We start from the raw sequence: 932,230 nt of genomic DNA on the forward strand, positions 1-932,230 counted from the left end.
CCTGCTGTGGAGGGGTGTTGGACACTCTCAGGTCTCACATGTGCCATCCCAGGGCTTAGTGGGGTCATCCTCCTGCGTCTGGTCCCTGAAGACCCCTGAGGTAACTGCAAGGTCCTAACCACAGTGACCCCATACCAAGTTGCACCTTGTGGGGACACCAGAGGCTTCTTTCCTAGGAACTAGGAAGTTCATGTTATAGGAAAAAAAAAAAAACAAAAAGAGAAATTACTTTTTACAACTCCCCAGAAAAATCTGTGTGTCACATCTATGTCACATATGCTGCTATGAGGATTGGCTTGTCTAGTTTGGAGAGAAAGAGGCTAAAGGGAGACCTCTTTGCTCTCTATAGCTTCATAGATTCATAAATTCATAGAATGGTTTGGGCTGGAAGATCATCTTATAGATCTTAAAACCGTTAAGGATCATCTAGTTCCAACCCCCTTCCATGGGCAGGGACACCTCCCACCACCCCAGGTTGCTCAAGGCCTCATCCAAACTGGTCTTGAACACCTCCAGGGAGGAGACATCCACAACCTCCCTGGGCAACCTGTTCCAGTGTTTCACCACTCCTCATCCTGATGAGGGGATGTGGAGAGGGAGGTGCTGAACTCTTCTCCCTGGGATTCAGTAACAGATGTGTGGGAATGGTTGAGAGCTGTTCTGGACTTTGTGGAGCATTTCCTTATCCAGAGAGTGGTGAGACCAGGCTTCCTGGAGAAGTGGCTGTCAGTGTGGAATAGGCAGTTGGATAAGGCCCTTAACAACATGCTGCTTGAGCTCGGTCAGTCTGGATTGCTCGGCGGTTGGGCTAGGTGGTGGCTGTAGGTCCCCTCCAACTGAAATCCTCCATCGGCCTAGCTCAGCCGCCGAGCTGAGCTAGTTGGGCCGCGCCCTGCGGTGCCACCTGCTGGCGGATCCCGCGCAGCGCGGCATCCTGGCTGGGGCGGGTCTGGAGTTGTGCGGGTGGATTTGGGTGTGGGGGTTGAGAGGTATCATTGGGTGGCAATTCATAGAAGAGGTCACAGAGACCAGACGTGACAAGCCCCCCAAAGAACACCACAAAACCCTCAGCCAAACACCCTGAACGCAGCAGCACCACCGATCCCTTATCTAAGAAAGCAAAAAGGACGTGAGAGTGCCTCGGCACTGCTTGCCTCAGGCCAATGGCTGCAAAGCAATACCTAGAGCGCTGCAAGCAGAAGTAAACTAGAGCATTTTACTTCTGGGTGCAGCTGCTTTAGTGCTCACCGAGGAACCTGTGTGCTGCAGAGCCGAGAGCAATACAAATAACTGTTGCACAAACCAATTACTTCATCCAGAACCTAGAAATTTTTGAAGAGTTCCTACTAGCTTTAATAGTGGTCTCAGCTGGGTTTGCTTTAGGTGAAAAGCTCCCATCTGCTACAATTACATAATTAACCTTCATAGTTCAGGCTTAATGATGCTCATTAGGGGTGAGTGTTTTTGCTGGCTGAGTGCTGTGGCTAGTTTTGCATGGCATGGAAAAGGCAACTCTGCGGGCCATAGTTTGAAGCATGATTAGCAATATGAGAGTGTTACACAGGGACAGGGGTGAGGGGAGGCTGAGGACTGGGTGGGAGCTTGGTTTTACTCTGTGCTGAGGCTGGAATGTGGTGAGCAGAAGAAATCTGTTACATCTGGGTCACTAATAGTAATCAGCTGCAGAGGTGTGCTGGCAAATCTGGAATATACCTACATATGTGTGTCAGGACATCACAAGATCCCTGTCATCCACTCTTGGCTGTGTGGCTTCCATTTCCTCAGTCAGATCTCCTCTGACCCCACTCCCAGTATTTCTTCATTTATTCTGTTATTAGCTAAGGAGTATATTTTTGCTATAGACCTTTCTCAAAGACTTAGGAGGGGAAAAAAAGAAAGAAAAAAAAAAAGGAAAACAAGCAGCAAATAAAGAATTTAAATGAATTTTATTGAAGAATATGTCCAGGCTCAAAACCTGTGTGGCTTAATTCATCTCTGTGTGTAAGCCTCCTAAGAGATGAAGCTGTGATGCCATAACATAAACACTTACCTACTGTCCCTTTCTGACTAGCTTTGTCCAAGAGGAACATGTGCAGTTTCCCCATCATTTTCTGTAGGCTACCCCATGTGCTCCAAAAGGCCAGACACACCACCTCAAACACACAGAGAAATAATCTCACCACAAGGCGTGTTACAGTCTTCCAGAACCCAACAATTTATTTAAACTTACATCACAATGAGAATCTATTAATAAAATACATCAGTTCACACCAGTCTGCATTGCCATTTCTTAGGGATACACAGCTTTCTTCACTTTATATTAAAACTTTATAGAGGTAAAAACTACTGCATTGTACCCACAGTTCTCCAAATCTAGTGTAACACTGGGCAGGTTACAGAGGAACTTTGGGAGCTAATTACGCTTCAGTAAACCTCACATTTTTGGCACATCCGAATGCTTTTCATTTTCTTCTTAACATAAAATACTTCTATAGCAAGTCAGAGACTCATTGACACAAAGCATCACTATCCAATGGCAAGTGCTGCCTAAAAGCATATAAATATGGCATAATTTGGTTACAAAATAGACACTCTTAGTTCTTTATCTCAGCATTTAATGTTGAAGTGCCATGACCAAAAAGGGCCAGGAACAGGACCAGCTTTGCTGGGTTGTTGCTGGTCACTTTGCTGAAAGGCTTGGCTTCAGTAAATCCCAGAGTGATGTAGTAACAAGAGGTTGATGGCTTTTGCCTTGCCAGTCAAGGTCATTAGTTTTAAAGCACCCTCTCACAGGTGCAAAGCCATGAGTAAATGTCAGCATCTGCCCTGCTGCTCAAGGGATGCAGTGAACACAATTCTGGGTAGCATTCAGGAGGGGGCCTTGGCAGTGCAGTGGCTACAAATCATGCAGTAGAACACAGGGAAGGCTTGTAAGCCACTTCTCAGCCTGTATTTCTTCTGCCTTGCATCACAGCAGATGCTTCTTCAGCAAACTAAGGTGTTTGAAGTGGGCATGAAATGTTAATGGTAGTGGTGTGCCAGGCACATATTTGCACAAGGGGCTGCATTTACATGGATCTTTAAGACCCGTAGGTGTGGGTTTGGCTGGTTTTTGTTGTATACCACAAACTCCAGCTGCTATGAGCTTCTGATGGTATATTTAAAATAACAGCCCATAGTACTTGCAGCCAGGGCTAGTTTTCCCTTGGCTCTTGAGCTTCCCTGTTTCAGTCAGAGTTTGGCACATTAACTCGTGATTGGTTTCTGTTCTACTGACTGCAGGCTCCACAGAGTGACACTTTGTGAGACTGCTGTTACATAGGTTATGTCCTTTCTGTTCAAGGTGCTCTGTAGTAACAAAGAAATATACACAAACTGCTGCTCTTCAGGGGAGAGTGATGGGGCAGAATGCTACACAGGTCAGAGCTTCCTAGTTTCATGATAGCTAATGGTGACTTCAATGGAAATAAACATTGGTACTTGTCATGGCAGGGCCGCATTCTTCCCAAAGCCCCAGTCAAACAAAAGCCTTGGTTTTTTGATTCACCTGTGCTACCCATCCTTTGCTGAAGCCCCTGATCTGAAATCTTTCTGGTGAGACCAGTGAGCACTCCCGTAAGGGACCTGCAGCTGTTAGGAATCATTTCTGACTTTGCCTCTCCTAGAGAAGGAGAAGAAAGGATGGTAATACTTGCTATATTATTACAGAAAGAAAGAAAGAAATTATACTAATAATTGAACAGTTGTTGATGGGGATGTTGGAAGCTTACAGTAAGAGACTTCAAGGTATCCACATACTTGCTGACCCTGAAAGGTATCCCTGCTAAAAGCCCTCCAAAATTCAAACTCACTGTTGTCTCACATTCACAGTGAGAACTTATCCCTGCATTGATTTCCATTTCCTATTCAGCATTTGCTCTGAACACAGCTAAAGTTAATAGGAGTCCTTTGGGAGATGCAATTGCAGGACAACAGTGCAGAAGGAAAAGCTTTGGCTGTGTTGGTTGGGCTGCACCAAACAGGACAGTGCTGTGATGTCCCTCCTTGTGCAGAGAAGAGAGTGCTGCTAAGGTGGACAAGTGTTGGCTGAATACCTTCACATGGACATAGTGCAACTTCTGCTCGTTTAAAAAGCTGTAGAAAAGTGGCCAGCTGCTCAGTACCAGAGCATGGACTAAGAGGCAGCTGCAGCCCACCTTACACCCATGGCTCATGACAGCGAGAGTAAAAGCCAGACTGTTGCAGGAGTGTTCTGGCATCTGCAGTATTTTTATTCTCTTTACAACCTTTCCAAGTTAAAGTGTCAAGGTGTGACAAACTATGTAGCAGTGCATTCCTTAGACTTTGTATACAAAAAAGGGCTCAAGGCTGGGGGCAAGAAGGCACAAACTTGGGAAATAACATAGCTGAGTAGTTTACACAAAAGTACTATGTCATTTATTAGGCATTACTTAGCACTTGTTTCACATTTTGCCACCAAATTTCCCAAAGCAACATACGTTTCCCTACTTCCTTTCCCTTTGTTGCCTTTTGGATAAAGCTGCCTGTGCTCTATAGATACAGTTGCTGAAGAGTACAATGTGAACACGGATAAACACAACGTGCATGGCAAAAGATGCATTCTAGTATTACAAGAGTCAAAGAGCGTAGTCAGCCTCCAGCTGCAGCAGTGCCAGCGTGCTGCAGGGAACCAGTTCCAGAGCAGGAGCAAACCTGTGGTGGCAGCATCAGGCAGGGTGAGGGACCGAGGGGAGGCCTTCTCAGGTGTCGAGCGGGCAAGATGGTGTCGGTCACGGGGATCTGCTCTTCTGGGAGGCCCACCCACAGCCTCGGAGAGCTCTTCAGCCCGTCTCAGTTCTGCAGCATGTCCTTGGAACAGCTTTATGTTTGTTCTTTGTGCACACATATAAAGTCACCCCCACATTGCTCTGTTAGGCTATGTTTTCTTTACATATATATTTTTTTTTAACTTTTAATTTTTGCTTTTTTTTTCTTACAACTGTTAAAAAAGTTTCATGGTAAAAATAACTCACTATATGATACATATACCCAAAGTGGTGCGATACTTTATATAATAAAAGATGAAAATAGTCACTTTCCATAATAAAAATAAGTTCTATTTTTTGTTTATTTTACAATATACTTAATAATTCTTTTCTTCTTCTTCTTCACTCTGAAAGTAAATAGGTCCCATTTTGATAGCGCTTCTGAGTTGATTAAAGTGGCAAGAGACTGGAGGATGGCTTATAAGCATTTTGAGCAGCCACATTCCACATGTCTCTCCAGTTCCTCCGTGAAGGTGGAGCCATCCACACACTGGAAGAAGTATTTCCGCCTCTTGCTCCGCAGAGGGACGCAGCACTGCCCATTGCTGCAGCTGCCGCGGCATTCCAGGCGGGGCACTTTGGAGGCAGTGGCACATGAGGTGTAGCCCTGCTGCTTACGGACTACTTCTCGGATTATCTCTCCTTGGCAGAGATTCTCTGGTAAGACAATGGAGATGAGAAGGAAACAAATTTAAAAAGGGGGTCGCTTTTTTTTGCCAGATATGCCCCAAAGACCAGCAAGCTGCCCTGCCCTTGTAATGACACTGAAGGCAAACAGATGGTATGAGAAGAACCGTAATCTTTTACTGCTTTGTACCTGCCATCAAAACAGAGCTCATGTTACACAAATGTGTAATCTCCAGCACAAGGCAGGGGCTAGGCAGGCCTGCTGGCTTTGATCAGCAGTTCTGAATGTACTCTAATGGATGCTCAGTGTTGAATCCTGCAACACTCCTGCAAAATAGGAATTAGTTTTACTATGCCTGCTTCTCTGGATCAAAGGTCAGCCTGCTCTGCATGACATTAGCAAGATGGGATACCTGAAAAGGTCTGTGCTGTTCTAAAGTCACTTTACAGCAGCCAGATAGCTTTGATGAGGCTGTGTAGAGTTTGGAAAGTCTGTGGTTCATTCACAGGAAAGGCACAAACTAAATGAAACTAAAGCCATGTCTTTCCTTCTGTACAGGAACGTAACTAGGCAGAAGGGATAAAGTTACAACTCACTGAGTTTCTAGTGAGTCTTTTCGGGTCAGGGCAGAAGAATTTGGCCTCTACCCTATCAGGAAACCCTAGCATGATTTTTGGGATTCCCCAGGAAACTTAGTTGCATCAGAGGGAGCAAGCTGAGGATATTCACTGCCACTTCAGATGAGCAGTACCTCCTGCCTTCCAGTTCCTGCTCATGTCATCTGCAGAAGCCCCTGGTATGCGGAGTAAGACCTCCTTTCCCAGCACTGCCATTAACTGATCACTGCTCACTGAGGGTAAGCCTCACAACCACCTTTCATTTAAACATCCCATCTGAATTCTGAGAGCAGCAAAACTTGAGGATTCAAGAGTCTGAGAATAAAGCTCATTGCTACAGATGGTCCCCTTTCCGTTTATTGGATAGCAGCTAGATAGCTGTTATGTGGTTCCTTTCTCCCTGTATTGCCCTGCAGAGCCTGACTCAGCCTTATCTTCTCCTCTTTGCCAGTTACCCCCAAATGCAGCAGAGAGAAAAAGAAAGGTGCACAGCAGAGCTGCAGCAGCCTGGTGCCAAAGCATACCTCTGTCACAGTGTTCTCCACTATAGCTGGGGTCGCACTCACAGTAGGGTTCCCCGTGCTCAGAAATCTTGCACTGCCCATGGTTGCACTTCAGAATCCTGCAGAGATTTGAGGAGTTGTTCTTCTTGTCACAGTATATGCCTGTGTAGCCCTCCATGCACTTACAGGTGTAAGCAACATTGGCTGCCACACACTTGCCATGCAGACACCTAGAGAAAGAGAAGCATTTAGAGCTGCCCTGTGTAAGATATGAAAATTCCTTTTCCCAGGGACATTTGGTTTTGACATTTCTGCCCACTTAATTCCAGGATACTAATGCAAAACCAGCAGTTCTCTGTCAAACACTCTGCAGAAACTGTGAATTTTCAGTGAATACTGGACAGTGTTCAGAGAATATATTTAGAATTTGTGATCCTAACTGATTGCTTTGAAAAACATCAGGTGCCTCTGAGAGAAAGGACCAGTGCTTGGCGTCCACACAAGACAGCTCACATTTACAGCAGCAGCACATGGGACTAAGTGCCAACAATCAAGCTGCATGGCCAGGCTTCCTTAGCAGCATTACTCTACAAATAATATCAGGTGATGAAAACCAATGTGATACGTGGAGGTGCCTAAGGAGAAGCTATGCACAGCTATACTGACAGGCAGTTGTAGTCAAAGGGCTCCGTGGCTCATGTGGTTTGCAGTGAGCTTTGGTATTACTGAGGAATAGTACAGGGAGGGGTGTTGATCCTTAGCTTTTTATCTGACACCATCCCCAGTGTTGGGACAGGGACAGACTTGAAATGGACTGAGGACAGAGGAGAAAGCAACACTGTCCAGCCAAGGACAAACTACTCAGGGCTTGTAAGCCTTTGCAATATCAGGTCCTGGTTCTACTTAACATTACTCCCTGTCTTTCTCTTATTTATTTTGTTTCTGATACCTCAAAATTGTTCTCTGCTTGAGTCCTTGTACATTTCACTTATAAGCTTTGGACTAAAAAGTGCAAATAATAAAAGCAGTTTGAGCCAGGCCAAAAACATGCAAAATGCTACATAAAAGCAGTATTTTCTGTCCTACTAACCCAGAATATGCTTGGATAGCAACTTTTGTTACCATCAACTGCCTGATTTTTACACTTGCATTTCCTCACAGATATGAATCTGTGACTGCTGGAGCAGATACCTGCCAGCAGGGCACCAAACTCCCCTGGCCACAAAGGACTTAGCTTTGAAGAGACAACTTCAAAAGGCTGACGTGATTTAGTGAAAGGTGGAGCAGTATGCAAGCAGTAACATACACACAGCTTACTTTCCTTAGCAAGGGCGTTATGTTACAGACTGCATCACCCTTCTTGGATTATGACAGAAACAATCCCATGGCATGGAAACATCTAGAACTCTCCTATTTATCTCTGTACAAGCATGACTGCTTCATGCTGATGTTGGAAATTCAATGAAACATTTGGGTCTCCAAATGTTTCTTCACTTGGGTCTTCATGCCTTTGGTCTGTAAACTGTTAGTTGCTTCTCAACACCTTCCAGGGTTCAGCACTTTCCAGAATTAGACCCAGAAGCAAGTGTGCCAGTTACATTTCTGCCCTTAAGAAAGCGATTATCCTTCATGTCAATTTACTTGTCAAAAGGACGTGCTTGTGGAAAGTGCCTTCCACAGACTGTGCAACCAAAGCAGCCTCTAAATATCAAAGTACTTCCATCTGCTTATGAAACCCCACTGAACTATGCAGACCGCTGATCTGCCTGGCCTCTTCCCTTGAGCACTTGCTGTAAGCAAGCTATTCATCCAGTGCCCCTGATGGAGATGTGGTTATTGAGGCTTTGAACCGTGCTCCCTTTGCATGCAACTGTGTCCTAGCCGTTACAATTGTCCTTTGAAAGGGGTGTTTCAGAGCATAGTGTGTACGTCAGCTGTTTGGGAAATCTGAAACTCTTCACGCTGGAGGGTATAATGCTCTTCACGGGTTTAGTCTGAATACTGGGTCCAATGCTGCTGTGAATGTGTCTCTCAATTGTGTACTTCCTGCTCACAGGTATCTCTCCTCTGGGTAGGTGCTCACCTCCTCAGAGGTAAGCCATCCCTGTCAGCAGGAGCGTTCCAATTGTAATGTGCAGTCACAGCCAAAGGTATGACCTGCAGCATTAAACCTTAGCTCCTCCAGGACAAAAAGCCCTTTTGAGAGTGAGCAACATCAGAACAAGAAGTGGAAACTGAGAGCTGCCATGGATGCTGATTCACAACTGTCAGTAATTTTTGTGGGAACCCAGCACCTCCAAAAATAGTCGGATGTGGTTTTACAAGAAGAAATGTGAAATATACATTAGCCATAAAGCTTCTGCCCTCCCATAAGCATTTGTTTGAGCTCACTTGTGGTTAAGACATGGATCTCCAGCTTCCTGGTCACACAGGGGGCCTGTCCAACCTGGGTGACATTCACAAACCACACTTGTTTTCTCGAGGGACCGGCAAATACCATGCTTGCAGATGTTACAGGACTTGCAGCCAGGAAGGACTCCTATTGACTGCTGTGGTAAATCCTTGAAATCCTGCAGCTCGTTATTGATGCGGACATCATGAATACATCCATGAAAACCATTTGGTGTCTTATCTGCACCCTGGCGCAGTGAAGATAACCCAGTAGAGGTCGGGATCCCTTCCAATATAAATGAAAAGGGAAGGTTTACTCATAGGTACAAAGACAGCAAATAAATTATAGTTGCTAACATTTCTTTTGTCACAGCCCCTTTAAAGACTTAGTTTGCATAGGACCTTTGTAAGGTAGCACAGGCTCATTGTCCTCTTTCTCGAAATGGAAAGAAACAAAAATGAACTCACTCGCCCAAGCTTATGTAAGAAGTATAGGACAAAAAGAAAGAATAACCCACCCATTTTTTTGGCCAGTGGCCATATGTTCTTGCCCTTAGCTAATGCTCCTTCTGTCTCTAGGTTAATAGCAATTATCCTTCTGGAAGGTTTAAGAGTATCTTTATTTGCCAGCAGGTGGCTACTACCCCGGAGTACAGCAAGATAGTCATGCATGACCAGACCACAGTATTAAGGCAGGGAGCAGTACGAGTGCCCCCCACTGAAACTAGTGCTGAAGAACTCCAGATACAGGTAAAAGCACTTTAGGAAGCCAGTCTGTGTGGTGAATAACCTCCATCTTGTCCCAGTGCTTAGAGAAGCTCACACACTCAGATGGCCATCAGATTCTTTTGGATGTTATTCCTTCCCCACTATCACCCACTTGGGCCATAGAACTGCATTAGCATAGGCAAGTGCTTTTGTCTTCAACTGTGTAGGGCCTCAGAATTTGCTGTCCATAAGTAACTCCATTGCTACAGATGGCCTTAAAACAAATCCAGCATTGTTCTCTGTGTGTTAGGAGGAAAGTTGCTAGACCAGGTGATACGGTTGGAGAGATGGACAAAACTGTGGGCATGTGGAGGCTGGGGTCTGTCTTAAAGCTTGGTGCAGGTCAGATACAGTTGCTCTGGGTAATGTAACCCATCCCTTTAACTGACCAGTCTGCAGAGGAAGGGCAGCTGGTATCCATAGGAATGCTACACATAGAGAGGTAACACATGCAGAACAGTGAGGGTTTAGAAAGATGCAAGATTACTTTTAATGGGTAATAAAAAAGTCTCCACTGAACCCACTGGCTTATGCTATCAAATCATCCTCCATTTAGGGTCTCAGATTTGTCCTGTGAATGCATTTTTTTTGCCTTTTGAGAATTAGCATTGATCCACAACGCTCACCCATTAACAAAACTTTTCCATGTGACTGCTTCCTGAGTTCCCTAAGTATAAATTGCTGTAGGGTTGGTATCTTTTATGTTGTGCTAGAGGGAGAAATTGTGATGGCCTCACCAGCAGATTCTCTTTGATGCATAATGCTCTTTAATAGCCTGTGACATTCTTAATAGGAGCCAATTACAAAAGTTCAGCTCCGCACAAAGCAAGATTAGCCACTTTTCTGATTTACAAGGGCAATATTCAGGGCTCTTTTACAAAAGTGCTATTAAAGGGAATTATTTACAAAATGCTTGACCAGCACTAAGGGAAATTGGTAAGTGTTTGTACTATTGGCTTCAATGATCCTATTAGAAAAAAGCCAGAAGACTTTCTGAGTCTATTATTGTTCTGCTGACTTTTGTATTTAAAACAGGCTGGCTAAAAATTCAAGAACTCTATGTTACCAAAAGGGAGAGATTCAACATCCAGTCCTGAATATTGCTGGGGGTGCTTCTGGTGAAAACAAATCAATTGGGCAGTGCACAGTCTTGATTCTGTCTCTTGCATCCAGACACCGAATCAGTGAGATACTCATTATTCTTCAATCGCAACATCTTGGTGCCAGCCAGTTCCCAACACTTCAGACATGACAAAATGATTGTTCTTGCTGTAGCTGTCTAACAGAAAATGCCTGTGCTGTGCAGGGGTTAACTTCCCTGGTCTGGTGTGTGATCTTGTGCTGGTTGTGTGGTAGGTTGCTAGTGGGCAATGAAGCAGAACAGCAGATGTGTGGCTTCCAGGCTCTCTGTTTGGGGAAGCAACCTCTGGCAGAGGGGAACAGCAAATTGCTAGTCCCCTCTGTCACCCACCCCTGACAGTCCTCTCTGTAGGATGGAGATGATTTGCTTCTGAGAAGACATAGTAAAATTTCCAAGTCCCGAGCAAGTCACTTTACCTCCAATGTAGAGGGGTGTGTTGAGGTTGGCAGAAGACTGTTTCTGGAGTTTCCCTAGACTCTTGGGAGTCCCCTTGTCCACTACCAGGTTTAGAGTTTGATTCAGCATCACCAGTTCCACACTATGGAACTGCCCATCATTTACTGTTTCCACACTGCAAGTAAAAGAAAAAGAGAGCATTAGAAGATTACATTAACAATGAACAGCCTCTGCTCCTGTGACACCCTGTGTCCTGCTAACACTTTACAAGGCACAGCTCCCACTCTGTGCTCTTTACGGTCACTGTGTTCTCAACATTTCCTTAGCATCAGCCTCCAAGGTACAAATATAAACCCTGCTGATGCCTGTGCTGGCAGTACCCACACATATATAGCTCTGGAAAAGACAGCTAATCAGGACGGTAGATCCTGTAGGTGTGTTTCCCCGGGCAGAAAAGCAAGGATATAGCTGTGTGGTATCTCGGGTTTGGTGAGAAAAGGACTTAAACTCGCCTATTCTGTGCTGTCAGCCACAGCCTGCTGCCCCTCTAGTACACTGCTTGACACCTTGTTGCAAGCTTGGGCAAGAGGTAGCGGGGCCTTCTGAAATCAGCATTGCTTCACAGTGGAAGTATCTTGTAACTACAATATAGTGCATATGGACAGGCTGTTTCTTAAAGCCAGAGAAGGAATTCAAGAGCTTTTGGCTTGTATTTGACCAGGGTACTTTGCTCAGTACATACAGTCCTACCCGAAAACAAACAAATTGCCATTCCTCTTGGAGAAACATTTAGGTGCAAACTGAGGCTTGAGAATAAGACAACAGGAATTGTGAGATGGGGGACAAGATAATTTGATTGCTCAGGTTTTTTTAACACTGACTTTTCAATCGTCTGAAGCCTCCAGTGAGATAACACAACAGCTCTTTGCTGGCCTGCTCCACATACAATCTTCACCTTCACTTCAGTGTCCCAGAAATGACAAGGTGCAGTGACACAATTCAACTTGCATCACGCTACCACTTTGTTATTTTCAGGGCAGTTTCAGCTCTAAAACCTTTCTGCTGCGTTTTGAAATTCTCTAAAACAAGCTGGTAACTTCACTTCTCAAAGCAGATGTTAAGCAAAGAGAGTTTCAGATTAGGCTTGTAGTTATAGACATGATGGTACTTTTGCAGTGCTGTAGATATAATTAAATGGTGCAGCCTCTGCTCCATATGCATTCAAACACCAGAGTATAATGAGGGTCTAATAGCAGTAGTGGTTACAGCCAAAATTAGACTGTGGGCTATGTAAACTGCCCACGTGCAGAGTATTGCCAGCACCTCTCAAGCTTGGCCTCCAAGCACCCTCTTCAAATTCCTGCCAGCAGGCTCATTAGCTGAGTGGCGATACTGTTGCACATGGATGAAGACAGAAAACACCAACTGTGGGCCGTAGGCATGCCGAGATACTGCTTAGCCAAGAACCTGGATTTGGGATTGCTGCACAAGTGGTAAATGCCACATTAAAATGTAAAAGCTTAGTTGTAAGAATGAGTTTCTGCTCATTCAGATGGCCCATCAGCTCAGCATCCTCTCTCAGCAAGTTACAAAGTCACGGGTCAGGTGTTCTGTAAAGCTGCAGTGTAGATGTCTCTGTGCTATTGACTCAGGTTTTCTTCACTATCAGCGGAGAGGAGCAGGCACACTTCAGGAGTGACTCATCTCTAAGGATGAATCACATTTTAGATGTGTCTACCTCCCAGTGTAGAAGACACACTGCCCATTTTTAGGCCCGGTTCCTGCATAACTGATGTGTAAGGAAATAGCACCTCAACTTCAGAAATAAATTACATGACTTGGAAATGACCAGAATTCAGTTGTTTTTGGAAACAACCTGACAATGTTAGGCAGAAAGTTAGCAAAGTTAGCACTGGAGGCGTTTCTGAGGATGTGATTGTTGAAGTGTGCACCACTGTTTGAGAGCACAGCTATTGTGCCTCTACAGTACTGCTGTAGTAGCGCTGTACTACAGTACTCCACAGGTTTTGGGGATGAATCAGGAACACAACTGTCTTTAAAAGTTTACATAAGATTACAAAGTTAGAAGATGACAGCAGTATATAAGCAGTTTTAGTGCCTGAGGTATGCACCATGGTGGTGGTGGTGGGGGAGGTTTTGCTGCAGAACAGCTCCCAGGAAAGCTCTGCTGGCTGAACTTTGGGGGAAAAGCAGCTGGGCTGTGGTTGCTGCCCATCCTCTGCATGATGAGGGAGCCCCAGGGGGCCAAGTCACAGGCACCTGGAGCTGACAGTACTGTCTGAAGTGTTTTTAAGTAAAATAGTTAAGGCTTGATATTGCATAAAAACCCAGATCCATCTCATCAAGCAGACAGTCTGGCTCAAACTACAGTTGTATCAGGGCCAATTCAAGTGCAGTGAGTTGTGTGGGTCAGGATAAGAGGCTGAGGACTTACGCTAGGCTCATTACCCCATGTGATGTAGTGCCTGCACCTTGGAAAAGCAAGCCGGTCGTCACTGTACCCCCGTCTACTGTACTGGGGCCCACACAGCTAGCAAACTACTTCATGGATGGGGAACTCCAAGAAGTTTGAGAACAACTGGCCCAAACTTTCTGTTTAGATATTCTTGCATTCTGCTAAGTATCTGCCACAGTACAAGAAACAGCTGTGTTACAGGAACGCGCCGACCGGGTGATCCCTGTATGTTCCCGGCACGTCCAACTGTTGTGTCGCAATGCTCAGTCCATAGGGGCACGGCACTCAGGCTCCCAGCTGAAAGGTGCAAGATAAATGCAGATGTGTGTTTGTCATTGTTAGTCTACGAAAAGTGCCAACAAAAGGAAGAAGCTCAGCCAACCCCCCTTGGCTCTGAGAGCTGAATGAGGAGGAGGTGGGATAGGTGGATGGCTGTATGACAGGGAACTCTTCTCTGGTGGGATCAATATTTGAAGCTACGGCACAAAGCTGCATAATTATCAGAAGGCCAAGCTATGACCATTTGTCAGAGGACAACGTTATCGCATCTGGCAGGGCTGTCTCTTCCCCAGGCCAGGATTTCAGAGGCATCAATCACCTACTCCTCCACAGTGTGTACTTTTTCAGATTATGCCTTGGCTAGCAGGCAAACACAAGTCTGCATGCCCTGGCAACGGAAGCAACCCCACATGGTGTTCACACCTTGCAGCACACAGAGGTCCCCCCACTGCAGGAGTGGTCCCTGTCTGTAGGTACACTGGATGAGCATTACTCAGTCCTGACTCTCACTTTTTAACTCTGGATGAAAATAATCTGTGCTTGGACTTTGCCAAACTAACTCTTTGTGACAAAGCAATTCAGTGCCATCACCCAGCAGCAAAGTTTTGCAAAGCAGATAAAGTCAAAACAGGCAAAGTGCTTATGTGCCTTTTGAGAAGATGCAAACATGTGACAGAAAGGATGAATGTGGACAGCCAGGATTGCAGAAGTCCCCAGCCAGAAGATGCTTGTGTTAAAGCACACTTAACTGCTGTTGCTGACAGACATTCAGATGCCTTTGGATTTTGAAAGAGAGATGGAAACAACATTGGGGGCGAAACCAGTGGTGAGAGAAATGCTGCATGAACTCTCCTCAGTGCTTATGTAGTGGGGCCTTTAGGAGACTCCACAATCATCTGAGACAGTTGGAGACAGTGGCTTGGCTAGAGATGAAGGGAAGAAAGCCACAGACGCTGAACAGTGCATCACAGTGCAGCACAAACTTGCTGTGCTTGGCTTTTTTTAGAGGGGCCTCTTCTTGACCCAGCTCCCTTCGAGGGTTTATTAAAATCTTAATTGAAGTCTTATTGTGCATCAGGTAACTTTGCAGAGCTCTTCCTCCTGCAGCAGAGCTCCTCCTGCTGCAGCGTGCGAACACCTGCCTCCGAGTCAGGGCTTATTGTGTCTCACCGGCGCTCCGGGTACAGGGCTGCCGGCGTTAACTTGCGGGGCTGAGACTGGCAGGACGTGGCGAGGGCGAGCTGCGGGGTGCGGACAGGACCGGTGCGGGGAGACACCGAGAGCTGTAGGGCGAGCGCCGGGCGGCTGCGGGTGACACCTCGGGCGGAGGGCGCGGCGGTGACCAGCAGGGGGCGTTGCAGCACCGCGGACGGGGTCGGGTTCTCGGTGCCGGCGCGGCAGGTCCGGCCTCGCCTCTGCCTCCGCCCCCAGGGTTCCCGGAGCTCCAGCCGGCAGGGGAACGGCCGCAAGTGCAGTTTGTGTGGCTCGGCATTTCCCCCGTCAGGCCCAGGACAGCTGAGGTGATATTCCCCGGCCCTGTGGCGAAGGGTTTCGTGCTTTACGGTTAAACGGAAGCGGTGTGTGTAAGCAAAGCGCAGGCGAGGGGACAGCGACTGGCGGAATCAAGCTAAGCCAACTACCTTTCCCGGCGGCACCCCCAGACCGGGTCCCGGCTTCAGATCTGCCCAAGCGCTGCGGAAGGCACAGGCAGCCATGGATCATCAGCCGGCTCCCAGCTGCAGTGCTTGGCGCCACCACCTCTGGCCGTTACACGGCGCTCAAGAGATTCTTGTTGAAGAAAGGAAGGACTTGGGTTTGAAGAGTAAACACTTTAAGTGTAAGCAAGGATTTTCAGGAATTGAATAACTAAAGCTTGCTAAAAGTAAGCAGTAAAAGGAATCAAAAGATCCGTTTTGTGTAACACAAAGATTCTCCAAGACCTGCTTCTCCTGCTACGCCAAGCCCATCCCAGGAGCCATTGCACAAGGCTATTCATGGTCTTTGCAGGACCTTCACTTGAGGCTTGTCAACTAACTTGATGCTGAGAAACCATTTCGGTTCCTTGCCAACTGTAATCACTTCTAGGCCCTCAATGCACAGCCAAAGGCTGAGGCCTGGCAGGATGATCTCTCCGGATCAGTAGTGCTGGGGGAGATCCCAGTCAGAGCTGGCTGTTCCAGGAGTGCCTCGTGAGCTACCATCCTACAGTGCCCTGCCTCCCCAGCAAAGGGGACACATGCGCAATTCCCCAACCCACAGCATTCCTCACCTTTCTCCTCTCCATTATACTTGTCTTTTCATAGCCCAGATGACATGTCTTGCACAATCCATTACATTGTTTGCATCAAGGTTACCCTCAGTGAGAGCTGGCCATGGCACCTGATCAGATTTATCCAAAAAAGAGGGAAATGCCAGGCATGTGAGGAGAGCCCAGCTTCCAAAACTCACGAGAATGCCTTGGGCCCAGCACCTTCTGTTCACCCTGTGCCCAGGTGGGAATCTCAGAGCTGCCCTTACAGAGATGGGAGGCCACAAAAGAGGGTTCTGGCCTCATCTCAGAGCAATTCCAGCAAGATGAACTGGTGGTCCCATTGCACATGCCACAGCACACAGCCTCTGCTGGGGTCTTAGACTCCAGGAATGAAAGGAAAGGGATGTGTATTAAACATAAAACCACAAAGAGTATATGAACAAACTTATTTCTACTCTCATTTTTGATCTGTTTCTCTTCTCCCCCCTATTTTTTCTTTCCCCTTTAATCCAGCCCCAAGCACACACAGATACTCTAAACACTGCCTCCCCTTGCTCTAACAGCCATGAGGGATTTAGAGCTGAGCCACTATAAATATGCTAGTGAACAGAAATGCATTAAAGGATTAAAGCATTCAATTTGAACTTGTAAAATTTGGGCTCTGGGTTATTGTTATTTTTTTTTTTTCACTGATGTGCAATATACCTTTAGTGTAGACAGAAGAGAACAGCAGGGCAGAGAAGTCAAAACCAAGAACAGCTTCAAGTATCACAGCAAACTGTGTCACTGAGGAAATGTATAACCATCAATTATGCAGATGAGGACATAAATTTCATTAGCTACAGTCTCCAGATTTCCCTGACCTCTGTCTTAATGGAGACACGCCTCATTTGAAGCACAGAACAATGCAAACACAGGAATGGTAAGTGACTGGGGAGTGAAGGCCATGGGGAACACTGAACTTAGATAATCCTTGAAAACATTCAGAGTTTGAAGGAATATGCAGAAATACATGTCCAAAAGAGCTTTAGGGAGCTTACAACATGTGGGAAGAGCAGGCACCAGAGGAGGGGTAACGAAATTGCGAGACACAAGGTGAGAGCTGCAGGGAGCCACATTGAAATGTTAGTGGTTTGGGAGATATGAAACTCACACTGTGGCAGGCTGACTTCAGGTGCCAGTGGTGATGGCTTGTCACCTTTCCAAGCTACAGTTTACCTCCTGTCCTTGGTCTAAAATAGATTTAAACTTCTCCATGGCAACAAAGGCAAAATCGAAACTGGAATAGTGCTTGTGTTACCTCTACAATAACACATCACTATCATCTCCAGAAGCTAAATAAAAATCACATGTTGAGAAAAAAAGTATGAAAAATGCTAATGAAACACAAGAGTTGGGAAATAAGGTGAAAGAGATATATTAAAGCACTTGAATTCACTTTCAGCTTAAAATACACTCTTTTGTCATGTTCAGTCCTGTTTTACGTGGCTTGAGTGTTAGGTCTCCTAGGCTGAGAGCACTCAACATTTTAAGATTTTTTTCCTTGATACCTCCATTTTAATTTGCTTGGTTTTATACTTTTACCTTACTCACAACTCTGTAGACCACCCAAATAAACCATCTTTCTCTTCTTGGTGTTTACAGCCCTTAAACACTGGCAGCTGATTACTGTATCTCCCTTAATGATCGTTTGGCCAGGCTATGCATATCTAATTTCCAGCCATAATTCAATTCTTGCAGCACCCCTGCCAACAGTGAAAGTTATTGTATTACAGACCTTCTGAGGGAGAAGCAAGGACCTTTTTTATACCCCTGCAACATGCAATTAACACAATCCTGACCCTTTTCCCTAGATTCTTCATGGCCAGGGCAAACACTCCTTGTTTGCAGTGAATTCTCAGTGTCCCTAACATGGGCAAGAGGTCTGACTCCTCCCTCCAAACCCACTGCTGGGGAGCCGAAGCCGCACTGGTCTCCTGAAGTATCACCATGTCTCTGCAGAGCTGAATGCTTTACGCTGCTGACCACGAATTTGTTTAAAATAGCTTGAATGAGGTCTTCAGGACCCAGGCCTCTCCTGAATGACCAGTCACAGTGTTTGGGCCTTCCCACCTGACTCCAGCAGCACAGGTTGGCACATCACAGCACACGTGCAGCCCATGTCTTTACTGTAACATGCATCATATAAAATAACAAACCCTGTAAACACAGAGTGTAAAACCACACAGAAATTCTGCAGTGCTACTGGGACTCGTTAAACCAGTTATCCTTAAGAAAAATGACACTGCAAGCAGCACAGAGGAAGGCAGGCCCTGGCAGAACAGCAGGGCCAGCAACAGCAGCAACTGCCACATCCTCCCCAGCAAAAAGGCCACGCTGTATGTGTACAGCGGTGCGGCACACACCAGGATGCAGCTCCCTGCTCCACCAGGACTCCAAACAGAACAGGATGCTTGGGTTTACATTCTAGCACCAGTCAAACACTACTTACAACAGCCCTGCCATTAAACTGGATAGCAAATCTCAGATTCCGATGAGGAAATCCATCAAATGACTTCAGAGTCATTTCATCAGGGGGAATACTTTACACCATCTATGCCCTTTTCATCTCTGGAAAACATGAAGGTGTCTGCCATTTAGCAGCAGGGAGCAGGGCCACTACAAACCACAATTAAAAGGGCTTCCAATTAGAGTGACAGAGAATGATGGGTTTGATCTGAAATTGGAAGCTGAGGAAAAAAACCCTGTGTCTTTAAAAACCTGATGCATGGTCAGGAAATGAAATTGTTTTTGCAACTGCCACAATATCTGTGGCAACATACCTACAGTTGTATGCCTTTCCTCCTACAAAATGCATTGCTATTCAGCAGCCAGACCAGGCAGCTGCCATAGCCACCTTTTCCAGCAGACCTGGGGCATTCTGGCAAATGCAGAGCTGTGGGTCACATTTCCATACTGGGAAGAAGCACTGAAATACATGCTGCACCTCTGTGATCACCCCAGTGCCAGTTCTGTCTGCACAGCTAACAGACTGTATCTCCTCAATGCAGAACTTGGGATAAACAGGATGCAAATCTATCACACATGATACACATCTAAACTTTGTGTTAGTCCTCATGTTTACATGAAATTTATAGACAGAAATAAATAAACACATTGTCTTAGCTGGCTACATGTAGTAAGGCAAATCCTCACAGCCCAAGCCATGAGCCAGTCATTCGTGCACAGGAAGTTTATAAAGTAATTTTGGCTGTGATTAGGCTTATTGTCTATTCTGAACATACTTGAAATGAGTACTGATGACAGCATTAACCAACTCTGGCAACACATAACTGGACTGACAACCTGTAGGACAATAAGCAAATACCTTCTGAAATACATTTGCATACCTGTCTCCTAGTTACTCACTGGAAACAGGGGTCAGCACAAAAGCCTGTTTCCAGCACACAGAAACCAAACTGACTGTTGAAGGTGGACTAACATCAGCAGTAATTCCTGAGAGCTCAGGAGCTGCCAGGACTAGTCTCATGGCTTTACTGATGCTCTCACTACAAGAAACAGTAAGGCCATGGTACAGACTAATGACTACGTTGGGTTACCTGCTGGGATGGAAAAATAGTTCTTGTGTCACAGTAACTTTTGGTCTGGCTGGGCACTTTTAAGGTTTGAATTGAACTAGCTAAAACTCAACACAATCAACTTTAACAAATGGGAAATCCTTAATTTCTTCTGCATTTTCAGCAGCAATTTTCTTTTGATGATACGAGTTACATTATTTTTAGTCACAGTCAGATCACTGTAGAGAACAACTTTTTGCCTTACTGTCTATTTTTACATAAACCTAAAACTACCCTGAACATAAAAACCAGCCAGGACCTGCAAGGTGCTGAGTTAATTCTAGAGTCCAGTAGGCTTCCAAGAGCAAAACATCTTCCTTTCTGATGTTCTTGAAAAGACCTGATGTTATTAACTGAATGGTTAACACTCTCCACTGCAAAGTAAAACATTGTAATTGGGAATAATTTGCTTTCCACCTTTAGGTGTAATCCTCTAAAGGGTCCAGTAAAGTCAGGAGACGGAGGAGCTGCATGGTGTCAATCTGATGTGAAGTTAGACTCTGACACAGAGGCTGAACTTAGAGTGTTCGAACATATTGATTCATTTTGGCTGTCCCCCAATGGCTTTTGTTTAGTTTGTTTAGTTATGACTCTCATTTCTTCTTGGGATTAATATTGACATCTTGCTGACTCCATTACATTTTTATTATTATTCTGTGCTGAAAGAAATCAGCATTATAATGCTGTTGTACTAAGGTTAAATTCCTGTGTGTACTGCACTCCGTCTGTTTTGTATAACCCTTCCTATGGGGCTGCTGACCAATGCAGCAACCAGTGGGGATGGACACAGCACATCTGCTCTGGCTTCCCTGCTGTCCCCTTCATCTGGAGGGCTGTTGCTGGGTGAGACGAGTTGGACCATGCAGAGGACAGGTATGCAGTGGCTGAAGTAACAGGGTACAGACCAGCTTATAGGTGTTTGTTTTAGAAACCATCTAATCCATTTGCTTAACAAAATACACAGACTACTGACCATTACGTTGTCTGTGCATTAAAGCCAGCAGTCTGCTTCAAAGGTGACTTGGGAGAAGGAACTCTTGTCTTCTGCCACCTGCTTGAAGTTGATTTGGGTCTGCAGCAGTACTCTGATTTTCTTACATATCAATAAAGGTGACAGCGATGGTGTGGATGGCCACACTCCTGATCAAAAGGATACACATAACATTTCTGCTTTGTCTTCAAGTCATAATTCAAATAATGAGTGGAAATGGCATGAAGCCTTTTGTGGCAGAGGAGCAGCTATTGAGCTCTGCTTTCACAGACTGTGCCATAAGTTCTCCAAAGTTCAGTGCTGAGTGTTGAGGGGAAGACAAGTATGTTCCTGTGCTGGTCATAGGTCTTCGGGCAAATCAGCAGCCCTTGGATGCTGGCAGAACCTATCTAGACTGCGACAGCCCAGCCTCTGTTGACAGGGGACATCTGAGAGCAACTGAGACCTATAGACCCAGATTTTGAGTGCTGAAAAAGGTGACCTGGGACTTAGTAAATGCAGTTTCTATTTCTGTCACCACCACAGGGCAAATGGCGTTAGATGACCTATTCCGAACTTCCCATACCTAGCACACAGACCTTGCTTTGTGAAAGCTATGGGTCTGCAGCACAGTGTTTCTGGGTACCCAGATATTACACCAAAGAAAATGAGCTGGGCAGAGGCAAGGAGAGAGAGGAGAGATTGAAAACTGTCATTCTTGCAAGGGATACTGAAGAGATTTACAAAGGGAAAATTAATTCAGCTTACAAAGATTTTGTCCTCAGGCAGCCTGAAGGACAAAACTTTACCCTTCTAAAGCTTCATCTCAGCAGAAGAAAGTTTCTGAATTTCATGAAAGCAAATATTTGATTCTGAATCTAATGATAAAAGTTAGATGAAATTTTAAGGTCTTGGCCTTACATTTTCACCATCCTACTACACACAAATCCATGAAGAACTAGAGAAATGCAATGTTTGTAGTCTGACAACAATTCACACACTTGTCTTTTTTGTCCCATTTAAATACACCAGAGTCCTTTATAAAGGCAAAAAATAATTCATCTGTCCTTTGCCTTGGCTCATGCAAGATGCATAAGTACATTCAAATTTTACAACTTTCACCATGCAGGTCAGGGATTAATACTGGCTTCTTCCATTACATTTGATGCAAAATCCCTTAGGAGTACCTGAGAAACATAAGTGTGTGATACAGAGAATAAAATGAATTGCAAATATGTGCAGAATTGTTAAGAGCTCAGTGATGTCTCATAGAAGTCTCTAAAAAACAGTCTATTTAGAGACCATCCAGAAGTATCAAACAGGAATCCCACCAGGGACAGGCACAGCACAAGCTGCAGACTATGAAGGTATTAAGAAGAAAAGGGCCAGTCATGCAGTGAGCTCTGCAAAGACACTCTTAGTAAAAACTGAGTTTGACAAGCTCTAATAATGATCCTAAGAATAATTAATGCTCTCACTCCAACAACACATTCCTGCCTGGAAGGCAGTGAATTAATAGTGAAGCCTCCCAGGCTTTTCTGTTGATAAGCAGCTGTAGCTAAAGAGATGATTACACAAAATCTCATCTCCTGTAACTCTGGACGATGTGCAAGTCCTCCTATCACCAAAGCAACTGTTCAGCTTCGGCACCAGAAGAGCAGAGGAGAAGGCTATGAAATCTAAGCAGAGGACCAAAGTCCTCGAGTACTACAAAGTTCAGCTCAGGAGCGGCATGGCCAGGGGCCTGTTATTGGACAAGAAGTGCCAGTGGCCATGTGGGCTGCTGCCTGGGCTCCAGCCACCATGGGCAGAGCCCGAGTTCTGTGGAACAGCATGGGAAGTTTACAGATGCTGACAAAGTAAGTCTTGTGCTGATCTACAGCCTGGAGGGAGAAGGAACCTCATCCTTTGGAAACTCTGGGTTTTGTGCATGTCTGTACTTGTTGTGCACAAAGAACCAGATGTAATTTGTCATCTCACAGTCACCGCATATGAGGCAGATACAGCAAGAATTTAAGCTCCCTTATTTTGGGCCTTTAGCTTTAACCACAAGAACATCCATCTACGCCATGTAAGAATCAACCAGACCATGAGAAATGAATTATATAATCTATAGGACATAATTTTAATGATGTACAATTTTTGAAAACAGATTATGCAAGGATACTTGTAAAAGGAATTATAATGTAATTTGGGTGTAAGCTCTGCAGAAAGACAAATACAATTAATTCTTATGTTTTCCTAGCTGCCTTCCTTTTCACTGCTGTCAGGAAGCCTGGATGCAAACATAGGATTTTATGCCTGTGACGTCTGCATCTTGCTCTGTACCAGATATGACAGCCTGTATGCAACATGGCAATCTGGGAACTCTGCAGGGAATTACATCGGTAGTTTGTGTCAAATATCTATTTTCCATTTCTATTAGGAAGGATTAATATAAGATCCAAATCAATATGATTGTCTAATAGCATAAAATCTATCAGGGGAAAAAAAAAAGGACGAGTAAGTTTTTATCTTAGGTTCACAGAACAGATAGAGGAAAGAAGATTGGAAATAGGAAGCTCTCCTTATAGAACACAGTTAAACAGATAGCGGTATCAATGGCTGACTGCTGACACTACAGATTTACAGAGTCTTTGTTAATTCAAGCTTTTAACCAGTGGAGCATGGTGGTAAATAAAAGTAGCACATAGAGTTGGCCTCTTTAAATTAAGGTAGAGTATCTATGTAAAATATGTGCTTTATTTGAAGAACTCACTGCTGGCTCGGTATTGTCATGGCATGGAGAGTAACTCTCACCAGTGCAGAAACCAGCAGGTCAATAAAGCACTTGGAAACGGGCTTCAGCATCTATAGAATAACTAAATAGAATAAAAGAAAGAACAAATAGGAATCCTGCTTCAGAAATGGATCTTCTGTAAGATGTTAACTGTGATGCCCAGGAAACCATTATTCTGCAGCTCACACGTGAAGAGCTCCAGCTGCAGACCAGTCAGCTTTTCTTTTTAAAAGGGTGAGTTCAATCATTGCATATTCATGCATGAACTTGCATCGCTTTCTAACTTGATGTTAAATGACAATGTATTTTAGGTAGTCTTTTCCATTGGATATTTGCTGACCTTTATCTGACTGGAATGAAAGAAAAGTCCACTGTCAACTTTAACCTTTCTATTCAAACACACCACAAGAATGAACACATGTGAAGCAAATTTGAATGTACAGCAAGTTAATCTTGGGCTTTTCCAGACTAACTTTATACTGCAGTTCTGCTTCCTCAAAGGAGCACCTCAGACACAGGAACAGGTCCAAGCCAAAAGCCAGAGACAACCTGCCTTCAGAGAGCAGATAAAATGAGTGGTTCTTTGCTGGCATGTCTGCAATCTCCTGTTATACCACATCCATGTTCCCAGCCTCTTAGAAGAGTGTTACAAGCTTGGGCCACCATCAGATCACACCACAACAGTAAGTTCAGAGCACACACCCCATGTGTCTGGTACAAACTTTGTGCTTGGCTCTATGTTAAGGTCTGGGGGAGAGTTTTGCAATGTAAGACATGGGGTACTTCATCCTTCCAGCACCCTTCTGCTGAATACTACTGAAAACTACCACCAAGTATGCTTCACTTGCTGCTGGCTTCCCAACCTGTCTGACAACAGGTTTTATTTCATCCCCAAAGTACATTACTTTGCTAATTTTACTGTTCTTAAGTACTATTAACAAATCTTATCATGGACACTCTGATGGAGAATTACAGGTAAGATGGTTTGCCCATGACCTCCCACATCCCATCATGGGAGTACCTGAAGTTGCCAGCAGAATCATAGAATCAAAGATTCAATAAGGTTGGAAGAGACCTCAAAGATCATCAAGTCCAACCTGTGACCCAATACCTCATGACTATTAAACCATTGCACCGAGTGCCATGTCCAATCCCCTCTTGAACACCTCCAGGGATGGTGACTCCACCACCTCCTTGGGCAGCCCATTCCAATGGCTAACAACTCTCTCTGTGAAGAACTTTCTCTTCACCTTGAGCCTAAACTTCCCCTGGCACAGCTTGAGACTGTGTCCTCTTGTTCTGGTGCTGTTTACCTGGGAGAAGAGACCAACCCCCTTCTGGCTACAACCACCCTTCAGGTAGTTGTAGAGAGCAATAAGGTCTCCCCTGAGCCTCCTCTTCTCCAGGCTAAACAATGCCAGCTCCCTCAGCCTCTCCTCACAGGGCTTGTGCTCAAGGCCTCTCACCAGGCCTCATTGCCTTTCTCTGGACATGTTCAAGAATCTCAATGTCCTTCTTAAATCGAGGGGCCCAGAACTGCACACAGCACTCAAGAATTACAGTTACAACACAGGACTAGGTCAGTTGTAGATTTCCTGCAGCTGTAGCTGGCACAGTTCCCACCAGACAGTATTTTAAGGCCTCCTCCTCTTTTGGCATACTCTTCTGAGGAAAAAGAAGAGCCAAAGCACTGCTCATCTCTTCTAAGAAGTGGACCCCTTTGGAGGATAGCACCTGATATTGCCTATGAAGATTAATCTAATAGTCTTTAAACAGAGCTTCTTAGAGGCAATCAGTCCACTTTTGCTGAGACTGAGATTTAAGAGAGGTGTCTAAACAAGACAGCAGGGAGTAGGCAGTAAAAACACAAATTGTTTTAACAATGCTGGGGCTATGATTTGAACATTGCAGGCTTTTCTACTAATCTTATTTTCCATGGAAAATTAGCAATGGTAGAAGTTGCAGAAAAGAGTCCCTTCAATTCTTAAGGTTTAGGTAAAATGCAGCAGGCTGAATCAGCTATTCATGTCATCAAAATGCAAGTTAGGAGACAATGCAATTAGAAGTGCAGATAAACTCATGGAGCCACTACAAGGCATAAAAGAACTTGCATGTTTCTGGAGGAAGCCTCTTAAATATCTAGGAGGTATTAGTGACACAACTTAGAAATTATAGCCAATGGCTGAATAATGGCAATGTCCAGGCTGCTAAGGGAAACTGGGGATTTTCCATTATTTGGTGGTTTCCTGTCAAAACTCAGTGCCAAGCTGGAAGTCATGTCTTAGCCAAACAGAGCTTATGCCTTAGCTCAAAGTCAAACAGGATACACAGCGAGGTCGAACCAGATCCACTCACGCCTTCTACCCTTAAATCCTATGATTGTAAGCAGAGAAGCAGGTTTCCTCTCCCTTCCTCAGCCCTTAAGGAAAACAAGTCTTTTAATCTATTTAGAGGCCCATTTTGACGTTCTTTAGCTGCAGTTTTTCCTCAATCAACCTAATCCTTTCCCATCAAGCTCCATGCTAATCCTATTTTGCTCCACTCCTTAAACTAATAAAAGATTAGAGTGACATTTCAGAAAGGGCATCGTATTAAGCAGCTTCTTTCCCATCTCAACAGATCACACAGTACAAAATGTGGTGAACAGGCCATTAATCTTATGGTAATGAGGTGTCAGTCTGAATGGAGGCCTCCTCCTTGATCCATATGAAGGACGCAGGAATAATGAGGACACTGTTGCCTGCCATCTCTGGCAAATTTGCCAGAAGGCAGCAGATCCATGAAGTGTTGTGATGGTGGCAACAACTCATCACCACACCACTCTGCCCTTGACAACAGAGAACAAGCGTCCACATGGATCTGTCACCCCCTGTGCTGCCCACACATAATGAGCTTTTCCCTATGTTCTAATTAGTGCCATAAAACTGTTTAACAACTTCAGCTTTGCTCTAACATGAAATCAATTAGGATTAGCAGCCACACACAGTGACATTTTTCACAACTAGCCAGCTGGTGAAAATCACAAACTACTTTCTTCATTCCTACAGTGGACAAGCCATCACTCTTTCTGGTGACATGCCTGCATTGGTATTATCCAATTTGCTCCTGTACAGAAATAATTTTCTTACTTTCTTACACAAGTCTCTATTACCCTTAAAGAAAACTCCCTGGAAGATGAAAGTTTTACCAAGTGCTGAGAAAACTTTCCAGATAAAGCATGAGGCAGATCCTGGCTAGTGATCATTGGTAACACCCTTCAACTGGCTAGGAAATGTAGACATGGCACTTTGGGGCATGGTTTAATGACCATGGTGGCATTAGGTTGACAGTTGGACTCAAGAATCTTAGAGATCTTTTCCAACTGAAACAATTCTATGATTCTATGAAACCCAGCTCTCCTGCACACACAATGCCATGAAATTGCACTGAACATGAATGTGCTCCAAATGATGACAACTGCATGTTTACACACAACAAACTGGAGCAACAGGGCTTAAAAATAATGAGAAGGCAGTTAATCCAGGGGTAGGGCTGCTAAAGGAGCAGTGGGTGACATGAGAAGCACATGTCTCTTTCCTAGGAAAACACCTTTGTGCATGGGTTTCACTTTTACACCTGCTTTCCTGCTTTTCTTTCTTGTGACCAACAAATAAAACCCGTGGGTTTGGTATCCCAAAAGTCAAGTGCCTGAAGGTCAAATTGCCCTACAACTTACCTTTGGTTTGTGTAGTTACTATGGATAGAGATACTGAGTTCTTCCAAAATTATTCACCCTCTAGAGGAATTCATCCCTTCTCCTCCTATTTGACAGTCTAATTCTGAAGTTGCACAGTCACTGCTCTGTTTTAGTACAGTAAGTTAATGCTAAATATCAACATCAAAGAAACTGATTTTTTGGAACTCAATCTTTAGTGTGGATAAGAAACAGCATTTTTCTGCAGTCATGGTTGAATAGGGTGTCACTGGTACTGCCAATAAATGCCAAGATAAGCCTTTTTGTAATTTTCTTATCTAATTGCATATATAAAAGTGATACCTTCAAGTATACTAAAAGGTTCTTCTCCCATGCACATTTCTTAGAAAAATTCCTACCTCTCCATCTTTTGTTTTGGAAATCAACTCTCTTGGTAAAGCTCAGCTATTTACCTGTAGACTGTGGTAGGTGGAGAATTCAGTGTGTCATAGATGAGCCTCACATGCCCTTGGTACAACTCCAGAGCCAAAGGATCATTGTCTCCTTTATATAACAATATGCCGTTGTCCTTGTCTGTTGCTACCTGTGAAATGTTAATAACCAGGTAAGGTTGCTTGATAATGATTAAAAAACAAATCTATATAAAAATAAAATCAAAATCATATATACAAATTGCCCAGAGAAGCTGTGGAGGCTCCAGCCCTAGAAATGCTCAGAGCCAGGTGGGCTGGGGCCTTGAACAACCTGGTTTAGTTGGAGGTGTCTGTGTCCATGGCATGGGGGTTGGAAATAGATGATTTTTAAGGTGCCTTTCCATGATTCTTTGGTGAATAAATCATATATGTGGACAACAACAAGAGCAGGAGCCATGAGTCACAAACAAGGTCTTTTTGGCATTGAGTGGGCTCATGTACAAGAAGATTGGTCTCTCACTAAGGGATGTCTCCCTTGTTCCAAATGAGAACTAGTTTCTAGTTTTCAGGATGTGAAAGCTGCAATTTATTTGTCCTGTCAACAGTCTGTTGCTGTATTTTTGGTAATGCATGAATTTATCTTTCACCTACTACCCCAGCCTGAAGTTTAGAAAATCAGCTCTGGTGGTAGGAGTGGAGAAAGTTCTTCATGGAGAGAGTGATTCGTCATTGGAATGGGTTGCCCAGGGAGGTGGTGGAGTCACCATCCCTGGAGGTGTTCAAGAGGGGATTGGACATGGCACTTGGTGCCATGGTCTGGTCGTGAGGTCAGTGGTGACAGGTTGGACTTGATGATCTTTGAGGTCTCTTCCAACCTTGGTGATACTGTGATACTGTGTGAGTGTGTCCCAATTACAAGCAAACAAATTTCAGCAGGTGCTGATCTGCTCACATACTTTCTGTGAACACAAAGGAGGAAAGAAGAACTTGTCCTCACATCTGGCATAACCATGAGTTATTCCCTCAATCCAAGTCATCAGTGAGTCATACTGATTTCAAATGGGACACTTAGAGAACATAGTAGCTCTCATCCCTCCGGCTTGGATGTACCTCAAGAAAAAAACCCAAATCACAATCCACCCTGAACACTGAAACAAAAGGAAGGACTTTGATTTCCCAGGCTCCATCTCTCAAATACCCCTACAGTATGAAAAAAAAAAAAAAAGAGACAAAAAGGGGTTGTTGGATGCAACCTGCCAGTTATTTTCACAGCATGTTTCCTGTCTGCCAAACTAAACAGGAAATGTAAGAATCTGTTTGCCTTTATATATATGTATATATTTAAAATGCTACCCTCTTGCCCTTAGAAGTTGGTTTGGGTTTGGGGTTTTTTTTTTTTTTTTTTTTTTTTTTTTTTTTTTTTTTGTTGGTTTTTTTGGACCACTTTTTAATAAGTGGTCTTCTTCTACCTGGTCTTAATAATCAAGGTTGTATTCTAATTTTAATTCACTAGTGATTAATTACTGCATGCAAGAACAATATTCAGCCTGGGAAACAAGAAGTGAGAGCATCATGGGCATGTACTTTTTTTGTAAGAATGAGTTTTATTCTTCAAGTCATGGTAACAGTGGCATTTAGTTGCTCCTGGATATTTCAGTTATTCCAGAGCAGGCAAACTGGCTTGCAGGTTGATCTTGTCAGTATCTTGGTCAATAGACTTTGTTCCTTCAGGATGAAAATGCATATGTGTGTATCTGTAGTATTGCTTAAAGAGCACTGGGCTGGAAACGGATGTTCTGCATGGCATACCTGGAGGGAGATGTTTGCCTGAGGACGGATTTTGGCTGAAGGCAGCTCCACATAAGAATCCTTCCCAACAAAGTTGACTGTGATGAGCTTCTCACACTTCTGCCCAGCAAAGCCTGCGAGGCAGCGGCAGACAGGCTCATGGTGTACGACGATGCACTGGGCCCCATTCTGGCACTCGTAGTTATCACATGGGCTTGTCTGGAGAAGAACCATTGGTGGAGGAGTTTCACAGAAAAGCCCACTGCAGAAGGTAAAGGAAACACAAAGCAGCCTCAATTATCACCGTGTTTTGAAGGAAAGAAACATTTCCAGGTGCTGACATTGTACTACTACTGTGGTAGAGCAATGCAGATTAGCTAGCACATGCCTACTTTATGTGTGGAAGCTACACAGCGTGGTGCTGTGTAGAAATCCCCAGGCTGGGTCTGAACCAGACAGTTCTGATACTGACAGCAATTTGGACCTCACTTTGCACTGCTTCTTTAGCTCTGAAGGTGCACCAAAGTAGCTTCCATCCCACACTAAGCCACTGAGGGGTTCTCAGCAAAAACTGGGAGCTATTTAAAGCCAAACCCAAGCTTTCTCCATTCTAGGCTATGACTTCAGTCTGCCTCTGCTATTGTAAGTAGCAAGCAAGGGGAAAATCCTCTCTTTTTAGTAGGTTTTACATCCTCCTGACTAGGTTTACTGCATATCAGAGTGTGTCATCAACAGATGGGCAACTGCTAAGAAGTCTCAGAAGCAATGCACTTGCACCACACTATTTGCTGGGCAGCTTCTCTGAATTGGTTGTTTCTAAGAGCATCAGGATCATTAACATTACTTTAGTTGAACTGTGGGTAGCAACATCCATGACCAGAAAAACACAAAGGAAAGGAGGATTTCCAGGACCAGAAGTAGCTGAAAAACAAGTTCCAAGATCTGAGTATTTGTGAACTTGAGTCATACTCAGATCTGGAGAAAAGGGCTGTGGCTCAGTCCTAATGGTATGACAGGCTCAGCAAAATCCAGGGAACTACTGCAGAGTCCGGTAGAGGGCTATGATGATGATTAGGGGACCAGAACATCTCTCTTACAAGGAGTGGCTGAGAGACATGGAGCTCTTTAGCCTGGGAAAGGGAAGACTGAGAGGGGACCTTCTCAATGCTTATAAAATTCCAAAGGGTGGAGGTCATGAGGATGGGACTGGACACATCTTGGTGGTGGCCAGTGATAGGACAAGGATAAACTTCTTTACTTTGATGGTGATGAAGAGCTGGAATGGTCTGCCCAGAAAGGCTGTGGAGTCTCCTTCTCTGGAGACTTTCAAAACCTGCCTGGTCATGTTCCTGTGTAACCTGCTGTAGGCAAACCTGCATTAGCAAGAGTGTTGGAGTATTTAGAATAAACCTTTATTTAGAATAAACCAAACCAGGTTGGAAGAGACCTTCAAGATCATCGCTTCCAACCCATCAACCAATCCAACCCACCCAAACAGCTAACCCATGGCACCAAGTACCCCATCAAGTCTCCTCCTGAACACCTCCAATGACGGCGACTCCACCACCTCCCCGGGCAGCCCATTCCAATGGGCAATCACTCTCTCTGTATAGAACTTCTTCCTAACATCCAACCTGAACCTCCCCTGGCGCAGCCTGAGACTGTAGATGATCTCTAGAAGTCCCTTCCAACCTCTGTCATTCTATGATTTTATGATTCTGTGTGGAAGCTCTGACCTCTGAGACTTGGGCCAGCATGGCCCAGGAGCAGTGATAGCTCAGTCCCCAGGCTGCCTTCTTGGACTTGACACGGCTGCACACTGCTCAGGTCATTTGCTGGAATGACTCAGCTGCATTAACACATTGACATCAGCACAGAAGGATCAAGAAAAAGGGAGAATGTGCAAAAAAAGCTGCAGTCATCTTTCACAGTGACACCATGTGTCAGACTACACTGCAGAAAGTAAACAAAAAATCTCTGCCCAGTGTGCCCACTGGGCCTCTGCAATCAATGGGTACTGCAAAGGGGCCAGGCCAGGTGCTCCAGCTGGCTGCATGTGGTATGCCCCTGTACCTACACCCCAAATTTCTCATTACAACCATTGTCTCTCAGTACTGGTGAGAGAACATAAATAAACTGCATGAAGTTCTGTGGCTGCTTGAAAATGTGTAGACAGTAAAACAATGAAGAATTAATTGGTAGCTGATGAGGAGGGAGTGTGCATCAGGCTGTGCTGTGGGGAATGCTATGGCCAGGGCTGTGGGCTCAGGGTCCTGCACCATTGCTCAGTGTTACACAGTGTTCTTGGCATGGGGGCAGAGGGCTTTCCAGGAGAGGATTGTGGCAGACCTAGTCATGCAGTAAATAATCCATCATCCCAGTTCTGGAACAGTGGAATCCCATTTGTCCCACTAGGAATTTCCTGCTATTCAGGGAACACTTTGTGGAATAATAGTATTATAAAAGCAAAGCAAAAACGTGCCCCAAACCTCATGCCTTTTCAGGTGAGACTTGGAAGCTCAGTGAATTTCTAGGTAACTTTCCTAGTTACAATGAGAACAGATATCCAAACCATTACCTTACAATAAATAGTACAAGAACAGCAAATAAACCAGCCACAATGTACTCAGAGCAGTCTTGCTTAGCCTCAAAGACCAGAACCTGCTGCCTCTGTAACAGAAGGCAATGGGAGATACTGCATTGCGTTTAATGTGTTCTCATGTGGAATTTTTCACAGGCTACCACAGCTCTGTCTTTAGTTCTGTGTGGAAAGAGCCCAAATGTTTCCCTATCCCTGTTCTCCTCACACACACCACTCTCTGTTCTGCCTCTGGGAAGCACAAAAGAGAGGCAAATACACAACATATGAATGGACTCAATCCTGATCTGCATCAAAGCAATGAAATTTCTCTGCTTTCCTATCAAGTCTAGAGACACAGGGTTTTACATTACTACTTTTACAAAAGGCAGACTTGAAGAATGCCTTGAAAGATGCAAACATGTGGGATTTGCACCAGGGAGAAGGCCAGAAAAGCTCTCCTTTCCCTACAGACAGCATGGAATACCCTCAGCAGCTTCCTAACTTTGCCCAAATCTTTATCTTGTGGACATTGATGAGGGTATGGTATGAGAAGTCTGTCCCACAGGAATAAGCAGGAGGAGGGTGAAGAGCTGGGGATTTCCAAGCTGGCCTCTAGCCAATGCCCTGCAGGGACCATTCTGCTTCAGCCTTGGTGTCACTGGGCATTGACTGTGCTTATGGTCACAGATGTCTCCTTCTCAGCCAGAACCACCTCTTGGTACTTTTCAGGATAAATTAATTTCAGCAAGCTTCCGTTGTACACCACAAAGCCAGAGTGATGCTTTGCAGCAGCCTTAGTTTAGTTTTCATTTCTCCACACCCTCCTCTGACTCAATCAGCAATAAATTCATTTCCCCAAGTCGAGTCTGTTTTGTCCATGATGGTAATTGCTGAGTGATGTCTCCCTGCCCTTATCTTGACCCACAAGCCTTTCATCATATTTTCTCTCCCTGTCCAGCTGAGGAGGGGGAGTGATAAAGCAGCTTTGGTGGGCACCTGGCATCCAGCCAGGGTCAACCCACCACAACAGGAAAGGGTTGTCTTTACCCAGCCTGATGTATTTCTCAAAGTAAATTTGTTCTGGGAACATTTCTTTGTGAGTGCACCTAAACCATGAATTAGTTATGGACTGAAAGACTGCAGCTTCTTAGCAAACCCACACAGGCTACGCCATGCTACCCCATTCCTGGAGGGTGAACACAGCACCTGAGTGGGCATAGCACCACTCAGCAAGAGATGATTTGGAGTCCTCTTTTGAAGAAAGGAAGGGAATATGAAAAACAATAGCAACAACCTCACAGGAAGACAGATACACAGAAAGCAATTCTTGCCAGTTTAAGGTTGTTAGCTGTGTATCAGCAAAATATGCAGATCTAGCCAGAGCTGATGAACTGAGAACACATTAGGGCCACATTGCCACTGCTAGCCAGGGACTGAAGTGGACTGTGTGACTGAAGCACTTTCCTGTGCAAAGCCTGGTTTCTTAAGTGTGTGATCTCTCTCTACGTTGCAGGGCTTTGTGGCAGGATGGCAAATGTGTCAGGAGAGCCAGCAATGGGCCCAAACTAGAGTTGGCCCCACAGATGGCTGTCACCCCTGGCCTGAGGTCAGGTGTAATTGTTTTCCAGAGGTGACTGGCAGAAAGGAGCACTGCTAACCCAGCCCATTAGCTTTGTTCTGCCAATCGTTTTGTATTGTCTATGAGCAACAAGTAGAAAGCAGAAAGCAAGTCAGTGCATATAATTGTGATTTCATGGAAGTTAAAAATAATAATAATAAAAGCCCCCATGCGACCCACATCAGCCTCCACTAACAGAAAGCAAATGTTGCAAGAAGCCAGTGTGTCTGTGCTTGATGCTGCTCTGAAAGATTTCCTGAGCTCCCAGTATGGTTCACGCACAACTCTTCCTTCTGAAACCCCTTCAGTGGGAGGCTTCACAAGCGCAGCTGTCCTGCCGCGGCCATCTAGAGGTTACATTAGCAACAGTGTCTGTCAAGGCCTTTCCTTTATTTTACTATATTTTAAAGAATATATTTTTAGAAATAACTGATACTATTTATTTCCCTGGCAGAGGAATGTGGAGCACAGCCTGACTTGAGTGGCTTGGCCAAGTCCATTCTGCCTGGTAGAATCTCATTTATTTAAATAATCACTGCTGAGTTTCTTGCAGCAAACTATCCCAGTGGGGGACTTGGAACCATCTCCACCATGGAGGAACAGTTCTTTCTATCAAGCTCAGCAGCATTAATGTGTGCTTCCCCACTAGAGCAGCATTTATCAGGACACCACCACTGTGAGGCTGATTGCTAGGGGGAAGGTTTGATAAGTTAGATTTTATCCAATGGGGCTCTCAAAGCCTCAAAAATGTTTTCATCTGCAGGGGGTAAATGAATGCTATTTTGGGAAAAAAGCACTGACAACTTTTCAGGAAGAAAGTGTATTATGTAAATGCAAAAGGTTGCTGAGTGATAAGGGAAGGTGCTGTGTGGCACAAATCTCCACATGAATAGTTAACAGGGAATGTTAAGAGGGGAAATCAGGTGTGTGCTTGTTGGTACTACTGCTTTTGGGGACTTCATCAGAGGTGTGTCTTTGTGCTTACAATGCCTTACTTTGTTCAGAATTACTGGAGTGTATTTGTTCAACCATGCGAGGATGTGAGCTTAAACATCCTTATGAATGTGTGACTGAAAGTGGCTTTGACATACAGCATAGTGACAACCATGAAAGTGTGATAGGTTCATGTTTTTATTACAACAGCGTAAGCTCCAGAAAACTGGGAGGTCACTCTGCAAACTCACTGCTGGGAAATTATTCCTGATACTTAGCCAAAAACTTTATTAATCATCATCTTAGGTCTCTTAGTTACCTTTGTCAGACCACCCCTTGTGTTCTCTCCTTTTCATCAACACTTGAAGCCTTCAAATAGTTGCAAAGTTATCTCCTTACTGCACAGCCCAGCACCTGAGGTACGCTTGGTGAAGAGTTGGGTCTACAACCCTGAACATCAGAAGGCTGAACTCTGTCAATCACCATCTTTGCAATTGCAGTCTTGAAGGGGAAAAAAAATAATCAGAACCCCCTTCAGAGCAGCATGCCTTTAAACTACAAAAGGCTGCAGTCGTGGAAAGAATAATGAGCAGATCATATTTTGTTAGCAGAATTTTAATCCTTAAATCAAACAAGATCAGGGACTATTTTGCATGGAGAATATGTGAGGCTGCAGCTGGCGCTCTGTCCTGGCAGAGAGAGCCTGTCAGTGTCCATTGCTGTGTTCTTCTAAAAGACCCTTGCTCCCTTCTGTGTTGCATGGTAGATTTAGGAAGGTGGCATAGACTAGTGTGAAAAAAATAAAGCAAACAGGATACTTTGAGTTAAACCTGGCTCTGCTGTTGACAGGCAATGGGATCACTTTACTTGCCCAAGCCTACCTGGGGCTAAGAAGTGCTAAGTTGCTGAGGTTTGGAGCTTTGTATGTAAAGATGTTTCCTCTTGGAGGACTTCTAGTGGAAGGAAAATGCCTCATTTGAGCAAAGGAGCAGTCTGGGCTGTTCCAGGTTCTTCTCCTGAAGTCCCTGGTGTGAGATCAACCAACCTGGGGCATGGCCTAAATTGCCAGTAGAGCTGCTGCTTGTACACAGGAAGGGACCCAGAGCAGTCTTCCACCTACTCCTACTGCTCTGCCTAACTGTGTCACAACTCAAAACATCTCTGCCAAATACTGTGACCCTGCCTCCCTTCAAAGAGCCCTCACATTCATCACTGCCTAGTTCTGAGATGCCTTAAAGGCCAGGGGACTTGAAGCAGAAGTCTCCTAGTTGCTACCATCTGATGACAGGCTCCAGTTACCCTTGACTCCAGATATTTGCAATCCTACTTCTCAACTCTAACAATTAGGTAACACTGAACATTTACAATTCCACTGTGGGACAGCCACTTGTTATCCTTACCAGTCACCAGTTCACAAGATCCCAAAGGCCATCAAAAGGATTGAAGCAGGGAATGAAACATGGAGAGAAGGGTACGAATGTGAAATGTAGAGGATATCTGGTGTCCTGTAAATAACTCTGATTCTGTGAAACCACGGGCTGACATTATGTTATATATCAATGCCTATTCAGGGAAGGCTGTCTGCTTTGTAATAAAAATGTGTGTTGAGAGGGAAGAAAACCCCAAACCAGCACGGATGAAAGCAAGAAGAATGAAAACAGTTGCAGATACAAAGCAGAGAAAATGATTTATAAGTGTTCATGCAATTTCTGCTTTGTCAGGACTGATCTTTTCAGGTACTCCTTCTTTGTCTCCTGTGTGTATTTCAAACACAGAAAAGGTTTAGCTGGAAGGAAGCCAGTATGCAGCCTCAGGCAATGATTAGTGAATCCATTTGGAGCAGCACACTTATCTTTGACAGACAGAGAGATTTCCAGGGGTCAGATATATTGGCAGCTGTCACCGACAGGCACAGAGACACTGGCACAAAATCCTCAGACTTGTGTATTCTTGCAGCCAGGTTTGAGAGTCCGTATATGCAATTATATTATCCTTTGCAGGCCTTTATCCAAGCCCTGCACTAAAGTTAAATTGCTCTTTCCAAAGCAAGAATGATCAACCCCCTGTATTCAGTTAAGTCATTAAGATCTACTTCAGCTACAAGCTTTGAAGCACTGAGCCATCCATTCAGGTAGGACTGATGGATCAATACCATATGTAGAGGCTGATTAGATCTAAGGATGAAAGCAATTAAAGGAAATACCCCAACACTGTTCAGAAGATAGTCTGGGGGAGCTGGCTCTCACCTACCTGAAGCCCTGAGGACAGACGCAGGTGTAGCCATTGACTGCATCTACGCAGGCTGCTCCATGGCGACACTTATGGCCCACGCAGTCGTCATCATCTGTTTCACAGTGTTTGCCACTGTAACCGGGCAAGCACTCACATCTGAAATAGAAGATCACTCTTAATTGCAATAGCACACACAGGCAGCCTAGCACCAATCTGATTTGAGATGGAAAGGTGTTAGCAAATATTCCTGGAAACAACAAGCATTTCCCTGCCATTAGAAATGCTCAAGTCCCTCGTGTCATCAGCTCAGGTTCTGCAACCTGTTTAAATTCAAGCCAAGCCAAGCAATATCATAATAATGCTTTTCTTCAGGCAGGTCTGTGAAGAACAGTGATCATACAGTAGTCTCTCAATTATGCTGAAGATGACAACATCTTCCCTAACATTACAGAGAACAACCTTCTACAAGGGCAGTTGCTCTGATGTCTCAGACTAGGATTTTGCCAATGTTTGCACATTGCTGAGTGTCTGAGGTTGGCATGGAGCACAGTAAAGTTCCACCTTCCAAGTGGAAGTGATCTGCAAGCAAGCCATAAAACTCATCAAGTTCAAACAAAAAGACCATCAGTTTTGAGACCACCACCTGCTTGCCATTCATTTGCAAGGCACAGCAAATGTTTTTGCAACTATGGAAAGTTGCCTTTGAAGCTTGTTCTTTCTCATGGTGACACTCAGACAAAGCATGTATCTGTTGCTGTGGGGTGACACCATTCACAGGAGCAACACAATGGAATGCACCCAAACCTAGAGTCTGGCTTTTTACTTTATTTTACTTTAGACAGATCTCAAGTTTGTTGTGCAAAGGCTGCATCAGCATTTCTACTATAAGCTCTGCTGAAGGTTTTAACCTGACAATACAAAACACATCCCCAAGTCTCTGATTTGGAACAGATCTTTTGGGATTTCTGAACAGACTCTTTTTGACTGTGCAGTGTTTAGTCATGAACATGCTTTAGTCCATAAAACATGTTTTACTCCTCCCAGAGGGATGTTACTGCACATCTGGAAAACAAAAGGCGTATCATTTCAACCAAAACAAGGGAAGAGCTAGTTAAGTTCAGCAATAAAAGAGGTCTGTGCTCTTGCTAGAACCCCTTGTTTGGACCCAGTGTGCTTGCCACCAAGAGCTGGAAGAGGAGAGATGTTACAAAGTTGAGGGAGGTGGCATCAGGAGAGAAGATATTGCTCCATCAATCTACTCTGCTGATTTTCTCAAGAAAAGTGTCTTCAGAGGAACTGGATGCATGGAAGCTCATGAGAAAAGATATTTCCACTTTCCAGGCAGCAGTCACTGCGCTGAATTTGATTCTGAGCACCGGTGTGTTCTGGCTCCTGGTTGTTCCCCAGCTCATCATGGCAAGGCAGAGAATTGGGCGAAGCTTGCCAAAATGCAACAGCAGGTCCTGTGTGTGCTAATGACCAGTGAATGGCTGCCACAGCATCAGGGCTTCAGCAACCACCTACCTCAAGCACTGAGAAGAATGTGACCTTGACTCCATTTCAAAACATGGCTTGTGACTGACTTTAAAAAAGGAGGAAATAAGGCAAAGCCTGTTCACCTGTGGGCTGTAGGATGGATAACGTCATGTAGATGCATGCACTTTCTCTCTCCATACTCCCTACAGGAGAGGCCCCCTTCATGACCCTCCACAGCCACAGGACGGTTGACGTTCCAGCTCTGCATGCCTAAATTGCCTTTTTACACTTTGGTGGTTCAGGAAATACTGGGATTAACATAATGCAGATGACAAAACAGAGTAAAAATCAGTGTCCCTTCACCAAACCATAAGAAGCGGGCAACATTTTTTGGCAACATTTTAGTCACACCTGCAAGAAAATCATGTCAATCAAAAGCCTTTGTAGGGGAAATTGGCAGCATTTAATCCTGTTGCTTTTTAGTGATCCCTGCAGTCCTAATATAAAGTGATGTAATAATGAACGATGTACAGTTCCTTATTCAGGGCTGCCATGCATCAATTTTATGATGTGTATTGGCTATCTCAGTAATGACAGAACCACCACTTTTCTCTGCAGGGCTGCATTAAATCAGCATTTTAAGCTGTCAGGTAATAATTCCAAGTTCTAGAATAATAAAGTATATTTATACCATACTCCAACATCAATACAGTGAATGGAAAACCATGCTCCTTTCCTGGAGTTAGAGTTTTTTAGAAGTCATTTCATTGTATTAAGTGTGGTGGGTTTTTGTCTTTTTTGGTTGACTTTTGTTTTGTTTTCTGGCTTACAGAAAGCTACTCTTCTTCTATAGTAACAGCACAATAAATATGGGGAGGTTGGAAGTGAGGAAAGCCACCTGCAATTTCAGCTTAAAAAGCAAACAGCACTGTGCAGCCAAACACACACTGCAACAGTCCAAGCTTGGCTTTCCCTTTAGAAATGTGGAATTCCTTTTTGGATCAGCCATCTCTGAGCAGTTAGCATGGCTGGAGCTACCAAAAAATGCATGTGTGGAGTATAGCAGGTGAGAAACAGCCAGATGAGTGACTCCTAGAAACTCAAGAATCTCCCCAACCAGTGTATGATGGCATGTTAGCTCCATCCCAGTCCCACATCCTGCCAGCAAGTGACAGAGGATCAGTAAACCTTCACTGCAGTAAAGGAGGCAGCAAAGAAACTCTTATATTCGAATCCTGCTAAGAGAGTTATTTACACCATAAGATGAGTTATGTCATTGCTCTGTGACCATCTGAAACCAGTGCAGTTGAAATTGTTTTTGCTACAGCCTCATAGTGATAGCAACATTCCCATATCAGAGAGAGCCTAAAACCATGTCTAGTGGTATGTAAAACATTGGTTTATGCAAGGGGATTTGCATCTCCATGCACTCAATGTCTATTGTATTACAGCCATTAATCATGGCTTCTATTGCAGGGCAAGAAGAGATTTTCCCTCCCCATATCAATAACTAGCTTGGCTTCCTATTTTTCACCCTGTCTTTATCATCTTTTCCTACCTCTTCAGTATTGCAGACCAAAGAGAGCTGAAGGCAGGACAGACAGACAGACTGGTGCCCTTGATGCTGTGATATTCTTTACTGGTATGTTCTACTCACACACCCAGGGCACAGAGCTGACAAATGGATGGTCACCTCAGGAACAAGTCTGAATCCTGCCATTAATATTCCCTGCCTCTGTAAGCAGAGCTGAGGATTGGTGCACAAAGCTGACTCATGCTGCATGGGGCACTACTCACGCTTCATGGGGCACTACGCTGCACCATTACATGCTAAATATATGGTACATGCCAGGCCAGGAGATCAACAGGTTGCCGTTTTCCGTGAGACCCAGTTGCACATCAATGCAGAAGGCGCTGAGGGCTCTCAGCCCATTTCTGAATTGTTTGGTGCAACTAATGAGTGAAAGAAAAAGTAATACTTGGACAAATCTATATTCAAACCTTGGCAGGCTCCATCAACTCTCAAGTCTGGCCTGCTAGAAAGCAAATTGGGACAGAAGTAGTAAAGAAATTCTGGATTTTTGTGTAGCATTCTATGAATAATGGGAAGAATAATGCAACAAGCACTAGGAGAAGATACTTGAAAGCAGTTACTAAGGCTCCCCTCAAGGGTTTATAGCCCCACTCTAAAGAACACTTCTAGCAAGCAAGCAAGAAAAAGTGTCTTATTTACTCAAATTATTTGGGTGGCAGGTAAGGAAGTGCTTCCAGCAAGTGCAAAAGCATTCAGGACCACAGCTGTCTCCAGCCCTGCATGCATCTAGCAGCATAAGGAAATTTGAGTTGCAAGCCCTTGCCTCATAATATGATGAGCTACTGGATTAGTTGAATGATGAATTAACTAGGAATGAGAACTGGAAGGAGCATCAGGGACCATTTATGTACTGTTACACACCTCCTTAGCCAGTCTCTGTACATCATTTCAGGAACTTAATCATGTAATAGTTTCATCTTCCGCAAGAGTTGGAAACATTTCTGTCCAGAGGTTTTTCACCCCAAAAGAAAGGCTTGGACTGTACAGACCAACAGCCTAGCTCAGCTTCAGCTGCCCTCCAGATAACCATCATCCCTGAAACTGCTTCACTACCTTTTAACAATCCTGTCTACTAGTTCACACTATTCTGACATGCTGGTTGCTTCACAGGGGACACAATCTGACCCCAATTGTTAGTTACTAGGATGACCAAAGAGCACTACTGTCCCCTCTGACATGCTGGGTGTGCTGGGTGAGGGTGTCCTTTGTCAAAACACTGGCCCTCCCTCCCAGGAGGGAACTAGTGAGCACTCAGGATTGCATGGTGGCTGTGGCAACAGCCTTAGGGGAAAGTGCAGAACATGAATCCTCTTGAATTTGTCTTCCTTTGCTACTTTGATTCAAGCTTGCACAGAGCTTGGCTTTCCAACTGACTGTCGCTGTTTGCTAAATTCCTCTGAAATGCCCTCCTCAGACAAGTGGTGAACACTGCAATTGTGCACCTCTCAAATAACCCCAACCTCCAGATCTCCAGATGTTTTACTGCCATTTAAAACATGAGGTTTTATTTTGCCCTGTGAAACAGTCAGTGTCATTCCCAAGATGCAAATGCAAACACAGACTTCACAAAATCTCAGGTGAGCCTCACCAAGGAAAGGCAGCAGCTCCTGAGTGAGAGCCATCCAGGTCAGCTTCCTGCTGCTGCCTAGGTAATGAAGTGTGGGGATAGAAGCCCCACTGTGGTCAAGGCTGGCCTGTGCCATTGCACCCTAAGGCCACCAACCACCCTGGAACACAATAGCTGAAGTGGGGGTACAAGAGAAAACTCCTGAGCTGCAGATTTATGCTCTGGACACAAGTTTATCTTTCCCTTCTTAGTAGTTGGAATGAGCAGTGGATTTTAAACAAGGAGCCAGCATGAGCTGAGGAGAGGTGAGTTACAGGCTCCTGTTATACTGCTTGAAATGATGGATGCCCTGAGGAACACGTAGGGAAACTGTCCTTCGTTTCTGAAGAAGGATACGGTATTTTGCAGTAACTGTTCCAGAAGCACTCCTTTTGCCATGCTCTATTCCAGAATAATTCTTCTGCTCTGGAAATACACCCATGATTTTCAAGTAAACCACAGAACGCTTCAATAGTATGTATGGTTGTGTTGAAAGGTAACATGGTCTGAGGTACATATAAGCTTTGTACTATTTGCATTAATGATGATGATTTTTACCCTGAACTCATTGCTAGTTCAACCCTACTCAAACAGATGGATGAATCAGCCCAGTGTATGGAGACCAACATACGCACACTTACCTGGTTCCTTTGTCAAGGGGAAGACATTTGGACTCATGTTGACATGGATTTAGATCAGGAACACAGTGGTTAATCACCTCATCACACAGTTCACCTGAGAAAAAGAAAAGCAATAAAGCTGTAATGTAACTTGGACAATCCTGAAGCAGCTCCAATCATGTTCAGGGATGGCATGACTCTCTAGATGGAGGCAGCTCAGTAACTCAGCAGGAAGCAACAATGTTTCTTGTGAGGGCTCTATGAGACTTCATTAAATTGGGCTCTTTTGACCTACAGTAACTGTATTGTTTCTATCACATGAATTTGAAAGGCTGGCATAAAATGCACTGACATATACACTGAACTTGGAGACAGAGTAAGGATCAAATGGGCACTTCCTGACCCAGAACCTCTTATATCAAAGCAAGAAAGTGACACAAAAGCAAAGCTGCTCATTGAACTGTAACATTTTCACACTGAAACATATTTTAGTCCTAGTTAATACCCTGTTAAAGAAGCTGATTGGACAGCATTCTGGAAAAGAACAACAACCACAAACCCTCCTCCCCAAAACCTCTACCACTCTTCAATAATAGGAACCAGCCTTAGGACTGCATGCAATTATAAAACATGCACTATTTACAAGAAAAGTGCTCTATTGTGCTCATAGGAGATGATGTCTTTGCAGAAAAAAGTCCAGCATGTGCAAGCTCAGCTCAGCTGTTTCTACGTATGGTATGTTACATAGCATGCACCTCCCAGGATTTGTATAAATTGTAATAATTAATAGTTCCACAATGTTCAAACACAGATAGTTTATTTAAATGTTACCCTTCTCTGAGTCCTAAATTATTAGGTCACACTTCAGTACCCCAGGATTTGAGATCTAGCCAAAGACCACAGAAATCTTTGCCTTCCCGAGAAACCAACAGAAACCTACCCCACACCTCCCAAAGCCATGGGGGAAAAGCAAAGGTCAGGTACTCTCAGGATGGAGACCCCCAAAAGCTACAGCCTCAAAGTCCCTTGTGCAGCTATATCAGAAGACCACATCTGCAGGCTTTCAAGGTTATGCACATTTTTTGTGCCTATATATGATACATACCATCACATGAGCCACAAGCCATGTGGATGGTGTGGGAGAAAGGCTGAAGTGGGAGGCCCTGGTGGGCTGGCAATGTTTTAGCAGTATTTTCATGAAGCAGCAGTTCTACCTGCATCTTGGGAGAAAACATCTGCAAAATCCTTACATTTCTAACTCCTGTGGCTACAGAGAAACACTTGAATACACAAGCCAAGCAAACCACAAAGATCAAAATTCAGATGGAAAATGCAAATCAGAACTGTCTTCTATCAGTCTTGTGATCTGGCAGGGATGACTGTGAGCACAATTGGGAGGATGACTCTGGTGATGACAGGAATGATTTTAAGTTGTGAACACCCCCAGGTCACTCCTTCAAGGTTATTTTTCCCATATCTCCAGCCTCCCTACGGTAGAAGCTACATAGCTCATTATTTGACTCTTCATATTACAATGGAAATATGATACATAGTGTTTTGTTCGTTCCAGACGTGGAACATCTCACGTGGCTGCTTTTGAGAGTTGTCAAACACCAGTGAGAAAGTGGAGCAAGAATACAAAAGCCCTGGAGGCATGAGAGAGGGTAGTACCACAGAAACCCTGTACTCATGTGCCACACATACCCTCATGGCTTTTAGTGGGCTGTGTTTGACAGTATTGGAGAAGCCTGGCGTGGCAATCTGCAGTGGACAGTTTATGGGATCAGTTATAAGACAACAAATTCCATCTGGAGCCAAGGAATTCGGGAAGCCACCACTATTAAATACTACCAAGCCTTTTCTGCAGCCCTGGGCAAATCTTGGGCAAATGAACGTATCCAGCCCTGGAAGTGAGACATGCCAAATGCTGGAAAGTCATGGGAACCAGGAAAACAGATAATTGCCTGGACTTGAGGTTTGCCCATTTTATTTTGTGACTTCTCAAAAGCAACTAGACATTCAAATCTTATAAAGACGAACAAAGCTGTCATTAGAGACAGCTATTATCGCATGTTTGAGGTGGCAGATTTTGAGACAGGTCTGCTTGCTAAGCAATCCCCAAGCCCACAGTCCACCAAGCCTCCCAAATACAATAAGCAAAGTGACTCCCTCAGCCTTTGGGCAGACATGAATGTGAGCAGGTCAGAACTTGCTGGGACACCTGGACAACTGCCAGTTTGTCATTCTCTTTATGTGCTATGAATCTTATGTGAAAACAAATATGAAAAAACCCTCAGTGATCTAAAGCTGGAAATGATTTGGGAAGCCTATTTAATAAGTGAATGCAGCGTGGATAGATGCCTTCAATTATCCTTTCACTCAATGGTCAATACATACTTTTGAAGTTTCAGTATTTTTTTTTTGGTTGTTATTTTGAAGAAAAGGAAACAGCCTTTTAAAAAAAAATAACAGTTTCATAAATTCTCAAAGGAAACCATAATTCTTTTTAAAGTATTCTTCTCAACAGTCTTGACAAGTGCTTAGAGATCCAGTAAAAATCTCCCCAAATGTCAAATATTATGACTCACTCTGTCATTCTGAAGGCACCACTATCAAAATGTAGGAGAATTCTAGGCTAGGTACCAAACATAGCATCCAAAAAAAAGTACCATTTTTCATGCAAAACTTGGAACATTTAAAGATCCTTCCTGTTGTTTTTCCCATCTATCGCTCATTAGGAAGCTCACTTGGGAATGCCTTGCAACCAGAGCAGCCCCATCTCAGGAAGACAGTTCTTCTTGATGCATTATTTCAGGCTCCACCCATATTCAGTAGATGTTGCAGAAGGTATGCCAGGGAAACAAAACACTTTCTGAGAAGCAGAACCCAAGGCACCAGCTACACAAAGACTTTCTCGTATTTTATTCACTCAGACAATATCTGGGCCAAAGAATTTGCCCTCAGACCTGAGAGTGCAATACTCATTGGCTGCTTTAATGTCAGTATCAGAGGAAAAATCTGATCCTTTTTTTTTTTTTTATTTGGAGTGACACAGGGCTGCTTCGCTGTGCAGCAATTAAAGGTCTAGTCCAAATTCCTCACTGGATAGCTATGTGAACCTAAAAAAAACCCTGGACATTAATCTTAGCCCAACTTCAGCAGCACTGATTCTCTTTGTGGAAGATATTTGATCATGCTAAAACAATAGAAGCCTACAGAGTAATGCTGACCCAGTTGCAGAAAACAATCCAACCTCCACATTTTCCTGTCTCCTATGTATTCTCAAATCAGAACTCTAATTGGGTGCACAGAGGTTTTTGAAGTGCTTATATAAAAGACAGGATGACAACAAAATTTCTTTTCTGATCAGTTAATTTTTTTTTAACCTTTAACCACAGCCAAACAAATAAGCCAACATGCAGTGCACCCCAACAAAGAACAGGTTAACATTATGTCAGATTCACAAGAGGAAAAAAACTTATGCCAACAGACTTTACGTTTCATAGTAGCTGGAGGTATTAAATCAGTGATGTTCTGTAGTCTGAAGGACATGAAGATGGTACCTTTATAATAAAGACAGGCACATCCTCAGCTACCTGGGCACTGCATTTCAAACTTCTTAAGACAGATGAAGGAAGCAATCTGATCTGCCACAGAAACATCCATCTTCCAGATCAAAACCAAGTTGTACTGACAGGTGGAATACCGACAGGTGGATGCCCCATTGCTGTTCTGTCTCATTCATTAGAAAGCCCTCCAAAACAAACGCTCTGGCCCACTCTTAACAAAAAAAAAGTGCCCAAACCTTCACCAGCACTGCTTATTGCTTAAAAACCAACCAACCAAAACAAAACAACAACAAAACCCACACAAAACAAACAAACAAACAAAAACAACACAGCAAACATTTTTTTTTCCCTTTGGGCAACATTTTCCTGGTCTTATTTTTTCAGCAAAATCGTGAATTTCATGGGGCTTTCCACATTCACTTTTCACAGGGCTCACTGCTTAAGAAGAGCTGCCAAGAAACATGCTAAGGCTTTTCTGTAGCCTTCACAGGTCTCAGAACGAAGCCAAAACAACAGAGCAGTAAAGATGACTTTTACACAGTTTACTAATGATTTTTCTCTTTTCTCTTCTGTACTATCATGAGAGCTATTTATTTCATGTCACATTAGACTTTTAAAACCCGGATCCAAGTTACATTATTTCTCCTTAATCAGTAAAAGATAGATTAGATGCAGTAATAGTATTTTACTTATTCATCTGTAAGTAAAACTGAAGTTCTGAAAAAAGCAATCTAGACCACCAATTTGCAGCCTATGAGTTTGATGATTTTCCTTTTGTTTGATATGTCAATTAGGGGACAACTTTGTTCTCTCATTCAGAGTATTTGTTGAATAATTGATAAACCAACATAGAATAGAATAGAATAGAATAGAATAGAATAGAATAGAATAGAATAGAATAGAATAGAATAGAATAGAATAGAACACAACAGAATAGACCAGGTTGGAAGAGACCTTCAAGATCATTGCGTCCAACCTATTATCCAACTCACCTAATCAACTAAACCATGCAACCAAGCACCCTATCAAGCCTCCTCCTAAACACCTCCAGTGATGGTGACTCCACCACTAATGGGACGGAGATTGGAGTCAATACAGCTGACCAATATGATTGAGTATTGTTCCTTTATTGTTCCAGTATTGTAGGCCTATAGTGCGAGTATAGCACAGTAAAGTAAAGCAAAGAAGAAGAAGGGAAAGGAAAGGTAGAAGTGCATATCAGGGGAACTTCTACAACTTATATAAACTCGGAGAGCCTCGTTGGCATAGCTTCATTGGTTCCCTATGAGTGACCACACATCGCACTATTATAGATTATTGGTCCAACTACTAATGACACGCGAGGTTTGTTGATGCAGGTGCATGTCCTGTTGTCCCAAGATAACTTTCTATGTTTATAGCTACCAGTGTCCTGTTTTAGTTACATGCTGTAGGCACAGCACTGTTTTGCTACACTGCTAGCTCATGGCCTACCACCATGTCAGGCTCTAGGCCTGCACTGAAAGATTGCTCACATTGCTTGTCGCTGGCATTGCCACACACCACCTCCCCAGGCAGCCCATTCCAATGGGCAATCACTCTGTCTGTGTAGAATTTCTTCCTAACCTCCAACCTAAACCTCCCCTGGTGCAGCTTGAGACTGTGTCCTCTTGTTCTGGTACTGGTTGCCTGGCAGAAGAGACCAACCTCCGCCTGTCCACAACCTCCCTTTAGGTAGTTGCGGAGAGCAATAAGGTCTCCCCTGAGCCTCCTCTTCTCCAGGCTAAGCAACCCCAGCTCCCTCAGTCTCTCCTCATAGGGCTTGTGTTCCAAGCCCCTCACCAGCTTTGTGGCCCTTCTCTGGACATGTTCCAGCAAGTCGAAATCCTTCATAAATGGAGGGGCCAGGTACTGGACACAGTACTCAAGGTGTGGCCTAACCAGTGCAGTGTACAGGGGCAGAAAATATGCTCATCCTTAATGGGACAGAATCATAGAATGGTTTGGATTGGAAAGGACCTCCAAAGGTCACGTAGTTCAATCCCCCTGCAGTGAGCAGGGACATCTTCCACTAGATCAGATTGCCCAGAGCCCTGTTGAGCCTGACCTTGAATATCTCCAAGGATGTGGCCTCAAATACCTCTCTGGGTGACTTGTTCCAGTGTTCTACTATCCTCATGCAAAAGAACTTGTTCCTAACACCCAGCCAAAATCTACTCTTCTCTAATCTAAACCCACTGCCCCTCAACCTATCACTACAGGCCTGCAGCTTTTGTAGAGCCTGGCAAACTAAAAGCAAAAAAGCTGTCAAGAATTTCACAATATTACTTGAGAAAAGGAAAGTGCTTACAGTGAAGAAAGGATGAAGGAAGCCTGGCCTTTATCCACAGAGAAAATTTTTACAGGCTGCACAGGGAGAAGGGTATATTTGAGTGGTTAAATAGTATGTTGCAATTTTCTGAACTCTGCCAGGTAAGTCAGAATGGAATTCTTCTCTTGACTGCTAAAAAAAAGAATACTGCACTGTTTTTCTCATAAGAGATTACTCATTTTGTATCTAATAACTTGTATCGCAAGAAACGGGGCTTGTATTTTGTTTTTCCCATCTCTCCTTTCAGTTATTAAAAAGAAGTCACTGCCAATGGGAAATTTCAGAAAACAGAACCTAAAAACAGTTGGGTGGAACAGACATAGGATGTTCCTCCAAGATAATAATTCAGTTAGGAATGTTGTTGATGTTTGATTAAAAAGATCTGAGGTTTATCTTGGAAAATAAAAAAAAATGCATTTTTTTTTACTTCCAAACTGTTTCAACTTGCAATGAATAAAGGAGAAACTCTGGAACTCCATCAGCAGCAAATGCACTCTACTGCCATATTAGATACCAAACCATAAAAGAAATTACTGTAGCAGAATGCTCTTCCTGCCTTATTAATGAAGTTTGCTCTTGCTTGATGAACACTGCCTACAGTAAGCAAACGACTAAAAGTCACTTTATGCTTTTTATTCTGTGTTAATGCTTTAAAAACTCTTATCTGAGTTTTCATGTCTCATATTTTAGCCTCAAATGGGAACCTGAAGTTAGACTCCACACTGAGATTCCCAAAGTGGATTGTTTTTTTCTGAATTAAAGATGTTAAGCAAAGGGGGAATGTACTAAACAACAAAATCTGGGGAAGAGAAGTAATGATCCTTTGACTGCTTCTGCTCCTTGAAGGAGTATGTTCCAGTTCTACATGCTGCCAAAGCATGGAAAAAGAAAAATCACACTCAACATCACAAATGCCACAACAACGCAGTATGTAAAACATTAACTAAACCGGACAATTTCCAGGGCTCTTACAAGGTGGTGATTTGCATATAGCATTATCCATCAGAACCACTGCGTCTGGAATGGATCCCAGTTTTGCCAGACCTCCTACACTTTTGAGCTGTATTACTTCATATGGATGTTGTCCAACTATGTGATTTGTCTGGAACCTATTAGGGATCAGTTCAGCTGTCCACACAAACCAGTGTGTCCAGTCGCATCCGAAATGCCATACATTTTCTGAGACATCCTTTCAGGGCTGGCAGATAGGTCATACTTCAGACTAATGCTGGTCTGAATGGGAGGATGAGGAATGGGGGTTGTGGTTTGTTCATAACATTCTGCCACTCCTTTCTCTTCATGCTAATCCTCTGCCCCAGTGTGGGGTCCTTCCCATGAGATACAGTCCTTCATGAACTTCTTCAGTGTTGGTCTTTCCCACAGGCTACAGTTCTTCAAGAATGGCTCCAGTGTGGGTCCCAATATAGTTTTTGAACCAACAGAGGTCTCTGAAGAACATTTGATATGCAGAAAGATTTCCTTATTTCCTACTGGCAGATCTAACATGGCCATCCTTGAGATGTTGGAGTGCTGAATACACTGTCCATAGGTGGACTCTGCTCCTCCCAGCTTTATTAACCATGCAGTATGCACTACATGCCTGTAAGGAGGTAAGTATTTGGCTTGTGGTTGGTTTCTAATGTTCTGATGTGCTTCTTCGCAGATTGGATTTAATGAATCATGAATCATATTTGAGGATGGTACTCACTTCACCCACTCTTGAAGGCAGTAGTAGCTGAGATTACATTTTCTTAGAGATAAACACTATGTTCCTGATGAACAAAGAGAAATTCTCTAGTATATCTGATTCCTTAAACATGAGACACCACATTTACAAATGGGACTCTGACCAGAAGGAGTTCTGGAGCTGAGAGCTCCACCATAACAGAACACCCATACTGAGACTAAAGACAGGCTGCAGAGCTGCCAGTTACAGTCCTGTTTCCTTCTTCAGTCCCAGTACAATTAGTTAAAAGAATCCAATCTGAAAGCAATGACATGTGGTTCTCTTAATAAAACAGGACTGGTGGGCTTAAACTCTTCAGCAAAGATACAAACTTCCAGTTCTTCCAGCACTTCTCATTCACAGTTATACAAGAGGGAAATGTGGGTCTTTTTATGTTTTGCACAGAAAAGCAAATATACTTCACATCTGCCAAGCAACTAGACCAGCGAACCTTCCATGTAAGGCAGAACTCCTTCAAATAAAAGGAAGACGCTACATCAAATTTTGACCACAATTTTCTGTTTGTCTCAAAGAAATTATGGCTAGAGTTCCAAAGATTTAAAAAAGGCTGATAGCTGAGTACTTGCTTAAGCCTTCAGGGTTTATTAGGCAGTCCAGATCTTTGTGGAACCACAAGGCTGAACTGCATTACCTAAAAACTTCCTATAACAAACATAGTTGAAAATATGTGGGGAATAAGGTGGTCAGAAAAAAGCCCTGTAATGCAGTGAGCCACTTCAGCTTCATTCAGCTGTCACTGGTGCCTGTCTCAGGGATTGCTGCAATTCAGCCCCACAATGGTTAGCGATAGGAAATGGGCTGAAGAGCTCCAGCAAAGAGTGTCAGCCACAAGTCACCACACAACTTCTTTCTTTCAGAGTTGTTTGGTTTGACTAAGTGCTCGGCTTTAGCCATGCAACATTACCACGATCAGATATGCCAGAAAGAGGGACCATAATCACTAGCAGTGAATAGTGTTCTGTCTAAAAGTAGCACAACTGCAAAAATCTCAGATACCATCTACCACAGAAGACCACAAGGTCCCCTAAGGTAAAATAGATCTTAGCCTTCTCTTCCAAACACATAAAACCAGAAATAGTTTCTAGCCATTTTTTTTAAGAGGTATTTTTTTTCTGTGGTACAAACTGCTTCCAGCTTTTTCCCAGGGAAACAAGCTATTTTAAAACACTTGTTCCCCACTCTCCCCACCATGGGATGCCATGTATTTTAGAAAAGACCTATTTTCAGTAGTAGAACCCACTAATTACATTTTTTTTTTAGGTTTCAGAACAACAAGATGTGTCTTATTGGCTGAGGCTTTTTAGGATCCTTAGCAAAACCAAATATTTCCTGGTTTATTTTCCTGTGTGTAAGCACTACATATTCCTGCTTGTTGGCTAAAATCAAACAGACAGAAGGAAGGAAAAGTCACAGCAAACAAACACCACAATAAACTAGCACATAAAGCTAATACATAGCACACCTAAAGTACATAGCACATGTTTAGTACAGCCCATTTGGTTAGACTCACAGAATGCCAGGTTGGAAGGGACCGAAAGGATCACCTCGTCCGAGTTCTCTAGGTAACACTCTAGTTACCTAGAGAAATGAGCTGGCCCAGCACCCTGTCAAACTGAGTCTTAAAACTGTCCAGTGGAGGGCAATCCACTGCTTCCCTTGGGAGATAATTCCAATCTCTAGCTGTTCTCATGGGGAAACATTTTCTTCTGGAATCCAATTGGAATCTCCCCAGGATTAACTTGTACCCATCACCCCTTGGGTCCTTTTGGTACATTGGGACATGCCTTCAAGTGAAAGCACAGAGGACAGTGAGACTGTGGAGAAGATCACTTTTAGAAGTATGAAATTCTGTATTTGAATCTAGAACTGTAAGTAAACTAGTGATGCATCCCAAGGTCTATGACAGTAGTGAATGAAAAAAGGAATGGAAGGGGAAAATGGTATGTATTTTGTTCTACATCTCTAAACCATAAAGCTATAGAGATAGCTGGAAACAGACCATGTTGAAGATAAAAATCAGAAAAATACAAAAAAGGAAAAGAACCAGGGTGACTGATCTAATTCAGACCATCCTCTTTCAATGTTCCTGTATGTTTCTTTTTGAAAAGTTGGAAAGTCTACAGAACTGTGAGGTTCTGCAATCCAATCAGGTTTTAAAGCAGTCCACAGACTGCTCAGGCTTTAGAGCTTGCTGGACTTTGGTACATGACTATCCTGGAGGAAGCCATGTTATAATGCTTATAATTTAGCTTCAGGATTAAAATAACCAGCTTGGGAGAGTCAAGACATCAATTGACAATAAAAGCCATCAGGACTGTGCATAGGTATTAGTTTGGTTATGTAAACACAGACAATAAACTATGAAAATATTGACTTTTCCAACCATATTGATTCTGTGACTTCAAGAAGGGTGAGGAAACCTAGTAGTGCAGACAAGGGCACTATGAAGTTTTGTCTTCTTCAATTTGTTTACCTATTTCATAGAATCCATTTGTATTTGCACATTGTTTTCATACAACAGATTCATAGAATGCTTTGGGTTGCAAGGGACCTTAAAGATCATCTACTTCCAATCACTCTAGCATTGGCAGGGACACCTTCCACTAGACCAGGTTGCTCAAGGCCTTGAACACCTCCAGGGATGAGGGTTTTAAAGTTATTAGATGGAAAAGAATGAGGAAGGAGGCTATTGTGTGAGTGTGGGTTACTTTTTGGTGGTTTGTTGTTTTGGTGTGGTTTTTTTCTTGTTTGGTTGGTTTTTGTTTTGGTTTGTTTTTTTTAATGCAAGTGCAATGGGACTGGAGTGTGGGACACCAGTCACTTAAACTGGCCATTTCTCATCTACTTTGAGTGAGTGAAAACACTGTCAAAGAATTTTAAAGGAAAACACTGCAAAAAGTTACTAATTGAAGAAAGATCTTTGGCCTTCATTATTCCAACCAATGAATCCAAAATTTATGCATTATTTTGGGTATTGTTTCCTAAAAAGGCTACAACATGTAAAACTAGACAGACAGAAGATAAAGCAGGCAAAGACTAAGGTATGGAAGAAACCCAAACCCTGGATACTGCAACTCTGTCAATAGTCAACATTTCCAACACATGCACTTTTAATTTGCATTTCATTTTGGAACACAAGATTTACTACCACAATTTAACTGTTAGTCAACTGAACCAAGGGGAAATCCTAAATATTTCTTACAGAACAACACATGTACATGCTATTAGATCTGCTTCCACCCTATATTCAGACAATTCTTTATTTTATAACACACATTTATTTCAGATGTTCAGTGTTTCCTGGAATACCACTGCAGTCTTACCAGTATTATGGCATCCAAGACCACAAGAGTGATGAGGAATTCAGACTACCTACTTCGTAGTACACCAGAGCCTGGCTGCCTCTAGAGTTGAAAAAAGAAGGCATCTGCAGTAGCTGAGATGGGCACCTACATCCAACAGCCTGCATGGTATTCAGAACATCACAGATTATCACATATTATCTACTCTCATCTCCACTCTAACATAGATTACTCTTGAATTAACTTGTGCTTCAACTGCAGCATCTGCTGGGAAGTCCAGTTTGTATTTGGAACCAACAACTCTTGGATACTTACACTGATAAAAATACATAGTCTGGATTTGTTCAGCCACAAAGCCCAGCCAACGAACCTTATGAATAAACTTCTATTCTCCATAAAAAGTGTTTGTGAAAATGCAATTAACAACAAAAAAATCCCAACACAAACCTACAAACAAACAACAAAAAAACCAATCCAAAAATGCTTACTCTGCCTGCGTCTTCATGACTTGCCTATGGGCTTCCATGGCATTTCCTTTGCTGTTCTTTCAATTCCTTGTGTTTCAATTCAGTTCTTAGAGGACCCTCAAACCCATGGCTTAGATTCGCTTGGCTTGTCTGCAACTTTTGTTTGGCTGATGACTCTAATTCTTCCAGCCATTTTATGTTGTTCCCTATTTTTCTGCTGAGAGCCGGGTGTACCTCTGAGGGATATTTCAGTCCAGGCAGCTGCACTACAGTGAGTTCTTCCAGGTGACTGATCAGGTTTGAGGAACAATCCCACTCCAAAATGGAGGTAAAAAGCAGGTTAAAGCACTTTGTTCATCACAGCTCACTAAACGCTTCCTTTAAGCAACATGAACTATTGTAACCCTTCAGACTTCATGAGGCAGCAATGTGCCCTTGTGACCAAGAAGGCCAATGGCATCCTGGGAGGTATTAGGAAGTGTGCAGTGAGTAGGTCGAGAGAAGTTCTTTTCTCCCCTTCTACTCTGCCCTGATGAGGCCACATCTGGAATATTGTGTCCAGTTCTGGGCCCCTCAGTTCAAGAAGGACCTCAGGGAACTGCTTCAAAGAGTCCAGTGCACAGCCACAAAGATGATGAAGGCAGTGGAACATCTCCCTTATGAGGACAGGCTTAGGGACCTGTGTCTCTCTAACTTGGAGAAAAGGACACTGAGGGGTGACCTCATTCATGTTTATCAAGATATAAAAGGTGAGTGTGGGGAGGATGGAGCCAAGACCTCAGCGATGTCCAATGACAGGACAAGGGGCAATGGGTGCAAGATGGAGCACAGGAGGTTCCATATGAAAAGAAGGAGTAACTTCACTGTGAGGGTGCCAGAGCCCTGGAACAGGCTGCCCAGAGAGGCTGTGGAGTGTCCTCTGGAGACATTCAACACCCACTTGGATGCAATCCTGTGTAACCTACTCTACACAATCCTGCTCTGGCAGGGGGTTGGACTCAATGATCCTTCAAGGTCCTTTCCAACCCCTAACATTCTGTGATTCTATTTTAAGCAGCATGTCTACTTTTGCAGTCTTTTTCACTCATGATTCATATTATATTTTCCAGAAGTACTTCCTGCTCTTCTTCAAAAATTCAGTTTGTTGCAACTGTAGTTACAGCTATTGCCTGCACAGTGATAGCAAGTGCTCACTGAGTGCTACATACAACTGTGTGCTATATACAATTGTGTGTACCCACACTGCAAGACTGGGGTCTAGTATTTGACTAAGTCCTGCTCATAAGCAAGAGTACAGCACAGACAATGGTCAGGGTATAAAAAAACAACAACAACAAAAACCAGGGCAAACAGCTGGAAGTTGATTTAAAATACTTCAAAACTGATTCTGAAGTATCATATGAATTCTCTGGCCCCTAACCAGACTGCCATCTGAGAAGAAATCCCAATCTAGTTCTTTCCTTTTTTTGTGTGTGTGAAAAAACCCCAAAATAATCTGCAATATGCCTGTGGAAAGGAACAGACATTTGCATATATTTTGAGTTCAGCTCCTTACTAGATATGTTTGCTTTCTTGGCTGGGCAAATATATTTCCTCTTGTAAATGTAAAGACTCTGCCTCTCTATACAGAGTGGTGTTTGAAACCACCCAAGAACAGCTCCCATAAATAGTGCACAAGTAAGCACAATGGGCTCAACATCCTCTAAGCAAAAACTCTTTACTCTGCTAAGCTGAAGTTTTTCTGTGTTTGGCAGAAAGATCATTTTAGAACTGCAATAAATGTACATTAAAGTCATAGGGCTTTTTTTTCTGAGCTAAAGATTTACATGGGCCTCCTTTGTATCAGCCACAGAAGTATTTTAAGAGTTTGGAAATTCTAGAAGCTTTCCTCCTGCCTTACTCAGCCACTCAAGCTTGATCCTCATTAAATCCCCTGACATGTAATATATTCCAGTGTACAAGAAGTCCTTCATTACTTCCCCATGCCTAGAAGGTAATAAACCCATTTCAAAGGATAGAAGTAGGAACTATTGCAGGTGTTTCCTTACCACTCCATGCTGAGCCAGGAAGGCTATGCTAACACAGCTTGAATGAGTCAATGGTATGTTCCAGTAATGATTTGAGAGAGAGCATTTTTAGCTTCCAGTTAAGAGGGCTTCTGCTCTTGCAGAAGGAATTTATCTGAAATGCAGGATGGGTGCTGGAGATACTAATTCCATTTGTAACTCAGTTACTAACTTCTGTCACCATGGACTTAGCAGGTGACTGCACATCTGCTGAGCTGGGCTAACTGCCATGGGTGCACACTGGAGGCCACAACTGAGCCTACAGTTTCTTACACAGCCTTTGTTTCTCCACTTGTGAAATGGAGATAATGAATTTAAAGCACACACTGTCAGGCTCATTTTATTTAATAAATGCAAACCTCTGAGATCTCAGGTGAAAGCTATGCCCCAAAAGCTGTTTTCATACTATTTTTATTTTCCAAGATTCAGAACAGATGTACATCAGACTCAGCTTAGTACTGGGAATATTTCTGAAATACATTTCTAAAATGTGTGTGCAGATGTACAGGCAGATTTCTCTGTCACCTTAGACTTCACTGTATTTTAATGCATTTTAGAATGAGGCATCAGCATTTTGAGTCAGAAAAGTGGCCATGCCTGTGAGCAGGTGTACTGCAGTATTGACAGAACTAATGTCTTTCCAGTAAGACATCCAGGCTGCTTTAAAATGGAACTAGATTCTTAGTGCATTATATGCTCATAGACAAAGTAAACATGAATTTGGACTCTTCCCTTCAAGCATTGAAGTGAGTCTTCATAGCTTCCTCATTTTATTTGGTTGTGGCCCTTTCTTACCTGTGTAGTTAGGAGGGCAGAGACAGACATAGTTGTTGATCCCATCCACACATGTAGAGTTATTCTCGCAGTCATTATCTTCACAGTCGTCTGCATTTATTTCACACCTCTCCCCCTCATACCCAAGGAGACAAGAACAGCTTTGGAGAAAGAGAAAAATTCATAAAGTTAGCATAGATCTGAAGAGGCAGGAGGTTTGGGTATAAAACTGAAATTAAAACATATAAAAGTGAGTTGCTGGAACCAAATTCACCGTGCTGTGAAGCACGGAGCACTTTAACCCTATGTGCTGGGTGAAGGATGCAGTCTGATGGTTCATGAGGTCATGTAATTATTTACATGAGACATAAAAGCATCATCAGGAGACAGCCTCTGTCATGCTTCCCTTTGCTTGCTTTGTTGATAACCCTAGCCCTGAACTGAAGTAAGCAGCTCCAGGGCAGGAGGGTATGTACTCCTCACAATATCCAAATCCTTGGCTTGTTTGTCAGTGACTTTTGAGAACATGGGTGCTTGCCTACTGAGGTCTGCACAATCACAGGGCAACTTGGCACCTTTTAGAGACCTCAGTCTCTTTAAAGAGCAGCAGCTTGAACTGATTTTACAGACATGAAGACTTTTTTCTCGTTACCGCTTCATCACTTGTCCAAAGAAGAAATGTTTGGGAATGATTGCTTTTACAAGTGCAGTGAGATTTCAGTACTTCTGCAGCTTCTCTGACATCTCTTTGTAGAAGAGCTGATGATGCCTAGATAATTCAACTAAAACACAAACACATAATTGCAGAGCCAGGAATGGTTCTGTCAGGTTGTGGACACTCCTGAAGAATAACTGCACAAAGTATTTTATCTCACATGACTGTGATGCACGGTCCCAAGAAAGGAGTGTAAGAAATTAAGTGCTGGAAGAATTACTTTAATTTTTTTCAGTCTCCATTTCCTCTCTAGCTCTAAAGTTATGGTTGCTAAGAGAACCTTTATATTTTAAAGTAGTTACAAGTGATGAAGAGGTGCAGGCCAGAGTTTCCTGAAACAGTCCAAAAACATGTGCTAAGTGCTCCAGTCATTTTAGCAGCTTCTAAGAAGCCAGAAGAGATATTTGTAGTGCCAGTATTGCTGTTCACTAGTCACAGAGTATGTGTGGAAGGGCTGTTTTGAGCCTTGGTCCAAACTACACATTCACTCAGCTGTTCATTTCCTTTCCCATGGAAGTTCTGGTGTCAGGAAAAGGAACTGAACCAATGTAAATCACTAATGATTGATGAGGATGAAAACCAGAAAGCTCCAGAGCCATTACACTAATTGCCATTCACTGCTTTCTGAAAACAACAGAATTTTCAGCGCAGTGGTAGCTTCAGGGTACTTAGTTTTGGCACAGATGGACAAAATGGATTTGGGGGGTAGTGGTGTTATCCTGCTTTATGTAGGTGTCATGGGGTTGAGGTGGGGAATATCCTGTAGGAGTAGGAGGTCCTCAAAAGCTGTGAAGGAAACTGCAGCACTTTGGGGGTGGTTACTTTCTGCACAACATTTGCTTCTCTTCCTTCTGCATGTCACAGGACGATCAGAGTGGGGGCCCCCAAAGGGAGGGATGGCACAGAGCCCTCCATGCACCTTCACTAGGTCCTAAGTTGGACTCTGAGGATAAGGTTAGATTCTTCATCACATGTGCAACCTCAGAAACTAAGGGAATAGCAAAGAGGAAATAAAAAAGAGTAGGGAATGTGTCTTGTGCCACCACAACAGTAAGGTCTTCTAGATGGGTACAGAGCACGCATATAGGTCACACACTATCAGTCATCTTCATTGAGCTCTGCAGGAACCATTCCCAGGTCATGGGAGTTAGAAAACCTTCACCATGAATAACCAAAACCAAATTGCTCAAATAAATCCAATTTTGGCATAATAAATCAATAAGAAATATTTTCTTTTCTTGTCTCAAGCTCATTATTGCTAATAAAATATGTCCTCTTTCTGACCCTGCAATGATCCAGAGGATCAAAGGAGGCAGATAAGAGAGAAGAGCTGGCACACCATCTTTTGTGGCAGTGTGAGTGTCAGGGAGGGGGTTAAAGACATCTAATTAAACACAGTGATACATTCATCATGTCTTTCTTTTTGATTACAAAACCCCATTTTCAGAGGTTTATAAATCTGCCATAAAAGTATGCTCTAGGCTGCAACTTGGCACCCAAGGTCTCAGTTTGAGAGCGCAACTTTTTCTCTCCATTTAAAGAGAAGCAACAAGAGTGGCTTTGTGACGGCTATTTTTATGTATTCACATAACCCGCATAACACCATTTTCCTTCCACAAAAGGACTGGGACAGCTTGGATGTGTGCAATTAAAACTGACATTATTAAATACTATCACAGTAATGGCTCAACTCAGAAGAGTTACCATTAGTAACAATACATATGGGATTGTTAACATACAATTGCTCAGTATTAGGGCACATTCCACGCTGAAGGAAATGTCAGCATAATTGATGACATTTGGCTACTAGTCCCGGAGTATTATAAGGAGTCTTTACATTATTGCTTACGTAGGGTTCGTTATTTTGATTTGCATTCACATGTGCCAAATGTGAAGACTGAAATTAAAAGATAAACCATGCAGTTTGGGACCTGGACTGAACCGTATGTTGAAAGAGCTGCAGTTTGGGACTGTTTGTATGTATTTTCCCAGAAAAAAAAAAAAATGAGCTTAGAAGAAAAATGAAGTTTGCAAAGTGACTGCAAGGTCATCAAACTTGGGTTCCAGCTGACCGAGAGAGAAAATGAATTCCAGAGACAATGCTGAAAACTTTGCACTGACTAAAGAGTGCAGTGGTGTGAGATAGCATTTCGTCTGGACCTCACAAACAATAGAGACATGAAGGAAAGAACTATTTTCTAAGACACTGTGATCATACAAAGGTCCAAATTCCTTATTCTTCCAGCTTAGGGATTTTCTGTTAGCATTGTGTTTCCCTAAAAGTAAAGAACTTAATAATCCCCCAAACCCAGAACTTAATGACTATATTTTTGGGTAAACTTCAGGAACTGAAGTATACTGACAATTTTGTGAATTTACTATATGCAGATTTTTTCTCCCCTGAACTCTAATGAATAATTTATAGAATCACAGAATTTTCGGGGTTGGAAGTGACCTCAAAAGATCATCTAGTCCAACCTCTCTGCCAGAGCAGTATCACCTAGAGTAGGTTACACAGGAATGCATCCAGGCGGGTTTTGAATGTCTCTAGAGAACGAGACTCCACAACCTCTCTGGGCAGCCTGCTGCAGGGCTCTGGCACTCTCACAGTGAAAAGGTTTTTCCTTATGTTCCTGTGGAACCTCCTGTGCTCCAGCTTTCACTCATTGCCCCTTGTCCTATCACTGGACATCACTGAGAAGAGTCTGGGTCCATCCTCACCTTTCACATCTTTATAAACATGAATGAGGCCACCACTCAGTGTCCTCTTCTCCAAGCTAGAGAGACCCAGGTGCCTAAGCCTTTCCTCATAAGGGAGATGTTCCACTGCCTTCACCATCTTTGTGGCTCTGCAGTGAACTCTTTGAAGCAGTTCCCTGAGGTCCTTCTTGAACTGAGGGGCCCAGAACTGGACACAACATTCCAGATGCAGCTTCACCAGGGAAGTTTAGCATTGGTTTATTAAAACAGCCATACATACAATGTATCATGTTTCAAAAACCCCCAAATTTTAAAGAGAGATAGTAAACTCTTGCAAGAATATTATAGTTTCTTGGTAAAGGAGCTTTTTTACATCTACATCCCAGTGGAGTAGCCTGTAAATCTGGAAGTGCAATGTTTTTCCTTCAGCTAGGCAGAATTAACACTAGGGAGTTAATCAGTTGCAGAATTTCACATTTACGAGGGAACTTAAGGTTTTTGGAAACGCTAAAGAAAACCCTCTGGAAAATGGAGGGGGGGGGGGTTATGTGGAGGAAAGTTAAAATAATCCAGAGATTTTGTTTCCCAGCACCCTAGGTTATCGAAGATCAGCTGCTTGCCTGCAGCCAGCTGAAGCAGAGCTGACAGCTCTGCCTCCTTTGTCAAAGTCTCACTCGCAGGCATGCTAAGTGACCAGGACATGTCACATGGCTGATTGATCAACTTTTTTTCTTTCTTTCTTTCTTTCTTTTTTTCAGTCTAAATAAGCACCTTTTTTGGCAACTTTTTGTGAAACAAGACATGGATTAGATTGGATGAGATTCAAAGGGAGGGAGAGCTTCAAGCTTCTAATCCCCTGAGCAACACAGTGTCACTGAACTACTCTTTAACACAGAGGTGGTCCCTACCTGAAAAAAATGAAAAAAGAAGTGAAAATGACTCAGAATTGAAAAAGTGCAAGAATTAAAGATGCCAAGAAGGACTGAAGAACTTCAGCTGAACCTTTGCCCTTCAGCCTCCCACCAGGGCCTGCTATTACAACAAATCTGAGCATCTCAATCCCCTGCTGCCATGGGCCCTCGTGGGTACCAGGCACAGCGGGTGAGTCAGGCTGGAATCTCAGTCATAACTATGAATTTCCTGTCTTTGCCTGGGGAACATCACCACCTTAGCATTATTTAAAAGGTAATTTTCTTGTCTAAGGCTACAGAAACTTGAGAGTTAAACTGCTTGGCATTTCATAGGGAAAGAGCTTTGGCTTAAGTTTCCTTTTTATAAGAGTAAAGATTTGACAAGTTTGGCAGCCGAGCTTGTGTATGAATATATTTCCCCGGGGAAGAGAATATACAGAAGATATAATTTCTTTTACAGGCCACACAACAGAAAAATCCAAGGAGGCCTCTCATGAAAATGTTTTTGACATCCGCTTCCTCACAGCATATAATCTAAGGCAATGTTTTCCCATCCTGATGAACACAATTCATATGCACATAACTCTGACTGCTGCCATCCACTGGAGAGATTTCCTACCAAAAATCCCGATTCAACCAACCAAATTCAATCTCAAAATGCTTCTTTATCTTCCCTGCCACTGCCTGTTCTATCCCCACACCACATTTCTCTATGACATGCTGAAGCTCCACTCTCCTCTTCTCCAGGGCAGCTGGGGCTATGGACTGACTGAATTAAATATATGGAGAGAAAACAGACCTATGTATAAGCTGAACGTTCAATTTTATGAAGCAAGATTTTGATGAGATATGGCTTTATATGTCTTTTATTAGACCAACTGAAACTATATAAATAACTATAAAAACAGAAACCACCCTTAAAAACTCTCAAATGTTGTTAAGCAACAAAACCACCCCTGCAGTTTTATAATGGATCTCAGAAATGACACTCATTTGGAACTGAAGCAAAGCCTCTAAAACTGTAAAATGCTTCACAAGAAAGAATCAGAAGTAGCTTTCATTTCAGACCATTCAAAGCTTTTTTACTTTCTACCAGAGTACAAAACAAAAATGCTAAAGAGTGAGCCGATTCAAAATACAAGCTGAAGCCTTCTATTCCAGTGTAAGGGGTATTATAAAATGTTTTACTGGCACATTTTTAGTAGCAGCTAGATTTTTGAAAAATGAGCACTGAGTGACAAAAAAAACAGATATTGTAATATGGTACAATTCTGCTTTAGTACAAGCTAGAAAAAGCTGCCTAAACATGAGGGTGACCAGAAGGGAATCTCAACCGAAGACACCCAGAACTTTATTTCTCCCAAGCAGAAATTGAAATTTAACTCTAAAAATTGCTGGGCCTGCTAAAATCTGAATCAGGATGAGATATGTCATATCAGAGTAGTGGTTGCACTAACACCTTGGGGGGGTCTGTCAAGCAGCATGACCTGCATGTGCTATGATGTGAAGAGCTTCATCATTGTCTCCCATCACCTACCAACAGTATGAACCTACAGATGCATCTCCACCCAGGAGATGCACTCTTCTCTGCTCAGAGCACTCCCACAGGTGTTCAAGATGAGCTCTGAACTGCTCTTCATGGAGACATGGCCATGTGTTTTATTCCTGTCTTCCCATCTTGGAAAGCCTCAGGTTGTTATTTGTAACAGCCTGACATGTCCTTCCATCTCCATCAACCTGTGCTTCTCCATTGTAGCATCAGCAGTGTCCTGTGTCCAGCACATGCTGGATCCATTACTGTAAAGGGGAATTCTTGAGGGTGGGCAGGCACAGAGACAGGGGGAAGCTTTGGAGGATGTCTCCCATTTTCTGCTTCCCCATTCATCCCATCCCCAGGGCAAAATAGAAGCTCTTCTGTGCCTGATTCCCACTTGAGGGATTTGTTAAGTCAAAAAGAAGCCACAATGCTTTTCTGGAAATATGAAAGGCATCCTACCATTGGGAAGGAAATAGGAAGTGGGGCTACTGACCCCTCAATGCACCTAAAGTCCAGTCAATTACCAAAACTTTCACCTGGCCCCTTCTATTTTGAAAAAAAGTAAACTCCTATATTTGCTGACTTGGTTAACAAACAGTTAACCTCAGTTGGAACAGTTGTAATCACAGCTGAAACCAAACTGGAATCACACTGAAGAAATGTACTGGTTTGACTCCCTGCTTATATCATTTATAAACCTTGTAATGCTGTGTCTCCCTCCAGCTGTTACTGGTAGGAAGCTATATATAGGAGAAGACAAAGCAGCAGTCTTGGTAATGTATAAAAAGCTTTTAGGAGTGAGACTTTCATACATGCAATTCAAACATCAGCATGGGGTACTTTTGGACATATTTTGTGCAAGAAATAGACTAAATGCTGAAGAGCAAATCTATGAACACATCAGCAACTTCTTTCTAAAAAAGAATCACAGAATCACTATGGTAGATAAAACCTTTAAAATCATCAAATCCAACCATTACCTAACTCTACCAGGAACACTACTACACCATACTCTTGAGCACCAGATGTTTTAAATACATCCAGGGATGGCGATTCAACCACTTCCCTGGGCAGCCTGTTCCAGTCTTGGATAACCTTTTTGGGTGTAAATTTTTTTCTTAATGTCCAACCTAAACCTTCCCTGGTGCAGTTTAGTGCCATTTTCTAATAGCATTAATGACAACTAGTGGCCAAAGCCTCAAATGTGTATTTTCTTAGCTGTAAAGCAGTACCTGTAGCAGCACAAATTTCCCAGTTATCTCAGGAAAGTATCTGGACTTTTCCTGGAGTATCCCCACCTATGCTACATCTTTCTTATATGGGGAAATGAAAACCTGTAATGTCCAGGTGCAAGGGCTACCCTCTTGCAGGCACAATGCTCAAGATACGACAATCTCTCTATGTTTGTGAAGTGTTTCTTTAAAGTCTGTTTGTCTACAAAATTCTTCAGCATGAAAATATTTTGCAACACATGCTTACTTTACAGCTACAGGACAGGGGGTATATGTGAGTTTGAAATGCCCCAAGGCAAATTAGCATACAGATAACAATGCAGATCAGGGAGATTGCTCAAAATAGCTCTCATGAGCTCTTATTTCATTATGAGAAATAAGGAGGCCTATTTGAGAGGAAACAATGCTTCAGCAGTGAAACTAGATTAATTCTTTTTTATGGCAAATCAAAGTGTCACATGCAACAGCATTTATAAAGTAGCTGTTATAGCTCATTAATGAAAAGCAGAAAGATATTTAGTTTTATCATCTCATTTTAAATGAACTTTGTGTTACTACCTGAATCCATCTTTATTTGCCTCGGTGAGGTGGCAGGTCCCTCCATTCTGACATGGATTTTGAATGCAAGAATTAATGGGCACACTGCAGTCTCGACCCTATTTGGGAAAATTCAAAAGAAACAAGGTTAGTAAGACTCAGATCATCTGCATCAATGTTTCTTGCACCCTCACCCTGTGTGTGGCATCATTTACAGGAAGTCTGAGGTTGTCAGACTCATCACTTCACCTAAACTGTGTCCACTTCTGGTGTCCTCATCATGAGGACACAGAGCTGTTGGAGTCCAGAGGAGGATCACAAAGATGAACCAAGGGCTGGAACACCTCTGCTATAAGGATAGGCTGAGGGAGCTGGGGTTCTGCAGCCTAAAGAAGAGAAGACTCCAGGGCAACTTAAAGTTGCCTTCCAGTACCTGAAGGGATCCCACAGGAAGGCTGGAGAGGGACTTTTCATAAGGGTGTCTAGAGACAGAGGACAAGGGCGAATGGTTTTAAGCTGAGAGAGAGAGGTTTAGACTGGATCTTAGGATGAAGTTCTTCAGTACAAGGGTGGTGGGATTCTGGAATAGGTTGCCCAAGGAAACTGAATGCCTCCTCCCAGGTTAGATGAGACCTTGAGCAGCCGAGTCTACTTGAGAGGTGTCCCTGTCCATGGTGGGGAGGTTGGAGTAGATCATCTCTGGTGTCCTTCCAACTTAAGCCATTTTATGATTCAAAAGTCCTTTACTGATGGTCAGATATATTCCTCACTTATGTGAGAGTCTGAGCAGGGCAATTGCTCTGACCAATGTCACTGGTGGGTATCTTGGTGTCATTACAGTTTCAAGACGTTAGCTGTTTCATTCAATTAAACAAAACAACTAATTTCATCAGTACTCTAAACACTTTAATCTCTAAAATTAGTTTATGAAGAAAAGAATTACTCATGGCCAAAGGTAAGCAGGAGGCCATGCACAGTCAGCACAAGACCCACAGTTACCAAGCATAGAGTTATACATCACAACACCAAACCATGCTCATTACTGTCTGTTAGCAAAACTTAAAAGGGAAAACGTCATTTTTATCTTGGGAGTTGAGTTTGAATTCCTGTGCAGAACACACTGAATCCTGTTTGAGATAGCATCTTTGCATTGGTTCCCTTTCAAGACTGCCTTAAAATATACATTGGTTCCAACTGAATTTCACTAGCTTGAACAACCTGAGCTGCTACCAGCTGACTATGTATTGGCTCTTCAAGACACAGACATATTTCTCTGATCACTATAGTCTGCTGATTAGAACAAGGTATTTGTAAATCTGGCAAACACATCAAAAAGTTTGGTCTTGCTTTTCAGTTATGCACACAGTAGGGTAGAATAAAGACACCTTAAAGCATCAGTACTCAGAGGATCTGTGCAATCATAAGAAGTTCAGGAGATCACTCTATTCTTCCTACCAAAGATCCTATTAGCAGTGGCCCTCTGCCAGCTCATCTACTGGAAAGCTGATACATGACTGCAATCAAGATGAGAAAAATATGTCAGGAGATACATTAATTCAGTCAAGGCTGCTGTTTGATTTTTTTTTTGCCTTGCTTTAAAACTCATTATTTACATTGTATTTCAGAGGAATAACAATGGCAATTGTGAGTTTCTAAACAAAGAGGGCAGGTGCCAGCTTGTGACAGTGGTTTGTAACAGCTCTGATTTCCATGTATTAGCACTGAACACCACCCTGCCACTGCCAACTTTCCTTGCTGATAACACCCATCAGAAGTCACAGAATCATAGAATCACAGAATTACCAAGGTTGGAGGAGACCTCAAAAATGATCAAGTCCAACCTGTCACCACAGACCCCATCAAGTGCCACGTCCAGTCCCCTCTTGAACACCTCCAGGGATGGTGACTCCACCACCTCCCTGGGCAGCATATTCTAATGGCTAACAACTCTCTCAGTGAAAAACTTTCTCCTCACCTTGAGCCTAAACTTCCCCTGGTGCAGCTTGAGACTGTGTCCTCTTGTTCTGGTGTTGATTGCTTGAGAGAAGAGGCCAACTCCCTCCTGGCTACAACCACCCTTCAGGTAGTTGTAGACAGCAATAAGGTCTCCTCTGAGCCTCCTCTTCTCCAGGCTAAACAGTCATTCCTTTCTCCGATGAATTTGCAACAGCTTCCAACCCTTTTCAGACCTTACATATATGTTGGGATGCACTGGAGCAGGAGATGCTCAAATAAGTTCTGTAGTCTAATTTGACTTTTTTATGATGATGGCCATATTGTCAAAATGAAGCATTGTGTTGCTGCAGCCATATACTGTGCATGAGAGCATCAACTGTTAGTTGTTTTCCACTTAGCTTTGAGACTATGGTTCTCTCAAGACATACTACTGCAGTAGAATTAAGAAGCCTAGTGCTGCACTTAGCAGATACCTGACAGTGACTTGCTTGCCTCAGGATGAATACAACATTTGTGCAAATAGAAGGAAACAGCGATGTGCTTTTCCTTGGTCAAATCAGAAGAGAAACATTTGAAAGGAATGACAGCAAGTACTGTCCAACCTGATGCCTCTCCGTAAGCTCACTCCCCCAACACAGCAGTGCAGGCAGCATGAGAAGACCTCACCGAAGACCTGGCAGAGAAGGTTTCTGCTTCGTCCGTTCTGCCTTTGCCAAACAGCCTGTTCTTCTCCATTTGAAATCCCAAGCCCTCTGTCTCAGGGAAGAATTGGGAAAGCGCTGAGGGAAGCTCATGCAGGTTTTATTTGGGCACCATGTGGTCCACAGCACTTCACAGACATGAGCCATACAGTATCAACACTAATCTGCTGTCACCCTTCAGCAGCATTGCCCATGCACTGCCCATCTGTGTTCTGAATCCCGTGTGCTTACCAGGTCATCTAGGGAAGCTGGAAGATGCCATTTTTAATACTTTTAAGACCACAAATACTCTTCCCACATCTCTGAAGAATGGACAGTTTTATGGACACCAGTTAATTGTTTCATATGAAGTCTTCATCCCTGTATCACTAAAATATCAAAGCCTTTGCAGCTAAGCATAGCAAGAAGTAGAAACCTGTTTTTCATAAGATTTGTGTCACAGCTGAACATTGTGTAAAATGGTCCCATGGCTTCCACTGTAATTACTCGGATTATTTTGAAAGTTCTTGTAAAAATTTAATAAAGACAAATGTTAAAATGAGAGGAAGGCATTTCCAGTCTCTCTCACTGGCAAATGAAATTTCTCATGACTGAGACTCATTTCTGTACTGAAGGTGGCTGAAGTATTGGCTTCTTGGGGCCTAGAGCACCATAGAAACTGATTAGTATGTGCTGCTGAATCAGACTTAATTACAGCACTAAGTTACTATTTGGCTTTAGGAAAATGAGAGTCTGTCTGACTCAGTTTACTCATTGTACTAAATGGGCAAACAGCACTTAATCCTTCTCTGAGGATTATCTTCTCTGAGTTGACTTTATCAACAGCACAAGAGCCCACAAAACAAGTACAATTTCTCTAACACAGAAGACTATGAGACCCAAAGAAATCTGAAGGAGAGAGGCTGCAGATAATATTGGTACTAATAAATCTACAGCAAAGCAAGGCCATTTTATTTCTATATCAGATTGTTCCTACCCAGAAGAGCTGAAAGACATTCTAGAAACATCTTTCAAATGAATAATACAATTCTCTAGTCTCAATTTACAGTAAGACTGTTCTTACTGAAAAATGGAATTGCTGTCAAGCACCACTAAAATTAATTTATTTGTGAGCTGGGAAAAACTCCTTGAATTGCATTCCCTGGAAATAACTATTGTTACAAAGGAGAATATTGTATATTTGCTTCAAGACTAAAGAGCCTTTTAATAGCATCTGAATCAGAAAAAGAGGTGCAGACTTTGTTTCAAGGACAGGCAAGAATATATGACTGTCTCAGTAATTCACAGAAAGAGAATGAAGGTCCCTCTGTGTGCAATATTTTATCTCTAGAGCTTTTTTTCAGGCTCCAATAAATTTTTCTCTATTCTGATAGGAAAGCATCAGTTCCCAAACAGTCTTATATAATTTAATTCGTTTTCCATAGAGAGGAAAGGATTAGGCTCTGAAACATAACATTTCTGCCAACTAATCAGAAGACATACATGTTCAAGAGTCCAGCTGTCTTTTTAAAGCTGAAGCACCTCAGAAGGTCAAGAATTTATCCGGGCTGCTCCATCTCCAAATTTCAGTGAATGAAAACAGAATCTATCCACCACACTTAGAAAGTGTCAGTTCTTCATTTCATACTCAACGGTAATTAACTATCTTGGGCATTAGTGTACATACAAGCTGTTCCTCAGTCCTGCTGTGCCAAATTTTAGCCTTTACAAGTATACAGTACTGGAAAACATTACATCATCATTAGTAAAACAATCAAGAACAAGTAGCAAAATCTCACTAGGACCTCAGCAAGAAGAACAAAGGATAATACAATGAAAAAGTGCTCATTTGATCTGAAAGTGTTTCAACCACTGCAAGGTTTGGGTTTTTTTTGTGTGTGTTTGTTTGTTTGTTTTGCTTTGAAAATGAAGTTTCACAGATTAGCATTGTCTATGGAGGCTGAAAGCTTCATTCAAGGTCTCATGGCAGAGATTTGACCTCTGTCCATTTTAATATCATCCTTCACCTGTTTCTAACAGCAGATAAGAGGTGACAGCAGGGAGCTTGCCACATGCACAAAGTAGAAACCTCCTGGTGTATAAAACTGTCACTGCTGGGTGCAGTAGAAACGTGATCCAGTCAGTGACAGAGACACCTACAGAGAACAAGTTTATCCAACTTCAATATTTTGTGAATAGGAAGACCTCTTTCCAGCTAATCAAAGCCTTGTTCAATGACTATGGGGGTTTAAAGCATGTTAGAAAATTGAGCTATACAGAAGAAACACCAAAGTTTATTCGAGTTGTTAGCAATCTACAATGTGTTCGTAATAAACTGTATTTAGATGGTAGATGTAGGGAACAGATGGCAGCGTTCATGTGTTTACTAAAAATACTAGACAAAGACAAATAGAGTTGATAGAGACTTTAAATTAAGAACTAGGAAATTTTCATAAACAACTTAATTATCAAGCTCTAAACACAGCTAAAGCTTTTAGAAAAATCAGACAAAATTACCAGCTACAAATACTGTGTGCAAACCTAGTCCTTCACATTCCTAGTAGGGGAAGTAACACAACCACATCCAAGTCCCAGGCTTGAAGGAAAAGTCACAGAAAGACAAATTGAGGAGTTCACTTTGTGAGGTGAGTCTTCCTCTGTACTCTGCACTTGTGAGACCCCACCTTGAATACTGTGTTCAGTTCTGATGTCCCCATCATAAGGACACAGAGCTGCTGGAGTGAGTCCAGAGGAGGATCACAAAGATGATCCAAGTGCTGGAACACCTCTAGCATGAGGATAGGCTGAGGGAGCTGCAATTGTTCAACCTAGAGAACAGAAGACTGTGTGGCGACCTTAGAGCTGCCTTCCAATACCGGAAGGGATCTTACAGGAAGGCTGCAGAGGGACTTTTCATAAGGGTGTCTAGAGACAGAGGAAAAGGGGGAATGGTTTTAAGCTGAGGGAGAATAGGTTTGGACTGGATTTTAGGAACTTCTTCAGTACGAAGGTGGTGAGACTTCGGAATAGGTTGCCCTGGGAGATTGTGGATGGCCCCTCTCTGGGGCTGTTCAAGGCCAGGCTGGATGAGGCCTTGAGCAGCCAAGTCTAGTTAAGAGGCATCTCTGTCCATGGCAGGGAGGTTGGAGTAGATGATCTCTAAGGTGCCTTCCAAACTAAGCCATTCTAGGATTCTGCAACATCTCTAGACAGTAGTCTGAAACTCTCCAGTAGGTCCAGGTGATACTGTTTCCTTGTTTATGCTCTTTCTGGCCATGGACATGGTGGCTAAGCCTCAATCTGGACAAGATACAGATGACACTCACTGGCAAGGTCAGACAACTACAAGAGCTGGCAGGGTGTAAGTTATATCCATCTGCTTAGGCACATATACAAATTATTTGGCAAGGCAGAGATAATATCACAGCAATTTTGGATCAGATTGCTTTTAGATTGCCAGGTGGAAGTTGGAAGATTTGGATCATCTGTTGTTCACAAAAAAACTGTGACTCTTCCTGCTGAATACAGACCTTGCAACACGCCTTTGATGCCTCTAGGTTAGAGTACTCACTGTGTTGATGAATTAACTCTTTCTCTTTAGTCATCTGTCCCAATGGGGTAATAAATGTGCCTACAGAAGATTGCTGTTGACACACCAATTAATTTAATGTGAAAAAGTAATTAATTTTATCAATTCCTAGTTGTGTAAAAATGTTTAAAATGAATATGAATTTACCCAGACAATTCTGATATATTTTTTTTAGTGTTGAGTATCCTGGTTTAGACAGCTGTACTTACACTGACACCATACAATAAGAAAGATGCTCAGAAGCATGAGAAATGTTTGCTAAATGGCACAGAAGCTAGATTATGAAAAGAACAAACCCATGGATATTGGGTGTGTGGCTGCCCCCTCAGTTTGGCTGATTTACCTCCCTCTGAAAACTTTCAGTATGTCTGAAGTAAAACCACAGATGACAGTCACTGATACCCCACCATCTTCAGCGCTGTATAGTTATCTTCTGTGCCAGTCTAGCTTCATCTGGCACTTGATTAAACAATAATTGGACATGGCAGCAGCACTTCTTAGTGACTTTCTTGTCCTTGTTAATAAATCACAATTGTCAATTCATAGCAAATTAGGTGAACTCTGCTCTCTTAAGCCTCATTTTATTTAAATCAGAAAGATTTATGATCCTCCCGGGTATAATACACCTTCTATTACCTCTGTAGCTAGTAAGCAAGAATATGCCTGTCAAAGTCAAAGTGCATGGATTCATCATACTATTTTCCAAAATTCTAGTTCTTCTCCTGTGAGTATGAAATTTAATCCTCAGTGGACATCTGAGGTTTATTCTGCAATTATATTCATTACTACGTAAATCCTAATTGTCCTTCTAAACCTCTCCTTGCATAAGTACCTTGGCTTTCAATGGTCTTTTGGGCTTTCAATCAATGACATGAGATATGTCATTAATCTATCACAGAGTCAATTCAACTAGCACATATCTGCACTGAGTCCAGGGGGGCCAAACTGGATGGGACAGGTGCTCTAAAGCTTCCTAGGTTACTTGATCAACTGGTGGATGCAGATCACTGTGTCAATGTTTTGGGAGATGCAGGAGAAAATTAGGGACATGGAAAATAGTTGATTTTGCCCAGGGTTGCCTTTATACATCAAATCTGAACCAAAATATTCGATGTAAAACTTACATTGAATATTTTATATGTAGTGTCTTATTCAAGCAGTACTCATGAATGAGAACAACATTTTCAGTACCTTTAAGACACATCAGTGCCTCTTTATTTAAAAATACACATTGCAGTGACAACAAAGCTTTCCCCTTAGGCTATCAAAAGTCAGTGCCTCTTCTTTAACATGAACACTGTAGAGAGGGTTATAAAGACTGGACATTTGTGTATTTAACTATTGTGTTTTATTGCTCATGGCAATGTGATACTGTGACACATAAGCTACTGAACACAGCCTGCAGGAGAGAGCAGAGACATATCATCCAGGAACCCAGTGAAACCCAACACAAGGCAGGGCTTATGTGATTAAAAATCTCTCCACAGAACTCACTGTATTTCTGAAATAAATACAGTCAAAGGTACTGGAAAGAGTCACAGCCCATTTGAAGAAACTTCTGCTGGTGTGTTCCTGTCTGTTAAGGGTGCAGGCTTTTGGTTTGGAACAACTATGTACTGATAAAATACCTCACACAAAAATACATCTTATAGTAGCTAAAATGCCAGTATAATCTGTTTTACTTCTGGAAGCTCTCCAAAACTTTACGTACCAGGCTTGCCAGGTTAGAGATACCGGAAAGGTTTTCTGGCATAAATCAAGGCTGTAATGTGATAGCGGATTGAACTGTGACAGGTACCCCAGGAAGGCAGTAATGTTTTCAGAATCAAACATGCAAATAAAATTTTCAGAAACTGAACATGCCCACGATGACAACGAGCAAGAGCACACTGTTTCTTTCAGAGGTGCTCAGAAGCACAAGGAGGGGAACTCCAGGGCTACGGAGGCAGCAGCTCAGCACTAGAACCTGCACCGTCAGCAGCAGTACAACTTCACCTGCAGTGTGTGCACATACCTCACTCAGTAATCTGCTAATTCTCAAGCTAATCTGGCATTATATCATTTCTATTAACACCACAGAGTTTACTCTCTCACGACAAAGAAAGTTTTATTTTCAGCTGAGCCTCCTTACAGCAACTTCATCAATTCCACCACCCCCAAAGGAAAGAGGAAAATAAGGCAATTAACCTCCTAGGACAAGCTGTATTCATGTTCTTGGACAACAAAAGAAACCCCAAAGCCTTATTGTCAAGTACAGGCAATGCCAAGAAAGTCTCAAGGATAACAGAGGACAATCAGAAGAAAAAAAATCTATCAATAAGGATTTTCAGCTGTGGCCAACCACTTTGATTCAATTGTGTGGAAATGGTGGGATGCAGAAAATTAAGAGCTGGTTAAACACAACTTGACTAAGCAGAGTTACAGCAACTAGCAATCACCTGAAACACAGACAAACCACAGAGGAAGAAAAATTATCTAGTGAATTAGGGCCAGGCAAACACAGGAACAAGAGCCTGAAATGCAGGATAAACGCCAACAAAGACTTGTTCCTTACCCTGAGAAAAGAAAGAATTCTGGTCTCTTAAGGCATTTAGAACTAGACCAGAAAAACAAGAGTAAAAACAAAGTGGAGAGGGAATAATCCACATTGTCAAAAGAATGAATACAACAGTGCCCAGCTGTGGTATGGTTTACTATCCACTTGAACTGCCCAACAACTTCTCCTGATGCAGCACTGAGCGTACACACACACACGCATACACGCACAGAGCAAATGCCTGAAGCTGCTTAACATCTGCTGCCTTGTTGGCCTAACAAAAATGGAAATAATTCTTCAGAGCTGGCTTTACTGTTCAGAGCCCTCATTAGGGCATGTCACAATGCATTACTATGCTTTTTACGGGGCTTGCACTGGGTGTATGCATGCCTCACCACCTTTAGCCAGTAACTGTGCTGCTAATCCTGCCTTAAGCTGTTCATTTTTATGCTTTTCTGGATGTAAATCTCTATTTTCTTTAGTCCTCCTACAATGTAAAGGGCAAGAAGAAAGAAACACAAGTCTGAGTGATGCATGGTTAAGTTTAGGAGAACAAGCATACACAGGAAAATAATGTGATTTCGGCAGTGTTTTTTCCTGGCCTAGGAGGATTATATGAAGTTAAACCAACCTACTGCTAACACTGGTGTTTGCCCTAAAAATCCAACCATAAATATAGGTCTACTCGTTTTACACAGCCACCCATTACCTCTCATCCCCAAAGGCTTTCTCCTTTATTTTACTGAGAGTGGAAAATGATGCCTCAACATTCATTAATAAGCATTTTAAGTATGGTTAAAACAAACAAATACAAAATAAAACACTCCAGATGCCATAAACACATGCTCCAGGAGAACTTATTAGAATGAAAGTTGAAGGCAGAATCACCTCACACAAACAGTATTTTGCTGCATATGAAAACTTGGCTCTGAGCTTACATTCCGTTGCCTGTCCCACCAACCCTGACACTGGGAGAAGAAAGAGGCCAAGACAAAGTGACACGTGGAGGAAGAGGCATTTGCTCTCCTGACTCACATGGATGAGGGCAGGCTCGTTTTAGAATTCCTTCCAATTCCTCCTCCTTTTGCAATTCCAACTTGGGGATTTAGTTGTGCACTGAATGATGTATATAGGGACTTCTATGTATATGTTAATAGATCCAGTGGAACGAAAGCACAGAGCTACATTTCCAAAGAGTATTAGCCTGACAAACTAGGCAGGGACTCTTGTACAGCTGGCATGCATCAGCAGCCAAACCCTGCACTTGGTGACATTCATATAACCCCACCCAAACCAGCATAACTGAGAAACTGGCCCATTAGAATGAATTTGTACTATTTCAGCCTTAAACTGCAGGATCCAGCCAGAATATCAGTCTAGGAGCAAACACCACCATCTCTACATTTTAAGATCAGTTCTGTGCTGAGTATTCCATTATTCCAGGACTCAGACAGATCATTCATGCAATGCTGCAAAAGTGCATCTGGACAGCAAAGTACAAATACAGCAAACTTCTTTTGCTTGTGCTCCAAGAAAACTCAAGGCCATGTGCACCCCCATCAGTGAAGGATGCAGTCAGTGCAGCGCTGAGTCCATGATAATGGAATGGGGTCTGTAAGGATATAATCTGCTTTTAGCCCTGTGCTGAGCAGTCACAGCTTCTGCTTAGCCACATCTACCTGCTCAAGTGCTAGCACATCACTTGTATCTGTTTACATGTGATAGACAAATCCTGCATATTCCAGAGACACCGCTATGAGATTCTCAATTTCTAACCCTCTTTCCAGGGACGAAAACCTGGCACAGGGGGCAGGGAGGAGGGAGAGCCAATTTCCTAGTAAAACTTTGGAGCCAGCTTCCTCACTAAATATCTTTCTGGCTTCACTAGAATGTCTCCCACCACAAGAGTCTGGCTGCAAAGAATGCTGCCTTTCCAAAGCTCAAGAGCTTTACCCAGGATTTTTCCAATTGCATCTGTCATTCTGGATGACTGGTGAAATTGCTTGAACCCTCAAGATACTGCAGTGCTGCTAGGAAAGTCAGGACACTGGCTGAACTCAACAGGAAGGTGAACAGTTGGATAAAATTTACACAGCAACTCTACCACAGACATGCATCAGCATCTGTTGCCTTAAAGGTGGGATATGTGCTTTACTGATTTTACCTGTCTGCACTTTCTATTTCAGACAGCTTTCAGTAACAGCAGAACCCAGAGTTGACAAACATTCTACCTCCCAAAGGCTCAGGCTCCCATTTATCTGACAACCCAAGAGCGTATGGTGATGCCTAGGCAGGTACTGCATTTAATATTCTGAGTTGGAAATGTTCTTTCATTTCAGATAAAACACAGATGTATTTTAAACTCTTTTTTCCCCAGTTCTACAAATAGCTCTACTTGAAATAAATAAATAAATAGATTAATGAATAAATCCCTTTCATTTGTTGTTACCTCAGGTTTAAGAAAAAGCAGTATGAAAGAGACAAAAATCAGGCAGAAAATCCAAGAGGGCATTTTCTGGATACAGAAATGGCAAAATACACTGTGTAGGTTTCACTTACCTTAGTTTTTACTACAGCTATTCAAGTAAATCCTTTCTCAATGGCTTACTGATTGCAAGTTTGATTATTTTCTTGAATTCTAACACCCATAGACTTGATTTTACAGTATCAATGGGAACACATCAAAGCCAAACACTCTGCAGGACAAATGAATTAGTATGGTACCGTTATCTGTTTACCAGCCACCAGCTGCACTTGCACACACTTGCACTGCAGGTGGCCAGCAGAATTTAAAGCAGAAGAAAGCTTCATTTCTCTGCTTGCAATCATACTTAACAATCTAAGTCACACATATTATTGAAATAATCTTTCAAAGAATGCTATGGAGAAGGTAAAGAAAACTCTGCTGGATAATTACACCTATGCCTGTGTTTAATAAGAAAACACAAGCTTTGTAACATGAAGAAACATTTCCTGCCAGCATTGGTGGCACCCTGGAGCTCAGCTGATCCAGCCTACTGGCCACCATGGGCAGCACCCTCACACCATCTCCCACTGCCTTTGGAGCTTTGTCCCCCAAAAAAACCACAAAAGTACTGTTTCAGCCACGACTTTTCTATAGCAAATGCACTCATCCCCCATTTTAAGGGAAGAGCAGCAGCAAAGTCAGCTATCAGCACACAGTCTTTCCTGGCCCTCAGCGAGCAATCTGTACTTCTGTCCTCATCAAACACAACTGCTCAGCCTGCTGGCCTCTCAGCTCGTGTGGTCGATGAGTTATCTCACTTTAAAGTTTACCCAGACCCATCATGGGCAGCATTACACATTGCTAAAATCTCCATAAGGTATAGATTCCATAATGAAAACAGTCATGTGATGATGAAAACTAAGAGACTGAGTGATCATCAATGTGATGATCTTTTGTGACTACATTTAACTGGTAGAAGTGCCTGAATCCATCAGGCACCAGTTTGGCCGCTGGTAATTTAGGTGGCTTTCTGCTATCTGGCCTACTGTTTATTTTCTGAAGGCTAGCATGAGCACAGGAACCCCAGAAAGCAGTCTGTAGCCATCAGTCCCCTTCCAGGGAGCAGTATAAAGCTGTCAGCTCATTTGAATGAGCTTACATTTGAAAACAGGGTGGGTTTTCACTTTATTGATTCACTCTTCCACACAGGATTTTTTTCAAAATCTACATCAAACAAGGAAAAACAAATGCTGAGAGGGCAGATTTAGGGCAATTTATCAAGGTCTGGGAAATAGCTTCCAGATGGATAGAGCTGTTTGGTGCTGGCTGGTGAGAAGGAAGCAAGGTATTGTTATTGAATTAGCATGAATCTCTGGTGGAGAACAGCGTGGTAGATAGAGCGCTCCTTTCATATGGTTTGCATTTGGACCTGTCATCTTTCATTTTTATTCAAAAACCTGTGGTAAAGACACACAGTTCTTTTTTGCTTATTAAATTTCCACCAATTCTCCTTGTACTGTTATCCAGTCAGTATTTTTAAACTCTGCTCTAAGTGCCATGCCTGGATCTGTTTGCTCTTTGCCATGCTTGGATGACAGCTTGGTGCTTACAAGCTCACAAGTGGGTTTAGATTTTGCATTCATGCACTGAATGTTACCTGAGAAAGTGTGAGAGGGAGAAGGAAAGCTGGATGCCCTGAGATGTTTAAACTGAGTCACTTCAAGGGTTTATCAAAACCTAAGTAAAATGGTGCATACTGAGGTCTAATGCCCACTATAAAGTGTTGGTATAACTGGAGGATACTTTTGAGTATTCTTTTTAATAAATTACCCCTGTTTAAATATGTCTTATAGCAGTAAAAATATATCTGTACTAGTGCATTTACTAGTATAAAAACAGTAAAAAAAAAAAGACCCAAACCAAAAAGCTTAAGGGAAAAAAAAGGAGATATGCTCAAAAGCAACAATATTTCTACTTCAAATAACCTGGATATGTGCCTTACAGAGTAAGATCTATAAAAATATTTATGTATTTTCCTGCTAGTTTTAAAAGTGTTTCCTTTTCAGGTCATCCTAACACTCCACTATTCTCTTCTGAAGAATTCAACATCAAATTAAAATGGCCATTATTCTATTAACCTGAGGAGATAAACAGCCACAGTTTCCCTCATTGCAAAGACAAAGGAATTATTACCAAGTAGTTAGTTTCAGTTATATGAGATTTTGACTGTGTTCTTTCGAGATCTTAGTAAAGTTGCTGGTTAATATGCTCATGCACAGAAGGGTTTCCAATGAGAGGAAATTTCCAATGGCTTTTTCAATTACTTAAGAGAATTGTTGTTATTCTGAAGTACTAGGCATGGGGGCACTGGGCTGAAGTACAAGAAATAAGCTCTTACATCTTCCCTTTTCCACTGTTTCACGGACCTACTACAATTACTCTGTTACCAGCTGGGATGTATACTAAGGAAACAGGGAAGGGAAATGGCTATGTCATCAAAACCAATTCCTAAATCCTACCTGAAATATAAGACTTGGATACTCATGTTTACTTCCCACATGTCTGGTTTTGCCGTTCTGTTTTTTCCCTATATTTCTTATTACTCTGTGTTTTATGAGCATCTGCTTCAAGTGACCAAGACTCTGTAAGAAATATCCAATGAGGCAAATAAAATCAAAGCCTACAGGATGCAGCCTACTTCTTTGGCCATAACATCTGATCTCCCCCAGGCTGAGAACAGATCATATGCCTCATTTAATACTTATACTTAATCCTGTAGCTACTGGCTACTGAGCTAGGTTTGCAGTTATAGTGACTCTGAAACAAAGTCTTGATAGCCTCAAGCTCTCCTGATGCAGTGTTAACAATGGGGGGTTGCTCATTACTACCAAAGAAATTACTTGGTAGCATGATTTTTCACATGCTCACAATGCTTGGCATTACCAGGATTTCATATTTGCACCTCACCCTATGGACATTAGTGATCACACATCAGAGACAACTGAGCTAGTGGTTGTTTCTTCTAACCAGTTATCACCTTTTTATCAGTCTGTGTCAGATGGATGTAAACCAGCAGGTGTCAACATTCTGTTATTGAGGACTTAGTTGACCCTTAATTCTAAACTGAACTGCCTCCTCATTGTCCTGACAGCCTATGAAATGGTTATCTTGTTGGTGGCAAAAGAAAAGAAATTAAAAAGAAGATAAAATCAACTTGCCATTTTATATGGATATCTATGTCACAGAATTAGAGAATGCCCAAGGTTGGAAGCAACCTCTAGAGATTGCCTGGTCCAACAACCCAGCTTGAAGCAGAGACAGATAGAACAACTTTCTCAGGACAATATGTATAGTCAGAGTACAGAGAGAAAAAAGTCTTTCTGATTGTTTGGGATAAAATTTGTAGTGGGATGCAGTTGAAAGGTCATATACAATCTGATTGAGTAAGGGATCTTTTGATCCTGAGCTCAGTTGCCTGTAAAATTGAGTCCTCATGGTATAGCACTTAAGAAATCAGAAGCAATGAAGAACACTGTATTCTTCTCATGTAGTTAATTTGTATTCATACCTTGAAGCCAAAAGGGCAAGTGCATTGGTAAAACTCCACTGGATCGTTGTTGCATGTCCCATTGTTCTTACACGGGTTGGAAAGGCACGGGTTACACTTGGACACCACACTGATATCTACTGGATCTGGAAAGGCGAAACACAGGAGATTAAGAGAGCACTGGATGACAAAATTCATACTTCCCATACTCACACAAGACATTTCTTCCTACTGCAGTATTCACCCTGCGCTGGCACAAACACACATGCTGCAGGTGCAACTTTACATGGCAGCATGGGATTCCCAGGGATCAGAGAGGTTTTTAATACTTAAATCAAGTGCTAGGCAAATGTCAGTGATGCTTATATTCTCCTGGATATGCAAACATGAGCTCTGAAAAAACATGCTGGGATTCTCCAGAGAGTAGCCTTATATATATGTGGCTTTCAGCAATTTTTCCTTCGCTCAGGGCTGGATATTCTGCAATAGCAACCCCCAGGGAACTATAACATGACATTTCTATGGCTGGTAACAAGAATGAAAGTGCAGATGCAACAACAGAAATAAAAAACATGCACAAAAAAAGATTTAGTATGGGGCTTAGGGGAATATTTAGGTGCAAAGTGTTCTACCATCCTTAATTTTAAAGAGAGTTTAAAACTTATTTTCTTCCTGTTCTGCCCAGAAGAATCATTCTCAACAGAACTCTTCCAGAAGAGTGGTGATTTTTGTGGGTGAACAGGAAAAAGAACAGAGACCAAAACAATACTAAGTACATTTAGGATACCAAGTCAGTCAATATTTTATTGCTGAAGTTTTACAGACAGCTAATTTAGACAGTTATATTCTCAGTTAAAGGAATGGTGATTTTGAAATGCCATATTTCAAGTATTAATGAGTTAATGGCTTTTACACACATGAAAAAAACCCAACCTTAAACTTTACAAGGGCTTAAATGATATAGGCAGTAAAGACCTATAATAATTTTATTTAAGTTTAAAGAAAACACATTCTAAAATAATTTAAAATTGGTACTGTGCTAATCAGAAGTGCACACAGAGTTTTTGCATGACAAATTATAAGAAAAGGTAAATTGTGAGACATCTTGAAAGTGAAGAAAAGTATCTTATACTTGATGCTAGAGACAAAGTGGAGCTCTAGAACACAAACAAAACTTGGGATAAAAAAAAATCCCTCCAATCAAGGATTTGCTTTGGACCATCCTGTATGAGACAAACTTCACTATTAGCTTTGAACATGGCACAGCACCAACAGTGGGTAAGGACATGACATAAATGGGTACCAAGAAGTCTCAAATGAAAAGTACCTGCAGTGTAAAGGCTATATCCTAATCCTGTACCAATGGTGGTGTTATCAGGACCACTGATTAGAATGCAACATGCAATGATGAGGTAAAAAATACACAAGAAGTAACAAATCTAAAAAAAATACATAAAAGAGTGTTGTTGTCCTCCTCTGTCTCTGTGTTTGGGTCTAAATAAATGACATATATGCTTTTAAGTTGGAGTTAGACAGTAGAGGAAGTAGCATCTGAATTCCTGGCACTGAATGTGCCATATCTGAGCTACTTTTGTCTTGAAGATAGACTATGTAAAGAATATATGAAGGTAGCTCTGGGGACAGCTCATGAGACAGACAGCAGTGCTGCTCCTGTAGATTTAGAGGTCACTAAGCCACAATTCATTCTGGTATTTATTTGTTTCATAATACACTTGCATATACTTTCCATTTATTTCTATAGCATAGATCAAAGCTAATCAATGCGGGAGCTAATAAGAACAGGGTTAGTTCCTCACAGTTAAGAAGTTTCTTAGTTTGCCCTTGTGGATGTGATTTATAAATCCATATAGCCAAATGCCCTCAGCCCAGCACATTCCTTTCTTCTACTGCATAACTAGGAGAGCAATTTAATAAAAAGCAGAGCTGAGTTTGCATGACTTGCACATTACATACTTTTACTCTCTTGGCTCTGCTGAGCCATAACCTTCTGCTCAGTCACAGGCTAAAAACATAATTTTAACAGGAATAAGTTAATCTTTACTGCAAAATTACTGGAGGTCACAGAGGACATCTCTGCACTACCTTTATAAAAGCACTTCAAGGTACGAAGCTCAGCATGAGCTGACTTGTTGGGGAACAGGGCGGTTCAGAGTACCCTGAGCTCTGCGCTTGCAGAACTTGAGCTAGGACTGATCTACACAGGCAAAAGTATAGATGCTCTGTGTCACTACTGCTGACAGGCACACGTCACAGCTGGAGCTCGCAATGAGAGGGTGATACAGCTGCAGCACAAACTGAGACCACAGTGAACCTTGAGGGAGGCAACATGCAGGGCCCCAGCCCGAGGGTAAAGCTGCACTTGGCATGTTATATACACCCTGTTGCTTTACCACTGAGGAGCATCACCAATGGCCACAAAGAATAGTGTGAGGCACTAGGTCTTAAATATGCATGTGGGAAGTGAGTTCAATCAGACTACCAAATCATGTACTGTTTTTCATAATGTGTGTATTGTAATGAGAAAAGGTGAATTCTTCTGGAGCTTGGAGCTTCTTGAAATATATTGCCTCTCATCCAGACCATCCAGATTCTGCTTGTCCAAAGGCCACATCTGGGTCAACACTTTTTTCCTCTTTTCTATTCAGATAAAGCAAGCCATGGAGACAGTTCAGATAGTAGAAACCCCAACCACCAGCTTTCTAGAGGACAAAAGTAATATTTACATATAACCATATAGCTGTTTTAACAGTCTGGATCACAGGTTTACTTCTCTTTTGTCTAAGAGTTCCTTGCTTAGTTTGGAGAGACAAGTGAGCATTAAGTATTTGTACATCACTATTTCAGACTGAAGTCACTGAGCTTCGCTCTCTGTTTAACATGAAAACATCATTTTCTTTGTTTCACTTTGTGTGACCAGGTACCTTATTTGGTATTTTCAGTATTTAGGTTATATTTGTATTTCACACTTGATAGACTGCTAGAAAGGCAGTAGCTCTGGTATTTATAGTCAGAGTTCTGATAGTTTTGAGACTGACATCTCTAAGTAATTAAATTACACAGTTAAAATTGTGAAAAACATATTTGAAAAGACACAAAATTCAGCTCAGGCTTGGCAACCTGTGTCGTAAACCCACCTCAACACCACCATTTCTTTGTTCAGCAGTTTAATCCCAGCCTCTATAAAATCATGCTGCCAAAGAGTACTGTAAATGTGCATGGCACTCTGAGAGACATAAAAACAGGCTTTATGTCCTCATTTCCATCTCCAGGAGAGGCTACTGACCCATCTTTTCGACTATAAATACAACTCCATCTTCATGTACTTGATGGTAACCTAAGTGAACCTCCCAAACATTTTTTACAGTAAGAACATGCAGGTATATCCTAATCTGCATTCACTAATAAGATATTTTATCCACAAAAGTGTGCTCCTTACAATTTGTCTAACCCCTTTCTAATAAAGCATACTCCTGTCACTGACCTCCCTCTAACCATTACTAGCTGCTACAGTGTACACTCCAGAATGAGAGTACACTGAATTCTGATAAAAGCATTTTCCTGATAGCGAGCTGATAAGGACCTTTGTAGATCTTCAAGTGAAAATGTACTTTTGGTAACTACTCACTTTTCAGAAGAATTCTGTTTCTCAGTTTTCAAGTAAATTACATAATAACTAGAGTGCTCTATATCTTTAAAATAACCCGTATTTTAGCCAACTTTTCTGGGGTAAGTAGAAGGCAAACCCTAATTTTTTTGCTCAAGCAAGTTCTAACATCCTACCTGTTAATTTGCCATTATATAATCTGGTGTGAGCAATAGGAATACTAACTCTTCTGAGGTTTGCTGGTTTTCTTTCCGGTGGTACAATTAACTGTAAAAGGCAACGTGAATGTAAAGTGATGGCACAGAAAAAAACCCATATCTCCTCCAAACTCATTTTAAAACCAAATAGATTGCAAGAGTATAACAATAAAGTTCTGAACATGAGGGAAAGCAGCAGGAGAGAACAGAGAGCCCACCAGCTTGCTCCTACCTTTGCACTGGAAGTGATGAGTGGGTGTTGTGAGCAGCAGCCTGTCCACCATGGCATCAGGCCCACTGCAGCGGGCTATCCCCGGCTCCTTGTACCCTGCCTTCACCCACTCGGAGAGCCAGCGGAGGTGACAGTCACAGTACAAAGGGTTGGTGCCAAGAGCCCTGGTGGTGTGAACAGTTGACAACAGTTATTTCAGCTTGCAAGCAAAGATGGCACCTCTGATCTTGTTGAAGGCACAATTTATTCTGTACATTTACAGGAATGCTTTACTTTAAAATGTGGGAAAGATCTTCTGAGCATTCTATTCCATGATGCATTCAGAATGTATTTTACCTTTATCTCTTCCAGTATTTCCACTCTTTTTCTTTCTTCCCACCATTACTTAGGGTGGTTGTATAAATACCTAACAACCAGTCCCTTTTTCAAACAGTAAATCAAACAGTTGTGCTTGAACAATGCCACCAGACACATTACTTTGATCAGATTTGTGACACTGGTTTATTTTATTTAAGCCTTTTGCCTTCATGAGCATATTGTAATGGTGAATTGTGTAATTTAGTTTGGATCTGACGAATCATGTCAATGTCTCCCCAGTAGCTGAAACCTACATACAGAGGATACTGGCTTTCAAAACTGAAGAAACCAATAATTTAAATTGGGCTTTTAGACTTGACTATTACCATATATGTTATCAAAAATTTTTAAGCTGGTATTTTAAACTCAAGCTTCTTTCAAATAAGAACATATCAGGTTATTAAGATAGAAACCTCAGTAAATTTGTTGATACTTTTGCTACTGGAGTGACTAATGAACCCAGTGTGCCCTAGACAGATTCATAATGAGAGTTCATAGGTTCAAACCATGTCTAGGGCTCATCCATCAAAATTAAACGTGTACTGCAGCACAGTATTAAAAAATATCCATCCACTCCTTCTCTAAATCCATTGCTTACAATGGAAAAAAACTACTGGGTTGACTTTTTAACCCTGTAACTGTGATCAACTGGCTCACTTGTTCAAGGTCAAGCAAAATGCAGCAGTGAAAGCTGGACTGAAAAATTAACTTTAGTGTTGAACAACTGCCATATAAAAAAATGGGAATAGGAGCAAAATGGAAAGCCAGATACCCTGTTAATTAATCTTTATAAACTACACTGGAAATAAAGCTGCTCTGTAGACACTAGACAATAACAATGTACAAGTACAGAAATTGTAAGATATTCTTTTGTTTGCAGCATTGCTGTTTGTTCTTTTACTTACTTTTAGGAACTATAGTGAATCTCTGCACTTTTACTGATGAGTTCTAACATACTCTATTTTTTTGCACATTATAGCAAAATATTTCCACAAGGTAAACACATCTTGTGCAATAACAAAATATCATCCCTAGCATTTTCAAAATAATGTGCAGATGTTTCTGTTCAGACACTTCTTTTTCTTTTGTTTTTTTGGTTATAAGGCAGCTTAGAATAAAGTCAATTGAAATAACTGTACCCATAATGTAGAGAAAGAGAGGAGGAGATCTCTAATTTTTATAGGTTACTATCGTACATTTAAGTAAAGATGAGACTGTTCAACAGGATTAGGAATCTGAGTTACCAACACATCTGATGGCAATACCTACCATACCTAGCATCTATTACCAAGGGCCTCTTTGTAGTGCCCTCATGGAGATGAGGGTTCAGTTGATGTGTGGCAGTGTTTGAGAAACTGAGTCTGCTACAGCATTCTCTGCATTAGCCATTGGTGAGGACAGCAAAGGCAGAAACTGACCTAAACTAAGAAGGTCCCAGCAATATCCCAACAGATTTTGGGCTCTTTTTAAGTATTAATACAGTAGTGCTATAACATATTTGTCATTACCTTGTCCTAAACAAATTAATAGCAGCATGGCTTACATAGATGATTCAAGTGAATAAAGTAATAAATAGTAAACAGAAACATTATGTGTGTACCACATACAAACCTTCCTCTGCATAGTTTGTTTTAACAGTTACATTACAGTGATATGATGTTTAAAATCATGTTTTGGTGACTATCTTCTCATAGGCTTTAAACAGCTATGGAAAAAGTGATGGAAGTGCCTAGATCTCAATTTTGGTTTTCCAATTACACTCTAATTTAAAGCTATTACGAACAACTGACTAAAATCAATAGTTTTGTCTACACTACACAAATATTTCCTTGCAGATCTCAAGGTTAATTTGATACCCTCCTTCTTCCCCCTGACAACCTTTAATGATGCAGAAGGCCCAGGCTCAATGCCTTGGCAGTCAGCTTTCTCCAGCCATAATATCTATCCTACTATTAGCCACACAGTTTGTAAATGCAGCATACAATTTTGTTCTCCCATGCATTATAAGCTTTATGAGTAGCAACCCGTTGCAACAGTTTCAAAATTATTCCAGTACATGCTTGCTCCTTGAAGATCTATATATCATGAAGAGCTCAAAATGAATTTATTTTCAATTATGTATGACTTCATTTGGATAAGCACAGCTTTTCCTGGCACACAAAAAGCAAAATCATTGTGGTTGCTAGAAGTTTCAGATCCTCTTTAAGAAATTGGAGAGCACAACTGCACTGTAAAATTCAATTGTTCAACTGTGCAAATTACACCCTAGACAGGTCTTATTTATTTTATGGATCCTATTTATTACTGCTCATTTGAGCTTTGTGTATTTTACATTTCTGGCAGCACATATATCTAAACAGATAGACTGCAGTGATTGTATTGGGCCAAAGGGGTTTTTATCACTCCCTAAGGTGTGTGGCTTACCCAGGAAAATTGTATCTGCACTTCATTTAAAGTAAACCCTGAGGAAAATCCAAACAAATGGGGCATGATATGTTTATCTTCCGAGTTCTAAAAATACCCTCAGAAGCCAAATTCCCAGTATGGAAGGTGTCACTGCACTTCCAAAAGGAGGTACAGGGCTTCAGCTCAGTCAGTCAGCCTTTCATTTCAAAACAACATACAAAATGACTTGACTATACTGGGAACATGAAGAAGTACATTTTGTGCAAAAAGAGTATTTTCCCTGACAAGGTGTAAGCTTGAAACAGAGAAGGTTATTTCTCAGCTGAAGTTGAAATTGAGCTGCTCTTGTAGGTTAAGGACTAACACTTGAACCAAGTAGAACTCCCAAGGGTATGGAAAGCCCCCAGGGGGAGGCATTGGATATTTTAATATGTTATTCCATGCCCTTTCCTGTATTATCCCTATATGAGGAGCAGACCTTCCAGTCAGCTCTCTCTTGGCCGTGGGTATTTTGGCTCTTAGATGGCGCTTTTGCTTTTGGCTGCGTGGGAGGGAGGCCTGGCTGGCAGGAATCTATTTCTGCTGCGCAACAGAGCCTACCTTAGGCCTGCTCGGGGTGGGGGGAGGCCATTGCCGATTCTGGTTGTATATATCCTTTTCCCTTAATACCTTTTGTACTTCATTTACTATTGTAAATATTATTTCTATTTAACTTCCAGTTCCATGTGAGTGTTCTTATTTATTCCCTTGGGGTAAATTCTGCATTCTATCTTGAGCTGGGTAGGCTCAATCCAGGACAGCTGCTCACAGGATTGCTGTCCCTGCGAATCTGAGATATCTTTAATTGTTATTGTCCAGAGAGAAACTGAGCCAGGAAGTTGATACACAGAAATAAACAGTCCAAGCATGTATTTGCTACGCAGAAAATATGCAAATATAAACTGAACCTTGTGTTCAGGTAAGTGTCCTGGAGAGTACGTCAGAGACTGCAAAGACAGCAATGGATGTAGAAAACCTATGTCAAATCAAGTTAGATCCAGCTGGTGTCTGGTCACAAGTGGTATGCTTCAGGGCTCAATATTAGGACCACTTCTGTTTAACATCTCTATCAGTGATCTTGATGAGGAGTTGGAGTGCACCATTTCTAAATGTGCAGACGACACTAGGTTAGGTGGGAGTGTTGATCTGCTTGACAGTAGGGAGGCTCTGCAGAGAGGCTTGGATTGGATCAATGGGCTGAGGTCAATGGATGTGCTTCAACAAGGCCAAAGGCTGGGTCCTGCACTTGGGCCACAACAACCCCATGAACGGTACAGGCTTAGGGAAGTGTGGATGAAAATTTGTCCAGCAGAAGGGGACCTGGGGGTTCTAATCAACAAGCAGCTGAAAATGAGCCAGCAGAGTGCCCAGGTGGCAAAGAAAGCCAATGGCATTCCAGCCTGGATCAGCAATGGTGTGCGCAGCAGGAGTGAGGGAGTGATCATCCCCCTGCACCAGCTTTGGTGAGGCCACACCTCGAATGCTGTGTTCAGTTTTGGGCACTCCAATACATCAAAGACACTGAGGGGCTGGAGAAGGTACCAAGAAGAGCAATTAAACTGGAGAAGGGCCTAGAGAATGAGTCTAATGAAGAGCGACTGAGGGAACTGGGCCTGTTTAGTTTGAGGAAGAGGAGGCTAAGGGGAGACCTTATTGCCCACTACAGCTGCCTGAAAGGACAATATAGAGAGGTAGGTGCTGGGGTCTTCTCACAGGTAATTGGTGATAGAACAAGAGGGAACAGCCTCAAGCTGCATTAGGATAGGTTTAGGCTAGACATTAGGGAAAACAATTCACTGAAAGAGTGTTCAAGCATTGGAACAGGCTGACCAGAGAAGTGTTGTAGGTGGAGGTGTTTAAGGCTTGTTTAGATGTGACGCTTAGCTATATGGTTTAGTGGTGAACTTGGTAGAGTAGGGTTAATGGCTGAACCTAATAATCTCAAAGGTCTTTACCATCCTGAATAACTCTATGATTCTGTGCAATGCACACCCATTTGTTTGTATGTCTCCATGTGTGTGTACATCAACGGCAACTCAAGTGCCGGAGGGCAGCATCAGAGCAGCAAATACCCATATGGGCTTATGAAACCAGGCACCTCCCAAAACAGCCAGGGCATACCCCACTCTCTGAGTGAGGACAGCAATCAAGAAACATACTACACAAAATTCCTTTTCCTTTACATCTATTGTCTAACATGATCTCAGTGAAAAAACCAATCTCTGTTTGCTGTTTTGGCACTAAATAATACCCTTCAGTTATATTTTGTAATGATTGCAGCTATTTGTCTCTACACTTTTTTCATCAACTGAACTGCATTTCAAAATATCCTGGACTTCCACCAATACAACAGTGATTTCCTGAAATATCTGAAATGTCTAATAACTTCTGAAAATTACGGAATGAAGTATTAATGCTGTGAAATGACCAATTTCCATATGATCAAATAATATATCTGAAGTAGTGATTCGGCAACAAGTCCATACTGACAACATTTCAGTATGCAAAACATATGACATTTATTAAGCAAAGAATTCACATTTGCTTAATATTTGCTCTTTGTGGGAGGTTTCCTGTCTCACTCTCAGACCATAACACACTCTGCATTTCACACAGACAATGCTGAAAGAAACCCTTAAACACAAAGCCCACAGAAGAGGAAACTGTCACATTAGCTCATTTAGTTTTCCTTAAGAAAATATTTTGCTAACTAATAAGAAGTTCTAGTAGGTTTTTATTTCCTTTGAACAGATGTACTAGGACTATCCAGAGCAGAATATGAAAATTATACAATTTGAATTTGTATTAACAGGTACTGTTTTATAAACCTGAAACTCCCAATGAAATAGAAGAACCCCAACAGAAGTACTTACAGATGGGACAGGGATACCAGGTCATTGAAAGAACCTTCAGGAACACTGGAAATGTCGTTTCCATGGAGTGTCCTAGAAGAAAGGAGAAGTGGGAAGGTATCAAACCACAATATTTTATTTGCTTCCCACAGGTGAGAAATTGGTGCTTAAGAAGCAGTTTCTACAAGCTTCACAACTCATGAGCTTCCATGCTTTATTACTTCTGCTTCTAGATGCTGGTATTTAAAGATACAATTGGAATTGTTGGTGACTAATGTTTTAAATTAAAAGGGTGACACACTGTTTATGCTATTAAAAGTGTATTGATGACAAGCAGACCCTCACATACAGACCTGTATTCTTTTATAGAATCCCATTAGCCAGAAACACAGAAAAAAACCAGAACAGGACAAATAGGGACTGTGGAAGTTAAATTAAATATTGACTTCAGAGAGATCCTAGGAGAGAACAAGGGCCCATGAGGGCAAATATAGCTGTACTTTCATGGTCTAGTTTCCCATTCTTACAGTAAGAAATATCTCTTTGTATGGTATTCTTAAAATCTATTTGACAAATGCACTTATGCTACCAGGGAAAAGACTAGAAATTAATTGTTTTAGGATATTATTCAATGCTGCACAAAGCAACAAACATTTTTCTAGCAGGATTTTCAGGATACTTGCAGAAAAACTCTCCACTGCTCCCAAGACATTTTAAACAGCCACTTTATCTCTTCCCTAAGAAATACATTTATGTGTGCTACATGGACAAGCATAAATGGAAAGCTTTTTCTTGCAGCTTGTAGAGCACAACACTTGCATTCAAAGTGGCAGACACTTTGAGAGCTAAAATCATTATTTGTGATTAATTGTTGTTTTCATTGCAACTGAAGACGCTGTGACAGAGTAGGGCACCATCACTAGAGGTTGGGACAGACAAATAGAGGGAAGAGCACTTCTTGCAGCACCAATGCTCCCATCAGACAGGAAAACAGCCAGCAACAAATGAGTGTGTGGGAGGGCACAGGATCCTGGAGGTGACAACTGCATAAAAACTGTCCATAAAATGCACAAGAGAAGACACACAATCATTTATTTTATAAATAAAGCCAGCTCTTCAGCTGCTCCATGCTCTGATTTTCTAGATAATCATCTGACAAAACCCAAGCAAGCAAACAAAAAACACCCCGCATAAAGAGAAATATTTCTCGTTTATTCTAACTTTTCTAGGTTGCATGTTATTGAATATTAGTTTCCTAGTAACAGAGAAAATTTGTAAGGTGCCAGAAGGATCTCACTGACTGTTTCTTAAACAAAAAGTTAGTAGAAAACTTGCAAAGGCAAAGGACATCGATATTTTAGAATTACATTTTCTTTTGCACTTCTCCCCTGAGCTGGTTCAGTCATAGCAAACTGCTGTATTTTTTATGTCCCCTTTCCCAGATCCAGAAATTAGTGTCAGTGCTCCAGACATGGCAGAGAAGGGTGGAAAACAGAAACCTGCTGTGTGTCAGTTTTGTTGCAGCTCTTTCCCTCCAGCCATTTATTTTCTAATTTACCTGGTGATCTGTGGAAGCAGAAATCACATCTTATTTTTTATTTCTGCGACTGTACAGACTCTTGAAATAGTGCACATGGAGTTTATTTAAAATGAACCAAATGCCTGGGCCCATGGAAATACACAATAGGCCCAGATGGAAATGAAAGCATCTCTTTTTAGCATCCTTTCTTCCTTAACACCTATAAACTTCTCCAAGATCTACACAATGCCTTATAATTCTCTCGAATTCTACCTTTACACACTGCCTTACACCAGCATAGATACAGCAAGGAAAGCCAGACTTGCCAGGGGAAGATACACACTGTCTCCTACGAGGCTGGGCCCTGCCATGGACTGTGAACAATGTCTCTACATGCAATGTTACCTCACCACAGCTGCAGTTTCTATCTTAATGCACTGCAAAGTTTTTCTACAGACCTTGAAACCACAAAAACTATACCAGAATTATCCTGCTGGCATCTCTCTCCAGTTCTTGATGGCAGTATATACAAAACTTCCTCCTCTTGTAAGCATACCTAGGTTTTGGCTATGAATAATAATAGCTGGCATATATAAGGATGGATCTTCAAGCAATTAATCTGAACAGGAAGGATATGAACTCCCACACAGTACCTCCAGATAAAACACCTTCACTAATTCTATACAGAATGACCAACTGACAGAGATATACCCCACAGCTATTAAATAAGGAGTATTTCTGTTGGTATGAGGAAGCAAGATCAAGCCCAGTCAATATCTTGTCATCTAAATGTCCCCTCTTTCAATGAAACAAACATATTTAAATAAGCAGCCACTCATAATGAGATTATATTCTGATCTTTAAAACTGCTTAATGATGTGCAAGGGGATTCTCCTGAACAGGCAGCAGAACTTCTATTTATCTTCACAGAAGTGATCACATCAGCAGTATTTATTCTGTGAAGGGGCACATTTTCCCATCCTTGATGTCTTGGAAACTTCTTCCAAGAGAAGCTGAAGAATAACAAATCCAGTTGTATGTTAAGAAGGTGAACCCATCAAAAATATAAAATGTACAGGAGAGTTTGAATATTCATAATTACTGTGTCTCAATCTCGGCTTTTGAAATCTGTTTACATTTAGCTTCTACAGAGACTAGTTTTAGAAAAAAAAGAAACAACAAAATAAACCACAAACCCACAACAGTTCACTGCAGTAGCTTTGGTGCAAAAATCTACTTATACTAGCTTTTGCTTCTGAAAAAAAATGTCAAGGATCTCTGCTGAAATTGCTCCCCAGCACACTTTGGTTGCCATGATAGATAAACCAGGTGAAGACTGGGGATTAAAGACCTGATTGTAAACACTGATTTATATTCAGGCTTTAAAAGAAGCATGCTGACTCCACAGTTTTCTTAGTTGGGTTTGTGCTGAAAAGTGTAAGATATCTGTCAAAGATCAACTTCATCATACATCTGTGATTATTCTGAATGTCACATACCTACTTAGTTTATTTACTATAGAGAGGCAAAAAAGACAACAAGGAATTTGGATAGTAGAGAAGCCTGTATGAGAAGGGTCTAATACTTTTAAAGGCACACACCATCATAGTATCATCATAGTATCATTCAGGGTTGGAAGGGACCACAAGGGTCATCTAGTTCCAACCCCCCTGCCATGGGCAGGGACACCCCACACTAGATCAGGCTGGACAGAGCCTCATCCAGCCTGCTCTTAAACACCTCCAGGGACGGGACCCTGGACAACCCATTCCAGGGTTTCACCACTCTCATGGTGAAGAACCTCCTCCTCACATCTAGCCTGAATCTCCCCACCTCCAGCTTCATTCCATTCCCCCTAGTCCTATCACTACCTGAGATCCTGAGAAGTCCTTCCCCAGCCTTCCTGTAGGCCCCCTTCAGATACTGGAAGGCCACAATTAGGTCACCTCGGAGCCTTCTCTTCTGCAGACTGAACAGCCCCAACTCCTTCAGTCTGCCCTCATAGGAGAGGTGCTCCAGCCCTCTGATCATCCTTGTGGCCCTTCTCTGGACACGCTCCAGCACCTCCACATCCCTCTTGTAATAGGGGCTCCAGAACTGGACACAGTACTCCAGGTGGGGTCTCACCAGGGCTGAGTAGAGGGGGAGGATCACCTCCCTCGACCTGCTGGCCACACTTCTGAAGGTAATGAGATCTCTATATTCCTTTTATAAAAAAACCCCAAAACAACCAACGAAATGGTCCCTTCCAGCCCCTGACATTCTGTGATTCTGTGAAATGTGGATGTTTTTTTTCTTTTGCTGTTGTTTTTTTCTTTTAAATGCCTTTGAGAAATGGATAATAAATAGCTGACAATAACGGATTGCACGCTGTCACTCGGAAGCCATTTTCTCTCTGGAGAAATTGATTTTTAATAACAACACAGAAGACATGTGGCAAAAGTTGTAGCTGATACTAGAGTTTTGTGGGCCATAATAAATCAATTCAATCTGGAGGCTTCCCAATGCGTGATGCAGGGGCAGAGATTCCCGTTTAGGCTTCATTTCACTCCTCTTGGAAGAAGGAAGATATGTTTTTCAGTTTGATTAACAGATAATTTTTAAAAGGCAGAAGATAATAGCTGTTATTAAAGTGTTGCCCTTTGTTTCTGTTCATACATGGCCTGCAAGAACAGAAGTGAGGAGACAAATTGTAGCTGTTGGAAAGAATGAGGCATAGTATAGCTACACTGTAGTTCAGGGTAGGGAGTCACAAATTAGCTTTAATCAAGCTAGCTTGGGTAGCAGAAGCAAGCCTGAAGACAGCTTCACGTGGAATAATTCATTCAGCCACAAAACAGAATATATTAATCTGTGGCTGAATTTCAGGACTCATATAGCAGTGTGAATGTGACCATCCTACTGTGCTAAAAATCAAGAGTCCCAAGCCAAACTTAAAAGAACACATCCAAATCACGTATCTTTCTTGTTTTTACGAATGGAAACTGGGAAACTAAAGCTGTCTTGCATGCTAGGAGGTTGAAATCTAGATACCTATTTTACCACTCAAACCATAGTGAAAGAGCTCAGCCAAAGAGCACTGCCTTATTGCTTCCACAGTTGCAACACTACCAATGCTGACACTTTAATTCCTTGCTTTGGGGGTCTGTGCACAGAAGCCACTGCCCTGTACTTTCATAGGAAGTTCTGCATGTGAATGACATCTAACACTTTTTTGAAAGTAAAAAATATTCACGTGAACTTTCAAAGGACTCGGACATATTGCTCAGCTCCTCTGTCCTGACCTATTAGTGTTCAAAGATCTCTTTCAGCACCCTGAATCATCTCAACTATTTAATTTGTTTGCTTTCAGTTTACTGTGCAAGTAATGATGACTCACTTACACAGCTGGGCAATGGGGAGAAAGGTGCATTCCCCACACTGTTCTGACCCTGTTCTCACACAAACAACTGGGCAAACTCACCTCAGGGTTTGTTTCTGATGGGGCAGGTGGGGAGTAAGAGACAGTAATATGAGACTGAAGCAGAAGTCAGTCTAGAAGGCAGTTTAGAACTGCTCCTGCTGCAAGGCGCAGTTCACAGCCCACACTCCAAGATATAAGTAGTATGGCAACTTTCTGAAGAGATTGTAAGCAAATTTTTCAATCCAGAAAGCTGCTGAAAGCAGATACACTGGAAAAAAAAGGCGCAGAAAAGGATCTCCAAAGAAAGAAACCACAGATAGACATCTCTGAGTATGCCATCAGACAATATGAAGTGAAATTTCACTAATAACTTAAGAGATGCAAGACAGGCATCTCAGCATTACTGGCACCTAGCCAGTGGCTTGACTTACTCATTGTTCTAGAGTGGAGACTTCCAGCTTCTATTCAGATTACATTCTTTAAGTAAAAACTTGCCTTTAGAAACCTAAATTCATACAAAATATTCTAAAAAAGGCAGAGGTTTTCAGCAAAGACAGTCTTGCTGAAACATCTAATGGAAGCTTAAACTCTAAAATAAGATCGAAATTTTACAAAGAGGAAAAAGTCCTTTCCTGTGGGGCACCCAAATGCTGTTGAAGTAGAAGGGTAAATAGACTCTATGCAGTCTCTTGGAGGCCTGTTTTCAGGCTAGTTCTGGTCTCTGAACTATCATAGAAAATTCATTCATCCTGCAAATGTGTAATTGCTTCTTTTCAAAGTTTAGCACTCACCTGCTCTAGTCATTACCGGACATATTGCATCTAAGTATAAGTACATCGAAGCTAATTGTGTGAAAATATTTATGACTACTGGATCAAGTGAAAGCCATCTGCTCATTAAAAACTCCCTGCCATCTACAGCATTCTAATAAGCTACAACTCAGCTGCATCAAAGAAGTGGTACTTACAGCACTCGAAGAGACCTGAGCCCATTGAAGGCATGGACTGGGATGCATCGAAGCCTGTTGTAACTCAAGATGCTGAGAGAATGAGAGAACAGAGTTAAAACATTGCATTTTCTTTGGTTATTCCACTACTAATTCAATCACAAAGAAGCATGGAAAACGAGACACTTAATAAACAAGGTACACACTAAATACGCAACACTTGGGACGGTGTCTCAAAAGCAATTAAAACTGTTATCAAAACTTAGGTCTACTTACAGTGTTGATAACTGAGTCATGTTGCTGAAGGTGTAATTGGCCAATACACTAATGCTGTTGTTGCTCAAATCACTGAAGAAACACACAGAGAAAATACCATTTATGTTTATGAATTGAGAAATAAGTCTTTTTAAAAGATTGCATAATATCTGCACAGCGAAATGCTTGAAGCAATTGAAAAGTCACAATTTATGAATTTATGTATTTTCTAACTAACTTTGAAGAAGCTCTAAAACCAAAGTACATTAGACTCTCTCAAAAGAGCCTTAGATTCAGAAATATTAAGGCATATTTCAAGAATATAATATAGAAAACCCCAACAAAACATTGACTACAAGGTAAATATTGGAAGATGGAAAAATTAATAAATGATAACAGCAGAGGAGGGTATTCACTATATTGACTTGCTTTAACATGTGTTACAGTCATATCATTTCCACATGCCCTTCTCATTGACAGCTGCCAATACAAAATTTATTATTTCATTCAAAAAAAGTCTTTCAGGCTCAAAAAGAAAATTTTGTTTTGTTGTAGCTCTCCCTTGAAAACCAAAACTAGGGATGTTTCCAAATAAAAAACTCTTTTAAAATAGAGGATTTCAGTTTTCCCTAAGCTTTGTTTTTGTCTGAGGCTGTTTTGTTCATTTGACTTGAGTATCTACACAGCTAATTCAAACAACATGTAAAATTTATGATAAACAAATGTAAAGCAAATAAGCTTCATTCCTATGTGTTTCAGGGAGCAATTTGCTAAACAAAATTTATCTGTGTGTCTATCTGTATAACTGTTCACAGAAGAAACAGCTATGCAAATTTTCATTGCCTTAGCACTACAAATACTGCCTCACCTAAAACAAATTAATGCTCTCTCTTCTGCTAATGGCCTTTACAGCTTTGCACAGATAAACCTGTCAAATGAAACTGTGGCAGCCTGCTTGAGAGTTTAGTTTTCTCATACAGGCTGGAAGCTCCTCAGAGAAAGAGTCTCTGATGCTCTCAGTCACCTCCCTCCTTCTCCACTTTTTATGAATGCTCATTGGCTGTGGTGACCACAGTGAAATTGTTTCTAAACCCAAATTACAGAAGGTTTCTGGGGTTTGTGTGTTCCCCCCCCAAATGCTAATTACTTATGTTCCACCTACAACATAGTGCAGAAAGTGTCACGTGATTTTTGTGACATTGAAACCATGTGTTTCTTACATCAGTGTCAGGTGTCTGAAGGTGGAGAGCCCCTTTGGCACAGCAATCAGATTGTTTCCTTCCAGGTATCTGAAAAAAAAGTCAGTTTTGACAATTAGACAAACATGTTAACAAGAACTCCTGTCACTCAGTCTGCAGTCTCAATGAGGAAAATACAGTCAGTCAGTAAGAAAATTATATTTGATTTATTGCTTTGAAACGGTAACAGTTTTTCCTTTATGAGTGAATTAACCTACATGCAAAGCATGACACAGCTCATTGATCTACTATTTTTTTTAAGGCTTGGAAGGGAATAAAAGATCTTTGGCCTGCAGCAAACAGAATTGACCATGTGGTTCTTTTCTGATAGCAGGGGATAAAAATGGTATGGCTTGTACTCTGAACTGAAAGCTACCTTTGCCAAGTTTCTGCAAGAACACTGAGAGGTACCTGACCCTATTATGAAAGTTTTGTTTTGCACATCAAAGCTCTTTGTACAGCAGGGTGGAAGCTACGTGGGACACTACTGAATGTCTCCATACAGGCACATGCACAGTAGGGCCTTTTGGGCTAATCCTGAATCTTCATACAAGTGTGCAGTTCCCATATTTTCAGTCTTTCTGTACAGAAGAAATGTGAATATTACATAATCAAACAAAAACCTCTGAACAAATACAACACTTTCCAAAAGTTCTGAAAGACAATCAAGTGTAGCCAGGAAATGCAGCCCACAGACACCAGAACACTTCGTGTGCTTCCTCTGCTGCTGAAAATATCTGATAATCATGTCAAGAATTTCTATCCCACACATACTATTTCCTTTTCTTTGGCAATAGACCTCATTTTTTGCATTTACTATAGCAAACCACAATAATAATGTATTATTAGTGTAGTCTATGTTCCCTCTCTACAATAAATAGAAGACAGAAATAACAGTAAATCTCTCAAACTTTATTTTTATAGAATTTCAAAGTAAAATCTATAAACACTAACAGAATTTCTTATACAATACATTTTATAGCTGTTGTATTTTTATTTCCCCTTGTATCACAGCATATAACAAAGGGGAATGGTTTTAAGCTGAGGGAGAGCAGGTTTAGACTGGATCTTAGGAAGAAGTTCTTCAGTACAAGGGTGGTGAGACTCTGAAATAGGTTGCCCAGGGAAGTTGTGGATACCTCCTCCCTCGGGGTGTTCAAGCCCAGGGTGGATGAGATCTTAAGCAGCCGAGTCTAGTGGTGAGGCATCTGTGCCCATGGTTGGAGTAGATGATCTCTAAGGTCCCTTCCAACCTAAGCCATTCTGTGACTCTGTGATAATAATGCCCTCCCACTATTTTCCGCTGCTTCAGTCCTCTTTTCAACTGAACTGCTCCAACTAACTACCGCAGCCTGTTGGTTATCGATTCTGCGTGCTCACAGGATCTCATCAAGGCAGAGTTGGAGCATGCAGTGGAGCTGACCTAGCTCCCGCAGGCTAGACATGCTGGACTAGAGGCTTTTGATTTTTTAACCAAAACCAAAATCCTGTGTTAATGAAAAAAAAACAAACAAACAGTTGAAGAAATTAATTTCTCCATTCACAAAGGTCAAAAGCAAGAGTGTTGCACAGTCAACAATCCTGGCAAAGAAGTACCAGCTGCTCTGCCGATGCAGACATCACAAATGAGACCATGGGTTAGTTATGCCACATTAACACCTCCCATGGATTTTCATATTCAGCAATTGGAAAGTCACTTGGTTCACATTGATTAGATTTGTTGTAAATAATTTTGAAAATGGAGTTCCTTGGTGAATTCACACCATAAATCGTTACATAAATGACCCTCAGAATTCAGCCACATATGTGACCGCTTAAACAGGGCAAATCATGTCTCATTTCCCCAGTCATGGGGGAACACAGCAAGACACTGGGAGTCTGCACCTTTTCTTTCATCCCATAAAGATGCAAATCTGGAACCCATGCATGAGGGTAGGTTGAGTTCCAGTCTTTATTCCAAACACAAAATCCAAAGGATTTCCAAAGGAAATGGAAAGCAAGTCATGTATTATATGTTTGGAAACCATATGATTTCCTTCAGGAAAGGAGACATAGTGCACATTTAAATCCAGTGCTTCGTTATTCAGACTAACACAGACATGCAGAGCTCTGGAGTCAAACTCCTACAGAAGATCAGCTTTGAGTAGTTTTGGATTGGTATGGCAAGCAATTTGGTGGTTACAGGAACGTGCTAGCAGAAAGCTGCAATACATGTACCAGTGGTATGATTTCTGAACACACTTTTACACTGGAAAATTAGTGCTAATATATCTTTCATGTATCCATAAGAACAGTCCCCCACTGTTCAAGCTTTCACCACAATATACAAAGAACAGCAGTGTTTTCTAAGCAAAAAGCATTCATTTTGAATGCATACTTAAGTGCAATGAATTTGAAATATCCAGAGCATGCCAAGTATCAGGAGGATCTGAGATGCAATGTTTGAAGAAACCAACTGCTGAAGATGAGCTGCTGCTCACCATGGGCCAGGCTTCTGTCAGAGCAGCGAGAGGATGCAGGGACAGCAGCTCTGCACCTTGCTGTGCTGAAGATGATGCATGGGGGCTGCAGGAGGGCTGGAAGCTGAACATAGTGAGTAAGAATTATTCCTGAGGGTGAAAGGACAGAGTCCAGTTACAAAACTCTGTGTATTTCTACATAAAGAAATACTAATGGAAAAAAAAAAAAAAAGTAAAAAAAAGTGGATGAAGCCATAGATGGCCTGCCCAAGCAAACCAAAACAAGCCATAACTGAATGACATGCAAGGAAGATTGTAGTTTGAATTATTTTCAATCTTTAGCCAAAGGATGTACATGGCATCTGGTGTGCAAATAAATTCTGGCATGAATGAAAAAAGTGTATGTCTAACTTCAGTGCTCAGAGTAAAGTTATTATCACACAGAGTCAAGAGTGTGTTGTGTTAGCTGCCTTAACACAGGCACACAGACTAGTATCCAGAAACTTTGCTTCCTAATTCTGCAGTTTAAATATCAGACTGAAAATTGTTCTTACCCCATGAATGCTACTGCTGGGAATGCTGAAGTCTTAGTAATGACCTGTAACCAACAAGCAGCTACCAGAGCCAAAACTGAAAAAGAAAATAATAAAATCTGCCTACCAGGAAAGGCTTCTTCTAAACCAAGACCAAGTGCTGCTGACAGTGCCTTGCTCCATGCACCCACCTCACTGGCTCCCAGACCCCAGTGCCTGCAGCAGCCCTGGGGCTCATCCAGCACCTTCCACACACGCTAACATCACACATAAAAAATTTAAAGCTATGCATAAAAGATGACAGCTGTTCTTTTTCCAACTTGTCTATTTTTATACTGAAACCACTTGGATTGGAGGTGATATAACCAGCACAAGGTGCCAAAGCATCATGTAACGATTTGAATCACTTGGAACCTTTTTTTGTACTGAAATGTCTATTCAGCCATAAAGTCAAGCTTGCAGCAGCAATCTGTGCTCAGAAGAAGCTGAAGAAAGAAATCAGTTCTCAGGCAGTAAATGAAAAGACACGGTCTTTTGTTTAATTTCCTTCAATATTTCATATAGAATGTTACATTACAAAAAAGGACAATGCTAGACAACTGTATGTAGCTCTAAAATTTGGTCTGAACCTTTTCATGCAGACACCCAATACCCTAAAAGGCTGAGGCAAGTTCAGTTTCCTATAGATGGTGGTCTAGAATAGAACTGGACTGTGAAAGATGAAACTGCTGCAAGGCATGAATTTAAGAGAGACAATTACAGTTTCTTGAGAAGAAAAAAGATTCAAAGTGTGCATCTAGGTACAAATCTGGACCTTGAACCTTCTCAAGTTTTGGCAGATTTGGACTCTGGATGTTGCTGCATTTGTACGCCAGACTGCAGCCCACAGGTCTGACACATAGAAACATAGCTGTGTTTGAGAGAAAAGGGAAGGCCCCAAAGTTAAACTTGCCTTTAGTTTCTATCAGTGCTAAAGTCATCTTTCTGATATGTACTCAAACTTCATGAGTCACTGAACACATTATCTGATAGCATTGAGACTACATTTCCTAAACTATCTGATGTGAAATGCAGGCTCAAGCCCTCTATTTCAGCTGGAACTACAATATCCCTCTACAGAACTATCCATTCTTTCAATGGGAGAATTTTCCTCTGTAGTGAATTAAACAGCCTGTAAAAACTTTTATGACACAGGATCATGTAAGCCTAAGCTTTGATCTAAATTGGTTTCTCTCCTTTATTATCAAAGGCAAATTCACTGAAGTCTGTGTTAAGGGTCAGTGTATAAAACAGTACAGATTGCCTGACAAGCAAAAGCATTTGCATTTTTGAGCAGATGATTTTCATCAGATACTTCGCTTCAGAGCACCCCCTTTGATCCAGCAGCAAAGCAGACATACTGAAAAATGGCACAAAACTGTTACAATATTCTACATGCATCATAACCAACGGCTTAGAGTATATATTTATTGCAACAATTCACATGGCCTAGGTACAAGCCACTATTTTTTAGCCACAAGTCAAAAGAACTCACAAGTGCCTTGGGACAATGTAAGGAATATTTAGATTGGTGATAAACACCTCCAAGTAGATGAGGGAGCAGATGTATGCAAAGCAATTGTCAAAATCAACACAGTAACTGCAGATTCAGTGGAATAAAGATGCCAGGCTAAGGCTGAGGCAGCAACAGGAAGAAAACTAGAGGTGGGGAATAAAGACCTAAAATACAGTTCAGCGGGATTCCTCTACTAGGAAACAGGTCAGCCACTTCTGAAAACTTGTGCCAAATTCTGAATGAGCTTGCAGTCTAATGAACCTAACATGAAGAACAAAATCACTGACTAAGGAAAGAATGTTTGTGAGGACAAAAGAGAAATGGCAAAAGTAATACTAACATGTATCAATATAACTGAAATGAAAAATAACCACTAACAACAATGTACAGATGCAGGTTTTCCTAACAATCCCATTAGTGCTATCATATATAAACACCAGTCCAGTTCTGGTGTACCTGTCATAAGAAGGACACAGAGCTGTTGGAGTGAGTCCAGAGGAGGGCCACAAAGATGATCCAAGAGCTGGAACACCTCTGCTATGAGCATAGGCTGAGGGAACTGGGGTTGTTCAGCCTAGAGAAGAGATCACTCTCAGGGGACCTTAGAGCTGCCTTCTGATATCTGAAGGGAACCTACAGAAAGGATAGAGAGGGACTTTTCATAAGGGTGTCTAGTGACAGCACAAGGGGGAATGGTTTTAAGCTGAGGGAGAGTAGGTTTAGATTGGATCTTAGGAAAAAGTTCTTCAATACAAGGGTAGTGAGACTCTGGAACAGGCTGCCTGGGAAGGTTGTGGCTGTCTCCTCCCTGGGGATGTTCAAGGCAAGATTGTATGAGGCCTTGAGCAGCTGAGTCTAGTTGAGAGGCATCCCTGCCCATGGCAGGGAGGTTGGATTAGATGATCTCTGATAGCCCTTCCCACATAAGCCATTCTGTGATTCTATAATGATATAGCTGTGTCATGACAATGTTTGGAGTCTAGAGATGACACCATTATTTCACGTTTATTCCAAAACACACCGTGCTCGTTATGTTATAGCTTACGCACACGCCATCCACACAACTGCTGCCAATGCTTTTCCCCAGTGCAAAATATTATTTGCTGTAGGTCCATAAAAGCAGCTGGATGCTGTCAGATAAGACTTTATTAGAAATAGACTATACTTTATGAAAGAAAAAAAAATACAGATGACAAAAATAGTGTTCACATACTGAGGTAATATGTAAAAGCAAAAAGAGCATGGGAAACTTAATTCAAACAGATTTGGGAAGGAGAAAAAACATAAAATAAAGAAAGCCTAAAACACTAAGCAGCAGTGAGGCTAAGTTCCAAACTAGCTCATTGCATGAACATTTTACTTCTGAACATCTGGACTCGGAAATTGGGTATGTTCAAAAAAAACCAAAGCTTCTCTTCAGACTAAGCAAATAGTGGGAAAAAATGTAGGCAGTACGTAAATATACAGCAGAGGAATTTGCAAGAAACAACATAATATATCCCTATTCCCAAGAAGCTGAAAGAAGGCTTGCCCATGATGACGAGGTTTTCTGAAAGAATAGCTGGGAAATAAGTTTCTTGCATCATCCCTCTAAAATGCCATGAGACTTAGTGGTATTTTCAACTCTGTTCTAGATGGAAGCCTTCCCTGCCAAGATAATTTCTCCTCCCAAGGGTGGTACAAACCAAATACAGAGATGTCTCCTGTCTCTATATATGAAGGAGAAAATGGTTTTCACACACTTGGTCTATATACACACCCAAAAAAGAAACCCCAGAAGAAAGTTGGAAGGAGAGAGCCTATGTCTCCAGTCCACCATGAAACAAAACATTGTTGGTGACCGTTTTTGCTGATCTTAGGTACAGTGAAATGTGGCTTAGGAAAAGGTTAACATTTTCCCTATGTACATGTGCAAGACCTATGTTCATTTTTGCACATTTCTGTTTAATATCTGTTACAATGAAAGAATCCCTGATTTAAAACTATTTGAAGTCCTCTAAAAGAATTTAAAAGTACTTCTGAGAAGACTATATCCAGCCATTACAGACTGGTTTAGCTAGATACATGGCAGTTCTTCTTAAACCACGTTGTATAAAGCCACACTGCAGTTAATAAAAAGCACTGCAGCTAACATGCCCTGTAAATGAATCCATCAGGAGTGGGAGTTTATAAATGGAAGTGTATAAACGGTACATTCATAAAAATCCCACTAAAATGCTCCCCTGCACTATATCACTATTCAGGCCTTCCTCAGCGAGCTATGGGCTACCAGGACAAGAGGCTTTTTACACCCTTCTTTGTTCCTTGGCATGATTTCTGTGCATAATGACTGTGGGTTTGCGTGAGTGCCCACAGAAGAGTGGAGACACTACCCAGAGGTCATTGACGTGAGAGTGTAGAAAGACCAAAAGACAGTGTGGGTGGTGATGACACAAGGAAAGGGTTTGTAATCTCTCTGAGCACCTGTGACCACTGTACCAGTGACAAAGGTGAATGCATCACTTCCCTGAAGCTGTGGCTCTCACTAACCCCAGTGCTGATACCTTCTGCAGCACGTAACTTTTGTGCTTCCTTGTTTCAAGTGTTAAACAGATACCCACTACTACGACAGAAAGAAAACAGCTTTTAGAAGATACTCCTGCCTTGGGACACAATTCAAGGGAACTGTCCTAGGGAAGTGAGGGTATTTTGGTGTGAGGAGTGTAAACAAATTGAAGATAGATCTCTTTCACCCTGCGCCCAGAAAGTTACTGAGTTCTCTCTGCTAGGTTTTAGCTGTTCTCAGAATGAGGCAAGAAGCTGGGTTCTACAGGAGATGCTGTTTACCACAGCAGTAATCACAATTCTCAAACACAAAACAATAAAAGCACTTAAATTCACATTAGCAATTTGGGGCTTAGATGATACAGTCCCTTCTAGATTATGGGCAACATCTTTATCTCAATCTGGATGCCAAAGGAAGACAAATGAGATTGATTAATTTTTTAATTTCATTCTTGTCACAGTTTCCACAAACACATGACATTTTTAGCTTCAGTACCTGCAGCTCATCTCTTGGAACAGATACAAATAAGGAGCTCAGCTGATGTTGCCTGAGAGGAGAGTGAGATTAGTATTGAATTTTGAGACAGCTGGGACAGATTCAAGGTTATATTTGCAGTATATGAAATATTCAGAGTCAGTCCATGGCTGACTACATTCTGCTGACACATTTCTGGATTGAAAGCAGAAAGCCAAAGTAGAGGCTTGCACAGCCAAGAGGCTCCTACTGAAGAAGACAGTCACGTAAAACTCCTATGAACTCAAACTGTTCAGTTCCAGGCTACTGCCTCATTTGCCAAGGAACAGCTTAAGAAAATGTAGCACTTTTCAAGAACGTGAGATTAATTTATCTCTTTCTGTGAACGTTATGTCATCAGCGTATCAGATAGTATCAGTAAAGCTCAATATGCAAAATTTAAACGTAAAAATTCCTCAGTGTGGCAGTGGAAATCAAAGTAACATCTGTGAGACCTTACTGTTGGCAACTTATATTTGAATGCGGTGAAACCTGAACAAGAACAGAGCAGAAGTTTTCACTGTGTTCCTCAGTACAACGGTGTTGAGACTCTGGAATAGGCTGTCCAGGGAGGTTGTGGATGCATCCTCCCTGGGGCTGTTCAAAGCTAGGTTGGATGAATCCTTGAGCAGCTGAGTCTAGTTGAGAAGCTTCCCTGCCTGTGGTGGGGGAGGATGGAGAAGATATTCTCAAAGGTGCCATTCCCTGATGCTATATACTTTCAGTACACTCCCCATTCACCAACAAAGTCTTGTATTTGACTACAGCCCTGGTGAAAACAGTGCAAACTCCATTCTCCTGCTGTAAAGTGCATAAGAAGCTTTATATCTAATTCATCAGCTGACTTGTTCCCAAATGGTAAAAATTCTACTAGGTACTCAAAAAGAGCAGAATCAGATTTTAATTCATTACAAAATTCACTGAACATACCAACAAACTCAACCAATTACTGTCGCATAGAAATGTTGATGCACGAGTAACAGGTTTCAGTAATGACTCACCTGGCATACATTTGAATAAGGACCTAAAGGGGAAAAGCTGAATTTTTCCTATTACCAGCTGTTTAAGGCAGGCAGTTCCATCAGTGCATTTTCTTTCCATGGGAAGAACCAAAATCCAGTATAAAGCCATCGTGAGGGATAAGATGAGATGACAGCCAAGAAGATGGTTTTCAACTAGGAAGAAGTTACTTTACAATTTAATCTAATTATCTGTTGTCTTAGCCATTTCGTGGGGTTTGGAGAAAAGAATTCATTGTTTGTTTCACCACTGGCTTTCTTTTTCTTGTTTCTCTTTTTTTACATCTCATCTCCTCAGAGGATAATTAGCTCACAGCTGCGTAAGTCAGGAACATATTTTCATCATCCTTTCAAACTGTCTGTTGTAATCTCAGGCTTTTCAGAAGCACTGCAGAATTATTTGATACTGACACATTTGTTCCTTACATGCAGAATTAATGGGTATAAGGATAGATAAGCTCTCTTCCTATTACAGAGCAATGCATTCAGTCAAGGGACAAATATGTATAAAGATATCAGTCAAACATATGGAAAGCACCAAAGCACAAAACACGAGTCACTAAAGGCAATCTCCCCAAGGCCCTACAGAGCCTCCCTATGATGTAATTTCATGAACTTTTCATGAAAGGAGCTGTGTAAAAGGTAACTTACAGCTCAGTCACGTCTTTGGGAATTCCTTTGGGCAATATCCTCAGCCCTTTGTTGCTGCAACGTACCACTGAGTCCACACAGGTACACTGGGAAGGACAAGGAGGTGAAAGCAAGCAGCTGCTTTCATCATTACCTGCAGAGGGAGAGAAATGGAGTAGTAGGAAGTCAGTTTTACAGCCCAAAGTCATGCACTCTGAGGATGACTGCTTACAAGGACCAAAGAAGGATAGTTCTGAATCCATGGTAGCCATCACAATATTAAAATAGATCCAGTGCTTAGGATCCACATAGCTTCACACAGGCTCTTGAGGCAACATGAACAGTTCAAAAATTGAACAGCAGCATTTGAAAATAAATATATATTTTTTTAAAGGAGTATCTGCTTGTCTGTAATTTTGTGAATTACACTAAAATCAGTTATGTGAATCCCAGATCCTGTCCCCACCCCCAATGTACTGTCTGAAAGGGAGAACTTGACCGGAACATTGCCCTTAAATTCATCTAGACGTGATTTTTGATATCTACTCTGCTTTCAGATGACTTTGGTTTGTTTTTTTTAATTCATCTTTTAGAAGTTAATTTTTTACTTTTAAAAGTCATCCTTGCACTTCATTTATTATCTGAATTGCAAAAGCTCATTGTTCTTTGACAGGGATAACCAGGCAAACAACAAAGTGAGCAGCATACTTCCAACTGCTGGTGATCCATCTGTGCACACATAAAAACATCTACTTTCTCCAAAAAATGGTTTCAAGGGTTCATAAACAGCAGATTACATCTTGTCATTGAAGAACAATAGTTTTTTTTTTTTTCAGAAGAAACCAACGCTTTGAAGTTAAGAGCATTAAAGCATGGATTTTCCCCCAAAAGCAACAGGCTTTGCAAAACATAAGGCAAAGGCATACTACAGCATCCGATGTATATGAAAGAAAACACTTAGTGGCACGTTCTCTAAATGACCATGAGAGGAACCACACAACTCTTTGTGAGTATAGGCAGCCTGAGCTGACCAGCATGGAGACACAGTGCTGCCCTCCCTGGGCACACAACCAGCTGTCATTAACTGCTGCCTTGTTTTTTTCCCTTTTAAACTGATGCAAGGACTAATTGAGACAGATCTGTTTCTGTCTTCTCTCTGCTGGGTGTACCCATGAGTTTTGAGATTAAAGAACAAGACTGGAAATCCTGATACAAGATAACGGAATTACCCATAAATGTATGGGCAGGGAGGGAGTCATTTGTATTCAGAGGGCTGGGAAAGCACGACCAGCCTGCAGAACAGGGAAGATTTTTTTTCTCTTTCTCCCCAGCTGAGCTTAATAAGCTTAATGACTGGAAACAAGACTCCAAGGTTTTCACAAACCTGCACAAAGAGCATGTTTCTTCAGCATATTCCGTTTCCCACTATGTTCTGTGTTTAACACCCTGCCACCATCTACCTTCCATTCACCAAAGCTGTCTGTGTGACAGTATGACACAGAAAGCTCCCAAACATGGAGTGGCATTTGGTGGACCAGGACTTTCTTTATTCCCTCCCAGACCAAAAGCAAATTATTCTTTAATGACTAAACATGAGTCCCTTGAGCTCTGAGCCCATGCACCTGGGCCTGTTGCCAGATTGCTTGACCAGAATAGGAATTAACTTCCACTCCGAGTAGGAAACTCCTATCACTCCTCTGCTCTCTTTAGGGGTATGACTAACTGCAGCTCCAGTGTATCAGCTCTTAATAGGCAACTGCAGCCTACAAGTCAAGTTAGCAGTGCATTCATCAGCCAAGTTTTTTCCTTGCTATTTCCCCTAAAATCTGCTTGATCAGAAGACAAAGAACTACCTAGAGAATGAAACAAATCTCAGGACATTTTTAAAAAAAACCTATATGGACCTTACCAAGCATCACTGAGTCATTTCAAATAATATCTGCAGTTTTTTATTTCCCTGGTGGTGAAACTGAACAGTATCCAAAGCTAAAAGACTTTCCAAGCAAGCAACATTCCCACTGGCTTCAGGATGTCAACTAAGTGTATGAATAAGGAATTAGAAGGAAGTGCCAGGGTTACACTAAGATTACAAAAAACAGAGCAATTTTCTCTACTAAATTCATTCTTATATTTATGTGCAGATAGCAGAAACTCAGAAACTGGAAATAAAGAATGAAAAATAAGACTCCAGATAGAAAACAATGATCTTCAACTCTGTCTTCCTCATCAATAAACCAAAAAGTTTACCATGAAATGTTACTTGATAGGAAGAGGCTCACACAGAGGAGCCAACATTATCAGAAAAGCCAAAATGAGTTGGACTCTCTTACCATCGCAGGTGAAGTCCTGGATATCTACATCTTGGATTGGAATATCCTTTAAGAAAAAGGGTCTCAAGCAGCGTGGATTTCCACTGACAATTCTCTTCTTCCTCAACCATTTTCCCAGCCAGGCCAAATGGCAGTTACAATTAAATGAGTTAGCCAGCAAATTACTGAAATGGAACAAAACACAACTGCATCAAACATCAACACACGGAAATACCGAAATAGATGCAGAAAGACTACTGATTCCAAGTCCAAGCTCTTTCCTGCCATCAGCTGCTCTGACACCCTCCTCTATTCTACAGATAGGGGAAGTTCTAAGCAGGTTTGACAGTAGGACTAGGGTTTTAATAAAAATATAGTTATGCATATATATATCTATGTTTATAAGCCAAAGTACTTACTAGTACAACTACTGTTTAGGTGTATTTACATCATTACTAGGACCATATCTATAGTGGATTTCAACCCAAGGTACAGCTCATGCTCAAGCTTAAATTCACCTCACACACTACACCCTTGTGTGCATGATCTTCAACGTCATTACTTCAGTAAAGCCATGTAAAAGTTTCCTTAGCACAAGTATTGCTCCTTATGTGTACTGCCAAGCTGGCTTACCACACTGCTTCCTTGGCCCACTATAAACCTGCTTTCCGCTTGCCTGTCTTACAGCCCATACAAACCAGGGCCAGGTGGGTGCCACTGGCAACCTGACTTTTGGTTTCCAACTGAAACAGTAACACTCTGTATGTACATAGATATGTATATAACTTTGCACTGTCAGCTTGAGCCACTTCTTATGAAGATGTCTAAGGTTAGTTTATATTTGCAGTGGAAAGCACCTGCTCTACTTCTTTACAATGAGGGTGACGGAGCACTGGAACAGGCTGCCCAGGGAGGCTGTGGAGTCCCCTTCTCTGGAGACTTTCAAAACCCACCTGGATGCATTCTTGTGTGGACTACCCTAAGTGATCCTGCTTTAGCAAGGGGGGTTGGACTTGATGATCTCTTGAGGTCCCTTCCAACCTCTGATATACTGTGATACTGCCTTGTGAACTTCGAGGGCTGCAGAAAATGTTGCAGCAGCTCCTGAAATATCTTTCAAATACTATGGTTTGCAGTACTCAACAATAATTTGACAGCCTCCATGAGAGGGATAGATTCTTAATGTAGCTTGGGTTAGCAGAGCTTAAAAGAAGACCCATTTATCCTGTTATGAAACCATGCAATCACAGACATATAACAATTTGTAACATAGTATAGAAAAGATATTATTAATTTCTATTTTGTAATAGGTTGTGATCCTTTGAATGCAAGGAGTGTAAGACAACAGTTATTTTAAGCAAACATCTTTCTGAAGGAACTAGAAGTAGCCCTGAGAATCTTGGGAAAAAAGTTTTTTTCCTGGAGTCCTGTACTGATATGCCTATCCCTAATACGTGTGCACAATTTTTTATGACTAAATTTCAGATAAAGGAAAAAGGATGATAGCCCTGGTAAAAAAGGATGGTTAATTATCTCATGTACAAAGACAGGTAGAATCCACAGCCTCAGTCTGAGGTCGTCTCACTGCAGAAAAATGAGCTCTCAGAGCCCCATGTATGGAAAATGAAGTATCTAAAGTAACACAGATGGAATTCTCACATCTTATGTAAATAAATTTGAGAGTTATTATTTTGATAATATAGACAAAAAGATGATAGTGAAATTTCTCTAAAGCATAGCATATCTCTAGGAAACAAAAATTTAAGGCCTTAAACAGGACTTCAAATGCAGGTGTAGTAGCTGAAGCCCTTTTAAATCTTCACTTGTGACATACTTTTAGAAACCTAAGCATGTAGTCATAATCACATCAGGTTTTCAGCTAAGCAATTCCTTCACAAAACAACAGTGTTGGGGAAAAAACCACGGCACAGTTGAGGTGTGGCAGCAAGAACACAAACCCAAATCAATTCCTACATTATATATGTTCTAGGGCAACACCACATGCCCACAATTTGATTTACAGCTGCTCTCTGCTTGGTAAAAACACATGCTTCAGTTACTGAGCTATTCTGGAGCTCTGGGGGTGCAATTACACATGGATCTAGCACAGACTATTGCATGTAGTTGTAGAAGGAGAACTGGGGGAGGAGAAAACTCTGCACAATGCTCTGTAAGAAAAATACTCCACCTATTTCATGCTGAGTAGGATTCAAAGGCCAGGCTAACTTGCTGTATAAAGGTGAGAAAATTAACAGGTTAGATAGGAGCTTTCAGATAGCATGTGCAGAAAAGCATTACCCTAAGTCTAGTTTCCTTCTGATCTGTTTTCTATTTTCTTTAATCTGTAATGGGACCACATGCAGGATTCCTCTATATTTTCCATACTCACATACTTTGGCATTAACAGAGTGTTTAAACCAAATGTTTAAACCTCCAATGCTAAGTCAACCAACTCTTCAAAGGCCATTTGTTCCACTAGGGAAGGCAGTGAGATCATATTCATAGAACAGCTTCCATGACACAAATCCTTACAACAAAATAATCCACAACTGGAAACAAAGAGCAGGTGTGTACAATCAGCTTTCTGGAAAAGCAGCAGCTCTGAATGTAAAGAACAATCTGCACAAGCAGAGAGCATCTTGCTGGGACATATCCCAAACTTTTAGAAACACTCAAACTTTCTACCTACAAAATACTTCCATCCAAATAGTATTTATCTCTTTCCACAGAGGAGAGGTTGCTTTGACTGTAAGCATTGCTGCTCACTAGCTGAGTAGCAGTAACTATCTTCTTCACAAACACAGGTTAACATGTAGCCCCAAACTGATTAAATCCTTGGATTCAGATGATTTTTATTTTTAATGAAGTAAGAAAGAAATAAATTGTTACAGATAAAATTAATAGACAAAAAAATATACTCTTCTGAAATGTAAATAATTCTTGGTAAAAATGGACAAATCTATCTTTGCCCAATATTAGACAGATCCTCCTGTCACTTTGGCAGCACCCAAATTTTGTCCAACTGCAGAGCATTTAATTTTTGCCTTCATGTAGCATCATTTAGTTCATCCATGTCTCTACACACATGGTTGCTCCTTGGCAGGACTGAGAGGCAACTTTTGTAAAAAATGTAAGCTCAGGCCTCTCTCAAAAGTATCAAATGGGACAAGAGATTCTCTGCTTCACTTGAAATGCCATTGAAAGTCTAGTAAGGCCAATTATTTGCAGAAGTTGTATTCTGGAATCTGGCTATTCAAGTAGACTTCTCAAATCAAAACCAGCAATGTTACACAGACAATTGTTATAAAAAACTCCTAATTAGTAATCAGAGTTCCTACACGTAAGGTAGTGATTTAGCCACTATAAACAGAAACAAAACAATCAAGCTTTTAGCAAAAATGTCATACTAACATTAAATTCAGAAGTGTTTACTCAAGGACACTCACATGTTTTTAAAAGCAAGTGGGAACAGAAGTCTTGAGGAATAAAATACACATCTTACTACAAGTGTCTCTTAAAAATTGTGAAGAACACATAGAATATTAACTATTTAAATAGATTCTAGTGGTCTGACAGAAAACCATGCTGAAACACATCTGGATATTGTTGAAATTCTGTTGAAAACATATCCTGGCATTCAAGTTATGATATTCTAGTTTTGTGTCATTTTGATGAGCCAGTTAGCATTCTGGCATTAACTCCATGCAACTGTCATCATCCATGAAAACCCAGCTCTGCTTACAACTGTATCCACTGACTGTAGAAAGACTGAAAGACATGACTGAACTCTCTCTACAGAAGTGCAAACAAGCTCCAAATTAAGATGCTACAATACCTAGTTTGACTAGGAATTAATGAAAAACTGCCTCTTTTTTCCTTCTTTTTTTTCCTTTTTTTATTTTTTTTTTTTTTTAACCCCCCTTACTAGCAACTTACAAAATAGATATTAATAGAATGGCTTAGGTTGGAAGAGACCTCAGAGATTATCTACTTCAACCTCTCTGCCACAGGCATGGGTGCCTCACAACTAGATTTGGCTGCTCAATGCCTCATCCAACCTGGCCTTAAACACTTCTAGGGAAAGAGCATCCACAACCTTCCTGGGTAGCCTGTTCCAAAGTCTCACCACCCTCATACTGAAGAATTTCCTAAGATCCAATCTAAACCTACTCTCCCTCAGCTTAAAACCATTCCCCCTTGTCCTATTGCTGCATACCCTTATGAAAAGTTCCTCTCCAGCCTTCCTTTAGGATTCCTTCAGGTATTGGAAGGCAGCTCTAAGGTTCCCCCAGAGTGAACTACTCTCTAGGCTGAACAACCCCAGCTCCCTCAGCCTATGCTCGTAGCAGACGCGTTGGATCATCCTTGGATCATCTTTGTGGCTCTCCTCTGGACTCACTCCAACAGCTCTGTGTCCTTCTTACGACGGGTACACCAGAACTGGACATAGTATTCGAGGTCGGGGCTTCCCCTATTGAAAACTGTTAAGCCAGGACGTTACTTTCTGAGCTGTCCATGTTTTGATAATACCAATGAGGCTGACTCACAAAGAGGAATAAGAGGAGAAATACTTTTCTAGTTCTGTACATATGCCAAGGTATAAATGGAACTGTTAGTCTTTGTATGAATTCCTGGCTCATATTAATAGATGCAAAAATATGTCATTACTATACCCGATTAACTCCCAACATGTGGGCTGAACAGGAAAAGCAGTCATACTATCTATCTTCAGTACTGTTGTCATCTAATATATCCACCTACAATGAAATACTGCTAGGAAATGAACACATCTGAATTTTGCATTTATATGTGAAATATCACCATGGCATTAAATCAATGTCTGAAAAAGTCAAAGCACACCTTTCTCTTGTCTGTAGATAAGAGTGAAAATGTGTCCAGGAACAAACTTTTTCATCAAGACACAGCTAGGAACCTGCCTTGACCAGCATGATTGTGAGTGAGTGCCAAAGCAATGCATTCTAATTACCAGTAGTTTTAATTGCCATTACTAGAAACTGTAATAATCTTTATCCCCAGATTAGAAAAATAGAAGAAGAAAAAGGGCTATCTTCTAGCAGAACACGACAGACACTTCAATGCAAACATGGTAGGGACTTTATGTACTGATTCAGAGTCACACTCCTAAGGGATCCACAGAAGAAGGATAGAGACAATTGCAGGAGAAGCAGGCAGGCACTGCTTGCAGCAGAGGGAGAATGAGCTTTCAACAAGTACTACTTGCTCTGACCAGTGTCTTGAAAACAGTCAGTAAAAATAATCTGGTTGCGTGTTTCTCTCTCTGTCCATCAGTTTCAAGGAGGCTTTTGGGACTACAGAAAGTAAATGGAAGAAAAGTCTGTGTTCTTTATGCTGCATGGAGCTAATGCCAAAATGATAACTGATTTGCTGGTGAAAGGTTGTAACAAGAAAATTAAAGTGTGAGCAACAAAACAGCTGAGATTGAACACTCCTTTCTTTCCCCAAACATGATGGAGAATACTTTCAAAACCTGGAATGCAATAGCACCAATAGTTTATTTTGTCTGGGCAATAAGGATGTATTTTCAGGGTGGTGTGAAGAGAATTAAGCAGAAAACTTCCATTAACAGCAACATCAGGGTCCCCATCACAGCTGGAAACAAAGAGCAGACTGTCTTTCCATATTCATCAGTCTGCACATTATTAAAATGGACACACTACAAAAAGCATGTAAACATTTTTAAGTAGCAAGGGAAATACTTCAAAGAAGGGTTGAGAAATATCAGAGAATTGTCAGAAAAGCTTAGGTTAGGATTTCTGAATTAATGTTCAGTAGGACATGAGGATTTTGTCTGCTTGGGCTCTTCTGAAAAATCTAAGCAATAACTAGCAGATTTCTCATGACAGTTATCTAATTTAACTGAAATCCAAGAAAGATGTTCTTACCAGATTATACTCTACTGAAACTGAAGTAGCTTCAGAGCATTAGCTATGCAGTTCAGAATCTGCAGTGGCTGTTTTACAGGACCTTCTGCTGTGCTTTGCACTGGTATAACATGCAGTCATCCTGCCTGAGGCTGGCAACCTCAAAGTTTTGTCAGCCACTCCAGCTGAAGCAATTCAGATGTTTTTCTAAATCACACCTTGAGTCCTCCACCCCTGTGATTTCAGTAGGATGGGCTCTAAAGGAGCTTTTCCATTTGTAAACCATAAGTATTTTGATTTTGAAACTCAAATGTTGTCTTAAAAGGAGAGCACGGAGCAACAACAGTGTGACATGTTTGTACCAAAAAAAGATAACTTACATTGTAGACAAAGAGACTAATGTGCTGAAGGCTCCAGGGGTGATAGTGCTGATGTGATTGTCATACAGAGAAAGAAGCCTCACGGAGCTCAGTCCAGCAAAGGTGTCATTGTTTATACAGCTGATAGAGTTGCTCCTCAGCATCCTGCAAGGATTAAAAGAGGGCATTAGGAATTACTGGGAGGGGGTATAATTTCAAGAAATAAGCATCTTAGTGCATCAACAGATACTTTGGCAAGCCCTATACTCTATTGATTGCTGAAGTACAACGTAGATATGGGAGGGCTGGATGCATTAAATTAAAATGCATTTCTTCCACACAACATCAGAGCCCATTGGGAGCTCTGCATCTGAAAGAAGTATGCAACTAAAATCTATGATAGGTGGCAAACTTGAAATAAAACCTGAAGTCTTAATTTAGCAAATATGTGACAGTAAGTATGGATGTATTTCAGAGATGGGTTGAAAAAGACTGCCACAATTATGTGAAAATAACAATATTAGCTGCATTACTTCTATCATGGATGATTTTTGTAACCCACACTGCAATAGTATGGAAGAGAACAGTATCCTCAGCAGAAATCAAGGAATAGCTCAGGAAAGATTTCCAGACCTAACACAAGCTCTGAAATGTCATTATAACCATTAATTGACATGGCAGAAAGCAGTAACCATCCTACAAATGGTCTTTGCTCAGTGCTTGTACCCGATGAATCAGTGCCATGTTCTGGAAGACGCATCTCTCTGAGTTGTTATGGTAACAATGAACTCGACAATAAAGCCTAATTAATCTGAAAGATTGTAGTAGCTTCTTTCACTCCACAGAAAAAGAGGCTTATGTGTATTTATTACACTGCATGCCAATCAACATCTGGGTCTGTAAACATCACTACACAGTTATGATATTCCTACTTAGGTGAAAAATTATTCACTAATTAAAGCATACCAACAAAAATCACCAAAATATATTCAGTTCTTGCTGCTGTTTCAGTGAATTGATCCTCCAAATTGAGGAGGGTTAATTCTTGGTATCAGATTCATGCAGTGAACAATGAAAATTCAGAGTCCCTTAGAAGTCTGCATTTAAATCTCAGAAGGCATCTGCCAGTTGGGTGTTTAGAAGCTACATCAATAGATACTTGGAAAACACCAGAAAGATTAGGTATGGCTGGGAGGAAATGCACAGTGTGATCACAAACACTCAGTGTTCAAGAACTGAACATGACATTGCTTTTGTATTACTGTTCTGTATGTATAGCTGCCATCACAAACACTGTCTTCTCAGTACTTGTGGTATTGCAACAGGGATGAAACTATCAGAAATGGGTCACAGGGCACAGAGACACACACCTTACATATGGTGTACTAGGCTGCCTGAAAACCAGGTCAAGACGACAAGCTCTAAAATTAACAGGGTAGCAAATAAAAGAAGACCCATAGTGGTTTATTAGCATCAGGAAATGTTTTTTTTTGTTCTGCCTGTAAAGTATCAGGCAAGTAGTACTGCAAGATGGGATGATCCAATTTGGATGCCAAGGTATCTTGCACAGTGACTTACCACATTTCCGGGAATGCACAGCCTTTTAAAAAGTGGACCCTGACTCTGTCCAATGTGGCCTCTTTGCAAAAGACCACAATTTTAATGCTAAAAGAAAGTCAATTAATGGATAGAAATAGAAGTCCCTCAAGCTAAATCCTTTGGTTTCATATCATGGTTCACCATGCACTGTATGCCCTTCCTGAAGGAAAACTTATACTTGGAGATCCTCATATCATGCTGTGTATATTTAGACTGCTTTATCAGCTAAGGGGAAATGTAGGTCAGGTCAGCAGGATGGCTTGAATGTTAAGCATCTTTTTATTAAAAAATGCTGAATTTTCTTAAGGAGCACTGCCACAGGCTGCTTTACTGTATAAAAATTAATTTACTATCTATGGCCGGTGTTTTTGAATCCTTTACTAAAGTGCATAAATTAAATCAAAGAACAGATGGCTGAAAGCATAGGAAATAATATTAAAGGAACAGCAAAAGAAAAGTTCTCTGTTCATCATTATGGGCCAAAATCCTTGAAGTGAAACTTTGATTTCTTTGTACACATGAGTAAGGACTTAAAGGAATTGTTCAATGATAGTTTGCAACATAAGAATTATTTGCTGTTGATGACTACATTGCAGATTTTAAATTGCATTTTGATTCCAAGTCTGATTACTGATAGCATCCAGTTTATCAAGTGCTTGTTTTCTACAGCTGAAAGACTACAGGAGAGGTACAGATCACACAGATCATCTGGCCTGAGTCTGCTGTCACCAGAAGCCTAGTCCCTGACTGTTTCTCAGGGTGGTGGCTGGGGTGGATTAGACACCACTTTGAAATCTTGCCTGTGATCCTTCTTTCAATAGAACTTTTAATGTGAAAATAAGTGAATGTGAGGTACTATGAGTTTATGTCTAAGTGCTAGTTCTCAGAAATAAATTACAAAGGTTGCCTAAGCACACAAGTAATACCAAACTGGTTTCTGAAGCATTTGGGCTCTGCGTCTCCTTCACACTCTCCCCAGCCACAACCACATTAATAGTATAACCATACATAATTTTTATGGTTTTGGTATGGGGAAGAAAAAGCATGCTGTGGCTAGTCCAAACCCATGCCTGTGGGCTGGTACATCTAGTGCAAAGGAAGTGGCCAACTACCTCTGTCAGCAGGACCTGTAACAGTTTGGTTATGCCTGCCTTAAAGTTGCTTAGGTATATCTGTTTTGGTGTCAGCTCTAACTTTTTGTTTCTCCCTGCCTACTCAGGTCATGTAATTTGTAGGATATTAATTTTAGGTTTCTAGCCAACTCAGAGGCTTGGTTTAAAAAGACTAACAATTCCAGCTTGGTTGGAGGTGGAATGGGAGGATGGACTAATAGATAGTAATCATGTTCCTACATGCCTTGTTTCCATAGGAAATAAGAAACTAAGAAAAATATTAAATGACTGAAAGGTCCCAAAATTTGACCTATGAAGGGTTCACCATCATGGTATTTCTGAAATTCTTGAAAATCTATTCTCCCAGAAATAGCAGCTAAATCTCAAACCTATCCAGGATAAGAAACGTATATTGACGACTTCCCAACAGTGATAACAAGACCCTGCCATGGAGCTTGTTGTCTAGTAGCAGATATTTTAGCAGGCATTGCTGAACTTGAGCACTCCCACTCAACTTACAGAGCAGCAGACAGAGACAGGTCTTTGTACTTACAGTGTCTTCAGCCCTGTGAGGCCTCTAAACATTCGTCCATGCACTGATTCCAGTTGATTCTCTGTCAGAATCAGTTCCTGCACTCCTGAAGCTCCATCAAATGTGCCTTCTCGGATCTCCTTGATCTTATTATTGCTTAGATTTCTAGGATACAATCAGACAAAGCAAAAAAAAATGATTATAATGTTTTATTCCAAACACAGGTCATCACACTAGAAGGAGGAAGATTGAAAGAACACATGCCTTTTATTCTTATCTAAAGAGATATTCATTCAACAAGAACATATAGAAGTTCAAAAGTAGATCTACTGTACTTAAAAATAGTTTCCCTTCATTCCAGTTTTGGGTTTTTCAGTTTAAGAGAGACAGAGATCTGCTGGAGAGAGTCCTGCTTTGAGGATGATTGTGGGACTTGAACATCTCTCCTATGAAGAAAGACTGAGAGGCCTGGAGCTGTTTAGTCTGGGGCAGAGAAGACTGAGAGGGGATTTAATAAATGTTTATAAATACCTGAGGGGTAGGTGTCAAGATGAAGGTTCCAGGCTCTATTTGGCAGAGCTCAGTGATGGGACAAGGAACAGTGGGTACAAGCTAGAGCACAGGAGGTTCCACCTCAATACAAGGAGACACTTCTTTATGGTGAGAGTGACAGAGCACCTGGAACAGGCTGCCCAGAGAGGTTGTGGAGTCTCCTTTGCTGGAAACTTTCAAAACCTGCCTGGATGCATTCCTGTGTGATCTGGCCTAGGTCACCCTGCTCTGACAGGGTGATTGGACTTGACAATCCCTGGAGGTCCTTTCCAACCCCTAACATTCTGTGATTCACTGAACAAAACTAGAATTCTATCAGATATATTAAGGTTATTTAAATTTATGGAATTACCAGCTGTTCTACCTGACGTCACTCTTGCTTATAAGGGTTATCAGGGATAGAATAAGTGAGAGTTTCTAACATCTGATTCATGTCCCTGAAGTTGTGGACCATGCATGGGACTGGGTGCTCATCTGCTTAGAAGCAGCTAATGTTTCTACCATTGAAATAGGTAGCAGAGATTGAAACATGGACCACTGTTACCTAGTACACCTGGACCTTTACTGTTTACAAACTCAGCACATCACATAAAAATGTGCAACTGCATGTAGCTGATTCAAATTCGAGAATATATACCTGTGAACTCCCAGGCACCTGAATTTAACACTGCTGCTCAAAATGAAATGAGGCTCACTTAATTCTCAATTGCTCCTGCAGTATACAGCATCATTTTCTAAATATTTACTCTGCCTATACAGTCTCGAGATGTTTGCTTATAGATCAACATCAGAAAACTTCAATCTAAAAAGTCAAATGAAGTTCTGGTGAAATACAAAATTAATCTTTTGAATATTTCATATTTGTGAAAACCCCACTGAACAGAAAACTTCTAAATGATAAAATAACATTAGAGATGCATAAAAATAAATGGCATTTAATTATTTAACACATTTTTATAAAAGGCCCTAAGCACAGTAAAACCTTGGATCTCAGTCCTTCAGGCATCTCCAATGATGCCCTCTAACAATTATGTTGAATAATCCTATTTGTTTATCTCCATGACAGGAAACATTACCTTTTGTGTTACTGCCTACAACAAAGTAGGGAGAGTAAAAGACATACTCTTGCTCCTAAGAAGATGTCAAATTCATAGAATCATTAAATCCTAGAATATCTTAGGTTGGAAGGGACATCAGAGATCATCTACTCCAACCTCTCTGCCATGGGCAGGGACATCTCTCAAATAGACTCAGCTGCTCAAGGCATCATCCAACTTGGCTTTAAAGACCTCCAGGGAGGAGACATCCACACCCTCCCTGGGCAACCTCACCACCCTTGTACTGAAGAACTTCCTAAGATCCAGTCTAAACCTACTCTCCCTCAGCTTGTCCTGTCTCTAGACACCCTTGTGAAAAGTCCCTCACCAGGTTTCCTGTAGGATTCCTTCAGGTATCGGAAGGCAGCTCTAAGGTCCCCCGAGAGTGGTCTCTTCTCTAGGCTGAACAACCCCAGCTCCCTCAGCATATGCTCATAGCAGAGGTGTTCCAGCTCTTGGATCATCTTTGTGGCCTCCTCTCAAACAGTTCCATGTCCTTCTTATGACGGGGACACCAGAACTGATGGATGTAGCATTCGAGATGCAGTCTCACAAATTCCAGCGCTGTTACGCATAGTGAATAGCAGACCATTCCAGAAGTGACCCCAGTACACATGCACCACGAGCAACTGTTCCCAAATACAATTCCAGGTGATACTAACCACATGACAAGGTATCAGATTAACACCTGCAATACTCTGCTCAGAAAAATGGGAAATCTTGTTGGGAGAAAAGTTGACAGAAGACATGGCAACGAGGCAGCTTGGCCTCAGATAAAAATAATGTCGGTCTTGCTCTTTGCAGAAGTCATCACTTAATAAAATAAGAAAAAAGTTGAGCCTTGGAGATACGTTTCATGTGGGAAACTTGAGTGCGCTGGCTTATGTCTGCTGAACAACTGTCAGATAGTGGGCCCTATAGCATGTGGCCCATCACCTCTTGTGCATTCTATGATCAGAAAGAATAGGAGTATGCCAGCATTCAGCCAAAAATAACACTAAAACATATAGAAATACTTACATGCAGATTTTGCTTTCCAAAAGTTTAGTACTTTGTGCTAAGGCTCACATGAAGAGTTTATGTTCAGTGTCAAAGCAAGTCAAGGAAGGATATTCTGACATATGTATTTAATTTTGGGGCTCAGCTATTTCTCTAGTGGAAATGTTTATAGCTCAGCATCTCTTCTGAATGCTGGCACAAACAAATGCTCCAAATGATCCCTTTCCTGGGAAAGATCATGCCACGACACATATTTGCACAAAAATAAAAGAGTAAATGTGCAAATGTTTGTGGTGGGAAGGGAGGATGACTTACAACAATACATGAAGACTTTGAGTTTCAGTTCACAGATTTCAAACTGACCTATAACTGTAGTTACAAAGTTTTATTACTTAGCTTCTACCATCTTGAAGGTATGTAGTCAAATATGTTTTAAAACACAGATGCAATTTTAACAGATGATTAGATACCTAAGGGAAATGAGAGCTAACACTGGAGAAAAAGACTGGATATAATTTACAAGGGAATAAGCACCTTTGTCCAATCCAAATCATCTGAATTTTAATTGCTGTCAAAGAATTTCTGCAGATAGGTAACTTCACCCAAATATGCTAGCAGTTTAGAAGCAGCCAATTACATATACCTTTCACATGCAAAACAAATTCTGAAAATCCAAGATTATATGCTGTGGTCAAATCAAAGGGGCAAGGCAGAGAAGAGCCAGGTTTTACAATACTACTAAAGGTAAAGATGACACTGCCCTGCAATCCTGCGTGGAGTACTATCAAAGCAGATGTTCTGCCAACCTGGATTTTGTTATTTGTCTTCCTGAATTAAAGCTTCCCATGTCAGACAGAAATAAAAGAAGTATGTGACAGCACTCATTAACTTAAAAAAATAAATGTAACCTCCTTAAAGTCTGACCTACTAGAATAATAAACATGAGAAATTACATACTTTTCAGCCTAGAATTGCCAGCAAAAATAATCAGCTGAGATAAACTTTGAAAAATGAAAGCAGTGAAACTTTTACCTGCTTTGCAACTCAGAGAATCCTACCCTTCCCAGCACTAAAAAAATCTTTTATATGTGATCATAGCACTTGAAAAGGAATTTCTTTATCAGGAAAAAAAAAACTTTCCAACGTACTTTACAGCAAACTCCCATTCTGGAAAAGCTCCATCCTCTTGCTACACTAAGCTTCTGTAAGGAATGATCGAAATACTGGAAGACAGTGGAAAGGAAAACTAGTCTTGAGTGTTTCCCAAGATACCCTATGCCCAAATGGGAACCTATAGTCCATCTGGTTGTTCAAGAAAGGCTATTGCTTCCGTAAGGACACCCTAATCTACCCTGGTGATAACATTTAATCCTATTTCCAGACTTCTATTTTGGGCAAGAGGTCAAAAAACATTTTCAGAAGGCCTGGGTCTACTTTATGTGGGGCTGTGAAGAGGAAATGAAGAGATCTGAGAAGCTATCAAGGTGACATTGTTCACACAGATCACTTTTCAGTCAAATTTTACTTTATGGCTAAAGTTTATAATAATATTATTTCTGTTGATCTTGTAACTTCAAGACAGAACAAGCTGCATTCTGTTCAGATTTAACAGAACCATTCATCCTGATGGAGCAGTTTTAACATGCCAGCATGCTATTCATTGATATGCCTTACCAACACCTTTCCCAACAGGACAACCACCTGAGTGCAGTTCAGCTGCAAAGGCTCTGCTTGGTCTCACCTTGAACTTTGTCGTTTTAGCATACAAACAGCCTGGTCTGAGTGGGGATTTCCCTAGAATATTTCTGTCTATTGGTGAGATGCTTGGAATTCTTCATATATTTGTTAGGAGAAAAACCCTGATGCTGCTGCATTCTCCTGGAGGATGCTGACAAGGTTTTACAGCTTTTACCACAGTCTGGCTGGCTTTTATAGAGTGACTTTTCTTAGAAGCACGATGGCAGTGGAAGACATAAATACTACAGATACTACAGATAGTGAAGCTATAGTGACACTCCTACGTTCACTCAGCAGAGCAGGTTGATGCCTCCCTGAATAAAAAGGGAGGCACACGATGCCATGCACCACAACATTCTCTACCAGTTTCAGACAATAAAGTTTGTTTCTGAATAACAAAAGAACAAATGTGAGGATCTGTCTAGGATGCAAGTAAAATCTGAATCCTCCTTAAGGTCTAATTTACAGACCACCTCAGAAAGTAAACCACAACAATACTTAAGCATAATGTAAGATGAGGAGGTACCAAGATGAAATACCATCAAAAGGAAGGAAGAGCTAATTCCTCTCTGGAATGATGCTGGAACTTGACGAGCCCCAGTGGAATCCCAGTACTCTTGAAGTAGTTTCTCTGTGAATTTCCTTGATGTGGATCTGTCACTAGGCTTAAACTGAAGGATAATCAGAAGGCAATCATTCAAATGCCCACTCAGATACCCAGATTCCAGATATTCAGATTCATTTTAGAAGAAAGTGAGATTAAATGAAGAAAAAAGAAATAAAGTAACTTAGGCTAATTACATTAGTGATGCGATGGCGCTCTGAGCAACCTGATCTAGTTGAAGATGTCCCTGCTCACTGCAGGGGTGGACTAGATGAGCTTTAAAGGTCCCTTCAAGTCCAAAGCATTCTATGATTCTATAATGGTGTAGCACTGCAAAGCTCTGAGCCGTTTTCTTAAGCCTAGGAAGTAATGCAAATTCCAGACAGATTCCTCTGCCTGCTGTTTTCCTTTAACACTTGAACAGACATGGAATATGAGACAGAGTAAATATTGCCAATCAAATAACAGTAAAATTCCTTGTCCCTTACACACACTAAAAAATGGAAGTTTGATCGATACTTTTCCTCCTTAATTTAATAACAGCTGTTAGCAGGAAGACTTAATGAAGAGAACACGCATCACATTCCTGCCACACACACAGCTACAGCATCAGTAACTTTATTAGAATAAACTTTATTAGAATAAACCAAACCAGGTTGGAAGAGACCTTCAAGATCATCATGTCCAACCCATCAACCAATCCAACCCACCCAAACAGCTAACCCATGGCACCAAGCACCCCGTCAAGTCTCCTTCTGAACACCTTCAATGACGGCGACTCCACCACCTCCCCGGGCAACCCATTCCATAGCGCAATCACTCTTTCTGTATAGAACTTCTTCCTAACATCCAACCTGAACCTCCCCTGGCGCAGCTTGAGACTGTGTCCTCTTGTTCTGGTACTGGGTGCCTGGGAGAAGAGACCATCATCAGCCTGTCTACAACCTCCCTTCAGGTAGTTGTAGAGAGTGATAAGGTCACCCCTAAGTCTCCTCTTCTCCAGGCTAAGCAGCCCCAGCTCCCTCAGCCTCTCCTCATAGGGCTTGTGTTCCAAACCCCTCACCAACTTTGTTGCTCTTCTCTGGACTCGTTCCAGCAAGTCAACATCCTTCCTAAACTGAGGGGCCCAGAACTGGACACAGTACTCGAGGTGTGGCCTAACCAGTGCAGTGTACAGGGGCAGAATGACCTCCCTGCTCCTGCTGGCCACAGTGTTCTTGATGCAGGCCAGGATGCCATTGGCCCTCTTGGCTGCCTGGGCACACTGCAGGCTCATGTTAAGCCTACCATCAACCAGCACCCCCAGGTCCCTCTCTGCCTGGCTGCTCTCTAGCCACTCTGACCCCAGCCTGTAGCACTGCATGGGGTTGTTGTGGCCAATGTGCAGAACCCGGCATTTGGATGTGTTAAATCTCATGCCGTTGGATTCTGCCCATCTGTCCAGCCTGTCGAGGTCTCTCTGCAGAGCCTCTCTACCCTCCAGCAGATCAACTCTTGCCCCCAGCTTGGTGTCGTCAGCAAATTTACTGATGATGGACTCAATGCCCTCATCCAGATCATCAATAAAGATGTTAAAGAGCACAGGGCCCAGCACTGATCCTTGGGGCACACCACTAGTGACTGGCTGCCAGCTGGATGTGGCACCATTCACCACCACTCTCTGGGCTCGGCCCTCCAGCCAGTTCCTAACCCATCGCAGTGTGCTCCCGTCCAAGCCATGGGCTGACAGTTTGGCCAGCAGTTTGCTATGGGGGATAAGGTAAGAGCAACTGATGTCATCTACCTGGACTTGTGTAAAGCATTTGATACTGTCCTGCATGACACCCTGGTCACCAAATCAGAAAAGTATGGATTTGAGGGGTGGGCCACTGGGTAGATAAGGAATTGGCTAAATGGCCACACTCAGAGAATTGTGGTCAATGGCTCAATGTCCAAATGGAGACTCAGGGGTCAGTACTGGGAGATGCTGCTGCTGTTTAACATCTTTGTTAGTGACATGCACAGTGGGATTGAGGCACCCTCAGCATGTTTGCAGATGACACCAATCTCTGTGGTCTGGCTGACACACTGGAGGGAAGGGATCCACCCACAGGGAATTGGACAGGCTGGAGAGGTGGGCCCAAGCCAACTTCATGAAGTTCAACAAGGCCAAATGCAAGGTCCTTGGGTGGGGGCAATCCCAAAAACAAATATAGGCTGGGTGAGGAGCAGCTCAAGAGTGGTCTGGAGGAGAAGGACTTGGGGGCATCAGGTGATGGAAAACTCCACATGAGCCAGCAATGGTCAATGGCAGCACAGAATGCCAACCGTGTCCTGGGCTGCATCAAAAGCAGCGTGAGCACTAGGAATAGAGAGGTGATTCTGCCTCTCTATTCTGCTCTCAGCAGACCCCACCTGGAGTACTGCATCCAGTTCTGGTGCTCCCAGCATAAGAAAGACATAGAACTGCTGGAGTGAGTCCAGACGAGGGCTGCAAAGATGATCAGAGGGCTGGAGAAGCTCTGCTCTGGGGACAGGCTGAGAGAATTGGGGCTGTTCAGCCTGGAGAAAAGAAGGCTCTGGGGAGACTTTATAGCAGCTTTCTAGTACCTGAAGAGGCCTACAAGAAAGTTAAGAAAGAACTTTTTACAGGGGCTTGTAGTGATAGGATGAGAGGGAATGGATTGAAGCTTGAGGAGGGCAGATTTAGACTGGAAATAGGGAAGATTCTTTCCAGTGGGGGTGGTGAGACACTGGAACAGGTTGCCCAGGGAGGTTGTGGATGCACCCTCCCTGGAGATGCTCAAGGCCAACCTGGATGAGGCCTTGAGCAACCTAGTCTAGTGGAAGGTGTCCCTGCCATGGCATGGGAATTGGAACTGGATAATCTTTAAGGCCTCTTCCAACCTAAGCCACTCTATAAAAAAAGAAGTCGAGTTTGGCTCTGCACAGATCAAGCCACTGAGTAAGGTTATAGGTGAAATGTTGCTCTCCATATAGGCAAGCCCATCATTTTCACAAAATCCCTTTATTCAAATTGAGATACTTCTTCGAAACATCAGACAGAAGAAATCAGCTCAACTACAAAGACTACCTAAAGAGTCTCTGCTCAGAGGCTGGCACTAAAAATCCATATTCAAGGTACTTTCTATGAGATGTAGGGCACAACTTTTTTTCCCCATCCATTTGAACTGCACCTGTACATCTCAGTTCTCATTGCCTACCAAGAACAGAGCAGAAAGTCTTATAAAATCTCCCACAAAGCTGCTTTATGCTGCATTTAGGCATAACAATACAGCCCTGCAGAGGCATCTCTCCCACTTGAAGTGGCTGATGGGAACAAGGACAGCACCAAAACTTGTCTATGGTAAGTTTTAAACAAAAAGAAAGAAATTATTCCAGCTATCACACCTCTCCAATTTTCAACCCATAAATCCTGAAAGTTTGACAAGGACAGATGCTTTCCAATCTGTGTGTACATTTATATACCCTGCATTTTTCATTCCAGTTAACTATCTACTTACAGACAACAGACCATTTTAACACTGTCAACAACTTCTAAGTACATTGCAGCTACAACTTACGCATCATCTATAAAATACAAGGCTAACGTATGTGATTAATTCCCCAAGTCTGGTGGCCTATACTTGCACAAACACAGCCCCCACTGCCAAACCTTCCATGCTGCACCCGAAACGCTTGCAGAAATAAAACTGATGTAAGATTCCCACTACAGTTTCTTCCAAAGGCCCTGAGATCCTTCATGGATTTAAATGGCTAGGAAGCCACAGATGGCAGAAATTATGTGAAAGGAATGCAGAACAAAAAGCCAGGTTGGTTGGCTGGCTGGTTTCCCTGAATTACCTTGGCACTAGCAATGACATCTTACTAAAATTAAACAGTTAGATAAGGCATTAGGTCATAGGGTTAAAACTTTAAATAACTTCAGAAAGATCCATTTAGAAGACTATCCAGAGGTATCTAACATATTCTCATCTTCTCAAAACACAGTTTGTGTTAAATATATACATTGTACTGTGCCAGGACTCAGGAACAATTCTGTTAACAGAATTATATAGATATATTGGAATGACTGATCTCTAAAGTAGCTAATTATTGTTTCAGATAGAAGAATCAATGAGTGAAAGAAGTTACCTTCATCTATACCTTGTCCTACGTTTTTCCATATGAGTATTTGAAATCATCACACTAGTTGGGAGTCACAAAATACAATCAAAAGACAAAACCAAAACACTAAACTTTGTAGCACCTCTAACAACAAGCATGTACCTCAATAAATTCGGGGACAGAATTTCCTTCAGTCTCCATGAGTCAAAGACTTTAATACAAAGAGCCTAAAGTATACTGAAATGTCAGTCCAGGTATCTTCATCTGTCACTGTGATTTAACTGGCCTGTCCATCTAACAAGCAACTCATTCAGTGTTCTTAAATTCATATTAAAGAAGTGATTTCCGGTCCTGCAGTATTAAATCATGAAAATATCATCCCCTCCTCTTTCCTTATGATCCAAGGCAGCATGTACTATAACAAACAAGTGACTCACACTTACATTTTTCTGAGGTTGGGCAATTTCTTGAAGAGTCCAATAGCTTCCAACACAGAAATTTCATTGTCATTCAAACGCCTGATAGGAAGAAACAAAGAGACATTTAGTACTTCACAGATATCTATAGATATATCTCTGTGACATACAGGGCTGCCACACAGAGAAGTATGACCTTTGTTAAGCAAGACACTATCTGCCATCTCAGACTCCTAGAAAAGCATTTGGCTTTGAAGGGAAGGGAACACAGAAGATTGTAAAGGCTTAGGATACCACTAAGAGTGTGATGGCAAAGGACAGCGTCAGAATGCTGCCTTCTGCCAAAGCACAGGATAAGGGATTATTAACCTTAACCATTACACAGCCTTGTTTGCATGACTAAACCTCCCTCAAGTATTCTGCTGCAGAAGACTGGAAGTATTCAGTATTACTAAGGTTGGAAGAGACCTCAAAGATCATCGAGTCCAACTTGTCACCACAGATCTCATGACTAGAGTAGGGAGGACACTACTGCCCACTGCAGGCTTGAACTCATGACCTTCCCATTAAGGGTCTTATGCACTACCAACTGAGCCACATGTGTGACATGACATAAAATTAGAGCTGTGAAGGGGTCTGACTTGAGGTCCTTTCCCATCAAAGTCTAGTGGTCTTCAAGACTAATGCAAAGATCACTGTCTTGGCAGGCTTGCAACACAAAATTCTTCCTCTGATTACATACACCTCCATTTTCCTGTGTAGCTTCTTTGCTGTTTCTGGATGTCTCTCATGTTTTACTGTCTCAACTTCAGATGAATAGGTTTTTTTGGAGGGGTTTAAATGTAATACTTTAAGTACAATAAATAGAATACTAACACAAGAAGAGAACTTTGCTTGAAGGGATTAATAATATAACAAAACAACCAGACTCTTCAGCTACTAAATAATAAATGTTTTTCTCATCATACTCTCTTTAGCACTATCTATGTTTGTAATTCATGACTGTCTGAAAGCAAATAAAGTTCATAAAATCACTTATAGCTTAACAATACATTAGTTTAGTGAAAGTCATTTCACCCAAGTACCAGCCACTGCTGAGACAGAACAAGCTCCAGATCACAGATTTAACTCAAAAGGGTCAGTCCATTTCTTGAATAAGAAAGACCAGATGCAAAGACAAAAGACTCAAAGGTAGGATGGGAAGGAACCATATAGCTTGGGCCACATAACAAGTCATCACATCAAGAAGGCCCAGGCAGGCAGCTGATGCATAGCGCCACGGCTCCTTTCTTATCCCCACAGTTGGCATGAATGCTAAGGAAATAAAAGAGTTGTGGTGCTCCTTTGAAATCAAATCAACTTCCCCTTTTTCACACAGGGATTAAAGCAGAAGGGGCCTTCAATTACTCTGAGTCCCTTTTACAGCCTTTAAAACCTAGGAAAACCAACATTCCCTGCCGAGCACATGCTGGGGAGCCAGCACTTACAGATCAGTAGTATATTCAGGAAGGTGACCGGGTAATCGGGTGAGTTTTTGGTTAGAGCAGTCTACAATTGTTCCTTCGCAGCGACACTTCTCGGGACATACCAGGTCCATGAAACACTTCCCAGTGAATTTACTTCTGTAATCCTCTGACCCTGCAATAAAAGGAAAATAGATTTCAGCAAACAGTTCCTGATAGCTGCAGCAATATGAGATTTTTTGGAATATATTCTCAACACTGCCTCTTGTCAGCTCGCAGATCCTGCACACAATTTTAATACTTGCCAAAGACTTTTGTTCAGCAATTTTTCAAGTTACTCCCAAGACTAGTCTCTGTTTTTTCACTCTTCCCTTGATATATTAATTACTTGTCTAACAAGCGTACCTGGTAAGATATTTTTTGAAGTACATATAATTAGCACTTGGAGACTGCTTCAAAAGAGCTCCAGCAAATTCACATTTTCCTATCTGGGACTAGTCCAGCAAAAAGGAAAAGAGATCTCATGAAAGCAGGAGTTATCTTGGTGCATTCAAATGACAGAAGATTTCTAAAGGCATCATTAAAAAGCCCCAAATTTTCAGACCTCAGTTATGACAGTTACTTTTAAGGGCAATCTTTTTTAAAAGAGAATCTTGTCAATTTTTCAGCAATTAGATACCTTTATTAACTATCTTAAACAAACAGCAAAGGAAAGTAATAGCAGTTTAAATAATTTTCATTTTAATTAAGGAACGAGTAGACCATACTTAGTGAGAAGCACTCCCTCATGTACCATTATACCATGACTGCCACACCTCTCTGACTAGGTTTTTGACTCATTCTAATGAAATGCCTTTCCAATTAGGCTCAGTGAACTAATCACTCTTTTGCAGGTTTGGTTTCCCTCTTTTAATAACAATAGGTTGGAAACTTGATCTCTGTGCTTCAAGGAACCAGAAGTATTATTAAATGTGAATGTTAGAAAAGTGTTGCCAAGACCCCACCATGCAATTCCTGCCCACTCACTTCGTATTTCATAATGGAAGCACCAGATTTGTCCCAGGAACCTTGTGCAATGCCCAGTGATTGTAACTATCATAAAGTATTTTTTTACTCTTTCAGAGTTTTGAGAGTCAATTGCAAGGCTTTCTCGGGAAGGAGCTGAGCAAGTTCAGTTTTCAAGAACCTGAAAACATCAATAAAAACTTTAACCTACACTGAAATTTGTTTCTAGACACTTGATGGCATTCATCACTTGCTTCCCCTTCCCAGACTGATAAATATCCCACTGCTCATGTTATGACCTCATACCATTTTGTATGGGAAAAAAGAAGACATGTAAATCCACTGTTATTTTAATCTATGTTACACATTACTCCACAGGGTGATGCAGTGAAAGCAAGTAATTCTGCAGGCAATCTGGCATTTTGATTCCACAGGAACACTTCAGTTTAGTTTTGTAATTCCAAACAGTTATGAGAAACATCACATATAACTTTGTACATTACACTTGTGTGGTGCCAAATACTTTGCAGGTTATCCTGCCTATTGCAAATTGTACATCTAAAGTGAGACTTTGCTACTGTTTTTTAGCTTGGCAGCACTGCAGTTAAAATATGAGGACTGCTGGGCATTTTAAAGTGTTATAAAAATACAGTCTATGCTTTTCCCTGCACCATCATCATTTAAACTCATATCATTAAAAAAAACAACCTTCAATTTTCAGTCATAAAAATTCCAGGCTTGGCAGTCAAGCTGAAACATGAAGTGATGAGCATATTATGGTTTGATTAGAAGAACATAGAGATATTCTTTCTAAGATCTGTGAAGCAGTAGATTTGGTTGTTTATGATTCTTTGGAAATAATGCCAAAGATTAATAGTTTTTGGGACCAGAATTTATTAAAACTTCTACAATTACAGCACACCTTGAAACCACCACCCAGAGAGTGTCTTTTTTAAAGAGAAATGAACCTTTTAAAAAGCACTTCTAGTTTTCCTTGTAGAAGCTTGCTTAGAAAGAATAATCACAAATGACACAAAGTTATACAGGGTGAAAATTTATTAAGTATAATTTTTAGTCTACTGATGGATACAAGATTGATCTTGAAGGATGGGAAAGTATGTGGAATGCATGCTGAAGGAGAAAAAGGTGTATATAACATTTCCTTTCTTCCTTTTCTTTTTCCCCCTTTTGTCCTTCTTCTTCTTTTCTTCTAAATGAGTTTAAATAAGAGTTACCGAGGTAAGCATGGAGTCAAAACTAATCAAGAGCATGTAGATGCTCACCAAGCAGTCATCTGTTAGACTGTGAGACAGCAGGAATCACTTGTCAAAGACTAGATAAAATGTACTGTTTGACCTGAGCCTTGAGATCACTTGGACAGGTGGCTCCTCTATTAAGATATTCCCATCTGGGGGACTAATGTGAAATTCAGCCATCTGCTTCAGGACTCTTTAAGTGCATATATCCAATCTTACACACAGGGCTCTATTAGTGTGCTACTGCAGGGCTTAGAATGAACATGACAGGATTCAGGAAGTACAATTAACCATCACACACAGGTAGCACTTCTTCCACACTGTAAAATCACCTGTGGAAAGCCATGGAAAAGTGATGCAGGTGAGGCACAGAAGAAACACTTGTGACTTCATTTTACTGTTCCAGATCAGCCATTTGGTCATTTTACTATATCCAAAAGCCCATGTGCATTGTAGCTGAGAACTCTGTGAAGCTTGGCAGAATGTAAAACATAACCTGGGAGTTTCTAGTAATTTTGAAAATTGAAAGGAATTAAGTTTGCTCTGAAGCAAGTAGCTGAGGTAACAGCAGGCCTGTGTTTAACTGAGAGCAGCTGTGTTGATTTGAATTGCTACTTATTCTGGTAACTTTTTTATTTGACAACCTAGGTGACACCACAATCAGACTATTGCAATTCATCAGTCTCATAAAACAAACACACATGCCTTCTTAGAAAACAGCACTAAGATGAAGAAACATCACATTTCCAAGTGCTCAAAAATTTTAGGTGCATTTCTAATACCTACATGAAGAAATTAAGCAACACAGACAAATAACTGCTCATCTTGTTGTTCTTTTTAAGCATTGCTTGATAAACCTGATTTCAGCTTTTAAAACTCGGCTTTGACTAAAGGACTTACAGGAGTCCTGGATGATCTGTTCCAGAAAAAAAATCAAGCTGTCTCAATAACCTGATATATTTATTCTAGAAAAGATGGATCCAGCTACCTCAAACTTGGCACCAAAAACATGGTCACAGACATCAGTTGGCCTAAACATTGAACAAAATGCCAGGAATCCTGACCCTCCCTTCTTCCTGTAACCACTAGATCACAGTTCTCTTAGGTTTTCTGGAAAAAAAATACAAAGTACATTGTTTGTAATAATTTTACATCACTGGTATTAATTCATATCAGTAATTATGAGCAAAACCTAAGAATCCCAGACATTATTCTTTTGATGGCTCCAAAGGAGATAAGCAATAAATTTGCAAAACGAGGCAGTATTTCTATATAAGAACCTTCTGTATGAGGCTCTCCAAGTCCTTTACGAATAGGTGTAATTATCTCTACTTCATGCTGGGGGGAAGTTAGGCAGAAGTCAGTCAAAGATCTCATCTAAGCTGTCAAAGCTAAAATGGCCCACTTGGGCATGCTGACTCAGCTCTGTCACCAGGTAACTACTGGATAATACTGCTTCCATATAGGCCATGTCACCCAAGTAATTTCAAGAGACAAAAGACAACACTTTGCAGACACTTCTGAAGTTCTTTTGCAGTATACTCCACCATGGAACACCAGCACATTAAAATTGCTCATCAGAACAGCTCCAAAGTTATGCTAAGTAGCAGGCATCTTGTTATAGAAATGGCATCCAAAGCATACCTCAAGTAGAAGGGCTCACTGGATACCTCAACTAGAGAGATGCAGCTTTCATTATTTATAAAGAGGACAACAATGACTTTTCATCTCTGCAGGTATGGCTGGAATCACCCTTGAATCAAATTAATGAACAGGATGCCTAACCTTTTCATTATAGGAGCAATTAAACAGATTAATTACTTAGAAACGGTTTATTCTGCATGCAAGCCCTCTGGAAAGTCTGTCACAAACATCACTAGGGCTCCCCCCTGCAGTGCCCAGGAGTCTGGTTTAAGCAACACTTCACCTTTTCATTTTTTCCTGCGAGAAAAGGGGAATCTCTCACCTTTTGATGCTTCTGAAAACAGCAGAAGTATCCCAGCATGCCATGCGGCAGGGAGTATGCAGCCTTCCATGGTGCTTGACAGAACCATGTTCAATTTGTATTGTTCTACCACATGGTTAGATCAAGCACAAAGGAAAACCCCATGGACAGCCAGAGTCAGAGTTAGGCAGCGCCAAAGAGAGAAGAGCGTTGAGAGGAAGCAGCATGGAGAAGCACAAGCTGAAGGTTCACGGAGAGCTGCTCTCCACTCCACCCATGCAAAAAGGTGCTGGATACAAGAGGTCATCCTTTATGCTACAACTGCAGGAACGCCCTGGAGCACAATTTGGGTTAGTGTACATGAACAGAGCCCTGGTGAATTCAGAGACAGGACTAATACCACAGAAAATACTACCAAAGGACTGCAAACAGCTCCTTCCAGGAAGGATGTGCAAATTCCACCATGTATGGAATGTCCAATCTATGCTGCTCTTTGTTAGCTAATTACTTTCTCCTGGTGTCTCGTTTCAGCATAACTACCATTTTTAAATGCAATCTCGCATTAATGTGCTCGCATTAATAATAGCGGATTCTGAGGTGGTGGCCAAGCTTGGGTATCAAGTGTTCCCCAAGCTCCCTTTGAGCCCAATTTCAGCTCCCAGAAATCTTTCATGCTGGTGGCACTTACACTGAAAACCTGTAATTACCACTGCTTTGCTTTTTGCTTTTATTTTTTATTTCAGCTGCACTTCACAGCAAGGTAGCAGACATGCTACAACAGATATATTAAGGTAAACAGGAGTATTTTGTTATTCTGCTTCTTGGTAGAGTGTTTTTGGGGTTTTGTATATCATTTGCTGATGGAACCACTCTCTCTTCCCAACATACTGGAATATTTTGAGCAAGTTTAGTTCTTGTAACTCATTCCTGCTACTATGGCATATTAAAGTAGGACACTCAGTTTTGGCTTGACGGTGCCCACTGAAATAAAACTATCACTGACTTTGCTGTCTGCAGAGCTATGACAGTGGAAAGTGCTTTTGAAAGTCACATTGTGCATGTTCTTGCAGGCTTCAGAAGTGAGAGCTGCCCTTTGGAACTGCTCAGAACATTTTGCTGGACTTCAGTGAAGGTCAATACTTGTCCTTTTTTAAACAAAACATTCCTTAGTAAGGCGTTTGCGTTGCCCAAAGAGCAAAGTCAGGACCAAGCAGATTATTCATTGCCTATATGGACAACAACACAAGTACCCGAGCAGAAATGGCAAATACAGCACAGGGCTCTGCTTCACCATTTTGCTGGGAACCAACATTAATACCCAGAAACTCCAGAAAATATGTAGTGTTAACTTAATCACCTCCAACTGTGGGTTTGTGTACAGCAAGTACACAATTTGATTTACTCTCTATCTTTACAATCTAAGTAAAAAGGTAAAGTGGCCTTTTAGGGGAATTTAACACAATAAACCTTCAATCTCCACAAGCTGCCAAGCTAGCCAGAGTCCTAACTGATACAACAATTAGATTATTAATTTTCTTTTGTGACTCATGCAACATAGCACAAAGAGGCATTAATTCGCTTCCATGATTCATTCAAAGTATGCATGACCCTGGAATCCACATCTCATTTATTTAGAAATTAAACCTATAACTAGCATTCCTGCCAGTCATTTTGTACGGCTCTAACAAAGAAGGATGCAGGGTTCCATATCCTTATTCCTGCACTGGCTTAATAATGAAGCAGTTTTGGCTCTTCCAATAAATGGATCTACAGTATTCTGTTAAGCAATGAGACGGAATAGTTGATTTTATATTTTATACTGGTTTTCAGTATTAAGTGGAATATCCATAATAAACTCAGTAGTTTCAGTGTCAATGAACTCTTTCAGTCCTACTGGAAACAAATGCAGTCAGAGCCCTGCAAATGTCTTCCTGAGAAGCCCCTGCAGAATATTTTGAACAAATCTCTATTCCTCTGCTGCACTAATTAAACACTGCTTACAATAACTGCCTAAGCTAATCATCAACTACAATGAACAAGAGGTACCAGCACACAAAGAAAACTCTGCCAAAACCCTAATTTATGTCCTCAGAATACATAAGAGGCAAAATACTCCACAGGCACATTCTGGTCTTTATGCTTGTTGCAGACTACTGCAAAAAAATGTGCAGGAAGGGAGCCTCCTCCTCTTGTGGTTTGTTGTTATTGTTTGGTTGTTTTTGTGTTTGTTTGGGGTTCCTTGTTGTTGTTGTGGCTTTGTTTGGTTGTTTTGGGTTTTTTTACAAAGAGCAGCACACTACTTTATAAATTCCATTAAAAAAATAAATTAAATAATTTCCACAAGCCCCCAGTTGTACCTACGGTCACTGTGCAGAAATGTTGGCAAAAAAAGCATGAGTTGAAAAGGAATAATCTTATCTCCAGATATTTGTCAGTTTTCCCCAAGCCCCCTCCGTTAGATTTACTCTATATCCAAATGGCATTGTATGGTTTGCTCTTAGGGTTAATTCACCTCTTTACCCAAGATCTGTTTGTTCATTGGTCACTGAATCCACAGGTGTCAAAGAATTTGAAGATAGGACCCTATTTTTAACTGTCCCATCAAGCTGTAACACCTCAGGAGACTGTGGCAATCATGAGATGAAAATTTGTTGTCCAGTTGCAGGCTCAAACATTCCTGCACTGTTTTTAGCTGATGAGCTCTCTTCATGCCAATGCCTCTCCAATCATTTTCTTTATCCTATTCAAGTGACCAGTACACACACAATACAGTGCTAACTTTGCACCTCTGGTGTTGCTCAGCTTAATGTCAACACAGGCCATGGCAATGTGAGAGAAGAAATAAACTTTGGAGGTACTGAGTTACAAGAGTAATCACTCAGCTTTCCACCATAGCTAATGCGGACACCTGCAGAGAAGAACTCAGATCTCAATTGAGAAATCTGTATAGCTCTGTACTCTGCCTATAAGGGGAATCTAGAACAACTATGTTATTTGGATGCCTAAGTGATATGGATGCATCTGTGACTCAACATTCATTCTCCCTCTTTTCCTTGCCTCCCAACTATAATTGCAGATAAGGATGTTGGCTGGTAACAACACAGTTCAGATGTTTAGGTTTTGTGAAGACTATTTCGTCTTAAAAATAAAATAAAGTACAGCCTTAAAATAAACTTTTTAACTGGGACACATCAATTTACTTTCTTATTAAGAACCACACACTCTGCCAAACAGACCCACCTGCTCTCTGTTAGGCTTATGCTTCCTGGAGCAAAATAGTTTCCATTCTGCCTACTTCCCCCCTACTGCAGTGCAGGAAACTGTCCCCATGGTGTTTACCATGAGCTAGTGAAGAGTTAGAGTAACTGACACAAATATTAGCAAAAATATCTGAATTGCTATCAAAGATTTACAGAGAAAGGAGGGCTATAACTAGTTTACACTGTGGCCAAGTTACTTTTTCAACAGCAACATTTCTACAGTACAAGGGAATTTAGCTCCATTGGAGTTAGCTCATAGCAGTTTGTGTTGTGCTCTCCAATGACTTCAACTTCAGAAAAATGTCACGCAAACCAAAGCTCAAATATACTCAGACACAGTGTACAGTGAATGCTTCACATTCACAAGGATGAATTAGGTCTAGGGTTTAATCTGCAGATGATTTGTTGCTGTCAAACAACCTTCCATTTGGATAGAAGTATTCTGATGCACAAATGCATGCCCTGAGTTTAGCTATATTCAGAGTTTCTGAAGGTACTTTCACTGATTCTGGGTGTCTTCCAGGGAAGAAAAAAAAAGTACAACACATAGTGTTTAACTGAATAAAAAAAAAAGCATACACCAAACACCCCACAGAAAGAAATCTGAGTGAAGTGTATTTTTCATTTGTCTGTATCATTCATATTCCTTGCAATCCACTTGAGCAAAAGCCCTATTGAGAGAAAGTGTTGGATCTTGGCCTCAGACAAGATTTCCTGCAAATGTGATTGAGCCTAGAGCACCCAGTGCAGGACTGCCAATCTCCACCACTCTCACATGCAGAATGGACAAACCTACAAACTGTCAGAGCTTGATGCCTGCTCAGTCAAGAGCTGCTGGAGAACAGCACATTCAGGGCAGGCACTGTCACCTGTCCCCAAGCACATGACAATGCAGCACTGTTACAAGGCTGTCAAGAGCAGAGGGTTACCAGGTCTTTTGATCAAACAGAAAATACGGAGTGCAGGAATATGAATGGTAGCCTGCAAATGACTATTTGTTCCTCAATATGGATGAAATCTGCAAAGCTGTCATCAGAGTGGCAAATTACAGAATCAACAGGAAGGTGTTTCAGTCTGCCAAATTATGGAAGACCTGGATGGAATTCACTTGCCTTTCACGACTTTTAAACACTGGTTGAGGAGTAACAAGATATTGCACCTTTCATTTTCAGAGCTCAAAAAGCTTAAATAGCATTTGTATGTCACTAGAAGCAGAGAAGGAGATAACCTAGGGAGACCAAGGAGAGCTGGACAGATTAATCTCATGAAGTTCAACAAGGGGACTGCACCTAGGGAGGAATAACCCATGTATCAGTACAGGTTGAAGACTGTCCTGGTGAACAGCTGGATTACTATGAACCAGCAATGTGCCCTCGTGGTCAAGAAGGCCAGTGGCATCCCGAGATGCATCAAGAATAGTGTGGCAAACAGGTTGAAGGAGGTTCTCCTCACCCTCTCCTCTGATGGTAGAGTCACCGCCCTGGAGTCATTCAAAACCCACCTGGATACTCACTTCATTAAATACTTTTATACAAACAATAAATGTAGAATAAACTTAGAATAGAATAAACCAAACCAGGTTGGAAGAGACCTTCAAGATCATCGCGTCCAACCCATCAACCAATCCAACCCACCCAAACAGCTAACCCATGGCAGAAAGTACCCCATCAAGTCTCCTTCTGAACACCTCCAATGACTGTCCTATTCAACCTGCTCTAGGTGAACCTGCTCCAGCAAGAGGGTTAGACTACATGATCTCCAGAGGTCCTTTCCAACCTGTATCATTCTGTAATTCTGTGATGGGACAAGAAACATGCCAACTGCCTTAGGGACTGGGCATAAAAGCCCTGATTGTGCAGCCTGTGTTCTCCTGACTGGGAATGCGCCGTCCAGTGCAGTTCTATGCTTCTAAACTTGAAACAATGCAGAGAAGAGAGAAGGAAATTTCGGCTGATCACAAATAATAGGACCTCTGTTCTAAAAGAGGCAGGTAATCCACGAAAGGTGAATATGTATGAAGACAGAGGCTGGGAAAAAACCCCATAAAGAATTAGAAGGAAAACTTGTTTTTTAAGAGGATTTATGAAATTCCTTCAAAAATTCTGAGGGGACTAACAGTAACTAAGTTACTTTCTAGTAAGAAGGGATAACACAAGAGACGTGACACCAGCACTACATATATAAGCTCTGGATCCATATGTACAACAGAGGCTGACTTTGATTTATGTTGGGTTAACAAGAAGCAGTGCTCAAAAACGAGTGAATTGTGCTGGCAGATGGCTCATTGTCCTCCTCCCCACGCTTCTGACTTGTACAGCATTATCTGGAACTGAAATAACTAATTAAAGTCTGTTAGATACAATGTATGTCCCAACACCAGAGGAGGCAGGAAGACAGGTTCACTTCACCGTACTTCAGCTAGTAATCTTATTTCTAAGGTTCTTATTTCTCAGAATTAAAAGGTAAAAAAGCTTTCATGATGTGATGCTTCTAGACACACATAGGCTTTGATCATTATCAGCAATGTGTGGGTACAGCAGGTGGATCCTTCACTGCTTTTAAAATACACAATATACTGAAAAATGCAAACATGTTGGGGGGAAGAAAGCTCTACAGCTGAATACAAGGGCAGCTCTCTGCAAAAGCTATTTCATACCCAGTGTCACACAGCAATCAAGGATCCTGCCAATTCTTGAAGTGACAATAAGCTACCACAGAGACAACACAATCTGCTCATAGATTCATTTCCCTTCCTCCTAAAGCTCAGTGCTGCTTTGGAAAACAGAAATGCTGTGTTGTGAACTTAATCCAATGCTAGTGGGCAGATGATTTTTGTTGTTATTTTTTCTTCCTTTTTCTGCTAAGAATGGGAGCCTCCTGTGACCTAAGGCTGGCAAGAATCATTGGATCCTTAGGTGGTCATAGTGGGCAGATGCAGCCTAAAAGAAAACAATCATTACAATTTTACTGTTGCCACTGAAAATGACAGCATTTCCCTTTTCTAAACAGAAGAAGGAAAGCATTAGTCACAGCCCATTCCTCCAATTTCTCTTTCAAGAAAAACCTTTTTTAGTCTCAGATTCTATAGCTGTGGGGAGAAAGCTGAGCAAGGGGGCGGTTTATTATTTTGGTGCATCGCATTAAACGGAAGGCAGAAAAACACAGGCAATAGTATCTATTGCAATCTGATGCCTAGATGTACTTGGTAGTATATTCAACAGCTTTGCCTGTCTCAAAGCCCCAGGCAAAAACATGCCCCTCTCCCTGCTGTTCCTTCATTTCATGCTATAATGCTTCCAATTCTCCTTTTCAAAAAGAATTATGCACATTATCTACCTGTTGCACACTATCTCCTTCCTATGGCCATCATAACCTTTGCAGATGTTGCTCCATCACTATCAGTAAAAGCTTGAGTCATTTGGTTTGGGGAGGAAATAGCATCTGGGAAAAGTGCCTTGATGATTAATTACAAAAAGACTGCATGTTCCTCTTGCTAAATGCTGTCTAAAAGGAGAGTGGGGAGCTCCAATAAAATAAAAACTGAATGTAACGATATGCAGAATGAAGTTTTTCTATACTTGATTTTTTAATTTTTATTTTTCCCTATGCTGCATAGTTTTGTCTTCATGGTTTCATTTAATTAATCAATAAAGTTCTATTTAGCCAGTTTGAATCTCCAAATGTGACCTTCTTGGTGTTCCTCTACCACTTCAGACTGGTGAAACTTGGAACACCTCAGCTTTTCTTCCCCATTCCTGCTAAGCACTCCTAGGAGTATTCCCCATTCCTGCTAAGCACTCCTAGGAGTATCCTTGTATAATACACACAACCTGTTTTTTTCTTAATTCACTGAACACTTACATTTGTTTCTCATGCCAAGTCCTGACTGACAGTCTTCTTTTCTTCTTTCCTTCCTTTGTCAAGTTCAAAGTAAGGTGGACAACACGCAGATTATTCAGGACATTAGAATTTTGTGACTCAAGAACCAGACATTTCCCAGATGCCCAAGTATGAAGCTCACCTAAATTTAACTGCTCATGAGTGTAATCCTGACACAGGCTGAGTAACTCTTCTCCCACAGAACTCAAATATTCTGTGCATCCTCATCACTTTTCAAAGGCCAGGTCAGGATAAAATACCTCATATTACTTCTTTAACCAACCCTTCATATCCACTGCACTTCCCCCCAACAAAACCATATTACTGACTATGGACCTGCATTTAAAGAAAAAAAAAAAAACATATTAAAATATCAGGATCCCAAAACAAGAACCCTTTGGGAAAAGAGATGCACATTCACAAAAAGATTCAAAATTAAAATTCCTTTCTCACACACTGAGCACATGATGTAAAATCTACATGTGAAAACCACACAGTAAGAATCCCATAGCCAGCCAGAACACTGACAAGTTACAAAGCACTGCCAACCCAGTGGGATTGTGCAGGCTCATCCCTGGATAACACGAAGCACTGCTCAGTATTCTGACTTTGAATGATGAAGATTCGTACCTCATGGACTTTTCTGCACAGAGACATGCTGTGTTAAAACCTGGGATGAAATATACTCCTCAAAATGCAAACATGGAAAATTCCTGCCAAATGCCAAGTCTGAAGCAGCCATGATTCAGAGGAACAACTTGAGCAGAACAGGTACCAAGGGTGTCTGTTCTCTGGATTGATTTACAAACTAAGATTCTTCTAAATCATTAGACGTTCCCCCCGTCTCATGTGAGCAGACAGTGAGTCGAGTTCAGTGTATCTCATCGCCATCTGGAAACTCTACAGGCAAGGATATCTTCTCCATTGAGCTTTTGAATAGAATTAGCTTTCATCCAGCTGAAATCTTTGTTCTGAAGCTGTACAATCCCTGCTCTCCTCCTTCATAAGTCAGGTTTATGCCTTTTCCATGTGGTTTTGATATACTTGTAGAACTGGAGACCAAGGGAAAAAGAGCCTAATGCCTCAAAGAAAGGACCCCCAAGATAAGAACTCCCACAAAATATTATTCTCAACCTCACCAGGTACTGTGTTCTGTATTGTTGCTCTTCTTAGCTATAATCTTTCATAAATGATATCAGATGGTGTGTGCCTTATCCAATAGCTTGGGCCATTGTTCCAGGCATGCATGCACATACATAACATTAATTTCTCTAGCCTATTAATAAAAGCAGAAGACAATAACAATGGCAAACTGAGTACAGATTTATACCAATCTATTTCTGTGGTTACTTTCCTTTCTAAATTATATTTATGCATTTTCATTTCCAGTTTAAACATGAATATGACTGACTAATTACCTTGTTACTATGATGGCCACAATCCAAAAACCTAGATAAAAGTATGTCATCATTTCAGTTCTGGTTATAAATTTTGTTGCTTGAGTCGTAAGTGATTGAAGACTTTAACAAGCATGCCCTAGGAAACCTGACTGCAAATGAAGTTGTCTTTATTTTATTTTCCCCATAAAGAGAAGGTTTAGCTCAGCATATTGCTCACAGAGATACACAAAGCACAATGGCTTGTTCTGGGCTGCTGCCATTCAGTTTCATGCTGCATCTCCATCTACAGTCATTAATCTTTTACCAACAGGAACACAATTAATCATAGTTGTTTGTTTTGGGTTTTTTGGTTGGGTTTTTTGGTGTTTATTGGTGGTGTTTGGTTTTTTTTTTCTCTAGAGGAAAAAGACAAACATCATAGTGATTTTTATAGAAAACAGTGCAAGGTACTCATCAATAACAGTAATTTTCCATTTTTCTGCTTAGTACACACTAATAGATTTGCTTACTGAAACCTGCTTGTCTTTACAGTACACGAAAATGCAGTAATTGAAAATACAAATAACCAATAGCAAAAACACATGCAGGAGCAGCCTGCTTAGTTGTGCTGTATAGGGCAATAAATGTCCTTTTACTGATAGCTGGACCATAAATAAAGAACAGATAGGTTTGAGAAAATGGTGTTTATGTTACTTCAGAGGTTATTATTAGGTGGAAATATTTTTCAGTCTAGCTCATAGCACAAAATCTTTCCCTAAAGTGTGATGCAAGTTTTGGTTAAAAAATGAGTAAGACAAACAAACAAAAAAATCTTACCAACTTCAGTGGGAGTTTTACTTGAATTAGTGCATGTTACTTGTGGACATACAAAAAAATCTTTGAAAGTATGTCAACGCTGTCTTCCCACCCCCCCCGCTTTACTCACATTCTGGGTCAGAAATGCTCACTGACAGTTGTATGAAAATCTCATATTACTTAGGCCTTTTAGGTCTCAGGCGTTTTAGGTCTGAGAACTTACTTGGGCTCAGCTCTCATTAAGGTCAGTAAGAGTCCTGCCTGAATACAAATGATGCTCCCTCCGCCTTCCACCCCTTCAAAAGATGACATTTGCCACATGGATTCATAGATATCTTCATTGTTTTCTCTAGACATTTTATAACAGTTGTTTTTTTAAATTCAATGCTATAAGCTTTTCTCTATCTCCTTTTCCTTGTTTTTAAGAGAAGGCAGCTACAGACTGCCCCCTTTTTTATTTTTTTATTCTATTTTTTCCTCATCCATAAGGTAATTTGCTTTCTGGAGAACTAACTGAATTTCCCAAATTTAATTTTAAAAGATGCTCCATAATATCCATTATAGCAAACACTGTCCTGCAGATTCAATTAGCAGGCTCTCTGGACCTGCTTATTTCTGAATTGAAAGTGCAGTACAGCCTGGATAAATGAATTACCTGAGCAGCGGAACTTCTTGCTCTTGATCTGGCTGATTCGTTTGTTGGCAAGGCGACGCGGATTGCTGCATCGAGCACCGCTGGTTTCTATCGGATTATCCTGCAGGTAATCAGCCAGCCACTTCAAATGGCAGTCGCACACAAATGGATTCTGAGCTAAATGTCTGCAAGAAGGATGGGATGTTTAATCAGAAGTGACCTGTGACACTGTACTCCATCACTGTTTTTCACAAACGCAAACCTGAAGAGTAGAGTAATTGAATAAGCTTCCAAAAACCCAGGCCTGGCGGAAACCACACAGAGCTGCACATGAATGGGAGAATTCTGTGAGCTATCACATTTCGTAGCTCATTAAGCCTGCTGCAAGTCCTTCCATAGAGGAAACAAAAATTAAGATAGCAAAGTCTGCTTTATGCACACAGACCTCCTGTCTACAAAGTCCAGTGCTTCCTCCTGGGAGCCTGACATGCTGCCTTTAGAGAGAAATGCACCTTTTTAGATGTACCTGACCTGAAGATCATCTTGTATCCTGGTTGAAAAGAAATATTATTGGCATGCTCAGTTTCCTGGGGATCACAACGTGAATTAGTAAAATGCTTTGGATCTGTGGCAAAGCTAGAAGCGATCCAGAGGTCTCTTCTCAAGAGTAAAACTGGTATTTGCATACAGCCATCCTGTGTAACAGTGTTCCCTTTCGGAGTATTTTTTCCTGGAGCAAAAATTTGTTACTTTTGAGACTGAACTGTTGTTGCAGGGTAGAACTTTAATCTACCCTTCACCAAATTATAAACAACACATTTCCCACACATCTGGAAATAGATATTATAGCACTGACTTCAACTGGGTATTTTGACTTTGTTAATACAAATCTGCTAGAGTATCTCAGAGAGAAACAGTATTTCTCCACTGCTAGCATGATTTATTCTGCTTGACAAAGTTGAGCACTGTATCAGGAGAGTTTGTTAGGTCTACCTCAGAGCCGGATTCTGATCTCAGTTAACTTGCACCAATCCCTCTAACTTAAAGGGAGCAGGACATGGCTTTCTGATAACTGCAAGGAGAGTTTATGAAATGACAGATGTTCAAATTTGGTTTGGACAGAGGTGTAAAGTTAGTGGCTCACAAGAATTCTGCTGTTAGTGTGTTTTTTCCACTTAGAAAAACTTCTTTTCTTTTCTGTTTGCAGTTATATTTATGAACTGCCACTTAACAGAGTAAGTATGAAATACAGGAGGGCAAGGGCTGTCAGCGAGTGGGAAATGAAAGCATACACAGCAGAAAGCTCCTGGAGAAACTAAAGATTACTGTTGTAGTGGAGTCATTCCTGGTGTGAAAGGTCCAAAGAACAAACAAGCATACAGAGACAGAACATGGGACTAGTTTTATAGCTCTAGGAAAAAAAAAAATAAAAGGCAGAAAATGGCAATCACTTAGAGCTCTAAAAATGGGAGAATGAATCAAAATATTTAATGAAAAAGTGTCTTGGTGTGAAGCAACAAGTCCATTCCAGGTAGCGGCCACCAGGACTGGTGATAAAACCCCAGTGGAAACCAGGGAGCCATTTTTGTACCCTAAGAGTGCTGCCTGTTGTTCAAGTGGATGATCCTTACATACCTCTGTAAAGGAACCTCCTCTGTTACTCTTGTTGTCATGTGTATCTATGTACATATACTGCATGTTGCAGCAGAAAAAAGCACAGTGAAGGAGGGAGGGTTGGAGGACTGGGTTTGGGGGTGTGTTGATTTTTCTAATGCCTTAATGGTTTGTAGCAATAGATACTGGCCATGTACCTGGGAAATTAAGGCTGCACTTGTGGCTGAGGAGGTAGCAGATACCCTGCTGCTACAAATATTTTTTATTTTTAATATTAATTTAAGCATTTATATAACTAACTTGGCCAATGCACTTCCAGTATGAAAAAACACATATATATGTGTATATATACATTAGCAGTAAAATAGCATAGTATTTATACACACATACATATTTTAACACTAAAAATGCCTGTGCTTGCACACTACATAAACACACAGAACTTCTTCTTTACATATGCACACACAAATATGTACATAAACTCACATATGTGCTATTGGGTAAGGGAGTTCCTCCTAGTTTTTAATTTCTACCAGGCTGCCAACTCCAGCTCTGAGGGCAGAGTACTGTTTACCTTATTATCCTACTTACAGTTTTAAGATGAAACCATCTTTTGTAATTTCTGCTCTTTTGCTTCCAATTTTGCTTCTGATCCCTCTTCTCCTAATGCTTCCAATTCAAAGACTCTCAGAAAATGTTTAGTGGGTTGTCATAACAGGTCAAATAATACAATGTACCATTTCCCCTAAGCAGAACGCCAGCTGAAATGTGGTTTCCAAAGTCACAAACTGTACAGCAGGACTCAGACCCAGCAAGGAGAGATGCCAACAACACTAGAAAGTGTTAGGTGATATCTTTGATAGATTTTGCTGTTCCCATATTGCACAGAGTCAAATTTCCCTATTATCTTCCCAACAAACAGTATGAATGAATTACTCTGAGGGCTTAACACACTTATGACATTTATGTTGCTATGGGCAGGTTTTATTGATAGCTGGCTGTGCTGAATTTAAGCAATACTTCTTTTTCTTGAGCTACTACCCTAGGGTCTATTCCAAATTGTTTTAATCTCAGATGCAAAGCCTTTGCAAAAACAGGCAACACCTTTATGGGAAAAGGAGAGAGCTGTCATTTATGATACTCCTGCATACTCACAGAGTCTGGATCGATCGGAGAGGTGTGAAGAGCCCCTTGCTGATGGTCTGCAGTTTGTTGTCATAAAGAGATAGCAGTTTGAGATTATGCAGACCTTGGAACGTGTTTACCCTCAGGCAGTTGATCTTATTGGCATTGAGGAGCCTGAAAACAGAGGAAAGGTTTATCACTCATTAATCTTGTAATAATCAAATATAGATAGACTGAACTTCAGGGCTAAATCTTAAAAAATATTAACCCAGTCACCAAAGCCAACCCACACCTAAAGGTCTTCATTTGCCATTAAAAAGGTGAAAAACCACAGTCTGCACTAGTACTCCAATAGCTGGAGAATATATAGACATATAACTGCTACCAATCTTAAAACACTGACAAGATCTTGTGGGCTTTTTTCACCCACCCCCCAATTTATTCAAAATTCTCCACAAATATTTAAAGAAGTCTTCAGCTTAATATATGCAAAAATGGCAAATGCTCCCCACTTTATTATTCCATGCACACACTCATACACAAAGTCCACAGTCAGAAGAAACTTTTTTCCCAGTTTTCTTTATCAGCAGCTGTCTTAAATCTAACTGAAATTCCAGAAGCCTGACTTCTTTTGATAAGCAGTGCAGGGTTAATTTGATCATGAAAGAAAAGAAAACATGATTCTCCTCAGAGACAAGAAGAGAGAAGTGTAGGGTCTGGACTAAAATTTTCTGAAAAGCAGGGTCACTTCACACCTAAGAAGAGTCAAGCACTGGACCAGGCTGCTCAGATGAGTTGAGCAGTCGCCCATCATTAGAAGTTTTCAAGATGATACTGAATAAAGCCATGAGCAACCTGTCCCAGTTACACCACAGTCCTGTGCAGTCATAAAAAAGCAGCACAAAGGCAATTTTCATCCTTTTAAAAAATGTATTTTCCACATCTACAGAGTAGCTGTTTGGAAGAACTAATGAGTTCACCCACTACTTGTGCAAGTTCTCTTAAGATTATCCAGCCAGAGTTCTGTCACCGAAACATTTTTCTGTCATGTATACAAGTATATACAATCCCAACAAGAAGCTAGATCTCCCTCTGAGACACTCCAACACAAGAACATTTAAATTGTCCCAGTCATCTGCATATGTAGTATTTTAGGCGCAGAAGGAAAATAGGCAAGAAATGACCTGTTCTTACAAAAGCCAGAATTCCCATCTTTTTTTTACTGAGAAAAATACTACATTGCAAACAATTTATGCTATTAATTCAGTTCTCTTGGTCATTAAATTCTTGCTACTTTGCCAATAACTTTGAGGGGCTTAATATTGCAGCACTGAGGCCCTCTATGGGGCATCACACTAATACTAAATCAGAAGAAAATGTGTTTATAAATAAAAATGAAAAGTCATCTTCCATTCCTCATCAAGCCAACAATGCCTCTTAACCACAGCTGTAGCAGCACTGCATGTACACTGCTACATACAACAGGGCAACCTGTCAATGAAAAACTGCATACATGTCAGCTGCACATGATGTAGCTCCACAAAGTAACCTCAGAAGCTACTTCCTCTGCATAGCAAGCTGGATTTGCATTGCTGAAACCTTTGGAACACTGTGCAGTCAGTACAGCTCTCTGCTCCTACTGTCCTTTTGGCAGCACCTCATTACTGCAGTGAATGGCTCCAGTAATTGTGAAACATAAAAGACAAGACAGAAGCATACTTGACCAAAGCCCTTTTTCTCAAGGAGAACAGGAACACAGTGATTTGGAATGAGAGGGAGTCAGAACAGAACTCACCTTTCCAGCCTACAGAACAGTCAATATCAATTTACCAGAAGTTTCTTCTTTTGTGAGAAACAGTTTGGTGTCAAAGGACAGAAAGTCCCATAGAAGGCAATGATGAATAAAGGAGGTTACATTTTTGCATGAACTACTAACCAAAAAAAAAAAAAGTATGAAATCATAAGCTAGACTGGTATGACCTCTCTAGAATCTGTATTATTGTGACTGATAATTATGTGACACCTCATCCACACTCCTGGTGTGTGTTAATTCTGGTTGACTCCACCAGCAGTAACAGCACAATTTTCATATTAGGCTGCAAGGACAGTTTCTACCATGCATCTGACTTCTAAGATTTTCCTCCAACAGCAAACATCAATGTCACAGCTTACAAGCCATTTGTGTGTCTTAGCCAAAGCAGTTTATTCCCCATTGGTTCTCGTGCATTATGCATTTCTCTTTCAAGTTTGCACATTAACTTTTCCATAAAGAACAGCTAAGGAGCTATTGGAGAGCAGAATTAGCTGCTGAGTTTTGAACAATAACCCTAGACATGCACTTACGCATTACAAGTCTTTTGGTTTCAAACCCTTGTCCTTTTGCACTGCTCCCACAATGGGTTTAAGTAATGCACATTAGAATCACAGAATCATTTACGTTGGAAAGATGTCTAAAATCATTGAGTCCAACCATTGATGTAGCAGGACCACGGCCATTAAACCATGTCCCCATTTGCTACATCTACACCTCTAGGGATGGTGACTTCACCACCTCCCTGGGCAGCCTGTTCCAGGGACTGACCAGGCTTATAGAAAAGGAATTTTTCCTAATATCCAACCTAAACTTTCCCTGGAGCAACTTGAGGCCATTTCCTCTTGTCCTATCACCTGATACAAGGGAGAAAGAACTCCTTTCAGGGAGCTGTAGAGAGCAATGAAGTTTTCTCTCAGCCTTCTCTTCTCTAGACTAAACAACCCCAGCTCCCTCTGCCTCTTCTCATCAGACCTGTTCTTCAGACCCTTCACCAGCTTTGCTGCCCTTCTCTGGACCTGCTCTAGCAACTCAATGTCCTTCTTGTGCTGAGGGGCTTCAACTGATTGCTCCATGACAGAGGCTTGGGATGTAAGTTATATAGGATGAAACTTCAATTTATTTTGCCAGGTGCTTTTTTCTCCCCTAATATTACAGTAATATTTTCTGTTACAAGCAGTACTTGCAGAAAAGCATAAAGAGCAAATAATTCTTTTTTTCATTTCAAAAATAATCTCATTAATATGAGAACTTACAACTGAACTACAGCTGTACTTGTATATGTGGATAAACAGTGTGTCTTTTTGTGATGCTTAAGAAGTGCACACACCAGAGAGGTGTGCTGTGCAGATGCCATTTGCTCCTGTGCAAAGAGCGAACTTGAAGTCTGACCATCATTGATCCCACTTAATAAATCCTCAGAGCAAAAGCTGACCTAGAACTGCAGTGAATGCACAGGATTCAAATTAATTTTCTGATTAGTTTCAACAAAATATAAATAAACTCAATGCTGGAAATCTGAATTTAGAATGTGACAAGTTTTGCTGGTATGGATTTTCAATGACTAGATTTGTAGTGACACAATCTCTGACATTTCTGTAAGACCCAAAATGAGAGAAACTGATCCTGCACATAGCCACAAATACAGAAGCACACTCTCTCCTTCAAGCATCAGAGATAGCAATTTGGAACAGGAAAGTGCTCCTGCAGACTGTTTAGAAGCAGGAATTCAGGTCCTACACAGCTTTCCTGGGGGGACAACAGTTATTCTGTATAACATCTATGCTATATATGTTCAGTACCCAAATCTAAACAGCAAAGATGGCATGCACAACAGTAACACAGATGCGGTCACAGTTGGTGAATCATGAAATAGATTAATGGCTTATTTCTGACTGGAATCAGTGAGAAAGGGGAGTGGAGAAATGAAATACCATGAGAAAGCAGAATAAATCACCCCTAATTTTTTTTCCTCCCACTTACTGTGAGTTAGGATATGATCCTTGGCCAGAAGCATTAAGGTTTCTATCCCTTTGAAAACTCGGTACTTTTTAAATAGCCCCTCTAAGGATATTCCCCTTTATAAATTCCAATTCTTTGTTTAATCTTTCTTCACTATCACAGCCTCCCTCATGACATCTAATTATTAATTAGCTGTACAAGGCTGGCCTTGCATGGAGTTAAAAGTGGGTCTAAGATTTCTGGTTTTTTTTTTTTAAACTAACACCGAGGCAATGAGAAAAACATATTCTAGGGAGGTAGAAACACTGATCTTTCTTAAATACAGAACCATGCTGGAAAACATAGTAAAGGTTCTTTATATTGGACTGACACCAAAAGAAGGGACAATATTAAATATTGAGTCTTATTTAGCAAGAACTATATGGTATTTATTTTGCACCAATTTATGGTGAAAGTAAATTCCACTGATTTTCCTATTTTGTTATTGGCTTAATTGGATGAGATTTACACACAGCCTCCAGATGTGGTGCAGCATTCAGAAGGAGGTTAAAAATTCAAGTAGAAATAAAACTGCCTGCTACATAGAGGGATGATGGATTATTAACTCAAGTCTCCATTTTCATCCCTCTGGATATGTTAAAAAATGAAGAAATCTCTTGCAAGCCCAGGACCACCATAGAATATAGGAGAATGGTTAAAGACCTTGTGGTTTACACATCACTGAAAGCAACGAGCAGAGCAGTATTACAATTCCATGAACCCATTTCCCGAAAAAGTGATTTTGTCCACACACATTGAAGTAATAATGTTTCAGCTAAGCTCTTTGAATGAATGTGCACTGAATTGGCACTGTAATTGTATCAGATGCTCACAAGCACCATCTGCATAATTAAGATGGTCCATAATTGAATTATATGCCCAAGCACAGTTTCAAGTGATTAACATTTAAATAACATTTTGAACTATAAACCCAAAATGATTGAAAAATTGGTTTTTTTAAGAGCAAATATGGATGTTTATATGGCTTTTACTCTTCTCAATGTTTGCATTTTCAGCTCAGTGAAGTCAAGTAATCAAACTATAGGCAAATAAGTACATAATTCGGAGAATGAAAGAGCAGCTTATCAACCTTTAAACATTCTGGAGGCAGCAGGTTGATTTCTGTTGCTACAGGATGGACCAGAAATCATTCTAGGTACATTAGTGAAACAAAAGGAAATTGTCAGGGAGCCACTAGAAAACTTCTCTTTTTCACTAGCTTTGTGTTTTGACAGTAATGACAACATGATGAGAATGAAAATGCATCTCAAGAACTGTCTGGCACATCCCACATGCCAGACTCCACTGGGGGAAAATGAGAACTCACCAGAAAAAGGCAGGTGTAAAATGCATAGGAGACTTGTATGGAAGGAGAGAACTGGGTAATAGTTTTGCATGGGTTACAGCAGAATACAAATCAAATATACATGACTTTTATAGAATATCAATAGCCAAGTGAGTCAAGAATTATCTTTAACACAACTCATCACAGAGAACAGCTGACGTGCCAATATGGAAGTACCTAGTCAAGTGCTCCATCATCCTAGCAATGACAAGCCATGTCTAACGACAGAACTGTGTGTCCTTGCTTACTTATGGGAAAAATAATTATATGAGGTTCCAGGAATGTTTTTTAATGGCCTGGAGTGTAGGGGAGTAATCTGATTGCTGCTCACTGTGCCAAGATATTTAGACATCTACAAAAATTTTATTTTCTAATGTAATGACTGACCAATGTCCATCAGTGCTTCAACTGATAATACTCAGTGTGAAATCATCATTATGCTTGCTTGAACCAGCTTCAAGTGTTTCTCCATGTGCAAGAAACTGGATGGTAGGGATGACGACGAAAAATTTATTCAACAAACATTAAAATGGAAACATCACAAGCTGATAATGAGGCAAGAAGAAGGAAGCATAGAACATAGTCCTGGTTTAGGGAGATTTTAAAGGTCTTCTTTCATTTCTGATAGAAAAGACTGCAACACCAGTTGGAAAATTGTCCACAAAATCCTGTGTTACTACCTGGAGAATTAAAAGTGTCTGCTGTTACAGCACCTGGACTTCTGCTATTCAACTTCAATATTGTCTAACTTATGCATGCAGGTAATGTGACAGCTGACTTTAGATAACCGAACAGTAATTCAGATGCTCAACAGAATGAACACATTTTCTCACCTTCCTGCACTATCAGGAAGTTAGTTTCTTGTGCAATAATAACTCAGAGAGTTTCTGTCAGGTGCGTCCAGCACTGGCGTCAGAAGAGCTAACGAATTACACACTGACGTATGAACTAGCAGTTGTTTTGGGAAACTGTACGCAGACAGGCTACAGAAGTGACACAGGAAAGGCAGATGCTGTTACGGTCTTTCATTAGTGCTTGACTGTAATTGTATTTCTGTGTCTGGCAGATGCTGCTCCCTCACTTTAACAGCAGTTATTGAGCTTAGTAATGTTATCACAATAGCAGCTCAAATGCAGAAATCGGAAGGAAAAAAGCTTAAGGCAAGAGGCTTGAAAACAATTCTAAAGCTATTAAATGAGTCTGTGCGGGGAATATTCTGCCCTAGACTAGAAGGACAAAGGTTGCACAGCATCTCAGCTGTAGTCAGAAATATTTTGAGCAATCAAGGGAACATTCATATGCCATTTTGCTAAGAATTTAAAATTACAGAACCCAGAAATTACCTAGGTTACAGAGGACCTCCAGAGGTTATCTGGTCTGAATCATGATCATATTATAGATATTTAATACAGATACTTGCTTTATCTGAGAAATAATTATTTCATCAAATCACAGGGTAATTCAGAATGGCAGGAAGCTTGAGAGGTTCACTCTATTAGATTCCCCAAACCAAGTGAGCTCTAGGGCCAGACCAGGTTGCTTTGAGTTTTATTCAATACGCTCTTTAAAATCTTCAAGGACAGAGAATGTACAACGTTCTGGGCAGCCTGCTCCACGGTACGGCTGTAGTTGTGAAAATGTTTCCCCTCACATCTAGTCAGAAGGTATCTTTTTTTAATATCTCTTGTCAATTCTCCACTGGAAAAATGAGGAACTCCATGGAATAATATTTGATCCACCACTCAAACCTCAGAAAGATTGCTATGGGAGGAGGACAGACTACTGTGCCAGTCTTTCCCAGACATACTGGGAGATGGAAAACTGACATTTCTTGCTTCTGGCACTTATATACTGTTTGCATCACTGTTTAATGATACCCAAGTATACAAGGGTGTAATGTATACAATACAAAATATTGGGATTGATGTAGATTCTTAGTGTAATTTTGTATTTCTTGTTTTAAAAATACTTTGCATTGGTTTGTGCTTCACTGGATTTTCTTTGAGCTTCTAACAAGCTCTGAAAGTACACAATAAATAACTGGTAGATCCTGGTTTAAGCTCTTAAGTACTGGGATTAAATTTACAATTACAAATCAACCCAAGCACTTCAAACTTGGCAAATTTGCCACGGACATATTTTCCAAGCAACCTCACCAGAAGAGCTATGGGACTTCCAAGTATTTCAAATATTCATCCAAGAAGAAATAGCACAAAAACAGGCTAAAAAGGAGATCACTCAATGCTGAATTTTCAGGCAGACTGATAATAGCAGTTTCTGAAAGGACACAGACAACTTGTCACTTCACATAAGTCTATTTTAAATAAAACCAAGTTGCAGTTGTAAATGTAATTTCTAGTTTTGATTTTTATCCAGGTGAGATGATTTGATCCAGAAGTCTAATTTTTCACCACTTTTGAAGTTACTTTATCTGTTCAGTATGTCTGACTCCAGTCATGTCTAACTTCCAACTACAGTGCTGAGTTTTCCCTAATGATCAGACACTAGGAGAAGGCTGTAAGCTTTTGGCTTCATTTTATGATTTCAATATATATGCACCCCAGGAGTACCTGTACTTCCGGCAACATCAAAACAGAGCCCACTATAGGGATTCTTTCCTGACCTGCAAGCCATGAGGATCTCAATCATAAGATCTGGGATGAACATGCCTGAGCCTTTGTATGATTAGCATCTATGCAAAGTAAATGGCCTCAAGGAAAAGGGTTTATTGAAAAGTGATACTCACCAAACATCTGAAAAATGAGATTTTATCCCCTTGTATTATTTTGCTAGACAGCCTCTTTAAACATTAGAGACTTGATGATACCTTCAGGTTCCAAGAAATAAGAGCACTGTGAAGAACACAGTGTATGACAGTAATAAAAAGGCTGCCAGAATGTTTGTCTTAATATGGTTTCAGAGAAGGAAGTAGATATGAAAAACATTGGTTAACAAACTTGGTGCCCATTATCCACAGCTCACTGTCCTGAGCCACATGATTCACTGTTTCACTGCAGTCTGGCTCTGCTCATTTGGGAGCAAGCAGAGAAACCGTCAGCCTTATCTGTCACAGGGCTGCTGAAAGAGCAAGCTGCACAGTGTTATGTTGTGCCCCCTGGGCAGTGATTGGCAGACAGTTTGGCAAACTCAAGGGCTCCTGAAAGAGCCTGTCCATGTTCCAGGAAAACTGAAAGACAGGTGAGAAGGACTTTTAAATGTATGCCAGTTTATAGGCAGATGAAGGTTAATCGAAGGCCTCCTGGACAGGAGTTCAAAGTGACCACAGCTAATGGTTACTTGAAAGCTTCCACCTTACACTGAAACCCCTTCCATTCTTTTGATACTCAAATGCAGGTTGAACAAGCAACTGTCATTAACCAAACACTGGGTTTATTGCCCCAGTGAAATGAAAGGTTCAGTTTGCTGTTAAAATAAAAACCAAATCCAAAACAAACAAACAAACAAACACCCAAAACCCACCCAAACCACTCCAGTTACTCATTTTTGGAAAAGAGTTTGGCTCTCTATAATCCAAGCGGACCTAGAATTCTCAGAAGACACTCAGTCCAATCTGCTGGATTAAGGATGGGGTACAGTAGCTACAGTAGCTTTCTAGCATCCCCTCTGCTGGCAACTCTGAATAGGATACAGAAAATAACATGGTCCAAGAAAGGCTTCTGTAGCACAGAACAGATGGGCAGTTGGACTTCTGTAATAATGTTTGCTGCTGTACTGGTTACAATGGTGTCTTCAGGAAGACATACAATTTGTGAAATCAGCAATTTAACAGAAATTCAACTGTGATTATTTATGTGGGGAACGTTGACTACTTAAGATAGCTAATTCTAATGATGGCTTCAGAAGCAATATTTTAAATTAAATCAGTAAGGTTTCAAAAAACCCCAACAAACCTACACAAACCCAACATCATACCCCAACAGAAAAACCTTATTACCTACCCATGCCTGGTTATTTTCTTGCCAAATATAATATAATATTGGCTTACTCACCTCAGTCTTATATGACTGAAATACAGAATTCTAATGCTAGGCAGGCAGTTTAAAACTTATTTGGAATTCTTTATTTCCCATACACCAGAGCCCAATGGGGCAGTTGAGGATGCTGTATCTGACACCAGTGGTACTGTCTGCAGATGTAAAGCACTTAAATGAAACAATTGTACCAGAATAAAAGTGTAATAGTCTGGTCCTATACTGTGACAGTATATTGAAAGAGAAGGATAATAACATTTCTGACTCTGATGAGTCTATATCCAAACCAGTAAATAACAATATTAGCAATTTCACAGTAATTATTTTTCCTTCTAAATGCAATTTCAATGATTTTATACAGGCCCCAGAATGACTCCCTGTTTCTGTTTGTCTCCTGCTTCACCATACACCAGCATATTTTCAAAAATGCTCCAGCTCAAGCTTAGCAAATTACAGCAGCTACCAGGATACCTTAATCAGAGCATTCTTATCAGTGTGTCTCCAGACTAATAAGAAGAAATCCAATCTAGAGCCCACTGAACACTAAATTAGATCAAATCACAGGGCACTCTTCCAACTGTTTCAACAGCAGGTCTAAAACCAACAAATGCCACTTCTTTTTTCAGTATCCATTAAAATAGTACAAGCAAACCCATAATAGCTGCTTCAAAGCCATGACCAGAAAAGCCTGCAAACATTTGTTTGCAGTTAAAGCATGACCATTCAGCGTTCTCCTTGCCAAAAGCTACTTTACAGTCAAACACTTTCAAGAAGACCCTGAAAGGCTCCAGAGCCACAATAATCTGGAAATCCCATAATGGGGCAACCCACTTACATCTTTTCAGCTTTTAATGGTTCTATGGCATACAGATTTTGCCCCCTTAACAAAAAGGCACCAGTTGAGATGATTCAGACTTAAATATGTAATTGGTTGAAAGCCCACACTACACAAGGATTACAATATAAAGGCATTGTGATCTGCCTAATGCTTTATGCAAAACTTTTGGACCCACTTTTTTATAGGACACTGTGAGCCATATATTGAGTGATTATTATTCTTTTCCTTTTCTACTGGAAAAGATCCTACCTGTAAAATGTTCTGTGTTAGATACAGCAACTGTGTATCACTTTGAACTTGCAACCATAATATTTGAGGAAGAGGACTATGCTAAAGCTCAGATTTATACAATGTAGTTTCTTTCTCAGAGGTCAAAGTGACAAGCTAAGTTTTATCTCTCCTTTCACTGGCAGCATCTTCACTGTACTGAAGGCAACCTGAGCCTGACAATGACTAATAGGCCAGTTATATAAGCACGTGCTGAGTCCCAGCATCCAAACACTTTTATACTTGTTTTCACACGTGGAAAAATGCCTCCCCCGCTAAATAAACAGGCTGGCCATAGACACTGAAGCACTAACAAACATGTGAGGTATGGGACAAGACAGAGGAAAGGAGATGCCAGAAAAGGATGTGCAAAAGGTGAAGACAAAACAATTGGCTGCATGTAGGAGGTGATGAACAGCTTCCCACCATCACAAGTCATAGACTGTCATAAAGAAACCAAGATCTTTCTTGTCCTTCTCAAGAATAAAGTGGTCTGGGTTTGCAACTAAGATCTTAGGAATAAACTAAACTTCTGAGTAGTCATTCACTTAACATATAGAGCTATCTCTGTTCTGTGATACCACATTTTAGGTCTTGGGCTTTGCTCATGTATTTCTAATCTAAAGCTATGTTTACTTTTATGTAATACATAAATGCAGCAAAGAGAGGAACCATGGAGTGATGGACTGAATGGCAATCATGAACTTTTAGATACTCATTTCTGGTTATGCCAAAACAGGAATGCTTAAAATAACATGTCTAGAAGCTACTTTTTATTTTATATTTAATAGAATTTACTGTTTGGAAGTGGAGGGTTATGTGTTTTAGGCTCGAGGTGAGGACAAAGTTCTTCATCGAGAGAGTCATTAGTCATTGGAATGGGCTGCCTGGGGAAGTGGTGGAGTCACCATCCCTCGAGGTGTTCAAGAGGAGACTGGACGTGGCACTTGGTGCCATGGTCTAGTCATGGGTCTGTGGTGACAGGTTGGACTCTATGATCCTTGAGGTCTCTTCCAACCTTGGCGATACTGTGATACGGTGTTATATAAACCAGAATTGATTAACTGATCACATGCCACCTTTGCTTTCAAAATGCATCATCCATGATGCAGAATATGAGGAATCCATAATAAACTCATTTTACTTTTGTTCCTTCTACTGACTGGCTGAAAGAACAGCTGATTTCATTCTCTTTGAAGGAGTTACTGGTTCCCAATGTGAGTATGGAGACAAGAGAGAGTGAAATTTGCAATTTCACATTTGGCTTAGGAAATTTTGTATGCTATATTAATAAATACTGAGGACTGTATGATCTCCATCTTAGCCCTGATTACAGATGTGTTTAATCCCAAATGTCATAAAATACTCAAATATACACTGCATTCTGAAATAATATCTCTTGCAACTAAGCCACATTCAGCATAATAACAATATAGAACTGAGCATAGCTGGTGAGAATGAGATCTTTCATATTGCCATTTTGCTTTCAAGAGCAGGCACTTCCAACACAGTAGCCCTCAAGGATCTAGATATTTAACCACAAATGCTAGATGTGTAAAACCAGTCAGATGGCATCCCCACCCGCACATCAACCAGCAGCCAGATTTCCTTTCTTGAACTTCAGCACGTCTCTCATTTCCTCCCCACACATAAATCCTCCACGTCTATTACCCGTTACACACACTGTGCAATAAAACTGTTGGCACCTTCCTTTTCTCCCTCAGCCTTTGCCTCTCTCGTCTGACACAGAGACAATGGACTAGCATATCCTAGTGAGTTTTCAGTGGAAAAGGTGATTTTATTAATGTCAGAAGCTAAAAAACCAGTAAATCTAGCTTGCCTGTAGAACAGAGAAGAGGAAGGGATCATACTCACAGCAGCTGCAGAGACACAAGATCATCAAAAAGGCCCTGGGGAATCTCTGTGATCTTGTTTCCATAGAGCACTCTGAAAGATTCAGGAAGACAAAATAAATCTTGAGTAACAGACCAGTTTAGTGTCCTCCCACATCTCTACATTACCATCCTTATTGATCTTGTGCACCATGCCCAGGGTCTGTGGGCATTTCATTTAACTACTGATCTCATTTTCTTTTTCAGAGAGCATGTGGTATTAAATGAGCTGTTATGATTCCGGCTTCGTCTGGTGTTGGAAAGCATTTTTAATGTAGACATTGGACATGATCCAAAAATGGTATCTGAAATATTTTTCATTCTGTTGAGGGATTTTTTTCCCCCACCCTTTTTAGAATTATTTTAAACACTGAAAGGTACATTGTCTGATGCAAACCCCTAGAATTCTGCTCAGTGATACTGAATTTAAAAGCAAGGAGCACAAGCTGGTTGTAGATAAAATTTCACACAACTGAATTGCTTCAGATATAATAATTGGCATGAAATGTGACACAGGAATCACTGGGTAAAATATTATGGCTTCACCAGCTGCTAGCTAATATAAAGAACTTTAGCCTGAACTGGGAACAGACATACACTTCAGAAACTCAAAACTAATTTAGGTATAGGTTAGTTACAAAAATCAGTAAAGATTTAATAACGCAAATGAAAGTCTCTGTATATATTTATTCAACCATAAATATATATATGACCTGATACCCACGATTCAGGTTTAATATTAAACCTTTTTTTTTTAATGGACAAATGCATATACAGTATTCTCAGAAACTGAACTAAAGGAAAAACCAGACAAAACCGTCATTATGCTAAGATATATTACCTAGGGATCAGAGCAAGATCATGTATGAAAGGAACACCTGAATTTCAATCATGGCTAAAGTATTTACTCATGTCATTTCTGCAAGTTGATAAAATTTGTCAAACCAAAGAGAGTTAGGGGCTTATGTGGGCTCTGGTAAAAGAGAAATAGATTAGGCTCCCTCTGAAAATTTTATGCCTTACCTAAATATTTTAATATACATCAAATTGGGAAAACCAGCATTTATTTACTTTCTGGGCTCTACGTAGGACATAGTAAATGGTTATAAACCATCTCATGACAAAACTTTGTTGGCTGTCACTAAACTAGTTAATTCCTGAACTTTTAACGTGAAATAATATGCTAGCAATTAATCAAATAGCCACGTGAGGCCTGGATGCTGGCTGAAGTTTTGGCTTATCCTGTCTTTCAACATATAAAATACTAGGGTGAGTTAACATAGTGAAAAACAAGCACTTAGCGTGACGGGCCATTTACAACACCCTCTGGCCTTCCCAGAGTATCACCACTTCAGTTTATCCTTCATCAGTCAGTGGAAGTATATCACCTCTGAGGGAGAGTTCCCAGACCAGCTCATTTCTGAGTCTAAATAAAATGAATCTAAATAAAATAACACCACCAATGTCCTACTTCTGCAAAATTTCACGCACTGTACATAGATTATTACAGTCTACCCGAAAGTAGACAGAAATTTTGTCTGAGCTTTGAAAGGTCCATTTAGACAGCAGTTTCAAAATACGAGATAATCAAGTCACTGAATTTCACTGGGCTTTAAAACAACATCCAAATGGCTGATCACAGACTTGTTTCTGAACAAAGTAACTGATGTCAGCACCTGTATCAGGAAGCAAAAGCAAAACCTCTGCAAATAAAATATTTATTATAGGTTAAAATATTAGGATAAGGCACACGGAATCCAGTACACTTCCATTTCAGTCTCCACACTTTCTGAACAATTCTGTAGCAAATGCATCATCTCTATACAAAGTTTAGAGTATAAGCTCTGTCACGTTAGATGAACATCTTCCTTAGATTTGTGAAGCAGCAGGACCATCAATGTTGATCAATAATGTATAATAGTGAAGCATAGAAGATGGAGTTCAGAAGCTAAGCTTCACAATATGCAAAGAAAGAAGCAAAAAACAAAAGTCCTCACTCTGGACTAAGGGTTATTTCGGCTGTAGAAGTAAACCCACTTTGTAAAGTGAAACCTTAAAGCAATCCCAACACTCACACCTAGTGCAGTTGTTGGTTATAGTACTACTAAACACACATATCAAATTGAGACTCTCATTAGAGCAATTTACTCTGCTCTTGTGACCCCCTCCACTTTGAATACTGCCCCCAGTTCTGGTGTCCACACTATAAGAACACAGAGCTGTTGGAGTGGGTCCAGAGGAGGGACACAAAGATGATCGAAGGGCTGGAACACTTCTGCATAAGGTGAGGGAGCTGGTGCTGTTGAGCGTTGAGAAGTGAACACTCTGGGGGGACCTTAGAGCTGCCTTCCAATACTTGAAGGGATCCTACAGAAAGGCTGGAGAAGTACTTTTCATAAGTGTGTCTAGCAAGAGGACAAGGAGGAATGGTTTTAAGCTGAGGGAGAGTAGGTTTAGACTGGATCTTAGGAAGAAGTTCTTCAGTATGAAGGTGGTGTGACTCTGGAATAGGTTGCCCAGGGGGGTTGTGGATGCCTTGTGGGTGCCTCCCTCCTGGGGTTGCTCAAGACCAGGTTGGATGCGGCCAAGTCTAGTTGTGAGGTGTCCCTGCCCATGGCAGGGAGGCAGGAACAGATGGTCTCTGATGTCCCTTCCAACCTCAGCCATTCTATGATTGTACGAATTTTTCACTTTTAATTTAGGAGTCAGAAGATCATTGTGTAACGTTCCACTGAATTTTAAACCTTGGATGTGTTTATACATGCTCTTCATTATTATTTTGAGAAAAATAAATCTGATTGAAATAAAACAAAGCTTAGATTTTTAGAAGCCATGAAAAGAAAACAAGCATTTTTCAAACCTAATTGAGCTTATGTGCATGTGGCACATTAACATTCAAACAAATTAACAGCTAAACAAAAGTCAGTATGAGAGCTCAGGCACTTGTCCCTAATTCATATTCATGCTCAGCACTACACAGAGCCAAATTAGCTAACTGCCTGCCATACCAGAGCTGAAGTCAAAGGGTCCTACAGAAAGAAGCAAAAAGGAGGGGAGATATATAATGCACTACCTCTCATTTCTTGGGTTCCCGATTGCCATTTACTCTAATAAAAAGTCCAGAAACTTTTGCTTTCCTCAGAGTTCTCTTATTATTTTCCTGTTTATGACAGGAAGGCATACTCATACCAACAAACAGATTAATGGGCAGGTTCTTGATCCAAGACCTTTGTTCTGAAGATACCAACTGCTGCACTTCTAATAGTACTATCAATGTGTCAGGCTACAGAGAAGTCTGGCTAGGTTATGGACGTGCCATTACTGCAGCTGCTTTCCTCTGCCTCCTTTAATTCTGCCCATCTCAGTAGCATGCAACACAATGTTTCCAGAATAGCAGTTTGGGGGAAAAAAGAAACCAAACAAAAACTCCAACCAAGAAAATGACCTCCAAAAAGCCATTTAACAAGAAACTCAGACAAGTCAGTTTAAGAACTTCATTTCAATCTCCAATGCTTTTACCAAGAAAGATGAATTTCAGATTTGTCTAAGGCTGTATGTTCAGTTGTATCCCTCACATATGCTGCAGAACATGCAGGTGTGCTGCCTACTGTGCAAGCCTGGCACAGGAATACAAATCCCTATCTATCCATCCCCTAGCACATGCAATTTCAGACCCAAAATATTAAAGAAAACCAAAACAACAAAAATACACCAGAGAAAAGTTAGTATGTACCTTTAAAAAAATCAGCTCAGTAACTGCACCTATAGACAGTAAATCTGTGAATCAGAATGGAATTTATTAGAACACAAAAAATTATTAGTAATTTTATTATGTACTCCTGGTTATTCATTCACTTCTCATTCTTGCTGGGAGACCAAGTTAGCCACAGGTCTGACAGGGAGAGAAATTATTACCCTAAACATGGTGGACATTTTATAAGACAGAGAATTCTACATTCACAATGCTAATTTTAGAAGTAGGAACTCAAGATTAAGCCAAAACTAAGTGAGGCAGCAACAGTATCCTTTTTCTTATTTTTCCTAGCTTTCTTTTCTCACCACACATGGGAGTCTCTTTTGCAAAGACAGAGACCAGTGGAGAAAACAGTCAGCAAGAGGTGTGTGTTGGGCTGACAATTCCACCCCCCACCCCCCACCCCCCATTATTTTCCTTTTTACACCCAATAGTGATTTATTTACATTCTACTACTTTCTGTTCAAGATCTGTGAATAAAAAAAATTAAAGGCATAGCCTAAACTACCACAATGTGCAAACACATCAGACTGGCCAGGGTATGATTTTTACACTAGTCTTTTCCAGAAGATAGGTACATGCAATACCAGAATGACCAGTGTGAAGAATCAGTCACTGTATTTTTAACTCAAGCAAGCTTTTCTCAATTTTTTTGCAGGTGCTTTTTAACATTAGCCTCTTGTTATGGCACAGGTGCAGCTGAGCCATCTGAGGGCTATATTCTTACGTGGCACGTAGAGCCATCAGTTTGCCATTTCACAGCTAAATGCTTTCAGCATGGCCACAAGCCACAAGCTGCAGTTCTTCAGAAGTACCTGGCAGACTGGTTCACAACTTGCAGCAGTTTTCAGGCTGTGATCAACTTTCCAAACAACGGGAAGGACAACACACATGAAACAGAGATCTCTGCACCGCAAGCATTGGAGATCCCTGGAAAAGGCATCCTGTTCAACTGAAAAGTTATTATGGATCTCCAATAAGAAATTACATAAATATATGAAGGTCACAATCAGGTCTTCCACCTGATTCTGGTGTGCTATTTTAATACTGTTCCTCAAATGTATCTATTCCAAGACACAACTCAGTATTAAATTTACAGTTAGTTGTTACTAATAAACTTCAAGTTTTGCATATTAATCCAACTCATGTTATAAGTAGTTAAAAATAAAGATTACACAGTGAAAATAGTAACTGTGTAGACTCATCTAAAAGTGTGGGGGACAGATGTATCTAAAAGCTGGAGACTTTCAAAACCTGCCTGAATGTGCTCCTGTATGGCATGCCCTAGGGTGATTCTGCTTTGGCAGGAGCGTTGGACTTGACGATCTCTGGAGGTCCCTTTTAACACCTAACAGTCTGTGATACCAGACAAAGAAGCACTGGGGGCACACATAACAAGTGTGTTATCTTGGGTGAGAATGTAATTAAGCACATAAGGTTTCTTCAGCACGGACTCAACATGGAAGGGTCTCACTGATTCTTTGCTGTCTCCAGACACACTCTGACCCCTTCAACAACTTCTGAATTAAGGAATTTGAAAAGACTTTACCAACACAGGGCCGTTCATATGCACCAAAATGTAGCACATCATCTTCTAAGGGCATGAAACAATAATTGCTGTGCTGTCTTTATTTTACAGTTCATCGACCTACCTTACTTGCAAATGTAGTTGCAATTCAGCTGCTTTGAATAGTCACATCTCAGAATATAGAGATTTTTTTCCTGGAAGGTGACAAAGAACTCTTTTGGAGGTATGAAATCTTAGCACAGAATCCCTTATTCTAGACCATATGGTTTCCAGCTAAGAGTTCCTTTATTTTGGCTTGACTGAAACATTCTTACTGAAGTGTCAAATTTTGACTGTCTGCAATGTCTTTTTCAGTCCTCAGAATGCTTTTAACTTTCCTTCAGATTGTAAAAACAATTCTTGCTAGGAAAAATTACATTTCCCAAGCTACAAACAATGGCACAGGCTCAGTAAGAATCCAAGTTTTCAAAAGGGGAGGGATTGATAGGGGTAAAAACAGCAATAAATTTCTAATATCTGAAAGAAATTTAGACATGTAATTTTTTTTCCCCCTGCACTATTTCATATTTCTTCAGAACAAGTCAGTCTCAATAAATCACAGTAAAACTATCCAAAGCAATTTGTTACCTTAAAATAAGTTTGGCAGTTATTACAATAGACAGTGTTTTATTGCAGATTTCAAATCACCATGAATGACATCACATACATCATCACCCAGGAGATGATGGTCTAAATGGGACTCCTATGTCAAAATCTAAGCTGTCTCTTGTCTTTGTGCCCAGGCTGAGCTAAGCTTTTAAATTGTTCACTAGCTTAACTCAGTATATGAACAAAAGCAAAGGAATTCTCCCTCTGCAGTGGTCTAAAATTTATTCATTCAGTTTAACACACTGAAGGCTTAGACTGTTTTGTCATATCTCATAAAATGTCCCCAGACAGTCTGGACATAGCCTTCCAAACCTACATTTGTGGGAAGTTTACTAACCCCAAGAATAACATTTTGATACTATTAACAACAACCCAATGCTGACACAATCCTCTCACTGATATTAGACAGATTTTGAGTTGATTAAATGAAAAATTAATTTAGTTCAGAAAGTGCGTGTAGCAATCTTGAAACATGAAACTATTCATAACTTAGTCCCCATGTTCCGTGCTGAGCTATTAACTGCTCCAACTCCAGCAAAGTCCAACTCTAACCATGTAACACAAACTCTGTGTGCTACAAATGGAGCATTTATCAAACTGCTTAAAATGAAGCTAACACATTAGTTCACAATCAACCAATTTTGCCACCCTTCTCACTGCAAGGGTGCTTTTTGCTTTCCTATTTATATGGAAAGAAGTATTGGATGGCAAGACAAATCCCTCCAACACAAAAGCCATGGCTGTATCCAGTTACAAGCTTCTGTATCATTTCAGTGGTTTACTCCTACATGAACATACATCCTATGAAAGTAATAATGTAAGTTCTGGACAACTCTCCAAGCAGTCAGAGTGATTGCCCATTGGAATGGGCTGCCTAGGGAGGTGGTGGAGTCACCATCATTGGAGGTGTTCAGGAGGGGACTTGATAGGGTGCTTGGTTGCATGGTTTAGTTGATTAGGTGGTGTTGGATGATAGGTTGGACACGATGATCTTGAAGGTCTCTTCCAACCTGGTTTATTCTATTCTAATCTAAAAGATTGAATATTGTAAATATTAATGTTCCTGATCAGTATCACCATGGCTCCCTTACATTTGTGCTGCTTGCTGTTTTTTTTTAGATTTGAATAATTTTAATTATTTTAGATGGCCTCAAGTACTGCAGTATTACTACCTCTCATGATCTTCAAAGCATACACTCTTGTGTCACCTCTGAGACAGAGAAATACTTCTTCCTCCCAAATCCCACAGTAGCATCTTTAAAACTAAAGACACTCTTTCTCAGTCCTTGGCTCACAGCACCCTCTGAGCTCTCCACAACTGTTCTCTCAAAAGCAGAGGCTGGATCTTACTTTATCTTCTGTTTTGTTTATAAACAGGTTTACAGTTTGGTTCATACCAAACATATGCTAAGGATTTAAACCCTAGTGTCTAAATACGGAAAGGGAACTTCACATTCTGCTAACAATTAAACCCACAGCCCCAGAGCTGACTGAATGCCTCCCCAGTGCCACCTGCATGTAACACAAGGGGAAAAAGAAAAGCCAGAAGACACTGAGAATAATCAAAAAACATTCTTCAAGAAGAATTATTCTGGTTCCTTTATTGTTGCCACAGCCAAGAGAAAAAAAAAATTATGGGCATGCTGAAATATTTCTATGAAAAACGGAGTAGAAATTCCTTGTTCCACACAATCATTATAAAACAGGGAACACAATCCCACTGGAAAAAAAAGGTATGAAGAAAACAGCTACTTTTTTTCTTTTCCTTTTTTCCTGGGGAATGAGAAGTCTTGAGTCCTTACAAGAACAAGCTTGCCTTTATTTTGCTAAATACAGAGAAAAACCTACGGTAGAAATGGGTTAGTTAAAAGTATTAAGATTTTGTGACCTGTTTGACTCCCACAGGTGACTTTCTTGTTATAGAGAATCTACATATTTAAGATAAAAACTATGACCTGCTAGCATATGTCTCACTTAGCACTTTTAAAAGATTGAAATCTTATACTTTTAGGGAAAACTGCTGCTGTAATAAACATTCCTGTGTTTTGAAATTGTAATACAATGTTTTTTCTTCCATCTCTCCATAGGTACAATTGTCTGAGTACTCTGAGAAACAGTTCTGCTTAGAAACACTAACCTAAGTAAGCTTCAGAAGAAAGTAGGTAGCAACTCACTATATATAGGCCTCCATTAGCCAGCCAGGCTATTGGCTGTCTTCCAGAGAAGCACTTTCACTCTCTTGGACCCATAGGGAGCACTGCAATTGCATGCAAGCAGGTAGTTAAGGGAGGAGCAGAAAGTGGGAATAATGCAAGAATTTTAGGCACTACAGCAGTACTCCATTTTTAATGGGAGCAAAGTCGCTTACTTTCATTTGTGCATTAATATTTCCCCCTCCTTTATTCCTGTTTTAACTCAGCTGGCGGAAAAGTCCAGCTGCTTGGTGCACAGAGTAAACCTCAACAGTCTCTCATTAACATGTTAGCCACCAATCACATTTGACTTACATCTATGAAAAATAAGTTACTCTCAGACTACAGTGATGGGGGCCTCAGGCACCAAAAAGACTGTGCCACTTAAAAGACAAAACACTAGAAAGCAAACTGCCTTGCTTCATTTCTATCCCCTTGTTCCTTCTCCTTTGGCAGCTTCATTGGTAGGACTGGCACTTCAATGGAGCCATCCTCTCTTAACACTTGTCTTTTTGCAGTTGACAGAACTGGACTGGTGACTATGGCAGAGATTGGATGAAAGAAGATCCTCTGCTTCTCAGAAGTAGAAACCTGGGGGAGGTTTCTTCAGAGAAACCCAGATTCTGGAGAACAGCAGATAATCTTGTTCCATGAAAGTTCAATGAGGCTCAGAAATTCAGGCAACTACAGAAGTGACCGGCACAGCGACTGACCATGGAAAATCAACTCTTGCCCATCAGCAACAGGGAAAACATTTGCAAAATCTACCTGAAATTAACAGCAAAACTTTTCAAAACAAAGTAAAAGCCAATGGCAAGCACAATGGACAATTGAACCTAGAGAAGGAGGCTGACAATTTCAAGGCTGGAGTTAATACCATTGTAGAAATCAGTCTGCCAAAGCGGGGAGAAACAGACTGTGTGTTACAACAGCTTTGTGTGGCTTCAGTAAAAGGCAACTGAGGCAGAGACAAAAGACTGAATAATGAAAGACAGCTCAGAGACAGTTCCCTTACCATAAAGCTTTCTGTGGTGCATCTCATCTCTCTGCCCTCTCACTTTCCCCTTGTAACCTCCTAGTGTTAACTTAAATACTACTTTACCCACTTGGATATAAACATAAACATCATTTACTTAAAATGTAGTTTTGGATGACTGGGCAGAGGACATACAGGCAGAGGACATCACTTGCTTCTGTGTGCAAGTCAAAACATAAATTCAAAACATAAATTCCTGCCCAGCTTATAGTTTCTCCTCTGTGATGTGTTCTGTCTCACTCCTGAGGCCACCTGGGGGTATCTGAATTGGATATAGCTAACGCTGAATAACTTCTCAGTTGGGAAGTCAACCCCAGTCTTGCCTATCCAGCTTGCTCCTAGAATGGAAACCTGTAGCATTGCAGCATCAGCAGTGTTCAATAAATGCCATTCTCTAACAAATCATTTCCAGAGAGCACTGAAGGGGATCTGACCATTTCCACAGCATGTTGGATAACACTGCCCCAACTATCCAACAAAGGCTAGCAACACTTAATACCCCTTTCTGGCATTCTCCCAGCTGGATTCAGGACATAAAAAAGGCTCATCCTTCTGCATTCCAGCTCAGTTTACTGCAACATGTAAGTTTAGCACTGAGTAACTATATATTAGCACTAGTCAACACGTTTATAAAGGTTGTTAGAATTATACAGCATTCAGAGATTAAAACTATGGCAGCATTTAGAACTAAACTGCACTCTTAAAAATCAAACTGTGTTATATGAATATTGATGAGCCAAAGATTTTAGAACTGTCTTTGAAACTAACACAGATAATCATTCCAGTTGAGCTTACCCTCTTCTCTCAACCTAAGGCTCTTTACCACACTCTCTTCTAGTTCATTCTCCATATGCAGCTTCTGACCTTGTATTGCTCCTTCTACCCATTAAAGACTCTACTGTTTTAATAGTGCTGAGAGTATCTAGGTTGAAATATAGCAGCATTTAAATTCATCTTGGTGCTAAAACAGTTTCTGTGCTCTACAAGGAGAAATGAATGGGTGTCAAGAGATCCTACCTTCATTTTATCTTCTGTATGAAGTAATATCTTAGTCCTGTTCTAGGTTAATAAAGTAGTAGTTACAGCTAAGAAATATAAACATTTTCTTAAGAGCTTAAGTTCTTCTGTTACTAGTTTGAAAAAAAAACCAGCAATAAACAAATAAAACAAAAAACTCACAAGATAATACAATGTCAGCTCTTCAATACAGAAGAAAAAAACCCAGCAGTATTTCCCCTAAAACTGCTCCTTGATTTACACCACCAAACAGTGTCTGAGCTATGATAAGGCTTTCTGTGCTATGGTAAGCTAAGGGGTATGGATTAAGCCGCTGGTGCAAATACACAGATCTGAAGAAATGACCACGTCAGTAACCTTGGGGGAATTAATCTATAAAAGAATTACTAGAGACATGTAAATGGTTCTTCATTCTAACCCTCATGGCCAATTTTTCACTTACAAAAGATCAGATGCTTCACACAAACTGGCAACTGCACATGGAAGCATAAGTTCTCCCAGACAGCACATTATCATTTTTATTTCTCTTACATTCAAGCTCTCCCCAAATGCTCATTCAGCTCTACTTTCTACTTACAATGAAATGAGAGACTTCAAGCCTTTAAATGCATCAGGTGCAATGTCAGATATTTGATTCTTGCTGATGTCTCTGTAAAAAGAAAAGAGAGTTAAAAAAAAATGTAAACAGGAAAATATTTTTGCTGTAGTTTATTGGGAGAATATACTTGATGCAAAAAAAACCCCAAAGAACTAAAAGATAATGCTGCACCCGAGAAATGATGACCTGTGTAAGGACACAAATAGACGATCAGAAGATATCAGTCGGTATGACAAGCCATACCTTCCACGAATTGTTAGCTCCCCTGTGTGACAGGCCAATCCTCTATTGTCTCAAAACAATGTGTGTGGTGGAGACAGGGCTGATAAGCTTTAATGAGTCTATTGTCTCAAACAAGGCGTGACGATACCTGCTCTTGAATAGACAGAGTGATGGCCACAATAGCTCTGAAGGAGAGCTGATATCTTAACAACGAAAAGAGAGAATTTCTGGGGAGGTGGGAATTGCCTCTTTAAAACTATGTGCCAGGCACTGCACTGAAGGGGCCTGGTGCACACCTCCCTTTGGGATTTGGAGAGACTGCACCTCCACACCCTGCCAGAAGGGTCCAAGTGTTGCATTTACCACAGAAGACCCTGCCGGGATGTACACTCACCACCACGAACCTGGACTATTTCTGTGAAATTGTCACTAGATCCACGCAGTGGTGATATATTTTTTTTTCTCTTACTTCTTAACTCTCTAATTTTCCCTCTCCTTTTTCACAGTATCACAGTATCACAGTATCACTTAGGTTGGAAAGGACCTCGAGGATCATTGAGTCCAACCTATCAACACAGACCCCATGACTAGACCATGGCACCAAGTGCCACGTCCAATCTCCTCTTGAACGCCTCCAGGGTCGATGACTCAACCACCTCCCTGGGCAACCCATTCCAATGACGAATGACTTGCTCGGTGAAGAACTTCCTCCTCACCTCGAGTCTGAACCTCCCCTGGCGCAGCTTTAGACTGTGTCCCCTTCTTCTGGTGCTGGTTGCCTGGGAGAAGAGGCCAACCCCTTCCTGGCTACAACCACCCTTCAGGTAGTTGTAGAGGGCAATGAGGTCACCCCTGAGCCTCCTCTTCTCCAGGCTAAACAATCCCAGCTCCCTCAGCCTCTCCTCATAGGGCTTGTGTTCAAGGCCTCTCACCAGCCTTGTTGCCCTTCTCTGGACACGTTCAAGTGTTTCAATGTCCTTCTTAAACTGAGGGGCCCAGAACTGGACACAGTACTCAAGGTGCAGCCTAACCAATGCAGAGTACAGGGGCATAATGACCTCCTTGCTCCTGCTGGCCACACTATTCCTAATGCAGGCCGGGATATTCCTAACGCAGGCCATTTCCCTCTGTTCTGGTCCATTACCAAGAGTTTCCATTGGCTCTAACAAACCCAACTCCTCAGCATTTTGGTCTTGGTTCACTTTAATTGACTCCAAGGGAATTTTTCAATCTTGACACAACTTCTGCCACTGCCCAGGTTTGGCTCGGGGTTGTGGCATTCTGCTAATGAGGTCTTTCATTTTATGGACAAAGAGTTTAGAAAGAGCTTTGAAGAACAACAGTGAGGTAGCCCATTAAATAAAAATAGTTGACAAAAGCATTTTAAGAACTGCTAATAATGGAGATCATTTTGTGAATGGGGTGGTCCACAAGAACCTGTAGCAGCCTATGACAAAACATAAAGGTTGTCTGAATGTTTAAGTGCAGGCATGGAAGGCTAACTGACATCAGCACAGAAGAACATACTTTGATTATAGGTAGAATGATAGATATGGTGACAAGAGGTTCTAAGGTAGCTGGAAAATGCTGGCAGGACATGCATTAAGGAAGATGGCGGGAGTCAGCATGGCTAGGCACCAGAGGAATGGCTTCTGAGGCAGCAAGATTGTGTCTGCCTGAAGAGAATCCTGTGATAAATGAGATGCAAAGACAAACATATTCATAAATACCAGGAACATGCAGTATAGTTACACAAAGTCCCCACCAAACCCCTAGGAAATTCCACTAAGGATTGGTCTCAATTTGCATGAAACAATATAAATAATTGTTAGGATGACAAAATTCTTCTGAGGAGATTTAAACATCTCTGTCTAATATCAGTGGGAAAGGAAACATACTACTCAGCTTTGGATTCCAAAGCAGGGACCACTGCCACTGACCAGATCAGCACTGTACCAGTACTGATGACATTTGGATTTTAACGGCCCAGCGAGAACAAGCAGTGCAAAATCCTACCATGGCCTTGGTCTGGGGAGGCAGGTGAGAAGTTGACACAGCACTGGTAGGTCTGCCTAGTGTTTTCAGATACTGGGGAAAATCTCCATGCATCTGACTGGCAATTGTGGACCTCTGAAGCTTTAACACCGTGGGGAACACCCAGTGGGTGTTGTAGAGCCTGTGTCAGGGAGCCCCAGTGAGAAACCACCCTTTCAGCTATGATGTGAGTGGGATTCAGTTAAAGCCTGCTGTCATTTCCAAGGGAAAAAGTGTTCCTGGTTTGGAAAGCAACCAAGCACACAAAGATAGCAATTGCGCCACAACTTCTTTATACATTAACCCAAATTTACCACACTTGGGACCCGGATGCTCAAAACTGGGCACCTTGTCATGACTGTCACTGCAATCCAATCTTTCTGTCAATCAATTCAACCAGGTGCTTAGCTACAGGAATAACTTTCAGCCACCTTATTGCATTCACTGACACTTGATATCAGTTTGTGTCAGCAGTATCAAATCTTTTAACTGATAGCTGAAGCTGGTGTAATGCAGTGTTTCATGTACATCTTCACTGTTATTTCCACTGGGGCACGTCCTAAGGATCCCAGTCAGCATCTAAATAAACCTCAATTGAACAAGAACTTGGGAATCAGAAAGCAAGAAGGTTTTCTTTTTTATACATATTTTGAGCTGCAAACTCTGTTGGTTTAAATTTTAATGGAGCCCTCTAATTGTTTTCAAATCTAGTCAGATAAAGTGGCATTTTTTTCATTTTATTAGTTTGTTTAATAAGGCTCAGGAACTGCTCTGCAATCTACTGATGTTTTCTATTACAACATCGTGCCTACAATGGCAACATTCAGTGAAGGTTTCCACTTCTTCACCTCACAGAAGCCAAATTTGTGACAGTGAAGTAGTAAGATCTGTTGTTATACAAGTTTTTGTGAAACAAGTTTAGACTGTCTGGTTGCATTTCCTGATTTTTATCTAGTAATTCTTATGCAAGCAGAACAGGACAGGACAGGACAGGACAGGACAGAATGGAATGGAATGGAATGGAATGGAATGGAATGGAATGGAATAGAATAGAATAGAATAGAATAGAATAGAATAGGACTAGACTAGGTTGGAAGAGACCTTCAAGATCATTGCATCCAACCCATCATCCAACACCATCTAATCAATTAAACCATGGCACTAAGCACCCCATCAAGTCTCTTTCTAAACACCTCCAATGATGGCGGCTCCACCACCTCCCCGGGCAGCCCATTCCAATGGGCAATCAGAAGTCTGATGTGAATCTGTGCTGTTTACTGAAAAGTAAATTAAAGTTTTTTACAATGACATGAAATTACAATTTTGTTGAACAATGACAAGCATCTGAAAAGGGGGATTTATTTTTTGAAACAGGCATTTCAGCACTATTTTATTGATTTGCTACATTTCAACATTTCCATCCTTTCTCTCTCTCTCTGTCTGGACATAATGAGAGTATAACTAATGGTGCCTGAACGTGCATAAATGCCATGCTGGGTGATAGCACTCACCCACTTCATGCAGATGCATTACAATCAGCATTATAAGATAATTAGGCACATTATTTCTTTTCCATTAGATCCCAAACTCCATTGCTGTTGGATAGGGAGGCCCCAATTCCTTCTGACTTGACTGAGGCAGAAGAATTCAATTATCACAGGATCAGAGGATGTCAGGGGTTGGAAAGGACCTCTGGATATCATCTAGTCTAGGCCCTCTGCCAGAGCAGGACCATATAATCTGGCACAGGTCATACATGAAAGCATCCAGACAGGTGTTGAAAGTCTCCAGAGAAGGAGACTCCACAACCTCTCTGGGGAGCCTGTTCCAGCACTCCATGACGCTCACAATGAAGAAGTTCCTCTTCATGCTGAGGTGGAACCTCCTGTGCTGTAGTTTATATCCACTACCTCTTGTCCTATCACACGCTGCCACTGAGAAGAGCCTGTCCCATCCCGCTTGACACTCAGCCCTCAGATATTTATGAAATCCCCTCTGAGTCTTCTCTCCTCCCGACTAAAAAGCCTCAGATCTCTCAGCCTCTCCTCATAAGGCAGTGTTCCAGTCCCTTAATCATCCTCATAGCCCTCCACTGGACTCTCTCAAGTAGATCCCTGTCTCTCTTGAACTGGGGACCCCAAAACTGGATGCAATATTCCAGGTGAGGTCTCACCAGGGCAGAGTAGAGGGGGAGGAGAACCTCCCTCGATCTGCTGGACACAGACCTCCTAATGCATTCCAGGATACCACTGGCCCTCTTGGTCACAAGGACACATTGCTGACCCATGGATATCTTGTTGCCCACCAAGACTCCTAGGTCCTTCTCCATGGGGCTGCTCTCCAGCAGATTGCCTCCTGTCCTGTACTGGTGCAGTTTATTATTCCTTCCCAGATGCAGGACTCTGCACTTATCCTTGTTGAATTTTATCCTTGCCCAGCTCTCAGTCTGTCCAAGTCTTGCTGAATCGCTGCACAGCCTTCAGGTGTATCAGCCAAGCCTTCCAGCTTGGTATTTTCAGCAAACTTGCTGAGCAGACACTCTGTCCCCTCATCAGTGTCATTGATGAAGATGTTGAACAGGGCCAGATCCAGCACTGATCCCTGTGGGACTCCACTAGTTACAGCTCTCCAGCTGGACTTGACACCATTGACCACCATTCTTTGGACTCTATTCTGTAACCAGTTCCTAATCCATCTCACTGTCTGTTCTTCTATCCATCACTTTCTGAGGTTACTCACAAGGATGTTATAGGAAACAGTGTCAAAAGCCTTACCAAGGTCAAGGTAGACTATGACTACTGGTCTCCCTGCATCTACCCATTCAGTTACAACATCACAGGATGCTATCAGATTAGCCAAGCATGATTTCCACTTGGTAAATCCATGCTGGCTACTCCTGATCATCATCTCCTCTACTTTTCCTCTCTCCCTTTTGTAAGATCATCATATTCTGTGCTTGACTTGCATCAAGACAAGGAGATCTGGGCTTTTCTAAGCTGTACAACTAAGTCAATTTAGACCACAAGGCTCATTTTCACAGTTTAAGGTCTCCCTGTGCAGGTTTGAGCAGCTGAATCTAGTTGAGAGGCAAGTAGGTTGGAGTAGATGATCTTTAAGGTCCCTTCCAACCTAAGCCATTCTATGATGATTCTATGATTCTCTGAACCACTCAGTGGAAATGTGGCTTTTAGCTGTAAATGGAATAACCTATCAGGATTCCACCCAGGCAAGGTATACATCAGACCCCTCAAACCATCTCCCTACACCTCTGACAGCATGGTAGAGATCTTCTTTCAAAAACTCGCTGAACACACCTTGGAGGTTGTGCTCAGTTACCAGTTAGTTTCTGAAATTGGTTTTAACTTTGCACCAGGGGAGCAAGGATACTCTGTAAGTCTCTGTATAACATAGGGCTGTATGGCTTAAATGTCTTTACTGTAAAAGGTTTTAGATTTATTTTTGGATGCAGTCAAATATGAAATTATTAACAGCATTGGATGAGTAGTTTCTTTGTTGTCTAACATTATTATAACCAGATTACTGATGAGATCTAACATGTAAATTGGCCCATTTGTCTCATTTGACAAGAGTACTGACCAAAATCCCTATCATATATGGTTTAGTTTTTAGAAGCTGCTTAACAAACTCAGCAATGACACGGAGCTACTGTGAAACCTCAGTGTGTTTTCTGCTAATATATGGTAAAATTAATTTGACAACATGAAATGCCACTACAAACATCAGGGCTACAGAAGTACAACCCCATCTTTCAGAGTGGATCTGTGTACTTGGCTCTTAGTCTCATGCTACAAACTTGTTAAAAGCCTCACAACGGCAAAGACAAGATGGGAAGTAATACAATAAACTCTGGAGTTCACAGGCTAAAAGTTACAGACCTATGGCACAAGCACAGCTGCTACATAAACTGATTCAAAACGGCATGTCTGGACTTGGATACTTCAGGCAATAACAACTTCATGCCTGAAGATGGAATGTATCTCCCTCAATCCCCTCAAAACTCTTCTGGAGCTCTTGGACAACTGAGCACAAGGCTAAGATCTGTTAAATTCACCCCCAGATCTGGGGAACCATGGTCCTAGATTATATAAATTAATCTGTGTATTTGAATCCTACAGGCACTAAATCTTCATCTTCATGTAATTAATTATGTGAGAACCTTTTGCTAATTATGATGAAGTCCAGGACACAAAAGATTTTAGCTCCTTTGCTAAAACCTGATCACCAAGATAACTCTCCTATCCTGGAAGGTCTTGAAGAAACATTCTAAAGAGCAAATTTCATCTAAACGCAAGTTTAACACTGGAATTAATACACATAGATCTTCTGCTATCACCTCTACTTATTAATATCAAGTCATATAAAGACTATTTTGGACAACTGGCTTTTACCTGAAAAGTAATCTCAGTGATCCAATTATTTTAGAAAAGTAAATTGAATGATCTTGTAGGAAATAGTTAGCAAACAATCAAAATACTGAGAGTGCTGCAAGTGACTTGTTTATTATTCCTAACATTTGTGTGTATTTATTAACCAGGAGAAAACCAGAATACAATTCACAGTATTATGCTAATAACATCATCTGAATAATAGATTTTATTACTACTACTACTACTATTATTATTATTATTAATAATAATTATTCATTTAGATTCTTCATTTGTACCCCAGGTAAGGCATAAATTAATTAAATCAATAATCTTCATGTTATTGCACTGCTCATTGAAATAAAAGTGCCAGAAATTAAAGAAGGCTGATGAGTTCAGTGATACTGAACACGTCCTTCCTCCATAACGAAAAGGATGGATAATTCTTTTGTTTTAAAAGGTAGGATTTTGACTGAAGCACATTTTTGTGTTAGCAGTACTGTGAACCCTGCAGAATGAAAAGATGTTGTCAATAGTCTCTTCAAATAGTGGGACAAATGTCCTCAAACTTTGTGCAAGAACAGTGATTCCCAATTTACAGCCTCACTGTCCAGAAGGAATAAAACTTTAACAAGGTGACAGATCAATAACCAAATGGCAAAACATCCTGTTTGTAATGGGACATTCTGCAAACTATCTCAAGTTCTTCCGCAAAATGCTGGCATGTTAACCAAGCTTTGATACAGATCATCTGGCACAATAACTTATTATTTAACTAGGAATTCAGATTCCCAATGAGTATGCCAATTATACTCCAGAAAGCTGCTAACACAATTTCCTAATGGAATTCTGCTGTGAAATTTGAACATTAATCATTTCACTTTGAAAGTGCCACATCAGGTTCTGCAGTTAGTCAAGTCAGGGAGCATTTTTTTGGTCAACACCCTTAAAACTAGAGTTCACCAATCATGAAAAATGAAAGGACTGTAAAACATTACCAAAATCTAAAATTAGTCATAGCTCAGAAAGAACCATGTAGTGAATTTAATAATGAAAAAGTTACAAGTTAGGTCACTGAAAAGGGATCCATCATTTTTCACTGAAATTACCGTCCTGTTATCTAATACAGTACTTCTTTAAAAATACATACAGCTATATTGAAAGTGAGACAGAAGAACAGGACTCCATAAGACAGATGATTTGACCTGTTAAATATTAAGATCCATATTTACATCTCTTCGGCACTAGAAACTCAGTAAGACTGGACTGGCAAACACAGTAATTTTACCCTTCAATGCAAAGGTACAGCACAAACTCCTTTCAGTTTCCAAAATAATTAGCTATCTGATAATTCAGTGTCTTCTCCAAATGAGCTGACAATTTCTTAATTCCAGTAAGCATTGTCCACCTCAGAAAACAAGAACTGTAAAGGCACCTTTTTAGCAGTCTTAGCACAGAGCCACAAAGCCTGAGTGACTTGTGGAAGCTACTGGTCCAGTAGTACCCATCAATTCTTGATGCTATGGTGAAGCAGGATAACATGTTTTACCCTCGTCTGTATCACTGTACTACTGTCACAGCAGCTCTCATATGCCACTTCAAAATTAAAAGCAAAGCTGATCAGGGAAAGCCCAGGTTATCTGCCTGACAGTGCTGCCACAAATTGTGATTGTTTATTTTTTGTTTTAAATCCAGAAAGGAAACACAAGAGCTACGAGTACAGATTTTTCTGGGTATCTACAAGGCAGAGAAAACAAGTTCCAGAAGGTTTCTTGTAAACAAACAAACCATTTCAACATCAGGACATTAAATGCACAAGACACTTCAAACTACTGTGCAAGAACATGCACTCCCGCTGCAACTGGGATCAAATAAAGTGAAGTGGTGCAAACAGCTACTAGAATGAGTAAGAAAAAAAACCCACCCAAACTTAAAAACTTTTCTGAGGGAAAGATTTGAAGTTTGAGCAGACAAACAACTAATTAGCTCACATAGTTTATAATAGGAAGTGAAATTAAGCATTACTAAGGCTTTCATGCACTATTAGATATCCTGAACCAAATTCCATTGCTGCTTATGCTTTGAAGAGATTATTTGCGCAATCCCCAGTGATTTCTATATAGAAATTCCCAATATGTTTCTAAAATAAAGTTACTGAACTTGAAGCTAGAAGATTCATGATCACTCTTGCATGTTGGTCTTATTAAAACTTACATTCTCTTAAGCTTCTTGTACTGGGTAAAAGCTCCAGGGGGAATGATTTTGATGAGATTTTGTTCCAAACGTCTGAAAACAAACAAAGTAATATACATGTTAATTACACAATTATAGGACAGAAATAACATTAAACATGACAGCAATTTTTTATATAAATATAAACCAACTTTATAGAATTTTTATGAGAAACAGATTTTTCTTTTGAAAGCCACTAGCTGGAGAAAATAGTGAGAAAATAAACCTCATTGATTATACTAAATCTACTTAGAAAAAAATGTCACAGGCTATAGAAATTGCACCTGGAATTAACAAAAAAATAGTTGTTGTTGTTTTTTGTACTTAATCAAAGTTAGGGTAGAAAATACAGAAGTTTTTGACTAGCTGGTGTAAATGGAACATAGCTCTCTAAACTAAAAACTATGCTATGTTGTGACAGCTTAATAAACAGATGAATAATACTGTCATTACATACATGACAATACTGTCAATACATACATGCTGAAAAACAAAGTGGAATTCACTGCAATGTGAATCCAGATTTTCAGGAGAGGGGGAGGAAGAGTCTCTATTAAAGCAGAACAAATCCCGACTATATCTCCCTATTTTAACCACCAGATACTGAAGGTGTTCTAAAATATGGCCCAGACTACATGAAAATGCTGTTGTTTTCGCTTCCGAGATGTGGTCTGAAAGAAACATTCTGTACGAGGTATAAGTGCAAGTATCACTAACATAAAATGTACACAGCTTTAAGATACCACATATAGTAACCAGTAAGATTAATTTTTGTTCCTTCCAAGAGGTATTTTCAAGTTCCCTAAATTCCTGCTAAAAGGACTGTCTTCTCCTCAGATGAACCCTAAATGCTCATCTCAATTAAGAGATGTAAAAGTAGATCCCCGTACCAGAAATTCACATGACCACAGCAGCTAGAAGAGTCAGAGCTGGAAGTGAAAGCAAAATTTGATTTTACCCAGCTCTTACTTATTATTCAAACGTTGTGTATCTTCCAAAAATGTCAGAAAAAGAAATGGTTTCAATAGCAAAAATCTGTGGTTGGAAGTGGTTTAGAACTGAAATACAAAAACATACTGGAATGATGGAATGAATCACTCTGGTCCTTTAGAGTTGCTGCAGCAATCCAGAGAGAGGAAAAAAAACAACCACCAGAATGGAGATAAAATGAAATACAGAGAAGAAAATAATGTTTTTTAAAGGACTCAGGAATAATGCAGAGAAACTGTATAAGGCCCATCAGCCCACCATTGCAAGAGTATCCTTCTGGTGACAGACCAAAGAAAAATCCCCTTGAAAAGATGACATGTTACCAGCTCACTTATACTCTAAGAGGCTGTTTAAATCGGGAGTACTGTGATAGTTGCACGGCCAAATTGTGCAGTTAATGTGCACTCTTAGTTCTGCAGCAGCCTATTTTAAAGGTTGTGATCAGAGTTAATTCTATCCCTTGTTTTGTGAGTTGCATTAGTGGCTGAGATTTCCCTTCCAGTTGGTCTAAATATAACATACTTCATTTCTGGCAAGTCCACAGTGAAATGCTAATTGCTGTAAGCTTCAGCACACTACTATTGTTGGGTGTTTGTCACAAGAATTAGCAGTACACATACTCTTCCCATAAAGGCTTTTTGTCAGCTTGCCAGTTTGGTGTTTAACTCCTCCCAAGTACTTCCATGCAGACACTTCCAGGAACAAAAGAGGGCCATGCCTGTCCAATTTCCTTGCCTTATAGATAGAAATTGGGGGTTCACACAGGCTGCACATACAGCATCACAGCAGTCCTTACAGGGAACCTCAAATAGAGGGATGGGGGAAAACACAGCCCCCTTTAAAAATCACTTAAAATGCCAAGGAAATCTTAGTGATTCTGGGGTGGAAATATACACAGAAATTTTGCCCCACAAAGGGAAGAGAAGGGCAAAATCGGAATATCCACAGATCCTGAGTAATAAGAAAACCCCTGAACTTTCCTAGAGACACAGAGTTCATCCACAACAACCTTCTGAAATGCTACTGAGTTCTTCAGCCCTTCCTAAAAAATTGCAGTAGATGGCCTCTGCAGAAACAGAAAATGCTGTTGTCATCTGCTGCTACATTTTTTTACCTCAGCACCTTAGATTTTCATTCTACAAGCCACCTTGTAAATGAAGAACTAAATTCCACATATAAGAACACATCATGTTTAGCGCACTACATCGTGCAGATGTACCAGAGAAACCACAAGCATGTGGTCTCATCAGGGTGTTTGCAGGTGGATTCCACCTCGGATACAAACTATAGCTGATCTTGGAGCATTCAATATGGTGCTGCCTTAAATAACAGGTATTTTAAAAGCATGAATTTCATACATTTGGGTATTTTTTTCAGAAATGCACAGATTAGCAGGTATAGGCTGAAAAACACAAGGTGGACACACAAATAAAAATAGTAGAAAACAAAATAATTATGTTTTTTGTATTAATACTTTGTGCTTTCACCTCATCTAAGCTCATAAATGACAACTGAAGAAGACTCCAGACTCAAATAATCTTAAGGAAACACCAAGGGTACTGGCAATTTCAAGGTGCTGAAGGCTTAATTATAGACCACTGCTATTCACAATATAATGGGAAACCGCTGATAGAAGTGTCATCTTTCAGCTGAAGTGAAAACCAAAGTTCTTACCTGATGTTGCAATTTTTTTCCTCCAAAAAAGCGAAAACCTAATCTAAATTTCACAGCCACATCTAGTTTCAGGGAAAATTACCTAGTTTACCTAGAACATGACCTCTGGAAAACTGTATTTTTCAGCATCGCTCCATCTATCCCTGCACACTGTGAAGTGCTGTCATACATTATAAACCACCTATGCTAGTGCAAAGCAACATCAGTGAGTTAATCTTCCTATTTTGGGGTGGATCACGAGAATACACTATAAAATAATTTTATGACACATTTGAGAACTCTGTACAAGAGACATGGCCCTGAAAGGCTAAGTTCTGATCATTTGAACTATTATCCTCCACATTTAAGATTTCACACAACCCAATAAAATTTTCCTCTAGTATTTCATAACAAGATCTATTTAAAAGATACAACAAGTTGAAGTCAAAAAACTGTTAAATTAAATTGGCCATGTTCAAACCTCTCAGGGGCTTTTGTTCCTCCTTTCAGTTACCCGTTTCCCTGAGCAATGTCGCTTGCTGCCAGATGTATCGCTTAGATGAATTGAAGCGTATCACTCACCTTGTGACACACAGCAATGAGCTGTCTGCCTCTCAAAGTTTTATTTTAGAGTCTTTGACAACAACATCAAAGGACAAGCACAGTTTCCCTTCTCTTCTCTAGTATATTATCAGAGATTGGAAAGTATGAAGGGCCCAATGGGTTCAGGTACATTTTTTTTATATGATGTTAGGATAAAGTCCGCCTTCTTCACACTCTCTTTAAATGAGTTTGTACCAATGAGAGCAAAAAAAGTACACATATTGGAGAAAGAAAATAAAATAACAGGGGAAATTATGCAGTTACACAGGAAAAACTACCCCAGATTAAAGAATAAGCAATTAAATTCCCATGCTAATCCATGTCAAAGTTCACTGAGGTGCAAATCTTTTAATAACCTCATGAGGCACCTGTACTGCTCAGAGCCAGGATGGCAAAACACAAAGGATAAAAAAAATGCCTAATGCAGACTTCATAGAGCCAGCTCACACTCTTCGGAGTGAGAAAGTAATTTGTCTTGAAGAGTGATTCCCCCTGCAGAACGGGTGAGACAGACGTATTAATTTGGGCTTTAACTATCTCTCCTTTATTGAGGGGTAAAATTAATTTGTTATTTGGGTCTCTAATGGAGCAGTTTGCTAGCAATTTTCCCATTTCAAACACTGTCTCAGCTGCTAATGTGTAATGTTTTGTCAAGCTTACCTAACCATAACATAGACAAATCACTAGCTTGGAGAAAAAGAGAGAGGGAGTGAAGCATCAGTACTGATAATTCTTAGCTGTCAGATGAATAGAGCCTATAAATGAGCCAGCCATGCTCTATTAACAGTGCCACTGAGCTCTTGCCTCAGATGTGTCAGAAATGTCCCTCTGCACTGGGCAGTCATGAACTTCCCTGCTGGGAGAGAGAGGATGCGCGTGGATGAGCAGACTGCTCCCCGGACTGCATTGCTTCACTCCTAGTGCTGGAGCATTTTTTGGACTTTCACCTCTTGGGCAGGCAATGATCAAAAGAAATCTTGGAGATAGAGAAAACATCAGATCAGCATGCAGCAGTAACCTGTAGCACACTCGCATCTGGCAGGATGCACACAATCTCTGTGAAGGTCGACTGGAAGGGCAAACCCCTCACTTTTCTCTGCCCTATAAGCAGAGATTTGCTGGGAGCTGGTTAAGTTCTGTTTGGGGGAAATAAGCAGCATATATATCCCCAACGGTGACAAAGCCCAGAAGTGGGAAGAACCATTTATATTAGAAAGAAGGAAACTTCTAGAACACATAACAAAGACTCAGACTGTTCTTCGCCACCAGGGAGTGAGAACAACTGGATTATATGAGCTGCTTGGACCATTATCTTACATTTATCTCATATTTTGAACTTGCATATCTTATTACATGTTTTGGACTCTGATGAAGAAAAGCCCACAGATATATTTCAAGTATTTACAAGGAATAAATCATACTCAAAATCAGGTCTTCTTACTACAAATATGGGCTAGATCTGATTCCTGAGCTGACCCCTTTCTTGCCTCTTCATGTGAAATATAAGCTTTATTCCTACCATGCACAAAATGTTCAGGTAACTGCACTAAAATATTTACTCAAAGACATCCCTGGACAGGAGCCCCCTTATTACAAGGGAAGGAATCCAGCCCTGCAGTTACTTCTAGCTTATTCTACAGGGAAAAACAAAGAAACTGCATACCACAGCACTCCTGCACTGTGCAGGGCATTACCTTGCAAAGTGCAAGGGAAAATCCCTGCAGTCCTGTTGCTTCACGAAGTGTGTTTTGACCTACATTATCAATGAACAACCTACATTATCATCTCATACCTCTCAGTTCTCTGACAGGTAGAAAACAAAGTGCTTTCTGATGGCAGGACATGCAGCATTTTAAATATCTGTGCTTACTGCTTTAGCAGAACTTCAGTCTCTACCTCAGCCAAAGACTCCTGCACCACTATAAAACTCCTAAATGCATATAGTTCTCCAAGACTTTTGCACTGCTGCCTTTGATCACAGAACCTGAAAGATTTCCAAAGAAAATCACTAGTATGCATTATAAATCCCTCTCACTGAGTCTGATTTCAGAACCGCAGAACTGAGAGCCAGTAAACAGTCCTCCTGTATGAACACAAGGTGGCAACTAGAGTTTCCTTTCAAATTCTGATGTTTGCTGTTGATTTTCAGGGTCTGGCTGTTGAGCTCCTGCTATCATTTTTAAAACAACTGCTCCTTAACTATTCACCTAAGGCAATATCTTCAAGAGACAAAATCCTATCAAAACCAAAGTGACTTTTCAAAATAAATCTACCTAGGAAGCTACACAGACAATTATGCTCACCAAAAGACATCTTGCAGAATGGAACCAGATGTTTTGATACGTTCCCAGATACCATGGTGTTCATCTAAAAGTAGTGCTAGTGATACTGGATCTCCTGACATATTACAGTGAATTTAGTTTAAGCTGACACAGCTCTGTAGTTGAATTGTTGGTCAGCTATCTGCTGCTAAATGCTTAATTTGCAGTGGCAGCTCTGTTGGGGTATGTTAATTTTGCAATAAGTGTGGTAAAATGGGAGGGCACCAGAGAAATCTTAGACTAGTACTTTGCAAAACAGTTTTTGACATAACACCCAAGTCCCTGGCAACATAAACAACCAGAATTCAGTAATACACTGTCAAACCTCAAGGTTTCTTCATCTACTGCTGTGATATTCCCAGGCATAATTTTTTAGCTCTTCTCATCACCCTTCATTGTAATATCTCCTGCCAGCCTAATTAATTTATTTTCCTTGCTTCATCCTTGGAGTGAGGGTTCAGGCATCCAGCAAGCATGCTGACGGTGCCTGAGCTCCCTCTCACTGCACCACCACAGCCTGAACTATTTGTGGGTTGTGTCCAGACATAATAGCAGGGACAGGTGAGCTCTCCTGTAGCCGTGATCAATGGGTACAATCAGTGAGGATGTCAAAGGTTAAACAGAAGCTGGTTTGGGGTAGAATCCAAAATAATGTCTTTCTGCTCTTATTCTGGACTGAAGAGAGATAACTTCTCATCTCAGCAGGTTTTCTTGGGTCACATGGACTTGGAATAGGAGCTTGCAGATGAATTTTATCTGCATACAGGCATGTGACTGTGAACACAAATCCAGGACAGAGAGTCATTATGTTGGAGCGATTTGGCAGTTTCCAAGTCCCTGCTACAGAAATGCAGCCTAATTTCATTCAAGCAGAGTGCCTGTGTTCATGTGTGCTTGTTTCCAAGATGGTGGGGTAGAGCAAACACAGCAGAAGCATGGATTCCACTTCTGGATTTTTGTGACATGCATGATTTGTTCAGACCCATGGATTCCAGTTCAGAAGGCTCCAAGGAGATGAGCCCACAGGGTGCTCCATAGAAGATGAGGCTCTTGCACTTGCTTCATCTGCATTCACCACAGCATCTGCTTTGATACTTACTCAACTTTAGACTTCTGCTGAGCACACTTTTTAATTTTTTAAAATGGGTTTTTAGAGGATTCTTTGGCTTTTTTTGTCCTCTCTCTCTTTTTTTAAGTTTAATCTGAAGCTTAGTGCCTATTCTTGGGAAACAAATGGTTTATACAGTGATTACTGGAAAGCAATAGATATTTCTGCAGTGACTACTGGCAAGCAATCGTTGGCCTATGCTTACATTTCATGCATGTAAACAAGTAGGAATCACAAGTAGGGACCTTAGAGATCATCTGCTTCAACCTCCCCACCATGCTGCCTAGAAGGCAAATTGTATCTTAGGCTGCATCAAGAGGAGTGTGGGCAGAAGGTCAAGAGAGGTAATTCTGTCCCTTTACTCTGCACTTGTGAGACTCCACCGTGAATACTGCCTCCAGTTTGGGTGTCCACAGCATAAGGACACAGAGCTAATGGAGCAAGTCCAGAGGAGGGCCACAAAGATGACCCAAGGGCTGGAACACCTCTGCTAGGAGGATAGGCTGAGGAAGCTGGGGTTGTTCAGCTTCGAGAAGACTCTGGGGGAGGTCTTAGAGCTGCCTTCCAATATCTGAAGGGATCCTCCAGGAAGGCTGGACAGGGAGTTTTCATAAGTGTGTCTAGCAATAGGAACTGGATGTAGTATTCAATGTGGGAAGCCTGGGAAAATTATGATTGTTTTAGGAGGAAAACCAGTGTGAAATGCAGGACCGTCATTTGTCTATCCAAAATATGTCTAGTTTCTACACACTTAAATTCTTGAGAGAAGAAAACACTCTTGCCTTTAAGAAGCTAAGCACTTCAAAGTCAGTTGTTAACATACATGAAATTGTTATGGTGCAGTTAATTTATAAGAAGAAACAAGTAATTTTATTACACCAAATAGAGTTACCAGTGCCAAGTCTTTTTTATAATAGCTTTTCTCACTTAATTTTATTTGATGGAAAACTGAGTTTGAATATACCAGTAATCTACACACAAAGAATTTGTTCACCACCTTCTTCATATCACAAAACTTCATCAAGATTCATAACTGAAGTCCCAGCTCCCTTGCATACACCCACAGGTACTGAAGAGCAAATAACGCAATTTCTTCCCAAGAGAGTCACTGAAGTAACAACAGCAAAAAAATCATCTGTCTGTAAGACTGCCCACCACAGGGGTACCCTTCATGACAGCAATTTTCAAAATATTAGATGTGTCAGAAAAGCATTAAGGAAAGGTGGAACAAGTAGAACATTGCATTTCAAAGTGATTCTCTTGCAGAAAAGTAGGTTTATTTTCAATTTGGCAGAACAATAAGAAAACCACCAGTTAAGTGCCACAGGGTTTTCCTTAGTAGTTTAGCATTTTTCCTAGGAGTAGAAATCACACACCAAAATCAGGCACTACACATACCTACAAAGGTAGCAGTCATCAATTCATCTATCCACAGGCAGAATGATAAACTAAGCCAACATAGAAAAAGTGATTCAAAACTGATCTTTGCCAAGCCTGGATACTGGTACGAGGGCTGCCATCCTGGTAGCTGTGGTAGTCATCTCACCAGCTACAGATGCCTAAGCAACACTTTTCCTTGAAGGACTGCCAACCTCTTTACTCTGTCTGGGGCAATTGCATTTAAACAAAGTTCCTCATTACTGATTTGGATACATCCTATCCAGTATTATTCTTAGTGTGTACAATTTTATTTCCCTTAATCTCAGCAGACAGAGTATTGTAAAGGTTAAGTAACAGTGCCAAAGCAATCTTTATATGAAAAATCATAGGACTGAGTCTAATATCAGTTTCAAGATGTAAGGATATACTTTAGATTCTGGAGTTTGATTTTAAGTCTGAAAAGCCAAGTCCCAATAATCTGCAAAGTAATTAGTACTGCACAGCACAATGCGTGCAAAGTTCTGCTGCAGCACTGGGTCCTCAGCACTTCTGAATATCTCAAGTCAGCCAGAAACCAAGGATCACATCACCAGTGACCACCCATGATAAGTCTGTGCAACTCAATTGCTCAGAATCAATTAATAAAACCACTGGCAAGAAGAGATAGAAGCCAACTCTCTGAACAGCATCCATGAGATTATCTTGCCCACAGTCCCCACTTCAGAATTTTCCTGTTTCTATAACAAATAGATAGATCCTACATACACAGGTTCTTTCACTATACAACCCTGGTGCATCCCCAGACAACAAAAAACTAATCAACATGCTGTAATTAAAGTGCATACCACATACATACAGAAGCACTAAATAAATACTGCTCCTACAAACATTAACTTTGTTGGTTTTTTTTTTCTCTCCCCCCCCCCCCCCAATACAGTTAATTTAAAGAATTCAAACCCAAAAGCTGAAATAGCTAATTTCATCACAAGGAAACCTCTGCATTGATGTCTAACTGGAACAGCAACAGTTAAAGCAGTAAATTCCTATGCAATCACTAGTGTATGGGGATAAAGATGCAAATTGTTGTTTGGTTTCTCAAGTACATGGTGAGAGGGCAGGAAGGTCTTAGAGGATGCCTATGTATTCTGATAGAAACAGACTCTTCAGATCCATTTTCACCTGTGTCACCCTGTCAAGGCCCCTCAGCCTTCTCAGCCCCCATACACGCCACCCAGTGCACCCCAGCCTTCTTGCCACATACCCGAAGCCCACCTGCAGAGTTTGTGTCCCAGGCTCACCACCAGCAATCTCAGGGCTTGTTAACAAATACTCATCACTTTCTCAGACTCACTTTATCAATCTGTCTTGATTTCCTTTGTTTCCCATCTTCCTCATCACATGTTTTGTTGTTTCCTCATTTGAGTCCAGCCTTCTTTTTGCCAAAAGTTTCTGCACTGGGCACAGTTAGCCTTTATTATTTCAAGTGTCTGTCTGTGAGAGACTAAAAGTTTGTCTCTCTTGGTGTGACTCAACAAAGATAAAATCACTTGCTGCTTGCCCAGACAATAGCTGATATGTGTTGGGCAGAGCCACTGGAATGACTCTTGGAAGGTGCAAATATAACATTGCTCACTGGGCCACAGCTGGCCTGACAACAATGGACCGAGGCCACCTTTGGGAATATGCATGAGACAAGATAATTTCCACCCATCAAGTACCCTGGGAAGGGTGACACAATGGATTCACCACTTGTTTCCTGATGTGTAATGAGTGTGGGGGCTTGTCTGGATGGAGACGGAGGAGGCAGAGGGCCCCTCCAGCCCCCATCTAGACCTCTGCCCAAACACACAAAAATACACAGAAAGATTTCTGGGGGAACGATACCTGGACATTTACCTAAGGATGATTTCCTGGCCCCGGAATTCCTGAGGGACAATACTTGGATACATACCTAAGGACTAAAAACTGTATAAAAGACTTGAGCCACTACTGGCTACTTAGAAGAAAAACGTGGAAGAAAAATGGGGGGGGGACTGTATCCCTCGGACTGGATGATTAAGAGGAGAAAAGCGCAGGAGATGAAGGAAAACACAGGAGAAGGACCATGCCGCTGAGAAGGAAAAGCCCGGGACAATGCTGCTCCGGAGAAAAGAGGCCGTGGAGCCTGGAAGCTCTACAGACCCAGGCTGCCCAGAGGACCACAGCTTTTCTCCAGCCAAAGCAGCAGCACCATTCCTGTACCAACCCAACATCTCCTGCAGCACCTTTCCTCCACAGACTCAAACTGTCCTGGGGGGGGGGGGTGAGCGGTGTGGTAATATAATTCCTTTCCTCTTCTCTCTCTCTTCTCTCTCTCCCTCTCTATTTTCTCCCTCTCCCCTTCTTATGTCCACTTTATTTATGTAATAAATAGTCTAGCTGTTGATATTTTGGCCTTGTTTGTGCCTCTAATTTCACATCACGGGAATATTCTATATGAACTGAATCTCTTTCCCTCTCTAGACCGAGACACTGTCCCAACCCAAAATCTAATCCTTAGCGCTAGCAATTAATTACTCAAAATCTTCTTTTACACAATCTGAAGATCCTTTAGAGCTGCAGTGCCCAGTGCCAGAGGTGATGCTAGTGGTCACTGCTCCAGCAGCCCAGGAAGCTGTCTGCCTCTGGGCACCCCAGTGTGAGGCCCATCCACCATGCACTCCAGGGCCAGACAGCAGCAGGAGGATCAGCTTTTGGGGGCCAGTCCCTTGCTCCCATTCAGAAACGACTCTCAAAGGTTACAAAACACAAAGGGAGAAGTAAACATCCCTGCACTACTAAGATGTACAAAATTCTCAGACAAAAGCTGTCCAGAATTAATATCCTAAGATTCAGCCATGTTTGCACTGATATATCAGTTTGAGACAGACAAACAACATAAAAACTCCATTCTAAAGAAGGGACAGAGGAAAAGTGGAGTGAGATGAGGAAAAGGTTAACAGGAAGCTACTGATTCACTTAGTGTCCAGTACTGGAAAGCATCAAACAAACCTGGGAGGCACACATTGAAGCAAATAATGTTTGAAGCACTACAGACATGGCTAGCAATGTCATTAATCTCAGTGCCCCCCATCTGCAAATGGAGAAAAGCTGTTCTTTTCCTGGCATAAAACCAGTCAAACACTAATGATTGAAAACAGGCAGACAGCACCAGATCTCAAATCCATCCAGCCCAGGGTTCTGAGCCAACAACAGCCCAAACCACACGCCGAGCAAAATCCACTATTGTGGCAAAGAGTGTTTCTCACAACACCCTTCCAAGCTGCAGGGGAATGACTTGCAGCCACAGCTGGTAGCTTTGAATTTAACAGGTCTCTGCTACATCCTGGCATTGCTGTCTTTTTGGGCTGAGCTGTCATTCAATCTGACAGGCACTGCTTGTGAGGTTGCGATTAAGTCTAATCTGAAAAACAGATTCTCCGGAGACTTTGTCTCATACTAGTTTGTAGGTCATGCCTCCTTCCTTCTACCCCTCCAAGGTCAGGTCCATTCTGCATTCATACTGTGTTCCCTCTTTATGTTGCATTCATTTTCTCTCAGCCTTTCTAAATAAATGCAAACTTCTTTTATTGCAGATGCTGTTCAATGTAGTGCAATGACTATATTGTTAATTTACCAGCAAACCACCAAGCCGTATTTGTTTTGGTATCTCTTTTTCAGTAAATGCCTCCAGGTGCTTAATGACTTTTGTTTTGATCCAAGTATTCATGCAAAACTTTTCTATGTTTACTCTCAAGTGTTTCTGTATAACAAACACTATTCATTTCTCCTCTGAAAAACACAAGAGAACCACTCTGTAGGCAGAAAATCTTTTATAACATTCAACACACGGTCTGTATTCTGCAGCTTCAATTTCTTGTAACTCATTTTTCCTCAGTCAATTTGGCTGCTGATGTCAGCTCTCCACTGAACAAGAAGCTTTATAAAAAAAATTGAATTGCATTCTGTACATCCTAGCTACCTGTTTTATAAAATTATTAAAAAGCAACTTTGAGATACAGATTTCTGGCTTTCCTAAATTCTGGTACTTAATAATAAACATTCTTGTAATGAGGGCCTTCAGAATAATCACCTTGGAGGAGAGGCATAATAGAGTAACATGACAGACTTCCATGTCACATATCGCAGAGGTAAGCAGTAAGGGAAAATTAGTGTCATATGAAGTGGTTTATGTTCTGTCACAAGCAAGTCACCTGTTCTGTGATAGATTTTTATCAACAGCCCCAAATTTAGGACTCGCTGGCAGCTTTGTTAGAGAAGGTTCTGCCCACCCATGTTAACGAAGAAAGGCAGAAAGACTGAGTAAAAGATCTTTAATTAATACCAAAAGACAGAGTGAAATGTAGGTCACCTCTAATAAGCATGTCAGCGTAGCACCTGTGTGTGTAACAGCCCTCAGTCAGGGCTTCTTAGCAGATACATGTTGGCTTACAAAGAAATACTGAGTTATGGGGAAATACAATAAAGCTGGAACTGAATGCAACTAATAACCAAGCAAAGGAACTTGGAAATGCCCCAAGTGGAACAGAGGAAGGCAGAGCATTTTAATACTATCACATAAATATTATGAATGGAGTACAGTCTATAGGGGGAAATGTATTTTAGTGCAAGAAGTATTTACGATGCTAGACAGGAATGGCTGAACAAAAAAATACATCAACCGAAGTAACACTCCTTAGGATCCCACATAACAGCAGCCCAGCCATGGGGTTTGCCAGTACCCCATATTCCATTGGAGGAATCTCATCTCTACTAAGAGTTATGTCTTTCAAAGATGATGAGAAACAGATCATAGGATTAGAGAATCCAGAAAGAAGTCTTCAGGCAGCAGCACCTTTTATACAATGAGTTGGACTGAATGCTAACCATGATCCCCAGAGAAAAAACCAACAGTGAGAGCAAGAGATGTGGGTTGCGGCACGTAGAGAGAATTTACTTGGCCCCACTGCTATAACATTACAGCAAAAAAGTATTATTCTGCCTATCATATCAAATCAAAAGACAATCATTATACCATGTGTAGCTGGAACCAGACCTCTGGATGGATTTTATATTGAATAAGCCCAGAGCAGCCTCAAACAAACTGAATTTCTGTGCAATAGGACAGACTTCATCATAAACCAGGATGGCTATCGTGGTCTAAAGAATTTGTGTCAGGATTTTTCCAGGAAAATGCTGTAGCAGTTTCTTCCACCTTTCCAGAAAGATGTGAATATATCCTTTAATCTGTGTGAGAATATGCAATACTTTGCCCTTGGATATAAGGTTCGCCATTCTGTGCAGTCAGGAAAAACCATACATAAAGTCAGTTGAAATCATCACACAGTTTGAGTTGGAAAGGGCCTTCAGATGTCACCTAGTCTATCCCCACTGCAGTGAGCAGGGACATCTTTAATGAGATTAGGTTGCTTGGAGCCCCATCCAGCCTGATCTTGAGTGTTTCCTGGGATAGGGCATCACAACTTGTCTGGGCAACTTGCTCCAGTGTTTCACCACCCTCACTATAAAAACACTGAACTACTGAAATTTCTTAATATATGTATTTCAGGCAAATGGAATCTCCACAGGCCTGATACCCACAGAAAGTGAGAAATAAATGTTTCCATGAGAGTTACACTCTGCAGAACTACTCCCACCTGAAGTGTCCATGAATTGCAAAGGATATAAGCAGGATTAGAGCAATAAAAGAGGTTTAGCTACAGACAAAGACTCAAGCACTGCCTAAAATGCAAGAAGTCCAACTAATCTAAACCATTAAATGGTGTGCCAAGAGCTTTATGTAGGGTATTATGAATCTATAGGGTTTATAAACTCCAGATTATGAAAGTTTCTTAAAAAGTTATGCGCATCTTGACTCACTACATCATTATCTAACTAAAGGCTCTCAAAGCCTTCCCCCACTTGCTGCTCTCCTAAGTGGATCTTCTAAGTTGCTTGTACTACAAATTACAGGGGCTAGGTTTGGGTTGGAGCTACCAAACCAGAGACAGCTTGGAACCCGGATACTCAATGCCATTTTAATCACTTCAAAGGTGAACATTTGCACTTGCTTTCTCACACTGAGGTGCACTGCTGTCAGGAGAGTGCTGGAGCACATTCTTCTAGCAGATCCTGCTCTCTCTATAACTCTGGCATGAAGCCACAAAGTCATCTGATTTCTGCTTGTGTTTTCAACACTACAAAATAAAACTTTAAACTCTCCTAGGCCAACCCTAATTTCTGAGCATGTCTGGACCAATTTCATCCTCTATATATTGCTGAACCATTCCAACCACCCCTGAAAGTTTGTACTCCCTCTGACAGAACTGAAACCATGACTAAACATTGAATATTCTTGGTATGCCAAATACAATTTATATTTTCAGGGTAATTTTAACTGACTCTCATGCACAGAAAAATCAAGTCTGACATGCGCATTCTGTGTGCCACAATACACTGCAAATGAACACAACCAACACATTCTGAGCTTTCTCAGGAGACAAGCAAGCAGGTAGTGGGCATTCAGAACAGCTCACATGAGGGTTTATATTTGTGCAAACACTTTTACATGCTCTAGATGTGTACACAATAATGTTAATTTTAAGATGTTGCTTGCTCTTTGCATCCACTGAGCTTTTTTTAAAATTCTTTTTAATATATATATATTTTTTTTGTAGTGATGCACAATCAAGCATAAGCTCCCTCTAATCTGTTGTGCTGAGATAGCAATCCAGACAAAGGTGAGGTGAATTTAAATTACAAAAGCCGCTGATAAAGTGATTTACAGGAGTGGTGGTGTACAGAAGATCACCAGCAAACAACAGAGCACATCACCTTCACTGGCTATAACTGTCACATTCCTGGCATATCACAATGGGCCAGGCTACATATGAGCAATTCAACTTGTGCTTTATCCTAATGAATTTTGCTATGTAGCAAATGTTGCTACAGCAACAAGAAGCTGAACAAGTCCAGTGACTACGCAAATATTTGAATCCATACTATGTAGACTGCAAAAGCTGGCTTGATGTCAAGAATCCCAGTATGACAAGCACCTAAACAGGAAAAGAACTGATCTACACTCCTTATGGACTAATCAAAAGCAACTTGGTTTAATGTAACAGTATTTCAGGACCACAGCAGTATGAAGTCATGGACACAAAAATGGATCATTACAGTTCTTAAAGGTAGGAAACACAACGGGGTCTGTAAAAGCAGCATCCAATTTCACAACACAAAAAGAGCTGGGAATAATACATCTCGTCATGCTAACAAGAACCCCTCTGTCCCTTAGGGAATTCACCAACTAACATTGAAACAATTCCATTAAAAAAAAAAGTCTGTTTATTTCCTTCACCTGACTACAGAACTGTAATCCCAGATTTGTGAGATGTAGACGCAATCTGAACATAACATGTCAAGAATTTAATCTTGCTTGGGGTAGGAAAACTTCAAACAGTATCTTAATTTAGATTAAAGAATGTTTTGAGCCCCTAAATCAAAATAGCAAAAGCAAAGAGGCCAACTGCAATACACCTGGCAACTTCTCAGAACAGTTTTCAAAACATGCCTTTCTTCCACATGGAAGGCTATGACATGGACCAAAACTGGAGAGACATGGAAAAGAATGGTGTATTACATGTCACTTACATTTCCCAAATGTCCTCTGGTAGGTTAGCTGGGATTTCTGTTAAGCCCCTTCCTCGACAATCTACGACATTGTTGCTGCAGGTGCAGGCAGAAGGGCAAGTGATTGAACTGGCGCTGCATGACGGAGGTTCAGACTGGGGACCTGAGACAATGAAAACATTACATGTTAGTTTTGGAAAACGATTGCCTGAGATTTTAACAACAAAATACATCAGCTTGAGTCTTACAAATTCTTTTACTATATTAAGTAATAGTTTATTTAGATTCAGTGAATATAACGTGCTCCAAAATCAACTGCAGTTGAAACATGTAACAGATCACAGTGTTCTTATTCTTCCTCAGTCTCCACTCTATCAATCTCTTTCCCTCAGAAAGCCTTCTTTAGTCACCTCCATGATCAATTTATTCAAAGCCATATCACTTTATTAAAGATTTAAAAAATAAGCATTAAGATCAAGTAATATTTCCAAAAATTATCTTTGCCTGGAAGTTTCCATTACGCAAACACTCCTTGACTATTTCTACATACTAAGAGAAGACTGTCAGCAACGATGACTACGATTGCAAACGAGGTAAGCCGTTAAGGCATAGAGACTGGAAATACAAAGCTAGTTTTAGCCTGGAGAAGAGGAGGCTCAGGGGAGACCTTATTGCTCTCTACAACTACCTGAAGGGAGGTTGTAGACAGGCAGAGGTTGGTCTCTTCTCCCAGGCAACCAGCACCAGAACAAGAGGACACAGTCTCAGGCTGCGCCAGGGAGGTTTAGGCAAGAAGTTGTTCTACAAAGAGAGAGTGATTGCCCATTGGAATGGGCTGCCTGGTGAGGTGGTGGAGTCACCATCATTGGAGGTGTTCAGGAGGAGACTTGACAGGATGCTTGGTTGCATGGTTTAGTTGATTAGGCGGGTTGGATAGGTTGGATAGTTGATAGGTTGGACGCAATGATCTTGTAGGTCTCTTCCAACCTGGTCTATTCCATTCAATTCTATTCTAATCTATTCTATTCTGGAAAATGTGAGTTCAAACCTTCAAATCCTTGCATACTCTAACAATTCCACTGAAAGACAAGAAGCGACTTGTAGAACAAAGGTTCAGCATGAGGACGCTGCTCTACATACATTTCAGTCAATTCATTAGATTCAGGTTTCACTGTCATTTATGTCAATTTTACTCAAATGGTTATGATTCTTACACTTAACAGTTCTCTCTCAAACAGAGTTACACACCAAAAAATTACATTTACTACACTAATTGAAGTTATCAATATGTAGCAGTTACTGGACTTATTTATGGTGAGTTAAACCTAAAGAATTTTTTTGATCAAACAGAGAAGTCTGAAGGTGAGAATGTGTTGGTAAGAAGTAACAAAATCATAATAGAATTACAATGGATTACAATTACAAAAGAAATTTGGGTTGTTTGGTTTTGGGTTGTTTTTTTTTTTTAAGTGGAAATATCCTAACTGTCAAATCACAAATACTGTGAAAATCTGGAAAACTATACCCAAAGGTGTACGTGCCTGGGGTTTGCCTTGGGAAAAACTCATGATGGATATTTTCATAAATTCTAACTGCAGGTGACAGAAAGTCCAAAACCATTTGTTTGCATCAATTTTCAAGCCAATAACACTATGCCAATTAAAATTTTATAGCAATGCAGCCATTCTTACAATTGTTCTGATTTATGCCTTCATACCCTCTGGTTTAGCCCTTAAGTATGCACAACAATGTCAGCTCATGCAGCAAGCCTACAGACGTTACTGTTTGTACACAGCAATGTAAAGCCAACATCAGAAAGGCATTCAGTGGCACCTCTAAGTATCACCACCACCAAGAACACTGCCAGATCTGCTGTTCATGAAATCTAAGGTTTCTGTAAGATTTTAAATGTGACTACTTCCAAAAGTTTATACAGCCTCAAAATGCACACAGGCCTCTGTTACATTTGCATGAGAACGAGAGGTTTCTTCTTACAACTTGATCATCCAGGTTTTGTCTGCCTACGTTGTGGTGCAATGCAAAATAAAATGAAGAATGAGGGAATTGCAAACAAGCTTTTGCAAGCTTTTAGGGATAGGGAGAAACTATCTAACTTGGAAGAAACACTGCAGAGGCATCCTTGCTCTCTAGGAAGAAAAAAGAAAGTTAACAGCAAGGTCAAATCTTCCATGCAACCTTTACTCTCAAACATCTGATGAGCTTTCTGAAAATGCTTTCTAGAGAGAGGAAAATTAATTTTGAACAGTTATAATACCTCAACTTATCACTGTGGGTTAGAGAAGCAGGAATACACTCCCTTTTCATTAGGGCACAACATCAAAACACCTGACACATTGCCAGCTGGAATTTTAAGAATCTGTTCCCAACATCTAAATCACCAGTACAAGGTGCAGTGGAACTCAGCTTGCCAGCTCCACATTTTGTATGAGGCAGTATTGCAGAGGGCTCTACACTAAAGGATTGGTTTGAAAGGAGGTTATTATATAAAGTGCTCTGAGAAGAAAGAGAAAAGACAGAGACACCAGTCTTCCTTGCACAAAAAAGCAAGAGTAACAAGGTGAAAATATCATTGTACATTTAAGTATAATGGAAATTTTCAGCAATTTTTTTTTAACAGAAAGGCCTAGAGATTAATCACATCATTATTTGTGCTGCCCACTAAGCCTTTCATATTGTCTTTTTTATTTTCCCCCAAATTTGGACCAAAAAACATTTACCTGTGATGTTCTACTATGTAAGAGGAATGTTTATGTGAAGATTATGGCCAGTGAGTATAACAAATAACCAATTAATTAATTATGGAGATACCAGATGTCAAAATAAAACAAGCAGTAGAATGTCTTCACTCTTAAGTGTAGAGTAAATGGGATGAAAAAGTAACAGCTCAAGCTGAAAGAAGTGAAAAGTAAAGGAAGAGGCTGTTTTAGTGTGGAGTCTTTATTATCCACTTATAATGAGCGATCAGTCTTCTTATTTCACTAAAGATGGAAAAAGAAGTATTTTTATGAACTTAATTTGCATTCAACAAGTCCAAGTGCCGGGTGCTGCACTTTGGCCACAACAACCCTATGCAGAGCTACAGGCTGGGGTCGGAGTGGCTGGAGAGCTGCCAAACAGAAAGGGCCCTGGGGATGCTGATTGACAGCCGCCTAAACATGAGCCAGCAGTGTGCCCAGGTGGCCAAGAAGGCCAATGGCATCCTGGCCTGCATTAGGAATAGTGTGGCCAGCAGGAGCAAGGAGGTCATTATGCCCCTGTATTCTGCATTGGTTAGGCCACACTTTGAGTACTGTGACCACTTCTGGGCCCCTTAGCTTAGGAAGAACATCGAGATACTTGAACGTGTCCAGAGAAGGGCAATGAGGCTGGGGAGAGGCCTTGAGCACAAGCCCTATGAGGAGAGGCTGAGGGAGCTGGGATTGTTTAGCCTGGAGAAGAGAAGGCTAAGGACAGACCTCTTTGCCCTCTACAACTACCTGAAGGGTGGTTGTAGCCAGGAAGGGGTTGGTCTCTTCTCTCTAGCAACCAGCACCAGAACAAGAGGACACAGCCTCAAGCTGCACCAGGGGAAGTTTAGGGTCGAGGTGAGGAGAAAGTTCTTCACTGAGAGAGTCATTAGTCATTGGAATGGGCTGCCCAGGGAGGTGGTGGAGTCACTGTCCCTGGAGGTGTTCAAGAGGGGACTGGATGTGGCACTTGGTGCCATGGTCTAGTCATGAGGTCTGTGGTAACAGGTTGGACTCGATGATCTTTGAGGTCTCTTCCAACCTTGGTGATACTGTGATTATAAGTTTTAATGCTCCAAGTGCCCCAAAATATGCAATACTGCCACTTTTGACTGACCTTTTGTGCTGAATACAGTCCTTCATGTTTGGTGCATTTTTCTTCTTAATGAGCAAAAGTTTATCTAGACTGTAGATTTCTGAGACTTTGTGCCTAAATTAATGTCAGTAATAACAAATGTTTTTGCTTATATTTCTCCATTACAAGGAACAAAACACTGTATTACACATGAGCACTCATCTGGCATCTAGCACATACCCCATCAGTTCTTACAGAAACAGTCATCCGTTAAAGTTTCCTTGAATAATGATATAAGCAGAACTTTAAATCTGATTTGGATTAGCTGCTTCAATTAAGTGAGAATCTGTTGTGAGCACTGTAGCAGATCTATAGAATTGAAGTGCAAAAATTCCAGGGGTTTAATGTTTGTATAGTTGTGAAGAGCTGGTAAAGAAAGGACTGGCCAAGAAAACAAGTCTAAGTAGTCTATGGAATTTAAAGTTCCTAAAATTTGGGTATGACTTTCATAGGTATGCAGATAGATCAAGTGCCCCAAGGCAATACAGCCTCCAAAGAAAGGATATTTGAAACCCAAAAAATTAATCTTCCCTTTTGGTGCCAATATTTCTACACAAGAAAAGACATAGGAAAAGTAAAAATATTTCAAGATTGCTGTTTGTGTCCTGCACAAGTGGGTGCAACAGAAAGACATAGCCATAGACAAGCCAGCTGCATTTATATAATTTCCCTTCTTTAGCTCTTACTGTCTGTCAGTTCAGATTTTCTCTGTTACACAGCAGCACTAGTTCACCAAGTTAATAGTATTTTTCTTTAAGAGATAAAAATCATCAACTCAATTTTGCTATTAGAAAACCAACACTAACAAAATGTGGAAGGGTAGGAACACGATTAACAAAAATTACTATGCTTTTTGTGACTGATGTAATGGAATGCCAATCTCAATGATTATGGTGGTTCATATCTGCCATGCCATTAGCTTGCACCACTTTATTCAGTCTAAGACTGAGGGTCAGGGGGAGAGACAAGACAAGGAGGAGACTTAGAACCCATCAGTTTCAAGTGAAATTAAGTGCTTTTCCAAATAAGCATCTCATTGGCCTCTAGCCTTTTAAGAGCAGCATATAGCCCAATATTACAATTAGACTGGAATAGTTATGGTGTACAGTTTGAATGCCACAGGCATTTAAAATAAATTTTGCAATGACTAACCTAAATAATCTCATTTGCCCTGACATCCAATTATGGCACACTAAGTAGTGTGCTTTATTACCTCCTCACCTCTCCAACTGTCTTTACAGTGTTTCTTTTCCCACCATCAAAATGTTAGTTATTTGTAAAAAATATGAATGGATTTTAAGATAAATCTGACAGGGTTTACTAGTAAAAAACCTCTAGTGACTTTAAATCATTTTAAGCATAGCAGACATGAAATTATTGATCAATAAACAATACTACAAGTAGAGCAGATCTGTGGATATACTATGACCATTTGTGGTTTAATTAAATAACCCACTGGAACTTCTTACAATGCTGGGACATCTGAAATCAATTACTACAACATGAGCAATAGTTTGTACTAGATTCCTGGTAATACAATCTCACAAAGATACCTAACACAGATATATCGCTCCTGATTGGTGTTTGCATTGAATTCTGGGCAAGTCAATCACAACTGACTCTGTAAAGTTAACATTTCATACAGATAGTAAATATTCCATTAATGGGGAAAATATTGTACAAATGGGTTTATTCTGCAGGAATGTGCAGCAAATGGTTTATGCAAATGTTTCCATCTATGGTTGTTCCACAGCTTTTTGCTGAGCACAGCATTAAGTATTTATGACTAGTGACTTGAGTCCCTGATTGATGACATTAATACCATCAAGTTCATGGCATACAAAAATTTGCTAGGAATGAATATTCATTATTTGATTCAAGTTCACTATTTTTCTCAACATTTCCAAACAGTAAATTTATCTGTTAAAAATTCACAGCACATGAGCACAGCTATTCTGTAGGCAAAGTCAACACCAATTGGTTTACAAACAAATACTGAGGAATAAAAAGGAAATATGCAACTGCAGTGAAAGGAAGGTTTGGAGTAATGAATGAAGCCTACTTTGTTCTACAAAAATGTACTCTGTGTGTTTCATGACTGTATGCAACTTTACATTTGCCACCTATTCATTTATGGAGTTCTCCAGTTGTTTTATAAGCAGCTCTACGCTTATTCTTATTAACTGAATATCCATAAATGTGCTGCCAATCACAAACATGTATTGAACAGAAAAAGCCTTGGCTGCACACTTACAGTCAACTCTGTTCCTTCCTGTTTAATACAACTATTCTCTGAACTTGCTCAGAACAAGGCTCTGGTAGTGACCCATGGCAGGACAGACCACCACGACACATTGCTTTTGTATACCAAAGTAATACCAACTTACTAGCAACAGAACAAACCACTGAGTTTGGACATTAAAATAAAACTAATCAGGTTATTATTCTTACAGCAACAGTTCAAAAGCTCAATGGCTGAATAATTATACCCCAACCTGCCATCATTAAATAAGCATTAAATAAGCATTAAATAGCTACACATACTGCTTTGGGGAAAAGAGAATTACAGAAAAAAAACCAACAGGTAATTATATCAAAAAGGTAAGACATCATTTTAGGACAAAAACCTAAGTTTAATGTAATTTGAAGCCAATTTTCAGCTATGGTCTTCAAAGTAGTATCAAAGTTAAATGAAAAGCTTAAGCTCACTTCTAAATGCAGTAAAACAGCTGTACAACGTGGATGTCACCCCAGCAGAAAGTGACCACTCACATGCACACACACAAAAAACCTCCTTCTCCCACTTTGTTTATCCAGCTTCCTGTGACCATCAGAACTGAGAGCCATTAGCAGCTCCTTGCAGCATGAACTGGGATGGACTGAATGGGAAGAAATCACTCTGCTCCCTCAGAAGCAACTGCTACTGCCCAGCACTACCTTAATCTGCATCACTAGCAAAGAGCCCTCCCTCCTCTTCAGTTTCCAGGGAGCACCAATCTTCCATGCTGACAGTACCTCCATAACCCATGTTAAAAGCAGCAGACCTGCTGATAGTTATTCAGATAGACTATTGCACAGAGTCTTGTAAATAGGAGCAGATGGAGGGGAGTTCCTCTCCCCACACACTTTTCCTTTGGCACCTTCTGAATGTTCTCATTATGATACCAAGCTTGAGGAGTGCTACTTTATTAGTTATTCATTGCTGGTTGTGTCCTCAACAATATGGTGTAAAGTTATTAGGAGAAAAATGGAGCAAGACAATCTACTGAGCTTTGTGTTCTGGGCCAGAGAGTAACAGCTATGTTTTAAGAACGTTTGACCTTTCCTAAACAAATAAATCTGCTTCCTCATTAGGGCTTCCAGACTGCATTAAGCGGCAGGAAGTTAACATATTTCCCTCTTTATACCTCAGCTACAGTCTCAATGTATGAATTAGAAACTCCAGATCTTCAACTGAGATTTGGATCAGTCCATTATTTTCTTAAAATCAGTATCAGTTTACTTAGCTAGCGGTCACTAGACATTTGGTTCCGGTAATGACTTCTCTCTTGCATCAATTTCAGATGGAATTTTGACTTATTTGATCCAAATTATGCATCCTGATTCTCTTAATGTCAGTATTTTAGAATTGGGCATTTCATACATGAGAAAAACATGAATTCCTTACCTCTCGTCTAGTCTAAGAAATCTCATCCAATCTTCAGACTCCATCATAAGCCCTGCCCACTGTAAAATACCTCAAGCTACTTACCAAAACTGTAACAAATCTGTATCAGCCTGCACCTTCAGAGTCAATACCAAGTACTGACACTGCCTCAGAATCGGCAGAAACTGCACAGAAGTCAGCTTCCTCTCACCGCTCACTGAAATCCATGCAGCCTCTGCTGGCATATCTTCTAGACAGTCTCCTCCGCAAGCAATCCATTGAGAACTGATGACATCCGAGCTGTACTGACAGCTATCTGCAACAGTGGCTGAAGTATGCTACACATCAAGGTATGAGACACAATGCTCCTAAATGCTTTATTCGTAGATGTATATTCAGATGCATATTGATTTTCTCGCATGTATACTTAGGAAAACGAGAATTATTCATCACTGTAAAAAAATCCAAATGGGGTCTCTTGATAGGTCCTGCAGAGAGCACTGAAAAGACCAAGGTGCTGCTGATGGTGCAACTTCATGAACCTACCGCTTTAGCTTGCAAAGCTTTACAGCCCCACTAACAGAGGTGAGAACGCACAATATGACTTGACATGATGGATCGGTATGCAGATTAATTTCAACTTCCATAAGTAGATAGATAGAAGCAGATAGAAGAAAAATCAAAGAGCCATAATAAAACTTGCATAAGAGGAAAATGAAATAAAATTACTACCCTAAGAAGGTCAGAGGAGGATTCAGTATTCAGAGAGACAGACGAATATGCAGAGAGAGAGGTTTGTGGGTTTGAGAGAGACAGAGTTAGAGAAAAAGAAGTCAGTTCAGCAGCGAAACATCTGAACATGGGAAGGAAGTTGGGTTTGATCCAAGCAGAGACTGGAAGGTTCTAAGAGGTACCAAGCATAAGCCAGCACTCCCAGATGCTTCTCTACCAGCTAAGGGAATGTAAAAATAAAACATCCCCAAGGATCAGAGTGCAGCGAGTATTTCAACAAACATTGAGTCTGTTTTCTCTTGTCAGGGCAATGTGGCAGTGAATTGCATGATTAGGGCAGACAGAAAGGAGAAATACACTGTGCTATCTATGTGCAACACATGAACAGGGACACTCATCCTTTGGTGCCACACAATTTCCCCTTCTACAACATACTGTCTTGTAAGAGATTATCTCACATCCCAGAGCTCAATAAGCAGCTGTGCAAAAGGAGTTGTCTCTTTGGAGATTTTTTGGGAAACAGATGGCTTTAAAGCAAAGGCTGCTCTGTCAGGGATGGCTCTGAAATACAGACTCTCTAACCAGGAGGGGACAGCTTGCTGAAGAAGTCAGCCAGAAGGCTCTGGTATGTGACAGGACCTCCCGCAGTACTCGGTGCTCTTCCCTGATGGTAACAGGCCATCTAGTCCCAGCCCTGATCAGTTCTTTTAATGACCTTTTCCCCACATCTTCAGCAATGCAAACCCAATTACATGTAACTGCAAACCTATCTCCAGGCAACCTATCTGCATGCTATTTAACCCTACACATTTACACATGAAAAAGTGAAACCTGGACCAGCTTTTCCGCTGCTCACAATTTGCCTGCAAGCGTCATTTGAATTATCCCTTTTATAACTGATGGGCACAAGCTGAACAACATTGTTGAAAGCCTCCCAGTTTACACAGGTATGATGCAGTTTACACAGGTCTACCTGCACATTACTCTGATTTCAGCAACATTGTCTTGAGAGACTTTGCATCTTTGAGGTCCCTTCCTCCCCTTAACATTCTGTGATTAACATTCTGTGATTAATACTTATAAACATCTCTGTGCAGGACTGGTAGCACAGCGCCCAGAAGCAATGACATAACTTGGGTGCCAGTTATGGCACCTCTCTATCAGCATTTCAATTCTTCTTTTCCAACTTACACTAATCATAGACTTGTTTAGGTGGAATGGACCTTGAAGATCTTCTAGTTCCAACCCTCCTGCCATGGACAGGGATACCTTCCATTAGACCAGGTTGCTCAAGGCCTCATCCAACCTGACCTTGAACACCTCTCCAGGAAGGGGTCATCCATGATCTCCCTGGCTAACACGTTCCAGTGCCTCACCATCCTCACTGTCAAGAATTTCTGCCTAATCTCCAATCTAAATCTCCCCTCCTCAAGCTTAAAGCCATTCCCTCTTGTCCTATCACTACAAGCCCTTGTAAACAGTCCCTTCCTGGCTTTCTTGCAGGCTCCCTTTGGGTACTGGAAGGCTGCTCTAAGGTCTTCCTGGAGCCTTCTTTCCTCCAGGCTGAACAGCCCCCCACTCTTGCAAACCTGTCCCCACAGGGGAGGTTCTCCAGCCCTTTGATCATTCCTTCACATGTAGCATTCCAAATTTTTTTTCCAAAGGAGCATTTGTCATAAAAATATAAACCTCTTCTGTTTTTGCATAGGTTCACGAATAACCAAAAGTAATTTTTTTCAAGGATGCTTTTCTTCCTTCCCCAAATTATTTGATTCTACCTTTTCTGCTATGAAGAATGCAACAGGACTAGTTCTGAACTGGAATGCTCTGATGAAGCCTATTTTACAGCAGAGGAAAGGCTGAGTGCTCTTTTGCTGTGGTGATATTCCCACTGATAGAAAAACACAAGTGTTTGAAATGCTGAGCCTGTACTTCGAGTAGTTCACTACATTGTATTTCACCCTTTCATAACTATGATGCAAAGGTAGTTTTCACTGCCAGCTTGAGGCTAGTTACAGTGATTCATTTAAGCTTAAATTGTGCAAAATTCCTTTTCAGAGGGACAAGTTCAGTTCGCTACTCACCTCCTGTCCTAGTTTGACTTCGTAGTCAAACACAATCAAATTATGCAGTAAAACCAGGAATAAGAACTGTAATAAGGAATAGTGAAGATTTATATCCTCTTTAAACTAGCTGTCCATGTCGGTTTTTGTCAAACCAGCACATACTAAGCTGAGCTCTCTGCTAAATCCTCTACTAAAATCAGCTCTTCCAATGCATTTTTTTTTTCAGTATATTTCATTTCCCAAATGAGGGTAAAGGGATACAGTTGATGGGCTGCCTCACTGGAAGCTTCTCTTCTTTAATTTTTATTAATTTATGCATTTTAAAAAAAGGCAGGTCTGTATTGAGAGTTCTCTCATGTGTTGTTGGTCTGACATGCACCTGCTAAAAACCTCTCTTTTGGAAGTCATACTTTGCACGGAAAACTGCATTTAGAAGAGTTCTGCAGCCATTATTCTCTCTTCTGATTTAAACAGCTCCTCTCCCTCCACTACACTGTATCATAAATTCAAATGGCTGAACTCATGCCCCATCTGAAACTTCATTTCATAATTAAAAAATGCACTGATTACCTCTTTGTTAAAATTAGATTCTGCTAATAGCTTAATTCATTTACTCATTTCTTTTATCCTTCCTCTCTGCAGCCTGTTAGATTTTTCATTTTTTCTCTTTGTTAAACTTTTGATGTAATTTATCAGACATTCTGGGCTTCATCACATCTCCACGACTTCACAGAAGCTGCACAGTACTCTTGTAAATCATATCACAAAGATCACTGATGCTCAACTTCATCTTCCATGAGCCCATAACACTCCCTGCATACCTCCAGGGCTGGGTATTAATTCATTCATCCATGATACAGTTAAGGGGATCAAGGTCCTCTTCTCTAAGTACAATAGTTTCTTTCATTCTTTGTCACATATAAAAGGAACTATAGAAACAAGCCATTCCTAAAAACGTTTCTAGTACTAGCACTCCTACTGTATTCCATCAGTCAGCCCATGTAGCAAGAGGATAAGGCTGCAGCACTCTCAGGCTGTGAGAGAGAAAAAATGCAATACTTCAAGACTCACAGTCTATCAAGGTTAGGACTCACATTGGCTTCATAACAAGCTCCCTGTGTCATTTACCATTTGGCCTGCAAAGCTATCTTCAAACTTGTGTCTGGTATCTTATTTGTTTTCCTCCTCAGCACACACAGTGCCCTGCCTCTTCTCTGCCAGATCTCTTCCTTTCAGCCAAATTCAGAAATTTCCATTTTTTTTCCCTATTTTTTCCCCGCTATCCTTTCCCTTCTAAAGAAAATGTATTTCTATCACAGAAGAGCCAAGTGCAGTTCCAGAGACTTGATGAATAGGCCAAATATATAGACACATGGTTTGTAAGTTGGTCGTGTATCATCAGCCTCATTCATCAGTGTGGAAACTTGTGGAACAGTGATGAGCATTGGCTCCCTAAGAATCATGTTTCAGTCCCTGGGATAAAATCTGCTCCTCATGTTCTATAGTCCAACCATTTATCAACAGACTTAGATTAGCATTTTGTTTCCTTTCTTTCGTATTCCAGTCAGCCATAGAGCTCTTCCCTTGAGAAATACCAAATTATCCACACTTAATTGATTTCTTATGTTGATATCATTGGCAGTGCTATAGTATGAAGAATAATTTGAGAACTGAAATGTTAACTGAAATGTTAACTGGAATCCAGTAATTTTTATAAAGTTAGAAAAATTAACAATTTGATCTACTCTCACACAGTTTAGCAAGGATAAAAACAAACCCTGGAGTCTTCTCTTTAGGCTGAATAACCCCAGCTCCCTCAGCCTAAGTGTTCCAGTCCTCAGAGCATCTTTTGAATGTCATTCTAAACCCATCAGCTGATAGATAAATGAATAATTGGCATCAATACCAGAGCAGACAAAGTCCTTCTTCTGGACCTCAGCCACCAGAAAGCCTCGCAGGTTGACAGGCGCCAGGCAGAAGGTGAACTGTCCGATCGTGCGCCTCTGCCGCAGCCAGTCGGAGAGCCAGGCCAGGTGGCAGTCGCAGTGCAGGACGTTGGAGTGGAGTCGCCTACAAAAGACAGAACAATCCCCAAGTTATTAGCAGCTTTTTTACACAGAAGACACAAACCAGAGCAGCTGAGTACACGTCTGTCTGGCTCTCCACTACAGTTCACAGGATCATTGCAGGTTATTTGTTACAGCTGAGTCAGCTCTTGACTGCGCTGCCACATGATATACAAATGGCCACATGTAAGCCACTGCTGTTATTTATAATGTCTTGGGAGAGTTAAGGTAAATTACTGCCCATCCATAGATAATCATGAGCTGGCTGCTCTAGAGAAGAGAATACGCAGAATTTAAGATTCCTGCAAGCAATTGTTTTGCCTGTGATTACATTGCAGAAATAATTGCATGGATATGACCTCTTTGAATTAATACAAAGGACAGATTGTATAAACATGAGGACCAGGGTGAGACATGGGATGACAAGTGATTGTTCCCTCCTTTGGAGAGAGAGAAAAACCCTAAACACAGGAGACTATTGCTACTTTCTGTGTTCCTGTGCTGCCTGCATCCATGCTCTTCTGTGGCAATTTAACACAAGTATGTGGGTCCTAGACAGGAATTTTCAACTCACAACAAAGAAGGGGACCATGACAGGGTCGTGCCACATAGCAACGCTGAGGCTGTTCTTTGTGATAGAAGATCTAGCCAAATAGCTCCCTTCCCAGCCTGCTTCATGCCTGGCATTAAAGACTTCCAGAAATATTATCACATTGTGGGGGGTGGTCTGCAAAACAATGATGTACTCAGGGAGTGAAATCTGGTCCTTTTAATAGCTACCAAACTTTAGGTCAATACAAAAGCACAGGACATGAATTATTTCACTCCTTGTAATGAGTCATACATTTGAAGTGTTATATCAAAACTGAAATGATAAAATAGATTGAAAAAAACTTGTCAGAAATGGTTAGACAAAGCATTATTCACTAATACGAGAGACATTACATTTAAAGAACCCCACACAATTGGTGTGCACAGGCTTTAGCCTTTGTCTATCCACCAAAAAATCAACTGCCTATCTGTGAGATCTTCATATTGCACAGTAGCAACACTGCTCAGCAGTGATGTCCAAGCTGACAATCCCCAGATTTGTATGTCTGAGGTGGGCAGTCATAGTGAAAGACTACAAATCTGGAGCTGAGAGCTTATCCCGTAGAGATGGAAAATGCTCTGTGAAATATAACAGTTATAGAGGCATGCCTAGAAGACCTTGTGTTTTGGGATAATGAAGTTATTTAATTGACAGCTCAGTTAAGGCAGATTTCTAGTAAGATTTTGTGTTATTATGAACCATTAATCTTCCTGGAATAATTTTGTTGACTGAAAGAATAAATAAAAATATCTACATGGAGAACAAGTATTATCTAGTCTGAAATCATCCTAAGTAAGACTTTTTCCAACTTACAGAATAAGCATTTAGTTTAAATCCTCTAAGAACTATCCCTTCCTACAAGAGCAATCAACGAGACTCGGAATCATCTTCCTTCGGGAACTGAAACAAAGCTCATCCCATGCCATTCCCTGCGTCCCAGTATGGTGGCAGGAGTGATGAAACCACGATTCCACAAAAGAGGCTGCTTTCTACTTCTGTGCATTGTCTTCTTTTCCTCGCTAAACTCCTATAGCCGATTCTTGGGTTTTCTCCTTTTAGTAGAGCAAATTGTCACCTCTTTGTCAGCTCACCTGTCTCAGCAGGTTTGTCACTTGTTCAAGTCTTTTGGGGAGGCTATTCTACATTATGCTTTTGAGAAGAGACCATTTAGACAGTCTACCAAGCTTAACAAAGCAGCCTATTAGAATGTATTTTTGATAATTATATTAATGAATACAGCCATAAAGACATTTCACAGTACTTCAGAAGCATAATACACCAATTCCCTGTGAACACAAAAAGCACTGAATTGATTTGGTACATTTTCAGTTTACCCTTAAATAAAAAAAATTAAAATAAATTATGCAATTACCTGTCTCAGCAGTCCCTCACACGCAGAGACAACAGGACACTTATCATTAAGCAAATAGCTATAAGGGACATGCTTTAACATAAATAAAGCTGTTTCAAGCAAAGGAAAGCAGATCAATAAAAACTAATTCCTGTCACTTCCAATCAAGGCTAAAAGATCAATGAAACTTAGCAACAGAAAAGGCAGTTAAATAAAAAGATCAGCACAGGAGAGCTGAGTTTTTAAAGACTTCTTCAAATGCATCATATCTTACTGTAGCTTTTCCCTTTTTTTTTTCTTAATATATTTTTTAAAATAATTCCCCTGAGAGGTCAGCTCCAAGTTGTGCATGCTCATTATTTTACCTTCTCTGTTCTTAAATGAGAAGATTGTTTTGGAAGCCATGAAGAAATGCTATTTATCCACAGAACTATCAGAGCAGATGCTGAGGCACAAGCAGCCCCAAATGCCCTGCTAATGGATCTCACTGCTGTTTAAGGGAGGCACAGAGGGAAAACTTTTCACAGTGCACTAGGCCTCGGTTGCATGGGAAACAGGGCTTGTCCCTACCCCAGAAACATTAAGACCCTGGATTCCCTGGCAAGAGCATCTGAAAGTGTGATGCTATTTGAGCAGGTATACAAACAGAACAATTTTTTAGGAAACGGTAGAATCACCACACCGTCATTAATGATCTGTTAGGACTTAATTTTCATTAACACCCAAGAGATTAAATATTAGATTAATAATAAGACATAATAATAGATTAAATAAAGGTCTTATACAGCTGTTATGCCTGAGACATCATCTTCCTTTCATGCAAGCTGTTCCTTGAGGTTGTATATTAATGCAGGACAAACAGGTTATCAAGTGAGATAAAGGAAACTATAGAGAATATTATCATTTCTCTCCAAATAGTGTATTTATATAAATATTTAAAATAGGAGAACAAAACCAGATCGGTTTTATTTGTTACTTGTTAGGTTATTACTATGCATTTACATACCACTTGCTGAAATCAAAACAGTATTAGCCTAATTTCTGAAGATGTTAAGAAAATATTGACTAATATGTAGCTATGCTAAGATGACTTGGAGATATAAGCATTTTTATTGTGAAGGAGCAGCAAAAGAAATTCTGAAATGCTATTTGATTCCTGTATTTGCCTTACATTAATTGCTATTTGATGACTTTTCTGCCTCTGTTGAAACAGATGGAAGGAAATATAGGACAATAAACCATTTTACAGTATTTCCACCTGTCTATGTAGGATATTTAGTTCCTATATTGAACCACTTGGAGAACTCTTTGGAGACTGAAAGATGCCACTTGATATTGATGAAACTACCTTTCCAGAACATGAAGTGAATTAATACAAATGCAAGTTTGCAAAGGTGCCCTTTAGCCATAGCCCTTAAATTAAATTTCCAGCAAATCCTTTTAGAGTGGGTCAGCATTCCTGTTCTATAAAATGTGGCTCTCAGAATTCAACATAAAAGCTTCCCTTTATAAATCCTATTTATGACTTCCTTATTTTTATTTTTTTCCTTTCCTTTTTTTTTTTTTTTTCCTTTCCTTTTTTTTTCCTTTTCTTTTTTTCCTTAATTACAGCAGAGGGGGATTAGTCAGTGCCAGTCTCCAGGGAGCTATACACAAAGCCATCTCCGAAATTAAACTAAAAGGAAAATGACAGAAGACATTGAGCTCTGGTAACAGACAAGACTGACTAATCTGAAGAAGTCAGGCACATTTTCCAGACTCCTGTGAATGAAAGAGAAAAGGCATAACTCCAGGAACCTGAACCCTACACCATTATCTTCTTCATCCCTTTTCTTCTATAAGACAAACAACTAATTTCCATTTAATTACTTATATTAAGATCTATAAATGTCACTGTTTAATGAAGAATGTAAATTTAAACCAGAAGCTATCTTACATAGATGGACATGAAAGAGAACCATTTCTCTTCAGTTCTGTTAACTTATTTGATATGATTTTACACATGCACACAGAGCATCATTAAAGCATTTTATCTTTTCAATGCCACAGTAATGTCTCAGGCTGGCTTCTATTACCCTTTCTTTGCTTTTACAATTAAATACAAATTGATATTTTGGAGTAAAAACTTCCTTCTGAAGTTGTGTATTTCCTAAAGGAATTTAAAGGGATAATTTAATGTAGTTAAATAAGGGGTTTGGTAGGCTATGGCTAAATGATAAAAATGCACAGTCTAATTTCACAACTTTTGTATTTGATCTACCAGTCCCAATCAGGGTTTTCCCACTCACACAGTGCCCACCTAAACAAAATTAAATATCTTGATCTTTCTGAGCGGTTTTCACGATTTTGATGACGTTCCAGCTTGGAACACATTTCACATTATAGATTTTCCCATGGGAAAAAAGTATCAGTTTCATTTCCAGACAAATCAAACTCTTGATAAAACTGAATCTTACTTAACCATAGGTAAACTGGGAGAACTCTTCATCAGGGCCTTGAGGGCACCACGCACATCCAAAACCCTGTGTAGCCTCACCAGGAGCTCCTAGAGCTCCCTCAGCCCTGCCCTGGTCCACAACCCCCAAATGGCAGAGCTTGGAGCTGTCAGTCCCAGCCCCAGTGACACCATAGTAGTACACGTTTCCAGCCCTGCTTGGCCATGGGTCCCTGTTGAGCTGGTCCCCACCAACAGCTTGCTGTGCCAGTCTAAGCCCGGCTGTCCCCATCCCCACAAAGAGACCTGAGCTACCCCTTCTGCTGGGGGTCCCTGGGGTCAGGCCATGACCCTCACAGGTTCAGGCTACTTCGCTGACCATATTTTTCCAGAGAGCAGGGTGAATTGTTTCCATTGGGAAGAGGCTGAAATAAGATGACAAACACCCAAAGAGTAAACTTAAATCATCGTTAATACTGTAATATTCAAAGACAGTACTCACAGAGTCCTGATCTTGGGCATGTGATTGAAACTCGTAACAGGAATGCGGGTGATGTTGTTGTTATTGAGAGTACTGTTAGGAGAGAGAAAAAAAAAAAAGATAAGAGAATAGTAGATTGATCAATTATTTACACTGCTTGCCCAACACACTATTTACAGAAACAAGCTGCTAAAACTCTTGGTAACACATCTGCCAGGCTGTGAGCAGTAAGACATGCAGAAAACTTGTGACATATTATGAAAGACATCGTTCAGGCCAGGCAACCAACAGTTGAATGGATGAAGATTACTATTTACTGTATCTGAGTAGCAAAGAGTACAGCAAATGAATTTTCATCAACTACTGGAACAGGAGCAGAAGTTTTGGTTAAGCAGTCACTTTGTTTGAAAACCTGGTGCAACTTGAGCAGAGGACCATCAAGTTGGCGCACCAAAACATGAAAGCTATACATTTAAATCACTTGTTCCATACAACAAGAGAGCTGTTAACTCTCACAAGCTTCTTAACACAGCCAGTTTACATGGACAGACAGCTCCAATGGCCCTTTGGAAAAGACATGGATGGATGAGTACCCTTTCTTTGGTCTCTTATGAAAAATATATGGGTAGTGGGATGGACCGTAATAAAACATGTCATGACCCAGGCATGTAAGAATTTCAAAGCAGAACTTAAGGAGAAAATTATCTCAGCTGCTGGCAGGGACCCCCTTTGTGCTTCTTATGAAAAATGAACTGACTTGATTGCCATCAGCTGAGTGTGCTGCTCCCATTTATGTAGCTCCTAATTATATCAATGACTCTTCAGCAAATTAGAAGCTATAAAGTTTATCAAGATGGCACAGGAAATGGAAAGCACTCCAAAAGGACGTAATTGCCATATTCCAAGTGCACGAAATCGGCAAGTGCAGTAACCCAGCTTGAATGAGAATTGATGGGACCCGTGTCAACTCCATGCTCCTGTATGGCTGGTCCTGGTGCTGGCTGCTGGTGCCCATTTGAAATGTGTGCTGTCCACAGCAGCAGAGCATGAAGCAACTTTTGCTTCATGTGGTGGGTACAGCCCTCCACAGGATCTCTTTGGGAGAGGACAGTGCTTTTGTGCATTTGGAGATATGTTGAAGAAGAAACCCACCAAAGTGACATAAGACACATTACCCTTCCCCGAACTATTTAATTATTTCAGTATTAAATTTTTTTACACAGGACATTAAAAGAATTTTACAGAAATTAATTGGTCCTCTTGGTCATCTCCCAGTTCAAAAACAATTTTACAATTCTGCTTAGAAATCCCTTGGCAAAACCATCATCTACAACATCAGCAGGTTGAAGTTAAATTAGGTTATACCCTATTAAGACATTTTCCAGTGCACAGGAAGACATGTGCACAACCAGGAGGGTGCAGGGTAACACATTACACACAGGCACACTTAGGAGAGGTGTGTGAGCAGGTTCTGATGTTGCTCCTCTATTTATCTGCTATTTGCATCCACACATGGACGTTGAGAAGTTCAGTGGGGGCCCACAAATAGAATTTCTAATTGCACCACCATTTTTTTCTGTAAACATAAAAATGGAGTTCATGCTCTGCCTCAGTTGCCTGTTACATAAAAATGAGCAATGCACTTGGGTAGAAGATTTTAAATGTACACTGATATATAAAAGCCACATGTAATGTCAGCTCACAAAAATTAAATCTCATACATAACTGATGTCTGAATAGGTCACACATGACACTGCAGGGGTCAATGGAAGCCACAGAAATTCAAGGGAGAATTTCTATTGATGTCAAAAGGAAGTAGATTGGATTCAAGCAGAACAGGATGTGACAGCAAGCTTCCTTCTGCGCTAGCTGAGGTAAAGAACATAACCCCATCTCCAAGTGCAGTTCTTCATCTGGATGTGGAAAGGTCAGTTTTTACTGTCGGATGTGATGATTCAAAAATATGTCTTAAATTCCTAAAATATTTCTGTCTAACAGACAAAGCATTATTTCAGTCACACAGTATTTCTGCTCATGAAATAGCAGATGAGAGTGGCTCAGGTTTTGCCCCTAATAAGCAAAGGTTTCTCAACAAATACATAACCCTCCTTCTATGAATCCTAAATCAGTGCTGAATTAATATACTCCTTGACCACAAATTTCAGGGATAACATGAGCAGATAGCTATTGTGCAGATGAGTTAGTAGCACACAATTTCACCGATATTTAAATGTTAACTGTAATGAAGGCAATAAAACATCTATGATAACAGCAATTATTTCAGAACAAAGGCGGCCAAACACTGCAAAGGGCACTAATTGACAATGAACTGTCTGCATTACAGCCCAGTTGGAGCTGCAAGAATTTAATCCTGCTGCTCTCGGTGTGCAAAGCACACAGCTCCCCTGCAGCAGGAACTCTTTGGCTTGTGAACGGGGATGTTTTCAGGTAGAAGTGTCCTTCCCAGCAATTATTTTTAAGAGCATGTGTCCTGACAGGGGTAATAACACAGTACAGTGGCATTTTTAACACATTAAGAGAAAAAAACAAATTCTGCTCCAGTCATCCGCTAGCTGTTTCAAGGCCACAGCCTCATTTTGATCGAAATAAGATTCAAGATGTGGAAAGAACAGGAAGTTGTGAGAAATAGAAAACATCCAGAATCTTCTGACTCCTCCCACATCATATGGGGAAACTTGTATTCTGCTGGGTTCACCCCATCACTTCCAGAACCCAGCATACACTTGGCCCTTAAGAAAGCACTGTCCTCTAATTTAGAAGTCCTCTCCCTGTAAACTATTCACAACCAAAATGCTGAATCAGGAAATGGAGGTTACAGACAATATTATCTATGCCAGCAAACTTCCCACCTTGGGCTGTGATCCTTGTCAGATCTTGCAAGCTAAGCAGAAGCAGACAGCAGCAGCCCTCAGGGTCCTCCAAGGACTACTTGGAAGATGCATGACATGGGATCAGCAGTCTTCAAAGTGGTACATCCTCCACCAGTATGAACTGTCATAGTCCCATTGACTTCAATTTACAACCCCAGAGGAACTGCTCTACTAGACCACTGCTATGCCATTTGCCCAAACTGGTTAGAGGCACACATGGAGCTGCTTTCTTCTTCTGAAGATTAAAGTTGATTTATAGTCCCCACTTATCAGAATGTTTTTAAAGGGAAGAATGCTCACTCTGCAATCCTGTCACGACTTTAAAACAATTACCTATCTCCTTCCTCAAACTTTCTGTGCAAATTTAACTACATATAGTTCATTTATCTTCTCTTTTGCCTTGATCCAAATTCATGTACACTGCTGCAGTTCCCTGACAAGGAGTTGTTAATTCCAGACTCAATGTAATTACATAAAAATCATTAATCTGTAGAAATGATTGGCATGTTTGTAGTTTTAAAATAATATTTATGCATTATTCTGTACTCCTTTGTCTACTCTCTTGAATAGGAAAGCTGGTGTACAGGACTAGATAAGAGTCAGGAAAATCATACTCCTAATGCTAGAAGAAATCACACAACTTTTATGGAAGATACTTCAGGGAAAGAAAAGAAAAAAAAATAATTCTGAACCCTACCAATAAGACAAATATTTTATTTTATAAACTCAGGAACTCTAAGAATTGATAGATTAAATTTCTGGTTAACACTTTTCCCCAAGCCTTGCTAAGCATCTACCATAGTTATTAGAAGGTCTACTTGTGCTGGTCATTCAAGTTTTTGATACATGCCAGACTGCTTTTGTGTCACATTTGGCTGATCACAGAACATTGCAGCATTTGCACAGCTCTCAGAAAAAAAATATGGAGACCTCTAAATACGTAAATAGAGAAAGAGATCTCAGAAAAGGCACCAGTTGATTTATTGCATTTCTGGATTTGAATGACTTTTACATTTGGGCACTAGAGATTCTTTACAGGCTTCTAACATACATGGTCTGGCAGCAGGAACCCTGCAAACAACTGTCCTCATTTGGCAGCACATGTTTCTGTGTGTCTGTGGGCTCAAGTCAAACTTAAATGGTGATGCTCTTTTCCTTTTCCCGCTCAAACTCTCTCAACACACTGTGGAAAGAGCATGGTGCTGAATTAGCATGCCCTGTGACAAACCTCTGTTTTGAAAGTGAGACTTCGAAACGGAGCAGAAAAGCAAATGGGTGAGGCTGGTGGGGAGCAGCCTGGCGGGGAAGAGCCGTGTCAGGCACTGCAGCACTGGCAGCACAAACAAGCCGAACATTTCCTTCTGTCTCCTCCAATTACACCAGAGCTTTATCACAGCATGCTCATTGGCTGTGTATGTAATCCGTGTGTTGTGTGTCCATAACACCATGTAATTGGGCCTAATGCAAGATTATTATCTATGTGCATGCAACGGATAGCTACAAATGGTGCATCTGCAGGCTTGTAACGTTCCCGAGTGAATTACCGTCATCCTCCCTGATTATTGCTTCTCCCACAACTGCCATGCTTTCCAGGCTTCCTATCCCCAGTGCAACTATACATCCAGTAAATGAGACCAGAAAATTTATTAAGACTTAACCCAGGCATCTCCAAGCACAGTTATGCCTTTCATGTAAATAGTTCTCTTGATGATGTTATTTCTGTTCAGAAGCGAGCAGGTGCAAACCCAGATTTTGCGGCTCAACCAAAGTTGACAGTGGAGCTCAGATGGGAACACAGCAGTCCAGGCCTGGCAGTGACAGAAAGGCTACTTCTCCAAGTTATTGGTAAACAACAACTCTCCATGTATTGGTAAATAAAAAAGGTGAAAGAATCTTTTTTGCCTTGTACATATGGGCTGACACTGCTGAATCCATGCAAGATTAAACATCCCCATCAGTATTTATGCACATAAAGGGGAGGATCTTGGGGGTCTGTCTGAAATACTAGAGATGAAAAATGTATTTGCATTAGCAGAAAAATTTAATACTAACAGTGACAGAAGCTTAGACGTCTACATTAGCAGACTTGTATCACTTAAACCCTTCTCTGACAATATAAAAAGCCATTGCAAAGGGAAAAGAAATTCTGTTTCTTGTATTCAACAAGGGTTAATTAAAGAAGGAACAAGTTTAAATTTCAGAAGAGGGAGTTTTAATTAGATATAGGGGAAATTTTTCCTACAAAACACCAAAAATACAGTAAAGAGGTGCTAGAGTGTGTAGCCATCAGTAGTGGAAGCCTGTAATAAAGGACTAAAAGAATCCCTGTCAGAAGTGGCATGGGACTCCATGGTCCTGCCCCTTGGTGGGACAACACATGACAACTTCACACCCCTTTCACCCCTTGTGTACCCAGCTAATATAACCAACAGCAGGGGTATTTCACCAATTCCAAAAACTGAATCTAAATATATTTTTAGTAATAAAACCAAGACTTGAATTTTATACCCTACCATAATTAATGCCTGTAATTAACTTTGCAATTGCAGGGCAAAAGGAGTTATATTTTCAATAGCTGTAAAGAGCTATTTTTCACACAGGTCAGAGAAATTTGAATTAAATTAAATATCTACTGCTTCTCATGGCCTCTGGTGAAAAAGCAAAATGGCTTTGGCACTAGATCCCTCAGCACTAAGCACAGTCCTCATCTTTGCCTTTCAAGGCAGTCTCCTTAAGCAAGGTCCAAAACTCAACTGGCTCTCTTCAGAATTTTGGTGAGTCCTGATTGCCTCTTGAACTCAATCCTTTCATCTCCCCACAGACTGTTTAAGTTAAAGCTCACAACTATCGTTTGGGCATATAATGAAAGCAACTGATGCTGCACTGATTAATCCATTACTCTCAACTGTTAGAAAACATAACGATCTCACAAGGGGCCTCATTCACTGACATATAGCAATAGAGCTCTGATCTGACACCTCAAATGAGCAGCAAAAGCAGTAACAGCTGGGTTTTTGTCTCAATATTTGTACCCAATTCTAAAATGAGTTGGCACTACACCAGTGTTATTTTTAAACACAATGTTAGCCCAGGAAAATAATCTTCTAAATAGTCTCCAGGTGACACGCAAAATCCACTCAAATAAATAAAAAGAACTAGTTGCCAATTTGTGGTTTCTGTTCTAGTATTGGTCTTTCACTGACATATTCACAAATGTTCTCATCACAGCAACAGGAAAGGCTCTAGCATTGTTAACTTCGGAAGCTGACACCCACCAGAAATATGACTAGTCTCAAGGATACAGAGGAAAGAAAATGTTCTTTTGGAAAATGTATGAAAAAATAATGAAGGTTAGCATGGAATTATGCACACAACTGCCAGCAATGTTTACTGCTACAATTGCCTGATTCTTCCCATTCTGTCGCTGATTTTAATTTGCATAAAGCTATGAGATTTTAACTATTTAAGCTTATTATAAAGGCCAGATGTTTATAGCTGATCTTTTTTTCCCCTCTTGAAGAAGTGAGATTACTTTGAAAAGTAGAAGGCTTTGCAGAAACTGGGTTATTGGAATAATAATTTTTTTTTTTTAGTTCCCACTCACCCCCCTATATCCCCTTTTAAATGCCTCTTGTATCACTCAGCAAGAACCGGGGTGATCACATTTGCCTGCAGCTACAACTTCAGGGTGCATTGACTTAAGTCCTATAATTGCTGCATTAACTGTCCCTAGAGGCTGGCTGTGCTTTGGCTGGAGTCTGTGGGATTGGAGAGGTCAGGAGCCGAGACTAAGAGCAGAGAACAGGGAAAGGCAGGACCCTCAGCTAAGAAAATGGTTGGGCAAGCTATGTGGATGAAGAGATCTGGAACAGGAATCAGTGTAAATGGGTAAAAAAGGGTAGAAAAAAACCCCTACAGTCTTATGCAGACAAAGATTATATCATCATATGTATACAAGCAGGAGCACAATGAAGGATTCTGGTGAGCTATATCTGAGGACTGATACTGAAATCTTTCTAGTGCCATCTTTAGACCTGCATTGATGTCACACATGCAGATCAGTGTGCTTGAATTTGCTTACTTACACCGACATGCAAATAAAGAAAATACGTTAAAACAAGATAAAGCAGAAAACAGAATAACAGGATAACATAAAATAAAGTAAGATGAGCTAAGCCAGGATGAGGTAAAATAAAATATAACAAAGGTTCAAAGGTTATACAGAGAAGGGTATGCAGTTTGTTCAACCTCTATCAGCTTCACAAAATACAGGTATCAGCTGCATCTCCCAATTCTTGGGAGATTCTGTGTCCAGTGAGAGTTGAAAAAGCTTTGCAGAGAAATTTCAATCAGCTTTTCAATCTTCTACATGACATTCTAATTCTAGGCAGAAAATACAAATTCAATCCAACCTGGATGAAAATTTTAGCTATAAAAGCATTGGTGCAAAGACAAAGTAATGCAACCTTAAATTATTCCACCACTGCTTTATTTGTAAATTATGGATTCTCCAATGAGTTAGTTTTCTGACCTCAAAAATGGCACAACAAACACTGCCTTAACTTGGTTTTGTTTTTGTTTTGTTGTTTGTTTGGGTTTTTTAAACCAAGACATTCTTTCAAGTCTTTACCCAAAGGCTACGCATTTTTCAGTACACTGTATTGGGAATGACTGCTGTGGCTCTAACTCCCAATGACATTCATAATTTTCTTTAAGCATTTGGACTTGAAGAAAGGCAAGTATTTGTGCAAACAATGAATGTTTTACATCACCAGTGTGGTTTTGATGTTTCTCTAAGGCACACAGTTTCCAGAGCTGGTATTATTGCCTATAACCACTGGGAAAAAGTCCAGTTATCCTAACACCCAGACCAATGTCAACTGAAGTCAGTGCAAAACCTGTGGCTGATTTCAGCAAAGAGCAAATCAAGTCCCTGCAATCTATTTATTTAGGTGCAGATTTCCACAAAAGCTACAGCAATCAAAAATAGAATTGTATTTAATTTCAGCTCGCCTATATTTTGGTTTGTAGATTCATTTGAAAGCATTGTATGCAATGATTTAATAGAATTAATAATAGAATTATATTACTTGTCTATAAATTAATTGTTAAATAGATACTTGTTTTCTTAGAACCAAATATGTGTTTGTTTTAGGTCATACAGAGATGTCTCTTACTAAAGTTGGTGTTTCCCAACAACTGCATGCATGTCAGGTACAGTAGTTTATGGATTCTGTGCTACTCCTACTGCAATCAATGGAAACTGGATTGAGTTTTTGACGCATACAAAGGTCTGAAAGCCTGCTAGAGTGTATTTATGGAAAGGATGAAAAAGTATCAACAAGACAGGATTAGATCATACAAACCTTAAGCCTGATGCATCAGTACTTCAGCAAAACAAAAGTTTCTCAGGTTCCTGCCGGAACAGTTGTTTCTGTTTCATCCTTTCTGAAGCTAAAGCAGTCTTATATACATGATTTGGCTCTATAATTTGAAAGGAGCACGTGTCTTTTGATCAGGCTGAAAGCATATAATGATGGAGATTTTTAAGGTAAAAGCTTTCAGACTTCTGCCAGCTGAGTGCTATAGTTTTCTTACAGGACACTACCAAAAGAAATTCTAAAGGAAGTGATTAACTTTGGATCAGAAAGGGACAGTAGTGTTTTAATTTGTCCCACTCTGAGCACACTGCAACCTTAGTGCTATAACCTTAGAGAAAAAGCCTCTATCTTGATAGATTTCCCTACCATAATGAACTCATCCTTTTCATAGTTGTTGTAGCATATCCAGGAACACAAAAGTCATTCCAAGTGGCAGACAGAAATTAGGTGTCTTTTCAGAGCTAGAAAAAGTGACAAAAAAAGGACTTCTGCCTCCATTGTGAGGGCCTATGTGACTATAATCAACCTCTTTGGGAGGGTCACGGTTCCATCCTGTTGCTACCTCAAGTGCCGCAATGCGGCACTGCCTATGGAACTGCAGATCCCTGCAAGTCCCACACTGACCACTGGGACCAAAGGAGGGGTGAGCTGGCACACCCCATGTATGCAGCAGACAGCTCTTTAAGAAGCAGAAATACAACAATGAAGAGAAATGGCACTGGTGGCAGTTTAGCCTGAGCTTCTGGGTGTCTGTGCAAAAGGTTTTTACAAAAGCCTTTTAAGAGGCTGGCAACTGTTGTCCATGAAGAGTGAGTTGCCAGAACTCCTGGTTTCCATTTTCCTCCCACGACAGACCTGCAAGTCCTAAAGGCAAAATAATAACCCTTGTTTCCCTTGCCAGAGCAGTCCTCTTCTTCTAGGAGCCCAGTGCCTCAGCTGCCCCTCAGCTCCCAAGACCACTGGCATTCCCACTGGGAGAGGGCAGCAGGAAAAGATCTTTCATAGCTCTGGCAACATGACAATACACAGAACTGCAAAGGCAAGTCCCAACTTTTGACAGTAGAGGAAGGAAAAGAAGCAAATCTTTTAATGAAAGAACTTCACTGTTACAGCCAAAAGCGTCTTCCCAAAATGCAAGAGCTGCAGACTGTATTTGTGAAAGAAGTTTTATATTCTAGCGGTACGTGATGGCCCTATCTGCAATTCATCCACACTGGAAATTAAGGTTAATAGATAGGCTAATATAAATCCACATGAACAAAGTAAGGAATGTTTGAGATACACGTTCTGTGAATTTAGACCTGAATGTATGGTGAGTTCTAAAAGAAAAGTTACATTTATAGAGCAAAGAAATGTTCTAAAAGAACAAAGACAACGCATAGCTCTTAGATATGGGCAATTACTTGTTTCTTGGTGAAGCTGGAAAGGAATCTGCTTTCCATCAGGATTTTCTTCCAATAATACATTAGACAGCACTGTTGTGCATCACAAAGTATGCTTTAACCCACCTACCAGTTCTTAAATCTCTCCCAAATACCTCCTGTCCATGAGAAGCAGCAATACCTGCTTATATTCATGCATCTCTATGCAACACAGCTAAGAAATCACAATTTGAATAGCAAATACTCACAGCGTTTCATTTGCCTTCAGTCCACAGAGTGAAAAGGTGCAAAATAAAATATACATAGAAAAAAATTTGAAGCACTCATGGTCTGTTCAGGAATATTATATAAGCGCAAGAAGTAGCTAAAGAAAAGGAGTGAGCTGTTCTCCATACATGGCTGTTTCTCTGCAACATCTGCATGCATACAAAATTAAATGTAGCTGCCATCGTAGATGGTCTGTCCTAATGCTTCAGCCCAAGTATCAGCTGAAATGCCTCACCTGATTACTAACACCCTAGCTGTGGAGGGGAAGACAGGATGTCTCGCAGATAAAACGGACCCAACCCTTTTAAGACATCACTGAAATTGCCCAAGGAGCCAGTAAGAAGCTTGGGTGCTCGCGGAGTGGACTATCCCCCTCCGCAGAGCCCGCCCAGCCCATAACCTCCTGTTGCACCAGCGGGGGCTTCTCGGCGGCCTTCAAGCGTCGTCGCAGAGATGCTGCATTGCGGCAATTTATCGACCGCAGTAACCAAGTCCAAAGCTTAATGCCATGAACAAGACTTGCTTTCCTATCCTCCTTTCTCCCAACAAAGCGCTTTTGGTGACAGACTATCTAAGATTCTAGTGACAAAAGGCGCAAAAGAAAATCCAAATTACTAATCCGCTGAACAAAGACCTAGTTCAGTATACACCCATACATCCCTTCACCACAACCATCAACGCATCTTCCACAATGTTCTCCTCTGTTTCAACCCTCAGATAAACCCCAGCCTCAGCAATAGTCTGGTACTTGCAAACTACAGATACCTCACACCACCTAGCATCATGAAGACAAAAGGGATGCCCACAAGTTTTATAAATAAATGGCACTACTGTCCATTGTTTCCCTCAGTGGCTTTATGTAGCCATCTCCCTTGATGCACTTTCAACTGACTATGCTGTTTTGGGAGGTATGTCTAAAGTACTCAAATCAGCATAGTGTATCACGACATTACTGTAATAGTATAGATGTTTTAAGCCTCTTAAAATTTATTTCTAAGGATCTGCAGATGTCTTAAGTGTGGCCATCCATCACTTGTACATACTAAACCAATACAGTCAGATTGCTCAACCCCAAAGAGAAATGTAAGAAATGTCATTCTGCTTCAAAAGTATTGAACCAGTTCACATGAAATTGCTTCATTCACAATAGCAAAATTAACATAGAAATTGTGATTATTTGGCTTTAAATTACTTGAAAAATGGGTACTTCCATCCTTAATGTAGCTCTTATTTCTTTTTTTTTTTCTTAAACACAGACTTGGATACGCTATGTAAAGGAAGTCTAATTTATACTAATCATACGCCTTTCTTTATAAAGTTTGAGTATTTTTCCCAATTTAACCTTCTCATCATATATACTTGCACACACATATATACTTATGTGTATAACCTTGTGAAAAATGGGGAAAAAGACATTACTTGTTTTTCAGATCAGAAGCTTCTACTTACGCCTTTTTTTTTTTTCCAGGTGCAGAGATAATTATCTAGTACTTCACCTGCAAGCTAACTATCTGCATATTACTGTTTTGATTTCTAATTTCCCATAGATAACATTGTTGTCCCAGCTAAAAATACTGGATCCTGTCATAATTTTATTCCCTTTTTCTAGGCAAACCAGGCTTTTGAATTCCCTCCTGTATAAAGTCTGCCTACAGCACAGAGCCTTTGTCTATGCTGTTCCATGAGCTGAACAGGACAAAAGCAACCTCTGAAAAAGACAAAACATTCATACCCCTATAGATCACAAATGAAACATTTCAATTGCACACACACACACACAGAGAAGGTAACCATTCTGCCTTCTGAAGGTTTTTTTTAATAATATTTTTATTTTTGCTGTTGTGGTGACTGACTCCAGGGGGAGTGCAGGAGTTTCCGCATTCACGACCAGTGCTGGACCTCAGTGCCACAGAAGGACTGAAGATGTCCTGGTATGTTTGACATTGGTAGCAGAGAAAATTGTGCTACGCAGGCATGTTGCCTCCTCCCTTAGCCAATGAGGGCAAATTAATGCTGACAGAATAACATCCAGCTACTGTAGTATCATCTCCAGCTGCTTTGGGGAGTCATATAAACAATGAATTGCAAATTATGGCAGAGTGTGACTACTCATCTACCCTGGACTTGTTACTTTCCCTCAGAACTCTGTCATCACCTCAACTTCATCTGCAAGAAGTTTTATTCCCAACATACTCTTCAGTTCAGCTTTTGGTTAAGGTGTTGAGCCCCACGTCTGCACTAAATAAACAGCTGAGTGTCCTCTGGATTAAGTTGTTCATATTCATTTGACTTTCAACAGTCAAAACGCTTGGTCTACATCTTTTATATTACTGATGAAGAAACTATATTAGTCAAAGGGGAGGGAGGGCAGGTCACAAGATGAGCAAAGCATGCAAATCAAACAATTAATACTATGGGAAAGAAGGTTTACCAGAAATCTTTGTCTCTCCTGGAATTTTGACTTTGGAGTCTCTCAGCAGTGACTGCAGCGCCAATAAAGAGCTGACGTTACACAAGCCATAAAACCAGGCTTCCTCACAAAGCATACTGGTCAGTGACTCAAGAAACTAATAATTCTAACCTGGGACTGCTCATCTTGATAAGTTCTGTAGCCTGCATGGCTCCAGGCTATTCTTAAAGAGAAAAAACCGCCCCATCCTAATGGAAGCAGGAAAAGAGAATGAGCACAGCATTCAACTACTACATATGCTCCAGGAGGGGGAAAATCCATCTTTTCTAAATATGTAATATAATTAGGCATCTGCACTGAGGATTGATAGAAATGTTCATCAATTTGCTGGGACATGCCTGGAATACTGCAGGATTAGCAAAATCATTGATCAATAAATTTATGCAAATATATTCTCCCCATAAAGAGAGAGTTACATTACATCTGTAACAGGCACCAGTGATTTTCAGCAGCTCTCCCTTGCCCACTCTTATTTTATCTCAGCTGGTTTTTGATATAAAGCCTGTCACCACGGTGCCATCTGGATAGTGTTCCTTTCACAATGCTGTACCTCCAACCTCACAGTTTGGAAGACGTTACAGAACAGAGGTTATCTCAGATTTCATTTCCATATCATGAGCAATGATACCAGATCCCCCACTGACATGTGTCAGCGAATAAAAACATTCCTTATCAAGCAACCATGTAAGCATCCCATCTTTCCTCCATCAATTCTTTAATTATACATCTCATTTCACTAGGGTCCACTGGGGCTGCAGCACCTTTCTAAAAGTTCTTCAGAAAAGGCATTTCTGTAATTAATCTTATATCTAGCTGATTTATATAAGAAACAGCAGCCAGGTTCTTCAGAAGCACTTCTTCCCATAAAGACCTACAGAGATACAGGAGGTAGGAGGAATGGGAAGGGTATAAACTACAGGGCACTCTGATTGGTAATGGAGTAAAGAAAGGTGGAAATAAGAACTTGTCAGCAGATAAAATTTCTCAATTGCCAAACTGACTTTTGTTCCTCCTCTGACACAACTTGATCGCCTGTGATACCAGCCCAGCACAGAAAATGGAGGACACTCTTTGCAAAACCAAACTCCTTGTTTTGCACCTAATTCAACCTAATTGGTAGATACTTCAATTACTTGTATACTGCCAGTAGTTACTCCCTTCAGTTTTGTTTCTAGGACAAGTATTATGTATCTGCTGACTAATGGAATACCTTACGATTCTAAATCCATCTTATTTATTTACACACATTTCAGCTAACATACATCCTTGAGTAAAAAAACACCAAATCACACCAAAATACAACACCCTCCCCCCCAATAATTTTAATTTTACTGTATGAGAAAGTAAAACAGCTATGCCCACCATTTTCAACAGAAATATCATTTGTATTTTTGTGTTTAGATATTTTGGTATCAGTTATAGGAACACAATTTAGAGAGTTCAAATTTGATCCTGATTGCCTCGACCGACCACAATTTCCAGCAAAACAGAAAAGGAAATCACATTTGTGTGACATTTTCAAGCTTTCATTAAGCAATGACATCTCATATATTTAGAATTATGTCATGCCTTTCTCTCCCTGATTCTTCAGGTTGGGAAAGCAAATAAAAATCTTCTATCTAGTTAAGATATGTCCAGAATTGCATTTTGCAAATAACTGAAACTGACTATACCTCTGAGTGTTCAGCATACTGAAGACAACCCTAGGAACAATTAAATCCTGACTATAGCACAAAATAATCACCCACATTCAGCAAAGGCTTCAAAAGTTTGCTAAGACAAAGGGCAGTGCACATTATCAGCACTTTGTGACATCTCCATCAGAAATTGCGTGGATTACTCAACTTTTAACGAGAAACAATTCTTTCTAACAGGAACCAACTGGATTAAAAAAATGAAAGCATGAACAACCCTATTCCATTTGTGAAATGCTTGCAATGACTGGAGATGTCAGACAACACACAGCACAACTAGGGAATGCTGACCACAACTAGTCTGACAGACTGCACTGAGTCCCGCTGAACACCACTCGCTGCTGAAATGAAATCAGAAGGACCAGCGCGTGGCACTTGTAGCTGGGTGCTTGTCTGGGCATGCAACAGTCGGGAACAAATGTTTGGAGAGAAAAGGCTTAGATACAAACACCGATGAAACAATTTTATTTCCAGGACTCTTCTTTTCGGGGATGGAAGGCTGGTGTGCTTTCATTTTTCAATCAAAAACCCTACTTTTTATTTTTAAAGTATTTTTAAATTATTTAAAGATCAAATGTGTAGAACTGATTTGACTTACAACTTCAAGCTGCTCTGAATACTCAGGTGACTGTATTTGCACGTCTTTGTTATTACTTGTGAGTGAATTACTATGATTTTTCACACTAAAGAGCCCAGAATGGCAGATTGCTGAGAGCATATTTGGCTACTACAGACTCAATGACTCAAGGAGCAAGTGCTCGTTTCAAAAAACAGGAGAAAGGACTTTGAGGCTTAGAGATATTATATGAAAGATCTACAACAAATAACATGACTAACAACAACAACAAAAATCCAAAGTCACTCCATACTAGCTCTGTACAGCAAGAATTCATTTGCTCTCTTTAATAGAATGCTACCCACAGACCCCCTAGGATTAGCTCTTGGTATGATAAAATCTTTAGGATTCAGGAAGTTCTTTTACAGAAAATCTGCAATGAATAAACTGTGTTCAAGCTCCACTCCCTCTGACTATCATTACAAAACAGAAGGAAAACCAGCTTTTACGACATAAAATAAGGAAATGCTTCACCTAAGTTGCCAACAGTGACTCATAATTCTTTTTGTTCTATGCACATGGCACAAATGCCATGTCACCACAGTTTTCAAGCCACCCCAGTGAGGCTAAACAATAATAAATAAATTAAAAGCAGTTTTGGCTAAACTGGACGCTATATCTTACTGAGAAATGGATCCTAAACCAAGAAGTATTGTTCAGCACTCCCAGCGTAATGACAATAGCGCGTTCATTCACACAGTGTTACTAGTTTATCCAGCTGGAGCAAGCTTGCCGACCCACCTTTTTATTCATGCACCCTAAGAGACTGAAGGTGAAATTCTGAGCTCTAAAAGACTTCTGTCTCCTATGTTTCATAATTTTGAACATTTGGAAATGAACCTATGGACTAATTTTTAATCTACAAAGGAGATGAACATCATATTAGCACACACCATAAGGAATACTGGACAATTATCCTGAAGAATTCTTCCAGGTGTTTGGTTTTGTTTTGTGAGGGTTTAATAATAATCTTTAAAGTGCTTACAGCTACACTAATACCAATTTCTTAATAATACTGTTATTGCCAGATACTGCCACAGGACATAGCAAAATATTAAGCTGAGCAGAAAACCTCTCCTACCAAAAATGGCGCTTTAATTAATGTAAGTTTCACACCAATTTTCTTCAACCTTTCTGCACATTTCTATCCTAACAGGTTAAAAGCTTTTGCCACCCCTTTAAAAATACACCCCTCTTTTCCCTCTCATTGCTGTTCCAGGTACTGCACATCCCCTTCTGGTCTTGGAACGTAAAAACAAATCCCCTGAATTATGCTGCATTGTCTTACAAGATGGGGGAAAGGAAGTACGTCAGCAAGGAAGAAAAATCCCCATTTCATCAACAGATTAAACCCAAAATTAATTAAAAAAATGGCAAAAAAATGAACAAAAGCAGCCCCATTGCAAAACTAAAGAAAGATGTTTAAGTATGAATGCCAGTTCTGCATGTAATTTCTCAGACATTATTTTCACCTTGCTGTAGGGGCAAAGACAGCAGAAGGCACCAAACCCCTTTGTACTCAACAGTTCTGCTGCTTTTTAACCCAGAACTCAGAGTCCTAAGTAGTTCTTGGCACCTGCATTATTGTCTACACAGGTCAGATCATAGGATCAGGGACACCTTTTGTGACATTTGAAACACAGAAGTTCATAAACAAAGAAATGATCAAAGAACTGTGTTTGTACTGAGAGATTCAGTCAGTGCCATGTTCTGGTCCAATCTTCAGCTGCTAGCATAGAATCATAGAATTATTTGACTTAGAAAAGACCTCTACGAGTTCAGCTGTCAACCCAACACCACTGTGGCCATTAAACCATCCCAGAGTGCCACATCTACGTATTTTATCTTTTGTTTAACACATCCAGGTGATTTTACCACTTTCCCGGGCAAAGGGAGCAGCTTATTGTACCGCCAAATGCTGAAACAAGGCAGGAATTTCAGTTTTGTTTTCATCTCTGCCTCTGTGTTACTTGTTGGTGAAGGAATGTACAACATGGAAAAAGAAAACGAAAGTAATAAATAAAACCAATTTGTTGATAAGCACAAGTAAGTAAAATGATTCACAGAGTGCTCTTCACTTTAAAGGAGAACTGCACAACTTCCTTCTGCTCCCACATCTACCAAATCACAAAGCTCTTTGCACTCATGGTTCTTTTGAGGAATTCAAGGTGAAAAGTGCAGCCCAGAAAACAAGGTGCTTTGTATTTTTTTTCCCCCTTTTTCTTTTTTTTTGAGCAATTTTGTCTTTAGGATTCTGTAGACAGGTGGGTGTGCAGAAATGAAAATGCTTGGTATCAGAAAGTTCACATGATTTTAGTATGATAAAGAAGAAGTGTATTATTTGATACCCTTGTAAACAGCTAATTATGATTCATTTCTGCCAGACTCATTACTTATTTTCCACATAGCGCATTGCAGGTTAAAATATATCTGTGCAAATTACATAGTGGGTCTGAATTGGTGAAGTTTGGTTTCACGTGTGAATGATCTTTGATGGTTCAAATGGCTTTAATTTGTACCATTTATGATTGTTCTACAACTGAAGACAGTCTATTCTCTGGGGCATCAAGCAATTTTATGTTCATAAAGAGATTAAATACTTGAACTTTCTTTAAAGAAAAACTTGGGAAAATTTTCAGATTAGGCTGGAAGTATAAAACTCACATTTTGTGGCTGCAAGAAATATAGCATTAGAAATAGGTACTATCAATCTATTTTCTCATCTTTTAGCATCAAGATTGATTTTTCCTGTAGCAGTCTGTGCTGAAAATTAAAAATGCATTAAAGAACTGATTATGATGTATTTTATATATTCTCCTCTTCTCCCACCTGCAAGTGACTGGTATAGAATTGACCAATTAAAAGCAGAGTGGTTAATAAACTAATTTAACATTTACTGCATTCTGGGGAGAAGGAATGCATTCCCAACAACTTTTCCAGAGCCTGAAGAACTCAGTTTATCATCAGAAAAAAACAAGAAAGAAAGGAAAAAAAAAAGCTCCATTAATTGTCCAGCCTTTTTCAGTGACAGTCACAGCACAATCTGCTGTCACTGGAGGACTGATTCACTCTCTGTGGATATGGAAAATCAGTCCATCAAAAACAAATAAAAGAAGTCAATTTTGTAGAGTTTAGTGACTTCCCCCCCTTTTCCCCCCTTCTTTCACCACCGATTAGACTTTTCAATCCGACAGACAAGTGAAACTTTATAGTGATACCACGTTACTTTTCCTGAAAAGTGCTATTAATATAGCATTCAAACAATACCCACATAAGAAACTCTGCAGATATCTACTGTTAGCTCAATATGAGCAACATAGACAATCTGATCAGTATCAATATCACAAGCCTGGGAAACAGAGGGGCCAAAGGGACTCCAGCTGACTGTGACAGGCAAACCACTCCCAGGTCTCCCGGGAAGATAAATGTGTTTCTGCAGATCCTCTTTGAGCACCAGTACTGTGTGAGTAGAGTGCTTGGGAAGAATTCCCTCTGTTATTCCATGCATACTCAACCCCACTGTGGTGAGTGGCACAGCACTGTCTATAAAGCCCCTTGTTTTGCTCATTCTAAGAAGCCAAAGGCAGTATCTCGAGTCTTCAGGTGTCAGGACTGTGTGAGGCTTACTTTACCATCTACCATTTGCTGGTTTGCACCATGTAATTTAACAGCAAGAAGCCTGAGGAGTTCAGCTGTATTTAAGTGCGCACTGTTTCAGTGTTTAACTCCAGTTCAGATGCTAAAGGCTTGACTTTTGGAGGAGTCATGTTGTCCATCTCCATTCGGGCTTAGGACTGTGTGTTTAACACTCGACTTTGCAGTATTCACAGGGAAAGCTTTGTATCAGTTCATATACTCCAAACCTATTCCAGTAAAGATCTCTAAGAGAACAAGTGAATTATCTGCTCAGATACAGAGTTGTGGGTAACACTGGAATTTACATTACAGTGAAAGTGCCCTACATCTAACATGATTTTTCTCTACTAGGGTCAGCTATCCCTGTCAATTTTTTTTTTTTTGTTTTTTTTTTTGTCTGTGCTGCAGCTTTAACAGCTGATGTGTAAAGTTTTTGGTACATGAAAGAGCACAACGTGGTGTTATTTCAGTCCTCAGAGCAGGATCCTCCCCAAAAGCCAATGACTGCACTGAACAAGCCTGCCAAACGCCCGTCTCTCCTCCCTCCTACATATCACAGACCGTTTACACAGCTTTCTGTCTAAGGCAATTGTCAGATCTCTCATAATATTGTTCCCCATGAGCCTGTTACCCGTCCACTACTCGACATCACGCAGACCTGGCCAGGTTCCTGGCTGCAGAGCGCACATCGGACGCACTTTGAATACTGCTGAACCCCATCTGCTCCACGCAGCAGCGAGCACGGCGATATCTCTGCTCCTCTGGAGCGGCAGCAGAGAAGTCGTCTATTGTGGTTTAATTAGCAATAACCCCAGCCTGAGGGAAGTGGGAGATTTCACTTTCCACCTAAGCCTCTGCACTGTGGTGGGAAGGAAGGACATCAAGCCCCCACATTCACTCAGCACTGCAGCACAGGGAGAAGCACACACCCCCCACCCACCCACCCACCCGGCCCGGCACCCCAGCACAGCACCAAGTCAACTCACAGGATCTCCAGGTCGCGCAGGGCTCGGAAGGCTCCATCTTCGATGCAGCTGATCTGGTTGTTGTCCAGTTGCCTGCAGAAAGGAAGGGAGAGGATGAAGGCTGGCCGGTACGGGCAGAGCTGCCTCGGAGCGCCAGGCTGGGGGCTTCCCGTCCCCGAGGTGTCCCTCCACCCCCTCACAGCGCATCTCGCCACCCGGCGCAGGGCTGCTCGGCTGCCACGATGCTCTGGCTCTGCGCTGCTGGCTGACAGCGCAGCACGCTCCCGCACACTGAAGCCTGGCAGGTCTCAGTAAATATTAATTGTGCCTTTTTTTTTTTTTTTTTTCCTCCCCTCTTCCCCTTTTCTCTCTCTCTCTTTTTTTCCCCTCTCTTTTTCTTTTTTTTTTTTTTTCTTTTCTTTTTTTTTTTTTTTTTAAAGGCAGAAGGGAGTAATTTCATTACATTAGGGCATCCAATCCATTATGAGCTTTTACCGTCATGTCACTGAAACAATTTCATTAAGCTAAAGGCCTGTAAATCATTGGAGGTCACTGTGCTGCCCTCCATGACCTCCCAGAATGCCTTTTTTTCTTTTACTGGAAGTTGGAGTCCTCTGTCCTGACAGTACTAAATCTCCAGGCTTTATCTACCCAAGAGCTGTGAGAGTGCATAGGGAATACACCAATTCCAAATTAGACTCAACTAATCTAATTTTATAGTCTTTTTATTATTCTAAGCACCAAATGTCTGTGGTGGTTCGATGCCTCTCTGCATTGTTACTGGTCCCATCTGGTAGCCCGTTCTATTGAAAGATCTCTGACTAAATACAGATTCTGTCTAACTGCATCAGGGAGAGCAATCCAGTGACAGAAAGCATTATACACATGTACACTTAAAACACTATTTTGCTTTAAATTGTGTAATTTAATATTAGGATGGTGGAGTTCTCTCATTTGTCTCCCTGCATACGCATGATTTTAATATATTTTACAATAGATGTGGATAAAGCAGTACAGCTACATCTGCCTTTTCTAAAGTTAAAAGTTGTCATTCAAAATGTTATTACATTTTCTGACATCTGATCCCTTAAATTTTACACTGAGTGAAATAAAATAACCTGTCTCCCCCTGTGCAAGTAAAATATCTGCATTTCATAAAAACACAACCCCAAAGCCAAACCCAAACAGGTGCAGGTTCCTGCCTCTGTGTTATGCTGCTCTTTCCATGACCTAAACTTTAGATTTGGTGAGGTAAGGACAATTTTTCTGGTGTGCATAAAGCAGTGTGAACAAAGATGCCAAGATTGCATTGCAACTTCTGCTTGCTATCAATAATAAGAAGTATATAGGCAGAGATAGCAAAAATATTACACTTGTGTGTAGTATTTTTGTATAATTTTACCAAGTTCTTGCCAATTATTTTCTAGACCTACTTTTTTTCTCCCCTAAATAAACATTTCTCACAGCTTTCTTATTATACAACAATAAAGCAGAGACAGAGTAAATATAATCTTTATGTACCTCTTTAAAAACTGAGTTTGATCTATTAACATTGAGCATCTTGAATATGCAAATATTTGATGACTAAGAGAAATATCCTTTATCATATAGCCTGGTCTCAATGAATGTGTTTTTTTTGTGATTTAAAGTGCATTTAAAACCTTACACAATATAAGGTCTACTATAAACTTAGCAAGAATAACCCCTGCTAAGGTTTCTCACAGCTCTCCCAACTTTGGAGAACTCACTGAATTCTGCAGAACATCAGCGATGTCTCTTAATAATGATAGACATTGGGATGTATTAGCATGCAAAGTGGTTTGTTTTGCTTTCTTATTTTCTTATTTTTTTTTCTGTAGCATAACAGTTCATGCATAGCATATGTACATAAGTATATACATACATATTTATTTATGGTCTCTCTCTCCCATCATCTAGCAAAGATGCTAAACCCGATATATTTTTAGCTTCTGTGAGGACCAGTGGCTGCTGAGTGGCTTTTTCTAAGCACCCTGTTTAATTGTGTGGGTTGTTAAAAAATTTGTTGCATAAACAGAAAGGATGGAACATTTCAGGAGGATTAAACTTGTGATGAGTTAAATAGAAGGCTGGCTGCATGACTAAGTACTTTACACATCAGTTGGCTTTATTAAGCATAAAAAGTTGGCACACACTATCATGACGAGGAGAAAGCAGGCTCAGTGTGAGAATCACCTCTCTCTTTTATTCCATGGGAAGTCCTATATACTGCCTTTTTTTATTTCACTTCTATTATGATATTGATTTTTCTGCCAAATACGCTAAAACAAACAAATAAACCCAGTGCCCTACTCAGAAAACCTTCTGATTAAAGGCTTCATATGTGGTGTAGTGTTTTTTTCTAAAATAACTCTACTTTCATAGATGATTTTTGTTGAGAAAGTGTAACAACAATCTTTATCATATTTCTATAGGTCAAATCATGCCAGTGCTAACAAATAAGTTTAGTCTGTATGATTAATCCACAGGACCACAGCGAGAAATTCCTGGATGTCCAGAAGATGCCCACTTATTAGGATCATTAGTAAATAGGGAAAATGTTCATTAGAGAGACAACCTGATTCTGTATTCTCCATAAAGGAAGCCTGCAGAGTCTCTGGGAGGCATACCTGTGTTTCATGCTTCTTTGTAACAGAGCTCCCATCTCCTGACATCTATTTCCCCTAAACATTCACATCTGTGTTTAAGCATGAGGATTTCTTCTCAAAAGGAACAGAACTAACAGTTGTCTTAAAATTAGGCATGACAGTTTTTAAGACCCTTCACCTTCCCATTTATCTCTCTCTGCATCTGTACAGCACCCTGGTGAGTGGTTAAGCAGGGACTAGACATTGGAGAGTTTAAAGTCTAAACAAAGTCTTCATTCCAAGGCAGTAAGTTAAAGTTTTGAGAAAATGTCAGGTAAAGCCTTACAGAAAGGCAAAGCCAGGTGAATAACACATACTTTTATACCTCTGAAGACAAAACAAAAATTCTGTGATGTGGGCTTGCAGCCAGATCGCATATTCAGAGTGAGCACGTTGTGCATGCAGCTCTTCAATGCACAGAATAGACACACCTAGCGTTTGTTAAGAAGAACATCTTACCTAAACAAAACTAATCATATGCAGAGAAAGGGAGAATTCGACCATTAAAAAAAAGAGGGGGGAGAGGGGAAACAAACAAGCAAACAAGACTGTTTCAGAAGAGGTGACATACATTTCCTTGAGGATCACGCAACACTGCTCTTCTCCATTGCTCCCTTCTGCTTGCATAGAGCGCTCCTGTGGAGCATTGCTACCTGAGACACAGATCAACTGCTCCAGTCTTACAGGTGAACTTAAAAAAAATAGTCTCAACCAGCAAAAGCATTTATTCAGATTGAAATGCCATCTCTATTTGTCAGAGTTCATACCCTTTCTAGAAGACCTTTTTCTCTTCCACATTAGAAATGGGATGTTATGCATGTAATGGTGTAATGCCATGGTGAAAAAAGGTCAGACAACACAAACTCAGATTTAAGACACAATTTTAAAGTGGACAAAGTCACTTTTTATAGCTTTAAAAAAAAACAACTGTTTACTCCTGTCTTTTGAAGGAACACAGCACTGAGTCCAGACTTTCTCTCAAATTATCAAGTGATTCAACTGCCTCTGAAGAAAAGAGGGGTTCTCACACAGAAAATGTACACCTCTGTATTTATGAGAAGCTAAAGGATGAATGAAATAACAACAGCCTAGCTGTAAAATAACCACACAATATGTACAGCACATGCTAAGAGCTAGAAGCCATTGCAGAAACAAAACCCAACTGTAAAACTTTGAATTGTCAACATTTTGCTAAGTTTGGTAGATACCTAACTTTTACTTGGGTGAAAATGATTGGGTTGCATGCAGAATCTCTCCTAAACAGACACAAAGCACTGAACTTCATCTTGGTGATGCTGCCAGAAGGCTTCCTTCTCCAGCATCAGTGAGCTAAGATCCCAGCCTGGGAAACCCAGCAGCTTGTGTGTGATTGAATTACCTACTCTGACCTCACCCAAGAGGCTCCAGGGATCCAAGAGCTCCGTGACAGGCAATTAGCAACCAGACAATACGAACAGATACAAAGAGAAATACCAGAAGATGTCAGAGAATGGAGAAAGGAAAATATTGAATGGGTATATGGGAATGAGGTGAATAGTGACAGAGACAAATGCTCAGAAACTGTGTGAGAATTTGTACTACTATAAGGTGAAAAAGGCATCTTTCATATGGGAGAGTTATAATACTTTATAATAATACATATGGAATTGTGTGACTCTAGGCAGGATTCAATAGCTAGTCTCAGTTTTTATTAAAAGGCAGAAAAATTATGGGACTAAATGATATGTAACTGACTGATCATTGTCTACCTTTAAAATTGATATTTTAATAAAAAAGGGCACAAATCAGCTTTCTATAAAATGAGAAATAATGCTGAATCCTAATAGACTTAGACCACTGGACAGTCTGGGCTTTGGTCAACACACCACTTCATTTAAAACACAGTTCCCCATACAGCATATAGCTTGGGCTTTTTCATTTTGATTTGACCATTATCATCCATGAGTGTTTTCACATAGCATTTGCAAGGAAAAAGATTTTTTAATGTTGATATTCTTTCACCATTTGAAACAATCCTCTAAATACCAAGGCTTTGAGGTTTTGCTCGTAACAATAAGGACTATTTAGTTTTCAAATGCATTCGAGAGATAAAAATCCCTAGCAACAAAGCTGATAAAATTTTTAACACTGAAGATTTTTTAAAAAATCAACCCCCAAACTGTTAAAAAGTACTAAAGAATTCACCCAGGGTGAATTAAATTCAGGGTTAGTTTTTCCAACACTGAAATAATCTGATCTTTTACTAACATTAACAGTTAGTTAAGGGTTAAAGCCCTGCATTTCCATTACAAAAAAATGTTTTCTCACAATACAGCAACTAACCTGATGCTATGTATAAGAGCTTTCCATACTTTTCCTGCAATTAGCCATACTCACATTCATGAAGAGGAGCACCTTCAAGTTTAAACACACTACACAATGGTTTGTACTTATTTGTTTCAGTGAGGGCTTTTTTTCTGTTGTGCCATTTACAAACACTGCCGAGGCCACTGCAGAGCTCAAATGTTAATCTGTTTTTTAATTATACTGTGACAGTAGTTTAATTACTGTAAACTCTTCAGGTATTTTGCCTCAAATCTAGTTAACTGTGTAAATAAAAGCTTGTATGAAAAAGTACTGTAATAAATACTTCACAGATTTCTATGTTACTCATATTTCACACGTTCAGCATAAAAGGAAGTGTTAGAATTAGCTGTGGAATTAAGAAAGTTCAACTGTTACAGATATGAATTTATTATTGTTACAGTTATCTACTGTTATGGATAAATACATAATAATGAGATAAATCAATGAGATAAATCAAAAGCCATTTCCTCAATAATAAGACTTGCATATTTAACAGAGATAGCCAAACTAAAGGTACTGTGTTTCTGAAGCATTTAAAGGAATTTTCAGTAGTCACTTCACAGGAAGGCAAACTCACTATAGCTTCTTAGGGAATTGTTGTTAGAGAAACACTAATTTTGTTAATTATGTCTCCAAAAGAACCTCAGTTTGGACAACATTTTCCCCAACCCTTTTCTATTTATTTTTTTTTCTAATACTAACTGCTGACACGTTCTTGTAAAGTTTATGCCCTGGGATTGAAACTCTTCAACAACCCATAGGAATTAGACACTCTGTAACATTTATTGCTCATCCTCCAAACCAGTCCTCAGATAACTTTGAGAATGTTAAAATTTCAAAGGAAAGTGACATCAACACATCTATGTAAAATTTCTTATGCACCAAACCAAAGTCCTTAAATTAAATTGGTTAGGAAGCACCATAAATGGTAATAGATGGTCCTTTCAAGTAATACTACATTTTATTACATTGAAATAAAGTCTTTTTCAAAGCATCTTCTAATGCACTTTTCACTTTTTACTCTTTACTACTGCTTGACTAAAATTATTCTTTAAGAGCTTACTTGTGTTAGAAGAAGAATTAATACAATAAATTCAACACTGAAACAATTTGCAGTTGGATTAAATCAGTGGTGCAAAACAAAAATGACAGAGCCACTGTGATCAAGCCAAAATCTCCCTCTGGGATTTTTACAAATGTTCCAAAATTGCTTTTTGTTTCCTGAAGATGGTGTTTTGCCAAAAGCTACATTTGAGGCATTGTGCAGAAACATCTCATCTGCATGCAATAATTGGGCACAGTCATATTCTCTGTCTTCAGCCTTCATACCTGACCTATGTTGCCAGATCGTAACAGAAGCACGGAGAGATATCTGATTTGGAGGGGAAGAGTTGCTTGTAAATAATTACTCTGCAGACTATTCAAAAGCATTAAGTATTTATTCAATTTGATTTTTTTATTATTATATTAACTCACAAATCAAAATGTTGCTTTCAATACCCAGGCATCAAATCAGCTTAACACAAAACTTAAGTGGCAAATGAACACATAGACTACTCCTGCCTCTTCCCACAAGGGTAAATACACAAACCCAAGATTTCCTTTCAATAGCAGGAGACTTAGAACATTTTTTTTTCCTTTTTTTTTTTAACTCTCTCTGGTTGCTGATGTAACAAATAGTGCATACCAAGCACAGAAATGGCTGTCTCCATAGCAATTGGGGCAGGTTTTGCGGTTTCCCTAGTTACTCTTGACTGATAACCATCTGTTGTTCTCCTCTGCCATAGCCCCAAAGGGGAAAAGGGGGAAGAAATGAGAAAGATAAAATGGGTGTCAGTGAACATGAAAAGTTATTTGTGATAGTGGTTTTTACCTTTTCAGAAGGTTTGCACGTACTTAAATCTCGGTTGTATTTATTGTTATTTTCAGTTGACAAGTATCAAATACCACACATAAAGAAAAGTTCTAATTCCAAAATTCTACTAATCATTCACCTTTTAAATAGGAAATCACACTAGGGAATCCAATTGGGAATGCCAGTAGGAAATCCTATCATTAGGGGTGTTAGTATAAAACTGCAGAAAATCTGAAACTAAGGCTCTTCAATAATAATAATAAAAAAGTAAGAAGATATCCAATCTACATAATTAGTAGAAATGTGGAATGTATACAGAGCATGGGGTAGAGGAGATGAAGAATGTTAGCATCCATAAGCTGCTGCAGAGAGAACAGGATTAATAGGTAACTGTTACTCTCTACCTCCGACCCACCATAATGGTTGGAAGTTACCTCTGTTGACAAGCTTGTGGCCGCCACTTTCATCAAACCTTGAGCCCTTCCTCCCTCCATTCTGCCCATGTGGTACTCTAAGAGACACATAGGTACAGTGAGTCTGCAGGGCACAGGGTACCCATGCCTGCATCCCTCCTCAAGGCCAGCAGAATAGTTGAGCCTACACTACAGGCACAAGATGATCTCCAGAGGTCCCTTCCAAGCCCTATCATTCTGTGATGGCCTTGCTGCACATCAAGATGCCTACTACATAGTCTCATGTACCATCATGGTATCATTTACATGGAATTAGCAGCACATAAGTCATCCTCATTTTGAAGAAAAAACAACCAAGCCACCAAGCCAGCTGTTAGAGCAGAGCAATACACAGTATGCAACTGGGCTCTGGGATTTTTCCCATGTGTATGTTCCACGTAGTAAGAAATTCATGATAGAGGCAAAACTTCAAGAAAGACACAGAATGCTTCATCCCTTAATATGAAAATTTCTATCAGCTGTCAGTTGTCAAAGACAGACAAGGTTTGCTGGAGCTACCAGTATTTCTGAAATGTGACTTCAGTAGGCCAGAGGAGGGCAAGAACCTAGAGTGATGTGACAAGGCATGGTTATTGCTCTGTTGGTTCTTATCCACAGCACATTACAGGAGGTGCTCTGGACATGGATTACATTACTACTGCCCTGGGGCCGCCAGTGGAAACTCAGGGAGAACAGGGTTCTGCAAGGCACATCAGGAGGAGGAGCTTGAGGTGTCCACATGTCCTGACAGGAGAAAGGGCAGACGTGGCAAGGCAATTTAACCAGGGCTGCTTAACAAAAATGCTAATAATTCTGATCTTTCATTGTTTACATATTGTTATTATTAATAATTTACTAAATTCAGTGTTGCAAGGAAAACTAGGGCTCTCAATGCCTTTAAGTGGCTTGGACATTTTCAGCAAACATGAAAATGACATGATGAGATTGAAGCTGTGGCAGAGGGAAATGCAATAGAGCTTGGCAATTAAGCGAAGGTAAATGTGCCCAAGGGCCACACACCAGAAGCACCTCTTTTATACAGTTAGGAAGATGACAGAGCAAAAAGGAATCTTGACATTTGATCTCCAGACATCTGTCCCCTTTGAAATCTCATATTACATTAGATTAATTCTACCACTCACAGTCATACAATGTTTTGAGATCTGTTTCTAGCTCTTAATACAAAAACTTGGGAGGAAATAATCCCAAACCGGTAAATGTTGTCAGAAAAGTCACAGCAGTGTGTTGTTACCCAGCTGGTAAATTTGGGCAATCCACTAGAGAGTCTTGTGGTTCAGTGACATTTTTGAAATTAGAAAAATCAGTAATAATACCTTGTGGATGTGTAACTAGGGGACAAATGGCTTAAAAACAGAAGAACATAGATTTAGATTAGAAATTAGGAAGAAATTCTTCCCCATGAGGCTGGTCGGACACTGAAACAGGTTGCCCAGAGAACCTGTAGAGGTTCCAAACCTGGAAGTGTTCAAAGCCAGGTTGAATGGGGCAATCTAGGAGACGTCCCTGCCCACGGTAGGGGAGTTGAAACTAGATGGTGTTTAAGGTCCTGCCCAACCAATAACCATTCTGTGATTCTCTGAATAGCCAAACAAGTTGAGCCTGAACTTGTGAACTGTAATATCTTAGTATAACACATCAATCATTTTACTTTTTTTTTTTAAATCAGATCCTGGTTTATCACACTTAAAAAAACAACAAAAGCCCCAAACCCGAACCAAAACACAATGGCCAGTTATGGCTGGAGAAGAAAGGACAGTTTTGAATATCCCAGTGCCCCATTTTGGTGTGGGGATTATTTTTTTTTTAATAACATAGTGTTCTTTAGTTCCTCAACATCCAAGGAACACTAAAATAACTAAACCCCACAATCACTGGAGGTTAGTGAACACTACCTGTTTCAAGACGCTGCATCAGTTTTAAGTCAATCTGGCATAGGTCTCCAGTACTGATCCTGCCTTGCAGACACTGATGCTTTTCTACAAAGCTCCAAAGTGCAGGCCAGTTCATCTCAATACAGCTACAGGCTCCAATTTTAGGATTAGTAAATGGAGCTGCTTCCGGGATTTTTGTTTGGTTTTACCTCTTTTATACTGACCAAGCTGCAGCTCACCTTTGCATTTCTAATAATTTCCACTGTATATCTGAGCACCGAAAAGTAACCAAGGAAAAATAAAGTGTTTTCAATTATTTTAAGACAGAGACATTTAACTTAGCTATAGCTTTATCTCCTTCCCTATGTACCTGTCTGGGCACTATCAGAGATTTTAACACACTAATCTTCCTAAATCACCGAAGGCCACAAACAGCTCCAAATGCTTTCTCCTCACTTTGATTACATGTTTCTTTGCTTTTCAGATATGTGACTTTTCAGGTCTACTGAAAAAGTGCAGCAGACCCAAGTACATCATACAACTATACTAAGTGTGGTGGTTTTAGGCTGCTGCTCTCTTACTAATATAAAATAAGGCCAGCAGTGGATACTAGGAAAACATTCAAGATTTGTTTTCCAGTCATCACTACAATGCCCCTCTGAAGTCCTGATGCTCTGTTTTTAAGAGTCATTATATTTGTTGTTGTTTCTTAGCATCACATCTTATTTTGTAAGCCAGACATGTGGTAGACTTATAATCAATACTAGATAAGCATGCAGGTGAGTTCAAATGAGTTGGTATGGCACTCTTGACAAAACTCACTTGTGCTCTCAGAGAAACATCTGTGCGTAACAGATGAAAGCCCCAAAGGCTCAACCTGGTATCTACAAAACAAGAAGGGCTAGGAAAGAATAACTAGTTTCTAGACAGAAAAAAAAAAGAACTTTAAAGAAAAGTAAATCAGAAGGGAAACCAGAACAGAGTGCAGGAAAGGAAAGCAAATAAGTGACCAAAATTATGTTGCTCTTGGCTACCTCGAGACTTTGAAAAGTGCTATGGAAATACACAGCAAACTGCATCACAGTTGACAAAAAAAAAAAAAGGCCATTTTGTTTTATTGTTTTCAAGCCAGCCAAATTCATGTCATCTATGAAATGTTTATCACCCAGGGTAAGGACAGCAAGCCACACTGCAGATTTATGTTTGCAAGCATTTTGGAACAAATGTGCCTGTTTTGAACACCCATCTGAACCATAAGCATCCAATATGTTTGGATCACTACATTCAGTTTTTGTTAGCAGATCTTTAACTTTCTGAACAGTGTTTTACCAAATCACTGTGGCACTACTGCAAATCCCGCAGGAACAGGGCACAGAGCATATGGGACAACTCATCCGCATATTCACCAGGGAGTGTTGCTTTCCACCTACATGAAACCACAGGTCTATTTCTTCTAATTCATAAAAGCAAGTGGCATCCATCTATTTTTGGCATTTATGTGACTGCTGCAGCATTGGAGTCCCTCACCCTTTCATATATTTATTCACTGCCCTGCAGATGTGCAGCTGTCAGCAGCATAATGAGGTTTTACCAAATTTCAGGCACACCACACAACATTTCCAGTTCCACTAACCTACATCATTTGTAAATTCAAATATGTGTCCCTGGCCTCAGGAGATGTAAAATACAAACCTAAAACATACAACAGGGAGAGTTTATACCAAAAGTGCTGAACACCACTTACTGCAATAGATAGTTATTGATAACGTGACTACTGTTACAAAGTGCATTTACAGAGAGAGTGGTAAAACATGGCTAACAGCACTAACATTTTGCTGAATTGCAGTGCTTGAAAGTAAAAATATAATTGAAACCCCTATTGGTACCTGATAGTCTCAGATCAGTTTAGTTCTTGGGCAGATTTTAAAAGCAGGCTAAGAGGTGCTAAAGTCTTTCTTTCATCCTTCTTTCTAGATCTCTAATTGCTTGGAGAGCTTAATTGCTAGACAAGGAGTAACTTGACCCTGGATATGAAACATCACAGTTTAGAAATCTCAGGACCAAGGGATAATCACAATCTCCAAGACAGCATGTATTGCAAAAATAGGATGATATGTCACCTTCAAAGGGTTTTATTCCATCCTCCAGGAGCACTGAGTAAAGTAAGTTAAGAGTCTGTATTTATCTATAAATATCGGACTTCTAATGAACAGAAATGTGAAAGAGTTATTCAATTAAAAACTGGTAAAACCATCTCATGCATCATGAAATAACAACATACTATTACTAATTTTTATATCTTAACACCTACCATCAGTGGGAAATATTGCAGAAGCAGGTTTATATAAGGAATTTCCTAGAAGTCAGAAACTTGGTGTTGTGTCTTGTTTTGTTTTTTTCCCCTGGCAAACTGCAACATTTTTATATTTTACAAGAAAAACATTTCCTTTTGAAATTAACAACATTAACCTTCAGGTCATCTTAGACATTGTGATTTCGCAAATATAAATGTTCACATGTTTCAAGTGTTCCTTCAGATTTATTTACAGGTCACTGAATAATGACTCTACAAGTCTTACAAAATCGAATTCATTGACAAAGAATCTTAAACATTAATTAAATCCATATGACTTCAACATTTTCTTGCTAGGTGGTATTTTTTTATTACTATTTTTTTCTGACACTACTCCATAAATACATTCGTAGTAGAGACAGCTGCTTCCCCTGTCAGGATTGTCATAACAAAAGGGTAGACGTGCGCAAGAAAACTTTTACTCCCTAGTAGGATTAGGCTGCAAGCATGGATCAGAAGAGTATACCAGTTACCTTACCCGACCCTTCACACAAAAGCTCAAACATCTAATTCATACTGCAATGTGACAGCACTTAAATAAAATGGCCAGACAAAAGCCCTGCCCCAAAGTTCTCTTTCTTGCAATCAAAGCAACAAATCTTTTGTAAGTAGGTAAAGAGGATACCTGCACCATTACCTTCACAGTACATTTCTCCCATCTTTCTCAGTGATCCTCTTGAGACTGCTGCTTGCCTAATTTATTAGCAAGGGCCTGCTGCTTATCCCCCCCCCTTAACCCTTAATTATGCTCTCCAGCTGCACACAGGAAGGGAGAGCCACACCTTTGAAAAGTAACATGAGCTCAAGGCAGAGAGGTAAAAACAAAACAAATCTCAACAACACCCCCTCCAGAACAGTTCAGGAAATGGTGAGCCCCTTTATTCAGTGAATCATCCCCAGCAAACCACTTGACCTCCTTACAGACATTTTCCTTATAAGACTGGTATTAAAAGTGGGACCCAATCTATAGCCAATGCTGTGTATGACCTGAGTTTAAGCATATAAATTCTGTACAAAATAAAGCATGGCCATGGGTGCAACTCATGTACAGGGCTACTGAGGGGTCACAAAAGGAAGCAGAAGAAAGAGGTGGGGGGGGGGTGGGGGGGGTGGTGGAATCTGTCTAATTTCTAAAGTTAATTTTGCACCAGAAAGATCAATTTCCCAGCACAGGTCACAACAAGTAGTTTTTAACATGTATGAAAAAGGTTTTGCTGCAGCAAGTAGACTGGATGTGGTGACTCATAGGTTGTGTGTGCACCTGCAAATGCAGCAAGAACTGCTTATAGGGAATCTTAATGGAAACCATTTGCATTCAGAATTCTTGTGCACCACACCACAGTTTTCTATAGCCCATCATTTTGTCTAAGTGAGTGGTAGGGTCGTTTTGTTAAGGGAAATATATATATATATTCCAGTATCAACATATTGTGGCTGCCTTATAAGCAATTTCTGATTGACAGAATATTGAGGCAGAAATATATAAGGACATAATTGATCATTCTTGAATGTCTCTTTTTCCTTCAAAAGAACAATTAAGAAATCCTTTCCCTAGTAAAACAAAAGAAAGAAAGAATAATTCAAAGTGTGACAATATCACCTTGCACAATCTGTGGACACATATTATCAAAGCCTTACTCTGGTGCTGCCCAATGACTTGGAAAAATAACTCCAAAAAGAGCTTTAAAAAACCCACAAAAGACTGGAGCAGAGGTTACTTCCACATGAAGATAGAATTTTCCCATTTGTTTCTTTGACATTTATGGGACTTCCAAAGGGTAAACAAATGCAAAATTAGATCCCATGGGCTTTTAGTAAGGGGGAAAAAAAAAAAGGTGGAGGAAAATGATATTTGGTAGGAGAAATCAGTTGTACAAATGAGACCATCATCTAACAGCCCTTTCCAGTGCTGCTATCTCACATTCTGCCTATGTCATCTGGTCTTAAACAAAAAGGATTGATTCGTGCCTACCTCTTAGCTATTTTACTAAAGCCATCCTGAGACTTGCACCTACATAATCAACTTTATTAATCTCCTAAAAGACATTTGAGTGCCTGAGGATTCCCTCTGTGCTTCACTTAAGAGGTAGGTCCTTATTTTATGCTGGAAGAAAAGACTGCAGATCCAAGCACAAACATGATTTTTTGAAATCAAATAAGGATCCTCCAGAGCATCTTCTTAATAACCATGTAGGATTTACCTGGTCTGAACTTCTGTTGAGGAAATTTTCAAATGATGCAGCAATTTAGCTGTTTAAAAGGACTGTGTAACGTTCCTTGTATAAACACAGCGAACATGTTCATATAAAATGAGTTTATGATGACAAGACTGTAAAATACAACTGTATCATTACAGTTTAATTCTTTTTTTTTTCCTCCAAAAACATTCCCCTATCACGGCATGACAAGTTTGGATTGAGCACAATTGCAGGTGGCTTTGTTTTCCTACAGCCACTTTATGTCATGGAGCCACGCAACTGCAAGATCCTGGAGCCATATAACAGAGTGAATCACTGAATGGGGAACATAATCATCCCCTTCTGTGCTCTACATGTAGCAGGAAGCTATACAGGCTTTGTCATTGTCATCCATGTTTTAAATGCCCAGTTCTGCTCTAGTACAGAAAGCTGCAGCTGAATTGAGGACTAATAGCCAAGCAGCAGCCTTGCTGAGGTGGGGTCAAGAAATGAGGACATCCATCTTATTTTGTGGTCAAGGAAGAGCAGTGCAGAAAATCTAGTCCCCCCAGTCAATTACTGAAATTATTTTTTTGAGCCTAAGTCATTCCTCCTGGAGAAAACAAGAATCCATTTACTCACCTGTTTTCTCCCCAGTGTTTTCATCACTTTTAATAGTTAGATTAAAAATAATAATTGTGCTATTCTGAAAAAGTGCTGCAGTATTGATTATGAACTGAGGAAGTTTCATTCACCTTAAAAAGTACAAGTAGTCCAGGAACACTGTTGTGTATTCACAAAATGAAATCTCAAAACATGGCCTCAGTGAAATGGTAAAACAACTGAAGACTCCAGAGACCCACAGTATCTCTGTCTTGAAAGCCAAAAAAGCTCACTGGCTCTTCAAAACTGATTCTGAGCAGCAGGTTAGCCCTCCCTGCAGATTCCTTCACTGTAGGCAGCATCTCCATGTTGCACAGAACTGGTCCTGCCAGGTAAGTCTCACAGCAAAGAGTGGCATGGCCATAGCACAAGCAGGTACTGCCTGAGTCCTGCTCTTGTGCCAAAAGACCCTTGCTCTCTCTAACTACAGGACATGTGTTGCATGGACTGAGGAGCTGAAACACACAGGGAGAGAGAAAAAACAAAAGCTATCTCACACTATGGTTTTAACTTTGTCCAGCTGGAAAGGTCAGGAGGAGAAGGCAAACTTTGTTCTGTTGGTGGACAGTATTTACAGCCCCCACTTACTCATGGAGTCTGCACTAAAATGATACTGCTGTGCTGTTTTGGCTAGAGACTGCATATGCTGACCCCTCTGTGCCTAGCACAGCACCAGAATAATTCCATACAAAAGGTTTGCATTAAATATAATGAAGCAAATGACAAAATCAATAAACCTGGAGTGGTGTGGCTATCATAAAAATGATGTAAATTCAGAGTTCAGAGTGGTTGTGAAGCTATTTAGAATGATAATTAAAACCAGTACTCTCTCTCCTTTTTTTTTGTGTGTTCTCCTTCTCCAGAATAAAAGCTGCTTTTGACAATCAGAAGAATGCTACAGGGACACTTTCAACTAATGTATTTGAAATTAAGGTATGGCACAAAGACAACATAAATTATACAAAGAGAAACTGTAGGCATAGGTCAGCCTAAAAAAGTATAAAATAAAGAAAATTTGATTTCCATACTTTCTCAACTTATGTCACATTCTATTGTAATCAAGTTTCATATCAAAAGGACAGTAAGAATACCACATAGCCTGTTTTTAAATTATGGTATTTTCTGGAGTTTGTTGCTGTCAAAGAGACTTTTATAAGACTATTAAAGCAGAGAAAGGCCAAATCTGCTCTTTATTACTCTCCATACAAAAGTAGTGCTGCGGTATGGGTGCTGCATCAAAATTTGTCTATATTTTATTAGGACAAAAGAATGAGCCCAGAAGAGCACCAAGCAGATCTCAGTGAAAGAGGTAAGCAGGTAAGTAATTTCTGGAAATATTAACAGTCCCCCTGTGTTTTTGTAGCAGATTTCAAACCCTCTATAACAGATCCCATTCAAACTTAGGGGTGAGGTTGTACTTTGTGAGGCTCTAGGGACATACAGCTTGTGGCCTCATTTCCAGATTCACGCCAATGCCACATTTAGCCAAGTGAATTATACAGAACTTCAATCTCTACATTCCAAACTCTGATTTTTTAGACATGCTTTTTACCTAATCAAACAGAAAAAAAAAGCACTACAAATGTTAGAAGTGGCTTTTAACCTTGGGGTTCTCACACCCAAATGTTGCATTTGTTCAGTCTCCTGTGCAATCAGTTCACATTGCCATGTCAGATGTGCTATTTTCCTGATGGGACACAGCACATCCATGTCAATCTTCAAAATCCTCACTGATGACCATCTTAGAGAGATGCATTACTAATGGCTATAGAAGAAGCCCTCTTAGGCAGGAGAAGGCAATAAATTATGCAAAATACAAAACACAGGAAAGATCAGAACAGAATTTTAAGTAAATGGAAACGACAACTCAGGTCGGTGTGGTACACTTCATCTTTCTTGTCATCAGCATTAGGATTTTACCATATGAACAAGGAAGTTGCAGTCTTTAAATGATGCTTGAAATACATTTCCAGAAAAGGAAAAAGCAATTGGCATTTATGCTTGCCATAGAGCTACAATATTTAAAAAAATCGATGGTTTGCCCAAAAATTGATATTGAAAACTCTCTGTATTGCAGTGGATATACTGAATACAGAAATCAGGTAACGGATATTATCTATAACCTTATCATGGAGGCAGTCAGCTCTTATTCACATTGCAAAAATGAAAATCCTAAAGTAAGAAATGCTACCAACCATACATCCTCCTCTACTAAATACTGCTGCCTTATGTACTTCTGCTTCATAGGTAGAGCACACTTCAGAGAGATTTCAGCTTTTATTCATCCAGCATTTTACTCAGGGGAAAGCAACCTTTACAGGGAGGAAATCTGTTTCTCAGGAGTGATGGTTTGGCTTTTAATGAGTTGTCATTGACAGATCCCTTGCGGCCAGTGGAGCCCACAACTGTGGGCATCCATGAAACAAATACTTCTTGAAATGCAACTGGACAGAAGAACAGAGCAGACATCCACTCTATTTAATGCAGATGTTTTAGTTTAAAAAAATAATAATACAAAAATCAGAGGTGCATTTCCAGTCTGTGAAATCAATCTCATGTGAAGTGCAAGTGGTAGTTTAGCACATTCAACAGATTTAAGATCATTCTGCGCTGGATAGTCCACCTGGTGTTTTATTTATTAGCAAGGGACATGGGAAAGGGGATTACATAAACCAAAATGTGTTTTAAAAATGCAAGTGTAGTCTATTCACACTACCAAATCTGACATACATTTAAATAGTTCATGAAATGGTTCTGGAGTTTTCCAGTATTTATCATGTGTGTTGCAGAATTTGCAGGCTATTAGTCTGCACATGTTTCTGCCATTGCTCCCTGATGTATTTGGGGCCACCCCAGGTTGTTCAGGGATAACACAAGGAAGCAGCATTCCCTTCAGCAGATCTTATAAAACACAGGAATAACCTGCAGGTTGAGACCAAACCCTGCAGCTCACCATGTGAAGAGTTGACATAACACTACTGTCAAGCATCTGCAAAACTGAGCCATCAAGATTGAAATGAGCCCCCTAAACAGCAAGGTTACTGCTGACCTGGCATCGTTTAGCATAAATGCACAATGTAAAGGGCCTACAAGTCTCTCCCCAGGAAGGTAACTTTGAATGATGACTACTCCTTATGATGTTAAAAGAAACATGCACAAATTTCAAGATTATAAAGACACTTGGAAAACCCACAACATTTCTTGACAATCACAATCAACTGGTGGAGAGGTACAGCTATGTGTGCATCATATTCTAGAGGAATGCAGAATTAGCTCCTCATCCAAGACACCCTGCTCACCCTCTGCTACGCTGTAGAAGGCTATTCTGCAAGGGAAGGGATACTAAGGGCAGCCTTGCCTATAGACAGGGCTTGCACCCTTGTGCCCAAGGTGCTGTGCTTTTATGGACCATCAGGAGATATAGATGATGTGTGCATGTGTTGCTAACCCTTCCCATTGCAGCAAAAATAAACCCCAAACTGACTACGCCTGTTCCCACAGGCAGAGAAGAAGGATGCAGTTTCTGCATAGAACTTAAAAGTTTTGATCTTAAAGTTTCTACCAGGTTTACTCTTGACTATGACTGCAGAAGCTAAAATGTTCCTGATGGAAACAGTAAGGCACCTTCAACTGGGGGCTAACAAAAATGCTATTCCTCCCCACACCTTCCCACTTGCCAGAAGTCAGGCTGCACAGCATTTCAGTTTTCTTGCCTTTTTCTCTAATTAGTGTAATTTTCTCTAATTAGTGTAAGATAGAAAAGAAAAGCTATTTTAAAAGCTCAGGGCAGATAGGAATTAAAGGTTAGCAGTAGAGAACCAAATAAACTAGAAGCCAGAAAAGCAAAGGTGTAATATATGACAAAGTGTCCTCAGGCTGTATAGCCACCAGCAGTTCCCCCAGCCAAACTATGATGCACAGGCAGTTAGTCCCTGCAAAGGTGTGCCATGACTTTCAAGGGGCAAATGAAGTAAGCAACTTTTGTGTCCCTTGGCATGCTGACCAGTAGAAGATGTATAGGAATAAACACTACTGTATCACAAAATGTCCACTCAGACTCTCTGCTTGGTTAGTTTTCTATATCACCTTAAATGCATTTGGCATTGTAAAGGGAACATGCATGTGCATTTCAATCAATCATATATATTTAATGAGTGAATTGTGAAATATATGCCTTTTGCATTTATGGCCGGGGTAGAACAGATGGCAAAAGCTCAAACTAATATATTCATAAAATTAACCTACACTGCAGGTGATGTTTCTCCATAGAAGGTGCTAAAATGGTAACATGTTATTTTAATGTCATAATAATTCTGCATTACAATGGAACTTCTAGGAAAGCAAATGTGATGGCCATGGAGATCCCTCTTGAATTCATTACAGTCACTATCAGGATGAATACCAATTACAGGAGAGAGAAAGGAATACACTGCTGGAATTGCTGAATGCAATGTGAATTTATAGATAAAGAGGAAGAAAATTATTTACAGATTTTGAAGGTTGTAGTAATATGGTCTTACCCCCACCCCCGACCAAAGAGTGCAAAAGGCTTGTCCCTAATGAGTACTTTTAAATAGCTGACTCTTTCAATACCTCTGACCTGTTTTGCCAGCTCTGAAACCACTCCAAATTACCAGCTCAAATCAAAGCAACCTGAAATCTGTTCCATAATAGAAAGTTATAATTTCTTTAAATTCTCCTCTATTCATATTTAACATATACTGTGCCTTTCATGCACATCATCAAACACAGACATATGTTATCCAGCCTATTGAAAGACACATAAGAAAATACACAAGCCAACATGTGATAAACAATTCTCCTCCAGCCATCTTGTTGCTTTTATTTGAGGCCAACCACTGACTTCAGTAGACTTAGTCCAGATTTTACACCAAGTGAGTGGAAAATCTGGCCAACTGTTTATCTTAATTTGTTTTATTTTACTGCAAACTGCACTAGTACCACTGACTACTGTACACAAATGTCAAGACTTTAAGGCCAGGAATTTCAGAGGCCTCCAGATAACAGCTTCCCAGACTACAGGAGTTAGGTTTTCTACTCTAACATTTCATTAGGATATCCTGCATATTTATGTACTGCAAATAGTTCACAGTCACTTGCTTTCTTACTGCTAGTGAAACAGCTAAGCACAAATCAATCATTATTTCCTTGGGTTTGTTCAATATTTTACCTTGACAGGTACGTTTCATTATTTCTATTCTATGGTGAATGGTAAAACTTACAAATAGGCTCTGCAGTGGTGGTCGTGATGGATAAAAAAGGGAAACAGGCACGTTTTTATACTTTGTGTAGGTGAATGTGAAATACCTCTCAATGTAAAAAGCAAGTTCAGCTTTTTCTAGACCCTGAATGTTCAATCTAGATGTTTAATTTTTGTAAAAGTCACAAGGATCGATGCTAATAGTAGGTAGATGTAGAAAATGTAAGAGTATCTTCCAGGAAAAGCCATTTAACAAATAAGAAACTGAAACTAATAGTCACCAAAAAATATTTTACAGTGCTGGCACAGCTCTGATTTTTCACATTGCATAGGTAATGTAAGCATTAGGAAAATAAATGTGTGTTGCCTTACAGAAGTGCTAAATGTTACTCATGTGCTGATGTATTTCTGCATTTAAAAAAAATAATCTAAGTGCTTAATTTCTTCCTCCAAAGGAACCTTTAAGGCTATAAAGAAGGGTATTACCCACAGTTTCCTATGTGGCCCTGGGATGCAAGACAAGTAGCTTGCAGGTCTGGTAGTGTGAGCTATTATCTTACAGTGAGGCTGAGAAATATTTAGACAGAAATGCAATGAGCCTCTATTATCATGACAGATGAACCTGTTAGCTTGTGTTTTTCTGAATCCCCGTGCTACAAAATTCTATCTTACAATCAAAGCCAACAAAAGGAAAAAGACAGAAGCTGAATGTGCACAGAAGTGAGTTCCAGGGAATCAAAAGACAAGAAATGGCAGCAGCTCCTCACAGAAGCAGCAGTTAACTATGTAATTTCATGTGGCTCTAGCTCTGTGTGGTGTTCAAATGGTGTGTCTACATTGTCAGGTTGGCTCCCCCTCTGCTCTGCTGCTCTGGCATTCCCCCACACATGTACACTGCATACGTATTCATGTTTTTCTTTTAGTGAATCACTTTGTTTCCTTGTTTGGGAGATGTTGTCAAGGAGTGGTAAAAAGATACAGGGCAGCAGCTTGCCATGAAGAGTAGGTCTTTGACAACTGTCCTGGGCATTTCTTACAGGGGAACAATGCCTGCAACACAAGCATCATGTCTCCCTAGAATCACATTGCTACAATGCTTTGCGATCTCCAGGCAGCTCTACTGGTTATGCTCACCTTCACACTCCTGAAGAGTACAGTGAGAGGAAGAGCTAGGAGCATACTGCAAAGAACCACATGCAACACCTTGAAAGAATAGTGCCTGCTCTTACAGGATCTTTGAGTTCACAAAGAATAGTGGCTGCTCTTACAGGATCTTTCTTTGAGTTCACCTCTACATATTCCTCCTCTGGGAATCTGGCTGCCCTCAGTAAGGTGGGCTGGGCAGGCCCATCCATCAGAAACTGGAGGAATGCCTCACCAGAGAAACACTCATCTGGATGCCAAGATGTGATATGAGCAGGGAAAACGTGCAGAAATCCAAGAAGCTTCTCTCTATATTTTTATGGTGGAAGGCCAAGGCTGACAGTGCTGAGCTAGCCCAAAGCTCAACAAGACCCAAATCCATATACTTTTAATTCTTGAAATAAATGTGCTTACTTGAGGCTAGATTCCTGCAAGAAACATTTCCTGTTCACTCAGTAATAAGTAACAGAAATTGAATACAGGTGCACACCGCAAGCTGGCCCTCTCTTGCCCTCTCTTATTCAACTCTTTTAGGACCACTGAGTAGCATTTATGCATCTATTCTACAACATGTTCAAAGTGTCAGCTTACGCCAAATTCCCATGTCAGTTCACTCTTGCTAATTGACATGATGAATTCCTGAAGCTCTCTGAAAGCCAGATTTCTGTATTTTCATTGCAAATTGACTTACTAACTTTGTGTGTAGATTCTTCCTTTAATTTTGCAGTAAAATAGCAGAAAACACTTCCCATGGAAATAATTTCATAAAACAAAATTTCCCCCACTTGGGAGTTTTAAAGCCTCATCTTGCCAGCCTCTGCTTTGGCTTTGTCTCATGCAAAAACATTTCCTCCCTGCCCCCAACATTTAAAAGGTCTTCTTTAGCACAGCCCATATGCAAGCTCGTTTTTTCCTGGGTTCATTGCTCTGCTGAGAGAATGACAAAAGATAGAAAGCTTTTAGCACTGAAAAAGAAGGGCATGGTGAAAAATACCCTGAAATGCTGCTATTTCTGTAAGACTTTTATTTCTTCTTTCATACCTTTGATTTTTTGTTTTTTAATTACTAAAATCTCATCAATATGAAGTTCTCCAGTCCTGGTGCCTGAGGGACATCACCAGACTCTTACTGCTTAGCACATGCAGCAGCACCTCTTCTCTTAAGTTCAGGAAATACTCTCTTTGTTTAGTTTTGGTTTAATATACCAGTATGCTCTGACTGGACAGCCTTCCACTTTGTGTTGCTTACTGCTATGGCCACGCTGAGACAGAGCAGCTCTCACAGGGTTTCCAAATGGCACCCACTGTAATGTATATGAAGCCCTTAGGCTGTGTATTTCCGAGCTTGTGTCCATAAGGAATTCATGCTCTGGCTTCGTCTGTTGCATCAACTTCTCTGCATTTTTTCCTGAGGGAAGCTTTCCAAACTGCTGTTAAAACCAGCATTAATCTGGAGACTTTCACACGGTCTAGCCCTTGCTGTGTCCCTATTATGGTACCCATGGAGTTATTATTTTTGCCATGACATTTGGGCACTTTATGTAGAAACTGGAAGAATTTAAGGCCATGTTAAATGTCAAGCCATGAAAATAGAGATAATTCCATGGTAGCCTTTCCCTACATGAATTTTAAAGATAAATTGGAAGGGGTTGGAGAGTGTGGGAGAATATGTAATTTTATTTCTTATGTTTAAGTGTCTCCAAGATCCCTCAAACCCACATGTTATAAGGTGGAAGAACTCTGAGATAGGACAATAAAAGGATAACCATAGAAACGGCCAATCCTGCTGCTAGCACATTAGTGCATGTGTGCCACCAGGAACTAGGCAGGGCAGGTGCTTGAACAGCTGAAGGACACCAAGAGGCAAAGACTTATTCTCTTCCTCTAGGTGCTTGAACACTCATGCTCATTGCGCAGTCATTTCTGGGACTCAGAAGGGAGTGATGTGGCTGCCAAATGCAGACTGAGAATGGGAATTGGCATGTTTAAGCTTACTGCTTAAAGCTTTAAATATTAACTTGGTTCAGTTTGCATCACACCCATATAGTCATTGCTGCAGAAATGTTAATGTGTTTCCTGCTGCAAGTTGGCTCAAGAATTTCTCACATCTTTCTCTGTTGCTCATAGGCCATTAGCCCATGTCTGGAAGCAAGTCATCTGATCTAATGCATAACCCTGGGTACACAATTCATGCATTCCTTATCAAGAGAAAATGACTACAGGTCTGAGTGAAAAGTCTGCTTCTCCTGATACTTATCAAAAGGATCAGTACTTGTGGCTCACATCAGCAAATCCATTAGTTAGACAACCAAGCTTTGCACTCCTGTTGAGGAGCTGAGTTCTGTTGGACTAGATGATCTTCCACCCAGGATGCTGTGGTAACTTTTAGTATTCCTAAAAGACAAGAAACTATGGCTACAGGGAAGTACGCCTGACAATGTGTCTTTTACAGCACAATAGTAGATGCTGAGTAACTTGACAGTCACAATTTCTTGTAAAAGCTGTAGATTTCAACATTTATGGAGTTCCTGTAAGCACTCCAGCCATCTGTCCCTTCATTTTGGCTCATGTAAAGGTGAGACCCTGGTTCCTTCTTCACTGAGGCTGGGTGCATAAATCAAAGAACACTGATTTTTCTGACAGCTTACCAGAGGTGAAATCAACTCTGAATGCAAACTTTGCTATTTTAAATGAAGTTAGACAACTAACAGTGAATTATAGCTGGGAAAGTTAGATTTTCTGAAACAAAACACCATCTACTGTTCCTCTACATTGCAGAAAGTTCATGCTTTCTGTATGGAAAAAAACACACTTGCACCTAAAATGTACAAACTTATTTCCACTATAAACTATATTCTCCAGTGTCTTCCTGTATCTTAAAAACTAGACCTTCACACAGGTCCTCTGATGCTCCTCCACATTTGAGTACAGGACTAGATGGCTTTAGCTGGCTCTTCCAAGATGTGCTTTCTGAGGCTGACATTCAGGTAGAAAAAGCCTTCATACCTGAAAAGCTTCAGTTGCTGTTGAATATACACAGAATAAGTAACAAATAATTGAAGAAATGCAAGCTTAGTATCCTGAATGACTGCAGAAGCAGCTGTAAATATTGTATGGTGTGTTAGATTCTACGCACCACATATGATGTGTGAAAGTCTGTCCCCCCATTCTGTCTAACCCAAAGTTATCTGCACAGTGATCAGAGAGAGCAGGGACATCTCAGAGGGTTGCTCCTGTGCCTGTTTCCCAGTTGGGAGTAATCCTGCTTAGGTCTTTTTCAGTACTATCTCTCTTGCAAAAACCCCAGTGATATGATACTCCCTGACACAGAACAGGGATGTGATATGCAGAGAAAGCCCAAGTACTATAGTATATGTCCAAGTATACTTTGCCCTTGGATGCAGATGTCATGCTCTGACTCACAGTGACTGCTCTTAACAATTTCTATGCTGCCTATAGAAAAAAAAATTAGTCTGGACACTAAAGAGGTTGCTCATTGGGGCAAGAAATGAAAACAGAGAACAGATATGTTGCATGACTGATTGTAGAAAAGTGCTTCTTTTTAGATCTCCTTTAGCTGACTAACTAAACTAACTACTAAACAAACAAACAAATTCCACACTTTTTATGCTAGGATTCCAATATTTGACATGGTGGGCTAACAGATTTCCACTACTGGTGTGGAAATACTAATGGCTCTGAAGTGGCTGTGAGAGAGGCTGCAAGTTTTGTCAGAAAATCCTGACTGCCAACTTGCTGGCTGTTATTTCCTTTTCCAATTCACCTTGTGCTCATGCACTAATGCCAATGGTGCATTAGTGTGTGGGTGCACCCAAAAATGCATTTCTGGTGTGTAACAGGTAAGAGCCTCCAGCAGCTCTAGAAATACAGAGCTGAAAACCTGTGTACAGATATTTCAGACTGCATATTATAGAAAATGGCTAGGACAGACAAGCTTCATTGCACAAACAGCAAAACCTACTTTTCTCTTTTAATGGCTTTAAGAAATCATTGTAATTTTCAATACAAACTGTCAAAGCACACACAGTTAATTTCCCACATTATCTTTTCACTTGCTGATATTTGTACTCCAGTACTGTGCCTGTGTGCCATGTTTTGCCATATTTACTTCCCACCCAAGCAGTGAGACAGAAAATTAATCTAACAGAAATATTTCTGTTTCACCCCCAAACTCTACCAGTTCTTTTCCTATGCATATCCTTCAAAGCCTCAGACTGTGATTTTACTGGATTTTGCAGGACAGTACTGCAGAGAGGGGCAAAGCCTTTAGGTATACTTTCTGCCTTTGCTCAGAGCTTTCCCACGTGTGTTGCACAGTGTACATGGGGATCAAAGCAGCACGTGAGGACCTTGACAATACCCTGCAGACAGCAGGGTCCACAGCTCCCTTCTGTGTTGCACAGAGCTAACCATGCAGCCCTCAAACAAATAGTAACAGCCAGATGGAACCTAGGGAGAATGTTTTTCACCACAAATATTAATGAAATTGTGACTTACAAGTTCTTCACATCAATGATTCCTCGAAAGGCCTTTCTAGGGATTCCTTTTATCTGGTTTTCACTCAGGTCTCTGAAAAAAGGAAAAGAAAAAAATACTTTTTAACAAAGAGAACACATTTCTCAAATCTGCATGAGATAATGGAACGTCTACATGCTTGGAAAAGTAGATGCTTCTGTATTTGTGACACTACACAATGTTTTCAATTTTCTTTATCTCTTCTAAAGGTCTGTGGCATAAGCTGAAATGACACTCCAACAAAACCCACCAGAATTCATGATACAAATGACAGAGCTTCCAGGAGACATCTGGCACAATGCCATGATTTGCTGTCAGAGTACTTGCAACCAAGTCTGATGCCTTGAAATCGCATCCCCATAGCGTAGATGTAATTTTCTCACCATGCTCCTGTTTGTTTACTGACTGTGGAAATACTTGGCTACTCCTGCTCAGATTACAGCCCCTTACTTGCAATTAATATTCAGGAAAAACATGACAATCATTCTCTTGTGAGTCCTGCAAACTGAAAGTGAAAAGAACTTGATCCACTGCACTAAGAAAACTCCACTGCATTGTCTATCAATGGGAATGACAGAAATTTCATCTTGTTTAAAAAAAAAACCAAACACAACAATTCATACTCCCTTTCCAGTACTAAAAACATTACAAAATGTTTTAATTGAAATAATTGCATCTGCATTGTGAGTGCAGGTAGAGTAATGAGTACTGCACATCAGTTTTCTGTTACACAACCTGCACACATTTCCTTTTCCCTTGATGCACTATGAATATTTCCACTAGAATTCTCCAAGTTCTCAACACTCTACCAGTGTGAATGGAGGCAGGAAGGGCTTCATTGGGAATGAAAGGGGAATAGGCACAAGCTCAGAATGTCAGGATGTCTTCAGACTAAGGAAAAACAGCACTCAGAGTGAATTCTTTACTGGTGTCCTGTCAGCATGGAAAAGAGGGAGTGATTTCATTCCTCTTTTAGAGTACAGAAAAGAGGGGAAGAGAGAAGTGTAAGAAAACGAAAGGAAGGTATAAGAGTAGGAAAGAAATGTGTCAGATGTAAGCAAGTGAAGGAAATGGAAGACACAGTGACAGATGGAAAAAAGCATGAGGAAAAGTGACACCACGGCACAGGACATTACACAGTGCATCTCTTGGTGTGACTGTGTCCCTCTGTTAAACAAGCCCGAGACTTTGCCCCATTTTCAGAGAGAAATTCCGGCTTTCTAATGACTATTAAGATGGAATGGCAGTCATCTGTACTCACCACCAGATACTCTTTTCTGTAAGTACATTTTGTGTTGCAGCAAGCCTCCTTTCTAGTCTCCACCAAACTGGCTTTATCAAATGAGAGGCCAGAAATCAGAGCCTGTCACAAAAGCCCACATTGACATTGCAGGTCAAGACGTGTCACGCAGGGCTTTCTTCTGCTTTCCATCAGGCAGATAGGAAAAGAAGAGGGGCAATGTCCTTGTCATGAGACTAATCCAATTTATACCAGTCATGCAGTCTACACCAAATTCTCAAAGTAGCCACAATTGTCCATTCAGACCATCACAAACAAAAATGTGCTGCTGAATACAAGTCTCTTTTTCAAGCCAGATTAAAATTCTTTGTGACCTTCACAATTTGTTTAACACTGATCCACACCCTGACCCTTCTTTCACCTCTCCTTTCTTTTGCCAGCAAGAAAATATTAGTTCTTTAAAGACAGACCTTCAACCCAGACAAATGAGCAGGCAACCTGGACAGAAAAGAGTTGAAAGTAAAGTGTATTTCAGATGTACGAGGAAGTCTTATGCTGAAGGCCAATTTCATGACAGGGATTCACTGTTGTGCGACAGTGAGGCACAGCAGAGCTGCAGTGAATGGTAAAATCATGACAAAATGTCTTAGGATGGCAAAAATTAGTAAGATCTGAAAGCGAGAGACATGCAAAGCAGAACAAAAAGAGCTTGAAAAAGTAGAATTGTGTGATCAGATAAAAGCACACTAAATCCAGCAACGCCCCAAGCTGCATTTTTCTGGCATTTTATTGTGCATTATTTCAAATCACATTTAAAAAATAAATGAGGTGTTCAAATATTGTCTTGTGATATTATTGTGGCCTAAAAGGGCTAATGTATATATTTCATTTCTGCTTTTCTTTATGCTCAGCTCTCACTCGCAGCCAGGCAAAACGCAGGGGACTGTAGAAAATTCAACCATTTTCTGCAACAATCTTCTTGTAAATGGTATTAATTTTATTTTCCATTTAGGCACCCTCCTCCAGATAACAAAACTGCCTCTCTAACTCTTCAGGATCGTGGACTGATTTCATGAATATGAAGGACTGACAGTCTGCACAGCATTAGCGACGCAGCATGGAAGGAAATGCACCAGTACATACTTCATTTCCCGCAACTGCCTTCTCACAATCATAATCATCCCTTCTGGAGATGATTAGGAATACCATTCACCTCCTTGTCCTCACAATGTGCCAAACTTGTGTTAAGCAAGCAAACACCAACCAAGCTCAGCCTGCGCACTTCACAAAATTTCCTCTGAGAGTGCAGAAGGCTGCAGCAAGCAACTTGTCTACGTAGTTTAAGTTTCAGCTTTCCGTTCTCTGCTTCTCGTAATAGACATAATTGGAAGTTCTCACTGACAGCATGTAAAATAAATCTTAGTTATTAATAGTAACTGCAGAAAAACAGACAAACTAATGTGAGGCCAAAGCAAAACAAACCAAACAAAAAAAAAATTGGACAGAAAAAGAGGACTGTGGTATTCAAGTAAAAATAAGCCATAAATCTGAAGAAAAATAAATAATTATTAATACATTTCCTATTTCTTAGAGGTTTCAAGCCCCCTATTTCTGTACTGCGAAATGAGCCCAGTGCTTGGGTGCATGATAAATCCTAAGAAGGGTATCTGGAACATTCTGGTATTAAAAGAAACATGGACTTGAAAAAATCTGCACCCTGATAGACAGTGTTAGAGACCTGATATAAACAACGTGACCTAAGGATGAACTAAAACATGGTATCATGTCAGCAGCACCCTCCTTCACCAGGGCTCCTCTGTACAGAAAGCAGCAAGTCCAACAACAGAAACATATTTGCATCCTCGCAGAACAGGCATGTTGAGCTAAACAAATGCGGGTAGATTAGATTATTCTTCCTGTTATTTTGATAAATACAGGCAAGTTTCACCCAGTTCAACCTGCCAAACAGCTTTCAGGCAGTGCAAATGGCACAGAGACTGCAACTGGATAGAGCCTCAGTAAAATGCAGGCTCTTTTTTGGATGCGTCCTGACACCTTTTTCATACAGGGGATGATGGAAACCCACTTGAAAAGGCCTCAGCTGCAGACTACAGAGGAACTGACTAGGTGAAAAGCACAGCAGGCAATGATACTGGATACTTTTCCAGCAACAGCTTCCACAGCCAGCAGCCTGTGGTGAACCCCACTAAGGAAACAGCACTCTCAGTTCAGACATGGGAAACAGAGCTACGGAGATAGTAAAGAACTGACTTCACGTTTGCATCAGAGATGCAGGAGCTAACAAAATCCAGCAGCTGTGGCTCACATGCCATCACAGCAGAGCAGAGCACAACGTTAGTCTAACCCATAAATCAGTGGATTTTTAAAAGTTTTTATTTTCATTTAACTAAAACACTTTGGACACCGATCTGCAAGTCTAATATTGTTTTCCTGATCTTTAAATGTGAATTTCAAGTGCCTTACTGATAAAATTATTGGAAAGGGAAAAAAATACCACCCCAAAACTGCTGACATTTCTTAAGTGTCTCTGCAGTCGTCACTATAATGGTGGGTTTAGCTGCCTGCTTTAAGGCTGGTTATTGCATCCTAAGTGAAATTTCAACTAACAGAGCAATAAAATACAGTAGGGCTTTTTTTTTTTTTTAACTTTATTCTGCCAGTGACAGAATATAAATCAGTTAATGGGAACACAGACCCTGTGAACATTCGTAAAATAAAAAGTCTTCATTTGAACGGCAAATCTAAAACATTAAAACAGACTTTAATGCAACTTGCAAAGTTACAGTGGTACTGAAAATCAGATGGATTACATGAAAACCAAAGAATGAGCAGCATTATTCTTAGGCTGTCCCCCTTTACAAAAACAAAAAAAAACCCACAATGTGTGAGTATTTACCAGTTCTTTTCCAGATTTCTTTTTGGCATACAGATCCTAAAATTTAAACAGACTTTTAGAAGTCTTTTAAAGTTTTAAAGACTAGACTTTTAAATATTTTATTTTTTTTTAAACAAGGAACTGCCTGAAAGGGATCTTGATTAAGAAGTGTTTCATGGGATTGAACACTACTCTTTTATTAGTTTTCCTGCTCAAATGGGCTAAAAGAGAGATTAATGTTCAGTGTTAACCAGTAAAGAACCAGACTTGTCTTTAATGTCAAAGAAGTTTAATGCAAATACAAGAAGTAGTCATCAGGAGCTAATGCTTCACAGCCAAACATGTCTCTTTTCCCACTATGTTACTGTATGGCGATCCCATAATAAAACTGCAAATTCAGAGTCAACCATTAACACATGGAACCAATGTTTGGCTAAAGTGAACAAAAAACCCAGAATAACTAACTTGATTCTTTCAAGTACCTTCCAGCTTATCCACAACTCAATTACTTCTAGGAATAAGAAAGGAGAGCTCACACACAACTCTTTCTGTAGCAGCTAATACAAAACCATAAGACAAACACCGGCTGATTCAACTGCATGTAGGGCTTGGGAGTGCAATCGTTTCCCATCATCTCTTCCTGACACAATAATACTGGAAAGCTATGTTGTTTACTTGCTTTGCAAAACAAAACTAATGGAAAGGTATGGATGATGATTGTAAGAGTGAGCTGCCACCAATGCTGAGAAAGAAGTATTTTGCATGCTAGGTTCATTCCAGCTACAGAATGGTGCAGCTGAGAGACTTAGTGAGAATTAGTTAATCCATGTGGGATTTTACCAAATAGGATTTCTGGGTTAAACACATTTCAGTCTTAATGTATTTAGCAAAATAAAAGAAAATTAAAAGTCCTTAAGGTTTTGTGAAGTACTAAAATTTAGTGGCTAACCTTCAGCCCAACATCGACTGGCCTAAAACCAGACTGAACTGCTCTGCAAAAGGTCACATACTTAACACCATCTGGTCAGTGCAATTTGTCTCATTGGAATTAGTATCAATTTGTACAGCACGTTACATATAAACTCTATCCTACAATGTTTGACTGAATTAAATAACACAATTAATGAGTTAAAGAGTAACAGATGGGGAAAATTAGTGAGCATAATCCAAAGAGAATAGGAATCTCTAAGTAACACGCAGTAAAAGACAAGCAAATCAGTGAAGTGAGGAATGATACCAGCCAGCTTTCTCACAGAGCAAGAGCTGGAGGGATGGTAACTTCTACATCCAGTGAAGAGAGTGGGCAAAGGGACCAATTCTCCCTAAGGGAAGAATCTGTAAGACTGGAGAAATGTGCAAAGAGGAGAAAGACCAAAGAAATTCATAGAAGAGAAAAAGAAGTTAACTTAATTACACTTGTAACAATTGCAGCACAGGGTATTAATATTCACTGTTACTTTATCTTTTAACTAGAGGCTTGACATTCCCAAAGAAGCCTTGTTGTCTCCCAGAGTTTCAATTGCAGTCCACAACAATACCACAAACCCTGCCTAACCTCATGTGTGGCACAACTGGGATGATAAAAGCAGCAGCAGCACAGATTTTGTTCCAATTGTTAGAATTTCTTCTTCCCCATCAATACAATGGCCCTTCAAAGATGTGAACAGCGTTACAATTAATCTGGTCACATTCTCCTCTGCAGCTCCAGCCACTTAATCTTGGGAATCCATGCAGAAGGATGTAGCTCTGTCTCTTTTGCAATAAATGTGTACTAGCAAATGCTGCTGTGCCTTAAAAGTGTGTTAAGACTGAGCCAGGAGAGCAATACCATGCTTGAGGTATGTAAGAAAGGGATCTGAATTGCTTCAGTGGTGAATGTATCTGAAGGGATAAGTGCCAGCACACTGCTGAAGGATGCAGATGTTGAATTTGGATCAAAACAGAGTCTGCAAACATATTCAACCACATTTTTAGAAGGTCTTTGTATCAAATTAATCAAGCATTTCACTTACAGTGAAGACAGAAGAAGATTTTTTCCTGCTTTGCAAAATTTGGGGCAATTTTTTAATGGTTAAAAATTAATATTTAACATTTTCAACAGCTACATACTATTCCTGTCTAGGAATCCTAGTGTTTCCAAAATTGATCAGTATTTGAGTTGTTTATATTCTATAGATAAACAACTGAGTTCACTGTTAAGGACAAGTCAGTAACTTTGAGCCTTGTAAATGTGCAAGATAAATTCAGGATATTTATCATTTTCCAGGTGGGAAAAGCTGTGGCAAGTCTGACACGCCAGTGCCTCTATAGTCAGGAGGAGCCTTACATACTCAGTGAAGTAACAGCTTCTCCTGCTCTGTGTGTTCAGTGTAAAAAACTGTGTTTACCAGAAAGCAGCAGTTAGAGTTCTCTGTCTAGCAGGAAAAATGGGTAAGTCTTGTTGCCGATGGGCTACAAGGCAAGAGCTTAAGAACAATAGCATTGAATAGCGTTACTCTGTGGAAACTTGGCATCACTGCTGGTTTTCTAAAAGGAAAATAATTTCTTCCTGCTACCACTGCAATAAAAGTCTAGATGTTGACAGCAGCTGAGTTCTGCAAAACATGAGCAGGTCCTACAGATGTTTTGGACCCTGAACAATGCAAGGTGATTGTGTTTTTGCTAAATATAGTACAGCTGGCTATCAATTCATGCTCTGGGAAGCCGATGAGAAATTCTCTCTAGTTTTGTTCGTGTTAAGGGGAGGAATCTGGCTCAAAAATTCCAATTAAGCCAGTCCTCACTGCTTTCACACAGTGCACAAGTAGTTGTGCACTACTGCACACGTACCCCTGCTAAGCTTCCAGAAGATAAACACCACAGATTCTTTGTTGATCTGCTTTTACTGTGAGGTGATAGCCACTAACTCTATACATCTTTACTTGAACATTCACACAATGCTTCACATAGCCTAATTAACCCAAGTCACATGCACCTCTCTTCGTTGTGAAAATGGCATACCTCACAGAGGCTGAGCTTAAAGACTGGGGAAGGGTGTTCACTAAGCAATCAAGGAGGAAAACCATCTCAGCAGTAGATCATTAGTTTGGCACCATCTTCCACCTTCTCCAAGGCCAAATTAGAAACCATCTGTTAAGAAAAACTCTTCAAATGATCGAACCTGAATGGTCTTTTACATATTTATGATTTCTGTCTTGACACAACCACCACAGGGATCACTCTGTAGATGCTGAAATCTTTCTGCATGTTTTAAGGAACATAGGATACATGTCTGTGCACATTTCATATGAGGCTTGAAGAAATTTCTTAATCATGTCAAACAACAATAAAAGTCCCACTTTGTTGCACTAAATTAGACACAGCTACAACATTTGGCTGTCAACACACTCAATACAAAAATCATAAAAAAATTTATATCTACCAGAATATCTCTTGCAAAATCAGTAAATATTTTCATATCATTTAAAAGGAACTGTAAAACTAATCTGAGTCAATGCCCAATTAAAGGCAACATTTGTCTTTATGACTTTTACAGTTCTTCATTCCTCCTCTTGCCATTTCCAGAATGCCAATCAAACAGTGATCAGGCAGTGTTTAGGAGACTCTTATTTTAAAGCCACACATCTTAAGGCAGATAGGAGTTTTCATTTTAGAATGCAGCATCTGTTTTGTCTTTTGGAACATACGTGCGAAAATCAAACTCATCCTCAATGTCTCCATACTCAACTTTGGATATGTCCAGGAGCAGGAGCTGTGAAATAACTGACAGTGGCCTCAGAGGAAATGCTTCCAGAGAAGCATTTCTCTAGAAATAAGTTAAGCTTCTGACTAATACATAACAATAAGTCTTCTTCATTAGCAGCATTTAATGTAGGAGTTTAATGCTTTACAAAATGGTAGCAATATAATTAATCTTTTCATCAAGGGGACAATAAGGCAAAAATGAGAGGAAGTATGTGACTAGAGCAAGTACTCTAGCAGGGTAGAAGAGGTTGAACCACTGCCACCAACTTGAAAGTCATATACATAAGATATTCCACTTTATGCAAATTCCACTAAGTCTTACCGCATGTAGTGAGTTCTGCCTGCCAGCAGAGAGACAGCATGTACCATTCTGCCAGTGTATTTAGGAGATATTCATCTTGACAGAAAAATCTTTTACTATGGAATTATCTAGCACTACTCTACATCTGCAACAGGAGCAGTGACAAAAAGCGATCCCGATGCGGTGTTAATCCTACCTAATACCGAATTCTACCAGTGTGTTTCTATTACACTGTTCTCCAACCAAGTGAGATTCCAACACAGAGGTACTAAAGTGATTTAGTAGGAAAAACATACAGCTGAAAGAGGTAGGAGTGAAGCACTGACATCAGTGGAAAGAAAGAATTCTCTCTGTGATTTTCCTTTTCTATAAATATTTGCTTGCTGCTAAAACAATGTGAATTCAAGAAACTCTCTTGCAGTTTATTGATGTTAACACTTTCTAGAGTGGAAATTTAGCTATGCGGAAGCTCCTTCATTTTAAACTCCTTTAGAATAATCCAAGGTTTATATTCTTGACATTTTCTTTTCGTTATACTTTTGTCTGTATTGGAAAGAAATCCTATGAACTTGCACATTCTAAAAATCAGTAGGCAATTTCACCCTCCTTTGATCCCCACAGACCAAAAATGATCCCCTCTTTAAGCCTGTCCCCAAAAGGTATTTGCAGTTTAGTGGTTCTATCTTTTAGGAAAAGGGTGAGTTTTGGTTATAGGAGATAAAATGTGAACTCACAAAGCATGAAACATGAGCTAATAATCTGGACTGTCACCGGATAACCAATCAACATCTGGAGGAAGACTTGCTCTTTAATGATCTTGAGAGACCCCACCTAGAGTACTGTGTCCAGTTCTGGTGTCCCCAGCACAAGAGGGACATGAAACTGCTGGAATGGATCCAGAGGAGGGCCACAAAGATGATCAGAAGGCTGGATAATCTCTGCTATGGGGGAAGGGTTTGCTCAGCCTGGAGAAAAAAAGGCTCCAGGGAGACCCTGTACTGACCTTCTAGTACCTGAAGGGAGCTTCCAAGAAAGCCAGGAAGGGACTTTTTACAATGGCCTGTAGTGATAGGAAAAGAGGGAATGGATTGAAGCTTGAGAAGGGGAGATTTAGACCAGAGATTAGGCAAAAATTCTTCACAGGGAGAATGGTGAGAGCTGGAACATGTTGCCCAGGGAGACCGTGGATGTCCCCTTCCCTGGAGATGGATGAGGACTTGAACAACCTGCTCTAGTGGAAGGTGTCCCAGCCCATAGCAGTAGAATCAGAACTAGATGATTTTTGAGGTCACTCCCAACCCAAATCATTCCATGAATCTATGAACCTAGCTTGACCTAGTACTGCCTTTGTTAATAAGTAGTATTTTTGTAGCAAAGAATTTTTTGCACTTTACTGATATATTTGGAAAAGTATCTCCCCAACCAGTTACATTCTGGTTTACCAAACCATCACCTAGTAGCATGAAACCAATGATCATAATAGTATTTATTTAATTTAGGCTGTACTCCTACACTTTGGCAATGAAAATAGACTATTGTCATAGGTGTAAGTAGCAATTCCATGTGAAGTTCTCTTTAACGAGGCCAATTATGGAATTTGTTTGAATGATCACTGTAGGCATTTCTGTGGCTATATAAAAGTAATAAAAATTATACAGAATCCATGGATAGTAAAAACAACTACAGTGACATTCCATTTATTCTAGTGAGATAGAAACAAATTGCAAATTACTTGAATGCACTGCAGCAAAACCCCCAACATTCTGTTTATAGCTAAGCCCTGTTTATTAAGAGGCTATCATTCTGTGGTAGAAAGAGGGGCACACTACTGCTTTAGCTGGAATAAAACTTTTGAAAATAAATTATAATATTGCACCACTAATACCCATGGCAGTGATATTCAGCAATCTGTAGTGCCTAGACAAAAAAGTTTTATGTGTCTTGTCCCTTATTCTTTCACAACATTTTAGCTTCTGTTTTTCTCCCACAATTTCGCCCTTATATATATTTCCTGCTATGAATTGGTTTGTCCCTGAAAGTCCCCGTGAAACACTGCAGATGTAAGAAGATACACTTCAGACTGCTTTGTAGCCTTAATTCATTTTTCTATGGGGATATGACATCCAGATTTATTAGACCAAGATGTAATACCACAAAGTGGTTAACTCTATTGGGGATATTCATGCAAGATGCAACTGTTTAAGTAGTATTAGCTTCTCATTTTTGCAGTAGGCTCCGCAAACCCACAAGCTACTCAATTAATTCACAGCAGGTCCAACCTGACCATTACAACTGAAACCTACAAACCTTATTCTGACACCTTATCCACATGCAGAAGAAAAGACTCACTGAAACATAATATTTTGTGTTTTTAAATGATTATCTGGGTAGTTAAGCACCTTCTTCCACTCTGCATTAACCTGTCATCAATAACTTGCCAATCATTCAGCCATTTCTGTGTCAGTTTGCTTCACTCCTTAGGTACCCCTCAAGAACCTTTGGTGAACCCTTCCTCTGTGGTTGGGTTGCAATGAATACTTTCATGGATCACCTACCAAGGAGCTAAAACTTAATTGAAAACTAAGCTAAAATCAAGACAATTCACATGAACTGACACTCTCCCTAGAATTTCATTGCCTCTTACAAACAAATCTGGCCTGACTAAGTTACAAGCTGGATGAAGTTCCCTGAAGCCAACTAAATACAGCATTACAAAAATCTCCAGATTGTACTTAAAAAAATAAAATAAAATACCCAAACACCCAAAATACTCATTCAGAGATGTAAGCATGTGTGAATGGTTTACAGTAACTCTCAAAGATTCTTGTGGCACATTTGGAGTTTTATTCCTTCAGACAACAAGGAAACAAGGGCACCACTCTGATTCATCAGCAAATGCCTTGCTTCAGCAATCTGCAAGAGACTTGATTTGCATAAAGCCACTTCCAAAAATGAACTCGGCTTTCCTCTGACTTACTGTCAAGCATGTTGCTGAATTTCAGATTGACAATGTCAGCTCAGAAAATTAAATTAAATGTAAAAAAGCCCACCAGGGGGACAGAGAGGAGAGCTTCCTGCACGACAGACTCCAAAAGGAAGCAATGGGAAGTCTACACATTGCTGTTTCATTGCTGAAGCACTCCCAAATCAAAGAATATAAAATTCCAGAGTGATTTGATTTCATCACTGATGGGAATGACGATGACCTTCTCTAAACTCCATTACAGCTATGCCAGCCTCCAGGAGAAACTATGCCTAACAACAACACGTGACTTTCAATTATCCCAAAAGATTGTTCAGTTTATGACACCTCTGGTTCAACTACTTGCACAAGCTTTTGGAAAAACAAATAGCTAATGGGTGTCATACGACACAAATAGTTCTCTTATCAAATCCCCACATTTAATATCATTATGAAACTTGGAAAGCTTATACTTCTGATATTATTTATTCACATCATTACTTCCAGATGTACACACAGAAAACCAACAATCAAAAGGCAGAAACTAAGAGTTGGTTAAAAAAAATTAGAAATAAAAAAGATAAATATATAAAATATACAATTTCTGCTTCGCAATTCCATACAGAAAGGTTTTTGTTGGGTTCCAGAAAGTAACTCATGGTGGAATCTACTTTTATCTCAACTCAGATGTAATCACTCTCCCTTTCTTTGAACAGTTAATTTCTGGAAAGACAACTCTAAGTGCTGGGGAACTCAGTCTAACCCAGAAACTGGGTTTCTAACTAAACCTGTGCCACTCTGTTACATTTATACAATTATGATACAGATTATATACAACTATAACACATATGGTTCCAATGTTGACTCAAGCCTGCACTCTTTGTTCAGTCTTTCTAAATCATAGAACACAAGAATGATACAAAAGAAGAAAGGCAAAACAAATCCTAAATGGTAAGGTTGGGATTCATTACCAACACTTTACCAAAGACAATAACACAGCAAGAAGTTTTACAATCATGGAATCGTAGAATCAATAAGGCTGGAAAAGACCTCAAAGATCACCAACTCCAACCTGTCACCCAAGACCTCCTGACTACTAAACCATGGCACCAAGTGCCACACCCAGTCCCCTCTTGAACACCTCCAGGGACGGTGACTCCACCACCTCCCTGGGCAGCACATTCCAATGGCTAACAACTCTCTCTTTCCTTTCATTTTGTCAGCTCTTCCTAGGCAGAAGAGACCAATTCCCACCTCACTGCAGCCTCTTTTCATGGAGCTGCCGAGAGAGCAACGAGGTCTCTCCTCAGCCTCCTCTTCTCCAGGCTGCACAACCCCAGGTCCCCCAGCTGCTCCTCCCCAGCCCTGCTCTCTTTAGGCAGCTGCAGCACAAACCCTGCACCTCATGGTGTTAGTGCTTCATGGACAGACCAGGGGCACTTAAGCCTGCACTGCCTCACCAGGTTCTCCCAGCTCCTTTGGAGGAGCCACTGGGGCAGTAGCAACCTATGGATGACAAGTCTCTTAACATTCTGCCTGGCAGCACTGTCTGTCTCTGCAGGCATGGCTACAGGTCACAGAACACATCCAGAGTCATGCTGGAAAAAAATTAATTAACAACAGCTACATGGAGATAAAAGGCTGATGCTGTACTCAGCCATAGTTTACATCCATTGAGTATTTTTAATTTTCACATGTAACATACATGTTTTAATGAATAATGCTACACAAGACCCAAAGTATATTCCTCCATATATGAAGCATATTTGGAAGTAATAAACATACCAAACATATGTCTTCCTCAGAAGGTTCTATATTAATTAAAAAAAAAGAAACAAAAAAGAAACAAACTCAAGTATTTTCAGTCAATGCTGAAGTTAGCTACTGGAAGACATCATTCACTACTAGACAAAAGAGACTATTCCTTCCACTCTCCCACTGTGGCTGATAACTAGAAAGATTTTAACCAAGTCAAAATCATACATTACAGGAAAATATCAGACCTATTTTCCTGCAATAGCCCAGTGTACTACCACTGATTATTTTAATAAGTTCTACACATTAGTCCGTATGCTACATCCCTGTGGATTTACATCTTGGTTTTGTTTACATCATATAGCAGACAGCACCTCTCACAGAGGTCAGGAAAGAACGGTCTCATTGAAATCTTCCATTCAGCCACCGGCCATGGGTTTTGTCAGGAGATGGCATGGGCATGCTCAGCAGTCACTGCTCTTCAGCCTGGCACATTTAAGTTTTAAAAATGATAAGACCCAAAGGAACATACTCTAGTTCGTCAGTTTTAACTCACCTCCTTTAAACAATCCCAGGAAGGAGCCCCGTGCCAGCCAGTGAAGCCCGCTAGCAGGGGTGTTTCACTCTCCATCTTCAATGAGGGCTTCAACACACAACTGCTGGTCTCTGGACCAGAGTCGTTACTCTTTAGCAATTCTATGGTGCCCCTGACTAAATAGATAGTAGCATGTTTACATATAACAAGTTCAAAGCCAACTGAATGACCTATTAATATTTTCTTTACCTTGAACACATCTCCTTTGGCTGTCAAAGCTAGCTATTCTATTACAGAAACTTTTTTTACTTTATTGTATTGAAGCCTTAAAATGAGGGTTAAAAAATAGGATGAAGTAGCACCAGTGCTTTGCAATGGCACCTGAAGGAACTTGCTTCCTTCAAAGGCCATCTGCATGTTACAGAAATAACGTTAATGCTACAAGGACAGCAGTTTGCTAATGATGTGGATCTGTGACTGGCACTTAACAATTATTTTGATAACAGGAGTAGGTTTCCGCAGTGCTAAGAAGTCACCTACTCATGTAAAAATCTCCTTCCAAGCTCTGTCTGTCAGTCCTCTCAGTCTGGTGCCTGAGTGCTCCACCACTTGCCCCTGTGCCTGTGGGTGCAGATGAAGGTCATGCTGATGGAAAAGACTGAAGAAGTTGTCCTTTTGGCTGAAACATACAATACACAGGAACTAGAAATACTTGTGAGTATTTTCCTCAAAAAGAAACAGGTGACCTATGACTCTTCACTATTACTGATAAACCCTTTACTTGGCAAGTTTCTAAAGCATGGCCATTCTCTGGCAAGGTAGGAATAAACACTTCAGGCAACAGGGAAACTACCTACTTGACTGTGCCCAGTCCCAGTCCAAAAGAAAGGACTTTGAGTGTGTTTATAGGAATGAAGGAACAGAAGCTAAAGAGGTCCAAGGTTTTGTTTGCTTTGCTCTAACTCAGTAAGCAAATCCTGCACAGGATACTGGGGAGCTTTCTGCATTGGGAGTTTCTGTGCATCTGACACTTCCCCACTGCAAGCATCTTTGCTAAGGTAACATAAAATTTCAGAGCACATAGTTAATGTTCAAATGGCAGAATATATTGATTCTCTGCCCATCCCCTAGTATCTTAAGTTTACCCAGAAGACTATTTTATTTAATTAACTTGGTGCTTTATTAATATAAATATTCCACTATTGATCATAAGAGAAGCTGACGCATGTTTGAGTCAGGCATACATCAGATCCATTTAATGGAGCTCCACTTAGAAGAGTAGTTGGCTCTAAATCAAGGTAAATGGTAGCAAGTGCTCCTTTGGGATGACAGGGCTTAGCTGAATCTATAACATTTCTACGGAGCTAGTTTTTTTAAAAGCGGAAAGCGTATGGAAATTAGATATGAAAATGGCCTCTCCTTGCACGTATCAATTAAGCATGTCAATACCTTAATTAAATTGCTCAACTTAATGAGATTTATACCAATGAATATGTTTTATAGTTATAATAGCTTTTTTGGCTAGTGTTCAAGATGTCAAATAAATTGTGAAAAGAGGATTAAAAAAGTAGTAATTGACATTCTGAACTGAAGCCAGTATTTTTTCCTCTCATTTTTTTCCTTCATTCATGTGATTTTGGAGGACATATAAATAAAGTAATGAACCCTGTAATAGCTTTGCTTTTAAAAATGTCTTTCTTTTCCAGTTCTAATCCTTCTTATCAAATTCCCTGTCTAAATAGCACACCATTTGAATTAAGAAGCACTTCAACCTAAATGATAATAGGCCTTTTTCTCCTTTGAGACTCATTATTATGCCTTTTCTCCAAGTAAAAAGGAAGCAAAACTTTACTATCCAGACATGTAGTTGCTATAAAGACTTCTGTAGCAGACTATGGTAGCATAACACCTTGAAGTGCATGGATCTTACCCCACCAGCAATAGGGAATTCTGCTCCCATCCTGCACTTGTCTGAATTTCAGATCCACCATCTCTGGCCAAATATAACTTTCCAAAATCTAGACCACACCTGAAGAATTTATTCAGAATTGTCAGAATACGTTTCAGTGAAGCTGCTCATCCAGCCTCTATGTTTCTCAGTGTTCTAACTTGATATTGCAAGTAACAATACAACAAATTAAAAGCAAACCAAAACAAACTCTAGAAATACCCAATAACTACTAAAACACATCTCCAAAACCAAAATGATACTTGCAAGTTGTTTGCTACAGATAGAACCAGAAATCAGAGATGTGTGTTGGAAGCTGTGTCTTGCACTGTTGCTTCCTTTCAGTGTGAATCTGCTTTCTCTGAAAATGAAAAGCAGCTTTATGATGATTTCTACTTGTTGACTTAAATGCAAAATTTGTCAGATGAGCAAAGTGCCATGAGACATGTCAATAGCAGCAACAAACATTTACTTCCCAAGTTCTTCATCCACTAACACTGAAAAGCAGTTTCAGATTAAGCAATATGAAGCGAACCTGAACCCACCCTGATAATTACTGGAGTGCTCCACATCTATGAATAATGGGGGTATTTAATTGGTTATGAGGGAGTAAATTTAATTCTTCTTCATGGTATTTGCTCTAAGCCAGTTCTACAAGTTTGTTAGAAAATAGGCTGTGTTCTTCTTGGAAAAGGATGCACAGAGAGCTACATCAATTTAATGAGAAGAAAAATGTTGAGTCAAAAGAACTTACAGAGAATGAAACCATCAGTCATCCTTAACAGGAAAGTCACATTAAAGCATTTAAATGTTTGACTGATTATACCTAATCATTTGAGGGAAAGATTGTTTTTTTCCTCAGTGCTAATGAGAATGAAGATTTGGGTAGCTGACTCCAAAGCACAGAAGCTACAGAATCAAAGCTGGAATGCCCTAATGAGCAGATTTTCTCATTACTGAAGAAGTTGTTATGGATTACACGTTTTTTTTTTTTTTGACAATTCAAATAGCAGCCATGAGTACAGTATTTTATTCCAGTAACTCAAAGGCAAATGAGCAAATGCAGGGAACCTGTCTTTGCGTAAAACCAGGAGACGCTGTCCTGGGTGCAGTAGTGTCAGAAAATATTTTCTGGAGAGACTCCTCCAGTCCTTTGATGCCTCACAGTACTCTAACTTGCAACTGCAAGAATCAGCAATATATTTAAAAAACACTAATTAATCTCTGCAAAAACACATCTTCAAAAAGAAAATGCTGCTCCTCAAGCTGCCTCCCCTGGATTCAGTGGCCTCCCTGGCTCCCAGCATACCACTGCTCGTAACACTCAACAACTTTGCTGCAGTAAACTTGAAAACCTCAGAATGGAATTTTGTAAACAGAGAACACAGTTAATTTACTGTAAAACTAAGCTTTTAACATGTTCCAAAAGAAGTAATTGTTCTTCAAATAAAACAGAACTACTGCCTTAATTAGTTATTACTCCAAGTTTTACAAGATATAGTGATAGATTTTACTTAAATGCCAAATAAGTATTAAAACCATACTTGCCACGGGAGAATAATTAGAGAATGTGTATCTTGTGAATATATTTGAAATAATAAAAGTGTTTCTTCAAAGCTAAGTGTGCTGGTATACAGAAAAGAAAGTCACATCAATATACAGGTTGTTGGTATATCATTCTCTGTTAATTTTTTCACTTAACGAGCGTTCTGCAGGCTGAAATAGGAAATATAAAATAAATATTGTTAAAAACTAAGAAAAATGTTTTTCTTATATATAACAGTAATACTAATGTTATATTTTTAACCAAATCATGTAAGATTAAATGAGCCAAGGATACAGTCAGCATCTTTTGGACTTAATCCTTTCAAACGTAAAAAAGGAAGATTATCCAGTATGCTCCAGTGTTCTGGTGGGTCTGGTCACAATTAGTATACATCAAAGAGTGTCTCCATGTATAACATGGGTATAACTCTTGCCTACCCGCACCAAAGTGAAGTCCATTCTGTTCTACTGTTGTAACAGTAGCAGACCACATTTAAAACTTGGATAGCATTTCTTATTTTCCACTTCAAACAGAACTTTTAGCATTTAAACAGGCCTGAATTGCAATCTCAGTACTGCTCAGATGGCATTACAGCAGTAGATATCAGCTACCTTGAAATTCAACATGTCGTTTTTCCAGCATGCAATCAAGATGTTACAAAATACTAGACACATACATCTGGTGGTTACCAGAGTCCTTTATTTCATAAGCAGAAATATTTTCCTTAGATACCTTAAGCCAGTCTGAATTAAAAAAGGTTCAGCTCCTTCCATGAGAGAAGGCACAAAAAAATGCACATAATTAATAAAAATAGGTTGTTATGGCAGGTTGACCTGCCATGTTCTACTTAGTGGGGAAGAAGAGGTCAACATTTGCACTTCTTTCTGTCTCCTTGTCCTTTCTTTCTCAGTGCTCATAAATCAACCAACGTTAAAGCAGGCTGAACATTTTCTAAGGGCAAGGCTGTCTCTCACCCTGCAGCCATAACACTAGAAACCTCCATATACTGCAGGCAAACCTTTAAGATGGTGTTCTTTATGGTACCAAGCTTTGTTCTCTTATAGACAGCTCAGGCTGAGGCAGCTTCATCCAGCTCCACTGCACACGAATTAAGCAGAAGTACATTACATCAGGAATGCTACAAAGCCTCCGAATGAAAGAGGAAATGATCCCCGTGTCTCAGGAAAGGATCGTTTTGGTGGTAGTTACTGGAGAACACAGGATGCGTGAAGTTTGCTGCTTGGGTGGTGGCAGCTTTTCTTTTCTCTCTCCATTTTGTTTTTAAAAGGAAAAATATGAGTCTGTAGAGGGTTCACAATTGCTTTTTCAGCTTGTTGTAATGACAAAGGTTGGCAAGCCCCATTTCCAAAAGCAAACTCTTTTCTCAAGGAAATGGATGATTTTCAGGTGACTTTGACAATAAATTTATCCAAAATGATCTTTAAAACCTCCACTCTGCCTGCATTGCCACAGCTCAACGAAATCTCAGTGGTCAACTTTTATTGTTTTTACTTGCAACTTGTTATATTAAGAAAACAATCTACTTTCTAAAGTCTGAATGCCTACTCTCTTTATGGTTTTAATTCGCTGACAGTGATGATTTTTTGGCTCTTCTACTGGGTCTATCAAAAAAAAATATTATTTCATTCTGAGCTGCACAACAAGGACAGAAAGCAGGGCAAGAATAATCAATAGTTTTAGCTGAAGTTGTAGGGACTATTACATTTATGTGTCTTAGGCCAAACAAAGTCTTGCCAAAGGTATTGTCTTTAGGCAGCTTTAGTCCAAATGCATCAGGAGAGTAAAACAATGAATAAAAGTCACTCAAATATGATGCTTATAACTTCATTTGGTCTCCAAAATTAAAAGCAGATTACATTTTTTTTTTCTATTTAAGTTTTGCCAGGAACTCCTTGTTCCTCCTTGCCACTTCTCCTTCAGTTTCTGTTCATTGGGATGGACTCAGTTTTCTTGGAGAAGATGATCCTGCAACAAACATATTCTGCTTTGGGTATAATAAAGTCACCCAGAGACAGACCAAAACTTTTTCATTAATTGGAGCTCAAAACATTTTCACATTAGGGTGCTCTAGAAACATTTTATTGTATTTTGTTTCTTGGTAAGATCTCTTTGTGACAGGCATCAACTAAACTCTTTAGGTGATCAGGCAAACCTTTTCTGTAGAGAGCTAGACGTTTTGGCTTATGTTTCACCAATAGGAAGAGGGAGAGAAGGGAGAGGAGGGAAGAAGGTAAACAGAAAAAGTGGAACTCCGATACACTGTAAAAGCAGCCTTGCCATTGCCAGTAACTTACTGGAACTTCCAAACCAGTGCCAGGGCAACGGTATATCCCAACAGAGCAGGGGACGTGTTCTCATCTGTGTATATGCATCATTTACTGTACTCTGCACAAAGCATTACTGACTGCCCTTCATTACTGTTAATGGAATCTCAAGGTCAACGACCAGTCATAAATGTCCAGTCTAAATAAAATGTATTGAAGACACCCTGCCCAATGTCTTTTACGTAGGTTTCTGGTGAGACCAGGAGTGTCAAAAACCCAGTTGACCTTTCAAGATACAAAACATTATCAGCTTTATGGATTTAGATTTTAATCTGTTTCAATTAAGTGTATCACTGAGATTATGTATTTCCTGTGAGCTATTCACAGTTTGTGACAAGTTTTATCAATATTCATTTTCCCTCCCCCATGCTCATGTGGTGGTCTGCTAGTATGTATATGTATGAGGCCTCTGGTGAGGGTACTGGTATTGTAGTGGTGCTGTAACACTCTTCTTCATTTTGTTATTAAAACCCCCACATTTTTGGATGTTTAGCTTGCATGTCTCTCCTTCTCACACAGAACAGCTGTGAGGCATTAAGAATAACCCCAAAACCCCCATTGACCTGGATGAATAACATGTTTCAATTCATAGGTAAAGAAGAAAGATGATGATCTGACAGAGAAATAAAAAAAATAACCAACAATAAAACCCACACACAAACAAAAAGATTTCCCTCACCCCTCACAACTCTTCTGCTCAGAAATCTGCCACACTGGATAGACTTGGAGCATCAGCAATGATAAAGTAATGTATCCCCTGTGCTAAGCAGCATGGAAACTCATCCCAAGATCCTAGCAGGCGTTGATGTCAATGACATTCAAAATGAACTGACTATAGGCTGAAGATAGTCTGGTGCAGTTCTCTTTCCCATTTGAAGGCTAAATACCAATCTGCTAGCAGAGGTCACAACACAGGATTGAAGCTTAAGGAGGGCAGATTTAGACTGGATATTAGGAAGAAATTCTTTACAGTGAGGGTAGTGAGACACTGAAACAGGCTGCCCATTGAGGTCATAGATATCCCCTCCCTGGAGGTGTTCAAGGCCAAGATGGATGAGGCCTCACACAACTTGGTCTAGTGAAAGGTGTCTCTGCACATAGCAGGGGCTTTGCAACTAGATCTTCAAGGTCTCATCCAACCTTAGCCTATCTATGAATGCCTGGAAACAGTGATACTGGCTGACAATACAGTAGAAGAAAGCTTTAAATAGTCACCAAATTAAATATAATACTGTTCCTGAACACTCATCTGTCAAATTTTAGACCTTTTGGAAGAAGATTTAGCCAAACAAGATAACTTTTTTCCTAGTCATTACCTTCAGTACTTATTTATCACAAGTCCAGTTACTTCAGAGGGAATAATGAAGGTCCAGTTCTACAACCCACAGCAATTGGGAATTAAGAGTCCATAGCACATTTGTGATATTTGGCTTTTGACCATAGGCATAAATACTTCACTTTGCATGATACTAGTTGCTTCTGCATGAAGAGAATATATACCTCTATATTACATCCAGAAGTCCAACTAGCTTGAGCAAAATTTAGAACCCCAGCAACTGCATAAAGATTTAGAACTTCTCCTAGGACATAACTTACATCACAGGAATTTATGATTTCTCCAAACAAGACTGCAACTGCTTTTTTCATATTGCACATCTGCAAAGTTCTTGCTTTTTTTCCCCTTCAGTGTAAGAGAAAAATTTCTGACAGCAGAATGTACTGAAAGTTGTAAAAATACTAAATTTAGAAATGTTTTGAAAATGTTAAATATTTCATACATGTTAACAGGAGAACACAGAAATGTTTTCATTTGGCTAAGTTATTTTTACAGAACAAGAAGTAGAGTCATGCTGTATATGGACTAGTCTGTTTAGACCACAAGGGTTAATTTTATAGGGGTTTGTTCAAGCATATTGTTTGTCTAAATGAGTTACATTAGCCAGATGCCAAGCCAATATAATAAACAGCCATGCCAAATCTAAAGAATTAAGAACAAGAAAACCACACAGATAAATTTTCACATGAATTCAGGTAGTGACAGGAAAGAAAATCTAAGATATATTAGAATAAGTTTTAGAAGTCCAACATTCAAGTTGTAGAGAGATTCCAAACATGAGGACTGATAATATTGCTGACTTTGTCACACCTCTGCATTTTTTACTTAGTAAGTAAAAAATCACTTATTTTAACATGGAAGCACTGAGAATCTCTAGACACCGGTAAATATTCTAGACAAAGGATTCACTTCCTGTTAAGAGATCAGAATAAATGACATGATTAGTTAAAGTTTTATCATAGTGTTTCTTAGAACAAAATTTTGCATTTAACTACATTGCTGTGTGGTTAATGTTCACATCAAACAGGCCTACAGAGGCTTCTTGATTACACCAAGAAAAGCAGAAAAGTGATGCCTGGGCTTATTACAGATGCTAATGGAGTCTAATGACCTAGATATTTATTTATTTTTTAAACAAGGTAAAAGTGATGGAGTCCAACCGTGTTGCTAACAGGAGCTAAATGAAGCATAAAACGATAGAAGTGTTGCAATGTGCGTTATTAACCCCATGCAAGATAAGCCTCTATCAAGAAATGTGTTAATGGTTCAGAAAAACTCACTACTCTTTCGGCTTGAGCTATCTGAAATTATTTGCACTTTCAATCTCTTCCCTTACAGATGTTAGAAGTGGGAAAGCACCTGTAAGAAAATAACCAATGAAACAATACACGCTGTACATGTTCCAAGGGACAATATAAATTTTTTCATGTGCTGACTGCACAGCTGTGCTTTCTCTTTACGTGAAGAGAGGTGGCTCTGCTGCACGTCACATTGATGTATTCTGCTAGCTTGGGTTGATCCAGTGTGGGCTTTCTTGAATCAACAGCCCCATTGCTAGAGTAGCAAAATTAAAGCGACCATCCCTACTACCACAGTAACCTCTGCTCAGAATGGAACACTCAGCAGCAGAAAGAATGGTATAATTGACATAGAATCTCCTCCTGCTTTGCAAGATGCAAGCAGAATTTAAGCTGTCCCCAAATCACAAAAATAATATGAGCCCTCCACTGTGAGATGGTGGCAATACGATTAAAACTCAGGGCAGGATTAGATCAGCCCAGTTACACTAGCTTCCCCTCTACCATACGTGCATGTATGAACATGTAGACACATAGTATTACCTACCAGATTGCATATATAAACTATATATGTTGCATACACTGCAACTCAAACACAGACATTTGATTAATTTGGTTTAGAAGCTATAAAATATACTAAACCCATATTCCAAATAAACACAGAACAGCTAAATTTCATCAAGGAACAACATGTACGTAGAAAAACTAGCAGTCCATTAACAGTTTTGCAGGTCTAAGCCTAAGGATGCTATGAAAGTTCAAATTACTGTCATTGGAGAATAAAGGCTTATGTCGGAAGAGACCTCAGAGATCATTGACTCCAACCTCCCCAGCATGGGCAGGGATACCTGTCAACTAGACTCAGCTGCTCAAGTCCTCATCCAACCTGGCCTTCAACACTCCCAGCAAGGAGACATCCACAACCTCCCTGGGCAACCTATTCTGCAGTCTCACCACCCTTGGACTGAAGAACTTCTTCCAAAGATCCAGTCTAAACCTGCTCGCCCTCAGCTTAAAACCATTTTCCCTTTCCTGTTGCTAGACACCCTTATGAAAAGTCCCCCAGCCTTCCAGTAGGATCCCTTCAGGTATTGGAAGGCAACTCTAAGGTCTCCCTGGAGTGTTCTCCTCTCTAGACTAAACAACCCCAGCTCCCTCAGCCTATCCTCACAGAAGTGTTCCAGACCTTGGATCATCTTTGTGGCCCTCCAACAGCTCTGTGTCCTTCTTATGATGGGAAAACTGGAAGTGTAAGAAGTTCCTCTGTCAATGATTATATAACTTAGCAACAGAAATGGCTTGCCCTACTTAACAGCACAGTATAGATGGTTTGGAAGACTAATTTGAAAACTCCAAAGGAATCACTCTTTTCCATCCTAGCAAATCCATACCACAAATATCAGCCAACAATCCTACTGAAACATGTTATGTGGTTTTCTCCAAGGGACACAGCCAAATTACTAGCACACCATTCAGAAGTCACTGCACTGCAATACCTTCTTAATCTGCAGTACCACAACTCCGATAAGGAATTATATCATTTGTGGGTCTGGTATTAGAGGGAAGATATTGGAAAGCAAATTGCAGCACAGAAAAGGGAAAAAAAATATCTTTCCAAGGAGTAGATGATGTTTCAATTCAATACATTAATAAAGAATGCTTGTGTAGCAAGCAGGCAAATCCCTAGTAAATATAACAAATGAATCCTGACATGAGTCCATTTAATATACTCTCTCACATATCTCTTTATACATGCTCTTTCCACTTTCCACTGTGCTGATCTACCATAACATTAACTTCCTACTGCAACTACTGCCCTCAGCTCTGCCTTCCAGATAAGTCATAGGAACTGGGCACTTTGCTTATTTGCTTCTTTGCTTCTAAAGAATAAAAACACAAAATATTTGTAAAACAGAAACCATGTTTTAAAGGTGAGTCTAGAAATAAAAAGCTTTAAACACAATGAAAACTGTACCCTTTAGAGTCTGAGAAGGCTGCCTGAGGATATAGACACACCTTGTAGACCAAAGATATGTGAGAAAACACAAAATCACAGAATGTTAGGGGTTGGAAGAGTCTTTGAAAGATCATCAATTCCAACCCCCCTGTCAAAGCAGGATCACCTTGAGTAGGTCATACAGGAATGCATCCAGGCAGGTTTTGAATGTCACCAGAAGCGACTCCACAACCCCTCTGGGCAGCCTGTTCCAGGGCTCTGTCACCCTCACAATGAAAAAGTTTTTCCTTATGCTCATGGGGAGCCTCCTATGCTCCAGCTTGCACCCATTGCCCCTTATCCTGTCATTGGGCATCACTGAGCAGAGCCTGTCTCCATGCTCCTGACACTCACTCTTCACATCTTTGTAAACATGAACCCCTCAGTCTCCCTTTCCCCAAGCTAATGAGACCCAGCTCCCACAGCCTTTCCTCATTAGGAAACATTAACCTGTTTGGGAAAATGGAAGGTAAAATTCCTAAAATAAATGGTCACTTCTCCCCTGTAAACCACTATGAAACTATTACATCAAGGCTACATTACAAAGAAGTCTACTGAAATAGAAGCTGGTACGTTGAAGGACCCATGATCTTTACCCACGCTGACATCCCTTGCCCTGGCACCTTTTGCTCACAGAGAATGTGAAGAAGCCTCTGAATGCAAATGAGATGGATAGAACAAAACGACCTCAAGTTCAAATCCTATAAAATACCTCTAGCTACATTTTTACAAGCTCTTCTTCAGGATATGTTTAATTAAAAATAAAAGCATGATATATGCCACTGTGCAAATCTATTCTGATAACCAGAGCAACTAAGAAATAACGACATAAAAGTTCCCCTTAAGACAGTTGTTTTAGAGAGGCACACAGATTACTGCATCTGCAGCTTGTGGTCAGTTCATCATATGCCTACTAGTTTTCCAGTGCTTCCAGCACGTTTCAGGAGAGTTTATGGAAAAAGACAGACAGGTGTTTTTTCCTTCCCTCCCCACCCCCAATCTCTTGATCACTGGGAGACAGTAAAAGGTATTATTCATGGTATCTTTTTGTTCTGAGGAAAACTGGAAAAGGAGAGTCAGCACATGGGTCTGCTGGATTTTAGATGATGTCCAGTATGGTTCCAGTTAGAAAACGCACATTTTAAAATTTGTTTCTTGTGAGTTTGCCAAGACAGGCCTGACAAAGACAAACTAGTTATTTTCTAAGGAGTTTGCAGAGGGCTAGTATATGCCACACTAGACACACCAGTATCTGCTCCTTGTCCAAAGGCTGGGAAAATGGAAGGACCCTCAGCCTCCTTGTGGTGACAACAAAGTACTTCACTGCCTGCATCCTCAACATTTCAAGACACCTTTCATTAATTTCTTTATTGCAGGGAAAATAGAAAAAGACAGATAATATTATCTATGTAAATCCTTACATAGATACCATTTTTCCAGACAGAAAATCAGTTAAAAAACAAGTAATTTTCATCTAAACCATTCAGCTTGGTAACATACTGCTTTGGGGTGGTAAGCAAGCTCCTCCTGAGTTGGTAGAATAGAAAAGGAGCAGAGGCACCGACAATATAAATCAGCAGATTTTCTTCCAGCAGAGTTTGCAGGCCATGGGCTCATCTCCATCTTCTTTCCCTGCAGGGTATTTTCAGCTCCTGACTTGGTGTATCCTTTCCATAGTTTGCATTCACTAGAGATATGAGTTTACTCTTTGCTGCACCCTATGCCATCTGATTATTCAACCTCCTTATCTTCAGAAAGCTTTCAGGAAACCAGACTGCAAATAACAGCCCCTTCACAAACACTGCAAGAAGGATTGCGTTATGAGAGTATTACAGATTGCCAACCATTAGATGTAGCTTTCCAAACGGGTGGCCCCTGACCTTCACAGCTCTGGCCATGCAACAACCTTGCAGAGCTGTCACCGCCTCCTGGCAGTAACTAATGTGCTGAAGTCACAGCTGGAGTTCACAGGTTTAAGCAGCCTCCTTTGCACAGCATAGTGAGGTCCCACAGTAGCTGTAGCAATGGATTTTTTCAGAGCAATGCCTTTTAATGCTGTGAGAGAGTATGGCAAAGGCCCTACTGAAACTTAACAAGGGCAGTGGTTCTAATTAATAACATACACTACACACCACAGCCCACTGCCTCAAGCCTTAAGAATCTTGCCTTTGTGGTTTGACAAAATTTCCAACTTGCCCTCTGACAATGCTAACCTCCATAAATTTGCCATGACCACAGCACCCAGTTAAGGAACAGGTAAGCAGATGTTGTTCTGTATAATTACTGTTGTGGTGAAGATGGACGCAGACTGAGGTTCTGTTTTTTCAACAGTAGCAGCACTGCTCACCACTGCTGTCCCAGCAGAGTTCCAGCTCCTACTGGAATGCCACCAGGGTGATTCAAGGAAGCTCTCTCTGACCAATGCCAAATGAAATGAGCCAAGTTAGCATAGCTACTACTTGCACAGGTTAAGCTAATGGTGCTGAATCAGGCACAAATTCCATGAACAACAGAACCAGTGGACCTGAATACATGCTAAAGGACATCTGGAAACAGACTTTGCAGTGAAGAGTAAGCAAGGGTCATAAAATTGCAACTAAATTAGGATTTAATTCTTTTACATAAATCTTAGGCAATCAGCAGTAGTTATACAGCTGGTGACTGTCTGAACACAGAAGGACCATTCTTGAACTGTCAGGCCAAGCTTCCCACTCTTTGTCAATGCCACAAAGCAATAAAAACATTTGGAGGCGAACTCCTTAGAAAACCAAACTTTGGGGCAGGAGATACGGATGAAGTCTGATTAGCAGCACGTTACTGCAATCTTAGGCCAGAACATGACCTTAACACTTTTTTTTCATCTCAAAATAGCACTGAAAGGTAAAAAGCCAGACAGGGTAGTGGGAACATGAAAATATTACCATGCATGCATGCATGCATTAATTATAATGAGCTGGATACACAAGCATAGAACAGAGAACCATCTCAGCCACAAGTGAGTTTGGAAGGAACCTCTGGAGATCAACTAGTTCAAAATTCCTTCTCAAAGTAGGGGCAACTAGAACAGCTTGCTTAATTTCCAAATGGCTAAATTTTCTGTATGTCAATTTGTGCCCATGTGCACCACTGAGAAGAGCTGGCTCCCTTGTCATGATTCCCCTGAAAGTTAGTTTTTAGGCACTTCCATGGAAAATGTTATCTGAGAAGAGCCAACAATATATAGCATAAAATTTTGAGAGTTAATGCACAATGTGTGTAAACATCATTAGAAACTGAGATACAGAAAGATTTTTCACAGGGAAAGGAATGCTGCCTGTCCCTCCCAAGTTTTGACAAATGAGGATCATCAGCTAGCAAGAAATCAGGAGAAACCTCTGTTGTTACAATTATTTTCTTTGCTCCCATAGGAATGACAGCTTTACACAGAACATCTCAAATACAGCAGTCAGTTTTCCATTCTCCAATATCGAAATAAAATACTATTTCAAAGATTGCCTGTGAACCTACTTCTAACCTGTGGGGTTTATTGTTACTGATAACATTTGAATAAAAAGCGGTGAATAGCAAAGCTTGGTTACAAATTCCAGTTGCCCACAACCTTTCCTGGATCTTCCTTTTACCTCTTCCCTTTCAAACAGAAGGAAATACTATTTCAGCCAGACAAGAAGGAAAATGAAGGTTTCCACTCTTTCTTTCTGTAAGACAGCTTGGAAAGCAGGTGACTATCATCAGACCTCTTCTGTTTGAGTGGGTTCAAAGCCTGCCTTTCCTCATCAGAAGAGGGAGTCATTAATATTGAAGTAGTGGCTATGGCAGGGAGAGCAGTCTTTTCTTGCCTGCCTCTTGAAATTGTGCCATTGACAAAGAAAAATAAACTTTCCAGAATGACAGAATCAGAAAGAAGCAGGGCTAGAGAGCAGCAGCTAAGAGAGTTGCCTGGAGGAAGGAAAACCTGGGTTGTCAGTCCTTGCTGTAAAGCTATTTCTGTATTTTATCCAGTGACATATGTCCAAAAGTAAAATGTTGATCTCTTGGAGCAGAGGGTAGAAGCTGGTGGTTTGACAAGCACTGGATTTAGCCCTCACCTCCCTACTACCCATATAATGATTTCATACAACTGACTTTCAAGATGAATGGCTTCTGATTCATGCCTGCACGAAGTCAGAGTAAACCACTTAATTAGATTAACTGATCTAATAAGCAGAGAGCTGCACAAAGATCTTAAAGCTCCAGTTTCCCTCCCCTGGGACATCCTTCACACATGTACCCAAAGGGACCTTTTACTGTAATGACAAACAAATTCTCCCAAAGATGCACTCAAATCACCTCAGCAATAAAATCTCTAGAGGTTTAAAAATCCTTTAGCATCAATATTCAGCATCAAAATGTAAAACAACCCATCCAGTTAGATGCATTAAAACATCAGACATGTTTCATTGTAGGTGACATACATAGCCCATTCCTTTAAATTAAGATAAAACACATTTCTTTCCTCTCCTTTGCCTGTTCCCTCTCCCTTTAAAGAACACAATAGGGCATGTTGCTTTTTCCTTAAGAAGCACACCAGATTTCCTGTCTTAAACACACTCTATAATTAACAACCAACAAATAATGAGTACCCAGGATATATAAGTCTATTAGAGTGCTGGCAGTGCTAAAGACTCATGCTGTTTCACTGTGGGCTTCACTTGAAGAAGTGATTTATGGAGGACATTTTTTCATTAAGTAATAGCAAATGGTTTCCACCCTCACAGTACCCAGCAATCTTCTGGGAACAGAACAGTGATATTGAGTCCTTTTCTGGAGAGGAACATTTCAAGGACATTGGCTAGAACATAAAATGACAATCATTTCCTCAAGGTCAGGAAAAAATACGGGCAAATACAACCAGAAGTTAAGCATAAGGTGCATGATTGCATAAAATCTGTTGGTTAGAAAAATAACACGGTTTCTTTCAAAATTACCAAGGGCTCTACCTATACCCTTGCAGAAATAAAAAGACAGCCAGATCATCACCAAGTGTCTCAAATTATCATTACAATTTCTACATCTTCTATAGTTATTATTACCCCTAAACAGCTAAGCTCTTATTTCCCTTAATTACTTTGAATACTTCTACCTTGAGTGAATCATATGGAAAGCTCCACTATGAAGTGACAAAGCGTCAAGCACTGCCTATGTGCCAGCTAATACCACAGTACTACTGGTAGCTAATCATTTCAATTACCAATTTCCTTCTCCCCTAGGAGGAACTGAACAGAAGAAGAAAATATAATTACATTGGCACTCCTGCTATTGCACATTTATTTTCTCTCTAATTCTCCAGTGCTATTTACTACAAGACTGCGCTTGCTAATGGGGATTTCTCCAGTGTATGGACCTGCAAGAATCAGAATATCATGATTATAATACCTTGCCTTCTAGGCAACTAATTTAAGGCAGTCAAATATTGTAATAGTATTAAAATAAACATTACATCCATGGGAATTGTTCCTCATGTATCATGGATACAGATGCTGAATTATCAGTGAGAGCACACCAAGCCACTGGCAGAGGTCAGAAAAGTGCACTGGAATCTTGGCTCCCAAGGACCCAACACTGACTTTTTAAAATGTTCTCAAGCTCTTGTGTTAATTAAAAAAAAAAATAAAATCAAATATTGTGTACATTGAAAGACTGCAGTTCAGGAGACTAAATAAGTACATATAGCTACTAACATAGTGTGACCGTTTCAGGCTGTCCCCTTAAGAAAGGGAATATTGTGGTCGGATGTTTGTAAACAAAAGACGGATCTAAACTAATTTCATTGGTAGATTGGGGGGGAAGCACCTTTTGAACTGGGAGTGTGCAGCAGAGAATCCTGGGCATTCCTGTACTTTGCTTTCTCCTTTGCAGCTCGCAGTTTTTCTGGGCTTTTGGCCAGGCTTGACCTTGGAGCAGATAAGACACTGTCTAACATTCTAACACATAACCGCTTTTAATTAATTTTCTCTTTTCTCTCTTTCTAACCCTCTATGGGGAAAGGGGGAGAGATGAGGGAGCAGAGGTGGGGAACCCCCTCAGCTGAAGAGGGAACTATAATTTCTGTGTGACTTTGTTGTATATTTCTGTATATATTACAAATACTGTAAATTCTGTATATATTTCCCTGCGTTCCCTAAACTGCTTTGTAAATACACAGCACCCACTCCTTTGCTAATCCGGCTGTGAGGTTTTTTTTCCCCTTTCAACTTTCTTTCCCTCTACTCACAGTGGGGGGGGGGAAGGGCCTGGCCTTTACCCCAACCCCTCGACACATAGCTTAATTTTCTGAGATAGCGAGAACAGATTTTGCTGTGACCTGGTCACACAAGACAGAAATAACAGGTAAAAAAAAAAAAAATCACCATGGTATATCAAATTAATTTGTGCTATAATACAAGGTTTTGTTTGTTTTTCATTTGTGTGTGTGGTTTTTTTTTAAATGAATCACTACAGTCTTACAATAAAGTATGACAATAAGATACTAAATCTTAAACACCCATGTAATTGAAGGAGCAAGCTGAATACTGAAAAATTAGTTTATTTCAACCCCCACCAGAGCCTAGAAAGAACCCTTCTCCCTACAATACCACTGTACTATGGCAAAGGAGTGAGTGAAAACAGTGTGCCGGCAACACCAACATACAGTCACAGGGTTGTTCTTTAACCTAGGAAGTGCACTTCTGCAGGACTCACTGGAAACACAGGCACAGATTCACCCCATTCCTGAGAGCACCATGAACTGGAAATCACTGTTGCAGTGCTCTGTATTACATGCACAATTTTCTCGCGACATGCATAACAGTTGGCTATGTGCTTACTTTTCCATTTAAATTGACTTTGTGATAGCCTAAAGATGAGAGGAAAGCAAGTACAAAGCCCCAAAATTTGTTCAGTCATCGTCAGTTAACTACTTCTTTTAATTTCTTTCTCCTTCAGTAGCTCATGTAATGGAGGAGACTTTGCAAAACCTGCAGCTGCACTCAGGAGCAAAAGCTGTTTTTCCAGAGTTCAAAAGAACATGAATGCTTAGTTAGAACAGAAGAGGGGCCCTGTTTTGTGAGCTTGTTGAAGAGGGGGAAATAGGAGGCATTCCATATCCACGCTCACTCTGAAAGATGACAAGCAGTTCCCTGGGGGCTCTCTGAAACACATGGCAGGCAGGACTGCTCATGTGGGGCTTGCCTGGGAGGTATAATGAGCATGGTAAATATATGCATTTTGTAGATGTTCTGATCCCAAGAGTTCTTTGACCAGTTCTACACACTGACCATCACCTCCTGCCTTCTGGATACGATAATGTAACCAACAGAGCAGAGAAGCACTCTGCCTGTCACTACCATAGCTGGCATTTGCTGTTGAAATCCAGCAGGCCCCAATCATACAGAACACTTACATGGTTATTATAAATCTTACAGGGCAAAACATGTTTTCCATAACATGTCTGTGAAAAAAACTCCCAAACTCTTCAATGAGAATCTTAATCTGTCTCTGTTAGAAGCACAAAAATTGCTCTGTGCGCTCCCCAGCAAAAAGGGACTGTATTTTTTGTTATCTTCTTATTTTCTCACTTGAAAGGAACTATATTAAAAAACCAAAACCAACACAATGGATTTTTTAATCATACAGGAGCCAAAAGATGTGCTAGATCCTATTTTCACCCACATGAGACCCTGGGCCTCATAACATCACATATATGCTATGATGTGCCATGCACACAAGTCACTTCCCGCAAGCAGCATCAAATGATCAGTTAGAATCACACTACAGTAATTTTAACCCAGGTCAGGGCAATCCTCAGTATCAATACAGGCTGGGGGATGACTGAATTGAGATCAGCCCTGCAGAAAAGGACTTGGGGGTGCTGGTGGATGAGAAGCTGGGCACAAGCCCACAATGGACACTTGCAGCCCAGAAGGCCCATGGACTTCTGGGATGCATCAGAAGAAATGTGGCCAGCAGGTCGAGAGAGGCAATTCTGCCACTCTGTTCTGCTCTGGTGAGACCTCACCAAGAGTACTGTGTTCAGTTCTGGGGCCCCCAACACAAGCGACATGGACCTGATGAAGTGGGTACAGGGGAGGGCCACCAAGATGATCAGAGGGCTGAAATACTTCTGTGAAAACAAGCTGAAGGAATTGGGGGTGTTTAGCCTGGAGAGAGCTTCTGGGAGACCTTATAGCTACATTTCAATATCTGAAGGGGACCCACAGGAAGGCTGAGAAAGGACTGTTTAGAAAGTCTTATAGTGATAGGATGTGGGGCAACGGTTTGAAACTGGAGCAGGGTAGACTGAAGGTTGGACATGAGGAAGAAGTTCTTTACAATGAGAGTGATAGAATATCGGATCAAGTTGCCCAGGGATGTGGTTGAGACCCTGTCTATACAGACATTCAAAAACAGACTTGATGTGGCCCTGGGCAGTCTGATCTAGTTGGAGGTGTCCCTGATGACTTCAGGGTACACAGTACCATTGACACATAACAGTGTTTTAAAAATAACATTTTATTAATAACTCCTCATTTATTAACTAAAACTTTAATGCCACCACACTTTTCTGTCTTCCCTCCACTTGGGACATTTTCTAGACATTTAATTTGTCAAAACCTGCACTTTTCCATGCATGGCAAGGAATATATTTTATCTAACGAGGAACTTCCATCAGCCCAAATTTCTTCTTAACATTATCAAATGCCTCTTAAGATGAGCAGGTAATAGTTTGCTTGAGAGAGAAAGGTCTAATTTTAAAGATTGAAAAACTGTTCTGCAAAGCAATCAGTTTGCAATATCAATTCTTTCAGTTAAAATACATTCATTACTATCTACCATCAGGTAAATACTACTCAGTGCTGTTTGGAAAGTGTAGAATTTGTCTTTGTTTGAAGCAATGCTGGGGTTAGGTACTCTCATTTCAGGGAACTGAAAAGACAAGAGTACAATACTGAGTGCCAGGAGGAGCATGGCAAAGAAAACTATATATTCTATCAGGAAACCATATAACAACACGGGAAATCATCATTGTTGGTCCCTTTTTTTCAGTATTCATCAGTATGAGCAGGGAGTTCAGACAGAGCATCAAAAGCTAGCTGTCAATACAGCACTGACAGTCCTAGCTACCTAACACAAACACTGTGCAGGAGCTATGGAATCAAGAGATGTTACAGGAAAAGGCTGAAGATATGAGGCTTTCAGCATATCAACACAACTGCCTTACAAAAATATCACAAAAACCATTTTATTACAGTAATAGAACCAACTTGATACCCATCAGGGACTAGACCACTGAATCACCTGTGCAGTTCCAGCATACTTAACAAGAGAACAGAAATGAATAAGGACAGTGTCAGACATTTCACTGGAGGTGCAGGAATTAGTTGGTAAACTTGCAAACATTTGAACTGACTCCGAACAAGACACAGCAAAACAAATAGTATTACAACACATAGTAAAGCATGATGCAGCCTGCAAGGATCCTGGATTAAAAACCACAAAGCGTTACAGCGAGAAAACCAAATAAATATCCATCAAACAGTTTGCTTTATCATATTGAACTCCACTGCAGCTTGCTCATTAACAACCAGTGGTCTAGTTATCTAATAGTGTTGCCTTGCCTGTTTGTCACGCATAGCAGCAATTCTCCTATTTAATTTCTCCTATTCTCCTATTTAATTTCCTCTTTACAATTATTAGGAAGGGACACACATATTCTAAATATAAAACTATATTGAATGAAAACTGGTGGCGTAAAAAATACAAACAATGTCTTGATCACATCTATCAAGTTTTCTTTGTTATTTTAGGTGAAATAAAGATTAGCCTCTAAAGTATGCTTCTGGCATCCTTCAAGATAGGTGAATTTGAAGGGAAACCACCACAAACCTGGTGAATAAACTGCAAGTCTCAGTGACGTCCCACAACCAGCACACGTTTCAGAAAATACCTCAAAAGTCTCTCATATAGAAAAATCATGGAATGCCTTAATTCACTACTTAGCTAATAAAGCAAACTTCTTAAAATAAAGCTGCTGAGATACCAGAAAGGATTAAGTAAAATTCTTAGTAATGAGGTTACTTGATTGATTTCTTGGATTCCAGCATTTCAAGTTAGAAGTCTTTACTCTTCCAAAAAGTTTTGCTTTCATAAACAGCAGATTGATCAATTACCTTTTAATTCCATTTCTTTATATCGCTCTGTTAACTTCCAGTAAAATTTCATTAGAAATGGATTTTCCAGCAGTACAATGCAGTTCAAACATTCAGCCATGAAGTGCACTTAATACAAGAGTCACCCAGTTAAGCCAGATGATTAAAACATGTCTGCATCCACTGTATTTTATAGCAAAGATGCTTGGAGACCTGCAGCAAAACCAGCAATGGGGTGAGACAGAACAGTTTTAGAACATGCTTTAATGACTCCCCGGAAATTAACCCTCTCCACAGAACATGCTGAGGCTGGGTGGGCTGAGAGAGTACCTGCAGAGCCACAGTGAAACTAGAGAGACACAGACATGGCTGGTTCTGAAGACAGGTGTATTCCCTGCTCATTCATTACCTTGAAATTCAGGGAAGAGAAGAATATGGAACTACTTCATTATTAATGAAAAGAAGAAAAAAGAACTTTAAAAAGCCAAATAAGGATTTCAACTGCACTTAATTATAACTGGTTTAGGCACACATGAGTTGATGGGAAAGTTATAGAAAAAAAGCACATAATACTATAATGCAAAATACTGCAGTAATGTTATGCTGGTGACATGTGAGGTCAAGTACCACCTGCTCAATAAAGCCTGCCTTCACCTATGGAAAAAGTCTTCTCCCCACATTTATAGACCATACAGCATACCAATAGCTGCAAAATGGTGTCATCCAGCTTTTCTGTCTAATAGCTTTACATTAATTACAAAAGAGTGCTGGTTTCTCATAGAAATGAAAACTCCTAGTGGACATAGAAAATTAATTTGACAGTAAAGAGGAAATTAACTGATACATAAGAGCTGAAATTCTGTACCAGTCTCTACTAATGATGAGCACCCACTCCTTGTAGAGTCCTGCTGGCCTGAGCCAGTGAGAAGCGAAGCAAGTTTCCCACCCAGCTGAAATCTTTACCTAGCTACTCCTTCTCATGAAGCAGGGCTGCTACATTCCCCTTGGCTGTACTACAACACAGCCATAAGGCAATGGCAGTAAGATAATAAGATTACACGGCACAGACCAGCCAGAAAATTGCATGACTTGGGATAGGGATGGAGGAGGCCTGGCCCAGGAGCTGGTGTGAGAGCCCTGTAGCTGACTCCTGGCAACAGCTTGTTTCTTACACAAGGACAAAACCATGAGCTACTATGAAGGTGAAGAGACTCTGCTGGAATGCTTTGTAATCCAGTCTCAGGACACCCAAGTACTGTTTTACAAGACAGCATTTTACCGTTTACTTCACGAACAATAAGATCTACTATCTGTTTTGCAGAAGAGAGGATTATGACCAAATATATATTAAAAATCACATTTTATATTCAGGACTTAACAAATAAATTCAGACTGGTGAAGTCCCCACAGACTGGAAAAGGGGAAACATTGCCCCCATCTTCAAAAAGGGTAAGAAGGAGGAACCAGGGAACTACAGGCCAGTCAGTCTCACCTCTGTGCCTGGAAAGATCATGGAGCAGATCCTCCTGGAGTCACTACTCGCTCAAAAGAATAGTGAAGAGGTGATTTGGAACAGTCAGCATGGCTTTGCCAAGGGCAGGTCCTGCCTGACCAACCTGGTGGCCTTCTATGAGCAGGTGACAAAATTAATAGATGAGGGGCGAGCAACTGATGCCATTTACCTGGACCTGAGCAAAGCCTTTGACACTGTCCCGCACCACATCCTGGTCTCCAAACTGGTCACACATGGGTTTGATGGGTGGACCACTAGATGGATAAGGAACTGGCTTGATGGCCACACCTAAAGAGTGGCTGTCAATGGCTCCATGTCCCAGTGGAGGCCAGTGACAAGCGGAGTCCCTCAGGGATCAGTCCTGGGACCTGTCTTGTTCAACATCTTTGTGGGTGACATGGACAGTGGCATTGAGTGCACCCTCAGCAAGTTTGCTGATGACACCAAGCTGTGTGGTGCAGCAGACACGCTGGAGGGAAGGGAGGCCATCCAGAGGGACCTTGACAGGCTGGAGAGGTGGGCACAAGCCAACCTCATGAAGTTCAATAAGAGCAAGTGCAGGGTCCTGCATCTGGGTCGAGGCAATCCCAGGCACAAATACAGGCTGGGCAGGGACTGGCTGGAAAGTAGCCCTGAGGAGAGAGACTTGGGGGTGCTGGTGGACAAAAAGCTCAACGTGAGCTCTCAATGTGCACTTGCAGCCCGCAAAGCCAATCAGATCCTGGGCTGCATCAGGAGAAGTGTGGCTAGCTAGTCAAGGGAGGTGATCCTCCCCCTCTACTCAGCCCTGGTGAGACCCCACCTGGAGTACTGTGTCCAGTTCTGGAGCCCCTATTACAAGAGGGATGTGGAGGTGCTGGAACGTGTCCAGAGAAGGGCCACGAGGATGATCAGAGGGCTGGAGCACCTCTCCTATGAGGACAGACTGAAGGAGTTGGGGCTGTACAGTCTGCAGAAGAGAAGGCTCCGAGGTGACCTAATTGTGGCCTTCCAGTATCTGAAGGGGGCCTACAGGAAGGCTGGGGAAGGACTTCTCAGGATCTCAGGTAGTGATAGGACTAGGGGGAATGGAATGCAGCTGGAGGTGGGGAGATTCAGGCTAGATGTGAGGAGGAGGTTCTTCACCATGAGAGTGGTGAAACCCTGGAATGGGTTGTCCAGGGAGGTGGTCGAGGCCCCGTCCCTGGGGGTGTTTAAGAGCAGGCTGGATGAGGCTCTGGCCAGCCTGATCTAGTGTGGGGTGTCCCTGCCCATGGCGGTGGGCTTGGAACTAGATGATCCTTGTGGTCCCTTCCAACCCTGAATGTAACTATGAAACTATGAAACTTTCAGCTGACAGGATCAGCAGCGAGCTGTAGTGGCTCCATTAAATATATCCTCAAACAAAACACTCCTGGAAACACTACTCTCTTGAATAAGCATAAGGTAATACTTTGTGTTTGCATGCTGAAGTAATCTTTTTCCTATTGGTAACAGTATTACTGCAGAATTTTTAATGAGGGTTTTTTTAAAAAAAACACTTTCAAAGCGGTTTGAAGTTTTTTAGAAGTTGTTTTCTCAACTCCAATGTGGTATCTGTTCACAATAAAATTATAATTAGGCCCAAATGAATGGAAAAAAAAATAAATATGAAGACTACAGGATAGTAAGAACTCCTTCTACTTCCAATTACTTTTTGTGATACAGCCAAAATTAATTCAGCAGGTGATACGATTTGCACTTCAGACTCAAGGAGCTCCTTTTAACACAAGGATAATCTTTTGCATTCGGTAGAAGACAAAAAGAAAATTAGTCTTCTGTGTTAGCTACCAAGGTTGACACTATAAATGTGTGCATCAACAGATAAATCCAGTTCTCACAACAATTATCCCCTATAAAAAAGTGTATGTGTTCATGTGCATTTTTTATTTTGCAGCTAACAAGAAATCTGATTGTTAATCACCTATAACTTTATGTAACATCTCTGATATCCTGTAACCAAATATATCCGACCATTAGAATAAACCTTTATTAGAATAAACCAAACCAGGTTGGAAGAGATCTTCAAGGTCATCGTGTCCAACCCATCAACCAATCCAACCCACCCAAACAGCTAACCCATGGCACCAAGTACCCCATCAAGTCTCCTCCTGAACACCTTCAATGACGGCGACTCCACCACCTCCCCGGGCAGCCCATTCCATAGCGCAATCACTCTTTCTGTATAGAACTTCTTCCTAACATCCAACCTGAACCTCCCCTGGTGCAGCCTGAGACTGTGTCCTCTTGTTCTGGTACTGGCTGCAACCTCCCTTCAGGTAGTTGTAGAGAGTGATAAGGTCACCCTTGAGTCTCCTTTTCTCCAGGCTGAGCAACCCCAGCTCCCTCAGTCTTTCCTCATAGGGCTTGTGTTCCAAACCCCTCACCAACTTTGTTGCTCTTCTCTGGACTCATTCCAGCAAGTCAACATCCTTCCTAAACTGAGGGGCCCAGAACTGGACACAGTACTCAAGGTGTGGCCTAACCAGTGCAGTGTACAGGGGCAGAATGACCTCCCTGCTCCTGCTGGCCACACTGTTCTTAATGCAGGCCAGGATGCCCTCTTTGCTGCCTGGGCACACTGCAGGCTCATGTTCATCCTACCATCAACCAGCACCCCCAGGTCCCTCTCTGCCTGGCTGCTCTCCAGCCACTCTGACCCCAGCCTGTAGCACTGCATGGGGTTGTTGTGGCCAATGTGCAGAACCTGGCACTTGGATGTGTTAAATCTCATGCCGTTGGATTCTGCCCATCTGTCCAGCCTGTCGAGGTCCCTCTGCAGAGCCTCTCTACCCTCCAGCAGATCAACTCTTGCCCCCAGCTTGGTGTCGTCAGCAAATTTACTGATGATGGACCATGAAGAAACTAAAGAGATCCCAGTCCCCCACTCTAATGGATCATTCCAAAGTTCTCTTGTGTATTTTTAAAAATAAAAGAACATGTGTACAGTGACATTGCACATAGTGCAACTGTGGTTCATAAATTGAAAATTAAAGTGTGATACAAACAAGAAAAAAAAGGGGGGGGGGAGGAAATATTCTTTTCATGCCACTAGAGTAAGGCTGACATGGATAGTTTTGAACTTAGATTTACAATGCTTTCACAAACATCACTGCTTTGAGGAAATAATGAGCACAGCACATGGGAGAAGTGCAATGTGCACATGGGCTTAAACTTGCAGTGCAGCTCTTTGGGTTAGAAAGACACCAAAAGGAATTAAAAATAAAAGAACTTCTTTATAAAGACTTGATGTAAATGGGTCACTATTCCTTTAAAACAGGATACAAAGGAAAACATGCTACTTGTAGCATATAATTACAACATGAATACTAATACATGAATCCCAAGTAGCTCCATAATGACTTTTTTTTCCCCCACTGTGTACTAAAATAGTTAACTTTTCACTATATAAGAAGCATTTATACAGGTCTTAAATAATCAGGTTTGCACACAGTGTCTGGGGAAAACAGCACAAATCAATCATGTTTTAAAATTGTGCTGTTTAAGTCTCTTTTCCAATAGCCTGGGAAGTTGTACGAGCAGCCTGCTTAGTGCACTGCCTTGTTCTTCTCAACCCAAAGTCACACTTGAAGGGGAAAAGCTCATATAGATGAATTTAATAGTATCAGTCCCACTACAGATGAAATCACCAACACCAAATCTAGCTCATTAGCCTACACAGCTATAGTCTCATAGCTTCATAGAAGTGGTTTAATATCAAGTGAATATTGCTAAAAAATGATGTCTTGGGAAAAAAATGCACCACATATTCCTTTGTTTATTCCTTCTCTAATAATGATCACATTCTCAATCACAACAAATACAGAGCAAAAATTATCAGTATACTTAAAGAAACACAAAAGGATCATGATCTTATGTAAAAAATTAATGCTACAGTAGCAAAGTATATTATTGTTAATTAAAGCAGAAAGTACTCAGTTTTGAGACAAAAAGTGTTCACTGAAAAGATGTAAAAGTTGAGGATAGGTGCAAAGGTACCGGGAGTTCTGAGACCTCCCAAACACTGTTTTATTTTGACTCATTCTTAAATTTACATACACCTATGCTAACCCCTCTCAGTTGCAATGAGGAATTACATTTCAAGTTTTCCTTGAAATGAAAGACTTGCTGAACTAACTTACAACCCCCTTCAAACAGAGATTTAATAGAACCATCAAAAGACCACAGCTGCACTATTGGATACCACCCTAATTAATATTACATAATCCATACAACACATGTGATCAATTTAGAGGTCCCAGGCGATTCTTAAGTGAATGAATGCAATTTGTAAGCTCTGATCTGTCACTTCTACTTAGAGCAGAAGTGTCTACATTTCATATTACATTGTAATGCAAGCTGTAAGCCTGTATCAGAACTCAAATTACTCATATAATGATCAAGTTCCATGGACATAATTAGGAAATGAGGAAGACAGGACCTGTAAATTCATGAGATGATGGCAGAGGAAAGGTAGGGAGAAAGGTAGGAAAAAAGTTACACAAGGATCAAGTGTAACCTCCTTGGAAAGGCCAGTTATTGGCCATTGGCTGGCACTACCAGGAAGCATTTCTCAAAATCTACTTTACTTTGGGCTTACTTTGCATGAAGTGGAAAAATGGAGCAGCTTAAGCCGTATATTTTAAAGGAAAATTAGCCACTGAACCTGGCAAAACGTCAACAGAAAGCTTTTTGCACATCTTAATTCCTATGCTTATTCTATTACAGCAGTTAAAAGAAAGCACAGTTCCAGTCCTTGAGCAATTCTCCTAGTAAAAAGAAGAAATATGTATAAATTCAGTACTGATTTGCCTTGATCAGGAAACGAACTTTCCTCACTAAAGCGTAAGAGCTGCAGTTTACACAGGAGATTTTATAAAACCCAAAATTTTAACTACTGAACCATAGCCCCATTTAGAAACACTAAAAAGTTATGCTCACTTAAGCTTGAAAACTAGCCCTATAGAAGAAACTCAAAAATGTCACAGATCTGAGATCTTCCTACTAGGATAAGCTTCTCATTAAAAAAAAAACTAAATAAAAAATCCAGGTACAACAGGAATGGCTCAATTTTGGAAAATAAACAACAAAAATTAACCAATAAAATAAGTGTTGGATCACTTAGAACTTGATCAAAAAGAATATATGGAATGAAAGATTGAGAAATGTCTAAATTTCCTAGAAAAGAAAGCTTGTAAGCCATTTTTACTGGTGAATCAAATCCAAACACTACCACCCAGGAAATCTCTAAAACAATTACATTTTTTCCCTAGACAGACTTTTCATTCAAGCAACATTGTTTTGAAATAAAGCCAGTTACTTCCCTTCTGGGAAGGAAGGTTGTGGGCCAGCAAACCTGCCTCTGGTACATGTACAAAAATCTCATGTGCAGCCATTAACCATTAGTACAAAGTATAATACTTACTCTATAAAATGCTAAAACAATTAATGTAATTTAAAAATCATCTAGTATAGCCTGCCCAGAACTAAAATACATCAGATTTAATGTTTTAGAGTAACTATATCTATCTCTATGTATATATGGAAAAAGATACTATAATTACACTCACTAAGTATGACTACAGATAATTATTATGCTCCTTTTCACTGAAAGAGAAAACGAAAAATGAAAGAACGGAAGAAAACCATTTTAGGAAGGGGAGAGGAAAAGGCAGGGCGGTGACGTTAGCAATGTTCCATTGTGTCCTTACTTATTTCTGTGGCAAAGATCCCACAAACTTCAATGAGAGCACAATTTGGCAGGAAAGAGAGAAGCAGAATTAAACAGTTTCAAAACAGTTTTAATACACTCTTTGCCTTTCTAAACCCTGACAAGCCTATTTCCTTTTTCACTTGAACAGAGAAAGAAGTTCTTCATCAACTGCTGAAATGCTGAGCTTTGTGTGGAGAACACACACCAAGGCCCATCATGCATGGATGATCATCATAATCTAGGTAAAAATTTATTTGGTGACAGTGTGGTTGATGTGAACGAAGCATAAGACTGGAAATGGAAATCTGCATAGCCTGACTGGTTAACAACAACCATAACTCATTATGTTTACTCTGATACCAATTGGAAAGAAAGAAAAGAGAAACAAAGGAAAAAAAAAACCAGGGCAAGTGAAAAAACTGTGTTATGGAAGTATCAAACCTGTTGTGAAGTAACTGAAATGATTGCTAATCAGTCTACTATTTCTAAAATTGGATGTTTCAGAGAGAAGGCACATCATTGCACTATCTATTGCATGCAAAAGGAATTCCAACATTTCAAATACATAAAGATTTAGGATGCTTCATTACTCTAGAAAATGGCCATTCACTGCAGTGGTAATAGGCAGCAATTATAAAGAGAAAATGGTCAAAGAAACTTTTCTCTCAACCACCCTGAATAATTTATCAGAAAAATCCACCTGAAGGACGCACAAGATTTCCACCATGCTGCCCCAGATGTTAAATACTGTGTGTAACTCTGTGTAATGAGTTGCTTCGGCACCCAGCCACGGCAGGGTGTCCCAGGCAGCCCTCCTGTCCCCAGCGCCCGGTCCTGTGGGGGCCCTGCCTCCCCATGCCAGGCCCAGGCGCCTCGCTCCGTTACGCTCAGCTCTATTCCACAACTAATCTTTTTACAATGAGCTTAATCCAGTTAACGGCAGAGAATGGTGAAATGTCAGAGTAATTGGATAACAGCCTGAGATTCTGTAATTATTTCATTATGGCAGCAGACACTGTTTAAAGCGGGGGACGCCCACCAGCACTGCGGGGCCACGGCAGCCCTCGGCCTTCCCCTGCCCATGTTCTTGAGGGTGACTGGCAGAATGACATCAGTGATCTCACAGAAATTAAAACCATATTTAGGACAAATTTAATTTGCATTATGCTTTTCTGAACTACAAGCCAAGTAGCTTACCTTACCAGCTTTGGGATTCCACAAAATATTCTAAAGGATCTGTCTTTCCCTTGTGTTTTTCACAATCTCCTCCAGCTCTGGTTCCTCAACAGCACCTTTTGTCCCTTTGCTCTCTGCTGTGTCACCTCTTGTGTGGGGACCAAGGGAGGAGAAGCTCTGGATGGGGATCTAGATGTGCCTGTGCAGATTCAGCAACCAAGAGAGCGGTGGCAAAATCCTGGGGTTCTGCTGTGCATCACCGTCTCTGTTGGAGAAGAGAAGCACACCGCCCTGCATGGTACTGCTACATGGAAAGTAAAAACGTCCAACTTCAGACTCAAATGTCTTTCCACAGCTTTTTGATCTTCCTACCAGTTTTGTCAAAAGTTCAGTTCTGGAGCAGATTGACAGATTGGAAAATATCACTTCTGCTGAGTGGAAGAGTGATATTACAAATGGATAATGAAATACCTTGCACCTAATCTGGGTATCACATAATTCTAACCAAAATGTTAACAGACAAAATGACCTGTCTCAGATCTCCACCAACACCTGCCTCTATGCACAGGTACACCAGAGGTGGTAAAGCTAGATGATGGTCCTCACTGGTGTGGACCAACAGTGACACCTGGGGGAGAGAGAGGCAGGATGAGCAGAGCCCACTCCCCTTCCCAGTTATCCAGAGCAGCTGAGCAGACTTTCTGTAACCACCACCCACCCTACACACCAGGGCTCTCAGCCCTTTATGAATTTGAACTCACTTTTGAGAGAGAATTTACTAACTTCTTACATTTTAAGCTTTGACTATCCATTCATTGCCAGTGGATCTGAGCATTTTGTGTGCAAACACCAAATGGTGTTGGTTTTGTGTACGGAGATGGTGAGGTCACCCAGCCCTGTTCCACACTCAAAATAAGAAAAAAACCATGGATGTGTGTCCTTATGATCAGTAATGCACATTTAAAACTTTGATTACTACAGGTGTTATTTTCACTAAAACATTTAAATTTCCTTAAAAGGAAATAAGGAGCCACAAAAGGAATTATAGTATCATTTGGGGCAAAAGTAGTGAGATTTTACAAACTGTAATTTTTTTAAGGTTTATTTTGGGGGTGATTTACAACTCCTCATGAAAAACTTTGTTAACTACAGAGTGAAAATGCAGAGTTAATTGTGTATTCAACAAAAGAATAAATGACTTCCCACACTTCCCTCTTCCCTCCTCCCATTCTGCACTAGCTTCTCAACTCCTACACTTGACTTCTGGCCTCCCTTCTGAACAACCTGCCTCCCTGACCAGTGTCACTATTTATTTGTTCATTCTAGTCTTTAGGGCAAAGGGCTGGAGAGAGTTCCTGCCTGCACTGAATTATCCCCCACCCCCGACCCCAACTTTCCTCCACTGTGATGGAGAGAGCAAAGCACCTCCAACAGTCTTGGAGATGGTAATCTTGGCAGCATCCTTTCTCCACAGTGCTTTTGTGGTTGGCACAGGCTGGGCACCTTGGTAGGAACATGACAGCTTCTGTGGCCTCTCACACATTAGAGGGAAGAGTGAATGCGAGTTCCAGTTAGTCACTGGAGTTGCTTCGCTCTGTGGGAGGCCCTAATGATAAGTTCTAATTCTCTGAAAACAAACTGTAGATCTTGACCCACTCTTTCAGCATTCCAGTGAATTACAGATATCTGTGATAACATATTGTCATCTCAATGTTTATCTAGTGTTACTACAAATCTGATTAATGCAGATCATAGTGAATTGCTTCTCTCTGACTTAATTTGCTGCCCATAGCTGAAAGCTATATTATTTCAGGGGTTCTGCATGAGGAATGTAATTTATTTATTTTTTTTTTCTGTTTTCAAGTGAATAGCAAATGGCTCTCAGGAACTATTACTTTCTTCAAGTCAAACTCTTCTGGAGAATGTTTTTGAGAGAAGTGGCTCGTTACAATTTCGTAACCCATTTCTCCCCCTACACCTATTTCCTCTCCTTTAAGTGACTATTCTGTTCTCTTTTTTCTACAGAAGCACACTGTTTTGCAACTGCAGACCACAGACTCTTTCTAGAACAAAGAGATCAACACTTCAGGGCAGGTTTGTGGTCCTGCTGAAGTTGCTTTACATGACAACAGAAGGGATTTGAGCAGAGCATCCCATCAAGGGAAACAACAACAGTACTGCAGCTCTTCACAACTACGTGAGATGGACATAAAGGGAATGTGGGCCTAACCACAGCTGTTTATGGCACACAGGGCTTGGGGAGAGGATAGGCCATGGCACTGGATCCAGCATGAGCAAGAAAAGTGTGAGGAGGAAGCTACTGAAAGACCAATGCTTACACACACTAAGAAGTACCTGACACTTTGTGCTTCTTCCTGCTGTAGCCGCAACGTGTGATAGCCTTTGCTCCTCCTGGAGATTACTTTCCCCTTTTAAGGCTGCCTCTTTATTCTTAAGGTTAGAAAGCAGAAACCAATGCAGATAGCTGAGAAGTTTCCCAGACAGTATCACTGATTTGATTTTGCATGAAGCAGTAATAGCAAGGAATCTCAAATCACTAATAAGAAAATTGACTGTTTCTGAAGAATGGCTCAAGAATTTCAATTACTGCACATGTTTCATGTAATCAGTGTAGAGGAAACAGAATAAGGAAATTAAGTAATGTATTAATATACCTGTAGAAGTCACAAATTTCAGATCTGATTTCATTTTAGCAGAGTGCACGGTTACTTGTAGCGGCAAATCAAACTGTCACAGACAAAACCAGCACTTAACATAAAGACACAGACAAGCAAGCAGACACTCTTGCTGCTTGCTGCGTCTCTTCTTGACAGCAACACTTCTCATGTACTGCAAGAATGAAATCCTGCTGCAAGTTATGCTAATGGTACACAGTCGTCTCAGCTAATATAGTCAAAAGCAAAGCTGACTCCTTCCTGATGGAAACAATCATAATATTTTGCCTATACATTAGGATATTTCCCACTTGAATGCCAAATAAAGGATAGAGTCAACAAATCAGAACAAAAGAAGATAGGAAGGGTTTATACTGTGGTAAGAACTGGAGGGATACATGAATAAAATGCTCAAGCTGAGTGGAACAACATCTGTCAGAAAACAATCTTACAAGCTTCCCTTCTAAACAAGGAAAGCACTGAAAAGGCTGCATAATAATCAGTGTGTTCACTCCTTGTAAGTTCAGAGTATCGTTTCACAAAATGGCTTATTGAAAAATAATTCCCTTTCATCATGTATACAAGAGCCCATAAAGTGAGATAAGTGTGGTGCAAACTTAGTGAACCCCTCACAAACCATAAAAAGGTGTACTTGGTCTGCACAGCTACATGCAAAATTTACAGCTCTTACAACAGCCAGATGACTTTTTAGTCATTCACACTCAGAATGCATTAGGACCACACTAACTCACTAGGCTGATGTGTTGTAATTAGTGAGGAGCCCCAGAAAGCTCTTGGTGAAGAAACAACTGAAAGTCCTGAAAATTTTCCTCATTAATAAAAAATAATCCAAATACTATTGCATTATTAAAGCTAAGAAGAGCCATGGGATTGATAGAAAGCAAACCCTAATTATCAAATACTGAATCACTAAATTTGTAAGTAGTGACAATAACAGCTGACAGCGTCAACTGATAAAAAACCCAACATGACCCAGCTATGGGCGCTTGCAGCTCAGGACACCACATTCCAGGCTGCATCAAAAGAAGTGTGACCAGTGGCCATCCAGTAGCTGAAGTGAGCTACAAGAAAGCTGAGGAGGGATTTTTTACAAGGACTTGTAGTGATAGGACAAAGGGCAATGGATTGAAGCTGGATGAGGAGATATTTAGACTGGACATTAGGGAGAAATTCTTTACAGTGACGGGGGCAAGACACTGGAACAGGCTGCTCAGGTAGGTTATGGATGCCCCCTCCCTGAAGATCACAGAATCACCAAGGTTGGAAGAGACCTCAAAGATCACCAAGTCCAACCCGTCACCACAGACCTCATGACTAAGATCACAGTATCGCCAAGGTTGGAAGAGACCTCGAGGATCATCGAGTCCAACCTATCAACACAGACCCCATGACTAGACCATGGCACCAAGTGCCATGTCCACCACCTCCCTGGGCATTCCAATAACGAACAACTTGCTTGGTGAGGAACTTTCTCCTCACCTCGAGTCTAAACCTCCCCTGGCGCAGCTTGAGACCGTGTCCCCTTGTTCTGGTGCTGGTTGCCTGGGAGAAGAGACCAGCCCCTTCCCAGCTACAACCACCTTTCAGGAAGTTGTAGAGGGCAATGAGGTCACCCCTGAGCCTCCTCTTCTCCAGGCTAAACAATCCCAGCTCCCTCAGCCTCTCCTCATAGGGCTTGTGTTCAAGGCCTCTCACCAGCCTTGTTGCCCTTCTCTGGACACGTTCAAGTGTTTCGATGTCCTTCTTAAACTGAGGGGCCCAGAACTGGACACAGTACTCAAGGTGCTGCCTAACCAATGCAGAGTACAGGGGCACAATGGCTTCCCTGCTCCTGCTGGCCACACTATTCCTAATGCAGGCCAGATGTTCAAGGACAGGCTGGATGAGGTCTTGAGCAACCTGGTCTAGAGTAAGGTATCCCTGCCCATGTCAGAGGGACTGGAACTAGATAATCAGATGATCCTAAAGGTCTCTTCCAGGCCAAACCATTCTGTGCATTTATGAAAAACAGAGCTTTCTGCAAGCATGGACCACATAGTCACTGTAGGGATATAAAATGCAATGAACTTCAGAAAAACGACATTTGTAAGGCGGAGCTGCATAGAAAAAAAAATCATCATCATAATAATAAAATTATATGGATCCCCCATTCATACAACTGATGAGAAAAGAATGTTTGCTCTTACAATGGTCACTATTCTGTACAGCAGGTCTTACAGTGTCATCAGGGCAGCGTACTGAATATCTTGAACAGAAGACAAGCAATTTCAAGTCTTGGCCAGGTAGACCATGGGAGCCACAAATCTACTGGAATAAGGTTCATTGGCAGACTTGTGGCTTCTTGGGTGGCCTCCATCTACTTTACTACCATTAGTGGACACTACAGATCCAAAAACTGTTACAGGGTAGAGAAGGAGAAGCAACACACACATGCACATGTGTCTGCAGGGCTGCACACACCTAGTCTTATTCTTACACTTGCTTTAACTGAATGGGGTGAACTTTCAAATGCTTCCATGTACTTAAAAAATTAATTGGTTGCAAAATATGCTGAAGAGTTCTTTGATGTAAGTAAAACCATGCACTGTGAAATTTACTGTATTTTATTGTTACACAAAACACTGGAAATGGCCTCTAACAACTTTAGTGAAGATGGATCACTATTCTAAAAGAATTAAATGGACACAGGAAAAAATAAATGTAAGTAGAGGCCAGAGTCTGATATAGCTGAAGATAAAAAGAAAGACCTCATTTTTCTCTCCATCCTGAACATTACAGCTGTAACAGCTTTATTACTACAGCTCTATGTATGTTTACATTTTTTGCTGATTGTTGGCATTACAGCCACATCTGGTATCATTTTTCTTAACTTGCCTTATTACCATTTGTAACATGTTTCCCCCACTCCCTGAGCCTCTCAAGGATCAATCTTGCCTTGCCATTCCACCCTGTCTTGCCCTCCTACCTTCTCCTCCAAGTGTCATGCTTTCTAGGACCTTCTTCCAAGAGGTAATGACAACATGAACAAATCTTTTTCACTTTTTTTTTCTCTTTCTTTTTTAAATAGAGAAGAATGCAAATAGAAGGGCCGATTTGACAGCCTCACTGTTTGCCTGTGCTAGCTCCAATCTCATAACCCTAATTCAAACTCCCACTCTGATCTGCTGGCCAAACAACATATTTAATTATATCATGCTGGTAGTACCAGGCCCAGAAAACTGTTTTCCTGGCAGCATTTTCCTAAACTGACCCTACAGCCAACATCTCAGCTTCTACAGCTTAAAATAAACTTCAGGCTACAGAGTACAAATTTATCACCTGAGAAAAACCCCCTCTCATTCATTCAGCACTGAGTTACGGGGAAGCTGCCATTCTCTGAAGCAGGTCCATGTCAAAGAATCTACAGAGTCTCCTTTCCTTTTTATGTGTTTCTAGTTTCAAGCAATTAACAATATGAGACCTTTGCACATTTTCACACTAATTCAAAACTTACAAAATAAATTCTTATCTTAGGCACCATTTTCAAACCTGAGGGAATCTTCCATTCCTACTATTAATGAAAAACAAAAGTAGGGGATTTTTACTTTTAGGAATAGAGGAATCAAATTTGTCAGTGCAATATGATTTACTTACAGGCTTAAAAAAAAAAACAAACAAAATAATGAAAAGGTTTAAAATGTCTTAGCTAATCAGGAAAATACTTGTTTCACATTAGCACTTACACAGGAAAGTGAAATTAAATCTTAGAGAGGAAAATGACAGTTTTGTAACTGCCAAAGGAACTGTCAGGGACAGAGCACGGTGGATGTTCCCATCAAAGAGGTAACATATCTAAATTTGGAATGTTTTGTTCCTCTATTGTCCTTGTAGGCATCTAATAGATATTTGTTCTGTGAAGGAAAAAGTATCCAGTTAAAGCCACTGTGCAGGTAAGAAACACCCTCTAACGCACTCTAGCATTTTTTTCTGGGATGGTTGTGATGCTATCTAAAGAGAACTTTGAGTGGACTTGTAACTGTTGGAGAAGGCTGGATTTACTGGTTAGTGGATGAACTCATAGGATTAGTACAAGAAAAATCAGTAATCATATCACAAAACTAAGCAATTATATCACAGCGGAGAATTGGAGCCACATTAAAGGGGAAGGACTCCAGCGTGCCTTAAGTGCCAAGCAGAAAGACCTAGTTCCAAAGGCATTCTCATATAAAGATGTGCTCTATCAAGGTAACAGTTACTGAACCCAGAGTTTTTCAAAGACTTGACTTCAATGCCAACCTCCTCCATGAGCTGCCCATTACAGAAAATTTACTAAATTGAGAGTAGGGCCATAAATGAAGAAAAACTTTTTAACAACAGAAAAGTTAATAGTTTTGTTAATACATTTTGCCCTAGTCTATCACAACGTTTAAAGGTTAAATAATATAACTATGTCTAGGGGCACTTTGAAACACAGGTGATGTGCTAAAAATGGGTATGTCTGAGGAGGTCCTGAAAGGTGGAGAGGAAACAACTCCACCTGAGGAAGCCACAGAATCTCCTTGCGTTCACATGACAGTCAATGCCTGCATTTAGGGTTTTTAATTCCAACCTGTGATAATTCCAAAGCAGGAAATTACAAATGGAGAGATCTTTTCAGCACTGATTTGTTGACATTTAATCCCATTTGAAGTGCACTACATAAAGTTTTAACTCTGACACTCTATTTACTCCTGCCACTTAGAGGCACTCATGGTCTTTGAAAAGACATGTCAGAACAGGCAGGTTTTGCTTTCATCTTGACGTGCAAGTTGTTAAGAAAATTATGAGAATGGTATTGTCTCTGGTGGCATGCACGGTTTCTAAAGTAAGACATGCTGCCAAAACATCACAGATTTCAAAGAATAACACTTTTAGTCTTTTTCTTCTCCTCTACATACAACATAACTATGACTATTTGGTGAGAACCTCGCTCTGAGCATTTTCTTTTCTCCACTTTGATATCTATGAAGAAACATTATTTTTGGCACAATATATTGAAAAAGGAGGTGTACAAAGCACAGTGGTCACTTCACTATCCAGCACCAAGGTTTGAATAAAAGTATGCATTGTGAAAATGACAATGTGCTCCTATGAAAAAGTTATGCACTGCAACAAACCTTGGAGCTTTTTCTTATGGATCAGCATAAGAAAATGCAAATGTTTGTAGAACCCTACAACATCTTCAGCTCATACCTTCCACCATAGCAGCACTGAAATAGGTCTGAGCTCAAGCTACCAGTCTTGCACTGCACTGAAGTCACTTTAATTATGGCTGTGTTCATTTTCAACTGATGTGTTTCACCAAGAAATTGAACATTCAAAGGTTTGCTGTATGAATTTTGTTTTTCAGTACAACATTTACGTTTATAGACACAGTATTATATACATGTTATATAGAGCACATGCTGTATAGTGCCCATACTAAAATGATTAAGAAAGATCCCAGGCAAGCACAAGCCCTGAGTGATTAGCTATTCCATGTAGGCTGAAAAATTTAAAGTGCAGATAATGTGTCCTCTGTAGAACTAATAAATGTAATTTATTTTTATTAAGATTTCTGATGACTGCCTTTTAATCCAAAATGTATTTTGTGTTGTCTATAAGAAGATTTAGTTACACCCAGAAATGTGACTTAATTGGCAACAAGTCACTTCACATTAACATAAAAATATGCAAATAGGTGATCAAGAGGCTGTATTTCCATTTCTTCTTTCCATCCTATACTTACACACCTGTCAACCTAGAGACCAATTAACTCTCAATAATGTAATTATTTATGCTTTAAATAGCACATAAAATCACCAATACTGGGAACTCAAGAGCATCATTTTCCCCCTCTGTTGATACAGGTTGCAAAGCCAGTCACACTGTACACTGTGTAGTCAACAGGTTCACAGATTGCATTGGGTTAGAAGGGGCCCTCAAAGGTCATCTTGTCCAAATCCCCTAAAGTTAGCAGGGACACCTCCAACTAGATCAGGCTGCCCACAGACTCTAAGGTCTTCAGGGATGGGGCCTCGACCGCATCCTTGGCAATCTGTTCCAGTATTTTACCATTCTCACTGTGAAGAACATCGTTCTTGTGTCTAACCTAAATCTACCCTGCTTCAGTTTAAAACCATTGCCCCTCATCCTATCACTACATGCCCTTCTAAAGAGCAGTCTAGAGATTGGAATTGGATGCTAAAACCAAGATACCTACATTTGCATGAAATGTTCCATTTTTCAGGGTTCAGGTCTATGGCTGTCCCACAGCAGAAGTGAGATAGTATTAAATTTTTAAAATTGTTTTAACTGACTGTGCTTTAGAGAGGTATTGGACTATCTACTTCTTCCAGCTCCACCAGTTACTCTGTAAATAATGAACTAAGGTGTGCCTTCAAAAACTCATGTAAGAGATTTATTTCCAAGATCACACCTCAAGAAGTACAGCTGTACAAGGTTGGGGTCAGTACAATCTCAAAACACAACAGACCGGATGCCTCTAAACACCAGGAGTCTGCCCAGACTTGCCTGACCTTGCATTCAAATATTGAATGTGCAAGTGCTGCTTAATTTGAAACATCAAAAAAAGTCGTCTTAAATTGATATGGCTTCACAATGCAGGAATTCAGAAACATTGGAAATGATCCTTCCTTTATTTCTCGTGTTATTTTTTTTTCCTCCACAGAACACAATGCATTCAGAAAATGTAGAACAAAAAAAATACCCAGGAGTATTGAAAGAGAATTGCAGCGAGTGTGGGCATCAGTAACAGAGGAAAAAGAATAATGAGGAGGAGAGTTAAGACATTTTTTTCTATGAGATGCTTAATGTCCCCTGCCAAGACAGAGGCACCAACAGAGATGGACGAACTACAACTGAACACAGTCATTCCCCTTGCAGTGTAACGATGTGCATGGTTCTGATGCCTTCAACTTCTCTTCCTTGTTGCTTTGCAAATTTGCAGTGACTTATTTTGCTTTACCTTCTACCTTGTGATGAAAAAAATGAAGAGTTTCCCAATGCTGCAAAGACACTAGACACTTTTCAGAAAGTCCAGTTATCATGAAATCTAGAAAGCCATTGTGGCTTAGAGTAACTATGCCAACCCTGTAAAAGGCAACAGGTGTTGTAAATAAAAAAAGCTTGGCCTCAGTTCCACATGCCTTGATTATTTATTCTTATTTTCTGAATTAGTGTCTGGAGTTGGACAGATAAAGGACTGGGACAGCAGTCAATACAACTGGCTAGTGTTAATGACAGCTGTTATCCATATGCTGACAGAAGGAGGACTTTGTTTATAGCAATTGGGATCAAAAATATGTTTTTCTGTGAGTACCTAAGGATGGATAAGTAAGAATTAGTGGTCCACTGAATAGGAAGTTTCTTACAGTCCACACAGCAAAATGAAGCCAAGATGTTAAATGAGATACTGTATACATTTTCATCAGCAATATAAAAAGGATTTTTTTAGAGGGAGGGAATCTTTCTCTTAGAGATTAAATGTATTAAATATCTTAATATTTGTGCACTCAGGGGAATATGAATATTGTACTGACATAGCCCAACCAATCATGCAATTTAAAGAGCATGCCAAGTCTGGAAGGCATATTGAGCATGTTCTCTGACGATGATATCATAAAGGTTCCCACAATGGGAAACACATGGCACCAATTCACATTCCCTAACCTATATGCATGAAGATTCATTCAACTCTGGTCACTTTAGTGACAACAATCAAAGGCCATCAGGACCTAAAATTAAGATGATAACAAACATGGGGCACTTGATTTTCACTCGCTAACCCTGTATTAGGATACATATTTCTTCAAAAACCCAGGTGAATTATCAACTGATGAACAGTGTCAAGCTGAAATTCACCCTAACATTTTGAGTTCACTCCTGATACAAAAATGCACGGTGTGATCTGGAGTTGTTTATTACCAAGTGTGTCTCAGAAGGGATGACATTAAAGCAAACTTCTTTCTCCAATATAAACATACATATGTTCATTGAAATACTGGAAAATCTGGCAAAAGAATGCTATAAAAGCTAAGTTACCAGATGTAAGTACTATTGTAGCTGCTACAGCTCTATAGAAGCACTTAATCATGCTGAGAAATGATGCCTCTTCCCTGTGAGCTGAAGTGCTATCTCCTTTGTCTTCCTGTGTGTTGTACACCCTCAGGAGCTATTCATCCTGTCTTCCGCTACTCATACATGCTGCGGTCCGTATGCTTTCACATTCATCTTTGACAGAGTTGAGGGGAATTGTGCTGTCAGTAGGGAGCCATACTAGATGACAATGGAGACATATCTGAAAAGGCAGAGAACGAATCCCTGACACCAAACTTTATGTATCAAGTGTTTGCTAAAGCATGTTTTGGATAAGCTTATTTAAAGAAAGCCATCCATGTGTATGAGAAGTAGAATTAGGGAATATGGGGGGAAGTGTTTACTGGCAAGAGTTATGTATGAAAAACAGCTTCCATGAATATAGTCTAGAATAAAGATCTCTCCTCTCTCCCTGCTGTCAGAAATCACATCTCTCTCATAAAATTTTAAAGGCCATTTTTTGTGCCTGAAATTTACAAAATACCTTGGGTTCAGACAGCATTTTTGACTGCTTTGACGAGAAAATACTTCATACTTCCACAGGCATCATAGCCAAGCTAGGCAGAAAATTCTCAAGACAACTTATTTAGAGAAAGAAAACAGGGAATGCACTTCCGTTCCCTATCACATAGATTCTGCTTATGGATTTTTCAGGAAGAAATTTCTACTTTATTTCAATGAAAGTCACAGTCTTACATTCCCACTTTATGCATGAGGTGAACAGAAACACAGATAAAATTACTTATTCAACAGAAAACCAGAAAAGAATAGGTGAGCAATAAACCCCAAGATTTCAGGGTGTTGGTTCAGTGTGCTGTCCCCTGGGAACATATCAACATCTTACAGATTAGAAGAAAGGAACAAACACCATTGAAGTAGCCTAACCTTTCTACACTGATATGTCAAGCCTTTTTTTAATGAGGCCTAAAAAACCCAGCGACTTGAAGAGGAAACTGAGAGGTGACCTCATTCATGTTCATAAAGATGAATGGTGTCAGAAGGATGGAGCGAGGCTCTGCTCAGTGATGTCCAATGATAGGACAAGGGGCAAAGGGTGCAAGCTGGAGCACAGAAGGTTCCACATGAACATAAGGAAAAACTTTTTCACTGTGAGGGTGACAGAGCCTTGGAACAGGCTGCTCAGAGAGGTTGTGGCATCTCCTTCTCTGGAGACATTCAAAACCCACCTGGATGTGTTTCTGTGTGACCTGCCCTAGGTGACCTTGCTTTGGCAGAGGGGTTGGACTCAATGATCTTTCAAGATCCTTTCCAGCCCCTAACATTCTGTGATGCTTGTTCTCTTTGCTGTGCCCCACTAGCGGATGCTGCAGTTCCAAGTATGGTAACGGTGTATCTATCTCAACAAGAAGCTTCCTTACTGCCAAACCAAAATGGTGTGTAAATAATAAATACTGGAGACTTCACCTTCTGGAGACGTAGTGATTTATGACCTGTTTTCTCACTTCAGAAACACTTGGCATGTGTTTTTACCTAACTTGACATTTTTCAAAGTCTCTGTTTAACCCTTACTTTGGTTGATTGTGTCTGACAAACGAAACATACCTCAAGGCTTTTTACTTTGAGTAGTCACAGAAAATTGTCTGAAGTGTACTCCAGTCATAAAAAAGACAAACTCTAACAGCAAAAGAAAAATACTAGCTTGGGGAAATTTCCTGTTCTTCAGCTGAGCTTCATAGGATGAGGTGGGTTTGAGTTTCTTTCCTTTATTTTTGGGTTTTTGTTTTGTTTTGTTTTAGAATGAGAAATAGCAAGACCATTCTTTACTCCCTAAATAATAAGAAAGATAAATAGTCCACATAAAATTTCTCCTTTTAACAGACAGTTTCACATAAGAAAAAGGGAAGTTCAACTTTCAAAGACACTTTGGATGCAAACACAAAACTGTAGGCATCATTAACTCTGAGGCATGAAGCACACATTAGTGCTCCAGCCGTAATAGCAACTAATGACCCTGGATACTTTCCTGAACCACCTGATACTGGTTCCTAATGGATGGAGGCAGAAGATCTGCTTGATTTCTCTTTAAAACTTCTTTATGACAGATAGCATAGCCCTGGTTAACCATTGATCAATAAAGGATTTGGAGCTTATTTTCATATAATAACTATTTATCAAAACTGTCAAGTCATTTCAATGTATTACCAATAGTGTGGAAGTATTCTAGGACGCTCAGTTCTCTCTGGCATGAGTGTTTCCTCTCTGGTTAGAAACCTCAGGAATGCCATAGCAAGGGATTTTCCTGACTTTATTAATCATTTCTGGTGAATAACCAAAACAAATCCCACCTGAAATACATTAGAAACAAAAGTGACTTTTGAGGAATGAATTCTTTTCCCTTTCCCATAAATGGTTCATAATTCAGAGATGCATAGGCTAGGATTTGAACTCCCAAGTATCTTCCAAACTTCTCCAGTAGCAAGACATCAGTTTGCTCTCATCCAACAAATTGAGAAGACAAATTTATATTGTGGAATGAAAAAGAGGCATCTACTTCTTTGTAAATTCTTCTCATAGTCACTAATGGCAAATCTCAAAGTTTAAGGAAAATAAATGATACACTAGACAACACAGCTGAAGCTGGTATGATGGCAGTGTGGTACTGAGTATCAGCAGCAGGCTCAGCTCAATCCATGACAAAGGCAACACTCAAGATCAGCAAAGGAAAGGACTGGTTGATATGCAAGCATCCATCACAGGATCTTGCTGGCATAAAAATAGAAATAGACTCCGTGTTTACCATGAGAGTGGTGAAACTCTGGAACAGGTTGCCCAGGGAGGTAGCTGAGGCCCCATCCCTGGACATATTCAAGGTCAGGCTTGACAAAGCTCTAAGCAACCTGATCTAGTGGAGGATGTCCCTGCTGACTGCAGGGAGTTGGATTAGATAACCTTTGGAGGTCCCTTCCAACCCAACCCATTCTATGATTCTGATTCTAAATGCAGTATATTAGTTGGTAAATTACTTAACTAACTCTATTTTAATCCCATGTCTTGTCTACTGCTCTCATGACAGTCATCAGTTGGGGTAATACATGGAAAATAGGATTTTAATTGTACACTTTTCAGATTTAACTTTTCAATTAAACCAAGATTTAAAACTACATTTCCCCCATTTTCTGCCTTTCTATTTGATGACATCTAACAGACTGGCACTTTTCAAAAGCAACACTAATGATTTTTGAAATATCATGATGCACTAATATATCTGTATGCTTCAGTCACAGCTACCTGATTTATCAAAGTTCTCTCTATAACCATGCTGTAGAGCATTCCAGAAACAATTAACTGGATTGTCAGAGTTAAAAAACATAATTTGATGGGAATAATTTGCATGAAGTTTACGAGACTGACTCAGACAACTGATTATAACCAAGACTAACAGAAGACAGAAAAGACATTATATTAGTAAGGGAATGATCATTTGCTGGTGGTAAAAAAATAAACTGCTTTCTAATCAGAACTTTGTTATAAAAAGCAGCATATTTATGGAATGTTTTCAGATAGTTCATCTATAAGGAAAGACAAAGAAGAGCCTTAGTAATATGGGCAAGTTTACAATGCATTAATACAAAATAAAAGTGCATAGCTATTTTGGGTGGTTGAACCAGAACGTCTAAGATGAAGTCAAGATGATGGAGCTGTGAGTCTGGATAAAACAAATCACATAAAATCACTTGCTTTAGCCACATACTGAACAGGTCTAAACAGATGCAGGAAAATGGGAATGCAGAAGGCCATGTGATCATTGTCCAGCTCCTGGCTCAGGTTAAAAAGGATGTCAGAACATGACCACATCACCAAATAGCACAAGGCATACCATGGCTTTCTTCCTACTGGGAACAGCACCCAGACATTCATGAGAGAATGTTCTAACTGATACTTTCAGAAGAACTGCTTTCTTGAGGAGATCTAGAAGTAGCCTCATCTGACCAAGAGTAGGATTAAAGAGTAGCAGTAGGAAAAACTAACCTCAGCCATAGTACCATAACTGGAGAGAAGAAAAGACCCTGAGATAAGCAGGTGGAAGCATTTTGACTCGTATTTTCCAGAGGTGGATGGATATTGATTTCTTCAGATTCATGAGGAAATAGTTGCTTTCAAAAATTATAAAGGAATTTGAACAGGTTATAAAAATCTACAGCAGAAAACACAGTGGCAGAAATATAAGAACAGTTTGGGATGTATACAGTCAGAAAAAGCTTTAGTGAGCTGAAACACCTGCCCCTTACAGTCGTGTGCAGCAGATAATTAGAGAAGTGTCTGGATAGAGCACACATGCAGCCATCCTTATCTAGCAAACATACATTGCCCAGCAAGAAACAAACAAAATAGCAGAAACATAGTAGATTGGAAAGAACTCTAAAGAGAGAGCTCTCGTGAAGACATGTGATCATTCCTTCTTTATTCTTTACTCTTAGGGTGTTCTCTACGATCCTAAAAACCACCAGCAAAAATCAGTATGTGAGAAGCACAGCTAACACTCACACTGAAAAACTAAGAGCTGGAGTTACTGTTCATTTTAAGGTGGATTTTGAGTTTATTCTCTGTATCATCTCCAGTTTATTCAGAACTAACTTATGTCAGGGAAATAATGCCAATGCCTAATGAAAATGGCTGGAACACTAGCTTTGAAACATTTATGGCAATATGCAGCAGCTGAAGCTATGCCAAAAGGTGTACCTTTTGCTTGAATAATTAATTCTGTTTAGCACCCAGCCAAAATGAATTCCCATATATTCACCAAATGTGGAACATTTTCCTCTTCCTTTCTTTGCACCGGTACAAATCATAAATTTCTTTCCAAGGGATCCAGACGCAAACCTTCAACATTTCTGTAGGCAAAATAAACTACGATGTATGTTCTTGGCAAATGCAACATGCAAAAGGTGCCTGGAGATATGCTATACTGATTATGAGATATTATTGTGAGGTTTTATTATCCTTTTAAACAATAAAACAAGAAAAGAAACCAACATAAAAGCGAGCAGTTCTGCACCAGATGTAAGAATTTAATGCTATCCATCCCTGACTAGCATTTGGAACATGTGCTTCAAATATGAAACGTTTGTAAGTCTCCCCAGGTGAGCAGTTGATCTTATCTTGCCATTTCTGAATCTTTTCAAACAGTGCACAGCACAATGAAGCAGCTGAGAATGTTAAAGCTAAAATAAAGGGGGGGGGGATTTTTTTCTTTAACATCATTTCCACAAGTAAACATTACACTCATAAGAAAAGTTTCATTGCAGTATCAGCTAAGAATCTTAGGAGTCCCAAATACCTTTTGGTCACATAGGGTTGGAAAAAGGCTTTTAAAGACATAGTCAAATGGTCAGTCCAAAAGACTGGCCAAGCTTCTCTTGCTGAACAGGTCTGAACACATTTCTTGCAAGCATTTCATTCTAAAATTGGAGGTTTGAAATCTCTGAAGGAGACAGATGTGCAAAAATAACTTCCTACTGCATTTATAGTGACTTTAACATAAACAAAATATGTGAATTTATGAAAAGAGAGCATTTCCTGGAAAGTTTTTTTCAGATGGGCAGTACCCTTCCTTTTTTCGATTCTTTTGCATAATGTCTATCTTGAGGGAAGAAAAGCATCTGTATCAAAAAAGGTTATTTTAGAATCTCAGCTTATTATTTTCTCTGAAGTGGACGTGATGGAGACGGTTGAATGAAAGTAACAGATACAGGAACAAGTAGCGCATCAGCTTTGACTTATGATAAATAAATTATGAAGATGTTTGTTCTCAGACGACATCAGTAAAGCCTTAACTGCTAAACAGAGCATTTAGCTCGCTTCAGAGAAATCTGAAGGATCCTGCTACTAAATTCTGTTTTCCAACTGGCTCTTATTTACAGTAGAGTTATTAAATATTTATTACAGCAGAAAGCCAGTATTTTCTGTTGTCCTAACTTGATGACTTTCAGTGAAATAATAAGTTGCTTAGATTTTTTTACGTGAACCTGCAATGTCATTGCCAAGAAAAGACGCAAAATGGGCCTCCAACACTTGACAAGGTCTGTACACAAAACCCCATTTGCCTGATTTTCTGCTGATTTACTGGTTGACAGCTTGCTCAACCAGGAAGAGCAGCACTACAATAAAAGCTGACAGATGCTGTTTCCACCAACTTTCAAATTCCTTAAACCTTTCCTCAAAACACATGCAGAAACTGATCTGCTTGTCTGTCAATGTTTCATTCCAAGCAGTGATGTTCTGATACCATGGGCTGATCACTTTACATGGGTGATTCTTGCATTATTTAAATGCACACAAACCACAAGTGACAGAATAAACATTCAGCAGAGCTCCTTGTATCTCTCCTCACAGAAAACACTACTTCAACATGACACCTGTAGGAAGTTTCTAGAATCTAAATGTAAAATAGGAGTACTGTGTTAAATTATCAACTGATGAAGTCTCTGCCTTTTGCTGGCACCTGGTTATGAGAAAGCACACACTATCCCATTTTTCATTCTGTGCTGATTTGTATCTTGGTCATATTTCTATCATTTTAAATGAGCTAGCCATATTAGAATGAAGGGTAGAAAGGGGGTAGAAAGGCTCCTGTAGAAGAACACCTGACCTTACCAATAGGTTTAAACCACGTGTTGACTTCTTACAAAATTAAGCGCCTTGTCTTCTAGCTGTCAACTTCATACATGCCACATGACACAGAAGTCATGCTCTTAATTAACGTCATTTACGCAAGCTGGTTGGTAAAATCTGAAATGCTTGCCTTTAACAAGGATTTTTTCACTACTTACAAGCTTTACCCTTTGAACTGGGATGCTGGTATGTTTTCATTATTTATTGGGAAGCCATAAGCAAGGACAGATCCCAAGCTCATGAGCTGTTGATGTATTTTCTTACTAATAAGTCACTGGAATTCAGTACAGAGATATGGGTTTAATCTCATCTCAGCTGCCTAAATAATGGCCACTTACTAAATAATACCTTTTTTTCTTTTTGGATCCTAAACAATCTAAAAATCCCTCCATTTTGAGGCATTTACTGGTTTTGAGAGTCTAGATCTATAAAGATCTTAATATTTTAACATAAAAAGATGATGCCAGGCTCATTATACCAAACTTCAGACCGTCCAGTGAGGCTGAAATTACACGGGGAGGCTCTGTCCTTAATGCAGCTAATGCAGCACATTACTGAGAGAGAGAATGCTCAGCAGCTGAACATGTGGAGAAGATGATCTTCATTAAAACCTCTCCACAGAGGCAGCAGTGGTGTGAATTACTGTAGCACAGGATAGAGCAAGTTTGAAGTTTAGTTGCCTTCTCCACACTTACACTACATGATACTTGCTTTCAACAAACAGATCTTTTTCTCCACCTCACTCACCAGCTTGATTTTTCCTGCCACAACACCACCATATACAAAATCTCAGCAGTACTATACATGGAACTCACAGTCTAGGAAAGGCAATTGTATGCTGGGCAGGAAGTAGGAAACATACAATATGGATGCTCTGATATGCAAAAGACATCTGACTTTTATTTAGATGTTCTCTGCTGGCACACAAATTAACAAAAAGTAAAAACACACTGAAGCAATGTACAAATTGTTATTCTCCAAGGAAAGCCACAGCATAAATATTTCTCATCCCATCCATCACTAGGTAAGTGACAAACAAAACAGAAGCAATACAAAAAGATAATGCAAAAAAAATCACAGAATTAAAAATATTTTGTTCCCTGTTTCTCTCTTCTCCTATTGATATTGTAAGCACATGCTTCACTGTGCTGCATTTTCTTTTCAGGCTATCCCAAATCCTTTCTTCTGGGGAAATGTTAATCATGGCCCAAAGGTAAAGAAAGTTTATAGGTAACATGGTTCCTTTGGGAATGCAGGAAATGGTTTTTAATTTGATCTCTGGTATTGAGTGTTGGTGCGCAGACTACAGCAGAAAGATCTCAGTGCTTACCTAAACACGTTATTCATAAACCAAAAGGATCTGCAAGACTTAACACTCTACAGCTGCTCCACAGAACCCTTTTGATGAGTAATATTTAGCACCTGACCTGCTCCATGTGGCTCTACTGATGTTTCATGAGAAACCCCGAAATGTACTGCGGTCTCCTAGTTACTTCAGTAGTTATTTAATTTCATTGGGCAAGACTTCTATGGCCTGACTGTAGTAGACAAATATTAATCTGTAAGCATTATTTCTGTAAGTAGAGGGGGACATGTACTGGTGTCTTAAGTAGTTTATGTATTTCACTCACTGACTTGTTCCTATTCAAAACAGTCAGGGAAGAACAAATAAAACTGTTTCAGGAAAAATCCAGAAGCAGTACAGATAAAGCATACTTAATTGCTTAATGGTCAGCGTTGCACAGGCTGAGATTCTGTAGTCTTCAACTTGCCATAAATCTTCAGTGCCAATGTCACACACACAAAGAATGCCTTCCTGTGCCAGGACTCAGCCTGCTCTTCCATATTGCAAAACAGAATGCTCAACAAATCCTGTCCTAATCCATTCCACTCTGCTGACAAAGATTTCCTCAAGTGACAGCAGTGCAGGAAGGCAAGTTGACAACGTATACTTCCTAAAGCTGAACACAAGTCATCTGAAAACAGCTAGTTTACACCACAATCTTTGAACTCCTGAGGCTTTAACCTACTGAAGAAAACCTTTTGAGAAAAACAAAAGGCACAGCTGAAGCTAATATACAAGCAAAGAAGGCTGATTTAGGACAGAACAGATTTTCATATTTACTGTAAGTGACAGCTGGATGAGTTACACAAATCATCTGTCCCTCTCCATTTCCTTCTATCCATCACACTGTATTCATCCATCTCTTCTTCTACCTATCTTCAGCTTTAGAAAATACATACGCTGCGGCGTCAATTATTAATTTTCTGTTCAGTTCCTTCTAACACCAGTTTCAGTTCATTGACCTGTATAACTCATTGATTTAACTAATGCATTATCTACAACACTATGTATTATTAACTAAGTTTGGTCTCTTAAAACATTGCTATGACAATGTATCAAAATAACATACTTAGATTTGTCTGGCACGTAAAATGATTTCTTCGTTTTCATATCATTCACAGAAAAAGTAAACATAGATTGCTCTATTTCTTTGGCAGTAGTCAGATCAGCAACTGATATCCTGATCCTGCTCTTCCTGAACAGACTGCAAATCTCTCAGACCCTGCCATTGGTATTATTAATCAAAGTTTTCTGCCACATTGACATACGCTAGTGAAAAATGTAAAATCTCTGAGGATATGAAATGCTCTCAACTTTAACCAGTTCCCAGAAGAAAAGCAAGAAGCATTTCATGCAAAGACTAAATAAAAGGCTTTTTCAGAGTCACAACAAATACAGAAATGCACTGAACCACTGCCAGGAAAAACTGCAAACTCTTTGCCCTCTCTCACCTAACTCAAATGTCTTGTACCTCCAGGGAAGGGAATCCCAGCCAACACCATATTCTGTGCTTTCTGCAAAGTCATCACTGACTGTAATGTGTGGGACTGCAACACATTATAGAAAAAATGAGAACATCATTAGTAAAGCTATAAAAAGCTTGAGAAATTATGTGAGGTGGTGCACTCTACTAAAAACACTAAAGGTAACTTGCATGGTTTGAAAAACTGCTTACCTTTCCTTTTCTTTCTTGTCTTAGAAAAGCTTCAACATTTTGTTCCACCAAAGCAGTGATTTATGTTAAAAGCTTTCAAGGTCTTTAGGAACAGTAAGAAGGAGGTGAAGGACATCCTGCCATACTGTGAGAGGGAAGGAAGGATTGTGCTACTGCAGGGCCAGCATCCTCCAATAAAAACTGGGAGTGTTTCACCAATTAAATGCTTGCTTTCTTAAGTAAGCCATTTGTTTTCATCAATATTTTTGTATGCTCTTTCAGGAGTCAATGTCAATAAACTTAAATCTCTTTGCAAGTATTATGGAAAAGCAAACCAGAAGCTAGTGTGACAAGAGAAAACCTTTTTTATTAATTCTCTAATACCTCTACTCATGCAGCAACTCTGGCATTATGAAATTGACATTATCCTCACTCTCCAAACAATCATCTCCTGTTGGTCTGTTTTGACCTTTCTTCATTACAAAGAAACCCACAAAACCAAAATAAAACACCAGCAAAAAACCCAACCAAAAACCAAAAAAACACCCCCCCCCCCCCCCAAAAAAAAAAGTGCTTTTCCCCTTGGTTTTAGAATTTTACATCACAACTGAATCATTTTATTCCCTCTGAAAGCAGATGAGCTGAGCTTCCAAATACTATGAGTACATGGTGAGGAGTCCCACAGCCTTTGAAAAGGAGACATTGGAGCAGATTACTCACCTGAAATGTTCTTTTCAACAAGATTGAAATAAATGTCTACGGTCCAAAAGCCTTAAGGGAAAACATGTAAAAGGCATTAAGATCATTGAACTTCAATGACTTCTGAAGATCACAGTCATAATAACACTGGGGAAACATAGTAAGGCAAACCCGAACTCATCTCTTTCATCTTGGTAGGAGCTGTGTTGGCGGGATGTGGTGCCCTCTGCTGACCACCCACTATCTCAGCCAAACAGTAACCATCCTGTGGCCACTCCAGAAACTCTTTTCTAGTCGCTTTAAGCCTCCGGGACATGAATTAGTGTCCTTTTAAAACAAGTTTCGATGGTCCGTATGCATGTCCCCGTGTCACCTGGCTGCAGTGGAGCCTTGTGCACCTTGGTGCTAGCACGGAGAGAAAGTGAGAAAGCCAGAGCCAGCAGCCACCAAGCCTCCTCACTTCCAGGTGCTGCTGATCAAACGCGGATTAGAACAGCCCAGTTTCTACTACCGGAAAGCAGCATGGCTGGCCTCCTGCAGCTACTTAGAAAAAGAAGGACCCTAACTCTTGGTTGTATTGCCGCTTCTCTGCCAGCAAATGCTGGGACTCCTTCCCTGGTAATGAACTCTGAAGAAGTCTCATTAAAGCTCAGCACTGTAGTCTGCTGAGGACAACTGCTCAAATGCAGGGCTCACAGTTTTCATCTGCTACTGAAACCTGGCCAAACTGATTACTCACAGCCACTACTGGCACACAGGGTGAGAATTAAAGGTAACAAAATCCAAAAGCCATAAACCAACATATTTTTAAGCCCTTACTCTCTACATAATTCTGCTTCCTAGGGCTAAACAACCAAAATGCAAACCACCATATTCAGTCTTCAAATGGTAAATCCTTCATCCATCAGGATCAACAGTGACTGGACTCAGTCATTCTCAAGAACAAACAGAACCATTGCAGTCAGTTATACAGATTCCTATAAATATCCACATATATTTAATTTCTATAGGGCCAGATTATCAGACTAAAACCCCCTGGCAACTACATTCCATGAATAGGAGTTTAGATTATGGCATTGTTAAATGTTGAAAGCATTTCATCAAGTGCTTCAAATATTAGAAGTTTCATCCACACATTATTCTGGCTGGAGCCTGTAATGGCTCCTTGGGCAAAAACTGGACCATCTTCTTTAACATCAGGCTCTCAGAACTATTAATCACTTTTATAAAGTCTTTAGTATTTGTCTTTAGTAATTTTCCAATTTGGATTAACATCTGTTCTTCACACAGATAGTCACTATGGCTATGAATCCTTGCATAAAGCGAACACTTATTTTCCCAACTCTCAAATGAAGGCTCTGTATCATCTTGGTTGCAGATAAGAAAGGTATTCCATATGTGTACTCTGCCATAGTCTTTAAAGTAAGACTGTCATATATTATCTTTGCCATTGGTAGGGTTAAAATAGAATTCTAATATATTTTCAATTTCATTCTGTGACTGGAACACTTAAATATGCAAGATTATTTGTGTAACTATTTGTGGTACCATAATAAATACACAATTTTGCTATTAGAAATCTCACTATTACAGCCTGGAGAAATTGACAGTATGTAGAATTTCACAGATAAGGATTTCGCTTGCAGTGCCAAGGTGAAAAATAAAAGTCCTGCAAAGAAGTATATGGGATTCATTTAAACTATGTGGCTAAAGAGTTCTTAGATTCATCTTCAATTATTTTAGGTCCTGTCAGTGAAGGAAGCAGCCTTGCTGTCCCCACCTGGCCTTTTCCAGCCCCCAACCATGAGATGCTGTTTATCCATCAACAGAATTGTTGGAGCGAGTCCACAGGAGGGCCACAAAGATGATCCAAGGGCTGGAACACCTCTGCTATGAGGATAGGCTGAGGGAGCTGAGGTTGTTCAGCCTAGAGAAGAGAAGACTCTTGGGCAACCTTAGAGCTGCCTTCCAATACCTGAAGGGATCCTACAGGAAGGCTGGAGAGGGACTTTTCTAGCAAAGGGGAATAGTTTCAAGCTGAGAGAGAGTAGGTTTGGACTGGATCTTAGGGTGAAGTTTTTCAGTACAAGGGTGGTGGGACTTTGGAATAGGTTGCCCAGGGAGGTTGTGAATGCCTCTTCCCTGGGGTTGTTGAAGGCCAAGTTGAATGAGGCCTTAGGTGGCCAAGTCTAGTTGAAAGCTGTCCCTGCCCATGGCAGAGAGTTTGGAGTAGATGATCTCTAAGGTCCCTTCCAACCTAAGCCATTCTATAATTCTATGATCCTACCAAGCAAAGCTCATTGGTAATGTTTGATTCTAGCCACAGAAACCACTTTATCAGATGACTGGAATACAATTTACATCACTGGTTCATTTGGGGTTTATAAGCAGAATGCCAGCCTTTGTCTCCAGCACTGCTAGAAGCCGAGCCTGAGTACTCCTATTGGGATATCAGCACACTGAGAAGGAATGAAGCTCAGGCCAGGATGGACACTTCTCTACTGACTTTACGAGCTAGTACCTGCATGTTTCCATTTTGTACATCACACAGCTTGGAGAAAGCTGGGTCCAATGTACCATCATTCAAATGTAACATGATATTTTCACCACCCAGTTTGTTAAAGGCTCTGGGATAAATGAAAGGTAAAAATTCTTGGAAAAATAAACTCAAGTCTGTAAAATATTAGCCAATGTTTTCATAACTTTTCCAGCCACTATAGCTTCTAATAGATCAGCTGTCATTATGCAAAGCTACGTGGAGAAGCCTGAGTGACAGAGATTGACATATTGCAACTGTTCTTATAAGGCACAAATATCTCATCCTCCAAACTTGCTGAAAAGTACTGCTTGGGTTACAACTGATACTTTTTATACTTGAAGGTGAATTACAATGGGTTATAGCAAGTTTTTCTGCTGTGTTATTTCAGGGAAATTTCTTGACTCCTGTAGTAGTGAAAGTATGAAAAAAACCCCCCATATTTTCCCCATTTTAAAGCAACAAAACCCATCTTTTTCATACTAGTGGCTGAAATACAGTTAAAACAGAAATATTTTTCAGGCAGTTCTGACAGAGAGCATAGATTTGTTGCTGGCTACATAATCACTGCAGGCATAATCTAACTGCTGAAAGAATCTACCAATTACTGTGACAACATTAAGTTACACACTATTTGTGCATGCTTCTATTTTTTTTTCCTTTATTTTTTTTTCCTGAGTAAAATTTTGTTTTTGCACCAAGCAAAATGTTTATTCTCTGACTGCCTTGCACTGTTTGCCATAGCTTGGGTTTTTTGCCTTCCCCAAGTAATTATTTACACTCTGCACTATGTTTCCCATTAATACTATAAACATAGAATATTGTTCTAACAAAAATAATTTAAATCAAGTCCATGCAGAGCTCCCATAGATGATCTGAAAGAAAAATTCCATGAAGAAAGCTAAGACTGACTTTATGGCTAAGAATATTAGCAAAAATGAGATCAGTCTCTCTATACTTTCAAATCTTGCAGTCACCTTCTTCCATCCCAGCTCCCAAAAGAGCTCTTCTGCTTGTGATGAGATATTGAAGAAAGGTAACACAAAGGTTAAAGGGCCTGTTGCACACAGCAGTTATTGCTACAAAATGAACAGTCCCTGTTTATATATTGAACAAAGCCACAGAACATGTATTCTATAATTTAACTAAGAAATCACACTCTGAATATTATGCTTTCATTTCAATCATGGTTATAGGGCTCAAGACATGATGGGCACTGTTAAATACTGCCACAAACACAAAGGAACTCACACAAAGCTAATCATCCATGCATCTAATATAGTTTCAGATCATGCTTCATACATCACCCTGGTGAAGCTGAAAGATTCTCTAAAGATCAACTTCTCTGTAAAAGCTGATCATTACCCTTGCATTTAAAACCTTGCTGAAGAAAGGAATTTCTGTACAAAAGACTATAATTTAAAAAAGATTTTAATTCCTAGAAAGTGAATACTCAGCAACCATCTGTTTAAATGTGGTAATTTCATGTGGCACAGAAAAACGCTTTGTTGATTTACACTAGGATCCATCCACATTGCCAGAGAATTATGAAAGGAGCCTGGTGAGAAAACTCCTCCTCACAGGTAACTTTGTCAGGGGCAAAGTAGGGCAAAAGAGAAAAGTAATGAGATTCACTCAGGTCATCTGATCTGCAGGAGTTATTTTACAGTGGCTGGATTGTAACTACTGCTAGAAAAATGCTTTCCAAATGGCACTCATGAAAACAGTAACTATCTTTCTCAGACTTTTAGATTTATTTAAAGCTCTAGAGTTAGAGATCAAAATGTTAAAACCTCTTCAGTTGTAAAACACCCAGAATACAACAAATATAAACTTTGGAAGGAAATGTTTGTAAAGATATTCAAAACAGTTTACCATTCCAATCCTTGCAGCTTAGCCCATGACCTCTTTCAATTCTGGACATGCTGATTAATTATTTATTCATATTTCATATAATTATTAAGGTCGGAAAAGAACTGTTAAGATCTTCAAGTCCAACCTTCAACTGAACACCACCATGCCCATGAAACCACGTCCTGAAGTGCCAGGTATACATGTTTCTTGAACATCTCCAGTTACGATGATTCCACCACCACCACCACCTCCCTGGGCAGCCTATTCCAAGGTCTGACCACTCTTTCAGTAAAGAAATTTTTCCTAATATTCAACACAAACCTCCCTTGACATAACTTAAACCCATTTCCTCTCTTTCTACCACTAGTTACTTGGGAGAAGAGACCAAAAGAGACCAACACCAAGCCTCACTCCAACCTTCTGTCAGGTAGCTGTAGAGAGCAGTAAGGTCTCCCCTCAGCCTCCTCTTTTCCAGAACACTCAAACAGTTACACCATATAAAAGTTCAGAACTGAGTAGTGCAAGCCTGTGTCTTCATGAGAAATGCTTTGCAAAGTGACATCCAGCATGAGGAAGACACCTGCTTCTTCTACTACCTATTAAGGGGAAAACCATAAAGCATAAACCACTTTTCTTTCCCCTCCTACTGTGATGTTAGTCAAACAAACATTCTCAACAACAAAATGAGATCTTAGCTTATGAAAATGCACTTCAAACTGCATTTTTAAGCCCTTCATAGTATTTGTGGTGTACATGAGGGATGCTGAGTCACACTCATTTCTTTCCTTCTTTAAAAACCCTGTGTGCTTCAGAGTGTTACCCAATTAACTACAGAAGACCAAGCAGGGAGGCAGAACAAAATCCACTTGAATGTTTTCATATTTCAGGCAATTCTATTTGGCCTTAAAAGAATTTAAAGGAAAAAAAAAAGAAAAAACAACCAACCAAAAATCCCACAAACAAACAAACAACCCCCCCAAAAACCCCCACAAAACCCCAAACCAAAACCAACCCCCAAAAAACCCCCAAAACCCCAAACAAAACAAAACAAAACAACCAAACATAAAAGAAACAAAAGATCTGATGTGAAATAGGTTTTGGTTTTGTCTGGATAGTAAGAATTTATAGTGCTGTTGAAAGGCCCTGGAGACTCAAGTAATTTATTTACTCATAGAACAAGCACAAGATATACAAGCACCTACCCCAAGAGCCCAGTTAAAAGCCCTGCAGCCCAGAGAGGCAGCTCACAGAGGTGACACAGGGTGGCTTGCTTCCCACCTGTGACTTGGTTTCCCTTTTTCCTTCCTTTAATTTTTTTAAAGAAAGAGAGAGGGTGTGAAAAGCAATTTTACTGTCTAGCAACAGTTCAAAGAACTCTTCAGAAATGCAATTTGAAAGTCTGCCTAATTTGAACGAAGCTTCCAACCTCCTAGAGGTCGCTGATATGGCTTCAGGTCTTTGTTACTAAGCAAACAGATAACTTTGGAACCTCTATAATAAATGGGGGGAGAAAAGGTAAAATATGAATTGAGACAGGCAGAAAGCCCAGAAATAATAGCTACATTCATGAGAATAGCAATTAGGATTTGGATTTATGGAGTGTGATGTACTAATGTGTATAATGAAGCAGACGATCTAGTGACTCAGAGTGCTAAAAAAGGGGGAAAAATAAATCCACAGAAGTCAGAAGATTGACTTTCAAGATTAATGGGGATAAGACAAACATTCCAGATGTTCTAATCCAGTGTTCATGTCTCTCTGCTATGGAAAATCACCTTTCCCAATGAAGAATCACCGTCTTTCTTCCAACCTGCACTTTTGCTCATTACCACGCATGAATAGTCAATTTTCATCTATCTGCTTTTTCTTCCACTTCCACGATCAAAATGAAGGAGCAAATGTAAAATGTTTTCATAAAAGCCTCTCTCAAGACAAAACACTATATAGTAGAGGCATACATAATATGCCATTTATCAAGATGAAGCAAAACAGTATTTTTTTCATAATTGCTGTTTAAATTAGACAAAACCCCTGCTATCACTTCTACAACTGCCATTGTCACCATTTTTCTTCTGCTGTAAAACCAGCAGTACCACAGCTAAGTACATGCTCTATTTACTAGACAAAATTTACTGTTCTAATTACTGGACCTGTTAGAGCTAATGGAAAAGAAGAGTTATTTGGTTTTGCTCTGAAGAGGAAAGCTGTTCAACAACAAGGTAACAGTAGGATAGAAAAGAGACTGGGGAATCTGATGAGTATGACTTGCTGTTACTATGGAAATCAGTGATTATAACAAAATATTCACATTTTAATCGTGTTCCCTAGAGGACTGGCATCTCTAAATTAATTCTATTTTTAAATCCAAGATTTTGTTAATTCACTAATCCAATACTAACCACAAAAAAGTCACCTAGAAAGTCACAGAAGAGCCACACTTGTTCATGCATGTCCAATATACAGGGCTCAGACTGAAAGGCCAGTTTCAAGTAGCATAGCTCCACTTCACTTATTGCAAAGCCATCACCAGCTTTCCTGAGCATCTGGACTCTAGCACATGAGTGTGGTAAATTTTGACTGTCATTTTTCTCCTGTCCTTTCTGTTAATACCAGTAATTTAAACTCTCAGAATAAATGTGCTGTATTAGCTATGCCCAAGTTTTCTAAAGCACCTTTTTGGAAGGACTAAATGACATAGTACATAAACTGTGCAATCATACTGCAAGGGACTTGAAGCTCCCACACCTCTGCATTATCTACAGAGCAAACCTAAATGTCCAGAACATAAACTGAACATAGGATACAGCAACCTGGAAGATGAAATAGAAAATAACCACTTCCATACTTCATAGTTTCAAGAGATGTCAGCTTAGATTTGAGCTCCTGGAAGGTGTGAAAGTAAGTTCTTAATTACTGTCAAGACAATACTCTTATTTTTGACAGAATTTGATTGCATGGCTACTTGCAAGGCCTGCATTATTCTAATTCAGTCTCTGTAATTCACAGTGACAAATCTGAAATTCATCCCCTGGTGTGTTTGGTCCTTTAGTAATAAAAAAGTTAAAAAATCTCTGGAGCTAAAAATAAGTTATATAAAAAGACTTTTTATAGAAAGAGCCTGTTTACCATGCTCATGTAGGAGGCAGAAATCTCAGAAGTGCTTTGAATATCAGAGATACATGTCTGTGATGAGCAGAGACTGGCTGGTTTGCACTGCTTGCTGGAGACATCCTTTGGACAGGAGTCCTTAGGAGATGTCAATTAATGCGGCCTTAATACAGACCTAAATTTCACACAGAACTTTAAGAAAAGAGCTTGGTTTTCTTCCTGCTGTATTTTCTTTCTACATTTGCAGTCAGAAAGCCAACCTTGTACTTTGCTATATTTTATTGACTCCGCCTTAATCCAGTATATCAAGAAGCGAGTGATCTCAGTGTGACCTTCCACTGTGTTCCTTGGAACAAATAACTCCCGCAGGCCCGCAGAGTGATTTATACTCAAAGCATGTTTTGGGGCTTCCCAAGAGTTGAGGAGAGCTTTTTTTTCAACAAATTGCAGAGGACCAACTGGCTTGGCAAAGTCAATGTGTCAGGTCAGTGGTGTGGCATTTCCATGGCAGCTGTAATCACTGCCACACGAGAAGCAGCCACTTGGAAGGAGAAGGACAACTTTTGTGATTTTATAGCTAATTATGCATGTGGTTACCACATTTGAGAGCCCACTCAGCTTCCCACATAACAATCATTCCCTGCTACAGAAAGTCACACGCCAGCTTTAGGTCTCCTGCCTCTGTCTACCCCAGTCAGAAGGAATCCAGTGACAATGTGGAGCCAAGAATGTGCAAACAACATTGCCTGCCTCTGCTTCTCATCTCTGCATTTCAACAGAGATGCTCAGAGATAAACAACTCTGCTCTGAATGGAGGACTGTAACAAATACTTTGCAAGTACATTACTGTCCCAAATTAGATAAAATCCCAATTCCATTTTTAAAGACTTGAAAATGCAAAATCCTGAACTGTGTTTTTCAGAAGTGAAGTAAGAACAAGTTTAATAAGCTAGCCTCCAAATAAAATAAAGAAACCAGCCTTTATTAGATTATATGGAAGGGGGGTCAGAGATTAAAAATCCTCTGCCTCTCATTATTAGACTTGAGATGACAGATTCATTCCAGAGCACAGAAGGAAATATATTATCCCAAAACAGGATATGAAGTTCAGTCCCAGTAGATTAGTCCCTGTTAAGTAAATTTATTGTCTTTTAATAATCTTTTAACTCTCCCCCAAAAGTGCTGTCCAAGATTCTCTTCCTTGTCAGTATTAAAGCCCCTTCCCTTCTCTCTACAGCTCTACCCCCAAAGCTCTTCAGCAACATTGCCCTCTGGTCTCATTCCCACTAGGATTTTGATGGTGCGTGAACCTCATAGAAAAACAAGAAGTGATGGAGTAGAAGGGAAAGGACTTAAAACTGCAATCAACCAACTAATAAAACCATGCTGTGCTCTGAATTGCGAGGCAGAAGAGAAAAGCAGGATAAATGTTTTGCTTGCTTTAAACAACAGCAGAAAGCCTGGTGGTGAGCTCTTTATGTGTGTTTGTGTGTGTGTGCCTAGTAACCACTTTGTAATTTGGACACAGACATTGAATAAAACCTTCAAAAGAGCTGTATTAGTATGAGAGTATGTTCTGGGAAGAATTAAATGTACTATGTGAAGCTAAAAGGCACATCAAACAAAGAGCAACTCTATCCCCTCTTTGTTTACCAAGGCAGAAGCAATCTTCCATACAATGATACATTTCTAATACACTGTTTAGTCTAACTTTAGACTCCATGAAATTATTTGCAAAGACAGGGATTCCCAAAAAAATCCAGTAGAAAAAGGCATTCTTGCCCTCATCCTCCTTCCCCCTCCCTTTAACTGCATGAAATTTAGTTGTATGATTTAATTGTATAAAAGAGAACTATGACAGAACTGAAATAACGAGAAGAGAGTGCACTTTTCAAGTGGTGCAGCTAGAAATATTTCTGTGTGGGCTCTAAGGCAGCTCTGTCACCAAGGAGGACAAATATTTCGCAAAGATGACAAGCACAATATGCAGTAGCCCTAGAACCATGGATTGATTCAATTTGTGAGAGTGCTTGCACTTTCTTCCTTCAAAAGCAAGCTTTAAATGCGCTCCTGTCAGATACTTAACCTCAGCCCTCTGCATGTGGTCACGTAGAAGAGCAGTGATGAACCATCTTTATACGTAGAAAAAATGGCAAAGAGCTTGGTGTCACCAGTAAAGTGGGCTGTCAGTTTGCCATTACATTGCAGGCAACACCATCAGGGCTTTTTTTTTTATTGTGGTATCTGAAGATTTGCTACAAATACTCAGTTCTGTAGTAAGATGTTTAAATAGCTATCTCTGCTTAAAACAGTTGATTTTCACAGCATCTGCTACAAAATCTCATTCTTGGCTACATTTTGTATCACTGATGATGGACAGTTCTGAGCTATACAACTGTTGCTTTGCAAACCTTTGCTTATTTACTTTGCTGTTGTAGTTTTGTGGTTTTGCTTTTTGTTTTGTTTTTCCTGTTGCTCCCTAGACTCTGGGTGGAGAAGGCATGGGAATCACAAACGCATTGGGCAAGTCTTCCCATTGCCAATGCTTAAGATTACCATTTCCAGCCATAAAAGTAGCCTAGGTTTGACTATTTTTCCTTTAAATTGAATAATTCTAAGTTGGTTACTCCCTCACTTGCACCCTACTATTTCAGTTCACTGTATTTTCACAGTGTTCAACATACTAACTGTTATTACTGACTATTATTTCTAAAACAATCATTATGGAACAAGTTCAGAAGGAATTCAGGTAGGACAGAACTTACGAAGGAATTCAGGAAGGAAGGAATTCAGGAAGGAAGGAAAGGAATTATTCAAGGAAAGATTCACGATCTAATTACTGAATAGCTTTGGGCTTGGTTTAATCTGTAATTTTTGTTTGGATTTTTAGAAGTTTCTATTGCTCTTTAATAGAATTCATGATATCTCAATAGCAGACAGAAAAAGAGTTATTCACAGATTAATTTTCAGTGAGCTCTAATACATAAAACTCTGTATTCCTCTCATTGCACCTGAATGAAATTTAGAAAGTATACATACAGTAAAGCCTACAAGTCTCTAGCCAGAAGCTTGCATAACTCATTATACAGATATTCAACTTCCCTTTCCTTGGAAATTCAGTCTTCAAACAGTTTTGCATTTTTAAGTAACCCAAAATTCATTTGTTTCTTTCTGCTGATAAAAGCCACTGAGCAAGTGGCTTCCCTCTGTTTTGTGTACTCAAGCATCGCTTTGAAAACAGGCTTCAAGTCATCTGGTGAAAGAGTATATGAGGCTACAAAGTAAACTGATCTACCAGACATCTGTAAATTACTCCCAATGCAATATCCAGGAGACGCTTACATCTGCAGAGAAATATTTATGGGGACATACAAAAAAGGCACACATATGCCTTGAGCAAGCTCCAGTGCTGCTGGGGTGAGCAGCTGAGCAACTTCATCAAGATCCTCTTAGCACATTTCTAATTTCCTCTGATAAGCCTTATACTCAGTGGAACAAGCCACATAGGTTCTGTCCAAAGAAATTCATGGGTATTGAGAGTACTGGAAGAATTGAACATATCAACTGCTAATGTAAATAACATTAATAAAAATCTAAAGCAAGCGACTCAACTGGGACTTTTGAGGGAAGCATATAAAGGACTGGTTTTCTCCCTATCCATACATACCCAGCAGCAACACACAGTTCTGAGTGAAATGGAAAAAGGCTAAAATATTAAATTTTGTCATTTCAAAGAAGACTACTAAGAATCATCTGCACTAGTGGTTCTAGTGCCTGCCTGACACCTTCTGCACCTCCCAGAACCAAGTCTCCCAGTCCTATTTCATGGCAAAATGTGTGAAATGAATCAAACTTTTCCATTCAACATGAGCAAATGAAACTAGTGTTTTTCCTTTGTATTACAAGTATTTGGCTAAATTGGTAATTGAATGCAAGAATTCTCAGACTACAAGGCCAGCAGAAAGGAGACCACTACTCAAGTCAAAATTCAGATGAATGGCACAACCCAAACCCCTGGAATTCAAATGAGAAATCCATAGATTTTAGAGCAGAATGGACTGCTGTGTTTGTGAAATCTGATCTCTTGGATAACATAGACTAGACTTATCTAGTACTAATTTATATGAGCTTTTAATACCAAAATGTACCTCTTCTGAGCCTTTAAAAAGGATATACATTGTATATTAAGCACTGAACCATCACTCACACATGCAGGATAAACAGTGCATGATTGCCAATCTTTTTTATACTATATTAAACTGTCCCTTCAAATAAGCATTGTACTATGGCTCAGAGGTGGCAAAAAAATACTGACATCTAAAGTATGGAAAGCTTTAGTCTAAGCAGCTCGGAGAGGTCTTGCTCATGGGACCAGATGTTTTCAAAGGCAATACTGGTATCAGTACTATTACACTATCATTCAACCTAGCTGCTTGAATCAAAGCCAAGGTCTTGATGCCACATGAACATCACCAAAGTTGAGATGAGATTTGCTGTGGACCCCCCCCCCCCCCCCCCCCCAAACAAAAAGAAACAACAATAACCTCCCCACCGTAACCAAAGCAAACTGCCACTCCAATTGAACCTCCTTTTTAAATCACTTTCAACCCTTGTAATTAGGAAAAGTTTGATTTTACTGCTTACCAAATATAAACAATATTTTAAAATATTGCAATTACAGTAGAAGTATTTAAGGTGACTCATTAACACACAGGAATGTGTCCCAAATACAATCAATTGACACACAGAAACATGGAATTGGTTTGGTTGGAAAAGACCTCTAAGACCATTGAGCCCAACTGTCTACCTAACACCACCATGGCCACTAAACCACATCCCAACATGCCACGTCTACGCACTTTTTGAACACCTTGGTGCCATGGTTTAGTAGCATGAGGTCTTGGGTGACAGGTTGGACTAGATGATCTTTGAGGTCTTTTCCAACCTTATTGATTCTATGATTCTATGATTCCAGGGATGGTGACTCCACCACCTCCCTGGGCAGCCTGTTCCAATGCCTTACCCGTCTTTCAGTAAATAAATTGTTCCTAATAACCAATCTAAACCTTCCCTGGCACAGCTTGAGGCCATTTTCTCTTGTTCAACCATTTGGTACTAAGCCAGCTCCTTTCAGGTAGCTGTAGAGAGGAAGAGTGTCTCCATTTTAACCCACTGGGAATTACCAGTGTACAAACAAATCACTTAATCAGAATTGCAATGCCTGGAGTTACTTATTTTCTCCCGACTCTTAATCACAATCAATCACTGAACTAGATACTCATCTGAATTCCAAAGGACCGATACATTCTCAATGATGCATATTGCCCTTCCCTGACAGAGTGATCAGTGTATAAAGTCCAACACTTTGGTGCCATGGGTGAGGGTTCAAGCATGCCATACTAATGCTGTCACCTCCACCACAAGCATTCCTTCTCATTGTGTGGCTGTGTAGCTGATAGAATAACCCACTCAGTCACAACAGACAACCATCCCAGATTAAAGCAATTCTTTAAATTTCTCAAAACAGATGAAGACAACTTGAAAGAATTTTTTTTTTTGGGGGGGGGAGGAAGTATACTGAAAAAAAAAAACCCAAACCAACCAAAACAGACAAACAAAAACCATCACCAAAAAAAGGGGCAAAAACAAACAAAAAAAAAACCACCACAACAAACCAAACCCAAAAAAACCCCCACCAAAATACAAAACCCAAAACCACCAAAGCAAAAAGTTATCATGCTGCTAGGTTTGCATCAGAAAGTCAGAGTTCTAGTTTCATAATGAAAGCCAAGCATACTGAGAAGGCAAGACAAATTCTTACTGAGTAGGACTGCTTTAGACATCAGTTTGTGAGCTCAGAAACTAATTAGCTGAGAAAGTAATTTAAACCCCAGTGCATTATAAACCCAAAACTCACTGGCCATTTCTCTGTTTCTCTCAGGATGAAAATGTGTCATTTCAGAAGGGTCACAACAAAATAAGCAAAGTAAAATGTAAGGAAATCTCTTCATACAATAAAAATGGAGTGACTAATGTGGATGACTCAGTTAATTGCATGACTTTCTACTAAGAGTATTTACAGGGACAGAAATAACATTAAATCATAAGGAATGTATGGGAAAACTATTTTGGACCAGTAAAAAAAGTTATGCCAGAACAAATGTCTGGGTCTTTAGAGCACTATCTTCTTGTGCGTACTACAGCAAGCAACAACAGAAATAGGCTCTTCATCTCCTCCCACTCTCCACACAAGACCCAAGAGACACGGGCTAACTCAGGTTGGAAGAGAAGCCTGGATCGCCCCTAGTCTAAAGCTGGGCCAGCTTTGAGGTAAGACATGATTGTTCACAGCATTATCCTGTCTGGTCTTTAAAACCCTCAAGGACAGAGACTTCATAATCTGTCTGGGCAGCCTGGGGTCCACTGCACAACTGTCTTTATGGAAAACAAGTTCCTCCTTAGATCAGGTTGTTTAGCCCTGAGAGGAGAAGATTCTGGGGGGACCTTAGAGCTGCCTTCCAACACCTGAAGGGATCCAACAGGAACGCTGGAGAGGGACTTTTCTTAAGGGTGTCTAGCAACCGGACAAGGGGGAATGGTTTTGAGCTGAGGGAGAGTAGGGTTAGACTGGATCTTAGGAAGAAGTTCTTCAGTACGAGGGTGGCAGGACTCTGGAACAGGCTGCCCAGGATTGGTTGTGAATGCCTCCTTTTGGAGGTGTTCCAGTCCAGGCTGGATGAGGTCTTGAGCAGCCGAATGTAGTTGAGAGGTGTCCCTGCCCGTGGCAGGGAGGTTGGAGTAGAGGATCTCTAAGGTCCTCTCCAACCTAAGCATTCTGTAATTTTCTGTGTTTAAAATTTTATTTCATATATGTAAAACAGAGTTGTATATGTAATAAATGATTCAATAGCAATCCAGTCTCCTTTCAAACTCTATTGAAATATTACGGTATCTGATATCCAATTGAACTATAAACTGGCTCCTTTCCCCACCATCTACCAAAAAACCTCAACAAACAAACAACAAACAAACAAACCCCACACAAACACACCCAAACAAAAAACCCTAAAACAAACAACAGCAAAAAAACAAACCAAAAAAAAGCCACCAAAAAACTGGATATATTCACCACTGTAGAATGAATAAATAATTAAAATATGGTAAGAGACTTGAGAGGCATGACCATAAACTCCCAGTCTTTCTAGCTGTAGCATTTGGCCTCATGCATTGCACTGTAAAATAATGAAATTGTGAATATTGGCATGAATTTGGTAACAAATATAATTGTTCATCCGAGAAACAAGTACCGGAGTGGTAACTTAATTTTCTTGTCATCCTTGTTCTGCATAAAGCAAACAAAGAGAAAAACAAAATGCAGTTGAGGTAACGATTTTTTGTAACAAGTAACTAATTGATTTTTCTGCTGCTACTACAATTTACAAATAGTCCTATAGCAATTGTATGCTTTGACTGAAATATCACACAAGTGCTCCTATAGTGATATTAATTATGTCACATTTTTACCACAGGGAAATTATTTAAAGCTTGGCAATTTATTCTATAAAAGAAAGACCTCTTAAAATGGAAACACTGAAATGCACAAATAATAATGTAGTAGGAAAATAGTGCCAAAGTATCTGTTTTAATTTCATATGTCATTCTTGCCTCCCTAATGTTTAGCAGGGCATCAGCAGGCAGCACAAAGCAAGCAGCAGCCAGGTACAGCACACTTTCAGGTTCTGTGCTTTATTTTAGGTTTCAAGAGATGATTTTCCTTGCTAATTCAGGCACGTGTAATATGATCCTCCACCCATTTTATTGCTCTGCCAAGAACAGCCAACTGATTGTCCCATCCTTCATTTCCTACTGAGGTTTTTGCAAGAGAAGCTGGGATAGCTTCGTCTTATCCCAGCTCTGTAGGAGACTAAGTATCCATAAGTTAATAAAACACTGAAGCAGCCAGTTCCTGCGCTCAGTCCTTTCAAGCCAGCACCATCCACCCATCCATCTGCCAGCTGTGCTGCCCTGCTCCACAGTCCTGCCCTGCTCTTCTAGAGCCCTGCTCTCTTGAGGGTAACACTCAGTCCCCCTCACCACCACCATCCGTCATCTTCTGAAGGCGCTATTTCATGTCATGAGCCGAAGAATGAGTAACGTTCAGGAAGGATGGAAATTTCTGGTCAGTGGCTGGAATACAGATCTTCAGAAACATTTCTATCACAACCACTGAAGGAATTATCTTTTCTATCTGACCAACAACTATTTATTAACTGAACTGAACCAACAAAACATTAGGTTTTGGTCTCCAAGCAGAGAAGTATTGCTGTCTGGGTTCTTTCAATATTTATTTAGTGAGGCTATTGCCATCACTGAAAGAAAAAAAAAAGTAATGATACATTTCTGTTGGTTTTACCTCCTTGTTCTAGCACACGGTGGTCCATGACACAACGTGGGCAATATACCATCTGATCAGCAACAACTACAAATGTGGAAGGCCACCTGTTAATGAGTAACATTCATCACTTGACAGCTATGGATCCCCTCTGGATGAAGCAAGCTTGCTCCTGTAAAATGTAATGTTTGGCTTGGAAACACAGATGGTATCTTTTCTGTCAGAATTAGAAGCTAGTGATTATTTAGTTCTGCTTATTCTGCATTTCAAGCGCTGGACTTGCTAACTCACTGCTAGGACCTGAAGATACCAAATGAAGGTACTGACACTGTGGCTGCATGAAGTGTATAAATTCAAAAGAATGATTTAAATAGATAATTTTCAAATAATTCTGTAAATAGTAGCAGCAAGGAATTTATGCTCATATACAAGTAGAAAGCTATGCCACAGAACATGGCAGTTGACATTAACCTGTAAAACAACCAAGTAACTGCTTGCAAGTCCTACAGAAAACTGTTGGTCATTACATGAGCAGACTTGCTATCTAAGCTTGGCTTGGGTTTTGAGTTATGTCATTTATTATGTCTAGAACACCAACATTTCTAGTTTCACATTTCTCAATTTTTTTAATTTAACCAATAACATGAAAGAAGATTAAATTTACCAAACAACTGGGGCAATCCCAAGGAAAATGATGGCTCTGAGGCATAGGTTAACCTCAGACATCCATTTCTGTTTGTTTACCTTAAACACATCTAAGATCCTTCTTGTGATGCTTTGCTATAAACAAATAAGTTTTCCAATTCCATTATGTTTATAACAACATCTTGACCCCTTATAGCCTATAGTAATTACAGTACTCTGTAATCATTACAGAGCTACAATAATTACAGTACTCCGTCTCACCTTCTCAAAGGGCTAAGAAAGTCCTATCCAAGTGCAGAGCACATTTGTGGAAAGCACATGACGGGCTCTGGTTCCACAGGTTCTTGCAAGAGAACAAAAACCCTTTGGTTTTTGTCTGCCAGATCCATTCCTTGATACACACTCACATATGGTCGTGCCAGGAGCCAAGCCAGAGCTACACTGAGCAAAATGCTTCACAGTCAGCAACACCACAGAGAGTGAAATCACAGTGTCAAAATGGCTTTTGTACTTCACACAATCATTTTTAAAATTTCCTTTATTAAAAAAGGCATGTAATCTAAAATACAATCTTGAAAGAAACCATTTTGGCAAACCACAGCTTTCCTGACTCAGTATTAAAACCAAAGCATCAGTGTTACACCTTTTTCAGACAGTGAGACACATAAAAATGCAAGAAGAAAAACTCATTTACGAAAACAGCTCCACTTCTCCTAGGGAAAACCCTTCCAATCTGCTTACACAAGAAGGAGATGGAAATCTCCAGCAGGTGCAGAGAAAACCATTAGATTATACTGCATATTTTAGGGTGTTCTAGAGATTCTGTAATGCAGGAAGGTAAAAAACTGTCCCTGAACCCACTCTGGGATCCAGCTTCTAGTTGCTTCAGCAGCCTGGTAACCGATAGTGACTGAGACTGGAAATTCTAAACTTTAAAACAAGGTCTGGCAGTGATTTTCGATAGCCAACCGTGCAACAGGCAGTACTCACTTTAGTTGTTATCGAAAAATCCTCGGGAAAATGACATGGATTCTGGAATGAAGTATTAGGATGTAAAAACGATTTCACTGAATGCTTTTTTCCCCAATAAAAACATACAATTGGTCTCTTTTTAGAAAAGAAGGCTCATCAACATAGAACATTTGTTTCGCCAAATACAGACTTTAATCAAATCTCTTCCCTTTTGTGTAGGTGTAACTAACTTTGCTGTTTAATTAGCTGACTAAAAAGGAAGTGTTCCTGACACCTTGCAGAGCTTGATGAGTGGGTTACAGCAAAACAGGCGAATCAGTAGAGGACAGACAGTATAAATTCAGTTTTCCCACTGTTTTCTTGAAAGTGTAACACAGGAGGGAAAGATACTTTGTTGTTAAGGAGAAGAAGGATTGCTGAATGGTGAATCCAAAAACTGCTTTCATTTACTAAACTGAATAATGACTCCACGTGTGTTTGAACAAAGTCTAGTTGCATGCTAATTATCCTGGTCTGGATTGCATCACCCAGTTAACATTTTCTTCATGTGCATCAGCACAGCAGGCTATACAGAATTCATAATTCTTCACCCACAACTATTAGTGACTGCATTCAAATCCCCATATTGAATGTATTCAGCAATTATCCTTTTGCTCCTCACTGGATGTCTAGGTTAGTGCCTTCATCTCCTCTAGCTGATTAACAGCTAAATCAGCAAAGTCTACACTCAAGCTCACAGAAGCTGCTGTGCTGAGAAGCTGCCCTACAGCTATGCTCTCAGTTGCTTGCTCCCTTTGATAGTAACACAGCATCACAAGTTATCCCACCAAAGAGCAACTTATTCTATTTGTATAGTCTTTCCCTTTCTAAGCCAAAGTTAAATGAAGTTGAAGGCAGCATCTACAGGACAAACCCTAGTCACAGCCTTAAAGGATTAGAAGCCGCCATTGTTTTCATGTCAGACATGTTTTTATAATACAGACCATGTCTATTCTTGTTATTTCGTTTTCACCATCACACCAGCTTTTCAGCAGTCAGCCGACCCTTTCCCACACCACAGTTTTAAAGGCTCATAAACATTATCTTTATTATATTAAGAGAGATTCAAAAATTTTAAACCAGATGTGAAGTCACTCCTGCCAAGAGCCTACACACAGTGTGATTCAGTAGGATGTGGGTGCTGTAATGTACTCAAGACATTCTAAAACTCCAAGCTCAACAATTATTTTTGTCTAGGAAAACAAAAGCTTACAATAAATTAAGAGCTCTCATGTGCCTGGGACTGAGTGATCTGTTGACCTGACAATGGATGCTCCTCAAAGATGCTCCCATTGATAGTATCTGTGGACACAGAAGTGATGAAAAACAAGGATTATTTTTTTCCGTTGCTTCCTATTAAACCTGTATAAGGCAAACAACATCTATCTTGTTCCCCAGTGAAGAGACAACACAAATGCCACTGCTCACTGTGTGAAGCTACAAATTGGCCAAGTTTTAACTTCATGCCATTAGCAGACTCACAGAGGCTTAAACTGCTGCATGCACCTAGCAGCCACAAGCCCCACTACAGCAGATCAGCTTTTCCTGGGTTGTGTGCTGCTCAAGATTTCTCTTGCCTCCCTCCCCAGGGGTAGTTGTCAGCCTCTTCCTTCAGCATTGCAGCTCCTGGAGCACTCCTGGTTTCTTCTCCTCATCATTTGGGGGTAAGTCAACATTTTTCCCACAACGCAGAGCTGATCCATGTGGCATCAGTATTTCTTTTTCCATTTGTTCTCAGCAACCAGTAACATGGGGTTTCTAACTTTATGTTAAATCTCTCTGTGGTGCTATCTGCAGGAGTTTTTCTCTGCATGTCTATTGGAACCACGTTCATCTGTAGGCACTCAACTTCATTTTTAACCAGCTGAGAACTTTATATAAAACAAATACAGAGCAGTTGCAAAAAACAGCTTGTTCTCAGAAAAGAATAAGGTCAGTCTTGGTTACTGGGGGGATGGGTTTTGGATTTTGTTTTTGTTTTTTTTTCTTTACTCCAACATATTTCTGTGCCTCTTGTTAACAGACAGAGAACGTCTTTTGGTGGGTGTTCCAGGAGGAGGGATCTGCTGCAGCTCTGGAGATAAAGGTGCCATAGCTTAGCTCTAAGACACCTCACTTGCAAGTGCAGTGGCATGAAGGGTAAGTGAACAAGAAATTAATGAGTGTCATGGTATCAAGTGTCCCACTTCAGAGACTGTGATTCATTTGGACTGCCTCTTCAATAGGTACTCTGGCAGGCTCCTTGACTACTGTGCCAAGACCCCACACCAGGATAAGCTGGGAACATAAAGGGTTATTATAGTACTGTTCTTGTTGGCTACTTAGAGGTATTAAGCTCACAGTTCATCTTTTTAACCACTTATGTCTCCCTCATGCCACATTCCCCAGATTTCCTCTTACCACTACAGTCTAGTCTGCAGTTGCATTCAGGCAGTTGTAACCACAACCGAATGATAGTAAAGGAAAAGGAACTATTCTGTCATCACTATTTGTCTAACAGATAACACTGGCAGTATACACAATGAGGTAGTAAGATGTGAAGTCTTGTAAAGTATCCATATATTCAGCTCTTAAATCCTCCAAATGGCACTGAGCACAAGCAGTCCAACCCAGTGTGGTTTGAGAACTAGCCACTACTCAGCAGTATTTGCCATCTGGACAGATAAAGTGAGGCAGTGAACAGGAGCAGTTTGCAGGGTGTTTAAGTTGGCAGGGACATGACAACATGAGCTTTCCTGTTTGCTGGGAGAGGGCAGACACTCCTGCAGCCTTCTCCTCAGAGACTTCTGTGGGATATAACAGGACCTACATGGACACCTGAGCATGACATACCAAAACTGAAAGGAAGTCACTTGCTAAATAGGATTGCATTTTTAAATACAAACCAGCAACTCCAAAAGTGAATGCTGTCAAAAATATACTGCAGACAACATACTCTGGATACTAATGTACAGACAAAAAGTACACAGGGACTCCAGGAATTATTCCAGGACATCGAATGGGCATGTGTCCAGGTAAAGTACTCCCAGCTCCAGGCTCCCTACTACCCACCTAACGCCTCAAGTACTACATTCTGCTGGTGAGGACTTTGACACGAGTTACAAAGCTAGGCATGCAAACACAGGTCCAGTGCGTTAAACAGGATTAACAGTGTAGTGTAGGCAAAAGGCACTGCCTTCTGTGCAACTACACAGTACTTGGGCAGATCTTACCCCTGAAAGGGTTTGAATTGTGTTGGATGACAGGAACTTCTGGGCTTCTTTTTTCACAGGCATATCATGAAGAGGAGTGTACAGACAAAGGGGCAAAACAGATCTTCTCTTCTGTACACCAAGGACAACACAGACATCAGAAATGATGTCTCGCCCAGCAGCTGGCGCTTGAAGGCCACCATCCATGCTATGCATGACACTACTGCCCTCTCCTGGAAGCAACTCAACTGCATGTCCTTAGAATTCTATGCTCAGTGTTCAACAGTTTTTAGCTTCTGAAATGGTTAAAGATTTGAATTTTCCAAGCAACTCTACACAAATGAGATATAGAAGTAACAATATGATAACAATGCACTTATTTATTGCCTATTGTAATCAAGCATTTTGTATTTCAGAAGCAAAGATTCCATACTGAGATGTTGAGGCAAACTTCCTCCAAAATCAGACAAAGTAATAGGCCTTTGGAGTGTAACTTAAAACACTTCAGCTAGGAAAGTTAAATGCATGTGCAACCATTACAGCAGATGGTCTGCTCTGTGGAGCACCCTCCAGATATCATGTGACATTAAAAAGTAGTTTTCATTTCTTATTTAAAACCAAAGTAAACAGCAATATAAGATCTCAATATAACAAACTCACTGTGCAAGTAGGGATGTGCCTGGAGCAAAATTTCCTAATTTTCCTGAAAACATGCATTTTGCTCTTTGGACTAATGCCATCTCTTTTTCTGTTGGCTCTGCCCCCTCAGGGCCACGCACTATTCAGCTGAATAACTGTAAGGTTCTCACTTGCAGGCAAATAGGATGGAGTTTAATGAATCACAACATTTTGTTCATATTTTGCTTGGAGGAAGCATTTTCCACATTTTCTCCCTCTTACTGAAGTTCAGTGAAATTCCACCCAACCCCTGTATAACTGCTTTATTGAGACCAAAAGTTCACTGTCAGATCCTAGGGTTTCCCTACCAACCAAAAAGAAAGAGAAAAGGGGGCAGGGAAAATAAATGCTTGTATGGAGAGAATTAACTAATGAGCTTGCTGAGGCTTACTTATATTCCTCCAGAGACCTATGAAGAGCAAGGCTGTGAACGGTGCTCGTGCATACTTACAATCACAGCTCACATGCTGTGGAATGCTCTTTCGACTATAAAAAAATTCTTTTGAAATTCCTTCTCAGTGATACAGGATTCATTGGAACTTGAATTCCCATTGCTGTTCAATGTCAAATAAAGAGAAAGATACGTGGGAGAAAACAAAAAAGGTTTGTGCCACAGCAAATCTGACTTTCAGCTGGCCTCCTGCAGCATATATAACATGGCCCTTGACAATTGCTTTTATCATCTCCAGTGGAGGTTGCCAAAATGGAAATCATTGCATGGTTACTCATTGGTGTTGCTTTGACTTCTGTGTTGTTTTTTCTTGGTTCAAGGAGGGCTAAGGGTTGGGGGAGAGTCCCCCAAAATAGCCATTTGAGATAAGAGGGGCTGATTAGGATGGCATAGAGCAAAAGTACAGTTTGACTTCTGCACTGGGAACTGGATTTATGGAAATATCTTTACAAAACAAGAGAATCACTTCAGCAGCAAAAGGTCCTTTATTTTGACTCCAGGGATTTGAAATAAAATCCAGATACAGAACAAATTCACTGAAGAACAACTGTGTGACCTCTTCTACCATGGGATGGGGTAAGGATGCAGAGTTATCTACAGTTTTTTTTGTTTCCCCCATAAAGAGATAATTTACTTATTTCAAACTTTCAAGTCCAGCAATATGGGATCTTAAACAACAGAAATTACGTGGAAGACACATTAATTTATATTTTTTTTTTTCATTAACCTCTAACTAAATACTTCTCTACACTTCAATCAAATAAGAAAAGATGAAAACACAAGTAATTCCCAAAGAAATGTTACATGCAGCTCAAGAGAAAAAATGTGTTCAATTCTACTTTTGCTTTTTTTCCCCCCCTCCTTTAATACCTTTCCTTCCAGGCAACTGCTCCTGAATGCCCCGGTGAACAATTCACTCTCATTTCCAGAAGACATTAAAATAAACCATGAAGATACTGGCTACTTCAGAAATAGCTCTTCTCTCCAAATTTACTAATATACTCTCAGAAAAAGGTCTTAGACTGAAGGAGAAGAAAGGGCTGGTACAGATCTATCTGAAAAAAATTATAAAACCAAAGCTCTAGACTGGTGCTTTTGTTTATACATAATTCATATATTAATTTCCACACACACACACCCCCCCCCCCCCCCTCCCCTCAAAGTAGTAAGAATAAAGAAGCTAACAGATGTAGAGGACCTTCCAGGAAACCTGTTTCTAGTAAATTTTTCAAGCATAGCTTTTCTTAATAAAAGCACAGTAAGGGCAAATTACATTCAGCAGCAAAGAAGATTAAAATACCAACCCTTCTTTTGCATTTTTCCATCTTGCTTTTACCTCAAGAGATCAAACACACATTCATGGCATTATGAATTTACCCAGCAAACAAAGGAAAAAAAAAACCATGAAAGAACAAGATACAAAGAAATATATTTTATCTTTAGAGACACTTCACCGTATTAGTGACATCAAGGAAAATTATTTGTGCAACATATTTGAAGCCAACAAAATTCATAAATTGAAACCAAAGTTCCACATTATAAAAATTACTGAGCTGTACAGACATCCTCAGCATGAGTCATCTCTCCATCTATTTTCTTGCTTGTTTATTCTTTGTTTTTTTTTTCACTCAGAAAACTTTGACTTTGTATTGAGATTCCTGATGCAGATTTTATTAATCAGCAAAGCAATCTGTGACTGGTGCTCCCTCCCATTCATACTGACAGGGAACACAAGTGTAATGGCAGCACCGGTAAGTGCTGTCCAGGCTACACCATAGGAGTGAGGCTTCTGCTTCTGTTACATCAGCTAAAAGTGATATTTTCCTGTGGAATGTAATCATTTTAGATTTTGTCTAATTTTTAAGGAAAAATTCAGGAACTGAAAGTGTAAATTTGTTCTAGTTTTAGTTACAAATTGCATTCTTCAGTTCCTTCATCTGTCCATGGAGGAATACCTGTGTTCACACTCTGTGTTTCCTGGTCTGTCACACTTGAAGTTTGTCCAGCTTCAAGAAGTGTTGAAAACAGCAGAGAAAAACAAGCCAAGTAAATTACCACTCCTATCTTCTATGCAAGAATAGGAGGCACAGCAGAAGCGAAGGCAGCATGTTTCTGCGAGTAACAGAAGTAAAAACACCTCCTCTCTTGGCATCCTGCGTCCCTCCTGACTGTTTTTTGCTGTGCTAGCAAGCCAGACTCAAATAAACTGTTTTCATCAGTTGTAGCATTTGAAAAGCAGATCCTCTGCCACTTAAGAAGACCAGGCCTATAGATACAGCCCTGTCCTTATCCTGGTCAGTTACAGAACCAGTTTTCCAGCTCTCAGTATTCTCAGACTATTTTCTGTTCCAGGTGTCTCCAGGAGATAATCAGAATCAACCACTGTCTTCCCACCTGAGTGAGGCTATGGCAGTGTAAATGTGGCTTCCACAGAAAGTAATCTTACCATAGGTAAAAACCCATGTGGAGCACATGGTAGGGGAAACATATTAAATAATGTCCCTATTAAACACCCTGTGCAGTACAAACTTCTCTGTCCAACACAGACTGCCTGTGTGCACCCATGGGTGCCTGGCACAGACCCATGGGTGCTTTGCAATCCCTAACATTTGGAGAAACTCTCCTCCTCTATTCATCTCCCTCCTAAACCTCACTTTTTTCTGCATGGCGCTTTTATTAATTGCTTTAAAAATTTCTACTGTGTCTTATTTAGTGGCTCATATCCAGCCTGCCATCACATCCCCCACAGCTCCCAGCATAAAACCAACAAGGAAGGAGGCCAAACTCCCCCAGCCTAGTCTGTGCTGCCGAGTACTATTACAGGAAACACTGCCCAGCAGTTGCAGTGTTGGATAATGCTGATGGGTAAGCAATGACAGAATTTCTCAAAGTTTGGCATATGTGGATGTGCAACAGAAGCAGTATGAGATTGGGGAAGCACAGCAGCAATCACTATTTAGACGTGAGTGATCAGATAATTCTGCTATACGTTAGGGAGAATCTATTAAATATGTCCTTCAATTTAGCTTTATCTTAATATGCACCATCTCTAACTTAAATTCAGATGTTTGGAAAGCTCCTTTAAATGCAACCAGCAGTTGCACCAGAGGTTCAAGTCATATATGGCTTTTTCTGAATGTTTTTGAGGAACATCTGACTTTGCTGTGCCAGTGGTAGCAATGGCAAGCACAGAAATAGAAGCACGTAAGTAGATACAGGAAGAAAGCAGAAATGTTGCAAAGGATGAAAACGCAACAGTAATGGGAGCCTTCCATTACCTCCATGGAAACTAGATAACGTCACATCAGGAGGCACTGCAAAGCCTACATCCAGGGATATGATTAGCAGCAGCTCCACTGAGCAGCTAGGCAAGAAACCCACAAACAGAAAAGCAACATTTCTCTTAACCCTGAGCGGTGTGTGCACCTGGGTAAATGTCAGCACCACCAAGCTGCACTGCAATCCTGACCACAGCGTGCTCCAATGCAACACCCAGGCAGGAGCGGCAAGAATGGCGCTTAGGGGGTTTTCTTAAAATTCAAAAGCAGAAATTGCAGGAAAGTAAGAAAAGGAGTTTCTTAAATTCTGAAAAAGGAGTTAAAAGAGACAGTCGACACTCTATGCCTGTGGTGGGCAGCACAGAAACTATTTAAAGATACCACACACTGAAGATTCAGAGAACATCTCACTTATCAAAAAGAACTTTAGAAGGACCATGAGAAAGCCATCACAGCTGGAAAATACAGTAAAGGACATCACACACACAAAAAATATCCCAAACCATCAAAAGGTCCAAGTGACACTGGATGGATCATGAACTACAAAAGTTTAAGTGCGAAAATAAAATTAGGTAGAGTTAAAAAAAAGGCAAAGCCCACAAAACCAACAATTGCTAAAGAACCCAGAGAAGTTCTCAAAAACAGTAATTTACTTACTTACCAAAAGTGAAAGCCCTGCCAGAAAGCCTAAGGGATTCTGAATGATCAAAGCATACAAGTGACATTCAGTGATAATGCAAGAACAAAACCAGAAAAAGCTTTCTTGGAACCCATGCTCCTGCTGAAAGAAGCTCTTGTTGCAGGACACCTCTGTTTGGGGAATGTCTTAGAAGCAAGATACTGCCAGGATGACAGGTTATCTCCCTAAAATTCTAAAGGATTTCTAACACTAAATAGACAAAGTCATGGAAACATCAACTCATTAGCATTTCATGTCACCCTCACCATAATGAAGTGCCTCCTCATGTTAAGGTGGAATCTCATGTATTCTAGCTTGTACCTGTTGTTCCTTGTCCTATCAGTGGGTACCACAGAGAAGAGACCAGCACCTTCATCTTCACATCCACCCCTCAGATATTTACAGATGTTGATAAGATCCCCACTCAGCCTCCTCTTCTCAAGACTAAACAGCCCCAGGTTTTTCAGTCTCCATAGGAGAGATGTTCAAGCCCCTCAGTCATCCTCATAGCCCTCCATTGAACTCTCTCCAGCAAATCCCTGTCTCTATTGAACTGGGCAGCTCAACACTGGACACAGCATTTCAGGTTGCATCTCCAGGCACCTACCATGACCACAGGCAGAAACATGAGGATGAGCCTGACAAACCACTGCTCTCGTCAGATCTAATTTCACATAACAGTCATTAATTAGAGTGGAGTGGCTGCTGCTTTATATACTTTACTGGGAAACCACTGAAAAGGATTAAAAACTAAATCTTAGACAAGGACTCAGGTGCTTTATCGTCTCTGAAATATGTTCCACACTGGCAGCTTTGTTAGCAAAGCAGTATTAACAAAGACTGTCCTACATTAACTACTCCATCAAAGCCAGACAGAAGTATCACTTCAATGTTCCTCTGATCTTGTTTTATCACAATGAAGTAACAGTCAAAACCGTATCATCTTCATCCCAAGCCAACTAATTTAGGACAAACTTGAAATCTATAATTACAGATCCACCATGCACTTTGCCTCCTTACTTCTTAAAATAACCCCAAACAGAGCTAACCAAATACTGAGAGGAGATTCCGATAAAATATGACCCAAAACCCAGCTGTCGCTTGCTCGAGATTCTACATGTTGGCACATTGCCTTCTCAATACACTTAGACACTGTGGTACGTGTCCATACAAATGGTATTAACTAGAAGAAAACCTGGGGACAGCTAAGATCTTCAAGTACAAAATGGGCCTGTGTTTGCAATCCCGCTGACGCTATCAGTAGTGTCTTCAGTGTGCCCAGGCAGCCAAGAGGGCCAATGGCATCCTGGCCTGCATCAAGAACAGTGTGGCCAGCAGGAGCAGGGAGGTCATTCTGCCCCTGTACACTGCACTGGTTAGGCCACACCTCGAGTACTGTGTCCAGTTCTGGGCCCCTCAGTTTAGGAAGGATGTTGACTTGCTGGAACGAGTCCAGAGAAGAGCAACAAAGTTGGTGAGGGGTTTGGAACACAAGTCCTATGAGGAGAGGCTGAGGGAGCTGGGGCTGCTTAGCCTGGAGAAGAGGAGACTCAGGGGTGACCTTATCACTCTCTACAACTACCTGAAGGGAGGTTGTAGACAGGTGGATGATGGTCTCTTCTCCCAGGCACCCAGTACCAGAACAAGAGGACACAGTCTCAGGCTGCGCCAGGGGAGGTTCAGGTTGGATGTTAGGAAGAAGTTCTATACAGAAAGAGTGATTGCGCTATGGAATGGGTTGCCCGGGGAGGTGGTGGAGTTGCCGTCATTGAAGGTGTTCAGAAGGAGACTTGATGGGGTGCTTGGTGCCATGGGTTAGCTGTTTGGGTGGGTTGGATTGGTTGATGGGTTGGACACGATGATCTTGAAGGTCTCTTCCAACCTGGTTTGGTTTATTCTAATAAAGGTTTATTCTAATAAAGGTTCACACCACATTTAATGGTGAGGTGGGGGGTCAACCAAAATTAATGGTAAAGGAAGACAGATTCACCATCAGAGAGAAAGGCACTGTTTCATAAAGAAGAATACAACAAATGCAGTGAACAGAAGATGGTAGCACTGGCAAAGAACCTTGCATGATTTGATAGCCAAGATTCATTGTTTTTACCTGTGGTTTTCAGTTGCATCTGTAAATCCTATCCAGGGAAAACACGAAACACAGGAACAAGGATAAAGTTGGAAGAAACTGGAAAGAAGAAACTTAAAATTGTGGTGGCAACAGGTTCAGCCAAGTAAAACAAATTTTAAGTGCAAGTGAAGAAGTTCAGTTTGACTACATTTGAGATACTTAGAGCAACTGTCACATCAAATAATTAACTGAATTTGTTGAATTTCACATTTGACTTCAGAATGAAAAAAAGTTCTCAAAAACTTTAAAAAAAATGATCTAAAAGCTCACTCCTCAGATATTGCACCATACTTAAAAAAAAGGAAAAAAAAGAAAATATTTCAAAAGCACTTCCTTTTTACACAGAGCTCACTTTACTCAATCCAGCTGGCTGGATTTTGACCGATAGCGTGTTTTGAATGGTATCTTCCTGCAGGTTTTGTAATCCAGGATTGCTAAACTGTCCTTACTTCCAAATCAACACTGCTAATACTTGAGTTTCACTGCCCAAAATCAATCAAAAACCAAAATGACAACAACAGAAATAGTTGCCTACCATGAATGTGTCTGAGGGAGCTGAGTTTGTTCAGTCTAGTGAAGAGGAGGCTGAGGGGAGACCTCACCACTTTGTACAACTACCTGAACAGAGGGTGGAAGTGAAGAGGCGGCTGACCGCTTCCACCCTGGTGTCAAGCAAGAAGACTAGAGAAAACGGTTACAAACTGCACTAGGGGAAGTTTAGGATGGATATTAGGAAATACTCTTCACTGAAAGGGTTATTGAACATTGGAGTGGTCTGATCAGGGCAGTGGTGGAGTCACCATCGCTGGGGGCATTTAAGCAGTGTGGCATTTAGAGACACGGTTTAGTGTTGGCCCTTCAGTGCTGGGTGGAAGGTTGGGCTGGATGATCTTGGTGGTCTCTTCCAGCTACAGATATTCCGTGATTCTATCAATGAGTATTGTGAGTTTTTCTTCAATAGCATTTCTTCTATAGAAACCAACCCAGTGTGTTCTCTCCTCCCTGCAACTAGTTCTTTCTTAACCCATACAAACCATGGAGGTGACACCACTGCTTTGTCACCATCCTTGCAGCCAGTGATTCAGGTACAAATCAACTGAAAACTCACCTTAAAATTTTTATTTCCAAAAAGCTAAGCACTGTGAGGCACACAGGAAAATGCAGAACTGCCAAATGAATGGGGCCATGAGGTACATGAGAACCAAGTGTGCCATTTAGTTTTCATTCCTCCTTTCTTTTGCAATTTAATTTTGTAAATTGTATGAGATGCATGAAAGGAAGTGCCAGAAACCTTACCCGTCAAATTTTCAGGCAAGGGAGCTGGAAAAATAACGATAACATAAATGTTCTACATAAAATATTAAATATCCAAACCATAAACACATCTTTCCTACAGATCATCTTGAAACTATTTCACCATTCCAAAGTAAAGGTGTAATTTTTGTTCCACTTACAAGGATTTGGGAAATTCTGAGAAAGGACACTTGTTTGATTTACATTCAGTGGGGACTTCCCATACCACTGTGCATACAGCACACACTTATTTGCACATTAACATTGAGTGACTAGGGAAAAAACAAAACACACCCACAAAAAGAAAACCTAACTGTATCTTGTTTCCTAATCTCATGTTTTGCTGATGAGAAAACAGCTCACTTTGGCTTTAGACCTGTGAATGTTCTGTTGAATCAATTGAAGGAACTATAAAGATACCAGAGTTGAGCAGCACTGAAGAGGCCTCTTGCCAGATATAACAGAAATAAACATGAACAGTTTAATATTCCAGGAATAAACTAGTGTCAATTTTGCAACCACTACATACTTAATACCTTGCCAGCCTCTGACATACTGTGTAGACCAAGGAGTGTGCCCTCTCCCTGGAAGCTATCCACCTTCTATTGGAGTTATCTCATCTGGCTCTCTAGGAGAGCTGTCTCAGTCAAAAGGATTTAGCAGCCTGTAACCACTCCTTGCTTTAAAAACAGTTAGATTAGAAACACATTAAGGACTGGCTTCTTTCTGCACTGCCAAATTCTGTTTATTTCTTTCATTCATGCTGTAGCTACCATGTGACTTAGAGCATAATCTTGGTATTGAAACTCTCACCAATATGATGCAGAAAGGAGAAATGGAGTTGGACCTGAAGACATCCCCACAGTCCCTGCCAACCTGGGGAATTCCGTGATCTCTGTGTTTTTGGTAGCAGAATCTACATTTTGTGATCTTATTCCAGTTAACAAATTATGTTTCAGCTGTCCTTCAGAATCTGGGCTGACCCTCACTTTAACATATTACTTTTCTAGTAGGAATACAAACATCATGGACATCTGTGGAGAAAAAAAATTTAATGCATTATGCAGTCAGTGGTGCAGGGACTGACATAATAATGCAAGAACAGGAGAGACTGATCTCAGCTCATACAGCCTTTAAGTTTTCCAGTTTTAGGAAGCATGAAAATCATAATCCATGTAACACTGAAGGAGAACAAGAGAGTAGAAAGGATGTATAGAGACTAGCATTAATTTTGCTCTAAAATATGCTGGGATATCTACCATAAAAACAGTAACCAGCAATTAGATTTACCACAAATGTCAAACATATGTTTAAGCCAAACCAAATCTTGTCATAATTGTATAAAAAATTGGGAGCAAACCAGTCCAATTTTATACAAACCCTAATTCACATGACTTGTGATGTTGTCTGTAGGAGCTATGTACAGGAATGTCTACATTTTATAGAAAGTTAACTAAGTACAGCATATTTCTCCAATCCCACCTTTATGCCTATCTCCACAGACTTTAGAAGCCCACATGTTACTTCAGACAGAACCTGAGTGTTCTGGTGCACTGCTGTTTGTAGGGTTTTGCACTGACAAGTGTTATGTGTGTTTTAGAGTGAGGCACTACCATATACCAAGAGCAGCAGCTGACACAGTCTCAAGCTGCACCAGGGGAGGTTAAGGCTAGATCTTAGGAAGAAGTTCTTCATAGAAAGAATGATTGGCTACTGGAATGGGCTGCCCGGGGAGGTGGTGGAGTCACCATTACTGGCAGTGTTTAGGAAGAGACTAGATGAGGTGATTGGTGCCATGGTTTAGTTTATTAGATAGTGTTGGATGATAGGCTGGACTTGATGATCTCAAAGGTCTCTTCCAACGTGGTTAATTCTAATTCTAATTCAATCCAGAACATAAAGCAGTATCATGGGTCCATGTACAGATACATCATTGTCATTAAAACCACTTCAACATTCACGACTGTGAAGCCACATGTTGCTTTTACAAGCAGCCAAACTGGGTTTTCTCTGTGCAAAAGTGAACTGATGTGGTGACATGTTATTCCATTAACAATGCAAAACTCTTCCAAAAATGGCTGACAAAATCCATAAGCACGTTTATTAAGTAATTTGTGATAAAAGTTTGAAAGTTGCAAGTCATCAGCTGCTCATTTTTCTTCCTTTAGGAAGTATTAGAAGTATTTGGTTTCCATACCATTCCCACTGCAAACCAACTACTTTCTTTCTCAGTGCCAGGTCCAACATTCCTTGCAGCCTTTGAGGATTAAGTCACTTTTACTCTTTATCCCACACAGGAAAAATAAAACCGAGAGCCAAGCAATCAATATTTCAGATAAAGCTTTGTGAATGATGCAGAGAAGAAATTAAGTGCAAAATAAATTCCAATAATCCATTAAAACTATACTGGAAAATCCTGGGAATTGCACATTCAAATTTACCAAAATTTCTCCCAGATGCTCTCCCTGGTCTTGGGATCTCCAAAGTCCCACAAATGGGGACTTGGTTTTGTGTTCTGTTCATCAAAGATAATAGCCACCTAACAGTTCAACAATATCAAACCCCAGAGTGAAAACTATTCACTAGACCGCTCAGAAAAAGTCTTATTACTGATTTTATATCACATTATTAACTACATTACTTTTCAACCTCGGCATGTGTAAGCATTCAGGTTTGCAACCATTAGAGCTTTATAGGGCCTTTTTTTTGTTGTTTCCTTCCAAATGAAAGCTTTAGTCACAAGCAACGATTTGATTCTAGTAACAAGAATTTTATGAAAGCTACTTCTGTGAGATTAGAATTGACATCACCAAATAGTTCTGGGCATGAAGTATCCTTTTCTACTCTAACTCAGAGGGAGCTGTGTCTAAATCTCATCAAGCTAATCCATGTCCCGCAGCCAGCATCAGCAGCAGGATGGACTTTGGACCACAGGAGATACTGCCCCCAACACTTGTGAGCACCTGGCTGCTCTGTTTTTCTTCCTTCTGTGGCCACAAATGGAAAATCCCCTCTTCTGGCTGCATTCCTGACAAGATAGTGGGGATTATTTCTGAAATCTAGTGTACGGGACTGTGATAACACGGTCACGTCTGCCTGTATGATGGGAGTCAGCACGTTAGGAATTCACTCTGTCTTTGGTACGCAGATGTTTTTCTCTGCTTTTACTTGGAAATAATTACAACTTTATAACTCTAAGATTGTTTCACCCCCACACAAACTTATGATGTTTACAGAGGACTCTGCAACTGTGAAGGCTCATTAATGTGATTATTGGAGTGCAAGCCATGTCTTGCAGGGTAGCATTGATGGCTTACCATAAAGAGACTGCAATAAGTATTTATAAAGGAAGAAAAAAGCCAACACCTACCTGAGAGCACATCAGGTCTGAGGGACCACATCTTGATAAAATTTCTTAAATTCAAATACTTCATGTAATTTTTTTCTATTACTATTATAAACCCCATGCTCCTGAAATAATCCTAAACTGCATTTCATATAAATAGGATTTGCCATCTGAAGCCCTCAAAAGCAGGCTGCACAGGGGATGTTGAGACTGATGCACTCTCAGGAAAACCAATGAATGTAGCGACTTGGCAGCTGGAAGACACCTCTGCTTCAGCTGTGACAGTGTGCTGAAGCTATGGAGCAGTGTGTACTCATTCCTCTGAAAAATCACAGAATGGGATCATTTTGTGTCTGTATCACACTCATTGCTCAGCTGTGCTACGTCCAAGTCACTAGACAATTTGGGTGGGCTAACTTCAGAAGGAAATCATAAACAGATTCTCATTTCTCTTTTATCTGAAAAGGCTGATCGTCTTTCTCACCACCAAACTGAGCAACCTGTTCAAAAATGGGAAAGGGAAGAGCTTAGGACAGACGGGGAAACAGGTGCAAGAATGGCTCCAGCCAATTCCTGACCTTTGTCTGCTGGGATTGAGCGATAGCACATTTTTCACTGCAATAGCTCCAAGCCATGAGCACATCACTCTGCTCCAAGCAAAGCATGTGCTGCCAGAGATGATTCTTCTTCAGTGTACTGCTCCAGCACTGCAAGGAGGCAGGCTTCAGGTGTTCAAGATGAACTGACACATTCTTCTACAGATACACTTTGATGTAAGTATCTAGAGAAAAGGAGAAAGTAACACTTTTCTCCTCATAAATCACTAAACCTAGCTTTTGGAAATTGCCATGACTTTAACACAGATTCCCAAACAACAGATTAATTGCCATGTGCTCAGTGAATCACTGCTCTCTGTAGTAAGGCAAAAGATCTAGTGGAAGCAGGAGAGGAAGGGAAGAGGAAATGTAAATAATTTCTCTCTTCACTTCTATTCAAACCTTTCCTTTTTGCTCACAAAATAGTGATTTCAGATTTACAATACCTATCTTTTGCCAGGACAATAAACTGAAGTCATGTTTCATCATAGTAACTCTATCGTCAATGACATTACCAAACGATGTAAAAACAAATTTCTTCACCTAAATGTGTTTGCATCTGATTACTGGAAAAAAGATTACACTAGACAAATGAGATTCAGAGGCCACTACACAGTATTTATAGCATGCTCCAAAACTAACCTACCATCATTTATAAGCTTTCATTCTGTGAGCCTCATATAAAGCAAAAAAAGTCTGTAAATTTGCCTTCTCTAGAAGTGTATGAAGAGGCTACCAGAAATTTGGAAATCTCACACTACTTTCTAGGCAGGTATTTGACCCTGGGGTACTGCAGTGGCATCACACTGAACACTCACAAACGCTGCTGAAAGTGCAGCCATTGCAGCCCAGCTGGAGAAGATGCATTACAAAAGGTCAAAGGAGGTAGAAAACAATTATTCAGAAAATTTAAAAGGCATGATACACGGAATGATATTTAGATGCTTAAAAAATTAAAAAGGAGAGCAAACCAGCTGATGCAATCTGCTTGAGGCACTGCTAGAGAGAACCCAGCTGCCTTAAACGGGGTGTGGAAGCTGGCGCTGGGATGGCACGCAGTCTCCCAGCCCAGCAGTAATTTAGACACTGCCTTTGCTCGGGCAGATCCTCAGGCTGGGACTGGAAAGCCAAAACACACTGCTGGACCCTTGTGGGCTCTACTGCTTGTAAGCTACTGAGCACAAAAGCAGTCCAATAAATCCCAACCTGTCCATTAACTCTAAGGGAATATTCCAGCATTTCAATGTTTAAATGATATAAGAGCAGAGATGCCATTGCAGACATTCCACTCAGAATTCACTAAGGCAATGTAGGGACTTGCTGCTAGATACTTGACAGTGCACATCCTCATTTAAATCTGAAAGGTTCATGTATTTGCCAGAACTTCATTGTAAAAATTCTGAAATTGATTTTTTTTTTTCTCCTCAGCAGAAATGCTTTGAGATCACTTGAAAATCGTTATAAGTAAAAAAAGTGCATTGCTCACTAAGTAGCTAGCATCCCCTCTATTTGTTCTGTACATGTATCCATTAAAGCACCCTGATTCATCTGGCTGTGGCAACAGATTCAAAGCGGATAGTCTGAAAAATATTTCCCTGAAGGTGCAGGTGCAAATGGCCAAAACAAAGGGCTCCAGACTAACTATTTAATAAATGCAAAGCCACAAAAAACAAGACTTCTTCCACCACAGGTTTTTTGGTTGGGTTTTTTTTTTTTTTTTCCCCTGTTGATTTGACAAAGGAGAATAAATAAACAAACACGTCTTTGCAGATTTAAGTATCAAATGCTGAATCATCCAAAACGTGGAGGGCAATTTACAGAAAAAATGTTTAACTGAAATCACAGATATAACAATGATTTTCCATCACATAAAGGAAGGTGTAGGTAATAATGTAAATGGATTTCTCATTATTTCCATCTCCGCTCAACATTTCCTTCTGCCAGTCTCCCACAATGTACTTTAAGATACCAAACAATTCTAAACTGGTTTGGAAGCCAGAAGAGTGCTCATCTTTAAAGCTGGTGTGAGACCAATATAGCTCACCTACTCCCGTAAGTGGAATAAGGGGCAAACAAATGTTTGCCACTCAGAGAAATAATGCTCCTTTACTATTAATTATTTACTACTGATCTTCTAAGAGGTTCACTCACTGAACTGCAGGGGAAGGTATTTATTACTGACTAGACAAGGAAATATTTTCATTGACAGATCCAATACTTGCCATTAGATATTTGGGTTGCCATAAGTATTAAATAATTAAAAATACTCTCCACTGTTGTTTTGTTTTTACAAGTTATATATTTTTTGCTGATAAGGGATTTTTTAGTATTAATATTTTACTTTGACACATACCCTCACCCCCACCTTCCCCTCATTATTTTCCATTTATTTGTTTCACAGTTTCTGCTTTGTTTTGGATTTTAGTGTTTGGTGTCCCTCGTCTCCTCATTTATACTGACCTTGGGATGAGTACTGAATGCTTTACCAGCACTATGACTTCAATCTCGGGCAGTGTCAGGAGAATATGATGGTATATCAGAGCTTCACTGCGGTTGTATGCAGAAGCTCAGAAGGTCTCTAGTGCAAGCTCATGCTCAGGGCAGGGTCAGCTCGAAAGTCCAGTCTGGTTGCCATCCCAACCTGAGGGATTCTCCTGCCTTTCTGCACAGGCTGATCCAGTTTAATTACCCCCACAGTGCCATTTTCTGTCCCTACACATAGTTCTAATCTTTCCCCATTTCAGTTTATGACTGTTGCAGCCCAATCATCCTCCTGTGTCCCCTGACAAAGCCCTGGGCTCTTGCCCTTTGGGAACCGGCAGGTTGTCGCTTAGCCTCTGAGGCCATCTCTTCTTTAGGCTAGCTAAGCCCTGCTCCTTCAGTCTCTCTTCCCAGGGCTAGTGCTCCATCCTCAGACATCCATTCCAGGCATTGCAACAGGCTGCCCAAGGAGGCAGTGGAGTCACCATCCCCAGAGGTGTTCAAGAAATGTGTAGACATGGCACTCCGGGACATGGTTAAATGGCCATGGTGGCATATATGTCAACACTTGGAGTCCATGACCTTAGAGGTCTTCTCCAATCAAAACAGTTCTATGGTTCTATGAACCTAGGGACCTCCACTGGCCTCTCTAGTTTAGAAACATTTTTCATGTACTAGGAGGACAAAATCTGACCCAGTATTATACTTGGTTTAACAAATGCCAAATACAAGGCAAGAATCACCTGAATTTACTGATTATGTTAATCTCCAACACTTGCAGAGCAAAACCAACTCACATCCAGCCTTGTGTCCAACAGGGCCCTCAGGTTCTTCAGCAGTCCTTCAGCAGAACTGCTCCCCAGGTAGTGTCCTGAGCCTGCGCAGGACATTATGTCATCGCAAGTGCAGAACTTCCTAAAATTGAGGTGGACAGTTCCTACTGCCCAACACTCAGCCACAGATTCAGAAATGTCAGCAAGTCAGGTGTGATCTACTCCTAGGGAATCTGTGGGGCTACTCCAAATCACCTTTTCCTCTTTCACATGACTAGAAATGCCCCTCTCCTGTGCACTCTCTCAATGACCATCTTGTCCAGTCCACAGAGGAGCTCCAGACATGGGCACCTTTCCTTCATGCAAAAGGTAAATTCTCCTCTTCCCTGCCTGTCTTTGTTGAAAACCCTCTATCCCCCGTCCCCCCCAAACACATGAGCTTTGTTCCAATGTTCTGCATCCACTGACAAGACTTCATTTTGAAAAAGAAAGCTGTACCAATCCTATACTTCCATTTCAGTTCTTGCCTTCTTGCTAACATGGCTACACATAAAAGCTCAGAATCAGTACACTTATAATTTAGAAAACATGAGGTCCAGGGACGCTACACAAGCTTAGTGTTTTACTAGTGTTCTACTGTGCAAGTTTGGTGAGTGAACACCTCAAAGCCTTAAGGTCCCTAGAGTATCTTCACTCGTTTCTGGAAAAGGCATAACTTGTTGGACCACTTCTTTGGTTCATCATCTTTTTCTGTAGCATGGACACCCACTGGGAGACAGTAAGCTCACTCAGTTGATGAGCCCCCAGGTTCTAACACTGACAGTGATTTATGAAGCAGCAAGCCATGAAAAGAGACTGTCCCTTTGGGAATTTTCTCTTAAGCCATGGAAAAATATAATCATAAGGAATATTTGTTAGTAGGAAACTGTGGTCTGATGGTTCAATTATTGCTTTTACTATAGCATGCTACTATAGCATATCATCATATGTTAACATTTCATCAAGAGAATCCCAGGTCATGTGACAAGCTGTATTTATACATTCTAATTATGCAATTAATAATCTTGATAGAACTGTTTTAGTAATCATGGCAGATATTTGCCATATGCACACCAGGGGATCACGCAGAGAAATTTATACTGCTGTAAGAAGCTGAAAACACCCTTCCCCTCTACAATGAAAATATAAAAATCTGTGTTAAGGCCATTTCATGTGGTCTGTGCAGGAGATGGCTGTTGTAAAACCAACACAACAGCTTCATGTCTCATTACAACTAGTTACCCACCTGAGACTAAAGGGAAACAACTACTGCTCTTATACATGCCCAGTTTGGGGTACTTCAGTTACTGGTCAAAACAAGCATGAAGATACAGGAAGGCTCAACCTTCTATTTTTAAATGTTGCTTGGAGCTGTTTTGAATATCAGATGGAAGAATCCACTGAGCTTAGTAAGTAAAAAGGAGAATTATAGCTAAACTGCTTATGAAACTCAGCTGACCTTATTGATTTGATAGGCAAACAACTATTCTTGCACAGTTGAAAATCAATGTTGACACAGCAATGAAGTTTCACCCATGTATTACACAAACATAACCTCCAGCACAGGAGATGTAAAGATAAAACTAACCTGACCTTAGCAAAGGTCAACAGGTAGTACTGTAGCACTAGAATGAGAAGAGCTGTAGTTAGAAGCCAAGGAAGCAACAGGTAACCTCTACATGAAGAGCCATTACCAAGAGAATACTCAGGCTTTGTGAAGAGTGAAAATTGCTATCAGCTACATCATGAGAAAGGTAAAAGCAGTTGAAAATCCTTTTCTCCAGTTTATTTTTAAATGAAAAGTATCTACAGGATACACTGAACCAAGCAGTGGTTTGATTCAAACTTGCTTTGTATTTTCTCTTGGCACTCTAGGTGAGCAGAAGACCAGTGCAAAGCTGATCCTTACAGACCTATTTTCCAGAAGCGTTGCAACTCACCGATAGCATGGTCTAGTCACTTCTGTCCATAAGAACCTCAAACATTTATGTGCTATGTTGACAGAACCCATCCAAGTGTTATTTTATATACACTGCTAGATTGCAGAGATATTTTTAAAGACAATCCTGTTTAATGAAATAACAAATATATGACCATTAAATCATCTACATAGATAATTATACACTCTGGAATTGATTCTAAACATTAATCATCCTCAATTAATAGGTTCTGGAATTTCCAACCACTGAAACAATTTCTTTGACCAATGGACATTTCAGCTAGGAATTCTGGAGCACAGCAACTTAATGAAAGAAGTTCTTCATCATAAGGGCCGTGAGACTCCAGAGCATGTTGCCCAGGGAGGTGGTGGAAGCCCCATCCCTGAATGCTTTTAAGGCCAGGCTGGATGTAGCTCTGGGCAACCTGATCTAGTGGAGGCTGTCCCTGCCCCTAGCAGTGGGGTTGGAATTAGATGATCCTTGGTGTCTGTTCCAAACCTGGCAATTCTATGATTCTGTTAATGCACAGCCAAAAGGAACAAGTGACAAGACACTGAAGGCAAGCACTGGTTAATCGCTCAGTTAAGAACGAAATTGCCACAAACAGACCACAATCAAAAGCATGTTCAGATGCATACTGGTTGTGGAAATTATCCTAATGTAGATCAGCTACATGTTGTAACGAGAAGTAATTTTTAGCCACAATACATTTTTAGATACCCATTTTGGTTTTTTTCAAGTAGCATAAGGATTGATTACAGACATATAAGGATCTCAGAGAAGAGAAATACAATTTTTCCAATAATATATAAAAAAATAACAAGATAAGCCACAATAGATTTTGAGCAACAACTTGCTAAAGGTATAAAAGGTACAATTATTTTATTTTCCTAGCTTTCAAAAGCAAGAAAACTGGCACAGAGAACTGGGGGCAAAAACATGATAAAGATGCAATAGATATGCCCCTGAGACTTAAGGCAACAGCAGAAATATTAAGTAAACACCAGAGCTTGGTAAGTTCCCACTCTGGAGCTTTCCTTGAGGAGTCAGGAATCCATGTCTGGAATGAAAGAGGCAAGGGAAGAGATTTCAACAACAAATGATGAATTCAAGAAAAATCTCTTGGAATAGGTGTCATTCAAAGGTAAATAGCTCTTTTGCGTGTCACTTCAGGACAAGCCTCACATGTTACTTTATCCAGCTGCCTCCAGTTCTTTATAACTAGCACAAAATTTCTCCATTAACATCTATAAGACCTCATCAGGAAACAAAGAGAAGACGACAAAGAGCAGTTTAGAAGAGGAAAGAAGACAGGCCTCTGAAATCTGATTATTTAGTTTGGATTAATATGAAACAGTATTAATAGACATATATTAATCTAATACAGTGCAGACCTGCTAGCACAGCTTCTATCGAGTTCAGTCTTACCTTAAACTAAAAAGCGTAAATAAATATTTGAAGTAGCCAACAAGTACATTATTCAAAGTGACTTTGTTCTTACAGCCTATTTTAATTTCCTAAAAGCTTTTTTCAAGGTCCTTCAAAAACACTTACAAAGACTAAGCAGTCACAGGATAAAAGGAAAGGCTCTCTGTATGCATTCATAACATTAAAAAAAGCAAGGCACGGTGGATGAGAATAAATGGGCAGTTTCCACAATGACTGGGAATTTGCAGGATGGTTCCAGAGACACTCATGCTGGTCAATGGGTTCATGATATGAAGACAGTATGAGAGACAACAAAATTTGCAGGTAATTCAGAGTAATTTTTCATTATTTTTCAGGGTTTTTTTTCAGGTTAATAGCAGAGGAAGCCTCCTCATGCAAAATTGAGCATGGACAATGGGGAAGATGTGTTTATCAAAGTTGGGAGTGTGATGTAACACACATCCTTAATCAAGATGGTCTCTTCTCCCAGGCAACCAGCACCAGAACAAGGGGACAGAGTCTCCAGCTGCACCAGGGAAAGTTTAGGCTCAAGATGAGGAGAAAGTTCTTCACTGAGAGAGTCATTTGTCATTGGAATGGGCTGCCCAGGGAGGTGTTGGAGTCACCATCCTTGGAGGTGTTCAAGAGGGGATTGGACGCGGCACTTGGTGCCATGGTCTAGTCATGAGGTCTGTGGTGACAGGTTGGACTCGATGATCTTTCAGGTCTCTTCTAACCTTAGTGATACTGTGATACTGTGAAGATAATGACCAGAAAGCTCAGAAACATGGAATACTCTCTGAACAGAGAAAGCTGTGCACTTCCAGCTTGTAAAGCAGTTTAAGAGTGGATATACTGAAATTATATGAAATACTGACAAAGTAAACAACAACTATTTTTACCTCTTTTCAAACACATGGACAATTACAGTATGCCAAAATTACCAAGAAATGTATCTGGAACTGAAAAGCTGTACTTGTTGATACATAGAATCATAGAACTGTTTTGATTGCAAAGGAGCTCTAAGATGACTGAGTCCAGACCTGTACCTACCACCACCACAGCCATTAAACCATGTCCGCATGTGTCATGTCTACCTGTTTTTTGAACACCTCCATGGATGATGACTCCACTCCCTGGGCAGCCTATTCCAATGCCCAAGCACTCTTTCCAGACTAAACTTCCCCTGGCACAATTTCAGGCCATTTCCTCTCATTCTATCACTTGATACTAGGGAGAAGAGACCAATCTCCACCTCACTCTAACCTCCTTCCAGGTAGTTGTAAAAAAGCAGTAAAGTCCCCCCCTTAGTCTCCTCTTCTCCAGACTAAACAACCTGAGTAGCCAAAGCCTCTCCTCACCAGTCCTGGTCTGACCCTTCACCAGCTTTGTTGCCCTTCTCTGGACATGCTCCAGCACTGAATTGTTCTTCTTGTTGTGAGGGGCCCAAATCTGAAGCCAGTATTAGAGGGGTGGCTTCACCCTTGCCCAGTACAGGGGGCATGATCATTTCCCCACTCCTGCTGGCCACACTGTTCCTGCTAGAAACCAGGATGATGCTGGCCTTCTTGGCCACCTGAGCACACTGCTGGCTCATGTTCAGCTGGCTGCCAACCAGCACCTCCACATTCTTTTCTGTCAGACAACTTTCCAGCCACTCTGTCCCAAGCCTGGAGCACTCACGGGGTGGGTGTGACTCAAGAGCAGGACCAGGTGCTCAGCTTTGTTAATCCTCATAGAATTGACCTCAGCCCATCGATCCATCCTGTCCAGATCCCTCTGTAAACCTTCTTATCCTCCAGTAGATCAACATTCACATCCAGTTTGGTGTCATCTGCAAGCTTACTAAGGGAGTGCACAGTCCTCTAATTCAGATCATTGATAAAGGTATTAAACAAGGGTGGCCCTAATACTGAGCCCTGGCAATAACATCAGTGTGGAGCTTCTTGCTGGATGGATTTTGTGAAGATGAAAATAAAAAAAATCAGTTGTTCTCAAAAGCAGAAACAAACATTTGTGGGGAAAAATGTGTACCAATGGAAATAAAAAAAACCCAAACCAACGAAACTTGAGGGCACCATTGTGAGTCTGGAATATCTTCAGCAGCATGCTTGTGGATGTCAGGAAAGCTGCCAGCCAGGTAAACACCGCATTCATGTGCCCTGTTCTGACACACTAAACACAGAACACTTAGTTTGCTGGACCAGAACGATCTCTGGTCTGACAATGCTTACAGTTTTGTTTGCTCAACAAAGCTTTAGCCTCACAAATCATCCCTGATAGCAATATTTTAACAGGATCAATTCAGCAAAGCAAAATAAAGTTCAAATCACTTGCTGATTACTCCAGACTTTGAAATATAATTAAGGTTAATACTTCAAAGTCAGCACTTGAAGAGGATTTTGTAAGTATAGGCAAGTGTGTTTGGAATGCTTTATTCTTTGAAACAGCTATTCCTGATATCCCATAATAGTTTGACTAACAAACCAAAATCCACAAAGATTTAACCAGGCTGCGTGTATTTCGCATGTAACACAAAGCAAGGACAGATCTCTTAAGGTTTTTCTCACTTGCAAATCACCTACACTGTGGATTCACAAGCAGAAGACATACACAGCAGAGGGGACCTCACATTCAACCCCATTTTTTTTCATGATGGGATGAGTGATCCTAAATATTCTAGAACTGAATAAAACAAATTCAAGGTTTAACTGTGAACCAATGGAGAAAGACTTTCCAGTTGAAGGTCACATGGGGCAGATGTTGCTACACCTCAGAAGTGCACATAAATCTCATGAAGTGGGGGGAAAAGAGAATAAATGATTTTCCCATCAGTTTTTATTACAGCACCATTCTGATCTCTTGGATCTGAGGTGCAAAGCTATCCATCATCGCTGTGGCTTAAAAACTGTGAATTATACACCAAGACTCCAAGCAGCTAAAGATAAAAGGAGAAGCAAAGATGGTACTCAGATGGCAAAAGACTCATCATACCACAAGTGAAAGAAGGGAGATGAAATGCATACAAGGAAGGCAGTTGAGGGACTTCTAGGGAAACAACAGACACACAGGTCAGTGCGACAGGAAGAGTTTTTAGCATATTAGCAGATGGTTGCAGACATATTTTCACCAGGAGACACAAAGAAGAATTTCAAGGGCAGATGTGGAGGAGGGCTCAGTAGGTGTTTACAGGAATTCAATTCCTTCCCAGTAGAAGGGCAGCACGGGGGTAAAACCCAACTTGTTTAAAATCCTCAAAACTGAAGGAGACAGTCTTGCATCACAAACTAAGTGGATGATGGATCACATCCTCAGTTTTGAGGATGAGTTCTACAACTGAAGACAAACAGCTTCTGTATCACACATAGCCAGGGATTCCATCTCCCTGTCACAGCAAAGAAATTGTCACTTGTGAAGCAAGGGATTTTGAAAGTGACCCCTGCAGCAGCATCCTGGATTGACGCCAGAAAGCAAAACTGTATTTTTCACCCCAGAAAAATGAATGATGCAACAATAAACATGGAAATCTCAGTCCAGAGCAGTACTTATGAATGTCAACCTCAATAAAAGGCTTAAGTTAGAAATAATACAGATGCACAATTGGGCTTAAGACTATCACAGGCACAGCACTCATGTCTTCTTTGTTTTTTTTTTTTGACTTGGTAACACAGTCTATAAACCCTGAACATATACAGGTTCCTTAAAAGAAATAGGTCAGTAGCCTCCAAAACAACAATTCTTTAAAATATTTTTAGAAACTTGCCTTTTATTCTGTACCTGAAGGTTACTCTCACATACAGAATCACAGCTGAACACAGCTCATTATACCTTCCTGCAGCTTGCAAAACTCGAAGATAGAGGTGTCTCTGGTTTCATAATTAAAACTGAAAGACAAACCCTTTCTTTTTGGAGTCTCAACTCCCATCTCCAATTTCAAACCATTTACCTTGATGTTATTAAAATCTCAACATGTCCAAAGTATTGAATTACTCAACACTCAGCAGCTGCTTGACCTCTCTCATTTAATCTCCTCCCTAGGTGAATACCCAAATTGAATTAAATGTTTACTAAATACATGCCTCAGGGTGGAAATCTATGCCAGTTCTGAGCCTTGTGCTATGAGGGATGCTGTTGATGACCAGTAAATAAGGAATTTGGTTTTCTTTACACCAACAGTTTTGTTGTAAGAAACATAAAGCTGTGCCAAACTCATGGCAGAACAAGCAGAAGAAAAAATACATCTGAATCTTAACAGATTCTCCTAGACTGTATTTAACTACCACATTTTTTATGCTTTATTTTCACTTTATATTAGCACTCCTCAGTACAGAAATACCTCCAACTTCCATATCAAACTTCCCAGAATGTATCAACATCTTTCCTTAGCCTGCTCCTATTCAATTGGCTCTGTCCAGGTCCAAGCCTTTTAGTTACTCATCCAATTAAGTCTTGTGACATCTGCTACAGCTTTTCTGCTTTTCTTTTAACCTTTAAAATGAAGAAATAGCAGCTGTTTGAGCTTGTGATTATTGAGTTCACCAGCCAACTTGCTTCATTTCATCTAAATCTACACCTTTAAATAGAAAACTTCAAATCTGATCTCAGCCATATTTCCTTCCCACACCCTGAATCAACTCATGGAGATGAAAGTAACCCAAAGAACTTTTTCCACTGACAGTGTTCCTATGACATGTCCATTACATTGCAAAACTCAAATTGGGAGAGCTTGCTTTTGCTTTGATTCCTTTTGCTTTTTGAAAGATCACCTGCAAGTTGCTGCACTGAGGAATGGCTGGGCCATACCTTCAGCTGTCCCTCACTGCTGCCCAGTACACGTCAGGGAACATGAAGTCTCTCACATAGCTATGTGCTTCTGGCAAACCTTACTGCACAAGGTCAGTCAGTGTTTTACCCAGGCCCACTAATACCAGACCTCTAAAGCAGTACTAGGATTTTTTTTTTTTTTGCATTCTTCCTGCATTATTTTATCTACATTTTTCATTTATTTATGTTATCAGTCCAAATATGTTGTTGCATTCAATTTTTTCCCCAGACTGGTACTTGTCTTAAGTGCAAATAAGTCTACCACCATACTCTCATCCATTCCTCAGCTGCAACTGAAAAGGAACCAGCAGCTACGTCAAAGAGAGGCAAAAACTAATCATAAAATAACCTAGGTTGGGAGGGGCAATAGAATAGAATAGAATAGAATAGAATAGAATAGAATAGAATAGAATAGAATAGAATAGAATAGAATAGAATAGAATAGAATAGAATAGAATAGAATAGAATAGAATAGAATAGAATAGAATAGAATAGAATCATCAAATCCATCCCTGCTGCCATGGGCAGGGACACCTCACAACTAGACCAGGTTGCTCAAGGCCTCATCCAAACTGGCCTTCAACGCCCCCACCAAGGAGGCATCCACAACCTCCCTGAGAAACCTATTTCAGAGTCCCACCAACCTTATACTGAAGAACTTCTTCCTAAGATCCAGTCTAAACCTACTCTCCCTCAGCTTCAAATCATTCCCCCTTGTCCTATTCCTAGACACCTTATGAAAAGTCCCTCTCCAGCCTTCCTGTAGGATTTCTTCAGGTACTGGAAGGCAGCTCTAAAGTCCTCCTGGAATCTTCTCTTCTCTAGGCTGAGCAACCCCAGCTCCCTCAGCCTTTCCTCATAGCAGAGGTGTACCAGCCCTTGACCCACCTGAGATTACAGAAGCAAACCAAAATCCCACGTGCACTTTGGCGGCTAACAGTAAGCTCCATGCTGCCATTTATTAGGTGCTTCGTTCTTGTAGAGGCCAATGGCTATCTTCACATACAAGCCAAAGTACTACCCAGTTTTATACCCTCAAATCAAACAAAATAACTATTTTGTCCTTTGATTTATGAGCATTTCATATTCATGAGTATGAAAGCCATGATGCAGTTGTTAGCCATCTTAAAGTGCTTAGGTCCATTCTCCAAATGAAAGCACAGGCTTGCTCACACTCATCAGTAGCTTTATCTATAACACCGACATGTAAGTTCTGGAAAGCACACAGAACAGAAAATACTACAAGAACATGCAAATTAAGTAAGTTAACTCAACATGGATCACCAACTTCAGAGAACTGTTATGACAGCATATCCCAAGCAAATATTAAGCATCTATTTGGTACACAAGTGACCCAAAATTCTGTAGGAGAATTCACAGTCATCTGAGCAATTCTATATTCCTACTGCAACACATTTGCTACTGATCACATTCAAAATAACAAAGCAATGCCACTTACCCAACATTTAACTTTCCAAAGCGCTCACATGTGGCACATGAACTCAGAAATAAGATCAAGAAATCAATTTAACAAGGGGTTCAGTAAGATGTGGACAGCAATAAAAGTCTTGGAGTTATTATAGAAAAATGCAGATGCTGAACAGCCTATACTGCAAGAGTAACAATTAAAGACATATGCAATTTTAATAAATAAAATAGACTTAACTCACAGAAGTAAGGGCCATTAGTTCTAGCCCTGTCACCAACATTATTTAAACTGAATAAAAAATATCCATCTCAAAATAGTGGAGGAGGAAGAAGCATTTATCTTCCATTTTTCTAACTACACTATTGTCTCACTGTCAGGTTGTGGAGTGGAGGAGAAAGCACAGGCCTTGAGAAAAAACCAACTGCCTTCCAGAATTTCTTAAGCCATGGGGAGAGTCTGGTAGGAGCTGCTGCTCTACAAAACCTAGCAAAGCTTCTGTTCCTGCCAGCTCACTCTGTCCTCTGACCTCTTAAGTACAGGAACCATTCTCCTCTCCCTCACTCTCTCTGTGTCTGGAAAACAAACCATGTAAATCTGAGGCAAAGCTGGTCATGAACTTGAAGGATACCAGGACTATTAAATCTCAAGTTGAACAAACACGTCTGTGTTATTTAAATAAAAACTTTGCTCTTTGAACTACATTGATAAGTCTGTCAAGATGGTGCAAGAAATAACAAAACACACTGAATTTCAGATGCTTCCATTCAGAGGAAGCTGTAATTTAATGCACAGGGAATAAGCAGATTCAGAACCTGGGAGACTAAATCCCTCTGTACCATACTGCCAATTTATCTTTGCATGTATCACCACAACAGCAACTCTGTGTTTAATATATTATAATGATATTTAAAGGAAAGCAATAACCCATGGAATGAGATTTCAATATTGCACACCAGGCTAATGCAGAGGTCAACAGTTCTCAGTGGCAGCAATTGCTAAAGAGATGCAAACAAATTCACCTTCCTCTCAGATTCTATCAAAGGAATGACTTCTGCAAGACCAGTTCCCTCTCCAGAATCAGTAACACCATGAGAGACTGACCTCACCAACCTCTGCAAAGACGCTGACAAAGCAAAACCCAGTGTTACTGGGGAGGGACATGGAACATGCCTAGGGACAGACAAGAAATCAAGGATATACACAAGGCAGCAGACAAAGCTGCAGTCACACATGACAATGCCAGTACCTGACCTTTAGCTGTAGGCTCCTTCCAGCACAGGGACAAAATTTGTCAGGACAGCAAGAAGCCAGGTCCCCAAGGCAGCCAGGTGGGATGCAGGCTGTGCATTGGATTTATCCCAGACATTGTTTTACCAGAGCATAACACAGTGAGGCTCACTGTGGTGTGACCAGTGGAGTGGCAAGATGTCACCCTATCACCCTACAGTGACCAAAAAGCTGGACAGGAGACATCACTTAATCCAATTCCCATCCATGTTCCTAAACAAATCCAACCAAACCATAACCTACATTCCACAGCAAGAAAAAGACAACTATCATTAGGTACCTGTCTCATCTTCTGCAGCCCTGGCAAACACAGCACACCTCTCACAGAGCAACATTATCTAAGGTGTCTGCAAAAGACATTAGGTATTGAAGTTAAAATACTTCTGCATTTGAAGCAGTGACTAACTAAGCATATGCTAGATTATCCCGCAATGCTTAAAACAGAGCAATAAAGAGAGAGGCTTTGGACTTCCTAAATCCTCTGCTTTTTTCATCATAATTTACGCCCCAGGACACCGGGTGTTAGACATTGCCATTACCACCAGTCGTTTTTCAAGCTATAACTTTTAAATCTAGTGGAGAATGGGCAAAAAAACCTCACATGTTTAACTGAAGTATACATCCCAGATAATCCCACAAACCATTTCAGATTTGTAGAAATCTTCTAGCAGCTTTTCTGAGGTATGTTTAAAAATAACAAGGTGAAGAATGAAGTGGGAATCAAAGGAAAGCCAAGTAACACCACTTCAAGTTTTCTTTTCAAGACAAGCAGCAGGCACAGTAGTAAAAAGCACCCTGCAAGCCAACAGATAAACATAATCCAGCTCATGTTTGGAGCACAAATACCATCTGAGGTAAGAAGCACTGCAAAGTCCCAGGACTGCCCAAATGATATTCTTCATTTGTCTAACACAGGAAGATCTGTCTTCATCACACATGGGTACAAACATTTCACTGCCCAGGACCCACGGAACACAACCCCACGGCCACACCAGACTCTGGCTGCAAACACATCATCTGTTACTTGTGGATGCACTAGCTAACACCATGGGGTACACTCCCAGGCTGAAAGAGTAGCAGAAAAGCTTTACAAAGAAAACAGTTTTTAAGACCTGGGCTACTAGGGATATCTCACAGTGCTTCCATCTGTCCTTATTTCACTTTTGATCTAGGCTTCAGTTCACTCTCTGAGCACACATGTAAGCTTCTCCACCACTTCTCTCTTCTGACACACACATACAAGGCTGATACAGTATTGACTGTGGTTGAAGTCAGAAGCTGCTGCTATATAAAGAGGTCCAGAACTGAAGCTAAAAATCTGTACGGAATTAAGATGAGAGGCATCAGTTGTTAAAGGCTGAAGAACAGTGTTTGTCCTGAGGAAAAGGTGACATAATACAGATATCACGTATACCTTGAATCACTCAAACCACTTACTATGTGGACATGATTTCTACTTCTGTTAATCCTATAGACTAGGAACACTCTGGGGACAACAGCTTGCTCTCTAGATATGGTTGGACAGAACCTAGGAAACACACTTTCTGCTAAAAACCACTTACTCTTCACCTAAAAAGACCATACACTGATCTAAACCACCATACACTGGTCTGTCTTGGGGACCAAAAAGACATTATAACAAGCATCTTTTCTGGCCACAGGCAGATGGACCAGGAAGAGACAAAAGCAGAGCAAAGGAAGTTAGAACAAAGTTGAAGATTAGAGGACTGGTATGAAGAACTATTACATACAAAGTAGTACAAAGACTGCAAAGATCAGAGAGTCACAAAACCAACACAAAATGTTAACTCAACAGAAAGTGGCATGGCACCAAAGCGTTAGTAATCATGAAATAATTACAAAGTATATTACTGTAACAAATTGCCAAGTAAATATGCAAAGCTATCAACACATGAAATCTGTACAACACTCACTGTAAATAAGATATTAGAAATTACTGGGTTTTAATTAAACTTATTCTGTAAATTTAATAACATTCCACTCCAACTAAAAACCCACCTCTGCAAACACAGCAGTTGGCTGGAATTCTTTAACACTGCTTAGCAGTATAATCATAACAAACTCAACTCCTTCGCCAAACCTAAGCAAAATTACTTTAGAGCAAATAGCACCATTTGCAACTTCAGTAAACCCAGTAAGATTTACAAATCCTATGCCTTGGTGTTAGACCACCCAGTGTTAAACACCGTGCTATTTTTGGGAAACACTTGTATAAAATCCTATCAATACTACTATGAAGGCAGTGGAAAGCAATTTCTTATGAATTCCTTTTGATGGCAACAAATTAGGACTGATTATTACAGGTTTGCATCAAGTTGAGGACAGTAGCAGCCAATGTCTGGTGAGGGCCATGGGGGGGATCCACCTGTGCTACTTCACAAGCTTATCAATTTGCTCAAGAAACCTTCAACAACCTCAGAATACCCTGGCTCCTCCCTAAAAAACATAGAGCCACTCTGAAAAAGGCTCTATTAAAGCTCCTTCTAAAGGGATGTATTTTATTAAGGATTTTCCCATATGTCTCCACTCAAAACACAAACACAAGGTTTAGTTTGCTTGGAGGAGGAGGAGGAGGAGGTCAGAAATTAAGTGCTGGTTCAAGACACAAATTCAGGTGTACAGGTAACAAATCACAGTCTCCAACATGCTCCAGTCCAGCCTCCTGTCCTGCACACCTACATCTCTTCCAACCTTAGGAATACTGAGTACTGAACACTGGATCTGCCAGCATCCCGGTGACCGTGCTGGTAGCCCCTCCAGCATGTACTGGGCAGCTGCTGTGGCCTCAGCATATTGTGAAGACAACAGATGAGGATGTGGCAGAATGCGTGTGCTGATCATGCAGTGGGGTAGGGGGCAAAAGGGGAGGAAGAACTTGTTCACAAACATGATGCTTTTCATTTCTGTGGCACTGCTGGAGTTTTGAGCTTGTACAAGGCAGCAGGAGTTCAATGGTATTCAATATCCACATCTGGACACATCATTATTCCTATGTCAGGCTGTAAATTAATTTTCCAATCAACATGGCAAGGACACAACTGCACTTTATGCCTAAATACTCTATAGGAAAACATATATTCCAAACCCCAGTGAAAACAGGATGGTTAAAATGCACACTCAAATATTTAGGCTGCTGCATAAGTTCAAACAGATAGCAGATGAAACCCTGAATCCAGAGACAGTAGCAGATTCCTAGAGGCATATCTAGGTACATCAAAGCTGAACTGCTTGCTGTTTACTCATTTCAATTCCCCTGCTATGAAGCATCGGCTTCAGAATGCATCTGGAAGCTGTTTGCTTTTTAAAAGTTCGGATGAATTAGGACTGACTCATCAAGAGCAGGAAGAGCCCACAGCTAGGCTGCATGCACCGAGATCTGCTGGTTACATCCAGCAGCTCTACAGCAAGTCTCCCCGCATTTGATGGCTTAAAACTTCAGGTTTCAGTGGCAGGAATTCACATGAAATTTTTGGCTTTCATTTTAAGAAAGATTCTAGGAGTGGTTGGGTTTAGGGTTTTTTTTTTTACATAGAAAATCTGAAAACAGAACTATATCATGAAAAAAAAAGGAATGTTAAATAAAAGAAAAACATATTTTATTTTCAGTGCTTGAAATGCCAATTTTATGTCAGCTCAATGAAATGGCAATTATTCATTAAAGAAAAAAAATAACAAGAAAAGAAAAAGAGTGTTCATGCACAAAGTGCTAGGAAATTCTGCAGCTGTTTTCCCTATCATTCTTCCTTGAGATTCAGGATTCAGTCCCCGCTAAGTTTGCTTCTAAAGAGCTTTGCAATCCAACAGATCGTAATCCTTCCATGTTTTGTAGCCATGGGTGTCACAAGGGTGCTACTCTGCTGCTTGGCAGTGACCTGTCACCATGAACGCCAGGAGCCAGTTTCAGAGAGTCCATCTGTGGCTGCTATTGGTCTGAGAGGGAAAAATATTGCAACATGGGCTGGCAGGAGGAGAATCCACTAAACAAATGTAACGTACACAAAACTAATTGAGGCATGAAGTGTTTAATACCAAGAGAAACCCAGTGGCAGCCTGGATACTGAGAAATTGTACTGACAGTCAGTAATTCAAAGAGGGCTTTGCTTTTTTGTTTTGCACATACACCAAATAGCAATTTTGTTCTAAATATTTGGAGATGCATGTTAAGATGGCTTTCCAGGCACTCACAGGGAAAGGTAACACTGAAAGCAGCTGCTGACAGGCTACCAATGCACCACTAGCAAGAATGTGCTGGAAGTGCTCCTGTAATTACTTTGTGTTTCAGCTAGTAGTTGTGAACTCCTTGGAAGCTGCTGGGGTATTGAGGACTTAGAAAACCTCCCTGAGCCCTCCCCTGGACCTTCCTTTGCTTTCATGTTTTCTTACACCTACATGAAGGGAATTCCTCTCAGCTCCAGGCTGCCCCATATCCATCACACAAACATTCCAATCATCCCACTGGGTGCAACCAGCACCTCCCAGTGCTGTGCTGGGTGTGCACCGGTGCAAACCTCCACTCCTGTGCCATCAGGTCATGGCAGGGTGATGGGCAGCAATGGGACTGCAAACAGGGGTTGCTTTTTCACGAGTATGCAGAGAACAATGGCAGAATTCTGTCTAAAAAAACCCTGCTAAATGGAGCACTATTCCCAACTAGGTTCTAATATCAATATTATTACAGAAAGAAAAAGTTCAAAAGTAAATATTCGGTGGTTGTTTAACATTAAACAACTATCCACAAAAGAAGAAAATTTTCCATTATTGTCAGCAGCAGACCTGATTAAAGGAATCAAATCCTTAGAAGAGACCATTTCTAACGATTTACAATAATTAGAAAAGTCTTTTAAAAGTCCAAAGGTTGTTTGTTTGCTTTTATGGGAGACAGACTTTTAAAACTCTAATTATTAACTTTAAATAAAAGTAAGAATATGGAAAAAAAATCCCTCTGACAATAACAAATACTAATCCTGATACTGGAAGAAAGCCATACTTCTAAAATTCAGAAAGAGGTTTTGAGAAGTTGTGTGCACAAGCCATAGAGAACGGACTGCAAAAATTCCCCACTCCAAATGGTTGGGTTTGGGGCTTTACTTCCATTTTAATACCAGGTACTTTAATTCCCATTTCTAAATTCAACAGGAAACCATGGACAAAAAGTATATTGTTGCCCAAGCGCCAGCAGCTGTTCCTGACACAGACAGGTTAGCACACTCAGACAAGAGAACATACTCCAGAGCAAGGGAAGATCTCTCTCAGCACCAACAACTTTCCAACATGAGACAGAAGAAATGGAACACAAACATTTTTTAGCATGCATTTAAGTCATCCTGTTTTTTCCAAGTTGAGTGGAGTTTAATATTTTATCTGGACTGCCAAGTAACTCCTGTCAGAAAACCACATGCACTTCGACATAATAAGCAGCCTCTGCTCAAGATCTCTGCTCTGAGAAAGAATTACACACCTCACCCACGGGCAGGGTGGTCTGTCACATTAATGCTGAAGTCTTTTTGGCAGGGCAGAGAGCATGGATGACTGCCTGGTGCACAGATAAAAATAAAAATAAGAAAATGAAAGAATTCTGTACCACTTCCAGCACTTCATAGCCCTAAGCTAGAAACATTAAAAAGCCCCTCCCAAGAAAGTCCTCTCATCTCTTGTGTCTGCAAACCCCCACTCATCCTGCCGAGTAGCTCAGAAATGAAATGTCTTTCCCAAGCTACATAAAGCTGAGTGAATGCTGAGCTCCAGATAGTATTTTTGACTGTAAAGAGAATATATAATGCTTTAAAGAAAAATCCAGCTGTGTTCATATCACAGACTGTTGCATGGTGGAATTCTGGCACAGTTGTCTCACCCTAGGAGAGACTCTGCACTGGGATACTGCCAGGTCACTTTGTTTCCCTGGAGATTGCCTGGCTATACAGAGCACCCATGGAGGTGCTGCAAGGTCCATCAGCTGCTCTCCACACAACATGGGTACAACATGGCTCTGATGGGCACAGAAAACCTCCGCCCTCAGCAGACCCAAACAAACCACGCTGTTTTGCCTGCTTCCCTGCCTTCCTCCACCACTCTGTCTGCCTCCTGGATGCTGACATAGTCAAACACTTCCAACATATCTCATTCTGAATGCATGCAACTGCCCCATTTCCCTCAAACAAGGGCTCCGAATGAAGACTGTGTCTTTGTTTCGTTACCAGGGCTCTCACTGGTGGTTTAAAGCAGGGCTGGGTTGCTGAACATGGAGGTGCTCAGACTCAGAAATCTGCTTTTTCCCCTGAGACAAATGGATATCAGATGCCACTGGACTACTTTCCTTTTTCTTTTTCTTTTTTTTTTTTTTTTTTTTTTTTTTTAAATTAAGTCTTGTTTTCTAAGAGATAAAATTCATGCAACACCTATTAATCATAAGTGATATGATAGGGTACTAGGCTACAGCTGGTACCTACAATGACAGACTGCTTCAGGAAAGAAACTGCTGTTTAGGCTCACTAACCAGCTGTATAATTTAAATTTAAGCTTGTTGAGGTTTCAAAGAGTGGTGGTTGGTATGTCTGTATTCTACCATAGAAATAAGGTGAACTCATCCAGTTCTCTACAGCAAGGTGGGCACAAGAGCAAGAACGCTGCTGTAAGACATTGATGATATTTCCTGCAAGCCACTGCTTCCAGTTCTCTTCACCACACTGCTCAGGAAAGTAGATCAGGGCCACCAGAGAAAGCTGGGTCACAGGTTGTTGCAGAAGAAAAAATAAAAGCTACATGATGATGGCTTGGCTGAGTAACACGGGTAAGCAGCCATTTCACACCATGCCAGGAGAGCAGAGGGTTTGTGTTAAGAGATCAGAACACATATCCTAAATTCTGTGAAATGATCAAAGGAAAACAGCAAGGAGGAGGAAAAGGCAAGATGAATTTCAAAGCCTGCTGAAGCAGTGAGCACTCCCTAATGCTACTGCTTTGCAAACTGCAGCTGCACAACTTCTGCCAAACACTCCTTCTGTACCATCTCGTGGTGCTTGCAGTTTTACCTTGCTCTGAACACACATATTTCTTATCTTCTGATAATAATCCACAGCATTACCTGAATGATGAGAGAAATTCTCATAGAAAACTAGATCTTTCTACCCCCTTGTGCTTCCAGGCAACCAAATCAGAAACTCTGTGCATCTTCCTCTCATTTACATCTCCTAGCTCAGATTCAACATTTCTTGTGTCTTTCAAAAGCATATAAAATAACATACTGGAATGCACCATTCACAAGTGATATTTGGAGGAAGGAGAAGCAGGGAATTGCTTTCTGGGACAAAGAGCTCTTTACACCATTTGGCTAAAACAGTAAAGCAGCCCAAAGACAGCCTTTGCAGTAATGCCAGAGACAGCTGAAGAAGCAATGTGCAGCCTGATGAAGAACAACAACTATTTTTTCAACCTTATTGATCAAATGAAGTTGTGCTTTCCATTCTAAGATATGTTCCAACACCAGTTCTTATACAAATATACCCCCCTCCCCCAAGTTTTTTATATATGCATATATATATGCAATGAAGATAGTCATAGATATTATAGATAGAATCACAGAATGGCTTAGCTTGGAAGGGACCTCAGAGATCATCTACTCCAACCTCCCTGCCCTGGGCAGTGATATCTCTCAACTAGATTTGGCTGCTCAAGGCCTCATCCAAACTGGCCTTCAACACCCCCACCAAGGAGGCATCCACAACCTCCCTGAGAAACCTATTTCAGAGTCCCACCAACCTTGTACTGAAGAACTTCTTCCTAAGATCCAGTCTAAACCTACTCTCCCTCAGCTTCAAATCATTCCCCCTTGTCCTATTCCTAGACACCTTATGAAAAGTCCCTCTCCAGCCTTCCTGTAGGATTTCTTCAGGTACTGGAAGGCAGCTCTAAAGTCCTCCTGGAATCTTCTCTTCTCTAGGCTGAACAACCCCAGCTCCCTTAGCCTGTCTTCATAGCCGAGGTGTTCCTGGATCATCTTTGTGCCCTCCTGTGGATCCAACAGCTCTGTGTCCTTCTTATGATGGGGATACCAGAACTGGAGGCATATTCTTATACTGTTCTAATAGGAGTAGGAGAAAGGAAAGGCTAACCTGTATCTTGCTGGCTTATGGCTCTGGTGAATAGGTAAGAAGTACAAGCATCTTATGGAAATCTCCTCAATATCTAAAATGCCAATGAGCACGGAAATTTCCTCAACTACTCCAGGAAATAAGCAGTCCAAGACAGTAGTCCACACTACTTCAGCAGAAAAACAATTTCCCTGTAAGACTTCCTTTATATGTATTTCCTACTCATTCTGTGCACAATACCAAGAAGGGGTCGGAAGAGAAATAAAATAAACTTTTGTCAGCATTTCCAACAGGAGTGCTTCTGTACCATGCCGATTTTTTTAATCCATGTAAAGACAGCACTGTTATTCAGTTAGATTCTTGGATGTTCTACATTTTTTTGTTTTGACAGAAAGTCTCTCACAGGACCAAATGCTACTAAAATAAGCAGAAAGACCCAAACCCAACATCCAGGTGTATTTTTCAGCTGCTGTTTCTCTGCTGTAAACACAAGCAGCTTAGAGCTGTTTTCATGTTGGTTGTACTTTGGGCATCTCTTCCAACACTCACAGATTCTCCAAAACCCTCTGAAAAACACTTCACCTCCCTCATACACTCCTGTTACATCACGCTTTTGCCACAGTTGCACTGAGGATTTGCTCCAAAGACTAGCAACAATATTTTGTCTTTTCTGCTCTTGCATCTCTGCTTGTCAGCTCTTTGCACCACATGAACCTTCTCCATGAAAACAGGGCCCTTGTCCCAGAATCCCTTCTGCTGTCTGCTTCTACAGATATTCACTGAAAGAAAAAAATTAATTTCATTCTAATATATTTTAGCTTTCTCCAAACATATGAACAAAGGAATAGATTATTACAAACCAGGTGAAAACAGCCGAAGAGATTTCGTGCTCAATTTTCAACATATTTTGCAGCATTTAATTTCATGAAAGAAAAAAGATATAACCCTTCTCCCAGTGTGTGAATATTGGGTTTCAGATCTATTCTTTGGGATTTTTATGCTTCTATGAAAACCTCTTTGGATTTTAGTTTATGTAATTTCTAAAAAAAAAGAGCAAGAGAAACAATAATAAAATGATTCTACAGAGAGATTAATTACTTACCCTGCATAAAGTTTCTCCAAAGAGTTTATGAATGTTGTGTTCCTGGTTCACCAGAAAAAATGACAAAAAAAAATATTCCAAAACCATCTGAAACCAGTTATGAGAAAGGTTTGCTGAAGCTCCGGTGAAGATAGACATGAAGATTAAACAAATCAGAAGCAAGGAAGCCTCCTTTGAAAACACAGTTTATGAAACAACAACAGCTTCTATCCAAATTCCAGGCTTGGGATATAAGTAAGACTAGAATTAAGTTATTTAAAGTTGGCCTCTGGCTGTGGTGCTGCCATCTCAGCACTGCCCAGAACCCTCAATACGTGTTTATGTCAACAGGCATTAATAGCTCTCACAGCAGGATTAAGCGCTTTCACTTCTGGCCTCTTTACCTCTCAAACATCGACTGTAGGGTATCAAAGATTGTGCGTTTGGTGCACCTTAAGAAATAACATGTTCTTCTGTGTGAAGAGGCAGGACAGCTCTGATATTCATTGCTGTAGTACATGGGCCTTAATAAAAGTAAAAAACCCCAAAACCCAGAAGCCTCTGATGTAGAAATGTTGGGCTGTGCACCATTGTGTCAGTCCCAGCTCTGATCTAAAATGGTAGGTGAAAAACCTCCACCATGTAAGGGGCAAAACAAAACCACTTAACATGTCCTTGGGGGGAGATGAAAAAAATAAAAGGCTAAAAATTAATCAGGTGGGGTTTCCCATACTAAAATGCAGTTGCCTCCCAGATTGTGATGTTCTAAGAACTCAAAACTATTTCAATACTATGCATCTCAGGCTCTCACAGACCCTGCCTAGATCACCACTGCCACGTTTCTTAGCATAACTGAGACTGAAGTCTGCCTACGCTCTTTCTGCTCTGATAATTTAAAGATGGCAATCTCAATTGCTCTCAAAAACCCCACTTAGTGTACAGTTTGATACCACTTTATATAAGGAAAATCCTATCAAAAAAATAAAAAATCATGGCTGAAAAGTCTGCAACAGCCAAAAAAAAAACCCAAAACAAACAAAAACAATTAAACCAGAAATTACAAGGGGGGAAAAAAAAAAAGAGAGAGAGCAAAACAATAAAAAAAACAACAAACAAACCAAAAACCGTTGGCTGAAGATCCAAGGGAAGCAATGGCTTTTAAACATGCAAGGGAAAACAAATCTCTTTTTATTATGGAAAATACAACTCAAGAGTTGACTAAAGAGTGTGAAATCAAATGTCAGTCAAGCAAAAGAGATTGTAGTAGAATGACTTTATTCCTTCTCGTTTCATAAAGAAAATGTAAATATAGAGCATTTAATTTCTCAATAGAGAAATCTTCTTCGTATTGAAATGTTAAGCAGGGATTAAAGATACAATAGGTTATAACTCAATCCTTAGTTATGTTTGGTTTTCTTGAGGAATCATGGGATATTTTTGGCATGAGTGGGTTTTTCTCTTGGTTACCTCCTCAAAATCAGGTTCCTTTAGCTATACACAGGGTTTTTGTCATTCAAAATAAATCCAGTTTATTACTGTCTTTTTAATGCTACTTGGAGTACAGTTGAACAATGTTCAGAAACAGCAAGAATCACAGCTCTGAATTGCTAAATGACATGAAATCACAAAAGAACCAAGGGTGCCAGAGGCCACACAAAGTCCCAATATTAAGATAAACATCAGAGTCACAGGAGTCTTCACAGAGCATACTTTCCTTTCGCTGAGAAATACTCTTAAAAGCAAAGTTATACTCTATGCAACACCAAATATAATGTGAGCCTTTTTCTGTACCAAGCCACATCCAAGCAGAATTTAACGTTTGCATGAGCATGTATTGCTCTTCTTGCAGATCCCTACAAATAATACTGCAAACCATTTGTGTGCCTTCAACCCAAGTAAACTCATCAAGAAACTGAGTGGAAAATAGTTTCAGTGAGTTTGCTGTTACCACAGAACATCAAACAAACCTCCTGCTAACTGCAAACATCAAGCTGTCAAAGCAACAGGGTTTTTTACTGTTAAAATGGTCATGCAAAACACACTTAGCAATATTTCATGAGCACATTCAGGTCTAACAAAAGACGGGAGCCGGACTTTAAGCGGGACACTTTAATTAACTTGTCACAGTAAGAGCAAAAGAGCTGTTCTGAGACACAGTGGGTAGAGTGTGTCTGAGGCTCCCAACGCGGTGAGTCAACATGCTAGCACAGCACTGGGGACTGCACTTAAGTCACTTAAGTTCCAGTTTTCAAAAGGTTTTTGGTTTTTCTTTGGCTGGGATAGGTATGCATATACACTGCAGATTGACAAGCAACATCATCCAGGCTCCACTCCAGTGGATGGAGGTGTTCCCATGCACCACTCATCCCACTTGGACACAGACTGGCTGCATACATAGGCCAGCATAATGCCTGGAGACAACCCAAGATTCAACGCTGGCTCCCACCAGGCCTCTGTCACAGAATGATACAGGGGTGAATAAGTGCATGTGTACATGTGTCTGGGTAGGTATATTTTTATCCTACAGCCTCCTCAACAACACAAGAGAACAACTCCTCCCATCAGAGAATTGTCCAGTTCTGAGAATGGAACTACAGCTCACACTCCTACCTTGTTTCAACAGGAAACGTAGAGAAAGGCTTTAGATTAAAGATGGCAATCCAGAGTAAAAGAACACGAAGCAAATTATTGTTGCCTCAGACAAACATCCACCTGTTCAATGAGAGGACACACTTCAAGTTCCTCACAAAAACACCATCAGTCTGGTAAACAAGAGGTTGAGGATCTTTAACGTCATCCATGAAACAAACGTCAGTACCTTTTACTCTGAAAAGAGATTCTTAGAAGCACCATGAGGTGTTTCTTCAGAGAGGTTTATTTATTAGGTGGGTGAAGTGATACACAGCACCTGTCACACTGACCGCTGAAGGCAGAACTCAATACCTCACACAGCACTTGGAAGCCTCCCATATCCACATACCAACTTCAAGGAAATACAGAACAGAATATTGCTGACCTGGGTGCAACTGCATCTACACAGGGAGGGACAGAGGTTCTCTGAGAAAATTTTAAGGCCACCTTTGCTGAGCCCATGCCACACAGCACACCTGCTGCATCCAAGAGGAACAGGAACCAGCATGGAGTCCCAGCTCCATGCTTTCCACCACAGCTGCCTGCCCCTAGATGTAGCAGCTTCCTAGGAGCTCTAACAGCCACTGCTACAGACTTTCTTATCATTGGCTTACTTGAGCAGTTATATTCAACTTGGATAAAAAGTTGCAGTGTCCCAACATCAGTGCCATCTGCTCCCAAACCTGATAAATATATGAACAACTTCTGAATTACATGGTTTACAAAGTCAAGGCTCATTCTTTGGGCTTAAAAACTCTGATAGCAAATCAAAAGCATTCTCTGGCAAAAAAAAAACCTTCTGTGACTAACATTTTCTGGTATTCCACTTATTGTGGCAGTCAAAATGGAACATATTTCCTGTAATATCCCAGTTCTTGGAGCTGTTTAGCAGGGCAGGCTGCTGCTTGGTGGCTTCATAACCGCACTGCATTATTTGCAGATGCTTTTCTATGGAGCTGAATCCATAACAGTAACAGTGAAAACATTCAATAGCACATTGCTGCCACAGTTACACAGCTATGAACATACAGTTTTGATATCAGAAGGCTGGTGGTTCTCAAGAGTTAAAGGACTATTATTTCACTCCACAAGGTGAAAGATAGGGGATGTCAAAAAGCCTCAGTAAGGAACTGGAAAATCCATACATCCCAAAACTGTAAATGGGTGCACAAAGCAAACAAAAAAAATGATTGCAGTACTCCTCTGAAAGCATTTCTATCAGATATAGATTGCCAGGAAGGAAAACAAAGCTCCATCTGCTTTAGTAACACATCTCTAATGGCCAGGAGCACTTGCCTTGGATACTTCCCTGCAAGTAAGAAAAATATGGAACATTCTTGTCTGTATGCTAAAGGTTAGATCTAAACTGCTGTGATTAATAACCCTGACATAGAGAACAGAACCACCAAGCTAATATCTGAAAGGCAATAAAAGACCTAGAAACAGTTGAACAGCACATGACCTATTACATCAACTATCACAGGCATGCAACTAAATATCCAAAAAGAAAAGGAAGGTCAACTTAGACACATTTCAGCCATTGAAAATCCAAAGCAATCCTTTGGATGTAAGCAGTTCCAATACACTGTTCTAAGGACAATATTAAAAACAGTCTTCAGCTTTACTAGGCATGGTGTGTGAAAACCCAGCAACTACAGACAAAGCTGACAGCAAACAGCTAAGGGACAACACTCAATATTTTGAATCAGATAACTCTATTTTCAGTTTCGTTTCTTTTCTGCAAAACAAGCAAAGAACTTCAGCAAAAGCAATTCTGCCATTTCCCAGTAGGCTGTTACAGAGAAACAGTTTCTCTGTATGACAGTTTTCTCCAGTTCTTTTGACATGAACTAGCTGGACTCATGCAGCCAAAAAAAAAAATAAATCAGTGCACCTCCAGTATAACAGACCCATACTCCATCAGCCACATTGACAGTGCACATTCACATCCCATTCCCTTCGTTCCATCTAAGTTCATCCTGACAGTGGAATTCAGAACACAAAATTGGAGAGAATCCCTGCCTCAGAAGCATCCTTTCTCTGTGTCTTTAAACTTAGCAAACAAGAGAAACAGCTAAGCCTCAAGAAGATCTCAACACAAGTGTTCACACATCTGTTTGGAGTTTGCCTGAGGAATGCTCTGAAAGCTGTTTGCACTGGGCAGTCTTTAGCCAAAGGCTGCTAAAATGAGCACTATTTCTCTCTTGACCAATGTCTAGATACCAGGACCCTGGTCATTCTTCTCTCCAGTGCCCATCAGATCTATGGCAGCATCAGCTGGGAACACTTGTGTTGCTCTTGTTCCAGTGATGGCTGCTATGACAGATCACCTCTCACTGTAGTTTGCACCCACACTAAAATGAAATAAAGACAAAGAAAAGAATACCACATATCAGGAGAGTTTTGTATCTTTGGTGGAAATCTTCAAACCTGCCTCATTGCCTATGTGACAGTTTCCAAACTAGGCCACTCATTTTAACATGTTTTCACAAAACTAACACTAACCAGAAATTATGTAAAGCTCAGCTCTTCTGAATGCATGTAACATCAAAAAATGTGTCAGGTATCTCAACAACAATCTGTTAGCAATAGCAGAATCTATATATAGTTTAATATCTCCTGAGCTCAGATGCATATTAGCAGCTTGTTTTAGCTCTAACAACCACAGGATTTATCATGCTGTCGTCAGAAAGGTTTGCCCACTCTTTACATACTTGGAATTTTATCTTTTATCTGATATGATGTCCAGGCAACACTGGATTTTATACACAGTATACACTCCATTATATTCAACAATTAGCACAAGCTGCTATAGTATTCCCTGCCTCGAAGTTAAAAGTCTAGAAAGCAAATGTTACACTTTCCAAAACGAATATTGACTTGACTTGGACTATTTTCACAGCACATCACTGAATAAATCTTGGAGCTAATTTACAGAGTCATCCCTTCCACACAGCTTCTATCAAAAACAAGCAAAACATGAGCCTGATTTGGTCCACACTGTTTATATTAATATCCAGTTTGCAACACAAAAATAGATGATCTGTAACCATGGTCTGTCAGCTTCCTTCAACAAAATGAATATTTCTTTTAATCTGTATATACCTCTACCATCTCTGTATATTAGTTTAATAAAATAGCAGTTAATCTAAATAAGAACATCAGCCTTCTGTCTCAAAATAATACACCCAAGTTTCAGGAACTCTTGATTTTAGAATCTGTAGGGATGACAAATGACACAAATATTTAAAAGTTAAGCTGAGAAAAAAATAAAACAAAGCAACTTTGCAACTGAGCTGTTTAATCTTCTTTATGTAGCCACAGGCTGTGTTTTTGTAGGTATACACTTTCCCTCAATGCACGACCTCCTTTTCCCCTACACGGTCTTTTCTTGCACATGTTGATCTAGAAGAATGCTCAGTGTGGAGCATGACTGTGATTAAGCTCCCAGAACATTCTTCATCTGTAGTCCAGCTGGTAGAGCATCTTCACTGCTCCTCTCTTTCCTATGGGAGAAGTCTCTAATCGATGCACAGAGCTTTGCACAAAGGTGTTGGATTAAAAATCTAAAAAGACCCTCCAAAATTTATGATCTCAATATGTTATCCCTTATGTAGGGATACAGAGTGAAAAGTGCTTTGGCTCTGTCCACTCACAGAATTTGCTTTCACAGAAAATCGCATTCAAAGGGAATTAAGCTTCTACCTGTTCATTATGTCTTGCTATTTAACTTCCAGGTGAGAGAACTGATTCTCTGAACTTTATGAAAGAGCAAAATATGTTTCTGTAAAGATGAAGATGATAATACTTAAAAAAAACCCCTGTATTTTTACTGTCTCTCACTAAAATGCTGTAACAGAAGGACCACAGACATATGCCCTCATGTAGAGCTCAGCAATAAGACAGCACAAGGAAGCTTTGCCAGTATTTACCCTCCTACACCAGAAACAGAACAACTATCACAAACAATGGGTAGCACTCAACTCTCCGTGTGCCTATAAGAGGGTGGCAGCAAGGAGTACTAAAGAAGGGTGGATCTATTTATTCCAAGTGTAGGAGAAACACATCCAAATTAAAGTTCTCAACCAGAAAATAGCTCATCCTGTCTCCCAGAATTACAAGCCTTTTACAATCTCACATCAGTGGATTATAAATTACATTAAAACCTCAGTTTTCAAAAGCTGTATGGTTTTTAACCTGTGCTGCCCTAGTAGCACATTCCACAGCCAAGATATCAATCATCTACACATCTGTCTACACTAAGGACAAAGGGTACCCAAGTGCAAAGTGTCTCTGTGTGTCCAGAAAAAAAAAAAAATGAAGTCCCTTCTCAAAATCTTCCAAACATCTGCACATTCTCAGCTTTGAACAAACAGTTTCCTTTGAGCAGTCCTGCCTGTCACATGCTCCATCCTTGCAATTTCCATGGAGTCATGGAATGGGTGACATTGGAATGGATCCATGCAGATGTAGTCCAACACCCTGCTCAAGGGAGAGCAGCTGCAGCACATTGATCAGATTCTGTACAGTCAAGTTGTGGTTATTGCCCAGGTGCTCTCCATCATCTCACTGCGCAGGCAGTTCCAGTGTTCTACAACCCTCGTAGGTAAAAAGGTCTGTCTTTCATATTCAAACAAATTTCTTTGAGTTTCAGTTTATACCCTTTGCCTCCTGTCCCGTCATTGAGCACCACTGATGCTTACTAACTTCACAAACTCTTATTCTCTCTAACCTCCAAACATTGCTCTTACATCTGCAGCCGTACATTGCTATACATGTGGAGATTTCACTTTTTAAACTATCAATTTCTGCATGGATGCCTTGCAAAAATATTTCCACCTCTGCAGATATCTGCTAAAGGCTGTACAGTAGACAGGCTGAATTCTTTCTCCCTATACAAGCACCTATCCAAAGCTGTAGTCCAGCAACTCAATAGCCCAACCTATATTCAGGAACAGGGGCAGTCTAAATTGCACCACATAGCAGAGAGTGCTCTATTTAATAAAGCACAGAGAAATTTCATGTTTAGGCAGCAGCAAGATCACCAAATCACAAGTGTTTCCAGCAAAAGCGTGTAACACCCAGCAGGAGGAAACTACTGTGCAGGAAAGCAGATGACTTTTCAAAAATACTATTGCCTACAAAGTTTCTTCTCATTTCTTCACACTGTCTTGTGTGGTTGCATAAAATCCTTCTGTGAAACTGAATCTAACACCCCTTCCATCTTCCCGTTAATTAAGGAAAAACAGAAATGTGGAAAGATTGCATTATGTTAAAGCAGAATGTACCAGTTGTGTAAGAGCCTTTGGAGAATTTCCAGCTCTATTGAAAGTTCCTTCTTCAGAGGACGGGAAAAAAAGAGGGGGGTCAGAAAAGGCCTAAATTACCTTTCTGATTATGGAAAGGCTTTACACAATTCACATCACACATTTAAAAAAAAATAATAAAAAAATTCCTCAGAAGCTAAGCAAGGTTTCACAGGAGCCTGAAGCACTACGAATTCATGAGAAATGAATTTAACCGTCAAAGCTGAGACTAGGAGGAACTGTTCTACATAACAAAAAAGTTCTTAGCTACATTAATAAAGTCATTGCTTAAAAGATCAATCTATTCCAAAGATCAATCTTTTCCTGCATTAGAAGTTATCAAAGACAGATGATCTAAAAAGAGTCTTTATCAAGCACAGTGCCCATCTGACAAAACTGCTACTGTGGTAGAACTGCAATGCTTACAATCATTGTAGGTATTTGTGGGTTTATTTTTGGCTATATATAGATTTAAGATGACTGCAAAGCCTCCTAAAGACGGAAAATGGCAGCACTGATAATACCACCAACTAACTGTAATAAAGTTTGTATTTCCTTAAACATTTTGTATGAGACATTAGATTCCGCTTAGCCTCTATTCTGTGCCAAAAACTGTAACCTGAAGCACGCAAAATAGAATACACCCAAGAGTTTTAATCCAAATATACTCTGCAACCATTTCAGATCAGTTGCAAAAGACTAATACCAAACATGAAGGTCAGTCTAGAAGGAAAAATCACTTCTCCCTTTACCAACAACAATGGAAGGAAGCCTATGCTATATATGCTACATGTTCTGCGGGCTGCTGCTGTAAGAATGAAAACAATTAAGGGTTGAAGCCAATTACTCTGCTTTCTCTCACAAAACATATAGAAACACAGGTGTAAGAGCTTTGCATCCCAGTATCATACTTCTTTCTCCCCCTCACCTCTCACATTCTGCTGTTCAGAGGTGAAATTAAACAAAACAAAGAGTCAAATTCAAACAATTACATGTAACTGGAGGAAGAAATAGAGGAAATACGACAACACTCCAACCCCCTGCCTCAACTAGACCATAATAAGACTAACGTAGACATTTGGCCTGTGGATTCTCCTTACATGTAATCTACATGATCAAGAAATGCAACTTTATTTTGTAAGGCCATACTGCCTTACAGTATCTACCATGTTTTCTGACTCCACTTCAGATAACAATCGTCACTCAACATGATTTATGTCTCTCTAGTTTTTTCTCCTCTGTTAACAGCATATCCAGCAATTACGGCACTCAGCAATGGTCTGCCCAGCTCCTTTAACATCCCACCCCACGTATTTGCCTCAGCTTAAAAGATGTAATTCTGAGAGTCTGCTGTTTGTGAAATACTCTGATATAAATCTTTGTGATGAGGTTTTGGAGCTATAAATAACAGAAGACCCCCCTCTTGCTGCTTCATTAACTCTGCTATCACTTCCCAGTAACTATGGGAAACCCGCAGAAATCTGAGCCCATTCATCAAAACACAGAAAATACTCCTCCTTTTGGTTAGGGAAGCTGTGCTTGCAGTATCTGAGTCAGTAAACAGAATGCCATTACCCACTATTTCAACATTAGATCATTTAATATACCTGCTGATAGCAAGCCAAAATCAAGTACATAAGAAATAGTCAGCTGCTCAAAATAATAATCATTTAAAAACAACCCTCTTTCTCCTTCTATATCAGGAACATTGACATTTCTGCAACTGAACAACAAGTGTTTGCTGTGACAAGTCCTGCTATAAATGCAACTGAACAGGGAGTAACCATTAAGGTGACATTTCCGATACAATACAGACAACAGTATCTATTTTAAAATGGAACAGATATATACTCATAATGGCAACTCCAGTTTGATAAATTTAAGCTTACTGCTTTGGAGATACATGCACAAGCCTATTTACTTTGGTGATTCAATTTCCTAATAACTAGTGAAATGCTAGGAATGCAGTGACAGATTGTAAAGTTTTTGCACAGTATGGCTTTAACTGCAACAACAACAACAAAATGCGTCAAATATCCATGCAGGAATAAAACTGGAAATGACGAGTGTGTTAACATCATAGAACAGCCTAGACCAGAAGGAACCTTAGAGATCATCTACTCCAACTTCCCCACCATGGGCAGGGATGCCTCATCCAACCTGGCCTCAAACATCTCACTGAGGAGGCATCCACAGCCTCCCTGGGCAACCTATTCTGGAGTCTCACCACCCTCATACTAAAGAATTTCCTCCTAAAATCCAGTCTAAACCTACTCTCCCTCAGCTTCAAACTATTCCTTCTTGTCCTATTGCTAGACACCCTTATGAAAAGCTCTTCTCCAGCCTTCCTGTAGGATACATTCAGGTAGAGGCAAGCAGCTCTAAGGTCTCCTTGGATTATTCTCTTCTCTAGGCTGAACAACCCCAGCTCCTTAAGCCTATCCTCATAGCAGGGGTGTTTCTGGATCATCTTTGTGGCCCTCCTTTGGACTTGCTCCAACAGCTCTACGTCCTTCTTACTCATTTAACAGGAAATTTTCTTCTAAGTTCATACTAAACAGCAGCTCCTTCCCAAAAACTACCAGCCTGTTTCTTCTGGTTCTCTGGTAGGTACTCTGGATTGGAGAGCTCCAAGAAAAGCTGCCTTTATTTTAACAACTGTTATCAAAGTTGCTAGCCATAATAATTGCAGTCATGCTCCAAAAATAACAAGGAATGGAAAAATTAAAGGCTAACTTTCTCTCCTCAATTTGCTACTACTATGGAACACATTGCTTGGGTAAGCTACTACACACACTGCTGTACCTCCTGTCCTGAAATACCATGGCATAAGCTAGAAGCTAAAATAAATGGCTGGACTATAAAGGTTTCCAGTTAAACAGTGCCCAAACATTCCAAAGTTCACACATTTGCTGCTCAGTGGCTAAGGGCAACAACTGCAGCCAAAGTACCAGTGGTATTTTCTGCAGGACTGGCTGTGAATTCCCAAGTATTGAGTTTTACATTCAGGAAGACTAAAGTCTTTTATCTCCCATCACAGTGTCTAATTCACATCAAAGCACCAGGCAATGGAACAGGCTGTCCAGGGAAGCAGTGGAGTCACCTGAATCCCAGAGATGTTAAAAACTATCTGGACATGGCACTTCAGGACATGGTTTAATGGCCATGGTGGTGTTAGGTTGATGGTTGGACTCGACGATCTTAGAGGTCTTTTCCCAATGAAATGATTCTATGTTTTTAGGATTCTGACAACCATTCAAGTTTAGGCATAAATCTGGTTTTAAGATAAATGATGCCTTTGTTCAGTTTAACTTCAGTTTTCAATTGGGAATAACAAAGCTTAAAATTTACACGAGACTGCACTTGGTCGAAGTAAAAAATTCACTTGAACTTTACCAGCTCTTGAAACACAAGAGACCATTCTATAGCCTATTTTTTGAAGCCAGCAGTTTTCACATAGTGGGCTTGTAGATAATAAATCTTCTATAATTTATATCATTTTGCAAGAAACTGGGAGACAGAGCAGAGGAACTCATTAATAATGCTCAGTTTGGAGACAGCTTGTGCAATGTGGGCCTCATAATACTTGCACAATACTTTATTTTACACCTGTTGTACATAGTAAGGATGGCCAAGAAGGAAAATCAAGATGAGCAAAATTACTGTGCATGTTGATGCTGTACATGTCATCATGTGATGAGAAAACAAAAAATAGCAGAAATAACGAAGAACTGCATAAGACCACAGCAATGGTAACTAGACTGTTAGTACCTTCTGGATTTGTTTTCACACTGTCATTTGGATCAAGACTTATTGAACCGCTTAAAAGAGGTGAAGTAAAAGACACTTGAAAACAGCATTTTCATTGATAGATAAGGTTCTGCAGCAGCGAGCATCATCCCTACAAGGGTACACTAGAGCTATGCAATTAGAAAAACAAAGAGCACAATCTGTAGTTTTTACAAAGAGCTGGGCTTCTTAAGTGTTTAACTACCAAAGTATTAAAACCCAGCATTTTTTACCTCCAGAGGGGAGTATCAGGCTTACCTGTGGACTCAGCAGTGTTTTCTCTTTATTTGCTGCTTGTCACAATTACAAACTTTCAGTAAGGAACTGAACCAGTCATGGTAATTTAGTATGAGATAAAGATCTATGAAGCCAGATGGTAGCTCACATTCTAACAGCTACAAATTGCTAAATTGGCATGGGAAATCAAGATAGTTATCAATTCACTATTATTATACTGAGTTTCCCATTCCTTCTCTATTTCTATCTTAACTATTTAAGTTGACCTAGACAAACATTTTAGCCCATGGTTGCTAGTTTTCATAGCTAATGCTAGGCCCAGACTCAGTGATCTAAGTAGGGATGGCTGTTTCAGAAAACCTGAAACTGTGGTGAGCATGTTCTGTCGCCAGGTGTAACTGTTTCATACCCAGCAGGATATTCAGTCATTTCAACTACAGTCACCAACTTCACTCTACTAATGTTGTTCATTATACATACCAATGATTTAGGAGACCCTTCAGTAACCTTTATGTTGCTTTTACCCCCAAAAGAATTTTCTAAGACATTGATGTTTCACATCAAAAGCAAAAATACAAAAACTGATGCCAACATCACCAAAAAAGCCTCCCATTGCTTCATTTGAGTTACTATTGAGATGAAAAACATATTTGCTCAAATGTGGACAAGTCTGATGACCTCTTCCAGCAATCAATAACCAAGGGAGAAGGAAAAAGTAGTTTGTTTGACCTTTTAAAGTGTGGCAACTTTACTTGGCCAGGGCAGCTTTCAAAAAGCTATTGTAGTTTCCAGGGCTTAACCTTGTTGCACAGACTGGACATGCCTGCATGGTGTCTGCCTTAGTCTCTTTAAATGCTCAGCTGAACAGGACAAGCTTAAAGGAGGAAATGAATTCACAACAGGAGATCCTCTAGTTGATTAACTTCACCCTCAGTGGTGGATGTCAGTCACATTAATTGGAATCAATACACAGTGGTTGGGGGGGGGCACAGGGATAATCAGTCAGGGCACAGCAACAGGCCCATCAGTTCTTAAAATAAGCTATCTGTTAACAACTTACAGTGGCATGTGACCAACCTTCCCTGCAAAGGAATGCAAAGCATCTCTAAAATTCCAATTTAACACACAAACAAAGGTAATTTGGCAACACTTAGCTTGTAATCTAGAAAAAGAAAAGAGCCATTACAAATTAAATTAATGTTAAACCGATCAAAGTTGTAAAATGAGAAATTAGGTTCCCAGAAGAGCTTATAGGAAATTCTTGTTCAAACTTTTACACAGAAAAAAAACAGAAGCTAAGGTCTTAAAGTCTTGACACAGATAATTTTAATTATGCCTAGCTGCAATTTTATTATACACCCAAGACTGAAATTCAGTGCACAGTTTCAAAAGCGGTAAAGTCACAAGATGCAAATCTTTGGGATTTTATTCCTTTTCCTTCTCTTTGGATGAGAAATCCCTGAGGACACCATTAAAATGGTCACACCCTAAGCCTTTCTTTCTTGCATGGACAGTCTAGCACCATGCTTTCTTCCTCCCACTCTGCAGCCCAGCACACTACCTTCATCTGCTAGGGCAAGACTTGCAATGTCTGATACATGGGGTGTAGGAACAAGGATGATCTAAGTGTCATGCCCCACATGCAAAAGTCTCTTGTATGGATTTCACCAAAAGTTCCTCTGGATAAATTACAGTCCTGCCCATAGCAGCATTAGTTACCCTTCCTCAAGACATGGGCTGGTACTAACACATGGGAATTACGTATCATTGAGAAATCCATCTCAATACAATTGTAAGACAGAGAATGAACATGAAAGAAAAATGTAGCTTCATTTCTTCTAGAATATGAAATACCACTGAATTAGAACTTCACAAGAATATTTTTCCTTAGCCTTTTCAACAATCCAAAAATTACCAAATTAACCTTTGGCTAAAGGCTCTTGTATCTTTCCTCTACTCCTTTAGGGAGGGAAATGAATGCCAGATGTTTTATTGCTACATCTTCATGCTCTGAACTACAGCAAACATCTCCAAGGAGGATCAGGGCATTTTATTTGTTATTACGAAGGCATCGAATCATATTTAACAGATTCATATAAAATCTGTAACCATCCACATACCATCATTCTTCCCATTAAACTTAACCTAGCCTAACCAATTAAATGCTCAGGCTAAAATCACAGGTTTCTTACTCCTGGGATCTACCAAAGACTTTGTGAAATCTGGTTAAGCATTTCAAGGTGGGAGGTTTTTTGTCAGACTACTTGGTCATTAGAAAGTATAACAAAAGGAAAGGAAATAAGGGCATTCTTTACTGTCAGTATCAGTTGGTCATTTCCTCTGCAAACAAAACTCTTTTGCAGAGCTCTCAGGTGAGCAAAAAGCAGTAATTTCTCCTGCAAAATCACATCTCTGCCTTCTAAGTTTCTGCCATCCGCCAGTGCTAAAATACAGACACCCATCACGGAGCAGATCGGCCCTGCTGTTGTAGACAATAAGCGTCATTCTATCCAGGAAAAGCTCACTTGGATATCAAGGGAAGGAGAAACGTTCAGTTTGCAAATGCAGAGAAAGTGGCTTTTTTTCAAGCTCCTTGGCTCAAAGCCATGTGCACATTGTGAAGAAACCTTGCTTTAAATTAGTTGCAAAGAAAGATTACTGATGTCATTGCACTTTGAGACCTCGAAGATTGCTGGCGTTATGCATCAATGTTTCTCTCAAGTTCTGTACCAGTGTAGAGGCCTTAGGAGACAAAACCAGTGTATGTGAAAGACATTCCATCCAAATATCAGACTGTTCAAGGTTCTCACAGCTTGCCTTCGGAAGTAAACTTCCCTCATCACTTTATGCAAAGCAGTAGATTTGGTGATGAGCTTTTTTGTACCATACAATTCATTTAATTCAAGATGCCCGTGTATTTTTCTGAAAATGGTTCTATCGTCACTAAGAATGTGAACAGAAAGTGGGGCAGAGCCCACACTGACCCAACACCCTAGAGGAGTGGGTTGTCCCCCAGAAAAGGGTTTACAGACCTGTGCTATCTTGTGTCTATCCTGATGTTAAGCATCTGAATGCTCTGGGTAGAATAACCCACTACATGAGCTAGTAGAAGTCTCTACTTTCTCTTGACTTTCAGTTTCTTTGGAGAGAAAAACACTAAAATCACCACACCCAGCTATTCAAGTTTATTATCTTCAACATAAATGTTGTACATAACAGGTATCTTACAAAAAAAGTCTGTCCACACACCAGTAATACCCAAATGCAAACCAGACATGGCAGCATTGCATTTCTCTGGGCATCTACCTTCATTTTATTCACATTCCCACATCAACCACCTTAACTACAGACAGAATGATCACTTGCCAAGGAAATAGTCAGATGTCAAACCATAAGACTTGCCTACACAGGCTATGTAATAGCACTGAATGTACAGGGTATAATGCAACAATGCTGACTGGATTTCATCACCTCACTATGGTCTTAAACTTAAAAGCAAACAAAGCAGATACCTAGACACTTCTCAAGATTACTGTTGAGTATTGGTATAGGTGGTATGAGTTTTTCCCTGGTTAAATGAAGTATAAATGAAAATGCATTGACTTCAGCAAATAATCTGCTTTCAGACAAATTTCATATGAGAAAGTCTTGACATTCACACTCCTTATTCCATCCTTTTACTTTAGCAACAGTTTTACCCAACTAACAGGAGTGATCTAATAAGTTAAAGTAGCTGGGCTGATACTGTTAGCAATCCTTGGGGTAAAAAGAAAACCAACAAAATTATGATCATTTCCTCCTATGGAAAACAACACTGCTGTTGTGTATTTGCCTAACAAAGTCTCAGGACCACATGCATACCATTACATGCATACCCAGGGGCAGGCAAAGCAAGGCATGACGATCACAGTGTAAAAACTCAAGTAGCATGCTCTGATGTAAGCATGTTGAAATCCATACTGCAGATGTGGGATGAGTACCCTTTATGCTGAGGGCATCAAATGCCTTCACTTGAAAACATCTGTCAGCCGCTGCGCTCACCGGTGGCCACACATTTTCAAGTTGCAGAACCCACTGAATTTCCATTTACATATTGATGTACTCAAACACAGGTCTCCTGTCTGTTCAGTGTTATTTCCTTATTACTACTAGCATGCTGACTGATTCTTGCTTGCTTCCTAAGGGCAGCCACTGCAAATACAAGTCAAGTCAACTTAATATGAACTGAGAAAGTTGAGAATATCTGTAGGATTCTGGGTTACATTACCAGTGAAGTCTAAGATACAATTCAAGCATCAAGTTAGCAAAACAACAACAACAAAAGAGCTTTTTATTAACAGTTTTACATTAATAGTTCTCTACAATATGAGTTCAACTAGAAATACAAAAGAAACCAAGGCAGCAGCCTGACACAGCACAGCAGTACATAGGAGTTCAATGTGATACATTGCCAAATGTAATAGCTTCAGAAATAACATACTGGAGACAATCTGAATTTCAGCTAACTTCTGAAGCAATGAACTTCTCTTTTATAACAAATCAAGATTAAGGGAATGTTTCATCATTTTAGTCCTCAGCTTGGAATACTTTATAGATATTGTACATGAATGAACCAAGAAAGAAACATAACATTTGTATGTCATGAGTTTAGGATACTTTTCTGTATTATTTTCATACTTTAAGAATAAAACCAAAACAAACCCACACAATTATTCCCATTCATTTCTAGAAGAGCTATTTGAACTTAATGGGTATTTGTCAATGTAGAGAAAATAAGAAGGAATTTTGTTCCCTCATCACAAATGGTTTCAACCCAAGCATGCCATGTTTTGACAGCATATTCATGTTGATGTCAGACTTATCGTACCTACAGTTTTATATCTAAACCTAAGAAGTATTTCTATAGCTGGTTTCCAAATGGAAAGGATTAATACAAAGCTTTTTATTATTACAGAAGGTTCAACTATCAATGTTCTATGCACAAATAAGACAGATAAGCTCAGCATTATAAGACTTGACCACCTGGAGAGATGTGAAGAGGCTTATGGGGTAAGCAGTACCATGCCTCCTTGGGGCTGGAAGAGTAAGAATTAACTGTCATTACTGGCTGCAAACATTTAAATTACCTTGGGAACTGTTAAATGTCTCTAATTGAAGCATGAAGCCCATTTCTCCCAAGGCAAAGGGGCATTTACACCTCTAGCCTATAATTGCATTGAGGTTTTCATTCTGGAGGAACCCAACCCATTACTGACATAAGGGATCACACAAAAGAAGTTAACTGAAGAATCCCTACTCCCAAAAACAACTCCACAAATGCTGGAAAGGCACATGATTAGATGAGTGAATCCACAAGCTATGAGCGATGTAAAGTACCTTAAACATTCAGTTATAAGTTAGCAAAGTTATCCTAAGTAGTTTCACACACAAAAGGCTATAAACCTGTACAAGGGCAGTATCCTAGCAAGAACAACAGGAGATTTCCTGGAATAGCATTAGGAGGGCTGGCCCTACCATGGCGTAAGCATACTGCCAAACACCACTTAGACAAAGTGCTGCTGCTATGACTGTAACCAGGCAGTGCTTCTTCAGGGGTTCCATGCAACAAGAAGCTACATTTAATACAAACTGAGCAACTCTAAAAAAAAAAGTAAAAATCAGAATGTTACCTTGCTAATCAAGAAGATAAAGATAGGATTGAGGTCTAAAGCTGAAAGGAACAGGAGCCTTCTCACTGGAAGAACTGACAATCTGAAGAACTTTAGGGAGTTTTTCTCATTTACTCCCTTGAGATACAAACCATATTTTTATTGAATATACATGATAATCTAGTCTTCATTAAAGTTTCTAAATATTATCTTAATAAAAGCAATCCAACTAAACCCAAATATGGATCTTCTAGATTTCTGAAATACATGAGAAATCAGCTCAAGAATGAAGAGCTGGGAAATGCAGGATTACCTGGGATTTAAGTATATACAATCTGCATTCTTACCACTAGTGTACCAGCACTACAGAAATCACATGCCCTAAATTGCTTTTTTAAAGGGTTCTTGTTACCTCCGCATTAATGTGTCAGCTATGTGTTTTAGAAACAAAGTAAATCAATCAGCAGCTAAGCATTGTCAGGATTTCAGGATTTGTTTGCTGTCTTTTCATTAAATCCCATCCTTACTTTTGGGATTACAAAATTTCTCTCAATTATTTTTGCCTTACACTTCAACTGAAGATAAACAGAGACATTAACTGGCAGTCCAGAATACAACAGACTCAGCCACACCACAGCAGTTCAGCAGATTAATCCACAAACACAAGAAACCAGCATTTAGAATTCCAATCCCAAACTCAATTAACAATTCTCAGTAAATAACAGCAGAACTGAGAAAATATGCTTGCTGATACCATCATAGTAGCAGCTGATCACTATTCTGCACTCTCAAGAACTCACAGGGTGGCTTCTTCATGTCTGCAAGACAGGGTAGCTTCAGCACACACACTGAGACTTCAGCTCCTGCCAGGATGCTGGGGCAACACAAAGAGAATGGAGCTGCCAATTCACACACAATTCAGAGACTTTCCCATAGTCACTGGGAGAGCTGAGGCTGTGGGGTTAGTCAATACCTGGTATGAGAGAGAAAAGCCAACTGCTGGAAATGCAGACTGGAAAACTGGCAAGTAAAATACAATCATGTGCATGTGGCAAATTCAGTTTCCACAAGCTTTTGGTCTGAGCAGTCCTAGCTTTGACACTGTTTTCTCTCCTGTGGATTAGTAAATCAGACAAATGCTTGCCCCCGACAATGAAATCTAAGTTTTGTTATCTCTAAATATTCTTCAGGGCCAGTTAGCCTGACATAATATGCATTAGGGTTCTGTCCCCTTTAATACACACATTTTTTTCTGTGGAACATGGATTGATGGCAAAATTTGACCTAGATCATGCCAGGACTACTGCTGAATAGTGTAACTCCAATACCAGGATTAGGATCCCTCTGAGCCAAGACATGAATGTTGCGTGGAAACGGCTTGGGCAAACCCACAATAATTATACTTTGTGCTTAAAAAAGGAACTAAAAGAAAAATGATGCTATCAGGTTACTGATACACTCATCATCCAGTCAAAACCAGATGCGTTCTCCTTACCTAGATGCAAAGGCCTGAAAGAAGGTTAGAAAAACAAAGAGGTTTTCAGTGTGGCTTAAGTAGTCACAGAATTCTTGCACGCACATCATTATTTTATTAGCTACGGCTCAACCACAACATCAGCTTTTCATGTCTCTACCTGGCTTTTCATGACAAGGTGCAACTAAATATTAGTTTTCACTCTCTGCCTGCTTTCATTTTTGTACTCCACTCCCACCAATTTAACAACAATGAGTTAGTTAGGAAGTAAGACGCACAAGGCTGAGACGGACACAAAACAACTACCTCCAACACTCTAAAACCCTAACAGAGGAAAATGTCTAAACTAAAGACAGGCATCACTAAAACAGCCCAGAAAGTTATTTTAAGTTTTTTTGAGTCAGATCATGCCTCTTAAAGCGTATCAAATTGTCTCAAAATTATGGAACTTGTACCCTTTCTCAAATGAGTAGCTGATCATTTTTATGACCCTCCTCTGGACCCTCTCCATCAGGTCTCATGTATGTTTCCTGTGTTGAGGGCCCCAGAGCTGGACACTGCTCCAGGTGAGGTCTCACCACAGCAGAGTGGCAGAATCATCTCTCACGACCTGCTGCCCTCACTTCTTCTGATGCAGCCCAGAATGTAATGGTTCTCCTGGGCTGCAAGTACCCATTGTTGGCTCATGTCCAGCTTCTCATTCACCAGTGACCCTAAGTCCTGCAGGGATTCTCTATCACATCCTCCACCAGCCTGTATCGACAAGAGAAAATGGCCTGAAGTTGTGCCATGGGAGGTTTCGGTTGGATATTAGGAAAAATTTCTATACTGCAAGAATGGTCAGGCATTGGAACAGGCTGCCCAGGGAGGTGGAGTTTTCATCCCTGGAGGTGTTCAAGAAAAATGTGGGCATGACACTTCAGGATATGATTTAGTAGCCGTGGTAGTATTAGGTTGATGGTTGGACTAGATGGTCTTAGAGGTCAACCAAAACAACTCTACGATTCTTTGATTCTATAACGGGGATTGTCCTGACCCAGGTACAGAATCTTGTACTGCGCCTTATTGAACCTCATGAGGTTGACCTGGGCCCACTTCTCCAGGTCCCTCTGCATGATATCCCATCCCTCTGGCATACCAACTGCACCACTCACCTTGGTGTCATCTGCAAACTTGCGAAGGATGCACTCAATCCTGCTGTCTATATTATTGATGAAAATAATATCAAAGACCTTGCAGAAGTCCAGACAGATGACATCCCTTGCCCTTTCCTCATTCATTGATATAGTCTCTCCATTATAGAAAGCCACTGGATTGCTCAGCCATGCTTTTAAAACTATTTCAAATCAGCAGAGCACTGGAAGTTTTTTTGGCAGAGGGGTGGGAGCTTTTCAGCTGCTTTTCAATCAGCCTGTAATTTATTTTCACTCAGTATAATTATTATTATTTAAAGGTAAATCTACTTATATTCAGTATTTTTTTGCTTAAAAGCAACAAGCACTTGATACAGGTGATCCTTCCAAAATGGACTACAAAAAGAGACAAAAAGAGTTGGAAGGGCTCAGCTTTGCTGCCACTACAAGTTATTTAAATAGATTTCTTGCTCCTACAAATGCTTTACAGGAGCAAGATGGAATTTCTCATGCTATTTGAGTACTTCAACATTGATAACTTTGAGAAAATTGTTATTTTCTGCTCCATTTGATGCCCAACCCCTCTACACATTGCCTTGGACTTCTTGTTTTATAGTGAAACACACTTTCAGCCAAACTGAATACATATGGCGTGCAAGAACTAGTGAGAATACTGCATTGAAAGTTGTCTCATGTCTTGCATTGTAAATTTGAATCCCTGAGTATCTTTAGACCTGCAAAATGCAGAGGGAATTTAAATAGTGATTCAGTTCTGGGAGCAGGTGGTTGTTCAGCTTGCTGAATGTTCATCCTGCTGTTAACAGCTTACACATTTATACTACAGTACATGAAACAGTAAAGCACTAGAAAGAATATAAGGTGTTAACAACCCCTACAAACTAATTCTGTAAGGAACAATTCCTCCATTTCCCATCAACATAAATTCTGACAACAAAACAATATTAATCCATGCATTCATTCATCTTCAGCATCTGCTTTTAATTTGCACATTTGTAGAAGTCTTCATTTCATTATTAGGTTTTTCTTATTAGTGATTGAATCAATATTTCTGCCCTTTTGCGACTGTCAGTTCACTGGTTTCCTGAAGCCAATCACGTTGATTTGGTTATTTCAAAAGGAGATCACATTCTGCTTAAACAGACAACATAGAACACACTGCTTCACAAAGACTACATGGCACATCTGCATCTCCTTAAGTGGAATCACTGCTTCATTTAGCAGCATAGCCTTCAGCTCCCATCTCTGAGGCTGAGCCTAGTTTAATCCACAAGTAATCACACCATACTGGTGGCTGCTCAAGAGCACTGTAACCAAACACCATTTAATTGGCAAAACCACACAGTGCCCCTGGCAATGCAACAGTCCATAGTCTGCCAGGCAAAATCGTTTTTTCTACACCTTGGTGAAATAAACTTTACATTTATAACAATAGGTGCAAATTCTCCACAGTTATCAAGTCTTTGATTGAGTAGCACAAAAAACTTGCAAGCCTCTCAGGTAACACAGCAAAACACACAGGTTCATATCCTGTAATGCAGTGTAAACACAGGAGTGTCACTAAGGTGGTTTTTATCCAAATCTGACATTAGCAAAACCACTGGAAATACTGGGGAAAAATCCTGACAGCAGCATTCCTTACCAGTGCTCTACTGGTATTGTCAAAAAACCCCACAGATGTATTTTGCAGGCAAAAAGACTTAAGTCAGCAGCTTTACACTTAGGGGCACACAGAAGTGTGCTGACAGATACGTTTCACTGACCAAGAAAATTTTAGGCTACCATTAGATTAGAATAGAATAGAATTAACCAGGTTGGAAAAGACCTTCAAGATCATTAAGTCCAACCTATCACCCAACACCATCTAATCAACTAAACCATGGCACCAAGTGCCTCATCCAGTCTCCTCCTAAGCACCACCAGTGACGGTGACTCTGCCACCTCCCTGGGTAGCCCATTCCAATGAGCAATCACTCTCTCTGTATAGAACTTCTTCCTAACATCCAGTCTAAACCTCCCCTGGTGCAGCTTGAGACTGTCTTCTTGTTCTGGTGCTGGTTGCCTGGGAGAAGAGACCAACCTCTGCCTGTCTACAACCTCCCATCAGGTAGTTGTAGACAGCAATAAGGTCTCCTCTGAGCCTCCTCTTCTCCAGGCTAAGCAAACCAGCTCCCTCAGCCTCTCCTCATAGGGCTTGTGCTCCAAACTCCTCACCAGCTTTGTTGCCCTTCTCTGGACACATTTCAGCAACTCAACATCATCCACAGTTCTATGAGTTAGGAAAGAAAATGAAATACAAACTCATGTGATGGGATGGATTGAGCACCTGTTGCCTTTGGAAATAACATGCACTTATTAGATATACTTTCCATTTTCCCCTGACAGAGATTAGAGCCCTGACAGCAAAAATTATCATGGGAGCACTCTATAATCCTTTCCACTGCACAGAGTTTGGTCAAGTCCACCTTATTGGCTGACTGAAGTGCAACAGGGAACACACATAAAGCCCTGCCTCTGCTAAGCCTGTCATGGAAAAGAGAACTGCAATGTCTTCATCGTGATGGCTAAATTGTGAGGGGGGAAAAAAGCTCAACAAAACTTTCTTGCTATGCTGTTTTAGAAGAGCAGAAAAGGCTGTTGGTGAGCAGCCTTCTCTTTCCTTTCATCACAAGAGCTGCTCTCAGTACCCTCCCAGAAAAAGCAATCAGCTGTACACTGGGAACTGCAGTTGGGAACATGGTAATCACCACTGTGATTATTCATTCATCTTTTTGCAGACAGTTTCTCACCTAGCATTCTATAGTCAAGATTTCTGGGGGGTGAGTTTTGATAGTGGGTTTTTTTCTGAAAGCATTTTCATAGCCATCCAAATGGAAGTTAAATTAACCAAATTATTGCGGTTGTCAAGCAAATAGTGAGCGTAAACAGTGAACAATGTTCAGTAACTCTGAAACCTGGGAATTATGTGAAAGGCAGTTTATACAAACAACATCTTCTGAAGCAAGGGAGTGAAACAGCTGACAAAAACATATCACTTTCGTACTTTCAAATAATCTGTTTTGACAGCGTCACAGCAGAACACATACATTAGTGATTTCTCATTTGTATCAGCTTCGCTGGTGGAGAAGCAGAGTTAATTTCCTAACTAAAGAAAACCACATGCATGTTTTACCACTTCCTGCCTTTTGGAAAAGCCCGAGCTTACCTATGATTCCCAGCTTATGAACCAACTTCACTGTTTCCTTTGGAAGATGACAGGAATCTACTAATGATGTTAATGACTACAAAGTTTTAAAAATTGAGACAATTACCTCTTTCAGGCTCTAAACAGGTAATCAGTTGTGACCAACTTTTCTCAATTTGCTAACAATCAGTAAGTCTTAACTAAACATTTAAAAGCATAAGGACTTCATTTAAAAGTTTAAGTAGAATCCGTGTAAAACTTAAATGACACCATCTGTTCTTAGCCAACCACATTCTTTAAGTGTTGTAAGAAGAACAGGGCTGTAGAGCTCATCAATAAAATGGAAAACTGCATGCTAAAATGAAGGAAGTCTCTTGAAATTTGAGGTTCCATCTTAATTATTATCTTTCACCCAAAGGCAGTGTGTTCATTCATTTCGTGCCTACTGCATACACCACTGAAAGATGAAGAAAAAAAAAAGGTCCCTCTAGGATTATAGTGTGAAAAAAGAACTATAAATACTATTGTGCGCTAATAAGAAATCATGGTTTAAGTTCAACAACCTCTGTAAAAGCAGTGAAGGTGTACAAGGACTGAAACACATGAAAATACAACGTTTTAATGAGCTGGCATGGTTTTCTAATAAGCTATGATGAACCGTTGAGTAGTACTTATTAGTAAAATGCAGTCAGTTAAACAGTATTTCTTCAAGCTTCTTAAATCATCTGAATTGTTAAAAAAACAAACTGCACAGTTCTCAAGGTGAGATGATACTGCACGTTCACATGGCATGGGGGGAAGGAGTTTGTCCCCAAATGGAGACATGTTGCACCATCAACCATACAAAGATGGATGCACTAAAGCTGAAAGTTGTGCATGTTTGTACCACAACTGCAATATCAAAACACATGCTCTCTCCTGTAACATTACAATTTAATGTTTTGAAAAACAGTCCTGGATAAACCACAGGGAAAATGAACTGCAGCAATGGAACTCACTTGCTGTCCCTGTTATAACAAAAACTCATGTGCGCACACCACAAATCATTCTGCTTCTACTCATTAAGGCTTTACTTAAATGAATATGGAATTTCAAGTTCTAATACCAGTTATATCCCTGTTGCTTGTCCACTGGAATAATTTAATTCTTCTCTAGTATTTATTTCCTTATTTCCTAGCTTTATTGGAGCATGATTTTGGTGGGAAAGAACTTCAGTCATTCTTCCCTGAAAGTTTTTTAGAAAGAGTACTAACTGGGGAATTTAAACCACTCAGCCCTTGCCTGAAATGACACTAAATATTTGAACTCAAGGGAGAATTTGCCCCATCCTTCTTAAAAAGCACAAAACACTGTCCTGTTCTTTTGGTGTTTTAGTGAGCTTATGAACTGAGCAAATCACATAAATCATGATTTAGAAAGCAGAGGTGAGAGAGGTGAAGATCACAACACTCCCGACAGAGCACTGAACATTCCAGGGCAGGTTGAGGTGATGGCAAGGGTAAGGCGCTGCAGGTGCAGTCCAATTCCAGCGACTCAGGAGACAAGTCACTTTATAAACCTTTGCTCTCACTCTGTCATCTGTAAAATTTGTACTAAAGCCTAAGTGATTTTTCAGTAAAGTGTCAGGATACACACAACATCCAAGTTCCAGCAACTGTTATTTCTGCATAAATGGAAAACGATCTGAAGGCACATTTGGAACCGAGAAGTGGTTTGGTTTAGATTTATGAACCTACCTCACAGAACTCCAAGGCACTGTTGTATTTGCATGTATAAAGCTTTGCAATGCTTTGAGAGTTCCCAAGTCTCAAAATAAATGACTGGTACAAAATGTAGTGCTACAGATGTGTATTTAATATTACAGTTTTGATACCAACTCAGCCAAATCACAGTTTGCAACAGTTTGGGGTTTTCCAAGTTAAGTCTTCTGATTTTTCACCATATTATATACCCATGCTGGAAAACCTCCCATAGTAAAATTATTGAGAGCATAAAACAAATTTGAGTGCATTTTAAATCAGTGTCATAACTGTTACAATGAAGAACTGCATACTTAAAACATGTTAATACCAGCACTCAATATCCACCTAAGACCACTGTCTTTAGGCACTTTGAGTAAGTCAGAGCAGGGAGATACTTATTAACCTGAAGTAATCAGCACCAAATTTCCATCCAACTGGATCTTTAAACTACGAAATCTCTTCAGGAAATTGTTCTCAGGAAACCTGCTGACTACACAGATTTGGTACCAATGCGTTTAAGAGTCTCAATCTCAACCCTCAGGTGGCAAGTCAGCACACATGCACACATAGAGGAAAACCAGTAACAGACAGATGAGGAAGCTTCAGGAACATCTCCCATGACTAAGATTATACTCTCTTTCCTGCTCTCACAACTCCTCTATGAAGCATTAGTTTCCTCCTCATACCAACAAAAACTTTCTCTGGACAATCAAACTTGTCTACTCCATTGGACAGAAAAAGAGTTCTTGCTCACTTTCCATGTTTCTTTTACAAATATGATAATTAATTATTGAACTCTTAGTAAATACCACACCAAGAAAAAAAAATGTTATCAGCTCCACTTTTGAAATATTTTTAATTTATCTGAGGTCCATTAAATGAAAATGGAGCCATTTAATCTCTGCCTTGGTTTGCCATTCTGTATGATACAGACTTCGGGAGCTGAGAAATTGGTATTTATTTGTCCCAGGTTTTTTTATTTCTTGGTGTTGCTTTCAGTAAATCTGAAGGTATTGACTGCTATAGCAAAGTGGTATATTCTCATCCAGAAATGGGCAGAAACAATTTCATTCTGATTCCATAATTTTCAATGCTGACACACTTATATTCTGATTTTTACTTTTGCTTTTACAGAAAGGAAGACATCTAAGTACTATCGCTTCATTTGCAAAAAGGCTATAAACAAGACAAGTGAGTTGCAGTGTCAGGCAACTGCTCATATGAGAACTAAAAAATGCTGAAATACCTGAATGCAATTCTTAGCTACTACTGTAATTATGTGCTTTTAAATCATACTAACAAGCAAGTGGAGTAATACTGATGCAGAGGAAGTCAATGGGAATACATTGTAAAGCTAATTAAAAGACACTCTTAAGGAGAATCATGGGTTTATAACCTATTAGGTTGCACAAACCAGTGAACTATGCACTTGGAAAGTTTCTGCCAGCACGGCCGGGAAGCACCACTCCTCTTGTGCTTGTAAAACTACAATAAATTCTGCTTTAAGGGAACCTTCTACTTCTACAAGAGACAGGAAAAGATTTTGGTTTATTTCATATGTGAATAGAATAAAAATAGAAGAGGTGTAATTACGAGTATATAAAGACCCACAGTGCACTCGTGTTTATTTTCTGAGCATCTGCGCTGCACTAGCAATGAAAATAAATTCCCAACAACTGGGTAAGTCAAAAGTTGGCCAATCCAAATTCAGCACTGCTCTTCCTCCTACCCCAGTGGCCCATTCTCACCCTTTTGCCAGCCAGAAGGAAAACTTCAAGAAAGTAAACAACATACAGTTGTTCATAATTTCACAATATTAACTTTACTGAAGCTTATAATGAATTATTTTAGTAATGACTTGTAATTGACCTGACAGATAAAGATTTATGGAGGATTCAGCAAGAAAAGTAGAAGCAAATACCTAAGAAAAACTTCATTGCTATTCTGGGTTGGGGGTGTGTGTGGGGAAATGCCTAGAAGGAAAACAGCTTCTAGCACACTGGTTACAGCAAGGAGCAGAATGATGAATGACTATGCTGTGCTGAAAGAGCACATGACAAGAGGATATTGTTCTCACCTGTGGCCCTCTCCTTCACTCAGATTTTAATGGATCGTAGTCCTTTCAGTTCACTTACAAATCTCAGCTCTTTACTCTCTGTAAGACTTTAACATTTCTGTTCCCAGCACTTGTAGGACTACTGTTGACTGAAGAATTTATTACTCAGTCCAGTTGACAGTATGCTGGAAACAGATGAGATTTACTCTGTCTTTCTCTACATTTCCAACAACATCTCATTTTTACTCAGGAAATATTCATCATTTTCTAAAATGTAACCCCCCTGCTCCTTGACTGCCAAGTGGTCAAGGAGTCACAGAACGAAACTGAGCTACACATACTTAGTGAAAGGTTTTATTTAAAGCTGGTATTGTAACTGTAATCACAGCGTGAAAAGTAAGCTCAGGATACCATCACTAATGTAAAAATTCAATTTCAGGACACAATAAACATTTTCCATGCTTCTTCTTTGACCTGAATTTAACAGATTCATTTTTCTGCATCTGTCAAAGTCACAACATGTAATGGGGATTTTAAATGTTTTCCCATTCTGTTGCACTTGACAAATAAGCCACTGTCAGACAACCCAATCAACTACACCTAGGTGTTTAACCACCCTCAAGGGTTAAAGACAAAGATTAAAGGCTTCCAATTTAAAGCAAAAATTGATTTGAGCTTCAGAGGTTCCAACTAAAATCTGTGTAAACCAAAGAGATACTCTACCCTGAAGTGTCTGATGAAGAACAGCAAATAATGATACTATCAGTAACAAATTTTTCCCTGTGACCACCAGCAAATCTATAAACAAAAGATTTCTGAGTCTCAGTACAGTGCCTTAGACTGATTCAAGTCACTTCCTGCTTTGCATTTTAGGACTCACAGAATCATAGAACATCTAGTGAAACTGGAGGTGTAAGTACACCTTCCTCATGGAAGCCAGGCACTTGCATGATAAAGCACTGCTTTTTGAAACTTCATTAAAACTCACTTAATTAAAACTTAAAGGTTGCCTCAGCCTCCAGAAATTAGGTGTCATTAAAAATATAAAATAAAAAGGGCAGATGGAAACATTTTAGTTTGCAAACTAACTGACACAATGCATGCAATTACGATGCAGGTGTCAATGTGCAACTTTAGGTGACGCTTTTGAATTTAGGTTTTACTCTTTGAAGCATTCTAAGTCACCAAATGAGTCATCTTCTCTCTCATCTGGAAATAACACACTGACTTAATTAAAAGTGTGTGAGATGGAGAGAGGGTCTTCAACCATTCTACTCACAGTTTTATGGGTGTATATTTTTAAAGCTAAAGACATTTGTTTTATTCTGACTGAAGCTTTTGGGGGCAGGGAGGTGGAGGATGCAATCAAAAGACCGAGTTCTCAGGAATGGTAATGTTAAAATACTGGCAGCACTTATGTTTGATTTTCTAAAAGCTTTTGCATACAACTAGAGAAAATTACAGTATAAGTTGTACTTTGCAATGGCCATGATAGATGAATCCTTACATAAATACATTTAATTCATGTTTACAAGTCATCCGATATCAATAAAGCCTCAAGTAGACAATCTGTATGTAGTGGCTTTCAATTCACAGACCATTCATACAAAATCTATTCCTAACCTATACATTCTGAGGACTTAATAATGGTCAATATTAGAGAATTTATCTAGATAATGTAGTAGTTTTGTACTTATTTTTGTACCCCAAAGGCCTTAACATTACAGTGGGTAGCAACGTTGATGGCCTCACATCTGACAACAGACAAACTGCAAAAAACCCTAGAGCAAAGGCAAGTGAAAGAAAATCATCTATGGCTAAACTTACCTAGCAAGAACACATGCAACAGTGAAAAAACTCTTTCCACAAAAGACTTAGCCACTGATGATGCTTGGACTACAGTCATGGTGTAGTCTCCTATAAATCATCCTCTAAGACATGTTTTAGTACTTCTTGAACACACATTTGAAAATCTGCTTGGAAAAGACACATTTTTGGGGGACGCACTGGCTCTGCTCTTAGGGTCCAAATCCCCGTAACAAAATCTGACAATCATTTCCTTCCGATTCATTTTTTTAAACTAATGTTCACAAACACTTCTTACCTTAGCTTAAAAACTGACAGACTTTTAATTAAAACCATGCTAAATATTTGCCCATCACCAAAATAATGCCACTCAAAGACTTCATATGTCAGTTCACACATTATATATGTAATGTATTTTTATGCTGCTACTGACCCCTACATCAATAATCCAAATTCAAGTTGATTGGAATCACTGTTTTGTCTGTTTGACACTTTCAGCATCTGGAATAGCTTTAGCGATTGAAAAATAAACCACAGGACAAAAACTATCAGAAGCAAGACCATGCTCAAGATGAATACATCACTTATGCACATTTAAAGGAAGGATCAGGTATCAGATTTTCCTTAACTGAGATTTATCTCCTTTTTTCTTTCCAGCGTACTTTTAATGCCATACAGGGCTACTTTGATTCAAATCAGACAGTCTGATAATTCCAGGGCAATGTTTTCAATTTGACTCAATTAAATTCCAAAAGTCAAAATGGAATTGTATGTATGATTTTACATGTCCTCAGAATTTCTGAGCACTCCTGTAAACCAAAAAAGAAATGAGACAGCACATGACTCACTTTTAGCTTCTTGTTCCACTGAAAATTCTGTTAGAGGATGAGAAAACTGAAAATATTTTGTTCTTAATTAATCTTACTACAGGAGAAGTCACGTGTCTGAACTTAAGTTTCTTGTGACAAGGAAATAGTCTCTCCTCAGAATTAGCGGGGAGAAACACATTTCTAACACCTCTTTCTACAAATTAAAAAAGCTTCCCCAAAGATTGCATAATTGAAAATTGCATTTTGAAAACACTCATGTAATCACTGAATTTAAACACACGCAATCATATAGTCACCTACATAGAATCCGAGAATTATAGAGTCATTAAGATTGGAAAAGACCTCTAAGATCGAGTCCAACATTAACCTAACTACCATGACCACTACACTATACCCTGAATCACCAGATCAACAGCTTCTTGAACACCTCCAGAGATGGCAACTCCACCTGGGCAGCCCAGGGAGAGCAGTAAGATCTTCCCTTCTGTTCTTCAGACTAAACAACCCCAGTTCCCTTGGACACTCCTTGTATGACATCCTCCAAGCCCCTCACCAGCCTTGTTACTCTTCTCTGGACATACTGCAGCACCTCAGTGTCTTTCCTCTACTGTGGTGGCAGAACTGAACACAGGACTCAAGCTGTGGCCTCACCAGGGCCTTGTACAGGAGCACCATCACTACCCTACTCCCACTGGATACACTGGTTTCGATACAGGCCAGGACACCATTGGCCTTCTTGACCATCTGGGCACACTGCTGGCTCATGTTCAGCTGGCCATCCACCAGCACTCCCCAGATTCTTTTCTACCAGGCTGCTTTCCAGCCACTTTCATTGTGACCAAAGTACAGGACTCAGCCCTCGGTCTTGTTAAACCTCATTCCATTGACCTCAGCCCATTAATTTAACCTGTCCATATCTCTCTGCCGAGCCTTCCCACCCTCTTCAACACTCTTGCTCAATGTAGTGTCATAAATTGTATGAGGTATTTCACATTCTGAACAACACACATTCTGAACAACCAGCACCTTGATCCTGTAAATTGGCTAAGTGCTCTCAGCAGTCTCTACTTTCTACAGTCCTGAGTTTCAACATCATGCAGACTGGCATGTGGCGTAGTCAAATTACCATCAACAGTAAATCTAATGAAGCTATCAATGCGAGCAATCCAAAACAAGCTGGGTGAACAGGCAGGAGCTTATCCATGCATGACTGTTAGTTTTCTTAAGACAAAGTCATTCCAGAGCCTTTAAGCAGTTTCAGAGATTTCGTCACTAAAGCAACTGACTGCACTTTTATTTCAGAAGGGTGTTATTTAGAAGAAAAAAATGTGATGTCTATCAATCTATTCCAAATTCATTTCATTTTTAGACCAGTCTCAAAAAGTAATTACGTATGCCTTCCTACTGTAATTTGGAAGCACCTCCTTACACTCAACCTCGTAAAACACTTTTCATGTTACTAAACGTGAATACCTCCTCTGTTGTGAACCCACTGAGTTACAGTTCACTACAACTCATTTAATTAACTGAACAGTACAAACTCCAAAAAATGCTCTGACCTTTCTGTTTTCTTGAGTTGAATAATTGGTGCTTTTCTTTTGGACCTATCCATGTCACGCAGTGTGTTTAAAAGGACAGTACTTTGGTTTACTTAATCAAAAAGTAAGCAGTTATTTATATGTGACTAATCTTTCCTATTTCCACCAAACAAAAGCCATGGATGGATAGCTCTGCAGTATGTTATCACCTCCAACATGTGCTAATGAAGGATCATTTTCTTCTCATGTATGACAAGAAGCCAATTTTTTTTTTATTCGCTTGTGGTACTTTTATTCAAGTGTAGAGGGTAGAATTGGGCACAGCCAGCAGAAAACCCAGTCTCCTGTGTATCTCACTGCAGCTGCCATGTTCTGGTTCAGCTGGAATCTTCTGGGGAAAGAGCCAATCCACTTGCAAAGACAGGCACAACAAGGAGGCACAAATCTGGAGCACAAGCACAAATTAGAAGATTCCTGAAAGAACCATCTAAGTCCTTTTTAACAGCCTAATGCAAACAGTAAACTGAAAACCTATTATTAGAGCTAATTAAGAAGAGCAAACTTTCCTAAAAGATAGCAAGTAGTTACACCACATTTGTGGAAAGGAAGGAGTTCTCTGATGGAACTACTAGAGAAAAGGATCCACTCAGCCAGGGGTAAGTACTGAGAGAAAGAAAACATCTTCATCTCGAAATTGAGTGAGGCCCTGGAAATAAGATTCCAGGGTACGTTATTGATTAGGTCAGTGACTTTTAGAGTGACTTTTACTATGTTTCAGGCCATTCATGTCTCCTGAGCAGCTGGCTTTACCACTACCACCAAGAGCAGAGTAGATCTGAAATCAGGACCGTAATTTCTTCAGTTCTGCAAACTGGGAGGCACTCATTCACTTGAGATACTTTCTGGTTTTCATTCATTCTTGGAAACACCATGGCAGTAAAGGATAATTTATTATCCTGTCTGCTATTATTACTTAGATGGCTCAGTTAAAAAAAAGAAGAAGTTGTTATTTTCTTCTGCTACACACAATCTCGTTATCAAAAAGTAACCATACATTAAAACAAAAGAAAGGACTCTGCATGTGCTATGTTCCACTTCAGAAGGAGGCTCATATTACAGTGAAGCATGGTGTGTGCATATGCAGAGACCACGCAGAATTTCACACCATCATTGCTAATCTGCTGTATCCCACAGCAGAAAATTGTCAAATTTGTGTACCAACAGCCAGGGTACAGCACTGCAGGGTCTTCCACAGCATTGGACTGTCAGGACCATAGCATCCCAGGCACTGTCCAAAGGCATCAGGGATATCCACAGGACCATGCACCAGGCTCACCATTGGAAAAACACGCAGAGTTTTACAGGCTGCAAGAGTTAGTTATGTATAGGCTGCACATTGTAAATTCTTTTACTGTTATGGAAATTCCTAATGCTGTGTGGCCTTGAGAACTAATATGATCTCCTTTCAAAGGCCTTTCTTCAGAATTTCCAGCTCTGGCTTTTTCCTTCCATCTTTTCCAGCTTTTCTGGGCTCACCTTTGCAGAGCAGCAGGACTCAAGAAGGCAGTGGTAGGCAAGAAGGAAGGAGTTCTTCCAAAGTAATGCATTCCATGCGTTTTACTTGGGTAATGGCACTGTAGCTTCTGTTTGGGTTTAATTCCCTTCCACCTCATTCAAAATATCAATTCTTCACTATATTCCTGCAGAAAACTTTCAATGTTTGATTGTCAAATCCCTCAACTCCCGTTTCTCCTGAGGTCCACGGGGAAAACCCTTAACTGGCTGGTTTTAGTCACAACTTTAATGTTTTGTAAATTACTTCAGCTGTGTAGCACAAACCTGATATTTTATAAATAGCTTGGGAAAAATGCTCAGAGGTTAAAAAGTCTTCAGGTACTAGGAGGTCACAATTTGCCTTGAAGTTAAAAAGCAAGAAGAAAAAAAATGAAAGGAAAAAAATCCAAACAAACAACAAACATGAAAAAACCCACTCAGCTGAGCTATGAAATTCTCTCATTCCACTCCAGATACTAGGCAATTATCTCAACCAGGCAGTAAGAAAACAGATATTGGCAGCTGAATCAACCCTTTGAATGAAATATACCAAAGGCTCAGAATGGCAGGTGGGCACTACTGTAACCACTTTCTGAACACAAGACACTTCATGTGCTACAACCTTGAGCCTCTTAATGCTGTCACTCACCTACTTGATTGCTACTTCTCAGAGGACATTTGCAGCCACCACTACCCACTTGCTCAGTTTTTGAAACAAAAAATCTGAAGCTCCGTGATGACTCGCTAATTGCCAGAGGGCAACGGCAGGCACAGGCTTTACACCCAAGCCACAAAGAATTCCAGGCCACATTCAAACAACAGAGGGTCAGCCAGGTGTTGTCCCATACAAGAAAACAATTTTCTTGTTCTGAACTTTACCCTCCTGCTCTCGAGCCCTCCCCCAGGGATATTGTTTTGTTTTGATTCATTTAAAAAAATTACTGATGGAAGATAAAAGAGGAAAAAATACAAGCCACTAGAGCTGGGGTAAAACAAAGAGATTATTCTTATCTATATGCAGTAAATGTGAGCCAGGAAACTATAAATTCTTAATAAGAATTTACTGTGTATCCTCAAATTCCTTTACAAAGTCAGCAGGGAGCATGTGTTAATCCATAAAGATATTTCTTTTCACCACATATTTCTAAGGCAGGTTAAAAAAAAATTCTGACAGATGTATTTATTTTTTGGAGAATGACCTTCCTGACATAGCTCATGATAGTAAACAAAAACCTGGATCCAAGTACAATTTATAGCTCGTTTACACTGAGCAGCCTGGCCTTCAGTATAGCTATTTCCAGTTGAGAGTTGTTCTAAGGTGTGTGTGTGTGTGCGTGCATGTACGTAGATAGTAAATACATATGTATATATAAACCTACAGACCATGTGTATGAATATTTGGAAGTGTTCTTAGCCATCTATACAAAGAATCAACCCTGTTACCATGACAGCATTAGAGAAATATTAGAGGTAATAAGTTCTGGATGATAAATCATCTACATAATGCTACTTGCTAAGTGACTGTCAGGCAACATTTCCCTATATGAAGCTTAAATTGCATGATTAAAGTAGTTACATTTGTATCAAAAAGTAAGACTGCTGTCTAATATTTTTAGTCTGATTTGCTGCCAATTTTGTCTGGAGATAAAATAGTGAAAGGGTTTGGGTTCTCCTAACTACCAATTTACATGATTTAATCCTAATTGACATAAAATAAATACATTTCTGTTTCTAATACTTGGTAAAACAAAACCCCAAAATCATTGGAAAAAGGAATATATTACATTGTAGTACAAATCACCTCATTCAACTTAGTAAAAAATCCCTAAAGAATTTGACCCTAGTTACAAAAGGATGAAACTGTGTTTATTTGTTGTATTTGCTCATCACACAGAGATCAAGCTGGGTGCCAGGACAGAGCATAGAGTAACAGTCAAGCCTCCATATCAAGCTGTATCTGAAGCAAAGCAACTAACAGGAAATTGTTCTTGTGATCTCCTGGTCTTCAAAGCACCAACCTCTCAAATCTGTTTATTGGTTCAAAGTTTAATTACCCATCTACACGCACTCTATCCGCATACGGCAGGAAGACAAAACGCTGTCAAGATTGCACTGAAATATCCCAGGCTACTGGGAAACACAGTGTCTGTCTGTCTGATGGAGCCTTCTCCTCTGACGGAGCAGGGCCACATTCCCCAGTTGTTCCATGGATACCTAGGAACTCCTCCAACCCAGGCACCACACTCTCATCTTAAATTCCTAAGATGTTTACTAAAATTAGAATCCCAACTGATTATGTAACAAAAGTACCAAGGGAAAAAAAACCATTTTATCTATCCATGGTTGGACTAAACCATGAGGTACTGCCAGGTACTTAAACCTCTGTCTCCATTGCCCTGGAAAATTTTGCAAAGCAGCAACTCTAGTTTCTTCTTTTCTCAGCATCAAGAGAAGATCTTCCATTCAGAAATTAGTTCATAAAGTAACATAATTTGGTGTCTGCAAGAGAAATCATAAACTTAAAACAGCTGTATTGGGCTAGCAAAAAAAAAATGTAGAGATTACTTTTGCATCAGACAACAATACCTCAATAGCACAAATGTATTTTAGTGGATAGAATGATACAAAACCTTTAGGAAAAAAAAAAAATCCAAGTACTGTCATAAAAGTTACTGCGAAGTTTGTGGAAAATTATGCAACTGAACTGCATGCTACAGAGGAGAAATGTTTTCAGATTTCAAATGTTAGAAATTAGTCTAAAAATTAGCAGCAATTAGCAGGTATAAAATTCAGTGAAAGTTTTAAAACATGTTGCCTGTATACAAATGGTGAGGGTGAAAGAAGAAAAAAAATCTCCAGACTCAAGTTCCATAGAAGTAGCCCAGAGATGAGTAATTACTAGTTTGATGGCATCACCTCAGATAAATAAAAAATGAAGAGCATGTCCCATATCTTATCAGCTGCTATTTTTAGGATTTTGATAGATATGTAGACAATTACCCAGAGCAAAGATAACACCACCACCAAACCAAGCCCATATTTATATAGCAATAAAAACAAACGGCCAGGTCAATATTGACAGAATTATTGCTGTGAGTTTATTGATTCTAAAACTGCATAAGGGGAAACCAAGACTGTTATCAGCTTTTCTGCAGAGATGTTCTCCTGTCCTACACTAATTACCTGGCTTCTGAAAAGAATAAAATTTATTTAGAATAAACCAAACTAGGTTGGAAGAGACCTTCAAGATCACCGTGTCCAACCCATCAACCAATCCAACCCACCCAAACAGCTAACCCATGGCACCAAGTACCCCATCAAGTCTCCTCCTGAAAAAACACTATGGAGAGGACTGGGGAAACAGTTTGCTGAGCTAGGTGTTTAGTAGCAGACTTTCATTTACTACTGATTCCCACTTCCTGACAGTGAAATGATTGCTGTCTACTTGCCCTAGACAAAAGATATGAAGGAAACAAAATTAATTACTTGCATGGCTCTTAACGGCACTGCTACACCATCTGGCACAAACAAATCCCATATACTTATGCACACCAGTGAGCATAACAAAACCATGGGTTGTTTTTTTCCAAAGAACTACTTGGAATCTAACACTCAAGTCAGTCATGCTGAGAGCTGACCAACTCAATTTCTTGCACAAAGAAGAAAAAGAAAACTTTACATTAAGGAAGGAAACATTCTTACTAAACTGTCTGCATATTGACCAAATGACAGATCCAGAAATGCTCCCCCAGACAAACTGGTATCAGTTTGGGGGAAACCCAACATGAGGTACATGAATCCTCATAGTTAACGTTAGGAGTTAACATTATGTCCATTAGCTACCTAATGGAAAAAATCCACAGAAAGCAAGTGAAGCCAAATTAGTTGGAGGTACCTATAACACAAAAAGAAAAGAAACTGAGTAACTTGGAAGTTCAAACAACACTGACTCCCACTGAATGAAGTTATAAAGAGAAAGACAGTAACAGAACACAAATGGCAGTGCATAGTCAATTTCCACATAGTCCCAGCTGCACCCCAGTACCAAGGATAACAGAGCTTCACTCAACCATTTACCAAAGACCAAACATCACCAAAGGAAGGAAAAATGTAGTTTTAAGAACATAGGTGCCATCTAAGTCTCTGCCTTTATTCCTTTATTCACATGCTTTAAGTCCTGCTTTACTACCTGTTAAGCTGCACTGACAGTGCACAAGCTGAAATTAGACTACTGTATGTTCATTCATGTTCTAACAAACAGGATTTCAACCAGCAGAGTTTAAGTAAAGAATATATAAAAATCAGAAACATATTTCCCCACCCCCATCACCCCCCAGTCTGTAGATGGTATTTTAAAGGTTTATCAACCATGTAAGCTCTCAGGGCTAATAGAAAAAAAAAATAATAGAGAAAACTCATGCTTTTGAATGGAAAGGGAGGAAAGCAGGAAGGTTTTAGTGATATCCCAGAAAGGCTGCATTCCTGCCTGAGAGAGTACACCTGTGCCACTGCCCTGCTGAGAAACAGTTTAGGAGAGGTTGAGAGGCAAACTTGACAAACTTGACACATGTACAAACACTGGAGGTAAACCAGAAAGCGATTTGTCACCTCTCCAGGGCTGTAGATTTTCTAAATTCATAGCCTATTTTGTCTTCTACACAGCCTGGAATAAAGAGCAGACACTGGAACGAGGCAGTGCAGATAGCATTCTTCCCTAACACATTTCCCCTTTATAAAGTAAACTTAGGGGGGAAAAAAACAACTCTGCTACTGCCCAGAGAAAGCAGAAAAAGAGACTGAAAAACATTGTAAAGTGTAGTTTATGACTCCACTTAATCACCACTGAATTTACACTTGGCAATTTCTGAGCACATTTACATATTTGTAAGTAACATACTATAAAGATTAACTGCTTTACAAAAAAGTTGCACTGGATGTACGGTGAACTTTTCATTGCTGTTTTGGAAGGAGAGAGGTGTTTTACAGCACCACTTTATTCAACCCAGCTATCTCAAACCTTTGTGGCAGTACTACCATTTAAATATTGCCAAGCTGGAACATAATTCTGAGGCACTTTGAATCAGGTTAAGAAGCTGTGAAATTGCAAAAGGAGTATCAGCATCACAGAGCAATTCTTTAAAAAAGGAACAAATTTGAGAATCAAAACTTCCCTATAACAATCCATATCTTGAGAATTGAGTAAACATACCAATATATTAATACCACAGGAAAACATTAGAAGTGTAAAGAGACAAGGAAGTATAAAGCTCATGCATGGAAACAGCTACCAGCCCAGTACAAACACACTCCAAAGAACCAGATTTAAAAGAGACTCTAGACTACACTTCTTACCAGTATCTTGCTATTTTGGCCAAAAAATGGTTAATTTGGGGAGGGGCTTTGTTTTGTTCCAACATAAAACTATATGCTTCTGGCAGTAGGCAGTTCATAATCCTTCTTTAGGAATCCCACAGACACCAAAGGCTGCACAATCCACAAGCATGTTCCCCAGGCTCATACATTTCTGGTTCATCACTAGGCAGTATATTGCCAAAAAATTGGTGATTTTTAAAAGAGTACTACACCCCAATTTTGTAGGAAATAAATCTTCCTAGAGTCCACAGCTGTGAAAAATAAAAATATACAAATACATCTGAAACATGAATGACATTTCCAGAAGCACTGCTCTTCTCATTATGCCACCCACCAAAAGGAGAGAAGACTGCTGCAATGTATGGTTTGGTACCTACTTAAGTCTATTTCTTTCCATGAAGACTAACCATACCCAGACCTATCACACTTCTACCAGTGTTTCCTTGTAAATCTAGGATGCAATCTGGACAGAGTAGAGTGGCTGCTGCATTTTGCTTTCTCCAGTTCTGGGCCCCTCAGTTTAGGAAGGATGTTGACTTGCTGGAACGTGTCCAGAGAAGGGCAACAAAGTTGGTGAGGGGCTTGGAACACAAGCCCTGAGAGGAGAGGCTGAGGGAGCTGGGATTGCTTAGCCTGGAGAAGAGAAGACTCAGGGGTGACCTTATTGCTCTCTACAACTACCTGAAGGGAGGTTGTAGACAGGCGGATGTTGGTCTCTTCTCCCAGGCAACCAGCACCAGAACAAGAGGACACAGTCTCAGACTGAGCCAGGGGAGGTTTAGGCTGGATGTTAGGAAGAAGTTCTATAGAGAGAGAGTGATTGCCCATTGGAATGGGCTGCCCGGGGAGATGGTGGAGTCACCATCATTGGAGGTGTTCAGGAGGAGACTTGATGGGGTGCTTGGTTGCATGGTTTAGTTGATTAGGTGGTGCTGGATGACAGGTTGGACACAATGATCTTGACGGTCTCTTCCAACTTGGTTTATTCTATGCTATTCTAACCAAAGGTGCAAACCAAGGACCCAGCTTCATACATATTGCCTCCTTTGCTTCAGGAGACATTGATTTTAGAAGGCAGTGCTCAGTTACATCAATTAAAAAGATTTTTATTCTCTCCCTCCCCCCTGCTTTTTGTTTGTTTGTTCACAGCTTAGTTCTGACAGGTGTAAACAGTAAAAGAAAAATGAAGGGGAAAAGCAAATTTTTTATCTAGAGCCTTTGGGACAGGATACAACTGACACTGGAGAGTTTTTAAGATATTCTGGAGTCTAGTCTGAATTATGAAACAACAGACTTCCATAACTTGTCACATATCCTGTTTCTCCAGGATCTTCATCCAAAAATAACACTAGTCTTACTATATAACCCTCCATTGTGCTTCATTCAGCTACTAAATACGGTGCTTGGACTTCCCACTATTTGTTCTGCAGCTTTGTACATCCAAGGTGTTTAATTACATTTCTGTATATAGGAGTTTTTCCTGAAGCACTAGACACGCTGCGGTGGAAAAACACATAATAGATAAGAGATTTTCATATTCTCATTTCCAAATAAAAAAGTAACAAAATAAATAATTCAATATATTAGTATGTTTATTAACTTTAAAGAATACTTAAATACTGCTAAAAGAATTTCCATTTATTCATCGAACACACAATTTTTTAAAACTAAGCAACTCTGTAAGCAACTCTGCTTTTATTTGGCACATTTCTTGTCCTTAATTTTACACCAAATCAAATATAGCAGCTCTGAAAACTAAATTCAAACTGTCACTGAACTTGCGTTCTGCAAGGGGGAAATGAAAAGAACGCTAAGAAAAAGCAGAAGGGAGATGGAAAGAGCAGACAAATATTCTGTGGGAAAAAAAAAAATCAACTCCAGCTGCTGTGAAACAGGACATATCTCAGCAACTGATGTATCTCAGATGTTATACTCTCAGTCATCCCTCTCCTGCTCTTTCAGGGAAAGGTCTCTGCACTACCATGGCTGATATGTCCCTCAGAGGATGTTTGTTTAGTTGAGTCCAACCACACTGTATGTGTCCACATTACGTGCTGGTCCCTTCTCTCTAGCAACCAGCACCAGAACAAGAGGACACAGTCTCAAGCTGTGCCAGGGGAAGTTTAGGCTGGAGGTGAGGAAAGAGTTCTTCACGGAGAGAGTAATTCGTTATTGGAGTGGGCTGTCCAGGGAGGTGGTGGAGTCACCATTCCTGAAGGTGTTCAAGAGGGGACTGGATGTGGCACTTAGTGCCATGGTCTAGTCATGAGGTCTGTGGTGACAGGTTGGACGTGATGATCTTTGAGGTCTCTTCCAACCTCGGTGATACTGTGAACGTGTTGCACCACACCACAAAACACAGACACACACACAATAAGCTCTCCAGTGGCACACTTCAGAAATTATTTGTCATCTTCACTTACTCCTTCTATAACAAGTGCAACCTAAGTCTAAAACAAAGCAACACTGAATACTCACTGGTTCTACCACTGGGTTGTTTTTAAAAAGGTGTTGGCAAGAGGATTAAAAAAAATTAGAATGTCCTACAGTCCCTTCACTCCATAGAGAAATGGGAATGAAGCTCAGTATCCTGGTGTGACTTTCAAAAAGCTCCAGGCTAATGTCTTAAAAGCCCATATGTAATCCAAAGTGAAGACTGTAGTAAATAGCTTTTCTACTGCAGGACACTGGAAATGTCTCTCTCATTCCTTCAGAAGGACAACAGGATTCTTGATCATGACACACAGGATGAACGCAGAACTGCAGTCACTGCTGAATACAATGCACTCCAGTGCTAACATACACAACACTGTTGTTTAAAACATTCCTCACTGACACCTGTATTCAACTGCGTGAAGGCAGATGTTGGCAAATCAACAACTGAGAGATACGCAGTGGAAAAGTTCTTTCAGACTGTCATTTCAGATCAGACTTGCCCTTTATTTCAGTAACAGCTTTTGCATGTCTATGAATTAAAAGAAATTCAGTGATATAACTTATTTCAGAAGCTGGGCCTTTCAACCTGACTTCAGAACCCAAGTGCCAAGAAACTCTACCTTCACTGCAAAAGGAGTTAGGTTCAAACATTTCTTAAATATTTTATTAAAATTGAGTAACTGAGCATAAGAAATTCCAAAACTGAATAATCAGCTGAATGACAAATTCCCTTTTTATGATACTTTAGGAAGCAAAAAGAGTGCTGAAAGCTAGCTGGACAACTTTTGGCTCTAGAGTCCAGTGAAGCAAAATAGCACACATGGAAAATGAACACACATCCTAGCAATCTGTCAAGAAGAATTTAGAGTAGGTTGACACAGGTGGTCTGAAGAGAGGCTGCAGGTAAGCATGTAGACTCTCTATTAGCTCCTGGATTACTGCAAACAAGCCAACATACAGCTACCAACCCTCTGCAGGGACCACTCTATAAAGCAGACTGACAGACGAGTCACTATTTTTTCTACACCACCAGTAATAGTGGTCCAGAAGGAAGGTTTAAAAATGAGCATAACTTTTGTCCATGATAACTTTCTATGAGTTCTAACCCAGTCCCAGCACCTTCTGGATAATAAGCAACAATGCATTTGAATGTATTCCATTTCAGGTATCCCACAACCTGATCTAGTTGGGGATGTCCCTGCAGGGTGTTTGAACCAGATGACCTTTATAGATTGTTTCCAAACCAGTGCATTCCATAAAAGCACTACAATATGACTGTACACTTTCGGGTGTTACACAGAGCATATCTGCCTCACTGCTGCAATGTCTGTTTAAAGCTGATGGCATTGCAGCCTAAATTAGGCTGTATTAGGCTTTCACATCCTGATAGTCCCCAATAAACTCACTTCCCTCAACACAGGAAGGACACGGACCTGATGGAGTGGGTCCAGAGAAGGGCCATGAAAATTATCAGGGGGATGGAACACCTTTCCTATGAGGACAGGCAGAGAGAGATGGGGTTGTTCAGTCTGGAGAAGAGAAGGCTCTGGAGAGACTGAACAGTGGCCTTCCAGTTACCTGGAGGGGACCTACAAGAAGGCTGGAGAGGAACTGTTTACAAAGGCATGAAGTGATAGGATGAGGGGCAATAGTTTGAAATTAAAGAAGATTTAAGTGGGATGTTAGAAACAAGTTATTTACCATGAGGATGGTAAAACACTGCAACAGGTTGCCCAGGGAGAAAGTTAATGACCCATCCCTGGAGATATCCAAGGACAAGCTAAACAAGTGTCTGAGCAACCTGATCTAATGAAGGGTGCACCTGCTGACTGCAGGGCGGTTGGACTAGATAATCTTTGGAGGTCCCTTCCAAATCAAACCACATTCTATTATTCCATTTCTCTCTGCTTTAGTCAATAATGAAATTTTTCATTAGTTTTTGAAGAAAGCTGCCAGTTATATCAAATACACTTCTTAATTCAACTGGAATATGCCTCAATTTTTACTAGCAGGACAGAATGTCTTCCAGACAGCTGGCCTCCAGAGCTGGCAGAAGGAGCCAGGGAGCAGCATAGTTTTCCACTGTTCCAAAATGGGGTAGTTGGTGATCTGCTCAGCCGCCTGGATCCCCACAAGTCCATGGGACCAGATGGGATCCATCCTAGGGTGCTGAGGGAGCTGTCAGAGGAGCTGGCCAAGCCGCTCTCCATCATTTTTCAGCAGTCCTGGCTCACTGGCGAGGTCCCAGAGGACTGGAAGCTGGCCAACGTGGTGCCCATCCATAAGAAGGGCCGGTTGGATGAGCCAGGGAATTACAGGCCTGTCAGCCTGACCTCAGTGCCAGGCAAGATCATGGAACAGGTCATCCTGAGTGCAATAACACAACACTTACAGGATGGCCAAGGGATCAGGCTCAGCCAACATGGATTTAGGAAGGGCAGGTCCTGCCTGACCAACCTGATCTCCTTCTATGATCAGGTGACCCGCCTGGTGGATGTGGGGAGGCCTGTGGATGTAGTTTACCTGGACCTCAGCAAGGCCTTTGACACCGTCCCCCATAGCAAACTGCTGGCCAAGCTGTCAGCCCATGGCTTGGAGAGCAGCACTCTGAGCTGGGTTAGGAACTGGCTGGAGGGCCGAACCCAGAGAGTGGTGGTGAATGGTGTCACATCCAGCTGGCAGCCAGTCAGTAGCGGAGTCCCCCAGGGATCAGTGCTGGGCCCCATCCTCTTTAACATCTTTATTGATGATCTGGATGAGGGCATTGAGTCTATCATCAGTAAATTTGCTGATGACACCAAGCTGGGGACAGGAGTTGATCTGCTAGAGGGTAGAGAGGCTCTGCAGAGAGACCTCGACAGGCTGGACAGATGGGCAGAGTCCAACGGCATGAGATTTAACGCATCCAAGTGCCGGGTTCTGCACATTGGCCACAACAACCCCATGCAGTGCTACAGGCTGGGGTCAGAGTGGCTGGAGAGCAGCCAGGCAGAGAGGGACCTGGGGGTGCTGGTTGATGGTAGGATGAACATGAGCCTGCAGTGTGCCCAGGCAGCCAAGAGGGCCAATGGCATCCTGGCCTGCATTAAGAACAGTGTGGCCAGCAGGAGCAGGGAGGTCATTCTGCCCCTGTACACTGCACTGGTTAGGCCACACCTCGAGTACTGTGTCCAGTTCTGGGCCACTCAGTTTAGGAAGGATGTTGACTTGCTAGAACGAGTCCAGAGAAGGGCAACGAAGTTAGTGAGGGGCTTGGAACACAAGCCCTATGAGAAGAGACTGAGGGAGCTGGGGCTGCTTAGCCTGGAGAGGAGGAGACTCAGGGGTGACCTTATTGCTCTCTACAACTACCTGAAGGGGGGTTGTAAACAGGCAGAGGTTGGTCTCTTCTCCCAGGCAGCCAGCACCAGAACAAGAGGACACAGTCTCAGGCTGCGCCAAGGGAAGTTCAGGCTGGAGGTCAGGAGGAAGTTTTACACGGAGAGAGTGATTGCCCATTGGAATGGGCTGCCTGGGGAGGTGGTGGAGTCGCCGTCACTGGAGGTGTTCAGGAGGAGACTTGACAGGGTGCTTGGTTACATGGGTTAGTTGATTGGGTGGTGTTGGGTGATAGGTTGGACGCGATGATCTTGAAGGTCTCTTCCAACCTGGTTTATTCTATTCTATTATTCTATTCTAACCAAGAAAGTTTTGTGGGATATCATCAGAATTTGTACAGTTCTACAGAGAGTGATAATTTTTTCTTTGCTTTCCATCTTTTGTTGATTTGCTGCTGCACAGAATAATGAACAAGTGATAAAAACTACAAGAGAACTACAAAAAGTGTTAAAAACCACAAAAGAAACAAAATGCACAGCCACATCGACCTGCTTTAAACTATACTATGAAACTAGAAACTCTTAATATGAAGCACATGATCTGCCCAATCTGCAACATCATTTCAAGATATTAATCATATTCTGAGCAATTACAGAATCTAAACCCAAGATTGGTAAATGCTGCAATTGTTCATATTTTCACTTCAGTTCTATTAATTTCATTTCTTTTGGCATTTTATATTTATATACAGAGGCCCAAATACACTTCTCCAATCCTTGCAATACTATGTTCCTTAGACTTTATATTTGTTTTTAAAACAGTAACATATGGGATCTTTTCCTTCCTTATCCCTTAGGAGTTACTTAAGCATCACTGCCCTAAATGTTCACTGCAGTATGAGCATGCAAAGCAGTGATGGAGGATTATTCTTTTTTTGCACTAGTAGCAAGAAAGATGTCAGGAATCTTTCACTGAAGATATTTTTCACTTCCTACTCTGTACATTTACTTGCTGAGAAGAAATTTTGGAGAGGAAATCTGAGTGTTACTGCATCAGGGGATGCATATGTATTTGATGTTGTTTAGGAGAATGTAGAATTCATCTTCTGCCAGAGCTTAAGATCTCACGTCGTGTTTAAGGGAAATGTAAAAGTGCATTTAAAAAAATGGCTGGAACATATAGCAAAAGTTTACTCCTCCAAATTATACCCTGGTTGTGCCAGAAATAGCTTTTGACTTTAACTACCTCCGCTTGGTGACTGAACACGCAAGGTTACAAACTACCAATGTGCGCAGCCCCTTTTGTCTGTGTGGTTTCTGATTACAGGGAGCTTGCTTCCTCGCCTGACCACCTGGGAAGGAGACTGAAAACAAATGCACATCTTCCAGATGTACAGAGATGGAGAGCTCTGACTGAGCCACTGACATGAGCACTGTAAACCACTGCTCCTGGCACTCTTTAAAAGGCTATATGCCAATTTTACAGACAAATTCTCCCAATTAAGTAGTTAGAGGAACTTCATCCACCCCAAAATAACAGTGCTAAAGTACATGGAGAGGTTATTTCAGTAAATTAGAAGTGGTTTTCTCCTGTTTAAAGTAGCTTTAACAGCTCTGAGTACAAATTTAGCAGCTCAACTCCCTGCTTGTGTAACAGGCATGATTACAGAACAAGCTCCATGGGCAGAGCAGAGGAGATCTCTAACAGCACTTTTGGGGTGCACTGCAAATACTCTCATCTTTCTCTCAGAGATAACTGTTAAATACTGCAAGTCCCATTTATGATTTTTTTAATCCTAAAACCAGCTGCATAATTTATCATCTTTCACTTTTGCAACTCAAGACTCACCATTCCTACATTTTGTAGGATAATACAGCCAACAAGCATGAGGAAGTAACTAATACCCAACAGCATAGCTAAGGTAGCAGCTCAAAATCCTCCAGGATGGTTTTTAGAATTGACTATAGATGTTCCTAACAGCAGCACTATGCTATCTCCTGCTCACACAGTAATTACAGTATCTGTTTCTTTATTTTCTCAATGAAAAGTCCAAGCAACTGGTGAAGTAATCAGAGCCCAAAGTTATAAACAGAATGACTACTCATGAATTACAGCACCAAGTAAAAAACTTTGTGTTTTTATTACATAGGACTGAAAAAAATTCTTACAAGAAACATCTGTATCCTTCATTGTAATAAACAAAACCTATTTACTAATGTTTGGTTTACACAATGATTACACAAACTGCAGAACCCTTTCATCCAAAGCAGAATGAAACACAAAGAATCCTTACATGTAGGAAAAAAAGCACAGAGATTTTTATGTACCCTCTCCAATCTGTTTATTGAAGCTGACACTGGGCTGAACAGTATTCTGTACAAGCAAGCGAGGCTGCAATCCATGGGGATGGGGCCAGTTTTAGATGGAGCCCCAGACTTCACATACCTACCAGTATACACTGACCATTGCTATTCTACACCTTTTAGACACAACTTCTAAAAATAACAAGAGCAATCCAGAACTACTCCACAAGTGATATGGCTAAGTTACAAGAAGAGAAATTATCTCCAGCTTCTAGTGTCAGGGAAAGCAGCAGAGATGGGCTAAGCAGGAAGAAGGCGGGGGAAAAATAATGCAAGAGGCTTTTGCTGAACCAGTTTCTTTTTGGAACTGAAGAACCCCCCAACTTTTTTTTTTTGTTGTTGTTTTTGTTTTGTTTAGTTTTGTTTTTTTCTAAGTCATTGTATTAATCCACCACAGATTTTCTGAATGCTACACCCATATCTACCTGCACATCTTTTCTTGGACTCAGGCAAAAAAAAAAATTATCTTGTGCAAATAAAATTCAATATTCACATTACTCAAAGAATCAAGCTATTGCCTTTGCTTTTTGGAATGACATCTGTGTTCACTGGAGAGTGAACAACTAATCAATCCACCAGCACAGATATGAGGCCTGGATTATTTTTTCCCTTTTTTGCTTCTCTGAAGGGTTTGATTTTACGGCTGTTTGGGTGGGGTTTTTGGACAGAAGGGGTGGTGCTGTTTGTTTTTAATTCATAGTCCTGAAGCACATCAAGGGACAGCTTTCATGACCTTTAAAAGCTTGGATGGCAAGCTTAAGAAGATTCAAAGCATTTTGAGCACTGATTCCAAATATTTGTAAAGTTGGATTTCTAACTACCATGTCACTTCATTTACAAGTCTTGGGCTCCACTGAGTCTTCACAATTGTCCTTTCTGTGACACAGCTGAATTCTTGGAGAACTTGAGTGCCCTATGCATGTTCAGCATCAATAAAGATAAAACTCCAATATCAATCTGTTTCACAGATGCTCTCTCATATATTGCGCAGTGAAGTCACCTCACAAAACCATTATCTAAGCATGGATATAATGTATACTCTGCTTCCCAAACACAAAAATGCTCCAGTAAAAAGCTAGGAGAGGAATATTTGAGATGTCTGGTCCTGCACTTTTTTTTGTTTAAAAGATAAAAAAAAAGGGTGTGTGGGGATAGCAGAATTGTAATCTAAACTAACTTTCATCTCACAGAACTTTCTACTTATCCTTATGGTTGCTCTTTCAAAAGAAAAATAATCATTCCTTCTACAGATTTTTTTCATCATGCACATCAGTTTTCTGATGTAGATTGCACATATTAATCTTTGTGGAACAACCTAAAAGGCTTATGAATCAAGTCCACAAGAATGTACATCAGAATAGCAGTTTATATGCAAATCACTAACCTGGAAAGGCATTAATTGTGTTTTGAAAGTGAAAGACTTCAAAAATATTTTCTTCAGGGATCAACCCTGCAGCAGTGCATGTCAAAAGCCCTAATTAACAGCTGGACGCAGGTACCAAAACACCACAGAAAACTAAGATTTAAATTAAATAACAGTTGTGAAATAAAAGGGATGTTTACTTTGTAGCTTCTTTAATATTTGGCATCTACAAAGACTACACATGCTTTCAAGCATAACACTAGAGCAGGTATTTGGGACTCTATCCTGCAAGCCGCAAAGCTGAACTCCAGATGACATTTCAGCTTTCATAAGTCTCGGTAATCATGAACTAAAATATGCCTATTTTATGAAAGGTAATTTGCATTTGAGAACTCACACAGATGTGTGAAATATACACACTGGAGCTGGCTTAAGCCATGACATGCACTAGTGAACTTTCTGCCAAATTTTATTTACTGAGAACACTGCTTGTTTGATTGCCTTGGCAATAACACTGGCTAAATATGATTCTGACATTCAGGGCCAAATTTGACAGCCATTAAATTGCAAAACAAATGAGTTAATTGAAATCAGACTTGATTAGATTTATCCCAGAGACACTTTTACAAACATTTGATTTCAGTTAGTGATTTGTTGGTTTACTCAAGTTAGAAGCAAATTTCATACCGTTTACAAAATTTTTCCTCTTAAAAACAGATCTGCCTTTTACATGTTGAAGTTGAAAAGATGCCTTCAACAAGTGGGTGATTTTCTGGCACAGGTCTGTGCCAAAACCCTGTTGGTAGAACTTTCTACTAACTAATTAGTGGCAAGTCCTGTTTTCCTATTGATCTATAGCTTCTGATTAATCTGGTTATGGAATACACTATAAAATAGCATCACATCTACAGTTTGTTTTATTTTAGGCTAGCCTGTGAGTCATTTTCAGATACAAAGATCCTCTTAAATAGAAAGTAAAATGAAGGCTGTCATAAGTATAAATTCATGTATAATTGAGTTCTATTACATGCTTTGATTACAGAAAGAGAGGTCTTACCCCTCAATTTTCCCTGCTCAGCTCAGACAGCCTATTTTATGCTCTTTACATGGTTATTATTGCAACCACTGAAATTAAAACAAGAGTGCCTTAGCATTCAGTGCAGTATTTTTATGGCCTTCTTTTCTTCAGATTCAAATCTCACACATAGACAAAACCCTTCCCCTTGTCTTTGATAAGTGGCCCTTGCAAAATGCAGCAGCACAAACTGAGTAATACTTTACTGTCGACTTTTAGCAATGGATTTCCTAGAGATTCTCCTTAGACTTTGGTTGTTGGAGTAAGATTTTGTTCATCATCACAGCGTTGAATGAAAAAACTCTCAGAGAAATTTAAGGCTATCTGTATTTACACAAACATGCTACTTAGACAGCAAGCCACAAACATCGGGAATCAGCTAAAACTGCCACTGCGCCAAAGCAGCATAAATGACTATCTGCAAGTTAATCACTTCTTCCTGATATTAATCACAAAGACAAGTGAGAATCGCACAAACATTTCCAAAAAGATGAAATAATTAAATCAATAAAGTAGCATCCTCTGACTATAATCCTCACGAGGATTCTAGGCCACAGAATGCAGGACAACTGCATTCCTCCCATACCAATCCTTTGCTTGAAGAATCAGGCCTGAAATCAGTTTCTGAAGCTCATTTAACAGACCTGTTTTTCCCAAACTTGAGTGAACAGACTGAAATTCAAATAAATCTGCACCTGTGAAAAACAATAGGTACTCCTAATTAATCAATCACTCCCCCAAAAAGTTCTAACATCTTCCTATTTTAAAAGTAATTTTTAAGCTTTTGTTAATGTTAAAATATGATAATTTCACATGCATAATACTAAAAGAACTTCTCTTTCAAAGTCATTAACTGATCAAGGGTTCACAGTGCTTTAGCTGGGAAGGAATAAATGTGCCCAAATAAAGTGAATCTCAAAGATAGGAATGTCAATTCTGGAATATTCAACTTTACCCATACCCACATGCAGTGTACTACTGCCAGTCACAGAGGAAAAGGATGGTGGCTTATCATTCTATACAGGGGAATATATACTGTAAAATTTTATAGCAGAATGAAATTTTGGTTAGAAAAGGACTTAATCACCTGGAAATTAACTTCCCTTTAAATGAAGCCCATATATTCTGAGATCCTCCAAAATCCTTGCAAAGCAGTAGTACATGTAAACAAATGAAAAAAAAATATCAAAAAGCAACACCACCTGAAAGCAAACAAGCCTCCCAATAGCAGACAGGTAAGAATGGCAAAATATGGGCAAGTGGTGATACTGAAGTGTCCATCAATGTTCTTTTCTAAAGGAAATAAATGTTGGTGGAACGAATTCCATTTCATTGAATGTTTCATTTTGCCAAATCTGACATTAGTGATCTATCACAACTATTGCCCAAGCCCACAGCTGTCATTTTCAAAACTAGTTGTGTTCTGGGCATTTAATAAAATGCCCTCTTCTCAAATGAAAAGAAAATAACTCAAAAGCAGCTCATCATATTTGGCAGTGATGAAGATGTGTGTGTGTATGGCCTGATGCTGATAGCCCTTTGTCAAAAGTGTCTGGTTGTACTAAGGAAGACTGCAAATCATGCTTCAAGGTATACATACAGAAACCTATGCTGGTGTTGCATATGCTCAAAACAGATAATTTACTCTTTGGGGGTTAATTCTGCAAAAGAACAAAGCATTGGCCTCCTTGGGCATTCCCCCATCAGTCTGGCTCCTACTTCGGTAATACAAATTGAAGTTGGAAAAGGAGAGATTTGATTTTCCTGATAAACCATAGTTCATAAACATATGCCTCCTGCCTCTCTCTCTTAAACTGGCATATGCCAGTTTAATACAATACATCACATTTGTTTCTATTTAATCATCCACACAATCCTCCTTTTAAACCAGAGAGTTCATTAAGTGCTTGCTTCACACTAGCTTAGGACTGATCCTTCTGTGAAGGCTATTTGACAGCACTTTCACCTTCATGCATTTTCAAGTCCTTATTTCCAGTTCCATTCAATTAAAAAAGATTTAGAGAAAAGAATAACTTAGTATTTCTTTAAAAATTAATTCACACAAACAATATATCAAGTTTTTCATAAGCATATTGTAGAAGTCCTCTGTGATGTTATTCTTTTAAACATATTTTGTGCAACTGGCAAGAATTACTGCAAACAGCTATTCTGAAAAACTGTTACATTTTACTTCTCTTTTTGTTACACCTGGAAGCTAGTCTCTCTGCACCATACTCAGCTGCTCTCACAGATGGACAAATTTCTCATACCACTGAAGGGCTTCACCTGACCAAGTCACTTTGGTCATAAAAATCAAGACAGATTGTGACCATTACACAAGGCAAATTCCACTGCACTTTGTCACCATTGGCTGTCACTCTTGGTTCTGACCTTTGCAGCATGGTATAGTGCCCTGCTATAGTACCTTCACAGGCATTTGTGGAACTGTGCCATAGCCTAGAACGGGTAGGCTTTGTCATTATTTTATTAAGAGAACACAGAAGCCAGTTTCCCAATGCAATTCATCATATACTCCTGCAATTACTGCGTGGGCACAAGGCAAGCAGTGGTCCTATTGTCAAAAGTAATTTTGCTTGACCACTCCACAGCTCGGAAGACACTCATGCCTATTGCTGCCCATGCACCACTTAAACACTGCCTCAGCCGGGTAAGTGGGAAAGTGTAACTGTGGGGTGATTCAGCCTGAATTGAAACCATTGAACTGATTGAAAAAATCTGGATTCTAGAATTAAAAAAAAAAAAAATAGGAAGAACTGGATATCAATCTGAGGCTAACTTTGTATCTTTCCTCATTAAAAAAATTAACTCTTTCAAACAATTAAATCTTACATACTCCTTAGTAAACATTGCCTGCCTACCGTAAACTAGCATCAATTTACCCAACACAACAGAAACATTTAAACTGTTTTTTCTACTCAGGTCTCTATGCTAATGACACACTCATCCTAAACAAAAACTAAACCATCCTTTTCTTTGGGGATTTGCTTTATGAAAAGTCACAGCCACATCTCACCTCACCAGACCAAATTTGACTTAAGTTAGCTTTCCCACCCCCTCATCACTGGTGACATCCCAAACAGTGCCTATCACCACAGTGTCTGTGAATACCTTAAATATATCACTAACAGATCCAAAGAAAGGTGTAATATCTGCAAAAGCAGATGGTGTAAAAGGTTTGGCCAGTTGGCTAAAAGCCCAGGTTTTCATACCTTAAAATCAATCAAAAACTTAATAAGCAAAATGAATCCAGCAGCTTTCTGAGTATGTCCAGATTTGCACTTTAGCATAGTTTTTGCATGAGCAACATTTCTTCAGAGTCTGGAACAGTGCTTAACAAGACAAATGGAGAAAGCATGTTGCCGTGTAATGAAAGCAAACCTAGAATCCAGAATACAATCTGATGACTGGTACATAGCACATTTTAAACAATTAATAAATTAAACCAAGAATGAGGCATATACTTTCAAAGGACAAAGCCTTCCTCAAAAGTGTCACAGATAAATCCATTGCAGAAAACATTTATCAAAGGAATTTTCTAGTAGGATACTATTTGTCCTCCTACAACCTGAAATTTGGATTTGTATGTTTTCTTCCAGCACTTCATACTCAAAAGCCTCAGAGGAGTAGAGAGAGACCACATGAGAAAATCCTCATAGCCTTACACTTTCTAATGGACTTTAATGGTCCTCATTAAAAAGCAAGCCTACACCAGGGTTCCTTCAAGTATATCAGTGCACCAGTATGTCTAGCAGGAAGAGCCTCTCCAAAGCATGAAAGTATTTAACAAAGAAACTAGGTATTGCTTTTTATGATTTCCCATAACCTTAGCAGTGGGGCTGCTATCTATATTTAACTATTTCAATATAAACACCTGCTTTTTTGGGGGGGAGGGGGGGAAACAACCAACAAAAAAAGAAGGCATTTTGAGATGTCTTCATATAACATTACAGATTACATCAAAGAAGGCTTCTTTGTATCATCATTTTCTTCAACCAGAAAAATCAACTAATGCTTCCATTCATTTAAAATGAGACAAATATGAGTAATATTCTTTTATACTAAAAGACACTACAGAATTTTATACAGGAAGAGCATCCAAAGACTCTACAGCATCCAGAGACTCTGAAGCACCCAGAGACAATTATTTAACATGTAAAAACCCTAAAGGAAAGCATGATGTCATTAAATGTTTGACATGACAACAACTTGTCAACACTTGCTCACCTACAGTCACACAATGGCTACATTCAAATCTCATGCTCTAAGGCTTCAGCTGCTCATCTGGAAGAGAAGTGGCTAACAGAAATAGAGGATCACTGCTTTGAGATCACACATGACAATGCTTTTTCCCCAATGATCACAGTAAGCTTACTCCCATAAAGTGTGTGGGCATTGTTTTTAAATAATTATTCCTGCTTGCAAAATAAGAATTGGATTATTCTTCATTCTACCTCTTTCTATAACTGAAGACATAACTTGTCAAGGATGCTATAGCACTTTTTGTGCAGATCTTGAAGACCCTATAAAGTAGTGCTGCACCTGTGCTGTACAACTTTTCATGACCAATAAAACATTTAGCTGTGGGAGCCTAGAGTTTAAGTGGCATCCAGGTGAATTGCACCAGCACAGCATATACAGAAATTTAAATAATACCTCATAGTCTCAGGCACCACAAAAATCACAAAGCATTCACTGAACAGCGTCTCTTGAGAGATGACTGTTCTCATAGAAAATTAGATTTATTGTTACCCTGTGTCTCCCCACATCATGTGAACTTTTAAAAGTAAACCTGAAACATGCACTCTCTCCTTCACAATGCGTTGCCATCACAAAGATGTGCTCTGAATCCTGTTTTCATATTGTAATATTGCTCCTCTCATTTACCAAATACTTCAAACATTTGCAAGCTAAAACCTTGACACTTTTAAATAGCATCATCTTAAAATAAAAACTACAAGGTACCCCTGTTTGGTTTTGGAGCTAACATGTTTTCAGATGTCATTTAAACTTTGGGTTTCTTAATCAATGCAGCATTTTGAAATTCCTGAAACTTAAGGAACTATAAAAATGTATAATAAAAACAAAAATATGGGTGGAATTTAATAAAAATGCTTTGGGAATTGATTATTTGAAAGATGCCAAAATTAATTAGTTGAGGGTCTCAGTGACTGGCAAAAAAAAGCAAGTAACCAACCAACCAAAACCAAAAAAAAAAACACCCCAAGCCTAGACTTTTTGAAGTGGTGGCAAGAAAAGCAACAGAGAGCCCTGCAGTCTATTTGTTTTCTGAACTAACTTAAGGTACACTCATGTAATTTACAAACCTAAAATAAACCCCAAAATAAATCTTGTTTGGCTCATAAGAATTGTTTCCTAACAAAAATAAAACAATGATGTATTACTCAGCACGTGTTAGATAATTAAAATAAAGAGGCAGGAGATACTTAGCCTAGACCTCTTGAAGAATGGCTTTTGTCACTTCATTTCTTTGTGGTTGCACACTGCAGTTTTCCTCACCACTTAACTTTTACCTCAGCATCTTTCATCTTTTCTGTCTTTCTAATCAACTTCTCTCTCTAGACTTCAGTGTGCCTTTAATCTATGCCTCTTTTCCCTGCTCTCACCCACCACTCAGTATGGCTTGGTATTTATGCCTACATCTACCCTGGATAGAATAGAATATAGAATAGAATATACCAGACCAGGTTGGAAGAGACCTTCAAGATCATCGCGTCCAACCCATCAACCAATCCAATCCACCTAAACAACTAAACCATGGCACCAAGCACCCCATCAAGTCTCCTCCTGAACACCTCCAATGATGGTGACTCCACCACCTCCCCGGGCAGCTCATTCCAATGGACAATCACTCTCTCTGTATAAAATTACTTCCTAACATCCAGCCTAAACCTCCCCTGGTGCAGCCTGAGACTGTGTCCTCTTGTTCTGGAGCTGGTTGCCTGGGAGAAGAGACCAACATCCACCTGTCTACAACCTCCCTTCAGGTAGTTGTAGAGAGTGATAAGGTCACCTCTGAGTCTCCTCCTCTCCAGGCTAAGCAACCCCAGATCCCTCAGTCTCTTCTCCTCATAGGGCTTGTGTTCCAAACTCTTCACCAACTTCGTTGCCCTTCTCTGGACACATTCCAGCAAGTCAACATCTTTCCTAAACTGAGGGGCCCAGAACTGGACACAGTACTCAAGGTGTGGCCTAACCAGTGCAATGTACAGGGGCAGAATGACCTCCCTGCTCCTGCTGGCCACACTGTTCCTGATGCAGGCCAGGATGCCATTGGCCCTCTTGGCTGCCTGGGCACACTGCAGGCTCATGTTCAGCCTACCATCGACCAGTACACCCTGGTCCCTCTCTACCTGGCTGCTCTCCAGCTACTCTGACTCCAGCCTGTAGCACTGCATGGGGTTGTTGTGGCCAACTTATTGCCTATCCAGAGGGGAGGAAGGCGGAAGGAGAAAACCCCTCTGCTGTAACTGGACTACTCTTATATTTATACCTAAGCTAGCCAGATTTTATTTATTAAAAACAAACAAACAAACAAACAAACAAAAAATTAGGGAAATGCTCAGGTTAAGAAGAGGTTTGAAGGAATCCCCAATACTGTCTGTGTATGAGGCACCATCAAGACCATACACAGTATTGACATAGTTTCATACCATGCAGGAAAAATGCCATTTCACTCAGGGTTGTACAATCAGTAGTACAATGCATCTCATTCAGTGTAGCATGACAAAATGAATAGTTGTCTGACAAGACCTGCTTCTTGGTAGATCTGCAGAGATGAAATACAGTCTGAAGGCAAGGACGCATAAGAATAATACTGAAAAAAAAAATATCTGGAGATGATAATTAGTTGTACTAGAAGAAGTTCAAATGTTTAATTTTTAAAGTAGTATTTGCTGTGTATAGTTCAATAAGTTAATGTTTTCCATATTCCATGCTCAAAAAAAGGAAAAACAGAACGTGTGTTCTTAAGCAGTTCCTTGACAAGGGCTAGTCCCATTTCTGTCATTAACGATGGATAATGTCTGGAGTGGCAAATGTCCAGAAAAAGCAATCCACTACAAAGGCATATTTACTTCAGGCAGAGAATTTGAGCTGTGGTTAAAGTATCAATATTAGCTTAAGAAAGTATTTAGCAGTGACAGAGTCCAAAACACAACTGGTTACATTACTGTGTGTGTGTTTAGGTGCTTTTCGCTGGTCATCACAAAGCCACTTTTAAGCATACGGAGGTATCTTAATCTCTGCAGTCTGGAAGTGCTGTGTGCAGCACCAAAGGAAAGGTTTCTTGACAATCATTTTTGCAAAACTCAGGTGTTTTGTTTCCACATTATAGCCATTTAGAGTTTTGTTCTGCTGCTGGAATTGGTTTGTAGGTGAAGCCTGGTGAGTGAGGAGGAAGCCGACTTTCACACGTTTAACCATACGTGGTTTACCAGTTCCTTCCTGTTCGTGTAAAATTGTCTGAGCAAGCCCTGGCACTGGTGGTGTACCATTTCACATTTGGATCAGTCATGGCTCTCTGTGACACTCCTCTTTGATGAAACTCAAGGCTATAACATCTGTGTGTGAAATGTTTTCCAGAAGAATCCCTTCCCTTTTATTAATATGCTTGTGTAACCAGATTCAAGCTATCAACATTCCTTCACACCCTTCCCCCATGTAGATATTTAAAAATAAACTCAGCCTTGAAGTGGGAAGCTTGAGAACCTTTGTGGGTTATTCAAAATATAGGAATATATATGGGGCTGAAGTACTGACCAGGTAGGAAACCTAATTCTCAGTGATGCCTTTAGGAATTTTATTCAGGATGGGAACTAAAGTCTTCTTGATTCAGTTAAGTCAGGTTCACTGTTGGCTTTACTAATTTTCTGTAGATGCATTTTAAGTTATTTTGATATTATAGCCAGGGTTTACCTTAGTTACTCAGCTAGGAAAGCGTTTATGCATCATCCGCTACTGTAGGGTTGAAGTAATAACTTTGTGTTCTGCAATCAAAACATTCTGTCTTATACAGACACTGACTGTTCTGACACATCCTTTGGTATTTTCTAATTAGAATTTCATGAAATACAGAAATTTCCCCTTGTCAATAGTTTATATAGTCTGAACAAACAATATTAGAGTAACTGGAAATGTGTTTTAATGACACAGGATGCATGAGTGTCCCGTGTCCATTCTCACGAGGTGATTCTGTGGTGAGAAGTCAAGGAAGGTTAATCTTTTCTTAAATGAGATTAAGATGGGGCAGGAGCATGATTCGGATTCCAAATACAATTAGTGATAAATGCATAAAATACAGGATTACTTCCTTTGACTGTCATGAATAAGTTTTTAATGTTTTTTTTTTTTAAGCAGGATCAACACAAATTTGGGAATATATTCTGGTACAGAAATACTTTGAGTATAGCTGAAACCAGGTAAATGCTAACTTAGTCGCAGTTTGGGTTAAGTAACAAAGCTGTCATTTTTGTAGTGGTGGATTTTGAAGTCTGGCTTGTGGGACTTTTCTTGACTGAATCCCCTGAAGACCCCCAAGGTTTAATCCTTGAGTAAGGATTTGAGATGTCGACTAATTTCAATAAAACTGGAAAAACTGGTACCTCTTATACGAGCACACAAAAGCTTGTTAGAAGCATTTCTTATTAGTATGAAATACTTTAGGCCTAAATGTTAGAAAAGTTTAATTCTTTGAGTGGCTTGAAGAAAAAGATGTTCTAATAATGCAAGAAAGGGAGTATATGGAACAATACAAGACCAGTAGATTTCCCTCGTGTCTGCCACTGCCATATAGAGAAACACTCTTTTCAGCGCAGAAGGTTTTGAGCAACCTGATTAAACTCTTAAGTCATTAAATGCATGTTTTTCATTGCCTTTTTTCACATCTCCTTAGCTGATCCTAGTAAGTGGATGCATATTATTGCAGTGTTATTCTGACTTGATTTCTTTTGTGATAAATGGCTCTGGCATTTTCTAGATTCATCCTTCCCAACGTATTTTGAAAGATTTTGCATTCATAATAAACATTCTCTCTCAGAAACTGGTAGTAAAGGTCTGCTATAAGCAGAAATTAAAAATGTCAATTTGTTTGAACAGCTTGTGTTATTTTAGTACAAATTGTTTGGTGAGTACACAAGGCTTCAGTTCCATCTGAACAGCACTAAATTATGCTGAACTAATTATATTCTTGCTTTTTGTAACCTGACATTTAATTACAGAAATGAAGTTGTGTGCACACCTCAGCCCAGGAGTGCAAGACATGTAGCTTGTTTTCCTTTCAGCTGTATCTCACCCTGCTTTATCTTCCAATCAATTTCTCATTTGCAATAAAAATGTATTTCCATGACAGCTTTTTTCCTGACATGTTGCCTTCAAGTTGCAGATGATAAGCAATGTAAACAATTGACATGGATGCCAGGGTTGGGGTTTTTTTTACAATTTTTAAGAATGTGTTTATCAGTCTCAACTGATAGAATTGAATTGCTTTCAATAAATTATGATTTGACCTTTTTGGTTCTCCATGGAAACCATCCTGTTGTTAATGCTACTGTTCTCCAGGCACTATTAAGATGTATCTGAATCCATGAGCAGATATTAAACAAAAAATAATCCCCCATAAACACTCGATACCCCCTCAAATTATACCTTTTGTATTTTGTGTTCTCAAGTGTATTTTCAGGTTTGAAAATCTGGATGAAGCATTTAGATTAAATAGATCAGCTGAAATCTTTATCTAAAACTTCGCTGGTCTGACAGAATGGGACAGTGAGCTAGGAAAGGACTGTTTGGATTATGGAGTTTTCTTAAGGCTAAATTAGAAAGTAGAACTGAGAAATTGTTCATTTTCCCAGACAACTACTGTTTTCAAGCATCTTTCTATTCAAGGTGTGTGTGTGTGTGTGTGGCTGGTTCATGACATGCTCGTGGGGTTTCCTGCCCACACAGAGAGCATAGTTTACCTGGGACTGCAGCAGAACACAGGCAGGGGCTCAGCTCAAAGGCACTTTTATTCAGTTCTAGAAGTGGGTGGAATTGTTTCACAGTGCCTTTTGCTACAGACTCAAAATATTTTTAAAGTGAAAAAGTCTCAGAGCATAGGAGAAATAATCAACTAAATTTAAGACATATAGAATGCATTTAAGTATGTTAAAACATAACCAGATCAGCAGAAGACAAGTTTAAGCATTTAAACCATTGCACGATGCATATACTTTTAAGCTGTGATAATCTCTGGGCTAATACCCCAACCAGAACAACTAAGCTCTTAACCTTTGTTATTATGTTGTACTTTCCTTTGCAATATTAAATTTCAGATTGAATATTCTGGCTAGAGCAAAGCTGTGAAGTGTACCTGGAGAGCTACATGGCAGACGATGATGTCCTCTCTTTCTACCTCGAGTCTTTTTCCAATGTGATCATAATCTTGACAGATAAATTTCTCCTGACCTCACTGATAAGCTATCTTGCCTTAGGTTTTTTGGGGTGTTCTTGCATACTTTTGGAGATGCCTCAAACCCTCCTGCAGTCTTCAAACTACTCTCATATAATAATGAAAAAAAGACAACTATTGTTTTTAGTTAGGGTCGAGCTGACTCCAAACATCTTCTGGATTATTTGAGGACTAATCTTATTACTGAATTACAGAATAATTGTATTTATAGAAAAAAAGACAGGTAGCTTCACATAAATACTGATAGATATTTCAAAATGCAAAAGTTAGTTCTGTGTTACTCACAATACGCATTTGACCTTAAAATTCAGATCCACTAAATATCACAGACACAGCTTTGGAATATTCATAATACCCTAACCAAGGTTTTGCTAAAGCAGTTACACGATGAATTGCTCTTCATGTTATACCCAAGGACAAGGCAGTTTTACACATCAGTGTTTCAGGTGTCATCAACAAGCAATGTAAATTGAATGCAATCAGCTAAAGTGGCTGGTTTTCATTTCAGCTTGTCTGAAGTTATAGGGAAAGGTCCTAATCTTCTTAACCAGACTTGTTTGCATAGCTCAGTATAGTATATGCTACAACAGTAAACAGAGACAAGAATTCCTCTCACCAAAAGTCCCACAACAAACCAAAGCATAAAAGCAGCCCAGAGGAACTAGCTACTTATTACAGCAAATTACAAAATGAGCAGAGAACTTCTAAACACTATTTATACTGAAAAGGCCATGGATAAAGCTGTGTTTGCCTGCACACGTCCACGTAACACCCGTTTTGAAGATTCAGAAGAGTCCCCAAAACTAAAACACTTAAATATGCCCCCACACTCTTGTAACTCTGCTGATAGAAAATTAACAAGTTCCTCCCTGTGCAAACCACCCCATTCTCTCCACGCATTTATTCTGTTTCTTATGGAATCTGTAACCTTCTCAAACCTTGAATGTTGTTGAGTCATGTCCGGCAAATCTTCCAGCTGATATGGAGGAGAACTGACAACAGCAAGCTGGTGGGCAGCATGCTAATTTTGCTCATGGAAAAAGAACTTGGCAGTTTTCTTATGATTTGGATATACCTGCAGGTGCATCAAACAAGCAGCAGGAGCAAACTTCCACGGCCAAAACAAATTTTTTTTTAAAAGAGTTTTAACTATTTCAATAATACCACCACAGCAAAACAGCTGTTTGTTTGTGGAAATTACCCATACCTAAGCCATGAAGCTTATATTTAGGCTTTATGGGCATTGTTTTACAAACTTCTTTCAACTACTTTCTTGTTCAGTCAGTACATCTTTGAGAATCTTTGAAAGCAACTCTTGAGAATCTATTGCATCTGCAGCTTATCTGTTCTATACACTGCTCTTTCTTCCATCTGAAACAGGACTTTTGACGTGTCTTGTATTCTGTAGCATACAAATCACAGCATATTTCTGACTACAACTTCACATGTAGGTTACACAGCTGCCCCGTATTAAGCAAGTAGCTGTAGTTACTATTTGGGATCAGGCAGCCAAAAGTAACAAGTTTCACACCAGGAAATCAGCCAGCCCCTTTTAAGTAGTTCTGTTACGACTGACACATTGTGACAACTCTTCAATGCCAAAGTCAGACTCTGCGACTTCTCTTTTCCCCTTCTCCTCCCAGACACAACAAGGAGGCACAAACACAACCTGCCCTTAGGCACATTCTGGAGCACACAAAAAATAAACAGCTTGAGCACCACTTTTGTCTTCCAAATAAATACCTCTGCTCTCTTTATGTGGGAATTTTTTTTATGAAGTCAAAAGGTAACAGAAACAGCAACTTTTGTAGAGGAAAGGAAGATGCACCAAATTAAGAGGTTTTAAAAACAGCCTAGTCAAAACACACTTTTTCTTTGTTTAGTTTTCTTTCTTCCCCCCCCCCCCCCCCTTCTTTCCCTGCTCTCCATAATCAGCAAAAGTGTGTGCATCTCCATACACAAAATAATTACATTTAATCAGACACTTCTGTCCGAAGGTTACAATTATCATTGATTTGCTCTGAGATGCTAAATTAATCGTCCTGTAATGGAGCAGTTTTTCCAATTAGAAATTGTTGATCTACAGACAAAAGTAAGGCTAACTTAACACTCACAGGGAATTAGATTTTAACATACTTTGTACTGCAACAGAATGAAAAATACACAGAATATTTATTCCTCTAAATTCTACAGACCAATTTAATAGCTGGATTCCTGCCTAAATAAGTACAAGAAAATTGTTTAGGTTATTTGGCTAACTGGATTTCAAAAAGCCCAGAAGAAAAACATTCAGAGGTTTCCAACAGCAAATATTCAGAATATTTACATTACATGGCTCCACATCCCTACTCACCTCTGAGGAATGGCCATTAACTGTTCCCCACTTCAACTACCCCTGGATGCCACCATTTCACATCAATCTCTGCACTTCTTTGCTGGCTTTGAAAAGCACTCAGTTTTCTGCACAACTGGAAGCATTTGCTCAGTACTTGGTAGGACAAGCTCATTTAACCTTGTTGTTAGCTGGCAGAGGCAAGATTTAGTTGCTTATAGGCACCTACAGGAATATTTTGTAACTGTATGGAGCTTGTACCATTCCATCCAACACTTCCCCTTCCACTTCAGCACAAATACAATCTGTCAGCTATTTCAAAAGGGTGCACAGGCTAAGTGTGGGGCACACAGAAGTGTGGGTCACTGATAAGTGGCAGAGACAACATTTGTTCTTATCTGTCCCTCTGATAATTCTGCAAACAAGGGAGAAGCTGCAGAACTAGGCTTTAGAGTCTGTCTGCCTTCTCAGGATAAGAAAAACCCCAAACAGCTGTATGCTCTTTTCTATTTAAAGGCTGACTGAAGCCTTCCGCATCACAACTTCACTAATAGCATAAATCCATCCTGAAGTAAAGCTGATGAGCAGTCATCCTCCTAAAATGACTAAATCAGAGATTTATCTCATCTCCTTTTTAAGTTTATATTTACTTCTCTATTTCTCTGCATAATCTCTTTTGCAGCAGGCTAAAAGGGGGTTTCATCATACAGTCTGTATCTAAAAATGCAGTTGATGAATTCTTCCATTCGGGGAAAGAATAATGAGGCAACACATTGTGTATATAGAATCTGTTTGATACAGTCCTATTTGGTAAAATCCATTGAATAGAATTAAAAAAAAAAAAAAAAAAGGAAATAAAAACACCCCCCAAAACTCACCACAATTTCACACCACCTTTTCCAAAGTAAAATAGCAAACACTTCAGGCCTCAGATTCAATTATGCAAAATAAATGCTGCACACTCCCTGATCCAGAAATGAGGTATTACAGTAACCGTACCTCTGACTTAGCATTTCTGTGGTACAGTCAGTGCATGCTTTATCTCAGAGTCCAAATGAAACATTGGGGGGTGGGGGGGGAACAAACAAAAATTAAGCAAAGTTAGGATGAACAACACTTAGAGGAGAGATGGCAGAAATAACACACAGCCAAATCAAAGAGCAGACTTATGTCTTACTTTTGACAGACATAAAGCCTTAGAGCTTACACCTTAACAGCAAAAGCAGGCTCCATGATAAAACAACAGGGTTTTTTAACATCTACAGAAATATTTTCCTATTTTCCAATTTATGTTTGGAAATACTTACACAAACAGGTTAGTTAGTCAGTCTAAGCTGTCCACAACCAATACTCTGACACTTTTTACACCATATATAGGTATTTCAGTTTTGCAGCTTAAAAACCCACTAAAATCTCCAAAGCAACAGATGTTAATGTTTTAATCAGCCTGCTTAAACATCTATGTTTGATTTTGCAAAGATCAATGCTTTAAAGCTGTCTTCACAATCAGGCTTCAGACTCCAGAAACATTTTAGATAGATCCCACCAGTCTCTACTGATAAGTCAATGCTTCACTTTATACCTGAGCTGGGGAAGTTGCAGCAGTGCCACATACTACTTAAGACTAAAATCTTGGCCCTAAACATTGCAACTGCTGCCATGAAACATAACTTAGATTGAAATGGTCTGTAGGATCTTCACATCATCTACATGCAGTCAGCCCTACAAATCAAGGAAGGAAAGTCCATCTTTCTTGCCCAGCATCATTGATCATCCAAACTCCTGATGTATTCCCAAAGATTTTCCCCACACTTAAGTAATACAGACAGTTAGCTGATCTCTAATTCTACATCAACTGACAAGTATTTTCTTATCTGCTTCAACAGCTCAGCTTCACAAGGTTTTTCCCTATGTAGGCTGAAGAATACCATCACGTGGCTCATTCTTATCACCCAAACACATCAAAATGGACAAAGAAAACTGAGTTTACTAAACTCCAATTTCACAGAACATTTACCAAGACATAGGACATTGGTTCACAAGCCTACATTTGCTATCAAGAAGACAGTTGAGAAGAAAAACAAAACAGAACAACACAAACAAATGAAACAACCCTGAAGCGACAAGGGATTGACAAATTCATGTATTTTATTCAAAGGTACTCAGAAGATTTCCAAAGCTTGAAATGTCAAAGGACACGTCAGAGACTGGCTAAGGCTGGTACTGTGTGTGTTAGCCACATAGACAAATGTCAGCACTAGACCGGTGTACAACACCCAAATGAGTTTAATATAGTTTGGTCTGTCTGGTGTGGCTGCAAGCATACTGTAGTTGAACTGGAAAGGAAGCTCAAGCTGTAATATTATATAGAATTATAGAATCATAGAATTGTTAGGGTTGGAAGGGATCTCAAGGATCAGCCAGTTCCAACTCTCCTGCCATGGTCAGGGACACCTCACACTGGTTCGGGTTGCTCAAAGCCCTTAAAATCTTCAGGGATGGGGCTTACACCACCTCCCTGGGCAACCTGTTCCAGTGCCTCACCACCCTCATGGGTAAGAACTTCTTCCTAACATCCAATCTGAATCTACCCATTTCTATTTTTGTTCCATTCCCCCTAGTACTATCATTACCTGACAGCCTAAAAAGTCCCTCACCAGCTTTCTTGTAGGCCCCCTTAAGACACTGGAAGGCCACAATAAGGCCTCCTCAGAGCCTTCTCTTCCCCAGCCTGAATAGCCTCAACTCTCTCAGTCTGTCCTCATAGGAGAGATGCTCCAGCCCTCTGCTCATCCTCATGGCCCTTCTCTGGACATGTTCCAGCACGTGCAGATCCATCTTGTAATGGGAGTACATGGAAAATGGGACTGTAAACTGAATTTCTGGTTTTACACTGGGCAGGTTATCTTCAGTTGCTATTTCCTATGTTCTGTCGTACTTGTGTTAGGTACACTCCTATCACAAGAACTACAATACAGACACAACTTCGAACTCCTGCCCAAACATTAGTGTGAAGAGATGTTCAAAGTGTAGACTAGTTGAGACAAACCAACACCAGAGTTAGTAGGCTAGATAAAAATCAAACCTGGAGTTAATGGAGAAAGGCTACTTTATTTCCAAAAACTTAATCATTGCTGTGATTAAATATAAATTTCAAACCCTCCATACAAACCCAAGATCACTTAGCAAGATTCAATGTTATTCTACTTTTAACTTACAAATGTGTAGTCTAGTAAGTAGGTTTATCTATTTGTCTGAACAGAAGACTAAAGCCTTGAGTATGCTTCACCACTATGCCTAGGCTATGCCCTACATCAAAGGAAAATGCAAAGTTACTGCACAGAAATATTCTACCTGGATTAGCACAGTCTGTTTCTTTTGCTGTACTAAAGTACCATTCAGAAAACACTCATGAGAACTAAAGACAATGGTTGATTATGTTTTTACTAAAAAAGCAGGACTTCTCTCTTAATTCAACAGCCACAGTCCACATTATCAGGATGTTTTTTGGTTTTTTTTAATCATAAGATAAATTTCTGCTTAAAATTTCATGGGACATCTTAGAACCATCAGAATGCTAAATTTCCCTCCTGATCTTTTCTGTCAACGTCATCCCAGAAGTTTTATGAACACCTCCATCTGTTTTGTGGCAAGACAGCAGAACTTCACCAGCAGCACATAGTGCCACATAGGTTCTAATTTGTGTCTAACAGCTTACACTGGTTTAGAATAAAGCCATTGAAAAGCCACATGACTATCATGCAGTTCATGACATGAAGTGCAGGCAAATGTCTGTAGATACCAATCCCCTGCCAGTTTATTTCTTATCACTGTCTCTCCTCCTTTCTGTTGGCTCTTGCTTGGATAGCAGCTCTAAGTTGGCTACCTTGTTTCAGTAGCAACACAGAAAATCCACACAGCACTACAAATACCTGGGTTCTCAAGAGTAAGGTGCCAAGCAACACACAGCAACCACTCTCAGAAAAATCAAGACAAAGTTAGAAAACAAGTAAATATATATTAAAAACAAGCAAATAAACAAATCTAGTTGATTCTGGTTGCACAATCACAGTTCCCTAACAACTTGATCTACTCAGCACTTAAGAATATTGTTCAGGGGCAAATCATAAATTCTCTCACCTTTACAGAGTCTTTTACTTCATGCTTACCCAACAGCCCTGTTCTACCGATCTCAAAATGGAAATGGACTCTGTCCTCTCTCTTTAAGGTCATTTTTTTCAATCTCCATCACTGGCATGTTGGTTGGAAGGAACAAGTCCCTTTCTTTTCATCACACATTCCCTTTGTGTTTAAAAGTACTTCCTCAAAGCTACAAAACGCAAAACAGTTCTCATGATTTGCATGACTTGTTATTGGAAATGAATTATCTGTATCAGCTTTGATAAGGAACTAGGTCATGAACTGCGCCAAGCAGCTGCTTATGCCTCAGAAGTGATTAGAAACTGTGAGTGATGGAAAGAACATGCCATAAACCAGCAGAGTTTCCATGAGGAGTCTGATGGACACTGACAACTCAACTGAGTGGGACTGCATGGTGGAAATACAATTAAAGTAAGGTGAAGCCAGACAGTAAGATTTTGTGTTTAAACAGCAGATTTGTCTTAGTGTACCACTTCAAGCTATCTGTTTTCCATAGGTCTAGTTCTGAGCTCAGTTTCATTAAAGGTGCAATTTATATCCTGTCTCTCTGTGAACTCCAGTCTCTCCTTCCCTTCTCCCTTTTGAAACTTTTCACTACTTTCAACTTTCAAGCTATATACTTCCACATCAAATAGTTGTTCAAGCACACCCCTCTCTCCAGCAATTGAAGTTCAGTAATCTCATTACTTTGAAGACACATTAATCTGGACATCTAGCCTCACTTTAACAAGGGAGCCAACAGGACAAAGACATATGCTCTGCTGTTAAAACAGTAAGAGCTCTCTGACAACACAAGCCTTGCTCATCAGGAGTTGAGACAGATCTTTACAGATAAATTTCTGGAACATCAGCTTCTACACTTCCAGTACGCTAATTGCCAGAAGACAGACCACACAGATCACAAAACACAGCTGGACAGAGTTCTGTAACTGTGCTCAATTTTGAGAGAGACAATAAGTTACCACATTTATGCATTTGCTTCATGGTTTGTTTTGTGCTGTTGAACTGTTGCCAAAGACAAGCTTGCTACATACATGCTCTCATTCCTCCTTAATACCTTCAGGGATCCCAAGAACCATGTCATCTTCAAAACATGCAAGAGTGAGTACTTTACATATGGCCATCTTCAAAGGCAGAAAATTTCTTACTATATTCTTTGAACAACTTTCAGCAGTTGTACATTTCCTTTTTGCATCTGCATTGATGACAGGGAACAACATGCTAGTTTCTCCAGGCACAGAAGTACACTGAAAAGCTCTCTCACACCCTTTACACAGTTGCTACAGACCTAACTCTTCTTTGTGTGATCAAAATATTTCACACATAGTACTACACAAAAACAATGTAATTAAAAACATACTTTGAAGTCACTGTGTATGCCAATTATTATGGTATTTGTACAGTAAAACTACAAATCTCTAGACTCATGTCCATTTTTATACCTTCATCTTGTTTTAAGAACATAGAAAACTTGAGGCTATATAGTGCCAAGCGGCTCTGTTGCCTCTCCACCAGGTGAAGGCTGTCCCAAAATTCCTACTTTTTCTTCCCTTCACTCCCAAAACTTCATCAGAAGCACCTAACAACTTGATTTGCTCAGCACTTAAGAACATTGTCCAGGGGCAAATCACAAATTCTCTCACCTTCAAGTTTTTTTCTTCATGCTCACCCAACAGTCATTGCTTATACTGTAACATATTCATCACCTCAGCATAGTGCTGCCTCATCTTCTAACTCCACAAGTTCTTGTGGTGACCTCTTAATCCCTTTATTAAGATTACTTTTGAAATACTTTTCAGATCCTGCATATCATGTTATGCAAATGGAGTCCTCAATGGAGGATATGGCTCACAACACAGATCAGCATTTTATGCTTAGCGATTTGCAGTGGTTTGAGCCTTAGCTGGAGTTTAAGAGCTCAGATGGTAGCAAGAAACCAAGAAATCCTCCCCTGCCCCCAAAGAGACTGGAGGTAAATCTACCAAACAATAATCTGGAGTCAGTTTGGAAGTAGGAGAAGTAAATTTTTTAACAACAACAAAAATTATATATATATATACACATATATATTAGTAACAGGAAGGGTTTACAAGGGTAAGGAATAAGGGTGAATAGGAAAATATACAAAACCAAAATTGGATAGCCTTGTGTCTCCCCTGATGTATGTGGATTTCAGTCCTTTAGAGAAGCATGGATGCAGCAGGGAGAAGATCAGGCCCAACCACATGGCAGAAACAAAAGGCTAGCAGCAGCTGAGGGTCCTTTCAAACAGGCGAGGCAGGAGCAACGAGAAAGATGGCCACCACACCCTCCCCTTTATAGTCTTGCTGGACAGGAAGGGGGAGTGGAACAGACCAACTTAGACCCAGGAGACCCTTCCTCCTGGGAGGGGGAAACCAAGTCCACTTGGATCAGGTTTCTTTTGTCCCCTGGGGGAAGCAGGGCTCCTGCAACCCTCCCCCACCCAGGGTGGATGTAACCCAGCACACAATTCTATTCATCCTTAGGAATGAGACATGCCCAAAACCCAGAATCTTTCGCCAAACCAGAGACTAAGATGTCAGCACAGGTGGGCAACTATTTTGATGAAGCTCCTGGCTATTACTTGTATTTATAGTTTAGATAGCTGTTAGCAAAAAAATTCTCACTTGGGAAACTCATGTTTTTCATGAGACACATGACTAATGCACTACCAACAGCCTCCTAGACTGCTGAGAACAGTTCAATCTACCCTTGAAAAAAACAGTATGAAAGCCAACACAGACTCATTCTGAAGATTTTTATATATTACTTAAAAAACCCAAACCTGTGGAAGCATTAAGTAATGCAAATGCATCAGTATTATCACTTAAGACTTAGTGGCCTCCAGACAAATGCTTCCTCCTTCATGCAAACTCTCAATTGGTCAGTAAACAGTCCTTCATTTAAAACTGGAGCTGTGGCAAAATTCTGAGCTTCCACAGCAACTCTTAAACTGTGCCCTGAAACACAGGCAACACTGCAGTTTCTCATTGTTCTATGCAGAGAAGGGGGAATGGACAGCTCTGCGTGGGAAAGGACTCCAAGACAGAGAGAGTGTTTGGCATAGAGGTCTGCAGGCCTCTCCTTACTTATGCTATTTTTTTTGAAACATTAACCAGTAAGTGCTCTGCAATTACTAAGGAAATAGACTGGAGATATTAATTCAAACAACCAGATCAATATAAGAGAATATGATTACTGACATGTAAATTGCAGGGACCCCCTTTTAGAGTAAATTTTCTATAACTCTCACATAAGTTAAGAATGTGGAATTGTATTTACTGAAAGTTGAAACACACAAGGAAATGAAAAATCAGAAAGATCAACTGGAAATGTCATTAGAATTGTGAGAGAAGGGAACAAGTAGTAAATAAAAGAAGTCCAGTCATAAGAAAATAAATCACAGAGTTATGTAAGGCCTGACACACAGGCTCTTTGGAAACAGTCTGATCACCTTTTCTTCCAGTTGCAGCTCTGACATACTCAGCCTTCGCAAATTTCAGCTGCCCCTCACTTAGGTGGCAGGCTAGAAGGACCAACTTGTGATGGGGAAACAAGGCTGGATCACTTAAGACTTAACCCAGGTTAACTTTCCCTCCCATCCCAGTCAATTCTTTACCCTGGTACCCATGCAGAGGAGCAAGCTCCACAATCAGCTATCTGTTCCCTGATGCTCAGGAAGCCCAGTAAGATAGCACACAGTACACCAGGCTGCTTGATAGCCAGGGCAGCACACACACTTGTTCAGATTAAACCTTCAAATAGGAAGAACACCAGTGAGTCCGGAGCTCTGGCATCCCTCTGTGATATATAACAGAAAACACCCACATATTTCACTGTGTGTCAGGGAAGTGGAAAAGGCCTGCCTAACTCCCTACATCAGGAGTTCCTATGTTGAAAAAAAGCTGGCACAATCAGTTTAACATACAGCCTGGTGCTGGAGTAACTCAGGAATACTAGAGAAATGTGAGGAGTAAATGAATGGTTCTGACTGTGGCAAAAACTGTGGTCAACCACCACCTGTCTCCAGGACCTGTGGCACAACCTCACTTTTCTCATACCTGTGCAGAAGAGCCGTTCCCAAGACATGGCACACTGGTTTGGCGACTGACCACAGATGTGCAAAATGATATGCCTGTTTACTATTACTTGACTGAGCTGAATGAATAAAGAGGTTTGCCTTGGAAAACTGCAATGTCCCAGAATCAGGAAACTTCTCCTTGAGTGCACTCACAGATCACACTCTCAGCAGGTTTGACCAATACAGCAGGTATTTACAGGAGCTTGCCTCACACAGGAAAAGTTCAATGCGTTCTAGTGTATTCAGAACAGTCTTGTACTCTGCTTTTAGCCTTCCATCATAATTAGTCTCCTTGCAGAACACACTTTTGATATTTGTAAAAATATGCCACACAATTTCTTTCAATTTAGCATTCAGAAATACCAGTTTAAAACCATTTTGAGATCACTGCCACATAAAAGCTACCCTTACTGTAGGTAAAATCATGACAAAAATCAGTGCTGATTGAGAGAATTCTTTTAATCTAAAGAAAGACAAAAAAGCAGCTGAATAGCTGTTAACTTTTCAGATTTCCTCAATATCTTCAGTATTTAGATAGACTTGTCCAGCCCTTCTTTGTACCCACGCTTTGCTTACAATGTGCAAGTCAGCAGTGTCAAAATGATGTCATGCTTCGTACACACACACAAAGTGATCTGCTTTCTTTTTGGTTCTTTTCTTCCCCCCTGCACACACACACATCCCTCCTTCCTTCCCCCCCCTTCCCCCCCTCCCCCTTTCTCCCTTCTCTTTTAAACAAAGTATGGCAACAATTTGATAGCCCAGCAGTGGTTTACCCTCCTGAACCCTAGCAATGACCCAGAGGATTTGCACTCTATTTCTAATCAGAAGTCTGGCTGTGGCCATTTCCCATGACATAGCTGAAATTCTCCAAATCTTACCCTCTCAACTTCACCAGCCAGGCCATACTGAAACTATTTGCTGTATCCTTAGGCTGTCAATCACCACACCCATCCCCTCCACTCTGTTGACACAGCACAGCCTGTGCAAACCTTCCACACTTACTATTGACCTTCAATCAGGAGAAGCACCTTCTTCTGCAGCCCTGCTTTCAAACTGTGCTATCACAGCTCAAGCAGCAGGTGCTCTTATCTGACACACACTTTAAAAGGAGACCAAATATTTTATTTTGAAATTTAATTATTACAAATGTACTCTGTGCGGACACCTCAATGAAATGTTTTAACTTCTACCCCATCTTAATAAAACTAAGACCTGCTTCTATTCAACAGCTTGGCTGCCATCCCATCACCTAACCTATCATACATTCTCTTCACTGGTCCATAAAAATGGCTCTGATTTATTCTGCTTATTTTTTTCAAGTACTATCAGCAATCACAGGAAAGATGCAATTCAATTTCTGATCCATCCATGTCTTTCTATTATGCCATAAAAAGTGGGCAGTATTAGTAGCTTTGACAGCAACTACAACAACAATTAAAGTTCCTTTGATCACTCATTCAGGCTTTGCCATTTTAACTTCAAAGTATTTAACCAAGAAATTCCATTACTTTTCTAGGCAAGACATGGAAAACTCTGCTTCCTGCCTATATACCAAAAGTATTTAAGCACTGTAAAAAGATGAAAAAAAAAAAAAATCAGTACTTCAGGAACAGGAATTACCTGAATTTTATTTTTTTTTTTAAAGTTAACTGTTCTTCAACAACTCAAGACAATCCAGGTAGTGTCTCATTTCTCTAATGTTTCCATTAAAAAAACAGAGGCAGCAAATTTTATGCCTACAAAAGCTTCCATTCAAAACATCCCAAGTTGAATCATAGAATGGTTTAGGCCAAGAGGGACCTTCATCTAGTTCCAATTGCCCCGCCATGAGCAGGGACACCTTCCACTAGACCAGGCTGCTCAAGGCCTTGAACACCTTTCGGGAGGGACCATCCACGACCTCCCTGGGCAACCTGTTCCAGTGTCTCACCACCACCCACTGTAAAGAGTTTCTTGCCAATCTCCAGTCTAAAATCATAGGCAAGGTGCTGCAGCATTTCTTGAGAGCATATTAATAATAATAAATTATATATAGAATATATAATAGTTAAAACTAATTCACAATAGTTAGCTATTTATGTAGCATCCCACTGCTTTCATTGACCAGTACATTTTTGTGAAGAACAGTCTCAATGTTCATACTAGAAATGGCTTCTAGACTAATTCAGCATCAGATCAGCACAACATGCAGCATCAGTGATGGGAAAAAACAATCATCATGCAGATGTTTGGCTACTTAAAAAATTACCAACTCTTGACACCAGCACTAGGTAACAGTAAACTAATCTGCACAAAGTTGCCACACTTACCTCAACAACTGAAAATTCCCAACAGGCCACCAAGTCTTGCACACCACATTCCAAAATTCTTTGCCCTTATCTGGTAATTCTTTACCATACTACCTGATAATATTTCAAAACATGCCTTTAAAAATCAGTTCAAGCACTCAACTGGTAGTTTCTGAAGAAATTGTTTTCCCAAGCTATGGCCTAATAGAGTTAGAAATGCTGAGCAGAACAGAGTAGGGATGTACAGGAGGTAGAGTGTACAAGCAGCTAAATCAAATGCAGCACAATGACGTGCCATCAAATACACAAATGTAAATGTATCTCTGCACAATGGGAGCTTCTAAAGCCCTGTTACTCTTCTCTCTCTTCAAGAAGTTACATGCAGAACATGAACACCAAGCTGTGTGAAAACATGATCATAACATTTTTTTTCCCTTTTAAATGTAAGCCTTCATAAAACCAATGTACATATTTCATTCACATACTTAATTACTTCATGCTACATGATGCTGACGTACCAGCCCCAGCAGCAAAACTCGTTTCCTTGGCTGAGAACTAGAAACCAACTATTCTGCATGACAAATGAAAGACTATTTTTTGACAATTTTTACACACATAAACTCTGTAAGACTTTGTTTCTGGAGGGGAGGGGGGGAAACAACAAAACAACAACCACCACCACACACACAAACAAAAAACCCAACCCACCAGAAGCAAAACCAAAATCCACCAACCACAAAACCAGTAGCTGAAAAAAAAAAATAAAATCATTTGACTTACACATTTAATTAACAGTATATAATTCAGTAACTCAACTAGGTTGAGTCACTAACTGGAGTTGAGCCTTCTGGAGGCACTACTAAAAAAGTCATGTCCCTCAGTATCAGATGAATTGCTAATCATGAAAGAAATAGCATTTTGTTTTCCTTAAGTGGAGCTTTACCCCAAGTTTCAAAACATGCACAGTGGAAAGAAGATCTTTCACTCCAAAACACCAAGGAATACACTTTATATTTTAAAAATCAGCACACATGACTTGAGAGATTACTGACTCAAAGTTAATCAATCTCTGCAGGATCTACCTGCAGAGTATCCAGCTCTACCACCTCCTCATCTCATTTTATATGTTGTTTGGGCCTATTTCAATTTGCCCATCTTTCCCTTCACTTACTCATTCCACTTGTGACACTGGCATAGTTCTATAGCAGCTTAAAACTTTCCTGAAATTCAACATAACCCAGTGGACATTAAGATAATATCTCCTTTTCTACCATCTTTTTAAAATAGTTGGGATTTTTATGTAATTGAAATAGACTGCTGACATTGTGGCAACATTACCTTAGAGGCTGTTTGGAAATAAATTTGAAAATTAAATCAAGATCATCAGATTAAGATCAGAAAGCGAACAATCCCCTCTCTGTAGTTGCAACCTGAAACTAAGTTAATATCATTTAAATTCAAAAGCTATATTCACAGACATTGCAGGGTTGAGACCAATTTGCCTTTCTTTCAAATCTGACCACTCCATACAGACAGAAAAAAGCCACAGAGCAGACCTGGAAATCATGGCAACAGTGTGTGTTCTGGAACAAGCTGCACACTCACATTACTGATATAGCCATGAGCATCCAGACTGCAGCCAGGAACGGGCTGGGAGCCAGCTGCAGCTGCCATCTTACAAGATGCTGCAATTTGTATGAACAGTACCAATCCCAAACATCATTCTGGAGACATCAAGATTCTTCCTGCTGTACGAGGCAGGAAAAAAAAAAATCCAGGAAAAACTCTGGAACTATCTGCCCCCACATGAGTACTTCAACCCTTCATGATAGGATCATTCTGAAAAAAGTTCTCAGGAAGGAAAACTCTGAGGACATGATGAGTCCCCTATTCTATAGTCCTTTTTTTTTTTTTTTTTTTTTTTTTTTTTTTCCTTCCCCCCAGGAGAAATTAGGAAGCACCTCTGTGCCTGTGTTAGGCCACACCTCGAGTACTGTGTCCAGTTCTGGGCCCCTCAGTTTAGAAAGAATGTTGACTTGCTGGAACGAGTCCAGAGAAGGGCAACAAAGTTGGTGAGGGGTTTGGAACACAAGCCCTGTGAGGAGAGGTTGAGGGAGCTGGGGTTGCTTAGCCTGGAGAAGAGGAGACTCAGGGGTGACCTTATTGCTCTCTACAACTACCTTAAGGGAGGCTGTAGACAGGCGGATATTGGTCTCTTCTCCCAGGCAGCCAGTACCAGAACAAGAGGACACAGTCTCAGGCTGCGTCAGAGGAGGTTTAGGCTGGATGTTAGGATGAAGTTCTAGAGAGAGAGAGTGATTGCCCATTGGAATGGGCTGCCCGGGGAGGTGGTGGAGTCACCATCATTGGGGGTCTTCAAGAGGAGACTTGATGGGGTGCTTGGTGCCATGGTTTAGTTGTTTAGGTGGGTTGGACGCAATGATCTTGAAGGTCTCTTCCAACCTGGTTTATTCTATTCTATTTATAAAAGAATCCTAACACAGCCTGCTGTGTAAGTCATTCCATTTTTATAAGATGATTTTAAGCACATCAGAACTGGGTCATGTTCAGGAAAGGGATATAGCAAATAACTTCCTCCCACAGTAAGATATTGTAAGATAAAACACCGAGGCACCTAATACCTCTGAAAAGGATACCAAAGACAACATTACAGACAGATCTGAACAGCACAATTTAGGGTAAGAGACAACTAAAACTTAATTTCTTCATCAGTTTATCAGTTCTGGCTGTGGTTGGCTTTCAAATTTTGTGGTAGTTGAGAACCCTCATCTCACATTCCTGCAAGATTCTGGTGATGACTGCAATCATGCACCTCTTAGGATTTTTGTGGGTGCTGGAAGATCCTGTGCCTGTCTGCTACACTTAATCTTTGATTCACTATAGAAGGTAGGGATAGGGGGGGGGAAGGACAACAAAAAACCCCCACCACTGAACCTTGAACTGCTGAAAGCTTCCAAATCCTAATACTAAATACTGTAAATAAGGTATTTAACCACGTAATATTTCAGGTTGAGACCTTTGAAGGTCATATGATTTAATTTCCCAGTTAAAGCACAGCCAGTTTCAAAGTGAAATGAGGTTAATATGCACCATTCTCTCACAAATGACAGGAAGAAAACCAGAAAAATTCCTTTCTCTACAAGAGAAAGAAACAAATGAGCTTGCCAGCATAATACTACATATTAAATCCTTCAAAATAAAGCACCTTATTGGGGGAAAAAAGCCCTAAACAACCCAGTGACTGCTGACTCAAGGCAAGACACTACCTCTGTTTCTACAACTAATCCCAACAGCCTGTACAGATGAAGCCAGTTTTGCTGGGGGAGGGGGAAATTCAGTCAAGTATATCCAAGTGCTGCATAGTTCAAGAAAAGGCAGTTTGAAGTGATACAGATATATTGTCACTGGCTATTGAACTCAGCAGAAACTGTCAGAGCAGTCACCAGTACCTTTAGCATCCCTAGCATCCCTCACTATTTGAGTACTCCCTGCAAACTCAAAAGGCTTGTTTCATAATTACTAACTGAAATTTCCATAGATAAAAATCGCTTCTCCACAGATTTTTGCTGTGTTATCCCCTCAGGTCACCTCACCTAAGGCAGATTCAAGGCTGAATGCCTAAAGAACAACTGACTTTGGTATTCTTCCTTCCAAAGTGACACGCAAACACTGCTGTATCCACACCATCAAAATGCTACAGAAATCCTCAACTCAACAAGAGAACTAAACAAGAAAAGGCTACAGAGCCATGCTAGAGTCGCAAGTCCTAACTGTTCTATACATCTTGATATGCTCAATGTGCTTTACAGGAAGAGAGAAATCCTCTCTCTCTTTCAATTTCAATACTTTGAAAGGAAGGATTATGAAGTGAATTAAGAGATGAAGAACCAGACTGGTAACAAATCCTCTATTTTTAAGGGTTTATGATTTACACTTCCTATAAAATTTACATGCACAGTTTACAAACTTCAAGCACAAAGACTGAAATAACCTAGCTCATATTTTTGCAAAGCTTGATGTCTGACACAAGGCCTGTTGTAAGCCTCTGCTATCCACAAACCAGACAATCCAGTGATTGGTCCCTTGCTTGTGCACTTATTTAAACACAATGAAATTGGTTTACCTCATTAAATCAGAGCTGGAATAAGCTGCAGCTGTAGGAGTGAGGTGGTCCTCATTTTAAAAAACTAGCAATGCCATTTGGGAAAAAGTAACAAGCAGTGAAGAAAAATAATCCCCTTCAAGCAAATGAAATACCAGTTTCAAAGATTAAAATAGTGAAAATTTTGAGGCCACTAAAAAGAACCATTTTTTGTCTTTGAAGTTCACCACCAGCTGGGGCAAGTGGCATGCTGCGTTCCCCAGGCTTATGGGAAATTTGTTTCCTGTTGTGTCAGGAAGAAAAAAATACCATTATGGCTACAGTCCCTCTGGAGCCTGTAATTACTGATGCACATAAAATTCACTTTATCAAAATACTTGACAAACTTTGTCTTGAAAGTCAAAACTAAACAGTCTACCTGAGCAATGTTAGTCTGATTCTGTTCTCATTATGGGAAGGACTAGTAGAAATGGAAACACTGTACCACACACATGCAATTCCCAGTCACACAACTAACACCAGGAAAGAACTATGGGGTTTCACTAGATAATAATTCCTTTAGGTGAGTCATTGCCTTCTGGGGCAATACACTAGCTCAGGTGCGGATGTGCCACTCTTAATAAACCCAGTAAAATGATGTTAGATATACTTGGTTTATTGCAGCAAATCTTATTGCAAGAAATCCTGAAACTGGTTTTTCAAGTGCAGCCATTGGCAGACTTGTAGGTGCTTAACAGAGCAGAAAAAATATGAAGCCTCTGGAGTAAAAAAGGAAGTTGTTTAAGTGAAGTACCTCCGACTGACCAACAAGGACCCAGATCAACTAACATCAATATCAGACACTGGGACAGCTGCCACTCATGGAGAAAAAGCTCATGTACTAATAAAACTTTGCACAATATCTCATCAGCTCTGCTCCCAATAGTAGAATGTGAAGGGTGGGGTTAAATCAGCAGTTATTGGGATAAAGTAGACTAGAATGGTATGAAAACAAGTGACTCAAGAGAAAAAGCAAAAATCTCATTCAAATGCTTTCAAATTTACTGTGTGCATACACCAGTTGCAGAAAAACCTAGTGAGCTGAAGAGCTCCGAGACTGGTAACATTCCAGTGTATTCGGCAATCTTCTTCAATGGGACAGAAAAGACCTGGAGGCAGGACTGACCCAGCGATGAGTATCAAAGTAATGCAATAGGCTGATTTGTTCACATGATGGTGTGCTAGTATATAATATTATTCTCTTACAATAACATAACTGTATCAATGCAACATTTGGTTTCCTATTGGATGCCTTAGTTTTCAACATTTTTCCACTCACAGTTCACTAAGCATTTGACGCTGTACTTTGCATATAAACTGCTCAAAACATGAAACCTGACATTCCTTCATATATCAGTAGGAATGAAGTAAATCCCTATCAGCTGTTTCCTGAAGAAAACCTTTCATAGGTATGTTTCTAGCAACAGCCCATCAGGGAGTGTAACAGAGCAAAGCAAAAGACAAGCACTTGATTTCAAATATGCTTTGTTAAATTTTCTCAGTAGAAACTGCATTTTCATTGCAGAAAATACCAAACTTCAGCAGTGCAATATTCAGCAATTGCTCTATATTGGAATAATCTTACTAAGTTTCAAAGTATTATGTAAGAGAAACATATTAAAACTCAGCTCATGGACTTTTTATAATACAAGGCACTTTAAGCCTTTGTTTTCAGTATGTTACACCGATTTACGAAATAAAAGCAGCTCAAAGGCACACCTTGTACAACATCCTTGTCTTAGTCATAAGAGTGAGATGATGATAAACCGCCCTTGTCAATCTATTCTTGTAGCAGCATAACATTTAATGACTTACATGAATTATTTTAATATTGTTTCATAAATAGTTTCTGCTCTTGTAAGTTTTACAATGTAGACTGCACTTGGGACATGAAACTGCATCATACTCTAGATCAAATACCTCCTGGCTCAGTTCCAGGGTGACCCTTTTGACAGGCACACATATGCCTCAGGCTACAATCCCAAGGTTTCTCTCAACTGAAGGAGATTTGAATCATAATGAAATCCTGGATCATTTACAACTGTATTTCAAAAGCAAATGCTGTGCATTTAAAAGTCATAGCAGGATTCATTTTGGTGACCTTTAAGTGTCTCAACTACTTTAAACAGGCATGCCCTATTACCCCTGTGAAACATATTGAAAAGTTCCAGAAATCCAAACTTAAGCTTCCAGTTGTACACATTACAGACCCCAAGAAGAAAATCAAATGAGGATTAAAAGAGGGAAGGGGTTGGTCTTGCTTCGTTTTACCCCCAGTAACCTTAACTTATGGGGCACTCCAAATACACCATAAATCTCCGCAGGTAAAGTCAGCTCTGCTGCTACAGAAGAGCAAGCAGCAGACCTAGATGCCAGAAACCCAGGCTGGGAAATGGTGTTTTTGTTTTGTTTGTTTTTGCAGTCACTGATCAAAAGTAAGACTTCATACGCAGCAACTACAATTTAACCCTCATTAGTATCCCTAGAACAATAATCATGTCTCCTACTTTTATCCACTCACACCCCCAAAAAAATTGTCATTATTTGCCATGTATTTCCAAAGTAGCTGAAAGGCTTTTTACAATGAATGTAAACTAATCTTCAACCTCAGGATAACAGCCTATTATGGAAAGCAATGGAAATATTTACATTATCATCATTATATTTTTCCTGTTAAACAGATGAGATGTCTGTGCTCCAGGTCAGCAGTTCATTCTGTTCCTACATTCACCTTGTCTAAAGAAGTGGCTGTAAGTGTGAAAATAATGTCAAACAATCCTATTCTAATCTCCTATACATCAAGAATTTAGGAAAAAAAAAGTTTATTCTGCATTTCCTCCTAGGTTGCAGTAATGAAAATTTACAAGTGGACTTGCTACTGCTCAGTCAAACCGTGGCCAAGACTCCAGCAGCTCTGGAACATGTACTACACCAAATACTTGGCAAAACACTTTTCAGCTCCTTTCAACGTACAGTTGAAAGGGCCAAAAATTTTCATGTATGAAATAACCAATTAGAAGTAAGGTTTTCAACAAGAAAAGCAATATCCATATAACAACAAATTCTGTTCAAGCAGACTACAAAGTGCTGACATTTGCAGGGTGGTTGTAGCAGCAAGGCCAAAAAGCCATGTTAACAAAGCAATTGCAGTATATCTGACTGACCAGCTCAGAGCACAATCAGACTAACGGAGTTATTTCATTTCCAAAAAAGAAACTGCCTATAAACCACTAGGTCAAAATACCTACAGTACTAAAGTATGTGTAGATAAAACCTAACCATCCTCTGACAGCTATTAAAGCCAATCCTCTGCTGAATTTAACACAAGCAGCTCCTGACTCCCATAGCCATGTCCACTCTGCAGAAGCCACCAGCCACAATGCCTCCCCAGTGATGCCATCACCACAAATCAAACTGGAGGAACCAGACTACAACATTGCAAGTACATAGCTACAACACTGAAATTGGTGCTAACAGAAATAAAAGACCAAAGTTCTGAAGAAAAGTGTAGGAAAACAGTAAGTCAATAATGCCCACCCACAATTACTGTATTTGAGAACTCAGTAATAGCTCTTAGTCATGTGAAAGCCATCATAAAAAGAACTTGAGTCACTGTGATTTCCCTCCCCCCCCCCCCCTTTAACTTGTCACTTTAAACACAAAAGCTAAAGCCTGTTAGAAAGGATAAGAAGAATTCTAAGAAGCATCAGAAACTGTTCTCATCAGCCCTGCTGGGGTAAATTCCTGAGTCAGACTTCTGTTTACAAGTCTGCTACTGGTGTGAGTAAAATAAACTAAGCATTTTCCAGCTTAAGATTGTTTTGAGCAGACAGTAATAGTATAATAATTATTAATCTATCTCCAAGACAAGCGATTTTAAACTTGAATTTGTTTGAAAGGGCCTTTTTAAAAGAGCTACATTTGGGAAAGCTGATGCTCCGCAACAATGTTAAGGCTACGAAACAATTTAGTGGCAAATTAATCTCACAAATTGTGAGCCTCCTGCTTTCTTGAGCTGAATTCCAACCAAAAGAGTATGTTGTCTTTCTAATGGCATAGGAAAAAAGAACAGAAATGAAAGGCAGCAGTTACCCAGCTCATGGAGCAAAACAGCTTCTGTCCATTAAAGACTTCTGCTTATCTGCGGTATTTCTTCTGGAAATCTAAAATCCTTTGCCACAAACTATCCTAAATGTCTTAGTAATAAGATGACCTGATCACAGAAGTTGGCAATAGATGTCATGTTAAAAGAAAGACACCACTAAAACTCAGAAGTAATTTTGGGAAAGAGTGCCCTTTCTCCTCTAATTGTGCCTATTTCCCTTGCAAGGGGAAACAAGACATCTGCACAGTATAATTTTAAATAACCAGTTTCACACAGTAGAAAAAGTAGCACTGAGGAGGAAGCCTTCTGTCTCTTTGATAAGTCTTCATTTGTTTTCTACTCTCTTGGTAACAAAAAAAAAAATATATTTTTTTTTAATCTGAATAAAATATATGTTCTGCATTAACTTCAACAGAAAGAAAAAATAAATCCTTAGACTCTGCAACTAAAACCAGGGTATTTGTATTTAAAACCCCAATAAGCTACATATGTATTATTTACAGTCAGAGACAGAAAAGACATAAAATGACTTCAGCTTGATAAACGGTGTAAATGTCATCCAGCTATCTGCAGCACCAGCCTCTGCCCTAATGCACATCTTTCTCAGCCACCCTAGAGACCAGCAAACACTTACTGTAATTATTTACTGTCTCCTAAAAAGACCTGCTGTGATCTATACACAGTAAAACTACAATTATTGGATGTGGATAAAACCACAAAAACACACTGCTAGGAGCCCATGCCATTTTGTCATGGCAACACCATAATTCACACTCATGAAACAACTGAATTGTCAGGATCCTGCTTTAATGGGAAATGATAATGGAACTCCAAGTCAGCTATCTGTGAGATCTTTCTCTCTAGAAAGAGAGCAAACAGAAAAATAAATCGGATACGCAGAAAATTTATGAACTGTTTGCTTTTCAAACACAGCTTTTGATGACATCCATGAGATAAAAGAGTGAATTTGGTCAGGAGTCAGGATTTGATATTGTGGGTTCACTAAAATCAGGCTGGATAGGCGGGTTTACAAGTGACAGTTCTAGTATGGCTTTCAGCAGCAAATACTTGGCAAATCATACACACATGAAACAACCTCCCAGCTACAACAAACATCTCAGCTTTAAAGCCACACAAAGGAAAGCAGACATTGGTACAATCCCATACACACTATGCCTGTCAAATGCAAACCAGGACAGACTTCCCAGGGCCAACTCCTGACTGCAAGCACAATGTGCAGTAGAATGACACAACACTGCACACTCAGTTTGGAAGGACACCTTTGTAATTATGTGTAACAATGTCAGCTTCATAACAAAAGCAGGATCACAGGATGTTATAGTTTGGAAGGGACCTCAGGAGATCGAGTCCAACTTCCCTGCCAGAGCAGGACTACATAACCATATAATCTAGTGCAGGTCACACAGGAGCACATCCAGACAGGTCTTGAAAGTCCCCAGAGAATGAGACTCCACAACCTCTCTAGGGAGCCTGTTCCAGTGCAGCATGACCCTTACAGTAAAGGAATGCCTCCTCATGTTGAGGTGGAACTTCCTATGTTGTAGTTTTTATCCATTGCCCCTTGTCATATCACAGGGCACAACTGAGCAGAGCCTGTCCCCTCCCTCTTGACAACCAGCCCTCAGATATTTATAAACATTTATTAAATCCCCTCTCATTCTTCTCTTCTCCAGACTAAAAAGCCCCAGGTCTCTCAGCCTTTCCTCGTAAGGCAGTGTTCCAGTCCCTTAATCATCCTCATAGCCCTCTGTTGGACTCTCTCAAGTAGATTCCTGTCCCTCTTGAACTGGAAAGCCCAAAACTGGATGCAATATTCCAGATGAGGTTTCACTAGGGCAGAGTAGAGAGGGAGAACCTATCTTGAGTACCTGCATAGTTCCAACACTAGGAATTATCTACTGAAACTACTCACACAAAATCAAATACAGACACTGCACAAACACTATAATCCTAAGGAAGTGGACAAATCAAGAAGAGAGATGGCAAACAGCAACATGTAAAAACAAAACTAAAAGCCAACATAATAAACTATTGAACAGATTACATAGGTTTTCAGTGTCTAATAAATTTCTCATTAAAATTGCTTTTAAGAATGCACATGTAGGTAATAATACACATTCCTCACTGACAACTTCAAAGTTTATGAATTACAGTATAAACCATTATTTCTAGGCAGTTTTAATGTGGCTTTAACACCTAGCTTGAGGAGTAGGGGGGAGGGGGGGGGGTGGGGAAGAAGTGAGCAATGAAGCCATAAAACCCAATAAAAGCCAATAAAATTTAGCCTGAAGTCTTCAGAATGATTGGGTATGTTCTCTGTGTGTTTACAGATGGGCACTTCCTTAGTTCTAATATACCTTCAAAAAACTAATAATATCAGGGGTCAAATACTTAATTTTTACTGGTTCTGCTATGAATGTCCTACTTACATTTCCTCATCTTACTTTTCTACAGTGATACACATACCTTACTAGCCCTTAACGTGAATTTATTCCATACGCAACTAGAAAACTTAGATGATTTAATAGAGCGCATAGCTGTAGTTATAAAAAGCAGATGAGGATCATAGCACTGCTTTAAACAAATTCTAGATAAAAATGGGAGGTACAGATTTTTCCCATTTCAGGAAGAAAACATTTTACAATTAAATTAATAGATAATCAGATAGTCTTTCATCTTTCCCAAAGCTGCAGTTCTACATGGAGGCAGATGCCAGACCATTCCTGACAACCATTGTCCTAAATGAACAGTATGATAATGCAGGTTGAGCATGAGACTCCTCACACCATCTTAGCTAACTAGTTCCTTTTCTTCATTTGATTCTTTTCTTTCCTATTCCATCTTTGAACACTGAACTGATACATTTTCCTTTCTCAATTTGAGTGAACCGTTACCCAATTAATGTCTACAGTAGCACTTCAAAGAGCAAAACACAATTACCAATAGCCACTATCATTATAGAACAGCTTAGTCTGGAAGGGACCTTAGAGATCATCTACTCCAATCTCCCTGCCATGGGCAGGGACACCTCTCAACTAGACTCAGCTGCTCAAGGCCTCATCCAACCTAGCCTTCACCACCCCCACCAAGAAAGCATCCACAACCTCCCTGGGCAACCTGCTCCAGAGTCTCTTGTCCTTTTGCTAGACATCCTTAAGGAAAGTCTCTCTCCAACCTTCTCGTAGGATCCCTTCAGGTATTGGAAGGCAGCTCTAAGATCTCCCCAAAGTATTCTCTTCTCTAGGCTGAACAATCCTGGCTCCCTCAGCCTATCGTCATAACAGAAGTATTCCAGCCCTTGGATCATCTTTGTGGCCATCTTCTGGACATGCTCCAAGAACTCTGTGTCCTTATGATAAGGACACTAGAACTGTGGGATCTCACAAGAGCAGAGTAAAGGAGAAGAATTGCCTTGATCTATGTTGCTAATTTTACCTGGAATACTTAATTTACAAATAAGAAATAATAGGAAACTGTAAAACTCGTTATAAAAATGATACATTTTCAAGACTGAAGTTGCATGACCTCAAGCTAAGAAATCAAGTACCAGCATTCAAACTTCACCCATGATTGATTTATTGCAAAATGCCTTTCTTGGTCAAAAATTGCTTCACTCCACATTAGTTATTTCACACAACATATTGCACACATGCAACAAAACAGGTTCCTGTGTCTGCCTAAACATACAGAAATGGTTTTTCACTTGAAGTTGACCGACTGCTGACACAAGTTGCCCAGGGTGGCTGTGGGCCCATTCTTCTTAGCGATATTTGAAAGGCATCAGGACATCAGCACCAGCCTGCTCCAGGTGTTCGCTGGACAAGAGGATTTCCAGTGATACTTTCCAAACTGAGCCATTTTGTTATTCTATCAGAATCAAATTTTGCCCCTTGTCAAGACACACCATTACCACCAATCTGTCAAAATCAACTTCCAGAATATTCCACTAAATAAGAAATGAAGCAGCCCCATTAGTCGATAAAGCTGGATAAATCTCCCTTTGCTACAAATACTTACACCTTGTTAAAAACACACAACATGTTATGCAAGGGCTAGTCCTGATACTCAGAAGCTACCTCACTTTATTAGAACAAAATAATTGTCTGTAATCTCTCCATTCTATTGAGCTTTCTACTTTAATGTCTTTTGGAAATTATTAGATTAATACAATAAAATAACTACAAAGTATAGAGATTTAAACAGTCTTATGCGTAGCCATGAAGTGGTTTTGTCTCAGAGTTCAGGAGCCCAGGGTTCTGCTCTCACACTACAGTGTTCAGCTTTAATCTGAATAACAGCTTCTGATACTACCCTAAAAAGTAAAGTAGTTAATTTCAGAGTCTAATGGATACTTCCACTGATCTGACACTTTTGGCATCAGATTTCAGTATCTTTAAGTTTCCAGAGCCTGGTTTGTTTTGTCAAATGACAACTAAGACAGTCCATTAAATGTGAATAGACCCAACAAATGTTTCATGGCTATAAATTCACTGGAGGTATTAATTGCTGCTGCAAGATCGGAGTTTAAGGCACTTCTAAGAGTTTTGGGGTTTTTTTCATCCACACATAGCAATGCCACTTTACACTGACTACTTAGCACCTAGCTTTAGGTATAGAAGTTTCAACACCAAAACAAATGTATTTTTATATGTTGGGATGTTTGGATCAGGGTGGGGGTTGTTTCCTCCTTGTTCTGTTTGTAAAGCTAAGCACCTCATGGACCACTGGCATACTTTGCCTTTAGTAAAAAGCAAATGCACTATGATCATTTTATATACCAGCTTTGCACACAAAGGAAACTCATCATGCTCAAAACTGTGTTTACAAAGTTTGCTGACAAGTTACACATGTTGTTTTGGACAGTAGACAACAATTACCTTGGAATCCAAACCTGGGTTTATAGCTGTTAAATTCCATGCTTTAGTTTTCTATACTTTTTCTGTGCATTTCATCACTTGTATTAAAAATACCTTTTTATCTATAGCTAGATAGTGGTCAATAATACCTGAAACAATATTAAAGCATATCTTCCTTGATTAAAAGTGCCTTTTTCTTGATTCAGATTGCTCATTAAAAGTACTTGCAGTCTAAATCATTAGATAATTATTTATCCCAGGTAAAACATTTGAGAAGCTTTAAAGTCTAAGAAATCAGGGCAGCGGAGCAATGGCAAACATTTCCACTACAGAATCCAATGAAGGGTTCACTCAGCATCCAACTTAAAACTCTCAGATAAACTGAAGCAAACAAAATTAACGAGTCTCAAAGCCACTCTTTCTAGAAGAAAAGGCTCAAAGCCTTACGAGAAAAAAAAATCATTTTGTGGGACATTTGACATTCCACCTAATGTTTATTCCCCTCTCTAAATATTCCTGCTTCTAATATCAACCAGATGTGACAATGAAGCCTAAGTAGCACTGTAAAAGGTGCAAGGACATCCTGTACTTGAACATTTAGGGAGAGGTTTGGAGAAAAACCAGCAAAGGTACCAAGAGTTTAAGAGACTGATTGAGGAAGTAGCTTTAATTTAGCATGCTTCCCAGCTTCTATTTCATTAGTTATCAGAAAGATTGCATTTCAGTTAAAATGTACAGTGCCCTGACATTAAGTATACCACAGTGACAAACAAGGAAACCATCATGGGCAGCCATGCTGCTGTCCCAAACTATGCAAACAGCATACACATAATACAGGAGAATCCCCAAACATCACCAAACAAGTTGCCTTTCTATCTTTTCAAGCACATCATTGACAGGAAAACTTAACGTTCTACCTTTTCATTTCCAGCAGTTAACAAGACCAAAGAGACTCTCTTCATACTGAACTACACCAAAAAGTTTGCTCCTCCAATAAGCTCACAGGCAGATTTCAGCCCAGCTGACAGAACACTGGGAAAAGGCTTCATGCTTGTTTCACAACCTTTAACTATACCTGAAACATCAACAAGTCTTCCCTGGTCAGTCGCTCTAGCTCAATTAAATTCAATTAATGTTAGTAAATGTGCCAAATTTTCACACTATTATTAAGTTGTAAAACCTAAACCACCATATGTGTATGTATTTTCACCTTTTTTTAAAGCTTGAGTTTGGATCTTTATTATCAAAGTTGAAGCTGTTGGAGTTCACTGCCTGCCTGCCAGAGAGCAGCTTTAAGTCACTGTTGATCTGTACTGACTATGTGGACAAGTCTGTGAGCTCTTCCTTTTCAACAAAGCAACATCTTACATTTTGGGTATACTTCATAGTAATATTTAATTCCTAAATATTGTCATGATTTCAGCTGGAGTAAGCTTCAATTGCTAAAAATCAAGTGTCTAATATCCTAGTAACCCACCATCAACAGCTGGGAAATAAGGCAGAAGAAATAACACATCTATATTATGGACAACTGAAATCAAGATCAGCATAAGCTACACTTTTTAATGTTCATTTTAATTCACTCCTTGCAAATTCGAGAATCTATATCACCCATGTATCAAGTCCCTTTTATCAATTTTTGCTTCACTACTTTAATTCCTCCTCTTCACTTTCTCAGCTTTGCTTTCCTCTTGAAAGGCTGGGTCAGACCAGCTGCAGGAAAGGAATGCAAGCACCATGCCTCTGGACTGAAGCATTTTCCCCAGAAAGCCAATGGTGAACAAAGCAGATTGGCACTGCCAGATTTAAGACAAGTCACAACAGAAGTGAGAAGGAACAAATCTGAAATCTACTATGAGTAGAACGCAGACAGTAATACACAAAAATAGAGAAAGTAACCATCTTAAACACATTCTTTTGTCTTTCCTTGAAGCACCAAAAACCAGAAAAAAAAATTGTGACCAAACTCCATTCAGAACCAAAACTGTTCACTTAGCTAACATTTATTTACTTAAAATACACACTGTATTTGTATTACACCTCTATCTTGAAAAGAAAAATGAAGTTTCTACTAAGAGTGCTAAGTGATCAAACTAAAGTACTATTAAACGGTGAGCAAGACTGAATGAATGTCAGAGAATCAAAATAAATGTTTCACCAGCATCTGTTGGGAGACATTCCAAAACACAGCATTTCTATTAATCATTCTCCTCTATGCAATTTTATTACAGTCTTTACATTCTAAAAGCCAAATTATTACTTTGCTGTTAAGGACTATAATGTGTCATGATTACACAATCTACTAAAAAATACACACTCTGGTACTGAAAAGCCTCAATTACCTTCACTTAGTTTCTTTGTACAGGGTTCCTGATGACACAGGAACAGAAGTTATCAACACACAAAACTTTCCCTCAAAACCAATAATTACCAGCATGTTCCTTGCAGCCTAATGATATCCACGTACAATGCACCACTGACAGAGGAAGTTTCAACATGTTAAACTGGATTCCGTGTTAACAGAAACACGTAATCTCTGTAATGTTTTTTCATATTGAAAGCATCACCATTTCCTTAGGCAACCAACCTACCTGAAGCAGCTCTTCTGTGAAATACACAGAACTGGCATCTACCGGAGATCTACGAATGAGTACTGCCTCACACTTCACACTCCAGAGGAGTTTCAAGGTACACAATTTAAAATAAAGGCAAAGAACATTAGGAAATAAAACTAATTCACTCAGTCCTAGAAAATCCATTCAAAAGCTATAGCAAAATTTTCAAAACCAAGTCCAACAAAGATTCCTCAAGCAGATTTTAAGATTAAAATATAGCTATAGCTTGTAATTATTTCCACTTACATTTATAATTTTAATCTCCAGAACAATGCCCTTCACCTTATTATATATTTTTCCATTAGCAAGTTGGGACAACAAGGATCATTACACAAATTCTCCAAAACTGTACCAACATCACTTGCTGCACAAGAATAGCCACCCGATTCCAAAATGCATCTTCACCATCACCATGTGTTTTGGACTTCCATAGAAAAAAAAAAATTTACTGCACTGCCTAAATAGTTGGTTTGGTTGCATATAGATTTATTAAAACAATTATCATTGGTTTATGCAGCAATGCCACAGCCATCCTGTAGTAACTTTACAGTTTCACAAATCCAGTTTCCAGAAAGAACCTCAAGTATAAATCCCTCCAGCTTTAACCACTTAATACATCTTAGAAAACCAACCAAACAAAAAAAACCCCACCCCAATCTGGATAATGAGTTGAACTTTCACAGGGTCTCAAAAGTGATTGCAAACAGCTTTATACTACTCCTTTAAAAAGGCATATGATCCTTCTCTTGATAGTAACTGTGCAGGCACCTGCTCATCCATTTTATTTCCATTGACTTTGGTTTTAATACAATTTATAAATCATCCAGTCATTGTGCTAACACCACCCTCTTCCTCCCCCCAAAAAAATAACATCAAGCTCAATAGCAGTCTTCTCTTGCTGTTCAAACTGGTCAAGCATCTTATAAACATGGGTTTTATATTTCAAGGAAGTGAAGAAGACTTAATTTATCCATATCTCCCCATCTTCCTGAGTGACAAGGCAGCAGCCATAACTTTGCTTGTCTGCCTGGCAATGCCTTGATTTCACCAAAGAGATAAAACAGTTCTAACAACCTATATTGTCAGCATGCTAATTTCTAAACAACAGCATACAGTCTCTCCTTGTGGATATCTAGACTATACCGGATGTGTATAGTTGCCTCTTTTCAAGCTTTTTATGATTCAACATTAAGAACAGAAAATAATTCACCTTGAAGTCCTCATGCAGAATATATAAGGAACAAAAAAAAAGTTGTGGTTTCACTTCCCACTGGTATTTATTCTCCACTGAATTACAACCATGCGCACGCAAACACGTCATCTTAAGAACCTTCACTATCTAGCAGTTCTAATAGCACCAAAATTAAACGTCTCACCACAGTCAAAACACAAACTTGCAGATTTGCATAATAAGGAATGTAGAACAGAAACATAAATCAGAACATACTTACAATCTAGTTAACTTCTGCGTGTTCTGAAACAGCAGCTCTGGGAGAACTTGCAATTTGTTCTTGTTCAGACGCCTAAGCAATACAATTAGAAGAAAAATAATTAATCATTTCCTGTTTCAGAAGCTTATTCTATTATACTTAAACACATGAAATTTCTGTTGTATTAAACCTTACGCTATAAGCTCAACACAGAATGCATTCTGTACATTATTCGTACACCAGCAAAACAGATCATGCCATCTGTAGACCACCTGCCTACATCCTTGAGGCTGGGAGTCCAGTGACAGCCACCAGAAACTTTGAATGTTTTAATACGGATAAATAAGCAAATATATTTTTTAAATTTCCCTCTGGATGCCCACTAACAGTGAATCATATGGCTCCATGGTCAGCTTTACTGCTCTAAGGAATACTTACTGGGAGGTATCTGGATTTTTCCCTTCCTTCTAAAAACGTAGGTGCAGTAAATTAAGTAACTTGATCAACTGAGATTATTTCCAGATCAGCTATTAATTCTACAGGTTACACACAAAATAGGTTTTCTTTTCCTTACTGAATTTTCTTAAAAGCTCACTTTGAAACTAAGAACAGTGTTGTAGAACATATGAACATACAGGTAACCAGACAACTCTATGATGATTTGAATAGAATCTGAAAGAGTCATAGTCTTCCAAAAACATTCTAGAGGACATTTAAGAAAGCAAGTGTTGTGACTCCAGCCTAGAAGGTATAAAAAGCACAAGCTTCCTCACCTTCATAAAATTCATGACAGCCCTGCAAAACCTAAAAGCAATTCCATTCATATGCAATCCTCCTTCTGTTGTCTAACTGATAACAAGAACAATCAGTTGCTGACCTAAACTGATTACATCCAGCTCCACGATTCTACATAGGAAGCTGACTTCTCTTTTAAGTTCAAATATAAACCTGTATTTATGCCTCCCTTGTTCCCAATCTACCTTAGACATTAACATTGCTAACATCTTTTTGTTAAAGTTTTGACCTTAGAAGATACTTGGAACTTCCAGAAACCTACTGACACCTCACATCCAGTATCTAGTTGCCAGTTCTCTTGCATGCTGAGTAATTTCACCATAAGAACTCCAAAACTTTTTGGAATTGGAAGGCTTTCCTCAAAGATCAAACTGATGTGGCATTTCATATGGATACCATATGAATATGTCTTGCAGAATAAAGAGGTGATGGAGGAGAGAGGAATATTAACATCCCTTTCTGACACCTAGAACAGATCAAAGGCTGTTTTTGCAAGCTTGCTTGCAGAGCCTAAGCATTACCTGTGTCAGGTGTTAACTTCAGCAGATACAAACATTGGTTATTTCACAGTATTTTTACCAGCTCCCAAATGACATTTCTGAGATAAACAAACAGTCTGGTAAATTAAACATTAATCAAGCACATTAAAGATACTGAGCACTAGTCTCCATTTGGGAAAGGACATCAGAAGATTTCAAGCCGACATGAATCTCACACTTGGACACCTGAGTAGACTTAATCTTGTTTTTTAGGATGACAGTTATGTGCTACTTAACCTTCATCAAATCTATGCTTTCAGTTAAGCATGGTTTACATTCTAGAAGAATGATCTACTTAGCAGGATGACAAATAATTACAATAAAAAACAACTTACAATAATACACAGCTTAGCACTCCTCAGTTCTATCCTCATTCATCAAGACTACCACTAGTTCTGGGGAAACACTAAACACATCAAACTTACTGATCAGAATGAAAAGCCCTGCCAGTGAATTGCATGTATACCACAAAGCTGTCTAAAAGTTTGTTACTGTGTCTAACTGACCTTTTAGCTCTCGTGACATTCATGCAAATATCCACTTGTCAATCCAAAGTCATGCAAGCTCTCTCAAAGGAAGGTCCAATGAACACATTTAAAGAATATTCTTATCTCTACTTGCAAAGAATTCACAAATTCCAAATTTATGCTTATTGCTTTGAGCCACAGAAACTAAGAAAAATCAGATGAAGAGGAGGTTCCACAGCAATGAACATCCAAGAAATATTTTTTGCAGCAACATTTTTGTAATACACATTTTTTTTTAATCAAAAAATGTGTTTTCACGGTTAGGAACTTTGCAACCTGGACAGTTGAACATTTACAATTTGCCGTGACAGAAAGAACTTTAGGAGAAGAGGAAAGAAAAAAAGAGGAAAAAAAAATGAGCTAAAATGTATAGTTTCCCCTAATCTATTACCAAATTCTTCCAGAAGTATTTTGGATTATGGGCCAAGAGTGCCCTACCAGTGACAGATAAAGGACTAAATTCTCAGCTGGCCTTTTCAATTGTCCTATGCATTCTAAGGTTTCATCCCAACATTACCTTAGTACTGATTTTCTTTCAAACATCATATGAAATAAGTGCAGACATGAATGCTTTTGAAAAGCTCACATATTGACATACTGGCCACCAGCACTAAACATTTCATATTGGTCTGAACTTAATACTTGTAATGTTGTACTGCTATAAATGAAGTGTCAGTGTTTCCAAACTGCAGCATTAGCAAGACAAATCCATCTATCAAGATCAATAACTTAATGGCATTCTTCCTCTGCCTTCACTCATGGGAAGCTTCATTTTCAAAATAACCCATCAACAGAGGTTAGCAGTCCTATGCTGTAATGCATGTGATGCTGTCCTCAAAACACTGCTAAGCACACAGTAATTCTGTTACAACCAGCTTGCAGCTAGGAAGGCAAAACTACTTCAGTAATTGGTTAACTAAGCAAATCTGAGGTAACAACTAACATAGGAAGAGTCCACGACTTGTCTTGGTTCAAGCTACAGGACTCCCCAAACACCCCTTCCATCACTTCAGAAGATTTACTTCAAGTTGGAATTTCTGCCAAAAAGTAATTTTATTCATAGTTTGATTCTCAGGGGAAGTCAAGGAATGAACAGGGGTTTGTTTCTCTTGAACATCACCTACAGTATTTAAATTACTCCTACTGCAAACCTCACCTAAATATAAGACTAGATCACCTCATATAAATGCAGACATAGTTGATGCAGGATACATTTAACATGCTAATATTTATTATGTGCCAGAAAACCATCAATAGCCTAGGAAAAAAATCCCACTTATACTTATTTCTCTTCCTGGGCTTTGGAGAAAGGCTATTAGGAATGTTCTCAAACCAGAAGTAACAAAGTACACGGCAGGATGTTTTTAAATCCTATAAAAGAGACATCGAAGTGTTTAAAAAAATATTTAATGAGAAAAGCAAGCATTCTGAATGGTCATTTATAAGCACTGTTTCCTCTAGTTTGACAGAGAAGTGCCAAACACAAATGAAATGTAGTGGAATAGATCCTAACACACCATTTGACTGGAACATCACTTTATCCTCATCTATCAGTAAGCTCTAGGACAAATAAGGAAACTTCAAGTGCAAGGTGAAGCAAACATTAGAAATGCCAGCACAGGGCAGGGCAAGCTCTAGTGTGACTATTCCTACAGGGAATGGCAATGCACAAGCTAAGCACACCTTAATGAATCCCTTGTGCAGCAGCACCTACACACAGGAAGACCCAAAAAGCAGTGTAAAAATTCCCTGTGCTCGCCTAAGCCTCTTCCCTATGAGACCCTTTTACCATGATGTTACTGCCTAAATCTTAATCCTGCCAGGTGTTTAATTCAAATTACACCATGATTTCTGCTTTTATAGCAAATGCCTCGGGAAGGGTGCAGCCACATACTATTCCAATAAAACAAAAATCAACTGCAAAAAGTTCATAGACAAAATGAGCCAAAATCTCATAAAATAACTTTGTAGACTTTGGTCTTGTGACTGCACTGTATTAACACACACACATATTCCTGGTTTTAAATTGGTGACTTAAAATGGATGCAAGACAAAGACAGGATCACAGAATCATGGAATCATTTTGGTTGGAAAAGACAGTTTCCTGAAGTGCTATGCTCACACATTTCTTGAACACCTCCAGGGATGGTGACTCCACCATCTCCCCAGGCAGCCTGTTCCAATGCTTGACCACTCTTGCAGGTATTTTTTTCCCTAATATCCAATCTAAACTTCCCCTAGATCAACCTGAGGCCATTTCCTCCTGTTGCATCACTTGATACTAGGGAGAAGAGACCAACCCACAGCTCACTAAAAACACCTTTTGGTTAGTTTCAAAAGCAGTGGAGTCTCCCCTCAGCCTCCTCTTCTCCAGACTGAACAATCCTGGTTCCACAGAATCATAGATATTTTGAAATTGGATTTCAAAGCCAAGCTATTTTTGCAACTACAGCTAGCAATATCACAAAGGAACGGTGTCAGTTCTCTAAGTCAGAACAGCATTGCAGATTATATTAAAGAAAAAGAAAACAGAATTTACTTTAAAAAAAATCAGTGAAATTTTGTCACACCAAATCCTTTGCAGTCTTCAAACTGGGAACTCCATGTGGGACTCAGCACACTTCAACTTAAAACTCTGATCTGTCCTCTTATGTTAGAAGCACATCCACCACGCAATCAGCACATGTGCACACACAGCATTAACGACTACCATATCAACACTGAGGTACATCCAGAGGAACAAATAAGGAATCTGGGGTGTAGAGCCAGACAAGATCTGGTCCAGGTTATCTGACCTGGGACTGCTAGATGAGAGTGCAGCTGTTGAGTCTCCCAAGTATTTTGAACTGGATGTTTTACAGCTAATAAGACCTGCAAAGTATTCCAGGAATTTGGATCACTGGGCAGAATGATACATAACCATCTAATGCCACAGAACAGATGAGCTCCAGTGCTGGATAGGGAGAAACTCTGGTTGTGCACAGCATGGAGTCCAGACTAATAAAACTTCCTGGAAGCTGAAGAACTGTGCAGAGAGGCTCTCCAGGAGTCATATCAGCTCTGGAAAAACCTGCACTGAGTCAAAATTATTAAGTCTGATTAGACACATGCTGACTGTACAGTCAACAATTTCCATACACTACAGCTCCCTGCACCTCCCAGATCACTTTAACCACTACTATGCATGGGAAATAGAACTTCACACATTCAGTTTTGTTAGTCTGCTTCTCAAGTGCCCATAAGTGACCCATAAAAACTGATCAACCACCAAGTTGACTGCACTCAATAGTCCTCAATGTGAGAAACGGTCATCCAGGAGTCCACACATCATCTCCAAGGCATCCATGAAAGACCACCACACTAGCACAATGTCACTGAATAAGAAAGTCACTGTTGGAGACAAAAAAAGGGCATCTAAGAGGGCTCAAACCGTTCAGCATGCTGATGAGTGATCTGAAAATGTGGAGGTGTAGGGGATGACACTAATCATTGGTGTTATGAAGGCTGATGATAAACTCCAGAAAAAAAACAACCAAACAGTATTTAGTTCCCAAACAGTAAAATGACAAATAATTCACTGCAGGGAAAATTCGACAGGTATGCAAGGAAACAGATTTTTTTTAAGTTCATGAACACAAGAGCAGTCTCAGGAAGCAGTCCCATGAAAACACCAACTCACTCCTCTGCAATAATTCACAAAGCACATGTTCCAAATTATTAGGGGAGTAATATCATTATTCCTTTGTATAAATCCATGGTCTATCTACACAGTGAAGACTGAAAACTTTTGGAATTTCCACCTCAAAAAGAATCCTATGAAGTTCAGAAAGAGATGGCAAGGATGATCAGAGTTGAAGAGCAGCTTCGATACTATAACAGCTTAGTAGCTAGAGACTCCCCTCACCGAAAACATGATGGAGAACTCACTACAGCTCTGTACAGCTATCAAGCAAGGGAAGATGCTAAAAAACAATTGTTTGCATCTTTTGTAATACAAGAAAACAAACTTGGAAGTATCAAACCTTGTTGTTAGTAGCATCAAAAAACAAATGGATTTAATCTTCCCACACAAGATGAGTTACATTGTGTAGTAACTGACTGTACATCATTAGCTGCCAGTTTGTTGGCATGTAAGACAAGCAATTAAGAAAAAAGTATTAAATAATATTAATTACAAAGACTGAGTTAATGATTCAAGGAATCTCTGCAACAATATAATTTATATTTTTTCCTTTTTTCTTCATTGGCTCTTCCTTACAGAGTTTCAACTGGAGACATAATACAGCCTTACTCCTACTTCAGGTCTGAGCTAGTATGGCTGTTATCTTCTGCCCTTTAGTACCTTTTTTTTAATATTCTCTTCCCTCAATACTAGAAATTTTATGTCATACTAAACAATACAAATGTAGATTTTAAGCCTCTATTCAAAGTACTCCTGCAAAGCCTCTTTAGATGGCGAAATTTGCCTGCTGCACATAGTGTTCACCATGTAAGGCTTAAAGAGAATATTTGAAGATCAAGAAAGTAAAAGATTTCTAATTACAGTTGCAATCAAGAGATTGACATATGTATGCATATCTATATACCTATGTATATATCTCCATGATTCCAGCTAAAGCCCTTGTGCTCCAACTCTGGCAGCCTCACATACCTCCAAGCAAACTCCTGCTACTCCTAGTTATAGTAGATGCTGACTTCTGTCTGCTCTCATATATACATAAATACCTGTACCTCACAGTTTTATTGTGTTACAAACTACTTTTTCCTACTTTATGATTTAAATGGTCTAAAATACAGATTTCTAGAATTTGTGCCCTTTACAAAGCCACAAGGAAGATACATGCAGCACTGGCCTCCAGTTTGTTTTATTTAGAGCAACCACGTACAGCGTCAAATACACAGTCTCAACAAAGGACAAACACTCCCTCTCACCTCCCAAAAAAAAATTTACTCATATACATAATAAGTGCCAGTTTTTCCTCCTTCTTCCCCCAGCCTGCTGTACATTTGGGGGTTCCTATATCATGAAGGCAAAGCAAAAGAAGGAAAGAACCTCAATGTCAATCACTAAGTACCAAGGGCCCTTAAACAAACAATGGAGAAGTTATTAACTGTGAAATTCCTACCTTCCTGGCTCCAACCAGGCTAATAATATTTCTTCCTCTGTCTGAAGCAGGGATAGGAGAGAAAGTTAACTATTAAGATTCCCTTGGCTATTGAAAAAGCAGAGTAAGAAATAACACTGGAGCTTGGAAAGAGACAATGCTTAGAGGGATACTGATGACGGTTATCAGGACCACTCTAAGAATCTGATGAAGGAAAAGATCTGTACTTGAATAAAAGTTATTTTCACCTTCTTGTAGTTTTGGTTTATGGCTTTTCTCAGCTTCTGGATATTTTATGGATGAGTGAAAACCCTCAGCTTTTATAGGAAAAAATTTGAGTTGTTTTCAAGTCAGAGGTCATGTTTTCCTGGAGGGGAAACTTACTTTGGGGTACTGACTTCAGCTGCATCCCTCATGTTTAAAGAATTGAGAGGGTCACATTCAGCTTGTGTATTGCTGTCTCAGAGTTCCACTCAAGAAAAGCAAATGGGAGCTAAATCTTATCTACATCAACAGCATGATCAGTATAGATGGACAAGAGTAAGATGCATATGGAAACACAACTATAATATTGCAAGAAGTCAGCAACTTCCCAGGTCTTCCCCCTTTCCAAAATAGGAGATTACTTGCACTATGGTAAAATAACTATTTTTCTCATTTGCCACATCAGCCACAAATACTAAAGCCTTCAACTTGCTCAGCTTGCAGCCTTCCCCCCCCCCCACCTTCTTCTGTTTTTTGTTTTTGTTTTATTTTGGTTTTTTTTCAAGAACTTGAAACAGATTCTTTGCTACTGCAAATTATGAAGGCGAATGCAATTTCTAATCATGCAGTGTAATCCTCTTAAACAGATTCCCCTTAGATGAAGAATATCCTTTCCTTCTTGAGGCATTCACCTTAAGAAGGCTTCAGAAAGTTCAAAAGAATTTCAGGGTTCAGAAGTCAAACAAACAGGTAAATGAACCTTTTAATTTAAAATAGTTATGCATTTCTTATACAATTAATTTAGACATTGAGAAAAAAAGTTTAATGCACTCAGAATAATTCTTCTTTTCAGCATCAGTATTTCTTAGTGAGGGATTTTTTTTTTTTTTATAAGCTGCAATACAGCACAGGTAGATTGAAAGTATTTTTATAGTGGCCTGTCATTTCTTTACACCTCAGGTGTGCAAATACATGCTTACTGTGGTTCTGAGAGCAGCAGCATTAAAGATTATAGCAGCAAACACAAGCATAACCAGTATTTGAGAGGCAGTACTTTCAGTTTTGTGCTTTGTTCTGGAAACTGCAGAACACTTACTCTGAGCAATCAGCAAATCAAGGAAAACCCAACCCCCTTTTTACTGCAAAGTTACAGTAATGGGATGCTCACTAACTATATAAATATCTTCAATGTTCTCTCCAAAGCTCTTGAGGCACTCACCTCCTTCCCACGGAGTACACAATCAATACAAAAGCCCGACAAGAAGGTGATGCAAGTAGTATTTATTCTAACTTGAGAAACAATGCCATTTTCCAAGGCAATTTAGTTTCTGATTATGCTAGTGTCTTGGTTTGAAAGTTCTGAATACCATATCAGTAAACCACACTTCATACAAGCAGCACAAGAAGTTATTCTACAAACCCTCACTGCTTTCCAGATGGAATTTCTTGTAGTATTACATCTATTGATACTGTTCTTGTATATTACTGAGCACATTCCACCCAGAAATTTAGCTTGTATCATAGCCTGTGTATCAAGTTATCAGCTTCATTCTTGTCTCTCTGAATATAGCAGTTATCTAGTCGTAGCCCCAAGAATGTGTTTAACAACCAGTGGCCTTCAAATACTGTGTCTGCTTTTCTACTGAGCATCAACAGCTTTACTACCAAATCAAAGTGCTGCACGTTTGTCATGAAATAAGTACAACTCCCTTCCTTTCCACACAAGTTCAGCAGCTTTCAAGTTTGATTGCTAGCTAGGATATAACTTTTCTCAGACAGAAACCCAAAATTACAGTGCTTTCACATTTTTGAAAGAGGTCGCTTTAAGGGAGCTGTCCTGGTACTCCAGCCTTTAATATCCAGAAATTGTCCAAGTAACTTCGGGTTCACTTCTCAGTTCTGTCATTTATTTTATTTCACACTCAAAACATCTGGGTCTCATTTTTGGCAATAAACAAGCTAGCTTTTTCTCCTTTGTTATTAAGAGCTCTATGGCATTGTCCTTGGAGAACAGCCTCAGGGAGCATGATGTAGTTGAAGTAGTTTCTAAGAGTTACTTTACGGGAGAAGCAGTTACATCACAAGCTTGGGTGTAACCAAGAAGCAATAAAAATGAATTAATGCATAACAAGAGCCTCAGACAGAAAGACAGGGGTTGCTGAACTCTGAGGAGTTACTAAGTTTTCTCTTTTAAACAGCAGACTTGGGAAGCAGTAAAACAGGAGCATAGTCAATTTCACTCAATGGTTTCACCAGAAAATCCTATTGGAAATATGTTGTGGTCGTTAACGTAACTTCTTCCTTTGCTTTGTAGGATTTCCTTTTTGGAAGGGAAAATAGGCAAGATACAGCACCCATTAAAAGAGCCAACACTGTCCATTACTTTCTGTCAGCACCTCTTTATGTTCCTACAGTAGGAAATAAAGCCAGATGATACATAATGGAATTTCAGTCAAGTTGCTATGAAGAAACCCAGCATAACCATATTACAAGATTATGGTGTGGAATAAACGAACCTTGTTATTTATGTGACATGTTTGTACAGAAGCCTTCCCAAAAGCTGAGAGATACCACTGCATGTCGCTAAGAGACTGTTTATTGAAGTAAAACTGTTTACAAGAACGAACTTTGAGATCCCTTATTACAAGCACTACAGACTGGGGGGGTCTTGCTTCACATTTTCAAAGCTGTCAGAAGTAATAACCTTTATTATTAGACTGAATACTATCTACCCTCTATCCCAAGCAGACTACACTTAATCTGCACAAAGCAGCAGCATATAAACTGGTAGCTCTATAAGATTTTCTATCTTCTAATACAAACAACCACCACCACCACCTTTTTTTCTTTTTTTTATTTTTTTAAGATCTCTTCATATGGCAAAACCTGGCATTAAGGTGGAGGACAGAGCCAGTATGTAAACACACACAGATGTCCTCTGGCTAGGAATAAACTAATAACACAGGCAAAGAATATATAAGAACAGGTTCAAATCTGACCATTTCCCCAACACCAGCATGAAGGAACAGAAATGGACTAGTAATATTCATGAATGACTGAGACCCATACCATACATCATATAAAAATGGACAGAAGTTAATTGAAGGAGAGAACAGAGAATCTGAAGTATCAGATATCAGAGAGTACTTATTAATGACATCAACATCAAGAAAGTCCTCTAAAAACAGAAGTAGCAAGGAAAAGAACCTGTACCATCTCTTCACCCAGCAGAGTATTTGTAAGACCAACTAGTTGCATTGCTGCAGGATCTTCCATCTGCCTTGAATATACAACTTACAATTTTTCTTAATTAACATTCAAATAAAGAAAAAGGCTTGATCAATAAACCCTCAAACACAGAGGTGCTCTCTGCAGAACCTGTCTGTTCCTCAGTTTCTGCAACGCTTTTAGTAAACTCTCTTATTTCACATCTTATTTCACAAATGTAGCAATCATCCTGGTTTAGAGCCATGAGCTACTCCAGACCAGAGAGCAGACAGATATTCTACTCCTTTTGGGGGAGTAGAAACAAAAAGGCTCCACACCTATACAGTTTAATCGGAAATCCTACATACAGAAGGCAAAATCCTACACACAGAAGGCATTTAGGTAGAATGAATACATTCACAAATTAGGCTGAGCCTACCAGGCCTAAGCCTTCTGGAATATTCCACCTCTACCAGCCTCAGCAGGCCCAAGAGTAGACCACAACCGCACCGCAGACCTTCTCAGACCTACAAGGCCTTGTGACACAGTTCAAAATTCCCCCTGCCAGCCAGAGGTGTGCACCACACAAACCATAAGATAGAGGCAGGCGAGCTCTTCCGGGAGGAGAGAAGAGCGCGATACCAGCTGGGCGCTGCCTCAAGTAGCGCCATACCAGACATCCGAAGAGAATAACAATTTTGCAATATTCTGGGATGGCCACTTGCCTCACTTAGGACTCTGTCTTCTTGGAGGACTGTCGTTGTGGTCTTCTTAAAGGTACCTGTACCTCAAACCACCACAGCAATTTACTCCATTTCTCTGTCTTTGCAATCCAAATACAGAGTGAGTTTTGGAAAAAAAAACTCCAAACCCTACTTTCATATTCCTTCCTCACGCAGTCTGCAGAGACTATGTGAAAACAACAGGACTTTATCCAAGGAACATAAAGAATCTATGACAGGAGTTTAATATTTCAATTTTTCTAAAGGCAGTAAACCACTTTCTTACAGCAGAAAGTGTAAGAGCCATGGTCAGGGCTAAAACTCCACAAAGAAACCAAAGAGTACATTTCAGTGTGCACATCTCCAAACCACATTACCACTGCTAACAAGTCTTAAAATTTGTATTAATCAAACTAACCATTTCCAGAAGTCACAAACAGCTGTGAGGAACTAGAAGAAAAGTTGCAAGTAGAACTATCATTGCAATTTTTACCAGAAAAAATAGAACAGATCAGATAGAAGCAGTGCTCTACCAGTCCAGCTCACCACACCTCTCCATATATAGTAAAGAATGCTTCTGTGGCAATGTGCTACTCCTTCCTCCCTGGGATTAGATGCCAAGCAGAACTATTAAAAAAGGAAATCTAGCAGAATCATCTCTTGCCTGAAATCAAACTGGATGTGTAACAAAGGACACATTCTCCAAAGCCAACAGAATGACTATAAGGAAATAATTTGGTGGAACAAAGAGAAGACTATACGCTTGACTTTGAGACCAAAACTGTAGCTCTTTTAACTGCTTTATCTCAAGCCTGTGGGAATTACCTATCACAACTCATTCAAAAGACATCTTCCCACCAGGATGCCACAAGGGGCAACCAGCCACAAAAATCTATTCTCATTAAAGAAGCTCTCACCTAAACACTGAGCACATCCACCTTCTGTGATAATTACTGCTGACCCACTGTGACTTTCACAGAGAGTTATCAAAAGCAGGGGGACAGTTTTACCAAAGTGTTTCAGTACCCAGCACTGCCCATTTCTCTCTTGTATTCCTAATATATTGCACCACACAAAGAAAAAAGAAAATGTATACAGAATATGCATAACATCTGCATGAACCCTTGACTTATCTCTTCTTCTTGTGATCCTCATACTGTAATGCCTTGAGACAAAGAAAGAGATCTAGAGAAGAGATCATCTCCAAGCAACTGAGAACATAATACTAACACAGAATTAACTATAAACCAGAATGGATTAGTTTTGTTTTGCTCTGCTCTCAGGTGAGCTGCCGTTAATGGACACATTTAAGATAGAATTGTCCAGAGGAAAAGCAAGATCAAAGCTGTACTGGTCTCATCAATAATGTCAATATTATTAGCTTCAAGACCTACATATTTATGTGTTCTCCAAGAGTGAAAAGATTTATCATGCTTCCATTCAGGAACAGGATTATTTAAAGACTGCTGTGTTTGACAACATTAAATTTAGCCAGTAACACTTATGGCATTTCTCGGATGTCCAGCAGTATAATCCTTCTAATATGAGAAGCTCAAAGAAACAAAAGCCTTTGGATAAAGTTATTAAAACTAAACAAAGTTCATCCAAATTATTACAGACCAGTGGTGCAGCAGATCTTACCCAACAGTAACACAGACCTTTAAGTATTTCCTACAGATCCTGGAGAAATGATTGCTGAATGCCAAAGTGTTTTGCTTAAGCAAATACAACCATAAATCTTCATCAACTATATAAAACTGCTAAAATCAAACAAACAAGCCACAGAAAAGAATTGTGTTTAAAAACTCTGATGCAATGAGCAATGCTGATCAGTTATTCCAGCTGAGTTATGGTTACATTGCAGGGGAAGTGTTATTCCATTTGCTCTCTAACCATCACTTCCAGAAGCTTAAGAATGCTGAGGTTACAGAACCTCTTGTCTACATAAATGAGACCCAATTTTGTTTTTCCATGAGTTCTTATGGGTCAGTGACCTACTATGAAAATGTTTTTGATTAAATCAGGCTCGATTATTCTTATGTTGTTAAAATAAACATCTTTGTTTTGTAGCCCCGGTCAGACTTACTAGTGCAAACCAAAACCATTCACTGAAGCATGCATCCTGCTTTCTCACTAGCTGCCCTTTGCCTCTCTTGCAATTTTCCTGTGTTTGGATTCCTCCTGTGCAGACCTACTGACAGAGCTGCTAATGACTTCCTTCAGAAAAGAGGTGCCAATTTTATTGATTTTTTTTTTCCTTTTTATTTTCCATTTGCAAAAGAAGTGAAAGGTCCACTCTCGCATCAGCAAGAACAACAAAAAAGTTTGGCTGTCCAGCAATGGTTGAGTAACACAGAAGGCTATAATTTTGTGCTACAGACAAACACAGTATGCTCTGTAATGGGAGGGTATTAGTGCCCTCTAGGAGTCCACAGAACATAAACATAGTCATTGGGAAGGACTGTTTGCCCAAATGTGGATACCCAATAAGAAGATACAACCACTACACATCTACAAATCTACATGTCTTCAAAGCGTCATTGAAAGTGTTTTCTCATAGCTACTTCATTCACTAGCTAGTTCCAAAGGGGTGGGAAACAGACAGCTACTGAGTCATCTAAAAATTTATTCCAACAGTCCCACAAAATAGACACAAAGAAATACAGTTCTTGTTCACCTGACTTAAAACAAGAGAGAGTGGGAGAGGTTAATCTTTGAACTAGCTTGTCACTACTACAGGCTTAAGAATTACTTTTTGCTAAAGAGGGTCCAGCAGAAACACAGAGCAGTTTGTACAGGAGACTCAAACTATGGGTTGATCAAGGCATACACTTGCTCCATTTTCCCCTTCCTTCTCACTTGATCTTCAAATTGCATGCACAAGATCTGGCTCGTGGAGGGCATTTATCAACAGGAGAAAGCAAAAGATGGAATTTCTACTGTTTAAGTGTGTTTCTGCCACTCACATTAACTACATGTCCAAAAAGAGTGCATCTTTCTGATGTGCAAGGACACACATTACCAAACCTACTGCTGACAGATATTTTGTCAAGGTGACTGTGGATTTCTTACCTGAATTAACCTGCCACTGCTCTTTCAGTCTCAAAACTTCAATGCAGTAATCACAGAATTTTGTGGCAAACTGATAGTTTGCCATATTTTTAATGGGGTAATGGAAAAGGACAAGGCAACTTTTGTATTTCTTATGATCACTTGCGAAAAAAGGAAAGCTATTTCCAAGCGTAAAACTTGTATGTGCATCAAACAATGGCTCATCTGTGTGCACAGACAATGACACGTATTTCACTGCTTGAAATAATGCTTGACTAATTTCAATAATAGCTAGATAGAGGGGCTTTAAACAAAGGAAAAAAGCCAATACCAAGACCCAAATTGCAGATGCCTCTCATCTGAGGTAATACTGTGATTAGAGTACATTACATATCTAAGCAGTACTGTCTTTCAAGTATGCAATGCCACAGAATGACAAACTGTGCCTCCAAAAAAAAAAAAATTATTTTTTTTTTTTTAATACAATAAAGCTTTTTTCTAACTTTTCTGCAAGTCACACATCCAGTTACGTTTCTAAAATTTCTCTGGCCTTTTCACAAGGTGGCTGAAAAGACTTCTAAGATTTTCAAATAGAAATGCAGCCAGCTTTATTAAAACACTAAACAGGAGACTGACTTTCTACACAGGCAAAACACAGTCTGGGTGTCTCAGAATTACCAAGTCTCACTCCTATAATGTGTTTCATGCTTATTATTTTTTCCAGTCACAGGCTTACTACAGCAGTGATCTATCCTCAAACCATTGTGTCTCCAACAACACTCAATTTCTACCTGCAATCCCCTGTTGACATGATAAATACTAATTAATCTGGAGATATTGAGCCATGGACATTGCAGAAGCTTGTCTCCATATATTGCCACAGCAACCCCATGCAGTTCTACAAGCTGGGGTCAAAGTGGCTGGAGAGTGGCCAGCTAGAGAAGGACCTGGGGGTGCTGGTCAATGGCAGGCTGAACATGAGCCTGCAGTGTGCCCAGGCAGCCAAGAGGGCCAATGGCATCCTGGCCTGCATCAGGAACAGTGTGGCCAGCAGGAGCAGGGAGGTCATTCTGCCCCTGTACATCACACGGGTTAGGCCACACCTTGAGTACTGTGTCCAGTTTTGGGGCCCTCAGTTTAGGAAAGATGTTGACTTGCTGGAACGAGTCCAGAGAAGGGCAACAAAGCTGGTGAAGGGTTTGGAACACAAGCCCTATGAGAAGAGGCTGAGGGAGCTGGGGTTGCTTAGCCTGGAGAAGAGGAGACTCGGGGGTGACTTTATTGCTCTCTACAACTACCTGAAGGGAGGTTGTAGACAGGCAGATGTTGGTCTCTTCTCCCAGGCAACCAGCACCAGAAGAAGAGGACACAGTCTCAAGCTGCACCAGGAGAGGTTTATGCTGGAGGTTAGGAAGAAGTTCTACACAGAGGGAGTGATAGCCCATTGGAATGTGCTGCCCGAGGAGGTGGTGGCATCACCATCATAGGAGGTGTTCAGAAGGAGACTTGATAGGGTGCTTGGTTGCATGGTTTAGTTGATTAGGTGGGTTGGATGATAGGTTGGACATCATGATGTTGAAGGTCTCTTCCAACCTGGTTTATTCTATTCTATTCTATTGCATGCTATGTTGTACAACTACATTCATAATATCAAGTTCTAACCCGACTACAATACCTACTCTTAAATTTTTAGTAGCTTGTTCCAAAAAAAGGCCTTTCTATTTTCCCTGTCTGAAAAATAATGTGAATTCTTTAATTTAAAAGTTGCAGTTGAGCCATGTGGCACATCTTCTGAAAAAAAAATTCATTTAGTTCTTAGGACAAATTCCTGACAACCTTGTGGCTACAGCTTTTGTTACACAAATTGCATTGTCTGTTTTCGCACTTGGGACTGGACAGCTTTCCGGAGGTGCAGGAAGTTGCATTGGCATCTGAGCTGGCCAAAAGTTAGTCGGTAGAAAGGTTTAAAGGGGCAGAACAAGAGCAATCAACATCACGCACAGTTGGACTGTGCTGCACCAGAACAGATTGTCAAGGAAACACTAAACCAGAAAGTTACACAAACCCCAATGAAATGCAAAAGGAAATTCATATATTTTGGACTTCAGAAGTGTTATGATAATCTTAAAGTATTCAGTATGCTTCATTTTGGTACATGCATTTAATACTGACACCACATGAAAAATTCCTTGTCATAACTGGACAGAATCACTATTATAGTGAACAAAATAACATTTTCCTGCAAAACTAAATATAAACACTAGAACTCACTATTCACTCTATGACCTGGGCATCTGCATGAAACAGGCCAATACTTCAGTCCTTAACACAACAGTGTTCTCACAACAGTGAGAAGCTTGACTCTGTATAGAAATGGATGTACTGGAAATCCTACAACGTTCCTTTACAAGAACAATTAATGGTTGCGAATTCTCCTCCCTCAACAACAATTTTATATTGACTGTATATTTGAATTTTGGGAACAGCAAGAAGAGGTTTATTTTAAATCAATTGTATAAAATAAAATACTTCCAGACTATATCTGGTATGTCATTTATAGAAATTACTATGAAAAATACATGTCTCTGAAATCTGCTAAATCAAAAGCAATACAAAAAGTAATGAGCATCCTTTTTTCCTTCCCTGAATTAATAAAGGTGAGCTGTCAGCTTGACTCAAGATGTGGCTCAGGAAGATATACTATCTCCATCCCTCCTTGATGACTTACTATATTCACACTCAAGATTGTAACATGTATTTTTTATTTGTAGACACACCCACCATATCTACACCAACAACTACCACATTCTTGCTACTGGTTTTGCTCCATGTGATTTGAAATATAAACTCAGATATACCAACCAAAGAGCTAAATAATCCACCATTTTCATCTTATACAGCAGTTTCCATCAGACCTTATGAATAAAATTTGTACCTAATACTGTATCTTCTCATTATCATTCACACTACTCAGATAAGCTACTGATTTTGCCTTGGTTTCATAGAATGGGTAAGGTTGGAAGGCACCTTAGAGAGCACCTACTACAACCTCCCCACCGCAGGCAGGGATGTCTCTCAACTAGACTCAGCTGCTTCCAAGCCTCACTCAATCTGGCATCAAACACCTCCAGGGAGGGGGCATCCACAACCTCCCCCAGCAGCCTACTCCAGAGTCTCATCACTCTTGTACTGAAGAACTCCTTCCTAGGATCCAGTCGAAACCTACTCTCCCTCAGCTTCAAATCATTCCCCCTTGTCCTATTCCTAGACACCTTTATGAAGTCCTTCTCAAGCCTTCCTGTAGGATGTCTTCAGGTATTGGAAGGCATCTCTAGGGCTCCCTTGGAGTCTTCTCCAGGCTAAATAACCCCAGCTCCCTCAGCCTATCCTCATAGGAAAAGGATTATTTATTGATGACTTGGCAGTGGGGTGAAGGGCAGTTGGAAGGCTTCAGACATGAAAAAGCAGTGGAACTTTTCAGAGTGTCTCATCCTTCTCCCTGAAAATGCCAGCATATCCCTAATACCTACATTTTATGGAGCTAGTCCAATAGAAGTAAAATAAGATCTAGAAAAGATAAGCATTTTATAGTTCCTTGTAACAGATGAAAATCAGAAAACATCCAGCACTGCAACTGATGACTTCTAGTGGACTTATGGTCCACCTAGCTCAGTACCCTAGATCAGTTTCAGCATCAAGAAAACACAAGGGAAAAGAGACTTTTTCAAAGCCCTGACTGGCCAAGTCTAGATGGCAGGGGCATTAGAGTAGACTATCTCTACGGTGTCCTCCAGCCTAAGCCATTCTATGATTCTGTGATTCAGATGGTTTTAGGATTGCTTTTATTATTTTTTGGTTTTATACTGGAGTAATTTATCAGACCATATGGGATAAACAATATTTAATTGCTGTGGTTAGTAATAACCAACACCAATAAATATTCCTTGAACTTGTAGTTAGCTATCAGCTAATGCAGCAAGGTGCTTCACGTTGCTAGCTCACAGACACAGGAAGCACAAGAACCAGGTCCTAGTCTGTTCTTCAGATCAAAATACCATCACCCCGGTGTCACAGACTGAATGTCAATCTTCTGTATTCTTCGTCAGCTCCTGCAGAGTGGTTGTGCTTACAATCAGTCTCTGTTCAAAACTGGTTTCCCACATTTACAGGACTACACCACAGATACACAGGGTGGGATCTAGGAGTAGAGGGCACAGCTTCATGTTACCCTAGCATTGTGGTAAGCATTAATTCTCTACAGCATAAAAGATTATCTCATGTTTTGAGATATGCAACACCCAGCTCCATCTTTGGTATGAATACAAAGAAATTCATCCCTCCCAAATGTGAGGGCATCAGAGCTTCAGGGTGCCTTTAGCAGTCCCTGGTCTAGTGGACAGTGCCCCTGCCCACGGCAGGGGGGTTGCAATCTAAGCCATTCTATGAATTTACAAACCGTATTCTCCTTAGAAGGAAACAGCCAAGTATAGAGCTGTCCTGGGAGCAGAATGAAGGCAAAAGGTGAGAGTTTAACTTACTCTTAAAGCACCACTTGTTCCTGGGGGTTTATTACCCAAATCAGTACTACACCAACTTAGGTGTAGTAGTTTAAGGAGGAAGATGGAAGCCTGCACGTTATAAAATTAAGTATCAGATGACCACTGGAAATCTTTTAGTGTGTCTTTGGTCTCCAGCACTTCCTGATCACCGATTTCCAATTTGTTATGTTATCCAAAATGTCAGAGGGAAACGGAGACAAGAAATAAAACTTTTCTCTGAAGGTTACACTCAAACTGTCTCCCATATGGCTTCAAAAATGTGTAGTATACACAGTTCCAGAGAATCATCTCAACCACCCATACTGCAAACCTTGTATAAACACCATAGATTTGTCCATGCTGCCAAAGATCTGCAATAAGCTTTTGTTTACAACAGCAAAGAACTGTTCAATGCTTTTACTATTTTGCCTGCTGCTCTGAAACACTTAGCAATCTCTCCACTGAGCATGTTAATTATGGAAGATGCTTTCTGTATTACATGATTTATTTAAAGCCTGTTCAATCTCAATTTATGAGATCCAGATTGTGAATCATCACATAACAACTTACTCTTCTCTTTAGCATCTCCTTAGCATCACTAATAGCAATTTTACAGTACACTATACCAAATGAATACATTTTAATAACTTTATCAAGAATTTAGGAAGCTCCTTGCAAAGACGCAACGCACAGTAGCATTTACGTACATACAATATCCATTTTCACCTCTGTCTCAGCATGCACAAAACCAAAACCACACATGCATATGTTAGGGTTAAAACCTGGGATCTAGATCTCTCTTTTCCCTTTTTTTAAAGCTAATTATTTTCCCCAACTTTGAAAAGATTTGATTTGGCCTTGCTTATACATTTTTTCCCCCCTCCTCTAAACAACAAAAACACATCTTTAGTGTTTTCAGATGTTGAGATCTTTTATGCTTGCTAAAGACGCTAATTTGAGTAGAAAGAACCAGCCATCAGCCAAAGACCAGTCTTTTGAAGATAATACAGCTACGTGACAATTTCTGGCAGCTGGCTATGGAAAAGTCAGGATCAGTTGGTGTCTTGCATCCTTCCTCATTTTTCACATAAATGTGTGACATACATCTGGCGCAGGAAGAAATTTCAGTTCATCTTTTACACCCACCAGGATGCCTCTTTCTTCTTGAACCTCTCTGCATATGAAATTCATGATGATTTTCACTTAAAAAAACAAAATTAAAAATCAACATTGTGTTAACAGCAAAGCACGCAGCCAAAATGCTGCAATGCAAAATGGATTTGGGTATGATAGATTGTGCCAGTATAGCACTGTGTTTATATGGGCATATGTGCACGCTACTTCAAAGTGCAGAAAAGAAAACGAGGAGAAAGGATCAAAGTCAGATCTATCAGAGTTAACTACTTGGAAAAAAACCTGCAGAAAGGAACTAGTAAAAAAGAAAAAAACCTACTGTGTCTGAAACCTTCCAAGCACAGGTGTTGTTCTAAAAGTGTTACCCTGTTACTGGCAAGCAGGGCAGACTACCACAACTGACAACTGGCACTTTAAAGTTTAGCAGAGCATTCCCATAGCTTCTTAAACACTGAACAGATGCACATATCTGTACTATAAAGTCTAGCACTCAACGTCATAGAACAGCTTAGGTTGGAAGGGACATCAGTTATCAGCTCCAACCTCCCTGTCAAGGGTAAGGACACTTCTCAGCTAGACTCAGCTGCTCAAGGCCTCATCCAACCCAGCCTTCAACACCTCCATGGAGGAGCATTCCACAACCTCCCTGAGCTACCTACTCCAGAGTTTCACCACTGTTGTACTGAAAAACTTCTTCCTAAGATCCAGCCTAAACCTACTCTCCCTCAGCTTCAAAACTTGTCCTATTGCTAGACACCCTTATGAAAAGTCCCTCTCCAGCCTTCCTGTAAGATCCTTTCAGGTACTGGATGGCAGCCAAAGGAAAGGTGATAGCTAGAGAAGCCTGGGAGAAACTAACAAGTCTTGGAGGAGTCATACTGAGGTTGTTCAAGCACCTCAGCCACAAAAGCCATGCTGACATGCAGAGTCCACATGCTTTACTGTATTACATGGCACAGGACCACTGTTCATTTGGCTGTGGCTCCACAACAGAGCAACAAGTAGAAGGCAGTAAACTATATGCACCAATTGTATCTGTTAATGCTGTGTCTTAACTGCTTGACATTTATGATCAGTTACCTCACCACTAATCTTTGTTTTGCAGTAAAACTACAGAAACTCATTGAAATAAAGTTACTGGAACCATTCCTTGCTTTCTACTATGGTAAGTGCCACTGGTCGTTCTCAAGAGCTTTGCATCTTAAGACTCAGCAGAAGAGTTTGTACCAAACACACTGAATTTTGCCAAGAGGCAATGGTTAAAATCCCTGCACATTTGGTAAGCTGGCTAGAAATATACCAAAGAAAGAATTTTCTTCTACCCTCCCCATGATTTCCCAGCTTCATACTGTCACTTTAACATACCTTGCACTGTGTTTCCTTGAAATAACATTGCCAAACTTTATCAAGCTAATATATAATGTTGGCAATATCCAGTCCTGTATCTTCAGATGCTCTCCCACAAAAAGAAGAATTAAAAAATAACTTTAAAAAATAAAACATTTGAGTACAATCCAACTAACTGGAGAGTCATCATCATGGTGATTTTGGCAGCAATGAGTAACAGCTCTGCACATGTTTTATTTGACATTTACTTAAGACTGCTATGCAGGACATTTCAAACAAAATTATGCTGTGTTACTCAGTTAATAATGATGGATTTGACTCAGTCATCAGACAAGTGAAAATACACTGAGCTAAAATAATATTCACCTAAAGTTATGCCCTTCGGATGATGACTATGTGGCAAGGAGTGGAACAGTATACTTCCACTGTAACTTTGAATGAATGACCTTTACAGATGGCATTTTGCAAGGAATAGAAATTACTCCCTTTTTTTTTTTTTGAAAGTTTGACCCAATGCAGCTGCTTTACTTAAAAAGTTAATGATTGCCATTGCATCTACTTCAAGAGATCAAAAAATGATGTTATTCTAAAGTTAAAGCAATATAAGCAGTTTTTATTTGTTATTTGAAAGAAATTAAATGGAAAAAAGCCAGTTCTAAAAAATTCAAGCAGCATACTTTCTTCATTAACGTTTTGCAATGTTTGACAATGCTTAATAAAATAGCTCTAATATTACCTAAAATGTTGCAATTTAGCCTTTACAAGTTATGCCAAACTTTCCACAGTTCATTCTCCAAAGCCTACTGACTCACAGTAAAAAAAAAAAAAACAAAACCAAAACGCCAAAAACCCAAACCAAACCCCCACAACCACCCAGATTTATAGTTTTGTCCTAAAAATGATTTAAGCTAAAATACCAAAAAGTTGCAAGTTTCCAGGCCTCCCTTCCATACTACATTCATTTAGGAAATATTTTAATGACAGGCAATCCTAAGAGAAGCAGAGATGCACTATGTTTAAGAGGCCAAGTTAAAAGTTCGTGCAGGGGGGAAAAAAAAAAAAAAAGACCAACAAGCAGCCATTAAGACTTTCAAACATCACATACTTAAAGAGACACTATTAAAAGTATCACATTTCCTAACTTCTGCTTTCACTAAATATTTTCATTTGCTAACAGAGCACGCACCACACTAGGACAACACTTGAGTATCATTTCTGGTTACTAATAGCTAGTCCTTCTCCTAGATTTTTTTTCATTTTGTAGTTTAACTAAAACCATCTTTACCTAAAGATTTATTTTTTTATATACACACACACACATCAAATCAGCTTAAAACTAGGGCTTGGTAGTTCGGATACTGACTCTTGAAGACTAACTATAATGTGAACAGTTTTCTACAGAGCCAGGCTGTGCTTAATTTAGGAAAATTAAGGTAGTTATTTTGTACTGCTCAAGAAATGTGAAACATCAGTTAAGGCAAACATCTCATCCCAAAAGTGCATTCTAATTCACTGCAGGTAAAAATGGGTTATAATCAGAATTTAAAACTCATCTTCCTTTGTGTCATAAATGGAGCTTTGTAATCCAAGACAAATACCCTGAGTAAATTAAAAGTTCAACACACGATTTGCATTTAAGTATTTTAAATATAGCCCTGAGATCATCTGTAATAGTTTTAGTGACACATGTGCTCAGTACTCCAGACCTCTCTCGAACAATTGCTAGTGAGAACTTAACTCTTGAAAGCTGCTTTAGAAGACATCGGTTTGAAAATAGAGAGTCCTACAACAAATGCCTTGCAGATAAGACTTAACTATCAAGCATAAACCACCTTGCATGTCCACGTAACAAACAGGCATTCCAAACCAGCATATTCTCATCACCTATCCCTAACAAAGAATAATTTCCAGAAGTATTTCAATACTGGAGACGTTTTGTTCTGCTCCCATTAGTGGCAGACAGTATTAACCTAGGTACATGGTAACGCTAAGCAGGACACCAACCAAGAGCAGCAAGTGGATATAGCACTCCTTTTGTAGGTTTTGATATTGAAATTTATACTCTTGCAGAGCCAGTAGTTTCCCATAAATTGAATTCTGGAGGCAGACAGCTCTTATATTCACCTTTTTAAAAAAACAAATGTAATTGCTATCAAAAGCAGAGGAAATCTATAGTCTATTCTTAAGTAAGTCTTGCATGATACCCTGGAATCCACCAGTATCACAGGCATTATGCAACTTTAAAGGAAATGAAGCTAATTAGAAACATTAAGTCTAAAAGCAGTTTTAGAAACACTGTGGTTCTCAAAGGAGACAATTGCAACTTGCATTAGCACATACTTAAAAACTCCTATGCATACATAAAATATGATAGATGTGTTTATTCAACTGTGTTCAAGAGCATACTTTCATTTAGGCAAGTTTCCCTTCAAGTTAATTTTATAATAATGAAATATTATGAATGCCCATTAACAGTGAGATAGAAGAATGGTAGATTTTCCACAGGTATATCAGTAGAGATACTTACAGCCGTTCCAGTTGCTTTAGATCCTGAAACGCTCCACGTTCTATCACACTAATCTGATTTTCTTCCAGGTGTCTGCAATTCCAGAAATACCAGTTAATTTTAAAACAACAAAATGAAAAGGTCTTCCCCACTTCCCTTCACACTTGCTACACAACTGCTTTGCACCAAGGCATCAACAACAGTTGTAATTAGAGATTATTAAAGCAGTGCGGACAGAACAGCACTGCTTCTCCCAGTCACCAACAGGAAACATTCAGAAATTGCCTCCTGACTGCCAGGTTTGGTAAAGAATTCTGCTCCTAATTTTTGCTAACCATTATGCTCAGAGAGGTGTTAGTGTAGAGGCTGATTGTTACATCCCTAGTATACTACTCTTTGTTTATGTAATTGAGATGATTGACTCCTACAGTGCACAGCAGGAACTCACTCAATGTCAACATGTTGGGGTTTTGTCCATCTTTTGTTCTGCAAACATTTCAGGCGTGCCTCAGAGTAAATTATTTGTAAGTTACCCAGAGGGGTCCTATCCCTCCAGAAACTTGGCAGCTACATGTGACAATGGAGCACAGCCCTGCTGTCCAACAGGGTACACAGTCAAAAGGGAAACCGCCCAGGCTTCCACTCTGCCTGACCCTGCTTTTTCTCACTTGCCAAGACTGAGGCAAGGGTAAGTTATAAGCAATGGAGACTGAGTTCTTTGATTTACACTGTGCAGGGAGTCACTATACTTACAAAGAGCATTTTTGCTGTGTATAAAGTGGAAAGCAAGGAGCAGAGATACCAACAGTCCCATTTAAGCTGACCTTTGTCCTTTCAGCAGTTCCTTCCAACACACACCTACTTTCCAAGAGCACTCAGACACACAGACCTCATCTCTACGTGATTTTAGCTGAAGAACACATAGTACCTCTGAGCTCAGACAAGCCTGAATAGTATTCAAGCATTACCCTAGTCTGCTCTCAACACCCACCCCCCTGCACTCAGTGAGGATGCTCAGAGTTCCTCAGCTGGAGAGCAGTTGAGAAGACAGACAGCAAGAGAGTAAGCTAAGCAAGAGACAACTAAGACCACATACAAAGATCAAAACATAAAGCTGAAAACTCCAAAATGTGAATCAGAGAGACATGTTCCTAAAAGGAGGGAGAGGAAAAAGGAAAAGATGAAATTACATGGGATAAAAGGAAAAGGTGCACAAAAGGAATATTTTGCATGTATGCTGTCAATTTGAGACTGGAAGCTTCTTTCTCTTGTACTATTCTACCAGCTTCTAGATCATTTGTTTGTCATCCTCATGCCATGTTGTAAAACAGGAGTGGACTACTTTTCTAGGAACTCTGGAACAAGCTATTTGCTTCTGTGCTTTCCAGGATACACCCAACATACATGGCAGGGAACAAAAAGGAGAAAAAAAACCACCCAGGATGTCAGTAGTGCAGAATAGCCAGGATTATGAAGAGACAAAAAGAGAGCAAAGCAGAACAACCACAATAAAAACCTGAAGGACTTCTAAAGCACAAAAGTGGAAAAAGGAGCAGAGATTAAAATAAGAAAAACCACAAATGCCAACTATGACAGGAACATGTAGAGTAGGGAACACAACCATGAACAAAAATGGCTAGGCTTGCAGAGAGCACAGTAGCATGTCTCGGGTTTTCAATGGTCTCCATACATTGGATGACAAAATCAATATTAAGCACGAATGCACCTGTTAAAAGTGTATTTATTCTTTAATTCTGCGGCAAACACCCCACTGCTCAAAGGCCACACAAAAGTATTACATAAACATGTAATGAACACAGGACAAAAAATTCTTGCAAAGACTGTAGTTGCATGTTTGGCTTACTGTTAAGGGCATTCAGGAGAAATGACTGCAGGGGCATTAGGCAGTGTCTGACACTATTAAGAAAACCCCAAACAGAACAAAACAAACAAACAAGAAAACCCCCACCCAAAAAAAACAAACCAACCACCACCAAAGCAAAAAGCAAAACAGCTACTGACATTAATGACAGTATAGTACATATATTGCAATAGACTTCCAAAACAGTTGGGATGGGAGCCAAGGAAGCTAAACAACTCCACTGCTAGAGATGAGAGAAACAGCACAGGAACAAAAAAATCTTCCAACAGATTTGAAATGTTTTCCTAGTACATGACAACTTGTTCAAAAGTGTTAAGGTAGAAGGAGAAAAGACTTTCCTTCTCATTGGCAGGAGCCAATTAATTCTTTGATTGAATTATACTAAATAAACACATCCTTTCAACAGTTGCAGTTTTAAGGGTTTATCTTAGAAGATTCTCAAAGGACAATTTAAGACTTAAAGAAAGAAATTTCCAGGAAGTGCTGGTGAGATTCCTTGTGTGCTCATCTTCTGATAGCTGTTTGCTTGAGAAGCAGTCAGAGCAATAACACCAACCCGTCTCTGTCAGTGCTGGGACTAGATCCCAGTATGGAATTAAAATTTACTGTCTGAGATGGCAAACTATTCCAGTTGCATGGTTTAAAAGAACACTAACAACTGAATGATATGCAGAAGTTACTTACAGTTGATCTTTAGAATTATGGGCATTCTTAGTACTAGCATCCTAAAACAGTCTTATAAAGAAAGGCAAGTTTTGTGCTATACTCACAAGACACGGAGATTCTTGAGTCCTGTGAAGTCCGTCTTTGTGATTCTTGTGATGTTGTTTTTCTCTAGATCACTGCAGAAGAAAAGGAAAATGGCATTCAGACACTGTAAATGACATCCAGAATTCTGTTAGCTAGCAGTATCTCTCTCCATCACTGGAGAAACTAAAATAGTACAAGCCAATGTTCCTACTGAAATCTCAAAAAGCAGGTCATCGATCCTGATGCATTTTGCCTCTTCCTCTGAGTATATTGCTCTCAAAAGAGGTTTCTTCCACTTTCATTTATGGTATTGGTGCTCAGTATAATATATTCAGGACCCAGTTAGTGTAATACAGCTGAAAGTGTATTTGCCCTCAAAACAAGTATCAAATTCCAGGGTTATTCTAAACCCAAGTGAGTCAAGTCTGCTGCAGAAGCTAAGGCTACACTGAGCCTGCAGAGAGAATGACTTTAGTGTCTCCTAAGTGTGGTCCTACCCAGAAATAGTTTAGAATTTGTTGGTTTCTTTTCAAGCATCCTAACTGGCAAAATCCTGATCCCAGCTTTTTGGAAATGCTGGGTTTCAGAAGATGCTGTTAATTACACTGACCTGTTTCCCACGTGTGTTCACCCTTTGCTGAGCCCTACCATCTGCCTTTAAACTCTCGATTTCCCAACACCTTTGCTATGCAGCAAGACATTTCCCTCATGTGGTCACATACAAAGCATTACCTCCTGCATTTAGTTTCAGTCTAACATTTATGCTCCAGATTCAAAATAAGTAACTTACAACTTTTTCATGACAGGGAAAACCCACTACAACCAGACCTTGAGCTGCCCGCTTTCCTGTGGCTTTTCTTTGGTATGAACACACCAAAACCACAGAAGAATTTCTTTGTGCAAACTTGCATCTTAATTGATTAGACAAAAAAACCAACAAAGCAACAGCCAAAGACACACCACCCACCAAATGAACAAACACCCACCCACAAAACAACCCTAATAAAACTGAGCCAAATTTACAATAATTTAGCAACTACTCTGTTCGTGCAAGACTGATGTTACACTTAAGGACAGCTCTCAATACACTAACCTTGGTGTCTTCAGAGCCACAGCAAACCAACAGTAACTCCTTTTGCTGCCCCCAAAAAATATCTTGCTGTCATTTAATTTCAAAAGAGAACAACAAACACCTGCTTGTGCTCTTGGTCTTGTGTTGCTGTTTACTCCCATCAAATTGCTCCAGGGGAGCTTTAGGTCGGCTGTTAGGAAAAATCTCTTTCCTGCAAGAGTGATCAGGTATTGGAATAGGCTGCCCAGGGAGTAGTGGGATCACCTTCCCCAGAGGTGCTCAAAAAACATGTAGATATGGCACTTGGCAATGTGGTTTAATGACCACAATGGTGTTCGGGACATGTGGACTCAATCATAGAATTGTTTTGGCTGGAGAAGACCTCTATGGTTCTTTGACTTGCCTTTGCCAGGCACCCTTCAAGTTTTCCCAGCTGAGCATGTCCTAATGTTTGGCATTTGTGTTGTTGGTTTTCCACCCTGTCCAGACTGATCTACCTGCCCTAGTGCTAACTAACAAGAACATAACAACTAGTCTTTATTCCTGGTCTTCAGTGATGTTTATTTAAATGTAATAAGCAATGTGCAACTGATTTACAAATAAACCAGATAGACTATCCATCATGTCACCACAAATGTGTTCCATTTAGCATTTCTTTGAAGACCATGAGACTGCAAACAAGACATTCTGACAAATTTTGTTGTTTATTGCCATCAAATAAAAACTATCTAATATGAAAAATGAGCCATGAGACTGCACATTTGTTTTCCCAAAGAGAGTAAGATCACAAATCTGCAGCAGAAAGCAGAGGCTTTCCCTATGCAATTCATTTTTACTATGGTTCCTGCAATAACATGCACTAGGCTATACATATTTTCCAATAAAATTACAGAGAAAAAAAATACAGAAAGCAAGATGACAGTATGATACACATCCATTTGGGGAAATAATTCTATGTATTCCTAAACAAATGCATTGTTTTCTCACATGTGCCCTAAATCTCAGATGCAAACAGATAGAGAATTAATCTACTTCTAATATCATTTTAGTCTGCTGGTCCATTCACTTACTAGAATTTAAAAACAAACAAAAAAAAAACCCAAGACAAACAACCAACCCCAAAACCCACAACCACCAACATAAAACCACACACAGAAAAACAAAACACCACACAATGAAAAAAAAAAAACCCAAAAAAACAACAAACAACCCCAAAACAACACCCAACCAAACTAAACTTGCCACAAAGAATTCAACTCAACATAGGATGGGCCCCTTCATAACTGAGTGCAGTCTGGTACTTAGAAGTCTGAAATGACTGTGATTAGGCTCCCAGGTCAGACTGACCAAAATCCACCCTATGTCAATTAATAGAATGGTTTAGGTTAGAAGAGACCTTAAAGATACCTTCCAACATCCCTACCATGGGCAGGGGCACCTTCCACTAGACCAGGTTGTTCAAGGCCTCATCCTTGAACACCTGCAGGGAGGGAACATTCATGAACACACTGGGCAACCTGTTCCAGTGTCTCACCACCCTCAATGTGAACAATTTCTTCCTAATCTCCAATCTAAATCTGCTCTCCTCAAGCTTCAGTCCATTCCCTCTTGTCCTATCACTACAAGCCCTTGTGAAAAGTCCCTTCCTGGATTTCTTGTAGCCCCTTTCAGGTACTGGAAGGCTGCTCTAAGGTCACCCCAGAGCCTTCTCCTCTGCAGGCTGAACAACCACAACCTCTTAGCCTGTCTCTTTAGGAGAGGTTTTCCAGCCCTCTCACCATCTTCATGGCCTCCTCTGGACCTGCTTGAGCAGTTCCATGTCCCTCTTATGTTGGGGACACAAGTACTGGATTCACTTCTCCAGATGGGGTCTCCTCAGACTAGAGGAGCTTAATCACGTCCCTCATCCTGCTTTTGATACATCCCAGCATATGGTTGTCTTCTGGGCTGCCAGTGGCCATTGGTGGTTCATGCTGAGTTTTTCCATCAGCTGACACCCTCAAGTCCTTCTCCTCGAGACCACTCTCAAGCCACGCCTTGCCCAGCCTATATTTGTCTACAAGATTTGTGCTAAGGATACACCAGCTACAGTTAAAGATCTCCATCCATTCCAAGGCAACTTAATTTGTCATAGGTAACAGGAAAAAGCCATCAGAGTAAGAATCACTTAAAAATATCCAAATCCTAAAATTCTGACCAATAATTCCACACACTGTTAGTGTAAGTATTTTCTACTGAATTCTGCCATTAACAATAGGCATAAATCCATACAAGTTTTTGCATGTATATTCAAGCATTTGCATCAATCTTATAATGAATCCAAGGTTTAAAGCAAAATCATAACAGGACTGAAGCAGTAGTGAAGTATACAGAAGTGTGGAAACAAGTGATTTATAATATCCAAATCTATTTCTAGTGGCTATTGATAAAGGTCACTATAAATCTCTTAGGTCATAATATGGTTTAAAAATTGATAGAATAAACTTTTAAGAATTGGGTTTTGAATCTTAGCACAGGATATAGTCAAATTACAACAGTAGCACATTGTTCTTTATTTTTAGAATAAAGAATAAACCAAATCAGGTTGGAAAAGACCTTCAAGATCATCGTGTCCAACCCATCAACCAATCCAACCCACCTAAACAGCTAATCCATGGCACCAAGTACCCCATCAAGTCTCCTCCTGAACACCTCCAATGACAGCGACTCCACCACCTCCCTGGGCAGCCCATTCCAATGGGCAATCACTCTTTCTGTATGGAACTTCTTCCTAATGTCCAACCTGAACCTCCCCTGGTGCAGCCTGAGACTGTGTCCTCTTGTTCTGGTACTGGCTGAGTTTCTGTCAAGAAACTGTTTTCTTTAGCACAGATGGGAGCTAAGGATAAGGAAGAGATGGAGAGCAAAATTCCTATGTTTCAGCTATATGAACAAAAAAGATAATATCCTTGCTTGATTTATGTCAATTATATTTTAAAAGATCCATTAAAGAAAAAAAAAAAAAAAAAAAGCACAAAACAACTATGAGGCACTTTGACTGCATGTACCAGTCATTGTCTTCCCTTTTCTTTTCACCTAGTAGATTGAAACATGCTTTTCTCCAAGAATGTGTTTGAATCACTGACTACATTTTTCAGAATTTCTAGTTTAATTTCCTCTTCTCAGCTCAGTTCTTCCACCCTGGTACATCATTAACTACTCAATGGTGCGCCAGTGTTGACCCAGTTGCAAGAAACTTTGGAAAGAATGAAGTCTGGAGTAAGCAATGCATAAATAACCTTGTCTTTTACTTACATGTTGTTTCCCATTTGCTTTTCATGTCAGTCCTTTAGAAGTTTTCCTTAGCCTGTATCCCAGAAAAAGTCCTAGCAAAGCACAGCCTTAAGCTAATCAGAATTCTCCAAGGTAGAAAAAGAGTCAGGTGGGGTATATGGGGCAATTCCATGTGATTGCTCAGAGGACTGGTGGAGTCATTGTTGCAGTCATTCAAAGCCTATCTGGACATTGTCCTGGGCAGCCTGCTGTAGGTGAACCTGCTCTGGCAGAAATGTTGGACTAGATGATCACCAGAGGACCTTTCCAACCCCTATCATTCTGTGATTGGCCCCACCTTTGGTCCACATTGATAAGACAATTCTTAGCACTGCTTCACTAAGCTTGAGTAAGTATACGGCAGAACTGCATTCATGTTACATATGTAACCACCTCTCCATCACACCATCCCTACTGGTCCAGTCTGTGACAGCAATCCCACACATCAGCTCTGTGCATCCATTCCTGCTATTCAACATACATTTCCTGGTGAAACCTGAAGCTCCTTATTCTGAAAAAGACTTTAATATTCCTTGATCAATACACATCTTAAGATTGCTTTTCCCCCTACTCTTGCTTACTGGCACAGCCTATACTGTATAAGCAACCTGAATCCCATTAATCCCTTCTGAAGGTTCACATCCAAGTTGAAGGTTTACATTTCTGTAAGTAAAATTACTTGGACAACATTCTAACTTTAAAAGAACTGTTCTACATGAAGTTTACTTTCCTTAAAGCATTTAGGATTTAATTGATAACTACTACCTCTGTCTCTGCATTAGAAAGCAGTATTCACCTTTTGAACATCTGCCTGTCCCAGCATGCTCTCCCTCAAGGCTAATCGGCTGTTTGAAGAAAACCGGACAAAAATCTTGATGACCTACCACGTAACACTTCCTCCTCCTGTTCACAGTAGGTCTAACACTGCTGCAAAGAAGCAGACTGCCACAGGTTACCCCATTAGTCAATTAAACTTTGTGACTGCAAAGTTACTGAATTAATGCAGACATTAGTGGTTTATGGCTGGTATTTGTGGGCGACATAATATTTTATGTTTCCTTTATAAAGTTTGGCAGCTGATTACAGACTCAGTGGAGGGTTTCACCTACAAAAGGCTAAGCCTAAACATCTAATCTTGGTTGGCTCTCAAGCACATCAGTGTTCCTAAGAACTACTGGAAACATACACAGCTTTAAAAAGAAGTTTTCTGCATCAGAGACATGGGGGAAAAATTATACTGGAAAGTAGAATTTAATTTATATCTACAGCAAGCACATATGTGCAGATAAATTCATTCCACATACAACTTTTTGTGTGCAGAATCCCTGCATTTTGCATAGTGTGTGAGGCCAAGCAGATCTTAGCTCTTACTCAACATATCTACCTCACCCCACAGACACACAAGCCCAGCTCCTCCTCATAATTTCATGTTCAGATACTATTGTCTCATCATCTAAGAAAACCCCATTAAGGAATTCTAACGTCAGCAGCAAAGTTGGTATCGCTCACTTAAAAAGAAACTGAAACTCACTGATACCACCTTCAATAAGGTTTTGGGTATTAGGTCACGTTTGTCAATCTCTTTTCAGCATAAAGCATGTTAAGGACAACGAAGGTATAGCAGCAGTTTTAGGAAAACTCCATGTGAAAGAGTTATTTCAGTGGGAATAGAAACAGGAATTGGACTATAATGGTGCAAGACATTGTGAAAGTGAGTTCAGATGAACTATTAATGAGACCTTAACTCAAAAACATGTCCCACTATGTTCCAATAACAATTTAATTCAATAAATATTTTGTACATGTTGAAGTCACACAATGTACACACACATTACAAACAGCAATACTTGGAGCAACTGGAGCAAATCCTGCTTCGTAGCAAGAATTCTTCTGAATTGCTTCATCTTTCATTCTTCTCTAAAAACAATCTAGTGAACTTCAGAGAGACTTTTAAATGTTTGAAAGCATCAACACTCTGGAGCATTCCATTACGCAGCTTCAAACAGCATTAGAAGTGCAAAGATTTCCTTTGTTACATGACTTATATTTCAGTTGATAATTATTCCGTTTGGCCACTCAAATCTTCCAAAACATCCGGACTCTGTTCTCAATCCCCACCCTCTTCTTTGAACTGTAAAGTTTATGACTTGAGAAGTAAATCCATTTGGTACTGAGCACTACATGCTCCTGACTGCTAGACTCACATACCTTGGCAAATACACACACTCATCTTGAACAGCTCTGAGTCTATACTTTCCTAATAAACAAGATCAGAATTGAGTTTGACAGCACATCACCAACACAATAAACATTACAACTCTTACCAAAGAGCCAGTAACAAAGGCAATCAGCTGCTGAATTCCTACAACAATCTTCAAATCAATAATACAGTGCTCACATATAAATAAAAACCCTTATACAAAATTAAAATCCTTTTATATACAAGGATGCAAAAATTCAAAACAACACTGGATCATAGCAAGTTCTTATTACTCATATGCCATTATCTGCTCAACTGCCTACACACTATTGTCTCCAAGATAATCCAAACTTTGGGCCCTCAAAGATGTGAGTATTGAACATGCTCAAGTGAATTCCTCAACTCTTCCAAAACTATAGGGTTTTGGTAAATCAGCTGCCCTTTTTGGAGCCAGCTCTGGATGCCCATTTCTGCTTTTCTAGGCATACAGTCACAAGCCTTACTAAAGCATAAAACCCTGTTAGCTCTCAGCACAACTCCCTAACGAGTTTGCTTTCTAAACCTAAGGCATGGGCACTTGACAAGTTCACAGGCATACACACACTTTTGGCCTGATGGCCTTACAGCAAGTGGTGTAAGACAGCAGCAGGAAAGAATGCTAACAGACCTGCCTGGATGAGCAAGGCGCTCCTGGACACGCTGGCATATAAAAAAACTCTGCAAGGAGTGGAAGAAAGGACAGCTAGAATGGGGGCATATAAGGAAGATGCCCAAGCAGCAAAAGACCTGGTTAGAAAAGCTAAAGCTCAGTTAGAATTAAATCTAGCCAAGGAAATCAAGGGGAACAGTAAAAATGTCCATACATATATTAATGATAAAAAGAAGACTAGGGAAGGTGTGGGCCTCCTCAGAAAGGAAAGAGGTGAGCTGGTGACAAGTGACATGGAGAAGGCTGAGGTTCTCAATTACTTCATTACTTCACATTTCACTGGCAAGGGCTGCAGCCACACTCCCAGAATAATAGAAGATAATAGCAGGGACTGGAAGAAGAAATTGCCCATTGTGAGTGAATATCAGGTTCAAGACCATCTGAAGAATGTGAAAGTGTTCAAGTCCATGGGACCAATGGGATACACCCACAGGTGCTAAGGGAACTGGCAGATGAGGTTGCTAGGCCACTCTCCATCATATTCCAAAAGTCATAGCAGTCTGGGGAAGTCACCACTGACTGGAAAAGGGGAAACATTACTCCCATTTTCAAGAAGGGAAAGAGGAATGACCCAGGGAACCATAAGCCAGTCAGTCCCACCTCTGTGCCTGGTAAGATCATGAAGCAGATCCTCCTGGAGGCACTGCTGAAGCAGAAGAATAACAAAGAGGTGATTGGGCAAAATCAGCACAGCTTCACCAAGGGCAAATCCTGCCTGACAAACCTGGTGGCCTTCTATGACAAGGTCACAACATTAGTAGATGAAGGCTGAGCAACTGACATCATTTACCTGGACCTGAGCAAAGCCTTCGACACTGTCCCGCACCACATGCTGGTATCCAGCAGGTGCAGGATGGGTTTGATGGATGGACCATTCAGTGGATAAAGAAATGGCTTGATGGTCACACCCAAAATGTGGCTGTCAATGGGTCCATGTCCAAGTGGAGACCAGTGATAAGTGGAGTCCCTCAGGATCAGAACTGGGACCAGTCTTGTTTAATATCTTCGTTGGTGACATTGACAGTGGCATTAAGTGTACCCTCAGCAAGTCTGCTGATGACTCCAAGCTGTACGGTGCAGCAGACACACTGGAGGGAAGGGAGGCCATCCAGAGGGACCTTGCCAGGCTGGAGAGGTGGGCCCATGACAACCTCATGAGGTTCAATGAGAGCAAGTGCAAGGTCCTGCATTTGGGTCAGAGCAATCCCAGGCACTGACATAGGCTGGGCAGTGACTGGATTGAGAGCAGCCCTAACAAAAGGACCTGGGGGTGCTGGTGGATGAGAAGCTCAACATGAGCCACCACGTGTACTTGCAGCCCAGAAAGCCACATCCTGGGCTGTGTGAAGAGAAGCACAGCCAGCAGGTCGAGGGAGGTGATTCTCCCCCTCTGCTCTGCTGAGATTCCACCTGGAGTACTGCATCCAGTTCCAGAGGCCCTATTACAGGAAAGATCTGGATGTGCTGGAGCATGTCCAGAGGAGGGCCATGAGAATGATTAGAGGAATGGAGCTCCTCTCCTATGAGGACGGACAGAAAGTTGGGGCTATTCAGTCTGGAGAAGAAAGGCTCTGAGGAGACCTGATAACTTCATGGCCATAGCTGATCTGGCATCTCAGTGAAACCTCATGAATTTCAAGGGCAAGTGTAGAGTCCTCTACCTGAGGAGAGATAACTCCCTGCATCAGTACAGGTTAGGGGCTGAACTGTTGGAAAGCAGTTCTGCAGAGAAGGACCTGCTAGTGCTGGTGGACAAGTTCACCATGAGCCAGCAATGTGCCCTCATGGCCAAGAAAGCAAATGCATTAAGAGCAACAGTAGGTCATAGAAAGTTCTCCTCCCCCCTACTCTGGTAGGGCTGCACTTTGGACTATTGTGTTCAGTTCTGGGCTCCCAGGTTCTAGAAGGACAGGGAACTACTACAGAGAATCAAATGGAGGCTGTGGAGATACTGAATGGACTGGAGCATTTCTCTTAACAATGGGAGGCTGAGAGACCTGGGGCTGTTTAGCCTGGAAAAGAGAAAACTGGGAGGGGATCTTCTAAATCCATATAAATATCCAAAGGCCATGGGGATGGAGTTGGGCTCTTTTCTGTGGTGCCCAGTGATAAAACAAGGGGCAATGAGCACTAACTAGAACACAGGAGGTCTCACTTAAACTTAAGGAGAAATTTCTTTGCTTCATTAATCCATTTGTTAGATAGATTAAAACCTAGGAAGACATTACACAAATGGATATACAAAGTGAGTACAACCTGCTGTCTAAGGAGAAGGGAAACTAGAGCAAGAATTGCACCTTCATTCAAATCCTCAGATGTTTGTTCATTCACATCAATGAGCAAAGAATTCAGTAAGAGCTGCAGAGAAACTGCTTATGTTAAGAAAAATTAACTGCCATACACTTCAAAAGACAGCTCTTACCCAAGCTACACAGCACTGGGATTCTTCCTTGTCCAACTGCTTCATAAGTAAGGTATGTATTTCTAGTCATAGAATTTCAAACAGGAAATTTAGTTTCTGCTCCTGCTAATTCTTCCATGTGGCTACCACAGTCCAGCTCAAAGCTATACACATTTGTGTAACATTTGGGACAAACCAACCAGCACAAAGCCCAATACTTGGAAAAGAATCTTGATTAAGCCAACGGCCTGTGTTCAACAAAGAAGATGCATTTCTCTTCACCTCATTTATTTGTATTTTCCAACAAGGGACATATAAAACTTATGTCACATAGAACAATGCACTGAGCAATTAAAAAAATCTCAGCCTCCCCCCCCACCCCAAGAGCCAAACAGGTCAGAAACCAACACACCATTGAGAACGCACATAAAACCCAAACAAACAGCAACAAAAAAAAACCCCACCACCCCAAAAAAACCCCAAACAACTCAGCTAGGACACAATTCATCGAGCCTCCAAGAGTTCATGAAGAATAGAAGAAAAATAATTTCCCCACAAATTTATGAGCAGCTGTTATGAGGATATAGTAGACATTCCATGTTATGATAAATTCATAATACATCCCCCAAAGCATTTATTTTAAAAGATAAATCAACTTGGCAGTAGCATTCAAAATGTGGGAGCTAAAATTCAAGTGATAACAACTAAATTCAGATTCCTGACTCTAAAGTTACTGATATTTTTTGTTTGCCCAATTCCTCCAAATAACTCAAGCAGCACACATTCTTGGGAAACAAGGCTTTCATTGTCTTGCCATTACACCACTAAAGGACTTTGCCAATCCAAACCACCTGCTAGGATGACAGCTGAGTCATCCCTTCAAAATTTTCCTGTTCAGTTTGTTTTCATAGCCCCCTAGCACCATGAAAGGTAACCATGAGCATAAACACTGAAGGGAAGAGGCATTTTCACAGGTAAGTTAACCATTCACTTGGCTACCTACTGCACTCCAGAATTTAAAGTCATGAGGGATATCCTATTGACTTTTACGAAAGCTACCTGCAGAGTTAGAGGCAAAAGGCTGTTCATTACAGCCCTCTCCTCTTTACAAGAACTTTCATTCGTAATTGGGATCAAGCTAACTACCATAATCATTAAAAGAAAAATCCACTCCCATGTGTGAATGTAACCATAGAGTAGCTTTTGGCTAGCCTTTGTAGTTTACACATTCATCATCTGCTTTATTATTTTAACTGTTTTCCACAATTTTTACAGTGGGCTTAATTTGTCTTTAATGGGTATGGACTGTCACTAGCCTCTTAACCTTAAATGACTAGAATTCCCTATAGAAAATGCTTGGCAATTCTCTTATGCCTTCGATCCAAGAACTTCAAAGTTACTATGATAAACTACTCAATTATAACACTACCCTGAAGCCCTCTGGCAGCACAATCTGCATATCTTGAGATTTAATATATTTCCATCTCAACTTTTGCAATGCAGGAAATAAAGTCCTGGGACTGGATTTTAATGGAATTTGTGTTTTTCATACTTACCAAATCACTTGGGCAAGTATGAACATCACTTGTAAAGAATAGGACAAATCATGTGCAGCTGAAGCAGTTTTACTTCTTAAAAAAGATGGTATATTCCATCCCTCTATATCAGTTTGGGGTGTTTTTGTTGTTGTTGTTGTTCTTTTAAGTTCCTATTTCTTCTTAAAACAGTTGACTTTGTAAAGGAACATGAGGGGGATCTTTGGGTTTGTTTTTTTTTTTTTTAAACTAACTTGTAATAAGGCTGGTAGTTGAAATGTTTCGCATTACCTACTTCAACAGAAACAAACAAACAAACAAAACCATTAAGCCCTCCACCTAGGAGAAAATAAGCCCATGCAACAATTACAGGTAGGGCACTGCTTCACCAAGAAGCTGCTTCGCAGAAAACTATCCTGAAGTCCCATCTGGTCCCAAAACATCAGCTGCCCTTGCAGCAGTGAAGGCTACCCTTGATCAGACTAGCAAGAGTGTAACCAGAAGGGTTTAAGAATTTCAAAGAACTGACTAATCTCTTGTATTCAGAATTTGTGACAGTTTATCCACAATACAGTACTGAGGTCCAGGCTCTCCAGTGCAACTGCTACACTGAAGAGAGTGAAGGGATGTGATCAGGAAAACATACCACAGGACACACTTACATAAAAGGCTAAGGGGAGATCTTAACTGTAGTCTACAACTACCTAGCAAGTGGGAGAATATAGGCTCCCTCCTCTGATCTACAGAAAGCACATGAGTTGAGAAAAAACAAGCCCTGCCACAGGCACCAGTTCTTGAAGGGAGTCAGAACTCTTCTGCATGGCTTTAGGAACAAGCAATACTGGGATCTAATAACTTTGATAGAGCTTGCTATCCATGTTAAACCAGAATAACAGCAAACTTACAATCCAGCACCTAACAATTGTCGTTGTTGGACAGCATCTCAAGTATGGCACTGGATAGTTTGTCTTCAAAATCATTTCAGTACTAATTAAACAGCCACCCAGTAGCAGGAACAAATAAATTTGGTGCTGCAGCCCGTCATACTTCTCTAACACACCTACATCATACGGCTTTTAAGCAAAAGAAAAAAAAAAGATCTTTCTGATTACAGAAAGCTTTCAGGTATGACTCAGTCTGTTTTCCTTCCATCTGAACAATGAGAAAACTGATATTAGAGGTTAAGTGCCTTAATTTTGTGAATAACCTCTCCATTCTTAAGCCCATTACAGTAGTGCTCCATTAATAACCCACATTAAGTGTCCAAATCATTTGGAACTGCTTGCAGGCAACACGCTTCTGTCCTCATTCCTGTACAATTAAGAAAAATTACCTGGCAAAAGCTAGAGGTGTTAAAAAAAGACCAAGAGAAAAAAACCAAACACCACAGAAACCCCAACAAACCAACAAACCCTACCTTTTGCAGCGACCAAATTGCCCATGGAGCAGACTGCTGTTGAAAGGTGCACCCGAGCAGCAAAATGGACTGAGGAACTTAAAGACTCTTCCAAGGAAATAAACCAAACCTTTATTTAGAATAGAATAAACCAGGTTGGAAGAGACCTTCAAGATCACCGTGTCCAACCCATCAACCAATCCAACCCACCCAAATAGCTGACCCATGGCACCAAGTACCCCATCATGTCTCCTCCTGAACACCTCCAATGACGGCGACTCCACCACCTCCCTGGGCAGCCCATTCCAATGGGCAATCACTCTTTCTGTATAGAACTTCTTCCTAACATCCAACCTGAACCTCCCCTGGCGCAGCTTGAGACTGTGTCCTCTTGTTCTGGTACTGGCTGCCTGGGAGAAGAGACCATCATTAGCCTGTCTACAACCTCCCTTCAGGTAGCTGTAGAGAGTGATAAGGTCACCCCTGAGTCTCCTCCTCTCCAGGCTGAGCAATCCCAGCTCCCTCAGTCTTTCCTCATAGGGCTTGTGTTCCAAACCCCTCACCAACTTTGTGTTGCTCTTCTCTGGACTCGTTCCAGCAAGTCAACATCCTTCCTAACCTGAGGGGCCCAGAACTGGACACAGTACTCGAGATGTGGCCTAACCAGTGAAGTGTACAGGGGCAGAATGACCTCCCTGCTCCTGCAGGCCACACTGTTCTTGATGCAGGCCAGGATGCCATTGGCCCTCTTGGCTGCCTGGGCACACTGCAGGCTCATGTTCAGCCTGCCATCAACCAGTACCCCCAGGTCCCTCTCTGCCTGGCTGCTCTCCAGACACTCTGACCCCAGCCTGTAGCACTGTCCTAGCCTGCAGGAACTCCTGACTAGTTATTAGTTTGCAGGTTTTATTACGTTCAAAGGAACTGTCATGCTGGCAGAATAACAGTACATTTCATGCTCACGTGCCCTTCACTTTTGTCCCTAAAATTCTGTAGTTACACTTTACACTTCATGCACTCCAGATGTCAGTTGGTAGTGTCATTTGTGCTATTTTGAGAGAGACGGAGACTACAGGAAGGAAACAGGTCAAAAGGTTGTACTGGCACAATCCCATGTGCCAGTACACAAATCCTGCTGGTTTCCTAAGCTGGGTAAGAGTGAATGTTTTGCCTACAGAGGCAGAAATGCATCACCATTGGATGAGATAGCTCTTGGAGCCATGGGTATGCTCAGTGATGGTTGAATACAGGGTTCTCAGTAAAGACAGGCAAGGAAGAGGAGAAAGACAGGCTGTCCTTCATGTGAAGGAACAGCTCAAGTGTATGGAGCTCCTCCATGGACCAAGTGAGAGTCCCACTAAGTATGCAGGTCTGGATCAGAGAAGTCCGTAAAGGTGACAGAGTGTAGGAGTTTGTTACCAATCAGCTACTCCGGGTGAACAAAGGAATAACACTCCTCTAAGAAACACAGATCATAGACCCTGGCTGGATCTTGAAACTCCCTTTCTTGCTGGGAAAGTTGGCACAGTGGCAGGCAATCAAGTCAGGAGACTTCCAGAAGGAGTCAGACAACTTCCTAAAATAGATGTTAAATGACCAACCACGGTTAAGGTTTCCTCTGCTGCTCACAAACAAGGCAGTAGTTGGGGGTGAGATTTTCAGTAGAACCCTTGGCTTTATTGACCCTGAAACAACACCATTCTAAATGCTGAGGGAGGTGAGGTGGGCAAGTATCACAGACCTCAGAAGAGCAGAATTCAGTTTTGCAGAATTCTGGAACTCTTTAGAATTCAGAGGATTGATTGGAGAAATCCTGTAGAAAGCAGCCTAGAAAAACCTTAGCACAAAATCATGAGCAGGTATTTCAGAATACCACCTTGGCTAAACAGGCATCTCATGGCTGAGCTCCAGTGCAGAAGAGAGGGTATAGCGCACAGGAGAAACATTGCCCAAATGGGAGATGCAATGCAAAACTGAAATGTGAGAGAATGTGGATGTTTATAAAACAATCAACCTTGTAAGAATCAGGACTGTCAAGTTGTGGAACAGATTGCATAAAGGTGCTGTGGTTTTCTGTAGTAAACTGAACAAATGCCTCTGTAATTTGGTCTGAATTCCATGTTGACCCTGCTTTCAGCAGAGTCTAAGCTAGGAGATTTGGAGATCCTTTCAACCTTGAAGATTCCATGATTTTATGTTCTCTGCAAAATATTTGTTTGTTGGATTTCAGTTTAGGGAGAAGAGTTGAGGGATTAGAAGAAATCTGAAGCATAGGGAAAACTATAGAAACTACAGTTGCTAAAGAAACATGATTTAATATGGAGAAGCCAGAATGTGATCATAATTAAAAGAAGTATAGTATTGCATCATAATAGCTCAAGCATTATTTTCACTCATACAAAAAACTCCAGGGTTAACAGCTGCATATCTAAAACTTTCCTTCCCCTCCCCCCCCCCCCCCCCCCCCAATTCTTGATTTCATTAATCTATTCCAACTTAACTTCTGTAACCATAGCCCATCTTTCCTAGCCAACATGCACCAGCAGGTTGTACAGACATTAGGTGGTTACTTCAGGCCAGCACTATTCCAGCACTGAGCAGATGTAGAGGTAGGAATGAGACAAGGACAAATACTCTTTGAATCATATTTTCACTCAACCAATTGGAAAATCTCATCAGGGTATGATTAGATACGTGCCAGCACTTCAGCCTTCATCACCTTTAGACTTTAAAGGTTATTCACATGAATTTGCATTCACTGTCTCAAAGAGGAAGATCTTCTGATGTTCAGTTGTCAGATTATATTTCACACTGATTTTGAAGAGACTTCTGAGAACTACAAGCCTTCTTCAGAGTTAACATCATTACTACACTTCACGGCAAACACTTATGTATTCCCAAAATTTTCGTTTCTCCGGTGTGTTTAAATGCTGATTTAATGCTAAGGACTCCAAGAACAGAATGTAATAAAGTGAGAAACAAGGACTGACAAAAAACCCTGGAATGGGTTGTCCAGGGAGGTGGTCGAGGCCCCGTCCCTGGAGGTGTTTAAGACCAGGCTGGATGAGGCTCTGGCCAGCCTGATCTAGTGTGGGGTGTCCCTGCCCATGGCAGGGGGGTTGGCACTAGATGATCCTTGTGGTCCCTTCCAACCCTGAATGATACTATGATACTTTTCATGAGCTTGTTTTCACCCTGACATAACTACACACTTCTTGTTCTTGGTCAGTTTGGGGATTTTTTTTAGTTCCAAACAGAACCACCACAGGCTTATCTAGGAGGAAAAGAAAACAACACACACAAAAAAAACCAACCCAAAATACACACAAAAAAAAAACCAGGACACAAACTTCAGCAAAATTCACACTGCTGCATTCCACAGAGACAGTATCTGATGTTTACATTTAAGGCTGTATTTCACTTAACCATGTGGTACAGGACTGAATATAACCCTGTGAAGGGACTGCAAGCTGATTAGGTGATCTTCACTAAAACAGAAAACCTGTTGTTTAGGCCTTGCAATGTCTCACACCTGCTTCCTGACGGCTATAAAGTCTTGATGACTTGTGGAAAAGTTCTACCCACAAACAAATGATTTTAGTGATGCCTGACATGAAAATCAAGCCTTGATTTCATCTCCTTGCTCACTTTAAGGCATGTACAGACTAGAAACTCTTCCCAGGAGATCTTTTTTTTGTTTTTGTTGTTCAGGGTTGTTTTTTCTTTTTTTTTAAATTTAACAAGCATCTAGTTTCACCAAATCTATCTTTACCAAGTACCACCATAGGGAGTTTTCATATCTACCATAGGCACTAACAAGAAGATCAAGCCAAAAAGCTGCAGTAAAAGAAGTAGGGCAATTTTAAAAATGAAATTCTGAAGAAAGTTGTGTATTGACATGACCAAATTACCATCCAGTTGTTGCAACCACAAGCAATTTTCTTCATTCTCAAGCAGATTTCCACCTTTCCTGTCCAGCCCTGTCCTCCTCCAGCTTTTGGTTTTCAACAGTTGACTTGCTGGAGCGAAGCTGAATTGATTTCACAATGTTTGCTAAATGAACACAAAACTCAAAGTTTTTCTAAACAGGTCTTGGCACACAGATTTGATGTTTCAAGTTACTGAAACTACTCATAAAACCACTTCGCACTAAGCCTTTTAGATACTTAAGAACCATGAAAGAACAACCTTAGAAAAATATTTATTCTATAAAATGAAGTTAACATCAGCCAGGAATAATTCATTTTCAACTTTTAAAAAACTTCAGAAGCAATTAGCTACAAAGCTTTCCAGACCAATAAGAAAAGAAAAAATGAAACCAAACAAGCCAAAGAATCCTGCTAAAAATGCATAAAATCCTTTTGATTGCTCCTTATCATTTGCTGTCTTTTCATATGTTATCTATTAAAACTCACAACTCCAAAGGATCATCAGGCTGTTTCTTATACTTTCACATTCTTATCTGAGAAGCTTATATCCAGATGTGTGTTTTCATCTCACTCTGAAGAGCCAGCCTTTGCCTTAGGGCTTTATTTCTCAGTATCTACTTCCGCTTCTGGAAAACAAGTTTTCTTTGCTCAAAGATTTTACTTCCGTAGTTTGTTTCACCCTTCATTCTTGTCTCCAGCTTACCTCCCTACTGCATTTATTCAGGCATTTCAGAAATGCACAATTGCTTCCCTGTACTATTTCCTTACAATGGCTTCTTTTTTTAGCTCCCCAGCTATATTCTTACAACACCATCTCTAACCAGCTCTACCACTTCCAGGGGCTGAGCCAGTGAGCCTGTTCTCGTCACTCTACATCTATTCCAGAGGAGCTTGTGACCCAGAAATTCGCACCTCACTAAGTGATTCTGTAACCACTGCCACCCTCACCAAGCAAAAATGCTTCATCCAGCTTTTCCCCGAATCAGCATTTCAAAACAAGGACTTAATGACTCCCCAGTCTAAACAAAACCATCACACAGATGAAAGATAGGTTTGGGGAAAATGCATAAGTTAAGGTCCCACTAAAACCCAAACTAAACAAAACATGCTTTATGACTAACAGGAAGGCACATGGCATTTGAACTGCTTTCAGGATGCAGCTTTTTCTTGCTAAAATTTCAAAGTCCTATTTAAAGAATGCAACTCTTGTAAATAAAATCTCTTTGTATCATATCTGTATATCCTTCTCTGTATCTGTGGATGACCAGTACACCTATATGGAGTGATTAATTTTAATGGTCTTGATGTCATATGACAACATTTGTTATGTGCTTTATATACTACACATTATATTGTAAACCAGAAAGAACAGGCAATCAAACTTTGGCAAACAAGGATTCTGTGCTGTTTGCAATTCTCTCACTGTAAGGGGAACAAAAATTATTAGTGTCAAGCTAAATTAGATTCTTACATAGAGCTCTGGGAAGCAACTGAGAATTTCTTTGGTCATCAGTCTTTGATAAGAGAGCATGTCCCAAAGAACATGATCACAAAATACCAGGCAAATGTCTTCCATTTTAGGATGAATTTTCTGGACTCTCTATGAAAAACTTAAGTTATGAATTTGAATCTTTTCTGCTTTGGGGTAAGTTGTTCATCGAAAAAGCTTTTTCCAAAGCAAAGTTTTTTAGTTAGGTCAGTATTACATAATATACTAAGACATATCTACCGATAATGCTAAGAACACTTTTCCCCAAAGTACTTCTCCAACTTTAAAAGCTGCTAAAATACCTGCAAAAGTGCTCATTATTCACCAGTGCACACACAGAGAAAATATCAGTGAGAACAACACAGCAGGACAGTTTGGATGAACTGACTTAAAGCATCTACTATGACCTAAGAAAGTGTGTAAGGCTCACAACTCACTGCCTGTATCTTTTGGAACTGTCAAGGTTATTTATTAGGGTCCCCTAACTACACAGGCCAGTAATACCTTGCAATCTACTAATGCATTTATTTGGTACAAATTAGCTAATAGTCCTTAGGAAAAAGGCCAACTGAACAAACAAAGATTAATAAATAGTCCTCTAACTATTAGCATGCATAAGAATGCACCTATGCCTCAGCTTTCAGCATGTTATTTCCATAATAGCTAAATGCTTATCTTGGGAAACATTTCATGAGAATGTTCATTCACACACTCTTCCCCTCCATACCTTCCCCTAGCCAAGCAGCCACCCTTGACAGAATCCAGCTCTTGGGAAAAAAGTTTGAAGCCAAACATTAAAAACTATTTTATACTGGTGTGATTTGGAAGGTAAGAACATCAGCTTCACCAATGTGAAATCTGTCACCATTTCTGTTAGAAGGCCTGAGGCACCCCTATGATGGCTCAGGATTTCATAGAATGGAAGGGAGCTCAGAGATCATCTACTCCAACCTTCCCGCCATGGGCAGGGCCACTTCTCAACTACACCTGGTTGCACACGGCCTCATCCAACCTGGCCCTGAATCCCCCCATGAATGAGGCATCCACAACCTCCCTGGGCAATCTATTCCAGGATTGCACCATCCTCATACTGAACAACAACATCTTAGGATTCATTTCTTAACGTTAAGCTTTGTACAAAAGTGTCAAAGGGCTTTCAGCAAGAGGAGAAAGACAAGCAGATGAAATAGTAAAGATCAGTATAGCCAGCACTGTCCTCAGCACCTAACTTGCATTACACGTTCATGACTGATATCATGAAAACTAGTGAATTTAAAATTTTGCAAAGCCACCTTTCCTCTTTCAAAATGTGGGCAGATCCTCCCAAGCATGAGCATCAAAATGGAAGAAACACCCAATTCTATCACAAAAGCAATTCATCACCATCCTCCCCTACCTTCCACAGACATGTTCAGAGGCTGTTAAAATGGGTTACTGATCTCCAAATCATTAACCTTCAGAGCACTTTATCCCTCCACTTACATGAAGTCCTGGTTGAAATAGAACCACTAATGTAGACAGCTGCAACTATGGAGGTAGACAGAGAAAACATTCTGAAAAATTACTGGCAAGTGATTTGTCTTCTTTTGAGTAACTGCCTGCATGTGCAGACACAGCGTAATATAGTCTACCTGGACTTCAGCAAGGCCTTCCTTTGACACCATCCCCACAGCAAACTCCTGGCCAAGCTGTCAGCCCATGGCTTGGACAGGAGCACTCTGCACTGGGTTAAGAACTAGCTGGAGGGCCGAGCCCAGAGAGTGGTGGTGAACAGTGCCACATCCAGTCACTACTGGTGTCCCCCAGGGACTGGTGCTGGGCCCCATCTTGTTCAATATCTTTATTGATGATCTAGATGAGGGTGGTATTGAGTCCATCATCAGTAAATTTGCAGATGACACCAAGCTGAGGGCAAGAGTTGATCTGTTAGAGGGTAGGAGAGCTCTGCAGAGGGACCTTGCCAGGCTGGACAGATGGGCAGAGTCCAACGGCATGAGATTTAACACATCTAAGTGCTGGGTTCTACAAATTGGCCACAACATCCCCATGCAGTGCTATAGGCTAGGGTCAGAGTGGCTGGAGAGCGGCCAGGCAGAGAGGGACCTGAGGGTACTGGTTGATAGTAGGCTGAACATGAGACAGCAGTGTGCCCAGGTGGCCAAGAAGGCTAGTGGCATCCTGACCTGCATCAGGAATAGTGTGGCCAGGAGGAGCAGGGAGGTCATTCTGCCCCTCTACTTAGCACTGGTTAGGCCACACCTTGAGTCCTGTGTCCAGTTCTGGACCTCTCAGTTTAGGAAAGATGTTGAGTTGCTGGAATGTGTCCAGAGAAGGGCAACAAAGCTGGTGAAGGGTTTGGAACACAAGCCCTGTGAGGAGAGGCTGAGGGAGCTGGGGTTACTTAGCCTGGAGAAGAGAAGGCTCAGGGGAGACCTTATTGCTGTCTACAACTACCTGAAGGGAGGTCATAGCCAGAAGGGGGTTGGTCTCTTCTCCCAGGCAACCAGCACCAGAACAAGAGGACACAGTCTCAAGGTTCATCACGGGAGCTTTAGGCTGGATGTCAGGAAGAAGTTCTTCACAGAAACTGATTTGCCATTGGAATGGGCTGCCCAGAGAGGTGGTGGAGTCACCATCACTGGAGGTGTTTAAGAAGAGACTGGATGAGGCGCTTGGTGCCAATTTAGTTGATTAGATGGTGTTGGGTGATAGGTTGGACTCAATGATCTGGAAGGTCTTTTCCAACCTGGTTAATTCTATTCTATCCCCACACAGAATAAGAGGGTTAAAGTCTCCCCAGCTAGACACCTAAATACAACATCACTGCTAAGAGCCTTGCACTTCAAACTGGAATTGATCGCAGGTCCACACGGCAGCCAGTGAAGTATCCACAATAAGAATGCTATCTCCCCAAATCATCAGTGCTGCTTGGATTCTAAATATGTATAATAGGTGTTTGAGGGTTTTCATTAGCAACATGATACTGCTTCCACAGGGCTGATTCTTCACCACACAACTGAAGCAGGAAGGCAGCTGTACAGACCTCTCTGCAGGAAGCACAGAGGACTCTCCTAGTAACTCCTTTGGACTCAAAAATCCAAGAATCATTTCTGCAACAGTACTGCAAGCTTTCAGGAAAGCATAGGTAAAAGTGTGCTGGTGAGCAACACAAACTCTGAAATTCCTTCAGAATTTCAGATTGCTTGGCAAAGGTCAAGACAAGATCAGCTTTAAAACACTGAATGTTCATCCTCATTTAATCTGAACTGATGTTCATTGAAAATGCTCCCTTCACCAGTGACAGAAAGGGAAAGACTATAGCCATCAGTTAAAATGATTTCCACCTGAGGGACAAAATTAAGGTCTCAGAAAAAGAAGCAACTCGCAGATAGAAAGGTAAAAATCTAATTAAAAGCTCCAGAAATCTATCAATCACAGGATTAAAAACATATATTGCAGCCAAACAGATGGTGTAAAACCAAAATACGTGACAAATTTATTCTGACAGAGACAACTGACAGACCAGATTCAGTTGGGGGGGGGGGAATGCAAGCTGAAAATAACTGTCAAAGAGGTAAGAATCAGCTTAAACACTCTTCTACAGAGATGGCCCTCAACTCCTGTTCCACTCATGTAAATAGGTAGATAGATCTTTTGTGTATTTAGTACTGTTAGAAAAGATGGTCAGTTGCTTACAAAGTCATTTTTCAATGAGAAAGAAGTAGTTCTTGCCACTGATGAGAACCTCTCAAGATTTTAAATGATACATCTGACTGGACAACATTGAAAACAGGTTTGAAAACAGACAGCATTACAGATCTCTGGAGAAATCAAAAAGCGTATACAGACAGTCACCTGAAGAAATCTATGCCACACATTACTTCCAGTCATTCTCTGTGACCCTGCAATGTTATTTTCCTTCAAAAAGCTTCTCCATTTGAAGATCTCTTTAGCTTTTCTTCCCAAACTTATCTTGCCTCCTTCCTTCATCACCTGAAGATAGAAGCTTCTTTGTCTCAACTTGAAGAGGACAAAGACCACCACTTTGTCTTGCAGAAGCACAAAATAAGCCAACAGGAAAAGGGAAGCCATTTTAGGAGCTGTGGAACTGCAAGATAGAGGATGTAGATGTTGATTCCTACAGCCCCCATAACCAAGCCTCCAACAGAAAGCAGGCTCAACTTAAAACCAATACATGACCTGCTCTCACACTGGGAAAACATACTTGCTCAGTCACAATTTCTCCCCACTCACAGAAGATCTGCCACTGCTATAAAGGGTTTCAAGACTGAGCAACAGCAATTCTTTACCTGATCCAATATTTGTAGTTGCAGAAAGCAAGCAGGTAAATGACCCAAGAGGTACTACATTACTTATGAAGAACTTCCCATGAGGTCTTCCTGAGGTTAATGAAACATTCGAGATAATTCCATAGTTGTAGTATCACAAGACACAGTGAATCTTACATCAAGACTGAAGTCCAGCAGCAGACCTGCCCTCCATATAAGGCATTAGAGTTTTTTGAATTACCTTGGAAAGGAAGAATCATCCTTTAATCACAAGTCTGCTACTTTTGAGTACCTCATAAGGCTGGAGGCACTTCTAAAGACAAAAGAGGCTCCACAACTTGCAAGTTCAGTCATTCTGAACTGGAAAGGGCTAGTAACATTATTGCAGTGACAAGACCAATGGCTTCTATCCTTAGTCTTTGTTCAGGAATAATTAAATCTTCTAATCAAGGAAAAATTGATCCCACTAGACCATTGCCAGACAAAAAGCTGTTTTTTTCTAAAAGACCAGCTACAGCAGCCATGGGAAATAAAACACTGTGGGCTCCACAAGAACTGGAAGGAGAGTTCTAGAAAAATTACGCTTCAAGTCATTTGAGCACTGTAGATCACGACAGAGAACACATTCTGGTTTAAGGCTTCTGAACAGTCTCTCCAGTAAACAAGCTCAATTCTTAACATACAACAGCCGACACATACTCACTGAGCAGCCTTACTAGAGCCAAGTACTTTTCCTTTCCCATTCTTACAACTCTCCAAGCATCTTGTGAGATATCTGGGTGAAAACCATTCTCCTTCTGCTCTGTGGAAGCTGAGGAACATCCAAGACTACTGAAATGCAGACACCAAATTGTATCAGATGTTAATGTCCATGCAGGATGGATTATTTTTGTTTTAACCATAACTGCAAATGCTTGAACTAAAAAAAAAAAAACCACAAACCAACACGTTTTGGAGGCTATTGATAACAAATGACTTCATAGCACTCAACACAGAAGTGACAACGCAAGGATTTTTATACAGATTGTGTGAATAAAAGCCTACTAGGATTTACTCCAGTGATACAATCCAATAATACAGGTAAGCTGTACCAACTTTGATACATACTTCCCCAAACTCATAAACACACAAATTATAGAGGAAAAAAAGTTAATACTCATCATCTGCCTTTGAGGACTTCCTGAAAGACAACAGCTGTTCTTTACAGAGGCAGCTTTCCTTTCACTTAATTCTACAGGAAAAAAGTGAATAGTCTCAGAGCAACTAATTAAAAAATTCTGCAGCAAGTAGTCTGGTCCCTTTGATCTCAGAAATTTGCACAAATTTGTGCAAATAAACACAGACAACATAACAAAGGCCACAATTTACCTCTGTAGCTACCAAATTACAAGGGTTACCTTTGCTCTCCTTCCTGCTTCCATCACTTCAAAATGAGGTAACAGATTTAATAGTGCCAGGCTCTGACCCTATCCAAGTGCATGTCAATGTCCAGTCAAGCACAAGCATTCAAGTAAAAGGGAAGTATCCAGATTAAAACAAGCAACTCAGTCAAGTTTTCCCAGGACCAGTACCTCTGAGAGCAAGCTCTTTGAAGCTAAAGCCATGTATGTCTACGTATTGACACATGACCTAGGAAAAAACAAACAAACAAAAAGGTTCCATGCAAGATTTTGGAGACTATACTATATAAACAAATAACTGGTGATCCCTAGTGGGAAGAAAGCTCAACACACAGAATGTCAGTGTAAGAGCCAGCATAATTGTATGTGCATGTGTTTAACGTTGCGTTCTGCAGTAATATGGAAGCATTCAAGACAGAAGCTGAGATTTAATTTGGAGACAAAATCGAGGAAGTTAAAGACTTACTACAAGGCACTGCAATTTCAGCAGCTACATCCACCTAGGCCAAAAACACCATAATAATATATTTGTATAACTGAAACCCCAGACCACATGAAAACTCCAGAGTAAGCAGATGATTCAGCTTCTAAATTGGCCATACTCAATTTAGTTACTCAGACAAAACAGAGAACAGATTAGTCTTGCAAGCTTTATCAGTTAGCAAAATAAAGAATCCTTCAAAGTAAAAGACAAAACAACAATTAACACAGGAGAGCTATCAATTAAACAAGGTTCTAAGACACCAAGTATAAACTTATCAAGAATTCAGACATGGATAAATTCTCCAAAGAAACTTCCGTACATATATAATGCACTGCTGCTAACAGACAGGGAGATAACTAGGCACAAATGGAAAGAAAAACACAAAGGCTCATGCTTCACTTTCAAACAGAAAGCAGATACTGACCCGGAAGACTTCTGAGCAGTTTCTCCGTATCACTTGTTTCTTTCAGAGCTGAAGAATACAACTGTCAAGAAGGTGGCTTTGATCTGCTCACTGCATTTGCGCATCATCTCAAACTAAACTTGACTATCGGCATCGTTAAGTGTTATAAAAAGCCACACATATAATATTGTATATACGCAGAAAACATTTCCACTGAAGAAAATTACATAATAGTCACATAAAAGAACTGAGATGCTGCTATGCAAACTCTCTTTAGAGGAATTTGATGAGGCAATCCTAAGAAACTTCTCAGAAAGGTACAAGATTTTTGTGAAGCTACTTACATATTCTTAATTTCTAAACCTTAACTTCTGCCTCCTTTATTAGCACAAAACATCTTATCAGTTGCATAGCTTAAATCAAAGAATGACTGTGCCCACCCTCAAAAGTTAACTATTAAATTATTCCACTACACAAAAGGTCTATAAACTTCTGGTCTTGGATGGATGTTAAGTTACTTAAATGTGGAATAGATCAGTAAAGACTAATGACAAGCCACAAGGTCAGCTCTATCACCCTGGTCATATACAAGGTCCTCTGTGGAGCATCAGATCTTGCAATCTGGGGGCAAAGTCTTATACCTAATTTCATGCCCCTCTAGGGAAGCGGAAAGGGAAGCATATCACATTTCTCATGAAGAATCAGTCATCTAACATCTGATGATGTCAATTTCCTTCAGTATCAGGTGACAATCACAAGTTCATTTAACAGGACTTGTCAACAGGAGATTTTTGCCCCCCTAAACATTGACATTTTTTTCCCTTTATGCTGTATTTTCAGTTTTCCTGGGGTTTCATCTTAACACAAATTTAAATAATATTTAACTTGGCTCCACTAGCCCAAACAATCTGTAACATTTGTACAAACATAACTCTAAAAACTTAGCAGCAAAATATTTTAAGTGGTGCCATTAGATCTCTTCTTAATTAAACCAAAACATTTCCAACTTGAACAGGTATGTGGAATTACTAGCTCAAGAGAATTCAGAAAGAAGTCAAGACCTTTCCATAGTAGAAGAGTCTCCAAAGTCCCTTGGTGTGTGGCCATCAAGAAAAGTGTTACAATTATTTTCCCAACATATAAACATTTCTCTGACATGACAAGTACCTTTGCCATTTCAGATAAAACTACATGAGGAAGACGGCTGGGGCCCCATTCCTGGAAATATTCAAAGTGAGGCTCAACAGAATTCTGGGCAGCCTGCTCCAGTTGAGGATGCCCTTGCTTACTGCAGAGGGAGTTGGACTACATGACCTTCAGATGTGCCTTCCAACCCAGACCATGCTATGATTCTATGTTTTGTTTACTTGTGAAACAAGCTAGTTAAAGGCTACACATCACCCCAGTGCTGTGTCATAAATAGTTACAGGTTGCCATGGAGCAGAGAAAAATGAGATCCTCTGATATATCCAGTGGCTGACTTAGGTTTCACCTATGAGCAGAAGCTAGACTGAGAAATATAGTCTTTTTCTCCCAACTGCTTACATCAGAAAAATTCCAGTTAGTGCAACTAGTAGAAATCTTGACTGATAGAATCTTTAGAATACAGTGTAATGAAGCCAACAGTGAATGCTGTAAAACAGTGAAAGGCTCGTGATGCACTAACATAATGAAAAATGAAGACAGTATTTAAAAACATGGGAAAATGTGTTACTATGTGATCCTCTGTATGCTGTTTCCACAAGGTTTCAGCTACTGAATGCTCCAACAAAATACTATTAAAAAAAACCAAAAACAAAAACAAAACCCCACAACACAAAACTAACCAAAACATCCCTCACGCTACCGATAAATATGAAATGTAGCCGTATCTCTGAGGTTAAATATTCAAACTGAATACTGTGAAACAGCTACTACTATTCTTCATGCAGCCATTAATCTAAAATTTTAGTCTTTAGATAACACCAAAAGTATCAGGACTAAGAGTACAGTGATTACACACCTTTATTCTTTTTCATGTTTAACATATCAACAAAAGAAACTTCCTCTTTTGAATTAGCTTCTTCAAGAAGGCAAGGGACCTTGACATCTTTATTAAGTACATTCTCTCCAATGAAACCCAGCAACAAAATTAATTCAGTTCCCCTAAAACTCAGGCAATACCAAATTACCATTTTAAAATTCCTCTCAAGTGGCTAACTAACCTTGCATCTAGAATCATTTGAACTTGAAATTTAAAGTTTAGTTCTAGCTTTTTCCTCCAAAACTCATGCAAACACAGCTCACCAGTGAAGCACACAGAGTATGGGTGCTAGCTATTACACATGCTGACTGGCTTACCACTAAACTGCCAGATTGCTACCCATCAATTTCAGAGAGCACAGAGTTCTGTGTGCTTAAGTTAAGGTTCCTATAATAGTGACATCTGAAAGTCACTGTTCACAGAGCTGGGGCTAAAAGGGAGGCTGCTATGGGCACAAATCATAAAAAATGGCAGAACAGCGTAGTAAGAAATATGCATACAGCTATCATCTAAGAGCTATCAGCACTATAAAATGCATTCAGAAACAGTCAAAGATACTAAAAAACTTCATTCTAGAATAGAACTTTGTCTTCAAGAGGACTCAACGCACATAAGCTTTGTTCAGTAACTTCACCTAGCTTGCTTTCTTGGAGGAAAAATTGCCTGAGAGTTTGACGTTTCCCCAGCTTCATGACCCAGAAGGAAATAAAATAGAAGTCAGGCCATACAATCTACATTGTTTGCTTACAAGTTCAGAAACATTTTAAATTATCAGCTAATCCACATAAAGCAGAGCTAACTGCACTTTCCTGCAATCACCCACAGAGCACAGCACAGAGTCATGCTGCAGCTCTGTTTAACATTCCATTCTGGACATCTTCATATCTAGCACTGGGCATTCTCTGAAATGCGCCATATGCTATGCATTAACTAACATCAGAGATACCGCCCTCTGCACCAACCAGTGCCAGAACTGAATCAGAGAACTGAAGCTTCCTCCTTAAAAACTTACTAAGCAAGTTAAGAATCAAATAAATAAGTCCTGAGAACTTACAACATAGAAGATTTACTATGAACACATTCATTGCATTCTCCCATGCTGAGGCTGGAAGCACCTCACAACATTATACCACTGTCATAAACCCTGAAGGAGATTACAAATTAAATAGCCAGCTGCCCCACAGCAGTTTAAGACAGAAATTAGAGACAGCTTTAATGTGAATTCTTATCCATTTGAATTAGTTTATGGCAGTAGTCGATTTTTCCATGGTGATGAAGTCACCAAGCTGAGAAAATAAGGAGAAACTGCTACCAGGCTCTAGGTGAAAACATCCAGGTTTCTAGTTGTGTATTAAACTCTCCCACTGACGATTACTGCTAGGCGCACCCCAGGTACAACTCTGAACTCCATAACAATCAATTTACTACAAAACCCACGCAGGCGTTAATTGAAAGAAACCCTGCAATTGATGAGTTTCTTACAAATGCAAGAACAGCAGCAGGATAGATGTAACTTTGGGAAAGCTCCTCCTTTTCTTTCCCGAAAACCTAAATCTCTGCACGATTACTGAAGCTGCCAGTGGTGGGTACTCCGCACCCACGGGCAGGTGTTGAGAAACTCATCCCAAGTGCTTCCAACAAGTAGTGAGGAGCCCTTAACGGGTTTTACTTACAGTCTCTCTGCATTCCTGGGAATATCCCTCGGTACAGTTTTGAGTCCTAGTCCATGACAATCCACGTTGGAAGCAATACAAGTACATTTATGCGGGCATCCTCCAACAGGAATCCAATTCATGGAGCTCCAGAAGCTCAAGAGCATTCCAAGGCACAGAAACGCACTTCTTCCACCAGACAACATGGTTCCTTGATCGCTTCAGTGGGTATAAAAGTGTGTACAAGTAGCCGGCCCTTAAAGATGAAATGCCTCTAAGAAGCAAAGGAAAAGAAAACAAGAGGCTCTTAGTACAGCCCAAGGGAACCCACCGCTGCCATCACCGCCGGAGCGCCAGCCAACCTTCAAAGGCGCCTGCAAAGGTTACGTTAGGTGGAAGAAGGTGGGGAATTGCCTCTCGGGCTCAGGTTTCTTTCTGTTATCTGCGAATGGTACCAGAAGGCAGAGAGTTTAACAGAGCTTCAGCCAGATGCGTCCTCAGATGAAAGAAAAACGGGGAGCGGAGGTAAACACACACAAAACATCCATCAGAAGCGGCGGCAATCTCCAAAGCAGCCTCCTCCGCTCCGCATCGCCCCACCTGGGCCGGGCAGGTGACCGCGGAGGAGGTGACTGCGTGTGTGCCTGCCTGCCGGTGGGCACCCTACGGGAGAGAGGAGAAGGAGGTGCCTGCCGCTAGGCACCCCGCGAAGCAGGAAGAGGTGCCTGCCAGGGGGCACCCCACGGTGGAGAAGAAGGAGGTGCCTGCCAGCCGGGGGGCACACCGCGGAGCAGCAGGAGGTGCCTGCCTGCCGATTCAAAGCCGCCCCGCCGCCGGCTCCTCAGGCGCTGCCTCCCGCCGCTCAGCTGCTGCTGCTGCTACTGCCGCCGCGAGCCCGCACCCCCGCGCGAGCGGCCGGCGGAGCCGGGACCGGGAAGCGGCGAGGGGAGGCGAAGGCAGGCGAGCAGCGGGGCAGAGCGGTGGCTCTCCCGGGCGCTGCTGTGCTAGCCGCCGGCCGGCTGCTCTCCATGCACTGTGCATGGCAGCGGGGCGAACGCCCGCCGCGCCGTGCAACCCCTCCCCCCTCCCAAAATAGCTCCTGCCGCCCCCATTGGCTGCGGCTGCCCTGACGTCACCAAACTGCCCAACTTTTGGAGCTGAGGGAGGGCGAAAGTTTGGGGGTCGTAGCGGCCCCGCCGCAGGGAGTTACGGCCCCCACAGCCGGGGTACGCCCGCCCCCCGGCTCTGCTTCAGGTTTCGGGAGGAGGCAATGTGCAGGCTGTGCGGACCCCCCGGGCCGGCGCTGCGTGAGCGGCCTCGGTCTGGCAGTCCCGCCGCCTCCTGCCGCGTCCGCACACCCCGAGTACCCCCTGGCGGCGGGACAGCCCCGCTCACCGTCCCCGGCAGAGACCCCAGCGCGCCCCATGAGCGCTCCCCACCGGGGCGTTGATCCCAAACTCCGCACCGCATTGGTGCTATCCCGTGCTTCCAGGTGTGAGAACCTGTTTGTTTCAAAGTGCCTTGCACACTTAAAAATAGTTCAACAGGCACTTCTATGCGCAACGTACTCGGGAACAGTTAGTCTGTTCTTCATCTACATCACAAACTCCTGTCCCTGACTGGAATCAGCCTATGTTCCTGGAGGTAGGGAAATCTTTTCCCTTTCCCTTCAGTCAGAATTATGGTCAGTATCATCTTGAAACCCTCCCAACTCCATCAAATTGTTGACAGGACTGAGTTCCAGGTTCCTCAGGTTCTCAGGTTGTGTTCCACAAGTGTTCTCTCTCTTTTCTTTTTTTTTTTTTTCCCCCTACACTCGAGTATTTTAAGTGAAGGGTTTGTAAGGAAAAAAAAAAAAGTGTAAGATGTTCACCATGAGACACATATATGCAGTTCCAGGGTGCAGAAAACACCTCAAATAATTTCTGGCAACATTTGCTTCGTGTTTTGGTCACTGACATTTGCAATTACACAAAGTGTTCTTGCCCACCTTGACAGCTGCTTTTGCCTTAACCAGTGAAACATCCTCTTTTAGAGCCACCTAAGCAGCTGCTTGTCTAGCGCTCTACCTCACAAGCCAAGACTTGACACTCCAGAGCATTTCCCTGCAAAGTCTGCCAAAGAGCATATGCAAGACCACATTAACCTTCACCTCTCCTGGCCTTTCTCTGAAAAAGCAGTACAGCGAGCTTCTCATTTTATAGTGAATTATTTAGGTGAGAAATTTCATTTTTATGTAGAAACCATTTTGATCAAGCCTTAAGATTGAACCACTTCCATGACTGGAGTCAAAGCTCCATTGAGTGGTCTTTATATAGTAGTGTCCATGTGAGAAGGCTCAGTGACAAATGACACAAGGTTTGAAAACACACAGAGAGACTCAGCTGTCACCCCTTCAAGTGGCTGTTTTATGCCGCTTCAAAAAAGATTAGAAAGTACTGCTTTCCCACTTCTTCCAAATTTACGAAAGCCAATAGTTTGAGATGGTAGATCCCACCTAGTTGTAGGATTTCAGCCATGTCCCTCTCCTTTACCCTCTTGATGGGGCAACGGCACAGGCAGCTCCAGGCATGTCACTGACACTCATCGATATCTGTTCTGAGGTAAGCACCCCCAATCCAGTGTAAATCTACAAGAGATCAGCTCTTGAACAAGGAACAGCTGGTTCAGGCCACACAAGACAGAAATTAAACTGCTTAGAAAGACAAAGTACTTTGAAAGGTTTGAAGTCTCCACCACACAGACTGAAGGTACACATCCACAGCTTATTCAGGCAGTGAAAATACTTTTATTGGAATCTATCTTTCCTTGGCATCCAGGCAGCCTCATTCCAAAACTAGACTTTTTTCCTGTTCTCATTTACTAGCAAGCATCTTCCCAGCTTCCCCACTGATGGCCATGTGGAGAGGAACAAACCCCCTCACCTCAGCTGTTTAATACTAAGTAAATATGACTAGAGGCAATGCACACATCATAGCCTGATGGTGTTTTTATTTATGTTACTAGTGTTTAGCTGTGATGAACTTCACATCCCAAGAAATGCTGAAAAATCCTCCCTGAACCTCTTCAGTGCTGTCATCCCTGGCAGTCATGCTCTACTGCTAATCCCTCACAACAGAATTCCCTGAAAAGGACACATGAACCACACAAGATGGCAGGAAAATAGACAAGACAAAAGTCAGACCTATCCTTGAAATAAATTTAGTTATTATAAAAACTAAGAGGATGTTACTCCACTTGTCAGTTAAAATAGTTCCTTCTAGAGACAGTCAGATATTCATCAAGACATGTCACAGTGAGGCAAAGTGTTGACTCCACTGTTTTTCCTACACACATCTCCTATGGCTTCTGGCTCCTAGCAATTTCTAGAGGCTGGCAAATGAGTCACTGCTCATCTCTTAGTGTGGAGTTGGCATAGGCCAGTACAGCAGGTGTCACATGCAACAGCACAAAAAAATGCATTACAGGATAATCTCATTTAAGCAAGTCAACTGTTACGAGCTAAAGCTGGACAATTTTTACACGTGCTATTTCCTGAAGTATCAGAAACTAACAACATTTCCATATATGTAAAACTCCTTGCAGACCAGATTGTTATCAAAGGTGTGCTGCCTGCTCAGCAGGGATTTAAATCTTGCCTGCTGCTTCTACAATAATATGGTCATTTCTCCTTGACGATTAGAAGTTCACTGTATTTAGAACATCTCGGCATCAGATTTGGAAACTAACATTGTCATACCTACATGTTTTTATCTATTTGCTTTCAAGTAAAAAAACAAAAAAGTAGTTTTTCCACTTTTTTTCTCTTGGTATGAATGTTCACTAAACAGATCTTCAAGGGTATATTGACATTCAAGCAGTGCTGTCATCTAGGCAGTTCTGTAGCTGCCTTCTCTCTTGAACCCACCATCAATATCCTCACCAACCCCACCACTGCCTAAACCTTGCAGTAGTACCTTTGATATCAGTTAATCTAGAAGACAGCTGAGTTCTGGGAGACACAGAAAGTCATGGGGGACAAAACCAGATCGTGGCAGTTGCTTGGGCTGAGGTAAGTGAAAGAAAATCACTCTTCAGACAATTTTGAACTTCCAACATCACCTTCACAAGGTACACAAGCACCACCAAGTGGTTTAGAGGTCATCTCAACATGTATTATGTGGTATGGTGTGTGAACATCATCATATTTCTTGTCAGGGACTTCCTGGGCAGCTCTGCTTGCCCGCATGCTGTGTAGCAAGAATGACATGTCTGAGAAACAGACTCACTGCACTTGTGTTGTCCATGTGGCCTACACATGTGCAGTCGAGCTGATGGCTCCCAAATGCTCATACTTTCTGTGTGCACAATAGTCAGTTGTCTAAAGGCCTGATGGGAACTGTAACAGGGTCTGGCAAGCTAACTAAAGTCCTGAAATCTGAAAGTTTATGGGCAAAAAACAAACTCATTTAAGCAATCCAAACATGTCACACTCTGGTTTAGGAAACAAACGACCATCCCAGAACCTCGTACTGCAGGAGTACCTGCTTCAACAGAACAAATCCTCTACCATCACCAGTAACTAGGAGGGTGGAGAAGAAATGAGTAATTCTGATCGCTTCAAAGGAACCAAGCCTTGAATCTCGTAATTTAAGTCACAAGGCTCCCTGAACACCTCTAAGAGAAGCCCTCAAGCACATCCACCACATCACTTAACGCTTTGTCACGTGATCAAGCTGATGTGCATTTTCAACATGTGAAGCTCTAAGTCTGCCTAATTTTCAAGTCACTGATGCAATCGTTGGGAAAGCAATGACATATCCCAAGTTAAATGAAGTATCTCAGCTCATTACCTAAAAAGGACATAAAGCTTTCACTGGGGAATCCTGTCAGTGCTAAAGAATTTGAAATTGATTTTTAGTAAAAGCTAGAAACAGGAAATAGATTTAGTCAGTATTGCCAAGCACAGAATATCTAAGCACTGCCTTCAACTGCAGGACGATCACACCTCTGCCAGGCAGAAGCAGGGCTCCGCTGCCGGCCCCAGCAGGCAGAGCCTAAGCGGTGTCGCGATGCCCTCGTGTGGCTGTGAGCTCCCCGGGGCCCCCAGCGATCGTCTGCTGCCTTGTTCAGGCTGTCCCAGGTCAGCTGAGGGTTCCCCACCTATTTCACACAGGACATTTGAGGAGGTTTAATACTCTTCGAACCTGTGGGATTTTAGAAAGCATATGCAGTTGCCCTCCAAACTGCGGTCAAAATAAACAATAGGAAGATGACAGCACCACAGGGAGGAGAACCAGATTGGACTGCTGCTGCTTCGGACTGTGCTTTTCACTCTAAAATTATCTGCACCCTCAGAGGTTTAGTGCCACGAGTGTCATAAAGATACTGGTATTTTCTGCTCCTATTTTTAGAGGAACATTAACTATCAGTTAAACACCAAATACTGTATTTTCCAAGTATATTTTCATGTTAATTATTTTTGTTAAGCAAGAAAACAATGTTTTGTTTTCTTTGTTACAAATGTGTTAGACTGAGCAAACAATATTTTACCTGTGCCTGTGTTTATAAATATTATGCTTACTGAAACAAGTATTAGCTGCTTCTAAGATGGTAAAACTACAAAATGAAAACAACCATCAGAACTGAGACACCGCTAAAGGCTACTGCTTGGTGTGAAACCTCAGATGGATTAGACAGTCTAGAAACAGAAGTTAGCCTTACATTCCCCTCAAACAGAACAACATGAATATTAGCAATCTGTTCATATTCACTCACAAACACATTCCCATTTTGAGATGTGGTAATAAGGAAGATGACTGCATGCAAGACAGCTTACGCTGCCGTGTCACCTGGCACAGCACAACTCACCACACACCATTTAAGAAAAGTCGTGACTTTGAGCAGCAAAGAATTTAAACGTGATTTTTTCCACTTAGAGTGGGGCTCCCGTACATAGTAACTGTGTAGAAGATCATGAATGACACTTAATAAACCATCTAATTTTTCTCTTGCTTAGATTGAGAGACTGAAGTGCAATTGCCCTTGAAATCTGGAATTTATTTTGTCAGTTTAATTCTAATAATGGACAGTATGGAATTTACCTGCTCCTTATTCTAGTTCTTAATATGCTGTGGCTCAGATAGTCAAAGTCAAACTGGAAGCAGCTGAAAGCTAATTGACTACTATGGAGAAGAGATCATGCACCTTCACTACTGCTGGAAACCTTTTAAACTTGTTAAAGAATTTAAAATTGTGGCTTATGAAGAAAACAAAAAAAGCAGTTCCACTAAAAGCTTAGTAAATTAAATCAGGTTCTTTTATATTAGATTTGTATCATACACCAGAAACAACCACGTTGTATCATTTCTGCTACTTACTGCGCCATCTATTCCATCAACTACAGGGTATTAATTATTGAGTTACCCGTCCCTTACATAGTTCACATCCACACCCAACCTTCTATAGATTTTTCTGCCGCTCCCTCAGCATTTAACTGAATACTATAGAGGGGAAATGGGGAAAAAAAAATAAAAAGGAGGAAAAGAAGGGCAAAACAAGGCCTATTATTATGTGCTCTTAGTGTACAAAAGCTAACTAATAATTGAACATTTTGTTCTTAAAGTCTGTAATCAATATGAACATGGCTTGCACGCAGCAGGCAATGTTCACTACAGTTCACTGTTTCCAGGGCATATAGGCTCCTGTAAGAAATTACTGAATTGGCTGAAAAATCTAAATATTTTTTAAAATCTGTGGATTATATGCAAGGCTAAGGAAGCCGCAGGACAGCATCCTCTCAGGCTTGAGGGTGTTACTTCTGAGACAAGACATAGCAAGTTTTGGCAATGGTTACAGAGAAATTGGACAGTCAAAATGTATAATCTATGAGCTTCGCTGCTGTATGAAACAATGAAAGAGTGTCTCCTTCAAGTTATACTGGCTTGTTTCAGACAGAATTTGACAGAAAGAAATTTTGAGAGATTCTGCATTTTCTCACCCCAAATAGGTATTTGTGAAGTAAGCAGAAAATGTATCCAGACAAACAAATTCAAATGCAGGCTTCTACCTAAGCCACTGAAGTGTATTATTTGCTGGGATTTTTAATTTTCAAGATTTTTAGAGCAGTAGGCTCAGAAATTAGTACTTCTCTTGAGCAGGAATGAACAACTTCATCCTTTGAGACAAAGCAATCCTTTCGAGAGTGACTATCATCTTCATAATCTAAAATAAATATTTAATGTCTTCTAGATTTGACCAGTTCCTTGGTTTGCAACAAAGTTGGTGAGGGGTTTAGAACACAAGCCCTATGAGGAGAGACTGAGGGATCTGGGGTTGCTTAGCCTGGAGAGGAGGAGACTCAGGGGTGACCTTATTGCTCTCTACAACTACCTGAAGGGAGGTTGTAGGCAGGCAGAGGTTGGTCTCTTCTCCCAGGCAGCCAGTACCAGAACAAGAGGACACAGTCTCAGGCTGCGCCAGGGGAGGTTTAGGTTGGATGTTAGGAAGAAGTTCTATACAGAGAGAGTGATTGCCTATTAGAATGGGCTGCCTGGGGAGGTGGTGGAGTCACCATCACTGGAGGTGTTCAGGAGGACACTTGATGGGGTGCTTGGTGCCATGGTTTAGTTGTTTAGGTGTGTTGGATTGGTTGATGGATTGGACATGATGATCTTGAAGGTCTCTTCCAACCTGGTTTATTCTATTAAATTCTATTGTTTGGAACTCAAATCAGAAGGATAAGGCAAGACATACTTACTTCTCTACATGAGGCCTTTTTACTTTACACTGTCTTTGGAGGACAAAACTAACCTGGAAACCTTGGCAACCTTGGATAAAATATAGCATTAAAAGCTTGTATTAATAATTTCTGTATTTGGATATTTTTGTTGAATCTTATCAACACTTGAGTGATTCCATTGCCACAATATGAAATATTGCATTACCTCAGTTGTGGATGGCTCACAATGCTCAGCATGTCAAACAAAGAACTGTCTTGTTTTGAAGCATAAGTAGCTTCCTAGAATTTTTCCTTCAAGTATCAGCAATAGAAGTAAAATATCATTTAGCATGGGCTAGTGTCCGAAGTTCCTCTCCTCATCTATTTACAATACAATGCTTCCCCACCTCTAAGAAGTTTTTGCTAATATGTCAGAAGTTTAAAAATACATTCAGCATAACACTTAGGCAGTTAGATCCCCATCATGTCAACATACTAACATTAAAAATTCTTTTGAGTGCAGAAAGGAAAGATCCACAGCTTAGCAGTAACCAGAAAACTTCGATTCTGTTTCTGTGTTACTTATGGGCTACGACCTTGGCAAGTCAGCCTCCCATTCTCCAGTTACTAGTTCATGAAGTTTTATAATACACACAAGGTCATATAGCAGTCTGAGCTTTGCAAAGCATGTTTCAAGCATTATTTTAAGACTAGGTTAAAGTTTACATTAAATATCAAGAAGTATTTTGTAAATATGCAATAGTTTTATTAACATGAACATGTGGTGGTCTGATATTAGAATGTTTTTTTCACCCTATGGGTATTTTTAATGGGCATGGTAATTGAAAGCAAAGTACTAGAGAGCTTCAGATCTTCTAAGTTTTTACTTATGCAGGTATATTGATCTGGCTGGCTCAGAGGAGCATTTTTAACAGGACTCTTCAATATCTACTCTGCATATTGTATAAGCTTTACATGAAAAATCTAATATCTAGGTTCATAAATTGTTTGTGCTGCTTGCTTTTTTGGGGTTTCCTCAAAATGAGTACAAGAAATGTCACAACAAAACCATAAACACCAGGACAATAAGCTGGACAGTGAGAAAAAATAATGTGTCTAATTTCCTAGGTTGCAGAGGTTGTCCCATGGTTTCCTTCAAGCCAACACTTGGTAAGAAAGCTGCAAAACTTCATAATGGTTTAATACAAGGTTCTTTGCATTGAGGTTTTCAAGGCTTGAACTCTGATGTGCTGTAGAACATGACTGAACTCACTGGCATGAAAGTAGTCTTTATCCAGTATGGTTTTTTACTGGAAACCCAAATGCTGCTCATGCAACAATATCAATGGCCATAAAAGACTCAAAAGTGTCACTTTGATGCTTGTGCTTTCAGACACAAAGAATGATCTGCTCAGTGTTTTGGAATTTTAAGAGAGTTAAAACATTCTAAAAGTACAAATGAAAGCCTTAAATGTTAACAACATTCCTTGTTATCTCTAGGCCAGACACATTGTTTGTCAATATTCCTGTTGGTTACAATTGTCTTTTCTCAAGAGAAATCAATTGAAATTGTCTAGAAACATTGTTTTTTAAAGTACAGCCAGGTTTCCTTTAATCAACATGCAAGCATATGGAAACAAAAGCAATTCACCTTGGCCCTGGGAAATACAAAAAGAACTGTATCTCCTCTTGTCAGACACCCTCAGATCTGAATCCATCAGACTTACCCATGCACACAACTATCAAAATTGGGCGCATTTTGCAGCCATAAGCTCCTAGTTGTGTTCCACACAAGCAATCCTGGGTGACCAAGCCATGTTTTTCTCACATCCAACAAATGGAGAATGCATAAAACTACTAAACAGGGCAGTGGGGAGGAAAATAACAGAAGAGTGAGTAGTAAGGCCAGGAAACTGAATATCACATCCCAGCAAAGGCCTAGCACATGAATGATACTACAAGAAATAATGTAATCATTGTTTCACTCTCCGCGTGAGCCAATAGTTCAAGACAACGTAACCCTCTAATGCAGAAGCATTACACTCAATCTCCAAACCCTACAGCAATGTGATGTGTCAAGAGGGTACCACACCTTTCCAATGATCCTGCCGTGATCCTATCCTTGGAAAACCTTCTAGTGGACTTCACAAGACAGTGTGCAGTTATCACACATCTAGTAGATATAAATTCAAACACGTCTTAATTCACGCACCTATGACCTCATTTTCACTGTCACTGGAAAGAAGAGCAGATAAATCCCAAAATTATATAACTTTACATATAGGAACTCTCTCAGGGTTTCATAATCCAATTCCTTTTTCTATCATTTTCCCTTCAAGATTTAGTGAACCATTTTATGATTCACCTTCAACAATCCACAAACAGAATACCAATTTCCAAAAAAGGCCTTAAGCAATTAACCTTCAAATTCTTTACATTATTACTGAAAAATTGTCACTGTCATTACCAAAAAAGGTCACAAAATACCAATTGACCTACAGTGACTCTAAACCCTGGCTTTGTTTCCAGGATGATTTCTATGCTTGAGGTTTCATGCCTGAGAATGACCACTATATATCATTTATTCCAACCCCTAACATTCTGTGGTTCTGTGATTTAAAAGAAGTGCAATGCTATTGTAGATTATTCTTTCACTAGGAATAGTCTAATAAATTTACTTTATTGTTCCTTTCTTTAAAATGCCTGGATCCTGTGCCTTCTTTACTGGCTGTCAAATATAACCATGTGCCTTTAAAGACCAGGAAAAGCAAAATTCACATCACAGATGGAATTCTTTTCCAAGATGCTATGCAGAAAATGTTTTTATCCTTTGCCAGAACATCATCCTCACAATTGAGAGCTATGACAGAAAATTGTTAGTAAAGGTCATGCTTTAGTTTCTGTGTATGTAGGTTTAAAAATAGAGATTTTGGTCTGGAAAAATATAAAAATAAGTTAGTTAACACTGTCCAGTATGTTAGAACTGGTGTTTGCTCATTACTTTAAATGGAATATACAGACACACAACAGAATAACACTAATTAAATGATTTGAACAAAAATCATGTACATGCAAAAACTGATAATATTGAAAACAATGCCGTTTGTACGGACTCACTGCATACGTATCAAGATAATTTTTCCAAGCCATACTTTTATTACAAAGCAACCTTTTCCCTGTTACTTTCATGCTGTAAATGCTAAACTCATTTTTAATAACATTAGTCTAATTAGTTTCCTTTATGCAGATTATTTGATATACCTTTCATATCATTTCATATACCTTTTTGGTTTGGTCTGAGATTCTGTTATATCAAACCCAAATAATTTTCCAGTGATTTTCTGTGTTCAAGAGCCTATAATACTCTGAAAATTGGAGAGAAAATCTGGACTGAGAGTACCTTTGATATTGAATCATTGAAGCATGAAATTATTTTTATCCTAAAAGAAATAAAATGAAAACCATCTATCTGTTCATCTCGTAGTAGCCAATCAGGCATTGAATTTTAAGTTTCAGCACGATAACTGCTGAATGTCTGGCAGTAGCCTTATTCCTCCATAATCACTGTCAAACATAAATATTCACAACTTCACCAATCATTATTTTCATTTGCATTTTTGGTCAGTTTTCTAAATAGTCTTCTCCCTCATTTTGTCTTGGCCAAAGAGAACTTTGCTTACCTTTTGCAGGACTCACTGCACATATCTTCCATAGTATTATCCACAACTGTGTTGTATTTTAGGGAACACAGCTCATCACTGATACGCAGCCAAACTAGAAAACTACACAGCTCCATGATTAGGGTTGTTTGTGCCATAACAGCTTTGCCCTTTATTCTGCACCAGGTGGTGAGCATAAAGTACCAGCTGGTTCTCTTCTTCTTGATTTGTACTAGCTACAGCAGATTCAGCAGGAGAATATAACCAAGTGACTAAAGAAGCATTAACCAGTTGAAGATTTGAGGGAACACCAGCAAGTTGGATAGTTTTTAATCTGTGTAGAAAATAAAAGATACTTAATCACAAGAAGGAAGCAATACAGTTATTCTGTCACTACGCTATAAAATTCACTAAGAAGGCAGAACGTAGTTGCTGTAGGATGCTTGGGTTCCTTCTCACTCTATCAACTTGTGTTTGTGGATAAGATTTTATTTAATTGTGATGCAATTGTTAATTTAATTTAATTGTGATAGAGTTGCCTCCTTGTGCCAAAATGTAAGAGGTGCTTCCAGGAATTAGGACAGAATTTGTCTTCTGTAAATATGCAAGCATGACTGGGTTCAAGTCCAGGCCATCAAGTGCAATTTTATCTGGCTAGTGTGAAATTTTCTGACAATCTAATTATTAAAGTAGCATTTTTAGCTGCCAAAATAGTCAGAAGACAGATTTGGCAAATGGCCAGACAAAGCCTTTTAAGTTCCAGTTGGATGTCTAAACTCTTCATTTCTCAATTCTACATAAACATAAAATATTTTTTTTGACCCAGCATTTTGGATTTAATTTTTTTTTTCAGTATGATTAGGCAGAATAAACATACAGGGGAAGAGGCTAACTCATGGAACAGAAAAGGCTGATGTTTTTTTTCCTCATCAAAAACAGCAGAGCCAGCTGAAATATTTATCTTGACTATAGCTATGATTGACATTGGTGGTTATTTACACCTTATGTTCCTTGGCACATAAATCATTACTGCCCATGTTATGAAGCCAAGCCAAGCACTCACTATCACATTTTAATACACATTTTGGTGGTCCCAAATTTAGTACATGCACATAAAGACAACAGGAAATGTGCCTTTTGTAGGCATGGATATTTTGAGATAGCGCCTAGGTGAGTTATGCAGCAAGGTTGCTGTTGCTCTGTGTTCACCTTTATCCTTGCTGATGTTCTAAGGGTGCTTGCTGTGTTGCTATTTTAGACACTTCCAGCAATAGTGGTACATCTCTGCATGCTCAGTCACCAATTACTGGGCCAGTCTATCTCCTGCAGCTAAGTCAACCAGTGCTATTATCACTACTGTTACCTACTTTCTAAGCTTTGTATTTAAAGCCATTACCAAGTAAAAGACTCAACACAGGTAGTCAGAGGTTCACCTGCAGTTTGCTGTAGCTGATATTTATTAGTGCCTGACTTAAACAAGCTGGTCTTTAAATCTGGGCTGTTGCCAACACATGGCTTCATCCTATAATGCCTGTGATTTTATTTCCCTTCCTCCCCACCCCCCCACTCCCCAATAAAATCAGAGTTCTTAAAGACTGAACAGAATGTAAAAAAAACCCTGAACAAAACCTTGGAGCAGGGTGGGGCATCCTTCTGAAAATTACGATGAAAGGCATACTGTCAGGACCATTTTGGAGAGTTGTATGATGACTGTAATGCCCTGATCTACTTTTCCTTAGAAGTTAAGTCTCCTAGAGCAAAAATATTGGTGTACCAAAGTAACATACAGAAAGCCAGGTAAAAGTAAGGAAAAAACCTCACAGCAGAGGGCTTCTTATGCACACTCAAACCTCCAGACATGGACTAGAACTATAATATTCCTCATAAATTTCCATTCTGTTAGCCATGCCATTTTAGAATAGAATAAACCAGGTTGGAAGAGACCTTCAAGATCATCGCGTCCAACCCATCAAACAATCCAACCCACCTAAACAACTAAACCATGGCACCAAGCACCCCATCAAGTCTCCTCCTGAACACCTCCAATGATGGTGACTCTACCACCTCCCCAGGCAGCCCATTCTAATAGGCAATCACTCTCTCTGTATAGAACTTCTTCCTAACATCCAACCTAAACCTCCCCTGGCGCAGCCTGAGACTGTGTCCTCTTGTTCTGGTACTGGCTGCCTGGGAGAAGAGACCAACATCCGCCTGCCTACAACCTCCCTTCAGGTAGTTGTAGAGAGCAATAACGTCACCCCTGAGTCTCCTCCTCTCCAGGTTAAGCAACCCCAGCTCCCTCAGTCTCTCCTCACAGGGCTTGTGTTCTAAACCCCTCACCAACTTTGTTGCCCTTCTCTGGACTCATTCCAGCAAGTCAACATTCTTCCTAACCTGAGGGGCCCAGAACTGGACACGGTACTCGAGATGCAACCTAACCAGTGCAGTGTACCGGGGCAGAATGACCTCCCTGCTCCTGCTGGCCACACTGTTCCTGATGCAGGCCATGATGCCATTGGCCCTCTTGGCTGGCTGGGCACACTGCAGGCTCATGTTCAGCCTACCATCGACCAGTACCCCCAGGTCCCTCTCTACGTGGCCGCTCTCCAGCCACTCTGACCCCAGCCTGCGGATACTCTGCATCGCTGACGCGGTTTTTTTTTCATGTTTGAAAACAAGCCTCCTCTCAGCTACTCCACAGGGTACAGTTGTTTCTGTGGGATTTTTTGTTTGATTGGTTGGTTTTGTTGTTGTTGTTTGCTTTTTTTCTCCTCTCCAGAACAGGCTTGAAGTGTGGTAACATCTGGCTCATTTTCACACTTTACCAACAGTGATCTAGATAGAGAAGTTACTGACAATAATGACTCGCAATAGAACAAAGGGCCACAATGAATTTTCAACGTTAGTAAGAGCTGCAGCACTGAACCAATCTGTGCAGATTTTTCAACAGCTTCATGACAGCCATCTTGAGGTGCTGATAAGTTCCAAGAAAGGAGCAAGATTGAATTCAATGCAATTAACAGTTAGAACTTTCACCTCTGAAGGTAACTTCAGTGCTTTATTCTATGCTGCTGCGAAGCATCAAAAAGCTTTCTAGAAGGAACTTTGTGGAAAATAAACTTCTGAAATTACTCTTCCAAATTAATATGCTACTAATAGGTTTTATAGTAGGCTTTCTGACCCATTCTATGGAATTATTGCCAAAATCTCTGTGTTCTGGATCTGCTTAATGAAAACATTTCGTTGCAATTGTTGACTACTTGACTTTTATTTTTTTTCAGCTCTTGGAAACATATTTGCACTAAACATTTTTAAAGTCATATAACATAAAGAACAAGATTGCCTTTATCCAGCATGCCAATACTTTTAAGAAGCCAAATCTCCATTTTTAAAGGTTGTGGGGGCGTCAGTGCTGTATATGGATATTTTTGGAGGCAGATTTTTGTTTTGCCTAACTAGCAAAGTAATATTTTACTCTGTTAAAGTTTCTTTGTCATAATTTTGATGCCAGTTCACTGGTCATCTGTCAAATTAAATTCATTACTGCAAATCCTTTATCCAGATAATGAGTACCTTCCTTGAACGATGTAGTAAATATTCATTGCATTTAAATTAATTGCTTCATAAGTAATAATGTCAACTGAATTGCAGAGAAAGCACCAAGCAAAATGTCTGCCTGGTTATGTAAGCACCCACCAAAATTAGCTTTGGAAGCCTCCACAGACTGAAAAATTCTCATGTACCTTTCAGTACCTCCTGGTAAACTACCTTTAAAATCTTTATTGTTGTATTCATTCACTGTACAAACCAAAGCCCTTAAAGTCATTGTACAATAAAAACCCCATGAGAAAAAAAAAATCCATAAGTTTACGAGGATTTTTAAAACTTTCCACTGATATGATGAGGAGGGGAAAAAAGGCAAGGGAAAAAAAAAAAGGCAGAAACATCAACTTGTTTCTGAATTTATGTGCTCACTGCCCTGATAATAATAAATTTGATCTATTTCATTATGCCCACTTGTGGTGGGTTAACACCTTTTTCTGAAAACAAAAGAAGAAAGCAGGGTGGAGGGCTTGCGGGTACTTTACACTCCCTGAAGGGCGTCTCCCCCCGGGAAAGCTGAGTCTGTTCCACTCCCCCCTCCCTGCCCAGCAAGGGTATAAAAAGCAGGACCTCATAGCTGTTGGGTCTCCTTTTTGGCTCCTGCCTCTGCTGGATGAGAGCTACTGCAGCTGCTCCCCTGATCCTCAGCCACGTGGCCGGACCTGATCCTTCTCCCTGCTGCCTCTGCGCCTCTTCAGAGACAGACTGGTTTTGTATTATTTTTTTTCTATTCCCCTCCCATCCATTCTTGTTCCTTGCCCTTGTGAACCTTATTCCCTGTTATTGCTATATATATATATATCTATTTGAAGAAAAAAAAATTACTTGCCTCTCTACTTCCAAGCTGACTCCAGATTGCTGATTAGTGGATTTGCTCCTTACCTTTTTTTTTCCCTCCTCTCCCTGTTTGGAGGGAGGAGGGGGGGGGGGGGGAAGTGGGGAAGAGATTCTCAGCCTTTTCCCCATTTGAGCTTTTAACTCTCAGTTAAGGCTCAAACCACTACACCCACTACAGACTGTTTGTGGTCAGTGCCCATCACAGTAATAGAATATAAGTAATTAAGGATTAATTTTCTTCATGCTAGAAGACCCAAAACATTCAGGAAACTACCTAGACTGAAAGCACATGATAACTGACTTTTGAAGACTTATGGAAAGGACTGGTTGGACTTGATGATCCTCGAGGTCTCTTCCAACCTTAGTGATACTGTGGTACTGTAGTGATGAAATTGATAAGAAGGGCACCAGGGCGATTGAAAAGGAGTTCAAGGCCCTTGGACAATTGATTGATGGGGCAGGAGCTCAAATGGTGTTCTGCTCAGTTCCCTCAGTGGCAGGGGTGTACACTGAGAGGAACGGGAGAACCCATGCCATCAACAATTGGCTCAGGGGATGGTGCCAGCAGCAGAACTTCGATCATGGGGCAACTTTTACTGCACCCGACCTGCTGGGTCCTGATGGGGTGCATTTATCTAGAAAGGGTAAGAGAGTCCTAGCACTAGAGTTGGCAGGACTCATTAGGAGGGCTTTAAAGTAGGTCTGAAGGGGGTGGGCGAGGAAATCGGTCCCTCTGCAGAGGAAATAGTAGGGCACAAATTAGGTTCAATTGAGAAGTCGGGAGCCCAGCTGAAGTGCACGTACACCAATGCACGCAGCATGGGCAATAAGCAAGAGGAGCTGGAAGTCCTGGTCCACCAGGGTGACTATGATGTAGTCGCCATCTCAGAAACGTGGTGGGATAACACGCACGATTGGAGTGCTACACTGGGGGGCTACAGGCTCTTTAGGAGAGACAGGCGAGGGAGAAGAGGAGGAAGGGTGGTTCTGTATATTAGGGAGTCACTCTCGGCCACAGAACTTGAGGTGGAGAATGAAGGGATTGAGAGCCTGTGGGTTAAAATCAGAGGGCAGCCTAACAAATCTGACATCCTGGTTGGAGTCTGTTATAGACCACCCAAACAGGAAGAGGAGGCTGACAAATTATTCTGTAAGCAACTGGAGGCTGTCTCAAGATCATCAGATCTTGTCCTTGTGGGCGACTTCAACCTGCCAGATATCTGCTGGGAACTTAATTCAGCAGAGAGGAGGCAGTCCAGAAGATTCCTGGAGCGAATGGAGGACTGCTTCCTGATGCAGCTGTTAAGTGAGCCTACCAGAGGCCGGGCTCTGCTTGATCTGCTCTTCTCCAATACAGAAGGGCTGGTGGGAGACGTGATTGTGGGAGGCTGCCTAGGGTGCAGTGACCACGAGATAGTGAAGTTTTCAATATGCAGGACTGCCAACAGAACCTTCACCCTGGACTTCCGGAGGGCAAACTTCAGCCTGTTTAAGAAACTTATTTGTAAAATTCCCTGGGTAGCAGCCCTCAAGAACCGAGGGGTCCAGGAGGGTTGGACCTACTTCAAACAGGAGCTCTTGAAGGCACAGGAACTGGCAGTTCCCACGTGCCGAAAGATGAGCCGGCGGGGAAGGCGACTGGCCTGGATCAGCAAGCATCTCCTGGAGGATTTAAGGGGAAAAAAGAGGCTGTATCACCTTTGGAAGGAGGGGAAGGCTTCTCGAGGTATGTTCAAGGAAGTTGTTAGAATATGTAGGAAAAAAATTAGAGAGGCCAAGGCCCAGTTGGAACTGAAGCTGGCCACCTCTGTGAAAGACAATAAAAAGCATTTTTACAAATACATTAATGCTAAAAAGAAGGGCAGGAAGAACCTGCACTCCCTATTGGACCTGGAGGGGAACATGGTGACTGAAGACGAGGAAAAGGCTGGGGTCCCGGACACCTTCTTTGCTTCAATGTTTAACAGCAAGGCAGGAGTTCAGGACGAGTGGCCTCCTGAGCTGGGTGATGGGGTTGGGGAGCAATGTAATGCCCTGATAATCCATGAGGAAATAGTTCAGGACCTGCTGAGCCACTTGAACACTCACAAGTCCATGGGACTAGATGGGATCCATCCTAGGGTGCTGAGAGAGCTGGCAGATGAGCTGGCCAAGCTGGTCTCCATCATTTTCCTCCAGTCCTGGCTCACTGGTGAGGTCCCAGATGACTGGAAACTGGCCAGTGTGGTCCCCATCCACAAGAAGGATCAGATGGAGGAACCTGGAAACTACAGGCCGGTCAGCCTGACCTCAGTGCCAGGGAAAGTGATGGAGCAGATTATACTGGTGGCAATAACTGCGCACCTGAAGGATGGCCAAGGGCTCAGGTTCAGCCAACATGGATTTAGGAAGGGCAGATCCTGCCTCTCCAACCTGATCTCCTTCTATGATCAGGTGACCTGTCTGGTGGATGTGGGGAGGCCTGTGGATGTGGTCTACCTGGACTTCAGCAAGGCCTTTGACACCGTCCCCCACAGCAAACTGCTGGCTAAGCTGTCAGCTCGTGGCTTGGACCACTACACTCTGCGCTGGGTTAGGAACTGGCTGGAGGGCCGAGCCCAGAGAGTGGTGGTGAATGGTGCCACATCCAGCTGGCGGCCAGTCACCAGTGGCGTCCCCCAGGGATCAGTGCTGGGCCCTGTCCTCTTTAACATCTTCATTGATGATCTGGATGAGGGGATTGAGTCAGTCATCAGCAAATTTGCAGATGACACCAAGTTAGGGGCAGATGTTAGTCAGTTAGAGGGTAGAAAGGCTCTGCAGAGGGACCTCGACCGACTGGACAGATGGGTGGAGTCCAATGGGATGGCATTCAACAAGTCCAAGTGCCGAGTGCTGCACTTTGGCTACGGCAATCCCATGCAGAGCTACAGGCTGGGGTCGGAGTGGCTGGAGAGCTCCCAAACAGAGAGGGACCTGGGGGTGTTGACTGACAGGCCCCTAAACATGAGCCAGCAGTGTGCCCAGGTCACCAAGAGGGCCAATGGCATCCTGGCCTGCATTAGGTGGCCAGCAGGAGCAGGGAAGTCATTGTGCCCCTGTATTCTGCTTTGGTTAGGCTGCACCTTGAGTCCTGTGTCCAGTTCCGGGACCCTCAGTTTAAGAAGGACATTGAGACACTTGAACGTGTCCAGAGAAGGGCAACAAGGCTGGGGAGAGGCCTTGAGCACAAGCCCTATGAGGAGAGGCTGAGGGAGCTGGGACTGTTTTGCCTGGAGAAGATAAGGCTCAGGGGTGACCTTATTGCCCTCTACAACTATCTGAAAGGTGGTCATAGCCAGAAAGGGGTTGGTCTCTTCTCCCAGGCAATCAGCACCAGAACAAGAGGACACAGCCTCAAGCTGCGCCAGGGGAAGTTTAGGCTCAAGGTGAGGAGAAAGTTCTTCACTGAGAGAGTCATTAGTCATTGGAATGGGCTGCCCAGGGAGGTGGTGGAGTCACTGTTCCTGGAGGTGTTCAAGAGGAGATTGGACGTGGCACTTGGTGCCATGGTCTAGTCATGAGGTCTGTGATGACAGGTTGGACTCGATGATCCTCGAGGTCGCTTCCAACCTTAGTGATACTGTGATACTGTGAATAACAAGACACTGATAATAGTAAGCAAAGAACATCCCTTTTTCACAGGTATTTAGCAATCCATCACAGGTTATTGACAATACTTACTGAACTTAAACAAATAATCATTCCAACAAAGTTCCTTTCAAATCCTGAGACCAACAGCTATTCTCATCACAACAGAGGTCCCTCCCAGCTCAAGCTTGTCCCTTTCTAGCATTTTGATGAACACAAACCTCAGGAATGAACACAGCATTTGATATGCTGCCAACAGTGTGTTTCTCTCTCTGCCTACGATTGCTAGTGCTTTAGTCTTGCTGCCACAAACCTTTTTGAGACTCAGTTCACTATACACGACTCTCCCTTATGAATTTTGAAGTTACAAGGTTAGTCATCACCCACTATGCTGCTCTTACAAAATTCTAGTTATTATGGCACATTATGCAGCCATTGCTCATAGTGTCATGCCCATCTGTCTCTCAGAGCTTTGGAATCACTGCGCCTTCACAGATCCTCTACATCTGCACAGATACTAATACAGTTCAGACCCAAAACACTTACTTTGCGTGTCACGAATTGAGATTTTACAAATCCATTTTTGGAACAGGAAATTTCTTGAAGTTAACTGTAAAAGCTCAATATGCTGAAATATGCAGGCACAGTACTTCCCAGATGTGACTCACCGTCGCCCTAAAATAACTAAAGATAATGGTTTCTGCTACTGTGTGCATCCCATCCATAAAGCTTTAGCCTGCAGTCAGAAGAATGTCACAGCTCCATGAGCACAAGCTGTTTGACTGATGTTGTTTTACATCATTCCAGCTCCTTCTTGAAGAGCAACACATGTTACAGTAACAGAGACCCATATATGATTTCATGTTCAGGGAACAACTGCTTTAGTGTGCAAATGCTGTTTAAATCAAAATAATCTGTCCTGGTCAAAGCTGCAGAGTATTCAACTGCCTTTTCACTTCTTACCTAGGCAGTACACCAATCCCTTGGCCAGGGATACCGCAAAGTGAAGAGAACGATAGCATGTAGAATGACAAATTCAAGAAGCACACAGCAGGGGGGTTCACATTGGTTCTCTGTGGCTAGTACCATTGTAAGAAAAATCTGTCATGCAAGGAGACCTTCAGAGTGACATAGTTCTTACAGCTGAGTAACAGAAAAGAGTTACTGAAAGGTTCAGCTTTAGCACTAAATCCTGGTCTAGGATAGAATTAACTGAATGTTAATAAAAGCCATGCCTTCTGTAATAACTCCACCAAAACCAAATAATGATCATGACATTCTGAAAGAGAACATTTTCACTGGCTAAATATTGCAGTGAGGTAACAGGGTGGGTGTGCGTGGGGTGGGGGGAGTAAGGTTCTGGTAAGGTGTTTACTTTCCAAATACTCAATTCAAAATAGCTTGGATACGTGCTACACGTTCATTACTCACACACATCTTTCAGCCCAGACTCTGATGTATTTACTTGTAAGAAAAACCTAGCAGGAGAAGAAACTAGCTATTCAGTAGACCTTCATTTAATGACATTATGCTTGGCAGAGTAGGTGTTGGAAATTTCAAGGTAACAAAAGCACTTTTCCTTGTGGTTATTATTAGTCTATTTATACTCCTGTCAAATGAAAACATAACTGCTGGGATACATGTTTGAATATGTTATCCTGTTATTCAGAATATGTACAATGAAGCCCCTGCAGACATGAAGATGGAGGTTTGTCTTCTTCATTTACAACTGGCCTTGCCACCATGAATTTAACTGAAAATAGAGACAATAGGATTATTTATGTTGAATTCCAAGGAACACATGGGGAAGCTTGAGGTATCTATCTCAATCTCTATCCACCCATATTTAATAAGGTATTTATTACTGACCTACCGTAACAGATCACTGCCTGTCACTGTTTTCAGTTGCAGCCACATGACATGCATTTGAACTGGGAGATCGTGAAGAACATCCTTATGAGTCAGATCCTAAAGTGCAATACTAAGAGGTTCACCAGAAACTAATCTGCTCACCCTTCAGTAAACTAGAGGGAAGAGAGAAGGATGTCCCACACACTGAAGCTGTTTTCCAGTTGCATGTTTTACCTCAACATAGAAAAATGTTGGGTTCACTGGTATATTCCAGGATTTGGCCAACAGCTGGATGCCATTTCTGAGTTCTGTTATTCTCCATTTATGGCCTTCCTGACTTGACATATTTCTCTCCCATTTCAGATGTGAAATATTTTGTAGCCACAAATGAATGTTTGGCATAGTCAAAACACAGAATCATAGAATGGTTCCGGTTGGAAGGGACCTCTACAGGTCATCTAGACCAAGCCCCCTGACTTGTTTTTCTGATGAGACCTAAATACTTACACACATGAAATCTAGAACAATTGTTACTGACAACCCACAGAAAGAATAAACTGGGAAACAATCCAGGAACTTCCCCACAAAGTAGACAGAAAATATACATTAACAGGATGAAAGAGGTACACACATTTGCTATAGAGAGGACAAACTTGTCAGAATATTTTGACTTTCCTTTGGAAGCCTCTAAGGTATCAAGAGTTCAACCCCTAAACCATCTAATTCAAAACCAATCATCAAGAGCATGTTTAAATAGGAAGCATGTTTGCATTGTCTTCAGTTCTGTTATTAAAAAGAACTAAGGATAGGAAACATTTCTTATCTTGTGTATGTCTTAGTTATTTTCACTTAATGTGATGTATAGGAGTAGTTTAAAGCTATCTGAAATGTTAAGCTTTATACACTTTAAAGGAAATCCAGAATTGTCTTTTTTTGGGAAAAAACTGCCAAACTAAACCAACAAAAACCCCCTAACAACAGCAAAAGAAGCCCCACACTGTTCTCATTTTCTTCTTGTTAATATATAATATTTTTCATTTTACTGAAAAAAGGTGATCATTTGTTAATGGGGAAACTGTGCTAAGTGGTTCTTCCCTGCCCTGAAAATACTCCATGTGCTTGTCTAATTTAGGGCCAAATGATGACATATTTTATGCAATATAAGTATTTAACAGGATCACTGGTGTCATTTATGGAGGGAGATAGCCTGCATATGGAATTAGATGTACATGAATTCTGCAGTGTATCTTTAGGAGTCCATTATATTTAAAGGTGACATTTCAGCCTAAAATTAAAACCATCTGGATTAGCATGGGAGTGGAAAATGCTTGTAAAGCTTGTTTGAGATTTTTGTTTGTTTGTGGTGGTTTTTGTTTGTTGTTTTGTTTTGGGAATTTTTTGTTGGTTGATTATTTTTCTAAAATGTCTGGTAACACCCAAATAATGATGAGTGATGGATGTTCCTACCAGAAAGGTTTATACACTTGCCTGGGTAAAAGAAATTATCCCTGAAGATTGTAGATGAAAGTAACACCACAAGCTATTGCTTCCAGCTTGTGAACAGTCATTCAACTTCTACTAGTAATATAAATTGCTGTCTCTTCCATGTGTATGTATCCCATCTGAACAATGTACCCCTAAATGATATAAGGAATGAAATACTGGGCCTAAAATTCCCTTGGAATCTCTGGTGGAAACCAGAGATGCTGGAATGAACAGTGGGGCAACACAGCAGGTAATGACAGTTGTCCTAAACATGATAATTAGAGATGTTGATATGTTCTCTTCTCCTGACAAGCAACAGGGCTAAAGTAAACAGTTACAAGCTGTGCCAGGGGAGGTTTAGGCTGGCTATTTGGAAGTATTTATTCACTGAAAGGGTTATGAAACACTGGAATGGTCTGACCAGGGCAATGGTAGTCACCATCCCTAGGGTTGTTCAAGTGGTGTGTGGACTGAGGCTTATGGACATGATTTAGTGTGGAGCCTTCAGTGCTGGGTTGAAGGTTGGATTGCATGATCTTCGAGGTCTCTTCCAACCAGACATACTCTGTGATTCTGCATACTGTGAATATTCTGTGTGCATGTCTGTACCTGATACACGTCTGACAACCAGTTTCATAATGAAATTCCACTCTTGTGCCTGTCTGGCAGTGTCTATTTTGTAGTAAGAAGCAGAAATTGACTCTTATCCAACAGAATTTATACTTTCTGCTCACAAAATACATCTGTGGAATTTACTGTATGCAAAGTTGACTGTTGACTGGCACAATCCTTCCACAGATACATCTCCATTTGTCACTTGGCTCAAACTGTTTTGTTTTCAGACTAAGCCTATGCAGCTACCTGAGGGACAGACATCTCTTACTTCTGCCTATTCGGAGTGGTCAAGGCGACATCTCAGAAGCAAGCATCACTAAGGACTGAGTGCTAGACCAAAGCTGGACTGAGCTAGGCAGGAGACTTTTCTGGCAGTGAGCAGGCAGAGTTTGAGTGGCAGCCCCAGATAGGAGCCATCAGCAAAGCATGTGGCAGAACTGAGGTGAGACCAAGGGGGTGCTACCCTCAGCCAGTGTGGATGATTGAAATGGCCCAGGGGGTGCCGAGAATGGGGTGGGCAAACAGGGCGTGGCAGGGCAGTTCGCACAGGCAGGGTGAAATCTCTCTCCTAGTCCAAAGGGCTACCAGCAAGTCCAGCAATAGTGAGGAAGCTTAACCATGGTACCCACTCTGACAAAGCACACATCCTCCTCTGCACTTGCTACAAGGCATGCGACAGTTCAGACTGAACTTCCCCAAGAACATGCAGCTGTCCAGGGCTCTGGATGGATGGAATGCCACAGCCTGTCTCTGGAAGCAGCTGGAATTAGGGACAATGGTTGTGTGAGATAGGAGCAGGTGTATTATTTTCTCAGTCTGGTGGTAGAGCTAACAGAGGAAGTGGACAGGCTAAAGAAGTTACAGTGTTGGAAAAAGAGGTAGACATGTGGAACCACACTGTGACCTCTCTGAGACAAGAACAGGGACAAGAACAGTCACCACAAAAACCTCAGAATCAAGGGGATCTAGCATCCTCACCCCACCAGGATTTAGGTAGGGTCCTGAAAATAAGTATTGTGAATGGAAGCACTTAGAGCTTAGCCTGGCATTTCACACCTGTTAGTAGTGACAAGGAGAAGCAAACATTGCCTGCTCCTCCCCTTTCTCTCTTCCAGTTGAAATATAACTATATCTGCATTCCTTTAAAAGAATTAGAATCAAAAGGAAGTTCGTATATCACAAGACCTACAGCTATGGAATGATCATGGGTGGGGGTTTTTTGGTTGTTTTGTTTGGTTAGGGGTTTTTTTATCCTGCTATGATAGAGACCAAAATGCCCTTGTGAGATTACTGGTTTGGATGGTGGGGGCTGCATGTCAGTCTCACATCCATGCACATTCTGCTGGATAAACCTTAAGACCCTTTGACAACACATAGACCCTAGAAAGCTCTAAAAATGAGGCTAATGGAAGGGTTTAGCTCATCATTCATGATGTAGCTATGAACTGCATTTGTGCTCTTATCTGCTTTTTGTGACATAACAGCTCCATTGTGTATATGGTGGAGTACAAGTTCCCTCATTTTTGCTGTGCAATAAGACTGCATACAGAAGGTAGGTATATATGAATTGCTTTTAGTTCACCAGAGATGATCACAAAAGGTCACAGAACTGTACATGGCGTGAGGTATCTGTAGCCGCTCCAAACCTATCTGATATCCACTTGACACTAATTGATGGAATCATTAATTTGGTAACATTATTTCAGTCAATACTCCAAAATAAATCAAACATGAGTAGCTGAGCATCTCTTGGGCTCCTATTTAATCTGCATTAAGTTTTGGGGTTTTTAACTGTCTCATCATTTGCATTTAAATATAACTGGTTGGTACACTCTTTGCTCCATAAACAGGAAATAACTTTAAGATACCTAGCATTCTTGTCAGCTTCAGTGATAAGGGGAAGAAGTGAAGTTCTCAGACTCAGATCACTGTGTTTATCTCATCACTGATGAATATGTTACTAGTACAACTTGGTTTAAAAAAAAAAAAAAGAAAGTTTTAAAATCATCTTGTTTCATTCTAGCTCCTTTTCCTTTCTGAGGAACTCCCAGAAAAGCCAGCTGGCACTCACAAACTCTCACTAGTTATTTCAAGACAAATGTTTACTTCCTTTATGGAGTGCTAAAGTAGTACATCAGTGACAGTTTAATACCAGGACCAAAAGCAATTTCCTGTGGAAATCAAAAAAAGGAACCTTAATTAAAACAATTGAGAGCAAATTTTGAGGTACTAAGTTATCAGCTAAAACAAGAAACCCTAGAATTTAGTTCTGATTTATTTTTTCTTAGGTAGCATCCTAGATTTCACTGAGCAGAAAAATGAAGTTTCAGTTAATTAACTACTTCAGAAATTAATGACTGTATTGCAGCTAAACAATACTCAGTGCTGATTCGAAGGTCAGTGTCTTGGGTTGCTTTCCTAACATTATATTGTGAGCAATCAATTTATTTATCATTTTAAGAGATGTAGGCTTTGGGTTTTTTTAATAGTCACGAACTAATAGTCATCACCCTACATAAAAAGGTTTATTGTTCTACTGTTTGCTATTACTGGGAGTCGGACTTTGAGAACTTCACTCAGCTTTGATCTCATAAGCTGCTACTCCAAGCCAGCAATAGGGAAGGGGGAGAAAGATAAAGTGTTTTTTAGCATAAGATGTTACAAACAATAGAGTTCTGCTAAGGTATACTTGGCTTAAATGTAAATGATGTACACACACACTACAGTCTGTTTTCCCAGCTCTGAGAGACATTTCCTCTACCAGAAATAGAGTATGTCTACATCCAAAAGTAGCTGCAAAGGTGTGTAGTTTTATATATCTATCTATACACCTAGATAATACATTTACAAAGTCAATAAAGACAAAACCACTCCAAAATTTTAAACTCTGAAACTATTTGCACTCACTATTTCTTCTGTGGATTTTTGACAGTTGAAGGCTAACAGTTTCTGAGAAACTTTGATCCCTTGCCAGTTGCTTCCTTTTCCCCTGATACATGCCAGCTTGCTCCAACAATTTCCTTGTTCTTTTAACACCTCCCCTTTTCTTAACTTCCTTACCTTGTTAGTTTAAGGATTGCTTTAGGATATGGAGACACTATATATAAATATATATATATATATATATATATACATATATACACACTTCTGTTCTTGCTCTAAAGCAAAACTTGTTACCCATCTAACTCTGTTCTTTTATGCTTTTGATGTCCACAGCTGTTAGTTGAGTCTTCCTCCTTTGTTCACCCTAAACATGACTTGGATTTGATACACAGGGCAACACTAGATGTGTTCCTACTGCATGCAGCAATATCATACTACAGTCACAAGTTCACTTTGAAATGTTCTAACAAATGAAATAAAGATATCTGAAAACAAGAAACTATTCCTTTCCTTTGTATTGCCATATTGCCACTGTAACTAAACAAATTCCATCACAACAGAATAAGACCTACTGGAATTATCTTCCCCTTTATCACTCTATTGTGATTTAGAACATCTATCAATGGATAGAACCAAATAAACCAGGATGAACAGATTTGGGGGTTTTGTCTGGTTGAAGGTATGCCTAAAGAGCTGTCTCTCCTAAAAAGTAAGGACAATATTATAATTTTTCTCTCAGTTGATCTTAATTTATCCAATTTTTTGTTGACCCAGTAATCAGTTCTCTACTATTCAACACAGGCTTATCAAAATACCAGGAACTCAAACCAGGCAGGATTATCTTTATCTTTACACTTGCAGACTGGTTTACATAATTAGAATATTAGAGCAAAAATTAATCATTGAGAGTTTATAGATTGAGAAACATTTAATTAGTTGGGGGTTTTTAAAGGTACTTTGTCCATATAGAGTAAATTACCGATACTTCACAGAACTGTGGACATGGTTACCAACTGTGTCACTAACCACCAAAACAGCAGCGACACATGGCTGGCAGCAAATGTTTTAAGGGCCAGTGACCAAGATATAGTGAGAGCTGACAGAACTTCAAATGTAAACTTAAATAGATATCTAATAATAAAAGCCCCCAACCATCCATTATGCCAAACTGCAAATCTTGACTAACAGAGATAAGGAAATGACTCTTCTTTCAAAAGCTACCTTAACAGGATCACAAGTACAAGCACAATATTCCATTCTGAGAACTTAGATGTCAGAAATGTAACACATGAAAACTCATCTAAATCCACAAATAGTTAACAAAAATGAGTTGGAGGAAAAGCAAGTTAACTTGCATTCAATTGTTAAGTAATTGAAGGGTCTAAATAAGTAAACTTGGGTTACAGTTGAGGGTGAAGACTTAATCAGCAACCAATACACTGATTTCTAACCACTTCCTCCTGTGGCCTTAGGGCATGAACTAAACCAGGCTGAAAATTTTTATAAATCTAATTAACTCTTTAGCCTGAAGTTAAAAAACCTAAAAATAAAGAGAAAGGCTTTTTCCTCATCACAAGCAGTTGTACAAATCACAACAAAGAAAGCATGCATGCTTTTCTAGAACTCCAGTTTCTGTTAGTGGGAAAAGATTTCAGGAAACCAAGCCTGTTAAACCCATATAGCTGATCTTCCACTCTTACATTTTCTGGTGACAGCTCACTTTTCATGAGTTTAATCTAAATAACATTACTAAATGACTATTGAGAACATCTACACCACATTCTTTAGTAAGACTATGTAGACCAGACCTTCAGAAACATACAAATCTGTAAGCTGTAAAGACATTTAGCTTTCTTGCAATGCTATTTTATTGCTAGGGAAAACATTTTTAAGTGACAAATGAAAACATTTTTAAGTAACAAATGGGTATGAAGAAACTTACCTTGGACAGTAATTCCTATAGATTCTTCCCCTCATTTAAGGATTTTGACCTTGTCCAATTAAGCCCCTAGAAATCCCCTAGCTACATATTGCTCCATAAGCCTTGTAATTTATTTGTTTCTATTGTTTAGAACTCCAGATAGTTCCAAGATTATTCAATGCAGTCATCATTTTTGTATTCATTCCATCAATTATGTAACCAAATACATTTCATAAGAATGCAGCTGGCAACATTTGCAATTAAGTAAAAGAATGGTGAAGAATAGGACTAAAATCACAATGAATCAGATAGTCTGGAAAAATGTAATGGCTATTGAGAAATGATGAGTCCGGATTCCTGCAGACTGCTAATCAGGAGCCTAGGCTAAGTAAGGCAGGAATGGTTAGGGGCAAGACTGGATTGCAGACCCTGAGATAATACTCCGGAGAAAACAGCAAAGGAGCTATGATGTTGCTGGGATACAGTCAGTGTATATATATATATGAATGACACTCAAACCAGAATATAGGCCAATCAAGATCATCAAACAAGAGTACTCAACTGACTGTTCAAAGTATTGCTCACATATTTACAAGAAATTTAAAAGCTCATAGTTCTTACTATTTCCTATTTGCCATGATGCTCTATTTATTAAGTCACTGAGTCTTCTGTTCCACAGAAAAAAACAAGTTGGAGGTCGTCATACACAGCTACTGTACTAGAATTCATTGGTTCCTAGACATCCAGAATGTTAGCTCTCATACAAGACAATCACACCATGCCTCAGGTGCGTTGTCAGTCACCATGCCTGTACAGTTCTCTTCAAAGCTGCTAAACATTTAGCTTTCTGCATAGGAAATCCCACATTCATAATGTTAATTGAAAACCTACCTCCCTCTGCACACCTTTACTTCTTTGCCAATCTGTTTAATTAGTCCCAGATCCTCAAGTTTACAGAGAGATTTCAGTTCCAATGGAGCAAAATATGTCAATGTATAACTAGTGTTCTACTGAGCTTAGCTTATAGTTGGATCCAACCAAAAGCTGTGTAACCACAGTTAATATAACTGAGCCCAGCTAACATGCCCAAAGTCTCAGCAGAATTGATTTGAATTCAGCTCTGTGCTAACCACAGCTTCATAGCTTCTCTTCAGCGCAGCAGAGATTATATGTGGCTGCTCAGAAAGCAAGCTGAGGGGATATATTCACATCCATTTTCAGACTAATTTCTGTGTTCTTGCTCAAATTATTGAAATCCTTCAATCCATTTACTAAGTCACACTTCACATCTGAATTATACTTATATACCCATGCTTAAACAGATATTGTGAAAATCAAACATAAAGTTGCTTCTGCCAACTGAAGACTATGAATTGTAAATGCATACAAAAACCTTGTTTAATTTCTCAGAGAATCTCTTGTTATCTGTTCAGCAACCTCTGGTTTAGGGATTGAGATGCAATCCTACAAAGTCACAAAGTAAAGCTAGTAAGTATATGGTCGATTTTTAGCACTGAAAATAGCACAAAGTGTCCTAAAGTCTAGCAGCATTTGTACTGACTGTGACCATACCACACCACAATCAAGGAATGGAAAATATTTGAGTTTTTTTTTTTTTGGTCAATTTAGTGGGAAAGGAGCAGATTCTATGACAGCAGAATGCGTATTTCTGTGCTTTCAAATTACAACAGCTAGTCTCTCCCTGGTCCACAAAAGAACCAAACCAAACCCAAACAAAACAACAACAACACCCCCCCCACCCCCCCTCCCAAACTAAAACAAAAAACCCACAAAACCTGAAAACATCCAAAAGAAGAACCACTAGAGGTTCAGGGGATGCAGTTTGCTTCCTATTACTACTCCTAAAGAAATCAAAGAAGCCAAAGGTACCTCCAAGACATATCTTTTAGGTTTTAAAGGAACAACTTATTTTGACAGACCAGGTGCTATTTCTGTTAAGCCACTGCAATTATCTATGGAGTTTTTCAGATTTAGATACATTTTTAAAGGTAGAGTCTTCTACTCAATTTCATTCAAAAGAAACACTGGCTGAACTCTGTGATCACACAAGCCTGGAAAGTCCTGGATAATAAACTTCAGAGTATTTCAAGAAACCCTTCAGTGGGCTGGAGGAGGACAGTGTTTTCAGTCTTCAAACTATACACTGCTGAGTACACCATCTTCCTTCTAGTGACTGCCAGCATTACATGTCTGTCTTGCAAATACATATTTTCTCTAAGCAAAGATGTAAACAGAAGCATTAAGCATCTTCAAGAAAACTATTTAAATGGATAATATGGATGCTAAGTTTTCATTAAACATGCCTTCAGTGGCTACATTTGTCTTATGCCAGGCATAGATGCCTTTGCCAGTGTAAGAAGATCCATTGGAGACTTGATGGGGTGCTTGGTGCCATGGTTTAGTTGTTTAGGTGGGTTGGACATGATGATCTTGAAGGTCTCTTCCAACCTGGTCTGGTCTGGTCTATTCTATTCTATTCTATTCTATTCTATTCTATTCTATTCTATTCTATTCTATTCTATTCTATTCTATTCATTTAAGCCAATAGCAACTTTGAGCAGCAGGTAGAAGATTACACCTGTAAATAAAGCTGGAATTGTCAAGTTACAACCTGTGCTTGTGGAGCAGTGCAGGCTCACTCAGCAGTACCACTCTTAGGATCACAGAATCATAGGACTGCTGCGGTTGGAAGAGACTTTTGAGATCATCAAGTCCAACTACTCACCTACAGCTCACAATCCCACCACTACTGCTAAACTATTACCATTAAACCATGTACATAAGCACCAGTCATTGTAGTATTCAGTTTCAAGAATATGAATGCGAGTACAGTGGCACTGAGGTAACGAGGCATCATAAATGCAGTGAGTTTGGTGGTTCCTTTCATTGTGTCTGATCTAAAAGATAACAGAAGCCATTTCTGTCACCAGTACAACAATTATTAATCCAGCTAAATAATAAAAAAAAGTAATCTATTGCTGTGATTTATTACTGCAAGATTCTTAAAGGAAATGTGTAGCTTTGTTATAAGGAAATAGAATATTGTTTCTGTTGGGACAAGATCAGTCTCTGCTCAAAGAAAATTGCCTGCAGTGAGACTTAGGGCCTGACCACTCTATTCTCCACTCTGCAGTAGCAAACAGCTATGGGACACAGACCACACTTATTTGGAGGGAAAACAATAAATCATATAAATTCTGGCAAGTGATTTGGTGACAATGGTCTCAGGGGTGTGGTTAGTTGGTCAAGAGAGGTTCTTCCTCTCCCTTCTGCCCTGGTGAGGCTGCATCTGGAATATAGTCTCCAGTTCTGGATCCCTCAGTTCAAGAAGGACCTCAGGGCAACTGCTTCAAAGAGTCCAGGACAGAGCCACAAAGATTATGATGGGATTGGAATATCTCCATTCTGAGGAAAGGCTGAGGGAGCTGTGTCTCTCTAGCTTGGAGGAGACTGAGGGGTGACCTCATTCATGTGGAGGGCAAGTGTTGGGAGAACAGAGTCAGGCTCTGCTCAGTGACGTCCAATGATAGGACAAGAGGCGATGGGTGCAAGCTGAAGCATAGGAGGTTGCCTATGAATATAAAGGAAAAACTTTTTCACTGTAAGGGTGGCAGAGCCCTGGCACAGGCTGCCCAGATAGGTTGTGGATTCTCCTTCTCTGGAGACATTCAAAACCCATTTGGATGCATTCCCATGCAACCTGCTCTGGCAGGAGAATCGGGCTGGATGATCTTTTGACATCCTTTCCAACCCCTAACATACTTTGATTCTGTGAAGGGAGGGAGAGAACACATTGCTACAACACATGCATGGCTACAGGTAATGCAGTTGCTGACTATGAGGAGGAAAGTAAGAAAATAAGTGTTTCAGGAGTAACAGATCAGCACATAATACAACTAGCTGTCATTGATGTAATTTGCATATACACAGAGAAAGTTCCAGAGGACTTACAGAAGTTAGTTATTTCTACTGCATAGTCTGTTTTTAATTCTGTTTGCCTCTAGGTCCTGAGGGTTTGCTCCCATTTCTAGCCTCATCCTAACTTTGATGGTGAACAAAATAGAATTTGAACAACTGTCACGGAATGAGTATTTGGAGCAGAAGTTAGTGCAACCTAGAATCTAACTGAAAGCAAAGCAGACATTTGAAAACCTCTCTAGGCTTTTAACCGCAGCACACATGGCCACTGCTAGGATTTCTCCACTAGATGGCCCGATTTCAGCAGGAACTGAGCATCCTTCCTCACAAAGATGTAGTAAGCAACGAATAGCACCTACATATCACCCAAAAGTCTTTCCTCAGTAGGAAGATCACTTGGCACTGCTTCACGGGGAGTGGCAACAGCACCATGTGTGAAAGCAGATGTCTGCTTTCATCAACGCAAGTAGCTGGAAAGGCCTTGAGTAGATCGAAATCACACTGTATGACTGAAAAGTTTGATCTCAGCTCTGCTCATCTCTAAAATGGTGGACTTCTTTCAGACTGCTGGGAGTCTCATTCTTTGGAGACATTCAAAACCTGCCTGGATGTGTTCCTGTGCGACCTACTCTAGGTGATCCTGCTCTGGCAAGGGGTTTGGACCTTCCAACCTCTAACATTCTGTGATTCTATGATTAGAAGTAGGGTTGTTTTTTTAACAATCCAAATGATTGCACCTATTACAAAAAAAATGCTATGCTCACAAAATCAAATGAAAAAGATACTTTTACTGATGAGTAGTTTTGATGCCACATCACTTGAAAAATTACAGTTGGGATGCTATTTAAACCCCCCAAGTGGGATAACTCTGCAGAAAATAGTTTTTCATTGCTTACCTTGCAGCAATATTTTGCAGATGTTTTCAACTGCAGAAACACACACACACACACACACACACAAATAGTCTGAAGATTGTTCTTCAACAGCCTTAATGTTATACGGAATGGCTTAATCCCACCATATGTGTCTTGGAATAAAAACCCCATCGTATCTCTGAAGCTACAAAGAAGGAGCAAACAGTTCATTGTGCTTTTCTGATGGACTTGCAAAGCAAGGCAGGGTAAGAATAATCTACACAACCCTGAACTAACTAAGATGGTCATTTCTCTGTTGTCTTTCATCTTTCCTTAAAGAGCTACAAAATTTGTGAATGTCAGTGGTCAAAAGCCACCTAGAATTTTTATGATATACTTGTTTTAAATTGCTTAAAACATTTCTTCTTTAATTCTTATGCTCAAACATGTAGAAAACTTTGATTTAAACATGGTAAGAAATGGTAAAGGAAGTTAAAATATCTTTCTAGAGCACTCAAATCTGCAAAGACAGAGTTCTTCCATCACTTCTGTGGAACCACAACTTACGCAGAGTTCAGTGAAAACTAGGATCCTCCCAATTCCCATAAATTCTAGTGCCTTGGTGTTTTAACACCACCTCCATCTCTCCAGTGTACTGGGCAGGTGAGAAAGAACATAACTAGCTGCATCTAACATGACTGTGCTTCAAACACACTTACTAAGAAATGGCCAAAGAGGAAGTTCAGCTTTCAATAACCCAGCCCAATTCCCTGATATTTGTTCCATTCACTGCTGGCAGTTATGTATGTTTGGTTTAGGATCTGCTCAAGTTAGTTTTCCAACTTTTGCTCAGCAGTTTACCTACCTCTCTCAGACAGTATTTTCCTTTTGACATTTTTCTGTGATTTTATTAACTGCTATGTGTTAAAGTGGCAGACTGCAAGGAAGCAAACAGATACAAAGATGAAGCACAGCCAAACTTCTGGAACACTGGCTAGTTTGTTGAAGGTGATGAAGGAAGCGAGGATTGCAAATGACTCTTCTGCAAAGGAGAGCAGCCAAAGCTCAGTGCTGAAATGCAAGGATATTGCCCAAAGCCATCATCAGCAGACTGCTTGGGAGGATCACTTGATCAGATACTTCTCCTGTTGGGAGTTGCCAGCAGTGTAATCATCATTACAGTGCAATGTGGCAGACAGTTCCTAGATACTTCCTTAAAAATTGATCAGTGCCTATTGGGTTTCAGTCAGTGAAAGAGAAAAATCAATTTCAGAAAAAACATACTTGGGGGATAGATGGGGATAATTTGCCCACAGAACATACAATAAAACAATCTTTCATATTTTAGCCAATTGCTTGACCTCGGCAGCTGCTGAGATTTACAGTTTCTCATTCCTTTCAATATAAAATACTAAGCCTAGCAGTTCATAAATCACACTGCTAGTTACAAAGAACTTCCTATGATAATATTTTAAAGCTTCAGTTTACATCAACTAAACCTAAAATGCTTCTGGATCAACATCATTTTTCACAGAAATAGAATGTATTTATTTGGTTTCGACATGAAGACATATATTACAACAACTAAACAAAGTTGCAGTGTTAAACATTGTGTGGAAGCCCAAAAGTATGGATAGTGCCTAGGCTGGGAAGAAAGGAGAAGGAACTTCTGTCAGCACACGTGACAAAAAGGTAGATTAGGAAAGAGTTCAACTGCCTCTCCCTGCTCCTTCCGTAAAAAAGTTTCAGTTATGTGAACACAATGAAAGCAGCCAATAAAGCTCCATTTAATTTGCCTTTAACATCAGAAATGAACTGTATTTTAATTCTGGACATTAGTTGATTTTTAAGCAGACAAACAAGATGCATCTTTGCAATGCAATGCCAAGATATTGACTGCAGTAAGTTTTGGGACATAAGGAAGGCATTTAAGGAGCTTGTTGAGTGCATGTAGTAAGTCATGTAAACGTTCTGATTTTCTGAGAGCAAATGAGTCAGCTCAGGTTTCTCTGCATGAACTCCAATACTCAGCTACTCTGAGCAAAAGTGAAGACTGGTAACTAAATGCTCAGCATGAAGAGCACTATAGCCAGTTGGATCCACATACCTTTTTTGAAGGTAACATGGATTTATTTTACCAAGGGTATACCAAGAATCACTGGAGGAATTTAAGACTCCTGGGAATAAAGCTTCACAGCTGAATTTCTCAATGTTAAATTCTTATCAATTGTCTCTCTAACTGCAGTAAGTGCAATGATATGAAACATTCTGTCCCCCAGACTTGGTAGGCATTCCTTCTGCACTGCTTTATGAAGATTAAATGAGAGTTATTTGTACATCTCTCAACTGCAGAGCAGAAGACTCTTTCTGTGCTTTAAGCCCAGTGTGTCTTGCATATTTATACTGGTGATAACTGACAGACTTAGCATTATAGCAGAGGTTACTTTATTACTACAATGAGAATAAATGGTTTACAGTAGTCCTTTCCTGTATGTGCGGGTTTCAGCCTCTCTCTTCTACCACTGCTAAAAGGATTTCCCCTCTTTTTTTCCTTTGTGTTTTGGATGTGTTTTTTGTTTGTTTGGGTTTTGTGGGGGGTTTGTTTGTTTGCTTTTCTGCTTGGTTTGGGGGTTTGCTTTGGTTTTTTTTTTTTTTTTTTTACATAGAGTACATTTTAACACCTTGAGATATGCAGAGACTTGCTGTGTATTTGATAGACTTAAATGTTAAAAAGGTGTGGAGGATTTTTTAAAGAAAAGAAAAATCTCATAGCAAGATCAGTGAACAGACAGTTCTCAGGTGAAAAACAACTACTGGAGCCTGTACGATGATTTCAATTATCCACGTACTATCTTTCTAGATTTTATTATGCTCAATACTTCAGCAAAAGCATGTACTTCAGTCTTCCAAACAATGAATCTTTGAGTATTTTATATCAATCCATCAAACCTAAGATACAAAGCTGATAGCATTTACTTTCCACAGTTGAAAGCTGCCGCTGTAGGTATAGAAGTATATTGCAGCACTGAGAACTTCCAATACTGTAGTTTCAAAATGAAACAAACAAGAGGACCTTTGTCTAACTTGAATGCAATTTGGTGACTGCAGTAACTCAAAACACATCCTAAAACTCACACATCCTACTCTACCACTACTAGATCCATCAGAAACTGAAAATCCCTGGGAACTGAATAAGTCAACACTTAGCATGCTGAGGATTTCAGTTATGGGGACACCCATTCAACTGCAACTGCTAAATTTGCCTGGTCAATTGTTGACAGTTTTTAGATCAATAGCTGCTTTAACTGCTCTAATCCCCCCATTAGGTCCATGAGATAAACAAAACAAAACAAAAAAATAAAGCAAGCAGATGCTCTTAACAGGTGCAATCTCCTTCTCACTATCATCACTGGACTGATATCATGCTAATAGATTCTCATCATTACTGTAAATGACCACCTTCCCTGAAAGCACAACCCAGCTTGTTTCATCTTGCAATGGCACTGACTAAGCTTGCTCTTACTCAAAGTCAGTTACAAGAGTGGTAAATCAAACACATTTGTGTTTGCTTTCCCTGAGTTTTCAGCAATTTGAGTTAATTAAATCAGCCACTATCAGAATGAACAAGGCTCCCAAGGCTAAGATTTTATATGAGTCATCTCACTTTCAACCCACTGTGCCAAAATCTGTGGGGCCTACATATTGTTCCAACTAGGAAATAATGGGATCTGGCATCTTTGATGCCATTCTGTTCTTCATAATTATAGCACACGATTGTATTTCCCTCAACACAGCAGAAATCAAAAAAGGGCAATCTTTCTTTATAGTTCTAAGCCACTTCTATGAGACCTTGAACCAAAAAGCTCTTTTGTTTTTGGCAGTGAAAAGCAGGGGGAGGGTGGGGATGGAAGATCCCACTGAAAAGCTTTGCTCAAGGTACATTTAGAGGTTTCTTGATCCATCCTTTGGGCCCTTTTCTGCAGCAACTCTTTCTGACGATCTCACATCTCTCCTGTTGACACAGTACCTCCCAGCAGCAAATCTTCCTCCTTCAGACTCCTTGGGGGCTCCACTTTCAGAGTCACGATCTCCCAACTGTAGCATTTTAATTTAGTTTACTTCAGGGAAAGAAGGACACTACCAGCTTTTGGTTTATATAAAGCCACGGAGCATCAGAGTTTCCCTCTTGTACAGGATAAAACCAGCTCAATTAAGATTTTTATTTTTTGCTAATTGCACAGGACTTTTTCTATAGATGCAGTTCCTGTTGCATTTCCTACCATGTTGTAGAATCACTAGGGAAAGCAAGACAAAGCAAGACAAGAATTGCACCAATATTTCTCAGCTGAGACAGCACCTAAACCAGAAATTACTTTCAAAGATAAGTAACCCCAGGAGCCATGCATATTAGGCCAACAGCCTGCTTCATTTCATAAACATGCAGTTATCCTAGAAGCAATAGAGCTGAGAACATCTTAGTCATTCCTCTGAAAAACATACAAAAGTGGTAGCTTAAATGCCATCTTAGTAACAGACATACAGAACAAGAAGCAAAGCTCTATCTACTCACCCTGAACTGCTGCCCTCAGGGAAGAAATTTGCAGTCCTATAAACTCCCCAAAGCACTGAGATGAAGCAATCTCTGCTAGACATCTATAATCAGTTAGTAAAAAATCGTCTGCAACATAGAAGAGCCAAGGATGTGCTACTTACCATGACTACTTGACTGGCCAAAGAGACCATGGTACTGCACCCCCACTTGTTGGAATACAAGGTAAAGAACTGCTCAGAGCATTTGAGAAACATAAACGAGCTCCTTGCATAAGGGTTTTCTTTAACTTCAGCAATGTGATTCAGCTGGACAAGCTGCAGATGTGGGCCCAGGTGAAACTCATGAAGTTCAACAACACCAAGTGCAGATTACTGCACATGGGCCAGTACAAGCCTAATTTTCAATACAGGCTGTGGGATGAGATGATAGAAAGCAGACCTGTGGAAAAGGACTTCAGAGTTCTAGAGGCTGAGAATCTGGACACAAACCAACAGTGTGTGCTTGCAGCCCAGAAGGCCAATGGCATCCTAGGCTCCTCAAAAGGAGTGTGGCCAGCAGGTTGAGAGGTGATTCTGCCACTTTACTCTGGTGAGACCTCACCTGGAGTACTGTGTCTAGCTCTGGAGTACTGTGTCTAGCTCTGGAGCCCTGAACACAGGAAAGACATGGGACCTGATGGAGCAGGTCCAGAAAAGGGCCACAATAGTGATCAGGAGGCTGGAGTAACTCTGTTACAAGGACATGCTAAGGGCGCTGGGCTTGTTCAGCCTGGAGAAAGGAAGGCCCAAGGGAGACCTGATAGTGGCTTTCCAGTACCTGAAGGAGGCCTACAAAAAGGCAGCAGAGGGACTGTTTCCAAAGGCCTGGAGTGATAGGATGAGGGGCAATAGTTTGAAATCAGAGAAGAGCAGATTTAGATTGGATGTTAGGAAGAAGTTCTTCACCATGAGGGTGCTGGAACACTGGAACAGGTTGCCCAGGGAGATACTTGAAGCCCCATCCTTGGAGATATTCAAGGTCAGGCTCAGTAGGCTTCTGGGCAACCTGGTCTAGTGGAGGATGTCCCTGCTGATTGCATTGGGCTTGGACTAGATGAATTTTGGAGGTCACTTCCAACCCAAACCATTCTATGATTCTTTATCATTGCACAAGCAGAGTACAGACAGAAGCCAAGATTTATTTTTTGGTTTTAACATTTGCCATTAGCTGTTTCTCTGCTAAGATGCAGTATTTTACAATTATTTGGTGTTCAAAATTGGCAAGCTGACATAATTTGAAAAACACATTCTGTAGGACACAATCTAATAAATGTCAGGATATTCATTTGGCAAAGTTAGCTTTACTACATCTCTCTGGCATCGAGAGACAGCACCTCATCTTTCTGCAGAGAAAATAGATCATCATGATGAAATTGCTTATCTCTCCTTTGATTTGCTGAGCAATGTTCTTTTAATTGTTTTCATTAGCAATAGCAGAATGTAAGAGTTCTGTGCCTCACTGAATGGGAAACTGTAAAGGAAGAAGTAAAGGGTACAAATGCTGAGAACATTTGAGAGCACTGTTACTCCTGCATGACCAAGTCTTCTGATAGTCTGGACTGGCCAAGAATTAGCACACTGCTTGATAAATCCCAGCAGCTGCCGTGTTACCTCAAATTACGTTACAAGCACACCATGGAAATCACCACTAGCCTTCAACTACTTCACAGTATCACAGTATAACTTGGGTTGGAAAGGACCTTGAGGATCATCGAGTCCAACCTATCAACACAGACCCCATGACTAGACCATGGCACCAAGTGCCACGTCCAATCTCCCCTTGAACGCCTCCAGGAACGATGACTCAACCACCTCCCTGGGCAACCCGTTCCAATGACGAATGACTCGCTCGGTGAAGAATTTCCTCCTCACCTCGAGTCTAAACCTCCCCTGGCGCAGCCCGAGACTGTGTCCCCTTCTTCTGGTGCAGGTTGCCTGGGAGAAGAGGCCAACCCCTTCCTGGCTACAACCACCTTTCAGGTAGTTATAGAGGGCAATGAGGTCACCCCTGAGCCTCCTCTTCTATTGTACTTACTGATGTACAAGATAATTTCAATGATCAAATAACAAATGGATTCTGATATGACATTGTGTGTTTCATAACTGAGTACCAGTTTGATTTTTTTCATTTGCCTTCATGTAAACTAGTTTCACATTTAAGTTTTAACCCAAACCACAAAGGCCAGCAGTTTTCCTTAAGAGATCTGATTTTCAGTCTTTTAATCACAGCAGCTGCAGGAAAATCACAGATCAAAATTCAAGTGGTTCCAGTCAGAGGTTTAATTAAAAGAAGATGAACATTTAATTTATTAGATAAAGGAATATTCAGCACCGGCCTTCAGTACAAATCAATTAATGGAATATTTGGATAATCTAACATAATATTATCACATACCTGTTATGACCCTTTATTTCAGTCAGATTTGATAATCCTTATCAAAGACCAAGTTACAATAGTTAAAGCAAAGATATATACTTTCTAGCACTATGCAAGAGAGCACCCTCACAGAACTCAGAATGGAAGGCCTGTATCTACAGTAGAAGAGCTTTAATTTCATCATTGGTTCACTAGCAGAATGCTCTTTCTAGTTCTTGCAATAGAGTTAATCCAGTAAACAAGGAAATCAACTCATCAATCCTATAGGCTAACTGCCTTAGAGTTACCAGTACTAGATATACATCTGTGGTGCTTAAATCAGAAGTAATTTCTGTGGTTTTTACAGAATTTGTATTAACAATAGTGAATTAGAAAGCACTTTAAGGACTATACTGGTATTTAGATTTATTTACAATTCAAAGCACAGACTTCTACTAGGAGTTCACCTGGTTAGCTGCTCTAACACCTTGTACTTAGTACACTACAGCCCAAGATGAGTGATGATAAGCATTGTTTCCTGCTACAGCCTGTGCCAGAAAAAGGCTCCACAGTTCCAAAAACAATTCTTTATATACTTGAAAATTGTAAAGCATAAAGTAGACAAGCCCATTCAGACTGTGGTTCAGCCTGGCTCACTGCAAATTAAGAAGTGATCAGCTCTGTGACAACCTCCTACTCCAAGATTTCTGCAGGAATCTTAATATCTCTGGTAACAGAGAGCCTGATGTGACCCAGGACATTACCTTTTCTAGAAGCTCTTTCTCTTTGGCCAGACATTCCTATTACATATATAAAAGTCAGTCTTAGGAAGCCATGCACATAATAGGCCACAAGGCTTGATCTGCAAGCACATATGTGATATGAAGTAACATGCCAAAACATATGTCCTCCAAGTACTCCACAAAGTATAAGGCTGCTTCAGGGGTGGCTAAGACAGGAAAATTATAATCATGGGCAAACTGATGCCTGAAGCTGCCATTGCAACATGAAGAATTCTCATGTGTGTTAAAGCCTTTCCGGAAAGAAAATTGGGAAGAGAAAAATCACGTCAGTTTCCTATCTTCTGTTTTATTTTAAGGCTTACTAGTGAAGGCTTTCATGTGCCTGAGGAACTTCATTTTGTTTAAGTTTCCAGTCTTAATGTTTACTTAAAAGATACTATTTGTAAACTTAGAGTGTTGACATGTCCAATCTCTATTTGTATTTGTTTCACCAGCATTTTTCCTCCCTCCTGTGTTTATTTCTGCATTGACACATCAAGGGAGGGCCTACTTTTGGCACACACTCTTGCCAAAAATAATTGTTTTATGGAAAATTTCCTTCCATCAGAACTTCAACATATTAAAACTTAGTATATTACATGTAAGTGTATATCAGGGTTAAAAAAAAACCAAAGCAAACCCTGAAACTGCTGAGAAAAAGAACAAGACATGAATTGAGGCAAGCAAGATGAAAGGAAAACATTTTTCTGAATTAAAGCCCTCTTAGCAGTACAGTTGAAATACTACACCCTAAGTTTGGTTTTGTCCTTAAACAAGTTCAACCCTTGCTTAAATCATGTTTACAAATAATCTGAGATCAATCCTCCACACCTGGAAAGTATCAACAAGAAGTTTAAAGCAGACCACTTTCTTTCACTGATGGAGGATGGAGACAGTGGGGGGCTGGTGGTTAAATATAGTAGAAGAGCAGAACTAAAGCAATTATCTGTTAACTATCTCAAGTTCATCTATGAACTGTGAAATAAAACATACAGCAATTTAAGTGAACCTGCTTTACTAGATAACATTGATCCAAGTCAAAACCTTCCACAGAGACCAGTTAAATGTTTACATTAACTAACATGACTATTTTCCAGATACAGATTTGCAGATTTAACTAGAATAAACAACAAAATGAACTTAACACTTCACATTCCAAACAGATCTAATGTAGTATCTTCAGTAGTCTCTATTGTCCAATTTAACTGGTATGTGGCAAAACCATCTTTGATAAAAGGTAACTGTTGGAAATATTTTCTTGCAGATCCAGCTCTGAGATAGTCCATGCTCTGTTTAATTTTTTGTTCATTGTCAGCAAGTTCTGCACAGCAAAGGCGACAGGCTTTACATTCATATAGATTATTTTGGAAGATGTATTTCTTAAGTAGTAATGCAATGTCAAAGAAGCTGATGCTCACAACAAACTCTGTTGTCACACAAGGTTAACACATATCCAAGCAGGTAGGAACTGCCCCAAAACGTACTGGCCCACACATTCTATTATTCCAAAGGCATTCACTGTGAACTATTAGCTGGTTTAGGTCAAATAACTATGGAGAGGTTGTAACCTTGTTTGTGACAAGTTCATCTTGCAGCATAAATAGCTTGTAAGTTATTGACAGTTTTTACATCATTGATCCTTATCTCACTAATACTAACCTTAAGAAGAGAAGCCACAGCACAACATTCACATCATTAGCATCTCATAGTTGTACAACAGCAGTTGTTGTATACATGCCTTTCATTGCAATGTGGGGAAATTCTCCAGACACAGGAGCAGAAAGCAAGGGCCTCAGGGAAGCAAGGGGATGACAATCTGATGTGTAGGCTGCTTAAAAACAACTGAAAGGCTTGTCTCCCTTTTTCTGGCAAGAGATACCTTCACGGATTATAAATTACAGATGACTTAGTGGTGATGGTTGTAGGTGGATGTGAGTTCTGCTTCCCCCACTTACCATTTATATTAGAACTTGGCAAGCTAGGTAACAGTGAGATTTGAAACTTACTGTACAGATATTAAAGAACAGATGAAAAGAGGTTATAGTTCCTTGATGAGGTTTCATATTTGCAAAAACCCACAGGTTATCTACTGCACAGCCTGAAACATGGGAGAGGGAGAAACAAGCAAACAAAAAAAGGAATCTTGGAGGGACTAAGTTATTCTTTAAATGCTGCTGACAATCTGTAAAGTTCTGGGGATACTAGCAGAACTTTCCAGACATACAAACAGCTATAATACAAAGAATTATCTCCTCACCCACTTGCCTATTTGCAAATACTTTCTACATGTACAAATTCACTCCTGAAACACTGAATACAAAATAAAGTGCTTGCTGTGAACATATGTGATTGGAAGGCACCAATTTGTTGTTTAAGGTAATTGCATTGTGGTATGTGCAGCGGTTTTGATGATAGTTGTTGGCTGTGTCCAATTTGGAACAGAAATTGAAGAACTGATTACAAATTCCTAGTACAGCTCTAGAATTAAGTTACAATGTTAATACAAATCATGTTAACCACTAATATGATCTTACTCTTTTTTAATCCTCTTTATTTCCCCCACTCTCCTATCTCTAGGCTACCTCTTCAGGCTCTATACTGCTCCTTACAATCTCCACTTTGTATCACTGTCCTGCCCATAGGTATGGCATTAATTTTGCACATAGTCTAGGCTTCAGTCTCACAAAACAATTAATATCTACTGATAAAAAAATCATTCCACAGACACACAAAGGCAAAAGGCTTTAGACCCCCCACTAACAGCAAAGAACACTCAAATGAAAGAAAACTCCAGAGCTGGCAGACCTAATTCATGAAACAGATAAGATGAAACATGAAACAGATAAGATCTTAAAAATTCATAAGCATTGGGGCACTTCTTTAGTATGTTTCTGAGAACTCAGTCACACTTGCTATGATTAAAGAGTCTGTGGAAAAAAAAAAAAAAAGAAAACAAACAAACAAAAAAATCCACCCAGGCTCCTACAGAATCAAGAGACATCTGCCAGTTAGTGCATCTCTGGCATCACAAAAGAGATTTTGATAAAGCAAGATAAAGTTCAAAAAGATATGTATTGCTATCTACCAATCCTTGCCTCAAAAGTCCAGGTGCACATGAGACTCTGTTATCTCCCCATTAACATTCACCTACTACACGAGATTTGTTTCAGTCCCATGGGAGTGATCACCAAAAAACCCCCCAAAACACCCCCCCCCCAAAAAAAAAAACCCCAAAACCCCACAAATAAACAAACAAACAAAACCCCAAACAAAAACCCCAAACCAAACCAAAAAACAACCAGGAAGCAAAAATATGGTCTGAAAAAAAAAAAAGAAAAGCAGAACTTGGTAGAAATTATAAACACCTCCTTTCCACAGTTACAGGCGCTCTAACTTTTTGATTTGGGAAACTGGCAAATAAAGCTTGTTAAACATACCAGCAGCAGGAGAGTTGGGTCTGTTCAGCCTGGGTAGGAGAAGACTCCAGGGAGACCTTACAGTAGTCTTCCAGTACTGGAAGGGGTCTTTTTATAAGGGCTTGTAGTGATAGGATGAGGGGAAATGGGTTGAAGCTCGAGAAGGGGAGATTTAGACTGGAGACTAGGAAGAAATTCTTGACGGTGAGGGTGGTGAGACACTGAAACAGGTTGCCCAGAGAGGTTGTGGTTACCCTCTCCCTGGAAGTGTTCAAGGCCAGGCTGGATCAGGCCTTGAGCAACCTGGCCTAGTGGAAGGTGTCCCTGCCCATGGTGGGGAGGTTAGAACTGGAACCATTCTATGAATCTATGAAACTGAGTTGTTAGTTACTGTGCCATTTTTCCTGAACTTCACTTGAATGAAGAGAGACCCAGTTGTGAAAATTAACATAAAAGCAAGGGCAAGCACAGGGATATTTGGTGTAACATCACATATTATTTGAGAAGTATGAATGCAAGAAAAGCTTTCCTTTAAAATACAACTATTTATCCCATACAAATATACCAGATGAAAAAGAATAAGCAAGATCAGTGCCAGTGGTGCTGCCTTCGTGTTTTTCTACTCTAAGCCTTTCTCCATGATCACACATGCTTGTAAATGAGACAGCTACAGAAACAGCTGACATGAACATTTTCATTTGGTTCAGGATCAGTTATTACACCTTACATTTGCAGTGCCAGCTTTTCAGTAACCTAGCACATACTATTGAGTATTGCTTTCAGAACCTGGAAGAGGTAATTTTTTTTTGCTGGAGGGTACCAGTGTGACTTCACTGCTGGAAGAAAAACTTCCACTGTTTAAGTTACTGGCAGAATTTCACAGAAGGCAGAAGATAAGCTTTCAGCAGAATTTTCCATTCAGGCACATATCCATATCTTTACTTGTGTTTGTCTTGGAAATTGCAGTTTGTCTATGATTCACGTTTCAGCTCTTATAGTTTGGGGGGAAAGAAAAAATAATCCCACTGAGGACTCAAATAATTGAAAACTGCTAGGTGAAAAGACTTCAACCCTTTAAGATCTATACTAGATCTGCATCAGACTTGGCAAAGGACATTGGAAATAATACAGCAAACTGTGAAGAATAGACAGGCAGTCATCTTGGGAAAAAATCAGAATTGTATCCTTACAAAACACGTTTAATGATTTTAGATGAATTTTCACGTGAACTGGTACATCTACACTGCACAAGGAGAGTCACGCAAAAATAAAGGCTTAAGGCACCATTGTGCACTATTTGGCTACCCTTTGCTGCAGTACTAGAGCAGCCTGGATAATGACCTTTCAATTTAGCTGCATTTGCTCCAGTACAGGAAACTAAGACTTCACTGTAAAAGGAAAAATAGAAAAGGGACATGACAGCAGTATCTCTCCACAGCAAAATACAGTGTATAGATAGTAATCACCATTTAAACACCAACACTGGAACTCCATAGTTCATGGTCCACAGGAGAACCATTAAAGGAACTATACCCAGACACAGAGGTTAGGAAGTTGTAACAAAGCCTTGTAGAGATTTATTGGTCAGTACTGCAAATAGCAAGCTATTTGCCATGTTTCTATTAAGGTGAACTTTACTACAACTCTTCCTCTTCAGCTTTATCACAGATAAAGCAGTAAACAACTGCAATTTTAATTGTTCCCTTTTTCAGTGTAAAATATTTCCATGTAAGGCATAAGAAATAGTTGCCTTTCCTGTCCATTACAGAAAATCCAAATACTACAAGAGGTTCTGTGTACACCTTTTAAGTTTATAAAGTTTCTAATAGTTAGTAACCCACTGTACACTCCACATCCTTTTGGCAATCAGTACAGGTGACTAGATTTGAGAAATACAATTTTGAGCAAACAGTGGAATTTACTGTCTTAATGAGTTTGGTGGTCAACTTGGTGAGCAAATGTAATCAGAACAGGTCAGATCCTGAACACGAGGGGTTGAACTCATTCCTGTCAAAGGACTGTCAAAGTTTTCCCCAAATTAGTAAGCAACAATTAGAACTGTCTAAAAGCTGCATGAGTTTTCTGAGATGTTTTTCAACTGGCAAGAGGAGTTAGCACAAGCTTCTTGGTGTCATAACTGCACAATGCATGTGCATCACTGCTGGCAGAGGCAAACAAGCTATAAATCCTCCTAGGGTTTAGACAAGACAGACAGTAAATTGCTAAATGTTGTCAAGACTGCAAAGGTTCCATCTTTGTACACTTACAAACACTTAGCTAGCAGTTTTCACTGTTAGAGACTTTGACATTTAGAAAATTTAGGTTGACAGTTCTAGATTTGGGGAAAAAAAGTCTACCCTTCATGTGCCACTGAAGCACTAACTGCACATCCTCTCCCTCTTGTGAATCTTACAGTAGTCTCCTGCTTCATTGAGGAAACTAATGAAATTCTTCGTTGCATTCGTTTAAGCTGACTGGTCCCAGTAGGAAGGATGAGGGATGGGGCTACTCTCCCCTGCCAGGGGCACAGAGCAACAGGGCAAGATGGATCATATATTCTACACCATGCTTACTGCATGACAGGAAAGGGGTTGTCCAGGGTTTTGGGGACTATATTCTATAGCTTGTGATGTTTGGTGGTCAGCGATTTTTGTGTTTCTTCCTCAGTTTCTGGGCTGGGGTTTGGCCCTTTTGTTCCAGTTCCAGTTTGCACATGGCAGCATTGGTTTTTGCTGTTTTGTCTGCCCTGTGCACACTGACCTTTCAGCTATCCCAGCTCCTCTCCTCCTTGCCCACCCAGAGAAGGAAAGAAAACCTCTCTGTTGTAACAGGACTGCCAGAACTCAGCTGTCAGATGAGTTAAAACTGGACATTCATAAATATGGCATTCTGCAGTACAAGTTTGTCCGAGGAAAGGACTATTTTCTTCATAATCTTGGCAGGTAGGTAAACTCATCTAATAGGAATCTTAAAGTCTCAACGTTTAAAGTCAAAATGGACTTAATACACCTGTTTAAAAAAAAAAAAAAAAAAAATCAAGGCTTATAGGGCAAAGGAAGTGGAAATTTTGTCAGTAAACATTCACAAATCCTTTAAAGTTATTTCAACTACTTCAGGACTAACGTTTAGCTTATTTTCTCCACCATACTCTGAGTTCTCCTGCACCTGAGGTTATATCCCAAGTGTTGTTGCAAAGTTATACTCCACTTGCTAAGATGAATTATTTATACCCAAACAATAAATGATTAGTTATATAGCATTCAGGAAGATTCATGAATTAGATAACTAATTAAGTAGTTACAAGCAGAAATTTTATCTCCACAGAAATTATAAGAGAAATTATTTAAGCTATTTACTGTGAACGCAGCACACAGCTTATTTCCCAAATGAAAGAGTACTTTTGCTTTTTAATGAAGTAGAGAGAAGGAAAAAATTAAGCTAAGTTACAAAGGCCATGTGGTGACAACACATTTTCACCAAATCCACGGAAAATTAGTATTACTTTTCACCTTCTAGAGGAATAAGTCAAAAGGTCTTCAGCACAAATACATACTTGGAAAGGCACAATTTTGCAACAGTGCTTCTTACCAGAGGAAAAAATAGAGTAAGGTAACAGCTTTACTTTTCACTGAAAAGAAGTTACAACCCATGTTCTCTAGGAAAGATTCATGAATCAGAAAGATTATCTCATCTACCAATATTTGACAATAGCTATAAAGCAGATTACTAAAAGCAACATTTTCCAGATGAAACAGTCCCCTAATTAGGCATAAAGAGTATTTTCTTCTTTTTTTTCAGCAAAGACTGCTGTGAGGCAAGTCAATAGAAATAGCACCATCTGCTAATAATTCAATTAGAGAATTTCAAAGCATCAGCTAAAAAAGCTAGCTGTTAGTGATTTATTTTTCTAAACATGTTTTTCAGTTGCACCACATGGAGGTCCACATGCTTTCCCATTACATTCTACTTGGAAACTACAACAATTCATGGGATCAAGGCAAAGGCACATCATGTAGTAATGCAAAACATGAGCTCTTCTCAGTTATATTTTTGTTTCCAGTTGTGACAAAGCACATCTATAGCTTACCACTTTTTCTCATACTCTCACTGTGATATCTGATGATCAAACATGTCTCAGACAGCACTTTAAGATAATGCCAGTTAAATGAAGAACTGTGTACTGTACACACCCCACAAAGGCAAAAGTATTGAGCTGCAGAAATATTGGACTGTTTCACTATTAAGCACTGCATTCCTATTTTTTTCCTGAAAAATTACTGAATTAGAAAATACCAAACATCTTTATAGGATGGCTCCCTAATTCACCTCAATTCTTCATAACTCGAATGCCTGAAGCTCTGTGGGTTTACTGCTTGTGGCGGGACATGACCTGCAAGTTAGTCAGATGCAGTGTGAAACAAAGGCAGCAAAGGGAGCAATTCCAGACAGATTTGGTAACTATTTGGCAAACATGCCTCAGTCTGGGTGGTGGGAAACAGCAGCAGCACAACACAAATATGCAAACCAGGGTGGTGGTGGAAGGCAGCACCAGGGGTAGGATGGGGGTGACGGGGGTACCAACAACCCCAGGGGATGACAGTGTCCTGGGTCCTGTGGCACAGTGAGCAGAGCTCGCCCCTCATGAACAGCTCGCATTACGTGCAGCCATCAGTGACACTGTGGAGTGACACCGTGTGAGGGCTCAGCAGCTGCGCAGCCAGGAGAGAAGGCAGTTAAATGGCAGTTTAACCTCCATTTACCATTATCAAGTAAACACAGAGATCTATTTGTGTTACCTTTGTGGTTTGAAAGGCCCAGGCCCAGAAATGAACTCTCCTGTCAGCTCTAAGTGTTCATTAAAGCATACCAACGTCTGAAAAGAGATCCTTTACTGTAGCACATCACAGAGTGACACCACAGACTCTCTGAGGGAAAACTTATCTCTGCACCCCCCTAATACTTCACTTAGATTATTCCCTCTGAAACCTGTTGCATTTAAAAAAGCCTGGTAGAGTATTGCCTAGATGAGTGTTGCCTTGCTTGCCTCCAAATTCAACTTGTTTTTTCATGGCAACAGTACTCCTGCTCCTCACTTGAGCATACCTTTTGCTAAGATACAAGGTCACATGGAAGTTTAAGATCAAGAAATATCTTCAGGACATGACACTAAGATTACACTTCTGTTTATAGCATGTAGTTCAAAGGAAAAGATATCTGAGGAGTTAAATTTCAGTTTTATTCAGCTTGTTTGCTGAGAAAATGAACTGGTGCCATCACACAGTATTCTAAAGCAATCTAGATAGCATGTGATAAAGAAACCTTATCACATACCACAGAAGATCTAATGTCCACTTCAAACATTGAATTCTGTTTTTCATAACTAAACTTATTATAAGAGTAAGGAAAGCACAGGACATGCAAATATCTGACAAAGCTATTTCAACTGGAGGTGAACAATAACAACAACAAAACCAGTAACAAACCCCAAACCCCAGCAGCTGAAAGGCACTGCATCAAATATGGATCTTCTGCATTGTCTGCACATTCACTATGGAGAAATAAGTTGTTTTTAAATTACTTATTTGTGAATGTTTGAGCAAAAGATGATTACATGTCCCAGGAGCTTAACATTAGTCACTAGAGCAACACCACAATTCCAGAAGAGAGGTGAGCTGCTACTTCAGTTGGTAACTATTCCCACATTCACTGGGAAATACAAGCATTTCCCTTCCCCTTGTGAAACTCCTTGGCTGAAAATTCATTACTGGTACCAAGTGAACCCTTCAACTTGACTAGGACACAAACTCTGGGTTTTGTTCAGAATCCTCAATTTTACAGTATCACAGTACATTAGAGGTTGGAAGGGACCTCCAGAGATCGAGTCCAACCCCCCTGCCAAAACAGGATCACCTAGGGTAGTTTGCACAGGAATGCATCCAGATGGATTTTGAATGTGTCCAGAGAAGGAGAATCCACAACCTCTCTGGACACCCTGTTCCAGTGCTCTGTCACCCTCACTGTAAAGGAGTTTCTCCTCATGTTGAAGAGAAATTGAAATTTAGAAGTTTAATAGCCCACCTTTAGTGCTTACTTACATTCAACCAGCTCTTGTACTGACTGTACGAGACTGGACATGGCTGTTGGTATAAACTTTGATACTTGTATAAATAAAACCATCATGTAGGACTTCAGCTAAATTTCAAGAAACAGCTCTAGCATGTGTATGTAGCTACACTTCCCTTTGGAACTGTAGCTCTCCATTAACCTTTTGGAAACACAACTTTACTTGAGGGAAAAATATACAATGGCAAGCTATTAAAAAACAGTAAGAAGTAAGTTTGCCAATACAGGCTTTATACTCAGTGTGAGCACAGTATTTCTCAGCTTGCTATTGAACTTATACCAGACATACAGGCATATACATGTGTTCTGGTCATTCCAAGTCATAATCCAAATGCCTACAAACTAAAGTATATCTAGATTATTAAAAACAGCTGTCTGTCAAGTCCTTTGTTAAAGAGAAGTTTCTGTACATGAAAAAAACCAACACAGCAAATGATGAATGGTAATTTACACACAAGTTCTCCTCTCTCTCATTCTCCGCTATAAACTAATTACTAACAATCTGAATGCCTTTCTCTGACAAGTCCTCTTAAGTATGGTTTAGGTCTCTCTCCATAGCAGTTCTATCCCCCCAAACCCCACAAAAATATATTTCTAATGAAGCTAATGTTCATTAGCTACTAATGTATTCCACATTGTACTTTTAAAACCTGCTTCACTCACCTGTAATTCCAGAAGCAAAATGGCTGTGTGCAAGACAATTGAGGAAGCACCTCTGAGAGCCAATGCAAGTTCTATGCTGGAAAGTAATTGCAGTTAATGGGCTAAAAACCCCAGGAACCAACAAATTGTCTGGCATCCAAGATACACCAGGATCTAAATTATTATACTAAAGGCTGGGACCTTTAGGACTCCTGAGGAGAGACAGGTGCTCAACATGTAACGACTTCAAACACTTCACTTGTTTGAAGATGCCAGCCAAAGAGATTAAACCAAATGCACTCCAATTTATTTTAACTCATATTCTGTTGGAAGGAATATTAATTAAATAAACTTTTGCCAGTTTTCTGCCTAAAAATTAAACACATTTAATTCTATTTCCCTGAAGGAAAAGTAAGAGTAAAGTAACTCTCTCATTATGAAGGTGTATAGAGTCAGCATAAGTGGTTCAAATAAAACAAAACCTGTGGCAAACAACTGACTCAGTGGATGAATCTTCCTACCCCTCCCATCACATTTAAAGTTTGCCTAAGGAAAAGATTTAATTGAGGCTTATTTTCTCTAACTGGGAAGTGGCTGCCAAAACACTTTGTGCTAGAAATTAATTTAAAAACCCCAAAACATTCAAATGTACCTTACATAAATTATCTAAGATGAGAGAAGCTGTTAAATTTAAGGTAGGACCTAATAATTACTTAAGAGTTAAAGTATATTACTCTAGTTGTGTAATATGACAGAACACAAATGGGAATAACAGAGCCAACCAACTCTGGGAGAGCTTTACAGTGAAAGTGTAAATGGTTCTATAGACCCAACCTATTCCTTCCCTACAGGAAACAGCAATGGTTAGCAGAGTAATAGTTTAAATACATACACTGCACTTCCAGAGGCATGAGTCTTTCAGAATTCAAGTAATCTCCAAGCATTATAACTGTTCTAGTTCAGTTTGTAATACACTGGATTTGAGCTAAAAATATTCATAAATGTCATATATAGAGGATAATTTTCAGAACTGTTCTTAGTAGTTTCACATTCTGTGTTGAGAAATTAATGAATTTAAGTTCAAGCTTTATTGTATTTTTCATTAACTGTCCAGCTAATCAAAGGAGCTCTTGAGCTCAAACGTGTTTTAAAAATCCTGTAGTCAAAGGTAGAAAGCTCGTGAAGAGCATATGTCTGACTAGCTAACAGATTGCCATGCTTGAAGGTCACAATGTCTTGCTAGTGAATTGCTTAAATAAGTGAATGTTGTCAACCATGAGGACTCTCTGCCCCTCACAATTTATGTTAAAATAGTTACGTTAAAATCTACGTGCAGCAAATAAACAACCTCAGCAGAAGGCATTAGGTAATGGATTCCTGCCCTAATTAACTACCTGACTTACACAAAATTTCCTTGCCAGAAATTATGGGAGCTTTTCAATGAACAGCTTCCAGGTCAGGTAGTGCAAGCAAGCAAACTAATCATCTCTTCATCTGAACCTGGCAATTGATCATGATTCTTCTTTTAGATTTGGCTTTAGTTTGGGTCTGCTTCCAAAGCTGGCGCACAGCATAGCCTTCAATACTGGTGGTGTGTATTTAGAAGGGAGTTGCCATCACGTGGAGTTTCTCTGCCCCCTCTACTCTTCCTTGGAGAGGCCATACCTGGAGTATTGTGTCGAGTTCTGGGCTCCCCAGATAAACAAGGGAACTACTGCAGAGAGTCCAAGAGAGGGCTATGAAGATGAGGACTGTTGGACTAGCTGATCTCCACAGGTCCTTTCCAATCATTCTGTGATTGATTACACGTAGAGACATAGCAGAATGAATTAATTCATAACTATCAAAGTAGATTATGATTTAAAAATATCCCATTTCTCATAGGAACATACCTTTTGCTGACAGTGAAGAAGCTGTTCAAATGCTGAAGGTAAATACAGAAAATGTTATGTGATGAGAAATACCAATTTAACTGGTAATACCCAAAAGGGTCTTTATTCAAAAAGGCTTTATGGAAACCTTTGGGAAGGAGAAGCTTTTGTAAAGGTAAGACTGTGGTAAAAATATCCTTGTTGATTGATTATTGTCTTCTCTTGTAAGAGAAATTCTGTGGGAAAAAAATAATTGCATTGCTGAAGACGCTACAATCATAAACACAAAGCAGCAAATACAATTACAGCCATCTTCACCAAGGCATTTTGTGCGATCTTATACTCAAGAATAAATTCACAAGATTAAGCAGTTCTGTATTTTGAGATACAGCATGAAAATTTAACAATGAAATAATAGTCAATGGTGTTTAGAATTTTAAAACTAAAACTAGGATCTAAGCTGTAGATCTGCCAGTAAAGCTGTTAATTAGTATCGTTATGTAGCAAATGAAATTGAGACTAAAAGCATCAGAATATTTTACCAGGCTAGGCAAATACGCAAAGACCATATTCAAGGGATTAGACCCTTCTGTTTCATCTCTGTAAATTATCCCATTTCACTCAGTACTGCTCACTCCATTGCTTATCTCATTTTGTTTTCAAAAGACAGTATAAAGAGGAAACAATTACAGTTGGGAAAAAAAACCCACGCCAAAAGGTGGAGTTTGTTTTTTGTCAAGGGATTTTCAGCCTGCCAGTCCCAGATCAAAGTTACTCACTCTGTGGTTGATCATATACTGGCAAACTGGTAGGCAAGCAGGCATCAGAAAATAAAATTAGCCAGTGCATAAAGTATCCAGAAACTCCTCAAACCCAACAAACCTTCAGCCTGCAAAATCTCCACAAGTAAGCAAATAGCACATACTAGTAACTTTGGAAAAAACTATTTCTGTCTGATTCACGTAGTCTCATGTTATGTTATACTGCTCTCATGTTATGTTATACAGCTCTACAGTCAAAGCACAACCACTTAATCACAGCTAAATTTTTTGGGGCTACAAAATGGTTGCCGAGGGTTTTCAAGGGTGAACAACAGCATGCAGTGTTAGTGCTTCCCCTCTTGGAGTGGAGCTAGGCATTTTGAAGCCAAGATCTTAACTGAGCTGGAACAAGGCAAAGTGAAGCATTTTGGGTTAGAAGCTAAAGGGATGGAATGGCAGAGGGATTAGCATCAGAAGCAAGATCACAGGTATTTACTCTGATGAAGTAAAGAAACTAGATAAAAGCAGGCTTAAAGATGGAAAACCTGTAACTCAGAAGCTGAACAACTTCAGCTCAATTTATTATTCTTTCCTATTACAACCTAGGATAAACATACTTAACTAAGATTAAAGAAAAAAAACTGAACAGAGTAATGCTTCACAGTCCTGATCCCAGCTGAGATTTCTACAGTAGAAACTCCTAGTTGGTTACAGAGCAATAAACTTTAGTCAATGAAAGCATGACTGTTTCATGCATTCATCCATGTCTCACACAGTTTTAAACACCAGTTTAATGCATAACATGTGATTAATTGTATAGCTTAAATTAGACTCTTAAGAAACAATCTTAGTCTGAACATTTCACAACACTGCCTTTTAATAATAGCAGGACTTACACCTAAAATACACTCCTTGAGACAATATGTGTTTTTGCACAGAAATGTAGCTTTTATAAATTATCACACTTGTTTCTCTGTTGCTGTTGTTTTTCCTATTCTTCTTTACTGTCACAAGTGTCAGAACTATGTAATCTCTACTTGGCATTTTCAGAACTACTTGGTAGCTAATGAATGAATGAAATCTAGGTTAACAATAAATCCACCATGATCATACCACTCAAAGTTTTGAAACACTAAGAATAACTAAAACAAGAATAAGTCTACAGCTTGACATGTTCATATAAATAAACACTAGGTATTGTTAATAGTACAAAATTGGGGAAAAACAAACAAATGAAAATTCCAAATCAAAACAAACAAAAGCAATGAGACACAACCCCCCCACACCACCACAATAACCAACGATAACTACAACCACCACCACCTACCACAAAAAGCCACCACTGCTGCCACCACCACAAATACCAACAACACCCAAAGGAAAAGACTTTGATTTGGTTTCTATACTTTGCACAGAACACCTAAACTACCAAATCATGGGGGAAAGCAGAGATTTTTTTTATAGGAGGCCTGACATGAGGTCCAGGTAAAAGCTAAATTGGTCTTGAATATGAAAAAGCTAATGACCTCCATCTTGCAAAGCTCATTAAATGTTTGACTCCATTTGATTAGAACTACAGAGTAACAGTGCTGAAATTATTTCCCACAATATAGCTGATGATCTGTATAAAATTAAATCAAAATCAAAGACAATTACCCTGTCCAACTGTTTACTGAAAAAAAAGTGAAGGCATAAATTAATTCGAAACAAACCTTTCATCAAAATGAAGTTATACTGCTTCATTAAATAACATTTCCTCATTAATATTTAATGGCTGTTACCTGCTTCTAACAGCACTGGGCTTTGATTATCAGAGAGCTTCTCTAAGGGCAGTGGAGGAGCGCTATCATTCATGCATGGAGAGTACAAACTCCACAAGGAAACCGCAGTTAGACGAGATGCCCAGAAGGTGGTGCTGAAGCATCACTAGCTGCAGCAAGAAAGCCATCCGGGAGGCAACCCACTCCCTCCTTAGTTTCGGTACTTCTCAATGGCGGAGTCAGAAGCTGGGCTGCAAAAGCCTCTTGGCTAGGAGAATAGTAGATATATTAACTACCGGCAGACTAGGGGTGTTCCAAAGGACGTGTCTGCGTTAAGGATATTCTGTTGTTAGTGAGCATATCCAAAAAACATAAATGTTAAGTAACTTCAGGGATTAGTGAACGGTTTGGATTAGTTAACGACCACGCAATTAGAAGTGAAAATTAAGGTGTCTGTACTGATATTTGTATACCACAACATGCGTCTTTTAAATACTCATTTAATGCTGTTACCAAAATGCTTTCTTACAGAAGAGGAGAGTAGCATTTAAAATATTGCATTACTATTTATTAGTGCCATAGATTGAATAGAAACTGGTGTCAACTAATTAAAGTCATAATGCATAGAAAAAAGTAGTGGGAGCTCTGAGCCACCATTAAATTACAGACTGATAATAGCAGATACCTGAATTTATACCGGGTGTGAAGGTAAAATGACTTGTCTAGGTACTGCTTAGAGAAGGAAAAGGTAAAATTACTTTGAGTTACAGTAGATGCCTGGTTGTATTACATGACGATTTGTAAGCCTGTTATCAGATTGACCCATCTCCTGAGCTACCAGCTATAAACAAACAGAAAACTCACCCCTCGGAAGTTCCTGTCATGAAACTAGCATAATGTCTTTAACGTTGTTTTCAGCTAAATCTTGCAGTCATGGTTTTAACCTTATTTGGAAAACTTGAAAAATACATGTGATTTGACACGATGTTTTAAAAAAGGATGAAAATCAGGAACAAGGAAAGTGTAGTCTACGAGATGCTAGTTGAGTCATAATGTAAACTTCTGCCATAGATTGTCTATAACCTGAAGAAGTGTTAGTTTGGTAACTGACACCCTTGATTACATAAAAGCAGGAAGCTTATTGGGAGGCTCCTAACCTATTCAAGCAAGTAGTAGATGTAACAAGTCTAAATCAAAGTAACAGAAAGGCTTCACAAGGGATTATCTGAAAATTCGTATTTGAAAGAGACTCTGGCACCTACTTGATAGATTTTGCCAAGTAATCATGTGAAGCCATAGAAGGGCAGGTAAGGTTAGGTTGCTGAAAAAAAAAAAAAACCATAAAACACATCCTGGTTTAACTAAGATGACTGAAATAGTCAGATGAAGTAATTTGGACGAGGTCAGTCACTAATAGTTTAGGTAGGATTAGAAAACAGTAGGTTGCTGGTCCCAATCTGTTGCTGTAATTACTGAGCTACTTGAGTTCCCTGTAAAAAGAACTTAAGGTATTAGTATTACTGCTTTTGGAACTCACAGTGATAGATTAAAACACAGAGACTTGTGAATTTTATTTAATTTAAAGTGTGTTTCATCTCAAAAACAAACCAGAAGAAAAATGTGGAAAGTGTTAGACTTGAGCTTTAAGGAAATTGCACTAGCTAATAAAGTGGTATGGCTCTAAATCCTGTAAAGTTTAGTGTTCTTAAATAATGAAGAGCAAGAACATGCAAAACCACCAACCCAAACAAAACCCCCCTAATGCTCCAGTAAGTTCTTAATAGAACTGTTGTGCCAAAATTACTTGGATAGCTGGTAATCAGCTGCTCCTCAAGAAGCTATTATTCACCTGCTTCTACAGCACTTGGGATCTTAAGCACAATTAGTAAAACATTTGTCAGCTCATATGTTACACCGAGCAATTAGCAGGGAAAGACTAAGAGGGCTTTTGAATGGCATGTGTTTTTATGTAGATAAAGCCAACAAAACAACAAAACACACACACAAACCCAAATATCTACTTGCTGTAATCACTCCATTACTTACATGGAATTCTTGCCTGCTAGCACAGATAAAGCTTACAAACCACACATTTGCATTTTATATAGGGTTACCAGCGCACAGATTTAATTACATTTAGTTATCTAAAGTGTCACTAAACAAAAGTACACAAACTACATATTTAGGAGACATTTATACTTCTCTACTGAATTTGCCAAGTCCCTATAAGAAAATGGCTGTTACTGAGGTCATAAGCAGGACATAATTTTCTAAGAGTAAATACAGTAGTAAGCTAGGGACAAAATACAACCTAAGCTGAAAAGAAACATGAAAAGTGAGAGTCTTCTTGAGGTAAGTTGGACAAAACTTTTGTCTGTATAGAATCAAATTTACTACAAATGATGGACTTAATGACCTTGCTCTTCTATAGCATCTAGTAAAATCTAGCTTCAAAGCTAAGTGCAGCTCAAGGAATTCTGTAAATAGCGCTATTATGTAACTATTGGTAATAAAACACCAGTGAATGATCTTGCAGCACTGTAACCAGATGATCACTCGACAAATCTGTATTGCTAATAAGCTATTAACAAGGGATGCCTGTGTTTTATATTCACGACATGTTGATGTGATTCTGTAAACCATCTGTAAATCCTCGTAAGTGCAAGTTCAGTAGGGAAAAAAGAACAATTCTGAAAGGCATACATGCAAATTCTAATTTGGGAAAAATATTATGGAGTTTTCTAACATATTTCATGGATTAAACATCACATGTTTAAACATACATCAGCATCAAACATACATGAACTGAAGACAGGCAAAGCAGCAGCTATTTTAACTGTTTCATGGTTTAACATACTACAGCAGATAACAGATCTGGTTAATATTTACAATGTATTTTATATTTTTCCAAGATGTACTCAATTAACTGTCAGGAGAATTATATGGATTTGTTAACTAAGTCACTGTTATCCTTGTTTTAATACAAGGGGTTTTAGCTGTGGGTATTTGGAATGGTTAATTGCACTCTGAAGGCAGTGGACTCAGGATTAGAACAGGATTCTCTTGTTTCCTGTCCCTATTTTAATCAACTTGGCATTCTTGCTGTCTAGACCATGCTGTATTTAATTTTTAATCACATTTCAACTGACAAAAGCTAGACTTACATTTTGACAGAAGAGTAGTAGTAGTAGTTGTAGTAGTTGTATTGCCACCTTCTGTAGAATTTTATAGTATGTGTTTACTTTCCAAACCCCTTTTAAGACATCTATTTCTGTCCTGGTTGCTCTAAATAGGATTGTTATCCTTGCACCTACTTAGAGCCTGTTGCTTGAATTTAATCTTGTGGTACTAGAAGCATGTTTCTTTAAAGGTAGAATTTGCTCTTCTATGTTTCTATGCCGTGGCTTTTCTTAGGTGTGTCAGCCTAAATATGAAAATAAACCTTCCATACTCACTGAAGTGGTTAAAGTGCAAAAATATATGCAAATAAATTAAATTTAAAATTTGTTCTGCTTAGAAGGTAAAAATGATTCAAGTGTTCTTTTGGGGCAGAGAAAACGAGTACACAATTGTGCCTGGACTCTGAAATAACCACCAGAACTGCATGGTGAAAGGCTCCAGCTGATGAATCTGATCTTCTTTGTGGATATTATTCAGAGCTTCACCGTTTTAGGAAATCTGTGCATTCTAGATAGCCTAAAACTATGAAATCCTCCCTGGCTGTCCTCTCTATTTCAGGAAGTGAAGTGGAGTGGAAACTTGACCAAGCTAAGGAATAAAACAGGGCGTTAGAAGTTGGTGCTTGACAGCTATACTATGAGCACTCTGGTTTGCTTTGTAGCTCTTGGAAGTTTGGACGTCAGGCTCCATAGAATTATTAAGGATAAGAGTCTGACATTTCCTCAGCAGCCCCTGCTGAAGAAGGGCATTGCCTTGATGAGGGAACGTGTAGTGGAGTAAACCAGAGAGCTTTGGCGTCTTCCTATAAAAACTGTAGAATGTTGTCTGTGAGGAGCCGATTGCCCCTCTACTTTCCAGGGTTTCTACAGAGCATTCAGTACGCTTTGACCACTTCACTTCCTCCATTCTTCTGGAGAAATAACGCACTGTCCGTAGCTCTGGAGCCAATCACAGTCGCTGCACCTCCCCTCGCTAGGTACAGCAAGGGAACTAGAGCTGAGCTGCTACATCACTGCCTTCATTTTCTGGTACCTTCCTATAGTTTCTGCGCAAACAACCTCTGCACGCTGGCATCATCTGCATATCCTCTCCCTACTGCTCCTATACGAGCTCCTTTCCGTCAGCACTGCTCTGAGCTCCCAGCCGCCATCAGAACACAGCGCCCCGCCTGCAGGCAGCTCGGCGCCTATGGGGCGGAGCAGAAGGCAGCGGTCTGCTGTAGCTCTCGCGAGACTTGCGGGGCTGTCGCGGTACTCAGTTTGAACGGTGGGAGCGGCGGCAGTGCAGGGCAGCCGGCAGGGTGAAGGAGCGGGGGCAGGGGTGTGGACGCGGTGTGGGGCTGCCCTTGCCGCGCGGCTGCTGCTGTCCGTTTACTGATCCGTGCCACGGACGAGGGCTGTGGCGTCGAGGGACTCGGGAGGGTGGAAAACTGCTGTTTCTCTCCCTTTGTCTGGTGCCTGGAGTTCCGTAGCCTTCAGGCCCTTCCCCTCGCCCGCGCCGCGCTGCCAGTGCCTTCTGTTGTTGCTGCAAGTGGAAAAGGCCGTTTGGTCTGCTGCGGCTCCTGGAGATGCTGCGTCAGGTGAATGGGGATGGGAGTTGGGGGGAGCCTCTGCCCTCTGACCCCGGTAGGTTATAATGCGGCACCCGGCTGCAAGTCGTTGCTTCTGTGTAACGGGTTGAGAGATTAGGCTGTAGTCCGTTGGGTTTTATTTTCTTTGTGATACTTAAAAGAATTTGGTTTTTGGAAGGTGGTTAGCCCTGAAAGTATTTCAGCCTAAGTGTGCAGTTGGCAGGTTAAGAAATGAAGATCTACATGACTGAATGAAGTATCTGGCTTAAGAGTATTGAGAAGCTGTCTTTGGAATTATATTAACCATCAGAACTGCGTGAGTACTTTTGAAAAGATCATGATATATAACCCATGATATATAACAGTTAAAAGAGTGGGAGAAGAAAGTTCACATGCTAGGAGAGTGCCTTTCCTTCTCTGACCCTATTACTTTTATCAAGGAGTAATTAAATCAAGACTAACCAAGGTCTGGAGCCTTCAGTACAGAATATGTTGTAAGATGAAGGTAATTAGCTACAAGCGAGTAACTGCCTTGTAACACTCGGTAGAATAAATCTAGACATTTCTATTATTTTCCTATTGACCTGTTCACCTAACTACCCATTTAATTTATCTTAAAACATTATACATAAACTATCCTGAAAACAATGTTATACTACTGGCAATTACTTGCATATATAACAGTACAGCCATATCACAAATGTTACCTGGCCTTGTCTGATTAACCTACCCAAAACTGACAATGCAAAGATGTAGATGTCTGTGTTGCAGTAAGTATAATTGGTAGTTTCTCTAAGAGTTGATAAGAAATGTGTGAATAGGAAAACTGTTTTTCTTCGTACTTCAACTGTAAAATTGATGAAAAGCCTCTGTTGTTTTTGTTGCTGTGGTGTTGTGGGTTTCGTTGTTTTGTTTTTTTTTAATGTTATTCAATAAATGGTTGATGGAGACCTCAAAGATCTTGTGTGTAAAAGTGGAAGAGAGCACATAAAGGAGACTGAAGAAGGAGGAGGGAGCAAAACAAAAGTCCCCAGACAACCCTTAAAAGATTATCTGTATGCTGGAAGGTAACCCTGGGTGTAGCCTGTTTACTTGCTTCATACGGCTACTGCAGAGCATCCGTCCTGTAACATTGTGTGATCTGGCTGTTTCTAAACTATGTGACAGATGCCTCAGCTGAGATTTCAATAAGATTTGCATTTCTGTGGGGTTTTAGCTTGTGATCTGCATTTTCATGAGACTGCCACAGCCCTTAAGCATTTTCAGAAAAGGATTGCTATGAAGAACAGTGCTATAACGACAACTTAAACTCATCTGGACTAGACGACTGTTCCTTGCTTGTTATTTTTTTTTTTCTTTCTTTCAAAGGTGGAGTAAAAGAATAAGGTTAAGAAAGATTTCAATGGACTTCTGAAGGTGAGCTAAAAATATTACTCTAATTTAGCAAGCAAATTGCTGTGTTGCCTCTATACTGTTTAATCAGAAATTGAAGTTATCTTTAAAACTCTGTTTGTAAAGAGAATAAGGATTAATTCATCCACCTAACATGCAAATGCATGCCAGGAGTGGTTGACTATGAGCTTGTTTTGCTACATATTTCTCTTGACCATCTCATTATTAAATTGTACACAGTATACATGTCCTTGCATTAATATTATAGTTGATTGTTAGATACAGCTCTCTGAAATTCCTGCCTTTCACTGGGTTACTTTAGCTTAAAGCGTGCAAAACTAGTATTCCAAGCATTGCAATGGCTAGATGCGAATGTGAAGTTTTTGAGCCTGTCCGGACAAAGCCTTTTTGTATATGTTAAACTTGAATAAGAGCAAGTGATGGCAAATACAAAACCCAGAATCTAATAATTTCTATCTTGTACCTCTGGAGGAAAAAAGGAAAAAAAAAGGCAGCACAGTTTTGGCATGATGTACTTTCACATGGTAAAATTACTTTGTTTTTCCTTTAGAGGACGCTGGTAACTTGACTAGGAGTTACCCATGCTAAATGAAAGTCAGCAAAAAAAGAGTGAAGCCCGTGTGTTACAATAGTGACTCTTCAAAATGATCTCTCCTGTACTGACCTGTGAAATACGGTTTTGATTAAGACCAGTGTCTTGCTAAGATAACAGTGCCAGAAAGAAATGACCACAACTAAGTGCCTTATACAAAAGGAAAAAGCACAGAACAAGCAATTCAGTCAAGGGTTGCTTGAATATTGGAATTAGATAAAAATTGACCTCAGGTCAATTGCAGATTTTTCTTTGTATGTAATTGCTGCTGCATACTTGTTGAGAGAACTTCTGGCTTATGCTGTTCACAAGCACAGGTTGCTTAGTGTTTTCTATCTTAATAGGAGTTTTTTTTTGCCTTGTGTGCTGATTTAGTAGATTTGGAGCAAGCAGTCATAGAAGCTTATGGCGTTAATTTGACTTGAATTTTATTTTTTTTAATACTTTAGCTTTACTGTGACTATAACTTGCTTGACAAAATTGACTTTTGTTTATGTCTTCTGTTATAATACAATGATAGAGATGGATAAATTTTCCAAAATGTGACAAAGAGATGGTTAATAACAAATGGTTTACTTGGAGCCACATGAGTTTAAAGTGGAAAACAGTCATGAAAGACTCCACTGAGCACTTAAAAATCCCTGTGTGAAAACTCCCTATATTTTTAACAGGGTTTCTATTTCTGACCCTTCCCTTCAACTACCTTTTTATCTGTTTCTACATCCCACATAATGCTATTAGGAATAAACTGTCTTGCTAATACAGCTGCCTATATGAATCTTGAGTGTTACTTACGTGCACGAGAAACACTGTACTTCATGTGACTTTATAATACGACAGAAAATGTTGCCAGCTGTATGCTTGAAAGGATTTGCCTCAAGGTTATTTCCCATCTTTCTCTTGTATATGGCAAGTTAGCTACATACATGGTAACTCTGGTTCTAGTGCTGTAGTAAATGGGTCTGAGCATACAGGAGTTGTTTTGCTGCATACTAATACTTTAGATGGAATCAGTAGTAAGAAGTAAGCACAGGAGTGATTTTGTTTGTCAGCTATCTCTTCTTTTTGCTCTTGTGTTAAAACAAGAGTACCTCCTTGTATCTCAGTTAAGAAAGGAAATACAATAACTTCTTTCAGATTAAGAACTGTAACTTACAAAACATTTTTTAAAAATAATTTTGTGTTTGCATTGATGAAGTAGCCAAAGGAAGAAGAATGGAGACAGAGACCATTTTGAATCTTAGACAGCAACTCAAGGAAGCAGAGAATGAGCGGAGAAAAGCAGCACAATATGGCTTGCATTTGTTGGAGTCCCAAACTGAAGTTCAGAATCAGTTGGACCAAGTACGCCGTGAATTGACTGAGAAAACTGAGGTGATGTTTTATACTTAGTGAAAATGTAAATTGATAACTTCAACTGTTTTCTGAATGTCAGAGGTCTTTCCCTTCCTTTTAGAGTCTAGAGTAATTTTAGTAAAACTCTTCAGTTTTAAGTATTTATAGAGGGGGGCTTTTTATCTCCGCTTTTAGATATTGAGCATAATTTTACCTAACTGGGACAGAGCTTCCTAGCTAATTATGCATCAGGCATTCAGTACCATGTAGGATTAATTGCCTTTAATGTAAAATTAATACTAAGTGTAAATTTGTTCTTAGAGCATGTGTTTTGAGTATGTTTAGCAACCATTTATGTTATGTTCTCCCTGCAGGCTTTATCAATTAAAGCTGCAAAAAGAACACTAGCAGCAAGACTGTGATATACTGATTTTCTCTATAGTGAAGTTCTCAAATTTTCTAAATACCAAGGGATTATGAATTTAACTTGAGTTTTGCAAACCCATGCTTCAGATAGACCATTTCTCTTCATGAAGTCTGTTTCTGGCTGTGCATCCATCCCTTCTTTTGTGATGAAGCTAAAATGTTTGGGGTTTTGTTGTAGTATGGGTGTTTTTATCAGCTGGAGAGTTGTAGCACCCTGCTATTCTGCATGAGACCTATTAGTTTATTTTGATCAATTTGCTATTTTTAAGCTTATGGAAAGCACAAGTGGTAAGGAATGCAGGGCAGGATCATCCATCCCTGCAGAAAAGCTGAGATGGTAGCTACTTTGTTGTGAAGCTGCACCTCTAGGTTGTAATCTTGTGTTCAAGGCTGGAGCAAAGTTATGAGCTAAGCTTGTGTGAACCAGCTCAATTAGTAGCTGGGCAGATGCCAAGGGTGGAGGGAAAGAGTTGTGAGCTTTCATACGGTATAATAACATCTTGTGTGGTAACTGTTATCTAACAGATCCTTTAGAGCTTTGGAATCCGAGAGCCAAAGCAATCACCGTGAACATGAGCGTAATTTTTAACAGCAGGCACATGAGTCTTTCAGAAAAGCCTGTGTATGCTTCTGCAAAGGTCTGTCTGGACATAGCATGAGGCATTTTTGCCTTTCTTGGGTCTGTCCAGTACTCTCCCAAGCCTTTTCCATGCGCTGCCTTTGTCTTTGAATTAAAACTCTTGTCCTATTTGAGAGCCAAATATGTCCTTGATAAGCTGGTGTCTAGGCTGCAGAAGTTAATTTCATGTATGACAGCTTTTAGTTCTGTTAGATTCCTTTTTTTAAATTCTGTTTTGTGCTTTAAGAATTACTTTATTAAAAAAAAAAAAATCCTGCATATTTAGCTTGATCTGGTTTGGGAATTTGTTTTCTGCTTTCAAGACTCCCTTTATGGTTTTTTCTTCTCCTTAATCACTGCCTGAATGGAAGAGTTAAATGAACCTGCCCTTATAATTAGCAAACAAATAGTCAGGCATTGGGGGAAGCTGATGAAAAAGTCATTCATCAGTATGGAAGTGTGGATCATAGTATCAGTCAGGGTTGGAAGGGACCACAAGGATCATCTAGTTCCAACCCCCCCGCCATGGGCAGGGACACCCCACGCTAGATCAGGCTGGCCACAGCCTCAGCCAGCCTGGTCTTAAACACCTCCAGGGATGGCATTTAATACAGAACAGTAGACAACTTAGATGTCTTTCCCAAGCATAGAGCCCTGCTGTACTGCAGTAGGGGAGCACTTGATGGCCTGTAACAGTTTTTAATATCATCAGGTTCTGTGGCGGTAGGTGAGATGTGAGCTCTCACCAAATTTTTTTGTTCCTCTTGCACAAAAAATTCCCATTCCTTTCATACCGGGTGCAAGAAATAGGTTCCTGTGAAGAAGAGAATATGACACAACCAGCAAAAGTTACAGTGTTTCAGAACAGTTTTTGTTGTGTGCTTTGATTTATTGTTTTTTCTCTTTTCTTTTTGCATCACGAGTGTGACAGTTCTCTGATTGGGACTTCAACAAAAGGTTGAATGAGCTACAAGTTTTAAGCATTTAGTTACTTGGTTCTGAGCCTGTCTCCAGTACGTTATTCAGCAATCATTCATCAATATTGCATCTAGATTTATTAGTATGTTTTTCTTTCAGAAATTTGAACAAGAAAAATACTCTCTTCAGAGAGAAATTGAACTCAAGAATCGAATGTTGGAAAGCTTGAGTTTTGAATGTGACTCCCTTAAGCAACAGCAAACCGTGCAACTGGATAAACAGAAAGAGCAGCTTGCCAGAGTCTATGGACAAGAAATCGGTGACCTTAAAAACAAGGTTTGACAACTAATATACAGCTAAAAGATTGCTAAGAACATTTAAAGGAATATGTATTTCACTCGTTGTTGCACACTTAACCAAAAATCTAACAAATAGTTACAATGTGTAGGAGTTTGTTTGGCTGGTGTTTAACAATCATCTGCATAGTTATGTTGTGAGTTACATTAAATTTCAGAAAGTTTACTTCTGAGTCGTATTTCTGAGGCATTTCTGTAATTAGGGTCAAAAGTATTGTGCTTTTCAATAACTTTATAACAAAATGATACTACTGAGTTGTCAACTGTCTTTAAGTTGGAGAACCTGAAAGCAGAATTAGATGAGACCCGACTCTCTGAGAAACAGCTGAGACACAAAGTGGATCACCAGAAGGAAATAATTGCTGCCAAATCAGAGGAACTCCATATGATGTCTGAACGTGTACATGAGACCATGTCTTCGGAAATGCTCAATCTTCAGATAGAACTCACTGAACTAGAAAATGTGAAGGTGTGTCACTACTACTTAATTACAGCAGTTGGAAAGAAAACTGCAGTTATGCTTGCTGAATTTTTTTGAATGTTTTGTGATTATTGCTGCATTTGGCTTACTATTAAAACATGCACAGGAAAAATAATTGCCTCAATGACTTCAACAAGTCTTTGAGATAATCTTTTGTACTAAAAGTAGTTACTAGTAAAAAAAACTTTTGGCCCTGCTTTTCTTTAGATTGTTTTGGAAATTTACTTTGTTCTTCATTTTCTTCTTTTGTTTAGGCCAATGTTGAAGAAAAGCTGAATGAGCTGCAGTACAGTAAAGAGCAGTTAGAGCTCATGAACAGTAATTTACGTCATCAGCTGGAGCGCCTACAGGGAGAAAAAGAAGAGAGGGAGAAAGAAGTTGTTTCCTACTGTAACGCATTAGAGGTATTCTCTTAATTGTATTCAACAGTGGTAGATAATCCCTGAATTCCATGAGTTGTGGTGCTCACTTTTCAGTGACATCAGAGGACTTCTGAGAAAGGAGGTGAGAGGAATGAGGGAGAAAGAGAAGGCAGGTTAAAAAAAAATCCTGTGTCGGCTAGTCATGTTTGGTATGACCTGTTGCTAAATACTCTCTGTATTGGCATTCTTCCTTGGAAGTTTGTGTATGGAGACGTTTTGCATTTCAGTATTATGCCTCTCATCAGTCACCAGTGAAACTGTCCTGTTACAGACCTCAGTTTTATTTCAAGTTCTTACTGACTGCTTTGGAAAATTTTGTACTGGGATGTACATGATTTGTGGCTAAATTTCACAGCAGGGCTAACGATCTCAGTACCGTTAATCCAACCGATAAACATCAGAGGTTTCCTCTAGAGTATTCGTATATTCTTGTTCTGAAGAGCAAGTGGAATCTTCAGCTTGTTAGTGAAACAGAATTGATTGCCTCTTACTGACTGCAGCACTGTGCATAGTTAAGTACTGCAGTGCAATGTAATCTGTACTAAAGGCATAGGAAGTGAATGAGGTAAAGCTGTCCGATTAAATTCTTGTTTGCAGCACATCAGATACTTAAATGACTAATATCCTCTTTGCTTTAATCTAGAAAGCACGTGAAGCTAATCAGGAGCTTCAAGTTCAGCTGGATCATGCTGTGCAGCAGTCCTTGGACCCCACAAGTAGAGGCAATTCTCTCTTTGCTGAGGTACAATTATGCCACACGTACCTGAGAATATAAAGAGCAGAGAAGTACTTCATAAGTTTTATTTCTTGTATTGCATTGAAAACATTAGGGTGTCTGTACCTGATGTGACCAGCATGAATATTTATTCCTCAAATGCTGTTTCACTGTTGTACTGCCTAGGAAATGACCTGTGGAAAACAATTTTTGTGCACATTCTGAAGTTGAGGAGTTAGTAAACTTAATGGAATCACTTAAAGTTATCTTCTATCTCGACAGCTGGCTGGGACTGAGGGTTCAAGATCTGTCTGCAGTTCATAGCTCTAAGTGGATTTGTTCAGCTGGTGAGCAGCCTTTAAGGCAGAAGATAGTGTGTAAAATACTACAAGATGCTGCTAAATGCTGTCTTTTAAAAACATGCTAGAAATGGCTGGATATTTTAGCATGTGGGAGGATGTCTGAATTAGTTTTTGAGTAAGAGTCCAGCTGCTGTTAAACGCATAGGAAGTTATTTTGTTTTCTGGTAACACTCAGGGAATGGGTTGAATTGGTGCACAATTATTTTTAAGCTATTTGTTCTGATGTCAGTGGACAGAAATATTCCACAGCAACACTGGAATATGTGAAACGTTACTTTGTTCTGATATCCAATGAAAAATTCATTGTACTTTACGGATTGGGCTTCAGCTGCTACAGCATTGTACTTGCTTTTATCTCAAATTAATGACAATAGTGCATGTTTTCAATTACTGTTGGTGGAGAAGCTGTATTTGCAGAACCAATGCCAATTTGTTAGGAAACATCTTGTTGGCACTTGGATAACGAGTTTGACATGTGTTGTAATTTTCATAGTAATAATTGTTAACAATGTTCTGTAGGTGGAGGACCGTAGGGCAGAAATGGAACGACAGCTGATCAGTGTGAAAATAAAATATCAGTCCCTACAGAAACAGCACGCATTCACTAGAGAACAATTGCAAAGAATGAAGGTATGACCGTTACTGTAATACTCCAGGGTTTCCTTGGGGTTTGATAAGTACACAGGCTAGGGGATTTGGTTATCATTAATTATAGTACAGTAGTCTTGCGGGAGGGAAATGGGAGAAAAACAAGTGAGGTGTCAAGGTGCTAATTCTGTGGAACATCAGAATTTTGATACTGTTGCTAGAACTCTGAAGTCATACTGATGGCATTATGCTTCCTTTGTCAGTAGTTGCTAAATGGGTAAAAGTAAAACAAGACACCTGTCAGTCAAACTAGCATTGAATTTGTTTGCAATTGCTTTTTCTTTTTGACCTAATTCGTGTACCCCATGAATAATATTTTTCTATATCAAGTGTGGTTGCCAAGTATGAATATAAAGGGCAGGCTTGTACTCATCTTCTGACCATATTGGAGTTGTTTTCCTCTGCCTTTTATTCTTTTTTTAATGCTTGTCCATATTTTTTTTGTTGCCCTATGTTTAGTGCAAGAATAAGTTTTATCATAACTATTTAATTTAGGCTATACTTCTATAGGATTGGAGCCTGTTCGTTAATGCTGTTGAGAACTAGTTAGCAGAGGTCATTTAGAAGACAATGTAAAGAGGGTGCCACAAAACTACCCACTGTTTTCATGTTGATCTTCTGATTTCCATCAAAAGTGAATCCTTTCAGTCATGTTTGGTCATACTTGTTGAAGATAGTGCTTAAACATCAGGAGTGATGATAATGAGTAGCAGTGAAGATACAGGTTTGTGTTACCTAGCTTTGGTGGTGAAGTAGGTTCAAAATAATTGAAACAACTTTCTTAAAGGACAAGAAAAGAACTCTTGATAAAGCAAATGAGTTCTCTTTTACTGAAGTCTGACCTTGAGAACTAAAGATTTGAGCAAGTAAAATGATGGAATAAGATCAGTTTCTTTAGTTTTCTCCTTGTAGTATGATGTCAGTCACACTGAATAGTGTAAGAAACATTCCTCCTGATAGTGAAGATTTTCACCAAGAGCTGAGGCAGATTAGTATCCGTGTTCTACTATTTAATGTTTTCCTCTGGAATTTGTTTGCAATCATTGTCCCAAACATATCAATATTGGAGATAGCTTATTAGGACTGCTCTTTTGCTTTGACTGCCATCTTAGCTCCCCATTAGGACCCCCTTTGCTCTGTGTTGCATTGTGGTACTGTGTGTTGAAGCTCAGTCTGTAGTCAAGTGATGTTTTCATTCAGCAGTTAGTTCCCCCAGTGTAGGTAACTAGTTCCAGCTTTACTTGTCAGAATGCCTGGATATGGTATTATGTGATGACTCGTGAGCAGAATGTAAGCAGGGCTCCTGTGAATTTTTTACCATGTGTGGTGTATTTTTCCACAGCCCACAACAATGTCCCTTCTAATTTCTTAATATTTCTGTTCTTTGTTTTTGTGTAGAACAACTACAATTTGCAGTTCCGACAGTTAGCAAGAGGGTTTGCAGTGTAAGGGGAAAAGATTAGGTGCCTATGTGCTTAGGGAATGTAAGGATAGTTTTAGTCAGCCAGTGGGGAGTTAAAAATTTTGCCTCCCTTATGTCTTGTAAAAGCTGTAAGGAGGAGATGATTTAACCTTTTCAGTTGTAGTTTGGGTACGGGATCATCAATATCCTTTACTTAATATGTAGTCAAGGAATTGTAGTTGGATAAATGATCTTCTCATGCTGTCTTTTCATCTGTGGCTTGATTTGCTTAATTTGATCTTTTTTTCTGTAATGAACTTTTTGATGGACTAGAGTCTTGTTTTTTTCCCCAGCTGAGAAATTCTTGATAGTTGTGGTTTAGCTCTGATAAACAAGCCTGGACTGCAGTTTGGTTCTAGCTGACTTGGTGTTTATGGTTTGACTGTGAAACAGTGCTGTGTGTATCCTTGACAGTATGTTTATAGGTTTCTTAATACAGAGAAACGTGACACCTCAGGACTGCTCTGTTCAGTAAGCTTTCAGCTGGCCTAAAGCATTTTAGCGTCAACTTGTAGTGAAGACTGAGTGTAAGCATCCAGGGAGATTCTGTATTCAGGATTAAAATTACAGTTTGAATACCCAAACTGTTCTGGGTAAGAGGCTGTCATTTTCATTCACTTAACCCAGTTTTTGTTGTAAAAATAACTTTTTTTCCTTTAACAGCTGCAGATGGCTACACTGCTACAGATGAAAGGCTCTCAGGCGGAATTTGAGCAGCTGGAACGCTTGCAGTCAATGTTAGAACAAAAGAATGGTGAGGTAGAAGATCTTCTTATCAAAGTGAGGCAGCTAGAAAAATTTAAGGTATGTGGTCCATCACCAAGTGGATAAGTCATAATTGGAAACTATTCACATGAGTATAAGAATTGTGAAACCTACCTGAATGCTCAGGTTTGCAAAGGGATCCAAAGGCTACTCATATGTTTATTTGGCTAAAATTCTGTTTCACAGCTGGAGAACTTCTGAAGTTCAGAGAAGCTGAAAATTCTGTACCATCTAACCCTCGGTTGGGGGAAACTACCTGGGTTCTTAAGTGCAGTATCTTCAAAGTTACCCTTAGTGTTTAAATTCAGTTACTTGGTTAAAGTTCACTGAGCTAGGCTATCTGATAGATTTGGGGTTTTCTTTGTTTGGGGTTTTTTCTTTTGGAAGACATAATCATTTCACATTTTTACTTTTGTACTGAAGCTTTGTCTCGTTTGAGTGTGTCAGTTATATTGGATTTATTAGATACTTAGTTCTTTAATGTGCCTTAACTTACCAGTTGAAGCATGCTCTTTTCTAGAAAAACTTCCTTGTTTAATCACCCTTGTAAAGCAGTTTCTTCTGTTATGTAACTTGACAGCATCTTGTCCAATTTTAGAAGGTGAGAAATGCATGAGAACAACTTTATGTACTGCTGTAACGTTTGTGAATATACAGAATGAACAACTGTGACCTTTCTTACGTGGGGATACATTTGGTCCTGTCTTATCACAGCTCTGGAATATGAGCCCAGATGTATTAGCCCATGCATTAGGATTATGCTTTCCATGGCAGTGTCCTCTGTTCTGCATGTTACCAAGTGGCATAAATCTAGGCTTAACCCGTTTTATCAAGAGAGACAGCCTGATTGCTTTCCCACTCTTGTCATGTGTAATCTTCATTAGTACTTTTTTTTTGTCTCTATGCCACAAAGGATAAGGAAATTAAATGATAGATTCAAATAGCTGTCAGAAGTACCTGTCATCAGTTACTGACAGCAGCCTGTGAGATCTGTGGCACAGAATTTCATGAGTACTACTTGTTCATTAAAAACCACAAAACAACCCACCCCCAAGTATCACCTGTTAATGATGTATTTTATATGAAGTTTATTGCATTTAAGTCATCCTTTGCTATGAACCACTTTTCTCATCTAAAGGATGTAATTGATTTGGGGGATTTTTGCTGTTGATTTAATTTGTACTCTTTTGGGGCCTAGCTGTTGAAGCGTACAATTAAATGCTGGAAAAAAATCCCTGTTAAAAGATAACTGGTCTGCAGTGCTCTTAGAAAATCTTCTGGAGTTGAGAACTTTGCTTTTTAATTTCTTTTCCTTTCAGTGATTGAGACAATTTTCAGTTTTAGTGCTATTTGACATCTGTAACAAATGAGGAAGTGCTCATGAGGAACAGCTGAGCTCTCTTCTGTGTGTCGAAATGTCTCTGTGACAAGGCTTCTCCATAGAAATGCACAGAAAATTGCACCAAAGCACTAAGCTAATGTACTTCTGAAAGGTCACTATTTGACATCTTGACATTCTACTTCTTTTGTTGTCAGACTTTATATGAGAATATGGAAGAATCCAAAGTTAGCAGTGGCTCAAAAGGAGAGTCTGGAGATGACTACTACGCAGATTTACTGCAAATTAAACTCGACAACTCAAAGTAAGTACTTTGTGATCTGAGGCCCAGAAGTTGATTGCAGTCTGGTTATCTCCTAGCTACTTGGTTTTATTCTCCCTTTTTCTGTTACTATTTGTATGTAGTCCATTGACTGTATGTGTAGTTATGCTTCTTGTCTCATTTTCTAATCCTGTATAGGATGTCTTATCATAGAACTGAGAATAGTTTGGGTTTTTTTACTTACTCTTGCAAAAGATAGCAGCAGAACTATTTATATTATTGTTGCTTTCTTTTAGAAATGTTGTTAATACTCCTAGATACAAGATAATTGAGAACTTCATAAAAAAAAATTCAAAGCACAAACAATAAAGAAGCCTATAAGGGACCTATATGAAGCTTCTTAAAGTCTACAGGACATATGTATTTGTCTTCTGAAAAAAGCTGGACAGAAACACTTGAAATGTTTTGTTGGACTGTTAAGTTGAAATGTCTTCTTGGCTACTGAAATCCACATCTGTTACTTAGAAAGTCCAGTGTTTGGACTCAGGGCTCTTGTTAAGACCTCAGATGAAAGCACTGCACTTGCAGCAGGAGGCAGTGCTGTGGGAATTCCTGAGAAGTCTACACCTCACTGTAGTTGCTATAATGAAAAACTGGCATGATCAGGGTACCTTAGGATTACTGAGGAATGGTGATTCAGTGCTGATGATGTGGCAGTTAATGGCCTCTGAAACAGAGCAAAGACCTCCACTTAGTATTAATATTCTTTCAGTGTGGGTTGCTTAGAAAAACACTGTTGTGTAAAGCGTGTGTTGTCAGTTACAGAAGTAGTTATATTTACTTACAGGTGGGAAAAACACCCAGTGAAATAGAGACTTTGGGTGGAGAAGGCTGCTCCATGCAGTTACACATGCATGTCTGCATTGTTCAGCATGCAGCTTTTTATTAACAAGCATTCTGTCTCCAGAAGTTAAACTCATAGCTGCACAGAAAGTTCAAGTGAAAAATTCCATTGTACTGGAAAGGTCTCTTTCATTTCCTGATAGTGTATAAGTACAAATATTAGGTGAAATTTCTTAATGCTTAGTTGACTTTGTATCTGATGCTTTACTGAAAATAAAACACACCTAACCAAAAGCCCAAAATAAACCACATCTGTCTATCACTTTTTTCCCATCTCAGCAAGGAAACTGAAACCTTGAAAAACGAACTATCCTTACAGAGGATGAAAGCTCTATATGAGAGCCAAAGGGTTCTGGAAGTTGAAAGGAAACTCTTCACAAATGAGAGGCATCTGCAAGCTTGTCAGAGTGAGAATATGAACTTGAGAGTTAAGTTGGATGAACTAAAAATGAAATATGAACCTGAAGGTACATACTGATTTTTCTGTTAGAGAAAAAAAAAGGTCTGGTGATCCTAGCATCTACTGTTTGAACCACTTCAAGCAGGAAGGCATTGAGTTAATTCCAGATATAAACTAGCATTTCAGTGGCTGCCTTTTTGATAACAATGTGCTCTGAACATGAAGTAGTAAATCCCTACCTTGTTCAAGGACCTTACTTCAATATGTATACTAACACTAATTTCAGAAGACTAAAAAGTACAAATTGCAGTCTTCAGAGGCTTTATGGAGCATAGCTGGATAACCGTAGTCAAGTTGATGGGAACAATTTTGCAGGAGTATTTTTCATAGTAGTCGCAGCATCTCTTACGAGAAGCATTAACTTTCTGAATGTAGGCTGCTGCATTCTGCTGCCTGACAGGAGTTTTGTTCAGAGCACGTAGAGGAAAACCAGTTGAGTACCTCAAGTTAATATGAATTAAGTTTTGACAACAAAGGCCCACCTGAAAAATGGCTGATACCTGGGTGTGCACATAAATGGCAGTTATAGCTTGTGGAGGAAGATGAATGGGGAGCCAGATGGATGAATTAATTTTGTAACTTGTCCATGCCCAAAGGACTGAACTTCAAATTCTTATTGTGGAAGTTTACCTCAGCAGGCTCTAAAATGGAAATAAAATAATGGAACGTAGTCCTGTAGTTCAGACTATCTCGTTAAAAGCCTTGGTTAAAATGTAATGGGGATGGAGAGAGATTTTAGTCTTTTTTCAAGCTAACTTGTATTGGGATTTTACTTGGTAACATTATATGAGTGAGACATGCTTTAAGGAATGTAAGTCACCTCTTAAGAATTATTCCATGGTCTTTAGTCATGTGAAATATTTTAAGTTTTGTTATGAACATATTGGTGGACAAATTAACTCCAGCTTGACTTGTATATTCTTTTTGTCTTAGAATTAGCTAAAGGTACCAGAATTAAAAAGAGGAGGGAGAAGATTCCTGTGGATGTTACTTGTGAATACTTAGACAGCAAAAATACTTCAGTAAAAGAGGCTGCTGTCATTCAGTTGCCAAGCAAAGAAGAAACAAAGATGACTTCTGAGAACTTGGATCCGAATGATGCTTCTCCAAAAAAACATGCTCTTGAAGCACCACCAATAAACATAGCTCCTCAAGCAACACAAAAAGTAGCTGAACATGAAAAAGAAAGAAAGAGGGTTAAGATTAAAGATGAGAGTCATGATGGCTTTACTTCATATAGCAGGAGTGGAAACAATTCCTTGATTTCATCTGCCTCCAGGTCAGTGTCAGCTTCTGTCTATGGTCAAGGCAATCAGCACAGACCTGCATCTCTCTTCTTTCGCTGCATGAACTGTGCTATCCACTTCTTTATCTATTTCCTCAGTATTGCATGCAGTGTAATTCCTCAGCTCCGTCTGCCTACATTGAACCTCTCAATGCCTTTTAGAAAGACTAAAATAACTAATGGAAAAGACTCTTGAAACTGTAATGATCTTTGAAATAACTTTCCCATTACTTGAAGATATTTAAGGTGTGCAGCTGGCAGAACAGCTTGCTCTGTTTGCTCTAACTTCAGAAATGGGACTCTTTTCTTGGTGCCTTCGAAGCTGCCATACACCGGTGTTACATGTCAGTGTAACAAAGGCAATAGGTATCGTGCTTCAGCTTCATACCTAATTTCAGCCTTCATCAACTTTGAGATTTAGCTAAAAGCCTAAAAATTACTGAAATTACATAATTCTTAACCTGAATTGAATTTACAGAACTTGCATTGTGCAAAATAATAAACAATTGTGCTGTTTGTGTTGTCAGACAACTGATTACCATAACCCTGATACATGATAACTAGAAACAGAACTGCTAAATTAAGATCAACTTTTTCACCTCAGTTAAGAATTTCAGTTACTATTTTTATAGATGCTCCAGTAATTTACAACATCTTGGTAAAAGGAATGCTGATTTCATCTCTTATTTTCCAGCTGATGCTTTTGTATTCTGTTCATATCCAGAGTCTTTGTAAACCATGTTTGAGTGTTTGGGGTAGGGGAGAAAAAAGCTGGGATAATCTAGTTATTCTGAGCTTAAAACTGCTAGTAAATCAGTTTATTGAATGTAGAATGATAGCAGCTTCAGAGATGGAGGAAGACCTAATACATGAAAATCTGTACAGTATATCCAGAATTACTGGCATTCAGAAGTAACTGAATTGATATTTTGGCTCTTGGATAAATTATTCAAGGTTGCATTGGATGCAGTTAACAGATGCAGAGTAACCAAACAGGGCACCCTTCTGAAACAGTATGGAAAGAATACAGCAGAACTAGAAGTTCAGGCAGCTGTGTCAAAATGTGGGGGCTATTACTGAGGAGGAGAGATCAGGGAGGTCAAACATAGGTGGTGAAAGTTGAGAGAAAAGATTGGATAATTTAGTGATGGTATTATGTTTTGACAGTGTTATGTACACCTGTGGGAACAGGTAGCACGGAATCTGGCTGTGAAAAGTTTGTATCATTGTAGTCTTTTCAGAAAGGAAGATAGTGTATGCTGACAGGAAGGTGTTGGAAACAGCCTATGAGAACTGAAGGGGTAAACCTGCCAGAGGAGAGCAAATTGTGTTATGGCGCTGATGTTTGAAAGTGAAGTGAGTGGAAGGAGTAGAAGAGGAAGATGAAGCCATAGTTGAGAGGGAAGATCCTAATCTTGCACCCCCTGCAAATAAGGACCAAAGTAGATTTCAAAAGTCTCCAGCACAAAAAAAGTGACACAAAACTCCATGTACACTTTTAAATTTTTCAGTGGTGTTATTAACCTGTAAAAGACAAATTCAGGCAGAAGGTTCTGTTCATTAACACAATCAGAAACACGTACTAAATCTGCAATTAATGATGTGTAAAATAATACTGAGGATACACTTGACCTTCTTCTGTTATGATTTATTTTGAAATAGGGAGTCACAAAAAAATGAACATGGGAAAGGTTGAGTTTCTAACAAAAGCATCTCTGGACTGTTCTGTCATGGAAATGGCCAAACCCCGTGTAGGAATACAGCTAAAGGCATGATAAATACTAGCAAATTGAATGGGAATGTGGAAGAGGAAAAAATAATTGGCCTGTGCATGGTGGATAATTGAGTCTTTCACCTTTAAGCAAAATGTGAGGTTCCAGATGGAGGCTGTTTTTGTAACTGGAGTAGTTTTCAATGTCTGTCTTTGTCAGTATTGGTTCATGAGAAGTGGCATTGAAAAGACCCATAGTAACTGTGAGAGGATCGTAGACTTCCTCTCTGGAGAATGGTGTCTGAAAAGCTTTATCAGCTTAGCTTAGGCAGTGAAGAAGTGGTCAGAAGTCATCTGTATGGATGGCATATTTCCTTGTTCGAAAAGTCTCTCGCTTGCTGATGCTATTTAGCAAGGTAAAGCTAGATCACTTTGTACTAATACAACACATCTGCAATGTGTATCTGCGATGTGTGTGTACTTAAAAGTTTAGAGCAAATAAATCTTTATTAGGTGATGGTGCTGACTAGGCTATGGTATGTGTTAAGAGCACAATAGTTGAGACAAGATTGAAGTATCTAGGTAACTAATTGCTGTTGTAATTCTGGCAATGTCAAAGTTACAGGTAGTTGGCCAGCTGGTCAATGAAGAATACATTTCCATATTGAAATGCTTTTCTTCACTTCCAAAACTGCAGTGGCTTGCTGCCCAGCATAGTTAGCACTTGGGTTTGAGGGTTTTTGCTGCTGTTTGATCTAAAGAAGGGCTTGGATGCTGAAAGCAGCTGCAGATTGTTGTGGGCTTGTTGTAGGGCCCTGTGACCGTTTGAGACTGCTCACTGGAGGCTCTTGAGACTGGCAGAAATCCACAAGGTCGCTATAGAATTGGTTGAACAGGTGTGGTGATGAATCAGCGTAGGGTTTGTGTTAGTATGTAAAGCGATGTTTAATCTGGAACTTCATTTTCCATAACTTGTTCTGCTTTGGAAATAATTGTGTGTAATAGTCAGTTGTGGATGGTTTGGTTGAGCAAATACCAGTCTATCCATTTGTTTTTATGATCCATTTGTGCATCTGATTGTGCACAGATGTTTAAGTATTGGTTTTCACTTAGCTCTTGAAGACCAGTGTGGCAGTTCTATTCCTATTTCCATTCACAGCAGAATTAAACCATGTCAGGTGGTCATTTTGAGCCTGCAAATTTTCCAAGAGCTTTTCAGTTAAACAGGCATAAAGACAAAGGCAGTAGTAGTGCAGAGCTAGGTTGGTACCTGGTATATTGCTTTAAGTCTAGTCCTCTTTTTTTTTTTTTCCTGTTTTGGTGGTTGAAAGGAAAGTGCTTGTCTTCATGTTTGTAATAGTGTTGCTGGGTCTTTTCACTTGTAGCTTTGCTTTTGTGGGCTTGATCCTTGTGCATGGCACAGTCACTAATGTGTTGGATTTTTAAGGCTGATCCCAAACAGTTAACACAATCAGTAACCTTTGCCAAATGCTTCAGCGACAAGATGGGGTGAAAGGCTATGCTTCAAGTGATGAAATGTGAATAGGACTGATATGGAAATGATTTATTTTAGTCTCATTCTTAAACACTGCTTGCTCTGTCTTTGCATATGGATTGTTTTGTATGCCATGGCTTGTTGATTTTTGCCTAAAACTCTTCTTGTAGCCTTGTTTTTTATGAACTAAATATGTATTTAGAATGGTTGCTTTGCCTGTAGGTTAACAGCTGAATCCAGATTTGAAACTACAGAAGAAGAAGATAAGAAAGAAAATGAAATTACGACTGAGAAGAAAACACAAAAGAAAAAATACACAACGTTGTATATATCTTCTAAGCCATCTTCTGAAACACAATGTGCTCAGCAATAAAACTACATTTCTGGGAGGAACCTAAGCAATTTGGAGTCCTGCTTCAGTAAACTTATGTCACACAGAAATGTCCAGGTTCCTAATTTAGTGAACTGCCTTGTTTTATGAGGAGTATGATCACATGAATGACAGTTGCACTGCTGATACCTTAACTTCCCAGAGGGCACCTGTGATGTTCCTTGGTGATGTGACCTGAAGTGTTGCCTTGTCTTAAGTCTTGATTTGAAGTCTCTACATGTGTGTAATTTGAAGCACAGTGCTCCTCTGAAAGATCGGAAATTTCATTATATGATCAGGCAGGGGTCAACCCTCAGCAGGACAGACTAGACAGTGTTGAGATGCAGAACTCAGCTAAGTCAGAGTCCTGAATTCCTTTCAGTTCCTGAATTCATGATTCTTAATGTTTTTCCCCCTAATGTGTAATTCAGACTGACCTGATTGCAGGGGTGCATGTGAACGTTTTTATGCATCTTGTGAGATAGTATTCTTTTGAAACTATAAATTCTTGTACGAACAATGAAATTAAACTTTTATTTCTCTTCCTTTCTAAAATGTAGTTTATATTGCATTTCAGGCAAAGCATTTATTAATGTTGTTCATTTTTTTGATTGAGAGGTGAAATATTTTGTGTAGAAAATTCTGCTAAAACAAAATTCCACTCAATAAAAGCTAAGAAGTCATAATGCATATGCTGTGTGTTATTGTGTGGTTAGGAGACATCTTAATTTTCTCCAACTGTCTGATCACACTTCCTGCAGCACAGTTCTGAGGAAAACACCTAAGCATGTTGCATGGATTTTTGTTGTTGTTTTCAGCATGTGTATGGAAGTCTAAGATGACTTAACTCATACTACAGTTAAACTCCCTCTGCTGAATGGGTTGCCACTTTCTGACTACAAGACTCAGTAGTTCAGCTGAAAGCACTTTAACATTTGTCCTTTTAAATCCATTATGAAAATGATATCTTGAGGAAGAATCTTGCAACCCAGTGGTTTTTAGATTTGGCAGCTTGGTACTTTGCAGAGGCATGTTAGCATTCCAGTTAAACAGATGCAATGTCAAGCTCAGCTACTGCTAGTTGGCACCAAGAGTAAGCAGCCTGTGTGGGGATTTATTTGTTGTTTTCTGGATTTGTCAGATCATGGTTTCATTTGGTAACTTGCACTGTAGTAGTGATGCTGACTAATTTTCTCTCCTTCAGAAGACTTCTAGATCATGTACAAACATACCTTGAAGTAATTTTTTACAGGCATGTTGTCCTGTGTTAACACAGCCTGCTCTCACAAGCCTCCTTCTCCCTACCCAGATGAGATGGAAAATAACACAAAAAATCTCCAAACTCTGGGTTTAGTTATACTGGAATTGAGATACTACAATGCACAATTCCCTTAGCCTGTTGCAGAAAACATGGAGCAAAATGCAGAAGCAGCAGCAATAGACAGTGATAAAATGGGTACACGGCCCTCCCAAAGCAAGCAGCAGTCTGCCCAGCGGAAAAGCCCAACAGCCTGAAAATGAAGCAGCAAGTGGAACAGGAAGGCTCTCATGGTACAGTCTGAACTGCAAGCCCCAGGATACTTTGCTCCAGTCAGCATTTCCATTTTGAAGCTGGCATGATGGCAGTGTGGTACTGAATAACAGCAGCACATTCAACCCATGACACAGCCATAATTTTCTAGGCACGTGTTAGTGGCTGTCCTCTGCTGAAGACAGAGGATTTTAGGGTTGCTGTGCATGCTTTACTCTGGATGCATTTTCCTCTTGAAGCTGAAGGAAGTTTTTTGTTGCTCAATCCATTTGTTAAAAGTTTTAGCTGGTAGTTTTTCAGACACAGTCAGATGAGGAGATTATTTTAGCTGAATTAGGGGAAAGTTGTAGTAGGGGCTAGTAACTAATGAGTTGCAAAAGCATCATCATGAAAGTCTGATAGGAGGAAGCAACAGCAGATGTGTGCTGAGAGCTGGCTGTGGGGGAGGGGGACAGCAGGTGGGAAGCAACAATGACTTCAGGAGCCGGTGTTCTTAGGGCATTTGTGGTGAGTTGGCATAGTTAGAAGGAAGAGGTCTTGAGCTCCGAGGTGGGGACAGAGCATGTCCAATGTGTGGTACTATTTAGATTGTCTTGTACTCTGCAGAATCCGACCTCTCCGGTAGAAGAGATTTCAGAGCATCAGAAAAGCATTGCAATTTGGATCCCAGTTGAGAGAGTAATCTCTTTGACTAATGTCATGATACAGTAGAATTGTATTACTTGGGGTTCTCAGACCTGCATCATGAAGCATATTTTTAAATGAGTGCTAGAAAGGAATAATTTTCCTTAGCACTTTTTTATTACAGGGAAACATAATGATGAAGACCAGTGTACAATAAGATGATAAATGCAAGCCATGACCTTTAGGTGATTTGCTGCAGCAGGGATTCAGAGAAGTAAGAGAGATAGTTATTGGTTAGGAAGTTAATAATCAAAATACATAGTGAACTAAAAGATAGTTCAGCATCATAGATACCATAAAGTGGTTATTCCTTGGAGAAGAAAGATTTAGATAAAACATTGTAGATGGCATTTATCTGAGTTGCTCAGAATCTAGCTTACTTTAATAAACACAATGTGAATTTCAATGTTACTTTAAGGGGGAAAGATAGCTAAAAAACCTAACTAAAACTTTTTGCTAAGCTTGTCAGCAGACACGATTGAGAGTAGGGCAACTCCAGCAAATCTGTGGTAAAGTTTAAGGTGGTTTTCCTTTAGAAACAGGTATCAGAATTCTCTGTGCCATGAGACAGGCTGGCAGTCTGTGCCTTTCATGACCGCTGGTTAAAATCAAGAACTGGCATGTCATGTGCTATCAAAAATATCCTGACAGATCTAGCACAGTGCTTTGGTAAACAGTAGTTGCCAAGTGGCCACGTAATATCCAGAGGACAGGATTGTTGAATGAATTTGTTGTAGTAAGCAGGAGATAAAGGATAAATCTTTTAAAGCATTTTCTGTTGCCTTTTTTTAAATTGCAAACTGTAGGTAAAGAACATGAATGAAGGTGCTGTACTTGTATTCAGCTTGATACTTGTCCTTAATTCAAATTACGAACAGTTTGGCTTCATCCTTGCCCATCCAAAATGTTTCTATGTAAGGTAGCTCACACAAGAGCGTGTGTGAAAGTGAAGTATGTTAATATACAAGAAATTGGTTTTTGAGGTTCAGTCTTGACAAATCAGTCTTTAGGTAAGTGCTGCTTTGTTTAAAAGGAAACTCTTCTACTTTTTTTTTTCTTTTATTCCCCTCCAAAGGTCAAATGGTAAGAGGAAAGTGCGAATGATCTGAACTGTTGTGGGTTTACCTTCCCTTCATTTGTCCTTTGAGGGGTATCAGTCAGGGTTGGAAGGGACCACAAGGATCATCTAGTTCCAACCCCCCTGCCATGGGCAGGGACGCCCCACACGAGATCAGCCTGGCCAGAGCCTGCTCTTAAACACCTCCAGGGATAGGGCCTCAACCATCTCCCTGGATAACCCATTCCAGGGCTTCACCGCTCTCATGGTGAAGAACTTCCTCCTCACATCCAGGGTAGTCTTTTATGAAACCAAATCCCCATTCCAGGACAGGTTAGATGAAAGAAGTTTTAAAATGTAGTGTCATGTGGTGTCAAATGTTTAAAATGTGCTTTTGGTGTCATTTAAGAAATGAGGCCCGTATCAGAATGGAACTATCCAATGTCTGGAGGTTGTTATTGTGGCTGGGCTTTGCACACAGTAGCCTTGCAGCTTAGATCTTAAATTTAGGGGTGGTGCAGGAGAAGACCGGGGTGGTTTCACTCCTTTTTGCCTGCTTATGTGTTACAGCCAGTATAATGCAGCTTGAAATTCCCCTCCCCCATGACACTTGGGTAAAATATCTTAGGTTGAGAAAAGAGGAAGGAAGTTCAGAACTGCAGCAAATCTCGCAGAACCCTTGCAGCTGCTTCAGCCTGCCTACCAGTCCTTGGTGACAGCAGCTGATCTTGCTTCCAGTGCCTTTGTTACCCATCTTGAAGTCTGTGTTCTGTGAATCTTGGTTTCCTTGCTGGTGGGCATCCCTCAGAGCCTCACGGATTCATGTAGGATGGCGAGATGGCAGAAGGTGGAGAAGACTGGCGTGGGTATGTACCTTAGTAAACTGCCATTTGAGTTTTGTCTTCAAACTTCTGAACAGGATGTGGGTAGGTGTTTTCTCTGCTGTGATAACACCCTCCACTTCACCATGGTGGGTTAATTGACATGATCTTTCAAACGGAATGGCAAGAAGTACCCAAGTATTAGCTTGGGAAATGCCATCACACACACTTCTCTCAAGTCTTGAACTCTTGAAGTGATGTAGCTTTTTTCACCTTGGTATTTTAGAAACAGAATAAGTAGGAGGTTGTAAAATGAGTAGTAAAATGAGTAGCAGCTAGGAGTTAGGGGAGACAAGTGGAGGGGAAGAGGAACCCTACAGTTGCTTCTGAGAGACTTGACAGTATTACAGAAAAACCTGTATGTGAGCCTGTAAGTAGAACTTTTTTGAAGGAAGATCATCTTCCAGCATAATTTTTTCTTAAAATGAGCAAGGTTAACTGGCATGAGGAGGGACTAAGTTGCTGTTAGGAAAAAAAAAAGACCTTAAAAATAGGTATCAAAGCTGAAGCACCTGAAGTAAATGTCCTGCTGCAGTTAACTGCAGGTTCTCAGTACAGAAGGCTATTAATCTTGTGTTTGTGTTTTACCTGCTAGTGCATAGTTATTGATCTGGACTCCCCAGATTCTTCTAAAGACATTTTTTATTTCAAAGTGACCATAGTATTTTGTGGTATGTATTCCAAACAAAAACCCCACCCAGCTAGAGTCACAAAATAAAATGAATCATCAAGGAATTAATAAGAGAAAAATAATGTCTTCCTGTTCAACTTTCATTGGCAGCAGTAGAAGAATTGTGAAATAGAAGCAGCCTGTTCTGGTGGCAGTTTGTGTTACAAAATGAAGGGTGTAAATATTTTGTTTCAATTTTGCCTTTTTGCACTTGACTTCCTGAAAGCTGTTGAATTGGGAGAGTATGACTGGATTTACTGGATGTGGCCTCTCTCCCTCTCCTAGTGTTACCTTTCACGTGGATAAAAGTATTTGATACAAATCAGTTACTCATAGGAATAATATAAACAAGATTCACTTGTAGCAGCTTTTTAAAAGGAGCATTTTGGGTCGGGGTGAGTTTCATGTAATTATAAAAAAGACCTGCTCATCATCTGCTATAATGTTTAACATTATAGGGCCCAAATAACCTAATTTAAGTAGTATTCAGCCTGGAGAAGACTGGGGAGACCTAATAGTGGTCTTCTGGCAGCTGAAGGGGGCCTACAAGAAGGCTGGAGAGGGACTTTTACAAAAGTGTGCTGTGATAGGATGAGGGGCCATGGTTTGAAATGAGAAGACATTCAGACTGGATGTTAAGAGCAGGGGTAGTGGAACACTAGAACAAGTGGTTGAGGTAATTGAGGCCCCATCCTTGGAGATACTCAAGGTCAGGCTCAACAGAGCTCTGGGCAACCTGATCTAGTGGAAGATGTCCCTGCTGACTGCAGCGGGGTTGGACTAGATGACCTTTGGAGATCCTTTCCAACCCAAACTATTGTGGGATTGTATTTTTATATATACTAGTGGTTTTAAACATTTAAAAAAAAAAAAAATTCCCCCCACATACTCTTTCAGTGGACTTACCTTCTGGGTTTCATCTGTGGTGTCCCCCTCAATGTGCCACAGCCTCTGGTTGTGATCTGTCACCTGTTCAACAGTTGGTCAACCGCACTTTGCTTGCTGTGACATTTTGCTTTGTAACCTTATAGTGGATAAGGCCTCCCAGGATGCAAAAAGCAAGCCTGATAGAGTAGTTGCTGTGGTACCTGAATTGTGCAGCAAGCCACACTTAATAAAAACAGCTTTGTGAAACCTCTTGGCTCATAACCTAAGTCCAGTGAAGTTTGTTTTCATGCATCCTACCATGTGTTTTGATTGAACAAGGCACTGCACTTTTTGGTGGAAAGTGCCATACTCAGAACATGCAGATTTGCACAGCACTAGTCTTTTCTACTTGTAAGAATGTTTATTTCAAAATAGTAAGATTTTAACTGAATTATGAGTGCTTTTAATGCACTAAATGAAATAACAGAAAATAATATTTAATGGCAGTGTTTTGATTAAGTTTCAACTGCCACAGATACAACAGAAATTCAGGACATTTTTACAAAGTCTGCTTGATATGTCAGTGGAGCAGTGCTGAACAAGTGTTCTTGCTCTTCAAATACTGCCAGCTTGAATAACTATGACACTTATTTTAGAGTGCTGTGGGCTATGTGTGGCTTGTAGATGATATCAGTGCAATCATATTCTGTGTTACTGTGTACAGGCACTGCTTGCTGAGATAAGGGTCTGCTACAAATTACATTTCTCCTCTCACCTATCTCCCATATAAGACTGTTGTCATCTTTTCCTGAGATACATAAGGCAGGCTTAAAACATATGAACAAACTGAGTTTGATGACTATAGTCCAGCTGTGAAGTCGACAAACTTTTGGAGTAATAGGTTGGAAGCTTAATGACTGTATAGGGCTGTTTAGGCTGCTGTGTTTTCAGAAATCTTTGCTTTCAAGTCTCCAATGAAAGTTCTCATGTTGAATTCAGAGTCTTTTATTTGGAAGCATGCCTGATGCCTTGTTTCCACTGATGAGCAGTTTCAGCTTAAGAGTATTGGGCCCAATTTTGGATGAGCAGTAGTAGGCCGAGTACATGTGGAAGACCACAGAATCCTCTGGTTATGGCAAAATTCAGGCTATGTGCCCACTTCTGTATTGTACTTAATGAAATAGAATACTCCAGATAGCTGATACTCAGCTTTGCACTTGAAAAGCATACACATAAATGTATTCAACTTTTATTGACTGTAGAAGACAGCAAAGTCATGGTGGGCTAGTGGGTGTGGATGAATGTTCCTGGTAAAGGGCAAGGTGAAAAGTGTGAAATCTGCCTGGAGCTTGAAGAAAATATCTTATTTGTGAAAAATTTACAAGGTGGTGAAATACTATGTTGACATACTAAATTCAACTATCGGATTCAGCCTGGTACTGCTGAATCTGAAAATGGGGATTTGTTGATTTGAAACATAAGTTGGGGGAAGGAGAGGAGTGCTTGACTTGTTTGAAACTGTAAAAAAGTCTGTGTTCAGCCTGGCTGCAAATTGCTGTGACTGGCTTGTCTGATTTCATCTGCTAAAGACCTCTGAAAATGTAACATCTCTGTGAAATCTAAAGAAATTGAGCTGCAAGGGAGGCAGAGCTTTGTACATGGTAGGTTGCCTACTCCACAAAATGCAACACCTGAACTCAACAGACTGTCCCAGATGCTTGGGAGACCACAAAAGGTAAACTGAGGCAGGAAGAAGACAAAGCTGGGAAAGGAATCTCTTTATCCATGATCTTTCAGGAAGAGAAAAAAAGCACAGTTAAAGACTGTCTTCTTCATAAACACTCCTAAAGAAAAATAACCATGCTCTACAATTCTATGAAAAGCTGAAGTGTTGAAAACAGTAGCTTCATATAGCTAGTTTGGTGTGCCAGAACTTGCTGGTTCTTATAATCCATAATGGCTTTATTGTGTTTAGGAAGGAAAACAAGCAGCTCAAGTCAGCTCAAACCTCCCATCTGGCATGTGAAGAAATCTGTTTTCAGTTGTATCTGCGATAGCAGCTTGTTATCTGAGAACTCAAGAGTTATGCTTTGCTGGGCATGATTTGCAATAAATAAAATTAGCCTCTAACCCACCTTGAGCCTTTGCGCATGTCTCTGACCTGTGAAATATTCATGAGAACTGTGTCCATGTTGTGTTCATTGAGGCACACCTGCTCTGTGAGATTTAAGGGTAGATCCTCAACTCACAATAGTGGAGGAAAAAAATGTTATAGGTTTATTTCCAGAAATCAAGAACTCTTGTTGGGACTGCATAGTATTTTCACAGGAGGTTTGTCAGTATCCTTTGCTGAATAATTTACCCCTGCTTTTATGAAGAGAAAATGGTAGCAGGACACAAAGAAGTGATCTGTAAGGGAAGAAGGTGCTACTTTTACACTGCTACTCATAAAAGTAGGCCTGCAATATTCCAAAAATTCAAAGGATTCTAACTGAGACTGTTCATTAGAAATATGCAAAACACTTAATGAGTTACTGTGGAGAAATCAGTCCAGATAGTCTTCCTGTTATGGTAAAGTGAAATGAAGAGCTGGTTCAGCAAAGCTATAGCTTGGCGGGGGGGGTGGGGGGGGGTGGGGGTGGGAAATCCATTTCTTTCTAAGTGGAAAGATGGAAAGTAGCCAAGGAAACCATCCTGAAGTACGCTTGTTACTAAAAGGCAAGTCTCAAAGCAAAACCACATAATGCCTGTGTTTTTTACAAAGAACAGGACAGGGACTTCACATGACAGAATACAGAGAGGGAAGACAGGTAGGAGGATGAGGCTGTTAAATGGTTTTAGTGCTGCAGCTCTGTGGGGTTTTCCTGCTCACCACTCCCATCTTGCATTATCTTACAGTCTAATCACGTGAAGAGCAAGAATCAGGGCTTTTAATGTGCACCAGTATTGAGGGAGTGATTCTGCTACCCGGACTACTCTGACGATCTAGAGTGTTTTGTGCATGAACGTTCCCAAATGAGCTGCAATGGACGACTTTTTAAAAAGCATTTTTTTCTGCTTGTCATTTAAATTGACACAAGTTCATAAGATGTTAATTGTGCCTCTGTCTCAATCTACAACCGTTTGAATTAATTTTAACAGGAATCCTACGCTGAACAAAGAGTGACTGTTTCACTTGCCTTGTGTGTGGAATGGCAAGAGAAATGTCCTCTACACATTTTCACTGCTCTGCTTTGGAAAGCACAACATACCAAAAAACTTGTTGTGTTGTATAGTAAAACCTCTCATGAAGTTTCCACTTAGTCATTCAGAAAAATCTTAGCTAATACAGCCACTTCCTTTGTCAGTTTGTTACTTCACTTTTTGGTACATTAATTGCCATTAAATGAAGTGTTTAAGAGAGCAAACCCAATCTGCACTGTGAATATATGACTTCCTAACTTGCATCTGTTATTTTGAGACATATACAACTGTAAGGAGAGCAGTTCATGGTCTGAAATAGAAAGTATATGCTAGTCAACAGTAATTATGATCTGTGTGGACATTTTAAGTGAACAGTACGAGCACAGACACCCTTCTCCCCCAAATACTCCGATGGCAATATCTCTTTGAGCATCACAGTAACTTAGAAGGGTTGTTTACTGTCTTCCATTTCTTGAAATCTGTGTCAAGACTAATTAAAGGAAGCCAGTCAGGATATAACATGTCTACTACTTAAATTTGATTTTGTGACAAAGTGTCTTCAAGATTCTCTTGAATAAATGTCTGGATCTGGACAGCAGAATTTCCCCTTGAAGTCTTCTTTTTGTTTTTTTCTAATTCATTTTTTTTCTGTGCCTTATGTTTAATGATCCAAGCTCTGCTCTACCCAGTCAGGGGGAGAAACTGGTGGGAAAGCCTCTTTATGTCAGCCAACCCCCCCCACCCCACAATTTTTGGTCCAATAACCCTCTTAATTAAACCTGAAATGACTTCTAATTTCTATTCTAGAGCTGTAATGAAAGGAAAAACAAACACGCTATATGGAACTCCTGGAAAATGAAGATGATGAATGTATTTAGCTTCATGCTGACTTCAGGCATTTGCATGAAAAGCAATTTAATTTGAGACTTTAAACATAATTTTAAGTAAAATGTTTAGGTAAAATGTGTCATTAGTATACCTTTTGGCCCAACAATGATGAATATCATGCTTTAGAAGCCTGAAGGGGAGAGCAAAAGGAACTCAGGAATATACTGAAGGTAGACTCAGCTTTCTAGATAATTTTTTCCCTAGTCAAAAATGCTGTGAGTTTGGATGCTGTAGATATGTGGATGGATTGGGACATTGTCATGAGAAAAGAAAGAAAATCCTGCTGACTGATATCTTGCCTGCAAGCAGAGGTCATGCTAGTAGCTCATGTACTGTTCCTACTTGTATTGTTTAATTGTGGTTCCAGGCTTAGATATTTCGTTCAGTTTCCCTGTGTGATAATAGCTTCAATAGCCATATCTACTCTGTAATGCTACTGAAAAATTGATAACTAAGCTTATGAAGAAAAAACACACAGGAATAAGTACTTGCCATGGCAGCCCACATCCTGTAGCCCTTGAAGGCAAAAAACTAGTCAAGCAGCTTATTTTGTTGAATTCTCTCTGAAACTTAACCACATATAGATAAGTTTCTGATTAGAATGCTTTTAAAATCTGCTGCTCCTATGTTCTTTTCAGAGTGGTTAAATGCAGAAAGTGACAGCATTTTCTACTGTTCCCATATAAAACAGAGTTTCATGTTAAGATGAAGCATCTAAACCTAAGGAAGGATTCGGTAAATCCAGTTTTAATATGCATCTCTGCATCCCCTCTCACCATTGTTGCAAGAAATTTCTGCAAACTAGGCATTTAAATTCTTAGACAAGCAGTTTAACAATTCTGCAGCACCATGACCATTTATGTATGGAAGAGCTGCATTTAAATAGATGCTCTGAAATCCTGTGCAGACCAATTGCTATGAATATGTTGTTTCAATGCATATTCTAGGGGTTTTGTGGGTTTTTTTTTCAGCACTGGCCGTTTTCAACACCTTTGCATTTTCACAGGAGTTTATGTAATGGCAACAGCTGGAGGTTTTTCATAGAAATATGTTTTTCTTTGTTTATTTGAATGTATTTATCCTTGTATCAGAATCCATGTGTGTTTATTGAAAAAAATCTTTGGTCTTTTAATTTCTCAGCAATATACAACTTCAAAGGCACAGGACTACCACAAATACCTCTACAGATTGGTGATGTGGTTCATATCTTGGAGTCCTGTGAAGGTAAGACAGTTGCCTTCAGGCTTCAGGTATCCTTTTGCTTCATGGCAATTTCCTGTGTCACTTAAGTGGTTGCCTAACACTCTTATTTTTATTGGTGGTGGCATTCTATTTTGAGGAAGAACCTATTCATTCTTGGAGAGCCAAAATCAGAAATGTTACAGTACACATTAGGGTTTTCTGGGAGGCCTCATTTGGTAATGAGGAAGTCATCAAGGTGAATGTAGAGTTTATAAAGTTCATTCCAGACTGTAATATACCTGATGGAAGTTACATTAGATTTGATTCAAGTTGTAATGGAGTATATTTTTGCCTCTAAAGATTTGTTGCTAAGAGACATTCAGAATCCTAGTCCTTCTATAGCATAAGATAGAAACCTATAATGCTAAAGTCATTTGAGTGATGGAAACATTTTGAAAACCACCCAACTTATTGAGCATGCTGAACAGCAGAAGTTCAAGTCATGGATCACAGATAGTTGATCTAAAATAATGTAGTAGGTGTGGTGATACCAGACCAACTGGCATAAGTGAAAAGAACCATGTACAAGCAGCAGAATAACAGGTAAACAGAACACTTTGTGCAACGGTGAAGCTGGCATCATTGTCAATACCATATTGATAGTGTCTTCCTCCATACTGATGTGATCTGTACCCTTCCAATCTGACTGAATTCTATCGGTTAGGAAGAGATGTGTGTTAAGTTTTTTGAGTGTGGGGCTGTTAAATTCTGTGTAAGATTATCTGTACTTGCTATGTAAGTTTCGAGGTAGACCACATGGTCTAAAGTACAAGTCATGCTGATGTAATTCTTGATATCCACTTTACTTGTTTCTGTATATTTTTGAAGTAGCTGTTAATTTGCAGACATCCTATAGTAGATAGTTCATATGTGAAACAGCACCCCTGACTTTATTATATGCTTTTTTATGCACATGTTTTGTCATACTAAGTGCACTCTTTCTTCCTTTTAGATTGGTACAAGGGTTATCTAGTAAGACATAAAGGATCAGAGGTAAGATTGCAATGTTCATTCCTGTGAGACTGTTTTTCAGGAATCAGCTCATCAGGTGTTTTGGGGTTTTTATACTGTCTCTCATCAGATAGTCTTATTCTGATCCTTTTGAAAATTTTTGCAATGATCAGCGTTTGTCCTGGACAATATTGGTAAATATTAGAAGTAAGGACTGGGAGAAGCAGATGTGTTTGTTTCTGCACTTTTTTTTCTAAGTATTCTTTAGGTTACATTCAATATAAACAAATCCCCTGGGGCATACATTCTGGTGCTTTGTTTGCCACTTCTTGGTGAGCACCTTCCTGCATGGCCCTAGGTAGTACAAAGATCATCTCAGTTGCAGTTGTGTTACATATACCTTGGAGGGATAAGAATGTATGACTTTACTAAGTGTCTTCCTCCTTTGTGCACTGCAAATGAAAGATGATTCTTTTTTCTTTAAGGAAGTTGAATCTTAGGCACAGTATTCTTGCCTCTTGTGCTTCAAAGTAAACTTTGTCGCCGTTTCAATCAAAGTCATTTCCTCTGCCTATTGATATTTCTTTCATCGTATACAATGATCCTATATTGTCATTGCTCCTTTGGTTTGATGATCAAGCTGATTATCAATGTAGATTGAGAAATGTATGGGCTGATGCACAGACAGAATGTTCCTTTACTATAATTTTCACTGTATGTAATATTTTCTGGGAGGATGGGGTGGAAGATGGTGTTTCTTATGAAGAAACACAATTCTATGCATGCTGTTTTTGCAGAAAACAACAACAAATCTTTATTGTCTGTCAAACATGCATCTAAGCTGGACAGAAAACTAGATAGGCAACATTTTGTCTGGGGATTACAGTTTTTGTTTATAGTCATGGTTTTATGAAGAAAATGTAGAAGTGGGTTTTGCAAGACTCTCATTTGGTACTTAAGTGTTCTTGCAGAATAAGAGTGGTTTGTTTTATTTTTCTCCTTCAACAGGGCATATTTCCTAAATCTTTCATCCACATTAAGGACATTACTGTTGAAAAGAAAAGGTATTTAATTTAATGGCTTTATTATATTAAGATCCTTGTTTGCTGAAGAAAGAGTTTTAAGGCATTTCTGTGTCTCAAATACAGTAACTATAATGAAACCGTGGAAGTCTGGTACTTTCTTTCATTTTCATTTTGTTAAATTGTCTTCTTTCCCAGACACACAGAAAATATCCTACCTACTGAAATTCCTTTAGTTCAAGAAGTTACAACTACACTTTGGGAATGGGGAAGCATCTGGAAACAGCTATATGTGGTATGACACCTCTGCATGCCCTGTGTGACCTGTTAAATAGATGGTGAATTTTCTAGTACCTCAGTAGTGCCTTCTAATGGATAACTTGTTTCAATAACTTGCACTGACTGCTCCAGAATCACAGCCATTGGAGTTTGTTTTATTTCTGTTTGGGCAAAGAAATCTTGAATATAGTGCAGTTTTCTGCCATTAGCACATTTTCTTAAACATGTAAGTTCTTAGTCTTCCGCCTGTGTTAATCTCACTTGAAACTCTGGCGTGTTTCAATGAATGACACTAGAACTGCTTTACTGTCTTCTGTACATTCTCTTACTTTTCTCTTAAATGTGTTCATACCACAGTCAAATATTATTGTTCCAAGTAAGCTCTTATCAGGTATCTCATACAGAAGTAAACTATAATGTTTTCACTTGATGAGAATTAATGATTTTTAAACCAGAACAGTTAAATAAATAAATGAAAAGTAATTCCCTGCCCCTGTACAAGCTGCTTAAATTTAATGTAATTTCTTTATGACCGTGTAGGAGATTCTGTCCTTAACAGGTCATGAGATGAGAGAAGGAAGGAGCCCAAGCTTAGTACTTAGCCTAATTCTTGCTCCTGCAATTATATAGCATTAAATGTGACACTTCCTTTAACTGCCGAGACCAACTTTTCCCTTCAAGTTGAAGCTTGAAAACCAATTGTTTTCTTTTCTGTCTTAGACAAATAAGAAAGATCGGTTCCAGCAGGTGCAGTCTATGATGTATGACTTAATGGAGTGGCGGTCACAGCTTCTGTCCGGGACTTTGCCAAAAGATGAGCTCAAAGAACTCAAACAGAAAGTCACTTCCAAAATTGACTATGGTAACAAGTAAGTGGCCAATATTGGTGCTGGAAAACATGATTTATTTTAAAGCACCCAGGTAGGAAAAGATAATAATGAAGTTGTCCTGTTTGCAGTTTTGTAAGCTGTGAATATGAGCGGTAGATATGCTGGACCTTCCTTTGCAAACTTCTCTCTGTTATTCCTCTGCTAAGAGTAGATACCATGGTGAGGTTTCTAATAGCAAATCACTGTGAGGTGAGACTTGAGTTTTGAACGTTGAAGGGAAATAAAAGAGCAGAAGGCAAAAAGGCATGATTTATATGAGAACAAAGGAGAACAGAGCTCAGCAGTTAAGTCCTGGGACTGTGAGAGTAAGAGACCAATAAATGCAAAGAGTAACAGGACAAACCTATTAGTCTTGATTACAAAAGTTATACATTAAGTAGCAAAAATGAGGAAGACTCCTTAAAGTCACTGAACATAGTGAATCTATTTTATGTGTTAGACGTGTGAAAGTTTTGGTGACGTCGCTAAAAGTTCCTAAAATGGTTAAACACTGTGCAACACCACAAAAAGCCTCATGGGCTTTAGTTATTTCTCTTCAATCAACTATTGTTGCATGCATTTAAACTTTATTGCTTTAAAACTTAGAGGAGCTACTTGTGCCTCACTGTTCTCAGCTTTATTTTTATAGAAGGAAATAACCCTGCCATTATGCTCTTTGTATTTTTGCAGGATACTTGAGCTAGATCTAATAGTTAGAGATGAAGATGGAAATATCTTGGATCCAGATAAAACTAGTGTCATCAGCCTGTTTCATGCACATGAAGAAGCAACTAACAAAATCACTGAGCGAATTAAGGAGGAGATGGTAGGAATGATTGGCCAAATGTAATGCTTCCTTTGCTAAAATCAAAATGAAGATGCAATACAATGGTTGGAGGATGTAACCTTCTATGACAAAAGCTGGTGGAAAATTTTAGCTCCTACTGAACTAAAAGAAGATTCTCATTTTTGTGGTTTAAACATTGCTAAGTCTCGAAGAGACTTGGTTGCATTTGTGTGCTGGAGTCCAGGCTGTGGGCTAGCCTAGAAGTCTGTGTCTGCAGCTGGTTTAAAATCCACTCCTGGCTTCCTAGATATAAATATGTCTCCTCATTCCATCTGTGGGCTACTCAGCAGGCTGATTTACCTAGTGAATAATTTCTTGTCTTTCAGGCTGTGAACTATGACTAAACAAGGCTCTGATTTAGAAGGCATTGTGAAAACACTAGTTGTTCGCTGTGTGTTGCTACTAGTTAGTTGTATGGAGTTGAAGATGTTAAGCTCACTAAAGAGGAACTAAGGAGAACTCAGCATAATCCTGTGGATGCCAGAATTTATCATGCCTAAACAAAGCTGATGAGTGCACAAATGTAATCTTTTAAAATGCTAAGCAGGTGGATGTACTTCCTTGACCATTTTCTACATGAAATCTGTCCAGGGACCTGTGATACTTTTTCTTTTATTCATTCATGAGAAAATAAACAGTAATAAAGCAAGTAGGGCACTTGACAAAAAGAGATGTTAGGCAGTCAAGACATGCCAATAATGTCCATGACAAATCACTGCAAAACAACTTATAAGTAGTTCTCATCAGTGCCACTAAACTGCTTGTAGTGTCTGCCCCCGCCTCATTTTATTTCATGGATCTGGCTAATTATTTTCCTCTTTCTGAGCAGTCAAAGGATCAACCAGATTATGCATCATACTCCCGGATGTCTTCATCCCCCACCCACAGCCTCTATGTCTTTGTGCGGAATTTTGTTTGCCGGATTGGAGAGGATGCAGAGCTCTTTATGTCATTGTATGATCCACAGAAATTAACAATTATAAGGTAAGCTTGTTTTCATTGGAAAAGAGCAGCAAAAAGATTGAGCCAAAATGAAGTATCTGAAGGGGGCCTACAAGAAGGCTGGGGAAGGACTTCTCAGGATCTCAGGTAGTGATAGGACTAGGGGGAATGGAATGAAGCTGGAAGTGGGGAGATTCAGGCTGGACGTGAGGAGGAGGTTCTTCACCATGAGAGTGGTGAAGCCCTGGAATGGGTTGTCCAGGGAGGTGGTTGAGGCCCTATCCCTGGAGGTGTTTAAGACCAGGCTGGATGAGGCTCTGTCCAGCCTGATCTAGTGTGAGGTGTCCCTGCCCATGGCAGGGGGGTTGGAACTAGATGATCCTTGTGGTCCCTTCCAACCCTGACTGATACTATGAAGTAAAATAGTTGCTAACAGATATATGAAAGGAACAAAACAAAGAAAAGGGAAGTGTAGGCAGATCTAATTTCTGGCCACCACTGTAGAATTTCAGAGTAAGGGATCCCAAATATTTAGATAGGTATTTCCTAGACTGAATATTTCAGAATTCTGGTGAAGCCTGAGACCACTTCAGGGTTAAAAGATTATTCTTGATGGAGAATGTTGCAGTGTCTATAGTAAAATGCTGAAAAGGGGAAGGGGACAAACTCTATGAACCATAAATTCAAAGACAGATTAAGATTCTGTGGAGTATTCCCGTCAAATGCAGTTTCCTCCAGACTGTGTCATGTTAAAGTTAGCTTTTAAATCATACTGATGGTATTTTGCATAGCTTTCTTCTTGTCTTTTTAGTCTGATACTAGGTTTAAACAGTTACTCCAGATTATTATCTGTTATGTGACCTTTATGTGCTGTGTTTTTTTATGTACTGTGAAAGAGAAGAATTTTTAAATCACATGATGATAAGATATTTATCTTCAAAACAGTGAGAATTACTTGGTGAGATGGGGGAGTAGAGGCTTTCCAAAGGAAATTGATATGCTCAACAACCTTAAAGTAGTGTTCACAGTAAGTGTTTTCCAGTTTACTTTGTGTTTGCAAATTGGATTGCCTTTTCTGTCTGAACTTCTGAAGATGGAAGAGGATGAAGAAGGAAGCAGAAAGAACCTTAAAATCAGAGCAAGATGCCAAACCACTAAGTGCTTTGAGGCCGCAACAATGCTTCATCGTCCTTTCTTTCAATTCAAATCAATTTCAAATCAATTTGCTGCCTCGTAAATTTATTGATGACTTGATTTGTTTATTTTTAAATCTACTGTTCCTTTTGATTGCTACTATCATCTCCATTTATTTTACCTTACATTTTTTTCAAACTTCGAACTGTCATGTGTTTCCTCTTTGCTGGGGGCTCTTTGCTTCTGGTTTGTTTGATTCCCTGCTCCTCACCCGCCCCCCCCCCCCCCCCCCCCCCCTTCATTATGGAGTCTCAATTAATCATTGGAGGTCCTCTTTGTGTTTTGCAATTTGGTTCTTCCCCAAGTAAAATTGCAATTCTTTTTTGTTTGTATCTTAGGACCTTGGAAATAAAGACCTTAGCAGAGACAAAATTTATTTAGTTTGTCAAATAGTCAGAGTTGGAAGGATGGATCTCAAAGACAGTAACTCAAAGAAATACACACAGGGACTAAGGAGGCCTTTTGGAGTGGCAGGTAACTGATGTCTCCTGTACTGTTTCTGAAGCAGGATCCCAGTGATACTTGCCAACCCTGGACCAAACCACCACATGTTAGAATGAAAAATAGTTGTATCACCTATCTTCTATATTTAAGTTTTCAATATCTCAAAGTCTGTACCTACACTAACATTTTATTTCAGGTTAGAAATGTGCTTTGGAATTCAATTTCCTAATAATTGATACTGCTATGCGGTGTGAACCAAAGCACAGTACCAGAATATGGTAACAGAATTCCTTACAGATGACATGGAACCAATGGTTATGTCCCCAGAGCACCACCAATGCACTCTCACACCTGTATTTGCAGGATCAGACCAAAACTCATCTGAAGTAATTATCTCTTCAAATGTTCTGCTCCACAAATCTACCCCTTCTGGGCTACACTGTTTGCTAGTGAAAAATCTGTATTTACCTTGAGGCACAAGAACATTAATGCACATTACTCATAGAGAAGAGGAAGTATTTTATAGTGCTATTATGTTTTGATGATTTATTTTTGTTTTACTCTTCTAGTTATGGATATTACAGACATCATAAAAGGAAAAGCTGAAAGTGATGAAGAAAAGCAGCATTTCATCCCCTTTCACCCGTAAGGCAATCCTAGATATCTTTTTTTTCTACATACAAAAATATTTCTCTCTTTTTTCCGTAACCATCTGTGAAATATCTCAAGAAAAAAAATAATCTTGGAATAATTTTATAACAGTGTTAATTATTTAAATATCACTTTGAAAGGCATTTATGTAGTGACAGGACAAGGGGCAAGGGTTTTAAGCTGAGGGAGGGTAGTTTTAGACCAGATTTTAGGAAGTTGTTCTTCAGTACAAGGGTGGTGAGACTCTGGAATAGGCTGCCTGGGGAGGTTGTGGATGCCTCCTCCCTGGGGTCATTCAAGGCCAGGATGGATGAGGCTGTGAGCAGCTCTGTCTAGTTGAGAGTTGTCCCTGCCCATAGTGGGGATGTTGGAGCAGATGATCTCTAAGATCCCGTCCTAAGCCATTCTGTGATTCTGTATTTCTATGAATGTGGTCCTTCAGACAGCTGGCACCAGTCCTAGTCAACAAAACCCAAGTTAAATACTTCTATGTACTCAGCAGTAAGTTTTACAAGCATGGATTACTAGTAATTTGTGCTTGATTCTGGTTTACATTTGAGACAAATGAGTAAAAATCCGATTTCCCTTACAAAGCAGCTGAATTGTCATTCATTAACTATCTTTGACAGAAATTCTTCCAACATTCTAGAAATGTTCCTAATTTCAAAAGTAGCTGAAAAGAATTGCAAGTTCATTTGTCAAGGCTGTTTTTCAGGGACAGTGGACTGCACTGACATTGTGAGGAATGCATTCATGGTGTACACTGCTACAAATTGATAAGCTTTCATATTATCAGTCTGTCACAAAATGTCTGTGTAATCTTTCTCACTGCAGTGTACACTTAAGCTTAATGTGAGTGGTCTGCAACTTGTAGTGAGAGATAATGAAATTATAGAACATATCACAACAAGGTCAAGTACAGCAGAGAGGATTGAGACTGTTTGTCACTTGTGTTCCCAATAGTGTTTGATACATCTAGCACTTTGTAGTAGACATTGTTATTTCTCCTGCAGGGTAGTGGCAGAGAATGACTTCTTACATAGTCTCCTGAGCAAAGTCACTGCATCAAAGGGAGACAGTGGTGGACAAGGTAAGGTAGATTTTACTTACTTCTGTGTTTTTAAATGAAGTAGCAGGGTCTTTTTGTGGAACATCCGTTTATGTTGTTTCTAATTTAGAGATAAGCTTTTGTGTTACAGCTGTAGGACATCATTGAGGTAGGCCAACTCTGAAGCTGGAAGTGAAGAACCTTGAGTTGCAAAATCTTGGAGATCAGTAGCTGAAAGTTTTGGATTCTAGAACTTTTGCTTCCAGCTAAAGGAAGTGGAGGAAATGAATTCTTATCACTCTTTTGGTGGGTAGAAGAGCCAGTCATTTCAAGAGATTTCTCCCCTCTCCTCCCTTTTCCCTTATTTTTTTTCCTCTTAACAGGTCTCTGGGTAACTGTGAAAATGCTTGTTGGAGATGTGATTCAAACTAGGAAGGACTATCCACATCTTGTAGACAGAACCACAGTTGTTGCTAGAAAGCTGGGATTTCCTGAAATAATCATGCCAGGTAGGAATAGATTTTTCTTTTACCTAGGTTAATGAGCATCAGCTACTGCCTTATGTATTAAGTTCTGTAACTAACTAATGGGTAATTCAGAGGCTATCTGGAATTTATTTTTCATGGTAAGTTTTGTTCCAATATTAGAGGCTTATATAAAATAGTGAAATCCTTGGAAAGTATTTTCTAGCATTTAAACAGGAAAAAAAAAAAAGTCAAGCCAGTGAGGGATAATCCCAGATATTTGGACACAGATTTCTTGTCTTCTAAGTAGATTATGCCTTATCTTTTTGGTAATTTAATATCAATAAGCATATGACATTAGTTTTTTTCAGTCTCTTGATTTTACATTTCCTCCCCAGTTTATGGTAAGATATTTTCCAATTAGAATCACTCAGTCAACAGTGTTTCTTTAAAAAGAAACAAAAAACAACTCCCTCAAAAAAAAAAAATCAAACAGCAGAAATTATTGTATGTACCTGCCTCTAGAAAAAGAGCTGTGGATTTGGGGAAAATTCAGTAATGGCATCATCTGGCGCCAGCAGATGTCAGTGCAGGATGAGAATTACTTCAAGTCACTTCGAGGACTCCCCATTGGTTCGTTTCACATAGTACAGTCTTTTTAGCTAAGCATAACAGAGATGAACATTTAAGTTCAGATGGAAAATGAGACATTTTTATCGGTTTCCCTGCAAAAAAAAAGAGATTCTCTTGTGAATTTCAGTTGACCCTATGCTCTCACGGCTACTTTTATTGAGTCCCCCCCCCCCCCCCCCCCCCCTTTCAATTTCTGTTTCAGGAGATATAAGAAATGACATTTATATTACACTGCTGTATGGGGATTTTGATAAATACAATAAAACAACTCAGAGAAATGTGGAAGTGATAATGTGTGTTTGTGATGAAGAAGGAAAAGTGATACCAGTAAGTTTCCTTTTTTTCCCTATGTTGTGGACATAGAAAAATGTCTAATATTATGGTTTTATTAGAGAAGTAAGCCTTAAACTTAAAATTTTTCATAAAATACCATTGTGTAATAACTTGCACTTCCCCCACTTGTGCCATCTTGTGAAATCTTGTGCCTGATACACTTTATGATGGTTGAAGTATCATATCTATTGAAGTCCTATAAATGTCTTGCATAAAACTGTAATGACAAATAAGGCTCAATGACCTATTTTTAGCTATGCTAGGCACAAGTACTGTTTCTGACAATTGCTGCATTCTTATTCTAGGGGTTTTCTTGTGGAAATTCCCAGAGGAATGTAATTTGTACATTAAAATGTCAGAAGTACCATTTCTGGTACACAACAAACCGTTGATTTGTGCTGGGAAGACTGTGTCATTGTCCCTTGAATAAAATACACGGCAAATAACTAAATTAGAGACAACAGAGGAGTGTGGACACTGTGCATATGCCACATAAATATTTACAGTGTCTTTTAGCTTGTCTCTTTCTGTTTTGAGAAATTTTTGTCTTTTCCTTCAGGCTTTTTAACACCAGTTAAGTATTCAAGGGGATTTTTGGCCTTTCCTTTTCAGAGCTGTTCAGTAAATCAGCACTGTTATCATGAGGGTGAAATCACAATGACATGTTTTGAGATGAAATAAAGATGGAGTAACTCATTGTGGCTCATGCTTTGCTGAAGTATGTTTATGAACTACCATTAAATGCTTGACCTGAAATTTAACTTCAGAGCTTGAGTGAAGAAAATCCTAAACCCATGTAATGCTTAGGGTCCACGCAAGGGCCTGTAACCCTGATTACAAAACTCTACCTATGCATAGGAAAATACCTGACATGACTTGCATGCAGTTAACTCTGTGAAACAAACTTCAGCAACCTCTGTCCTGTCTATTCCCAAATAATAGGCTTAAAATACATATACCAAAGTATTCCTACAGCAATAAACCTAAGACAATGCATTAAATCTTGCATTCCGATGCTATTTATGTTCAGTCCTGCAGGCACACCCTTTATGCAAATACTAGGAGAAAGCTTTGTCATTTTGTCTATGATCTGAAAAGCAAGTTCAGTTTGTGCTTGCTTGCTGTGAGTAGTATGTCTTAGACATGTTTAAGCAACAATTTTGAGGAGTTATTTGAAATGCATTTGAATACAAGCAATAACAAAAGTGACAGGTTTCCCCTTTTAACTTCCAAAAAGGTAAATGAATACTGATAGCCTTTCAGACCCATTTATATTTATATTTATATATATTTATATTAATTTCAGTGTTTCTAACTATCCATTAATCAGACAGGAAGCTGTCTCTGTGTAGATATCAGACTAGTTTTACTGGCACTATCACTAGATTTACTCTTGCAAGTAAAAGGCCCTTTTTTTCTAAGTGAATGCCGCAGACTACATTCAAACGTGTTGGTATTTAAACCTTGAAATATGTCCATTCAGGAAGATGAGACATACCTTTCTGCAGTTAAATCACTCTGACCAGACCTTACAAATCATCATCAGGTATTGACATCACACCCTTCTTGCCACAAGGCATTCTGATGTTTGAAGCAGACTTCAAAGATTCCCTGGATTTTCAGCACCTTTGCAGTAGTTACTGTAGTCTTGCTTTTTCAATTATCAGTTACTCTGCATGTACAATCCTCAGCTACAGTCACAGCTCAATTCCTAGATTACAATACATTTTGATCAAAACTTTTAATCTGTATTAGTTCTAATAGTCGTTAGAAAATGGGAAATTCAAAATGCTGAAAAAATGCAGGCAGGCATAATGTAAGCATGTTTAGTTTGGAAGTCAGCTCTGGTAGGTGGCCAAACACTTTGGAGAGTCTGCTGGAGCACAGTATTTTAAAGTAAATGGAAAAATAAATAGCATAATTAAGCTAGATTATTTTTACTTCACGTGTTTCACCTGAGATAATGCCTTGGATTTGTCAGCTTGAGAAATCAAGTCTATCAAAGTTCAGCTCACAGGTCTTCTTCCAAGCCTCTGTGTAATCCCTGTAAAGTGCAATCTGTGGGGTAGGTCCACTATGATTACAGAAAATGTTTCTTTTCACTATGTTCAGAGGCTTGAAAAATGTGATATCTTCATATTAGTGCTTCTTCTGTTGGTGTTTTCTTTATCATTTAGTTTTAAATGATGCTATATCTGTGTCAGGTTTACAAAGCTACAGAGGCATGGCCCAGTACACTGGCCCTGTCCTCCTCCTGATGGATGCTGTGAAGGTGTCTGAGGTGCCATGAACATGCAGCTGAGGGCAGGAAGTGGAGCCCAGGGGCGATGCAACTGCCAGGGCTTCATGTTTCAGGGAAGGCTGTAGCCGCCACGGCTTTGTGCCTCAGGGAGGGCTGCAGCTGCCGTGGTTTCGTGTTTCAGGTGGTGCCATCCCATAGTGGTAACTGTCCTGTGCTAAGGTAAAGCTACCCCCACAGCCTGTGCTGGGAGCAATGGTGAAGGGTATCCTCTGGTACTTTGATGCTCGGGTTAGTTTTGTTCAAGTCCAAAAAAATCACTGACATGAGCCACTAAGCACTGTTTCTTCCCTTCTTTTTGTAGAATGCTGTTTGCTTGGGAGCAGGGGACAAACCTGTGAGTGAATATAGATCAGTTCTTTACTATCAGGTCAAACAGCCACGTTGGATGGAAACATTAAAGGTATGGTGTCAATAATCTTCACTTGCTTTTTTCTCTTCGCTTTGTGGCTCCTCACACAGAAAAGTTGCACAGCATCAGCTTTTCTTAAAAGATGACTTGGTCCTGAATGCAGCTTGAAGGCTGGAGACTTAATCATGCATCAGTTATTAAAGATACATGATTAGTGAGGCTGAAAATTTGGCCTAGAAAATGATGTTAAGAATTTGTTTAGCAAAACAAATGAGGTCATCTTAGATAACTTCATATCCTGACATGGCTCATCAAAAATGAGTTATTGCATTTATTCATTTGCAGTGAAATGATGAAGATGAGGAGCTTCAATTGCACGATTAGAAAAAACCCAAAGCAACAAAATCTACAAAAACCACCCCCCAAATATTATCATTATCAAAGAGGAAAAACTGTCGTGTATTGCTTTAGAGACACAATAATAATTATCTAATCTAGCTTTTATGCCTTTGACTGGAAAATGCCCAGAAGCTTCCAGAAGTAGTTCTTACAAAGAATGTTTCAGGCTTGCTAGCAAGAGTGATTTTTATTGAAGGTTATATTGCCATGTATGACAAAGCTCTAATTATAGGACCAAGACATGTTGCTGATACTGGGCAGGAAAAGGAGGGAATGGAAATGTGATTTGGAACAAGGTTATTGTTTTTAAAACATTGCCCCATTTTGGTTTTTTGCTTAATATAATAGCTTATTTTTTAAAATATTCTGTAATTCAGACTTTTGCACAGAATCATTAGCAGTAACGATCCTTAGTAGCTCATGGGAAGTCATGTTATGCTGTAAGATTTGTAGAGGTGAGATGTGAAGGAACACAAACCGAGTACAAGTCTTTAAAGTTTTAGAACTGCAAACTTCATAATATATAAAAATGTACTTTTTCTGTTGCAGTTAGCCTTTTCTGTTCATGCTTATTATAAATAGGTGTGCTACCTGAAGAATAAAGCAGTCACAAGTTCCCAGGATTCTACTCAAGACTTTGAAACAGAATTTAATTACAAAAATAGAAGTGATTTATTTAGCTAGATTTTTTTAATCCTTTTCACCTGTCTATTAAATCAGGTTTTATTTTTTGTGTATGAAATATGTAAATTTCATAGTTCAGAGGTGTTGCATAATTCTGTGGTTAATGGGGTAAGTAGTAAGACTGCAGTATACTTATTTTCCAGCATACAAGCACCCGTGTGTTGAAACTAACTGGGTTCAGTGCTTCACTTCTTCGGTGGTGCTTGAGGAAAGGCTAATGGGTAATTGATTATCAGCTACTTCTGCTACTGTGATCAGGCTCAATAGTTTCAAATGGTCTGTGAAAAAGCGTTGTGGAACCAGCAGAAGTGGTACTTCTTTATTCTAGAATAGGAGCTCATTACAGGTGAAATCAACTTCTGGCCACCTGGCTGATTGTTTCCTGATTTTACAAAAGGTAGCAGTCCCTATTGAAGACATGCAGAGGATACATCTGCGCTTCATGTTCAGGCACAGATCATCTCAAGAATGTAAGTAGAAAAAAAATTGTTTTAGTGAATTTTAATTCATTGATGGATAGTCAGCTGAAAATATTTTGCTTTGCAGCTAAAGATAAGGGAGAAAAGAATTTTGCAATGTCCTACATAAGACTAATGAAGGAGGATGGAACAACCCTTCAAGATGGCATCCATGATTTGCTAGTCTTAAAGGTATTGGATCAGCTTTTTCCTGTCTTTCCCAAAAAAAGAAAGGCACCTTGTTTCACACTGTTGTCTTTGACTGCATTGTTTATTTCCTTATCCACAGATTAATTTTATTATTCTACCAAAGATAAATATTATGTTTTGCATCTGAACAAAGAAACCTCAATGTAATATGTTCTATGATCAGTAAACATGGCTCTAAATTTTAGAGATGTTACCAAAGCACAATGAAACACTTGCTCCTCCTATTGTTTTCACTGATGTTTGTGTTTCTGATCTCTAGTACAGAGGAAGCTTAGTACCTGGATCTGTACCATTATTCTTGCTGAAGTGGGAGAAAATTGCTTGTTGCAATTCATTTAGGGTTTTGGTCACAGGAACAATTAGGGAATGTAATCTTAAGAAGTTGATTGACACTGCTGTGGGTAGTTACTTGTGTACAAAAGTGAAAGTTTTGGGTATCTGATTTTGGATATGAAGAAGAGTTTTAACTAGTCCTGATTTGACACGTTTTTGACTTCAAACTGAAACAGGAAAGAGATGTTTCAACATTTGGGTGGTTTAGGGTTTTGGGTTTCTAATTTCCCCCCACTGCCACTCCCCCCCCAGAATAGAGTCTACCAGAAACTAAGAACTAAAAATAATTTCCAATACACAATACCAATGATTTAGGCATTTCTTAGTCCTCTTTTTAGTAAACTAGTCTGCTGTTATTAATGGCAAGTGAGATGCATGCAGCTAAACCAAATTGTTTAGAATAGAATAAAATAAACCAGGTTGGAAGAGACCTTCAGGATCATTGTGTCCAACCCATCATCCACCACTATCTAATAAACTAAACCATGGCACCAAGCACCCCATCAAGTCTCCTCTAGAAACACCTCCAGTGATGGTGATTCCACCACCTCCCTGGGCAGCCCATTCCAATGGGCAATCACTCTCTCTATGAAAGATTTCTTCCTAATATCCAGTCTAAACCTCCTCTGGTGCAGCTTGAGACTGTGTCCTCTTGTTCTGGTGCTGGTTGCCTGGGAGAAGAGACCAGCCCCCGCCTGTCTACAGCCTCCCTTCAGGTAGCTGTAGAGAGCAATAAAGTCTTCCCTGGGTCTCCTCTTCTCCAGGCTAAGCAAGCCCAGCTCCCTCAGTCTCTCCTCATAGGGCTTGTGCTCCAAATCCCTCATTGGGATTTAGCTACCCCAATGAAGATTAGCAGTAGTGTATAGCTATTTATCTTCATTGATGACAATACTGATAAATTCTTAGACCAGAAGGAAAATAATGATCACAGTGACTGTGTGGTTAATGTTGATTATGAAATTCCATCTAATTCATTCCTGCATCAATACAGTATTTTTAACTTAAGCATGGATGAGAAATGCTAAACAGACTTGACCTAGTTTATGTTTGTGAGAAATAGACAGATTCTCTGACATATGTTTGCCTCTTCTAGTATTAGAAGAAGTCATTGTAAGCTGTGTTTTAAACAGTATACATCTGGCCTCTAAAAAGAAGTAACTTGAAAAGGGAAAACTTTAATCAGTGGGCTTTTACTTTCACTGCCTTCAGGCACTGAATCTTGTTGATATGCTTGTAGATCAAAATTTTGATTCTTTTCTCCATTGTCTCTTGACTTTCTCTTTTTGAGCCAAGTTCAAGACTCTGGTTCCAGAAATTCTAAGAATTATTTAGCAAGCTTGGTACAATCATAAACATTAGTAATGCTGTCTGTTCTGCTACATAAGGATTCTGCCTTTTATCTGTCTAGGTGTCTATAGTAAATTTTTAACCATACTTCTTGTTTGATAGAAGTTGAGACTGCACCCTTGCAGTCACTGAATCAGATACAACCCCGAAACTTTAGAAAAATCATTCCAGGTATGGTTTTAGTTAACTCCTAGTTGTAGATTAAGGGTCTGCAATTGAGTCACATCTATCACAGTGTTGCAGATTCAGGTGACAGAACTTGTAAACTTAATTGGGAAATTTTCTTGAGTACTTTTGTAAAAGAAAAAAATATATTTTCTAAACAGTGAGGAGTGTGGTTTTTATTCTTTTCTAATAATTGCTTTCCTGTCTGGGGTGTGAATCAAAAGCTGAGACACAGAAAACCTGTGAAGGTTATGACATGAGGCTTGATTACAGAGGAGGGAAAAATTCCCTCTTGGCTCTGTTTTGGTATTGTTTGTTCTACTGAAATCATAAATTCCATGACATTTGTGTCACTTAGTTACTGCAGCTTATTGTCTAATTTAAAATATAATCTTTAGCATGCCTTGATCCTTCATGGTAAATGTCCAGATATTAAGTTATAATGGGCATACCAAATTATTGCTGCTGCTCTTTCTTTGTTCAGTTCATTTTGTGTTCTTATGTCATATAACTGTTTTGTCTGTATCCTGCCTGCATCCTTCAAGGTGGTGCTCGGTAGTCTGTTGTCTTCCATAGCTAATGACATTTGAATGAGAAATCTGCTCTTGCTTTTAAACTCTGCCAGTGATGTTGCTTCTCATAGTTTGTTTATAATTTCAATGTTGTATTTTCCTTGTGTGTTCTTTGCAACAATTTCTTGCTGCAAAACATTGACACTTGGCTTACCTGCACAGGCTGTGCAGGGACTTGGGTATTCTTTATCCTTCAGTGCAAACATTTAGGGCCACAGAAACATGGCTTTTTTGTTTAATTTTGTAGACAGTATAAAATAAATCTAGTTTTAAATCCAGTGGTGTGAAACATGTAATAAATGGTGTGTTGTTTTTCAGGGGGACAGTAAAAAAATGGAGGATGTTGGTGCTTATTTGACATTACCTTCTACACGTCAGCACATAGAAAATAAAGCAGCAACCATGCTCAGGAATTCAAACATTGTAGGGGGGCTTTCAGTAAGCTCACGAGATGCATTTTTTATTTCAACCCTTGTTTGTTCTACCAAGTTAACTCAGAATGGTATGTATCTCCTAAACCAGGAGAAGCTTTAGAAAGAAGACATTTGCACAAATGATAAATTAGACTTTAAATTTTAATGTCTGGCCATTTATTTTCTATTAGTGGGCTTACTGGGGCTCTTGAAGTGGCGCATGAAGCCAGAGCTGCTGCAGGAAAACCTCGAAAAACTGAAGATTGTAGATGGAGAGGAAGTTGTGAAGGTATATCTGCTCAAGTTATTCCCACAACAGTTATTTCACATGTCCTTTTATACCATGACACACAAAAATGCTACACAGTTTCAAAAAGAAAATGAAACTGGAGGGGCAGTAAACACAGAACCTTAAAGAATCCTGCATGATAAACGTAGGAACTTAGAGGTCTGTCAATTACACTCTCTTTTGTGTCATTCAGTGCAGTGCCTTTCTTCGGGATAAGAAAGCAAAGCTGCTCATTAGCACTTGTTTTCTACTTGTTGTCCCAGAGTTGTTGCATATTGGCTACTATTAGGCCGTGGAGAAGTGCAAGATTACTAGTTAAATCTGCCTGTTTTCACTGGTAACTAATTTACTGGGATGCTTTTCTGCTTTCTGTTCTTTTATTTTGCTGGAATTCTTGCCCATGACCGGGAAATTGAATACCAAGAATATTATTGGTCATGTGCTTATGTGTGTGTCACAGGTAAAGTTTAATTTTTAATGTGCACAGAAAATTTTGTTTAAAAACTTGGTATGAAGGCAGTAATGTTAAATATCTTTCACAACCTCTGTCCAACTTTTTGCTTTTGTCCATCTGAAGCATCACATTTTCTACTGATTTCTTTACAGTGCTTAATTTACATGTTGATGTGAGAAAAAAATAGTAATTGTGTGTCATGCACCTAATGATTTCTTTGTTAATTTTGTGAATATAACATAAATTAAAAACTTGTTAATGTTTTGGTAAGTGTTAGCCACTGTTACACGTGTTACTCAAAATGTAAGCATGAAATGCTTCTGTGGAGAGAATGGGAAGGAGAAAAAAGGTGGAGTTTTTGTAACTAAAAATATTTGCATCCCAAGTCACTGAGCTACTTTGCTATGACATAAAGTGGCTTTGAACTGGAGCATAGAGATATGAAGTGCCTTTTCAGTCATCATGTATACATGAGAATAGCATCTATTAATCTGTTTCACTGAGGAGCTAGGAGTGCAGTTACAGATAGTAATTTCTGAGGATGTAGATTCTTAAAAGTAAAAAGCTGAGAACCTACAAAATCAGAAATTAATTTATGTCTCAGTAAAGGCCTTAAAAATTCTGACTACTGATCTACTCACTTAAAGAGTGACTTGTAAGATTTTCAAGTTGAATTGGTTGCCAGTTTGTCAATGCCTGTTGTTCTGCAGTTTCTCCAAGATACGCTGGATGCCCTGTTTAACATTATGATGGAACATTCCCACAGCAATGAATATGACATCCTTGTCTTTGATGCACTGGTAAGAATCAGCACCAAAGGATTGTGTTTGTCGGCATGAAGAACCATATAATTTTGAATGAGCTAGCAAGTCATTTATTTCAGGGAATTAGACTTGAAATCTCTACAGAACAGATGGAATATTAGTATTTAACTGAAACGCAAATTACTTACTCTCAAATAGTGAAGGATCAAAAAAGTTTCAGAAAACAAATGATTTAATTAAAAATGTAACTTTATTAAAAACCACTAATGATGACCATGTAACACTAATGATGATCATGTCTGTTTAGATCTATATCATTGGACTCATTGCAGACCGTAAGTTTCAGCATTTTAACACTGTTTTGGAAGCCTATATCCAACAGCACTTCAGTGCAACATTGGCATACAAGTAAGTTTGTCGTCTTCCTCTTTCTTTCAGAACTTCCACCATAACATGACAGAAAATAAAAACTGCTTGTGACTTTTGTGATGTAATTGATGATGCCTGTCTTGATACTGTTGCTTATCTGTAAAGAAACCTATCTGTGAGAGACACATAATATAAGTAGAGTTAATTGACAATTAATTTGGGGTTAAAAGATTTAATTTTCTGGGTTTTACTATGTCTGAGCACTTGATTGGTATCCTGTCCAATCTGTCAAAAGATACTTTACTGTAAAGCCTCTGCTGCTACATTCCTGTTAAATCTTCATGTCGTAGTTTGGGCTGGGTGCCCTCTGCTACAGGGGTGTTTCCTGTGTCCAGAAGTCCAGCCCAGTGGGTGGACACGTGAAATTATGTATTTCCACCATAATCGCTTGCACCACTATAAATTTTACGGCAGGGTCTGGCACTTGTTCTTTCCTTTCCTCTCCGACACCTGGTAACTGGGGGAGAGATCTCCCGGCCATGGACCTGCCTAGGCCCAAGGCCACGGGGGGATGGGCAGTCTCAGATCTGGCCAGCTGAGACTAGCCTACCAGTGGGGGGGAGGGGGGAAGGAGGAGCCCTGGGGGTTTTGGGTGCACCCCCAGGTGGGGAAGGGATCTTTCTGGGACTGTTTTGGGGTCTCTCTTGTCACTGTGTTTCTAGCCTTCTGCATGCACTCACTGTTTTCTATTTAAACTTTCCATCACTTTTGCAATCTGTTTGTTTGAGTCATTATTTCTGCGCATGGTGGGGAGGGGGTTTGCCCCAACCCATTACACTTCATACGCAGTTCAGTCTGATGTTGCACTAGGAGGGTTTCAGTGCAGTGAACTGGAATTTTGATATTTGATATGTGATCTGCTGTGAGCTAAAGTCTTAGGTGGTGATGTTAGTAGACAGTTCTATTGTGTTTTGGTTTTTTCTTCCTTTTTTAAAAATTTTATATTTGGAGTGTCTGAAGAATGGCTAGATGGGAGGACATGGATTCATAGCAGAGAATTAAAACTGTGGGGATGTGTTCTACAGCAAATTAGCTGCTGGATTCCTAATTTATTTTAAAAAGATTGTGCAGATATGGTAGGATGAAATTCCTTTGAATTATGAAGAAAGAGAACATCTTCTGGTGATACTCATCTTGGGGAAGTGCTATAACAGGGTAGATTTTTTTTAGTTTATTTTTTATCTACCTGAAATCTAGTTCTGGCAGCTTAATGGGGTGGCAGATTAAAGCAGAGCTTTAATTTAGAATATAAATAATAGATGGAAGACTTTAGCTGAAGATTTGGAGTAGATGAGAGTATCTTGTGCTGAATTTGCATCAGTTCCAACTCAACAGGAAGTGTCACGCAGATCGTGCATGAGAAAATGAGGCTGCTGGAACTGGAAGTCAGTAGTACACCATAAATCCTTTCTCACTTTGTAGCAAAGTTAGAGTTAGTATTATTTGTCTTGGAAAGCTCAAGCACAAGCTATAGGCTCTTCTTTAATCCTTCTTCACTTCATACACAAAAAGCTTAAGTAATTTAATGCTTTATATTATTGTAAAAGAGGAGAAGGTTGAGTATGGAATCTCTCGGGACAGCCTTATTTGCTTAAAATATTGCTAAGATTTATTTGTCTGGGCATTTCTGATGATATAATCGAAGTGGCAGAGGCAAAGAAATGTTCATGACTGTTTCCCAAATCTTGAGCTTTCTTGGCTTTGTTGGTTCTGTGCATGTGATGGAAGATATACTCTGTTTCAAGAATCATGTATGAAATAAACAAATAGCTGTGTATGGCCTGACTCCTAGTTAGGAAGGGTGGATATACTGTGCCCCAAATATATTACAACCACATTATGACCATATTTATTCAGTTCCTATTTAGTCATCACTTTGTATCTGGATCTTATGGAGTTCTGAGAGGACTTAACACCAGTAGTTGAAGGATCCTCAGTGGACTGCCCTTGTGTACAAGCAGAAAGCCGTGAATTCGGAGAAGCTATACATGGAAACATTCAATGGGCATGAAAAGCCTAAAGCAGGGTATTGCTGAAGTATGAGTTAGGCTGGTGCAGTAGGGCTGTTAGTTGCATAGAGATACATATACACTTATATATATATATATATACACACACATATTTGTTCTGTGCATTAGCAAGCAGTTATTTGGGGTAGAATTTGGATGCTACTTTTGTTTTGTTTATTTAGAGTAGGAGATAGTAGATTTCTATCTTTAGTGACTCAAGGGAAAAAAAAACCAACCAACCACCCTTATTTTAATTCTTATGGCTACATTAAGATCAAGATTACATCATTAATACTAATATAATCCTTTAAAATGAAACTGTTACTATGAAATTTTAATACAAGCTTCTGTGGTTTTTCTAGTAGGTTTAGCAAAAAAACCTTTGGCTACAAAGCAAGGAAGTGTTGAGATAAAATACGTACTTGAAGCAGATATTGCTCTGTACCAGGCTAGTGCACTATTTACATGCAGTTAATTTGGGTATGTAGTGGTGTTTAATCACTGATTAATGCAGGTAGGCAGAAGTAACATTTTGTGTTGCCTTGTGCATGTGTATTATAAACTGTTGGAAAAGTGCTTCCAGGAAGTTATGCTGCTGAAGTCTGAAATTTCACATTCCTTTTCCTGCTTTCACAGAGAAGAATTTGTCCCTCATTTATTTATATTGATAGAATTTGTGCAGCATAAATGCAAAAGTACAGCAGTACATTTGTTGTATGTGCTTGGCTAAGCATAAACATTTATTTAAGGAGCCAAAGAGGTTAAAGAAATTAATTAAAAATATTTTTAAATGTTTTTTTTTTTAACTTCAGGAAATTAATGACTGTTCTGAAGACTTACTTGGATACCTCCAGCCGAGGGGAGCAATGTGAACCTATCCTAAGAACTCTGAAAGCGCTGGAATATGTTTTCAAGTTCATTGTTAGATCAAGGACATTATTTTCACAGTGAGTACCTATCATGACCTAGTATCCTGAACCACCCCTGGGCAGCAGAGGAGGTCGTGCTGAGATTCAAAACTTTCCTTTGAGTAAATTAAAGTGACTCAACACCAAACAGCTGAAGAATTTGATTTAGTAGAACCAATGAAAACTCTTGTAATGGAGGGAAAATAAGAAGAAAAAGGAGAGGGGGGGAAAGAGAGTGAGGGACAGAAAATATCATCACTCCTTGGATCCAGTGACAGTATCATAGGAATAGTCCAAGTTCTTGGTCGTAGGTGTACATCCCAGCAGGGTCTTCTGTGGTAAATGCAACACATGGACCCCAGAAGTTGGGGTCCTTTCATACTCTTTTGGCAGGGGGAGAGGTGTGCACCAGGCCCCTGCAGTGCAATGTATGTCACATGGTGCTGTCACACGTGGTGCTATTAAAGAGGGAATTCCACCATCCACAGAAAGGATCTTTTTTCTGTGTTAAGGCAGCAGCTCTCCTCCAGAGCCATTAAGGTTGTCACCCTCTCTATTCAGCCTAGGTAAGTCACACCTTGTTTGAGACAATAGAGTTACTAGGCGCTATCAGCCCTGCTCTGCCACATGTATTGTTTTGAGGCAATGGAGGATTGGGCTATCACAGTGCCCAGGCTATTGCCATTTATCTAGCAGTCCAATACCAGAAACAGAAGTAGTGCCAAGAAACAGAAAAACACAATTCCAGAACAGAACTGTATTTTTTGGGTTTGTGAATAAAAGTTGACAACTGGCCTAAAATACAGACATTGCTAAGAGATTTTTTGGAGAGTGTTAAGTTCCAGGGATGTATTTAGTCATGGCAGCCAGTTTCAAAGGATGATTAATCTTTGTGTCAGGTGCATTGGCTTAAGACCAATGGATGGCCAAGCATTGTGACAGATGGCTGGAAGCTGGATATTTGTCCTTGAGATCATGGTGTTCAGCAGATCACACTGTGCATAGAAGAATATAGTTTTCAATCATCATTGTCCAACTGAATTTGAGTTTCAGATATCCAGTTAAATGATTTATAGGAAAGACTCATTTAGACTAGATTCAGATAGCTCAGCCAAACAGATGAGGTGTAATGTTTACAAGTGATATTCAGATTTTGGGTAAAAGGAGGTGGTGAGAATGGAGATAAAAGCTGGGAGGACAAGGGGAACACAGATACTGCAGTGTAGTCTAATTCCACCCCAGCCCTTATTGACTCTCACCATATCCCACAGATTCCTTCCACATCCTCTGTTTCCTCTCTTCTGCTTTTCCAGCAGTCCTGGCTCACTGGCGAGGTCCCAGAGGACTGGAAGCTGGCCAACGTGGTGCCCATCCATAAGAAGGGCCGGTTGGATGAGCCAGGGAATTACAGGCCTGTCAGCCTGACCTCAGTGCCAGGCAAGATCATGGAACAGGTCATCCTGAGTGCAATAACACAACACTTAGAGGATGGCCAAGGGATCAGGCCCAGCCAGCATGGATTTAGGAAGGGCAGGTCCTGCCTGACCAACCTGATCTCCTTCTATGATCAGGTGACCCGTCTGGTGGATGTGGGGAGGCCTGTGGATGTAGTTTACCTGGACCTCAGCAAGGCCTTTGACACCGTCCCCCATAGCAAACTGCTGGCCAAGCTGTCAGCCCATGGCTTGGACAGGAGCACACTACATTGGGTTAGGAACTGGCTGGAGGGCCGAGCCCAGAGAGTGGCAGTGAATGGTGCCACATCCAGCTGGCAGCCAGTCACTAGTGGTGTGCCCCAAGGATCAGTGCTGGGCCCTGTGCTCTTTAACATCTTTATTGATGATCTGGATGTGGGCATTGAGTCCATCATCAGTAAATTTGCTGACGACACCAAGCTGGGGGCAGGAGTTGATCTGCTGGAGGGTAGAGAGGCTCTGCAGAGGGACCTCGACAGGCTGGACAGATGGGCAGAATCCAACGGCATGAGATTTAACACATCCAAGTGCCGGGTTCTGCACATTGGCCACAACAACCCCATGCAGTGCTACAGGCTGGGGTCAGAGTGGCTGGAGAGCAGCCAGGCAGAGAGGGACCTGGGGGTGCTGGTTGATGGTAGGCTTAACATGAGCCTGCAGTGTGCCCAGGCAGCCAAGAGGGCCAATGGCATCCTGGCCTGCATCAGGAACAGTGTGGCCAGCAGGAGCAGGGAGGTCATTCTGCCCCTGTACACAGCACTGGTTAGGCCACACCTCGAGTACTGTGTCCAGTTCTGGGCCCCTCAGTTTAGGAAGGATGTTGACTTGCTGGAACAAGTCCAGAGAAGAGCAACAAAGTTGGTGAGGGTTTTGGAACACAAGCCCTATGAGGAGAGGCTGAGGGAGCTGGGGCTGCTTAGCCTGGAGAAGAGGAGACTCAGGGGTGACCTTATCACTCTCTACAACTACCTGAAGGGAGGTTGTAGACAGGCTAATGATGGTCTCTTCTCCCAGGCAGCCAGCACCAGAACAAGAGGACACAGTCTCAGGCTGTGCCAGGGGAGGTTTAGGTTGGATGTTAGGAAGAAGTTCTATACAGAAAGAGTGATTGCCCATTGGAATGGGTTGCCCGGGGAGGTGGTGGAGTCGCCGTCATTGAAGGTGTTCAGAAGGAGACTTGATGGGGTGCTTGGTGCCATGGGTTAGCTGTTTGGGTGGGTTGGATTGGTTGATGGGTTGGACACGATGATCTTGAAGGTCTCTTCCAACCTGGTTTGGTTTATTCTATTAAAGGTTTATCTTTTCCCATCTAGCCTTAGTAGTTTTCCCCCTGATACTTGTTCTCTTGTCACTCAGCTGCATGGATGAAGGAATGTGGTGGCAGAAGATATGTAGTGGCAAACTCAGGACTATAGGTAGACTGAGTGTTTGGATGCTATGCTTGTGGTCAGCAGAACAGAAAGATGTTCTGTTTTATCTTCTGTTCAGTGGGAACTCTAATACAATGTTGTTCCACTGCCTTTTCCCACCCCCTACTTCTCCCCCCACAAGTCCTTGTAAGTGTATAATTGGGCAAAGTTAAGTATATTTGATGAATTCTGAAATTTTGGTCAAAGTTCAGAAGTTATCTGATCCTGGTAGATGTAGTCCCTCAAAAACATTCTCCTCTAGGAATTTACTATTTATAGATGGAAACAGATAAACATGGTGAAAAGAAGTATTGCTCAGGAGAATAGAATACAGCTGGTAGCTCAAAAGTTGTGTTTTAAATTTATGTGTCATGGCCAAAGGGGACATTTAGAGTTTTAGGGAAGAAAGTGTGCAGAGGATTGTGACAATTTCTTGTATGGATGGAAGTCAGAAGGTGGGGGTTTGTTTCAGTGAGAGCTTTGGGTAATCCCTAGTATTATCTGGCAGCAAAAAGTGTATAGCAGACACTTTGTGATAAACTAGGTTATTGCAATATGTTGCATATTCAAGTGATTAGCCTTGCATGTCCACTCCATTTAGTTTTCCCAATAAATACATTAACTGAAGGCCTGAATGTCTAAGGTCAGTTGGACCATGATTATAATTGGCAGTAATAAATAGCTCTTGCAAATGGGAGAGCCTCTAGGCGAAAATAATCAACCCATGGACAGTATGATCTGGTACTGGCATATCCACCTATAGCTGTTGTGATTGAACTTTTTCAGTCAATTTCCTGTTGTCAGACAGGTCATGAACAAAAGAAAAATAGGAGGGGGGGGAGGGGAAGGGAAGTGGATTGATGTATTTTCTTCCCATGGGAAAAGCTAGAATTTACAGTTGAAGTACTTTCAAGGGTAGAGATTAGCCTTCTTGGAGACAAATATTTTGAATTAATAGAGCTAAGACAGATCTTTAGATCATTCTTGTTAATTTGATGGGCTTCTTAAGAAACTAAGATGCCTTGTTGAAAGGTAGAAGACATTACAAAGTGAAAACTGTGTACGAAAGAGATGAATAATGGCTTCTAATATTAGACATAAAATGGGAGACTTTTTTTATCTGGTTGTCAGGCAGATACATTGAAGATAACCAAGTTCCACTTTAATTTGTGTTCATTCAATCCCGCTGAAGCTCCAGAGATTTAATGAAAGCAAAAATGTTTTTTACTCCAGTTGGCTGAACTAAGGTTATGTCCTGCAGCTGTTTGTTCAGTGACTGTTTTGCAGAAAGGTCATACGTATTAGCCAAAGGTTTATATAGCTCAGGCTGAAAACATGATATGTTTGCTCTCCTCCTTTCATTAGCCTAAGGTTGCTTTTGGTGGTGAAATTTCTGTATACTGTTGTGATGAAGTTGTTTCCAAGCAGGTAATTAGTCATCTTGTAAAATTTCCTTTTGGAACAAGTGTTTTTAATTTAAATTTAACACAGAAAATTGTCTAAATGGAAGCTAAATGATGAATCAAGAAACAGTTATCATTCTACCTGGCTTAAATTAGTCCTGCTGTAAATTTTCTGAAAGCATGTTTAATACATGTTGTTTGATGCTTCTGCCTTCCTCCTTGCCCCATGTTTAGTGGAGAAAGATTCAAATTTCCACCTGCACCAAAAAAAAAAAAAAAGAAGTTTAAGAAGCCATGTTGTATAATCAGGAAAATCTGCACCAGTGCATTAGCCAAGAAACTGTACTAAACGCTTAGACTGAGACAGCTGCACGCTTACAGCTTCCATGTACTTCATTCCCACGGAAAAAAACCCTGAAAAATCCCAAACAACCTAAGTACCCCCTACATGCCACAATCTCCAGCATGCTAAGATAGTAAATCACTGAAGCAACCCCTAAATTTTCTGAATGTGGTGAAGAGGTTATTAAATTTATTAATATGAAATATGAATTATGAAAAATATTATTTTATTAATTATCAAACTATTAATAACCGATGAATCACCAACTTATATACATGTTCTAGTGCACGTTCGTGAAATACATTCCACAACTGGCTTAGTGTTATGATTATAACGTAATTGAACTATCTATAAACCCTTTCTATATTTATATAACGAAGGGTGCAGTTCCGCCGCTTGGCCACTAGAAGGAGACTCGGCGGGACGCGGGCGGCTTCTGGCTATACACAGCAGTATTATAATCTTTCTATGCGTCAGCGCTTACTCTGCTAGACGCGGATACTTTGAACTGAGTGCTAGTGGGTGGAAAGCACGTGGACAATATTCAATTCCCTTCAGACAACAGGGATCGGTCCTGGTCGGGGTCGGTCCGTGGGATCGGCCCTCAGAAGTCGGCTCGCACGGCAGGGCGGGACGACGGTGGCCGGTAGGTGGGCTCGAACGACGGAAGCAGGCGACGCTACGGGGGTCGGCCCAACCACGGCGGTTCTCGGGGCTGATGCAAACAGCCTCAGGGGGAGAATGCGGCTGCGTTAGGCGCCGGATTCTCTTTACCGAGGTTAAAGGAGCAACAGGACTCTCGTAGTGGTCCCGGGTCCGGTGCAATACAAGCACGAACAATGCTCTGGTTTTCCCTGGAATTCACAGGGCTCAGAGCGGCACTCGGCGGCTCTGAGAGAGCGGCACTCGGTATTGATCAAGTCCCTTCTCCCCGGCAACTGGGCAGATCTTACCCGCGGGGGTTGGTCCAGTCCTCCGGTGGCACGATGGGCTCTTCCGATCGGCACGACTGGTTGTAGCAATGCTGAGCTCCTCAGGCTCAGCGAAGGTCCTCCCTCTGGGCTTCTTCAACAATGCAGAGGCTTCCAGTATGCGTGCATGTATAACAGAAGCTAACAACAATAAGCTCAATGGCAAAGGCTGCAGCTCGAGAGTTACTCTCTCGAGCAAGCACAGAGACAAAGTAAATGAGAGGGCAACGTGTTCACCAACTGGGGTGATACTTATAGATTCCTCGAGGCTGGGCTTGAGCAATGGGCACTCTCATAAACAACTGGCTTCAGCCTATAGAAAGCGTGAAGCTAGAATTATGCCCATACTTGGTGTCAGCACAAGCGCTGCATGCGCTGGGTGCGTGCAAGCCTGGCTAATGCCTTGGCTTTTGTCTTCCTCCTGGAGGAGGGGGAACTTGCCCACATGCTGGGACAAGATTCAGTATTGGGGCATAATGTGCCTTCACCACACTGAAGCAACCCCTAAATTTCCAAAATGCCCCCTGATAATAAGTAAGATGACTTTTCTATTTAAATGTGCTGATACCAAAACCTGCTCATTCCAAGATGCCTTTCACATCAAAGTTTTTCTGGTATGCATTTTATATACAGTTATTGCACCTCACTGAGGACATACCTCAAGTGATGTGCATCATGGATGTTTACCTCTCCAAATAATGTTTTGGATCTTGGGGTTCCTTTCCAAAAACTGACTTAAATCTCTCTGATAAGCATTGACACTAAAAAACACAGAGGCCGTGGGCCTGAGTAGTGTACCTCTTGGTGTTTTCCTTTCCTCAAAGCTTCTTGCCTGTCACTGTATAAATAACAGTTTTGATTTTTCCTTGCTGTGCACAGAAGTTCTTAATTTGCCCTTAGTTCTCATGAGGACTTAAATTTCAAGTTGACAAGAAAAGCACATGACAATGAAATACACAACTTCAGAAAGAGGGATTTTTCTCTTCTGAAAGAGAAGAAGTTCTATACAGAAAGAGTGATTGCCCATTGGAATGGGCTGCCCAGGGAGGTGGTGGAGTCGCCATCATTGGAGGTGTTCAGGAGGAGACTGGATGGGGTGCTTGGTGCCATGGGTTAGCTGTTTGGGTGGGTTGGATTGGTTGATGGGTTGGATGTGATGATCTTGAAGGTCTCTTCCAACCTGGTTTGGTTTATTCTAAAAAAATAAAGGTTATTCTAAAAATAGAAGATTGAACATCAGAGATGCAGCATTTAGTTCACAGAACACTACTCACATTCTAGGATCCTCTTGTCCCCTTGTGTTTTTTTTTCTTAGCATGGTTTGTTTGGTTTTAGTTTTTAAAGTTTTGTTTGTTTTAAAAAACAAACCAACAACAAGCTCCACAACTTCTGACATCTTTTTCAGGTAACTAATTTGACATGTCACTAGCATCACTTAACTGTGTATGTAAGCAGTCTTAATGGCTGGTATGAATGATGCGGGAGAGATGATCTGGAAGAGTGAACCTGCAGTACAGGCAATGAAGAAATAATGGCATAAGATTAATTTAAATGCACTTTTAAACTCTTAAGCATTAAGTGCAGATTGCTTTTAAAAGCAGAGTGGTTAATGGAGACTGTAAAGCTATTTGAAAAAGCAGCAATACTAGCAGAAGACAGAAATAGTAGTAATATGTGAAAAATATTGTAGAGTAGCTCAGTTGTAGCAGAGAAATACCCCAAACCCCACAAAAAAAATAAAGACAAAAGCTAAGCAAGTTTTGGTGTGTATATAAGTCACATTGAAATGACTTTTTAATGAGCTCAAATCTGGGAAGTATTATTCTTTAGAGGCTTTTTGAAAAAAGTTAAAATGCTTATGTAAGTTGTTCCAGGGAGCTTTACTTGAACATATCTGGTCACTTACTTTGCATTTGTGTGAATCTACTACAAATACCTCTGAAAACTCTGCTACATAGAGAGACTCTGCTGGTCTCTCTAGCAACCAGCACCAGAACAAGAGGACACAGTCTCAAGCTGTACCAGGGGAAGTTTAGGCTCGAGGTGAGGAGAAAGTTCTTCACCGAGAGAGTCATTTGTCATTGGAATGTGCTGCCCGGGGAGGTGGTGGAGTCACCGTCCCTGGAGGTGTTCCAGAGGAGATTGGATATGGCGCTTGGTGCCATGGTCTAGTCATGAGGTCTGTGGTGACAGGTTGGACTTGATGATCTTTGAGCTCTCTTCCAACCTCGGCGATTCTGTGATACTATGTGGTGTTCAAGCTGAAGAATTTCAACACAATGGAGTGAACAGCAAATATAACCCATTGGTCAAATATCTGTGTACATATTGGATCAACTTATACAATATATTTTAAATTAGTGTTAAATATGCATCTTTTAGGACTGTGAAACTTTGTGATTCCAAAAGAATAACCTAATGTGTCTGTCAACAGATTATATGAAGGCAAAGAGCAAACAGAATTCGAAGAATCTATGAGGAGACTCTTTGAATCCATCAACAACCTGATGAAAAGCCAACATGAAACTGCCATTTTGCTGCAGGTTGGTGTGTGCATGGAAAGAAGTTGGTTTTGATAATTTTTTTGTTTGGTTTTTTAATATGGCTTTGGTTTGTGATTTAAAAAAAAAAATATTTATTTTTCTTTTTAAATTGAAGGAGAGACACTTTTGGCAAGTGCATTCTTCATTGTGTCTTTTGTAATTCTGCTTTATTGGGAGACCAAAGTTATCTAATCAAGGTTGAAGCCTCAGCTGAAACACTTGGGAGAAGATGCATTTTATGAATATAGCGAATGACAGAACCAAAACACAGATGCTGGAGTCTTTCAAGGGACCTAATGAAGTGAAAACTCCAGGGAGAGTTTTTAATTCTGTCATTTCTTCAGAATAATTCTGAGCAGAGCTTATACTGTTTTAGTTTGAAATACAACCTGGGATGACAGTGATTGATGTAGTAGTACAAAGTTAACTTTGCAAGCTAAGAGGTAGGTGGTTATTCGGAGCTATTGCAAACACATAGGACTCCATAGGTGTTATACTTTGCATACCCAAACAGGAGAGTTCAGTCTATTGGAAAAATGGAAAAATAATCAGAATATCAAAACAGCCTTACACAACTGTAAGACTTGAAATTACCATTGATATGAATAGAGGTGGAATGTAGATTGGTAGGATCAGTTGAATGAGTTCAAGGGGATTACTCTCTGAAGATATCAGAAAAGAAAGTTTTAGGAGCCCTGAAGAAAGTTACAATAATTTGGTTTCTCAGGATACTGAAACTAAAACTGAACTGTTTTGAAGAGCCTTGGAAAGTGAATTATTAAATCATTTCCATCTTGGTTGTCCAAATACCTTATGAGGTTTATCTCCAGAAAACTTATTTTGAAACCCAAAATGTCTGCTAATGATATTTTTTTTATATATATATATTTTTTTTTTAACTTAGACCTCAGTATTTTATTCAGTAGTAATTTCTCAGTCATTCTTACTGAAAAACAGACTCAGACCTCTATTGAATATTAATTCAGCCAGGAAAGGGTTATTTGTAAAATTACATGTCATATGAAACAGCCAGAAGCACTTTTTTGTTTCAATTTAACTTTATCTTCTGAGTCTTATCTTGCTTCCTAATACTGTTACATGCTGTGTAAATTACACAAAGTTAAAAATCTGCCTTTTCAATCTCTTGTTCTGAAGCTGGCTGAAGCTGATAGATGTTTTGGCTTTACTGCCTGAGCTTTGGGAAGGGTAGATAGCGGCTTCTGTTTTGCAATAGTTTATATAAGTTCTGAACAAATGAAGCCAGAGTTGTTAATTTCTTGTTGGTGAAATGGAAATTCACATGTGAATCCAAATTAGCCATTTATTTATTCATTTACTCATGCTATTAGTGAAGATGAAGATGCCTCTTTTGTGTAAAGGTACAGATAAAATGCCTCTCAACTTCAGCATTGCATGAAGTCAAGTTACTACAACGAGGATTATAATTTAGTATCCTGACTGGCTGGTATTTGAAAGCAAACGTGAACTGGAGAGTGATCTATTGCTTTGTAAAGAGATTGCTCCTTGTAGACAAGATTGAGAATGGTATAAATTTAGTAGTAGAAATATCAGTGTGCATGTGGAAGGTGAGGATTTCTTGTCTTAAGACACCTTTCACAGATTTTACTTGTAATTATTTTAAACAGGCATTTAGAATTTATACTGGTGTACTGGTGGTGGCACTGGTCTTCCTAGATATCAGTTGCTTCTCTGTAGCCATTGTTGGTGAAGTTTTGTTGCTTTTTGTGATAGTGTCCCCTATACTTTTGTATTTCTGAGGATAGACTTCCTGTAATCTGGCATTGTAGATGTAAATAGTTTGGTCAGGGGAGAATCTGGAGGTGAAGGGGAGTTAGAGAGGTGTTTGTACCTTCTTTCTTTCCTCCGAGCTCTTAGGGGAAACCCATCATTTTCTGCAGCTGTGTTTTGTCTCTGGGTAAATCTAATCTATGTTCCTGGGGAATAAAATTTGATGAATTATTTTTGAATTTCAGATGATGTGTTTTCATAAGGTCATACTGTTGATGTCTGATTTGTAGTCTGTGAGTGTGCCCTTTCATTGACAGCTTGTCTTCCCAACCTTAGATTACAAATCAAGCCCCAGCTTCTTTTCCAAAATCTGTTCTGTCCCCCAACTGACACATCACATTCGACCTACAGATGGTCTTGTCTGTTGCAAATGTCAGCTATACCCAGCTTGCTCCTAGGCATTGATTTTAGAAAGTAGTACTCACAATGCTATGCATACTTTCAGAAACCTTATATGAAATATTCTCAAGGTCATGAAAACAGGGATAGATAATGGTCTGTGGCATTAAAAAGTATGGAAGTAATGGAATGTGAAGATGATGCCTTTCTCCTCTCAGTTTCCCACATTTGTGTCTCATCTGTACTGTTGCAGTAAATTCTAAGAACTTAAAACTGTGCAAGTGTGTGCAGATTACTTATGAAAATGTAGGACTAGAAAGGTCCTGACAGTGATGCTTTGATTATGATGTCCAACAGGGGATTGCAGAGTAATGTGTTAAAGTTGCCTTGACAGCAAATAAAATTGCAGTAAGAAATAGAGCTCCTATGATAACTTTGAATGTTCTTTAAATCTCATGGGTACCTGAATTCCATGAATATGTATAATGTAATGTTGCAGAAGAGGGCCACGAAAAAAATAAGCTTGGTCAGGAGTAAAGGTTAAAATAAATCTGGCAGTACATTATATAGGTAAGAAATAATTTTCTGCAGTGCTGTGGGTTTGTCTGTATCCTGTTTAAAAAAATTCTCTAAGGTCTGAAGAATGCAGCACATGTACTGCTTACTAGGAGATTTTTATTACTTCATTAAGGGCAGTGCTCAGCTGTGTCCATTGTGCATCATTGGTAGCTATAATTGCAAATGAAACTTGTGAGTTCAAAAGAATGCAGGGCAGATACTTGTTATTGTACTTCAGTTGGTACCACAAGTCTGCAGAGGACTGGTAGCTATGGCCTTCCCATTATCCTCCCTATACAAGTGCAGAATGGGAAATATGTAGGAAGGCAGAGAGGGCAACAGAGCAAGTGTCAGTGGTGCACTGCTTGAAGGCTCCATCCTGTATCAGACGTCTTTCATAGTAACTAGGTAGGCAGCCTACTGAAATAAGAAGATGGAAGAGAAGAAGACTGATGTTCTCTTTCAAACCTTTATCATTGTGGCCAGGTTTTCCTTTTTGATGAATTATGTATCACTTTACCAAAATACTTTTAAAACCATAGAGTCTTGTTTTGCTTGGTATTTATTATAGCTGTCACAGGTAATTTTTTGAATGCAAAACTCATTGTAGGCATCTTTAAATATCTAAAGCCTAAGCCTTTAAAAATGTTAGCCATAAAAGTTAGTGATGGTTTTGAGCCTGAAAATTCCTTAAGTATTTTTGTCCATGTAACAATAGTAATGTGCATTGGTTTTGTACCCTTTTCATCTTTAAATGTTTATTCCACTACACTGTCAAAATATACCTCAGAAATCTGTTAAGATAAACTATCAGATAGCTTAGCTATAAATGGTTGATTAGGGAGAAGACACTTCATTTAGGCTATTCCAGAAAGCGTAGCTTTGGAATGGACAGATGATTGTTGTCCTGATTTCAGAGGCTCAGGGGTGACCTCATTGCCCTCTACAACTACCTGAACTACCTCAACTACCTGTGGTACCAGGTGGTTGTAGCCAGGAAGGGGTTGGTCTCTTCTCCCAGGCAACCAGCATCAGAACAAGGGGACAAAGTCTCAAGCTGCACCAGGGGAAGTTTAGGCTCAAGGTGAGGAGAATGTTCTTCACTGGGAGAGTAATTCATCACTGGAATGGGCTGCCCAGGGAGGTGGTGGAGTCACCATCCCTGGAGGTGTTCAGGAAGAGATTGGATGTGGCACTTGGTGCCATGGTCTAGTCATGAGGTCTGTGGTTACAGGTTGGACTCGATGATCTTTGAGGTCTCTTCCAACCTTAGTGATACTGTGATATTGTGTGATACATTCTGGGATAGAATTGACATAAAGTGTGATCAAAGACCCCCACTTTGATCTGTGCTTGGTTTACATATCAGCATAATGACAGTCTGAGTGGCCTACAAAGAGAATATGATCTGCAAACATGATCTCAGCCCTTGCGGTGGTCTACAGAGAAAATATGATGCATTTGGTACTATGATAATTAAGTTCCTTGTCATGTCCTCAGTATAAGAGCCCTTTTTATGATTAGTACTCTGTGGTGGAATTAGTAGGCAAATGTGATTTAAAATTTCAGTCTGAAATGTCCACACATTATTTTTGTGTGCATGTGTTTCGGTGTTGTGCTCTGTATTGTTTGTGCAGTGTGTGTGCAGAGAAACACAGAAAAGTAATGCAGTCTATGTATCATTTAGGTTGCTGCTTTGAAGTACATCCCATCAGTTCTTCATGATGTTGAAATGGTCTTTGATGCCAAGTTACTGAGGTGAGCTGCTTTTGCACAATTATTGCTTGTATCACATAGCGTATCACTGCCATAAACAATTATTTCTTCTTGATCAATTAAGTCAACAAAGCTATGCTAGTTTGTGCTGATGAAGACAGTGGTGAAACTCTGGGCATACATTTTTAACAGAGTGTTCTCATTCCACTTGCATAATGACAGAATACTTAAGCAGCAACTTGGTAAATAAATTGAGCAGAAGGAACAATATGTTTATTTTTTTATCTATCCCCCCTTCCCTCTCCCCGCCCCCCCCAACTTCCCTTGAACAAGCCCTGTTTCAGAGAACCACGTCTGATTGTAGCAGTTTGAAATAAGTATCTGTCTTCACTCATCAGACAAAGATGAATTGCCCCCACCACACACATATATATCTTTATTCCACTGAAAACAAAGCAAAGCAATAAAGATTTGTAAACATAGTCAAATTCTAGTTTGGCCTCATCTTGTTTCTCTCGAAAGTTTTCTTTCTAACCTGCTTTTGTCAATTTTTGTGATATGGTAAATAAAGTCTTAGATTATTAGAAGTTTGTGACATTTTGCTCTTTCTTTCTTAATGCAAAATGAATTAATCTGTACAGAATTTTCTCTTACATGCAGCCAACTACTGTATGAATTTTACACTTGCATTCCACCAGTGAAACTACAGAAGCAGAAAGTGCAGTCCATGAAGGAAATCGTACGCAGCAACCTCTTTAAAAAGCAAGGTAAATATGAAATACCTTTAAGGCTTAAAATAAATAGGTGTGAAAATGCTGACTGACTTATGTTTTGTACAATTCATTTTTGAAATTGAGTAAAACTAATACCATGGGACTGTGAACGCCAGAAGTCTGGCTTCTGGAGAAGACTGTCCTCTTTCAAGACAGCTATTTTCTTAAGTGGGATTGTGAGCCTAGAGCAAAGAACAGGTGGGCCTCAGAGGAACAGTTTTGTATGGTTTTCCTATGACATAATGGTTAGATGGATAGAGCTATATACATATCCTTTAAACCCATTTGTAAGCTCTGTGGTGAAACAGGGAAATGACCTCATGAACACAACATATAGTATGTAAGGCCTTTGCCTGGGCAAAAGCAAAAAGTTCCAGTTGTGCTGTAGTGTAGCTCAGCTGTAATGCAGCATCTCCATTTTCACAAATGGTGACATGTCTTGACCTTCATCAGAATCTGATGTCTTTCTCCACTCAGGAGTGCAAAGTAGCATTGAAATGTCTTTATTATGAAACTGTTGATTCATCTCTGGTAAGCCCACTGCTTTGCTGTCTTCAAGAACAGTTAGACTTAAAGTAGCTGGGACATTCTAAGTTCTAATAGTAGTAAGGATATTACTTGTTTTAATGTGCTTTTTGCTATATTTTATGCTTTTCATGTGGTGTGTTAGTTCCCAGCCAAATGCTGGTTTTCTGGAAGAAAAGTTCAAATTTTTAATGTTCTGTCTCAGAATTCTTGAAGACAGAATAAGGGCAAGCATGGTTGTGGAAGAACAATGGCTTGATTTTTTTTTGCAAAGAAACTTGTTTTCTTGATTGTTATTGGGTCAGTATCAGGTGTGTTTGTCAGACGGCAGATTCCATGCTTGTGTAAGGTGGAATAAAGCTCTAATAAAGATCCAGAAGGAAAATAGTTGAGCATGAAGTACATACCACAAGTAAAATATCCTCTGTGCATCACAGTTCTATTGACTTACATCTTACTCCTTTTAGTGTACAGCTAATTTCTTCCATATCTATGTATGCTCCAGAGGAGAAAAAGACTAGATTTTGAGATTCCAAGGAAGATACCATTATAGTCTGCTTAGTGTGGTGCTTCTTTCACATGTTTAACAAGCCTTTGCTTTGGCTGTGATCTGTTAATGCAAAATATTCTGTAAAGCTTTTACTGCCTGCAGATAAATGATGATAATAGATTGTTTCTTGCTTGTAAATGTGGCTTAGCTGATGTGCTGGAATATATAGCTGGTATATCATGGGAAATGTCTACCTCAGAATGTGTTGTGAATTATAAAAAGGGTATGTGTTTCCTATTTCTGTATTTTTAAGGTGATAATAAGAAACATTCCTAAGAGGATTTACAACACTGAGGCTATTTTATGAAAACAATAAATGGTCCTTTTAGTATACTGGTGACTAGATAATCACTACATTTAAATTTTTTTCCCAGGCAGATAGTGGATTTATTTTGCCTTAGATTTATAAATCAAAAAGATAAATTATGTCCAAGACCTCTTTGTGCTATTTGGTGCTAACATGAAACCCAGGACAACAAAACAAAGTAGCTGAGAGGAAGCATGTAATACTTAAATCATTTGTGCCTGATCCTGTATATCTGAATAGGTCATTGTGATCCACACTTGCCCTAGTAATTGACAGTTAAAGTGTATGCATTTGATAATATGTAGAAATATATAGCTTGTGTAAATGCTTATGATGATTACATATGCAAAGTCTGCTTTAGAATGTTTTAAATGCAGTACTTGTTATATAATTATATAATAATGCTTAGGTGCTGTTGGGAAAATTGGCAGGCAGGTGGGGTTCTTTGTTTGTTTAATTAGTTTTAAACAAGAGACAGTCCTCTGAAAAAATAATTGTCCAAAATAGAGAAATCAAGTCGACATAGTTTGAAAATTATAAGCATGCCCATTTTACATACTGTTTAATCAATATCATAACTTATGATGTTGATAACTAGAGAATATTCTTGCTAACTAGGCAATATTCATTTAAAGATTTTGTACTTCAGTGTTCTGATGAAGTGACAGAATAAACCTGCTTCTCTCTAGACAGGAAAATTTACATGTACCTGACAATTTCCCTTATTTTTATTCCTCTGGAGAGGTCAGGGAGGGGAGCAGGCATACTGTTTGACCATCCTCAGTGAAACCCAGCCAGGCTCAAATAGACTCTTTCAAGTATGGCCAGCAGACAGTGTTACTGTTGCCTCAGCGGTGCTACCCCAGTATCTGTTAGGGCATTTAGTAACAGAGTATCTCTTTTTGGCTATCTTTATGACTTTCCTTTCTCCCAACCCGCCCTTACGCTGCTAATGGCAGAAAATCAACCCTGGGATAATCACAGAGCGTTTTATAACCATCTGATATTTAAAGATTATTTTCATTTGTTTTGTTTTTGTATTACTTGACTTTGACCTTCAAGTTGTAATTACCACAGAGGAAAGTCCACAACATATTGAAGTGCATACAATGATGAATCTGAAAAGAATGATATTGTAGTAGTAAAAAAAAATAAATCTGTACTGAGCTACTGTAAATAGCAAGCAGGTCCTTTTTCTTGTTCATTACTGTGGTTTAAAATAGCAAATTCCAATATGTTTTTTTTTTTCTACATTAAATACAATCGATTCTAAAATTAATTGGGTAGGGAGCTAACTCTGTATGTAGGGTGTAGACAATTCCTGATTCATTACTCCAAGCAATGAGGTGGAAGGTAATTTACAAGAACTCAAGCATCTGTACGGTATCACAAAGAAGGATGTAGCGTGATAATGAAGGTAAGATTGCCAACAGTATCATTACTTAAAGTTCACATTTATCTACAACAGGTAGTGGGGTTTTCTGCCATGAATGTGGCATGTATTTAACTACATTGCTAATTACAATGAATTTTAAAGACTATTAATTTGTCTGTGTTTCAGTTTACCCGTTTTCCCCTCGGGCTTTAGTATTTAGTCTCTTTCCATGTAGTTCATTACAGTTCCAGTTCAATTAATTTACTTCCATTCCCAGTGGTATTGTCTTTATTATTTAATCCAATTTCATATATTGGCATTTATTTTCCTATACCTGTTGATGTCCACATGCTTGATGATCCTCAAGGTCTCTTCCAACCTTAGTTATATTGTGATATAACTTGGAAATATCTTAAAAAAGAAAAGAAAAGATAACCCCCCCATTGAAATCCATTGAAATGTATTTTTATTAAATAAGTTATGCATGAACCCAAAGTTGAACGTTAACTTTCAGGTTAAGCTGAATTTATTGGTATGCATTCCCAGGCTTCCAAAGTTTTCACTGTAGACTGCCATGGACTAAAGTGCTTTTGTCAGACAGGATGCACAGGCCCACTGACTGCTGCTGGAATTGATCTTCAGAAGCCCCACAGTGCTGCAGCACTTTCACAAGCCTTTAAAGTGCATTGATAGATTTTGTTGTTGAGGCATCAATTACTTGTTCCTACTCACTAGCTATAATGCAGCTTAAAGGGGTTTATGGTGGTTCAGGTCTTTGGGTTACTGACTGTAGGCTTTCAACTGCCTGCACACTTTCACCATCAAGCGTAGGAACATTCTAACAGGATGCATGAGCACATGCACAGACTTTTATCCTGTTTTGTCTTCAGACAATATGATGCATGTCCCTTTTGTTCAGAAGACAAGAAATCTTTATTTTTGTCACTTGCCTTTAAGATCACACAATATTTTAAAATAACAGAGGGAAATAATCATCTTGTCCTGTATAAGCACCCCTAATGGGATTTCAGATCTCATTCAAGATGTAAGAAACTGTCTCCTGTCATATCGCTTTCCCTTTGTATAGTGAAATATAATGGATTATGCTCTCTCTCTTGTGAAATTCTCTACTGGACATATAAAAGAAGAATTTTCTTAGAATTGCTTCATTGTTGTGTAAAACTACTTTTGATGCATTGCTGCTTTGTAGGAAACCTATTTCCAAAATTCCTTGACCATGTCTCTATTTTTGAGATCACCAAATTGAGACATAGCTGTTTACAAACTGCATGCAATTGTTATTGGAGTGTTTCTGAGCTTATAGTATTGGAGCTATATTTTTGTTCTGGGGCGAGCAAGGAATATTTAGTGACATGCTGAAATTTGTGAAACAATTAGGTTTGAGAGAATTGTTTGGTTGGTTGGTGTTTTATTGTTGGGTTTTTTAAATTACTGACATGGAATGAATGTAAAATGCTTGAACATACAGTAAAATCTATTGGCACTGCTGCTTTTGACATGGTATTCTCAGAAGTCCACATCTGATTAGGAGTTTGGACTATAGCAGAACACTGTGAGATCTACTGCAAAGAATCTAAAATCTAAGTAGGTCACACAGATGGCTACTGGCAGGGGTGGGAATAGAGTTTCAATATCTTGGCTTGAAATCCAGGTCCTCTGCTCACTGTGGCTTTAGACATAGCTACTGCATGTTCAGCATATGCAGACCACATACTGGTTTTGGAAGAACAGCAGCAGGAGACATATGTTAGCAGTAGGGGTTAATTTGCCAGATGCTGGAAGAAATACTGAGATTGTAGCAATCTTTTTTCCTAACTGAAGAACTTTCTGTTGTACTGCTGTTAGACTGAGATAGGTACTTAAACACATGTGTATGTTGCTCAGTTTTACCTGTGAAATACCCTGATTCCTTCACTTGACTGCTTGAGAAGTACTGATAGTTCATGTATTGGTGATGTAGAAGAGCAGAGATTTAAGTAAAATCTGAGATTTATTTCTTAGTAAGTATTACAGAAAGAAATGTATATTAAATTTTTGAGATGCAGCTGGAGAGAACTGTCAGTAGGTTGGTCCTGTGCTGTGAATATTTTGTGTGTTATATATGGCATCCTTTCAATAAGGTCATGATATCAAATACTATAGTATTAAAGCAGAACCAGTACAGCAGATGTGGTGAACAGTGATATAGAATATGTAATATAACATAAAGTGAATTCAAATGGGTTTGGTAATGTAATATTTTTGTACAGCATAGCCTAAGCAATCTAACTTCTGTTAGATGAACTTTAATGAACTTTTATGAGCTTTTAATGAACTTTTCTTCCTGGAAAAAAACAGGAAGATAATTACTCTTATTTTCACATTCTCTGGATTATTTTTTTTTCTTAAGGGTTTGAATTTGTTATATGAGGGCTATGATCTTTCAGGAAGTGCAGATTCGTGTTGTAGAATGCTCGTGTTTCAAAAGCAGTGTGATGGGGCGTGGGGTTTTTCTGCTTGGGTTTTTTTTTCCCCCCTCCTTTTAATGACCCATTTGTAAGTCCATAGTGTGATTTCAGATATGTCTAAATCAGGGTCACCTAAAAAATGAATAAAATTTAGAGTTGAGATAATGGCATGTAATCAGCATCAAGTTTGCTCTCTCTTCTATATAGCCCAGTTAGAGAGTTAGACAAAAATATTTTCTTTTTATCTTTAGGACTATTAAGAAAAGAAAAAAGTGGGTGTTGGTTTGTTTGCTGGTTTGGTTTTTAGTTTGTTGTGTATTTTTTTGTTTTGTTTTAAAAATTAGAAGGAATGATAATTTTCATTAAGCATCTTTTAGTTTATTAATACTGGAATTGAGTTATGGATTTTTAACTAATAGAATAGAATAAGCCAGGTTGGAAGATCATCGTGTCTAACCCATCATCCAACCCACCTAATCAACTAAACCATGCAACCAAGCACCCTCTCAAGCCTCCTCCTGAACACCTCCAATGATGGTGACTCCACCACCTCCCTGGGCAGCCCATTCCAATGGGCAATCACTCTCTCTATTTAGAACTTCCTCCTCACCTTCAGCCTAAACCTCCCCTGGTGCAGCTTGAGACTGTGTCCTCTTGTTGTGGTGCTGCTTGCCTGAGAGAAGAGACCAACCTCCTGTCTACAACCTCCCTTCAGGTAGTTGTAGAGAGCAATAAGGTCACCCCTGAGTCTCCTCTTCTCCAGGCTAAGCAGCCCCAGCTCCCTCAGTCTGTCCTCATAGGGTTTATGTTCCAAACCCCTCACCAACTTTGTTGCCCTTCTCTGGACACAACCCAGCAAGTCAACATCCTTCCTAAACTGAGGGGCCCAGAACTGGACGCAGTACTCAAGGTGTGGCCTAACTAGTGCGGTGTACAGGGGCAGAATGACCTCCCTGCTCCTGCTGATCTATTCCTCTGATCTTAGATGTGTTCTTACTGCTAGCAGTTCTTAAGTAAAAGTTTTCATTTTCTGTGATTGTTTTGCTGCTCTATGTTCAACAAAACTTAGTTGAAAGTGTTAGTGGTTTAAACTGTTTGAATGTAGGAGATTTTTAATACATTTGCATTTGACTCTCCTATCTTTAGCTCCAGGGAAAAACAGGCAAATAGTTGAAACAAAATCGTTCCCATGGATTCATTCTGCAATGTCGTCCTTAGCTTTGAAATGATTCTCAGAGTAGGGTGTTCTTTTTCCTTCCTCCTTTTGTAATATGCAGTAGTGTCTTCAGGAGTACGTTACCTCAAAGCATCACCTCAAATCCTGTATGCATGTCTTGCCAGTTCTGCTCCTTCAGTACTTTGATATATGGATAAGGGTGGTACATCCATATTTTAGGTATTGATCTGCATACATTTGTGATGATCCTGTGTAGATTAAAGCCATTATTCCTGTTTATGGAGATGACATGCTCAAAACTGCTACTGGTAAATTCTTATCAGACTTGACCCATCATGGCAGATTTTTTTAGTTGTATTTTTTAAAAAATCTTGATATGTGAAAGAAAATCTAAATTAAGTGAACTGGTTTTAACAGTGAACTAATAGGTGTATGTGTAAAAACTACTCTTTACAAGTACTTCAAGTAGAAAAGAGAGAACAAAGAGATGTTACAGCAGTGGATAGGAAGCTGTTACTTAACCAACATTTTGTGTCATTTAAATGAAATGTGGAAACATGCAAGTTGGAATTCATCAATATTCCACTATTCCACTATTGAAACACTATGCAAAATATTAAGCCTGACAGAGAGGATGTACTGGCAAGCATTTGTGGCAGGCTGGCAGATTGCAATGACTGCAAGCTGAAAAAGGCACTGAATTGCTGTTTTGGCTACAGCACTTACAGGGGTGGATACTGCTCTGGCTGCCTTTGAATACATAGCATCACTCAGCTTCCATGAGGCATGGAGAAACTTAGATACTCCTTGAATTTTGGAAATGGATGCATCCTGCAATGTAATGCTTGGTTGCAGTGGTGTGGTATGACCATATCTGCTGACACTTGCTTTGAATGGTCAGCAGCAGTGTTGTGTGCTGGCTTCACAGGATCAATCATTGTGTTTCTCCTTCCTGTGTTACAAGAGTCCAGGAAAGTAAGAGTGTGTGCATCTCACAGTGCTATCAGAGTCTGTAGGTGACTTCTTATACCTTTCCTTTTTTGAGACTCTTAGCTAAACTGTGAAATTTGAATCTAGATTTAGCAATATAAAATGCATACAATATAAAATCCCTGACCTTCAGGCTCCCAACAAAGAGCTAAATGGCAAATAATGAAGAAGGAAGGACTTTAATAGAAAGATGCCTGCAGTTGTGAGCAGATGTCCTGTGTGAAGGAGCATGGTGCTTTATTGAGCACTAACTGCCACTGGAAGTCTGTCCTCACTGAAGGAATGTTATTCAGTGCTTTCATTTTTAAGGCTTTGTTCTAAATCTGTATTCAGATGATACCTATGTCCTTATTTAATTGGCATGCCAGCCTTTAAGTGGGCATGTAGCCATGCTAACAGATGGATATGACTACAGGCATGCTAGGGAATCAAGAGTAGTGTTTCCTAAGGGAGACAATAGTGGTGTTAAAGCTTTATTACCATTTTGGCTGCACATATGAGGCAGTCAGGAATGAAGCCCGTCTGTGATTTTTGCTGAAGGAGACCCAAATGTCTTTTTTTAATGACATTATTGCATTAATAACTTAGAGTTTGAATTTCCCTTACCTGATATAGAAGAAATTATTAGATATCTTTTGAAAATGAATAAGGTGAGTAGAGGGATTAAAAAACCCCATCCAAACCCCAAACCAAAACCATGTAACTCCTTAATCTTTTACAAGAATGAATCTTCTGGTCCTTATTCAGGAATCTGCAAACAGTGAACTTCTCCCTGAGAAGTGTTTTGGCATTTGGGATTGATAAATATGTTAGAACAGACCTTGAAGAAATAAATGCAAGATGCTCAAACTGTTGATGTTTTATGTGTTCAAATACAGTTGGGGCAGCACATATTTTATTTGTTTGGGTTTTTTTTTTCTGGCTTCCAGGAAAAAAACAAACAGAGCAGTTGTATTGTCATGGGTTTGAACATAAAGAAAGAATTTATCTGTCTTTGTCAATGTTATCACATCATTCATCAAGCGAAAAAGCAGCTAGTGTTTGTGTAAGCGTCTGCACTGCCCCCTCTGCATCTTGAGCTTTCTCAGGGTGGGGAGATGTGTGTGGATTGCTTCATCATAGAATCATTTAGGTTGGGAAAGAGCCCACCATAAACCTAACACTGCCAGGTTCACCACTAAAACATATCTCAAAGTGGCACATAACTGATTCTTTTAAGCACCTCCAGTAATGGTGACTCCACAGTTTCTTTGGGAAGACTGTTTCAGGAGCTGGTAGCTCTTAAAGCTTTTTCTTCTAGTCCTGTCTCTTGTTACTTGGGAGAAGAGAAGGACTTCTACCTTACTCCAATCTCTTTTCTGGGAGCTGCAGAGAGCAAGAAGGTCTCCTGTGGGCCTCCTTTTATCCAGGCTAAACAACTCCAATTCATTCAGCATCTCTTCAAGAGAACTTGTGCTCTACATCCTTTGCCAGCTTCTTTGCTCTTCACTAGACATGCTCCAGCACCACAATGTCTTTCTTGTAATGAGTGGCCCAAACCTTAGTATTCAGTACAGGGGCATGACCCCTGCTGGCCACACTATTGCTGATACAGGCCAGGATGCTCTTGGCCTTCTTGGGCACCCGGGCACACTCCTGGCTTCTGTTCATATGGTTATCACCCAGCACACCCAAGTCCTTAGCTACCAAGCTTGTCTGGCAGCCAGACAAAAATACAGGTGTATAACCTTAATCTAAACCAAAATAATTAACATGAAAGTATGCAATTTGCTTGTAAAAATATATTGAACTATGTTTCTGGTAATGATGGTAGCAGATTTGTTTTTTTTTTTTCTGGGAGTTTTGCTTTAAAAAGGAGCTAATGTAGCTTAGGCTAGTTAAAAAACCTCTGAATTTCTGTGTATCTTGACACTTCAACATCATTGATATCTGAAAATGCCCTGCACATAATTGATCAGCTGCTTGTGTTAAGATCTTTTAATAGATTCAGTATGTATCAAATATGGATCCAATTTTAATTTATAATGCAAAGTACAACTGGGAGTAATGAAGCTTGCAGAGCAATTAGCTCTTAAAATTGGAGGAAATCAGTTGTAATTTCTGTCTCAGTTGCTCTCTCAGTACAATAGGAAAATTCTGTTTATGCAGGAAGCCCTGCTTCCTTGTGCTTAACAAGTATGGAATGGCTGTGTGCAGAAGAATTATGTCAAAAACTTATTTCTTGCACCAAAACACAGTGTGTGCTTTTTAAATGAGTTATAGACAACAGTGAGCTTTTGCATTCTACTAGGAAAAGTTTTCAATGGCTTGTAAGATGCTATTATGTCTGCATAATTGGTTACTAGAACTTATTAGTAAATGAAAAAAGAATTTTCCACTTACCAGATTATACCTCAATTTCAGAAAACTGTGTAATGCTTCACATATACAGCTGGTGACTGTGAATCTATCAGGACTGCTGACGTTTGAAGTGCTTCAGGAGTGTTAGGGTGCCTGTGCTCTGTTGGGTGCTTTGTAAGTGCAGCAATTTGGTTTCTGATTGAAAGGAATAGTTGCTGGCCTGCATTAAGTGCAGGAAGCTTGTCTGTGTGCAGAATTGGACACAAAATGTACAGCAAGCTGTGTGAAATTCCTTTTTATGCCACTCTTTGAACAGGTCTTGTGTCAATATGTGTTCTTCAATTGCTCTTATACCAGTGAATTTGTAATTTAGTCATTGAGTATAATTTCTCTTGCAGCTTGGACCAGGAGTTACAGCAAATCAGATAAATAGCTTTTTAAATTTCTATTTATTTATTTATTATTACCAAGAGTAGAGGCACTTTCTGAGGCATGAAATTATGCTGCCCTTTAGATTTATATGGCTTGGAGATACTACTTGAAGCAAGATTAATCTGCGTGGGTAGCTTCTGCAGCTTCATATGTAAAATGCAGGAATTTATAATCTATTTCCCACTATTTTCCTCTCTTTCTTTCTTACCCTCCTGTCTTCTGGTATAAGCACTCTTATTTTGGAGGTGTTCTGAGCCCCTGGCTTATTTTAAATCACACTTGATACAGTTTCACCACATCTCACTCTATGCTTGGTGATCAGTGAGTATTCTTCCCAGGTTATTTTCATAGATATAACAAATCATTGAAGCGTCTGCTCAGTATTATTCACACTGTTGTGTTGTACTCTCTTCAGTTACATAACACTGTGAGGTTGCTACCGAAGTCACTCAGTGGCCTGTATCAATTAAATGAGGGAAAAAAATCTTCTGTATTTTTTATTCCTCGATAGCAACTTCCCTGAAGTGATTTCAAAGTTCTATTTTATTCCTTCAGCCATTTCCTACAAGCACCTCTGACTTAAAAAGTCAATGTATGTGTAAGATTGAAATGTAACTTGTTACTTCAGTTTAAAGAAGGATGAATGTATGCATAGCTCTTGGTCTCATAGGCTCAACAGGCATTTTGCTTGAGTCTTTTCCTCGTCTGCATTCTTTTCTGTGCTCACAGAAGGTATGTTTCAAAATTATGTTCTTAGGACAACTCAGTTGCTATTTGTGCTTTTACTGTCAGAAAGAGTAATTTAAGCATTGTATTTTTCTTACATTAAAATCCTGTCACTGCTTAAACATAGCTTATTTCCAAGTGCTTTGTATGTAGGGTGAGTAATTTGTCAGTAAGTGTTTGGGACAATCTAAACAATGTTTAGAATTTAACAGAAGCAAACAGTTTTTATCAGAAAGTTGTGATTTTTGCATGAGAAATACTGCTAAGTTAAGAAAATATGACACAAGTTTAAGAACATCCCCGAGGCATGTTGGAAAATCAACAATTCCACATTGGAAGCGACTGAGGTTGTTAAAGCATATTGTGTTTTACTCTTTGGTGAGGGGTTTATTGGCAAGTAATATTTGACTTATGTTTGTTCTTAAGATAATTTGTTTTGTTTCAGAATGCAGGGACATTCTGCTTCCTGTGATAACAAAAGAGCTGAAGGAATTACTAGAACAGAAAGATGATCAGCAGCTCCAGATCCAAGAGAAGAAATACTGTGTTGAATTACTCAATAGCATCCTGGAGGTTCTGAGCTGTCAAGACCCTGTAAGTACTGATGATTATGTAGATGGCTGAAGTCTGTAGTAAGCCTGAGCTTATTAGGCAGTAAAATATTGATGTTGATGAATCTCATATAAATATTTAATACAATTCAGTACCAAACTGAACTTTTATCCTATTTTTCATAAACTTAAGTTAAAAGGCAGCTGAGGTATGAAAGGAAAAATACTGAAATCTATGCTATCTTTTTTTTTATTTCTCCATTTTATATTCTTTAAATAGCTGCAGTAAATCACCATGGTATTATTAAAAGCAGTGAGGCTACTGTGGATTTTTTTCCTGACAGAGGTTTAGGCACTTTTAATTTTGTCTGGTGAAGTTCAATGGAATACATAATGAAATTAGATTATTATGACACCAAGCTGAGTGGTGCAGTCGACATGCCAGAGGGGGATCTGGACGAGCTTAAGTGAGCCTGTGTCAACCTTATGACATTCATCAAGGCCACTACAAGGTCCTGCACTGGGTCTGGGTAGTCCCTGGTATCAACATAGGCTGGTGGATGAAAGGCTGGAGAGCAGCCCTTTGGACTTGAAGGACTTGGGTGTGCTGGCAGGTGAAAAGATGGACATGCATCAGCAACATGCACTCACAGCCCAGACCAACCATGTCCTGAGCTGCATCCCCAGCCACATGGACAGCAGGTGGAGAGAGTGGATTCTGCCCCTCTGCTCTGCTAAGACCTCACTTGCAGTGCTGGCTGCAGCTCTAGAGTCCTCACATGCCTGTCACATGCATTGTTTTGAGAAAGACAATGGCAAAAAGTGACATTATATTTATAGGGCTGTAGTGTAAAGTAAGTCAGTTTCTTTACTGTATACTTTAAAAGGTGAAACACAGTCATAAAGTAAGATGGATTAATACTTTATGCCCAAGCACCACATAAATTATTTTCAAACTTGGCAGTTGCTGTACATAATAACAGCAGCTGACATGTCCAACGCTTGTTAACATCTACTGGAAATATGAGTTTGTAGCTCCTGTTTGCATGAGTGAGAATATTGCTGTATGCAGAACCTGGATCCTTGTTTCTGGGTGTGCAGATGTGTAGCCCCATGCAGTCTGAAGGCTACCTCGTGGATTCCAGCTTGCCCAGTTTTCAGGAACAGGGACTGATATAGTCACAATGCTGCAGAAACTCAATGAGCTGTTCTAATCAGAGGAAACATTTGGAAATAGTGTGGTTTTTGTTTTTTTTTTTAAAGGCATTCCATTTTCTTTATTTCTTTCTTTCTAAAGAAAAGCACTCCCTTCAACCTGTGTCTTATTCATATTATAAATGTAACTGTTGAAGCAAAATGACTAAGTAGAATTCCTGCTAATAAATACCGTTGTTCATTTTTGGAATTAACTTTACATCTTGGGGGGGGGGGGGGAAATAATTGAAGTGTGGGTAGATTCCATTTATTTATTTTTAATTCCTCAACATTATTATAACCATAAAACTTGAGGAATCAATGATGACCTATATCTGAACTGCTGCATCTCCTATAGAGGTGTGTCTAGAAATAGGGGCTCATGAAATGCAGAGATGATTGACGAAAAGCAAACGCTTGTTGCAATAAATCCCATGTTTGACTGATTTGTAACTGCTGGGTTTGGAACGCTCCGTGAATGCATTGATTTACATATGCCTCAAGGACTTAAGAAAAGAAAATCAAATACTTTAGATTTCATTTGGGAACATTTTAGTTGAAAACTACTTGGTTAGTGTGATGCTGCTGAGAGCTTTTGAAAAGCTCTTCCCTCCCCCCCCCCCCCATTTAAATGTTCTCCCTTGATAGCAGGCAAATGCTTAGCTGTACTTAAAATGTGATTTATCATTGAGGAGAAAGATATGTTTAAAAACAGGGCTTTTTTATTGTTCTGTTTTGTTGGTGCTTCATCATTGTTTTTGTTGTTGTTTGGCTTTTCTGGGTTTTTTTGCCTCTAGTCAGTGTGATGTGTATGTTTAAACACAGCTGGAGACCAGGGGTTTAATGGGTGATAGCACTCCTCAGAGGTTTGGACTTCAATCTTTTAATGATCCAAACGAAATTATGTAAATTTCATTGAAGGATGTTGTTTGAAAGCATGTAAAGCTTTCTGTGCATTTATTCTCAATGAAGGAGGTAGCCAGGCAACCCTTTTTGCATTATGACAAACAATGGCATCATGTAACCCGTCATGTCCAGAAATTTGCTGAGAATTCAGGACACATGCATTTAAAGAAAAGCAAACCCATGTGTATTTGTGTAAAACAAGTGACATTGCATCAGTAGCTTCACTGAAGGAAGATAACCTCTAAACTGAAGACATTCTGTGAGATGCTTGGGTAGTAGTTATCTACAGATTGTATTTGCAATAGACACTGATAAATTTCTAGCATAAGGAGAGAAGTCCCTTGGAAAAGGTTTAAATAGGTGTCAGCACGTAGTGACTATTTTGGAGGAATAAGAAACATTGTAGAACAGATGAAACATCAACAAAATAACTATATGCTTCTGTTGAAGCATACCCTGGCCTGCCTTCTGACAATAGCTGATCAGGTGCAAGATGGATATTAAAATATATTAAGATAAATGTAGGCTGTATTAAGATACATGTAATTACAGTATCACAGTATCACTAAGGTTGGAAGAGACCTCAAAGATCATCAAGTCCAACCTGTCACCACAGGCCTCATGACTAGACCATGGCACCAAGTGCCACGTCCAACCTCTTCTTGAACACCTCCAGGGACGGTGACTCCACCACCTCCCTGGGCAGCCCATTCCAATGACGAATGACTCTCTCGGTGAAGAACTTTCTCCTCACCTCGAGCCTAAACCTCCCCTGGTGCAGCTTGAGACTGTGTCCCCTTGTTCTGGTGCTGGTTGCTGTTTTTTTTTTTTTTTTTTTTTTTTTAAATTGCAAGAACAAATGAGTGATTATTGCAGTATTGTTTTTCTTTTCTTGACAGAGAATCTGTGGGTCATGGTTTCATTTTTTAAACCGTGCTAAACACTGATTCTGCTTTAGAGCTAACAATCTGCCTTTGAGAAGACTTACCTGAAGGAGTGAAACACCTTTAATACATCAGTATCTAAAGCATCAGACAGTGGTTTGTCTTTTAGAGGCAGTGCAGATTTCTCTTGAGTGCAGCTTGGGTGTTTACTTTTCAGCCAAAGTGAAAAATCTTGTTTCAAGGACACACAATTTTGACTTGCAGTGGGGAATGCATTGCATTCCATACTCCTAGAGGCAAATAGAAAAGGCTCGCTATATGGCCAGATTACTATCATAATAATGTTTTGCTGGTTGGTCTTTATCCAGAGAGAAATGTTTTGGTAATTAACCAATTCATTTTTTATGGAGTTGCACTTGAACCTTATGATTAATGTAATTTGCTATTGAACAATTAACTTCCTCTCTCTCAACATCTTTCTAAGAAAATGGATGAATTCACCTGCTGGAGGTTTTAGTGGCAGACTCACTTTCAATATTAATTGCAAGCTTAATCCCATCTTTAAAGCACCAGTACCTTGTACCTTGTTCTTCTGGTTTTCCATCTCAATAGAGAAATCTGGGTTTGGATTAGTGTTTAAAAATATTTGTGAACTTAACTTTGATATTTTTGCATTGGATTTATGCTGCAAAAATCATCAGAATTAGAATACACATAAGGAACAGAAAAAAACCAGCAGTAGTTGTCCATTGTTTTGCATGTTCCAAATTTATATTGTGAGGTGATCTTTGAAGTTGTTACAGAATTTTTGAAGAGTGTGTTTGTCAAAGAAAAAGATACTGCAATATTACAAGCTCTGCTCTACTGTTCTGTCCTACATTGTTTGGTGAGTGGGAACATGTGAATCATCAGATCCTGTGTTCAAACACTCTTCAACTGCTGTCTAGCTGCTGGGTTCTGCAGGCAGCAAGTACATAAAGAACACTGGTTTATCTTAAGGACTTTAAGGACTATCATTTTTATGAATTGACAGACTTTGTTAGGCATCTGGGTGAGATGTTAAACTGTCTCTACAGCGAACAACTTTTTGACCACAGATGACATTGTTTTGACTGAATCATGTCTAAAATTAGCTTCATAGCTTGAGTCTGTGTGCTTTCAACACCTGTCATATCTCAGAACTGCAAGTAAGGCATTGAGGAAGGTCATGGTGAAATCTTTTTGTTTCTGTTTTAATTAAAAACACTTCCCTATTCCCCCTTTCCAGATTTGATGTGTGCAGTCTGACAGCCCTTCATAAGCTGACTTCAATCTGACATGTATTTTGTAGTCTAATATTTACTGTGTCAGAACAAGTTTTTATTTGTAGTGCTTACACAATGAAATATAGTGGTAAACTTTTTCCTCTTTGAAATAAAGTATTAGTTGAGGCTACAAGTGGAAGTGAGGTGTATAAGCTTCCTGTTCTGTGCATGAAACCTACTTGGCAGCAGCTGCATTTTAAGCTCTTGTGTGTATTAGCAAACAGGTCCGGAAGAATTTTAGAATTGTGAAGAAATTTGTAAAGCATCTGCCTAAATTGTGGCAGCTCTTAAAGCTTCAGCAAGATAATTTCTAAGGAATGTAGTGAGGGTGTTGCTATTAGTATTTAGGTTGTTTACTTACTGGGAAAACATGAGTCCCTTGAGTGAGGCATGTGAAGTGAGTAATTGAAACAAGAAATGGTTGTTGGGTAGGGCTAAAACTGGATGGTGCCACTTGAAATGTGTAATCCGCTGAAACTGCTGGAAGTAGGGAGGATCGTGAGGAAGAATTAGTGCTGTTCTTTCAATAGGAGGGTTATATTATACAACTTGAATTGCCATATTGGAAATAATTGGTTGGTTTTTTTTTTTCCTTTCTTTTACAAGAGATAGAGATTTAATACCAAAACTGTTTGTTAGAGGTTTTTTGTTTGTTTACAGACATCAACTTATCACCATATTCAAGAGATAATGGTGCAGTTATTACGCACAGTGAACAGAACTGTTATTACAATGGGAAGAGATGATGCCTTAATCGTGAGTAAGATTTTAATGTATTTTTAATGCTTTGAAAATAATTTTATAGTTATCCTGACAAAAAATGCAAATAGAGTATTTGTGGAGTCCTTGTTCATGGCCTTGTTTTCGATTTGAAGTAATAGGCCTAAAGCCTTACTTTCCCCCCTCCCCTCTCCAACCCCGAGTTCATCTGTACTGCCATAATGTTATTGAAGTGTGGTTGAATACTGTGAGATTTGTGCATCCTTTAAAAGATGCAACACTAAATTTAAACTTAATTGCTGTTTGCTCTACGAAGAATGTCTCACAAACCTGCAAAAAGGGCACACTTTAACACATTCAAAATAATGTTTCTACTAATCTGAAGTGAAAATGTCTATGTCAAACTTAAAGGTAAAAAAAAAAAAAGCTAATGTAAGCAATTGCTGGATACTGTTTCTCCCATTTTCCCCCCATGCTTTAATGTTTGATGGGTTAAAGTTGCTGTGGAAAAGCTGCCATTCCTGCTTCTGTTTCTGGAGGCACCCTATGTGCAGAGGGAAAATATCTGGGGATAGAGCACTCCCCTGATTTTTGTGTTGATTTCTTGTTTGAAGAGTTATGTTCAAGGACAGATCCTGTAGTGTGTTCAGGTTTAAGGACCTTCCTCTTAATTAAGACTATTTGTGAGAAAGCAAGCCAGTTGTTTCTGCAGGAGTTGTGGAACTTGCCCTTCAGAATCTGTGCTCAAGATAAGATGTATGTTAGTCTTTAGGGATTTACAAGATTCTGCAAAATCCTGAGCAGCATTTACTTGATTGTCTTGGCCCCAAGAGGTATACTGTGTGTCTTTTAAAATGTACTTTCCTTCCTTGTTCATTTCTGTTGGAAAACCAAAATAACAATTTCAGATCATTGCCAGTTGGAATGTGTGTTTCCTAGTGATTAGTCTCCTAATGATTGAGGTCTTCAGAGGAGATACTTGCAAGTGGATTCTTCAGATTGTCCGGTGGTAGATCTGCAAGGCTCAGAAATTGTAGCATTAAGTGTTTACCAGAACCCCAGTCTGTTGTTATTGTGCACATAACCCTATGCTGTGTGTGCATGGTCAGAACAGCAAGAGTTTTGGAATGGGGACCCAGTGAACTTTTCAGTCCTCTGCAGCCTTTACAAACATTGTTTGTACTTGCAAAGAAAGCGCTGTATGAGTGTGATGGATGTTGTAAGGAGTATTTCTGAGTAACCAATAAATGAAGCGGCAAAATGAAACTAGTAATCCTGCAAAGAAGATCCTTATCATTAGGAAACAAGCTCGTTACATTCAATGGCTTGGAAAATCTGTTTGTTTTGTTGTTTGGTTGTTTTTTTCCCCCTCTCATCTACTTGTTCAGCTGTTTCTACTGAAAAAGATCAAATTCAGTGCGAATTTTGAAATGTGATTGTCTGAATGCTAATGATGTGCATAAGCACCTCTGCTTATCTGGCCATTGAGCATTTAAAAGGTTTTTTCAAAGCAGAATTCCAACAAATTAGTTTTCTAGAGCTGAGGTGAGATCACTTAAGAGGTTGCTCTTTTACATGTGATGTGAAGAAATTCTTTATGATGATCAAACCATTATTTTACATTCTGAAAGAACTATCAAAACAAGGTCATTGCACAGTCCATGTACTACCTTGAGTTCACTCAGTTAATTTTCAGGTTCACTTTAAAACTTCTTGAGAGGGTCAGGCTTGCTTAAAAGTCTACATGCTTCATCTTTAAAAATTAAGCAGTCAGCAAATGGAGCCTTCTGCAGAATGCTTAAGATGAGCCACAGATACTGGAGGTATGAGGATGTCTGCAAATACAGGTGGGGCATAGAGAATAGCTGCAGTCAGACTGCATAGCTGATGTTACATGGATTTGAGTGACATTTCAAATTGAACTACATCTGTTACTGACTTGCTGGAGAATAGGTTACTAGCTGTTCTTAAATCTGTGTTTCTGAGTAGTGAAAGGGTTTTGCTGCCAATGCTAGTGCCATGCTATACTAATGAAAGCAATAAACACAATGTACAAACCCTGTCACTCCTTGCAAGTTTAAATGTCTTGTACCTGACTGAGCATTGGATTTTATTTACCTGAGTGGTTTTGTGTTCTGGGAAGGATAATCTGGTCTCCTTTTCACAATCTTCTAGTTTGTTGGCACAGAAGGAGTTAAAAGGATTTTGTGTTGCAGTTGCCTTTATCTTCTCTTGCTTCAGTGCCAGCTGAATGTAAGGGAAGGTTGTGCTTGGCTGGTAACAGCATGCTGCGAGCTTTGTTCCTGTAATTACTGGAAAGAGTCAGGCTAAGAAGGGCATAATCCCTTCAGGAGAAGGTGTCAGTGATGGAAATGTAATTTGGCTCTCTGCAAGTAGTGCAGAGATGACTTACTTAAATGCCACTCTTGCTTTCATTGTGATGTTCTGGCAGTTGAGGGCTTCAACAGCTGCTTGGTTGTTTTCGCTATGAAAAAAAAAAAAAAAAAGAAAGAAAAAAAAGAGCCTTGACTCTGTAGTTGTGGGAGTGCTTCTAAACATGTAGTAGAAGGACATGTTTATTGTCTGAAATTGGCCAGTCAGGCTTTACCTTAAACAGTTTATGGACCACAGACTCATAGAGGACTTTGTGATGCAGAGAATTCCTACTACAGTAATTATAGAATAATGTATATAGGAGCACGTGGAATACAGCACTACTTGTTTTCAGTGTTGGCTTGGTTGGGTAAATATTACAAATCTACTGTATACATTTAAAAACTTTCTTTTGGTACTCCAAACTTGATTTTGTTCACAGCGTCAGTTTAGTATGATGAAAAAAGTATAGTAATGCTACAGAAAAGTTTTAGATAATATTTATGTAAGATATACAAATGCAGACTTTGAAAAGTGTGTGCTCTGTTAACCAAAGCTACTCTAGATAGCACACTAGAGCAAAACCCAATACTCTCTGGGGAAATGATAGTCACAGAAAGCATCTTGTAGAGCTGCTGTGGTTGGAGAATAAGATATATTCAAACATGATCTAGCTCAAAGATTTATCTTTTTTATTTAATATGGAAATTGAAATGCTTTCCCTGCCTAGAAAAGCTGCAGAATGATTCCATGAAAGACCTATTTATTAATTTCTCATTCATTTTCCTTTTCCAAAGAACAATTGTTTACTTCCTTTGTCATCTAAATGCTGTTTGTTATTAAGCGACTGCTGGAACCTAAGAAAAAGATCTCATTTTATTGCCAAAGATAACATCACATTTAAAGAACCTAGACATTTACAAAACATACATTGAATAATGCCTTTCATTAGGAAGGTGTTTCATGTCTAAGCTACCGGAATTGCGAAGTATTGTGGCTTTTTGGAGATAGCTACAGTGCACAAAACCTTACAGAGTCCTACAGGAACCGAGAGAGAGAATCAGTATTTTATTCACATGTTTTGAATTTTCAGAGAAAGTTAGACTGATTCCTTAGAACAGCAATTTCAAATGCAGTCATATTGAAATATGCCATGTTCCAAGCAATGTTTTATAAATAGTAGATCGCAGATGTCATTTAAATACGTCTTTCAAAGAAGCCTACAATGTTTTGTATGTAAGCGCTGTCAAGTAGAATGTGGGTCTGTATATGTGTTTGGGTTTTTTTTTTTCTTCTGTTGCCATTGGTTTATGATTTTTATGAGGTTTTTAAAAATTCTGTTTAAGAGCATGCTTGTATGTATTTCTAACTTTTATTTCATACTCCGTGAGATGTTTTTAGGCATTACACAGTAATTTTCTAAACTGGAGACATCTTTATAGCAAATACTATTATCTTGTAACAATCCACCAATTTCTGTTGCTCTTCCTTTTCCAGTCCTGATGTCATCAATTGCATAGTGTCCATCTGGTAATTTTGAAATTTCCTATAGGAATTAATAATTACTGAAATATTTAAAATATGCTAGACAATAAAACAAAAAGCTGTGCTTATTTGTCACATTTTCACATAGCTTACATTCTCCAATTATGTTTTACAGAGCTATTATTATATTTTAGGTAATTTGGTGTTGCTGGAATACACAGAATCACAGAACCACAACATGTTAGAGGTTGGAAGAGACTTTGAAAGCTCGAGTCCAAGCCACTGGCCCAGAGCAGGATCACCTAGAGTAGATCACACAGGGGCACATCCAGGCAGGTTTTGAATGTCTCCAGGGAAGGAGATGTCACAGTGAAAAAGTTTTTTCTTATGTTCATGTGGAACCTTCTGTACTTCAGCTTGCACCCATTGCCCCTTGTCCTATCATCGGACATCATTGAGAAGAGCCTGGCTCAGCTCTCCTGACTCTTCCCCTTTCACATCTCTGTCCCCTCTTCTCCAGGCTAAAGAGGCTCAGCTCCCTCAGCCTTTCCTCATAAGGGATATGTTCCACTCCCTTCATCATCTTTGAGGCTCTGCACTGGATGCTTTCAAGCAATCCCCTGAGGTCCTTCTTGAACTGAGGGGCCCAGAGCTGGACACAGTATTCCAGATGCCACCTCACCATACCTCAAAAGGGTAGAGTAGAACCTCTAAAAGGGTAGTGGAGAACCTCTCTTGACCTAGTAACCACAGCCCTTCTAATACACCCCAGCATACTGCTGGCCTTCTTGGCCACAAGGGCACATTTCTGGCTCACAAATTTCTATGTTAAATATAAACAAAACATACAGCAGCTCACAGACTTTCCTTCCTGCTGAGGCTCATGCATATTGTGACTGTCACTTTCCCACTGTTACCTTTTAGTGTGACAAACTGCCTTTTGCTCTAGTGTTGTCTTTAAAGATTTAGGTAGAAAGACTGTTATGTGTGACTGCTGTGGAGGAGACCGGGCATAGTAACATTTTGCATTTAGTGGTTTTGTTGTGAAACTATGATGCTTATTCTTTTGTAGGAATAATTTACTTTTGCCATACTTTTACTTTATTTTCTGTTAAATTACTGCATGTTTTTTTGTTCATGGTAGTTCAAGACTCTCCAAGAAGAGAGGGAGTTCTGTCTGTTTCAGATAAGCCTTCTGTTTGGATCTTAAATATCTAATTTAGAACTTGGCTGTTTGTTGCTACTACTGCTGACTCAAAAAACTCTGCTTTTTATACTGAAGTTGTGAATTTGAGAACCCTAGGAGCAACTTTTCTGAAGGTCATTGCCTTAGCAGCACTGTGATTCATATTTTCTTTCAAGGAAAACAGATGTCTTGAAGGGATGAATTTGGAAAGACTGAATAGAGGGTAGGCTGAAAGACATGAAAGGATGATCAGAGGGCTGGAGCACTTCTCCTATGAGGACAGACTGAAGGAGTTGGGGCTGTTCAGTCTGCAGAAGAGAAGGCTCCGAGGTGACCTAATTGTGGCTTTCCAGTATCTGATGGGGGCCTACAGGAAGGCTGGGGAAGGACTTCTCAGGATCTCAGGTAGTGATAGGACTAGGGGGAATGGAATGAAGCTGGAGGTGGGGAGATTCAGGCTAGATGTGAGGAGGAGGTTCTTCACCATGAGAGTGGTGAAACCCTGGAATGGGTTGTCCAGGGAGGTGGTTGAGGCCCCGTCCCTGGAGGTGTTTAAGCCCAGGCTGGATGAGGCTCTGGCCAGCCTGATCTAGTGTGGGGTGTCCCTGCCCATGGCAAGGGGTTGGAACTAGATGATCCTTGTGGTCCCTTCCAACCCTGAATGATACTATGATACAAGTGAATGTTCTTACAAGGCAGCGCTGGGAGCTGTGGGTCTGCTGGCCTTGTTAGCTTGAATGTTTACCTACTGCTGTGTGTGCCCATGTCAAAAAGAGGATTTCATATCCATATTTGGATAATCCATACTTCACTCTCTGAGAACTGAAAGACAATTGAGGAATATGTAAAATAAAGGCTAATTTTGACTGGTAGATTAAGGAACAAAAATAGTCTACAGTTCTGAATTCTTCGAGATCAGATGTTAAAATATAAAACCTCTAACCATTTAAATCAGTATATTTCAGATTTTAGGAAGCATCAGTGGTTGTTTGGGTCACAGGAAAGACTTAAAGGTTTATTCTTTGGTTGGTCTTTCTTAAACTAAGCAGACTATTTCTGGTTTTGCATAGTTTTATTGAGGCCCAGGATTTATTGGTGCCATGTGGTAAAACAAAATGCTCTCATTTGCATCATAATAATTATTAATGCAAAATCAAAATCAGACTTTTTAAATGAGTTTTTTTGGTGCTTGTTTAGAAAAAGAAAGTAAACAATTTTACTTTCATACAATAACAAATTCAATTCACCACAGAAAAACTTGGCTTTGTTTGTGTTCTACCTGCTGGTGTTGCTCATTATTACACCACAGGGTACAGCAATCTTAAAATGTTGCTTTAACACACAAGAAACAGTCACACACTAATAAATCCTCCATTATATTGATTATAGAGAGTAATGCAAAACAGGAATGCTGTTGGCACACCAGCATAAGCAGTACATGAGTGTAAGAGAATTACATATTCTGATGTAATCATTTCATTCTTATTTTTGTTATACCCACAAAATAATATTGAAGAGCTTTTCTGTTTCACTGAAGGCATAATTCTTTTTTTCCAGTAAAAATTCCTTATAAGGCTGTTCTTCTGAAAAGCCTTTAAAATAATGATATTTTTGTGCCTGTCATTTCCATACTGACTGAATGTAACATGGAAATGTTTGTTAAAACTGCCAGTCCTTCAGAATTTTGATATATTAAGCTGTGTTACATAGCATGCTCTATTCTAAACAGAGACTAGTTTAACCAAAAAGACTTAGTTCTTCAGACAAAATTGTTCTGTGCAAAATTGTTTTTAATGCATTTTCAAATGTGCAATTAACCCTAAGAATTCAGGGAACACAGAAGTGTACAAAAGGTCTACAGACATTTTTAACTAACATTGTACAATTAATACAGCATCATTTAGAAAAATAGGATCCAGGGCTTAACCTATTGAATACCCTGGCGCCATCTGGACAAATTACCCAGAGTTACTTCTAAGGAAAGGTCTGTAGTACATTCCACTAAACATAAAGTACATTATTTGGGCTTTACAGCATGCCCATTAAACTTGCTTTGGAAAACATTTTCCTTCTGCCCCCCCATATGAGAGGTGACCATGTTTTCATGAGCCAAATAATAGTATCATCAACCCTAAATTAGGTTACATTGGCATTCCTTGTGCTAGCATGACTAAACTTGAAGGAAAGAAATGGCTGCATTGGCATCTGATAAAAACCTTTCAGCACGTATAATTTTTAATATAATACAGATATTAATTAAATATTCTTTTTTAATGATTGATATTGTATCTTAAGGCCAAAACCCCACATCTTGGGATATTTTGGTGTAGTGATACAGATCTTAGATGGATAAATTGGGTAAATGGTTTCACAAGACAGCGGCCAAATTCAGAACTGTGTGATGACATCTGAGGCATTGTGTCCAGTTAGAGGTTTCCACGTAGATGAAAGACATCAGCTTACTGGAAGGAGATCATCAAGGTGGCTGTAGGCTGCAGCATGTGTGAAGAGGGGGATGTCTTCAGTCTCTGAGAGGTGAAGGCTTAGAAGAAAGGTCTTATTGTCTAATTCTTAATGAGAGTGTGTTTGGGTAGAGCAAGATGTAATGGACACAAGTTAGAACACAGGAAACTCAGATTAGATGATAGGAAAAAAATTGAAACAGCTTGCCCCAAGAGGTTATGGATTCCTGTCTTTGCACACTCAAAACTCAGGTCACCGAATCAGACCTTGTTTGAGTAGGGAATTAAGACTAAAATACCAATATATTTTCTTGGTTTATGATTCCATTATTCTTTTGTGAGAAGTCTATTAAGTGGCTGAAACTTCTAAATGGTTGCTTTTCAAATTGAACCAATAAGAGGGTGGAGTAAAGCTTCTGCTGAAATTAGTTTTTCAGGTTTTGAGGGTAGCAAAAATATTTCTGTGAAAATATTATTTGAAATAATTGTAATTGTCTCCTTTGAGGACAGATTTGTTTGAACAATGCAGTTTCCCCTGAATTTTTTACTTGATTATGTGGTTTATTTAAAGATAAATGAAATTCTTTCCTTGCAATCCATGTTGCTTATAAGCAGGAAATGAAGACTGTGTGACACTCTGAGTTTGGTCTACAGTTGTTTTTCAAAGCAGAGATATAATCCTTATTGTTTTTGAAAAGCTGAAAACAAGGTCTTTACAAAGCTTATGAAAGTGTCCTTGGAAAAAATGAGAAAGCTTCCTTTTGAAAGGAAATGTGATGATTTAAGTTAATTCAATTCTTCTGATTTTTCGGGTACTCATTGAACACTCTTATGCTCTGTGATTTTTTTACTAGCACATTGTCAGGTGCGTGCTCTCAAACCTCTCTCTGTTGCAGAGGCTTTTGACATGTAAAAGGATCCAGAAGGAAGTCAAATCCACCAGAAGCATTTTCTTTTCACCTTTTTTGTCTTTCTTCTTAACTCCTTTTTCTCGGGTGCTGGATGATCAGATGGTAGCTTCTGAGGTGAAGCTGGGGCTGGATTTTGCTCTGCATGATCCAGCATTTTCAGAATCTGATGAAATCTTCCTTCTTGTTGCCTGAAGTCATATTCTACACTATGGAGAAATTAAGAGATTTAAGCTAGTAAGTGAGAAATTCCCTCTTCAAAAAACCCCAAACAAGACACTGCCACATGGAAAAGACGCTTACTTCATTGGAATAATTTGCTATTATTCAGTATTAGGGCCTGCTTAAACCTGGGGTGTGCAGGCTGTTGATTGGAAAGCAAGTCCATCTCTTTATTTTGGAAGGAAAGCCTTTTCTTTATTAAGAGCTCCAGAGTTGTGCTCAAAACAAGAGAACAAAAATTAAAGGGAGAAGATTTGAAAAGGTACCAGGATAACCTTTCAATGAGTTTTGCTCAATATCTGGATTTTGATGCTGTAATCTAACTCAATCAGATGTTTGGCATGAATTCAAAGCTCTCATATGCTTAGCTTGGTTAAATGTGAATGTCTCCTGCTAGGTCTTTGGGATAAGTGGTATTAGTAAATAGAAAAGTAAAATATAACTCATTGGATGATAGGCTGGACACAATGATCTTGAAGGTCTCTTCTAACCTGGTTTATTCCATTCTATATTTCTATTTCTATTTCTATTTCTATTTCTATTTCTATTTCTTATTCTATTCTATTCTATTCTATTCTATTCTATTCTATTCTATTCTATTCTATTCTATTCTATTCTATTCTATTCTATTCTATTCTATTCTATTCTCTATTTGAAACCCTTAATTATTATCGCTGTCAAATGAAAGCCAAGAAGTTAATTAGATAAGAGCAGGTACACTCACAGAAATAATCATATGGTTCCAAACCAAAACAGTTAAACAAACAAGTAAATAGGAAAACAAATGAAAAAGATGCACTGTTGTATGCTTTTTCTTTATTTCAACTGTCTCATGGGCAGGAGAGTGTGTCTGCTGTGGAGGTTTTAGCAGGCAGAGGGAAGAGTAGGAAGGAGCTGGTTGTGTTTACCATAATACAAGCTCTTTGGGAGGAAAAGGGCAGCATCAGAGGGATGATGGGATGTCACATTAATGCCCTGAACCTGATTTGGGTTCTGAGTAGAAGAAATTTGTAAAATAAGTAAGTATGCTTATCTTTGAACACTACTAATTTTACTTGTATGTAGAGAAAAATCCATAAGCATTGTTGAATAATATGTTAAAATTAACTAGAAGCTTGTTTCCTTTGTAATGAAATACAGTAACTCAGCTAGCAAAAAGAAAGCAACATTATTCTAACTAAGAACTGGAGAGAGCTCTCTTGATATGGTGCAATATATAGTAAACATAGAAAGTGGAAGAAAATGTTATAAATGACAAATTTGATCAGTGTCTTTTAAGTTTTATCAGCTTATTTCTGAATCTACAACTTAGTACTTTCCAGTAGTCACAGATTGTAAGGGCAGGAGGATGAAACGTTCAGTTTATAGCATACATAAAGATAACATCTGTTCATGTTCCTTTTTTCTTCCTTTCTTTGAAGTTTCTAATTTAATGTTGGAGAGATCATCCCTAGAGGCAAGAGGTCAGTTCAGACTTCATTTAACACTATCCCTTATATGCTCGGATAACTGCTTGTTTTCAGTTGCTGCTTGCTTTCATGTATTATAATACCAACATTTGTTTTGCAGGATTTAGACTGCGAGTCCCAAGTATTCTCACATAACCCTGCTAGCAGTTAATAAAGCTATGCTTACAACTGCCAGATTGCAGTTAATAAAGCTATGCTTACAACTAACAGTCACTGTTAGACTGAAAAACTCTTTATTACTTTAGCAATCAGTATAATCCACACTTGGAATGATAGGACCTTAGTATATTGTTTGACCTGGGGACCGCCTAAAGTGTGCATAACAAGGATGGTGTAGTAGTAGTAACACAACATTTTGCTTGTAGAGTGTTTAAATCACTGGTGGGTTGGGCTCTTTAAGAGCAGTAAAACAGGGAGCAAGATGAATCTCCTCATTCTGTAATTAGTGACAACATTAATTTTACATTAGTGAATAAAATACACAGATCTTTTAGTCTACATAAAACACATAAATTGCTTGGATTTCTCGTAAAACCTGGTAATTTCTTCGTTCAGAATGTTGTCTAATGAATATGTTATGAACTACCAATATTAGTTACTCATAATGCTTACTTCATAACCTTGTCTTGTGGAAGGAGTGTCTCTGTAAAGTGGAAACTACTGCATTTCATTGCTGTCTTGTGTTTTGTCTCTTAAAACTAGAAACTCTTTAGAGGAACTGTATTCTCTTGTATGTATTCTACGTATCATTGTGCTGCAAGCCCCCAGGCACAATTACCGTTATAAACCATCTAGTAAATAAAAAAGGCACATCTCTCTTTGGTTATTTCCTCCATTCTTTCCTTCAGATACTTTTGCTTGTTTCTTAGGATCTTTCCTGTATTGTAAACTAGAAACACAGGCTAAGCATCACATTTTATTCTTCTGAAGAGAGAAAGCATCCTGTGACAAGCTGTAGTTTGAGTTTTAGTTCTAGAGTGTTTGTCTAGAGACAGTGACCAAGTCAAGGGAATGTGCTTTGTCCTGCATCTTTATTTTTATCCAGATATAGTCTATGTGAATATGTCATGATAAGTCATATCACTCCTGGAGTATCCAATGGACTGTGGAGATGACTAACAGCTTTGTCTCAGAGGAGCTGTGGTATTCAATTTGTGACATGTCAATTACTTTGAGGTTTCAGTAGCAGAGGTTTAGGACATGAGTATTTGACTGAATTTATATGAGGAAGACTTGGTTCCAGTGCTGTGCCCATACCTAACTTTAATGAACAAGCTTATTAAGCTTTTGAATAAATTGGACAGTGTGAAAAATATTTCCATGTGGACATGGCCTATTTATATCACTAAAAAATTTAATGTTATAGTGCTTACAACCTGGGAAAGATAACGTTCTGCCATATTCTTGTAAATAAAGGAAGAATTTTCAGCATAAAAGAAATTCCCTGACTCTTTACTTTTACAAATCTAAACCTGTTTAAATACCTGACAGCTCTGAAATACTAATACAGATGAAGATCTTTGAAGAGATGAAAAATTTTAGTGAGATGTTTCAAATTCTTAATTTTGCATCATAACATCTAACTCAGATACCTGATATTCATAACACATGACTGGCAATTTCACTTTCCACTAAGCTTTTGGTAAATAAAAACTGCAGCACATCAGAAAAGTGTACAGGTGTGGCAAGGGAAACAAGGGTCTGATTTCAGTCATTAGCTCATCAGCTCAGCTAAATGTCCTTCACAAAAATGGAACGCAAAAAGGCAGGATTTAAACAGCAGTATGACAATTTCTCTACCACCTCTCCAAAGGAGGCTGAAAATCTCCCATGTAATTTTGGCCATGCACTCATCTGCAGTCTGTGGCAGTACTGTAAAGGATCTGCAATGGCAAAGTGTGAGCTCCAGCCCTGATTATGCTACATTTGTGTGATATGTTACTTAATGTTCTGTGAAGAGCCCAATGAATCTTTTGGAATCAAATAACTGCCTCATAGCTGAGGTCATGGAGATTAGATATTATGTTGTTAAATTGGTGGAAGCCCTATAAAATTCCTTGCTCAGTGGACAAGCTACGTGTATAGCATAACCAAGGCTTTGTACCTTGTAGGCTTTTGGTTAATGGCTGGCAAGCTGCAGACTCTCACACTGTGTTTGTGTAGACACAGCATTTGAAACAGGTACAGCTTCTGGACACAGTACTAAAATGTTTTGTGGCCCTATGATTTTAATGTAAACTGCAGTTAACATTGAGTGAAAACTTATGCTCAGATTGCATTCTCTCAAAATAATAACAGATAAACATTTACTGCAGCGAGCAGTGTGGGAGTTTTGTTTTCGTATTGCACATAAACATGAACTGTAGCTGGCCAACTGTCATTTGGAGAATCACAGGGGTTTGAAGGGACCTTGAAAGATTGACTCCAATGTCCCTACCAGAGCAGGATCACCTAGAGTAGGTCACACAGGAGCTCATCCAGGTGGGTTTTGAATGTCTCCAGACAAGGAGACTCCACAACCTCTTCCAGGGCTCTGGCACCCTCACAGTGAAAAGTTTTCCTGTATGTTAATGTGGTTAGCTGCAGCTTGCACTTACTACTCTTTGCCATATTATTGGACATCACTGAGTAGAGCCTGGCTCTGTCCTCCTGAAACTGCCCTTCACATCTTTATAAACACGAATGAGGTCATCCCTCAGTCTTCTCCAACCTAGAGACTCAGCCTTTCCTCTTAAGGAAGATGTTCCATTCTGTTCTCTTTGAGGCTCTGTCATGGACTCTTTCAAGCAGTTCCCTGAGAACCTTCTTGAACTGAGGGGCCCAGAACTGGACACAATATTGCAGACGCAACCTCACCAGGGCAGAGTGGAAGGGGAGAAGAGCCTCTCTTGACCTACTAACCACAGCCTTTCTAGTACAGCCCAGGATGCTACTGGCCTTCTTGTCCACAAGGGTACATTGCTGGCTCGTGGGTTATTCTTCTGCCCACCAGGACTCCCATATCTGTTTCCCTCGCACTGCTCTCCAACAGGTCATTCCCCAACCTGTACTGGTCCATGGGGTTCTTTCCCAGATGCAGTACTCTACACTTGTTCTTCTATTTAATTCAATTTCTCCCTGCCCAACTCTGCAGCCTGTCCATCTCTTGCTGAATGGCAGCACAGCCTTCAGGTGTGTCAGCCACCCCTCCCAATTTGGTGTCATCAGCAAACTTGCTGACAGTGCTCTCTGTTCCCTCATCCAGGTTGTTGATGAATATATTGAGTAGTACTGGTCCCAGTACCAATGCCCTAAGGACCCCACCTGATACGTGCCTCCAAATAGACTCTGTCCCATTAACCACAATTCTCTGACTTCTGTCCTTCAACTGGTGTATATCCACCTCACTACTTGATCATTCAGACCACATTTCCTCAGTCTAGCTGTGAGGATGCTGTGGGAGACAGTGTCAAATGCTTTCATGATATCAAGAAAAGCCATATTTACTGCACTACCATCATCTATCCACCTGGTTATGTACTTATCAAAGACTGACTGGTTGGTTAAATGTGTCTTCCCCTTGGTAAAACCATCCTGACTGCTCATAATGACCTTCTTATCCTTGTTACACCTAGACACAGCACAAAGGATATGTGGGTCCATCACCTTTTCGGGGATGGAGATGGGGCTGACTGGTCTATCATTACCCAGATCATCCTTCTTGCCCTTTTTGAAGACTGATCTCTGTGATCTTTAGACATGAGTTCCAAGACCTAAATTTATTACAGGCATCCTAACTGTGAAAATGTAAGACAGAAAAGAATTTGATCAAAGGTTTTCAGAGCACGCTAGTAATGATAATTCTGTGAAATACAGGTGGGAAATTACACAGTACCTCTTTCAGATAGCAGCAACATTAATTCTTTCTATCTGGGAAACAAACCACCTCACACATTTGTTAAAAAGTGGATTAATGGTAATTGAGACCTTTTTATAGCTGAGAGGAAACCATTGTAATGCACAGTTGTGAGAGACATACAGGCAAGACAAAGATGTACGAAGAAGTGAAGTACCTGTAAATGATACACGCGGTGTTCTGGCAGGTGCTGCAGTTGTTGATGTCTTGACCAGTGTGATAGAAGTTACGCCTGCAACAAAGAGTAGGTCATGTTATATATATATTTATAGATAGGTTAAAAGATCTCTCAATCTTTCATAAGTAATTTTGTTCACTTCTTTTATTATCCTTGCTAAAAATTCTACTGAAAATTCTACTGTCAAATTCAAGATAGAATGTTACTTCAACAAACCCAAACCTGGTCTGGGTTTATGTTTTTCTCTTGCATCTTTCCCACCTCATTTTGTTAAGACTCTGATTGTTGGTACTTTCATGAGTACTTGCTATGAAAACAGACATGGGACTGCTTCATATAAACACACTTCAGAGTATTTGAATATTCATGCTGTTGGTTAGTTTATCTGATGCCTGCCTAACCTTATGTTCTCCATTCTTTACCCTTTTCATGCTTTCTCACTTAAATATAAACGAAGTAGTTTTTTACTGCTGACTGTATACAAATCTGGAGTGTTGAGAAAACAAGAAAACTAACTTTCATGCCTAACACCAATCAGAGCTGAATTATATTTGTCACAAAGACTTCTGCATTAGAAACAGTTTGAAGTTGATGGTTCATATGTCTGAATGGTTAATAATACTTATATTTAATGAGTGTTATCGGAATTAGGGAAGTTCAGTTGGTACCAACATAATTTTCTGATTGCTTTTGGAATTGAAGCGAAGGCTCTTCACATGGATTGTTGTTCCACAAGTACTTGGAATGTTTGCTTTTACTGCTGGGTGATTCTAGCAAGATGATTGAGGCTGGTCATTGAATCTCAGTACAAAACTTCCAGATATTGGGCAGTTTTTGCTTTTGGTCATGTGTCAACTGTACATAAAGGGACTATAAGTATTTCACAGTAGTTTACTTTTCATAATGGTCAGATTTGCAAATGTAATTGAAACTTAGCCCCTGTCATACCTATCTGCAAGGGAGGAGAAGTGGGTATTTTTTTCCATAGTGCCCTAAGGAACCATACTTGTGTGGCAGTTGTATGCAATATGCTGTAGACAAGGAATTGCTTAAGCTTGACATACACTTGGACACACACGTTTCTCCTTACCCCTCACCTCAGATCTTGCTTCTAAACCAAATTTCTGTGTTTGGGTGTTTTATAAATGGGTCTGCATTTTTGTTACCAGTATGGTTTCAGTGTAATTTGTCTGGTGTGTTTGAAGTATTACAAAGTTAGTGCTAAGAAATTACATGGGCTTTTTGGGTAGAGAAAAGTGACTGAGAATAAGCCTCTGAGAGGGGAGAGTTGGAGCTGAATTACATGGAAAAAATGTTACATGGAATAAAACTTTATGCAGGCAGAGTGGAAACTAATGGCCAAATGAGCATTACTGCTAACGATTAAGGATAAAAAAAGGTCATCTGTACAGAGTAAAACTGCATAGCAACTTGGCTGGTGTTTAATTTTTTAACAAGTGTAAATTTGTATTTGGAATGCAAGTTGGAGAATTATTCACCAGAAATACAGGAAGGTAATTTCAACTCCCAGATAAAATACTTTGCAAAACAAGTAATTCTTCAAAATAGATTTAATTTTTCCTTCAGAGGTAAGAAAACCGAGGCATATAAAATTGCAGCTTCCATGTGGGAACAAGTAGAAAAATCTGGTGCAGGGTCATGTCAGTCTCATGTTCTGTGCTATTTCTGTGCAGTTAAACCTACACAAAAATCTCAGTGCAGCCTTCTTTTTGTGATGCCTGCAGTTTGTGGAAGTGTGGAAGATTATCATATTGATTCCTTGATTGCAGTAAGATTGATACACAGGGACTGATTCTAAAATTAAGGATGCAGTTTTATGCACAAAGCAGTTGCACATAACTGACCATACGAGGTGCCAAAGGTACTTGTGCTAGGTGAAAATGTATATAGACTATGATAACATAGACTTAATCTTCTTTTATCTTTTAAAAGTAAAATAGAAGGAAACCTTTATTCTCTTGATACTTAGGTTTATTCATGGATTTTTTTCAAAGACAAAATTTATTTTTTGGATACACTGCATTATGATAAAACAGAACTGTAAAATGTAGCCTAGATCCATTTACTGTAAGCAGGAACTGCTGTCAATGTTTGGAAAGCATTATTCTAAACCCTGTCTTGAGCACAAAAATATTGAAAATTCATTTTTAGCCTTGTCCTTCAAAGGCACCCAATGTCTTTAGACATTAGTTGTGTTAATGGTAGTATTATTATCTAGAATGCATAAAGAAATTACCCAGTGCTGGCAGCCTTGGCTAGCAGTCACTGTGAGATACTACTAAAAATATCTACAGATCATCCATTCTTACAGTGGTGTAGAAAGCAGTCATTCTGAAATCCCTCATTCCCAGCTGAGTTCTTGCTAACAGTCCTCACATGCTGTCTGTTCATAGTTTTAATCCCTTTTAAGCACCTACCTCCATCTCCTGTGAAATCTTCCTACTGAAGCTCTTGAAGTTTACCTGGCATCATGCCTTCTACTCTTAAGGCATTCCCTTTAAGAAGCAGTGTTGATTGTGGTGTCCTGAAATGCAACTGGCAGTCTGGTTCCCAGATGTCTGCAGATGCTATGCTTTAGTCACTAATCCTTTTGCTTGCTTATGAAGGCAGTAATAATTTCACGAACAGAAGCATGTTTTTGCTGATATAAACAGTTTCAGCAATAGGACTAAGTGCAGATCTGACCTTGCCAGTAAAAGATAGCTAGCTTGCCATAGGTTTCTATTACACCACATCAGCACATGAGGCTGTTGGGGTTTGCTGTTATACTGTATACACATTTTAGCTGTACAGAGCTTGCCAGCTCTCAGGTGTCCATGGTTCTGTGTCTGACACCATAAACCTAAGTTAGAAAGGGAGTTAATAAACTCTATCTCACACTGGGATTAGTCAAGGCAGTGTCAGCTAAAGTCAAACTGTAAAGAGACTTGCCTCTGTGTTGAGGCCCTGATACCAGAGAAAGGGTATAAGATGCTATTTTTGCAAACTCATCTTTCAGTATTACAGGAAAGACATATTTTTAATTATTTTTTTCCCCCCAGTAGCAAAGGTTAAAAAAATGATAGCATCTACTTTACACTTCTGATTAATTACTAATATTAAATTGCACCATACCCTTCACTGAGGGCTCTGGATTTTTCCAGGTCTTGGATTACATTCAAAAGGACTTTAATCTTCTCCTGGTTTGACTGCAAGGATTCTTCTACAGACTGCAGCCTGCCTTGTAGGGCACAGAGTTCGCCATCTGCCAAATGAATTTGATTTATTTCACTAATCTCTTTGTCAGTTTGTGGTTTTATGTCATTCCTTGGCAGATCAGACTTTATGTGAAATCCTTCTAAACAGCTGTTACACTGGGAAACATCTGACTGGGTACAGGTTTTCTTGATTTCGGTATTACATGACAGAATAGGTTTTGATGCATTAATGCTGGTCAATGACATTATCGTGTGATCATCGTTTGTTAATGTCACACAGCTGGAATCTGCTTTGTGCTCTCCTGCCTCTTGATAGTCTCTGAGGAAACAAGGAGGTGAACTGTGGTTTGGTGGAGGTGATAATGGAGTAGTTTCCTTACTGCTTGAATCTTTGCTAGCTAAAGGTGACTCAGAATCACTTTTATCTGCTTCAGCAGAGTCAGAATGAAGATTCCTTTCACTGCAGTTAGACTTGCTTAGGCAAGGATATGTTCTTTCAGAACTGGATGACAGTGTGCTGGTTTCATTGCTTTCATTGCTGTTTATGACAGTAGAGAAATGCAGTGAATCACTTAAGTTAATGTCTGTGTCTGGTGCATCCATGGAAACATTGCTGTCTTGTGGAAAGCTCACATGTATGTATTCAGGCACCTGTGTAGAAGCAGTTGTCTTCTCTGATACTGAGAAATCATCTGAGTGGATAGGTCCATTGCTCTGTGCTTTTGATGGTGTTTGACTTAACTGATCATCCACCTCACTATTCCTAAGTCCATCTTCCAAATGATTAGTTATTCTTAAGTAGCAGAGATCTGAAGACATCTCTTCCTCCGAAAGATTGCCATTTACTTGGATAGAATTTGCAGGCTCAGTTGGCATTTCTGTTAATGACTTGCTTACTGTCAGCTTTTTCTTTTTGAAAACTGGGAAGTGTTTCCTGAGGCTAGGAGATGTTTGTATGGCAATATTCCGAAGCCCCTTCTGAGCCCTTGGAAAGGGTGGAGATTCATGCAACAAAAAATCGTGATCCCTAAATATTTCTGTTTCTCCGGTTGTGAACGCTATATCTTGGGCAGGATTAGTGTCCAGTTCTGCCTTTGTGTTCACACCATCATCCTTGAATCGAACTTGCTGAGATTTGGTCCTGCGGTGCTGTGGCTGTCTCATAAAATCAGCTGAATCCAGACTGTTTCTTTTCAGTAGCACTGGGCGCATTTTCAGGTTTTGCTGGGCCATTGAATCACCATTTACAGTATGTAAGTAGCGCGTTTCTTTACGACCCATTTCATTTGTCATTTGAACTGTATGTTAAGGTGGTTCCTAAGGTGCAAATGAATACCTTGCCCCCGAAGAAGCTAAGATTTTCATTCTTCTTCTTGCTGTTATTCATACTTTCAATGGGCATACTTTCTTTAGGGAGGCATTTTCAAATTCAATTACTAAATGCTAAGATAATGAATTTAAGGAAAGATTATCAAATTTAAGGAAAGATTTCTTGCAGCTGGGGCAAACAGAAATCCTTGTGCTCTGAACCTGACATGGCCTTTGTATTAGAAAATGGCAACAGGCTGTTACGCTTTTACAGTTAGCTGATTTAAAGGTAAGGTTGAGTCTATGGCTTTTCTGGTGGCTCTTTTTTTTTTTACAGTCAGCTTGCCATTAGTGATCCAGGCTTTTTATGACAGACTAGTCACATATGTTTTATTTGCATGTTGTTTAAACAAGTGTAATAACTTTGGGGGGCATTTTCATTTCTGATGCATAGTTTTACTGATGGAATATATCTGTTAATACCGAACTGGACTGCTTTCTTTAGACATAATTTTTCTTCAGCCATCTTTAAATGTCTTAAATGTAACTAATCTCCCCAGACAGTTAAATAAAATGTAACCACTTCTGAGCAGGCAAAAATAGAGCATCCAGTGGGTTTCAGTGAGAGAAGATAGTTATGTGTAGTTGTTACTTCAGTTCATGAAAACATGGGGCAAGTCATATCCAAGAGAGTGTTTCATTGGGGGAGTTCTGTAAGTGCTTTGGCATCAGAAGAGTGAACCAGACCAAATAACCAGCAAGTGCAGAATAGCAGGAAGTGTTCCCTGAAAGGAAAAAGACAGTAGATGAACAAAACACCAAACACCGCAGTTTTCCTCTGCTGTCTCCTAACAACACTTCATCTCCCATGGTTTTGGGAGATACTTGTATAGAAATGGAACCAGATTTTATTTTGAAGTGCTTAAAGTTTTATTCATATGAAACACAGAACACCAGACAAAACACCAAACTTAGATGTGATGAATATACTGGTGATTTGTGTCAAAATTACAAGACTTAGAGTGCACTGGGATTAAGGGTCAGGATCTTGTGAGGCCTGTTTAGAGGGTAAAGGGAAAGAAACCTATCTTGCAGACTTGCAAGGATACTGTCTGGTTAATTGGAGACATCACGGCTGAGAAGGAGCTGTCTTAAAGGTAAACATTCAGAACTAGGAATTTGTTTTCTTCAGATAAGAAGCCTGCACAATTGGGCATGCGTGAAAGTGGATGCTTTGACCCTTACCACACTGAATGTAGGGAGAAGGGATTTGACCACCTATTCTAAGACTCATTATCATATGCCTGCCTTCTATTTAACATAAGTTTGCCTATGTAGATGATGTAACTATATAAGATGAAGAAAAACTATTGTAAGGCTGCTGTGGAGGTGAAGTTTTGTCCCCTCCCAAGACCAGCGCGCTGCTTTGCTTGCTGTTATTGCTTTTATTGCCTTTTTACGACCTTTTAGTGCCAATAAATCAGTTACCAAAAACTTTTACCTGGAGTCATCTATAACATTAGATATAAACTATACAGCATAGTAGTTTTCTCTTTGTGGTTAGTACTTGCATGCAGGCCTGAATCTGGTCCCAAATACATATCTTAAATCTTCAGATTTGAAATGGCTGTTAAACCTTATTATGGATGAAATATCGAAAGACAAAACAAAGTAAAACAAGCCAACAACAACAAAAAAACCCAAACCCACAAAACCAATCAACCAACCAAACAGAAAAAAAATGCAACAAAACAATACAAATCTTAATTTGAAGGCAAGTTGAGGTTCAAACAAAATTCAGGTATTTTATTTTTTTAAACATCTTTCCTGTGTTTTCAGTAAGTTATGCTGTATCTGAAACCAGCTACTCAAATAGATTAAAGAGGAGAAATATATTCAAACAATGGGAAATATTCTATGGGATAATTAATAATCCTACATAGTTTGCTTTTAGGGTTACAGTAATTTTTATTCTAGGGCTACATTCCCAGCATAGTGTTAATTTACTATTATTCTGGTTCCCTGTAATTGACTGGTGGTCTCAGTAGCCTTGCTACATCCAGTATCTTGGTGTACCCTTCATTTAAAAATTGCACACTCTATCCCATATTTAATTTACAAGAACTGATGAGATGAGTGCAGCGGGAAAGATCTTGTTACAGAATATAGCAAACTGTTATGTAGCCTCATGTAACATTTAAGCAATGTAATATAATTTAAGCAAAGGAATGATGTGATATTATTCTATTATTAAGTTTTGAAAGAAAATGAGTATTGGATGATTTCACTGCAGAGAGAATGTTGCATAAGATATTGAGGAAACATACACAGTCATTAATACCGAGTTCCACTTTCATGATAAGCCAACATTAAGTCACTTAACTCACTGCACTGCTTATTCAATGGAAACAAGTGTACACAATAAACAAGTCAAATAGTTTCTGTAAATAAAGTTCCAGTGCCAAGTTCTGAAATCTCAAATCATCCACTAATTACTGGAGGCTTTTTACAGTTTTATTTGAGAATGTCTCCAAATATTGCAGTAGTGTTCTCCACTTCCCATCACAGCTGCTGTGCTCCAGGCAGATGGACTACTTTAAAAGTTATACTTGCCCAATTAAATTCAGAAAGAAGCTTTAGAAATCTAATCCGTTGTGTTCTAAATACAAGTAAAAAGCCCTTAAGGGCTTTAGGAGAGCTTTCTACTTTGGCTACGGAGGCCTATGAGCTAGATTCTTGCATTCATTATTTGCAAATTGGTGTTTTAATTCTGCGTGAGTTTTAGCTAATTTGGCATCCACTAGTCTGGGATTCACATGAATTGTTGCAATGGAAGTTTTGATGCCGTTATTTATATTACATAATGAAAACACATCTACAGATATTAATGCTCAAATCTTTGGATTGCAAACCCAATTCAGTGAATTTCAGTGATGTTTCGGTGTTTGTATTTAGATTAATGAATCGGTGTAACATTGCCAATTACTAAGTTTAAATAACATTTTCCCTTGCACAGGATGTAATTCCTCAGTCTTCCCTGGCACATCGATTTACAAGTCTTGCTTTGCTCATTATTTCGCATTGACTGAAGTATAAGAAATTCGAAGGATCTTTTTTTTTGTGGAAATGCTTTCAATGTGTTAATATAACTAAAAGCACAAGTTTTAAAATATAATATGTCACTCCTGGCCAAAAGCATATGTCAGTTTTAAATTTCTATCTTATATCAACAGCTTTGGTGGGAGAAATTAACTGGAATAAAATGTCCGTCAGGGTTCCATGACCTCGCATCCAGCTATCCAGCCTTTATTTCTCCATCTCTTTGCTGGGCAACTGCTCCTCAGCCCTGAGGAAATTCCTTGTGCACTGCTTCTTTTGCTTCATTAGCACTGTGCATTTGTTCCAGTCTCTTCATTCACTGCTTGTTAAAGCAAGTTGCTATTAGGTGCTGGATCGTTAACATTATTTTTAAGTGATGCATATTTCATGCTTCTCAGTGTTTTTAGTATGTGAATGTGATGGATAGACATCGTTGCTTGCTTTTTCTTTCTTTCTCTCTCTTTTTTTTGGTCAATGCTTGGCTTATACTGTTAAAGCAAATCTCAATTTTTGAAGTCCCTACATAATTTGAGCACACACTTCTTAACGGTGATACCTACTCTGCAGTGTAAATTTATTCTAGCTCCAGTTTAATTGTAGCCCAGGGTGTAATAGCTGATTTTGCTGGAAAAGACTAAGGTGCAAAGCATACCACCTCAATGGAGCTGGTTTTCCAGCCTCAAGATTGTGGTTTTGGGTTCTTAGAAATGCACACAAAGAATAGCTACTTAGCCAGCCAAAGGAAATTGGACCACAAGAGACCAGTTATTTTTCTTTAAAATAGTTATTCTTCCATCTTTCCTGCCTCTGCCTTCCTGATTTCTTGAAGAGAGTTAAACAGATTTTTTTTTTCTTTCTTTCATACTGGACTTTATTGAGTGGAGCTGTGGGTGGAGGAGTGAAGCTGGTGAGGATAAGTGGAGATTATGGGAAACTGCATGAAGTGAAAAAGCATGTAGCAAAGGGCAGTGGGGATTTTGGAAGGGTGCAGATGTGTGAGTGTGGTGGTTCTGGGGGTTGTCTGAATTTTGTGGAAAAAAATTAAATATTTGACAGAGTTTCCAAACTCATTGAGCTGCAATTTGACACCTTAATTTTACTTTACCACTTTGCCCAAGAAAAATAATGGTTTTCCTTGTAGCTATAGTGTAGTATTTTGCTTTTCTTTTATGCATATGTTAAAGCCAGTATTCAAACCCAAGTTTGAACAGTCCATCTTCAAGAAAAGTCAAAGTCCCTAGGCTAAAAGCTTTTCTGAAGGCTTTCAACAGGAAGATGTTCAGCGTAGTTTACTTTGTTGTATGTCTGAACATCAGCAATTTTAACTTCTGGATTCAGTGTAAGTTTTTGCCACTTCAAGGTGATGTACATACTGAAGATTCAACAGCAGATAAATTCAAGCATTAGAGACACAATGATAGCTGACAGAGCTGTAGTAACTGTAACATAATATATTCAGACTGAGTAGTTTTATGTCATGTCTGATTTGAGTTTCCCCATGTAGAGTATTGATTTTCTATGATATGCAGCTAGACAGGTATTTTTATTGCAAAGATTCATCATGATCTATTTAATTATGGTTTGTGTTTGATAATAAGTTGTTTCCTGGTTGGAAGAGTCATGATGCTGAGTTTCTAAGAAACTGTCACTTTCCTGTCATGCTGTTGGCCTTTCCCCTTTCCTAAACTATTGGTGGTATAGGAGGCTTCATGTGCTGTGGCTGTTCTGAACTGTACTTGTTGATGGCTGGATGACAACCTAACACTGCAAGGGGCTCATTCCATATGCATGATCTCTCTAGTCTTTCAAAATAAAAAATCAGTGTCTGAATTGAAAGTTTCTGGATTAATAACTATAAATTCATGCTTAAAGTGCATTGGTTTGGATGTCAGTTTTCTTTGTGTTCAGTTTCTATCTTTGCTGGGAATTTTGACAAGAGAAGCCAATTTTAGAAAACTTTTGCTGGCCTTTTTCCTTCAAATAATGAGATGTGTTGAGGAAAACCTTAAATATGCTTCTGAAATCTCTGCAGACTGAAGTAGTATCTTCATGATATCACCAGATATGAAGAGATAGAGATGGATGTAAAACCACTGGAATTGGATGATGCTAAAAACTATATTCTTTTCCCTTTTTATGCCCTTTTGGTACAGTAATACATCCTCAGCTGAACTGCATTTGGTTCTGCTTATTCCCAAGCCTAACTGTAAACCACAGTTTGATGTTGACTACCTTTATTCTCCTTCCATTCACAGATCTGAGTCATGTTTAGATGCTTTGCCTTAGTTCTTTTTTTTCAGTGCAGCACAGGTTTTAAAACAAGATGAGACAGATTCTACATATTATTTTTTTTTTTTTTTGAGATGAAAAACTTACTGCTGGGATGAAAAATACTCTATTCAGTGTGGAAGCAATCTTTAAAATCTAAAAGTATAAAGCAATTTAATAATTTAGTGCTTCTCTAACTGTCAAAATTCTTAATGTTATTATCCAACATGTTCTGTGTTCAGTATTCTCTCAAAGGAAACCTCTAAAGCAACAATCACAGCAAGTCATTCCAGGACGGATTATAACGAATATCTTACATTCTTATAACCTAAGAAACCTCAATCGAGTTTGCAGTCCTATTTCTGCAAACGTCTACATTCATCGAGGCCACAAAAGAATTCATCACAATCTGCTGGACTGCAGAATGGTTTTTATTAGTTTCACCTTCACTTTAAAGTAGCCTTTATGTTTATTGCAGACTCTTCCATAGCAGCATCAGCTTACTGGTTTTTTTTTTTTTTGAGAAGCTGGAGAAGAATGATAATAAAACAATAGAATATCATTGTATAAGCAAATTGTAGCATTCTCTTGATGTGAATAGCTTTAAAGAGAGAATAAATTAGACTGATACTTCATTGAACAATTCCTACGCATTAGCATCAGGAAAGCATTCCTGTGTGTTTCTCATCCTAAAATTCTATTGAGTATTGAAACGTTATTAACTTTCACTATCGAATTAATCAGTGAGAGCTTTTTTTTCAGTGCAGTTTGTAACCTTACCAGTACATACTGCTAGGTTAATGCTTGGGGGAAAAATGAAAGTTTCACTAGGAAAATATCAAATTGCTTTTGAGTAAGTTTTAACTCTGCATTTGTTTTATTTCACTATTTGGATCTTTGCTGCCAAATATCCTCTACATTATTGACCCACTTGTTGGCACAGTCTTAATCCTCTGTTTGTATTTGTATACCTTGGTTTCATGTCCAGCCCCTGGACAACAGGGTAGCTCCCACTGGATCACTGAAGGTCCAGTCAAGCACTGCAGGTGCGGCCACAAATTTCTCCTGATTCAAATTTATATCTTCTCAGAATGTATCTTTCTAACATAAGCAGAAACCGGGCGAGTTTCTTGGAGCTTTTAAAAACCATAAAGGAAATATGGAATAACAAAATCCAGCCAAATATAGCTTTATTTTCCTCTATGTGCCCTCTTGAAATTAGTGTGAAGACTTATGTTTCTGTAGAGATTTTATTCACAATGCCAAGGCTAATTTAATCTTTAAAAAGGTGGATATATTTATTCAGTTAGAGCTTTAGGCTTCATTTCAAAATGGCAGAATTTTGAAATGGTAAGACTTTAATGTTCTGAAGAATTATACAGTATATTTCTGGCAGCTTAGTTAGACACTAAACTACGTCACTTTTTCCTTCCCTTATATACATGCAATATAAGCAGTATCTACTGAACAGCACTAGTCACTAGCTTTATGTCCCGATGTTAACATGAAACACCACAGTCTAATTATCTTCCAATCATGACTTCTCTTCAATTTGTATGTGTCCAAAGCCTCTGTAGGATGGCAGAGAAAGAAATGAAACTCAAGTTCTTCCTTTCATGAAGCTAACATTCCCAGGCAGCACATGGTGATCACAGGTATTTGTTGCAAGCCAAAAACAGGGCAGGGACGGTCTGTCATGCACTGACTGGCTTGATGTGCACATCTTAGATTTCACTACATTTCCTTCCAGAATCTCATTGGCAATGAAACAAAAAGATTTTCTCTTTTGGAAACAAAAAACAAAACCCCAAAAGCTAGAACTTCTCCCTTCTAGTCTTAAAGTTTCTGAGAGCAGACTTTAGACAGTGCTTCTTGCAGAAGGAAATGGATGGACAGAATTGAAGGACGCTTCTGAAGGGAATATTTCAGATGAAAATGGATGATAGGTGTGGAGCCTATAAAGTAAAAACTGTCTCCCAGAAGTGCAAATTTCAACTCATTGTGATACACAAGAAAAATCTGGCAGAGAAAAGGAAAGATGAAGCTTCTGAGAGAGATTTTTAAATGGCCTTTGTGTACAAGATCCATTCATTGATCACAACAAGCAGACTCACTGCTTTGGGTCCCACAGAACAAAGCAAAAAGCTATTTATGAAAGTAAATGTGTGGAATAATTTGTGTAGCATAGTTTGATGTCTAGAGTTTTCTCCAGTGTCTTTTGTAGTGTTCTTTCTTTACATGTCCTCTGGCCAGTACAGAGAATACCCTGTTTTAAATGTGTGCACTGCCGTAGAACATGTCTGTGTATATTCCTATAGTGCTCAAATGTTCCTGACTGCAGCAGCTTTTCTAATGCTGAATGAACCTTGCTTGAGTACCTAAAAAATTAGGAGCTAAGAAGCATCAACATTTTTACAAAACCTGCTAGCAGATTTTGTGAACCACCTCAAAGTGGGGTCAAAGCAAATGTAGAGGAGGATCTAACACAGATAACTAACCCAGGGTAGGAACCTCTGACTTTAGAAAGAGATGATAGTGATGGAAGAGATGATAGGGCTTAATCTCTGAGTAATATTACAGCAAGATTTGAAAATTACTTCCAGATAGTAATACTGGGTGGAGAAGATGCTGCAATATTCACTGCAGCAGGAAAATGTATTTTGTTAAGCAAGTTTTAGGAACAAAAATGGAGTGTGGTTTGGCTGTGCTTTGATTGACATGACACTGTACAATTCCGCATGAAGTGCTGAAGATGCCCTGAAAGATGAAATACTGGTGATCCTATTGCTGAGTATAGTTTTCAGAATCATGGTACTGGAAATTCCTTTATTCTGCTCTAATAAAAAGAAAAGTTCATCCATCTCTTTTGAGGAGATGATACATTCCATTGGCTGTTTCAGAACAAGAGCCTTCATGGATTAGAGAACATTCCTACCTCACGATATCTTTTGGTGTACATATTGGAAATTGTTAATACAAGGCTTACTGTCAGGAGATAAGATATAACACATACTTTCCTCTTAAGTGAATATATTCAGTTGCATGTATTTGAATTGTGTATATTTTTTTTTCCACAGTGTTAGTTTACAAAGGCAAGTGTACTTAAAACTAAGAAATTCCTCTTGAAGAAATGCTTGAGTGCCTACAGAGAGTTATCTAATGTGACAGGTTGGTAAGCTGGAAAGTGTCCAAGTGCCTGGTTCATAACAACGCTTCAGTGTTATTTCTCATATAAATTTGGTATTGTACTATTTTCTTGGTACTTGAAAAAATACTGGGAAGTACTGGGAGTCCATGTAGAAGTGTGCGTACGTGTTACGCCTGAGACTGCTGTAAATTTATACCCAGGCTTTATATATTAGCATATCTATCCCTAAATGTAGGCAGATGCGCACATCTCTGTGTGTATGAGAGAGCATGCTGCTTTGCAGACCTCAGCACAGAATCATTCAGGTTTGAAATGACCTTTGAGATCATCAGGTCCAACCATTAACCATACTCTACCAAGTCCACCACTAAAGTGTATTGCTAAGTGATACATCTGAAAAACCCTTGAACACCTCTAGAGATGGTGATTCCACCACCTCTGGACATCCTGTTCCAATGCTTGAACACTCCGTCAGTGAAAATTTTTTTCCTAATGTTTAGCCTAAATCTACCCTGGTGCAGCTTGAGGCTGTTCCCTCTAGTTCTATCACTAATTACCTGTGAGAAGACCCCAGCACCTATCTCTCTCTATAATGGCAGCTGTAGAGGGCAGTAAGGTCGCCCCTCAGCCTCCTCTTCCTCAAACTGAACAGGCTCAGTTCCCTCAGCCGCTCTTCATCAGACTCATTCTCTAGGCCCTTCTCCAGGTTAATTGCTCTTCTTTGTATCTTCTCCAGCCCCTCAGTGTCTTTGATGTATTGAAGTGCCCAAAACTGAACACAGCATTTGAGGTGTGGCCTCACCAAAGCTGGTGCAGGGGGATGATCACTCCCTCACTCCTGCTGCGCACACCATTGCTGATCCAGGCCGGAATGCCATTGGCTTTCTTTGCCACCTGGGCACTCTGCTGGCTCATTTTCAGCTGCTTGTTGATTAGAACCCCCAGGTCCCTTTCTGACAGACAACTTTCCAGCTGCATTTCCTGAAGCCTGTAGTGTTCATGGGGTTCTTGTGGCTCAAGCGCAGGACCCAGCCTTTGGCCTTGTTGAAGCACATCCATTGACCTCAGCCTATTGATCCAATCTGTCTAAGTCTCTTTGTAGAGCCTCCCTACCGTCAAGCAGATCAACGCTCTCACCTAACTTAGTGTCATCTACAAATAACACAGTTTGATTGCAGATGTATTCATGAAACATAGCTTTTGAACTTTGTCTTTAGTGGTATATGTTGGGAGTGCCTAGTGATGTGACATCACCAGCCCAAAACTGTGTCATTTTTCATTGTGTATTTATGAATAATTGTTGGTCACTATGACATAATCATTTTATTACTGAAGGCAGTTTTGCTGTTTAGTAGAGTAGTATGCTCCAGGTAGGAACAGAGGAACCTCAGATAAAGTCATAATACCGTGACACTGTTTCCGTTTGAAATGTGTGGGCCACTGCATTAACAATGCCATTTAAGGCTGAGAGATAGACTTTTATTTCTTCCTGCAAAGCTTCCAGCTGACCTGGAAGTATGATTTATAGGCCAGGATTGTCTCTGAATGAACCTGTAGAGGATATGACAGGAATTACTGTGATTTGTCTTATTTGCAGAGAAGGCCCAGGGCAAAGAGGAGCCCAGCATTACATTAGGGGAAAAATAAATGTCCTTGTTCCATGACTCTGCTATTAGTTTTCCCAGTTAGAACGGATGTGCAAACTGTCACTAAGATGGACATTGTTACTCAAGAAAGAGTATTGTGTCTTTTGTGTATAGGCTTATATACTTGGAGTTTCTGGGCAGGTTTGTTCTGAGTTCCTGAAGAAGGCAGTTTCTTATAGACGACGAAGATTGGAGTCAATACAGCTGATCAATATGATCTAGTATTGCTCCTTTATTGCTTCAGTGTTGTTGGATTGCAATGCAAGCATAGTACAGAGCGGACAGTAGAGCTGACAGGCTAGTAAGAAGTGCGTAGAAGAAGTGCGTATTAAGAAAACCTTTACAACTTATATAAACTCGGAGGGCATTGCTGGCATAGCTTCATTGGTTCCTCATGAGTGACCACACACCGTACTACTATTGATTATTGATTAAACTAGTAATAACACACGAGATTGTTGATGCACGTGTGCATCCTGTTATTCCAAGATAACTCTCTTTGTTTATAGCTACCAGTGTCCTGCTTTAGTTACATGGTGCAGGCACAGCACTATTCTGCTACACTGCTAGCCACTTCCGCACCCATGCTGGACACAGCCTACCACCATGTCAGGCTCTAGGCCTACACTGCCAGATTGCTCACACTGCTTGTTGCCCCCATTACCACAGTTCCTGTATTAGATGTTTTTAAAACTACAGCCGTATTAGCTATTTTTCCCTGCATGCCTTAGTATTTCACAGAGTGTTCATTCCTCTTTTGTCCACTTGGAGAGGCCATGATATGTTCTTCATATTGGAGTTGTTGGGTGAATATGAAAGGAAGACTGAGGGTAATGTTGCTTTTGGACACTAAGAGCTGTTTCCCTTTTGAATTAGATCTGTAAGATTTATCTAAGGGATTGGAATTCCAGGAAGGAAAAAGACTTACTACCCTAAACCATTTAAAACCAGAATGAAACCTTCTCAACACAAGAAGGGTATGGAACTGATTGAGAGGGTCCAGAGGAGGGCCACAAAGATGATCAATACCTCTCCTAGGAGGACCTTGGTTTTTGAGCCTGGAAAAGAAAAGGCTCCAGGGACAGATAATGGCAGCTTTCCAGTGCCTGAAGTGGTCCTACAAGGAAGCTGTGGAGGGGCTGTTTACAAAGCCATGTAGCAAGAGGACAAAGGGCAATAATTTTAAACTGGGATAGATTGGATAGACTGGGATAGAAGAATAGATTTAGACTGGACGTTAGAAAGAAGTTCTTTACTGTGAGGGTGGGGTTAGACTAGAGCAGGTTGCCCAGGGAAGTGGTGAAGGCCCCATTCCTGGAGACATACAAGGTCAGGCTTGATGGGTCTCTGAGCAACCTGTTCTAGGTGAGGATGACCCTATTGACTGCAGGGAGGAGTTGGACTAGATGACTTTTAGTGGTCCCTTCAAGCCCAGTGCATTCTGGGTTGGAAGAATGATAAAGCACTTGCTGAAGACTGACTTCTACACTTGAGTTGTTTTTCTCATTACAATATTTATTTCATTTCAGAAAACAACTTTTGAGTATTCTTACTGCAGTCCCTTTGCTTTCATCTGGTTTCTGTATTCTGTTTTTATCAATTAATTTATCACTTCAGAGCAAGAAAAATGATGAGGCAAATCTGAGTCCAAAATATTTAGCAGTCTGCTGTGCTGCAGGTGTACGGAATGCTTTGTAAGCATTGTGGTTTTGGTTGTGGTTCTTCAGGATCTCTATAAATTCCACCCCCTCCACTTGAGTACCTGGGAGTATTCAGGTACTGTAAGGAGTCTCTGTTACTCTCATTATATCACAAACTTTGGGAGGCAGTGGGAGAATAAACCATGCCAGGTTCTTGCTGCAGTACATTCTCCCACAGCTTCTGGGTTTCCCACAGAAATATTGAAACCTGTGTGAAAAGATTGTGCCAGATCTCATCATCCTAACAGGGCTGGAATTTTAAATCTGCATCTTGAGGCTATTTTACCTGCATTCCTTCAGGCTGGTGAATGACATCAGAAATGCAAGTGGCAGTGTATTTAATCCTCATGAGATGTATTTTGTGTGCTTAGCTGAATATACCTTGCTGGGTCTCTTTCCAGCTGCTGGTTTTGAAAAATATTTTCAGTGTAAGGGAATTGAATTGTGCCAGTTTAGAGACCAGATTACAAGAAGCTGGCTGACAGTAACCACTGGAGGAGCTGAAATTATGCTTATTGGCTTTGGCAGAATATATGCAGAGAATGGCATTTCCCATAAGCTCCCTACTTCTGGTATGAAAGTGCAAGTGGAGAAAGAATGTAGGGTGAGATATAATGAGCTGGGAACTCCTCTGAGAAAATGCAGTATCAGTGGTGATCATGGCTACTTTTCAACATCAGAGGAATCTTTTCTCAGGTTTTATCACTCTGCAGTGTATTGTACCAAGGCACTCTGGTCAATTGGCACATCTTGCCTTTGAATGTTTGCAAAATGAGCTAGTGATATAACTGTCAATAAGGTTGATAGTTTGCATTCTTGCATGAATTCTGTTTTATTCTGTCCTCAACCTGCCATGACCCAGAATTATCCATTCTTGAGGGGGATTCATGAGAAGTGTAGATGTACCACAGTAGAGGAAGAGAGAAACCTGTTTGGTGATCCTGCTTTAGCAGAAGGCTTGGACCAGACAATCTCCAGAGGTCCCTTCTAGCCCCTACCACTCTGTGATTCTGCAAGTTCCTGCAATGAATCATTTTACTTCGAAAATGCTCCAACCTGATGACATTGGAGAGTTCAATGACTTGTATTTGGGGGGATTACAATTAAATACATGAAAATTATGTGATAGAAAACTCTTTGGGTGTTCTTATTCTCTTCTTTTGGCTTTGTATTTGCAAGTTTTAGGTCTATGTCATCTTATATGTAGTGCAGGCATTAGGGAAATTCACAATTCTATAAGACTTACAAGAATTAGTCAGAAACAGAACAGTGAGCATCCTGACCAGCTATGTAACAACTCAACAGGTTGATCTTGCTAGTAAATTATTAAAAGTGACAACACAAGTACAATTTTGCTTTGCTTGCATCTGCTCTGTTGTGGACTGCTTCTCTCTCACTCTATGAGAGAGGCTGCAGCTTTAGTTTCTTTCATGAGCATTCTTAAGGTAATTTTTTTTCAGTCATGTTTTCAGTTTGGTAAACCAAGTTATTAATAATTCTCCATGACTTTATTCTGTCATTTTATAGACCACTTCCATTCTGTTTATTTTAATAGTTTGTGATTCGGTGTTGCTTGTGAGGTGTACAGATTATTTCATAGGGCATATGTCTTTAAAATTGAATTGTAGCATCTTTATTGCCTGAGTACTGTGTCCAGTTCTGGGCCCCTCAGTTTAGGAAGGATGTTGACTTGCTGGAACGAGTCCAGAGAAGGGCAACAAAGTTGGTGAGGGGTTTGGAACACAAGCCCTATGAGGAGAGACTGAGGAAGCTGGGGTTGCTTAGCCTGGAGAAGAGGAGACTCAGGGGTGACCTTATCACTCTCTACAACTACCTGAAGGGTGGTTGTAGACAGGCGGATGTTGGTCTCTTCTCCCAGGCAGACAGTACCAGAACAAGAGGACACAGTCTCAGGCTGAGCCAGGGGAGGTTCAGGTTGGATGTTAGGAAGAAGTTCTATACAGAAAGAGTGATTGCCCATTGGAATGGGCTGCCTGGGGAAGTGGTCAAATTGCCATCATTGGAGGTGTTCAGGAGGAGACTTGACGGGGTGCTTGGTGCCATGGTTTAGTTGTTTAGGTGGATTGGATTGTTTGATGGGTTGGATGCGATGATCTTGAAGGTCTCTTCCAACCTGGTTTATTCTATGTAATTCTATGTAATGATTACTATTTCTAAAGGTAGAGAGAAGCTGCTTCTCAAAATCCTTGCTCTGCTCAGGATGGGGCTTTCCCCAGTTGTTTTCTTACAAGGATACTTTTCTCCTTTCTAGACTCTGTATTTTCAGCTACACAAAATTACATATAGGAAACCCAGAAGCACCACTCCCAGTGTTAGAAACCCCAAGCAGTGACTGTAAGCCTCTCTGCAGCTCAGTCTTTGATAGAGCTACCAGTTCTACGTTACACCATTATTGCCATGGATAGCATTATTTAAAGATGTTTATGCCTAAATATTGCTCTTTCTTCAAAACAACAGAATGACAAATCAGTCAAATCTGGTCACACTGGGGTAAGACAAAACAAATGGATGACTTGTTCTTTCCTCTTTATTAAAATATTGTGCTTTGGTTTTTTTTTTTTTTTTTTTTTTTTTAAATAATAATAATTATTATTATTGACTTAATACAGCTTATGAGAGTCTAAAATTGTCTCAGGTTCTGAAGACTATAGGCATATGGAATATTCCATAAAAAAGACCCACAAAACCCAAGCAAATTTGTCTCTTGCTATTTAGAAAGCAAATATGCTTATCTTTTTATGTCCATAACTTGTTTATTTGTCAAGGTAGTAAGCTGAAATAGGTCTGAGGTGCTTAGGGCCTGGACAGTGAGCTGCTATTGATGGCTGGGGATGGCACAGTAAACCAGACAAATGCATTTACAGTTGTTCTAACAACCTTGCAACTTTGTGAACTAATTGCTTAGGTGTATTCAGCTCCTAGTCTTGATAATATCCCCTGTCTCTTAGTATTAGTTATAAAACACCTACACAAAGAAAATGAGACTCTGCAGTTAAAGGTTATTACTGGGATGTTGCAATGTTCTAAACTTAAAGCACTGAGATTCAGTAGCTCTGAGTGTTTTGGCACACTGCATAGCAGAGGACGAAGCAAATTCTGCACAGTTGTGTAATGGTAGGAGGGTAAAATACAGTGACGTCAAGACATGACTTTAGTGCATGTAGTGAGATGATAAAAGCAACACAGTATTTAAGAGGCAGCCAGTACAATGGCAGAAAACCTGTGAGGTCATACTTTCATATGTCTTGAGATGAGAGTGAGACAGGTTTTAAAACATACCAAAGTATCAGGGAGAGAGAGAGGGAGGTGTTCTACTAGAAGTACATAGAATGAACTGGGTCTTGCGCCTAATTTTTCTTGGAATGCCTCCGAAAAGCAGATCTTCAATAATCTGGTAAAGAAAAGGATGACAAAAGTGTAAATAAGCAATTCCCTGTCCTCTTGGGAAAGGTGATATGGTTAGCCTCATTGAGTTTCTGAAGTGACAGAACACAAAGGACAGTAGGCCATCCTTTCATGATCTGCTGCTGTGGTCTCTGTAGAAAGATCAAGATCTCTGAACACACCGAGAGCCCTGAACCTTGCTGAAGAAATTAGAACAGCATGATGTCTTTGGGCAACATAAACAAATGCTGCAGTGATGTCAAGGGCAAAACAAAAGCCTGTTTACTTGTTTTTTTCTCATGTCAGATATATCTTAATACTTATATCTTGTAACTGTCTTTATATATATAAAAAATTGTATACATAAAAAAATTATTTTTAGCTAGCAAAGCTATTATGAGGTAGCCAGAGACGTTAATCATTGACAGACATGTGTAAGAAATCTGTACTGTCCCAAGTTGTGTGGCATGTGATTGTCATTGTGTTAAGTTTTTTATTAGTCAGTCTTTACTGAGGCTGGCATTTTGAAGAGGTCCAGTATTTACATATGGGAATTGAAGTAAGTGTAACTCAAACTACATGGCAATAAGTATCCACAAAGAAATCTTGTGTTCTGGAATTAGTTTTCCACAATGAAGGCATCATCTCCTTCAAAGGAGACGGGAAGGTAGAATACATGTAGCAGGCTCTGCAAATTAAAAACTGTTCTGTTCCTCATATATTGTGAAATATGTGAAATTCTTAACAAGTATCATGTAAGTTAAACACGTAAGTAAACAAAAATTGCCGTAAGATCACTTACCCCATGCTTTCTGGTGCTCTTCTAACATACAAATGCAGAATGGCCCATTTATTTGGGTATGTTGCATGACTGTAGCACCTCTAGTGATTTGGAGAGGAAAACAGCATTCTCTGTTTTTCAGTGTCTCCATAACATGTAATATGGCTTGCCCTGCTTCATTGTCTCCATAATAGAGAAAAGCTTTCTTCTCTGGACTCCTGGGATGTTCCCCTGGGGCTTGTAATTGTGATGTCAGTAATTTTACGAAAGTTATTTCTTTCCTTCATTATTCCATGCAAGCAGTATGTTGCCTTAGTGGCTCTGCAGTCAGGTTATTGTCACAAAATTGTACTGTTTTTTTACTTTAAACAGTAATTTCATAGTAAAAGGTCTCTCTGGGAATAACTCTAGGTTTAACCTGGGTAAGTAACAGTCTGATACAATGAACATTTTGAAACATATTCAATATATTCCTGCATTATTAGCAGGACAGGTAAAATACAAAGCATGTAGACATGGATTGTCTCATTTCAGCCATGACTGGACATCCAGCTTTTCCTATATTTATCAGATAAAGTTGAACAAAACCCCAGATGACTACTTTGCCACAAAGTTGAGAAAGGCAAGCAACCCAGACTCTGTTAAGAGAAGCTTGGCTTATCTTACATTGTAAGATAAGATATAGCAGAAATAATTAACTATGTATTTCAGTTTCTTTAGAGTTTTGTCTTGTAAAATTAAGAATGAGAGGAAACCTCCCAAAGCAACCAACAAACCAGCCACAACACTGTAACACACCAAATCAGTGCACAAAAATGGTCCTGTGTGCAGTCTGTCAGTACTGCTGGGCTTTTGTCCTAAATGCAAGCCCAGAAAAAGTCATATTAAGGCAGGAATATAAGACTGTTTATCTGACAGCCTAAAGGCATTTATGTCTTTGTATAACATGAGTGACCTAGTTCAGTGGGAATAACTTTTTTTCTCTTTTCAAATTTCCTATGTCGATAGACACGTTTTATAGTCCTGCTATTACTAGTTTCACAGATAGTTCCCAGAAAACCATAGGATTCACATAGTTATGTCTGGTGCAATAATTAAGATTTCTGTCATCAGACTGTGAAGACTTCATTTTCCTACACTTCGCACATCCCCATGATACTCCATGGGCTTGTTCATCAGGGCCTGCTTTTAGTTTTTGTTGAAATGCTGGTGTGCCCCCGGCTTAGCAGGAAGCCCCAGTGATAAAGAAGGAACAGCCAGCAACAGAGAAAAACGTTTGAACATGGACTAAGTCTGGGGGGTTTTTTCAGCTGTTAAGAGTGGCCAGCTTCAACTACTCTGCCAGCCCACTGTCCATATACAACACATTTATTTTCTGCCAGAGAACTTCTTTCCTACTCAGTGCTGCTGTGAAATCCTTATAATATGTTCCAGAATTCAACAGAGTGCAAGTTCTTTTTCTCTCTCCTCCAAATCCTGGTGGCTATATTATTGGCTTCCTGGTTTCATGCTTGATTACTCTGCTCTTCCAGAGCATCTGTGACTTGAGCTGTACAACCTGCTAAGTCTGACTTAATGTCCTGGAACTCTCTATTTGCAGCACTGTCATTTAGATTTTATGATGATCCGAAAGGGGTAAGGGAGCTCCAGTATTCTTCTTGTATTTCAAATGTGATCCTTCTCTATTGCTTTTTCATTTGGCATCAACATTTATATTATATTCTTTCTCCTCTTGGTTGTAACCTTTTTTTTGCACTTTCACTTTTTATACATTATTCCTAACTGGTTGTTAAAATTATTGAAACATGCAAATGTTGTTTTTAGCAATCTTGGAGGTCAGGACATTGAACCAAGCAGAGATTCAGGAAGTAATTTTATCTTACTTGTGTACAGTCACAGTTCTGAGCTCCTCAGTTTAGGAAGGACACCAAGACACTTGAACCTGTCCAGAGAAGGGCAACAAGGCTGGGGAGAGGCCTTGAGCACAAGCCCTGTGAGGAGAGGCTGAGGGAGCTGGGATTGTTTAGCCTGGAGAAGAGGAGGCTCAGGGGTGACCTCATTACTCTCTACAACTACCTGAAACGTGGTTGTAGCCAGGAAGGGGTTGGTCACTTCTCTCTAGCAACCAGCACCAGAACAAGGGGACGCAGTCTCAAGCTGCGCCAGGGGAAGTTTAGACTCGAGGTGAGGAGGAAGTTCTTCACGGAGAGAGTCATTAGTCATTGGAATGGGCTGCCCGGGGAGGTGTTCAAGAAGGGATTGGATGTGGCACTTGGTGCCATGGTCTAGTCATGAGGTCTGTGGTGACAGGTTGGACTTGATAATCTTTGAGGTCTCTTCCAACCTTGGTGATACTGTGATACTGTGATACCATATAAAAAGATCAGTGGCCTCGGTTCAGGAGTAAATGATATTTTTCAACATGTCTTATAAGAAACTCTGTGGAAAAGGCAGTAGAGCATCTTGTTCTGCCTTCCTTCTTTTAAATAAAAAAATAATCTATGTTACTGAGCTCCTGGCAGTAAGCTCTACAGTCAGTAAGTTCTAGTTTAAGCAATAAAATATTAGCAATAGCCTTTAAAAGAAAAACTGAGCAGAAGCAGAGCAAGTTACTTCTTTTTTTTTTCTTTCTTTTTTTCTTTCTTTTTTTTTCTTTCTTTTTTCTTTTTTTTTTTTCTTTCTTTTTTTTTTTTTTTTTTTTTTTAATAAAACATGCCTTGAAAACTGATAATGATCCAAATGGGAAATTTCATTCTAGTTTCCTTTGAAGTCAAATCACCTCTACCTTTCTAAACTTTTCTTAATATTGTAATAATTCTGAGAGGGCCTTTTTGGAATAACAACTGCACAATAGATCACAAGATACAGGCTTAGGATGCTGTCACATAAGACTCAGCTCAATAGGTTTATGCTAAGTTTATTTAAGAGAAATAACTTGTTTATAAAAGTTACCATAATGATGTTGTCTAGAGGTTAGTCCTCCTAAAAGATCTTGAGAGTTCTTTTGAATATGTGATTGTGTAACAGCTACCAGGTGCTTGCTCTGCCCTTCAGTTCTACAGAGGTGATTGTATATGTATTCATTACTAAATTAAATGACAAAAAAATTATTTGCTTCATAAATGAGTCCTTTTGTATCATTTCAGTAGAGTGGCATAAAAAGGGTGATTCTACATAGCATGACCTAATAAGCTTCTATGAATTTTCAGTAATACAGTTATGAAACTGCTATTAAATCTCATAGCATTAATATAGAAATATAACTAGTGGAGGTGTAGGTTGCAGTAGTTCTGGTCATACTCTTATTTTCTGTATGTGTCATTACATATGTACCCACCAATTCTATATTGCAGTGACTACTCATAAGCATGAGAAGACTGTACACTAAATGTCTGAGGCATAGCAAATTACATTTTTTTGTAGCCACCATTTCTCTGGCAGTAACTCATTGATCAAGTCTGCTTATGTAAGAGTGTGATTCTGATTTGGTTTGTTTTCTGCTAGGAATGCAATTCCCTAACATGTGTCTACATTCATTATTTCTCTGTTTGTTAGGTTCAGGAGAAGGTGTCAGCACCCTGCTTTGTTAGCAAGACACTCTATTTAGATGAAATTCCAGTTTAGTGATTAAGAAAACTAAATCACTGCAGGTAGCCCTGAATATTTTGCCAGTAAAACAGTAAAAGGAAAACAGTGTCTTTTTGGAGTGAAGATGTCATACTTTGATGACAAAATATCAAAGAATTTTGATATTTACATTTACTGAAATGCTGGGAAAAGTTTGCAAATCAGTTTGTGTTTGGGAAGACCTGTTCTAATAAAATGATGTTATAGCTTTACTCGTCTTTAATTCTGAGGAGGATTTAGGCTTGGGGTTGTTTTTTTGTGCAGTGAATTTCACAATAAAGATCCCATCTTTTGGGTGGGAACAGGTTGCCCAGGGAGGTAGTTGAGGGCCCATTCCTGGAGATTTCCAAGGTCAGGCGCGACAATGTTCTGAGCAATCTGATCTAGTGGAGGGTATCCCTGTTCATTGGAGGGGGATTGGAATAGGTGACCTTTGGAGGGCCCTTCCAACCCAAATTGTTCTATGATTCTATGATTTTTCTGTTAGGAGGACTTAATGCCAAGGTAGCAAAGGTGTTGCCTTTGAGCATCCTTATGTGTGTTACAAAAAAACCCAAAACAACAAAATCCAAACCAAATCTAAACCAGCAAACCAAAACCAAAGCCAAAAAAACCACCAGAAACCAAACCAAACCAAAAAGCCAGGAAGAGGTGTCTACAGTTTGAGGATTCAGCAGCTTGTAGAGTGTAGCCACTAAGCAATGAAGTGACAGTCCACTAATTATGGAGCACATTCTGTGTGCTCTTCATTGATAGTGTTGTTTATCCAGGTTCAGAGAGCAGCTTTAGCAGTCAGATTTAGAAGCTTCCCAATTAGATAGTGTTAAAACTGTTCAGAGCACATATAAATGAAGCCAATTCCCAAACACTGCAGTCAAAACAACTCATAAACTTCAAAATAAATTCCACCCATTGATATTAAGCATCTCTACTAAGAAAAATGATGTCTTGTTCCAATTCTCAGCAGTTTTCCTTATTAAGTTGTAGCTATGAAACCCAGTGAATATTGCATATGTTCTCTCCTGTGTTTCTCCAAGAGTGTTTTGTACAGATGCAAACAAATGTCTTTATTCTTAACTGCTTTTATATGACTGTTCATCTCCTGTACCGATGATCTTGCCTTTTCCGTGCTTTTGACTGGTTTCTCTTCTCATTTAAGAAACTGATGAAAACCCAAGAGCTAAAGTATTCCCTGATTTACTATTCAAAGAAATTTCTATTCCTATCTTCATCCTAATTTTCTACTAAGTACATAATAAATTAAGCTCTCATTGGGCGGGTGCAAAGAGTAATTAAAGTTGTGTTCCCTATTCTGCCAGAGCCCAGCTAAAATGTGTTAGTATGGCACAACCCCTTCAAGTAGAGATTAGCATGTGCACAAATTATTGATGCAGACAAGGCAATTTTGGCAAATTTCACTCTATATGGTCAGTTTCAGGATTCTGTTTCTGTGATAACTGAAACTAAATCAACTGGGGCAACTTAGAAGTGACACTCCTTTAAAAGAAGCACATATAAGAAGGATGCTTATTTGTCAGCAGTTTGTGAACCACTCACTAGCAGGTCCTTCTGTGCTTTGGGCAGTTTTATACCTGTGTTCCCATGGTGTTTTCTTCTTCCACTGAGTATTTCATATGCTTTTTATTAACCAGCTTACTCAAAATTCAGTAAGAAAAGCTCTTTGTCTTAGAAAGATCTATTCTTTTTTTTAAATATGAACTTTGTTTTATTTTATTTTAGGCAGTTCCTCTGTTAAGCACACTCCAAGATTTTTTTTTAAATGTTTAAAAATGGAGTCCACTATTGCATCAAAATCAAAAACCTGCTATAAACTCCAGTTGGATGTAATGTAAATATTTTTCATACTTCAGCCACAGAATAAAACTGGCCCAACAGTTGCTAATTATTCCTTTGGGTTTACTTTTAAATGAAAATATAATTTCTGTGCACTTTATCCCTGCTTTCATCTGTGTCAGAGAGCAGCAACTGGATAGAACATCATGAAGTTCATAAAATACCTGTCCACAGCCTAGCTGGCTTTAAAAGCTGTGTAGTATTTTATCCTGTGTAAGTACCTCTTCCTTCCTTGATGTAAAACACCCATTTATGCAGACTGGATGCAACTGACATCACTGTCGGTTGATGTAGCGTGAACTCTGTTTATACTCCAATATGGACTGTATGCGTACACATACTTAATTGTATATCTGGTTTCCCCTGTTTTCCAGCATAGTTGTGAAAAAGCAGAGCACAGCATTATTCTAGTGAGAGTCCCTTTGCCAGGGTGGTGTTGGAAAACCACAGAGATAACAGGGCAGCCTCAGGGCAATTAGCTCTACATCTCCATTTATTTCATTTTGTCAGGAGAATCTGAGGATCCCTGTGAAAGGTTCATGATATTTTGGGATTTTTTTCTGGTGCCTTCTCATATATTCATCATCTAGGTCCTGGATAAACCTCTTTATAAACATTTGTGTGATTTCATCATCTAGGTCCTGGATAAACTTCTTTACAAACATTTGTGTGATTTCCTGATAAATAGAGTGACAAGTTAACTTCCTTTTTTTAAGACTGAATGTGATTGCTTTAAAAGAAATGATTGAATGTTCTCCTGGCTTTAGTCAATGTTTATTTGCAAGATATGTAGAGTATGTCTCTTGTTTACCCTTCACCAGCTCCACAGAACAGAGACAGCTTTCAACCCACAAAAACAGCAGTCACAACAATTTTAAAATATAGAGGTGAAAAGAAATTATTGTTCTTTAAAATAAGGACTAAATCAACAGAAGCTGATTAACTCATGCCATTTCCAGACTGCTTTTATTGTTCTTTTCCTGAAGTCAAACAAATTACCAAAGTACTGATACAATGCTTGTCATATGGAAGAGGGCAAATAGAATAGAATAGAATAAACCAGGTTGGAAGAGACCTTCAAGATCATCGTGTCCAACCCAAATGATAATTGGAAGTTCCAAACTGAAAGCACTTTGGCATTAGTACATTTAAGATATCAGGAAAAGTACCAGGCTCCTCACATAAAAGTTTATCTGGTTGTTACAGCTGCTCAAAAAGAAACAGTAAAAAAATATTAATTTCTCAGCAATTTGGATCTTAGGGATTTATTTCTTGGCTGTGCTGAACTAAAAGGGTGGGCTCCAACCCAGCCAAAGTGTTATCGATCAGCCTAAGAGAGGGCTGCATATTATCATAAAGCTTTGTTTTAACTGTTCACAAATCTATTGTATTAGTTTAATCTCTGATCATGTACTTGAATTTAATTTTTCTGTCTTCATTGTGTGCAGCTAAAAAAGAACAAAATCAATTAAATTCTGGCTTAGTTCTGGGAATAGAGGAGGTGGCTCTCTTCAGTTACAAGGAAGTGAATCATCATCCAAGGCATTCATCTTCACAGTAAATTTAAAATATATGGCTTACAAATAAAAGCTGCTACTGCACTTTAATGAACTGAAATTGATCAGCTCTACCCTTTTCTCTTTGACCTGATTGTTGATGTCCCTTACAGCAGGTGTGTTTTGCTTTGTAGTCCTATAGAGCAGACAATTGCAACTCCAGATCTTCTACTGTTTGCTGTTACACCCCCGGCAGGGTACTAGCTCTAGCTCACCCCAACCACTGTATCACTTCCTTCAAGTACCCAGTTTGGTTTCCAGTCCTTTCAAACGAAAGGGACTGGCCAAGCTTTACTGCAGTAAATAAACTGGGAATAATATTTTTAATCTTAATCTTTGCTTGTATGTTGTGTGTGTGCTTTTGTTGTTCCTGTGAAGTATCGACTGCATCATTTTCAACGAAACAATGAGTGCATTGAGACATTTGGCAGGACCAACTTGAGTGACCCTCTGGTCTAGTGGCAACAGGGAAGTGGAGTAGTACTTTGAATAAGAAATTAGGAAAATAAGCAGCCTGATGGCACTGGGATACTTGGGATTCTCAGTGGATAGCTTACGTACTAGAGCAGGAAGGTCTTCTGGCCTGTGATACCAGTCTGGAAACCAGCTCCAGTAACTGGTGCAACAATTAGGGGATTGCAGAGGAGGAGGGAGGAGATGCAGCATGAGGCTGCATAGATCCCTAAAGGCAAGGGTGGAAGATTTGATCTGATATAGCAGAACTGAGACTGTGGTTGAGTGAGAGGTGAAACAGATGATTTTTCTGGTAACTGTGCTCCGGACAAGTGAAGTCAGTTTTCAAGCAGTAGTTGCTCTTCACAAATTATTGCCTTCTCACTTCATGCTAAATAATGTTATCCATAATTTATTTGTATCTACACTGTGAAGATGAAGTCAGTGTTAATGTTCTGGGAGTACCAGTAAATTATCCAACAGTATTTGATCACTAACTTAAGCAGTAAAGTGTTCAGCCTAGGCAGAGACTCTAGTAGGAATTCTAGAGTGATTTATGGCACAAAACTTGCCCAACCCAAAACCCAGCAGCAGCAAAAACAATGCAAATCATCTTTTTGTAGGATTTCTGGGTAATCAACACAAAACTTAAAATAAGTAAATAAAATTAGATGCCCAATAATATGTTCTAGAAATTCATGCTACTTTTGTAATGTCATGAAGCATTGCCTCACTGCTTTTATCTGGCTGTAAAAGTCTTAAATGAAATAATTTTGAAATTGTCTTGATTGTCAAACTTGTAACATCTTTAAATCTTACAGAGCAGTTGCTATTAGTATTTCATTGTGTTATAACCTATCTGGATACCATCCTGTGCAGTCTGCTGTACATTAACCTGTGCTGGCAGGTGGTTGGACTGTATGATTTCCAGAGGGGTTCCAACCCCTGTCATTTTGTGATTCTGTTACAAAGTTGTCCTGTATTTTTCCATCTGATGGTTTGCTAGTTTACAGTTGTATACCCTTTTGCGTAGACTATATGACTGTAAAGAAAACAAGCTACAACAGGCCAGCATGTTTTCAGTCAGAAATTCAAAGCTGTCAGTAAGATGTAGGAACAGGACGTGCAAGCTGCTGTTCAGTCAGCTACGATAGACAAGAAGACAGAACCAATGAACTGCATGGAAAGTTAAAACCTCGTGTAGTAAGGTATGCCCATCAGCAAGCTACAAGAAGTCTGTGTGGATGAGGAGCTCTTTCCCATTTCAGATGTACTCCAGGTTGTTGCATAGCAGCCTGTTGTGATGATGACATTGTGCTATTACATCTAGAAGGTACACTTGAGGACAGCACATGCATTGGCACTGGCATCCATTTCTGGAGGAGAAACAGAACTACATTGACAGTTCTGCTTGTTTGCTTTTATTTCAGAGTGCTATTGTTTAGTGTTTACACAATGTGGAGAAAGGTCTTTGTGCTAATTTCTCTGTATGCCACAGTCCTCAAGGTGTAGTGTGGCTTTCTGGGGAACTGTGACTTCAAACCACTGTGCTCCTTCATAGCACCATTGAGCTTCTCCATACTTTACTTTCCTGGTAATTAAGATACTCCTTAGCTCACAACACTAAATAGGTGATATGAATCCCTAACTCTGTGAAGACAGAATATGAGAGGTCTTCTCAATTATGTTCTTGTACTACAGCGTGAATATTGATGACTTTATTTTAACATTGGATTGACAAAGTTGATTGGTTAGTTTTTCTTTCATTACACTCAAGATAACATTGATCACTTCTCCTCCAGATAGGTTGTTGCACTTGTTTCTGAACCAAGATGAAAAAAAAGAGACAACTGTTTGGCCTGTCACCCTTTTCATGTGCACCATTTGTACAACTATTGTCACTAACATATGAGGAATTTTGAAACTTGTCAATTAACTTGAAAGAGAGTTCAGAATTAAATCTAATCTATGTAGTATGATGACTTCATCCATCAGAAAGATGTTGGGTCTTCTGGATAAGGTTCTTGGCCCAACCCAAACTACAAATTGATCAAATGTAAACCATTTGTTAGTTACAGATTGTGAGGTTGATGGTATGTAAAGCAGTCTTCTTTCCTTACGTCAGTTGTGAGGGTAAGTAAAATGAATGCTTTAAACAGCCCATAACTGCAAAAAAGGGGGATATAAAGTAGCTACAAGATATCTGGCCTTCAGAAATCTTAGAATTCTTATTCATTGTCTGCTTTTTAAAGATGAACCTGTGGTTATATATTTGCACTTGAAATCTGTGTTGGTAAAGAGCTCTGATAATGAGGATAAATGTTGTTTTAGTCCCTACACGAAATAAAAATCCTTCTGAGTCCTTCCAGAAGTACACCTGCATGAAGATTACAGCCACTTAAATACTTCCACTAAATCAGAATCAAGGTGCAGCTTAATTTTATGTTATTTCTATTGCTGTTTTTCCAGTGCATTTTCTTGCTTTATTCTCGTGGTGCTGTGGCAGTTTAGGCTGTGTGGCTCCTGTTCCTGCCACACAAGCTACACCTCTGGCTGTTCCGAGTGTCCAGCCCAGTAGGTGGACACAGGAAATAGCGTATTTCGTATGCATAATATCCTGCGCCCTCTAAGTCCATCTGCGAAGTCATTCACTTCCTCTTTCTTCCCTCTCTGCTCTTGTGGGAGGTGCTCCCTATTGGGTAATGGTGGGGTAATATCTCGAGGCCTCTTAGGCCTGTCTAGACCTAATGCCAGAAGGAGAAGCGGGAAGGGCAGTCTCAGACCTGGCCAGCCTGGGACTAGCCTAGCAGGGTGGGGCAAAGAAAGAGCCCTGAGGGTTTTGAGTATACCCTCAGGTGGGGAGAACGGAAGTGTTGGGAGGCTTTTGGGTGTGCTGTAGGGGACTCTGTATGCTTTGGGTTTTCTTTTGTCACTGCTTGCAGCTTCTATAAAACACTTGCTGCTTTTCCATTTAAACTTTCCATCACTTCACAATCCATTTATGTAAGTGTCATTCTTTTGCCCCTCTCAAGGGCAAGAGAGGATCTGCCTGGCCTCAAACCAGGACTGTTTGCTTTTCCAGTGCATTTGTTTTATTTATTCCTATGGTGCTACTATTATTTGAAGTTTCTACGGCAACCTGTCACCATCTGCTATTATAAAGTATGCTGGGATTTAGTTGCTAGGTGTTGAAGTTTGTCATCTTACTCATATGGCCCTAATGTTTTTTGATGTTTCTTTCCCTGTACAGGTTACATCCATAGCTCATATGCACTTTGACAACAGTGCAAAAGGTTCCCCATTCCTTTCACTTGACTTTTATTAAGGCTTATAAAACCCTATTTGTTTTGCAGAATACCTCTCTGATCTCTTTTCATGTACTTTGTATATACCCAACCAAAACAGCATTTCTTTTAGCTTAGCCACTCTCTTGCAGTGTTACTACTAATGCTAGCCAACACCATAGTTCATTTAAATTTGATATTAATTATGTTTTCTCTAAGTTAACAGGGAATTTAAATGTTTCCTGAGACATTTTCTTCTCTGTGTCATTTTCATTTGACTGCCTACTTACTTGTGTTCTTGCTCCTGAGAAGAGTGTAATGTTCAAACTATAAATTTATTTTTTTCATGGTTTTTTGAATGGCTGGAACCTGTTTGTTAATTTAAAAAATGGAATTCAAGGCTATTTCTATTATGGGTTCTTGTACTTTTAAATGCAAATTAATATTTTTAAACTGGAAAACATAAATTTTACTGGATAGTGGTATGTGTTCAGAGTTATTTCTGCTATTTTTTTTTCTGTTAGTATCTTATCAGGCAAGTATTTAATAAATTTATTTTTATACATTTGACCTAGTTCTAATCAACACTGTCTGCTGCAATTTACTGGAGAAATCCAAACAGACCTAGGCACAGCTGAAATGACTTGTTAGAATTCTGCCTGAAGAACTTCACCTTCTCTGCACATTTTTTTTTGGTACTATTGTCTCTACATACAGTGCTTGAATTAATGAATCAAATTCTTGAAGCACAGGCGTTAGACTGCTGTGTTTGTAGGCAGTATTTGAGTTTCTGCTGTCCATCTAGTGAGCATGCAGTCTGCCTCCGAAGTGCAAGTGATCCTTCTTCTGCAGAACTTAACTGTCTGTTCAGGCAGCTCCTGCTCTTTGCATATTCTAGTGAGAAGTACTTAAACAGCATAGAAGAACTTCAGTGAACATAGAGAGATACTTGCAGATGTGATCACAGCTCTTTACATTCCTACATTACTCCTAAGTGCCCCCAGAGAGAGTGATATTGCAGAGGGTGCCTGAGTACTTTTGGGGATCCCAGGCTGCATTTGGGAAGCAAATCGTTATTGCTTGTGTTTGGGGACTGAGAGGGAGGGGCAAGCTTGTAACCTATAAAGAAGCTACCAGTTAATTTCTAATAGTTGAGATCACTGGCAAGACAATTATTAAAGATCTAACAATATTAGTGTATTTTCCCCGCTTTACAGTTACATGGAAATGATGAAGTTTTTGTAGCAAGCCAGCTTCATTGTCACATTTTTTTTTTGTTTTTTTTTTTTCACTGTCTCATTCAGTCCCACTGATGTGAATTTGACAGGTTTGGTGCGGGATAGTGGCCAGCAATATGTGGTCTCTGCTTATGGCTCTTTTCAGTAATCAAGGCATATCAGCTGTTAATTTCAAAATCACCATACACAGTTACTAAGAATAGGCATTCATGCTGTACCAGAATCACACACAGAGCTAGATGCATTTCGGAAGTTGCTTTCAACAAAAGAAATAAGCTTCTTAAAATCTTTATGCCTTTAAACAACGTAATACATCTATTCAGTGCTCGTGAGGAAATGCTGCTTAGTTCAAGAAGTGATTATTTAACACGACTATGTAAAGACATTCTGTGGTGAATCTTTAATAAAAATACGAGCTGGTTTGCAGGTACAATTCTCTAACTTCTCTCAGTAATCTTTTTCTTTCTTTCCTTCCTCCACCCCCCCCACCCCCCACGCCAAATTAAGACATCAGAACACCCCCACCCCCCAGTTTCATCACTGAATCCTTTGGAATTCATTATTACTTCCAAGCTACACATTTAACATCACAGAAAGGATTTGTTTGATCCAGAACCGTAAAAGTGAACTACTACAGCAGGAAAAGCAGCATTGCTTTTCGGAAGAGCATCAGTACCCGAGAACACACGATTCCTTACCTGAAAGCTTTTGGTTTACCTGCAGAATATGTGTCTTCTTAGCCTTAAAAAGTAGGCAAGCCTCTCACTAGCACTAATGTTACTCCAAAAGAAGGTGTAATAGGTCCTTTATGTTGTAATTTTCACTATTTGTATGCATGAAGTCTGCTGAGCCTGCTCACGTAGGAATAAATAAATAAATAAATAAGGCAGCACAAACTGAAGAGCCGCGAACATGTGAAAGGGAAAGACCTCTAGTGGCCACCACCTGAACTTAAGGAAGGCTTCCCTCTAAGTGCTAGACAAAATGGTTGGGTACGGCACACTGCAGCTGATCTTTTTATGCGTGCCTTTATCGCCTTTCTGATGGGACAAGAGCATTAAGGGAATCGGAATTAAACAGATAATCTGAGCAGCACCAGGTGGAAGTTAAATTGTGGTCAGAGGAGCTAGTGGGTCTTTTGTATCAGTTCTAAACTGCTGTGATAAAAAGTTCTAAGTAAATCTGAAAATTGTTCTGCATGCTCATCTACTTCATGGTCTCTTAATAAAATCAAAGCATTTACAGCAGGATCACTTTTAAAAGAAGAATTGAAACTTCAGCAAATTAAAAGACATCAATAAGGTAGATTCTTCACTCTCTGAAAGGAAAACTGCAAATAATTAAGCTCACTCTTATTGCTCGAGATATAAATGTCTTTGTGACTTCCAGTAAATTACAGGGGATTACAAATCCTAGGATTTTAAATCACTTTACATCTTTCAGCAGTTTTCAAATTTAGGAGTTGAGAAAATGAAAATATCTTGTTTAAGTTCAAAAGAAGTTTTGAGAGATGAAAGTAATAGCACAGTTCTGTAATAGCTCCTTCAACATTTGCAGAATGAAAAAAACCCAAATAAATCATCTTTCCTGCCATATGTCTTCCTGGGAATAACATTTTTTACTGGATAATCAGAATTTTTTGAAGCTTATATATGTTCTTGTGTGAATTCCTAATGGAAGGATTCTAGGCAACGTCTAATGCGTTCCAGGAGTCTTAAGGTGATATTGATACTTTATAGATAAACTTTTCTTGGCAGAATGTGTGTTTCCATGGGTGTTTCATAAATGATGCAGCTCTCACCACAGCCTATCCCTGGGTAGCTTTTGATTTATTTTCAACTCCTTAACATGTCTTTTTCACCTTGTCAAAGCTTGAATATTATTTTTTTATATATACCTAAAAGGATTTGTTGAGCATTAAGAGTCGTTCAACTTCAGAAAGAATGCAGTCTAATATCTTAAGTAATCTGCATGTGTTGATTTCTCTCTGGTTTTCTTTCAGAGTCATTTTGTGGCATGTATGACAGCAATCTTAGACCAGATGAACAACCAGCATTATTCAGTTTACATTGAAACTTTCCAGACAAGTTCAGAACTAGTGGTGAGTACAAAATAGTCATGGAGACAAAAGATAATTTGAAGGATTTTATTTCCTGTGGAAAATCAGTAGTACTGTTTTGAAGTATCTTGTCTGATTTTTCCTAGAACTAAGTCTGTTTCTGTATGTTTTCTGCCTCTGTGCCCCTGTGTTGCCTCCCTCTTCTCATAGTGATCTTGGACTACAGTATTGTCAAAAATTTGGAAAACCGTCATTGTCGCTTCTTGTTCCTAGCACCAAGGCAGTAATATAATCGCAGAATCCTGTGGTTCTATGGTTTGAGTTGGAAGGGCCTTCCAAAGGTCATCTAGTCCAACCCCCTCACAGTGAGCAGGGACATTCTCCACTAGATCAGGTTGCTTAGAGCCTTGTTGAGCCTGACCTTGAATATATCCCGGGATGGGGCCTCAACTGCTTTCCTGGGCAACCTCTTCCAGTGTTCCACCACTGTCATGATAAAGAACTTGTTCCTGACATCCAATCTAAATCTCCTTTTCTCTTACTTCAAAACATTGCTGCATGTCCTGTTATTCCAGGCCTTTGGAAATAGTCCCTCTCTGGCCTTCATGTAGGTCCACTTCAGGTGGTGGAGGACAGCTATTAGGGCTCTCTGGAGCCTTCTCTTCTCCAGGCTCAGCAACTCCAATATTCTTAGTCTGTCCTTATAGGAGAGGTGTTCTCGGCCCCCTGATAATTTTCATAGCCCTCTTATGGACCCACTCCATCAGGTCCATGTCCTTCCTGCATTGAGGGCTCCAGAGCTGGACATAGAACTCCAGGTGAGGTCTTACCAGATCAGAGTGAAGGGATAGAATCACCTCTCCTCACCTGGCGGCCAATGGCATATTTGTATTATGCTGCTCTGAGGTGAAAAAAACACATGAACAAAATCAAGTCTCAACTAACTGCACCCTCCCTCCCTACTTTCCATATGGTGATGCATTTCCACTTTTCATTGTTGCTATTGAGTCTACTTCTGGTTCAAATAATGTACACTAAATGCAGTAAATATCATATTCTTACAACACATTATTTTATGCTACCTATTTCTGATATAATTTAACAAAACTTGGGGTATATTCTAGCTTGTACCATTGACCACTGTTCTAGAAGGTTAAGCAGTCCTATGTCTGTCCTGCTACACTTCTGACAGAACTCTGAAATAAGTTTGGGTACTGGCAGGGGTTTTGATTACACCATCTACAGTTTGTCCATGGAGTTAACAAGATTTACCCCTTTTCCTTTCTTTCTTAAAGTCAGTGTGGTGCCATTACTGAAATGCTAACAGATCAAATCTTGGGTAGCTTTTGTAATTCTTCATATGTTTTAGTTTAACTTGAAAAGCCTAACATAATTTCAGCTTTCAAGCAGGTTGGGTACTTGGTCCTAGAAGTTTTATTAATCTTTATACTACTTCAGCAGTTCTGCTGAGGAAAACATTAAAAAAGGCATTAATAAATTTAGTGGGTTTTGTTGGTTTCAAAGGATTGGTCTGTTGTCTTCTCCTTTTTTTTTCTTTTTTTTTTCTTTTTTTTGGTTCATCTCTACCATAAATATATGTCAGTGAATATGACAAAGAATGGTTTTCAAATAATGCTGTTGAGAGCTATCATTTACTTGGCTCTCTGTAAGTAATAATGCAAGAAAGAGTACAACCTTCACAGAGAGCTCCTTGTGAGGTCTCAGTAATAGATGATGACAACTTGCTAGTCTCACAGTTACATGAAGCTGGGGAAAATTGATAGAAAATGTATGCCTTATGGCAAAACAACTAAAAGCTCACTTTTGGAGGGGTTATTTGAAAGACTGGGTTTGTGGCTGGATGTACTGGAGACAGAGTTGTGGAAGAACTGAATCTTAATTTTAGGAGGTTAGTGTGGAAAGCAGGCAGGAAGAACCATGGAGGAGATTTAGAAATCATATTAAGATGATGAGACAGCATTCTATGTTCTAAGGTGATTTGCTTAGAAGTTCAAGGGTAAAATTGCATGCAAATGTTACACATGAAATGATTATGTTCATTTTAGAGAAGTTCATTATACAGTGATCTCTAAATACTTCCAGGAAAAGAAGTACTTGTTTTGTTTGAAAGCTTTCTGTCCATGCCTTCAGTTTGTCACAAGCCCACAAGCCCTATGAGGAAAGACTGAGGGAGCTGGGATTGCTCAGCCTGGAAAAGAGGAGACTCAGGGGTGACCTTATCACTCTCTACAACTACCTAGGGAGGTTGTAGACAGGCAGATGATTGTCTCTTCTCCCAGGCAGCCAGTACCAGAACAAGAGGACACAGACTCATGCTGCACCAGGGGAGGTTCAGGTTGGATGTTAGGAAGAAGTTCTATACAGAAAGAGTGATTGCCCTTTGGAATGGGCTGCTGGAGAGGTGGTGGAGTCACCGTCATTGGAGGTGTTCAGGAGGAGACTTGATGGGGTGCTTGGTGCCATGGGTTATCTGTTTGGGTGGGTTAGATTGTTTGATGGGTTGGACACGATGATCTTGAAGGTCTCTTCCAACCTGGTTTGGTTTATTCTAAATAAAGGTTTATTCATTTAGAATACTAAATATGGACTAAATGACCTAAACAAAAACTCCTCTGTTTTTCAACACTTCTTTGTGCAGAATGAGACTGTTTTGCTAATTAATGATAAAATCAACAGCTTTACTCTAAAGTACTGTAAGTTTTTGTTGCTATTAATTTATGGCTTATATTCTTTCAGGAATGACTTTTAGTTTTCATTTGGAATCTGAGACTGCTGTGTTACAGAACTTTACTTTCAGTCTTGGATGTCTGATACTGATATCAGCAGGAATTCTTCCACTGATGTCCCTGGAAGGAAAGAGAAGCCCTCTATCTTGGTCCTTTAATCAGAGTAGGAACTTTGTGTTACAAAATCACAGATACTGTATTTTGATTTTCTAGGACTTCTTGATGGAAACATTCATCATGTTCAAAGATCTCATTGGAAAGAACGTTTATCCTTCAGACTGGATTGCAATGAGCATGGTGCAGAACAGGTAAAATGGGGCTGGATCATCAGCGCTTATGTTCCATTTGCTTATGAAAAAGAAACTGGTTCCATATCCTACAAAAAGTTTGTATGTGCAATTTAAGATGATTGTATAATTGCCATCTGGTGAATGCCAAAGATCATCATCTGAGATACTTTACTGACAGTACATTAAGTAGCTAGCTATGTGTTCTTAGTTCACATACTATGGAAAGGAACAAAAATGTGTTGAACAGTGAAGTGGAAGCATGTAGTGTGTCTCCGTGTTGATAGTCAACAGAAGCCAAACTGTAAGAGGCCTTTGAATCTTAAATGTACAATTTCTGCACAGGGTTAGAATGTCCTCACTAATAAATCAGCAAGTCATTGTAATGCCAGAGTTGTCAAACACAATTTTCTTTCCAAACCAATGTGGTTGCTGGGGTTGCTGAAAGGTTTGATGATAAAGACCAAACCTTTGTAGGAGGAGGTTGAATCCATGGTGCTTACAGTAGCCCACATCACTGAAGATATGGATTTCTATGCTAGAGATCATGTGGGATTTTATCATGACTGATTACTTCAGACTCATCCTCCGTAGGTCAAGATGGCATCTAAGGAAACATTTGTGTCGTCAAATTTACCATGCTCTATGCTCTATGAGAGCTTGCTGTTAATAAGTCTTTGAAGTCTTATAAAGTTGACTGAAGGAAATATCTTGTGGACATAAACTGTGCAGATTGTACACCTTTACCCACAGCTAGAATATCTGGTTTGGTATCACCATGAATGACGGTGGCATAAACAGAATATTGCTTGATTTCTGTTTAGCGACAGGACCTCTGTTGCCTTGATATTAGGATTGCGAGTAAGTGAAATTTCATATCATGTAGATTTTACTGGCACATGAACTCTTCAATTCATCATTTCCATATCTTGTCATACTGAACTGTAAAGAAATGAGATCTTTGTGGACCTCCACCACTGATAATGTTTTGAGACAGCTGGCTTGGCCCAACATATCATAGAGGGATTCCTTTAGAGTATTTTGGAAATAATGCTTGTTTGAAGAGGAAGGAAATGTTCTTACCTTGAGGTGTGAGTTCTCTGGTTTATTGTAAGTATCAGGTAGAAATGAATGTTTTTGGCAACAAGAAAAGGCTACTATATAGTGTGCATGATAGGTTTTGTGAGGATATATGTCCTAATAATTGTTCCTAGCCATTCTGAGGAACTGACTGTGTTCTTTCTGTCTCTAGTCAATAACAGAGGAAAGCAAGGGACAGTTGGACTGAGAATACAAACTAAACCACATGGCTCAGCGAAACAAAGTTGGTTGGTTCAATTTCTTTATTTGTAGAACATGCAGGTGAGGAAGATTTTCCTCAAAATTTGAACATGTTAAAGTTTTACAAGCATCTGCAAATGTAAAAGAAATTGAACAAAAAAGTAACCATCAGCATGTGTCCACCTTACCTTGTGGATTCATTTGTTTTTTATATACCTTATTTTGTCTTTATAATTAGTGGATATAATGGCTAAAAGTCTCACTGAAAAACACCTGGATTTGAGGGGAAATCACTTTATTTATGTAGGTTTTTTTTTTAGTTGGATGTTATCTTCAGGGCTGAATTTATTCTTGCTTCTTGTTCTCAAGGAAACACTTTGAGTTTATATACTGGATCAGTTTATGAAGTGAGCATGCTTGATTTTTTGAGCAAGACTTCTGTTGGTGAGGTGGATTTTGGTCACCTGCACTATCATTATTTTAATTTTGTAGAAATGGCAGTGATATCAAGTTTTCTAGAAGTCTCAGAGAGACTAGTCTGAGAAGTAAATCTCAAAGGTGCTTAGATTCCTAGAATTAACCTAGAATCCACAGATGCTGTTTGTTTGGAATGTCACAGTTATGTAATTTTACTCTTCCAGATTTATAATAGTGAAGAGGAGAGAACAGAGGATACTTAACAAAACTGCTAATGTCCTGGAAGTGTTTGGTTCTGAGGAAAAGATTTGCTAGGAAATTTTATGTCATTATAATATCAAATCTTGATATTGGAAATGTATTTGTCTGGGATTTGAATGGAATAATGTTTAATGAAAAGGTTTTTCTGATTTTGTGATTTATAGTGAGGTTCTAGTGGGTAATGATGATGGCAGTGAGGTGACAGGGTCCTAAACCCCACTTTCTGTGACTCATGTGCACAAACATTCCATCAGAGTGATCACCAATCTCTCTTCTGAGGTGGGTAGATACACATATGCTGGTGGATATGTTCATTCCAGATAAGATTTTGTGAACTGATGGCAGTTGCATCCCATTTTTTTTTTTTTGTGAGCCAGCCTATAGAGGTAAAATCTAATTCAGTGCACGTTTTTATGCTGCTGCTGCAATTTGCAATTATTTTTGGTGTAGCAAGGATTACTCTTAAAAAGTGTCAGCTTAGTATTAAAGTAACCTAACAGTCCTCTATTGCATGTAAGCATATCAAACCTTTAATGTGTAAAACTTTGACTTATCTGGAGGGTGCTTTTAGTATTCACAATATTCACAAATACAGGAATTTCTTATGTTCTGTGAGGGCAGGGGAAGCATCAGTCCTTGTTCAGAGACTATGCCTTTGGGGCTCAGGGCTTCACCTACTAGTATCTGTATAGCCTCATTTGTGGTACGGTATGCTTGTTGCTAAAACCTCCTAATGGCTCTGAACTTGGTGGGATAATTTGGTCCAGGCAGGCTTTGCTGCTTATCCTGAGCTGAACAAGTCAATTGAAAATATTTAAAGAAAAAGGTAAGCATTTAAAAAAGAGGTTTAGAAGCTATTTAGCAGTGCATCTGTAACCACACTGCTCACCTAAATTGGCTTAACACTGTTTATTCTCTTTGATTATGTTGCTATTCCAAGGATTACATAAGGAAACAAGTTATTGATCTTACTTTCTTGCTTTAATTTTATGTTATATCAGCAACAGGGAGGGGAGGAGGGGCAGGATTTTTGTTATAATTTTTTATAGAAATGTAATTTTGTTTCTTTTGTTTGGTTCTTTTTTGAGGGGGCAGATATTCTGTGAAATAAATAGGAGACTATTTTAGGTTTCTCCATTTGTTTTGCTACCATGATTTGCTCTAGACCAGAGAAGTAGCAGAGAAAAAGTCACAAGAGATCAGGATGTGTTAAAATAACGGTGAGAGAACGAAATAAATTGAAAAACCCAAACAGCACCACAAAAAGTGTTAGCACAGCTGAAGTTTTGCATCTTAATTCCCCTGTTCTGAGCAGGAGGCTACATGCCTCCTGAATGAGGTTTGTTACCTTCTCTCTTTCTGAATTCAAAAAAATATTAGTACATTCTGTAAGACATGTCTGCAGTGTAACCCAGCCAGTGGCAGAGTGTAGCTGGCACTTCTTCCCTACGGGCATTCCACAAAACCTGACAGTCTCCCCCAGATGATCTTGTGTTTTGTTCCTAGCAAGGAAAGTGGGCACTGAAGGAATTTTGCTGTAGGTTATATTGCAGTACAGAAATGTAAAATCAGAGTGCAGTTACTTGGAGGCAGAGGAAAGGCAAGAGCATAACGAGTACTGCAAACTTGAGCCTGTTTGTGGGTAAAGGGTGAACCTAATAAGCAGAGCACTAATTACTCTTATACATGAAAAGAGACTGTACATGTGTGGTATCGTGGGTATTTCTACTAAATGTTAGGTGCCTGGCACAGAGAGAGGAAAAGAATGAGAGAATGACTTCCTGCAAGGTCCAAAGGAAGGGAAAATGGACACATTCATGTCCAGGAGAAACTGTGCTAGGCAAGTAGAAAAAATGGGAGTAGAAGCTTACTTGACTAAACATAGTCAAGCTTTGTCTTCATCAGGATGGATTGATTTAACTCAATGAAGTAAAAAACCATTATAAATAACACACTCTTTGCTTTCAAAACATGTTCTGGTTCCATAAGCCCATTTGGGAGAAGCACCCTTGTGTGTCCTGGTCTTACTGGACTGGGAATATTCCATCAGCAGCTGAGAATCAAACAGGGGAATCAGCTACCTTTTGTTTCTTTCTTTCTTCCATTACCAGCAAGATGGGAAGAACATGTTTTTGTGGCATGCAAGTGGGGCAGAACACTTTGGGAAAGAGTAAAATGGTCACTGAGGTCATAAGGATGTAATATCAAAGTTATTTTTGTGAACCTCCATGGCAGACTTAATTAACTTTTGTTCTAATGAAGGTTGCTTACTGCACACTTCTTACCAGTTGCTACTGCTTGTATGTGCACTTTATTCCACTTCTGGTACTTAGATAATTGCCTATTAGCTTATTAAAAGCAGTAATTCCTAGGAACAGGGCGTTTGTGGGGAAATGCTTTGCTAGTATAGGTAGTACCATCTAGTCTGCTCTGCTCTCTCTCAGCTGTTCATGATTTTAATTTAGAGGCACATAATTCCTCCCAGGGAATTCCTATAGTTTGCTGTCAACATGAAGTGCACAGGGAGTCAGAGTCACTGAATAAAAGAAATGGTTGGTGGAGTTATCAACTAAAGGGAAAAACATTCACATCCTTCCTTCTATTCCTCTGGGCTTTGAAATGGTAATTGCTTCAATAGTTAGAAACTACTTGATCTTATCATAATTAGTACCCGGAATTAGGTTTGGTTAGTGTCCAGTCTGAAACGGCATATTAATCACTTTAATTCTTTTGGAGTCCATCTGAGATTTTGAACCTTGTTAACATTGTATTTGAGTATTTACAAATAAAAGGGAATGAGTTTTCACCAGTACATTTCAAGGTCAGATCAGATTGTTGAATAACTCCTGAGAGATAGCACTGCAGGGTATTTTCTAACACCAGTATTTAGGCCTTTTCTAAAATATGTTTTCATTACCTGTATATCTGAGTGTTTTCAGACATCTGTCAGAATTGAGTGCTCCCCAGCCCTTTTTAAGTCTAGCTTGGAAGATTTAGTGCTGGAGGTATTTGGCAAAAGAGCTGAAAATGTTGCCAATTTTCTTTCATTATAGATACTAAAAATAACTGCTTATTCGCTGATGAACTGCTTTGTAACACCCTCAAGACGTGGTTCCCATGTAGCTCACATGTTAGAGCTGCATTATTAATTCAATAAAATCTCATTATGGCTTCATATTAGTGCTGCCTGCATCCCCAAGGACCTCACCATTCTTCAGACTGCCAGGAACAATAGATCCTGTTGGTATCATTAGGTCCTAGCCAGGCAACATAGTGAGGCAGAGCGAGTTTCTATCAGTTACCTAGCAAGGGACTGCAGGGGTTTCTTATGAAAAGGCCAGTTAGGAATTCCAGACCTGAGTGTTTTCATTGATTATCTGTCAATGTCTCTCTTAAACATGGCTTCTGGAAACCATGTTTACCATGCTATACATAAGGATGTCTCTGAACAGCTCTACCTTTGAACAATAGAAGTCTTTTCAGAAGAAATAGCTGCTTCTTGTATTGTCCTGTGAAGCTCAAAAATATGTTGCTGTGTGCCTTACGAGAAGATGACATTTTTCAAGTTGTAGTCTCAGTCTTAAAGTAACAAGCACATGTAACAAATCCAGTGGCTCTTGGACTGCTTTTTCTTGAATATTTCTGAAGAGAAAACCTGAACAGCTGGCAGTCACAATGGAAGTCTACTGAACAATGATATTTATAATAGAGTTTGGGAGAAAAGAGTGACTGAACACAGGAGGCAGAAAGCAAGGAAACATGCCTTTTTCAAGCAAGAAGATTAAGAATTTATGGGAGATACTGCAAATTGTATAGCTACTACCAACTCACTAGATTTCATAGAAACCCAAAATGTCTCGAGGTGGAAGGGAGAAAAGCCCCAAATTGATGAAAATATTAGAGCTTTTTCTCAACCATCCATCTTTCTCCGGATGGAAATGAAAGTTTATAATATTTTAATGCTTTAGAGATATTTGATACTGTGATGTGTTTGTTGTCAGTGTGTACGGTGACTGCAGGCACTGCTGGATCTGATTATACACAAGGTACACACATTCACTTGATACAAGTGTGTGTTATTGTTTACTCCAGCTGGTGCTGCAATATGGGATTCGGTTTAGAACAGTTACGATGAGATTTTAAAATCAAGAGTACCACAGTAATTATCAAAATAGGAAAACAAAAAAATCTCATCTTGAATGATTTGATTAGTACTATGAAGTGGTTCTGCTATCATGGGAAATGTAGAAGAAAATCCAGATTCCCAGCTATGCTTTAAGAGTTTGCTTTAAACATTGCCTCATTAGTTATCTTGCAGAGAATAAAAAGGGACATTAATTTATTTGTTCCTAACAAGGGAAAAAAAAACAAACCACAAGCAGCTCAGCTTAGTTTTACACTTGTCTTTAAAAGATGTATTGGAATTTAAGATTGATTTATGTAACTAAAGTTGGATGACTGTGTTGCAGTTTATTTTTCACAAATAAGGCAGAATTCACAAAGCTGATCTGCTGTATACAAGTAACTCCTGTCTTTGATCTCATTTTCCTCTGGCAGCTTTTGACTGGCCTAAGCACACTTGATAGAAATGCAATTGTTTTTCTTCAGGGCTTGAATGTTCAGGGGGGCAGAATGCATTTATGCATCAGCTTATGGCGTATTGCAGAACTTTGTCTTTTTAGTAAATGAAAAGTATATTAAGCAGCAAGTGTAAATGTCTAATAAAAGTATTCCTTTATGTTCACAACAAGGTAAATGAAGCGTTCTAACAAGTTCAGACACTTTGTACTGTTTAGTCATGGCTTTAATCATGTATAGTAACAAGATATGTCCTTGTATGGTTTGATTTTGCTGTGAGACTAAGAATGTCCTTTCTGAAATGCAGTTTCCCTATTAATATAAAATCCCTTTCAGAGGCAAAGGATATGTTTTTAATTATTATTCATCAGTTTTGTTTCTGGAATATTTGGTATCCAATGTCTCTATATTGTCAGATTTGCATGTCCTTTACATGAAATCCAGGGAGCTCTGTTTTCTAGTTGTTTTTTGTAGTCCCTATAAAAATCAGTACTTGTAATATGGAAAATGACATAAGCTTAGTTCTGCGAATGTGGAATAAGGCAGATGAAGAGGCAGTTGTTTCACTGTGGGTTGCAAATTTGCTTCCATGGAGAGTCACACTTCCAGCTGTGGCTGTCATGTCTAACTGAGTCATTCAGTTCTTTGCTGTTAGTTGTAAGCCTGGCAGAGACCATCTCTTCATCTGTAGGTGTTTGAGACTGGTTGTGCCTGACGTAACCTTGCTTCTCAATCACTTGCATCTTTCTAACACCAAATAGTACAAGATGCTTACCCTGCACTAACTCTTGCCATGTGGCAGAGTTACCTACTTATCAAGAGTCTCAACACTTAATTGTGTGGTTGCTGCAGCAGATCAGCTGCTCAGCAAGGGAGGCTATTGCAGATCACAGTCATTGTACACAATGGCTGCCTCATGTTTTGAGTGCTGTCATTTGGTCTTTTATCTAAAATGCAGAGATATAACATGTTGTGAGATATCCCTTTCCTGCTGCAGAGTATCTCATCTTTCTTAGTATTTACTGCTAGGAAGTTCCTGTTTCTTAAAGTATAAGGTCACCTGAACTAAAACCCAAGTCTTCAGTGGAGAGAAAAACTCAACACAGAAAAAAAAAAGATATTGTTAGTTTGATGGTTTCCAAAAGGCACTAAGATAAACTGTTATTTTTCCAGTTACAACTTTAACTTGCGTGTAGAAATCTCTAAGGGTCTTTGCTATGTGGCCTGTTACGAAATAGGTTTTGTATATTTTCAGGTATTTAAGAACATTTGGGAATTAAGACAATGAGCAGTGTTTTCTACACTATAGAACATATGTACAAATGAATAGTAATTTACCAAAAAATGAGACTACCCACACAAAATATGTCACTACAGAAAAGACTGAAAGTACCACTTTACTATTCACAATTTTCAGCAGGTGTTGTAATTGCTCTTGAGTGTCTTTCTGTATTCCATTTTCTGATGAGTAACTTTGGCCAGCATTTCATGGCTCCAGAGATTTTCAAGGAATGAAATCTATATATTTAACATTATTTTGAACAGCTATTTTGGTGTCTTTAAAGAGCAACATCACAAACCAACCCTACTGAAGTATTATGCATTTGCTGCATAATGATCTTTCTAAGAAGCCATTATGCGCTGATTCAATGCAACTTCTTCTGTATTGATAGTTTGAGCTGTGAAGTGGTAAACTCAAGTCAGCAGCAATTACATGAGAGGCAGATGCATAGCTGGCTGTACCTATAATTGCATGTCATATTCTTAGCTTCAGAAAAAGCTCAGATTTCCTAAAGTAGAGAAATCCTGTATTCTAGACAAAAGGTATTCACTTGAAATATATTTTCAACAAGAATACCTGAAAAAATCAAAACTACATGGTATGGTGAGACCACGCCTGAAATACTGTGTTCAGTTTTGGGCTCCCTAATTTGAAAGAGACAGGGATCTACTCAAAAAAGTCCAATGGAGAGCTACAAGGATGATTGTGGGTCTTGAACATCTCTCCTGCAAAGAAAGACTGAGAGATCTGGGGCTGTTTGGTCTTGAGAAGGTATCTCATGAATGTTTGCAAATGTCTGAGAAGTGGTTGTAAAGGTGAAGGTGTGTCTCTTTGATGGCACCCAGTGATAGGACAAGGAGCAACAGGTATAAGCTAGAAGAAGCTAGACTCCACCTTCAACATGAGGAGACATTTCTTTACAGTGAGGGTGACACAGCAGTGGAACAGGCTGCCCAGAGAGGTTATGGAGTACTGTGTCCAGTTCTGGGCCTCTCAGGTTAGGAAGGATGTTGACTTGCTGGAACGAGTCCAGAGAAGGGCAACGAAGTTGGTGAGGGGCTTGGAACACAAGTCCTATGAGGAGAGTCTGAGGGAGCTGGGACTGCTTATCCTGGAGAGGAGGAGACTCAGGGGTGACCTTATTGCTCTCTACAACTACCTGAAAGGAGGTTGCAGCCAGGTGGGGGTTGGTCTCTTCTCCCAGGCAGCCAGTACCAGAACAAGAGGACACAGTCTCAGGCTGCACCAGGGGAAGTTCAGGCTGGAGGTCAGGAGGAAGTTTTACACACAGAGTGATTGCCCATTGGAATGGGCTGCCCAGGGAGGTGGTGTAGTCGCAATCACTGGAGGTGTTCAGGAGGAGACTTGACAGGGAGCTTGGTTACATGGGTTAGTTGATTAGGTGGTGTTGAATGATAGGTTGGACACGATGATCTTGAAGGTCTCTTCCAACCTGGTCTGGTCTATTCTATTCTATTCTATTCTATTCTATTCTATTCTATTCTATTCTATTCTATTCTCTGGAGACTTTCAAAACCTACCTGGATGCATTTCTATGTGGCCTGCCCTATGTGATCCTGCTTTGTCAGGGGTTTGGACTCAATCTCTGGAGGTCCCTTGCAACCCCTTACATTCTGTGATTCTCTGATTCTGTTGAAATATAATGCAGGTATAGAGAATGGATTTCAAAACCAGAAAAGCTCTATAATGAATGCAAAGAAAAAGTAAAGCACAAGTAAAAATACATTTGTCTTTAAGGTTTTATGGTGAGATTGCTAATAAAATACAGAGTTACTTAAAAAAGAAACCAAACAAACCCTCTGAGATAGCATTATCCACTATGTTATCCTTTAGTTTCATGTATTTCTCCAATTTTAATCCTCTGATATGTGAAATAATAAACATATATCTAGAAATAGGCCCTAGAAAAAGCATGAAAATGTGTTCACCAAAGTATCACCTCTGCACCATTCTTAGATATATAGAAATAAAGACTCAGTGATATGTACAAAAAAGTACAGTAAAGCTAATGTCAACAGATGGGAAATAAAAATCACAGGAAGTATAGAGAAAGTAATGCCACAGTATCATTTCAGACTTCCTTCAAAAGTGGGGGCCACAGGGGGTTCATTAGTGTATGGCATCTTGATATAGCCACAGTAAGTCATTACTTTCATGGGTGGTAACTGAGTTTCAGCTTTTAATCTGATTCCCAGACTTGATCCAGCATGAAAGACATCACGACATTTTAAAATTGTTTATTAATCCAGAATATTTCTGTTTTGCAAACAACTAGCTGGAATGCACACAAAATAAAAAGAGAAAAAAAGGAAAAAAAAGGGTGAATGGATCAAAGACAGATGATGCAATATAAGGATAATTACTGAAAATAGCTTTAAAGTGAAGTTATGTAGAGCAGAGTCCATTTGTACACTTAGTTTCCAAGTTGAGAAGTTTCTTAAAGTGGGAGAGCTTATAGCAGCCTTATAGCAGATGGAGACGTTGGAACTACATGGTCCCTCCAACCAAAACCATTCTTTGAATCTAGGAATCTTAAACATCATATTTGCAAAACAGTTTGGCATAAATGTGGTCCCTGATATGTATTTCTGAGATTGTATTTTTATTCTTAAATCAGAGATGAGTAGTTCTGAAACATGCTTAAGGTTATAAGTGCTGAAGGAAAAGATACATACAAAAAGACCTGACAAAATCAGGAGATCTTGAACGGAAACTTCCCTTTCATAGCACCAAAGTAATTGCTCCTTTTTGGCTTTCTCTAGCTGTTGCTTTTGTGCTGCTGTCAGATGTAACTCTGACACTACATAGCATGTATGATTGCTTTGTGTCTTTGGCCTATGTGTTCAAGGTAAATTTTCCATTGTTAATAATAAGCAAAAGGAATGGTAGATAACAAACAGTGCATAATTGAGGCAAGAGAAGCTGGATAACAGTTATTTTTAAGCAGTTGTTCTCTTACCATTCTGTTTGGATAGATTCTCTGGCTGTCCATTGAAGAATAATTTTGGAAAATGATAGTTGTTTTATTATCAGAATTCAACATGAATGGTACAAAAAGTTATTTTTCAGTCTCTAGTGATACTGAGTTGACACAAGGGAGTAGTATTATTAAAGCATGTCACTTTCTTTGAACCACTGGCCCTATTTTTCCAGTTACAGAGGAAATGGATCAATCCTGAAGTGTTGCCATTATTGTGCTCTCAATAACTAGCTTTCACATAGCTACAAGGCTTTTGAACAGTATTTGCATCTTGCATTGCCCTTCATTTCTCAGTCAGTGATAGCTTGCCACATGATCAGGCGATAATTTCTGCTGTTGCTTCAAAAAGAATTCTGTTATCTTTTCACCTGATTTCTCAGGCTTTCTCTTGCTGCTCCATTTTGGTCACTGAAATAATGAAGTGTGTGTTTTTACTTCCTCCTGTCACACTTACCTCTTGCATGATCTCTATTTTGTGTATTTTACATCTTCCACATTTAGTTTAGAGTTGCAGAGCACTGTTTCATTGACAATGATCAACATTTGGGACTGGGTCTGAACCACTTTGCTAGTCTTATTTAACATGCTGTCTCGTAGCTTTGCACACAAGAAGGAAAAGGGAAGAAGACAGAAGCCTACAAGAGAATCAGCTGACTTTGGCTATTTTTATTTTGTGCTTGTTTCATGTTTAAATACCTACAATGTGTCCTCTGAAAAGTATTTATATCAGGTTGCTACTATATGGTCAACATAAATTATTTGGGAGTATTATTTCACCTCTGCTATTCCCTACTTCAGTTTTCCTGTAATTGGCTCAGTGGCAAAACTGTGTCTATCAGAATTCAGAAAAGATCTTCAAGATAATAGTCTATGCATTTCCTAGGCTTTGCAAGAACTCCCCTCGTATTACTAATCTGCTCAAGTACAGGTTATACTGAAGAAAGTGCTGACTGATCAACCCAAGGGGATTACAAATGAATGCCTGCCAGACTGAAGTTAGTGTAACGCTTTCTGACTTCCTTTCGTGGACCAAATCTGTAGACCAAATCTTCTGAGGGAAAAATCACTTAGGGTTTGTGGGGAAGAAGGTCTGAGTTCTAAAATCTCTCCATGTGTGTTGATTTCCAGATATGATTGAAAAAAGACCTTTTTTTCTTGATGATTTTAATTCATTAAATGCATTCTAATGGTTTTCTTCAGGAAGAGCTTTCACAACAACACAAGAAACAACATTCTTGTGAAGCTTGATCTATTTTCTATCTGATCATCCAGTAGAAGTTTGTCCTTGATTTTTTTTTCCACCTGCCCTTACATCAGTGTGATCACAGTTTTAGAAAAAAATAGCAAACATGATTTTGAGTTAATGCTAATAAATCCCTAAGTGAACTAACTCAGCCTTCACCTCATTGATGCTGTGAACCCTCAAATAGTCTTGGGAACTTGAAAAGACTTTTTAGAGCGTCTTACTGTGGTTGGACATCTGCTTTAAAATAATTCATGCTTAAGAGTCTGAGGAAAGTCTAATTAATGATTTTGGGAAGGTTTGTAATTCTGTACCTGATTTAGGCACCTTTCCCAAAATAATTTTGTGAACCCTGAAGTTTTGATGTATGAAACTAAGTGCAGAAAAAAGCCAGCTTTTGGAACACCTCCAAAGAGCAGGCCATGACAATTGAAGGGTTTATTTGTTATTTGTTTGATGTTGTGGTGGGTTTTTTGTTTGTTTGGTGTTCGATATTTATTTATTTTTTTTAACTGTAATTATCTCTGGCTTATGCTAAAAATAACTTGGAGTTTCAGATCTGTATTTTAGGTTTATCACCGATTTGCACTTCAAAAGCAAGGACAATGTGCAGACCTATTTTACTGTTAACTAGAGTCATCATCTAGTAAGGAATAGCCTTGAAACCCATGTTGCTTATAAAGAAAAAAATTGTTTCTTTGCTCCATCTCAGCCCTTCTCTTTCATGCTTTTTGAGCATTTTTCAATCAATGTATCAATTTTTATCATTTTTTTTTTTTTAATCTTAGGATGATCTGTACATTTTCAGCTTTGTCTTACATTATTTACATCTGTTATTACAGTGCTGCACTATCCCCATTTATTTTCATATATGTGGATGTATATTCTAAGTACACTTGCATGGGGTTTTATTCATGGGGCTTTCTTTCAAGCCAAAATTTGAAAGAATTTTCTCTGGCAGAAGCAGCAAGCTTTAGAAAGCTAAAGGAGGTAGCAGCAATCAAACATTGGTGATTCTGTTGCTGTCCTGAGACAAAACTTTGCCTTTTCATGCTCTTACTATGCCTAGAGACAGGCTTTTGAGAATCATTCACAAATCTTAAGGCCTAAGAGACTGGTGTGAATGCTAAATTAGAAGGATCAATTCCCATAAACTCAGGAAATATTGTGGAAATTATTGTGGGTAAAAGAATTCCAACCTGTTTAGATCTCAATTATTTAAATGGATGAGAAATTGATTCCATATTAAGGAACTGTAGACAATTTATCATGGTTAAACACTTTCAAGACCATATTTGTTATCCTGCATAATTTTTTTAATTAAGGGGAAATGTGGCAAGAGGAGAAGGTTAAACAGAAAAAACACCTAATGACATTATCTGTATGAGAAATCGAGATCTGTTGTTTGGTCAGTCTAAACCAGTCTAAATGTTCAAAATAAAGCTGAGCTGCAATCCCTGCTTCAGAGGAAAGTTAAGCTCCAGTGATCTGTTACTGAAGCAAAGGAAATTAACTTATATTACACTGTGACAAGATAATCCCTTTCAGTAATTTTTCACAATAATGTCTTCTGAAGTCAGACAGTGCCTATTGTGTCTTTCTGAGCTGTTCTGGGACACACGTTTTACCAGCTCTTTTCTAGCTTTATCATCTCCATTATGTCAGTTTTAAGTCAGAGAATCCTAAAATGGCTTTGGTTGGAAGGGACCTTAGAGATCATCTATGCCAAACTTCCTGCCATGGGCAGGGATGCCTCTCAACTAGACTCATTTGCTCAAGGCCTCACCCAACCTGGCCTTGAACACCCTTCAGGTAGGAGACGTCCGTAACCTCCCTGAGCAACGCGTTCCAGAGTCTCACCACCCTTACACTGAAAAACTTCTTTCTCAGTTCTTTCTAAACCTATTCTCCCACAGTTTAAAACCAATTCCCACCTCATCCTGTTGCTAGACACCCTTATGAAAAGCCCTTTTCTACCCATCCTGTAGGAACCCTTCAGATATTGGAAGGCAGGTCTAAGATCTCCCCAGAGTCTTCTCCAGGCTGAACAACCTCATAGTAGAGGTGTTCCAGCCCTTGGATCCTCTTGTGGCTCTTCTCTGGATCCATTCCAACAGCTCTCTGTCCCTTTTATGATGGGGCCTAGGATGCAGCCCTCTTGATGCAGCTTCGGATACTATTTGCCTTCCAGGCTTCATGAGCTTGGTATGAATGTATGGTATGGCTTGGTATGTAAGGAATGATGCCTTCTCCTATCATTTGACTTTAACTCTCTCCTCTTGGATCAATGCTTAGTTCTTTCATTAGGAATATGCTGTCAGTAGTAATTAAAACTGTATTTTCTCTTGTTTTCATCAAGATCTCCTTTTAGTTTCATACCTGTGGCTGGTAAATTAATCCCCCGTTTAGGTGAAAGGGGAGACTGAGGCACATGGAAATGAAATCATTGAGGTCATGGCATTGTCAGGAGCCAGGAATAGAATTCAAACTCACTGCCTAAGTGACTTCCAATGACAGAAATAGATACACCCTTTAGGCAAAATACAAATGCATGAAAATATTTGGAACTTGACAGCCTGGAAGTTTTGCATGGTTTCTGCAAATGTGTCATTCCAGTATGTCAGATAAAAATATCCTTGAGAATGAAAGGGATAGTCACAGAAGATAGCTTCCATATAATGGTATTGTATAGAATCCTGTAAATAGTTTTTATATTATCAGTAATTTTTGCTGATCAGTAAACCTTGGTGTTTCTTAGGTTTTCTTGAGGCTTTTTATGTATGGGTAACGTGAAGCCGCAGTTAAATATGACACACAAGAAATAGTTCCATATTCTGAAATAGATTTGCACTAATAAATTCCACATGTATCTAAGTTACCACTATTTCTACTGCTCCTTGCATGATATTTGTCTGCTAAAAGACAAAATTCCTAAAGGTATAGGATGTTTGAATGCAAGACAAATTATCATCACTGAATCAGATTCTGCCAGCACAGGATATTTAGGCAACATGTTTCACTGTAGGTACTGGGGGTGCTTGTAAATAAGGGACACAAAAAAAAAATAAATCTCAGAAATGTAGGAACCTGCCCTCTGCCTCCTCCTACCACAGCAAAAGACTTCCTGGGTGAAAGGAAATGCCACTCCGATCAGCTCAGCTGAAGAACTTGATTACATGAGTTGGCAAGAAATACACTGTGTAAATCAAAGGGGAATGCAGAGCAATAATGTTCTACAGAAAAGACATGAGGCTGAAAGGGCCTTGACCCAGAACTCCTACTCAGAAGAGTCATGGGGATACTGACAGAGTAACACAGGGGTATCTGCCTCACTGTGTGTTTTTTTTTGTGTGTTAAATCAGACATTCTTTTTAGAATCCCCTTTTCTTGCAAAATCTTGAACTGTGTCAAGCATCAGCCAGTTTTGCAGAAATAAATGTACCCGGATGAGTGGAGCATTAAGGAAGAATGTGTTTATTTTCTAGTAGGTAGTGTGGAGCAGCTGGCAGAGAAAATCATATTTTCCAGAGTAAGACTTGGTCACATAAAAAGCTAAAAGGAAGTTGTCATAGCCTGTTCAGACCAACACAGGCTAAAACTGCACTTCTGTGATTGCACAGAGCTTACCTAGGAGAATGGTGATAGCCTGCAACAACCACATTGAGCAAAATCAGGCTTCTTGAACTGGAGGTGATTTGATGATGCTCAGCATTTCATAGATCAGACGCCTACATCAGCCAGTGTGCTGGGTTGAGGCAGCCCCCTTCCCCACCCCTGGCAACAATAAACACTCAGACAAACGGATTGCAAAAGTGATGGAAAGTTTAAATAGAAAGCAGTGAACCTTTACAGAAAAGCAAAAGCAGAGTGACAAAGAAAAATCCCAAAGCAGACCCAGAGAGACCCCATCCCCACCTGAGGGTACATCCGAGACCCCCAGGGCTCCTTCTTCCCCCTCCCACTGCTAGGCTAGTCTCAGCTGGCCAGATCTGAGACTGCCCATCCCCCCGTGGCCTTGGGCCTAGCAAGGCCCAAGGCCAGGAGATCTCTCCCCCATGTTACCGACTGACGGAGGAGGAAGAAAAGAGATAGTGCTAGACTCCGCACTGGATCTTATAGTGGTGCAAAGGATTGTGGTATGAAATACTACATAATTTCCTGTGTCCACCCCTCTGGGCTGGACTTCTGGACACAGGAAGTAAACATTGCAGGGGGGCACCCAGCTCAAACGGTAACAGCCAGCAAGCTTAGCTGAGCTGGTGTTAGAAGATTAGATCAGACTATGCCCCAGACCAGTAGGAAGAAGCTCATCTGAAAGTGTGGGATGATGCAGTAGAGCAGCACAGCACTCTTATATGTCCCTTCCCTTCCACCAGTACAGTTACTGTAGCAGTTAAAACTGTAGTGTCCTGGAAAATTAGGACTTGGCAAGATGTAACACTGTATAAATTACTTCATCGCCTTGATGAGATCAGCCTTACAGAGGACTGTTAGGTGGACGGAAAGAAAATACTCTTCTTGAGGTTTTTCTCCTGGGGAACTGTAATCATAACAAAGGATTTAAGTCTAGCCAACCAAGTTCTTGCCCTAATTGAACCAGTGCGCTGCTTTGGGCTATCATGTAGTGGTTAAATAGGATTCCTTGTCATATGGCTACTGAAAGCTTTTGCTTTTTCCTCCCTCATTAAGAAACTAAATTTAGCTCTTGCCATTTTTTTGTAATTTTTTTTTTTTTTTTTTGGGTGATGACTAAAATTCAATACACTGACTGTTCTGTTTCTGGTAGTGGCTCATCAGTGGCTGCCAAGGGAACAGTATAACAACAGAGCTGGGAAGAAGTAATGCTGCGTGCTGTGTTCTCCCAGCCTCCAGTGACCGATGATGTTTAGTAGTCCTCCTTCATTTTTGTCTTTGATGTGTCTAATCACTCTTAAGCCAGTATAAAATTCCAGCATTCATGGCATTCTGTAGAAATCAGGAATAGTGTGGCCAGCAGGAGCAGGGAAGTCATTGTGCCCCTGTACTAAGCAATGGTTAGGCCACACCTTGAGTACTGTGTCCAGTTCTGGGCCCCTCAATTTAAGAAGGATATTGAGACACTTGAACATGTCCAAAGAAGAGCAGCGAGGCTGATGAGAAGTCTTGAGCACAAGCCGTATGGGGAGAGGCTGAGGGAGCTGGGATTGTTTAGCCTGGAGAAGAGGAGGCTCAGGGGTGACCTCATTGCTCTCTACAACTACCTGAAAGGAGGTTGCAGCCAGGTGGGGATTGGTCTCTTCTCCCAGGCAACCAGCACCAGAACAAGAGGACACAGTCTCAGGCTGTGCCAGGGGAGGTTTAGGCTGGATGTTAAGAAGAAGTTCTTCATAGATAGAGTGATTGGCCTTTGGAATGTCCTGCCCAGGGATGTGGTAGAGTCACCATCCCTGGAGGTGTTCAAGAAGGGATTGGATGTGGCACTTGAAGCCATGGTTTAGTTAGTCATGAGGTGTTGGGTGACAGGTTGGACTCGATGGTCTCTGAGGTCTTTTCCAACCTTATTGATTCTATGATTCTATGATTCTATGAAATAAGTTGCATAGCTGAGCAAGACTAGTATGAAAACTCCCTCTTTTTGCTGATTTTGAATGCACACTCTGATTTTGTTCAGTGCTTTCTAGTGCTTCTCTGAGAAACAGTGAGCAGTGTCTCCTATCTCAATGGTGCTTCCAGTTTTATAGATTATTCCATATTCCTCCTCTCACCCAGTGCCCCCTGACTTAAGAAACCAGCTCCTAGGCACAAACAATTAAATGTGTTTGCTTCTTTCTTTCTCATGTTTATTTGTTTGTCTTTTTCTTTCTTTTTGTATTTATCTTTTTGAGATGGAGACCAGAACATCACACACAAGCCAGCAACATACAATACAACATACTATTGACAGTAACCGATGGATATCCTATGGTCCCTTTAATATTTTGCTAATAATTCCAATTATTGAATTATGGCTTTTTCTGATGCTGCTAAATGCTAAGCTGGTGGGGCTTTTTTGGTTCTGTCTGTTGCAACACTTAGCTGTTCCACCTGATTGGTAAGAACTAGTTAATAGTCACGTGTTGGATTTGAAGAGCTAGGATTTGTTTTTACTTATGTTCACCTCTTTCAGGTTGCAGTAGGTTTGGTCTTCCGGCATTTACCATAGAAATATTTCAGCTGAAAGCTTTGTAAAATGTGCCCAATGAAGCAGAGGGAAATGGATCACTCCCTTTTAGAATTGTATATTGAATGAAATGGAATTATTTCAATAAACTTTATAAATACTTAGAAATACAATTGTCTTTTGATTTGTAATGTGCTAGAAAGTTAGAGAAAGAATTTAGCTTTAGAAACAGGACCTAATCTTGCTGCATTAATAGTGAGCCTAAATAGGTGCTGCTTCCTCTTAGAGGTGTCATCCTCCCCTCACCAGCTGTGAGCAAACTGAAAAGCTGCACGTACTAGCTTTAATTGGGAAAATGCAGTGGCAGCTCCTAACTAATACTGTAAGTACAGGAACTCTGTCAGCTGTCAAACCCACGAGGAGGAGGCAGTAGCACTTGTAAATTATTTGGTTTTGTCACACAGGAAGTAAAATTGTGGTTGAAAGAATGCAACATGGTGTGCAGCAGAGGCAAAGGAATTTTATTATTAGAACTATGGGGCAGAGATCACAAAAATTTGTGACAATTGTGTTTGATGTTTTTATGTATAACAGACTATAAATAACATGCCATGGCACAGAATGTCGTCTACTCTACTCATGTATGGGTGAATTTTGCCTCTTGTAGAGCTTTTGGTGTTTAACTGCATTTCCATCAATACTATATGTGGTTGGAAGAGATTTCCAAAGCTAACATTCATTTATCTGTATCCTTGCTTTTCTGTTTTAGGGTTTTCCTGAGAGCCATCAACAAATTTGCAGAGACAATGAACCAAAAATTTCTGGAGAATATGAATTTTGAAGTTCAAGTAAGTATATTTAGGCTTTTTAGCCAAGTCACGGTAGCATGTCTGGTCTGTCAGAACCCCTTGTGGTACCCTTCTGATGCAGGTATCAAAATGCCTGCTGATTGGAGTGTGGCAGGATTAGGCCATCTTTGATATGACATGAAAATGCTACTTTGTTTATCACCAGGCATCCTAACAGAGTATTTGGTACTGTGATTCTCTCAAAACTGGCAAGCAGAAAACTCTTATTTTTTTTTATTAGCCATCCAAGTGTATTCAGAAAGGCAATCTTTGACGTAATGCATGTAGCCTTTACCATGTCACTCCTATGTATCTAGGGCAGTAAGAGCTTAACTTGGGTTCCTGAAGTACTTAGCACTTACAATTTATTTTTATTTTTAGCTCGTGGTCTTCCCTGATTTTTCTATCTTTGTGTATTTATTTTCCTTTCTTTAGTAGTAGTTCTTTCGGAAATAATTTTAAATTAGGGTGACTTTTTTAGCTGACCCTTTTCCCTTTTTTTACATTTAACTATTTGATCATGTATCTTAGCATATGCTTGGCTTGCTTCAGAGAGAAGTGAAAATATTGGTGGTTTTCACCTTCATTAAATTGTTATTAAAAATGCAAATAAAGTTTTAGAGTCAGGATTTGTCACTAGATGCTGCCTGATTATCATGTGTGCTATAGACAGACAATGCACTCTCCAAGTATGGTATGAAAAGTTATTCCATTTCAGTCATTAAATTAACTGGGGTTAAAAAGAAATGTTTCAAGTTCCTGACTACAAAACTCGAAGCTGTTTGTTAGATAATACCTTATTGATAATTCAGTATGTTTGCTTAATGCATGTAACATGCACAAATCAGGTTTCATGTATGTATTTAGATTCAGTAGATTCAGTATTCCTAAGGTTGGAAGGGACCTCAAAGATCATCGAGTCCAACCTGTCACCACAGGCCTCATGACTGGAGTAGGGAGGACGCTACTGCCCACTGCAGGCTTGAATTCATGACCTTCCCATTAAGGGTCTTATGTGCTACCAACTGAGCCACTTGACTTCATAACCATGAAGGTTTTATTTATTGAGGTTTATATTTTTTGGTTAAACTTGCAATTTGTAATCTGTTTTAAGTGATTCTGTTCTACTGCATGTGAATATTTATTATGCTAAAACCTGTTTGGGGTATTGATCTTCATTCTTAACATAAACCACCTTGGCCACAAATATCTACAGAGCTATTTATTTTTGTGTGTAAGTGGTTTCACAGGAGGAATTAAAAAGACAATAATGAAAAGAAAGGAGAAGCATTCAGTTTGCATTGAGTTACAACAGCCTCCAAAATGTAGAGCTTAAAATTCACTTCTGGACACTCTCCAATCCTGACATACTTCTGATATAATCTCTCTTAGACTGTATCAATTTATTAATGGCCAATTTGTAACCTCTTGGGTTTGTATCACTTGATCATTTCTACTGAACAGTGTGTCAATAATTTCTAGAAGAAAATAAAATTAGTCTGGTGAACATCAGTATGTGTAGGCTACCAAAAAGATGCAGACTGCTGTTGAGACGGTGTATCTGTCAAAATTATATGGTGCTGTGCAATGCTTCTTTCACACAATGAAGCAGGAGGCTAAACCTGTGACTTCTATTTCAGACAAGTTTCCTGGGGCATTCTGTGCATTCCAGAATGTTATCAAACAACCAGGGATGTTGTAGTTCATCCCTGAGTGTTGCAGTTCAAGGGAATGTATTAATGTTTGCTCTTTAATTCATGACTTGTCAAATATCTGGAGGCTTGGAGTAAGCTAAACAACATTATAATAAATAAGCAATGCCATCTGAAGAATTGTAGAGCCCTTGCAGTTATTGCAAGAGACTTAAAAGTCCAGCTCAGGGAGGTACCTTACTTTTATTCCATGAACAAAAGCTCTGAAAACGTTCTAACCATACCGTATAAAAGCTGCTCACGGCTGATTTGGGAGTACATGTGCAAGTAGCATAACTCAATTTTGTAAAGAGCTGCAGCCTGATGACCACATGGGCTCTTTGCTTCTATGTCAGTCCTCTGGAACAAGAGCAGCTTGTGTTCCTCACCTCAGGTGCATTATGGTCAGATGCCTAAGGCTCCTGCTAGAAGAGCTGAGTGTGCAGGAGGAAGAACCCCAGTACCACCAGTATGTTCCCTGATCACTGGAACCAGTGGGCCAGATATCGGTTACATTAAATACTTCCTAAACCCAGAACTAAGGCAATCGCAAACCAGAGTTCAACTTCACCTCAGCTGTTTACATTGGGCTCTTGCTTCAAATTATAGAAAAAAATACAATCTGGAAATGTGCTTCAGCTATTGCTGAACATGGCAGAGATTTTAGTGAACTTGTTTGATGTGTTTTACAAATCATGTCCAGCTGTTTCTTGGTATGAATAAGTAATGGAGCTGTGCATCTAAATTTAATCTTACTTTTGAAAGATGCTGCATGCCTGTGCTACTTAAGTGATTACAAGAGGTCTAAAACCTACAGTAAAATACTGCATCTAGAGTTTCTGTGAAACAAATGGATTTTCATTTAAAAAAAAAAAAATAAAAGCCCCAACAAGAACTGTTCATTCAAGGGTCAGCGATTTAGGATGCAGCAGCCTTCAGGCAATCTCATCACCTGTTAGGGATATATGCACTGTTCATTTCTGATTTCAAAGGAGAATGAATGGGTAAAGTTCAGATCATTACTGAGCAGAGGGAGTGAGAACAATGTCTCAAGAATTCAGAACCCAAACCAGAGGCAATGTTAATATATTAATATTCCTTATTAAGAGTTCTTTAAATTATAGGAAAAGAATATCTTGGGAAGGAGAAAATAAAGATGCGTATCAGTGAAAACCTAGAGGAAAAAACAAAGTAACTGAGTGAATGATTTTCAGTGATTCTAAGATGGTGTTTTCAAATCTGATTATTAACAAGTAGTTGAAGAAAGTTCTCAATTTAAAAAAACACAGTGAAGTAGACCTGAGTTTTTTCACTTGGCTGAGTAATTACATGACACTATATAGCAGACAACCTAACCAAACAAAACAAGTAGACTGTGAAGTAATTGAGCAACAAAGAAAGAGTATTCTAAATCTAGAGAAAGGCAATGAAGAAATTTTTGCTACTCTGTTGAAGATTGTTAAATGGAGGAAGAAAAAGTTCCTGACCTTTTCCTTGTTTCTGAAGCAAAATTGCTTTTTTTTACTCATTATGTGGCTCAGGCATAAAGGAAAGAAGTTGTACTGCTTAGGATCTGTGAAATGATGTGGTATGTCTGATGAAGAGTCGTTACAATCTTTTGAGTTTAAAACTCTGCATAAACTTAAAGCCATACAGTCAGTAATGAAGCTGTTATATACCTCAGAGACAAATACCAAAACTATGCACAGCGCAGCAGTGCTGTCAAATTCCCTGCCTTAACATGTAATGAGTTTGGCTCAGAGTCTGTTTATGTAGAGAGCCCCCCTTTAAATTCCAGTGCTTTTACAGAGAGATGGTCATTGCATGCAGTGGGCAGGTGGGAAGTGCCAGAACTACTGCTTGGGTTGAGAATCATTATTCTTAAAGCATTAAAACAGTCAGCTGATGCCTGAGATTATATGACTGCTAGGTGAGGGGGTGGTTCTCTTTGGGTTGGTGGGGGTTTTTTTTGAGTTTTGCATGCAGAGTTTTCATGCTGGGTATATTCAGATGTACGTCAGATGTCCTCAGAAAACAAGCTGTAATTAGAGATGGCATACAGCAGGTGTTCTGCAGTGCCAGAATACAGCAAAATCTACAGCAGTATACAAAGGACTAGCTGAGAGGCATTTGTTACAGAATATTTACTATTGTGCCAATAAGATAAAACTGGACGTGAGTGAAAGGGAGTGAATTCTCATTAAGTGATTGACCAAAACCAGGAAGCAAGAATGAACAAAGAGTCACCATGTTCACAGTATCTTGAGGTAGTGAATAGATACAGTATGAACAGGGAATGGGTCTTGCATAATACATTAATGTGTGTTCTTTGGTACTGAAGCTAAATTGGAACTTGAAGATTGAATAAACAGAAATGTGCAGTTTCTGTAGGAATTACGGAAATATGTAAACAACCTCAACATTTAGGTGTTTGTATTCTGTTCTTGCCTATGCATTTGAAATAGGTTATTTGCTTGTTAGGAAGAAACTCAATTATTTGTTAAAACATCATCTAGAAAGGCTAGGAAATATTTCTCAGGTAAAGATTCTCAGGAAGGGATTCAACAGAAACCTGTCCAAAGCAGTATTTTTGCATTTATATTGATGTTATACAAGAAAAATACAAATTATCATCTAGGAAAGTGTATCTGAGATTAGACTCTTCTGAAGTCCATGATAATATGTCCTAATACTGTTTAGCATTTTGACTTCTTTGTTGAATTTTGTGTCAGTAAAAAATCTGCGTGATAGTAAACTGCTTGTGTTTTATTTTTGCCCTTATTTTTTGTTTCCTCTCAATATTACACTTCTTTTTATTAATATTCATAAAGATTCCTTGATCTATCAGGCAGCCATATATTGGTGCTCACTAGTCAGGATCACATTATTTATTTGTAAGAGGGTTTGTATTGTGGGTGGGCTTTGGTGTTTGGTTTTTTCATGGTGGGTGGTGTAGGTATCTAGTGTGGGGTATTGTAAGGTAGGGCTGGCTGGTTTTCTTGTGTCCTTGTTTCCTTCTGTCAGCTAAACCAATTTTGCCTTTAAAATAGAACTATGGCACATTATTTCATAGAAACATAGAATGGCTTAGGTTGGAAGGGACCTTAGAGACCATCTATGCCAACCCCCACACTATGGGCAGGGATGCCTCTCAGCTAGACTCAGCTGCTCAAGGCCTGTCTGTAAGGCATGTCTAAGGTCCACTGGAGTCTTGGCTTCTCTAGGCTGAACAACCCCAGCTCCTTCATCTTATCCTCATAGTAGAGGATAGATTTCAGATGTGTCCAACATATAATTTTAAGGAGATTGCAGTGTTGGCATTTTTGCTGTTTTGTATCAAATTTTAAGGACTTGACAGTTTCAGCTGTAGGGGTCCACCAACCTGTCCAGATTGCTGCTTTGCAGCTGGGCTATTGCAGGGCTGGAGGACCATAGTACAGTATGAATTCTGGATTTAGGATGGGTGAACTGAGATGGGCTCTTCAGAAGAGACTTAAACAAACAAAATTATTAAACAAGCAAAACTTAACAATTGCAGTATAGAGTTTGGGAAAAATGTTCCCTGAAAGTCACCCAGTTTTCTTGGGTTTGACTAGACCAAAATACTTGGTGTAGTTTTGTACTTATGCAATGTATACATTCATGGTCTCCTCAGCAAATCTGAGAGAAGTGCATTTCATTTGTAGTAAAGAGGACAGTTCTGGGTCTTTTCAGGACAGTTCCCTTACCTTTTGTGGCAATTGTACCACCTTATTCAGTCAACGAATGCCAATTTTGTTTGACTGAAAATGTCTGTGTTTCAAGACAAAATGATACATACATATATATATATACATACACACACACATATATATATGATATATACATATATATACACATGATATATACATACCTCAAGGGTGTTTGTTGAGGGTGAATAATCACAGGAATAGGGTGGCTTTCCATGAGCAGTCTAAATACTTTTACCCCAGAGAAAAAGTTCTTTGTATGCTTGTTTCTACTTTATACCAAAGAACATTGTTAGATGATTTGCAATTTACGGTATCACAGTATCACCAAGGTTGGAAGAGACCTCAAAGATCATCAAGTCCAACCTGTCACCACAGACCTCATGACTAGACCATGGCAACAAGTGCCATGTCCAATCCCCTCTTGAACTCCTCCAGGGATGATGACTCCACCACCGACCTGGGCAGCCCATTCCAATGACTAATGACTCTCAGTGAAGAACTTTCTCCTCACCTCGAGCCTAAACCTCCCCTGGTGCAGCTTGAGACTGTGTCCCCTTGTTCTGGTGCTGGTTGCCTGAGGGAAGAGACCAACTTCCTCCTGGCTACAATCCCCCTTCAGGTAGTTGTAGACAGCAATGAGGTCTCCCCTGACCCTCCTTGGATTTTTAAGGAAGCAAATACTGACTGGGCAGTAGTTGAATTTTGAAGCTGAATGTTATCTGTCCATACCGATGTAGATATGTAGTTATGAAATAAAGAAGTGAGTTCAACTGTGGATTAACATTTTCTTTATTGTTGTATAGAAATACAATAATTAAATGACATTTCTATTTAGCAGACACATAACTGTCAGCAGTTTCCATATTTCTATGAATGCAGTTAGGAAAGAAGGGTTTATTTCTCTTCAACTTGCAGGTCATGGGTGTTTTCCTTTAAATTTCATTTAGTTTGAATGAACTGTAAGACGATCTTCCATCAACAGAGAAATGAAAATAACAATGTTTAATGCTTCACTTCTAAATTGCAGTCAATTTTTCCAGTGTACACAGTTATCTTTAGAGGACCTATTTAGACCTCATATGACATTTTCCTCTTTCTGTTAGTAGCTGGTGCCATTAGCTGGCTGTTACCTTTGTCTAGGATAACAAAGTATTTTCTCTCTCTTGTCCCTGTCAATTCCTGGCTCCCTAAGCTTTGGTTTGGGAAGTCCTTTGTGTAATATTTCCATTCAGGACTGAGCAAGCAGCTCAGTAATGCAGTCAGCATCCATTGCCACCCTCAATGCCTCAATTCATAGAAATTATTTTTTAATACAATATTCCTTTTATATTTCTGATTGGAGATGACAGCTTCTGACATATTAGGGACAGGGAAGAGTGAGCAAACAGAAACCATTTTGTTGTGGTCAGGCAGAGCCATCATAGAGTATCTATTTTGGAAAATACAATACTATTGATTCCCATTCCTTCCCACCCTTCCTCTCTCATAGCAGTATTTTTACAAGGCATTAGAAAGGATTAGGTTTCTAAATCTGTACTGTTATAGCAATTATAATTTCATATTAATCATCCATATTCCTGCCACAGAATTTTATTGTGAGAGGCAGCCCACTTTCCATTACAGCATTGGTCTGATTTAAAAGAAAATGCTTATTTTCCATGTGTGCATGAGGGAGAAGGCAGCAATATTTCCTGCTGGTAGTTGCATTGTAAAATCACCCAGATCTCCTCTTCTTTGTGAGATAGCTGGAAAATTCACGATAAATCACTTCCACATTTTCCCATTCGGCAGCTGACGCATTTTCTAGGGAGAATGCACCTCATGCTTCCTGAATTAAAATGGAATGAGAGATCCTCTTCTTTGAAGTTCCTTATCCCTTATCTAGAGGGGCACCGACAGTCCGTCAGCCTTCTTAGCTCGTGTGGCTAACACCATGTTTAGCCAATGCAGCTGCCATGGCTGGAAGCATTGCAGCACACTAGGGCAGCCTGTGCTGTTACTGTCAGGGGCTGCACTCAGCAGGGGTGTGCAAAGAATAGCTGAGGACTAATGACATGGAAGGGTCACTTCTCAGCTCCAGCCTTGTCTCCTTGAACTCTGTCCCCAGCTGACAGCTCAGCACTGGAGTTATTGTCAACAAACAGCAGAGCACGAGTAGCACATGGATCAGAGCACGAGTAGCACATGGATCAGAGCACGAGAGAGCTGGTGCTCTTCTGTCACTGTGCTGTTTCACTTCAGCCCTACCACACGCTATGTTCAAGTGCAAAAGATCTTGGAATGTTACTGTGGGCTTAAGAGAAAAGGTCTCTTAAACATATATTCTTTTTGCATTTTAAATTCAGTTTCTATTGACTTTTGCCATTATTTATTTGTGAGAGATTGCTCTGCCTCACTTGGGGTTTACAGTTAGTGCTAATACTTGGAAGCTTGCAACTCCTTAACTTCAGCTTGCTGTTGAAATGCAAAGAATCAGGTATTTTTTTTCAGCCACCACAGAGTATTCTGAGGGCATATTTTATAAATAAGGATATTCAGTCTTTAGGATATGTCTGACAAAGATGGCACTGAACTTGGAGCTATTAAGTGAATAAATAGACCATTAACTGTAGTAATAAGCCTTCATTTTTCTCCATATAACCTAGAATGATTTGAGACATTTTCCATTTTATGGGTCTAATTGACATATACAAAGTGTATTCCCTATATATCAATAAACACAGCTTCTCAAGGGATTGAAAACTCTAAATTGATCAAATGAATCTTTTACAATATTTGATAAGGTGGGGAAAATAGAACTTCTAGTTTATAAATCACATCTATCCTGAGGAAAAAGACTCTGAATTAGTGAGTACTATTAGTATACTGCCAAAAATTAGATGTGGGCATAATTTAAGTGTTTCTATTAAGGGGAAAAAAGCTGCTGCCTTACAAATGCTGATACTCAAATATTTTTAATAAGGCTGTGATTGGTTTGGATGAATTAGAGCATCTTTGAATGGTGTAATACGGAGCAGATTAATAACTGTCTCCAGCCAAATGCTACTTGAGCCTGTGAGTCTGCACCAGGGATAATTGTGCTCTCTGCACTGTAAATACTTAAAGACAGAAAGAGCCCTCCTAAGGGCTTTTGAATAAGCAAGTCTTCTAAGGAGAGCTTTATAGCTGGGCCTCGAAGGGAGGAATAAATTAAATGCAGGATATTCTGCACATTATAGAGGACGTTTGAGACCCTTATTTATTATAGGAAATGTCTGTATTTTTGTGAGAGTGTTTGTGTGTTGCTATCTATTTTTCTTGGTTATTTATGCACAGGAGAATTTTCTAAATTATGAATGGCAGACGTCACTGAAGATTTTGATGAAACACTGTTTTTCAAGGTCATTTAGTGTGGATTCTCAATCTGTATTTCACTGTATGAAATTACGAGCTCAGTGATAGTGATATCTCTTTTATTTGCATCCTTTAAATTACCACTGAGTACATTTCCCATTGCCTCTCTGCTGTCTTGCGGATACCTACCACATGTATTTTCAGATGCATCTACGTTTTTAAATAAGAATCTCAAGCCATTGCTGACTATTTAGAAGCTTCTGAAAAGAGTATTTACCTCTTTGCATTTGTGTTGCCTAGTGAAACTTCTCTTTTTCCCTTTCCACCTCTACCATGTGGAAGAAGTGCTTCATTTTGATTGTGTGAGAACAAGTAATTTGCTTTCAGAGATGAAGGGTTTTGTCCTGGAAATACAAATGTTTTTCTTCTAGTTCAAATACTATTAGTAGTTATTTAAGGATGCATTTTGTCCCTGCTTCATGTACAGATCTCTTAACAAAATATACTGGAATTTCACACAAATTATTGTTGAATTAGACTCCAAAGAGAAGACAGTGGTTGTCTTTTGAAGTGTTTCTCAAATACAGTGCAATTATGTTGGCTGCCTTTAGCTCCAAGTTGTTAAGATTTGCTGGCATGGAATGTATTTCACTGGCCCTGCCATGCTTCATGGTTTAATGTTGTTAGCTAATGAATCTTGTCTGAATCCTTTTTTTAGCAATATTTATTTAGCTGCTGTGTTATTAAGAGAAAATGTGTATTAGTGGTTATTAAAATTCATCTTTCTTGCTATTTGCTAATTGCATAATACTAATGATATACATCTTTGCATAATATCAAAATCTCATATTGCTTGCATTGTTTGGTTTCATAAATTATTCAACATTATGCATAGCTTAATATTATTCCTGCTCTTCTCAAAACTATTGTAATTTCCTTCTATTCAATTTACAGCTGTGGAACAACTATTTTCATTTGGCTGTGGCTTTCATTACCCAGGACTCGCTGCAGCTCGAAAACTTCTCCCATGCAAAATACAACAAAATCCAGAGCAAGTAAGCAAGAATGTATACTTTGGATGATGTCTTCAATTTTGTAGTAACATCATGATAAAGATAATGATAAGAATGCTTCTTGTCAATCATCATCTTTTTGGTTTTTTCTAGATATGGAGATATGAGACAATTAATTGGCTTTGCAATCCGTGACATGTGGTACAAACTTGGTGAGTAGACAAATGAACTTAATTGCAACTGAATCCATAGGGGATTGATTATTTTATTGAAAAAACATCTGACACGAAGTGCTTTTGTCAATATTTGTGCTGTTTAAGCTTGAAATATGTTTTCACTCCTGTGTGTCCAGTAAGACTAGGGAAGTGATTGTACCCTCGTACTCAGTACTGATGAGTCTGCAACTTGAGTACTGGGTTCAGTTTTGGGCACTGCAGCCAGTCACTTCTCTACTGAAAGAGTGGTCAAGCATTGGAACAGGCTGCCTAGAGGGGTGGTGGAGTGACCATCCCCGGGGGCATGGAAAAAACAGCTGGATATAGCACTTCAGGACATGGTTTAATGGACGTGGCAATGTTTGGTTTATAATTGAACTTGGTGACCTTTCTCCACCTTAACAATTCTGTGATTCTGTTAGGCTTGGCACTGACATGTGATAATGTTTGATTACAGCCTATTTTGTGTTCCTTAGAGAATTCAGTAATCAGAAGATTTCAGAACCTTTATTTGTTGAAATTGAGAACCAGATACATTTTGCCTGAGAAGGTTATTGCTTTAGTCTGTGTTTACAGTTCCAGAAACTAGTTAGGCTCAACTTGGGAATCTCTTTAGATTATTTTTAAGAACTTGAGCCTTAGTTTCTCTGAGGCATGGGAGAAGAGATCCACATTTCTTTTTTAATTCCAGTGAGGGTTTTGTTACTTTTACAAAAATTCCAGAAAGACGTTGTTAAGATATTTTGTCTTTTGAAGGCCCTATAAGGGTAAAGAGTAAAAAGTTATTCAGAAATTTATACTAGAATGGACTGTCCAATGTTTTCACTGAAGGACAGCTCTTCAGCTGTGAGCACGGAATAACCATACAGTTTATTTCATACAGAAACAGACACGCAGAATTAATCTGGACAGTGCATTGTATGCTTTCCTCTTCCATAAAATCTGCTGGTTTATTCATAAATAGAAGGCAGCGCAGCACACATCCCTGTCACCCTGATGTACCATATTTGTGGCAAAGAAACACTATCTCCAAATGGCAATGTATTTTTAAATGTTTTCCTCAAAAAAATGTTTTGGTTTGTTTTTTTTTTGTCCTCTCAAATAGCCAATTTGCATTTCTATTTCAGGCCAGAATAAAATTTGCTTTATTCCGGGCATGGTTGGACCCATCTTGGAAATGACTCTTATTCCCGAAGTTGAACTACGGAAAGCCACAATCCCAATTTTCTTTGACATGATGCTGTGTGAATATCAAAGGACAGGAGAATTCAAAAAGGTAATTGAAACTACTTTGGGTGAAAATTCATTAGGGTGTCTTGTGGTCGGTTTATTTCTTGTAAATATTTATTGTGTAGGCCTTTGTGCGCTCATGGAATGTAAAATGCAAAATACTAAGAACAAAATGAAGAGCTCTTGTGCAAGTGAGTGCAGGCTTTCCAGGGTCATTTAGTTGGACTCAAATAAAACTTTAGCTGCAATGACAGCAATCAGGAACTGGCTCAGGAAAGTTGCAGAATCTTTATAAAAATCTTCAAAATTTCACTGGAAAAATTTCTAAGCAACAAAACAAGACAGAGAAGTCAATCCTTAGCTAATTAGCTGGCAAAATTGAATGAGCTCTAGGGGCCTTTTCTTGTCTACATTTTTCATGATACCCCTTCCTCCTGCCAGTAATTATTGATAAGCCAAACATTCCCATTTTAAATATAGAAAGTCTGCCAGAAGTAGCAGCAAACGGTTAATTATGTATTATCAGATTTCTCAGGATATGCAAAGTTTTCTAAATATTATTGTGACAAAAATAAACACAGTGAATCATTCACTTTCATAAAATGTTTTTTTTTTTACACTAATTTTGACCAGGAAAGGAAGTTTCAAATACTTTTGATTGATAGGATAGAAGTAGGAATGGTGGGATAGGACTTCTGGGAATGTAACCTGAATCTCCTGCCACTGCATGTTGTGTCTCCCTGGGCAGTGAGTTTGCATCTATTTCTGTCTTTTCCACTCTCTGCAGGCTCCTTGGACAGGGACTGACCTTACTCTATGTTTTTATGCTGCCTGTCACAGGAAATTTTAAATTGGAGATTCGGGCTTTGTAGTTCCACAAATAATTAATTCAGAACACTGTGGATAATGCTAAGTGGCAAGACAAAAGTCAGAACTTTAGGCTTTCATAGGAAAGTCAATATCAGTATCTCACTCATGTACCCAGCTATGTGTAGTACATTAAATCATGTGGGACACTTCTGTGTCAAGTAAGTGTGGAACAAACAAGCAGATGGAATTTCCATTTTGGTCTGTATTCCACAGTGCAAAGCTTTTGGTTCAAGGCCAAGATTAAAACCCACTTTGCTACTGTGCATCTGTTCTCTCTGTGTCCTAATAGTCCTGTATTTGCCTTCTTAAAAAATATTTTCCTTTTCTTGGCTTATACCTCATCTCCTGGGACAGATGCACAGATCTGTGCAGACCAAAAATCCTGAAAACTCATCAGTCATACTGACCGATTAACAGAAACAACAGTTTAGGAGCCTGGAAGATGCCAGACCCTTAAATCACTTCTTATGCTAATAGAGAAAAGTTTCAGTTTATATTTTTTCAGTGCTGAGGAAGAAGAACATTCATTTTATTACACCTTCAAAGTAAGAGGCAACTTTTATGAGGTGGCACTGAAGTTGTTTCATAATTGAGCAGCTGAGTCTCCTTGAGTTCTAAAGTTCTGCTTTAGAAATTGAGATTATTTACTGGCCAAGAATTGTGGGGTTTTTTTCTCTCCTTTGGATTGGGTAATTAAGATAAATTTCTCAAACATACATCTGTAAGATTGGCAATTATGGTGAGTTTTTAAAACTTAATTACCATCTTAATTAGAAATGGTCAAGGAATTAATATGAATGAAAAAGTATTTGAAACACAACCATTTAAACTCTGGCTTTTGCTATTGAACCATAGTGTAAAAAACTTGTGAGTAATAACATGTTCTTTCAAGACTGCTTTAGGCACTCAGGAGCCTAGACTGGCATTCAGTTAATACCCAGTTTTGCTGAACTTTAACCATAAAGAATTTATTTCTAATCTAAATTCTGTTATGTGAGAGAGAATTGAAGCACAGAGATATATTTACTAGTTGAGTCTGTAACGGCACTGGAACTAGAGAATGTCTGGTACCTGCCTCATGATTTAATAAACTTTGCCAAAAAGACTGATTGCATTAACTTGCTGTGGAACTGTGCTGAGACATCAGCATTGCAGTGGCCCATTCTCTGTGGACGTGCATATTATGTGGCTGCTAGCTCAGGAGGCTCTGCCCTGCTGTATGCATACAATATATGTGCAGTAAGGGTTAATGTTATTTTAATTTATCAAGCAGAAATTTTATTTAGCTATTTCTAGGAAATCAACTAATCCCAGAGGAAACAAACAAAATTCCACCTGTAGTTATCTCAAGAATTGGTTTACTGGAGTGGAGTATATATGTAGGTGTACAGCACAGTAAGGCATTTTCCTCAAGATCCTTTTACTTTGCACATGTAACTCCCGTTCACCCAGAAGGAATGTTATATGACTTTGTAATTTTAACTTTAATTGAAGATGCAGGGAGGGGACTATTAATATCTATTAATTTTAGACATGAAGGCTCTGTCTGCCATTAGCTCAGAGAGACAAGAATCTTGGAGAGGCAATTTGTCCAATTTATATGCAGAGTCTGTGGATGGAATTAGTCCTGCAAAATATTCCCACCCCCTTCCGCCTCAGATATGAAGGGAGGCTAGTTACCTGTGTGTTGGACACATGATGTTTCCCACACATTTTTCCTTGAAAAGCCAGGTTGTGTATTTCATCAAGACTTCCCAAGAAAGACACATCATCAAGCAACCTATTGCTGTTTGTTCTGACTGATAATTTCAGGCCAAAAGGTAGAAAAAGCTTACTGAAAAGAAAAGAATAAGTCACCAGGAAACAACCCAAACTTAAACCCCCCAAAGATTAGCTCTTTGCAGAGTAAATGAAAATATCGTTGAAATAAACATGGATTGCAGTTATGTTAAGGATTTAACTTGGCTTAGGAAAGATTAATTCATCTGTGTTTGGTTTTGTTCAAATAATTCATTCTGTTTGTGTTTGGTGTTTCCAATTTAGCGTCTCTCATTGGTTTCACCAACTGCTGAGGGCCATCTGGGGAAGTCTATATTTGCTTTGCTTCCTGTCTGCTGTTAGTCTGTATCAGAATATAGTACTGATTGACAGTGTGTTCTTGAGGTTATTTGTAGGGATAGAGGATGGATGTTTAGAATAGTCCTGTGTCTTCCTGAGCTGACAGCTCTAGAAGGTTACTAATGAGCTCCTCTGGCAGGTGGGATTTAGAATTGCTGTAAATACACTTGTATCTTACACTCAGTTCTTGCAACTTCATTATGTGTAAGGATTTCAGAAAGATGTGAGATCATCCCACTAGCAGAAACCAAGTTTGTGTGGCTTGGTACTTCAGGCACACCCATGTAGAAGTAATGGAGACATTTTGTTGTTTTGTATTGAATTGTGTTGAGGGAGGTGGAAGTTTCTTGAATCTATTACACAGAGTGGCAGGAGGTCTTAAAGCCAAATTGGTGCTGATGACAATTAGGAACAGTATTTAAGTTAGAAGAGAAATACCCTTTCCAAGACATTAAAACTTTATTTTGCATTTCTGCCAGCTTTTTTATTGATTTGGTTTAAGGAAATATGCTTAGGAAGATTTTTGTTGTTGAGATTCAGTATCTGTGAAATTATTACCTCTTAGAGAAATAATCAATTCTTTACCTGCTGAATCACAGTATCACAGTGCTCTCCATTTGGGCTTCAAGCCATTGAGCAGTACAAGTCTGTTTCTGTCAGGGTCCTGTGTGTGCTCCTATGTGTCAATTGCTGGGACCAGCCTCCCCTGGGACTCCCACCCCTACCATCTCATGCTAAACACCCAGGGGATGTCACTTAGCTCAGCCAAGGGTCTCCAGGCTCTGCCTCAGAGGTGTTATAAGTGTGTCTGTTCCTGTCTCCTGGATGGAGCTAATACCTCCACTGCAGTGAGCTGCTCTCCTGGATGGAGCCCTCAGCCCTGTGTCAAAGCCTGTTGTGATGCTGACCTCAGCATCCCACAGCAGAACTGTGCTCTTCTGTTCCCTGCACTCCCCATGAGTGGAAGAACCATGAACATGTTCTTTGCTTGAAATGCTGGGGGTTTCCAGCTCCAAAACCACTTCAAAGGACACAAAACACAAAGGGTACAGGTGGAAATAGGATTTTATTTTGGTTTATGTTGGTTTGTGTTATTTTATTTTTTTTATGCTTTATTGTCCTGGGAATCTAGAAAGATTCCTCCTCCTGGATGTCCATCCCAAAGGCCACCTCTGCAGAGCATGAGTGACAGGTTCCCTACCCTGAGTCTAGAGAGCTTGCCTCCTCCTGCATGAGCGGCCCAAAGGCCACCTGTGGAGCACAAGAGTTCCCTGCCTGTCCTGCCATGGTAGATGGCTGCTCCCTCTGGATGGGCGGCCCGAAGGCCACCTTTGTGGAGCGGCCCAAAGGCCACCTGTGGAGCACAAGAGTTCCCTGCCTGTGCTGCCATGGTAGATGGCTGCTCCCTCTGGATGGGCGGCCCGAAGGCCACCTTTGTGGAGCGGCCCGAAGGCCACCTGTGGAGCACAAGAGTTCCCTCCCTGTGTTGCCATGGTAGAAGGCTGCTCCCTCTGGATGGGCGGCCCGAAGGCCACCTTTGAGGAGGACAAGCAACAAGCACCTGGCTAGCTAGGGTGGTCTAGAGAGCTTTCTGTCCCTGGCTATGCAGCCCGAGGGCCACCTTTGTGTAGCACAAGCAGCAGTCCCCTGGCCAGAATGGCCCCAAAGAAGCCTGGCCAAAGGAATGTGCTCAGTGCTGAAGAGGAAGGCAAAAAAACCCCGGGGACACTTAATAGTCCCTTGTGAGGGGAAAAAAGCCTTCCTCCCCTAGCTGCAGGGCATGAGAGGCCATCTTCCTGGTGCATGAGCAGCAGGCAGTAACCCAGCCAAAAGGGAGCGGAGGAGCCCTGGCAAGTGGTGATGCTCAGTGCTGCAGAGGAAGGCAAAAAACCCCCAGGGACAAGTGCCAATGTGCCCCGGGGGAAAAAATTCCTTCCTGACCCCAGCGCTGGCGATCGGCTACTCCCTGAGCACGTGAGCAAGACCTGCTTCCTCCTCCCACAGGCTTCTCATGCCTCCCAGGAGATGCCCAAGCCCTCTTCTCCCTCAACCTGCAGCTATTCTCTCAGGGGCTTCCCAGAGTAGCCAAATGCCCCTGGCCTGATAGGCCTTGAGGACAAAAATCCTTCCCCTGCCTGCTGCCGCTGCCCCTGCAGGGGGTGAAGATGGTGATCTCTGCAGGGCTCCTGATAACACATTCCCTTGGTCTTGCTATTGCTACCCAGCTGAAAAAGCCTCAGGCAGCTCCAGCAATTGGTGGTTGTTCTCACCCTCAGAGGTCTGGTCTAGCCTCTGCTCTTCATCTCTCAGGCCTTACCAAGTCATACCACCTGCTCCTCCGGGACCTCCTCTGCGTCTGTCAGCTGGCACGGGAGGATGCTCCCTTTTATACTGTCTGGTGGCATAGCACTGCCGTTGCCAGGTGGTGGCCCTGTGACATCAGGTGACAGCTCCCCATGCACAGCCCTGCTCACCAGCGCCCCGCCCAGCGCCCCTCCCAGCGCCCCTCAGCCCAGCACCCTTCAGAGGAATCAATCCTTCGGGGTGCCGGCCCTGAGGCAGTCCCTGTGTCCAGGGTGCCCAGGGAGCTTTCCCTGCCCCTGGTGGCCACTTGGCACAGCTGCTGGACATCCCTGACATGTTCTTTGCTGCTAGGCTTCAAGGATGTAGCTCATGCTGCTACTTTTCCCTCAGGCTGTGGCAGGAACCACCCCTGCACCCAGCTGCTCCTCAGCCCTTGAAGATGGGCCTAGAAGGGCATATTTAGTCAATCTCCTCTACTGAGGAGCAAACAAAGCATAAAAGCAATGAGAAACTTGGCTGTGCTGGCCAACAAGATGGGCAGGAGATTGTAGAGCCATGGAATGCCATTATCATCCAGGCTAGATAGGACCCCCAATATCATCAAGTCCAGCCACTTTTCTTTTGATGCAGCCCAGGGTGTGATTGGCTTTCTGGGTTGCAAGGGCACACTGAATAAGTCCTAAGAAGGATTTAGGAGGTGGATGAATTTAACTGGCGCTTGATTTGCACTATATTCACAGGTTTCTGTCTTACTGCAGCAAGTCCACAGATTAACTCTAGAAAATTACTGGTTTGGATGTTTTTGCTTAACATTGCCCTTGTCCTGAAACTGCTGTGCACCTATGTTACCCACTTAGTAATGCACATACAGACAGTAATACACACACTACTTACACAGATAAATTAATCTGGAACCCTTTAAACTTCTGCACCAGCCAGAATAAGTTTTATTTTCATGTTTCTCTGTATATCAATGATAGCTCTTTTCCCTCAAGTATTGGTAGAGGATATACTGTTCCGCTGGCACACTTTAATTTGTGTTCCAGTTACCAAGAAAGAGCTAATACTAGAGCAGCAAAACTTGCAAGTAACAGGACAAAAAATTGTTCTGGATCCTTACAAACCAAAATTCTTTGTGGCCTGTAAAGAAAAATGAAGACTCCCTCTATTTGACACCCCTATGGAAAAAAAAACAAACCACCCCCCTCCCCTCCCCCCAAACCCCCCAATGTCATAAAGAAGTAGTATTAATGTAGTAGTCATTTCCCTCTGCTCAAATCAGAAAATGGGACTGCATTTTCTACTGAACAATTTATAGTTTCTCTGAGAACTTTATGGGAAGTAGTTCTTAAACAGAGACTCTGAGATCTGTAGTCATTAAGTATTTTGAGGAGCAGTGAGAGCCTATTCAGTACACCACAGAGATAAAACACTTACTGCCAATTTCTGTTGAAATATGATATGACTACATGCTGCTCAGTTCTGCTGGAGTACTCCTATCCTGCTACTAATGTTTCTCACATGCGTACTACATGGGCTTGCAGATTCACATTCAGTACTGACTTTTTATATGCAGGCATCTCACTGATCATATCTAGCAATGTATTTTCTCAGTGATCCAGGAAGCAGAATATTTTGACTGCTTTATGTCCATGCAAAACAGTGCTCTTCAGGTTTTCATAAACATTACTTTCCTACTCAGTCATCTTAAAACACACTATACCTGGTGCTGAGCTGTTGAAGTCACCCGTCTGTGCCACTTTAGTGTGTGCACAATATGTGGCCAACTTCAGAGAGAGCATACCCAAATCAAGGGTTTGCCCAGGCTTTCAGCAGTGCTAAAAGACTATGAATGAAGGTGAAGACTATTGGAATGCTTTTATAAATTCCAGGGGTTTCACCTAACAAGCCAAAATGAGATGTCAAAGAATGAGTAATCAAAGAATGTTATAAGGCAAGAGGCTTAGAAGCAAAGAAGGTAGTGAGGAAAGGCTGAGCACAGAACAAGGTCAAACAGTCTTAGGTAACCAGCCCATGAAGAGTATTCCCATTGTAGTTAGAGCTGGAGACTGGTTAATAGAAGAGCTACTCTTCCTTGCAGGGGGTTTCTGCTGCTCTTGTGCTTTATATTTGTGCTGGTTGTGCTGCAGACGTAAACCCATACCTGCTTCTTCGTAGCATAATGCTTGAAGCTTGGGAAAAGTTATGCTAATGGACTGGCTACTTGTGAATATTTTTTAAAATAAACATGTTAAAACCTGCAGTATTTTAATATTAATATTTCTTTTTACTAAGATTATAAAGATGAAATATTTTCTGCCATCAATATTTTCATATGACAGTAAGTTTCATTATCTTCTGTTTCCCAAGGCTGATCTATCAGGTTATTTTCAAACACTTTGTTTTTTGAACACTTTTATTTCAGATCATGTCTGAAGGACAGCAGCAGGCTACCACACCCAGTGATTTGGTTCAAAATGCCTGGGTCTCCACCATCCAGTATTGATTGGGATACATTTTCCTTGTAACCTTCTCCCAGTAAATTTCCAACTGACCTAAGTTGCTGGAAGCTTTGTTTTAATTTTCCACTGGTATTTTTTCATTTTATATTGAGAAAAAAAACCCACCACAAAACAGCAAACTCATCTTTCTTTTTTTCTGTTAGGAGTATGATACACAAATAGAAATTATTCAAGTACATCTTTTGAATGTGCAGTTTATAATTCTTTGAGGTGCTTGGGAGGAACCCAAAGAAACCATAAGCATGTATTGTAGTTTCCGTGGTTTTAATTTCCTTGACTTGAAGGCAGTTAGCACAATACCTTGTTAAAGTCATTGCAAAGTAATTACAAATTCTGTGTATAATGTATTGCAAGGGCTTTGAAACAACAAAATACAATTGTATGGTTATATTGCAATAATGTAGTAACGTTGGAAAGGTAGCATAATTAAGTTATGGTTCCACAAAGTGTTACCTTAAAATGTAATGCAACCTGTACTTCCATTTCTTTAAGAGGTAATGGTATATTACTATGGCATATTGCTTAGAAATTCTCCTGAGATGTTGCCTGAGTTTATTACACTTTAAAGATGCCAGGCTACTGTCACTGACAATTTGCATGCATATTTGTAACAAGAGTTTTGCAGGTTAGCATTAGTATCCCAGATAACCTTTTCTTTACTTGTGTGATAGACTTGGAAAATAGGCTTTTTCTTTCTCTGAATCTTGTGAGATGTTTTTCCCTCACTGTCACTTCCTCAGAGCAAGGGTTCACAGGAGGTTCTTTAGGGATACCTAAGGAGTGAGTGAGACAAAATGACTACTAAGTGACTGAAAGATTGGCAATTTATTGATTACAAGTTAGTGCAGATCATGCAGTAGTTCTTAAGGCAAGCAAGGTGATTACCTAGTGTGTGCCAGAGACAGAGAGAGAGAGGGTGAGAGAGAAGAGTGAAGGGAAAAGTGAGATGAAATCGGGGTAAGAGAAGAACATTATCACCACTCCAGCTTCCAGCAGCATCCCACATGGTTGATGTCTCTTGGCAGTGGGTTCACCCTGACAGTGCATGGTGCTGCCTTTTAGTCCTGAATTCTTCATCATTCCCCGCCCAGGGATGGTTGGCAGAGGTATTCCCAGAATGGCCTGCGTCATGGCCACTCACGTGATGCTGAAGGCACACAGGGCACTGTGGTGGTCTCAAAGCAGCAGGCACCCCTTATCTTCTAGGTGACTTCTGCTTCACCTTTGTTTGCACAAGCTCAGCTGTGAAGCAGTGGCCTGTGCTGGGAAAGGTGAGGTGCAGACACCCAAGTAATGCTGAACTTCAGCACACTGTTCCAGGAGCAGCCTGTCACAAATGCTTGAATACAAAGAATGGGGAGCAGAGAAGCATCTATGTGAGACAAACTTCTTTGATAGCAGTGAAAGAGTTCATGCAGAACAAACTTCTTTGGGGATGTAGCTCCCACACATGCTTAACTATGTAAAACTACCTGAAGTGTCTGTGAGAGATTGTCACAGGATGCAATAGGAACAGCAGGTAAACATAAGTAACACTGTCAGATACCCTGCTTCAAGAGATCTGTTACAGGAATGACAGACCCTAGTAGCTGAGTTGAAGTTTCAAGGGTGACTCTGCAGATAGCTTACAGAAAATCACTGCATCTCTATGTTTGGGATAAGAGGAAGCCTAGAATCTTTGGTGGGGAAAAGGTACATTTTTACCTTATGAACAGAGAAATAGGGCTGCTGATGGCTCCAAGTGAAGCAGTGCCATAACTGCCACTCTTAGAGCCTAGGTAGTCATAACAAATAGGAATTAAACAAGGTGTTGCATACTGTAGGATTGTTTGTATTTTGTATGGGTGAAAGTGAGTCTACCTACTGTGAGAAGCTGTATTTCAAATTAGAGCTGTTCTATGAAAACCTATAATACAAGCACTGTAAGGCTGTTTCCTCAAGTTATTTCATCAGTACTAAGGAACAGGTATCTGGAGATAGTCAGATGTGCATTATTCAACTGGGATGTATTCAAGCATTTAACCGTTGGGAATATGTGATGTGACTATACAAAGATATTATTTTGATTCCATACTGAAATGTGTTTAATATCTGGATGTCTGCTCAGTGTTTGGGTTTCTTTTTATTAGTTTGAAAATGAAATAATTTTGAAGTTGGACCATGAGGTGGAAGGAGGACGAGGGGATGAACACTACATGCAGTTGTTTGAGTCCATGTGAGTAGAGCATAAGAATAAATGCCTTCAAGATGTGTTTTTGCCTTACTGTTCCTACTTCTCCAGTTGGTGACCTCACTTCAAAAATAGAGTCTTAGCATTTTTATTATATATTTTTTTTTAATGCAGGAGCTGGAAAAACCACACTGTTTCATTAAACCAGGTTTGAATTGTATGTTTGCTTATTGAAACTATTTTCCCGACTCTGCAAACTGAGAGCAATAAACTGATTTTTCAGTCTGGAATATTTACTGTTTTGTCTTCAAGTCTTAGGCTAGCTAAGCAGTGACACAGAGATGTCCAGACTGGCTCTTGGTATGGCCGACAGAGCCCCAAAAATGCAGTTTTCTAAATCACACTGCAGCAAAGCCTCTGCCACGATTCCTGCCAGAACTGTCGCTGCAATTCATCGTCTCTAATACTGGGGATTCAGCTGACACAGTGGACATTTATTGCCGTGCTAAACTTTCCTTGCTGCTAGTCACTTTTTTTCCCCCAATATCTATACTAAATCTTCCTTTCCTGAGCTTAAGCCAATTATTTCTTGTTTTACCCACAGGGGACATAAAGAATCATTTCTTCTGTTTCTCTTCTCAGCAGCTTTTAACAAATTTGAAAGTTACTGTCAAGTTTCATTCGGCCCTCTCTGTAGGGTAAACAACCCCAACATTTCAGTTTATCATAGTGAATGTTTTGTGGGCATTCCTATAATGTCTACATCTATTTTGAAATGCTACATTATTCAGTATTCAAACCCAGACTTCATCAATGCAGAGAAAATCTTCCTTCAGATCATGTGGAACTCTTTGAAGTTTACTTTTTTTCTGAGCTGTGTGCCATCACTTCCTTGTCTTGTTTGTGGTTTACTCTTGCATTCAAATATTTTTCTAGAGATCTGGTACCTATCCAGTTAAACCCCATTTCTCAGTAGTGCAGTTGAAAAGTCTCATCAAACCCTGCTTCCTTGGGTATGTCTCTTTCTTTCCCCTTGATACTGTCCCATGTTCTCTAAGACTTCAAAATTTTCACATTTCTAAAGAGATCACCTTATAGTATCTTCAGATAATATTTTTTTGTTCCATCTCAGGAGCTGTTTAATGATGCCTACAGAGGGGCAGTTGATGCAGAGGCTGGTCACCTGTCTCTGGTGACGTGTTCTCTGATTTGTTTGGTCCTTTTGTTTTGTTAGTTTTGTTTGTTTTCTACATCTGCACCTTTCAAACCTCTGTATCTAATTCTCTGTTCCAACTGGAGAGGGACATAGTTAAAATGGTCTCCAGATCTATTCATTTGGTCATATTTTCATTGCATTCCTGCACAGTTCTAGCTGCTATGTGATAGATATTTAGCAGATCTTGTGTGTTGATGCTCACCTCTGCAACCCACAGTGGCTGGCAGCTGGAAACTGGCCTGTGCCAAATAACCTAAACAGGTTCCTCACAGCTTAAGCACTGCCTTGCATTTGTCCATTGTTCTAAATGTCAGCATGTGCCATGGCAGGGTTGTGAGCTGTGCTAATGAATGTGGTCCTAGACAGCATCAAGGAAGAGCTGGGATAATAAACAGGGGAGAAGCTGTTCTCAGTAGGCAGAATAAACAAGGCAACTCTGCTTTGGGAAATGGAGGAGAGACTGGATAGATGAATACAAGTGGTGCTATGCCACTTGTCCTCAGGCTCAGAAAACAATTTCTGGCATGTTTTATTTACTAATACAGGCACAACAGAAAATAGCATTTGGAGGCATTCCAGTTCCCCATCATTGCAGCAGCCCATGTTATTTTCTTGAGCTTTATTGAAAATATTTATTTATTTATTTTTCATTTTAAAACTTCTATTTTTAAAAAGCTCTGTTTAAAAATTCAAAGGTTTCTTGCTCCCTCCTGGGCAAAAGAAAAAATAAAATCATCTTAAGTTGTATGGGTCCTTATTAGTGGGATTGTTGTATGAATCTGAACAAGACAACTTTTTAAAATCTTCCCTCCTTCCCTTACCTTCCTTTCCACAAATATGATTTGATATGCTCCAGCCTTTTCTGTCAGCTGCCAACTCTTCAGGCTCTCTGGTATTTAACTTTCAATCTGCAATATGTTTAATGTCAGAAGCCATGCTTCAGTGATTTATTTAAATACTTCAGTTCTTTTCCTTCAGACTAGTCAGGCAACAGCAATTAAAGCATTCTGGTTTCATCCGTTTGCCACTGTCTGTCACACCTCGTACAAGATAAATGTTCTTTCAGACACACATGTACACACTCACTCTTAGGAAAATTGCTTTATGCTGGAGCTGTGCAATCAAAGGAACATTAAGTGCTCTTCTCATTTCAAGTGAAAACTTTGAGACTGGGCACTTCACTGGGATCAAGATTCAAAGACTTTCTTGCCATTGAAATAGCTAGGCATATATATTTTTATATAAATATGGACTTTTGGAAGAAAGTTTAACAAAAGAGGTCAGAAATGAAGAAAAATATGCCACTGAAACCGCTCAGCCTAAGCACACAGCCCAGTTTCAGGGATAATTTTGCGGTTGCTAGGGTTTTTTGATTATCTCCCTGTAAGAATATATGCTGATTTTAATATGCTATCAATAACGTATGCCAAATATACGTGGAATTCATGTTCCTTGTGGTGGGCCAACCTTGGCCGGATGCTAGGTGCCCACCAAGCTAGCTCATCACTCCCCTCCTTGTGAGGGCTGTAGTGGTGGGAGAAAACAAGATGGGAAAGAATTCATAGGTCAAGGTAAAGGCAGTTTGATAAAGCAAAAGCCACACACAGAAGCAAAAGAAAACTTCCCCCCAGCAGATGATGTCCAGCCCCTTACCAGGAAGCAGGGCTCTAGTACATGTGTTGGATGCTCTGGAAAACCAACATTGTAATAACAAATGCTCCTTCTTCTCCTTTCTCTTACCTTTTGTTGCTAAGCAAATGTCTTGCAGTATGGAATATCCCTGTGGTCAGTTAAACTGTCCTGGCTGTGTCCACTCCTAAGATCTTGCCCATCCTTGGCCTACTGGCCTGGGAGTGTGGATGATGTTGAAGAGACACCCTTGATGCTGTGGAGCACTGCTCAGCAGTAGCCAAAACACTAGTGTGTTATCAACACCTTTCTAGCTACCACTACACAGCACTACAGCGAAAATTAACTCCCTCTCAGCCAGATTGAGTGCATGCATCTCTATATGTATATGAATTTATGGATATATATTTATATATAAAATGCAGTTTGTCAGAGAGAATCTCAGTGGAAAAATGGGATGTTAAGTAGAGCAAACAAGCTCTTAAACAAGGAAAGAAAATAATCCTCACTGAGATGCTGGTAATTTGTAATGTTTAAGCAGTTAAGCTTTGAAAACAAGCTCAGATAGTAATGTGAATTATCTACTCCTGAATCACTTCAGCACTCTATTGAAGCAGCACATGCTAGTACTTTTTTAATATCAGTTGCAATCTGATGATGATGGATAAAACTCACTTTGCTAGATTTTTAGTAACGGACAACTAACTGCTTTTTTTGATCTGGAGAAAGTTTATTGGTTGTTTTTGCTTATTCCTCAAGGGCAAATTGATATGGTGAGGTCATGTTAATCAATGTCTTTTTTATCTTTTACATCCAATTGTAGTTTATGTTCATTTCAGTTTTCTGCTCACATGTAACTGTACAAAGGGAAGGAAATAATTGTTGCATCCTATGTTGTGTGCAAAGATAAAAAAGAAGGTGTAGTGTTTATTGCTACAGTGTGGCATTCCAGAGACCTGAGTTTGTTGACTCATGAATGCAGATTGGTTTGTTCTGATGTTGAGGGTAAACCCTTGAATTTGAAGTAATTTTCAGACAGGAAAAGTAAACATTTAATTTTTCTCCTTTTGATTTATATCCCATCTCTCTTCTGGATATCTGAATAACCAATACACAAAAGAAGTTTCCAGTGTGTTCTGCAGTCACTTTAGCCCTAGTTCAGCATTTACCTTCAGGCCCAGTTTTTCAGCTGATGGGTTGCTGATTGTCACAGTATTGTAAAAATGGTTCTTGTGTTTGCAGTCTTACAGCGTGTGCATGTCAGTATCCTGGAATTTTTAACATGGTTGAAGGTTTTGTCAGCCTAGTTAAAGGCCTCTTGGAGAAACTGCTGGATTACCGAACTGTGATGAATGATGAGAGCAAGGACAATCGCATGAGCTGCACCGTGAACTTACTGGTATGTTTTCCCTTGTAATTCTTTATGAGAACAGGGAAGACATTTAGAATCCATTTACTAAAGATGAAGCTCAGGTCAACAATGCTCAGGAGTTATTTAAACTCTGAGGCAAGAGATTTTTATATCTGTTTGCATGAATATATTGGATAAACATGAAAGCAGAACCCACATGGTCCATTGGTTTTGCTCGTGTGTTTTATCCACTTCAATTCTGTGGGTACATAAAGAAGTCTGCTGCTCATATACCTTTACCTTTTGACAGGCTTAACATAACAGTGGGTTTTAGCAGAGACAAATTTTGCATGAGGAACTAACCCACTTGCTGCTCTAGCAACTCAATAATTGTGGGTTTTAAAAACTGCAGTAGGAGCCTCCAAGATATGCTGCAATAAGGTGCCAAGGTTTCAGTCTCTGATCTGGTTCTGTGCCGCCCTGTCTTTTCTTCTATACATGTTTAGCAATGAGGATATTTCATACAGAGGTTCCTCCAGAAGAAAATTCCTCTAAACTGCAGAGCCTTCATCAGCTTTAAAGGCTGGAAAGAGAACGTGGTTCACAAGTAGTTCACTAGCTTACTTTTGTTCCTCAGAAGTTGCTACTCAGTGTGGTGTCAATTTCTGCAGGTCTTCCAGGTCACAATTTTGTGTTATACATTTTACACACCCTGAGCAACTCCTAGACATGCAAAAGTGTTACAGTGACAAAAATGGGCTTTATTTCTGCAGTTAACCCCTTTAAAGGTACTGCACAACAGTGTTAACATCAACAGCATTCAATAACAGCTTCAGTAAATCTCAGCTTCTTTTCTGGCTATCAAGTGTAGGCAGAGCATGTGGCTTATTATTCTATTTATTTATTTATTTATTTATTTATTTATTCTATATTCATTTGGATAACTGTGTTTTCCTCTTCTCCAACAGAAAAAATTTCACCAGTTATTTCATTAATGAACTAGAAGTATACATACATATGTATAATAATTGCAATGCACTAATTACTGATTAATATATTCATTGAAGTTGTATCACCAGTCTTGAACTTCAGACCGTCTGTAATTCCTGTATTTCTTATGCTGTCCAACTAGCAAGAAGAGCAAGACCTCTGCATGTGTATTTGTATTTTGTGTTTGAATAACAGGCATTGGTAGATAACTTCTAAATGTTTGTGTCCCTAGAATTTCTACAAGGATATTAACCGTGAAGAGATGTATATCAGGTATGGCAGTCCTGTTGGATCTCTTTTGGAGAGGGCAGTAGTGTTCCCTTCTGGATTCTCTCTGTATCATTGTACTTGGCTTTTTGTTACCGACTGTTGGTTTACCACAATGACTCTGCTGTAGCCCTTGCCTCATTCACATTCTTACTCCAGCATTTGCTTAGCCTTCAGCCAGTTGGAATCTATCATATGGATTCAGCAGCTGCACTTTCCCCCCTAAGAATCAACTTTTAGTTGACCCAATCACTCAACATTCCTTGACTATTGTTTTAAATAAAGGAAATGAGGTTTGGTGGAGGGTGTATCATATATTTAGAATGCCAGAAGCAACATTCAAGTGTTGTAGAATTGAGCAGTCTGCCAAGTCTCATTAAATATGCAGCACTGCAAGCAATGTGGAATTACTAGTAAGGCATTTTTCTGTTAGAGTTATAGCTATACTGGCAAATTCTTTCAGATGTGATATAGCCTCTTACTGTCTCCAAGAGTTTTGCATATGAGCTGCAACTAATCTTGCTGCTCTAAAGCTCACTCTTTGCTGCCTCCTCTCATCTGCCAAATCTACAGAACCACCTGCACCTCAGCCACTGCAGTGCAAAGCCCAGAATCTCAGCTGAAATGAGCACTGAAGGTGATTCAGAGCTAAACATGGAGCTATCAGCTGGAATGGCCAGGGAGAAACAAAACTTTATTTGTGGGCATTGCTGGGGAGGGGGGGAGCGACAACATTCTCAGCTGTGCTGACGAGGGAAATGCTAGTGAGTTGAGGTGCTACAGCAAGATATCAGTGTTTCTGTGTCAAACTTTCATTGTCTGTAAGAGGATGGGATGCAGTTCTTTTCCTGGCTGCTGTAGATGCGGTTGAGTTATGTGATGAGCAGTGGTTGTGCTGGTAGCAGGAGTGCTGCCCTAGGGATTGAGGAGAGCACTAGCAACATATGATTTAGAATAACACTTCTGCCTGCACCACCTTCCAAGTTTACAGTCACTTCCTTTGTTTTTCTGGGCTGGTATTTTCCATATTCTCCTTTACTTTGTGTTAATCTTATGTTACTTGTACCTCACTATTGTGCTTGCATTCATTTACATGGAAAGTGTTTACATGCAACCAAAAAGTGCTACAGAGAAAGGCAGCTATCTTTAGTAACAGTCCAGAAATAATGGACTCTAGGGTCTGACTTAGCTCTTGAGTCTACTACTCCTTCCTCTTCCTCTCAGTTGTGTATCTGACAGCAGTTCACAGGAGGAGGTGAGCTCTTGCTTCTCCCTTTGTGCACAATGTTTCAGAGAGCTTTAATCCCTCAGCGTGTCTTTAAAGACACTTTGGGCAGTATCTGTGTGATGTCTATGAAGTTCCCATTACAGAGTATTAGTATTAGTATCACTAAGGTTGTGTTACTAGGTCTTTTTTGGTCACTTAGTATTGCAGTCCTGTCAATATCTACTCTAATTCTTGATCTCTCCTCTAACAGGTATTTGTATAAATTGCGAGATCTTCATTTAGATTGTGAGAATTACACAGAGGCAGCATATACCCTCCTGCTCCACACATGGCTCTTGAAGGTTAGATTTTCGTAACTCCATCTATAAATAAACTTCTGCATTTTAATAAATTTCTAAATGAAACATGATTTTCTCAATCTCTGATTTACTGTTTATTAATCATTTCCCATGGGGGCATTCAAGTTTCTGGTTAAAAACATTGCAGTAGGCCACGCAGAAATACCATTAATTGTTGAAATTGTATTTTCAATAGGTGATTGAAAGCCACATCTTGGCAAAACTTCTTATTGTAGCAAAAATAGTTGTACTTTACAGTGAGAACATTGTGTGCAAATTCTGAAGACATTTAACTTGGGTATGGTTTCTATTGTGCAAATTTCCTACTATCCCAAATATAAAAATGGTGAAATGAATCCTTTTTTTTTTTCCAGCTGTCACAGAGGCACATCTGACTTTTCATTTCATATGGATCAATCCGCTAAATTATTCTTGCTTCCTTTGGTAGCTAGTGATCAATTTTTTGCTACAACTAATATTCTCATTGTAACTGATGTCATCAATACAAATAGTCAGTAAGATGCACTTCCATTTCAGGGGAAAAGTCAAAATTTAAATGTCCCTCCATCAAAATGTAAGAGTTTTTAAAATGAAATATGTTTTAGTGCAGAACTATGTAATTTTGAAATTCTTTTAATTATTTCTTTTTTTCCCATGCTGCTTTGCTTAAACCTCATTCTGATTTTTCTGATCATAAAAAAGTGAGATATGTTGTATAGATTGGAATAGACCAAGCTAATATTACAAAGAAATATTTTAATGCAAAAATCAAACAAATCAGTCAAGATGACATCACTGAGATAAAAGTAGTTTTCTCACATAGCTTTTCAGCCACATTATTTGGGCAGGAAGCAACACAGCATTTTAAAGTGTTGTACTGAGTCCTGGTTATCACTTGAAGTACAGCACTTGTTTGAAGAGGTAGTAAAAACTGTCTTTTCCAGTTTCTTTGTGGAAGGGTGAAACAAAGACTGAGGGTGGTTGGGGGGAACAAGCAAGCAACAAAAAAACCCATCCACCCAACCAAACAAAAAAACCCCAGCCCTCTACCCCCACAAACCACTTAGAACAGCCTGGAGGGCTAGGCCTTGAATGAGGAGGAATATATGAAGTGTTGGACTCCAGAATCATATGGTTTTTAATATGTTTTTATTCTCAGTGGTCAGATGAGCAGTGTACACCCCAAGTCATGTCAACAGAGTTCCAGTGTTCACAGACCTATCGTCACTTGAAAGAGAATTTGTATGAGAAGATCATAGAATACTTTGACAAAGGCAAGGTAGGTTTGTAGAGTTCTCCTCTCCAATCTTTTTTTACTGCATTGCTTTGTATAGTGGTATTTAATGAATACTCTTTGTGTAAAAGGTTTGTGTAGGGAATCCTCTTTGAAAATGTGGGTCAAGTAAAAATTGTGTCCTGAAAGGCTTACTCACAGAGTATATCTGTTCTATAGGAAGATAATCTTTCAGTAACCACATTCACAAAGAAAGAGGGTTGATGTTTACACTGGTCACAAGAGTCTCAAGCAGTATTAAAATAATAAAATATGTTGTATGTACTTGCTTTCCTGGGAAAAGAATTCAGATTGTTGCCATTTTCTAAATTATTCAGTCATTCTCTCACAAAAACACCATTCAAAATGGCCATACTTGTTTCAGAAGCCTGAGAATTTAACATCAAACTTTAAAAGTACTAGTATAATCTTCCATGCCTGGGTTTAGCTCAGCTTTTAGAAAAATATCTGGTAATGAAATTGCCTGACAATACACTGACAGCTGAGCTGAGGTTTTTGGAAATAAAGCAAAAACTAGAAAGTAGGGAAAACTTCTGCAGTGCTGGATAATGGATCTTATGACAGTCATTATGTCATGTCCAGCTATAGCTGCGTAGTATGAAACAAGAGGGTAATTCATTACTGCTTGTTGCAAAATAAAGGTTTAACTCCTGCATTAAAGTCTTTCCTGTAATTCAGAAGGTAGAAAGCTTTTGGTGCTCCAGTGCACTGCAGGCAAATGCAGTGCAGTGCAGGCAAATTTGGAACTTCTCAAGATGTTTTGTTGGCATCTACGATAACTGCAATGTAGCAGTCCCCCTACCCACTGTATCAGAATTATCAAATCCTCTTGATTTCTGATATCCCTAGAATTCAGCTTCTCCTCAGATATATCAGAGGAGGTTTGCAGGCAGCTAAATACAGCTCTCAGGTTCAGAACTACCTAGCCTAGGAGTACACAGTACTGTGTAAAAAGTGGCCATATGGCATGTAATCAGCAGTGTCTTTACATCAGAGACTCATGCTCAGAAAACCCCTTTTGTCAGTTTATTCTGAATAGATAAGAAATCAGGCAGAATCTGAAAAGCATCCTCAAGTGAGGGCATTTCTGTCTGCTTTAAGACCAGTTTTGTGCTGAACACATTAAATGCCTAGAGCAAATGAGGAAAATTGTCCTAGTCTTCCCAATGCAGCTCTGTAATTCCTCATGGTAATTTTTAGTGGTAGCTACCAAACTGTGTGGAATGAAACAAGCTGCTACTCTGGGCAAGTGGCAATTTAAGTCAAAGCAATGTAATTTTTAGGTTGATTAGGACTTGTATAATCTCTAGGATTATACAAGCTTCAGAATTTCTTGTAAAACTAAATGTGTTTGTTTTAGAAAGCCAGGTGTGAGCCCCTTATACTCTGCTCCTGTGATGGAATATATTCTGGATGCTATGCACCTTAGTGATTTGCTGTTCTATTTTAATGTATCTGAAAACTTAGGTGATTTTTTATTATTATTATCTTATTGTAAGAATAAAATAGGTTTACATATTCCTTCCTATAATGAACCACAAACCACTTTTATTTTTTCACATGAATCTGCTTTCCTACAATTTATGATTGCCTTGAGTTTTCCTTTCTAAATGTGTAGTTAATAAATGAGTGCAGTTTAAAGATAGCATAATCAATAAAGCTGTAGTTAAACAGCGATGCCTTAAATACTTGTTGGTACTGGATTTACTTTTTAAAGATGTGATTGCATTGCAGATGTGGGAAGAAGCCATAGCTTTATGCAAAGAGCTTGCAGAGCAATATGAAAAAGAAGTTTTTGACTATGAACTTCTAAGTCAAAACCTGGTAAGATTATAGACAGATCTTCAAATTATTTCAGTCACAGAAATGACTACTTCTGAGCTATCAGGTGATTGAGCTTCTGATAAGCTTGTCGAATACAACTGATTTGTAATTCGTTGGTCACTATTTTGTATTGTAACATTCCAGGGGTAAAGCAGAAATTCATACAGAACTGTTTGTTAATGTTACATGCACATTTGTTTATTTGGAAACTTCTGGGGATGAGGTAAACATGAGAGGCTGTATATAAAAGACATATTAGATATTTTTGTGGCTGTTGTGCTGCTTTAGGCTAGAAAAATAACCTGGATGCATGTTTTCCCCTTGCTGTTTTTTTTAAGTTTCTTTGCAACTTAGGAACTTGAATCTTGACAAGCCTAAAGAATTCTGTCTTAATCAGGGATGGGGGAAGTAATGCATCACAAGGAATTAGAACTAGTTCCAAAGGCTAGAAGAAAGATATTAAAGGAAGTTTAAATATTCAGTTGTTTGTTCTTATTGCAATTGAATTGATCTAAAAAGAACTCACTCCCACGTATAACTTCATTTCCCCCCAGCTCCCAAAATTTCATTTGTGCATGATCTTTAACAAGTGTTTAGGACTCATTCAATAGATATTCCTGAATCTTCCACATGGGAGTCCAAAAAGTGAGAAACCGTGGCAATCAAAAATATGGTGTTGGATAACTCCCCATCAGTTCTGCACTTCTGATAAAGGAAACAATGAAGACAGTATTTTTGCCAATTCAACACAGGAAAAAATAGTCAACCTAAATGACTCTTAGTGTTTTATGGAGGACATTGTTCCAAGCCCTTTATGTGGTTGTGTGTCCTTAGTGTAGTGCTAGGGCAAAAGCTGGAGCTGATCCATGCCTCAGGAAACCAGACCCCAGCGCGTGGCTGAGGAGAGAGGAGGCAGCTTGAGAAGCGCAGCTCGCCTTCTCACTGACAGGGAAAAAAAAAAAAAAAAAAAAAAAAAAAAAAAGCCGTGTGGAGAGGGTGGTTACTGCAAGATGGTCACCACTAGAGCAAAGGCTAGCAGAAGGACAGTGGGCACCCAAACAGAGACCACACACAAGCATGCAGATGTTCAGGCAGGTGGCTGCAGTGAGTGCTGGAACCTGGCACTCGACATGGAGGCTGGAGGGAGCAGCTCCTGTTTCAGGTGTGAGCAGGTCAGTGACCTGATGAGCATGGTGGTCAAACTAAAAGAAGAGGTAGAAAGGCTAAGAGATAGAAGAGATGGCGAGCAGAAAATTGACGATTCCCATAATGTAATCTCTTCTAAACCAGAACAGGGGGTAATCTCTTCTAAACCAGAACAGGGGGTAACACTTAGGGGAGCAGGAAGTTTGATACCTTCCCAGCAGCAAGCCTCTCAACCTCCCTGTAGTAACCCCCATGAGCAGGGCCAATGGGAACAGGTCTCTGCCCGACGGAAGAAATGCAAACAAAGGAAGTCTGCTCCTGTGAGCAGCACGCTGCCTCCAGTGCAGTTACAGAACAGGTATGAGGCTCTGCAGGAGGAACAGGTCATTGGTAAGGTCGAGGACCCAAGAAGGTCAGAAGCTGCACCAATGACAGGTTGCCTCAGGCCAGCCATCAAAACTTACCCAGAAAAGAAACCTCGCAGGGTCATCGTCATAGGAGACTCCCTACTGAGGGGAACAGAGGGCCCAATATGCAGACCAGACCCATTTCATAGAGCGGTCAGCTGCCTCCCTGGTGCCCAAGTAAAAGATGTTGTAGATAGAATTCCCAACCTCGTGAGTCCTTCGGACTACTACCCACTGCTGGTCTTTCAGGTGGGCAGTGACGATGTAACAATGAGAGGCTCACAATCTATTAAGAAAGACTTCAGAACCTTAGGGCAAATGCTAGAGGGATCAGGGGCTCAAGTCGTGTTCTCTGCCATCCCTCTAACGTCAGCAATGGGTGAGGACACACTGAGGAAGGGCCGACAGATCAATTCATGGCTCAGGGGCTGGTGCCATCGACAGGGCTTTGGGTTCCACAATCATGGATTGGTTTTCAAGGCACCTGAGCTGAAAACAACTCATGGGACACACTTGTCCCAGAGTGGGATAAGAATCCTGGGGCAGGAATTGGCAGGGCTCATTGATAGGGCTTTAAACTAGATTTGAAGGGGGAAGGGGTTAATAGTCTCCTGCTGGCTGGTGACAAACAGAGGGGCAGCTCACCAGCAGTAGAGAGAAGGAGAGCTGGTAAGGGCTCTCAACTTGCTACCCTGAGGCAAGCCATGAATGATCCACCAGGACATTCTGTGGAAACCGAGGGGATTTGGCACAAGAGGAGGACACGGCCAGCCCAGCTGAAGTGCTTCTATGCGAATGCGCGCAGCTTGGGCAACAAACAGGATGAGTTAAGTGCCACTGTGCTGCTGGGATGCCACGACATAGTGGCTGTTACTGAAACTTGGTGGGAGGAATCCCATGACTGGGATGTAGGCATAGATGGGTATAAACTCTTTAGGAAGGATAGGCAGGGAAGGAGAGGAGGAGGTGTTGCCCTCTATGTCAATAGCCAGTTGGAATCAGTGGAGCTCCAACTGGGGAGGGATGATAAGCTAGTTGAGAGTGTATGGGTCAAAATTAAAGGCAGGACAGGGGAAGAAGATATTACTGTGGGGGTCTCCTACAGGCCACCTGACCAGCAGATCCAAGCAGATGAGGCCCTCCATAGGCAAATAGAAGCAGCTTCCAGGTCACAAGCCCTGGTCCTCATGGGTGATTTCAACCACCCGGACATCTGCTGGAGGGACAACACAGCAAGGCACCAGCAATCCAGGATGTTCCTGGACTGCATAGAAGACAACTTCCTCCTCCAAATGGTGGAGGAACCAACAAGAAATGGTGCTATGCTGGACCTTGTTCTCACCAACAGGGAAGGGCTGGTAAGCAATGTGAGGCTCATAGACGGCCTTGGCTGCAGTGACCATGAAGCAGTTGAATTTAACATCCTCAGGGCAATCAGGAGGAAGTATTCCAAGCTCATGACCCTAGACTTTAGGCGTGCAGATTTTGATCGCTTCAGGGATCTGCTAGCCAAAGTGTCATGGGACAAAGCCCTGGAGGGAAGAGGGACCCAGGACAGCTGGTCAGTATTCAAGGACCACCTCCTCTGTGTCCAGGAGCTCTGTGTACCAACAAAGAGAAAAGCAGGTAAGAATGCTAGGAGGCCTGCCTGGATGGGCAAGGAGCTACTGGACACACTATTACTTAAAAGGAAACTCTACAGGAAGTGGAGGGAAGGACAGGTAGAACAGGGGGAATACAAGGAAGCTGCCCCAGCAGCAAGAGTCCTGGTCAGGAAAGCCAAAGCAGAGTTTGAGTTGAATCTAGCCAGGGAGATTAAAGGGAATACTAAGAACTTTTACAGGTATATTAATGGGAAGAAGAAGACTAGGGAAGGTGTGGGCCCCCTCAGAAAAGAAAATGGTGACATGGTCACCTGTGATGAGGAAAAGGCTGAGGTACTTAATAACTTCTTTACCTCAGTCTTCACTGCAAGGGCCTCTAGCCACACTCCTGATGTTATGGAAGTCAAAGCCAGGGACAGGGAGGAAGAACTGCCCATTGTAAGTGCAGATCAGGTTCGTGATCATCTGAAGAACCTGAAAGTGTTCAAGTCCATGGGACCCGACGGGTTACACCCACGGGTACTGAGAGAACTGGCAGATGAGGTTGCTAAACCCCTCTCTATTATATTTCAAAAGTCCTGGCAGTCTGGTGAAGTCCCCACAGACTGGAAAAGGGGAAACATTGCCCCCATCTTCAAAAAGGGCAAGAAGGAGGAACCAGGGAACTACAGGCCAGTCAGTCTCACCTCTGTGCCTGGAAAGATCATGGAACAGATCCTCCTGGAGTCACTACTCGCTCAAAAGAATAGTGAAGAGGTGATTGGGAACAGTCAGCATGGCTTTGCCAAGGGCAAATCCTGCCTGACCAACCTGGTGGCCTTCTATGAGCAGGTGACAAAATTAATAGATGAGGGGCGAGCAACTGATGTCGTTTACCTGGACCTGAGCAAAGCCTTCGACACTGTCCCGCACCACATCCTGGTCTCCAAACTGGTGACACATGGGTTTGATTGGTGGACCACTAGATGGATAATGAACTGGCTTGATGGCCGCACCCAAAGAGTGGCTGTCAATGGCTCCATGTCCCAGTGGAGGCCAGTGACAAGTGGAGTCCCTCAGGGATCAGTCCTGGGACCTATCTTATTCAACATCTTTGTGGGGGACATGGACAGTGGCATTGAGTGCACCCTCAGCAAGTTTGCTGATGACACCAAGCTGTGTGGTGCAGCAGACACGCTGGAGGGAAGGGAGGCCATCCAGAGGGACCTTGACAGGCTGGAGAGGTGGGCACAGGCCAACCTCATGAAGTTCAATAAGAGCAAGTGCAGGGTCCTGCATCTGGGTCGAGGCAATCCCAGGCACAAATACAGGCTAGGCAGTGACTGGCTGGAGGATAGCCCTGAGGAGAGAGACTTGGGGGTGCTGGTGGACAAAAAGCTCAACATGAGCTCTCAGTGTGCACTTGCAGCCCGCAAAGCCAATCAGATCCTGGGCTGCATCAGGAGAAGTGTGGCTAGCAGGTCGAGGGAGGTGATCCTCCCCCTCTACTCAGCCCTGGTGAGACCCCACCTGGAGTACTGTGTCCAGTTCTGGAGCCCCTATTACAAGAGGGATGTGGAGGTGCTGGAGCGTGTCCAGAGAAGGGCCACGAGGATGATCAGAGGGCTGGAGCACCTCTCCTATGAGGACAGACTGAAGGAGTTGGGGCTGTACAGTCTGCAGAAGAGAAGGCTCCGAGGTGACCTAATTGTCGCCTTCCAGTATCTGAAGGGGGCCTACAGGAAGGCTGGGGAAGGACTTCTCAGGATCTCAGGTAGTGATAGGACTAGGGGGAATGGAATGAAGCTGGAGGTGGGGAGATTCAGGCTGGATGTGAGGAGGAGGTTCTTCACCATGAGAGTGGTGAAACCCTGGAATGGGTTGTCCAGGGAGGTGGTCGAGGCCCCGTCCCTGGGGGTGTTTAAGAGCAGGCTGGATGAGGCTCTGTCCAGCCTGATCTAGTGTGGGATGTCCCTGCCCATGGCAGGGGGGTTGGAACTAGATGATCCTTGTGGTCCCTTCCAACCCTGAATGAAACTATGAAACTATGAAACATTTGAGGCAGGAAGTGTTTTCAAATTAATTGTTTCAGTAATGTTATCAATTAAGTGTTGAAAGTGCCAACTATGACCTTTTTCTTTTCGCTCTAGTAAACTCGGAGTATGCCTGATTCTGAGGTTCAACTAATTGAAGCCATACACAATTAACTATGTATTCTATTTTCACAGAAATATGAGCGGTATTTAATGTACCACAAGAGTGTCAGGTGCATGCTGATTATTGCTCTGGCTTACCAACTGATAAGTGATTGCTCTTGCATGCCCACTGATAGCTGTAGTACATAGTGTAATACTACTGTAAAGGAGAGGTTAAAAAACTGCCTAAATCAAAATTGATTGCTGTTGGTTTTGCTTTCAGATTCAACAAGCCAAGTTTTATGAAAACATTATGAAGATTCTGAGACCTAAACCAGACTATTTTGCTGTTGGGTATTATGGCCAAGGATTCCCCCCATTTTTAAGGGTAAATCTGTTTAAATTATTACCTTTTAAATCTATTTTTATATGGTTCTAAAAATATGAGTATACTTTACTTAGCACAAGTTTCTGAGGATAAATAGCACTGGAAGAGGCTGCCCAGAGAGGTTGTGGCTTCTCCTTCTCTGAAGACATTCAAAACCTGTCTGGGTATGATCCTGGGCAACCTGCTCTGTGTGTTCCTGCTGTAGCAAAGGGTTTGGGTCAGATGATCTCCAGAGATCCCTACTGACCCCCACCACACTGGCATTCTGTGATGCCAGTTTATCTTCATTTTGTCTAACAGCATAAAACACCACCTCTAGAGAATCAGTGCTGTTTTCCAGCACTTGGTCAGAGGAGTGTCTTGCTTTATAATTAATTGATATTTAGAAAGCAATAACACTCATTCCAAAATCTGGAGACTCAAGTGTGCCTTTGTACTAATAAACATGCATCTGTAACTTCTACCTCAGTTTTGTACAGCCCAAAAAACACCAGCTGTTTATTTCTTGCAGAACAAAGTATTCATCTATCGTGGGAAGGAATATGAGAGGAGAGAGGACTTCCAGGCCCAGCTGATGAGTCAGTTTCCCAGTGCAGAGAAGATGAACACCACCTCAGCACCTGGGGAGGATGTGAAAAACTCTCCTGGTCAATGTATCCTTGAATATGTGAAAGATTACAGGATGGAGGCAGGTTAGGGAAATCTTGTTGAAGGCCTTTTCCAACCTTGTCAATTCTATGGGTGTGGTTGTTTTGTTTTGTCTTGGTTTGGATTTTTTTTGTGATCATGTACTTTCTTAAAGTAAAATTTGCTCAAGTCTGTTTGCAACTATGAGAAATGCACTACTTAGGCACTTAAGTAAAAGCTACGGAATCTAACCAGTGGGTGTGAGTTTAAAATATACTGAAATATGTAAGAACATGATATATTTGCTTACAAGAAGAGTATTCAGTACCATTTCCATAGCAAAAGGGCTGCCCAATTATAGATTTAAAAGATGAAATGCTAAACATCATGCCTAAAGCTGGAGTGAAACTCTTAACATCAGATGTTGTTGACATTATTTATGTAACTTGGCTTGGCTTTTCATTTACTTTATTGCCCTTCCTCCCCCCCGGCCCCGAGCCTACTGTATTCCATGCCAATAGTTAGTACTGTGCCCTTAACTTGCACAATTTCAGATATTCAGTGCTTTACAGTGCAACCAGTCCTGGAGGAGCAACCAAGATTCAAAAATAAGGCAGTACCTGATCAAATTATCAAGTAAGTCAATTGCTGTAATAGATAATGCAGTGTAAGTCAGTCCACATTCCTAAACTGATAGCCATTATTCTGTGAACTCATCCGTTTACCAATGAGTCTTAGAGCTTTAGTTGTCTTAGTTTATTGACTTAGGTATTCCCTGGAATGTCGTGAAAGAGCATCTGCTACCTATTTATGTCTTCAGAAGTGGTGGGGAGGTGAAAGGCATGCTTTGGGGCAAATTTGCTGAATTTTCAGCACAACTTCTTAAACAAGTGCTGAATATAGGGGTCTTACAGGTGACAGGCAGTATAAGAATGGTGCAGTTTAAGGCTCTTGTACATCATAATCTTGTTATAACTTATCTTGCCAAGTGCAAAACACATGGTGGCAAAATTGTTTCCATTGGTATTATGGTCAAGATTTTGCCTGTATAAAGTGATATGACTCCTTGTAGCAGTCTTTTCCACTTTCTTTTCTTTCTAGGTAAAGATAATCTTAATAGTTTGTATTGGAAATTATAGGTTCCTATGAATTAACACAGCAGGAGTTTGCTTAGCTCAGCTGTTTGGAATCTGTATTTGTCTCTCTTGTCTACCAAAACATGGCTTGTGACTATATTTCTGAGATATTATTTTTCTCTGTAAAATTAGCTTTTACTTAACATGTCTTTAAATATAATTAATCTTGACAACAAAACCTAAAAGCAAAAAAGAGATACATTTTTTCTTTGGATAGCAAAATAATTAGCTGTAACCATGCAATCCCTGTTGTTATTAATTAGCCAGTGGTGAAAGCAGAGTGGTTATGAACTTAGGGGAAATCTGTGCTCAGACTGGTGGAGAATGGTTCTAGGCAAATAGAATAGAACATAACATGAATTTGCAGTGGAATTCTTTACATGGGTGTCCCTCTATAAAAGTGTTCATATACATTTTCTTATCACACAATAATGATTAGTGGCTTCCAATGTATTACATAACTGCTGATCAGTACTGTGAGTAGAATTGTTAGTCATGATTAAACCAATTTGACACACGCTGTGGTTTCAAAAATGCAGGTATTGCAGTCCAGGGGATTGTGTCTGCTCTGCTCAGTTATTTTTTAACAAAATGTGCTCCTTTGTATGCCACTCTAAAGCACACAAGCAGTGTGCATGCCACAGCAAGAATACAGCACAGTAAAAAACATTTCTAGACTTTCTTCTGTAGGTTTTAACATTCTGGAATTTTTATACCTGGAAATACCACTCAGTCACAAGCCAAAGCTTAATACTTGTCAAAGTATGTTGCCCCTCATGTATTGGGAATTGGTTCTCTCCTGAGTTTTCAGCAAAGTGATTTTTTTTTTTTTCCTGATCAGTAAATTTGCTTTTAATTAAATCTCAGCTTGACCCAAAATGAAATATTCCACTATGATAACAAGATCCATAATTTTCTGAATTCTGCAATTTTTTTTAACATTTCAGTTTTTATAAGTCCAACAATGTGCAGCGGTTCCACTATTCAAGACCAGTCAGAAAAGGCTCCGTTGACCCTGAGAATGAATTTGCTGTAAGTAAATGATAGACAAGGTGATGGATGGAGTTCTGGTAGCTGTGACTGACTTTTGATCTAGCTCCTTTCTTGGTCCCAGATTACTCATTACAGAAAAAAAAACCCGAACACAAGGTTTCTCTCTTTCAGCCCCACTCCTATGTACTTACTCAGTGATACATCACTGTTTCAACTGCAGGCAAACATTATGTAGTTAAATATGTCCAACACATTTGTTTTAAGCAGCAACATTTTCTGGTATAGTTTTTCATTATGAAACAAGATGTCATGTAAATAAATGCCAACTGGTTTGCCTCTTGTAATTTACGACAGTTTGGTGAGCTGCCTGCTTGGCAGAGCGAGGTGTGTGAAATCTTGATAGACTACAGTACTTCCTCTGCCATTTTCATTCCCATGCATAATGTTGCAGTGCTGAAGAACAGTCTTCATTGTTCAAATATTGTAGGAAATCTGAAACATTATACATTATTTTTCAGGGCTATACACAAAAATGTGTTAAATGTCTATATTTTAGTTTTAGTGGGAGATGATATTCTGTAGTTTTCCATGAAATCACCCCATCCAACCCTTATGGCTAAAGCTCTGCCCTTGGGCTGCTGCTGGGAAAAGCCAGCTATTTCCAAGATGTGCAGTTTCAGTTGTGTGTGTGCTGATCAGCAATGCCAACAGTTCCATGTAGGGCACTTGTCTGCTGTTATATTAAAATCTTTGAATGCAAACTCAACCCTGACATTCCAGCTTTGCTCTGTATTATCAAGACTCATGATTCATGTTGAATTGCTTTGCAAACTGGAGAGTTCCAGAACCATTTACAAATAGACCTTGAAATGGTTTTACAAAAATTAAATTGCTATCTTTTCATTGCTGCTGACAAGAGATAATGTGCCTCCTTCAAACAAAAATTGGGGTAGTTGTTCATTGCACTCATTGTTATGCTTCTCAGTACTAGCAGTTTAGATGCTGACAGTGGTAAAATAAGGAGCATAGGGTAAATGAACCAGTGGCATTTAAAAATCACAACAGCTGGTCACATAGGAACACATCCAGATGGGGTTTGAGTGTCTCCAGAGAAGGAGACTCTACAACTCTTGGCAGCCTGTTCCAGGGCTCTGGCACCCTAAGAGTGAAAAAGTTTTTCCTTATGCTCAAGCTGAACCTCCTCTGCTCCAGCTTGTACCCATTGCCCCTTGTCCAATCATTGGACATCACTGAGCAGAGCCTCGTTCTGTCCTCCTGACACTGCCCTTCACATCTTCATAAACATGAATGAGGTCACCCTTGAGACTCCTCTTCTCCAGGCTAGAGACCCAGCTCCTTCAGCTTTTCCTCAGAAAGGAGATGTTCCACTGGCTTCATCATCTTTGTGGCTTTGCACTGGACTCTTTCAAGCAGTTCTCTCAGGTCCTTTTTGAACGGAGGGGCACAGAACTGGACACAGTCGTTCAATTTGTAATGGCAAAAGTAGGAATAGATGCTAAAAGATTAAAGGGTAATTTTCTTTTTCCTCTGCTTTGTGCAGGCATAGTGCCTGAAGATGACCTAACCTGAAATCAGAAAACTGATTTGTGCAAATTGCTGTGCTGGGTTTATTTTGCCGTATCTTTTTGGGCAAAAAAAATATACATATATTTTCCACTTACAGTCTTTTGACACTGACATTTCAGAAGACAGAAAAGATCAAGGTTTCAATCCTGAAGTATCATTTTCTTTCTGCTATGTTTTTTTTCACTAGTCTATGTGGATTGAGAGGACATCATTTATAACAGCATACAAACTTCCTGGAATTTTACGATGGTTTGAGGTTGTCTCCATGTCACAGGTGTGTATTAACAGGCTAAGAACCAATAAAACATGTATCTGTATGAATCTTCAGGTACAAAATAATGTACAGATTTGTCACACAAGGCTACTATTTACTTATTTTTGTAGATACAAAACTGTAATTACTTATGTTTTTTCTTTCTGGTGCTGGTATAAATATATCTTGCATCTGATTTATAGTTTCAGGACCAAGTGCTAAGAGAACTGAACAAACCTGTGTTGGTTTGCTGAGCTGTAAGAATGTTGTTCATATATGTGAAGTTCTATTAAACTCAAAATACCTTTTTATCTCTTTATCAACCTTAGAAGTCTTTTTTTTCCCCCCTACAGACTACAATTAGTCCTTTAGAGAATGCTATTGAGACTATGTCCACAACCAATGAAAAAATCTTGATGATGATTAACCAATACCAGAGTGATGAGAACCTTCCTATTAATCCACTTTCTATGCTTCTGAATGGAATTGTTGATCCAGCTGTTATGGGTGGCTTTGCCAAATATGAGAAGGTAAGAGCTTCTGAGTCAATGCAAAGTGCATACTCAGGTGTAGTATTTCATGATCATCTTGTGTCTTCTGATGTGACAGTGGAATGTGGGGTTGGGAATATGAAAGTTGTGACTTCACCAGTTAAGAGATCATAGTATCCTGGTCACATCTGTCTTTGAAAGCAGAAACTAGCAAGCTACAGTAACTGAAGCTCAATATTAATTGAAATTATGAGGGGTTTTGTATACTTGTGCGAGGAGATACTCCTTTTGTAATGAAATAGGGTCTCACACAGCAAGAGATTTCATCTGCAGTAAATTAATTAAGTTCATCCTACAGGAGGACTGGACTATTTAGATGTGGCTGATCGATTAAACTGTCATCAGGTTTTTGTCAGTGACTGCAGCCATTCTGCATATCAGGTTTTGTTGTTAAAAAATGGGAATACAAATCAAAACTCTTCTGGGAATACAGGGAAAATGAAATGTCTTGAGGAACTGAACTGCAGAAATTTTTTTCCCTAAGACCATCTTGTGAAGGCAGGGAGGAATGTTAAAAGTTCATCTAAATTCTATTATTGATTATTAATATTTTGGATGAAAATGCATGTGGGGTTACTCCACAGCTGTAGGACTCTTATTTCAGCCTGCCATTTCATGTTGAAAAGCATGCATCATGCTCAGTAGGCTCAGAATGTAAGACAGGCTTGGATACTACTGAAAAGGCATCACATATGTATACATATGAACAAAATATGTGATAGGAGGGACATATTGTGGAGGAGTATGCTTTATACTGTGGTAGTCCTAGAGTATCATTTTCTAGATATTTGGCAGTCATGGATGAATAACTGCATTCTTCTTTTGTAACTGAGAGAGAGAATCTTTTGGCAGCAAAAGGCAGGTCTCTGTGTGCTGACTCTGCTTATGTATGATGACTTCAGTGACTGTATTGGGTAACACTGGCTGGTGACAGTAAGTAGGGTACTTGAATGATGAGATCATTTCTCAGTGTAAACCCTGGTACTCCAAATTTTTGCCTACAAATAAGCACATCTTAATAAGACAAATGGTAATTGGATTTCACAGTAAGGGTCTCAAACCCAAAAGTGTTGGATAAAGACGGAATATTTTTGAACAGGAAAGAGAGCTCCTCAGTTCTCAACTACTGTAATAAGGAACTATCACTGGCAGCATCTGGATAAGGAGCATTTGTATGTATCTGTTCTTTGATGACAGGTATTATGGTCACCAGTGGGAGTCAAAGGTGTGATGACAGATTTCTTTACCTGTTGAAATGGCAGGCTGATTTTGTTTTTTTCCCTCTAAGGCTTTCTTTACGGAAGAATATACCAGAGACCATCCAGAGGATCAGGAAAAGCTGAATAGACTCAAAGATCTAATTGCTTGGCAGGTAACTTCTTACTGATGGCTTCATCAGCCATTCCTTTTTTTCCATTCCTTTCTTGCAGGAGAAAACCTTTGGATGACTGTGTCATTTTCATGGAGAGGTTTTTTGGTGTTTAACTATTTCCCCAAAGCATGGAGTGGTGGAGAAATGAGATGATCCCTCTTGCAAACTTTCTGCCTAGTTCTGTGATGAATTCTGGAGTGACTTTGGGCCTTTCAGTACTTAAATGGGGGCTTGTGAGAATAGAGGACACACTTTTTAGCAGGGCCTGTTGCAGCCAGACAGGGGGTGATAGTTTTAAAATAAAAGGGGAGATTCAGCCTAGCTATAAAGAAGACATTTTTTAAGCTAAGGGTGATGAAACACTGGACCACATTTCCCAGAGAGATGGTAGATGGCCTCATCACTGGAAACATTCCAGGTCAGATTGGAGGGGACTCTGAGAAACCTGCTCACTACAGGGTGGGATTGGACTAGATGACCTTTAAAAGTCCCTCCCAGCCCAAACTGTTTGATGATTCATTCTCTGTTAGATGAAAACCAGCAAGAATGAAACATTTATTCTTCTCTCAGTCTTGAAATTGAATTTCCAAATAATTTTAATGGGGATTTTTTTGTACTATTTTCTTCATGTTTTGGAAGTTTCTTCTTGTTTCATTTTGATTCATCTGTTTGGTTACTAGTTTGTCACCAACTTTTACAGCTTTCTCCTGTGTTGTTGCCCACCTCAGGCTCTGTATATGGTTTGTTTCTCACCATCAGAAGTACTCAGTGGGTGTTGTGGTATAAACTGACTGTAATACCATCTGGTATTAGGAAGTAAAGTGGCACTTTATATCTATCCCTGCAAATCCCTCTAAAGAGGATAGACAGAGCTGTCTGTAGTAGATGGGCTTTAATACCTTGTTTTTAAAAATTATTTTGAAATTGAACTTGCATAAAATATGATCAGGTCAAAGAGGGAACAGATATAATACGATATTAACAATATTTATAGGGTCAGAAAGCAAAAAGGAAGCATGGAATCTAAGTGGATTTTACCAAAAAATCCCCAAACATGAAGACAAGATATCTAAGAGTCAATGGTAAAGCATTTAGAGAAGGTTACTGGCAAAAGGGTAGCTGAAAGCATGTCACACAGATCTCATAAATCATCATCATTGAAGACTGAAGAGTAATGAGATGTCTTTATGTTTTAAAGAGAAGCACTACAAAGTTTTTCTTTGTGGACAGCATGTTCTCAGTTAAATGGCTTGTCAAAGTGTGCTGTCCATTATCATTGCAGATAAGATGGGTTTTGTTTTCTTTAAACTGGATATTATTAAATTAATATAACAGCAAAGATGATAGCAACAATATAACAGCAAAGGAAAGCATTGTGGGAAAAGGGGTTAGAAGTATAGTACTAGTATCCCATGTGCTTCTTTTATTTGGTAAGCAAGCTGTTCCTTCTGACAAAGAAAACCGATAATTTATAGAGGTGGAGGGAGGTATTTAATGAACTGACAGACCTTTGCCTTAACTTTTTAACAGGCCTTTTCCTTTAAGGGAGTAGGTTTCTAATCTTCCCCTTTTCTCAGGTTTTCAAGTCTACTGTTATGTACTTCCTGTCAACTCAAGCAGGAAGATCTTAACCCTCTGGTTACTTGTCAATGACCCCAGCCCATTGGCTGAGCAGTGAAAAAGAGAACAGGGTTACAGTGGAGCAAAGTCAGGCTGGTTAGTGCAAGCTGCCTCTGTTCATGGCTTGGGTTGCTCATTTTTGTATTGAAGCATTATCTTACTGAATTTTTCTTGATATATGGCAAGTACAGAGGAACTCTGCAGAGTAAAATCAAGGAGAAAAGAAGAAGTCACCTTCAGTAACCAGGCATACATAAAACATACACAGTTGCTATAGTAATTGTCAAAGAGGGCACAGGATTAAGCCCCAGCAGTCACGTAATCCTCTGTCTGAAAGAGAAGAGTTTGAAATCACCAGCATGGAATCCATCTGGATGTTTTTTCATCCCTACCTTCCTTCTTGTAAACTACGGCAAGCACCTTCTTAACAAGGTGGACCAGTAATGTATGATTTAATACTTTTTAACTCTAGCATGGTGTGTTTGATCTCATAACACTAAAAATCATAGAAGATAGGAAATGGTTACTGTGAGGCACCCAAATTCTTCAGAAGTTATTGAGCAATCTCATTTTCAGGAGCCCTTTCCGTCTTGTACTTATTGCTAAAAGCTGAGATCAGCTGACAAGTTTGTCTGTTATTCACAGTAAGAATTTTGGCATTAGCAGATATTTTAAATGCAGTTAGAAGGGTTGCACACCCAGTTTAGTATTAATGATCTTTTCTTCTTATCCCCCTCTCCCCTCCCTCCCCCCCCACCCCCCCCCCTTCAAGATACCTTTCCTTGGAGCTGGAATTAAAATACATGAAAGAAGAGTTTCTGATAATCTTCGTCCTTTCCATGACCGCATGGAGGAGTGTTTCAAGCATTTAAAAGTTAAAGTGGAAAAACAGTATGGAGCCAGAGAACTGGTATTGCTCTCCTTTAAACTTCTCCTACCTTTTCTCTTTACTTAATACACACCTTGCCCTTTTAAACAAAAACACATACTAAAGTTCTATGGCTTGTGGGTTTTCTTGTGATCTGCAGGTTTATAGAACTGAGTTTTATAGTCCAAAAGGTTCATTCAGTTCTCTCACCTATCAAATATTCCTCATTATGGAAGATTTGGAGTCTTTTATTATATCTATTAAAATTGCAATTCTTTTCTGCTCTGTTATGGAAATAAAAGCAAATTCTCATGTTTCTCCTCTTCATAATTTTTCTTAGTGCTTTAGAGCTTTGATCTGCAATTGATGTCTCCCTGTGCTAGCCACTTCCAGCTGTGTTGTGAAGTAAAACCTATCATGTGTATAATACTATAAATATTAGTTGACACCAAACTGAAATATCTGGGAATTGAAGGATAACTTCTAAGCACAAACTCTCCTGACAATTCTTGAATAAAATGGCCTATCTGAGCTTGTGCAGGCTAGCAAGAATAATGCTGGCTGCTTTTGGTGATTAAACACCAGTGGCTTTGGAAATTATTTAATAACCTTGCTTTCAGCATTGATGCCTATATGAGAGGATTTATTTCTTCTGTTGCAGGGAAAAACACAGCAAATTTCTAGCCTAAATTTTTGGATGTTGTACTGTGCTACATACTTGTATGATGAAAATTCTATATGGTTTTCTCAGTATCTTTTTCTTGGTTTCAGTCTCATGCCGCCATCCTTACACAATAATAAAGAGGTTGAAATCCACAATTAGCAATCTCACCTAGTGCCTGAACCCTTCAGCACTCTAAGAGGTCAGCACATTAAAAAAAGCAACCCATTTAAAATTCTGCAAGAGCAGAGAATGCACATTATGCATGGCCTTACATTTTTCCAGGCCTGACTGCCTCTGGGGCTAGCCTGAGCTGCCACATTTTTTTCTTTTTTTTAATTTTATTATTATTAAAAGTAAACAACAACAACAAAAGTGATGCAGCAGATTCTGGCTGTTTTAAAGCCCAGAAGTCACTCCTAAAGAAAGAATTAGCCCAGGAATTTGATCATTGTCCTTACCTTATTATCAAGAGTAACAGGGAAGCATGTGGAAAGAAGTTAGATAATTTCATTTGACTTTGTGCCAGGTTGAAAAGCTTACATAACTGTCAACATTAAGCTGAGTATTTCCTTTATGATAGCTAAATCTTCTTCAAGAAGATTTGGAGTGAAGTCTCCTTTATTCTGCTTCTACTGCAGAACATAACAATTTCAGGCTTTTGCAAAGAAAAATGGTGCAACGTATATGGCTTTGTGCACTATGGACTTATGATGACCTGGAGAATCTTCCTGTTCTTCCTGTCTGGCTCTTAGGGACATGTTAATTTTGTCCATCATATGCAAACATATAATTTTAAAAGGCTATCTTAACACACAGAGATGGCAAAACTTGTTGTATTGGAGACAGAACATGATGAGTCTCTAATTTAGTTACAACTAACTAAGACAAATTTGCTCAGGCAAATACTTCATTGGTTTGCCTCAGGTCTGTACAAAATAAGATCAGCAGACACCATTTCTCTTAATTTCTTTTTCAGACTTACAGTGAATTATGTCAGGTCTAGTTTATTTGTCCAGTCACTGTATCATTGAGCTTGAGAGGTTTCAGAGTAAGGATATGTCCACACATCAAAAAGAATCACAGTAATTAACGGTAGCAAATAAGTTCTTCCATATCAGATGTTAAAACATCTGTATTATCTACAAGACCTAGGGAAAAGGGATGAAATGAAGTTCACACCAAGATGTTTTATAGAATATGTTTCTCTTTTCCCTCCTGCAGCCAGATTTTGATGACAAGAGAGTAGGACGGCCAAGATCAATGCTGAGATCCTACCGTCAGTTATCAGTTATTTCACTGTCTTCCATGAATTCAGACTGCAGTACTCCAAACAAAATTGCTTCAGAAAGGTTGGTTATGAATACAATACTTTATTTTCTTCACTCCTGTTTTTAACCAGTTGTATGGGATGAAACTAAAAGATTAATAAAGTAATTCAAGGATGAAGATCACTAGCAGTCTCTTCAGACTATGCCAAAGTTAGTTTTTACCGCAGAAATCACTTCCTTCAGGCTTAAATCTACAGTCTTTTAACCTGCAGAGACAAAATATACTCAACTCTCATTGGAATAAGTGAAATTTCATTTTTCAGGAAATGCTTCTTGTGAGTTTCTCTTTATCCAGCTTTAAACTTCAGTAGAATCTTCTTGCTTGTAAAAATTGGAGAGGAAGAGCACAACCTTTACAAACTCACAAGGAAGGAAGCAGAAGGTTTTAGCAAAGCTTGTAGTAAAGCAAAATGCTTCACCTAATGTGATTTCATAACCGTAGCCCTGGGAAACATAAAGATTTTGAACTTTGAGAGAACAGTTATAGGGGTATTGATCAGCTTTTTCCTCCAACAAATCATTTTGATCACTTTATAAATTTTCCTTTGGGCATGCAGAACTTCTTCCCAAACAAGGTACATGTAAAATTGATCTTGCTGAGTGGTGTTTGATTGGGATTTATTTTCTTTTTTAATCTCTCCCTTTTTGAGTAGTTCACGTTTTAAAAGTAAAATGTTAAAGGCTCATGACCCTAACTTGTAGATGTTTCTCCTTAAGCTGCCCCCCTATTCTTGCCTATTGTGGAATGCCAGTTCCTTGTTTAACTTTTTTCAGTTGTCTGACAAAGATGTGTAATACCAAACATCTTGAGATGCCCTGGGCTGCTCTTCCTGCCCTTCAGTTTCCACTCAAGAAGGATGTACCACACAAACATGATTTGTGTCATACCTGCCAGCCCCATGTTTCTAATAAAGCAGGACACCTCCTATGGAACCAGACAACTACACTTAAGCAGCTGAATCATGCACCTATTTTTAATTCTCATGATGCTAATTTGATTTTAGGAAGCACAGGTCAACAAATTCACCATACAGCTTGAGTTATCAGTTTTTATGTCGTAAAATAAGTTCAACCCCGTGTTCGGGTGGCTGATTACATCAGCAGAGCAGGGAATAAAGCCAGCACCAATTTAATCTCTTTTAAAAGAATTATTTAAATGAAAGATAGCCTATTTTTTAAACTCTAAAAATTAAAGGAAGAGAGGAGGGAGATTTTACTTTTTAAAAAATCACTGGTTATGTGTTTTGTTGTGCAGTATGCTGAAATACAGGGAAGCTTTTAAAGAAGGACGATACATATTTTAATATCCTGTTCCACTGCTTTCAGCACCTGCAACAATGATTTTTTTCTTCAGCACCACCATCCTTGTGCATAAACTTGTACGATAAGCTCTGACTGTTTAGTTTAGGAGTTCTTAAGCTAATGTAAAAATCTTTAAAGAGGGATTTGTGCTCATGTTAATATTTTACATTCTTTGCAATCTTTTAAGATGATTTCATTCCACCTGAAGGCATCTTATTTTATCTACAGTTGCCAGCTGAAACACAGGGCAACGGCCCTTTGCAACGCTGCATAGAAAGTCCAAGGAAAGGATGACCTGCATTTATATTTCATGGGGAAATGACATCAGAATACCAGTGGCTCTTAAAATATCACTCAGCAACTTGTACTTTTTTCTTTGCTCTTGCAGCTTTGATCTGGAAGTAGTGCCACCAAAGCCAGTAAAAGCAGAACCAGAGGAGACTACTCTGCAAATTAATCCGCACCCTGAAGTAAAGATGAGAAGGTCCAAAAAAAGAACAAAAAGAAGCAGTGTGGTGTTTGCTGATGAGAAGACAGCACCTGATATTTCTATCTCAGATATGAAAAGTGTATGTTACTGATTTCAAGTAGTATTTTAGAATCCTTTAAAAAGAGGACATTATTCCTTTGCAGAGATGATCTGCCCTGCCCTGAATGAAACCTGCAAGATGCTGAGAAGGAAACAAACCAGTGGAAACATCAGAACATCTCTACTTGCTTATGATGACAAATAATGTAGCCCTGAAGATGCAATTTCTGAAGCTTGGTTAGCTTAAAATGGGAGTACTATATTGTGAGGGTTAAGTTAGCTTTCCTGTGGAGAGGCAATTGACTGTGCTGACATTTCATGGCAGCTCCTTGCAGGCAGGGCTATTTCAGAAGTGATGAGCCCTGTATGTTTTGTACCTTGTTATGGAACATGCAGCTGCTAGGAAATTGCAAGATTGCAAACAGTGTTCCTTAAATGGTGCCAGGCTGTAGTTTGGAAGTACTGGCATCTCTTGTTCCACAGATCATCCAAGTGCTTTTATTGCACTGCTAGATCATTGCAATGACTTACATAACTTATGTTATGGCCTCTTCTTTTTCCTTCTTTCTTTTTTCTTTGTAGTTTAATTCTCAAGAGGTTTTTCTTCTTTTAGAATAAAAAGAAATAATAATAATAGTAATAATTTTTAAAAGGTGAAAGATGTCCTCTTGATACACAAGCCTAATCTAATAAAATGCCACGCAATAACAAATTGTTAGAACTGGAGAGAGAATAAGTAATTGGACCAAAAAAAAAATTGAGTAATCATCAAAGACAGAGTAGAAAGCTAAGATTCTTTTGGGAAGGAGGATTATGATTGTCTTACACTGCAGGTCCTCATACAAAGGAGAAATATAAAGCACAGTCATGCTCTGAGAAGCATTAATATAAAAAGCCAGGCAACACCTTTGTCTTCTGATTAAATTAGGGAATGCATACTCCTAACTGTGGGACTCTCATTACACACTGAGTTACAGGATTTTGTTTTGCTTCAGAAGAGTAGTGACAAGCCTCACAGCAGCCAGGCTGGTTATGGTAATGAAGCGTGGACAAATGTTTTCAAAACTTCATTTGACTTTGCTGATCATAGTCAGAGGTAGCTGTTGGTATTATTCCAAAGATACGATAGAAATACCATCCCACAATTCCCAGTGGCAGAAGCTCTTCCAGATAGGCTTTTTAGAGTAATGATTTTTTTCTGTGGAATAAGAAATATTTAAGTATAAATCATCTACAAGATCATTACGCGTTTTTAGCTCGTGTATATTATATGTGGACCAAATTCTTCTGCTTCTAGTTACTTTTATTGTTTGCTCAGCAAGCAATCCCATATAGAAGTAGGGATATGGAGGATATTTTTTATTATTTTCTTTAATGCTTTTCACCAAATATTATTTTTGCTTAGGTCTTTGTTGCTCATATCTCTGTTCATCAATGGCATTATGGGTTTTTTCCATTAAACAGCTGTCAAGGAAATATGAGTTCATGAGTGACACCAACCTCTCAGAACACGTAGTGGCACCTCAGAAAACATCTGTCCTCAAGCAGATGAGTTCTGTCAGTCGTTCCATGCCAACTATCCCAGGTAAGCAGCTTACAGTAAATTGGCAGTTCTGTGCTTCTGTTAAGAAAACTGCAATAAAGGGTTTGCTCATAGTGGAGCAGGTAGCTCTGTGCCTCTGAGACAGAGATCACTGTTTAAGTGTCTATTGTGCATGTGAGACTGGACTGCTACTACTATCTGATAACACTCTGCTTCATAATGCTAGTGTGCCAATTCTCAGTATGTTGCTTCTGGAGTTCACAGTTCTGCTTCCCAGTGTAGGCATTCCCCCTGCCTTGAAAGAGGCAAGATTTAGTCATCTTCCTTGCTCTGCAGAGTCTCACTTGCAGAAGCGAGGACTTCTGCAGTCTGCCCTCACAGCTAAGGGCAGTGTTTGAAACAGGAAGAAATGCTCTGTATTTTGCTTTGGCAGATGATTATCCCCAAAGGTTACCCCATAGTATGGTTTACACTTCTGCTTTTGATGCTAGAAAGGAGTCTCAAAAGCATCCTTTGCAGCAAGAGAAAGGGGAAACAAGAGAACATAACCACCCACTGCAGCCAGAGAAGGAGAACGCAATGCCCAAAGTGGAGCTCCTTTTAGGCCTCTGTCAGTCCTCCTTACCTTCCACTTCTTCCACAGCACATCCCACTTCTTACCCTGCACTTCATCTATCCCTCTCATTGTCCCTGTTTTTCCAGCTGCTTAGCACAATACAATACACTGTCATGGTCTACTTCTTTTTTGTGTATTTTTACTGTATATCTGTTTCTTTGACTAGTTTGATTCATTCCTTTCACTACTCAGTGTCAATGCAGAGAAGTTTGGTGGGTCCCCATTTACTAATGGGGAAACTTTTACTTAGGTTAATATTGTAAAGATGTAGTTAGATTTTAAATGTCTTCATTCTTTCTAATAATGTCAGTAGTTCATTCTTCTGAACTGTGTTTTACTTTGCACACTGATTCTCCTTTTCTGTACAACCATGTTTTCTGTTCTAAGGAGTAACTCTGTCTGTCAGCTCTGTGGCACCCGACGAGACAATTGCGTCACATAGGCTGAGTCAGCCAGTGTTCCCTTCCACCTCGGATGGTGACAAAAAAACCTTCAAAAAAAAGAAAGTGAACCAGTTATTCAAAACCATGGTAAGTTCTGTGTGCTTACAAGGAAAAAATGGAAGTGCCATAAAATCACAAGTCACATTTTAATTTTGTTTTCTTTCCTCATCAGAGAGAGGAAAGGAATCTGTGTGGGGAAGCAAAGATTTGTGTCTGGCTACGCTTCCTGGGGTCCAGATGTACATCTGTTGAGCAGGCAGGCTCAGCTGTGCAGTTCTGCATCTGTACCACAGGAGGTCTCATTTGGCCTACTGATTCTCTCTGATTTGCTTTATATAACATTTATTAGAAAAAGGAAAGAATTATTTCTTGTTTGATTTAATTACATTGGGCAGGTAGTACCAGCATCAAAGTAAGCAAGGCATCTGTGGCAAAACATGCTCAGTGTGAGTCAATTTCTGATATCAGAGATGGTTATTTGAAAGGAAAAATCAGCTTATACCGGAGTTGTTAATATTGCTTCAAACAGGTACCACCCTTTATGGTAGGAAACCATTCATCAGCTTCTGTGGAAATCTCTCAACATTAACACTATTAAGTTTAATGTAGTGTTTGAAAACAAAAAGGTATCTTCAGTGCAGACAAGCATTCAAAAGTTTTAAAGTTTCCCTCTCCCTTCAGGTAGTGGGAAGGTGATGTTTAATGCAGCGGCTGGTAGCTCCTGATGTGTACAACTGTGTAAGCATTCTGTGACGCTTGTCATATTTCACTTGTCACCTCTCTGCTGAGCTTTCAAAGCAAAGGTTGATTTTTGGGGTTATTGTTTGGTTATTTGGTTATCTTTTCCCCCTATGAATAGGTTTCATTTTCATCCATTAGTTTCTTCAGTCTTTTAAAAATATAGATAATGCCTTCAGGGACTATGGATCAACATACAGGAAAATTTGCATTTAGGGTTGTTCATAATCATATGAATTAATCCTTTCAATTTCACTTATATTCAACTTACCACATGCTCTTTTCAGTAACAAGTTTTCAGTGTGATCTCCTCCTTTCACATTTAAACCTTAACAGCATATAAAATAAGGATGATAAAATGTCTGGTTTTGCAAGTCTGAAAATGGATTGAATATAGCTGAAAATCCATTTGTATAATGCTTCCACAGCATGGCTAGAATCATGTGGACAGGTTTCAATATAGGTTTATGGAGAAATTATTTCAAAATATCCAGGATTTGGTGAATGTCTTTTTTTTTTTTTTTCCTCTAGCCACAGCTTAAGGCTACAGGCTGGTAAAATCAATATGCCTCTAACTGCAGCCAATACAGCACTCACTTTAACATACGGCACTCACCTCTTTTTCTTGTCTTTCTTTTTTTCAGCGCATTTCCAAGGTTCTAGAAGATGGAAGGCAGTCTGTGGAGCACCATTTCAAATCTTCAACTACAGATCTGTAATTCATTCTGTGATAAGACCACCTCACAACCAAGATTAATTATATATACATATCTATTCTGTTTTAGACCACCGTCTCCTCTGAAGAAAGGCACTGATAACAGATGGCTAATAGAGACTATCAGCAATGTATTCGTGGGCTGTGATGAGTTACTTGTGCTATAGATACAGGAGTAGCATTTGAGGAAAATACTACAGGATGTGCCCAGCAGGGTATGGAACAGAAGTTTATTTGGCCTCTGATTGTACAGGTCAAAGGACATTGTGTGTTCCCTGTTAACAAAACTTACTCCTAGAAAGAAAGTTGCATGAAGAGGCCACCTGCAATGCATACTATGTAATATAAGTCAGATCCTGTTCTTTTCAGAGAGCACAGTAGTTAGTGGTTTGTGCAGCTTGTATAGACATGCTCCAGCTATCTTTACACTATTGGCTGCAGTGTAGTCATGGCAACAGATGGCTCAGCACAAAATAGCCACTGATAATTTAATCTGTGGTCGTATTTGGATTTTCAATCCTCAGATGCCTCTGCTGATCCCACCACACTGCTCTATGTCCTCAGTCTTTGTCAGGGTGGTGTCCATCACTGTGAGAACATTTGTCTGATTTATTTTCAGAAGAGTGGCTGTTAGGTTGAAAACATGCAAAAGTTTATTTACACATGTACAAACTGATGTTATACTCTGTGGGATAAAAAACAGCTGCATTTTATACTGTTCATTAATAAAATGGTAAAAAAGTACTTTCTTTCCTTGACCCTTTCTCACTGAAATCTCTAGGTATCATTGTGTATAAGGTAATAGTTCCTTACTGACAGCACATGGAATTCTACAAGTTCAGGTCTTCTGCTTTCCAAATTGATTTTCTGTGCCTCTCTGACTTGTGAGGCAGAGCTGGAAGATAATGGCTTAATTGGCATGAAGCTACACAGCACTGCAAGTCAGCACTTTGTGGTGGGTCATAACCTGTCAGTTCTTCCTAGAGGCAGGTATGCTATACAAATATAAAGGTTTCTAAAAGACAAATAGTTTATTTCCTTTGTGCTTCAGCCACCTGCATCAGTTTATTTCCATGACCTAGAATATGACTGCATATAGTGCTGTGGATGGGAGAGACTGGACTTGCTGCTGTTTCTGTGGACACAGGAAAGGCTGAGAGGTTAAAATTCTCCCTTGCTGAATGGCTCAATCAATAGAAAGACATCTTCAATTTGTTCTAAGCCCAACTCTTTCTATAAACACTGTTTTGTTCAGCATGAATAATTTATTTAATGAATTTAGACTCTCTTTGCAAGCTGTCAATGTGAAGCTGTTTTCTCTGGAATTAATTACTGATTGTTTGCTGTGAGAAGTTTGAAATATTTCCCATTGGAACTAATACTGCACCAAGAAATACTCACTAGAATAGTCAGAAACAGCATGGGTCGAGTTTTGGCACTATCTGCAGCGTTTGTTGGCATGGATACTGCCAGGCTTTTTGTTTCATTTGCTTTTCACAGCAACTTCACACCTGAAGCACAGAGGAAGAGCAAGCTTTTTCTAGAAAAAAACAAACACAAACAAACAACACAAACCAAACCCACAGTTTAATAGATTAGATTGTCTGTGAGTGAGAGAAAGTAAAAGGCTGAGGGCTGCATGTTTGACATCTTGCTAACCTGGGGGAAGAAAGAGGGCACTAGGGTTGTGCTCCAGTATTATTTGAAGATAGATTGAAGAAATATTGAGATCAGAAAAGAAAAAAGTGTTTTAAAAGAGAAAGTTTGGTTCAAGTGGGAACAAGTAAGAAAAGGATGATTTAGCAACTGTTTATTCTTTGTAAAGGTACCTGTTCAAGGTTATCTTTGCTTATTGTATCTTGCAGCTGTGTTTTCTTGTGAGCATGGAATGGAAAAGGTTTAGCTCAAGCTGTTATTATAAACTGTAGTTCAAGTGCTGTGATTCAAAATAGAAAAGCACACAGAATGGAAGTAAGAGCCCAGAAGCAAATACCAGGAAAGCAGTAGCACAATGTACAAAGGAAGTTTGATGCTGAGTCTTTATCTGGTGTTTCAAGGTTCATGCTTGTGTTTTCCTCAGATTTTAGTGTAGTTTTTGATTAAGAATTTAGATTAACATTGAATTTAACAAATACCAGCAAAACTCTTAGTAGCAGCTCCACATCACAGATTGTCGTCTTCTTGCCAGCCTAGTTTTGGATCTGTTTCAAGCCTGAAATCACACAAATCAACTCAGAGGAGAAAAGCAAAATTAAGAAAAAATCACTACCAAGAACAGGATGTCCATGGAACTGCAATTTTAGAGATGTTTGGGCAGTGCAAGTCTGGAAAAAAATGTTTACTGTGGGACAGGAAAGATTGAACACGCAGCTAAGACTTTATTTGCTGACCTGCAGAAAGCTGTTAACACTGCAACAATGTACAATGTACTTTTGCTGCATGCCATGTATGTTAGTTTGCTAGATGTCTGAATTTTGACACAGGCACCCAGGCTGTGTCTCTCATGGGCTGCAACATGATGTCAATAACAATGGTCTAGCCCCAGAAGAGCTGCTGTCAATGCAGCATAAGCTCTGATCTTAGAAAACATTAGTGTTCTGCTACATCAAGTTATTCTGGAGCATTCTTTAACTAATTTGGATATCTGGCCTGCCTTTGTTTGTGCCACATAGTGATAGTGTTCAAGCTCTTATTGTGAAATGCTTACTTATTATTTTGGGGAAAAACTTAATACTCTTTAATGTCAATAAAAACTATCTGGAGTGATGTATAGGAAAGTGTTCAGAGTATAGGACAATAAGGACTATATTTCTGAGCTGGAAGGAGAATTTTGTTACACACCTTAGGAACACTTTGTGTTCTTGAATGGAGAGTGAGTATGTGATAGACCTCTGTATTTGAGGCAGGTACTGTCTGAAGAGCACCTCCTAAATTGAACTGGCAAAAAATAATAAACCTGTGCCAAGCACATATTCACTGCTCTTTGAAAAGCAGAGAACAGATTACCACTTTTATGTTGCATTACTAAAGTTACTGAAATTTCAACAACAAATGAATTCAGAGGCTGAGGTGCTCTCTTTAACCTGTTTGATATTCACGAGCTTTTGCTGTTGGGCTCTTTCGCTGCTTGCTTCACTGCTGGTGGCAGTGACTGTGCAGGCTCTCATTCAAAATGAGTTAAGGTATGAGCAAGAGCCCTGTAAGGAAAAAAAATGGCACGATGATGGGAAACTGCTGAGGAAGTGAAGTGTACGTAGATGATTTGTCTTGATCATTTTGAATATGAAGTCTCTTAGTAATTCAACAACTGGTGGCTGGTAAATCACATAGTGCAATCTATACTCAGAGTTGTAATGAGATTTGGATCGATTGTGCTAATGAACATAAACTTCTGCTTTGGACTAGGATAAACTTGTAAGTGTTTTATGGTACTTATGACTATACAGATGCTGAATCAAAGCTGCTCACTTATGTCACAGTATTGAAGCTGCTGTATCATGCCTGGCTGATTATCAAGAGATCTTTTATTTCAGCCCAAACAAGAGCAAGCATGTCACTCCCAAGTATGTCTGTTCAACCTTGATTATGGGCTGGGGGCCCTTCTAAACAAGAAAAGCTGTTCACACTTTTAAAACAGCAAGGTAGGTCAGAAGAAGATGGTATTGTTTGCTATGAAGTTTCATTTCTGTTTAAGTCAGCTGAGGTCCAGGAGTTGTTTAAAGCCGTTTAGTCACAAAAGTCTTTATGCTAATTTGCTCTTCTGTTTTAAATGATTTTAGCTTAACTCTCATGGAAAGACCAGAAGAAATTATTTTAAATTTTGTTGTTGTTGTTGTTCCAGCCTCAGTGCAGTGCTGTTTAGCAGATGAAATATTTATCCCAGAGACAGATTCTCTGTATGTCAGCATCAAGGGGAATCATCTAGACCTAGGACATTCTGTGTAAAAGAACAGCACAGGGCAGTTGTCCAGAAAAGGAATAACCTAGTCAAACACAGGATCTTTCTTATGTAGAAATTGGGAGAATTCAGGCAGTTTAAAGCCAAATTGGGTTTTGTGCCATCCTTTTCAAAAAAAAAAAAATTAAAATTCTGAGGAGTGAGAAAAAAAATCATATTTGTATTCTTTCACTGATTAATTTTTTTGGAGGTGGACGTTTCCATCTTGTGACATAAATCATTTATACTGAGGAACATGGAAGCCTTCATGAAAAAAAGCTTGCAGCCATCCCCTATCCTGGATGTCTTGGAGTACTCACTAGTATTATAGTATTAACTTAGATTTTGCTCCCAGAACTCGGTTCCTAGTTGCTCTTGGGCATTCAAGGTCCTTTTGAGAGGGAACATTGAGCAATGTTTCAGGGGCTGCCCTCGGTTGTAAGGACTTCAGCATGGGCAATATTTACTGCTATGAGGTGAGGAGAGTAGTTGATCTTTGTTGACTTAGTTCGTAATTTTCTGTTCTGATTTGCTATCATGATGCAGTGTGTGCTAAACATTAACACTGTAAAGGAATAATTGCTCTGCAAACAAACCTCAAGTAGGCCACAGATTTAATAAACTTTAAAATGTTAGATAAATTTAATCATGGTTTTGAACCGAGGACATTTTGATCTGATTGGGTTTTGGATAGAATTAACCCTTTGTTTTGTGTTGGTTTTATATATTCCAGAATAACAGAAAGCTCTACTGTGCCATGAGTCATTTGTTCTTATGGCTGACCCTAGGCTTGGACAGCCACTGTGAGAGTCTGAGCTGTAGCAAATCTTTTTTCTATGTTAATGGCTTTTTCATAAATATTAGTGTGTGCTGAAGCTCCATGTGCTCCATTATGCATGTGGGTGTTCAGCCTGCATTTACTAACAGGTTGAAGTGAGAGGCATGAGCAATCTCTCGCTCACAGTTAACACTTCACAGGCTTGAGTTAGTTCAGCCTATGGTAGGTGGCTGTTGATGGTGATAAAATGGGTTTAGGTGGTAGTTGATTCAAAAGGCACAGGAAAGGCGATGGGGGTCAGAAAACCCCCATATTGGAAGTATCTGTGCCCTGATTTGTCAGAGCAGATGCCAAAAGCAACCAACCAAACAAAACCCCCTCCACACACATACAAACACAAAACCACCCAACCCCCCAGTTATCTGGGTGTAGTAGTAGGAATTGTGTTGTAACCAAAAACTCTCCACATTCGCTTGTACTGTGTCATATGTGAGAAAACAGCCCTGGGTATAGTTGCTTTAGATGCAGCTCTTTTAGCTTTTTTATCATACAATAAAGCATGTTATGGCTGGATACCTGTATTCTACAAGTCCTGAGGAACGTGCAGTCTTTACTGCATGACTTCAGTTGCTTTGAGACACAGAGCAATGCTTCAAGAGTGCTTTGAAACACTCAGTAGTACTAATGTGCAATGCCTGGAGTTGTAGACTCTTTCTTTACAACAGCATTTGTGGAGGTCAGTACTGGAAAATGTAAGAGCAAAGGAAACAAACCTAAGAGGTAGACATAAAGTCTCTAAATTTGCACAGCAATTTCTGCACAGAATTTCAAAGCAAGTAAAGGATTCTGATATGAAAAAGTAAAAAATGTTTACAAATACCATTAGTTATTTGTACAAATCCCAGAACTACAAATATAGATGCATGTAATATTGCTAAGGGGACAATGATCGTGCCGGTATAAAACGTTGTTGCTGACCGAAGTTGCCTCTAGGGCAGATCCGGCCTGATTGGTTACACTTTCGGATGTTGGCACTAGAGGGAGGTAAGCAGTTGCAATGCGTTGTCCATGCAGAGGAACTCAAACTACTGACCTGTCTGCCCAGACGTCGAGAAAACCAAAGTGGAGCAACTGGAAGTGCAAGCAGTATTAACATTGTAAATCATCCTATTCACAAATTAGAGGATCTTAGCTTACTGCAGTTAAACCGTGGTCACGTTTAAACAGCCTGAGTTTTATCTAGTATTGGGTGTGTCCACGGAGTAGTTCACTGCATCCATACCAATTCGCTTATCAGTTTTAGCTGCTAACTAATTTTCCCCAAGTATTTGTGTTATGGAAGCACCAGAGGGAGTAGAAGGCTGAACAAAACCTTTATTTATTTTTTTCTTAATATTAAAAAAAAAAATAAAAGAAAAGGGAAGTTACAGTTTCTGAAAAATCCTTATTTTTAAAGTATCCTTTCAATATCCCTGTTTAAATTGCGGAGTAGGAAGAAGCTGGTTTAATTCCTTGATGCTGAAATCTAACTGAAACAGAAGCATCAGCATGTTATTATTTTTCCTCTGTAGCTATCCAGTTGTGCATCTCATTGAAATGCACCAGAATTTAAACTTTGAAGGGCTTTGGAAAGGTAACCAGACTACTTTCCATGGCAAGCACAGCTGATGTTCATACAACACCTCATTTGATGTTAGCACTGGTATAACCAAACATTTAGTGGCAAGAATAGAATAGGCAGACAATCAAGGCAAGCATTTCAGCTGTTCAAGAGCTAGTTGCAGCAGTGAGGCTGTCAAAGTATGTGATTGAAGTAGCTAACATTGTACTAATTAACTATAATTGAGACATGCCTCAGATTCTAACATGAGAGGAATTTGTTGAAGAGTATCTCCATGTCTGGTTTAGATTACAGGTATCCCTCCACGAGGGATCCCACAGGAGCCATACACAGCCAAATAGAAGCTATAGATTTCTTGCCTGCCTAAGGTCTCTCATGATTAATACATAAGTCAAGGAACAGCTAATCCCCTCTACCACATTATATGTTGGCAAGGTGGTGGAAGGCATTTGTTGAAGCAGGAGTTACAGCCACTTTTATCATCATGGTTCTCATGGTCAGAAAGCAGCTGCTAGCACTTATAAGGTTTTATAGTCATCAAAATGTCCAGTTATAAAGTTGCTCTGAAACTCCACAGTGGTTTTGTTCCGAAAGACTTACAAGAGCATTCTAGCATTGCAGCCTTTAATGCACAGGTCCAAATGATATTGCCTTTTCCATTAATGTAATGTTCAGTCTGCATTTCTAGAAATAAAGCTCAGTTCTCTTGTTTTGCAATGCTGTCTTTTAAATTTCCTATGCTTTTGTAATGACCTTGAGATGACATTGTTTTGCCTGCTACACCTTGTTTCAGCAGATGGTGTGGCTTATTTTGTGCATACACTGGGCACATGATTATTAGAATAATATTATTGGAATGAAGATTTCGGCAAGTAATCTACTAGACAGCCAAGAGGATAGGCAATTTGTCCCTATGTGAAAGTGTTTTACCCATGGATACAGAAATGTTCCTGGGTTCAGTGTGTACTGTTTGAAACAAGATGGTATACTGAGTTGTTGATGAACTCTTTCTATTGAACAGTTTTCCTCCCTGTGCTCACACGAATAACTTGTATGAACTTTTCTCCAGCAAGTTGCACTGTGACAATATATCATAATTTGGGTTATATGTAGTGTTAACAGTGCAGCCTAAAGCTTGGTAGTCACTACAGATAGATCTCTGTGCCATGGGATTATCTGGCCATATGTATCATAATCTGGATCAAGTGTGAACTGACTACCTAAAGTACATGTTGCAGAGGACTGTATAATGACTATATGAGGGGCAAATGATATGCAGTATGTAAGGTTTGCCAGGTTGAAGCTACTAGTAGAATTGTTAACCTTTTGAACCATTAGAGTGGGTTTGCACTGTGCTGTAGTTGATCTAAATGCTCTAAAACAGTCACATTGTGAAACAGTGTAATGACCTGGAGGTACTTGTGAGACTGGCATTTGTATACACAAGAGTAACACAAGAGTTGACAACAGTGTTTGGTTTGACAACCATCTGTCACTGATCAGGCTTCCAACTAATGGAGACATGTACAGAGGGCTGTACAGTATTCTACTATGGTTAAAAAGAAACATGAGACGTAAGAGAATCGTACCCAAGAACCCAAGCATTTGGAAGGAATGATTACTGACTATGACCCCAGCATCAGCCTCCATTTTGTTTCAAAACATAATCTGTTAGCTTAGCTTGGTCAGCATACTGCTTTTCCCCATCTGCTTTTGTATGGAAACCTCACCATTTTTCCTTCTTTCTCCACTTCTGGGGTTGCTACCTTCTCCTTCCAGCCCTGCCAAGAACAGTAGTCTTTTGAGGAACTCAGGGTAGCATTCCTGGCTAGACTCAACTCCAGTTCTGACCAGCCTTACTCAGAAACCACAGCTTTAGCAAAGCTTCTTCTTGATGTCTTTTTCTTGCATGTGAGCATCTGCACGAGAAGTTCCATACAGGAGCATGTATTGCAATGGCTCTCCTGAAGCAAGGTATGCCCACAGCACTGACAAAGCACCATTTTTTACTGGCATTGTTTATACTCTGATCTAAGTAAATCAGGCAGTCAATAGGAAGGAAAATGATGCTGATCAGGCCACGTCTCTGCTAGAACCTGTGCCAGTACAAATGCCAGGGAGGGAATCAGACCTTTGCACTCTCTCTCAGAGCTCCACGGGCTGATTCTTACAGTTGTCTTTGTACTTCATTGCTCTAAAAGCAGTACTTGGTGTGCTTCACCTCAGTCCTTGCTTTACTTAATTCTGTGTCATGCTTTGCTCACATGTCATGTCAAGGTAGGTCTGGTGGTAACAAGTGTTTTCAGGCCGTTGCAGATCACAACCAGGGCTTGACTACTAAAATGCACTGCTCCAAAACTTCATGCAGATTAATTTGTGGAGGAAGTTTTACAGCCTGCAGTCTCCAGTTGCAGAAATAATATATTTTTCTTTTGTTATAAAGCCTAGAATATTTTCAAAGCACTTGGCACCCACTTCAGTCTATGCTAGCTGTGGCTGTGCATGCACAGCACCTCAGGGAAAGAGTATTTAGATACCTCTCAGCCAAGTGCATGATGCATTTTGATCAGTTTTCACTTGGATTAAACAAACCCTGAGCAGTAAAACGTTTGCAGGTGGTTTGTTCATTTGTTTGATTGGTTTCAGGCCTTTATTTCTTTTTTCCAAACCCATGATTTCCTGAGGTTTGCCTATGTTATTCTGGGTCTTAGTTAATTATGAAGGTGGATCCTCTTTTTACTCATTTGAGCATTTCTTAAATGTACCATTACTTTTGCTGTAAATAATGGGGGTGGGTGGGGGTGGGGGTTGTGTTATTAGCAGTATTTTTAACAGTAATATTTGCAGGTCTACACAGAGATTTCATTAGTATATGCACCTCTCTATATATATGTTAGTAAGTTAATTAGCAAGCTAGAGGCAGTGTTGCTCAAACAGCTTTTTGCATGTTTGTACTTCAAATTCTTACAGAGTAAATCAGTATTTTAGATAGCTTTCATGAGGGGGATATGCTCACAGTGTTACTGAGTTTTTGTTCAAGACACCTGTTGCACAGCACTTTTCGCTTAGAAAATAAGCCAGTGCTAGCATGTTCCACTTAACTTTCCTCTGTTTCATGTTATCTCTGCGCAGGCTAGTTAGCATGTAGAAACTCTGAACTCTGTCATTCAGATTAAAATAGGAATGTTTTTGCCTCCAGTTATAGTACAAATGTTGTTATGTGCAGTGAAAGCATGTATTTTTTTAACTAACAGCTGTAGAGACGCCTCTCTGACCCAGCCAATTGGCAAGCTTTGACATTCTAGATTCAAAATTTCAGTTGTATCTTCAGTGACTTTTTTTCCTTCACACCTTTCTAAGAAATCAAGACATGAACATGGGATTGGTGAATCACTAACGCTTAGGAAGGGGAGAAATCTTGGTGATGCTGCAGTGAATGCTGAGTTAATGAATGTGTGACAAAGCAAAACTCTTCAGTGCAGCCAGAATTCAGACGTAGAGGTCAAAATTCATGTTTTAAGAGTCATCTTAAAAGGCCTTGGCATAGCAAGGCTTTTTTAATTGTGTGGCTTATTACAGCTGAGTAAAGGTCAAAATGAATGTATGTGCCCTAAACATTAAAAAAAAAAAAAAGGCAAATATCACTTCTGAAGGGAAGTGCAACTGTGCTTTCATGACAGTGCAGGCTTTCCTGCAGTGGCACAGGCGTTAGGGCTGCCCTTGTTCTGCGGCAGGTGTTGGTGAGCTGGCAGCTCTCTTTTTGACTCCCTCAAAAATGCAGGGTGACGTGCAAGGCAGTAAATACTTTTGCAAGTAAAGTAAGAAGAGCTAGAGGTTTTTTCCATTTTCTGTCTATGTAGATATAAGAAGTTACTGGAAGTCAGCTGAAAAGAGCTGTGCTGAACAAAGCTGTTTCTTTCCCGTTTGGAAATTCTGCTGTGGGGTTTTATGAGCTCTCTGCACCAGTCCTGCAGCGAAGAGGAAGCAGCAAATAATGATTTCCCATTTCAGTTCACCAAATTAAGCTCTAAAGAAAAGTTTGATGATTAAACTTGCATATTTTTTTTTTCTCTCTCACAAGATTAATCCTTACTCTAGGGAGTAATTCCATTTATATCAGTAAGATTACTCACGTGAGTAACCAGCGACAGAATCTGCCTCCAGTACTGTGATTGCCTAGGGGAAAGTACAAGCAACTCTGCAATTAAAACTACAGAAAGAAAAAGGAGGTCTGACCGTTTCTCTTTCCTTTCTCTCTCTCTCTCTTTGTTTTAAAGTGGATGTATATATGCCTACTCTGTAATTGATGAGTGGAAGTGGCTTTTGCATTCTGAGTTGCTACTAGCAGAAGCACAAAATGGCTTTTGTTGTTTTCTTTTTTTAAATAAAGAAACAACCCCAAATGCTAAAGCTTTATTGTGCAAGGTAGAAAGAGGAGGATCTCTGATTAGGGGTTTTAACTTCAAGGCACCTTAGGCTTTCTGTATGTGCATCACTTTAGTGGAAAATTCCTTCATTCATTTGGGAAGATAAAGAGTTGTAACTTTCATGTTTGGTTGATGTGACATCAATGACTGGCTGGGACTGCCAGCATTCCAAAAAGGATATCATTCTCATCTGCAGCCACTCAGGGCTGTGGGGTGGAGCCTGCAGCACAAGCTGAGACATTTACAGGTGCATAAGTACGTAGGGAAGGGCACAGGTGATGCACCTGTCTCGGGAAAGGAGCACCAGCACAGGCGTGTCACAACTCACTAGCTGCCTGTGTTAGAGCATGAGCTCCTTTGACCCACCAGTGCACTCTCCACCACGCTGCAGCCCACAGTTTCCAAATATTGGACAAGAACCTCCAGAGATGAATATCTACTATGAGAACTTTTTCCATCCACAGAACATCCCTAGTCCACAGCGACCAAGCACTTTTGAGACGACGGATTACAATGCTACTCCCAATCCTTACCTCTGGCTAAATGGACCTTCCATTACCCAACCACCCTATCTCCCAGGATCCAATGCCAGTCCCTTCATCCCTCAGTCTTATGGGATGCAGAGGCAGCTCTTACCTAACATGCATGGCTTGGGAGGATCTGACCTTGGCTGGCTTCCTCTCCCATCACAAGAAGAGCTTATGAAGTTGGTTAGACCACCTTACTCCTACTCTGCACTAATTGCCATGGCTATCCATGGAGCACCTGAAAAGAGGCTGACTCTCAGTCAGATCTACCAGTATGTGGCTGACAACTTCCCGTTTTATAACAAAAGCAAAGCTGGTTGGCAGAACTCCATACGGCACAACTTGTCTCTCAATGACTGCTTCAAGAAGGTGCCCCGAGATGAAGATGATCCAGGTATAGCTTTCTTCCCCTCTATTTTCCCTCCTATAATTAAACTTGGCTAATTTTAAAATGCCTAATACATTGTGAGGAGCCATACTGGCCTAGATACAGGGCTCTTCTATTTTCACAGAGGGCAGCTATGCATAGTTCAGGTCTGGAGCAGTGTTGCTATTAGATCTCTGCAGGGAAGGGGATTCTTTACTGCCCTAGGTCTTTGAGAGCTGATCAGAGTGCTGAGCATGAGGCTCAAGAAGCATGGGATCAGTCAAGCAGTCACATTCAAAACTGATTTGGTGTAATGCATGTGACCTATGCCAAGCTTAACTGGGAATTAATGGTAAGGGCAAGGCAAATTCAGATTTGTGAAAGCCACTCAGTAGCATTAGGGAGTCATCAATAATTCTCAAGAGGAAAGCAGGCTGCTTTTATTTTGTTTGTTTCAAAGAGTGTTTTGCTTGGAATCACACCTCTGCTGTTTCCAACCCCTTGGCTGCTGTGCTGTGAGATTGTTCCTTTATTTATTGTTTTGTATCAATAGCTGCTAAGAACCACTGGGAACATTCTAACACCATTGAATTATGCTGCCCCAGAGGGCAAAAAATCTGGTTCTATCTTGTTAGAAACCTCTCCTGCCCCAGTGAATCTGAAAGAGGAGGCCTATACGGGATTTGATTAATTCCTGCTGTAAATTCAGAGGACCAATTCTGTGCTGAGCACCTCCTTCCCTCACCAAGAAAACAAAACCTGGAGGCCCTCCCAGTGGCTCCACTTGTAGATTATCCTGTGTGAAGGGTCAGGACTAAAGGACATCCCAGAATTCTACACTTCTTTCTGAATTCCACAGACTTCTGCTTTTGTGTGATTAAAAATTACTTCAGCCCGTTGTTCATGTAACTGTTCCGTGAAATGACTGACATGTTGTAAAGCCTTCAATGACTGCTTTTTGCTGCCTGTGTGCATACTTTTAAGCTCAAAATGTGCTTCTGTCCCCTTTGACAGGAAAAGGGAATTACTGGACTCTGGACCCAAACTGTGAAAAGATGTTTGACAACGGAAACTTCCGCAGGAAAAGGAAAAGGAAATCTGACATTGGGGCTGGTGCTGCCACTCTTGTATCTGAGAAATCAGAGGATAGCGCCCTCACTGGCAGCCCCAAAGATGTAGAGCACCAGGATGTCTTGGAAAATTCATCACCTGAGACTGACAATTCACCCGAGAAAGGATCTCCCCCTCCCTCTTCCAGTAGCCCGTGCCTCAGTAACTTCCTCTCCAGTATGACTGCCTACGTTAATGGCTCTAACTCGGGGAGCCGCTCAGTGCCTTTAGGACTCAACTCTGAACCCATAGACAAAATGGGACAGAACATGGTAGGCTTCAATTCCTACTCTCCACTCTCTAATATCCCAAATCATGGTGTGGGAGAGTGGTCCAATTCTATGCCTTCTAGCCATCTGGGCTACAGCAACTCTGTGCTCAACCAGTTTAATACTCACTTTTACAGCAGTATCAGTACAAACAACACCCTGTATTCCAGAGAAGGGACAGAGGTTTAAGTAAAGGACTCAAAGACACCAAAGTCTAGCTGTTTATAAGAGGAAAATTTCTGTGAGCAGATGATTAACATTAGCCTGTTGTCCCTGAGACCCACACTTCATCCTACCTTCTGACAGCCACCAACTTGCTACCCATTATACTTATTGAAATCACAAATACTCCACAGCTGGTAGCTCCTCATTAAAAATCAGGAATTGTAACGGCAAGAGTAGTGAAGAGTTCTCCTGAGACACTGTGCTTGTATTGCTGCCAACCATGGTCCTCTACAGACATCCTTGAGAAGTCACTGTTTGCCTTAGGCACGGTACTAATATTGCTATGTATTAAAAGTGCTAACAGAAATGTGGCTATATCTCCAAACATCCTCTCTTTCTGAGAGAGGCTGCCAGTACCAGACATGCTTAGCAAGTTCTTAGTTGGCCAAAGCTATTCTGAGACACTGAAGGATCTATGACGGAAACTGCTGCATAGTGAGTAGCATCCAACACCTGAATGGTGAGTGCTGTCTTTGGGCATCTCTCATACTAGTGCATACCTTGTCTAAATTTTCATCCCCTTTTCAGCCCAAGGGGAATATGGCTGTGAAGTCAGATGGCATCATCATGGGCACAACAGTCACTTTCAAACTGAAGGGCAGCTTAGCAAAGTATAATGGAATTGTCTCCTTCTGGTGCAGTTTGATATTAATGTTTCCAATTCTAATTACAGGGTCAGTTTAGCTTTTTTGCTTCTTACATGCAAATCTGTTCACATAGGGAAAACAGGATCTGTCCTGTGTTTTATAGGAAGAAAAACCTTTTTTTTTCTATCTTTACCATTCTACATGAATGACTTCTACTGAATAAAGAATTCAAGAGGTGAGAAGAAGGAAGAAGAAAGAGAAGGCAGAACGTTTAACTGCCTCTAAGTTTCAATTCAAAGGCTGCATCTTTCAGAGCACCACTTGTAGATACTATAAATAGTCATTGTGCTGTATTTTTTCTCCCCTTTTTAAAAAGTCCCAGTTGTTTGTCTTTGTGTACATATTAGAAACAATGCTTATTTCCCCTACAATCTACTGAAGCAATAACAACATTTCAAAATATGGAGTTTTTTTCAAGCCAAGACTTGACTCAAGTTCCACATTTATGTACAGTAACATTCCAAACTGGATAGGCTGCAGCAAGTTTAACTGTTCGCATCTGGGCGCTGACCAGATTCCAGGAAAGATAGAAGACACATTAATGTATTGTAACTGATGTCATTTTGTCTGGATTGTTTGCTGTTTTTTCTAACTCTGCATGACTATGGTTTTGTCATGGACCATCTCAGAAGCATTTTTAATAAAGCATTTGTATAGAAGAGTGTGTATCTGTGTGTGTTTACTGTACTGCTTCTGTCTTCAGATGTCTCCTTAATAGGAGGTTGACTTGAGCAATCTGCCTGAAGAAAGAGCAGTGCTATAGTCACAAGAGGTCAGAAACTAAGATAGAGTAAGTCTAGGTAATCACAATTTGCATGCCTGAGGAATATAATTGTGTGCTCTTATGCAAAATACTATCACTAAATAAAAACCGCCCTTAGAGTGTCCCTGCTGGCGCCAGTCACATAAAATTTCAGAGAGCAGACAATATTTTCACAGGCTCTGCATTCTTATTTATTATTTAATACTTCTATCTTTCAACTATTTCACTGTAGAGACTGCCATGTCCATATATAGTCTTATACTAACTGTGATAAATTCTCCCTTGGAAGTTGTGTACCTGCATCATCAACATGGTTGCTAAAGAAAAAAGAAACACACACCCCCCACCTCCCAAACTCCTGCCTTCAGAATTTTACAGTCCTTCCAAGAACCTCAGCCCAGTATCATAGAATCATAGAATTGTTAGGATTGGAAGGGACCTCAAGGAGCATCTAGTTCCAACACCCTTGCCATGGGCAGGGACACCTCACACTGGATCAGGTTGCTCAGAGCTACCTCCATCCTGGTCTTAAAAACCTCCAGGGATGGGGCTTCTACCACCTCCCTGGGGAACCTGTTCCAGTGTCTCACCACCCTCAGTAGTTGTGCTATATTATGCCCTGCAACTCAACAGCTAGGAGCATTTGTTACAGCGAGACTTGCTTGTTGGCAACAGAGGAATACATTCAGACAGTGCTGTTATGTCTTGCATTCAGCAGACATACAACAAATTACCTGGAATATAGTTTCTGTGGAGTATATGGTTCAGAAAACTGAAAGATAAGTGATGTCTTTAGTGCTGAAATGGAAAATATTCCAGTATGGGCTCACAAAGCAGAAGTGTGAGGAAAAACAAGGTGCAAATTATACTGAGAAGCAAAAAGCAACTCCTTTGTCACTCAGTATTTTCTTTGACCTCCTAATTTTGACTCCTAAATAATTAAAGGAAATCCATTTAGATACACAAAAATTTGCACTGATGATGAGGATAAAATGGAGAGCTGTTAGTAGTAAGATCTGCTAAATCTCTTTACAGTCAATAGGCAGGAAATGTAATTAATGTGCATGGCAATTTACTCTATACTTTTTATTTATTTTAAGAGCCAAACTTCTTGTAGAGCTTTTTACTGGATTAGGAAAAATTGTCAAAGATATTTCTACACCAGTCTTTGCTTTATTAATGGTAATGGTTTTGTCAAGATTGTGAATGCAGGTTTAATACTCACTTTGAAACTGCTGCCTCACTGTTCTCACTGCCTGTGAACTTTCCCCACTCCTGCAGGTGATTAGCACCTTTTGTGTCTTGATAACTGTACCAGAACAAATGCTGAAGTAACAATTTCTTGCTTTGATTCAGTCAGAGTGAATCAGGATCAAGAAAAATCCTACTAAACCAAGCTAACATTAACCCAAATAATTTGTGCTGAATCAGTTTTTGAGTGATTATGATGAGACACTTCAGTGTGCAGATGCATCATACTTTGTGACAGACTCAGGGCTGCAGGGCAGAACCTTCCCCAATTCATCTGTGTCAAGTGACAGCCAGCATGCTCTGTCCTATGAAACCATTTTGTAAGAGGCAGAATTAAGTGTAGCTATTGCAAACTGTGATTGCTTTCTGTAAATGAGAGTCTTCTATATCACACACCCCCAAAACAATAAAATGTGCTGCAGCCACTTCATACAGGGAAGAGCACTCTTACAATGCTCAGTGAACAATGATGATATGAAAATCTGATTATTATTTATCTAGTTTTCCACATACACTATGGCCATCTTAGTTCTTTGATCAAGCATTAAAAAATATTGGGAAAAGAAATGACAGAATATCATGCAAAATACCATCAAAAGGCTTTGCAAATACCTTGGGTTACATTCATACCATTCTTATTAAGCAAACATCTAAGACAAAACAGAAGAATGATAAAGCTAGACCATGAGGCTTAAAGGTTTGTATTTAACTGCAAGACTCTGGAATGCCTGACCTTCCAGATGATAAACTGATGAGGACTTAAACGCTACTCCTTGTTCAAAGATGGCATTAGGAAGCATGGTCCCGGTTTCTGTAAAGGAAAACCCCATTCCAGTCCTACCAGTATTTGCTTCTTCAGTAAACAGCAATGGGGACTTTGCCAGATCCATTGTGAATTACAATGCAGTAGCTTTTCTCTCCTGATGGGATATATTATGAAATTCTTTACTGTTTAGTAGTGTCAATAGTGTCTTTGTTGCTTGATGTGAAAACATTCCCAGGTGAGGGGAATAATGAACTTCTTCCCAGTAGGTTTGCCAATTCATTACACTGCCAGTTCATGGCACTTGACAGCAATCCTTACAACTGTATCCAATGGATCTTGGCGTCAGCTGACCCAGACCTATGTGGGTTTTTTTTGTCTAACTACCCACACCTCAGGTTCTGTGAAGCATCAACCAAGAGCTTGCTGTACACATCTCCTAACCTCAAGTATTCCCTCCTTTAAGTGCTGAGATAAAGTAGGCAGACACCAAATAGGTGTTAGCATCGATCTATGCATGTGTAGCTCTACAAAAGGTAAGCAGAGGTAAACCTTGGCATGCTGATACTTTCCATGAAGAGCTGTCAGAAGCTTTGATGTAACATTATGCCGTGTCAGGAGAGTTTTTCTCCTTGTTTGAGACCGAGCTTAGGTGACCTGTGATACCACCACGCTGAGCCGGACCGGTAACATGCTTTTTACTGCAGCAAAGCCACCAGTTACAGAAGCAGCCTGCTGAACATTGTAACGCTTCATGGCAACATTGCACTAATAGTGGCTAATCATACATTGCCCAGTCAAGCACTGATGTGGGCTTCCAGGCAGCAGTTTGAAAGAGAGGGATAACATTTGTGCCATCAGACAAAGCTTTTTAAACGTATAGATCCTGCATACAAGTTCACCTAGGAATCAGAATTTCCCTCTTGTCAGGCTGTGACACAAAGCAATGGAGACTGTTTGGACTGCAGCACACTGACAAATGAAAAGCTCCCACATTTATTTCTTTTTGTGGTCTTTGTAGCAGTGAAGATTTGTTGGGGCAAACAATTGGTAACACAGAGCTGTAGGGGAACACCGGTGTGCCTTACAGCTCAGTACCTATTCTGTGCTATGGTTTGAACAATGTGTTCTGACATGAACTATTGTTTGCTAGTTCATGACAAGAGTTTTGTGTATGCAAACTTGCATGCAAATCAGGCTTAATTTATTATGCATCTCTCCAATAAGAGTGGAAGGAAAGCAATCCTCACCATTTAGCTTCAGCAACACATTTTCCTATGAATGGGGCAGCTATTAAGTGATTTATGGAAAGAATGCCAAGAATGCAACAAGTTCAAAGAAGGTGGAGGGATATCTTCTTTATTGTTGTTTTTTTTTTGCCTCATCAACTGGGAATCTGTTTATTTAATGTTGATAATGCCATCATCTAACTCATCTGTTTTGCAGGTGAGTGTAGATCTTGCACAGCAGAAGAAAGGGTGAGGGTTTTAATATTTATTCAGTCTCCCTGTATCCTTCTTTGTAGGGGACAGTGTGGCTACAGCTGCAATGAGAGTATTCTGACATTCTTCCCTACCCTAGACCTGCCATAACTTTGAACAGACCAATTTACATCAGGTCTGAAGAATTCTCCTGGATGTGCTCTTTAGTTTTGGCACTGGAAACAAGTGTTTCTTGGCAGCATCTCTGGGATGCTCAAACTTCATTAATCCCTGAACCTGCATGATGATTTCCCTTCTGCAGGGAAATAGGTAACTTTTCCACAAAGGTGAGGTGTTTAAGGGCTTTTTTTTTTTAATTACAGTTTTGGGTTTTATTATTATTATTATTACAGAATTTTAATAGAAAATACTTTAACTATAAAATTATACAGGATGAGTTCTAATTAATACTCACAGACAGGCCTTATCACAGATCTTACTTTGAGTTAAATTGGGTGGACCTATTGTATGTCTCCTGCAAGTTTGCCTGTAATAGGTTATTTCTTGTTTTCATATAGAATGTTATTTCGAGCTAATATTGTAAGTTTGTGCAAATTTATAGGTTAGTGTTTATGCAAATAAATATGCAAAGAGGCATGGTCTTTTATCCCCTGGCAAGTAAGCAAGGTAGCCCTTAAAAAGGGACCATCAGACTACTGTCAGTCAGGACTTTTTTTCCCCCTCTCTTTTGAAGTACATTTAAAATTCCTTACCCTGCACAGAAGGGGAAAAATAAGGTCATAGCTGTGGAGAAACTTGTTGATGATAACTGATAATATGAAAATGAAGCAGTCAGGCAGGCTGTGGATAGCACCGGTCAGGTCTGCTTAAACAGAAGCAAAGAAATACAGTGATAGGAACATGAAAATGCTGGAACATGAGAGAAACAGAAGCCATCGTTAGTGGGTTGATCAATCCTTTAATGCAGCTATTATTTCTTGGTTGCCATGTAGGACAGGTAATGGCTGGAGTGGTCTGTTATCCCAAGTAATTGCTTGCTTAGAAGGAGATTAACAACAGACATGACAGAGAAAGGGCTGACCTAAACCCCAGAATGTGGTTTCAGAGCACCACTGAACAAACAAAAGGTCTGCAACTTGAGTTTTCAAAGTTCTTGTTTAAGACACAGTAGAAGTATTAGCTACCTCCTGTAATTTGTGCAACTTCGTGTTACAGTGGTTTCTGCTTGATTTCTAAGCCTCCTTGGGTGGTTGGGATGTCACCATTCTTCCTCATGGGATCCAACAGTAAAGCTGTCTGCTGTATTACTACATTTTTACTATACATTTAGTGAGACTATTCATCTGCTAACTAGTTTGGTTTTGCAGGTTGTATTTGGAAAATGTATAAAGATGTTTGACTTCAGTGCTCCTGTTGCAAGAACAATGAATTCCAGTTCAAATGGCACTTTGGTGTGTCTCCAGATGGAGTCCATTGTAGCAAATATGGCACCTAGCTGGAGTCATCTTCTTAGTCAATAATACAATTCATCAATGTTGTGGATTCTGCTTAATAGTGGGTATATGTTCACTTACACAATGCTATCATTCTGAAAGCTTAGAATTCAGTCATTCATTTGAGCCTTTCAACTTCAGGATTTGCAAACCATCTAAAAGGAAGAACATTTCTCAATAACTTTCCAGTTATCAAGGCTGTGCTATAAAACTTGAAGATATTTCAAAATTGTCATACCAACTTTTGATGCTGGGACCCAGTTATCCCCAAACATAGCCCTCAAGGCCTGCTTGTTTATTTTTCTCATTTAAGACACTTTGCCACCCCTTCTCTTTTAGTTTGTACAGCAGTGTTGTCACCAGGAGAGCTGACAGTCACAGAGAGGGCAAGAAGGACACAGCATACCTAGATTATTATGTGCTTGGGTAAGAATTATAATACAATGCAGCTCCCTATACTGTACTCAAAAGTACTAGGAGAAGCATCATCATCCTGCTTTGCCCTAGACTCCCTATTCTCTCCATGTAATGATATCTTACAGTATGTAATTATGTCCTTGGTGCGGCCCCTAAAGAACCAATAATCCCTCCTTACCTTCTTGCCAAAAGCAGTGAACACATTTCCAGTGAGCATAGCTCCTTAAACTGAATTGTAGGGGCTCTTCAAAGAACTACAGCATCAGACTTTTAGTTACAAAGAACATATACCCATTTTAACCTCATTAGACAGATTTTTACACTCAGCAGAAGTTGCTTTCTCTTTAGCCGCCTACATTGTCACTAGTTAGAAAGCCATTTTGTAATTTAAACAGCAGTGATCATTCTGCAGTCCCTCCTGGTTAGTGCTGGTACCCAGGTGCACTCTGCACTCATTGTGGTGTAACAGGTGCACTATGCAAGACAGTTAAGCCTTAACTTCAGGTGTTTCACATAATAGTTGTGAGATAAAAGCAGAAGAGCTAAGGAACAGCTTAACTTGACTAAAAGATTTGTCCTGTGTTGACAATGCGCATTTATATGGAGGCTTTCCACTGGCTGAGCTGGTGAGTTTGTCACTGCATTGATTCTATTACCATACAATTTGTAGCACTTTTGTAATAGAAGCTCACTTAAGAAGACAATTGACATTCAAACAAAATCACCTTTTATACCAGTACAGTCAGAAACAGTACAGAAAGATATGATTGTGCATAGTAATGAGCTTAGAATGTGGAGAATTATGGTGAAGCATGCAAAAATCAACACCCTTAGTTATGCATTAATTTTGTGATGAGAATATAAATCTGCAAGGTTATGCTCTGAAGTGATTTACTCTGTTTAGGTTAGATTTATCAGTTTAATATTGACTGAACAACCAAAAACCCTTCAGAAGTTTATTTGTTGTGGTGTTCAATTTTACTTCTTGTTTTCTTTCTTAAAATGGATTCTTCAGAAGGTGTATTTGAATTAAAATTAAAGTAGGTCTCACTGTAGGCTTTGTAGAAGCCTTTCCTTCTAGAAAAGGAAATGTTTTTTTTAGAAGGCTTTCCTTATTTTCCACTCATAATAGTAAGGAAAGGGCTAAATGTATGCCCCATGTATGCTATTCATGAGAAGCAAACGTGTGAGAAGGGGTTTCCTAGTGGCCACAGATATGAGCCCTTTGATAGCAATGCAGCTACAAAACTGGAAACAAAATTTGGAAACTAGCTAGGAAAAAGAGAAAGCAAGAAAACAGTGCAGCAACAGCTCTGATCTTGTGCTATTCAGGGTTGAAATTAAATATATCTCAAACTTTCTTTTCCTGTGTTCCTGTAGGCAGCTCACAAAGGTATTCAGCTGTAAGTCTTCACAGATGTTTTTGGAGTAACTATAGCCAAAAAAATTCTGTTAAAACAGAAGTGGTTTTCCTATGAGTAAGTAGTTTGAAGTTTTCCCCCCATGACTCTTGAGTACTCTTCCAAAACATGAGATTCTAGTGTAGGATTTATTTGATGTTATGGGCACTTGTATAACTGATACACAATGTTAATGCTTTGAGTAAGGCAACACAATCACATATTTTAGATATTGTTTCAAGTCTGATGTGACAGCACTGAAATTACCCTGTAACATCCTGAGCAGTTTAAGATAACATGGAGAAGGATCCATGCAGCAGTACTCTGAATCTGTAGAAGGAAAAAACAATGCAGAGAACTATTTGTGTTAATAGCTGCTTAGAGACGTTTTCAGGGAAAAGACACAACCCAGTAAAGTACAGAACAGAGAAAACCAGAAATAGTTACTCTTATAATCCTGTCAGAAAAATGTCAAGTTTGTTATTCACTGTGGATATATAATAAGGCATTGAATAGAAAATTATGGAAATGAGCATATTGTTTTAGTAATTTATGTTTGCATCTTGTGGAAAAATAGCCTAATTATTTTTTTTTAATGGTTTACATTATGTTAAACAAGACCCAGAAGTTCTTGTTGCTGTTGAGAAGAAAACTAAAGCATTTTACCCTGATTTCATGCATAAGTCATGGATTCCTGCTATATCCAGCTAAAATTGACAAAAGCAAGATCAGAATCAGGCCCAAAACACAATTCTTGGGGGGAAAAAAAATCATAGTTCTATGTTTATATTATTTAGCAATAAAATTTACAGCCCTGTTATCTGCTAGCTATGCAAAACCAAACACTTGTACGGGTGGAGTGTGCCACATGTTTATATGTAAACAAATGGCCTAACCCTGCCTGAGGGCAATGCAGTGTTACAGCACACAGAGCTCCAGTGAGATAGCAGGGCTTTGGAGAAACCAGCTGGTGCAGGAGAAAGTTAATTTGTCTAAACCACCTAGAGGCAACATAAGGTGAAGTTCCAGTCAAAGCTAGAGTTCAGGTATATGAGCAGACTGTTGAGTAGGCATAGAGCAGAGACAAGTGAACTAGTAAAGCAGAAACCTGAGCTTGTCCAAACGATCTACATGGGAGTTGTGCTTCAGGAGAATCATAGAATCAATAAGTTGGAAAAGACCTCAAGGGTCATCAAGTCCAACCTGTCACCCAAGACCTCATGAATACTAAACCATGGCACCAAGTGCCACATCCAATCCCCTCTTGAGCACCTCCCGGGATGGTGACTCAACCACCTCCCTGGGCAGCCTATTCCAGTGGCTAACAAGCTGCATGATGCTTGCACAGCCTGCTGCGAGTATGTCAAGGGAGAGCAACCTCTGCTCCATACACATTCCTCTGAGGTCTCACTACTGTCTATGGCTGCTTTGTACCCCTTTCCAGCACTGAGAAGAGGTCAGGCATGCTGCCGTAGCCTGGGAGATACTCTCTCTGGGATCTCCCAAACAATATAGAGAGCTGAAGGTCATAGAAGGTTCTGTGCTTCTCATACTTTTCTGGAAAGTTGTTATAGGTCATTCATTAAAAATGGGGAAGATAATTTACACTGCACATAGAATCCTCATACTGCAGTTTTAACCATAAGAGATAATGCTTTCTATTACCTTCTGCAGTCACAGCTAGTGAGCCTGATAATGAAATTTACATTAAAGATTTACTGGCAGTCAAGCATGTTTTCTTGCTATGGCTCACCTGGTACAGAGGAAACTGAGTCAGACGAATGTTACCATTCCTGGAAAGCCAGTTTGAGAAAGCCTGACAGGCTTTGAGCAGACCGAGTATGTCTTCACTTAAGAAAGCTGTTGCTGTAAGCAAATGACTGTCATTAGGGGACAGGATGACAATAGAGAGCTATGGAATTGCATCCTTTCTGCAGAATGTATTTGCTTCCTCTGCACAGGAACCCTAGTAAGCCTTGTAAACCTTCTATGAGAAGTTTTTGTGGGGGGTGTAAAAATCTGATTAAAAGCCCTTTTGTGTGTGTGTGCAAATTAGCTCTTTGGTAGAAATTTTCAGACAGGCCAAGGTAATCTAGGCCTTGATCAAAATAATTTCCTTCATGAGACATCTCAAGGTGGTCTTTGCTGCTATAAAAAAGGAATTGAGTCATTATGTTGCTTAGGCACCACATGTGAGATACAAGGTGCATTACTCTGCTACAAAGCAAGAAACTTTATTCTTAGGGAAAACTTAAGGGTTTGTGGAGTTTTTTGTTAGTTTGGGGTCTTTTTTGTTGTTGTTGTTGTTGAATTTGGGGTTGGACTTTTTTGTTTAGTTTTGTTTTACTTTTTTTCACATTCTTGTCATTGTTTGTTTTGTTTTTTTTTAACTTCTATGGTTGACATCATACATATAGGAACATAGAGGACATACAACCATTAGCTCTACAAGCTTTTTTTACCAATAGTACCAGAAGACACCCTTACCCCAAACCAGGACTTTAGTGGCTATACAAGTCATGAATATACTCACGATGAGGTTATGATGTCAGCTCCACAGCACAAAATTAATTCTTCAATGAAAAGACAAGTGATTTAATTTTTTTCCAACTGTAGTTTTATTTGTAGGGTTGTTTTTTCTGCCTCTTGCTCAGCGTGCATGATGTTGCAGTAGATTTACTGTCACCTGCAGCACTGTCTTCTTCAAGGCAGGTCAAAACTGATCTATTATACATCCAAGTTTCCAAAGTATTCCACTTTTTTTTAGCCCAGCTAGTCTTTGGAACTTCTTTTTCCTCCACCACCAGATATAGCAAGGTGTAGAGGGACAAACCTAAAGCTAAAGTCAAGATGGTTTTTACTGCCACATAGAAATGACCTGTATGTGTGGTTGCTTTTTCCTAATAGATCATTCAATTTAAGTTGGGTAGAAACGTGTCTGTCTGTCTCTTGGCAGATGTTTGAGCTCTCTGTGGGAATGCTAAGGGAAGACATTGTATATAGAAGATAAATAAATTAGTATTTCAGGAAAACCAATCTGACCTTGAACTGTTTAGTCCTAAACAGCAGATGGTGAAGCTGCTGCAAATCAGGCATAACATGAAAAAATACTAGCTGGGGACTTCCTCTAGATCCTTCAGACTGTTTATGCTTTAAACCCAAGTGTCTTGCTGGTTTTGTTTTAACTCTCTCCCAGTTCTCCTGCCTTCAAAATATAGTTATATTCTGTGTTTGAAATACTACTACTAGTATTATCAGTCCTTAAACAAAACATGGTTGTCTCCTGAACCAAGGAGATTTCCCACTTTTCATTTTAAAGATTTAAAAGTATATTGCTGCACTTCCACACAGAGCCCAGCCAGATTCTCAGAGGACAGCTCTGCACCACAAAACAGGAATTGTATGCTAGACCCAAGGCCAAAAGGCAAAATGCTGAGGTTGTGCTAAAGAACACTGGTATAACAAAACTAGTGGAATTTTGTTTATGAAATGGACAGTGTGGCAGCGTAAGATTAAGACTGGAAGTCTGGGAACTTTTGTAGTTTACCACAGCTTGTTCCTGTGAGAAATTTTTTACCCTGCAAAGGCTAAAATTACCTCCTTGGAAGAGGTAGTCTTGTTTAAAGCCTAACGATCTGGTCTTTGGTTATTGAGAAACTTTGGCTAAACTGAAGAAAGAGCAACTTAGGTTGTACTATGATGAATCACTAATTTAATAAAACTTGACACAATTCTTTCCAGGTTATGCCAGAAAATTCCTGATGCACAGCAAAGGCTTTAACACACACACACACACACACACACACACACACACACACACACACACACATTTTAATATAAATGTATATTTAGTTTTGTATGTATAAAACATCTTTTTCCTTTTTAAGAAAGAAAAGGAAAGGAGAAATCTTTCATAAGTCAAACAGCTAGACTGAATTCCAAGAGAAAAACCTTTAGCCATGTTAGCAAGTACCTATTTTTCAAATGTCAAGAAAGTTCGAAGTGAAAGCTAGTCTGAATTTGGCAGGAAAAAAAAAAGGCATGCCAAACCAGTCTAACTGCCTTCTTCCTGACAGGGCACTATTGCCATCGTAATAGGAAGGGCAGTACCTCTCCTATACCTGAATGGCAATGAGGCTTTGGGGCTATACAAGTAGTGTGGAAGGCAGACTTCAAACTTGGCCTGATGGCAATGAGGGCAGAAAGGTAAGATCTCACCTGACACAACATCACTCTTCCTATACATATATATACATATAACTCGCAAGAGTAACAAACCCCTCAGATAAATTTCCAGGAAGGTTCTGGTGTCAATGTCACTGTAGTGTCAAATACAAGTTAGACTAAAAACTGACATGGACACTGTTATTCTGGCCTGTGGAGGTGCTCTGGTGTCCCTGATGGTGGAATCTGCTTCCCCTCAGTCCAGGCACCAGTGACTTGTACAGCACGGGAGGCATAAGGCTGCTGAGGAGAACATTCCTCAGCACAGCAGTGCCAGGCTGTGCCCAGCTGTGCCCTTCCCAAGAGTTTCCACTGGCTTCAGCACCCCCAGCTTGCACGAGCCTGAGGCCGTCCTCAGCCCGCTCCTTCCTGCCAACAGCTTGCGTGCCCCTGCTTCTTGCTTTGCCTGTGGCTAGCTGCAGTCAGCGAGTCCTGAGGTGCTGCTCCAGTGTTGGAGCAGAAATGAAGCCAGCTCTACCTCTCCTACCCTAGCTGCATATAGAATCATAGAACACATCAGGTTGGAAAGAACACTCAAAGGTCACCTTGTCCAATCCTCCTGCAGTCAGTAGTGACACCAAGCGGACCAGATTACTCAGGGCCCCATCCAATCTGACCTTCAAAGTCTCCAGGGATGGGCCTTCAATCACATCCCTGGACAACCTGTTCTTGTATTTCACTACTTTGTGAAGAACTTTCTCCTAGTGTCTAACCTAAACCTACTCAGCCCCAGTTTAAAACCATTGCCTCTCACCCTATGGAGCTGGCCCTGCCTTTCACCAGGGTCTTACAGGAGTCTCACAGAGGCACTGAAGCCTCTGCTTCCAAGAGTGCACCTTTTGCATAGAACACCTCAAACAATAGCCTGGTTATTTAAAGTGGCAGTTCCTGGCTGGAGGGAAAAAGAGCAAGTTGGAGAGAGGAAAAGAAAAAGATGTTTGTGCTGCTGGCTGGGTGATGAGTGACACAACACTGGGCAAATTGTTCTGAATATCCTTAAGCTGCATCTTCCTTCTGCCGCTGCACCCTTGTTACAGTCATTTCCTCACAGGTGGGGGAAACTTCTTCCAGGCACTGTCCTCCCTCCTTTCAGAAAGCCTCTCCACTGGGACTGAAAGCTCCCACGGTCCCAAGAGGTGAAGTTCAACCTCAACCAAACCATCAAGCACTGTACTCACCTCAATGCACTTTAAGCTTTAAATGTGTGCTGTTTTAACATTACATTGTTCCTCCAAAATTAATGAAACCGTTGAATTATTCACTGTTCACTTTTGTTGTGAGTAAAACCTTGGCTTTACTGTAATGGGATTAGGTGGAGCTGAGTAGTGTTTTTCAGGTGCACCTACTGCCATTAAATTCTTCTTAAACAATAGTGCAGCAGCAATGTATCTCTGGTTTGTAGAGCTCCTGATTTGAATTTAGATTGAAAATCTCGTGGTGGTACCAACCAGCTTTATAGGCTGCAGGGAGAGCTCTCAAAATGAGAAACCAGAAATAACCGAAGACTTAGTATTGTAAGAATCTCAATGAGCTCAGTCTGCACAAGTCAGACTTTGAAAACTTGGTGTTGGCCATCTGACTGCACCCAAGGACTTTGAAACACTGTAGATATTAGTAAGGAATATTTGCTGTCCTGAATAAAAAGTGTGAACACCCCCAAGACAATGAAAAAATACAAGGAACGGGGGGATGTTATTTGGTATTTTACAGAAGTGTCACCTACAGCACTGTGCTAATGGTAAGTTCGTAAGGTTTAGTCTGATATTTCACAATATGGGAAAAGGAATCTTAAACCCTATTTTCCTTTTCTGCTACCATTGATTGCTTGCATGCAAATAAGACTGTCTCAGCTATGTGATTAGCTGCTAATATACATGCTAGAAAGGCATAACCTTTAGTACAGTACACTAGACATTTTTGATTTTGATCCCTAAACCCCACGTGACACATTTGAAATGCCATGCCTCCACAGTGCAAAGCAAGCTATTGTGTAGGAAGGATCACATCAATGTTTCTGTTAGGAGAGTGATGCAAAACACTTTCTACTGTGATGATGACCAGCAAGTACCAATGTGTTCTTCTGTATCTTGAATTGTCCTGAGATATGGTGTCTAATGTTAATGAAATACATCAACCTCTATCTAATGTTAATGAAATACATCAGCCTCTGTATTTGTTGCCAGGGCCAGGCTCTGAGGCTCTGAAAGGATGATTCTCTGGATGTTTTTGTTTGGTTTTGGTGTGTTGTGGGTTTGGTTTTTTTTTTTTTTTGTTTGTTTGTTTGTTTTTTAAGTCTTAAATTCCATGAAGCTTTTCTAAAACTTTGCATTGCAAATTAGAACGAGCAGTTGGAGACCTGGAAGCCTGTTATATTTCATTTCAGAAGCTGTTAAATGAGAACATTTTAAACGTTTTTTGGAATGAGATGAAGTTTCTGAGCTCCAGGCTTAGTTATCTTACAAAGTCTTCTCATCTGAAGTCTTAAAGCTAAACAAGCCTGGAGAAATCTTGAGAACAGGAACTTTTGTGGCAATCCAAAAAACTGAAGAATTCAAATATGACTATTTATCAATTTATTTTTCTCTACTGTCATCCTTTGTATTCAGCTAGGCATAAAAATGTGTGTATTATGCCAAAAGAGCAGTGATACGTGTATCAAAACAGTACTGTAAGATAGATTTGTTTTATGTAAATAGAGATCAACAACTCTAACAGTGATGTAATCTAATCTGAGTGGGGATATGGGGGAAAATGGAATAAGCATGCATATTACAAGTGACAGGAAAATGCTTTATGTATGTCAAACCATACCTACCTCTTCTGCCAAGCTGTGTGCTCAGAGATGAGGGATGCAATGCAGCCGCTATAATGCTGAATACAGGCAGAGCAGACTTCGCATGCTCACACCTGCTGTGGGTAGGTTTGTTCAATTGCAAACTGAGTTACAGCTGCTCAGGGTGGTGAGCTCCTTGCTTTTAGGTGTAAAAGCAACAGTCATTAAATAACATATTGAAGAATTATTATGGATATAATAAGACACTGCTATCCAAAGAGACAGAGGTGCGTGGCAAAACAGTGCAAGAAATTGGTATTGAGGGATTGCCTTGAATTTTGCTGCTTAAGGCTACATCTCCCTGTGATGAAACAGACAGACTGTGAGAAAAGAAGCTGCTTCTGAGAAGGCTGTGCATGGCTCCTGAGATATTTGGTTCTTCTATATTCAGAGAAATGGGGTTTTATGGCACATATAGGAAGTTCTTTTCTCCTAACATTAATGCTGAGGCTTGACTTAGATTTTCAAAGTGAAGAGACAGGATTCCTGAAATATTTACTCATATATGGTGTTTCTGAGGGTGAATGCAGTAACGTTTTGGTAGCCAAAAGACTTTTTAGGCTTCTGGCAGTCCCGGGGTGCTAGACAGACTTCTGTTTCAGCCTTTATGTGGGACAGCTCACAGAAATCAAATCTGACCTGCACTTTTTGTCTGTCCAGAAGAGTAGGAAATTATAGAAAGTATGTAAATTTTAAGAAGGTGAAGCATATGGATCTACTCTGGATAGTTGTTTCCTCTTCTTCAGCCACTAACACATCTTTCCTTACCCCAAATGAATGCAAGTTCTAGCAATTTATTTGTTGCCCTGAATGCTTTAATCATTTCTTCCTTTCTCCCTTCTTTCCCATGATAAAGACAGGTATAACCACACTCTAAAAGGAACCCAGCACATAGAGAACAAACTCTTGAGACCAAACCTGAAAACTAGGGGATTAATTTAAGAATAATAAACAATACAGGAACCTCCAGTCTCATGACTGAGTAGTTATTATGCAATGAAAAAATAAAGGCCAAGGCATCACCTGGAAAACAGAGGGCTTTAATGTTATGGCTTTAAAAGGCTTTTCTGTATGTAAGACTTGAGATTTGCTATGGAATTCTTTCAGAACAAGTACGTTTTAGTTAGCAGGGTGGTATCTTGGTTAATGGCATTCTTTGAATTCTTCAGTGGCCATGAAACTCTGAGGCCTTATTAAAGAAGAACATAGAGAAAAAAGAGCCACAGGAGATGAACACTTTCCCAATTTCCCAAATTGAATGTTGCAAGGGTACATGTTCATGGTTTTCAACTTGAAAATATATTGTTAATTGAGAGAACACAATGAATGTTTATGGAAATGCAGTGGCGCATTCAGGGGTGCAGCCCACCTTCCTCAGGTTGTGCAGCATTGCTTTCAGCTGTGTTACAACTCTGCAGCTCCTTGCACACACTACTCAGATGATCTGAGAGCAATTTTTATAGGATTATCTTGGCTAGGGCTACTTCATGCTTTTGTGAGTTTATCAAACAAATAGGTAGAAGATACTTCTAAGCCAGTTTAAAAGTGCAGTGCTTGAAGAGACAACAGTGATTCACCTCATATTTTCAAGTAATTTAGCTGCTTAACAATGTTTGCATGACTCCAGTCTTCCTTTGGAGAATGGGACATATTGGATGTGAAGCAAAGACCTGTTAATACAGAGTGTAAACATGAAATACATGTATCATGTATAATAACCTATACTGACTCAGTCCTAATTCAGTGTCCTGCCTCTAGCAGTGGCCATAAGTGATCAAAGCAAGAGTACAAAGCCAATAGCATCTTTAAAAAGGAGTCTACATTCAGTATGCAAAATCCTAAACCCCCTCTAATAGCCCCCAATAAAGCTGAAAAACTACATGCTTAGCTGACTCCCAGTTCCTGGTAATGCAAATATCAATCTAATTCTTCTGGAATCAACAGAGGAATCTGATTGAATGAGTAAGAAATCATCTCAGGTTACCCCTAACAGTAACACATTGAGTATTTGCATATGGTTTGAATGAAGATTGTCAAAGACATGCAAATTAGAGGTTGAGAAATAAATTTGTAAATAGATAGAGATCTTGAAGTGTAAAAGGTGGTAGAGACTTGGTCTTTGCCGACACCCAAACTGCATTTACACATTCCTCTGTTTAGTTTTTCTCCCAGGATTTCATAATCCCTTCAGAAAACCTTTTCAAACAGTTCTTAGAAAACTTCCAGTGTCACATTCCCTTAGTCCTCAGAAACAAAGCTGTATCAGTCATGAGATCTAGTTCTTATTCCGTGTATACACTCCAAATACACACTGTAAACTGAATAAATAGCTCTGTGACAAACTGTAAGTGGTCGTAGATGGCACTGTGGTCTTAAAAGGGCTCATGTCTGCTCTCTCTTATTTATATTTATTTTAATAGGTAAACTCAAGACAGTCTGAAAGAATTGAGTCACAGTGAATTTCAGAGAGAGGTAATGTTTTAAATGCTAAAAATTACCCATTTCATACAGTTAATCTTTTTTATTCCCTCCAGTGCCATCTGTAACAGCTTCACGGGCAGTCTCCATGGCGTGCTCATATTAGAACCCAATCTTAGAAACAAGATTTTAAAATGAATTTTGATACTTGAAAAATGCTTGTGAATTTGTGCTGGGGAAAGCAGCCTGAACAACAAAAAAAATTAAAAAGTAAATAAAAGGGGAAAATACAGCAAGAAGTTGAAACTACGTCTCTAAAGCCTTGTTTGGTTTGTTTATGTCTCCCTACCTACACATTTAGATCTAATAAGCAATTTGCCCTCCTACTGCCAACCTCATCTGCTCTATTTCCTTAAATATTTGCAATTACAAAAGCACTGAAATGACAAAATCCTTAAAACTCAACGAGTTAATTAGCATCTGTGTGGGAATAGTAACTACAGCTACAAAGCAAATTACTTCAATAAAAAGATTATTCCTTGATCTTTATAGCCAAATAAATAATGTTCTTTTATATGCCTAAATCAAGGCAGTCCTGTGCTATGGCTGCATTCTTAATTTCCTGAACTAGTTTGCCAGATTGGGATTTTAGATGTACGAAGCATTTTAAACCCATAGCAAATGATGAAAACAGAATACCTTTAACATCACAGAATCACTGAATGGTAGGGGTTGGAAGGGAACTCTAGAAATCAAGTCCAACCTTGCTGTCAAATAAGGATCATCTAGGGCAGGCCACGCAGGAGCACATCCAGGCAGATTTTGATAGTCTCCAGAGAAGGAGACTCCACAACCTCTCTGGGCAGCCTCTTCCAGTGCTTCATCATCCTCACCGTAAAAAAGTGTCTCCTTCTGTTGGGGTGGAACCTCCTGTGCTCTAGCTTGCACCTGTTGTTCCTTGTCCTATCACTGGGCACCTCTGCAAAGAGACTGACACCTTCATCTTTCATCTTGAAACCCACTAGTCAGATATTTATAGGCACTGATAAGATGTCCTTTTCCCCCTTTCCCCCCAGTTTAGCAGATCTACTTCCTCAGAGTCTCTAATTAACCCTGTAATTTTACTTCCTTGTGTCCATCTCTCAGGAAACTGGTGTGTTTCAAAGACTCTTGGCCCCATTTGCAGTGTCTTTTATATGGTTTCTGGACTTGTGTAGTCTAGTTGTGTGATCTATTTTCAGGAGCCTACATGTCAGTGATACTGTATTTCCATCAGAAAACTTCTACAAGGCACCAATGTTTATTTACAGGTTGAGACAGTAACAATATTCTCCAGGGAATGTTAAACAATGTGCTGAATTCTTTAGCTGAAGGGCAGAATGCTATGATGGGGATAGGTATAACCAATGAGACTAAGTACAAAACCAGAAAGGAGATCCTGTGGCATTTGGCTTCATGAAATATAGTTGTAGATGCAGAAAAGTTTCTTCAGGAAGTGCCTGTGAGGATCTTGAAGAACTTTCCAGCATCATGTCTGCAAACATAGTAGATATTTGTGAGAATAACACGGCGCTTAGAAGGGTTGGTGCTTTCCTTTACACTTTTGACACTTACTATTAAGTGTGCTTCAACCTCAGATTATTTTCAGCTTATCTTTTTATGAGAAGACAGAAAAAAAATCGCCATGATTCCATGACATCAGCAATTTGACATACAATGGATGTGGTGAAGCAGCCAGAGAGAAAGCAAACAAGAAGTAAATCCTGATGTAAAATATATAGTCTTGAGCTCCTTTGGATTGTAAGGGTTTTGCTACTCTATAGATTCTATTTAAAGCTGTGGAAGTCACACTGAAGCAGTTTACATAACAGCTAGGCTGCTTTTCTAGGCTTCCTCATCTTCCCTGAGTCATCTGTACTGGGTGCTTTTCTGATTGTCTACCTTTCTTGTAGATTCTGAGAAAAGAGTTACCAATCAGCAAGATTAAAGACCTATTAAATGTTGGGGAGACAACTTGTGATTTACTGTTGTCCATTTGTCCGTCAGCGCTTACATTATTTTTTTCCTCCACTGCGATTGAGAATCATGACTAAGCCACTGCACACTCTCCTCTCGCATGTAATTTCTTGCTTTTGGGCTGCTGCATTAATACTGTGTTAGGATTCAACACAATCTGCTACTTGAAGATTTTATTTTTCTTTTCTTTTTCTTTTCCCTTTACACTGTTGATACCTGAACAGCTTGATAATTGCATCACTGGGGAGGTTTTCACAGAGCCTCAACAGTTGCAGGACTAGTCACTATACAACATGTATAATTTCTCTCAAATTTAGTAACAAAAGTCAAAACTTAATCCTAAATCTTCATTCTGGCCAAAGAGAGTATTCCTCCAGCCACTTTAGAGTGCTTGCCTAGTGTCAACGTAGCATAAGACCTAGAGGTTCCTGATGAAGCTGCTTGGAGTTGAGGGTTCAGCCTTTCAAACTGAAGTTAGTGTTCTCTGTATTTTTTTGTCAGCAATTCCTGGCTAATCTTGCAGTCCACTGAGGCTCAGTTTTCCAGCTGGATGTTCTGTGGGGGTTCTGTCATTTGATAGTATGGTTATAAAGAGAATACAGAATTCTCCAAAGGGGGAAACCAGTGGGGACAGACTCTCCAGACACCAAGTGAGTAATCAAAACAGTCCTGAGCAAGGAGCTGTAGTCCCATGCTGCTAGGTGAAGGTATCTCTACTTTTTCCTTATAGCAGAAGCAGGTTGCATTACTCATCATCAATGAGTCTGGACATGGCTTTGCCAAAAAAACCCCAAAACACCAAACCCAAAAACCAACCAACCAAAACAAATAAAAAACCCCCCAACAGGCTTGCAAATACCAGGTGGAATGGTATGGTTCTGGGGACTTGGAGCAGGAGCATTGAAATAGGCAGCAGCAAAACAATGACCTTTGTTGCTGTTTAATTGATAAATTTCCTGCTAAGCTTCCTGTAGGAACAGGAGTTATGCATGAAAATAAAGTTTTTGTTACTCAGAGATCAATAATTAAGACATTTTCAAACTTGCCTGTCTTAAACTTCAAGGGTGCAGTACCAAGAAATTCTCTGAGATTAGGTCACGTTGGGAAGCCAGAAGGATCCAGGGGCTTGGATATTAACAGAAAAGTCAGGAAATTTGTATTTTTCTCCCTGTTTTCATAGATGATTTTCTTTCACCAGGTAATTTCATATCTCTGTTTTCTCACTTTAATGTGTTAGAGCTGGACATTCTTGTCACAGTTATCTGTCCACCACAACAGGACCTTGGTATTTTTAGAGTATAGAGGGTTATGTTGCAATTAATAAATACAGAATGAGGCCAAGCCTTTGGGCACTGATGTGCAAAGTCAGGTTGTTTGGGCTTCTCTGTGCATATTAGGTTTCAGGATGAATGAATCTATTCACCTTTCACAGCCTTTTAGCACCTCCTTAACTATGGAAGTTTCCAGGATTCTCTGAGACTTGCAAGATGTTGCTGATTGAGATGAAATATTTCTTTGTGAATATCTGTGTGTGCGGTGTATGTTTTTCTAGTGCATGTTAAATATTGCTATAAAGGTGCAATGAGGGACAGGCACACTGCACCACAGTATTTGCTGAGAAGTGATTTAACAAATGTTTCAACAGCTGCTGCTAATTAGACCCTCTTGGTCTGAATGGTGGAATAATGAGAGCTGGTGTTTTGGTTGCTTACAAAGAGAAAGGATGGATCAAATAATTTTCTGCTTGAGTAGAGGACTCCTTAGCAGCTTGGATCCCCACAAGTCCATGGGACCAGATGGGATTCATCCTAGGGTGCTGAGAGAGCTGGCAGATGAGCTGGCCAAGCCACTCTCCATAATTTTCCAGCAGTCCTGGCTCACTGGCGAGGTCCCAGAGGACTGGAAGCTGGCCAATGTGGTGCCCATCCATAAGAAGGGCCGGTTGGATGAGCCAGGGAATTACAGGCCTGTCAGCCTGACCTCAGTGCCAGGCAAGATCATGGAACAGGTCATCCTGAGTGCAATAACACAACACTTACAGGATGGCCAAGGGATCAGGCTCAGCCAACATGGATTTAGGAAGGGCAGGTCCTGCCTGACCAACCTGATCGCCTTCTATGATCAGGTGACCCGCCTGGTGGATGTGGGGAGGCCTGTGGATGTAGTCTACCTGGACCTCAGCAAGGCCTTTGACACCGTCCCCCATAGCAAACTGCTGGCCAAGCTGTCAGCCCATGGCTTGGACGGGAGCACACTGCGATGGGTTAGGAACTGGCTGGAGGGCTGAGCCCAGAGAGTGGTGGTGAATGGTGCCACATCCAGCTGGCAGCCAGTCACTAGTGGTGTGCCCCAAGGATCAGTGCTGGGTCCTGTGCTCTTTAACATCTTTATTGATGATCTGGATGAGGGCATTGAGTCCATCATCAGTAAATTTGCTGACGACACCAAGCTGGGAGCAAGAGTTGATCTGCTGGAGGGTAGAGAGGCTCTGCAGAGGGACCTCGACAGGCTGGACAGATGGGCAGAATCCAACGGCATGAGATTGAACACATCCAAATGCCGGGTTCTGCACATTGGCCACAACAACCCCATGCAGTGCTACAGGCTGGGGTCAGAGTGGCTGGAGAGCAGCCAGGCAGAGAGGGACCTGGGGGTGCTGGTTGATGGTAGGCTGAACATGAGCCTGCAGTGTGCCCAGGCAGCCAAGAGGGCCAATGGCATCCTGGCCTGCATGAAGAACAGTGTGGCCAGCAGGAGCAGGGAGGTCATTCTGCCCCTGTACACTGCACTGGTTAGGCCACACCTCGAGTACTGTGTCCAGTTCTGGGCCCCTCAGTTTAGGAAGGATGTTGACTTGCTGGAACGAGTCCAGAGAAGAGCAACAAAGTTGGTGAGGGGTTTGGAACACAAGTCCTATGAGGAGAGGCTGAGGGAGCTGGGGCTGCTTAGCCTGGAGAAGAGGAGACTCAGGGGTGACCTTATTACTCTCTACAACTACCTGAAGGGAGGTTGTAGACAGGCGGATGATGGTCTCTTCTCCCAGGCAGCCAGTACCAGAACAAGAGGACACAGTCTCAGGCTGCACCAGGGGAGGTTCAGGTTGGATGTTAGGAAGAAGTTCTATACAGAAAGAGTGATTGCGCTATGGAATGGGTTGCCCGGGGAGGTGGTGGAGTCGCCATCATTGAAGGTGTTCGGAAGGAGACTTGATGGGGTGCTTGGTGCCATGGGTTAGCTGTTTGGGTGGGTTGGATGGGTTGATGGGTTGGACACGATGATCTTGAAGGTCTCTTCCAACCTGGTTTGGTTTATTCTAATAAAGGTTATTCTAATAAATACAAACCTGTATAAATACAGTTTTGCAAGTAGAGTGAGTTTTGTTAAAGAAATTTTTTTCTGATCTCTCAGAGAAGGCAGTGGGCAGTCAGTGTGAGAGTGGTCAGCTAGTGACAATGGAGTATGATTTTTCAGCTTGTGGCAAAATGTCAGGTTTGGTACCTGAGTTGATCATCTCTAGGTATCTGACAACCAGGAGACAAGTTTGCAGGCATGATGAGTTGTTTGCAAGAAGTGTACCCTTGTGGTCAGCAAACCTTAAATTCTTGGAGGTGCATTGGGACAGTGGTAATGCAGTGAATCCTTTACTATGTTCCTTTGTACTGCTGTTCTCACCACAAAGTGCAGAAGAGTCTTAGGAAATTAGTGGCTTCATGGAAGGGAGAGCTGAGGTGTGATGGCAGGGAGATGCTGGTGTCTATACTGTAATTATTTGGATGAAAAAAAAAATGTACTATCTGCAAAGAAACAATTCTATTTATTTTTCTTTGTTTCACCCCCCTACCTCCCCTCCCTGCCCACCCTCCCCACTCTCTCCCCCTTCTTTTTTTTCTCTACAAAGTATTTCACTGCCTTGGCCTCTGAACAATTACTCAATATTCTTATAAGGAAGAAAACATGCAGTGCAACATAAAAAAGGACTTTCTTATCTTAAGGAAAATGGCATACCCAGGTATGCTTACTGCCAGACTGATCTTGCACGAGAGTAGTCCTTTCCAGGAGAGTAAAGAGTGACTGAAATGCCTTTATTGCAGGGAATGGTATGTAACAATAAAACATTCAGTAAAGTTTATACTGCTGCTACCGTAACTGAGACATCATATTTAAATAAAATAGCTCTGCTTTTATGAGTGCATGCTGTGATATGAGTTATCAACAAAAATGAAGAGTTTAACTGGATTATATGTCTTCTGAAGGATAAAAGCTGTTGGATTGTGTGCTATTAACTGCAAGGGTATTGCAGGTAGCTGATTACTTGAGAGTAAGATGAAGGAGTGGCTGTGGGTGAAGAGGCATTGTGCTGCAGCTTTAGAGAAGAACTTCATGCTTTGAATTACTTATATTTCTCTCAGCAGCCCAGAAAGAGACATAGTCAAGGTATCCCCATGCCTATTGCTGTAAAGGCAAGATCGTGGCAGTTGTTGAGGTGGGCTTAAATACAGTCAGTAAGGAAAATTGTGCTGCAAATCTCTTAATAGCATCCCACTTGGCTAGCTTTAAAATGTCTTTCTGCTCTTTTGTTCCTCTTTTCTGTAGAATAAGTCAATTTCAAAATGGACACACAGTGAGATTTGAGCTTTGACTTCATGGTGTTGAACATTGGCATTTTCAATCCATGTTAAAGATTTCTGTAATTTTCTTTCAATGCTGCCAACACAACCTTTTCTATTTCACCTCTATTTAAGATAAGTTGCTTTAATTAATACTTGTTCTTTCTAATGAGCCACAAATCTGGTCACTAGGCAGTCAGTAGAGAAATCGGTAGTATTAAGTGATTATGTGCATATCTTGGTGAACATTAATGGTAGCAATTTCAATAAATCTTTCACTGATAGATAAAAGCTGGCCTGCAGATAATGAGTCTGCCTTCAGGAAAAGCTAAGATATAACAGACTGAAAAAAATCCCAGTTGTCTTAATTATGGTAATTATGTTAATTTAGCCTTTAAGGGACTTGCACTTTACTATTTCAGTTAGCTATGGACGTTAAAGAAAAAAAGACATCTATGAGATATAGACTCAATCCAGCATTTTATATAGAAATGATAAAAAGGTCCCTGGGAAAAACATAGTATGAAGAAATGTAATGTTGGGGGAAAATGTTTCAGCTACATCTCTCATACACGGTCTTAACCAAGGGAAGAAGGAACATATTTGCAGGTAAAGCACCCAAGCCCCTCTATTTAGAGTAGCTGAGAACCTGGCCCATAAGTCCACTGGAGGCCACATCTTCCACTGATTCTGTTTTCTGAACCAGTTGTCTTAGCTGCTGTCCTATCAAGTGATGTGGATCTGATACTTAATTGTACTGAATTTCCCTGGCAGGATTATGGCAACCTCAAGGCTATTTCCTTTAAAATCCATCTATGAACAGACCATTCTTTGCAGTGAAATGTCAAGTCTTTATGAATTCAGAAAGAAAAAAGTCATAATCCTGTGTGACTCTACTTACTGTGGTGTTTTTTCTGTTCCTTGGATATTTGCTCAACTAGCTTTGCATACTTTCCAAAACTTTGTTCTCAAACTGAGCAACAGACTCTTTATGCTCACGTTTGTTTCCTCCACAAGACATAATAAACCTTTATTTAGAATAAACCAAACCAGGTTGGAAGAGACCTTCAAGACCATTGCGTCAAACCCATCAACCAATCCAACCCACCCAAACAGCTAACCCATGGCACCAAGTACCCCATCAAGTCTCCTCCTGAACACCTCCAATGACGGCAACTCTACCACCTCCTTGGGCAGCCCATTCCAACGGGCAATCACTCTCTCTGTATGGCACTTCTTCCTGACATCCAACCTGAACCTCCCCTGGCGCAGCCTGAGACTGTGTCCTCTTGTTCTGGTACTGGCTGCCTGGAATGAATGTTTGTCTGTGATATATAAACTCATTGGGTACCTGACAGATACTTCACCCACAAATCTTTATCCTCTCAGTGAAAAACACAGATTTAATCTGTAGTTATATAAATTACTTAAGTGACATGTAGATGTGGTGCTGAGGGAGATGGTTAGTGGTGGATTTGGCAGTCCTAGGTTAACAATTGGACTTGATGATCTGAAAAGTCTTTTCTGATCCAAAAGATTCAGTGATACTAGGATAGGTAATAATGCCCTAGAGGAGTGTAAGCATAATGCCCCCTCCCAAAAAAGCAGTTGTGTACGCAGTGAATAGTTCCACAGAGTGGAACCATGCTGTGGTTGTGTTTTTGTTACTCATAGACAACATTATTCATTACTCACAGATTGTTTGTGTTTGTTGGTTTTGCTTGCTTGTCATTTTTTGTTTGTTGGTTTGGGGTTTTCAGGTTTTTAGATTTGCCTTTTTTGTTGTTGGTGGTGATTTGTTTTGGTTTTTTTTAGTGTATTTAATGTTTAACCCGGGCAAACAGCTGTCTTTCATGTATTAGCCTCACATAAGATACTCTCTGCATATTAGAAGTTGGAAATTGCTAGTGTGTTATTACTCAGAATCACAGTAGGTAGGTACTGCCTTGGCACCTAGGGGTGCAGAATTCATTGAAGAGTGGTATGCTATTGAAAAGTGAAATCTAATTATCTGTATCTCAGCTAAGAGATTTTTGATCTAAGGCTCATTTCTGGATGTCACGACTGGCTAGTGTGTTGTATCTGACCCTGTGTATGAAATTAGGTTCTTGTTATGGGAATTGCAAAAACAAACAAAAGACGTTAAAATGCCTTCGTCTCAGATATACTGAGAGCCAGGCCACATTTGGGGCTCATGCTGTAAAGGAATTTGATCTCAGACTGATTCTGTTGCTTTCAGAAACAAAATTTCTGGAGGTAGGAAGTTTGAGGGTACTGACCTTAAAGAAGACAGTGCATTGTGTCTGCAGTGCAATATTAAATAAATAGAAAATAAGTCCAACTGTTAACACCACCATGACCATTAAACCATGTCCTGTAGTGCCATGTTTTTTCAACACCTCTAGGGACAGTGATTTTGATTTGAGTCATGCTGTTTTCATAGTGGGGACAGGAGGTATTTAGTCCTGTAGTTTGTGCAGACTTTTCCAGCTATCCATGCATGCCCTCCTAAATAATTTTTAGGGAGGGAGCTTAAAATACAGCTGGGGCTCAGGTGCATGCTTGCTGCAGGAAGGCAGCAAGAAAGCTTTGTGAAGTAACTGAGTAGCTGCACAGCTGTCATAGTAGCAGAGGATGTGATTAATTTAGTTCTCTACCTGTGCTTCAACCTTCAGCTACCACATCAGGGGCAACGTTGCTTTACATCTCTCAGCATCAAGTGCTGTGTGATTTTTCTGGCACACTTCTCCCCAGGCAAACCTACAGTTCCCTGTAGAAGCCTACTCCATCCCAGCCAGCTCCTATCTATCTTAGTCTCTAATCTGTGCTATAAAGCAGGCCCATTTTCCAGGCAGTGTTTACTGAAAACATAGGAGCGTGCCTGGCTCCCTCAGCCTTCCCTCCCTCCCACTCCCTGGCAGGCAGTCTTGCTGTGGAGGTCAGGCTGCAGAACTATCCTAATGCCTTTCAGAGAGCATGGAGTGAAATCACCAGCTTGTAAGACCATTAACCCTGACAGGTTTACGGTTCCTTCTTCTGAGGTTGAGAGAATTCATTATGCTTACAGGTAGTGTAAGTGTTTGACAGTAAAGCAAACAGTAACATGATTGAAATCTTCGTTAGAAAGAAAGGTGGTGCAAGAAAATGGAAGATTTGGGTAGGAGAAGTCAGTGCAAGATTAAGGCTTTCATTGAGAACAGTCATTTAAAAATGAAACTTCTGAAAAGGCAGAGAAGAGATAATGAAAAAGGTCAAAACCAAATAATAAGGGATGATTATGAGGTTGATGTAACTCACATATGGCACTGGAGAGCTGGAAAAAAAAAATGGAAACTGGATCTTGCTGTAATGCTTACTACTATGAAATGTTCAAATCTTTCATGAAAAAGCACATTTGAAATGGCAACTTCTTTTTATTTGCTGCAGTAGGTTGATTATGGCTAAGATCCATCCATTCTGTAGTTAGACTCCTATCTCTGTAGGGCTGCACTGAGTTCTGGAAAGAACAAACTATCTGAAACTGCTTTCAGTAGCATTTTTGTTTATATTTCCCGACAGCTGGGCTTGTGGCAAGATAATTTGTGACTTTGCTGGAATAAAGTATTTCTAGATTTTTCTGTGACTTGTTTTGAACTAATCTCCCCATTCCTATCCATCTTGACTCATCTTATGCTAGGGGTGAGAAGAGATACATCTGTCTTCTCCTTACTGCTTGATCAGACCATCAGCTGGTCTGACATGTCCCAAATGGCACCCATCATCAGCATATGTCATGCTGACTGTATTTGGCCACTTTTTTCTTACCCGGGACTTAAAGGGAGTGGGCTGCATGATTATTTATTTTTTTTTTTCTTGGTAAGTGCTCCCTTTCTTGCCTGGTGTTGTCACTGAAGCTCCATGGGCTCTTGGAACAGTATTGTAATGAGGCTGTATTCAGCCTGTGACATGTAGTCATTCATGTTTTAAGAGAGAGACTTTTAGGAGCCTAGCCTACTCTTGTTAAAGCCAGTGGGCATCCCTGCATGTCAGTGGAAGTGAGATAAGATTTCAAGCCCCATCTTGTATGCTACATACTTTACTATGTGTCCAGAAATTCCAGTTATCTACACTCATGATTAGAGGTCATGATAGCTGTTTGAATTTTTAGTCAAATAAGACAAATCCACCTCTGTTCTCTCTAGTTACATATTTATTCAGTAATCAACTTTAAAGTTCACAAACTCATCATTTGTTTCTTCAAATGTTTGACATAGAGGTTAGGAGTGGTGATCTCCAATGGAGATGAGCATTCACAAGAGGGGTCATCTCAGTGCCAGAGTGGCCAAGAGCCCCTCTATAGTCATTCATGAATGCCAAGGCTGTTTTGGCTGTACAGACCCATCTGAAGTCTGGTATTTTACTATCCTTAGCACCAGCAGGATATTTCTGCATACAGTAGTGTGTTTGTATTTTCTGTCCAATGTTTCTGGCAACAAATGAGGAGATGATGCTTAGCATTGTATTTTCTATTAGCAGTTTAGCACATGGAAGAATACCTGTTCTAAAAAACAAGAAAGTGCTCAACTGTGGCCTGTCACAACTTTTTTTTCCTGTGTGTTGTGTTTCTTGGGTGGCAGTGTAAATATAGACAAGGATCTTGTCTGAGTTTCAGGTCGGAACCTCCCCAGTCAGTGAGTATCACAGCTTTTAGGCATGCCTTTGGCAACAAGGAAAAGAAAGTACCCTGCTTTTCTGCCTGACTAAATGAAAAATCTGATAATCTGATTTGATTTGCTGTAGATATTAAGAAAAGGCTCAGAGGAGTCTGAGTGACAGCCACAATGAAAGTTGGTATGAAACTTTGCAATATGATCACTTGTAGTTGAGAGAAATTGGAATAAATAAGGTTAAGCATTTATATCAGAACAATTAAGAAGCCTGGTTTATGTACTGATTTATTATAAAGAGAGGCATTCAGAAGCAATATTGAGAAAAAGCATAATTTAAGAATGTAATTATACATACATAGAATAAACCAGGTTGGAAGAGACCTTCAAGATCATCGCGTCCAACCCATCAACCAATCCAGCACACCTAAACAACTAAACCATGGCACTAAGCACCCCATCAAGTCTCCTCCTAAACACCTCCAATGATGGTGACTCCACCACCTCCCTGAGCAGCCCATTCCAATGGGCAATCACTCTCTCTGTATAGAACTTCTTCCTAACATCCAACCTAAACCTCCCCTGGTGCAGCCTGAGACTGTGTCCTCTTGTTCTGGTACTGGCTGCCTGGGAGAAGAGACCAATATCCGCCTGTCTACAACCTCCCTTCAGGTAGTTGCAGAGACCAGTAAGGTCACCCCTGAGTCTCCTCTTCTCCAGGCTAAGCAACCCCAGTTCCCTCAGTTTCTCCTCATAGGACTTGTGTTCCAAACCCCTCACCAACTTCATTGCCCTTCTCTGGACTATCTACAAAACAAGATGACCAATCTGGAAATTAGTTGTCAAATGCTTTCTAATTAAGTACAAGAGATTCGTTCCATGAATTGATTTTTAATGCATTTTATAGTAGAAACTTATGCAATACAGCTTAATAGCTTGTTCCTTTCTTGATAGGAGTTATGATAAGAAATGCCAAGATCTTGGATGTGTAGTGTTTTTATCCTCCCTATGGAGTATTTCAGAATTAAGAACTTTTGGCAACTATTCTTTCCTTTCTCTCTGAAGCATCTTAGAAAACTAAAAGAGTAACCTATCACTTAAAGGACAAAATCTCTAGTATTTATTTCAGTCCTATTGATCTGTGCCTGTGTGGAATTCTGTTAGACCCTGCTTCTGTGCCCCTAGCTTACATGTGGCAAGAGTTGGATTTCTTTTCTTGTCTGAAATCAGTTCACTTGGGAAGCGTAACACTCACCTGCTGGAGCACCTGAAGCCAAGTTGCATGATATGTTGATGCATGTATAACATTTATTTGTGCAGGTAGGTGAGGAAGAGTTAAAAAGATTTCCATTTCTTTGAATGGCGCATTGCATTGAGGATACTCAGACAACACCCCTCCTCCCCTTTTTTTTTTAAATGTGTTTTATTGTTCAGTTTGTGTTTTCCCCTGAGATATGCATTATTTCAATTTCAAGCTTTCAGAAGAACTCCAAGGAGAGAGTGCAGTTATTTTAGAGAAATAAAAAAGACAGAAGAATTTGCTTTATATCTTTGCCATCCAAAATGGTACTTAAAAAAGAAAAAGGATCAAACTGTGAAAACTACAGATAATAGATTCTCTGCTCTGTTATTCAGAGGTAAAAGATAATCCTTCTGGCAACCAGAAACCTATTTCAGCATCCTCTGAAGTGTGTCACAGGCAAGTCTGCAAAGACATTTCATAACATGACTGATAAAAATCAGGTTGCATTGAACTGATCTGCAAACATGCAAACACAGATGGAACTTGTGTTTGTCATTGTGCATGAGTATGAGGGCTGGAGCACCTCTTCTATGAAGACAGGCTGAATGAACTGGGGCTGTTCAGCCTGGGGAAGAAAAGAATCTGGGGAGACCATAGAGCTACATTTCAATATTTGAAGGGGACCTGCAGGAAGACTGCAGAGGGACTGTTTTGAAGGGCCTGTGGTGATAGGATGAGGGGCAGTGGTTTGAAACTGGAGCAGGGCAGATTTATGTTGGACAGAGGAAAAAGTTCTTTACAATGAGAATGGTGAAATACTGGAAGAGGCTGCCCAGGGATGTGGTTGAGGCCCCTTCCCTGTAGACATTCAGGGTGAGACTTGATGTGTTGCTGGGCAGCCTGATCTAGTTGGTGTCTTTAATGACTGCAAGGGGGTTGCAAAGATGACCTTTGAGGGTCCCTTCCAACCCAAAGCAATCTGTGATTTTTGTCTAGATTTGAGAGCCACTCGAAGAACAATTTGCAAGAATTTTGTTGTAAAGTAAGATAAGTTTATTTCTCATTAACTCTTTTTCAATTGTCCTTTCATTTGGCTCTGTTTTGTTCTTTCAGTACATGGAAATGAATGAGATACTAGCAAAAAAGTTCCTGACTCACCAATACAGCTATTAAATGACAGAGCAGCAAGTAACATTTCCACCTGTAAGGGTTTAGACTTTATAAAAGTAAGGGTACAAGAGATGGTGTAGCAATTGTTTGACTTGTTTTCTCACTGTCAGTGCCTCATTCTAGAATCTCTATGTTCTTACTGGCTGCTGGTTAACTTATTCAGTGGTTATGTGAAAGTCTGCAAACAAAGATTTTTCTCTGAGTATAAACCAAGTCGTCGGTAACACAGGAGTGGATAGGATGGTGATGGGAGATGATTTCTTCATTCAAACAGCAGTTCCAGTCTCCCCCAGCTTGCATTTGATCATCCCTAATGTCTTGAAGTTGCCAACCATTTCACCTTAGAAACATGGTGACTTTTCACATTTGTGGTAATGGCACCTTGGACCTAAGTCCCCTTTCTCAACCGTATGCGTGTAGATGTTGTTGGCGGTGCTTCCTCTTTGGTAGGACACAATAAGCTTTCACAGGAAAGATAAGAAGGATCATAAGGAAATATGATAAAGCGGAGCAATAAATGAATGAAAAAGAACATCTGCCTAAGGTTTTGAAGCCTGAAAATAGCACACTCTACATTTTCTCTTGTTGGCACCCTCATGAAGGGCCCTATCGACTATGTCATGTAATCTGTGATTGAAATTGAAGGCTCTGCCATCACCAAGAGTAACCCAGAGTTTGGCTGGTTTTTACAGAATATTTTTGGCATGTAATACAATGCAGGATCATTAGGATGCTGCTTGTTGTATGCAGTTCTGCCCATCAGACAATGGCCAGTTAAACTTTGCACAGGAGAGTAAGTGCTTCTACCTGTGTGTGGTGGTGCTGTGAGTTATGGAAAGAGGAACACTGGGATGGAAGAAGCATCTTAGGCACTGCCTCTGTTGTGAACTTGGAAGCAGGGCTGGCTTGTAGGGATCTGCATCTTAGGGGCAGGAAATTTTTCCCCTGCTTTTACAGCATCTTGCATAAGTCCTGTCTATGTCTTCATCCTTGGGATCAAATTGAGCTGCTAAGTTTTCAAAAAAGATAGTAGCTAAGTGCACCTGTTGAAGTCAGATCTGAGATGCTAAATATGTCTGTCAAAATTTTCCTGGAAGAATGCAAATTTACAGTAAATGCAGCACTGAAAGTAGAAATATTAGTCTCTGATACGTTTCTGCACAGGTCAGCAGATAAAGCAGATACATTATGCAAGCCTGGCAGCAGAGAGAGTCTGTCTCAGAGACACTGTATTAATTTTCCAGGAATATAAATCAAGGTGATGTCATGTTGAATAAAGAATAAAATTCTTTTGCTCTCATTTCCAGCAGACTCTTAGTAATCATTACAGTAAAAGAACTGTAAAGGAATTAGCTTTTTGACCTAGTATTCACCAACAATAGATCCTGCTAACAGTGGAAATAGTCTTAATGAGCAGTTTGCAAGAGAGAGGATTATAAATTTTCATTATAGACAGATTTTGTAAGATTTTTAACTTTGAGGCTTTAAGTAGGAAGACTGACGTGAGGAGTTATAATGCCTAAAAGAAATAGAGGCCTTGGTGTTGAGTTTCTTCTGACTGGCATGGCATGTTTCACCTGTGTGTATTTCAAGGGATGCTTTCTCCTAAAAGATCAAGGTGACCCTTATAAACACCATATTGCAAGTAGGGGAAGATGCTTGTGTCTGCTTTACTTGATGGGAAATTAGAAATGTAGGATTTTGTGCTCAGAAATACCACAGTGCATTTGGCTTCCTGAATTTGAAGGAAACCCATACTGCAAGAAAAAAATGCAGGGAATGACTGGAGCAGAAGCAATGACTTAGCTAAATCAGTTAAACCAGCATTCCTCTTTCATGTTAGAGCAAAACAATGTTACAACTTGAGCTAGAACAAATTGCTGGTTAATAAGTCTGGAAGTAAGTCATCTCATTCAGCCAATTCCTGTTGAGCTTCCCCAGCTCTGAAGCACTTCTTAGAGAAAGTTTAGCAGTTGTACTGTTCTCTGAGGCATGAAAAATCTTAAGTTTGCTATACTGGAGTCAAAGAGGCTTAAACCTTGATATACTGGGACACAGGAAGGGACCAAGCAAGTTTTATATTCCAGTGTCCTGCTGACCAATCCACAGAGGACTCTGCTTTGGACTCTGAAAAATGCATTGCCAAGCCTCTTGCCTGTACAATTAGTGTCATGTTACCTGTGCCTAGCTGCAAGTTTAAGAGCAGAAAGCAAAAAGCTGTGGATACAGAGGAAAAGGGTAGGGTAGTTTAAGTAACCTTTGAGGGTGAGCTTCTGGCATTCCTGATTTTGACAAGGAAGAGTACGTTTGTGTGGGGGAGATCATCACCTTTAGATTTCTTTCAAGTTTCAGGTGCTGGATTTGAGGAATACATTTTGGTGGCCTATTATAGTTGCCTTAACAGCTCTAAGGAAAGTTGTGACTTGAATCTAACTTCATTAGAACTGTTAGTGCAAAGTGATTAGTAATTGACACAAGTTGATTAGGTCGATGAGTCAAGTTCTACTCTGAACCATGCAGGTAATCTTAATTGATTATGTCATTGACATAGTCTGGCTTTTCACTTATGTAACAGGCCAAAGTCTCCACTATGTGATCTCTAGTTATTACAGAAATGATCATGCAGCTCTGATATGAACAGACTCTGACATAAACACTAATCAGTTCATCACTGTATTAATACTAGCATTGTAGGGCTGTTTCCACTGTCACTCTGAATATTTCGCATTAGATCTTGATCTTTTATCTACAGATTTTCTAAGCAACAAGGCAGGGTTTTTGGAATAAATATCTATTTTCCCTGGACCAGATTCTGTACTCAGCTACACAATATAACACCATGGACAAGCAAAAATCAGTGGGAATGACACAACATACTTGTTTGTATAACTGCTGGCAGCGGAACACTGACCAGCCTGACTTTATGGTGTTTTATGTGCAGTCTCTTAGCCCAACTCCAAGTCTGTCTCATCATCCTGGCTGTCCAAGTTGGACAATTTTACCCTCTGTGAAGTTTAAACCTTCCCACATTTTGGGGAGGGCATTAGTCACGTGAAAGACTTTTCCAAAAGCTGCAAGAAAGTAATTAAAATGTATGGTTTTTCTGGTGCTGATTGTCTTCAACAGCTCTGAGATCTAGGCTATCTTGGGGCTGAAGCCTCTCTTGTTGTCTGAGCAGGGGAGAGTGAGGGCAAGGAAGGAACATCTGGCGTACTCCAGTATTATTCTTTCCATTTGATTTTTCCTTCTAGAAAGAACAAAGAAACTATAACCTGGCCAGGTTGCATCATTAAACCTGTCTCAATTTAGTGCATATATGTCTAGAATGAATCACAAATAAGACATACATTTTTTTTTTTCTGGCCAACATTCTTTCATCCTGAAACCTAAGAGATTAACAGTTATGTCACCTGCTAGGATTTATCTTCCATAGTCGTTAACCATTATTTTCATAGATGCAACTGCAAAAGCGTTGCAAGGAGCAGGATGTAGACAAAGGTAAAAGTGGCATCTGGACCATGAGCACTGAATGCATTTGTAATTTGCATGCAGACTTAGCATGTGCAGCCTTTACTCTTGGTATGGTTTTGATTAATAGTGCACTTTGTGTGTGTGTTTCTCAGGAGTATTGATCCATTGCATATAATGAGGTTTGAACAGTATCATGGTACTGAAAAGACTAACCTAGCACACAGTTGTAATCTATCTGCTACAGGCACAATGGTATTGAAGTTACAGAATTAACAGGGTTTTGATTGCTGCATTTTCAATGTTAATACTTTTTTCCCCCATTTATTCTGGGCTATGATGTACAGAACTCTGAATTAGTTCTGAAAAGTGGAGAAAAGCTTAATATAGAGTTTGAATTTTTTCATTTACTCAGGTTTGTTTGCCAGTCCTTGCAACAAATGAAAGATTTTGAATTGCTTTTCCATTTGTTTTCATTTTGTACTTACCATGGAAAGTATTATCAAACACAGTCCCACAGATAATCACAGACTATATCTGGTTGGAAGAAACCTTCACAGTATCACCAAAGTTGGAAGAGACCTCAAAGATCATCAAGTCAACCTGTCACCACAGACCTCATGGCTAGACCATAGCACCAAGTGCCATGTCCAATCTCTTCTTGAATACCTCCAGGGACGGTGACTCCACCACCTCCCTGGGCAGCCCATTCCAATGACAAATGACTCTCTCCGCAAAGAACTTTCTCCTCACCTCGAGCCTAAACTTCCCCTGGTGCAGCTTGAGACTGTGTCGCCTTGTTCTGGTGCTGGTTGCCTGGGAGAAGAGACCAAGCCCCTCCCAGCTACAACCACCTTTCAGGTAGTTGTAGAGGGCAATGAAGTCACCCCTGAGCCTCCTCTTCTCCAGAATAAACAATCCCAGCTCCCTCAGCCTCTCCTCATAGGGCTTGTGCTCAAGGCCTCTCCCCAGCCTTGTTGCCCTTCTCTGGACACGTTCAAGTGTTTCGATGTCCTTCTTAAACTGAGGAGCCCAGAACTGGACACAGTATTCAAGGTGTGGCCTAACCAATGCAGAGTACAGGGGCACAATGACTTCCCTGCTCCTGCTGGCCACACTATTCCTAGTGCAGACCAGGATGCCATTGGCCCTCTTGGCCACCTTGGCACACTGCTGGCTCATGTTTAAGCAGCTGTCGAGCAGCACCCCCAGGTCCTGTTCTGTTTGGGAACTCTCCAGCCACTCTGACCCCAGCCTGTAGCTCTGCATGGGGTTGCTGTGGCCAAAGTGCAGCACCCGGCACTTGGACTTGTTGAATGCCATCATTTTGGATTCTGCCCATCAGTCCAGTCGGTCAAGGTCCCTCTGCAGAGCCCTTCTACCCTCTAACTGATCAACATCTGCTCCCAACTTGGTGTCATCTGCAAATTTGCTGATGACTGACTCAATCCCCTCATCCAGATCATCAATGAAGATATTGAAGAGGATGGGGTCATCCAGGATCATCCAGTCTAACCTTCAGCTGCGCACTGAAGGGTCAATACTAAATCATGTTCCTAAGCATCAGGTCCACACACAGCTCAGGTAGTTGTAGAGAGTGATGGGATGTCCCCTAAGCCTCCTCTTCTAATGAGCTGCTGTAAATGTGATGAAAAGTATAAAAAATATATTTTGATTTCTTCATTCATAATTGAGAACTTTTCTCAACTTTTATAGTAAAATTTAAGATTTAAAAAACCCAGAAACATTGAGATTAATTCTGAAGAGTTGTCATTTGTAGTGTAAAACTAGAACCTCTTTTGGTAACCCCAGTCATCAGTTGCTATTGCAACATACCTTAGCAAGGTAAGAAGGGTTAGTAGCTGGACCAAGGCCATCTGAGCAAAGCACTGCTTGGGAGGTTGCAGTTATAGAATCCATAATCATGAATAACATTTTTTATGATTAATGAAAATTGGTTAATGACTAACTGGCAAGGAACAGTTCACACCTCTATATTGTAGTTTCTTGGCTGTAAGAGGCTTCAGTGAAATCACATGGGTATCGTGTTTTATTTGTATAACCTTGTCTGATTTACTAAAAATCACTTGAGTGTTTTTACAAGTTTGTTTCTTTTTTTATTTTTTTTATTAAGAGACTGACTCATTCTGAATCCATGTGTACGCAGACAGCCTCTGATGTGCATGCCCTATTTAGGGAAAGGTTCAGAAAGAATGGCACTGCATGTTTCTCTGAGTGTAAATGGCAGCAAACTCAGGCCTTTAGAGTTATGCTGCCCAGAACAAAATTTTCTGATATATATTCAAATATATATATATTTACAAATAGAGTGGTGTTTCTAGGCTTTGTCTTGAGGTTATGGTACAAAAGATTCAAGGCAGTATTGCTGTAAATTGTGATTCAGAAGTTGAGCATCACTGCTGAAGCAACATCGAAGTGTGCCTTCCTATAGACTGCCAGCCCGATACGTGCTTGTGCTTTTTGATTCAGAATGTGTGGTTGAAATGCTGAAGAGCAATGTGTTGACAGCTTTTGTCAAGGACTGCTGCAAAAGCAAATGCTTGTGATGGTTTGCTCAGTCAATTTTGCTCTGGCCATTTGTTTACTCTTATTTATTAATTTGTTGCTGGTATCAGTTTGCTGATTTAATGCTTTAATGTGTACAAGTCCTCTAGATCACCTTACCTTCAAAAGTCTTCAGTAGTTCAAGATCATGATAACCCAGCAGCACTGCAGTTGCAACTTATAAAGCATAGAATCACATTCTCACCTATTTACCTATTCAGCTGCCCTGCATTTTGACTATAAATGAATTCCACCAACAGTGGCTTTTCCCAGCTGTTTCTATCTGCATCAAAGCAAATGCTAAAAAAAGAAAGCCGGGGGGGGGGGGGGGGGGGGGGGGGGGGAGTAATTAAACAGATCTACCCTATAAAGATCAGGCAATTCAGTGAGGAAGTACTTTATAAGTTCTCACTGCAATAGTTAGACACAATACTTAAAGACATAGTACAAAAGAGCATTAAAAACATATCTTTGGTTTACTAACTGGAAGAGAAAGCTAATATTCTAAACTAGTTTGGCAGACCTGTCAGTGTCCTAATTTCACTCTTTTTAGAATAGAATAGACCAGGTTGGAAGAGACCTTCAAGATCATTGTGTCCAACCTATCATCCAACACCACCCAACCAACTAAACCATGCAACCAAGCACCCTATCAAGTCTCCTCCTGAACACCTCCAGTGATGGTGACTCCACCACCTCCTTGGGCAGCCCATTCCAATGGGCAATCACTCTCTCTGTGTAAAACTTCCTCCTAACCTCCAGCCTAAACCTCCCCTGGTGCAGCCTGAGACTGTGTCCTCTTGTTGCCTGACCTCTCATTGTTATTCCACTTCTCCAAACATATTAGAGGACTGAAATTATAGCCAAGGACTCCAAACCTGTAAAATAATAGACTTGCTTTTTATTTTGTAATTTTTTAACAGTATATTTTTGTTATCAGTATGCTTTATTTAAAAAAAATACATCTAGTTACATGGAATTTAATGGAGAAGTCAAGCTTGAATGATCTCCCAGTTGTAGTCCAACATGCACTGAAACTGATATTCCACTTCTTTTAGCCCAAATGTACCCTGGCTTATACTAAGGATAAATTCTATTGGTATAGAATGGCCTTAAATGCACCCTGTATGCATAATGTATGCTTTCTATTTACAGGCAGATGAACATGTATCATGGTAGACTGTAAAATATATCACTGATCATCTTACTGTGTTTTTTTTTTCTTTCCATCTTCCTTCCTTGTAATTTACTGTCATTTCTTGCTAGACCACATCTTTGACATCTTGCACGTCTTGCACTGTCATCAGAACTGGACCATTTAAAGTGCAAAGTATTACCATGCTATTGCTTCCATATAAGCAGATACTAACATTAAAAGTGATTGAGAACAGACAAGTAGAATTGGAAATACATGGCACTGTGTTAAAGTGCTCTGTGTCCTTAAGTAATGACATCCTCTTTACAATAAGTATTTTTCCTTTATATAGACTAGAAAGTTTATGAAGAGCCTCATGTCACCTACAGTCATGGGTACAGGAGTATGTGTTTTTCCAGTTAGGGATGTACTCAGAAATGTAGATGTAACCCCAGAAATTAATGCAGAAGTTTCACTAGAAAATATAACTCTGTAAAGCAGTACCTCCTTATTTCACACTTCTGTTTCTTTGTCAACAGTTCATATCTATTTAGGTGAGAAAACAACTTAACTACTTCAAAAAGTGTTATTCAAAGGAACGGTGTATGAAGGTGAGCTGGACGTAGTGTTTACCTATTCATCACACAGTTTTTAGCTCCAGTCTGAATTTCTTAATCTTTACACAACTCGAAGTCATAAACAAAAATTGAAACCTCAAATCTCCCAAGAAACTGGGGCAGTAGTAGAGCTAACACTGTGAGGAGCAGCAAAACACTTTTAAGTATTCAAAAGACACTTAGATGGTTATTGATATTTGCAGTGGTCAGACTCCCATAAAACATGTTAAACTGTTCAGCCACTCCTCAGTCATGCATAACAATCACATTATTGAAGTGTTACTACCTGAGGTACAATATTAGCTGGTATCAGCAAAAAATTATTTACCTGCTTTAGACAAGCAAAGAGAAACTACAGCAGGCACAGTGACGTAATTGTGTTAAGGTTTTTGTAATGTTTTTGTTAGCCTAGAATCTAATTTATTGACCCTTTTCCATCAGTATATTTAAGCTTTTGAGGTAACAACTTAGGCAAATAATAACATTTTTTGTGATCAAATACGAAGGATTTTCTTTAGCACTGACATTAGTAAACCAGGAACAGTTTGGTTTTAGAGGGAAAGGTGGCAAAATTAGTTTAACATAGTTTAAATGTAGTTTAAAATTAGCTTTCTAGTGGCTCCTGTTTCCTGTCCCAGAAATGGGAGGAGATAAAGAGAAAGGGAACTGGTATTCTAATGTTTGTATTCATCTGGGATATTTTGTGTGCAGTCATACAGACCTTAAAACATTCAAGTAAAAAGAAATAACAAAATCAAGTATTATTTATTATTCTTGGAGCTGCAGTTGTCCCTATCTTTCAATTGATAAATACTGTTCATTATGAACTTGTACCTTTAGGGAGAACCTGCAGGACAGAAGAAAACTCAAAGATAACTTGAAGAATAACGAACTTGGAGATTGCACACAAATTCATGTAAACACCAAGCTGGACTAGTCTAGTTCTTATCAGAAAATACCTGTTTCAGGCTGGGGAACGCAGTATCTCCTGGAGAGATAGGAACTTAATTACTGAGCAGGCACAATTAACAAGTCCTGCATTTTCCATCTATCAGGAAATCAATTGCCAAAGTGTTGAAACTGAGAAACTGAAAATTCTGCTTACTCTAAGTGTCATGAGAACTGAAGAGTTCCTGCTAACACTGCTCTTTCTGTGACATCTCACCATTGTTTCTAAAGCCCAGGCTATTCTCTGCTGCTCTACTCATGGGGGCAAAGATGAAAGACTTGTGAATAGAATGGGGTATAGCTAAAAGGCTGGTTCTCAAGTAAGCCAGAGTAAAACTAATTTACCTGCTGTATTTGTAATTTGCACTGAATTCATTACACAGACTAATGAAGATGTGCCTTCATGTAATTTCTCCTAGGAATGACTTGATAAAGCAGTTTGGAAGCTAGGCGTAAAGAAGGGTAGAAAATAAATGCTTAATTCAGCATGGAAAATTATTCTGTGTATAGAGACTTGTGTGGTAACTTTTTCTTTGTAGACTGGCATGTACAGGCTGCTTGTCATCTTTGTTATAGTCAAATCTTAGCATATTTTTTCATAATTCTGAAGCACAAATGATTTGGTCATCAGGTGGGTACATCCTTCTGTGTGACCTAAAGTGTAAAATAAAAGAGACACAAGGAGGGTTCCTTTTATAATTGGGGTCCCCCCTGAGTTTAATATATTGACCTCAGATATTTCTTCCATTGCAGGAGATAAAGAAACTGTATGTGAATAAAGGGTAATTTTGATCAGTAAAGTGTTTTTAAAGGAGCCTGTACTTGATGACACTTTCAGTCCATGATTATTACTTCCACAGCTGCATGAATTCCTCTTCCTTCTGAATTCCTCTTCCTTCTCAGAAATATGGTCAAAGCTTTACATGCTGGGCTCTGAGGATAGAAAGGCTGTGATTATCATCTGTAGTAGTGCAACTTTGTTCAAGATATTTGTTAATGATTCATTTAAGACCCCTTATCCCACTTAATACCATTCTACCTTTTGGAGAGGTCCCCACAGGTAGTGTGCTGTGATTCTGCTGCAAGGCACATATGTTAGCAGAAGTGCTTGGAGCTCTGAGGTAAAGTACTGAGCTGTAAAGAGTTTCTGTCCAGTGTGTGCAGGGCAGCTTGATCCTAAGAGAGGTTGTCCCAAGATAGCCATTAGTAACATAAAGTAGGAGATCAACTAGGAGAAGAAAAGGCCTGCTTAAAGAACATCTCTGGTGCTCCTCATGTTACCCTAGAGCAAGAGGATGCAGTGACTGTGCTAGTGGCTCTACATTTATGAAGGATGTGGCACATGCAGAGGGAGTTCCCTAAGGCCTTACAGGCATTGAGCATATTCTGTTGTGAGTGCTATAACAGAGCTCTGAAGGACAGGAATCAGCAGTGCTGAGCTGTTGTTCTTACTGCCATTCTGTGAAAGCTAGCAACAGGATCGAGACTGTGTGCTTATTTACCCAAGCATTTGTCATACATTGCTTATACTTATTGCCACAGGTAGAATTTTAAATCAGAAGCCAGATGCATGACTTCAGATCTTACTTGAATCCACACTAGACACCCAGTCTTACAGCAGAAATATACCCTATTGTAAGGAAACCCAGTGCTTCAGGGGATTCTTCGTTACGTACAGGGTTAACAGGAACACAGCAAGCCTTATTTATGTGTAGCACAGGAATTGCCAGAGCAGCAGAAATATTGTTTTCTTTCAATGATTAATGTGCTCAATAAAAGTGTAGCATCTGCTGCCAGCTTTCATTAACAAATAAATGAAAAACAAACCCTCGTGCTAGGCAGTGTATCTCGGGACAGCTTAAACAGGACTGAGCTGCTTTGGACTTCAGCTATTTTCTTTAGCACAACAGTGTGGAGCACTTTCTTGTTTATAGGATAAACACATGGGATTGAGGTGATCTGTGTAGCACACAGGAGCAGTTGCCAACCCATAACATTCTGCAGAATGCAAAAATTCCATAGCTACTCCCTTGGGAGTCATAGGCTACAATTTTCTTGCATGTTGGTTTCAGTGTAAATAACAGTTTAAATCAGCTGAACAGACAAGCTGGCAGTAAAACTTTGAATAAAGTCTTAGTTAGTTAATTTTCCTTCTTTCATAATATAAATTCAGCAGACTCAGAGATCAGTCCTTGTATTAATTTAGGAGATGTGGTATTTTACACCACATTAGTATGAGTAATGCATGCAAAATGTACAACTATACATGGGTGCTTTTTTAGCTACTTTTTTAGCTGCCTCTCAGAAAAGTGGACTGAAATCCAATAAATAGCTTTAGTTTGGGCCTTATTTACTGTGGAAACAAGGTTTATTTGACCATGATGTCTTCCTCTTACACATTTTGGTTTTGTAATTTCTGAAGCATATTGGCCAGTTCCACCCTCTTTGACCAGGAGATAAAGGGAAGAAGAGTTTACATACAACTGTGTCTCGGCACAGGAGAAGGTCACAGCACCTACCTATAGACATCTCAAAATCCACACCTCAGAGAACCACTGTGAGTATGCCAGCCTCACAGAAGTGAGTACACGAAATTTTAAGCAGCTGATCTTTCTCAGCTCTGGTACTGCTAGTGCTAATTTCCTTCTTGGAAATTTGAGACTGAGACTCTCAGACTGGACATGACTTTGACAGGAAGTTAATTGAATCATTCCCAGGATGGGTACCGACTGGGCTATTTTTTTTACAGTTTACACATCTTTGAGGATTTATTTTTTTTTAATATAAAAAGTGTTCTTTTAAACAAATAAGCAGAGACTGTTTCCAGTAACAATGTGGCTGTCCTTCAGAGTCATGGAAGCCTAGCAATTTCCAGACCCATCTGCTTGTGTATTGGTAAAATAGAAATTATTTATTCATAATGGAAATGTATCCCAGAATGGCAAAACCATTTCATCACTAAAACCAAAAGATACAAATCCATCATGACCTGAGGGAGATAATGGAGCAATCCCTGCAGAGTTTGGTGAGGGACAAGGACAGCTTAGGGTATTTGTTCCAAACCCTGATGAGTACTTTAAGTTTAATGGCAGTACAGAGAAACTAGCTGCACCTTCAACTGTACTTCTGTGAGCTATACTGAAACCAAGGAAACCTTTTCCCTATAAATGCTAGACTGGAGACCAATTCATCTGCACTGCTGTTCCCATAAAATCAGCCTCTCCCAATTATCTTCTTTGTGAAGAGCAAAACATTTCCAGACAGAATAAGCTAGATTTCAACAACCACAAAAGCTATGCTAACGTGTATCACAAAATGTGTGCACACCAAAGAGATGGAATTGGATTTACAGGTTTCCTGTACTTTGGTGCTTGGTCCGAACTTGATACTCATGTAGCTTCTACAGTCAAACATGGAAGAAAATTTCATGTTACTGAAAACAAAACCTAGTCTTTAGTCAAGTAACTATTATCAGCATGCAAGCATGATTATTTGCTAATGAGCAGACTTCTCGCTGTATTTAATTGCATCACACTTTTCAATCTTATATTCTTTCTGTGGTGATTATGCTCTTCTCTATTATGAGTCATCAGACTCTTCAGGTATGTACAGTGTATGCTCTGCAGAATGATGCATTGAGCAGGTGTGGCAAAGGACAGGGTAGTTCAAGTAAAAGGAAATTGAAATGTATTTTCAAAGAGAATGTACAAATACCTTAGTGTTTGATTTCCAGGGTGGTGATTAATTGCAACTGTAAGATAAGAACATACAGGACAAATGAGAGCAATAGCCGTTTGTTATATCATGTAGTAGGTTCATCTCTGGTTTAAGCTGGCTTTTGGTGGTGTAAACCAGAGAGCAGGGACTCTGGCAGTCCCAGAGAAGAAAAAGCATGAATTCCCTCTCTCTGGTGAATTCTATGGGCTGGCAAGCTGTATGCAGAGGCCACTGATTTTCTGGCATTCTGAGGCCATTAAAAATGTTACCCGTAGTAGATACAATGGTGAAAATTATAGTATGGCCTGCCTATGTGAGCATAAGATCATACCCATGCTGAAGCTGATCCTACTCATTTACTTGTGCTTGCTTGTGCTGGCAAACACATCTTGGCTCACGTATGCAATCACAGTTCAGGAAATACAGTGACCATACTTAAATCCTGAACTCAAATGCCAGCAATGTGATCTGCAGGCTCAGGAGGTGTAGTGAGTCAGCAGAATTTGTCCAGTTTATACATGAGCTAGGCTGAAGAGCAAAAGAAAATTGGAGCTTTTACCTCTTTCCCTTGTATTTATAAAATCATTGTATGCTTTGGTGCAACTTGCAGTTCCATCTTAGAGCTGTAAAAGTTGTTGTGTTCCAGGTCATAAATTAAGGTGAGATGGCAGTGCTGTGTGATGAGGCTTGCACAATACCCACACAGCTTGTATCTGGCTCAGGGCTTTACTATTAATTCCTCACTTTCAAGAAGACAAAATTCACATCCTGTTCTTTCTTTGCTCTCTGGAGGACACTTCCTGTTATGTGCCACAAACAGAAATCTCTTTCTAGACAGAATAAAATTCCTGGAGATGTAATGCAGGGAAGCAAGATCATCTCTGAAACGAGATTATGTGTTTGCCTGTTTTCCAGTAGTGTGGGGCACTGGGTAATGAAATTAGTTCCTAGCCTGAACGTTCCTGCTGTTATCTAACTCTCACTGTACTTCATGTCAATTATTAACATGAGCAATGATTGAAATCTTAAAACATGTTAAGAAACAGGACTCTTACAGAATTTTTGTTAATCTCTATTATTTTGTGATCTTTATTGTGGAGACTGCCTTTCTCTCCATCTCTTTTCCAATGTGCTCTCCCAACTGAGGTGTTTTGGGCTCATATATTGCTTTTAGTCTTTGGAGACTGGGGTGCTGAAAGGGTTTACTATTTGTTTCACCTTCCAGACAAATATCTTGTTCATCATATATAAGCCTTCTGTTTATGAGTTAATTTTGCCTAATAACACCACACACACAAAAAACCACCAAAAACAACAACAAAAAACTAAGCAAAACCCCCAGAAGACAGTAGACACAACTAAGTGACTTAGTTGAACTCTTAGATCAAAACCATTTTTATATATATTAAGGAAGTCATTGAATATCTGCATTGAGTGTGAAAAGCCTTTTATGTTTGGCTCACAAAATATATCTTCAGTTAATTTTAGACCCAGTGACAATGCTTTGCTTTTTCTCAGTGTAATAAATAATGCAGTATAAAACCTGCTAACTGCTAGCAAAGTGAGCGCTTCAGTTATGTAAAGGGTTCAGGGGAGGGAACTGTAGGGCACAGATCAATGTGTAGTCTAGGCACTTGGTATGAAGTATGAATACAAGGGCTGATCTGTCTGCCTTCTGCTTCAAATGGAGGTTTAAAACAGCATGTACTAATCAGAAAGTACTAGGGATTCTCCAGCTGAATGTGCGTGCTCAGCCTGCAGGAAACACTAGTCTTGGTATAATGTGTGTTGGGATAGGGAATAATGTGACTGGAAATGACTTCCTGCTGGATCTTTTCAGAGAATACAATTTTAAGCTTTACTATCTGGCAAATGTGAAAGCAGCTTTCCACCTGCTTTGACCTTCTCTGGGTTTGGGTCTTGGGGAAGAAATGCAGGGAGCCATAGCTTGCCTCTTAACAGCATTGCTATGCCTGTCATCATCCAACAGAAAATGCTTGTGTTCTGAATCTGCCTCAGGAAGAGTTTGAGAGGGAAAGAAATGCAGGCCTAAACTCATGCTATGATGGTTTCTCAACATGGTAGGTAATGTAACCCAGTACTGGGTAATCCCATCCCAGTGTTTTTTTTACTGCCATAATGAAACTGTGTGTGTGCAAATGGCATCCTGTGTGTCTCCTTTCTGTGTGCAATTGAATATTGTGAGGTACCTGGGACAATGAAATGCAGAGATCAGCTAGAGAAAAAACATACCAGAAAATTTGACAGCTGAATTTCCCCCAGCTTCATGGATCCATACAGAAGAGCTGTTCCAGTCTTGGAGGTGTGAACTAGTGATTTACTCTGAAGAGTCAGTCTGTTACTTTTTCTGGTTTGCTTTCTCAACTGGAAAAAAAAGCTGCCAGGACTAATTCATAGTTGTGAGTGTACTCATTCCTCTGCAAGAAAACAGATCTCTGAATCAGGATTCTGCGAGAAGTCAGCTAAATGTCAGCAAAGCTGTTGGTTGCATTTGTTTAGGCCATACATTGCAAGAAGCAGTCCTTTGTATTTCAGGTCAAATGTTTTCTCAGAAACAAACCCAAAAGTGAAAAGAAAAACAAACAAAACCCAAACAAACAGCAGGCAAACCAAAACAAACAAATTAACCTGCAAAGAAAACAGGAAGAAGTAAGTTCTATTTTGCAATGCATTACCATTGGGACAGAGAAGGATGTTGAGAGGCAGCAGTCATAAAAGTGCTGTTACAAATTTTCTCCTTAATACACAGGTTTTATGATGAAACTAATGGCACCGATGTGAAGAATAACTCCAGAGGGCAATCTCTTGGAATGAGAGAGATGTTATTTTAGAAAATTCAACTGAGAAAAGAAATTATCATATGTGAAGTACTGTGAATACTTTGAGTGATGTAGCAGTGTGAAAGCCCTTAGCTGACCTTGGACAGATCACTGTGAGAACTACTGCAGATAAACTATTTCAGTGAGCTGAGAAGTAAACTATTAAGATGTAGGAGTATTACATTATGGTATGATCTGGTAGTTGTGGTAGCAGTTATCTAGTATCAGGTTGGATATTATCCCCATTCTAAAATGTGGAGCCTGAGACACAGTGTTATTTATCTTGAACTGTTGCACAGAAATGCTGGAGATGGAGGTTGTTCCTGTAGATCATGCTCAAGTTTATTCCTCCTCCAGTTCCCCGGACACATGCTAATGTTGCCATCCCAAACCCATCACTGCTATAAGAGGCATGTATGGAGACATGATCAATTTCCAAAGGACTTAGAGAAGTATTAAGGCCAGTGACTTGAGGATTATTCACCTGGAATATAGTTATTATCTATCATCTGCATTCAAGGAAGGAGATGAAAATGGGAACAGGCAGAGAGAATTGTTACTGAATTGAGTAAGGAATTGGAGGGGGTTTTCACAGCATAAAAGACAGAAACCTGTTTAATTAAGCAAAGCAGAGGCAGTATAGAAGATAACAGATAATGTTGACACAACAACCAAGAGACACTTGTCCAAGAATAAACCTGGAGTGGAATTTTTATGTAAGAACAGTTAGAAAGAAGAAATTCTGAAATGGTCTTCCTAAAGTACTGAAAGGGAGAAATAATCTGCTTTTAACAGGGAGCATAATACTTTTATGAAAGGATGGAACAACGGAGTGCCATAAAAGGCGAATGTATTCTGTTGCTCATGAGATCACCTTGCAGTAAATGTTCTTAGAATCCTAAATTTCTATGTACTGTATGAAACCATGAACAGAGTTACCACTGCTCAAAGGAAAGAATTTTGTTCTCACTGAATGAGGCTGTTCCTTGCCCTAGACACAGTGCTGTCACAGTTTTGAAGAGGTGGCTCATAAGAGGTATTGGTTAAGCAAGAACTGGTGCAGAGGCCTATGCTGAATTAACTGCTCCAGCATAAGGCATGTGTATCTGTAAACTACAATCTTGCATCATCTGCTGCTGAAAGTCATGTGGTCCTATATGGAAAGCAGCAAACCAGGTGAGCTAATGATATTGCCAGGGACTTTTATTTTTGGGTTGCTTACAACAACCTTAATTCTCTACTGTTGTTAGAATCTGCTGTTAGTGATTCTTGAAATACCATGCTGCCCTCTGGAGTTTGCATAATGTATGGTTTGGGGTTGGAGGTTTTTTCAGTCACTGGAAAGAAAATTATAGTTAAAACTCATTTTTTTGTGTGTATGGAAGTAAGCAGATTAGGCATGAGCATTCCAAAGCCATCTCTATGGTCTGGATGTTATAAAAGGAACTGTGCATGCAAGTCATTGAACATGTCTTTGTCATCATTTCTCTATATTAACTTTTCAGAGGTTCTAGAGGCTCATGTGCAAAAGTGCCAGTTCCTGGCAAGATTGCTTGGTTGCAAACATTCTATTTAGATTTGAACACTGAGATAATTTGCAGCAATAGGAGGAATTCTTATACTCTGGCATTGTCCATTGGTCTTGCATGAGTCCGATCCCTCCACTACAGTCACTAATACACCTTACGCTGCAAAGATCTGCCTGCCTGATAGTTTCCTCCAGCTCTGGTGTCTCCTTTGAAATGATCGCTTGGGAGAACTGAATGTGTGGCAAAATGAGGAATGCAAGTGCTTAGAACAAGCATTTGTAAAGCACATGCAAAGTTTAAGCACAGAGGAGGATGACCATGTGACAGAAATTGACTCTCATAGTTTGAATATTCTTAACATTTAAAAAAAGAGGAAAGTTACTGGAGTGACTCTATGTAATAGTCTTTCTTCAATGAATTGTTTAGCATGAGACCAGATGGACAATGGTGGGAATAGAGTTAGGTGAAGTAGGTTGCCTAATTGCTCTTTTTTTGTTGTTCATTACTCTGGGAATCAGTTTATGGTACAGTGTGTTCATCAGAGACAAACAGACTGGAACAAAGGAGGTTGGAGCTGGTTAGGTCCCATGTGTTTCTGTGCCATTGTAAGGCTTGGATTTGACAGGATATGAGAAGACATTTTAGTCATCTGTCTTCTCCCCTTCTGCTCCACAGTGCCTGTGCCATTTCATGGGATTCCCAGGGAAGATGAAGTAGAGATGTGCCAAGAGTGATTTCTAGTGCCAGAAAACATGACAGAACTTCTACTGCTTTGAGTGAGAGGCAAGGGTTTCCATTTGTTCATCTAGTTGTAAAGTATTTGCTGCCATTCCCTAAGGGTTCCTTCCACAGCTCAGCTGTGCTGAACTAGGAGCCAATGCAGTGTTTGGTGAAGTTGTTCCATGCTTGGCAGAGACCACTTTGTGGGCGATGAGGGTGAGGCTGAATGGCAGTTGTAAGAGCACTGTCAAAATGAGCACTAGCCTTTGCACTAGAAATTTCCATTTCAGCTGCTCAAACAAGGGTTGTGGCTTCCTGTAGTGCATCCCAGCCTGCCTGTCTTGACTAGAGCTAGTGATTGCTTTTCACTGAGCAAATATCCATGGAATGACTAATGCCAGCGAACCTCGAAACCATCCCTATTACAGGGAGTAGTGTTACTAAAGATAGGAGAAGTATGTGTTCTTAATATCATATAAGAGGAAAACCAATGCCCTTTTCTGGTGTATTCTAAAAATGCTGAAAAATAAGCAATGGTCTGTGCGTTTATTTTATCAAGAGCAGGTATAAATGCTTCTTAGCCAGTCTTTTTGTATGCAAAATTCCCAGGCCTTCGGTACTGTACTTCCTCATATATGTTTTCAACTATTCTTGTCTTTGTAGTGATTTGCACATATAATGAATAAATAAGTTCAAAATGAACTACCAGTGTTTATAGCTGACTACAAAAAAGAACTTCCTTTTTCACAGTTTGCCTTGTTGAAAGCCAAATATTTACATTCACTTTTAAATGATCATATGCTTATTTTCAGATCAGGATATACTTGATAAGGTCATCAACCATGCAAATAAGACAACAAACCAATGTTGCCCAAAGGAGCCCGGGAGCTTGACAGGGTTTTAAGTATGAAATAAGGTATTTAGGAATAATTTGCAAAGCAGAACTGCTGACACAAACCACAACAATTTCTTCTTGACAATTTATCCTATTTTCTGACACTTTTTTCTCAAACCTTATTTTTATATGGAGAGAGCTTAACCAAGTACAGTTCTTCCTTTCCCTAATGCAAAATAGGGGCACCTTGTTCCTCAAGGCAGTGTGTCTCTTCAGCAGCTTTCCTGCCTGACAGAGCATGTCTTTTTCTCTTGCATTGCTCATAACTTCCTAGAGCCCTGCACACTGAGAATACTGACATATGTCCTCATGCCTTAGGATACTGATGCATAGTTATATCAAGATAAATATTGGACTGAGGGAAGATTTATGTTCATCTGCCTCTTATATCTCTTGTGATGTTGTTGATATCACCTTTTTTTAAAGGTCTGTTTCTGGAGAGGGGACTAATAGATAAAATTAGGTTGGAAAAGGTGAGCCTGCTCTGCCAGGAGGATTGGACTCGATCGTCTTTCAAGGTGCCTTCCAATCCCTAACATTCTGTGATTACTGAGTTCAGCCATTGACCTAGTATTGCCAGGTCATCACTAAACCACGTCCCTCAGCACCACATAGCTTTTAAACCTCACCAGGGATGTGCATTCCACTGCTTCCCTGGACAGCCTGTTCCAGGGCTTTACAACCCTTTTGGGGAAGAAATTTTTAATTGAGTTTTCATTGCTAACTTCCATCTACACCTTATTTCCCTGAATTAGTGTCTTATAGACTTAAGACAGGAAAGCTCAAGGTTTTTGTGTGCAGCAGAAATATGCATCAGTAAACAAAAGCAGCAGCTGTGACCTCAGCATCTATAACCTGTTCTGTTTTTTGTACTACTCTTTTAAAACTGAAATGATAGGTAACATTCATCTTGATGACTAGGCCCAGTTCATTTTGCCTGAAGCCATATGACCCTGAACATCAACATTGTCTGATTTTAGGCTAAACAAGGTTGGTCTGGATCAGTACTTAACTGTGAAGAAACAGGAAACGACCTTCAGTAACAATGCTTACTGCTGGTTCAGAGAGGACATGTGACCATTCAGCAAGGACACAATTTTTTCCTGAGTTGGTGCTGAACAAGGTGGGAGGCAAAATGTTGCTTGAAATGCTGGCCAAAATAATCAAAACCTTATGTAATCACTTTTATTCAACAGTGTAAATAAGATCTTTCTGTCTAGCCTTGCATTTCTATATCCAAACTAGAAAAAAATATTCTAATATGGTATGCAAAGGGTTATTACATTATTAAGGAGTAACAAGATGTTTCTGTTACTCATTGCTTCTGAAGTGGCACAACTCTAACCTTTCCAGATATCCAGACAGATTTAAGTTCTCTTGGTTTATATGTATACCTGGAGCCTCCACTTTTCAGACAGCTGAAAAAAATAGGTTATGAAAAATGATGTACGTAGCAAATAGAAAGTATTGTATGTTCCCCTCAAGCTGTTGTGAGTGTCCTCCTAGTGAAGTAATTAAGGAAGTACCTTGACCATGTGCAAAAGTTAGGAAGAAACAAAAGGCATTTGCACAGTCCTATAAGGTCTCTGTCAGAGAGAATTTACTGAGATTTTGAATAGAGAATTTGCCCTCTGACTTCTTATTCATTCCTGCTGTGCTGAGGCGTGAGAGGAGTAGTTTCCATACAGTTTCCATACAGTAAATATCCCGTATAAAAACTGAGAAATTTTAAGTGTTGCTTTACTCTGAATATGACTATCTATTTTACTTCCTTATTAACCAGATCTTCATGATGTGCATATTCACTTACAACTTCTTACTTCAGATGAAGAAAAAGGATTAAAGAAATATTGCTTTTAAAAAAAGCGTTGCTGGTCCAATTTAGGTAAGAATTAGGCAGCTGGATTAGTTTTCCATTACATCAGCAGAATTTAGGAGATTCTAGATTGTGACACACAAGAAGAGACCCCCTTGCCAGCACAGAGGTGATGGGATCATTGCAGCCTGCAAATTGCTCCTGGTGTTGGCAGTGTGAGGATTAGAAAGATTTCCTATGAACAGACAGTCCAAAAGACTGGAAATTAAAGGGAAAAAAGTCTGAGATGTGACCATAACAGTTTAAGCACTAATGGTTTAAGTGCTAACAAACCTGATGCCTTTTCATAATCTTAAAGAAATGCTGAATATTTCATATCTTTCCTTCTATTTGACTCTCCACACAGTTTTTCCTCTGTGGTTATGAGTCAGCCTTGGCTCAAGTGTCCTGAAGGACATGTAGTGGTCCTTAACTAAACAAATAGAGATGGCAATCTAACCATAATTTTAAGTAAGCATTTTCAGTCATATAGCTAATCCACCACACAACTTGGCATATTGAGGATGAGGACAAAATGAAACCCACTTAAATTAAGAGGAGATCATCCATTAAAACCTTTCTGCACTAGAAAGTTGTCCAAGTTTCACTATAAGTAAGATTTAATGTTTTAAATTCAGGAAAACATGTTTTCAGTATCAGATCAGAAGGAGATATCATCTGTACGTGCCTTCCTGAAGGTCATGATGGAGAAAATACTTTTAGGATGTTTTGGTAACAAGTGTATTACCAACAATGACAAAATAGGACAGGTTGAACTTACAAACATTACATCAGACTTGTTGCTAGAGATAACATGTTTGCTAAACTTCTCAGAATGAGCTGATACCACAAGTCATGTCCCTGTGGTCAGTACTAGGATGATTTCCTGCTACAACTGGCTAGCAGACTGGTATATTACCACTTGCCCAAAATATTGAACGTATAAAGTGAAGACATGTTTATTTTGGGTAAATAAGGGCAAGCATTTTCTCCTGGAAGGACAAAAAGGTTGTTAGAAAGTACAAATAATGGAAAATGCCAGTATGCTAATCATAAAGACAACTGAAGTTAATATGTATTTTAAGGAAATCTTATTACATGGAGAAGTGCAAGACTTACACCTTTCTGTGTTTTCAAACAGCATAATGTTTATATTTTTAATTCAGCAAAAAAGGGTTTTGATTATTAAATAGGTTCTTTTATCATCTTACAGCATGTATCTTAGATTTTGGAATTTTAAAGCACACTAGACAGTACTCTGAAATAGCGTAGGCATTTGTTCAGGTTTTGCTGTCTGCTGCTCATTATCTTCTCAGAGACTACATCATGTTGTGGAAGTTCCCAAAAGCTAGGGAGAACACCAATCTTGCAGTAAAAAAATAAAATAAATATTCCTAATATCCAATCTAAACCTTCCCTGGTACTACTTGAGGCCATTTCCTCTTGTTCTATCACTTGTTCCTTGGGAGAAGAGACTGGCCTCTGTCTCACTCCAACCTCCTTTCAGGGGACTGTAGAGAGCAATGAGGTCTCCCCTCAGACTCCTTTTCTGCAGGCTGAACAACCCCAGTTCTCTCAGGTGCTCCTGCACAGAAAAATGGGAAACCTTACCATTCTTTTCCCCTGCAAATAAGAATATTTCTTAAGCAGAAATCTAGGCATCTTGTCCTGCATTCATAGCCAAACTTTTCTGTGTATTGCTCTGAGCCACATGTTATCGTAAGGGACTACACAGCCATACATCTTCAATGTTGTTACATACTGATACTGCATATGTGACAATTAAGGTTGCACTTATCTGGCTCCTGATATGATTGGTAAATCTTTTCTTCTTCTGTTTCAGAGCACAAAGAAATAATACAATAGTTGGTCAGTAAATCCATTGGCTAGAAAGGCTTTACTACTTCGGTCACAACTGCACATACTTGGGCATTGTTATATTTAAAAAAGAAAAAAAAAAAGGACATTCTTCTTCTCCTGAGGTTCCTCTGGTTGACTACTTGCTCAAAAAAAAAGAATAAAAAATGTTTGCTACTTCCTAAGGCACCGGTGTTCAGGCTCCATGTTGCTCTCACGGTGCAAATATTCTATTAGTCTTTTACTAACAGATGCAAGTCCTAGCTTGGGTTTGTCAGTCCTTACAAGTATTCATTTCCTTTCATTAAACTTCATGTTCAGAAAATGTATGTTTCAGAAAACACAATATTTACATGTCAAATCCTATCATACTACTTAATCCATTTCTTCTGCTGATAGATATGCATTTAATTCAGGATGTGACTTATGGTCAAACTTACTGTTCAAAGCAATAGGGTTTCTTAGAATGGATACACTGCACAAAAGGAAAATAAGAGAAAGAGAAAGCTAAACTGCCAAGCCAACAGTGGAGGATAAAAGGATTAGCACTTCTGGGTGACTCCATTTTGGGAGGCCAGTAGGTTTCCAAGGCCTCATTTTTGAAAAGGGTCATTGAAGTTTCCCACAGTGCCGAGAAGATCTGACATAATTTGTTACTAATCAGAGTAAGTCTGAAAAACACATTCTGCACATTTACAGAACCAGCATCAAGTTCCTTGACTAACTGAGAAGAAACTTACAATCCTCCATTCTCAGGTTGTGGCTTTCTTTTCCTACTTCTTACACTAAGACAAACTGTCCTAGAACATATGTTCAATACTTTCAGGAAATGCCTCCCACATTAATACAATGAGAGATTAATACAGAGAGAGATTTTTGCCCTTTGGTGTTAAAAATAGGCTACAACATGTAGGAAGAAAAAATATTTTTCAGTTATCTAGCAATGGATTCATTCTTTTAGTGAAACATTAGAAAGAAAAATGGAATGAATGAACAGCCAGCAGATGTGGATCCATATTTCTGTAAACAAAAATCAACTTCTTATTTCTAGGTACATGAAGATTGAAGAGAATTTTCAGCTACCTGTCTTATGCATCACTAAGATGTAGAAGTAAGTAAAACCAACTTAACTACACACACATCTTCATGCATTAGAAAACATTTATTATCTAGACACAAAATGTTCATAGCTCTTCCTTAAAATGGTTTACTAGAAATTTCTTATTCTGTCCTCCCAGTGGCTTTGCTATAGGTCAGGATTACAAGTAGTAAGAAAGTATTTTCTTGCCTGCCCCCCAACTTCCCATCCTTCCCATGTTTATATAGTAGATTTAAAGCACAAATTAAAATATCTTGAGTACTTTACATCTGGCGTATTATGAAACAATTCAACTAAAGTAACTTAAAAATAACCTTCCTGGCTTGTACCGTAAACTCGCATCCACAGTTCTTCTTGTAAACTCGCATCCACAATTGTTGCAAACTCACATCCACGATTCTTGTTGAAATCACTTTCCCATAGAGTCAGCCAGTAAGCCATACTGAAATGCCATTTGATCCCCTGTGTCATTGCATGCTGCTATCCCAAGAAATGGGTCTTTCTCAAAGTGAGCTTAGTGGATCTCTGCTCTGGGATTTATACAATGCAATAAAAAAATGACCGAAAAAAAAGGGGGGTGAAAATGCAAATATATTTTAAAATATAATATTAGCATTGTCAACATGAAAGACTTTATTTACTGCACAGAAATAAAAATATTCAGAATAGTGCAATTTGTTTCGGGGAATGCATCAAAAAGTTTCAACAACTAACACACAGTGTTTCTTTGCAAAATAGCCCTTTGCATGATGCTGAGGCTGGAATGGCTTTTGCCATGGGTACCTACATTCCTGTAAAAGAAGGTCATATTGTGGCTGCTTCTTTTGGATTGCCTGTCTCTGTCTTTACACAAGTCAAACAATAAATAAAGGCAGTCTGTTAATAGAGAGTAGAGGTTAAACTGTTATTTATTGTCACAGTTTATGGAGAGATTCTGCAGAGACTGTTACTGACCTTCTCTGCCTACAAAATAAGAGTCATGTATTTATTTCAGGCAATCCATTTGCAATAAAAAACAAATTACAGTCTTGCTGAAGAGGTACGTGCTAGCATGTAGAAGGTGAGCTATGATAAATCCTGGTGAGGAACAGTTGCTGAGTTAGTGCATTGCAAATTCACATCATACTATGTCTCAGCATATTGGATGAGGCGGTAGTTGAGAAACAACGGATTTCTTCCCGCAGGTTTTGCAGTCGTCTTTTAAGTGTTAGAGTTGAGTATGAGAAAAGTATATAGCACATTTTCAGTTATTTGAATTTATGTAGTAAAGAGACCTGTAAAACTAAACAAATAAAAAAATACCATTCATTTTCATGTGTTCTATTAAATAGGAATAGCTGAAGAAAAAACAACCTCACAGTCACTGGCTTACTGTACTTTATTCACATTAACAACATGCCCTCACAGTGGTTTGTGTCAGTACCTTTGCAACACACCCAAAATCATAACACACCTCAGAAAGAGGCAAGGGTTGCTAAATGCTTACAGTCATGAAGATACTTCCTGACTGCATGTAGTATGGAAGCTTCTTGTAGAACAAGAACAAACCTCCTAAATTGTGAGGATGTCAGACATCCAGACTAAGCATCTCATAATACAAAAATGGAGAGAAGGGAGGGGGGGAAATAAATATAACAGCTCATAAAAATGTAATTTTCTTTTGTATAAACCAACTAGTCTTTTGCTATCTCACCCAATCTGCCTTTCAGGCCCACACCTGATTAAATTGTGACCATTTAAGAAGTTTTTACAGCCACCTTCTTCTGGATCCCTTTCAGAGTGCTTAGCTGTCGCTTCACCTGTGACCACACCACAGTTTTACAGAAGTAAATAAATCATAATGCCTCTTTGAAGAAGATATTATATCTGCCTAAGGCATGTCCTCCTTTCTTAACCTGACTTGTCAAAGCTTGTGAGAAGACATTTAGAGAAGGTGGCAAAGAAGTCTTACAGGTAGCTGGATAACTACTGGAGTATGGCCCTATGTCACAGCAAAAGGGGGGTTGGAACTAGATGATCCTTGTGGTCCCTTCCAACCCTGACTGATACTATGAAAAGCAGAGCAGAGAAGGGGAGTACTTACAGCCAGATATGAAGGAGATTAAAATTGCTGGCAAAGAAACTGTCTAACATTTCTTCTGCATTATGTCTTTGCAAAGGATGACACAACTGCATCATTCCCTCATTGTCCAGGAAAAAATAAGGTGCAGGGCACTGGATGGCTGCTCAGACTAACAGAGGTAAGAAGGGCAGTCATTTTATTTACTGCATCTTCCTTGTTTTGAAAGCAAAACACTTAGATTAAAATATTTTAAATGCTTGAAGAAATAAGGCCCTGATTCATTTCCCAGTTGATGTCTGGGCAAGAACCTCTGAAATTTGTGTTTACCTATTAAAGAGGCACTTTGATTAGTTTAATATTCTGATTTGTTCTTCAGAGTAACCCTCACACTTTCAAGTTTGTTAAATAAGACACAAGGAGAGGTGAGTCCTTATCTAGTGTTTCCTTTCAAATACATTTGCAAAACAATAAATGAAAACCAGCAAAGAAACACCATAAAGAAAGGAAAAACGTGTAACATAAGACAACTGTATTTTCAGAAACTTCTGAAGTTTTCAGGAGGACATTTATCTGGAAATACAATGCTGCTTTAAAGGAGAATGAGCTAGACCTGAGTGCACTAGCCAGAGATAACACAAGGTAAGACAAATGTGAGATGAAACATCACTGCACTGCAATGGTGTGCTCCTCTAGCAACCTTGTTGTACCTAAAACTTTGTAAATTCAATTGTGTTGCCCTCCTTGCAGCACCAGGTCTAGTTTGGAAGCAATGTGTACGTGTTGGCAAGGTTTCAGCAGTCAGGCACAACAGCCATGCCAAATCTACTACTGACATTTTGTTTGCAAATGGATTGTTATGAAATATGCCTTACTTTCAAATTTTATAAGTGCCTCCCTGGAAAAGCTATCATTTTAATGACTGAAGCTTTTATTTCCCCCCTCTTAGTCTTGGGAGAGACCAAAATTCCCAAAGGAATTCTTTTCATGATAGCACATTGGTTCAAATTTGTTCTTACTCTTGTTTTCAGATGTTCCAAAGCAGGATTTTTTTAATATCTCCTAATTTTGTTATTGTTGAATATAGAAAGAGTTTGTTACTTCCTTACATTTATTACTTTACGTGGAATCCTGTCTAAAAATGCCTTCCAATGTCCTACACAAATTTCTTGGTAGTTCATAATTTATATAAAAATCTCTCTTTCTCTCTGTGAAGTATCCCATCATTTGTGATTAAGCACATTCCGTCTCAAAGGTGTCTCTTAATTTAGTCAAACTGCAAGTCCTCTACCTGACAAGGTAATGACTGGGGAGTAAAATAAGCTGAAATGTTTTAATGGAAGTGATTACCTTCATCTGAAAGTGATCAGAGTTTCAGCATTTTTGTGGGATGTGTGTGGTTCTGCATTTCATGTGAAATAGATGAGTTGTACACTAAGTGTTTTCCATGGTAATTGGATGTTGAGGGACATTTAGGAAAAGAGTGCCCCTTGCTGGGAGCTTTTTTTAATGGTACCGATTACCTTGGGTTTGAAACTCCGTGCAGAGATCAATTTCTTGTGTAATGACTTCATCCGTGGAGGGAATATTATGAGCAGATTATTGCAGACCATAAGCACTACCTTGCTTATGACACTGGGTTGTTTTACTACCTGCTGTAGAAAGAGGTAGAGAAGATTGGGAATGGGAGGAAATAGTATTTTCAACGACATTTTTATGTCCCCCATACACAAGCACACATGTTAGATCTGTCAAAACATATACCTGCAAGACTGAGTCCCAGATGGCAGTATAGGCTTCTGCCCACACTGTGACACAGGAATCCAGACTGCTTGTCTCATCAGCACCCAAACAAGACCATTTTATGCCTGCCAACTATGAGATTTAAGAGCTACAGTGAGTTCTTCTCAGCTTGCAAATAACGACCAATAAAGACACTATAGTACAAATGTTTTCTTGAAGTTATTATTGTATGGGTGATAGAGAATCTCCTTTACATGCTGGTTTTGCAGGGAAAATAGAAAAAAGAATCTATGCTAGTGGGCGAAGAGTTGATTTGTTTCCATGTTTAAACAAGGAGTAACTTATTGGTTGAGGAAATATGCTCTTTATATAGCTCCTTTCAGATGATACCCTTGCTTTAAAGGAGAATAGAATAGAATAGAATAGAATAGAATAGAATAGAATAGAATAGAATAGAATAGACCAGGTTGGAAGAGACCTTCAAGATCATCACGTCCAACCTACCATCCAACACCACCTAATCAACTAACCCATGCAACCAAGCACCCTGTCAAGTCTCCTCCTGAACACCTCCAGTGATGGTGATTCCACCACCTCCCCGGGCAGTCCATTCCAATGGGCAATCACTCTCTCCGTGTAAAACTTCCTCCTGACCTCCAGCCTGAACTTCCCCTGGCACAGCCTGAGACTGTGTCCTCTTGTTCTGGTGCTGGCTGCCTGGGAGAAGAGACCATCCTCTGCCTGTTTACAACCCCCCTTCAGGTAGTTGTAGAGAGCAATAAGGTCACCCCTGAGTCTCCTCCTCACCAGGCTAAGCAGCCCCATCTCCCTCAGCCTCTTCTCAGAGGGCTTGTGTTCCAAGCCCCTCACCAACTTCGTTGCCCTTCTCTGGACTTGTTCCAGCAAGTCAACATCCTTCCTAAACTGAGGGGCCCAGAACTGGACACAGTACTCGAGGTGTGGCCTAACCAGTGCAGTGTACAGGGGCAGAATGACCTCCCTGCTCCTGCTGGCCACACTGTTCTTAATGCAGGCCAGGATGCCATTGGCCCTCTTGGCTGCCTGGGCACACTGCAGGCTCATGTTCATCCTACCATCAACCGGCACCCCCAGGTCTCTCTCTGCCTGGCTGCTCTCCAGCCACTCTGACCCCAGGTTTCACTTTGGTTTAAATAGCTTGGATGCACTGCTTTAAAGAGGTTTAAAAAGTATAATTAATTAACTAAAGCTGTTGCCGAGGACCGTACTTGCTTCTCATTCTTTCTTGATAAACATCATTGTGAGCATGCTTTGAAGAATGCAGAATGCTAGAATAAATGGGTGGCCTTTCTTGCATAGGAACCTAATCCTGAAAAAAATATTTTTCCCCTGAAATCCCTGAAAAAATGTAAATCCAAAAAAGAGACCCCTTTTCCTTCCTGTGTGAGAGTCAGTGAGGCAGAGTACCATATTCACTGTTTCTAGCCCAAAGTCTTACTGCTTCTGAAGCTACCACATCATAGTGTTATAGTGATCAGTTCCAGACACAAACAGCTGAGTCCAAAGTGCTTCCATTTACTGATCACACCATTAGGGGTTGCATAAATTAGCAGGAACAATGGAATTGCTAATTGTTAAAGCATCACGTGTCCTGACACATGTATTCCTCAGTAACATGCATCACATTTTATGTATACTTACATACAAAATGAAAACTCAGCAAGATAATTTGAAATATGGTCTTCAAACTCTCTTGTTCTGCTGTCCATATTATATCCATATCATAGTTAAATATGGACATTTTTTTTCCTCAGATATTTTGTACTATTCAGTTATTTCTAGCACGGCTCAGCCTTTCTTTGACCTCAAATGCAGAACCCCATTTTACTGGCAGGTTACCACTTCTGCTGCAGTAACTCAGATTGATTCCTTCTGAAAACCAATCAGTGCATTGTGGCTAGGCATATTAAGCAGGTAACTGTTCACATCATCGGCTGTTCTGCAGTGTCCAGAACGGTTCCCATCTGACTGGTGTACAGAGCTTTATTTAAAGAACCTCATGTCCAGCTTTGGTATCCTGTACTCTCTGTGGTATTGGTGGCAGACTTGCTAGGCTGGAAAGCTCTCTGGAGCAATGAGTGAACCCATGAGGGACCTAGCCTCTTACAATCAGCTTTCACTTAGACTGAAGTACGTTGGCAGGTGGAAGTTTAAATTTCTTCTGCAGCAGCTGTAAGCTCCAACTGTAAGCCAAACCCTAGTGTTCTAACCTTAACATTTAGCCTAACCGCTAACCCTAGCAGTGGCACAGAAGAATGCTGAGTTCTGTCCATTGCTTTTCTACAGGTGTGTTACACTTCCTTCTTCACTTGTCACGTATCCACTTCCTCTCTTTCACTGCAAGCACTTCTAACATAAATATTGACTCATTTCTGATAAGTTTTATTTTTATGCTCTGCTCTGTTTATGCTCAAGCTAATGTTCGTGCCTGTCCTAACTCATTGAGCACAATGTCACTATTGTCATGCTGTGAGAAATCTGAGCCAGGACATGCAAATGCATGATGAGGTCATCATCTGTGATGCTAAATAGCTGCCACAAAATGATTACAGCTAGTAACTTGCTACCTTATGTCATAGTTATTTAGAGCAATCTCTCTCATATTTGAAAGACTGTTAAACTCCACCTGAAATATCGTATTTCATGCATTCTCTGATAAAATTCAGGTGTGAAATATGACCTGAAAGAGTTACTTATTCATCAAAAACTGACTTCATTAAGGGGAGGTCCAGTTCTCTCAACTGTCACAGTAGTCAACAGAAGGGAAAAAGCTTCTTTTTGGCTTATTTGAACGCCCTGAATTACCACCAATGGATAGATGGTACTCTGACTGATAATCACTCTGACAGCATAGAGAGAGAACCTAGTTGAAAAGCTCTTCTGTCTGCCTTCCTCTTGCTAGAGCCCTTCCCCCTGGAACTGCAGTATCACTGAGTAGGAAGCTAACACAACATGCTCTTAAGGCATCGATTATCTGACAGCTACTACATACTTGCCATTTTCACATCGGCCCAAATAACCAGCCTTTTCGGCCAAGCACATTGGTGCTCTCAGCTAGTACATTTTAAGTTGGGAAGGAGGCCTATAGTGTCGCTCAGGAGTTCTACCATTCTGCTTTCCAGAGATTGTAGTACTTACTGAGAGTGCATTATGTGGCATTTGTTGACTTTTACAGCACAAACATTATTGCAAAAATCAAGTCTTTTGTGTTTCTTTTTATTCTAGACAGCTAAATTTATGAAATGTCTCAGTTACAGGGAAATGCCCCAGCTGAACAATGGAGACAGCTTTCATTTTGATTCTTGCTGGCTGTTTCATGAGTTAATCAAACAAAGTCTTCTGATAAAGCAATGACAGCAATTAAGCCTGTAATTTCAAAATTATAACAGCATTTCCATGAGCAGATTGCTCTTTTTTTACCCCCCTCTAATTTCTATTTTGATTTTCAACTTGACACATGAAAAGTAATGTAGATAATTACAACAGGAACAGCTAGTAGAAGTTGTAATACATACATTGTGTCTCTAACCATTACAGTCTGTAGCATTAAATGAACTTAAGTGAAGAAGGGATAATCTGCAGTGTAGCGAATGATAAACCTGATTAACTGATACTGGTATACTCCCTTACTTCTCTCTGCAGTATTTCAGCCTGTCTGCTGTTAGTGTTAAGGAGATATAGGAAGATAAGAGAGCAGTATGTTAAGACATCCATAAAAACTGAGCTATAAAACAATGTCATTTCAGTCATTTTCCACAAGGCAGTCTGAAATCACTAGTTTTGTAGGAACTGGAGACAATTTCACAGTTCCTTGGGTTATAAACTTATTTTTTCCAGTGCAGATGAGAAAAATCTTACTGAATAGCATTTGGTATGTGCAAGGATATAGAGAAGTATAAGTGAGTGTCTGCAAGGACTAGAAGTAGCTATAGGTTTATAGCTCTAACTAGCTATGTGCTAATGAGTAAAGGTTTGTGTCAAACTCCTGGGTCATTTCAATGGTTTTATTATGAATGGGAAAACTATATGAGAATATCTGAAGTCACTTCTATTGTGAAACCCAAAAAAGTATGAGGAATTCCTTAGTACAAAGCATGAGGAATTCCTTAATACTTCTTAAAAACATGTTGCTCTGCTCCTGGATACATGTGAGCTTAATTTTAAAAAGCTCTGCAGGACTAGTTGTGGTTATAAATTACATGAACTGCACGGCAAGCAGGATCTCTGCTTTCAGAAGTAGTTCTAATTTTCCATGGTATATAGACCATAAAGAAAGCAAAACTATTTGTGCATCTCTCAAAGTTCCATGAAGAAGGGATTAAGGCTCTGTACAGTGAGGTCCATCTTCCACTCAGGTGTCACTGTGTGTTTTCTTAGGTCTTTGCCTACTGCAGGGACAGTATTGAAGCAGCTGCTTAGGCAAACTGCCTCATATATTGCCTTCTCGAGTCTGCTGTTCAGTGTCTCCTACATGAAGACTAGCATCTGAAGTAGGAGGCAATGGTAAAAAAGCAGTTCCTCTATTGTTAGAGCTTTTCATGTGCAAGTTTAATAATTCTTCTGTTAGATCCACTTGAAATTATAGAAGCTAAAGCTTTCAAAATAACAGCAAATGGTTATGTTTACAGGTGAAGTTTACTTCTTATATCACATTTTCCATGTTTGTAAATACAATTTGTAAATACAATTTCCTTAAAAGTCAAAACTTATTAGTGTTTATTAGTTCACTCACTAAAATACTGTCTTTGAGTAGATTATTTTCTGTTTCCTATTAGACCAATTAATTTAAAATATTTTTTGCATCAGTAGGATACAAGATGAGATTGTGGTCTTTCTCTTTCACTTCATCTCTGATTATACCGGAGAACAAATTTGAATTCCCTTTAATCTGAAATCCTCTTGTTCAGTGGTTGTGTATTTAGTTGCTCTGGGTTGGCCTGAAATTATAGTCAAAGTCATTTCACTGCAAAGGTGAAGAAGGCAGTTGTGTAAAGCAATCTGTGCAGTTTTAGTTGCCTGCAGTTCTTGCTGATTTACATTATAATCCTAAATTCATGACCTAAAATACATTTCTAGCCCTCTTGGTCTTTTACCCTCCTTAGAGAACTGCATTGGTAGTAATTCTGTCTTTATCTGAGGTTCATAAAGGTGGCTGAACAGCTTCTTCCATAACTGAAAGTGTTCTCAGAAAGACTCCAGGGACTCAGAAGCTTCATGTGGTACAGTAGCACACAGAGCCAGAGCAGTCACTGATTAAAGAGTGTGGCCATCAGCTCCAACTGTGTGGGTCTTTGAACACAAACCTCTAGGTTTATTTCACGTGAACATGAAACTGCAGTTCATAAACTGGCATGCTGATATGAAATTACTAGCAATGCTTATGAGAACGTCCCTCATACAGAGATGTAACTTAATAATTTAAGTAACTATCTTCAGTTTTTCATTTTGGAATATTACCTGATAATGAAATCCAGAAAGTATTTCAGTTCCCAGTAAATGTGGTTGTAGAAATTAAATATCTCTTGCTCTCTTTTTAACTTCTTGTACAATCAAGCTCCTACACTGTTGGTCATCTTGCTTGTGAATATCTCAAATTATTGAGGTTTACTTTTAGAAAGGCCTTCCCTTTAAGAACCACCCTGCTTGATTCCTCCAGTTAGTTTTGGCAACTCTGTTTATTGGACATATTTTGAATTTAATTTTTCAGGTCATTATAATATTCTGGTTTGGCTTCTACAGTTGGTTCATGGAAGAATTTAAATACAATGCAAGATATTATTTTTAGGATATGGACCCCCCCCCCCCCAAATTCAGAAAGTACACTTAAATAAAATATTTCAACAGAAGTCAATGTGGAACTGCCTCCCATGTCTTGAGAAATTCCCTGTTACTCAGTAATTTACTTCGCTTGAGGTAACCTGTATTATTCCCCTCTCCTAGCACCACACAAGCACATTCCAGCTACTTTTCCAAGCAGTCTCTGCAGCAAAGCAGGTGCCTTTTTTTCTTCTTCTAGCTTCCTCTGCTAACCTCTTTCCTGGCAGACATTTAATCATTCTCTTTTACAGCTTATTGAAGAAAATAACTTCTGCTTCTACTGATGCAAATGTTTTGAGGAACTTGCTACGCTGCTGTTTTACTTTTTTTTTTTTTGTACCTATATTTTATATACAGTTTACAGGTTCTTTTCTGTATAGGAGATGTATAAAAGCAGTTGGTTGTATATTTTCTTTGCATACAACTATGCTCTGGTATTCTGCCAGCAAATCACCAGCTTCCAGTAATCACAGAGAACTCTTTGCTTAGAGGTGTGCAGAAGGGGCACAGCTAACTTGTTTGCGCTGAAGTCTTTGCAAGACCTTATAAACCGAAAGACTGTGGTACAGGAATTAGTGCACATGTAAAATGTTTCCTTTCTCATCTTGAGAAAAGCCCCACAATCTATGCAGTGTATCACATTTTCTCTTTGAATCACAATTTAATTCTGCCTTTACAAAAAATGCTCTTCTGGGTTGCAATTAAGCCATCACACAGCGATACAGTCAAAACTCTTTAACTTAAAGTTGTTTTGTAGAAGCCTTGAGTATAGAGGAGTAAATAAATGGTAGCTGACTCTGTCCATCTATTCACTGTTCATCCAAGTAATTCCACTCTTTGTGATGTACTAGAAAGAATTCCTCACTGGTGCCAAACAGCAGGTTCACAATACAGATGAACTCTTAGCAGCAGGAAAAGTGGTTGCAATAAATTAAAAGTGCCGACAGCCATTCCCTTGCTTGGTATCCCTGGCTTTAAGTACTGCAGAACACACACTGGGAAAGAAATGAACAGTTCCCTCTCAGATATGTGGATCTAAGGGCAGCACTCATGGTTGCAGTTTAAGTTGATAAATCCATGCAGCAAAATGTGTCTCTTGTCTCTTGTCTTGCAGGATTTTATGCTCATTATTTGAGGTTTACTTGTCATAAATTAGTCTTATGCCATGTGAATTTAAATTGATGATAAAAAGGAATTTTCTGCCAATAAACTAGTTGCTTCAACACGCAATAAGGGCTCCACAGGCAGGGCCTCAAAGGACGAGAGGAAATCATCATTCACCACTCCACTGTTGCCACCTCAGTCTTTTCAATTTCTTCTTCAGCTCTTACTATACTTGTGGTTACTTTTTACCTTCCACTCCTAAAATCACAACTTCTTGAGGACTCACAACCTATTGATGTTTCATGTGCAGGAAAACGGACACATCATGGGGCTTTCCTTGCTGAGAGAAGTGGAAGGCATCCCCAGCACTGGGCCATGTGCTTTCTTCTGTCTGCCTGGGCTGCTGTCTGCTGTCAGTTAGGGGATACAGTGGAAGTGTCCTGGGATTGGTGCCTACTAGGGCTGAACTGGAGTGAAACTGACCTGCTGCTGCTGTGGAATAACCACGGTGCAGCCAGGCTGAGGTAATGGCAGGTTCCTCATCTCCTGTGGTACTGGCTGCGCTGCTCCCTTCTGCAAACCCCCACCAGTGCCTGTGAGGTACCATGGTCAGCCCCTAGGTTTAGCGGTGAGCACCCACTGTGCATACTGGGGATGGGGCAGCCAGGAGGGAAGGCCAGGCTGTGCTGCCACCTTAGGAAGCCATCCAGAGCAGATGGGCCATCCCTGCAGGCCACACCTGGAAGGAGGGTCTTGGGCACCAGCTCCAGAGGAGAGGTGAGCCTAAAAAGGCTCAACGCTAAGAAGCCTAAACACCAAGAAAAGGCTAGTGCCAATGGTTCTGACTGTTAGCAAGTGTACCTGCCCTTGAAGCACACCCAAGGACAGGAGTGAGCAGTCACCATGGCCTGATGAATCTGTGGGGCAGATGCTATTGCCCCACTACAGTCTGTAGGCCTTTCTGTGAGGCACCTCTTCTGATTGCTGCTGGCTCAGGAGAGCTTCTGGTAACAGGGGGATCCTCAAGCCTTGTGGGGCCTCTCATTGCACATTCCATGAGAGCTGGTGCACTCCTGGGGAGCTGCTTCACCCTGAACAGCACACTGGTCCCACCACCAGCCCCACAGCAGGCTGAGCTCCCACTGCAGGCTGTTTCTGGGACAGCTTCTTTGGTCTGTCCTTTTAGCTAAGGGCAGGGTCTTTTGAAATTCATTGCACCTTTTCTGAATGCACACAATCAGGATGAAACAACAACCTTCTTTTTTCTTCTCTCCATTTTTAGTGCTGAAACAGCTTTCCAGTCATACACTTAGACTTCCTTGAGGGTGTACTAAAGTGCAAAGAAAGAAGAGAATGGGGGAAGAAGGAGCCCAGGGGCCTGGTATTTAATCACAGCTCTGTTAATGATAGATGTTCAAAACTTGGTATCTTTTGTGTTTGTGCCTTAGATTCTCTCTCCATAGTTTATTGACGGGCACCAATTGCAGTGACTTTTTAGATCTTGTACAAAATTTTTAATTTCCAAGGATGGAAATTTGGTTGAGGAATTTTTCATCATTGTTACCAACATGTTGATTCACTAGTAGTAGTTCTCTGTTTAACTCCTAAACATTTTCTGAAACATTGTCTCTAAAAGGAAGTAAAATAAGTAAAAAAGCAAGATTTAATTCTTCCTCAAGGAGAACTGAAACTCTGTGATCCCTTAGATTCTTCTCTTAAATATCATTAATGAAAGCAAGGCCAAATCATTCTATTTATGAAACATTAATCTGTGTTTTATATGTGCATGTGCATCTATATAAAAAATGCCATAATCATTTAAGGTTTGTCCTTTTAGGATCTTTGTCCCTGGCTGATGAGCTCCATGCAAAGTCACTGCCTGAAGGGAAGAGAGACTTGGACAATAAATCTTTGTTAAATGTATGTTGATTTGGGGTGTTTTTGTGGTTTGGTGGGGTTTTTTTGTTGTTGTTGTTGTTTGTGGGGGGTTTAGGGTGGTTTTTTCCAGTTGTATTTCTCAGTGTGCTGAGATGTTCTACATTAGCAAGTATTGCTTATGAAGTTCTATATGATTATTAAATAAAGAACTTACAATTAGGCCAGAAAACATAATCTGTGAAATTTTCTTTAGCATTTTTCCTAAGGGAAAGAAATCCTTAATGGATAGTATAAACTGAGTTTTAAATTGCATTTGATTTCAAATGGTTTCTAGTTTTAATAGTCTCCCAGTTTTTCTTGTTCTTTGGGGTTGGGTTTTTCTGTGGTTTTGTTTGTTTGTTTTAAATTAAATATTAAATGAAGATAATATAATCACCAAAAGAAGCAAAAATACTCTGATTGTTAAATAATTAGCTCTACAGACACAAATTTTGCTGGGTGTTATTACTAGATTCGTTAACAGTGCTTATGACGCCAATGGCTTATACACGTTGATGTCGCAATAGCTCCATCTCGTGGTTGATTGAATATTACTCGAGCTTAATTTTCTGTTCAATTCTCTAGAAAAAACTGAGATGGAAAACAAAACTGAAAAAAAAATAATCTGGTGAGGAGAGAAAATTTAGATATGATTGACTTCATTGTAGTTGTTTGTAAATAAAAAAGGTAAACCAAAATAAAGCCTGATGGTTTGGTAGTTGCCTTCAGTAGCTGCAATTTGCCATGTGTGAGCACATAGGAAGGTTTAATTCAAATTATGATTTTAGAAAATCAAAGAAAAAAATTCAGAAAGATGACGACTAGCTGGATCACTGAGTTTGAGTCATCTGTACACTGCCAGTTATGTTTTCTTTCTATTTCGTATAGGTGTTCAAAAATGCTGCTACTGATCAGCTGTTTAACCTTGAAGCTGCAATTAAAAATGTTGAGAAAATGTCCAGTGAGCTGAAGAAACTAAATGGTAATTCTGATTTCATCATTCAGCTAAACAAGATGTTGCTTAAGGCATTGTTTTATAAAGCATGTAGCTGACAATGGCTTGGTTTTCTGGGTTTTAATCTAAGGAAACAATACAGTTGTGCTTTTGTTGTGAGGAATGAATGAAACAGTAGTTACACAGAAAGGGGATCCTGGTAGAATTCTGGTTAAAATAATTGCATCGTGGAAACACTGTCTCCTAATAGAAATATTGCCAGTATGTTGATTCCAAAGTTTATTTTAGTTGTCTTGAAGTCAACAAAGCAAGACAACTCCTCACGTTTTCTAAAGAGCTCATAGATGGACAATTCAACAAGTGCTGTAGATCAGTTGCCATTCAATTAACATCTACTAGTCAATAAATATCATGATGTTACAGTGCTCTTTGTCTTTCAGTGGAGAGCCAACTACTGCTTTGTGACCTGATTTTGAACTTCAACCATCCTGTGAAGGCCAAAGATTTAAGAGAAGCTGAAGAAAAATCTTGGACTTTGACCGATTAAGTAATGAGATCTGTTTTCATGCATCGTTTTCCATTAATACTACTTAAGCTTGAACTCTAAATGATAGTAGTTTTTCCTGCAGCTAGACTATTTTAAACTAAAATGTGTAGTGTAAAATTCTATAAGTGGGTTATTGCTTTTGAGAGGGCTTTTTTTGGCCCAAACTAAGCCCACTAGGGCTGGAAAGATTGATATCATTAATGAGAAAGGTCAGAAAAGTTATATTTTCCATGTGGATATCTCCTATTAAACAAAAACAATGGAACAGCAACAAAAGATTTAAAATTATTTCAGCTCAAGTCATTGGTCTCATCTCATCTGTGCTCTGGGAGATGGGATAAGAAACAGGCAGTAAAGTAGGATCTGCAACCTGTCATTCCTCATTCTAAAAGTATTATTGATGAAGGAGGACAAAGAACAAATTGCTTCTGGGAAACCAAAAGTACTTTCATTCTGGTTTCTGTAGTGACTTTCTAGAGTTAATGTTCTGAATACTCTGTCCTGAAATTTTCTTGGTCAGTATTTTTATGTAGTTCATTACTATTAATATTCAAACATACTTTGTGGACACAATTGAACGGTGAGGTGTGTGGCTCTATTCATATACAAAATACATTTATTTGAAGAATCCAATGCAGATGTACCCTGCTGAAAAAAAACACCAAAACCCAAAAAAACACAGTGTTGTAATTTGTTATGCCTAGTTTACCATTTATTCCTCTTTCACAAGTGAAATGGTTTCAAAGAAATAAACCACAACTCCACAGTAAGTATGTCTAGGTTAACCTTTTCAAGTGCTGCCATGAAACAGAATTACAAGCTCCAGCTCACAAGATCACAGGCAATACAGGGGATGATGTCCTTAATTTTAGCATTGTTTGGAAAACATACATCATAAGTGATATTTTTTTTCTCCTCCCAAGATTAATAGTAAGTGTTTTAAAAAAATATTGACTTCAAATGACAGGTTTTGCCAACTCAGGAGGTTTTAATGTTTGATTTTTCATCTTTTTCTCAGTGATGGAAATAATATTTGTTAATTTTGAATTCCAGCTCGTAGCTAAATATATTAGAAAGGAAGATAACATTTACAAAAACATATTTAAAGTCTTTATGAAATCTGATTGTCTTATCTGAGAAGCTATTCAGAGTACACTGAAGATATTTTTCTGCCCTGAGTTTTGATTTGTGTGTATCGTCTGAAACCCGCAAATGGCCAAGTGATCAATTCTACGTAGCTATCAAACCAAGATCTTGCCAGAAAACAAAGGATACTACGAAACTGAGACAGAGTTGGATATATCCCACTTTGCAAAGGAGAGGAGAAAACTCTTGATGTAGTCGTATTCAGTGGTCCCCAGCTCAGTTTATGTTTTAGAATCGAGACTGCTACTCCTTCTCTTGAAAAAAATACAGAACCCAGAAAACAGTTGAGTAAGAGGAACTAAGCTCAGCCTGACTGCGTGTGCTTTCAAAGAGGTTTGAGAGTGTGCTGCCAACTAACAACCACATGATGATAAGATGATGACTATAGTTAGATGTATTGGGAAGTGGACTTTGGGGGAAAAAAAATGGGATTTTGTTCGCTTTTGCCTACTCCTCAGTTTTGGCAAGATTTGAGTCTATCACTTTAAATAACATAAATACTGCTGCAGCTCAGATCTGATCTGTTATTGGTATTTATTTATGGTTCCCCTAGTCCAGTGTGGAAATCATTTCAAGAAAATATATGCTGGAAAAAATATTCCTCATGCACCATATGATTAGTGGACAGTAAAAAAAACACATGTAGGGCAATCATATTTATAGAGGTGTTTTATTGCATTTAAGGCATAATTTAACAATACGTACCCCACCTGCCCCCCAAGCATATTCTCTTTTTTTCCTTAAAATTAAGAGTTTGTACTGACTTAATCGTTTTAGTTTGCAGAAAATGGAAATATCTTTAAGTTTATAAGGTTCAGTAGTCTTTGATTCCATATGGGATCTTCATTGAGGTCTCATTAAATATGTCCTGCAGCATATTTTAACATACACTGGTTTCTGGAACCCCTGTCTTTCCCATCAATTAAAAGGAGAGGTGTTCTTTGGAAGTAATCAATCATATCTGCTACAGAAGAAAAATCCTGTGGAATGCAAAATAAAAGAAGGTTATGTCAGAAACCTTGGAAAAAGGTTGTGTTTGAGGTTTTTTTGTTTGTTTGTTTTTAAACCAACAAACTTAACCTTCAAAAAAAAAAACCCAAACCCAACACAGCAAACAAACCTTCTAAATATTTAGCTATCTTACAAGGTCAGTAAATGCTCTCAGATCAGCTGTTTTCATTCCTGCCCTAATCTTGTAGCTCAATAACTGTTAATCTAGTATGTGTACAACCATCTGCAACGTGGTTAATCTATGCAGTCTTGGCCTGTTTGATATACGCTGCTGTCATTCTGCTTGACACAATGATCCCACCTCAACGAGTTGACTGGTAAGTTCTGACTCAGTCAGAACTGCAGTATGTGTGCTGACTGCTCTGTCTGGTGCCAGTAAATCTAACTGCACAGAAGTAAAGCAGCAGTCTGTGTGCAAAGCAGTAAAGCTGGCAGATACAGATTTGCACTCAGCTGTGTATTTCCTTTTTCAGATATGTTAATTGTAAACAAGCATACCATAACCAGGCATATGGATTTCTAAGAGATGTATTCTAAGGCAAACAGGAGATTTTACTTCCTACAGTAATATAATATATCAGGAACAACTCTAAGACAATAAACAGAATTCCACCGCAGCAAACCAGGTGCTAGGTTAAGTAGCCTGAAGCTGAGGAATGAGACAGGAGACACCTTCATGTGAAGGCAAGTAATATGGAAAACAGACAGTACCTCTTTTCCTTTTAAGCCAGTTCCTAACAAATATACGTGATTTTCCTCCTGGTAGCGAATCTGGATGTTGTACACTTTATCTCTATATAGCACCATCAGTACATATGGGTGAGTAGCTGTTTTCCTTGAGCTGTCTCTTACCAAGAATGTTCCATCCTGAAAGATGAACAGATGAAAGATGACAATTAAAGGTCACTTCTGGGTTTGGTTGGGATAACAATCTTAAGTGGAGCGCTTAAAGTGTTGTGTGTTTTTGTTTGTTTGGTTGGTTTGTTTTCTTTCTGAAATCTTTTTCCACCTGGTGAGAGAAACTGCACTAATAAAGAGTTTAGGTCATTTTTCAAAGGTTTTCTTTCAATTTGTGACTTAAAACTTTCCTGTCTGATACAAACATAGATTTTTAGGGAAAGGAGGAGAGGTGATAAATTAGGAGACTCCATTAAAGAAGAAAGCAAAACATCAGTGGCCAAAACTCACATCACTGCACCCAGGAGAGAAGTTAATTTCTGGTCTGCTACATGCCAATCAAGGTTTCTTTGAGATCTATTGTCTGACAGCCCAAAATTATGATAATGTCTATGCAATTTTGGTAAAGGCAGTTTTAACAAGTCCTCCTTTGAAACATCCATTCTTAAAGCCATTGAATGTGATTTCATAAGCTGTACCTTAGTACAAGGCATAGAAGTGCTGCATCAAGAGAAGCATAGCCAGAAGGTCAAGGGAGGTGATTCTCCCCCTCTGCTATAGTGAGACCCCACCTGGACTACTGCATCCAGTTTTGGAGCCCCTATTGCAGTAAGGATCTGGAGGTGCTGGAATGTGTCCAGAGGAGGGCAGCAAGGATGATTAGAGGGCTGGAGCTCCTCTCCTATGAGAACAGACTGAGGGAGTTGGGACTGTTCAGTCTGTAGAAGAGAAGGCTCCAAGAAGACCTAATTGTGGCCTTCCGGTATCTTAAGGGGGCCTACAAGAAAGCTGGTGACGAACTTTTTAGGCTGTCAGGTAGGACTAGGGGGAATGGAACAGAAATAGAAATGGGTAGATTCAGATTGGATGTTAGGATGCTGTATGATGCTGGAACAAGTTGCTCAGGGAGGTGGTGGAAGCCTCATTCCTGGAGGTTTTGAAGGCCATGCTGGATGTGGCTGTGAGCAACCTTATGTAGTGTGAGGTGTCCCTGCCCACGGCAGAGGGGTTGGAACTAGATGATCCTTGAGGTCTTTTCCAACCCTAACAATTCTATGATTCTATGTACACATCATCTTTAGCTAATTGCATGTGTTCTGAAGCAGCATGGAGTAGACAGACTCCCCACAGTGATGGGGTACAGTCTGGTTTGTCTCCACATATGTGTTGCAAGAAGGGGCCGCTATACGATCAACGTGATCAGCGGAATCCAACTTTATTGAGCATCAGACACATCTTATATACGGTTTGCTATAATTATGCCCACTTGGCAACATATTATTGGTTACTCTCTAAAAGGTTACATCATTGTTTTCACAACTCTGTGGAATTCTTCTATCTGGCCTAATTGCTCTCTTTCCCAGATCTCGCCTCCTCCTTATCTTGCTTGCCTCCCTTCTCAGGGGCAGCTGGACTTCAGCATACCAAGCAATCAGCACTTCCCCACAGCTCCTACTCCACCACTATATTATCAACAGAGAATTCTTCAAGGCCTGAATTGCACAGGTGTTCCTGGGACCCAAGTCCCCTCTTGCTCAGAACAAACCCCAACACATTTGCAATCAGGTCTGGATTTCATCTGTTTGATTCTGCAGTCCACTGTGCTGGTAAATACAGCTTGGAAAGTGTATTTTTCATTTCCTCTAATTCAAGCTATCTAAATTTTGGAATTTGAAACAAATTCTTCAGTGGTGCCAGAGAACTATTTCAAGAGAACAAGTCACTCCTAGGAGAGGTGAGGTGAAACTGCTTTGTCCTCTTGGGTTATGGAAAACTATAGCCTTCATGGCAGGTTTAGACTAGATGTAACTTTTATGCAAGTAATGATATCCAAGGTGAATCCCTCTCTAAATATCTTTATTGGGGCTACAATCTTACCACATTATGTACCTGCTCACTTCCCTTCTGACTTCAAGGACACCTGGCTAGGAGAGGGTGAGAGTCAGCAAGGATTTAAAGAGTACCTTGTTCATTCTTCGAAGAGCCGCTTCTGCTTCTGGCCGGCTAACGTCAGCAATGTACCATTCATCGCTAAGTGAGGCCTGTGTGTTGGTGAGAGGGGAGAAAGAGAAAGTCAGCTGTCAGTGAGTCAGTTTGTGATTGTAACAACTTGTAGAGAAGTCAAGAGACATTTGAGTGTGAGGGATATTTGGGTTTATGTACAGAACCTCTGAAGGTAGGTGCTCAGGGATCGTACTAGTACCTGTTGCTGTATGGTAAGTGACACTAAATAACTCTGAAATTATTTGTCACTTTGAAAAATTTAAAAACCTTACAGACCTAGTTATAATATGTCTGCAGGCAATGTAGGAAACCACTTACTCATGAACATTTCCAGTAAAAGATGAATTTTAACTGCCATTTTTGTCTGCCCTCAGACATTAGCGTCCTTTGCTTTAATTTCTCTGTGGGTTTTTCATAATTATATTGTTTATTCTTTTTAAACTATCATCTGAGATTATAATGCAGACTTCCTGTGAACATACCATGTATGGTTGCCCAGCATTGTTATCACTGGGAGTGGTTTGCTCTAAACTTGTCATATTTAAAGAAATGGGAAACAAAACTGCACTTAAAGGACATTAATTCTTTACTCACCAAAGCTGTATAGAAAGAGAACTGAAAAATGTCGTGTTAGTGGAAGGCAATTCTACAAACAAAGTAAACAATTATTTTGTTCTACTGGAGTTTTGCTTATGTTGATTTTCTTAGTGGAGATAAAATAAGGCACTAAAGTTTGATACAGAAAAGGAAACTGAAAGCACCTACTAACATCCTGACAGTGACTGAAAACTAGAAAAACAACTTTGAGAAATGTTCTTTCTCAAAATTGGAAATTTTTCTGTGTTTTGAAGTTATGGGTATTACTTGCAATGCTTTGTACCTCATCTTCCTCTGTGTTTGCCTGGTGAACAGTCTGTCTGCTAGGAATTGGCAATAGAGGTCTTATGTCAGCTGTGCCTCTTGAAGGTGATCTGCTGTTGTTACCTTCAAAGATAAAGAAGTAGAAAAAAAGAAATTAAACCCAGGAAAACAACCTCGCCTGTGGAGTGCATACAGGGTGTGCTGTCTTGATTTTGTGAGGCATGAAGAATTTATACCAGTCTGTTCACAAGACATTCTGAATTGGTTGGAAAAACAAGCTCTTCAAACAAATCCATCCTTGGTGCACAGGAGCTTTAACTGAATTCTTGTTGTTCAGGTTTCCTTGCAATCAGATGAACTTAAAGGTTACACCTTTTTAGTTTCCGTACCACAATTACTCAGTTGAGAGCACCTCCAGTTTCTATAGAGACAGTTAGAAGTGCCTTGTCTCTTTGTGTACCTCACTTTCTTAGCATGTGGAAACTAAAATGTGTCACTGACACTAGCAGCTGTTCCCATACACAAAAAAAATACTTGTACAAATATTTTGTACAAAAAATAGAGCAATGCAGGATACAAACCTAGATGCAAGCGTGGTGGTAGTGAGCCACTTGAAGACAGGTTTCTACCACTGTAAAAAAAAATAAAGAAAGAAAAGATTAAGTAGTCAGGACAAATGCAAAACTGCTCTTGAACGTGGCTGTGCTGTGAAGAACTGATCTGGAATTTTGTGCTTGTTCTACAGAATGTGAGATCCTCTGAAGACCTATGCAGGATGAGGAGAGCCTTCTCTTTCTTGTTTTACTCTGTCTTTCCTTCTTTTCATGTAAGTATACCCACTGTTAGTTGAAGCTCAGTATCTGGCAATAAGTAGAGGGGTAATTGCTAATGGGCCACCAAGACTTTTGTGTCAGGATCGATGCAGAAAGCTTATTTCCATATAGAATGACTACTTGAATCCCCTGCAGCAGGCAACAGCTTGCTAGATGTTTCTGTCTGTGGAGTTCTACTTGTAGAGTCATTTTTCACGTGACCTCTTTAACACTGATGGTGAAAATGCAGTTCCTCATCATTAGTGTTGCAACTATGTATGTGGAGCTACTTGAAAGGGCCCAGTGAAGGGCTGATAACATGGTAAGTGTTTGGAGCATCTCACATATGAGGAAAGGCTGAGGGAGCCAGGACAATTTTGCCTGGAAAATGAACACAGGAGGTTCCCTCTGATCACCATGAAACACTTTTTTACTGTGAGGACAACTGAGCATAGATGCAGTTTCCTGAGAAAGGTTGTGCAGTCTCCCATCTTGGAGATATTCAAAAGCTGTCTGAAGATGGAACTGGGCTGCCTGATCTAGGTGCCTCTGCTTTAGTGGAGGGGTTGGACTGAATGATGTCCAGAGGGCCCTTCCCAGTGCAACCTGTCTATGATTCTGTGAGCTGTGATCTGGCAGTAGCATGGAGGTAATACAGCACTGTAACAGTTCCCTGTGCTTACCCTTTCCCTCCTTGTTCAGTTTTATGGTTTTTTGTTAGAAAATCTAGAGTTTCCTTTAATGGCCTGATCCCAGAGTCTACACCCAAAACTTCTCAAAATGAAAGGTCTGATCATTCATTTTGAATATATGTATATTTTTTAATTTCTTCACCTAGCTGGGAACAAACTCCCTGCATGCTTTTCCTTTGCAGTTCATATTTCTCTTCTACTTAAATGAGCTGTACAAAAAGCCCTGGAATGAATATGTGAATTATGGTTGCAGAACAAAAACACCCCATCGTGATGTGATTCATGGTAGACAATCAGCCAAATGGAGGCCTCTACTATAGCAAAATTTGGCAGTGCTGCTTGAATATAAGCAGAAGTGTAGATCATAGGAATAGTCTGTATTTGCATATGACCTTGATATTGCTACTGTAATATTTGTTCTACTGGGGCATCAGCAGTTACAGAGGATAGTGGTAAATGGGAGGAATTCATCAAAGAGCCATCAAAAACATACAGAGATTAGAAAATGCATTTCAGGCTTAGACTCAAGGAGCCTTCTCTAACTCATCAAAGGCTAAGTCTACATCACAAATAAAAATTTAATTAAGGGTTCTTCCACCTAGCAAAAGAAGATGTAATGACCTAATATTTGGAAGTTAGAAAAAATCATAGTTGAAGGAAGGTTCCGAATTTTAAATAGGAATTATTAACATTGCAGTAAAGTTTAGTAAAAGGCTGCTCAGTCATTGGAATGGGCTGCCTGGGGAGGTGGTGGAGTCACCATCCCTGGAAGTGTTTAAGACTGGATGAGGCACTCAGTGCCAGGGTTTAGTTGATTAGACGGTATTGGGTGGTAGTTTGGAACTGATGATCTCAAAGGTCTTTTCCAACCTAGCTGATTCTGTGATTCTGAAATTCTTTCAAATTCAATTCCAGACAATAAGGTTGTGGAGTTTTCTATTTTCTAAGCAATTAATAGCCACAGTTCTAGCACTTAGGCACTTAGATTGTGATGAATGCTTTTAAAGATGAATCTCTTTGATACCTGCATCCTGCATAGTTCTGTAGGAGAAGCTGATCCCTCCCCAAAAGGGCTTGTCATGCTTATGGATCCTGCAGGCCTGGGACAAATGCCTCTGGAATAGCAGCATTGTACTTTGTAGGCCCTAAAATACTTGCTTGACATGCAAAGGAGAGATTTGCTGATTTTTATTTTATTTTATTTTTTGGCTGCCTAGCATACACTTTCTGCTTCAGTTAATCCTTTAATTCTATGAAGGATTCTCCCTAATGGCAAAACCACCACAGATCAACAAGGGTATAGGCTGAAAAATAATGGACTGCTCATCTGAGAACCCTATATCCACATACATACTATTATTTGCTGAATTGCAGAGAGATTGAGATTCAGGATTGACCACAATAATAGGTGAAACAAACCTTTCTGCACCAGCAAAATTGTTGGATCCTGGCTTAGGTGGAGGCTTGATAGATCTGGATGGGAACGTATTGGAGCTATAAGGGGGCAAAGACAGCTGTGGCACTGGTCTTGGGGGTGCTGTGGAGAGGAAGAGAAGGATATTTAACACTTGTGTGAGACATTCTTAAATGAGGTAGAATGAAGAGATGCTCATTACAGATTGTAGATTCATATAATCAGCTGAGAACTGAAAAATAAACTGGAATAGGCTTGAGCAGCATTTACATTTTCTAACTAATGTTTTGGCTAAGCCACAATTTAGGTAGTACATAAACATGTGTTGTCTGCTATATTGCTTCTAAATAATGGATTTGAGGGTGCCTTCTTGAACTTCACTCCTTTGTGAGATTTTTCCTATATCATCATAAACAACATAAACCAATATACCTGCTTTTTTGCAGTGTCTTCACACCTCAACTACTGGTAAGAATGGAACAGATTAACTGTGTTCTGCACAGCATTAATATTCTTTATGGAATCTCAGAGGTAATGATAGCTTGTAGAGCTTGGCCTAATGTTCTGCTTCTGTTACAGGGTCACTTTACCAACTCAATTCTAGGAACCAAGATTTATAAATACTCTTACTTCATGAAGCAATCTCTGCTTCTTTTCTTTGAGTAAATAACATTGCACTGAGGACTAATATCAGCAGGGTTTGACTGTGGCTTCTGTTAAAAAGGGGGAGAATTCCAGGTTTGCATGCCCGGCTGTTTGATGCTGTGTACAGATCACACATCTTTGAAACGGAATGTGTTTCTAAATAAGAAATCCTGCTGTCTTGTAACTGGCTGACTGAAGAAAGCTACTACCTATAGATTTCCTGTGTTCTTGAGTTTTGAGGTTTAATATAAAAAACTTCAGGAGGTACTACATAAGCATTCTACAACCTGTCAAGATACTATCTGACTTTATTAAATGGCTCTAAACAAACAGCTCTGTAATCATTTGGATTTTTTTTTTTCTTTTAAGAACTAAGAGAAAGACTTTGAAGTTTTAAAAATCACTGTATAAATACTTACTGTCATCTTCTTCCTGGGGAGCCAAGAGAAAATACATATTAGCACCACGTTATTGCAGTGTTCTTAGGAATATTTTGCAAAATAATAACTTGGAAGGTGGTTAATTTTGTGTATACAAGGACTCTAAAATCTACACTGTTTCTTTCATCTAAAATGTTGGGGTTTCCCTCTTTGTGCAACAAGAAGTAATTTTTAAAGCTCTTGAGCTAATGTGCAGTTGTTATTTACAAATAATCTGTGAGGTGTATGTCTTGACCCAAAGTAGTCAGAAAATCCCAGCGCTAAGTGTAAAGTTCTCACAGCTATCTGAAAGCGAAATCCCTGTATCAGCTGAAGCTGAAAAAGCCCACAAAACCCCAAACCCTAGTGTAAGCAAATTCACTTCTTCCATGTCGCAAACAAGTTCTGGACTTACCCTTTTTGTTACATAAGATAAAGTACTCAGAGAATACATTGAGCTTGGGAGAAGAACTCTTTAGAAAGCAACCACATGCTATGGGAGATTCATGAGTACCCGTTGTAACTGATAAAAGAAACAAGTTCACCTCTTCCAGAATTATTAGTTTATATGGGCAGTACATTTTATTGTAGTGCCTATACCTTTAAATATTTGCTTTAAGACTATACTTACTCCATTTCTTTTGTGCGGTGGCCAACTCTGTCTGCAGTGAAACAGAGGAAACAAAACATGAATCATAGGTAGAATGTTACTCATTCACTTTGTGGGCATTAGGCCATGTTTTCAACTAGGACATGAATTTATAGCAGGTTTTACAGACCCAATGAATGCAGGCTTTTTTTTCTTTCTTTTCTTTTTGTCATAAAAATATCTAAGATTCTAATTTTCAGCCATTCTCTAAGATATTGTGCTACTCCTTGGCCTATTTTCATTCTGTCAACAAGGAAAATGTACGATGAGTTGATGATAAGATTAAAGCTTACAAGTTTTATCAATGATGGAACACTAGGCCTCAAGTCTTGAACTTGCTGGAGCACATGATAAGCCTCCCAGTTGTTGTTTCTGTGATAAATCATCCTGGATAAACTGGATATCTCGATTACTTTCTTGGCTTGTTTTAAGATCAGTTACACTGCTCAGATACCAGTCAGCTAGAAAATGCTGGATAGTGATCCAGTTGTGCTAGACAATGCTGTTTGCTATTAAGGAGTTCTGCAGGCTGGTAAAATCCACAGTAGGAAAGTAAAGCTCTTTTTTCCTAACATCCTAAAAAAAGAAAAAGGCACTAGAACTCATTAAAGACAGTTCCCTAGAGCAAAAACTTGATCTGATGGTAAAAGCATGCACCTTGGAAGTGAGTGATGCCCAGTGTAATGGCTGTTATAGACATGACTGGGCAGGCTTTTTCTGCATTCACAGATCTCCATAGCTTACAGCACACCCCAGGCATATTTGTGAAGCAAAACTTTGATATCCCCAGGCCCTGCTGTCATGCAATAGCAATAAGCTACACCATCCTGTGTGGCTTCTCTGTATTTTTTTTTACATTTAATTTATCCTTTATTAAATTTCAATTAATTGAACACTTACTTTACAGGTGTTTGCTTCCTCAGAGGAGGTGGATTGCCTCGTTCATACCTGTCACTTGGTGGGACAGGAGGCTTTGGCATCATCGCTAGTTGCTCCCCCAGGGATCTAAAGCAGGAGCAAGATGATGAAATAAAGGCCAAAAGCTGCTTACTAAGGTATGACCAGACAACATTGGCATCAACACTCTCATCTGTAGAGGCAAAATTCTTACCTTAGTTGTAAAGTTAGAGGCTGTAAAACAACAGAAGACTGTGTAAGTGTATCAAAACAGGTGAAAAACATAAATAAGCACCAAACCAAAGAGACCTTACCTTTTCAGGAAGGCTTGGCTTCCGCCCTGAAAACAGGAAAAGCTCACTTTTAACCAAAATGAAAGGTAAGGTTGTTATTTAATCTTTATAAGATACAAACACATTTTGAATAGCATTTTTTGAAGATTGTAGCACTCAGCCTCCTTAGATATATGCCAGAAAAATATTTTGGCCTTGCAAGAGATGTCAGAGTTGCACTATCTCTTACTGCAATTTCAATGTGTCAGTCTTACAATCATATTTTCTATGGTTCAGCTTTGAATTACTGGATATATTTTTGCCACTGTACAGCAGAGGGAAGTCTTTAGATAATGAATAAAAATCATAGAATGGTCTCTCTTCAGATTGTTGTAAGATATGGCTTTCAGGTCTAACCCAAATGTATTTTACTTTTCTTTGTCTTTTCATTTCTCAGCATTCTGCTAAGTCTGGGTGTCAAATTACACACAGTAGTGCATGCAGAGTTTCGTTAGCTCCGTATGCAAACGTTGTTTCCTCTTTGAACCTGCTAAAGATATCCTTGCTCCTTCACTGAAGATTGCATCAAACTTCTATTGCACAGGGATCTTGTAAGTTCTTTCTGTTCAACTAGTCCTGAGACAGGACTACCACTTTCCAGATGTGATGTCTCCTCTACTTTAAGAACTGCTCACATTGTTTATTCATAAACAGATCATCTTGTATGTGATTGGATTACAGTATCTTTGGCTCAGCACTGGTCTTTTGCATGAATGATATTCAAGTTGATAGTTTTTAATACTTAACACCCCCACTGATATTAGCATTTGTACATACTGACCTGATATGGGGCTTTCTCTGTCAAAAGGTGGAGCAGGGCGATCCAGTGGGGGTTTTGTACTTCTGTCTATGGAAGGAGGTGGGGCTAAACACAAAAGTTGTGAAAGATAATTTATTGGTACGGATCAATATATCTTTAATTTGCATAGCCACAAACGGGTGTTGCTTCTGTGTAAAGAGCAGAGAGAAGTGAATTGCTGCATAGCCCGTGGGAAAGCTTTACAAAGGAAATCCAGCTGCACTTACGTTTCAAGGGCTTGATATTTCTGTCTCTACTTAAATCATTGTTGCTTGGTGGAGGAGGAAAAGTAGGCAGCTAAAAAAAAAAAAAAAGGGCAAACATTTTACATGTGGTTAAAGTGACCTTTATGTTTTCATTTTAGTATATTAACTCCACCATACCACATCTGCCAATCTCTGTCTCTGGTACAGCACAAGGAGTAGGTTTCTGCTCAACTCAGGAAGGAGAGAAGCCATTAATACTCCTGAAGAACAACCTTCATGGGGTTTTGTTAGACACACAATTGCCTCCATATATTTCAGCTCACAATGAATACTCTAGTGGCATGTCCTCTTTGGGGATGGCAAGGGTATTATCAATGGACAGAAACAGGAGCTTCAACAATGCTGATGTATCTTTGCCCCTTAAATGCAGCAGGCGTTAGTTTTGACAACTAATTGTTGAAATTAGGGCAAGTAAATTTGAAGTTGGGAAGTACCTATTAAGTGCATGTTACTGGCTGAGGCAGGAAGAGAAATGACAGTTCCATGTTATTGGGAGAGCTGGGGTGGAGCAACATTGTGTTGTGAGCAGCTGCAAAAGATATTTGCATCTAAATCTGGATTTTTCCAGACAAATGCCTTCCACTGTTCGTTCTTATTAAAAAAACCAAAAGGAAATGGGGAAGGAGGGCAACAATTTAGCACAGTAAAGCTCATGATCTAAGATCCTCTGTGTTTTGTATGTAAGCTAGAGCACAGGAATAGACCAAAGGTCCCTCTATCACATTTTTAAATTAACTTTCCTCCATACAGCAGGATCTAGAGAGGTTAGACTGGTGGGCCAAGGCTAATTGCATTAAATTTAACAAGGCCAAGTGCCAGGTCCTGCATCTGGGTCACAACAGCCCCATTGTAAGCTATAGACTTGGGGATGTGTGGTTGGAAAGCTGCAACCTGGAGAGGGACCTGAGGGTACTAGTTGACAATTGATTGAATATGAATCAGCAGTGTGTCCAGGTGGCCAATAAAGCCAGTGGCATCCTAGCTTGTATTAGAAGCACTATGGCCAGCAGGAACCAGGGAGGTGATCATCCCCTTGTACTCAGTACTGGTTAAGGCTACGCCTTGAGTATTGTGTTCAGTTCTGGGCCTCTCACTGTAGGAAGGATACTGAGGTGCTGCACCATGTCCAGAAAGGAGGCTGGTGAAGGGTTTGGAGCACATCACCTACAAGGAGCATCTGAGAGAGCTGGGGTTGTTGAGTCTGGAGAAGAGGAGGCTGAGGAGAGACCTCATTGCTCTCTACAACTACCTGAAGGGAGGTTGGGGTGAGGAGGGGGCAGCCTCTTCTCCTTGATGGCAAGCAACAGGGGAGGTTTAGACTGGATATTAGGAAATATTTCTTCACTGAAAAGGATCTCAAACATTGGAATGGTCTGTCCAGGGCAGTGGTGGAGTTACCATCCCTGGTGCCTATGGACCTGGTGCTTAGGGACCTGTTTTAGTGTTGCCCCTTCAGTGCGGTGTTGAAGGTTGGACTGGATGATCTTTGAGGTCTCTTCCAAGCAGATATATTCTGTGAAAATATTGAGAAAGAAACATACTGAAGCAGCTCTTCCCCCAAATGAGGATGGTACTGGGGATGGGCCAGGTCGCTGGGGTGGTACTGGAGGCTGATGGGATGATCTAGTTGTTGGAGGTCTGTCTAAAGAAAACAAAAATCACAAACTAAACAACTACACAGAGCTCTGTTCTGTTATTCTCATCAGATCTTATGAAAAACAAGCTGTCAAATAACCTCCATACCTAAGTTAATACATATAGTGTATAATTGTCAGCTGCTTTATGATCAGTGTTGTGCTGGGAATTGCAGGCTCCTCTTTGGCAGTGAGGTGCCTCCACCTGCCAGCCTGCTGGCCCACGCTTTGTATTTTCATACGCTATAGTGCAGTGCTTGCATGAAACATCGGCCAGTCCAAATAGCAGGATTGTACTCCTGTACCTGACTCCACAGCTGCAGGCTGCTGAGAAAGCAGACATAAAAAGTGACAGGCAGAGAGAGCTTTTGGTTTTGTGGGGTGTTTTTTTGTTTGTTGTTTTGTTTTGGTTTATTTTGCTACTGTTGTGACTACTTTGTTTCAGTTTTGCTACTCAAGCTAAAACAGTATGCACATGTTTAACTCCATGCAGATTCAAATCAAAGGCCCAAAAATGCACACATCACATGAAAAATTCTTACTTCAACAGAGCTTGTCTGAAGCAGAAAATTTAGCTTTCAAAGTCACAAAGCCACCAGCAAGCTGTAAATCTCTGTCATTAAATCTTGTTCATGCACTACACTGTTGACATCAAGGAGAAAGATCTTTTATGGTTCATTACCATACAGCTAAAATGTGGCTGATAAGGTGTGAAAATCTAATAAAGAAATTATTAAGTATTAATTTTCAGTAATTACCTATATAATCTGTGTTGTTTGAAAGAGACTTAGCAGGAAATATGACATTGTGGTGTGCTTCATCGTTATTGGATGGAGGTGGCTCATAGCCATCACTGTCATGTTCTGCTTCCTCGGGTTCTTCTGTAGGTGATTCATAGTCAGCCTCATCTTCCTGTTCCTGGCTATCATCAGGGCTTTCATAGTCATCATCTTCATCCTACAAATGTACATAAAATATGGGTGCTGTCACAGGACACTAAACACCTCAATATAATTTTCTTGTGGCCTTTCCCTGTAGTATTTGCCACTCTGGAGGATATTAGGTTTTTACAACTAGATTGAGTGAAAAAAACCTCAGTTAAAATAAGATGAGGAAAGGAGGCAGCATTTTATTAATGCATACAGCACTCAACAGCTCACAAAAGGAAATGACTAACATTTTAAAACAGTAACTGCAGTAGAAGGTCAAGATAAGGTGTTAACTTATTGTAGAATGTCTTGGTTTAGTAACAGAAAAGGCACCACCAAACAATTCACTGCTTCCTAGAAACACATTGGAGCAGCAGTTGATGCCTGCTGGTATTTGTTCTTACTCACTAGCAGGTACTTTACACACTGCAACTCAACTTTTTAGAAATGTTTCCAAAATAATGAAGTATTTGATATGGGTCTTGGTGCCTTCTGCTGATGAGAGCAAAACCAGCTTCCTGCAAGATGTGAGACATTGTAAGATGAACTAAAAATATGGCAGTTATCACTGCACATATCTTCTGGGCTTTCCAGAAAAAGAACACTCAAGTTGTCATTGAGATCTTGACTGGGAGTTCTAGACTAGCTCTGTACTGCCATAGAGCCCAGGTTCCCTGTAGGTGGCTACTTTCCCTTTTTGTTCCGCTAAGACAGCCATGAATCCCCTGCAAACTAAGCTACAAGTCATTTGTAAAAATCCTTCTCCATTTTTTGCAAAAACCATTGGGGCTGGTCAGTGTGAGAGAACTTCATAAACCCAGACTGTACATCAGTCAGGCTGTTCTTTTAGATAGCTGAGTTGTGTATGCTTATTCCAATGATGTTTACCAATGGGTTTTCTGTGCCAAAAGGCAAAAGGAACTTTTACAGTCCAGTTGATTCCAAATAATTAAATTCTTTGACAGAGCAACTCTAGAGGATAAAATGGCAAGGTTTTGCCATTGAATATACAGCAGCCTTCCCTTTACCAGCCACCTCTTTCAAGTGCTTGAAACAGATACATGAAATACAACATAGGTTCTGTGGAGACCTGGTGTTAGGCTTCTACTTGAGCATCTACTTAAGCCAGGGTCAGAGCTGAAGCTCTGCCTTGCATTACTGGGGGAGACCCTTTTACTCAGTAAAGACTTTTGCGTACTGCTACTTCAACCATTCACACTCCTGCTCCTCTTTCTCCTCATTCTGACACCCCTTGTCACTGCTTACTTCATCTGTGATGCCTAGAGTAGATAATGAAGGAAATAAAGTCCCTTACAGAAGAGGTGATCTGCTCAGCCAGTAGGTTTTGTTAATCTTGATACTTACAAATGAAGACCAGTCATCATCGTCTTGACTGTATCCTGTGTAAAGAAGCATAACCACAGGCTTCTTAGAATGTAGAGCTTTAAACCAGCAAGACATTACTTGACAAAAGTGACACAGCAAATCCCAGATCAGTTTTGAAATACAATACTGTGTCACAGGAACAAGGTAGGCCTGTCAAAGGCAGGCAGGCATGAAAGGTGCTACAAATAATGTTCTGATTCAAAACAAGGAGTACATCTATCTTTCTGTGAGACAATATGTGTTGTCAAGTCAAGCTTGTCCCTGCACCTCCAGCTTTAAGTATAAAGTAAAATGTTTCAGAATACGCATAGACTCATGTCAAGTTTTAGGATGCTCTTGTAAAAGTCTCTGCTCTTGTCTTTTTTCACCATCTATTCTGGTTTAAAATTAGAGTTGATTACTTATTCTCCTGTAACTACTCTTCATTCTTTCTGCAACTTCTTTGTACTCTTGTCTTTTCCTTTTTAATTTTGGGGTTTACCCCCCTCACTCCCCTATTTCTCTGCCCTGCAAAGATTAACTTAATATTTCAATAATTTTAAACAACACTTTTGTGATTAGAGACTACCTGCCAGTGCACACTTACCTGGATTTTCAAGAGATTTTTGTGTTTGGGCCCTACAACAAAACCAAAAAAATAAAATAAGTTTCTTGCATTTGCAATCTTTAAATGTTTGAAGAATACCAACATCTGTTGCAAATAAAGGTAATAGTTGGCTTTAACAGTAGAATGAAGGATATGTAGAAGAGTTCAACTTTGCACAAAGTGCCTAAACCACACTCTTCATATTTCATGTATGGGATCCTAATGTAAGCTAAACTGACTTGAAAAAAAATCCAAGACAGTGAGACTGAGTCATTAGAAACAAAGGGACTCATGAAATAAATCTACCGGGGGGGCAAATCCTGAAGACAGAAACTTTCTTTACTAATTCCATTAATGCTGCTGAAAGTTATGTTCAGAAATATTTGTAGTTTCATAGTTTCATTCAGGGTTGGAAGGGACCACAAGGATCAGCTAGTTCCAACCCCCCTGCCATGGGCAGGGACACCCCACACTAGATCAGGCTGGACAGAACCTCATCCAGCCTGCTCTTAAACACCCCCAGGGACGGGGCCTCGACCACCTCCCTGGACAACACATTCCAGGGTCTCACCACTCTCACGGTGAAGAACCTCCTCCTCACATCTAGCCTGAATCTCCCCACCTCCAGCTTCATTTCATTCCCCCTAGTCCTATCACTACCTGAGATCCTGAGAAGTCCTTCCCCAGCCTTCCTGTAGGCCCCCTTCAGATACTGGAAGGCCACAATTAGGTCACCTCGGAGCCTTCTCTTCTGCAGACTGAACAGCCCCAACTCCTTCAGTCTGTCCTCATAGGAGAGGTGCTCCAGCCCTCTAATAAATATTTTTGTGTGGTTTTCTCTTCTAGTTTTGAATCCTAGCTAATGGAAAGGTGTAAAATCATGCCATGAAATGATGTAAAATCATGTTAAGTGGCACAGATGGATTTTCATTGCATATGAATATAAACTCTTCTTTTCTCATGCAATATTCTTTCATTTTTTTCTCTTTTTCTATAGCAAGAATATTAAATCCAATGATAAGTCATGAAGTACTGAAAAGTGTAATGATGTATAGGGCTGTGAAATGCATTAATGATGACTTATTAATGCAGTGAGATGTGTCTAGGCTTTATAGAGTTCCTCAAGATTAATTTACTCAGGTGAAAAAATGATATAAAATGTCTGCATTACTTGGTTCCAGACACGGCAGAAGCATCTATGGTGCTCATGGGCTCAGGCTTTGCTGTACTTAAAGAATGACATTATACAGTTTCCAGGCTGTCCCTCTGCCCCAAATATTATTGATCAATCTGGAAACAGTCTAGAAAAGATGTATCTGAAAGCTTTGAGAAGGAAAATGGAAGTCTTATACTTACCATTTTGGCAAGAAAGAGAGCCTCCCTTCATTTCGGTTTATTTCTTGGCATAGTTTACTTAAAATTCTATTGAAAAGAAATACAAAGTTTTAATAAACTCCTCAAAACTTCTTGGTCACTTCCTTAGTTGCTTTCCCTCAATATTTACTAAATTAAAGCTGGTGATCCAGAATCAGTGTTTACCACGTGCAAGGCTGCATTATAGCATATCCAATCGGAAAGTAGACCTTTCTTGTCTTTTTTTGCTCTTTCTTTTTTTTAACATAGATAAAATCCTGTGTCGTTGGATCAAATTTAAAAATAAACACTAAGCCTTGGAAACTTTGGAGGTGGTAGACATAGAATGGCTTAGGTTGGAAGGGACCTTAGAAATCATCTGCTCCAACTTCCCAGCCATGGGCAAGGATGCTTCTCACCTAGACTTGGCTGCCCAAGGCCTCATCCAACCTGGCTTGAAACACCCCCAGGGAGGAGCAGTAATCATGCACTAGAACATTCCTTTAAGTAATGGTGACTGCTTTCTTCCCTGTTCTGTGACCTGAGGAAAGCAGGCTTTCAAGCAATCCCATACCTAGAAAAAAAATGTCCAACAGAACCATGCTATTTACTTTTCTTCCTGAACCATGCTAAAAATCTTTATCTTATTTTGAGTATCCCTTCTTTTTCCCTTGCTACTTTCCTAATGCTAGCCTTAACTATAATTCAGATTAAGAGATAAATTCCAGGTGCAGGGTTGCTCTGTTAGATTATGGCAAGTGCTATGGGGATAGATCAGGCTTCCAGTAAGTATCAGAGAACAAGCAATTTCGGATCAGTGTGGGTGTGCTGTCAGGAAAGGATGAAGATGGGCACTTTGAAGTTAAGAACGTGCACTCAAGGATCCAAGTAGGAAAATAGAAAGGCATAGGAAGAATACTTTTTTATATTTTGCTTTTTATTAGGATACTACTTTGCAATTTTCTGATTTGAAGCAAGTATTGTTATCCTTGCCCCTTTTTAAATAAGCACATGCACAAATGTTCGTAATTTCAGGAGGATTACAGCTGTCTAAATCTGACCTTGTTACCCAGGCACATCATAGAAAGCAAGTGAAATGCCAAACTACAGCCATAGGACTTCTCTTGCTTTTCTTGTCTGTGCCTCTTCTACAAAGTAACTTCCTTCTGCTGCAGATAAGGAAGTTGTTGTGTGAATAATTTTCATGTGAAACATCAGGAACCACTCTGCAGTGAGCACTGTATAAGCAGTGCTTTGGTTGAGCAATGGATTATAGAACTTGTGTGTGAAACTTATTCTCTGTTGTAGAAGAGACAGAGGAAGGATCTTTCATAGTATTCTGTTTATTTTCTTTATTCTAAAAAAGTAAAATGCAGATCACTGGTTTTAGAGTTAATGATTCTTTTAGTTCAGATACCTATAGGTATGAATGAGACTTGAGTATTTGGAGGCTTTATGGACTAAACCTGGGCTGGCTGCTGTGAGAATTTACATCATCTGGGTTTTGAGGAAAAACTGTACGGAAGGCATTCACCTTATCTTGCTGCCAAAAATTTAATAATTTGCTGCTTAAAATCCCGTGTGTGATCTTTACTTCAGGTTTAGTTAAAATGCTTCAAACCAACACCTCAGGGAGACTATTAGAAGAATGTGTAGTTTAGAATGGTAGCAATTTGCAAGCAACTTGTGACAGAAGGTCGGTGCTGAGCAGTGAGTCTGTAGCCATGTGAGGAAGGAAGTACCAAACCCACACTGCTTCCTGAGCTGTGGGAGTGGGTGATAGGAGAGGATAAGGCAACAACACTTGCAGAAAATGTTACTCAGAGTTCTCTTTCTACCTTCTCCACCAGACACTTAGCTTAAAACTGGCAGGAAGTTGAAAACTCAACCCAAGCAACCTCCAAAGAAGTACTGCAAACAGGATTTTGTTCACTTCACTGCAGGTGGTGTTCAATTCATTCTATCACTGTTGGGATAAAGGACTTCAGACATGTGAGAGAGATAAAGGAAAAGTCTTCTAGGATGAGAAAGTTGCTCTCTTTTAATGGAGAGTTGTAAAGATTTTATGAAGCATTTTAATTTTCAAAACAGTTCACCTGTAATATGGCTGGTGGAGGTTAACTTTCAAAATAATAACAGACTGTGATGTTTTTATGTATATCATAGGAAATGGCCTATCACACTTTGTAATGACAACTGCTACCTACTTGAAGATTTTGGTAAAATCCCCAGGCTCACCCCCATGTAATTGTAGAATCATAGAAGGATCTGGGTTGGAAGGGACCTCCAAAGGTCATCTAGTCCAACTACCCTGCAGTCAGCAAGGATATCCTCCACTAGATTGGGTAACTCAGATCCTGGTTTAACTTGACCTTGAATATCTCCAGGGATGGGACCTCAACTATCTCCCTGGGCATCCTGTTCCAGTGTTCCAGCACTCTCATGGGAAAGAACTTGTTCCTAATATCCAAAAATATACTCTTCTCTAATATCAGGCTATTGCCCCTCGTCCTATCACTGCAGGCCTTTGTAAACAGTCCCTCTGCAGCCTTCCTGTAGGCCCCTTTCCGGTACTGGAAGGCTGCTATTAGATCTGTCAGGAGCTTGCTCTTCTCCAGGCTGAACAACCCCAGCTCCCTCAGCCTGTCATCATTGCAGAGGTGTTCCAGCCCCCTGATCATTTTCATGGCCCTCCTTTGGACCCAATCCATCAGGCCATTTTCCTTCCTATGTTGAGGGTTCCAAAGCTGGATACAGTATTACAGGTGATGTCTGACCAGAGCAAAGTAGTGGAATCACCTCTCTCCATCTGCTGGCTGCAGTTCTGAGTGTGACTGGCCTTCTGGGCTGCAAGTGCACACTGTTGGCCTATGTAGTGACCCAGTTCTATTCTAAACTTGATCAGTTGATTTGCACAAATGTATATATTTAGAAAAACACACCCCCATCCCCTGAGGTCTCTATATATGTAAATTGTGGTTTGCAAACCTTGTATGACTGCAGATGCTGATAAGTGTAACCCCACTAAAGTTACTGGAGAACAATCTCTTGTATTAGTGCTTTTTCTTAGATCCACTGTAAGTGCGATGCTGGCTATTTACATTAAGTATTTTCACAGAATGTGCTCAGGGTTTAGCACTCTTGGGAAGTATCAGCTACTATAACTATAATGTGTTAATGTGTCTTTCACCTTGCAGAAAAATTGTTCCTAGTAGGTGCATTATGATAGAAAAGTAAGGTGTGAATGTACCCCACTTGAAGTCAACAGCAAGCGCTTTCTGTGACTGTGGAGATTCTGAAGTAGTAAAACTGCTGTTAAAAAAATGTACAGGTTCTTCTACCCATGAATTTTATTCTGTTGGGTTTTGTTCTGATTTTTATTGACTTAGTGAGATTATTGTTCTTCATATAGTAACTTCTATGAAACTATGAAAGTTATTCAGATAAAGTTAAAACTTTTTCAGGGACTAATCCACAGGGGCTAGGGAAAGCACTTTAACACTGAATCATATGTTCCAGACTGATTTATCTATAATGCCTACCAAAAGTAAAAGCTTGTGAGAAAATTGCTTGAACTCCCAGCTGTTGTGTACATAGATGACAGATATTTTTTTTTCCTCTGAGATGAAGTCAACAGTTAAGCAATGAATAGTTAAATCATCCTTGGAAGGTAATACTTGCATAAAAGACTTTAGCCTTTATGTAGATGCTGTCAGTCAAAGAATTTATGGATCAATTCTCTTGAATATCTCCCAGATGAATATTTTTTTATATTGTATTGTCGTACTTGAGCAGTCATGACAACACTCCTTCGAATTTGGATCATTTTTCTTTTCCTCTCAGTAGAGACTGCAGTAAACAGGTCTCTATCTAATCACTTGCAAATCAGCTGTCTGCTAATTCCTATGAGATTTCTCTGCAGACCAGTTGAAATATTTTTGACATTAAATTGGTTTGACTTTACTTACGGCACTCTGAGTTTGGGAAATTTCTGAAGATCATTTTCAGACATGTTCTGAAAAGGAAACACATGGCATATATCACAAAATTGTCCATGAAAGACACTGTGACTGACAGAAATTTGCATATTTAAAAGCATGGCATGAAATTTCAACTGGTGGTAATATAAAGTGCATAGGAAAGCAATACAAGATCACACCCTGCCCATCCCAAGGCTCATCAGAGAAGTGAACCCTTTTCCCTTAAAAATCCTCTCTATATTTTTTTTCTGCTTTGGTGCATATCAGCTTTTACTTTCTATTGCTACCAGCTCTATTGAACTAGCTAGGAAGCTAATAAACATTGTGTATTTGAATTCAACAGAATAATCACATCTAACTTCACAGAGGAGCAGTTTTGTAGCTAGAATGTTTTAATAATATCTTGTTCAAAGGTTTTTAGGAGAAATACAATGTAAAACCATCTCTCACCAGGTGACAATTAGGTACATTTATTTGTTTACCAGCACATGAGCCACTTTTTCCAGGATTAATTTCCAATTAATAAGATTCTGTGCAAAGTTACAGTCATTTGCTTTTCTGATTCGGGTTTTAACCCAGTTCTTTATTGGTGTTACATTGTCACATTGCCTTTCAGGCAAGGTTAAAATCCATTCCTGCTCTGCTTCTCGGAAGAACTGGAAATAAAACCCTCTTCTGCAACAGCTTTCTCCACAGAGGCTGTCAGACATACATAAGGTAAAGCAGATGAGCTGAGAGTAAAAAAAATGTCCAGGATTATTTTTTAAGTCTTCCCCATACCCCCCACCTTTTCCTTCTGTAGTTTTCTGGATATTGCTGTTCATTGACAGTGCCATCACCTCGCATATAGGAAAACATATTCTGTCTGGATTTATTATTAAAGAAGTCTGGATCTACAATAATTCATCTCAGTAGACAGTATGAAAAAATTAACAGAGGGCTACATCCTGGTAAAACACACACAGTCTCTTGAAATCATCAGTGGTGTTCTTCCTGGCAATTTTGGAGTTAGGCTTCTTGCAGTAAACAAACAAGGACGGAACATTTCAAATGCCTTTTTAAACACTTGTTGTTTTAAGACAATATGCAATGTTCCTGGTAAGAATGGAAAACTTCTACCATAGATTCTAATTTTACACTGTTTTGTCTCACATCATTTTAGTACAACTAAAAAAAATCTAGTATTTAAGTGATTTGAGAAGCTATAGTGCTTCTGTAGTGCATTCAGGCAAAATTATGTCTGGATGCAAAGTTTCAAGGTAAAACTGTAAATTTTAAAGTAGAGCCTATTCGCTGGTGTTACATGCTAGGAACCTTGTTTGTAACATCACAGTGTATGTAAAATCACTTGTTCTGATGATGATGTAGCTGGAAAATTTGGGCTGAAGAGCACCTTCGGCTCTGACTGAAGATTACTCCTGAGCTGAGCTGAGGTGATGTTCTGTTTATCAGCTGAACCTGTTGTGCATGATACAGTTGAGAAGTAGGTCAAAAGCTTAGAAAAGTCACAGCAGATGCAAGTAGCTGCTTGTTTACTTAATAGGGAAGTATTCCTTGAACCTCCTAGTTTGCTTCTGAAGGCATGCTGCACTCTGAGCTAGGTATTTAGGGAAACACTCTGGAAGTAATAAAAAGGACAAAAATCCTCAGGGATCACACGGTTTTTGATCTTGTTGTTTGTATCTCACAAAATTCCAGAATTTCATAATGGTTCCAGAGGCAGAACTCCTGCTCCAGCCCCAGATCCTTAGTGCCTGAGCTAATGATACTCTTCTAGGGATTAGTAGGGTAAATTCTGACCAACCTGAGTAGTTGTGATTTCAACCAGTAGGAAGGAGGTGCTGTGCACAAAAGGTGCTAGAATGTTTTTGTGTTACATTTCAATGAAATGTCAAAATTTTGATACATTAGGACAAGTGAATAAAAATTAAGAAGCATTTAGAAGAGGTATGCATAGGTTTCCCCACTATGACTTATTATACAAATAATCAAAATGACTTTGGAGGAAGACAGAATAGCTCATATTTGGAAACAAAGTAGAAGTGAAATGAAGTCATACTAAAAGTCCTTACACATCTCCCTGGTTGTGTATTTAAGACCTGAAAGCAGCAGCTATGTTGATGGAAGTCATCAGCTTTTCTGAAGTGAAGACAAAGCTATTGGTAAGGCCTAGAGACATGTTGATAGAAACCACTGGGACTTTGCTTACTAATTCTGGTGATCATAAAGTTCACTGATTTTGTTTATTACTGCAGAAAAAGATCTAATTTTAACTATATAGATATGAAATAGTTGACTACAGTAGCAGGCCAGTCATTCTGATCAGGTTGATTTCTTCAGTAGGAGAGAACAATTAGTAAGTGGGAGTTTTCTGTAGTTAGTACTTGAAAACAAGCAATTGCTATAAAAGAAGAGATGAATATAAGACAAGGTTTGGTTTAAAACTTCCCTGTCAGTTTAAAAAATGCTAAAATACATGGATATCAAACAATATGCTTGGGTTCCCAGCACTCCATATTTCAAGCAATATGTCTGGCTGATTTTAGTAAAGGCTTTTACTTCTCAGACCTCAGTAACCACCTGTGAGCAAAGTGCTTTGCATCTGCCAATGCAAAGCAAGCAGGAGTCAAAATAACCACTTGACTGGGATTTTACAGGAAGGAATTTTACATCACTACTTACCAAGAACCTTTGTCCATTTATGCTGTGCTTCCTCACGACTTTTTCACAGTCTTTATACTTTAGCTGTCAATGAAAAGGAGATGATTTTTGCACCCTGAATTGTAAGAATAGATGAAGACATTTAGATATACAAGTACCTTGGGGTAGATGCTTCAACTTTTATATGCTGGAGCCTGCCTACGTGGTTCATTTTGTTCTGTAAACATGGATTAATACAAAGTGTCTTCTGTGGACTTGAGGATTTTCATCCATATAGGAATATGTAATTCCTCACATTTATAAATCACCTCATGGTTGTCTGGCCCAAAGAAATATTTGGCAAATGGGTAGTTGTGGTACTGACTGGGGTAAAAAAATGGTGGAAAACAGGAAGTAGAGCAAAAACTGTAGCTGAATTCAATATTGTGTTCAAAAATCATTCTCTTATGAATGGAAATAATGTCTGGAAATTATCTTTAATATTTGGAAAGCTTTCCCATAATATTATCTAATACAGTAGCATCTAGGACAAGGACATACATTTTATAGGTTGGCCATATACATAAGCTCCTGGTCCTTCCAGGCAAAAATTTAACAGTAATTTGGGAGACTTAGAAAAACAACTGGCCACCTTTAGCAAAACATGACTCTGAAATATTTTAGTGAGTATCTTAAGGGTTTGTTTTGATTTCTCATTAGAGCAGTAATAGCCAATAGCTTCAGGTGAGAGATTTGAATGTGATTCTCCTTTGAAAATCATCACACAATTACCTCTGTTTAGGAGGGGCAAAAGTTTGGGTTTCCCTCTTGGACTTGATTCCTAGACTTCGAACATATGGCTGCAGGCAAAACGTATTAGCCAGAGGCAAATAAAGAATTCCTAAGCTACAACAGTTGGCCCTTAAGTGATATGTATGAGGGAAATTGTATGAGTTAACTGGGGACAAGATCTAGTCACTTATGGCTCCTGCTCAGAGTTGGCTGGCTTATGATGACATTATTGTCTCACACAGATTTCTTTAATAACTTAAGAAGCTTTTTCCCTGATTCTCCTCCCCACAAGTGGGATGTCAAGTTTATCTCTGTGCTGAGGTGGGGGGTGTGGGTGGGTATCTGGATTGGTAGAGGGAAGGTACTCCAAAATTATGACAGAATTTACAGCTAATCCTTGTATCACAGTTAAGAATATCATTAGCAAAACTTTCAGGAAGGCATTTCCTTCTTAGTCTCTTGGTAGTGGTGATCCAAACCACCATGCACCATGTAATGTTTTTGACATTTGTCTGAAGTCGCCTGCTGATAATGATCTCATCTGTGCCATCTCAAATTCTTCGTTTCTCTTTCCTGTGCCACTAACCCCAGTACCATAAGATCAGAGGTTTGCAAGTAGCTGGCAGTTTCACTTCTCTGGAGATACAGTAGACACAGACCTTGCATCCAATCTGCTTGTCTTTGTTAGCTAGTTTTGCACTCTAGTATCAAACTTGCTTCTACTGTTCAGAAAGAACTGAGAGAAAAAGCTCATGGAATTATAGGAGCCACTGCTACACAACATTTTGTATGATTTCAAAATGAAACCCCAGCTGTTCCAGGTTTTACAAGTTTAGTCAGAGAGCTCACTAGAAAATCAACCAGCTGTGGTGGCATTACTTGAAAAGATTCCCAAATCTTTCGATTGATCTGAATGTTAAATTTCAGTCTGACAGTTCTGGGCTCTAGGAGGAATGTGTTCACTTGCAAGTGAAATGGTGCAAGCACTATTTCTGATATGGATTGGAAAATGGGTAATTTACAGAGAACACATAGGCACAGAAATGAAATTTCAGTAAAACTGGCTCAGTTACACATGCCTGGGCAATTACAAATGTGTCAGTATTGATGTGTAGAGATATAGATTGGCAATGAATTCTTGCATCATCTTTCAAAGTATTTCTTCAGTGTAGAAACTCCTCTGTATTGTAGAATGAGATTTGTAGATGTTCACAAATGAAAAGATGTCAAAAGAACCAGAATTCCTATGTAGCCACACAAGGTGATACCAGAAAACATACCAGTGACAGAAGGAAGAGTTAGCTGGTAATCCTGGGCCATGAACTTTGCCCAAGAAGTTTTAGAACAGGGAAGTCAGACTAAAAGGCAAAAAGGTTTTCCAACTAGACTTAAAAACAGAAGTCTATGTGTCCATGAGTTGTTGAGGTCCTCACTGAGTTCCCCTGGGTGGGCTAAGAAAAGACAGCCAGAGGCTCATTTGTGAACCATAATGTAAAAAATCTCTTTTCTAGAAGTCACTGAAGAAGACCTAAAAAACTCATAATCTTCACACATTAATGCCTTCTACTCTCAAGATATGGTATGTCAACAGTTCTTGTAGTACACTGTATGGTTTCTCTTATACCCAACTAAAAACACACTTGAAAGGTTCACTTCCAGATTTTACTGACCAGTTTAGATCAGCTTCCTAGCTGTCAGCAGTTTTGCCTTTAATTTTGCAGCAAGCTTTGCCCATACAAATACAAATTTAGCAGCGTTGCAGTGGTTTGCCCCTCCATCATACCAAGATGGAAACACAAACTTACCGTCCTAAAATATGCTGCCAAGTCCTCTGGGTTCCAGGTAACCACATCGGAACGGTAGGGAAGGTTTCGCGAATCCATTGAGTTTTCTCCTCTAGGCAGTTCGAGAAAGTCCACAACAGCACATGGGTGGAATAGCCATATATTCCCTGCCTGTCACCACCTCCAGTCTGTCCAGTAATTTCTTGCCTGATACCCAGCTGCTTCTGTTTAGAACCTGAGGCTTTTTTCACTTTAGAACTACTCTGTTAGGGCTTCCAAGAGAGATACTGCTTCCTCTAACGCAAAATGGTCTCTTCTGAGAAAAGTCGTCAGCTATTCAGCCTTACCACTTCCTTTGTCTGAGTATAAATAAGTAAACAAGGAAGCACACCAAAGTGTTGAAAATGTTCTGTCTGCTACACATCAGTAAGCTCCTGCAGACCCTATTTGCTTGTAATTACATACAGAAATATTGGCATATTTGCACACTGTGCTGTATAAAAATGCTGACATGCTATCTGCATAGACACTGGTTTCTGCTTCTGTAGCTGGAGCCCAGGCAATCCCCCCTCCAAAGAACAAAAATAGTCACTTGAGAGAAACTTCAACTTACCTCACTATCTGGAGCATGACATCATCTTTCTTTGATCTGTACAGTAAGAAAAGGTTATTGGTGGAGATGTACCTGGGGAGGTACTCAGGAATGAAGGATGGAATTGCAGTCAGTATTCCTTCAAATAAGGAATTGCTCAGTGGCAGTAAGAAGCAGACATGCTTAGATAGAAACAATTACTTTTTCCTAGTTTCAATGCTCTCTTGTTCAGTTACCTAGAATGAGAACTCCTGCGTGCGCAGACCTGTAGTGCTACATTGGACATGACTGACCACACCTGCCATCTATAGCCACTTCAGACACTATCTTGTCAGTAAGTCCCTGTGGTGAGGCTGTGTGTCTGTTTTTAACAAAAGCCATCATGTCCATCCCCTCCTTGATCTGGGGCTTCCTCCTGAGGCTGAGTTGGTATGAGTGCTTGGGCTCACTGATCACATTGTCTCCAGCAGACTGCACAAAGAGGGGTATTTTGTGACCTTCCTGTTAGTAGGAATAGATGCGTAGTTCTGAAGCACTGGAAAGTTTCTCTTCTTTCTACTGAAATGCATCACTCTCGCTATTTCTGATCTTTGCAGAGCTTCTAACCTTGAGTCTGTAATTTGCAAGTGCAATGCATATTAATTTATGTGCTTGAGTTTACACTTGCAAATCTCTAGAGTACCACCTATAAGAATTGTCATTTTGAAATTCACAGTCTGGTTTGAAGGAGCTTTTTTTCTGGAGGTATTTTGGTAAATTATGGCAGCAGGGTGTTTAAAACTCTAAACTGCTTTTACAGCTGCTCTAAGCAGTGTAGCATTTATCAAATACATGATGCACCTCTGTTTTATGGGTTCATATTAGCAAATACCTATATGGATCATCTGAGGCTTGTACTGGGAGTACCATGGAAATGTCATGACCATGTCATTGTAAATCTGGTTTTAGGTTCAAAATAGGTTCAAAATTAACTTGTGACAAAGAATGCCCAAGGGGCAAGTTGTTTTCATGGTGCATTATCAGCAGTGGTGAAGGGGAGATGACACAGCACACGTATCAGACACCCTGTCACACACCATGTCTTCTAGTGAATTTCCTTCCACACAGGAAGAAGCCTGTGCTGCAATATCTAATTATTCATTCTATTACAGTATTTCATTACCTTCTAATCTAATTTCTGTCCCAAATCCAGACCAGCAGCTATAATTTGAATAGTGTTATTCCTTATTTGTACAAATGTAAAACTGGTCAACATATATTCTGATGGTGTTATAGAAGAATCGTGGCATTGTTACTTCTACTGCTGAAGTAGGAGAAAATCAGTCACCCTTAAAGTCAGCCTCCTAGTCTAGAGGCAACTCATACAGCAGTTCTAACCCACTTATCTAATCATTAGTATTTACTTGGATCACCTTTATGTCACCATGAGTACATTACAGGTATGTACATGCTCTTCAAGCGTTTTGCAAAACTCAGCTGCACTCCTACTTGAGCTTTGGCTTTGTCTACAGTTTCTTTTGTACTGTGAGATAGGATGTGGTGGCCGTGTGATGCTTGCTCCTTGCCCTTTGTATTTTCTGCATTTGAGTTTTCAGATAACACTTCTAGGTTAGTGAAACAACTTTAAATTGCATTTCCAACTTATGTGTGTATTTGAACATGTTAATAGAAAATATTATTCAGCTCACAAATAACCATGAGAAAGGCATGGCCCCAAATCCCAACCAGGCTGCAGAGAGGTTTTTTGGGAGATGCTTTTAAATGCCTTTGTGCCCCAGAAATGCAATATGACAAATTCCACATTCCACAAAAGGAAATTCTCTTAATTGTTCTTCTTTACACTCTTCCCATCTTTTCGCACTCATTTATTATTTCTGTTACTCTCTTCAGAGTCACTGTGGTTGCTTCCAGAATTAGTACTTTCTCCTATATGCCTCTAATCACTCCAGGGGCTCACAGAGGTAATTTCAACACTAATAGTCACCAAGAAATGAAATCTAAGTTGAATGTCCACACTCATGTAAGCCCACATGCCAGAAGATCTAGTCAGAGTTGTGTGGGAGTGTAAGGGGGATGTCTGGGCAGCAAGCACATCTGATTTTTCTGGAGGAAGATAGAGTGACTGCAGGGATAGCACTGGAGTAGTGAAATGAACTGCAGCCAATGGACATGGCTACAAAGATTTCCTGGGGAAGAATGAAAAGTTTGACAGGCTGCATCCAGAAAATTGGTTGATAACTAAGTACGTTTCAGAGGTGACACTCCTAACTGTGTGCTGGGAATGATCACATCGTCTGCACCTTAGCTGTTCAACCTTAACGTTGCAAGAAATGAAGGCACACTAAGTAGGCAGAACAAGGTACCTCTGTTCCATAATACAATGTATCATATGCTTCATTTTTCTATCTTTCTGAAAATGGATTATGAGCTCTTAGATTTTCAGATGCTGAGAAACACTGATGTTGCACCTGCTGCCTGGTGTGTAACTTTTCCATGTGACCTTTTTTCCTCTCTTTGAAAAATGAAATCTTTCATAGTTGAAGCCTGCAGTGGCACAATCTTCACAAAAAAATGTCACTCTTCAAGTAACAGCTGTCAATGGTACAGTTCTTTTAGATGTAGTGATGGTGACTGATACTTAAAAATGTGGGAGTCTAACTGTGTTAGACAGTGCAGGAGGGCAACTCACACTGCCTACGTGCTGCTTCCTTCAATGAGCATCTGTTTTCTCTCACCTCTTTCTGGTGGTCTGTCCTGCAGCACACTGTTTTAAGTGGAGAAAAGGACTCCCTGTGAACAGCTTTCAGAACAACTTATTTTTCTAGACTGACTTAGTTTACATGTCAGTTTTGCTAAAGCCAAGCAAAAAAAAAAGTTCAAATGTATAAGAATTTAATTTTTGTGTTTCTCTGAGTCCCAGGTAGATAGGATCTTTACCTCATGTTTTTCCTATGTCCTGCTCAGTTTTGGTTTTATGAGATTCTGAAACTTACTTGCTTTTATCCTGGGAATATTTCCCATTGCTGGCAAGTATTTCCTCTTTTAGCACTGCATGCCTTACTCCCTCTCTACCTATGGACCTACCTATAACACATGGATAATTGCTTTCATTTTTATACCCCTTAAAAATCTCCACAGTATTGTTATCTATTCCTTTCTGTCTTTAACAATCACTCAGCTACACCTTTCTACTCCTCAGATGTCCTTGTCTATGACTTCTTCTTGTAGTCAAGCATTAACTGTGACTTTGCAATGCCTGTGCATTAGCAGGTAACCAAACCTGAGTCCTTGTCAGCTTTAAAAAGCTTTAGGAAGGGAACTGTGACTCTTCCTCACCATCTGGTGGCCAAGTGAGAGAGAGACAGCAAACAGTGACCAGGGACTTCTGTCCGGAGCAGCGACGGACACTGAGCTGCAGACGCTACAGGTTTGATACTTGGGTTAAACATGTGATGCTTCAATGGGCCCAGCAGTCTGGGTAGCTGCCAACCAACCTAGCTGCATCTGAATAAACCCATGTCTGAGATGCTGGCTTCAAATCCATCTTTACCAAAGAAGGATTTCTCAACTCAACCCTCAGCAATGATTTTCGTGGATAGAAAACAAATGACCATGCTTGAAATGTATTTTCCATTGCTAGTGATTTGTGTTACTTTAAGTAGGTGGAAATAGGGAGTATAGGATGTTCCAAAACTCCTGAAATCTTAGAAAACAGCCACTAGAGTGCAGCTGAGCTCTATGCAGAAAACAGAGACAATCAGCTCTCTATTAAGGTTCTGTAAAAGCCAGATAAGTGGTTAGAGAGATTCTAGCAGGAGTACTGTTCTTCAGCAACATATTTTGTTGCACTTTGTTAGGGTCTTAAGTAGCTTAAAGTGTCTAGTTTGTCTGGAAATGCTGCAGACAAATGCATAGAACACCTAGAAGACTCTAGACAAGATATCTACTGAGGAAAGAGACAGAAAAGAGTTTTCCTTACTCTAGAAAGAGAAGTTGGAAACAAAGGAAGGAAAAAGGAGACAAACTTGGTGACTTTGTGTGAGTTGTTCCCATGAAATCCATTGCTCTCTTCACCAGTGATAGCTCTGGTAAGAAAAGAAGCTGCAAGTTTGAAAAGTAGGGGTTGCAGGTTGAAGAACTCTTCTGCCCAGTACTTAAGAGTTTGGTGCAATTCAACAGCTCTGTGCATAAACTGCCAAACAATCCCAGCTGTGCTGTGAGTGGGAAGGAGACTAACTGGGCCCAAAGAATAACTGGAAAAGAGTTTGGTGATATTCATTCCAGGTACAGAACTTCAACAGCAAACACACAGATGTTGTAGCTGAATATGAAAGTTATTTCAGGTGAAGATGATGAAAGAAACATACCATTTAATGTGAGGGAACTGCTCAGATCCTTCCCAGTTGTGCTCTGAAAGAGCACAGTTCCCTCCCACCAGCTCAAGACAAGCCTGCTGTCATGGGGCTGTCACCAAGAGCTTAGGTTCCCCCTAAGGCCCTCTCCCGTCATCCCCTGGCAGAGCTCCTGCTCTAGCTTCCAGCTGGTCCCTGCCACTCCTGGCTCCTCTGCACCACTGCAGAACTGGGCTGTGGGAACCTGCCAGCTATACAGCCAGACCTCATCCAGTGGTAATTGCTTTGAGTATTTCGGAGTTGCTTAAAAACAAAATTGAAAACAAATCTAAAAGTCACTGTTATGGTGAGTCAAAGCCTGCTGTTGAGGTCTGACTATGAGACTACAGGTATCAGGCTCAAATTATTTTTATCAAGGCTGTAGTCAAAAGGGGTAAACAAAGTGATAAAATCTGGAAAAGGGATCAAAAAGGGTGAAAGGGAATCTTTTGTCTAAGGAAGAAACCAACTACATACGGTTCCTTTCTGTGGTCTTGGATCCTGTATAACCTGGTTTGCTGACCTCAGTGCCAGGCAAGATTATGGAGCAGGTCATCCTGAGTGCAATCACACAGTGCTTACAGGATGGCCAAGGGATCAGGCCCAGCCAGCATGGATTTAGGAAGGGCAGGTCCTGCCTGACCAACCTGATCTCCTTCTACGAGCAGGTGACCCACCTGGTGGATGTGGGGAGGCCTGTGGATGTAGTCTATCTGGACCTCAGCAAGGCCTTTGAGACCGTCCCCCATAGCAAACTCCTGGCTAAGCTGTCAGCCCATGGCTTGGACAGTAGCACACTACATTGAGTTAGGAACTGGCTGGATGGCCGAGCCCAGAGAGTGGTGGTGAATGGTGCCACATCCAGCTGGCTGCCAGTTACTAGTGGTGTGCCCCAAGGATCAGTGTTGGGCCCTGTGCTCTTTAACATCTTTATTGATGATCTGGATGAGGGCATTTAGTTGATCATCAGTAAATTTCCTGATGACACTAAGCTGGGGGCAGGAGTTGATCTGCTGGAGGGAAGAGAGGCTCTGCAGAGGGACCTCAGTCTCAAGCTGCGCCAGGGGAGGTTTAGACTCGAGCTGAGGAGAAAGCTCTTCACCGAGCGAGTTGTTCATCATTGGAATGGGCTGCCCAGGGAGGTGGTGGAGTCACCGTCCCTGGAGGTGTTCAAGCGGGGACTGGACGTGGCACTTGGTGCCATGGTCTAGTCATGAGGTCTGTGTTGATAGGTTGGACTCAATGATCCTCAAGGTCTCTTCCAACCTTAGTTATACTGTGATACTGTGATACCTCGACAGGCTGGACAGATGGGCAGAATCCAACGGCATGAGATTTAACACATCCAAGTGCCGGGTTCTGCACAGTGGCCACAGCAACCCCATGCAGTGCTACAGGTTGGGGTCAGAGTGGCTGGAGAACAGCCAGGCAGAGGGACCTGGGGCTACTGGTCAATGGTAGGCTGAACATGAGCCTGCAGTGTGCCCAGGCAGCCAAGAGGGCCAATGGCATCCTAGCCTGCATCAAGAACAGTGTGGCCAGCAGGAGCAGGGAAGTCATTCTGCCTCTGTACTCAGTACTGGTTAGGCTGCACCTCGAGTACTGTGTCCAGTTCTGGGCCCCTCAGTTTAAGAAGGATGTTGACTTGCTGGAACGAGTCCAGAGAAGGGCAATGAAGTTGGTGAGGGGTTTGGAACACAAGCCCTATGAGGAAAGACTGAGGGAGCTGGGGTTGCTTAGCCTGGAGAAGAGGAGACTCAGGGGTGACCTTATTGCTCTCTACAACTACCTGAAGGGAGGTTGTAGACAGGCTGATGATGGTCTCTTCTCCCAGGCAGCCAGTACCAGAACAAGAGGACACAGTCTCAGGCTGCACCAGGGGAGGTTTAGGTTGGATGTTAGGAAGAAGTTCTATACAGAGAGAGTGATTGCCCATTGGAATGGGCTGCCCGGGGAGGTGGTGGAGTCACCATCATTGGAGGTGTTCAGGAAGAGACTTGATGGGGTGCTTGGTGCCATGGTTTAGTTGTTTAGGTGGGTTGGATTGGTTGATGGGTTGGACATGATGATCTTGAAGGTCTCTTCCAACCTGGTTTATTCTATTCTATTCTAAACAGGGCAGGAACTGCTGTGACATGATCAGCAGTATGCAGATGGAGGTACAAAGCAGTGGCCATCAGACTTGAGGCAGAAGAAAATGTCCACCACTGCAGCTACTCAGAAGGATGGAAAAAAAGGCTGGGTTCAGGAGTGTTGATAAAGTGTGCCCTAGAGGATGATAGTTTTGCCTGCTACTGGATTTACCAGATTGGTTTGTGTGTGGTCTCTCTATCTGATGTTTTAAAGCCCTTCGAGTCAATGTTTGTGAATGGATAGCACTGCTTCTTGTACAGAGCTGAAGGAGTGTGTTTCAGGCTATTTAACTTCTCTACTCTGAAGCAGCAACCGCTAATGACTGTATGGCTCTATAATTATGCAGTGTATCTGGAGTCACACACAGCTTGTTAACAGGCTGCTGACTGAGCAGTGGCCTGCGCTGAGGCTGAGGACATACAACCCCAGGGCTGGCTGTAGGCCCTGGGAACCTACTGCATTACTCTGTCACAAAGAGTGCTTTCGAAGGTAAAAGCTGCAAGATGGAGAACCTTTCACTTCAGTTGTGTAAAATACAGGGGAGACATAGCTGATTTCGTTGTTGCGTTTTTTTGTTTGGTTTGTTTGTTTGCTTTCCTGGTTTGTGGTGGTTTTCTTGCTGAGAGTCTGGCTTTGAAAGTGCAAATGCAAGATGAGATTTGTGTGATCCATTATGAGTTTGGGCTGATGTGTTCACCTTTAGGACTGGAAATGTGGATTTGTGAGAGCTGCTATCTCTTTATCCATAGATGGTGCTGAAGCCTGAGGTATTGAGGTATTCCTGTTCATGTTCTGTTGGTTAGCTTTCCATTTGCCTCTTTTTTTTTTGGTACATTTAGTTAAAAAAAAAAGGCAATAATCAAATCTTTTATTTCAGTAAAGAAGACTGAATGATAATAATATTTTATCCAACTATTCTGACAGCTACATTAGGTGCTGCTTATTTTAACTGAGCCCATTTCGCTACTGACACCAATGAACAGCTTATTGGCTCTGACACTCAGATTGCAAGTGGCCTCTTTTTGCTTAGACAAGCAGTTGTTTTCTTAACCTAAACCAATCTAACTCTGTAGGACTGACAGAATTCGCAATGCTTTCAGCTCAGGTCTTTGCTGCTGAGCAACATCAAGTTTCGGTCATTGCACTCAGGCTTGATAACTCAATAAAGAAAAGTATTGCTGTTAAATTCAAAGACCAAATCTGGAGTGGATATTGCAGTTGTAGAGCAGCCTACCCACACACAGAACTGGATTTTGATCCTTGTACATTTCAAATTCTCTAAATATTTTAACATCACACTGATCCATATGAGGACCACTAGTAGGTTTGTAATGCTGAGAAAAAGAAAAGGGTTTCAACAGCTTAGGCACTGACACATGTTCATTTCACACCTTCATGAGGAACTTTTTTTGCAAATCTTGACTGTTGTTGAGAGTAAATTTCATGCCAGATCAGAAAACATAATACTTGTGAGACCATGTTGATGAAAATAATTATATTTGAGCTTCTTAGTACACTTGTAGCCCAGTGATGCTGTCAGCACCTTCCTTTATTCCTGCTGCGTTCCTAGCAGGCAGAGCAAGAAGCTAGACTCAGAAGAAATGCTTAGCATGCTCATTTTTGCAGCACAGGTTTTTTTTCTTGCAGACAGAGAAGATACCATCCCATGGATGCCAGAACATTTCCTCCTCTACAGATTTCCTGAGGGCTTCTGAACCAGCAGTTTAGATGCATCTAGACCAGCACGGTCTGGAGGCACAGATGTCTAGGATAAAAAAAAAACCAAAAGCTGCTGCTAACCAATATAGTTTCAAGTTTAGTTTTAATTTTAGTGTTAGTTTTGTTTTAAATATTTATATTTATCTGTCTCAGAGTTTCCAAGGAGATGAGTGCTTGATCACCGCAAGCTTTTCCAATTTTCAGCAGCACCTTATGTTCAAAATAAAGTATGTTCATAATGAGAAAGATGTTTTTTGTCATAAACAAGCATTTTATATGTATCTTAGCCTGCACATGTATTGTACTATGAGTGGGCCTAGAAACCATTCTTTTAGATCCTCTGGCTCATTACAAAAGAGTATTTGCACAGATCTAAAGTAATTATTTAGTTGGGGCAGTCCTGAACAGTTAAGTCTCTCATCCAAGATGTAGATTAAAGCGGTGTCAAAGTAGGATCTCACTGTTGCTTGTGGTGAGTGATAGAACACATTCTGTCCCCAAGGACAGGAGTGCCCATTGCCCAGAGCAGTGCAGGGATGTGATTAGGGCTTCCTTCACTTGTTACAACACTGTAAAACTCAAAACCTCAGAAGGAAGTCTTGTGACTGCTGAGCATCACACAACTCATGACAGCATTAACTGGTGCTGCCACTGCAAGACAAGGTCCTTTCCCAACTTCTGGGCTCTCTGTGGTGCTCCTGCTTGTGCCAGCATAAGTGCAGGATCATGGGTCTGGCTGTCCCAGCTAATCTGACAAAAATAATGATGAAATGGTTAGTTACAAACTGTAGCTCTTTCCTGCTGTGGCTTTGCTGTATGACTGTGCATGGGATTATACCTCCACAAAGTAGGAGATGTAGAATGGCAAGAAGAAAATTTTAGTGCTGAGTCTGTGGGCAAGTCTGGGCTGTTCCTTTCAGCTGCAATGCTTGTTCTGGCTGACAGGGCAGGCATTTTGTTTAGTGTTTAAACTCTCAAAATGAATATCTTATTTTCCAGAGAAAGGTGAGCAGTCTGTTATGTGCTTCTTATTTGACTCTTATCCTATTATTCTCTGTATAGTTTAATATGTTGCAGAATTTAGACTTTAATTTTAGGTAGTTTTATTGTGTCTTATAAATAACAGGCTGTGACACAGAGAGAAAGCTGAAGGCAGACATTGAAGTGCTGAGTTGTCTGCTGCTAAGTAGAGTAAGTGTTGAAATTTTCCTACAATTGTCTATTTTTAACTATTCTATAAAACTCCCACTTGTTTCTCATCTGATAACACTTCTAGGTTATTCAGGTTCAATAAAGAAGATTCTACAGTAAGCTCCTGGATGTTTGTGTGAACTTGATATATGATCCCAAGTCTGTGAAGAAATAGAACTGCTGGTTTTTCATTTGTCTTTTATATGGAGTTTTTTGCTGTAGAAAGGCACAGTTTGTAACTAATCTTAGATTCTGTGAATGGGTTTTCTTTCCTAGTGTCCATATACTATTTTCGCTGGGCACTTCTGCTCACCACAGTGGGTTGTGATGAAGGTTTGGGGATTACAGAAGTCTCACATTTAGATGTTATTTCTGGCCTCTGGTTTGGCTTTCACAAGTTCAGATCAGTTGCCAATGACACTAAATTGGATGGCAACGACACTAAATTGGATGGAAGTGTTGATCTGCTTGAGGACAGGAAGGCTCTGCAAAGAGATCTGGACGGGCTGGATTGATAGGCCAAGGTCAATTGTATGAGGTTTAATGAAGCCAAGTGCTGGGTCCTGCACAACAGCCCAAATCAATGCTACAGGCTTGGGGCAGAGTGGCTGGAAAGTTGCTTGGTGGAAAAGGACCTGGGAGTGCTGGCAGTCATCTGAACATGACCCAGAAGTGTGCTCAGGTGGCCACAAAGGCCAAAAACATCCTAGCCTGTGTCAGGAACAGTGTGGCCAGCAGGATTAGCAGAGTGATTGTGCACTTGGCACTTGTGAGGCCTCATTTCAAATACTGAGTTCAGTTTTCAGCTGCCTCACTACAAGAAGGACACTGAGGTGCTGGAGCATGCTGACAAGGGCAGCAAAGCTGGTGAAGGGCCTGAAGTGCAAGTCTTATGAGGAATGGCTGAAGGAACTGGGATTGTTTGAATGAGGCAAAGGTCAGTCCTTTCTCTCTAGTACCAGGTAATAGAATGAAATTCTGCCAGGGAAGGTTTAGGTTAGATGTCAGGAAAAAAATCTTTCCTGAAAGAAATTGGAACAGGCTGCCCAAGGATGCAGTGGGCTCACTGTTCCTGGTAGTGTCCAAGAAACTTGTGGACACAGCACTATGATTTAATGGCCATTCTGGTGTTAGGCTGATGGCTGAACTCAATGGTCTTCGATGTCTTTCCAACCACAATAGCTGTGATTCTCTACGTGAGGAGCTAGTTTGCCTTCAGTGGTATCAGCTCTTCATCTAAGGACCTTCTTTATGGATATGGCATATATATTTGCCTGTCCTCTGTTGTCACCCTATGCTATTACATCTGGACTGTGTAGCTCAAAAGTTAAAGAGAAGGTAGGGGAGCCCCATATTTGAGAAGATATTTGCAATCTTCTGCTGATCTCAAACAGTATTTGTAAGCTAATAGATTTTCCAAGCCATTATGTCACTCACAAATTAACTTTTCTCATGATAAAGCATGTCTGGAAACAGAAGTAATAAGTAGGTATCAGGAGACTGCAAGCACCTGCTCTGCCAGTAAAAGTCTCTCTAGTAGGCCAGTATGAAAGAATAATAGGCTCTAAGAGCGTATGAGGGGCTTTCACCACCCCCTGCCTGTGGGCTGGGACTCTATTTAAGCTCAGCTGAGGAAGCTGATAAGCTGTTTGTCACTGAAGACTTCAATGGGTTAGAGAGGCATCTCCTCAGATGAGGTAGTATTTCTGTTCCAGTAAAACCTTTGCTTTCAAGGAAGTATGTAAGTGGGGATGATGACTGCCCTAATTACAGTTACCTGAAGATGTGGTTTGCTCAGTGCTCTTATTTAGGTTGCCCTGCTACTTTAGGATTTGTCTTGAGAATAAATGACTTGCTAATGTTGGTAGTTTCTGGAGGGTGAATTCATGCTGTTCTGATGTGTGTGGGGGACTGCTGAATGCTTTCTTTTTCCCAGGCTTGACTCTGACTTAATGGAGCTGGGGAGCTGAACTAGTTCTCTTGGAGATTTGAGGAGATGTAAGTAAGAAGTTGTATGAATGTGGATCCTTGCTGTGTAAAATGTATAAATAGTAGAGAAAGCTGACAGGGAGCAAGTATGCACCTATGCAGCTGGGTGCACACAAGCTGCACACTTGTGGCATGACTCCAGTTAAGAAGCTGTATAGCTATCATAGCTGCCAGTCAAGCATAAGCTATTAACTCCTGATGGGGAAAGGGATTCCATGTCCCCTGTGTCACAGCTCTGCAACTTTAACAGTTACTCTGCTTTGCAGTTTTCACTTTCCTGGCTGATGTGGCCATAAAAAGGCACGCTGTACTTCTTCCTTTCTGTAGGACATAGGCATGCCTACTGTGAATATCTGCAAGACCAGTCCTACTGAATTTCTTATGTAGTGTCCAATCTGGTAAATCCAGGCTGCCTGAATATGTGCAGTTCCATTTAGGGCTGTCCATGTCAGTTTATGTACATTAGCTGCAGCAAATTTACTTTTATTTTTAGTCCTTCAATTAACAGATGAACTTCCTAAGGAACTTGGAATTTTTATCATACTGTTGTGATTGCTGCTGCTGATCTTAAGACCAGTGAAAGTGAGACTGGGTGTCATCAGCATACCTACTCTGACCTGGTAGAACCGGGAACTCCTTTACCTGGGCTTGTTCTTGCCTAGTAGTTTGATTGTTTATAGGTCAGGAGCAAGTTACTGATATTTCCAGTGAAAAGATTAAATTTAACCTCCTTCCTAAAACTTCTCAGGAGCCTAGTGAGACATCTCCTTTAGTCCCCTGTCCCAAAACAAATGTCCTGTAAGTATAATCTGGAGCCATTTTCTCCCGTTCTAGGCAATACACAGAAACTCTCTTTTCATCTTTCTCTGCTTCTGCAGCAACAGACTTCCCTTTGTGCTTTAATGTGTTCTGTCTTATGAATGCAGCCTTCCAGAGGTTATCAGTAAATTGAAGGGGGTTTTGTCTTAATCCAGCCAAGACAGAATCATTATTGATCAGCTTGAAGTTCTGTAAAGAGATTAGTGTGTTAAGGCTCCTGGAAATGGATCTGTATACAAATCTTCAATTTACTTGTCCTTTCATCAGATACCATTTCTAAAGTAAAATATCTGTAAATAGGAGGGAAGAGGAAACATCTTCCCTGGCACATAACCCATGCAAACAACTTGATAAGCTAAGTGCTTGTGCTGCTCAGTCAAATAAACAGCTGCCAGTTGCAGACTGCTTCTGAATAATGTGGACAACCTAATGGGCAGGGTAGTTCCAGAGCATGCTTTGACTACATATGTTGGCAGGTGGCCAGGTGAACAAGAAGACCTGTTTGTAGAGGGGGAGCTTGGGTTCTGCTTTGTGCTCAGCACTGCTCAGAGCTGTGGCAGTACATCTGTCTTACTGCAGCTGCAGGTGTTATCATTAGAACATGTATCAATAATAAAAGTCAGTTCTCTCTGGGTATTCATGGCTTCAGGCTCCAGTTTTTTAAATCTTGAGATTTATGGAGACAATTTTCATAAGTGCAGAAATTAATTTTAAACAAATAAAAGCAATGGTTTGTTTATGTGACTATGAAGCTAAACAAGCTCTATTGCCCTAGGCTGGATGTCAGGGCTGGGGTTAGCATCATTTAAACTTGTATGAGAAAGAGCTGGCATGCGTGTCAGCAGCAAGGTGAAGGTTTTGGTGGGGAAAATGGATGTGTGCTGAGGATAGTGCTTGTGGTGATGAGAGCAAAAAGGACACCTTGTCCACTCAGTGTTAGTAGGGTTACTGAGGGAGAAGTCCTCAGCAGTAACTCACACGAGGAAGTGAAACTGCATTATGAGGTGTGGAACTGAGTGGTAAGCTCAGGGGCAGATCTGTTTTGGGTTTATAGGAGTCATGAGTCATTTACTCATCCTGAAGATTCTCAGTGGTCCTTATAAAAGGCCCAGGCTCTGACTAGTGCAAAAAAGGGGCATGACAGGTTGATCTGGTCTCCACATATGCTCTACTGTGGGATAAGGTGTTCCAGTCTAAAGCTATGTCCGAAGCAGAAAGCTGTGTGAGTTTCAGAAAAATGTAATTTGTTGGAAATGTGCCTTAATGACAAACAAAATTCTTTTCTGAGAAAATGTAAGAACCTTTATACCCCATCTTCTTAGGGGTAACATAAAATTACAGGAGTGTACAAAGTTACTGCTTGTAGTGGTAGGAAAAGAGAGCACTGCTGAGGCAAATGTCTGCAGAATCATAAGCAGTAAGAAAGATGACATGACTGGAGTCATTGTGGGTTCATATCAGTTCAGATCCTCAGTTGGGTGTGCTCTTTTTTCAATTCTCCTGAAACACTTCAAATGCTAGATGTTGGTCTGAGTTTTTTGCTTATGGGTCATTGGCAGGAGACAGAGGGCCTCATGCAAATGCAGGTGGAGGGCAAGAGTTTACTTGCCTTGCTCATAACAAAAGTACTGTGCAGAATTTAAAAACACTTCAGTTCCAGCAGTTCTGCTCTGCCAAATTCATAGGGTAAAAGATTGCGGTAAGAAGCTGTTGGGGGAAGCAGGCTAGCAAAAGCATTGAGGTGGAGGCTGGGCCCTATCCGCTTTTCTTGCGGCTTTGGGCATTTATAGTTTGAAAGGGTGATGAAAAGAAGGAAAATTCACCCAAGACTTCTCAAATGTTAGGAACTAGTCCCAGGTGGGACTAGTTGTATGTAGAAAGAGTATGTAAAAAGAAGTGGGAAGGGGGAAAAGGTTGATCATAGAATTACAGGTATTTCTTTTACTGCAGCATTTTCTGGAAGAGATACAAAAAATTTTGTGGTGGTTTTTAGTTTGTTGGTTTTGTTTTGGTTGGTTGGGTTGTTTATTTTTGTTTGTTGGTTTGTGTTGTTTTGGTTTTGGGTTTTTTTTTGGGGGGGAAAGTATTTGTTTGGTTGGGTTTTTTATATATAGGCAGGCTTTAGGTGGCTGTTGCTTGCAAAAAGAGAATACACACTATTTTTTCTGGAAAGGAAGCTGTTAATAGCTGTAAATTCTATATTCTACCCTAAGGTAGCGGTTTTATCACGGCTACTGTGTGTTTTAAGGTGTAAATGGTTTTATTTATGAAGCAATAGTAAGCAGGCTAAAACTGTGAGTCGGGCTGAGAAAGAATTCAAATCATGTTTTAAGCACAGTGGTTTCTGAGGCAGAGTTAGTTATATTCATGTCTGGAGCCACAGTGTTTCCATTTCCCAGCGTTTATTACACCAGAACTATTCATGAATTTAAAGCAGGTCTAAACACTGATCTTTGACAAAAAGATTCCAACTTTCCTCTCCCAGTCAGGCATATCAGCGTTTTCCAAAGCAAATTGTTGAAAGTAAGGGTTGTAGTGTGTACCATTTGGCCATTTAATGATTTCTAAAGTTTGCTTATTTTAATTTTTGGGGGTTTTGTTGGGTTTTGGTTGGTTGGTTGGTTTGTTGGTGTTTGTTTGTTTGTTTTTGGTAAAAAGCAGTAAGTCACATCCTTTGAGTCTTGTAACAGAGAAAGTTAATTTGCTGAGTAACTTACTGGTCAGATGATGGGTATCTTGCATGGGGAATGGAGGCATCTGCATAACTGATGTTTTTTACTATGCTCACTTTCCCCTTCAAGCTCTGCACATAAAAAGGACCCATGTCTAAAGTGTGGCAGGAAAGAAAACAGTGTCCTTTTTCACAGAGACCACAATGATACTTTAAACATCTCTGAGACTGCTGCTTTGCTGCACTGAGATTTGGGCCTTACAGTGGTAGCTCCTTCCTAAAGGTACAGTTTTTTGCCCCAGATGGGGTGAGATTTTATGGAAAGATACTTCAGGAGTTATAAAAACTTCTCAGGATCCTAATATCCAAAAAGCCCACTGACTAATATTTAGGCATTTCTCTCTGCTTAGATGTGTTACACCTTTCTGAAGTACTTAAGTACTATTAGAAGCTGTGCTGGCTGGGATGCTGTAAATTTGCATTCCTCACAGGTGCCTACTGCAAAGTGTTGTGAAACTACACCCTCACTGCATTGTCCTTTTATAGACCTTGGCACATGTGTGGCTAGGGAAATTCAAAAGAGAAAGGAGGATCATTTATACCTCACAAATGAGGGAATGAAAACTTCTCCAGATCAATTTAATTTTCTAGGAATGACTGTCATCACAGACATCTTCCTGTGTGTCTGCAAGATCTGTTACTTCAGCCTTTCCCTTTTACTAACATAAATATGTAGGTGTGGATGGGCTGGAAGGGGCTTAGCTGATAGACAATGAGCATGGCATGAGAACTTGTATGGCATGGAGTATCACCAAGGTCACACAGAAAGCACACAACACAGCCGCAGCATTAATCTATGTAGTCTGGGTTCTAGCCCAATGCATTGTCTTTCAGAATTAGTCATCACTTGGCAGAAACCTTAACAATTTTGTGGTACAGAGTGGCTAGTTATTAAGCCAGCTATTTCTTGTACTGTGGTGGCAACCAGTGCATGTTTATCCAGAAAGCCATTTTGCTATTACTTCTCTTTAGCAAGTATCTTTCATGTGTGCACCCGTTTCCCACTACAGCACCTGTCTTGTGACAGCACAGGTAAGTGTGGCTGCTTTGAGTTGTGTGAAGGAGAGCACCACGTAGAGTGGGAGAATGTGAAGATGATTTAGAGACAGCTGTACAGCCATGGTTGTCTTTGGCTTGAAGGAGAGCCATTCTCTTCTCTCATTTAAGTCCTGTTCTGTTTTTACCTTCTGTTATCTGTGAATGAGAGTTAGCTTTTAAGGGAGATGAATTCACCGTCAGGTCAGATGACTTGGAACCAGCAGCCTTTGTTAGTCTGAATGCAGTAGGAGAGGCCCACTTCAGAAGTGTGTTGAACCTGCTTGTAGGTGGCTTCTGATGAGCTGTGTTTAAATGGAGCTACAAGTGACACATCATTCATCTCAATTTATCTTCACCCTTCAGAAAAGAACAATTCTGAAGAGGAAAATATGGTAAGAAATTGAATTAGATTTCCCACTGCTGAAAGCTTATGAACAGCAGTTTAATGCACTAAGTCTGATAATGAGGATGGAGTGGAGTGTTAGCAAGGCCTTGACATCAAAGGGAAAAAACAAATGATTCTATGGGACCATGGTGTTGTGAACAAATGATCTGTATTCAAAGGGAAGTATAGAGCAAACATTAAACTGTAATGGAATAATCTCAGGGGGAAGGTTATTTTCATGCAGCTGAACATTTTTCTTATTAGCATAACACATGGTCACTTCTGCAACAAGCATAATAATGTTGTTCATCATCCACTTGTTCTGTGTAAAGGTTAAGTTTCTTTGCAAGTATAGCCAAATAAGCTAGGTTACTATCTGCTGTGGAATACAATTCCCCAGGTAATGAGGGCATATTTGAGTTCTGGGCACTACTTCCATGCCAGTGGAAGCCACACTTGTTCCACTTATGTTTTTTTTAAACCTTTGAAATGAGATCAGACTTCCTCATGAAATGCCTGTATGTACTCAACATATCTCTTGTGAGATAAGTGGGATTCTTGATCTACATCTTGATCTACATGGAAAGTGTAGAGAGTGATTCGGTTCCAACATTTCAAAGCTGGGTAGATGAAGTGAGAAATTCTCTTCTGAAGAGGTCAGTGGTGGAAGGCACTGGTTTCATACAGATGCCTAGAAGTTGAGACTCTCTTTTGAATATTTACGAGCCCCTATGATTGCTGAAGTTGGACAGGAGTGGGTGGTTATAACTTTAGCAGTGAGTTGAGGTGCACAGATCTGATAATAGGCTATGGATTGCACTGGAGGTCAGACTCCTGTGAGTTGATCAATGCTCAATTCTCCCATTAGTTGAGAAGGATAGTAACTTTGGGAGCCTGAGCACCTGCCATGCGAGCCTGCTGTAGGCCTCTTTAAAAAACGTTTTAGACTTATAATAGTGGTAAACTGGGTAATCTAGTGGTAAGGGAAGGACATTAAACAGAAATCAAACAAATATCTTGCTTCCCATAAGCCATTTGTAAAATGGTTCTGTCAGTGTGTCCTCATTGTGGAAGAACTGAGTTTCCTGAGTTGATCCTGCTAGTTTCTTCAGTTCCCCAGCTGCTGTGGAGTTTCCTCACTGAAAGTGACTTGGTGATGCCTCAGTGGCTCTGGCTGATAATCAGCATGAAGGACATGTACAGAACACTTCATTACTACTCATTGTTTGGGAACACTAATGTATAAATATGTATTTGTTGCAGATGTATTCTGTGACTAATTCACTTTTGAGTTCCCTGAATTATGGCTGATCATGTTGTACCAAGAGTTCAATTTTTGCATGTAGAAAGAACCCACTGTGATTTCAAATGCAAATCAGCAGGATTTGTGCTCTGAACTTGGAAGCTTTCATAAATACTATCCAGGAAGTCTATTTCCCATTCTCCCTTCTTAACACTGTACATCATGGTTAAACTCTTCCAGTGTACAGTTTGTGTCCTGAAGTGGTGAAAACTCTATGGTAAGGTTGTTTGCAATTTTATTATGAACCTTACAATACACATTTTTCTTCTCTAAATCTCTAGTGTTTGGAGTGCTTAGATTTTCCTTAAAAAACAACAACAGCAAAAAAAACCCCAACCAACCAAAAAAACACTACAAAAAACCACCAAAACCCAAGTAAATCAAACCCAAAAAACCAAACACCACACTGTAAGGTAGGGATGAGAACTGGAAGAACTCAAATAAAAGAACATGAACCCGCACTTAAGGTGCTTGGATATTTTATGTTGGCTTTTTATTTGCTGGACTAAAGTCTTAAGAGTGACACTGAATCATGGTCTTGTGGACCTCAGACTGAAAATCTCTATCAGTATCTCTGATCCATGTTAAGCACGCAAGTACAAAGTGCTTAATGTATAGAACAGGAGAGTGTTTATTCTGTGTTTAAAACAACTGAAAACACCACAAGCTTTAAACACTGTGGATGCTAAGTCATTGCTCACTGTTTTCATAATTCACAGTATCATCAAGGTTAGAAGAGACCTCAAAGATCATCGAGTCCAACCTGTTACCACAGACCTCATGACTAGACCATGGCACCAAGTGCCATGTCCAATTCCCTCTTGAACACCTCCAGGGATGGTGACTTTACCACCTCCCTGGGCAGCACATTTCAATGGCTAACAACTCTCTCTGTGAAGAACTTTCTCCTTATCTCGAGCCTAAACCTCCCCTGGCGCAGCTTGAGACTGTGTCCCCTTGTTCTGGTGCTGGTTGTTAGATTGAAGAGACCAACCCCCCCCAAAAAAAAAAACAGGGGAGAGCATGAACACAGTCGCCCACTACCGCAAATTATGCAATTGAGTTTCCCGCATGTGGGGAAATCACAGGGGTCAGCACACCCAGAGTGCAAAGGATGAGCCTCGCCCTGGGAAAAACACCTGCCTGATCATGCTCTCTTATTAGTATTAGCTGAAGCTATTCAAAGCTGTGGAATGTGGTGATTTTGCATGACTTTTCCCCTAATTTTTGACTTATTGTGGTCCTCCAGATAACTGATTGTCTTTTGACAGTAGAAGTAGCTACAGTGTTTGTTACCTGTGCAAGTGATGGGAAGCACACTGAGTGGCTCACGATTTGACTTTATATCGGTATTGACCTTCCTGCAGTAGAGGAAATAAACTCTGTGGAGTTGTACTATACTAATCAGCTCAAACAACACTGAAATGTTGCTGCCTAGGTTCCTGATTTATTACTGCAGCTATCTGTGTGTAAACAGGTAGAAATGCATCTGTGAAGGAGGAGGTGCTGGAAATGAGGTTCATGGTTTAAGATGCCAATGTAGAAGAATTAACTTTCCATGGAAGCTTCTAATTTTTCTTCTTTTAAAAGCCAAAGGTTCTGAGAAGATTCAAGATTTCTGTATCCAATTTTAGGTGATTGATATAGGTGTAAGCACACGGTGGTGTGAACGTATTATTCAGGCGTAAGATACTACGTCTGTTACAACAGCATGCTGTCACCAAGATAAAATAATGCATTGGGAATTTGCAAGTAAAATACTGAAATCAAATGAGTTTGTGTAAGAAGTAATGAGCCTTCTCTTGTCAAACTCATTCCTAATTATAATCCCAGCAAGACAGTAACAGGCCAGGCTTGGCAGGCGTATTTTAGCTAATGAAAATTACTAGTCTACACTTCCAAGAAAGGAGAGAGAAGGATTTACTTTGAAAGTTCAGTGGAAGTAGAAGCCTCAGAGTTGCTCAGCAGTCTCAGGGGCTGAAGTCATACAGTGCAGTCTTTTGGGTGTTTTTACCCAAGTGACTGTCTTTGTATCACTCCTAGATTTAAGACTCTACATTATAACAAGCTGTTAAAAGTTTAAGTGAGCTTTCCTGGATTAGAATACTCAATTCCCTTGAGTGGACATGAATAAACTACATATCACCACTTGTATCCAGAATTTTACTTGGCCCTTCTATTCTCCCATTAACAGCTTTGCTGCTGGTGCTGGAAGCTATAACAGGGGATGATTTATCTTGCAATGAATTTTATTAAATGGCTGCCAGTATTCACTCTGAACAGGAATTCAAGCAGTCAAATTATGTTCATTCTTTCTTTGTCTTTACCATTACCATCTTGTAGGAGTTAAAAATTTAGGGTATCACAACTGCTATTTGTGCCATTTCTGGCTTATTTGTTCCCAGCAATTCTTATCGCTATATAATTCAGCTTAGTTTCAGTTATTTGGGACCTGAAAATGCTGATTACAGAATCAATCGCTGCCAGGGTATGACTTTGTCCCGCTCTTCCAAAAATCAATAGAAAAAAAACTGAGAACACTTAATTCAGAATTGGACTGAGCTTGTATACATTTGTTCCTTAATAATCTAAATTCTTTATGTTTAAAACAAGGTAAACAAAATTCTTTTTTCCTCAACACTATGAATTCTGACTCACAACACTTTGGGGTGTGTAGTGCATTCCTCATTCTACAGCATTCATCAGTGTATGGTTTCTCCTTACCTGAGTCACAGGTAATATCTTCTCATTTCAGGGCTGCTAAGAAGGAAATGTAGGATGAGAGAAACTGAGTGAACATTTCAGATCACAATTCAAAACCCATTTGTTAAACAGTTCTTGTTGTTGTGATTATGAAAGGTTCCAAATAAGGAGAGACACCTAAAATGAGAAAAGAAATAGTGTTGTACTCAAGGAAGGCACTATTCCAAGCACAAAAAGAAAGAATTATGAAGGAAAAGGGAAAGCCAAGGGAATGACATGGCGGGGGGGGGGGGGAAGAAAAGAAAATGAGAAAAGGTGGAGATCTTCAGAAGAAATTGCTCCAAATGGTCCGTTTAAAGAGAAGCCTGTGAGTTAGGAATCTGGAGATGGTAGCAATTGACTGATGCCCAGCCTCTCGTCAAGAAAGATAGACTACAGGCAATTAAAATCTGCAGTTGCTTCTCTAGTCAGTGAGAGCTCAGCCAAAGGAAGACTGCTCTGTTGTAAGAGGGCTTGTTAATAGCAGTGTTGTTCATCTGTGCAGGGTAAGCACTTGCTGAAAAACACTGAACAGCACATTAATGAGACTTTTACATGAATATGCTCTGCTGGTATTGGCCTGGGGTGTGTACGTCACATACAGTAAACTATAAGGTTTCCACTGTGTAAATTAAGGTTGAAATAATCCTATTCAATAATGAATCAAGATGGACTGGCTTTAGCTCACTTGTCCTAATCATCAAGATGGCATCTAGCAAATGGGGAGAGAGAGGTATTTCCTATTTGTTTCTCTATTTAATAATCCCTGTCTAAAATGCAGTCATCTGAAGGTATCTGGATTTATTTGCCCCCTGGAAATGTGCAGCTCTCTTTAGGGAATCTCAAGAGTAGTGAGGTGCCCAGCTTAGCCTGGAGAATAAGGTTAAATGCTGTAAATAGGCACGAGGAGATCTTAGTGCTCATTTTACAAAGACACAATTTTATATTTTTAACTTAAATTTAACTTAAATTTAACTTAAATTAACTCAAATCCTTTCTTAGAATCATAGAATCAATAAGGTTGGAAAAGACCTCAAAGATCATCAAGTCCAACCTGTCACCCAAGACCTCATGACTACTAAAACATGGCACCAAGTGCCATGTCCAATCCCCACTTGAACACCTCCAGGGATGGTGACTTCACCCCTGGGCAGCCTATTCCAATGGCTAACAACTCTCTCCATGAAGAACTTTCTCCCCGCGTTGAGCCTAAACTTCCCCTGGTGCAGCCTGAGACTGTGTCCTCTTGTTCTGGTGCTGGTTGCCTGGGAGAAGAGACCAACCTCTTCAGTGGAACTCAATGCAGTCCCACTGATTTCTGCCTCAGAACTCTCTTGGGAGATGTGATGGTGTGGTGCTTTAGTTGCCAGTGCTTAAAGCATTAGGTTGAACTTACATAAATTATGTAAACTTGTTTGTTAATGAATTGGTTGTTTTCCCTGAACAAGCTTAGAGGCTGTCTTACTAAAACAGAAGATGGTGAACATCTTGAGCAGTCCAGAATGAGAGGAGATTTTCTTTGAAATCTGCAAGGTCTGTTCTTAATTCCTTTCAAATTCTTAAGGATCTCATGGCAGTAATGTACAGTATTGTGATAGTGGCTCAAAGCTTGCTTATTTCAGTCATAAATTAGCTCTGTGCTTAAAGAAGTACTAACAGTCCTATGATCTAAGAAGCAGCTTGCCCTGCAGTGATGTCTCTTCCAGTCACCCATGTGAATGTGTGTTCTCTCAGGGGTGTTTGTGGGTAACTGGTTCTTTGGTAGCTGTGTATTTCTGACTAATGGGTAGATCTTGAGTGGATAAATCAGATCAAACTGAGTGTTTTGTTTGAGTGGTGGGGTCAGGCCCTCATTTATTTACAGCACAAATTATCCATCTGGCACTTGGGAAGACTATTGTTAGTCTTGTATTCCTGCAAAATTAGGGAGGGAGCTTCCCTGCAGCTCCCAGTTGCAAGGCTGATCCAAGCTATCGATGAAAACAGTTCTGCTAGTTAGGAAGAGAAGCTGGCTGCAGAACCAGTTTCCTGATGCAGTGTGATTTACTATTATGGAACATTTAATTCCCTGTACACTGCAGGTCTCCAACAGCAGCAGATATTGTCCCTGTGCTTGTCCCACACGCTCTCTGCAGCTGGCACTTTGCTTTCAGATGTTGCTCTTTCTCTCTTGAGGGTGAGTGATTCTGTGCAGTGTGTTTTCCTCTTGGGGGGACCCATGCAATTTCTCAGAAATTGCACTCCAACCTGTAAGTACATCAAGCACGTTGTGTGCCTTCGCCTAAGGTAGGTGTGTTTTCCCACATTCAGGCTTACTCCCGCTGTTTCTGCTACACCATCATATGGAGCTGTGTAATTCCTTCCCACAGGTATCAGCCAAAATGCTAGACACCTTCCTTGCTTTTAATCACCCTGTCAGTAGTTGCAAACACAATTGCGTGAAAAGCATAAATACTATCATCTTGCTGCAGTGCTTTTGGGTTTTCACATTCCAAAATCTGCTGTTCTTTTTTTCAAACCAAAATGTTACATTCTGGGAGAAAAAAGCAAACCTAGTTTGGTCTTCTATGTTGTACATCCATACTATATCTTGATGAAACTAATACAACTTTTAAAACGTCAGAAGAACCCACTTGTAGGGCTGTCATGCTGTGATAGCTCAATCCTCTATTCGTAGTATCATAGTATCAGTCAGGGTTGGAAGGGACCACAAGGATCATCTAGTTCCAACCCCCCTGCCACAGGCAGGGACACCCCACACTAGATCAGGCTGGCCAGAGCCTCATCCAGCCTGGTCTTAAACACCTCTAGGGACGGGGCCTCAACCACCTCCCTGGACAACCCATTCCAGAGCTTCACCACTCTCATGGTGAAGAACTCCCTCCTCATATCCAGCCTGAATCTCCCCACCTCCAGCTTCATTCCATTCCCCCTAGTCCTATCACTACCTGATATCCTGAGAAGTCCCTCCCCAGCCTTCCTGTAGGCACCCTTCAGATACTGGAAGGCCAAAAGAATGCATGTCTCAAAACAATGCATGTGAAAGGGTAGGGCTGATAGCCCTTAGTGACTCAGTTGTCTCAAGCAAAGTTTGACATACCTGATCTTGAATAAACAGTGTGATGGCCTTAATAGAGATGTTGGCTCAGCAGATGGCTTAACAAATGCCTTTCAAGGGAATTTGTGAATCTTAGTAAGACTGCACCCTGCTGCTCAGGGTTGGCTGAGGATACTAGGTTGTGACACATGGCACCAGTGTAAAATCTTTTGGCTTCAGTTGCTCAGGCCATGTCTAGTCCTATATCCTTTACACTTGCTTCTGAAACCCGACAGAGGGTCTTTGGGTTTACCCCTTTCTACTAACTACAATTGTTACTATTGTCTTAATTTCTTTAATGTAATTGTGTCTTCCCCACTGAATAATATTAGGAAATTGGCTAATAGGAGCTAGATATGGGAATTTCTCAGTACCTGTTATTTTTAGAGGGATTTGGCAGTGTGCAGCAGAGGATGCAAAGACCAGCTGTTATCACAACTGCTAGATTTAACTCCACCTCTTTTGGAGACTATATAGATCAAGGTGACACTTACAATGAAATGACATATCACTTCAAAACGGCTCCTTTGCCTGCAGATCAATTCCTTCTAGACAATCCCTCTGGGATTTATCAGAGTAGTTCTTTAGTGGTGCTTAAAGCTTTTGAGTACAATACCATGGTGCTCCCAGAATGAGCAGTGGATTCTTGAAAATCAGTATACTTTCCCTCCTGAAACATCCTCCCCCTCAGATCTGTCATATGATTGAGCCTCTCTAAGAGCCAAGTGGGAAACAGAACAAAGGAACTAATTATCATTTTCTAAATCTTTAGAGAACTACTAACCAGCCTTTGTAGTGGTTTTCTTTTCCCTACACTCTTTTGTGATTGTCTTCTGTATGATGTTCTGAAAGCAATGACAGATACAACTTCATACATAGGTTCAACAAAACTAGCAGAGCTTGGACAGCCTTGACAAATCCCTATAAACAGAGCTGTTAAAGTGAATGATAGTCTGAAGCTTGAAACGATCACTGTGGATAGTTGTATCGTTATGTAGAGTATATCTTGAATCACTGGATGGTTTGGGTTGGAAGGGACCTTCAAGATCATCTAATTCCAACACCCCTGCCATGGGCAGGGATACCCTCCTCTAGATGAGGTTGTTCAGAGTCCTGTCCTTCCTGGCCTTGAGCACTTCAGGGATGGGGCATCAACCACCTCTTTGGGCAACTTGTTCTAGTGCCTCACAACCCTCATGGTGAATTTCTTCCTTGTATCTAATATGTCTACCCTCTTTTCATTTAAAAAAAAATAGCAGTTTTGTCTGGCAATGTATATGATTTTTTTCCTTTCTCTGACCTTTCCATTTGATGTAAACATCTGATGTTGATGGGGAGGACAGAAGCAGTGGAATCCATTGAGCAGTCCTTCATCACCATATGAAAGCACAGAGAGGTGTGTGAGCTTCATCCGGGTGGATTGTATGTAAGGGCTTTACAAACCAATGTGCCTGCTACATGTAACATGTCGAAACTGTAACTAAGTAGAAAGGACCTAAGTAAATCAGGACCTGGAGAAAGGTACCTTTCCTTCTGAAGATGTCTGAGACATGTTTTACAAAACATCTAGTTTATCTTGTAGAGTCACATTTGTGTTTAGGAGAAATGGTGACAGTGGGAATGATCTTGGACTTGGTAGTAAAAATATTTCTTTCCCCATGCTAGGAGAGTTACCCTGGTAAATAAAGTTTTAACTTGGGCAAATTAGGCCACTGTAATTGCACTGTAATACTGAAGTAGTAAAACTGCAGTGAAGTACTTAAACACTTAAAACTAACTGGAAATTTGCTTTTTGATTCCGTTGGAAACAATTTTACTCTTTCCCACTTCACCAGTTTTCCAATTGCAAGTCAGAGCAGCTGCAATCAGTTGTAGCTCTTGGCCTTCCATTTGGGGAGGAAGGAGTTGCCAGGATTTCCTTTGTCAAAATAAGGGATGGTACTCATAAGTGCTATTGACAGACAATTATTATTTGATTTTGAAATTAAAATTAATTCCCTGACTTTCAGAGTACTTAACACTAGGTTTGGTGCAAAAGGTGAAATTACTACTGAATGAAAAATTCAGGGAGCAGGATGCTGGAGACTGGTTCTGTTTGGTGGACATGGCTAGCTGCAAAGCCATTGGCAAACCAAAGGAGGTTTTACTCTGCACTAACACATGTCTAAGCAAATTAGAATACAACAGTCTGGGTTTAAACTGCTCTCAAGAAAGACTTAAAAAAGGATAGGGTATATAAAGCACTTAGTGGCTGATTAGGCACAGACACACAGAGCCTCTTTATGAATTTACAGGAGGGGGAACATCCAGCAGGGAAAAAACACCTCAGGAGTTTTTCAAGAGCACACAACAGACTTATAATCCTATCTTACAAGTATTTGTACCATATCTTGTATCAAGCCAGCTTAGAATCATTCCTTTCTGGAAGAGAGGTCTTTTCATATCATGTGTCAGATTAAAGCACTATATCATGACTAGCTGCATTACTCTGAAATATGTCAGGACCACGAACAGGGACAAGTTTCTCTGCTTTTATACTTACCTATCTCTTTTGTCTGTTCAGAATGATATTTTTATAGAGTCATCAGCTTTTCCCTCAACAACCAATTAGTTTACTAGATCTAATCAGCACAGTGCCTGCCCACAGGATTCTCACCTTCTGTTCCTTGGGCAACGTGTGCAATGTCCTGGCAGCTGAACTGTGCTACAGCCAGCTAGCACATCTGCAAGGGAGGAGGAAGTGACACTGAAGAACTGCTGCCACCTGCCTGTGCCTAAGTGCCACAGTGCTGGTGGCCCAGTGGCTATTGCTATGGTATGACCCACAGTGTGGGTGCCAGAAATTGTATTCTAACCTCTCAAACATGATCAAGAGGGGCAATACAAACCAGACTAGGCTGGTTTGGTTTTGGGGTTTTGGTTTGTTTTTTTTTTGCCACACAGGTCTGATGCTTTGTCTTCAGCTGTTAAACTTTCAAAGATTTCAGAGCTCAAGCATGCATCTTGGGACTACACCTAGTCCTGTGTTCCTAGAAATAGGTGAAGCATCAGGCACCAAATACTGTGCTGCACTTTAGTGGAGTGACTATGAATTGTAAAGGCTATAGCTAGCAGACCTGAGTGACTGTGCATTTCTGATCCAGTATGCTGAAAGGCCTACAAAAGTCTACAACTTCTGATTAAAAATCAATATTCAGTTTGGTGTCTCTTAATATAACTGGAGGCTTCCACTTTTAGTATGAAAATGAATATCCTGGTGAGTATCTAGTTAGTTGTGTGAATGAAGCTAACTGAAATAATAGCAGGTGTGCAAGTGTGAACTTCTAATTTACTGCCAGATCTGGCAAATGTTCTGCCAGGACTTTGAAAAGAGGGTCAGAGACCCAGAGATGCCATGGGTCCAACTTGTAGGGACTGGTTAGTCAGTCTCGCCTTCCCTTGTCTGAGAAACTTAATAGCAAGATTCTCAAATTGGCGACAATTTTCCATGTCCTTTGTCCCCAGTTCACGCAGAAAACTTGGGTTTGTACTGTTGGTGACATTGCACTATTTAAGCTACTGTTACTGTGACATTGTTACTAGCCTGATCGGAGAGTACTTTAGAATCAGTTTGGGGATAGCCAAACAGTACAGGGCAAGAGTTCAAGTTTGACAACGTTAGTCAAACCTCATATTAATCTCTCTGACAGTTTTCTTCCACAAAAATTAACCAGGAAATAGACAATTTAAAAGGCCCATTTATTTGCTAGAAGCACACCTTAGGGGCAATTTAAAAGCCATTAATTTCATTTCAGAAAACATTTCTAACATAAAAGTTAATATCTAAATGTCTTGTTTAGTTTATGATGAAAATACCAGATTCTCTGGTTTAAAATAATATTTGACATCAACATTAAATCCAGCTAGTGAAAACTATTTAAAAACTGTTTCTGCATTGTCAATAATGCCCCTTTTTCTAAGGGGAAAGTGCTTTTAGAGAAGTAAATGTAGAGCAAATTCTGTCAGTGAAGCTCAGACTTCTTGCAGTCAGAAATCTTCCAGCAATTGCTTTTGTTCTAATTGCTTTGTCATTGCAAGGATGTCTTTGCCAGTTAAGTATGTTTGCTGTTTAGTCCTCCTCAATATTTTTGTGCTTGGCAGCAGCTCTCAGATTTCACCCCACCTACTTAGCTCAACTGGTCTGAAAGCTTGGGTATTGAATAAGATGATCATGGCCACAGATTCCTATTGATCCCAACTAATTTGGGAATTTGAGGTGGAAATATTGACATTTTAATGTATTTCCTACATCTTTTAACAAAAACATAGCTTGACACAGATCAGAATGAAGTTGCTATATAATTTACAGTAAGCCCATTGTATTGTTCAGATCCATTCCTGACAGTACAGTGCCTCAGGCTCAGATACTAAGAGTTACCAAGACCATGGCAAATCTTTTGATATGTCATTGTACAGTCACTCATAAAAGTGTTATAATGATGGGTTTGTCTTGTAAGGAAGAACAAAGCATATCTTCTGAGTGGTGTGATGATTTTTGTGTGCCTTTCTCATTTGGCTTTGAATTTTGAAACTAAATGATTCACAAACATTACCCATTGGTGTTGAATTTTTAAAAGCGCTATTGCTTTTTCTTTGATGGCTCTGATAGCTCCACAAGCCATCAGCCTTCCCTTAATCCTGTTAGGTGTAAGAACGCAGGGTAATCAAAACCATGTTGCAGTTATTTTTGTCTCTCTGGTGGTCTGGGAATGCATTCACACTATTTTGTAGCAGTGACAACATTGTCATAGTGGCTAAGGACTAGATGTGTACACAGTTTTAGAAGACATGAGAAGCTGAAAAAAAACCAACCCCAAAACACTTAAACACTCTTCATTGTCTGGAAAATTCATAGCCAAACTGGGAAAATGTATAATTTTGGTAAGCAGCAGTGTGCTCACCTCTGATGTTCACAGCAGACTTTTAAAGCATGAAGAGTCACAAAGGAGATTTGTAAATGACAAGGAAAATCATGGGAGAACAGCTTATTAATAATCCATAAAAACAGTAAAATAATGAATGGTATGGATGTCAGAGGGCAGTAGAAGAACTTGGTCTGTTGAGGATTACCTGTTCATTTTAGAACAAAAATGGAGAAAAATATCTTCCCTCTGCTCAGGCTCTCCTTTTTACAGCACCCAAAACTTCCAGAGCTCTTTTCACATAGCATCAGTAAAGTTCTACCCTAGCTCCTTTGGCTCTTCTTTCAGTCTGTCTTCAAGCTGATTGCACAGCTGCTGGAGAGGTAGGTATTCTATCAGTCTTCTCCTGCTGCTACAGTGTCTGTCTTTTTATTGCCTCTTTGATGAATCTCAACAGCTTTAATTGATTTTAAAAATAGAAATGGGGAAAAAAAAAGATGAAAACAAAAATATGTCACCCATTGCTTTCCCTGTTTAGCATTTCATAATCAACTTTCAGAGCATCTAACAGCTACTCATAGAAGGAGTTCGCCCAGCAGTTTTTGAGCTTGAGCCCACGTAAGTGGTACTGTTAAGGATCATGGTGCTTAGCAATTCAGAATACTGCCGCTGAGCATCCTCAGGGAAAACTAGATAAGCATCCCACTCCTTCCTCTGAGTGGGTTTTAGCTGTAATAGCTGGAAAACTAAAAGATCATGGAGATACTCAAGGAAGTAAACAGTTACCATCTACATTCAGAATCTCACCAAGCATCTATATGTGCTGGAGTGCCTGAAAATGCACATGTAGAATAAAGCAGTACAAAGAAAACTGGGGGGGGGGGGGAAATTATCCTCAGTCCTTGACCCAGCTGGCATAGCACATTGGTGGGCTGTTTGGAAAGGGATGCTGGTTCACAGTCATCTCTGTCTAGCAAACGACTAGTTATTTTTCTTAATAGTTGCTTAGAACTGGTAGATAGAGGACTGTGACATAGGTTCTGTCACTAGCTGCTGCAAGAAGATGAGTATGCCAGACCTTGCACCAGTTCTTTTCATCTGGCAGCCAGAGAAAATGCCATCCATTTTGACACTTACATTTTACTGTATTAAAAGAATTCTGACATTTAGTGATCAGAACATATTGGCTCAAAAATAAAATTTCAAAAAGCAGAGTACAAAAATCAAAGACCATTACAAAAGCAAGCAAGTAAACAAACAGAAGAATTTACAGCTAAACAAGGCTTTACTATTCATTGGAGTCAGAGAGGAAAAGGGCACCTGTTGTGTGGGGTTTATGGACAAAGGCTGCCAAGCCTTTTGCACCTTTTGTGCAGAAAAATGAATTGCAGTAATTAGAAACCAGCAGACTACTTCTCTTATTGCTTCAGTATCAGGAACAAACCCTTTCATTCGAGACAATAGATACTTGGTCGTTGTTAGCTGAGCCAGGACTTCTTCCCCTGATCTATTTTCTTAAAGCACTGTAGTTGAGAAGTGTACTTCAAAAGGATCATAGGTAAAGCAAATTTGAATTATATTAATTACACTAATGATTGATTTATATTTATTTTAGAATGAATCTAAATGCTGAGTATTTATAAAGTTTTGTGGAGATTTGCACAAATGAACAGGTTTCACCTGAGGTTAATTTAAAGACTGTTTGGTTTGATTACACATATGGTAAATCTGCTGATTCCAGGATGTTGTGTCTACTCTGTTGGGGTTGCTGATTAATTTTAAACAAGATAATAATACAACTATCATTTTTATTAGTGGATCTTTCAGAAGCCTTGGAAATCTAAAGGAAAATCAATTTTTCCAGGTGTTGACAAATTCACAAACTATATAATCAAGTTATTTTAGGCTGCATTGAATTACAGTATCACAGTATCACAGTATCACTTAGGTTGGAAAGGACCTCGAGGATCATCGAGTCCAACCTGACACCGCAGACCCCATGTATCAATCTGTATCATAACAGTGCCTCAAGGCTCTTATTTACAGGGCAGCTATGATATACTTCTTCAGATGCTAGTTCTGTTTAAAAGCCATTGACAGCTTTCCATCTGTTATAGAGTTACCATTTAGCCATTATCAGAGTCAGGCTGTTAACAGCCACATTTGGGGGTGTGTATAAACTTACATCTGCAAAAAATGTAGCTGCAAAGGGTACAAACCTGTTCAGAAAACCAGACACTGCAGTTTTCAAATCTATGAAATATTTCCATAAGAGTTCAAATAACTTTTTAACCTCAAGGAAATCTTTTCAAATTTTCCCTTTGGAACTATTACAAGATTGTCACAATAGTCTGGGCACATTCTTCTGAGAAGAAAACAACAAAAGCCTAACAATTGTGACAGTTCTGTTTGGATCACAGTTAATAGCCTTTCTTGCTTCAGTCTCTTGGTCAGTTACAACATTAGTTTTACAAAGCTTTTGTGTGTATTTAACTGAAGAATGATAGCTTCAAAATTGTAGATGAGAATAATATACTTTAATAATTCTTTAACTGGGAAAGGCCTTAACTGTTTGCTAAAAGCTTCAGTACCTCTTGTGCCTCAAAAAATAATAATTGGTGAACTTAGAAGGAGGTGAGGGAAGCAGCATGACTTGTGCTTCTCTATCCTGAATGACTTTTTATGCAAGTCTTGGAATTTGTTTTTCTGAACTAGAACAAGTTGTTATGGCTCATTAAAATGTATAAGTATATAATCTCTCTTGCTGCTTTCTGAGTTCAGTGCCTGCTGCATAAATTAATGCACCTACACCTCAAGAGTGAAGAGGATGCAAAAAGTAGCACAAGATTCCTGACTTGAGAAAGAAGTCTGGCTTCACAATGCTTGCACCAAGCTAAAGATATTTTTTCATAATGCTGTCAGGTGCCAAGTCATTAAACCTCATTTTATTGAGACAAATTGATTCTTGGAATGCCAAAAATAAGTATGAGGTTGGTACATGATATGAGATAGATTACATGACAAGATAAAAGGATATTTTTTATCAATTCTGTCTGAGATAATTACTGAAATGTAAAGAAAATCCTTTGTCTAGTCAAGGCGTATACCAGGTCCAGACATATGAATGCATCAGTGAACTAACTAAAAGTTGAGTGAGAACCTAAGAGGTGAGTAATGGCAAGTGAAGGAAATATATTTCTGATTTTTCCATGAAATTGAAACGCTGAGGAAATTTCATTTTGGATACTCCATGACATAGTGCCTCTGGAGCTGTGTTTTTAGTGCCATAGCTATTCCAATTGATGTTCTCAGCAGTGTTATTTCATTTTTTTGTTCGGACCTGTCCTAGCAAGCCACTGAAGCACAGCTAACATATTAGCCATTGCCTTCTTCCTTCTTTACTCAGAGACAGCTCAAGTTCAGGTGTGCTCTGATACTACTGTAAGTTAAAATGAACGCATGCATGCTTGTGCATCATTGGAGTTGGGACGTCTAAGAGCAGTCATTGATTAAATGTAAACAGCCCCCACCTACATGTTCAGAGATCCCTGTGACAAATTATTGCCACCAAAATGAAGGGAAGCATGGTTTAATTTTTATATTATTTTTTTTGGTCCTCCTTTGGTGCTCATCATCACCTCTGCCCAGCTAACATATCCGTGAAGCTTACACACTTATGAAAAGTAAATCTCTTTCCTTTGGACTAGACCAAATTTTCTGGATGTCTTTCTGGGGAAGCTGCCTTCACCTCCCACTAACCTGCATGCAAGGGCAAGGTCAGTACCACACTTTCCCCACTTCCAGCTTTGCAAGATGTCTATGCTCACTTCATTCAGTATAAGCTTTTTGTGCTCACAGAAGCTTTGTATTTGCTGGGTAGCATCTGAGCCAGTGAAGCCATCTGTAATCGAGTTTGAATGACAGTGCGTCTAACCTCTTTCCATAGCACAACTATCCTGAGAGCCCAGGGCTTGGTTGGAAGTTAAGCAGGACCCCATTGAAATAGTGACATCACCTCACTGCTGGAAGCAGGGCAGCAAGTGTGCATTTCAAGTTCAGCCATAAAGTTTCTATCTACTGAGCAGAATTCACTTCCCCATGGAAAATTTATTTAGAGCCTGCATATGGCTCTGCTGCTTCTGCTGCTTTTAATCTCCTACTGAATTGTGATAAAGGCAGACACCATGAAAGGTAAGACATGTCACTAGAGTGTTTCCTGGGCTCTCTTAGCCAGGATCTGTGAACCTGTGAAGTGTTTGGCTAGATGATTTTTGGGGGGTGCTTTTTGACAGAAGCTGTGTGTAATTTTCAGGAATGTGGTGTAGCACCCTTCTGCTTTAGCCTTTGCAGGTATTGAAATCTCTTAAAGTGTCTGAAAAAGTGCTCTGTCTCATCCCAGTCTGAAAAATGACATTGCCAGTGTATTTTAGGAAGAATGACAAGCTACCTCAAGAGAAGGTGCTGGAATGCTGCTGGAATATCATGAGTGCTCGAACGTCAGCCAATTTCTCTGCGGGAAACTTGCATGGCAAGTACTGTGCTTGGCTGGGAAAGAAGCATCTAGGCATTGGCCTCAGCCTTCTCTGTAGGGAAAATCTCTGTCTCCATGAAGTTCCAGAGTCAGTGTAGTTTTCCACTGGCAGAAATGAACCAACTGCTTCAAGTCACTTCCAAGTCCAAGGCATCAGGCAATCAACAACTACAAAACCCCAAACCAACTAGCCACCAAAAAAACCCAAACCCACCCAAACAACAACAAAACCCACAAAAAACACCTCACAGTATTGTAACTTCAATTTCTGTGCATATGTATATGTATGGCTGTGCTTCAGGCAAAAGGCTTCATACCCAAACCTTGATTCTCTTAGTTTCTTACTGCACTTCAAAAGGCCTGGTTTAGGGTGTGTGCTTTTTCATAATCACCCTTTCTTTCCCTGGCTTTCTGTATAAATAAATAATTGGTCATGCTTGACAGATGGGATATTAAATAAACAGATAATCCAATATGAGTGGACAGTATATGGAAATACTGATGTGTCACTATCTATATACATTCTACTCCACTGGGGAATGCCGCCTGAGTCTAGATATAACTACTGTGCCATTAAAAAAACCCTAAGGTCTATAATGGGGAGGAAATCTCCATGTGAGCTTCCAGAGTCTCTAATGATACTGACTGGAATTACAAAGTGAATAAAATTGCAGTGTGGCCATTATCTGCCTAGCAGCAAGGCCAGAAACCAGTGGAGAAGATAGTATCAGGACTGGAATGCTGCTGCTGAAGTGCTGGAAGTTGATTCTAAATTTGCTGCTGCTTTGCTCCTGCTAATCATAAGCAAGTGAGGCCATCTGGTCATACATGAGTTTGCCACGTTTGAAAAACAGGTATTTATGCACAGTGTAGATGGATTTCTATACATGAAAAAAGCTCAGTATTAATGGTGGTATTGTTGCAGTTAATAATGACATGGTGTATGGCTTGCTGAGAGCTCTACTCAAACTGGCTTCATGTGTACAAAATGTTAATTCATCATTGCAAGCAGATCAATTTTCAAAGCTACTCCTTGAAGCTATATTTTATTTAGGGGCCAAGAAAACTGTGATGCTTGATGTGTTAATTACCTCTATATTTTAAATAATCTAGGACATGGCAAGTAGGAACAATTGCCTGTACTTGCTAGATTAGCTTCCAAAGAGATCATTAAAGTTTCATTTATGGTCTATCCTGAGACAGGTGTTCTCTTGGGAGGGTGATGAAGATTATATAGTATGGCTGGGACAGCACTTCTGGACCTAAGACAACACCCAGCACCTCTATGTGTCCGTGTCTGAATGAAACTAAGTGCATAGCATCTGTTCCCATATCTCTCTTCTCTGGGAAAGAGAGCTGTGTGTACAGACTGGGCAGGAATCTATGGCATGTTCCGAGTTTCCATCTCTGACATTCAGGATAACCAGGCTCAGGATGAACATGCGGAGGTGGAAAACAATTTCCAGTGCAGGAGGGAAGATCTTAGTCTCTCATACTGGATTAATGTAAAGAGTGCATCATAACAATAAAAAAAAAAAAAAAACAACACCAAAACCCAAAACAGAAAAAAACCAACCCTGAAGAGAAGATTCTGGAAAGGAGTTTAGAGGAGGTAGTTCTGCAATGAGATGCTTCTCCAAATCACAGAGAAAAGGAATTACCTGGATTACCCTTCTTAGGGCAAGAACTTTCTGCCTTCTGTGCAAAAGTCTTTCTGCAGCCAGATATAAAAATGGAACACATCAAATACCCAACCAGTTGACAGCTGTCTCCCACACTGCCAATTAGCAAAAACTTACAGAAAATTATACAAAGTCCTCAAATAACAAAGTATATTCTCTGGCAGCCATCACCTCGTTTGGCTTTTTGGCCTTCCAGAACACAATGACCATATCTGTGGGATGTATCGGGTAAAATGAATGCTATGCCCTGATATCCCCGAGAGCAATTAGCTCTGAAATTGCTCTTTCTGTACCCAGTGTGCTCTCAGAAAAATCAGGATATTCCACTTATGCTGGAGAAAGCTGTAAGAAAGCAGGGCATCCAGGTTCACAGTCTGTCATACCTATCCTAGAGATTGTTCTTGAGCATTGGCTATGTAGTTTCAAGTGAAGGGTTTAAACTTTCTCCTGATGAAAATAGGCTAATGTGTCTTTGATGAGAGTAGAAACTGTACTGACTGAACTCCTGGTTGAATTTGGCTCATGTGAGTCCTAGCTACTTGGAGAATATTTTTACTTCCTGAATCTCTTTGAGATGGCAATTAACTTGTTATACAGTGTTCTCAGATGTAAAGTGCAGAAACTTAAACTAAGCATAGATGTAAGTGAAGCAGTTACATATCTGAATGCTGTTTAACTACTGCAGTCTGTTATTTGGCATGATGGAAATCAACATAAAATAAATTCAGGGCATATTCTGTGTTGTTTTTTAGTTTATTATATCAAAGTCTTCTGAGAAAAATACTTTCTTCTACCTTCCTTTCAAATAACCTTACTTTTGTATGCCTTCCTACCTTTAACTGACCTCCTTACATGTCTAGTAATACAGAGAAATTTTATGCACAGCAATATACAGAAATACCACCTGTCTATACTCATCTTATTTTCTGAGTCTATTGTAAAAAAGCTCAAACAGGGACATAAGACCTTTGTTTCTCAGAGACGTTTGTAGTAATTTACTGAAGACGGTCTACATTTGCCTGCAACCGGAATAAGCTGTCTCTGTACTTTCCCATAGGTAACAGCAGTGAGTAATTTGAGGTCCTTTGTGATCAGTATCTTTATGTCCAAGGTGGGTTTTTTTGATTGTCAGTCTTTGGGGCTATATTTCAAGGCTGATTTTGTTGCTAAAATTTCTCCTGAAAACCTGGGTAACTCCACCTTACTGAGCTACAAATCATCACACTACTGAACCTGCCACAGGTTTCATGCAACCCTGTGGTTAAAATGATCCACTATTAATGGATTTTTTGTATTCCCTTTGACCCATTTTCCCCTGTGGTTTTGGCTGGGGTAGAGTTAATTTTCTCTATAGTATCTAGTATGGGTTATGATTTGGGTTTGTGCTGGAAATAATGTTGATAACACAGGGATGTTTTAGTTATTGATGAGTATCACTTACACAGAGTCATGGCCTTTCCTGCTTCTCACCCCATCCATACCATATGATGTTATGGTCAACAATAAAAGCTGAGGGAACAAAAAAGGAGGCAAGATGTTGTGTTTGTCTTGCCAGATAACTGTTATACATATTGGAGCCTTGCTTTCCTGAAGACGGCTGACTACCTGCCTGACAGTGAGATGTGGTAACTGAATGCCTTGTTTTGCTTTGCTTGCATGCATGACTTTTGTTTTATCTATTAAACCGTCTTTATCTCAACACATGAGTTTCTCAGTTTTACTCTTCCAATTCTTTGCTCTATCCTGCTGCAGGGGGAATGAGTGAGTGGCTGGGTGGGGCTTACTTGCCCGCTGGGGTTAAACTGTAAAGCATGGGCCAAAAGAGGCAAACAGATATCCCAGAAGAAATCTCATTCTGTGTGTCAGCTAGAGTGCCAGGGAGGCTTCCTGTGATGTCTGGGATGTGCCGGCTTCCTTCTCTCCTCTTCATAACTTCCTTTAATACAGCTCCTAACACTCACATCCATTGTCCTACATTCCTCTTCCCCTCCAATTATATCATGATGTATATATAAATGCAATTAAACATGCTGCAAACTTTGATACAGAGACATACTAATTAACAACCTGCTGATTCCTTGATTTCCCTATCGACATTTTACTGCCTTACTACAATTTATTTTTTCTTTTGAAGAATCACATTTCCAACTCTGAATTAGATCTCTGGGAATAACAAGGCTTGGAGAGGGGTTCATGAAGGATCTGCTTTGCAATGTGGTTTCCACCATTCATTCTACCAAATCTACCATTTATCTTGTGTATTCAGCTGAGGTTATCAAGCAAAGAATGGTCCAGACAAATTGTCTCTCAGCTTTTTCAACACCTGCCTCTCCTTTCCTACACTCCAGCCTCACATCACTCCGTACTGTTTGCCTGCCTGGTTGGAAATCTCTGATGTAAGGAACAGAAATACTATTTTACACCTGAAACTCATGCACCACTCTATTCAGCATATGTTTCTCACAATGTTCAGAAATTTATTTAATCTGTGCCTCAGATTCCCATTCATAACCTTTGGCTGAGGATAAGGATACACACAAGTGTAATAATAATTTGTGAAATAAGGAAGTCATATTATATGTAGTAAAGTCTTGGTTTGTGTGGAGATGTTGGTGGCAGGAACCACAAGACAGAATCAGGATAGTAGAGATTGGAAGGGACCTCTAGAGATCATCTGGTCCAACCCTTCTGCTAAAGCAGGTTCGCCTAGAGTAGGTTGAACAGGATGGCATCCAGGTGGATTTTGAATTACTCCAGAGATGGAGACTCCACCATCTCTCTGGGCAACCTGTTCTAGTGCTCAGTCACCTCCCCTTGTTTAGATGGGGCTGACTTTCTGTGTTCAAGTTGGTGCCCATTACC

The 932,230-nt window shown here is 40.0% G+C and overlaps 6 protein-coding genes, 2 long non-coding RNA genes and 1 pseudogene across 19 annotated transcripts; 4 read left to right on the forward strand and 5 right to left on the reverse strand.

Moving 5' to 3' along the window:
* Positions 1 to 1,927: 1,927 nt before the first annotated feature.
* Positions 1,928 to 519,423, reverse strand: SLIT3 (slit guidance ligand 3). 2 transcript variants are annotated; one of them, XM_068158541.1, is made up of 37 exons: positions 518,857 to 519,423; positions 518,516 to 518,766; positions 490,221 to 490,292; positions 487,590 to 487,661; positions 463,915 to 463,986; positions 254,235 to 254,306; positions 228,971 to 229,042; positions 209,669 to 209,740; positions 204,630 to 204,793; positions 192,419 to 192,560; positions 176,678 to 176,749; positions 167,802 to 167,873; positions 157,033 to 157,104; positions 144,935 to 145,078; positions 142,187 to 142,350; positions 128,016 to 128,166; positions 126,556 to 126,630; positions 117,038 to 117,181; positions 113,795 to 113,938; positions 107,533 to 107,696; positions 105,224 to 105,356; positions 95,931 to 95,999; positions 94,732 to 94,803; positions 94,477 to 94,548; positions 88,609 to 88,680; positions 82,934 to 83,097; positions 78,901 to 79,025; positions 64,126 to 64,223; positions 56,494 to 56,633; positions 42,219 to 42,312; positions 36,920 to 37,057; positions 29,559 to 29,799; positions 27,789 to 27,919; positions 11,291 to 11,445; positions 8,966 to 9,251; positions 6,596 to 6,804; positions 1,928 to 5,483 (listed from the first exon to the last, which is right to left on the reverse strand). In XM_068158541.1, the coding sequence occupies exons 2-37, from the start codon at positions 518,698 to 518,700 to the stop codon at positions 5,245 to 5,247; spliced, it is 4,563 nt and encodes a 1,520-aa protein (XP_068014642.1). In that variant the 5' UTR covers positions 518,701 to 518,766; positions 518,857 to 519,423; the 3' UTR covers positions 1,928 to 5,244. The 2 variants fall into 2 exon arrangements, with proteins under 2 accessions (XP_068014642.1, XP_068014633.1); XM_068158532.1 differs by having other exon boundaries at positions 518,516 to 519,423.
* LOC137445826 (uncharacterized) lies at positions 337,260 to 338,859 on the forward strand. The gene is made up of 3 exons (XR_010988497.1): positions 337,260 to 337,357; positions 337,449 to 337,564; positions 338,697 to 338,859. It is a non-coding gene; the product is annotated as an uncharacterized lncRNA (long non-coding RNA).
* A 58,797-nt stretch (positions 519,424 to 578,220) lies between the features above and the next one.
* Positions 578,221 to 597,515, forward strand: SPDL1 (spindle apparatus coiled-coil protein 1). 10 transcript variants are annotated; one of them, XM_068158596.1, is made up of 13 exons: positions 578,221 to 578,509; positions 578,679 to 578,816; positions 579,869 to 579,916; positions 581,704 to 581,879; positions 583,963 to 584,139; positions 584,434 to 584,628; positions 584,895 to 585,044; positions 585,706 to 585,804; positions 586,659 to 586,769; positions 588,913 to 589,053; positions 590,551 to 590,657; positions 591,798 to 591,985; positions 592,912 to 596,685. In XM_068158596.1, exons 4-13 carry the CDS (start codon positions 581,721 to 581,723, stop codon positions 593,457 to 593,459), a joined length of 1,875 nt encoding a protein of 624 aa, XP_068014697.1. In that variant the 5' UTR covers positions 578,221 to 578,509; positions 578,679 to 578,816; positions 579,869 to 579,916; positions 581,704 to 581,720; the 3' UTR covers positions 593,460 to 596,685. The 10 variants fall into 10 exon arrangements, with proteins under 10 accessions (XP_068014697.1, XP_068014679.1, XP_068014722.1 ...); XM_068158657.1 differs by lacking the exon at positions 578,679 to 578,816 and adding an exon at positions 596,692 to 597,515 and having other exon boundaries at positions 578,224 to 578,509; positions 592,912 to 593,257; XM_068158578.1 differs by lacking the exon at positions 578,679 to 578,816.
* A 3,322-nt stretch (positions 597,516 to 600,837) lies between these two features.
* DOCK2 (dedicator of cytokinesis 2) lies at positions 600,838 to 784,990 on the forward strand. Its single transcript, XM_068158666.1, has 52 exons — positions 600,838 to 600,977; positions 607,741 to 607,824; positions 608,795 to 608,835; positions 609,802 to 609,857; positions 610,014 to 610,110; positions 610,815 to 610,963; positions 611,654 to 611,789; positions 612,640 to 612,794; positions 613,698 to 613,779; positions 614,285 to 614,420; positions 614,960 to 615,035; positions 616,055 to 616,131; positions 616,473 to 616,598; positions 617,389 to 617,513; positions 620,123 to 620,221; positions 621,651 to 621,723; positions 621,800 to 621,903; positions 624,657 to 624,840; positions 624,943 to 625,040; positions 626,205 to 626,294; positions 626,566 to 626,666; positions 629,509 to 629,643; positions 637,640 to 637,748; positions 642,142 to 642,212; positions 642,831 to 642,937; positions 654,279 to 654,427; positions 659,333 to 659,428; positions 708,158 to 708,256; positions 711,175 to 711,269; positions 730,220 to 730,298; positions 740,008 to 740,108; positions 740,220 to 740,278; positions 741,409 to 741,557; positions 751,455 to 751,540; positions 755,583 to 755,739; positions 756,914 to 756,954; positions 758,427 to 758,517; positions 759,674 to 759,793; positions 761,543 to 761,632; positions 767,187 to 767,291; positions 767,803 to 767,944; positions 768,473 to 768,554; positions 770,002 to 770,086; positions 771,822 to 771,908; positions 772,241 to 772,417; positions 773,727 to 773,810; positions 776,203 to 776,340; positions 778,184 to 778,311; positions 779,981 to 780,161; positions 781,586 to 781,706; positions 782,668 to 782,810; positions 784,106 to 784,990. The coding sequence occupies exons 1-52, from the start codon at positions 600,941 to 600,943 to the stop codon at positions 784,178 to 784,180; spliced, it is 5,508 nt and encodes a 1,835-aa protein (XP_068014767.1). The 5' UTR covers positions 600,838 to 600,940; the 3' UTR covers positions 784,181 to 784,990.
* On the reverse strand, positions 665,048 to 707,054 carry INSYN2B (inhibitory synaptic factor family member 2B). The gene is made up of 4 exons (XM_068158670.1): positions 706,854 to 707,054; positions 676,706 to 678,881; positions 673,550 to 673,624; positions 665,048 to 668,015 (listed from the first exon to the last, which is right to left on the reverse strand). The coding sequence occupies exons 2-4, from the start codon at positions 678,079 to 678,081 to the stop codon at positions 667,829 to 667,831; spliced, it is 1,638 nt and encodes a 545-aa protein (XP_068014771.1). The 5' UTR covers positions 678,082 to 678,881; positions 706,854 to 707,054; the 3' UTR covers positions 665,048 to 667,828.
* A 10,246-nt stretch (positions 784,991 to 795,236) lies between the features above and the next one.
* On the forward strand, positions 795,237 to 798,737 carry FOXI1 (forkhead box I1). The gene is made up of 2 exons (XM_068147876.1): positions 795,237 to 795,860; positions 796,848 to 798,737. The coding sequence occupies exons 1-2, from the start codon at positions 795,287 to 795,289 to the stop codon at positions 797,399 to 797,401; spliced, it is 1,128 nt and encodes a 375-aa protein (XP_068003977.1). The 5' UTR covers positions 795,237 to 795,286; the 3' UTR covers positions 797,402 to 798,737.
* A 38,762-nt stretch (positions 798,738 to 837,499) lies between these two features.
* On the reverse strand, positions 837,500 to 852,539 carry LOC137445836 (uncharacterized). 2 transcript variants are annotated; one of them, XR_010988500.1, is made up of 4 exons: positions 852,405 to 852,539; positions 843,474 to 843,658; positions 841,218 to 841,254; positions 837,500 to 838,436 (listed from the first exon to the last, which is right to left on the reverse strand). It is a non-coding gene; the product is annotated as an uncharacterized lncRNA (long non-coding RNA). The 2 variants fall into 2 exon arrangements; XR_010988499.1 differs by having other exon boundaries at positions 852,345 to 852,539.
* A 15,456-nt stretch (positions 852,540 to 867,995) lies between these two features.
* Positions 867,996 to 894,433, reverse strand: LCP2 (lymphocyte cytosolic protein 2). Its single transcript, XM_068158682.1, has 22 exons — positions 894,146 to 894,433; positions 891,591 to 891,653; positions 888,897 to 888,943; positions 884,932 to 884,997; positions 883,576 to 883,607; positions 882,969 to 883,003; positions 881,433 to 881,631; positions 880,582 to 880,682; positions 879,002 to 879,071; positions 878,757 to 878,840; positions 877,958 to 877,983; positions 877,858 to 877,877; positions 877,647 to 877,751; positions 876,729 to 876,759; positions 876,098 to 876,110; positions 875,466 to 875,468; positions 875,039 to 875,156; positions 872,697 to 872,746; positions 872,135 to 872,238; positions 871,215 to 871,292; positions 869,065 to 869,220; positions 867,996 to 868,322 (listed from the first exon to the last, which is right to left on the reverse strand). Exons 1-22 carry the CDS (start codon positions 894,221 to 894,223, stop codon positions 868,200 to 868,202), a joined length of 1,602 nt encoding a protein of 533 aa, XP_068014783.1. The 5' UTR covers positions 894,224 to 894,433; the 3' UTR covers positions 867,996 to 868,199.
* Positions 894,434 to 913,427: 18,994 nt separating this feature from the next.
* LOC137454099 (U1 spliceosomal RNA) lies at positions 913,428 to 913,582 on the reverse strand (annotated as a pseudogene).
* Positions 913,583 to 932,230: the final 18,648 nt, after the last annotated feature.

Source organism: Melanerpes formicivorus, unplaced genomic scaffold (assembly GCF_026170545.1).
Source record: "Melanerpes formicivorus ecotype bairdi unplaced genomic scaffold, bMelFor1.0.p_v2 SCAF_2, whole genome shotgun sequence".
NCBI classification, from domain to species: Eukaryota; Metazoa; Chordata; class Aves; order Piciformes; family Picidae; genus Melanerpes; species Melanerpes formicivorus.

What these genes read in the sequence shown, in the direction of transcription:
- SLIT3 (XM_068158541.1), bottom strand. Translation starts at nt 518,700, where the DNA reads ATGTTGTCTGGTGGAAGAAGTGCGTTTCTGTGCCTTGGAATGCTCTTG. An exon ending in CTTGTGTCTCTGCAGCTGCT is followed by an intron (nt 145,079 to 157,032) that starts GTGAGTATGATC and finishes CTCTGTTTTCAG; the next exon opens with GCTCCTCAATGCCAATAAGA. An exon ending in CCCCTTGACAAAGGAACCAG is followed by an intron (nt 37,058 to 42,218) that starts GTAAGTGTGCGT and finishes CTTCTATTTCAG; the next exon opens with ATGTGAGTGCTTGCCCGGTT.
- SPDL1 (XM_068158596.1), top strand. Translation starts at nt 581,721, where the DNA reads ATGGAGACAGAGACCATTTTGAATCTTAGACAGCAACTCAAGGAAGCA. An exon ending in CTGAACTAGAAAATGTGAAG is followed by an intron (nt 584,629 to 584,894) that starts GTGTGTCACTAC and finishes TCTTTTGTTTAG; the next exon opens with GCCAATGTTGAAGAAAAGCT. An exon ending in ATTAAACTCGACAACTCAAA is followed by an intron (nt 590,658 to 591,797) that starts GTAAGTACTTTG and finishes TTCCCATCTCAG; the next exon opens with CAAGGAAACTGAAACCTTGA.
- DOCK2 (XM_068158666.1), top strand. Translation starts at nt 600,941, where the DNA reads ATGGCGAGATGGCAGAAGGTGGAGAAGACTGGCGTGG. An exon ending in ATTACTGTTGAAAAGAAAAG is followed by an intron (nt 609,858 to 610,013) that starts GTATTTAATTTA and finishes CTTCTTTCCCAG; the next exon opens with ACACACAGAAAATATCCTAC. An exon ending in CTATCTCAGATATGAAAAGT is followed by an intron (nt 780,162 to 781,585) that starts GTATGTTACTGA and finishes TCCATTAAACAG; the next exon opens with CTGTCAAGGAAATATGAGTT.
- INSYN2B (XM_068158670.1), bottom strand. Translation starts at nt 678,081, where the DNA reads ATGACAAATGAAATGGGTCGTAAAGAAACGCGCTACTTACATACTGTA. An exon ending in TCCAGAGCCCTCAGTGAAGG is followed by an intron (nt 673,625 to 676,705) that starts GTATGGTGCAAT and finishes TCTTTGTTGCAG; the next exon opens with GCGTAACTTCTATCACACTG. An exon ending in ACCGCGTGTATCATTTACAG is followed by an intron (nt 668,016 to 673,549) that starts GTACTTCACTTC and finishes ATTTCTCCATAG; the next exon opens with TGTAGAATATGACTTCAGGC.
- FOXI1 (XM_068147876.1), top strand. Translation starts at nt 795,287, where the DNA reads ATGAGCTCCTTTGACCCACCAGTGCACTCTCCACCACGCTGCAGCCCA. An exon ending in CCGAGATGAAGATGATCCAG is followed by an intron (nt 795,861 to 796,847) that starts GTATAGCTTTCT and finishes CCCCTTTGACAG; the next exon opens with GAAAAGGGAATTACTGGACT.
- LCP2 (XM_068158682.1), bottom strand. Translation starts at nt 894,223, where the DNA reads ATGGATTCGCGAAACCTTCCCTACCGTTCCGATGTGGTTACCTGGAAC. An exon ending in AGCCAAGCCTTCCTGAAAAG is followed by an intron (nt 877,878 to 877,957) that starts GTAAGGTCTCTT and finishes GTTGTTTTACAG; the next exon opens with CCTCTAACTTTACAACTAAG. An exon ending in CCTCTAACTTTACAACTAAG is followed by an intron (nt 877,752 to 877,857) that starts GTAAGAATTTTG and finishes CTCCTGCTTTAG; the next exon opens with ATCCCTGGGGGAGCAACTAG.